The 1,153,433-nt window shown below is 46.7% G+C and overlaps 1 protein-coding gene across 3 annotated transcripts; it reads left to right on the top strand.

Moving 5' to 3' along the window:
- Window positions 1-276,370: 276,370 nt before the first annotated feature.
- Window positions 276,371-983,267, top strand: HDAC7 (histone deacetylase 7). Of its 3 annotated transcripts, none has more exons than XM_078686533.1 (25): window positions 276,371-277,317; window positions 546,056-546,240; window positions 579,146-579,233; window positions 660,091-660,232; window positions 677,899-678,014; window positions 678,303-678,425; window positions 685,789-685,898; window positions 696,977-697,096; window positions 701,261-701,459; window positions 753,062-753,261; window positions 768,887-769,132; window positions 778,340-778,562; window positions 842,326-842,459; window positions 844,108-844,228; window positions 870,521-870,570; window positions 902,884-902,991; window positions 909,355-909,410; window positions 912,537-912,624; window positions 927,999-928,118; window positions 945,694-945,791; window positions 957,894-958,012; window positions 970,185-970,318; window positions 971,188-971,272; window positions 972,758-972,908; window positions 981,722-983,267. In XM_078686533.1, the coding sequence occupies exons 1-25, from the start codon at window positions 277,206-277,208 to the stop codon at window positions 981,768-981,770; spliced, it is 3,177 nt and encodes a 1,058-aa protein (XP_078542659.1). In that variant the 5' UTR covers window positions 276,371-277,205; the 3' UTR covers window positions 981,771-983,267. The 3 variants fall into 3 exon arrangements, with proteins under 3 accessions (XP_078542659.1, XP_078542651.1, XP_078542664.1); XM_078686525.1 differs by having other exon boundaries at window positions 778,337-778,562; XM_078686538.1 differs by lacking the exon at window positions 678,303-678,425 and having other exon boundaries at window positions 778,337-778,562.
- Window positions 983,268-1,153,433: the final 170,166 nt, after the last annotated feature.

Here is a 1,153,433-nt window from a genome sequence, read left to right as displayed (position 1 = left end):
TTCCCACCTGGTGCCCGAGGTAGGTTACAGACCCTTGCCCAATTTGACATTTGCTGGCCTTGATCGTGAGGCCAGCTTGCTGAAGGGCGTGCAGTACTGCTCGGAGGTGGTGGAGGTGCTCGGACCACTGGTTGCTGTATACAGCGATGTCGTCTAAGTAGGCGGCGCTGAATCCTTCGAGCCCCGCCAGGACCTGATTGACGAGCCGTTGGAATGTTGCTGGGGCATTCTTCATGCCGAAGGGCATGACTGTGAAATGGTAATGGCCATCGGGCGTGGAAAAGGCAGAACGTTCTTGTGCCCGGGGTGTGAGGCCGATTTGCCAGTAGCCCGCCGTCAGGTCGAAGATACTGAGGTAGCGGGCAGCTCCCATGCGGTCGATTAGTTCATCTGCCCGGGGGATGGGATGTGCGTCTGTCCTGGTGACCGCATTCAAGCCCCGGTAGTCGACGCAGAACCGGAGTTCTGGTGTGGTGCCGGGGGCAGCTGCTTTGGGGACCAGTACTACAGGGCTGGCCCAGGGGCTGTCTGAGGGCTCGATGACCCCGAGCGTGAGCATTTTGGCTACTTCCTCCTGGATGCAGGCCCGTACCCGATCTGGCACGCGGTAGGCCCGGTGGCGGATAGGGGGGCTGTCCCCCGTGTCCACATCGTGCGTACACCAGGAAGTGACCCCTGGGGTGAGGGAGAACAGGCTGGCGAATTGTGATAGGAGAACTTGGCACTCCTGGTGTTGCTCTCGGGTGAGGGCCTCTGAGAGTCGGACCCCATCTACGGAACCGTCTTTCTCCCGCGTTCGTAGGAGGTCCGGGAGGGGCTCGGAGTCCTCTTCAGCCCCATTGTCTGTGGCCATCAGGAGGCTGAGTTCTGTCCGTACAAAGTGCGGTTTCAGTCTGTTAGCGTGGAGGACCCGGAGGGGGTTCCGGGAAGATTCCAAGTCGATGAGATAGGTAGCCGGACCCTTGCGCTCGACCACCTTGAAGGGCCCTGTCCACTTGTCTTGTAGGGCGCAGGGTTCGGTGGGGGACATCACCCATACCTGTTGCCCAGGTTCAAACTCGATGGAGGAGGCATTCCGGTCATACCACCTTTTCATGTCCTCCTGACTGGCCTCTAGGTTGGCTTTTGCTAGTTCTCGGAATCGCCGGGTCTGGTTGCGGAGTGTTAGGAGGTAGCGGAACACATCTGGTGGGTTCTTTAGAGGGGGCATCTCCCAGCCTTCCTTAACTAGGCTGAGCGGCCCGCGCACGGGGTGTCCATACAGCAGTTCAAATGGGCTGAAGCCCAGGGACTTCTGGGGAACCTCTCGATATGCGAAGAGAAGGCACGGCAACAGTACATCCCACTGGCGACGGAGGGGCTCTTCCAACCCCCCGATCATCCCTTTGAGCGTGCGGTTGAACCGCTCAACGAGTCCGTTTCCTTGAGGGTGATAGGGGGTCGTGAACCGGTAGGTAACCCCGCACTGTTGCCAGAGAGATTTCATGTATTTCGAAATAAAGTTCGTGCCTCTGTCACTGACGACCTCCCGGGGGAAGCCCACCCGGGAGAAGATCCCCATCAGAGCCCGGCCGACTACCGGGGCTGTCACAGTCCGCAGGGGAACAGCCTCCGGGTAGCGGGTGGCGTGGTCCACTAGCACCAGGATGAATCGATGGCCTTGTTTTGTGCGCGGGTCCAGGGGCCCTACGATATCGATTCCGACCCTCTCGAACGGGGTGGTGACCACGGGAAAAGGTTGCAGGGGGGCTTTCAGTTTGCGGCCGCTCTTCCCACTGGCTTGGCACGTGGGGCAAGATCGGCAATGCTGGTGTACATTGTCCCTCATTTTGGGCCAGAAGAAGTGGGTCACCAGGCGGCTATAGGTTTTGTCTTGACCCAAGTGTCCTGCCAGGGGGACATCGTGGGCCAGGTTTAGCAGAAAGTCTCTAAAACGGAGGGGTACCACTAGGACTCGGCTGGCCCCCAGCTCCGCGATCCTTTGCTCACTGTACAGCAGATCATTGTCCCAGTAGACCCAGTGAGTTCCGGAGGTATCCCCTGCGCTTTGGGCTAGCGCTTGCTGGCGGAGTCCCTCGAGGGACGGACAGGTCCTTTGTTCTTGGCGAAATTGTTCTTGCGTGGGCCCCCCCTCTTGAGGCCACTGGTCGAGGTTAGCGAGGTCTGGAGGTTGAGCTGGTTCGGGGGGGACGTCACGGTCGGTGGTTTCGGCGGGGGCGACCGGAGGCGGTGGCGCCGGCCATTCGAGTTCCTCTCGGCGGGTGTTGGCACGGGCGGTCATGGACCGGGTGGTGACGCACGCCCAGTCCGGGACGCCCAGCATCCCCAGGTGCTCTTTTCGTTCGACTGCTGCCCATGGAGAGCTTTCCAGGTCATTACCCAGGAGGCAGTCTACGGGGGCATCATCTCGGACCGTCACCTTCAACATGCCGGAGACCCCTCCCCATTCGAAGGGGACGCAGGCCATCCGACACAGACTTTCTGAGTTATCGGCTGAACGTACAGGGCAGAGAATGTTTGGTAAGTATTGTTCGGGGGTCACCAGGTGACAGCGGACGGCTGTTACACTGGCCCCAGTGTCACGAAGGGCTTCCGCCCGGCGTCCATTGATGCCCACCCATTGGCTGTACTTCTGGGTATTAGCGGGTAGGGGGACCCGCGGGACCATGTCTCTCCCCCCTAGGCAGGCGAGAGCCATGGCGGCTGGCTCCCATTCTTGGTGTTCCTGTTCATATTCTTCTTGTTCCTCTGAGATCCGTTCCTCCCCCAGAGCAGCAGCGGCTACTTGGCGGGGTCTTGGGCTCTGGTACTGGGGGCAGTTTGGGTCGTTTGCATAGTGTCCGACTCGTTGACATCGATGGCAGGTAACATTGGCTCGAGGTCCCGGTCGCGCTGGGGTGCTGCCCCGGTTGGACGGGGGGGTGGGGCTGATAGTGGGGGTGACCGGAGCGTTGCTTCTTCCGCGTCCTTGGCCTCCACCTCCTCGGGGACGGTGCTGACCATTGTTGTTCCGGTTCTGTTCGGAGGACCCATTTCGACTCACTCTGGTGATCTCCCACCGGTCAGCTTCGGCTGCGAGCTGCCGGGGATCCGTTAACTTGCTGTCGAGGAGGTGCTGGCGAAGTTCAATGAAGCAATTGTTCGACAGGTGCTCCCATACCATAAGATTGAACAGTTGTTCGTAGGTTGTGACCTTGCTTCCTTTGATCCAGCCCTCGAAGGCTCGGCTAAAGTAATTGACATAGTCCACCCAAGTTGTACCTGGGATGCGGGTGCAGTCTCGGAACCTCTGACGGTACATCTCGGGTGTGAGGCCATAGCGGGTGAGGAGTGCCGCTTTCATATGGTCATAGGAGGTCATCTGCTGGTCCGGGAGTTGTAGCAGGGCGTCGCGGCCCTCATTGAGGAATCTCCCCCACAGACCGGCCCCCCAATCGCTTCTATCGATCCGGTGTGCAGTCATAGCGATTTCATAGGCCTTAAACCATTGCTGGATGTCGTCCTCTCGGAAGTATTCTCGAACGACATCCTTGGGGATGTGTACCTTCTTCTCTGTTGCCCCTGGAGTGTGGGGTTGCTCGGGCACCCCTGTTTCTTTATTCTGTTTGCGTAGGTCGATTTCAGCTAATTTCCGTTCATGTTCATATGCCAGTTTCTTTTCCTCGAGCTCCCTTTGTCTCTGTTTCTCCTCTCTTTCTTCTCGGAGACGCAGGTGCTCTAAGTTGATTTTCTGTTCGGCCAACTTTAGTTCAACGTCCATTTTGAGCCGGGCCATTTCCAGCTCGTGTAGTCGGGTTCTTTCTCGTTCCTGGATCTCGCCTGGCGAGAGACCCGTTCTTCGCTCTTCAGGGGCCATGGGGGTTTGTGCTGTGATGTCTTGATCGGGGGTTCCGGCAGCCCCGGTTTCTGCCCAAGATTCCAGGGCCTGCTTAAAGTCCTCTTTGGTATTTAGTCCGGTGGTAGCGATACCTAATTCGATACAGAACTGTTTAAGTTCACGATGGCTGTACTCGCCCAATTTCTCCATCTGGAATTTCTCCGTTGATCCGCTTTCTTTAGTTGACATCGTGATTCGCCGTGGGGTGAGCTACTCTCTGTACGGTTTATGCGGTGATTCGGATCCCGTCGCTGGCCACCAATGTTAGACGGACCGGGAGGGTCGGCCGAGGATACGGGGAGAGGTCTCCGGGGAGAGCCGTCTCCAGTGAATCGTACAGACAAGTAACTTCCCCCCCACAGACGGACACCACACAATGATAAAGTTCAACGATACTTTATAGACAATTCTTCAAGTACGGTAGAATGGTACAAGGAGGTCTGGACTCAGGGGTCCCCTCTATTCTGGTCTCTGTTTGGGAAAAGGGTAGCGGGACAGTCTTGTTACCAAAACGATGGAAAATAGCTCTCAATCCTCGAGCTCGGTGGTGTAGATGAACGGGCCGCGGCGGAGCCAGCAGGTCCCGAGATGGATAAGGCAGACGACGGTCCGCGGCAGAGCCAGCAGGTCCCGATGAAGGTGGTGGTTACAAACGGTCCGCGGCTACGCCAGCAGGTCCCGACGATGATGAAGGATAGGGTGGTTCCCAAAGCCGCGGCAGCGCCAGCAGGCAAGACGAGGGTGCACAGGACAGAGCTACGGCAGCGCCAGTAGTCCGTCAAGGATGAGTTCTTCTTTGCGTCTCTCGACTCCAAGATACAACTCCCGTCCTGCTCTGGAGCTGCCCCAGTTATAGGGCTGGTGTGCTTTGATGTCCGGACCCTCGCACTTGGAGGTCGGGAGGTCCGGGATGAGGGGGTTCAGACACCCAGCAGGGGGGTGGAGCCAGCGTCCGGGGAGGCGATGGGCGAGCGGCACTTGGCGGGTGAGAGCCATCGACACCTCCTGCTCCCATTGACTGACCAAGTAGCCCGCTCACCTCCTGGGTGGATGTTGGTGCCGGAATGTCTGAGGCCTGGCCAGGCCCAGGGTTGAGGTCGATCGGGGGCCAGGCGGCCTCGTGGTGGAGTGTCCAAGATGGCGCCCAGGATGGGCGCGCAGGCCGGTAGTGGGTCGGCCTACGGGGTCAACAGGTTCGAGTGTAGGGGTCCCTGCGGGGACGGTGGACGTGCAATGGTGGTGTGTGGTACTTGCGTGGCTGGTTCGGGCCTGGTTGGGCCGGGGGAGAGCGGCCCTTCATGTGGCCTGTCCAACAAGAACTCAAATCCCTCTTCATAGCCCGCAACAAAACCGCCCCTTTAGTTGTACACAGATCATTCTCGCCTAAGTGGATTACTAAAATATCAGGGCAACAACTCCCAACTAGTCCTTTGTTAAGGCAGGGAACTAATTCACTCCAAAGCATCCCCCTTTACCTTTCCAAACAATATTAAACATTTTATCATTAAATCCCAACAATTCTCCAAAATAACTTTGGGCCGCCTGAACTCGAGCCCACTTGATGAACGAATGGCCCACAATCCAAACCGTCACCACTTGAGATCGGGGCCCAGCCACTGAACCTGTAAAAGAGAAAACAAGGAATACTCAAGGAAAAGAGGATGACGCATGCGCCTCCCCCGCGTCTCCCCGCACATAACGCTGAAAGCACTTAGACGACCAGCGGCCCAACCTCATGATATCCCCTTGAGACCAGCCCCTATTATGCGCTTCTGTCGCCGCACCAATTCGAAACGAGTGCGTCCCAAATTGGTCCTCATCCAAACCAATCTGCTGCAGAGCTTTACGCAAAACCATGCACAATTGATATGCTGTAACCTGTGCTTTGTTGATGTGCTGAAAAACAAGATCACAATCAGAACCCCCTGATAGGTTGCGCCAACTGCGAGCTAACAGCAATGGGCATGTAATCTTAGGAGAACGCGCTTCTAACCACACCCCTTTACCCAATTTCCTTTGATCAGTCTTGGAACTGGAGAGCCAAACGTGAACACCTTCTTCTGAGCAAAAAACATCTCTGCAGCAAATCCCAACCTTAGTTTTTGAACCCAACAATTCTGAAACACGAAAAGCGCCAAAGAACATAAAAGCCATCAACATGGCAAACAAACAAGCTTCGAAATCATCACTACAAACTGAAGGCAGAACAGCTAAAATCCGAGCCAGTGTCTGCCAAGATAAAGGAGCCCTAGACATTCTGGAACCTCCCCGCTCCCTGGCCCAACCTTCAAGCATTCTCTTGCCAATCTCCCCAGCTGACGGAGAATAACCCCAACAAAGTTTACCCATAAAGGATATCCCTGCCAACTTTCCTGCAATGGTAACTCTAGACAAACCTTTATCCATGAGGTCCAGAATGAACTGAATTACATCCTCCGATCAGTGCCAAACCTCTTCACGCCTGCACGCCCCCGATTCCAAGAACTCCTTCCATGCCAAAGAATAAGCTGAACGCGTGGACACAGACAAAGAACCTACCACCAGTTGTAATACCCGACGTTGCCTACGTGCCACAGATGAATCGGCATTGGGGTCGGTGATCTGTCCGCCTCCCTGGCCAGTCCACGGAATGTCCCCCACAGCGAACGAGACAAAGCATCCGCTATGTCATTGTCCACACCAGGAATGTGCAAGGCTCTAAAGGCAATGTCATGCTTCAAACAACCCAACACAAAGACTCTCATTAGCTTCAGTACCTGCTCATCTCTGGCTGACTGCCGATTCACAATCTCGACCACTGCCATGTTATCCAAACGAAAAAGTACTTTTTTGTGTGCCAAATCCTCTCCCCACAGAGTCAAAGCCACCAGCAAAGGAAAGAGCTCAAGAAATGTTATACTCCTTCCCCCATTCAACCAATCTTCCGGCCATCGCTCCGCACACCATCTCCCATTCCAATACAGGCCAAAACCCTCACTGCCCGCAGCATCAGAGAACATCTGCACATCCCACTGAAAGTCCACATCTCTGACCAATGGCACACCATGAAAGGAAGTAAGGAAAACTTTCCACATCCGCATATCTTCTTTGAGTCCCGCTGACAGACGCACACGATGGTGCGGCAGATGTTGTCCAGCCAAAGCCCTGCCCAACTGGCGACAAAAAGTCCTCCCCGCTCTCACCACCCTGCACGCAAAATTAAGGTGCCCCAGCAACACCTGAATCTCTTTCACCTGCACCTTCTGTTTCAACAACATACCACACAACAGTTCCAGCATCTTTGTTTTCTTATCCTCCGGCAAGCGAGCCTGCATTGCCACAGAATCAATTTCAATGCCTAAGAATGATAATACTGTGGCAGGACCCATAGTTTTCTCAGGAGGGAGCCAAAGACACACCTAGTTCCTCCATGAGCCCATGGAAAGTGTCCAGAGCTGTCTGGCACTCCGCGGAGCCCGGGGAACCTACAAAAAAGAAATCGTCTAAATAGTGCGTGACCAGTGAATGACCAGAATGGTGTGTGAAATGCCACTGCAAAAAAAGTGCTGAAACATTCAAAAAGAGCACATGACATGGAACAACCCATCGGCAATGCTTTGTCCACGTACCATTTCCCTTCAAAATGGATACCCAGAAGACACCAGTCATCTGGATGGACTGGAAGCAGCCGGAATGCAGACTTAATGTCACACTTAGCCATCTCAGCAGCTGCGCCCGCGGTCACTACAAGTGACATGGCCACGTCAACTGAGGAATATGAAACCGAAGCAGCCTCCTCATCAATGAAATCATTCACAGAGGACCCTTCCGGCCATGATAAATGCTGAATAAGTCTGAACTGTCCCTGCTCTTTTTTAGGGACCACACCAATTGGTGAAATGATAAAATCCCGGATCATCCAGTCATGAAAAGGGCCTGCCATCCGTCCTTCACGCACTTCTTTACTCAATTTCTCTCGCACCACTGCCTTGTGCTCAAAAGCTGACTTTAAGTTGTCTGCCCAACGCCTCTGCCTTGGTCCCAAGTAGCCCAAACGAAAACCAAACTGAAAACCTTCCAACAGCTTCTGCTTAACATCTGCATTCTCATAATCCTGAAGGGCCTGTTGTAATTGCGGCAGCTTAACTGGCGTATGAGCCCTTTGGCCCAGAGCCCTGCGCGCCTCTACCTCCCCGACCCCCTTTAAACTGCTGTGACGATCCTGATGCACCGGAACCTGTCTGATTCCCTTGCTGGCCACCTCCCGGTTTGGGCCTCCAACATTTAAACAAAGGGTGCCTCCTTCCACAGCCGGAGCACTCATGCCTATATTTGCAATATTCTCTGGTGCACAACCCCTTATTGAAGTCCCAGCAAGCACCGCTTCCTGACTGTGAACTTGAACTACTCCCCACCCCTCCCCGGGTGGGATTGGCCTGAAAGGGCTGATAAATTAAAGGGAGACCGCTGGCTGTAAAAATGGTCTTGCCCCCGGAGGTGGCCCCCATCGTATGCTGCCATAAATCAGTATCCAACTCCCCCCACTTTGCTTCCGAGTCCCATGCCATCCTTGCCCTGAATTCTTCATCATACTGGGCCCAAGCATGCCCCCCACCAGTAAGCTGCGCCTTCCGGATCACATCCATGTATTTAAATATAGAAACGCTGCGCTCTGGAAATTTCTCACAGTAAACACTTGCATATATGAGAAAAGCCGCTGTCCAATTCTCAATAGTCAATGGTACCTTTGGGCGTTGCTAGCTCATACTCCTCCTCCTTTGAACCTTCCTTAGACCTAACTTCACGGTGAAGGAGCTTCAATATCTCCACATACTCACCCTTCCAAATGTGCTCCTTTGTCGCCAACATTAGATGAGCGCCCAAAGGTTTAGTGACTCCCATATAGGGCAATTTTTTAATCTTCAACTCTTTACTGGGAAGTGGTTCTTTAACCCCTTCTACAGCATCCGTATTTGTACCACTTTCAATCTTACCTTCAACTGACCCAACAATGACATCCGTGCCTACACCTGTGTCCTTAACATATCTTCCCTTCAACAATCTCCCTTCTCCAACCCCCCCAACCCCCTCCACCGCCGTCCCCACAGACACCATTTTTGGTTTGGCCTGTGTAACTGTTTTCTCACCTGGCTCTAAAGGAATTGCCCTTGCAGCCTCCGCCCGTGGCGCGGAAAAATCCAACATGGTTCTTCCTCGAGGAGCCCTAATGGATGTGCCGTGCTCTCATCTCTCCTTTGACCTTTGTGCGACTGACGACACCTGAAAAACACTATGTGACACATGAGAGGGCTCCCCCCCTCCACTTCACGCAATTCCCCTTCTTCAGGAGTGTCGTCGTCATAACCCAACACCACCGGCTCCATCTCCAGAAGCCCCACATTCTCATTTAACATCACACCTCGGGTCTTACCCAACCCGTCATTAGAAACATTAAGCTCAGATTGAATAGAATGTCTTCCTGGAGGGGGAGTAGACTGTACACGCCTGTACCTTCCCCTGCGCTGACTCTGTAGCTCCATAGCCGACGGCAAGGTCGACCACCTAGACCTGCTATTCGTTGGGGCCAGCGAGGTTGCGCAATACCTTCGTGCGCTGACCGCGACGGGTTCCCTCGGTGGAACAGAGATGGCCGCGCTAGGCGCTCTCCTCACTTCACCTCGGCGAAATTGGACTGGACCACGCCCTACCGAGTCTGGACCGCCGCACCGATCTACAACCTGAAAAGAAAAAGTTTGGACTGGTGTGCTGGGACCACTCATAACAAAACCTGCTCCAGCCCCAGGCTGCTGCAAAACAACCGGACCAACTGACCTTGCTTGCAACCTGTCAAGAGACAAAACCCTACCTGTACTCCTCAAAGGCGCCCCCTTCACAGGAGAATCACCCACCACATCCTCATCGTCACTCGAAACCACTCCAGTAGGAGCAACCACCGAAGAAGACACCCTACCCAAAGACCTCTCAGCCAACCCCTGCTCCCCACCCTCTCTCTGCAGCCCACTCCTATCCATGCACACCCTTCTAAAACGCTCCCAACCAGAAGGCTGATACTCAAAATGGGAGCCACCCATACCCTCTGAAAAACAAGGAACAGCATCTGAAGACCCCCGAACTGAAACACTACCCACCCGCCCAAAATCCCTACCATAATGTGAAAATGTAGAAGGAACCACATTGCTAACACCAACAGATGAAACATTTTGACAAGCCTCAGAGAAATTCGCTACTGCTGACCCCCCAACACGTACCTGGCCCGCACCCAGCTCAGAGAAACCAGATATAGAAGCACCCCTTTCTCCCACAATAGCCCCTTCACCCTCACCCCGTACATCAACCAAACCCCTAACAGGAAAAACATCACTTTGGCCCACATTACTGTCAACACGAGAAAGGGAACAAGGTACACCCTACCCTCCAACTCGTGTAATACAACATCATCAGACAAACCTACAACTTGACCACCAGCCCCTGACCTAGTAACCCCCACATCAAAAACAGTTCCAGCACTGACACTCCCCTCTCCAACCTGAGCCCACTCCCCTTCCCCTCTAGAGCTGCCCAATACAGACACAGCCTCTTCATGCTCCGAAGGAGGACCAGATAACAACAAGGGGCTATGCGCAAAACCTGCCCCTTCATATGCCCCCTCTTCATGTGTAGCATCTATATTAAAAGAAGCCTGGCCTAAATCGTCATGAGGTACATCATAAACTGCCATATTCACAGCATTCAACAAGTGTTGATCAAAATGAACGTGACCCGGAGCCAAATGAGGAAGAGAAAAAACTTCCCTGCCTTCCACAAAACCACCCCTCCCCTCACCCAAAGCAATCGAGCCTCTACGCGAACCGCGCTGTTGAGCACCGGCTCCCAACCCCTCCTGCCGCTCCAAACCCGACAATGAAGAAGAGCGTTTCGCGCTCCTCTTACGGCCTCCACGGCCGTGAAAGGCCGCCGAGGAAGCTTCCAAAAGACCAAGACGCGCATCGCCACCGGCGCCTTCAGACGAGCGCCCGGTCACCTGCGGCACTAACGCGACCCCCGCTCCTGCACACGGGGGGGTCGCGTGAGACACCCGACACCTCCTCTTTCCCCGCACGCGCCTTTGCCGACAGGGCCGCCTTCCGAGTCCGGGAGCGGCCCCACTCACTTACCCCCTGAGACCAGCGCTTCTTCGGCGATGAGCAGGCTGCCACCACCGCAGCCACGCCAGCAGAGGCCTCGCGCGAAGGACGCGCCGGGGCCCCCCGATCACCAGATCCATCCGGCCGGCTTCGGACAACAAGCGCAGAGCCTCCAGCACGCGGTGATCCTCCATGGATGCAGAGAGACAACAGTAAAATACACTAAAGCTAAATTATAAAGCTAAATGTATAAAATATCACCTCACAGAATCCTAGACAAAAACTAATCTAAACCTCCCAGCCACCAGGTCACCAAACCTAAAATGGTGGCTGAGGGGGCGGAGACAGGGAGGCTTATAGGTTGGGCTTCAAAAAACCTACCAAAAAGCAGCCCAACTCGAACCTTCTAGAAGGCTCTGGAAGAATAACCCATTCCCCCCCGAAGCCCTCCCAAATAGCCGGGGGGGGGACCTCCCTGTGGTCGGCAACCCCCCCCAAGCCCCCCTTCTCTGTGCCGGGAAACGTTACTCATAACACAAGCCCTTGATTCCTGTTTTTTTGTGGATCGGGTCTTACCAGTGTTGATCCCGCCCCTACCACCTAGATTGTTCCCTGACAAGACATTTCCTTTCATTACACTTCTGAGCAATGGATATAATTGCTCTCCCATCATCCTCCTTGGAACACGCGCCTCCTTTGAAATCCGCTGCTCCTTGGCCTCTGCCACGGGCCCCGCAGTGCTGCAGGCGGCGCACGCATTCTCTGCCTGCCCTTCTCCAAACCCGGGCCGCCGTCTTCCCATAATGGCGGCGGGGCTGGTAACGGCGCCTTGAAAGCCACGGGAGGGAGTGGCCGTGGGGGCGAGACCGCAGTCTATCTTAGGCATTGCTCCATAGAAGAAGCTGTGCAGATAGCGCTCACGCTGGAGACCCCCCATCTGAGGCGCTATTTCATGACACCCCTCCTCTCTTATCCTGCACCCCTTTCTCAAATCATCCCAGTTTCACTTGTAACAGTACCCCCACCCCTGGAAGAAAGCATGTTTACAATCAGCAAAATGAGCACAGGAAGCAGATGCGCGGATTCATGCGCCTGCCCCAGAAACGTCTGCTCAATCCGCAACCAGACCGAACCAACTTGGCTGTTGGACAGGCCGCATGGTCGGGCTGCCCCCCCTCCCCGCAGTAGGACCTGGACCCTGGCTCTCCCTGCATCCCCAGCCAGAGTCCCTAAACAACCACCCGAAGTACCCTGCAATCCCTCCACTACAAGACACCAGCCCCGGACCCAGCTGGCCCGGGTCACCATCCACACCCCGACATCGAACCGGCCGCCATCTTGGGGCACTGCAGCACGAGGCCGCGTGGCCTCAACTCGACCCTAACCCTGGGCCCGGCCGGCCCCGACATCGGGGCACCAACCTCCCCCCAGGAGGCAGAGTGACCACTTGGCAAATCAATGGGAGAAGGAATCGTCAACGGCTCCCCTCCGCCAGGTGTCGATCACCCCCGGCCGCCCTGGGCGCTGGCTCCACCCCCCTGCTGGGTGTCTGGACTCCCTCATCCCGGACCTCCCGGCCCCCAGGCGCGAGGGTCCGGACATCAAAGGGGACCAGACCTATAACTGGGGCAGTGCCAGACCAGGAAGGCAGTTGTATCCTGGAGTCGAGAGACCCGAGAAGAACTCATCCGTGACTGGCCTGCTGGCGCTGCCGCGGCCCTCTGCCTCGTGAACCCATCTTGGCCTGCTGGCGCTGCCGCGGCCCTCTGCCTAGTGAAACCATCTTGGCCTGCTGGCGCTGCCGCGGCCCTCTGCCTCGTGAAACCATCGACTTGGCCTGCTGGCGCTGCCGCGGCCCTCTGCCTTGTGAGACTACCATCTTGGCCTGCTGGCGCTGCCGCGGCCCTCTGCCTCGTGAAACCATCGACTTGGCCTGCTGGCGCTGCCGCGGCCCTCTGCCTTGTGAGACTACCATCTTGGCCTGCTGGCGCTGCCGCGGCCCGATCCACAGACCCTCCAGCTCGAGGATTGGGAGCTCGCCCCTTACCACTACCTGTACCGATCCGGTACCAAGACTGTCCCGCTACCCCCTTTCCCTACAGAGACTAGAAGTGAGAGGACCCCCGGGTCCGAGATATCCTGTATCGCTGATATCCTTGCCTTAAGAACCTTATATAAAGCATTGAACTCGACTTGGTGTGGTGCCTGTTTGTGGGGAGGGAGGTAACTTGTCTGTACGATCACCGGAGACGGTCCCCCTCGGGGATCTCTCCCTCAGTATCCGGCCGACCCTCAGGGTCCCCGTCTAACATTGGTGGCCAGCGACGGGATCCGAACCTACGCATAATCGTACAGAAAGTCACCCGACCCACGACACACGACCACCATGACAACAGAGAGCGGAACAACGGAGAAATTCCAGATGGAAAAATTGGAAGACTACAACCACCGAGAACTGAAGCAATATTGCATGGAACTTGGTCTCCCAACCACGGGTCTGAGTACGAAGGAAGACTTCAAACGAGCCCTAGAAGCCTGGGCGGAAACGGGTACGGCCGTACCCCGAACACAAACGACCGAAACGAGCCCCGCACCAACTAAAGAAAGAGCGGGTCTCTCCCTGGAAGAGATCCGAGAAAGAGAAAAAACCAGACTCCACGAATTAGAACTAGCCCGACTTCGCTTGGATGGAGAACTCAAGCTGGCCGAACAAAAAATAACCCTGGAACACTTACGGCTCAAGGAAGAGCGAGAAGACAAGCAAAGACAGAGAGAGCTAGAGGAAAAGAAACTAGAGTACGAACATGAGCGCGATCTCAAAGCACTGGAGATCCAGAAACAGAATAAAGACCTCGGGCTCCCCGAACGACCGACCCCGTCTGCCTCGACCGAACCCAAGGTTCACATCCCCAAAGATGTCATCCGGGAATACCACAAGAACGATGATATACAGCAGTGGTTTAAAGCCTATGAGGTGGCAATGACCTCCCACCGGATTCCCCGAAGCGATTGGGGAGCCGGATTATGGGGGAGGTTTGTCAACGAAGGGCGGGACGCCCTGCTGCAACTCCCGGACCAGCTGATGACCTCCTACGACCACATGAAGGCCGCCCTCCTCACTCGATACGGGCTCACACCTGAGATGTACCGCCAACGGTTCCGCGACTGCAAACGGATTCCGGGTACAACTTGGGTGGAGTACGTGAACTTTTTTAGCCGAGCCTTCGAGGGGTGGATCAAGGGCAACAAAGTAACCACCTACGAACAACTCTTTGACCTTATCGTATGGGAACACCTGTCGAACAACTGCTTCGTGGAGCTCCGGCAACACCTCCTGGACAGTAAGCTAACCGACCCTCGACAACTCGCCGTCGAAGCCGACCGGTGGGAAAGCACCCGAGTTGGCCGGAACGCACCCAGCGAATTATCCAGACCGTATCGCCCCCGAGGGGGAGGAGGGAGTCAGGGTCGGGGGAGAGACCCCGGCCCCTCGTCACCCCCCAGAAACCCCTCGACCCCAGTTGGCCGAGGAAGCCCTGCCGTCCGGGCCGGTTTCCGGGCCAACATTACGTGCCACAGGTGCCAGCGACCCGGCCACTACGCCAGTGATCCCAACTGCCCAAAGAATCCGAACACTACCCCCCGCAGCGGCGGCCCTAGGGGAAGAACTAATCCCGGAAGACCAAGAAGAGTACGAGACCGATCCCTCTGAATGGGCGCCCGCCGCCATGGCACTGGTCTGCTTAGGGGAGAGAGACATGATTCCGCGGGCCCCCCTTCCCGCCAACACCCAGAAGTACGGTCAATGGGTCAACATTAATGGCCGCCGGGCGGAAGCCCTCCGCGACACCGGGGCCAGTGTAACGGCGGTCCGACGCCACCTCGTCACTCCCGACCAAATCTTGCCGAACATTCTTTGCCCTGTCCGATCAGCCGACAACTCCGAAAGCCTATGCCACATGGCCTGCGTCCCCTTCGAGTGGGGAGGAGTAACAGGGATGTTAAAAGTAACTGTCCGCGATGATGCCCCCGTGGACTGCCTCCTAGGAAACGACCTTGAAAGCTCTCCATGGGCAGCTGTCGAACGGAGGGAGCACCTGGGGATGCTTGGCCTCCCCGAATGGGTCTGCGTCACGACCCGGTCCATGACCGCCCGCGCGGTCCCCAGCCCAGAAGAGCCCGAGTGGCCAGAACCTCCTCCCGCGCTCATCCCAGAGGAGGCCGCCCCAGGAGCCAGTCCATTGACCCAAACCGAAGAAGGATCCGACCAGCTTCGGGACGTCCCTGACCTGGCACAATGGCGGCAGGAGGGAGGCCCCACGCAGGAACAATTCCGGGCCGAACAGAAAACCTGTCCCTCTCTCGAAGGACTCCGGCAGCAAGCCCTGGCCCAGAGCACCGGGGATACCTCGGGGGCCCACTGGATCTACTGGGACCAAGACCTGCTCTACAGCGAGCAGAAAGTGGCGGAACTAGGGTCCAGTCGGGTGCTGGTGGTGCCCCTTCGCTTCCGAGACTTCCTCCTGAACTTAGCCCACGATGTCCCCCTTGCCGGACACCTGGGGCAGGATAAAACCTACGACCGCCTGGTGACCCATTTTTTCTGGCCCCACATGCGAAAGGATGTCACCAACCACTGCAAGGCCTGCCCCACCTGCCAGGCCAGCGGAAAAAGTGGCCGAAAAATCAAAGCACCATTGCAACCCTTTCCTGTCGTCACCACCCCGTTTGAACGAGTGGGAATAGACATTGTGGGGCCCCTCGACCCTCGAACAGCCCAAGGACACCGGTTCATCCTGGTCCTCGTAGACCACGCCACTCGCTATCCCGAGGCCATCCCTCTTCGGACGGTGACGGCCCCCGTGGTGGGCCGGGCCCTGATGGGGATCTTCTCCCGGGTGGGGTTCCCCCGGGAGGTCGTCAGTGACAGGGGCACGAACTTTATCTCCAGATATATGAAGTCTCTTTGGCAACAATGCGGGGTCACCTACAAATTCACGACCCCCTATCACCCGCAAGGAAACGGACTGGTCGAGAGGTTCAACCGCACCCTCAAGGGGATGATTATGGGCCTAGAAGAACCCCTTCGACGCCAGTGGGACGTGCTACTTCCCTGCCTCCTGTTTGCCTATCGGGAGGTCCCGCAGAAGTCCCTCGGCTTCAGCCCATTTGAACTCCTGTACGGGCACCCCGTCCGGGGCCCCCTCAGCCTAGTCAAGGAAGGTTGGGAGCAGCCTCCCCAGAAAACTCCCCCGGACATCTACAGGTACCTCCTGGCTCTCCGCAACCAGACCCGGCAGTTCCGAGACACCGCCAAAGCCAATCTCGAGGCCAGTCAGGAGGACATGAAGAGGTGGTACGATCAGCACGCGTCCTCCATTGAGTTCGAACCGGGACAACAGGTCTGGGTGATGTCCCCGGTTGAACCCTGTGCACTCCAAGACCGATGGTCCGGGCCCTTCAAGGTAATCGAACGCAAAGGGCCCGTCACCTATTTAATCGACATGGAGACTGCCCGGAACCCCCTACGGGTCCTCCATGCCAACAGGCTAAAACCCCATTTTGTGCGATCCGAGCTCAGCCTCCTGATGGCTACCGATAATGGGACAGAAGAAGACTCCGAACCCCTTCCGGACTTACTGAGGGCCTTCGAGCAGGATGGCTCAGTGGAAGGGGTCCAGCTCTCCGAGGCCCTGTCCCCGGAGCAACGCCAAGACTGCCAAACGCTCCTGAGGCGGTTCGCCTCCCTGTTCTCCCTCACCCCCGGAGTCACCCCCTGGTGCCTCCACGATGTGGACACCGGGGACAGCCCTCCTATCCGACACCGGGCATACCGCGTACCAGACCGGGTACGAGCCTGCATCCAGACCGAGGTGTCCAAAATGCTGACCCTGGGAGTGATCGAACCCTCAGACAGCCCCTGGGCAAGCCCAGTCGTCCTGGTTCCCAAGGCGGCCGCCCCGGGCGTTGCCCCTGAGCTCCGGTTCTGCGTGGACTATCGGGGGCTGAATGCAGTTACCAGGACCGACGCTCATCCCATCCCCCGGGCCGACGAGCTAATTGACCGGATGGGGGCCGCCCGCTACCTGAGCATCTTCGACCTAACAGCGGGCTACTGGCAGATCGGCCTCACCCCTCGGGCCCAAGAACGATCCGCCTTCTCTACCCCAGACGGGCACTACCACTTTAAAGTCATGCCCTTCGGCATGAAAAACGCCCCGGCCACGTTCCAACGGCTGGTAAACCAGGTACTGGCGGGCCTGGAAGACTTCAGCGCCGCCTACCTGGACGACATTGCTGTGTACAGCCACCAGTGGACCGACCACCTCCGCCACCTGCGGGAGGTTCTACACGCCCTCCAGCAAGCCGGGCTCACCATCAAGGCCAGCAAGTGCCAGGTTGGCCAAGGGTCCGTGACCTACCTGGGACACCAAGTGGGAAGCGGGCTAGTGGCTCCTCTCCAACTCAAGATTGCTGCCATCCAGGCCTGGCAACCCCCTACGACCCAAACGGAGGTCCGGGCCTTCCTGGGGCTCACCGGATACTACCGGCGGTTCGTGAAGGACTATGGCAGCATCGTGGGGCCCCTCACAGAGCTCACCTCCAAAAAGGGCCCCAAAACCGTCAACTGGACCCTGGACTGCCAATCGGCCTTCGAGAAACTAAAGACCGCCATGTGCACGGCCCCCGTGCTCCAGGCTCCCGACTACAGCCGGGAATTCATTGTGCAGACGGACGCCTCCGATCATGGTGTGGGGGCCGTCCTCTCCCAACTCAACGCCGAAGGGGTCGACCATCCGGTGGTCTTCATCAGCAGACGCCTCTTGCCCCGAGAACAGCGCTGGAGCACCATTGAGAGAGAGGCCTTCGCCGTAGTCTGGGCACTCAAGAAGCTCCGGCCATACCTCTTCGGCACCCACTTCCGGGTGCAAACAGACCACCGACCCCTGCAATGGCTGATGCAAATGCGGGGGGAAAACCCGAAGCTGTTGCGCTGGTCCATCTCCCTGCAGGGGATGGACTTCACGGTGGAACATCGTCCAGGCCAGGACCACGCCAACGCCGACGGCCTGTCACGCTTTTTCCGCCTCAGCGAGGAGAGTCCCCAGGAAGATGGCTGACTCTCCCCGCCTTCAGCTGGGGGGGACGCATGTTGGACAGGCCGCATGGTCGGGCTGCCCCCCCTCCCCGCAGTAGGACCTGGACCCTGGCTCTCCCTGCATCCCCAGCCAGAGTCCCTAAACAACCACCCGAAGTACCCTGCAATCCCTCCACTACAAGACACCAGCCCCGGACCCAGCTGGCCCGGGTCACCATCCACACCCCGACATCGAACCGGCCGCCATCTTGGGGCACTGCAGCACGAGGCCGCGTGGCCTCAACTCGACCCTAACCCTGGGCCCGGCCGGCCCCGACATCGGGGCACCAACCTCCCCCCAGGAGGCAGAGTGACCACTTGGCAAATCAATGGGAGAAGGAATCGTCAACGGCTCCCCTCCGCCAGGTGTCGATCACCCCCGGCCGCCCTGGGCGCTGGCTCCACCCCCCTGCTGGGTGTCTGGACTCCCTCATCCCGGACCTCCCGGCCCCCAGGCGCGAGGGTCCGGACATCAAAGGGGACCAGACCTATAACTGGGGCAGTGCCAGACCAGGAAGGCAGTTGTATCCTGGAGTCGAGAGACCCGAGAAGAACTCATCCGTGACTGGCCTGCTGGCGCTGCCGCGGCCCTCTGCCTCGTGAACCCATCTTGGCCTGCTGGCGCTGCCGCGGCCCTCTGCCTAGTGAAACCATCTTGGCCTGCTGGCGCTGCCGCGGCCCTCTGCCTCGTGAAACCATCGACTTGGCCTGCTGGCGCTGCCGCGGCCCTCTGCCTTGTGAGACTACCATCTTGGCCTGCTGGCGCTGCCGCGGCCCTCTGCCTCGTGAAACCATCGACTTGGCCTGCTGGCGCTGCCGCGGCCCTCTGCCTTGTGAGACTACCATCTTGGCCTGCTGGCGCTGCCGCGGCCCGATCCACAGACCCTCCAGCTCGAGGATTGGGAGCTCGCCCCTTACCACTACCTGTACCGATCCGGTACCAAGACTGTCCCGCTACCCCCTTTCCCTACAGAGACTAGAAGTGAGAGGACCCCCGGGTCCGAGATATCCTGTATCGCTGATATCCTTGCCTTAAGAACCTTATATAAAGCATTGAACTCGACTTGGTGTGGTGCCTGTTTGTGGGGAGGGAGGTAACTTGTCTGTACGATCACCGGAGACGGTCCCCCTCGGGGATCTCTCCCTCAGTATCCGGCCGACCCTCAGGGTCCCCGTCTAACATTGGCCATTCAGCCTCCTGTGGTGAACCTTAGTGAGTACAGGTCACTCCAAAGGAGCGTTCACTCACTGCCTGCCAGATTTAATCTCCTGTATGCCGAACAGGATCCCATCCCAGACTCTCGCCCACTTCACCCTCACCCCATGCGCTTTTATATAGCGCAGACTCAACCTGAAGGTGTCGGAGAGCCTCACAACAGGAACAGCAGCGCCACATGAGGAGAAAACCACAAGTGGGCATGACACAAAAGCGAAGCGCATGTGGGCAAAGCCCGATACACCGACTGCATCGATACGCAAACAGCAAAGTGCATCAGTCTGTGCTGGGTTTCAACAAAGACCCCCCCATACACTGGAGCCAGAGTGTGGCAGAGGAAAGGGGGCTGCAGTCACAAGGAGCGGAACCACAGCAGGTGGAGTCTCAAAATCAGCGCATAAACAATATACATAGATGTCACACACTGCAACCAAATTGACAATCAGGGCCAGCGCCATGAAAACAGCAGCAGGTCGCCATCCAAATAGAAGCGCGGCTTGCCAGTCCCCCACCTGGTGCTCAACAGGGCAGGCAAACTCCGTGCCGAAGCACACCAGGTCCACCATGTGTGTCCCCCCTGCATGCACACAACACCCGCGCTGGGAGAACACGGCACGCGCAGTCCATGGCTCACCTTAAGACCAGTGCCATGCCGAAGTCCGCGCCAATGGACCACTGTCTCTGCCCACACCCAGGCTCCGCCGCCGGGAGCGCGAAGACTCCTCAAGTCCTTCCAGATGATGTGCCCCCACGCGGCATACTTCTACCGGTCTTCACGCCACAATCAGCTATGCCGCTTATTCCACCATGTTACTTCTCGTTTTGCAAGCCTGCAGGCAATAAAGAAAATTATTGAAAATATCCCCCACGCGTGGCCACGTCCTGCCCTGCCTGGCGACGATCCACTGTTCCGATCGTGAAGACCTGCAAGGGGGAAAAACAACAGAAAACGAATTACAGCCTCCTAGAGGTTGGAGGGGTAGGCCGTGGAGCGCGGAGTCAAAGAGGCAGACTCCCGCGCTCCCAGGCCTTTTAACCCCTCATCCGCCAGGCCCGATCTAACCGGCCTGGCCTTTGTTCCATAGTGACCCAGAAGTGATTCGATCACTTCCCGGTCACTAGGGGACCCGGGGTCCAATCCATGTTGAGGCGCGCCCGCCGCGTCATAGTGATGCGATGGGGGAGCGCCCCACCATCGAGAGCGGGTAGCGGGTGGGGGCCGGTGCGCCCCGCCATACCTGCGCCGGCCCTGCCTTTCCCTTCCCTGCCCTCCCCGCTAGTTCCGAACGGCCAAGGCTTATCTCCAGGACTTGACTATTTTTGCCATCCTTGGATGCATTTCTAAAAAAAAGTAGAAAAGTAGGGAAATGGATTGCGTTAAATTAAAGAAGTAGGTGGCACGCTGGGTGTGAGGAGGATTTGCAGTGGGAGGTCTCTCTGCCGTGAGAAACCCGCGACTGTGTGTGTGCTTCGAGGGTGGGGAGGGCAAAAGGCATGAGGAGGGAGGGGGAAAGCTACAAACAAACATGCAAGGACTGAAGCGAAAGTAAAGGCCGCCCTAATATCAATATGTTCAAAACATAAAGCGCGATGTCTGTGAAGCCCTGCTGATGAGCGGGGGACGGGGAGGAATAGTGCATAGGAACCAACATACATTAAAAACAGAATTATCCACAGTAACAGGCGCAGAGGCCTGGTAGGGTCCAGAACGCCAAAAGTCGGGACTAATTGAACCTATCTACCAAACAAGAGTAGACATTTAGGACACAAACAGAAGCCAATGGAAACAAGCATTGGAAATGCAATAGGCCTCGGATTTATTTGAGTTAGAGCTAATGGCATTGTAAATGGCAATGTCTTTTAGCCATGTGTTATGAAGTGTATGCATGTGGTGTGTAATAGAATTATGTGGTTTGGATTGGAATTGTTCACCCTGCACACTCGCACACTGTTCACCCTGCACGCTCGCACCCTGCACGCTCGCACACTGTTCACCCTGCACGCTCACACACTGTTCACCCTGCACGCTGACACACTGCTCACCCTGCACGCTCCCTGCACGCTCACTACTCTGCACTCACTACTCTGCACTCACTACTCTGCACTCACTACTCTGCACTCACTACTCTGCACTCACACTCTGCACTCACTACTCACTACGCACTCACTACTCTGCACTCACTACTCACTACTCGGCACTCACCACTCTGCACTCACTACTCTGCACTCACTACTCTGCACTCACTACTCTGCACACTCACTCTGCACTCACTACTCTGCACACTCACTCTGCACACTCACTCTGCACACTCACTCTGCACACTCACTCTGCACACTCACTCTGCACTCACTACTCTGCACTCACTACTCTGCACTCACTACTCTGCACTGACACTCACTACTCTGCACTCACTACTCACTACTCTGCACTCACTACTCACTACTCTGCACTCACTACTCTGCAGTCACTACTCTGCACTCACTACTCTGTACTCACTACTCACTACTCTGCACTCACTACTCTGCACTCACTACTCACTACTACGACTCACTACTCTGCACTCACTACTCTGCACTCACTACTCTGCACTCACTACTCTGCACTCACTACTCACTACTCTTCACTCACTACTCACTACTCTGCACTCACTACTCACTACTCTGCACTCACTACTCACTACTCTGCACACTCACTCTGCACTCACTACTCACTACTCTACACACTCACTCTGCACTCACTACTCACTACTCTGCACACTCACTCTGCACTCACTACTTTGCACTCTGAACACTCACTCTGCACTCACTACTCTGCACTCACTAATCTGCACTCACTACTCTGCACTACTACTCTGCACTCACTACTCTGCACTCACACTCTGCACTCACTACTCACTACTTTGCACACACTACTCACTACTCTGCACTCACTACTCTGCACTCACTACTCTGCACTCACTACTATGCACTCACTACTCTGCACTCACTATTCTGCACTCACACTCTGCACTCACTACTCACTACTTTGCACTCACTACTCACTACTCTGCACACTCACTCTGCACTCACTACTCTGCACTCACTACTCTGCACTACTACCCTGCACTCACGACTCTGCACTACTACTCTGCACTCACTACTCTGCACTCACTACTCTGCACTCACTACTCTGCACTCACTACTCTGCACTAACTACTCGGCACTACTACTCTGCACTACTACTCTGCACTCACTACTCTGCACTACTACTCTGCACTCACTACTCTGCACTCACTTCTCTGCACTCACTACTCACTACGCACTCACTACTCACTACTCTGCACTCACTACTCACTACTCTGCACTCACTACTCACTACGCACTCACTACTCACTACTCTGCACACACTCACTCTGCACACTCACTCTGCAAACTGATTTATTTGAGTTAGAGCTAATGGCATTGTAAATGGCAATGTCTTTAAGCCATGTGTTATGGAGTGTATGCATGTGGTGTGTAATAGAATTATGTGGTTTGGATTGGAATTGTTCACCCTGCACACTCGCACACTGTTCACCCTGCACACTCGCACACTGTTCACCCTGCACGCTCACACACTGTTCACCCTGCACGCTCACACACTGTTCACCCTGCACGCTCACACACTGTTCACCCTGCTCGCTCGCACACTGTTCACCCTGCACGCTCACACACTGTTCACCCTGCACGCTGACACACTGCTCACCCTGCACGCTCCCTGCACGCTCACTACTCTGCACTCACTACTCTGCACTCACTACTCTGCACTCACTACTCTGCACTCACTACTCTGCATTCACACTCTGCACTCACTACTCACTATGCACTCACTACTCTGCACTCACTACTCACTACTCGGCACTCACTACTCTGCACTCACTACTCTGCACTCACTACTCTGCACTCACTACTCTGCACTCACTACTCTGCACACTCACTACTCTGCACACTCACTCTGCACTCACTACTCTGCACACTCACTCTGCAAACTCACTCTGCACACTCACTCTGCACACTCACTCTGCACACTCACTCTGCACTCACTACTCTGCACTCACTACTCTGCACTCACTACTCTGCACTCACTACTCACTACTCTGCACTCACTACTCACTACTCTGCACTCACTACTCACTACTCTGCACTCACTACTCACTACTCTGCACTCACTACTCTGCACTCACTACTCTGCACTCACTACTCACTACTCTGCACTCACTACTCACTACTCTGCACTCACTACTCACTACTACGACTCACTACTCTGCACTCACTACTCTACACTCACTACTCTGCACTCACTACTCTGCACTCACTACTCTGCACTCACTACTCACTACTCTTCACTCACTACTCACTACTCTGCACTCACTACTCACTACTCTGCACACTCACTCTGCACTCACTACTCACTACTCTGCACACTCACTCTGCACTCACTACTCACTACTCTGCACATTCACTCTGCACTCACTACTCACTACTCTGCACACTCACTCTGCACTCACTACTCTGCACTCTGAACACTCACTCTGCACTCACTACTCTGCACTCACTACTCTGCAATCACTACTCTGCACTACTACTCTGCACTCACTACTCTGCACTCACACTCTGCACTCACTACTCTGCACTCACTACTCTGCACTCACTACTCTGCACTCACACTCTGCACTCACTACTCACTACTTTGCACTCACTACTCTGCACACTCACTCTGCACTCACTACTCTGCACTACTACCCTGCACTAACGACTCTGCACTACTACTCTGCACTCACTACTCTGCACTCACTACTCTGCACTCACTACTCTGCACTCACTACTCTGCACTCACTACTCTGCACTCACACTCTGCACTCACTACTCACTACTTTGCACACACTACTCACTACTCTGCACTCACTACTCTGCACTCACTACTTTGCACTCACTACTCTGCACTCACTACTCTGCACTACTACTCTGCACTCACTACTCTGCACTCACACTCTGCACTCACTACTCACTACTTTGCACACACTACTCACTACTCTGCACTCACTACTCTGCACTCACTACTCTGCACTCACTACTCTGCACTCACTACTCTGCACTCACACTCTGCACTCACTACTCACTACTTTGCACTCACTACTCTGCACACTCACTCTGAACACTCACTCTGCACTCACTACTCTGCACTCACTACTCTGCACTCACTACTCTGCACTACTACTCTGCACTCACTACTCTGCACTCACACTCTGCACTCACTACTCACTACTTTGCACACACTACTCACTACTCTGCACTCACTACTCTGCACTCACTACTCTGCACTCACTACTCTGCACTCACTACTCTGCACTCACTACTCCGCACTCACACTCTGCACTCACTACTCACTACTTTGCACTCACTACTCACTACTCTGCACACTCACTCTGCACTCACTACTCTGCACTCACTACTCTGCACTACTACCCTGCACTCACGACTCTGCACTACTACTCTGCACTCACTACTCTGCACTCACTACTCTGCACTCACTACTCTGCACTCACTACTCTGCACTAACTACTCGGCACTACTACTCTGCACTACTACTCTGCACTCACTACTCTGCACTACTACTCTGCACTCACTACTCTGCACTCACTTCTCTGCACTCACTACTCACTACGCACTCACTACTCACTACTCTGCACTCACTACTCACTACTCTGCACTCACTACTCACTACACACTCACTACTCACTACTCTGCACACACTCACTCTGCACACTCACTCTGCAAACTGATTTATTTGAGTTAGAGCTAATGGCATTGTAAATGGCAATGTCTTTAAGCCATGTGTTATGGAGTGTATGCATGTGGTGTGTAATAGAATTATGTGGTTTGGATTGCACGCTCACTCACTGTTCACCCTGCACGCTCACACACTGTTCACCCTGCACTCTCACACACTGTTCACCCTGCACGCTCGCACACTGTTCACCCTGCACGCTCACACACTGTTCACCCTGCACGCTGACACACTGCTCACCCTGCACGCTCCCTGCACGCTCACTACTCTGCACTCACTACTCTGCACTCACTACTCTGCACTCACTACTCTGCACTCACACTCTGCACTCACTACTCACTACGCACTCACTACTCTGCACTCACTACTCACTACTCGGCACTCACTACTCTGCACTCACTACTCTGCACTCACTACTCTGCACTCACTACTCTGCACACTCACTCTGCACACTCACTCTGCACACTCACTCTGCACTCACTACTCTGCACTCACTACTCTGCACTCACTACTCACTACTCTGCACTCACTACTCACTACTCTGCACTCACTACTCACTACTCTGCACTCACTACTCACTACTCTGCACTCACTACTCTGCACTCACTACTCTGCACTCACTACTCTGTACTCACTACTCACTACTCTGCACTCACTACTCACTACTCTGCACTCACTACTCACTACTACGACTCACTACTCTGCACTCACTACTCTGCACTCACTACTCTGCACTCACTCCTCTGCACTCACTACTCTGCACTCACTACTCACTACTCTTCACTCACTACTCACTACTCTGCACTCACTACTCACTACTCTGCACTCACTACTCACTACTCTGCACACTCACTCTGCACTCACTACTCACTACTCTGCACACTCACTCTGCACTCACTACTCACTACTCTGCACACTCACTCTGCACTCACTACTCACTACTCTGCACACTCACTCTGCACTCACTACTCTGCACTCTGAACACTCACTCTGCACTCACTACTCTGCACTCACTACTCTGCAATCACTACTCTGCACTACTACTCTGCACTCACTACTCTGCACTCACACTCTGCACTCACTACTCACTACTTTGCACACACTACTCACTACTTTGCACACACTACTCACTACTCTGCACTCACTACTCTGCACTCACTACTCAGCACTCACTACTCTGCACTCACTACTCTGCACTCACTACTCTGCACTCACTACTCTGCACTCACACTCTGCACTCACTACTCACTACTTTGCACTCACTACTCACTACTCTGCACACTCACTCTGCACTCACTACTCTGCACTACTACCCTGCACTAACGACTCTGCACTACTACTCTGCACTCACTACTCTGCACTCACTACTCTGCACTCACTACTCTGCACTCACTACTCTGCACTCACTACTCTGCACTCACTACTCTGCACTCACACTCTGCACTCACTACTCACTACTTTGCACTCACTACTCACTACTCTGCACACTCACTCTGCACTCACTACTCTGCACTACTACCCTGCACTAACGACTCTGCACTACTACTCTGCACTCACTACTCTGCACTACTACTCTGCACTCACTACTCTGCACTCACTTCTCTGAACTCACTACTCACTACGCACTCACTACTCACTACTCTGCACTCACTACTCACTACTCTGCACTCACTACTCACTACGCACTTACTACTCACTACTCTGCACACACTCACTCTGCACACTCACTCTGCACTCACTACTCTACACTCACTACTCTGCACACTCACTCTGCACTCACTACTCTGCACTCACTACTCTGCACGCACTACTCTGCACTCACTACTCACTACTCTGCACTCACTACTCACTACTCTGCACACACTCACTCTGCACACACTCACTCTGCACACTCACTCTGCACACTCACTCTGCACACTCACTCTGCACTCACTACTCTGCACTCACTACTCTGCACTCACCACTCTGCACTCACTTCTCTGCACTCACTTCTCTGCACTCACTACTCTGCACTCACTACTCTGCACTCACTACTCTGCACTCACTAGTCTGCACTCACTACTCACTACTCTGCACTCACTACTCTGCACTCAATACTCTGCACTCACTACTCTGCACTCACTACTCTGCACTCACTACTCTGCACTCACTACTCACTACTCTGCACTCACTACTCTGCACCCACTACTCTGCACTCACTACTCTGCACTCACTACTCTGCACTCACTCATTACTCTGCACTCACTACTCTGCACTCACTACTCTGCACTCACTACTCTGCACTCACTACTCTGCACACTCACTCTGCACTCAATACTCACTACTCTTGTTGGACAGGCCGCATGGTCGGGCTGCCCCCTCCCCGCAATGGGACCTGGACCCTGGCTCCCCCTGCATCCCCCAGCCAGAGTCCCCGCCGACCACCCGAAGTACACTGCAATTCCGCACCCACAAGACACCAGCTCCGAACCCAGCTGGCCCGGGTCACCATCCACACCACGGCCTCGGCCCAGCCGCCATCTTGGACCACTACAGCACGAGGCCGCGGTGCCTCAACTCGACCCTCACCCCGGGCCCCGCCGGGCCCGACATCGAGGCACCAACCTCCCCCCGGGAGGCAGAGTGACCACTTGGCGAGTCAATGGGAGAAAGGAATCGTCAACGGCTCTCCTCCGCCAGGTGTCGATCACCCCCGGCCGCCTGGGCGCTGGCTCCACCCCCATGCTGGGTGTCTGGACTCCCTCATCCCGGACCTCCCGGCCCCCCAGGCGCGAGGGTCCGGACATCAAAGGGGACCAGACCTATAACTGGGGCAGGACCAGACCAGGAAGGCAGTTGTATCCTGGAGTCGAGAGACCCGAGAAGAACTCATCCGTGACTTGGCCTGCTGGCGCTGCCGCGGCCCTCTGCCTCGTGAAACCATCGTCTTGGCCTGCTGGCGCTGCCGCGGCCCCTGCCTCGTGAAACCATCGTCTTGGCCTGCTGGCGCTGCCGCGGCCCCTGCCTCGTGAAACCATCGTCTTGGCCTGCTGGCGCTGCCGCGGCCCCTGCCTCGTGAAACCATCGTCTTGGCCTGCTGGCGCTGCCGCGGCCCCTGCCTCGTGAAACCATCGTCTTGGCCTGCTGGCGCTGCCGCGGCCCCTGCCTCGTGAAACCATCATCTTGGCCTGCTGGCGCTGCCGCGGCCCCTGCCTCGTGAAACCATCGTCTTGGCCTGCTGGCGCTGCCGCGGCCCCTGCCTCGTGAAACCATCGTCTTGGCCTGCTGGCGCTGCCGCGGCCCTCTGCTTTAAGAGACTATCACCTTGGCCTGCTGGCGCTGCCGCGGCCCGATCCACAGACACTCCAGCTCGAGGATTGTGAGCTCGCCTGTTACCACTACCTGTACCGATCCGGTACCAAGACTGTCCCGCTACCCCCTTTCCCTACAGAGACTAGAAGTGAGAGGACCCCCGGGTCCAAGATCTCCTGTATCGCTGATATCCTTGCCTTAAGAACCTTATATAAAGCCTTGAACTCGACTTGGTGTGGTGCCTGTTTGTGGGGAGGGAGGGTACTTGTCTGTACGATCGCCGGAGACGGTCCCCCTCGGGGATCTCTCCCTCGGTATCCGGCCGACCCTCAGGGTCCCCGTCTAACATTGGTGGCCAGCGACGGGATCCGAACCTACGCATAATCGTACAGAAAGTCACTCGCCCCACCACACACAACAACCATGTCAATAGAGAGCGGAACAACGGAGAAATTTCAGATGGAAAAATTGGAAGACTACAACCACCGGGAACTGAAGCAATATTGCATAGAACTTGGACTTCCAACCACAGGTCTTAGCACAAAGGAAGACTTCAAACGAGCCCTAGAAGCTTGGGCGGAAACGGGTACGGCCGTACCCCGAACACAAACAACCGAGACGAGCCCCGCACCAACTAAAGAAAGAACGGATCTCTCCCTGGAAGAGATCCGAGAAAGAGAAAAAACCAGACTCCACGAATTAGAACTTGCCCGACTTCGCTTGGATGGGGAACTCAAGCTGGCAGAACAAAAAATAACCCTGGAACACTTACGGCTCAGGGAAGAGCGGGAAGACAAGCAAAGACAGAGGGAGCTAGAGGAAAAGAGACTAGAGTACGAACATGAGCGCAATCTCAAAGCACTGGAGGTCCAGAAACAGAATAAAGACCTCGGGCTCCCCGAACGACCGACCCCGTCTGCCTCGACCGAACCCAAGGTTCACATCCCCAAAGATGTCATCCGGGAATACCACAAGAACGATGATATACAGCAGTGGTTTAAAGCCTATGAGGTGGCAATGACCTCCCACCGGATTCCCCGAAGCGATTGGGGGGCCGGTTTATGGGGGAGGTTTGTCAACGAAGGGCGGGACGCCCTGCTACAACTCCCGGACCAGCTGATGACCTCCTACGACCACATGAAGGCCGCCCTCCTCACTCGATACGGGCTCACACCGGAGATGTACCGCCAACGGTTCCGCGACTGCAAACGGATTCCGGGTACAACTTGGGTGGAGTACGTGAACTTTTTTAGCCGAGCCTTTGAGGGGTGGATCAAGGGCAACAAAGTAACCACCTACGAACAACTCTTTGACCTTATCGTATGGGAGCACCTGTCGAACAACTGCTTCGTGGAGCTCCGGCAACACCTCCTGGACAGTAAGCTAACCGACCCTCGACAACTAGCCGTCGAAGCCGACCGGTGGGAAAGCACCCGAGTTGGCAGGAACGCACCCAGCGAATTATCCAGACCGTATCGCCCCCGAGGGGGAGGAGGAAGTCAGGGTCGGGGGAGAGACCCCGGCCCCTCGTCACCCCCCAGAAACCCCTCGACCCCGGTTGGCCGAGGAAGCCCTGCCGTCCGGGCCGGTTTCCGGGCCAACATTACGTGCCACAGGTGCCAGCGACCCGGCCACTACGCCAGTGATCCCAATTGCCCAAAGAACCCGAACACTACCCCCCGCCAAGTTGCAGCGGCGGCCCTAGGGGAAGAACTAATCCCGGAAGACCAGGAAGAGTACGAGACCGATCCCTCTGAAGGGGCACCCGCCGCCATGGCACTGGTCTGCTTAGGGGAGAGAGACATGATTCCGCGGGCCCCCCTTCCCGCCAACACCCAGAAGTACGGTCAATGGGTCAACATTAATGGCCGCCGGGCGGAAGCCCTCCGCGACACCGGGGCCAGTGTAACGGCGGTCCGACGCCACCTCGTCACTCCGGACCAAATCTTGCCGAACATTCTTTGCCCTGTCCGATCAGCCGACAATTCCGAAAGCCTATGCCACATGGCCTGCGTCCCCTTCGAGTGGGGGGGAGTAACAGGGATGTTAAAAGTAACTGTCCGCGATGATGCCCCCGTGGACTGCCTCCTAGGAAACGACCTGGAAAGCTCTCCCTGGGCAGCTGTCGAACGGAGGGAGCACCTGGGGATGCTTGGCCTCCCTGAATGGGTCTGCGTCACGACCCGGTCCATGACCGCCCGCGCGGTCCCCAGCCCAGAAGAACCCGAGTGGCCAGAACCTCCTCCCGCGCTCATCCCCGAGGAGGCCGCCCCAGAAGCCAGTCCATTGACCCAAACCGAAGAAGGATCCGACCAGCTTCGGGACGTCCCTGACCTGGCACAATGGCGGCAGGAGGGAGGCCCCACGCAGGAACAATTCCGGGCCGAACAGAAAACCTGTCCCTCTCTCGAAGGACTCCGGCAGCAAGCCCTGGCCCAGAGCGCCGGGGATACCTCGGGGGCCCACTGGATCTACTGGGACCAAGACCTGCTCTACAGCGAGCAGAAAGTTGCAGAACTAGGGGCCAGTCGGGTGCTGGTGGTGCCCCTTCGCTTCCGAGACTTCCTCCTGAACTTAGCCCACGATGTCCCCCTTGCCGGACACCTGGGGCAGGATAAAACCTACGACCGCCTGGTGACCCATTTTTTCTGGCCCCACATGCGGAAGGATGTCACCAACCACTGCAAGGCCTGCCCCACCTGCCAGGCCAGCGGGAAAAGTGGCCGAAAAATCAAAGCACCATTACAACCCTTTCCTGTCGTCACCACCCCGTTTGAACGAGTGGGAATAGACATTGTGGGGCCCCTCGACCCTCGAACAGCCCAAGGACACCGGTTCATCCTGGTCCTGGTAGACCACGCCACCCGCTATCCCGAAGCCATCCCCCTTCGGACTGTGACGGCCCCCGTGGTGGGCCGGGCCCTGATGGGGATCTTCTCCCGGGTGGGGTTCCCCCGGGAGGTCGTCAGTGACAGGGGCACGAACTTTATCTCCAGATATATGAAGTCCCTCTGGCAGCAATGCGGGGTCACCTACAAATTCACGACCCCCTATCACCCGCAAGGAAACGGACTGGTCGAGAGATTCAACCGCACCCTCAAGGGGATGATTATGGGTCTAGAAGAACCCCTTCGACGCCAGTGGGACGTACTGCTTCCATGCCTCCTGTTTGCCTATCGGGAGGTCCCGCAGAAGTCCCTCGGCTTCAGCCCCTTTGAACTACTGTACGGGCACCCCGTCCGGGGCCCCCTCAGCCTAGTCAAGGAAGGTTGGGAGCAGCCTCCCCAGAAAACTCCCCCGGACATCTACCGATATCTCCTGGCTCTCCGCAACCAGACCCGGCGGTTCCGAGACACCGCCAAAGCCAACCTCGAGGCCAGTCAGGAGGACATGAAGAGGTGGTACGATCAGCACACGTCCTCCATTGAGTTCGAACCTGGACAACAGGTCTGGGTGATGTCCCCGGTTGAGCCCTGTGCCCTCCAAGACAGATGGTCCGGGCCCTTCAAGGTAATCGAACGCAAGGGGCCCGTCACCTATTTAATCGACATGGAGACTGCCCGGAACCCCCTACGGGTCCTCCATGCCAACAGGCTCAAACCCCATTTTGTGCGATCCGAACTCAGCCTCCTGATGGCTACCGATACTGGGACAGAAGAAGACTCCGAACCCCTTCCGGACTTACTGAGGGCCCTCGAGCAGGATGGCTCGGTGGAAGGGGTCCAGCTCTCCGAGGCCCTGTCCCCGGAGCAACGCCAAGACTGCCACACGCTCCTGAGGCAGTTCGCCTCCCTGTTCTCCCTCACCCCCGGAGTCACCCCCTGGTGCCTCCACGATGTGGACACCGGGGACAGCCCTCCTATTCGACACCGGGCATACCGCGTACCAGACCGGGTACGAGCCTGCATCCAGACCGAGGTGTCCAAGATGCTGACCCTAGGAGTGATCGAACCCTCAGACAGTCCCTGGGCGAGCCCAGTCGTCCTGGTTCCCAAGGCAGCTGCCCCGGGCGTTGCCCCTGAGCTCCGGTTCTGCGTGGACTATCGAGGGCTGAATGCAGTTACCCGGACCGACGCTCATCCCATCCCCCGGGCAGACGAGCTAATTGACCGGATGGGGGCCGCCCGCTACCTGAGCATCTTCGACCTAACAGCGGGCTACTGGCAGATCGGCCTCACCCCTAGGGCCCAAGAACGATCCGCCTTCTCTACCCCAGACGGGCACTACCACTTTAAAGTCATGCCCTTCGGCATGAAAAACGCCCCGGCAACGTTCCAACGGCTGGTAAACCAGGTACTGGCGGGCCTGGAAGACTTCAGCGCCGCCTACCTGGACGACATTGCTGTGTACAGCCACCAGTGGACCGACCACCTCCGCCACCTGCGGGAGGTTCTACACGCCCTCCAGCAAGCAGGGCTCACCATCAAGGCCAGCAAGTGCCAAGTTGGCCAAGGGTCCGTGACCTACCTGGGACACCAAGTGGGAAGCGGGCTGGTGGCCCCTCTCCAACTCAAGATTGCTGCCATCCAGGCCTGGCAACCCCCGACGAGCCAAACGGAGGTCCGGGCCTTCCTGGGGCTCACCGGATACTACCGGCGGTTCGTGAAGGACTATGGCAGCATCGTGGGGCCCCTCACAGAGCTCACCTCCAAAAAGAGCCCCAAAACCGTCAACTGGACCCCGGACTGCCAATCAGCCTTCGAGAAGCTAAAGACCGCCATGTGCACGGCCCCCGTGCTCCAGGCTCCCGACTACAGCCGGGAATTCCTTGTGCAAACGGACGCCTCCGATCATGGTGTGGGGGCCGTCCTCTCCCAACTCAACGCCGAAGGGGTCGACCATCCGGTGGTCTTCATCAGCAGACGCCTCTTGCCCCGAGAACAGCGCTGGAGTACCATTGAGAGGGAGGCCTTCGCCGTAGTCTGGGCACTCAAGAAGCTCCGGCCATACCTCTTCGGCACCCACTTCCGGGTGCAAACAGACCACCGACCCCTGCAATGGCTGATGCAAATGCGGGGGGAGAACCCGAAGCTGTTGCGCTGGTCCATCTCCCTGCAGGGGATGGACTTCACGGTGGAACATCGTCCAGGCCAGGACCACGCCAACGCCGACGGCCTGTCACGCTTTTTCCGCCTCAGCGAGGAGAGTCCCCAGGAAGATGGCTGACTCTCCCCGCCTTCAGCTGGGGGGGACGCATGTTGGACAGGCCGCATGGTCGGGCTGCCCCCTCCCCGCAATGGGACCTGGACCCTGGCTCCCCCTGCATCCCCCAGCCAGAGTCCCCGCCGACCACCCGAAGTACACTGCAATTCCGCACCCACAAGACACCAGCTCCGAACCCAGCTGGCCCGGGTCACCATCCACACCACGGCCTCGGCCCAGCCGCCATCTTGGACCACTACAGCACGAGGCCGCGTGGCCTCAACTCGACCCTCACCCCGGGCCCCGCCGGGCCCGACATCGAGGCACCAACCTCCCCCCGGGAGGCAGAGTGACCACTTGGCGAGTCAATGGGAGAAAGGAATCGTCAACGGCTCTCCTCCGCCAGGTGTCGATCACCCCCGGCCGCCTGGGCGCTGGCTCCACCCCCATGCTGGGTGTCTGGACTCCCTCATCCCGGACCTCCCGGCCCCCCAGGCGCGAGGGTCCGGACATCAAAGGGGACCAGACCTATAACTGGGGCAGGACCAGACCAGGAAGGCAGTTGTATCCTGGAGTCGAGAGACCCGAGAAGAACTCATCCGTGACTTGGCCTGCTGGCGCTGCCGCGGCCCTCTGCCTCGTGAAACCATCGTCTTGGCCTGCTGGCGCTGCCGCGGCCCCTGCCTCGTGAAACCATCGTCTTGGCCTGCTAGCGCTGCCGCGGCCCCTGCCTCGTGAAACCATCGTCTTGGCCTGCTGGCGCTGCCGCGGCCCCTGCCTCGTGAAACCATCGTCTTGGCCTGCTGGCGCTGCCGCGGCCCCTGCCTCGTGAAACCATCGTCTTGGCCTGCTGGCGCTGCCGCGGCCCCTGCCTCGTGAAACCATCGTCTTGGCCTGCTGGCGCTGCCGCGGCCCCTGCCTCGTGAAACCATCGTCTTGGCCTGCTGGCGCTGCCGCGGCCCCTGCCTCGTGAAACCATCGTCTTGGCCTGCTGGCGCTGCCGCGGCCCTCTGCTTTAAGAGACTATCACCTTGGCCTGCTGGCGCTGCCGCGGCCCGATCCACAGACACTCCAGCTCGAGGATTGTGAGCTCGCCTGTTACCACTACCTGTACCGATCCGGTACCAAGACTGTCCCGCTACCCCCTTTCCCTACAGAGACAAGAAGTGAGAGGACCCCCGGGTCCAAGATCTCCTGTATCGCTGATATCCTTGCCTTAAGAACCTTATATAAAGCCTTGAACTCGACTTGGTGTGGTGCCTGTTTGTGGGGAGGGAGGGTACTTGTCTGTACGATCGCCGGAGACGGTCCCCCTCGGGGATCTCTCCCTCGGTATCCGGCCGACCCTCAGGGTCCCCGTCTAACAACTCTGCACTCACTACTCTGCACTCACTACTCTGCACTCACTACTCTGCACTCACTACTCACTACTCTGCACTCACTACTCTGCACTCACTACTCACTACTCTGCACTCACTACTCTGCACTCACTACTCTGCACTCACTTCTCTGCACTCACTACTCTGCACTCACTACTCTGCACTCACTACTCTGCACTCACTACTCTGCACTCACTACTCTGCACTCACTACTCACTACTCTGCACTCATTACTCTGCACTCACTACTCTGCACTCACTACTCTGCACTCACTACTCTGCACACTCACTCTGCACTCACTACTCTGCACTCACTACTCTGCACTCACTACTCTGCACTCACTACTCTGCACTCACTACTCACTACTCTGCACACTCACTCTGCACTCACTACTCACTACTCTGCACTCACTACTCTGCACTCACTACTCACTACTCTGCACACTCACTCTGCACTCACTACTCACTACTCTGCACTCACTACTCTGCACTCACTACTCTGCACTCACTTCTCTGCACTCACTACTCTACACTCACTACTCTACACTCACTACTCTGCACTCACTACTCACTACTCTGCACTCACTACTCTGCTCTCACTACTCACTACTCTACACACTCACTCTGCACTCACTACTCTGCACTCACTACTCTGCACTCACTACTCTGCACTCACTTCTCTGCACTCTCTACTCTGCACTCACTACTCTGCACTCACTACTCTGCACTCACTACTCTGCACTCACTTCTCACTACTCTGCACTCACTACTCTGCACTCACTACTCACTACTCTGCACACTCACTCTGCACTCACTACTCACTTCTCTGCACTCACTACTCTGCACTCACTACTCTGCACTCACTACTCTGCACTCTGCACTCACTGCTCTGCACTCTGCACTCACTACTCTGCATCCGGCACTCACTACTCTGCACTCTGGAAACTAACTCTGCACTCACTACTATGCACTCTGCACTCAGCACTCACTACTCTGCACTCTGGAAACTCACTCTGCACTCACTACTCTGCACTCTGCACTCTGCACTCACTACTCTGCACTCTGGAAACTCACTCTGCACTCACTACTTTGCACTCTGCACTCTGCACTCACTACTCTGCACGCTGGAAACTCACTCTGCACTCACTACTCTGCACTCTGCACTCTGCACTCACTACTCTGCACTCTGCACTCACTACTCTGCAATCACTACTCTGCACTCACTACTCTGCACTCACTACTCTGCACTCACTACTCACTACTCTGCACTCACTACTCACTACTCTGCACTCACTACTCACTACTCTGCACTCACTACTCTGCACTCACTACTCTGCACACTCACTCTGCACTCACTACTCACTACTCTGCACTCACTACTCACTACTCTGCACTCACTACTCTGCACTCACTACTCTGCACTCACTTCTCTGCACTCACTTCTCTGCACTCACTTCTCTGCACTACTACTCTGCACTCACTACTCTGCACTACTACTCTGCACTCACTACTCTGCACTCACTTCTCTGCACTCACTACTCACTACGCACTCACTACTCACTACTCTGCACTCACTACTCACTACTCTGCACTCACTACTCACTACGCACTCACTACTCACTACTCTGCACACACTCACTCTGCACACTCACTCTGCAAACTGATTTATTTGAGTTAGAGCTAATGGCATTGTAAATGGCAATGTCTTTTAGCCATGTGTTATGGAGTGTATGCATGTGGTGTGTAATAAAATTATGTGGTTTGGATTGGAATTGTTCACCCTGCACGCTCACACACTGTTCACCCTGCACGCTCGCACACTGGTTACCCTCCACGCTCACACACTGTTCAACCTGCACGCTGACACACTGCTCACCCTGCACGCTCCCTGCACACTCACTACTCTGCACTCACTACTCTGCACTCACTACTCTGCACTCACTACTCTGCACTCACTACTCTGCACTCACACTCTGCACTCACTACTCACTATGCACTCACTACTCTGCACTCACTACTCACTACTCGGCGCTCACTACTCTGCATTCACTACTCTGCACTCACTACTCTGCACTCACTACTCTGCACACTCACTCTGCACTCACTACTCTGCACACTCACTCTGCACACTCACTCTGCACACTCACTCTGCACACTCACTCTGCACTCACTACTCTGCACTCACTACTCTGCACTCACTACTCACTACTCTGCACTCACTACTCACTACCCTGCACTCACTACTCACTACTCTGCAGTCACTACTCACTACTCTGCACTCACTACTCTGCACTCACTACTCTGTACTCACTACTCACTACTCTGCACTCACTACTCACTACTCTGCACTCACTACTCACTACTACGACTCACTACTCTGCACTCACTACTCTGCACTCACTACTCTGCACTCACTACTCTGCACTCACTACTCTTCACTCACTACTCACTACTCTGCACTCACTACTCACTACTCTGCACTCACTACTCTGCACTCACTACTCTGTACTCACTACTCACTACTCTGCACTCACTACTCACTACTCTGCACTCACTACTCACTACTACGACTCACTACTCTGCACTCACTACTCTGCACTCACTACTCTGCACTCACTACTCTGCACTCACTACTCTTCACTCACTACTCACTACTCTGCACTCACTACTCACTACTCTGCACTCACTACTCACTACTCTGCACACTCACTGCACTCACTACTCACTACTCTGCACACTCACTCTGCACTCACTACTCACTACTCTGCACACTCACTCTGCACTCACTACTCTGCACTCTGAACACTCACTCTGCACTCACTACTCTGCACTCACTACTCTGCACTCACACTCTGCACTCACTACTCACTACTTTGCACACACTACTCACTACTCTGCACTCACTACTCTGCACTCACTACTCTGCACTCACTACTCTGCACTCACTACTCTGCACTCACACTCTGCACTCACTACTCACTACTTTGCACTCACTACTCACTACTCTGCACACTCACTCTGCACTCACTACTCTGCACTCACTACTCACTACTATGACTCACTACTCTGCACTCACTACTCTACACTCACTACTCTGCACTCACTACTCTGCACTCACTACTCTGCACTCACTACTCACTACTCTTCACTCACTACTCACTACTCTGCACTCACTACTCACTACTCTGCACACTCACTCTGCACTCACTACTCACTACTCTGCACACTCACTCTGCACTCACTACTCACTACTGTGCACATTCACTCTGCACTCACTACTCACTACTCTGCACACTCACTCTGCACTCACTACTCTGCACTCTGAACACTCACTCTGCACTCACTACTCTGCACTCACTACTCTGCAATCACTACTCTGCACTACTACTCTGCACTCACTACTCTGCACTCACACTCTGCACTCACTACTCTGCACTCACTACTCTGCACTCACTACTCTGCACTCACACTCTGCACTCACTACTCACTACTTTGCACTCACTACTCACTACTCTGCACACTCACTCTGCACTCACTACTCTGCACTACTACCCTGCACTAACGACTCTGCACTACTACTCTGCACTCACTACTCTGCACTCACTACTCTGCACTCACTACTCTGCACTCACACTCTGCACTCACTACTCACTACTTTGCACACACTACTCACTACTCTGCACTCACTACTCTGCACTCACTACTCTGCACTCACTACTCTGCACTCACTACTCTGCACTACTACTCTGCACTCACTACTCTGCACTCACACTCTGCACTCACTACTCACTACTTTGCACACACTACTCACTACTCTGCACTCACTACTCTGCACTCACTACTCTGCACTCACACTCTGCACTCACTACTCACTACTTTGCACTCACTACTCTGCACACTCACTCTGAACACTCACTCTGCACTCACTACCCTGCACTCACTACTCTGCACTCACTACTCTGCACTACTACTCTGCACTCACTACTCTGCACTCACACTCTGCACTCACTACTCACTACTTTGCACACACTACTCACTACTCTGCACTCACTACTCTGCACTCACTACTCTGCACTCACTACTCTGCACTCACTACTCTGCACTCACTACTCTGCACTCACACTCTGCACTCACTACTCACTACTTTGCACTCACTACTCACTACTCTGCACACTCACTCTGCACTCACTACTCTGCACTCACTACTCTGCACTACTACCCTGCACTCACGACTCTGCACTACTACTCTGCACTCACTGCTCTGCACTCACTACTCTGCACTCACTACTCTGCACTCACTACTCTGCACTAACTACTCGGCACTACTACTCTGCACTACTACTCTGCACTCACTACTCTGCACTACTACTCTGCACTCACTACTCTGCACTCACTTCTCTGCACTCACTACTCACTACGCACTCACTACTCACTACTCTGCACTCACTACTCACTACTCTGCACTCACTACTCACTACGCACTCACTACTCACTACTCTGCACACACTCACTCTGCACACTCACTCTGCAAACTGATTTATTTGAGTTAGAGCTAATGGCATTGTAAATGGCAATGTCTTTAAGCCATGTGTTATGGAGTGTATGCATGTGGTGTGTAATAGAATTATGTGGTTTGGATTGGAATTGTTCACCCTGCACACTCGCACACTGTTCACCCTGCACACTCGCACACTGTTCACCCTGCATGCTCACTCACTGTTCACCCTGCACGCTCACACACTGTTCACCCTGCACTCTCACACACTGTTCACCCTGCACGCTCGCACACTGTTCACCCTGCACGCTCACACACTGTTCACCCTGCACGCTGACACACTGCTCACCCTGCACGCTCCCTGCACGCTCACTACTCTGCACTCACTACTCTGCACTCACTACTCTGCACTCACTACTCTGCACTCACTACTCTGCACTCACACTCTGCACTCACTACTCACTACGCACTCACTACTCTGCACTCACTACTCACTACTCGGCACTCACTACTCTGCACTCACTACTCTGCACTCACTACTCTGCACTCACTACTCTGCACTCACTACTCTGCACACTCACTACTCTGCACACTCACTCTGCACTCACTACTCTGCACACTCACTCTGCAAACTCACTCTGCACACTCACTCTGCACACTCACTCTGCACACTCACTCTGCACTCACTACTCTGCACTCACTACTCTGCACTCACTACTCACTACTCTGCACTCACTACTCACTACTCTGCACTCACTACTCACTACTCTGCACTCACTACTCACTACTCTGCACTCACTACTCTGCACTCACTACTCTGCACTCACTACTCTGTACTCACTACTCACTACTCTGCACTCACTACTCACTACTCTGCACTCACTACTCACTACTACGACTCACTACTCTGCACTCACTACTCTGCACTCACTACTCTGCACTCACTACTCTGCACTCACTACTCTGCACTCACTACTCACTACTCTTCACTCACTACTCACTACTCTGCACTCACTACTCACTACTCTGCACTCACTACTCACTACTCTGCACTCACTACTCTGCACTCACTACTCTGCAATCACTACTCTGCACTACTACTCTGCACTCACTACTCTGCACTCACACTCTGCACTCACTACTCTGCACTCACTACTCTGCACTCACTACTCTGCACTCACACTCTGCACTCACTACTCACTACTTTGCACTCACTACTCTGCACACTCACTCTGCACTCACTACTCTGCACTACTACCCTGCACTAACGACTCTGCACTACTACTCTGCACTCACTACTCTGCACTCACTACTCTGCACTCACTACTCTGCACTCACTACTCTGCACTCACTACTCTGCACTCACACTCTGCACTCACTACTCACTACTTTGCACACACTACTCACTACTCTGCACTCACTACTCTGCACTCACTACTCTGCACTCACTACTCTGCACTCACTACTCTGCACTACTACTCTGCGCTCAATACTCTGCACTCACACTCTGCACTCACTACTCACTACTTTGCACACACTACTCACTACTCTGCACTCACTACTCTGCACTCACTACTCTGCACTCACTACTCTGCACTCACTACTCTGCACTCACACTCTGCACTCACTACTCACTACTTTGCACTCACTACTCTGCACACTCACTCTGAACACTCACTCTGCACTCACTACTCTGCACTCACTACTCTGCACTCACTACTCTGCACTACTACTCTGCACTCACTACTCTGCACTCACACTCTGCACTCACTACTCACTACTTTGCACACACTACTCACTACTCTGCACTCACTACTCTGCACTCACTACTCTGCACTCACTACTCTGCACTCACTACTCTGCACTCACTACTCTGCACTCACACTCTGCACTCACTACTCACTACTTTGCACTCACTACTCACTACTCTGCACACTCACTCTGCACTCACTACTCTGCACTCACTACTCTGCACTACTACCCTGCACTCACGACTCTGCACTACTACTCTGCACTCACTACTCTGCACTCACTACTCTGCACTCACTACTCTGCACTCACTACTCTGCACTCACTACTCTGCACTAACTACTCGGCACTACTACTCTGCACTACTACTCTGCACTCACTACTCTGCACTACTACTCTGCACTCACTACTCTGCACTCACTTCTCTGCACTCACTACTCACTACGCACTCACTACTCACTACTCTGCACTCACTACTCACTACTCTGCACTCACTACTCACTACGCACTCACTACTCACTACTCTGCACACACTCACTCTGCACACTCACTCTGCAAACTGATTTATTTGAGTTAGAGCTAATGGCATTGTAAATGGCAATGTCTTTAAGCCATGTGTTATGGAGTGTATGCATGTGGTGTGTAATAGAATTATGTGGTTTGGATTGGAATTGTTCACCCTGCACACTCGCACACTGTTCACCCTGCACACTCGCACACTGTTCACCCTGCACGCTCACTCACTGTTCACCCTGCACGCTCACACACTGTTCACCCTGCACTCTCACACACTGTTCACCCTGCACGCTCGCACACTGTTCACCCTGCACGCTCACACACTGTTCACCCTGCACGCTGACACACTGCTCACCCTGCACGCTCCCTGCACGCTCACTACTCTGCACTCACTACTCTGCACTCACTACTCTGCACTCACTACTCTGCACTCACTACTCTGCACTCACACTCTGCACTCACTACTCACTACGCACTCACTACTCTGCACTCACTACTCACTACTCGGCACTCACTACTCTGCACTCACTACTCTGCACTCACTACTCTGCACTCACTACTCTGCACTCACTACTCTGCACACTCACTACTCTGCACACTCACTCTGCACTCACTACTCTACACACTCACTCTGCAAACTCACTCTGCACACTCACTCTGCACACTCACTCTGCACACTCACTCTGCACTCACTACTCTGCACTCACTACTCTGCACTCACTACTCACTACTCTGCACTCACTACTCACTACTCTGCACTCACTACTCACTACTCTGCACTCACTACTCACTACTCTGCACTCACTACTCTGCACTCACTACTCTGCACTCACTACTCTGTACTCACTACTCACTACTCTGCACTCACTACTCACTACTCTGCACTCACTACTCACTACTACGACTCACTACTCTGCACTCACTACTCTGCACTCACTACTCTGCACTCACTACTCTGCACTCACTACTCTGCACTCACTACTCACTACTCTTCACTCACTACTCACTACTCTGCACTCACTACTCACTACTCTGCACTCACTACTCACTACTCTGCACACTCACTCTGCACTCACTACTCACTACTCTGCACACTCACTCTGCACTCACTACTCACTACTCTGCACACTCACTCTGCACTCACTACTCACTACTCTGCACACTCACTCTGCACTCACTACTCTGCACTCTGAACACTCACTCTGCACTCACTACTCTGCACTCACTACTCTGCAATCACTACTCTGCACTACTACTCTGCACTCACTACTCTGCACTCACACTCTGCACTCACTACTCACTACTTTGCACACACTACTCACTACTTTGCACACACTACTCACTACTCTGCACTCACTACTCTGCACTCACTACTCAGCACTCACTACTCTGCACTCACTACTCTGCACTCACTACTCTGCACTCACTACTCTGCACTCACACTCTGCACTCACTACTCACTACTTTGCACTCACTACTCACTACTCTGCACACTCACTCTGCACTCACTACTCTGCACTACTACCCTGCACTAACGACTCTGCACTACTACTCTGCACTCACTACTCTGCACTCACTACTCTGCACTCACTACTCTGCACTCACTACTCTGCACTCACTACTCTGCACTCACTACTCTGCACTCACACTCTGCACTCACTACTCACTACTTTGCACTCACTACTCACTACTCTGCACACTCACTCTGCACTCACTACTCTGCACTACTACCCTGCACTAACGACTCTGCACTACTACTCTGCACTCACTACTCTGCACTACTACTCTGCACTCACTACTCTGCACTCACTTCTCTGAACTCACTACTCACTACGCACTCACTACTCACTACTCTGCACTCACTACTCACTACTCTGCACTCACTACTCACTACGCACTTACTACTCACTACTCTGCACACACTCACTCTGCACACTCACTCTGCACTCACTACTCTACACTCACTACTCTGCACACTCACTCTGCACTCACTACTCTGCACTCACTACTCTGCACGCACTACTCTGCACTCACTACTCACTACTCTGCACTCACTACTCACTACTCTGCACACACTCACTCTGCACACACTCACTCTGCACACTCACTCTGCACACTCACTCTGCACACTCACTCTGCACTCACTACTCTGCACTCACTACTCTGCACTCACCACTCTGCACTCACTTCTCTGCACTCACATCTCTGCACTCACTACTCTGCACTCACTACTCTGCACTCACTACTCTGCACTCACTAGTCTGCACTCACTACTCACTACTCTGCACTCACTACTCTGCACTCAATACTCTGCACTCACTACTCTGCACTCACTACTCTGCACTCACTACTCTGCACTCACTACTCACTACTCTGCACTCACTACTCTGCACCCACTACTCTGCACTCACTACTCTGCACTCACTACTCTGCACTCACTCATTACTCTGCACTCACTACTCTGCACTCACTACTCTGCACTCACTACTCTGCACTCACTACTCTGCACACTCACTCTGCACTCAATACTCACTACTCTGCACTCACTACTCTGCACTCACTACTCTGCACTCACTACTCTGCACTCACTACTCACTACTCTGCACTCACTACTCTGCACTCACTACTCACTACTCTGCACTCACTACTCTGCACTCACTACTCTGCACTCACTTCTCTGCACTCACTACTCTGCACTCACTACTCTGCACTCACTACTCTGCACTCACTACTCTGCACTCACTACTCTGCACTCACTACTCACTACTCTGCACTCATTACTCTGCACTCACTACTCTGCACTCACTACTCTGCACTCACTACTCTGCACACTCACTCTGCACTCACTACTCTGCACTCACTACTCTGCACTCACTACTCTGCACTCACTACTCTGCACTCACTACTCACTACTCTGCACCCTCACTCTGCACTCACTACTCACTACTCTGCACTCACTACTCTGCACTCACTACTCACTACTCTGCACACTCACTCTGCACTCACTACTCACTACTCTGCACTCACTACTCTGCACTCACTACTCTGCACTCACTTCTCTGCACTCACTACTCTACACTCACTACTCTACACTCACTACTCACTACTCTGCACTCACTACTCTGCTCTCACTACTCACTACTCTACACACTCACTCTGCACTCACTACTCTGCACTCACTACTCTGCACTCACTACTCTGCACTCACTTCTCTGCACTCTCTACTCTGCACTCACTACTCTGCACTCACTACTCTGCACTCACTACTCTGCACTCACTTCTCACTACTCTGCACTCACTACTCTGCACTCACTACTCACTACTCTGCACACTCACTCTGCACTCACTACTCACTTCTCTGCACTCACTACTCTGCACTCACTACTCTGCACTCACTACTCTGCACTCTGCACTCACTGCTCTGCACGCTGCACTCACTACTCTGCATCCGGCACTCACTACTCTGCACTCTGGAAACTAACTCTGCACTCACTACTATGCACTCTGCACTCAGCACTCACTACTCTGCACTCTGGAAACTCACTCTGCACTCACTACTCTGCACTCTGCACTCTGCACTCACTACTCTGCACTCTGGAAACTCACTCTGCACTCACTACTTTGCACTCTGCACTCTGCACTCACTACTCTGCACGCTGGAAACTCACTCTGCACTCACTACTCTGCACTCTGCACTCTGCACTCACTACTCTGCACTCTGCACTCACTACTCTGCAATCACTACTCTGCACTCACTACTCTGCACTCACTACTCTGCACTCACTACTCACTACTCTGCACTCACTACTCACTACTCTGCACTCACTACTCACTACTCTGCACTCACTACTCTGCACTCACTACTCTGCACACTCACTCTGCACTCACTACTCACTACTCTGCACTCACTACTCACTACTCTGCACTCACTACTCTGCACTCACTACTCTGCACTCACTTCTCTGCACTCACTTCTCTGCACTCACTTCTCTGCACTACTACTCTGCACTCACTACTCTGCACTACTACTCTGCACTCACTACTCTGCACTCACTTCTCTGCACTCACTACTCACTACGCACTCACTACTCACTACTCTGCACTCACTACTCACTACTCTGCACTCACTACTCACTACGCACTCACTACTCACTACTCTGCACACACTCACTCTGCACACTCACTCTGCAAACTGATTATTTGAGTTAGAGCTAATGGCATTGTAAATGGCAATGTCTTTTAGCCATGTGTTATGGAGTGTATGCATGTGGTGTGTAATAAAATTATGTGGTTTGGATTGGAATTGTTCACCCTGCACGCTCACACACTGTTCACCCTGCACGCTCGCACACTGGTTACCCTCCATGCTCACACACTGTTCAACCTGCACGCTGACACACTGCTCACCCTGCACGCTCCCTGCACACTCACTACTCTGCACTCACTACTCTGCACTCACTACTCTGCACTCACTACTCTGCACTCACTACTCTGCACTCACACTCTGCACTCACTACTCACTATGCACTCACTACTCTGCACTCACTACTCACTACTCGGCGCTCACTACTCTGCATTCACTACTCTGCACTCACTACTCTGCACTCACTACTCTGCACACTCACTCTGCACTCACTACTCTGCACACTCACTCTGCACACTCACTCTGCACACTCACTCTGCACACTCACTCTGCACTCACTACTCTGCACTCACTACTCTGCACTCACTACTCACTACTCTGCACTCACTACTCACTACCCTGCACTCACTACTCACTACTCTGCAGTCACTACTCACTACTCTGCACTCACTACTCTGCACTCACTACTCTGTACTCACTACTCACTACTCTGCACTCACTACTCACTACTCTGCACTCACTACTCACTACTACGACTCACTACTCTGCACTCACTACTCTGCACTCACTACTCTGCACTCACTACTCTTCACTCACTACTCACTACTCTGCACTCACTACTCACTACTCTGCACTCACTACTCACTACTCTGCACACTCACTGCACTCACTACTCACTACTCTGCACACTCACTCTGCACTCACTACTCACTACTCTGCACACTCACTCTGCACTCACTACTCTGCACTCTGAACACTCACTCTGCACTCACTACTCTGCACTCACTACTCTGCACTCACACTCTGCACTCACTACTCACTACTTTGCACACACTACTCACTACTCTGCACTCACTACTCTGCACTCACTACTCTGCACTCACTACTCTGCACTCACTACTCTGCACTCACACTCTGCACTCACTACTCACTACTTTGCACTCACTACTCACTACTCTGCACACTCACTCTGCACTCACTACTCTGCACTCACTACTCACTACTACGACTCACTACTCTGCACTCACTACTCTACACTCACTACTCTGCACACTCACTCTGCACTCACTACTCACTACTCTGCACACTCACTCTGCACTCACTACTCACTACTGTGCACATTCACTCTGCACTCACTACTCACTACTCTGCACACTCACTCTGCACTCACTACTCTGCACTCTGAACACTCACTCTGCACTCACTACTCTGCACTCACTACTCTGCAATCACTACTCTGCACTACTACTCTGCACTCACTACTCTGCACTCACACTCTGCACTCACTACTCTGCACTCACTACTCTGCACTCACTACTCTGCACTCACACTCTGCACTCACTACTCACTACTTTGCACTCACTACTCACTACTCTGCACACTCACTCTGCACTCACTACTCTGCACTACTACCCTGCACTAACGACTCTGCACTACTACTCTGCACTCACTACTCTGCACTCACTACTCTGCACTCACTACTCTGCACTCACTGCACTCACTACTCTGCACTCACTACTCTGCACTCACACTCTGCACTCACTACTCACTACTTTGCACACACTACTCACTACTCTGCACTCACTACTCTGCACTCACTACTCTGCACTCACTACTCTGCACTCACTACTCTGCACTACTACTCTGCACTCACTACTCTGCACTCACACTCTGCACTCACTACTCACTACTTTGCACACACTACTCACTACTCTGCACTCACTACTCTGCACTCACTACTCTGCACTCACTACTCTGCACTCACTACTCTGCACTCACACTCTGCACTCACTACTCACTACTTTGCACTCACTACTCTGCACACTCACTCTGAACACTCACTCTGCACTCACTACTCTGCACTCACTACTCTGCACTACTACTCTGCACTCACTACTCTGCACTCACACTCTGCACTCACTACTCACTACTTTGCACACACTACTCACTACTCTGCACTCACTACTCTGCACTCACTACTCTGCACTCACTACTCTGCACTCACTACTCTGCACTCACTACTCTGCACTCACACTCTGCACTCACTACTCACTACTTTGCACTCACTACTCACTACTCTGCACACTCACTCTGCACTCACTACTCTGCACTCACTACTCTGCACTACTACCCTGCACTCACGACTCTGCACTACTACTCTGCACTCACTGCTCTGCACTCACTACTCTGCACTCACTACTCTGCACTCACTACTCTGCACTAACTACTCGGCACTACTACTCTGCACTACTACTCTGCACTCACTACTCTGCACTACTACTCTGCACTCACTACTCTGCACTCACTTCTCTACACTCACTACTCACTACGCACTCACTACTCACTACTCTGCACTCACTACTCACTACTCTGCACTCACTACTCACTACGCACTCACTACTCACTACTCTGCACACACTCACTCTGCACACTCACTCTGCAAACTGATTTATTTGAGTTAGAGCTAATGGCATTGTAAATGGCAATGTCTTTAAGCCATGTGTTATGGAGTGTATGCATGTGGTGTGTAATAGAATTATGTGGTTTGGATTGGAATTGTTCACCCTGCACACTCGCACACTGTTCACCCTGCACACTCGCACACTGTTCACCCTGCACGCTCACTCACTGTTCACCCTGCACGCTCACACACTGTTCACCCTGCACTCTCACACACTGTTCACCCTGCACGCTCGCACACTGTTCACCCTGCACGCTCACACACTGTTCACCCTGCACGCTGACACACTGCTCACCCTGCACGCTCCCTGCACGCTCACTACTCTGCACTCACTACTCTGCACTCACTACTCTGCACTCACTACTCTGCACTCACTACTCTGCACTCACACTCTGCACTCACTACTCACTACGCACTCACTACTCTGCACTCACTACTCACTACTCGGCACTCACTACTCTGCACTCACTACTCTGCACTCACTACTCTGCACTCACTACTCTGCACTCACTACTCTGCACACTCACTACTCTGCACACTCACTCTGCACTCACTACTCTGCACACTCACTCTGCAAACTCACTCTGCACACTCACTCTGCACACTCACTCTGCACACTCACTCTGCACTCACTACTCTGCACTCACTACTCTGCACTGACTACTCACTACTCTGCACTCACTACTCACTACTCTGCACTCACTACTCACTACTCTGCACTCACTACTCACTACTCTGCACTCACTACTCTGCACTCACTACTCTGCACTCACTACTCTGTACTCACTACTCACTACTCTGCACTCACTACTCAATACTCTGCACTCACTACTCACTACTACGACTCACTACTCTGCACTCACTACTCTGCACTCACTACTCTGCACTCACTACTCTGCACTCACTACTCTGCACTCACTACTCACTACTCTTCACTCACTACTCACTACTCTGCACTCACTACTCACTACTCTGCACTCACTACTCACTACTCTGCACACTCACTCTGCACTCACTACTCACTACTCTGCACACTCACTCTGCACTCACTACTCACTACTCTGCACACTCACTCTGCACTCACTACTCACTACTCTGCACACTCACTCTGCACTCACTACTCTGCACTCTGAACACTCACTCTGCACTCACTACTCTGCACTCACTACTCTGCAATCACTACTCTGCACTACTACTCTGCACTCACTACTCTGCACTCACACTCTGCACTCACTACTCACTACTTTGCACACACTACTCACTACTTTGCACACACTACTCACTACTCTGCACTCACTACTCTGCACTCACTACTCAGCACTCACTACTCTGCACTCACTACTCTGCACTCACTACTCTGCACTCACTACTCTGCACTCACTACTCACTACTTTGCACTCACTACTCACTACTCTGCACACTCACTCTGCACTCACTACTCTGCACTACTACCCTGCACTAACGACTCTGCACTACTACTCTGCACTCACTACTCTGCACTCACTACTCTGCACTCACACTCTGCACTCACTACTCACTACTTTGCACTCACTACTCACTACTCTGCACACTCACTCTGCACTCACTACTCTGCACTACTACCCTGCACTAACGACTCTGCACTACTACTCTGCACTCACTACTCTGCACTACTACTCTGCACTCACTACTCTGCACTCACTTCTCTGAACTCACTACTCACTACGCACTCACTACTCACTACTCTGCACTCACTACTCACTACTCTGCACTCACTACTCACTACGCACTTACTACTCACTACTCTGCACACACTCACTCTGCACACTCACTCTGCACTCACTACTCTACACTCACTACTCTGCACACTCACTCTGCACTCACTACTCTGCACTCACTACTCTGCACGCACTACTCTGCACTCACTACTCACTACTCTGCACTCACTACTCACTACTCTGCACACACTCACTCTGCACACACTCACTCTGCACACTCACTCTGCACACTCACTCTGCACACTCACTCTGCACTCACTACTCTGCACTCACTACTCTGCACTCACCACTCTGCACTCACTTCTCTGCACTCACTTCTCTGCACTCACTACTCTGCACTCACTACTCTGCACTCACTACTCTGCACTCACTAGTCTGCACTCACTACTCACTACTCTGCACTCACTACTCTGCACTCAATACTCTGCACTCACTACTCTGCACTCACTACTCTGCACTCACTACTCTGCACTCACTACTCACTACTCTGCACTCACTACTCTGCACCCACTACTCTGCACTCACTACTCTGCACTCACTACTCTGCACTCACTCATTACTCTGCACTCACTACTCTGCACTCACTACTCTGCACTCACTACTCTGCACTCACTACTCTGCACACTCACTCTGCACTCAATACTCACTACTCTGCACTCACTACTCTGCACTCACTACTCTGCACTCACTACTCTGCACTCACTACTCACTACTCTGCACTCACTACTCTGCACTCACTACTCACTACTCTGCACTCACTACTCTGCACTCACTACTCTGCACTCACTTCTCTGCACTCACTACTCTGCACTCACTACTCTGCACTCACTACTCTGCACTCACTACTCTGCACTCACTACTCTGCACTCACTACTCTGCACTCACTACTCACTACTCTGCACTCATTACTCTGCACTCACTACTCTGCACTCACTACTCTGCACACTCACTCTGCACTCACTACTCTGCACTCACTACTCTGCACTCACTACTCTGCACTCACTACTCTGCACTCACTACTCACTACTCTGCATACTCACTCTGCACTCACTACTCACTACTCTGCACTCACTACTCTGCACTCACTACTCACTACTCTGCACACTCACTCTGCACTCACTACTCACTACTCTGCACTCACTACTCTGCACTCACTACTCTGCACTCACTTCTCTGCACTCACTACTCTACACTCACTACTCTACACTCACTACTCTGCACTCACTACTCACTACTCTGCACTCACTACTCTGCTCTCACTACTCACTACTCTACACACTCACTCTGCACTCACTACTCTGCACTCACTACTCTGCACTCACTACTCTGCACTCACTTCTCTGCACTCTCTACTCTGCACTCACTACTCTGCACTCACTACTCTGCACTCACTACTCTGCACTCACTTCTCACTACTCTGCACTCACTACTCTGCACTCACTACTCACTACTCTGCACACTCACTCTGCACTCACTACTCACTTCTCTGCACTCACTACTCTGCACTCACTACTCTGCACTCACTACTCTGCACTCTGCACTCACTGCTCTGCACTCTGCACTCACTACTCTGCATCCGGCACTCACTACTCTGCACTCTGGAAACTAACTCTGCACTCACTACTATGCACTCTGCACTCAGCACTCACTACTCTGCACTCTGGAAACTCACTCTGCACTCACTACTCTGCACTCTGCACTCTGCACTCACTACTCTGCACTCTGGAAACTCACTCTGCACTCACTACTTTGCACTCTGCACTCTGCACTCACTACTCTGCACGCTGGAAACTCACTCTGCACTCACTACTCTGCACTCTGCACTCTGCACTCACTACTCTGCACTCTGCACTCACTACTCTGCAATCACTACTCTGCACTCACTATTCTGCACTCACTACTCTGCACTCACTACTCACTACTCTGCACTCACTACTCACTACTCTGCACTCACTACTCACTACTCTGCACTCACTACTCTGCACTCACTACTCTGCACACTCACTCTGCACTCACTACTCACTACTCTGCACTCACTACTCACTACTCTGCACTCACTACTCTGCACTCACTACTCTGCACTCACTTCTCTGCACTCACTTCTCTGCACTCACTTCTCTGCACTACTACTCTGCACTCACTACTCTGCACTACTACTCTGCACTCACTACTCTGCACTCACTTCTCTGCACTCACTACTCACTACGCACTCACTACTCACTACTCTGCACTCACTACTCACTACTCTGCACTCACTACTCACTACGCACTCACTACTCACTACTCTGCACACACTCACGCTGCACACTCACTCTGCAAACTGATTTATTTGAGTTAGAGCTAATGGCATTGTAAATGGCAATGTCTTTTAGCCATGTGTTATGGAGTGTATGCATGTGGTGTGTAATAAAATTATGTGGTTTGGATTGGAATTGTTCACCCTGCACGCTCACACACTGTTCACCCTGCACGCTCGCACACTGGTTACCCTCCACGCTCACACACTGTTCAACCTGCACGCTGACACACTGCTCACCCTGCACGCTCCCTGCACACTCACTACTCTGCACTCACTACTCTGCACTCACTACTCTGCACTCACTACTCTGCACTCACTACTCTGCACTCACACTCTGCACTCACTACTCACTATGCACTCACTACTCTGCACTCACTACTCACTACTCGGCGCTCACTACTCTGCATTCACTACTCTGCACTCACTACTCTGCACTCACTACTCTGCACTCACTACTCTGCACACTCACTCTGCACTCACTACTCTGCACACTCACTCTGCACACTCACTCTGCACACTCACTCTGCACACTCTCTCTGCACACTCACTCTGCACTCACTACTCTGCACTCACTACTCTGCACTCACTACTCACTACTCTGCACTCACTACTCACTACCCTGCACTCACTACTCACTACTCTGCAGTCACTACTCACTACTCTGCACTCACTACTCTGCACTCACTACTCTGTACTCACTACTCACTACTCTGCACTCACTACTCACTACTCTGCACTCACTACTCACTACTACGACTCACTACTCTGCACTCACTACTCTGCACTCACTACTCTGCACTCACTACTCTGCACTCACTACTCTTCACTCACTACTCACTACTCTGCACTCACTACTCACTACTCTGCACTCACTACTCACTACTCTGCACACTCACTGCACTCACTACTCACTACTCTGCACACTCACTCTGCACTCACTACTCACTACTCTGCACACTCACTCTGCACTCACTACTCTGCACTCTGAACACTCACTCTGCACTCACTACTCTGCACTCACTACTCTGCACTCACACTCTGCACTCACTACTCACTACTTTGCACACACTACTCACTACTCTGCACTCACTACTCTGCACTCACTACTCTGCACTCACTACTCTGCACTCACACTCTGCACTCACTACTCACTACTTTGCACTCACTACTCACTACTCTGCACACTCACTCTGCACTCACTACTCTGCACTCACTACTCTGCACTCACTACTCACTACTCTGCACTCACTACTCTGCACTCACTACTAACTACTCTGCACACTCACTCTGCACTCACTACTCACTTCTCTGCACTCACTACTCTGCACTCACTACTCTGCACTCACTACTCTGCACTCACTACTCTGCACTCACTACTCTGCACTCTGCACTCACTACTCTGCACTCTGCACTCACTACTCTGCATCCGGCACTCACTACTCTGCACTCTGGAAACTAACTCTGCACTCACTACTATGCACTCTGCACTCTGCACTCACTACTCTGCACTCTGGAAACTCACTCTGCACTCACTACTCTGCACTCTGCACTCTGCACTCACTACTCTGCACTCTGGAAACTCACTCTGCACTCACTACTCTGCACTCTGCACTCTGCACTCTGCACTCACTACTCTGCACTCTGGAAACTCACTCTGCACTCACTACTCTGCACTCTGCACTCACTACTCTGCACTCACTACTCTGCAATCACTACTCTGCAATCACTACTCTGCACTCACTACTCTGTATTCACTACTCACTACTCTGCACTCACTACTCACTACTCTGCACTCACTACTCACTACTACGACTCACTACTCTGCACTCACTACTCTGCACTCACTACTCTGCACTCACTACTCTGCAGTCACTACTCACTACTCTTCACTCACTACTCACTACTCTGCACTCACTACTCACTACTCTGCACTCACTTCTCACTACTCTGCACACTCACTCTGCACTCACTACTCACTACTCTGCACATTCACTCTGCACTCACTACTCACTACTCTGCACACTCACTCTGCACTCACTACTCTGCACTCTGAACACTCACTCTGCACTCACTACTCTGCACTCACTACTCTGCACTCACTACTCTGCACTACTACTCTGCACTCACTACTCTGCACTCACACTCTGCACTCAGTACTCACTACTTTGCACAAACTACTCACTACTTTGCACACACTACTCACTACTCTGCACTCACTACTCTGCACTCACTACTCTGCACTCACTACTCTGCACTCACTACTCTGCACTCACACTCTGCACTCACTACTCACTACTTTGCACTCACTACTCACTACTCTGCTCACTCACTCTGCACTCACTACTCTGCACTCACTACTCTGCACTACTACCCTGCACTAACGACTCTGCACTACTACTCTGCACTCACTACTCTGCACTCACTACTCTGCACACACTACTCTGCACTCACTACTCTGCACTCACTACTCTGCACTCACTACTCGGCACTACTACTCTGCACTACTACTCTGCACTCACTACTCTGCACTACTACTCTGCACTCACTACTCTGCACTCACTTCTCTGCACTCACTACTCACTACGCACTCACTACTCACTACTCTGCACTCACTACTCGCTACTCTGCACTCACTACTCACTACGCACTCACTACTCACTACTCTGCACACACTCACTCTGCACACTCACTCTGCACTCACTACTCTACACTCACTACTCTGCACACTCACTCTGCACTCACTACTCTGCACTCACTACTCTGCACTCACTACTCTGTACTCACTACTCACTACTCTGCACTCACTACTCACTACTCTGCACACACTCACTCTGCACACACTCACTCTGCACACTCACTCTGCACTCACTACTCTGCACTCACTACTCTGCACTCACTACTCTGCACTCACCACTCTGCACTCACTTCTCTGCACTCACTTCTCTGCACTCACTACTCTGCACTCACTACTCTGCACTCACTACTCTGCACTCACTACTCACTACTCTGCACTCACTACTCTGCAATCAATACTCTGCACTCACTACTCTGCACTCACTACTCACTACTCTGCACTCACTACTCTGCACTACTACCCTGCACTAACGACTCTGCACTACTACTCTGCACTCACTACTCTGCACTCTGGAAACTCACTCTGCACTCACTACTCTGCACTCACTACTCTGCACTCACTACTCTGCACTCACTACTCTGCACTCACTACTCTGCACACTCACTCTGCACTCAATACTCACTACTCTGCACTCACTACTCTGCACTCACTACTCTGCACTCACTACTCTGCACTCACTACTCACTACTCTGCACTCACGACTCTGCACTCACTACTCTGCCCTCACTTCTCTGCACTCACTTCTCTGCACTCACTACTCTGCACTCACTACTCTGCACTCACTACTCTGCACTCACTACTCTGCACTCACTTCTCTGCACTCACTACTCTGCACTCACTACTCTGCACTCACTACTCTGCACTCACTTCTCTGCACTCACTACTCTGCACTCACTACTCTGCACTCACTACTCTGCACTCACTACTCTGCACTCACTACTCACTACTCTGCACTCATTACTCTGCACTCACTACTCTGCACTCACTACTCTGCACACTCACTCTGCACTCACTACTCTGCACTCACTACTCTGCACTCACTACTTTGCACTCACTACTCACTACTCTGCACACTCACTCTGCACTCACTACTCACTACTCTGCACTCACTACTCACTACTCTGCACACTCACTCTGCACTCACTACTCACTACTCTGCACTCACTACTCTGCACTCACTACTCTGCACTCACTTCTCTGCACTCACTACTCTGCACTCACTACTCTACACTCACTACTCTGCACTCCCTACTCACTACTCTGCACTCACTACTCTGCTCTCACTACTCACTACTCTGCACACTCACTGTTGGACAGGCCACATGAAGGGCTCGCTCCCTCCCCGCAGGACAGGGCCCGGGCCACCGTCAGCACCATTGCCCGGCCCAGCCGCCAACTTGGACACGGCACCACGCGGCCGCGCGGCCTCAGCCCGACCCCAACCCTGGGCCTGGCCAGGCCCCGACATCCCGGCACCACCCTCCACCCAGGAGGTGAACGGCCCACTTGGCAGGTCAATGGGAGTACGAAGTGTCGATGGCTCTCCCCCGCCAGGTGCCGAGCACCCCCAGCCTCCTCGGGCGCTGGCTCCGCCCCCCTGCTGGGTGTCTGGACTCCCTCATCCCGGACCTCCCGACCTCCAAGAGCGAGGGTCCGGACATCAAAGGGCGCCAGACCTATAACTGGGGCAGCCCCAGGACAGGAAGGCAGTTGTATCCTGGAGTCGAGAGACACCGCGACGAACTCATCCTTGACGGACTGTTGGCGCTGCCACAGCCCTGCCTTGTGAACTATTGTCCTGCCTGCTGGCGCTGCCGCGGCCCGCTGTAACCTTCATCCTCGTGGGACCTGCTGGCGCTGCCGCGGCCCTTTGCAACCTGCATTCTCGTGGGACCTGCTGGCGCTGCCGCGGCCCGTTGTAACCTTCATCCTCGTTGGGACCTGCTGGCGCTGCCGCGGCCCGTTGCAACCTGCATCCTCGTGGGACCTGCTGGCGCTGCCGCGGCCCGTTGTAACCTCCATCCTCGTTGGGACCTGCTGGCGCTGCCGCGGCCCGTTGCAACCTGCATTCTCGTGGGACCTGCTGGCGCTGCCGCGACCCGGTGTAACCTTCATCCTCGTTGGGACCTGCTGGCGCTGCCGCGGCCCGTTGCCACCTACGACCTCTTCGGGACCTGCCGGCGCTGCCGCGGTCTGACCCATCCGAACACCGAGCTCGAGGATTGTGAGCTATCACCGTTACACACCCGTACCCGTGGGTACCAAGACTGTCCCGCTACCCCCTTCCCTTACTAGAGACTAGAATTGAGAGGATCATCGTGTCCTGATCGCCTTGTATCGTACCACACTACTACCCGAAGTGCCTATAAAAGGTGTTACCCTAATCTTTGTGTGGTGTCCATCTGTGGGGGGGAAGTTACCTGTCTGTGCGATCACTGTGCTCGGCCGGCCCTCCCGGTCCCCGTCTAACATTGGTGGCTAGCGGCGCGATCCGAACCAACGCGTACCGTACAGACAGTAACTCACCCTACGACTAAAACCACAATGACGACCAAAGAGAGCGGATCGGCGGAGAAGTTCCAGATGGAAAAGCTGGAAGAATACAACCACCGAGAGCTCAAACAATTTTGCATGGACTTAGGCATTGCTACCACCGGGCTAAGCACAAAAGAAGACTTCAAAAACGCCCTAGAGGCCTGGACAGAGACAAATACCGCAACCCCCCGGGACCCCGCAGCCCCGGAAGTCAACACCACCCGGACGGAGGAACGGAGAACAGGCCCCTCCCATGAAGAGATCCAAGAGCGGGAAAAAAATAGATTACACGAGTTAGACTTGGCACGACTCAGATTAGACGGAGAATTGAAACTGGCGGAACAAAAAATAAACTTAGAACACTTACGGCTCAGAGAAGAGCGAGAGGAAAAACAGAGACAGAGAGACCTCGAAGAAAAAAGACTGGCATACGAGCACGAGTGCAAACTAGCGGAGATAGAAATACGCAAACTGAACAAAAACCTAGGGGTGCCCGAGCAACCGCACTCCCCGGGTCCTACCGAGCAGAAGGTCCACATCCCCAAGGATGTGGTCCGAGAATATCACCGGAACGACGACATACAGCAGTGGTTCAAGGCCTATGAGATTGCCATGACCGCCCACCGGGTCGCTCGAAGTGACTGGGGAGCCGGTCTATGGGGGAGATTCGTCAACGAGGGTCGTGATGCCCTGCTGCAGCTTCCGGACCATCAAATGACGTCCTATGACCACATGAAGGCCGCCCTCCTCAGTCGATATGGACTTACACCCGAAATGTACCGCCAGAGGTTCCGCAACTGCACCCGGATCCCAGGTACGACGTGGTTGGAATACGTGAACTATTTCAGCCGAGCCTTCGAGGGGTGGATCAAGGGTAACAACGTAACCACTTACGAACAACTCTTCAATCTCATTGTGTGGGAGCACCTCTCCAACAACTGCTTTGTCGAGCTCAGGCAGCACCTCCTCGACAGTAAATTGACTGAACCCCGGCAGCTCGCCACCGAGGCTGACCGGTGGGAGAGCACCCGAGTGGGCCGGAGTGGGCCGAATGAGCAGAACAGAACCAACCAAGGTCACCATCGTCCCCGAGGAGGAGGAGGAGGCCCGGGCCGGGGCAGAGACGCCGCCCCGGCCGCACCCACTAACGCCACCCCGGCCCCAGCAGGCCGGGGAAACCCCCCGATGCGCCCGGGGTTCCGAGCTAACGTGACGTGTCATCGATGCCAGCGAGTCGGCCACTATGCCAGTGACCCGACCTGCCCGAAGAACCAGGCCCCCGGCCCCGCCAGATGGCGGCCGCCGCCCTGGGAGAAGAACAAGTCTCCGAAGACACGGAGACCTATGAGTCGGAGCAGTTCGAGTGGGAACCCGCCGCCATGACCCTGGCATGCCTAGGAGGAAGAGACATGGTCCCGCGGACTCCCCTGCCCGCCAACACTCGGAAGTACAGCCAATGGGTGAGCATCAATGGGCGCAAGGCCGAGGCCCTGCGTGACACCGGGGCCAGTGTGACGGCCGTCCGCTGTCACCTGGTGACCCCAGAACAAATCCTACCAAACGTACTTTGCCCCGTCCGATCGGCAGATAACTCGGAGAGCCTGTGTCGGATGGCCTGCGTCCCCTTCGAATGGGGAGGAGTGTCCGGCATGCTGAAAGTAATTGTCCGTGATGATGCCCCCGTAGACTGCCTCCTGGGGAACGATCTCGAGAGCTCCCCGTGGGCCGCTGTGGAAAGAAGAGAGCATCTGGGGATGTTGGGTCTCCCGGACTGGGCGTGCGTAACCACCCGGTCCATGGCCACCCGCACCATCCCTAGACCAGAAGAACCAGAATGGGCAGCACCTCCGCCCTCGATCACTCCAGAAGAAGACTTCCTCCAGACCGACCACCCGGACCCCACCCCAGAGGGGTCCACACAGCCCCCCGAGCTTCCCGACCTGGCTCAGTGGCGTCAAGAAGGGGGGCCCACCCAGGAACAATTCCGGCAGGAGCAAAAGACCTGCCCCTCCCTCGAGGGATTGCGACAGCAAGCGCTCGCCCAGAGCCAAGGAGACACCACCGGGGCCCACTGGGTTTATTGGGACAATGATCTCTTGTACAGCGAACAGAAAATCACAGAACTGGGGGCCGGGCGAGTGCTGGTGGTGCCCCTCCACTTCAGAGACTTCCTGTTGAACCTAGCCCATGATGTCCCCCTGGCCGGGCACCTGGGCCAAGACAAGACCTACCACCGCCTGGTGACTCACTTTTTTTGGCCCAAAATGAGAAATGACGTATCCAACCATTGCCGGTCCTGCCCGACCTGCCAGGCCAGTGGGAAGAGCGGCCGCAAACTCAAGGCACCCCTACAACCATTCCCCGTGGTGACCACCCCGTTCGAAAGGGTGGGAATAGACATTGTGGGGCCCCTGGACCCCCGAACAGCACAGGGACATCGCTTCATCCTGGTCCTGGTGGATCACGCTACCCGCTATCCTGAGGCGGTCCCCCTTCGTACGATAACAGCCCCAGTAGTGGGTCGAGCCTTGATGGGGATCTTCTCTCGAGTGGGCTTCCCCCGGGAAGTCGTCAGCGACAGGGGTACGAACTTTATTTCAAAGTATATGAAATCCCTCTGGCAGCAGTGCGGAGTCACTTACCGATTCACCACCCCCTATCACCCCCAGGGGAACGGACTGGTCGAGCGGTTCAACCGCACCCTCAAGGGGATGATCATGGGGCTGGAAGAACCCCTACGCCGCCAGTGGGACGTGCTACTACCGTGCCTCCTCTTCGCCTACCGAAAAGTCCCCCAGAAGTCCCTCGGCTTCAGCCCCTTCGAACTCCTGTACGGACACCCCGTTCGCGGGCCTCTCAGCCTAGTGAAGGAGGAATGGGAAATGGCCCCCCTAAAGACCCCTCCGGACGTCTACAAATACCTCCTGACCCTCCGTAATCAGACCCGGAAATTCAGGGAGATCGCTAAAGCCAATCTGGAGGCCAGTCAAGAGGACATGAAGAAGTGGTACGACCAACATGCCTCCTCCATCGAGTTTGAACCGGGTCAGCAGGTATGGGTGATGTCCCCCATCGAACCATGTGCCTTGCAGGACAAATGGACGGGGCCCTTCAAGGTGATCGAGCGCAGGAGCCCCGTCACCTATCTCATCGACCTGGAGTCCCCCCGGAACCCCCTCCGGGTCCTCCACGCCAACCGACTCAAACCCCACTTCGTGCGCTCAGAGCTCAGCCTGCTGATGGCTACCGACAGTGGCGCAGAAGGAGACTCCGAGCCCCTCCCTGACCTACTGAGGGCCCGGGAAAGAGATGGTTCGGTGGACGGGGTCCGACTCTCTGAGGCCCTGACCCCAGAGCAGCGTCAAGATTGCCGGGCCCTCCTGCTGCCGTTCGCAAACCTGTTCTCTCTCGCACCCGGAGTCACCTCCTGGTGTCTGCACGACGTGGACACGGGGGACAGTCCTCCTGTTCGACACCGGGCGTACCGAGTACCGGATCGGGTACGTACATGCATCCAAGAAGAAGTCTCCAAGATGCTCGCCCTCGGAGTCATCAAACCTTCGGACAGTCCCTGGGCCAGCCCGGTCGTCCTGGTCCCCAAGGCCGCGGCCCCGGGCACCACCCCTGAACTCCGGTTCTGCATTGACTATCGGGGTCTGAACGCGGTCACCCGAACCGACGCTCACCCTATCCCCCGAGCAGATGAACTAGTCGACCGCATGGGGGCAGCCCGCTACCTAAGCATCTTCGACCTGACAGCGGGCTACTGGCAGATCGGCCTCACCCCCAGAGCCCAAGAACGTTCCGCTTTCTCCACCCCGGATGGGCACTACCATTTCAGAGTGATGCCCTTCGGCATGAAGAACGCTCCAGCCACATTTCAAAGACTGGTGAACCAGGTATTGGCAGGCCTCGAAGAATTCAGCGCCGCCTACCTGGACGACATCGCGGTATACAGCCGCCACTGGACGGATCACCTCCACCACCTCAGAGAGGTCCTGCAGGCCCTCCAACAGGCCGGCCTCACCATAAAGGCCAGCAAGTGCCAAATCGGCCAGGGGTCCGTGACCTACCTCGGACACCAAGTGGGGAGCGGTCTGGTGGCCCCCCTCCAACTCAAGGTAGCTGCCATTCAGTCCTGGCAACCCCCCGAGACACAAACCGAGGTCCGAGCCTTCCTGGGGCTCACCGGATACTACCGGCGGTTTGTAAGGGACTATGGCAGCATTGTGGGGCCCCTCACGGAGCTCACGTCTAAGAACCACCCAAAAAGAGTCAACTGGACTCCCGACTGTCAAGCAGCCTTCGAGACGCTGAAGGCCGCCATGTGCACCGCTCCTGTGCTCCAGGCCCCCGACTACAGCCGCGAGTTCATCGTGCAGACCGATGCCTCCGACCAGGGTATTGGGGCCGTCCTCTCCCAACTGAACCCCGAGGGAGTGGACCAACCAGTGGCCTTCATCAGCAGACGCCTACTGCCCCGAGAACAGCGCTGGAGCACCATTGAGCGAGAGGCCTTCGCGGTGGTATGGGCCCTCAAGAAGCTCCGGCCGTACCTCTTCGGAACCCATTTCCGGGTACAGACGGACCATCGGCCCCTGCAATGGCTCATGCAGATGCGGGGGGAGAACCCCAAACTATTGCGATGGTCCATCTCCCTGCAGGGGATGGACTTCACTGTGGAACATCGCCCTGGCCAAGACCACGCCAACGCGGATGGCCTGTCCCGCTTTTTCCGCCTCGACGAGGAAAGTCCCCAAGAAGATGGGTGACTCTCCCCGCCTTCAGCTGGGGGGGACGCATGTTGGACAGGCCACATGAAGGGCTCGCTCCCTCCCCGCAGGACAGGGCCCGGGCCACCGTCAGCACCATTGCCCGGCCCAGCCGCCATCTTGGACACGGCACCACGCGGCCGCGCGGCCTCAGCCCGACCCCAACCCTGGGCCTGGCCAGGCCCCGACATCCCGGCACCACCCTCCACCCAGGAGGTGAACGGCCCACTTGGCAGGTCAATGGGAGTACGAAGTGTCGATGGCTCTCCCCCGCCAGGTGCCGAGCACCCCCAGCCTCCTCGGGCGCTGGCTCCGCCCCCCTGCTGGGTGTCTGGACTCCCTCATCCCGGACCTCCCGACCTCCAAGAGCGAGGGTCCGGACATCAAAGGGCGCCAGACCTATAACTGGGGCAGCCCCAGGACAGGAAGGCAGTTGTATCCTGGAGTCGAGAGACACCGCGACGAACTCATCCTTGACGGACTGTTGGCGCTGCCACAGCCCTGCCTTGTGAACTATTGTCCTGCCTGCTGGCGCTGCCGCGGCCCGCTGTAACCTTCATCCTCGTGGGACCTGCTGGCGCTGCCGCGGCCCTTTGCAACCTGCATTCTCGTGGGACCTGCTGGCGCTGCCGCGGCCCGTTGTAACCTTCATCCTCGTTGGGACCTGCTGGCGCTGCCGCGGCCCGTTGCAACCTGCATCCTCGTGGGACCTGCTGGCGCTGCCGCGGCCCGTTGTAACCTCCATCCTCGTTGGGACCTGCTGGCGCTGCCGCGGCCCGTTGCAACCTGCATTCTCGTGGGACCTGCTGGCGCTGCCGCGACCCGTTGTAACCTTCATCCTCGTTGGGACCTGCTGGCGCTGCCGCGGCCCGTTGCCACCTACGACCTCTTCGGGACCTGCCGGCGCTGCCGCGGTCTGACCCATCCGAACACCGAGCTCGAGGATTGTGAGCTATCACCGTTACACACCCGTACCCGTGGGTACCAAGACTGTCCCGCTACCCCCTTCCCTTACTAGAGACTAGAATTGAGAGGATCATCGTGTCCTGATCGCCTTGTATCGTACCACACTACTACCCGAAGTGCCTATAAAAGGTGTTACCCTAATCTTTGTGTGGTGTCCATCTGTGGGGGGGAAGTTACCTGTCTGTGCGATCACTGTGCTCGGCCGGCCCTCCCGGTCCCCGTCTAACACTCACTCTGCACTCACTACTCTGCACTCACTACTCTGCACTCACTACTCTGCACTCACTTCTCTGCACTCACTACTCTGCACTCACTACTCTGCACTCACTACTCACTACTCTGCACTCACTACTCACTACTCTGCACTCACTACTCACTACTACGACTCACTACTCTGCACTCACTACTCTGCACTCACTACTCTGCACTCACTACTCTGCACTCACTACTCTTCACTCACTACTCACTACTCTGCACTCACTACTCACTACTCTGCACTCACTACTCACTACTCTGCACACTCACTGCACTCACTACTCACTACTCTGCACACTCACTCTGCACTCACTACTCACTACTCTGCACACTCACTCTGCACTCACTACTCTGCACTCTGAACACTCACTCTGCACTCACTAATCTGCACTCACTACTCTGCACTCACACTCTGCACTCACTACTCACTACTTTGCACACACTACTCACTACTCTGCACTCACTACTCTGCACTCACTACTCTGCACTCACTACTCTGCACTCACTACTCTGCACTCACACTCTGCACTCACTACTCACTACTTTGCACTCACTACTCACTACTCTGTACACTCACTCTGCACTCACTACTCTGCACTCACTACTCACTACTACGACTCACTACTCTGCACTCACTACTCTACACTCACTACTCTGCACTCACTACTCTGCACTCACTACTCTGCACTCACTACTCAATACTCTTCACTCACTACTCACTACTCTGCACTCACTACTCACTACTCTGCACACTCACTCTGCACTCACTACTCACTACTCTGCACACTCACTCTGCACTCACTACTCACTACTGTGCACATTCACTCTGCACTCACTACTCACTACTCTGCACACTCACTCTGCACTCACTACTCTGCACTCTGAACACTCACTCTGCACTCACTACTCTGCACTCACTACTCTGCAATCACTACTCTGCACTACTACTCTGCACTCACTACTCTGCACTCACACTCTGCACTCACTACTCTGCACTCACTACTCTGCACTCACTACTCTGCACTCACACTCTGCACTCACTACTCACTACTTTGCACTCACTACTCACTACTCTGCACACTCACTCTGCACTCACTACTCTGCACTACTACCCTGCACTAACGACTCTGCACTACTACTCTGCACTCACTACTCTGCACTCACTACTCTGCACTCACTACTCTGCACTCACTACTCTGCACTCACTACTCTGCACTCACACTCTGCACTCACTACTCACTACTTTGCACACACTACTCACTACTCTGCACTCACTACTCTGCACTCACTATTCTGCACTCACTACTCTGCACTCACTACTCTGCACTACTACTCTGCACTCACTACTCTGCACTCACACTCTGCACTCACTACTCACTACTTTGCACACACTACTCACTACTCTGCACTCACTACTCTGCACTCACTACTCTGCACTCACTACTCTGCACTCACTACTCTGCACTCACACTCTGCACTCACTACTCACTACTTTTCACTCACTACTCTGCACACTCACTCTGAACACTCACTCTGCACTCACTACTCTGCACTCACTACTCTGCACTCACTACTCTGCACTACTACTCTGCACTCACTACTCTGCACTCACACTCTGCACTCACTACTCACTACTTTGCACACACTACTCACTACTCTGCACTCACTACTCTGCACTCACTACTCTGCACTCACTACTCTGCACTCACACTCTGCACTCACTACTCACTACTTTGCACTCACTACTCACTACTCTGCACACTCACTCTGCACTCACTACTCTGCACTCACTACTCTGCACTACTACCCTGCACTCACGACTCTGCACTACTACTCTGCACTCACTACTCTGCACTCACTACTCTGCACTCACTACTCTGCACTCACTACTCTGCACTCACTACTCTGCACTCACTTCTCTGCACTCACTACTCACTACGCACTCACTACTCACTACTCTGCACTCACTACTCACTACTCTGCACTCACTACTCACTACGCACTCACTACTCACTACTCTGCACACACTCACTCTGCACACTCACTCTGCAAACTGATTTATTTGAGTTAGAGCTAATGGCATTGTAAATGGCAATGTCTTTAAGCCATGTGTTATGGAGTGTATGCATGTGGTGTGTAATAGAATTATGTGGTTTGGATTGGAATTGTTCACCCTGCACACTCGCACACTGTTCACCCTGCACACTCGCACACTGTTCACCCTGCACGCTCACTCACTGTTCACCCTGCACGCTCACACACTGTTCACCCTGCACTCTCACACACTGTTCACCCTGCACGCTCGCACACTGTTCACCCTGCACGCTCACACACTGTTCACCCTGCACGCTGACACACTGCTCACCCTGCACGCTCCCTGCACGCTCACTACTCTGCACTCACTACTCTGCACTCACTACTCTGCACTCACTACTCTGCACTCACACTCTGCACTCACTACTCACTACGCACTCACTACTCTGCACTCACTACTCACTACTCGGCACTCACTACTCTGCACTCACTACTCTGCACTCACTACTCTGCACTCACTACTCTGCACTCACTACTCTGCACACTCACTACTCTGCACACTCACTCTGCACTCACTACTCTGCACACTCACTCTGCAAACTCACTCTGCACACTCACTCTGCACACTCACTCTGCACACTCACTCTGCACTCACTACTCTGCACTCACTACTCTGCACTCACTACTCACTACTCTGCACTCACTACTCACTACTCTGCACTCACTACTCACTACTCTGCACTCACTACTCACTACTCTGCACTCACTACTCTGCACTCACTACTCTGCACTCACTACTCTGTACTCACTACTCACTACTCTGCACTCACTACTCACTACTCTGCACTCACTACTCACTACTACGACTCACTACTCTGCACTCACTACTCTGCACTCACTACTCTGCACTCACTACTCTGCACTCACTACTCTGCACTCACTACTCACTACTCTTCACTCACTACTCACTACTCTGCACTCACTACTCACTACTCTGCACTCACTACTCACTACTCTGCACACTCACTCTGCACTCACTACTCACTACTCTGCACACTCACTCTGCACTCACTACTCACTACTCTGCACACTCACTCTGCACTCACTACTCACTACTCTGCACACTCACTCTGCACTCACTACTCTGCACTCTGAACACTCACTCTGCACTCACTACTCTGCACTCACTACTCTGCAATCACTACTCTGCACTCACACTCTGCACTCACTACTCACTACTTTGCACACACTACTCACTACTTTGCACACACTACTCACTACTCTGCACTCACTACTCTGCACTCACTACTCAGCACTCACTACTCTGCACTCACTACTCTGCACTCACTACTCTGCACTCACTACTCTGCACTCACACTCTGCACTCACTACTCACTACTTTGCACTCACTACTCACTACTCTGCACACTCACTCTGCACTCACTACTCTGCACTACTACCCTGCACTAACGACTCTGCACTACTACTCTGCACTCACTACTCTGCACTCACTACTCTGCACTCACTACTCTGCACTCACTACTCTGCACTCACTACTCTGCACTCACTACTCTGCACTCACTACTCTGCACTCACACTCTGCACTCACTACTCACTACTTTGCACTCACTACTCACTACTCTGCACACTCACTCTGCACTCACTACTCTGCACTACTACCCTGCACTAACGACTCTGCACTACTACTCTGCACTCACTACTCTGCACTACTACTCTGCACTCACTACTCTGCACTCACTTCTCTGAACTCACTACTCACTACACACTCACTACTCACTACTCTGCACTCACTACTCACTACTCTGCACTCACTACTCACTACGCACTTACTACTCACTACTCTGCACACACTGACTCTGCACACTCACTCTGCACTCACTACTCTACACTCACTACTCTGCACTCACTACTCTGCACTCACTACTCTGCACTCACTACTCTGCACGCACTACTCTGCACTCACTACTCACTACTCTGCACTCACTACTCACTACTCTGCACACACTCACTCTGCACACACTCACTCTGCACACTCACTCTGCACACTCACTCTGCACACTCACTCTGCACTCACTACTCTGCACTCACTACTCTGCACTCACCACTCTGCACTCACTTCTCTGCACTCACTTCTCTGCACTCACTACTCTGCACTCACTACTCTGCACTCACTACTCTGCACTCACTACTCTGCACTCACTACTCACTACTCTGCACTCACTACTCTGCACTCAATACTCTGCACTCACTACTCTGCACTCACTACTCTGCACTCACTACTCTGCACTCACTACTCACTACTCTGCACTCACTACTCTGCACCCACTACTCTGCACTCACTACTCTGCACTCACTACTCTGCACTCACTCATTACTCTGCACTCACTACTCTGCACTCACTACTCTGCACTCACTACTCTGCACTCACTACTCTGCACACTCACTCTGCACTCAATACTCACTACTCTGCACTCACTACTCTGCACTCACTACTCTGCACTCACTACTCTGCACTCACTACTCACTACTCTGCACTCACTACTCTGCACTCACTACTCACTACTCTGCACTCACTACTCTGCACTCACTACTCTGCACTCACTTCTCTGCACTCACTACTCTGCACTCACTACTCTGCACTCACTACTCTGCACTCACTACTCTGCACTCACTACTCTGCACTCACTACTCACTACTCTGCACTCATTACTCTGCACTCACTACTCTGCACTCACTACTCTGCACTCACTACTCTGCACACTCACTCTGCACTCACTACTCTGCACTCACTACTCTGCACTCACTACTCTGCACTCACTACTCACTACTCTGCACACTCACTCTGCACTCACTACTCACTACTCTGCACTCACTACTCTGCACTCACTACTCACTACTCTGCACACTCACTCTGCACTCACTACTCACTACTCTGCACTCACTACTCTGCACTCACTACTCTGCACTCACTTCTCTGCACTCACTACTCTACACTCACTACTCTACACTCACTACTCTGCACTCACTACTCACTACTCTGCACTCACTACTCTGCTCTCACTACTCACTACTCTACACACTCACTCTGCACTCACTACTCTGCACTCACTACTCTGCACTCACTACTCTGCACTCACTTCTCTGCACTCTCTACTCTGCACTCACTACTCTGCACTCACTACTCTGCACTCACTTCTCACTACTCTGCACTCACTACTCTGCACTCACTACTCACTACTCTGCACACTCACTCTGCACTCACTACTCACTTCTCTGCACTCACTACTCTGCACTCACTACTCTGCACTCACTACTCTGCACTCTGCACTCACTGCTCTGCACTCTGCACTCACTACTCTGCATCCGGCACTCACTACTCTGCACTCTGGAAACTAACTCTGCACTCACTACTATGCACTCTGCACTCAGCACTCACTACTCTGCACTCTGGAAACTCACTCTGCACTCACTACTCTGCACACACTACTCTGCACTCACTACTCACTACTCTGCACTCACTACTCACTACTCTGCACTCACTACTCACTACTCTGCACTCACTACTCTGCACTCACTACTCTGCACACTCACTCTGCACTCACTACTCACTACTCTGCACTCACTACTCACTACTCTGCACTCACTACTCTGCACTCACTACTCTGCACTCACTTCTCTGCACTCACTTCTCTGCACTCACTTCTCTGCACTACTACTCTGCACTCACTACTCTGCACTACTACTCTGCACTCACTACTCTGCACTCACTTCTCTGCACTCACTACTCACTACGCACTCACTACTCACTACTCTGCACTCACTACTCACTACTCTGCACTCACTACTCACTACGCACTCACTACTCACTACTCTGCACACACTCACTCTGCACACTCACTCTGCAAACTGATTTATTTGAGTTAGAGCTAATGGCATTGTAAATGGCAATGTCTTTTAGCCATGTGTTATGGAGTGTATGCATGTGGTGTGTAATAAAATTATGTGGTTTGGATTGGAATTGTTCACCCTGCACGCTCACACACTGTTCACCCTGCACGCTCGCACACTGGTTACCCTCCACGCTCACACACTGTTCAACCTGCACGCTGACACACTGCTCACCCTGCACGCTCCCTGCACACTCACTACTCTGCACTCACTACTCTGCACTCACTACTCTGCACTCACTACTCTGCACTCACTACTCTGCACTCACACTCTGCACTCACTACTCACTATGCACTCACTACTCTGCACTCACTACTCACTACTCGGCGCTCACTACTCTGCATTCACTACTCTGCACTCACTACTCTGCACTCACTACTCTGCACTCACTACTCTGCACACTCACTCTGCACTCACTACTCTGCACACTCACTCTGCACACTCACTCTGCACACTCACTCTGCACACTCACTCTGCACACTCACTCTGCACTCACTACTCTGCACTCACTACTCTGCACTCACTACTCACTACTACGACTCACTACTCTGCACTCACTACTCTGCACTCACTACTCTGCACTCACTACTCTGCACTCACTACTCTTCACTCACTACTCACTACTCTGCACTCACTACTCACTACTCTGCACTCACTACTCACTACTCTGCACACTCACTGCACTCACTACTCACTACTCTGCACACTCACTCTGCACTCACTACTCACTACTCTGCACACTCACTCTGCACTCACTACTCTGCACTCTGAACACTCACTCTGCACTCACTACTCTGCACTCACTACTCTGCACTCACACTCTGCACTCACTACTCACTACTTTGCACACACTACTCACTACTCTGCACTCACTACTCTGCACTCACTACTCTGCACTCACTACTCTGCACTCACTACTCTGCACTCACACTCTGCACTCACTACTCACTACTTTGCACTCACTACTCACTACTCTGCACACTCACTCTGCACTCACTACTCTGCACTCACTACTCTGCACTCACTAGTCTGCACTCACTACTCTGCACTCACTACTCTGCACTCACTACTCTGCACTCACTACTCTGCACTCACTACTCACTACTCTGCACTCACTACTCTGCACTCACTACTAACTACTCTGCACACTCACTCTGCACTCACTACTCACTTCTCTGCACTCACTACTCTGCACTCACTACTCTGCACTCACTACTCTGCACTCACTACTCTGCACTCACTACTCTGCACTCTGCACTCACTACTCTGCACTCTGCACTCACTACTCTGCATCCGGCACTCACTACTCTGCACTCTGGAAACTAACTCTGCACTCACTACTATGCACTCTGCACTCTGCACTCACTAATCTGCACTCTGGAAACTCACTCTGCACTCACTACTCTGCACTCTGCACTCTGCACTCACTACTCTGCACTCTGGAAACTCACTCTGCACTCACTACTCTGCACTCTGCACTCTGCACTCACTACTCTGCACTCTGGAAACTCACTCTGCACTCACTACTCTGCACTCTGCACTCACTACTCTGCACTCACTACTCTGCAATCACTACTCTGCAATCACTACTCTGCACTCACTACTCTGTACTCACTACTCACTACTCTGCACTCACTACTCACTACTCTGCACTCACTACTCACTACTACGACTCACTACTCTGCACTCACTACTCTGCACTCACTACTCTGCACTCACTACTCTGCAGTCACTACTCACTACTCTTCACTCACTACTCACTACTCTGCACTCACTACTCACTACTCTGCACTCACTTCTCACTACTCTGCACACTCACTCTGCACTCACTACTCACTACTCTGCACATTCACTCTGCACTCACTACTCACTACTCTGCACACTCACTCTGCACTCACTACTCTGCACTCTGAACACTCACTCTGCACTCACTACTCTGCACTCACTACTCTGCACTCACTACTCTGCACTACTACTCTGCACTCACTACTCTGCACTCACACTCTGCACTCACTACTCACTACTTTGCACAAACTACTCACTACTTTGCACACACTACTCACTACTCTGCACTCACTACTCTGCACTCACTACTCTGCACTCACTACTCTGCACTCACTACTCTGCACTCACTACTCTGCACTCACACTCTGCACTCACTACTCACTACTTTGCACTCACTACTCACTACTCTGCTCACTCACTCTGCACTCACTACTCTGCACTCACTACTCTGCACTACTACCCTGCACTAACGACTCTGCACTACTACTCTGCACTCACTACTCTGCACACACTACTCTGCACTCACTACTCTGCACTCACTACTCGGCACTACTACTCTGCACTACTACTCTGCACTCACTACTCTGCACTACTACTCTGCACTCACTACTCTGCACTCACTTCTCTGCACTCACTACTCACTACGCACTCACTACTCACTACTCTGCACTCACTACTCGCTACTCTGCACTCACTACTCACTACGCACTCACTACTCACTACTCTGCACACACTCACTCTGCACACTCACTCTGCACTCACTACTCTACACTCACTACTCTGCACACTCACTCTGCACTCACTACTCTGCACTCACTACTCTGCACTCACTACTCTGTACTCACTACTCACTACTCTGCACTCACTACTCACTACTCTGCACACACTCACTCTGCACACACTCACTCTGCACACTCACTCTGCACTCACTACTCTGCACTCACTACTCTGCACTCACTACTCTGCACTCACCACTCTGCACTCACTTCTCTGCACTCACTTCTCTGCACTCACTACTCTGCACTCACTACTCTGCACTCACTACTCTGCACTCACTACTCACTACTCTGCACTCACTACTCTGCACTCAATACTCTGCACTCACTACTCTGCACTCACTACTCACTACTCTGCACTCACTACTCTGCACTCACTACTCTGCACTACTACCCTGCACTAACGACTCTGCACTACTACTCTGCACTCACTACTCTGCACTCTGGAAACTCACTCTGCACTCACTACTCTGCACTCACTACTCTGCACTCACTACTCTGCACTCACTACTCTGCACTCACTACTCTGCACACTCACTCTGCACTCAATACTCACTACTCTGCACTCACTACTCTGCACTCACTACTCTGCACTCACTACTCACTACTCTGCACTCACTACTCTGCACTCACTACTCTGCACTACTACTCTGCACTCACTACTCTGCACTCACTTCTCTGCACTCACTACTCACTACGCACTCACTACTCACTACTCTGCACTCACTACTCGCTACTCTGCACTCACTACTCACTACGCACTCACTACTCACTACTCTGCACACACTCACTCTGCACACTCACTCTGCACTCACTACTCTACACTCACTACTCTGCACACTCACTCTGCACTCACTACTCTGCACTCACTACTCTGTACTCACTACTCACTACTCTGCACTCACTACTCACTACTCTGCACACACTCACTCTGCACACACTCACTCTGCACACTCACTCTGCACTCACTACTCTGCACTCACTACTCTGCACTCACTACTCTGCACTCACCACTCTGCACTCACTTCTCTGCACTCACTTCTCTGCACTCACTACTCTGCACTCACTACTCTGCACTCACTACTCTGCACTCACTACTCACTACTCTGCACTCACTACTCTGCACTCAATACTCTGCACTCACTACTCTGCACTCACTACTCACTACTCTGCACTCACTACTCTGCACTCACTACTCTGCACTACTACCCTGCACTAACGACTCTGCACTACTACTCTGCACTCACTACTCTGCACTCTGGAAACTCACTCTGCACTCACTACTCTGCACTCACTACTCTGCACTCACTACTCTGCACTCACTACTCTGCACTCACTACTCTGCACACTCACTCTGCACTCAATACTCACTACTCTGCACTCACTACTCTGCACTCACTACTCTGCACTCACTACTCTGCACTCACTACTCACTACTCTGCACTCACTACTCTGCACTCACTACTCACTACTCTGCACTCACTACTCTGCACTCACTACTCTGCCCTCACTTCTCTGCACTCACTTCTCTGCACTCACTACTCTGCACTCACTACTCTGCACTCACTACTCTGCACTCACTACTCTGCACTCACTTCTCTGCACTCACTACTCTGCACTCACTACTCTGCACTCACTACTCTGCACTCACTTCTCTGCACTCACTACTCTGCACTCACTACTCTGCACTCACTACTCTGCACTCACTACTCTGCACTCACTACTCACTACTCTGCACTCATTACTCTGCACTCACTACTCTGCACTCACTACTCTGCACACTCACTCTGCACTCACTACTCTGCACTCACTACTCTGCACTCACTACTTTGCACTCACTACTCACTACTCTGCACACTCACTCTGCACTCACTACTCACTACTCTGCACTCACTACTCACTACTCTGCACACTCACTCTGCACTCACTACTCACTACTCTGCACTCACTACTCTGCACTCACTACTCTGCACTCACTTCTCTGCACTCACTACTCTGCACTCACTACTCTACACTCACTACTCTGCACTCCCTACTCACTACTCTGCACTCACTACTCTGCTCTCACTACTCACTACTCTGCACACTCACTGTTGGACAGGCCACATGAAGGGCTCGCTCCCTCCCCGCAGGACAGGGCCCGGGCCACCGTCAGCACCATTGCCCGGCCCAGCCGCCATCTTGGACACGGCACCACGCGGCCGCGCGGCCTCAGCCCGACCCCAACCCTGGGCCTGGCCAGGCCCCGACATCCCGGCACCACCCTCCACCCAGGAGGTGAACGGCCCACTTGGCAGGTCAATGGGAGTACGAAGTGTCGATGGCTCTCCCCCGCCAGGTGCCGAGCACCCCCAGCCTCCTCGGGCGCTGGCTCCGCCCCCCTGCTGGGTGTCTGGACTCCCTCATCCCGGACCTCCCGACCTCCAAGAGCGAGGGTCCGGACATCAAAGGGCGCCAGACCTATAACTGGGGCAGCCCCAGGACAGGAAGGCAGTTGTATCCTGGAGTCGAGAGACACCGCGACGAACTCATCCTTGACGGACTGTTGGCGCTGCCACAGCCCTGCCTTGTGAACTATTGTCCTGCCTGCTGGCGCTGCCGCGGCCCGCTGTAACCTTCATCCTCGTGGGACCTGCTGGCGCTGCCGCGGCCCTTTGCAACCTGCATTCTCGTGGGACCTGCTGGCGCTGCCGCGGCCCGTTGTAACCTTCATCCTCGTTGGGACCTGCTGGCGCTGCCGTGGCCCGTTGCAACCTGCATCCTCGTGGGACCTGCTGGTGCTGCCGCGGCCCGTTGTAACCTCCATCCTCGTTGGGACCTGCTGGCGCTGCCGCGGCCCGTTGCAACCTGCATTCTCGTGGGACCTGCTGGCGCTGCCGCGACCCGTTGTAACCTTCATCCTCGTTGGGACCTGCTGGCGCTGCCGCGGCCCGTTGCCACCTACGACCTCTTCGGGACCTGCCGGCGCTGCCGCGGTCTGACCCATCCGAACACCGAGCTCGAGGATTGTGAGCTATCACCGTTACACACCCGTACCCGTGGGTACCAAGACTGTCCCGCTACCCCCTTCCCTTACTAGAGACTAGAATTGAGAGGATCATCGTGTCCTGATCGCCTTGTATCGTACCACACTACTACCCGAAGTGCCTATAAAAGGTGTTACCCTATTCTTTGTGTGGTGTCCATCTGTGGGGGGGAAGTTACCTGTCTGTGCGATCACTGTGCTCGGCCGGCCCTCCCGGTCCCCGTCTAACATTGGTGGCTAGCGGCGCGATCCGAACCAACGCGTACCGTACAGACAGTAACTCACCCTACGACTAAAACCACAATGACGACCAAAGAGAGCGGATCGGCGGAGAAGTTCCAGATGGAAAAGCTGGAAGAATACAACCACCGAGAGCTCAAACAATTTTGCATGGACTTAGGCATTGCTACCACCGGGCTAAGCACAAAAGAAGACTTCAAAAACGCCCTAGAGGCCTGGACAGAGACAAATACCGCAACCCCCCGGGACCCCGCAGCCCCGGAAGTCAACACCACCCGGACGGAGGAACGGAGAACAGGCCCCTCCCATGAAGAGATCCAAGAGCGGGAAAAAAATAGATTACACGAGTTAGACTTGGCACGACTCAGATTAGACGGAGAATTGAAACTGGCGGAACAAAAAATAAACTTAGAACACTTACGGCTCAGAGAAGAGCGAGAGGAAAAACAGAGACAGAGAGACCTCGAAGAAAAAAGACTGGCATACGAGCACGAGTGCAAACTAGCGGAGATAGAAATACGCAAACTGAACAAAAACCTAGGGGTGCCCGAGCAACCGCACTCCCCGGGTCCTACCGAGCAGAAGGTCCACATCCCCAAGGATGTGGTCCGAGAATATCACCGGAACGACGACATACAGCAGTGGTTCAAGGCCTATGAGATTGCCATGACCGCCCACCGGGTCGCTCGAAGTGACTGGGGAGCCAGTCTATGGGGGAGATTCGTCAACGAGGGTCGTGATGCCCTGCTGCAGCTTCCGGACCATCAAATGACGTCCTATGACCACATGAAGGCCGCCCTCCTCAGTCGATATGGACTTACACCCGAAATGTACCGCCAGAGGTTCCGCAACTGCACCCGGATCCCAGGTACGACGTGGTTGGAATACGTGAACTATTTCAGCCGAGCCTTCGAGGGGTGGATCAAGGGTAACAACGTAACCACTTACGAACAACTCTTCAATCTCATTGTGTGGGAGCACCTCTCCAACAACTGCTTTGTCGAGCTCAGGCAGCACCTCCTCGACAGTAAATTGACTGAACCCCGGCAGCTCGCCACCGAGGCTGACCGGTGGGAGAGCACCCGAGTGGGCCGGAGTGGGCCGAATGAGCAGAACAGAACCAACCAAGGTCACCATCGTCCCCGAGGAGGAGGAGGAGGCCCGGGCCGGGGCAGAGACGCCGCCCCGGCCGCACCCACTAACGCCACCCCGGCCCCAGCAGGCCGGGGAAACCCCCCGATGCGCCCGGGGTTCCGAGCTAACGTGACGTGTCATCGATGCCAGCGAGTCGGCCACTATGCCAGTGACCCGACCTGCCCGAAGAACCAGGCCCCCGGGCCCCGCCAGATGGCGGCCGCCGCCCTGGGAGAAGAACAAGTCTCCGAAGACACGGAGACCTATGAGTCGGAGCAGTTCGAGTGGGAACCCGCCGCCATGACCCTGGCATGCCTAGGAGGAAGAGACATGGTCCCGCGGACTCCCCTGCCCGCCAACACTCGGAAGTACAGCCAATGGGTGAGCATCAATGGGCGCAAGGCCGAGGCCCTGCGTGACACCGGGGCCAGTGTGACGGCCGTCCGCTGTCACCTGGTGACCCCAGAACAAATCCTACCAAACGTACTTTGCCCCGTCCGATCGGCAGATAACTCGGAGAGCCTGTGTCGGATGGCCTGCGTCCCCTTCGAATGGGGAGGAGTGTCCGGCATGCTGAAAGTAATTGTCCGTGACGATGCCCCCGTAGACTGCCTCCTGGGGAACGATCTCGAGAGCTCCCCGTGGGCCGCTGTGGAAAGAAGAGAGCATCTGGGGATGTTGGGTCTCCCGGACTGGGCGTGCGTAACCACCCGGTCCATGGCCACCCGCACCATCCCTAGACCAGAAGAACCAGAATGGGCAGCACCTCCGCCCTCGATCACTCCAGAAGAAGACTTCCTCCAGACCGACCACCCGGACCCCACCCCAGAGGGGTCCACACAGCCCCCCGAGCTTCCCGACCTGGCTCAGTGGCGTCAAGAAGGGGGGCCCACCCAGGAACAATTCCGGCAGGAGCAAAAGACCTGCCCCTCCCTCGAGGGATTGCGACAGCAAGCGCTCGCCCAGAGCCAAGGAGACACCACCGGGGCCCACTGGGTTTATTGGGACAATGATCTCTTGTACAGCGAACAGAAAATCGCAGAACTGGGGGCCGGGCGAGTGCTGGTGGTGCCCCTCCACTTCAGAGACTTCCTGTTGAACCTAGCCCATGATGTCCCCCTGGCCGGGCACCTGGGCCAAGACAAGACCTACCACCGCCTGGTGACTCACTTTTTTTGGCCCAAAATGAGAAATGACGTATCCAACCATTGCCGGTCCTGCCCGACCTGCCAGGCCAGTGGGAAGAGCGGCCGCAAACTCAAGGCACCCCTACAACCATTCCCCGTGGTGACCACCCCGTTCGAAAGGGTGGGAATAGACATTGTGGGGCCCCTGGACCCCCGAACAGCACAGGGACATCGCTTCATCCTGGTCCTGGTGGATCACGCTACCCGCTATCCTGAGGCGGTCCCCCTTCGTACGATAACAGCCCCAGTAGTGGGTCGAGCCTTGATGGGGATCTTCTCTCGAGTGGGCTTCCCCCGGGAAGTCGTCAGCGACAGGGGTACGAACTTTATTTCAAAGTATATGAAATCCCTCTGGCAGCAGTGCGGAGTCACTTACCGATTCACCACCCCCTATCACCCCCAGGGGAACGGACTGGTCGAGCGGTTCAACCGCACCCTCAAGGGGATGATCATGGGGCTGGAAGAACCCCTACGCCGCCAGTGGGACGTGCTACTACCGTGCCTCCTCTTCGCCTACCGAAAAGTCCCCCAGAAGTCCCTCGGCTTCAGCCCCTTCGAACTCCTGTACGGACACCCCTTTCGCGGGCCTCTCAGCCTAGTGAAGGAGGAATGGGAAATGGCCCCCCTAAAGACCCCTCCGGACGTCTACAAATACCTCCTGACCCTCCGTAATCAGACCCGGAAATTCAGGGAGATCGCTAAAGCCAATCTGGAGGCCAGTCAAGAGGACATGAAGAAGTGGTACGACCAACATGCCTCCTCCATCGAGTTTGAACCGGGTCAGCAGGTATGGGTGATGTCCCCCATCGAACCATGTGCCTTGCAGGACAAATGGACGGGGCCCTTCAAGGTGATCGAGCGCAGGAGCCCCGTCACCTATCTCATCGACCTGGAGTCCCCCCGGAACCCCCTCCGGGTCCTCCACGCCAACCGACTCAAACCCCACTTCGTGCGCTCAGAGCTCAGCCTGCTGATGGCTACCGACAGTGGCGCAGAAGGAGACTCCGAGCCCCTCCCTGACCTACTGAGGGCCCGGGAAAGAGATGGTTCGGTGGACGGGGTCCGACTCTCTGAGGCCCTGACCCCAGAGCAGCGTCAAGATTGCCGGGCCCTCCTGCTGCCGTTCGCAAACCTGTTCTCTCTCGCACCCGGAGTCACCTCCTGGTGTCTGCACGACGTGGACACGGGGGACAGTCCTCCTGTTCGACACCGGGCGTACCGAGTACCGGATCGGGTACGTACATGCATCCAAGAAGAAGTCTCCAAGATGCTCGCCCTCGGAGTCATCGAACCTTCGGACAGTCCCTGGGCCAGCCCGGTCGTCCTGGTCCCCAAGGCCGCGGCCCCGGGCACCACCCCTGAACTCCGGTTCTGCATTGACTATCGGGGTCTGAACGCGGTCACCCGAACCGACGCTCACCCTATCCCCCGAGCAGATGAACTAGTCGACCGCATGGGGGCAGCCCGCTACCTAAGCATCTTCGACCTGAGAGCGGGCTACTGGCAGATCGGCCTCACCCCCAGAGCCCAAGAACGTTCCGCTTTCTCCACCCCGGATGGGCACTACCATTTCAGAGTGATGCCCTTCGGCATGAAGAACGCTCCAGCCACTTTTCAAAGACTGGTGAACCAGGTATTGGCAGGCCTCGAAGAATTCAGCGCCGCCTACCTGGACGACATCGCGGTATACAGCCGCCACTGGACGGATCACCTCCACCACCTCAGAGAGGTCCTGCAGGCCCTCCAACAGGCCGGCCTCACCATAAAGGCCAGCAAGTGCCAAATCGGCCAGGGGTCCGTGACCTACCTCGGACACCAAGTGGGGAGCGGTCTGGTGGCCCCCCTCCAACTCAAGGTAGCTGCCATTCAGTCCTGGCAACCCCCCGAAACACAAACCGAGGTCCGAGCCTTCCTGGGGCTCACCGGATACTACCGGCGGTTTGTAAGGGACTATGGCAGCATTGTGGGGCCCCTCACGGAGCTCACGTCTAAGAACCACCCAAAAAGAGTCAACTGGACTCCCGACTGTCAAGCAGCCTTCGAGACGCTGAAGGCCGCCATGTGCACCGCTCCTGTGCTCCAGGCCCCCGACTACAGCCGCGAGTTCATCGTGCAGACCGATGCCTCCGACCAGGGTATTGGGGCCGTCCTCTCCCAACTGAACCCCGAGGGAGTGGACCAACCAGTGGCCTTCATCAGCAGACGCCTACTGCCCCGAGAACAGCGCTGGAGCACCATTGAGCGAGAGGCCTTCGCGGTGGTATGGGCCCTCAAGAAGCTCCGGCCGTACCTCTTCGGAACCCATTTCCGGGTACAGACGGACCATCGGCCCCTGCAATGGCTCATGCAGATGCGGGGGGAGAACCCCAAACTATTGCGATGGTCCATCTCCCTGCAGGGGATGGACTTCACTGTGGAACATCGCCCTGGCCAAGACCACGCCAACGCGGATGGCCTGTCCCGCTTTTTCCGCCTCGACGAGGAAAGTCCCCAAGAAGATGGGTGACTCTCCCCGCCTTCAGCTGGGGGGGACGCATGTTGGACAGGCCACATGAAGGGCTCGCTCCCTCCCCGCAGGACAGGGCCCGGGCCACCGTCAGCACCATTGCCCGGCCCAGCCGCCATCTTGGACACGGCACCACGCGGCCGCGCGGCCTCAGCCCGACCCCAACCCTGGGCCTGGCCAGGCCCCGACATCCCGGCACCACCCTCCACCCAGGAGGTGAACGGCCCACTTGGCAGGTCAATGGGAGTACGAAGTGTCGATGGCTCTCCCCCGCCAGGTGCCGAGCACCCCCAGCCTCCTCGGGCGCTGGCTCCGCCCCCCTGCTGGGTGTCTGGACTCCCTCATCCCGGACCTCCCGACCTCCAAGAGCGAGGGTCCGGACATCAAAGGGCGCCAGACCTATAACTGGGGCAGCCCCAGGACAGGAAGGCAGTTGTATCCTGGAGTCGAGAGACACCGCGACGAACTCATCCTTGACGGACTGTTGGCGCTGCCACAGCCCTGCCTTGTGAACTATTGTCCTGCCTGCTGGCGCTGCCGCGGCCCGCTGTAACCTTCATCCTCGTGGGACCTGCTGGCACTGCCGCGGCCCTTTGCAACCTGCATTCTCGTGGGACCTGCTGGCGCTGCCGCGGCCCGTTGTAACCTTCATCCTCGTTGGGACCTGCTGGCGCTGCCGCGGCCCGTTGCAACCTGCATCCTCGTGGGACCTGCTGGCGCTGCCGCGGCCCGTTGTAACCTCCATCCTCGTTGGGACCTGCTGGCGCTGCCGCGGCCCGTTGCAACCTGCATTCTCGTGGGACCTGCTGGCGCTGCCGCGACCCGTTGTAACCTTCATCCTCGTTGGGACCTGCTGGCGCTGCCGCGGCCCGTTGCCACCTACGACCTCTTCGGGACCTGCCGGCGCTGCCGCGGTCTGACCCATCCGAACACCGAGCTCGAGGATTGTGAGCTATCACCGTTACACACCCGTACCCGTGGGTACCAAGACTGTCCCGCTACCCCCTTCCCTTACTAGAGACTAGAATTGAGAGGATCATCGTGTCCTGATCGCCTTGTATCGTACCACACTACTACCCGAAGTGCCTATAAAAGGTGTTACCCTAATCTTTGTGTGGTGTCCATCTGTGGGGGGGAAGTTACCTGTCTGTGCGATCACTGTGCTCGGCCGGCCCTCCCGGTCCCCGTCTAACATTGGTGGCTAGCGGCGCGATCCGAACCAACGCGTACCGTACAGACAGTAACTCACCCTACGACTAAAACCACAATGACGACCAAAGAGAGCGGATCGGCGGAGAAGTTCCAGATGGAAAAGCTGGAAGAATACAACCACCGAGAGCTCAAACAATTTTGCATGGACTTAGGCATTGCTACCACCGGGCTAAGCACAAAAGGAGACTTCAAAAACGCCCTAGAGGCCTGGACAGAGACAAATACCGCAACCCCCCGGGACCCCGCAGCCCCGGAAGTCAACACCACCCGGACGGAGGAACGGAGAACAGGCCCCTCCCATGAAGAGATCCAAGAGCGGGAAAAAAATAGATTACACGAGTTAGACTTGGCACGACTCAGATTAGACGGAGAATTGAAACTGGCGGAACAAAAAATAAACTTAGAACACTTACGGCTCAGAGAAGAGCGAGAGGAAAAACAGAGACAGAGAGACCTCGAAGAAAAAAGACTGGCATACGAGCACGAGTGCAAACTAGCGGAGATAGAAATACGCAAACTGAACAAAAACCTAGGGGTGCCCGAGCAACCGCACTCCCCGGGTCCTACCGAGCAGAAGGTCCACATCCCCAAGGATGTGGTCCGAGAATATCACCGGAACGACGACATACAGCAGTGGTTCAAGGCCTATGAGATTGCCATGACCGCCCACCGGGTCGCTCGAAGTGACTGGGGAGCCGGTCTATGGGGGAGATTCGTCAACGAGGGTCGTGATGCCCTGCTGCAGCTTCCGGACCATCAAATGACGTCCTATGACCACATGAAGGCCGCCCTCCTCAGTCGATATGGACTTACACCCGAAATGTACCGCCAGAGGTTCCGCAACTGCACCCGGATCCCAGGTACGACGTGGTTGGAATACGTGAACTATTTCAGCCGAGCCTTCGAGGGGTGGATCAAGGGTAACAACGTAACCACTTACGAACAACTCTTCAATCTCATTGTGTGGGAGCACCTCTCCAACAACTGCTTTGTCGAGCTCAGGCAGCACCTCCTCGACAGTAAATTGACTGAACCCCGGCAGCTCGCCACCGAGGCTGACCGGTGGGAGAGCACCCGAGTGGGCCGGAGTGGGCCGAATGAGCAGAACAGAACCAACCAAGGTCACCATCGTCCCCGAGGAGGAGGAGGAGGCCCGGGCCGGGGCAGAGACGCCGCCCCGGCCGCACCCACTAACGCCACCCCGGCCCCAGCAGGCCGGGGAAACCCCCCGATGCGCCCGGGGTTCCGAGCTAACGTGACGTGTCATCGATGCCAGCGAGTCGGCCACTATGCCAGTGACCCGACCTGCCCGAAGAACCAGGCCCCCGGGCCCCGCCAGATGGCGGCCGCCGCCCTGGGAGAAGAACAAGTCTCCGAAGACACGGAGACCTATGAGTCGGAGCAGTTCGAGTGGGAACCCGCCGCCATGACCCTGGCATGCCTAGGAGGAAGAGACATGGTCCCGCGGACTCCCCTGCCCGCCAACACTCGGAAGTACAGCCAATGGGTGAGCATCAATGGGCGCAAGGCCGAGGCCCTGCGTGACACCGGGGCCAGTGTGACGGCCTTCCGCTGTCACCTGGTGACCCCAGAACAAATCCTACCAAACGTACTTTGCCCCGTCCGATCGGCAGATAACTCGGAGAGCCTGTGTCGGATGGCCTGCGTCCCCTTCGAATGGGGAGGAGTGTCCGGCATGCTGAAAGTAATTGTCCGTGACGATGCCCCCGTAGACTGCCTCCTGGGGAACGATCTCGAGAGCTCCCCGTGGGCCGCTGTGGAAAGAAGAGAGCATCTGGGGATGTTGGGTCTCCCGGACTGGGCGTGCGTAACCACCCGGTCCATGGCCACCCGCACCATCCCTAGACCAGAAGAACCAGAATGGGCAGCACCTCCGCCCTCGATCACTCCAGAAGAAGACTTCCTCCAGACCGACCACCCGGACCCCACCCCAGAGGGGTCCACACAGCCCCCCGAGCTTCCCGACCTGGCTCAGTGGCGTCAAGAAGGGGGGCCCACCCAGGAACAATTCCGGCAGGAGCAAAAGACCTGCCCCTCCCTCGAGGGATTGCGACAGCAAGCGCTCGCCCAGAGCCAAGGAGACACCACCGGGGCCCACTGGGTTTATTGGGACAATGATCTCTTGTACAGCGAACAGAAAATCGCAGAACTGGGGGCCGGGCGAGTGCTGGTGGTGCCCCTCCACTTCAGAGACTTCCTGTTGAACCTAGCCCATGATGTCCCCCTGGCCGGGCACCTGGGCCAAGACAAGACCTACCACCGCCTGGTGACTCACTTTTTTTGGCCCAAAATGAGAAATGACGTATCCAACCATTGCCGGTCCTGCCCGACCTGCCAGGCCAGTGGGAAGAGCGGCCGCAAACTCAAGGCACCCCTACAACCATTCCCCGTGGTGACCACCCCGTTCGAAAGGGTGGGAATAGACATTGTGGGGCCCCTGGACCCCCGAACAGCACAGGGACATCGCTTCATCCTGGTCCTGGTGGATCACGCTACCCGCTATCCTGAGGCGGTCCCCCTTCGTACAATAACAGCCCCAGTAGTGGGTCGAGCCTTGATGGGGATCTTCTCTCGAGTGGGCTTCCCCCGGGAAGTCGTCAGCGACAGGGGTACGAACTTTATTTCAAAGTATATGAAATCCCTCTGGCAGCAGTGCGGAGTCACTTACCGATTCACCACCCCCTATCACCCCCAGGGGAACGGACTGGTCGAGCGGTTCAACCGCACCCTCAAGGGGATGATCATGGGGCTGGAAGAACCCCTACGCCGCCAGTGGGACGTGCTACTACCGTGCCTCCTCTTCGCCTACCGAAAAGTCCCCCAGAAGTCCCTCGGCTTCAGCCCCTTCGAACTCCTGTACGGACACCCCGTTCGCGGGCCTCTCAGCCTAGTGAAGGAGGAATGGGAAATGGCCCCCCTAAAGACCCCTCCGGACGTCTACAAATACCTCCTGACCCTCCGTAATCAGACCCGGAAATTCAGGGAGATCGCTAAAGCCAATCTGGAGGCCAGTCAAGAGGACATGAAGAAGTGGTACGACCAACATGCCTCCTCCATCGAGTTTGAACCGGGTCAGCAGGTATGGGTGATGTCCCCCATCGAACCATGTGCCTTGCAGGACAAATGGACGGGGCCCTTCAAGGTGATCGAGCGCAGGAGCCCCGTCACCAATCTCATCGACCTGGAGTCCCCCCGGAACCCCCTCCGGGTCCTCCACGCCAACCGACTCAAACCCCACTTCGTGCGCTCAGAGCTCAGCCTGCTGATGGCTACCGACAGTGGCGCAGAAGGAGACTCCGAGCCCCTCCCTGACCTACTGAGGGCCCGGGAAAGAGATGGTTCGGTGGACGGGGTCCGACTCTCTGAGGCCCTGACCCCAGAGCAGCGTCAAGATTGCCGGGCCCTCCTGCTGCCGTTCGCAAACCTGTTCTCTCTCGCACCCGGAGTCACCTCCTGGTGTCTGCACGACGTGGACACGGGGGACAGTCCTCCTGTTCGACACCGGGCGTACCGAGTACCGGATCGGGTACGTACATGCATCCAAGAAGAAGTCTCCAAGATGCTCGCCCTCGGAGTCATCGAACCTTCGGACAGTCCCTGGGCCAGCCCGGTCGTCCTGGTCCCCAAGGCCGCGGCCCCGGGCACCACCCCTGAACTCCGGTTCTGCATTGACTATCGGGGTCTGAACGCGGTCACCCGAACCGACGCTCACCCTATCCCCCGAGCAGATGAACTAGTCGACCGCATGGGGGCAGCCCGCTACCTAAGCATCTTCGACCTGAGAGCGGGCTACTGGCAGATCGGCCTCACCCCCAGAGCCCAAGAACGTTCCGCTTTCTCCACCCCGGATGGGCACTACCATTTCAGAGTGATGCCCTTCGGCATGAAGAACGCTCCAGCCACTTTTCAAAGACTGGTGAACCAGGTATTGGCAGGCCTCGAAGAATTCAGCGCCGCCTACCTGGACGACATCGCGGTATACAGCCGCCACTGGACGGATCACCTCCACCACCTCAGAGAGGTCCTGCAGGCCCTCCAACAGGCCGGCCTCACCATAAAGGCCAGCAAGTGCCAAATCGGCCAGGGGTCCGTGACCTACCTCGGACACCAAGTGGGGAGGGGTCTGGTGGCCCCCCTCCAACTCAAGGTAGCTGCCATTCAGTCCTGGCAACCCCCCGAGACACAAACCGAGGTCCGAGCCTTCCTGGGGCTCACCGGATACTACCGGCGGTTTGTAAGGGACTATGGCAGCATTGTGGGGCCCCTCACGGAGCTCACGTCTAAGAACCACCCAAAAAGAGTCAACTGGACTCCCGACTGTCAAGCAGCCTTCGAGACGCTGAAGGCCGCCATGTGCACCGCTCCTGTGCTCCAGGCCCCCGACTACAGCCGCGAGTTCATCGTGCAGACCGATGCCTCCGACCAGGGTATTGGGGCCGTCCTCTCCCAACTGAACCCCGAGGGAGTGGACCAACCAGTGGCCTTCATCAGCAGACGCCTACTGCCCCGAGAACAGCGCTGGAGCACCATTGAGCGAGAGGCCTTCGCGGTGGTATGGGCCCTCAAGAAGCTCCGGCCGTACCTCTTCGGAACCCATTTCCGGGTACAGACGGACCATCGGCCCCTGCAATGGCTCATGCAGATGCGGGGGGAGAACCCCAAACTATTGCGATGGTCCATCTCCCTGCAGGGGATGGACTTCACTGTGGAACATCGCCCTGGCCAAGACCACGCCAACGCGGATGGCCTGTCCCGCTTTTTCCGCCTCGACGAGGAAAGTCCCCAAGAAGATGGGTGACTCTCCCCGCCTTCAGCTGGGGGGGACGCATGTTGGACAGGCCACATGAAGGGCTCGCTCCCTCCCCGCAGGACAGGGCCCGGGCCACCGTCAGCACCATTGCCCGGCCCAGCCGCCATCTTGGACACGGCACCACGCGGCCGCGCGGCCTCAGCCCGACCCCAACCCTGGGCCTGGCCAGGCCCCGACATCCCGGCACCACCCTCCACCCAGGAGGTGAACGGCCCACTTGGCAGGTCAATGGGAGTACGAAGTGTCGATGGCTCTCCCCCGCCAGGTGCCGAGCACCCCCAGCCTCCTCGGGCGCTGGCTCCGCCCCCCTGCTGGGTGTCTGGACTCCCTCATCCCGGACCTCCCGACCTCCAAGAGCGAGGGTCCGGACATCAAAGGGCGCCAGACCTATAACTGGGGCAGCCCCAGGACAGGAAGGCAGTTGTATCCTGGAGTCGAGAGACACCGCGACGAACTCATCCTTGACGGACTGTTGGCGCTGCCACAGCCCTGCCTTGTGAACTATTGTCCTGCCTGCTGGCGCTGCCGCGGCCCGCTGTAACCTTCATCCTCGTGGGACCTGCTGGCGCTGCCGCGGCCCTTTGCAACCTGCATTCTCGTGGGACCTGCTGGCGCTGCCGCGGCCCGTTGTAACCTCCATCCTCGTTGGGACCTGCTGGCGCTGCCGCGGCCCGTTGCAACCTGCATTCTCGTGGGACCTGCTGGCGCTGCCGCGACCCGTTGTAACCTTCATCCTCGTTGGGACCTGCTGGCGCTGCCGCGGCCCGTTGCCACCTACGACCTCTTCGGGACCTGCCGGCGCTGCCGCGGTCTGACCCATCCGAACACCGAGCTCGAGGATTGTGAGCTATCACCGTTACACACCCGTACCCGTGGGTACCAAGACTGTCCCGCTACCCCCTTCCCTTACTAGAGACTAGAATTGAGAGGATCATCGTGTCCTGATCGCCTTGTATCGTACCACACTACTACCCGAAGTGCCTATAAAAGGTGTTACCCTAATCTTTGTGTGGTGTCCATCTGTGGGGGGGAAGTTACCTGTCTGTGCGATCACTGTGCTCGGCCGGCCCTCCCGGTCCCCGTCTAACACTCACTCTGCACTCACTACTCTGCACTCACTACTCTGCACTCACTACTCTGCACTCACTACTCTGCACTCACTTCTCTGCACTCACTACTCTGCACTCACTACTCTGCACTCACTACTCACTACTCTGCACTCACTACTCTGCACACTCACTCTGCACTCACTACTCACTTCTCTGCACTCACTACTCTGCACTCACTACTCTGCACTCACTACTCTGCACTCTCTACTTTGCACTCTGCACTCACTACTCTGCACTCTGCACTCACTACTCTGCATCCGGCAGTCACTACTCTGCACTCTGGAAACTAACTCTGCACTCACTACTATGCACTCTGCACTCTGCACTCACTACTCTGCACTCTGCACTCTGCACTCACTACTCTGCACTCTGGAAACTCACTCTGCACTCACTACTCTGCACTCTGCACTCTGCACTTACTACTCTGCACTCTGGAAACTCACCCTGCACTCACTACTCTGCACTCTGCACTCTGCACTCACTACTCTGCACTCTGCACTCACTACTCTGCAATCAGTACTCTGCAATCACTACTCTGAACTCACTACTCTGCACTCACTACTCACTACTCACTACTCTGCACTCACTACTCACTACTTTGCACTCACTACTCACTACTCTGCACTCACTACTCTGCACTCACTACTCTGCACACTCACTCTGCACTCACTACTCACTACTCTGCACTCACTACTCACTACTCTGCACTCACTACTCTGCACTCACTACTCTGCACTCACTTCTCTGCACTCACTTCTCTGCACTCACTTCTCTGCACTACTACTCTGCACTCACTACTCTGCACTACTACTCTGCACTCACTACTCTGCACTCACTTCTCTGCACTCACTACTCACTACGCACTCACTACTCACTACTCTGCACTCACTACTCACTACTCTGCACTCACTACTCACTACGCACTCACTACTCACTACTCTGCACACACTCACTCTGCACACTCACTCTGCAAACTGATTTATTTGAGTTAGAGCTAATGGCATTGTAAATGGCAATGTCTTTTAGCCATGTGTTATGGAGTGTATGCATGTGGTGTGTAATAGAATTATGTGGTTTGGATTGGAATTGTTCACCCTGCACACTCGCACACTGTTCACCCTGCACACTCGCACACTGTTCACCCTGCACGCTCACACACTGTTCACCCTGCACGCTCACACACTGTTCACCCTGCACGCTCACACACTGTTCACCCTGCACGCTCGCACACTGGTTACCCTGCACCCTCACACACTGTTCAACCTGCACGCTGACACACTGCTCACCCTGCATGCTCCCTGCACACTCACTACTCTGCACTCACTACTCTGCACTCACTACTCTGCACTCACTACTCTGCACTCACTACTCTGCACTCACACTCTGCACTCACTACTCACTACGCACTCACTACTCTGCACTCACTACTCACTACTCGGCACTCACTACTCTGCACTCACTACTCACTACTCTGCACACTCACTCTGCACTCACTACTCACTACTCTGCACACTCACTCTGCACTCACTACTCTGCACTCTGAACACTCACTCTGCACTCACTACTCTGCACTCACTACTCTGCACTCACTACTCTGCACTACTACTCTGCACTCACTACTCTGCACTCACACTCTGCACTCACTACTCACTACTTTGCACACACTACTCACTACTCTGCACTCACTACTCTGCACTCACTACTCTGCACTCACTACTCTGCACTCACTACTCTGCACTCACACTCTGCACTCACTACTCACTACTTTGCACTCACTACTCACTACTCTGCACACTCACTCTGCACTCACTACTCTGCACTCACTACTCTACACTCACTACTCACTACTCTGCACTCACTACTCTGCTCTCACTACTCACTACTCTGCACACTCACTCTGCACTCACTACTCTGCACTCACTACTCTGCACTCACTACTCTGCACTCACTTCTCTGCACTCACTACTCTGCACCCACTACTCTGCACTCACTACTCTGCACTCACTACTCTGCACTCACTACTCACTACTCTGCACACTCACTTTGCACTCACTACTCACTTCTCTGCACTCACTACTCTGCACTCACTACTCTGCACTCACTACTCTGCACTCACTACTCTGCGCTCACTACTTTGTACTCTGCACTCACTACTCTGCACTCTGCACTCACTACTCTGCATCCGGCACTCACTACTCTGCACTCTGGAAACTAACTCTGCACTCACTACTATGCACTCTGCACTCTGCACTCACTACTCTGCACTCTGGAAACTCACTCTGCACTCACTACTCTGCACTCTGCACTCTGCACTCACTACTCTGCACTCTGGAAACTCACTCTGCACTCACTACTCTGCACTCTGCACTCTGCACTCACTACTCTGCACTCTGCACTCACTACTCTGCACTCACTACTCTGCAATCACTACTCTGCAATCACTACTCTGCACTCACTACTCTGCACTCACTACTCACTACTCACTACTCTGCACTCACTACTCACTACTCTGCACTCACTACTCACTACTCTGCACTCACTACTCTGCACTCACTACTCTGCACACTCACTCTGCACTCACTACTCACTACTCTGCACTCACTACTCACTACTCTGCACTCACTACTCTGCACTCACTTCTCTGCACTCACTTCTCTGCACTCACTTCTCTGCACTACTACTCTGCACTCACTACTCTGCACTACTACTCTGCACTCACTACTCTGCACTCACTTCTCTGCACTCACTACTCACTACGCACTCACTACTCACTACTCTGCACTCACTACTCACTACTCTGCACTCAGTACTCACTACGCACTCACTACTCACTACTCTGCACACACTCACTCTGCACACTCACTCTGCAAACTGATTTATTTGAGTTAGAGCTAATGGCATTGTAAATGGCAATGTCTTTTAGCCATGTGTTATGGAGTGTATGCATGTGGTGTGTAATAGAATTATGTGGTTTGGATTGGAATTGTTCACCCTGCACACTCGCACACTGTTCACCCTGCACACTCGCACACTGTTCACACTGCACGCTCACACACTGTTCACCCTGCACGCTTGCACACTGGTTACCCTGCACGCTCACACACTGTTCAACCTGCACGCTGACACACTGCTCACCCTGCACGCTCCCTGCACGCTCACTACTCTGCACTCACTACTCTGCACTCACTACTCTGCACTCACTACTCTGCACTCACTACTCTGCACTCACACTCTGCACTCACTACTCACTACGCACTCACTACTCTGCACTCACTGCTCACTACTCGGCACTCACTACTCTGCACTCACTACTCTGCACTCACTACTCTGCACTCACTACTCTGCACTCACTACTCTGCACACTCACTCTGCACACTCACTCTGCACACTCACTCTGCACACTCACTCTGCACACTCACTCTGCACTCACTACTCTGCACTCACTACTCTGCACTCACTACTCTGCACTCACTACTCACTACTCTGCACTCACTACTCACTACTCTGCACTCACTACTCACTACTCTGCACTCACTACTCTGCACTCACTACTCTGCACTCACTACTCTGTACTCACTACTCACTACTCTGCACTCACTACTCACTACTCTGCACTCACTACTCACTACTACGACTCACTACTCTGCACTCACTACTCTGCACTCACTACTCTGCACTCACTACTCTGCACTCACTACTCACTACTACGACTCACTACTCTGCACTCACTACTCTGCACTCACTACTCTGCACTCACTACTCTGCACTCACTACTCACTACTCTGCACTCACTACTCTGTACTCACTACTCACTACTCTGCACTCACTACTCACTACTCTGCACTCACTACTCACTACTACGACTCACTACTCTGCACTCACTACTCTGCACTCACTACTCTGCACTCACTACTCTGCACTCACTACTCACTACTCTTCACTCACTACTCACTACTCTGCACTCACTACTCACTACTCTGCACTCACTACTCACTACTCTGCACACTCACTCTGCACTCACTACTCACTACTCTGCACACTCACTCTGCACTCACTACTCACTACTCTGCACACTCACTCTGCACTCACTACTCTGCACTCTGAACACTCACTCTGCACTCACTACTCTGCACTCACTACTCTGCACTCACTACTCTGCACTACTACTCTTCACTCACTACTCTGCACTCACACTCTGCACTCACTACTCACTACTTTGCACACACTACTCACTACTCTGCACTCACTACTCTGCACTCACTACTCTGCACTCACTACTCTGCACTCACTACTCTGCACTCACTACTCTGCACTCACACTCTGCACTCACTACTTTGCACTCACTACTCACTACTCTGCACACTCACTCTGCACTCACTACTCTGCACTCACTACTCTGCACTACTACCCTGCACTAACGACTCTGCACTACTACTCTGCACTCACTACTCTGCATTCACTACTCTGCACTCACTACTCTGCACTCACTACTCGCCACTCACTTCTCTGCACTACTACTCTGCAGTCACTACTCTGCACTACTACTCTGCACTCACTACTCTGCACTCACTTCTCTGCACTCACTACTCTGCACTCACTACTCACTACTCTGCACTCACTACTCACTACGCACTCACTACTCACTACTCTGCACACACTCACTCTGCACACTCACTCTCTACTCACTACTCTACACTCACTACTCTGCACACTCACTCTGCACTCACTACTCTGCACTCACTACTCTGCACTCACTACTCACTACTCTGCACTCACTACTCACTACTCTGCACTCACTACTCACTACTCTGCACACACTCACTCTGCACACTCACTCTGCAAACTCACTCTGCACTCACTACTCTGCACTCACTACTCTGCACTCACTACTCTGCACTCACCACTCTGCACTCACTTCTCTGCACTCACTTCTCTGCACTCACTACTCTGCACTCACTACTCTGCACTCACTACACTGCACTCACTACTCACTACTCTGCACTCACTACTCCGCACTCAATACTCTGCACTCACTACTCTGCACTCACTACTCACTACTCTGCACTCACTACTCTGCACTCACTACTCACTACTCTGCACTCACTACTCTGCACTCACTACTCTGCACTCACTACTCTGCACTCACTACTCTGCACTCACTCATTACTCTGCACTCACTACTCTGCACTCACTACTCTGCACTCACTACTCTGCACTCACTACTCTGCACACTCACTCTGCACTCAATACTCACTACTCTGCACTCACTACTCTGCACTCACTACTCTGCACTCACTACTCTGCACTCACTACTCTGCACTCACTACTCACTACTCTGCACTCACTACTCTGCACTCACTACTCTGCACTCACTACTCACTACTCTGCACTCACTACTCTGCACTCACTACTCTGCCCTCACTTCTCTGCACTCACTACTCTGCATTCACTACTCTGCACTCACTACTCTGCACTCACTACTCTGCACTCACTACTCTGCACTCACTACTCTGCACTCACTTCTCTGCACTCACTACTCTGCACTCACTACTCTGCACTCACTACTCTGCACTCACTACTCTGCACTCAGTACTCACTACTCTGCACTCATTACTCTGCACTCACTACTCTGCACTCACTACTCTGCACTCACTACTCTGCACACTCACTCTGCACTCACTACTCTGCACTCACTACTCTGCACTCACTACTCTGCACTCACTACTCACTACTCAGCACACTCACTCTGCACTCACTACTCACTACTCTGCACTCACTACTCTGCACTCACTACTCACTACTCTGCACACTCACTCTGCACTCACTACTCACTACTCTGCACTCACTACTCTGCACTCACTACTCTGCACTCACTTCTCTGCACTCACTACTCTGCACTCACTACTCTGCACTCACTACTCTGCACTCACTACTCACTACTCTACATTCACTACTCTGCTCTCACTACTCACTACTCTGCACACTCACTCTGCACTCACTACTCTGCACTCACTACTCTGCACTCACTACTCTGCACTCACTACTCTGCACTCACTACTCTGCACTCACTACTCTGCACTCACTACTCTGCACTCACTACTCACTACTCTGCACTCACTACTCTGCACTCACTACTCACTACTCTGCACACTCACTCTGCACTCACTACTCACTTCTCTGCACTCACTACTCTGCACTCACTACTCTGCACTCACTACTCTGCACTCACTACTCTGCACTCACTACTCTGCACGCTGCACTCACTACTCTGCACTCTGCACTCACTACTCTGCATCCGGCACTCACTACTCTGCACTCTGGAAACTAACTCTGCACTCACTACTATGCACTCTGCACTCTGCACTCACTACTCTGCACTCTGGAAACTCACTCTGCACTCACTACTCTGCACTCTGCACTCTGCACTCAGTACTCTGCACTCTGGAAACTCACTCTGCACTCACTACTCTGCACTCTGCACTCACTACTCTGCACTCTGGAAACTCACTCTGCACTCACTACTCTGCACTCTGCACTCACTACTCTGCACTCTGCACTCACTACTCTGCACTCACTACTCTGCACTCACTACTCTGCACTCACTACTCTGCACTCACTACTCTGCACTCACACTCTGCACTCACTACTCACTACTTTGCACTCACTACTCACTACTCTGCACACTCACTCTGCACTCACTACTCTGCACTCACTACTCTGCACTACTACCCTGCACTCACGACTCTGCACTACTACTCTGCACTCACTACTCTGCACTCACTACTCTGCACTCACTACTCTGCACTCACTACTCTGCACTAACTACTCGGCACTACTACTCTGCACTACTACTCTGCACTCACTACTCTGCACTCACTACTCTGCACTACTACTCTGCACTCACTACTCTGCACTCACTTCTCTGCACTCACTACTCACTACGCACTCACTACTCACTACTCTGTACACACTCACTCTGCACACTCACTCTGCAAACTGATTCATTTGAGTTAGAGCTAATGGCATTGTAAATGGCAATGTCTTTTAGCCATGTGTTATGGAGTGTATGCATGTGGTGTGTAATAGAATTATGTGGTTTGGATTGGAATTGTTCACCCTGCACACTCGCACACTGTTCACCCTGCACACTCGCACACTGTTCACCCTGCACGCTCACACACTGTTCACCCTGCACGCTCACACACTGTTCACCCTGCACGCTCACACACTGTTCACCCTGCACGCTCGCTGTTGGACAGGCCCCACGAAGGGCTCGCTCCCTCCCCGCATGACAGGGCCCAGACACCGGCTCTCCGGGGGCTACCCGCAGAAGCAACCCGCAACCCGTCCCCTCCGGGACGCCTGCTCCCGGATATCTCTGTGTCACGGGCCCGGGCCCCCGTCAGCCCCATTGCCCGGCCCCGCCGCCATCTTGGACACTGCACCACGCGGCCGCGTGGCCTCAGCTCGACCCCAACCCTGGGCCCGGCCAGGCCCCGCCATCCCGGCACCACCATCCATCCAGGAGGTGAACGGACCACTATCGCAGGCTAATGGGAGAAAGGAGTGTCGATGGCTCTCCCCCGCCAGGTGCCGATCGCCCCCAGCCTCCCCGGGTGCTGGCTCCACCCCCCTGCTGGGTGTCTGGACTCCCTCATCCCGGACCTCCCGACCTCCCAGTGCGAGGGTCCGGACATCAAAGGGCGCCAGACCTATAACCGAGGCAGCCCCAGAGCAGGAAGGCAGTTGTATCCTGGAGTCAAGAGACACCGAGAAGAACTCATCCTTGACGGACTGTTGGCGCTGCCGCAGCCCTGTCTTGTGAACTATCGTCCTGCCTGCTGGCGCTGCCGCGGCATTCTGCAACCTTCATCCTCGTGGGACCTGCTGGCGCTGCCGCGGCCCGTTGTAACTTCCATCCTCGTGGGACCTGCTGGCGCTGCCGCGGCCCAGTGTAACCGTCATCCTCGTTGGGACCTGCTGGCGCTGCCGCGGCCCGTTGCCACCTACGATCTCTTCGGGACCTGCTGGCGCTGCCGCGGTCCGACCCGTCCTACCGCCGAGCTCGAGGATTGTGAGCTACCGCTGTTTCACTTCAGTACCCGTAGGTACCAAGACTGTCCCGCTACCCCCTTCCCTACTAGAGACTAGAATTGAGAGGATCATCGTGTCCTGATCTCCTTGTATCGTACTACCTTACTTCAAGAACTGCCTATAAAAGGTGTTAATCTGATCTTCGTGTGGTGTCCATCTGTGGGGGGGAAGTTACTTGTCTGTACGATCGCTGGAGACGGCCCTCACCGGAGGCCTCTCCTCTTGTGCTCGGCCGACCCTCCAGGTCCCCGTCTAACACTCGCACACTGGTTATCCTGCACCCTCACACACTGTTCAACCTGCACGCTGACACACTGCTCACCCTGCATGATCCCTGCACACTCACTACTCTGCACTCACTACTCTGCACTCACTACTCTGCACTCACTACTCTGCACTCACACTCTGCATTCACTACTCACTACGCACTCACTACTCTGCACTCACTACTCACTACTCGGCACTCACTACTCTGCATTCACTACTCTGCACTCACTACTCTGCACTCACTACTCTGCACTCACTACTCTGCACACTCACTCTGCACTCACTACTCTGCACACTCACTCTGCACACTCACTCTGCACACTCACTCTGCACTCACTACTTTGCACTCACTACTCTGCACTCACTACTCTGCACTCACTACTCACTACTCTGCACTCACTACTCACTACTCTGCACTCACTACTCACTACTACGACTCACTACTCTGCACTCACTACTCTGCACTCACTACTCTGCACTCACTACTCTGCACTCACTACTCACTACTCTTCACTCACTACTCACTACTCTGCACTCACTACTCACTACTCTGCACTCACTACTCACTACTCTGCACACTCACTCTGCACTCACTACTCACTACTCTGCACACTCACTCTGCACTCACTACTCACTACTCTGCACACTCACTCTGCACTCACTACTCTGCACTCTGAACACTCACTCTGCACTCACTACTCTGCACTCACTACTCTGCACTCACTACTCTGCACTACTACTCTGCACTCACTACTCTGCACTCACACTCTGCACTCACTACTCACTACTTTGCACACACTACTCACTACTCTGCACTCACTACTCTGTACTCACTACTCTGCACTCACTACTCTGCACTCACTACTCTGCACTCACTACTCTGCACTCACTACTCTGCACTCACTACTCTGCACTCACTCATTACTCTGCACTCACTACTCTGCACTCACTACTCTGCCCTCACTTCTCTGCACTCACTACTCTGCACTCACTACTCTGCACTCACTACTCACTACTCTGCACTCACTACTCTGCACTCACTACTCTGCCCTCACTTCTCTGCACTCACTACTCTGCACTCACTACTCTGCACTCACTACTCTGCACTCACTACTCTGCACTCACTTCTCTGCACTCACTACTCTGCACTCACTACTCTGCACTCACTACTCTGCACTCACTACTCTGCACTCACTACTCACTACTCTGCACTCATTACTCTGCACTCACTACTCTGCACTCACTACTCTGCACACTCACTCTGCACTCACTACTCTGCACTCACTACTCTGCACTCACTACTCTGCACTCACTACTCTGCACTCACTACTCACTACTCTGCACACTCACTCTGCACTCACTACTCTGCACTCACTACTCTGCACTCACTACTCACTACTCTGCACTCATTACTCTGCACTCACTACTCTGCACTCACTACTCTGCACTCACTACTCTGCACACTCACTCTGCACTCACTACTCTGCACTCACTACTCTGCACTCACTACTCTGCACTCACTACTCACTACTCTGCACACTCACTCTGCACTCACTACTCACTACTCTGCACTCACTACTCTGCACTCACTACTCACTACTCTGCACACTCACTCTGCACTCACTACTCACTACTCTGCACTCACTACTCTGCACTCACTACTCTGCACTCACTTCTCTGCACTCACTACTCTGCACTCACTACTCTGCACTCACTACTCTGCACTCACTACTCACTACTCTACACTCACTACTCTGCTCTCACTACTCACTACTCTGCACACTCACTCTGCACTCACTACTCTGCACTCACTACTCTGCACTCACTACTCTGCACTCACTTCTCTGCACTCACTACTCTGCACTCACTACTCTGCACTCGCTACTCTGCACTCGCTACTCACTACTCTGCACTCATTACTCTGCACTCACTACTCACTACTCTGCACACTCACTCTGCACTCACTACTCACTTCTCTGCACTCACTACTCTGCACTCACTACTCTGCACTCACTACTCTGCACTCACTTCTCTGCACTCACTACTCTGCACTCACTACTCTGCACTCACTACTCTGCACTCACTACTCACTACTCTACACTCACTACTCTGCTCTCACTACTCACTACTCTGCACACTCACTCTGCACTCACTACTCTGCACTCACTACTCTGCACTCACTACTCTGCACTCACTTCTCTGCACTCACTACTCTGCACTCACTACTCTGCACTCGCTACTCTGCACTCGCTACTCACTACTCTGCACTCACTACTCTGCACTCACTACTCACTACTCTGCACACTCACTCTGCACTCACTACTCACTTCTCTGCACTCACTACTCTGCACTCACTACTCTGCACTCACTACTCTGCACTCACTACTCACTACTCTGCACTCATTACTCTGCACTCACTACTCTGCACTCACTACTCTGCACTCACTACTCTGCACACTCACTCTGCACTCACTACTCTGCACTCACTACTCTGCACTCACTACTCTGCACTCACTACTCTGCACTCACTACTCACTACTCTGCACACTCACTCTGCACTCACTACTCTGCACTCACTACTCTGCACTCACTACTCACTACTCTGCACTCATTACTCTGCACTCACTACTCTGCACTCACTACTCTGCACACTCACTCTGCACTCACTACTCTGCACTCACTACTCTGCACTCACTACTCTGGACTCACTACTCTGCACTCACTACTCACTACTCTGCACACTCACTCTGCACTCACTACTCACTACTCTGCACTCACTACTCTGTACTCACTACTCACTACTCTGCACACTCACTCTGCACTCACTACTCACTACTCTGCACTCACTACTCTGCACTCACTACTCTGCACTCACTTCTCTGCACTCACTACTCTGCACTCACTACTCTGCACTCACTACTCTGCACTCACTACTCACTACTCTACACTCACTACTCTGCTCTCACTACTCACTACTCTGCACACTCACTCTGCACTCACTACTCTGCACTCACTACTCTGCACTCACTACTCTGCACTCACTTCTCTGCACTCACTACTCTGCACTCGCTACTCTGCACTCGCTACTCACTACTCTGCACTCACTACTCTGCACTCACTACTCACTACTCTGCACACTCACTCTGCACTCACTACTCACTTCTCTGCACTCACTACTCTGCACTCGCTACTCTGCACTCGCTACTCACTACTCTGCACTCACTACTCTGCACTCACTACTCACTACTCTGCACACTCACTCTGCACTCACTACTCACTTCTCTGCACTCACTACTCTGCACTCACTACTCTGCACTCACTACTCTGCACTCACTACTCTGCACTCACTACTCTGCACTCTGCACTCACTACTCTGCACTCTGCACTCACTACTCTGCATCCGGCACTCACTACTCTGCACTCTGGAAACTAACTCTGCACTCACTACTATGCACTCTGCACTCTGCACTCACTACTCTGCACTCTGGAAACTCACTCTGCACTCACTACTCTGCACTCTGCACTCTGCACTCACTACTCTGCACTCTGGAAACTCACTCTGCACTCACTACTCTGCACTCTGCACTCACTACTCTGCACTCTGGAAACTCACTCTGCACTCACTACTCTGCACTCTGCACTCTGCACTCACTACTCTGCACTCTGCACTCACTACTCTGCACTCACTACTCTGCAATCACTACTCTGCAATCACTACTCTGCAATCACTACTCTGCACTCACTACTCACTACTCTGCACTCACTACTCACTAATCTGTACACTCACTCTGCACTCACTACTCTGCACACTCACTCTGCACTCACTACTCACAACTCTGCACACTCACACTGCACTCACTACTCTGCACTCTGAACACTCACTCTGCACTCACTACTCTGCACTCACTACTCTGCACTCACTACTCTGCACTACTACTCAGCACTCACTACTCTGCACTCACACTCTGCACTCACTACTCACTACTTTGCACACACTACTCACTACTCTGCACTCACTACTCTGCACTCACTACTCTGCACTCACTACTCTGCACTCACTACTCTGCACTCACTACTCTGCACTCACACTCTGCACTCACTACTCACTACTTTGCACTCACTACTCACTACTCTGCACACTCACTCTGCACTCACTACTCTGCACTCACTACTCTGCACTACTACCCTGCACTAACGACTGTGCACTACTACTCTGCACTCACTACTCTGCATTCACTACTCTGCGCTCACTACTCTGCACTCACTACTCTGCACTCACTACTCTGCACTCACTACTCTGCACTCACTACTCTGCACTCACTACTCTGCACTCACTAGTCTGCACTCACTCATTACTCTGCACTCACTACTCTGCACACACTACTCTGCACTCACTACTCTGCACTACTACTCTGCACTCACTACTCTGCACTCACTTCCCTGCACTCACTACTCACTACGCACTCACTACTCACTACTCTGCACTCACTACTCACTACTCTGCACTCACTACTCACTACGCACTCACTACTCACTACTCTGCACACACTCACTCTGCACTCACTACTCTACACTCACTACTCTGCACACTCACTCTGCACTCACTACTCACTACTCACTACTCTGCACTCACTACTCACTACTCTGCACACACTCACTCTGCACACTCACTCTGCCCACTCACTCTGCACTCACTACTCTGCACTCACTACTCTGCACTCACTACTCTGCACTCACCACTCTGCACTCACTTCTCTGCACTCACTTCTCTGCACTCACTACTCTGCACTCACTACTCTGCACTCACTACTCTGCACTCACTACTCACTACTCTGCACTCACTACTCTGCACTCAATACTCTGCACTCACTACTCTGCACTCACTACTCTGCACTCACTACTCTGCACTCACTACTCACTACTCTGCACTCACTACTCTGCACTCACTACTCTGCACTCACTACTCTGCACTCACTAGTCTGCACTCACTCATTACTCTGCACTCACTACTCTGCACTCACTACTCTGCACTCACTACTCTGCACACTCACTCTGCACTCAATACTTACTACTCTGCACTCACTACTCTGCACTCACTACTCTGCACTCACTACTCTGCACTCACTACTCTGCACTCACTACTCACTACTCTGCACCCACTACTCTGCACTCACTACTCTGCACTCACTACTCACTACTCTGCACTCACTACTCTGCACTCACTACTCTGCCCTCACTTCTCTGCACTCACTACTCTGCACTCACTACTCTGCACTCACTACTCTGCACTCACTTCTCTGCACTCACTACTCTGCACTCACTACTCTGCACTCACTACTCTGCACTCACTACTCTGCACTCACTACTCACTACTCTGCACTCATTACTCTGCACTCACTACTCTGCACTCACTACTCTGCACTCACTACTCTGCACACTCACTCTGCACTCACTACTCTGCACTCACTACTCTGCACTCACTACTCTGCACTCACTACTCTGCACTCACTACTCACTACTCTGCACACTCACTCTGCACTCACTACTCACTACTCTGCACTCACTACTCTGCACTCACTACTCACTACTCTGCACACTCACTCTGCACTCACTACTCACTACTCTGCACTCACTACTCTGCACTCACTACTCTGCACTCACTTCTCTGCACTCACTACTCTGCACTCACTACTCTGCACTCACTACTCTGCACTCACTACTCACTACTCTACACTCACTACTCTGCTCTCACTACTCACTACTCTGCACACTCACTCTGCACTCACTACTCTGCACTCACTACTCTGCACTCACTACTCCGCACTCACTTCTCTGCACTCACTACTCTGCACTCACTACTCTGCACTCGCTACTCTGCACTCACTACTCACTACTCTGCACTCACTACTCTGCACTCACTACTCACTACTCTGCACACTCACTCTGCACTCACTACTCACTTCTCTGCACTCACTACTCTGCACTCACTACTCTGCACTCACTACTCTGCACTCACTACTCTGCACTCACTACTCTGCACTCTGCACTCACTACTCTGCACTCTGCACTCACTACTCTGCATCCGGCACTCACTACTCTGCACTCTGGAAACTAACTCTGCACTCACTACTATGCACTCTGCACTCTGCACTCACTACTCTGCACTCTGGAAACTCACTCTGCACTCACTACTCTGCACTCTGCACTCTGCACTCACTACTCTGCACTCTGGAAACTCACTCTGCACTCACTACTCTGCACTCTGCACTCACTACTCTGCACTCTGGAAACTCACTCTGCACTCACAACTCTGCACTCTGCACTCTGCACTCACTACTCTGCACTCTGCACTCACTACTCTGCACTCACTACTCTGCAATCACTACTCTGCAATCACTACTCTGCAATCACTACTCTGCACTCACTACTCACTACTCACTACTCTGCACTCACTACTCACTACTCTGCACTCACTACTCACTACTCTGCACTCACTACTCTGCACTCACTACTCTGCACACTCACTCTGCACTCACTACTCACTACTCTGCACTCACTACTCTGCACTCACTACTCTGCACTCACTTCTCTGCACTCACTTCTCTGCACTCACTACTCTGCACTCATTTCTCTGCACTCACTACTCTGCACTCACTTCTCTGCACTCACTACTCTGCACTCACTACTCTGCACTCACTACTCTGCACTCTGCACTCACTACTCTGCACTCTGGAAACTCACTCTGCACTCACTACTCTGCACTCTGCACTCACTACTCTGCACTCTGGAAACTCACTCTGCACTCACTACTCTGCACTCTGCACTCTGCACTCACTACTCTGCACTCTGGAAACTCACTCTGCACTCACTACTCTGCACTCTGCACTCACTACTCTGCACTCTGGAAACTCACTCTGCACTCACTACTCTGCACTCTGCACTCTGCACTCTGCACTCACTACTCTGCACTCTGCACTCACTACTCTGCACTCACTACTCTGCAATCACTACTCTGCAATCACTACTCTGCAATCACTACTCTGCACTCACTACTCACTACTCACTACTCTGCACTCACTACTCACTACTCTGCACTCACTACTCACTACTCTGCACTCACTACTCTGCACTCACTACTCTGCACACTCACTCTGCACTCACTACTCTGCACTCACTACTCTGCACTCACTACTCTGCACTCACTTCTCTGCACTCACTTCTCTGCACTCACTACTCTACACTCATTTCTCTGCACTCACTACTCTGCACTCACTTCTCTGCACTCACTACTCTGCACTCACTACTCTGCACTCACTACTCTGCACTCACTACTCTGCACTCTGCACTCACTACTCTGCACTCTGGAAACTCACTCTGCACTCACTACTCTGCACTCTGCACTCTGCACTCACTACTCTGCACTCTGGAAACTCACTCTGCACTCACTACTCTGCACTCTGCACTCTGCACTCACTACTCACTACTCTGCACTCACTACTCACTACTATGACTCACTACTCTGCACTCACTACTCAGCACTCACTACTCTGCACTCACTACTCTGCACTCACTACTCACTACTCTTCACTCACTACTCACTGCTCTGCACTCACTACTCACTACTCTGCACTCACTACTCACTAATCTGCACACTCACTCTGCACTCACTACTCACTACTCACTACTCTGCACACTCACTCTGCACTCACTACTCACTACACTGCACACTCACTCTGCACTCACTACTCTGCACTCTGAACACTCACTCTGCACTCACTACTCTGCACTCACTACTCTGCACTCACTACTCTGCACTACTACTCTGCACTCACTACTCTGCACTCACACTCTGCACTCACTACTCACTACTTTGCACACACTACTCACTACTCTGCACTCACTACTCTGCACTCACTACTCTGCACTCACACTCTGCACTCACTACTCTGCACTCACTACTCTGCACTACTACCCTGCACTAACGACTCTGCACTACTACTCTGCACTCACTACTCTGCATTCACTACTCTGCACTCACTACTCTGCACTCACTACTCGGCACTCACTACTCTGCACTACTACTCTGCACTCACTACTCTGCACTACTACTCTGCACTCACTACTCTGCACTCACTTCTCTGCACTCACTACTCACTACGCACTCACTACTCACTACTCTGCACTCACTACTCACTACTCTGCACTCACTACTCACTACGCACTCACTACTCACTACTCTGCACACACTCACTCTGCACACTCACTCTGCACTCACTACTCTACACTCACTACTCTGCACACTCACTCTGCACTCACTACTCTGCACTCACTACTCTGCACTCACTACTCTGCACTCACTACTCACTACTCTGCACTCACTACTCACTACTCTGCACTCACTACTCACTACTCTGCACACACTCACTCTGCACACTCACTCTGCCCACTCACTCTGCACTCACTACTCTGCACTCACTACTCTGCACTCACTACTCTGCACTCACCACTCTGCACTCACTTCTCTGCACTCACTTCTCTGCACTCACTACTCTGCACTCACTACTCTCCACTCACTACTCTGCACTCACTACTCACTACTCTGCACTCTGGAAACTCACTCTGCACTCACTACTCTGCACTCTGCACTCTGCACTCACTACTCTGCACTCTGGAAACTCACTCTGCACTCACTACTCTGCACACTGCACTCACTACTCTGCACTCTGGAAACTCACTCTGCACTCACTACTCTGCACTCTGCACTCTGCACTCACTACTCTGCACTCTGCACTCACTACTCTGCACTCACTGCTCTGCAATCACTACTCTGCAATCACTACTCTGCAATCACAACTCTGCACTCACTACTCACTACTCACTACTCTGCACTCACTACTCACTACTCTGCACTCACTACTCACTACTCTGCACTCACTACTCTGCACTCACTACTCTGCACACTCACTCTGCACTCACTACTCTGCACTCACTACTCTGCACTCACTACTCTGCACTCACTTCTCTGCACTCACTTCTCTGCACTCACTACTCTGCACTCATTTCTCTGCACTCACTACTCTGCACTCACTTCTCTGCACTCACTTCTCTGCACTCACTACTCTGCACTCACTACTCTGCACTCACTACTCTGCACTCACTACTCACTACTCTACACTCACTACTCTGCTCTCACTACTCACTACTCTGCACACTCACTCTGCACTCACTACTCTGCACTCACTACTCTGCACTCACTACTCTGCACTCACTTCTCTGCACTCACTACTCTGCACTCGCTACTCTGCACTCGCTACTCACTACTCTGCACTCACTACTCTGCACTCACTACTCACTACTCTGCACACTCACTCTGCACTCACTACTCACTTCTCTGCACTCACTACTCTGCACTCGCTACTCTGCACTCGCTACTCACTACTCTGCACTCACTACTCTGCACTCACTACTCACTACTCTGCACACTCACTCTGCACTCACTACTCACTTCTCTGCACTCACTACTCTGCACTCACTACTCTGCACTCACTACTCTGCACTCACTACTCTGCACTCACTACTCTGCACTCTGCACTCACTACTCTGCACTCTGCACTCACTACTCTGCATCCGGCACTCACTACTCTGCACTCTGGAAACTAACTCTGCACTCACTACTATGCACTCTGCACTCTGCACTCACTACTCTGCACTCTGGAAACTCACTCTGCACTCACTACTCTGCACTCTGCACTCTGCACTCACTACTCTGCACTCTGGAAACTCACTCTGCACTCACTACTCTGCACTCTGCACTCACTACTCTGCACTCTGGAAACTCACTCTGCACTCACTACTCTGCACTCTGCACTCTGCACTCACTACTCTGCACTCTGCACTCACTACTCTGCACTCACTACTCTGCAATCACTACTCTGCAATCACTACTCTGCAATCACTACTCTGCACTCACTACTCACTACTCTGCACTCACTACTCACTAATCTGTACACTCACTCTGCACTCACTACTCTGCACACTCACTCTGCACTCACTACTCACAACTCTGCACACTCACACTGCACTCACTACTCTGCACTCTGAACACTCACTCTGCACTCACTACTCTGCACTCACTACTCTGCACTCACTACTCTGCACTACTACTCAGCACTCACTACTCTGCACTCACACTCTGCACTCACTACTCACTACTTTGCACACACTACTCACTACTCTGCACTCACTACTCTGCACTCACTACTCTGCACTCACTACTCTGCACTCACTACTCTGCACTCACTACTCTGCACTCACACTCTGCACTCACTACTCACTACTTTGCACTCACTACTCACTACTCTGCACACTCACTCTGCACTCACTACTCTGCACTCACTACTCTGCACTACTACCCTGCACTAACGACTGTGCACTACTACTCTGCACTCACTACTCTGCATTCACTACTCTGCGCTCACTACTCTGCACTCACTACTCTGCACTCACTACTCTGCACTCACTACTCTGCACTCACTACTCTGCACTCACTACTCTGCACTCACTAGTCTGCACTCACTCATTACTCTGCACTCACTACTCTGCACACACTACTCTGCACTCACTACTCTGCACTACTACTCTGCACTCACTACTCTGCACTCACTTCCCTGCACTCACTACTCACTACGCACTCACTACTCACTACTCTGCACTCACTACTCACTACTCTGCACTCACTACTCACTACGCACTCACTACTCACTACTCTGCACACACTCACTCTGCACTCACTACTCTACACTCACTACTCTGCACACTCACTCTGCACTCACTACTCACTACTCACTACTCTGCACTCACTACTCACTACTCTGCACACACTCACTCTGCACACTCACTCTGCCCACTCACTCTGCACTCACTACTCTGCACTCACTACTCTGCACTCACTACTCTGCACTCACCACTCTGCACTCACTTCTCTGCACTCACTTCTCTGCACTCACTACTCTGCACTCACTACTCTGCACTCACTACTCTGCACTCACTACTCACTACTCTGCACTCACTACTCTGCACTCAATACTCTGCACTCACTACTCTGCACTCACTACTCTGCACTCACTACTCTGCACTCACTACTCACTACTCTGCACTCACTACTCTGCACTCACTACTCTGCACTCACTACTCTGCACTCACTAGTCTGCACTCACTCATTACTCTGCACTCACTACTCTGCACTCACTACTCTGCACTCACTACTCTGCACACTCACTCTGCACTCAATACTTACTACTCTGCACTCACTACTCTGCACTCACTACTCTGCACTCACTACTCTGCACTCACTACTCTGCACTCACTACTCACTACTCTGCACCCACTACTCTGCACTCACTACTCTGCACTCACTACTCACTACTCTGCACTCACTACTCTGCACTCACTACTCTGCCCTCACTTCTCTGCACTCACTACTCTGCACTCACTACTCTGCACTCACTACTCTGCACTCACTTCTCTGCACTCACTACTCTGCACTCACTACTCTGCACTCACTACTCTGCACTCACTACTCTGCACTCACTACTCACTACTCTGCACTCATTACTCTGCACTCACTACTCTGCACTCACTACTCTGCACTCACTACTCTGCACACTCACTCTGCACTCACTACTCTGCACTCACTACTCTGCACTCACTACTCTGCACTCACTACTCTGCACTCACTACTCACTACTCTGCACACTCACTCTGCACTCACTACTCACTACTCTGCACTCACTACTCTGCACTCACTACTCACTACTCTGCACACTCACTCTGCACTCACTACTCACTACTCTGCACTCACTACTCTGCACTCACTACTCTGCACTCACTTCTCTGCACTCACTACTCTGCACTCACTACTCTGCACTCACTACTCTGCACTCACTACTCACTACTCTACACTCACTACTCTGCTCTCACTACTCACTACTCTGCACACTCACTCTGCACTCACTACTCTGCACTCACTACTCTGCACTCACTACTCTGCACTCACTTCTCTGCACTCACTACTCTGCACTCACTACTCTGCACTCGCTACTCTGCACTCACTACTCACTACTCTGCACTCACTACTCTGCACTCACTACTCACTACTCTGCACACTCACTCTGCACTCACTACTCACTTCTCTGCACTCACTACTCTGCACTCACTACTCTGCACTCACTACTCTGCACTCACTACTCTGCACTCACTACTCTGCACTCTGCACTCACTACTCTGCACTCTGCACTCACTACTCTGCATCCGGCACTCACTACTCTGCACTCTGGAAACTAACTCTGCACTCACTACTATGCACTCTGCACTCTGCACTCACTACTCTGCACTCTGGAAACTCACTCTGCACTCACTACTCTGCACTCTGCACTCTGCACTCACTACTCTGCACTCTGGAAACTCACTCTGCACTCACTACTCTGCACTCTGCACTCACTACTCTGCACTCTGGAAACTCACTCTGCACTCACAACTCTGCACTCTGCACTCTGCACTCACTACTCTGCACTCTGCACTCACTACTCTGCACTCACTACTCTGCAATCACTACTCTGCAATCACTACTCTGCAATCACTACTCTGCACTCACTACTCACTACTCACTACTCTGCACTCACTACTCACTACTCTGCACTCACTACTCACTACTCTGCACTCACTACTCTGCACTCACTACTCTGCACACTCACTCTGCACTCACTACTCACTACTCTGCACTCACTACTCTGCACTCACTACTCTGCACTCACTTCTCTGCACTCACTTCTCTGCACTCACTACTCTGCACTCATTTCTCTGCACTCACTACTCTGCACTCACTTCTCTGCACTCACTACTCTGCACTCACTACTCTGCACTCACTACTCTGCACTCTGCACTCACTACTCTGCACTCTGGAAACTCACTCTGCACTCACTACTCTGCACTCTGCACTCACTACTCTGCACTCTGGAAACTCACTCTGCACTCACTACTCTGCACTCTGCACTCTGCACTCACTACTCTGCACTCTGGAAACTCACTCTGCACTCACTACTCTGCACTCTGCACTCACTACTCTGCACTCTGGAAACTCACTCTGCACTCACTACTCTGCACTCTGCACTCTGCACTCTGCACTCACTACTCTGCACTCTGCACTCACTACTCTGCACTCACTACTCTGCAATCACTACTCTGCAATCACTACTCTGCAATCACTACTCTGCACTCACTACTCACTACTCACTACTCTGCACTCACTACTCACTACTCTGCACTCACTACTCACTACTCTGCACTCACTACTCTGCACTCACTACTCTGCACACTCACTCTGCACTCACTACTCTGCACTCACTACTCTGCACTCACTACTCTGCACTCACTTCTCTGCACTCACTTCTCTGCACTCACTACTCTGCACTCATTTCTCTGCACTCACTACTCTGCACTCACTTCTCTGCACTCACTACTCTGCACTCACTACTCTGCACTCACTACTCTGCACTCACTACTCTGCACTCTGCACTCACTACTCTGCACTCTGGAAACTCACTCTGCACTCACTACTCTGCACTCTGCACTCTGCACTCACTACTCTGCACTCTGGAAACTCACTCTGCACTCACTACTCTGCACTCTGCACTCTGCACTCACTACTCACTACTCTGCACTCACTACTCACTACTATGACTCACTACTCTGCACTCACTACTCAGCACTCACTACTCTGCACTCACTACTCTGCACTCACTACTCACTACTCTTCACTCACTACTCACTGCTCTGCACTCACTACTCACTACTCTGCACTCACTACTCACTAATCTGCACACTCACTCTGCACTCACTACTCACTACTCACTACTCTGCACACTCACTCTGCACTCACTACTCACTACACTGCACACTCACTCTGCACTCACTACTCTGCACTCTGAACACTCACTCTGCACTCACTACTCTGCACTCACTACTCTGCACTCACTACTCTGCACTACTACTCTGCACTCACTACTCTGCACTCACACTCTGCACTCACTACTCACTACTTTGCACACACTACTCACTACTCTGCACTCACTACTCTGCACTCACTACTCTGCACTCACACTCTGCACTCACTACTCTGCACTCACTACTCTGCACTACTACCCTGCACTAACGACTCTGCACTACTACTCTGCACTCACTACTCTGCATTCACTACTCTGCACTCACTACTCTGCACTCACTACTCGGCACTCACTACTCTGCACTACTACTCTGCACTCACTACTCTGCACTACTACTCTGCACTCACTACTCTGCACTCACTTCTCTGCACTCACTACTCACTACGCACTCACTACTCACTACTCTGCACTCACTACTCACTACTCTGCACTCACTACTCACTACGCACTCACTACTCACTACTCTGCACACACTCACTCTGCACACTCACTCTGCACTCACTACTCTACACTCACTACTCTGCACACTCACTCTGCACTCACTACTCTGCACTCACTACTCTGCACTCACTACTCTGCACTCACTACTCACTACTCTGCACTCACTACTCACTACTCTGCACTCACTACTCACTACTCTGCACACACTCACTCTGCACACTCACTCTGCCCACTCACTCTGCACTCACTACTCTGCACTCACTACTCTGCACTCACTACTCTGCACTCACCACTCTGCACTCACTTCTCTGCACTCACTTCTCTGCACTCACTACTCTGCACTCACTACTCTCCACTCACTACTCTGCACTCACTACTCACTACTCTGCACTCTGGAAACTCACTCTGCACTCACTACTCTGCACTCTGCACTCTGCACTCACTACTCTGCACTCTGGAAACTCACTCTGCACTCACTACTCTGCACACTGCACTCACTACTCTGCACTCTGGAAACTCACTCTGCACTCACTACTCTGCACTCTGCACTCTGCACTCACTACTCTGCACTCTGCACTCACTACTCTGCACTCACTACTCTGCAATCACTACTCTGCAATCACTACTCTGCAATCACAACTCTGCACTCACTACTCACTACTCACTACTCTGCACTCACTACTCACTACTCTGCACTCACTACTCACTACTCTGCACTCACTACTCTGCACTCACTACTCTGCACACTCACTCTGCACTCACTACTCTGCACTCACTACTCTGCACTCACTACTCTGCACTCACTTCTCTGCACTCACTTCTCTGCACTCACTACTCTGCACTCATTTCTCTGCACTCACTACTCTGCACTCACTTCTCTGCACTCACTACTCTGCACTCACTACTCTGCACTCACTACTCTGCACTCACTACTCTGCACTCTGCACTCACTACTCTGCACTCTGGAAACTCACTCTGCACTCACTACTCTGCACTCTGCACTCTGCACTCACTACTCTGCACTCTGGAAACTCACTCTGCACTCACTACTCTGCACTCTGCACTCTGCACTCACTACTCACTACTCTGCACTCACTACTCACTACTATGACTCACTACTCTGCACTCACTACTCTGCACTCACTACTCTGCACTCACTACTCTGCACTCACTACTCACTACTCTTCACTCACTACTCACTACTCTGCACTCACTACTCACTACTCTGCACTCACTACTCACTAATCTGCACACTCACTCTGCACTCACTACTCACTACTCTGCACACTCACTCTGCACTCACTACTCACTACTCTGCACACTCACTCTGCACTCACTACTCTGCACTCTGAACACTCACTCTGCACTCACTACTCTGCACTCACTACTCTGCACTCACTACTCTGCACTACTACTCTGCACTCACTACTCTGCACTCACACTCTGCACTCACTACTCACTACTTTGCACACACTACTCACTACTCTGCACTCACTACTCTGCACTCACTACTCTGCACTCACTACTCTGCACTCACTACTCTGCACTCACTACTCTGCACTCACACTCTGCACTCACTACTCACTAATTTGCACTCACTACTCACTACTCTGCACACTCACCCTGCACTCACTACTCTGCACTCACTACTCTGCACTACTACCCTGCACTAACGACTCTGCACTACTACTCTGCACTCACTACTCTGCATTCACTACTCTGCACTCACTACTCTGCACTCACTACTCGGCACTCACTACTCTGCACTACTACTCTGCACTCACTACTCTGCACTACTACTCTGCACTCACTACTCTGCACTCACTTCTCTGCACTCACTACTCACTACGCACTCACTACTCACTACTCTGCACTCACTACTCACTACTCTGCACTCACTACTCACTACGCACTCACTACTCACTACTCTGCACACACTCACTCTGCACACTCACTCTGCACTCACTACTCTACACTCACTACTCTGCACACTCACTCTGCACTCACTACTCTGCACTCACTACTCTGCACTCACTACTCTGCACTCACTACTCACTACTCTGCACTCACTACTCACTACTCTGCACACACTCACTCTGCACACTCACTCTGCCCACTCACTCTGCACTCACTACTCTGCACTCACTACTCTGCACTCACTACTCTGCACTCACTTCTCTGCACTCACTACTCTGCACTCACTACTCTGCACTCACTACTCTGCACTCACTACTCACTACTCTGCACTCACTACTCTGCACTCAATACTCTGCACTCACTACTCTGCACTCACTACTCACTACTCTGCACGCACTACTCACTACTCTGCACTCACTACTCTGCACTCACTACTCTGCACTCACTAGTCTGCACTCACTAGTCTGCACTCACTCATTACTCTGCACTCACTACTCTGCACTCACTACTCTGCACTCACTACTCTGCACTCACTACTCTGCACACTCACTCTGCACTCAATACTCACTACTCTGCACTCACTACTGTTAGACGGAGACCTGAAGGGTCGGCCGAGCACAGTGATCGCACAGACAGGTAACTTCCCCCCCACAGATGGACACCACACAAAGATTAGGGTAACACCTTTTATAGGCACTTAGGGTAGTAGTGTAGCACGATACAAGGCGATCAGGACACGATGATCCTCTCAATTCTAGTCTCTAGTAAGGGAAGGGGGTAGCGGGACAGTCTTGGTACCCACGGGTACGGGTGTGTAACGGTGATAGCTCACAATCCTCGAGCTCGGTGTTCGGATGGGTCAGACCGCGGCAGCGCCGGCCGGTCCCGAAGAGGTCGTAGGTGGCAACGCGCCGCGGCAGCGCCAGCAGGTCCCAACGAGGATGAAGGTTACAACGGGCCGCGGCAGCGCCAGCAGGTCCCACGAGAATGCAGGTTGCAACGGGCCGCGGCAGCGCCAGCAGGTCCCAACGAGGATGAAGGTTACAACGGGCCGCGGCAGCGCCAGCAGGTCCCACGAGGATGCAGGTTGCAACGGGCCGCGGCAGCGCCAGCAGGTCCCAACGAGGATGAAGGTTACAACGGGCCGCGGCAGCGCCAGCAGGTCCCACGAGAATGCAGGTTGCAACGGGCCGCGGCAGCGCCAGCAGGTCCCACGAGGATGAAGGTTACAGAGGGCCGCGGCAGCACCAGCAGGCAGGACAATAGTTCACAAGGCAGGGCTGTGGCAGCGCCAACAGTCCGTCAAGGATGAGTTCGTCGCGGTGTCTCTCGACTCCAGGATACAACTGCCTTCCTGTCCTGGGGCTGCCTCAGTTATAGGTCTGGCGCCCTTTGATGTCCGGACCCTCGCTCTTGGAGGTCGGGAGGTCTGGGATGAGGGAGTCCAGACACCCAGCAGGGGGGCGGAGCCAGCGCCCAAGGAGGCTGGGGGTGCTCGGCACCTGGCGGGGGAGAGCCATCGACACTTCGTACTCCCATTGACCTGCCAAGTGGGCCGTTCACCTCCTGGGTGGAGGGTGGTGCCGGGATGTCAGGGCCTGGCCAGGCCCAGGGTTGGGGTCGGGCTGAGGCCGCGCGGCCGCGTGGTGCCGTGTCCAAGATGGCGGCTGGGCCGGGCAATGGTGCTGACGGTGGCCCGGGCCCTGTCCTGCGGGGAGGGAGCGAGCCCTTCATGTGGCCTGTCCAACATGCGTCCCCCCCAGCTGAAGGCGGGGAGAGTCACCCATCTTCTTGGGGACTTTCCTCGTCGAGGCGGAAAAAGCGGGACAGGCCATCCGCGTTGGCGTGGTCTTGGCCAGGGCGATGTTCCACAGTGAAGTCCATCCCCTGCAGGGAGATGGACCATCGCAATAGTTTGGGGTTCTCCCCCCGCATCTGCATGAGCCATTGCAGGGGCCGATGGTCCGTCTGTACCCGGAAATGGGTTCCGAAGAGGTATGGCCGGAGCTTCTTGAGGGCCCATACCACCGCGAAGGCCTCTCGCTCAATGGTGCTCCAGCGCTGTTCTCGGGGCAGTAGGCGTCTGCTGATGAAGGCCACTGGTTGGTCCACTCCTTCGGGGTTCAGTTGGGAGAGGACGGCCCCAATACCATGGTCGGAGGCATCGGTCTGCACGATGAACTCGCGGCTGTAGTCGGGGGCCTGGAGCACAGGAGCGGTGCACATGGCGGCCTTCAGCGTCTCGAAGGCTGCTTGACAGTCGGGAGTCCAGTTGACTCTTTTTGGGTGGTTCTTAGACGTGAGCTCCGTGAGGGGCCCCACAATGCTGCCATAGTCCCTTACAAACCGCCGGTAGTATCCGGTGAGCCCCAGGAAGGCTCGGACCTCGGTTTGTGTCTCGGGGGGTTGCCAGGACTGAATGGCAGCTACCTTGAGTTGGAGGGGGGCCACCAGACCGCTCCCCACTTGGTGTCCGAGGTAGGTCACGGACCCCTGGCCGATTTGGCACTTGCTGGCCTTTATGGTGAGGCCGGCCTGTTGGAGGGCCTGCAGGAAATCTCTGAGGTGGTGGAGGTGATCCGCCCAGTGGCGGCTGTATACCGCGATGTCGTCCAGGTAGGCGGCGCTGAATTCTTCGAGGCCCGCCAATACCTGGTTCACCAGTCTTTGAAAAGTGGCTGGAGCGTTTTTCATGCCGAAGGGCATCACTCTGAAATGGTAGTGCCCATCCGGGGTGGAGAAAGCGGAACGTTCTTGGGCTCTGGGGGTGAGGCCGATCTGCCAGTAGCCCGCTGTCAGGTCGAAGATGCTTAGGTAGCGGGCTGCCCCCATGCGGTCGACTAGTTCATCTGCTCGGGGGATAGGGTGAGCGTCGGTTCGGGTGACCGCGTTCAGACCCCGATAGTCAATGCAGAACCGGAGTTCAGGGGTGGTGCCCGGGGCCGCGGCCTTGGGGACCAGGACGACCGGGCTGGCCCAGGGACTGTCCGAAGGTTCGATGACTCCGAGGGCGAGCATCTTGGAGACTTCTTCTTGGATGCATGTACGTACCCGATCCGGTACTCGGTACGCCCTGTGTCGAACAGGAGGACTGTCCCCCGTGTCCACGTCGTGCAGGCACCAGGAGGTGACTCCGGGTGCGAGAGAGAACAGGTTTGCGAACGGCAGCAGGAGGGCCCGGCAATCTTGACGCTGCTCTGGGGTCAGGGCCTCAGAGAGTCGGACCCCGTCCACCGAACCATCTCTTTCCCAGGTCCTCAGTAGGTCAGGGAGGGGCTCGGAGTCTCCTTCCGCGCCACTGTCGGTAGCCATCAGCAGGCTGAGCTCTGAGCGCACGAAGTGGGGTTTGAGTCGGTTGGCGTGGAGGACCCGGAGGGGGTTCCGGGGGGACTCCAGGTCGATGAGATAGGTGACGGGGCTCCTGCGCTCGATCACCTTGAAGGGCCCCGTCCATTTGTCCTGCAAGGCACATGGTTCGATGGGGGACATCACCCATACCTGCTGACCCGGTTCAAACTCGATGGAGGAGGCATGTTGGTCGTACCACTTCTTCATGTCCTCTTGATTGGCCTCCAGATTGGCTTTAGCGATCTCCCTGAATTTCCGGGTCTGATTACGGAGGGTCAGGAGGTATTTGTAGACGTCCGGAGGGGTCTTTAGGGGGGCCATTTCCCATTCCTCCTTCACTAGGCTGAGAGGCCCGCGAACGGGGTGTCCGTACAGGAGTTCGAAGGGGCTGAAGCCGAGGGACTTCTGGGGGACTTCTCGGTAGGCGAAGAGGAGGCACGGTAGTAGCACGTCCCACTGGCGGCGTAGGGGTTCTTCCAGCCCCATGATCATCCCCTTGAGGGTGCGGTTGAACCGCTCGACCAGTCCGTTCCCCTGGGGGTGATAGGGGGTGGTGAATCGGTAAGTGACTCCGCACTGCTGCCAGAGGGATTTCATATACTTTGAAATAAAGTTCGTACCCCTGTCGCTGACGACTTCCCGGGGGAAGCCCACTCGAGAGAAGATCCCCATCAAGGCTCGACCCACTACTGGGGCTGTTATCGTACGAAGGGGGACCGCCTCAGGATAGCGGGTAGCGTGATCCACCAGGACCAGGATGAAGCGATGTCCCTGTGCTGTTCGGGGGTCCAGGGGCCCCACAATGTCTATTCCCACCCTTTCGAACGGGGTGGTCACCACGGGGAATGGTTGTAGGGGTGCCTTGAGTTTGCGGCCGCTCTTCCCACTGGCCTGGCAGGTCGGGCAGGACCGGCAATGGTTGGATACGTCATTTCTCATTTTGGGCCAAAAAAAGTGAGTCACCAGGCGGTGGTAGGTCTTGTCTTGGCCCAGGTGCCCGGCCAGGGGGACATCATGGGCTAGGTTCAACAGGAAGTCTCTGAAGTGGAGGGGCACCACCAGCACTCGCCCGGCCCCCAGTTCTGCGATTTTCTGTTCGCTGTACAAGAGATCATTGTCCCAATAAACCCAGTGGGCCCCGGTGGTGTCTCCTTGACTCTGGGCGAGCGCTTGCTGTCGCAATCCCTCGAGGGAGGGGCAGGTCTTTTGCTCCTGCCGGAATTGTTCCTGGGTGGGCCCCCCTTCTTGACGCCACTGAGCCAGGTCGGGAAGCTCGGGGGGCTGTGTGGACCCCTCTGGGGTGGGGTCCGGGTGGTCGGTCTGGAGGAAGTCTTCTTCTGGAGTGATCGAGGGCGGAGGTGCTGCCCATTCTGGTTCTTCTGGTCTAGGGATGGTGCGGGTGGCCATGGACCGGGTGGTTACGCACGCCCAGTCCGGGAGACCCAACATCCCCAGATGCTCTCTTCTTTCCACAGCGGCCCACGGGGAGCTCTCGAGATCGTTCCCCAGGAGGCAGTCTACGGGGGCATCGTCACGGACAGTTACTTTCAGCATGCCGGACACTCCTCCCCATTCGAAGGGGACGCAGGCCATCCGACACAGGCTCTCTGAGTTATCTGCCGATCGGACGGGGCAAAGTACGTTTGGTAGGATTTGTTCCGGGGTTACCAGGTGACAGCGGACGGCCGTCACACTGGCCCCGGTGTCACGCAGGGCCTCGGCCTTGCGCCCATTGATGCTCACCCATTGGCTGTACTTCCGAGTGTTGGCGGGCAGGGGAGTCCGCGGGACCATGTCTCTTCCTCCTAGGCATGCCAGGGTCATGGCGGCGGGTTCCCACTCGAACTGCTCCGACTCATAGGTCTCCGTGTCTTCGGAGACTTGTTCTTCTCCCAGGGCGGCGGCCGCCATTTGGCGGGGCCCGGGGGCCTGGTTCTTCGGGCAGGTCGGGTCACTGGCATAGTGGCCGACTCGCTGGCATCGATGACACGTCACGTTAGCTCGGAACCCCGGGCGCATCGGGGGATTTCCCCGGCCTGCTGGGGCCGGGGTGGCGTTAGTGGGTGCGGCCGGGGCGGCGTCTCTGCCCCGGCCCGGGCCTCCTCCTCCTCCTCGGGGACGATGGTGACCTTGGTTGGTTCTGTTCTGCTCATTCGGCCCACTCCGGGCCACTCGGGTGCTCTCCCACCGGTCAGCCTCGGTGGCGAGCTGCCGGGGTTCAGTCAATTTACTGTCGAGGAGGTGCTGCCTGAGCTCGACAAAGCAGTTGTTGGAGAGGTGCTCCCACACAATGAGATTGAAGAGTTGTTCGTAAGTGGTTACGTTGTTACCCTTGATCCACCCCTCGAAGGCTCGGCTGAAATAGTTCACGTATTCCAACCACGTCGTACCTGGGATCCGGGTGCAGTTGCGGAACCTCTGGCGGTACATTTCGGGTGTAAGTCCATATCGACTGAGGAGGGCGGCCTTCATGTGGTCATAGGACGTCATTTGATGGTCCGGAAGTTGCAGCAGGGCATCACGACCCTCGTTGACGAATCTCCCCCATAGACCGGCTCCCCAGTCACTTCGAGCGACCCGGTGGGCGGTCATGGCAATCTCATAGGCCTTGAACCACTGCTGTATGTCGTCGTTCCGGTGATATTCTCGGACCACATCCTTGGGGATGTGGACCTTCTGCTCGGTAGGACCCGGGGAGTGCGGTTGCTCGGGCACCCCTAGGTTTTTGTTCAGTTTGCGTATTTCTATCTCCGCTAGTTTGCACTCGTGCTCGTATGCCAGTCTTTTTTCTTCGAGGTCTCTCTGTCTCTGTTTTTCCTCTCGCTCTTCTCTGAGCCGTAAGTGTTCTAAGTTTATTTTTTGTTCCGCCAGTTTCAATTCTCCGTCTAATCTGAGTCGTGCCAAGTCTAACTCGTGTAATCTATTTTTTTCCCGCTCTTGGATCTCTTCATGGGAGGGGCCTGTTCTCCGTTCCTCCGTCCGGGTGGTGTTGACTTCCGGGGCTGCGGGGTCCCGGGGGGTTGCGGTATTTGTCTCTGTCCAGGCCTCTAGGGCGTTTTTGAAGTCTTCTTTTGTGCTTAGCCCGGTGGTAGCAATGCCTAAGTCCATGCAAAATTGTTTGAGCTCTCGGTGGTTGTATTCTTCCAGCTTTTCCATCTGGAACTTCTCCGCCGATCCGCTCTCTTTGGTCGTCATTGTGGTTTTAGTCGTAGGGTGAGTTACTGTCTGTACGGTACGCGTTGGTTCGGATCGCGCCGCTAGCCACCAATGTTAGACGGAGACCTGAAGGGTCGGCCGAGCACAGTGATCGCACAGACAGGTAACTTCCCCCCCACAGATGGACACCACACAAAGATTAGGGTAACACCTTTTATAGGCACTTAGGGTAGTAGTGTAGCACGATACAAGGCGATCAGGACACGATGATCCTCTCAATTCTAGTCTCTAGTAAGGGAAGGGGGTAGCGGGACAGTCTTGGTACCCACGGGTACGGGTGTGTAACGGTGATAGCTCACAATCCTCGAGCTCGGTGTTCGGATGGGTCAGACCGCGGCAGCGCCGGCCGGTCCCGAAGAGGTCGTAGGTGGCAACGGGCCGCGGCAGCGCCAGCAGGTCCCAACGAGGATGAAGGTTACAACGGGCCGCGGCAGCGCCAGCAGGTCCCACGAGAATGCAGGTTGCAACGGGCCGCGGCAGCGCCAGCAGGTCCCAACGAGGATGAAGGTTACAACGGGCCGCGGCAACGCCAGCAGGTCCCACGAGGATGCAGGTTGCAACGGGCCGCGGCAGCGCCAGCAGGTCCCAACGAGGATGAAGGTTACAACGGGCCGCGGCAGCGCCAGCAGGTCCCACGAGAATGCAGGTTGCAACGGGCCGCGGCAGCGCCAGCAGGTCCCACGAGGATGAAGGTTACAGAGGGCCGCGGCAGCGCCAGCAGGCAGGACAATAGTTCACAAGGCAGGGCTGTGGCAGCGCCAACAGTCCGTCAAGGATGAGTTCGTCGCGGTGTCTCTCGACTCCAGGATACAACTGCCTTCCTGTCCTGGGGCTGCCTCAGTTATAGGTCTGGCGCCCTTTGATGTCCGGACCCTCGCTCTTGGAGGTCGGGAGGTCTGGGATGAGGGAGTCCAGACACCCAGCAGGGGGGCGGAGCCAGCGCCCAAGGAGGCTGGGGGTGCTCGGCACCTGGCGGGGGAGAGCCATCGACACTTCGTACTCCCATTGACCTGCCAAGTGGGCCGTTCACCTCCTGGGTGGAGGGTGGTGCCGGGATGTCGGGGCCTGGCCAGGCCCAGGGTTGGGGTCGGGCTGAGGCCGCGCGGCCGCGTGGTGCCGTGTCCAAGATGGCGGCTGGGCCGGGCAATGGTGCTGACGGTGGCCCGGGCCCTGTCCTGCGGGGAGGGAGCGAGCCCTTCATGTGGCCTGTCCAACAACTACTCTGCACTCACTACTCTGCACTCACTACTCTGCACTCACTACTCTGCACTCACTACTCTGCACTCACTACTCACTACTCTGCACCCACTACTCTGCACTCACTACTCTGCACTCACTACTCACTACTCTGCACTCACTACTCTGCACTCACTACTCTGCCCTCACTTCTCTGCACTCACTACTCTGCACTCACTACTCTGCACTCACTACTCTGCACTCACTACTCTGCACTCACTACTCTGCACTCACTTCTCTGCACTCACTACTCTGCACTCACTACTCTGCACTCACTACTCTGCACTCACTACTCTGCACTCACTACTCACTACTCTGCACTCATTACTCTGCACTCACTACTCTGCACTCACTACTCTGCACTCACTACTCTGCACACTCACTCTGCACTCACTACTCTGCACTCACTACTCTGAACTCACTACTCTGCACTCACTACTCACTACTCTGCACACTCACTCCGCACTCACTACTCACTACTCTGCACTCACTACTCTGCACTCACTACTCACTACTCTGCACACTCACTCTGCACTCACTACTCACTACTCTGCACTCACTACTCTGCACTCACTACTCTGCACTCACTTCTCTGCACTCACTACTCTGCACTCACTACTCTGCACTCACTACTCTGCACTCACTACTCTACACTCACTACTCTGCTCTCACTACTCACTACTCTGCACACTCACTCTGCACTCACTACTCTGCACTCACTACTCTGCACTCACTACTCTGCACTCACTTCTCTGCACTCACTACTCTGCACTCACTACTCTGCACTCACTACTCTGCACTCGCTACTCACTACTCTGCACTCACTACTCTGCACTCACTACTCACTACTCTGCACACTCACTCTGCACTCACTACTCACTTCTCTGCACTCACTACTCTGCACTCATTACTCTGCACTCATTACTCTGCACTCATTACTCTGCACTCACTACTCTGCACTCACTACTCTGCACTCACTACTCTGCACTCTGCACTCACTACTCTGCACTCTGCACTCACTACTCTGCATCCGGCACTCACTACTCTGCACTCTGGAAACTATCTCTGCACTCACTACTATGCACTCTGCACTCTGCACTCACTACTCTGCACTCTGGAAACTCACTCTGCACTCACTACTCTGCACTCTGCACTCGGCACTCTGCACTCTGCACTCACTACTCTGCTCTCTGGAAACTCACTCTGCACTCACTACTCTGCACTCTGCACTCACTACTCTGCACTCTGGAAACTCACTCTGCACTCACTACTCTGCACTCTGCACTCTGCACTCACTACTCTGCACTCTGCACTCACTACTCTGCACTCACTACTCTGCAATCACTACTCTGCAATCACTACTCTGCAATCACTACTCTGCACTCACTACTCACTACTCACTACTCTGCACTCACTACTCACTACTCTGCACTCACTACTCACTACTCTGCACTCACTACTCTGCACTCACTACTCTGCACACTCACTCTGCACTCACTACTCACTACTCTGCACTCACTACTCTGCACTCACTACTCTGCACTCACTTCTCTGCACTCACTTCTCTGCACTCACTAATCTGCACTCATTTCTCTGCACTCACTACTCTGCACTCACTTCTCTGCACTCACTACTCTGCACTCACTACTCTGCACTCACTACTCTGCACTCACTACTCTGCACTCTGCACTCACTACTCTGCACTCTGGAAACTCACTCTGCACTCACTACTCTGCACTCTGCACTCTGCACTCACTACTCTGCACTCTGGAAACTCACTCTGCACTCACTACTCTGCACTCTGCACTCTGCACTCACTACTCTGCACTCTGCACTCACTACTCTGCACTCACTACTCTGCACTCACTACTCACTACTCTGCACACTCACTCTGCACTCACTACTCACTACTCTGCACTCACTACTCTGCACTCACTACTCTGCACTCACTTCTCTGCACTCACTTCTCTGCACTCACTACTCTGCACTCACTACTCTGCACTCACTACTCTGCACTCACTACTCACTACTCTGCACTCAATACTCTGCACTCACTACTCTGCACTCACTACTCTGCACTCACTACTCACTACTCTGAACTCACTACTCACTACTCTGCACTAACCACTATGCACTCACTACTCTGCACTCACTACTCTGCACTCACTACTCTGCACTCACTACTCTGCACTCACTACTCTGCACTCACTACTCACTACTCGGCACTCATTACTCTGCACTCACTACTCTGCACTCACTACTCTGCACTCACTATTCTGCACACTCACTCTGCACTCACTACTCTGCACTCACTACTCTGCACTCACTACTCTGCACCCACTACTCTGCACTCACTACTCTGCACTCACTACTCACTACTCTCACTACTCTGCACTCACTACTCTGCACTCACTACTCTGCACTCACTACTCTGCACTCACTTCTCTGCACTCACTACTCTGCACTCACTACTCTACACTAACTACTCTGCACTCACTACTCACTACTCTGCACTCACTACTCTGCTCTCACTACTCACTACTCTGTACTCACTACTCTGCACTCACTACTTTGCACTCACTACTCTGTACTCACTACTCTGCACTCACTACTCTGCACTCACTTCTCTGCGCTCACTACTCTGCACTCACTACTCTGCACTCACTACTCACTACTCTGCACTCACTACTCTGCACTCACTACTCACTACTCTGCACACTCACTCTGCACTCACTACTCACTTCTCTGCACTCACTACTCTGCACTCACTACTCTGCACTCACTACTCTGCACTCTGCACTCACTACTCTGCACTCTGCACTCACTACTCTGCACTCTGCACTCACTACTCTGCACTCTGGAAACTCACTCTGCACTCACTACTCTGCACTCTGCACTCACTACTCTGCACTCTGGAAACTCACTCTGCACTCACTACTCTGCACTCTGCACTCACTACTCTGCACTCTGGAAACTCACTCTGCACTCACTACTCTGCACTCTGCACTCTGCACTCACTACTCTGCACTCTGGAAGCTCACTCTGCACTCACTACTCTGCACTCTGCACTCTGCACTCACTACTCTGCACTCTGCACTCACTACTCTGCACTCACTACTCTGCACTCACTACTCTGCAATAACTACTCTGCACTCACTACTCTGCACTCACTACTCACTACTCACTACTCTGCACTCACTACTCACTACTCTGCACACTCACTCTGCACTCACTACTCACTACTCTGCACACTCACTCTGCACTCACTACTCTGCACTCTGAACACTCACTCTGCACTCACTACTCTGCACTCACTACTCTGCACTACTACTCTGCACTCACTACTCTGCACTCACACTCTGCACTCACTACTCACTACTTTGCACACACTACTCACTACTCTGCACTCACTACTCTGCACTCACTACTCTGCACTCACTACTCTGCACTCACTACTCTGCACTCACTACTCTGCACTCACACTCTGCACTCACTACTCACTAATTTGCACTCACTACTCACTACTCTGCACACTCACTCTGCACTCACTACTCTGCACTCACTACTCTGCACTACTACCCTGCACTAACGACTCTGCACTACTACTCTGCACTCACTACTCTGCATTCACTACTCTGCACTCACTACTCTGCACTCACTACTCGGCACTCACTACTCTGCACTACTACTCTGCACTCACTACTCTGCACTCACTACTCTGCACTCACTACTCTGCACTCACTTCTCTGCACTCACTACTCACTACGCACTCACTACTCACTACTCTGCACTCACTACTCACTACTCTGCACTCACTACTCACTACGCACTCACTACTCACTACTCTGCACACACTCACTCTGCACACTCACTCTGCACTCACTACTCTACACTCACTACTCTGCACACTCACTCTGCACTCACTACTCTGCACTCACTACTCTGCACTCACTACTCTGCACTCACTACTCACTACTCTGCACTCACTACTCACTACTCTGCACTCACTACTCTGCACACACTCACTCTGCACACTCACTCTGCCCACTCACTCTGCACTCACTACTCTGCACTCACTACTCTGCACTCACTACTCTGCACTCACTTCTCTGCACTCACTACTCTGCACTCACTACTCTGCACTCACTACTCTGCACTCACTACTCACTACTCTGCACTCACTACTCTGCACTCAATACTCTGCACTCACTACTCTGCACTCACTACTCACTACTCTGCACTCACTACTCTGCACGCACTACTCACTACTCTGCACTCACTACTCTGCACTCACTACTCTGCACTCACTACTCTGCACTCACTAGTCTGCACTCACTCATTACTCTGCACTCACTACTCTGCACTCACTACTCTGCACTCACTACTCTGCACTCACTACTCTGCACACTCACTCTGCACTCAATACTCACTACTCTGCACTCACTACTCTGCACTCACTACTCTGCACTCACTACTCTGCACTCACTACTCTGCACTCACTACTCACTACTCTGCACCCACTACTCTGCACTCACTACTCTGCACTCACTACTCACTACTCTGCACTCACTACTCTGCACTCACTACTCTGCCCTCACTTCTCTGCACTCACTACTCTGCACTCACTACTCTGCACTCACTACTCTGCACTCACTACTCTGCACTCACTACTCTGCACTCACTACTCTGCACTCACTTCTCTGCACTCACTACTCTGCACTCACTACTCTGCACTCACTACTCTGCACTCACTACTCTGCACTCACTACTCTGCACTCACTACTCACTACTCTGCACTCACTACTCTGCACTCACTACTCTGCACTCACTACTCTGCACACTCACTCTGCACTCACTACTCTGCACTCACTACTCTGCACTCACTACTCTGCACTCACTACTCACTACTCTGCACACTCACTCTGCACTCACTACTCACTACTCTGCACTCACTACTCTGCACTCACTACTCACTACTCTGCACACTCACTCTGCACTCACTACTCAATACTCTGCACTCACTACTCTGCACTCACTACTCTGCACTCACTTCTCTGCACTCACTACTCTGCACTCACTACTCTGCACTCACTACTCTGCACTCACTTCTCTGCACTCACTACTCTGCACTCACTACTCTGCACTCACTACTCTACACTCACTACTCTGCTCTCACTACTCACTACTCTGCACACTCACTCTGCACTCACTACTCTGCACTCACTACTCTGCACTCACTACTCTGCACTCACTACTCAGCACTCGCTACTCACTACTCTGCACTCACTACTCTGCACTCACTACTCACTACTCTGCACACTCACTCTGCACTCACTACTCACTTCTCTGCACTCACTACTCTGCACTCATTACTCTGCACTCACTACTCTGCACTCACTACTCTGCACTCACTACTCTGCACTCTGCACTCACTACTCTGCACTCTGCACTCACTACTCTGCATCCGGCACTCACTACTCTGCACTCTGGAAACTATCTCTGCACTCACTACTATGCACTCTGCACTCTGCACTCACTACTCTGCACTCTGGAAACTCACTCTGCACTCACTACTCTGCACTCTGCACTCTGCACTCTGCACTCACTACTCTGCTCTCTGGAAACTCACTCTGCACTCACTACTCTGCACTCTGCACTCACTACTCTGCACTCTGGAAACTCACTCTGCACTCACTACTCTGCACTCACTACTCTGCACTCTGCACTCTGCACTCACTACTCTGCACTCTGCACTCACTACTCTGCACTCACTACTCTGCAATCACTACTCTGCAATCACTACTCTGCAATCACTACTCTGCACTCACTACTCACTACTCTGCACTCACTACTCACTACTCTGCACTCACTACTCTGCACTCACTACTCTGCACACTCACTCTGCACTCACTACTCACTACTCTGCACTCACTACTCTGCACTCACTACTCTGCACTCACTTCTCTGCACTCACTTCTCTGCACTCACTAATCTGCACTCATTTCTCTGCACTCACTACTCTGCACTCACTTCTCTGCACTCACTACTCTGCACTCACTACTCTGCACTCACTACTCTGCACTCACTACTCTGCACTCTGCACTCACTACTCTGCACTCTGGAAACTCACTCTGCACACACTACTCTGCACTCTGCACTCTGCACTCACTACTCTGCACTCTGGAAACTCACTCTGCACTCACTACTCTGCACTCTGCACTCTGCACTCACTACTCTGCACTCTGCACTCACTACTCTGCACTCACTACTCTGCACTCACTACTCACTACTCTGCACACTCACTCTGCACTCACTACTCACTACTCTGCACTCACTACTCTGCACTCACTACTCTGCACTCACTTCTCTGCACTCACTTCTCTGCACTCACTACTCTGCACTCACTACTCTGCACTCACTACTCTGCACTCACTACTCACTACTCTGCACTCAATACTCTGCACTCACTACTCTGCACTCACTACTCTGCACTCACTACTCACTACTCTGAACTCACTACTCACTACTCTGCACTAACCACTATGCACTCACTACTCTGCACTCACTACTCTGCACTCACTACTCTGCACTCACTACTCTGCACTCACTACTCTGCACTCACTACTCTGCACTCACTACTCTGCACTCACTACTCGGCACTCATTACTCTGCACTCACTACTCTGCACTCACTACTCTGCACTCACTATTCTGCACACTCACTCTGCACTCACTACTCTGCACTCACTACTCTGCACTCACTACTCTGCACCCACTACTCTGCACTCACTACTCTGCACTCACTACTCACTACTCTCACTACTCTGCACTCACTACTCTGCACTCACTACTCTGCACTCACTACTCTGCACTCACTTCTCTGCACTCACTACTCTGCACTCACTACTCTACACTCACTACTCTGCACTCACTACTCACTACTCTGCACTCACTACTCTGCTCTCACTACTCACTACTCTGTACTCACTACTCTGCACTCACTACTCTGCACTCACTACTCTGTACTCACTACTCTGCACTCACTACTCTGCACTCACTTCTCTGCGCTCACTACTCTGCACTCACTACTCTGCACTCACTACTCACTACTCTGCACTCACTACTCTGCACTCACTACTCACTACTCTGCACACTCACTCTGCACTCACTACTCACTTCTCTGCACTCACTACTCTGCACTCACTACTCTGCACTCACTACTCTGCACTCTGCACTCACTACTCTGCACTCTGCACTCACTACTCTGCACTCTGCACTCACTACTCTGCACTCTGGAAACTCACTCTGCACTCACTACTCTGCACTCTGCACTCTGCACTCACTACTCTGCACTCTGGAAGCTCACTCTGCACTCACTACTCTGCACTCTGCCCTCTGCACTCACTACTCTGCACTCTGCACTCACTACTCTGCACTCACTACTCTGCACTCACTACTCTGCAATAACTACTCTGCACTCACTACTCTGCACTCACTACTCACTACTCACTACTCTGCACTCACTACTCACTACTCTGCACTCACTACTCACTACTCTGCACTCACTACTCTGCACTCACTACTCTGCCCTCACTTCTCTGCACTCACTACTCTGCACTCACTACTCTGCACTCACTACTCTGCACTCACTACTCTGCACTCACTACTCTGCACTCACTACTCTGCACTCACTTCTCTGCACTCACTACTCTGCACTCACTACTCTGCACTCACTACTCTGCACTCACTACTCTGCACTCACTACTCTGCACTCACTACTCACTACTCTGCACTCACTACTCTGCACTCACTACTCTGCACTCACTACTCTGCACACTCACTCTGCACTCACTACTCTGCACTCACTACTCTGCACTCACTACTCTGCACTCACTACTCACTACTCTGCACACTCACTCTGCACTCACTACTCACTACTCTGCACTCACTACTCTGCACTCACTACTCACTACTCTGCACACTCACTCTGCACTCACTACTCAATACTCTGCACTCACTACTCTGCACTCACTACTCTGCACTCACTTCTCTGCACTCACTACTCTGCACTCACTACTCTGCACTCACTACTCTGCACTCACTTCTCTGCACTCACTACTCTGCACTCACTACTCTGCACTCACTACTCTACACTCACTACTCTGCTCTCACTACTCACTACTCTGCACACTCACTCTGCACTCACTACTCTGCACTCACTACTCTGCACTCACTACTCTGCACTCACTACTCAGCACTCGCTACTCACTACTCTGCACTCACTACTCTGCACTCACTACTCACTACTCTGCACACTCACTCTGCACTCACTACTCACTTCTCTGCACTCACTACTCTGCACTCATTACTCTGCACTCACTACTCTGCACTCACTACTCTGCACTCACTACTCTGCACTCTGCACTCACTACTCTGCACTCTGCACTCACTACTCTGCATCCGGCACTCACTACTCTGCACTCTGGAAACTATCTCTGCACTCACTACTATGCACTCTGCACTCTGCACTCACTACTCTGCACTCTGGAAACTCACTCTGCACTCACTACTCTGCACTCTGCACTCTGCACTCTGCACTCACTACTCTGCTCTCTGGAAACTCACTCTGCACTCACTACTCTGCACTCTGCACTCACTACTCTGCACTCTGGAAACTCACTCTGCACTCACTACTCTGCACTCACTACTCTGCACTCTGCACTCTGCACTCACTACTCTGCACTCTGCACTCACTACTCTGCACTCACTACTCTGCAATCACTACTCTGCAATCACTACTCTGCAATCACTACTCTGCACTCACTACTCACTACTCTGCACTCACTACTCACTACTCTGCACTCACTACTCTGCACTCACTACTCTGCACACTCACTCTGCACTCACTACTCACTACTCTGCACTCACTACTCTGCACTCACTACTCTGCACTCACTTCTCTGCACTCACTTCTCTGCACTCACTAATCTGCACTCATTTCTCTGCACTCACTACTCTGCACTCACTTCTCTGCACTCACTACTCTGCACTCACTACTCTGCACTCACTACTCTGCACTCACTACTCTGCACTCTGCACTCACTACTCTGCACTCTGGAAACTCACTCTGCACACACTACTCTGCACTCTGCACTCTGCACTCACTACTCTGCACTCTGGAAACTCACTCTGCACTCACTACTCTGCACTCTGCACTCTGCACTCACTACTCTGCACTCTGCACTCACTACTCTGCACTCACTACTCTGCACTCACTACTCACTACTCTGCACACTCACTCTGCACTCACTACTCACTACTCTGCACTCACTACTCTGCACTCACTACTCTGCACTCACTTCTCTGCACTCACTTCTCTGCACTCACTACTCTGCACTCACTACTCTGCACTCACTACTCTGCACTCACTACTCACTACTCTGCACTCAATACTCTGCACTCACTACTCTGCACTCACTACTCTGCACTCACTACTCACTACTCTGAACTCACTACTCACTACTCTGCACTAACCACTATGCACTCACTACTCTGCACTCACTACTCTGCACTCACTACTCTGCACTCACTACTCTGCACTCACTACTCTGCACTCACTACTCTGCACTCACTACTCTGCACTCACTACTCGGCACTCATTACTCTGCACTCACTACTCTGCACTCACTACTCTGCACTCACTATTCTGCACACTCACTCTGCACTCACTACTCTGCACTCACTACTCTGCACTCACTACTCTGCACCCACTACTCTGCACTCACTACTCTGCACTCACTACTCACTACTCTCACTACTCTGCACTCACTACTCTGCACTCACTACTCTGCACTCACTACTCTGCACTCACTTCTCTGCACTCACTACTCTGCACTCACTACTCTACACTCACTACTCTGCACTCACTACTCACTACTCTGCACTCACTACTCTGCTCTCACTACTCACTACTCTGTACTCACTACTCTGCACTCACTACTCTGCACTCACTACTCTGTACTCACTACTCTGCACTCACTACTCTGCACTCACTTCTCTGCGCTCACTACTCTGCACTCACTACTCTGCACTCACTACTCACTACTCTGCACTCACTACTCTGCACTCACTACTCACTACTCTGCACACTCACTCTGCACTCACTACTCACTTCTCTGCACTCACTACTCTGCACTCACTACTCTGCACTCACTACTCTGCACTCTGCACTCACTACTCTGCACTCTGCACTCACTACTCTGCACTCTGCACTCACTACTCTGCACTCTGGAAACTCACTCTGCACTCACTACTCTGCACTCTGCACTCTGCACTCACTACTCTGCACTCTGGAAGCTCACTCTGCACTCACTACTCTGCACTCTGCCCTCTGCACTCACTACTCTGCACTCTGCACTCACTACTCTGCACTCACTACTCTGCACTCACTACTCTGCAATAACTACTCTGCACTCACTACTCTGCACTCACTACTCACTACTCACTACTCTGCACTCACTACTCACTACTCTGCACTCACTACTCACTACTCTGCACTCACTACTCTGCACTCACTACTCTGCACACTCACTCTGCACTCACTACTCACTACTCTGCACTCACTACTCACTACTCACTACTCTGCACTCACTACTCTGCACTCACTTCTCTGCACTCACTTCTCTGCACTCACTTCTCTGCACTCCCTACTCTGCACTCACTACTCTGCACTCTGCACTCACTACTCTGCACTCACTACTCTGCACTCTGCACTCACTACTCTGCACTCTGGAAACTCAGTCTGCACTCACTACTCTGCACTCTGCACTCTGCACTCACTACTCTGCACTCTGGAAACTCACTCTGCACTCACTACTCTGCACTCTGCACTCACTACTCTGCACTCTGCACTAACTACTCTGCACTCACTACTCTGCACTCACTACTCTGCACTCACTACTCACTACTCTGCACACTCACTCTGCACTCACTACTCACTACTCTGCACTCAATATTCACTACTCTGCACTCAATACTCACTACTCTGCATTCACTACTCTGCACTCACTACTCTGCACTCACTTCTCTGCACTCACTTCTCTGCACTCACTACTCTGCGCTCACTACTCTGCACTCACTACTCTGCACTCACTACTCACTACTCTGCACTCAATACTCTGCACTCACTACTCTGCACTCACTACTCTGCACTCACTATTCTGCACACTCACTCTGCACTCACTACTCTGCACTCACTACTCTGCACTCACTATTCTGCACACTCACTCTGCACTCACTACTCTGCACTCACTACTCTGCACTCACTACTCTGCACCCACTACTCTGCACTCACTACTCTGCACTCACTACTCACTACTCTCACTACTCTGCACTCACTACTCTGCACTCACTACTCTGCACTCACTACTCTGCACTCACTTCTCTGCACTCACTACTCTGCACTCACTACTCTACACTCACTACTCTGCACTCACTACTCACTACTCTGCACTCACTACTCTGCTCTCACTACTCACTACTCTGTACTCACTACTCTGCACTCACTACTCTGCACTCACTACTCTGTACTCACTACTCTGCACTCACTACTCTGCACTCACTTCTCTGCGCTCACTACTCTGCACTCACTACTCTGCACTCACTACTCACTACTCTGCACTCACTACTCTGCACTCACTACTCACTACTCTGCACACTCACTCTGCACTCACTACTCACTTCTCTGCACTCACTACTCTGCACTCACTACTCTGCACTCACTACTCTGCACTCTGCACTCACTACTCTGCACTCTGCACTCACTACTCTGCACTCTGCACTCACTACTCTGCACTCTGGAAACTCACTCTGCACTCACTACTCTGCACTCTGCACTCTGCACTCACTACTCTGCACTCTGGAAGCTCACTCTGCACTCACTACTCTGCACTCTGCCCTCTGCACTCACTACTCTGCACTCTGCACTCACTACTCTGCACTCACTACTCTGCACTCACTACTCTGCAATAACTACTCTGCACTCACTACTCTGCACTCACTACTCACTACTCACTACTCTGCACTCACTACTCACTACTCTGCACTCACTACTCACTACTCTGCACTCACTACTCTGCACTCACTACTCTGCACACTCACTCTGCACTCACTACTCACTACTCTGCACTCACTACTCACTACTCACTACTCTGCACTCACTACTCTGCACTCACTTCTCTGCACTCACTTCTCTGCACTCACTTCTCTGCACTCCCTACTCTGCACTCACTACTCTGCACTCTGCACTCACTACTCTGCACTCACTACTCTGCACTCTGCACTCACTACTCTGCACTCTGGAAACTCAGTCTGCACTCACTACTCTGCACTCTGCACTCTGCACTCACTACTCTGCACTCTGGAAACTCACTCTGCACTCACTACTCTGCACTCTGCACTCACTACTCTGCACTCTGCACTAACTACTCTGCACTCACTACTCTGCACTCACTACTCTGCACTCACTACTCACTACTCTGCACACTCACTCTGCACTCACTACTCACTACTCTGCACTCAATATTCACTACTCTGCACTCAATACTCACTACTCTGCACTCACTACTCTGCACTCACTACTCTGCACTCACTTCTCTGCACTCACTTCTCTGCACTCACTACTCTGCGCTCACTACTCTGCACTCACTACTCTGCACTCACTACTCACTACTCTGCACTCACTACTCTGCACTCACTACTCTGCACTCACTACTCTGCACTCACTACTCTGCACTCACTACTCTGCACTCACTACTCACTACTCTGCACTCACTACTCACTACTCTGAACTCACTACTCACTACTCTGCACTCACTACTCTGCACTCACTACTCTGCACTCACTACTCTGCACTCACTACTCTGCACTCACTTCTCTGCACTCACTACTCTGCACTCACTACTCTGCACTCACTACTCTGCACTCACTACTCTGCACTCACTACTCTGCACTCACTACTCACTACTCTGCACTCATTACTCTGCACTCACTACTCTGCACTCACTACTCTGCATTCACTAATCTGCACACTCACTCTGCACTCACTACTCTGCACTCACTACTCTGCACTCACTACTCTGCACTCACTACTCACTACTCTGCACACTCACTCGGCACTCACTACTCACTACTCTGCACTCACTACTCACTACTCTGCACTCACTACTCTGCACTCACTACTCTGCACACTCACTCTGCACTCACTACTCACTACTCTGCACTCACTACTCTGCACTCACTACTCTGCACTCACTTCTCTGCACTCACTTCTCTGCACTCACTAATCTGCACTCATTTCTCTGCACTCACTACTCTGCACTCACTTCTCTGCACTCACTACTCTGCACTCACTACTCTGCACTCACTACTCTGCACTCACTACTCTGCACTCTGCACTCACTACTCTGCACTCTGGAAACTCACTCTGCACTCACTACTCTGCACTCTGCACTCTGCACTCACTACTCTGCACTCTGGAAACTCACTCTGCACTCACTACTCTGCACTCTGCACTCTGCACTCACTACTCTGCACTCTGCACTCACTACTCTGCACTCACTACTCTGCACTCACTACTCACTACTCTGCACACTCACTCTGCACTCACTACTCACTACTCTGCACTCACTACTCTGCACTCACTACTCTGCACTCACTTCTCTGCACTCACTTCTCTGCACTCACTACTCTGCACTCACTACTCTGCACTCACTACTCTGCACTCACTACTCACTACTCTGCACTCAATACTCTGCACTCACTACTCTGCACTCACTACTCTGCACTCACTACTCACTACTCTGAACTCACTACTCACTACTCTGCACTAACCACTATGCACTCACTACTCTGCACTCACTACTCTGCACTCACTACTCTGCACTCACTACTCTGCACTCACTACTCTGCACTCACTACTCTGCACTCACTACTCTGCACTCACTACTCACTACTCGGCACTCATTACTCTGCACTCACTACTCTGCACTCACTACTCTGCACTCACTATTCTGCACACTCACTCTGCACTCACTACTCTGCACTCACTACTCTGCACTCACTACTCTGCACCCACTACTCTGCACTCACTACTCTGCACTCACTACTCACTACTCTCACTACTCTGCACTCACTACTCTGCACTCACTACTCTGCACTCACTACTCTGCACTCACTTCTCTGCACTCACTACTCTGCACTCACTACTCTACACTCACTACTCTGCACTCACTACTCACTACTCTGCACTCACTACTCTGCTCTCACTACTCACTACTCTGTACTCACTACTCTGCACTCACTACTCTGTACTCACTACTCTGCACTCACTACTCTGCACTCACTTCTCTGCGCTCACTACTCTGCACTCACTACTCTGCACTCACTACTCACTACTCTGCACTCACTACTCTGCACTCACTACTCACTACTCTGCACACTCACTCTGCACTCACTACTCACTTCTCTGCACTCACTACTCTGCACTCACTACTCTGCACTCACTACTCTGCACTCTGCACTCACTACTCTGCACTCTGCACTCACTACTCTGCACTCTGCACTCACTACTCTGCACTCTGGAAACTCACTCTGCACTCACTACTCTGCACTCTGCACTCTGCACTCACTACTCTGCACTCTGGAAGCTCACTCTGCACTCACTACTCTGCACTCTGCCCTCTGCACTCACTACTCTGCACTCTGCACTCACTACTCTGCACTCACTACTCTGCACTCACTACTCTGCAATAACTACTCTGCACTCACTACTCTGCACTCACTACTCACTACTCACTACTCTGCACTCACTTCTCTGCACTCACTACTCTGCACTCACTACTCTGCACTCACTACTCTGCACTCACTACTCTGCACTCTGCACTCACTACTCTGCACTCTGGAAACTCACTCTGCACTCACTACTCTGCACTCTGCACTCTGCACTCACTACTCTGCACTCTGGAAACTCACTCTGCACTCACTACTCTGCACTCTGCACTCTGCACTCACTACTCTGCACTCTGCACTCACTACTCTGCACTCACTACTCTGCACTCACTACTCACTACTCTGCACACTCACTCTGCACTCACTACTCACTACTCTGCACTCACTACTCTGCACTCACTACTCTGCACTCACTTCTCTGCACTCACTTCTCTGCACTCACTACTCTGCACTCACTACTCTGCACTCACTACTCTGCACTCACTACTCACTACTCTGCACTCAATACTCTGCACTCACTACTCTGCACTCACTACTCTGCACTCACTACTCACTACTCTGAACTCACTACTCACTACTCTGCACTAACCACTATGCACTCACTACTCTGCACTCACTACTCTGCACTCACTACTCTGCACTCACTACTCTGCACTCACTACTCTGCACTCACTACTCTGCACTCACTACTCTGCACTCACTACTCACTACTCGGCACTCATTACTCTGCACTCACTACTCTGCACTCACTACTCTGCACTCACTATTCTGCACACTCACTCTGCACTCACTACTCTGCACTCACTACTCTGCACTCACTACTCTGCACCCACTACTCTGCACTCACTACTCTGCACTCACTACTCACTACTCTCACTACTCTGCACTCACTACTCTGCACTCACTACTCTGCACTCACTACTCTGCACTCACTTCTCTGCACTCACTACTCTGCACTCACTACTCTACACTCACTACTCTGCACTCACTACTCACTACTCTGCACTCACTACTCTGCTCTCACTACTCACTACTCTGTACTCACTACTCTGCACTCACTACTCTGCACTCACTACTCTGTACTCACTACTCTGCACTCACTACTCTGCACTCACTTCTCTGCGCTCACTACTCTGCACTCACTACTCTGCACTCACTACTCACTACTCTGCACTCACTACTCTGCACTCACTACTCACTACTCTGCACACTCACTCTGCACTCACTACTCACTTCTCTGCACTCACTACTCTGCACTCACTACTCTGCACTCACTACTCTGCACTCTGCACTCACTACTCTGCACTCTGCACTCACTACTCTGCACTCTGCACTCACTACTCTGCACTCTGGAAACTCACTCTGCACTCACTACTCTGCACTCTGCACTCTGCACTCACTACTCTGCACTCTGGAAGCTCACTCTGCACTCACTACTCTGCACTCTGCCCTCTGCACTCACTACTCTGCACTCTGCACTCACTACTCTGCACTCACTACTCTGCACTCACTACTCTGCAATAACTACTCTGCACTCACTACTCTGCACTCACTACTCACTACTCACTACTCTGCACTCACTACTCACTACTCTGCACTCACTACTCACTACTCTGCACTCACTACTCTGCACTCACTACTCTGCACACTCACTCTGCACTCACTACTCACTACTCTGCACTCACTACTCACTACTCACTACTCTGCACTCACTACTCTGCACTCACTTCTCTGCACTCACTTCTCTGCACTCACTTCTCTGCACTCCCTACTCTGCACTCACTACTCTGCACTCTGCACTCACTACTCTGCACTCACTACTCTGCACTCTGCACTCACTACTCTGCACTCTGGAAACTCAGTCTGCACTCACTACTCTGCACTCTGCACTCTGCACTCACTACTCTGCACTCTGGAAACTCACTCTGCACTCACTACTCTGCACTCTGCACTCACTACTCTGCACTCTGCACTAACTACTCTGCACTCACTACTCTGCACTCACTACTCTGCACTCACTACTCACTACTCTGCACACTCACTCTGCACTCACTACTCACTACTCTGCACTCAATATTCACTACTCTGCACTCAATACTCACTACTCTGCACTCACTACTCTGCACTCACTACTCTGCACTCACTTCTCTGCACTCACTTCTCTGCACTCACTACTCTGCACTCACTACTCTGCACTCACTACTCTGCACTCACTACTCACTACTCTGCACTCAATACTCTGCACTCACTACTCTGCACTCACTACTCTGCACTCACTACTCTGCACTCACTACTCTGCACTCACTACTCACTACTCTGCACTCACTACTCACTACTCTGAACTCACTACTCACTACTCTGCACTCACTACTCTGCACTCACTACTCTGCACTCACTACTCTGCACTCACTACTCTGCACTCACTTCTCTGCACTCACTACTCTGCACTCACTACTCTGCACTCACTACTCTGCACTCACTACTCTGCACTCACTACTCACTACTCTGCACTCATTACTCTGCACTCACTACTCTGCACTCACTACTCTGCACTCACTACTCTGCACACTCACTCTGCACTCACTACTCTGCACTCACTACTCTGCACTCACTACTCTGCACTCACTACTCACTACTCTGCACACTCACTCCGCACTCACTACTCACTACTCTGCACTCACTACTCTGCACTCACTACTCTGCACTCACTATTCTGCACACTCACTCTGCACTCACTACTCTGCACTCACTACTCTGCACTCACTACTCTGCACCCACTACTCTGCACTCACTACTCTGCACTCACTACTCACTACTCTCACTACTCTGCACTCACTACTCTGCACTCACTACTCTGCACTCACTACTCTGCACTCACTTCTCTGCACTCACTACTCTGCACTCACTACTCTACACTCACTACTCTGCACTCACTACTCACTACTCTGCACTCACTACTCTGCTCTCACTACTCACTACTCTGTACTCACTACTCTGCACTCACTACTCTGTACTCACTACTCTGCACTCACTACTCTGCACTCACTTCTCTGCGCTCACTACTCTGCACTCACTACTCTGCACTCACTACTCACTACTCTGCACTCACTACTCTGCACTCACTACTCACTACTCTGCACACTCACTCTGCACTCACTACTCACTTCTCTGCACTCACTACTCTGCACTCACTACTCTGCACTCACTACTCTGCACTCTGCACTCACTACTCTGCACTCTGCACTCACTACTCTGCACTCTGCACTCACTACTCTGCACTCTGGAAACTCACTCTGCACTCACTACTCTGCACTCTGCACTCTGCACTCACTACTCTGCACTCTGGAAGCTCACTCTGCACTCACTACTCTGCACTCTGCCCTCTGCACTCACTACTCTGCACTCTGCACTCACTACTCTGCACTCACTACTCTGCACTCACTACTCTGCAATAACTACTCTGCACTCACTACTCTGCACTCACTACTCACTACTCACTACTCTGCACTCACTTCTCTGCACTCACTACTCTGCACTCACTACTCTGCACTCACTACTCTGCACTCACTACTCTGCACTCTGCACTCACTACTCTGCACTCTGGAAACTCACTCTGCACTCACTACTCTGCACTCTGCACTCTGCACTCACTACTCTGCACTCTGGAAACTCACTCTGCACTCACTACTCTGCACTCTGCACTCTGCACTCACTACTCTGCACTCTGCACTCACTACTCTGCACTCACTACTCTGCACTCACTACTCACTACTCTGCACACTCACTCTGCACTCACTACTCACTACTCTGCACTCACTACTCTGCACTCACTACTCTGCACTCACTTCTCTGCACTCACTTCTCTGCACTCACTACTCTGCACTCACTACTCTGCACTCACTACTCTGCACTCACTACTCACTACTCTGCACTCAATACTCTGCACTCACTACTCTGCACTCACTACTCTGCACTCACTACTCACTACTCTGAACTCACTACTCACTACTCTGCACTAACCACTATGCACTCACTACTCTGCACTCACTACTCTGCACTCACTACTCTGCACTCACTACTCTGCACTCACTACTCTGCACTCACTACTCTGCACTCACTACTCTGCACTCACTACTCACTACTCGGCACTCATTACTCTGCACTCACTACTCTGCACTCACTACTCTGCACTCACTATTCTGCACACTCACTCTGCACTCACTACTCTGCACTCACTACTCTGCACTCACTACTCTGCACCCACTACTCTGCACTCACTACTCTGCACTCACTACTCACTACTCTCACTACTCTGCACTCACTACTCTGCACTCACTACTCTGCACTCACTACTCTGCACTCACTTCTCTGCACTCACTACTCTGCACTCACTACTCTACACTCACTACTCTGCACTCACTACTCACTACTCTGCACTCACTACTCTGCTCTCACTACTCACTACTCTGTACTCACTACTCTGCACTCACTACTCTGCACTCACTACTCTGTACTCACTACTCTGCACTCACTACTCTGCACTCACTTCTCTGCGCTCACTACTCTGCACTCACTACTCTGCACTCACTACTCACTACTCTGCACTCACTACTCTGCACTCACTACTCACTACTCTGCACACTCACTCTGCACTCACTACTCACTTCTCTGCACTCACTACTCTGCACTCACTACTCTGCACTCACTACTCTGCACTCTGCACTCACTACTCTGCACTCTGCACTCACTACTCTGCACTCTGCACTCACTACTCTGCACTCTGGAAACTCACTCTGCACTCACTACTCTGCACTCTGCACTCTGCACTCACTACTCTGCACTCTGGAAGCTCACTCTGCACTCACTACTCTGCACTCTGCCCTCTGCACTCACTACTCTGCACTCTGCACTCACTACTCTGCACTCACTACTCTGCACTCACTACTCTGCAATAACTACTCTGCACTCACTACTCTGCACTCACTACTCACTACTCACTACTCTGCACTCACTACTCACTACTCTGCACTCACTACTCACTACTCTGCACTCACTACTCTGCACTCACTACTCTGCACACTCACTCTGCACTCACTACTCACTACTCTGCACTCACTACTCACTACTCACTACTCTGCACTCACTACTCTGCACTCACTTCTCTGCACTCACTTCTCTGCACTCACTTCTCTGCACTCCCTACTCTGCACTCACTACTCTGCACTCTGCACTCACTACTCTGCACTCACTACTCTGCACTCTGCACTCACTACTCTGCACTCTGGAAACTCAGTCTGCACTCACTACTCTGCACTCTGCACTCTGCACTCACTACTCTGCACTCTGGAAACTCACTCTGCACTCACTACTCTGCACTCTGCACTCACTACTCTGCACTCTGCACTAACTACTCTGCACTCACTACTCTGCACTCACTACTCTGCACTCACTACTCACTACTCTGCACACTCACTCTGCACTCACTACTCACTACTCTGCACTCAATATTCACTACTCTGCACTCAATACTCACTACTCTGCACTCACTACTCTGCACTCACTACTCTGCACTCACTTCTCTGCACTCACTTCTCTGCACTCACTACTCTGCACTCACTACTCTGCACTCACTACTCTGCACTCACTACTCACTACTCTGCACTCAATACTCTGCACTCACTACTCTGCACTCACTACTCTGCACTCACTACTCTGCACTCACTACTCTGCACTCACTACTCACTACTCTGCACTCACTACTCACTACTCTGAACTCACTACTCACTACTCTGCACTCACTACTCTGCACTCACTACTCTGCACTCACTACTCTGCACTCACTACTCTGCACTCACTTCTCTGCACTCACTACTCTGCACTCACTACTCTGCACTCACTACTCTGCACTCACTACTCTGCACTCACTACTCACTACTCTGCACTCATTACTCTGCACTCACTACTCTGCACTCACTACTCTGCACTCACTACTCTGCACACTCACTCTGCACTCACTACTCTGCACTCACTACTCTGCACTCACTACTCTGCACTCACTACTCACTACTCTGCACACTCACTCCGCACTCACTACTCACTACTCTGCACTCACTACTCTGCACTCACTACTCTGCACACTCACTCTGCACTCACTACTCACTACTCTGCACTCACTACTCTGCACTCACTACTCTGCACTCACTTCTCTGCACTCACTTCTCTGCACTCACTTCTCTGCACTCACTAATCTGCACTCATTTCTCTGCACTCACTACTCTGCACTCACTTCTCTGCACTCACTACTCTGCACTCACTACTCTGCACTCACTACTCTGCACTCACTACTCTGCACTCTGCACTCACTACTCTGCACTCTGGAAACTCACTCTGCACTCACTACTCTGCACTCTGCACTCTGCACTCACTACTCTGCACTCTGGAAACTCACTCTGCACTCACTACTCTGCACTCTGCACTCTGCACTCACTACTCTGCACTCTGCACTCACTACTCTGCACTCACTACTCTGCACTCACTACTCACTACTCTGCACACTCACTCTGCACTCACTACTCACTACTCTGCACTCACTACTCTGCACTCACTACTCTGCACTCACTTCTCTGCACTCACTTCTCTGCACTCACTACTCTGCACTCACTACTCTGCACTCACTACTCTGCACTCACTACTCACTACTCTGCACTCAATACTCTGCACTCACTACTCTGCACTCACTACTCTGCACTCACTACTCACTACTCTGAACTCACTACTCACTACTCTGCACTAACCACTATGCACTCACTACTCTGCACTCACTACTCTGCACTCACTACTCTGCACTCACTACTCTGCACTCACTACTCTGCACTCACTACTCTGCACTCACTACTCACTACTCGGCACTCATTACTCTGCACTCACTACTCTGCACTCACTACTCTGCACTCACTATTCTGCACACTCACTCTGCACTCACTACTCTGCACTCACTACTCTGCACTCACTACTCTGCACCCACTACTCTGCACTCACTACTCTGCACTCACTACTCACTACTCTCACTACTCTGCACTCACTACTCTGCACTCACTACTCTGCACTCACTACTCTGCACTCACTTCTCTGCACTCACTACTCTGCACTCACTACTCTACACTCACTACTCTGCACTCACTACTCACTACTCTGCACTCACTACTCTGCTCTCACTACTCACTACTCTGTACTCACTACTCTGCACTCACTACTCTGCACTCACTACTCTGTACTCACTACTCTGCACTCACTACTCTGCACTCACTTCTCTGCGCTCACTACTCTGCACTCACTACTCTGCACTCACTACTCACTACTCTGCACTCACTACTCTGCACTCACTACTCACTACTCTGCACACTCACTCTGCACTCACTACTCACTTCTCTGCACTCACTACTCTGCACTCACTACTCTGCACTCACTACTCTGCACTCTGCACTCACTACTCTGCACTCTGCACTCACTACTCTGCACTCTGCACTCACTACTCTGCACTCTGGAAACTCACTCTGCACTCACTACTCTGCACTCTGCACTCTGCACTCACTACTCTGCACTCTGGAAGCTCACTCTGCACTCACTACTCTGCACTCTGCCCTCTGCACTCACTACTCTGCACTCTGCACTCACTACTCTGCACTCACTACTCTGCACTCACTACTCTGCAATAACTACTCTGCACTCACTACTCTGCACTCACTACTCACTACTCACTACTCTGCACTCACTACTCACTACTCTGCACTCACTACTCACTACTCTGCACTCACTACTCTGCACTCACTACTCTGCACACTCACTCTGCACTCACTACTCACTACTCTGCACTCACTACTCACTACTCACTACTCTGCACTCACTACTCTGCACTCACTTCTCTGCACTCACTTCTCTGCACTCACTTCTCTGCACTCCCTACTCTGCACTCACTACTCTGCACTCTGCACTCACTACTCTGCACTCACTACTCTGCACTCTGCACTCACTACTCTGCACTCTGGAAACTCAGTCTGCACTCACTACTCTGCACTCTGCACTCTGCACTCACTACTCTGCACTCTGGAAACTCACTCTGCACTCACTACTCTGCACTCTGCACTCACTACTCTGCACTCTGCACTAACTACTCTGCACTCACTACTCTGCACTCACTACTCTGCACTCACTACTCACTACTCTGCACACTCACTCTGCACTCACTACTCACTACTCTGCACTCAATATTCACTACTCTGCACTCAATACTCACTACTCTGCATTCACTACTCTGCACTCACTACTCTGCACTCACTTCTCTGCACTCACTTCTCTGCACTCACTACTCTGCGCTCACTACTCTGCACTCACTACTCTGCACTCACTACTCACTACTCTGCACTCAATACTCTGCACTCACTACTCTGCACTCACTACTCTGCACTCACTATTCTGCACACTCACTCTGCACTCACTACTCTGCACTCACTACTCTGCACTCACTATTCTGCACACTCACTCTGCACTCACTACTCTGCACTCACTACTCTGCACTCACTACTCTGCACCCACTACTCTGCACTCACTACTCTGCACTCACTACTCACTACTCTCACTACTCTGCACTCACTACTCTGCACTCACTACTCTGCACTCACTACTCTGCACTCACTTCTCTGCACTCACTACTCTGCACTCACTACTCTACACTCACTACTCTGCACTCACTACTCACTACTCTGCACTCACTACTCTGCTCTCACTACTCACTACTCTGTACTCACTACTCTGCACTCACTACTCTGCACTCACTACTCTGTACTCACTACTCTGCACTCACTACTCTGCACTCACTTCTCTGCGCTCACTACTCTGCACTCACTACTCTGCACTCACTACTCACTACTCTGCACTCACTACTCTGCACTCACTACTCACTACTCTGCACACTCACTCTGCACTCACTACTCACTTCTCCGCACTCACTACTCTGCACTCACTACTCTGCACTCACTACTCTGCACTCTGCACTCACTACTCTGCACTCTGCACTCACTACTCTGCACTCTGCACTCACTACTCTGCACTCTGGAAACTCACTCTGCACTCACTACTCTGCACTCTGCACTCTGCACTCACTACTCTGCACTCTGGAAGCTCACTCTGCACTCACTACTCTGCACTCTGCCCTCTGCACTCACTACTCTGCACTCTGCACTCACTACTCTGCACTCACTACTCTGCACTCACTACTCTGCAATAACTACTCTGCACTCACTACTCTGCACTCACTACTCACTACTCACTACTCTGCACTCACTACTCACTACTCTGCACTCACTACTCACTACTCTGCACTCACTACTCTGCACTCACTACTCTGCACACTCACTCTGCACTCACTACTCACTACTCTGCACTCACTACTCACTACTCACTACTCTGCACTCACTACTCTGCACTCACTTCTCTGCACTCACTTCTCTGCACTCACTTCTCTGCACTCCCTACTCTGCACTCACTACTCTGCACTCTGCACTCACTACTCTGCACTCACTACTCTGCACTCTGCACTCACTACTCTGCACTCTGGAAACTCAGTCTGCACTCACTACTCTGCACTCTGCACTCTGCACTCACTACTCTGCACTCTGGAAACTCACTCTGCACTCACTACTCTGCACTCTGCACTCACTACTCTGCACTCTGCACTAACTACTCTGCACTCACTACTCTGCACTCACTACTCTGCACTCACTACTCACTACTCTGCACACTCACTCTGCACTCACTACTCACTACTCTGCACTCAATATTCACTACTCTGCACTCAATACTCACTACTCTGCACTCACTACTCTGCACTCACTACTCTGCACTCACTTCTCTGCACTCACTTCTCTGCACTCACTACTCTGCGCTCACTACTCTGCACTCACTACTCTGCACTCACTACTCACTACTCTGCACTCACTACTCTGCACTCACTACTCACTACTCTGCACTCACTACTCTGCACTCACTACTCTGCACTCACTACTCACTACTCTGCACTCACTACTCACTACTCTGAACTCACTACTCACTACTCTGCACTCACTACTCTGCACTCACTACTCTGCACTCACTACTCTGCACTCACTACTCTGCACTCACTTCTCTGCACTCACTACTCTGCACTCACTACTCTGCACTCACTACTCTGCACTCACTACTCTGCACTCACTACTCACTACTCTGCACTCATTACTCTGCACTCACTACTCTGCACTCACTACTCTGCATTCACTAATCTGCACACTCACTCTGCACTCACTACTCTGCACTCACTACTCTGCACTCACTACTCTGCACTCACTACTCACTACTCTGCACACTCACTCGGCACTCACTACTCACTACTCTGCACTCACTACTCACTACTCTGCACTCACTACTCTGCACTCACTACTCTGCACACTCACTCTGCACTCACTACTCACTACTCTGCACTCACTACTCTGCACTCACTACTCTGCACTCACTTCTCTGCACTCACTTCTCTGCACTCACTAATCTGCACTCATTTCTCTGCACTCACTACTCTGCACTCACTTCTCTGCACTCACTACTCTGCACTCACTACTCTGCACTCACTACTCTGCACTCACTACTCTGCACTCTGCACTCACTACTCTGCACTCTGGAAACTCACTCTGCACTCACTACTCTGCACTCTGCACTCTGCACTCACTACTCTGCACTCTGGAAACTCACTCTGCACTCACTACTCTGCACTCTGCACTCTGCACTCACTACTCTGCACTCTGCACTCACTACTCTGCACTCACTACTCTGCACTCACTACTCACTACTCTGCACACTCACTCTGCACTCACTACTCACTACTCTGCACTCACTACTCTGCACTCACTACTCTGCACTCACTTCTCTGCACTCACTTCTCTGCACTCACTACTCTGCACTCACTACTCTGCACTCACTACTCTGCACTCACTACTCACTACTCTGCACTCAATACTCTGCACTCACTACTCTGCACTCACTACTCTGCACTCACTACTCACTACTCTGAACTCACTACTCACTACTCTGCACTAACCACTATGCACTCACTACTCTGCACTCACTACTCTGCACTCACTACTCTGCACTCACTACTCTGCACTCACTACTCTGCACTCACTACTCTGCACTCACTACTCTGCACTCACTACTCACTACTCGGCACTCATTACTCTGCACTCACTACTCTGCACTCACTACTCTGCACTCACTATTCTGCACACTCACTCTGCACTCACTACTCTGCACTCACTACTCTGCACTCACTACTCTGCACCCACTACTCTGCACTCACTACTCTGCACTCACTACTCACTACTCTCACTACTCTGCACTCACTACTCTGCACTCACTACTCTGCACTCACTACTCTGCACTCACTTCTCTGCACTCACTACTCTGCACTCACTACTCTACACTCACTACTCTGCACTCACTACTCACTACTCTGCACTCACTACTCTGCTCTCACTACTCACTACTCTGTACTCACTACTCTGCACTCACTACTCTGTACTCACTACTCTGCACTCACTACTCTGCACTCACTTCTCTGCGCTCACTACTCTGCACTCACTACTCTGCACTCACTACTCACTACTCTGCACTCACTACTCTGCACTCACTACTCACTACTCTGCACACTCACTCTGCACTCACTACTCACTTCTCTGCACTCACTACTCTGCACTCACTACTCTGCACTCACTACTCTGCACTCTGCACTCACTACTCTGCACTCTGCACTCACTACTCTGCACTCTGCACTCACTACTCTGCACTCTGGAAACTCACTCTGCACTCACTACTCTGCACTCTGCACTCTGCACTCACTACTCTGCACTCTGGAAGCTCACTCTGCACTCACTACTCTGCACTCTGCCCTCTGCACTCACTACTCTGCACTCTGCACTCACTACTCTGCACTCACTACTCTGCACTCACTACTCTGCAATAACTACTCTGCACTCACTACTCTGCACTCACTACTCACTACTCACTACTCTGCACTCACTTCTCTGCACTCACTACTCTGCACTCACTACTCTGCACTCACTACTCTGCACTCACTACTCTGCACTCTGCACTCACTACTCTGCACTCTGGAAACTCACTCTGCACTCACTACTCTGCACTCTGCACTCTGCACTCACTACTCTGCACTCTGGAAACTCACTCTGCACTCACTACTCTGCACTCTGCACTCTGCACTCACTACTCTGCACTCTGCACTCACTACTCTGCACTCACTACTCTGCACTCACTACTCACTACTCTGCACACTCACTCTGCACTCACTACTCACTACTCTGCACTCACTACTCTGCACTCACTACTCTGCACTCACTTCTCTGCACTCACTTCTCTGCACTCACTACTCTGCACTCACTACTCTGCACTCACTACTCTGCACTCACTACTCACTACTCTGCACTCAATACTCTGCACTCACTACTCTGCACTCACTACTCTGCACTCACTACTCACTACTCTGAACTCACTACTCACTACTCTGCACTAACCACTATGCACTCACTACTCTGCACTCACTACTCTGCACTCACTACTCTGCACTCACTACTCTGCACTCACTACTCTGCACTCACTACTCTGCACTCACTACTCTGCACTCACTACTCACTACTCGGCACTCATTACTCTGCACTCACTACTCTGCACTCACTACTCTGCACTCACTATTCTGCACACTCACTCTGCACTCACTACTCTGCACTCACTACTCTGCACTCACTACTCTGCACCCACTACTCTGCACTCACTACTCTGCACTCACTACTCACTACTCTCACTACTCTGCACTCACTACTCTGCACTCACTACTCTGCACTCACTACTCTGCACTCACTTCTCTGCACTCACTACTCTGCACTCACTACTCTACACTCACTACTCTGCACTCACTACTCACTACTCTGCACTCACTACTCTGCTCTCACTACTCACTACTCTGTACTCACTACTCTGCACTCACTACTCTGCACTCACTACTCTGTACTCACTACTCTGCACTCACTACTCTGCACTCACTTCTCTGCGCTCACTACTCTGCACTCACTACTCTGCACTCACTACTCACTACTCTGCACTCACTACTCTGCACTCACTACTCACTACTCTGCACACTCACTCTGCACTCACTACTCACTTCTCTGCACTCACTACTCTGCACTCACTACTCTGCACTCACTACTCTGCACTCTGCACTCACTACTCTGCACTCTGCACTCACTACTCTGCACTCTGCACTCACTACTCTGCACTCTGGAAACTCACTCTGCACTCACTACTCTGCACTCTGCACTCTGCACTCACTACTCTGCACTCTGGAAGCTCACTCTGCACTCACTACTCTGCACTCTGCCCTCTGCACTCACTACTCTGCACTCTGCACTCACTACTCTGCACTCACTACTCTGCACTCACTACTCTGCAATAACTACTCTGCACTCACTACTCTGCACTCACTACTCACTACTCACTACTCTGCACTCACTACTCACTACTCTGCACTCACTACTCACTACTCTGCACTCACTACTCTGCACACTCACTCTGCACTCACTACTCACTACTCTGCACTCACTACTCACTACTCACTACTCTGCACTCACTACTCTGCACTCACTTCTCTGCACTCACTTCTCTGCACTCACTTCTCTGCACTCCCTACTCTGCACTCACTACTCTGCACTCTGCACTCACTACTCTGCACTCACTACTCTGCACTCTGCACTCACTACTCTGCACTCTGGAAACTCAGTCTGCACTCACTACTCTGCACTCTGCACTCTGCACTCACTACTCTGCACTCTGGAAACTCACTCTGCACTCACTACTCTGCACTCTGCACTCACTACTCTGCACTCTGCACTAACTACTCTGCACTCACTACTCTGCACTCACTACTCTGCACTCACTACTCACTACTCTGCACACTCACTCTGCACTCACTACTCACTACTCTGCACTCAATATTCACTACTCTGCACTCAATACTCACTACTCTGCACTCACTACTCTGCACTCACTACTCTGCACTCACTTCTCTGCACTCACTTCTCTGCACTCACTACTCTGCACTCACTACTCTGCACTCACTACTCTGCACTCACTACTCACTACTCTGCACTCAATACTCTGCACTCACTACTCTGCACTCACTACTCTGCACTCACTACTCTGCACTCACTACTCGGCACTCACTACTCACTACTCTGCACTCACTACTCACTACTCTGAACTCACTACTCACTACTCTGCACTCACTACTCTGCACTCACTACTCTGCACTCACTACTCTGCACTCACTACTCTGCACTCACTTCTCTGCACTCACTACTCTGCACTCACTACTCTGCACTCACTACTCTGCACTCACTACTCTGCACTCACTACTCACTACTCTGCACTCATTACTCTGCACTCACTACTCTGCACTCACTACTCTGCACTCACTACTCTGCACACTCACTCTGCACTCACTACTCTGCACTCACTACTCTGCACTCACTACTCTGCACTCACTACTCACTACTCTGCACACTCACTCCGCACTCACTACTCACTACTCTGCACTCACTACTCTGCACTCACTACTCTGCACACTCACTCTGCACTCACTACTCACTACTCTGCACTCACTACTCTGCACTCACTACTCTGCACTCACTTCTCTGCACTCACTTCTCTGCACTCACTTCTCTGCACTCACTAATCTGCACTCATTTCTCTGCACTCACTACTCTGCACTCACTTCTCTGCACTCACTACTCTGCACTCACTACTCTGCACTCACTACTCTGCACTCACTACTCTGCACTCTGCACTCACTACTCTGCACTCTGGAAACTCACTCTGCACTCACTACTCTGCACTCTGCACTCTGCACTCACTACTCTGCACTCTGGAAACTCACTCTGCACTCACTACTCTGCACTCTGCACTCTGCACTCACTACTCTGCACTCTGCACTCACTACTCTGCACTCACTACTCTGCACTCACTACTCACTACTCTGCACACTCACTCTGCACTCACTACTCACTACTCTGCACTCACTACTCTGCACTCACTACTCTGCACTCACTTCTCTGCACTCACTTCTCTGCACTCACTACTCTGCACTCACTACTCTGCACTCACTACTCTGCACTCACTACTCACTACTCTGCACTCAATACTCTGCACTCACTACTCTGCACTCACTACTCTGCACTCACTACTCACTACTCTGAACTCACTACTCACTACTCTGCACTAACCACTATGCACTCACTACTCTGCACTCACTACTCTGCACTCACTACTCTGCACTCACTACTCTGCACTCACTACTCTGCACTCACTACTCTGCACTCACTACTCACTACTCGGCACTCATTACTCTGCACTCACTACTCTGCACTCACTACTCTGCACTCACTATTCTGCACACTCACTCTGCACTCACTACTCTGCACTCACTACTCTGCACTCACTACTCTGCACCCACTACTCTGCACTCACTACTCTGCACTCACTACTCACTACTCTCACTACTCTGCACTCACTACTCTGCACTCACTACTCTGCACTCACTACTCTGCACTCACTTCTCTGCACTCACTACTCTGCACTCACTACTCTACACTCACTACTCTGCACTCACTACTCACTACTCTGCACTCACTACTCTGCTCTCACTACTCACTACTCTGTACTCACTACTCTGCACTCACTACTCTGCACTCACTACTCTGTACTCACTACTCTGCACTCACTACTCTGCACTCACTTCTCTGCGCTCACTACTCTGCACTCACTACTCTGCACTCACTACTCACTACTCTGCACTCACTACTCTGCACTCACTACTCACTACTCTGCACACTCACTCTGCACTCACTACTCACTTCTCTGCACTCACTACTCTGCACTCACTACTCTGCACTCACTACTCTGCACTCTGCACTCACTACTCTGCACTCTGCACTCACTACTCTGCACTCTGCACTCACTACTCTGCACTCTGGAAACTCACTCTGCACTCACTACTCTGCACTCTGCACTCTGCACTCACTACTCTGCACTCTGGAAGCTCACTCTGCACTCACTACTCTGCACTCTGCCCTCTGCACTCACTACTCTGCACTCACTACTCACTACTCTGCACTCATTACTCTGCACTCACTACTCTGCACTCACTACTCTGCACTCACTACTCTGCACACTCACTCTGCACTCACTACTCTGCACTCACTACTCTGCACTCACTACTCTGCACTCACTACTCACTACTCTGCACACTCACTCCGCACTCACTACTCACTACTCTGCACTCACTACTCTGCACTCACTACTCTGCACACTCACTCTGCACTCACTACTCACTACTCTGCACTCACTACTCTGCACTCACTACTCTGCACTCACTACTCTGCAATAACTACTCTGCACTCACTACTCTGCACTCACTACTCACTACTCTGCACTCACTACTCTGCACTCACTACTCTGCACACTCACTCTGCACTCACTACTCACTACTCTGCACTCACTACTCACTACTCACTACTCTGCACTCACTACTCTGCACTCACTTCTCTGCACTCACTTCTCTGCACTCACTTCTCTGCACTCCCTACTCTGCACTCACTACTCTGCACTCTGCACTCACTACTCTGCACTCACTACTCTGCACTCTGCACTCACTACTCTGCACTCTGGAAACTCAGTCTGCACTCACTACTCTGCACTCTGCACTCTGCACTCACTACTCTGCACTCTGGAAACTCACTCTGCACTCACTACTCTGCACTCTGCACTCACTACTCTGCACTCTGCACTAACTACTCTGCACTCACTACTCTGCACTCACTACTCTGCACTCACTACTCACTACTCTGCACACTCACTCTGCACTCACTACTCACTACTCTGCACTCAATATTCACTACTCTGCACTCAATACTCACTACTCTGCACTCACTACTCTGCACTCACTACTCTGCACTCACTTCTCTGCACTCACTTCTCTGCACTCACTACTCTGCGCTCACTACTCTGCACTCACTACTCTGCACTCACTACTCACTACTCTGCACTCAATACTCTGCACTCACTACTCTGCACTCACTACTCTGCACTCACTACTCTGCACTCACTACTCTGCACTCACTACTCACTACTCTGCACTCACTACTCACTACTCTGAACTCACTACTCACTACTCTGCACTCACTACTCTGCACTCACTACTCTGCACTCACTACTCTGCACTCACTACTCTGCACTCACTTCTCTGCACTCACTACTCTGCACTCACTACTCTGCACTCACTACTCTGCACTCACTACTCTGCACTCACTACTCACTACTCTGCACTCATTACTCTGCACTCACTACTCTGCACTCACTACTCTGCACTCACTACTCTGCACACTCACTCTGCACTCACTACTCTGCACTCACTACTCTGCACTCACTACTCTGCACTCACTACTCACTACTCTGCACACTCACTCCGCACTCACTACTCACTACTCTGCACTCACTACTCTGCACTCACTACTCACTACTCTGCACACTCACTCTGCACTCACTACTCACTACTCTGCACTCACTACTCTGCACTCACTACTCTGCACTCACTTCTCTGCACTCACTACTCTGCACTCACTACTCTGCACTCACTACTCTGCACTCACTACTCACTACTCTACACTCACTACTCTGCTCTCACTACTCACTACTCTGCACACTCACTCTGCACTCACTACTCTGCACTCACTACTCTGCACTCACTACTCTGCACTCACTTCTCTGCACTCACTACTCTGCACTCACTACTCTGCACTCACTACTCTGCACTCGCTACTCACTACTCTGCACTCACTACTCTGCACTCACTACTCACTACTCTGCACACTCACTCTGCACTCACTACTCACTTCTCTGCACTCACTACTCTGCACTCATTACTCTGCACTCACTACTCTGCACTCACTACTCTGCACTCACTACTCTGCACTCTGCACTCACTACTCTGCACTCTGCACTCACTACTCTGCATCCGGCACTCACTACTCTGCACTCTGGAAACTATCTCTGCACTCACTACTATGCACTCTGCATTCTGCACTCACTACTCTGCACTCTGGAAACTCACTCTGCACTCACTACTCTGCACTCTGCACTCTGCACTCTGCACTCTGCACTCACTACTCTGCTCTCTGGAAACTCACTCTGCACTCACTACTCTGCACTCTGCACTCACTACTCTGCACTCTGGAAACTCACTCTGCACTCACTACTCTGCACTCTGCACTCTGCACTCACTACTCTGCACTCTGCACTCACTACTCTGCACTCACTACTCTGCAATCACTACTCTGCAATCACTACTCTGCAATCACTACTCTGCACTCACTACTCACTACTCACTACTCACTACTCTGCACTCACTACTCACTACTCTGCACTCACTACTCACTACTCTGCACTCACTACTCTGCACTCACTACTCTGCACACTCACTCTGCACTCACTACTCACTACTCTGCACTCACTACTCTGCACTCACTACTCTGCACTCACTTCTCTGCACTCACTTCTCTGCACTCACTAATCTGCACTCATTTCTCTGCACTCACTACTCTGCACTCACTTCTCTGCACTCACTACTCTGCACTCACTACTCTGCACTCACTACTCTGCACTCACTACTCTGCACTCTGCACTCACTACTCTGCACTCTGGAAACTCACTCTGCACTCACTACTCTGCACTCTGCACTCTGCACTCACTACTCTGCACTCTGGAAACTCACTCTGCACTCACTACTCTGCACTCTGCACTCTGCACTCTGCACTCACTACTCTGCACTCACTACTCTGCACTCACTACTCTGCACTCACTACTCACTACTCTGCACACTCACTCTGCACTCACTACTCACTACTCTGCACTCACTACTCTGCACTCACTACTCTGCACTCACTTCTCTGCACTCACTTCTCTGCACTCACTACTCTGCACTCACTACTCTGCACTCACTACTCTGCACTCACTACTCACTACTCTGCACTCAATACTCTGCACTCACTACTCTGCACTCACTACTCTGCACTCACTACTCACTACTCTGAACTCACTACTCACTACTCTGCACTAACCACTATGCACTCACTACTCTGCACTCACTACTCTGCACTCACTACTCTGCACTCACTACTCTGCACTCACTACTCTGCACTCACTACTCTGCACTCACTACTCACTACTCGGCACTCATTACTCTGCACTCACTACTCTGCACTCACTACTCTGCACTCACTATTCTGCACACTCACTCTGCACTCACTACTCTGCACTCACTACTCTGCACTCACTACTCTGCACCCACTACTCTGCACTCACTACTCTGCACTCACTACTCACTACTCTCACTACTCTGCACTCACTACTCTGCACTCACTACTCTGCACTCACTACTCTGCACTCACTTCTCTGCACTCACTACTCTGCACTCACTACTCTACACTCACTACTCTGCACTCACTACTCACTACTCTGCACTCACTACTCTGCTCTCACTACTCACTACTCTGTACTCACTACTCTGCACTCACTACTTTGCACTCACTACTCTGTACTCACTACTCTGCACTCACTACTCTGCACTCACTTCTCTGCGCTCACTACTCTGCACTCACTACTCTGCACTCACTACTCACTACTCTGCACTCACTACTCTGCACTCACTACTCACTACTCTGCACACTCACTCTGCACTCACTACTCACTTCTCTGCACTCACTACTCTGCACTCACTACTCTGCACTCACTACTCTGCACTCTGCACTCACTACTCTGCACTCTGCACTCACTACTCTGCACTCTGGAAACTCACTCTGCACTCACTACTCTGCACTCTGCACTCACTACTCTGCACTCTGGAAACTCACTCTGCACTCACTACTCTGCACTCTGCACTCACTACTCTGCACTCTGGAAACTCACTCTGCACTCACTACTCTGCACTCTGCACTCTGCACTCACTACTCTGCACTCTGGAAGCTCACTCTGCACTCACTACTCTGCACTCTGCACTCACTACTCTGCACTCTGCACTCACTACTCTGCACTCACTACTCTGCACTCACTACTCTGCAATAACTACTCTGCACTCACTACTCTGCACTCACTACTCACTACTCACTACTCTGCACTCACTACTCACTACTCTGCACACTCACTCTGCACTCACTACTCACTACTCTGCACACTCACTCTGCACTCACTACTCTGCACTCTGAACACTCACTCTGCACTCACTACTCTGCACTCACTACTCTGCACTCACTACTCTGCACTACTACTCTGCACTCACTACTCTGCACTCACACTCTGCACTCACTACTCACTACTTTGCACACACTACTCACTACTCTGCACTCACTACTCTGCACTCACTACTCTGCACTCACTACTCTGCACTCACTACTCTGCACTCACACTCTGCACTCACTACTCACTAATTTGCACTCACTACTCACTACTCTGCACACTCACTCTGCACTCACTACTCTGCACTCACTACTCTGCACTACTACCCTGCACTAACGACTCTGCACTACTACTCTGCACTCACTACTCTGCATTCACTACTCTGCACTCACTACTCTGCACTCACTACTCGGCACTCACTACTCTGCACTACTACTCTGCACTCACTACTCTGCACTACTACTCTGCACTCACTACTCTGCACTCACTTCTCTGCACTCACTACTCACTACGCACTCACTACTCACTACTCTGCACTCACTACTTACTACTCTGCACTCACTACGCACTCACTACTCACTACTCTGCACACACTCACTCTGCACACTCACTCTGCACTCACTACTCTACACTCACTACTCTGCACACTCACTCTGCACTCACTACTCTGCACTCACTACTCTGCACTCACTACTCTGCACTCACTACTCACTACTCTGCACTCACTACTCACTACTCTGCACTCACTACTCTGCACACACTCACTCTGCACACTCACTCTGCCCACTCACTCTGCACTCACTACTCTGCACTCACTACTCTGCACTCACTACTCTGCACTCACTTCTCTGCACTCACTACTCTGCACTCACTACTCTGCACTCACTACTCACTACTCTGCACTCACTACTCTGCACTCAATACTCTGCACTCACTACTCTGCACTCACTACTCACTACTCTGCACTCACTACTCTGCACGCACTACTCACTACTCTGCACTCACTACTCTGCACTCACTACTCTGCACTCACTACTCTGCACTCACTAGTCTGCACTCACTCATTACTCTGCACTCACTACTCTGCACTCACTACTCTGCACTCACTACTCTGCACTCACTACTCTGCACACTCACTCTGCACTCAATACTCACTACTCTGCACTCACTACTCTGCACTCACTACTCTGCACTCACTACTCTGCACTCACTACTCTGCACTCACTACTCACTACTCTGCACCCACTACTCTGCACTCACTACTCTGCACTCACTACTCACTACTCTGCACTCACTACTCTGCACTCACTACTCTGCCCTCACTTCTCTGCACTCACTACTCTGCACTCACTACTCTGCACTCACTACTCTGCACTCACTACTCTGCACTCACTACTCTGCACTCACTTCTCTGCACTCACTACTCTGCACTCACTACTCTGCACTCACTACTCTGCACTCACTACTCTGCACTCACTACTCACTACTCTGCACTCATTACTCTGCACTCACTACTCTGCACTCACTACTCTGCACTCACTACTCTGCACACTCACTCTGCACTCACTACTCTGCACTCACTACTCTGCACTCACTACTCTGCACTCACTACTCACTACTCTGCACACTCACTCTGCACTCACTACTCACTACTCTGCACTCACTACTCTGCACTCACTACTCACTACTCTGCACACTCACTCTGCACTCACTACTCACTACTCTGCACTCACTACTCTGCACTCACTACTCTGCACTCACTTCTCTGCACTCACTACTCTGCACTCACTACTCTGCACTCACTACTCTGCACTCACTACTCACTACTCTACACTCACTACTCTGCTCTCACTACTCACTACTCTGCACACTCACTCTGCACTCACTACTCTGCACTCACTACTCTGCACTCACTACTCTGCACTCACTTCTCTGCACTCACTACTCTGCACTCACTACTCAGCACTCGCTACTCACTACTCTGCACTCACTACTCTGCACTCACTACTCACTACTCTGCACACTCACTCTGCACTCACTACTCACTTCTCTGCACTCACTACTCTGCACTCATTACTCTGCACTCACTACTCTGCGCTCACTACTCTGCACTCACTACTCTGCACTCACTACTCACTACTCTGCACTCACTACTCTGCACTCACTACTCACTACTCTGCACTCACTACTCTGCACTCACTACTCTGCACTCACTACTCACTACTCTGCACTCACTACTCACTACTCTGAACTCACTACTCACTACTCTGCACTCACTACTCTGCACTCACTACTCTGCACTCACTACTCTGCACTCACTACTCTGCACTCACTTCTCTGCACTCACTACTCTGCACTCACTACTCTGCACTCACTACTCTGCACTCACTACTCTGCACTCACTACTCACTACTCTGCACTCATTACTCTGCACTCACTACTCTGCACTCACTACTCTGCATTCACTAATCTGCACACTCACTCTGCACTCACTACTCTGCACTCACTACTCTGCACTCACTACTCTGCACTCACTACTCACTACTCTGCACACTCACTCGGCACTCACTACTCACTACTCTGCACTCACTACTCACTACTCTGCACTCACTACTCTGCACTCACTACTCTGCACACTCACTCTGCACTCACTACTCACTACTCTGCACTCACTACTCTGCACTCACTACTCTGCACTCACTTCTCTGCACTCACTTCTCTGCACTCACTAATCTGCACTCATTTCTCTGCACTCACTACTCTGCACTCACTTCTCTGCACTCACTACTCTGCACTCACTACTCTGCACTCACTACTCTGCACTCACTACTCTGCACTCTGCACTCACTACTCTGCACTCTGGAAACTCACTCTGCACTCACTACTCTGCACTCTGCACTCTGCACTCACTACTCTGCACTCTGGAAACTCACTCTGCACTCACTACTCTGCACTCTGCACTCTGCACTCACTACTCTGCACTCTGCACTCACTACTCTGCACTCACTACTCTGCACTCACTACTCACTACTCTGCACACTCACTCTGCACTCACTACTCACTACTCTGCACTCACTACTCTGCACTCACTACTCTGCACTCACTTCTCTGCACTCACTTCTCTGCACTCACTACTCTGCACTCACTACTCTGCACTCACTACTCTGCACTCACTACTCACTACTCTGCACTCAATACTCTGCACTCACTACTCTGCACTCACTACTCTGCACTCACTACTCACTACTCTGAACTCACTACTCACTACTCTGCACTAACCACTATGCACTCACTACTCTGCACTCACTACTCTGCACTCACTACTCTGCACTCACTACTCTGCACTCACTACTCTGCACTCACTACTCTGCACTCACTACTCTGCACTCACTACTCACTACTCGGCACTCATTACTCTGCACTCACTACTCTGCACTCACTACTCTGCACTCACTATTCTGCACACTCACTCTGCACTCACTACTCTGCACTCACTACTCTGCACTCACTACTCTGCACCCACTACTCTGCACTCACTACTCTGCACTCACTACTCACTACTCTCACTACTCTGCACTCACTACTCTGCACTCACTACTCTGCACTCACTACTCTGCACTCACTTCTCTGCACTCACTACTCTGCACTCACTACTCTACACTCACTACTCTGCACTCACTACTCACTACTCTGCACTCACTACTCTGCTCTCACTACTCACTACTCTGTACTCACTACTCTGCACTCACTACTCTGTACTCACTACTCTGCACTCACTACTCTGCACTCACTTCTCTGCGCTCACTACTCTGCACTCACTACTCTGCACTCACTACTCACTACTCTGCACTCACTACTCTGCACTCACTACTCACTACTCTGCACACTCACTCTGCACTCACTACTCACTTCTCTGCACTCACTACTCTGCACTCACTACTCTGCACTCACTACTCTGCACTCTGCACTCACTACTCTGCACTCTGCACTCACTACTCTGCACTCTGCACTCACTACTCTGCACTCTGGAAACTCACTCTGCACTCACTACTCTGCACTCTGCACTCTGCACTCACTACTCTGCACTCTGGAAGCTCACTCTGCACTCACTACTCTGCACTCTGCCCTCTGCACTCACTACTCTGCACTCTGCACTCACTACTCTGCACTCACTACTCTGCACTCACTACTCTGCAATAACTACTCTGCACTCACTACTCTGCACTCACTACTCACTACTCACTACTCTGCACTCACTTCTCTGCACTCACTACTCTGCACTCACTACTCTGCACTCACTACTCTGCACTCACTACTCTGCACTCTGCACTCACTACTCTGCACTCTGGAAACTCACTCTGCACTCACTACTCTGCACTCTGCACTCTGCACTCACTACTCTGCACTCTGGAAACTCACTCTGCACTCACTACTCTGCACTCTGCACTCTGCACTCACTACTCTGCACTCTGCACTCACTACTCTGCACTCACTACTCTGCACTCACTACTCACTACTCTGCACACTCACTCTGCACTCACTACTCACTACTCTGCACTCACTACTCTGCACTCACTACTCTGCACTCACTTCTCTGCACTCACTTCTCTGCACTCACTACTCTGCACTCACTACTCTGCACTCACTACTCTGCACTCACTACTCACTACTCTGCACTCAATACTCTGCACTCACTACTCTGCACTCACTACTCTGCACTCACTACTCACTACTCTGAACTCACTACTCACTACTCTGCACTAACCACTATGCACTCACTACTCTGCACTCACTACTCTGCACTCACTACTCTGCACTCACTACTCTGCACTCACTACTCTGCACTCACTACTCTGCACTCACTACTCTGCACTCACTACTCACTACTCGGCACTCATTACTCTGCACTCACTACTCTGCACTCACTACTCTGCACTCACTATTCTGCACACTCACTCTGCACTCACTACTCTGCACTCACTACTCTGCACTCACTACTCTGCACCCACTACTCTGCACTCACTACTCTGCACTCACTACTCACTACTCTCACTACTCTGCACTCACTACTCTGCACTCACTACTCTGCACTCACTACTCTGCACTCACTTCTCTGCACTCACTACTCTGCACTCACTACTCTACACTCACTACTCTGCACTCACTACTCACTACTCTGCACTCACTACTCTGCTCTCACTACTCACTACTCTGTACTCACTACTCTGCACTCACTACTCTGCACTCACTACTCTGTACTCACTACTCTGCACTCACTACTCTGCACTCACTTCTCTGCGCTCACTACTCTGCACTCACTACTCTGCACTCACTACTCACTACTCCGCACTCACTACTCTGCACTCACTACTCACTACTCTGCACACTCACTCTGCACTCACTACTCACTTCTCTGCACTCACTACTCTGCACTCACTACTCTGCACTCACTACTCTGCACTCTGCACTCACTACTCTGCACTCTGCACTCACTACTCTGCACTCTGCACTCACTACTCTGCACTCTGGAAACTCACTCTGCACTCACTACTCTGCACTCTGCACTCTGCACTCACTACTCTGCACTCTGGAAGCTCACTCTGCACTCACTACTCTGCACTCTGCCCTCTGCACTCACTACTCTGCACTCTGCACTCACTACTCTGCACTCACTACTCTGCACTCACTACTCTGCAATAACTACTCTGCACTCACTACTCTGCACTCACTACTCACTACTCACTACTCTGCACTCACTACTCACTACTCTGCACTCACTACTCACTACTCTGCACTCACTACTCTGCACTCACTACTCTGCACACTCACTCTGCACTCACTACTCACTACTCTGCACTCACTACTCACTACTCACTACTCTGCACTCACTACTCTGCACTCACTTCTCTGCACTCACTTCTCTGCACTCACTTCTCTGCACTCCCTACTCTGCACTCACTACTCTGCACTCTGCACTCACTACTCTGCACTCACTACTCTGCACTCTGCACTCACTACTCTGCACTCTGGAAACTCAGTCTGCACTCACTACTCTGCACTCTGCACTCTGCACTCACTACTCTGCACTCTGGAAACTCACTCTGCACTCACTACTCTGCACTCTGCACTCACTACTCTGCACTCTGCACTAACTACTCTGCACTCACTACTCTGCACTCACTACTCTGCACTCACTACTCACTACTCTGCACACTCACTCTGCACTCACTACTCACTACTCTGCACTCAATATTCACTACTCTGCACTCAATACTCACTACTCTGCACTCACTACTCTGCACTCACTACTCTGCACTCACTTCTCTGCACTCACTTCTCTGCACTCACTACTCTGCACTCACTACTCTGCACTCACTACTCTGCACTCACTACTCACTACTCTGCACTCAATACTCTGCACTCACTACTCTGCACTCACTACTCTGCACTCACTACTCTGCACTCACTACTCGGCACTCACTACTCACTACTCTGCACTCACTACTCACTACTCTGAACTCACTACTCACTACTCTGCACTCACTACTCTGCACTCACTACTCTGCACTCACTACTCTGCACTCACTACTCTGCACTCACTTCTCTGCACTCACTACTCTGCACTCACTACTCTGCACTCACTACTCTGCACTCACTACTCTGCACTCACTACTCACTACTCTGCACTCATTACTCTGCACTCACTACTCTGCACTCACTACTCTGCACTCACTACTCTGCACACTCACTCTGCACTCACTACTCTGCACTCACTACTCTGCACTCACTACTCTGCACTCACTACTCACTACTCTGCACACTCACTCCGCACTCACTACTCACTACTCTGCACTCACTACTCTGCACTCACTACTCTGCACACTCACTCTGCACTCACTACTCACTACTCTGCACTCACTACTCTGCACTCACTACTCTGCACTCACTTCTCTGCACTCACTTCTCTGCACTCACTTCTCTGCACTCACTAATCTGCACTCATTTCTCTGCACTCACTACTCTGCACTCACTTCTCTGCACTCACTACTCTGCACTCACTACTCTGCACTCACTACTCTGCACTCACTACTCTGCACTCTGCACTCACTACTCTGCACTCTGGAAACTCACTCTGCACTCACTACTCTGCACTCTGCACTCTGCACTCACTACTCTGCACTCTGGAAACTCACTCTGCACTCACTACTCTGCACTCTGCACTCTGCACTCACTACTCTGCACTCTGCACTCACTACTCTGCACTCACTACTCTGCACTCACTACTCACTACTCTGCACACTCACTCTGCACTCACTACTCACTACTCTGCACTCACTACTCTGCACTCACTACTCTGCACTCACTTCTCTGCACTCACTTCTCTGCACTCACTACTCTGCACTCACTACTCTGCACTCACTACTCTGCACTCACTACTCACTACTCTGCACTCAATACTCTGCACTCACTACTCTGCACTCACTACTCTGCACTCACTACTCACTACTCTGAACTCACTACTCACTACTCTGCACTAACCACTATGCACTCACTACTCTGCACTCACTACTCTGCACTCACTACTCTGCACTCACTACTCTGCACTCACTACTCTGCACTCACTACTCTGCACTCACTACTCACTACTCGGCACTCATTACTCTGCACTCACTACTCTGCACTCACTACTCTGCACTCACTATTCTGCACACTCACTCTGCACTCACTACTCTGCACTCACTACTCTGCACTCACTACTCTGCACCCACTACTCTGCACTCACTACTCTGCACTCACTACTCACTACTCTCACTACTCTGCACTCACTACTCTGCACTCACTACTCTGCACTCACTACTCTGCACTCACTTCTCTGCACTCACTACTCTGCACTCACTACTCTACACTCACTACTCTGCACTCACTACTCACTACTCTGCACTCACTACTCTGCTCTCACTACTCACTACTCTGTACTCACTACTCTGCACTCACTACTCTGCACTCACTACTCTGTACTCACTACTCTGCACTCACTACTCTGCACTCACTTCTCTGCGCTCACTACTCTGCACTCACTACTCTGCACTCACTACTCACTACTCTGCACTCACTACTCTGCACTCACTACTCACTACTCTGCACACTCACTCTGCACTCACTACTCACTTCTCTGCACTCACTACTCTGCACTCACTACTCTGCACTCACTACTCTGCACTCTGCACTCACTACTCTGCACTCTGCACTCACTACTCTGCACTCTGCACTCACTACTCTGCACTCTGGAAACTCACTCTGCACTCACTACTCTGCACTCTGCACTCTGCACTCACTACTCTGCACTCTGGAAGCTCACTCTGCACTCACTACTCTGCACTCTGCCCTCTGCACTCACTACTCTGCACTCTGCACTCACTACTCTGCACTCACTACTCTGCACTCACTACTCTGCAATAACTACTCTGCACTCACTACTCTGCACTCACTACTCACTACTCACTACTCTGCACTCACTACTCACTACTCTGCACTCACTACTCACTACTCTGCACTCACTACTCTGCACTCACTACTCTGCACACTCACTCTGCACTCACTACTCACTACTCTGCACTCACTACTCACTACTCACTACTCTGCACTCACTACTCTGCACTCACTTCTCTGCACTCACTTCTCTGCACTCACTTCTCTGCACTCCCTACTCTGCACTCACTACTCTGCACTCTGCACTCACTACTCTGCACTCACTACTCTGCACTCTGCACTCACTACTCTGCACTCTGGAAACTCAGTCTGCACTCACTACTCTGCACTCTGCACTCTGCACTCACTACTCTGCACTCTGGAAACTCACTCTGCACTCACTACTCTGCACTCTGCACTCACTACTCTGCACTCTGCACTAACTACTCTGCACTCACTACTCTGCACTCACTACTCTGCACTCACTACTCACTACTCTGCACACTCACTCTGCACTCACTACTCACTACTCTGCACTCAATATTCACTACTCTGCACTCAATACTCACTACTCTGCACTCACTACTCTGCACTCACTACTCTGCACTCACTTCTCTGCACTCACTTCTCTGCACTCACTACTCTGCGCTCACTACTCTGCACTCACTACTCTGCACTCACTACTCACTACTCTGCACTCAATACTCTGCACTCACTACTCTGCACTCACTACTCTGCACTCACTACTCTGCACTCACTACTCTGCACTCACTACTCACTACTCTGCACTCACTACTCACTACTCTGAACTCACTACTCACTACTCTGCACTCACTACTCTGCACTCACTACTCTGCACTCACTACTCTGCACTCACTACTCTGCACTCACTTCTCTGCACTCACTACTCTGCACTCACTACTCTGCACTCACTACTCTGCACTCACTACTCTGCACTCACTACTCACTACTCTGCACTCATTACTCTGCACTCACTACTCTGCACTCACTACTCTGCACTCACTACTCTGCACACTCACTCTGCACTCACTACTCTGCACTCACTACTCTGCACTCACTACTCTGCACTCACTACTCACTACTCTGCACACTCACTCCGCACTCACTACTCACTACTCTGCACTCACTACTCTGCACTCACTACTCACTACTCTGCACACTCACTCTGCACTCACTACTCACTACTCTGCACTCACTACTCTGCACTCACTACTCTGCACTCACTTCTCTGCACTCACTACTCTGCACTCACTACTCTGCACTCACTACTCTGCACTCACTACTCACTACTCTACACTCACTACTCTGCTCTCACTACTCACTACTCTGCACACTCACTCTGCACTCACTACTCTGCACTCACTACTCTGCACTCACTACTCTGCACTCACTTCTCTGCACTCACTACTCTGCACTCACTACTCTGCACTCACTACTCTGCACTCGCTACTCACTACTCTGCACTCACTACTCTGCACTCACTACTCACTACTCTGCACACTCACTCTGCACTCACTACTCACTTCTCTGCACTCACTACTCTGCACTCATTACTCTGCACTCACTACTCTGCACTCACTACTCTGCACTCACTACTCTGCACTCTGCACTCACTACTCTGCACTCTGCACTCACTACTCTGCATCCGGCACTCACTACTCTGCACTCTGGAAACTATCTCTGCACTCACTACTATGCACTCTGCATTCTGCACTCACTACTCTGCACTCTGGAAACTCACTCTGCACTCACTACTCTGCACTCTGCACTCTGCACTCTGCACTCTGCACTCACTACTCTGCTCTCTGGAAACTCACTCTGCACTCACTACTCTGCACTCTGCACTCACTACTCTGCACTCTGGAAACTCACTCTGCACTCACTACTCTGCACTCTGCACTCTGCACTCACTACTCTGCACTCTGCACTCACTACTCTGCACTCACTACTCTGCAATCACTACTCTGCAATCACTACTCTGCAATCACTACTCTGCACTCACTACTCACTACTCACTACTCACTACTCTGCACTCACTACTCACTACTCTGCACTCACTACTCACTACTCTGCACTCACTACTCTGCACTCACTACTCTGCACACTCACTCTGCACTCACTACTCACTACTCTGCACTCACTACTCTGCACTCACTACTCTGCACTCACTTCTCTGCACTCACTTCTCTGCACTCACTAATCTGCACTCATTTCTCTGCACTCACTACTCTGCACTCACTTCTCTGCACTCACTACTCTGCACTCACTACTCTGCACTCACTACTCTGCACTCACTACTCTGCACTCTGCACTCACTACTCTGCACTCTGGAAACTCACTCTGCACTCACTACTCTGCACTCTGCACTCTGCACTCACTACTCTGCACTCTGGAAACTCACTCTGCACTCACTACTCTGCACTCTGCACTCTGCACTCTGCACTCACTACTCTGCACTCACTACTCTGCACTCACTACTCTGCACTCACTACTCACTACTCTGCACACTCACTCTGCACTCACTACTCACTACTCTGCACTCACTACTCTGCACTCACTACTCTGCACTCACTTCTCTGCACTCACTTCTCTGCACTCACTACTCTGCACTCACTACTCTGCACTCACTACTCTGCACTCACTACTCACTACTCTGCACTCAATACTCTGCACTCACTACTCTGCACTCACTACTCTGCACTCACTACTCACTACTCTGAACTCACTACTCACTACTCTGCACTAACCACTATGCACTCACTACTCTGCACTCACTACTCTGCACTCACTACTCTGCACTCACTACTCTGCACTCACTACTCTGCACTCACTACTCTGCACTCACTACTCACTACTCGGCACTCATTACTCTGCACTCACTACTCTGCACTCACTACTCTGCACTCACTATTCTGCACACTCACTCTGCACTCACTACTCTGCACTCACTACTCTGCACTCACTACTCTGCACCCACTACTCTGCACTCACTACTCTGCACTCACTACTCACTACTCTCACTACTCTGCACTCACTACTCTGCACTCACTACTCTGCACTCACTACTCTGCACTCACTTCTCTGCACTCACTACTCTGCACTCACTACTCTACACTCACTACTCTGCACTCACTACTCACTACTCTGCACTCACTACTCTGCTCTCACTACTCACTACTCTGTACTCACTACTCTGCACTCACTACTTTGCACTCACTACTCTGTACTCACTACTCTGCACTCACTACTCTGCACTCACTTCTCTGCGCTCACTACTCTGCACTCACTACTCTGCACTCACTACTCACTACTCTGCACTCACTACTCTGCACTCACTACTCACTACTCTGCACACTCACTCTGCACTCACTACTCACTTCTCTGCACTCACTACTCTGCACTCACTACTCTGCACTCACTACTCTGCACTCTGCACTCACTACTCTGCACTCTGCACTCACTACTCTGCACTCTGGAAACTCACTCTGCACTCACTACTCTGCACTCTGCACTCACTACTCTGCACTCTGGAAACTCACTCTGCACTCACTACTCTGCACTCTGCACTCACTACTCTGCACTCTGGAAACTCACTCTGCACTCACTACTCTGCACTCTGCACTCTGCACTCACTACTCTGCACTCTGGAAGCTCACTCTGCACTCACTACTCTGCACTCTGCACTCACTACTCTGCACTCTGCACTCACTACTCTGCACTCACTACTCTGCACTCACTACTCTGCAATAACTACTCTGCACTCACTACTCTGCACTCACTACTCACTACTCACTACTCTGCACTCACTACTCACTACTCTGCACACTCACTCTGCACTCACTACTCACTACTCTGCACACTCACTCTGCACTCACTACTCTGCACTCTGAACACTCACTCTGCACTCACTACTCTGCACTCACTACTCTGCACTCACTACTCTGCACTACTACTCTGCACTCACTACTCTGCACTCACACTCTGCACTCACTACTCACTACTTTGCACACACTACTCACTACTCTGCACTCACTACTCTGCACTCACTACTCTGCACTCACTACTCTGCACTCACTACTCTGCACTCACACTCTGCACTCACTACTCACTAATTTGCACTCACTACTCACTACTCTGCACACTCACTCTGCACTCACTACTCTGCACTCACTACTCTGCACTACTACCCTGCACTAACGACTCTGCACTACTACTCTGCACTCACTACTCTGCATTCACTACTCTGCACTCACTACTCTGCACTCACTACTCGGCACTCACTACTCTGCACTACTACTCTGCACTCACTACTCTGCACTACTACTCTGCACTCACTACTCTGCACTCACTTCTCTGCACTCACTACTCACTACGCACTCACTACTCACTACTCTGCACTCACTACTTACTACTCTGCACTCACTACGCACTCACTACTCACTACTCTGCACACACTCACTCTGCACACTCACTCTGCACTCACTACTCTACACTCACTACTCTGCACACTCACTCTGCACTCACTACTCTGCACTCACTACTCTGCACTCACTACTCTGCACTCACTACTCACTACTCTGCACTCACTACTCACTACTCTGCACTCACTACTCTGCACACACTCACTCTGCACACTCACTCTGCCCACTCACTCTGCACTCACTACTCTGCACTCACTACTCTGCACTCACTACTCTGCACTCACTTCTCTGCACTCACTACTCTGCACTCACTACTCTGCACTCACTACTCACTACTCTGCACTCACTACTCTGCACTCAATACTCTGCACTCACTACTCTGCACTCACTACTCACTACTCTGCACTCACTACTCTGCACGCACTACTCACTACTCTGCACTCACTACTCTGCACTCACTACTCTGCACTCACTACTCTGCACTCACTAGTCTGCACTCACTCATTACTCTGCACTCACTACTCTGCACTCACTACTCTGCACTCACTACTCTGCACTCACTACTCTGCACACTCACTCTGCACTCAATACTCACTACTCTGCACTCACTACTCTGCACTCACTACTCTGCACTCACTACTCTGCACTCACTACTCTGCACTCACTACTCACTACTCTGCACCCACTACTCTGCACTCACTACTCTGCACTCACTACTCACTACTCTGCACTCACTACTCTGCACTCACTACTCTGCCCTCACTTCTCTGCACTCACTACTCTGCACTCACTACTCTGCACTCACTACTCTGCACTCACTACTCTGCACTCACTACTCTGCACTCACTTCTCTGCACTCACTACTCTGCACTCACTACTCTGCACTCACTACTCTGCACTCACTACTCTGCACTCACTACTCACTACTCTGCACTCATTACTCTGCACTCACTACTCTGCACTCACTACTCTGCACTCACTACTCTGCACACTCACTCTGCACTCACTACTCTGCACTCACTACTCTGCACTCACTACTCTGCACTCACTACTCACTACTCTGCACACTCACTCTGCACTCACTACTCACTACTCTGCACTCACTACTCTGCACTCACTACTCACTACTCTGCACACTCACTCTGCACTCACTACTCACTACTCTGCACTCACTACTCTGCACTCACTACTCTGCACTCACTTCTCTGCACTCACTACTCTGCACTCACTACTCTGCACTCACTACTCTGCACTCACTACTCACTACTCTACACTCACTACTCTGCTCTCACTACTCACTACTCTGCACACTCACTCTGCACTCACTACTCTGCACTCACTACTCTGCACTCACTACTCTGCACTCACTTCTCTGCACTCACTACTCTGCACTCACTACTCAGCACTCGCTACTCACTACTCTGCACTCACTACTCTGCACTCACTACTCACTACTCTGCACACTCACTCTGCACTCACTACTCACTTCTCTGCACTCACTACTCTGCACTCATTACTCTGCACTCACTACTCTGCACTCACTACTCTGCACTCACTACTCTGCACTCTGCACTCACTACTCTGCACTCTGCACTCACTACTCTGCATCCGGCACTCACTACTCTGCACTCTGGAAACTATCTCTGCACTCACTACTATGCACTCTGCACTCTGCACTCACTACTCTGCACTCTGGAAACTCACTCTGCACTCACTACTCTGCACTCTGCACTCTGCACTCTGCACTCACTACTCTGCTCTCTGGAAACTCACTCTGCACTCACTACTCTGCACTCTGCACTCACTACTCTGCACTCTGGAAACTCACTCTGCACTCACTACTCTGCACTCACTACTCTGCACTCTGCACTCTGCACTCACTACTCTGCACTCTGCACTCACTACTCTGCACTCACTACTCACTACTCTGCACACTCACTCTGCACTCACTACTCACTACTCTGCACTCACTACTCTGCACTCACTACTCTGCACTCACTTCTCTGCACTCACTACTCTGCACTCACTACTCTGCACTCACTACTCTGCACTCACTACTCACTACTCTACACTCACTACTCTGCTCTCACTACTCACTACTCTGCACACTCACTCTGCACTCACTACTCTGCACTCACTACTCTGCACTCACTACTCTGCACTCACTTCTCTGCACTCACTACTCTGCACTCACTACTCTGCACTCACTACTCTGCACTCGCTACTCACTACTCTGCACTCACTACTCTGCACTCACTACTCACTACTCTGCACACTCACTCTGCACTCACTACTCACTTCTCTGCACTCACTACTCTGCACTCATTACTCTGCACTCACTACTCTGCACTCACTACTCTGCACTCACTACTCTGCACTCTGCACTCACTACTCTGCACTCTGCACTCACTACTCTGCATCCGGCACTCACTACTCTGCACTCTGGAAACTATCTCTGCACTCACTACTATGCACTCTGCACTCTGCACTCACTACTCTGCACTCTGGAAACTCACTCTGCACTCACTACTCTGCACTCTGCACTCTGCACTCTGCACTCTGCACTCACTACTCTGCTCTCTGGAAACTCACTCTGCACTCACTACTCTGCACTCTGCACTCACTACTCTGCACTCTGGAAACTCACTCTGCACTCACTACTCTGCACTCTGCACTCTGCACTCACTACTCTGCACTCTGCACTCACTACTCTGCACTCACTACTCTGCAATCACTACTCTGCAATCACTACTCTGCAATCACTACTCTGCACTCACTACTCACTACTCACTACTCTGCACTCACTACTCACTACTCTGCACTCACTACTCACTACTCTGCACTCACTACTCTGCACTCACTACTCTGCACACTCACTCTGCACTCACTACTCACTACTCTGCACTCACTACTCTGCACTCACTACTCTGCACTCACTTCTCTGCACTCACTTCTCTGCACTCACTAATCTGCACTCATTTCTCTGCACTCACTACTCTGCACTCACTTCTCTGCACTCACTACTCTGCACTCACTACTCTGCACTCACTACTCTGCACTCACTACTCTGCACTCTGCACTCACTACTCTGCACTCTGAAAACTCACTCTGCACTCACTACTCTGCACTCTGCACTCTGCACTCACTACTCTGCACTCTGGAAACTCACTCTGCACTCACTACTCTGCACTCTGCACTCTGCACTCTGCACTCACTACTCTGCACTCACTACTCTGCACTCACTACTCTGCACTCACTACTCACTACTCTGCACACTCACTCTGCACTCACTACTCACTACTCTGCACTCACTACTCTGCACTCACTACTCTGCACTCACTTCTCTGCACTCACTTCTCTGCACTCACTACTCTGCACTCACTACTCTGCACTCACTACTCTGCACTCACTACTCACTACTCTGCACTCAATACTCTGCACTCACTACTCTGCACTCACTACTCTGCACTCACTACTCACTACTCTGAACTCACTACTCACTACTCTGCACTAACCACTATGCACTCACTACTCTGCACTCACTACTCTGCACTCACTACTCTGCACTCACTACTCTGCACTCACTACTCTGCACTCACTACTCTGCACTCACTACTCACTACTCGGCACTCATTACTCTGCACTCACTACTCTGCACTCACTACTCTGCACTCACTATTCTGCACACTCACTCTGCACTCACTACTCTGCACTCACTACTCTGCACTCACTACTCTGCACCCACTACTCTGCACTCACTACTCTGCACTCACTACTCACTACTCTCACTACTCTGCACTCACTACTCTGCACTCACTACTCTGCACTCACTACTCTGCACTCACTTCTCTGCACTCACTACTCTGCACTCACTACTCTACACTCACTACTCTGCACTCACTACTCACTACTCTGCACTCACTACTCTGCTCTCACTACTCACTACTCTGTACTCACTACTCTGCACTCACTACTTTGCACTCACTACTCTGTACTCACTACTCTGCACTCACTACTCTGCACTCACTTCTCTGCGCTCACTACTCTCTACTCTGCACTCACTACTCTGCACTCACTACTCACTACTCTGCACACTCACTCTGCACTCACTACTCACTTCTCTGCACTCACTACTCTGCACTCACTACTCTGCACTCACTACTCTGCACTCTGCACTCACTACTCTGCACTCTGCACTCACTACTCTGCACTCTGCACTCACTACTCTGCACTCTGGAAACTCACTCTGCACTCACTACTCTGCACTCTGCACTCACTACTCTGCACTCTGGAAACTCACTCTGCACTCACTACTCTGCACTCTGCACTCACTACTCTGCACTCTGGAAACTCACTCTGCACTCACTACTCTGCACTCTGCACTCTGCACTCACTACTCTGCACTCTGGAAGCTCACTCTGCACTCACTACTCTGCACTCTGCACTCTGCACTCACTACTCTGCACTCTGCACTCACTACTCTGCACTCACTACTCTGCACTCACTACTCTGCAATAACTACTCTGCACTCACTACTCTGCACTCACTACTCACTACTCACTACTCTGCACTCACTACTCACTACTCTGCACACTCACTCTGCACTCACTACTCACTACTCTGCACACTCACTCTGCACTCACTACTCTGCACTCTGAACACTCACTCTGCACTCACTACTCTGCACTCACTACTCTGCACTCACTACTCTGCACTACTACTCTGCACTCACTACTCTGCACTCACACTCTGCACTCACTACTCACTACTTTGCACACACTACTCACTACTCTGCACTCACTACTCTGCACTCACTACTCTGCACTCACTACTCTGCACTCACTACTCTGCACTCACTACTCTGCACTCACACTCTGCACTCACTACTCACTAATTTGCACTCACTACTCACTACTCTGCACACTCACTCTGCACTCACTACTCTGCACTCACTACTCTGCACTACTACCCTGCACTAACGACTCTGCACTACTACTCTGCACTCACTACTCTGCATTCACTACTCTGCACTCACTACTCTGCACTCACTACTCGGCACTCACTACTCTGCACTACTACTCTGCACTCACTACTCTGCACTACTACTCTGCACTCACTACTCTGCACTCACTTCTCTGCACTCACTACTCACTACGCACTCACTACTCACTACTCTGCACTCACTACTTACTACTCTGCACTCACTACGCACTCACTACTCACTACTCTGCACACACTCACTCTGCACACTCACTCTGCACTCACTACTCTACACTCACTACTCTGCACACTCACTCTGCACTCACTACTCTGCACTCACTACTCTGCACTCACTACTCTGCACTCACTACTCACTACTCTGCACTCACTACTCACTACTCTGCACTCACTACTCTGCACACACTCACTCTGCACACTCACTCTGCCCACTCACTCTGCACTCACTACTCTGCACTCACTACTCTGCACTCACTACTCTGCACTCACTTCTCTGCACTCACTACTCTGCACTCACTACTCTGCACTCACTACTCACTACTCTGCACTCACTACTCTGCACTCAATACTCTGCACTCACTACTCTGCACTCACTACTCACTACTCTGCACTCACTACTCTGCACGCACTACTCACTACTCTGCACTCACTACTCTGCACTCACTACTCTGCACTCACTACTCTGCACTCACTAGTCTGCACTCACTCATTACTCTGCACTCACTACTCTGCACTCACTACTCTGCACTCACTACTCTGCACTCACTACTCTGCACACTCACTCTGCACTCAATACTCACTACTCTGCACTCACTACTCTGCACTCACTACTCTGCACTCACTACTCTGCACTCACTACTCTGCACTCACTACTCACTACTCTGCACCCACTACTCTGCACTCACTACTCTGCACTCACTACTCACTACTCTGCACTCACTACTCTGCACTCACTACTCTGCCCTCACTTCTCTGCACTCACTACTCTGCACTCACTACTCTGCACTCACTACTCTACACTCACTACTCTGCACTCACTACTCTGCACTCACTTCTCTGCACTCACTACTCTGCACTCACTACTCTGCACTCACTACTCTGCACTCACTACTCTGCACTCACTACTCACTACTCTGCACTCATTACTCTGCACTCACTACTCTGCACTCACTACTCTGCACTCACTACTCTGCACACTCACTCTGCACTCACTACTCTGCACTCACTACTCTGCACTCACTACTCTGCACTCACTACTCACTACTCTGCACACTCACTCTGCACTCACTACTCACTACTCTGCACTCACTACTCTGCACTCACTACTCACTACTCTGCACACTCACTCTGCACTCACTACTCACTACTCTGCACTCACTACTCTGCACTCACTACTCTGCACTCACTTCTCTGCACTCACTACTCTGCACTCACTACTCTGCACTCACTACTCTGCACTCACTACTCACTACTCTACACTCACTACTCTGCTCTCACTACTCACTACTCTGCACACTCACTCTGCACTCACTACTCTGCACTCACTACTCTGCACTCACTACTCTGCACTCACTTCTCTGCACTCACTACTCTGCACTCACTACTCAGCACTCGCTACTCACTACTCTGCACTCACTACTCTGCACTCACTACTCACTACTCTGCACACTCACTCTGCACTCACTACTCACTTCTCTGCACTCACTACTCTGCACTCATTACTCTGCACTCACTACTCTGCACTCACTACTCTGCACTCACTACTCTGCACTCTGCACTCACTACTCTGCACTCTGCACTCACTACTCTGCATCCGGCACTCACTACTCTGCACTCTGGAAACTATCTCTGCACTCACTACTATGCACTCTGCACTCTGCACTCACTACTCTGCACTCTGGAAACTCACTCTGCACTCACTACTCTGCACTCTGCACTCTGCACTCTGCACTCACTACTCTGCTCTCTGGAAACTCACTCTGCACTCACTACTCTGCACTCTGCACTCACTACTCTGCACTCTGGAAACTCACTCTGCACTCACTACTCTGCACTCACTACTCTGCACTCTGCACTCTGCACTCACTACTCTGCACTCTGCACTCACTACTCTGCACTCACTACTCTGCAATCACTACTCTGCAATCACTACTCTGCAATCACTACTCTGCACTCACTACTCACTACTCACTACTCTGCACTCACTACTCACTACTCTGCACTCACTACTCACTACTCTGCACTCACTACTCTGCACTCACTACTCTGCACACTCACTCTGCACTCACTACTCACTACTCTGCACTCACTACTCTGCACTCACTACTCTGCACTCACTTCTCTGCACTCACTTCTCTGCACTCACTAATCTGCACTCATTTCTCTGCACTCACTACTCTGCACTCACTTCTCTGCACTCACTACTCTGCACTCACTACTCTGCACTCACTACTCTGCACTCACTACTCTGCACTCTGCACTCACTACTCTGCACTCTGGAAACTCACTCTGCACTCACTACTCTGCACTCTGCACTCTGCACTCACTACTCTGCACTCTGGAAACTCACTCTGCACTCACTACTCTGCACTCTGCACTCTGCACTCACTACTCTGCACTCTGCACTCACTACTCTGCACTCACTACTCTGCACTCACTACTCACTACTCTGCACACTCACTCTGCACTCACTACTCACTACTCTGCACTCACTACTCTGCACTCACTACTCTGCACTCACTTCTCTGCACTCACTTCTCTGCACTCACTACTCTGCACTCACTACTCTGCACTCACTACTCTGCACTCACTACTCACTACTCTGCACTCAATACTCTGCACTCACTACTCTGCACTCACTACTCTGCACTCACTACTCACTACTCTGAACTCACTACTCACTACTCTGCACTAACCACTATGCACTCACTACTCTGCACTCACTACTCTGCACTCACTACTCTGCACTCACTACTCTGCACTCACTACTCTGCACTCACTACTCTGCACTCACTACTCTGTACTCACTACTCACTACTCGGCACTCATTACTCTGCACTCACTACTCTGCACTCACTACTCTGCACTCACTATTCTGCACACTCACTCTGCACTCACTACTCTGCACTCACTACTCTGCACTCACTACTCTGCACCCACTACTCTGCACTCACTACTCTGCACTCACTACTCACTACTCTCACTACTCTGCACTCACTACTCTGCACTCACTACTCTGCACTCACTACTCTGCACTCACTTCTCTGCACTCACTACTCTGCACTCACTACTCTACACTCACTACTCTGCACTCACTACTCACTACTCTGCACTCACTACTCTGCTCTCACTACTCACTACTCTGTACTCACTACTCTGCACTCACTACTCTGCACTCACTACTCTGTACTCACTACTCTGCACTCACTACTCTGCACTCACTTCTCTGCGCTCACTACTCTGTACTCACTACTCTGCACTCACTACTCACTACTCTGCACTCACTACTCTGCACTCACTACTCACTACTCTGCACACTCACTCTGCACTCACTACTCACTTCTCTGCACTCACTACTCTGCACTCACTACTCTGCACTCACTACTCTGCACTCTGCACTCACTACTCTGCACTCTGCACTCACTACTCTGCACTCTGCACTCACTACTCTGCACTCTGGAAACTCACTCTGCACTCACTACTCTGCACTCTGCACTCTGCACTCACTACTCTGCACTCTGGAAGCTCACTCTGCACTCACTACTCTGCACTCTGCCCTCTGCACTCACTACTCTGCACTCTGCACTCACTACTCTGCACTCACTACTCTGCACTCACTACTCTGCAATAACTACTCTGCACTCACTACTCTGCACTCACTACTCACTACTCACTACTCTGCACTCACTACTCACTACTCTGCACTCACTACTCACTACTCTGCACTCACTACTCTGCACTCACTACTCTGCACACTCACTCTGCACTCACTACTCACTACTCTGCACTCACTACTCACTACTCACTACTCTGCACTCACTACTCTGCACTCACTTCTCTGCACTCACTTCTCTGCACTCACTTCTCTGCACTCCCTACTCTGCACTCACTACTCTGCACTCTGCACTCACTACTCTGCACTCACTACTCTGCACTCTGCACTCACTACTCTGCACTCTGGAAACTCAGTCTGCACTCACTACTCTGCACTCTGCACTCTGCACTCACTACTCTGCACTCTGGAAACTCACTCTGCACTCACTACTCTGCACTCTGCACTCACTACTCTGCACTCTGCACTAACTACTCTGCACTCACTACTCTGCACTCACTACTCTGCACTCACTACTCACTACTCTGCACACTCACTCTGCACTCACTACTCACTACTCTGCACTCAATATTCACTACTCTGCACTCAATACTCACTACTCTGCACTCACTACTCTGCACTCACTACTCTGCACTCACTTCTCTGCACTCACTTCTCTGCACTCACTACTCTGCGCTCACTACTCTGCACTCACTACTCTGCACTCACTACTCACTACTCTGCACTCAATACTCTGCACTCACTACTCTGCACTCACTACTCTGCACTCACTACTCTGCACTCACTACTCTGCACTCACTACTCACTACTCTGCACTCACTACTCACTACTCTGAACTCACTACTCACTACTCTGCACTCACTACTCTGCACTCACTACACACTACTCTGCACACTTACTCTGCACTCACTACTCACTACTCTGCACTCACTACTCACTACTCTGCACTCACTACTCTGCACTCACTACCCTGCACTCACTTCTCTGCACTCACTTCTCTGCACTAACTTCTCTGCACTCACTACTCTGCACTCACTTCTCTGCAATCACTACTCTGCACTCACTACTCTGCACTCACTACTCTGTACTCTGGAAACTCACTCTGCACTCACTACTCTGCACTCACTACTCACTACTCTGCACTCACTACTCTGCACTCACTACCCTGCACTCACTTCTCTGCACTCACGTCTCTGCACTAACTTCTCTGCACTCACTACTCTGCACTCACTTCTCTGCACTCACTACTCTGCACTCACTACTCTGCACTCTGCACTCACTACTCTGCACTCACTACTCTGCACTCTGCACTCACTACTCTACACTCTGGAAACTCACTCTGCACTCACTACTCTGCACTCTGCACTCTGCACTCACTACTCTGCACTCTGGAAACTCACTCTGCACTCTGCACTCACTACTCTGCACTCTGCACTAACTACTCTGCACTCACTACTCTGCACTCACTACTCACTACTCTGCACACTCACTCTGCACTCACTACTCACTACTCTGCACTCACTACTCACTACTCTGCACTCAATACTCACTACTCTGCACTCACTACTCTGCACTCACTACTCTGCACTCACTTCTCTGCACTCACTTCTCTGCACTCACTACTCTGCGCTCACTACTCTGCACTCACTACTCTGCACTCACTACTCACTACTCTGCACTCACTACTCACTACTACGACTCACTACTCTGCACTCACTACTCTGCACTCACTACTCTGCACTCACTACTCTGTACTCACTACTCACTACTCTTCACTCACTACTCACTACTCTGCACTCACTACTCACTACTCTGCACTCACTACTCACTACTCTGCACACTCACTCTGCACTCACTACTCACTACTCTGCACACTCACTCTGCACTCACTACTCACTACTCTGCACACTCACTCTGCACTCACTACTCTGCACTCTGAACACTCACTCTGCACTCACTACTCTGCACTCACTACTCTGCACTCACTACTCTGCACTACTACTCTGCACTCACTACTCTGCACTCACACTCTGCACTCACTACTCACTACTTTGCACACACTACTCACTACTCTGCATTCACTACTCTGCACTCACTACTCTGCACTCACTACTCTGCACTCACTACTCTGCACTCACACTCTGCACTCACTACTCACTTCTTTGCACTCACTACTCACTACTCTGCACACTCACTCTGCACTCACTACTCTGCACTCACTACTCTGCACTACTACCCTGCACTAACGACTCTGCACTACTACTCTGCACTCACTACTCTGCATTCACTACTCTGCACTCACTACTCTGCACTACTATTCTGCACTCACTACTCTGCACTACTACTCTGCACTCACTACTCTGCACTCACTTCTCTGCACTCACTACTCACTACTCTGCACTCACTACTCACTACCTCTGTGGTGACCTCTGTCCCTCTGGGCCGGTCACCCCCACGCACCTCGCACACTCCTCGTGAGTGCGACCAGGCTGCCCGTGTTCCCTCTAGTGCCGCCGCTGCCCGCAGCCGGGACCCTGCCTGCTGTGACCCGGTGACCCGCTGATTGTGCTTCCGCCCCGCCTGCGCCGCGCTGGTATTAAGTTCCTTGTCTCCCCTTAGTGCTTTGTGCTTCCTGATCCTGGTAAGGGTGTACCTCTGTCGTTGTATCCCCTGGTGTACTGTCAGCCCCCCTGTTTGATTGTGTATATCCCCGTTCTGCTGGTATTGTAGTTTGTAGCATAATAGGACTGTTCCCCTGTGTTTTCTGCGCCCCCTGCCCCTGCCGCGCTTCCCGCCACCTCCCCGCTCCCCGCCCCTCACCTCTGCTGCCCTCCCCATTCGCCGCCCGCTCCCCGCCTCCCAGCTGCCCCTCCCTCCCACGGGACCATATAGGACGAGGAGGGCGAGGCGGTGAGCAGTGACCTCTGTCCCTCTGGGCCGGTCACCCCCACGCACCTCGCACACTCCTCGTGAGTGCGACCAGGCTGCCCGTGTTCCCTCTAGTGCCGCCGCTGCCCGCAGCCGGGACCCTGCCTGCTGTGACCCGGTGACCCGCTGATTGTGCTTCCGCCCCGCCTGCGCCGCGCTGGTATTAAGTTCCTTTTCTCCCCTTTGTGCTTTGTGCTTCCTGATCCTGGTAAGGGTGTACCTCTGTCGTTGTATCCCCTGGTGTACTGTCAGCCCCCCGGTTTGATTGTGTATATCCCCGTTCTGCTGGTATTGTAGTTTGTAGCATAATAGGACTGTTCCCCTGTGTTTTCTGCGCCCCCTGCCCCTGCCGCGCTTCCCGCCACCTCCCCGCTCCCCGCCCCTCACCTCTGCTGCCCTCCCCATTCGCCACCCGCTCCCCGCCTCCCAGCTGCCCCTCCCTCCCACGGGACCATATAGGACGAGGAGGGCGAGGCGGTGAGCAGTGACCTCTGTCCCTCTGGGCCGGTCACCCCCACGCACCTCGCACACTCCTCGTGAGTGCGACCAGGCTGCCCGTGTTCCCTCTAGTGCCGCCGCTGCCCGCAGCCGGGACCCTGCCTGCTGTGACCCGGTGACCCGCTGATTGTGCTTCCGCCCCGCCTGCGCCGCGCTGGTATTAAGTTCCTTGTCTCCCCTTTGTGCTTTGTGCTTCCTGATCCTGGTAAGGGTGTACCTCTGTCGTTGTATCCCCTGGTGTACTGTCAGCCCCCCTGTTTGATTGTGTATATCCCCGTTCTGCTGGTATTGTAGTTTGTAGCATAATAGGACTGTTCCCCTGTGTTTTCTGCGCCCCCTGCCGTGCTTCCCGCCACCTCCCCGCTCCCCGCCCCTCACCTCTGCTGCCCTCCCCATTCGCCGCCCGCTCCCCGCCTCCCAGCTGCCCCTCCCTCGCCCTGCCCCCCCACTCTCCACATATGGCAGAGTGGCCTACGCGCAGCGTTGACGCGCAGCGGGAGCACCGATTGAGCGCCGAAGGTGCGCCAAAGGTAAGCCCGTCTGCGCCCGTCCGCGCCTGGACCGCGCCCAGTGCCAGGACCCCTGGCCCCCACCGACGGAAGCCGACCCGACGAACCTACAACGCCACCGAACTCAACGCTCTCAACACCGGCCGAATCCCGGGATGCTACCGAGCAGCACCGAGACGCACCCACGGACCCTTCAGCTGCCACTCCTGCAAGTTCACCTGCAACCGGACCCACGCTACACCAGCACTCACCAAGCCGAACTCCAACAGCACCCACCTGAAGTGCATCCTGCTCAACACCCGCTCCGTCCACAGACACGCCGTCGAGCTCTGGAACCTGCTCGACACCACAGCCCCAGACGTCGCCTTCCTCACGGAAACCTGGATGAACGCCTCCTCAGCGCCCGACATCGCCATAGCCATCCCAGACGGCTACAGGATCATCCGGAGGGACCGCAGCAACCAGACCGGAGGAGGCATCGCCATCATCCACAGGAACACCATCCGCATCTCGACTAACACCGACGACACACTCGCACCCACCGAACACCTGCACTTCCAGATCCTCGTCAACCCCAAGACCACCCTCAGAGGCACCCTCATCTACAGACCCCCGGGACCACGCACTCAATTCAGCGAAGACATCGCCGACTTCATCAGCCCGCACGCCCTCCCCTCCACCGACTACATCCTCCTCGGAGACCTCAACTTCCACCTGGAGAACAACAACGACCGCAACACCACCACCCTGCTGGACAACCTCGCCAACCTCGGACTCAAGCAACTGGTCAACACCCCCACCCACTACGCTGGCCACACGCTCGCCCGGTCTTCTCTTCCAGCAAGGACATCGCCTTCAGCCACGCCACGGGACTCCACTGGACGGACCACAGCTGCGTCCACTTCAGCTTCAGGAGAACCACGCTCCACCATCACCAGCTACAGGTTCCCCGCAGAAGCTGGAACAAGATCACCACGGACCAGCTCGCCACTGCCCTGAGCAAGAACCCCCCCACCAGCACAACGAACCCCAGCCAAGCGGCCACCAACCTCACGAAATGGATCAGCAACTGCGCAGACGACCTCGCCCCTCTGAAGACCCCGCCCTGCCAACCCAGCAGCAAGAAAGCCCCATGGTTCAACGACGAACTCAAGAGCTCCAAGAAGAACTGCAGAGCACTCGAGAAAACCTGGCGCAGAAACCCAACACCAGACAACATGACTGCCCTCAAGCTCGCCACCCGAAAACACCACCAACTGATCCACGCCACCAAGAGAACCGCATTCAAGGAACGACTTGACAACAACGCACACAACAGCAAGGAACTCTTCAACATCGTGAAAGAGCTCTCCAACCCCAACGCCGGAAATAACGACATCACCCCTTCGCAAGACCTCTGCAACTCCCTCGCCTCCTACTTCCACAACAAGATCGCGGACATACACAACAGCTTCAGCACTCAACCGACGCACGCCACGACCGAACCACCGCCCCCCACCACCACCCTCAGCGCCTGGACACCGATCAGCACCGAGGACACCGTCCACACGGTGAACTCCATCCACTCCGGTTCCCCGACAGACCCCTGCCCTCACCACGTCTTCAACAAAGCCGACGCTGTCATCGCACCCCACCTGCGGGACATCATCAACACCTCCTTCGACACCGCAACCTTCCCGGAGAGCTGGAAGCACGCCGAACTCAGCGCTCTACTCAAGAAACCATCAGCCGACCCCACCGACCTCAAGAACTACCGCCCCATCTCGCTGCTCCCGTTTCCGGCTAAAGTCATCGAGAAGACCGTCAACAAGCAGCTGGCCGCATTCCTCGAGACGAACGGATCCCTCGACCTCTCGCAGTCTGGCTTCCGGGCCAACCACAGCACCGAGACCGCCCTGATCGCAGCTACCGATGACATCCGAGCCCTACTCGACAACGGAGAAACAGCGGCTCTCATCCTCCTGGACCTCTCCTCGGCATTCGACACTGTCTGCCACCGTACCCTAGTACAGCGCCTCAGCAACGTCGGAATCCAGGAGAAGGCACTGGAATGGATCACCTCCTTCCTCGCCGGAAGGACACAGAGAGTCCGCCTCCCCCCGTTCAGATCGGAGGCCACCGAAGTCATCTGCGGCGTTCCTCAAGGCTCCTCGCTCAGCCCAACACTCTTCAACGTCTACATGAGCCCCCTCGCAGCCATCGCACGCCAGCACAACCTCAGCATCATCTCCTACGCCGACGACACCCAGCTGATCCTCTCCCTCACCAACGACCCCGACACCGCCAGAGCCAACCTCCACGAAGGGATGTCAGACGTAGCCAAATGGATGTCGAACAGCCGACTGAAACTTAACTCGGACAAGACGGAAGTCCTCATCCTGGGATCAACACCCTCCGCCTGGGACGACTCCTGGTGGCCCCCCGCCCTAGGCAGCGCACCCAAACCAACAGACCACGCACGCAACCTGGGATTCATCCTGGACTCCTCCCTCTCCATGACCAGACAAGTCAACGCCGTCTCCTCGTCATGCTTCAACATCCTGCGCATGCTACGTAAGATCTTCCGGTGGATCCCCACCGAGACCAGGAAGACGGTCACCCAGGCCCTCGTCACCAGCCATCTGGACTACGGCAACTCCCTTTATGCCGGAACCACCGCCAAGCTCCAGAAGAAACTCCAGCGGATCCAGAACACCTCAGCACGACTCATCCTGAACATCCCACGCCGCAGCCACATCTCCGGGCACCTGAGAGACCTGCACTGGCTCCCGGTCAACAAGAGAATCACCTTCCGGCTCCTCACCCACACACACAAAGCCCTACACAACCATGGCCCAGGTTACCTCAACAGCCGCCTCAACTTCTACGCTCCCAAACGCCAGCTTCGATCGACCAGCCACGCCCTCACCGCCGTCCCCCGCATCCGAAGAGTCACCACAGGAGGAAGGTCCTTCTCCTACCTGGCCGCCAAGACCTGGAACTCCCTTCCGACCCACCTCCGCCTGACCCAAGACCACCTCGCCTTCAGGAAGCAGCTCAAGACCTGGCTGTTCGAGCAGTAGCGGACCCCCTCCCCCCAGCGCCTTGAGACCCTCCGGGTGAGTAGTGCGCTATATGAATGCTTTGATTGATTGATTGATTGACTACGCACTCACTACTCACTACTCTGCACACACTCACTCTGCACACTCACTCTGCACTCACTACTCTACACTCACTACTCTGCACACTCACTCTGCACTCACTACTCTGCACTCACTACTCTGCACTCACTACTCACTACTCTGCACTCACTACTCACTACTCTGCACTCACTACTCACTACTCTGCACACACTCACTCTGCACACTCACTCTGCACTCACTACTCTGCACTCACTACTCTGCACTCACTACTCTGCACTCACCACTCTGCACTCACTTCTCTGCACTCACTTCTCTGCACTCACTACTCTGCACTCACTACTCTGCACTCACTACTCTGCACTCACTACTCACTACTCTGCACTCACTACTCTGCACTCAATACTCTGCACTCACTACTCTGCACTCACTACTCACTACTCTGCACTCACTACTCTGCACTCACTACTCACTACTCTGCACTCACTACTCTGCACTCACTACTCTGCACTCACTACTCTGCACTCACTAGTCTGCACTCACTCATTACTCTGCACTCACTACTCTGCACTCACTACTCTGCACTCACTACTCTGCACTCACTACTCTGCACACTCACTCTGCACTCAATACTCACTACTCTGCACTCACTACTCTGCACTCACTACTCTGCACTCACTACTCACTACTCTGCACCCACTACTCTGCACTCACTACTCTGCACTCACTACTCACTACTCTGCACTCACTACTCTGCACTCACTACTCTGCCCTCACTTCTCTGCACTCACTACTCTGCACTCACTACTCTGCACTCACTACTCTGCACTCACTACTCTGCACTCACTTCTCTGCACTCACTACTCTGCACTCACTACTCTGCACTCACTACTCTGCACTCACTACTCTGCACTCACTACTCACTACTCTGCACTCATTACTCTGCACTCACTACTCTGCACTCACTACTCTGCACTCACTACTCTGCACACTCACTCTGCACTCACTACTCTGCACTCACTACTCTGCACTCACTACTCTGCACTCACTACTCACTACTCTGCACACTCACTCTGCACTCACTACTCACTACTCTGCACTCACTACTCTGCACTCACTACTCACTACTCTGCACACTCACTCTGCACTCACTACTCACTACTCTGCACTCACTACTCTGCACTCACTACTCTGCTCTCACTACTCTGCACTCACTACTCTGCACTCACCACTCTGCACTCACTACTCTGCACTCTGCACTCACTACTCTGCACTCTGCACTCACTACTCTGCATCCGGCACTCACTACTCTGCACTCTGGAAACTCACTCTGCACTCACTACTCTGCACTCTGCACTCTGCACTCTGCACTCACTACTCTGCACTCTGGAAACTCACTCTGCACTCACTACTCTGCACTCTGCACTCACTACTCTGCACTCTGGAAACTCACTCTGCACTCACTACTCTGCACTCTGCACTCACTACTCTGCACTCTGCACTCACTACTCTGCACTCACTACTCTGCAATCACTACTCTGCAATCACTACTCTGCAATCACTACTCTGCACTCACTACTCACTACTCTGCACTCACTACTCACTACTCTGCACTCACTACTCTGCACTCACTACTCTGCACTCACTACTCTGCACACTCACTCTGCACTCACTACTCACTACTCTGCACTCACTACTCTGCACTCACTACTCTGCACTCACTTCTCTGCACTCACTTCTCTGCACTCACTACTCTGCACTCATTTCTCTGCACTCACTACTCTGCACTCACTTCTCTGCACTCACTACTCTGCACTCTGCACTCACTACTCTGCACTCTGGAAACTCACTCTGCACTCACTACTCTGCACTCTGCACTCACTACTCTGCACTCTGGAAACTCACTCTGCACTCACTACTCTGCACTCTGCACTCACTACTCTGCACTCACTACTCTGCACTCACTACTCACTACTCTGCACACTCACTCTGCACTCACTACTCACTACTCTGCACTCACTACTCACTACTCTGCACTCACTACTCTGCACTCACTACTCTGCACTCACTTCTCTGCACTCACTTCTCTGCACTCACTACTCTGCACTCACTACTCTGCACTCACTACTCTGCACTCACTACTCACTACTCTGCACTCAATACTCTGCACTCACTACTCTGCACTCACTACTCTGCACTCACTACTCACTACTCTGCACACTCACTCTGCACTCACTACTCACTACTCTGCACTCACTACTCACTACTCTGCACTCACTACTCTGCACTCACTACTCTGCACTCACTTCTCTGCACTCACTTCTCTGCACTGACTTCTCTGCGCTCACTACTCTGCACTCACTACTCTGCACTCACTACTCACTACTCTGCACTCAATACTCTGCACTCACTACTCTGCACTCACTACTCTGCACTCACTACTCTGCACTCACTACTCTGCACTCACTACTCACTACTCTGCACTCACTACTCACTACTCTGAACTCACTACTCACTACTCTGCACTAACTACTATGCACTCACTACTCTGCACTCACTACTTTGCACTCACTTCTCTGCACTCACTACTCTGCACTCACTACTCTGCACTCACTACTCTGCACTCACTACTCTGCACTCACTACTCACTACTCGGCACTCATTACTCTGCACTCACTACTCTGCACTCACTACTCTGCACTCACTATTCTGCACACTCACTCTGCACTCACTACTCTGCACTCACTACTCTGCACTCACTACTCTGCACCCACTACTCTGCACTCACTACTCTGCACTCACTACACACTACTCTCACTACTCTGCACTCACTACTCTGCACTCACTACTCTGCACTCACTTCTCGGCACTCACTACTCTGCACTCACTACTCTACACTCACTACTCTGCACTCACTACTCACTACTCTGCACTCACTACTCTGCTCTCACTACTCACTACTCTGTACTCACTACTCTGCACTTACTACTCTGCACTCACTACTCTGCACTCACTACTCTGCACTCACTACTCTGCACTCACTTCTCTGCACTCACTACTCTGCACTCACTACTCTGCACTCACTACTCTGCACTCACTACTCACTACTCTGCACACTCACTCTGCACTCACTACTCACTTCTCTGCACTCACTACTCTGCACTCACTACTCTGCACTCACTACTCTGCACTCACTACTCTGCACTCACTACTCACTACTCTGCACACTCACTCTGCACTCACTACTCACTTCTCTGCACTCACTACTCTGCACTCACTACTCTGCACTCACTACTCTGCACTCTGCACTCACTACTCTGCACTCTGGAAACTCACTCTGCACTCACTACTCTGCACTCTGCACTCACTACTCTGCACTCTGGAAACTCACTCTGCACTCACTACTCTGCACTCTGCACTCACTACTCTGCACTCTGGAAACTCACTCTGCACTCACTACTCTGCACTCTGCACTCTGCACTCACTACTCTGCACTCTGGAAGCTCACTCTGCACTCACTACTCTGCACTCTGCACTCTGCACTCACTACTCTGCACTCTGCACTCACTACTCTGCACTCACTACTCTGCAATAACTACTCTGCACTCACTACTCTGCACTCACTACTCACTACTCACTACTCTGCACTCACTACTCACTACTCTGCACTCACTACTCACTACTCTGCACTCACTACTCTGCACTCACTACTCTGCACACTCACTCTGCACTCACTACTCACTACTCTGCACTCACTACTCACTACTCTGCACTCACTACTCTGCACTCACTACTCTGCACTCACTTCTCTGCACTCACTACTCTGCACTCACTACTCTGCACTCTGCACTCACTACTCTGCACTCACTACTCTGCACTCTGCACTCACTACTCTGCACTCTGGAAACTCACTCTGCACTCACTACTCTGCACTCTGCACTCTGCACTCACTACTCTGCACTCTGGAAACTCACTCTGCACTCACTACTCTGCACTCTGCACTAACTACTCTGCACTCACTACTCTGCACTCACTACTCTGCACTCACTACTCACTACTCTGCACACTCACTCTGCACTCACTACTCACTACTCTGCACTCACTACTCACTACTCTGCACTCAATACTCACTACTCTGCACTCACTACTCTGCACTCACTACTCTGCACTCACTTCTCTGCACTCACTTCTCTGCACTCACTACTCTGCGCTCACTACTCTGCACTCACTACTCTGCACTCACTACTCACTACTCTGCACTCAATACTCTGCACTCACTACTCTGCACTCACTACTCTGCACTCACTACTCTGCACTCACTACTCACTACTCTGCACTCACTACTCACTACTCTGAACTCACTACTCACTACTCTGCACTCACTACTCACTACTCTGCACACTTACTCTGCACTCACTACTCACTACTCTGCACTCACTACTCACTACTCTGCACTCACTACTCTGCACTCACTACCCTGCACTCACTTCTCTGCACTCACTTCTCTGCACTAACTTCTCTGCACTCACTACTCTGCACTCACTTCTCTGCAATCACTACTCTGCACTCACTACTCTGCACTCACTACTCTGCACTCTGGAAACTCACTCTGCACTCACTACTCACTACTCTGCACTCACTACTCTGCACTCACTACCCTGCACTCACTTCTCTGCACTCACTTCTCTGCACTAACTTCTCTGCACTCACTACTCTGCACTCACTTCTCTGCACTCACTACTCTGCACTCACTACTCTGAACTCTGCACTCACGACTCTGCACTCACTACTCTGCACTCTGCACTCTGCACTCACTACTCTGCACTCTGGAAACTCACTCTGCACTCACTACTCTGCACTCTGCACTCTGCACTCACTACTCTGCACTCTGGAAACTCACTCTGCACTCACTACTCTGCACTCTGCACTCTGCACTCACTACTCTGCACTCTGCACTAACTACTCTGCACTCACTACTCTGCACTCACTACTCTGCACTCACTACTCACTACTCTGCACACTCACTCTGCACTCACTACTCACTACTCTGCACTCACTACTCACTACTCTGCACTCAATACTCACTACTCTGCACTCTGCACTCTGCACTCACTACTCTGCACTCTGGAAACTCACTCTGCACTCACTACTCTGCACTCTGCACTCTGCACTCACTACTCTGCACTCTGGAAACTCACTCTGCACTCACTACTCTGCACTCTGCACTCTGCACTCACTACTCTGCACTCTGCACTAACTACTCTGCACTCACTACTCTGCACTCACTACTCTGCACTCACTACTCACTACTCTGCACACTCACTCTGCACTCACTACTCACTACTCTGCACTCACTACTCACTACTCTGCACTCAATACTCACTACTCTGCACTCACTACTCTGCACTCACTACTCTGCACTCACTACTCTGCACTCACTACTCACTACTCTGCACTCACTACTCTGCACTCACTACTCACTACTCTGCACTCACTACTCTGCACTCACTACTCTGCACTCACTACTCTGCACTCACTACTCACTACTCTGCACTCACTACTCACTACTCTGCACTCAATACTCACTACTCTGCACTCACTACTCTGCACTCACTACTCTGCACTCACTTCTCTGCACTCACTTCTCTGCACTCACTTCTCTGCACTCACTACTCTGCACTCACTTCTCTGCAATCACTACTCTGCACTCACTACTCTGCACTCACTACTCTGCACTCACTACTCTGCACTCACTACTCACTACTCCGCACTCACTACTCTGCACTCACTACTCTGCACTCACTACTCACTACTCTGCACTCACTACTCTGCACTCTGCACTCTGCACTCACTACTCTGCACTCTGGAAACTCACTCTGCACTCACTACTCTGCACTCTGCACTCTGCACTCACTACTCTGCACTCTGGAAACTCACTCTGCACTCACTACTCTGCACTCTGCACTCTGCACTCACTACTCTGCACTCTGCACTAACTACTCTGCACTCACTACTCTGCACTCACTACTCTGCACTCACTACTCACTACTCTGCACACTCACTCTGCACTCACTACTCACTACTCTGCACTCACTACTCACTACTCTGCACTCAATACTCACTACTCTGCACTCACTACTCTGCACTCACTACTCTGCACTCACTACTCTGCACTCACTACTCACTACTCTGCACTCACTACTCTGCACTCACTACTCACTACTCTGCACTCACTACTCTGCACTCACTACTCTGCACTCACTACTCTGCACTCACTACTCACTACTCTGCACTCACTACTCACTACTCTGCACTCAATACTCACTACTCTGCACTCACTACTCTGCACTCACTACTCTGCACTCACTTCTCTGCACTCACTTCTCTGCACTCACTTCTCTGCACTCACTACTCTGCACTCACTTCTCTGCAATCACTACTCTGCACTCACTACTCTGCACTCACTACTCTGCACTCACTACTCTGCACTCACTACTCACTACTCCGCACTCACTACTCTGCACTCACTACTCTGCACTCACTACTCACTACTCTGCACTCACTACTCACTACTCTGCACTCACTACTCACTACTCTGCACTCACTACTCTGCACTCACTACTCTGCACTCACTACTCTGCACTCACTACTCACTACTCTGCACTCACTACTCACTACTCTGCACTTACTACTCACTACTCTGCACTCACTACTCTGCACTCACTACTCTGCACTCACTACTCTGCACTCACTACTCACTACTCTGCACTCACTACTCTGCACTCACTACTCACTTCTCTGCACTCACTACTCTGCACTCACTACTCTGCACTCACTACTCTGCACTCACTACTCTGCACTCTGCACTCACTACTCTGCACTCACTACTCTGCACTCACCACTCTGCACTCACTACTCTGCACTCACTACTCTGCACTCACTACACTGCACTTACCACTCTGCACTCACCACTCTGCACTCACCACTCTGCACTCACCACTCTGCACTCACCACGCTGCACTCACACTATCATAATAATCCTTATGTCCTGTAACGAAGAGTTTGCCATTAGTGAAATAGTTCACTGCAATAACCTACTTTTCTTAGCCTTGGACATGTACTTTACTAAGAACCGGCATGTTAATAAATATATAAATACGTGCGACGGCAATAAAGCAGCATTGAAAAACAAGGATTTGCCATTATTAAAATAGTTCACTGCAATAACCTACTTTTCTTAGCCTTGGACATGTACTTTACTAAGAACGGGCATGTTAATAAATATATAAATACGTGCGACGGCAATAAAGCAGCATTGAAAAACAAGGATTTGCCATTATTGATATAGTTCACTGCAATAACCTACTTTTCTTAGCCTTGGACATGTACTTTACTAAGAACCGGCATGTTAATAAATATATAAATACGTGCGACGGCAATAAAGCAGCATTGAAAAACAAGCATCTGCCTTCAATTACCGGCACCTCTGACAGCTGCTAATTGAGAATTTATGGCATTCTCCTGGACGGGGAGACAGCATGCGCGCACACACAGCTCAAGAAAACTACAAAGTCGTGAATGCACGCAGACCCTGACATCTGGTAATTGGGATTTATGGCATTCTCATGCGCGGGTTAGCACGGAAAATGCAGGAAGTGAATAGAGAAAAATTCCTTGGGCCTATTGCGTGAACACTTACAAAAACACAGCCGTCAGAGGACCAATGACCATGCAGATGACACACAACACCACGAAAAAATTCTCGCGCACTGAGGAATTTTTACTTCACGATTCTGAGCCCCTTAACAATACGGCTCGGAGCTCCACCCCACTTCTGACGAAGTGGTGACGTAGGCCGAGCCCTAAAAAGGGGAGTTTCTTCCACCACACATACCAGATATAGCATGTCTCACATAGCAGCGTATAGGCACTGCTCCAGGCTCAACCTAAAAAGAGATATTATGCAGCTTTTTTAAAAGTGCATTAGCCATTTTAAAAAGTAATATTTTTAGTCATGCTGCATAGCAGCCACGCTGATAGACAGCATGGCTACATATCATTATCAAAGTCAGCAATGCCCATGCTGTACAGCAGGAACAAAAGACATTAGCAGAGGTAATAGGTCCTAAAGACGAGAACATTTGTCTTTGTTGGAGTTTTAGGAAGGGGCAGTTTATTGTGGCATTATAAGGCATTTGGAAACAATTTAAAATTTCAAAATGATGTACCTGTAGTTGGGTATCTACATATATTTTATTGTTTAATCATCTTTTTTTGTGGAAGGCTTTGAATTTGTGAGCTGGTTGTATGTGGATGTGGGAAGGATGGCTGGAAGTGAGCAACTATATGGTCCGAATCGAAAATAGAGATGGCTATATGAATCAGAAGAAAGCAGAAAATGTTAATTATTATTATTGCATTGTGATCAGACCTATCTGTCAATAGTGAAGCATGTGCAGTGTCTCCAAGGCCAACCTATCTATCAAAGGTTAATGATAACCATTACCCTTGTCCATATAGAGATTTAGTGCCAGATTCCATGTAAGAATTGTATGCTTACATTGTACGTCATACAGCATCTATGTAGGAACGCACAGTTCAGGTGATCTTAGAGGGAGTCCCCTTTGCCCATCAATTTGTATTCTGGGATTTACTGGCTTCCCAGGTGCTGTCCGAATCGGTGGATGTCTTTAACTGGAGGAAGGGTGGGTGCAAAAAATTGGAGGACTCATACCCTAACGAGGAATTTATTGTATTTGAGGCAGTGCAGGATGACTTTCAGATGGGACCAGGAAAGTTCTTTCATTATGCTAGCATTTCGACCATCGTGCATGGTTATGGCCTATGTTTTCGGAGGCTCTGGCCACATCGTAGACCTTTCGGGACCAGTTGGAATTGGGCAGGGGAAGCCATCTAGTTTTCCTTTTATACAGAGCTACGACTGCAGATCATCATATGTGTCCCATCCTCTGCTTGGATGGCTTAGTATGGTGATCTCGTGGTGAAGCTCGATGACATTCGGTGGCTGAGAATGTGCTCTTTGGTGTAGGCAGTATCTAGTAAAGCTAGGTTCAAATGTATCCATTAAAAATGTTTACACCACCCATAATTTACACATGTGATGCTCCATAGAATGGACCTAAGTGAGCCTATTAATTGCCTTAGGCGTTCTTCCCCAGTAGCTACATGTCTGTATTTAGTGTGGGGTGGCCTGGAGATGTTTGCATTCTGGTTGCGAGTAGAGCAACGGATGAGTGGAGTGGTGTGGATACCTGTGGCCAGGGAACCTGTGGTATGCCTGTTAGGAGATGTCCCCCGGACGAAGGGCCGGCAGATGGCTCATAAATTCCTATACCTGCTGAAACTGCTGGCTAAGCGGTAGGTAGCAATTACTTGGATGGGCCAGTGGGGGCCGACTGTGTAGCGATGGGTGGCGGAAGAGGCTGAATGGGAAGTGGCTAAAGAGATTCAATTCAGATTCTGTAGGTGTAATGATAGGGCCGAAGAGGACTTGGAGTTGTGGGAGGGACTCCTAGTCAGATTCATGAACCTCAGGGATCTCATTTAAACTCATCTGACAAGGAAGAGCCGGACGAAGATGAAGACGATTGAATCATGTGAAAGTGTAATGGGACAAATTCATACTAAGGTATTGATTTGCATTTTCTGTACCTGCCTACATTACCTGTGACAACGTTGAGGATGGCTGCTTTTCTCATGTATATTTTTTGTAATTGTAAGGGTGAGATTGCCAATAAAAGCCAAAATAAAGTTCTTTAAAAAAATAAAGCATGGTGTGCTTAATTGAAAGAAAGATGCCATTGGTGGTGGGGGTGACTTACTGGGCAAATCGATCTACTTTGTATCGGGGGAACCAGGTTCGAGTCCCAGTGCTGGCACAACAACCTGTAACTGTTAACAAATCAGTTAATTCTCCCCATGCTTGAAAAAAATAAGACATTTGATAAAAGATATGATCACATTGAGAAAGCAATTGTGGCCATGTTTTCATAAAAAAATAGGTCAAATCTATTGTTACAAAAATAAGCATTGATGTCTCAGGCCTGCCACTGCAGTGCCTGGGCGCAGTTTGCTAACTGCAATGTCGATTTGGCAAGTGCACCCACTTGCCAGGCCCTAACCTTCCCTTTTCTTACATATAGGACACCCCTATGGAAGGCCCAAGGTACCCCCTGGGCAGGGTGTAGTGTATGTGAAAGGTAGGACATTTACTGATGTGGGTAACATGTCCTGATAGTGAAATACTTCTAATTTCGTTTTTCACTATTGAAAGGCTATCCTGCCCCACAGGACAGAATAGGGAATGCTTTGTAATATTTTACAAGCATATCTCCATAGGGATAAGATAAACAAATAAAGTTTAGGCTCTCTGAACTCAGAATTTAATAACACATATTTTTACTAAAGATGGTTTTTAAATTCTGAATTTGAAAATGCCACTTTTAGAAAGTAGGCATTTTCTTGTTTAACCATTCTGTGTGCTTCTGCCTGTTTGTGCATTGACTGTCTGGTTTTGGAGTGACAGGGGCTGGAGAGGTGCATTCTCTCAGACAGCAAAGGGTGGGGGGTGATGTGTGTACTGCCTTTCCTGAATGATTCAGGGCTTGGATGAATAGACCTGGTCTGCATTCAGAGTAGGGGAAGGAGTTCTCTCTAGCACCTGAATAGGACCGGTCTGCATGTAGAGGGATGGGAGGAGATTTCCCTTGCACCTGAATAGGGCCTGTCAGCCTTACACAATGCTGTCTCCACTACCTGCCGGGCAGCAGCACAAGAGAGGGCAGAACTGGTTTGGATTGTTCTCAGAGACCCTTGCACAGAGAGAATAAACATATTTTGGGGTATAAGTAGTGGACCTAAACCCCTGAACTTTAGACTACTTCTGGAATCAAGAGGAACCTTAGCTGAGGAGAAAAGCTGGAGAAACTGAGGAGAAGTACTGCCCTTGCTGTGTGCCTGGGGTTGGCCTGCAGTTGCTGTTTCTGCCAAAGAAAGTAAAAGGACTTTGCTGTGTGCTGTATCCCCTGCTTAAGGAAAGTCTCCAAGGCCTTGAGTAGAGCTTGCCTCCTGTTTTGAAGTCTCAGGAACACAAAGACTTCACCTCCAGCTCAATTGTACTTCCTTGCTGGGAGTTCTGACCTGCCAGGAGTGCCTGTGACTGTGTGGGGCCTCTGGAGGTTGGTTCTGCTGCTGGAAGCTGTAAAGCAACATAACACCAAGGAAAGAGAGTTCCCGGAGGGGTGGAAGCATGCAACGCTTCTTCCTCTGAAAAAGAAACCGAATGGGGACCCTGAGGATATGAACAACCTCTGGCCAATTTCTTTACTGGCGGCGCCGGGTAAAATGATGGAGAAGGTGATTCAGCGACAGCTAAATAGCTATATTGAGGCCAACAACATTCTACACGAGACCCAATCGGGGTTTAGACCCGGTTTTAGTACCGAGACAGCCCTGATTGAGGTGGCAGAGTCGGTAAGGTGGTCGATGGATTCAGGGGACTCAGCTATGCTGATGCTCCTGGATCTGTCGGCTGCTTTTGATACGGTCGACCATGGCAGACTACTACAGAGGCTTGCAGAGATTGGGCTTCAGGATCAGTTCCTCGGGTGGCTACATTCTTATCTGTCAAACAGATCGCAGAGGGTGGCACTGGGGGCATGTTCCTCAAAATCCAGAAGCCTGACATGTGGCGTTCCGCAGGGGTCGGCACTAAGCCCTCTATTATTCAATATTTATCTGGCCCCGCTTTTCACATTAATTGCCAACTGGGGGGTCACTGCAATATCTTATGCAGACGACACCCAGCTGGTTTTCCCCTACTCTGAAGTGTCAGAGGCAGCCTTTACCAACTTCAAGGGCTGCCTCGGCGACGTGGCAGCCTGGATGAACACGAATAAATTAAAGTTGAATCCGAATAAAACGGAGGTGATCTTCTTCGGGAAAGGTACACCTCCTGCGGCAGATCTATGGTGGCCCGAGGTGATGGGGCCTGCACCTTTACCTAGCCTTTCAGCAAAAAACCTATGGGTTAAATGGGATGATAGTCTAGCCTTTTTCCTCGCATATTCAGCAGGTGACGGGGTGCTGTTTCAGCAAACTGAAGAACCTGCGGAAAATTCTCGCGCTCTTGCCTGAGCAGTGTAGGAAAATGGTGATCCATGCCAGAATTACAGCTAGGCCGGATTATGCTAATGGCCTATACCTGGGTCTCCCGAAATACTTGATCCAGCGTTTGCAAGTCGTGCAGAACGCGGCGGCTAGGCTGCTAAAGCGCATACCGTTCAAAGACCATGTGACCCCTCATCTCCGCTCATTGCACTGGCTGCCGGTATCCAGTAGAATAAAATCCAAGGCTCTTACACTGGCGTTTCGAGCTCTGCATGGAATCTGTCCATACTATTTAAGATCGCGGTTGCCCAGATACTCTCAGGCCCGTTCTCTCCGCTCGAATGGCCGGGTTCTGCTGCTAGAACCACGAGTGAGAAGGGCTCGAATAGGAGGACGTTCGTTTTCGGCTAATACGGCTCGGTTATGGAACTCTCTGCCCCCGAGCCTTCAGAGCGCCCCCTCGGAATCCAGCTTTAGAAAGCAGTTGAAGACCTGGCTCTACACACAAGGAAACTAGATATTCCTCTCTTCCAGGGCTCGTAGTCCTGCACTGCTCTTACAGCGCCGGGACACCTCCTAGCAGAGGTAGCTGTTCGCGCTATACAAAAGTCTGTATTATTATTATTATAATTATTATTAAATGGATGCATTGCTCTTCTTGCGATAGTTTTTCCAATGCAATGCCGGATGAATCTCCCCATACCGCTGGTCGCTGTTGAAACCGACGCAGCGCCTGTCGCTGCTGCAAGAATCGAAGCATCGCAGGTGAAAAGGTCGACGCATCCCGGATTTCCATGCATCCTCCCTGTGCGGCAAGTTTTCCCCGACACAACACCCGCAGATCAGAATCATATCAGATTCGACGCATCGCTTCCCCCTACAGACCAGCGCTGACCGATGGCTCCCCTGTGTATAGCGGAACTGTCACATCGCATCCACGAAGGTCTCAGGAATGACGCATCTCTTTGTTTTTCGACGCTTCTCATCGCTGCGGCTGCTTGGCCTGGTGAATTTTGTTGCAACAACAGGTTCTTTGCAAGAAATCACGAATCGATAGATTTCTATGGACACAGTTGCTAAACATTTGTAAAGTAATTTTCCTAATACTTGTATGTTAGATTTTCGTTGTTTTGGTCTTATTAAGTTTAAAGATACTTTATGTTTCTAAGCCAGTGTGGTGTACATTTGTGGTGTTTTCACTTTGTTACTGCGAATGTTGGTGCAAATAGTTTACACATTGCCTTTGAAATAAGCCTTTCTGCTCGTGCCAAGCTACCAAGGGGGTGAACAGGGATTATCTAAAGTGTGTATCCCCCTTACCCTGACTAGAAGCAAGGCTCCCTATTTGGACAATGGAGACCCCCATTTCTAACATTATCACATCTCCAACAGGATCACTTACAAATTGACATGGTCAATCATAGATTGATAATACTGCAGATGTTCCTATTTAACCAATCCATATCAGCCTGATACCAAAAACCAAAACCCTATCATGAATGGCTGAGCTGGCTCGGCACAGGACCAAACATCTGCTTTATGCACCTGCAGTTAGGTGAGGACTGGGACAAAAACTGGTCCAGGCATCAAAATGAAATTGGCATCCATTAATAAATTAGACAGCTAAAACAATGAATCAATGTTTGCAAAATGGGGCAGTTTTAAACTTGTAAAGACACACTGTATGATGGCTCACAGGTTGGTGTACTCAAGAGCAAATCCTATCTCTGCTTATTGGGTCGCAAGCCATGTCTGATTCAATAGTATAAATAATGTGCTTTAAACATTCAACAAAAGTTGGGGGATTTTTTAATTTCCAGTGTCTGTATATCTCTCGTCTCGCCAATACAGTCACATAAAATGCAAGCTTAGAACTAGGTGCATTCAACTGATAGCTATTCGTAAGTCCAAAGAATATCAAACTGGTGCTTACTTCCATTGGTTTCCCAAGTATTTCTTCCAGGAAATTGCACACCCCTGTCCAATAAGGTTTAATTATTGGGCACTCCATAAACAGATGCATGTCATCTGCTGCGGGATACTTGCACCTTGGACAGTTATACGTGTTACCTGTGACTTTTGATAACTTTTGTGGAGACCAGTAGACTCTGTAGACAGTATACAAATGATTCCTCTTAAGCGACGCAGGCTTTACTACTGTCTGTAACATACAGAAGGAGTCAAACCAGAGTTTCTTGATGTCTTCATCCCTGTATTCTCTACCCCATAAATTTGTAATTTCAGTTTCTACATTATCCTCGGGTTCCAAAAGGGCCCAATACCAAAAATATATTTTCCACTTATCTGTTCTTGTCACTTGGTCCAGTTTGGGGTTTTCCTCCTCCTGGGGCCAGTTTTGTGTCGACCACCAAAAGCACAGCTGTTAATATTTAAACCTAGTTAACCCCCCTCTTATAAGGTTATTAAGCATTTCCCACCGTACTAGACAGGATTCCTTTTTGAGATCTACCCAGTAATATATGCCTCCCATTCTCTAAGGCTGGCTAGGTTGATCTCTCAGACATTCAGGAGTGCCTGGAGATTCCCAAATCGGAGCCCGCGATGAATAGTATGGGATCTTCAATCTCTTTCTTTTGAAAACCCAGGTTTTTAAAGCCGCCCTTAAAATCTTTTAAACTTTGGATCTCCATATTTATAGAGAAAATGTTGCTGACCTTGACAAACATCTCCTAACATGGCATCAAATAGGAATCCCAATGATGATCTATCGATCTTACTGGCCAACATGCACATTTTTTTAAATGGAAGGCATAACAGTAGGTAAGTAAATCTGGTAGCGCCAATCCTCCCGCATCAAGCCCTCTTCTAAGCGTTTTCCACGCTATTCTTGACCTTTCGAAGACCAGATAAAGCTGCCTATTTTTCCCTGTAGCTTAGCTTTATCTTCTTTCCTGAAAGATAGGGGGGTAGAGTTATAGAGGAAAGTAATTTTGGGAAGGAAAATCATTTTTACAAGGTTTACCCTCCCCTAGATGTTTAAAGGGAGGTTCGCCCATAGTGAAAACAAGCTTGTTATCTCCTTACTAACTCTCTTCCAATTCACTACAGGAATATCCTCTAATTTCCAGGCTAGCTGTACACCCAAGTACCTCAGTTGTTTTTTGGCTCCCTGACTCCTCGACCCCTGATTCCACTCCATTCATTCTGTTTTTCCCATATTAACCTCATACCCTGAGATTTCACCAAATCTCCCACCTTCTCCATTATACTAGGGATTGCTAATTGAGGGTTTATCGTATAAATGATCAGGTCATCTGCATATAGGGCTAGTTTAATTTCTAACTCACCAACACTAAAGGGAGAGATTGAGGTGTCTGCCCTGAGCCAATTGGTGAAAGGCTCAATATACAAATCAAACAAAAGCGGGGGCATGGGGCACGCCTGTCTTGTACCTCTTGTAATGCTAAACCAATCTGTTAAGTTCCCATTGACCAGCACCTTTGACCTAGGGCTTAGGTATAAATTTTGCAACGCCTTAAAAAGGTTTCTCCGGAAACCAAAGCTATTTAACGTTTCCCACAGATATGTCCAGTTCACTTGATCGAAGGCTTTGGCAGCATCTATTGCAACTATAGTTAACAGGACCTTTCTAGATTCTGCCACATCTGTAGCCCCATTATCTGGAAAGTTAATTCAAAGAGCTTTCTCCCTGGTATAAAGCCCCTCTGGTCAGAGTGGACAACCCCCTTTATAACTTTAGCAACCCGTGATGCCATGATGCCTAAGAATATCTTATATCTATATTTAATAAAGACATGGGTCTATACGAATCTATTGTCTGCGGATCTTTATTTGGTTTTAAAATTAGTGTGACTGAGGCCCCTGCCCATGAGCTAGGTGGATTTTCCCCATTTATATATATTATATTAAACATAGTTTTTAAGATTGGCACCACTCGATCCATGATGCACAGATACAACTCCACTGGCAGACCATCCGGGCCTGCTGCCTTTCCCCTTGCCATTTTTTTACACTGTACCCTAACTTCTTCTTCTGGAATGTGTGCTTCTAAGAATATCTTCTGGTCTTCTCTTAATTGGGGGAGTGTTAACATTTTTAGCCAGATCTCTATATTCTCTCGACCTGGTGTTATATCTTTGCTATACAGATCGCTCATAAAACTTCGAGCTTCTTCACAAATATCTATATCCACCTGAATAGCTTCTTGTAGGAGAGTAGAGTCTGCTTTCCCATGGTCACCCCACTTTTTGCTTTTTGCTTCACTGGTTTTCGACTTAATGTGGCTGTGGGCCTGCTAATCAGACCCACAGCCCTGCTGTTCTCTCTCTAAATTCAACACCATGTACTTTAGGTACATCACCAATTGGTATTTGGGTCACTCTTGTGAGCCCCTGTACAGTGTGCCATAGGCACCCAGGGCATAGAGACACCCCAGGCCTACCAGGGGCTGCAGCATATCTTTTGCCACCCCTGGCTGTCCTTCCAATTTGACACAACTGGCTGATCACTCAGCTGGGGCATGGTGGTGTAATCACCCCTTGCTTAGATATAGTATTCCTATATCTACCTTTACATATAGACACATATTCACCTATAAGTCACTCCTATGGCAGGCCTTAACAATCCTGGAGGTAGAGTGCTTGGTTTTATGTGAGATGGTGCTCTAGCATGAGCTGAGCCTGTCTGCAGCTTTCGGAACCATGTCCTTATAGCTGTTCTATAATATTGACACACCATATACTCTTAAGTGCATTATGAACCTCGCGGTTAAATGCTATCTTGGGTGTGGCTTTATCGAAACATGTCGTGTAAGGTGTCAAACGCTTTGGAATACTACTCGCTCGCCAGTCCTGGCGACGGGGGTAGCATTCCACCCTTCTAGAGGGAGAAGACATGTTACTTTCCTTAAATGTGGTTAAAACTAACCAGAGACTCAGCATCACAAAATGGATGCTGCTGCCACAGACACAAGTCTGGCCTCCTGCTGCTGACCGAAACTCCGGCAGGGGAGGCCTGGACAAAAGGTTTCCTGTCACAGGGAGGTGCTAGCACCACCCCAGACAGGAGATAGTGGATTGGGGTAGGGAGGGCTGAATGAAACTAGACACTGCCTGGGGCACACAAGGTGTCCCATGCATAGCCCAGTTCAAACCGGTGCTGGGGCACTCCAGCCCCAGCTCTGGCACGAAACTAGACAAAGGGAAAGGGGTGTAACTACCCCCTTCCGGGGTCCCACCCATAGGAGGGACCTAGCAGGTTATCCAGTCCCTTGATTTGGAATAAAGGTAGGAGCTGCGTCCTAAAACATCAGATAATCCTGACTGAAACTTTGATACATAACTCTGGACCCTTCGACATCCTAAAGAATGTAGAAGACTGAAGAATCTCCCTTGTGGTCAAGGAGTAACCACCCTGTGCAAGCAGGCACCATCAAGCGCTCAAAGGTTTGCTTTGTTGTTGCTCCCGCCGGAGATCGAACGACAGAGACCGACAAGAACTGGACTTCCAGCAATCCGACAGCCCGATCCACAGCCACAGCAAAGTTGAGACCCGTGGAGGTGACGTGAGACATGGGACCGGCCATCTTGGAAAGCCAGCAAAGTGCTTTCTGTGCAGCTCCCGAGGTGCCCTCGAAGCTGTGCATTGGGGATTGAGAATCCCCAGCCCCGAGCATCATTTGCACTGAAGATCACTTCTCCACACTCACCGAGTGCTGCGTGGGGCCCTTTTGCATTTTCCTGCTTGACGCGTCTGTCCGGTCACTTGCCCGTTGGCTAGTGGCCTCTGTGACGACGAACCTTCAAATTTACTTCACTGTTCTGGTTGCTCCAGACTGGCCCATGCTCCCCTGAAAAGGAGCGGCCCATCAGACCTTGCTGGTCTGATCCAGACGCCATCTTCGATTCCTGCGTGGGTTGCATTTGCCAAGGCCTGTTGACTCCGAATCGAGATCCAACACCGCCAACAGCGAGAACCTTTGTGGGACAGTCCGTGCCCAGCGCCTGGTTGTCGTCGACACCTCCTGGTTCACGTGGCAGCGGAGACAAGCTTCACGACATCACCTGATCGCAACCCGACATCGCCTGGTTCCTTCCTGGTCACTGGCTAGTGACCCAGACTCTGTCCCCTCTGCTTTCAGGTACTCTACATCTTCGATCCACCCTTGGATCCAACCGGACTCTTCTCTCCTGGTCGCCTGCAGCATCTTTTCTCCAAGGCTCCATAGAACTCCACGACGAAACCCGACACACTTTGACACCTATGCACCCGCTTCCTGTGGGTGAGGTAACGCCAGCACTACGGTGCTCCTATAGAGATTTACATCCCTAGTGTCCTAGTTTTAAGTGGTTAAGTACTAGTCCAGTCGGAAGACTTCCAAAACAGTAACTTTGTAACTTTTACGCACCATTGACTTCTATTGGTGCACGCGTGCGCAATTAGACACTGCACCCGCATCCTGTGGGCCTCCCACGTCCTAACTGCTGTTAGTCCAGTGTAGCCCCAGCGATTTCCAAGGCCCTAGGCCTTACCATTGTTCGTGACGTGGTTCTTATACCACTATTTTAGTATATGGTTTTAAGGGCCACCAGGACCTATCCATATTTGTGCAACTTTTGTATGTTATATGAAGTTCTTTGTTTAACGCTTGTGCTTCTGTCCTCAAAAAGAGTACAGGGGATTATTCTAGTAATAAATACATATATTTTATAGTATATAACTTGTGTGGTGTCCTTTCATTTGGTATTAAAAGGATTGCATATGGTAAAACAGCTGGCTTCACATGCCCTCTTGAGTTTAGCCTAAGACTGCTTTTGTCCATGCTACCCCTAGGATAGCTGGTCTATAAGGTTGACTTACAACCAATCACCATAAGGGTCATTTGGACTGGTGCACGGTGCTCACTAGAATAGTGAACATCACATACCAGGCCAACTTCTTCTGGAAAGTGTGCTTCTAAGAATATCTTCTGGTCTTCTCTTAATTGGGGGAGTGTTAACATTTTAAGCCAGTTCTCTATATTCTCTCGACCTGGTGTTATATCTTTGCTATACAGATCGCTCATAAAACTTCGAGCTTCTTCACAAATATCTATATCCGCCTGAATAGCTTCTCCTGGCCCTTTTTTTATTAGGTTCCTTATCGTATTTCTGGCCCTATCTGCTTTAGCTTTCCACGCCAGCAAGGAACAGTTCTTGGTGGTTTACTACCGAACTCTGCACGTAAAACTTATTTGCTGGTCATTTCCCCCATTACATTTCAGCAAGTCCGACCTGCCAAAACGCACATGGGTAAATTGCAGGTGATGTGTTTGTTTCCATGAATCACGTGATTCTGATCCATCCACAGGATCACTGACAGAATATCGAACACCGCAATATCGACTTACAGAAATATGGGGACATAAATATCGTTGTCAAAAATATCGACCTCCTATATTTATCACGGTAAGTACAAAAATATGGAAAACAAATATCGTAAAAAATATAGATTACAAAATATCGTTTTTTATATGTATAGAAAATATTTTAAAGTGAATGAAATAATAAATGTAACTTTACATTTTTTTTATTTAGATTGATTTGTAAATTTTAACAAATATTAGTAATACATTTTATTAAAAAAATGTAACATACATATATAAAATGCAATATATATTTACTTAAAAACAATTTATAACAATTTTTATTAGTTTTAAAATGTTATAAATATATAAAAATTCATAAATATATATATATATATACATACACTTTTAACATAAAAATTAATTAAAACAATTATATTATAAATTAAAATATTAAAATATTAAATATTTTTTAAACCTACATTTTGCACTACATTAAGTGCAACAGTAGAGAAAGTGTTGGAGAGCGGAGGGTTAAAAATTACTATTCCACTCCAGCAAGTGCAACAGTAGGGAAAGTGTTGGATAGCGGATAGGTAAAAATTACTATTCCCAATCCAGCGAGTGCAACAGTAGGGAAAGTGTTGGATAGCAAAGGGTAAACATGTACTATTCGAACTCTAGCAAATGCAACAGTAGGGAAAGTGTTTGTTGGATAGCGGAGAGGTAAAAATTGGTATTCCCACTCCAGTGAATGCAATAGAAGGGAAAGTGTTGGATAGCGGAGACAAATTATTTACTATTCCCACTCCAATTAGTGCAACAGTAGGGGAAGTGTTGGATAGCGGAGGGGATAAAATTACTATTGCCACTCCAGCGAGTGCAACAGTAGGGAAAGTGTTGGATAGCGCAGGGGGAAAAATTACTATTCCTACTCCAGCGAGTGCAACAGTAGGGAAAGTGTTGGATAGCAAAGAATTAAAATTTACTATTCCAGCTCCAGCGAATGCAACAGTAGGGAAAGTGTTGGATAGCGGAGAGGTAAACATTAGTATTCCCACTCCAGTGAATGCAATAGTAGGGAAAGCGTTGGATAGCGGAGGGGAATTATTCACTATTCCCACTCTGAGTGCAACAGTAGGGAAAGTGTTAGATAGCAAAGGGGAAAAAATTACAATTCCCACTCCAACAAGTGCAACAGTAGGGAATATGTTGGATAGCGAAGGAGTAAAAATTACTATTCCCACTCCAGCTAGTGCAACAGCAGGAAAGTGTTTTATAGCGGAGGGGATAAAATTACTATTCCCACTCCAGCGAGTGCAACAGTAGGGAAAGTGTATGATAGCGGAGGGGAAACAATTACTATTCTCACTCCAGTGAGTGCAACAGTAGGGAAAGTGTTGGATAGCGAAGGAGCATAAATTACCATTCCAACTCCTGTAAATGCAGCAGTAGGGAATGTGTTTGATAGTGGAGGGGTATAAATTACAATTCCCACTCCCGTAAATGCAGCAGTAGGGAAAGTGTTGTATAGCGGAGGGGTAAAAATTACTATTGCCACTGAATAGAATTCGAATTTAAAAACAAGCAAAATATCAACAACAATACAAAAAAAGTTAACAAATTAACAAAACAAAACCTATATAAAAAAATTAAAAATTACAAAACATAGAAAAATATTAAAACGTTAACAAAATCTAAAAATTACATACAAAGATGATTTTTTTAAAATTAATAACAATTTACAAACAAATACATATTTTGTAATAGAAATCATTTATCGTCAAAAACATTCATTATTACATCAATTTTGTATGTTTTTCCTATCCAATAACACCACACAATTTACAACACACATCTAAATAAAAAAATTGTGTACCTCTATAATTAACACAATAAATGATCAATTAAACAAATATTATTAATTAAAAAACACAGTAAAACAGATCAAAGTTAATTTACTGACCAAACTTATACCCGTATAGAACTAAAATCCACAAAGAAAATAAAAAGAAACAATTACCAAAAATATTTATCAAGAACTAAATGAATATTAATGATCAAGTATTACTTAATTTAAACTAAATTACTTTCCACTCTCTACCCCAATAAACGCCACAACACACACCTACAAATAATTACACAATTTCCTTAACTAATTTTACATTAATAAATTGATATCAATTAACCACAAATCAATGATTAATTAAAATAAATGTACTTCCCACCATTTACCACTATAAACCCCACAATTCACACACCTAACTAATTACACAATTTCCATATTTAAATTGTAATTAATTAATTAGCATTAATTAACAAATAATTAATTAATTATAAATTACTTCCCACGCTATTCCCCTAAAAGCCCCACCACCCATTTCTAAAAACATGACACAATTAACATAATTAATTAACAATGAATTAATTAATAACAAGCACATTTTAAATAATTATAAATACATTAATTCCCACATTTACCACTATAAAAGAACATTAAATAAATATCATATAAAAATATTCATACATTTATTGAAATTAAATGACTTCCCACCCTACTTACCTATCAACCCACAACCTGTTCCTAAAGAAATTACACAATTAACATATTTTTACCAATTAATTAATTAAAATTAACAGCCAATTATTAATTATTTAATAATAAATTAATCCTCACAATTAACACTATAAAATTTAAATCTAATTAATACTAATAAAAATTTAATATTTAATTTATTATAATAAAATTACTTCCCACCCAATTCCCATGTAAACCCACACCCGCTACGGAACTAAAACGCAAAATTTAATTAAAATAAAATTACTAACTACTAAAAATGTATCACATATATTAAAAAACAAAAGCAATACTTAGACAAAAAATAGAGTACATACATTTAAAACACATACTAAAATTTATAACACTAACTAAAAAAACTATATATTATTTGTACAAACAATATTAATGACTTTGATAGTTTAAAAAACTTTCTTTCTTACCTTAAACTCAATATTCTTGACCAAGATATTCTTGCTGTCCATATTTCTGTGTCCCAATATTTCAGACTCGATATTAGTGCAAGTCGACATTTCCAACTCAATATTCTGTCTATACCCCATCCATAAACCTGTTCTTGCACCCATTCCTAATGAGCGCCTACGAGTGCTATAATTATTATGAGATATGTGTGATAGGAAAGCGATTTGGGGCATGGCATATAGTTTTATGGGCTGACAGTAATCTCCCCCAGGCCTTAGTCCTTTTGGATCTGTCCGCTGCGTTTGACACGGTTGACCATGCCATTCTTCTCGACCGTGTCAGCGCAGCGGGCATCCAGGGCATCGCCCTCTCCTGGATCGCGTCCTTTCTTCAGGGCAGATCACAGGCTGTTCACCTCTCTGATTTCTCTGCACCTCCCCTCCCGGTCACTTGTGGGGTACCCCAAGGTTCTTCTCTTTCCCCTCTTCTCTTCAATCTCTATATCCGCCCCCTTATTTCCTCTCTTCTTGAGCTGGGGGTCTCGGTGTATAACTACGCAGATGACCTCCAGCTCGTCTTTGACCTATCTTCTCCTACTCACTCTCTCCCCATGCTCAGCTCTACTCTTGTCCTCATCTCCCAATGGATGAGCTTCAATCATTTGAAGCTCAATCCTGACAAGACAGAGCTTGTTCTCACTGGTGGTCCCTCTAACCCCTGGTCCTCTGTTCACTGGCCCCTTTCCTTTGGTCCTCCCCCCTCCCCAGTTTCTTCTGTCCGGACCTTGGGCATCAAGATCAGCAATGATCTTTCCATGCACGCGCACATCAGCTCCGTTGTCTCCTCCTGTTTTTTTTCCCTCCGCCTCATTCGAAAAATTTCCCGTTTTTTTTCTGTTGATGCCCTCAAAGCCATCATTTCTGCCCTCATTACATCCCGCCTGGATTATGGAAATGGCCTGTACGTAGGCATTCCGGCCTACGAAACTCGCCGGCTCCAGGCCATCCAGAACCAGGCGGCCCGTCTTGTTTTTCGTCTCCCTAAGTTCTCCCACATCACTCCTGCCCTTAAATCCCTTCACTGGCTCCCCGTTCATTTCAGATCCCAATTTAAACTTGCCTGTTTGGCTTTTCGGGCTCATGCCCGCTCCGCTCCTCTTTTTATCAATTCTTTAATCTCTTCTCACGCCCCTTCCCGTTCTCTTCGTTCGTCTTCTCTCTCTCTTCTTCACGTTCCCCGCTTCCGCAAATCCCGCACCGGAGGTACCCGCTTCTCGGTGCGGGCTCCCCAGATCTGGAATACTCTCCCCCTCTCGATTCGTTCCATTCCTATCTTCTCACACTTTCGTAAAGCTCTCAAAACTTTCCTTTTTCTTCAGGCTTTCCCTGGCTAAATCCTCTGGACCCCTGGCAGATACGGTTGTGTTCCTCAGCGCCAGGAAGCCGCTTGGCCGCAGTGCGCTTTAGAAGTTTCTTTTCATTTCATTCATTTCATTTCATTTACATGTTTGTAAAACTAGAAATCCTAATATTCTTACTTACAGTAGAAAATGTGAATGAGATGTACTGAATACAGATATGAGAACGAAGCAAAGAGACAAGCATTGACGATGCCAATAGGTATGTTTTTTGTAATTGTATAGTGCATGCATACATAAGCATACACCATAGCAATACTGACTACATATACATAGATCAATGCATCTGCATAAGCATATTTTCACAAAGATTAATTACACAAAGGCAACAATTAATAAAAACCAACAGGCACATAAGCAGATGTGCAGCAGAGGGTGCAAACAGAATTGCAGCAGGGGTGCGAAGGGTGATGTGTAGGAGAGGGATGGAAGATGATGTACATCATAGAACCACTTGTGAAGGGAGCCCTGAGTGATATGCTGCTGAGTAACATGTGTCATGGGAGCAGTGCAGGTGCGGCTGGCACAGGTAAGGCGTTGGTGTGGAGTGGGAGAGATGTCGACGGACGATGGAATAGGTAAAATTAAATAAAACCAGTTAACTTGCGCTGCAGCATTATCTGACTCGGCGATGTGGCAGCACAAGGTAAGTTTGTATTTGCATTTGTATTTGCATTTACTGTGGGGACGGGGATGGAGACAGGGGTAACGTAATAAGAGCGTTTTTCTACCAGCACTTGTATTTCTCTACAACAGTAAATACTGAGTAGCAAAAATGGAGATTCCACATATGCCCCTCAACCAAACAAGCCACAATAGGCGGAATGACCCACGTCAAAAGAAGTTTAATACGGCATTGAATACCACATAACACGGTCTTTTAAAACCCAGCTGCCACACTTCTATGGAGAACTAAATAAAACCCCACATACAAAACCACATTTAAATTTAAAATCTCAACATCTCCAATCTCTACAGCATCTGTTCTCCTTTATGGTGCAACTGTGCGGATGGGAGATCCAGAGTGGGATGGGGTGGTGTACAGCAGGATGGGGTAGTACGCAAGACTGAGAAGCAATGCTCAGGAACGGGGATCGGCAGCTGAATCGCTAATGCCCCAACCCTGTCACATCAGGACGCTAGGACATGGCAGGTCCGAGATCAAACTGGATGGCGGCTGCTTGCTTCCCGCGGCTCTCAGCTTGTGCGACCCCTATATCAGCCGTGATTAGAGCGGCGAGGAAAGCTGCAGGGCGGGAGATGGGCCACGACCCCCAGATGAGTCAGGAAGGCCTGCAATAAGTTTTCTCCGGGCAGGGCTTTTGTGTGGCTCGGGAGAGCTGTGAGGAGTGCGAAGCTGCTTTGGGCTATGTGGATGAGTGAGGTCTACTCTCACTCTACCACTTTTTGGGGCTTCACAGGCATCAAAACCCAGGATGGCCTCCAGGTTTCTCACCGGATAGTAAGTGTGCGCACTCTGCTTAATTCGCGCTACCCATTAGAGGGTCGCTGGGGAGGGCCATAACAGCACCTTCTATTGTTTTGCAATTACTGATGTACCTCAAAGTGTGGACTTTTTAGAGGAGCTACATTAGTGAAGATTCTTTGGAGTAACAGAAAATGCGAAGCCATCACAAGGCCTCTGGCTCTGCAACAACAACTCATTTTGAGATACCTGCTCCAACCCAACGAGCTAAGAAAAAAGTGGAGCAAGCCACAGCACGAGCTATTTGCACTGCTTCCCCCCACAGTCCACGCAATTTCCACAGCCGCCTCAGTCGCCGTGGCCATAGTCACTTTTATTTGTTCTCTCCTTCAGGGGCAATCTGATGGTACGCCAACCCCTGACAGCTCCTATTGAGTCAGCTATAGTCTTGAGATCACTAGCTCCCAAGAAGGAAGGCCCAGGTTGTGCAAAGTTGCAACAGGATCTACCTCTCCCAAATAATGAGACATTCCAGGGTGGTCTCCCTTTTACGATGCAATGGGATGCTAAGACTATGTTAAATCTCATCTTGGAGTAAATACGGGACTTGAAAGCCTCACAAACCAATGAGATCTCTGCCCTACATGCACACCTTACGAAAATTGAGGAGACAGTTCCCAGATCCCATAGAGGCTAACAAAGGCAGAAGGAAGGATCTCTCAGTAGGAAGATCAAGTAGTTAGTCTATAGGAGAGGACGCTGCCTTCCAGAAACAGAAATCCTTGATTGAATATAAGTTGGAGGAGTTGAAAAATCACTCAAGATGCACTAATATGCACATTGTTGGGGTACCTGAAGGACTGGAGGTACAGCAGAAGCTGCAATGGGTTAACACCTTTATCAAAAAACATGACCACCGGGAACATACCGAAGATCTCACACTTAGGGGCGATTCCGATCCCGGTTGGAAAGCACTCCGACCGAGCCAGATCGGGGTGTTTTCCGACCGATCCGGACACCTGCAGTCCGACCAAGCGAGTACGATGCGGCCGTATGCTGTAGGACTCGGTTCGGTCGGACTCCCATAGAAGCCAATTGGAGCCGATCGTACGATGCATACATGGGCTCCCATTGACTGAATGGGTACGTTGCAGACAAGTGCGCCCCTTACAGTGGGTACGCGTTGGTGCCATCCGCTCCGTACATACCTGTGTTGGGGAGACCCATGGGTCTCCCCCTGTGTCCCAGTCGTAAGGCTGCGGGTAACAGGGGGTCCGGCACGGACCGCCAAAGTCCACCTACGGGAGATATTTCGAGCCGGAGGCTCCGACTCGATCCGGCTGTCCGAATCCAGTATCATACTGGCTCGGTCGGAATTCGCCTTCATTGTGCGCCATGGTTAGCTTACGGCCGAGATGTGCGGAGCGGTTTGGACCCGGAAACGATTTGGACGGATATTCCGCGCTTCTTCGCATCATACTACGTTGTGCTGACCCGTGTACGAACCGGACGGAAATTCAGCCTCCGAATCGGATCCGCTGATGCCGAACCCTATTCAGTGCCCTTCCGACCGAGATCGGAATCGGCCCCTTACAAGAGCTCACCAAGTACCTGTGCATCTGCCTCCGAATTCAAAATATCCTCATACAATTTTGGTGAATTTCGGAGACTATTGGCTGAAGGAGTTAGTGTTGTCCAAAGCTAGCAAGGCGAAACAATTCAGAACCCCTGATATCCCTCTCTGCCGTATATTCTTTGATATGTACACCTCAGGATTCTGGTTAGACGAGGATCTTTCATTTAAAGTACAAGCCAGGAAAACTGCGGCCACATGTTTCCGCCTGCTAAGATCCATACGCAAAATCTTGCCTCAACTGCCTGATAGAGCCAAAAAGATCCTAGTTCAAGCCTTAATTTTATCTAGGCTTGACTATGGTAACGCGCTCTACCTGGGAGCCCCGGCCTCTGTGATCTGCAAACTCCAGGTAGTCCAAAATTCAGCAGCTAGACTGCTGACGAGCACCAACCACCGCTCCTCAGCCAAGCCAGCGCTAAGATCACTTCATTGGCTACCGATAAAAGAACGGATACACTTTAAGGCCCTTTGTATTGCCCATAAAAATCTCCACGGCAAAGGCCCCCCGATCCTCACTAACCTGATTAAACCATACAAAATGCCCAGGAACCTGCATTCTAATGATCTCAATCTGGCAGAGGTCAACAGAATCAATAAGGCTCACTCTGGTGGTCGCCTTTTTTCTCATAATACCTCAAAGTTATTGAACTCTTTGCCCCTTTCCCTTCGTCAGGAACCCAATTTTCTCACATTTCGCAAAAAAATAAAAACATGGCTTTTTCACGGAAATTAACTAAATAACTAGATCCCATCTTTCATTCTCAGACCTCCTGTCACCACGGCTTTAAGCGCTGGGATGCTTCCGGGTAGCCATGCGCTATAAAAGAACTATTTTCATTTCATTCAGCAGCTAGGAGGAGGAAAGAATTCATAAAGATGCTTCAACTTTTTAAGCTGAACAAATGACTAGGGTAAAACAAATGGACAGATTGGATCTGTTGAAACAACGCAAAAAAGTCTCACCGAATAGGATGGTATTTGTTACCAAATACACAACCTTGTCTACAACGATTAAAAAAATTGTGACTAAAAGATGGGAACTTTTATCCATGGAACCTGATTTCCAGGGAATTTTCAAAGAACCACCTCTACATGCATATACGCGTGGATCAAATTTGAGGGAAAGACTTAAACGAAAACAACAACCCATAGAATCGATCAACTACAGTGGAACAACCAGATGTTTAAACTGCACAAACTGCAACAATGTAGTTATCGGCAACACTTGTACACTCCCAACAACTGGCAAACTTATTAACCTAAAGCACTCGAGTGATTGTAACACCAAGAATGTAGTGTACGCTATCAAATGTCCATGTGGCAAGATGTACATTGGGAAGACGGAACGCAAAATAAAAGTACGGATCACGGAGCATAAAAGTCGCATCCGCAATGAGAACATGACTTCACCACTTGTGACACACTGGAGAGAAGCACGCCACACAATCTCTCAACTGAGATTTTTCGTTATTGAACAAGTAAAGATCCAATTTGGCATAGACAACCACCAAAGGTTGTTGCAACGAGAATTATTTTGGATTAAACACTTAAAGACTCTGGCCCCAACAGGCCTTAATGACAAATACGATTTGGCTTGCTACTTATAACATTCACCATAGCATCACCTTCAGATCATACAAACACACCTAAAGTAATGCACAATATGCATATAGTGATGGTATTGCCTATGAGTGATGTTTACTACCACAGACACAACATAATAACACTGTCTAGAAAAGGTGAATGACAGAGATAGACATGTTTAACCAGGATTTCTTGTAAATAGATCCTAAGTATCTAGCGATTCAAAAGCAACATTTCAATAGTAATGATGAAGAAGCAATTCTCATAATATCTGTATATAGCGTTTGCATTTAATTTATTTTATTTTGATGTAACATGATTGGTACGTTATTTTTGAAATCCATGTACACATGTGACACCACACATGAATATTCGTCAATAAGCTCACAAAATCATCTTGTATGACAGAGATAGACATGTCTGATCATGATTTCTTGTAAATAGATCCTAAGCATCTAGCGGTTTAAATGCAATATCTCAATAGTAATGATGAAGATGCATTTAGCATAATATCTGCACATAGAGCTTGTATTTAATTCATATTATTTTGATGTAACATGATTGGTATGTTATTTTTCAAATCCATGTACACATGTGACACCACACATTAACACTCGTTAATAAGCCCACAAAATCATCTTTCCGTTCCAACTGCTACGAGCACACACGTGCACCGATTTTTTAACTTAGTAGGCACTGACATATTATTTCAGCCAAATATTTACGATTTTGGCATTAAAATCGCGAGCCCGAAATACCAGTTTTCGTAGAGAAAAGGTCATTTACCACCCGCTCAACCAGCTCTAAGAACACGCAATAGAGACGGTTTGATCATACAGTCACAACTCTAAGATGGCGCGTGCAGTTACGACCACATTGGCCGATTCTGACAGAGCAAGTCCGTTTTCAGCTACCATACCGCTTACACGCCACGAGCACATTTAGCTTTAATGGAGATTATCCTCGGGACGCGGTTGAACACATTTCTAGCGATCAGCGGCTTCACTATTGACGGTCGAGATTTCTACATGACAGGTATTTACCGACAGGGATATAGATAATGCGTGCCACTCTTAATGTTGATAATCTACGCGGCAATAACAGTGTGGCGTTTCTTTAATTCTGTAGATAAAACATCACAGTTACGAAGATAAGGCAGGGCGTTTTATCTTATTGAAACACGATTATGTTGTTTCTAGCCCACGATTAAAATACTTATGAGACGTATGCTTGTCATTACAGCTTATCAGGAAAAAGACAAGCAGGTATGTTGTTATCACCGCTATAGGTATGGAGGTTCAAAATCACATGAAATACTTAGTCCTCATTATTACATCTCTTTCATTTACACAGTGCTTCAGACATACAGGCCATCGCAAAAGCATATCAACACCTGAATTTCAGTTGATATCAGGTACGCTATTCATTTAATATGTTTGTCCACCCCCATGATCAACCATATAAACCACCTTTCTCACTTACATTGAATATTCTTTTATTTTTTTCAGAATTGCCCCTGATGAAGGCACCACCTTGAGTGCCGAAATGCATTGGGCCTGTTCATAAATGCTTGTATAATGTCATGTACATAATAATTTTGATGAAAATGTACTTATAAATGTACTTATAAATGTTTATGGAAACTGTTATGAATACTGCAAATAACATAAGCCAAGAAACAATATAGAGCAATAGAAAAATAAATGCATAAACAAGTGTAAACACGAACCAAAAAGAGTGTTGTTTAAGACTTTATTTTTTAAGGTGCGGAGCACCAAGTGAACAGTGCATGATTAGGTGAGCTAAATCCCACCATAACCATTCATCAAAAGTACTCAGGAATGACTATCCTGATTAATCATAGCACCATTGGAGGAATTTAAAGAAATTGTTTACATTCGGAGTGCTCCTCACTACCCCAATTACCTCAACTTTTTAAGGTGCATGAAGCACAAGCAATGATTGCATAGCAGTCAAAACTGACGGTGCTAGTAAAGAGACGGTTCCGTGTATTCTGCGACGTCCTGAAGGCTCAGGAACTATTACAGCAAATATCAGATAAGCTATAAGTAAGGAATTTGTAATCATAAAGTAGACTATGGAGCATTCTGGCAATCCAATCTGGGAACTATAGGGTCCAATTCCCCAGATTGATGAGGCAAGACATTTAGCTGTTGTTGATATAGGTCCAGGGGGGAAGCTTTCATCCAAAATTGCTCAAAAATGGGGTAAAGCAGGATATTGGAAAATATCAGACTTCCTTATGGGAGATAGAAGGCAAAACTTAGTGGAAGTAAGACCGCATATACAGGGTGACTTTCTTCTCTCTGGCTCATTTAGAATACTCAGCAAAGCTTTGTGGATTTGGATCTTGGCCAGATCTTTTTTAGTAGCAGAGAGGTGGCGTATGCTCTAAGTGATGATGGGGTTTTAAAAAGCCAGAGAAACGGAAAAGAATGTTGTTAGTTTGCAAAAGCCTTAAATCTACCTAAAAAGCAATAAACAAATGGGATAAATACAAAGGCCTTGAGATGACAAATAGGATGTGGAAAGAAGTCAATATATTAAACTTCAGTGTGTTAGGATGGGCCAAGTGGTGACGGATGCTTTTTTCTCTAAATGGCTTCTATATAGAACCTCTATAGAACCTCAGCTTTTTTTTACATATATTAACCCTGCCCTCCCAGTTAACTTTTCCCGGTGTATAGGGCATTCCCCAGCATCCTGGATGCATGTTATCAGCCATTGTCCATATATACAAGGATTGTGAATTGAACAATATCAGTACCTTGTAAGTGAATGGAGGGTCAATCTGCCTTCAACTACTTGGCTGAGAGTCTTGGGGAATGACCCGGCACTGGGCTTGTCCGATATGTGGGAAAATGTATATATTGCAACAGCTGTAGCTCAATCACGTTTACTTAAAAATTGGCGAACTCAGGTAATTCCCTCAATGAATGACTGGCTGCAAAAAATAAGACGAGTCAGAACCATTGAATAGTTAAATGATATACAAACAGGGGGAGTTAGTACATTTGAGAAACGCTGGGGACAATATTTTCAATCTGAAGATGCAATAGCAGTTTAAAAGGGACTGATTAAATTTGTTAAGCTCTTCTACCTCCTCTGACTGTAGTGACGGTATGAGCTATTCTCCCTTTTTTTTCAATCTGATTTTAAGACAACTGCATTTTTTAGTATTTAAAACATTTGTTGCTATGATGATATTCTCTCATTGTAAGTTGTTGTACCTCACGTATTTATTTTATTTATATAACATGAAATTTATATTGGTATTGAAAATCCCTATGTGTAATTTAGGATGAATATTCATTGTAGTCTATATCTACAATACTGCAAAACCTGGATCCCAAGAAAAAGAAAAAGAAAAAAAAGGACTGGGAAGTAATGAGAGAGGGTGTGGGGAAGGTAGATTTGGGGAAAACCAAAGGGTGGTAGTAGAGAAAGTACAGAAAGCGGGCTTGGTGGACAAACTGCAGACACATTTACTCTTAAAGAGTGCATTTGTAATAGTTTTTTTAAGTCCCTTTGGGAGGCATGTGGTAAGTGGTAGACCACTGGCCACAGGAAGCAGTACTTGGTCCAAGCTCCAGGTCATGGATGAAGACTCCAAGTATGGGAGGAGAAAGCCAGAAGCCAGGAGGAGTGCTAACCAATAGGAAGCAAGGAAACAAGAGTTAGGTGGGAGTCAACCAATGGTAAGTTCAGGAAAGTAATGGGCGGGCTCTAGGCCTCTTTCAATGTTTATGGCCAAGAGATTTAGCAAGCAAAGTGCAAGTGATGTGCAGTCAAAAACGCAAAATGGCCAGACTGTCACAAAGCATTTCAAGTTAAAGTTCAGAAATTTATATAGCGCACTACTCACCCAGAGGGTCTCAAGGCGCTTGGGGGAGGGGGGTGCATTTACTTATCGAATATCCAAGTTTTTAGTTGTTTTCTGAAGGAGAGGTGGTTCTGAGTAAGGCGGAGGTGGGTGGGGAGAGAATTCCAGGTCTTGGCCGCTAGGTAGGAGAAGGATCTGCCCCCCATGGTGGATTTACGGATGCGTGGGATAGCGGCGAGGGCTTGATTGGATGATCGTAGTTGGCGGGTGGGGGTGTAGAAGGTTAGTCGTGTGTTGAGGCATTCGGGTCCAAGGTCGTAGAGGGCTTTGTGTGCGTGGGTGAGGAGACGAAACGTTATTCTCTTGTTGACGGGGAGCCAGTGGAGGTCTTTCAGGTGACCGAAAATGTGAGCCTGACGAGGAATGTCCAGTATGAGTCTGGCTGAGGCATTTTGGATGCGTTGGAGTTTTTTCTGTAGTTTGGCTGTGGTTCCGGCGTAAAGGGTGTTTCCGTAGTCTAGACGGCTGGTGACCAGGACGTGGGTGACCGTCTTTCTAGTTTCGGTGGGGATCCAACGGAAGACTTTTTTGAGCATGCGTAGGATGTTGAAGCAGGATGATGAGACGGCGTTGACTTGTCTGGACATCGAGAGAGAGGAGTCTAGGATGAAGCCCCGGTTGCGTGCGTGATCCGTAGGTGTGGGTGCGGTTCCCAGGGCAGGTGGCCACCAAGAGTTGTCCCAGGCAGAGGGGGATGAAACTAAGATGAGGACTTCCGTTTTGTCCGAGTTTAGTTTTAAACAGCTGTTCTTCATCCACTCGGCTACATCTTTCATTCCTTCGTGAAGGTTGGTTTTGGCAGTGTTTGGGTCTTTGGTGAGGGAGAGGATTAGCTGGGTGTCGTCTGCGTAGGGGATGATGTTGAGGTTGTGTTGGCGTGCGATGGATGCGAGGGGGCTCATGTATATGTTGAAGAGGGTGGGGCTGAGTGATGATCCTTGTGGTACGCCGCAGATGACTTCGGTGGCCTCTGATCTGAAAGGGGGAAGGCGGACTCTCTGCGTTCTTCCGGCGAGGAACGAGATGATCCATTCCAGTGCTTTTCCTTGTATTCCGACATTGTTGAGACGTTGTATGAGGGTGCTGTGACAGACTGTGTCGAAGGCTGCGGAGAGGTCAAGTAGGATGAGGGCAACCGTTTCTCCGTTGTCCAGTAGTGTTCTAATGTCGTCTGTTGCTGCGATGAGGGCTGTTTCGGTGCTGTGTTTGGCTCAGAAGCCGGACTGTGAGGGGTCAAGGGATTTGTTGGATTCAAGGAAGGCGGCGAGCTGACTGTTGACGGCTTTCTCTATGACTTTGGCGGGGAATGGGAGGCGCGAGATGGGGCGGTAGTTCTTAAGTTCAGTGGGGTCTGCTGTGGGTTTCTTTAGAAGGGCGCTGAGTTCGGCGTGTTTCCAGCTTTCCGGGAAGGTAGCGGAGTTGAAGGAGCAGTTGATGACATCGCGGAGATGGGGTGCGATGATAGAGTCTGCTTTGTTGAAAATGTGGTGGGGGCAAGGGTCGGTTGGCGATCCTGAGTGGATGGAGTTCATCAGGCGGATAGTGTCTTCGGTGGTGATTGTGTTCCAGGCGTAGAGGTTGTTAGAGTGCGGTTTTGGTTCGGGGGTGGGTGAAGTGGGCTGGTCTTCGGATTGGTTTTTGAAACTGTTATGTATGTTGGCGATTTTGTTGTAGAAAAATGAGGATAGAGAGTCGCAGAGGTCTTGGGAGGGGGTGATGTCGTTGGAGCCGGCGTTGGGGTTGGTAAATTCTTTGACGATGTTGAATAGTTCCTTGCTGTTTTGGGCGTTGTTGTCAAGTCGATCCTTGAATGCTGATTTCTTGGTGGATCGGATGAGTTGGTGGTGTTTGCGGGTGGCGTTCTTGAAGGAGGCCAGGTTGTCGATGGTTGGGTTTTTTCTCCAGGCTTTCTCGAGGGTACGACAGAGCTTCTTGGATTTCTTAAGGTCGTCGTTGAACCAGGGGGCTTTTTTGTTGCCTTGCTTGATTTGATGTGTGAGGTTGGTGGCTGCTTGGTTTGGGTCCGATGATTTGGCAGGGGGGTTTTGGTGAAGCGATTTGAGAAGTTGGTCGGTGGTAATTTTGTTCCAGTTTCTTCGGGGAATAGGTTGTGGGTGGTTGTGGGTCGAGGTCTTTTTGTAGCTGAAGTGAACGCAGCTGTGGTCCGTCCAATGGAGAGTAGTGGTGTGATCGAAGGAGATGTGCTTGCTGGAGGTGAAGATTGGGTCGAGCGTGTGTCCGGCGAGATGGGTGGGGGTGTCAACAAGTTGTTTGAGTCCGAGATTGGTCAGGTTGTCTAGAAGGTTGGCGGTATTGCTGTCGTTCTTCTTTTCCAGGTGGAAGTTCAGGTCTCCCAGTAGGATGTAGTTTTCGGAGGGGAGGGCATGTGGGCTGATAAAGTCAGTGATATCTTCTCTAAATTGTGTGCGTGGTCCTGGTGGTCTGTAGATGAGGGTGCCTTTGAGTGTGGTCTTGGGGTCGGTGTGGATCTGGAAGTGAAGGTGTTCAGCGGCTGCGAGGTGATCGTCGGAACTGGTCGTGATGCGGATGGTGTTCTTATGGACGATGGCGATGCCTCCTCCTGTTTGGTTGGTGCGGTCCTTCCGGATGATCTTGTAGCCGTCCGGGATGGCTATGGCGATGTCTGGAGCTGAAGAGGCGTTCATCCAGGTTTCTGTGAGGAAGGCGACGTCCGGAGATGTGGTGTCGAGGAGATTCCAGAGTTCAATGGAGTGTTTATGGATCGAGCGGGTGTTGAGGAGGATGCCCTTCAGGTAGTTGCTGTCGGGGCACTGTTTGGAGTTAGTGGGTTTGGTGTGGGTCCTGATACAGTCGAATTTGCAGGAGTGACAGGTGAAGGGTCCATGGGTGTGTTCCGGGGCAGCCTGGTAGCATTGTGGTGAGCGGCCGGGGTTCAGAGCTGAGAGGGTTGCTGCGTCGTATGTAATGCGAGCGGGGTGGGTCTTGCGGGGTCCAGGGTGTCTGGCACTGGGCGCGGTCCAGGTGCGGACGGGCGTAGACGGGCTTACCTTTGGCGCACCTTCGGCGCGACCGCTGCGCGTGAACGCTGCGCACAGAAGCATCTGTCATATGTAGATGGTGGAGGGGGGGAGGGGCGAGGGAGGAGCAGCTGGGAGGCGGGAGCGGGGTGGAGATCCGGGCAGGGAGGCACGACAACAACAACAAAATACAAGATGGCAGCAAGCCAAAATCGATACAGGATTATTTTTGTGTGCCTCTGTTGTCGCACTTGTCATCAGGCTGGGCCAAGATAGCGTCATGACGCTAACATGCACCCTCATCCATCATTGCTAAGCCTTTGCTTCTTTTTTTGGTTTTCGTTTTTTGTTTACCTATGTTCTTCAGCAATAACAATAAGGCGGTTTTTTTCTTTGCCGATTATGAATAAAAAGCAGTAGCGGAGCCAAACAATGCTTGTCTATGAAGTGACTGTAACGTTCATGGAACGAAATCCCGGCATTTCCTACATTTTTGATGATGAGTCAATGCATGGGAACTTCTAGTAATGTTGGGACAGAATCAATCACGTGACAAGAAAAGCTTTTCAGGGCTTGAGAAAACCGTCTAACTTGCCTCCAGACTGCCTTGAGTGTAATACGGATTTGTCGAGTCCCTACTTTTTAGGGAATTCCAGTGTATTATTAAACTTGGAAACTAATTTTTTTTGTTTTTGAATGTAAAATGGAGAAACGCCTGCCCTGTGACTTTTAAAGGACGCTGAAAATAGCACTCCCTGTGCTGCACGGAAGTGTGGAGAAGAAGCTGTCCTCAAGTCGCAGGAAGAAACCCCCACAGTAATCCAATCCCTTCCTTCTTTCTCGTGAACCACTGAGCCGCAGACACTGAAGAGATGTAACAAGATCTTGCTCCCTTTATGACTGCGGCTTCCCGAGCAGAAACCCCAACGGACTCTTTTCGGAAACCAGAATTGTTGGTGAGAAATGTCTGCGAATCGTGCTAGTGGTCAAGAAGAGTTCGAATAACTCATGAAATTCAGTTTTTTAACTTTAGAAAACACTGAAGAACTAAAGCATTCGTCTCAAAGCCAATTGTGTGTTTAGGTTCTAGTTGGGTGTTCAAATGGCTTGATTTACAGATATAAATATGTGTTTGGAATTGATGGATTAATTTTATACCAATAAAGCGATTTACTCACATGTACTTTTAGGTGTGAATAAATCTCTCCAAGAGTATGGGTGTGCCAAGGTGGGAATGCGCTGGAAGGTTTGGGCACACCTCCCAATTTTAGTGTTAATGGGTATTCACAAACTTTGTGATGGCATACTCCCATCATAGACACATTCATATATTTACACTTGTCAACGACACAGGTAAAACCAATGACTAGAGTGGAAAAGGGGAGGGCCGATGCCATAATCAGTGAGGGTTTCGGTGAAAGGGGATTTTTTTTCCACAGAAATAGTTTGCCTGTATTTTAAAAAAAAAATGGTTTGCAGTGCCACTGCATTACTTTCATTTTAATTCATGTGTAAACTAAGACTTTATGTATACAAAACTGTTTTTGTACTGGTGTAATTTCTGAAGTACTCGTGAGAATCAGTGTAAGTTGCATTTCCCATGTATACTGCTGTTTTGTTTAAAAATTCTCATTTGATTAACAGGTGGGATTATACTCTGCATCAGGAAACAGAAACAAAGTAACTTAATGTAATTCAAACAGTTGAGAAAGACTGATACCTGACACATCGGTTTAAGGACTAATGTGTTATTTCCTAGTGGTACACGAACTTAATGGATGTATGTCAGTACAACGTGATCTTTTAGATCGCGGTACTTTACAACGCAGTTATTACAACGTAAGCCGTTACAACGACTTGGGTTGGAGGGCGCGGATTGAGGAATCTTATAATTTTATATTCCAACACCAGTCCACGTAACAGTAGGGAAGGTGTTGGAATATAAAATTACAATATTCCTTAACCAACAGCGCCATCCAGCGCAAGTCGTAGTAACGGCTTGCGTTGTAATGGCAGCGTGGGAAAGGTCGTGCGGTGTAAACACCGTGTTGTAAACAATGTTTGCCGAACTTAATACATATGAAATGTAGCATACTATTCTTAAGCAAAAGAGCAGCTTCTAGGTGTGAGAAGTTGGCCTGGTATATGATGTTTACTATTCTAGTGAGCGCCTTGCACCAGTCCAAACAACCCTTATGGTGATGGTTGTAAAGTCAACCTTATAACCAGCTATCCTAGTGGTAGCATGGACAAAGCAGTCTTAGGCTAAACTCAAGAGGGCATGTGAAGCCAGCTGTTTTACCATATGCAATCCCTTTAATACCAAATGAAAGGACACCACACAGGATATATATAAAATATATATGTATTTATTACTAAATTAATCCTCTGAACTCTTTATGAGGTCAGAGGCACAAGCACATAACAAGATACTTAATAAACATACAATAAGTTGCACAAAATACAGTAATGCCCTAGGGGCACTTCGAACCATATACTAAAATAGTGGTATAAGAACCACGTCACGAACAAAGGAAAGGCTTAGGGCCTAGAGAATCGCTGGGGCTACACTGTACTACCAAAGGATAGAGAGCAGGAGGCCCACGGGATGCGCATGCAGTGTCTTTACACACACGCGAGTTACCATAGAGTTAGAATGGGAACTAAAGAAATGGAAACTAGTTCTTTTAGGACACTTCCGGATGGACTAGGGAAAAGCTACTTGAAACTAGGACACTAGGATAGTCAATACCCACAGGAGTACCTAAATACTCGTGTTACCTCACCCACAGGAAGCGGGTGCATAGGTGCCAAAGTGTGTCGGGTTTCGTCGCTGATTCCTATGGAGCCTAGGAGAAATATGCTGCAGGCGACCAGGAGAGAAGTGTCCAGTTGGATCCAAGGGCGGATCGAGGATGAAGAGTACCTGAAAGCAGAGGGGACAGAGTCTGGGTCACTAGCCAGTGACCAGGATGGAACCAGGAAGGAACCAAGCGATGTCGCGAAGCAATCCGGTGATGTAGTGATGCTTGTTTCTGCAGCCACGTGGACCAGGAGGTGTCGACGATCACCAGGAGCTGGATACGGACTGTCCCACAAAGGCTCTCGCTGTCAGCGGTATCGGCTTCCGGATTGGAGTCAACAAACCTTGGCAAAGGCAACCCACGAAGGAATCAAAGATGGCTTCTTAATCAGACCAGTAAGTTCTGATGGGCTGATCTTTTTCAGGAGGGCAAGGGCCAGTCTGGAGCAACCAGACCAGCATTGTAAATCAAAGGTTTCGTCGTCACAGAGGCCACTAGCCAACGGGCAAGTGACCGGACAGACGCGTCGAGCAGGAAAATGCAGAAGGGCTCTACGCAGAACTCGTGGAGTGTGGAGGGCTGATCTTCGGTGCAGTTGGTGCTCGGGGCTGGGGCTTCTCAATTCCCAATGCACAACTTCAAGGGTTTCTCAGAAGTTGCACGGAAAGCAATTTGCTGGCTTTCCAAGATGGCCGGTCCCACGTCTCTCGTCGCCTCCACGGGTCTCAGCTCTGCTGTGACTGTGAATCGGGCTGTTGGAAGTCTGGAAGTCTGGGTCTTGTCAGGCTCTGTGCTCGTGCTCCGGCGGGAGCGTCGACAAAGCAAACCGTTGATCGCTTGATGGTGCCTGCTTGTTCAGGGTGGTCACTCCATGACCGCAAGGGAGATTCTTCAATCGTCTTCTTGCAAAGTAGATCGTCGAAGGTCCAGAGTTTTGTATCAGAGTTTCAGTCAGGATAAATCTAAAGTCTTGGGACTCAGCTCCTACCTATATACCAAATTTAGGGGCTGGATTACCTGCTAGGTCCCTCCTATGGGTGGGACCCAGGAAGGGGGTGGTTACACCCCTTTCCCTTTGTCCAGTTTCGTGCCAGAGCTGGGGCTGGAGTGCCCCAGCACCGGTTTGAACTGGACTATGCATGGGACACCTTGTGTGCAGTGCTAGCACCTCCCAAGTCAGGAAACCTATTGTCCAAGCCTCCCTCGCTGGAAGGACTCCCAGAAGCAGGAAGTCAGACTTGTGTCTGTGGCAGCAGCATCCATTTTGTGATGCTGAGGCTCTGGTTAACTTTAACCGGGATTAGTAGGAACAACATGTCTTCTCCCTCTAGAAGGGTGGAATGCTACCCCCGTCGCCAGAACTGGCGAGGGGGTAGTATTCCAAAGCGTATGACACCTTACACAACATGTTTTGATAAAGCCAAACCAAAGTTAGCATTTACCCGCGAGGTTCATAATGCACTTAAGAGTATATGGTATGGCTATATCCTAGAACAGCTATAAGGACATGGTTCCGAAAGCTGCAGACAGGCTCAGCTCATGCTAGAGCACCATCTCACTTAAAACCAAGCACTCTGCCTCCAGGATTGTTAAGGCCTGCCATAGGAGTGACTTATAGGTGTATATGTGTCTAGATATAAGGTTCGATACAGGTATACTATATCTAAGCAAGGGGTGATTACCCGACCTTGCCCCAGCTGAGTGATCAGCCAGTCGTGTCAGTTTGGATGGCCAGCCAGGGGTGGCAAAAGATATGCTGCAGCCCCTGGTAGGCATTGGGTGCGCCTATGCCCTGGGTACCTATGGTACACTGTACAGGGACTCACAAGAGTGACCCAATATCCAATTAGGTATGTACCTAAGGTACTGTTGTGAACATATCTGGGACCCTATTTAAATATTCCCGATTTATGCCCTTATGTGGTTATAACAAATCATATCCTTATAAAGGCATAAGAATCATATCCATATTTAGTCATAGCCAATGCAGTCCAAATACGGCAAGGCTACTCCCATAGACTCCTAGAAAGTACAACGCGTTCTTAAAACAAACCAAACCTCCAGCAGCCCGGGAATTCCTCCTGCTTCTGTTTTGATTTGTCCAAGAACTCCTGGAGTCCTGAAAGAACTGCGAGTTCTTAGTGACGTATTATGTCCAACCTTACGTCAAACTCGGCACCTTCCAGGTATAAATATACCAGCAGCTGCCCTAGCAAACACACGGTGGTTTGGAGCAGATCAGCTATCTACTTGCCCGATGTCCTGCTGAGGCAAGTGCCGAAGGAAGCCGACCCTCCCTTTGACGCACTGAGAGAGACGCTGTCTTTTCTCCTGCCGAGAAATCCAGCTCCAGTGTTTCCAGTCACCCTTGCGGGTTGCTGGGAGATCGAGTCCTGAGAAAGAGATACAAGACCTCCTTCATTCTATAACCAAGGTACGGAGCTGATTAGATCCTTAGAGAATTCTTGATTCAGATTCTTGGAAAACTATCTTAACTTAAAATGCAGCTCACTTACTCCTTCCCACGTACTAGGCTTAGGTTAGGTACACTGGGGTAGGCGTATCTTAGAGGCACCAGTTGAGTACTTTTAGTAATGGTTTTATCTATGTATATATTTTATCTATTTTAGATACCGTATGGCTTAAAAACCATACCATGCTTTTACAGTATTCTTTTATAATACTCCTTTTACTGTACGCACTTTACTTTATGACAAGTATTGCAATTGTGGCAACTCACTTCTCTTGCATGAGAAAGAAGACTGTTCAATAAATAACCACTTTTATTGAAAACGCCTGTTTCTCTATTTCTCTGCGCTTCTGGTGAAACTAAGTATGCATGATTGACTGAGTGAAATAGTTATCTATTGTTTCCGTGACTCTGGAGATATACTCCTTATTCTGGAGGGAGCAAAGTTGTCATGTTTATGCAGTTGTCAGAAACTAATCCCTTCTTCTTGCACCACATGTGGAGGACTGTGACACTTGGGGAACAGTCTTTGCTTCAATATACACAAAAACGCATGGTGTTCCGTCTATGGCGGTTATACAAGACGTACTAAGACAGAATCAAAATGAATACGGTCCAGAGCCTGCCTTATATCTAGGTATGAAATTACTGAAATACTTTAAGCAAGTCTCGGCTATACTATTAGCCAACATAAAAGGAGAAGCAGCATCTGTGGCGATCTGCCAAAAATTGAAAGAAACAGATATAGCAGAACAACCTTTTGAACTTGCCAGAATAATTGAAAAATCCTATGAAGAATTAGGTAGAGATAGTTTGGGTGGGAAACCACTAAAACCACAACTAACTGAAAATCCTGAAAAGAGTGAAAAGAGCTTTATTAAGAATAATCTCATTACTGTAAAAAAGAAGTAGGAGGGTAATAAACAAACTACTCCCAGAGAAAAACAGTTCCAGTCCAGAGGGAGGTCTCCCCAACGGAGAAATAGATCTCCAGAACGGGGGCAGGTCTCCACAACGGGAGCCCTCTGAAAAAAGATACAACCTTAGAAAAAGGGATAATTTAAGAAAACCTGACAGATATCAAGATGTTGATACACGTCCCTCTTGATCTTTTCAGACTACCTCACAGAAATCGGAAAGAAGAGGACAGTCAGAACACAAAGAAGAGCACGTCAAGTCCAAAGACAAGGAACCTGCTCATCAAAGTAAAAAAATTACAATTTCCAAAAAAGAAGGTAGCCAGTATTAAAATAAAACATGCCGAGGATTCTGAGGACACAACTCAAGAACGGAGAATGGGCCCAGACAATGCTAGACAGCGCAGCAGAAGTGACCATAGCTCGCAAGATCCTGAAGAATCTTCTGGAGACAGTGGACACGAATGAATACATTCAAGTGGAAACTGCAGACACCAGAGTTAGTGTACCCCATAAATTATATGAAATAACATTACATATAGAAGGGGACAAAACTAGGAAATTAAAAGGTCTCTTTTGGGAGAACCTATCTAAAGGCTTTGACATCCTTCTACCAGAGAAAGACTGGCCACCAGAGTTTGTCAGGGAGTGCCCACATGGCAAAGAAATGATTATGCCTGCCTTCTCAATACAGATATGCTAGAAAATGGGCAGTGGCCCAAGCCCCTGCATTATATAAAAATCATGTAGGATGGGATGAGGATTCTCCTCACCATAAAATTCAGTTAATAAATCAACCAACTGCACAAAGGCAGTATCCTGTCAAGCAAGAAGCTTAAAAACAAGTCAGGGAGATCCTAGATCAACTTGAATATCAGGGGGTGATTGAAACATGCACCTCACAAATGAACAATCCTTTGTTTCCTGTCTCCAAGCCAGACAATTCATATCGTCTAGTTTTGGACTACAGACACCTAAACTCATGCTGCAAAACATTTGCAGTACAAAACTCACACAGTGCAGCACTAATGAATAACATCGTTTCTGAGTCCAATTGATTGGTTTGAAATCAGGTTTTATTAATTCATAGAGGGGTTTAACCCTCTCTGCATAATTTAGAATGTATGTTCTTCCGAAATTCAGGAAACCTAGAATTGATTGTAAGTTTTTCAGCGGTTTTGGAGCTTGGAGTACGGCACACTTCTCTAAGAAGTTGTCTGCTAGGCTTTTGCCTTCACTTGATAACTCATATCCCAAAAATAGGACAGTGAGGTGGGCAATTCGTGACTTTTTAAAGTTGAATTTGTACCCTTCAGATGCGAACCCAAGTATAATGGTGTTCACTCTTTTCAAGTGTGTCTCCAGGTCATCGTCTGTAAGATAGATGTCATCGACATAGGATAATGCCTCATCATCATACATTTGTAGTAATTCTGTTACCCTGGCTGAAAATAATCCTGGGCTGTTCTTGAATCCCTGTGAGAGTCGACAAAATTGCTTTTGATCCCCATACAGGAGAAATCGGTCAAATACCTGCTATCTGGTGCAATGTTTTGACAAAAGAAACCATTTGAAATATCTAATGTCGTTTTATATTTTTTGCGCACGATGTTATTCATTAGTGCTGCACCACTGTGTGAGTTTTGTACTGCAAATGTTTTGCAGCAGGAGTTTAGGTGTCTGTAGTCCAAAACTAGACGATATGAATCGTCTAGCTTGGAGACAGGAAACAAAGGATTGTTCATTTGTAAGGTGCATGTTTCAATCACCCCCTGATATTCAAGGTGATCTAAGATCTCCCTGACTTGTTTTTTAGCTTCTTGTTTAACAGGATACTGCCTTTGTGCAGTAGGTTGAATTTTTTAACTGAATTTTATGGTGAGGAGAATCCTCATCCCATTCTACATGATTTTTATATATTGCAGGGGCTTGGGTCATTGCCCATTTTCTAGCATATGTGTATTTTTTATGAATTGGAATGTGATTTGAGAAGGCAGGCATAATCATTTCTTCGCCATGTGGGCACTCCCTGACAAACTCTGGTGGCCAGTCTTTTTCTGCTAGCAGGATATCATAGCCTTTGGATAGGTTCTCCCAAAAGAGACCTTTTATTTTCCTAGTTTTGTCCCTCTCTATACGTAATGTTATTTCACATAATTTATGGGGCACACTGACTCTGGTGTCTGCAGTTTCAACCTGAATGTATTCATTCGTGTCCACTGTCTCCAGAAGATTCATCAGGATTTTGCGAGCTATGGTCACTTCTGCTGCGCTGTCTAGCATTGTCTGGGCCCATTCTCCGTTTTTCAGTTGTGTCCTCAGAATCCTCGGCATGTTTTATTTTAATACTAGCTACCTTCTTTTTTGGAAATTGTAATTTTTTACTTTGAAGAGCAGGTTCCTTGTCTTTGGACTTGACGCGCTCTTCTTGATGTTCTGACCGTCCTCTTCTTTCCGATTTCTGTGAGGAAGACTGAAAAGATCGAGAGGGACGTGTATCAATATCTTGATATCTGTGAGGTTTTCTTAATTTATCCCTATCTCTAAGGTTGTATCTTTTTTCAGAGGGCTCCCGTTGTGGAGACCTGCCCCCCGTTCTGGAGATCTATTTCTCCATTAGGGAGACCTCCCTCTGGACTGGTACTGTTTTTCTCTGGGAGTAGTCTGTTTATTACCCTCCCACCTCTGTTTTGGAGTATTCAGATTATTCTTAATAAATGTTTTTTCAGGATTTTCAGTTAGTTCTGGTTTTAGTAGTTTCCCACCTAAACTATCTCTACCTAATTCTTCATAGGATTTTTCAATTATTCTGGTAAGTTCAAAAGGTTGTTCTGCTATATCTGTTTCTTTCAATTTCTGGCGGATCGCCACAGATGCTGCTTCTCCTTTTATGTTGGCTAATAGTATAGCCGAGACCTGCTTAAAGTCTTTTCAGTAATTTCATACCTAGCGTTAAAGCAGGCTCTGGACCATATTCATTTTGAATCTGTCTTAGTACGTCTGGTATAACCGCCATAGACGGAACACCATGTGTTTTTGTGTATATTGAAGCAAAGGCTGTGCCCCAACTGTCACAGTCCTCCACATGTGGTGCGATCCCCATCGGAAGACAGATAGTCAGAATTCTGTGTTTCTCATTAGGTGTAGTATCAGGAAATACTGCCTCTATCTGAGTAATTTTTTGAGCTAACCAGAATGGAATTTGTTCCCGTTTTGCGGGTAATTTGCCAATGACTGATTGTATAGTCTGTGGTGTAATTTTATTTGTAATCCCCTGGTGAGGGGTTTGCTGTGGAATTCTTATTGCTGGTTGGACTGTTAAAGTCCGCGTGACATATTGGACCAATTGTCTATGTATTTTAATTAGTTGTTTTAGCTGAACTAAAAGTTCTCCGCTTGACATTCCATCAATGTCAGGATGTGGTGTGTAGCCGACTAGAACCGGCCATGTGGCTCCTGGTCTACCTAGTGGACCGAGCCTGGTGAAGTGATTTTGATGTTTTAGGGCGTCATTAAACCAGAGCTGGTGCTCTTGGTATGTTAGTGGAATTTCAATGGCCTCGAAAGGAACGTATTCCGTTGGAGATTCCCCTATTTTGTAGTAGTGGAACTTGTGTGTCACAGCATGTGCTGCTGGAAAATGTATCCAGGAATAGAATACCTCTGTCTGCCGATATTCATGGGCCTCTACCACAAATATGACTTTACCACCTCTTGATGATACTCCATTTCTTATAAGTTTGTAAGTTACACTCTTCCTTTGACTGGGATGAGTATTGCCTCCGGGTCATCTTCCCGAAGACTTGTGTCTTCCGCTAAAAGTAGAGTTGCTAACGCTTCTCTTTCTCTATCTTCTTCACTTTCCGTCATTTTGCTGACAGAAAGTTTGCAGATCAAGTTTCAAGGAAACAAAGATTAGGTGCAAAATATTTTGGAACACTGTATCCTTCAACGTTGACTAAACCAAAAACTAATACATAGGATTCTCATCCTACTAAGTTTCGGCGGATATTAACCTTTCACCCACTCCTGACGTCTATTGGAGTATTTACGGGAGAAAGGGATCTGTGTGAAAAGCCCGACTGAGTTACTCTAGCATCTAGCGTTAAATTATCGCCTCACCAAACGTTGGGCACCATGTAGTGTAGTTCCTATATTCCCAATAGGCTCTGTGCATTGGAATAACATAAACAATAGTTTAGACGTAGGACTGAGGTCGACTAGGTCTCTACTGAATATGTTAGACTTAATTATGAATGCCAGCTAGCTCAGAGGTCACTAGAAACTTTCTCAAGTAAACAGGAAGGAGTTAACTTTCCTGAATAGACAAGAAGGGATTAGTTTCTGACAACCGCATAAACATGACAACTTTGCTCCCTCCAGAATAAGGAGTATATCTCCAGAGTTGCGGAAACAATAGATTACTATTTCACTCAGTCAATCGTGCATACTTAGTTTCACCAGAAGCGCAGAGAAAATAGAGAGACGGCATTTTCAATAAAAGTGGTTATTTATTGAACAGTCTTCTTTCTCATGCAAGAGAAGTGAGTTGCCACAATTTCAATACTTGTTATAAAGTAAAGTGCGTACAGTAAAAGGAGTTGTTAGAAATGGGATCCCTGGTTGGCCGAGGCTTGGGCCAAGGCCAGGGAGAAATCACCACTTCTAGTTAGGGTAGGGAAGTCACCCGCCAAGACAACCCCTGCTCACCCCCTTGGTAGCTTGGCACGAGCAGTCAGGCCTATCTCGGAGGTCATGTGTAAAGCATTTGCGCACGCACCCCCCAGCAACAACCTTCCGGGCCCCCCACAAAAGGACTCCACACAAGAGATATATGAAAATAGCTTTTGTATTACAAGGGACACATAGGAACATATACCTTACAGGGTGCCAGAGGCACGGGCAGGATTTACAAGGGACAATATACAGGACAGGGCCAGGGGACCACTGCCAGGGATATGCACATGATGGAGTCGGCATTTAGAACATATAACAACTGGGAGTTTCCTCGAACTAGGACTAGAACACACAATCACCAGGAGCTTAGCATTAGAATACGTCACGCCCCGGGGTTTCATAGGACTAGCACTAGAACTCACTCTAACCAGTATCAACACACATGAAGCAAGGTTATACAGGAGGGAAGGAATGGCACGGTACATAACACCGCAGACGTACCTGTAGGAATGAAACACAGAATAACTCTCAAGGAGTACAGTTACATTTAGCTAGTACTTTCAACAGGCCAACGGGCCTTCCGGGGCTAGGACGCCCAGAGTCTCAATGTCTAGGACAGGCTGTAAGCAGCCCAGCGCACACCTACACGTAGCAGCTGCCCACGAAGTGCTGGGCAGCTGGTGACCAAGGAGGGGGCCAACACGTGGGAGCCTCGCAGGCTCGGAAGAAAGGGGCGCCAACCGGTGGAGCCTCTCGGGCTCAGGAACACTGGGCGGAGCCTCGCAGGCTCAGAGGGGGAAGGGCCACGTGGTGGAGCCTCTCGGGGCTCATGGGGCAAGGACACGTTGGAGCCTCCTCGGGGCTCAGGGGTTAAGGATGCCTCAGGAGCCTCTCGGGGCTCAGGGAATATGGCTGGAGCCTCCTCGGGGTTCAGGGGCCAGAAATGCGGCTGGAGCCTCTCGGGGCTCGGGGGGAAAGTACTGAAGGAGCCTCTCGGGGCTCGGGGGTCACGGCTGCGGCAGGGGGGGACCCGGCATCACTGGTGGCCCCACGGGCCATGATGGAGCCTCTCGGGGCTCAGGGGCTGAAGATATGGGCAGGCGGGGCCCCCCTCGGGGGACCCGGCGTCACTGGGGGCCCCGCCGGCCTCTGAACACATCTGTGCTCACGCGGGAGGGGAGGGGCGGCCACCGGCAATGTGGCCCGATGCCCCGCCTCCCCTCCTGCATCACTCACCGGTCGGCGAGCGCGCCGGTCTCTCTCGCTCTCCGGGCTCCCTCTCGCTCCTGGGGGGCCCCGGGGGGGAAGCGCCAGTCGTCTCGGGGGTCGCAGGGGCGCGGAGTAGGCTCCCGCCGCTCCCTGCACGTTCGTCTCCTCCTCAGCAGCTCCCCGGGCCGCCGGCCAATCAGAGCGTGGCCCAGGGAGACGTCATCGGGCCAGCAGCCAATCAGTGCGCGGCCCGGGGGCGGGCCTCAAGAAGGGTCCCGGGCTGCGGCGGTGAATACAGGGGAAATTGACAAGGGCCAGGATCCCTCGATTAGGCATCAATGAAGGGGCAAGCGAGGTAGGCACTCGGCGGGGGCTCGGGCCCCCTCCCACGAGCGGACAAATGCCGGGTGGGCCCTGGCTGGAAAGATTGAACGCTCCCAGCGCTAGGAGCATAGAGGCAGCGCCTCAAGGCGCTAGGGCAGCATACATCAGCCGTCTTGGTAGGGTCCAGGACAGCGGTGGTTCAGGGGCATGGCAGGGCTCAGGGAGGCAAGCCTTTCCCCTGAGCCCCAAGCAGCAGCATGCCCCTGGCAGGAGTCAGTCAGGACCAGCAGGGAAGAGAGAGAGAAGAGGGCACCCCCTCCTTTTATACATGAGACCCCTTTGTCTCAAAAGGGGCAGGCAGGGTGAGAACCAGCTAGAACTGGTTATCAGGAATTTCTTGTTACTGGCCAGGTTAGGACACCAGACGCACCCCAGGTGGGTGGAGCCAGCATTGTGGGAGGACAGCCCAGACCCAGACAGGATACAGGCACAGCCCCTCCCTCACTTCAGCCAATCACGCGCCAGCATACTTACTGCACACACACACCGATGTCTAGAAGTGGCACTTCTCTTCTAGCCACACACAAGCCGCATACATCATCTTGAAGCATTCAATCACACGAATCCATACATACCAGACTCGGGCCTGTACCCCCCACGCACCCGGAACTATCGGGGACACACACATGCCCCATGCATTCCTATGGGAGGGCAGGCTTCTCTCATGTACACGCACTCAGAGCGGGAATCACCATTCCCAGGTCACATATAACAAGCCAAACTTCAGGGGTGGACCTGCCAGAAGGGCCCGGTCCAACACAGCCCCCTACCAGCCAAAACGCAGGGTAGGCCAATCACCACACTGATGGACTTCCCTGCTTTGGGCGAAAAAAAACATGGACGCGGGCCCGCACTGCCGGGACCCTCTCCAGTTCTATGCCACATTGATCTTATCCATTCAACAAACAAAGAGAAAACAAAAAAAATAAAATAAAAACATAGGCCCAACTAGGCTACCCCACTGGTACTCCTCAGTTGACCACGGCTAGGACCAGGCCCTAGGCCACCCAGATAGCCCTGGTCCATGCCAACCCGGAGTGGGGGGTGGTAACCCCTGGCACACGACAGCCATACTCCACTCCCTTTCTTTGTGTAGTACCACTTTACCACTTTCTCTTCCACCTAGGGTCCACACCCTCCGGCTGGCCAGAGGTCACGGGCAAGCTCGCCCCACCCTACCTCTACTTCTGAGGTTCCGTGCTCTCCCAGGAGAAGCACCCTCCAGAACACCGTCTCTCACCAGTCTCGGAACTCTCTCCCTCCACTGGTCTCCCACCTGGGAACTAACTTCACCGGATCATCTAGAAGACAAAACCGGCCAGGACACTGGCTACAGTCGCCCCGACGTCCAGATCCGGAAACACCGACTACTGGCTCCCCAACCGCGGGCAGTACCCTACCGGCCAGATGCCTGGCGCACCAGGACTTTTTACAAGAAAAAAAATGGAATCTAACACTTCCTCTCCTCCCTCCGCAGGCAGGAGTTCCCTCTTGTACTAGGATGAGCCGCGGCAGCGCCAGCAGGTCTCAGTGTTCAGCTCTCCCCAAGGCAAGCCGCGGCAGCGCCAGCAGGTCTTCCTTGTCCGTGATACAACTAAACATACATTCAACAAAAAATGAGCCGCGGCAGCGCCAGCAGGTCTCAGTGTTCAGCTCTCCCCAAGGCAAGCCGCGGCCGAGCCAGCAGGTCTTCCTTGTCTGGGATACAACTACACATACATACAAACAAGATGAGCCGCGGCAGCGCCAGCAGGCCCCAGTGTTCAGCTCTCCCCAAGGCAAGCCGCGGCAGCGCCAGCAGGTCTTCCTTGTCCGGGATACAACTACACCTACATACAACAAAAATGAACCGCGGCAGCGCCAGCCGGTCTCAGTGTTCAGCTTTCCCCAAGGCAGCCGCGGCAGCGCCAGCAGGTCTTCCTTGTCCGGGATACAACTTCACACACATTCAACAAGGGGGACCTGATGCCTAAAACACATTCAGCGGTGTACGGAACACATGATGCATCCAACGCTTTCAGCAGGGTAGGTAAGACATAATTATCGTTGATTCAGCAAGCTCCCGCTCTCAGAGAACTTACACTCCATTAATCACGCACCTCAACATTCATCCACACACCCTCCCCCGGACTGGTAGGACAGTTTCCACCGCCCCTGATTCCTCAACCTGACCCATGTGGCACAGGTACCATTACTCTAGGGAAGGGACAAGGACCACACATATTGGACACAATTTCGCTGCCACCACTGGATCCCACCCTTCTGGTGAATCCAGAAACACATTGCACTTAGGGGGATGATCTACCCTCCCGAGCTAGGGACACCTAACTCACAGTGCACCAGAACCACATTTTTCACAAGAACAGACATTTTTAGCATAGTGCACCAGAACCACATTTTTCACAAGAACATACATTTTTAGCAAAAAGCACCAGAACCACATTTTTCACAAAACAAAATATTTTTAGCAACGTGCACCAATAGTTTCTTTTCTTTGCGACAATCTAAAACGGCAGAGTGTTGTAGTGGGGCCGGCTATCACCGAGGTACTGCGCAAACACAAGTCCAAATCCCACCGCTAGCCAACAATGTTAGAAATGGGATCCCTGGTTGGCCGAGGCTTGGGCCAAGGCCAGGCAGAAATCACCACTTCTAGTTAGGGTAGGGAAGTCACCCGCCAAGACAACCCCTGCTCACCCCCTTGGTAGCTTGGCACGAGCAGTCAGGCCTATCTCGGAGGTCATGTGTAAAGCATTTGCGCACGCACCCCCCAGCAACAACCTTCCGGGCCCCCCACAAAAGGACTCCACACAAGAGATATATGAAAATAGCTTTTGTATTACAAGGGACACATAGGAACATATACCTTACAGGGTGCCAGAGGCACGGGCAGGATTTACAAGGGACAATATACAGGACAGGGCCAGGGGACCACTGCCAGGGATATGCACATGATGGAGTCGGCATTTAGAACATATAACAACTGGGAGTTTCCTCGAACTAGGACTAGAACACACAATCACCAGGAGCTTAGCATTAGAATACGTCACGCCCCGGGGTTTCATAGGACTAGCACTAGAACTCACTCTAACCAGTATCAACACACATGAAGCAAGGTTATACAGGAGGGAAGGAATGGCACGGTACATAACACCGCAGACGTACCTGTAGGAAGGAAACACAGAATAACTCTCAAGGAGTACAGTTACATTTAGCTAGTACTTTCAACAGGCCAACGGGCCTTCCGGGGCTAGGACGCCCAGAGTCTCAATGTCTAGGACAGGCTGTAAGCAGCCCAGCGCACACCTACACGTAGCAGCTGCCCACAAAGTGCTGGGCAGCTGGTGACCAAGGAGGGGGCCAACACGTGGGAGCCTCGCAGGCTCGGAAGAAAGGGGCGCCAACCGGTGGAGCCTCTCGGGCTCAGGAACACTGGGCGGAGCCTCGCAGACTCAGAGGGGGAAGGGCCACGTGGTGGAGCCTCTCTGGGCTCATGGGGCAAGGACACGTTGGAGCCTCCTCGGGGCTCGGGGGTTAAGGATGCCTCAGGAGCCTCTCGGGGCTCAGGGAATATGGCTGGAGCCTCCTCGGGGCTCAGGGGCCAGAAATGCGGCTGGAGCCTCTCGGGGCTCGGGGGAAAGTACTGAAGGAGCCTCTCGGGGCTCGGGGGTCACGGCTGCGGCAGGCGGGCCCCCCCTCGGGGGACCCGGCATCACTGGTGGCCCCACGGGCCATGATGGAGCCTCTCGGGGCTAAGGGGCTGAAGCTATGGGCAGGCGGGGCCCCCCTCGGGGGACCCGGCGTCACTGGGGGCCCCGCGGGCCTCTGAACACATCTGTGCTCACGCGGGAGGGGAGGGGCGGCCACCGGCAATGTGGCCTGATGCCCCGCCTCCCCTCCTGCATCACTCACCGGTCGGCGAGCGCGCCGGTCTCTCTCGCTCTCTGGGGCTCCCTCTCGCTCCTGGGGGGCCCCGGAGGGGAAGCGGCAGTCGTCTCGGGGGTCGCAGGGGCGCGGAGTAGGCTCCCGCCGCTCCCTGCACGTTCGTCTCCTCCTCAGCAGCTCCCCGAAGGGTCCCGGGCTGCGGCGGTGAATACAGGGGAAATTGACGAGGGCCAGGATCCCTCGATTAGGCATCAATGAAGGGGCAAGCGAGGTAGGCACTCGCTGGGGGCTCGGGCCCCCTCCCACGAGCGGACAAATGCCGGGTGGGCCCCGGCTGGAAAGATTGAACGCTCCCAGCGCTAGGAGCATAGAGGCAGCGCCTCAAGGCGCTAGGGAAGCAGACATCAGCCGTCTTGGTAGGGTCCAGGACAGCGGTGGTTCAGGGGCATGGCAGGGCTCAGGGAGGCAAGCCTTTCCCCTGAGCCCCAAGCAGCAGCATGCCCCTGGCAGGAGTCAGTCAGGACCAGCAGGGAAGAGAGAGAGAAGAGGGCACCCCCTCCTTTTATACATGAGACCCCTTTGTCTCAAAAGGGGCAGGCAGGGTGAGAACCAGCTAGAACTGGTTATCAGGAATTTCTTGTTACTGGCCAGGTTAGGACACCAGACGCACCCCAGGTGGGTGGAGCCAGCATTGTGGGAGGACAGCCCAGACCCAGACAGGATACAGGCACAGCCCCTCCCTCACTTCAGCCAATCACGCGCCAGCATACTTACTGCACACACACACCGATGTCTAGAAGTGGCACTTCTCTTCTAGCCACACACAAGCCGCATACATCATCTTGAAGCATTCAATCACACGAATCCATACATACCAGACTCGGGCCTGTACCCCCCACGCACCCGGAACTATCGGGGACACACACATGCCCCATGCATTCCTATGGGAGGGCAGGCTTCTCTCATGTACACGCACTCAGAGCGGGAATCACCATTCCCAGGTCACATATAACAAGCCAAACTTCAGGGGTGGACCTGCCAGAAGGGCCCGGTCCAACAGGAGTATTATGAAATAATACTGTAAAAGCATGGTACAGTTTCTAAGCCATATCGTGTTTAAAATAGATAAAATATATACATATATAAAACCATGACTAAACGTACTCAACTGGTGCTTCTAAGATACGCCTACCTGGTGTACCTAACCTAAGCCTAGTACGTGGGAAGGAGTAAGTGAGCTGCAGTTTAAGTTAAGATAGTCTGGCCAAGAATCTGAATCAAGAATTCTCTGAGGATCTAATCAGCTCAGTACCTTGTTTATAGAATGAAGGAGGACTCGATCTCCCAGCAACCCGCAAGGGTGACTGGAAACGCTGGAGCTGGATTTCTCTGCAGGAGAAAAGACAGCGTCTCTCTCAGTGCGTCAATGGGAGGGCCGGCTTCCTTCGGCACTTTCCACAGCAGGGCGTCGGGCAAGTAGATAGCTGATCTGCTCCAAACCACCGTGTGTTTGCTAGGGCAGCTGTTGGTATATTTATACCTGGAAGGTGCTGAGTTTGACGTAAGGTTGGACATAAGACGTCACTAAGAACTTACAGTTCTTTCAGGACTCCAGGAGTTCTTGGACAAATCAAAACAGAAGCAGGGGGGAATTCCCGGGCTGCTGGAGGCTTGGTTTGTTTAAAGAACGCGTTGTACTTTCTAGGAGTCTATGGGAGTAGCCTTGCCGTATTTGGACTGCATTGGCTATGACTACATATGGATATGATTCCTATGCCTTTATAAGGATATGATTTGTTATAACCACATGAGGGCATACATTGGGAATATTTAAATAGGGTCCTAGATACGTTCACAACAACGTAGCGAGCAGTGCTTTTGAAGCGACGGACAGACAGTCCAGGCAAGTCCACATCATAATGCCAATCTTCAGGCAAGTGCTGTTTTCGTTCTACATACGCAAAGACCGATGCTAGCAGACCTACACAGGGATTCCCTCAGATAGTTATTACAGGTGAAAGCAAAATACACTATTTGAATGATCACCCCCCACACACACACATTTTTGTGCTGATGCTGCTTGGTTTAATCTGAAGTGCACTGAGCTCAGCTGACCAGGACCTAGTCCATTTGCTCTGATCCCTCAACTGTATGTGCAATTGGCTAATACATGATTGCTATTTATTTAACATGCAGATGAGACCCACGTATATGGTACAAAGTATAACCAGAGCTGATAAGTGGACTGCAGCACGTATTGTGCCACAACTGCAGTGAGAGAATCAGTGGCGTAGCTAGACATGATGCCGCCTGTTGCGGTCCATGTGGTGGTCGCCTCGTGGCAGTCATATGTAGGAGCGGGGTGCTGCTGGCGATTCCTGCGGCAGCCGTCCCGAGACGGCCACATTTAAGAGCGGGAGCACCCCCAAGACTAGTGCTGCCCCTGGTGGACCGCCCCCTCCCCACCCCCCTCTTGCTACACCGCTGGCCAGAGTGAACAAATGGCTCTGGGTCTGCCACTGAAGCCTAGCCAAGCCGATGTTAAACCAACCTGATATGGCAAAATAAAGCCTCTTGCCAACACCAATCCTTTGATTTTAATAATTACAATAGGGAAGACCTTAGAAGTCCATAAGGTGGCATGCTAAATCTTAATAAGAAGGACAGGATTCATTTATGTTTTACTTATCTTGACAGTGAATATTCGCAATTGTCATTTTCCCTGTAGCATGGCTAGTAGTCCCATTGGATTACGGTAGCCCAACAAATAAGTGCTATCTTTATTTTGAACTACCAAATCTAATGCATGATGCGGAATTATGATTTAAAGGAACAATTAAGATTAAGGTGTTTTTAGAAACTCACCACTTTCTTGCCCTAAAGTTCTAGTAGCCATATTTGATTAACTACAGCCACTTGCTGCTCTTCTGCTAGGAGGTGTGAATGGTTCCAGGGAAAGGGGAACAAAATACCTATTGGTGGGAGGAGGTGCGACCTCTTTCTGACAAGATGGCCAGAGGGCTGTGGTCGCAGATGGCCCAACTTCAAAAACCAGATGCCTCTGTTAGGCAAATGCAAGTTACACCTTAGTTTGCCAGCTCCATTAAATAAGTAGAAAGGCTGGCATGTCTTCCAGGGGGAAAGCCTGTTGAAGAACTGGCTTTCTAGGCGGTGGGGGTGACTTGTTGTACTGGACACACCTCAGGGCTGTGCCCATAGCTCTGACCCGGAGAAGAAGGGTCCCAACACCTTGGATTTGAGCAGAGAGATGCACTATGGGATTTTTTGTGCCAACCCCACAAGAAATGATTTAAAATTGGGTAGGGATGCCCTGTGAGAATGGTGCCCCCATTGGTTAAGGAGTCCCCCACCTACAAACTCAAATTAGGCATAAAACTGGCAGCCCTGACTTCCAGCCTCAGAGCCCTACTGGCTTTGGAAAGAACAGAAGAAGAACTGCACCTGCTAAACCTGTGGATCTCAGAACAAAAGGCTGCAACAAAGAAGAGTGTGCCTGCTGAATGAAGACAGGACTTCAGAAAGGGATGAGCTCTGCCTTCTGTCGACTCAGTGGAAAGAAACCCCAAGGGCTGGACCTGCCCACACTTGTGCTAAGGACCTGTGAGTGGATTCCAAGGGTGAGTTGGCTAGCCTCCTGTTAAGCTGTCTTAACAGGACCCTTAGCTATTGCTAAAGTGTATTCTTTCTCCCCACAGAACTGCAACTTCTGAGCCTAAAGCTAAAACATAAGGTTTTTGGTACATAATCAGATACACCACCACTACTTTGCTGGTTAATAGGTAGCCTTGTACTCCCGTGCAAAACCAACATTTCCACTGGACTTCTGGATCTCATCTGTCTGTCGACACTGAACCAAAAGCCGGGCCCACGCTGCAGAGGACTCCGCCGATGAGTCTGTTGATGAGAAAAATAACCTGAAAAGTGCCAAGTTAAAGTTTGAGAGGTACCCTCCTGGCCCCTGCAGCTAACTCATGTTCCTTCAGTGTAAGCCGGTAACTTTGACTTTGGTGCAAACCCTCACATTCAAGGCTCATGGACTACTGCTGCAAGTGAAAAGTAGTGATTTATAAAAACATTTGAGTGAGTTACAGTGAGTTATGAAAACCTTCCAAAAGCATAACCTTGTTTCCCTTAATCAGATTTTACTAGTTTTAGTGTCTTTTTAAAGATAAAAATGTATATTATTCCTAGAAATTGCAGTCCTATTTTTATTGTGTTGTATCTCCTACTTATTCTGGTACCTAAAAGTGCTTTACACTTGTTTTCCTGCTCTTTGATTTCATTGTGAGGTAGGCGGACCTAGAGAGAGCAGGGAGAGAGTAAAGCCTGCTGTGCACATCGAACCAGCCCACCGAACCGGCGGCCACTGGTCGCTTGGAGAGCCCCTGATGCAGTGTGCAGTGGAGAGGAGAAGGGCTAGGAGACAGATAACAGGGGAGAAAGCAGTGCATTGGGATTCCACCGAAACATGCCAAAGCCAAACATGCAGTCAACACCACTAGGGGCCCCCGAGTTCTTGCTGACAGCTGTCAGTGGCCACTCTGGCTTTCTGTGCTGGTGGACAGAGTTGCCCCCGGAAGGAGGACAGGAGTCACAACCCGTGGGTGGACTGGGCCACACCACTGTGTTGGCAATATGGGTACTGTCTGCCTGCTGGGCCACATTGGTGAGCAAAGTAAGTTTAGGCGCTGCACAGATGGGGTCCGCAGGTGAGGGGAAGGGTTCCCCATGGGTTAGCTGATTGGGCCCGAGAGTATGGACATAGGGATCCAACTGGGTTCAAGAAGGCGTGGAACTGGATTATGCCCCTGCTGTTGCGGGCCAAGGTCCATGTTCTATTGTCCCAATCAAGGTAGTCCATCAAGGTATTGATTGGTCTTCACTGGCTTTGAGCTCTGCATCTAACATCTTAATTTGTATGTCCTGATGTCATGATTCATGTTGTTGTATGCCTCACTAAGACCGATAAACAAATATAAGTTCAGGACCTGCATAATGTGGGCAGTGGGGATGTTTTTGTGACGTGTGCAACCTATAACTCTTTATCTTATTGCACTGTGATGTTATAACAATTGCCTAGTTAGCAAAGTGATTTATGTCTTATATGATTGTGGTCTTTAGGGCACATGCATCAAGCCTTTTCCCGTTCGCAAATGGGCCGATTTGCAGAATCGGCCTGTTTGCGAATGGAAAAAGGCCTTCTCCTATGCATGTAGGTTTTGGCATTCACAATTTAGGTAATTGCAATTTTTTCCGATTACTTAAATTGTTAATGTATTTAAGTAATCACAATCTGCGGTTTCCTGATGCCGATACATGTAGCCTTTCCTAAATGCGATCTGTGCATTTAGGAAACGCTAATTACCATCAACTTCAAGTTGATGGTAAAATGTGCATGCTTTGAAACATGCACAAAAATGCATTTTTCGAAGTGCCACGTAGCTTTACATGTGCACACTTATCTTTTTTTGTGGGGTGCTTCAGGGGGGCCTTAGGCCCCCGGGCACCCTTGAATTTGCATTTGCAATTACCAATTTGGTAATCCTAATTAGCGAATGCAATACCATTTATTCTTATAGGCCTGTAAGCCCATACGAATGAATGGTGTCACATTACCTAACAGTTATTCGTCATTTCTGAATCGCTATTAGGTAATGTTAAGGAATCGCACATCTGTTTGCGATTCCTACATGCACAGCATTTTACGATTCCTAAATAGCTAATCAGTAGAATTCGCTATTTGGAAATCGCAAAATGCGAGCTTAATGCATGTGCCTCTATGTGCTTTATTTACAATATATGAGATATTTTTATATACTACTGGTTGGAGTTTCGTTTGTGATGTATTTAGTGTCACTGATGTACAGGTGTGTTGCGCAAATGCTTTACACATTGCCTCTGGAATAAGCCTGACTGCTCGTTCGAAGCTACCAAGTGGGTGAGCAGAGGCTATCTTGGGGGTGTAATTCCCTTACCCTGACTAAAGTGGTGGGTTTTGCCTAGCTTAACTCTTTCGGTGCTCATGACGAGCTGAGCTCGTCATAACCGCCGCGGAACACCCAGGCGGGGATAATTCCCCTGCTGTGCTGGGCGTTCCATTGAGCGGGTGTGGTCATGATGAGCTCAGCTCATCATGAGCACAGCACCATCGTGCAGCGTGACGAGCCAAGCTCGTCACAAGCACGGCGTTGTCGCGCACGGCACCCCTCCGCGCCGCGAGGGAATTAGCCCCGCTGCAAAGGGGTTTAGTACATACCCTAGCCAACCAGAAACTCCATTTCTAACATGGAGAAACCAAATGTCATTACATTTTAGACACAGAGCACATGTACTGGTCACCAGTGATAAAGTACCTAGAGTCCTAAAACAAGCAAAAACGAAGTTCAGCACATAGTCAAACACAGGAGGTCAAATACAAAAAGACTTAGGAAAACATGCCAACATATGTCAGATCTACCAGTCAACCACCAACCCAATTTCTCACATGCAGATGTTGGTGTTATTTTGTATTTGAATCCAAAAGATTGGAGTCTGGGGGTAACTGTTTTACAAGATTTTGCAGACTATCACTTGTTGATGGTGGGGAATTCCAAGAAGATAGCTATAGTGTATGATAGGTGGCAAAACCAGGCTCATTGTCCATGGAGTTTGAGAGTGAAAAAATAGAAAAAGGAAGCCGTTAAACGTATTTAAGTTTTGCAGAATTCAAAAACCTTGGTTCTTGTCCCCAAAAAATGCAAGTATCATTGAAAGGTCATGGTGATGGCTAAAATAGTTTTTTATAAGTCAATGGTAAAGAAACATTTAAATACGTGCTTCAGGTCTACGTAACAAAAAAATCCTGAACTCTTTTATATTCTATAGAATTAATTATTTTTTCAAGGTTGTTCTTTATAGAGTATTGTAGAATATTTTAGTCATTGTGTTCTGTTCTTAAAAGTTTTTCATTGCTCACTCTCCAACTTGAGTTAGGTATAGGTAAATAAGTCTTGCACCAGGTGCTGCTCTCAACCTGGGGCTTAACATGTTCAAGGCTGTTGATAATACCATATGCCGAAAGATAAAAGTGAGCTGGCTTCATTCCCTTCTCTAGCGTATTCTGCTCTTGAAAATCTTATTAGGGATTCTTAAATCGTTGAATTATCACATGAAGATTTGTTAATAGAGTTTAGAGAAGCAATGTTAAAGTGATGATTAAAAAAGCAGTGGGACTATACATTTTAAAGAAGATCGAAGTTATCGTCTTAAAGTGTGAACTTTATAGTGGTTTCTAATGCAGCAATGATGGCAAAATAGCGGAATTATTTACTGCCAGTCCAAGCCCATCTTTTACATGGATTTTTTAATCCTAAAGACTGACGGAGCTCCAATTATAGAATAATATAGGGAAGTGGGAGTCAGTATCTTGATATATGTATATGACTCTTTGTAAGAATGGAATATAGGACTTTAAACGGGTTCTTGTGGCGTGCCCAATGTTGTTAATCCCTGGAAACAAATATATTTGGCTAATGCTTCTCTGCCACAATGTATGAGCAGTTTACCAAGCACTGTCTTTTAAACTGCCAGCTTCAATGACAATCTGTGGCTTCACTGGCGTTCGTGTTGTTAATAGGAATGGGGATTTGGGGGGGCAGCCGACCAACGGGAGGCTTGCCCCCCCGGGTAGTTTTGGGGCCGTTGGGGAGGGGGGGCAGGGGGCACCGGAGACACAGCAGAGCTATCAGGGCTGGTTGGGCTGGGGGAGGTTCCTTGGGCTACAGTGGGGCTGTTTTTGGGCTGGGGTTTTCATAAACGGACATCTTGTGTCACTGGACACCATTTTGGTGCAGTGACAGCAGCCGGCATCAGGTCAGTGGGGGCACGAGTTTTTGCCCGCCTTCCCGCCCCTTAGTGAGGGTTTTTTTTGTGGGTTTTTTCGCGGGGGGGTTTGTAGTACTCGAAGGGGTTTTCTTGGATGATGGTGCAAATCAATAGGGGGTATTGAGGGGCAGCTTGTTTGTCGCTGGATCAGGTGCTGGTGCTGCGCTCTTCTTTGGCGCTTCTCCTAGTTCAGAAAGGGAGGTAGTTGGGGGTAGTTGAGGAGGCCTGGGCTGTTTCTGTAGGTGGTGGGGGACACTGAGGTCATTTTACAGTTGGTAGGCATGGGGGGTATTGTTGCAGACAGGATGTTGTAAGATGTTGTATGATGTGGCAATGTTGGGGATCCTCTTAGGGGTGGGGTGGGGGTTGTCAGGCATTCACATATTTAGCTAGGCCTAGTTTTGTTCGGCACAGGCCAAGGTTGGGGAACAGGCAGGGTGCACCTTATTCCAATAAAGCGGCCTTTATCACACCATTCCTGTGTCTGTGGTCAGTGCCCCCCCTACTGGTGGGCCTCAAAGCGGGCATAGTGCTAAAACCTAAAGCCTGTGACCTGGGAGACTGCGCAGGCTTCATTGTTAAGTGTTTGTTGCCAGTGGGGGAGCCATGCATAACAATAGAAATGCGCGTCCGCCATGCTTGAAAGCATGAATTTTAAAAAAAACATAAAATAAAGTGTGGCGCTGCTTTCCATAAAATATATTATAGTGTGAGCAGCAATCTTGAACATGAAGCGTACCACACCAACTTAATTTACAATCTGTGGCTTACCTGGCACCACTGTTGTTCATAGGAAAGCGGGCGCAGTGCTAGAACCTAAAGCGTGGCGCTTGGGGGCGGGACGGGGATTCGTGGCTGTGACATAGGAGACCACACGGCCACCATTGTTGAGTGTGTGTTACCAGTGGGCGAGCCGTGCATAACAAAAGAAATGCACAGCCTTCATTCTTAAACAGGAAGCTTTTGCACTGTTGAAAAAATAACATAAAGCTGGAATTTAAAAAAAGAATAATAATAAAGTGCGGCGTGCTGCACTGCTTTCCAAAAAATATATTATAACGAGAGCAGCGTTAATGGCCCACCCACCATTGTTAAAGTAAAAACCAGAAGATAAAGCGAGGAGTACCGCACTGCTTAAAAAAGGCTGTTGCACTGGAGCATGTGGCGCCTGCTGTAGGAAGAAGTCATTTAAGAAAATAGTGCTCACAGACTTTAAATATGTATCCTCGGGGGCGGGAAACCCATATAACAATTGTTTTGCTGTATGTACATAAAATCACCACAAAAAAAACAAAAAACATACAGAGTAACAACACATGCTACAGGTGCAGTCCTCATGGGGGGTTACAAAAGGGGGTACTAAGGAGGGACTGCTAAGCCTATTCACAAATCAAGAGCCATAATTTACTAAGGACAATAAGAGGAGCAACTTCAAAAGATGGGCGGAAAATGGGCAGAGCTTCAAGTCCATACCTGAATACAGCATGTCTTAAAGAGACAGCGCAAGCGCTGCCTAGGAGAGACCTCAAAGGTTTGTTGGAGGGCAGGCAGTAGCCCAACATTCAAACATAAAAAGTACTTTTTTTTTTAATACAGACCCATTTTCTTCTAGGGTATGAGCTGCATACTCACAAACATGTTAGTCTTCGGACCCTAGAAGGCCATGATCCCTGTAAAGGCCACTAACTGGAGTGTGTTGCAATCTGCCACCTGTATTAATCAATATTCATGCAATAGGCAGTGCTCAATTAGACCCCGTGGTTGCCAGTGGACGCCTCCAAAACACTCCTTTTTGAAGACTGCCTCTAATTTTTCTGCGCTACAAAAGGGGGTGGTGATGGACGGAGCTTCCAAATCAATCAAACACTCACACCCAGTCAAAAGATCTGGGTTTAATCCATCACCGTTCTTTAGCCCACTCTGGCACCCCAGTTCAGACATGGCTATATGCAAATAAGTCTGACCCTGTGCCTCATGGGAACAGTCCAGCCCGAACTGCCAAGCCATGCCTTCCCTGGACCGGAAACAAGCTTCCCAGGACCGGTTTCTGGCATTCCAGCCGTCTTCAGCCCGGCTTGCTTGAATCCAGTGGCAAAGTGAGCAAGGGACTCACGTCTGAGCATACCCTGCCACACCCATGGTGGCCAAAAGCGGTACAAAAGGGGGTGGTGATGGACGGAGCATCCGAATCAATCAAACACTCACCCCCAGTCAAAACATCTGGGTTTAATCCATCACCGTTCTTTAGCCCACTCTGCCACCCCAGTTCAGACATGGCTATATGCAAATCAGTCTGACCCTGTGCCTCATGGGAACAGTCCAGCCTGAACTGCCAAGCCATGCCTTCCCTGAACCGGAAACAAGCTTCCGAGGACCGGTTTCTGGCATTCTAGCCGTCTTCAGCCCGGCTTGCTTGAATCAAGTGGCAAAGTGAGCAAGGGACTCACGTCTGAGCATACCCAGCCACACCCATGGCAGCCAAAAGCGGTACAAAAGGGGGTGGTGATCGACGGAGCATCCGAATCAATCAAACACTCACACCCAGTCAAAAGATCTGGGTTTAATCCATCACCGTTCTTTAGCCCACTCTGCCACCCCAGTTCAGACATGGCTATATGCAAATCAGTCTGACCCTGTGCCTCATGGGAACAGTCCAGCCCGAACTGCCAAGCCATGCCCTCCCTGGACCGGAAACAAGCTTCCGAGGACCGGTTTCTGGCATTCCAGCCGTCTTCAGCCCGGCTTGCTTGAATCCAGTGGCAAAGTGAGCAAGGGACTCACGTCTGAGCATACCCTGCCACACCCATGGCGGCCAAAAGCGGTACAAAGGGCCGCCATAAGTGTGGCAGGGTATGCTCAGACGTGAGTCCCTTGCTCACTTTGCCACTGGATTCAAGCAAGCCGGGCTGAAGACGGCTGTAATGCCAGAAACCGGTCCTCGGAAGCTTGTTTCCGGTCAAGGGAAGACATGGCTTGGCAGTTCGGGCTGGACTGTTCCCATGAGGAACAGGGTCAGACTGATTTGCATATAGCCATGTCTGAACTGGGGTGGCAGAGTGGGCTAAAGAACGGTGATGGATTAAACCCAGATCTTTTGACTGGATGTGAGTGTTTGATTGATTCAGATGCTCCGTCCATCACCACCCCCTTTTGTACCGCTTTTGGCCGCTATATGTGTGGCAGGGTATGCTCAGACGTGAGTCCCTTGCTCACTTTGCCACGGATTCAAGCAAGCCGGGCTGAAGACGGCTGGAATGCCAGAAACCGGTCTTCGGAAGCTTGTTTCCGGTCCAGGGAAGACATGGCTTGGCAGTTCGGGCTGGACTGTTCCCATGAGGCACAGGGTCAGACTGATTTGCATATAGCCATGTCTGAACTGGGGTGGCAGAGTGGGCTTAAGAACGGTGATGGATTAAACCCAGATATTGTGACTGGGTGTGAGTGTTTGATTGATTCAGATGCTCCGTCCATCACCACCCCCTTTTGTACCGCTTTTGGCCGCCATAAGTGTGGCAGGGTATGCTCAGACGTGAGTCCCTTGCTCACTTTGCCACTGGATTCAAGCAAGCCGGGCTGAAGACGGATGGAATGCCAGAAACCGGTCCTCGGAAGCTTGTTTCCGGTCCAGGGAAGACATGGCTTGGCAGTTCGGGCTGGACTGTTCCCATGAGGCACAGGGTCAGACTGATTTGCATATAGCCATGTCTGAACTGGGGTGGCAGAGTGGGCTAAATAACGGTGATGGATTAAACCCAGATCTTTTGACTGGGTGTGAGTGTTTGATTGATTCAGATGCTCCGTCCATGACCACCCCCTTTTGTACCTCTTATTTTTCTGCGTCAGACATTTACTGAGAGCAAGAGAGGGAAAACACCAAGGAGAAAGAGAAAAACAGAAAAAAAATGTATGAAGGTAGAAAGCAGGACCCTGCATGGGTGAGATAAAGGGGCAAATCTGGTAGTGGATTAAAACAGCGTGAGATGAATTCCAGACAACGCAGCCGTGGTATTTGGTGCACCAACATATAATAGCACCAGCTACTGGCTTCTGAGCAGAGTTGTTGGTACCAGCACGCATTCTTTAAAAAATTAAGCACTGGCAATAAACTGGATTATGGCCCACTCTGCATCTGAATTCTAGGAACCGACATACGAATTCATATGTTGTATACTGCTCGCAAGAAATCCTGGTTGCAAATTACAATAAGCATTCTGTGATTAGTATTCAGTACAACCCGACTGAGATCTGTAGGTTTTGGAAGTGCAGGTTAATTTGAAGACGTTTCCAACTCTGAGCCTTCATTTAAAGTAGAGTTCACCCATTTTAAAGGAACAACGTTGACTTTTTTCACTGGCCAAGCTGTACTTTCAACTGGGAAGTGCCAGCACTATGCAGCAGGGCTGATTTACATGGGTGCGACATGTGCTAGTAGGTATACTTAGTAGCAGGGCAACAAAATCTCTAAAGGGCAACAAAATCTCTAAATTGGCTAGTGATCTGTAATATTTCTATTAAGAAAGCTATGTTTGGAACACATCTCAGTTTTTGGTAACCTGTTGCCAACTTTCCCGACTTCTATGCGTGATTCCTTGCAAACTGACTGGAAATGTTCCCTCCAGCATGTCAGTAATAGTAATTACTCCCAAGTGCTAGTCGGCGCTGAAAATTGACGTCTGATTTAACGCACTCTTTTGCTTGCCCTTTCAAACGGGATAGGTGTTGGCAATGTTTTTGTTTTTCGCAACAACTGAAAAGGGGTGTGAAAATAATGATTTAAAAGGGAACCTCAAGATGCTGAACACTTTGTGGACTGCAGGGATTACTACAAGAAGTAACTGGTGAGAAGGGGAAATCGAGATCGAAAACTTTGTACTTCCCATGTCTTCATTTCAATTCACTGTATTAGCTCTCCTCAGCGGGGCTGCCACTCACTGAATACAAGCACTAATGGAACTTCACTCGGTGCCATGCTTTGACTGGGAAGGTACCGGTGCTCCATGGCTCGGAAGCTGGACTTTGAATGGAAGAGTACTGGCGCCTCTCGTTACGGCTGCCAGGCATCAAATGGGACAGTGCCTGTACTCCTCCTTTAGGCTTCCATACTTTGAATGGGACAGTTCGAGTGCTTCTCGTCAGGGTTGAGGTGCTTTCTATGGGACAGTACTGATGCTTCTCAGCAGGGCTGCACTCACTGAATGGGACAGTACTAGTGGAGCTTCTCTGGCTGCTATGCTTTAAATGGGACACTACCGGTGCTATTCAGCAGGGCTGCACTCACTAAATGGGACAGTACTAATGAAGCTTCTCTGGCTGCTAAGGTTTAAATGGGACACTACCGGTGCTACTCAGCAGGGCTGCACTCACTAAATGGGACAGTACTAATGAAGCTTCTCTGGCTGCTAAGGTTTAAATGGGACACTACCGGTGCTACTCAGCAGGGCTGCACTCACTGAATGGGACAGTACTAATGAAGCTTCTCTGGCTGCTAAGGTTTAAATGGGACACTACCGGTGCTACTCAGCAGGGCTGCACTCACTGAATGGGACAGTACTAATGAAGCTTCTCTGGCTGCTATGCTTTAAATGGGACACTACCGGTGCTACTCAGCAGGGCTGCACTCACTAAATGGGACAGTACTAATGAAGCTTCTCTGGCTGCTATGTTTTGAATGGGACAGTACCGGTGCTCCTCAGCAGGGCTGCACTCACTGAATGGGACAGTACTAGTGGAGCTTCTCTGGCTGCTATGCTTTAAATGGGACACTACCGGTGCTATTCAGCAGGGCTGCACTCACTAAATGGGACAGTACTAATGAAGCTTCTCTGGCTGCTAAGGTTTAAATGAGACACTACCGGTGCTACTCAGCAGGGCTGCACTCACTGAATGGGACAGTACTAATGAAGCTTCTCTGGCTGCTAAGGTTTAAATGGGACACTACCGGTGCTACTCAGCAGGGCTGCACTCACTGAATGGGACAGTACTAATGAAGCTTCTCTGGCTGCTATGCTTTAAATGGGACACTACCGGTGCTACTCAGCAGGGCTGCACTCACTAAATGGGACAGTACTAATGAAGCTTCTCTGGCTGCTATGCTTTGAATGGGACAGTACCGGTGCTCCTCAGCAGGGCTGCACTCACTGAATGGGACAGTACTAGTGGAGCTTCTCTGGCTGCTATGCTTTAAATGGGACACTACCGGTGCTATTCAGCAGGGCTGCACTCACTGAATGGGACAGTACTAATGAAGCTTCTCTGGCTGCTAAGGTTTAAATGGGACACTACCGGTGCTACTCAGCAGGGCTGCACTCACTGAATGGGACAGTACTAATGAAGCTTCTCTGGCTGCTATGCTTTAAATGGGACACTACCGGTGCTACTCAGCAGGGCTGCACTCACTAAATGGGACAGTACTAATGAAGCTTCTCTGGCTGCTATGCTTTAAATGGGACACTACCGGTGCTACTCAGCAGGGCTGCACTCACTGAATGGGACAGTACTAATGAAGCTTCTCTGGCTGCTATGCTTTAAATGGGACACTACCGGTGCTACTCAGCAGGGCTGCACTCACTGAATGGGACAGTACTAACGGAGCTTCTCTGGCTGCTATGCTTTAAATGGGACAGTACCGGTGCTCCTCTGCAGGGCTGCACTCACTGAATGGGACAGTACTAATCGAGCTACTCTGGCTGCTATGCTTTGAATGGGACACTACCGGTGCTACTCAGGAGGGCTGCACTCACTGAATGGGACAGGATTAACAGAGCTTCTCTGGCTGCTATGCTTTGAATGGGACACTACCGGTGCTACTCAGCAGGGCTGCACTCACTAAATGGGACAGTACTAATAAAGCTTCTCTGGCTGCTATGCTTTGAATGGGACAGTACCGGTGCTCCTCAGCAGGGCTGCACTCACTGAATGGGACAGTACTAATCGAGCTTCTCTGACTGCCACGCTTTAAATGGGACACTACCGGTGCTACTCAGCAGGGCTGCACTCACTGAATGGGACAGTACTAACAGAGCTTTTCTGGCTGCTATGCTTTGAATGGGACACTACCGGTGCTACTCAGGAGGGCTTAACCCACTGAATGGGACAGGACTAACGGAGCTTCTCTGGCTGCTATGCTTTGAATGGGATACTACCGGTGCGACTCTGGAGGGCTGCACTCACTGAATGGGACAGTACTAACGGAGCTTCTCTGGCTGCTATGCTTTAAATGGGACACTACCGGTGCTACTCAGCAGGGCTGCACTCACTGAATGGGACAGTACTAACGGAGCTTCTCTGGCTGCTATGCTTTGAATGGGACACTACCGGTGCTACTCAGGAGGGCTGCACTCACTCAATGGGACAGTACTAACGGAGCTTCTCTGGCTGCTATGCTTTGAATGGGACACTACCGGTGCTACTCAGCAGGGCTGCACTCACTAAATGGGACATTACTAATAAACTTCTCTGGCTGCTATGCTTTGAATGGGACAGTACCGGTGCTCCTCATCAGGGCTGCACTCACTGAATGGGACAGTATTAATGGAGCTTCTCTGGCTGCTATGCTTTAAATGGGACTCTACCGGTGCTACTCAGCAGGGCTGCACTCACTGAATGGGACAGTACTAACGGAGCTTCTCTGGCTGCTATGCTTTGAATGGGACACTACCGGTGCTACTCAGCAGGGCTGCACTCACTAAATGGGACAGTACTAATGAAGCTTCTCTGGCTGCAATGCTTTAAATGGGAAACTACCGTTGCTACTCAGCAGGATGCACTCACTGAATGGGACAGTACTAACGGAGCTTCTCTGGCTGCTATGCTTTGAATGGGACACTACCGGTGCTACTCAGGAGGGCTGCACTCACTGAATGGGACAGTACTAATGAAGCTTCTCTGGCTGCTATGCTTTGAATGGGACAGTACCGGTGCTCCTCAGCAGGGCTGCACTCACTGAATGGGACAGTACTAATGGAGCTTCTCTGGCTGCTATGCTTTGAGTGGGACACTACCGGTGCTACTCAGCAGGGCTGCACTCACTAAATGGGACAGTACTAATGAAGCTTCTCTGGCTGCTATGCTTTAAATGGGACACTACCGGTGCTACTCAGCAGGGCTGCACTCACTGAATGGGACAGTACTAATGAAGCTTCTCTGGCTGCTATGCTTTGAACAAGACAGCAGGTGCTACTCAGCAGGGCTGCACTCACTGAATGGGACAGTACTAACGAAGCTTCTCTGGCTGCTATGCTTTGAATGGGACACTACCGGTGCTACTCAGGAGGGCTGAACTCACTGAATGGGACAGTACTAATGGAGCTTCTCTGGCTGCTATGCTTTGAATGGGATACTACCGGTGCTACTCTGGAGGGCTGCACTCACTGAATGGGACAGTACTAACGGAGCTTCTCTGGCTGCTATGCTTTAAATGGGATACTACCGGTGCTACTCAGGAGGGCTGCACTCACTAAATGGGACAGTACTAACGGAGCTTCTCTGGCTGCTATGCTTTGAATGGGACACTACCGGTGCTACTCAGCAGGGCTGCACTCACTAAATGGGACAGTATTAACGGAGCTTCTCTGGCTGCTATGCTTTGAATGGGACACTACCGGTGCTACTCAGCAGGGCTGCACTCACTAAATGGGACAGTACTAATCAAGCGTCTCTGGCTGCTATGCTTTGAATGGGACAGTACCGGTGCTGCTCAGCAGGGCTGCACTCACTAAATGGGACAGTACTAACGGAGCTTCTCTGGCTGCTATGCTTTGAATGGGACACTACCGGTGCTACTCAGCAGGGCTGCACTCACTAAATGGGACAGTACTAATGAAGCTTCTCTGGCTGCTATGCTTTCAATGGGACACTACCGGTGCTACTCAGGAGGGCTGCCCTCACTGAATGGGACAGTATTAACGGAGCTTCTCTGGCTGCTATGCTTTGAATGGGACACTACCGGTGCTACTCAGCAGGGCTGCACTCACTAAATGGGACAGTACTAATGAAGCGTCTCTGGCTGCTATGCTTTAAATGTGACACTACCGGTGCTACTCAGCAGGGCTGCACTCACTAAATGGGACAGTACTAATGAAGCTTCTCTGGCTGCTATGTTTTAAATGGGACACTACCGGTGCTACTCAGCAGGATGGACTCACTGAATGGGACAGTACTAACGGAGCTTCTCTGGCTGCTATGCTTTGAATGGGACACTACCGGTGCTACTCAGGAGGGCTGCACTCACTGAATGGGACAGTACTAACTGAGCTTCTCTGGCTGCTATGCTTTGAATGGGACACTACCGGTGCTACTCAGTAGGGCTGCACTCACTAAATGGGACAGTACTAATGAAGCTTCTCTGGCTGCTATGCTTTAAATGGGACACTACCGGTGCTTCTCAGCAGGATGCACTCACTGAATGGGACAGTACTAACGGAGCTTCTCTGGCTGCTATGCTTTGAATGGGACACTACCGGTGCTACTCAGGAGGGCTGCACTCACTGAATGGGACAGTACTAATGAAGCTTCTCTGGCTGCTATGCTTTGAATGGGACAGTACCGGTGCTCCTCAGCAGGGCTGCACTCACTGAATGGGACAGTACTAATGGAGCTTCTCTGGCTGCTATGCTTTAAATGGGACACTACCGGTGCTACTCAGCAGGGCTGCACTCACTGAATGTGACAGTACTAATGAAGCTTCTCTGGCTGCTATGCTTTGAACAAGACAGCAGGTGCTACTCAGCAGGGCTGCACTCACTGAATGGGACAGCACTAATGAAGCTTCTCTGGCTGCTATGCTTTGAACCAGACAGCAGGTGCCCTTCTCCTTAAGGCTGCCATGCTTCGAATGGTACAGGACCAATGCTTCTCAGCTGGGCAGCTTTGGTGTGCATGGGACAGTACTGCCGTTTCTCAGCAGGGCGATTTAGCCTAACTAGAGCAGCACCGACAGTTTTAAGTGGGGAGCAGGCATCGAGGTGAAGAGGCTTCACTTAGTGTTGACATTTCATTTCAGAAACGTTTTAAGGTGTGAGAAAAGTGGGCAATTGCCCAGGGGCCCCACATCTCAAGGGGGCCCTCTTAAGAAAGTGAACCTGCTTCTCTCTATTGGACCTCTGTCTAGTCTGAGCCTCCCTCCCTCGCTGCCTGCATCTGCCTGGGACTGCCAGCTTAACGGTTTTTAGGGTCCTGGCAATACATAGTTCAACTATTTTTGTGAACCTATTAAACTTGAACATATAATTTTGTATACTTTGCCATCATGCAGGCTTGAATTAGTAAATGGATAAAAAGAAAATTAATTTTGTTCCGTACAGAGGCCCCCATATTATGTCTTGCCTGGGACCCCCAACACCCTTCAGATTACACAGTTTCATTTGATCACTGTAATTCTGAAGGTGGCAGTTTTTATCTCACTGACCGCAGTTCTGAGGACTGAAGTCAGTGAGATCCAATGAACAGCTCAATATGCTGTCCTCAAAGCCCTTGTGCTGGAAGGAATGACATAACAGACCGTGAGCCTCTCTGTTTGGATCCCTGTGCAAACTGACACCGCAAACTGGCGTAAAGTGGCAGCTTGACTGGCTTGCACTCTATCTCTTCACCCCAATATTTGAAGGTGTCTGACTAACAGTAACACTTCGCTAACATAAGATTGTTCGGGTGAAACCCATATCCCCAGTGTGTAGGTCAGGAGTAGTGCTGCTGAACACTGCAGTTTTCCATCGTGGGCTGTGTAGAGCAGCTTTGTCCTAATGTTCCTACCACCTACTCGGGGCAGCTCAGGGCCCTGCCCTCTGTTGACTTATGACTTTTAAGCGGGGTTCGAAGTGGCTAAAGAAGTATGGGAACTGTGATCCTACGTACAATAGAGGTGGAAGGTCACTAAGTGTGGGGGCAGGGTGAGTTGGAAATGTCAACTTACACAAATATCGAGTTTTAAATATTGCGACAGAAATATTGACAGCAAGAATATCGTGGTCAAGAATATCGACTTTAAGGTAAGAAATATCGATTTAAAAAATATGGAAGTCATTAATATCGTTTGCAAAAATATAGTTGTTTCAAATATCGATTTTTTAATTAGTGTTATGTATTTTAGTATATATTTTAAATGTATGTGATGTATATTTTGTATAAGTGTTGTTTTAATATCTGTGTTAAAGTTTTAGTAGTTATTAATTTTATTTTAATTACATTTTGAGTTTTTTAGTTCGGTGCGGTTGTGGGTTTATAGGGGAATTGGGTGGGAAGTAATTTAATTATAATACATTAATGAATATATTTTATTTATTAATATTTTTAAATTGAGATTTTATCATGTTAATTGTGTTTTACATTTTTTAGGGTACATTGCTTAGGTGCGTTATGTGGGGTGTATGGGGTAAAGGGTGGGAAAGTAATTTTTTATTAATTAATTAGTTAATTAATATTAGTTAATTAATTGACAATTAATTATGGCATTTGTGTAATTAATTTAGGTGCAGGTTGTGGGGTTTATAGAGGTAAAGGGTAGGAAGTAATTTCTTTTTAATTAAAAACTGGTTGTTAAATAATTGACAATTAATTATGGTAATTGTGTAATTAATTTTAGGTGTGGCTTGTGGGGTTTTTAGGGGCAAAGGGTGGAAAGTACTTTATTTTTAAATAATCATTGATTAGTTGATAATGAATGTTAATTAATTAATTGACAATTAATTTGTGTAATTGTGTAATTATTTTTTGAGTGTGGGTTTTGAGTTTATAGGGGTGAAGGGTGGGGGGTACACTAATTTGATATACTTTATAATTAGTTGTTACATACTATTAGGTATACAATTAAAAACTTTTTAGCTGTGTAATTCATTTATTTACAGTTTAATTTTAGGTGTGGGTTGTGGGGATTATAGGTGTAAAGGGTGTGAAGTTAATTACATTGTATGTGTTTTAATTTTTTTTGTAATTAATATTTGTTTAATTGATAATTAATTATGGTAATTATGCAAATACATTTTTTTATCGATGTGGGTTGTGAGTTGTGTGGTGTTATAGGGTAGTAAGTACATAGACCAAATATATGTAATAATTCATGTTTTTTGATAAATAATTTCTAAATAAAAATATTTATTTGTTTGAAAATGTTTATTTGTATTTCATTTTATATAATATTGTAGGTATTTGTGATATGTATTAACATTATAATATGTTTGTTTTTTAATTTTTAATATTACATATATTTCTGTTTTTATTTTTAACATATTTAGATATTTTTTGTTTGATTTTTAAAAAATGTATTCCGTTGAGGATATTTTTCTTGTTTTTTAACTAACTTGAGTGAGAATAGTAAATTTGACCTCTCCGCAATCCAAACCTTTCTCTACTGTTGCACTTACTGGAGTGGGAGTAGTAAGTTTTATCCCCATTCTATCCAACACTTTTCCTACTGTTGCACTCACTGGATTGGGAATAGTTATTTTGACCCCTCCCCTATCCAACACTTTCCTTACTGTTGCACTCACTGAAGTAGGAATAGTAATTGTTACCCCTCCACTATCCAACACTTTCCCTACTGTTGCACTCACTGGAGTGGGAACAGTAATTCTTACCCTTCCTCTAGCTAACACTTTTCCTACTGTTGCACTCATTGGAGTCGAAATAGTAATTTTTACCCCTACGCTATCCAATACTTTCCCTACTGTTGCACTCACTGGAGTGGGAATAGTAATGTTTGCCCTCCTCTATCTAACACTTTCCCTACTGTTGCACTCATTGGAGTGGGAATAGTAATGTTTACCCCTTCGCTATTCAACACTTGCACTCACTGGAATGGGAATAATAGATTTTATCCCTACGCTTCCAACTGTCAGACTCTTACTTTCGTTTCTGCAGGAACGCCATGCAAGCCGAAAAGTCCCAACTTCCCCGGTTCACTATTGTACCAACTGAGTCAAAGCAACAACAGTAAACTAGGGGAAGAAGGGAAAACAGGGAAGGAAGATGAAATTGTCCCACGACGTTTCCCACTCACGGACAGGACCAAGCAGCCAGGAGAAATCCCTACCAAAAAAGAAACCGAATGGGTGAGTATGTGAAGAAATGTTGACTTAAATAATAGTATTGAGGTAAGGTGTATCACTCTAAAGTACCTGAATAGTTCCCTTCTTCCACTAGTTATTGACAGGTTATTCAAGTGGGTTCTACAAACTTTGTCTACAGAAAAGTAAAGGAAAGGCGTCAGGAGGGTTAAACACCAACGTAGTGAAAAGGAAAATAAAAGAAAAGCAATGGCACCCACCTATGTACTTCTAGGATTAGCCCATGATAACAGAAACTCTGAGGAAAAAACGAAATCCTTAGCAGCTTGCTAACACAGCGTAAAAACATACTCAGTATACGGGCTATTCTAAGTGCCTCCTTAACTTTAGGAAGAAGTAATATGGAATTCCTTTATTTTACAGGGATGAGCTTGTTCAATTAAAATAAGGAAAAGGAAAGGACCAGATCTCCAAGGAGAAGGGTCCAAAGTAGATAAGTGTCAAAACATAGTTATTACTGTAATCTTTGGCAGCTCATTACACTATGTTAGCATAAATAACGGATTACTGGTTTCTCTTGTCTTTTCTCTTTGCAGGAATGGAGAAGCTTCCAGATGGCAATACAGACGTTAATTCAAGAAGCTAGGGGCAGGTGCTGCAATAGCCGACAAACAGGAATGCCAGGAACCTGCCGGGAGATCGAGACGTGGAGCCAGGATGACGCGGGCAGGAGACGCAATGAAAGCAGGAAAGGAACAACCGGATCCCGACGAAGATCCGGAAGGACTACAGGTGAGTAACTGAGAAGCAAATGGAAAGGATCTCGGACAATAGAATGTGAAGCCTTCCAGTATGGGATCAGAGGAGTTTTATTCTCCTTTGCCGGTGCCCCTGTACATGACGTAGCAGGACCTGCAATCCTGACAGTACAACCCCCCCCCTATCCCTCCCAGAGGCTTAGGTTTCTCTGGATAGCTTTAATGAAAGAGACGTAACAAGCGAGGGCCGGGCACATGACTTTCTGGCTTCCAAGTGCGATCCTCAACACAATAACTTTTCCAATGTATGAGGTATTGTAACCTGCGTCTCCCCCTCCTTGAATCAATGATAGCCTGGAACTCATATTCAAGTTCATTATCAATTACCACTGGAGCCGGATGGGTAGGTATATTCATACCAGCCACTACCGGATTTAATGAGGAGACATGGAAACAGGGTGTATCTTCATTGTAGCAGGGAGGTCTAATTTCATTGCAACAGGATTGATAATTTTACATATTTTGTAAGGGCCAATAAAACGAAGTTTGAATTTACAGGATCCCTTCATGGTAATGTTTCTGGTAGTTAACCATACTTCATATGTAGGTTCCACCCATCAACGGATTTCTGCCTTTTCCTTATTTACAGACTTGGCTCTCTCTAGGTTCTCTGTAGCTACCTTCTGTATGTTATGCAGACGTTTCACAAAGTCAAGAACAGCAGGAGCAGGATGAGAGGGAGGAAGAGGTAACAGCATGAATCTGGGGTGAAAGCCATCATTGCAATAAAAGGGAGAGTAGTTAATGGAACAGTGACAGCTGTTATTATAAGAAAATTCAGCTATCCATATGAATGTGTCCCAATCTGATGTAGAATGCAAACGCTGACATCTTAGATATTGCTATAAACATTGATTTACTCTTTCGGTCCAACCATCTGTTTGAGGGTGATGGCCAGAGGAATACCTGATGTCAATCTGCAATAAGGCACCCATCCCTTTCCAAAAGTGAGAGAACGATTGGGATCCCCGGTATGACACCAGAACAGAGGGTAGACTATGTAATCGGACTGTATGTTGTACAAAGAAGGAAGACAAGTGTTTGGATGTAGGGATTGCCTTCAAGGAATAAAATGTAACATCTTGGTCAGTAGATCCACAGCGATAACAAGAGTTGTATTTCTTTGTGAAGTCTTAGGCAAGTCAACAATGAAATCCATAGAAACAGTATGCCATGGACTAGGGGGGGTGGTTAAAGGGTTTAGTAATCCTGTAGTAGCCTGATGAGAAGCTTTTCCTTGTGCACATGCATGGCATGTTAGAATGAAATGCTTGGCATAGTGTCAAGTACCTTGTTCTCCACAGAAGCAGAATTAAGCTACTTCCCAATGCCCGCTCTCCGGAACACACCGCCTTTCAATGCGGCTGCTCCAAAAAGGGAGAAAGGGGATGGGGACAGAGAAGAGACTGCTCTGACTTTGACCTGCACTCTCTCTTACTTCTTCTATGGAGTCTTCATTCTTCCGACTATGTAAACTTGTCTGCAGCTGAGAGTTCCTAATGCACAAAGGGAGATACAAAGTCACAGTAAAACTACACTTTGCCTTCCCTACAAACCATTATAGGTGACTCGTGTTATGCTCTTCCCTACCAGGTGTGGAAGGAGCATTTGCTTCTCTTCTATTATAGTGAGTGGTAATATCAGCAATATAGTTTCTGGAGCTGGGAGTACCTAATGCACAAAGGGGAATACAAGCCAATGTAAAACCACACTTAAACTTCACTGCTCACAATTATGGCTGTCGAAAGGTATACTCTTTCCTACCAGGTGTGGAAGGAGATTTGCTTCTCTTCTATTAAAGTAAGTTGTAAGTAACTACAGTATTTCAGTTCATACTGTAGTTAGCATGAGGTAAACTCATTTCTTTAGTGTCAATGTCTCTCACTGGAAATAGTTTATTTTATCACTGTTTTTTTTTGTGAAAACTTTTTATTGATTTTATAACACAAACACAAACACCTTGCAAGGAAAGAAAAAGAGACATCAATATACACAGCGTTGCAGTACACGGTACTGGGGCGGGAAGGATAGTCCAAAGAGCGTTCGTTCAATCGAGAAAGAGATGTACAGGGGGGGGCAGAAGAACAAATTGCAATCAATAGACAATAGTACGTGAAGGAAACCACGGGTTACGGGGACGTTGGTGCAACATCTGGGTCAGGAAGAGGAGGGGCACATATATCGCCACGGTAAGTGTTCCACTGAGTCCATATCTTCCCCCATTTTCGGGGGGTACCTCGAGAAATATACACAGTTTTTTCTCTGAACATGCACCAATCCATGTTTTGTTTCCATTTCTGAATCCCGGGCGGCCCCTGAGCACCCCACAGTTGCGCAATGTCCCTTTTGGCAATCATATTACCCAAGGTCACCCACCGAAGCTGCGACACAGAGTAATCATTCGGTTCCCATACGTTCAGCAGACATCTCCTAGCCTCCGGCATTGATCGCACCCCCCTAACCTCACTCATCACCTCGTGCACACGGGTCCAGAATCGCACTATCTCAGGGCACTCCCAGATGATATGTAAAAAGGTACCTAGGAGACCGCATCCACGCCGACACAAACCATCCACAGAAAAGCCCATATGTACCAAACGGGGACCAGTGACATACACTCGATGCAGGATTTTTAATTGCACAAATCTAAGGCGCGCCTGGATGGCTACCTCTTTAGGGGAGGAGATCGCCGCCTGCCAGTCCTCGTCGTCTAGCTCCAGCCCATCGCCCGTCCAGACCTCCCTGAGGCGAGACAGGAGATCAGACCTGGAGTTGATTAATTTTTTATAAATAAGCGAAATCGTACTATCAGGAACATGTCCGTCTAGTACCCTGTCCTCAAGTGGGGACGACTCCGGAATCTCCACCCCCGTAGGGAAGATCGAGAGCACAGCGTGACGGACCTGCACATAGCGAAAAAATTTGCGGTCGCTCAAAGTGAACTCGGTTTTCAATTCCTCAAACGTCCTCATTCTCCCCTTAGTCCAAACATCATCAATCCTGCTGATACCGATCAAGTCCCACCTATCAAACCCCTTCGACTGCCAGAGTGAGCCAAGTCTATCAGACGCATACAGTGGTGTGGCACGAGTCAGTTTATCATTCCACCCCAGCGCCATGGAAGCATGTCGCCACACCTGGACGGCCGTCCTAGTGGGGCCCGTAACGTTGCGAGGGGTGAGTTTCGAGTAGAGGGCTCTGTTGTAGTCGCCCCCCGGTAACAACCATTTGTCCATCTCAAAGGCCGGATTCGGCAAAGGGCCATACATGCAGTGATTTATAGCCCCTAGTTGAGACGCCCAATAATAGCGACGGATATCAGGCAGAGCAATTCCACCGTCGTACCACGGGGGCGACAATTTAGCAATAGCGATCCGGGGCCTACCCCCCCACACCAGTTGCCTCTGTAAACTCTCAACCTCACGGAAGTATGCAGCCGGGACAACGTCAAGCGTGTTTTGCAATGCGTAAAGGAAGCGGGGCAGCGACATCATCTTAAACAATGCCGCTCTACCCAGGGGAGAGAGAGGAAGTTTCCCCCAGGCGACCACATCCGCCCGAAGGCGCTGAAGAGGGGGCAGCAAGTTACGGTCATACCGCAGCGTAGGGCTCAGCGTGATAAAAATGCCTAGATATTTAAAACCATCGTTCACAATCGCGATAGGACAACCACTCGGCAGAGGGGGGGCGGCACCCGACAGGACATATATACAGGACTTAGACCAGTTGATGACAAGACCTGAGTTTTTGCGGAAGGATGTTAGGACATCAAACAGCACAATGAGGGATTTACGGGGTGACGTAAGATACAGCAAAATATCATCAGCGTAGAGAGATACACGGTCCCCAAACCCCGAATTCCATCTAATGCCCTTCAGGGACGGTTCCCACCTCAACCAGGCCGCCAGCGGTTCCAAAGCGAGAGCAAACAACAAGGGGGACAGGGGGCAGCCCTGTCGCGTCCCTCTGCTCAGTGCAAAGGGCGCAGAGACCCGACCATTGACCACCACCTGAGCCATAGGACCGGCATAAAGCAATTTGACCCACCGAACGAACTCCGAACCGAAACCAAACTTAGCAAGAACCGCCCACAAATATGGCCATTCTATCGTATCAAACGCCATCGTAGCGTCCAAGGACGCCAAGATGGCGGGCTCACGCAGCGTCTCGGCCCGTGCCAGGACCCCATGCAACCTTCGGAGGTTAAGCGCCGTGTTACGATGCGGTATAAAGCCGGATTGATCAGGGTGAACCAGGTCCCCAATGACGGTCGCCAAACGTGTAGCCAGCAGCCTGGCTAGGATTTTAGGTTCCGCATTAATCAACGAAATGGGTCGAAAAGAGGCACAACGATCCCGAGGTTTACCATCCTTGTGGATGACAACAATGGTAGCCAGTCTCTGGTCTGGCGGGAGAGAACCCACCTCCAAAGACTCAAGAAACATAGAGCGCAGATGAGGAGCTAGCGAATCCGGGCGCAGTTTATAAAGCTCAATGGGGAGCCCATTAGGGCCCGAGGCCTTGCCGGATCGGACCGAGCGGACAGCAGCGGCAATCTCGTCCACAGCAGGCGGAGCATCCAGAGCATCTCTATCAATATCAGACAATCGGGGAAGTGCAATATCACGCAGTAGCAAGTGGGAATCCTGCTCCGATCGATCAGACACCTGGGAGTACACCTCGCGGAAATAATCGGCAAAACATGCAACAATATCAACAGGGTCTGCACAACTCTCTCCATTCTCCGCAACAATCACAGGGACGACACGACTAGCATTCTCTCTCTTATCTAACCAAGCAAGCCATTTCCCAGCCTTATCACCAACATCATACAGGCGTCCCTGCTGTTCTCTTCCCATTTCCTTAGCGGCTTCAGTGACCAGAGCTCTGTATTCATGTCGTTTCAACTCCAGTAGATGTAACCCCTCAGCGGTGACCCCAGATTCCAAGCACTCCTCCAGGGCCGTAACCTCCCCTTCAAGTCGAACCATCTCAGCGCGGTTGGCCAGCTTCACGCCACCAATCAGTGAGAGGGCCTGGCCACGAATGACTGTTTTGTAAGCCTCCCAAAGTGAACTAGGGGAGGAAACAGAGCCCACATTTTCCTCGAAATAACAATCGTGCGCTTTAACCAGCTCATCCTTGACCCTGGGGTCCTTCAAATACCAGGGATTGATCGGAGCCACTCGGCCCGCCGAACCCTGCCGTGCATCAACCACCAACCAAAGCGGAGAATGGTCCGAGATACCCCGTGCCAGATGTTTAACTTCTCGTATGAGGGATGCATGAGCTGAGGGCAGTAATACATGATCTAATCTCGAGAGACTACCATGAGCACCAGAGTGATAGGTATATTGCAACTGGCCCGGGTGAAGCAACCGCCAGCAATCGGTGAGCCCCAGGGTATCCAGGAAGTCACTCAACCAAGTCTGGGCCCTCGGCAGTTCCCTGGGAGGGTGACGATCACGCATCCCCGAGACCACCGCATTAAAGTCACCCCCAACCAGAAGCAGACCCTCGGGGAGACCCAGGATAAGCCCACTCAGATCAGCAAATGTGGTGGCCTGGAGGCCCGGGGGCACGTACACAGAAATCAGAATAAGAACCTTTCCCTCCCAGCGTCCCACAATGGCAGCATAACGTCCCTTATTATCCAGTATGACATCATCAATGGCCAAGGGGAGGGAGGTCTGAACCAGAATGCCCGCCCCCCTAGATCCCGAAGTGAAACCCGAGTGCGCCACAAGGCGATAACCACGCCTATTCAAAGCGTAGCACTTGTTGCCGAGCAAGTGAGTCTCCTGCAGTAAAACAACATCTGGAGTCAAACGTTTCAGCAATTGCAACACCACCCTCCTCTTAATCCCATCCCCCAACCCGTTTACGTTCCAACACAATAATCGAAGTCCCCTACCCCCCATCCCTGCGTTCAGCCCCTCCCCCGCCCCACACCCAGAGCAACCGCAAATAACAGGAGTGCGCCTTTCCCTCGCCTTGCAAGTAAAGATAAAAGTCAAACAAACAACCCAAGTCCCCCAACATTGTCGAAACAACTATACCCCCCGCCCCGCACCCCTGCTGAAGACCAAAGAGCCCCATAAACTTGCAGTGTGCCTGTCGCCCAACCACCCAACTAATCTACGATAAGAAACCCAGGAGAAGAAAGGACCCGTTCGCCCCCCACCCACCCCCAAAAAGACTATTACTTGCAAACATTAAGAACACAGCATAGCACAGTTCAAAACCAACGGGAAGGGCACGGGGCCAAAGTCAACAGCTACTCCTGCTCCGTCGGGCCACCTTCCGCCCGATCCGACTTGCCAGAGTCCTCAAAAGGTTCAGGATCCGTAGGCAGCGTGTCAAGCCAGTCACTCACGACCCCAGGATGGTCGAAGAAGAAAGTACGATCCCTATGTACCACCCGCAAGCGGGCCGGAAAGAGCATAGCATACTTCATAGATCTTTCCCGGAGTCTCTTCTTGACCCCTTGAAACCCCAGCCTCTGTTTCTGGACCTGTTGTGTGAAGTCCGGATAGAAGCTGACAGTAGAGTTCTCAAAGGCAATGGGACCAGATTGCCGCGAGGCCTGCAGGATAGCGTCTCTGTCCCGGAAATGAAAGATCCTCGCAATGATGGGTCGAGGGTTAGCACCCGATTTAGGTGTGCCGCCGGGGATCCTATGCGCACGTTCGACAGCGAAAAACTTGCTGAGACCCTTAGGCGCCAAGTAATTCAGCACCAGGTCTTCCACCAATAGGTCCGTCGAAGCAGCAGTCGATGATTCCGGGACCCCGATCAGGCGGATGTTATTGCGCCTGGCACGGCTTTCATAGTCCTCTAGGCGCCCAGAGTAATAATCATTGGCTTTCCTCAGATTTCCGACTTCAGCCTGTAAGTCGGCTACGTCGGTGACCAGGCTAGAGGCCTTAAGATCTAGGGATTTGACCTTTTCATTCGTCTTTGCCAAGTCCGCCCTGATCAGGTTGACATCAATCGCCACCGTGTCCAATTTGAGAGTCAAGGTCTCATATTGTTGCCCCAGTGAGGCCTTCATGCCGGTGATGGCACCCATGAGATCTCTCAGCGAGGGCTCGTCCTCAATCGATGAGTCCTCCAGCAGTGTCGTCGAGGATTTAGCCGCCGCTCCCGGCGATCCCTTAGCTAGAGTGTACCGGTCCATAATGTTCGTTTGCGGAGCACCCCCTCGAGCGCCCGGTTTAGGCCCGCGCTTCCCACTCTCAGGCTTGGTGGCCATCTTGAATCCTAGACCCGTGCGGGTCGCCTGTTGACGGGTGAAAATGGTGACTGCGGTGGCAAATGTAAAACCAAGAGGGCGAAGATGGTGCCAGTCTCAGATCTGGACGCCGTCACGGTTCGGCAGTAGAAGCGGAGAGATCAAGGGCGTAGGAGCGTCTGGCCGTCCACGGAGCCGTCAAGGTCTGGTTAAGCTCCGGACAGAAATCGAAACCGAAAGCGAGCGCCAGCCCACGCAAGTCTAGCAGTCCGCTGTTGTTCACTTACTGGACGGCAAGCGAGACAAGATAGCGCGGGGCGTCACCATGGAGCAGGCCAGAAAACTGCAACAGTCTGTAGCTCTGGACCCCGAAGTCCAAAAAAGTTCATTGAAACAAATAAATGAGCAGTAGAACCGTGCCAATAAACACCCGTCGTCAGAACCAGGATAAAGTACAGGATAGTCGATGGAGGTGGCGAGGGTCTGGGAGCCTTGTGCTCACGCGACCATCTTGGGTGCGCGCGAAGCTCCTCCTCCTATTTTATCACTGTTAATATGTAGGTTAGTGATGATCTGGCTTGGATCCAAACAGTTTTGCTTCAAGGAAGGAACGCACAAAAAGGCACAGGGTTGGAAGCACAGAACTGGTGGCGCTTATCTAGTCCCCCCTCTAGTCGCTTGAAGATCACTCCGCAATACGATGTTTTAAACACTGGAAATGACTGGCTTACTTGACTGCTGGAATGATGAGCTCGAAGCTTGGGGATGGGCTTCTCATACCCACAAGTGCTGGTACTCTGCATCACACCTTCTTGTGCTCCGGAAGCTGCAGACTCAAAAGAGCTCAACTGAAATTCGCCGAGACGGCAATAAGGAATCTGTAAGTTTATTCACCTACCCAGAGAAACTTCGGTGAACGGAAATTCCGGACCCTCGTCCTCACAGGATTACTTAGGGGAATTAAATAGATTGAAAAGGGGGGCTGGAGGATCATTCCATAAACCTAGGAAAGAGAGAGGATGTCTCCCAACAACTAGGGTACTACGAAAGCGATACGCTTCCCTGCTAAAAGCAGATAAGGGGGAGCGTCTTCAAAACAAGTCTTCTTCTTACGGATTCAAATTGAAGTGCGCACTCTCGCGACTTGAAATCACGAACATCGCGAGATTACACAATCCCTTCCTATTATCTACAGAATGTCATGCAAACTTGGTGGCCATCCTGTACCATGTCTTTTCCCCTACCACTATAAATCCACAGATTGACACAAGAGGGTTTTACTAGGACTCTATGTCTCTTGTACCTACTCTTTACCAGAGAAATGGTATTAACTTGATTCCTGACACATAGACAAGACACAATGAAAAGTTCAGCAACAAACCAGCCCTATACGAAAGAGGTCAACATTGGGGACTGGTAGAGAATTGTTACTTTTTGAGAGATTTCTTTTAACCACTTTTTTATTGAGTTGTTGCTGATGCTTTTTGTTATTTGGTAAATGGCAATGCTGACAACACAAATATATTTAGATAATTATGAGTCTGTTGTAAGGAAGTAAAACCTGATTAATAGTCAATTAATGTACAAGGAAATAAACCTGAAAATAGAAAGAAAAAAAAAACATGGATGAAGATTGCAACAAGTATCCATAGGGAAGCAAGTGAATTCTGGGCCAGGTCTCAGGTGCATGGTGAGATTTTCAGAGTTGGAAATCCAACCTAGTCACCGTCTCCTATACAACCCATAGTTTCTGGATGGATCATCCCTGAAAAGGGCTTCCGCGGGCATGCCTTGGCATAATCCATTTTATATAGAATTACCCATCATGATCAAGGATCAAAACCTAGGAAAGGATCTAGCCCAAAAAAAAACATTGACATGAAAAAGGAAATATAATTTAAATCATATTTGAATTATATGTGTTATTGTGTTGTCTCCTGCTATAGCCAAACACCTTCCCTCTGTCCATAAAGACGATATGTTTACACAGTAAAGTTGAGACCAGTTATTTTTTCCTAAAGTGTAATGTGAGAACCTGACACCTGCTGGCCAGAAGAGGTACGGTGGAATTCCTTGTCCCACCTGTACCATTGTTATCCTCTGAATTACCACCAGGTGTCATCGTTGCTTATGTGTCAGAAGACACAGAAGAGAAAGGTATGTTTTTAAAGAAAGGGTATGCAACTACACAAGCACCTGGATGTCCACATGTTCCCTGGACATGTGGGCTTGAAAGCTCTACCCCAAGATCAGTGGTGTAATGCATAATGATGAGAACCCACTGCAGAATGCTATGGGGGGAGCTTAAGTTACCAATTACTCACAGATAGAAATGTATCTTGGGCTGAATTCCCCCCTCCTGAAAATGTGGTGGTCCCCTAAGGAGTTGGGGGCCGTCTGCGTCACAGGGGTTGCAAGGGTCTGCATTACACTCCTGCCCAAGATCTGCTGCTCTGGGACTGCATGCTGAAAGGGAAGATGGGCTTTTTTGTGACACAATCTCATAGGTAGTGATTAGTTACAGCACTTGGCAATGTGCTTAGAATAGAACCAGTAGTTGTCCAGCTCTTACACCTGATATTAGTGTCAGGTGTGCGCTATCACCTCATAGCAGAGTTCAGTTGGAACGTACACCTGAGATGCAAGCCCAGCCTGCATTTACACCTAGGCTCTGAGCCCATTAGGTCCTTACACCTGAGAGCCGAGCCCTCTCTGCATTTACACCTACGATTAGAAATTAGACTGCATTTACACCTGAGATCTGAACTAGACTGGCATTTACACCTCAGAGTAGAGACTGGTATGCACTTACACCTTAGATACGAGAGCATCTTGAACTTACATCTAAGTTTCGAGTCAGGCCTTCAGTGCCATCTGAGATTAGTGCAAACACTGTGCAAAAGGCTGTGCTTATGCCTCAGATCAGAGCCCAGTGGTCACTCACACACCAAGTCTGTGCCTGGTCTCTCTCAATAGATACTAGTCTGCACTTACACCTGAGATACAGGTGTGACCTACACCCACACATAAGATCGCTTCACCTACATGCGAGGTCAGCCTGCATTTGTAACAAAGAATGAACTAAACACAGTGGTGGCTCCTCCATAGGGGTGTGGGGGCATCGTCTCACTGCTTTCTCGCAGTGCTAGAAGCAGAAACATAAAATGGTAAAACTACCATTTTATGTTTCTGCTTCTCGGACTGCGAGAAAGCAGAAGTGCCTGGTGCCTGGTTGGGGGCGGGTTGGTGGGCGGGCCTGCTCGAGGACAGGGGGGTAGTGGCTTGCCCACTGTTGTGGGTACTGACTGTTTGGTGGGCCCCAGGGCAGACCAACCCTGTCATGCACGCTCTCCCTTTTTAGGTCTCACCTAAGCCAAAGGCTTTCCAGGCGGAATACCTACAGTGCAAGTGTGCGGGCGAGTTCACATCGCACACCATTTGGCAGCCTGTGAGCCTCTCTCCGCACTCATGCTGGTTTGCTTGCAGCTGGCATCAGACTTCAAACACTTCAAAGGAATCCGCTCCCCCGCCGTTTCTGGCTTTGCTCCCTGAAGGCTGTCATGCCCAAGATCACACCGACTGTCAGTCGAGAAAAAGCTCAACTATGCATAAAGAGAGTGAGTTAAAAGGGATAAGTGAAGCACCTTTGCATTTAGCTAAATGCAGTCACCAGCTTCAGCCCTGTAGTGATCACTAAATGTTGTATAGAGTCTTGGATGATCTTTTTTACCACCATATATGTTTCAAAGCAGAATTCTTCCTTAGTGACATTCTACGTTCTTCATACCGACCCACACAATGTCTACCTTAACAAACTAACTGCTGCTTTGTGTTCCTAAAAGCAGAGATGAATTCACATACCATTATAAACCGCCCTGCAGTCTAGTGTAGGTATTCTCACTGCGCGCTGCTTATAAGTAAATGCAAGTAAATCATGATCAGAGACAGCCGCCCCTGGGGTACTTGTGGCCAACTTAGCTGTTCAGGTCAGTCACATTGGTCTGTGTGCTCACAAAGTTGTCTCCTGTAGTAGCACCACCCATCCCCTTTCTCAGAGTGTTAACAACTACAGAGAGACTCAGTGCCCTGTTGATGTATCATGTTAATTGGTCCTTTGTGCCTTTTGGTATTCACGATTCGCCTTTTGCACCTCTGCGTCTAGCACTCTTGAAGCACGAAGCACTTCTTTTTTACCTTTCTTATCTTCGCTGGGAAAAGGCACAGTGCGCAGAGCAACAGTGCGTTGGATTACTCGTAAAAGGACGTTTTCTTCCTACTTGCTTTTGTACTTGGTGTGCTTTTTATAAACATGGATAATTCAAAATACCTTTGGTAGAAAAGAGGTTGAGGCTTTAAGTAGTACTGCGCTATACCAACAGACGAGCAAAAATGTGTGTCGGACAAATAAAATAACAGAATCTCCTGCTGGTTCAGATCTTTTAATCTACCAAGGTCCGCACAATTAACCCCTGTTCCAAAACTACTAGCAGACAATTATGCTCATGGCAGAGCAGCGAGCGGTAAAGGCAAAGTGTGAATAGAATAACTGCGCATTGTTGCTACATTATACATACGACATCAGAGTTGAGTTATAACTTTTGATAACCTTGTTACTGTTGGTCATTTTGTTAATCTTATTTCAATAACTCAAGGCAGCAAGATACACTGCGAACATTACTGAAACTTGGTTATTTTCACATGCATGTTTTAGACTAACGAGCCTCCTACCTATGTTGAATATTGATGACACATGCATTTTGTGAATCCATATCAGTGATTGATATGTACACAGTTTGCCTTACTTGCACGTGGTTCCCCTATAACTAAACAGCACAGCAGAAGACTGCGTAAAAATTGTTTGGTTGCCTCAGTGTGATTTTAAAGCTATGGACAGGCACATATACTAAAACTTTCTGGCCCTCAATACGATGTTGGACCGCTTCCCGCCTAAACCGTGTTGCCTCACGCCCGCCCTGACACCCACCCACCCTTTGTGCTGCCTCTCGCCCACCCACACACCCTCCGTGCTGCCTCTCGCCCCCCGTGCTGCCTCTCGCCCAGCCACCCTCTGTGTTGCCTCTTGTACACCCACCCACCCTCCGTGTTGCCTCTTACCCAATGTGTTGCCTCTCGCTCAATGTGTTGCCTATTGTCCACCCACCTACTCTGTGTTGCCTCTCGCCCACACACCCTCTGTGTTGCCTACCACCCACCTACCCTCTGTGTTACCTAACACCCACCCACCCTCCGTGTTGCCTGCCGAACCCCCACCCACCGTCTGTGTTGCCTGCCGCTCGCTCACCCATTTTCCGTGTTACCTCCCACCCATAGTGTTGCCGAACTCCCACCCACCCTCCGTGCCATGGGTCTCACAGCCGGCCCACCCATCCTCCATGTTGCCTACCCTCTGTGTTGCCTAACCCTCCTTGTTGCCAAACCCTCTGTGTTGCCTAACCCTCTGTGTGGCCTAACCCTCCGTGTTGCCTAACCCTCCGTGTTGCCTAACCCTCCGTGTCGCCTACCCGCCATGTTGCCATACCCACCCTCTGTGTAGTATTACGCCCACCCACCCTCTGTGATGCAGCCCACCCTCCGTGTTGGCATCCCGGCCACCCACCCTCTGTGTTGCATACCACCCACCCACCCATTGTGTTGTAATCTGTGTTGCACCCGCCCACTAACCTTCTGTGTTGCCTCCCTGTTGTCTAACCACCCACCCTCCATCACTGATGCCTATCTCTCACTGTTGGCTCCCACCCACCATCCCTCCCTGTTGCCTCCCATCCACCCTCGCTCCTTCCCTGTTGCCGAAACGTGTTTCGTCCCAATCGCCCTTCCTACATCCGTGTTGCCCTTGCCCGACTGCCCTTCCTCTGTATTGCATACTGTCTACCCTCCCTCCGTGCTGCCTCCGCCCTGCTTCGGAGTTGCCTACTGACCGCCATCCCTCACTCTGTGTTGCCTACCATCCACTCTCCCTCTGTGTTGCCTCCCACATGCCCTCCCTCCTTCTGTGTTGCATCCCGATCCATGTCCTATCTATCGCCCTCACTCTATCTATCTATCGCCCTCACTCTATCGCCCTCACTCTATCTATCTATCGCCCTCACTCTAGCTATCTATCGGCCTCACTCTATCTATCTATCGGCCTCACTCTATCTATCGCCCTCACTCTATCTATCTATCGCCCTTACTCTATCTATCGCCCTCACTCTATCTATCGCCCTCACTCTAACTATCTATCGCCCTCACTCTATCTATCGTCCTCACTCTATCTATCTATCGCCCTCACTCTATCTATCACCCTCACTCTATCTATCACCCTCCCATTATCTTTCTATCGCCCTCACTCTATCTATCTATCTATCTATCAATCGGACTGACTCTCATCTGTCTATCTATCGCCCTCACTCTATCTATCTATCTATCAGACTCACTCTATCTATCTATCGCGCTCACTCTATCTATCGCCCTCACTCTATCTATCTTTCTATTGCCCTCCCTCCTATCTATCTATCTATCCATCTATTGCCCTCACTCCATCTATCTATCTATCTATCGCCCTCATTCTATTTATCTATCTATCGCCTTCACTCTATCTATCTATCGCCCTCACTCTATCTATCTATCTATCGCCCTCACTCTATCTATCTATCTATCTATCTATCTATCGCCCTCACTCTATCTATCTACCTATCGCTCTCACTCTATCTATCTATCGCACTCACTCTATCTATCTGTCTATCGCCCTCACTCTATCTGTCTATCGATCTATCGCCCTCACTCTATCTGTCGATCTATCGCACTCACTCTATTGCCATCACTCTATCTATCTATCTATCGCCCTCACTCTATCTATCTGTATATCTATCTATCGCACTCTATCTATCTATCTATCGCCCTCACTCTACCTTTCTATCTATCTATCGCCCTCACTCTATCTATCTATCGCCCTCCCTCTATCTATCGCCCTCCCTCTATCTATAGCATCACCACAGCATCACTCAGCACCACCACAGCATCACTCACGAGCACCACAACATCACTATGCGCTACCACAGCATCACTTAACGCCACAGCATCACTCGTCGCCACTACATCACTCAGCGCCACCACAGCATCAATTTGTGCAACCATTCAACAACAACTGGTTCAAATATGTTCTCTCAATGTTTCAAGCTTTATTACAAATGTCACAAAAAGATGTTAATATTTCACTTCTGTTCTTGGATTTTCGTCACAATAAAATACACTCAACATAATCTTCACAAAAGTTATTTACAAAAGTTTAAGCTATTGCCATTATAAATTACAATAACTTTTATTTAAGTATTAATTATTTTAAAAAATTAAAAGCCAATGTTATTTGTAATATCAATACATCTAAGTCACGTAAATACAACAAATATTGCATTACAAATGCTATCGGTGTCACATTTGCGAAAGTTAGAACTATTGGCATTTTAAATGACAAAGCTATTAATTTCGCTATTTTCAAAACCAATACATAAAAAAAAATATTGTAATTTACAATACCAATAGCTCAAACTTTCCTAATGCGAGACCTATTGCACTGCAAAGGCTTATTCTCTGTGTATGCTGCATGCAGCCTACATAGAGGAAACGGCCTCCCAACAGGAGCCCGGCTAGGGCGCTCTCCACTGCGCCTCACACATCACAACGCTGCCATTGCAGCGTTGTGATTGGGTTAGGGGAGGGAGGCTGCCTGCTGGCTGCCTCGATGCTTCCTGTTCCTGCAGGAACACGCGGCCCAGGACCCATACACCATGCAGAAGCGGAGTCGGCGCAGTACCCGGGGGTAAGGTAGGTAAAGTTTTATTTTTTTATTTTTATTACTAACCCAGCCCACCCCCCCCCCCCCACCACACCCACGAACACCTGCGTATCTCCCGCGTGCATGCTGGGCATGGCTGCTAGTGTATTAAGGATTGATTTTAAAGGAATGTGCAGGTATATCTTGCATATGTCTAATTGTGGTTGCTCTGCTGGTTGTATAGGATTTATTTTTTATATAAGGATGAAGTGAACCCCAAGGTTTCTGACAGAGAGGATATATTTCAGAGTTCAGGGGAAAGTAGATTGAATCAGGTAGAGATGTGGATGGAGATGACTTTAACACCATTTGTGATGGATGACGTGAGACTTATCTGCCTGTTTTAGGGGTATGTGAAATGACTGGCAGCTATATTTGAGGCAAAGAAAACTGTCATTTCCAGCAATAAGCCACCTTCACACCATATATTTTACCCTTATGGGACTAGTAGTAATTTTACTGTTCCACAATGTAGCTTTCTTTCTCTGCCGTATGTGCTTTGTGTAAGAGCACCATATCTACTACTACATATTTAGTATACTGTGGCTGGAGAGGTTTTTAGATTTCTAACTCTACTCATAATACAGAAGAATATCTTGATTACTTCTTTTTATTTTTACCAAAAATGTCAATGTTTTGTCTTTCTTATTTGCATACTTTCTGTGCTTCTTTCAATTTTCATTACTATCTGTTTTTCATACATTCTGTCCCTTTGCTATTGTTTTCAACTGGTACACCCCTTGTTGCCCCTTTCATACCTACTTATCTACAGGCCAGCTCTCCTTTATTTGTGCACTTAATATTTCCTTTGTGATTTATTTTGTGGAAACAGTGCCCATTTTGTAGTTGAAAATGGCTATTGGCCCCTAAGTACAAGTATGAGCGAATTCCGCCTTAAAATTCCAAGTGACCGAAATTATCGTTTGAACTTTTTCTCAGGCAGTTCCTGTTAATATAATTGAATCTTACTTTGTAATCAGGAGATTACAAAGTTAATTCAAATATGCCGGTCCTTTCTTAATAGCATTCTCTCATATGACTAGGTTACACTTGCTGCTCGCGTCACCATAATGGGGAAAGTGTTCTGTGAGCAACAGTCTGCAGCTGGAGTGACAAGTAGCATGGCGCCAACTTTTGAGGTATGTTTTATTTTTCTCCATGTTCACTCTTTCCAGCTTTGGCCTGCAGCAAATGGCGGCTTCTCCTCTTGTACTGACTGAAATGGTTCTGAAGCGCCACAGATTCAATGATTAGATTCGAGTGTGTGCTGTGCGACGGGTCAAACATTGAAAGTTTAAAAAAAAGTCTGGCATGCTCATGCTGAATCCTGTGGGTGCCAAGCTTGGTCCCTATGACCATGAGGCGCTGTTTCATGCCCCTGTCGAAGGTAAGGAGCAGGGATGGTGGCACTGGGAACCAGGGTCGGCTATAAGCTACATGAGTGCACCTTAATAACTGCATTGGTAGGAGTGCTGAAAGGAGCGGAGCCTGTATTTTATTTTTTAAATAAGTGAAAAATCTGCACAATTATAGCCAATGGTTGATTGTACTTATCCAGCAGGAACACCTACTGTTCTGCAGCTTGTATGTAAGACCCGTCAAGCACCAAGCCCCAGTCTCGCTGCCCCATTACGAATTTCTTTGGACTGTTAGCTTTGTAGGACCCTCAAACCTGTTTGTAATGTGTGTATGCACACTGCATACACAGATAAAAGGCTAATGTTATCTTGCTTCTGTGGGCTGAAATATTACATAGATTATTAAACGGGTTGCTTATGAATTGGAGTGTATGTACAAAATGACTGCTGCAGGGCAGTACTGAGCTCAGAAACAACACGAACCTACGTCATTATCATATGAAGTCTCTTTATTGATGTCATACCTACACTTTCATAATTCTTTATGAACCTTCTTGCTTTTTCACATTTGCTTGAAAGTGCATCATTTGCCCACTCTTTTTTCAAAATGTTATCGTGGGAACCCCCGCCCCCTCCCCCCCCCACCCCCAACCCTCCATAGGTTGTTCAGGCTTGCTCGCTACGCTCGCTCTCTGCAGTGCAGTACAATAATTATTTTATGTCTCACCACTTTCAAATCTACCCAGCCGGCACTGGCTAAACACCAGCTCAAGGCCAGCACGTAACCTCAGATAGAGCCCAGCCTGCGCTTTCACTTGAGATATGAGCCTGACCACATTTGCAGAGAGATTATCCTGCGTTTACACTTACATGCGGAGCCATTATGTTGATAGACATTAAATAAGAGCTCCCACCAAACTCACACCTAAAATCAAAGGTTTGTTTGCATTTGTACCTGAGTTCTGAACATGGTTTTGCACCTGAGAAAAAATTCCCCTTTGCACTTACAGCTGACATTAAAGTCCAGCTAAATAAAATGTACTCTTGAAGATCTTCAAATCACGACAACATGGTTAACATGTTTACATTGATCAGAAATAGAAATTATCTCAGTAATATTCTGCAGCTGCTGCCTTCCGGAGCAGAGAGAACAACCCCGGCACTTACCAAACAAGACTATTTGCAGGGCCTTAAGTGGGATAAAAAAAAGTGGTGGGTCTCTCAAAGCGGTGTGGCCGCAATATTCTGTGCCCGGCATAATGTGTGACCCGCTTGGTATTTGGCTGCTTCTGTTATTGTCTCCACATGTATTATACAACAAGCCAGGACTATTAGCTTTGTCAAAGGTTGATAGTTGCTAGGATACATATACTACATGCATACATACAACTATGGCTTTGTTGTATATAATATATGCTTTAGTTCTTGCACGAGAGGTTATGGCGTAATGGCTAGATTGCCAACTTTCCAACTGAGGAAGCAGGTTTGAGTATCAGCAGCGGCTTAACATCCTGTGATTCTGAGCAAATCACTTAACCGCCTGTGCCTATCGAAAAAATACATGAATATGTCTTTGTTGGTGCTCATGTAAAACACTAAGAGTTTTTCAATATAGAACTGCAAAAAAAAGAAACGTTACATCAAAAACAGTGACCTGTTGCAGAGTTGAGATTGTTTTCCCCTTTCTTAGAGTGAGGACGAAGTAGTTGAGCCCTATAGGGACCCGTCTCGGCACCTGCTTTTAAGATCTGCCGGTGCAAAGTACAGGCAGGACGCAGCCCACTTAAAGCCCTGACTATTCATCAAGGTTCCAAATATTTCACTCGGACCATTTTTCAACACCTATTTTTTTTTAAAGATAAAACAATCTGTAGTTTTGCTGGGATGTAATCGGTATTGGGGTAATCGTAATCCATATTGTTAAACTGAGAACTTTCAAACCCACATCCTCCCAGAGGGGGTAGATTCTCAACGTAAGGAAAAAGTAGGCTCGTTTACTTTTTTTGCAGTTTTGTATGGCGCGAACTCGCCCCGAAGGTATTCGAGCGCTTTCTTTACATGAGCACCACACAGTTTACATGCACACGAAGTACAGTTGTGTACTTTTCCGGCGTGTGTGCTTATGTTGTAAGGCCGATTTGTGAATCTGAGGACAGTTCTGAAAATCGGTGCGGGCGAAGCAGCAGTGTCCTGCAGCAGGGCGCCTAAAGGAAGGGGGCAGTGAGTGGTAGGAGGGCAGAGAATAGGGCAGGCAGACCTGATCGAGTCTTTTGCTCAGCCTGGCAGGGGTAAGGGCGGGGCCCCCGCTTCCTCTCTTGTGTGTCGTCGGAGTGGCTCCTGCTTGCTCCAATCAGCGGGCCGACGCCCTAACAATGCAGCTTCTCTGCGAGTGTAACTGACTTCTGACACTAGTCTATTTTTGGCCGGCCCCGCCCCCTGCGTGCTATTTCTGTTCCCAATCAGGGCTGGGGGCAGTAGAGCTTCGCGAAGCCGATGTGCGGGGGGAGGGCAGGCAGGGGGCCAGCACAGGTGGATCCCGGGGCGGAGGGGGCTGCGCCGCCTCACCTCTCGGTGCACAGGGTGCAGGGAGCTGTAGGAGGTGCCCGGTAGTGCTGCAGAGACCCAAGGAGTCCCGCAGATGCAGTGTGCACGATCCACTTCCTGGAGCCGCGCTCTGCCCGGGGCTGGAGGCTGCACTGCCCTCTAGATGCCTGCGCGCTGGAGCCTCTGCAGGCAACAGGCTGGCGGAGCTGCAGAGCCGTGTCGAGGCGCTGACTCCTAGACTGGGGCGCTGGGCTCGGATTTCGGCCACCGCCAGCTGGAGCTGATCGACAGTATCCGGGGGCTGTCTGGGGCCATCGGGTGGGATCGGACCTCCAGAGGGCTGGGGGTCAGGTTCTTCCGGAACTTCTTACGCCTCCCTTGCCAAGCGCTGGAGTATCGCAGATTGTTGGTGCAAGAGGGACGGGCGTTGAAAAGAGGGGGCACTATTGCGATGGACTAGCAAACTTCAGCTTCTAATCAGGACACTGACCCCCATCTTCAGAGAGGGGCCTCACGTCGATTGACCGGAAGATACACAGTGTCGACAGAAAGAGATAACCGCAGACTTCCAGGGTGGACGGTACCAGTCAAGAGAACGCGGTGCACAGACTCTTGGGCATCGGAGCATGTGCCCGCTCCTGCGCCGGGACCCCCGCGGTTTAACGCCCGGTGCCCGGCTCGGATGAGTACGGCCAGCGCCACAGGACGGGGACAGGAGGCACCGCTGCTCAATGCCAGGATTACAGCAAATGTTAAACACCATTTACGAAGCCGATTCCCTTTTCTCTACAGATGGCATCCGAGGGAGGGAAGCCCTGAGGTCGGCAGCGCTCGGAAGCCCAGGTAGGTGCCCACTTTACGATGGTGTTTTCTGCCGAACATAGATCTGAGATGAACTTTAATCTGAATATATAACGGTCACATTACACACTCGCGGCAGATGCATTGACCCAATAAGCTGTGTTTGATAACCTGCCATCCAGCCACACGTGTAAATTCTTTCTCTGTTTCGGGCCGTGGTCCATTTCTTCTCTTCCCTGTGGACCGAGGCGTTCCCATTTCGCGATCCCATCATATACGAGCCAATGAAACAGTGGAAGGTACACGGGTTTGTCCCTTTCCAAGGTGACAGAAGAACTTCCTGGCCCGTGGGAACCTTCCTCTCCGCAAAGCGCCGTGAGGCGACTATGGCGAATTCGCGATTTCCCCCAAAACAAGTGACACAAGCGTTATGTTTTAAAAGGTAAAGTGACCCATAGGGTAGTTATGTGGTACCCTTGCATGCCAGTAGGGCCGGGGGCATAACGCAATAACTGTCTCTATACTGCTCTATCCCATAGATAGTGCTAGTGAATGTATGCACGCCCCTGCTGGGTTAGCATGTTGACGTATGCCGTGGCCAGTGACGCCTTGCTAGTCTTAAAGAGCGATGGGAGGCGCTCGCCTTTCAATAACACTCTTTGCTTACCTTAGGTTAGTTCAGTTCCAGTGGCGCAGCAAGCGTGCAGTGGGCTTGGGTGCAAGCAACGCAAATGGCCCATCCCGAACTGTTAAACGGCTAGTAAAATACAACCCTAAACTGGGTTCTGTAGGGCCCCGGTGCCACTGCACCTGTTTCACAATTGGTAGCTTTGCCCAGGGCAGGTCCTAAATCGGATTGACCGGGACAGCGCCCTGGGCGGAAAGAAAATCTGGCGTTTGTTGTGGGGGCGGCAGAATGTGTGAGGAAGATGGGAGGATGGCAGGGGGTTGATGGGGTGCTAACAAAATAACCCAGAGGTACATTAAGGGCCGCTTACAACGTTTTTACGGGGACTCGATTGAGACCAGGCGGGGTGGACGAGCCGCTGTTTGCATAACATTAATTCAGGCAACTCCCTGCTGCTCCCCTCGGAATATTGGGCCCTGGGCTTGGGCCTAGCTCGCCTGTGCCAAAGGCCGGCCCTGTCTACGCCCTTGTCCACTTCTGCATAGCGTGACTGCTCAGACCGTATGTCTGCGGCCGACCTAGACGTCACTTGCCTCGACTCCATTAGCACGGTTATTACGGATACCACCAGCCCCTTACTGTAAACCGCACCGTAAGCATTAGCCAGCAAGACGGCTAAGGGGGCTTCCGCGCTCGCGGCTTAGAAAGAACGCCAGGTTTCCTCAGAACATAATCCTTCCGAGGTCAACCACCCGAGAAACAATATGTGAGACAATCAGCACTTGGACTTTGCAGGGAAATAGTTGTTCTGCTTGAAGGTCACATGTTATTACCATGGCTATAATTGGTCTTGTTATTTTGTTGTTATTATTGGCAGTAATTGTTCTTAGTAATATTAACGCGTAATTTGGATTTTTCTGTGCATCTACAGGAGCTTTAAAACATGAATTAAGTAAGCCTGAGAGTGCTATGTGTGTGATTTATAAAAATGACTAACAGTTTGCGTGCTCCATTGAACGGGGCTACTGCGTCGCCAGTCTCCGAGCTGACACTAGCCAGAGTCTCAGGCTTAGAATTGGACATGTTTGCGAGGTTTTCTCCTCATACTCTCTTACTAACCCTTCCAAACCACCGTATCGATTCAAAATATGTATTCGGCACAATACAATGGCCATAAAAGTACATAAAACATATTATCAATAAATATCAAACATCAAAACGACTGTAATGGAATGTAGAGTAAAAAAAACTATCAGTTCACTACAGTCGAATGCTTTCCCTAAAATATGTGGCACCCCATATATAAAGTGCAATATTGAAACATACCAAAGGATTCCCAAGTGCAAATATAACATCTAAGGCAATTTTATATGCCCTGATATTTTGTGCTACGAAAATTGGTTTTAGTTAATGTTTCCTCAGACCAACCTAAAAACTGCAGATTAAAATAAAGTGCTGCGTGCTTTGTGTTGATGCACGAGGGAGTCATGACTATGGGCATTTTTTTGATGTCAGGGAAGGCAACTAGATGATGTACGATGGGTAAAACAAAACAAGGCTGAATGTTGGTCATCCAGGTCAGATAAGATGGACATGCCTCATATAGATCATTCGATACATATCTGAAACAACTGTATGCTTCCTAGAATTCTTCCCAGAATCTACGCTCCTGTCTGTGGTTTAAAAAGGATGCCTCAATTACACTCTTCTTAATGGAAAATAATCTTTGAGGGTCTCTTAAAAAAGGTAAATTGAATAATAGATTAAACGTTTCATTTATATATGACAACCTAGGGATTTAAAAGCATGATCTGGGGCTAGACAGTCAAAAATAATGGATTTAGTAAAACATGTTTCTGTGTTTGCCCAGATTGGCTGCCAAAGTAATAAGGCTAATTAGTCCTCCAATAAGTGCAACCCTGCCTCCTTATGGACTATAAAAGTTGATGCAGAGGAATGTACACAAAGCAAATGCTTAAGGAAGCGGGTGTCTTCTGCCTGAAGGATTTGCTAGGTGAATAGCACCACAGGCCTCCCCCAAAAGTTGCGGTTAACAAGCATCTTGCCTTAAATATTCAACTATTTCTTTAACTTGTCGGCTGCCAATTTTATTGGACAACCTAAATACTCCCTCACAGATTCATCTCATATTCAGCTAGTCATTTAAAACCTGTTGTGTCCAAGATCCATTATTAGTGAATACAATCCTTAGATAGCATGAATAGTTAACACTTACAATTGGTGAACCTTCAATACATAAAGTTCTGCAGTTTTGCACTTTTGCCCAGCAAACCACCATAAATAGTTTGGCCTATTTAATCTTCATTTTCCCAGCTTTCTTAAAATTCCCAAACGTGTCCATCAATTTCTGTAGACTGAGTGTCCTTGATAACAAGACGGCGTCGTTGGTGTACAATACATTTAGAACCATAGGTGCATCAGCCTGTAAAGTCTGAAGGATACCATTTCCCTATATTAATAAAAAGCTAAAACAGTAACGGTGCCAATACACACCCCTGTCTAATTCCCCTCTTAATATGAAATAAATAGGAACATTCCCTGTTAGGCCGTACCGAACTGTAGCCAACAGATTTTGATATAATCTTGCAAAGAAACTAATTATACCTTAGATATGATAGAATTGCTCTCAACCCAATCCTCCAATCTCTATAGAAGGACCTTACCCGCAATTTGGCTGAGGATTCTAGGAGGGAGACAGGACGGTAGCATTTAGGATTCAATATATTCCCCTTCTTATAGATGGGGACTATAATCGAAATTGCCCAAGAGGGGGGACATGAACCCTCAGCATTTGCATTAAGTACCCTAGTCAGAATGAGACCCCAAAGTCCCCCATAACTTTGAATGCATCAACTTGAAGCCCATCTGGTCCTGGCACCCCCAAACTCGTATTTATAGCCACAAGAGCCTCCTCCAAAGTTATATACAGATGGGTCTGAGACTTAAGCATCTCTCCCTTGCCTGTTGTTGATGATGCATTCTCCATATGGGAGTCAAAGATGCTCATGAAGTGGGTGACCCATGCTTTGCTGGATACCAGGGAGGTGAGTTTAGGCTGTGAGTCATCTTTTAGAAAAGGGGCGGTTACTGTGCTCCAAAATAGTGACGGATCCTTTGTTTCAGTTGTCTGTGCAAGATTTGACCAGGCCTCTTCTTGCAATACTCTCTTCCTCGCTGCGAGCACCTGCTTATAGTTCTTGCGCAGGTACTGGATAGCTGAAAAGTCCCAAGGAGAGCTGCGAAGGGCATTCCATAAGAGCTTGGCTGCCGGGCCGACGAGTGATCAAACCACCCCTGCTTTCCTGTACCACCTAACTTTAAGGACTGTGTAAGTAGTAAATTAAGTGATCTAGTAATCGGCACAAAGGCATTCTGTAGCCCATCATGGTCCACCTCCTTGTCTAAACAGTAGCTGAATTCAAAAGAGTTCAGAGCTAACAGTTGCTGCAGAACTCTGCATAGAGCAATCTCTGCCCTCTTAATCCGGACGCCATTAGGCCTAACTGGGACAACATTGTGTTGCATGCAATTCCTTTGATATTGTGGACCTGTATTGTCAAAGAGACAACTGATGGGTTGTGGTCACTCACCGCTGTTGGAATAATATTAGTGGAACAGACCAAATTCATAGCAGAGGAATAAATCAAAGCATGATCAATAATAGTACGCGAATCTCTGCCAATAAATAAAGGTATATGTTTGTTTGCATCCACACAGCTTCTTTCCAAAAGTGTAAGATCGTACTCAAAAATCAAATGATTCATGGCTTTTCCATAGTCATTACGATGGAAGTTCGGAATTTCATCCACCTCAACATCAGTTACACTACACACCATCTTGCATGGAGGGGGCACTTCTGAATATTTAAATCACCTAGCCCGAGATTAGTAATACTTAAAAGGAATTGAAACTCCTCCATTCCTGCATCTAATGCATATACAGCAGTACTATGGGAAGAGTCAAAACACTATTGTGAAAATTGACAACAACCAAATCCGGCCCACCTTTAGATGGGAACCAAAGAAGTTGTACATAGGATTAAATGGTTGCTGCCATTCTAGTGGTAAAATGTAACAAATTAGGTACTAAAATCTGCAGCCCCTCTTTACCATGCCTTGCTGGGGATGGAATAGCTCTTAGAAAAAAGCGTGTAAACCCTTCAACGTGTCCTGGCTCCACACAAAAAGTCTCCTGAATACAAATTGCATTAGAACTTGAGGTAATGTGGCAGTGGTTCGGGGAATTCAGTTTGCCAAAGGTGAATCAAGGTGTTTGTCTACTTCTAGCCTAGTAGACATATTTGATTTATGGCATTGAATATGAGTGGGAGCCACATGTTTGAACAGGCACCTAAGTCAGATAATTGGTCGTCCCATATCCTGATCACCAACTTTGTCCAGACATCTACCCACATTGCTAGCAAAAGGAGGATCATCAATAGTACAGAGTCAATCGTTCTCCTGTAAAGTACTCAAACACTAGTACCTATTAGACTGTGGAATAGCGGATGGATATTGGGCAGTGGGCGGTTGTCCATAAGATCGATCATTAGGTGTCTCTAGGACTCAACATAAATAATGATAAAAGTTGCCCAGAGGAAGGAGCGTGATGGTTTTGCCAGTCAGAATAAGCGTTGCTGATCTCCTGCTTATGTTGGTTGTTTGAAATTAATAATGAAATAGTACCCCATGAACACCTTTTCATTATGGCCGATCCAACCTTCTACCCTTGTCATCAAAATGTGGTCAGCTTTGGCTATTGGAAATATAAACTTAGATTGGAGCTAGTGTAGAACTTGGTTCTTTAACTGGAAAGGGGTTTCAAATGTACCAGGGGTCAAAGGCGCAACATTGACCGATCCTTCCACACAAGGACAACAAGCCTGCGGTAGATTTATGGTCATTGCATCGGACACCCCCTCATTACCATTACTTCTTCCATTTCCTGAGACTTGGATGAAGCCACGAGAGGAAAGTTCAAACAATTGACCACCATTTGACTTCTGGCGTCATCAGAAATAGCTTTATTTAGGGTTGAGAAACTATGTAATACAAAAACTGCTGAATTCGACATGATGGTACAAGAATAGGTCACTCGATTTTAAGAGCCAGATATGTTTACAATTATAACAGACAAGTATTATTATATTTATTTATTATTACAGAGTTTTATATAGCTCAAACTTGACCCGAAACTATCGGGTATCAGCGTCATGGTATACTTAAAATGAATCACCTGAGTTCATGATAGAAATCAGTTATCACAAACTGTGACAGGAACCGTCCACTCAATTGGTAAATCATTTCTCTGTTTTTGCTACTCCTGTTCAGTGTTAACCGCAAATATATAGAAATTCCCTTCAAAATGACCAGAACATTTTAGCATTAACAACATGGACTTCCTCACTAGAGGCATGAGTGCCCAAGCTTTTGAGTGTTGATGTTAAGCACGTTGTACTTTAACAAATGTGCATAGGGTAAATGAATAAGGACTGGGCCAAAGTCCGGACTTCTTTGACGTCCAACAAAATCAGTTAGCCGAAAAATTATTTGTAGGGACCACTTATAAGTAAAATGTACCTGGGGCATACCTGGTGAAACAGTGGGAAAAACATTTGCTACAGATGGCCTCATCTTATCTGAGTATGCTTCAGGTTTCTGTAAGGATTTGGCAACAAAAAAAATCACTTTCGTAGGATTTATGTATTTGTGGATGCTTACCCCACAACCATTAGTGCATTTTCTTTTTATAAGGACGGAACAGCATTCTGGGTAATGCTCATTCCATTAGATCAAAACTTTGTAAGGCCCAATAGAGACAGAACAGACTGAACATGGGAGACCAATTAAAAGGTAGGTGTCCCTTTGTAGCGTGGAACATCTGTAAGGACATTACTGTGTGGCCACTCGTCAGCAGTGCCTAACATCTTACCTGGGACGCCCCAGTGTTCCAGGCACCTAAAAAGGGCGAGGCTTAATTCAGCATAATTGGTAAAATGCTGGGGATTCTAGTCTGCATATCAAGTGTGCTCTTATGAAATTATTTACAACCGTCCTCCACATACCACAATTTTCTTGGCTCCAGATCCGTGCTCCATAAAGGGCAGAAGAGTGGCTGGACGTCACACATATGTAAAGGTGGCAATGCAGCTCAATTCCAGAATTATGTGACAAAGTGCTTAGTGGAATTTGCTCTGCGTGCTAATGATAACACACACCGATTTATCTGGTCACATTCCCACTGTTGCTAAACCCAGTCCACGGTTCGACAAAGATGTGGATTCTCTCCAACAAAAACTGCCAAGATGGATTCGGGGCATAAGTGTCTAGTCCAGATTTTAAGACATATGTTTGGTGTTGTGAGATTAATTCTAAGACGCACTACATCACAGAAAACAGCAAACACTTCTGCAGGAACTAGCAACTACTACCTCTTCCTGGATCTAAATGGCTTTATCTAAACATGCATTCGACATAACGAACATCTGGACTTTTCTGTGGGATGACAGAGGACAGCCCAGTGGGCACATGTAGTTTGAAGGTTCAGATACGAGCTGGTCATCTTAGCCATTCCTATTTCTGAGGTTGATAAAATACGCACCATTTATTAATAGCAACACCTATTATTTGAGCGTTTAAAGACAATGCGTTTCTTAGCATAGTCAGTATAAATAGTAACAACAAAAATTAATAATAATGTTATTGCAAGACGTTGCAGCCTCATGAGCATTCGTGGGCATATTGGTTTACATGTTCTGGTGTCTGCCCTAACTGTCAGATGGAAAAATACATAATGCGTTTAGAGATGGCAACATTTCGCATGAAGGTGGTAAGTTTATTTCGAGAGATAAAACTCTCTGACTTGTGGAATCTGTAGGTCGTCAGTTCGAATCTTGGCTTGGTCTTCTCGAGAAGTTTCATAACACAACGTAGTGCCAATAAAAACGGGCTCTTCCCACAGAAAGAGCGGGCGTATTCTTTAGTGTTCCCCTTCAGTCCCTACCATGTTCTAGCGCTAAGAGATTTCTATTGGAACAGTGGTGCCCCTCTGAAACTTATGAAGTAGTGTAGGAGCAAACTTGGGGACTGAAATGAGAGCACTCTGGGTATATGGCCAGGTATCACCGATGGCCCTTGGATGAAATCATCCCCAGACACTCCCACCCAAACAACCCCAGGTCGCCGACAAGAAAGCAAACACGTTCTTTATTTGGTTTAGAGGTCGTACAACCCCCTGCCGTATTTATGCACACATATACACAAAGACACATGCACAGTATCCGAGAATTGTATATTTTCGTTTACAGGGATTACTACATATCCTTGACAGAGACGCTAATACACTGTATTTCTCTAACCGTAGCTAAACATTTGTTCCTGTGCATCCTGCAACATACTTTTGCGAGTGAGATCATGACTGGTTGCAATGTCCCTTCTTCTTCACACCCTATGCCCAACAAAAATGGACACTGGTGGATCCCTTCTTAGGGGAGGACTGTACCTTCCGACCTCCCCTACCAGGATATTCCCCTGTAAGATGCCTGTCTGCCTGCTAGTATACCTACCATGGGCACTCCTCACACCCATCAACCTACTAGGGTACTCCTGTGCAAGGGGACCGTCTGACCACTGCAATACCTCGCTCTGGCACCCCCTACACCCTTCATTCCCCCCCCCCCCAGGGATGTGCTAGCTTGCGTTCAGTGCGCAGGTGGTTGGCAAGTAAGGACAGTGTGCCAACGACTGCCACCAACCCCATGCCCTTAACACCCCCTCTCGACTTGCTGCCAGCATCCCTTGGAGGGCCTTGTGACGCAGCTATTTGTTTGGGGGCAAAAAAGATACCTTGCATGGACCAAAACTGTCCCACCAATGATGACCTCACCTGCCAACATAAATGTGACATAACAGACATGACCTGGAAGAGAGATCAAAAAGAGGATAGACATAATAACGAATATTATGTATGACCTCATGCACGCCAGTGGAATTGCACCAAACAAAACATTGCATTGCATTATCACCATCAGCACATTATGTCACAAAAAGGTACCCGTAGATGTCTCTTATTCGGCGCTGCTTGCCCTGGGGATTGTGGGCAGGAAAAAGAAACTGAGGGAGATGCGATGGGGCTCCAAGCCTCCTGGCGATGTTAATTCTGTCCGAGGAAGCAAGCGGGAAAAAGAGACCTGTTCGCTACACCGCGTCGCCTTTTATGGGGGACGCTGCTGAATCGTTGGGAAAAACCTCTGAAGCACTTTAGGGCCTCCGGGGTCACGCCTCAGCTAGCTTGTCGTGACTGGGTGAACTTCACGACTTCCTCAGGGCTAAAAATATCATAAGAAATATAGCATGCTTGTTACAGCGTGTGAATTACACATATTGAATCACCTGGGATATAGGCACACTTGCATTGCCACAAGTGATGATCATTTGTGGAAACCCATGTTTATATCTACATTAGTAAAATCCTCATTTACTATTCCTTCATTTTGTGGTAGCCGGTATTGGTGACGTTACATAGGTGAATATCCTAAGTCAAAATTAACGAAGCGTGCTACCATCCCAAGAAAACAGCAGTATACTGTGTATCATGTAGGTAATTTAAAGCGTGCCCTTTGCATACCTGTCTTTCCTTTAATATGGTTTGTTGAATCAATCCTGTAGCCAAGTGAAATTATATGTGTCAATAAATATCAATAATGAGTCGCAATTGACACTTAATCACTGTGTCTAATTACTCCTACCTCAATATTCGTTCTAATTCCGTCCCGGATATCAAGATAACATATTCTTTATGTGGCGTATCTTTATAAAACAACATCATATTGACTTGTAATGGAGTAAATCTGAAGATGCTCTGAGCATATGATATTTACCCAAATGTTCTGATAGCTTTATTTTCAGAGGGCTTGCACTACTGCATGTATGGAGATGTTACCAGCATCTTACATATGCACCAGCAGTAAGTGACATCCCGGGTTTGGAAAAGAGCATACACACCTTGCAGTTAATCAGTGTGAAAGGGAAGGACTCTCCGCAATTTAATTTGCATAGATTAACACACATTTATGTTCCATAAACACCTTCTGACATCCATATGAAGGAAATCCTACATTTTAGACACTGGAGTTCCTCAGAAAATCCACTATTGCTGTATCTATCCTATAGTACTCTTTTGAAACCTTTGGGGTCACTAAAAGACAGAAATACCTTTATACTTTGTTCTTCGTTTACAAAATGCAAAAAATCCTTTTTTCCTCTCTAACCCTGGTGATCCTGCATTACATTGGTTGAAATGGAAAAAAGCTTTCCTAAATTATGCCAGAGTTTGTGGAGTATCTCTGAGCGAAGAGAGAAAATCTGCGTTATTATTACACTGCCTGGGTTCTGAAGGACAGGAAGTGTTTGAACACCTTCCAGATTTGCCTGATAATTAATCAGATAGTCTCAATAAATTCGATCTACCTTAAGACACTTGATAAGCACTACCTTCCGAAGGTTAGTACAATATTAGAGCTGTACCATTTTGGGAGGCGAGTGAAGAAGCTTGTAGAATCTGTTGAGGCTTATATTACCGCTCTTCGTAAATTGGGTGCTACCTGTAAATTTGATGGGTCTCTTGAAGAACGCATTCGCGGGCAATTTATGCTAGGATGCAATATAGAGAAAATTAAAGATGAACTTTGGCAGAAAGATGACCCAAAGCTGGATGAGGTTGTTGCTATAGCCAAGAGGATAGAGCACTCCCTTGCTTGTGTTGAGGTAATCAAAAAAGAAATTGGTGTTCCGGAGGAGAAGGTTCACTCTGTTATGAAGAACCCAGTAAAGCCTTCTTGGAAGCAACGTGAACCTTTAACTCCTCTTCTGCCTCTAAACTCAAGGGAAATGTAAAGATGAAGTGTTACCGATGTGACTCGATCGGTCATCTTCCCAACAACAAGTCATGCCCCGCGCTCTCCTCTAAGTGTCACAATTGTGGGAAAATTAGCCATTTAGCCAAACCTTGTAGAGCTCAAAAGAACAAAAAGGGCAGGCGAGTCAAAAAGGTTTCTCTGTAGTATGAAAGTGATTCAGACTATGATGAACTACACTGTGGTGAAGTTTTATTACAAGGAGGACTGAACAAGGGTAAAGGACCTGTAGATGAAGTACAGGTGAATGATTGCAACATTAAAATGCTTTTTGACTCAGGGGCAAAAATCTCCCTTACACCCCAAAAATTATTTGACATGAAACTTCCTTGGAATGGTGAGAGTATACAAACCTGATATTAAGCCCCTGGTCAATGGTGGTCAACCCATAAAATTGTTTGGGTATTTTTTAGGCAATATCGAATACAAAGGGAGAATGACTGCTGTGAAAATATATATCTCCTGTAGAGGCGACAGCATTATTATCTGGTTTCAGCAGGCTGATCTGGGTGTGTTGTTGGTTCCTGGTTGCGATCCATGCATTGTCCTCAGAGACATTACTCCCTATCCGGTCCCTTTGAATGTTGTGTCGAGTGTGATTGGTTCAAAAGTTGTTTCAAGTGAAGTTGATTCAAACTGTACCTCATGTACTGAGTTTAAAGGGGTCTTCAATGAGAAGTTGGGTTGCCTCTCTGGTTATACTCACAAAATCACACTTAAGCCTGATGCTGTTCCTGTGACGTGTAAGGTGCGCAGCATACCTTTGACCATGAGTGAGCCCATGCGTTTGTACTTAATAAGTTGAAGAAAAAGGGGTCATTGTTGAGACGGAGGCGAGTGAGTGATTGGCTCCGGTTGTTCTTGCACGCAAGGCCTCCAGAGAAGTACGTTTGTGTGTGGACCTCCGTGCTCTCAACCGCGTAGTTGTCGCTGACAGGTACCCTCTTCCTAACATCACGGAGATGCTGGCCCAGTTAAGTGATGCACGTGTTTTCTCCACTCTTGAACTCAGGGCGGCCTACCATCAGGTTAAATTTGATGATGAGTCCATGAACTTAACTGCATTTATAACTCATTTTGGCACCTACAAATTCACTCGTCTTCCCTTATGCTTGAGCTCTGCAGCCTCTGTGTTCCAAACAGTCATGGAAGACGTGCTGAATGGCGTGGAAGGAGTTAAGATATACCAAGATGACGTCCTGGTTCATGGCTCATCTTAACAGGAACATGATGCGAGACTGAGGGCTGTTTTCGATCGATTTGGTGCGAGAGGTTTGACTTTGCGCAAGTGCAAATGCAGGTTCAATCTCTCGGAAATCGATTACCTGGGTCACTGCTTGACGGGGATGGAGTCACACCTAAGGATCACCTTGTTAGGGCAATTGAGAAGCTCCCCGTCCCACAATCCTGGGACGAACTCGTCAACTTCTTAGGGATGGCGGAGTATTACAATAAATGTGTTCCTTGCTTTGCTTGCCGCACCTTCACGCTGAGATCCCTCTTAAAGAAGGATGTGAAGTTCTCATGGTCTCCACAGTGCCAGTTGAAATTCGAGGGTGTCAAGAAGGCTCTGGGTTTGGCTCCCTCCCTTCAGAGCTTTGACACTTCGTCAAGCTCAATTCTGGTTACTGATGCCTGTACAAAGGGCCTGGGTGCCATCCTTAAGCAAGCGAGAGATGGCAAGGAAGTGACTATCATGTTCCTCTCCAGAGCCCTTGTCGGTCCAGAGCTTCAGTATTCCGTAATCGACAAGGAGGCACTCTGTATCTTCTGGGCCATGAGGAAATAAAAAAATATTCTCTGGGGAGCTTATTCGTTGTCCATTCGGATCACAAGCCGTTAAAGGATGTGTTCTGCAAGATGGGTCTAGACGGTGTCTCCTCCAGAATATGTAAGTGGGTAATTGCCCTGCAAGATTTAGATTTTATCGTTAAGTACATCTCTGGGGCAGATACTAAGGTCGCCGACTGCCTCTCTTGCTTAGTGCTTGAACAGTGTGGGGAACCCTCACCTGACCCCGAAGATTCATGGGAAATTGATGACTTCAAGGTGTGTGAAATTGTTGAAGGGCTTGTCTCCGAGGCTGAGTGGAAGGACGCCATGAAAAGAGATATAGACATGCATGAAGTATGCAGATTGGTGTCTGAGGGTTGGACAGGCATCAGGACTTTGAGGGAAGGTGTCCGGAAATTCTGGAACATTCTAAAGGAACTCTCTGTGGCTAGAGGATTACACTGGAGGGGCACCAGGCTTGTCCCTCCATCACCTGTTAGGGAAAAAATTGTTCACTTGGCTCATCAGGGACACCAGGGTATTTCCAAAACTTAAGGAAAGGGGTGATTACATTTTTGGAGGCCAAGCATTGATATCCTTGTTGAGTGAATGATAAGATACTGCAAAGAATGTAATGCCTGTGATAAGGTTTACAAGACTAGAGTACAACCTATGATCATTCGAGAAACACCCACACCATGTTGGCAACATGTAGCCTTAGATCTCTTGGGACCTGATCCCAGTAAGGCTGGGCAGTCCTACGTCCTTGTCTTAATCAACATGTACTCTAGATGGCCAAAAGGTAAGGTGACACAGAGTATAGAAACTAGGGACATTTCCAAATTCTTGGAAGACATTTTCCGTAGGGAAGGTCTTCCAGAATCTCTTCTGACTGACAACGGTGTTCAGCTTGTGTCAAGAGAGATGGAAGAATTTTGGGCAGAAAGGGGATTGTACACAAACGTTGTTCTCTCTACCACCCCGAGTGCAACGGAATGATAGAGAGGTTCAATCGTGTACTGAAGGAGTCAATTCAACTGGCCAAAGATCAAGGTAGGGATTGGAGATCTGTGATACTTGAGAGAGTTATGGTCTATCGCTTAACTCCTCACTCCACCACTGAGAAAATTCCTTTTGAATTGTTTAGGGGTCGCACCCCTAACACTAATATGTTCCAGACTTGGATGAAGGAAAACGGTTACATTGTTGTTTGTGAGGATACCCAGTGGCAGGCACTTAAGGATCTCAAGGCAGCCAAGCGGAAAATTAATTTTGATGCCAGGCTTGCTGTCTCTCTCACGATTGTATGTGTGGGTGACCGCGTGAAAGTACGCTTTCCCCAGAAGTCTGCTGGTGCGAAATTCTCTCCTCATTTTAGGGTGACCAAACTGTTTTGCAAAGCTGTGAAGCTTGACGATGGGCGCATTTGGAATTTGGGTAGGATTGCTCCCTTGTGTTCCAATGCCCACTCTGTTCAAGGTGATCTACCTGTTCCCTCCAAGGTTGACTTTACTCTAAGCAGGAGCCCTCATACTCAGAAAAACTCCTGGGAATTTACGAAACTTTGTTGTAAGTTGATGTGCACATAACTCTCCAGATTTAGGGTTCCTTGGAGCTCTCTTATGTTCTCTTGCTTCATTGTGTTTATATGCTTTTATTTGTGTTTGGGGGGGAAAGGTGTGTGCTAATTGCCATATGTGTTACTGTTTGGTGCCCTGTGGCTAGGACGTTGCTGTATCTGAAGCCTAATTAAACAAGTCTATTCCAAGAACCATACTGCCTCCTGTACTTCTTCACATACACTCCAAGGTGGGGTAGCAGCATTGTGACTTGTTGAATTTCAAACTTTTAACTTGGGACTTTGTGCGTAGGGCCAGATTATTTTGAGAGAAGAGCAACGTGAAAACCAAAATCATGATGAATTTCCAGATAATTTCCCTTCGAACCACTCACTTAGAGATTAACTGAAGCAACCAAGAAAAGGTATTTCTTTTCCTATGCCCCTCCCAGGCCAGGCCCGCCTGCTCCAAACCTCCACAGTCCAGCATGCCCACCAGAGCCACCTCTGAGTTCAGAAATCCAAGAATGAACTGGGAGCATGCAAGAAAATTCTCAAGCCCATGCGGCCCCCAGAGGGTCTTGCTGGACTGTGGCGGCAGAGATAGAAGCGACGCGAGCTGCAAACAATGGCTGTGTCGAACCTGCAGGGAGACAAACAAAGCACAAAGAAAGTTGAGGAAGATGCGACAGGGCTCCATGCTTCACATCAGGTCTGTGGAATTTTTTAGCTCAAGACCCGCCGAGGCGGGGAATTGAACTCTGGTCCCGGGCTAGACCTCTGCATCAGGGTCTGCCGCTCTAACCATTGAGCCACACTTCTCCACTGTATGGGTCTTTACTCGCAGGGCATGTGCAAACTGGGCACAAGAACAGTTAGCAAATTCCCCCAAGGAAGGCATCAGGTTGTCCTGTATGCGGTGATGCTGACCACCTAGGTGTGACCCTAAGACTCCACCCATCATGCAGCAGCTCTGTTTAGGTTAGTTCGGTGGTTTGTATTTTTGTCATAGCTAGATTACAGGTTTCATAGTATATGTGAACAGGATATCCATCATGTGTGCAGCTCTATGTCTTGCGTACTCATCACTTTTTGGAAGCCCTGGGTCTGCATGTTGTTGAGTGGTCAGTTGTAGGTTTGGAGTAGGGCGGTCTACCCTCAAATGAAAGTCTCCCATGATAAAAATGTTCTTGGCTTTGCTTGGCAGCTAGATTGAGGTTTTCACAGAATGTATTCAGGAAGGTGAAGAACACCCCCACACCCCCTCGCTTACCTTATCTATTAAATTGATGAATGAGAGGTGATTGTCTTATTGCCAGTCTATTTTTCTCTGAAGCCAACTATGTCACAGCTGGGTTCACACAGGAACCCATGCACGTATCTCAGAGTTGCCAAGATGTTTATTATGTTGAACTTCGGGTAGTGGTTCTGGGCAGGAGCAGAGTTGTTGGGAAGTTAACCTATGATGATTGGTCCCTTAGCTGGGAAACTTATGGGTGGGAAATAAAGGAGGGTGTAAGAGGATGGCAGCAGAATAGTGGGGTGAGGCAGCTATGCTTCACCCAAGCTTACAGTTAGAGCAGGAACATCCTTACCTGTAACTCTTTCTGGAAAGTAACTCCTCCAGCGCCAAGAAACCGTTGGTGAACGAGTGCTATAAAAGTTCCTATTAACATAATATAACATAACATGGTGTGTGATGAGCAGACAATTACATGTATCTTTCTGTAGGGACGCAGACGAAATATGGGGGAGTATATTCAGCTGTGCTTAGTTTAGTGATTTTTGAATCTCACAAACATTTCCCCAAAAGGTAGCAAATTTCTGTCATTGTCTTCAATCATGAACGTCATGACAGTACTGTAGTCGCTAATAGTGATTTTTAGGTCGAGCCTGCTGCAGCGCATGTGCTCTAGCTTGCAAGACACTATTGTTTACACTAAAGGGCTTGGAACCTTGCCGTTGCTTACTATTCGTTGGCTTCAGTGTAACCCTTCTTTGGAGCCTCCAAATTGACCAGTGCAGGCCAAGTATCACTTGCATTTCTTTTATGTGGAACATGGACCAAGCACAGATTGATTCAACATAATTAGTGCATGTCTGCTGATCACGCTGTGATTGAGGTGCAGTTTTTTCTCCCACTCCTCCTGCTTCATTTGATACTCCCTTCCATCCCCCCAGCACCTCCTGTGTTTTGTTTTTCGCGTAATGCCTTTCTCTGTCCGTTATTGACCCCCCCATTTTTGAACATATTGCACAGCACTGTGGGCTGGTGTGCAACATGGCTTTAAGAAAAGGTCTATCTGATTTTTAGTTGTGGTGCCGGAGGTAGTATTTATTTTGGGGTTTTGGTAAATTGGGAAACATTTTCACACAGCCATTGCTCTGAAATAAATGTGTTAAACATTTGTAATAAATAACATAAACTAAACCACAGTTGGTGCCAATCACAGCATTAGGTAAAGAAGTACAACCGTTGTAAATGGCCTCTAGAGGAGGATAAAAATGTACTTTTTTTAATTGACTCATTTTAAAGTCCTTCTCCAAGACAGCACACACATGGCAAATAACGCCAAAGACATATGGCACAATATAGACTGAAAGACAATTAAAACATTTTTTGAGGCTCTTATGTCATGGGAACTTCCAGAAGTGACAAGATCAAAGGAGCATGTGATAAGTTACAGACTCCTGAACATTAAGGTAGAAGTACCCAATGAAAACTCAGTGAAATAGGCTTGCGAAAAAAAATGCCTTCACTCACAGGTCAAGACAGTGGATTGATAAAGTGGGCTGATCCATTGCCACATGCTATATGCTCGGATTGGCTGAAGCAAAATGTGAATGACACTTGAAAAGACCAAAGGATGTGAAGGGCTAACCAAAAGATTTGGACGTAGGTCTGCGCTTTTTTGTTGTTGAAAACTTGAGGCTGGGGACACAGTTAAAGCTGCCTCTAAGTCAGTCCTAAAAAAGATGACCACACACGACATGCAAGAATTTAGCATAAATCATTCATTCTGACGCGCGTCATCGCTGCCTCGGTTCTTCATTAGCAGTGTTGCAAAGCACTGTAGTTGCACAGTGACAAGATTCTCCTGAAGAAGGCAGCCAGAGTGCCCTTTGGATATTGTTCAGAGACGCGCTATAAAGACTGTAAAATGACTTGTGACATGTGAGGGACTGCACCCTGAACCCCCTGCGCAGACGCATTCCAAAGCAAGAGAACTGCTGTGCGTGGGAAGAGATCAGATAGTTTGAACACTAAACCTCTTCGTGAAGATACACACTTACTAGTTAATGAAAACCATGCCACGTTTCTGAAAAGTGCTCTTAAAACACTAGGCTGTCTGCAGAAGGGCAGTGTGCTGTGCCACCTGTAAAACTCATAGTAAGTCAGATATCCGAAGCCTCTGGGCCCAGTGGCTGCTTGTGTACCAAATTACTGGGTATAACAGGCATTGGCAAAGCCACAAAGTCTAGCCTATGCATGAGCTATTGGCTTTGCCAATATGGTTTGTATTGTTGTACACCAGAGTGGCTGCTGTTCAGCATGGCTACAAGTCAGTGGGGTGAAGGAGAGTGGCGTGTCGTACAGTGGACTAGAGTGGAGTGTTGTGGGGTGTTGTAAAGGGGCCCGTAGTGGCTTATAGTAGATTTGAGTGGCAAGGAGAGGAGTGGAGTGCCATGGAGTAGCATAACATGTTGTGGAGTGTTGTGGAGGGAGTAGAGTGCTGTAGAGTAGGAGGGAGTAGAATTGAGTAGTCATGACAGAGTGTTGTGGAGTGGTGTAGAACAGAGTGGAGTGGCATAAAGGCTGTTGCATAGAGATGTAGAGTAGAGTGGCATAGAGTGGAGTAAAGGTTTGTAGAGTTCAGTGTTGTCGAGTGAAGTGGCATAGAGTGTCATAGAGCAAAGTGGCATAGAGTCTCAGAGTGTAGAGGCATAGAGTGGAGTAGTATACCATAGAATACAGTGAAGTAAAGTGGCACGGAGTGGCATAGAGGGAGTTGGGTAGATAGTCTTAAAGTGGAGCAGTGTTGTAGAATGGCATAGAGTGAAGCAGAGTGCTGTAGAGTGGAGTGGCATTGAGTGGAGTAGAGTGTAATGGAGTAGAGCATCATAGAGTGGAGTATAGTGTTGTAGAGTGGAGTAACGTGGCCTAGAGTGAAGTGGCGTAAAGTAAAGTGGTGCAGAGTAGATTAGGGGAGAGGGCAGTGGCATGGAGTGCATTGGTTTTGAGTTAAGTGGTGTTGAGTCCATTGGCGTACAGCGCAGTGACAGAGTGCAGTGTCATAGAGTAGAGCAGTGCAGATTAGATTGCAGTGGCGTAGAGAGCAGTGGCATAGAGTAGAGTGGTGCAGAGTGGAGTACAGTTGCACAGAATTGAGTGGTGCATGGTAGAGTGGAGTAGTGCAGGTTAGAGTGTATTGGCATAGAGTGCAGTGATGTGAAGTGGTGCAGAGAAGAGTGGTGTAGAGAGCAGTGATATAGAGTCAAGTGGTGCAGAGTAGAATAGATCGGTGTAGAGTTCAATGTTGTAGAGTGACATAACGTGCAGTGGCTTAGAGTGCAGTGGCATAGAGTAGAATGTTGTATAGGATAGTGCCATAAAATGCAGTGGTGTACAGTAGTTGGCATAGCGTGCAGTGGTTTTGAAAAAAGTGGTGTAGAGTGAATTGGCATAGAGTGCAGTGGTTTAGACTACAGTGGCATAGCGTATATTGCAAAGTGGAGAAGAGTGCCATAGAGTGCAGTGGCGTGGATTAGATTGTTTCAGAGTAGAAAGAAGTGGTGCAGGGCAGAGTGGAGTGGTAACGAGTAGTGGTATAGAGTGCAGAGTGGAGTGGCATAGAGTGGAGTAGAGTGGCATAAAGTACAGTGGCATAGAGTGCAGTGGCTTAGAGTATATTGTTTCAGAGTAGAGTGAAAAGCGTAGAGTGGAGTGGTACAGAGCAGGGTGGAGTGGTGCAGGGAAGAGTGGAGTGGTACAGACTAGTGGCATAGAGTGCAGTGGCTTACGATTCAGTATTGCAGAGTGGAGTGGCACAGAAGGGAGTGGTGTAGAGTGCAGTGGTGCATTGTAGAGTGGGGTAGAGTTCACTGACATAGAGTAGTGCAGAGTGGAATAGAAAGTCATAGAGTGAAGTAGCATAGAGTACAGCGTCATAGAGGGCAGTGGTGTACAGTAGATTATTGTGGCGTAGAGTGTAGTGGCATAGAGTGTATTAGAGTGGTGCAGGGTAGAGTGCCGCAGAGTGGAATGGCATTAAGTGCTGTGGCAGAGAGTGCAGTGCTGCAGGGCAGAGTGTCGGTAGAGTGCATTGGTGTAGAGTGCAGTGGTGTAGAGTGTTGCAGAATAAAGTGACAGAGGGCAATGGTGTGGCATAGAATAAAGTGGCGTACAGTGCAGTTGTGCAGAGTAGATTGGCATGAAGTGCAGTGACAAAGAGTGTATTGGTTTTAAATAAAGTGGTGTAGAGAGCATTGGTGTAGAGTGGAGTTGCATAGAGTGCAGTGGTGAAGAATAGAGTGGCGTAGTGATGGACGATGTAGATTGTCGTGGCACAAAGTGGCAAAGACTGCAGCGGCATAGAGTATACTGTTTCAGAGTAGAGTGAAGTGGCATAGTGTGCAGTGGTATAGAGTAGAGTGCTGTAAAGTACAGTGGTGCTGAATAGATTAAAGTAGTTTAGAGCGGATTGGCATAGTAGGGTAGAGTGGAGGGATGTACAGTGGTGGCGAGAGCAGTGTTGCGGAGTAGAATTAAGCAACATAGAGTGGATTGGTGCAGAGTAGAGTGGCATACAGTGCATTGGCATAGAGTGGAGTGGAGTGCAGTAATGTAGATGCAGTGGCGTAGAGTGGCATAGAGTTCAGTGCTGCAGAGTACAGTGTAGTGTCGTAAAGTGCAGTGGCATAGAGTGGAGTCATGCAGATTCGAGTGACAGAGTGTAGAGACAAAGATTTCAGTGGCATAGATTGCACTGGTGTATCGTGGTGCAGAGTAGAGTGGTGCAAGGAGCAGTGACGTAGAGCACAGTGGTGTAGGATAGAGTGGTGTAGAGGGCAATGGTATAGAGTTATATAGCGTGCAGTGCTGTGGATTTCAGTGGCATAGAGTAGAATGTGTTAGAGTATAATGATGTAAAGTGCAGTGGTGTAGAGCATATTGTTTCAGAGTAGAGTCAAGTGGCATAGAATGGAGTGGTCCAGGGTAGAGTCAAGTGGTATAGAGTAGTGGTGTAGAGTACATTGGCACAGAGTGCAGTGTTGCAGAGTGGAGTGGCATAGAGTGGAATGGTGCAGAGTGAAGTGGCAAAGAGTGCAGTGGTGCATAGTAGAGTGCACTGGCATAGAATAGAGTGGTGCAGAGTAGAGTAGGGAGGCGTAGATAGAAATGGCATAGTGTGTAGTGTCAGAGTGCAGTGGTGCATAATAAGAGTGGAATAGAGTGTAGTGTAGTGCCGTAGAGTGCAGTAGATTGGCATAGAGTGGGGCAGAGTAGAGTGTAGTGGCATAGGTAAAGTGGCATAGAGTGCAGTGCTGCAGAGTAGAGAGTGGTAGAGTGCAATGGTTCAGAGTAGAGTGGTGTAGAGTAGCGTGGCGTAGAGTATAGTGGCATACAGTGCACTGGTGCAGAGTAGATTGGCTCAAAATGCAGTGGCGTGGTGTATTGGTTTTAAGTAAAGTGGTGTAGTGTGCATTGATGTAGAGTGCAGTGGCGTAGAATGCAGCGTTGTAGAGTAGTGTGGAGTGGCTTAGAGTGGAGTGATGCAGAGTGAAATAGAGTGGTGTAGAGTAGATTGTTTCATAGTAGAGTGAAGTGGCACAGAGTGCAGTGGTATAAAGTAGTGTTGCAGAGTAGAGTGTAGTGGCATAGGTAAAGTGGCATAGAGTGCAGTGCTGCAGAGTAGAGAGTGGTAGAGTGCAATGGTTCAGAGTAGAGTGGTGTAGAGTAGCGTGGCGTAGAGTATAGTGGCATACAGTGCACTGGTGCAGAGTAGATTGGCCCAAAATGCAGTGGCGTGGTGTATTGGTTTTAAGTAAAGTGGTGTAGTGTGCATTGATGTAGAGTGCAGTGGCGTAGAATGCAGCGGTGTAGAGTAGTGTGGAGTGGCTTAGAGTGGAGTGATGCAGAGTGAAATAGAGTGGTGTAGAGTAGATTGTTTCATAGTAGAGTGAAGTGGCACAGAGTGCAGTGGTATAAAGTAGTGTTGCAGAGTAGATTAGAGTATTTTAGATTAGATTGGCTTAGAGTACAGTGGCATAGAGTGGAGTGATGCAGAGCAGAGTGAAGTAGAGTTCAAGTACTCGGAGTGTAGTGGCAAGAGTAGAGTGGCATAAAGTAGAGGTGTTGAGAATGCAGTGGGTTGGAAAAGTGCAGAGTAGAGTGGAGTGGCGTAACGTGGAGTATGCATGGTATGGTAGCATACTGCCATTGCAGGCAACACATCTTCAATTGAAATGACCACTATATTTGCACTCACATACAGTTTTAATGATAAAGTATAGAGCGCACAAACGATAATGTGTGGAAATGTCATCACCCAATGTTTTGATTTGATCGCCAGCACAATTCATTTACAGACATTTACAGTTTGTTGTGTACTAGAAAATAAAAATAACATCTTACAGCCTTCCTCAAACAGACCTCCAGTAGCCTTCATGATTGTCATATAAATCTTCTCACTTTGAATTTAGAGACGGAAAAATAAACAACAGTCTTCCTGGAAGACACAGCCTCACATTTGATGACTGTCTTTGAATGCACTGCAAATGTGACAATATAAGAATGAGGTTTAAAGAAAGGTCTGTTTACAGAAAGCAAATTTGTTGAAGAATACAGTAAGCAAGATTTGGACAACCGGATGTAATAATTCGGGCTGGACAGCCTAAAGCAAATAATGCCAGCAAATAGCCAGAAAATGTGAGTTACAAACCACAAAGCCAATGGTAACCAACGGGCTGAATGCATTCCTAAGCCAACTTTCTGAATGTCCCCAAGATGCCTTTAGCAAACCCGAGAGCAACATGGTCTTCTCAGAGGAATTTACCCCAAAACGTTTAGCTTCTTCCTCCTAGTCTTTGCTGACTCTCTCTGTACAACCGTAGGAATCTGGGCACCTACCCAATGTACGGCAGAGGGAAGGTGTGCACCCCGACCTCACCAGCATTGGGCATGGGGTTCAAATGCAATGGGTCTAGTTGGCGTACTTCTGTGTTCTATAAACAGGTACACCACATACCTGGGGCTGGTTCAGCACTGGCTAGTAGTGGGACATAGCACTCAGTGTGCCACCCACTGGATTGCCTGTGAACACTGTATCGGCCCTGTCATTGCAGGCCTGTGGGGCGCCATTGCACCCCTGCCTAGGTTGGCATAATTTATGCCTCAGACAGCCCTGAGTAGGTAGTCCCATTCCCATACCCTTAGGGTACCCCTCTCCCAGGGCAAGCCCTTACGGGCGCAAGGAGGGGGTGGTAGGCTGAAGTCCAGGCGGGCACATATGGATATTCTCTGTCCCGGTTGGGGGGAACCCCCAATGTGGGGCTTCCCCTACTTTAGAGTTCGGCTCTTCCAGTTGGATACTCCTGGGGTATTGCTGATTCTCTCGTGTGGCCTCAGGGTCCTGAGCACATCCTCACTGTCAAGACAGTGGGGAATTGCATGCACCTTCCTAAACAGGCTAGGAAAAGGCGCTGACTTGGTGTTCACAAGCATGGGCCGGTCTGCCAACGCAGAGCAGGGCATGTTTACTTGTATTTGAGAGGTGTTAACTATGTGCCTAGGTGCTCACTGGCCCTCATGCTATTTCCAATACGTGTCCAGCCTGCTGTTGCAGGTTAGAGGATGCGCCCTGGCACTTTTAGCATTGTGGATAGGTGCCTGGTCTGCCAAATGTGGGCGGTAAGTGCATATCTGCATCCAGGGGTTCTAACACCCTGGTCAGGCCTTCCGCTGTAGACCTGTATCTGCACACTTGCACCTTGGTGCTATTGGTAAGGTACCCGGCCCGCCGGCACAGGCCGGGTGTGTGCAATCGCACCCGTAAGGGGGTCGACCTGAGTCCAACTAGCCTGGGCAGGGTGGTGGGCGTGCACTTGCACCTAAGGTGCTAGGGCCTGGGTAAGCCCCTATCCTGGTCTGCTATAGCAGACCAGTGTGTACACATTGACAGCTGTAGTGGTTAAACTCATTAGCAGCTGGCCATCGCAGGCTGCTGCATGTGTGAACCTGCACTTATGGTTCCTGTGAATGCGTGTGATGCCTTCCACCGCAGGCTGTACGTAAGCAATGACAAACGTAATAGTTAAACCTGTGCCCAGTCTGCTGTGGCAGACTTTGGCAGGCACACTTGCACCCCTGGTGCTTGGGAGTGTGTCCAACCTGCCATCGCAGGTGGTGTGCGCACTAGCGCAAGTGCCACCAAGGTAGTGAGGAATGCCTGTGTGTTTTCACTACCTATGAGTGGGGGCTCTTCCCATAGGTTAACATGGGGATGTCATTGACATAACTTCAGGCTGCAATAGTGGATTTCAGTGGAGCAGCCTCTTAATGTTTCTTATCAATAGAATTCCCCATGCCAAACCACTTCCAAAGGGGTTTATGGCATAACTCGCTTAGAAATGCCACTTATAAAATATGAACATTTCTATGCCCTAAGAGTCTTGTATGCTTTGTTGTCTAGCTCCAGTGGACACCAGGGTTGGGGGAGCACATATGTACATTTCCCAAGTGGCAGCCATAAACTATGGGCATCACATGAGAACAGCAGACCTCTGTCATTTGAGGGCCAAATGAAATAGTTTGGAGAGGAAGGTTTTGACATTTAGACTCAGGGGGCCGGATCATGTACCCACTAAAGATTAAGATCCTTGTTCCTTGGCCCCATGACAGACAGGCTTACAATTTCGGGGAGACAGTTGTGGTTCAAAGGGAAACCTCTTAAACCACCCCTAACTTCAAAAACACAATAGCATAACTACGGGTGCCATCCTTCAGCATAGGGTGAGATATGCTTGCTCGACGCAGGACCGGAGTACTCGGACTACGTGGTGCATATTGCCAGAGGACTCTGTTGTGCACATGGAGGATAACTGCCAATGAAGGGAACCACATGCCTTTTCTGAATAGTGGCTGGCCTGGGCTGAAAACCAGCTGCAGTGTGGGGCCCTGAAGTGTGCTCTCCAAAGGTCCGTCAGCGGGCCTCCTATTCTCCTGGAGATCTCAGGGACATCAAAGATCTTCCAAGAGAGACCTACACGATCGCCCTGTGTCATCTCGGGAGGGTGCCCTCTAAAGTGCCCACATCAGCTACTGAATTCAATCGGGTAGCGCGGTGTGAGCGTGGAAATAAAACATGTCTGGAGACTGCATTGTGTAGTGCGGGCCCCAGAAATCTTGCCTGCATCTAAGGCTTGTGGTACCTGCACTGTGGGTACCCGGAGAATCATAAGCATCTAGTTAGGGGTGAGCGAATTCACTGATTTAGGGACCCCATGTGGCCCGATTCGCCGATCGTGCTGCCTATCTCTTGTGCGACACGCCGACTGCATGCTCATTGCGTGCGGTGCCTGATTCACAGTGTGCGATTCTTGGAGGTGGGGGTGTACCCGTAGTAGTGGCTCATTCTCCCTCATGTGACTCTACAGAACTTGCATCTGTGTGTGACTGGACTGGTCTGGTGCACCCTGCATCATCGTGCACCGGGCGCTGTGCCTCCTTCCCGGGGAGGTGCGGAAAGATCTGAAGTGTCTGGTGCGAATCATCTCAACGTGCACCAGACACTGCCCGGATTACCTGGGCACTGCCCTAATCATTGTGTACCGGACGGGGCGCCTCCTACCTTTTAGAGCTACTCCTTTGTTATTCCTCATTCCTCAGTTATTCCGTGTTTGACCCTCATTGCCGCGGAACAACTACCCTCTCCACACCTGGCCCTTCCCGAAAACATCTTGGCACCAGGTAGTAGTGAGTGAGATTGACTGGGTTAAAGGAATGCTACTGAGACATTTCGGAAGTGGGCCAAGGGACTGCATGAATCCTTTGTGTTTTGAGACCTGTGTTGAACTTCCTGAGTGGCTGCTAACCTTCCCATGTTTACAGCTCCCTCCTAATTAAAATTGCTACATATTCCCACCTGCTTTGAGAGGACCCAAACTAAGTGTGACTCAGGTCATGTGTGGCCCAGTATCCGGGAGGCGTACGGGTTATCTTTCATCAGGGTGTATAGGACAATCGGAGTTTGCAGGGTGTGATATCCATTGACCTACTGGGTAGCAGTGGCACTGCATTAGGGTGCCAAGTGCATATGTGTGCTAGAGCATTAAGTATGGACTGGCTGATACCCATCGCTTCGATTAGCAGTGTGGAGGGAGTGTGTGTGAGTGACTGTGTGTGGACTGCCCATGATTCACGGCACTGTGCCGATTTATACGTTGATTTCATGCCAAAAGCACAATACATTTGATATTAGGTTTACCTGTGTGGCTCCGGCCCACGCTGTTGCTAAAAAGTGTTCTATTTCTGTCTATGTACATATCTTTGATATCGTTGTGACTAGGGTGTACCCTGTAACCTTGTGGGACTGTATTATCAGGATTGCTAGGGTGGGCCTTGGGTGGACAGCGCTTCACACAACATAAAGGTGCTCTCTCTATTGCCGGGGGGGGGGGGTAGATTATGAATTGTCCAGTGTATATAATATAGCTATCATAACCATACATGTGGGCCTGGTACTGCTAGTAACATTTCCAAATGCGTTTTATGCCCAGAAGTGTATGATGTTCATGTTATAATGATTAAGTATGTTGAATACAAACATTTATACATACATCCTGTGTGAAGTCTCTTTTGTGACGCTCAGTGTAGTTTATCCCCTGTGACTGCTGTGCTGTTGCTTTACACATTTCTTCTGAATTAAACTTGACTGCTCAGTGCCAAGCTACTCAAGGGTGAGCACAGGTTATGGAGAGAGTGTAATCACCCACCCCTGACTAGAGCATTAGGTTCTGCCAGGCTGGGGGAATTCCTTCAGCCAACCAGAAGTACCAGTTGCAACAGCTGCGACCTAAAACAAGCATTGAAAATGCAATAGGTCTCGCCTTTGATTAAGTTAAAGCCATTTGCTTTGCTAATGGTATTGTATAGCAAAGCAAATGGCTTTAACTTAATGAAAGGTAAGACCTATTGCATTTTTAATGCTTGTTGTTTAAACTTCACAATTTTCCGTTCCCAAATGCTAACACGTGGTTTAGGCATACTCCCAACATGTGAAAGGTGACTGTGGTGGCTTACCACTTAATAAAAAAATCTGTAGGTTGCAATGATGTTTAAATCACAGAACATAGTGGTGTTTGGTGTGTGGATGCCAAGGCTGTGCGTGCTTAGTCTTGAAAGGTAGTTACCACATTAAATAACTGACCACGATGTTTACACTTTCTGCTTTGCTAAAGAGTATCGCAGACGAGTGTATCACAGCAGATGTGAAAAGTTAGGCATGGGCGCCGAATATTTGTTACAATGCTGCACGAACTCACATACTTCTCGAACGCTCCTTCAGAAACGTTGTTCCCTCTTCTCGAATTTCGTCTCGAACGCAAACCGTTTGCGCAGGTGTCCCACACGCCGTTCTCCCGCTCACGAATCCCCTCTCGTGGCTGTCTAGGCGGCCACGTGATTGGCTGAAGCGAGGGTTGTCGCGTAATCGCAGTCCTCGAGCGGGTCGGCCCCGCCTTGTGGTTGAGAGAGTGCATTAAAGGGATATCACGGATCGAAAGTCCTTCTGTGAAATAGGGTGCAGTCGTCGAGGGGTGCTCTGCCCAAAACACAATGTAAGAGCAAAACTAGTGCATGTAAATTCACGGTCAAAGTCCTAGGGAGATAAAGCATGCAAACATACGATCTTACTGGCTAGCACTGCACAGCCCCTTACGCTTGCGTGCTTTGGCTGTAAATCTGTCTCTGGTTCCGAGGTTCGCATTGGCTTAACATCCTGTGATTCTGAGCAAATCAATTGATCTCTCATCCCTACAAAAAAATGAAGGTGTCCTTGTGTAATGCACTGGTGCTCATGTAAAGGCTCCAATATCTTTGGGTCCAGTTAGCGATATACAGGAATGCAAAAAAAAACACTAACACAGCCATTTTGGACCGTATCTCGTGACAACTCAGAAAACATGCTGTATTTGCCATGCTTACATGTCACTGCCTCTCAGACCCCAGCTTCAGCACATTGTACGGTTGAAGAACCCCGTTAGGTGCTGCTCAGCTATGTCTAGTCTGCATGCACAAGAATAACAGAATGCACCCTACTTATGTTGCATGATTCTAGGGGTGGCAAGATACGGTACAAGCTACAAGAGACGCTTATTGTCAGAAAAGGGAAGGCTTGCATCACCCTCCACCCCCATCCTCCCCACCCCATCCCCACAGAGTCCCTAATGGGGATGATGGAGGTGGATAATTTGGGAGATAAAGCTAAAAAAAACACATGGAGTGTGAACAGTTCCCCCCTGTATGTCACAAAGCTCCTCTTGTGAGTATTCTTGTTTCTGTGTACTTCTTGAGTCCTGCGAAGGATATCCGGTGGATTGTGTGTGTATTAGCACGTGTGCACACCTACTTTGGCCCAGAAGCAATAATAACTCGCATCAGCTGCAGGATTTGTCACAGGAGGGAAACAGTGCTCAACAATGAATCTCTAAAACAGACTATTGCTGTGAGTAAAGCATCCAATGCCTGTGTGCACATCTTCTGTAACTCCGCGTGCACATCTGGAATCCGTATTGATTCCAAAAGGTCTTCGCATGGCGAGAGCAGCGCAAGTGCACTGCTAACGCCAGGCGAGACCTAAAAACAGCAGTGAAGGAGGGGACTTTGACTAGGCTTTGTGTTTACCAGACATGGCGCAGGTTGTTCGTTTTATTGAGTGCTAAACCCTACAAGTGTTCAACCCCTCGGATACATAGGCCGCGGAAACCATTATGCACTGAGGTAGACACTTTTACTTATTATTTTGCAGTATCCTCAAGGAGTAATGGCGCTGAAATGAGCAGGAACTGCATTCGCCCTGTATTTGTCTGATATGTGTGACTGATTGCATTAAATGCAGCAGCTTTACCTCTGTTAACCTCTGTGTAAGTGTAGGCTGCGCTTACATTACAGCTCGATGCAAAGACACGCACTTTCTGCACTGCGTAGTTCGTTCATTGTTCGACAAGGACATAAGTGAAAGCAGTTCTACTAGCAGACAGCCAAACTTAAATGAACACATGTCTGACTTTGTAGCACGTTGTGAAGTACAAACGCACAGTACAAGGGGAATGCAACCCGTAATAAAAAGCACCGCGCACACAAGCATGCAATATGCACTTCTCATATTTGTTGTGTTAAAGCTTCCAGAAATAACAGCGCAGCAGATACAATCAGAATACTTGGCGTGTTCTCTATTGCGTTGCAACCTGTATTAATAAGAATCCAATTTTCTAGGTAGTACAAATCACACATTTGATGCTATGTAACAGCATGCCATTTTAGTACTGCACAAGCACACATTTTGTATGTTTAATTTCTGTTGTTAAAGTTTCTGTGTTAACTGTACAGTACTTACATGCTCAACGCGGTACATGCCCCCTTACCCTGTAATGGCATGCGGTGGTGGCAGAGCAGTACAAATACGTCTACGTGCTGTTCACTGAAGGGTAACGGTTTCAAGTGATAAGTGCAGCCATACTTTTTCTTTGCATTACATATTTGTCTGACAAGTCACGCATCAACAATAATAGCGGAGTACAATTTCCATACTCCAGTATCCAATGATAGAGAACCTGTACCATATGTTTTATCTTCCTTGATAGTTTTTGTAAAACAACACTCACCCGCTAATTCCAGCAGTGGCTTCATCACAGGGTTCCCACCCAGTGTACCTAGTGTTCCTGGGTGTGCTTCGACGCCTGAGTTACAGCAGACCTTTTTTTTTCAGGGATGCAAATTAGTTGAAAATGACCTGCAGGGGTATCTCCCTTGATAGGTTTATTTTATTAATGGGACCCTTACATAAGGTCAAAAACTGCAAGGTTTGATGTGATGAGAGACATTATGAGCTCCCACATCTGTTTTTCAGTCTACATGTTGCAGCCTTATCTTGCATGCCACTTAGGGTCAAATTACTTTCTTCAGGGCTAGCAACAAGATCCCTACTACATTATCTGGTACGATACATAATTTTGTGCACCTGTGATTAATTTGTATTGCGTCATGCTATTTTGCCCGTATGTTACGTCTTGGTTTTCTCAGCACAGGATACTGGGCCACATGTACCACTGTTTTTTGCGGTCGCAGAGGGCTTTCAGACCCCTTTGCGATCACAAAAAACAAGTTGGCCATGTACCATGCCTATTTCGCGAGTTGCAAAGTATTTGCTACTCTCATAATAGGAATAGCGAGTTGCTATTAGGAAGGGGCATTCCGAGGGCGTCCCTTCCTAATAGCGAGTCCTCCAGGTATGTCTGACTCTTTTGCAACCGCATTTGCGGTCGCACAACAGTCGCAGTTTACCACACTTTTCAGAAAGGTGGTAAAGCACTCACAAACAGGAAGGGGTCCCCAGATCCAGGTTTTAATCTTTCTTCTTTGTGTAACAGCAAGCTGTAGTAGCTGTACAACATGTGTATTAATTTCATGCATCACATGTGCTTGTTTTTTTGTTCTTGGGATCCTTGCAAGCTGGCAGTTCTCTTTTTGCACAAGAGACCCCCGGTGCCCCCTTTATTCATGTAAGAGTTTTGAACATCATGACTTCTACCGCACAAGGCACGTGTCATTCAAGAAAGGAATGAGCCATGGTGACAAAATTAAAGGGTTTGAGATAATAGACTGTCCATTTTAGAAAAAGAATGCATGGAGGCTTCCTCTGCTGCGGGGCCTCGTGACATAGATTGTTTTCATTAGGGCTCTCGCTGTCGTAGGGCCTGCCTCTTTCGTGGGAGGGTGGGGGTGCACCATTGGACCCGCAATGGCATCAGTAATGTCCACACGACCTGACAAGCAGGCGCGCAACACCCATTGGACTCACCGGGCTTCAGCCCCCCCCCCCCCCCCCCCGTCGTGTGTGGCAGCCCGGGTTGAGACAGATCCCGGGCAGACACACAGCCACCACCGAACGTTTCACAGGTCTTTAAAAGACCATTTGAATGTTAATTAGGCCTTGCTGTTGTTTCACCCCTTGTTGGAGGCCCTGCAGCTCCACTCTGCCTACTGATTAAAGGTTCAGCCCCCCCCCCCCCCCGAAATTTTCTCTTAGCCCCCCCCCCCCGAAATTTGGCTCTAGTTGCGCCTGACAAGTACTGAAAATGCCCGCAGTACTGAGGATGTGATACTTAGGTACTCTGGGTAGTCTAGGAGGCACGCAGTTGGTAGGAGAGGCTGTGCGCATGTGTGTGTTTGCAGCTGAGGCTGAGGTGCAACTGCGGTGGACTTAAGAGAATCAGTGCCTTGAGAAAAGTTGTCATTCACCTACGGCCGCTGGAGAACAATTTGGGATAATGTTGGGATTGTTGCTACCAAATGAGGGATACTTTCCTGATCCGTAGCCATTGAGAATGTCCGTGTGTTTGTGTTTAGTGCTGGCACGCGGATCAGATGACATCAGTGCTTCTGAAAGTTCATTTGATTGCAGGAACCGCTTTCTGCTATCGGCAGAGGAGGGCTGGCCTGTTAGGGGACTAGCATACGTGCAAAACTGAGATTTCACGACACGTTGGGCTGGGGAGGAGTCTACGCAGGGCCGGACTGGGAACCACAACCGGCCCAGGCAAAGTGCTCGGCCGGCCCCCCTCCCCACTCGGGGGGGTTGGAGGTGCTGCCGAGTTCTTTGCCGGTTTTCGGCCGATTTTGGTACAGGGCAGATTTTGAAGCTAAATCGTCCCTGTGCCAAAACCGGCACCCACCTGTGCGGTTTACCGGGGGATTGCCCGGTGCCCGTAATGGCCAGTCCGGGCCTGAGTCTACCCAACCTCTCAAAGTACTACTGACCTGACATCTTCCACTTTCATCAAAGGACTTTGTTGTTACTGTCTTTTCATATGTTTCTCCAGCCTCCCTCGATAAACCGGCCCTTTGCATCGAGGACCCTCGATATCGGCCGGGGTGCAGCCAGGAAACACAGAGACCCTGTGTTCACGGACTGCAATAGGTCTCACATTTACACGAGTTTAAGCTATTGGCATTGTAAATGACAATGCGTTTTATTTATGTTTCAAAAACCAAAAGATAAATAAAAGGCATTGTCCTTTACAATGCCAATAGCTGAAACTCCCGTAAATGAGAGACCTGTTGCATTGCAAATGCTTGTTTTAATAGGACTTGGATTCTAATTTCTTGGTTCAGGGGATGGCAAGCTTGTGTGCCCAGAAATCGTTTGTTGATGCTTCACAAAATACGCGGTTTATTTCTTGTTCATACATTAAGGTGAGATCTTTCATCCCAGGATTGTTTCCAATGACCATCAAGTATTAAAGGACACCCTGCAGGGACACGCATGTCATCTTGAGTCACAAACGGCTCCTACTCAAACATTTGACGCAGATCAAGAAACCACTAAGCGTAGAACATAGGCAACAGGTCCCATGATGCGTGTTTCCGGTCCAGGGAAGACATTGCTTGGCAGTTCGAGCTGGACTGCTCCCATGAGGCACAGGGTCAAGAATGATTTGCATATAGCTGTGTCTGAACTGTGGTGGCGAAGTGAGTTAAAGAATGATGATGGATTTAACCCAGATCTGTGACTGGGGGTGAATGTCTGAAAAGTTTCAGCGCTTCACTTTATATCGGGCTACTGGTGATACCAGTAGTACTCTGTAATGCCTTATTGCCTATTGCCACTGATCTGTAATGCAGCACAGCTTTCTGCTTGACCTGGCTGGAAGAGTCAATAATACATCTCCGGGTGGGGGGGCAATTGCAAATACCACTTTAACAGGAGATCTAAATGCCAGCTGTTCTCAGTCTTAGATCCTTAAAGCGCTGACAGCTCAGAGCACCAGTTGATAAATATGTGGTTTATATGTGGTTTATTCAGTTTTGATATTGATTTGTTAAGTAAAGCGTGTGAATGCCAATGGCGTCTTGGCGTTGTTATCTAATACATTCAGTACAGAAAAAATCACAGCCTTCAAGCTTACTGCTTACATCAGTTCACATTGGGCAGGCAAATAACCAAGCCGTAAACTGTTTCCTGAAGCTAAAAAGATTAGACTGGGCTCTCAGGTGTTCAGGTAGATTACACTGCTTGAAGTTGAGAATTAAGACCAAGAATCTATTTGATTGTTGCCACACATTTTTAAACCAGGCTACAAGTTTTGAAAGTGATCTGCATTACAATGTTGAACAGGGGCGGCTCTAGGCTCATGGTGGCCCTGGGCAGGAAGCGTAGGTAGGGGGCCCCGGAAGAGGGGTCCGGGCGGGGCGGAGCGCAGAGGCCAGTAAAGAGGGGGGGGGGTCAGGGTGTTTGGAAGTGGAACAGAGCCGGAGGCCGCCAAATCCCTGCCTGGGGCCGCCACGCAAATATGTATCCATCCGCAGAGGATTATTATATTAAGGATATATATTGGCGTGGTGGCCCCTGGGGTTTGGTGGCCCTGTGCAGGTGCACAGCTTGCACATGCCTAAGGCCGGCCCTGTGAATATGTACATAGTTCCCACAAATTACAGGTGCATATCAATTTCCTTTAGAGCCGTGTTTACTGTAGAGTATATGTCGAGACCACACCCCCATGATCTTTTGCACCAGACAGAGCATCACCAATTATTTTGTGACTTTTTTCACTGCCTACGCCCAGAGGGTCACCTTTCCATTATAAGAGCTTCTTTTCTACTGTCCTAAAAGAATCTATGCATTTCTACATACTCAAGAAAAACAATTAGCTAGTGCATACTTGCCCCGGTATGGCCAACTCAGTGTTTCACCCTGTTCAGATCGATATATTGAGTGCAATTAAAATGGGTAATAATAACAGCCATTATTTTCAGCACTTAGAAACGCCATACGTGCGCTATGAAAGGTGATATAAACACATGTGATTATTATCACTAATACACTTGGCCTGTCTTTAGCTTGAACTGGCCTAAATACCAATGTCTCCAATGTCCACATATGGTGGGATTATTAGTGTCCCGCACCAGCGGAGAGGGGGGTAGGTACATTTTGCTCTTGTTCTCCTTGCACTCTGTTCTGGCCCTGTACAAGGCTGACATTGTGCTCAACATAAAGCGCCCTTTGAGGCGAGCCACAGTGCTTCGGGAGCTGCCTTTGGGCGCTAGTTCTGCATCTCGTCCTTAATCCTGATCTGGCCCACTGGCACTTTATCTCACTGCGGTGCTGGAGTCTGTGCACCTGCCATGTGTAGTGCTAGATCTGCCTTTCTGCTACTGTGTCGTGCTCACAAATGGCCATTGCTTCTTCCGATCTTATATCACTGTACTTAATTGGCATTGATGCTTCCAACCAGAATCCAGAAAGTTGTTTATGACTTCCTTTGGTTACCCAGGGCGCTCCCAGCCTAGGCGCTGCTTCAAATTGCAACCCCAGATGCTAATGTGAGTGGCAGGGGCGGGCCAGGGAGACCCAGAGGAGTGGGACGCAATTCCCACTCCCCCCTCTAAACACTCCTTCACAGGAGTTTAATGAGATCCCCTCCAGCCCCGCCTCACCGTCTGTAGTGAAGCCTGTTTTCATCCTGTCTTATAGAGAGGCATAGCGCCTTAAGAATGACCCGTAGGCACACGCGCACAAGGTGTGCAGAGACATTCGCCTGGCTCTCATGGGTCATTTAGACTTGTGAATAGGTGCAAAATAGAGTTCACACCAGTTTTTGCACTTTCTCTTATTAAAAGTGGCGCACCAAGCAGTAGGCACTGTATAAATGATATTGCAATTTCATTTGTTTTTTGACCAAGCAGCTACTTCTAACGTTTAGCTGCTGGCAATCGACAAGGTTAATCGAGCAATAAAAACACCAAGGGGTTGAGATTGTCGAAAGTGAAATCGCGCACAGTGCGCTGAATATAAAGAAAGCATGTTGTCCAGCCCAAAGTAGGGCACTCTCAATAAAGAAACTAGTGCTTACAACACCAAAAACAAGCATTTTCAATGCAATAGGACTTTACGCAAGACTTATTGCATTGCAAACGGGAGTGCGGAGGGGCGCGAAGGCACGAACAACAGGGGGGCGAGAAGGCACAGACTGTGGGGGGGCACAGGAAGAAAATAGTGCTCACAATATAAATAAAACATACTGTGCAACACTCGAAGTAAAGGGGCCAGTAGCCATGGAAGGATACAAATGACAGCATAGCCGTCATAAGGACGGACTAACAAGCCTAAAACCAATCAGAAGGCAGCATTTAGTAACAAAGCCAATGAAAAAAATGGGCAGAGAGTGGGCGGAGCTTCCACTCCATACTGAATACTGCATGCCTTGCAAAGCGAGGAGCACAAGCGCGCTGCCGCTATAGGCTCAACTTAAAAATGATTCTGTTTGACATTCAGGGAAAGGCTTGTCATCAGTGGTGGGGTTGAGACGCTGGAAGAGCAGTTCTGTTGCTCCTAAAATCTACTGCTCAAATTAAACCTGAACACGGCCTTAGAAGGCGCGGTTGTGTACACGTATGCATGGGGATTTGAACAGTGCCAACTTACTTTTAAAGCAATTGAGCACTGTACAAACGTGTACCTGTGGATCAGTCAAAAGCATTCTTAACAGATGTGTGTCCTTCTATGCACTTATATGGGTTCTCCTTTTATCTCAATTTTAATGATAAACGGTAGTGCCGGCCGCTGAACTTCAGAAGTGTATGTGTTGAAGGATATATGTGTGCAGAGGTTTCTGAGGTAGTTGGCATGTGATAAGCGACCTCCTCTATTGATGTCTTATTAACATATTGATTTTTCAAATTTCTTATATTCACCTGATTTTTTTTATTCTGCCATCTTTTTAGGGCTCGTGCCCTGCGTTGCACTCGCGCAGCGAGAGTCCTTTTGTCAGGGGGTCAGAAATGGACCCTGAAATTGTACACGCTTGTGCGTGTGTTTTGTGTTCTGTAATTGGGCTTTGAGTGTGTGTTTTGTTTCAACAGAGCACGCAATAGGCCAAAGGCGGGCGCATTGCTTGCTCCACCCACGGCCTATTGGTGTCTGTTATGCGCACCAAAGCTCATGTGGTTTCAATTATCGTCCCCAGACACGGGCACGATAATTGAAAGCACATGTGGCGCGCGTACACCACTCGCAGGCATGTTTTTTTCTTTTTTACAAGAGCGAGCGCTTTCGCAATCTCTTTCAGTGCCGCTTTTTTCCCTCCAGTGAGCAGCTGTGTTAGTTCGTCATAGCTTTCTACTCTTTGTCTCTCATTTTTTTCTGGAAAGTTAATGCTTTGACACACATTGTAGGACACAAGTGCCACAAAGAGCAGCCGTATGACAACTTTTGTACCAAGTTTTGTTGCTACGGCTGACTCTTTAACCGGAGCTGACGCTAGGGCGTTGCCAGCAGGGGTGCCCAAGTGACCCTACCAGCAGCAAATGTCTTCTTGTTGCTTCTAGTGCAGCCGGAACCCTAGTTCGGCCTACCGGCAGCTGCTGTGATATCATTTTGATCAAACTCTTCTGGCAGCAGAACCCATGCAGTTGTAACCTAGTAAACTCCGAAGAAGTTTTATATGGCAGCCTTTTTAGTGAAAGGTGATTTTCATGCAGTGAGCCCCAGCCTGCCATGCCCATATGCTCACAATATATATGTATTTATGTGGTAGAGCATTTCACAAACAGTAATGCTTCGGATGTGTTATAAGCCCAGTTATTATTATTCCTGGTATATTATGGCGACCGGAAGTTATATCAAACGGTGTCTATGACCTACGCATGGCCAGTAATAAAAAAACTGGGTTTGATGGAGGACAGTGAAAGAGGCATTCCCAAGTGATGAGAAGTGTTCTATAGAATATTGCACATTCCAGTTTGGAATGTGCATGATCTGGTCTGTCCTTAGATCCGGTGTACCTTTGACCCCTCTCACAACGAGTGTAGCACTCAACACCCTCAGACCGGCAGAAGCAGCTTCCACATGATAAATGCAAATTAAGAAATACATGAAAAAAAGACTGCGTTTGTTTTCCTGCAGTGAGACTCTGTGGGACGTGTGAGGGTCTGGTTACTCTTCTGGAGGGGAAGGGGGAGGGGCAGGCGGAAGGACAGCAGTGCTGTCTGGCCCTCTGGGCATGACGATCCCTCCCCAGCTGCCACCCAGACGCCCTCGCAAAGATAGCGCTTGTTTTACCTGCCGATGAGGGCACATTCTTTGTGCCCCACCCCATGAATGCCAGAGGTCCGTAGAATTTGGCCCCTCCTCGCTGCATCTCGCGGACGGCGCCTAGGCATTGTGTCACCGCAGTGGGGGCGGGTCCAGGGATCATGGAAAAACCCTAGACAAAAACAGCAAACTTATTGATGACATACCTCGGATTCTGCAGAGCTCCCCAGGCTCTTCCCGGCATCTCGTCTCTCCTGAAATTTAAGGCAAGACTTTCAGATTGTGTCAGTAGCGTATCGCAAAATGAGGGCGCCACTTGCAGAATGTGATGAGGGGCCCCTGAGACCCCCCCCCCCCCACACCTCAGAGATATTCATTGACCTTGGGCTGAATGGGATCTCTTGAAGGGTTGGGGCCTCTGGAAGGTTGGGCCCTCCTGCGCCGCAAGGGCCTACTTTAAACCTCTGGATGATTTAAACTACAAAGTGCTTTGTTTTAATGCTTTGGGCCATAAGGTACATACTAACCGTCATCAGATTCACCACGCTGACAAGTTCATTCATTCACATATTTGGTTTTTGGCATTGATTGATGCTTCAGAGCGGATGTTGGCACACAATGTATGTTGTCATGCAGTGCTGATGTGCTAGGGCAGGTACAGCATTCCTCCTAGACCTACTTTACGTGAGTTATAGGAGGTAGAGGGGCCGTCACCAGGAAAGTGTAATTTAGTGACATTGTTTGCGAGTGCTTTTTGTTATGTGTTTTTCTATGGTGCTTTACTTCCACTTGTTTTAAGTTTTGCCTGCCAACCGTGCACACATTGTTGCTGCAAGACATATTGTTTACTGTCAGGGGCTTTGAGCCCGCCCATTGCTTACCATTCATTGGCTTAATTTTCACTCTTATTTGCTGCCACCTAATTGGCCAGCGCTTGCTGATGTCCCTTCCAGTTCTTACGTTTGGAGCATTGACCAAGTAATGCGTGATTTACTTTAATGAGTGTCTAACCTCTGTCCATCCACTGCTTGCTGTGATTCAGGTGCTATTTGCTTTATTTTTCCTGTACATGTTGCTTATTTCCGTCTCACTCCCAACTGTTGTCTGTGTCGCATTTTCCCTTCCCACGACTCATCTTTGTACCCTCCCACCCTTAACCATGTTGCTTCTTTCCTCCCACCCCACCCTCCTAATGTTCTGTATTTCCTCTTCCCTACCACACTTCTGTTGCCCCCACATAAGAAAACAAGCATTTGCAATGCAATAGGTCTCGCATTATTAAAGTTTGAGCTATTGGTGTTGCATTATTTAGCAATGCCAATAGCTCAAACTTTAATAATGCGAGACCTATTGCATTGCAAATGCTTGTTGTAAGTGCGCGTCAGGTGTCACTGGGAATGGGCTAAAGAATGTATGATTGCCGCTTGGATGTGACACAAAGGCCTCTGGTTTGAAGAGCCTACCTTTTGTGGTCTGTTGTGGCTCTAGTCTTCTGGAGACAGGGTAGACTTACCTACTCACTATGGTGTGGTTGCACTACTTGAGATACTGGGGCGTGCAGTAAGCTCAGAGATATGTAGCATAAGCTGTGGCCACATCTGGATTTCATTTGCTCAGGGCCTTGATACCACCTTACTTCCTCCTTACTGTTAACCATACTTTCCCTGTGATTATAATCCTCTTAACCCGCCCCCCCCCAGCATAGGAGCATGATATTTTCAGTGCCTTGATAAGTATCTTCTTTGTCCAACAAACAATTTTGTAAGCTTAAATGGCCATAGGCTGTAGTGAGAGAAGGGCTGAAGCTAAAGCACACAATTATGCAACCTAGGGTCCTACAACCACTCTCCATCTCAACCCTGGACTGTATCTGGCTTCAGGGGAGCAGGTTTTAGAGGATGGACCTATTTGATTGTGGATTTACTGCACAATCCTGGTAACCCCAGGCATTTAATGAATGCCGGAAGGCTAATACAGGTAATAACACTCTTTGGGATCCACACAAATAGTTTTGGAAAGCCCATAATATCAGTGCTAGGTGTGTTTTTCAATGTAGACTTTAAACCCCAGCTCGAGAATCCTTCTCCACCTACTCAGATTACAAAGATTCTTTACACCAGACCTTGATGTCAGGAAACCGCGATTCTTATTATATCTGTGTCTGGGAAACCACTCTAATAATTTTACTTCTCACCATTTTGTAAGCTAGTTGCCAATTGGAAAGATCCTATTTCCCTTCATAATCTTCATACCGCTGCCCACTCGCCATGTTTTCAGTTAATTCACAACAGAATTGAGCAAGCAGAAGACGATTGCATTCAATTTCCAACACTGTGGTCTTCAGTATATGTATATTTCGAAATAGCCGTTAACTGCCAGTTTCTTTGTGCCCCTTTGGGCTCTCAGCTCTGGATTTTTAGGGATTTATTTACGATTTTAGGTAAGTGCTAGTAATTGACATGAGGCCATTTCAAAGCGATCCCAATTTAGACACTTGGTCTCCATGATTTGAAATGAATCTTACAGTGTAAAATTGAGAACGGAACATTCTGGTTAAGGAGACACTTGTGTGGCCATGTTGGAGTAAAGGAAGGTTCGGGGACTGGTTAGTGAACATAGAAGAAAAGAGAATGTGTAGGAATGTCTGTAAATTTAGCAAAATCGCTAAACTGGAGGACATGTTAAACTATAAAGCTGAAAATGTTTCAGAATTTGGACCTCATAGACAGTTCACATTATTTGAAAAATATCTTGCATAACTTTGCTAAAAAGTTTAGCTTATGTAATCAAAACACTCTATGAACATTTTAACATAAACTAGAGAGACGCATTAAAAACATGAAACACATTTTTGCAAAATTGTATTTATTTCATCTATTGCTCTAACCTCCTTGTCACAGAGCTTCTGGCGGATACTACAGATTCTTGCGAATACCTAGCCCTCTCAATCTGCTGTAAAACCACCCAACTGTGCAACCTGCACATATTTTACCACCTCCCAGGCATGAGCGATCCCTTCACCGACCACCTCATGGAAATTCTCACAGCAAAGAGTTCCTCAAACACCAAAGACGTTTTCCTCGGAGATCTCATCCTGAACTGGAACGATCTCAAAGATCCTCATGTCAACGCCATTAAAAAATCTCCTGACCGACCAAGCCCTGACCCAAGCTTGTTCACTCCCAACTCATTCAAAAGGGGCCACACTTGACTGGATCATCTCTAAGGAGGCAACCGTCAAGCTTATCTCTATAGACCCCTGTGACTGGTCTGATCACCACGCCATCGCCTTCCTTCTACCTGGCACCCACAAGAAAAGGACACCACAACCGGTGCTTCCTAAACGTTGGGTCAGAGACACCAAGAATCTGGACGGCAAGGAACTTGAGGCCCGCTGCAAATCTGACCTCCCCCCCTACACATCACATCGGTCAGTGACCTCAATGATCACTACTCTGCAACTATGTCGAACATTCTGGATGACCTAGCCCCCCTTAAACTAAAAAGAACTCAAGTCAAAGATAGACACCCATGGTTAACTGGTTCCCTCAACAATGAGAGGAGATCCCTCCGACAAGCTGAAAGAATCTGGAGACAGCACCCCTCGGCCGCTCACCTAAAACTTCTCCGCCATGCCAGAAATACATACAACAAAAATATCCTCAATTAAAAAAAAGAGTTCTTCAGAGCGGAACTAGGAAATGCCCAGAACAGACCACGCAACCTCTTTGAGCTGGTCAAACACCAATCGAACAAACTGGCCAAAACATTGAAAGAAAACCCCAAGTCTCCGATCTCATCTGAGAAATTTTCTTTTTTATTCACAAACAAAATCAAAACCTTAGGTAACGAACTTAGCTCTGCCTCACTCTCTCTAGAATCCCCAAACTTCCGGTCTCCTCCCCCCCTGCCTTTACAGTCCTCACATAAGAATCAAGCACACTGGACCGATTTCTCATTCTATGACGAAGACTCTATCGCCAAAATCCTTTTCACCTTAAACCCTAACAACCATTTCAACGACCCGCTCCCCTCAAACTGTCTTGCGACCGCCTTCCAATCCATTATTCCTAGCTGGACTGCGATAATCAACGCCTCCTTACGGCAGGGATCAATCCCTGACTCCCTGAAAGCGGGCCAAGTCTTGCCCATTCTGAAAAAGCCGTCGCTGGATCCATCCTCCCCAGATAACTTCAGACCGATTTCCAAGATTCCTCTCTTGGCTAAAGTGCTGGAGAAGTGCGTGCAACTGCAGCTAAGTCGCCACATCAACAACTTCCATCTACTCGATGACTGCCAATCTGGTTTCCGACCTGGACATAGCACTGAAACCACCATGCTCCACATAGTCGATGATGCCCTCCAAGCCCTTGACCAATACAAAACCTGTCTCCTAATCCTCCTAGATCTATCCTCAGCCTTCGACACAGTCAACCACGGGATGCTACTTAAACGCCTCAAATTTAGGATGGGATTAGATGGCCCTGTCCTTGACTGGTTCTGCTCCTTCCTCCAAAACCGATCTCAGAGATTCCTAATCAATGGTAAGCTGTCCGCTCCCTCCTTGGTCACAGTGGGAGTCCCTCAATGATCAACGTTGTTCCCCACACTTTTCAACCTCTATCTAGAACCCCTTGCCGAAGTCCTTCGCACCGCAAATATCTCCTATCATATGTACGCCGACGACACTCAGATTTACATAAAAATTTCATCTCCCAGAGATTCTCTCCCTGAATGAGGCCCTGAAGCTGACCGTCAAATGGCTCTCCTCCAACCAACTCAAACTCAATGCAAAGAAAACTGAGTTCCTCCTAATTTCCCCGCCTAAAAGCAACCCAGAGATCCAATTATGGATTAAAGCCATCACAGCCCTAAACTGTTCCCCCGACCATTGTGGACTCGGCCAAATCTCTGGGAATTACCTTGGATTACAACCTTAACATGCGAGACCACATCAATTCAATGGCCAAATCTGCCAGATTCCACCTGAGCTACCTATGGAAACTGAAACCCTTTCTGGACGCTCCCGACCTAAAACTGGCAGTCCAAGCACTAGTTATTTCTAGGCTGGAACATGGCTGATCCACCCTCTCCGGTCTACCCAAGATCTCCCTAGCACCCTTAAAAGCCTGCCTCAATGCAGCAGCCAGACTACTTACTGGCACAAGAAAATTTGATCACATCACTCCTCACCTGAAAGCCTTGAACTGGCTTACTCTTGAGGCCAGAATTCACCTCAAGCTGACATGCATCATGCACAAGGCCCTACACTCAAACTCCCCTGCATATCTTGCACAGAAACTTGTGATATCCGGAGGAAGCAGAAACTCACGATCGGCTAGTGCCCTCCTTCTCCAGCCTGCACGCTTTCGGACACAAAAAACCTATAAACGGTCGTTCACTGGGGCTGCACCAAGAATATGGAACTCCTTCCCACCCGCCATTAGAAAAATCCCCTCTCTGGCACCTTCAAAAAGGAGGCTAAATCCTTCCTCATGGGTAAATTCCTTATTTTTAAAAAAAAAATTATTTAACAAACCGATCAGGAAGACATGTTTTAATACATACAGAGAGAAAGAGAAAAAAAGAAAAAAAAGTATAATCATTACTACATAGAAGAGAGAAATGATATACTCTCACGTCATTACTTGTCTAAGAAGATTCCATTTGTTACATATTACAAAATAATACTTCTTTTCCTGCCCTGAAAATAAAGTACATACATATGAATACCAAAAAGGAGAGATTAATGAGAAATAAAAAAATAGAGAGTTATAGCAAGGAACTGAAGGCTAATGCATAAATAAGTATTTGCAAGAAAAGAAAGATTTAGTAGTCAGATAATGATCATGTTAGATAAAGTTGCCCCAGTTCTTTTCATGTTTAATCAGTGAGCGTACTCCTCTGAGATTAGCTAAGGCTAGCTCCTCATGGGTAAATTCCTTAGCTAAACCCCATTATTGCCTTCCTCCTTCGTCCTCACCTCACCAAGAAACTGGGGGTCCTCAGAGATGGTGTACTGACTATCCGTGTATGGCCTCACCGCTTTTTATGCAGTACCCCCTCCCTAATGTACAGTATATTCTTGTGATATCATGTCTTTTGTATGACTCTTTGACTATGTAAAGCGCCCTGATACCCAAGTTCTCTCTCTATAAAACACCAAAAATAAAAAAATAAAAACTTTTTTTTAATGATTTATTTGCTTTTTTTCCTCATGTAACAGTGAGGTTTGATTGTGTATGTTGCATAGTTAATCTTCCTAGCATCTTAGTCTGAGGCAGCTTAGGTGTCGTGAGCTGCGAGATATACGCCTACAGGGTTCCAGATATGAACGGGTCTAGGGGGCAGTGTGCAATACAGATGAGTGAGTGTATTGCACCCTGCTCAGTTAGTGAGCCAATCCATGGCCTTGGGAGATGCCCTCCTTCCCCTCCACATCGCCACTCGTCTATTACCCAGCAATAAGTCCAACCTACTAATTTCCTACTGGTTTTGGGCACTGTCTCACATTGCCTAACAGCGCTATTGTCAGGTCCACCTGTAGGGTCAGTTCAGTCATATCATTTTAGCATTTGTACCAGTTCATGCCAATTGCGAGCAATACCGGGTGCATGAATCCCGCCTCCGATGAGGAGCATCTGTCGCAGCTAGTGTTATCCCTTCATATACAGTTTGAGGGGTGTGTAGTATAATTGATGTAGGTAGTTATAATGTATGAGGCAGTGCCTCACATTCATTGACACTACTTTGGTATGCTGACAGCAGTATTCCCACTGCGCATCTGTAATTGCAGGCATCAGGTCTCGTGACCAGTGTTCTCGGGATCTATGTGCTATCTTTGGAATGTCGGCGATAGTTATCGGATAGAGTAGTGTGATGGTTTGTTTGGCAACCGGGCCAGCAATGAGTAATCTGAGTGGTCGCCAGTCTGCAGGCTCCTGCGAGTAGGATGGAAGACCTCCCTCACTGATGCTTTCAGTCAGTGGAAGGTAAACATGTAAAGGGGAGTGGATGTGTCATTAAATAGGTAGTCCTCTAATGTCATCTTAATGTTATGTATTGGCCAACTACATAAAGATCACCCAGTGTGCTAAATTGTCGATCATGTAGGGATTATACAGTTGCTATTTCGTTGGTGATGGTCAACTTTAAGATGTTTATTAATCTAATGTACGGTGAGTACATAATATCAATATTGCATAACTGCACCATGGGCAACCACGCCCACACGGTACAATACACTGTATGGATCTCCTGCCGTCGGTAGGTGTTTTCATCACTGCTGTGTTTAGGTTCCATGGAGCTGCTAGTTCTCGCTCTAGGTGACGATAATTAGTAATTATAGAACAAGTGAGTGGCAAAGTGGGTCTGTGCAACATAATGTGCTTCAAAATGGAGTTCTGCAAAGACCTCTTGGTTATACGGCCGCTGCTAAATTTTTCAGCTTATGCATGGCTCCTACCCAGCCCATGTTAGTTGTATTAGTAGTGTCCGAAACTGGGTAAAGAAGCTGTGGGATAAGGGAAACAGAATGTTTTGACACAAATAGAGCATTTGTGGGAGCATTACTATTTGAACTAAGGCAATCTGGCCCGCCACATGACACGGTTGTTGGATCCATTTGTCTATATTTGTGTAATATTTGTAATTGTGAATTTTAGACACTATTTCATCATAATTTATCCTCATGGGGATGTCTACACCACTGTGAATTTGTATGCCAAAATATCTGATTGGCTCCTCCTGACCATTTGCCAAAGTAAACTTTCCGTTATTCGGTTATTGTGGTGGCCATGTTAACCTCTGGTCCTTTACCATAAGCAGGATGTCATCTGTGGATAGGAAAGTCAAAGCTGTGTGGGACCCATAGCAAATACCCTTTTCTGAGTGCAGTATAGGAGATGAGAGACATTCCTTACGGGTTCCATGCTATTTATTTCTTAGGGTGGATGTTAGATTATTCACTTTGATGCAGGCCGTGGGTTTGGTTTAAAGTAACCCTATCTAATTAAGTGTACCTTACCCAGTCCCATTCTGGACAGGACCCTTAGCATGGAGGGTCATTCTATTGAGTCAAATGCTGTGGCAACACCGAGAAACAAGGCAGCTGCCTTCATTTCCGCATTGATCTGGTGTAAAACCGTGGAGTGTTCTCAAGTTTTCTGATGTGGAGCGGCATGGTATGAAGTCAGATTGCACCAGAAGAACCAGACCATGTAGCAGTGGTAGCAGCAACGCTGCCAGGACTTTTTCCATCGCTTTTGAATCGATTCACCGTACATTTCTAGCATGCTGGGAGCTAGGTGGTCTATGTACTCTTTATAGACTTCTGGCAAAACCATCGCAGCCATGAGCCTTTACATTGTTTACATTTTTGACTGCGTTTTTGTTGTCATCTGTTGTGAGTGGGCACATGGAATGCTCCATTCTGCCTCCTCTATCCAAGGGAGTGTGATGGATTCTAAATGTTGTTGTAGTTCTGTTTCTGTGTGTTGCTGAGTGGTATTGCATGATGTTGTATAGTAGTGCATAAATTCTGCTAGAATTTCCTCAGAACGATGGACCTCTCTTTCCTCAGTAGTCGTTAATCTAGTGTTATAGTCTGCTACCCAGCTCTGCTTAATTATTCCGGACAGGGTGCTGCCCGGTCTCTCTCCCTTACCATAGGATTGCCCTGCTGCATATTTGCCCAGTTCATGTATTTCCCGGTCCGCTGCATGACTGTATTTTCATTGTTTGTGTTGCACTTGTCATGAAATGTTAGGGTTGCTAGCTACAGTGCATTCGGCTTCTAGCTGTGAAAGCTTTCTAAGATTAGCGAGGTTATATCTTATGAATTTTAATGAATTGAGTCCTTTAGAAATGCATTCACCCCGTATAACAGACCTAAAGGCCTACCACACTGTACCCTTGCTCTGTACTGAATCTTTATTGATCTCAAAGTAATTGACTATGTCCTGTCTAATGTCATCCTTAAACACTGTGTCGAGTTACATTGCAGGTTGAAGACGCCATATGAGGTTCATGCCGTCTTCTCTTGGTAGGTGCATTGTCAGCATTACCATTCGTGTTCTGGGATGTGGTAAACTTGCTTCCTCCATCCCACTAAGTCCATAGTCCTCAGCCAGATGTCTAAGCAGGATGCGATGCCATGTACTGAGGATTAAAGGAATATTCCCACCTATCCCCCCACTCTATCTCTAGTAGGTCATGTTTTGATATAATATCCATTAGACCTGTTCTGGCCCTGGGATATTGTCTGTCTCTGGCGTTAGTACTGTCTCTCGTACTGTGAAGCGTTAGAGTGAAATCTCCCCCCAGGGTATGGTGGAGGCCTGTAACTTAATCCTTCATGATGCTAGCTTATAGATCATAATATGTGTATGTTGGAGTCATCCTAGTACTATAAGGAACCCGCCCTCTGGGTCAACGATCCACATGAGACAATACAAAGGGCTGTCAGTGTCTAATAAATGAGGCCACCTCCCAAGAGTGCGCACTTAAGTTGCCAAGTAACAGTGCATACCCCATTGTTTGGCCACATTCAGGCTTCTGTCACTCATGAGATGCGTTTCTTGCAGTAGCAGGATTGCTGTGTTGTGGCGTGTTGTGTACGCCAATACCTGGTTTGTCTTTTTTGATTCGTTAAGCCCTTGGATGTTCCATGTCAAGCATTTGATGGGTAGTTGTGCAGTGCTATGGGTCACCATTATTGTAGATGGTTTGAGGGATAAGTAAGTACATGGTCTATGTGGGGTTGGTAAAGTTGACATGTACTTGCAGAAACAGGGATAGACTTCTCAACATCCATTGCCCTTCCCCCGTCCACGCTAAACCCTAGCTTTCCAGTGGTATTTCTTATCCCAATTTCCCTCCCAAATTTTGCAATTCCTCCGATAGAAAGGCGAGTGCGCTTGGGGTGGCCAGCGAGCGTAACTAATTTGTTATGCAGGTCTATATGTTGATATGTTTATGCAATAGCATAAGAGGTCCTTTCCATGTAGTGGCATCACATGCATCCCTTTAGTCCCGGACTGAGAGTGGACAGTCCATGAGGTGCCTCTAGCTACATATCATCCATATGAATGAGCCCGTGGACCTCCATATAGAACAGTGTCTTCATCACAGTTCGTGGTTTTCTCTCTTCCTCTGAGACTATGTTAAACTTGATTGTTCATCACAAAGTTTGTAAAATGAGTGTCTTAACAGATGCTCCTTCATTCAACCTCGCTGAGTCATTGTTGCAGTGATCACCCCCCCTGCTTTTTTCTGCTTGTGCTTTCTCGCTCTTTATTTGTTGAGGGAGATATGCACCAGTTGGGGGTCATCGAAAATGTGGGTCTAACCTTGCTATTTTAATCAAAGTTACGCCGGATAAAGCATTGCATAGTTGATGTTCAGATCTTGCAGTTTCTTTTTGACTGGGGTCAATTTACAGCGGACCTCTTCGACCATTTGCATGTGGTCAGGTAAGTTTACTATCTTAGCGCCATCATAGAAAATTTCTGCCTTGTCCCTGGCCATTGGAATAGGATGATTTTGATTTGATTTGATTTGATTTGTAGTTTTATAAAGCGCACATATGCCCATGGGCGTCTTAGCGCTAATCAGAGTGCACGTGAGCAGTGCTGATAGAGCAGGAATTATTATAGGTTAAAAAGCCAGGTTTTTGACAATTTTCTGAAAGACAGCAAGGAATTACAGCTTTTAATGATCTGGGGGAGTTGATTCCAATTCTTAGCAGCATGCAGTAAAAGCTTCTGCCACCCCATCTCACTTGTTTGAAGCGGGGAACCTGAATTAGCTTGGCTTGGGATGAACGCAATTCTCTTATTGGAATATACGGTTTCAGGTGTGTTCTGAGAAAGAGAGATCCAGAGCCTTGTAGCGCCTTGTATGTTAGGCACAATGATTTAAATTTGACCCTTTTCGATATGGGAAGCCAGTGTAAAGATTTCAGATGATGGGACATGCGTTCAGATCTGGGGATGTTTAATAGCAGCCTAGCTGCTGAATTTTGCAGGCGTTGCAGTTTTGCCAAATGCTGGGTCTGCATACAGGCAAACAAGGCATTCCCATAATCAAGTCTCAATAAGGCTAATGTGGTAACCACTGTTTTCCTAGAATCCAATGGGATATAGGGTATTAGTTTCCTAATCATTTTCAGTGTATACCACAGCGTTGCTGACAATTTATTGACTTGGGCTTCGAAAGTCAATTTATTGTCTATCAACATCCCCAGATTTTTTACTTTCTCGACTTGCGAGGGGCAGTTACTAAGGTTGGAGGGCCACCAATTCGGAGACCAAATTTCAGTGTTACTCCCTAGTATCATGACTTCACTTTTGTCTCCGTTAAGTTTTAGACAGTTTCTTTCCATCCAGAGGCCATGATGTCATGGTAGGTTAGGAGCTTACGTTCTCCGGGGTCCTAGCATTTGGTGTGCCCGCTCCATAATGAATATAGAGGACAGTTGTCTTTTCCAATCGTAGACAAGAGTAGTTGTTCCACAAAGACCTCCCTTTTCCCCATGACTGTTGTTTTACGGGACCCAACACTAGGAATACTTCTGTGGCTTGATTTGGCTTCCAAGTCTTCATTTTTTCCGCTTCACATATTCCAGTTCCTCCATCATGCGTTTTTGTATAGCAGCAACACTATCAATGAGTCTTCCACCTCCAAAATCTGGTTTTGGTGGCTGTGAAGCGTTGTTCATGTTTTTCAGGGCGTTCTTTCATAGGTAGTATCCAGTCCAAGAAATAGTCAGCACATCTATTTTGCGAGTCCATTTTAGCAAGGCTACTTAGTAGAATCAGCAAGAGGGACTGCACTTCTGCGCCGAACTCAGCAGGTGTGGGCAACTCCATGTCCGCACCCTAGGTGGCCTCCATGGTCTTACCTTGGAAGCGTATCTTGTTTTTGGCCTCAAAGGCCAGCTTGCCCTGACTTGAGTCTGGCCTTCCAGAACTCATTGGTTCCCCCGGTGGGGCCTGTAATTGTGGTCACGCCCAAGTTTTTCACAGGTCTTTAAAGACCATATGCACATTTACATACCTTTGTAAACTGGTTACCGAGGCCGTTTATTTATGGTTCCAGTACCCCAGTAACCATGGGCCCCCACTCTGCCTATTCCTTTGCTGTAGTGTGAAAATGCATTTCATGAAAAGGAATATAAAGTAGACTTGCTAAATGAAAAATGCCAGCCATGGGTTGTTTAAAGAGCCTGCAAAGACCTCGTCTTGACTAAATAGGGTTTTAAATAAAAAAGTATGCATTTATTTTTAATGTGACTTTTCTGTCTATGTTCCCTTTAATTATCAGTCATGGATCATTCAGGCAGCCCTAGAACACAATTAAGAGTGCTTTTTTATTTATATTTGCTGTTCAAAGTATGCACAGATAAGTGCTGAAAATACGGCTTTAGGGGACTGTTTATTTTTGTACCATCTAGGACATCAAAATAATGAGCTGGCAACCCTAATCATAAGACTGGAAGTTTGTTGCAGGATCAGCGCATTATTTATTTCCTCCGCCCTCGATCCCCGATTAATGACATAATAGCAATAGTTTAACTTGTATCTTAAACCCTATGCGGCCGTCAATAACATGCTGAAGCAAGTGTTGTCTCAATGCAGGGTGCATTTCCAGACACACTCCTCATTCTTGCCGTTCTTTTTCATGCTCACCCTGCACTCACAGCGATCCCAATGCACTCACAGTGATCACTCTGGGCTCACTTGCGCTGTTCACCCTGTACCTCACCCTGCAGTCACACGAGTACACTACTCACCCTGCACTCATGTGACATTTCACTCACCTGTACCCCTCACTTCTCAATCTGCAATCTCACTTAAACAAGCCAATCACTAACCGTGCATTCATTTGTCCCACTCTGCACTCACATCTGCACCCAAATTCATATGGTCACCCCACTCACCCAGCAGTCACTCCTCTTACCCTACTCTCACACTGTCGCATCGTTCACCATGCACTCACATGGTCACTCCTGCCACCCACACAGTGCAGGGGGTAAATGTGCCTGCTACAAAGAATGCATACCATGCAGATCACAGAACGGAGTGTGGGTAAACTATGAGTAGTGCTATAAAAAAATGAAATGGTTGTCAGAAAGGTGTATATAGAGAGATGAGGTGCATTGTTGGTGAGAGGTAGTGAGGGAATTTATGGAGAAGGAGTAAATGGGGTGGGGGCACCAAAAAAGACTGTTGCACCTTGTTCGACCAGTGCTAGGGCCAGCACTGGCTGGGAGTGTTAGCCCCAGTGGCGGCTCCTCCGTTATGGTGGAAGAGTGTCGCCCCACTGCTGTCAAGCAGTGGAAAGGAAATATAAAATGATAATAACTTTGAGTTCTTATCATTTTATGTTTCCTTTGCGGCCGGGCAGGCGTGCGCAGCAGAGCAGGGGAGGAGTGGTATGCCCACTCCTAAGTGAGCAATAACTGTTTGGGCGGCCATCTCCGCCCGCCTGTACATTCATGCGTACTCTCCCCTTCTCCGTGCAAGCTGCATTACAGCCTGCGTGGAGAACATGCCCACCCTTACAGCCCCTGGCTGAGAGACATGTCATGGCGCTCCGACCAATCACAACGCTGCATTTCAGTGTTGTGATTGGCTTAGAGGAGGGAGCCTGACTGCCTGCTTCCTGTTCCTGAAAGCCCAAGCAGGAGAGCAGGACCAGACACGCAGGACCTAGCCGGCAGAAAGGTAAGTTTTTATCTTTTTTTCATTTTTGCCCTCGCGTGACACCCCCCATCCACGGTACCCCGCGCGATACCCCTGCACCAGCCCCAGCACCCCACCTGCGAGACATGCCGGCCAACCATCTTAGCCCCCCCCCCCCCCCCCCCCGGTCCCCCGAAGTTCGGATCTAGTTGCACCCCTTGACTTATGCTATATTTATCCCGCTTGTGCCCTGCTAGCCATCAACAGGTTACAGGCAGTGCATAATCTGAGTCACCCAAGAGCTGCTCCTGCCATCTAAAGCCCACCGAGGAATCTGGTTTCTGCCTGCAGGAATCTGGAGGATTGGCATGTATGGTGAGGCACTATGCAAGCCTGCCACGTCAAGGTTTTGGGCGCAGGCTTCTCTTTCTCCGCCTATGCAGAGAACCGGGAATCCGATCGATGGGGCATGCCGATATCGATTTACTTGTCTCAGTCGTTGGGCTCTTTAGCTCCCTGATCCCCCCCCTCTTAAAAAGCAACTTACTCATTTTACAAAAGTAAATAGAAATCAAAAGTTGGAAAAGTTAAATAGAATGAAAAGTTGCTTCCATGTAAAAAGAAAAATCCTCAGCTTTTACCAATGGCCACCCGTGAGAAACCGATTTTACCAAGGAAAACCTTTTTCTGTTTCTGGCAGAAAATAAGTGTAATAGGCAGTTCTCATATTTTCGATGGGAGCGAATGATGTCTTTGCCCAGTGCACCCAGAGAAGTCACCAAAGTATTGCTGCCCTCAGTGGCAAGGTACATGGAGGGGGGCCCCACCCCGGCCCAGCACCTAGTACTTTTGCTGAGGGGCGGGGGGCGGGCCTGGAGCTCGGGTCCCCCCTCCTACCGCGGGGACTCATGTTACGCCTGTGGCTGCCCTGCCACCCAACAGGGTGTTTGGGGCGGACCCACCTAGGCGACTGACCCTTTGCCTAGTGATGAACGTTTGACACTCATTGAGCCAGGAGAGACTGGCAGAGCAGTGAGAACCCGTTAGGGTTGTGTGTGTGTGTGTGTGGGCAGGGGGGGGGTGGGGGGGGGACTGTCTCAGTCGAGGCGGCTGTGCAGAAGAGACAGTGGTGGTCCTGAACACAAGGGAGCCTGTCTCTGAAAGTGGGTGCGGAGTGCCTGGCCTGGCTGCCTGGCGCTGTCTCACTTGGGCCCGCTGAGCTCGCAGGGAGGGAGGGCCCGCTAGGGGGCGCAGATCTGCTCTGCCATTAAACCTCACACTCCCAAGCAGTAAAGCTGGATTCGGGGCCGCGTGAGCTGCAGTGTGCACTGGGTGCTGCCAAAGAACTTGACGTTGTACACAAGGGCGTCAACAAAGCCGTGGGAGAGGCTCACTTTAACAAGCATTGGCATAGGCAATAGGTTTCGCCTTTGGGGCCTTTCAAGTGTTTAGCCATGCAGCACATTATCGTGGGTGCTGTGCCTCTAGGGTTAAAAGAGCAATACAAATGTTATGTCGCAAGGTAGAACAGAAATAGACACCACTCAACAACGTTTTTTTTAAATGTATAGTTAGGACTGTAGCAGTTATTGTGCTTAACACAGATTTCCATTTATCCAAGACAGAATAAGGGAGTAGGTGCAACCAATCATTGAAGCTTGACGTAAAATGAACCCGAATTAGGAAGGGAGGTTTCTGCTCCACCGTAGGAAGGCTTTCGATAGTAGCTGAGGAAATGCATTCAGAATAGGCATGAAGACATTAGACAGCAATGTGGACTTTACTTTACCTGTTTTCAGTAAGCGTGCATCACATGGGGTGCTCTGCAGAAGGGGTGGGGATGCTCAGGAGATCTTGGTACTGAATGAGGAGGTACATACTAAAGCAAAGGTTTGCTGTTGATAAGGAGAGCATTGAAAGGCCCGGTCCAGAGCTAATGTGAGGACCAAGTTAGTGGCAGTGCAGAGAGAGGAGGGGCGCACAGCCAACGTGTGCATTATACAGTGAGTGGTAATGTGTGGGGGCAGAGTACTGCGTAGTGTACTGGTGACAGAAACAGGGGAGAATAATGACCTGGGACTATAATAAGGTAAATGCATGGGGGAGTACAGTACACAGTGCGGAGGAACAATATACTGGGAGAGACAGGCAACAGCAAAGAGGCACAGCTTAGGGTGGGGCAGGCAGATTGAGTGGATACAGGGTAAAATAAGCTTAAAACTTCAGAGATGCACGCTCAAACATGTTTTAGTACTGCCTAATGTAATTTTAGTAAGTGCCTTGTTGACACAACAAAGTCTATTACAAGAGAACTTTCAAAACTACCCTTCACAAAAATAAAATTGAAAATCTGCTTCATTTCATATAAGCCGACAGGTTATCTTTGATCTAAAAAGAAGTGAATGAGGAGCTGTACATACTTCGGTACAAATGTCTGCATAATGTTCAATATGCTCCATGAAGAAAAGGCCAACTAAATGCAAGAATCCATATCACTGCAAAACTATGCCTGAAACTCTCAATAGAAGCAACGTTTAAGGCAAAGCTTGAAGTTTTACTGAGTACTAGCAGCCCGCCCCGGCGTTGCCCGGGGCAGAAGGGGGCTGGGGGCAGCTTTTTCGGCTTTTGTGCAGTCCCGGCCGGGCCCCCGCCCGCCCCGACATTGCCTAGACCGCCTCCCGCCCCCCGCCGCCTGCCTCCCGCCCGCCTGCCTCCCGCCTCTGCCTTACCTGAGCCGCGCTCCGGACTTCACCGCCAATCACGGGCCCCCGCCCGCCCCGACATTGCCCAGACCGCCTCCCGCCTCGCCTTACCTGATGCGCCGCTCCTCCCCGAGCTCCGGACTTCACCGCCACTCCTCGCCGCTCGTCACCGCTCCTCCCCGCCTGTCGTCATCACGCACGTCTAGGTCGCGGTCAGCGCTACGTCGCGGCCGGCGCTAGTTTTAGGGGACTACTTTGTCTGTAAATTTTAATTTTTTAATTTACGTTTTATTTTTATTTTATGTCGCCTATGTCCATCTACACACCCTGAGGATTCCAACAATGTATTGGGTGTGTGGATTGGCGCTGTGGTTCCCGAGTTTACCTTGCCAAAAGGTTTCTGTTCTCTCTACTAGTAATAATAGTAGTATAGATTAGGACAATTATAGAAAGTAGTGTTTCAATGTACATCTTTAAATGACTTCCTCTTTTGCCTAGTAAATTACAGGTCAAAATGTCTATTAAAGCACTTTGTCAACCTTCCATTCATGAAGAATGTACATTACCCTTCACTAGATTCGCCTACTCCAACGCTATCAAGCCGTGAGACTTAAAACCACAGTTTTTTGGCAAGTGAACATCCATCATAAGCAGTATGTTGCCCTATATTATCAGTTACTCAACAGCTAAATTAACATCGCAAATCAAACGGAATTTTAGAAAATTAGGCTGGTTTATGGTGACCAGAATTTTAAAGCCCAAAAACGTGGCATTTCCCAAAATTAGAAGAAGGACTACAATTTTACTTCAACCCAGTACACAGAAAGACAGTGCTCCTCAGCAGAGAATTACAGAAGAGGTGGTAAGAACATTCATAAAATGCCATTTTTAAAGCCAGTAGCATGCCTGTTTATTAAATTGCTTTCTTATATCAGCTGCGAACTAGCCCTACTTTGCAAAACATAAAAAGCTAACTCCCACCATTTCCAGCCGACCCTTCTTATATGACATGAGTTTAATTTTCTGAAATCTACCGGGACAGCTGGCGAAAAACCGGGACGGTCCGGGCAAATCCAGGATGCCTGGTCACCCTGCGCAGGTTATATAGAGAAATCTTCAGAAACATTGGTTTTGAAAGAAGGTGGGCTGTTAAAGAAACATGTGTTGTTCCTAAGAGATGTGTTGGGTTGTTAGGGCGGAGAAGTTACGCTATAGGCTGGCAAGAGAAAATACTTGTTTTAGTGGATAGGGGCATCACATTTGTGTGCTAAGTGGTTCGCAGATGACATGTTTACGTGAGGAACTATGGCCAAAAAAGGTCTTAAGATGTTTACATTTTCCGGTGTTATGGGGAAAACGAAAAACATCATAGATAATGCACTGATGCATATAACCTTCCAGACCAATACTTTCTTCAAAAACTGAATGACCGGTGGTTGGCAGAAACTAAAGGTTAGCTCACCTGGCAGGAATACCGATAACAACCTTCAACCATGGTAGGAAGCCATGCTTTCAGACTCGAGTAGTTAGTTCTGGTGCAGCAAAGCTGATAGACTACGGAAACACCCTCTACGCAGGAATGACAGCCAAATTACAGAAAAAACTCCAACGCATCCAAAACGCATCAGCGAGACTCATTTTGAACATCCCTCGCCAAGATCACATTACCGGACACCTGAAAGACCTCCACTGGCTTCCCGTCAACAAAAGAATTACATTCCGTCTCCTCACCCACGCACACAAGGCCCTCTACAAACTAGGGCGCGAATGCCTCAACACTCGTCTAACCTTCTACACACCCACCCGCCAACTAAGATCCTCCAATCAAGGCCTCGCAGCAGTTCCGCGTATTCAAAGATCCACCATGGGAGGTAGATCCTTCTCCTACCTGGCAGCCAAGACCTGGAACTCTCTCCCCACTCACCTCCGCCTTACACAGAACCACATCTCCTTCAGAAAAGAACTTAAAACCTGGATATTTGATAAATAATGACCCCCCTCCCCAAGCGCCTTGAGACCCTATGGGTGAGTAGTGCGCTATATAAATTCTTGAACTTGAACTTGAACTATTGTCTGCCTTTAATAACAAAGAACGTCACTGGCTGACATTTTCAACATTAGAGTCACCATCTAAGAGGTCTGTGAACCAGTAGTTCGTGTGGAGGACATCTTTCAATGGTCAAGTGCTAGCATATGTGAAGAGTGGACCAGAGAATTAAGTGGTAACGATTTATGCATTATTAATCTGCAGGATAAAGTATGAAGTTAAAATGCACAGCAGTCGTACATGCCAACATTACATGTACATCTAACAAAAAGTGCAGATTATTTGCGCTCACCCAACAAGAGTTAATATAATTCACGTATTTTCATTTTCAACTACTCAAGGCTAATAAAAAGGAACAAATACGTAAAAGAAAGCTTTTTTTCAGATACTGCAAGTCTCATTGCGAGTCAGAGCAAATTGTCACACCTGGTCAGGCGGGCTACTGAATGATAAATGGGAGCTTTTAGAATTACAAATAACATCCATGTTTTTAGAGCTTACAAGGCTTCCAAAAGCCATCCCTGCACACATAAGGTAACGAGTCAACTGGAGACCCTAACAGGGGCTCTGGGTAAATGAACATCATTTTCAAGAGTGATATGGGTTTAAATAGCGGTTGAAGTGCATTAAATAAGCAATAAACGGCATAGGTGACGGGATGGGAGGGGGAGCGTTATCGGCCTATCATATACACTTTGAAAGGAGAGACAGGACCGGGGGAAGCAGGGACAGGACGCTACACAGTGTTATGTGTCACAGGCTCGCACAGGACAGAGAGTGGCGCCCAGTGGTTCAGACGGTACAGGTTAGTACTGGAAGCTGCGGTTCCAGGTAGAGACCGGTGGGGTAAGGTGTTGGATGAGGGCAGTGTGCACCCTTTCTTTCAGAGGTGCGAACAATAGGACCTGCAAGGAAGCCAAGAAAAAAGTCAGACGGCCTGCTCTCAGTGCAGTCTCACTTGAGGGGAGCGGATTAGGGGGAGGGGGGCGTAATATCTCCAGTAGTGTGGTTACATAGTGAGGAAAGTTAAAAATTAAAGTGCTGTCAGTTAAGTGTTAGCTTAAGCATGTTTTTTCATCCCGAGATAAGGCAAACTAAAGGTAAATAGTCTGTCGAAAACAATCCCTACATCCCAAAAATTCACTTTCCACCATATGCCCCCTACCCCCTAACCCTAATAAAATGCATTACCACCCAAAGCCCCAACCCATCCCAAATCCCCTAAAACTCCCTTATCACCCTATACCCCTACACACCCCTACAGCCTACCAACAGCCTTACCACCCAATACCCTTACTCACACCTAAACCCTAAAAACACCCTTACCACCCAATACCCTTACCCACCCGTAACTACACCCTTACCATTCAATACCTTTACCCACCCAGAATCCTAGAACTTCTCTTACCACCCAATATCCCTACTCCCCCCATAACCCTAAAAACACCCTCACCACGCAATGCCCCTACCATCCTCTAAACTCTAAAACACCCTTCTAACATAATACCCTTACCCACGCCTAAACCCTCAAAATACCCTTACTACCATATGCCTCTACCCACCTCTACACCCTAAATATTATCCTTACCTCCCTATACTCTTACCCACCCTAAACCGTAAACATTTCCTTTCCACCCAATCACTTTGCCCACCTGTAAACCCTAAAAACACCCTTAGTACCCAACACCCTTATCCACTCATAAACTCTAAAAACACCCTTACCACCAAAGACACTAACGCACCCCAAAACCATAAAAACACCCATACCACCCTATACCTCTCTATAAATATATATACACACACACACACACACATACATACTTACAGACACACACATATGTAGATATATATACATACACACATGTATGGGTTTAGATTTTGAGTTAGTAAGGATGGGTAGAGGTATAGGGTGGTGTGTGTGTATATATATATATATATATATATATATATATATACACACACACACACACACACACACACACACACACACATACATGCATAAGTTTTAAGTTTAAAATATTTGTAGAGCGCAACATACACCTGTACTGTTTCTTGGCGCTGAGATAGCAAACAGCCTACTAGGCGGAGTCAATCGCTAAGACATAAGCTGAGGAAGGGGACAAGAGGTTTAAGACAGAAAGGCCTGAGAGAATAAGAATGTTTTCAAGGATTTGCGGAAGATGGAATACTGGGTGAGAGACCTAAGGTGGAAGGGAAGGGAATTCCAGAACACAGGGGTGAGGGTAGAAAATTTGGAGCCGCCCTGTTTTTTTTTCCTGTACCGAGGGACTGCTAAAAGATGTTGGGCCGAGGAACGAAGGTCTCTGCCGGGGACGTAAGATTTGATGGCTGAAGATATGAAGAGAGGGGCCAGACCAGTCCTGGCTTGAAAAGCCATGCAGCCTAGTTTAAACAAGGCGCGTTCCCGGACGGGGAGCCAGTGAAGGGTTTTCAGGAGGGGAGAGGTATGATGGAATTTGGGGAGACCGAAGGCAAGGCGGGCCGCCTGGTTCTGCACCAGTTGTAGTTTGCGCAAGCTGTACTGAGGGATGCCATTGAACAGAATGTTCCCGTAGTCCAGGCGGGACAGGACCAGTGCGGACATGATTAATTTGAGTGCAGAGAAAGAAAAAAAGCGGGAAATAGAGCGGATAGTACGAAGAGTGAGAAAACAAGAAGAAACCACCGAACCTATCTGGGAGTGAATAGTGAGTTTGTCATTTAGCTTGATGCCAAGGGTCTAAACAGAATGGACTGGGGTGGGGGGAGGACCAAAGGAAGGGGGCCAAAATAGAGAGTTTCAGGGACTGGAGCAACCACCCGTAACCAGAAGCTCCGTCTTATCGGGATTGAGCTTCAGGTGGTTGAAGTTCATTCAGTCCCTGATGAAGGAAAGAGTAGATTGAAAGTTAGAAATAGAGTCAGAAGAAGAGGACAGATTAAAGATGAGCTGGAGGTCATCGGCATAGTTATATACCGTGACCTCCAGCTGCTGGAGAGCAAAGATAAGAGGGGAGATGTAGAGATTAAACAATAAGGGAGACAGAGAAGAGCCCTGGGGTACTCCGCACTGGACCTGGCAGGGGGTAGCTGAAAACTCCCCAAGATGGACCGCCTGGGTCCGGTCCCTCAGGAAGGAAGAGAGCCAGATGAGTGCTGAGCCTCCAATGCCCGCCGCCCTGCATTTAAGGGTTTAGGTATAGAGTTAGTAAGGATGGGTAGAGGTATAGGGATATATATATATATATATATATATATATATATATATATATTATTGTAATTGAATTTATTTAGCACTTACTACCCCTGATGAAGGGTCAACGTGCTTTTTTGACGAGTAGCACGCTACTTCGCAAACCAGAAAGGAATAGTGGTGAATTAGTATATTGTAAGAGGGAAGTCATTTGAGTGGTGGATATGTTAGTCAGTTATTTGGATTGAGAAGGATAGTAGATTACTTTATCCCTGGGGCTTAAGTTTGTCTCTGCCCATGTACCTGCGGTGCCTATCACCCTGGACAGCAACTGAATTCTGTGCACATAGGTGTGGTTTAGCCATGCGTTAGCACTACATCGAAACTGACATCAATACTGTATCAACATTGCAAACTTGTTGTTTTACAGTTTAAAAGCTGAAGTCATGAGCTACCTTAAAACAAATGTGGTTTTTTCACCTGGAAATCAAATTCTTTATGTCATGACTTCATAGAGTTCAAAGCACCGTTTCCCAACTCCGTAAGCACCTTACATGGGAAGAAAAACTGGTTGATGCAGCAAGGTGCTGATGCTGAAAAAATTGTTTTGCAACCACAAAGTTAGAAGCCGCAACAAAACAGAATTAAACTGGCTTCAAAGGAGGAGCAGGGGGTGGTGGCAGCGCTTTGGGTGAGGCCCTATTGGAAATGATGAGCCTCTCCCATTTTCCATGCTTCCTTATCGTGAGGGAAGAAGGTCTGGCGTAGTGCTGAGCAAGGAGTTTAAATGAATGGACGATCTTGGCACTAGCACACTGTGTGACTTTATGCAAATCTTGATCTTTCGCTGGGCCATGTTACTCCACTTTTGTTTGATGATGTTTGGAAACTCTGCAATGGTGGTGCTTAGTGCAGGATTATTTTGTGACTCCCTCTGGCCCAATGTCGGTGGCTTACAATGAGGAGCATTTTATTGAAGGTTCTAAAACTTTTGGAAACAGTGTAGTGCAGCCACCCTGCTTATCACTAAAGAGAAAAGGCTGCCCTTCAAAAGGAGATACTGACATACAGGTGTATTTTCAAAAATGAAAATGAAATCATGGCGGCATTCATTTGGAGCTCCTTCCTCACTTCTCTGTGGTTCTCCTTTCTTTGGACCGTCACCGTCCTTAAGGAAGAGTTTAAAAGTGTAGTTCATATAAGATGTGTGAGAAGTGTGAGAAGTGTGGCTCACCGATTAGAGCGGCAGACCCTGAGGCAGAGGTCTGGCCCGGGACCAGGGTTCAATTCCCGACGCGGCAGGGTCTTGGGCTCAATGTCCACGGACTCGATAATTCTCGCCTCGGTGCCTACTCTAATCATGGGTCCCACTCTGCAACTCTGGGCAATAGCTTCCTTAATCTCCACAACTGCCTTGAAAGCGCTAGGATGCCTGGCTTCACCTGGGGGGTGCCCAGTTAGGGGGCATCTCACAGGGAAAGCCAGGAAGGGTTCCACAGCGGTATACAGCCCCAGGATGCCTGAAAGGTGATAGTGCGCTTTACAAGTATACATACATTACATTACATTACATGTGTTGTCAGAGCTCCACATGTTGCTGGTGAGTTGACTTCACCAATCTGTTGAAGCAGATTTCGTCAATGTCCGTCGGGGAAAAACCACCTCAAGTTTCAAGGCTTTCTTCAGAAGTAGCATCTTCAAGGCTTTTTTACCCAGAAACACAAATTGCTGTTTCAGACGAGAAATGAAGAGATTGTGCACTTTGGCTGGGTGTTTCACCTCTTGTAACTTGTTCATGTAAAGACAGACTGTCCATTCTGGACAGCTGGAACTGTATAGGGATATTTCTTTTTTTATAAAAGTGGACAACATTCCATACAAATATGGGATTTCGAGAAAAACTAAAAGACGAAGTTTGTCAGGATATAAATTGTCCATTTTTGTAGACCAAATAGATAGTTAGTACAGAGTACCTCACTGGGTTGACCATCGTCTAAAGAGAGCAGTGTAATCAGCTGTTTAAGTATTTGAACAATTCTAAATGATTTCAGATTGTATGCAACTAACTTGGGAAGTAAACTTCTAAGAACCTAATCCTGCTTGGATCTGTTTGGGACCTGGAGGACCTAGGCCTGAGGCTAGCTTGAATCCAGTGGCACAGTGAGCACGAGGCCCATGTCTGGGCATACCCTTCCCACTTAGGGCGACAAAAGCAGAAGGAGGACCTGGCTTGGCAGTTCGAGCTAGACTGTTCCCATTAGGAACAGGATCAAGACTGATTTGCATATGGCTGGGTCCAAACTCGGGTAGCATGGTGAGGAAAAGAACAATGGATTACACACAGTTCTTTGTGACTGGGGGTGCATGTTTGCATTGTTCAGCTATCCATCCATCATTTGTTCCTTTTGCTTTTGTTGCCCTAATTGGGATGGGTATGTCCAGAAGTGGGTCTCATGCTCACTGGGCCACTGAATTCAAGCTAGCCTGGCTAATGAGGGGTGATGCCCCAAAACAGGTCCCAGGATTCTTGTTTCTGGTCCAGGGAGGACCTGGCTTGGCAGTTCGAGCTGGACTGTTCCCATGAGGATCAGGGCCATTACTGATTTACATATGGCTGGGTCCAAACTGGGGTTGGCGTGGTGAGCAAAAGAACGATGGATTAAACCCATATCTTTATGACTTGGGGAGAAGGTTTGCATTGCTCAGCATTCCATCCATCATTCCTTCCTTTTGCGGACACTTCTGGAGGGTGGCCAATTGACTTAAGTAAGTAGGTGAAGAAAACGTAAGGCCTGATTCACAATCTGCATTTTGTAGTAGGTTTATTTGTACTATGATATTACTCCTAACTACGAAGTGCTATTCATTAACCTACATGCGGAGGTCTCCACTTCTACCTCTCCCATCTTTTATGTGTTGAAATCTCTGCCCGACTGATGAGATCTTCACATACGTGGTATACGTTTTAGTAGTAAATTTGGAAGGGACAGAGAGTGGCTGGAAAATGGGAGGGTTTAAGGGAGGAGTAAAGAGGTTAAGGGAGGAACATGCACCCACAAAACAGTATGCCAATTTCTATTCACAATCTGCACTTCTAAAATGAGTACACACAAAACAGTAGTAAATGTTCTCTACCTCAGAGTTGGAGTAAGTGCTCACCACACGTGGTCAACCACTTGTACTGCAACACCCTCCCTCAACCGCCTCCCCCCCCCCCCCATGGTGGAAAAGTGGTGAATGTGAAATAAAAAAAACACACCATTGAAAATAATTTTGGAATAAAATAATTTAGTTAGCCTTCTTGGGAAATATATATATAAATGTATGCAAATGTTAAAAAGTTTATATAGATAAAAATTAATTAGGTTATTTTAATTATGTTATTTCATTTTCAAATGTAAAAATTAAAATTTAATTTTGCTACAAATTAATTACGTTAATTTCAATCAGTTATATACATAACATCTAACACTTTTTATTCATAAAACATAAATATAAATATTTTACTTTAGGTGTTTTTTCATAAATCTTCAATATTAATTATATTTAATAAATGTAACTTAAACTATAAATTCGGAATTGAGTTAATATGGCTGCAACATTTTTTCTACATTTAAATGATATATTTTAACTTAATTTGTATGATAAGTTGCCGTAAAATGTATGTACTATTTTTATGTAACTTTCCTACATTTTCAAGCCTGTCCCTGTACTTTACCATATGGCACTCTCCAACTTGGCAGTGCAAAGCTGCACCTATGTGTGAAAAGTTACAAGTCGTAACTTTACCTTTGTTTAGTAAGCTCCACTTCCTGATTTCGGGGGGTGGGGGCGGTTGAAACATATACTCCTACATTTTGTAGTAAATGGAATCTCGTAAGTGAATAGCGTATAGTGGTAAATTGACTGTAATATGTAAGAGTACACTAACGTATGTAGATGTAGTCATTCGTAATTTTACCTTTCTGAATAGCCCCCTTACTGTGTATTTGAGAAATACAACCCACGCCAAGAACAAAGTGAGGCAGGCACGGGAGTATGATAAGGCCAGAGACTGGTGACTGTGAGGCAGAGCAAGTTGGTACCAATGCATTGCCACCGATTATTGTTGCATAAGGCATTTCATTGTGCGATATTGTTCGATATATAGAATATATAGTGTGAATATGAAAGTTTTTATTGTGAAATTAAAAACAATGTACTAAATTATGAAAGTTTTCCTTGTGAAATTAAACAATGTACAAACTTAGTACTACTGTTTTTGTTTTTAGTGGCTGCCTGCCATTGTTTTCACTAGTTGATATTTCAGAAAGTCCATGCACTGTTTTTTTGCTAAAAGCAATGGGACATATGCTTTTACATTCGTGTGCAATATATATTTTCTGCATTGTAACATATATTTTCTGCATCTATTTACTTTAGAGTAGATGGAAGGGGACTAAGAGGCCACACCGTCTGTGATATATGTTGTGGGAGGGTCAAAGACCACAATTTACTACTCCCCCCCTCACTTCTTATTCTAGCAATGTTTGGGTTGAGTTCCTTGATTTTTATGGGTACAAAAATGTGTGTTTGTATCCGCTAGTCAGCATTCTGTTACAACACATTGTGCATCTGGTTCATTCTTCTCTACTAGAATTAATAAAAATCCCTTTTTATGATCCATAAATGTATATTTTCGTAATAGATTATGATGAATCTTAGATATGTTTTGTACCCACAATAGACTTAGCATGACTTTTATATCGATGACGTTTACAACAATGCTATCGAGCCTGGCATACCTGCTTTTTGTACTTTGCAAAATGCACATTTCATCTGTAAAAATTCCTTGACATTGTGGAAAACTAAAATGTAAAAAAATGTAAATTGATACTTGTATAGCGCACTACTCACCCGCAAGGGTCTCAAGGCGCTTGTACGAATACCGCTGAGGAACGCATCCTGGCTTTCCCTGTCAGGTGTCCACTCCTGGGCACCCCCAAGGTGAAGCCAGGCATCCTTAGCGTTGTGGGGGCCGTTGTGGAGATTAAGCAAGCTATTGCCCAGAGTTGCAGAGTGGGACTCCATGATTGGAATAGGCACCGAGGCGAGAATTATCAGGTCCGTGGAATTTTGAGCCCAAGACCCGCCGAGGCGGGGAATTGAACCCTGGTCCCTGGCTGGACCTCTGCATCAGGGTCTGTCGCTCTAACCATTGAGCCACACTTCTCCACTGGTTAGCTACCACTCTGACATATCCTTGTGGTGCCTCTTGTTATATATATATATTGCCAAATCCACTCCACGTGTGGAAAGTAAACATGAAAAAAGTTGTTGAATGAAAATGAACATTCACTGGTTTATAATGAATTACATGGATTTACTATGTGTAGTTGGAGGATGGCCTTCAAACAGGCAACTTTAGCTGTGCGTTCGGCAGGGGCGTAAATACGCCCCGATCCTGTGATTGTTATTCTAGTTTCGGTAAGCCCAGTCTTTCTAGATATTTTTTGCATCTTTCCTCGTCTAGCTTCTTACCGTTCCTGTATAGGTCTGAGTAATATTGTCTAAATGTTCTAAGTATGTCCCTGTGTTTGTTAGGTCTCGGCTAGCCGCGCGAAGCGCGTCTCCGCCGAGAACCTTTTGTCGGCATGTGTGCTTCCCAGGAGACAATCCGGGCCGCGCGCATCGCCTTGGAGGCGATTTGAAACTGGCACGCGCCGCGCTCGGCCTGGCTGTCTCCTGGGAAGCGCAAACATACCCAGGCACACCTCCCCCTGCACGCATGCGCACACACACACGAGCGTACATACACGCACGCAGACAGACAGAAACACTCCCCCCTCCCCCCGCCGTCGCACACAGAGACACACACAGAGAAGATAATGACCTTTAAATAATACGTCCCAATACGTGCTCACGGGGAAAAGGGAGTGAGGGGTCACCAGTTCGTGGCGGTAGCAATTTAACGGGGCGGTGACGGTGAGTGAAACACACAATCCAGATATCATGCAGGGAAAGGAGACTTAAAAGTCTGATGTAGACCGCCTCCCCACCCAACCGAGAAACTTTCTCCATACCTGGGTCAGCCAGGCTCCTCCGGGAGCGTAGCGCGTTTTCGCGCGTGGCTGATCCTCCTTTGGTGTCTTCGGCTCTTCCCGGTTCTCGGCGTCTTTTGGTTGGTGTCTTCGGCTCTTCCCGGTTCTCGGCGTCTTTTGTGCCCGTTCTTGTCTGTTCTTCTCCTCCTCTTCCTATCGTCCCGTCCTCCTGAAGTTCTCCACCTGGCTGCTCGGTATCGGAAAGGAGACACACTACCTTCCGGGGGTCGTCTTCTTTGATTGGCTGCGAGAGAGTGACGTTCTGTTCGGGGGTGTGGTTGGGACTTGCTGCAAACTCCCAGTTAAAGGGACTGCACGAGAAATCTCCGTAGTTCTCCTCTTGGTTACAGTGTACGCGCCAATCGTCCTTCTGAGTGTGGAAATAAGGTGAGAAATCCTTTAAAAAATGTTTTCTTGGTTTCTCCATACCTGAACCCTCCACCCTGTGACAGAGTGTGAAAGGAGAATCAGAGTCAGCCAAAAAGTTATATTCTTGTTATTCAGTATGACCACACAAGCTGGAGCTTTTCTTTTGCATGATCCTAGCAAGGCTGATATTTCTATTTCCTCATTGGTTTGAGCTGTTGAAGAAGACAACATTAATAATACATTGTTCTCCTCATCGGAATTGTCAAAGTTCTTTTCAATAGCCTTCACAGTATGCATGGGAGGTTTTAGGGTCGATACAGCTTTGCATCCCTGTGCGAGGTGTCCTTTTTTCCCCACACTTGAAACAAGACTGATTTAGAGCAAAACAAAATCTGGCATGACCCAGGTGAGATTTGCTACAGTATCTGAAACATACAAGTTCAGATTTGCCAAATTTAGTTTTACAGAAAATCGTTGCAGGATTCCACGTCAGACACCAAATTCGGATCTTTGGCAGGATGTTTAACACTAAATTGCTTGACCTCTCCGAGTTTAATAGTTACATTTAACTCTCACATACACAATTGGGAAAGTTCAATGCTTCTGGCAATTCTAAGAGCAGTTTCGAGATCAAGGTCCTCAGTGGAAAGCAGTTTCTTTCTATCAACTGATCTCGAATGATCTCATCCTTTGATTCTCTGTAGTTGCATGTGGAGGCTAAAGTTCTAAGGGTAGCAACAAAATCATCGATTGATTCCCCTGGAATCTGGGCACGTTGCAAGAATTTGTGGCATTCGAGTACAAAATTTTTCTTGGGGTTGAACCTTTTGTCAAGTGTTTAGATGATGGACGCGTAATCATCAATCAACATGGAATCGCCATGCAGAGTAGTGAGTAGTGAGTAGTGAGTGCAGAGTAGTGAGTGCAGAGTAGTGAGTGCAGAGTAGTGAGTGCAGAGTAGTGAGTGCAGAGTAGTGAGTAGTGAGTAGTGAGTAGTGAGTGCTTAGTAGTGAGTGCAGAGTAGTGAGTGCAGAGTAGTGAGTAGTGAGTGCAGAGTAGTGCGTAGTGAGTGCAGAGTAGTGCAGAGTAGTGAGTAGTGAGTGCAGAGTAGTGCAGAGTAGTGAGTGCAGAGTAGTGAGTGCAGAGTAGTGAGTGCAGAGTAGTGAGTAGTGAGTGCAGAGTAGTGAGTGCAGAGTAGTGAGTGCAGAGTAGTGAGTGCAGAGTAGTGAGTAGTGAGTGCAGAGTAGTGAGTAGTGAGTGCAGAGTAGTGAGTAGTGAGTGCAGAGTAGTGAGAGCAGAGTAGTGAGTGCAGAGTAGTGAGTGCAGAGTAGTGAGTGCAGAGTAGTGAGCTGCCTCAAGTGAAGTACTCTGGTACCCAAGGATGACTAGCAAACAATATTATTCACAACGTTGCTTACTTTTCAGCAACATTTGACAGTTTGCAAATCATCTTTATACAACAATTCAGAGTTTGATAACAAATTAATGTAACACATTGTAATATACAATGCCAATAGCTCAAACTTTAATGCTGCGAGACCTATTGCATTGTAAATGCTTGTTATGTGTTATGTTATCCGCGTCGGTGATCCCCGAGATTGACATCTGGTTGCGTTTGTGTTTGAAGTATGATGCAAGAAGTTTCCCTGCTCTATTGGATTCGCATAGGTTTAGAGCATTGCATTTGTTGAACCACAACCCTGCTCTCTCGCTGATGATTTTGTGGTACTCATACTTTCGATTTGTGAGGTTGTGTAGTATTGTGTTGTCACGTTATGCAGTATGGTATGGTCACTGTGTCTGTTTCGAGTATCACATCTAACGTCACAAAGGCATTCTAGGAAACTCCAACCAGAAATCTCTTCTTGTTCTGGATAATTTTGAATACTGGAGAAATTGTCCCAGTGTAACTCAAAATTATGCCAAGGCAGATATGATAAAAACCTCAATTTTTGCACTTCCCAGGTACAAGCCATCTAGGGCCCGATGTAGGTCGGTCGGTAATGGCCGAAAATCGGTATTTTCGGCCGTTACCGACCGGTATTACAGAAATGGGATGTAGGGGCATGTGTAACTGATTCGGTAAAATTACCGATCGGTAAATTTACCGATTGGTATTTCTACCGAATCGGTAATTATGAGATGTAGGTGGGACTCTTCTGAGTCCCACAAGCCTTACAGAATCGGTATTTTAACATCAAAATCTATTTGATGTTAAAATACCGATTCCGGTGTGCATGCACATGTGTGCATGCACACCTATGCCATATGACAGGCAGACCTGCCCTTAGGGCAGGTATGCCTGCCACATGGCACCCGAGCCTCTTTTGGGGGTGCCAGAGGGTGTCAAAGTGACACCCCCTGCACCCTTGTGTAATTCGGTATTTACCGATTCGGTAAATACCGAATCGGTAATGCCCATTCATTCCTATGGGGTTCAAAGCCCATAGGAATGAATGGGCATTACCAGTCGGTATTTACCGAATCGGTAAATACAGATTTTTACCGATTCGGTAAAAGAAACATCTGGATGCTCCTACATGTCCCCCCTTCTTATTTACCGATTCTTAATTACCGAATCGGTAAAATTCGGTAATTAAGATTCGTTAAATAAGTCCTACCTACATCGGGCCCCTAGTGTGTTTAAACCACCCTCACTCTAGCAGGCCTTCCACATAACTCGACTAATGTTTCCCTGACTTTTATCCCCCAGATGAGCAGCACCTCTCTGACCCTAATCACTAATAGATCCAGTAGAAGGGCAAAAAACAGAGTCGACAAATGGTCTTAGTTTATATTTTTTATGGGGACAACATTGTTACTACGAGCATAATTAGTAGAGAAACAGCGTCAGTAAATAGGCCCTGTCTGATAGGTGCAACTTTTTCACTCCAAGCGAATGTAATCATGCAACGTCTTTAGGTCAAGAATTCAAAAAGTGTTCAAAATCTTTGATGAAGGGATGCCCCAATTCATGTAATATCCATACATATCCTTGAATGTGGAGGTTCCTTAATAGGCACACCTTAGTATGCACATCACCAGCTTAAAGTTGCGCACCCTGAGTTCACAGCACTCTGAGATCACAGCACTCTGAGCTATGACACCGAGGTCACGTCCTCTTAAATCGTTCGACATCAGCAGGGCAGAGCCTTCAAAATCTAGCACCAGTATCAGTACAGTCCTTAAATTGTGCTACATCGAGAGGTCGCAGTACTCTAATGTGTGCAGCAAGCAAGCTTGGTATATCTAAAGTGTACAGCGAGAGGTCACAACACCCTAAACTGTGTCACATCGTTGGTACACAGGGCCTTTCACTGTGCAGTATCCTCATGTGTGTGACATTCTTTCCAAACAGCCCTGTAATGTGTATGTCACTGCGGCCCCTATTGTGTGTAACATTCATTCAACGTAGCGAATACATTGTGCAATATTATGAGATTAGTTTCCTAAATTGCACACCATTCTGGGATCGCAGCTTCGTGAACTGTACAACCTCGTGGGTTCACTGAACCTATACACCGCCTAAAGATCCGTGATTAAGGCGTTAGGCGGTGCTATGGCACTGCTGGAGGCCTGACTCATGCCTTTCTAAGCCATGCCTTCCCGGAATTTACTCGAAATCTCCCATAAACCGAGGGAAAACAAGCTTCAAGGGAGCCGTTGCTTCATAATCGAAGCCTTCCCGAGCCTTGTCGAAGCTGGCTCCGTGGCTTTCTTTTTTCTGTGAAACGCGCGTTTCGAGAACCAGCGTAACAGGAATGGCCATGTTGGGGTGTGTGAGTGCAGACCCCAAGGCGGTTTCCAGAAGTCAAGAATTCAACCCTCCCTCTCCCATACCGGGGTTTCTGCTCCTCGGACCCTCTGGTGCAGAGCGTCGCTTCCCACACACACTCACACACACCGCTGGCCTTGCTGTCCTGCGGCAGCCAGCTTTGCCAGTTTAAACCATATACTTCTAGTTAGATATTGCATGGCGAGACCAGTAGCAGCGCTTAGCCGGCCATTTCTGCCCTAGAGACAAAGGACTGGGAGCCAGTGCGTTGTTTAATTCTGCTGTAGACCAGCCTGACGCTGAAGACCTAATGTTAGCCAGGAGGCCATTGCCATGTCTTCCCTCCTGCTAGCCCTTTCGAACACAAAGGCAGCGACATTTTCCTAATCAACCCCCGCCTACTCCTCTTGTTAAGGTACATAGTCATAGTGGAGAGTTGCGTTTATTTTCTTTCGCTCTAATTTTTGTTCAGATTTCACTGTCAGATTAGTACAGAGAGCAAAAAATAACCCTGTGTGGGAAGGAAATTGCATAACACTCCCCAGTGTTTCCAGATGTTAATCTGTGGTCGTCACTTCCTGTTTTACTTGAAATGACTTGTATCCATAGTTATGATGACCCATTGCTATTCACCGAATCAACTGGCAGCAGCGCCATTTTCTCCCCCTAGTGGTTGAAAAGAAAAGTAACGATGATTGGTTAGACGTCGGTTTCGTAACGCCTTGCTCGTCTGCACATACAGCAAGAGCACTGATCTCCTGAATTTTCAGCAGTAAAACCAACCATAGAATCAGTCTGTAACAACCCGGCACCTATACAATCGGGGGTTTTGGTCAAAGTAAAACGCAGCTCCTGTTTCAGTTTGTTTGACCTGGTATGTGATTGACTGCTGCATCTCTACAAAGCATACTTGGGAGCCTTTCTAATAGGGCGAGTGTTCATCCGTACAGAGGAGGACACCGTTCCTTGGGGGGTTCTGCTAGGGCAAGTTAGCATACTGGTGTTTGCTCTAGAAAGTGTACTGGTGCGTATGTATGCCTTTCTTCTCTCAACCCGGCACGCTGAAAGCTCTCTCACGGACTGCAGTCCGGGGTAGCTATTGCCTGGCGTGTCATGTCTTATTTGCCATTGTTTGTGCTACCCCCATCTTCAGGTACCAGTGACAAGGTCGGTAAGCTCCTAACCCCTTTTACTTACTGTACTTAAACCCATTGCTTTACCCCTCTCCTCTGGTCAGCAAAGAGGAGACTGTTGCAGGGCAAATGGTATGACAGGGCAAGGGGGTCAAATTCGATGTCACCGGGAGTCAAAGATTGTGTAATATCGTCCAGCTGTCCCTGGCATTTTGCTGAGTTCACGCCCATGTGCCCTCTATTAAGAGCACGCCCGAGGCTGAGCTCGGAGTGTGCCCAGCTCGAGATATTGCGAATTACTCTCTTGGCCTCAGAGGCCCAGCCCAAAAATAGAAGTTGTGCCACAGATTAGGATCTTCGCTGACGAGAATACTTCCGAGGAGTTTTGTAATAACAAACGGCCGTTCAGAAGACACTCTTTTGCTGTAAATTCTCTTCAGGGGATCCTCGCCGACTGCCCAGCGCTGCCGGTGCGGGACGATGAGCTCCTGCACAAATAAAAGGCATTATTCAGGCGCATACCGACGGCAACCAAACGCGTCTCTGATGGATTTTGCCATGTCTGCTTTTACACGGGACAGATTGGAGCGTTTAAGAGCCCTGCGGGATTTTGCAATGTTGCCACAAGAATTTAGGGTGTTTTTGGTTTTAAAAAACTGCCCTCTTCCGACAGAACTGGCCCAAACAAGGTTCACCCAAGGAAAAAATGTTAAAAAACTGCGTTTAAAGGATTTCGAATCAATGGCGTTATTAGTGACTTTTCATGAACACACATGCATTAATGTATATCTGGTAATATGCACAAGGCATGCCTGGTGTCGTAAATCAGTGCATGGCTTTACAAGACTCGGACAGGCCTGGTCATTACTCAATTAATGTGTAAAGTAAACAAACACCTGAAATATAATGTGTGTCCTGCACCAGTGAGCTACCAGCGGTGCAATGCGGCATCGGGCAATAACCACGCCCCAGACCAAAGTGGGGTAAAAGGCCGCTTTATTGGACAGGTAGGCAATATACAATAAAAATACATAACATATCATAATATGAACATTTTCCAAACTAACACCCCCCTCCCCTAAGCCATATCCCCCTGTCAACTATTTCCCCACCTTGTTCGGCCTAAACCTCCTCCCCAAACGCCTATCTCCATCACTGCCTACCTCTTGACTCCAACTTCTCTCCCCTGCTCCCTCTGTCCGAACCTATCCCTAATGCCCCCACCCCTTCCTGCCTGTCTTGATTTCCTCCAACTCTGCCACCTGTCCAAGCGACAACCACCCGTAACAAACTGTAATGCATCTGAGAAACAATCATTAGCAAAGTCATACAGAAAGGTATACAGAAATTATACACAAAAAAGGGGTGGGAGGGCGGGCCAAATTTTGCCAGCGCCACCTCTCCTTCCTTCATGGAGTGCGCATTCGAACGCTGAGGCTGCCTGCGCTCGCGCTACCGACCAATCCCTGCGCCCCCCCCACCCGCGCGACGATCTAGGGGCGTACCACCGCCCGAAATAACCCGGGGGCGAACACTCTGCGAGTGTCGCCCCCGGGACCCCATCGGGCAATAACCACGCCCCAGACCAAAGTGGGGTAAAAGGCCGCTTTATTGGACAGGTAGGTAATATACAATAAAAATACATAACATATCATAATATGAACATTTCCCAAACTAACACCCCCCTCCCCTAAGCCATATCCCCCTGTCAACTATTTCCCCACCTTGTTCGGCCTAAACCTCCTCCCCAAACGCCTATCTCCATCCCTGCCTACCTCTTGACTCCAACTTCTCTCCCCTGCTCCCTCTGTCCGAACCTATCCCTAATGCCCCCACCCCTTCCTGCCTGTCTTGATTTCCTCCAACTCTGCCACCAGGAAAAACCCCATCACAGGTGTTTTTCCTCCCTCCCCCCCAAACCCCCCCCCACCCTGTCCGTTATTTGTGAGGAGGGAGAGGTTTGTTTTGTAAAAACCACTGTCGCCAAACAGGATAAATCTGAATTCCAATGTGAACAATGTGCCAAACATTATAAAAGCCATATGCTGTCGCCATAACAGTAAAGAACACCTTCCAAAAATTGACATACTGAGCAAAGAAACTACCACCCCAATAAAATCTGAAAGTTAACTAGACAGAAAACTAATAGAGCAGTAAGTATAAAACTTTTTGGGGAAGGAAGTGGGAGGGGGGAAGAAAAGAAAGAAAAAAGGAAGGGCGAGGTGGGAGGAAAAACAGGGGATGGGGGGAGTAGGGGCGAGAGGGTGGAGAAATGAAGATACAAAAAAGATGTACAGTTAGACTAAAAGGGGGCCATTCACTGAAAAGTAACCTGCATAAATATGCTGTCGCTAAAACAGCAAACTTTTAACACCATGTAGTGACATTTAGAATCCCAGCAATCATTTCTCGTATATTCAGCATATAAATTTCATTGCCAATGACAGACAGATGAACTCCCTCATGTCGGAAAAACTGAAAATCTGCCCTATTAACTTCTTCATGTACCAACCAATAAATAAGATTTATAAAGCAAAAACGTTGTAGATCCCGATTTACTTTCAGCATGCCTGTGCTATTGCCGTGAAACTGTCCGCCTCTTTCCATACTCTCTGGGGCAGAAAGGCTGCAGGATGAGACGACATCCAAGCCATGACTTTAAGAAGAGTTCGAGATCAGCCTTCATATCTATTAACAGCCCCAAACCTGACAACTGGACCAGGTCATTCTCTCCCAGATGTATCAAAAGGAAACTGGCCTTCTTTTAGATGAAAATTCACTGACCAGTGGCAAAAACTGGCCAAATTTCATCCCGCTCCTTCCCCACCATGATAAAGAAAATGCAGCGGAAGAAAAACCCAAATTCCTGCCAAAATGTCTTTGGTCCACCTGTATAGCTGCCCGCTTGATGAACGAATGGCCAATTAGCCACACTTGCTTGCGCACAATCTGATCACCTAAAAAGAAATTACAATTAGTATCCTTCAGCTTACATGTTATGTTCCAATTGTCAGATGTAGCACAAAAAGCAATCGGATGACTAGCGCCCTAATTTTCCAATGTCAATAACATAAAACCCCACCTGGACGCTTCTGAGGCCACCCAAATGCGAAAAGAGTGTGTACCAAATCTGTTGGGTTTCTCACCAATATTCATCAGAGTTTGCTCAGTATGGCCAACAGTTATGACGCTTTAAGTTGTGAGCCATCTTGATGACGCTAAAGAAATGTGGAAGATGCACCCCCTATACTTAAAAATTCAGACCAAGCTTGCACAGGGCATAGTAAACCTCCCACAGCCTGCAATATTACCATGAAACCTCTACATGTCTGGTCAGTTTTCGAGTGTTCTAGAAAAATGTCAATGTGTGCATGAAATCATGAGACATGTATTGCCTGTAGGTCATCATTAATTGCTGCACCAAGCAGCTCTGAAACCCCGAAAGCCCCAAAAAAGCACCATACCATACACAATTTATTCAAATGGAACTCGAAATCAGAAAAAACAAATCTTGGGCAGGACTGTGATGATCCTCCATAATAGCTTTATCTATAAGGATCCCTTTGGTGTGAACCCCTCCTTGAGTCAGCCCAACCCTGCAGCATTCTCTTACCCATCTCACCTGCGGAGGGCTCATATCCCCAGAAGGATTTCCGGAAAAGAGGATACCTGCTAATTTACCAGCTATAGTAGCAGAGGAAACATTCTTCTTGAGATTAAGCATAATAAATCGTATTATGTCCTCTCTACGCACACCTAAAACCGGTGCAGAATCTAAACATAGCACCTGAATCCAAAACTTTTAGCCAAGGTCTTCTGGAAGCTAATTTGGTGCTTTTTGCTAGAGAGTTCTAGACGAGCTGATAAGCAGTCATATCCCCAAATTCCATATCTCGCTGGGGATGGATCTGTAACAACTTCAACATCTGTCTGTCTTTCGCCTTTTGCCCGTTTATTAAATCCACCACTGTCTTGTTGTCAACCTTGAATAGAACTGTCTCATTGGACAATTTGTGACCCCATACTGTCAGAGCCACTATGAGTGGGTAAAATTCTAAGAAGGCAATACTCTTTTTTCAGCAACCCAAATGTCCGGCCATTTATCTGCACACCACTTACCATCCCAAAACAGGCCGAAACCATGAGCACCAGAAGCGTCATAAAAAAGGTGGAGCTGCCAGACAAAATCGTCGTCAAGAGTTATGCCATTAAAATCTGATAGAAAGTTAGACCAAACCTCAAAATCAGCCCGCATATGTGCTGATAACTGTATCCTGTGGTGTCGAAGTGTTATGCCAGACATAGAGAAACCCAAGCGCCTGCAAAACAACCTGCCCGCACGTATGACATTACAGGCAAAATTGAGGTGTCCTAGTAGCCGTTGTGCTTCCACCAAAGTCAGTTTGTGTGCAGTGCGTGCACGGTCTAAAAAGCCTGCTATTGCTGATATCATTTCTTGAGAAAGCTTAGCGTGCAGCTTGATGGTGTCTATGCCAATGCCGAGATATGAAAGGCAACAACAAGGGCCTTCAGTTTTGTCCTCCGCTAATGGCAAATGCAGTGTATCTGCAAACCACTTGAGATCGTGTAAAGCAGCTCCGCATCGGTGAGAATCGGCTGCACCCATAAAGAGAAAATCGTCCAGATAGTGTGGAAAGAAAAACACCATTGAAGAAAGGAACTAAATGCCTCAAATAGCTTGCATGATATGGCACATCCCATGGGAAGAGCCCTCTCAACAAAATAATGCCCTTTGGAAAAATGCCCAGTAATGAAAAATCCGATGGATGTACTGGCGATAACCTAAGAGCGGATTTAATGTCACATTTAGCTAGCTGTGCCCTCTCCCCCGTGTCCCTGATCATAACCAAAGCCGAATCCATTGATTCAAAATGTACCATGGAGTCCTCCTTGGAAATAAAAACCGTTAACAGAAGAAACTTGTGGCCATGATAAATGCCGAATCAACCTGAACTCACCTTCGGCCTTCTTTGGAACGACACCCAGCGGGAACACAATCAAGTTTTCACAAGGGGCAACGATTAAAAGGACCTGCCATCCTACCCTCTTGAACCTCCTTCAATAATTTTCTCGAACTATGTGTGGAAAAGTATTGGCAGATTTTAAATTCCACACAAATCTAGGGCTTTTTGGGCCTTGATAACCAAGCTTGAAACCTTCTCGAAAGCCCCAGTGTGGCAGAACCGCTGCATGTTGGTCTGTGTAGAACTGTAACCATGGACATAAAAAATCCACCTTGCTTGGGGTAAAACCCCTTATTGCCAAACTGTGTTGGAAAACCTCTGCCCGGCAAACCGTTCCTCCAATGAGTCTGTTCCCCGAAACATTGCGAGACTGCATGTCTTCCCCTACACCTGCAGGATTCGTGTTTGTATTTGCAGGGGTTTCTAACGCAGTATCCTTTATTGAAATTCCAGCATGCACCAGGAGCCATTGTCTGAGGTCTATTCCATGCCCCCCACCAAGGTGGGCCTAAACTGAAAGGGCTGGTAAGGGACTGCCAAACCACTAGCTGTGTGCATAGATGGGGGTGACCTTTGGGGTGCAACCAATGTATCCAAAGCTTGTTATCACCCAGAGGTAGCTGTTCGCGCTTTACAAGCATCTGTAATATTATTATGATTATTATCAACCTCCCCCCATGGTTTATCCGGCATTAATGTTAAGCAGGCCCGAAACTCATCATAATGAAGACATGCGCACCCCCCAAATTCAGTCGCTGCCTTCCTGATGATATCAAGGTACTAGAAAAGAGATACCGATCCTTCTGGAAATTTCCCACAATATACACTGGCGAATAGGAGAAAGGCGGAAGTCCATGAAGCTATATTTGTTGGTACCCTCGGCTTTTGTTAAGTTCCCAAGCATCCTCTTTGGAATCCCTCTTACGCCTGTGTCTCCCTATGAAGAAGTTTAAAAACGTCAATGAAATCCCCTTTCCATATTTTATCCTTCGTGACCCTGCTTAAGTGAGCACCCAAAGGCATGGAAACACCCATCTAAGGTAAACACTTAAACACGCCATTTGCTGCATTGTCAGAGTCTGTTCTTTTGCCAGGTTTTCTAATTCTAATGTTGTAAAGTTGTCAGACACTGTGACTCCCCCTTTACTTTCATGAGCGTAACTTTGCACAGGAGCTAAAACATTCTGTGTACCGTCAGTACCCACCCCTTTATCCGTTCTTACATGTTTAAAAGGTTGCATTGGAGCCTCACCTGTTGTATTTTGTGCCTGGTCATCAGCAGATAAACAGCGCTTCGCCCCTTGCTCTGTCTTTTTGCGGTGGCTCCATGGTGACCTGTGAAAAATATAACCTGGACAGATCTTTAGCATACCCCCCCCCGGCCTCCCCGCAAAAGTGGGCAAAACGCTTGCCAAGTCCTTGCCATCTGACAACTCCCCTTCTTCCAAAGAGTCATGCTTGTTTTCAAGTGAAACACTACCTACCACCCCTGTTGTACCTGCACTACCACCCCTACCACTAGGCAATTCACCCTCCCCAATACAACCAACAAACTCCCTCCAATTTTAGACTGTTGGAATGGCGCAGATCTCTTGTCATCCAGTGGAGTGGGAAATTTCGCTGAAAATTCCCTGTCCTTCTTACTTCTGCCGTTGCAGGACGCTTGATGCCTGACTGAAACACTCTTACTGCCCTTTGTTGTGCCCGGCAGTATTACGCCCACGTTGGACTGCGAAACGCCAGATTTCGCAGCCGTAACCATGTCTGTCTCCCTCTAACTTTAATAATGTGCCCTAATAGTACAAACTTTGGCAGGTATGCTGAGCCTATTTTCCTGCTGACCACCGGGTAGAGCACTTGTAACACTATAGGCTTTGCTGGAAGGAACCTGCCTCAGTTGTGTTCGTTTTGTAAAAAGGCTTTTATCCCATGGACTGAAAATGAGTAACTGCGCGTGGGTGTGCCTCGCCCTTCCTCCCTCGTGAAGTCTTTGAGCAGGCGAAGACCCTGTAGCCGGCACTTATTTATTTAATTAATGCGATTTTATATAGCGCGAACTGTACCCGAAAGTGTTAGAGCGCTTTACATCAGAACCGGTTGCAAAACATAAAGACTAAGGATGACATGCGTTACATAAAAGGGCCCGTGGTTGAAATTCCCCATTAACGAGGGGTTGCATGTCAGGGGCTGTGCTGGCGAGCCTTCGCTTGAAATGCAAGCAACAAACGGCCGCAGACACGCCTCCCGCTGAGCGCCCCCCCTCTGCCCCCTGCCCCCTTGAGATAGCGTGCCAGGGACAAGCACGTTTTCTCACCACGCCTCCGTTAGCATGCGAAGTGCTTTTTCAACCGAAGCAGCTTGCCCCATTGGCCAGACAGCGCTAACAAATTGAAAATATAAGCACCTCAGAGCGACGCCAAATTTCGCCAGCGCCACCTCTCCTTCCTTCATGGAGTGCGCATTCGAACGCTGGGGCTGCCTGCGCTCGCGCTACCGACCAATCCCTGCGGCCCCCCCACCCGCGCGACGATCTAGGGGCGTACCACCGCCCGAAATAACCCGGGGGCGAACACTCTGCGAGTGTCGCCCCCGGGACCCCATTGCGAAGATCCTAGTAAGATGCACCCCCCTACCTGCACACTCACGTGTATGGTGGAGGCCTGCGGTGCCAGCTGTGTGGAGAATGGGGATACCAGAGGCCTTACACAAGTTCTGCAGCCTTTGCGGCACAAGGGAGGGGCATGTTGCAACACGTCAGGGAACCCCGAACTTTCAGGGGCCCCAGTTTAACCGAAGGCCAATGAAATACTGTGAGGGATGAGCGACTGCAGCATTATGAAGGGGCGGCGCATCATTTTACGTCACGCCACTGGGCTGTACCCGCATGATGGGGTGACTATGGAATATTGAAGTCGGCCCTTGGAAGTTTTTTATACCAGTGACGTGCACCCCACGAGGGACTGAGCCCTAAGAAGTAGGAAACAAACAAGTAAAGCTGTTAGCATCTGGGAGTCCGTGTCTCAGCCGCCGTGGTGTGAATGCGCTGCCACCTGCAGTGATCGCAGGACGAGTGCACGTCATCGTCTGTCCCACGAGCGGGAGAAGCACGTTTCCTTGGGTTTTTAAAAGTCAAGCCTTGCCTTCCAGCGTGTCCCTTGCTTTGGGCAGAGTTCCCTTTGCAGGGATGAGCCGGTGGGGAGGGCGGGCACGGCTGTGGCAGAGCAGGGCCTGTGATAACAGAGCACTTGAACGCAGCCCCGCCCTTGGGAGCTGTAATCGTGTCCCAGAAGGGCAGTTATTCATTCGGGGCATGCATCTGCTGATTAGAAGCGGCAGTTTACTCACGGCTTCAAGATATTTATGTTGTTTATATCAGCTGCACGTGGCTGCTTCTCTCCTGGGTCTTTTCCATGCAACGCTGTGGTGGCTTCTGGCAGCCCAAGCAGAATCCCTCAATTTTTTTATTTTTTTATTTATGCAATTTAATAAAGCTCGGACTTTACCAAAAAGGTGTCAGAGTGCTTTACAATACCATCAAGTGCGTTACATGAGGCGATTTACAAACTTACACGTTACAGATAAAGTAAAATGAAATAAGAGGTTACAATCACAGCAACAAAACAAAACAAAAAACACTGGGATTAGGACCAGGTTAGCACAGGCATAGGAAACACATTTACTCGATTCTCGTAGTGCGGCACCTCTGGGGTTCACCAGAGTGGTGGTGCCTACGAACTGCACCGAATAGTGTTGCAAAGCTGCGGCCCTCAGGCTGGTGGGAGCTTAAGGTGTGTCCTATTTGACCTCTCCTCTTGACATCTTTCTGTCACTGCTTCTCCATCCATGCGCAGCAGCCATTTTTACACACCGAGTGTTTGCAGGAGGAGTCTCAGGGCTCTGGGCTGCTCAGTGTTTCTCCCCACATCTTCATTGTAGTTTCTTTGTGCGCCTTTCTACAGATGATAGCCACCATGGAGAAGCCATCAGTGACATTGTGTGCACAGGGTTTTTTTCTTGGTGTAACCTTTTATTTGGCCAACTTCCACATGGATGCTTCCTGCCTAGGGTGCTGTATGCCGCAAGGCAACAAGATTCGTCTTACTCAGTGCCCAAAGCACCCTCAGGGGCAAAAGGAGCAAGGTCTGGATTAGGGGGTTATTTCCTACCAGAAATTAGGCCTCCTGGAACACTCATGCTTTTTTTTATCTCAACCCCCCATTACATAGACACATCAAGCATCCTCCACACAACCCCTGGAACATGTAGACTGACTCCCCAGGGAACCTTGGGGGCCATCTCTGAGAACCCTGAGAAATAAAAATCTCCAGCTCTGACCCAGGAGGGAAAGAGTTTTGTGGCACCACTGCCTCTTAAGTGAGATTTGCAATCTGTTGACAGCTAAAATGATTTAGTCTTGTTCTTTACCACTTCTCACCCAAAAGCAGCTTTGGAACATACATTTTTTTTTAAATATTTGGAATCAGGAAGCGGAGTGGCCGAAAGCCAAACCAGGAGCTTTTGCAGCACCCTGACATGTCAGTGCCAACTGTGCCTTTCTCCAGGTCTTCCAACGTAACCACCTTGGTTGCTGGTTTCTTTCCTTCCCTACTGGCATGACTCTCACTTCCAAAGACTGCTTGTTTAAGAGCTTAGAATGTTGTTCATCAGTTGAACACTCCAACGTAAGGAAGTTGCATCTTGTTTGCTCAGTCTTGAGCTATTTCTATTTATTCCTCCTTATGCCTTTGCCACAATCCCTTATCCACAGCAGCCACAGAGACGTGTGTCACGTCGTTTTGTGAGAATTTACTACACTCTGTGGTAAAAACTAGGATGAACATCCTAACCATTGCACGGAAATCTACTGTCTGCCTCTACATAGTCTACGTAGTAAAGGGAACTGGATCTATAATCCATTACATGACTTTAAAACGCATCAGAGGCCTGCTTATTGTAAGCATTCCCCCTGTTGCCTGGATATGGTGTCCTGAGCTCTCTTGGCCATCTTGGCTATTGTGTCCTTGTAGATGGACAGGGGTTGGCATCTTGTTCGGTTATGATAAATGCATGAATCCTCCTCTGAGGCACACACAAAGCTTAACCATGACAAAGGGACTGTACAGGCTTCAGCGAGTACCTGTTCTTTTATTCATGCGAGCAACAGATTCCAGGACTCAAGTGCCGGGCTATTAATGCGACTTGGAACATATCCACCAGCAGCCAGGAGAAGAGACACTACTTGACAATCATGTCTGTGAGCCTGGTGAAGCAAGCTTGGTGGATGTTCACCGTTACAAGCTTTTTCTAGCAACAACGGTAGTGTTAACCTTTAAGAAACGGGGGAACAGACAAGGGTAGCCAAACACCCGTGTCAGCCTGGAAAAGAGAGAATGATGGCTACTCACCCCTATATCGTCGTGAAAGAGACAATGGTAATGTTCACCTCTAAGAGACGGGGGAAGAGACAAGGGTAGCCAAACACCCGTGTCAGCCTGGAAAAGAGAGAATGATGGCTACTCACCCCTATATCGTCGTGAAAGAGACAATGGTAATGTTCACCTCTAAGAGACGGGGGAAGAGACAAGGGTAGCCAAACACCTGTGTCAGCCTGGGAAAGAGAGAATGATGGCTACTCACCCCTATATTGTCGTGAAAGAGACAATGGTAATGTTCACCTCTAAGAAACGGGAGAACAGACCAGTGTAGCTAAACACCCGTGTCAGCCTGGAAAAGAGAGAATGATGGATACTCACCCCTATATGCTCGTGAAAGAGACAATGGTAATGTTCACCTCTAAGAAACGGGGGAAGAGGCAAGGGTAGCCAAACACCTGTGTCAGCCTGGGAAAGAGAGAATGATGGATACTCACCCCTATATGCTCGTGAAAGAGACTATGGTAATGTTCACCTTCGAGAATAAGGGTGAGAAGACATTGGTAGGTAATCCCTAATACCTTTCACCGAAAGCTATAAGAAAAGCTTGGGCAGTATGTATTAGTCATAATTTTAACATGTATTGAAAGTCTGAATTGCCACACGTGTATGAGTGCGATGGCTAGTAGCGACAGTAATGTCATTGGTATTGCTAGTGGGAGCAATGGATGGTGCAAGATGCAGTTGCCTCCTAACAAGGGCCGTGACACTTAAAAAAATGTTTTACCAATTAAGCACAGCTGCTACGTGACTGAAGAAGACAATTGTGGATGGTCACCCCTGCAAGCAAGCTTGTTGAAGAGACAATGACAACAATCAAACTCACAAGCATTCTCAACAGACGGCAGCAGACATCCACCCTCATTAGCTTGATGCAGAGACAATCACTGACATCTCCCAATAAGTCTTGAGAAAAGACAGTGGAACTTGTAAGTCTAGTGAAGATGCGAGGGCAGACATTAACCTAAGTGTCAGGAAATGAGACAATAAGTAGCATTCCCCAATTAGAGAAACAAAAAAAGGTGAGGCTCCAGTACAGTGGTATGCATTGCTTTACAAAAACCCCAAATAAAATAGATTGAAATTAAATGATGGCAGACATTCCATCCACAGACTTGGCGAATGTTTAAGACATTAGCCAGCATGAGTTAGGCAAATAGGCAACGGCATATAAGTTTCCAGCTAAGTGCCTGGCCACAAAATTATATTTGGTAACAGTGTGGAGGAAAGACCATGATAGGCATTCACACACATGAACCTAGAGAAGGCATGAGTCTCCCATAAGGTGATATGTAGACTATTACAAAATCTCAATAAATAAAATAGAATGGTCAATGCATTCCTTTGACAGGCTTCATGAACATATAATATCAGACATTTACCCCCTTGAGCTTACTTGTAGAGTTAATTCCTAGCCTGATAGTACACATCAGCCAATACGCATGGACAACAGGGGAAAACAGACACTCACCTCCCAATTTTGGAAAAGGGATAAAGGCTGATATTGTCTACCCAATTCAGAGAGGTGATGAGATCAGCCATCCCAAAGACCTTGGTGAAGAGACAATCCTAAATGTTAGCACCTACGAGTCTGCCCAAGAGAGATGACGCTGTGAAGCCGTAGTTCAAGTGCCCTTAGTCTACCAAAAACAATAAAGGAAACCATGAACCCTTGTGAGTGTGCTTAAGGCGGCAGTGGCTGATGTTCGCTTCAAGAAGGTATATGTATATCCCCGAGAGCCTCCTGAAGTGCTGAAGGCAGACATTTACTGTCATGAGGTTCGTGATTAGGATGATGCAGATCTCTATAAGAAGTCAGAAAAGCATGATGAGAGAAGTTCACCTTCAAGAAGAGGGAAAAGTTGAGATATTCCTGGGAAGTAGAGGAATGCGAGATTTTAGACGAGATGGAGTATGGCCACCCTGTGTAAGATATATATATATATTTATTTTGGTGTTTTGTATAGCACAACTTGACCCGAATGTATCAGGCATCACAACGCTTTACATGAGCACCAGTTGCGTTACATAAGGACAAATTCATTTTTGTCAGGCACAGGGAGATTAGGTGATTGGCCCAGAATCACAGTATGTTTCTCGTCGTTGCCAAGACTCAAACCAGGATCCCCAGATTCGAGGTCGACCGCCCTAGCGGTTAGGCTACATCCTCATACTGCAAATGTTGCAGGTTCTAGGCAAGATGGACCCTTCTATGTCCTTGCACAGGTGCCCTGTGAGTGACCGTGCAAGGGTGCCCATTTATGAATGAGTGGTCATGAGAGCCGGCTTTGGACTGGCGCACAATAGAGCCCCATGTAGTGCAGTGTATATATTGGTTTAGATTTTATCGAGCCTTGACTCAGCCAGTCACTAGGGCAAAGACTCTCCGTATGGTGCCTGCTTCATCCACCTGTGACAAGTGCTACGGGGGCCATTCTGAACAAGACCCTGCAAACGGGGCTCTTCATCGGATGTACGTTGTTACAACGCATGCTTTTACCACGCATGCTGTAACAACGCAAGTTTTAAAACGCATTCCATTACAACGCATTACACTGGGGGGTGTTGGATAGTGAATAGTTTAATTTACTATTCCAACATCAGTTCCCGTGGACACTAGGGAAGGTGTTGAATAGTAAATTAAAACTATTCCCTATTCTAGAGCGCCCCCCAGTGTAATGCGTTGTAATGGTTTTCGTTTTAAAGTCTCCGTTGTAATAGCACTGCGTGCTAAAAGTTGCGTTATAAAGGTTGTTCCCCCTTTTCATCAGCCAGTTGCCACATGCTAACCATGCAGACGATACCGTCTAGATGCTGCCTGACCTGTCTTGGACATAGCCTATCATTCTGTAAAAAGCTGTGAAGGTCTTAATCCTAGTGGTGTCCTTGCCCAGGCACACTATGCAGAGGTGCTAGCAAGAAGGTGTCATTGGTTATCCCGGCTTTGCAATTACCCTGAAAATGACCCTTTAGAAATGCTGAAATTGACTTAACAAAAACATGCAGCCGGATGTTCGTTTTATAAGGTGGTGTCTTGCCTGGACACCCCCAGAAACCTGCGAAAAGAACCGACTTTCAGAAACTGCAGGGGCCAGTTGAGAAGGTGGCCGGCGGCGACACCCTGTGGCATGCCCAGCTGCCCTGGAAATGGGTGTGTTTCTTGCTCGGGTGGTAACTGGCTGAGGTGGTGGCTAACTTGGCCATGCCAGGGGAAAGGCCTTCCGGGAGATGCCGGTTCTAGTTTGTTAACCCCTCCCCTGCATACGTAGCGCCCTTGCTCGTACTCTCATGAGTTCACGCCAGGGCTGTGCTTGTTCTGTTGCTTCCCTTGCAAGAGTTCCGAAAGGTACAGGGCACATGTCCCTGCACGCAGCCTTCGTCACTGAGTTCACACGCCGGAGATCCCAGCCTGCTGCTGGTGCACCCACTGCGTAGGCCCACGCTTTTATCTCGCCCAAGCCACCTGACTGAGTCACAGCAATAACACAAACAGAAAAGCGCCCGTCCGGGTGCCTGATTGGCAGGCCCCGCTTCACTCTAGCGGTGGGAAAGGAGGGAGAGGAAATGAAGCCGCAGCCAAGCATCTTAATTGCATCCGTGAAAGAAAGAAAGACACTTTTTTTAGCTTTCATCGCGCGCAGCCAACCCCCTGTGAAAATGATCCGAGCAGAATCCTTGATCGTGTTGCATCGAAGTGCGTGGAACCCATGGACGGGGGATCCTTGCGGGAAGGGCTCGTTCTCACCATGGTCCGCCTCTGCCTAAGATTCATGTAATCATGGGTTCCGATGATTTGTGCCAACGTCGCTCTGCGGTGCTCGTGTGTATGAGTGGTGGTTTAGCTTTCTTTCCTGCTTTCTGGAGAAAGTAGTCCCGAATGATCGGATTGTGAATGAAGTTAACTCCATATCTATTAGTCTGGTGAATATTGTGTTACAAATGTGGGGCGCTCACCTCCCGAAGCTTCCAGAAACCTGCCCTATGTCGTTACATGCACCGTTGTGCTGGCAGGTTTGTAGGTTGAAATGACTAGAACCACCATGTAAGATGCTTCGCTCTCCAAGGTCCAGTGCACCTCATTCACCGAATGTTCTGCACTGATGTACACGTGGGAATACACAACGCAGTCATATCCGCCAACATGTTGCTACTGCTGCTGTCACCCTCTGTGCTGGCAAAAAATATGCTTGTATGATGCACAACCACGCACCGTGGTGCAGAGGTGAAATTGTGCTGTCTAGCATGATTTGTACTGAAAGCATTCCCTTCCAGTACAAATTGCTTTGCCTAGATATACCCGAAGGATACCATATGTTGGATAGGTAGTGTGCTCTAAAGCGGTCTTCACTAACAAAGCGGGGGGCTGAACTGTTCCTGCAAGGAGTGGGAAGAGAAGAGGAAGACTAAGGAGGACTATGCAAAAACTGGCGTGACCAGAGGTGTAAATGTAACATCTGTGGGCATCCCTTTTGTTGGATGTATTTGCCTCACACACCCCGAAGGATGTCATGCTTCATCATCGGCGGTTGCTCCTCGTCGGGGGGGCGGTGCAATCCCCGACGGGCACACCTCAAAGAGGGGCACTTTGGCGGAGATCTTTTGTATCCAACTGCCCTATGGTGAAGTGTGGTTGGAGAGGCAACTGAGCCTAAGGTGAAGGTTAAAATGCAGTAAGAGGTACCGGAAACTATTTTATTCTGGTGGTCCCCCTATTGCAGTTAAAATCGTGAAAACGAGCTCACTCAGTGTCACCTCGTTAGGTAGAGTGACCTATGTGGAGCTCTGAAAAACAACAAGTGGTCAACATGTTTCTCGCAAATGGATTACTATCCTGCGATTCATCAGGACCTTAAAACGTGAAAAATAATGAAGAAAATTAACTCAATAACATGCTAGTGTCATGTATATGGTGTGGTATGGGTATACAGTTTACCTCAATGGAAAGTCCTATGCCTAAGGGTTAAGGGCTAAATACCACATGAGTGGTCGGCGGGTCAGTACATCGGGGTAAGCCTTCAGATTTGGCTCACTCTGCCCGTGTCCGCGTGGGATCACCTACCCATCTCCGCCGAGCTCGAGAAACATGTTGACCACTTGTTGTTTTTCAGAGCTCCACATAGGTCACTCTACCTAACGAGGTGACACTGAGTGAGCTCGTTTTCACGATTTTAACTGCAATAGGGGGACCACCAGAATAAAATAGTTTCCGGTACCTCTTACTGCATTTTAACCTTCACCTTAGGCTCAGTTGCCTCTCCGCCCACACACCCACACTTCACCATAGGGCAGTTGGATACAAAAGATCTCCGCCAAAGTGCCCCTCTTTGAGGTGTGCCCGTCGGGGATTGCACCGCCCCCCCCCGACGAGGAGCAACCGCCGATGATGAAGCATGACATCCTTCGGGGTGTGTGAGGCAAATACATCCAACAAAAGGGATGCCCACAGGTGTTACATTTACACCTCTGGTCACGCCAGTTTTTGCATAGTCCTCCTTAGTCTTCCTCTTCTCTTCCCACTCCTTGCAGGAACAGTTCAGCCCCCCGCTTTGTTAGTGAAGACCACTCACGGACACATGCTGTAACTGGACCTTCCACTCCCCTAAGTGGTAACTAGTGTCCGTTGATCTATTGATCTCCCTCCCTCCTTTTGATAAGGAGTGTGCACTAAAGCACACATGCAACACATTGGTTTTTTTATTTTTAGAAAGAAGCATGTTTCTCCCTATTTGCACCTGCTCTTAAGGTAGGCGTTCATTTTCGACGCTCAGCCCGGTTGGGATATCCCCGTACATTAGGCATTAGGCTTTGCCTCAAAATGTATGGGTATTTGCATTGATCTGCCCCAGTAAACCTCCCTAGACGCAAGGCAGTGCAAGGCATTTTCTGCACTAAGAGCATCTTTCTAGTGCAAAATACATTTTGCACTGGAATGTAAATACCTTGCAGTAGTTTCCACCGCTCTTCACTGAGGCAAAGCCTTCATACATCTGGGTCTAAAGGGCATGGTGCATAGGGCAAGTCTAATCTCAAATCTCCTCCTGGAGAATCAACAGTTCCCATGAAACCCAAGGCTACTGCAAAGTCTGCTTTCGCATGTGGGTGTCATAAGATGGTTATTCTAGGATTCTGACTCGAATATTGTGAGGCAGGCTCTGAGTTCAGTGGTCTCTGTTGATGAACATGGTGATTGTAAGGTAAGAAGCTCGAATCAGCAGATTTCGTGTTCCTTCCTTCTGAGGGGAGTACCATAGGATGGGTACTAGGAACATCTGTTATTTAGATCATAGAAGTGTGGGATGTATGAAGGGCTAAGTAAAAGTGCTGCATCATTACACAAAGATGAACGTGAGAGGGGCTATGAAAAAAGAATTTGCTCCAATGAATGCTGGAGAAGTACTAAAAGGTCACAAATCCATCGGGGATTAAACTAACAATAAAGCCAGGAGCAAGCTCCCTGGGTTTCATTCTGGATACAAACCTTAATCTCACGAACTACAGCCAATTTGTCGGTTCGTTTTCTATTAAGAAACAGGCAATCGTTTTTCAGCAAAGTTGTCAGACTAATAGTCCAGGATTTGGTGCTACCCCTATCTGGACAGCGGAAAGGAGTTGTAGCAGTTTTACTCAGCGGTTCTTCTGCTAGTTGCACACTTTCCTGTACTCAGAGGCTTGGCTTAAGTCAGGAGCTGTAATAATGGCGCATATTTCATCACTGCTGAATGGCACTGCGTTTTTTCTTATAGAAACACATCGAACGTGCCGAGTTATTTTAATATGGTACAAAAGGAGGGGGTGATGGACGGAGCATCTGAACCAATCAAACACTCACACCCAGTCAAAAGATCTGGGTTTGATCCATCACCGTTCTTTAGCTCACTCTGCCACCCCAGTTCAGACATGGCCATATGCAAACCAGTCTGACCCTGTGCCTCATGGGAACAGTCCAGCCCGAACTGCCAAGCCATGTCTTCCCTCGACCGGAAACAAGCTTCCGAGGACCGGTTATTTTAATATAACATCAACAAATGAGTAAGTCCCAGAGGTAGGACAGATGGCGAGGGAGTGTTATGTAGTAGTAGAAAGGAGTAGGAGGAGTGATGGTATAGGAAGCCCTTCACTTACACTGGATGGGGAGGGGAGAGGTGTGTGTAGTCTAACAACAGGAATGGTCCGTGTTCCTCACGAAGGAGGAAGGATGGGCATGCAGAACGGGTGGTGACGGATGACACCTCCTCTTCCCAATGATCGATCGGCGCTGTGTCGGTCAGATGCCCAAGACTGGTACCCCTCCCATCTGGCCATGGTCATCTTCCTTTAAAGGCTTTACCATTATCAGGTTGTTATCTTTGCCACTCTCCCTGCGATCCCATTGATTGTGTTCGGCCCACTACATATCGCCATGAATTCTACTCACAACCTGGCTACCCGCCATACTCCACCGCTCCGGAGGCCACCATTGGGAGATTAGCAGCACTGCATAGCAACCCTAAATAAAGGGTGAGAGCATACGATTTGGCAGGGGTGACGAGGGAATGCTCAAATCAGTAAGTGTGATGAGGCAGTGGGAGAGATGCCAAGGCTATACAGTGCAGCAGGAAGGTGGGTAAGGGCATTAAACAGCAGCAGGAATGACAAGGGAGAGGCAAGAGGTCGAAGGGATGGTAAATATGTGCAATGTGAGATAAGGGGTAACTAATTAAATCAGTGTTAAGGTGTCCATCGTAGGACCGGGACGGCTACAACTATGCAAGATTGTCCTAATGACAATTTATATGCATTTCGCTTATTTAAATTTTTTTAATTGTGTCTTAGGAGGACAACATGAAATTATGGCTTAATGTGGCCTTCCTAGATACACCGTAAGATACTGTTGATATAGTGTGATAGGAGGATGGATGGCATGTGTTAGGGGATTACCAGAGTTTGAGCCTCATGTAGTTACGAAAGGAAGCAAATCATACCTTTATGTAAAAATAGGAAATGTCCGGATACTAGAACTGTGATTGAATACTTTAAGCAATTGGTGTCTTTTTCCAAGAGTTAGTTAGCATCAGGCCTCCCTTCCTGAGTCTGTTATGGCCCCTGGTCCCCATCTTCCAGGGCCATACACATTTTAAAGGGGAGGAGGCCACGTGGACCCCCTTCCTGAGCCTTATTAGGCCCAGGGGACCTAATCTCCCCGAGCCTTACACAGCACCCCTCCTCGTTACTCATTAGGCCCTGGGCACCCTATCCTCCAGGGCCGTTTTTTAAAAAAAATTAAAGGGGAGTGGGGCTCATGGCCCCCCTCCCCAAATCTCATTAGCTCTAGGAACTTGATTCCTCAGGGCCGTTTTTTTAATGCAAAGGGGAGGGGCCCACATGGCCTCCCTCCCCAAGACTTATTTGCCCTGGGGACCCCATCCCCCAGGGCCACCATTTAAAATAAATAGTAGGGGAGCTGCTCAGCACCCCTCCCGAGCCGATATGGACCTCATACCCTGGGGCATGAATTACTTAAAGGTGGGTGCCCTGGTGCCCAGCCTGGGCACCCACCATTCACGCCCCAGCCAGTTCCCCACTTGCATTGGGACCTGGCATTGCTCCCGCCCGCAGGAAGCAGCTACTTATGCTGCTCCCTCCGGGTGGGAGCAATATTTTGATCTCTTTCCCTGCCGGCATAAGTTTTGGTAGGGAAACAGAGAAAACCTCTTCGCCTAGCCAGTGGAATCATCTTCAAAGATCCCGCCGTCTGGGAGCAAATTTCGTGTTTGTTCTGTGTGGCGGGAATTTTGAAAATGCTCCTCCCAGGCGGAAGCAAGCACAGGTTTCCCTACCTGCTAAGGTGTAGGCAGGGAAAGCACCGTGTAACGGAGGTGGGCTCCCCAAATCACAGCTAGTGAGTAGGCCCCAGGGGATGGGGTTCCTGGGGCCGAATCCGGCGTGGTGGGGAGATGTGTGCCCCCTTTCCCTAAAAAAACACTTCAGTGCCCAGGGTATTAGGTCCCTGCGGCCCAGGTGGCTTGGAGAGGGAGAGCTTCATGCCCCCGCCTAAAAACATAATTCCGGTCCTGAGGGATGGGGTCCCGATGCTGAAAATGACCTGGGGGGGGGGGGGGGTCACATGCCCCCTCTAAAAAAATAAGTCAGTCTAGGGGGATTGGGTCCCTAAGGGGCAAAAACTGCCTGGGGTAGGGAGCCACGCATGCCCCCTCCCCAAAATAATAAATAGTGTAGTCCCCTGGACGGTTTAAAAAAAAAAAAAAGAAGCATAGGAGATGACACTTTCTTTTAAAAGAAAAAAATCGCCACAAATATGCAGATTCTCAGTGAATTTGCTGCAAATTTAAAAAAAAAATTTTTTGGGCCCCAGGCCTTGGAGGTCAAGGTATTCCTACACTGCCCCTTTATGTCTTTTGTAACCTTTTTTAGGATTCTGTGGTGTGAAATATACAGTTTGTTTAACCATAATTTCTCCAAAACAACTAAACGGATTTGAACCAAAACACAAAAGCACTCTTTCTGTACCAAGATTTAGCTTTCTGTCAAATGTGGTGTACATCCGTTCAGCGGGTTGGGCTGTGGGAGTGTCTAAAGTTCCTATGGCAAAATGAATGGAGAAAACACATTTTTGGATCCCCCTTTTTCTTGACTCCCACATGATGGATCACACCGAAACGTTCCATGCAGAAACTAGACAAAAAGTAGCACTTTTTATGGAAAGTTACATGGAGATTCGTCAAACGGGGCCAAAGTTATTAGCAACACCAAAAAGGCATATCCTACTGAAACACAATCATAACTAGTAATTACCCATTGGCAACCGACACTGGATATATATATATATATATATATATCAAACAACTTTTGGGTAGCAGAAATATTGCCCAGGACTTATAAACTCTCAGTTAATTGTCCCCACAATGTATATTTATTCTAATATAAAAATTTAATTTTACTGAGTGTTTACCAACCTAAGATGTTAAGCATTTTCGTAGTATTTTCTTATTTCTTATTTTCTCGATGTATCGTAATTATACTGCAATACTGCAACAGCCAACACATGTTTCGTGCACAAACGCGCATCTTCAGGGCTTTCACAAACAAAAACAATATACATCAGTTTCTTATTTAATTCAACCATGAAAATTAAACAAACATCCAAACAACATATATCGGAGCATATAGTTTTGCACAATAAGTGTTTGTGTGAGTGGCTGTATGGTGAGTGTGTGGGCGCATGAGTGATAGTATTTATGTGTGAATGGGTATGGAAGTGGTTTTGTGGATCGGTGAATGGATGTGTCAGTGGCTGTATGGGTGAGTGAATAGCCCTGAGGTACTGGGTTTTTAGGAACCGGTACCGAACCGGTAACCCAGCGGTGCCAGGGGATCAACACACCAAAGACCTCGGGTTCTCCTGAGTCAGACCCACAGAAACTTCAGAGTCTTCCAGGTGAAGTCAAAGATTAGTTTATTGGCTGCAACCAAGGTGACAGGGTCCTAGAAGTACGATACAAGTATATTCAGGAGACTGCACACTTTCATGAAGTCAGGCTTCTCTTCTTATACCTAATATTCACCCTTTGGCGAAACATTCCTTGGGTGCGCGGTATTTCATTTATGGTTACTGATTACAAAAGAAAAGCAGAGTCATGATGACATGTACATATTTCACGTCGTGCTGCTCATAACCAATCATCCGGCAAGGCCCAACATTTCATCAGATATCGCTGTACCCCTAATAAAAATGGTCACCTCCCCACCATAAAACAAGTGAGGAAAAGGAGTGGAGAAAGATGTGAGCGAGATATGGCAGGTGTGCGTGCTGAAAATGGCTTTATGGCCGGTTGGGCCTAGATACTATCTTGCTCGGCCACTGGGAGGGAACTGACCTAACGAGCTCGGCCTGGGGCAATGGTTCTAACTTGTACTGGGGTCAGGAAGAAGTCGATTAAGGAGTATGTGTCCTTGTGGAATCAAATTCGACTGGATTAAGGCCTATGTAGAGGGCAACATGCAGCTAAGGGTTTAGAAGGTAAATGACGATTTCGAGGTGAAATCGTCACCCGAATATGCCGAAAATACATGTACTTGATGTACTCGTTATTCTCGGTCTTTTGATACCAAATTCGTCCTATTTCGACGAAGTTTTTATTCTCGAGTCCGGTACTATTACGGATCCATATTTTTCAGAACCACAGACCCTCCTTTTGCCCTTACATAGGCAATTAATCTATCCTCATGTTAATCTGAGTCCAGATCTATATTCCTAAAGTCATTGAGATGTTGCTGCAACATCATTCTAGTGCTGAGTTCATGTCTTGACACAGGCTTCCTTACACATGATGTAGCACAGAGGCCACATATTGCAGGAGCACACTGTATGCATAGACAGAACAGGAAGAGAATGGCTAAGACCATCCCAATGACCATCAGAATTTTCCATCCCCAGGCAGATATCAGCCCCCAGAACCATCCCATTAATGACCAATCTCCTTTATCCACATGAATAGATTCGGAAATCTTATGTAGTTTGGAGATGGCCCCGTACACTGTTGGAGCATTATCTGGAATGAAAATGCAACAACTGGACTGGATCAATTTGCATACCCCACCCCGGTCCGCAAGTATTACATCCAAAGCGACCCGGTTCTGAAGGGTCATCAGTCGATCCGACTGGAGCTCAGCAGTCAGGTTACTAAGGGCACCAGCAGTTTCAATCACGGTGGATTCAACTACCCTTGTTAATTGCCTTATGTTTCTGCTGTTAACCATGGCTCCCCAGAACGGCAGAACACCCATTGCAAAGTCACCAAATTCTTGACCCGCAGTGTCTTCTTTACTCAGAACACCTCTAACTACCCTTGTCCGATGGTAGTCCGCCGCTGCTGTGTAGGTGGGGGGTAACAGGAATGAAACAAAACATGAGCCCGAGAAGTCAGGGGGCAACCATGTATAGGCTCTATCATGACAGATAAAATAAGTACCCTTTGCGGCTAAAAAGGCAGGGGAAGTCTGAGATCCAAAAACGTACGTTTCTGTGCAGACACTCTTCCCTAGCTGAGCTCTGGGATTCCTACCAATACCTTGCAGACACAGGTGACCTTGATGGGGTACGATCCAGATAGGGGACGATCTCTTGGCTTGCTGTTTCTCACTCAATGTAGCGCCATATCCGGTCACATTCCAACCTACATATGCAAGTATCTCATCGTCCGGGGTATCTTCGTAAGAAGTCACTTCCTTGATCATGTCAACTATACCCTTCACTAGGGCGCTAGTCTTGAGGTTGTCTTTTACAGAACGTAGGGGTTGGATTTCTCGTGCATATATGAACATTGTCCTATATGCCCATACTGACCCATTGTGACTAAATGGCAGGACCAAATAGGGGATACCTCTATCCGTGGTGTGGGGCATGAGACCACACACCCAACAGTTGGTTGTGTTCATTACAAGTTGGTGTTGGTGTAATAGCTGAACGAAGGAGTTATTAATGAACTCTAATCTCCTATTTGATTCGTGGTCAGGCAAAGAGTGGAAAGAATGAGAGGAAACAGTAGGGGGAGGTATGGGCGATGTAGTAGGCGTGAATGTCATATGAGAAGAGAATAAAACATAGCTTATCAAAAACACCATTACGCTAAATATCATAAAAATACACATCATTATAAAAATTTTCTTTCTCATTGTTTTCAAAAGCCTCTGCTTAAAGTTCATTTGTCTGGCAGTTCTCTCCACATCAGGAAACTCCATCCTCTCTAAGGTGCTGCCCGCGGCGGTAGGTTGTTTCTGCTAAAGGATGCTTCCGTCAGTCTAGGGTGGCTCCCTTCGACCAACTGGAACCAGCAACCTATTGTTGTCAGCTGCGCCCAAAAGTCTTTAATCAACCGCGACCCTAGCAGCGGAACCCGGATGGCGGTTCGAAAAAACAAAAATAAGCAAGTTACCTAGATGGGAGAATCTGCATTTTAAAAATAGCATTTTGGAAGGAAAAACTTATTATTTTATTAGTCCACAGGTTTTTCTCTCGGATCAAAAAAATAAATCACTTTTACTTTAGTCTGTTTTTCTCGGTCGGAAATTATAGCGTCTTTTCCCGGGTGCTGTCTGGTCCGGAAATAGTAGCTCAGGTTCCACAGAGTTCAATTGTTCTGATGGCGGCGTAGTTTCTTGAAAAATGTCCTTACTGTCACAATCGCGTTTAGCTTCTTTTACGCGTTCACCAGTTGTGCGCTTTGAGTCAGTGCCTCCTGTTCGGACCCATTGGTCATGTGGCAGAGGGAAAGGTATTCTCTTACAGTGGATCCCGTGGACCCAATTGGCCTTCCCCTCCACTTTAACAGTCGACCTTGTAGACAGGAGGACGAGGTGCGGTCCGGTCCATCTGGGCTGGTCGTTTCTTGTCCTCTGGAAATTCTTGACCAGAACCCAGGAGCCAGGGTCAATGGAGTGACCCGGTGTCTCGGAAACCGGAGGCAAGGTGTTGTGGACCTGTTGATATAAAACACGCAATTTAGCCGTCAATTCATACAGATAGTCGAGCAAAATGGGGTGTTGCAGCTCGCTAAACTTCGTGGGCCTAGGCACTCCCCATATGTTGGCTGGCCGACCAAAGACTATTTCATAGGGGCTGAGTTTCATTCGCGAATGCACAGTCATTCTGGTGGACAGGAGTGCTAAGGGTAGAGCGTCGGGCCATTTAAGACCCGTGCTCGCTTGGATTTTGGCCAATTTAAGTTTAAGCGTGCCATTGTAACATTCCACTAATCCAGCTGATTGGGGGTGATTTGCAGCGTGGAACTTCTGACTAATGCCTAGCCCTTCACACACTCGTTTCATCACACAACCCACAAATTCACTTCCGTTGTCCGACCAGACCATTCTAGGCATTCCGAACCTGGGGAAGAACTCTTTCACAAGGGCTTTCGCTGTGGACAAGGCAGTATTGTCCCTTAGGGGATAGGCTTCTACCCACCTTGAGAAGGCGCAAACAACCACGAGCACATATTTTAAGTTGTTGCACCTCTCCATGTGTATGAAATCTAGCTGCAAAACCTCGAACGGATACGTAGGAGGTGCAAAATGACCAGCTGGAGTTGGGGTTCCCCTACCAGGATTGTGTTTCAGACATACCATGCAATTCTTGACAACATTCTCTGCACACTTGGGAATCCCTGAATTCTTCCACACTGGGGCCAACGACTTGCAAATCCCTTTCGCGCTGATATGGGCCATCCCATGAGCCATTGTAACCACTGCAGGCACGTATGCATCGGGTAACATCCATCTTTGTTGCTCTGTCGATTCAATCCAACAACCATTTACATCTATTCTCCCTGTACTTTCTTTCCACATGCTTAACTCTTTCTCCGTGGCCTCAGCTTGGATGGACTTCACACTTTCTATCGTGTCTTCACATATTCCAACATCACCAGTCCATCTTTCTGGGCTCGCAACATACATTCGGCTCATCACATTCTTTGCCGTTTCTTTAGCAGTTTCATCAGCAAATGCATTTCCACGACCAACATCATCGATCACTTTCTTGTGTGCACTACATTTTACAACTGCTACTTTCAGGGGCAACGTCAGTGATTCAAGAAGCTCATTCACCAACTGACCATGCTGAATCTTAGCTCCATGCGAAGTCAGGAACCCACGTTCTCTCCACAGTCGTCCAAAACTGTGAGCCACTCCAAAAGCATACTGACTGTCGGTATAGACAGTCACTTTCATTCCTTTTGATAACACACATGCTCTCGTCAACGCCACGAGTTCGGCGGCTTGAGCCGAACCATGTGGTATTCGCGCAGTTTCAACGATTGTGTGCAGAGTTGTGACAGCATATGCTGTAGTCACATTACCATTTGGGAGTTTAAAGCATGACCCATCCACCCATAATGTACCATCACATTCGGCGAGAGGAGTATCGAATAGATCAACTCTCCCTTTGGTCTCCTCCTCCGTTCTGAGGAAACAATCGTGCTGTTCTGAAGCATCCGATTCCTCAGCAATTGGTAACAATGTGGCTATGTTCAGGGTACTGCATCTTTTGATGTGCACATGGCTTGCTAGTACCGTCAATTCATAACTGGACAGTCGAGCACTAGTTAAGTGCTGTGTCTTGGTCCTATTTAACAATGTATCTACTGCATGCGGGACCATCACGATTAGTGTATTATTCATTACTAGACCTGCAGACTGTCGAATAGAAACAGCTGCTGCTGCTGTGGCCCTTAGACAACTTGGCAATGCTCGTGCTACCGGATCCAAAGTTGACGAAAAATAGGCGCATGGCCGCTGTCTATCTCCGTATAACTGAGTCAGCACGGACAATGCACAACCCTCCTTCTCGTGGACATATAATGTGAAAGGCTTACTGTAGTTGGGGTTACCTAACACAGGGGCCGAACATAATGCTGTGCGTAATTCGAGAAAACTTTTCTGACACTCATTAGACCAAGGAATGGGATTGGGTGTATTTGTACACGTTAGTGCCAATAAGGGTTTGGCTAATAACGAAAAATTTGGAATCCACTGTCTACAGTACGATGTAATGCCCAAGAAAGCGCGTACTTCTCTCTGCGTTCTTGGCACATTTAATTTTGCTATTGCCTGAATTCTTTCTGGGGTCAGTTTCCTTCCCTCCTTCGATAAGAGATGACCTAAGTAGGTCACTTCTTGTCGGCAATATTGGAGCTTGGAAAGTGACACCTTGTGATGTAGATCACATAGATGACGCAGTAATTCCAACGTGGCCATTTTACATATTTTCTCAGTGTCCGCAGCTATGAGCAAATCGTCCACGTACTGTACGAGAGTGGAACCTTTGGGCAAAATCATTGTGTCAAGCTGACTTTTCAGAGCTTGACTGTATATTGAGGGGCTTTCACAGTAGCCTTGAGGAGCGCGTTTGAAGCGGAAACTGCGACCACCTAAGCTAAAGGAAAAAATATCCCTGCTTTCCTCAGCAATCGGGATACTGAAGAAAGCATTCTTCAGGTCAATCACCGAAAACCAGGATGCAGAGGCTGGAATCATAGTCAATAATGTTGTAATGTCGGGGACAACTGGGAATTGTGGCACCACTATCTTATTTACTTCCCTAAGATCAATCAAAAATCTATACACAGGTGGCTGAGAAGGGTCAGTTCGTTTTAAAACAGGCAGAACAGGACTATTGCAAACATTGCCTCGTGTTTCTTCAATTACGTCTTTCTCAATTAACTCGTAAACAATCGCTAGCAAAGCTTTTTCACCCTCATTGGATATTCTGTATTGGGGAATTCGTGGCATTTTGACATTCGACTTCAATGTTACAACATACGGTGGAATTTCTAAAAGACCTACATCATTCGGACCAGTAGCCCAAAGAATATCCGGAAGAAGTGTCAATTCTGTTGGAAGCGTATTCCTCGACAAATACATGGGAGAAACCACTTTCTTACCTAAAGTCAGTTGTACTCCTGAGGGAGAACAGTACAAAGTCGCATACAATCTTTTTAGCAAATCTAATCCTAGCAAATTTTCACCACAACCTGTTGTCAAAATAAGGGGTGCTTCGAATTCACAAGGACCAACAGAAAGAGATAAAGGGTCAGAAATCGGATTTCTAACCGGGGCGCCAGAAAAACCTACGGAAACGTTCATTTCGCCAGACAAAGGTGCGCCAGGGAGTTTGGAGTGCATAATAGAACTCTTTGTAGCACCAGTATCCAACAGAAAAGGTTCTGACACACCCGATGTAATCACCTCAACGTAAGGTCCACTCTGATCTACTGGAACTGAAACAACTCCCTCTCTTCGTCTAAGGCTGTCCTAGCAATCGTTATTCTCCCACTGCTCATTTTCTGGGTAATACTCATCGACGTAGTATTGAGCTGTCCTGTCAGATACGTTATTTTGCTGGTCAAACCTGTTCATAGAGTTTTGTGGTGGAAGGGGACGTGTGTCCTGAGGGGTGTTTCCACGCCCTCTACCTCTGGGCGCTTGCTGACTACCACGATCTCGTACACCAGAAAACTCATTTGTACGTTGCGGCAGGGCAGGACAGTCATATTTGTAATGACCTTCTTGTTTGCAGTATAAACACTGGTTGGGACCTACGCGGTTTTGATGGTAATCGAATCTCTGCAAGTTTCTCTGCGGCTGCTGAAAAGTGTTCCGGTAGTGATTCGGACCATTATTATTTTTATTACCACCACCACGTGGAGGATAAGCTTGCTGTAGCAAAACCTTCGTTTTGAGTTCTCTAGTTTTCTTCTCTACTTTATCTTTCTCATCCTTGTCTCTATTCTCGTAGTACTGTGCAGTAGCTAATATCTGGGCTGAAGATGAGACTGCCCAAGAACTTTCTGAATCTTTCAATTTTCTACACAAGTCTGGAAGCAGATTGTGCACAAATTTATCGACGAACAATCTCTGACCACCTTCTGTGGTCATATCTTGACCGCTGTGGTCAATGAATGTTTCTTCAAATCTGGTGAAGAAATCTGACACAGTTTCTTCTTTCTTTTGCTTGCATGCAGATAACTTATCCCAATTTACACGTATCGCAGGCATTATTGTCTTCATGTAATCTACTATCCTACCAGGTAGTTCCGCTATCAGGGGTTCAGGCTTCGCACCACCAACTTGTCGTGCATCTGCAACAGTAATATTAGCCCACGTGTCACCTAATTCCTGGTCATGATCTTCATGACGAATTTTTCCCCATAAAGGCTGTGGAACGACGTTCCCGAATAACATATCGATATCGGCTAAATTCATAATACATGACCCAGCAGTTTGTGATAATTCTTTATAGTACCCTGCAGGATTTTTACGCGGATCTGGTAGTGTTTGTTTGAGTGCTAAAACTTCAGCTCGTTTCCATGGAACATGTACCCATACTCGGTGAAAGTGGGGCAGGACAGGTGGGACAGCTGTCACGTCACCCTCTCTCCATTGTGGGGGAACTTCTCTCATAGGGTATTGTCGTGCCTTTTTCCTACTAGATGCACTAGATTCCGATGGTGAGCCAGAAGTACTTCCCTTACTTCGATATGATAATAGCATTTCAACTGCTCCTTCTACATCGGGACCTATAATCATACCCAGACTAAACTTAAACCTTATACGACACATCTCTTGTGGGAGGCAATCCTGATCATTGTCTTCTAAATCTTCGCACAGAAAAACACACATCTGTTCGAACACATATCTCTGTGTCGCTGTTTCCCATTGATGGAAAACTTCCATGACAGACTGTAAATCATATTTTGCAGTGTCCATGACCCATTTCCGAGCTAAATTATTCAGGGAATCTCTCTCTTGATAATCGGGCAGTTGACTTCGCAACTGTCTTCTTCCTATGTTAGGGGTCGTAGCAGGCGACCCGAAAAGTGGTAAAAGAAGATTAGTAACAGTACTGGCCATTTTCTGCCGAAGGGAAGGTGAAACGGAAGAACAAACAGATGAAAGAACGGGGTGAGGTAAAGCGGATGCAGAGATGGCAGAAGAGGTATGAGGAATAATAGATGTGGTGCTAGGCAAAATCATAGATGGGGCATTTGTAGAAAGTACAGTAGGCAAGATCGTAGAAAACACAGGAGAAACAGAAGTGGTCGGTGGGCCTGGAGGAGGCTGCACCGAAGAAGTAGGAGCCAGCTGAAGAACAGCTGGTGGGTGCTGTGGAAAAGCCAGAGGCACAGCTTGTGCAACAAGAGGTTGCGGGGGTGCTGTAGCATTCTGCGCATAGGGGGGTGGCGAAGTTAACAATTGCGACATTAATTGGTCTTTTTCACGCTCTTTTTCTGTCCCTTGCTGAAGAGACGGCAAAACTGGATAGCACTTATCTATTGCCATTTTACGTTGCCTGTGCAATTGCTCATTTATCTGCTCTTCCTCATTATCTTTAAACTGCACGGCAGCTTGCATTACTGAAAGTCCTTCTTCTCTCTTATTTTTCTTAGCTAATTTAATTTCTTTTTGTTTGGCTTCTTTGCGCCATATGCGGAAAGAGTCAAACATCGCCGGCCGGGCTTTCTTTTTGAAGAGTTTAACTTCAAGGTTGTCTAAAATTTCAGAATCAAAGCTACCATATTGGGGCCATTTTAAAACACCGTCTTTCCTAGTGTATTTAATCCATACCTCGTTGTAAACGATGGGGCCTACCCCATGTTTAACGTACAGCTCGTAAGTCGGAGTTCCAACTGGAGGAACCGGACACGAGTCCTCCAATCGGGAGTCCCTATTATTACTACCAAGACAAAACAAATTTCCGAGTCTAAGACTAGGCATCCTTTCTCTCTAGTCTAGTTCCAAAACTTCAAAGGAGTTATCGATTACGATATTGCTCATGAAAACACGAGTCCTTCGGTTATGGTACTTGCAAGAACCAATAAAAACCTTTATGTATCTCTAAGATATCACAAAGTAAGTCCAACTAAGGACTAGGAGACGCTCCACTTATACTTAACTGAAAATTATCGATGGCTTCACCAGAAGACTCGTCTCAGCGTTTCGCTCTACCGAAAATTTCAAGGGTCCAACATCAGGGCGATAGCCAGGGCAGCAGTCCTTGTAGCCGTCGGGAAGCGGGGAACCTCGTAGTAAAGACCTTCGGACCACGTCGACATGCAGGGGTCGATGAGGTGGTGGGCCCTCCCCTGGAATTTTCACACGAAGCTCCTCACGATCTTCAGGCTGATTGGTACCACTGGAATCGCCCCAACGCTGGGCGCCAAATGAGGTACTGGGTTTTTAGGAACCGGTACCGAACCGGTAACCCAGCGGTGCCAGGGGATCAACACACCAAAGACCTCGGGTTCTCCTGAGTCAGACCCACAGAAACTTCAGAGTCTTCCAGGTGAAGTCAAAGATTAGTTTATTGGCTGCAACCAAGGTGACAGGGTCCTAGAAGTACGATACAAGTATATTCAGGAGACTGCACACTTTCATGAAGTCAGGCTTCTCTTCTTATACCTAATATTCACCCTTTGGCGAAACATTCCTTGGGTGCGCGGTATTTCATTTATGGTTACTGATTACAAAAGAAAAGCAGAGTCATGATGACATGTACATATTTCACGTCGTGCTGCTCATAACCAATCATCCGGCAAGGCCCAACATTTCATCAGATATCGCTGTACCCCTAATAAAAATGGTCACCTCCCCACCATAAAACAAGTGAGGAAAAGGAGTGGAGAAAGATGTGAGCGAGATATGGCAGGTGTGCGTGCTGAAAATGGCTTTATGGCCGGTTGGGCCTAGATACTATCTTGCTCGGCCACTGGGAGGGAACTGACCTAACGTGCTCGGCCTGGGGCAATGGTTCTAACTTGTACTGGGGTCAGGAAGAAGTCGATTAAGGAGTATGTGTCCTTGTGGAATCAAATTCGACTGGATTAAGGCCTATGTAGAGGGCAACATGCAGCTAAGGGTTTAGAAGGTAAATGACGATTTCGAGGTGAAATCGTCACCCGAATATGCCGAAAATACATGTACTTGATGTACTCGTCATTCTCGGTCTTTTGATACCAAATTCGTCCTATTTCGACGAAGTTTTTATTCTCGAGTCCGGTACTATTACGGATCCATATTTTTCAGAACCACAGCCCTGCTAGTAGCTGTATGGGTGAGTGAGTGGCTGTATGGGTGAGTGAGTGTGTGAGTGGCTTTAGTGTCCTGTAAGTGGGTGTGTGAGTGGTTTTGTGGGTGTGTGAGTGACTGTATGGGCCTGTGAGTTGCTGTATGGGTGATTGAGTGGTTGTGTGAGTGGCTGTATGAGTGAGTTTGTGTATCAGTATTTGTATGGGTCTGTGAATGGGTATGTGAGTGGTTGTGTGGGTTTGTGACTTGGTGTATGAGTGGTTTTATGGGGGTGTGAGTGGTTCTGTGGATGATGTCATCAGTGATGTAATTTGAGATGTTATAAATGATGTAATCAGTGATGTCTCTGACCATGTCATGAGTGATGTAATATGTGAGGTCATAAGCAGTGCATTGAGGGCGCAAGTTATAGTTAGCCCAGGTAAATATAACTGCTAAATTTCAGTGGTTTTGTATGAGTGAAATCTGAGCTCAACAATAACTTCCCTATAACCTTTGTTTTTTCTGTGGATTTCTAAGGTTTTTTAAATTCTATTTCTTAATTATAACGTCCCTGTAGCCTTTATTTTTTTCAGTAAATTTCTACTTTAAAAAAATTCTATTTCTTAAGTCTAACATACCTATAACCTTTGGTTTTTTCAGTGGATCTCAACGTCTTTTTAAATTCTATTTCCTAACTGTAACCTGGAACCTTTGACAGGGGGTGTGTGAGTGGCTGTATAGGTAGGTGAATGGGTGCGTGAGTTTCTGAGTGGGTCTGTGAGCATGTGCATGAGTGTCTGAGTGGGTGTGTGAGTCGGTGCGTGAGTCTGGGTCTGCATTAGAGTCTTTGAAGGTCTGTGAGTGGGTTCATGAGTCTCTGAGTGGGTGAGTGAATGGGAACATGAGTGTCCGAGTGGTTGGATGAGTGAATGGGTATATGAGAGCGTGCATGAGTTTCTTAGTGAGTGTGAATGGGTGCAGGAGTGGATCTGTGGGTGTGTGAGTAGGTCTGTGAGTCTTGCAGTGGGTCTGTGAGTGGGTGCATGAGTGTGAGTTGGTGTGTGAGTCTCTGGGTGGGTCTGTGAGTGTGTGTGTCTCTCAGTTGGTCAATGAGTGGGTGAATGAATGCTTGAATGGATCTGACAGTGGGTGCGTGAGTCACTGAGTGGCTCTGAATGGGAACGGGAGCGTCTGAGTTTGTGGATGAGTGATTGGGTCTATGAGAGCATGCAAGAGTCCCCGAGTGAGTGTGAGTGGGTGCATGAGTGTCTGACCGGATCTATGGGTGCTTGACTGTCTTAGTAGGTCTGTGAGTGGGTGTGTGAGTCTCAGAGTGGGTCTGTGAGTGGGTGTATGAGTGTGTGAGTTGGTGTGTGAGTCTCTGAGTGGGTCTGTATGTGTGTATGTCTTTCTCTCAGTTGGTCTGTGAGTGGCTGAATGAGTGCTTGAATGCATTTGTGAGTAGGTACACAAGTGTCAGAGTGTGTCTGCCAGTGGGTTTGTGAGTCTCTGAGTGAATCTGTGAGTGGATGTGTGAGTGTATGACTGGGTCTGTCAGTGGGTGTATGGTTAATTTAAAGTAGGGGGCCACAAGGGAGCAGGTCCTCGTGCCAGCTCCTCCCATGACAGTCCTCCTATCCAGCTTGCCTGCAGGCCACTACCCTCTGTTGCCTTTTGTTTGTGACTCCTCCGCTGGTTTTCTGCTTGTTGTTCTGCCTCTTTTCTTCTCGCTTTTGCCCTCTCTTTTGCCTCTTTCTGCCCATTATTTTGTCTCTTCTTGCTCCTGACCATTATTCTGCCTCTTTCTGCTCGTTTCTGACCTCTATTTTGCCTCTTGGTGCTCATTCTGCCCATTATTTTGCCTCTTTCTGCTTGTTTCTGACCTTCATTCTGCCTCTTGCAGCTCCCTTCTGACCTTTAATCTGCCTTTTTCTGCTCGGTTTTGACCTTTATTCTGCCTCTTTCTGCTCCCTTCTGACCTTTATTTTGCCTCTTTCTGCACTTTATTCTGCCTCTTTCTTCTTGTATCTAACCTTTATTCTACAATTTGCTGCTCATTTCTGATCTCTATTTTGCCTCTTTCTACTCATTTCTCTCCTTTATTTTAACAGCTCTCGGCCGCTGGAACCAGAGTGTTTGCTTTTCCTTGGCTGAAGCTGTCACAGCTCCCACCAAGTAAATGCAAACAGCTCTGTCCCAGGGGTGGGCCCCCTGGGACAGACGAGCAGCCGGCCCTGGGGGTTGATGGTCCCCAGGGCCATTATTGGCTCTCTGAGGGGTCTGTGAATGGGTATGTGAGTGGTTGTGTGGGTGTGAGACTGAGTGTAAGAGAGGTTGTATAGGGCTGTGAGTTGGTGTGAGTGGTTCTGTGGATGATGTAATCAGTGATATCATCAGTGATGTCATTTGAGATGTTATAAATGATGTCATCAGTGATGTCACGGACCATGTCATGAGTAATGTAATATATGAGGTCATAAGCAGTGCATTGCGGGGCGTTAAAGTTAGCTCAAGTAAATATGACTGCTGAATTTCAGTGGTTTTGTACAAGTGAAATCTGAGCCCAACAATAACATCCCTATAACCTTTATTTTTTTTTGTGGATTTTTAAGGTTTTTAAAATTCTATTTACTAACTATAACGTCCCTTTAGCCTTTGTTTTTTTCAGTAAATTTCTACTTTTTAAATTCTATTTCTTAACTATATTGTACCTGCAACCTTTGTTTTTTTCAGTGAATTTCACAGTTTCTTTAAATTCTATTTCCTAACTGTAACCTGTAACCTTTGAGAGGGGGTGTGTGAGTGGCTGTATAGGTAGGTGAGTGGATGTGTGAGTGGCTGTGTGGGTCTCAGAGTGTGTATATGAGTGGGATTGTGGGTGTAGTAGTGCTGGTGTGGATCTGTGAGTTGGTGCATGAGTTTCTGAATAGGTGTGTGAGTGGGTGTGTTAGTCATTGACTGGGTCTGTGAGGGCGTGCATTAGTGTCTTTAAAGGTCTGTGAGTTGATGGATGAGTGAGTGAGTGAGTGCATGAGTGTCTGAGCCGGTCCTGTGGGTGGTGGTCCCCAGGGTTATTATTGGCTCCAGGAGGGGGGCCGTGGGCCCCTTTCCTTCTCTGTTCATGGGCCAGCCTTAGGGAGATGATGGTCCCCGGTAGGGGGACATGCGGTCCCCCTCCCTCATGTATTTTACTTTCTGTCCCTGGTGGTGGTTCTGGGGGCTCTAAAGAACACATGGAGGGGGGGGGGGGGCGGGTCAGTGCAGTGCTCCTTCAATTTTTTAACTTTAAGCCCGGGGTTTAATGTAATGTAATGTAATGTAATGATGTCTTGTAAAGCGCATGAATCACCCCACATGGGGTATCTCCGCGCTGTAGACCGCTGGGGAACCCGTCCTGGCTTTCCCTGTGAGATGGTCCCTACTGGGTATCTCCAAGGTGAAACCAGGCATCCCCGGCGTATGTGGGGGGCCGTTGTGGAGATTAGGCAAGCTAATGCCCAGAGTTGCCGAGTGTGATCCCTGGTTAGAGTAGGCACCGAGGCGAGAATTATCGAGTCCGCTGACCCTGGTCCACGACCCTGCCGAGTCGGGAATTGAACCCTGGTCCCGGGCCATCAGGGAGCCCATGGAGGAGGGTCTGCACGCCCCCCCCCCCCCCCCCCCTCCGATATATAAAGAAAGCCCTGCAGAGGTGGTGGTCCCCAGGGCTCCTAGAGCCTTAGGAGGAGGGGCCCTGTGAGTCCCCCTCTTTTAAAAAAAGAAATGCCCCATGGACTGGACCCACCTTCCGTTTTTTTCCGCATTTTTCTTCCTCCTCCTTAAAGCCTGTCAACCCTCTATTATATGCTGTCCTGTGAAAATGTTGTGCTATAACATCTTGCCATGACTGTTTTTTAGATGGAGACTGAACTGCTACCACTTTGTCACTTCCTGAGGCTGTTACTATGACGTGGCTCTGTCGCCCTCTTTTCATTCACCTCAAAAGAATGAAACACTTGTTGAAATGTATACCCTGTGACCTTCAGGCTAATGGCAGATACCAGCAGCCAGCGCTAAACATACTTAGCTACCTGCCCACTTCTGTGCTAAAGAGTCTGTCGGCACTCTGTTTATAAGTGGGGTGGGTCAAGATTGCCACCTGTACTGGGCTGGAAGTAAACACACACGGATGAGGTGCTCCCTTCATCCGTGAAAAGCGCTCAGTTTTGTAATCATATATTTACATACTCCCCACTGACCTTGTTGTGGAGTATGTGGTATTTTAGCTTCGAGAACAGCCACGCACTATCCTACACATGCAAGAATATTGATCATTAATGCAGTGTATAGTTTAGGGCAAATGTTTGTTCTGGAGCTGTTGTGGCTCTGAAGCTTTGTAAGCTCTACTATCTTTACCAGAAATAAAAATACCCATTGAATCCAAGACACCTTCAGATATCAATAGCAGATGCTAAAATGATACCCAGTGAATGTGCCTCTTTTATGTTTAGTAGGCCTGTGCGGAGTTCGTGAAGTTCACTCTTATCTTCCTGCCGCTCGAGTAGAAATTCTACCCGAGAGACAGCTCGTGCTCGCCAACTTACTATTGACAAGCGTGAGCGAAGAAAAAAAACTGCTGCACTACGCGGAGTTTTCTGCACTCCACGAGTGCAGATAATTCCAAACCCCACGAATGGAGCAAAGTTCACCGCCCAGGCCTGATGTTTAGTTGTATGTCCAAACTCCATGGATCGACTGCCAACAGGATTAAGATGTACTGGTCAGTAACTGGTCAACAGGAATATACACTAGGGTAAGCCCCAGGTACATAGAAGCTATTGCCAGAATCCTGGCCCAGTAGCAGCAGAGCGCCCTGTTGACCCCCCCTTTACCATTCAGCCATCGTGCAACATTTGTGACCTTTCAGCTCCTGGAAATTCAGATTTCTGTATGATAGGAGTATTCTGGCCTTTGTAACATCTTTATTGTTCATCAGAGCATTTTCTGTTTTGGAAAAACAGCGTCTTATCTGCAGCTCATATCTACTGATTCCTCTAGTATTCCAATGGTTTCTGCTCTGGCTGGCAACACTCTGCATCTAAAGGCAGAGAGTTAAGTGGCTCCTAGCAGAAATGTTCTACAATGGGCTTCAATCTCTGAAATACAGGTTTAACTGGCTCAACCCCAGCCATACCTGGCCTTTTGCACAACGCCTGATTTCCCAGGTGCCAGTGTGCACGTGCTGACACCCGGTACTGATTACAATCTGCAGTGTTTACTACTGGGAAGTATGCTCTCTGTATTGTATTGCAACATTTAATTAGTGCTTAGTACCACTGTCGAGCACTGTAGCGCTTGCCTACAAGGTTAGCACACTACACCATCTAGGATGGTTGGTTGGAAGTGTGTTGTCTTTGTTTTGATCCTGTGTGGTAAGTGTATCCATGTTTGGCGTGAAGACCACCGAGGTGTGGTTATCATATTATAGGACGCAATGTGTGATGGATGAAGAAGAATGAGAGAGGCACACAGTTTATGATTTTCAGTAAGCTGGGAGCTTTGAGCAGCACTGCAGGTTCCTTTTTGGTATTTATGTTCATATTTTCATAGTCCATTTAGCTGGATCCTGCATGGATCACTGACATAGTGTGGTGTTAAACAATATAGTTGACATAAATATTGTAAAACCGCGTTTACCACAATATCATGCTCCTATACTTATAAGGGTAAGTACCAGAATACCGGGAGTAACATTTTGTTGGCATTATTATTGCCTAAAAATATACAAAAATGTAAAAAAAATGTAGAGGTTAAAGTAGCAAATATTAGATATTTTAATATATACATTTAATATAATGTGAATTAAATAAATTCCACTAATATTTAATATATATAAACGTGCACCATAATTCATACACATCTTTTTTTAACATTATATTAATTTTGTAAGGATTTTAAATTGTTTAAGAGGAAAACATAAATACACTCACACACACACACAATAAGACCATAAAATACTATAAACTTTCAACTAAATGTAAAAATAAAAAATAGTATAATATTAAAAAAACAAAAACAATAAATGCTATAAAATCTATTCAACCAATCTTATGAAAACTATTGGAGTCTAAGGATATTAAACATACTATTCACACTTTAGTTTATGCAACAGTAGGGAAAGTGTTGGACTTTGGAGGGTTTCGATTTACTATTCCTACTCCAGTCAGTGTAACAGCAAGTTTAGGATTGGACTTTGGAGGGGTAACATTTTTCTATTCCCACTCCAAATAGCGCAACAGTAGGGAAATCGTTAGATTTCAGAGGGGTAACATTTACTATTCCCACTCTAAGCAGCGCAAAAGTTTGGAAAGTATGGAGCTGTGAAGAGGTTAATTTTTCTATTTCTAGCAGTAGCGGCTGTTACCAAATAGGGGTGGTGAAGCGGTGGGGGAGAAGTGAAGGGGGGATAAAAAAAAATCACTTACCTGAATACCGTCGGGTGCCACTTCTTCTCTGCATCAGGAAGCACACAGCCTCCCAGAATCCGCTAACCAATCACAACGCTGCCTTACAGCAGCGTTGTGATCGGTATGAGTGCCTTGGTTCGGCGCTTAGAGAGGGACTGGGAGGCTGTGCATGTTCTCCACCCAGACTGTACAATACAGCGTGTGGAGAACATACCAAGTCCTCCGCCATGCGCACTTAAGGTGCAGCCACCACTCCTCCTCCCTCGATGTCACCGGAGCCAGGCCCCGCCCTCACCTAACCGGGCTACAACTGCGAGTTCAATACAAAACATAAAATGATAATAATGGAACGTTATAATCATTTTATGTTTTGTATTGAGCTTGCAATTGAAGAAGTGGGGCGACGCTCCTCCGCCTTAGTGGAGGAGCCGCCGCTGATTCCTAACACAGTCTAAGAATTTCAAACATTTTAATTAACATGAAATGTGTGACTAATCTTGTGTCTTGGGGGCATTTACGGAAACCATCACTCACCGTGGGACCCAGGGGCAGTATCGAGGCGCACAACAGCTGACTGCTTCCCCCGCCGCCAAAGTCAATTTCGGCCGCCGAGTGGGGACGAGCAGCGCCTACCGGGGACCACAACTCCCAGCGCCCCCACTTCACCGGGACGCCGCCTCCTCACGCCTGCAGCTTCCGCCCGGAGGCGCTTAAACAGCAGTAGCACCTCCGGGGGAGCGGGGGACTAATCTTGTGTCTTGGGGGCATTTACGGAAACCATCACTCACCGTGGGACCCAGGGGCAGTATGGAGGCGCACAACAGCTGACTGCTTCCCCCGCCGCCGAAGTCAATTTCGGCCGCCGAGTGGGGACGAGCAGCGCCTACCGGGGACCACAACTCCCAGCGCCCCCTGCTTCACCGGGACGCCGCCTCCTCACGCCTGCAGCTTCCGCCCGGAGGCGCTTAAACAGCAGTAGCACCTCCGGGGGAGCGGGGGACTAATCTTGTGTCTTGGGGGCATTTACGGAAACCATCACTCACCGTGGGACCCAGGGGCAGTATCGAGGCGCACAACAGCTGACTGCTTCCCCCGCCGCCGAAGTCAATTTCGGCCGCTGAGTGGGGACGAGCAGCGCCTACCGGGGACTACAACTCCCAGCGCCCCCTGCTTCACCGGGACGCCGCCTCCTCACGCCTGCAGCTTCCGCCCGGAGGCGCTTAAACAGCAGTAGCACCTCCGGGGGAGCGGGGGACTAATCTTGTGTCTTGGGGGCATTTACGGAAACCATCACTCACCGTGGGACCCAGGGGCAGTATCGAGGCGCACAACAGCTGACTGCTTCCCCCGCCGCCGAAGTCAATTTCGGCCGCCGAGTGGGGACTCCCAGCGCCTACCGGGGACCACAACTCCCAGCACCCCCTGCTTCACCGGGACGCCGCCTCCTCACGCCTGCAGCTTCCGCCCGGAGGCGCTTAAACAGCAGTAGCACCTCCCGCATCGCGGGACGCGCGCGGGCGACGCCGAGCGGAGCCCGGGCAGAGGGCCGTCCGGGGCAGGAAGAGGCAGGGCAGGGCCCCCCCCAAACCCTCACCATGGTCAAAAGGAAGAAGGTATATACCAAAGAAGATGTTGGGACAAAAGCAAAACATCCTAGAAAATCCGAATCTATCATCTCATACTTAACCTCAGCGGTGGGTGTTTTGACTAAAGAAATTGCTAATGCTGAGAAAGAACTGGGCTTGAATGCAGAGGAGATTGACCCGGCCCTGAGACCTGACCATATTAGGGAGATCCCATTGGTCCCAACTGTCGTGATTACCAATCGGGATTCAAACCTAACTCTTACCACACCTTTAATCCCCACAGATGCTTCGACCCACCATATACCCATACCCCCCACGCCCACTGTCACCCCACAGAAGACTTTTAAGAAGAGAAAGCCACTAAGTACTTTGGTTAGGGCAAAAAAAAACTTAGCACACACTCATAGACTGGATTCTCGCTTGAAGAGCCAAATTGGGAAACTTATGGAGGACTTATTTATCACACGTTTAGAACCAGTACTGGTATCTGTAGCTAAAGACATTGTGGACACCTTAAATACCTGCGTAGCGGGGCTTCTCTCCAAATGTGATAAGATTGATTTACTGTTGAGACAACATAATGAGGTTAAGGGAGGTCCGACCCAGCTAGACGTTTCACCCAAGAACCTGCCCTCAGCTGATAATTTTAAGGCTAAACCCCGTCTGCCACCTAACTCAGAAAGGAATACTAATATAGCAGAGAAGGGAAGTATAGGGGTCGGGTCAGTAAACCCTATACCTGATGATAATGCTTGGCAAAGTCAGGATAAGGCCAACAGCAGACACCCCCGTCAGCCTGGCTACACCCTGGAGCTCCCCCCGGAGGCTGCACCTTTGGTGGTTGTATTCACAGGAGTTCCACCGGTTGGGAGGGGGGTATGGGAGTCCACCCCTGACTTGATGAACCTAGCGAGCCATTGGTGTGATCAGTTTAGTTCAGGCGAAGCTAATGTGGCTAGCGCAATCACTATGGTAAGGAGGGTACGATGGGTGGGGCATCGACCAAAGAACATCCCAGGGGATTATGTGGTGGTGAATTTTAACAACAGGTCTTGTGCGGAAAGATTATTTTGGGATGGTTCAGAGCTTGTAAGTAAAGGCATTAGACCCCTTCCTTTGGGGTTTTTCTACCCACCACCCAGTGTTCATAGACATGAAGTTCCACATCCCCGATTGCACATAAGACCGAGCAATATAAGTACTTTAACATACCAGGCCAGAATGAGCGCTCAGCGGTACCCTGCTCAGAGGACAACTGGGGGAGGGGATACTGAACCTACGACTATACTTCCAGCTTCCCCGATAAATGTGCAACCAAGGGGAGAGATACAGCTTAGTAATAGGTTCTCACCCCTATCCCAGATGGAATGCAATGATTGACTGGGCCATGTAACCTTAAGTAAAGGGATTGAGATAGTCTGCCCGACTATTCCAACAGACTTACAACTAGTCCCTTGTAAAATCTTAAGTTGGAATGTGGCAGGCATCAGATCCAAAAGTACTGATCCCATCTGGCTACAATTTATAAAACACTTTGATATCTTGGCACTGCAGGAAACGTGGGATGCGGACTCTAGTTTTAATTTAGATGGTTTTCAAAGCTTCACAACCCCTGCGATTCGAGGGACTGTGGGGAGGTCCAAGGGTGGTTTACTGTTCCTTGTCTCCTTAGATCATGTTGGGTCATTTAAAAAATGTAATGTGGAGTCAGATAATTTTCTTATCTTAGAATGGTCCAGGCCCAACAAGCAATACCTTTTGATAAACTTGTATAACTCCTTGGACGGTCTTGAACATTTTGACATGCTAGAACAATTTTTGTCAGCCTACAACAGGGTTCTCCAAACCGGTCCTGGAGGGCCGGATCCATGCCAGATTTTTTGCATATCCCCATTTGGATACATGTAGTTATTTTAAAAATCTGGCATGGATCCGGCCCTCCAGGACCGGTTTGGAGAACCCTGGCCTACAAGGTTAATAACTCTTTTTCGATAGAGATTCTTCTTATGGGAGATTTTAATATACACCCTTGCAAATAGGACTGCCGTGGGGACGACTTAGTTGGGCACCCAAATAGTAGGGTTCCCCACTTCGAACATGGCAAACAGGGGGAGGATCTGGAAGCATTGCTTTCCAACCTGAACTTATTAGAACCTGTAAGGGCAAGTGGTAATGAGAATGCACCTACCTTTACAGGGAGGGGGGTTAATTCGGTCATCGACTACATTTTTGTGTCCCCCATACTCCTGACTAAGACATTGTCTTATAGTGTAGTGGTGTCACCATTTAGCGATCATAACCCGCTTGTACTAGAAGTTGACATGGGTGCCAATAATATTAGCAGGGCACCAGGAAGGGAAGCACCCCGAGCCATTTCCACAAAAGATCAAGGCAGACGGTTAAAGTGGGATAAAATAGTCCCAGAGGCCTTTTTTAACGAACTGGTGGCAAAGATGGAGTCCAATATCGGCATCTGCCTGGATGGCAACGACGTGGTCGAGGGAACGATAACCTCCTTTTCAGCAATCTGTAATCAAATCGCTGATAACCTCCACAAAGGGAGTGGGACACACCGCAAGTTAGCTCAGAGATGGTTCGATTCATCTTGTTCAAAAGCTCATGAGGTCCTCCTGGAGGCCCTTAAGAGGAGCCCAAGGGATAGAATCCTGGTTTCCACTCTCCGCAAGGAGTACAAATTGGCAATCTCCCTGCGGAAACAGAAAATCAAAGAAGAGGCATGGGATAATTTACAGGCTACCGACGTACTAAAGGATAGCAGAAAGTTCTGGGCCATAATAAACCAGCCTTTCTTTACGGAAAGCGACAATCTAGACACGGATTGCGTAATCCCAGATGATCTATGGCTCCAGCACTTTAAGAATATCTATGGGGACAATGACACGCTTGAGTTAACATCTGTATTCCCTACCATTAGTTGTCCTAGGACACCCATTAAATTTGAATTGAAGGAGGTAGAAAGGGCTATTCGTGCCACTTCTAAAAACAAGGCCCCAGGTCCCGATGGGGTGCCTGCTGATCTTTACATCATGTACCCCAACTTCTGGGCAAAAATCCTAACAAATGTATTTAATGCCGCAGCATTGGTGGGTTTTCCCTCCTCCTGGGGTTCTTCCATTATCGTGCCCATTTTTAAAAAGGGGAGCCGAGGGGACCCCGCCTGCTATAGGCCAATTTCCTTGTTAGACTCTGCCGTCAAGATCATGGGAAGAGTCATTCTTCAGAAACTGGGAGATTGGCTGAATGGCAGGGGGGTGCTCTCGAATCTTCAGTACGGCTTCAGGGAGCATAGGGGCACCATGGACCAATGCCTCAATTTATATCTTTTGATTAATAAATATACGGTGGCAAAAGAAGGCTCTTTATATCTAGGGTTCATGGATTTATCATCAGCCTTCGATATGGTGAATCGCTCGAAATTATGACGTATTTTGTTAGACATGGGTATAGATGCTTCCTTGGTTTATTTTCTTGGCTCCCTCCATCAGGACCTAGCCGCAGCTGTCAGGGTCACACAGGACGGTAGGTGCACGGGCCAATTCAGTTCTAGACGGGGGGTTCAGACAAGGCTGTATCCTGGCCCCTCTTCTCTTCACAATCTATATAAATGGCCTGGAAAAATCTCTGTTTGGGGTTGGTGCGGATATTCCAAGTGCAGGAGGAACGCATCCCGGTCCTCCTGTATGCGGATGATGCCGTACTTATTGCCCGCACGGGTCTGGGGTTACAGAGGTTGCTGGACAGCTTCGGAGCTTTTATGGACTCCCTTGATCTTAAAGTTAACAGCAAAAAATCTCATGTAATGATTGTATGGGCCCGCAGGAAAATCAAGAATGTTAAAAATTTTAAATGCCTGGGTGCGGAAGTCTCTAGGGTCCCAGTTTTTTTACCTATTTGGGGGTCCTATTTGATGAGAAAGGCAACTGGGGTCCCCAGCTGAAGCATAAAAGCAATATAGTGGCTAGATCTACAACAGCGCTTCTTAATTTTGCCAAAAGGCTGGGAGCCAAACCTTTGGAACCTATGCTTAAAATCTACAAGGCTAAGTACTGTGCGATTGCCTCTTATGGTGCGTCGATATGGGGTTATGGTCACATGGGCAAAATTCAATTGGTTGAAAACAAGTTCTTTCGATCTTTGTTGGCGGTACCCCAGTCGTCGTCCACCTTGGCGGTTCATTGTGAACTGGGAGTGGGTTACATCTCTGACTATCTTAAAGCAGCCCCACTGATTTGTTGGGTAAAGACATGGCTCAACGAGGACATTACTCTTAATCACCTCATCCTTAAAGACTGCCTGGCCCTTGCCAAGGCATACAGCATCCCATGGCTGGCATACGTTAGAGCGGCGTGTGTCAGGCTGGGACGTCCTGAATTGTTTACCACCCCAGAGGGAATTAAGAAAGAGGATCTGGGATGGATTAAATACAATTTCCGGACTATGGCAGAGGCAGACAGGGAGGAGGTGGAGCTTAAAAAATCAGGAGTGAGAAGCATTTATGCTCTACAGACCTCGCCTTACATTGAACCCTACCTTAAGATGATTGTCACTAAGCCGTACCATCGCTTCCTGTTGACAGGTTCAGATTCAATCTAATTCACCATGTACTGGGAGACCACCAACAGTGGGGCAACCCAGCTGATTCCCCACCATGTTCTTGTGATATTTTCTCGACACAAGATACCCATCACCTAATTATGTTTTGTGAAAATTTCTCTGATGCACAAAACAAATTTTTGTTACCTATATTACGTGAAGCGGTGTTTCTACAGGTGAGGCCTGCACTGCTATATTTGCAACTGCTGAATAGTGTGCGGGTCATCTTTAGTGTAGCAAGTTTTTTGGTGGCTGCAGCAAGAGTAAAGAACAAAAGAATACTATACATGAATTGAACCACTGCCCCACAATCACCGAATTGATGTCACCATAAATTTTAAACTTTAATTGTATTTTAATAGTAGTTTTTAGGCCATTTGGAGACATTTTGTATTAATTGTTTTCCCATGAATTATGTAGGATATATAGTGTATACACATGAATGTCTGTAAATATTTGCCTGCTCATTTTAATTGTACATATATTTTTTATTTATTTGTATGTATGTATTGCTGCTTCTTTTATGATTTTAATTAATCGAAATAAAGAGTTTTGACTGACTGACTGAAATGTGTATACATATGTATTAAAAAAACTAAAAATAATCAATTTACATAATGACTATTAAATAAAATATTTGATTTTTGATTCCTTTTTAACTTATTTATTGTATTTTGATTGCATATTTTATGTGATGCTTATCTGTTCTATTATGGTAATTTCTAATCGAATGAAGAGAATATTGAATTGAATTGGATTCAATAAAATAAATATCAAATAATGAATATTTGTATTCGATTATTAATTATCTTCCCACCCTATACCCCTGCAAACCTAGCAGCCAACACCTAAATCTAACAAAAAAATAAGTATTGCATAATTTAAATATTTAGCATCAATTAAACAATTCATTCATAATTAATTGTTAATGAATACTACATTAAATTCCCATCCTAAACTCCTACAAACCTAGCAGCCTGCTACTAAAATATAAGTAAAATAAATATTTCATAATTTACATACTCAAAATTCAATTATATAATACATTTACAAATAATAATTGATAGTAAATCAACTATCACTAAATTAACGTCCTTCCCTATACCCTACAAACTTGGCAGTATTCAACTAAAGTATAAGTGAAATAATTTAGCATTCCATAGTTGACACTATTACAAATCGATTAAGTAATTAATTAACGATTAATACGTTGGTAATTATTACCTAATTTCCCACCCTAGACCCATACAAACCAAGCAGCCTGCAACTATAATATAAGTAAAATTAATAAGTACCCCAGCAAATTTACCAGCCCTCAACTAAAATATAAGTGAAATAATTCAGTAGTCCATCATTTAGATAACTATAAATCAATTAAATAATTAACAATTAATAAGTTGTGAAAGAATTATTACGTACCTTCTGACCCTAGACCCATACAAACCTTGCAGCCCACAACTAAAATATAAGTAAAAGAAATAGGCATTCCATAACTTACATAATTAAAAATCAATTAAACAATTAATAATTAATTTGTAATTATTACTTAACTACCCACCCTGTACCCCTTCTAACCGAACTGCCCACAAAAAACATATAACAAAATAAATCAGTATTACATTAGTGACATAATAAATATCAATCATATAATTAAATCAAATGTATTTAAAAATTCATAATTAATTGTTACCTTATTAACTTCCCAACCTATAGCCCCACAAACCCAATAACCTGCTACAAGACTATAACTTACTATTAATAATTAAATACAACATTCTAAATCACTTAAGGTTACTAGCAATATTTTATAACAAATAATATTTACATAAACATAGTAACATATTAAATTATGATATCAACTATATCATTAAAATAATGAACAATTTATATTTTAACAACTAGATTACTGAAACTATTTTATAAACTCTCTATTCTTTAAAACAATATTACTTACCTCAAAAAAATATTCTTGTCAATGATGTTTGTACATTTGTGTGTCATGATATTTAATTTCCAATATTTATGTCTCCCGATATATTAAACTCGATATTTTGCCTAAACACCTACTCCACTGGGTTGTTCGTTCTGATAAATGTTGCTTAAAGTTAATGGTCTTGAGCAGGCGTAGGTTAAAAAGGAGAAATATTGGGGAGATCTGCTCAATTTAAGTTTTTTTCATATCATCCCAAATCTGTCTGCCATTGTTAGATGTCATCAGTGGCCATAGTGTGTAGCTCGAACGAAGAAAAGAGGGAAGCCCTAATCAACCTGCATCTCACAGGCTAACCAAACACATTAATAACACAAACTGAGGTGCTGGAATAAATTGCTACTATTGTTTCATCAAAAGGATTACTTCAATTAATCATTGGTCCAAATCTAAATTTCATACATTGTTTATTTAACACTTCCAAACGTATTCTACAACGTTTTGGCACTAGGAATGCAACACTGGATAGTGTAATTTATAAAATATTTGCATCTAACATTTATACATAATCGATACAAAACATTAAAAAAAACATACAAAGTGAAAAATAAAAACTCTTCTTCTTCCAATAGATCTAGAAAAAAGGCTATGCTTGCAATTTTCTGCACAGTTGCAGTGACCGAAAGTCTCTGTTGTCTGTACACATATGCGAAGTACTAATTCCTCTCTTCGGTAATTAATAATGTGTACAGGGTGCTTAATACATAGATGTTATACTTCAAGAGACTTCCTTAGCAGAGTGTGTAGCTAGTCATGACCTACAGTGGTGGGCTAAATTTGAATCCTGCGTTGGCCAGTGGCATGTGACAGATCTCTTCAGTTATTCAATGCCTGTTCATTTACTGTGGCTTGGTACTGCACTGGGGGATTGATTTGACCCTTAGCAGTTTTGTCTTGTGAGAATGTAAGAGTGTTGTCAGAACCTTGAGGGCCACAGGGTAAGCAGGAGCTACTGGGCCCAACCTTGAGGGTTAAAGTCTCTGCCTCCTGCTGTCCTGGGTCCCGACCTACTATGGGTCCTGAACAACTGAGCCAAGTACCACTTTAGCACTTGACCCTCAGTGGTAGCGCAGGTCGAGGAGCCCAAGGCTTCTTGTGGGGGAGTGGTAGACACAGATAGGTTAACACAGGCTCACAACTCAAGATATGCGCAGCAGTAGCAATAAATGATTGCCCATTCAAATACTTGCTTTTATGAAAGAAGGAGCATTTATATACAGTGACAAAGTATAATACGACATTCACAAACAATGCATTCAGCCCCCTGAGGTCAGGGCTACGGCCTGACCAGCACAGCAGCAAACGTCACAGTGGCCCCACCTGTTATACGTGTTTGCCGACTTGATACGGCATACCTAATATGACCCAATCGGCACAAATGCAATCTTCACTGTGGCTCTACCTGACATACGCGGTCAACAACTTGATACCACACATGGTCTACAGCTCGATTGGCAAGGCAGCAATCTTCAAGGAGGGCCAACTTGGCATATGGTGTAGCTGACCTGGTACTGCACACGGTGATGATCCCTGTATTGTACCATTCACAGGCACACATACACCCAGCACATGTATTCTTCATGCTCTGTGCAGCACTACACACAAACTGATGTAGGCCAAGGTTGAGTTAAGCACACATCAGCTGAACTTTAAATGAGTGAGCCTGTATGTTATGTTATGTTATATGGTTTTATAAAGCGCAGAGCTGCCCCAGCAAAGGGGCGTCCCAGCGCTGATAGCAGTGGACTGGAGGGCTGCTGACAGGAGACAGATTCTATAGCGGAGGGAAGAGGTGCGTTTTGATTGCCTTGCGAAATGCCAGATAATTATTCAGATTGCGGATGAAGATTGGCAGAATGTTCCAAAGGTTGTCGGCCAATGTACAGAAGGAACGCCCACCTGCCCGTACCTTCCGCACCCGGGGAATCGCCACCAGATGTTGTCCCATCCGGAGTTGGCAAGAGGGTGAATCGGGGGAGAGAAAGTCGGGCAGAATGCCAGCAGAGGAGAAATTCAGGATTTTAAGAGCAATGCAGAGGGACTTGAACTCTACACGTTTGGCCACAGGCAGCCAGTGTAGCTGATGGATAGCACTGGTGGTGGAGCCGGTTCTAAGGAGGTCAAGAAGAGTTCTGACAGCAGCGTTTTGAACTCTCTGCAGTCTCAGGACTTCAGCCTTGTTCGCCCCCAAATAGAGTACATTAGCATAGTCAAGTCTCAACAAGAAGGAGGCCGGAATAATCATCTGCCTGATGGAAGGATCGGAAAACCCCAGCAGGGGTTTGAGCCCCCGCAGTATGCCGAAACAGGTCCCTGCTACTTTCTTAGTTTGAGACTGAAAACTAAGGGCTGAGTCGACCTAAACACCTAGATTTTTTACCACCTGCTTGAGGGCGGGCGCACAGCCCAATGTGACAGGCCACCAGCGTTCGCTCCACAGCTCAGGGTCTCTCCCTACCAGCAGAATCTCAGACTTACTGGAGTTAAGTTGGAGACAGTTGGCAGTCATCCACTCAGCGATAGACGCAGGATTGCCCTGGAACTTGGGGGCCTCCCGCACAGAATTGTCCCAGAGTGCGACTACCAGCTGAGTGTCATCTGCGTATGATATAGCTGTGAGCCCTTTGCTCTTGGCCATGGCTGCTAACGGCTGAACATAGAGGTTAAAAAGCGTTGGGCTCAAAGCTGAGCCCTGAGGCACCCCTTGATTATTAGAATGGATCAATGATGCAAAATGGGGAGCTATTACCTGAAAAGTCCGATCAGAGAGAAAGGAAGCAAACCAATCCAGGGCGGAGCCCACAATACCCGCCTCCTCCAACCGTTGCAGCAGGATCTGGTGGGAGACTGTATCAAATGCGGCACTGAGATCTAAGAGAATCAGAGCTGTAGTGCGGCCTTCATCTAGAGCTAGCCTGAGATGCTCTGTGACAGCTTGTAGAGCAGACTCTGTGCTGTGGCCCGGGCGAAAACCATTCTGGGAGGGGTCCAGAAGGTTTTTCACCTCCAGAAATCTTGTGAGGATGGAATTAATGTAGGTCTCAGAGATCTTGGAAACCCACGGCAGGAGGGAGATAGGACGAAAGTTCTCCAGTTTAGCTGTGTCGAGGGTAGTTTTTTTTAGCAGCGTTACTACCCTTGCTTGCTTTCAAGTCCTAGGGACAACTGCCCTGGACAGGGACATGTTGATCACCTGGCTAAGAAGTGTAAGGAGCACAGGTAATGATTTCATGAATTGCTCAGGCTTAAGTGGGTCAGCGGGAGAGCCTGATTTAACCTTGCTACATAGTAGGCGTAGCTTATCCAGGGAGATCGACGGGAAAGCGGCCAGAGTGTGCTTAGGAAGGGGTCTAGGTACAGAATCAGGACACATGACAGCATCCGGAAAGGTCTTGTGGCGAGAGCTTCGCATTGCTCATCCGATGATAACGGAGGCGCCGTTGGAACCCCCGACTGTTTAAGGTCTTTTGGTATAGAAAAAATACTTTTGGAGGGGTTGCTAGTGCTCCTGATCTCGTCGGCAAAGTGAGATGCCCGTCCTGTCTGGATGGCCCTGTGATACTTTTTAATGGCCCATGGACCAGTTGCGGCATGTGGCACGCTCCAAGGTCAGCTAAAAAATTGTCCATATCCATATCATGGGAACTGTCCAGTGCAGGTATAGCAGGCCTCACTTCAGTGACAGAGGCAAAAAGGACCTGTTTACTGATCACTACATGTTATGCTTCCACCCCCACACGTGTGCTGCTTAACTCCTGGCAAAGGCAGTAGCCTTTCACTATTGTGAGGATAGTGCTTTGGGTACCCTCTCAGTCCCAAAAGACCGTAATCGGTGGGACAGGCTGATGTAACGGTGCATGTACGTGATCCGTTTTCACCCAGGACTATAAAAATCAGCATTACGGATCCAGGCATCATTACAGTTGGGGTGTTTAGGGCAGGGGTCCACATCCATTACCATGTAAAGTAAAGTAAAGTAAAGTCCACATTTGTAAAGCGCATAATCACCCGTAAGGGTCTCTAGGCGCTGGGGGCCGTCAGGAAGATTAAGCGAGCTATTGCCCAGAGTCACATGGTGCTGGGCTAACCTGCCGCCGGAGCCGGGGATCGAACCGTGGTCCCCAGATTCCAGCGTCAGTCGCCCTAGCCGCGGCGCCACACCTCTCCCTCGTGAAGGACTTTTCTGCCTCAACAAGTGTCAAACAGTAACAGGAGTAATTAGGTAGTCTGTATGAACTACAATCAACTGTCTGTTAACTAAGTGTTATGGTCGTTTTAGTGTGGGTTATATATTGCATTGTGGTTGCATTAAATAGTACTTAATATCCCTGACTAGGCATTGTTCTGCCATGTTGCTGGACAGCATGCTGCTCCTGATCTCAAGTTACTGTTCTTTTGTAGTTATTGTTGATTATTGGGATTAGTCTTGTGCTCTACAGAAGCCATTCCAGTTTTTACGTGGTGGATTACATTAGTAGGAAATAAACTTAATTCATTGTACTACCTGTAATTTACATGATACAGTGTTGGCTAAAACTGGGACCTTGGGCCGTAGGACAGTATTAATGAGGGCGAGCTGTTGGGGGGAGGGGTCCAGTTTAATTTCTGTTGTCCCTAGTAATAAGGTCTACTTCCTTTTCATCACTGCAAACCATGACAAGGCTAACTCACTCCCTAACTGGTCTTAGTTCTGCTTGTGGTCGGACAAAGAAAGGAATTACAGAAAGGCCTGTGCTTTCGAAAACGGCTTGGGACTGTCAAAGGTTTTGAAAAATATTGTGCATGTGACCCACTTATGCTGCCTATACAATAGCAGTGTACCCTAATTTCTATTTCAACTCCCTTCTTTTTCTGTCATTGTAATTATTATTTATGAAGCAACTGAAAAACGATTTGAAATCACTGTCCACAGGTTTAACATGACCTCCTACTGCAGCGTTGAGCTTTGGTTGACCAATTTATTTATTTATTTTTTGGAAAATATATCTAGTGTGAACTTAACACGAAGGTATCAGAGCGATTTTCATGATCCCCAGTTACGTTACAAATGGGCACATTAATTTTGGTAGGCACTAGGAGAATAAGGCCCTCAATACGATGTCCCTGACACCGTTTCGGTGAGGGAACTGCCGGACCATAGGTCAGCGGATCCACGTACGGAATTATGATGCAACCGCACATAGTGTGGTCGCAAACTTCTATTTTACAATGGGATCTTTTGCGGCGTTCCGAAACCGCCACAGCAGAAGCTCCCATTGTTAAATGGACGTTCTTGCACAACCCTGTACCGTGTGACAGGCACCTCAGTGTGACTGCCACACGGTGCAGGGATGTGAAATGTAGCATAATAGGTGCCCTCCAGGCCACATGCGGAGGGCCAAGGCGGCCCTTCTAGGGGCCGGCAAAGACACTATCCGACATCAGTTCCATGTCAGAAAGGCCGACGTGGATTGGCTGTTGGAAGGTGTCATCATAATCCCGACTCCGGAAACGCTGTTCTTTAGGGATTATGAGGCCTTTCCGACAGGTCGACGGGTTCCTTGAGCCCGTCAGAACCGCATTGGATCCCAAGCCAGTTTACATTTGGACCGCCAACATTATAATTCAGCGGTCGCAATGTAAACCTACCATGCCGGTTGGTAAGCGGTCGGGTCTTTCCCAATTGACATCGTTATTAGGCCCCTAAGTGATTACCCCAGAATCACAGGATTCATTTTATTTATTTTAAAGGATTTATATAGCGCTAGCTGAACCCTGAGGTATCAGAGCGCTTTACAAACTCAAGCGTGAGGTAATCATCAAGGGTACAAGAATTACATAACATATAAAACAGTGAAAATATTATTACAGAAGAGCAAGCAATAAAGTAATAACTGAAACAAATGTAACGTCATTAAGAATCAGAATAACTGAAATGTGGTCCATTAAAAGCAAATGGGGGGAAGGGAGGGGTGGGACATCATAAGCATACCGGGAGAACACAGAGAATGAACAGATCCAACAGAGCAACAGAGGTATTGGACTGAACACATGAACCTAGTAGAACCAGATTCAGTTTGATTCAAGAACTCCAGTATTTGTTGAATAGATGGCGTTTTAGGTCTTTCTGAAGCCAGGGAATGAGGCGTTGCAGCGAAAGTCCCTAGGGAGGGAGTTCCGAATGCTGGGAGCGTTACCAGAAAAAGAACGAGTTTGGGTAATTTGACTTTTTAGTTGTGGTGGCACGAGAAGAAGAGCGGAGGAGCTTCTCAAAGGTCTGGACATTCCAGCGTTAGTGAGTTTATTGTCTAAGTAGTGGAGGAGTGAGAATTAAGTGCCTTGTGGGTGATGCAGCAGTCTTGTAGATGCACCTTTCTTCGTTGGGAAGCCACTTTAAGGACTTGAGGGCCGGCGTGATGTGATCATATTGCTTGAGGTCTGCAATAAGCCAAAACCGTCATGTTGAGAACTGATGTGAGGGGGGCAATGGGAGTTTTTGGGGTCCCAGTGAGGATAGCATTCCTGTAGTCCAGTTTAGAGAGGACTAGAGATTGCACGACCTCTTTGAAATCATTCGATGGAATGAAAGGTTTCATTTTTTTGAGGTGGTTAAGTGTGAAAAGCACTCTTTTGGCTGAGATATTGATATGATCCTTCAGAGACAAATTGTTATCCAGGGTGAAGCCTAAGGACTTTGCTGAGTTGGATAGAGTGAGCGAACAGTTTAGGGCCTTTAGGTCACTGATCAAGTCTTTGATTAGAAGGTGGTTCTTTTGGGGGAGAATAGAATGACTTCTGTTTTGTTGGGGTTTAGATGGAGTAAAACGAGGATTGAATCTTGCTCAAAGTAGTGTTGAGATGTAGGATGTCTGTGTGTGATTTGATGTGATAGAAGAGTTGCGCGTCATCTGCATAGAGGTGATATTTGATTCCTGCTTGTTTCAGGATGATCGTAAGGAGTTCCATAAAGAGGTTGAAAAGGGAGTGGGAGAGTATTGAGCCCTGGGGGACACCAAGAGAGGGGTTTTAAAAGGCAAGAATTGATTTTTATTTGTTGTGTTTGATGTTGGAGGTAAGAAGAGAACCATCTTAAAACTGTGCTATTGAAACCGGAGTGTGACTTCAGCGATTCCAATAAAGATGCGTGGTTGACTGTATCGAAAGCCGCTGAGAGGTCCAGTAGGATAAGAAGGTAGGAATTTCTATTCTCTAAGGCTCAAATAATGTCATCTGTAATGTTGAGCATTGCGGTTTCTGTGCTGCAGCCTTTCCTGAAACCAGACTGGAAGGAGTTAAGTAGGTTGTATTCATTTATGTGTCTGTCGAGTTGTTGTAAGACACATTTCTCGATGGTTTTTGCTTAGAACAGAAGGTTAGAGATAGGACGGAGATTGCTGAGATCATTAGGGTCAGCCTTAGGGTTTTTGAGAATAGGTGTGATTCGACCAAGTTGGAGGGAGTCTGGTACACATCCAGGGAGGTGTTAATAATTTTTTCCAACATGGAGTGATAATGTGGTTTAAGTTGTGTACCATTTTAGTAGGAAGAGGATCTTTGGTGTGTGGAGTCGGTTTTAATTTCTCGATTATATTGAAGACTTCCAATTCAGTCATGGGTATGAAATTTGACCAATTTGCGCTCTTTTTCAATTGTGTATTGGAAGGGTAGTCGTCGGTATCAATCGGTGTTGATTGATTATGGGAAGGTTTAGGTGGTCGGGCTGATGGACAGGGAGGAGGTTCGATGCGAATGGTTAAAGGAAGTGACAGGGGGGTGACTTGAAGGAAAGATTGATCAATTTTATTGATTTTTTTCCGTGAAGAAGTTAGCAATTTCATCACATCTTTCTTTGGAGGCTGTTATTTCGTGTGGGGCTTAAGAGATCTGTCGTTTGACTAAGTTCACTAGGTTTCTGGGCCTGTTCTTTGCTCGGTCTAGTTGGATGCAAAAAAAGAGGCCTTTTCTCTATAAATGTGCTTCTTGTAGGCTAGCCTAGCAGCTCTGATGCTAGATAGCTATAATATTGAGGTTTTTTTTTCCCCGTAGCCTTTCTGCTATTCTGAGTTGTCTTCTTTCATTGTTGAGATCAGAGTTAAACCATGATTTCGATTGAGTTGATCTTGTTGTTTGAGTTTGAGTGGTGCCACTTAGTCGAGAACTTCTGTTACCACCTTGTTGAAGTGTTCAGTGAGCTCATTTGCATTTTGAGAGTGTGGGAGCCGTTGAAGTTGTTCACTGATCTTTGATTTAAGCTCAATGGAATGGACATGCTTGAGGTTTCTGGTCCACAGCTTGGGTTTGTTAGCTGGGTCAGTGTGAGGTTTTGCAATATTCTTGAGGTTGAAGAGTATGAGTTGGTGGTCATACCTGTCAATGGGGACTATGTCATTTAGGGAGATAAGTTCATTTCTTGTGATAATTGCTACAAGGGTAGCGCCTTTGATGTGGGTTGGTTTATTGCAGAGTTGCTTTAGGTCATTAATCTCAAAAAGATTTGTGAGGCACCTGACTGAGGAGTCTTCTGTGTTGTTCCAGTGAATGTTAAAATCTCCCAAGAACACGTACTTCCAGTCAGAAAGGGAGAACTGAGTGAACAACTTCAACGGCTCCCACACTCTCAAAATGCAAATGAGCTCACTGAACACTTCAACAAGGCGGTAACAGAAGTTCTCGACCAAGTGGCACCACTCAAACTCAAACAACAACGATCAACAAAAGTTGGACGATAAATTAAACTTTGCCGGCAGAGTTCATGGAGTTTTGACCATTCTGCGTTACGCTGGAGAAACCAAGTTCAAGTCTTGGCAGGGACACTCAACATCCTGTTCAGTGACTTACATTTTTGGGGAGAGGATGGTAAAAGTAGCAGTACAATCGTAATGGGGGTACCAACCTGGACAAATCACATTTGCATATCAAACAACAGGTTACAATCGAAAGGGACAGTAAGGTTAAAAAAAACCAACTGTAACATAGTTGAATAATGGAAGATATGTAAAGTCCACTTGGTAGATTATAATTTGACACCAGACATCAGTCTCTCTGATTTCCTTTAGCTGAATGGTGGAGGAATAAATTATGTTTAGCAGATCCAATCAGACCTGGGACACACCCTTATTAGATGGGATGTTCCAAGGTCAGTTGGGAATCTGAGGTTGACTGGCCATCCTCCTTGGAGCAGGAATGGGGGTGGGTAGCCGGACCTTTTGTGTGCTAGGGACTGCTTTCAGAAATCAGTGAGATGCATTTGTATTTGTGATAACAAACTTAAAAGGGAAGCTGCACTCGTGTTTTACATCACTCTTCAACTATAAATAATGTGTGCATTGATTATAAATGTCAAGTTCCTGCACCAACGGGGGGGGGGGAAGAGAGCAAATCTAGAGTGGTCAGTTGAATATAGGTAATTCTCGACCATTTACAGAGTTCAAGATTGCATTATTTTTTAAGACATTATCGGACTGACACTGGACGTTGACAAAATTGAACAGAGCAGGTCTTCTCCCACACACCACCTGCTGGAGATGTGCGAACACCCACTGCGATACAACACATATCATCTGTGAATGTCCCTCGATCCAACGCTTCTGGTCATATGTTGGATCAGTCTTGAGTGCCTCTATACCTCTACAACTCTACAACTCATGGTCACAGGTTCAAATCCCGGCGGGTCCGCTCAGCCTTTCATCCATCTGAGGTCGATAAAATGAGTACCATTGAGTTGGGTAAACAGAAACATCTGTTATTCAGTGCCAAGATACCTCTGGGTGAACGTGCGCTTTACAAATACACGTTATGTTATGCTCACCCTTTCAGTTATTCTCCTCCGTGATGTATGGAATTCACCTGAACTCTCACACCCACAGCGTCGCCTCTTTCTCACAGCCCTGGCCACAGCCAAGATATGTGTTCTCCCCCAATTGAGGTCACCATCACCCCCATCACAGGAGGCATGGCTTGTGGCCCAAACCGCTTCTCCCGAACGTGTCATTTACAACCAGTAGGACCAGACCGAGTTGTTCCTCCAGACGTGGGCACCTGTCCTCCATTGCGAGAACACTGACAGGCACCCTGCCTCATGAGCCCCAGGCCCCCCACCCACATGAACTACGTTGGGCCATTCTGAACCTTACAACTGACTACTGTTATAACACAGAAAGCTTCCTCACCACCCCCTCCTTCCTTCCCCTCCGTACCTCCACTACTACTTGCATAATGTTGCTTTCTACCCCTTCCTCACTCCCCCAACACTACCGTACCCCACCACATCCTACCCCACACCTCACCCTTTCTCTCCACCCTCATCCCATGCCTATCTCCTCCCAATTCCCCCTCTATGTCATTACGGACCCCTTACACTATCCCACCAACCCTTCCCCTGATCCTCCTGCCTTGACTCCCCATCCTCGTCCCTTTTTTCCCTCCCTCTCCTCCCCTCTCCACCTCCATTAACCCTCCCCCTACAATCCCTTCTCCCCCTCTCCCAGACATGCAGATCTACCAAATGACATGACCCACCCCGCTTACACCGAAGATAGCAGACGAGGCCCCCAGCCCCACCAGCCTGGTCTCCTTTCCTTTTTCTTCTTTATCTCTTTTATTGTGTCTCCACCCATTCCTCCAACAATATATGGGTATACCACTGACAGCAGGACCAGAGGTTACCCCCTCCCTGTTTTGCATCTGAACCTTGACTTCTGCCCCACAATCTGCCTGCACCCCCCCACCCCCCGACTCCGGGCGCTCTACCTACTTACTAGTCTCACCATCCCTCGACACAGAAGATGCCTTTTATTCTGGGTGCTCATCTTCCCATATCCCCACACTACAAGCACCGCTGAATGTGTCCCCTGGAACACGGGCCTTCCATGATTTTCTCCTCGCAGGCAGCCATCCTTCATCCTTGGCCCTCGCTATTACTTAAGAGCATCTGTAGCAGCCCTTGGACATTGTTTCCTACCTCACCCTATACGCCTACCTTCCCACCCTCCTCCCTTCTTATTGTTATGTATCATCTCATCCTGTTTACTTCTATACGAAGTTGTCGCATCTGACTATTGAGTGGCTTTTATCCATGCTGTACATTTCTACTCCTTACTTAATACACAATTGCAACACACAAAAAAGCTTGCATTGTTGTTAGTCACTGTGAGTTCAGGGTCAGACCGGTGTCACCTCAACTATTGGCTGGGGTCAGGATTGAACATGTGGTTCGATCACTCACTGAGGTGGGGCTCAACCCTTTATTGCTACAGTCGCTCACAGAAGTCCGGATTTTAACCGGCATAGGTTACACATTGCCACTGTTCCATATCGAAGCTTTTTGTGTACTTGGGTTTTCTTAGCGCCGCCTACAATCGATTTCATTGTATTATTTATACGTTGTCAACATTGTTTAATATAGCGGAGTGTGCGCTGTCTTCTATGTCTTTTTCGGGTTCACATAAGAAAGTACATTGAGAAAAGATTTGTAATTGAAAGTCAGCAGCAGGCCCTCTCTCCAAACGAAAATAGAGCTGTTCGGAGCATTGCAATGTTGGTAGTAGGTGATCTCTGGGGGCCGAAGAATGGTTCCGCCCTCGCCCCCCGCATGAATGGCGTATTCTGTGGGAGCACACCTCAGCGGCGCGATGATGATGGCTGGAGGAGCGGCTGAGCTGCACCCTCTCCATCCCGCGCGCCCTTCCCCAGGAGTTCCCAAGGCCCGTCCCGGGCTTGGCTTGTTCTTGGGACATGCGTGACGCTCGTGGAGGCTTAAGATCGCCCGACTGATCTTTCTCAGAGGATTACTGGAGCACGGGATCAGGTGTCGGGGGTTCAAAGCCCGTGGCTACGTAGACTTGATAAATGGGTTGCGTGGGGGGTGTGAAGTCCGAGCTGCAGGGTTAGTGGCGAGTTAATTCCTCATTGTGACCCGCCCTCAACACACAGACTGATACGTACTCAGCAGCCCTCTTCCCTCCAAATAGACACCGCTTTTCAGTCTCTGAATGACAAAGATGGCGGCGAGATGGAAACATGGTTTGTCAAGTAGAGCATAGACAAGAGGCACCCCTCTTCAAGTTAATTGGCAAATAGTGGCCTCAAAGTTTGATCTACTTTCTTGCCCTGCTGCAAACATTGTGTAATCTGTTTCAGATTTGTTTTGCATCTATTCAAAACCAACTTTTTACACTATCCCTCTGAAGATTCGCCGCCACCGTGTGTTTTGCCAGAGGACCGGAAATGGACAAGAAGGAACCGTGCCACCTGGGAGCACCCCAGACCCGGAGAGAAGGATGCCCATATACACCTGATGAATATTCCCATGAGTTAGCCTCAACCAGATTGGCCTCCCCAAGGACTTAGTGGCACAAATCTCCTAGCAGTATCGCAGAGACTTGTGGCACTGACTGAATGTAGGGCACCAGTAGAGGTTGTCCCACGGGCTTAACCCAGGCTGTGTTCCCAGTAACCACCTCGTTTATAAGAATATCTAGTGTAAATTGCTGCCTTCTGATGTATGAGCAAAATGGAACGTATTACGTTATTTCTAGTTTTTTAAAGTACATCTCCCTTTTCAAAGACCAAACACTGGCTAAACATTGAATTATTAATCTGTATTCAGTGATTTGTTATACTATTTGTAGCGTGCTACTCATAGAAAAAGGGCTTTGTCGCCTCGTCAGGGGTAGTAAGCACTATATAAATGCAATTACAATACAATGCAATACAATATTCTAAGGGCTTCATTGAGAGTTTGCTGGGTGGCCCACCATCCACCAGCTTGGAGGAGGGCTTTATGTGTGCTGCGTTGCTGCCACTACTACCCACCACATTTAGAGATCTTTGCTAACCTGGCGGAGATTGCTATGCCATTAAAGGAGCTGCTGCTATGGTAGCTCCTCTAAGGGCATGTCTGCTGAGAAGGTTGCCATGTTTAGTGTGGCCACTGAGCAAACTTTTTTTCTTAAAAAATAAACTCCCAGGGAATTTGTTTTCGAAAAAAAACCAATGAATGACCCTGACACTCAGTAAGTTTTCTCCCAGGGCGTGGAGGTCATTTTTGTCTTCTTTTCTGTTCAGCAATGCCAGAATTTTCCTGGCCATGCAAACAAAAAAAACTTCATAATGGCTGTCCCAATTAGAGTGGATGCTCTGTTTTTGTTGTTGTTTTTTTTTACACCAATGGTTACGTCGGGCTGTTGATGTGAGCATTCTGCGGGTGGAGCCAGTAGGGACTCCTCCTGTGGTAATATGTTGGTCCTCCCAACTCCAAACAGAGTTTAGTGGACAAAGTACTTTATGGCAGGGCATGGTGCTCACCAAACTATAAATGAGGCGCTAAGTCCGTTTTGGAAGTGTCTTACGTCAGGAGCGTGTTGATTTGATCACAGTATCATTCGAACCATGGGATATATGTGGCAGGTTTTAAAACATGGGTGGGATGAGAAGAAAAAAACGGGCATATTCTGGTCCAATTTGTATCAGTTATTAGAGGCTCATTCCAAGTGGTCTGTTGATTCGATGGGACCATTAGTGAGACTTTTCCAGCCCTTTGGGTTTACAAAATGGGGTATCTTACCAGAGACGTTGGCTGCTGAGAGCAGCCAAGCTCTCATGGTGAAAAACTAGATAAAAACACGCTAGAATGTGCACATAGATGTTGGTTTCCCTAGTATGTCTCCTACCCGGCTTCAACGTTACAGAAACCCCGGCTATCAGTTACTCTGGGGGGCCATGACAGGGGTTGTTTCAGGCAGCGATCTGTCCCACTCATAATGGAGTCCTATGTGCGCTAGATCATTTGCCACACAGGTTACCTTTATTCACATAGTCCTCCACACAGTTTCTCTTTAATCGCCGTATAATTGTCTTGACCCTGCCACATAGGTTGATCCTAGTTTACCTGTTAATTCCACTGTCTGCGAGTATGGTCAAGGTGCTCACGAGGAGTGACTGCTTTCTGTGCTTTCCCGCCACACTCTACTCATGACGACTCTCTGGGACGTAGAGGCAAACTGCTAGAAGAAGTACATGTAGTCGTGAGAATCATATCGGAGGCGAAGCTAGATGCAATCTTTTGATAGCTGGATATTTTAAAAGTGTTACCGACAGACTGATGGCTAAAACGAAGGCTGCATATGTTCGGTTTTACTGGAACTGCTTGAATTTGTTTTTGTCATTTCTCAGTGTTCTTTATTTTACTTTGCATCTTTCCTTTTGAAGTAACATAGTATGTTTGTGAACGTTATAAAAACAAAAACGTCCTACGCCCTCGTTGTCTGCAGGACCCGCCATCTCTGCTAATACTGGTTTTGACCATTTATCCTCTCTCTGCAGAAGATGCCAATTTTCCACATTTATTCCAAGTTTTCCCCGTTTGCCTCCCTTAGGTCTTTGAACACTAACCTGGATTCCCTGCCATTATACCTTGAGCTTGATACCTTTCTAAATTACTTATTCCCTTCTCAATGCCTCCAGCGAAAAAAGTGAGCTACATTTCGCAGCTGTGGAATTTCATGTAACCCAAAAGGTACAAACATTTCTGGTGGAATAAACATTCTGCACTGTCCTACAAATTCCATCAACTTAACTCCCAGCTACATGCTTCGATAATCAAACCAAAGACTTGCTAGCTGCGAATGAGACCCACAACAGCACGAAGAGGCCAAGCGACAAGTGCACCAGCTCCCTTGATGCCTCCTGCCCTCCTGAGCCCTCTCCAGCGCTCGACCCGGTATTCCGCCTCTCCCTCCCACTCTGTGCCATTGTTTCTTTCTTGTGTGCTCAAATTACTTTTGATTTCCCCCTACAGGTCTTGTTTTGTATTGTACTGTTGTTGCCTTGTCAATCAGTCTTTTCCCTGTTCCCACCAGTTAGCCCCCACTGTTTCTCACCTTTTTCCCGCCTTTTCTTTCCATGATGCCTCCCAGCGCCCCTCCCACCCCCAGGATCTACAAATCGGCGATGCAGCGCGCAATGTCATTTGTTTTCTTTCTTTCTTTCTTTACTTTACTCCGTTTGGCCTAATTCTGGAGTTTACTACCCCCCACCCTGCCCCTCCCCCGCCCCACAGCACTCCCTCGAGGAGCGCCGCTGCATGGAACCCTTCTCAAACTCCGCCCTCAAAGAAACCCAACTCAGCCTCTCTGATAGCTTAGAACGCAACATCCAGGGCTTCTCAAACTGGATCTCTATCGCTGCTGAGTTCATTGCCCCCATGAGAAACACTACCAGCAGCAGACCCATCAAGCACACCAGCTGGTTCAGTCCCGAACTGCTGACCCTCAAACGTGACTGCAAGAGACTGGAAAGACGTTGGCGTTTAAAAAAATAAACACCGACCTCTGCATCTTCAGGTCCACCCTCAACAACTACCACCAGAACCTCAGGGAGGCCAGGAAGGATGCCCTCACCAACCGCATGGAGGTGAGCGTGAACCAAGTCAAGGAGTTCTTCAGCATCGTCAGATAGTTCTCCTCCCAAGTCGCCACCTAGAACACAAACCACCACTCCCAGGCCAACTGCGACAGCCTGGCAGACTACTTCCACCATAAGATCAGACATGTACAGCAACTTTGACCCACAACCCATAGACCTCAACCCCCTCTGCACACCATCCAATGCCACCTTCAGCCACCAGCTCACCAACTGGAAACAGCTCTTGATCCAAGACACCACTACCATCATGACCACTGCCCGTATGACATCTACAAATTTGGAAATAAATCCACAGCAGTCTCACAGAGATCCTCAACTCTTCCATCACAACGACCACCATCCCCGATGCGTGGAAGTATGTGGAGGTCAAGCCCCTCCTGAAGAAACCCTCCGCCAACCTTAGCGAGCTCAAAATTTACCACCCCATCACACTACTCCCTTTCTCCGCCAAGGTCTTGGAGAAAGCCATTAAAATCAGCTCATAGAGTACCTTAAAGAAAGCAACCTGCTTGACGTCTCCCAAGGTTTTCGATCCAACCATAGCACAGAGACTGCCCGGATCGCAGCAACAGATGAAATCTGACATCTCCTCGACCAAGGTGAAACAGTAGCACGCATCCTCCTGACCTGTCCACGGCCTTCGACACCGTCTCCCACCACACCCTCATCACCAGACTTCACCACATCGGCATCCAAGGCAACGCCCTCAACTGGATCTCCTCATTCCTCTGGTCAAACTCCGAGGATCCATTTACCTACCTTCCACTCCTTATACAAAAACATTATTTGCAGTGTACCCCAGGGCTCTTCCCTCAGCCCCACTCTCTTCAACACCTACATGACACTGCTAGCAGACATCGTATGCACCTCCAGACTCAACATCATCTCATATGCCGACGATATGCAGCTCATCCTCTTCCTCACAAAAGACCCCAACTCCACTAGAGCCAACTTCCAAAACACTATGTCCGACGTTGCCACCTGGATGAAGTCCAACTGCCTACAGCTCAACTCGGGCGAAATGGAAGTCTCATCTTCATGAACAAGCCCTCACCCTGCGATGACACCTGGTGACCCCCCGAACTCGGCCCCACACCAACCCCCACCGACCACGCACGTAACCTCAGAATCATCCTGGACAGCCAACTGACCATGAGGCAGAAGGTCAATGCAGTATTGTCTTCCTGCTTCCATACCCTCGCATGCTCCGCAAGATCTTCAGATGGATCCCCACTTCATCCAGGAAAACTGTCGCCCTAGTTCTCATATCCAGCCGCGTTCATTAAGTCAACACACTCTATGCCGGAGCCACCAAACAGCTCCTCAACCGCCTCCAGACCATCCAGAACACTGCATCAAGAGACACCCTCAACCTCCCTAGAAGAACCAGTGTCACCCCCCACCTCAAAAGCCTGGCTCCCTATCCAGAAAAGATGCCTTTTCAAACTCCTGACACACGCCTCCAAAGCTCTCCACAACTCCGGACCCACCTTCATCAACCACCGCCTAATGCTCCACTGACCTACCAGGGAGCTTCACTCCACCTCCCTCACCTTGGAACGCATTTCCCGCATCTGTCGGAGCCACTGCAGAGGTCATGCCTCCTACTTAGCCGTCAAGTCCTGGAACAACCCCCCCTCACTTGCGAACCACCCCTTTGCGGAAAGACTTCAGGAAGAAGCTCAAAACATGGATTTTCGACCAAGCCTCACAGAACCCCAGCGCCTGGACGCCCCCTGGTTGCAGGTCTCGCTCTTAAAGACTGACTGATAGATTGATTGAAGCGATTGGTGAATGCTGCAGTACATAAAAAACACAAAACATAAAGCCACAATTTCCTCCTCCCAGGAATGCATCACTTCTGTTACAATAATACAGCGTTGATAATGCTTCTCATATCTTGGATATTGTTTTTTAATTTCATCTTTCAACTGTCTAAGACTGGCCACTAGCACTTCTAAAATATCTCAAACCACCTTCCACTCTGCTTTTCATATGTACATCTATTTATTACACCTTCTAAGGCTATTATAGAGGTCTTTTCTTGTCTCCTCTACTAATTTTGTGTGCAGTTTAGTGTATTATTGTTTCCTGCTCTAAGGCTCCACGTTCACCTCCTCTCCTTGCCTTACAACACCACATCCACCATGTCTGCCTACAGTGATTTCCCCTGTGGTTCCATTTTCACTTTTTAACTCTTCCTCGTTTCTCTGCTCACGATCTGTCCCTGACTGCACGTGCTGGTACCTTGTTTATTCAAATTGAACCAACTATCTACTGGGCATGATCTGAAGGCCCTCCCCTCCTCGTGCTCCTATACCCTTTCTCTTCAAGTGTGCATGTTGTACCAGTAGTTAGTACCCATGTCTAGTGTTACCTTTGTTGCGACTGGTAATATATGATTCTGTGTCACTTTCTCCATTTCTCCTTCATATTGATTTATTCCCTTCAGGGTTTTTGTTCCCCTTGAAATCCAAATGTTCCATTTCTGTTTTTCTTTCTTTTTGATGTTTGCTTATACCAGGGTGACGATCTGCTTGGAGTCAAATCTGGGCAGTGACTGTAAAATTTGGGACAAATGGTCAACATTCTGGACAAAAGCTCAGTTTCCTGATTACTTCTGAAGAGAAGGCTATACCCCACTATTTTACCAATACATGTATTTACTATGTTTTAAATTTCACCATTTATTCACTGTGCTCTCTATGTGATTGTGTCTATGAGTATATTAGATTCATGGACGCACTATGTCTTTGTTAAATGGTAAACTGATGCCCTTGAGCACACTGTCAAGGTCATTACCCCTTCCAGAATCATCTACTCGTTCTTTCTTGGAGAGAAAGTAACAGCAACATTTTGATCAAGTTTCTGATTGAGGTGATTCTCGCCTTCTGCTAAGTAAGTCAAGTTGAGCAACAACATTGAGCTCACCTCGCCCTCCATTAAACATCAAACCTTAACGAGAGGATTGAAAAGGTGCAAAGGAAACAATTTGAAAATTCCCACTCATACTTCATGATCATTGTACCAAAGGTGCGGCAAGCACTGCACCTCCATGTGCTGCTCAGTGCACCATCAACCACTGGGTATTATACCCTTACAAACCGCATACTACACCACCATAGTACAGGACACCGCCACGCTCAGCACACTCAATTACAATCTGAGGCACACTGCACCATCAGCCTCAGAACAATGCACCACCACGTTCTGCAAAGTGCGCCATCACCCCCTGCATGGTGTCGGTAAGGACTTTGATGGGAACATTCAGGGCTAGACTGGAGGAGAGACTGTCCTGAAAGAGTGAGGTCCAGCATGTCTCCAGTGGCCGTGGAGTGACCAGAAGGAAGTGAACTGCTCAAGAGCAATATTGGGAGCACCCTGGTACCTGTGGGTCCCCCAGCCTCTCACTCTGCTTCCTTACTAGAAACAGGACGCTGCAGCTGTAGAAATGCTGGATACGTGGGTGGGGCCGCACCTACTTGATTGCTGAAAGCCCTGTCGTGGCTGCTTCTGGCTGATTGCCCTAGGCCTGGACCCTGGCTCCACCATCGTGTTTGCTGTTGGCCTACTTGGGGCTACATGTATCTTCGGTCCACTTGGGACAGCAACCTTTCAAGATTGCTGGCTGCCCGACCCTCCTGTGTACCCACTCCTGTGGAGCCGCATCAGGGCTGCTTGATCTGCAACCCCACCTATGCAGTAAAAGGGGCTGCGGCATCTGCAGAAGAGATGGTGTGGTTACACAGCTCTTGCTCACATCTGTTAAATACTAAGGGGCCTGCAGGTTCTCCATGGCTCTCGATTGCCAGATGACCACCCTGGTTCACGGCAGCATCAGGAAGGATTCTCGAGATATTGCCTAGCCCGAAGAGGGATAAGATAACTCAGAGACTTCATTTGAGCTGGGGTTACCAAATCACTGGACCTGAGCCTTATTCACGCTACTCGTGACTACTCTAGACAGTGCACCTTGAACCAGGTAGAAGCTGAAACGGGCAGAGGTATTGTGGTAGCCTCTGACACTAGATTGCCTCTACAATAATTGTAGATGCTGAAACCAAGCCGACAACGCGGTGTGGGTGAGAGTCTCCCATCTCATGTCTGATGTGATATGCTTGCAACGTTTCTGACATCTAACAGCACCAAGTAGGTTCAACTTCTGCATAAAAATGCCAAGCCAGAGTCTATACATAATCCTCAAAATTGGCAACCAAAGATCTGAGCCAACGGATGAACTATTGCTAATCAACTCAGGGCAAGAAGAACAAGGAAGAACAATGTCTACATTCCGAGAAGCTGGACCCACCGTATCGGAAACCATTGCTTCCCTGGAGGAAGTCTCAGCAGAGAGGCCAGGAACAGAAAAGGGACCGTCAGAGTCTGAACACAGGGCAACTACCATGGCCAACTCTGGTTACTCAAATATTATTGTTTTAGACGGCGGCACATTACGGTTATTAAATCATAGAAAAGAGAGGGTTTTTTGTTTAGGGCCTATCCTACATTTAATTATAGTAACGTACTCTCAGTTGTTGCGATCAAGAAAAATTAGACAAGGCGAAGCAAAGTGATTTGTCTGCGATCACAGTTTGGTCAAGTGGGGAAGCCGGGATTTCAACCCAGGTTTATCACATAGTATACATTTATGCCACTAACTAGATTTACATCTAGTCTTTGCTGCATTCTTTTTGTACAGTTCTGTCAGGAGCTAAAATACAGATAACGTTAAAACAATCTGACAAAAGTATCTACAAAACATACTTACTGAAGGTAGGGGAAGTGAGGACATTCTTTGTATGCTATAATCACGGCCTTTCTCTGACTCAAAATAGTGATTCAGACCTTCAGTAAAGGAAACTACATGTAATAGTCTTTAATGGGATTTGCTTTCCATCCCAACCACTCGCCTAAAGTCAAAATGACTGGCTGCAGACACACACTCCTGTGGTCGACTCTCTCTGGTTACAACCCATCACAAAGCGTCCAGCCAAACCTAGGGGCCGATTATGATAACGGTATTCCCGCATCCTCCGGGTCGGCGGAAGCCACCGCCGGCCCGAAGGATGCGGGAAAACCGCTGCGGAGCCTCAAAAGACCCAGCGCCATATTAGGATGGCGGTGTGTCTTGATATCCGTCCACAGCTTTTCCGCCGCAGTCGCCTTCCGACCGCGGCGGAAAAGCTCTAACATGGCTGGCGGTGTCTATCAGACACCGCCAGCCATATTAGGATGGAGGAAATCAAATGCTTTTCCACGGCGGCTTTCCGCCGTAGAAAAGCATACGGACAGTCACTTCGGGGGCCCGTTGCGGGCTCCCTTGGTGAAGGGGGGGGGGTGCACATGGGAGTACCTACGGTACCCCCCTGCATTTGCGTGCACAGAGCAGCAGGCACTGCGCGGTGCCTGCCGCTTTGTGCACGCAAATGCGATGCATGCATTTTTAACATTGCGGCGGGTGCAGCTTGAAGCTGCACCCGCCGCAATGTTAAAGATAGAGGATGTGACCGCCACCCTGGCGGTCACATCCTAATCTGCACGGAGGGAACGCCGCAGCCCATGCGGACGTTCCCTCCTCCTCTGGGGTCGCGGACGGACTCAAGTCCGTCCGCGATCCTAATCTACCCCCAAGTCCGGCGCTGGCAGTGCTGAATCCAAGTCCCAGACACCCAAGCACGAGACAGTCTCCAGATGAGACTGCTACATGTATGCACAGACAACTCGCTTTCAGAGAAGCTATAGTTACGGACACATTCTGTCCGTTGTAACACTGAGACTGACACCGTGGCGGATTTACGGACACTGCGTATAAATAACATGTCCAGTAGAAGTTGTCGCTATTGTCCATTCTTCTTCTTTCCTCTGTCTACTTTACTGTTTTGTTCGCTTTTTAGTCTGCCTGTTCCCATCATCGTTTGCCTTCGCCGCAATCTTTGCTTCTCCCTCTTTTATGTCCCTTTGCTGACTGTCTATGCCTGTTTTTATTCTCTTCAATGCTTTCCTCTTATATTGGTTGTTTCAGCTTGCTTTGGTTTGCACAGGGCTGTAAGTGGGATGAAACAACTGGGGGGTAGTCAATGTAATGAAGGGCGTGGCTTAAAACACTTACGCTAAAAATCTGTGCTTAGCATAGTGCCCCCGCCCGACTTGTATTTTGCTGTTTCTGTCATTGCATCCAGATATATGATACAACAAGTAACATCATACCTACAAGAAGTCATGACTATTGGCTTTGTCAATGGTTGTTAGTTGCATAAGATAAATAAACAGCAACTATGGCTTGTATATAATATTGAAAAAGCTTCCACTTAAAACCTTGTTGATAACACGACAATGTTGCTGATCCTGAGTTTAAAAAAGAGAATGGAAATCCAGAGAGAAAATGACTCTCTTTAAAGGATTACCCTTCCCCTACAACGCTCACCTGGCATGATGTCATGCCGTAACTTCTCCACTAGTGAGAAGTGAGCACTGTGAGCACGCCCACACTAGTGTGAAGCGAGGAGTGTGAGATTGCGCACATCGATGTGCCTGCTGTCACTGCAGTCCGGAAACAAATGGACCGCCTGTGCCAGGGCACAAAACAGAGCCCCATAGAGACCTGTTTGAGGCCTCCTTTAAACAAGCATTTACAATGCAATGGTTTCGCCTTTGTTAAAGTTTGAGCTTTTGGTATTGCTTTTGACAAATGGTCTTTTCTAACTTCTTTGAATTATGTGTAAAACGTTGATGTGTTTTACTTTACACAGAAAAGTATGAAAAAACACAACATCGTTTACCTGAAGAAGCCTTGCTGATGCTGTTACGGCTATGTATGGGTTGCCTCCTAATGTGCAGAATATATTCAACCCTACTGGTTGGCAACAGATACCCAAACCTCAACACGGCGCCCGCGCGGGAGGCGGCGCGCGCTCTGTGCAGACAGCGCAGGCCGCTCGCGCCCGCGGCCCGCGGCGAACTTGCTGGCTGCGGGTTCAAGTGCCACTTCCATGCCTGTGGTGTGTTTCGAAAACCCTGCACTGGTGCGTATTAGACGAATAAGAATACTCTGCAGGGCCTAAAACATAAATATGCATGTAAACGTCTATTCTGTGAGCTGCTGGAAAATGCAGTTCCAAGTGTTCGGGGTATAGAAAGTGAGGTATAACGGTGATAAGCTTGTGAATATTTTGTGGCCGCTGCGTGACTAAGAACTGGAGTATCTCTGTTTTGCGCTTGCTCCTTAACACATGCATGTCAATCCTCCCGATTCCGACGGGAAACTACCGATTTCAAGGCTGGTCTCCCGATTCCTCGATGATCTTCTCCTTCAGGGTCTATCTTATGTGACACGGAGTATGCAGTGCCAGGATCCAGCTCCTGAAGGGTAGTGCACCCCAGTGGGGGTGTGATTTCGAGCATCAGGCACAGCATAACAGTGTTACACCTTTGATGAACAAGGCCAGAAGTAAATTGTGAATTGTACCCACAGATAATTACCCCAAATGTGAAACTTCATTTGTCAAAACAGAGGAATCCTGGCGGATTGTAGAAGGCGTTGCACAGTCAGCTGCATTCTCCCCTCCCCCGAGATGCATCTCCAAAGGCAGGCGGCCTGCAGAGCTGCATGGGAGCTGACGTCATGCATGCAGCTTGGGCCTGCTCCAATGAATGACCTTGAGGCACCGCCACACGTACAAGGGAGAAGCATCAGGGCGCTTTAAACAGAACACCTTAGGTTAGAGTTGGATTATAAATGCCCAACTGCCCCTGCTCACTACAGATTCCCCGACAAGCAACTATTACCTCACAGCTGCACGGGTGAACCCCAATATACCCCGCGCCCCCATCGCACCCTGAAGGAGCCCCAGTCATCGCACCCTGAAGGAGCCCCAGTCAGCACCCCCACATCTGCACCAGTGATCTTCAACTGCCCCAACCATCGCACCCAGTCAGCACCCCCACAGCTGCACCAGTGTTCAACTGCACGACACCCCGTCTGTGCACTACTGTTCACGCGGAGTGCACCAACTCTGCACAGCTGCACCAGTGTTCAACGGCCCGACACCCCATCTGTGCACTACTGTTCACGCGGAGTGCACCAGCTCTCCACAGCTGCACCAGTATTAACAAGCACCTATGGGCACACGGACAGCGGGAGGGGGGCGGGAATGGGGACACGAACAGCGGGAGGGGGGGCTAAACCCGAGGTATAATTTTGCCTGGTTGCTCGGAAACCACACGGAGAGCGGGAGGGGGGGGCAGGGGCGGGGGGCAGGGGCGGGAACGGGCACACGGAGAGCGGGAGGGGGGGGGTCGGGAACGGGATAAAAACCAAAGTATTAAAAAATGCTGCTTACCTGATCAGCGGCCTCAGTGCACAGCCCACCCCTGCAAAAGACACGGTGGAAATGAAGAAAACATGGCGAGACCAAAAAAAAAATTGCACACGCCCACCGCCGCAATGACGATCGGAAAGGGGTGGAGAGGGAAGAAATCGCGGGAACGCCCACGAATCTGGTCCGGCCATGACGGACAGATCTCTGTTCCAATGGCTAGCCTCCATTTATGGAGCTAGCCAATGGAACAGAGGGCGGATTCCCAAGCCACATATTATTCTCATTAGGTTTTCGCCTGCGCGAAAAAGCTGTGCAGTGCGCAGCTTTCGCTTAGGCGAAACCTAAAAACTGCTGGTGCTCAGCACCAGTGAGACCCGGCCCACTTAAAGCCCTTGGTTTGTGTCTCCTCTTGTTCGCTGTTCCTATTAGTATCTGCCTTATCTCCGTCACTGATTCCTTCCACCCTTTATATCTGTCTTCTTCATTTTTATGTCTGGCGGCAGTCAATTCCTTTTGATTTTACTTAAATTATGAATATAACATGCTTACTTTTAGGTTCTTTCAACGAGCCCTCTTCGTCCATGGGACTTCTGTTGTGTCATTCACATTTTAATTTCAGCCACAGATGCATACCGCATAGGAATAGGTCAGTCCACAGATGTGTTCTGTTTTTCTATTGTATAGATCGGTTTACAGAATATTGACTGTAATGATTGTGTTCATTTTTGTATTTGTTATGATCTTTAAAAAAAAACTTTTTCTACTTTGAATGAACATAGGAAAAAAAAATACAAAATAAGAATATGAAACATTGAAATGATATAAAATATATGAAGTTATGCAAAAAATAAAGGCAATGGAAAATCTTTCTGTTTAATGTCACTGTTGTGAACAAATACATACGATTAATTGAGAAGAATCAGGTTTTGATATAAAGCAATGATAGACTATGATGGAGGATATTTAGCTGTGGGTCAGTCCACTTTGGCCATTGGCTAACTTCACTCTGGGTGACTACATTTTACTCTTTCACGAGGAGCTCATGCGCACTTAAAGTAGTTCCCTTCTACGCCAGGCATTACGTTGGCAATGTGTGTTTGAGGTAATAAAAATAACTTTGTTTTGGACACAATTACTTTTAAGATTGAGGAGGTCCCAGCAGCTTCCTCTTTTTTGAAAAACAGGGGACCCCTACAGATACTAAGTTTGCTAGTTGTAGGGAAGAAAGAACATTTATGAAAAAAGAGAGAGAGAAACCTCTCACTAGCAAACAGCCAATTAACAACTGCCCAAATAGTTATATCACATCAAGAGGACTGTATCTTTTGAAGAAATAATTCAATACAATGTATAAAAATTCTCAAAACTATACCTTTATTTTTATTTTTTTCTATTCATCTTTTTTTTGTTGGTAGTTATATTTATAGGAAAATATTTTCGATGTCATGTTTGGCCCATATTAAAAACTCTCTAATTGCTATGGGAATGGGTGATTTATGGGCTAGTGACGAAGATAGTTTCTCGCCAACACCTAGGAAGGCCCTGTCAAAAAATTACAAGGAATACAATCTTACCTTATTACAGGGGAGTTCCGCGACTGGTATATTGAATGCAACCTTCTTAGAGTTAAAACTGCAATATAGGTTAGAACCCGTTATTGATGATATACAGCCAGCCCTTGCTAAAAAGTTATATCTGCAGTTTAGGCACGGTACACTTCCCTAACGTGTTTTTAGAAATAATTGGGGGGGGGGGCACTTCAACCCAGGGCTGCCCGATATGTAATAATACACCGGAGACGGACCAACACATATTCATTTTTTTGCCTGGCATACAAGAAAGCGAGACACCCATGGTTACTGCAGTTATGCAGAAACCTCGGAACAACTCATTGTGCACAGGCTCTTAGGATATTAAAATATGTTTCTAATACTCCCATTGCGTACTCAGTTTCGCGCTATCTGTTTTCAATGTGGTGTGCACGTCGACCTATTTTAAAGTTAGGGCCCCCCCCAATTGAATCACCCTACTCCACAATTGTGATTGATTGTTTTATAAATCTGATTTTATTATATCTTAAGTGTCACAAATGTGTACTTTTAAAATATTTATTATACTTTTAAATGTCCTTAGGAATTTTCTAACAACATTTTAATGCACATGGATTTTACTAATGGAAAATTTAAATCGCATGAATTGTGTTGTACTTCTCTTTAATTGTGTTTTTATGGCCTTGTTAGGCCAAAATAAAGAATTTCTTGACTTGACTTGAATATTAATGACATAAATATTAAATAATAAAATTATTAATTAATTATAATTAAATTACTTTCCATCCTACTCCCTATAAAACCACAACCCGCTCCTCAAAAAATTACACAATTAACATATTTACCTATTAATAATTAATAACCAATTATTAATGTATTAATAACAAATTCATTACCACAATTAACAATATAAATTATTAAATAAAAAAAGATTAATGACAAAATTAATAATGAATACATTTAAATTTAATTACATCTCACCCTATTCCCCTATAAACCCACAACCCGCTACAGAACTAAAACGTAATATTTATCTTTTAAAAAAAGAATAACTTCTAAAAAATTATTAAATATTTTATAATTAAATTACTTCCCACCCTATTCCCCTATAAACCCACAACCTGATACAGAACTAAAATACGCAAAAATGAATTAACATACAATTATTTCTTTGTAAAAAATTCAAACATTCATTACAAAAATAAGCTATACTTTTAACACATATACTAACATACAAAACACAAAAAAAATCGATATGATTAACAACAATATTTTTACTAACAATATTACTAAAATCTATATTAATTAAAATTATATTTCTTACCTGCATGTCGATATTCTGGTCGACGATATTCTTGATGGTCGATATTCTGTCATATCGATATTTAAACGTCGATATAATGGTATATCAATATTTAGACCTCGATATTATGTCTGCATACCTCTTTGGAGGGTATAACACAATGGCTGGAGCCACGCTATACTAAGGTTAATACTAGCCTGGGAGACACCTAATGGGAGAAATTAATTTGACAACATGGGTTGCAAGATGAGGGCATCACATACTAACATGGATGTAACAGCACAGCCCTTTCCCTCTCGTTTGTTCTCTTATAGTCTCAGAGTGGGCACAGAGGACTCAGATGGGTAAGCGATCTTTTGTTAGGATGTTGTGGCCAAATTAATGTATTGTCAACAACACAAGACCTGTTCTTATGGTGATTATACTGTTCCTGATCAATACCAACCTACAATATTGGGTTGGAGCTGTAGCCATCTTCATCTGGCCAGCTATTTACTGGACCGGGCTCACCTTTTATGATAATATCATTAAAAGAAGATGCGCTGAATCCACTGTGTCTCCTACCTAGCTCTCCCTCCCTTCCCTGGTATGAGGAGTGGGTAGAGAAGAAGAATAGGAGAAAAGAAAAAAGTGAGAAAAGGAGTGGTGGAGCCTCACAGGAGTAACACCATGGAGGCTTTGCAGGAAGGTACTCGCCTGCCGCCTAGGTTCTCGTCATCAGCATCCACCACTCCAACCAAAAAAGGGGGTAGTGTGAAAAGAAATGAAATGTAGGTGACAGTAAAGGTGCTAGGGGGGCAGCACTTGCCTGTACACCAAAGAATGGTGCACTGTAAGTCTGGACCCAACAAGTGCGGAGAAGAGTGTCACCGATAATGCACTCTAATACTGTGAGTTAGTAAAACCGAGCTAGATCACGCTTGCCGTCTCAACTTTATTCTGGGCTGAGTGTCTGCTCTCTTTCTCACCTTTTTTCTTTTCTCCTATTCTTCTTCTCTACCCACTCCTCATACCAGGGAAGGGAGGGAGAGCTAGGTAGGAGACACAGTGGATTCAGCGCATCTTCTTTTAATGATATTATCATAAAGGGTGAGCCCGGTCCAGTAAATAGCTGGCCAGATGAAGATGGCTACAGCTCCAACCCAATAGCTTTGTAGGTTGGTATTGATCAGGAACAGTATACTCACCATAAGAACAGGTCTTGTGTTGTTGACAGTACAGTGAGTGGGGGACGAACTGTTTATAAATCCCCAAGCTCCTTGTTGTAAGCAGCCAAATTAAAGTATCCCATAAAGATGCCAAGAAGGTGATCTATATATAGCACCAAAGCTCTTACACCTTAAAGGACATCCCAGTAGTCCCATTTCTGATCCTCCAAGCCGTATGAGAACATTTCTCTTATTCATCTAGACAGAGGCTGTCATTTGATCTTCTGTTGCCCAAGATGGGGGCATTTGTGAGGTGTCCGCACAAGATTCAGGTGAGAGTTGCTCGGATTTTATACTATTATCTTGAAATGCTCAGGCATCTGTACACATTCCCCTGCGAAGCTACTGCAGAAATAGAAACAAACAAAGGAAGTGGCAAGCTTAAAATGGACACTTCCTCTTATTGTTGTGTTTTTTAAAGCCTTAGACACAGGGCTACAAAGCACGATGAGGTTTTGGGAATCAGTATCAGCTCTAGGAACGCTCTTATCAGAAACAGAAGTATGTAACAGAGACTAAAGGTACCCGCGTCACACAAGATTTTCTGCTTCCTGATATTTATAGTTTGATGGAAGATGCAAAATAAATAACCACAATAATAAGCATTTGCAAATACAAAAGGTCTTGGTATTTGGCTTTGCCAGTGCTTTTTGCACTGTCAAAAAATGCTCTGCAGCCGTGGCAAAAAAAAGTAAAACTGTGATGATGTGTATAGGACAAAGCAAGGGTTTTTTGAAGGTGGCGCACAGCTTAAAGTAACGCTAAAAGTATGAGTAAGGATTCTAGTTATGCGAGGTGCAAAGGGACGAGGGGATAAGCCCTATAACCCCCCAGAAGAGTACTAACCGAAGTCAGTACATAAAAGTCAAACAAACAGGGCGCCCATGCACACTGTGATGATAAAGATGAACATCGTAGTCGTGGTTAACAGTTTCTGTAGAGACAAAGGTAAGTGCAAGAACATATATAACAAGTATGTAACACGAGTAGTCGAGCGTAGATGTGGTGTCTTTTATTGTTCAGACACGAGAAGGACCAGCCGACACGTGTTTCGTCGTATATGGCACATTCAGCCTACGACTCTTCAGGGCTGTACCGAACGGGTACAAAACGAAAGGCCGCCTTATCGGTGATACTTCTGACCCGATAGGGCCCAGGACCGGTGAAAAAGGACGTCACGTCTGTATGTAAAGGCTCTTCAGCAGAATCTGAGTAACAATCTGGATCCAAATATCCAAACAAGGCAAAATTGCGAGGCAATCTGAATTTAACTGGTTAAAAAATTATTTCCGTAGGGAAGGAGTTGGTAAGCGGACGGGTACGTCCAAAGAAGTATCAGTTGCGAGCCGGATAAGACCCAGGGATGATTTTTTAACCAGTTAAATTCAGATTGCCTCGCAATTTTGCCTTGTTTGGATATTTGGATCCAGATTGTTACTCAGATTCTGCTTAAGAGCCTTTACATACAGACGTGACGCCCTTTTTCACCGGTCCTGGGCCCTATCGGGTCGGAAGTATCACCGATAAGGCGACCTTTCATTTTGTACCCGTTCGGTACAGCCCTGAAGAGTCGTAGACTGATTGTGCCATATACGACGAAACACGTGTCGGCTGGTCCTTCTCGTGTCTGAACAATAAAAGACACCACATCTACGCTGGACTACTCGTGTTACATACTTGTTATATATGTTCTTGCACTTACCTTTGTCTCTACAGAAACTGTTAACCACGACTACGATGTTTATCTTTATCATCAGAGTGTGCATGGGCGCCCTGTTTGTGATGATGTGTACATTTGCATGCATCATTGTGTAAATACACGTATGCATCATGATGCTACAGCGGCCAAGCATGATGAAGTATATATGTGCCAGGTTCATCGCACTTGGGCACTCATGTCATGATGCTACTACCAGTACTTTAAAAAACAATAATTTCCATTCCAGGATGGACACCCAAGCTCTAAACTACCTTTTGCGAAAGGTGCAACCTTTCAGCAAATTGCAGCTGCCAAGCTTTCCCAAAAAGATTTTTAAATAATGAAAAAAGGAAGCAACAAGATGGAGGTGGTGATGCAAACTTGGACTGGGTGAGGCTGTGTGGGTAAAAGTAAAGTGGGTAAAAGTAAATGCCACCTAGCGTCAAGAGCAATGTAGAGCAAACTCACTTCCCTCCAGGTAATATGATGTGCTGAAAATGCATGGAAATGACGATGGTACGTGCTGGAGTGTTTGGAAGGGTCCCCATTTTAAAATGGGCCAGATTGAGTTAGTGACACCCATTGGATGAGGCTATCCTGAGAGAGGACGGTCATGCTAAATGGTTGCCACTCAGGACTATGGAGCTGCCCCATCAAGATTTCCCAGGGAAAGTGTCACAATTCCAATTTTATTTGCAAGTCTGAAGTGATCTAGAGGGGTGGGTGGATGGTCCATGTAGAAGTGCTTTAACCAATGGGGTATCGCATCCCCTTTGATGCCCAAGTAGAAACAACAATCCTACAGGTCCATGCAGAGCTGCAGCTTTTAGCAGAATTGAGCAGGTACTGTAGATGCAGGTGTAGCAGAGTACAGTTGTATGTGTTCCCCTGTAAGAATTGAAGAGCCTGTAATTAATCGGATATTTTTCAGCTAAGTGGCAACACACTGAGAGGAGCCTCAAGTCTTGAAGATAAGAAAGAGGCACCAGATCCTTTAGGGCTGACTGCAATCATGCTAACTTCTAAATATTGTTTACTGTGTGAGAGGTGTGGCTGGACCTTTGGAGGGGCGTACACTGCATGTGGAGCACTACTACCGTTCACCCTGGCCCACCCACCAAAAAAAGAAAAAGCTTCTCAGTGTACCCCTGATGTCCTGGGATGTTTCCGTATCCGAGTGGACATTAGCTGTGCAGTGGCTCCAAACCTGAGCCCGGAAACCCACTCTATGCAGGGCTTTCCAGCTTACCTTTGATCCAACGTGCGATATCCACTCCTCACTGGGTGACCGTGTGAAGAGAGCTGATCTTGTTTGGCAAACGGTGGCACCATGTGTGTTTGCAAGTCTGCCTCTCAGATGGAGCACGTAGCCCATCTGGGGCTTCTTTATTCCCTCCCCAATTAAGGGGGTCTGCACATTCAAGCCATGAGCAGGTAGGGCAAGCCACAACAGTGGGCATGAAGCATGTGTAAGGGAGCTCCCATCTCTTTTCTGGTTCCGATTTCCCTTGAAACCAGAGCCTAAATTCCCACCCCAGCCTACTAAGGAGCCATTTTCCTGGGCATGCTGTAAATTGCTCTCCTGTTATCTGAAAGGCCAGCCTCAGTTCTAGATGAACTTATGAACTTATGCCTCTGCAGGAAAGGAAAGGAAGCACGTAGAAGGAAGCACGGGGCACGTTGAAGCAGCTAGAAATTGTGTTTTCACAAATCTTGTCTGTTCTTTGGCATTAAGATACATTAAATTTGATTTCATGCTGCGACATTATTTATCTCAAGTGGGGAAAAAATCAACCTGCGATTTGTGCCTGTCATATGTTTGTTTTTATAAGATTGAACATTTATAGAGCTGACTCCACAAAGTAAATCATAAATAGAGTTAAAAAATAATTCTCTTATTACGCTACCTATAAGAAATTGGATTATTATTTGTGATGGGCAACTGTCCACCTCGAGACATAATCGTAACTCTTGTAAGGGTGAAGCCTTAAAGTTACAAACATTCATTTTAGCTCAACTCCCTGGTAGCTATGGCAAAGAACAGACAGGCAGGTTTTATTTAGTGCAATTTGTAAATTATTCATGCATTATAAAAGCAGAATAAAGTCAAAAAGCAAAAGAATAAAAATCCCAAACCAAATTAGAAAAATAAAGCAAAATTTAACAAAATGACAAAAAAAATTATATGGGAATCAGAGATATGAATTTTTAAATATTTGAGTCAAAATAGCATCAAAATGCAGAAAGGGCAAATGGTAGTCAATGGTCACAATAGATCGGGCCTAGGCGCGATTTCATGCTGACTGATGGAGCGTGGGTCGGATATATCAGCCAGGTTCATCCTGGTCAAAGATTTTACCTTCTGACTTAGTCTTTTAAGGTGCCAATCAACCACAGGAGACCACTTCTAAGGACCTAAGGAGAAGCATTTGGAGACTGACAGGGTTTCATACAGAGGCCAACAGCAGGGTCCAGTTTCCACTGGTTAGTTGGGTTGTTTCAAGAAAAGTCCTCTTGCAGCTTGTTGTATCCCTGTATCCATACAAGAGGTAAGACAACTTTCACTTGGAGTCCACATATTTGTCCTGGATGCAAGAGGGAGCATCCCAAGTGCTCAGTACTCCTCTCAGGACACAGACAGCAGGTCCTGTCCTCTACTGAATTTCCATGGGTCCAGGAAGTGTTCTAAAGAGAGTGCCTGGGGATACCACATTTATGTCTGGCACTAGCCATTTGGGGGAAGTTATTACTGGCTTCTTCCTAACCTAAAGGGTAAAAGTTCCCAATTGTAACCCTGCCCATTTTTATAGACGTTTGAGTCCCTATTGAAAAAGGGCCCAAAATGCAATGTCTCAGGGCATTTTTATGATGGCTAAAAACTTCGAGCCACTTATCTTGGACTCTAAGGGCTTGGGTGTCTGTGGGGATTGCAATATGGTAATCCTAGTTTCTTCCTACATCTAAGAATAAGCCCAGTTTGAGGCAGTCACTGTAGCCACAACCAATCCAGAGACAGAAGTCTGGTAGGACAAAATCAAGGTCCTTCAGCAACCGGACAGGGGATCCACAAGAAATTGCTTTCCATTCTGTTCTCTCCATTCCAAGTGTTCCCCAAGTGTCACATGTGGCTAAGACGACTAGTCAAGCAGGACCCGATACTTTTGTGTTAAAAAGGATGCCCATAGGCCACAGCCTGCATATTCTGTGGAGTTCAGAGGCATCATCTCTGCCCATTCAGGACAATCTATTGTTTGTTCATGGGATGCATTTCACAACTCTTTCACATGTATTCAAGGTTGAGCATAGGCTGAGAGCTGGCACAGACCTATGCTAAATGGCCTTCTGACAGTTTAGGCAGGTAAAGGGTAACTTTTTGAAAGCTACTTTTCCATAATATTTAATTAAAATCTGACTTCACAGCTGAATTGTGTTTTAATACCTGTTAAACATAGTAGTTTAATTATTTTTCTAGCTGATCCCTTTCCCAAAATACAGTATTAGTATTCTAATCTGTACTTGAGTTTTCAAAATAGAACAGCTATGCATTGGACTTTATCACTGTAGGAACATAGTAATGTTAATTTTCTACATGTCCCATTTTTAAATACTTTTGTGCCACAAGGCTTACATGGGTGACTTACTAATATTTAGAAGGGAGGTTTTTACCCATGAAAAGGCTTTTTTTAGCTGGTCAATTTGCAGCAGTCAGGCTTCACAGGATAAGTCTGAATTCATGTTTTTATCACGCTTGTGAGTGGCACAACAAAAGGCTGCAGGTGACATTTAACTTTTTATGCCATGGGTGTACTGCACCATATACTTTGGCCTTATAGAAAAGTTAAATACTCATGACGCATGACTACACTCTCATTCCACTGCCTCCCTCTGATCACTAGAGTTGGGGAATTGCTAGCAGAGTGAGGGCACAGGCGTTGGCACCTGGCTCTATTCTGTGCTCTGACGTCACTTCAGTGAAAATACTTGTATGTTCAGGTCCCTGGCGACAAAGACATGAATAACTGGGTTTCAATACCTGGATTCTATACAATGGCTTACACAACAGCTGTTTTTATTGCTTACCTAAATTGTACTTCTGTTATTTGCCTTCCGCAATGAACGGGTGAGTTCGCTCTGCCCGCTTTATTCAAAGCTGTGGACTGCAGGTTGTTCAAAATTCAACCTAGCTTCCTGTTTGTCTGGGTCTCCAGCTTGATATGTTTTTCCGGAAACACAATGGGGTCCATTAGGATGTCGGGCGGATTGCCCCCGCTAGGGTGGCGGTAGCCACCGCCACCCTGGCGGGGGCAATCCGCCCGACATCCGCATTCTAATTCCCCCCCGCCATATTAGGATGGCGGGGGGGACCGCGGCGGCCGAAAACACCGTCCGCCGCTTTTCCGCCCCGGTCGCATTGCGGCCGGGGCGGTAATGGAACCATATGGTGGCGGTGTCTATCAGACACCGCCATCCATATTAGGGTGCCTGTCTGCAGCTGCTTTTCCGCGGCGGCAATGCCGCCACGGAAAGGCAGGCGGGGATTGCTGCGGGGGCCCCCTGCAGGGCCCCCAGGTTCACACCACTGTCAGGGGGCACATGGGGGGTACCTATGGTACCCCCCCACATTTGCATATGCAAAACGGCAGGCACCGCGCGGTGCCTGCCGCTTTGCATGTGCAAATACAAAAAAGCATTTTTAGCATCGTGGCGGGCGGTGCAGAGTGCACCGCCCGCCACAATGCTAAAACTACAGGATGTGCCCGCCACTGTGGCGGGCACATCCTAATGCCCCCCACGGGACCCCCGCCCTTATGGCGGGCGGTCCCGTTTCCCACTATGGTGACGGGCGGACCAAGTGCGCCCGTCATCATAATGACCCCCAATGTGTTAGGATGACTTTCAAATATATTTCCTGGGTAGGCTAATTTGGCTCTGTCCTGTGAAGAGGAGAGTAGGCTGGACTTACAGAAGCTTCTCTTGAGTGATATAGGATGGAATATATTCCTTTGGAGCTGGTCTTAATGTAACTGCTGTTCACTCACCAGAAGACATGGTCAGACATCGCGTGGAGCTTTGCACAGGGGCAGCTTGCATAAGTATCTTGATATACAAGGGCATACATATGAGAAGATTGTGTCTTATAGAAAGACATAGGGGCTTGGATCAGATAGTGAGACAGTGAGAAGCTTTTTTGAGCACAGTTTTACGTTTCTGGGGTACATGGAGGGGCAGCATGAACAGATGAAGTGAGAAGGTTGATGTGCATGAGGCAAGAAATGTGGTGCTCATGAAAAGAGCGTGAGAAGCTTTGGGCACATGAACAATCACAGTGAGGAGTATGGAGTACTTGGTAGACAGTGTGAGGAGTGTAGGGTACACGACAGAGCTTCTGTACACAAACAAATTGACGTTTTTGGGGAGCATGAACAACAGCTAAGGGCGCTTAGAATACTTGATCTGATGAAGCAGAAAGATTGATGTGCATGGACAAACTACACAAGGTCCATGTTACTTAGTCCCAGTCTCAGACATATACATTTAGGGGTTTGGGCACATGGGCAGGCAGTGTGCTAACTTGGGGCGCCGGGAAAGACACTGCGAGGAGCTAAATGCACAAGACAAGAAGTTGTGAATTGCTGTGGGTACATGAACGGCCACGGTAAGGTGATTGAGCACAATGATAGGGAATGTGAGGAGTTTGCAGTGCCATGATGAAGGAATTGTCCCCTTACTCATTGCAGCTGGCATTTTTCACAAGTAGTCCCAGGTGACATTTCTACATGAGTGTAATTTCACGTAAATCATTATTGTGTTTAGTGTGAGATTTTTGCATTAAGGAGGCTGATTCGAGTAGACAATGTCATGCAGACGTCTTTCTGCCCAATACATCGAGCAGTTACCTTGAATGATGTTTGTACCAGAGTACCTTGAGTGCTGTTTTTAAGTGGACAACCACCCAAATGATTGAGCGGGTATTTTGTTGATATTTTGTGTGGGTAGGGCAAACATCCTGTACTTTTTTGCACGCAGTCTACAGCCTTTTGTAAATCGTGCATCCCACAAAAATTCCACGAGGAACAAACACGCAAGTTCACCTACCACCTTTATGTTAGAAGGTGGTTCTGACACTATGGGCCGCCCAGATTTTCCACTTTTTGAGCACCTAATTGTTGAGCTTTTAATGTGGGGGAGCGTCATAAGTTGAACAGCATTTTCACTGCTTGTGGTGGCACCAGTAGAACGGGGTCACCACCATATGTGTGCCAGGGTGCAGGGGGGGCTGCAGGAGCCATGCAGTCTCCCCCAGCACCACAAGGAAGAGTCCCTGCCTAAGTCTCCTGGGGACTTGAAAAGGATAACCCTCAAGGGCCCAGCCAGCATTTTAACTCCTCTTGGGCTGGAACTTTTGTTCTACAGCTGGAGGAGACTTGAGTAGTGCACCAAGGGTTGAAGGGCTGAGTTGGGGATATCTGGAGAAGGGCATCCCTTGGAGGTGAAGAGGTGTAATTGCACCCGTAGTTTTACTAATGTTATTTCTTTGAGATGGACTGAAGGTCACATGTGTAATGTGAAGTACCTGTGTATGGGGATGTCATAAGCAAAGTGGGATTATGTTGTCAGACATTCCTGCTAGGGTGTCTGGCTGTATATGCGTAATCCTGTGATTTCATCTGTGATGCCTTTAGGGGCTGTAATTGCAGTGCATTGTAATGTTCCACAATTGTGATGAGTACTGTCAATTTAAAGTGATGCTTAAACATGTATTCTTGCTGCTGCGCTTAGGTGAAGAACCCAGACTGCTAGCCCTTGAGAGCTAGAGGTGTATACTTCATGGTCAGTAGGAAATGCTCAGTCAGGGTTATGTGTCACCAAGGCAGGGTTACCTATTTTAAATGCTTGTTGAGATAATGAGGTGGGAGGCCCCTGGGATGGTGCCAGTGCGCAGGGCCCTCGTCCAGGATATGTTCGACTAACTGCATTGGGGCAAGATCATGTGCATCCCTGGGAGTCGTGGTACTAGACCCCACCCCGTGCAGGGGGGTGGAGAAGTTATGCCATGTCACAAAGTAATTCCAACAGATTATGTATATTTGTAAATTGGTGCATAGTATTGAGTAGTGTGTGTGTTTAATAAATGTACTTTTACTTTTATAAAGCAAAGTGCATACTGGACAATCAATTATTGAGTGTTATTTTTGCCCACCTGCTGATGGCGATTACTAGCCCACACCACCTCCCTTGAGTAAGCCTCAGACTGCTCTGCAACGCTACCCTCTGAGAGTCAGGCGCTACAATTGGGTGTTTGGTTCCCAGTGAAGGACAAATGTAGTCATGTTATTTGTGCAGGCATCACAGATGCTGCCTCGTTTTCCAACACTTTACAATCACAGCATCTGTAGTTAGCTCAGTGCACAGACTCCATAAGAATGAATGATCATCCATCCATGCTCCTTGGTACCCTCACGCGTGCTTGCTGCAAAGACCCGAATACCGGACCTGTGAGAGTAGGGTTTATGGAAGATACCAGATAAATGACAGTTAAAGTAGCACTGGTTCAGGATAATTGTTCAACTAAGGTGGCAGAACATGGATGATTGTTTTTTTATTGCCGCCATAGGAGGGAACAAACGAGCAGAACCCCCGTGTAGATACGCTTCATCTAAAGATCGAAGGTTGCCTGACCTGTGTTATCGTTTTTCCGGCGTATCCATTCTCTCAATCACGCTAAGATTAACTAAACAGAGAAGGAAATAGATGCCGGTACCCTGTGTTTCCGGTCTGAAGTGTTCACAAACGTTTTTCATGTGAAGTGACGATTATAAATAAATATTCAACAGTGTTTAAGAGCCAGGTAACCTCATTGAAGTCCTCAAGAAATTACAAAATAAACTGGATTTAATACCCTTGGGCTATATACGAAATTAACTATTCTGAAGGGCATCTACTTGAACTTATCAGTATGCCATAATCTGATGCCATCTAAATAAACCTGCCCAGATAGGAACCAGATATTCCGTGTTGGTTTCACGAAGCAGCTTTTTTCCATGTCCGTATCACATTTTTGTATATATGTTATGTACGAATGACGGTCACCTGACGAAGGCCCTTTGGCCGAAACGCGCGTAGTTCCATTCAACCGCATTGCCTTCATCCAATTTTTCAACGACTGGTTATATCGTATATCACAAAACCCCCCCTTTTTCTTTTTTTCTTCTGTTGTTGATGACAGTGTGTTCATGTATTTGTTTATATTAATGGTTTCTGCACTACTTTATTTGTAAATAATTTCCATCCACAAAATTTGATTGTCATGTATGTCTGAAAATATTTTTCAAGGAAAATATGAAATGAATAAGTAAAAAATGGGAAAAAAAATAAGAAAATGATTGAAATAAAAAGATTTAATAATTTTGAATATATCAGTGTTTCAGCATACATTTATTCAGTTGCTGTACAGTAGAAATCAATGCACGTAAGTCTAGGGTCTACATATATCTTCAGAGTTTGCTACACCCTTTTTCTCTACACAGAACATGGATGATAGCGCAGACACAAATGTGCTATCAAAACTGACTGGTTACTAGTTTTATCAGATTCAAGCAGTGGTAGAAGTGGGCGGGATCGGAAGGGCACGGCGTGCCCCTACTTCTAAAAATGATTCCAGTCCGTTCCCCTACTTCTTACTTTCAAAAAAGCATCCCGGGACGGAAAGAATAGTCCTTAAAAACGATAACTTTTCCTTTCAGCTTCCTGGGGCCTCTCGCACTTCTCTTGAACTCCAGAGGCTGCAGCAGCCCCTCACTGAGCTCTCACAGACTGAGGGCAGGCCCATTGTCATTCCGATTGAGGCCGATTAGCCCCTTTCGAATGACAATGGGCCCGCGCCCGCCGTGCTCACTTAAAACTTGGCTATTCAGTAAAGTGTTTGGCTCTGACACATAATGTCTGCTCTCCCCGGAGTATTAGCGCCATGATACCTTCGGGTGAAAGTGCACTATATAAATTTCATGACTGTAACCATATTTAATGAGTACCAATGGGAGAATACGTGACTACTTCCACTCTTGTTTAGCAAGGTATGTTTTCCCACAATTACTTGGCACCTTTGTGGATTTAAAGTCCCCTTTCAAACTCCCCCAAGAAGATCTAGTAGCGAAGCGAGTATCTGCTTCTGTTAGTCACTACAAGACTTGTGAACCTGAAAATTGTGGGCGTAGAGCTACAGGACCCCCTTTTGCCCTCCGTGGCTGTCCAGGAAAGCATAATTTCTGCAACAGCAGGAATGAGTGGCAGCAGGTTGTAATTCCTGTTCAGTCTTTGACTCCTCGCATCCATTATGACACAAGGGTTTTGCATGGTGGTGCAGGAAAAGTGTCGCATCTCTACAGATGCGTCACTTTCCTGTAAATCTGCCCCTGGGTTTACAGCTTTTTTTCACAAAGGAAAACCCTATGCGCATAGAAACTTTCTTGAAGTTATAACATAAATAGATAAATGCCATCCCTTTGTGAAAAGTATCCACTATGCACGGTTTTGTTGTATATTCCTTTTAACAGTCGCAGCCTGTGCAGATAAGAGGGGTGGGGCCGGCTTGGGGGGCGGAGGGGTGATTTCAACAGGCGCGACAAGGGAAAATTAATTATTTACTTCGTTTTCCCTAGTGGTCATCTGTCAAATCCCCCAACCCGGCCTCACCGGTCTTACCTGCACCGGCCGCGGCTGCCTTTTTAATTGAAGCACCACTACAAGGCAAACGATATCTTTGGACACTTTATAACACTCTTCTTTGAGTGTACAGCCTAACTCTGCGAACTTCTGTCAACACAAACACGGAAGGGACGACTTGTACGCTTACGACGTCTAAAGGATATGATGCCCACCATGGCCTATTATACCCGATGAAGATACTGCATGCTGGAATTTGCGTCAAAACCAGGGAAGGGAGAAAGAAACATACTGAATTTCGAACACTGGATATTGATATATAAATACAGGACTGGGGATTCTTACTCTGGAAGGCTTACTCTTAAGAGATCAGAAGTGATTTTCCTTACTATAGCCAGAATTTAAGATTGCAGCCCTGAAAAAGTCCTCTAAGGGGGACGAAACGCGTTGGCTACTTTGATGCTTTGGAAGAAATTAAATTTAACAGAGAAATCAATAAAGGAATTTGAAAATTAAGAAGAATCTTTTGTGATTGTACAGTGTACATATACTTCGCTTGTGTGCTGATCAAAATCTCATGTAACTCTGCTAACATAGTCTGTTCAGCAAGGGTCGTCCCACCACTATGTCGCAACCCAAGGTGTTGTTTCATTAGCGGATTTTGATTTTAGGACCGCAGCCTAGGTAAAGACAACCAGCTATTACCAAACATTTCCCCTAACAAAAACACCAGGCCTATTGGCTTTTCCAATGCTTGTTTAAGCTAGGGGCGGATAGATGGAACCCCCTAGTTAAGCCAGGGGGATGTTGCCAGGGTGCAGATACCAGGCAAGGAGTAGGTAATGATCTGCTCTGGCAAAGAAGCCCACGCTCACAGGGCGGGTCAGAGGACATGTTCTACCAGTAGCTTGTCAGGATACAGTTCTGCATCATCACCAGTGAGAGCTTTGACGCTCACACTTCCACGCCACTTGTGACCCTCGTCTAGCTCTGTTTGTAGTGAGAATATGAGAATGTGTTAGGAGTTTGGATGAATGGTGTTCCTGTCGATGATGCTGAGGGAGGATGTCCTTAAAATTGGAGACCTGCCAAGGTTCTTGCCGCCACCTTTAAAGTATCCCGTATTAAAGGGTTTTTATATGGATTTCTTTAGCGGTGGAGTTTGGAGTATGGCACGCTTCAGTCCTGCCAAGTACCACGCATCACGCGTTAGACTAACGCATTTCAGTGCGGCGCTCTGCATCACCGCACTGAAATATATTGTCACGCATTTAGGAATAGCGCCACTGCAGTCACTCAAGCCGTTAGCACTGCCTAAAACTGTTCAAATGGAGTGGCAGCTGGCAGCGCGCACTGCTCCCATAAGCTAGGGGCTCGCTCCGCTGGATGAGGTATTAGTAGCAGAAAGTGGAACACTGACTTGTGTGCAGTGGGTATGGGACGTCATGTCCTGTTGCAAGTTAACTTGTGCGAGTGGCTGGACTACTTTGTGTCACACAGTGGTAGAAGTGTGCGGGATCGGAAGGGCACGGCGTGCCCCTACTTCTAAAAATTATTACAGTCCGTTCCCCTACATCTTACTTTCAAAAAAGCATCCCTGAACGGCAAGAATAGTCCTCCTTAAAAACGATAACTTTTCCTTTCAGCTTCCAGGGGCGGCTCGCACTTCCCTGTTGAACTCCAGAGGCTGAAGCAGCCCCTCCCTGAGCTCCACAGACTGTGGGGCAGGCCCATTGTCATTCCGATTGAGGTCGATTATCCCCTTTTGAATGACAATGCACCTGCGCCCGCCGTCTGCCTTTAGCATACCATGTGCCAGCCAGTGAGATCCTAGTGAGTGATTATTTCCCCAAACAGAGTACTGTGGGGATCTTACCCCCTTGTGTAATTTGTCAATGTTGTACGCAGAGTGAACTGGGCAGGAGCAGTGACGGGACAGAAGAGGAAACAGGAAAGGAGAGGTAATAGGGCAGGAGAGGTGACCGGGCAGGAGAAGTGACGGGCAGGAAAAGTAACGGACAGGAGAAGTGACGGGGGAGGATAGGTGACGGGAAAGAAGAGGTGACGGGCAGGACAAGAGATGGGGCAGGAGAAGTGAAGGGGCAGGAGCGGTGATTAGGCATGGGCAGGAGCGTTAACCGGGCTGGAGCATTGAACGGATAGGGGCAGTGAACGGATAAGAGAAGTGAACGGGGCAGGAGAAGTGATGGGACAGGAGAAGTGATGGGGCTGGAGCGGTGATCAGTGAACGGGCAAGAGCAGGTAACAGGCAGGAGCTGTGAACGGGCAGGAGCGGTGACGGGGCAGGAAAAGTGACGGGTCAGGAAATGTGACGAGGCAGGAAAAGTGACAGGCCAGGAGCAGTGACGGGACAGGAGAGGCAACAGGAAAGGAGAGGTAACTGGGCAGGAGAGGTGACTGGGCAGGAGAGGTGACTGGGCAGGAGAGGTGACCGGGCAGGAGAGGTGACCGGGCAGGAGAGGTGGCGGGGCAAGAGAAGTGACGGGGCAGGAGAAGTGACAGGGCAGGAGAGGTGATGGGGCAGGAGAGGTGATGGGGCAGGAGAGGTGACTGGGCAGGAGAGGTGACGGGGCATGAGCAGGAGCGGTAGCCAGGCGGGAGCGGTGAAAGGACGGGAACGGTGAAAGGACAGGAGCGGTGAATAGGGCAGGAGAAGTGATGGGGCAGGAGAGGTGACAGGGAAGGAGAGGCAACAGGAGAGGTGACCGGGCACAAGAAGTGATGGGCAGGTGACATGACAGGCAGGTGATGTGATGGTCAGAAGAGGTGATGGGCAGGAGAGGTGACAGGGCAGGAGAAGTAATGGGGCAGGAGCGGTGATTAGGCATGAGCAGGAGTGGTAACCGGGCAGGAGCGGTGAACGGACAGGAGCAGTGTCCGGGGCAGGAGCAGTGAACGGGGCAGGAGCAGTGAACGGGGCAGGAGCAGTGAATGGGGCAGGAGCAGTGAACGGGGCAGAAGTGATGGTGCAGGAAAAGTGACAGGACAGGAGAAGTGATGGGACAGGAGAAGTGACGGGGCAGGAGAAATGACGGGCAAGAGAAGTGGCCGGGCAGGAGAAGTGGCGGGCAGGTGACGTGATGGGCACGTGACATGACAGGCAGGTGACATGACAAGGCACGAGAGGTGACAAGGCAGGAGAAGTGACCGGGCAGTAGAAGTGACCGGGCAGTAGAAGTGACCGGGCAGGAGAAGTGACGGGCAGGGGAAGTGACGGGCAGGTGACGTGATGGGCAGGAGAGGTGACGGGACAGGAGAGGTGATGTGGCAGGAGAGGTGACGGGGCAGGAGAAGTGACGAAGCAGATAAGTGATGGGGCAGGGGGGGCGGTCATTAGGCATGAGCAAGAGCGGTAACTGGGCAGGAGTGGTGAACGGACAGGAGCAGTGAACGGGGCAGGAGCAGTGAACGGGGCAGGAGCAGTGAACGGGGCAGGAGCAGTGAACAGGGCAGGAGCAGTGAACAGGGCAGGAGAAGTGACGGGCAGGAGAAGTGACGGGCCGGGAGAAGTGACGGGGCAGGAGAAGGGAGGGGGCAGAGGAATTCACTAAGCAGGAGTGTTGATCGAGCATGAGCAGGAGTACTGACTGGACAGGAGCAGTAAAAGGGTAGGAGCTGGCGTTTCCCAGGGCGACTGGAAGGGTAGGGGGCTAGTTTAGTTAGGGGGGACCGGTTTTGTACAAGTGCAGGAGTTTTAAAAACACTGCAAAGTTCTTTGTATATTCAGCAGGTTTCGGTCAACAATACAAGTGCCAAGATAACTTTGGTGATCAATGTACCTGCTGGAGAGAGACAGCTGGAGAGAGGCACCTGCTGGAGAGAGGCATGTTTTGTCTAGTGGCTATTTTACTCATCTAAAGTAGCTCAGAGGGGTAATATGCCTGCTGCAAAGAACATGTACCATGCATATCAAAGAGCAATATTTTATGTGCATAGTTCAGTGGCTACTGCTTTGTGTTCACTTCCCGAATGAAAGGACACTTGAATACATATGGCCTGGCAGTTCGGGCTGCACTGTTCACATTGGCTGTAGGATCAAGACTGATTTGCATATGGCTGGGTCCAAACTGGAATGGCATGGTGGGCAAAAAACGATGGATTTAGGCCCAGATCTCTGAACTGGGGTGAATGTATGACATTTTTCTGCATTCTGTCCATCAATTGTTCTTTTCGTATTTGTCACCCTGAGTGGGACAGGTGTGCTCAGACGTGAGTCCTGTGCTCTCCATGCCACTGGAATCAAGCTATCCTGGCTGATGAGGGCTGAAAGCCCGAAACGGTCCTAGGATGCTTGTTTCCAGTCCAGGGAGGACCTGGCCTGGCAGTTCGGGCTGGACTGTTCCCATTGGGTGCAGGATCAAAGACAGATTTGCATATGGCTGGGGCCAAACTGGAATGGCATGGTGTGCAAAAAACGATGGATTTAGGCCCAGATCTTTGTACTGGGGTGAATGTATGACATTGTTCTGAATTCTGTCCATAAGTTGTTCTATTTGCTTTTGTCACCTAGAGTGGGACGGGTATGCCCAGACGTGGGTCCCGTGCTCTCCATGCCACTGGAATCAAGCTATCCTGGCTGATGATGGCTGAAAGCCCGAAACCAGTCCTAGGATGCTTGTTTCCAGTCTAGGGAGGACATGGCCTGGCAGTTCGGGCTGGACTGTTCCCATTGGGCGTAGGATCAAGACTGATTTGCATATGGCTGGGGCAAACTGGAATGGCGAGCAAAGAAACGATGGATTTAGGCCCAGATCTCTGTACTGGGGTGAATGTATGACATTGTTCTGCATTCTGTCCACTAGTTATTCTTTTTGCTATATTATGATTGAGCTGCTAATTGGCTGACATGAATGTGAAGGAGCCTTTGTGAGTTTCCATGAGTCTAGATTCTCCTGAAGAGTCCCTTTCTCTTCTGAGCCCTGCTTAACACATGTGTACAGGAGGAGCCCTGTATTCATGACCTCAGTGTTTGAGACAAAAAATAATCATGGATTTCTGAACAATGAGAGTAAAAGCATTAAGGTAACATGTTGTTTCTGCTTATATTTCACACACTTTACATAAACCCGTATTCCCTATGAGTGTTTGCTTTTTCCTGAATTAAACCTCAAATAAACATGTTTATCCATTGTTTGAATTAAATAACGTTATAAGCTGTAACTGGTCAGTGAAATGTTAAACGTACTAAAAAATTGGTATGTTTTGCTATTTCTAGCCACACCCCTGACTCTGCCCACTGATTCAATCTTCGGTTATTCCCGCCCCCTGATTCTCCACCCACAGTTCCCCTACTTTTTTTCCCCACTTCGACCACTGGATTCAAGTATATAAGAAAATAACATCTTTCTGGGATTACATATGTATAAACAAAACAAAAAATCGTTTCCACAAATGGGCAGGCCTTTAAGGAAGTGTCGACCTCGGATTGGCCGGTGGGGATGAGGTAGAGCCTGTGACCCGTCAGGAGCCTACCACGACGGGCTGTGCCACTTCCTGTCTGTCGTCCATTACAAGCTTCTATTTCCAGTGCTCCAAATCCGCCACTCACGAGGAGACTGCCCTGGGCCGCTAAAAGGCGTGATTGTAAGAGCCACAACAACAGAGTATTTCGAAAGTATTTTGTGCCAGTAGATCAAAGACATTTGTCGTGGTCTCGCCAAAGCCCCAGTGTTTGGAGGGTAATCGAATCCTGGCCCGCGCTGGGCCTCCGGTGGGGGCCGTGGTACGTGACACTGCTCTCTGAAACTCTAGTAGAGCTGCAGGGAGGCCCGCCGGGTCGAGGAGGTCATTGGAAAGGAGGGTTTCGCAGCGCAGAAGAGCCTGGCAATAGGGGGACTGCAATCTGATCTTCCATCTAATGATCCTTTGGTGTGCACAATATGAAATCAAACAATGAAAACCTTCACTCATTCCTCCACCCTCACCCAGCACGATTACACATTCTTCTAAGGCACCAACATATGCATGCCCTGCTTACCAAGAGCCCCGACTGCTGGCAATGCTGCCCTGCCCCACCAGGAGTCATGCTGACTGCTAATAATGATGATACTGCATTGTAACCCACAGCAGCGCTTGGCTCAGATGTTGGAGGATCTGATGCCCCCAGAAAGCTGGCACTAGCAGGGCACATTATGCGTATAGCTGTCACCTCAAAATAAGACATAGGGGAGCCCTTTAAGCCCTGGACCCACTGCTCACAGTGCTGGAGGGAGCACCCTGGAGCGGCGGACACAGGGTCTGCGGGGCTATGGTTGCGCCACCGGGCATTTGTGCTTCTAAGGGTATTAAGAAGATCACTAAAGCAGGCATGGACTTAATATTTCCATGGAGAGATGGACATCCCCATGGCTAGAATGGAAGGATTCCAAGAGAAGGTTTGATGCCTCCCAGGAGCGGATGGATGAGATGTTTACTTGTGAACCAGGGCTGGATACCTCCAAGTGGTGAATGCCGCAGAGGGTGTGATGAATACTTCCAAACGAGTAATGTGTGCCACTAAGAATGGGATCAACAGGAGTCTTCCAAGGAAGATGTGATAACTTAAAGGGTGGCTGTACACCTCCACAGGAGGATTTAGTCATTTGTTTATATTTATATTTTAGTTTTTATATAGCACAAGCCTAGTTCAGAGCAATTTACAGAGGTGCAGGTGAACCATAATGTAGACACTTGAACTTAAAGTCTACAGCAAACAATTTACACAGATGGAGCAGGAAGTGTTGGACTGTTCCAAAGAAGGGTGGACATCTGCCAGTTATGGATGAATGGGTCATGTCAGCTCATGGAAGTCACCATAGTCACCACAAAGGGTGTGATGGTTAGTGGCAACAGCGGGACGCAATTCCCAGACGGGACTGATACCTTCAAGGCTTCAATAAATGCACACCCAGTGCCTCTTCTACTGCACTTTAACCTGCTGGCGGTGCTGTATTTACCGTACCTCTGCTCAGAATCAGCGCTTTCCAGAGCTGCATCTGAACAGTAAATGTGGGCACTATTAAACATGCCCCATCAAGGTCTCACAGCCGCCGTCCACTTCACATATAAATAATGAAACAATATTTTACATTGTTAACTGATATGTCTCATTCCCTTCTATGCTGAAATATGTGGTGACATCATGCAACCCTTTACTTCAACAATAATTTTTACTTTTTTACTTTAAAAAAAAAAATGGTTAAATGCCCACATTACAACCACTCAAATACCATAAAACCTCTCATTACATCCAAATTGACGTTTTTAAATTCATCTACGTTATGTAAAAACAGAGCTGTTATGTGCTTATATTGACACACATAGCAGAATTTAAAAAAAAGTACTTAAATAGATCAGCAGGCTACTCAAAGCCTTTTCCACACATATCTATAGTGGCAGTAAAGTAAGATTACACTGTTGTGGTAAAGTAAAGATGGGTAAAATATGCCTACTAATGGAAATTGCCTCAGGGTGGCTTAGTAAACATTATTTGAAGTGTACCTGTAGTATGCGTGTGATTTGAATTTGTGAGATTTACTTCCCCCCCTAATTTTTGGACTACTTTTGCAGTTTGCATGTGACTCTTGGCTGACTCTGAATGCAGCACTTGTGGGAGAAGCTGGTGAGTAAAGCAAACTTTAGGCATCTTACTGTGTGTGATAAAGATGGGTGTAAATTTGGGTAGCTTTGGTTGCTGCTACGCAATACATTCGAGCAGTGGCAGCTCCTCTGCTATGGTGGAGAAGCGTTGCCCCACTGCTTTTGCGCAGTGCAAAGTAAAGGAAATATAAAATGATACTAACTTTGAGTTATTTTAATTTTATATTTCCTTTGTAGGCAGGTAGGGGGCCAGGCTGCTCTGCTCTCATAGCAGGGCAGAGGAGGAGTGGTTTGCCCACTCCTGAGTGTGCAATGACTGTAAACAGTCATGCGCACTTTCCCTGTTCTCCATGCAGCCTTTGCGCTTTCCCTGTTCTGCATGAAGAACATTCCCAGGCCCCGATTCCCTGGTTGAGCATTGAACCAGGACACTCAAAACCAATCAGAATGCTGCATTGCAGCATTGTGATTTGTGTGGGGAGCCTGGGTGCTTACCAATCACAATGCTGCATTGCATTTCCAAAGTTTCCACTTTGAACCTGGCGTACCACACACGTGTACTACATATTTTACTTGGAGCCTGAGAGTCATGTGGCCATCAGATCCTCTCAGGTGCCTGCAGTCTCACGGTAATGGTGGACGTGGGCTTTCCTTCTCACCTCCCAACTGTTACTAGCCCAACTATGGGGCCGATTATGATGGCGGTTTTCCCGCATCCTCCGGGCCGGCAGAAGCCACTGCCGGCCCGGAGGATGCGGGAAAACCACTGCGGACTGAAAAAGACCCCCGCCAGATTAGGATGGCTGGGGGATCGTTTTTCAGTCGGCAGCTTTTCCGCCGCGGTCGCCTCCCGTCCGCGGCGGAAAAGCACTAACATGGCTGGCGGTGTCTATCAGACACCGCCAGCCATATTAGGATGTCTGGAGTAACATGCCTTTACACGCCGGCATTTCCGCCGTGCAAAGGCATACGGATTTTTGTTTGGGGGCCCGTTGCGAGCCCCCAGGGGTGAAGGGGGGGTGGGGGGTGCACATGGGGGGTACCTATGGTACCACCCTGCATTTGCGTGCACTAAGCAGCAGGCACCGCGCGGTGCCTGCCGCTTTGTGCATGCAAATGCACAACATTCATTTTTAACATTGCGGCGGGTGCTGCACCTGCCGCAATGTTAAAAATACAGGATGTGACCGCCAGGGTGGCGGTCACATCCTAGTTTGGACGGAGGGACCGCCGCTGCCCCTGCGGACGGTCCCTCCTACTCTATGGTGGCGGGCGGACTCAGATCCGTCCGCCATCATAATCGGCCCCTTAGTGCTTAAATACATAACTGTCTATATCTGTCATCTCTCTTTGGTGCAGTGATATGTCATGATTTCCGGAAGCCCATGAAGCACTCCTCAGAATTCGGGTGATGCAGTAAGATATCCACCTCTTGACATCCCCAAATCAGATAATACACACAGAGTATTAGGGCGATCAAGCGAGGGAAGGGAATAGGGAAGTAGCAGCTGGAACGGGAGTACTGTAGGAGAGAAACAAGACCATGAAACACAATTCAAAATAACCCTACAATCATATAATCTTGCTACGACTGAGCCATACCTTGAATCATACAGTTGTATAATTTCTCACAACATATGTCAGTAATGGGTACTCTCACTCCTCTTGGCATACTCCTAGGATAGAAAAAGACATATTATAAACTTTCTTTCTTCCTATCGCCCCTTCATTCTTCTTCCCATTAAGAAAACACATTCAAACATACCATATGAAAAAATACCAGGAAACCAAAAATAGGAGCTAACCCAAGAAAATCAAATAATGAAGAACAGATCTCGCATTATAATCCAAAAGTCAAGGAAGAAGCAAGTTATATATCCGCTGGATATCCAATGGTTAAGAATCCAAAGTACAAGTCCTCAGAGAACATCAACCAAAATACAGCCTGTCAGGTAGGGTATCTCCATAATCCAGATAGGCCATTAACTAATGAAGCAAATGATAAAAAGAAATATCCTTTACAAAGGAAACAAACCCTTACTCCTACCTGGTAGAAATATAGTCCCGAAGAGGTCAGAAGAGGAAACGGCAGTTCAGAGTAGAGCACCTGGGGTGATAATACCTCTTACTACTGCTCGGTGCCTGATGAAAGACTGGAATAACTGCCTTCTCAATAGCTCCTTGGAATGCAGTTTTGTAAGGGGGATGAGACCATTCAACGAGGCTGCGAGGCGGAAACCGAGGGATTCAGGGCACTCCCGCTCCGAAATTCCAAAGACAGTCCGTGGAACATGGGCAGGGTAGAATAGACATTCGCCGCCCGATTAAGAAACACTGGTTCTCCTATCCAGGAGAATGGAACAAACAGCAAGGCGCAGAGAAAAGGGAAGCACTGCGAGGAACCCAGCGTGCAGGCCTCTGGCACTGAAAGAAGAATTACGCACACCGGTCGTTGTGCGCGGGTGAACTAAATACACACTCCTCCTCTTCATCTCACGCTGACTTCTGGGAGTTGCAGTCCCATGATTCTGAAGTCTAGGCAGGCGCCACCTGGCTCATATCCTGACAGTACGCCCCCCTCCCAGGCGCCTCCTAGAGGCAGGTTTGCTGTGACACCTCAACTGGAACAAGCGCATCGCGGATGGCACGTGAACATTTACGCATGGTTCCCAGGAGTCATCTTCAGAGGAGTAGCCCTTCCAGGACACCAGATACCACAGCTTGCCCTGTCTGTACTTGGAGTCCAGGATACAACTGACCTCATATTCCAGATGCCCATCACGCACCACTGGAGGGATTAAACGACATCTAACTCCACTTGCCGGCTTCAATAAACTACAATGGAATTCTGGATGGATACGGAGATTGGCTGACAGTTTCAGGCGATAGGACACTGGATTGATCCTCCTCAGAACTGTGTACGGACCAATGTATCTGGGATGGAATATGCTTCTCACCCTGAAGTGTATATTCTGTGTAGACAACGAAACCCGATCTCCCGGTTGATAAAGGGGACCATCCTTACGATGTCTGTCAGCCCACTTCTTGTAGGACAGTTTAGCCTTAGACAAATGGTTAACATGTTCCCTCACCGTAGGTTGATCTGCCACCTCGCCAGGAATAGACACCGGTACATTAGAACAGTGTAATGCATTATTGTAGGCTAAACCCCAACAATGCCACCCATTAACAATTGGCCTCTTTAGCATAGCAAAATAGGTATAGTTTGAGTGTTTGATTTAATCTCTCGATTTGTCCATCCGTTTGCGGGTGGAAGCTAGTGGAAAGTGTTGAGTCAATATGTAGCGTCTTGCACTACATTTTCCATAATCTCGCAATGAATTGCGGTCCCCCGTCGGACATGATGCCTTTCGGAATCCCATGTAATCGAATGACATGAGTCAATAATAACTGAGAAGTTTGCCATGCTATAGGCAAATTGTTACACTGGGGGAAATGTCTCTTCTTGGTGAGACTGTCCACCACGACAAGAATAGCAGTGTGCCCTTGGTCTTTTGGCAACCCTGTGCCGAAGTCCACACTAATATTTTGCCATGGTAGGGCCTGAGTGGGCATTGTTCTCAACTTTCCTGTTTGTTTGCCTGGTTGCCTTTTGCCCTGGCGCATGTCTCACATCGCGATATCCAACCCCTTACGTCCTCATCCAATAAATCCCACTAGAAATGACGTTGGATCAAGTGTTTGGTCTTTAGACACCCTTGATGCCCAGCAAGAACCAATTTGTGACACCAGTTAAAAGCTTTCAACCGGAGCTCATGAGTTGGTAGGTAGAGTTTGTTATTGAAAAAGGGGAGGCCTTGCGTAAGTTTCCGATGACTATCGCCATCCTCCCATCTGCTCCAGAAGGCTGAGGACTTATGCTCTTTTAACTCCTCCAGGAAGTCCTCTACCTAACCACACATACCACTTTGGTAGGGTTAATGATGGTGTCCAGAACCCCTTTTTTTCCCCTTCTCCTCTGTCTTTTCTGGACAGGGCGTCCGACTTTCTTTTGTCGGACCCAGGTCGAAAAGTGACCACAAACTCGTACTCCGCAAAAAACAGCATCCATCGCATCTGCCTCTGAGACAATTGCCTGGCAGTTTTTATGTACTGCAGATTCCTATGGTCTGTGTCTAATGTGACTGGATGTTGTGCCCCCCCATAGATACTGGCTCCATTCCTGGAAGGCCTTCTTTATTGCAATCAGTTCTTTTTCAGCAATAGTGTAGTAGCTCTCTCTCCTAGACCCTGTGAGTAGCTTGCGCCATTAGCATCTCAATTTAGTAGCCATTAAAATTGTTAAACTATTTAGGCTTTTTATAGGCAACGTTCTCTGTCCTCAACCAAATCAGCTGCTCAGGTTGACTTAACTGAGTTTAGCTGAGCTGGGGCGGGTGGAAGAGGATGACGTTGTTCCTCCCTGCACATCTCCATCTCTGATCACCTGCCTTTCACACCCTTGCACCGTGCTTTTCATCCTGTACAACGAGTACCGCTGCAGAGCAGCAGGTGTGCCAGACCAGACCAGAGCAGCCGGTGCAGGAAAGCATGCAGGTGGTGCAAGCAGTATTGAACTGCTACTCGGACCCACAACACTTGCCTTTTTCAGGCTGCCTCCTGTTAATTTAACCGAAGCAGCTGGTAAGGGTTAAAGATCCCTATGCTGGCCTGATCAGCTCCATGAACTCGTAGTGAGCAGGCCGTAGCGGGCACCAGGCATTGCCCCGGTGGGCCGCCAGGGTGGGCCGCCAGGATGGGGCCTGTTTTGGGCCCCTGGGGGCCATTTTCTGTTACCGGGGCGGGCAATATCGGCCCCCTGTAACAATATCGGCCCCCTGTGAACGAAACCGGCCTTTTCAAACAGCTCAGCTGCACCCCCCCTTTCCGAGCCGAGCAGTTTGGCAGGGCCGGTTTTCGTTCACAGTCCGGCCCTGGTAGTGAGCCCCTGTCCCAGCCTAATAGTTGTGTAGGCCAGGCGACTCAGTAGAAGTCCAGGGCACATAAAACCATTAAAAAAAAAAATTTGTCAAACACTACCTTATTTTAATAATTAAAATAAGGCAGAGTTTCAATCTTTTTATTGATTTATTTTAAATCGTTTTATGTGCTGCGGATGTCCTCTGAGCTCTGATAGATGCGGCTATTATTATTTTTTTTTTAATGAAACACTGCTTTATTTCAATGATTAAATGTAATCGTCAAAATAAAGCAAAAGAAAAAAGCAGCCTCTATTAGAGTCACTGTAGAGCAGGGCAGCCCTCCTTCATCCTTGTGCTTCTGGATAAGGCAGTATATTCTCTTTGTGAGTGCTCAAAATCAAAACTGAGAATTGGCATTTGTGGGAAGATGTCTTGGAGATGCATAAACCTAACCTCTTATGTCAAATGTTTTACAAAATAAGTACTCTCAATTAACCCTTTGCCACTTAATAAGTTTAATGTCTAGGCTCTTTCACAATTCCTGATTGAGGCAACTTGTTAGCTGACAGTTTTGTGCATGATTGTGAAATTGAGCATTTCATGGGTTGTTTGTTTAATAGATGCGGAGCATGAGGACGCCATTGCTGGGAGCTCTAAGTCATGGTTATTTTCTTTTATTATTTTCACCCACAAGATGTGCAACTGATGAAGCTTGGCAGGAGCTCCGAAGTTAATCCTATCAATGTTTCCAAGGAACTCTAAGTATTTAGTTCAAACCACAGTATGGTCTCTGAAGAACTGAGTCTTATAGTCAATGAAGCTGGGCGTCTCTCAGAAAAATGCATGAGTTGCTTGGCGTTTGGTAGCTCACAACGATTTTCACTGATCAGAAGTAGCTCTTACCGCAGAAAAAGTTGGAGACCTGATCTAGAACACAAATAGCATTTAAATTGTGTTATCAAACACTTAACCAACACCTGGGGATGAGGTGGTGGGAGGAGGAGATGCTAGAAGGAAAGAAGAGAGAGAATATATGTCATACAATTAATTTAACCTACTAGTGCCGTTATACTGAGTTTTTGCTCAATTTTAAACATGCCATACTGGGTTTTTATTACAGTGGTAAGAGGTTATTCTGTATATTTTAGCTATTGGCAACGTGTCATATTAAGAATTTGCTGCAGTCTATGCATTTTGTTCGAGTCTCTTAACTGATGAGCGCATCCCCATGGGTTGCAAGTCAAATTAAAAGGTTTCCCATTGGTCAGGCTCATGCAGTGTGTTTCCTATTTGGTGGCAAGGTATTCCAGTCTTTTTCTATTGCTTATACGAATGGTAGTGAATCATCACCAGAGCAACTACAAATTCAACAGGTTCATTCTTTGAACATTGTTCAGTAGTTACTACTCACCTTTTTACTTACCGTTTGCACAAATTACTTTTTGGCTAATTTGTATTGAACATTTTTCCTGGCCTGCCTCAAAACATGTGTAGAGTTTGTACCACTGATTTCTTTGTGGGTAGTCTGTGCTATAACTTTATGATGTCATGTTCCAAGCTATATATTTATTTATGTTGCCATTTGTAGAGCGCATGGTTACACCGCCGGTGTCCCCCCGCGCTAATAGCCAAACAGACTCCGAACCGTTAGGGTTGGAGACAGTGAGAGACAGAAGTTCTACCTCACACCTGTATACAGAAGGGTAGCGGGAAGGTCTAAAGACTAGCAGGTGGAAAAAGCCAGGTCTTTAGTCTTCTGAGAAAGGTCATTTCAACTGGTTCTGTTCTTATTTCAGCTGGAAGAGTGTTCCATTGCTTTGCTGCTAAGAATCTAAAAGAACGGCCACCCATCCTATCCTAGCTTTTCTGATTCTAGGGATCGTCACAAGTGCTTTATCCTTAGAGCTTAGATTTCTGTTGGGTATGTGAGTTGCCACTAGGCTCTGAAGGTAAGGTGGCCCTTTCTGTGCCAAAATGCAGTGGCTATGACACATGGCTTTAAACAGTATTCTCTTTCCAACTGGCAGCCATTGGAGCTTGGCTAAGGCTTTTGATATGGATGCTCTTTTTGGCAGGTTCAGCACGAGACGTGCTGCTGCATTTTGTATGGATTGAGGCTTCATTATTCCTTTTTTGCTGCGCATAAATACAGGACATTTCCCTAGTCAATTTGAGAAGTGACCACAGTGTGTACTATAGTTTTCCTGGAACTGATAGACAGTAGATCAAGGACCTTTCTCAGGGCCTTTAGAGTCTCAAAACATTTGCCTGTGACTCTCCTGATTTGACTCTCAATTGTCAGATAGGAGTCAAGCCATACTCCCAAATTCTTTACTTCTGTTTTGGGAGTTGCAGCTGTCCCAGTGAGTTAGGCCACCATGCTGATGACCAGATGGACGGCGTTTTTCTCACAATCATCACCTCCGTTTACTGCCATTAAGTTTCAGACAGTGATTAGACATCCAAGATGTTACCTCTTCCATGCGTTGTGAGAAATTTTGGGCATCATGGCCCGGGTTTTGGGAAAATGTGATAATAAGCTGAGTATTGTCAGCATAGGACACAATAGACACCTTGTACCCCTCCACTATAGTGGCAAGTGGTCCCATGTATAGATTAAACAACGTGGGCCTGAGGATTAAGCCCTGTGGAACTCCCTGTGGTGGGGGAAACTCTTGGACGTATGGCTGTCTAGTGTAATCTGGAAGCCTCTAGATGACAGGAAGGACCTCATCCATCATAGAGCCCGTCCCTGACTCCACATGACTCTAATCTTTGGTGGAGGAGGCCATGTGATACAGTGTTAAAAGCTGTGTTGAGGTCCAATAGGATCAGAGCAGCTGTTTGACCTTCGTCCACACGCTGTCTTAAGGTTTCCGTAGCCAGGAGAAGGCTTGTCTCCCTGGTGTGTGCAGCTCGGCAGCCAGATTGTGAGCGATGCATTAGGTTGTTACTGTCCATATGCCTATTGAGCTACATATTCACAATTGTTTCTGCTATTTTTGCAAAGGAAGGTAATAGTGAGATAGGGCGTAGGTTCTGTAGAACCGAATGGTCTATTTGGGGTATTTTTCTTAGAGGGTGAACCATAGCTTGTTTCCATTCATCGGGAAGCTTTCCCGATTGAAAAGAGCGGGTGATTAGCTCAGATATGAACGGCAGAATGCACTTCTCGCCGTGTAGCAGTAAATCTGGTCGTTCTGGGTCCCTCCGGGATCCAGATTTGATCACCCTCTCTAGCTTCCTCAGCTCATCTGTATGACGCATCTTGAACTCCTCAAGGTTACCTCCTTTGAGTACTACAGACGTAATGTCCTTGTTGCTTCTACCACGTTGTTCTTCTATGGGGAAGGTGTTGTAAATTCTTGCTACTTTATCAGCGAAAATTCTGCGATTTTGTTGCAAGGTTCCTCCTTGTTTGAGGGTGGATCAGTAAGTTTTTCCGCTGATTGTAGTGAATTAAGAATGGTGAACATTTCTTTAGAGGAGTTTTTAGCCTCTTCTATCTTCCCGGTACAGAGTTTCCTTTACTAAAGCATGGTATGTTTTGATTTGTATTTTATATTCCTCCTTGATGTCTGTGCAATAGTTTTTTATGCCATCTGGGTTCTAACTGTTTACACTTGTGTTTGAAACAACAGTATTTTCCCTTTGATCCAACAGTCATATGAACAAATAGTAAAATGTAAATGATCAATTCCTGCACGTCTATAATATTGTAAAAAATGACATTTTATTTAAAAAAAAAAATATTGTTCTGACAATTTTTTTAAATACATGATCACATCAAATATGCAATAACACAATACAATTAATACAATCACCTAAATAAAACGGCATGAATATCACATAAAATAGTATCTAACACATATTAATTATGACCTGCATAATTAGAACAGACAGAAAGAAATTGTAAGACATAAAGCTTGTCCAATACTTGCGTACATCCAATATCTTATATTAGCACATTGTTTCATACATCAATACAATTTGTATTTCCACAATAGTGTCAATCTTCTGGATTGTACTCATATTTGCGTCAACGCGTTTCGATGGTTAAAGCTTGTCACACCATCTTTCTCAAGACATTCGATAATTCTGTCACAATAAGGGGTTACATATATTTCTCCCTACAATAAATATGCATAGGATTATTATCTGCATATACAAATTCAACAAACTCATCATAGTCATTGTAGTTCATATGAAGATTCAACCTCTTTTCTATCAATCTTGTGTAATTTATATTATGCTTGTTATGAGACATTCCACTGCATTGTATAATTTCACATTTGTTCAGGTAATAATCCTTTTTTTCTTGGAGTGCTACAACAGCATGAACAGACCGTGAGTGACAATTGTTTGTGGCACTTGTGTTTTTGAGTTAAGTTTGTAGTGCAAAATGCTAAAATACATAGCATCAAACTCCAGATCAGTATTCTGTGTACACTTTCCAAATTTTGCATAGTTCCACAAAGGAATTTTCGTGAATTTTGCGCGCTCCTACCTATTTTGGAATGGCTTGCAAGCATTTAAGAGCAGGAACCAATTCACCTGCTTGGTGATGCTTGTAAGGGTCAATTGTAGTTTTCCCCTTGCTCTGAAAATGATTTGCATGCAGCTAAACAGCTTAATACATTTATACAAAGGAACAGTGCAGTCATTTCTTGCGTTGGATGTAAGATATAAAGGATTTTCTGGTTTGATGATGCTGAGTTATTCATTCCACGTCTTGCTCTGTGTGTCAGGTTTCAGGTTATTTCCCGTGACTTTCAGAAACGTAACCCAATCTACCACGGGAATTTCCTAAAATGACGGTGTAGGAGAGTGTGAGGCGATCATTGAGCAGAATTGCATTAATAAATACAATAATGTTCTTATTGAAACATTGCGCTGCAACACAATTGCACAACATTTCAAACCTCCTCCGCAGTGCTGGTCTTTCAAGGGCAACTCCTGAACTAACATTTGTTCGATCAGCTCCCATTCTTTCAACCATGTTTGGCTAACTGAGTAGAAACGTCCTCGTCCTTCCTTTGCGCTTAGCACTTCATAAAGGAAGGTGCGGGCTATACAGATGTCAATACTAAACAAAACGAATGATCAAACGATAAACGTAGCAGTTCCTCTCTTGATGAGTGAGCCAAAGAATGAAGCAAAGTGGTTTTAGGGCCTCTCCTTTTCCCACCAATGGAGGTAGCACCGAAAATAACTATAGCAGTCCTGCATTGTGGCAGCCATTGCTGGTCCACTCTTAGCTGGTAGCCCTCTGAAGCATTATGGTAGACGGGGCAGCTCTGCTTCTCCAAAACCTTCATTTTTAATTTGCTGCTACCAATTTTATTAAACTGTGGCTGCATTGGCTACACCTATTTTAACATTTTTACAATGTGATAAGTTAAACTTATCTTCCTTTCTTGATTACTAGTTTGCTGTTTGTTCTGGCAAATTAGTGAAGAGTTATTATAAAAGTTGACTTTGTTCCTCTAGGTTCATTATGTGTTTTCCCAGAGGTTGCAATTGTACTATTTGTAAGAACATCTGCTATTGTTTTGAACAGTTTCCTGTCTGGCAGCAAACTATAGTTAACACAAGGAGATGATGGACCGAGCGCTTAAACTTTTCAGACACTCGCCCCCAGTCACTATTAGATCTGGGTTTCATCCATCATGGTTCTTTAGCTCACTTTGCCACCCCAGTTAAGACCTAGCCATATGCAAATTAGTCTTGACCGTGTTCCTCATGGGAACAGTCCAGCCGGAACTGCGAAGCCATGTCTTCCCTGGACCAGAAACAAGTATCCTTGGACCGGTTTCGGGGTAACACCCCTCATCCGCCAGGCTAGCTTGAATCTAGTGGCAAAGTGACTATAGATTTCCATTGGTTCAGGTTTATACTGCTCTGTTATCCCCTTGCTTGCATGTTAATATTGTATTCAGTCTGACCTATAGTTATATATTTTTATTTTCAGTTTCAATAATGGGAACTTACGTTAACTCTCAGAGATATTCTATTACTTTAGCACATTGATCTCAAGTAATTTTGCTACTCTTGGACATACACAATACTGTCCTTTTATCCCATTGGTAACACATTTTAATGTGTTTCCTTATTAGTCCTAATAGCAGATACACCTTCTTCAGGAGAGGACTGAATTAACAGAATAACAGAGACCGGTTTTTGATTGGAAACATTGTACTCACATTTACTTTGCAAAATCAGAATTGATAGCAGCGTGTTGAAGGCCTCGTGTCTTTCACTCTCTGGGGATTCTAGGTGGGGGATTCAAGGAGGAGGGGGGAATCCATAGTTTCTGCTTTAATGGATGGCTAGCTCATATCCATCATTGCCCACTCTCAGCAAGTGTAACATTCCTTCAAGCACCCGGGCCTTAAGTAAATGCCCAACACAAAACTGCATTTCATGGCAGCCATGGCACATGGCTGTGGCGCTGCCCTCATTTGTATAATTCTTTTGTACTGCTTCTCAGATTTTGTTTTACATTTCCCCATTGTTCTTAAATTATCTTATTCTTTCTTCGTAAGTTATTTTGCACTTTTTTTATCAGCGGTAAACAGTGGCAAAAGCTGCATTGTTAAATCGACACTGAAATGTATCGGTAATTGTTTACATTAGTGACATCTCGACCCAACTGTACTGCCACTTACAGTGGCTTCTCTTCCTTTATGGCGGAAGAGCATTGACTCACTGCTTTTGAGCAGTGTAAAAAAAGGAAATATAAAATGATAACTTTGGGTTAATATAATTTTATGTTTCCTTTGCGGGTGGGAGGGTGGGCAGGGATGCTCTGCTTTGGAGCAGGGGAGGAGTGGTTTGCCCACTCCTAAGTCCGCAGTGTTTGTTTGGTTGGCCCTCTCGGATCGCCCAAACCAGTCATGCACCCTTTCCCCATTCTCCATGCAGGCTTCATTACAGCCTGCGTGCAGAACATGCCCAGCCCCCATTCCCTGGTTGAGCGTCCAACCAGGATGCTCAAAACCAATGATTGGTCAGGGGAGCCTTGCTGTTCTTCCTTGCTTCCTGTCCCACGAAGCGAGCAGGAGCAAGAAGCAGAGACGCGGCGGCTGGACCTGGCGACAAACTAAGTGTACACGTTTTTGAAAAATACTTTTGATTTACATTTCGCTGATCCCCCCTCCACCCGTTCACATCCACATCCATCACCCCACACGCGAGTCATGCAGGCCGCCACTGCTTTTATACCGCTGCAACGTCTAAGAATCTTCTTAGTATCTAGTGTTGTTTTGATGACACATTATGTTTACTCCCCAGTGTGTTCAACATATATTTCTCTTTATTTGTTTTTGTTTCAATTCAACACTTTTGAGATGTACCTTTCTTTCATCTAGAAGTTAGTCAAGTATCAGTTATGAACAACAACCTGAAATTGCATAAGATTAGGAAACAGCCCATGAATGTGGGTTCTGACTGTGCTGCTGAAAGCACCGTCTTATTGATGCTTCTGAGGCTCACTGTAGACAAGGACGTGCACATAAATTGATCCTGATTTATTGAAGCGAGAGAGGCTTCCTGCTTCCTTAGCCGCTGCGCCTCTATGGCAGCTTTGCTTACACTTGTTTGCAAACCTTATTATTTTTTTGTTCTTGTTTCCAGTGGCGGCCGACATGACTAACGGGGGTTGGGGGAGGGGGGTGCAGGGCAGCGAAATGCAAATCAAAACAATTATACACTTACCTTGCTGCTGAGTCATGCTGCCGTGTCTCTGCTCCTTGCTCCTACTCTCCTCATGGGACAGGAAGCCAGGAAGAACAGCCAGGCTCCCCTGACCAATTGTGATTGGTTTTCAGCATCCCAGTTCGACATTCAACCAGGGAATGGGGGCCTTGGCTTGTTCTCCATGCAGGCTGTAATTCAGCCTGCATGGAGAATGGGGAAAGTGCGCATGACTGGTTTGGGTGGCCCGAGAGGGCCGACCAAAAAGTTATTGCGCACTTAGGAGTAGGCAAACCAATCCTACCCTGCTCTGTGAGTACAGCAGCATCACCCACCCGCCCTCCCACAAAGGAAACATAAAGTTATAATAACTCAAAGTTATAGTCATTTTATATTTCCTTTCCTTTACACTGCTTAAAAGCAGTGGGGCAACGCTCCTCCGCCATAGCAGAGGAGCTGCCACTGATTGTTTCCTGTCTGTGGGTTTAGTAGCAGATAAAGTTGAGCTGATGCTTTCGCCACCCATTATGTACAGGGATGAAATGAAAGTTAACTGTATGCCGCCTCTGATACACTAACACTGTACCTCTTGTAGGTGTAGACCTGACAAAGTGTGACCCAGAAGGGAAACTCTTGTCTACTATTTGTCAAGAGTTGGGGCTCATTTTTAGAATGCAGTTTCCTAGGAGCCCTCTGCCACGAGTGCTATGCATTTTTGGTTCAGATGTAAGCACATATAGATGAGGTTTGGCTTCATGCTCGGTTACTCTTACACCCATGACTAAATCAAAAGCTGGGCACGAGTCAGGAGTACACGCGGGTGGACGGCGTCCACCCACTATTTTCACAGGGAGGACGCCGTCCACCCTGCCAAGAAGTTGAGCCCCACTGAAAAATATGCTGAATTCGTCCTGGTGTAATTTCCAAACACTATGACACAATAAGCAGCGCCTGCAGGCGGGGACGGGGCTTTCTTATTCCAAACTCCTGCCGGGCCTATAACAAAGGCCGAATATGAAGGGTCATCAGACCTCCCTTGGTACTGGCTCTGGCTGGCAGCAGTCAGGAGCCTCACAACTAGATGCAAATGCGGCAGATCGGGAACAAAGGCTCACACCTTGTTAGTACTTTACACACACACTTCAGAGAGGTAGCTTTTCACTTTGTTCAGTCCCTGTTTAGGAGATCTGCATGCCCTGTAAAGATGTCAGATTTGTTGGTCTTTCCCTGTAATTGCACAAAATAAATGTAATTTATATAGTGTTTACTACCCCTGAGGAGGCGTCAAAATAATTTAAGTACCACTTTTTTCTTTTAAAGCACTATGGGTAGAGGAGGTTTACGCTGACAAAAGGCAACACTGTTTTATGTGTAGCTTACAAAAGTGTGAATCTTCTGCCTATATCAGCCAGTTTTCCCTATATGCTCGAAAATGGTCCAATGTACTCATGATAGACATGTTAAACATATATGTGAGGGCCTAAGACCTGATGTAATTTTTTATAATGCCAATCCCTGTGATGTCATGCGCCGTGATGTTATGCGCCACGATGTCACATGCCGCGATAACACATGCCGCGATGTCACACACCTTGATGTCACGCACCTTGATGCCACTTGCATTCAGATGAACTAGGTTAGTCCCCCACTTCTTTTTTTAGGACTTTGGCCCTGATCAAAAGCACAGTGTTTTAGGTTGCAATACAAATTACACTTAGAAATGTGAATACCAGATTGAGTAAATGTATGATTCCATTTTTCTTCTGTTGTTTTCCGGGATGAAATTAGTTTATTTGGTTCTTGGTACCCCTGAAACACTGAGTGCAAAACACACAATCGTGTGGCACCTCCAGTGCTTTGTGAGGCATCTAAAGACCAACAGGGTCATTCAGAAGCTGTCTGTTCGCCCGCGGGCCACCTTATTTACAGATCCTTGTCTGACTGTATTGTCAAAAAAAACTCCCAAAGTGGATATTAAATTTAAAAGAACGAATGGTCTCTATCCGCATGAAGTTTTCTTCCTCCACTCGGGGCCATTTGCACTTGTTCCGCCCACATTTGCTGTACTTTTAACAGTGGACATGGCTAGGGGAAAGGAGTGACAGAGGAGACAGTTACTCCGCCCTAATTATGGCAGAATGATGGTTATTGTGACCTGGTTGTACGTTGGTGGACGCGCCGCCGGGTCAGAAATCCAAACTGTGGGAGCCACGGAGGCTCTACAGGCTCTATATTGGCCATGCAGGGCCTTATCCTTGGAAATCAAAAATAAACATTCAAGGAAATGGGCAGTAGTGGGGAGTTTCTGAAGTTAGCTAAGTTTATCAGTCAGTTAGTCAAAAAACGTTATTTCGGCTGTACAGCCATAAAAGCACAAGTGGATATCACATTTCATAAGTACAATTGATTCTTACAAACAGCAAAAAAGTGCATTGGATAATATATATAGCTAAGTTTATAAAAATATATTTTTTCTTCAGTAAAGTGCGCTGCTTACTTTTCATCGATCTCTAACGCACCACATCTGTAATAGATGAACCAAGCTTAAAAATGCTTTCTTAACACCCATTTAAATCCCACGTGTAACGCAAAATTCCCTTCATTGGCTATCTGAGCAGTTTCCAAAGGTAGACACCCCCAAACTCCGAAATGCAAAGTGAAGTATCCTCTAAAAGGTGATCCATAAGGTTAAATATAGCGCAGTGTACTTATTGAGCCGTTTACATCAATGCAATGGTGTGAAAAACGGACTAATTGCAATTAAACATAAAAAATAATCTGTAACCTCCACTCAAGTCATCTTTGTCATTTGTTCTTTTTATCACTTTGTCTTTGTATATTTCCTTTTTACTCCCTCATCTTAGTGGTGTAGTGTTCACCATGTGAATCTAAATTTCGGGGATGTTACACTTACTCCACAGTAGGAAATCCCAATTGTGTGCCATGCGTCCCCCCATTCACTGCCTATCTCTGAAACTGATTTTCAATTTCTGCTGCTGTGTTTTAGACTAATATTGGGTTTCTGTTATTTGCTCTGCAATCCTGCGATAGATATTACTGGTGCATTGTTCATTTGTTCATATAATGTGCTTACAAGACCGTAAAATTGTAAAGTTGGGAAACTTACGTCTACTCAGTGTATCTACAAGCTGGCATCTCACCCCTCCTCTCTAATAATTATTAATAACAAACTGCACAATTATCTAATGATAATTTAGCACTGTGAAAAAGATTAATTAGTATGAAAGGAAGGGCGTCCAGTGTTAGGGCTGGAACTTTTCCATACTCTCTACACTATCCACTAGATATATTTGCATACATGTGCATGTGTGATGTCATGCGCCGTGATGTTATGCGCCACGATGTCACATGCCGCGATAACACATGCCGCGATGTCACACACCTTGATGTCACGCGCCTTGATGCCACTTGCATTCAGATGAACTAGGTTAGTCCCCCACTTCTTTTTTTAGGACTTTGGCCCTGATCAAAAGCACAGTGTTTTAGGTTGCAATACAAATTACACTTAGAAATGTGAATACCAGATTGAGTAAATGTATGATTCCATTTTTCTTCTGTTGTTTTCCGGGATGAAATTAGTTTATTTGGTTCTTGGTACCCCTGAAACACTGAGTGCAAAACTCACAATCGTGTGGCACCTCCAGTGCTTTGTGAGGCATCTAAAGACCAACAGGGTCATTCAGAAGCTGTCTGTTGGCCCGCGGGCCACCTTATTTACAGATCCTTGTCTGACTGTATTGTCAAAAAAAACTCCCAAAGTGGATATTAAATTTAAAAGAACGAATGGTCTCTATCCGCATGAAGTTTTCTTCCTCCACTCGGGGGCCATTTGCATTTGTTCCGCCCACATTTGCTGTACTTTTAACAGTGGACATGGCTAGGGGAAAGGAGTGACAGAGGAGACAGTTACTCCGCCCTAATTATGGCAGAATGATGGTTATTGTGACCTGGTTGTACGTTGGTGGACGCGCCGCCGGGTCAGAAATCCAAACTGTGGGAGCCACGGAGGCTCTACAGGCTCTATATTGGCCATGCAGGGCCTTATCCTTGGAAATCAAAAATAAACATTCAAGGAAATGGGCAGTAGTGGGGAGTTTCTGAAGTTAGCTAAGTTTATCAGTCAGTTAGTCAAAAAACGTTATTTCGGCTGTACAGCCATAAAAGCACAAGTGGATATCACATTTCATAAGTACAATTGATTCTTACAAACAGCAAAAAAGTGCATCGGATAATATATATAGCTAAGTTTATAAAAATATATTTTTTCTTCAGTAAAGTGCGCTGCTTACTTTTCATCGATCTCTAACGCACCACATCTGTAATAGATGAACCAAGCTTAAAAATGCTTTCTTAACACCCATTTAAATCCCACGTGTAACGCAAAATTCCCTTCATTGGCTATCTGAGCAGTTTCCAAAGGTAGACATCCCCAAACTCCGAAATGCAAAGTGAAGTATCCTCTAAAAGGTGATCCATAAGGTTAAATATAGCGCAGTGTACTTATTGAGCCGTTTACATCAATGCAATGGTGTGAAAAACGGACTAATTGCAATTAAACATAAAAAATAATCTGTAACCTCCACTCAAGTCATCTTTGTCATTTGTTCTTTTTATCACTTTGTCTTTGTATATTTCCTTTTTACTCCCTCATCTTAGTGGTGTAGTGTTCACCATGTGAATCTAAATTTCGGGGATGTTACACTTACTCCACAGTAGGAAATCCCAATTGTGTGCCATGCGTCCCCCCTATCTCTGAAACTGATTTTCAATTTCTGCTGCTGTGTTTTAGACTAATATTGGGTTTCTGTTATTTGCTCTGCAATCCTGCGATAGATATTACTGGTGCATTGTTCATTTGTTCATATAATGTGCTTACAAGACCGTAAAATTGTAAAGTTGGGAAACTTACGTCTACTCAGTGTATCTACAAGCTGGCATCTCACCCCTCCTCTCTAATAATTATTAATAACAAACTGCACAATTATCTAATGATAATTTAGCACTGTGAAAAAGATTAATTAGTATGAAAGGAAGGGCGTCCAGTGTTAGGGCTGGAACTTTTCCATACTCTCTACACTATCCACTAGATATATTTGCATACAGTTAATCGAAGTGGAAACACCCCCAATAAGTGGTTGTCCTGAAAATCTGTCATGAATCCAGACCCTCTTGGAATGTCATTTTCAATCCCCTGTATACTTGGAATTTGCCTGATAGGAAACATTTATACCATTGGACCAACCTAGCGACTGCGCTTTCTTGGTCTTATGGTAGAAGGGATGTCTCACAGATGGCCCATAAAACCATGTGACCTCTGGAAGGAAAGTCTCTGTAAGGCTGAGCTTCCACACAGAGGAAACATCTGCACAGGTTACCTTCTTTAGTATTGTGGTTTTTCCACAACGAAGCTAGCCGTATTCAGGTTTGGTGCTCTGGGACGGTGACTGCCAGCAAGATTATAAGGCCTGATTGACTAATGGGATTCCATAGAGGTCAAGAATTGGAGTTGCTTCTTGGTGCCAGTGGCAGCGTAATTCTGAATGGGCACCTTCTTTGCACAATTCTTTTTTGTGTGAAGGCGGCACCAATGTTCAAGGTAAATGCAAGAAAAAATCTGTTGAAAGCCCCCTTTCCTGATTAAACAAGACAGGTGAAAAAGCCCTCATTTATTTTGTTGAGTTAATTTGGTCTATTAATCAATTTGAGGGAGCCATAGTCGAAAGTACCAACTCAGCCAATCACAGTGCTCAAGACTTTGGCTGCCATGGCTGATGTTTGCTTAGACCCTGGACTTAAGCCCTCCCAGCACCTGAGGATGCTTTTTAATAATAGCCTTGGTAACTGATTGCTGAAGCCTTCAGACCTCCAAGGACCCTGGAAATCGCTAGCGCTGCATTATTAATAATGAGTAATAGAGGGCAACATGATCGAGCAGAATAGCCTGCTCAGCAGTCTAAAGGTAGAATTCCAGACGCAGACTCAGTCTTGCTGCTTCCCCCAACTCCTTGTGGATGGAACGTCATCCTTCACTCCTGTGTTGGATGGTGAGGGCTTTCTTTGCATTTGAAGCTTGCACGTCACAGATTTCTCTCTCATTGATGCATCCGCAGGGGAGCACAGAGGATTCAAAGGCACCCCGCACAGCCATTGGTCTGGATCTCTGAAAGAATACTTCTATACGGTAATGAGCACTCCAAGAGAGTATGGCTGTAACCATATTAAAGAAAGAGCTACTTGGTGGAAGCACCCTTCCATTTTTTATGATTATGCTTAGCTTCATGCAGGAACTCTGCAGCTTCGCATGGTAATGCTGAAAATATTCTGGATAATTTTTTTATACCTGCATTTATATATTACCCACATATTATTTTTATGGTGTCTTACGGGGATACAGTTGTTATCTTGTGGTCATATCTTCTCTAATGTTATTACCGCTACTCACATGGTTTAAAGAACAGCTACCTTGCCACAGCAACCTGGATGTTAGGGGACTTCTGACTTGGCACTCAGCAAGTTTCCTGGACTATCTGCTCTAGCGTGTGGATGTTGCTCAAGTATGCTTCTAGAACAAACCTTTGTTTTTACCCTCTTACAATACAGAACATGTAGATGCAATTTAGAACGTGGCCAGGGGAGAACTGACACTGTGGCTTCCTGACCACAAAAATATATTCAATAGCACTAGCCTCTGTTAGATATTGTATTCACGTTCAGTTCTAACTGCTTTATGTGTTTGATTTGATATATTTTTGGGGATTTATAAAGTGCCAATTGTTCTTTTGCGATAAATTAGTGACCCAGGCCTTGTAAAATACTAATGAAAAACATGTACCTATATCATACATTAGTACCAATGAACATGGACATCATGACTGATACTCTTTACTCGCTGGCCCAAGAGCCTTCGGAGGTGGATGCTTTGTTAAAGAGCTCCATTTTGAAGGGTTTTCTGAAACGGAGGTCGTTAGGTCTAAATCAGAATTCAGGTTCCAGGGCACTCAGGGGTTTTAAGCCAAAGACTCCCTGTGATTCTGATGCTTGAAGGAATGATGCGAAATCAGGTGTAGGCTTGCATGCTAAAGGAAAGCATTCCATGCATTGCAATATATTTGTGGTATGTTAGTGACTTAGGTGTGATCATTAGAGGGGTCTATGTGTGAAGCAAAGGATTTTCTAAGAAAACTTTAGGACAGACAGGCGTGAGGTTTAGAGCAGTTTATATACAGAATATGCACATTGAAGGGAAGCAGAAGTGCATTGAAATAAAGGAGTGAAAAGGTAATTCAAGGTTATATTTTCATGCAGGATTTTAAGGCATTTAGCTAGTGGAGATTATATGTGACAGCATTCAATCTGTGGATGTAAATGTGTGGACAGAAACAGTTATACATTCTTCTCTAAAATAATGTGTATTTTTAAAGACACAGCAGATATCTCCCTCATTGCAAAAAGCAAGGCCAGTGCTCCAAAGACCACTTTACCAGCGACTGTAAAACAGTGCAGCATTTAAGCACTTCCCAGGACCCATAAGTACAATTTGGCAACACCATCATTGCACACTATGAAATGCAAACAATACTTTCAAACCTCAAAAGACTCCCCTATGCGTACTTTCTACAGCAGTAGATTCAATACCCTGAAATATTGTTACAGTTTATGTAAATCATTTTAAAGAATAGATAAACAGCACATATCATACCATTATTTTATGTGTAACACTCATCAACTTAATATATAACGAGGTAGCTGGTAAACACATTGCAGCAACCAAAATTCAGGGCATGTTTATGTTCACTATCTGTTTCAGAAGGTGCTGTTCCTTACGCCCACCTGCAGACAGTCAGGCCCCAAGGAACAGACACTATGTACTGCAGAATGGATGTGTATGAGGTCAGCCTGACCCTCCAGCATCCAACTTGCCTTGTAGGCCATATTGATGATGCAGAGGGCTTTGAATTTAATATTAGCTGTCAGCGATAGCCTAGAGACTAATTTCAGAGCCCATTGTGGTAATATAGAGTCAATTATGTGTCCGTTTTAAAAGTTATCATTTTTTTTCCAAACACTCCGCTTTCAGTACTTTCAGAAAATGTGTCTAATTCATAGTATTTTCTACTGAAATTCTACCCAATGGGTTAAAGACCGTAAAGGGAATTTCCTAAGTCTGCCTTGCATGTTTCACTTTCTGTGATAATCCATTGAAGAGGCTTGTGGCGGAGGCTCTGCTACTCTCGTGCTCTGCACTAAGCTTTCTGACCCAACAGCAGGCAATGGGACAAGTCTTGTGTCTTACAGGAATTTCACCCGGCAATTGCCATGGAGCAGGGGGCTGGGAGCCTGACATCGAGGAGAGGTAGTAAAAGGAAGCAAACCAAGAATAGTACCGACCCACATGTTCCTGTAATGTGGCCTTATCTGGGAAACATTTGGAATTCCCCCCTACTCATGCACCAAAAATATGTGCAGTTATTTACTTGGTTTATAGCAGACTCAAATGTATTGTCTTAACAATGTTGTGTATAACACAGGGCTTCTCAAACACTTTGTGGTGTCAACCCACGTTTAATAATGTTGTGGTCCTGATACTTCAATTTTCAACATGACTTAGGCCTTGATTCAGAGTTTGCAGCATGGGTACTCCCTTGTATGGATATCCTGTCCACCTTGTTAAAACTATATTAGTTTTAAATACACTTGTACTAAGGCAGAAGGGATATCACTAATATTTGTGATGCTGTACCCGTCCGCCAAACTCTAAATCAGGTCCTTAGTTTCAACTTGTATATTATGGATCCAAGGCTACTAGATGAGCCCAGCACAGCCTTGCCCTATTGCTTATGCCAAGGGGAATTTAGAAATCCCCCTTCAACTTGTTTTTAAAAAATATATATTTTTATTAACAAAACCAAAAAAGAGAAGGCATCGGGTGACATATACCGCTATCACATTTGTCATATATGCATTTCCATACTACAAAATAATACACACAGAATTACATTTAGGGATCACAGGGACTCATGCGCTACCACCTGTTCCCGAGCAACTGGAGGAACACATATATCTCCAGGGTAACTATTCCAGGCACCCCTACCCTTCCCCAATTTCACAGGGCAACCCCTGGCAACATAGACCGACCTCTCCCTGTACATGCACCAGTCCAAGTCCTCTATCCACCTCTCGACCCGGGGCGGTTGGCTAGCGCCCCACAGCTGAGCAATGTTGCGTTTGGCAATCATACACGCCAGGGTCGCCCCCTGCCTCCCGTGTGTACTCAAGTCCGTAGGCTCCCAGACATTTAGGATACACCTTCGAGCCTCCGGTATTATCTCCACCCCCGGCACCTCTCGCATCTTGCCATGAATTTTAACCCAATATTGCTGTATTTCTGCACAATGCCACAAGATATGCATAAGGGTTCCAAGCTTCACACACCCCCTCCGACACTCCCCACCCCGCCCATGTGCACCAGCCGGGGCCCCGTGACATACGACCTGTGAAGAATTTTTAATTGCACAAGCCTGAGTCTCATTTGAATTGCCACTACCTTTTGGAGAGGAGACTGCTTCCCTCCAGGCCTCATCGTCTAGTTCCAAACCATCTGCGCCCCATTGTGCCCTAATGGTTGCCAGCGGATCCCCCATATTGTTAATAATTTCTTTATAGATTAACTAAATGGTCTTTTCCAGAAGATGGCCATCTAACACTCGATCTTCCAAGGGGGAGGCGTCTGGGAGTGTGGTGCCTCTGGGAACATGTGAGTAGCGCATGTCTGACCTGGAGATATCGATAATGCTCATTCTCATGAAGATGATACTTGTCTTGGAGGGCCCCCAATGTGAGAACTGTGTCCTTTCCCCAAATATCCCCGATCTGCGAGATCCCGATGAGATCCCATTTATCAAATTCCTTTGTTTTCCATAGGCTGCCCAGCCTCTCCGAGTTCCATAGTGGGGTCGCAAGGGTTAGTTTACCGTCCCACCCTAGGTGTCGAGTAGCCGCGTGCCACACCAGCACTGCGTGGGCGGACGGACCCACGAGGGGAAATCGGCCGGCCCTAGCATATAAGGCCCCCGTAAAGTCGACCCCTGGCACCGGTCTGCGGTCCATCGCATACTCTGGGTCTCCGGGAGACCCATAGATAACGTGGTTCACCGCCGCTAGTAGGGAGGACCAGTAATACTTCCGCAGGTCCGGCAAGCCGATCCCCCCATCATACCATGGGAGGGAAAGTTTAGAAAAAGCAATGCAAGGCTTGCCCTCCCAAAGAAGCTGCCGTTGAAGGGCTTCAATTTCTTTAAAGTAGGACGAGGGCACCGGGTCCATTGAATTCTGGAGAACGAATAGGAATCGGGGAAGGGCCATCATCTTGAAGAGCACCGCCCTACCCAATAGGGAGAGTGGCAGCGCCTTCCACTTCACCACATCCTTCCTAAGCCGGGCCAGCGGGGGAGCCCAAGTTATTAGCATATCTCAACTTCTGGTCTAACGTCACATAAATGCTGAGATATCGGAATCCTATCGTTTCAATTTGTAGCGGGCAAGAACTTGGGACTGCCGGAGGATCTCCACTGAGGACAAAGAGCACTGATTTCGACCAGTTAATTGCGAAACCAGAGTACCTCCCAAATATAGCAAGCACATAGAGAAAACAGATTAGGGATTCTCTGGGAGTAGTGAGGTAAAGCAGGATATCATCCGCGTAGAGCGAGATCTTATCCTCCCACTCTGGCGTCCAGCGCAGTCCTCTGATCGACCGGTCCCATGGGACCCATGCCGCCAACGGCATCGAGAGCCAGGGCAAAAAAAAGTGGGGACAGTGGACACCCCTGTCTTATGCCTCTGCCCAGAGGGAAGTCGGCGGACCTTCGATTGTTCACCACCACCCTAGCGAGGGGAGCCGCATATAAGAGACGGACCCAGCCGATGAACTCAGAGCCGATCCCATCTTCCCCAAAACTGCGAATAGGTAGGGTCACTCAACCCTGTCAAAGGCCATGGTGGCATCCAGTGACACCAGCACCGCTGGTTCGTGTATCTTCGAGGCGCCTCCCAATATCCGGTGCAGCCATCGCAGGTTGAGGGCCATATTTCGACGCGGCATAAAGCCAGATTGGTCCAGGTGTACCAGGGTGGTGATGACTTTAGCCAGTCTCGTCACCAGGAGCTTTGCCAGCACCTTAGGCATGGCATTTAGTAGCGAGATGGGCCTGTAGGAAGAGCAGTGCGTCTTGGGCTTTCCCACTTTGTGAATAGTGACAATTTTAGCTACTCGCTGATCATAGGGAAGCCGACCCCTCTCTTTACTCTCCACGAACATGGCGCGAAGAAACGGAGCAAGTCTATTTGCGTTTAGTTTATATAGCTCTATAGGGATTCTGTTTGGGCCCGAGGCCTTCCCCGAGTGTACCCCTCTAATGGCCTGAGCCACTTCATCATGTGTGAGAGGGGAATCTAAGTAGTTCCGTTCATCTTCCGACAGAGTGGGCATACGGATATCGCGTACCATGTCTGCACTTTCCGCCTCTGTGTATATCCCATCGGACGTATACACTGAACAATTATATTCCGAGAACTCATTAGCTATAGTTTGCGGGTCGGTTATCCTATCCGAATCACCTGTCTGCAACTCTGACACTAGCCTCGACGCCCACTCTCCCCCTTCAACTTGTTGATAAAGCCAAAAAAAAAAAAGTACGTCGAATTTTGGAATAATAAGATTTGGTCTCAGGAAAAGTGGGAGACTTGTATTCATCGCAGATTCCTTCCTGGACTTAAGAAAGTTATGTCTGACAATTAAAATTAGGTGCAGGCAAGCGAGGCCAATACACAATTTTCATGAATATATCTGATTCTGTGTTCTCAAATTTATTCTAGAGGTTTTTGTTGCCTGTAAAACAGTCTTATTTGTATGAGTTCAAAAGAGGTTTATCTCTGAAAGCAAGGGACTGTGTTGGTTCCTTGTCCATGTCTGGGACAAGTCTGTTACAAAAGCAGCCAATTTGCCTATAAATGTATATTCTCCTTAAACTTGTGAACCAAATGCTGAGCTGTGAGGTGCCTTGGCACGTCTGCTCCTTTAGGCAGTGCTAAATGAGCAGTGAACAGTGCTTAATTTGAGCCTGTGGTTTCTGGTGCTCAGCTTAGGCACTTAATTGTCAACACCGGGGAGTTTGACAGTCTGCCTCAGGGTGGCATGGCCTGGCTAATTTAGAGATAGTAAACACAAGGAGATGATAGACAGAGGGCTGAAACTTTTCAGACACTCGCCCTAGTCATAGATCTGGGATGAATCCACAATCATTCTTTAGCTCACTTTGCCACCCCAGTTCAGACTGAGCCAAATGCAATTCAGTCTTTCCCCTGTGCCTCATGGGAACAGTCCAGGCCAAACTGCCAAGGCAGGTCTTCCCCGGACCGGAAAGAAGCTTCTTGGGACCGGTTTCAGGGTAACACCCCTCATCAGCCAGGCTAGCTTGAATCCATTGGCAAAGTGAGCAAGGGACCCACATCTGGGCATATCCTGCCAACTTAGGGCAAACAAACCAAACACAAGGAGATTATGGACGGAGCGCTGAAACTGTTAAGACACTCACCCCCAGTCACAGATCTAGGTTGAATCCATCATCGTTTTTTAGCTCACTTCATCAACCTGTTCAGACCCAGCCATATTTAAATCAGTCTTGACCCGGTGCGTCATGGAAACAGTCGTTCTTTAGCTCACTTTGTCACCCCATTTTAGACCCAGCAATCAGTCATGACCCTGTGCCTCATGGGAACAGTCCAGCCCGAACTGCCTAGCCAGGTCTTTCCTGGACCGGAAACAAGCAACACTGGATTTAGAGATAACCACAACAGTTAATTATTAGTTGAATATACATTAAAATGACTATTAACTGCTTTAAAAGCTAATGGGCTACTTCATCTCTCTTTAGATCCTATAAGCTGTTGTTCTATTTCTAAGAATGATCTGAAAGCCCAGTTATTATCTAATATGCAGATTAGAAGGGAGATCTTAAATGCCAAGTTGTCAACAGTTAAAATATATTTAACTGTAACGAGTATCTCACAACTGGAAAAAACCCTTTAATGTTGGGCATTCCTGCCAATGTTTATGTTGCTGCCGGTCTCCCATTCTGTACTTGTGATAATCAGTCAATACAGAATGATATGCATTTTTTGCTTTTTTGTAAACATTACCGTAATGAAAGGAAAAGGTTTATCATCCCCATTATGCGAAAATGAATTTTAGACAATGTCGTGTGGCCTTTTACTATTTGCAGCTATTGTCTGACCCCTTTACTTGTTTTTATGTAGCATCTTTTCTTTTAACTGCCCTAAAAAAGAGACGCTCAATCTGTGGATCCAATCAATTGTAATATGAACTTAATCAAGCATGAACTTTTATTATAAATTTGAAATTTGTATAGCTATTTTATCTTAAAACGTATTGTACTGTAATGATGTGTAATGTTTTTATCCTTTATTCTTTTATATATGTAGTATACTTTTATGCCTTCATCATGTCGGCGAAATAAAGTTATTCGGACTGACTGACTATTAACTGCCGCCCAAGCCATTTCTAATAGCTTTGGGGGGCTGAATTAGTCTGAATTGTCACACTTGTAGGAGTGTGATGTTTAGTAATTGAGGTGTTACTATCATGGGCAGAGCTGGCTGGGACAATGGGTGTTGCAAGCTGCAGTGGCGTCCTGACAAGAGTCTTGGCAATTATTTGTTCTATAAATTAAGCACTGGCAGTGAAGACCCTCTACATCCATTCTCCTTAGAATAGGTCGTTGCTACGCAGTGCGCTAATCTTCACATGAAGCTTGGCAGGCTGCAGCCTGCTGAAATCATGGTTGACACCTTCCCTGCATTTACCCTCTGGCCTTCAATTATCAAACTGTGACCCACAGCAGCAGGACTGTGAAACTCCACCTCTTGGCCTGCCCAGCTCCCAGGCGCAAAACTATCTTCCACAGCACTCACCTGTGATTGCAATAGTGCAACCAAGTTATGTTTCCAATTTTAGTTTGGGACAGTTACACACACATATCCCAGGCTGGTTGGGGTGATGTATTTTTATTTAGTGGACCCTTCCTTCTCCATACATTCTGGATGCATAACAGCTGTTCCTGAATTTGTCCTGCTCTCTAATAATTGTGTGGCAGGTGATGGCAGCAGGACAGGACAACTCTGCCCTGTACCCTCTGCAGAGAGTGGGGACTTGCACCATCGATAGGCTTAGAGTTTATGTTCTGTTGATGGACTGAATTCACATCCAGTGTGTATGGGCCCATGCTCATGCCCCATGGACGTGGCTAGACCGTTAACAGAGTTGATGTTGTAGTATTTTGACACAGCGGCTGGCTGTGGCACCTGGTCAACATACAGGGTCCTGTATTGTGGATGGATCTTTTTTTCAAGCACCTTTGATGGGCGAGACACTGATGCACCAGTGCGATCATGCACCATGGATGGGCTAGATTTTAATGACTATTAATGGTCCTTATGCTAATGGACTAGGAATGGGAATGATGTCATTACACTAGGATGGGCCTGATACTCACGCACCATGAAAAGGCCTATCACTCATCCTTCATGGACTGATCTGAACCTCATGCACCTAGAATGGGCATGATTTCACCATATTTGGGCCTGATGGCCATGGATGGATGGATAGATAGTCATGCACCATGGATGGACTGATAGTCATGCACCATGGATGGACTGATAGTCATGCATCATAGATGGGCCAGATTATCTCGAAACATAGATGGGCCTTATGCTCTTCCACAATGAATGAACCTGACAATCATGCAGTATGAACGGCCCTTATGCTTTTGCACTATGCATTGGTACGATGCTTATTCAGTGTGGAACAGCCTAATACCCATACACCATAGAAGGTCCAGGCGATAATGGACCCTACGTTCTCAAAGTGCCAAATTTCTTGTATTTTTCCAAGTTGGTATCCTTTCTCTAGGGCCGCCTGCAGGTCAATGCTACACCAGGTCCCGGTGAACACCCTTTGCTCTTCAGTGTGTCTGCACTCACTAGTCTCTTTACTTACAGTGCATGTTCGACACAGAGGGAACATTAGCTTACCATTTACTCTGTATGGTAGTACAAGGAAGTAAAGCCTCATGAGTGGGTAGAATTTACATTTAACGAACCCAAAGTTTTTGTCTATGGCTTTAAAGTCCCTATATATAATGATTGGGTGACCTAAGGATATGATTTCATCTTGTTCACAAATGGATACAGACTCGTGAAATCGTCGTAATGTATTTTCCCACCCTCTCCCAGGCCCTGTACAACTGTAGTGCGTTTGTACAACCCCCAAATAAGGCATCGCGGGGCTCCAAAGGTAACTCGGGTTGCACATCTGTTGTTAACATATCTAGCCACTCATGCTCACAGAGGGATCTCAGGATAAAAGCACAGTTTTCAACATATTGCACCTTTGACAGAGTACATCTGTGCAGTGTGTTCAAATTTGGTACCCAACAGTCTATTAAACGTGTACCCACCCTTCAGCCCCACTGTTCCTATCCTGTTCACCACTGCACTGAGGGCGTTGTCACAACCAAAGCTTCAGGCCATGGCCTGTCGCAGCCTGCATTGCAGCCAGTTCAAAGCCTGCTGCCGACATTTAGCACCTGGGAAACCATGGTTTAAACAACAGATTTTTTTTATACATTTTGTTACCACAGATTTCCACACTGCCTGCAGCCTCTTAAGCAAATGCAACACAATGAAACAAACGATAGGCTTCAGCCACCATTTCCCAAACCGCAACAGAGGTCCTTGAGCCCTTGCAGATAAAAGAAATAGCAGTTCCTCTAATACCCCTATTTTACAGACACATTTTAATAAATACTGGCTATCACCAGGTGCTGCCTTGTCAACCGGCTTTGGGGTGACACTGTAACACTTTTGCATTTTCACAACTACAAGCGGACACATGTTTTTTTTTTCAAACCATAAATAAAAGCAGACATTTTCAGAGCTGGAAAAACAAAAACTGGGCTTCACTATGAAACACCATGAATGGAAACAATTGTTTTAATGATATGTGTTATCATTGTTTTTACCTGCAGCAGACGTTTTCCTGTATCGCCCGGTTGCTCCCCGCAATTCAGCTTGAAGCTTTTCTCCACTTTGCTTGGGCCCCTCTGTCCATAGACTTAAAATAAGCATTTCACAGCTGCTTCTGATTGTGTGTGTGTGGCTTGGGGCAGCATTTTATACTTAGTAGAGCTTGCTAATTATGCAAGGATCCACTTTGGGGAGGGGTAGCATCCATCTTCGTTTGGGTTGCATTTTATAGCATATGGCTACTTCTGATTGTGGGTGTGGCCTTGGGACGGCATTTTATACTTAGTAGAGCTTGCCAATTATGCGATGGGCCCACTTTGGGGAGGGGGAGCAGAAATCTGCATTTGGGTTCCATTTTATAGCAGATTGCCATGCGTCTGATTGTGTGTGTGTGTGCCCTTGTGATGACATTTTATACTTAATAGAATTTGCTCATTATGCAATGGGCCCACTTTGGGGAGCGTGATTAGCAGCCATCTGCACTTGGGTTCCATTTCATAGCAATCTTGATTCATTTATGAATTTGTCTATCCTTTTCCAACAAAAAACCTTTTAAAGTCAAATATTCACCGACCAAGATAAGACACATGGCTTAGGGAGACAGTGGGGCCGGGTTCCGTCTATGTTTTTCCTGAGCCTCTTGTTGAGGAGCCCTTCAGCTGTCTCATCAATGATTCATGACTGCTGCTGTCTGAGCATGACTAGGCTTGCTTTGTTAGGGACTCACATACTGTGCACCCCGACAGCCCTCCCCCGAAGTGATGGCACTTCCGAGGAGGGCCCAGAAGTCCCGGTAATGGAAGTGATGTCACTTCCGGGGTGGGACAACTGCCACTTTTTGCTTGATGAGGAGGGTATCCCTCATTACTACTTATAGGCTTCCCACTAATGCACTTGCTGCCACAATAATATCTCTGCAGAAAGGTGGGATACATTAAGTACATTGAGGCTAAATCCTCCTATTTTTCCCCAAAAATTATGGATTCCGCATCCAAGACTAAGGACATTTTTTCCATAGTCGAGGAGCTTACGCTGCCAGATCGTGTTACTGCACAACCTTTACCCTCCCAAGTTTTGTGCGACTCTCTGAACTCGTACTTTTCGGACAAAATTGTTACCATCAAAAAGAATATCCCCCCCCCATGCCCCCCCTGCCCCCTTTGAACCCCTGCCAGTTAGAGGCCTTCCCCCCCCATCTCCCTGACAGACTTCATTTCACTGTTACACTCTGTGAGCTCTGGATCCCCTAATGATTGCTGTCCCCCTCAAATTCTTAAAGACATATTTCTGGCCTGTCCAGATCCTCCTTTGTCACTACTCAACAAATCGCTTGCCGCTGGCATGGTTCCAGAATCCTTTAAACAGGCGGTGGTTGTTCCCGTCATAAAAAAGCCAGGGGCCGATCCGTCTGTCATGAGTAATTTTCGACCCATTTCCCTCCTTCCCTATTTGGGGAAAATCTTGGAGGCTCATGTCACCCGCTGCCTCAGTTCATTCATCGAGAGCTCCTCCTTTTTGGAGAAGCATCAAGCTGGCTTTCGGCCAGCTCACTCTACCGAAGCAGTCATCGTAGCTGTGATGGATGTGCTGAGACAAGGTGCTGACAAGAACATCACCCAGGCTCTTGTTTTACTGGACCTGTCGGCCGCATTTGACACGGTCGATCATGCTATTCTGATCGACCGTGTCAACAATGCCGGTATCCAGGGCGTGGCTCTCTCATGGATCAGATCTTTCCTCTATCAGCGCTCTCAGGCAGTTCACTTGTCCAATTTTTCTGCTTCTTACACCCCTTTAGTTTGTGGTGTCCCTCAAGGCTCTGCTTTGTCACCTCTTCTATTTAATCTTTATATGCAACCCCTTTTGGCTTCCCTTCGTCACGCCCCTGTCACTATCTTTAACTACGCGGATGATCTTCAATTGATCTTTCCCGTGGATTCCTCCCCTTCTTCCTGTACCAACTTTCAATCAACCATGCTGGAGATTTCAGAGTGGATGCAGTATAGTCAGCTGAAGCTTAACCCAAATAAGACGGAGCTGGTATTGATGGGTGGGCCAGCCAATCCTTGGAATTCCAGCTTCTGGCCCCCCTCTCTCGGGCCTCCACCTTGCCCTGTCAAGTCGGTAAAGAGTCTTGGTGTCATCATTGCAAATGATCTGTCCATGAGACCCCAAATCAATGCAGTAACATCATCCTGCTTTTTCCATCTTCGCAGGATCTGCAAAATCCGTAGGTTCCTTACCACTGAAGCACTCATTTTAGTCATCATGGCCCTGGTGACTTCACGCATTGACTATGCCAACTCCCTCTATGTAGGTACCCCGGCCTATCATCTTCACCGGCTACAGTTGGTGCAAAATCAGGCGGCTAGATTGGTATTTCATCTCCCGAAACATCAACACATTTCACCCTTGTTGAACAGATTGAGTTGGCTCCCTGTGGCCTACCGCTGTCAGTTCAAACTTGGTTGTTTGGTGTTTAAAGCCCTCATTGGCCAAGCCCCTGCTTTTATTATTTCCAGTCTCCAGCGCTATACTCCATCTAGAGCACTCCGATCCACTTCTCATAACCTGCTTACGATCCCTAGGTACAAAAGGAAAAAACACGGTGGTTCATGCTTTTCCTTTTTGGCCCCCACTTTGTGGAATTCCCTTCCCTCTCTTCTCAGACTCTGCCCTCAGTATGATTGTTTCCGTAAACTACTTAAGACCCACTTTTTCAAGCTAGCCTACTGAGCCATTCTGCAGCACTGTCTCTCCCGCATCTGTCTTGAGCGCCATGAAACCTTTTTGGTGTCCGTGCGCGGTACAAATGCTTTTAACATCACATAACATAACATTGAGTATAACACTTTTATTTGTTTTTAAGATTATCAGTAACCATGCTAAATGATCTGGTAATTTGTAACTTTCTGTACCAAATATAAGGTGACACCACAGTGCCATTCCCATGAGTAGAGAGAGCATGACGCTGTCAGAGAAGCACTGCAGGATAAGAGCACAAGGGAAAATAAGGAGAAAAAAGTATTGTCTAAGGACATCTGCAGGGGTGTTTCAGACCTGGCAGCAAAGTGTTAGTGGTAGCAGAGAGACGCTTTCAGGCAAAGGCAATTGCTCAGGGCCCCCCATCCAAAGGGCCCAAATGGAGAACTATCATTTCTCTCTAGTTGACTTCTGTGTATTTCGGTAATTTAACCTTTAACATATCATTCAATATTGTTAGGTAACATAGGCCTGAATTAGCAAAAAGATAATGAAAATTGAAATTGTTCCGAACATTGACCCCTAAAATATTTCTTGGCTGGGGCCTGAAAATCTTGAAGATGTCACTTTGTGGCAGAGTCACTGGTGGGTGCAGGGCATCTACTGGAGCTAAGTGGCAGGGAAGCCCAAATTATGTGACAGAGTTGAATACATTATGTGAGAAGAAAAGGCACATTATCTGGTGTAAGAAATTGAATTATTTTTTGAAGGGGGTGTGAACACACTTAACCCGTTCAGCGCGGCGCAAATTTTCGCGCTGTGCTGAACGTTCTGAAAAACGGGTGTGGTCGTGACGGAACGGTTCCATCATGAGCACAGCTCAACCGACGCTCATGACGGAACCGTTCCGTCATGAGCATGGAAGGGGTTAAAAGAATAATCACAAATCTTGTCAAGGTGACCCGCTGTGGGAGTTTAGCACAAAGCAGTCAGGCTTAACTTAGAGGCACTGTGTAAAGTATTTATGCAGCACTGACAAAGCAAAATGAATAACAGTAAATAAAATGACACCAAACCATAAAAAAATCCAATCACTAGAACTGGAGGCCTGTATTTTTTAAGTTTGAAATAAAAACAACAGCAACAGGTTCAAAGCGTCAACGGCAGTTATCTGTTTGCACTGGAAATTCAAATGTTAAGGCCAACCGAGGTGGAGTGTTGGTCGGATACAGGGAACAGGTTTGTCCCGGTGGACAGTTTACCTTCAGACATAGAAATTATTCTGGGTAAAAGTGGGTCTCGACGAGTAATCGGCTGGGCAAGCTAGCTCTCAGCGGAATCCGATGCAGCTCTTGACAAAGGCAGGTTGCTGAAAAGTGGGGTCCCGGTACAGTCTTAATGAAAGCAGGAAACCTCTGAGCAGGTGAAGCCTGCTCGGCGTCAGTTCCACTGAAGCCCTGTACTTTTGGCTTTAAAACTTTTCTGGAAGTCAGATCTCCTTCAGCATGCCGAACCAGTAAGTTGAATCTGACTGGCCATTCAAAGGCTTTCTCTCTATGGTGGTCCCGGTCTCCTTCTGGTTAGTTGAAGGAAAAGTGGGCAAAAAGCTTATACCGTCTGGACCGAAGTACACTTAAACATCAGTCGGGGGACCAGGACCTGGGAGGCACAACTTGGGGGTTAGCACTCAACACAACCGAAGCCTGCTGCAGGGCCCAGTGTCCAGTTGGAACAGATCAGCAGGGCAGTTGCAGAAAAAGGCTTTTGGAAGCTCGTAGGTACTTCTCAGCACTGGGCCCGGCCCTTTTCAAGGCCCTACCCCTCTTCACCCAGTGAGATTATTCGTCAAGTTGGCAGGTATGTACATTGTCCTTTACCACCTAGCTCCCACATGACAAAACCCTTCTTCCCTTATCAGAACCTCCTGGGCTCTTCCAGAGGTGTTGTTAGGGTAATGAGCAAACACTCCCTTATGATCACTCCAAAGTTGTCTTGGGCACTTCCACCCTCCCACTGGGTTTAGAACCAAACTGACTGGGAAGACAAAGGGAGGCAGGCCTTGGTGTAATCTACAGCTGCCAGTAACATGATAGGCATCCTTTGAAGCTCAGGAAGGGGTTGGTCACAACCCTGCAGGTAATCCTGCTCATGGAAGAAAAAAACCTCTCCACACCCAATCCTTTTGTCCATTGTCTGAGAGCAATCCACGTCTCAGCACTGAGGAACCATTCACCAGCCAGGTGACACTGGAAGAAAAGGCACTTTTGGATTAGGCAGAAGAATTCCTAGCTTTCAAGAAGTGTAATTTTCAAAATAGTTATATAAAATCTGACTTTAGCATTAAGTTGAATTTTAAATCACCGTGTAAGAAAGTATTTTAATAATTTTTCTACCTTCTCCCAAGCCGAAATTAAGCATTTTAAGTTGGTATAATGTAACCAGTATTTCACCATGGGAGAGCTGGTCTTGCAACAGTGAACACAACTTTGGACGTTTTTCACCGCCAGGACATGTAAAACTTTAAATATACATATCCTACTTTTGAACTACTATTCACCATGCACTATAGGGATGACTTTAGAAAGGAAGCTTTAGGCTTGGCAAAAGGCTTATTTTGCCAAGTCAAAATGTCAGTTTCAAACTTCCTACCAAGGCTGCAATGAGTGCTGGAGCCCACTAGAAGCATTTAATTTACAGGCCCAGGGTACATGCTATACCCTATTCTAGGGACTTACAAGAAAATTAAATGTGCCAATTAGGCATATGCCAATTTTGTCTTGTTTAAAGGGGAGAGCAAAAGCACTTTACCACTGGTTAGCAGGACTACAGTGCGCTCAGTCCTGTTGCCTACAAAAGCGGGTACCGGTACAGAAGGCAAAACGTCTTGGGGATTTTAATGCAAAACATAGTAATTTCCAACATCTGCATTATACAACACATTTTGTGATAGCATTATTTCAATATTTTGTCACTTTTTCACATGTTAAATCTGTCTGTGTACAAATGTTACCTCATTTGTATCAGTTAGTTTAAAAACGAAATAAGGGAGTAAGCAACTGAAAGATGGTTAGTTAACCTTTAACGAGGCACTTCCACTACACTGGAAGACCTTTCGCCACGTTTTTCAACTCTTTGGATCCTTTTAAGCTAGAAAGAAACGTTTTTTAGAAGGAAAATCTTCAGATTATGCAGCAGATGATGGTTTATGTGGCAAACGCGATAAATCCTTAATTATGTGGAAAACACTGCAGAATTAAATGATGCCATGTGCCCGTGCATTATGATGGTATGGGAACGATAAAACCTGGCAGAATAGTGTGAAGGAAGCAAAGCATTAGGGTGACACTCAGAAGTAGGATACAGTCTTGGCAGTACATTGTGAGGATGGCTGTCACTGCAGGGGACAGGGCATGAATTTGTAGTCAGGTGCCAAACTGGCAGCATTGTGCGAGAGAGGCAGAGGAATGGCAGGGTGCGGGGCATGAATATGACACTCAGTGGTCATCTCCAGACCTGGAAACACAGTGTGAGGAAGACTAAGGTCACTAAGGACAGAGCTTCCTGGCCTTGGCTCCTTCCACTTCTGTTGTGGCTGTCCCCAGACCCTCGTCTGCTTCTGCCAAGGCCTATTGTCTGCACGGAGGGGGTGGGGGGGAGAGGAAGCCTTTTAGGTCAATGAGAGGAAACGAGGGGAGGCGAAGAGAGGTCAGGGGACAGGATGAGGTGACGCGTGGGACTGACTGATGACTGAAAGGCATGCGGACCATTGTGAGCCATTAGCTTACTTTCAGGAAGAGCAACAAAGGGGTCAAATAAAGCATGGTAACTATTAGCAAAAAAGAAAGAAAAATACCAAATTTACTGAGCGAATCATGAGACTTACTATTTTGAAGATATAACTAATTGTATTCTGTTTAAATCCAAATAGTGTATAGCAAACAGCCATGACGGGATTCAACTCAATAAGCCAACACACGTGCTATAAGTAAGTATTGAACATGGTGCTTGCTATAAGCATTACATTGCCACACACCACCCGGGTCATACAAATGATATGCTCTTTTAACACATCACTTCTTACAGGTAAATAATAGAAATCATTGAAATAGATATCATTTCTTACATGAATCTACCTGGACTCACTGATTTACCTAAAAGGACAGCGTAATCACTTAGTTAAACAACTTAAATTATAAGGGTAGTCCCCGAACCACCATCATTTTAGGCCTCCCCTTTAGGATCAGCACCCCCAATTCCTGCGTGTCACTGTGCCATTGTGCTATTGATGTAAGACAGGAAAGCAAGGCCCAAAACTATGCCAGTAGGAGTGGCTTATTTTAGCCTTGTATTCTTTGTTGTGAGCGCTGCAATGACAAATGCTGCAGCTATTCACCCTGATGCAGAGAGGTCAAATTGTGTCACTGATATAGCTATGAAGTAGTCTATGTGTGGCACTTCTAGCCGCTCCTCTATTGCAGTGCATTGGTGATTCTCTCTCTTTATGCATTGTAATGGAAGCACTGCTTCGGTCTAATCTTACACCTAGTACTCCATTACCTGTTATCTTCCCCAATAACCCTACTCCCAAGAATACACATTAATGGGGGCATTAGTATCTCCAGTGAGAAGATTGTTTAGGAATTACAAGTGGGATTGTGAGGGTTTTATGGGAAATAAGAAATTACCAGTGGATCTATAATTCTGGTACGTCGTCATTTTCCCCAAGTATTTTACCAATGAACTCCACATGTTTTGGCATGTTACAGATCTTTGGTTTGCCACTGCAAACTCACAGTTACCACAGACCTCTTAATTCCGATGAGGCTCGTAACTATTGATAGCCCCACTGGAATTTAAAGGCGCTCATAATGAAGCCCCTTAATGTATCAATGTATGCCATGAAGAGGAAATACTCCATATGTTATGAATGACAGTTTCAACCAATAATGGTTGCAATGTGGGCCATCAAAATGTGCAAGATGTTTCCAAGATGCATCCCAACCTAATATGGTGAAATAAAATAATATACATCCCATCATATCACAAGTCACAGGCAGCAAGAACTAAGAGTGCAATTGGGTCAACATGTGGTCACCAAAAAATACCCAGACTGTTCTTATTCCAAATACCCAACAACTGTGGTGTTTGGACCTTGTTTTGCTGGTTTACGACTCAGTGCCAAAGCGCATTACTTGTTATATACATTCTGGTGAGTGGTATGTACACGATTGAATGATTTATTTACCTTGAATGCTCCTCTGTGGCAATGCAGTACTGGTTGTGTGTGCCATCCTCGTTGGGCGCTTTTCGATTGTGTGCACAGGTTACTATTATTCGGCTTGGCATTTTGAAAAGCTACGTGCCAAGGTTCTGCATGTCCCTTGCTATATCGGAGTTCTCCCTGGTGGGCAGGGTGTGGTGTCACGAAGCGGTAGGGCATGTGTGCGTTACATGCAAGCGTTGTGAATGACAACCAGATGGTGTGTTCTGTACGACTGGCCTGCTTCTCGCATTGGATTGGCATTAGGGAATGTAAGGAAAGGTTATTGAGCAGTATTTCCTACAGGCAGCATAGTCACAGTATAGTGTTTGATATCGACAAGTTCATAATGGCGAATCCTCTCGGTAGTGCGAGTGGATCGGATCGGACATTACGTATGTGGAATTGTAACTTTGGGAAAGTGGACATTTCAATGCTTGTGGCTCTGTGTCCCTGTCTCCACTTCACATCTGGGTGCTAAGGGGACAGCTACATCTGTGTATTCAAGATAGAAGGCCATAAAATAAAGGCTCAAAGGGAAACTGCAGCCCTCTGACTCTGAGGGGCATTTCTGGGAGGATTGCGAGGTGGTGGAATTGACACATACATTCCAAGGGGCTGGGTCTTGACCTCCCCCAAATATAGTGATCAAATCTCTGGGGGTAGGATGGCAGACTGGACAAAATTTAGAGAGGGCCTGTGCATTTCAAAGGTGGCCTTTTGAACTGATAATAACTTAATTGTGGGTATAACTACTGGGGCTCTGGCCTCAGAAGTTAGAGACGCTGTTAAATATGGAGCAATACTATACTGGTTCGACGCTGGGACATCGATAAGAAGAATCATTAGGAAGGGAAGGACTGCAACTGGATTATTCGCAGACATGTGGTGGCCTGGAGCTTGTCGTGCTCCAGGAAGGTGACTAACACTTTGTGTACATTGCCTGGATGTTGCTGGCCTGCAGCTAAGTGCCAACTGTGGTGTCTCGGGCCCCTAAGTGCTCTTCAAGGGCCGGTTGGCTGGCTTGTCCACAAGATCCCAGGGACACAAAGGATCTCCCTGTTGCAACAAGATCAAAGGGTGTGCACAAACAGATTGAAGTGATCGTTGGTTGGGACATGGACCGTCCCGACATACACCGTCATCACACTGTGCAGAGAGAGGAGTATGCTCATAAAGTTCAACAGCCCACGGATCGGGGGACAGTGGCTGTACCTGAGTAATTCATGACCACACACAGCACAGACACGAATACTGACCTTCTCGACGATCATTCTAGTGGGAGGCTCTGCTAACTTTGGGTGGTTACATAGAAGGAACAATCGCTGTTCACACTTTGGTCGGGGCGTGGCAATGTGGTGACAACGTTTTTTTCATGGTTAAAGTTATGACAATAACAAATCATATCTGACTTTGCTGTAAGTAGTGCTTGTTTGCAAAGCCACATGCGGTTAGGGGCATGTGTGGCTGAGACGGGGTGCACAATTTCTTCTACTCTGTGCAGACATTGATACGTGTTCACTTGGACATCCGGTGGTTTGAACACGAACTCTGTGGTATGTCCCTGGCCGCAGGAATATTAGACGTGATGGAGATAACTAATGTACCGGACAATGCAATTGGCATATCCTAATGGCGGCACTGCGTGCCTGTCACATGTATCACTAGTGCACATGCAGCAATTCATCCCCTACCCCTATCCCCCTCTTTTATTCTGTCTCACTGTCATTTGTAAACTGTCTACTGTACGAAAAGCAAATAAAGATATTTAAAAAATAATAATAATAAAGTTCAACAGCCCACCTGAGATTGCGGGACGTGAGGAGTCCGAGGATTGTGGGGGAAGCATGCAGAGTCCTAGGGACCCGTGCTTCCAACCAGGGGACCTGTGCTAGCTTGCACTCCGGAGAGTGTGGTGTCAGAGGGGTTTTGGGGGGACCTGAGCAGGGAGCTGAGATTGTCTTCGACCTCCAGATCAGGAGTGCAACAGTGTCTGCATCGCAGCTTCAATCCAAGGTTGCTGGTTCTCTCTCTCGTCTCAAGCCACAAGGTAATTTGTTGTTGAGAAAATCATACGGGGCCCGAGGGGGTTCTGTTGTGCCTTGTGGACACCTACGGCTGGCTGTTGAGAGTTACTGCAGTTCACACCTCTGATTGAGATAAAATGTTTCTCCAGACTTAGAAGCGTGTCAGTTTCCTGGTCACAACGTTTTGCCTAAGGGGGGGTACAGATCCCGCACTTGCGCTGGTGCTGCTGGATCCCTGGAGGTATAATCTGGATGGAAGAAACTAGGTAACTGTTTCTTTCCGCTTTAGGTGGTTCTGACAGTCTACTCAGCGTGGCGCCATCAGGAGCAGCTTGTATCGTTGGCTGGTTTAGTTGAGTGACTGAGGCGCTGGATCATGAGGCGTTGTCAAAGACCTGTGGTTGCTTGACCATTTCATCTGTCTGGGGAATGCGATATTCAGGAATGTCGTGTGGGATGAAGACCTCTCAATAGGGCATATTTGTTTATGACGTTTTTATGCTATTGGGAAAGTTTGACTATTGCATATAACTGTAAAGTGTATATACAATGTATATTTTAGTTTTGATTTTAATGTGTATGTAATACAAAGACTAATCTTATATATATATATATATATATATATATATATATATATATATATATATATATATACATTTATATGGTGTGTAGTATTTGTAGCATATGCAATGTGTTGCAAGGGTGGTGTTGTGCCAACACTTTACACTTGGGCCCTGATGATAAGCCTGACTGGTCTGTGCCAAGCTACCCAAGGGTGAGCACAGGTTATCGGACATGTGTATCATGATCATCCTATCTAGGATGGTGGAATTTGAATGGCTTTGATGCATCTCAGGCAGCCGGAAACCGTTGGGTCTAACAATCTTTAATAGGTCCCTTCACTTCTAAGATTTCATCAAATTTTTAAAACCCCAAAGCAGTTGTTCTTTAGGTCTCACCTAGGCAGCGATTGCACTGCCTCTTCAAGACATTCTGTATTCAGGTATGGACTTTAAGCTCCGCCCATCTTTTCAGTTGGCTCCTATTACTGTCCTTTCAAAATGGTTGCTTTTGATTTGTGAATAGGCTTAGTAGTCCCTCCTTAGTATCCCCTTTTGTAACCCCCCCATGAGGACTGGCCCTTTTACTGTGTGTCATTACTCGGTATGTTTTAATTACAGTGTGTGAGCACTACTTTCCTATTTGACTTTCTCCTATTGCATACACAACATACATACATGACATGCTTTCCTGCAACACGGTCACTTTTCAACCTTCTGCAAACTGTGCTCCACATCGCCCGGGTGCCACGCTTTAGGTTTCAGCACAGCGCCCGCTTTCATATTAGGATCAACATAGGTTTTATAAAGCACCACGGCATGCCGCTTCCAATCAACAACAGGCCAGCACACACAACTTAATTTTTCCATCCTCCATTGCCCCTCCCCATATGGGAACGAAGCCCGTGATAGAGATGGCGCTTCGGTGAGCATTATCCGCGTCAGTATCAAGCGGGTGACGCGTTTTGTTTTGCACACCGCGGCGTGCCCCATGAAGCTCTTTTTGCTCCCTCCCCTCCCGCTTCGCGTTGAGCCCTCCACCGACTCAACCCAAGCACAACCTTTCCCTTAATAAGACAGCAGCGCTTCTTCAATACCCGCTCCTCCTCGGCATTTGCTGCTCTTCCCAATCTCCTCCCTCCACTCCAGGGGTCTCCCTGCTCCACCATGCAATAAATGTAACACCTGCACTTTGTAAGTGCTGGAATTCATTGATGCCCGCAAGGCTGTAGATGTCGCAGCGCCTCAACAGGTCCTGCCGGCGCCAAATGCTTGTGTATTTCTTCTATTTACATTGCCTTCCTTTTGTATCTCTGTCTGTGTTTTGTTGTCTTTGCTATATACTCCATTGGTGCGTTATTTAACGTCTTGCTTCAGAATATTGAATGCAACTAAGGCATTTGCTTTAGGAAGGTTTTAACAGCCAAAATGACAAAACAATATAAAATACTCTGGCAAACAGATAAAACACAGTATTTCTTTTGCATGCAAAGAGTGTTCATGTGCTTCTTACTAGAGAGCCTTGCTCCAGCGGGCACGATATGACACCATGAACCCGCCTGAGGCAAGTGCTTCCTGTAGTCTTGAGCCAGACTTGTCTCCCACCTTCTGTAAACCGCTTACGAAGGATCATTCTGGTCTGGGCAACTTTTCTATTGACCTTGCAGCAGCCGTCCATTAAAGGCAAACAGGACAGATTATTTCTAACAAGCAGAAAAACCGCCTGGACCGCACGCACAACACGTTTCATTCACACCATAACAAGCCCCATAATGTATGTGCCACAGGGAATCAGTTCACGCCATGGTGAGCGAGCTCACATTATACACTAAAGACCTGTATTTCCCTTAGCGCTAGAAACCAGTATAATATAACTAATACTTTAATAGGGTGCCCCACTATACATTGATTTATGCCAATAGGAAAGCACCACTTATTCTAAAAGATTGTGGGGTACGGAAGAGTGCTTTTAGTCTTTGACAGTTAAGTATCTTAAAGAATAGTTAAAAAGATGCTGGTAAATCAGGTTCATTAGCCTGGTTTTACCCTTGTATAAGCCCTGCAGCTGTCCCTAACAGTTGCGGTTCGCATGACTCGCGTGTGGGTTGGCGGGTGAGGGGGTCGCGCCGGCGCCTCCGCTCCTGGCCGGTCCCGTGCCTGTGTTTTCTTGCTGCTGTCCTGCTCCTGGAACAGGAAGCTGGCATCCTCCCTCCCCTCTAATAAGCCAACCACAGTGCTGCAATGGTAGCGTTGTGATTGGTGCCGATGGCGCCCAGCCGGGTGCCTGTAGGGAGGCCAATTTCTCTAAGTAGGCTGCATGCAGCTTACATAGAGAAAATCCAGAGTGCGTATGACTGGTTTGGTTGGCCCCAAAGGGCCGACCAAACAGTCAGTGCCCATAGCATTGGGCAAGCCACTCCTCCCCGAATCCCCCCAACTGCCCTTCAACAACTAGGCATATCATTCTGCTTTCTCGCAGTGCGAGAAGCAGAAACATAAAATGGTATTTAAAATACTATTTTATGTTTCTGCTTCTCGCACTGCGAGAAAGCAGTGGGGCGACACTACTGCGCCCTAATGGAGGAGCCACCCGTAAAAATGTTTCTCCAATAATTGCCACTAATAACTTTTGCACAATAAAACACTTTAGCCAGCATCCGTGGATAATGCGCCCTCCAAAAATCCATAATACCGGCACTTGAAGCCGCCACACTGGCATTCCTCCAACCTCGATCTTGGTCTGTTTCTCCGATAAATGTTTCACTCTTTCAAAATTGAAAAACGCACTGTTTCCGGTAATAGTTTTCTAAATATATATATTTTTTTCTCCAAGATTAAAACGTGCATCATTTGTTGCGTGATGGATTTAATAAAACACTGCAGTGAAGCTTCAAAATGTAGCATTTTGAATAGCTGCGCTGTACCATGTTTTACAATAGCAACCTACATTTAAAACTCAGCAGCCAGTACCCCAAAAAAAGCTTTGCTCCACAACAGAGCCAGTCCAGCCAGCATTGCAATGACATTTGTTAATGCGATGCTCCTTTGCTGCAGCTTTTTATTGGTAGCTGTTCTCACAATACATAAGTGTAGTGACCCAGAGTCACAGTCAGCAGTCTAGTGTTTCTGTATGCCCTACACTAAACACCCACCCACCACTGATGTCACTGGTCAGGTGACACAGCTTGAATAAAAGAGGCCGAGCCCATGTGCTCTGGGCCAGTTGTACCATGTAGCCCACTGTGTCTGCGTCAGTCCTTTCCAGCATGAGGGCCCAGGGCCCCCAACATTACACTAAGCAGTCAGGGACCAGAGATTCTGTCATCTCTGTGAAGTAGCCGATATTTCGGTTCATAAAACCAGTTGCCAGATCTTTACGGCTTCCAGGCCGGGTGCACTTCCCAGTTTGCTGACCTCTCTCTGCTCGGGGTCCTGTGCCCGCACCTGCTTCTCCTCCATCAGTTCAAACGCAGTCTTCCCTCTTCTGGACCCTCTTCCAATTTTAAAACTGCCTCCCTCTCTGCTCTCTTCCTCTCCATCAAATATCCTCGGTTGTGGCAACGTGTCCTTCCCTCTGAGCACTCGAAAACAATTGCCTGCGTCCATGCTTCATTTGTTCCTGTGTATTGAATGTTCTCGGATCCCATATTGTTAATGTTTCCAGCACACATCTTCGGCTTTATCCAGTGTATTATACTGGGTCACTTGAGGCTTCCTTCAAAAACACAGCATACTCCACCCACTGCCCTAGGGAAAATAGTCGTATTTCATTTTGTTTACTAAATGGCACTAACACCCCCCCAAAAAAAACAAGCATTTACGACGCAACGGTCTCGCCTTTGCCAAAGTTAGAGCTATTGGCATTGTAAATGACAAACTTTTTATTTATGTGTTGGTTTTGAAAACAGATAAATAAATGGCATTGTCATTTACAATGCCATTAGCTTGATCTCTCACAAATGCGAGACCTATTGCATTTGCAATGCAATCAGTCGCGTATTTACGCGAGTTTGAGCTATTGACATTGCAAATAACAATGCGTTTTATTTATGTTTCAAAAATCCAAAACATAACTAAAAGGTCTCTCACACTGCTGTCTCTCTCACTCTGTTGTCTCTTTCACACTGCTGTCTCTCTCACACTGCTGTCTCTCCCTAGAACACACACACTGCTCTCTCACACTGCTGTCTCTCTCACACACACTGCTGTTTCTCACACACTGCTGTCTTTCTTACACACAATGCTGTCTCTCACACTGCTGTCTCTCATACACACTGCTGTCTCTCATACACACTGCAGGTTAGGCGAAGTGTGAAGGAACCGTGTAAGTACTGTACACTGGAGCAGAGCATCCTTACTATAGGCCCCTATACTTTAAACGTGTTGAATGATTCACCCAGCGTGAATACTGCTGAATTGTGATCTGCGGCACCCGGTGAGTTCCAAGGAGGGTAAAAAGGTGAGTCCTTAACATTCCCAGGGACCCTTTCACCATCATGGCTGCCAGGCAAGACGAGTTACAACGAAGGTTCTGTGCTACCAAATTCGACAAAAGCTGGTGTGTAAACTTTCATGAGGATGGGTTAACTTTTGTACCAACAGATTTGAATGTCTGGCTGATTTCTGTTGAGGTGGCTTCCTCTAAGGACCTTGCTTGACTACCAAAGACTTCTACCACTCGTCCACACCCCAACAGGAGGCAGACAGCTGGACAACTCAATCACTACTAAGCTGTACCCTTTCATAACTCCCTAAATAACTCATTGTGAACGCTTTGTCTGTCTCTCCAACACTACCCGGAGCGCGTAGGTCACACACAGGTCTGTCTGTGTCTGGCTAATCTTGGCACCCTACACCAGCCTCATTATGACACAACGGGCTGCTTAAAAGGGGACAGTCAAGGCTTTGGGTCATTTATTATGGCGCACGTAGAAGTCTACCTGCTTCAACATAGCACACAATATGCCGCATATCAAATATGCATAGCTCGCGCACAATGCTTTGCCCTGTCCGTCACGAGTAAACACATATCTGTACCCGTATGAACGGGTTTGTGCCCGATGCTGCAGGCCACAGTCGGATCTGTGTACATCACAAGAGCGGACTGGCGTACTGTGTCTGCATCACGGCACACGCAGGTCTACTCTGCCTTATTCCCAAATGAAAACACGGAGCTGAGCCCAGCTCATTATGGCGAGGACAGGGCTCCCTGACATGAACACATACAGCTCACACATGTACACAAGGCACACAACTCCATACGAGCCAGTCATATAGCACAGACATGCGTGTAATGCACCAGGGGCGTCTGACCGCGGAGTGCACTTTGTGATGCATGTTAAACATAAGATCTCTTCTCCGCCGCAGAGCGCCAGTAGCTTCCTTTGTGCTAGGCACGTACCTGTTTCCCGGTCCCTCGGAACCCGTGGAAGGGTTACAGCCCCCGTCGCCTCTTCTCCTTCCTCTGCTCGACGATCCCGTAGCTCCTGCCAGATGCCCACCAAAAACTCTTGTCTGCCGTCCACCAGGGGCTGCGCTTCCGCCCAATAAGCCCAGACTCAGGTCACCGGCGTCTGCTGCTTCTTCCTGTATGCCTGCCTTCCTCCTCCCGCTCCCCTGGCCTCGGGGCTCTGCTGCGATGCCTGCCAAGCTCCTGCCTGGCCGCAGGACTGATCCTTCTCTGTGTGCTCCGGCGCATGGCCCCACCCTGCCTGCTGCCACTCACCGGTCCTGCCCGGCTCCTTTAACCCCAGCAGCGCCGGGAAGAGCCTGCCCCGGACCAGCAGAAAGGCTGAGCCACGTCTCTGTCGAGGGCCTGGCTTCAGCATCTGCAGCTACCAAGCGGACCGGGGAAAGTCTGCTCCTGACACAGAACATGTTATTAAACAAGCCTGGGAAACACTGCTCGTGACACAGATGCATGTTAAACAAGTCTTCCAATAGTGGCGACGAGAGCACGCCGTGCTGGAGCGAGCTCTCTAAGCACTTTCTGACCCACATGCCAGCATTTGGGGGACAGATGGGCGAGCTGGAAATGAAAAGCATCAACAAAAGTAATACATACTTTGGTTTTCGGGGTAGGTTTTTAATGTAAAATTACAGAGGAATCATACCCTTTGCCGCTTGGAGTGTTCCATCGGTCACTGCGTGAGGTATTGCTTCCTTGGTTGGAAATACTGGCAAGGCTGACGTGGCCTATCATTTTTCTGAAGGTCAGTAAAATAACTACTGTTGCCTTGTGACAACTGTTTGCAGCAGTGCAAAGTCATCTTTCTTTTTTCCAAGGTCGATAAACTAAATACTGTTGCATACTATTTAAACCAGCTGAATGAATAACACGGCCCTTAGAAGGTCGGAAGCTGCAACTGACCCCAGTAGATGCTGCCAGTGCCTCTTAGATGGTGGCCTGGCCTCCGGGCCACCGTAGCTGGTCCAGTCAGCTGGATGCTATATAAGGCGGGGGTAGGGTGAGGTCACCCCTAGCCCCCACAGTTCAGGGGGTGTTATAACCATTTTACACCCGGGGTGGGGGTCTTATGTGCCTGGTTCTGTTCCCGGTAACACACGGCACCGGGTCGGTCCTGCTCCCGGGGAAAGGGGCTTCTCCCATGGGATTTAGAAGTCAGTGACTTTAGGGCTGCCCGATCGGGTCCCAAAGGGAAGGGGGGAGGAGTGAATAGTGTTGGACCGGCTCCACCTCTTCAAACTGCCTCACCCACCAAGCTTGGGAGACCAGTTCCGTGGCTCTTCCCCAGCTCTCTGCCCCATAGCGGCGGGGGCAGGCTCCTGGGACTCCCCGCTGAAAAGAGGTGAGAGGGCTCGTTGGGGTGTGGGGGGAGCAGCGCACCAGAGGTGGTGGAGGAGGGCATCATGAGTGGTTGAGGGCACCGGGGGTGGTTGTGGGGAGCACCGGGGTGAGGAGAGGGCTCCTGTGTCAGCGCCATAGGGCACTCACGGTGCCAGGCAGTGTCTGCTCTTGAGACGGCTCACCTACCCCCCCTCACTGCTGGGGAAGCGTCCACTCTCTGGAGCGCTGCAGTGGGAGCAGGGTTGGTCTGCCCCTCTCTCTGCGGGGGTCACCCTGTGGGGGCAGCCGCGCCGGTTCTACCACCCCTCCCCTCCTCACATCAGACCCCTCTGAGCTGCGATTGAAATGGAAAAATTAGTTACAAGTGCAGGTACTCACCAAAGCCAGGGGTAGAGTGTGGGGTGGGGTTGAGAATTGGCCTGGGGAGGACGTGGGGGGGAAGGCGGGCAGGATTGCAGTTTACCTTTCCAACTTTTCCAAGCCTCCAAGCAGTGCTGCGATTATACCAAAATGTAAGAAATAGCTGTTTTTTCTATTTCTTTCATTAAGGTATAATCACGGAACCTGCGATTTACTCTTAAAATGTTACAAGTAAAGTGCAGGTGCCGCGATTATACCAAAAGTAAAGAAATAGATATTTTTCTATTTCTTTACTTCTGATATAATCGCGGCACCCGCGCTTTTACTTTTAATGTTACAAGTAAAGCGCGGGTGCCACGATTATAGCCAAGTAGCTCACCACGACGTGCTGCTTTCTCTTTTAGAGCCCGACTTACTGCTGGAGTAAAAGGTTCCTTATCTTCTTTATGGGGCCATCTGTTTCGCACCATAAAGAAGATAAGAAACCTTTTACCACAGCAGTAAGTCAAGGAACCCAGTCTGAAAAGGACGGGGCTTAAAGAGGAAAGAAGTACGTCACTGGGACCTCTTCTCCAATGGCTGGCAACAGTTTAGCATGAATGGTGACGCCAGCCAATGGAAAAGAGGGGTGGGGCTTAACCTCGCTAGTGAAAATACCTCTATCTCATTAAATCTCGCCAGCGAGACTGCGCATGTGCACAGCCTACGCTAGCCGAGACCTAAAAGGCTCGCTCACATCACTTAGGCGCTGCCGAAATCGCGCTGCCGAAATCGCGCTGCCAAAATCAATTTCCATGAAATAAGACACATTTGTAAACTTATGTTCTTAAACTTAAATAATGGTTAATGTGAGGTGTATCCAGGCAATGAGTGTGAGATGGACGCTTCATTTGCCTCAGTCTATTTAAGCTCTTACTCTGTGCTTGCGTTAATGTGTGCACTTATATTTTATATTTAAGGCTTCAGCTTCAAAGATGAACACACAATTCCGCATCACACAGTTCAAAACCACCCAGCATAATTACACTATACATAATAACACGCAGCACAAGTTCATTCAACTCCACATAATAACTAAGGCTCCCTGTTTTCCGTTTTTATTTTTCACAGATACATAGACAGAAAACCATTTATTTTCTTGTCTGTATTTATTTTTAAATGTGGATAAAAAGGGGAATTGGGTGCTTATTGAGTGATTCTAAATACACTTTGCCATGACTGCCAAGCCAATAACTGTGTTGATTGATAGGTAAGGGGGTTACAAATGAAAGGAATTTTAGTAAAGAGGCATAAACAGCATTAGATATGCACAAGGCTAATGCTGAAATGTGCATATTTTCATATAAGTGCATTGATTTATCCTCTGCAGGTGTTCATATCACTGAAACCCGGCAGGCATTCAAGCATGACTGCATATTTAGTGGTCAAATGAATGCAGAAATATTCCAGTTTCAGCTTTAATTTTATCACAAAGCCCATAATAAATATGGATAAATACAAAAAATAAATATGGATAAATACAGACGGAAATGTCAAGAAAATAAATACCATAATACCGGGAGCCCGAATATTAACACTCTACTCATAAATACACCCCATATAAAACCAATAGATACTACTTAGCAACAATCCACATAAATATACTCCAAACCATGCCACTTAATTCCAATCAACACAGTTCTACACCTCACAGTCAACTCAACATGTTTCCAATACACACACCACATAATTCAACAAGAACGCATAATACAAATCAACAACACAATTACATAACACACCACATTCATACAATCCACACCACATGATTGTACATCACGCCACAAAATTCAACAGCACACCACGTAATTAAACTTCGCTACATAACACTCCACAACACAAAATACCATACCACATAATTACTCTCCATAGCACACAATCCCACTACGCACAATTCCTATACTCTAAATACCACATATTTACTAGCCACATAATTCCACTGCACATCATACCACATTATTACACTACACACCACATACATTCACTTCAATCCAAAGAGACATAAGTAAAAAACATTTACAACGCCAATAGCTCTTAACTCTCACAAATGCGTGACCTATTGCATTGTAAATGCTTTTTTAACATTGACAAAGTTATACCTAGTTGATTGTGGACTATTATGTTTATAGCACCAATGCAACTCCCTTGTGGTCCACCCCAAGCCCTCTGGAGTGCTTGACAGCTGTAAAACCAGTAAGGATGTATTTCCGAAAAAACTTTATAGTGGAACAGTGGTAATTTCACCAAAACCTTTGGAATAGCAGAAATGGTTTCATTCATCCGTCTTCCCACGCAGCATCACAGGCTCTGTAATATGGCGCATTCTTTAGTCCTGATGACATTGCACACCATTATTAACATTATGAAACCTGATGAAGAAAGGTCACAATATGTTTACAATTATTAAAATAACTCGAAAATCCCACTAACTAAGCACACACACATTGATAAATAAATTCAATTAGCAATAGAGCTTGAGATACTGGTAATCAAGTTACAGTCATTATTTTAGAGCCCAGGATATATTTAGAAAGCTATGCTGGGCCCAGTAGTTATGCCTGTGTTTCTGTTCCAGTTGAGAAGTAATATACTACTCGTTCCAGGCATTCTGCTCTTCTCGGTGCTGCCTTTTCGCTTCCGTTTCCTGTTTTAAAGCTTCCGACGCATAGCTGCCAAGGTTTCAGATTGCCATGTGTGACATTTTAAAAATTTGAGTGAAATTATGAGTGACATTTCAACGACTATGAGTGACAATTTCTCGCGAGCAAAAATCATGAAATTAAGACAATGGAAACTTCTAAATATCAGAAATTACAGTCAATTGAGCAACAAGAAACTCCAAGAACTTCTTGAAACTGTTGCAGAGCACCAGAAATGGGAGACTAACCCTATTGCTCCCGCCGGCCTAATCTTGGCGGGATTTAGAGTTTATGATTGCGACGTGCTCTCTTAATCTGCCTGAGGAACCTCCTTCGTCACCGACTAATGCACGTGCACAAACAGAAGGCAACTATTACCGCCTTACACGGACTGCACAGGACCGGGCCTCCTATGAACAATAATATGAAACACCATACCGCTTTGTTTAAGATGCAGGAAGTTGTGCGTATTTGTCTAACAGTTACTTTATTTTGCTGTTCACTTTCCCGCTAACTTTTAACAAAAGTTCTCAGTTGAAGAAAGGTACCGTTAATGCATGTGTGCCTGTGTTAGGGTGATTATGTTTTCAGTGGACAAAATTATGATTTTTCGCATCTAATAAGCGTAATTCTTGCGAGAATGACTGATATTATGTGACTTTAGCTAGAGCATTGTGCAGTCACTGTGTAAACACTGTAGTTTATGTTTGACCATCTGTACACAAAGCATACAAGGTGTCAGCCCAATGCATTGTTTATACAATTTTAAAAGTCGTGTGAAGAACTTTGCTAGTATAGTGCATGTGGCCAATGACATTACATGAAATAAGTAAACCCAATAACCAACAAAGTACACGCAATTACACTTACATATTAAAAATATGCACGACGTGCGCACTGCTGAACATTAATAAAAATAAACTACAGTGCGGACATCAGATCATCACCGGCGTCGCTCGCATGCGCAGCCAGCGCTGTGTGGGGGCCGACACTTACTTGTTGACTAGAGACCACCTGCTGCTGCCCAGCCCTGATGTGCAGCAGTGACTGCCACTACTGCCAGGGCACTGCCTGTCTTCATCCAGGCAGAGCTGCTTGCTGCTGCCTCCAATCGTCGTCGGACATGGCCCGCGGAGGGCGGCTTGCCATCATGGCATGAGAGAGGCTGTGGCAGGCTGCAGTCTCATTTCCCCCGCCGCCGACTTTAAATTCTGGGCCGGACGTGACGGCAGTACCGCCGCCGCACACATCCGGATTAATAATTCCCGGCCCCCCTGGTGACACGGTCTTCAGTGATTAGCTGAAGCCGGTCAGACTGAGAGCCCAGCAGGCAGCCCGGCCCCTGTGTCAGATCCGCGCCCGCGCACCATTAAAATTCATGTAGACGCATTCTGTTTCCAGGGCAACAGGCAGCTCCTGGTGGCAGAGTGCAGAGTCGATACTAGTTGTAGCGCTATCAGAGCTAAGAGCTGCAGGAGTGTGAGTCTGGTTAACTAACACGACGGGCAGGCCTGCGCACCTCTCGGAGGGAGCAGCACTGCAGAGAGAGCCCCGGGCACAGTCAGTGACAGGTGCCGCTGGTATGCGTGACAATGCATTTCAGTGCGGTGATGCGGATCACCGCGCTGAAATGCGTGAGTGTCACACCTGTTGCGTGACGCTTGGCAGGACTGCCGACGGATCCGTTTCCATTCCTTGTTTTCCTAAGTATTCGCAGAAACCAGGACACATCCGTGGAAGAGTCTAGGGGTGGGTCAATACGCGGAAACTGTTGCAGAGAGCCAACAGGGCTCAAGAAGGGTCTCTGCCCGCTTTTTGTCTCGCTGGCAGAATACCTGTCTGTACTGCCCATTAAGTATGATGTCGCTATTTGATACATATGTTTGTCATGCAGCCTGCCATTAGTATGGCCATGGAGCACCAAGTTGGTTTAACGCCTTCTTTGTCAAGTTCTGAGTAGTCCATCGCATACCTCAGACATGTGTTTGTGAGTTGTGATAATAAACAGTGTTAGGGTATTTAATATATTATTGCTAATTAAATGGATATGTTATAGGTTTGTTTCGTCAGTGTGGCCGAAGGTATAGCCAAGATGCCATGTACAAACTGGGTTATATGACTTTGCAGAGTGCCCAGCAGGTGTGTAATTCCGTGAATTAACTAGAGGTATGGAGTTGTGCTGCAGAGTGCTGTGGTAGAAAAAGAATCGTTGGTAGAGATTAGTGACACTCAAGAGGAAGGGCACTTGGCCTACACGCTGTGGAGGTGCAATCTAGGCATATTTACTCTAGCCTGGCTCCCGAGGAGGAATTAGTACATCTACAGCACACCTGAGCATGGTTCATTGTAATTCCCCTCAAATTGAATGTTCACTTCTTTGCCGGCTGACGCCAGTGGGAGGCATTTAAGTCAGGGCACCCTGTCAGTTCAGGTGGTTTTGAGCATTTTAAACTAGTGGCGGGATCTCAACTTTCTCGTATATACTTATTGTTGTTCTACAAGTCTCCTGTACATAGTTCCTTAGAGTTATAGAGTGGAAAGCGAACTCTGGCTCTGAACGGGCAGAGGTGACTTGCAGTGGTTGAAGTGTGTTATGCCAATATGCATAATGTGATATGTGGAGGGGTCACGGCCCACATCAAACATCATTGAAGCCTTTCTGTCTACTGGACACTATCTTAGGTCGGGCTTGCTTTTTTCACAAGTTGTAGTCTCTGGACAGTATCCTTCCTTGGTCATTCCATGGTACCAGTAACAGCATGCCATGTGACTCATTACATTGCATAGCAATATCAGGCATGCCATTACAACGCGGGTATTACTACACGACGTCAATTACAATGTCTATCATTACAACGCAAACTTTTCCCACGACTATGCCTTTACCGCGTATGCCATTTCAACTCAAAGGCATGCGTGGTAAAGGTATACTCATGGTAAACGTTTGTAAGGTAAGTTACTCCACCCTGCCCTCCCCTAAACCCTAATGTAGTACCACCTCACGACCCCCAGTCCAATCCCTACAATAACAGTACACTACCCTGCACGACCCCCAACACTACCCTAAATACTACAACACTAACCTATCCAACATTGCAGCAAAGACCTGGAATAGCCTAGCCACGCACTTCCAGACCATTACCTCACTTCCGGAATTCCGAATGGCCATCAAGACCTGGCTGTTTGAATAAGCTGCTGTGACCTGCAAGAGCTTGGATACCCTATTGGGTGATTCGCCACACTTTATAAATCCTGATTGATTGCTATGTATAAACATTTGAGGTTTTAGGGGTGGGTAGGGGTATGGGGGTGAGGCTATTTTTTTGGATTTAGGGATGGGTAAGAGTATGGATGGGAAGGATATTTTTAGGGTTTAGGTGTGGGTAAGGGGAAGGGTATTTCTAGGGTTTGCGGGTGGATAAAGATATTGGGTTTTAAGGGTGGTTTTAGAGTTTAGGGGTGGGTAAGGGTATTGGGAACAAAAAGTATTTTGTGGGTTTAGAGGTGGGTAGGGGTATATGGTGGCAAGAGTATTGTACGATTTTGGGGTGGGTAGGAGCATAGCGTGGTAGGGGTCATTAATAAAAGGGGCTTGGTGGGGTTCCCCCAATAAAAATAATATTATTTTATTGAAACAAAAATGGTGGGATGCGGAGTTCTCTTCCCCCACCCCATCCCCTCAAAAAAAGATTTAAAAAAAATAAAAAGGGATATATATATATTTCTTTTTAATGACCTTATTTATACTTACATGCTTGGTAAAGGCATGCGTGGTAAAAACAGATGTCTGGTAAAAGAATGCATTGTAACATTGTATAGCCTTGCCAAATCCCAAGGCTCCCTTGCCTTGATTCCATGCCATGCTTCTTTTTTCCCACCACCTTATACTTCCTGTCTTTTCATCTCACTTTTGCAGTTTTTTTTAATCCTTGTTTTCTCCTTATGTCACGTTTATGCTGTGTTTCTCTTCCTCCTCGTGTCTCTCTTTTCTTATTCTCCTGCTCTGGGTTGGGGTTTGATAAGGAAAAAGAAATTAGTCTCAGGCTAAATGCGATTTCCGGTGGATTCTTGTGTAATTTCCAGCATTTCGCATTCCTCGTATTACAATAAATGCTCAAGATTATGCTGTTACGCAACGTTGTGTAATTGAGACGTTGATCTGGTAAAACTTCTATTACGAGAGCACAGGCACAACACAACGCAACGCAAAAAAACAGAACACGAAGGGCTGTTGCTCGTATCACTTTCCACTTTGTGCTGTATTTCCTTTTGTGTGAAATGCATCCTTTCATCTAAAATAGATGTGAGGAGGATACATTTTGTACTGAAAAAATAGCATAAAACTCCAGATTGGCATTTCACAAACTTTACAAGATTTTACATACTTTTTAAAAATCTTTTTAAAAGGAAATTCTGCATATTTCACCCATACCTAAAATAAGTCCCTGCGCACAAAAAACAAGAGTTGATGCCCAACACCTGCCAGAGCTGCACACTGAAACATTTCATGCAAGTCTGAAAAGTATCAGGAATTCTGGTCTTGCGATAGTAGAGTGGGTTCCTTTCAGGTGTTGGACCTCCTTGGTCCACCAGCTTTTCTGTGAGAATTCAAAAGGGATTTGGGATGCACCCTCAGGTAGCTTAAGAAGTCTTTACTTTTCACCTATGGTGAATGATCTATCACTTTAAGCTCCTCTTAGTGCAGCAGGTCTGGCTGTCATGATGACGCAGGTACTATTGTATAAATTATCGCAAGAAACCCCTGCAACATTAGATGAGGGGCTGCACAAATGTTTCATATTCCTGCAGCTTCACACTTAAATGGGCTGAACAGACTTCCCCATCACCCTGTATTATGAAAGTTGTCCCTCTTCTAACATGGACATCTTTTGCCAATAATCCTCCAAAAAGTTCCTCTTAGTTCAATAGTGTACCAAAAACAAGACCCGTCTGCTAAATTATTCCCTGGTTTTACTGAGGTTGGCCACCTCACGGATATATGGTGAAGTACTGGCCAATTGAGGGCTGGAAATCCTCTAAACTGCAGATTTAGGGGATTCTGGCCAAGATCATGTGTTTGGCCAGACAGACTTATTTTGACTTGCCTGATCCTGAGATTTGCAGTTTTCAAATCCTTTCCCGAAGGATGTTGTGCTTAATGTGTGCCAGGGTTTGGCTTCATCTCATTTTTTATCATCTGATCTTGACCCAGATAGAAAAAGCAAGAGAAAATTGGGAAACAGTTATAATGGGAGAATGCAGATATGAAAAGGAACACGCAAGGGTGATGTAACGAAATTAGAAGCGCAAGTGGTGGAAGAAAGATACAGGTGTCGGAATCAACCCAGTATTAGGCGGTGCTGGCCTCCCAAGAAAAAGTTTGGCTCTCTGCACTTCTGATTTGTTTCACAGAACTAAGCAGGGAGGGTATGGCAGAGGTTGACTGGCCTTCTGGTGGTGTCAGAAGGATTCCCCCCTGGTCGGTGAATCTGAAAGGCCAGCAGACAGAGTCGGAAACCTGCACTGCTCTGCCCTTCTGCCTATGGCTCTGGCCTTAGCCACAGCATGGATGACGGCCAGGCGACCCTGCAATCCATCCAGTGTGTCTGCCAGAGGGGGGCGCCAGTGTTACAGGTGGCCGGTGGATTGCTGCTAGCTCAGACAGAAGTACCGGCAGTGATGGCTCCACTTGCTGCCTTGCCAACCCTCGCTCTGCTTCTGTGCTGGCAGCAGCCGCTGTCCTTGAAGCCAAGGTCGCTCGGAGCACTGATGCGAGGTTCCTGTGACTTTTTCCTCTCTCGGAGTGAAACAAATAATAAAGAGCACATCCAGCATTGACCTTTTGATTCCGGCGCGGTAGGAATTTCCGCTGAGACTGTTGCTTTGTGCCCAGGGAAGAGAAAGCAAAGGAAGCTAGAAAGAAAACCCTGCGCAGCGCGGCCTGGGAGCACACGGTAAAACCTGCCCAAACTAGATTTATGCATCTGTTAACTGCGTGTACACAATCAAGGAAACAAAGCGTTGAGACGTAAAGGTTCTGTGGCAAGGCCTGGTCATCTGATGCCTCCCGCGTGGGCTGTGGTCAGATGCTCTGGATGTCATCTGTGAACAAAACCTTGGTGCACTCTTGTTTCTGTATTGTGCCGTATCCATTGGCTATGCCCCGAATGTAATTTCCAAGGCTGGTCATCTAAAGAGCTAATTACCTTAAATCGGGTAATCTCTTGAAGCCATCAGCTGATGCACTGGTCACCGGGCCGGTCACTGCCAGGGTAGCTCTCCTCCAGGGTCTTTCCTTTTCAGTTCCTGTCTTCCTTCATGCAAGTTCTTCTTTCCTTTTTCCTGCCCTTCCACTTCTAAGTTCAGTTGATGCAGGCTCTGGAATTAGGGATCCGAAGGGTGCTGTAGCACCCCAAATATAACCATGCTGGTGTTCAGGCGGTGACTGAGAAATAAAAAGGCCTTTAAAATGTGTTTTTCTCTAGTCACATTTGTTGTGCGTTCAGAGACAGAGGTTGACTGTGAGGTTATGCCTGAAACATTGCTGCTTACTTTTTCAGCATGGAGACATATTTTCTTTTTTTCTCTGACTGCAAAGTGAGAGCATTTCCTAGATATTATATTATGTTATGCAATTTGTAGAGTGAACTATCACCGAGAAGGTATCCTGGCGCTCATCAGGTGTGTATCTAGTCACACCCTGGGCCTAGTGGGACTACTTGAAAAGCCAGGTCTTCAGCTTGCGGAATTCGAGAAGTGAGAAAGGGGCTCGTATGTGTGACAGCAGCTCATTCCAAGCTTGAGGAGTGATGTAAGAGAAGGCTTGACTGCCAGATCTGGTTTTCCACATGCGTGGAAATAAATGATGTAACAATCTTGCTGGGGAGCAAGGAGTATGAAAAGAAAAGCTGTAGGATGTCAATTTTATTTTAAAACACAACACCAATGAAATACCTGTAAATGGACTTCACAAATATTTCAAATTATATCAGCCATTAGGAAGGCACACTGGGCACATTTTTTTGTAATTCTGAATTGTGATGAAAACAAAGATTTTAATAGGAGCAAACCAAATCAAGACACTTTTCTTGGTGATGCTTAAATGCTAAATATTTTCCGAAAGCCAATTTCCATATATCATCATATGTGCACTGTATAGGTTTATCAGTAAAAATGCAGGTCTGTGCAAGTGTTGTGGCCAGTTCAATGGAAAATGTGCTGTCTATAAAGGACAGCACACTACTGCTATGTTTTATTAGTACATTTGTAACAGTGAGCTCCAAAGAGCACCACCGGCTACATACTTCACTCTTACCACTCTCCTTCTGAATCAATGCAGTACATTTGCCACAGTCGTTGTGCAGCACTTGGTTTTTCACATTGCCTATGACTGCAGAGATGTAACATTGATTGCAGCACCCCCAACCTGAGAAGTGTTCCTGCACCACTGGCCTCTTTGCAGGTTGCTCCAATATTTGTTACCACTGAGGATTTTCGCCTCCAGGCCTGGCCACCTCTAGGAATATCATCTCCAGGTTAGACATCTGCTTAACTTTTCAACTGATCGTCCCCTCCAACTCAGACCACCTTGCTGTGGTTACTCCCCAGATCTGGTCACCCCTCTGGCCAGTGAATTACAGTTCTGATCACCAGAGGGGCTTATCACCTACAGGACCGATTAGCTCCAAGACGGTGAGTTCTGGTGCTGGTCACCTCCATGACTGCTACTTTAAGTGCTGGTCACCAGGACTTGTCAACTCCAGGGCTGGTTACCATCAGGGTTAACAGCATGATGGGCAAGTTGCCAAAATTGCGGATCAGAACAATGTAATGGAAATCACAGGGAAGAATGAATAGGATGTGCTTTGTTCAAGGACCTGTACCTACTTCTGAGCAGTTTATAAGTTAAAATCCTAATATATAACAGTAAGCTAATAACTGTCATCATAGAGCTGCATGCAAACTGCAAGATATATATTAGAGCTATATGTTGTTGTTGTTTTTTTTTGCCCAGTCTTTCATTATCCTAATCTAGCAAAAAGAGTTCATTTAGGTAAAAATCATTCCAATTATTATAGAGAACTCCTGACAATGGTGTTACATTTTAAATTCTGAATTGGTGCTTTTCCAGACCAAGGACTCCTAAACGATACTGCCTACCAATATGTATGACATGAGACTCCTACACCTTGTAGTCGTCTACGTAACATTTCCTATACTCTGACTTACACATGCATGATTGTCTCTGTGCAATGTGTGTGTGATGTAAGGTGCCCTGACACCTTACGCTGGTATGAGTGGCGCAATAAAACTAAATTAATCTGAGAGCGAGTGTTTATGGATACTTAAGGGACACTGTTAATTGGTGGTAGTGAGGGAATCCGTGGCAGAGGCGGTCATTGGGGAGCACCAACAAACATTGTTGCCCAGGGGGCCACCAGTGCTTAAGCTGTCTCTGCTTTCTAACATCAAATGATTCCAGGACATAGACGGGATGCTTTTCCGAGACGGAAGTGCTAATAACAGCATGTGCATGTTTTTATTTTATGCATTTACTTTATAATCTTTGTGCAGATAGGTGACACGTGTTAAATGCGTGCCAGGCGGCACTCGGCACTGCTCTGTCCTTCAGCCAGATGGTAGAATTTTGAATCGGAGGGCCTGTCAAACCTTGCCTGTCGTTGGCTGCTTTTCCTTCATGCTGGTAGAACAGGAATGACTGGAACGGAACCGCTAGTAAGAAAACAACCAGATTAAGGTGCCACAAACAAAAAATAATTGTGCTGGAGCCCGGCCTGTGCTGCTGGCAGTCTGTGTGCTCCCGTAGCCCCACGCCTTGCAACCTGGACCAAAAAGGTGTGCACCTCCCAGCTGTACACCCATGAGCACACCTAGGCAGGTTCCCTTACCCAATTCACAGACACAGGCTTGTGTCCTAGTTGTGATAATGTGACAGGACTGTTTCCTTGTTAGTGCTACCGTGAGGCCTCTCCCTCCATGACAGCGCTAGTATGACATCACCTTGTGGGATGTCAATGCTAGGTTGAAATCACCTTTTCCTTGTCAGTGCTAGGGTGGGATCCCGACTTCTATTCTGTTAGCCCTCGTGTGAGATCAACTCGTCCTTGTTAATGCCTTTGTGAGTTCACTGCTCCCATGTCACTTAGGGCCCGATGTAGGTAATCTCGATTTACCTACTCTTAAATACCGAATCATAGCGATTCGGTATTTAAGAGTAGGTAAATGGGATGTAGGTAATTTCTATTTTTAAATTACCGAATCGGTAAGATTCGGTAATTACCGAATCTGTAATTTGACATGCCCCTGCATCTCAATATCCAAATACCGGTCGGAAACGGCTGAAAATCGGTATTTTCGGACGTTTCCGACCGGTATTTGCCTACCTACATCGGGCCCTTAGTCTCTGCTTCCATTTCAGTGCAAGTTGAGAATACCACTTTGATGTCAATGCTTGAGTGAGATCTCTGCTTCTACGTTACTAACATTGTGAGGTCACTTCTTCCGTGCCTGTGCTTATGCGAGATCACTGTTTCCATGTCTGTCAGTTCTAGGGTGAGATCACTGCTTCAGCGTTAGTGCTAGTGTGAGATCACTGCGTACCTGTGAGAGTCTGTGATATGAATATTAGTATGAAATCACTGTTTCTATATTAATGCCAATTTGAGATCTACTTCTTCCATGTTAGTACCCGTGAGAGACATCTGAATTATTATGAAATCACATTTACCATAGCGGTGCCAAAGTGAAATCATTGCTTCCCTATCACACAGAGAAGGCAAGGGACCCAAGTGGAGACGAGCCCGAGGGCTGCACGTGTGGGGAGGGGATAGAGGGGGACAGACATGGGTTGGGAGTGCTGAGAGATGGAGGGCATGAGTTTTGAGTGTCCAGAGTTTAGTTCTGGGAGCCTCGGACATACTATGGTGTTGGTTCTTGTTCTTGTGTGTGATCATTGTTTTTGGTTTGGTTGTTGTTCCTGTGCATGATTGTTGAGTTTTGCTCCCCTTGAGTCATTGTGCTCCATCGTCTAACATGTTCTTCGTTCACCCTGGTGTATGGGTGGTCTGTTGGATGTTCAACATTTGATTCAGTGCCTTTTGGACTCCCCATTTGACCCTTGTTTCGATTATTGTTTTGGGTACTGGTTATTATTCCTGTATATGATTATTGTATGTTATCCCCTTATCTCTCTATGCTCCATCGCATAGCCTATTCCTACTCGTGCACTCAGGTTATATTGAGATGTTATGTTTGTATTAGTTGATTCAATGCCCATTAAATTCCCCATGTTAGACTAATGTTCTGGTTTGTTACCTTTGCCTCAAATTGTAAAGCGCTCCGATATCCTTCGGGATCAAGTTTGCGCTATATAAAACTTTATAAATAAAATAAATAAAACGACATTAGTGCAGCACTAATGCATCTCTAAATGTACTCTTGTACGTTATCTACTGCTCTATTAATGTAAGATCGCCATATCGTCTCAATGTTTTGCAGTGTGGGATCACGACCCTTCCTAATTCTGTCTAGTGTGAGTTCCCTAGATCCAAATTTATAGACCCAGGATTTTAAGGGCCTAATTATGAGTCCGGTGGTCTGAGGACTGCTAGACCCGTGGGGATGCGAAAGTGGTAGACCAGCCACCATTGCACCGGCGGTCCGACCGTCCGATTACAACTTTGGCTGTTGGACAGCCATTGAACCGCCACAAACACTATGGATCCATCGTTCCCTGGAGGTGGCACGCTGGTAGGGGCTCAGCAATATGCTGGTGGTGACGCTGCTGCACCGCCATGCATATTACGAGTTTCAGGACTGCTAGCGGTGTCATGGCAGTCTTTACCCCATGAAAATGCTAGCAGACCTGAAACAAAGGGCCCCTACATTTGCATGGGGATGCATGCAGGGGGGCACAACATGTTCCCCCCTGTGTGCATGTACACCAGTTCCTTCACGGGATAGACTTTACAGTCCATGCTGTCCTGGACCTGTTTTTGCAGTCCCATTTCCAGAGGCACCGCCCAAATATTCGCAATAAAAAGCCCGCTAGACATGAGGAAACTCATAAACTGGTGGACGGTGCACACACAGGTTTGGCAGTGTGGGCGTGGGCCGCCGGCGTGGCGGTCTGCTCCCTCACCACCAAGCTCATGATCAGACATGTGAGATCATGACGTGGTTCCTTTCTCTTCTATTGTGATGTCACTACTTCCCCAGTGTCTTCTAGTGTGAAAGCACCACTTCTCCCCACTTTTTGTCATCATTTCTAGTAAGAGATCACTTTTATCCCATGTCATGTAGTCTGCTATCACAAGTCTTTCTCATCCCATTCGTATCTTATCAGTGCTTCTTCCCGCTTTCTTCCAGTGCAATAATTTTTATTATTCCCCGTCCTTTGTAGTGTGAGATCACTACTTCATTCTGTTCTTTACTGGTGTCAAATCACCACCTTTCTCCATCTCCTCTAGTGTGGGATCACTGCTTCCAATTTTCAGTGATAGATATCTTAATTAGTTTGAGCTTAGTGCTTCAGTATTGGTGCTAGTGTGAGATCACTGCTTCCATGTCTGTACTAGGGCGAGCTATCTGCATTCAGGTCATTATAAGTGAGAAATAATCCAACATCACTGCTTCTGTGTTAGTGCTTCTGCAAAATCACTTTTTCAGAGTTAATGCCAGTGGCAGAGCTTGAATTAGGGTGAGATCACTTTTTCCATAACCTGCCAGTGTGAGATCTTTGGTTGCTCTAATGCTTCTCTAGATGCACCAGTGTATGATCATTGCCGTGCTTTTGTGATATCACTACTTCTTGCCAATGCCTTCTCGGTTGAATTCTGTGCCTTTCTCCATTCCATGTAGTGGGAAATCACTATTTCTTCCCATCTCACGCGTGAAGTCACTATGTCTTCTTCCACATCTTTTTTAATGAGAGATCGTCATTTTCCCTTATTTTCTTCACAAGGTCAGTACTTGTTCCTATCTCTTGTAGTGTGAGATCACTACCTCTTCCATTCATTTATAGTGTGATATCCCCCTAGTTCCACATCTAATCTGATGTAAGGTCATTACTTCTACCCAGTCTCTTTTAGTGTGAAATTACTACTGATAACCATCTTCACCAGTGTGAGTTATATTGCATGATTATTGGTTCTTTCCATTTCCTTCACTTGTGAGTTTACAATTCTTTCTTCTTCTCCTCTAGTATGAAATTGTGATTTATTTTAAATACCTTAAATTGGGAGATTACCAGCACTGGTTTGTCCCAATCTTTTTTTTTTTCATTTCAAAGCATTTTATTAAGACATTTTCAACACATACAATTGTCTTCGCTTCATTCCAAAATCTCCACTTCTTCTTATTCTTCTCTACTCAAAGATCACTACTTTCTCTGATCTCATCTAATGGCAAATTTTAGCTTTTTCTTTTCTTCTCTAGTTTGAGAAGTCTACTTTTGTCACTGTACTCTCATGTTAAATATCCACTTCCCATCTCCTCTTATGTTAAATCTCCGCTCCTTGCTTTGCTAGTGTGTGGTTACAGCATTCATCCACTCCTGAAGTGTGACCACCGCTTTCTCTACCTACACTTATGTGAGCTAATAATTTAGTCCAATCTCTCGCAATGTGGATTATTGCTTCTTCCCAATTGCTTTTCATGTGAGATCACTTCTTCTTTCCAATGTGTTCTAGTGTGAGATCACTACTTTACCTTTCTTCTTCCAAGCTCCTCTAATGTGAGATATAGTTATTTCCATCCCCTAGTATTAAATCTCTTCCTTTCCCATTTTCCCTTAATGTGTAAAGATCTATTTTCCACCACCCCTCTAGCTTGAGGTCGCTTCTTCTTATAAAGCACTGAGTGTGAACCCACTTGGTTTTTCCAATGACATTTAGCGGGATAGCACCAATTCTTCCCAATCCCTTCTACCATGTGATCACTATTCTTAACTGTATTAGGTAATGGGAGATCACCAGTGTTCTCCATCTATTCTAGTGTGAAATCACAAATTCTTTCATATGACATCTAGCATGCTGTTATTGCTTCTTCTCAATCCCCTCTTGTGTGAAGTCACGTCTCACTTCTTCTAGAGTAAGATTGTTGCTTCGCCCCAAAACATCGGTGAGATCACTCTTTCCCGTGCTGTGTAATTAGCAGTGCACACAAATGGCTCTTCAGGAGAGATGCCATGAAATGTCCTGAGGCCCTAGATTGTTTGTCTTTTCCACCACAGTTATTTTTAGGTCTAGCCTAAGACTGTGCATGGACTGTCTGTCGCTTGATTTTTTGTTGTTGTAGGAATTCACCATCATTTGTGTGGTGACCACCCATATTTGTGACTTTACTGTTTTTGGTTGCTGTAGAAGTCTGTGCACGTTACCCCTTCTAACCAGTGATAAAGTGCCTGTGCTCCCACCTTAACATAAGGAAATTTCTATTGACTTGATTGTCATATTTAACTTACTTGTAAATTCCTAGTTCATAGTACAAAGGATATCCAGGCCCTGTAAGTTAAATGTCGCTAGTGGATTACATCACCCATTGTGACATCCACTACAGCGACAGTGCAAATATATCTGCAGTCTTTCCATGTGTAGTATGGCAGTCGCAGTTTTAAACTACAAATTTCACCTGTGGAAATAGCTGCTTTTGACAGGTCGAAAACTTTTAAATATTTATAAGTCACCCCTCTTTAAGCCTTATTGCCCATAAGGTGTGGTACATTATATTTAATAGTATGACGTGTAGGAACTTAATGTTAAACATGTCCTTACAGTGAAAAAAACATCAACAGCTATTTTCACTGTAGCAAACCTGGCTGTTCCATAAGAAAACACTGGGTTACATTATTACATTTAATTGGGAGAGTAGGTGGCCTAACGGCTAGAGCAGTCAACCTCCAAGCTGGGGAAACGGTTCAAGTCTCGGAAAGGGACGCTCAACATCCTGTGATTCTGGGCAAATCACTTATTCTCCCTGTGCCTAACAAATGAAAGTGTCCATCTGTAACTCAACTGGTGCTCATGTAAAGCACTCTGATACCTTCGGGTCGAGTTTGCATTATATAAAACTCCCCACAAAATAAAAATGCTAATGTTAGTTAGAAAACAGCAAGAAAATATTTAAACAACTATTTTAATAGCTATTAAAGTTCAATTCAATGTTGAAGTTGGCCTTTTGATAAATATTAAGAAAAGGGTACTTTTAGAAAGTTACCACTTCCCATCCTAAAACCTCTAGAGGCCCATTTTCATTTGCTTTCACACTTCTGCCAGTCAGTTAATAGCATTTGAATAAGTGTGAATGGGTGTGATATGCCTCCCAGGAGCAAACAATAGACTAGGCGGAATGGCCATTGGTGTTCCTTCTTAACTTGATAAAATATGCAAGGTGGGCTAGGAGCAAACTTTTTCTGACATTACTGTGTCAAATGCTGCTTGAATGTTAAATTCAGCTTGACAGGTCTGCTGGAGCTTTACATTTAACATTTGGGGCACACTATAAAGTGTCCTCCCTATCACAGGCAAATGTGAACTGACATCTGGGCAGGGCCCTTTCTTTGCCTCCTAGCTAGGCAGGCTCCATTCACAGTGGTCCTCTTTTTGACCATACAGTGTCAAAACCTGCTGAAGTGTAAAATCTTGCTTGACAGGTCTGCTGCGGGTTTACATAGAACACTTGGTGCCAACTTCACGGGGCAAGAACAGGATGCCAAAACAAATCTTGTGTATCCACTGGCTACTGAAAACACCTGCTTCGTTCTACTGGACTTCTATCTCTGAGTTTAATGAGTTACAGTGACTGCCCCAAACTGGATTTTAGTGTTAGATGTGGAAGGACAATAGGATTACCATAGTACGCACCCCACACAAATCCCAATATTCAGAGCTCAGGTTTAGTGTGGCAGCAGACTCTTGCCATCTTGAAAATGCCTACTGTGGATAGGGTTTGGCCCTGGGAACGTTTGCCCTATTTTTTAGGGGGTGTCCAGTAATCATTCCCATCTATTAGCATAACTGTGGTATCTCCAGGCACCTAATTTAGTATACTCCAGAACCTGTGAAAGATCTGAAGAGGAATGAACTTTATGTCTGAGATGTTGAAAGAGCCTAGAAGATTGGACCTGCTTTCCCTATTGTACACAGGACAAAGAAGTGAACTCCAAGCGTCGTAAGGCTGACCTCCTGTTAAAGTCACAGAGACATAGCAAATTACAAGAGGCCTTTTCCTGCAACTGCCCAGATGATTAGTGGCAACTGGACCTGGACTGGACCTGCTGTGTGGCCTTTGTCTGACACCCAGGGAACCTCCCCTGAGGTCCTGGGGGACTTGGAAGTGTACTTCTGTGGTGGATTGGGACTTAAAGGACTAAGATCAGAAAGTAAAACTTTGACCAAGACAAATCTGGTTGTTGTATCCGGTACATGCTCCATCGCGGTCAGCATCAAATTGTGCCTACGTTCCGATCTACTGCAACTAAGAAAAAGTGGTTGCAGATAATACTTGCAAGAGCATAGTGTGAAGTGGCACAGCAGAAGAAAGTGAGATAAGGTCTCTCGCCCACCCAGGGAGTAAAGGCAGTGATCTGACTTCCCATCCAAAGTTGATAGCCACCTTTTAGTTACTGAAGCCACCGGTAATGTTCCCCGTTGAAATTTTAGGTGGAGAGATCTTTTTTTCTACCAGGTAAATGTCATCAATACAGTTTTTAGGGGCCAGATCTTGATTAAATGAAAAGTATCATTTTGAGAAAGGACGTAGAAGCTTAAAATTCACTTGTTTTTTTGTGGTTCTAATATGCCTTTGTTGTTACTTTAAGACTGTCCTTCAAGATCGTTTCCAGATGGCGCCAATATTCCTTCAGGCTAAAACTAATCATATCATCTGACAGTTGGGTAAACCATGGTAGCTTATGTTGGAGCGAGATTACCAGCTCAGGATATTTCTAAACAACATACTCACCTGGACCCATAAACATACACACTTTAAACTGGTAATCTCATTTCCTCTGCCTATCAGGAGTTTTTATGAAGTATACCTGAACACCATAACTTAACAATTCCTTGTCACTTATTTTCTTAATCACTGAGGAACATAGATCTGGCAGTTAAAGTAAATTGTCATGCTACCTATTATTCTATCATAAAATAACCACAGACTCAGGGATGTTTTAAACACTAAATCTATGCAATATTTTGTGAGCTAAGTACCAGTACAGACTATTTAACAGTTTCTTAAGAATAAGAATAAAGATCAAAGCGAAGATCTTAGGAGAGTTAATTCGAATTTTAGACATTGGTACCTGGGAAGGGTGTAAAAGGGAAACAGCACAAGGACATACCACACGGAATTTATATTTACCTAGAATGGTGCGAGGACCAACCCCTGGCCAAGGGCTGGAAAAGCAGAGGGCTCCCAACTAATCAGGAGCCAACAGGTCAGTACAGGTGCAGGACAGGACAGGTAACCTCCGCTAAGTGCAACGCCAGCGTTACACCCCTCTTTACAGATACTCTATGGACCCCGATTGGGTAGATCGATTCTTCTCCTTCAGCAAAATCCTGATTCTTCTGTCAAAGTGCTCGATCAGCACTCTGCTCTTGATTCTCCTGCAGCATACGTTGGGTCAGTGACAGGTCTGTGACAAGTCGGACAATCTAACTAACTAAGCCTACCTTAGTTATACAAATTTCCAGGGTATGTACCACCCCCCAATTTTGCAAATGTGTGTATTCCCTTTATTTGATTGGTCAGAAAGACGGGGAGAGGTCATCACACCATACCAGTATGATCTCATTTTCATTGACTTAATAGTTTTAAATTCCCACTCATAAATGTATTTCCCATGAATTTTATTCTACCCATCAACATTATTTTCATTTAATATACGATGTTAACAAATTTTCAGTTCTTCTTCTTTTCTCCGGGTCATGGGGTGAGGTTCCCAGGCACATCGCTGGTAAAGTGAGACTTGGCGGGGGTTCAATGCCAGTGATTTAAAGGCTTGTAAAGGTCCAGTGCACATGCACTGCAAATCCAAGATGTAGAATATAGTTATTCGTCAGGCCCAAATACGAGCTAACAATGAAGTCAAAGAAAGAGATATTAAAATACAAAAATAAATGAATGCACTGTATACCACTTATTTCTACTCTAACCCCATTACTTTATTTTATCAATTGCTTTAGCAGTTAAGCAAAACACCCGAGATTTAGTTTAAGCAGAAGCATCTGCATTAGCATGTGAAGTTTAAAGCGGCCATTTTAGGCCCTACTGCGCAGCTGCAAAGAATTCCCACCAAAAGCAAAGTCATCATACTACGTAGGTGCAGTAGACACATTTGCAGAAGAGTTCCCGCATTTTCGGCGGCCATTTTATGACACTTAGGTTACTGATTAGTAAAGCACATATGAAAGCTTCCCCAACATAAAAGAAATGTCATGTGGTGCAATTATTAGTATTTACAAAACATGTTGGTCAATCAGTTACATGTTATTGCGAGAGGACTGACTCAGAGCAAGTTTCTTTACGTAGGAACCCTTGCTCCATCACTTATGATGATCTTGTTGTTTCATGATATTTAATAAATTTAATCTGTATTATGCCATTTCATCCATGGACCATATGCCCAACCAGTATTTTAATGGAGCCAGTACGGTATAGACCTCAGTTTTCTCTAGGCCTGATTCAGTTCTCACAGCCAGCATTGGCGTGACACAGCCCTAATGTAATAGCCGTCAAATTAAATTGTTCTCGGAAGCAGCCATCGCTATCATTTTATATGCCAACGTTGCTGACTTCACTGAGTGATTGCCACAAGAGTTTGCAAAACTCAACTCTATCCCTGCTTGCTGGCCCAGAGTGATATTACTTTTCGATAACTGTGGAGACCACTTGAGTTTATTGTCCAGTCTGGTGCCTAGATAATCCTAGGTGCTTACTTGATTTAGAGGTGTTTTGTAAACCTTAAAAGCAGCTCGCAGTTTTTGCTTTTGGTTGAGAATCATGTATTTTATTTTCCCTACGTTGATGGACAGATTCCTAGCCATGCAAAAGGACTCAAAGACTTTCTCTGTTCTAGCCAACAGTACTGCATCGTCAGCAAAAAGTAAGATTGGTATTTGGTCATTGCTTGATTTGGGTACATCCAAATTGAGGTCCTGCAAAGTTGCTGCAATATAATTTCTGTAGCTGTTGAAGCAAGTTGGTGCATGAACGCAACCTTGTTTTACGCCTCGCGGTATTAGTATCTCAGCTGTGTATTCACCTCTAGTGATATATCTAACCCTGCGGTGTGACCAGAATGCAGTGCAACAAGGAGTTTCAAAATTTCGCCTGGAATACTCATTCCACTTAGGATTTGCCATTGAATAGTGTGATCAACACTGTTGAAAGCTGTTTGGAGGTCGAAAAACACCAAATCAGTAGTAGTTTCAAAATGTATATTTCACAGGTGTGATGTCATACTCGTGAAACCGTTTCAAGCGAAACTATCTTCGGCAGACAGCTGAAGACATGGATGTTCACAAAAAATGGAATATACTACAGTTTTATGGGCCATACTGGGGGCAGCAGCAGACTCATTAGATAAGGGACACACCGGTTGGTGTAACCATGCGCTCTACAAATGTATAAATAAATAAATAAATAAAATATTTCATGGAAATGACAGCAATCGCTGAAAAACAGATAGTGTTCTGTGGGAGCCTTGCTGCCTCTAAGCATGACAGTGCATTTAGACAAGGACAGCCCCAAACTACTCCCTAAGCTTTGTAATTATCCTTTCATTCGATTGTTCATTTCAACTGCAGTTGTGCACATTGTTTACTGCACTTCCCAGGCAGTAGTACGCAGTGTGTTGTGTAAACAAAGCAAAGCATCAACAACAAACAACCTACTGCCTTAACTACTTATTTTAACATATTTAACATATTTCGGTTCTTTTTTTAACTTCAGATGACGAACAGTACAGTCCATCATTAAATGTAGACTTTCCCAAAAACATTTGCCTATTGAAAAAAAAGCAAATTTGTTGTCTTTCACCCATGGAATAGTGCTCTTTATTACTATTTTGCAGTTCAGCTGACACTTGAAGAATACCTGTGTTTCCAGCCAGGAGGTTTGTGATGTCTCTTGAGCCTTTCTGTGTTAGTATAGGGCCATATTCTGTATTACACATTTACCCCTTCTGTCTCAATAGATAATGCCACTGCTTCTCCTAATACTTTTCCTATCTCCTTTTCTACCAGAGCTGCACTTAACTATTCTACCACCACTGAAGAATACACTTATCACTTTTACACCAAGGCTCCTACATCCCTTATTCTAATGTTGCCTCTGTTTTTACCTATTTTACTACCACTGCTTTCACTAGCGCTGCTTTTATTACAAGTAGTTCTAACACTACTGTTCATACTAACACTGCTTTATCCACATACGATTACCACTGTTTCTACCACCCCCAAGCTTCTGTCGCTACTGATTTACCACCACAGCTATTGCCACACGTGTAACATTGTAATTCTGTTAAAGTGTCTGGTGTTTGTATCTGGCAGCAGCACAGATGTGAGGAGGGCAGTCCTTAATCTACATGGATGTATAGGTCTGACTTGATAGTGCAGCTCTCACCTGACCTTTTAACCTACACAAGTATTAGTCTACAGTTCATTGCTCCCACCCAAATATGTATCCATTCACATGCTATTTACTTGTAATGCTTCACGTTACCATACAAAATCTTTTAAAGCCAGTCCTATTGGCATTACCAAGACTTTTTCCATTGCTTCTACTACCACTTTTTCCAACAGTACCACGTTTACAAACACGAGTTCTATTATCACTCTTTTTAATAGCACCGTTTGTATTCCCACTACTTCTGCAGCCAGTGTTTTATTACAGCTAATTCTACTACTGCTGTTTCTAAAGCCACTGTTTTACTACTTCTTCTACAACTGCACTTGGGTGCCATGCCTTGCCCTTCAATAAAGGTACTGGCATTTTACGTCCATCACTAGCATTGGGCACTTGGGTATGATCGCTCTACATAGATGTGGGTCAGAGCCTTAATACACCAAATGCCCTTAGAGAAGAGCTTGGGTGTAGATGGTACCCGGCACTGCACCCACTGCACATGGAAACGGCTCTGGGTCCACGTGGTTCCATGCGAGAGGCGGCCGGGGTTACAGCAGGGGGTATCCAGCAGGTTGACCACATTCATCTGTGATCCAGGGGAATGCGGTGCAGATACAAATGATTTGCAAGTATGGAATGCTGTGAAATGTGGGTCTGGGCATTGATTGTGTACTGGAGTTGCACTTGAAAACAATTCAAGATATGACCAGTGCTGTGGGCCTGGATGCAGCAGCGAGCTGTCATAGAATGTTCTGGCCATAGTGCTGTGCAATTAAGCAAGATGGCCGGCCCATCAAAAAGGGTCTGTGCGAACGAAATGATTGACTACAGGGGCAACCAACTCCACAGGGGCCCTGGGCTTATACGGGGCCGTGCGCTCGGGCCACTACGTAACGAAACTTGAGGGGCCCCCTCCTCACTCACTCAGGAGCTCTCAGGCTGTGCTGAGGGGGGGGGGGGGGGAGGGGGGCTGAAGCTTGCCCCCCTCCACCCGGCTCTGAGGGGGCCTTGGTTACGCCACTGTCTCGTGTGACAGTACCCTGCTCTGTGGGAAACGGGAACTGCCCGAGACTCCTCTTACTTCTGTTGCGTTTACTAAGCAGGGCCGTCTCTGCTCCTTCGGCAAGGACCGGGCCTCCTCTCTGTGGAAACGCATCACAGAATCCATAACAGATGGCAGGCCGGAATGTGACTGGTTCAGCCCCAGCCCATGGCACCAGCTCAGCTGGCAGGAGGCTAGAGCAGCTGTCGGGCTTCAGCGCAGGGATACAGAACAGCTGTGGCGGCCTGTCAGTTCCTGCTCACTGGTGCCCCAAGGAATCACGGGTGATCCTCGGCGTGCACCCGTGGCCTGGCTAAAGAGGGGGGCATTCCCTGCTCAGCAGCCACTATCAGTGAAGGGCATTGGGGGTGTGGCTGGGAGGCGCTGGTAGTCCCTTTCTGTAAAGCGCTGCAAGGTTTGAAGACTGTGGTTGCTCTGTAAATATAAAGAGCTGTGACGTCCGAGGACCCAAGGTGCTGTGCTGTGTCACCTGTCTGTAAAGTGCCATGAGGTGATGATGTACAGTGTGGTCTAATGGTATCTGTCTGTAAAGCGCTGCGAGTCTGAGGATAGAAGGTCTCTTTTCTCTAACGGGTTGTCTGGGCGCAGTTTGATGTCGCGGTCTAAAAGCACGCCTACGGAAAGCTGCGTAAGGTCTCATGATCAAGGGCGTAGCTTCGGGGGAGAGGAAGGGTGGGCAGTGTTTGGAGTTTGGCTTTTTGCTCTGAGAATTGGGTCTGGGGGTCCTGGTTCGAATCTCCTAGGCCTTTATTGGTTTTTTCTTCTTCCAAATTTGACTGAAAGGTTTTACCTTATTGTTTTATCAGGAACTTAGGGCCAGATGTACGAGAATTCACATTTGGAAGTCGTAAATTGCGTCGAAATGCGACTCGCAATAGTGAATGTAAAACAGTATCTCAGACACTGCGATTCCCAATGGGGTCACAAATTGCTTGCCTTATTAATATTCATGAGGCAATCGTAATTTGCGACCCCATTGGGAATAGCTAGCACTCACAGGGATGGTGGCCTCCTGGGGTCAGCAGACCACCATGTATGTCTGTGACTGTTTTTTTAATAAAGCAGTTTAAAAAAAAATGCAGCCCGTTTTCCTTAAAGGAAAACGGGATGCATTAAAAGAAAAAAAAATAAACTTTTCAGTTTTATTTTTTAAGGGCAGGCAGTGGGACCAATGCCGGCTCTTAAAAAATATTTTAGCACCCTTTCACAAAAGGGAAGGGGTCCACTGGGGACCCCTTCCCATTTGCACGTGGCTTACCACAATTTTGAAAAGGGTGGTAAACTGCGAGTTGCTGTTGCAAAACAATCATACATTTCAGTTAGACTCGCTATTAGGAAGGGATGCCCTTGGCACGCCTTTTACTAATAGCAAGTCGCATACCATATTTTGCGAGTCGCTAATAGATTAATGACTCACAAAATATGGTTTGTTCATGGGACTGACCAATCTTGCATGCCCAAACGGGCCGAATTCCTGTTTGCGACCACAAAAACGGTTGTACAACTGCTCCTAAGATAGAGGCCCACCTGATCAAATCAGTATTGAACCTGTTCCTCACGGGAACAGTGTATCCTTGTGGATTTAACCCCTTCACGGATTCTGGTCTTTAGTTTGGAAATTTGCGATTCACACCCTGAATCTCACTGACCAAGCTACGCCTGTGCTCATCAAACCAGGTACTGTAATCCCACACTTACACCTAGTTTTGGAAGAACAGAGTATGAAGATTATGTCTAAAACACAGTCTGTAAATCTTTGTAAGGCCTGAGGATTGTCGATGCTGTGTAATGCAACATTTCTGCGAAACACTGCGAGTTCTGAGGATAGCGGGTTCTACGAAATTTCCCCTGTCCATAAAGTATTTTCAGGTACGAGTATGAAGATATTGTCCAAAACGCACCGTTGTGCACAGCATTGTTAGGTCTCAAGCTACAAACAGCTGTCTGTAAAGCATTGCAAACTGTGAGAAAGGAAGGTGCTGTCTGAAGGCACCTACCTGCAAAGCTCTGGGAGGTCTGAGGATAGAAGGTGTCTGAAGGCGCCTATCTGCAAAGCTCTGGGAGGTCTGAGGATTGAAGGTGTCTGAAGGCGCCTATCTGCAAAGCTCTGGGAGGTCTGAGGATAGAAGGTGTCTGAAGGCGCCTATCTGCAAAGCTCTGGGAGGTCTGAGGATAGAAGGTGTCTGAAGGCGCCTATCTGCACTGCTCTGGGAGGTCTGAGGATAGAAAGTGATGTCTAAAGAAACCTATCTGTAAAGCTTTGGGAGGTCTGAGGATAGAAGGTATCTGAAGGCGCCTATCTGCGAAGCTCTGGGAGGTCTGACGATAGATGGTGTCTGAAGGCGCCTATCTGCACTGCTCTGGGAGGTCTGAGGATAGAAAGTGATGTCTGAAGGAACCTATCTGTAAAGCTTTGGGAGGTCTGATGATAGAAGGTATCTGAAGGCGCCTATCTGCAAAGCTCTGGGAGGTCTGAGGATAGAAGGTGTCTGAAGGCGCCTATCTGCACTGCTCTGGGAGGTCTGAGGATAGAAGGTGTCTGAAGGCGCCTATCTGCACTGCTCTGGGAGGTCTGAGGATAGAAAGTGATGTCTGAAGGAACCTATCTGTAAAGCTTTGGGAGGTCTGAGGATAGAAGGTATCTGAAGGCGCCTATCTGCACTGCTCTGGGAGGTCTGAGGATAGAAAGTGATGTCTGAAGGAACCTATCTGTAAAGCTTTGGGAGGTCTGAGGATAGAAGGTATCTGAAGGCGCCTATCTGCAAAGCTCTGGGAGGTCTGAGGATAGAAGGTATCTGAAGGCGCCTATCTGCGAAGCTCTGGGAGGTCTGAGGATAGAAGGTGTCTGAAGGCGCCTATCTGCACTGCTCTGGGAGGTCTGAGGATAGAAAGTGATGTCTGAAGGAACCTATCTGTAAAGCTTTGGGAGGTCTGAGGATAGAAGGTATCTGAAGGCGCCTATCTGCGAAGCTCTGGGAGGTCTGACGATAGATGGTGTCTGAAGGCGCCTATCTGCACTGCTCTGGGAGGTCTGAGGATAGAAAGTGATGTCTGAAGGAACCTATCTGTAAAGCTTTGGGAGGTCTGAGGATAGAAGGTATCTGAAGGCGCCTATCTGCGAAGCTCTGGGAGGTCTGAGGATAGAAGGTGTCTGAAGGCGCCTATCTGCACTGCTCTGGGAGGTCTGAGGATAGAAAGTGATGTCTGAAGGAACCTATCTGTAAAGCTTTGGGAGGTCTGAGGATAGAAGGTATCTGAAGGCGCCTATCTGCGAAGCTCTGGGAGGTCTGAGGATAGAAGGTGTCTGAAGGCGCCTATCTGCACTGCTCTGGGAGGTCTGAGGATAGAAAGTGATGTCTGAAGGAACCTATCTGTAAAGCTTTGGGAGGTCTGAGGATAGAAGGTATCTGAAGGCGCCTATCTGCACTGCTCTGGGAGGTCTGAGGATAGAAAGTGATGTCTGAAGGAACCTATCTGTAAAGCTTTGGGAGGTCTGAGGATAGAAGGTATCTGAAGGCGCCTATCTGCAAAGCTCTGGGAGGTCTGAGGATAGAAGGTATCTGAAGGCGCCTATCTGCGAAGCTCTGGGAGGTCTGAGGATAGAAGGTGTCTGAAGGCGCCTATCTGCACTGCTCTGGGAGGTCTGAGGATAGAAAGTGATGTCTGAAGGAACCTATCTGTAAAGCTTTGGGAGGTCTGAGGATAGAAGGTATCTGAAGGCGCCTATCTGCGAAGCTCTGGGAGGTCTGACGATAGATGGTGTCTGAAGGCGCCTATCTGCACTGCTCTGGGAGGTCTGAGGATAGAAAGTGATGTCTGAAGGAACCTATCTGTAAAGCTTTGGGAGGTCTGAGGATAGAAGGTATCTGAAGGCGCCTATCTGCGAAGCTCTGGGAGGTCTGAGGATAGAAGGTGTCTGAAGGCGCCTATCTGCACTGCTCTGGGAGGTCTGAGGATAGAAAGTGATGTCTGAAGGAACCTATCTGTAAAGCTTTGGGAGGTCTGAGGATAGAAGGTATCTGAAGGCGCCTATCTGCGAAGCTCTGGGAGGTCTGACGATAGATGGTGTCTGAAGGCGCCTATCTGCACTGCTCTGGGAGGTCTGAGGATAGAAAGTGATGTCTGAAGGAACCTATCTGTAAAGCTTTGGGAGGTCTGAGGATAGAAGGTATCTGAAGGCGCCTATCTGCAAAGCTCTGGGAGGTCTGAGGATAGAAGGTGTCTGAAGGCGCCTATCTGCACTGCTCTGGGAGGTCTGAGGATAGAAGGTGTCTGAAGGCGCCTATCTGCACTGCTCTGGGAGGTCTGAGGATAGAAGGTGTCTGAAGGCGCCTATCTGCGAAGCTCTGGGAGGTCTGAGGATAGAAGGTATCTGAAGGCGCCTATCTGCAAAGCTCTGGGAGGTCTGAGGATAGAAGGTATCTGAAGGCGCCTATCTGCGAAGCTCTGGGAGGTCTGAGGATAGAAGGTGTCTGAAGGCGCCTATCTGCACTGCTCTGGGAGGTCTGAGGATAGAAAGTGATGTCTGAAGGAACCTATCTGTAAAGCTTTGGGAGGTCTGAGGATAGAAGGTATCTGAAGGCGCCTATCTGCGAAGCTCTGGGAGGTCTGAGGATAGAAGGTGTCTGAAGGCGCCTATCTGCACTGCTCTGGGAGGTCTGAGGATAGAAAGTGATGTCTGAAGGAACCTATCTGTAAAGCTTTGGGAGGTCTGAGGATAGAAGGTATCTGAAGGCGCCTATCTGCACTGCTCTGGGAGGTCTGAGGATAGAAAGTGATGTCTGAAGGAACCTATCTGTAAAGCTTTGGGAGGTCTGAGGATAGAAGGTATCTGAAGGCGCCTATCTGCAAAGCTCTGGGAGGTCTGAGGATAGAAGGTATCTGAAGGCGCCTATCTGCGAAGCTCTGGGAGGTCTGAGGATAGAAGGTGTCTGAAGGCGCCTATCTGCACTGCTCTGGGAGGTCTGAGGATAGAAAGTGATGTCTGAAGGAACCTATCTGTAAAGCTTTGGGAGGTCTGAGGATAGAAGGTATCTGAAGGCGCCTATCTGCGAAGCTCTGGGAGGTCTGACAATAGATGGTGTCTGAAGGCGCCTATCTGCACTGCTCTGGGAGGTCTGAGGATAGAAAGTGATGTCTGAAGGAACCTATCTGTAAAGCTTTGGGAGGTCTGAGGATAGAAGGTATCTGAAGGCGCCTATCTGTAAAGCTCTGGGAGGTCTGAGGATAGAAGGTATCTGAAGGCGCCTATCTGCACTGCTCTGGGAGGTCTGAGGATAGAAAGTGATGTCTGAAGGAACCTATCTGTAAAGCTTTGGGAGGTCTGAGGATAGAAGGTATCTGAAGGCGCCTATCTGCGAAGCTCTGGGAGGTCTGAGGATAGAAGGTGTCTGAAGGCGCCTATCTGCACTGCTCTGGGAGGTCTGAGGATAGAAAGTGATGTCTGAAGGAACCTATCTGTAAAGCTTTGGGAGGTCTGAGGATAGAAGGTATCTGAAGGCGCCTATCTGCGAAGCTCTGGGAGGTCTGAGGATAGAAGGTGTCTGAAGGCGCCTATCTGCACTGCTCTGGGAGGTCTGAGGATAGAAAGTGATGTCTGAAGGAACCTATCTGTAAAGCTTTGGGAGGTCTGAGGATAGAAGGTATCTGAAGGCGCCTATCTGCACTGCTCTGGGAGGTCTGAGGATAGAAAGTGATGTCTGAAGGAACCTATCTGTAAAGCTTTGGGAGGTCTGAGGATAGAAGGTATCTGAAGGCGCCTATCTGCAAAGCTCTGGGAGGTCTGAGGATAGAAGGTATCTGAAGGCGCCTATCTGCGAAGCTCTGGGAGGTCTGAGGATAGAAGGTGTCTGAAGGCGCCTATCTGCACTGCTCTGGGAGGTCTGAGGATAGAAAGTGATGTCTGAAGAAACCTATCTGTAAAGCTTTGGGAGGTCTGAGGATAGAAGGTATCTGAAGGCGCCTATCTGCGAAGCTCTGGGAGGTCTGACGATAGATGGTGTCTGAAGGCGCCTATCTGCACTGCTCTGGGAGGTCTGAGGATAGAAAGTGATGTCTGAAGGAACCTATCTGTAAAGCTTTGGGAGGTCTGAGGATAGAAGGTATCTGAAGGCGCCTATCTGCGAAGCTCTGGGAGGTCTGAGGATAGAAGGTGTCTGAAGGCGCCTATCTGCACTGCTCTGGGAGGTCTGAGGATAGAAAGTGATGTCTGAAGGAACCTATCTGTAAAGCTTTGGGAGGTCTGAGGATAGAAGGTATCTGAAGGCGCCTATCTGCGAAGCTCTGGGAGGTCTGAGGATAGAAGGTGTCTGAAGGCGCCTATCTGTAAAGCTCTGGGAGGTCTGAGGATAGAAGGTGTCTGAAGGCGCCTATCTGCACTGCTCTGGGAGGTCTGAGGATAGAAAGTGATGTCTGAAGGAACCTATCTGTAAAGCTTTGGGAGGTCTGAGGATAGAAGGTATCTGAAGGCGCCTATCTGCAAAGCTCTGGGAGGTCTGAGGATAGAAGGTATCTGAAGGCGCCTATCTGCGAAGCTCTGGGAGGTCTGAGGATAGAAGGTGTCTGAAGGCGCCTATCTGCACTGCTCTGGGAGGTCTGAGGATAGAAAGTGATGTCTGAAGGAACCTATCTGTAAAGCTTTGGGAGGTCTGAGGATAGAAGGTATCTGAAGGCGCCTATCTGCGAAGCTCTGGGAGGTCTGACGATAGATGGTGTCTGAAGGCGCCTATCTGCACTGCTCTGGGAGGTCTGAGGATAGAAAGTGATGTCTGAAGGAACCTATCTGTAAAGCTTTGGGAGGTCTGAGGATAGAAGGTATCTGAAGGCGCCTATCTGCGAAGCTCTGGGAGGTCTGAGGATAGAAGGTGTCTGAAGGCGCCTATCTGCACTGCTCTGGGAGGTCTGAGGATAGAAAGTGATGTCTGAAGGAACCTATCTGTAAAGCTTTGGGAGGTCTGAGGATAGAAGGTATCTGAAGGCGCCTATCTGTAAAGCTCTGGGAGGTCTGAGGATAGAAAGTGATGTCTGAAGGAACCTATCTGTAAAGCTTTGGGAGGTCTGAGGATAGAAGGTATCTGAAGGCGCCTATCTGCAAAGCTCTGGGAGGTCTGAGGATAGAAGGTATCTGAAGGCGCCTATCTGCGAAGCTCTGGGAGGTCTGAGGATAGAAGGTGTCTGAAGGCGCCTATCTGCACTGCTCTGGGAGGTCTGAGGATAGAAAGTGATGTCTGAAGGAACCTATCTGTAAAGCTTTGGGAGGTCTGAGGATAGAAGGTATCTGAAGGCGCCTATCTGCGAAGCTCTGGGAGGTCTGAGGATAGAAGGTGTCTGAAGGCGCCTATCTGTAAAGCTCTGGGAGGTCTGAGGATAGAAAGTGATGTCTGAAGGAACCTATCTGTAAAGCTTTGGGAGGTCTGAGGATAGAAGGTATCTGAAGGCGCCTATCTGCAAAGCTCTGGGAGGTCTGAGGATAGAAGGTATCTGAAGGCGCCTATCTGCGAAGCTCTGGGAGGTCTGAGGATAGAAGGTGTCTGAAGGCGCCTATCTGCACTGCTCTGGGAGGTCTGAGGATAGAAAGTGATGTCTGAAGGAACCTATCTGTAAAGCTTTGGGAGGTCTGAGGATAGAAGGTATCTGAAGGCGCCTATCTGCAAAGCTCTGGGAGGTCTGAGGATAGAAGGTATCTGAAGGCGCCTATCTGCGAAGCTCTGGGAGGTCTGAGGATAGAAGGTGTCTGAAGGCGCCTATCTGCACTGCTCTGGGAGGTCTGAGGATAGAAAGTGATGTCTGAAGGAACCTATCTGTAAAGCTTTGGGAGGTCTGAGGATAGAAGGTATCTGAAGGCGCCTATCTGCGAAGCTCTGGGAGGTCTGAGGATAGAAGGTGTCTGAAGGCGCCTATCTGCACTGCTCTGGGAGGTCTGAGGATAGAAAGTGATGTCTGAAGGAACCTATCTGTAAAGCTTTGGGAGGTCTGAGGATAGAAGGTATCTGAAGGCGCCTATCTGCGAAGCTCTGGGAGGTCTGACGATAGATGGTGCTGTCTGAAGGCGCCTACATGCAAATCTCTGAGAGGTCTGAGGATAGAAAGTGATGTCTGAAGGCGCCTATCTGCAACCCTCTGGAAGGTCTGAAGATAGAAAGTGATGTCTGAAGGCGCCTATCTGCGAAGCTCTGGGAGGTCTAAGGATATAAGGTACTGTTTGAGGTGTAGTTTTTGCCAAGCTCTGTTACGTGCATGGGTAGAAGGTGCTGCGTAACGTCACCTGGCTATAAAGCGTTATTCCACTTGTGTTGAGTTGAGTATATGCTGTCCTAAGCACCTGTCTACAAAGCGTTGAGAAAAAAAGGCTCTTTGCCTCATGTGTATGTGTTCATGAGTTCCCGCGCGCCCCTGTTTCTCGCTGCTTATAAAACTTGTGTCTATATATCTGTTTACTCTAACTATTGGCTCCAATCCTATTTTGAATCTCAGACGGAATTCGTTTTGCTTCAAACATACAATTGCCACGTGCTATTCATGTTTGGAAATAAGTAGCTCACAGTCCATTAATTTTGGTTTTAGGAAAAGGAGGAAAAGCCACGTGAGAACATCCATTGACGTCAGTGTTCTAATTCAGCATGTGTAATGCATGCCAGAGATCTGCGTCTCCAGAAGACTTTCCATCCTGTGGGGGTCTCCCACGGTGACTCCCTTTCAGGGTAGGTTCCCCCAAGGCCTCCTCATGCAGAGATCCAGGAGGTCTAATGTTTGAAGGCCCCCAACTCTCTTATCTAACTCGAATTTCTAGTATATCAAATGACTCGGTTTAAAGTTGTCTTTCTGCTGGTACCGTTGCGTAGCTATTTTAATATTAAGTTGCTAGCTAAGGAATTGCTGGTTATAGTTAGAACACGAATGCTGTGGAAAATGGCATAAAATTGACATTGCTGGGGATAGCACTACGGGATTTAGAAGCTTATTACTAGGCCTGGGTGGTACATTCCGTTCCGCTCGTGGAATTTGCGGATTCTGGGTAATTTCCCGTTCCGCAAAGTATGCAAAATTGCCCAAAATTCAGCGTTCCGCGACTTCGCAAATTTTTTTGCTTGTTCTCGTTCTCAAAATGCGTGCTCGCAAGATATTTCCCCCCGAGCACGCAAACAGGGATTACGAGCAGTAAAAAAGCATCGCTCACAAGCAATTCTGCGTGTCCGCGGAATTTCTGCGTGTTCACGGAGATTTTTTACCGTTTCGCTGAGATTTGCGTATTGTGACTACACAAATTCCGCCCATCCCTACTTATTACTGGGCGGCGCATTTAACCAATATCAACAATTAGATATTTGCCACTTATGATCATTCTACCTGTCGACTTAAACGGGCAAAGTGGAGGACACAATCGCACATGCATTACCACTATGGGAGTTAGGGAGGGTTAGGGGATGCAGAGTTTACTCCCTGCCCCCCAAGTGGCCATAGTTGCCTGGTACAGGCCACAAAACATTTGGGCTGGTCCCGTAAAATCACAAGAGGAACACCCCTGTGGGAGTGAACCTGGCTCGTGGAGGTCTTAAGCCCAGGGAAGCAAGTGCAGTTCAAAAGACTCTGCTCACCGACCTATTGGGTAATGTTTAATATGAGAAATATGAACTAGGAGCATGCCAAATCTACCAGAAGCACTTCCTAGTCTGACAGACACACTAGAAGAATCTGGTTTACCAACCAGGAGCACCTGTAGGACAGCAACGACATTGCCCATCCTACCAGAACCAAGCTCAGCCATGTGGAATGTCAAACTGTTTAACGACAGAAATTGCTGTGATCCCCAGGCATACTTTGATGAGGGGTCACAAAAACTATCTAGCACCTACGATGTTACTTTAGCACTGTGCTACTAGTAAATTCATGGTACCTCAAAGAACAACAAAGGCCATGGAATGAGATTACACCCCACCAAATTGTGGAACACACTGCCCTTAAAGAGCTTCTGGAGCCTATATAACAACCCTGAACATTAGCAGTCACCAAGCCGGAACTACCCTTGGCCTACACTGGGAATGGCCTTTTGGGACCTCTCCCACAAAAAATACATCTACCATGGCCCAAGAGGATGTTGGAAACCTACCTGGGACACCAGGGTATGGAGAGGAATATGGACAGCAAGGGCAGGCGGCACCAATATCCCTTGCCACGGTGCCCCAGCAAGCCCAAATACCATCAATGGAACCAATGCTACAACAAATGTTAAAAGAGTTAAAAGCAATGAAAATGTTGCAAGAACAGGTCCATAAAGAGACCAGCTCTCAATTACATATGATTGATACCAATATTCAATGCCTGACATAAAGAATAGCAGAAGTGGAACAGAGTGACCGATCTGGAAGATTCTAATCGGGTCAGGTGTGTATAACTTCCAAACCCCAAGCTCAACTAACTGAGCAAGAGATTAAAGTGGACAACTTAGAAAATAGGTCTCGGAGATCTAATCTACACTTCAAAGGAAGACCTGAAGGGCAAGAAAACGGAAATACAGTAACTGAGCTAATCTCCGAACTGATACATAAATATGTTGACACGAAAATGGCAGTGGGTATTATGGATTTCACCCTTACTCGGGCGCATCTGGTCCCTGCTACACTTCTTTCAAAGCCGAATTCTGAAAATCCTCGAACTATACTGGTTAATTTAGGAGATTTCGGGGTAAATGAGTGGATTCTCACCTGTGCCTTTCGGTCTAGAATTTACCACCCCAATGACAGTTACTCCTTCAAAATATTGTCAGACATGTCTGCGACAGTAGCTCAGTGGTGCAAAGAGTTTAAGACTTTGATTGACTGTTTTCAAAAGTGTGGGGCCCCCTGCAGGCATTATACAACAGTACAAGTTGAAAGTATTATATAAGAGGCAATCAAGCATATTCAATACTGTTAAACAAGCTCTGGAATTTTTAGCTTCTCTACAAAAGTCATAAAGGAGGGGTGCGGGGAGCTAATTTAAAGCTCTGGATAGTACATAATATACACATACATCCCTCGTCCCATGCCAGGCATATAGCCACAGATTAGTATCCGTTTGCCACCACTGTGGCAGTCTGGAAGTGCCATTCCAATGCACTCATTTAGTGGGGTTGGGAGGGGTAGAGGCAGGAAGGGGGCAGACAGCAGGCTAGGCACAGGGGCGTGTGGGGCACATGAGTAGGACGGAGGGTGGGTGGTCCACTCGGGAGCTGAAGGCGGGATGGGCCCCAAAGAAGAGGGAGCAGAAGGGGGGTTCGAGGGCAACGGGGAAAGGATGGGTTAGGGGAAAGGGAAAAGGGCACAGGGCAAAAAGATAAAAACTGCAGCAGCACAGCTAGTTTAGTGTTTTCAGCTATAAGTTAAAAAGCTAACATTTAGTTTTTTCAGTTTAATCCTTGGCCCACCGACTGTTGAAAATTATTTCTTGTAATTTCAACGGTTTGAATAACAGAATGAAATTGGGCAATGCTTACATGGTTTAAGTCACTTCAGGCGAATGTAGATTTTCTACAAGAGACATAAAAATTGGACTCCTCCAGGGAAAGTTCCCAGGTACAACGTGAATTTTATGCTTCGTCAAATGCTGCTATTAAAGGAGATGCCATACTTGTAAAAAAATTCAATGCGAAGTAGTTAAAGTTCATAGAGATTTTAGTGATAGATGGATTTGGGTTCAAATGAGGATTTTTACCCAGCTGATTAATTTTGTGAGCCTTTATGGCCCTATAGAAGATTCTCCTAAGGCTCTACATCTCTGTATAATTTTGCGAGGGATGAGTCTGGCTTCCTTGTAATAGGGGACGATTTTGTATCCTCCCTGATTCGGGTTTAGACTCCCCTCGGGTCAACAAATTGCAGAAGAAACAAAAATCAAGCAGATTGTTGCAAAGTCTAATGCTGGATTTTGCTTTGATAGATTGTTACCAAAGTGACCATCCAGAAGACAGGATATATACTTGCCATTCAAAAAAATTTCATTCATCTTATCGAATTGATTTTCTTCTGCTTTCACACGCCTATCAAGAGCCCAATCAGAAATAATAGCTAACCCTTTCTCAGATCACGCTGTCATTACGGTGAACCCACTCTTTTCTGATCAGCGATGTGATACGACTAGATTGACTTAAGATAAATCTTTAATCACTAATGATCAGTGATATGTCAAATGAGGTAGGCTTTAGAGGAGTCTCTAGAGCGTAATTTAGACACAGCTTCTAGGTTTGCAGTTTCGGGTGCGCTTAAAGCCTTTTTTAAGGGGGAGGTGATAGAAATTCAGTCTAATTTGAGGCAGCTTGAAAAGAATGAAAGGCAGCATTTACAATTAGCATTTAATCAGGCAACATCAATGTATCTAATTTTCCCTACGAGTTTAACCTGGCCCAAGATAAATAAAACCTGCAGGATCACATTAAAACCAGAGACATACTAAAACATAACTCATTCCTACAGAAGAGATACAAAGAGAATGAACACACAGGTAAATACCTAGCATGGTGAACAAAGCGGAAATCGAATGCTAATTGTGTCAAGCAGATCTACTGCTCAACTTCCGCCAAATTGGTTCTCACCCACAAGAGATAGCTGCTGTTTTTCTTAACCATTACACAAGACTTTACTCAAACTTACATAATACACCTATCAAGATGGCTGAAAGATGGCTGGAAGGGTTAAACATTCGCTTAATAATAGCCGAGCAAGGGGATGCATTGGTTGGCCTGAACACTTTAGCAGAAGTCATTCAGGCTGTGAATGGATCTCCCATGGCAAAAACATGTGGAACCATGGGATTCCCGCATAAATGTATAAGCTGTTAGCAACCCATCTGAATACGTTTCTAGTTGATTTATATAGTAATATTCTAGAAGGGTGTGAAACTCCAAACTCATACTCAATTAGCAGTGGTCAGTTTCAGACTTGCACAGGTGGTTCGTGGTGTCATACAAAAAGGATCAGAATGGATTCCTTCACGTTAGGAATATGTCTACACACACTCGTCTTAATGCAGGCGATCAATTACTTCACTGTGCATAAGACTAAAGCAGCAAGCATAATGTTAGACACCGACAAAGCGTTCAGTAGAGTCCAGTGGAACGTTCCATTATCGGTGCTCAGGGCGGACTGGCCGTAGCAGGCACTGGGCCGGGACGGTAGGGGTTGAGTTTGGACCGGTGGGGGCGGTTTTGCAGCACCGCTGCAATATCGGCCCTGTGTACCAAAAGCAGTGGCACCCCTCAGAGGCCGGTTCGACTTAATTGCCAGGGCCGGTTTGCGTTTCCAGTCTGGCCCAGTCTGCGCTAGCTAAATTTGCTTTCCCACCTATGTTTATAAAGGTAGTTAAAAATGTATATTTTAATGGCAAGGCATCCATAACAACTAATGGTGAGTTAGCAGGGTTAGTTTCTTTTAGTCGTGGGACTGACCTGGGCTGTCCTTTGTTCACCAGTTCAATTTTCATTAGTTATAGAACCCCTGGCTTTTGCTCTTTGACAAGATTATACTATTCGAGCCCCTGTAGTGGAATCAGTAAAGTTCAAACTATTGGTGATAATATGATTCTTCATTCGGCAGAGTAAAAAGCCAATATCTCAGGCGCCTTGTCTAAAATTAGTGAATACGTGGAAATTGGGGGGTATAATATTAATCCCACAAAATCTGAGGCTTTGCTTTTTAATTGCTCCCCAGAGTTATTACCGGGATCCATTCAGCCTCATTATTCTTCCATCTCACCAATAAGGTATCTGGGTATTTTCGCGACATCCAAAGCAGAGGATTTATTTGAACCTCACTTTAAGGCAGCATTTCACAATGTGTGTAAGCTCTTCAATCAATTGCAAAATCTCCCTTCATCTATTATAGATCGAGTGGCTCAAAATCAAAATCAAAAAAGATTAAGGTTTCACAGACCCATTTTGACACCATCAATATGGGAATTAGACATGTTTTATGACAGGGGAGATAGTCTAGACTTAAAATAAAAATCATACAGTTAGAATCAGAAGAGGGTAGCTTAGTCCTTCTGAATATAAAAAAAGTCCTATCAGGCGTCATTACTTGAGAGGCTATCTAAATCCTCCTCAGCAAGCTCACACAGAGCCAATTTTACCTGCCGCTCATAATAAAAGAGTGGAGATAGGGATCTCCCCCCTTTCTAAAGATCTCCAGTCTACCCCAAAAATCCAGATACAAGACTCCTATTGTCATTTTAGATCGGTTTCACAAAAGATGGGTGTAATATAAGATCTCTGGGTTTCATCCTCCGCTGAAATCGGCAGACTGTAGTCCTTTGGGTTTACGCTTGTCTGCTTATACTTGATCCCGGTGTTAACATTTGGGATTTCGTAGGCTGTCAGGTTTTTTTCACAGTGGGTAATTTGTTCAATGGCAGAGATTAGTGCATTTAAACAGCAGTTTTATTGCCTCTTTTTTCCAGTTTTGCTTAAATCAAGCACTTCTGCTCTGGATATGGAATGAGAATTGATATCTTAGCAGATAGTTGGGGAAAGCTTATTTTGTTCTCCAAAATACAGGGGATACGGAATTGGTACAGACTACTCAATCCAAAGAGCGGCAAGGCTTTGGTCACAGACATTTGGCGGACAGTATAAGCCTCTACAGGTTGCCGCTTAGATTTCACCCTGTGGTTGTTATATAATCGAATTAGTTAAAAGTCTATCAGAGCTGCTAACTTGAGGTGGATGACGTTTTACTGTAAATGGATGCTATACTACACCCCTGTAAAACTCCCTAAAATGTTTTCAGGGGTAGAACCAACTTGTTTCAGATGTGTGCAGGCTAATGGGGACTGGCTCCATGCTATGTTTACATGCACCCTTCTTTTTTAAATTCTGGAAGGATAATTTTGTTGAAATTTGCCAAAAACTGCAACTTATTATCCTCCCCGATTCCTATGCTGCCTTTTTAAATTTTTTTTTTTATTTACTGCGATTTTATATAGCGCAAACATTACCCGAAGGTGTCAGAGTGTTTTACAAAAGAACCAGTTGCGTTACATAAGGACTTTGGATTACACGAGTTACATAAGAGATACAAAGAAAACATTGCAAATGTACAAGTGGAGTGAAAGGAGGGACAAATTGCAAATGTACAAGTTGTAAAGTCACTCAAGGAAGAGATACAAACAGATAAACTCTAAAATCACATAGGAATGGTAGTAAGTACAAAGGTCTACTTACATATACTAGTGGTTAGAGATATATATATATATATATATATTATATATATCAAATTCACTCAGGATTACATTTTAACAGCGATTAGGCTTGGACAATTATATGTTACATATTTACAGAGCAGAAAATTCTTGCCTTCGTTCAGCCAGGTGTTCAGGTGGTGTTGCACACAAGGGTGGTGGTCTTGTGTCTGGAGGGATCCCCGAGTTGGAGATGTCCATAGGGGTAGAAGGCCGGATGGCGGTGGGGGAAGCTGCATGCTGGATCTTGAGGTCATGCTGGGCTGCATCTTGTGGATAGAGGAGGGCGCTCAAGGGGAGGCGGAGCTGTGCCACGAAGTCCGGTCTCCCGCCTGGCTCAAGCACCCGCAGTGAGGCCCTATCCATCTTACAAATCTCGGGCAAGAAGCTGGTTTTATTCCGGGAAACAGGGGTGGTTCCATGGTTCCCAAGCCAACGGGTTTCTGCAAGTGGAATTCGAAATGGCAGCTCCTTAAGTAACTACAACATGTCGACATCTCATTGTCCGTGGGATGGTCGCTCTTGAGCGAAGTGATATCTCAGATTCAGTCTTCACTAACAGTTGTTTTGCATCACCATTTGTAACACGAGCGAAAACCACCCCTTGATTAGTAATTACCCTCTCTGGAATGTAAGTAGCGCGGAGAAGGCCCGCTCTTCACGTCGCGGTCGTCTGCAACTGCGGACCCCTCTTGGCGGACTCCAAGCAATCCAGCTTCAAACAATCCAACGCAGCGGGAGTATATGTCATATACAATCCGTGTATTATGACATCCACAGGTGAAATTACCATTGGGCAATGTCAGATGTTTTTTTCTCCACTTTGGTGGCAAGGTCACTGGTGTTAGCAAACTGGAAATCTGACTTGATTCCCACAGTTTTCCAATGGATCCAGAAGATGCATAGAGTATACCTTTACAAACTTTATTCAACAATTAAGTCATAAAAGTATACATACATATATTACACGAATGTTAGTTAAAAAGACGTTAAAAATCCATACAATAAATATTAAAAAAAGTATTAAACTAGAGTAGACTATGTCGAATTACAATTTAAGAGAGGGATAAAAACAATTTCATCAACATACATTAATCCAGAGGAATATTGCACAAAGATTGACAAGGGTTAACCCATAAATACATGGACAAATACAGCTTAATCTTCACATATTTACCGCTATGTATTTTGTGCGGATTACCCAAGCCCATTTAAAAAATTTAGCCACGGCAACAGCAATTGTAGGCGTCAGGTCTGTAGTTAAAATTCTCAAAGCCTCAGCATGTCTGTGTATCCCTATCAGTTTACATAAAGGCTTGATCCACATCGTTCTAGGGGCAGTGTACAGGGGACAAAAAAATAAAAAGTGGCTTATTGACTCTTGTCCCTCCCCGCAATTGGGACAACTGTCGATTCCACTTTTATCTGCCCATTTAACCGTAAAAGATCTTACTGGGAGTGATCCTACCCTAAGCTGGAAGTAGAGCTTGCGATCCTGTTGTTTACCAATAATATTCCAATATTGTTCCAGTTTTGGTAGGGCTTTAATGTCCATGAAACGACTAGTTAGATGGGCGGAAAGGCCCTCTGACCTTGCTTCAATGATCACCATCTCCCAATATTTTTCTTTTAGATATTTTTTAGAGGGAAAGTGAGCATTTTCCGGGTCCTCCCATAAGTCAGTCATTCCCAATTTGGAGAGTATCGACTTGATGTTCTTAAGCCAATGAATTCTTTGGCACGTGTCCTTAACCATTATCTCTTTTAGACCATGGGCATAATGCTGAAGTTCTTCTCATTCTTCTTAATAATTACCCTCTCTGGAATGTAAGTAGCGCGGAGAAGGCCCGCTCTTCACGTCGTGGTCGTCTGCAACTGCGGACCCCTCTTGGCGGACTGCAAGCAAGCCAGCTTCAAACAATCCAACGCAGCGGGAGTATATATCATATACAATCCGTGTTTTTTTTTAATTTTTTTTATTTGTTTTATTGTTGCACCAAAGTAAACAGATACAGTGGAAATTATCAGCTGACTTGGCCTCAACATTCAGCCATGCGTGCAACATTTTTTGGTTTATACAACTGGTGCAAATATACAATTCCTCAATCAAGCCGTGCAGATCGTACTACCATGTCTACTGGTCGGGAGACAATGAACCTGCATAGCCAAGAGGACAGTGGATGATAACAGGCACGTAAATTCCGGTTTCAAGGGCATTGGATCGGGGCCTGTACTGTCTGTGAACGGTGCTACCAGAGAACAGGGGGGAACAAAACTGTGGGAGGGAAGCGTGTGGGCGCTAGCAAGGTCGAAGTAGGGGGAGACCGGTGACAGGCGTCGGGGGGGGGGGAACCCAGGAGGTCAATCAGCCTGCGTTCCAGAGGGGTGAGCAGGTAGTCAGGAGCGTGCTCTGGGGGAGGGGGGGAGACATCAGGCAGATGCTATTGGTCTTCTCGGGCTGGGAGGGGAGGGGATGGGGTAGGCGGTTCACCTACATTCGAGGACTGTCGGAAGCTGTGGAGGAGCATGGCCCATTCCATGGATATGGGAAATTTACGCGCACCCCTGGCTTCTTCCTCTCTAAGAGCATCCTCTTCCGCCGCTGCCCATTTACCGACCGCCCCCGTCCAGGCTGCTATAGGGGGACCCTCCGGGGATCGCCAGCGCATGGTTATGCATCTGTTCGCTAACAGGAGCGCTAAGGACACGAAGCGTCTATGTACTGGGACTCGCTTAGGGACATGAAAGATGCCTAGTGCGCTAGACTCCCAGGTGGATAATGTGGTGAGGCCTGTCAGTTCCGACAAGGTGTCGTGTACCGCCCGCCAAAAGGAATGGAGGTCGGGGCAGCTCCAAAACATATGGCGAAAATCTGCAGCAGGGGCGCAGCATCTGGGGCATAGGAATGACGTGGAGGGATAGAATTTCTGTAAGCGCGCTGGGGTGAGGTACGCCCTGTGTAGGATATAGTATTGGATGTTCTTGAAGCGGGCGTTCCTAGAGACGCGTTTGGGGGCCTCCAGCGCCTTACTCCACTCAGAGTCATGTAGCGCGCGGCCTATGTCCTCCTCCCATGCAGTTCGCAAGGACGTCAAGGGGGCGTGTGAGAGTTCTCGGATGGATTTGTACAACCAGGTGACTAAGTGGCGTCCCACCCCCATACGTAGGATAGTGTGTATTACTGGATGCGTGTCTGGCTCACCCGTACGAAGGTCAAACTGGGGTCGGTATCCATCAATCAACTGTCGATATCTGAGGAATTGGCCTGGGGGGAGCCCATATTCAGCGGTCAGACGGTCAAGTGTTTTTATCTGGCCTTCCTCAAAGAGCGACTCCAGATCCGTGATGCCACAGAGCGACCATTCGGAGAAGAACGGAGCCGTGAAGTAGGAGTCTTGCCTGGGGCTGCCTATCAGTGGTAAGAGCGGAGAGTACGGAGGTCTAGTGGGGGACATTCGGTGGATCCGCATCATGCATCGGCGCGCTATCGCCACTTGGAGGGGGTACGTGCGCCGTGGCTTGGTGCCCGGGAGTAGTAGACGGGTGAGTTCCGGGGCCGTAATTCTACCGGTCGAGGTGACAGTTTCCTGAGGGTAACGGTCCACCGTCCAGTACGACAGCCACTGGAGCTGTGCTGCAAGGAAGTATGACTCGAAGGACGGAGCTCCGAGCCCTCCCAGCGTCGTGGGAAGTTGGAGGGTTTGCAGGGCGACCCGGTGTCGGCCCTCGCCCCAGATAAGGGTCCCTAGGAGGGAGTCAACGTCGCGGAAAAAAGATCTGGGTGGCACCACTGGTAAATTCGTGAAGTGGTATAGGAGTCGGGGAAGCATTATCATTTTAGCCAGTGCAATCCGACCTATTGGGGCTAGTGGGAGTTTATTCCAGAAGGCAACCGCCGGGCGCAGGCTGGCAAGTGCCTTGCAGTGATTCCCTGCGAAGGGGTCTACTGGGGAATGGTACAAGCGAACACCAAGGTATCGGGGGGCTTCCGCGGACCACGAGAGTTTATGTGCTCCAAGCTCGACTTCCCGGGGGGGCAGGCTCGGGTGCAAGGGGTAGACCGTGGATTTGTCCCAGTTCACCTGTAGTCCTGAGGCATTCGCAAATTCCTCCAGTGTCGCCCCTATAGTGGTCAGGTCCGTTTCGATGTCTCGGATGTATATGAGGAGATCATCCGCGTACATGGAGACACTATGTGTGCTGTCCGCAAGTGGGATGCCCCATTCCGCACCCTCCAGGCGCAGGCGTACCGCCAGCGGCTCGACTGCCAGTGCGAATAAAAGAGGCGACAGGGGGCACCCCTGCCGCGTGCCTCGCCGAACCTCGAACGCTGGTGATATACGTTTCCCGATGCGGACTCGCGTGGTCAAATCGGTATACAAGAGGCGCGTGTATGCTATAAGCGTCGGGCCCACATTAAGGCGTTGCAAGACCGAGAAGAGATAGGGCCAGGTGAGGGTGTCAAATGCCTTCTCCAGGTCCATAATGAGGCAGGCGGCGCGAGGAAATCTGTCACGCACCTGATCTTGTACATGGAAGACTCGGCGAAGGTTCTGGGAGGTGTTCCTTCCCGGAACAAAGCCGCATTGGTCGGGGTGGACCAGTGGGCGTATGACCTGTGCATAACGATCAGCTAGAATTTTTCCCAGGATTTTACAGTCGGCCGACAGGAGCGTGATGGGGCGGTACGATCCCATGTGGAGTGGATCTCTGTGGGGCTTAGGAAAGGTGACAATCACGGATTCCCGTAGTGACTGGGGTAATCTCCCCAGATGAAGGGACGCCCCAAACATCCGTGACAGATGGGGGACCACTAGGGGAGAGAATGTCGAGTAGTATTCCAGCGGGAAGCCGTCCAGCCCTGGCGCTTTATTCCGGGACATGGCACGAATCGCCTGGGTAATGTCAGGGGGTTTGATCTTGGTGTCAAGGGTGCGCTTATCCACATCCGATATTGTAGGTAGCGTCAGTGGGTTTAAAAAACTATCCACAGAAAATGGGGAACAGTGGGTTGGAGTCCCGTACACTTGTGTATAGTGTCGCTGGAACGCCAGGAGGATCTCGGCTTGTGAGCGTACCAGTACGCCGTCCGGATTGGTAATATCCGTAATCGGCTTGATTACGGTATCTTGCCTTGCCATCCAAGCCAGTAGCGCACCAGTTTTGTCTCTGTCCTTATGCACCCTAGAGGCATAAGCCCTAAAATTGTACTTTCGGAGGTCAGCGCAGGCCGTCTGATATTCTGTCTTAGCCTTGGCTGTGAGTATGGCGTGCTCCTCCGAGTCGTCAGGCTGTGTAGTAAGAGCGGCCAGAGACTGCTCTGAGGTCTGGAGCATCCGTTCCAAGGTGCGGCGAACCCCGACTACCTGCTTGATGCATTCGCCTCTTGCCACCACTTTAAAAGCGTCCCATTCCACCAGTACCGACGATGCCGTGTCTGTGTTGTGTGTGAAGTAGTCTTAGATGCTGGACTTGTGTGCGTCTCTGAATACTGGGTCCGAGAGGCAGTCTCTAGGGAGGCGCCAGGTGGGGACTGGCGGGTGCGGGGGGCGCCAGTTCAGCCGAATGATGTGGGCATCATGATCCGACAGGATCCGACCCAAGTAATCTGTAGATGCGATCTTAGGGAGGATCGGTGTAGAGCAAAGGAAACTGTCCAGGCGGACCCTGAGGTTATGCGGAATCGAGTGGAAGGAGTAAACGCGGGCCAGTGGGTGCAGGTGTCGCCATGCGTCGGTGAGCGCCCAGTGCGTGGTCCATGCCCTGAAGAGGTCTGCCTGTCGGGGGGCCGGGGAGTGTGTGGGGGGAGGATGCGAGCGATCCAGGGCGGGGTCTAGTGTACAGTTAAAGTCACCTCCCAGTACCCATGGAACTGTAGTGAACTGGGCTAAAACGCCTGTGAGGTGGTCCCAGAATTTGTCCTGATCTGTGTTGGGGGCATATATGCTTCCGAGGAGTATACCCTGGCCGTCAAGCACCCCTTCTAAAAGTGCATACCTGCCCTCTCTGTCTACCACCCGTCGTAGCTCCCGGAAGGGAGTGCCAGGCCTGACCCAAATTAGCGCGCCGCGCGCAAACGCTGAATAGTGTGTGGCACAGAGGATCCCTCGCCATTTGACTTGTAAGCGGGTGAGTTCGGTGGTGTTAATGTGTGTCTCCTGTAGAAACGCAATATTGGCTGACATGCGCCTGATATATGAGTAAACAGAGTAGCGTTTGCTGGGTGTGTGTAGGCCTCGTACATTCAGTGTAAGGACATTAATGTCTGAGCATGAGACTGCCATACTTAGGGTGTCGTGAGTGGGAGAGGGAACCCCCTGCAGCCCCCGCCGGCCGACGGTGTGCATGTGTCATACGTGTTCCTATGCGCCGAGCTTCCACAGTCATAGGGGAGGGACTAAGGGGAGTAACAATAAACAGAACTGTAGGTGGGAAACAGTCCCAATACTGGGGATATCTCACCGGGGGTGGCATATCCAAACTAGTGTCCCACTTGGGGAGAAATACAACAAATAACTGCGGGGGTGGCAGCGTGTGTCGCTGCTGGGCTTGTGCGCGGGTCGGGCTCTTGTATGAGAAGCGTCTATCGCACGTTAGCGCTTACAAGCAAATGACAAAACAGTCTAGGCTCCTAGACGTCGCGCAACACAACAGAACACCATGAGAAGGATATAACAGTAGGTAGTCCTTTCATCAGGAGGAGGTGCCAGGTCAGCTGGCCAGGGTAGCTTCCAGGGTGTGTACCGCTACAAGGGGGGAGGAGATCGGTCCGATCCCCGACATTGTTCCGTCACTGTCCCGGTCCTTCTCAGGGGTGAACAGGTGCGGTTGGCCTTCCAGATCCGACGTCGTGGGCGACGTATGTAGGCCGGTCACCGCTTTCAAGGCGTCTCGTCGTTCTTGCATGATTTGTGCGAGGTCGGGTGAGCCCTTGGGGGGTGACTCCTGGCCTCTGGGGCGGGCCGATCGAGCACGGCTCGCACCTCGCCGTCTGGAACGCCGGAAGTCGTTATTGCGTGTTCTCTGGGGTCCAGGATTAGGGATGATCGGGCAGTGAAACTCAGTCCAATCCTGCGCTTCCTCCGCCGTATTGAAAAAGAGGGCTTTCCCTTTGTGCAACACTTTCAGGCGGGCCGGGAACAGCAGGGAGTATTGAAGGTCATTTGCTCGAAGGCGTCTCTTGACATCGAGGTAGGTGGAGCGCTGGTGCTGGACCTCTCGGGCGTAGTCCGGGAACACCATAACATGCTGGTCCTCCACTTGTAGGGGACCCGCTGTCCGGGCCGCACGGAGCACCGCGTCGCGGTCTCGGAAGTGCAAAAATTTTGCCAGCATAGGTCGTGGAGGGAGGCCCGGTTTAGGTGCTCGGGCCGGGACCCTGTGGGCTCTTTCAATGGAGAAGTATGCCGACCTGTCTGCCTCCGGTGTGAAAGATTTGGTCCAGGATTCCATGTACGTCAGAGGATCCGAGTTCTCAATCCCTTCCGGCAGACCTAGGACGCGAATGTTACATCTCCTTGAGCGCCCTTCTAAGTCCACTGTGCGTTCCTCGAGGGCCGCCACACGGTGTAGGACCTCCTTCAGTTCCTCTGCCTGTGATTTCACCGCAGGCTGTAGCTCGGTCGCGATCCATTCTCCCTCCTTCACTCTATCTGCCAACTTGCGGTGGTCGTCGCGGATTAGACTAATGTCCGTCGTCAGAACTCCCAACCTCTCCTCCATCGATAGGCGGGACAATTCGATTGCCGCCAACACCTGATCTAACTTCGCCGACAGTGTAGGGTCGGTTTGCGACGCATGGGCCTGCGTCCATGTCCTTGTTTGTGGCATCCTCTCGGGGGCCGTCTCGGGGACCGCCGTGCATTTCGCGGCATTTGTTTTCCACATGAGTGCTGACAGAAATGGGGGGGGGGGCCCCCGGCACCTGTATATCTCGCGTTCAGCAGACCGCCTCCTTTCGGTATGTCTAGATAGGTAGGAGCTTAGCATAGGTTAAGCGCCCAGCCTTTTGCGGTCCTGGGGGTGGTTACTGTCCTCCTACTGGGGGGCCCACTTCCGGTCAGGACGCCCTTAGTAGCTCGTGGTCGCAGGGGGTGACAGTGCGGGTGCTAGGAGATGTGCAGTAGGAGGGCACCGCCACCACAGTCCAGAAGTCCCTCGGAGATAGGGCGGCCCCGTTAAGGCTGGATTCAGTGTCCCCTCCTCCCCGGCGCGCAGCGCCGTCCTCCAGGCAACTCCGGGGGCCAAGGAACAGAAGACCAGAGCCCAGGGGGGGTCTCGGGCCGATGAGAGTCTACGGCGTGGCGTGCCACCGCCTCAGGGTTAGTAGAGCACCGTGCCCCCAGGGTGGGTCCTACGTCAATCACGGTGCCTCGATACCCATGGACGCCATCATAGGGTCAGGCACCCGGGTCCACCGGGCCCCCCGAGGATTCAGAGGCGTTCCAGCCCCCCCCCCCCCCGAGCAGGGGCCGATATGGACCGCGACGGGGCCCCAGAGGGGACAGGGGGGCCGCCGGGTCACTGGCGCCGCGGCTCACGAGAGGAGGGGGAGGGGGGGGGGCGTACACCTACCGCCTCCAGGAAGGATCGTGGTCACTCGGAGGGCTTAGCGCCACACAGGCGGGATCTCCGTAGGTGCTCCGTGGTCCGCGGCGGTGAGCTGGAAAGTGCCAGGATCAGGCTCCTGGACGTGTAGAGGTGCTGGCGTTACGGTACTGCATTAGTGCGGCCGCCATCTTATGTGTTGAAATGCCTCAGATAGTAGCTCCGGACCGAGAGTCCGAGGTCCAGCTGCTGCGCTCCCCACCGGGCATCGGAGCTGGCAATAGTCTTTTCCAGCGACGGTCGCCGCTTCGGGGACAGATTTGCAGAGGCGCTCTCGTCAGGCAGAGGGAGTCGCGCCCGCCATCTTGGGCGCTCGGCTCCGGGCGCGGGGAGGGACGGATCAGCGGCTAACGTTCGTCCGTGGTTCCCAAGACGAGGGCAGAGGACGCCTCACTGCAGGTGAGTCCTTTTGGAGCGGTTATTGGAAGGCTGAGGCTCCCGGCGATCATGGGAAATGGGCAAGATGCTAGCCCGATCGCGGAGCCTCAGCAGGACACAGCCGCCATCGTGGCTTGCCAAGCCACGCCCCATCATATACAATCCGTGTATTATGACATCCACAGGTGAAATGACCATTGGGCAACGTCAGATGTTTTTTTCTCCACTTTGGTGGCAAGGTCACTGGTGTTAGCAAACTGGAAATCTGACTTGATTCCCACAGTTTTCCAATGGATCCAGAAGATGCATAGAGTATACACATATGAAGTTTCTATTTGCAAAAAGAGTGGGCTGTACAGCTAAAGTAAGCCGGATAAGGAAAAATTAGGAGTCAACTTTAAGAGCTTTGGATAATGTTGGGGAGAACGTGGTTTTTAACTAATAAATAATGCAATCACATATTTTTCCACCGTGGGACCTGGTCTGTGCTTTATAGAACCTCAAAATTAAAAAAAGACCCATGTGTCTCTTGGCCATTGTGGTGTTATTAAAATGTATTTATTCAGTTAGCAGGTCACAAAGTACTTACCTCTGAGATCCTGGGGCCGCGTACCCAGCGAGCTACATTTGCTGTTTTTTTCTTGATTGTAAATCTCAGGCACTGCCCGAGAGTATGCAATTCACATCTGTTTTTTTGTAGTTTTTTAAATTTTTTTATGGATACTGAAGACCAATCTTCAAATGCATCCTGACCTTTCTTTGCCGCTTGTTGTTTGACTCTGCCTTGACTTCTTGTGGCCATCCTCATCCTTTCTTTTTTGCCTAGTAGCTGAGTGAGAACTTACAGGTAGATTCATCAAGCCGAAATCGGCTTGCAAAGGGCCAGATTCTGAGAATCTGGCCCTTTGCGAGCGCTATTTTTGCATTTGGGATTCATCATCCCAAATGCAAAAATCGCGGTTCTAGAAATCGCTAAATTGCGATTAATTGCATTTAAGGAATCTCAATTTGAGATTCCTTAAATGCAATTCATGAACCTTTTGAAAATTGCGATTTCCCTATATGGGGCCGCTATTTACTGCGAAGTCTAACTACTTGGTAAATAGCAAAAACTTAGAAAAATGCACTTGAGTGCTTTTTTCTAAGTTGGATGCTACACACACACGTCCTTTGGACATGTGTGTGCGCAACACCAGTGTAAATCACCATTTCAGGGGTGCTACAGGGTGTCCTTTGGACACCCCTGGCAGCCTTGAAATCGCTTCCTTATTTGTGATTCGCTAATTGCGAATCGCAAATAAGGATTGACTCCCCATTCATTCCTATGGGCCTTTGGCCCATAGGAATGAATGGGGAGTCATTCCTTATTTGCGATTCGCAATTAGCGAATCGCAAATAAGGAAGATGTAGAAATCGCTATACATTTTGCGATTTCTACATGCATCCTGTTTTGCGAGTCTTTAATAGCGAATCCTTAATAATCACTATTAAGGACTCGCAAAAGAGGAGCATGATGAATCTGGGGGATAAGGCCTGGGCTTGATCTTCTCAGCAAGATTCATACAGTGAGCCTTTCCTCATAACTTCATTCAGTGCTTCTTTATGCGATCATACGCACATGAAAATGGTTAGATTTTGACGACCAGCCTAGGCCTCTTCAAGACCAGTATGGTTCGGAAAGATTCAGCGTCCCATGGAACAGAGACTGGCATGCTGCCAAGTCTGTCCCAGCCCTGTCAGTATTTCAGAGGGGCTGTCTTTTCTCAGAATCTCCCAGTTTCTTAGTGGGTCTGCCTGGGACGCACACGAGGTGATTATTTTACCTGTAAGTACATTGTCAGATGAGTCACATATTCTCATGAGTGCACCTTGACCAGGTGCACCATAAACTGTCCATGGCTGAGTGAAAACAAAAGGAGCCTTGGTGATGCCAATTGATTTCTCATTTGGCACTTTTTACTGTGCCTTACAGAATTGGCAAGATGCAGTGTAGTAAGGCGAAAATCTTTAAAAATAAAAAAAGGAACGATTCACGTTGCTATAGCATTGTGTAGGCTTGTGCCCGTTATTTTATACAAGTGCACTGCAAAGTTATACAGGCGGCATTTTTTAAGGTATCATATATAGGTAGATCAGTAATTGATAGAAGTAGAAGTTGCACAAACGCGCTTTAAAGGCAAACAGGCCAGCAGAAATGTGTGCCTGGTCTGCTGAATAACAAAAACACATTAAAAAGATGGCAAATTGGGTAAGCGACCTAAAAATGCATCGTTCTCTTTCCTTATGCAGGTGGGTGAGAGGCTGAAGCAGCATATGAGGAAAAAGCACACAAGTAAGAAAACAATATGAAACAGAAGCATAGGAGGGCAAGTGCAACGCCAGGGGTGGAGGGGAGAAGATCACGGGCGAGAGGGAGCAACATGGAGTTTGGTAGAGGAGGAAAAAAAAGTACAGGAGGGAGACTGCAGGAAAACACATGCACTCTCATGAATGCTTAACCTAAATGAAAAAAGAAATGAGCTCCTGAAAATTAGGCAGTGGAAATACACAAGTAATGAGGCTATGCTCTAGGGGAGGATCAAATGCAAGATGAACAAGCATTGGCATAGCCAATAGGTCTCACCTTTGGGATCTTATGTCTTTAGGCAGAATTGTTGGTTATGTTGTGTAGAGCATTGTGGCTATGGTGCATTAAGTTGAAAAGTTAAAATACAAAGTGTTAAGCATTTTTGTTAACTTTATAGATACGAAGATGACATTATATATAAATGAAAAACCTTATTAAAAAAGATTTTAATTAAAACATGTCTTCGATTTTTTTGTACTTGCATGTGGCGTGTAATTATGTGGCACTTAGTGGTATTATTTGTAGTGTATGTTGCATTGAATGCAGTGTATTTATATAGCATATAATTATGTGGCACTGAGTGGTATTGTTTGGAGTGCATGTTGCATTGAGTGTAGTGTAATTATGTTGTATATAATTATGTGGCACTGAGTGGTATTGTGTGGAGTGTATGTTGTATTTAGTAGTGTTTAATTATGTGGTGTGTAATTATGTGGAATTTGGTGGTCTTTGGAGTGTATGTTGCATTAAGTGCAGTCTAACAACCTGGATGAAATGTGCTCCTTCTTACTCCATTTACAGGGGATGCTTTTTATAGATGCCTTTTATTTTGACAAACATAACCACCTCTAATAAACCATATCACCTTCATAAAGAGAAAACATTACTAGCCTGTGCTGCAATAACCATCAGATCTCTGTCCTCGTTCACATGTTTATTTAATGTATTCATTTAAAAAGTTTTATATAGCGCAAACATGATGCTTGTGGGTGTCAGAGGTGCCAGACCTACATGTGATACACAACCCGATAGCAGAGGGAATGGAACTACTTAGTAAGTGGACTAAAACAATTTCTTCTGTATCGAATGTTGTAATCAATATGTGAGTGGAGCCAAAGCTCTTCTCTTAGTTGTGCTCCCTAAAGCTTTTTTTTTCTTCTGATGAGGACATAGAAAGCTGCAGCCCAGTGGCATCTAATGTGGGTCCATAATTGACAGATCTGTCAGCTTTTAATTATATCAACCAGTGGTTAATTTGAAAAAAAATACCAGGGGTCTTGTCAGGATGCAGCTTGCCCCCTGACAAGAGCCCCAGCTCTCCTGTTAGCGCCGCCAGAACCAACTGTCAACCCTGAAGGAGGAACGAGGATGTGGCTTAATGACCAGAGCCGCCGACTTCAGAGCTGGGCAACCAGGTTCGAGCCTCGGGTCGGCTTAAAATCCTGTGATCTCCCCATGCCTCATAAATGATTGTGAATGTGTCCTGAACTGGTGCTTGTGGAAAGCACCGGTGTTGATGATTAAGTGCTGGTGCTGAGCACCGGAAACCACTGGCTCAAATTAAGCATTGATATCAACTGACTATGAAAATGGTTCCCTTCTTGATTCATTGTAACTAAATATATCAGAGATATCTAGTATATCTGCACTGATTTGGTCCTTGCTGCTCAATGTTGGACATCCCTGGGCTAGGCAGTGGATGAAGCTCCGTGTCAAAACAGCTTATGCTACGTCTAGAGCCTGCAACGCAGGCCTAGCCAAACTTTCCATTGATGGGACTGCATTTTCCTTTTCAATCAAGAGGTATTTGTATAGTGCTACTTGTCTCATTCGAAAAGCCAGGTCTTGAGTCCCTTCTTGAAGACGGAGAGCGATAGTGTTGTGTGGAGTTGTAGTGGGGGGGTGTTCCGGGCTTTGGCGGGCGAGATGGATGAAAGATATTCCTCAGGTGCGGCGAATGCGGGGGGTTTCTGTGAGGTATGCGGAACTGAGGAGTTTTCTGGGCAGTTAAGGGAAGTGGAGGCAGTGGTTACACAAGTCCAAAAGTATTATGAGTCAGCTTCCACCAATTACATTTATGTTCGGTTGAACTTTCCACACCCAGTGACCCTCTCACATTTGACAATTGTGACATTCCCGGCTTGGGTACCAGCTCAAGCACTGCTCTAAAACAAAGTAAGATCTGAGGAGGTCGGTGTTTCCCAGTGGCTGAACCTGGCCAGTGTCCCAGTGGTTGCAGGTAGTCGACACAAGCACTGATTTTGTAACCAGGACTTATTTTCCACCAACAGACTTTGACCTACAGCAAGAAATAGAAAGGAGAAAAGCGGGAAGAGAAAGAAAAGAATCTACAAAACTGAGATAAAAGAGACAGAAAGCATAGGATGAAGAAGAAAGAGGCGGGAGGTGGAATGAAGACTGGACAGCCTTAGTACTCAGCAATAGTGGCATTCAGCAACACCCACGTCATACTCTTTGGGCCTTTATTGCATAGCAGAAAGTGGCCCTTTCCTGGAGGACAACCTCCCATGGCACTTACACTAATCCACCAACCTCTGTGCATTCGGGTAATGTTCAGCAGTGCACGAAATACAAACATACTCCTACAATCTAACAATACCTGATCTCATCTGGTTCATCTACTACTACCTGAATGAATGCACACGGCTGCTACTAGTGATACCAGCTAGCCCCTATTAGGTTACTCTAACACGAGTAATGGTTTCCCTGAGTGGCCGAGCTCAAAACAAAGCCCAAAATCAAAAAATAACCAATACCACTAACTTTGGCCTCTAGAGCGGCGTGGTGCCCGGAGCAAAGTGCTTCCATGCCTCCTCAGGGGTATAAAACGCTATATAAAAGCAATTACGATACAATACAAGAAGTATCAAATAAAATAAAAATGGTCATCTACCAGATATTGCCCTTTAAATGAAAATACTAACACATCTCCGGCTGTACATTCCTGGTCTGTATGATTTAAGTTTTAGAGCATTCAATTAATATGTAGGTTGGTTCGTATAGACTTGCTAGTTTGTGGTTCTCTTGCCTCCCGCTGTTGGGCTGAGACATGGTGACCCGGCTGAGGGAGGGCGGGATCCCCACCTTGTTTGCGTGGTCCTGGGGAGAGGCCTCGGGTCTTTTGTTGCTGTTGAGTGCACCCGGGACTTCGGTGTTAAAAGGCGTTCCTGATCAGTGAAGTTTGGGGGCAAAATCACTGGCGTAAGTAACACTGGGCACCGCAGCATTCGTGGTGCTGGGACGAGCCAGGGGCCTTCCTCGGCAAAGTATCCTGGTCTCAGAGCTCTCTATTGAGTCCAGAGGGTGTTCTTGCATTGCAGAGGACCAGACCCCTTCAAGTTCCATTAAACAACCGGGCAAAATCATATCTGCAAGGCTAATTAGTTCTGAAACGGGAAAATGTTCGGCAATATTTTATCACAATGAATTGCTGAGTTGTGAAAGGTCACGGAGTTCAAAGGATTTGGCCTACGACGTTATCGTGTTGCTCGGTTGCTCTTGATTACTTTGTGGTATTTGAGGGCTGGGGTTTACAGTTTCTACGGGGCGCTTTGTATGACAACTAAATGTTGCAACTCCACTGGAAGCTGCAGAAGAAAGGCATTAAAATTTCATAGAAAAAATGAAAGTTGTTAAAATACAATCAGCCAACAAGCAGAAAGTGTGCTGAAGTATTCTGGCCTGGTCTTGCTGCGCCCCCTTACAATTGTTCTGTGCAAACGAAACAAGTTGCGGCAAAAGTGAAAGCAGCTGCAGCCGGAGTGGTGCACGCGTGCTTGGCTCGGCCTAAAACACGCGACCACCATCTGTTTCCAATTACCGCCAACGTGATAATTGGAGACAGATGGATTTGAAGCTCGCGCCTGAGGACCCTAGGCATCCAACAAACAAGGCGGGACAATCGCCCACCTTGCACCAATTGCGTGCTGTGTTTTTGAAAAAGACACATGCACGAGCCAATTGTGGGCTCAGAAAAAAAAGCACACGCACAAGCGTATGTTCAGAGCTCAAAAGCCCTCACTTAATGCCTTGCAGTGCACCGCATGCACGCTGGCTCAGGCGAGACCTAAAAAGGAAAGCTCGTACAAGCTAATGAATAAGAAGCAAGCAGTGACAATAAAGCCAACCCATGGTTAGCAAAGGGCGGGCTCTAAGTCAGCTGTAGGTTGATAATAGGGCTTTTCGAAACCAGGTCAGCTTGTGCTGTCACATAGGTGGGACCAAAAAAGGCATCATTCCCTCTCTGTATGCTGTCAAAATTTTCACATACACAGATCGGTGGCGAGGGTCAAACAAGGTTGTTCCAAGTGAGCCGACTTCTCTGTCTGTCGTAGGCCACCTCCCAAAGTACTGAGACAGCTCCCCTGAATACTCACCAAAAAGTGGGTACACTCAAACTGTGCCCATCCTCATGCAAGCCTTTATAGCTTTCTAAAGGACTGTGTTCAGGACACCCATGCGTAGATACTAACAGCTCTGCGCCCGCTACATTGTCGGTGTCTGTGCCTGAGTGGATCCAGATTACCACCATCTTTCTGCACCCCCATCTTTGTCTAGTGTAGAATTGGAACCCATAACGCCTCTTTAAAAGGGCACCATAGAGGTAGGGCCACCTCTAAGTGGTGAAAATGTTGCACGTTACCTAGGGCCGTATCAGTTGTTCACATGCTTTGGTACGTGCCTAGGGATAGATAACTCCTTCTTTTGCATGGGACAGTAACCAGATTCAGCGTGCACTCCCTTTTGAGTGTTTTGCTTCACATCAGGGACTTGCATAGCACATACTAGGTAAAGGCCTTAATGTGTGCACAAGACCTGTCCGACAGCGAGGACTTTCCAGTCATACTGCTTTCTTTTATGCGCGTACAAAAGAATGGCTATTTTTTTTAACAGAGCTAGTGAACTCTTATCTGCTCTTTTTGTTCATGTGCAGAAAGAACAATTGATGGACAGAATGCAGAACAATGTCATACATTCCCCCCAGTACAGAGATCTGGGCCTAAATCCATAGTTTTTTTGCTCACCATTCCATTCCAGTTTCGACCAAGCCATATGCAAATCAGTCTTGACCCTGCGCTCAATGGGAACAGTCCAGCCGAACTGCCAGGCCAGGTCCTCCCTGGACTGGAAACAAGCATCCTAGGACCGGTTTCGGGCTTTCAGCCCTCATCAGCCAGGATAGCTTAACTCCAGTGGCATGGAGAGCACGGGACCCAGGTCTAGGCATACCCGTCCCACTCGGGGTGACAAATGCAAAAAGAACAATTGATGGACAGAATGCAGAACAATGTCATACATTCACCCCAGTACAGAGATCTGGGCCTGCATGCGGCAGAAAACATGCATTATTGTTGTTAAATCTGTACTATAAAGTTGGTCATTATGTGTGTTCCTTGTAATTTGCTAGAAAATGTTTTTGTGGCCTGCAAGTGTGGTAAAAGGGCAACAGCAATTATTGCAATGACAGATGGCCCAGTCAAAATGTAGGATGTCAAATGTACAAGACTTGGCAACATATAGTCAGGGCCACTGAAATTATAAAATTGTGTGGCTGCAAGGATTTTCGCATAAATACAGATATGCCACATTTGCCACACAATACGTCATCTGCAGCATAATCTATAGATATTAAAAAAAATGTGTTTCTAGCTCTACCAGTTTAAAAGTTACTAGAAATGCAGCAACAGGTGTTGCAGTGCAGTGAAAGGTCCTTTGCAAAGCAGGACTGGTCACCTCTCTGTTGCTTATTGCTATATTTGGGTGTTAAACTGCTACTAATGAGGTGCAACCAATGCCCAGACAGTGTTACCAAGTTTATAGATGACAAAATCATGAAGTAATGGTATTACAAAATGTGCAGCGTTATGCCGATTAATTTGCTTTTTCTTTCTGCATTATTTACTCAACCCTGCTGCATAATTTAGCCCCACTCCTGCCACATAATTCCAGTGGCCCTGCATATAGTTGACTTAGTTTTAGGTGCATACGTGACCACTTCTCAAAGGTAATTGTGAATGTATCCACGATTAAGATAGAAGAAACTTGCCTCTATTAATCTTCTTACTAGTGGCATTGCAGAGGTGTAATGAGGCTATGCCCCTTGTTACACCTCTCTGCAACGCAGCCCCCTGCCGCGTTTGCAGAGGGGGAACTAATTCCCCTTGCATACTGGGGGTCCCTGGGGGCCAACTAGCCCACCAGGAGCCTCCAGTATGTGCCAGGGGGCTGCATTGCAGAGAGGTGTAATGAGGCCACACCCTTTTTTACACCTCTCTGCAACGCAGCCCCCGTGCATGTTTGAAGAGGGGGAACTAATTCCCCTTGCATACTAGGGGTCCCTGGGGGCCAACTAGCCCACCTGGAACCTCCAGTATGCGCCAGGGGGCTGCATTGCACAGAGGTGTAATGAGGCTATGCCCCTTTTTACAACTCTCTGCAACGCAGGCCACAGGCGCGTTTGCAGAGGGGGGACTAATTCCCCTTGCATACTGGGGGTCCCTGGGTCACATCTGCCCAAACGCCGATATTCCCAACGATTGAAAATGACTTTTCTTGAGAAACATTTGGATTTGGATAATCATGTCCTATTCTTTGGAAGTTTTGAAAGACTGACTTTGAGGATGCTATAAATTACTCAAGTCTGCCCGAATTGTGTGGGTAAAATTGATACCTAGTCACTTTGAATAAGAATGTACTTACGTCTCGTCTAACATTTGGAAGAAATATCTAGTTATATCACAACAGGATACTGACATAACTTGAAGGAAATAAGAACGCCCTGATGAAGTTCTGTTATTCAGAACGAAACGTGTCGGCTGGCTGTGGTACATAAACTTAAGGAAAATAAAAGCATTTGAATATACACCAAGATTCAGCGCTTCAATAAGGACTCTAAGTGATATGATTTGATTGGACTTATTGTGCAAGTGGTGCTGTGCCAAACTTTGGAATATTCTCCACTACTCTCTACTACTTACTCTCTCCTACTCCACTACTCTCTAATACTCACTATCTACTACTCATTCTCTACTACTCTACTATTCTCTACTACTCTCTCTCTACCACTCACTCCCTCCTACTCACTATCTACTACTCTCTACTACTCACTCTCTACTACTCTCTACTCTCTACTACTCACTCTCTACTACTCTCTCTCTACTACTCACTCTTTACTACTCACTCTCTACTACTCACTCTCTACTTCTCACTCTACTACTCTCTACTACTCACTCTCTACTACTCTCACTCTACTACTCTCTACTACTCACTCTCTACTACTCTCTCTCTACTACTCTCTACTACTCACTCTCTACTACTCTCTCTCTACTAGTCTTTACTACTCACTCTACTACTCTCTACTATTCTCTCTCTCTGCTACTCACTCTCTACTACTCACTCTCTACTACTCACTCTCTACTACTCACTCTTTACTACTCTCTTCTTCTCACTCTCTACTGCTCTCTACTACTCACTCTACTACTCACTCTCTACTCTCTATTACTCACTCTCTACTCTCTACCTCTCTACCTCTCTCTGCTAGTCTCTACCTCTCTACCTCTACCTCTCTACCTCTACCTCTCTACCTCTACACCTCTACCTCTCTACCTCTCTCTACACGCATATATATGCATATATATGCATATGCATTTATATATATGTATGTGTATATATATATATATACATACATATATAAACATATATAATCTGTATATCTATATATATACAAATATAAATGCATGCATACATATACATATATGCATACATATGCATGTTATTTACATGAAAGTTTAAAAAACACTAATAAAAGCAAAGCTAAAAAGCCACCTTATTACAAACAGAATGGCTTTAACTTAAACGAGGGAGAGATCTATTGCATTTTCAATGCTTGTTTACTTTGGTTCCATCAAGAAGGCATTCAGATGTGTCACACATTTGCCATAAATTCTGAATGTTAGCACTCTAGTTGCTCATTAGATCACTGTAGTAAAGCTACTGCTCACCAGGGAAGTCTGCTGCTGGTATTCAAAGTGCATGTTTCAGTCTGCATGTCAGAATTTTTTTAATGAAATTGAAGAGGATTTGAGAAGTCACTCAAAATGTGCCCTAATTTTTCTTTCTGAAGCACTAATCATACTTTCTATGGCAAAATGAACCCCCTCATTTTGTTCCTTTTTAAATTAAATGTTTTCAGACTTACCACTTCATTCCAATCAAGATGGCTTCTGGTGTGCCATACTTTTGTCATAAGTAAGACTGTTAGCGCTCTAGTTGTTCTTTAGAACACTCTGGGACATTCTGTCATTGGGCTATACTTGGGCTACATCTGGTGATATTTGGGCTACATTTGGGCTCTTTTGTCTCTGGTGGCCATCTTGGGAGACTGCATGTCAGAATTTTTTTTATGAAATTGAAGAGGATTTGAGAAGTCACTCAAAATGTGCCCTAATTTTTCTTTCTGCAGCACTAATCATACTTTCTATGGCAAAATATACCCCCCCCCCCATTTTGCTCCTTTTTAAATTAAATGTTTTAAGAGTTACCACTTTATTCCAATCAAGATGGCTTCAGGTGTGCCATACCTTTGTAATAAGTAGGACTGTTAGCGCTCTAGTTGTTCTTTAGAACACTCTTGGAGGCTGCAGTAGAACACAAAGGAATCAATTGACAGTCTCTGTCCTTGTTGGATGTACATGTTTTACTGAGAATGTCAGACTTCATTCTCACATGACTGAGAAAGATAATGTGAATTTACAGAAAATGTGCTTTCAGTTTAGCTTATAGACCCCCTTCCAAACCACTGTGGGAAAAGCATAAGATAATAGTTTTCTTTCAAACATGATTCATGATATCCCAGCAGAAGGCTTTTTCACATGGTAAAATCACCTTAGAACACACCACAATTCCTAAAATGAGTATGGTACCATCAACAAATGATTTATAATGTAACTAAAGTCCTAAAACCCTCTATTAGCTACAATGCTTTTTAATGAGGTGCCATCATGTATATTGGTCCCAAGATGGCTGCCAACAATTCTTGGATGAAGTGCTGACAGCCAATCAGATCAGATGTGTGGTTAGGCTCCGCCCAGATATATATGTGTTTTTGAAGTTAATTTTCATAAAAACCACTGGAGCAATTGTCACCAAATATAGCAAAGGCACTTCTGCGTACCAGTCCCTACAATTTTGCCAAGTTTGGTGTAATTCCGTTCAGCGGTTCGGGCTGTAGACTTGTCAGAACGTCCTATGGAAATTAACATGGGGAAAACACGTTTTGGGACCCCCCTTTTTTTTCAGCCCCCACTTCACAAATCCCCCCGAAACTTTCAGGGAAAGAGCGCAGCGAGCTGGCCAAAATTTTGGAAAATTACACGCAAATTCCTCAACCGGCGCCAAAGTTATTCCCAATAGAATGTTGCGGATTTCCTATGGTAGCCAATCCAAACTATATATACCTACTGGCTATCGCCTGTAGGTAATATATATATATATATATATATATGTATATATATATATATATATATATATATATATTATTAGCCATGATTGTTAATATGTGATGCACCGTAAACAAAGATGACCATACACTCAAGAAGCTGACAGTGAGGAAGAATTTACCCTTGAAATCTACGGTGCTTGAGAAAAATTGCTAGAAGAATTTTTCAGATTTTAGGGCTAGACGTGCAAATCATTTTTGAGGTTGCAAATTGTTTGCAACCACAAAATCCTTTTTTAAATGTACAAACACCAAATTGTATATTTCGGTAACTTGTTGCTGAGTCGCAATTTGGGTTTGGAGCCAAATACCGATTCGGGTTTTGGAAAGGGCATGTTTGGAGCGTCACTTCCAAATTCCGAATCGTAGTGGTATGTATTAATGTTTTGCGACCGCAATGCGGATGAAAAACATTAGTATTTTACCGACACCTCAGAGAAAGCAGTAACCCATTCGCAAACGGAAATGGGTCCCCAATGGACCACAGGCTTCTTTGTGAATGTAAAAAAATAAAAATTGCTTTAATATTTGTTTTCTTCAAAATAATTTTGTGTTCCTTTAAGGAAAACTGGTTTCATTTAAAGAAACAAAAATTACTTTATTTTAAAGCAATCACGGACATGGTGCTCAGTAGGCCACCATCCTTGGGATGGTTGTGATTCTTAGTGAGTTACAATTTGCGACCTTGCTCATTAGTATTCATGAGATAGGTTGATTTGCGACTAACTATGAATCAGTAATTTGCAAAATGGCCTGTTAGTACAAAGGTCTCTTCGCAAATCACCACAATGGTCGTATAAATACTGGTCGCAAATTGCAACCAGTTTTACGTACATCTGGCCTTTGGTGCTGTCATGGGCAAGGAAGGAATACGTCATTTCCATAGGCAGAAGCGGAGGAAACACAGACAGATGAATCCCTTGCTCAGAGCTGGTGGAAATGCTTATGCAATCCCCTCATCTATTTTTCGTCTGCTATAGTAGTGGAAAGAGAAGGACATCTCCTGCACCTTTATTTTCAGTGCAAAGAATTATATTAAGTTTCATTTAAAAATTAAGCTAAGTGTTTTAATAAATTCTTCACTAAATCTGGTGCAGGCTGTCTTACTATGAAAGTAACCAACATGGAGAAATCTAGGTATCAAATGTAATTTATTTTGTAAAAATAAAATTGTAAATACTTTAAATGATAATTTAATTGGCCAATTTCTAAAATGTGACATTTTGCCATGCAGAGCGTCCTTTCTATGCATATAAAATATAAATATGGAGTGTATTGCAATGTTTTTGGTAATGGGTATAATTCAACTTTGACTGTAAGCTTTTTTCTTTTTCTCAGCTGATGTGACCCTGACCACACCTGTGCGAGTGCCGCAGACCCTCCCCATGGACCTCCGTATGGGCCAGCCATGTTCCGACACAGCAATCCTCGCTCTAAAGCAGACGCAGCAGCTGCAGGATTACATTTTCTTCCCTGACCCTCACCAGGAAGAGGTGGACCACATCACTCTCCAACAGATGAGGGTAAAGCAGTTTGCTCAGCGCCTTATGGGGGTACAACGTAATAGCTGGGTGCAAAGCTCGTGGGATTCTCGGTTGGGTAGTGATGGAGCGTAATTTACTCTGCATCAGTCGCTTGGGTTAGAACGGTGAACTTTGTGTGGAGTTGCGTTTCTGGAGTCTTGTGAGACTTAAATGTCAGCATGATGTGGCCAAAAAGTTTGTATTTCTTATAAGTTTGCGATGTATGTTTTCCGTCATAGACTGAATGTAGACAACTACAGTCAAATACGATCACAACATTGTTGACCAGGTGGTCCAACCAATAGAATTCAAAATACATTTCTGTAGCTGCTCACATCCTTACATGTGGGGGGGGGGGGGGTGCTGCTGATTCTGCGTGTTTCCGTTTTATTTTCGGCAATTGTGGGTTATGGAGTCCATAAGAGGCACACCTGTACTCTACTGGGGTTTACGAAATGTCAGGGTTTGGGAGGTTTTTCTGGGTGGCTGCGTAACCCAGGCCCAAAAACTGCAGCTACCCCTTTTCTGGTGTTTCCACATTGCGTCTTGGACCCCACACCTTTGCCGCGACTATTCCCACCTACACAGGTACGGTACAATTTTTATCTCAAGATATGTGGAAACTCTGGGTGGCAAGGAGTTTGAGGTTCCCAGCAGACTCCAGTACTTGGAGGGATCTACACAAGCCACCCTGGAGTCCCCTTGGTGTCTAGTATACAAAAATATCTAGAGTTGGTAGATATTTCTTGGAGAAAGTGTACACCCTGGCAAAGAAAGACAGGAAAGACAAATATTACTACACAACCATCTACTCCTCAAGTACACACACATACAGGTTGGATTTGGCATGAGGGTGAGCAAAAGGTTCAAAGTGTAAATATTATTAATAAGACATTTCACAAAAAGGAAATACACTTAATAATTGCAAGTTCAAAAAGCTGAACCAGTCACTCATAGCTCGTGAGCTGTAAAGCCACGACAAGGCACCAACCTCTTTCCCGGCCATTCACACACCTTTTATGCATGATGTACATAACCATTCACACTGCCAGCTTCAGGCTCGGCCCATTACCCCACTCACATCAACAATCAGCACCATTCAAGGGCCCATCACTTTCATGCGCCCACAGGACTGACAGAACAATAACACTGCCTGGCAGCTGACGGAGTATGTGGACTGGCATTTGGTTGGCAGTGTGTTAGAAAAAGGGTTTCTGGTTCTCAGAGTATGCACTCTGTACAAGCTGTAACCACCACTCTAGACCAAAATGACAAAAATCCAATATGTAGAACCAGAGTTATTACTTTTTAAAGAGTAAATCAAATTAAAGTGCTTAGAGACATGAAGCACCAACTATGAACATCTGGGCATGCTAGCCCGGGGTAAATCCAAAGTTCAGGCTGACCACGATGAAGGGCAGGCTGGCTTCAGGACTCACTCAGGTCGCGCTGAAAAGTACCTTGGATGCAAGAAGTGTTGACATCGAAGACTCGGTTCAAGGAGTAGAGGAAGCGATGCGTCTTCATTGAACCCATGGATGCAGGTGAGGCGTCAGAATTTTTAAAGATTACATTTAAATATAATGCTTAGAGTCAAAAGTGCAAACTGGGGACATCTGGGCTAGACCGGGGTAAATCCAAAGTTCAGGCTGACCATGATGGAGGGCAGGCTGGCTACAGGACTCACTCAGGTCCTGCTGAAAAAGAACCTTGGATGGAGGAAGCGTCAGCACTAAAGACTCGATGCGAGGAGCAGAGGAAGCGATGCGTTGTCATTGATCCCATGGATGCAGGCAATGTATTGGATCAGATTTTTGCAGTTGATGAAGGCTTCGGTGACTAACCCATTTATGATGCGGGGGTTGCATTGACGTCGAGCCACGTAGCACATCGTCGTCGAGCTGTGCTGTCCGATGCAGCAGAGTCGTCAAGTGATGCGTTGTTTCGAATTGGTGCAAAGTAGTCGATGCATCGGAGCAGCACAGCAGATATCACCATTCAAGGGCCCGGGACTGGACCCTTGGCAGGGATGGGCTCACAGAGTGCAGTGTCCAGGTGCTGTTAAAAGGTTGAAGGAAGTCTTTATAGGCCCTGAGAGTTCAGAACAGGCAGCAAGCCAGGAAGTCCTTTGAGTCCCTGTTGGTTCAAGTGAGATGGGTCCAGTCCTTGTCCTCCGCAGGGGAGAATTCAGTAGGCAGCAAGGCACCACAGCAGTGTAGAAAGTCAGTTCTTCCAGTGCAGCAGTCAAGCAGATTAGCAATCCTTTTAGCACAGCAGTCTTTACTTCTGGCAGAGGTCTTCACAGCTCAGTAGTTTACTGTCTAGGTAGGGTCAGAGCCACAGTAGTTCAAAGAAGGCTCTTTGAAGTGCGCACAGTCCCAGCCCTGACTCCAGACAAATAGCAGGGGGTAATCAGTCCTTTGTGTGGGAAACAGAACACTACCTCTTCAGGTGTAAGTGTCAGCCCACTCTCTCTTACTGCCCAGGAAGAGATATCAGAATCCAAATAAATGCAGATGAGTTCTCTAGGACACCTACCCTTCCTGTGTTTGTGGCTGTCTAGAGGGAATGCACAAACTGTAGCTGTCATCCACCCCAGACGTGTACTGGAGACATGCTGCAGGCACACAAAGCAGTAAGAGCAGAGAAATGTTCACTTTCTAAAAGTAGCATTTCTAAAATATAAACCCAACCTTGCCATTAAAGAAGATTTATAATTACCATTCCTAAGATATAAAACATGATACAGCTACGCCTTTCTGATCAGGAATTACAGCTTAAAACTGTATTAAGGAATTCCCACTGTTAGCCTTTGAGAGGAGTAGGCTTCACAGTAGTGAAAAATGAATGTAGCTGTTTGTCTTTACCAGGACATGCTAAACTTAAAAAGTGCATGTTCTACCTTTTACTTACACAATACCCTGCCATATGTGTTTAAGACTTGGCCAAGGGTTTTGATTGTATCACGTTTAGGCATAGGTAGAGAGGGGGTTACACTGTAGAATGCCCACGTGAATGTATGAGGAGAAACAAAGTGTGAATTACATGAAACTACATCTCCCATAAGGCAAAGGGAGTACTTATTTGTCCTACCTCTCTCACTCTACTTAAACACCACCCACAAACAACCCGGTGCTTGTCACCTGAAATCCGGCGTTTTGCCTGGAAGGTTGTTTCCTTCCATGCTTGCTATCATACTTCTGCCTGGAACTCTCAAGCCCACTTCTCCTCTTGCTGCAAGGGACTTTTCCTGGATGCCAGGGAAATTGCCTCGAGCAAGTTTCTGCTTGTGCTTGCGCTGGAGCGCAATCTGCATTTCCCCCCTGTCTACTAACCTGTTTCAGTAACCTCACTCTGGAGCACGTTAATGTACCGTGACAGGCTCTGTGCAGCAGATTGTGCCTGAATGATTCTTCGCGCTGAAGCGCATGACAACGTGTCTCCCTGGGGCCACGCCGAAACCGTGAAAAAGCGCTGGAGTGCGATTAAGAGCCAAGAAAGGCTCAGGAAATCCTTCAAGAGCCGCTGAGAGGCTCGGAGTGTCTTTCCTTATATTGTTTCCTTTATTTTGGGTTGTTTGCCACACACAGGCTGGAACCGCGTGTTATATCTAAAAGACTCCCCAATATTCATAGCTACCAGAGGAGTGTCTGGCTTAAGATAAGTACCTCGACAGTGGCTTCTTGCTGGATAGTATAATCAGTGTCTCTTGCCAAGTAGTGTACTTAACATTTGGACACAGTGGTGAAATTATGCTTTAATTTCTTTTCTTATTTTTACCTTTTGTGCCTTTGTTAATCTGGATACGTGATGCAGTGTTAACTGTAAGTGCATCACAAAATTGATATATTATAGTTACTAAGGGCGGTGACTCGTGTGTTGTGTTGTGTCTCACTTACAGGGAACATGGGACAACCATAGGAGTGAGATCTACAACTCCAGAACATCACTCTATTGAGTGTTTTTGCTGCTGCACCTTTATTGTTTAGTTTGTCCCTATTTCCCTTTCTCCTACTGTGGTGTGACCTACGGAGTGGGTATATATATATGCTCGCAGGTGATTCCATACAAGGGGAAAAGGTTATCTGACATCTTCCGTCACTTCCGCTGTATCCGGCTTTCAAGGTTAGTGGTTAACCATTCTCTGTTGTGACAGAATGCCAAGTCAAAGTGGGAGTAAACTGAACACACAGGCCCTGCAATGGCAGAACTGAGACAGGTTTGAAAGACTATTTGTGTGATTGGCACAATCAGTGCTTTAGGCCCACTAGCAGAATTTAATTTACAGGCCCTGGACTTATGGTATACCACTTTACAAGGGGCTTACACGTAAATTAAATATGTCAATTGGGTACACAACAATGTTACCATGTTTAGGGGAGAAGCACATGCCCCTTATCAATGATCAGCAGTGGTGAAGTGCTCAGAGTCCAAGGCCAACAAAAAGAATCAGCAAAAAGAGGAGGTAAGTAGGCAAAACGTTTGAGGGAAGACCACCCTAAGGATGACAGTGCTAATATGATGCATGCGTATTGACTAGTAGTAATTTACTACACACACAAACACCTCCAATCAAATTCCAGCTCACACACGCCACCAGCCAAATGCCAGTCCATCCACACCACCAGCCATGCGCCAATCCACACACACCGTCAGCCAAGCCTTGGTCCACACACACTGCCATCATTTAAAAAAAAGAAAACAAACCAATTGGTAGGAGATGAAAAACTAACTATGACTTCAAACACAATAGCTCTAAATAAATCAAACTACTGCCAACCGTGAAACTAAACAAAAAAAATTAAATGATACAGACCAGTCAGTTCACCTTTATTCTCATGGTTCCTCCCAATACTTCAGTTGTGTGTGGTATGATTTAAAACATGCAGGCACAAATAGCACAGTATTAGAAGGACATTCAGGGCAGCACACTTGATTCCCCTTCCACACGCCTCTTCGGACACAGACTCTACATCTCTTACAAAGAAAGTGTTTTTTGGGTATGGGAGAAATGTAACCAGTTTTTTTTTTTGTTGTTTTTGTTTTTGCAGAGTTTTATATAGAGCGAACTAGACCCGAACCGAATCAGGTATCATAGCGCTTTACATATTTTTCCAGTTACGTTACATTTGTACGTTTTCCAGTTACTTTCATTTTAGGCACGGGGAGATTAAGTGATTTGCCCAGAATCACAGAGGTTTTGGCGTCGTTACGGAGACTCGAACCAAGTTCCTCCAGGTCCGAGGTCGAGCGCCCTAGCCGTTAGGCCAACTCCTCCTCTGGTTATCTTTTAATCTAGCCCCATCCTCCACCACTTCAACTCTAGGAACACTTGAATGCTCCATTACAACAAGACTGCCTATGATAGACTGCTGAAACTGAAGAAAAATCATCTGAATCTGGAGAACAATCCTTGAATACAACAAAAGCATTGAAAGTTGCCAAATGAAGCAAATGGATAGCCAACTTGTTATACCAAATGTATGACTTGCGAACAGCACTCTTAGGCTCCAACCTCTGATCTACTCTATCTACACCACCCATGTGCTTATGGTAGTCTTAAATGCACACAGGTTTGAGAACTTCAGCAACTTGACCCCAGTCACAGATGCAGCACTTTCATCATGAATGGTAGTCAGCATGTAGCCCTCTCTTCTGTCTGTAAATTTCACAGCTAGAATGTCATCATTACACAAGGCACTACACTGTCCCCTCTGAAGTTTTTTGTACATACAAACTCTTTAGGGTTCCTTTCGATCAAAGTGGATTGTGCCATATGCAACAATGTCCACTTTGAACAATTCCTTGAACGATTGCTCACCATTGTAGAAATTATCTACGTATAAATGGTGACGTTTGTTAAAAAGTCCTCTACCAATTTCCCACAAAATGTTCTCACTGACTCCAAAAGTGGACGGCAACCAGGGTAGTCAGTAGAAGAATCTCTACCAGTGTACAACCTGAAATTATAGACATATCCAGAACTTCTCTCAGGCAGCATATACATCTTAATACCATAACTTGCCCTCCTGTTAGGGATGTACTGCTTAAGAACGAAACAGCCCTTAAACAGGACCAAATACTTATCCACAGCTGTTTCTTTACCTGGAACACAGATCTCTGAAAATCGATCTATAAATATAACAACATCAGGCTGAATCTTGAATGAACAGTCACAATCAGGGTGATCCCGTGGCATTACTGAAGCATTATCAACATGCCATAGCCCATATGTCCAACCAAAAAGCGGGCGATGAAGCGTAAGAGACTACCCTGACACCCCCACCTGGCCGCGATCTGGTGACGGACGCCTCTGCTCCCGAGGCGATGGAGTTCCACGGAGGCGGTTCCCGGGGCCGAGTTTCGTAAATGGCGGCGGCGGCCCGAGGAGCAGGCCGCGGTGGAGGGCGCGCCCGCTATGGCACTTGAAGCTCGGCGGCGCCTCTGAGGTGGCTGGGCCGGCGGCAGCTACGGAGCGGAGGAGACGGGTGAGGAGTCGTGGTCAGCGGAGGCGGCCTTTCCTGTCCCTGCTGCGGCGCTGCTGACGACGGAGGCCCCGGACCAGGCACCTCGAAAATCCAGGCCCCGGTTTTTGGGCCTATAGACTGTGTGCGCCCCCCCCCCCCCCGGGAGCCGGGCGAGTGCGGCGAGAGCACCGCTGTTCTGGTGAAACCCCCACTGCTGCTGCAGGGGGTGGTGGGGAGTGCCCCCCCCTTTTTTTGTCTGGAAGTGCTTGCTGGCCGAGGGTCCTGCTGCCTGACGGAAGGGGACTCTGGACAAAGGGAAATGAAAATGAAAGGAGGGGACTGAAGGCCATAGAACGAGGAAAGAAGGAAGGAGGCAACACTGAAGGCGGCGCAGTTTCCCGATCCCCCTTGACATGTCCCTATATTGATTGGGGTGAGCTCTGTGGCCGGGCAGCCATGGTGAATCGGGGTCTTTCCTGAAGGGACATTGTAGGGACAGACCTTGGCTACTTACTGTCCACGACTGGGCGGAGGAGGAGCTGGACTGCGCCAACGCCTTGGTGGATTTTGGGTCTCTGTGCAGGGCCCCGAGGGCCTGTTGGAGGGCCCTCTTGATTGCTCTATATCCCTTCTCGCGCAGAAATAAATTACGGGGCGCGCTGCTCTGGCCCCTCCCCCCCTCCCCGGCCTGATGCCCCGGCTGCTTTACCCGACTTGGTGGCAGTGAAAGGGGGCCCGGGCCCTGAGGATCGTATTGTAGGCTGCCACTTGAGCTGCTTCACTTGGGGGACCCCCTGGGGTGCCTTGTGCCATTTTGTGAGGACCTGGTGGTGCCCCTCACCCCCCTTTTCTCACGCAGATTACCTGAGTCGCTGCGGGGTATTGGAGAGCCGGGACTGGCCAGTGTACTTATCCTTTCAGGGTGGCGAGTTGACAGCGGACGACTTCGAGAATGGCGACAGGGGGCAGGGGCTCCAGAGGCAATGCCGAGGGGCGACTGTCTAAGTTCGCGTGGTCCAAGGGAGGAGATAAAGGTGACTCGCCGAGATCGTACAAGGGTGCGCCTGAGGAAACCCAGCCAGGCGAGCAGGAACCGATGCTCCGTGATGTTTTGGCGGCCATCGGGGGAATGCGTACCTCCATGGACTCAGTCACGGTGGAGGTTTCCTTGCTTAGAGCGGACTTTAAACAGATGAACGAGAGAGTGCAGGAGCTGAAGATAACGACGACGGCCCTACGTGATGACACCTCAGAGCTTCAACGTCAAATGGCGGACATGGAGAAACGACAGGTCAGAATGGCGCAACAGCTGGACGATTATGAAGGGAGGGCCCGCCGAAACAATATCAGGATCTTGGGAGTTCCGGAAAAAACGGAGGAGCCCGCGGCTGATCTCTATGTGGAAGACCTAATCACTAAACACCTAAAGCCCAAGGCGCTATCCAGTTACTTTTCCATAGAGAGGGCACACGGGGTGCCAGGCGGCCGGCCCAAGCCTGGTGCCCCGCCACGGCCGATCATCGCCAGGGTCTTTAACTTCAGAGACAGGGACAGTATTTTGCAGTGTTCCAGATCCGGCCCTCCACTCAAAATTGACAACTATGAGGTGTCTTTTTTCCCCGACTTTACGGCCAGAGTCCAAGCGCAGAGGAGAAGTTTTCAAGCGGTCAAGCGGGAGCTGCGTAACAAGGACATGAAGTATGCGATGCTCTTCCCGGCCAAGTTGAGAGTGGAATGGGATGGCAAACCCTGGTTCTTCGACTCACCGGACGCGGCATGGGAGTGGCTGGAGGGTTGGACCACCATTGAAGGCCGCAGGGGTAATCGTCGTGACAGAGCAGGGCGACGGAACGGTGATGGTCCAGGCCAGGCGGCGGAGGGAGCTGCAACGGAACCCAGTTTTCTTGACGAACAAGAATGAAACAGCTTCCTGATTGGCTGCAGGACATGATAACCTGGCAGACAGCGGGTGGAGTGGGAGGGGGGGTCAGTGGAAGAACTTGTCCGTATGAGATCCCTAGGTGGGGATTAGCTTTGCAGTAGTAATGGAGTGTAATGTGTTTGATTTATTGATTGCTTAGACATGTTATGAGGATTATTAGGGGCGTCTCCTTGGTTTTTGGGCTGTGTTGTATTGTCAACAGTATTGATCGCCAGGGGCCGAGAGCTCGGTCCCCCCTTTTGCGCTTAAGCATAGTTGGGAGGGGTAGAGGCACTCTGCCATTTTGGGGGGTGGGTCGTTCTACATCCACAGGCAGGGGAGCAGGGAGGGGGTGAGCGGGAGAGGGAGGGGCGTTCTTTGGGGGTTGCGGGAAGGGTATTTAGTAAGGTTTAGGATTGTGGGGTGGGATTGTGTTTTTTTTTTTAGTTATGTTTCAAGTTTTAGTTTTGGGCTGCAACCACTTGCTTTGATTGGTGGGATGTGTGATGACGAGAACGGTTTGGACAACTACAATAATGGTAATGGAGGACCAGGAATTGATGTGCACTGATGTTTCTGCTAATGCCCCCTCGTTGACCCCTGTGTCCCCGATGACCGTTGTTACTTGGAATGTACATGGGCTGGGAGATAAGATTAAACAGTGATTGGTATTACAGTACTTGAGGCGCACAGCACCGGCTATAGCATTGCTTCAGGAAACACACTTGGTGGGATCGACTTGCAAGGCCCTGGACCGCTGGGGGTACAAAATGGTAGCGCACTCAGAATTCTCCACGGACTCCAGAGGGGTTGGCATCCTAGTACGGAAACGATTTCCTTTAATTGTACATCAGGTACGGGAGGAGTCCCTTGGGATGTTTGCTGCCATAACGTGCCAGTGGGAGGGGAAACGGTTCAATATTGTTTCCGTGTATGCTCCTCCTGCCCTCCACTCGGTGACCCTTCCAGCTCTTAGTGCATTCTTATTGGATCTACCTGAAGGTGAACTTATTGTGGGGGGAGATTTCAATGCAGTCATGAGGGGCGGGTAACTCACGTATGAGTGGGTTCTTGGACGCATTGGGGCTGGTAGACGGATGGAGATACAGACACCCCGGGGAACGTGGATATACTTTTCAGTCGGGGGCACATAATAGTCTCTCACGTATTGACTATTTTTTTGTTTCCGCGGACAGTCTCCCTTACTTGACTGACATAGAGATACGGCCGACGGGTATCTCAGATCACTCGCCTGTCAATTTAACCTACACCTCCTACACCAAAGTGCGTAAACGAATCTTTCCCATTTCCCCAGGCGATTTGCAGATTCCTTCGATCAGAAAAGATATTGTTACAGGCACAAAGCAATATTTTCACGATAACTCGGGTTCAGTGCAATCTCCTGGCATCCTGTGGGAGGCTTTCAAGACGGTGCTGCGGGGGCAGGCTATTTCTTCCATCACGGGGGACAGACGGGCAATGAAGAGCGACTAGAGGCGCTGGAAGCGGAACTGATAGCGCTTCAGAAACTACATGAGACTGACTCCACTGTAGAGACAGCCCATAATCTACGCCTCAAACAAAGGCCGGCAGAGCCACTTTGCCAAGCGTCCATCTTGCAGCTCGGCTCTGCCTCTCCTCCTGAGAAAGGACCTTTAGATTAGAAATAAACACAGTTATAACCAATTTGTTCAATTTCTTTACAGTACTTCTAATAGAAACATTATTTTCACACCGTATCATAATGGAGCGGAGGGAAATTAGAATCAGTGGGGAAAGCAGCATAAAGGCCTGAGCCACATTAAATAGGTTAGAGAGTATGACTGTGTACATTGAGTTGACAGCAATATTTCGAATGCAGTGGAATTTCCTAATCAATCAATCAATCAATCAATCCATTTATAGAGCGCGCTGCTCACACGTGAGGGGCTCAAGGCGTGAAGGGGGGGGGGGGGTGTCGTTTACTGCTGGAATAGCCAGGTCTTGAGGTACTTCCTGAAGGTGAGATGGTCCTGGGTCAGTCGAAGGTGTGCAGGGAGGGAGTTCCATGTCTTGGCGGCCAGGTAGGAGAACAATCTTCCTCCGGTTGTGGTTTTGAGGATCTGTGGGACGAGGGCGAGGCTGGCGGAGCGGAGCTGGCGGGTGGGAGTGTAGAACGAGAGGCGGTTGTTGAGGTATTCGGGGCCTATGTGTGGAGCGCTTTGTGTCCGTGGGTGAGGAGCCTGAACGTGATCCTCTTGCTGACGGGGAGCCAGTGCAGGTTTCTCAGGTGGGGAGTTATGTGGCTGTGGCAATGGATGTTGAGGATGAGTCGTGCAGAGGTGTTCTGTATTCGCTGCAGTCGTTTCTGGAGTTTGGCTGTGGTTCCTGCGTACAGGGCGTTCCCATAGTCCAGTCGGCTAGTAACGCGTGCCTGGGTGACGGTCTTTCTGGTTTCGGTGGGGATCCACCGGAAGATCTTTCGGAGCATGGGCAGGGTGTTGAAACATGAAGAGGAGAGGGCGTTGACTTGTTTGGTCATCGTGAGGGAGGAGTCCAGGAAGAATCCCAGGTTGCGTGCCTGGTCTGTGGGTGTAGGTGCTGTGCCCAGCGCTGTGGGCCACCAGGAGTTTTCCCAGGCGGATGGGGATTGTCCGAGGATGAGTACTTCCGTTTTGTCTAAGTTCAGTTTCAGACGGCTGAGCTTCATCCATTCCGCGACGTCCTTCATTCCTTCCTGGAGGTTGATTTTGGCGGTGTCTGGGTCTTTGGTGAGGGAGAGTATCAGTTGGGTGTCGTCGGCGTAGGAGATGATGTTGAGGTTGCGTTTGCGTGCGATGGCGGCGAGGGGGCTCATGTAGATATGGAAGAGGGTTGGGCTGAGCGAGGAGCCTTGGGGTACGCCGCAGATGATCTTGGTGGCTGTGGAGCGGAAGGGGGGGGCGTACTCTCTGGGTTCTGTTGGAGAGGAACAAGGTGATCCAGTCCAGGGCTTTTCCATGGATTCCAGTGTTGTGTAGGCGGGTTATTAGGGTGCGGTGGCAGACGGTGTCGAAGGCGGCCGAGAGGTCTAGGAGGATGAGAGCGGTTGTTTTCCTGTTGTCCATCCGGGTTCTGATGACGTCGGTGGCTGTGATGAGGGCGGTCTCGGTGCTGTGGTTGGCTCGAAATCCGGATTGGGATGGGTCGAGTGCGATGTTTGTTTCGAGGAATGCAGTCAGTTGTTTGTTCACGGTCTTCTCGATGACTTTAGCCGGGAAGGGAAGGAGAGAGATGGGGCGGAAGTTCTTGAGGTATTTTGGGTCGGCTGTGGGTTTCTGAAGAAGGGCATTGATCTCTACGTGCTTCCAGCTTTCTGGGAAGGTGGCTGACGCAAAGGAGTTGTTAATGATGTTCCGGAGGTGGGGTGCGATGATGGCGTCGCCTTTGTTGAAGATGTGGAGAGGGCATGGGTGCGAGGGAGAGCCAAAGTGGATGGAGTTCATGACGTGGGTGGTGTCTACAGTGCTGACGGGGGTCCAGGTGCTGAGGGTGGTGGGAGTGATTGTCGGTTCGGTGGCTGGAGGTGGGCGTGTATGAAGCTGTCGTGTATGTCTGCGATCTTGCGGTAGAAGAATGTGGCGAGGGAGTTGCAGAGGTCTTGCGATGTCGTTGTTGCTGGCTCTGGGGTTGAAAAGCTCCTTAACGATGTTAAAGAGTTCTGTTGTTGGTGTTGTTGTCCAGCCGCTCTTTGAACGATGTCCTTTTGGTGGTGCGGATCAGCTGGTGGTGTTCGCAGGTGGCATTCTTGAGGGCTGTCATATTTTCTTTCGTCCTTTCGTGGCGCCAGGCTTTTTCGAGAGTTCGGCAGGATTTCTTTGAGTTTTTGAGGGCGTTGGTGAACCATGTGATTTTCCTGTTGCTGATCTTGCCTGGGGGGTTCTTAAGAGGAGCGAGGTCGTCGGCGCAGTTGGTGATTCACTGTGCGAGGTTCTGGGCTGCGTTGTTGGTGTCTGGGGTGTCGGCGGGTGGGTTCTGGCTCAGCGATGTGGTTAGCTGGTCTGTGGTGACTTTGCTCCAGCATCTGTGGGGGATATGACTGGAATTACACATCACAGGAGATGTGCGTGATTTGAGTGTCAAAGGACAGTGACTGATTAATCAATAAACTCGTATTATAAGCAGTCTGAAGATGATGTACTTTGAATGTATAAATAAAAGAAGCCAGGCTTCGTACTTTACTGAACATGCTGGGTTTCCAGCCGCGGTCCGTGCAGGTAACAGCGATGGGACCATGTAAGGGGGGATTTCGAGGGCCGATGTAAAGGGAAAATTAATTATTTATTTAATTTTCCCTCTGCATCGTCCCTCGAAATCGCCCCTTATCCGCCCCTACCGCCTCACCGATGTTACCTGCACGGACCGCGGCTGGGTTTCAAACTTGAAAGGGCCAGATCCATGACAAATGTTCAAGATAACATCTATGTAAATGGTTTACATGAGGAGTAAATTTATTTAAACGTATCTCGTATACAAATCCTAAAAATCTACTATCCCTAGTGGACCAGTGTTGGACACTCCACTTTCAGGGATGATAGATTTAGTGAGCCTTGTGACTTTTTACTTTTAATAATCATTGTTTATTATTTGCAACAAAGCAATTGCAAACTAACACATCAATATTTACTGGTCACAAGATATGAATCCCTTGTAAAGCCTTTGTCCACCGTTTGAATTTAGGAGCTTGACACTGAAACATATCCCTTTCCCACACCTTTCCACACATCCCCCTCTCCCACATTAGGAGCGCCATCCCTCCCAGTAGCTCAGTCCAACCTCCCCCTTACGTCCTCCTCCTTCCTTCTCTCATGCACCGATTCAGTAAAGTGCCTCAGATCTCCTCAAATTTTTGTACATGATCGTTGAGTCTATATATTAGTTGTTCAAAACACACAGCTTTGTACATGTCTTCAAACCTTTGCCTGTGGGATGGAACTTTTTCTGTCTTCCAAAATCTCAATATCCCCTCTTCTGCTCTTGCTAGTGCCGTGCATATCCAATACTTTACATGGGATGTCAGAGTGGGTAGCGTAGGGAAATCATGGAGAAGAACTCTGCGCTTGAAGCATCAGGAGCTTCCCCAGGGTGGCGTATAGTGGAATGTATTTGCTGCCTGGAGTCTTCTCACATTCCCGTAGGACATGTATGATGTCCTTCCTCCCTCCTGCCCCGCCAACAGCATGACTGTAAACTCAGTTTGGCCCTGTGTTGCCTTGCCGGGGTCCAGTGCCATCTATGTAGAATCTTAAAGTGGCTCTATTTCACCCGGATTTCCTCAAATCCCTGCTATGATCAGTCATCAGTTCTTCCCAGTCTTCATCATCAAACCCGATTGTAAGTCGGGTTTCACACCACCAACATAGCTCCATAGCCGATTCAGAGGAGTAATTCGTGTCAATGGGGAGAGATTAAAGCCCCGAAATGGTGCCCCCAAAGTTTTTCCACATGTTTATGTATTTGTGTATAGGATTTCCTGTGGAGGCCTCCGCAGTGCCATGTTCTGGGCACTCTTTATTTGTGTGTATCTCCAGGCTTGTGTGGCTGGAAAACCAAAGTCACCCTGCAGGTCCTTAAAGGATTTGCTCTCTCCATTTCTAATCACGTTCGTCAGACACCTAATGATAACACCTTATTGAGGCTGACCAGCTGACCTCCGTTTGCACCACCTTGACCGTGCATTGTGCCACAGAGGGGGTGCTCGCGTGCACAAATTCAGAAACCCCCACCAATGCATGGGCTCTTTCCACTCCCGAATCAAGAACAGGAGAACCTCCCCTAGGTTCAAATATAAAGAAAGGCACACGCTCTAATCTATAATTCAAAACATCATCATTGTCCCACACAAGGCTTGTTTATTTGAAAATCATATGTCTATTTATTTTCTAGAAAAAATTCTTTTCATTTATAAATCCAATCTAATAACAATAAAGTCATAAATGTATATACAGACTCTATTTACATTTCGAACACAAAATTGCAGCCTGCCCACTCACCACTTCAATATAGTCATCAATCACACTCAATCAGACCATCATCAATCATACCACTCAACAATATTTACAAAATCACACACACATCACAAAAGAAAAACATTCCTATATATACATCATTAAAAAATGGCATACAAAAAGAAAAAGACAACAAAACAGCAAAACAACAAGCGCCGACGCGCGTTTCGGAACAGGACCGATATTATCCAATCCTTCGTCACGGCGCAAATAGATACATGGAGGTTCTTCAATAGTTTTTTCAAACCATCAACAGTATACAAATTTTTTTTATTTTTTTATTATTTTTTTTTTTTCCTAAGCTATAATTATATACAATGCTTTTTATCAAGTTTTCCGTTGAAAGATGAAATCCAGGCTGCAGGTTCACATCACATTATTCGATCATATCCCTATCCTCAGAAAGGGAAAAACGTGGGCAATGCACGAAGGCAGAAGGATGCTTCACAGGGGGGCACAGTTTCCGCTCCAAGGGATGGTGAATCTAGGTCCAGGATGAACTTCCCAACTTTGGTTCAGTCTGTAGTTAATGAGTTCAGGCTCCCCACAGATACTCTCCACTCCCATCAGAGAGGATTGTATGACCGAATTTCCTGCCTTCAACCAATTCAGTGACACAGTGTAGTATATCACTAAACCTCCCTCCACTCTTAGTATGTGTTGTTCCAGGGTGATCCATCGGGGCGTTTCCCTGAATGTTTTGGTCATATAGACAGAGTGGGCTAGCTGGTGTGCAAGCCAATAACACTGCACATTGGAAAATCTTAGTCTGTCCGCATTCAAAGTGGCTTATAGTTTCGAGCTATGTAGCCATGGTTTAATCCTCCCTCACCCCAAAGTAACAAATATATACTTTTATTTATTTGGCGTAGGAGGGTCCAAGGGATTGGTAGAGGTAGCATGCCAAAAATATAAATTAAATCTGGATGCTACTGTCATTTTTACTACTTGCACCCTCCCCCACAAGGAACGCTTACATTTTCCCCATTTTCTAAACTCAGCAGCAGTTGTTTCCATTAGTGGGATGAGATTATCCTGAACCATATCCTCTAGACCTCTAGCGACCAGCAAGCCCAAGTATTTAAGGTGTCTTTTTTTCCACTGAAAGGGCGTGTCCCCTAGGGATGTAGGCACTGTTGAAGTGAAGACGTTCACATTTAGTCCAGTTAATGCAGCGGTTCTGAACCTTTTGACTTGTGTTCCCCCATTAAAACATTACTGGAATCCAGAGACCCCACTGAGTCATTTTTGGAGGCCGGGGACCCCCAGCCTGAGCAATTTATGTGATTTGAAACTCCAAACAGATTGCAGAGATAAAGAAACAAGCATACACTAAACAAATGCTCAAATATTGAAATATCTTGTTTAATTCACTATAAAATATATTTTCAAATGTTCAATTTATATACTTTTATTAAGTTATTAAATCTAATATTATTTAATTTTGTAAAACGGATGCGGACCACCTGAGCAGGCCTTGCGGATTCCCTGGGGTCCTCGGATCACAGGTTAAGAACCCCTGAGTTAATACAATACCCAGAAAAACGAGTGAATCAGTATATCAGCGCCATAAGTCTCTCTGCGAATTGTCTGGAGAGGGTCATACAAATATTTTTATTACAGACTAACACCTCATGGCCACCCACCGCTGTCCTTGTAACCTCAATCCCCTTATGTCGTGTGGCCACCTCCAATGGTTTCAGGGCCAAGAGAAAATGCCAGTGTAAATTGTTGAGAGTACAGCATTGAAGTGCGCAGGCTGAATATTAAAAACTATTGTCTAAGATAATACAATTTAACGAATTGGCTGTTCCTCCCACTGCCTCGAGTGCGGGATAGCATTGCGTGAAACGCTTGCAACATATATTTATTACCAATAGAAGAAAAGTTTATCCATATGCTTGAACAAATTGAAGTGATTAAAACTTATAATAAGCACACTTATTATTTCTAGTGTAGAGAGGCTGTTAAAATGCAAAGCAGTACTTCTCCAAACTATTTTGCCTTTCTATCAGATAAAACTTTACTGTCGGTTAATCATAATACAAGAAAACATGCACGATATCCAAACCTGTGCTCCTAACTAACCCAGACCCAGCACACACTATCTCCCATTTGGTTATACCTTCCTAACTTCAGAAACGAATAAGTATTTTATTGCTATAAAAAATGCATGACGCATACTTGAGTATTGATGAACATTTGCACAATAAAAAGTTTGCAAAGCACAATTTTCAATTAAGTTATGTTCTAAATCATTGTTGTTTAACTATTAAAAAACGAGAGTGAAATCCACAGGTAGGAGCCAGTACTAAGGTAATTTTTGGGGAAGTTCTTTGTCCAACCTGAGGCAAGGTGATTCAGACATACTATTGATAGCCTAGACATATTTGCCCAACCCTCCCCGAAGGATATGCAATTCACATGTTGATCACATAGTTCTCATCCAGTGGGACTTAAAACAGTTTTTCAAGCACAGTTGGGACACCAAAGTTTGTAAATCTCATCTTTGCAATACCTATTTCACCCACATTATTTCAGGTGCCAAAAGCTATGATCCACTTGGACTTCCACCATGTCTGATGGAGTATCCATTCCATCAAACTCTAAAGAAGGACCTTGGTTCTTAAGTGATGCAGTGTCACACTTCTCGAAAGTGATTTTGGTTTGTCACGGAATAAATGTCATCCTTCTGGGATACATTTTTTTCCCAATGAAACGATGTCATGCAGGTGAATAAGGGCTCTACACTGAAGTGATGTCATGCTGGTAGAGAGCGCCGTTTGGTCTTTGATGAAGAGCTGTCTTACTGGCGGAGGACATCTGTTCTCTGAAGGTATGTCATGTTGGTTCAGAACCATCGGTATAAACCACTGGAACCACATGTAGACCCAAGAGGACATGGGTATATGACATCAGCATGCAACAGTGTCTTACTAGGTATCAATAGAAATTGAAATTCACGATTTATGCACTACCAAGAATGTACTGTACTGTGCCACAAGTAAAAAAAAAAGATATGACCAAAACAATTTGTTTTGTTTCAACATTCTCAAATCATTGTGAATAATTAGGACCTTCCCCAGATGGCTTAATGCAATTTTGAATCTTGCAAAAGGACGTAAATAAATTTGGTATACTACTACTAACAAAATGGTCTTGCAGTCGTACAACTGCTCAAAATTTCCGTATGAACCACAGGTGCCTCTCTCTGGTGCATAACAGCCTTTGCTCTGCGTTAAAGTGTCATCATCCTTGTGGAGAACATCATTTGTTGAAGTGATGCAGTACTCATAGAGATCAGCACCTGTTTTTAGGTCTTGCGTGGCGTTCCAGGGCAGAGCCCTGCTCCGCCTCCGCGAGAGATTTTGTAAGAGAGGACTTTCAGAAGAGGGCTTTAAGCCCGCCCCTCATTTCCGTTGGCTGGCGTCACCGTTTATGCTAAACGGTGGCCTGTCATTGGAAATGAGTGTTTTCTGTGGACGCCCTTTCGCCTCCGAGCCGACTCGGTGGCCTGCTTTGCGTATGTCGCAAAGCACTTTCTTATATTTATGGGACCATGTGTTTCTAATTTGAAATACATGGCCCCAAAAAGACAAGAGATTGATGATTGTTTGTTCTCTCCGCCCTCCGCGACCAAGCTTAATTTTGCCGCTTTCCCTTTTAAAGCGCGCCCCCCTGGGACCAAGCTTTATGTTGCTGCTTTCACTTTTAAAACACTGGTGCGCACTTTTAACAAGGGCGTTCGTGGCTTGTTTCTGTATACTGCTCCGTTCGCTAGTTGATGGATCTATTGACGCAGTGTGAGTTGTGCAGCAGTGACTTGTCTAGAGTTTGGGTTTTCCTTGATGGAAGTGATATTTTGTGTGACCTCCTGGATTACCCCTGTAAGCGTGATCTGTGAGTCTGTGGGCAGCAGGCTGGTTGCAAGGGCCATGGTTGAATTGCCTTTCCCTTGTGCTGTGGTTACATACATGTACTGGTGTGTTTCACCCTTGACATCTTCTGCCTTGTGCCATCCGTGGTCGTGTCCTGATGTTGCCCTGGCTTGTCAGGAGTGAGAGGCGAGCAGGAGGGTGGCAGAGGGCAGAAGGATGGCGCTGAGAGGCAGCGAGGTGGAGGGCAGAGGGATGAGGACAGGCGGAGCGTGGGGTGCGCAGGATGGATGGCAAGAGGGTAGTGGGTCGGGGAGAGGGCGGCAGTGTTGAATGGAGACCACGAGGGTGAAGGGATTCGAGAGTGAGACGGAGAGCAGGGTTCATTATTGTATGTGAAGTTTGTTGCTGCATTGAAGTTTACCCAGTTGCTGCATTACATTAACTTACGTTTAAGTGATGCCTTGCATTTCAGTGCTTGAGAATTAGAGTTAGGGCGTTAATGCATTACAGCATATCTTTTAACGCACACAAACTTTACTACACTACCTTACTAGAGTAATGTGTTGATAATTATTTTGTGCCTTCAGCTATTTAGAGGGCAACTAACCAGCATGGCTAGTTTTAGGTGTTAATGTACTGAGTTCCGTGGTAGCTGCAAACTGCTGCAGAATAAAAGGAAAATGCTTGGTAAAAATAAAACAGTAATGAAGGGGTTTCTAGCTGAAAGTGAATGACATTTTCAGTATACTGCAATAGCCATTCATAGCTGGTACAGCACAGCGCCACCTGTAGCTTGTTGCTCGACCCATTCACCATTCTTCACAAGCTACTCCAGTCACATAGCATTGTTATATAATATATAACATTCTGTGATTCCACTCTCTCTTGACGATATTCATGGTCTGAGAGGGCCTGGGGGTATGTTATTCGATTGGAGGGTATTCCTACAGGGAAGCAAGCGTTCCGATGTGATACATGATGCACTCTGTGTCCACTACTCACTGGTAGTGTAATTTTCAAATGACATTTTAGACCATGTAATTAATATCCCAATGACCAAAACACACTTTTTGGGCAGTGGACCCATCCGTACACCTCTGCCGTTCCAGTGCACCTCGGTGCTTTCGACATAGGGTGCATAATCACTTTTTGGTCTTTGTAGTAGGCGTTGAAAGAGTTTCCCCTTGTAGATCAGCCGGGTTTCACAGATTTCTTGCGGGGTTGTTGAACTAGGGTCTTGGGTGAAGGGTAGTAGCGAGTTTATAAAAGGACAGGAGCGTCACGGCCTCGGAGCCCCGTGTTTTCGTAGCTGCTTGTACTACATGTGTACAGCTGCCCTGTAAACGGAACCAGTTTGGCATTTATTCTGGAATACTGTGTGAGTTCACGTAAACTGAATACACACTGAGTATTTCTTCTACATTCTGAAAAAGACCCGGACCCATGGAATTCAATGACAGTCAAAAAAATCTGATTAATTGGAAAGCGGGCCAGGGTTCTACAGCAGTGTATTATTTATTGACCCCCTCCCCCGTGGAATATGCATTAGCAATAGCATCGTCATTGGCATCCTTTTCCACCCCTCCAACATAACATACATGCCAATAAATAAGCACACAACACAATTCTTTGTTTGGGTAAAGTTGCTGCAGGTTTATTACATACACCGTTATGTAATATGGGGGGTTATGTTACGGGCGATCCAAGGGCAGGCAACCAACTGGGCCGCCTGCCCACCTTGTGAGCCAAGCAGCACGGAGGCGAACCCCATCTGTGCTGCCACTTGTGGTGATCCTCTTCCCGGTTCACGTACCGTTCTTTCTGACTCACGCCACTTTCAGGGCGGAGCATAGCATAGCAAACCCCCGGTTGTTCAGGCCCACAACCGCCTGAAGGACTAACGGGGTGCCGACACGGTTCTCCAGGAACCTCCCATGAGGCTCCTGGGCCTTGGCTCTGGCATCCCCTATGGTGCCGCGCAGAGGTACCATTCTGTACCCATTTGCTTCCAGATCGCCCTGTAACTCCGCCTGCAGCGAAAAAGAAAAACATTACAACATTCTCTGCCTCCTGCCTGCCACAAACCACGCCGGGTAAGCGGTAGGGAGGGAGACGGTGTGTCCGGCGCACAAAAGAGGGCTCCAAAATGGTGGGGGAGGGATATATACCCTCCCCCAGACCTGGCACCCAGGAAGTGATGGCCTTCGTGCGCCGCAACCAGGCTAGGGGACTCCACCCAGAGTCCCTGCCCCAAAAGGGGGTGGAGGGTGTGGGGTGCCCAGGCGACACTAGAGTGCTGAATTCTCTAGTAGCCCCCTGCGGGGGTCTCGGTCAGCTGCATAGTATTGTCATTGGCACCCTTTTCCATTCCTCCAACATAACATACATGCTAATAAATAAGCACACAACACAATTTTTTGTTTGGGTAAAGTTGCTGCAGGTTTATCACATACACCGTTATGTAATATGGTGGGTTATCTTACGGGCGATCCAAGGGCAGGAAACCAACTGGGCCGCCTGCCTGCCTGAAGAGCCAAGCAGCACTGAGGCAAACCCCAGCTGTGCTGCCACTTGTGGTGATCCTCTTCCCGGATCACTTGTGGTGATCCTCTTCCCGGATCACGGAGCGTAGCATAGCAAACCCCCGGTTGTTCAGGCCCACAACCGCCCGAAGGACTAACGGGGCGCCGACACGGTTCTCCAAGAACCTCCCATGAGGCTCCTGGGCCTTGGCACTGGCACCCCCTATGGTGCCGCACAGAGGGACCCTTCTGTACCCATTTGCTTCCAGATCGCCCTGTAACTCCGCCACAGCTCTGGAGGTGGCCACCGTCACCGCCAGAGCCCCCCACCAAAACAGCTATAAACTTACCCACAACCTCTCCTGTCTAGAGCCTCCTGCAAATCTAGATGACAGAGAACCGTCCTTACTGGTTATAGATGACCACATCTATATCCCAATAGCCCTTGACGTTAGCCTGGGTCAGCTAGTGTCTGATGAACAAAAGGCCCTTTTGGCCTGTGAAGTTGTGCCAAGAACTATTCACGCTCAAGCGGGAAAGTTCCACTGCATCACTTGACCCAGCCCTGTGCTAACTCGGGGAGGGACAATTGCAGACACCACGGCTCACATTGCCCCATCTATGTGCTGATCTCACCTAGCTGCCGTCCTTCTAGCACCGTCTGTGCTAGAACCTCTGTGTGCCCCAGCTATGGGACAGCAGCCCACTAGTTAGGTAACCGCTCCCACCGCCGCCTGCCAACTTCGGCTATTATGGCGAGGATTATACTTAACCTATGAGCAGTCCCTATGCTTGCTAAATCATGACGCACAGGAGTGTTCATAACTAGAAGTGTATGACAATGGGCATGGGGTACTGCCAACCCGGAGCATCCCCAGCGGTGAAAATTACCTGCTCCGTTAAAGTAAGGTTTTTTTTTTTTAAATTGGACATGCCAAATGGTCTATTGACATAGTAGCCCATTGTGCTTGACACCATGTTACCCCATTAATTGGGACGGCAGCACACTATGTTGGCTGACCGCATCCCCACCAAGCGTGGTAACAGTGTCGGAACCCCAGGTTGCCAGTTTCATAGTAGTTGCAGTACACTTCCAGTGGATCCGCTGGGAGATACCACAAACCGCATTGGTCATGAGACCTAAAGGAGCACCCAATTCTCACCTGGGCGTAACTCTAAATGAAAGTGGCTTCACACAGCTGTAAGGCCAGAGACACACCTCTTAAACCGATTACTAGTTGTTGCTACTTTGCACCCTTGTGGTTGAAGCTCTGTGTTTGTGCTGCGTGCGGGCCTCCGGGACACGATGTTGCTGAAGAGCCAGTGTCTGTTACCCCGTTGCTGCTACTTATCTATCGCTAACTGCCTTACTTGGAATAACTGAATGCTGGATGCTTCCTAAGGACGGTAGACTTAATGCTCCCACTTAGTTTGACCCCATAACTTAGCGAAAACTCAAGTAGGAATCAGGCACTTCATGGTACACCTACCCCAGCGTAGACAATTAAAGTTTTTGGGACACCGGAGCAGAAGATGCCCCTTCAAGACTCAGGTTCTAACCCCTAGAAGGATAACCCCAGGGGCAGACAAGTCTGTGGGAACCAGACTGGAACATTCAGTGCAAAATCCTGTCCTTTCCTGAATATTGAGGATGCCGAATGGACAATAATACCCTGTCGCCATATGGCTCTAACGTAGTGTTTACCAAACTTTTTTGCACAGCTGCACACTTGTTAGATGACAACCACACCAGCCGCCTGCTGCCCTGGCTAAAGCGCGGGTGACTATGTCTTAACTAAAGTGACCTGAAACCTGCACTTGGTTGCAGATGAATGCCCCCAGTGTATATCTGGACCTGTTTCTATATGGTGCCAGCAGATGTTCCTCATAAAGGCCTAAGCTTTGGTTTGGTGCTAAGCTTAGTGTGCTGCTGGATAGTTTTTTGCGGCTTCTGACATTGCCTCCAGATAATAATACAAGACCACACTACACCTACAACACGCCCGTACCAATGACTTAACAATGCTTGTTAGTTGTATAAGATAACTGAAGCGACATTTCTGGCTTTCAGAACATTATATCACCCTCAACACTTTAAGCTTAAATCTTTGCTTAGCATAGGTGCTGAAAGCGATGTGTACACCTTCCACCCGGTCCCGGACACAGCGGTGAAGAGTTCCAGAAGGACCTGGTCAATATAAAAGACACCAACAGAGCAGAGGGACCCCTGAGCGAGCTTTAAGGATTGTTTAAGAGTTAAAACTAATCTGCAGGGCAACCCAGCTTGCTCAGGCAATGACAATGGCATTCAGAACGGTCACTGGCACACCATGCGCATTTACTAGGTATTCTGCTCCCTGAACAGCCTGACCGATCTGCCATTTATAGCGTTAATCTGATGCGCATTGAGAAATACATATTAATTACACAAATGTAACGTGTATGTGAATGCAAAGGTATTGAAACGCTACACATGAGCACCAGTTACATTACATATTCAGCACATGTCATTGCATCCCTATATTTACAAACAATGATACGGTGCATATCCAACCTACCCATGCCAGCTACCTCCACAGAACACAATGAACGGGTATTCAGTGATTAAATGTGTTGGGGAGTTCATCAACACTATCAAAAACTTTATTAGAGTATAATGTCAATGTGGGTCTCAGACTCACCATCATACATCACCGATGACCTATGCTGCCACTGGGCTCAAGGCACCCCGTAACACAAAGCAGGGGGACAACAACGTATCCAGCGAGACCAGGGACCACAGGTCACCCGCGACATGGCCTGATGGCGTGACCAGGAGGAAACAAAGGGGGAGGGGGCGGCGTTTTTGAGGAGCACGCCCGGATAAGCGATCCCTCCTCCATGGCGGCGCAACTTGCCCAAGCCATGCTGATTGCTTTTGTGGAACATGTGCCTGCGTCCCTGTCCTGCAGCAGCAGATGTCTCCAGCCTCCCACGTGTCCCTGGGCCCTCACCTGGTGAAGGGCCTGGTACATTGAGAGGTCTATTCACGGGCAGCCACTTCACAAAACACACCGAGTGGCGTGCCCGGCGTAAACCTGGACCGAAATGGCGGCAAACCCAAATGTGGGCTTAGGGTCAACGCCAAAATAATTAACCCACACCACATCTGCGGAAAACGCGCCACAGGCCTCCAACAACAAACCCCACATGCAACCGATACGCTCAGGATAAATGCCATCCCAGCTGAACCAATGGCTGCACGCAAATGCACGGGCATTGCCGCACATCCTTTTCATATTCATTACACACTAAGACCCAGGCCTGAAATGAGTTCATGGGAACAGCATACACGGGCAACACGACCTGCAGCGTAAAAGAACAGTGAAAGGATTCGAGGACAAACTCACTGCACAATAGGCCAAGACTTGAAGGAGCACGTGGGGACAACCCACAGCGGCGGGGCGATCCACAGGGCAAAAGCAGAAAGCTGAGCAAGAGGAAAACTAGCAGCAAGGGACAGCCCCACCTGGGGTGCCACAACCGACTTCAAAAGCAGCAGCACTGCAGTAGCCGCCCACGAGCAGCAGGAACAGCCAGTTTGGCAACTCGCCCGTCTGCTTTAATCCTATATTTGGTGGGCCAAGCAAAGGTGGCGGAAACAGCCAGCAGCGGACATCAGGATGAGTGATATTAAATCCTGAGGGCAAAAGAAGTAGCGGCCCCACATGGGAATGGTTCCCATGTGTAGCAGACACCCGACGGGCAGACACCCCGCCAAGCACTTACTCTAGCTTCTGTATTTGTATCTGTAAATTGAGTCATGTAAGAATCCTGAACTCAGGGTCTACATTACTTAAACTAGAAGCCGAAGCCAGACTTTATCTGGACCTGGGCTGTACCCCAACACTACCTCTCCCCCTGCGAACCAGGACGCCTTCTAAAACTTTGAGTTTCAGCTATACATATCAAATCACCACTCACCCCATATAAAGCTATGCACCATGGATTCACCGCTCTATGTCCCCAAAGAGCGCCCACAGGCCCGCCACATTGTCCCGTCCTCGCTCACTGTAGGTACCCCACTCATTGCTCCGGGTAACACGCTGTGCATGCCCTCACTCTTTGCACGCAGCCCTCCCCCACTGCGCAGGGAAACGCTGAATACCAGCTGTCACCGAAGGAAGGGGGGGCGCCCACAGACGGGATGGAAAACAACAGAACACCGGCCCTCGACCGCAGCAGCCTCAATGTCCCCCTCCCGGACGCGAGGCTCCACTTGAGGTCCAAGCTACGACTGCGTGTCAAGCGTCAATCGTTAAGCAGTAATTAAGCGATGACCGCGGCCCACGTTGTATTTGCGTACACACCTATTCCGTACTTCATGATAGTGTTCAAGTGAGGCCGGCCTGAACAACATACCCGGCGCATCAGTCTGGGCCAAGGCTCTCTGTACAACCCAAAGCCCCTGCCCTGGGCACCCACTCGGTCGGATCTAGTGTTGAAGCGGGACAGCATAATGGCTCACCCCCACCGCAGCCAACTCGACGCCCGCATATCTCCGAACCCTGTGACACGACCGCACCCGCGGCAACTCTAAACCGGGTGCAGCCACACAGTTGTCCTGGACAGCGTTTCCAAATTAATGAGATAAATCGGCCAGGTATGAGTGAATTGCCGGTTAAAGTACTTGACTGGAGACAGTGGGTGTCTAGATGACGGTGACGTGGTCAACTTAGATTTGATGGCCTCAATACATTTATCAGCTTTAACCGTAGGTGCCATCGGAATACATTAGATTGTTGAGCTCACCCAAGGTAACAAAGCACTGCATCCTCAATGCAATGCAGCTGTAGTATCTGGTAAACATACCTACAAGTCCACCTTGATACATGCAGTGCACACTCCAACCCCGAGCTATCTCGAAACAGTGTACCCATTAACTGCTCTGTAATTTGTCGACACAGAAGCAGCACAAGGGCAACTTCGTTCATGCAGTTTTTTACAGATATTATTATCCCAGGGCTTTCCTGTCCCGCGAGCCTCACAAACTTTGAAATATTGTCCTTGGCCACACAGGGGGAGGGGCATACTCCTTCGATGTTAGGGACATGTTCCTATTTAACTCGTTCCCAGCCTGGCTGAGCCCCGTCTGTTAGTGTTAAAGGGAGTAATCAGGACACAAGCCCGAAGCATCTGTCCAGATGGGCCACTCAGCACTGGGTCAAAAGTGAGCAGGGCCACTGTAAGGTGTGACCGCTCCGACGAAAGCAAACACCAGTGGTAGCCCGCGCGCCCAACGCGACAAGCGGTGACCCACGCGCTGTCCTCTAATATAGTGGCGCTCTGGTTCTCACCAGCGCGCCAGGTGGGGAGGTAGAAATAAGCCCAACCCGAGTTTTGGGCTGGCAGGATGGGGGCCCCACCTCTGGAACCGGTGTGATGCCCACCAGACAAGTCCAGATAGGATCAGGCGGAGGCAGGACGTCCAGCGATTGGCATATCACACTAAGGGTTGCCTGTACATATCCGTGCCCTGACCAGACATCGCCCCCTTCCCCTCATGCGACGGCGCTGCATAGTCATGCCAACTTTGCCAGATGGGGGGAGGAGGGATGCCCAACCGAAGGAGAGTGGTTGGGATGGCTGCTGCACTCACGTAGTTGTTCGGTAAATCCAAAGAAAAAAGAAATTGTAGTAAGAGTAAAATTCTTGTAGGTGCTCAGAGTGTTCACCTCCTAGTCCATGAGGTGCTGAATATCTAAGCCAAGGAAAGCCTTACCAGGCGGAGAAAGCATGGCCCCAAAACCAAGCAAGCTCCCTGCTATCGCCATTGAAGTATGCCGCCGGACTTGGAGTGACAAATTCTTTGGCTGCTCAGTGCCGGACTGCGGGAGCATCATGACCATTGTAGGGACATGAGGAGTGCCGGGAACGAGGGTTCTCAACAGTTAAAATCCGCCGCCTCCAACCAGAGTGCCAGGCCGTGGCTCGCGAGCTGGCCGACACTCCAGGGCTTGCACACCCTGGTCGCCCCCAGGGCACCAGTGCTCGCTTGAGGAGGTGGTTTGGGCACGACTAACCTCACTTCCAACTCCGGCCCAGAGATAAGGGGGTCCGGAGAAATGTAATGACAGGGTCATTGGATAGTGACCTCCCCATATCACCCGCCCAGATCCGCAAAGCCGCCTGCACGGCCGGCCTGCACGTGCAGCAGCTGCATGGCTGAGGCAGGGGATACAGCTACTGCGAGAGATTCGGGGAGGCCGTGCTGAGGAGATCAACGGGGTGCTAGGGAGTGGGAGCCCCATTGCGGAGATCTGCCGTCAGACTCAATGCGGGGAAGCGATGAAGGGACGTATTTATTCTGGGTGTACAGGATACTGAGCCCACCAAGCTCGAATCTGCTTCACGAGCGCCACTCTATAGCCCTGCGGATGCCGAAGCCGAGAGGGACAATGCACGAGGGTGGTGAGAGGAGTTAGACAAAACTCCTTCGTTTGCTGGACAATGCTGCGCGGCGAGATGCCTTGTGGCATGAGCCCCATTCCCCTAAACTACCCCCGTCCCTATCCATCACCACAACCCTGCGAGCCGGGCCTGAGAAGTAGCTCCTGGGACGGGGCCCCAAACGGGCCATGGCCAGGGTGGTGGGACCCACAGAGGGGGTGGCGTCTGGGGTAGCAATCACCTCGCTTCTAACGCACTGAAGCATGACCTCAGGGCACCGAGTCCCGCTGCAACCCACAGCACGACCAACCGACAGCGTGTCTGGCGTGCAAAAGAGGGCGCCAAAATGGTGGGGGAGGGATATATACCATCCCCCAGACCTGGCGCCCAGGAAGTGATGGCCCTCGCGTGAGGCAAGCTGGCTAGGGGGACTCCACCCAGAGTCCCTGCCCCAGAAGGGGGCGGAGGGTGTGGGGTGCTGAGGCAACACTAGAGTGCTGACCTATCTAGTGGCCCCCTGCGGGAGCCTCGGCCAGCCGCAGAAGTCACCCATTAGCGACACATGTAAGAAATCCTCGAGGCCTCTGATGGGGATGCGCCCCTCTCAATTCAGCCAAATCCTGACACTCCTGACACCCCCCACTCATCAGAAAACACAGTAAATCTTGTTTCCGCCGGGTGGCCTGAAATGTGAGGAAGAAAATAGGAGGGCACGTGAGCGTAATATTGCATTGAGTGACTCTGAAGCATAGAAGGCCCACTTGTTTGCCCCACGCGGTTGCAGTCAATCCTTTTCCAGTCAGTATACCTACCACCAGTCATCTGCTTGCAGAAATATGCCCCCAGCACATAAAATCAATAACAACAGACTGATCTAAGTCCCACTCTGCAATATACTCCTAGCATAAACATGCCTTCCTTCACTACTGACCTTCTGCGCAGGCTCAGATCAACTACCAAACTGAATGTAGGTCTTTCCCCCCTATATTTGTCTCCAGCAGTGAGCACCTTTCCTACCTTCATTTACATTCTACAATTTCCACCTGGGCACCATCTTCTGCAGGAAGAACCTGGCTGCTCTTCTCCCCTTTCACCATCACCTACTCCTTGTTTCATACTCTTGATACGCTTAATAATCTTTTCGAGGCACCAAGGTTCATTATCAGATGAGATGGGTCGCATGCTACATCGTGCGGAAGTGCCTAGTTGGAAAGATATTGTATTTGCAGCGTGCCCTATGTGGGATCATTGCGGTGTCATGTTTGAGTGACCAAAATGGCGCTTGCGTCCTGCCTTGGGTCACTGCTCTTAAAGTGTAGTGGCGGAAATGGAGTATAAAATGGAGCGCATAGGGTTTATATCAGTCAGCTGCGAAGAGGTACTTTGCAGGTCCGCACTGAGGGTATTTTTACATACATATTCTTTTGAGTGTAACTGTCAGCCATCAACCCATATGCTCATTGCAGAAGTCAAAGGGAGCCGTTCTGTATATACTCGAAAGGGACTAAAGACAGCAAGCATTAGAAAAGCCAATAAGTCTCAAATAAGATACCAATTGGCTTTGCAAATGATTTTTAACCATTATAGGAGAGTGTCCATTAATCATCTGCTTTGTTGTTGCCCTGAATTCTTAACTATGCAGCGCACTTTATTGAAGCTGTTGTTTTCAAAGGATGGTATTATCACAAAATAAAATTATGGACATAGTGTTGAAACTTTTCAAACACTCACCCCCAGTCACAGACCTGGGTTTAATCGATCATTATTTTTCTCGCCATGTCACCCCAGTTTGGACCCAGCCATATGCAAAGCAGTCTTGACCCTGTTCCTCTTGGGAACAGTGCAGCCTGAACCGGAAAAAAGCATCCCGGGACCGGTTTCGAGGTAATACTCCTTATCAGCAAGGCTAGCTTGAACCCAGTGGTGCAGCGAGCAAGGGGCCTCTGTCTGGGCATAGCCTTAGCCAATTAGGGCACACATAGCAACATTACAAAATAAACTGGTGTGGCATGGTGAGCAAAAGAATAATGGATTTATCCCAGATCTCTTGACTAGTGGTGAATGTTTGATTTATTCAGCATTCCATCCATCATTTGTTGCGGCAGCATTTTTCGCCCGAGGTGCGCCAGGTATGCCAAGATGTGGGTCCTGGGCTCACCGTGCCTCTGGATTCAAGCTACCCTGGCTGATAAGGGGTGATATCCTGAAACCGGTCCCAGGATGCTTATTTCCGGTCCAGTGAAGACCTGGTTTGGCAGTTCGGGCTCGACTGTTCTCATAAGGATCTGAGTCATGACTGATTTGCATACGGCTGGGTCTAAACTGGGGTGGCATGGTGAGCAAAAGAACAATGGATTTAACCCTGATCTCTTGACTGGGGGTGAATATTTGATTTGTTCCGCATTCCTTCCATAATTTCTGTGTCTTTTGTTTAAAGCATGGTATTACAACCTGCAGGGATGCCTTGGATTTGTGCTTAATAACCAGAACCCCTACGAACTTGGCTTGTTATGGGAAGTATATTGATTTGATATTTTCTACTCTTAAACCACAAACAAAAGTGCCAAACGTCTCTTGAGCATGGAACCATCAGTTCCCTCTGTACATAAACTACTTGTTTAAATGTTTTAGCACTTTTACTGACCATCTTGCCTGTTTCATTTTAAATTTTGTATAGACATATCATATTTGGAACACCTCATAAATTGACTTTTATTGCTTATTTGGATGCACAAGGTCTTGCACCTTATTTATTTATTTATTGAGCTTGTAAAGCGCGACAGCTACCCAAAAGGGTTTCCCGGCGCTAAGCCTTACCTTACATAGTGCAGAGTAGTGCATGAATTGTGATTGAATGCTATGTCTATGTTTTAGTACTTTATGTATTTTGTACCAAATTTAGTTAATTGACACAATATAATTTCACTCATTCACTGGTTTTTAGCTACGATGTAGAAGCACCACCGCTGCTGTGGAGCATGGCTAAAAAAAATAGAAAATGCCATATAATTTAACTGCGGATTAATTTTGAAGGTGCATGCATGAAGCATGTTTTTTTTTCTTTTTATTTACCAATCTAAGATAGAATAATAAATAAAAGGAAGTAGGAAAGGCACTTTTGAATTTTTTTACACAGAAGCCCTTTTAAAACAAGGATTGAAAATGCAATAGGTCTCGCCTTTGATTAAGTTAAAGCCATTTGCTTTGCTAATGGTATTGTATAGCAAAGCAAATGGCTTTAACTTAATGAAAGTCGAGACCTATTGCATTTTTAATGCATGTTACTGGTGTGATGTCATGCTGGTGGAGAAGCTTCAGTAAAGGGATGGAATACTCGTGGAGATCAGCATTTGTTCCTCCGTCAAGCAACATCATCCTTACAGAGAGCAGTATTTTTCACTTTAAGCGATGGCTATGTGTATTTATATAGCACAGCATTTAACAAGTACTTGGGCTTTTGCCACTTTGTACAGATATTAGTCTGCAGTTTTGTCCTTACAAACCACCATGGTGACTACATCTCAGAGTCTCATCGCACTGCGTTCCTGAGATGTAGTTGCTAATGGGAACATGCCACTCAGGATTCTTGTTGCCCTGTCTCTCCACATGTCCGTTCCTTTCATACACATCCTCCCTGTTTTGTTGTCTTATATTTCCCGACCCTATGTAATGCAGTGTTGACTGTCCCTTTGTCCACCTACCTGTGTCTTCCTGTTCCCTTGTTTTTTATGTCCCACAAAGTTGTTCTGTGAGGTTCCTTTTCTTTTCATTCATCTCCGAGGTTCTCTTTCCTCAGGGTCTCCTGTTTTCTGGTTCCTGCAACCAGGCTGATCAGACTGTTAGACCGATAAGACAGAAAATCAGACAACATACACCTATTTAGTAATAGGTTGTAGGAATGCCTCTGTTGTCTGTGTCAAGGGTGGAGTAGTGACGTGTGGTACTGCTTCTGTCTCTGGACAAGGGACAGTCTACTTCCATTAGACATGTATTGTTGTATCAGAGTATTTAGAGTGCAATTAGATGTATAACAGACCAAATTTCCGTTATATTTTCATTTTTTGCTACGCATATTGAGTGGTGTTGTTTCCTAACAGATTAAACTATTTCTCCTGAGGAAGAGATTGATTTTCCAAAAGACGTTGAGAGTACGCTCCATTTTCTTTTAAAAGTTGTGGTTTAATCTAAAATCTTAATCAATCCCTTTATACATTTAAATTAGTTACTCAAGCGTATTGTTATGGAATAATTTCCCAAAGTGTGCATTTACATATGAGGAAATAAAACCTGAGACAGACAGAATATGTTCTACTTCTTGCTTCAGTGCTGGTGTGTTCTCCAAGCTCTGCTCGAGAGGTTTGCAATCTCACATTGTCGTAGGTAATCTCTGTCACTAGTGTTTACATTTATTTGTAGGCCCTGGCAGATTTCCCTCCTCTCTTTCCCAAGTAGATACATTTATACTTTGAGCCCAGAATTGTAGAAGTGAAAAGGTTAGTAAGGTATGGGAGTGCTAGGTTTTCCTTTCTCTGAAGAGTGGAGCTTGTGGGAGGAAAGGGACACAAGGGTTGAGATATAGCCCTTTGACTGGCTATTAAGTGATGACCTGTTCCCACAGCAGGAGTGCCTAGTTTGCTAGAGGTGAGCCCTGCCCATAAGTTTCTGGGTTCTAGGGCTGTTCATTTTAGTCGGTAGTTGTTTAGACCCGATCTGTCTGTGCTTGATCATGGTTGGTCACATAGTGAAATGCACCAGGGGACAGGATAAAGAACTCTGCCAGTTTCTTTCTATAATTTCTTTTGCAGTAGCAGCATGCTACCATTTTCCAGAACAGGGGCCACACGCTACTCCTGCACGCATGCAGACATCTGTTAATGCCTTACCATCTGGCCAGGCTTCACCTCAGTGCCCAATATTTTCTATATCTTGGCTTCACTGCACCCACATCCTGGTCCATGGGGCCGCCGGAGAGATTTGATTCTCCTGTGATGAAACATGCCAAAAGTGGAAGACATGTTGAGCAACCAAAGCTCTGCCGGATAAACTGCTCTATGAAAGAAGGGTTCTATGGCATGTGTCAGGTCAGTCCTGTATGAATCTAGCCTGTGGGGCAGCATGTATATTTTGAATATAATATTAAGCAAAGTTTCAAACATTGAATGCTTGGTGACTTTATTTTATTTTTAGTCCATCTAAATATAGCACCAAAACCTGTAAATTTGTAAAGTTATTGCCAAGGAGCAGACAATTAGAACTAGACTATTTTTGACAATCCAAAATACATATGATGTCACAGGCATTTTGCAGTATTGTGCATTTTTGACTTAAGTTAATTAGTTCAAACTAAACATAAATGCAGTACATATCCAGTGACAAGTGGGATAATTTCTGTATATAAAAGTAGAACATTTTAGAAAGATTCCTGTTTTTTTCATAATTTATTGTACTCTTATCAGGTATTTCATTCTTTAACCAAATTTGCTAAGAATTATGGGCTCTCTCTTCTTCTTGTAGAGGTAGTGCAGCACCTCTGTCACCTTCTGCTCTGGGGTTCTCAGAATTCTTTGATGTGTCTCCTTACACCAGAGCGAACCTAAGAGACCGTAGTTGCCTGTTATGATACCTTCTTTGCTAACTTCTCTTTTCTTTATTCTCTACACAGCTGAACATGGAGACTTCCTGCCGTGACATAGATCCAGGGAAGCAGGAGGAGCTTCGCCAGCTCTTGAACAAGGACAAGAGCAAGCAAAGTAAGAACGTAGTGTCAATGCGGCTGCCAGTGAGTCGTACATTCATCACCTACATAGGGAAGATGTTTTATGAGTGATAGAGGCTGTATAACTCTGATCAACTTAAAATGAATCAATTGTGAATGAGAGATTTGAGGCTAACACTGCATCATCAATGCACTTCTGTGTTCCTACTTACAGCCCATCTGTTTTCTGAATCTAAAAGACAATTATTGTGTAATTGAGTTAAAGATGTACATCATTTCATTAACTTGAGGTGCGCTTGGACCTAACATCAGCACATTTGTGGTTAATTAGTGAAAAACTGAATGATTCACTATTTGATACTGTTGATCACCTAATGGAGTGGACAGCTCCTCCCTCTATTTATTGTATTCAATGCATCATATTTGCGTGGTATCTGATGCTTCCTATTCGGGTGATTTTTATATGTCCTACTGGTTAAGATACTAATGCTACATATGAGGCACCAGGTATTGGAGGCTTCATTTTAGGAGTGGTGAGTGAATATTTGATGTAGTTTTATGGCGAGCATTCGAGACCTCTTGTATATACTTTAGTATATACTTATATGTGTATGTACTTTGTGGGCTCTGGAGATCAGCCATAGGACTTGTCTGCTTCCGCGTAGGGACTTTTTTTCTGTTCAATTGCCTCTTTTTAAATGTCTTGATAGAAAACGACCAGTAGAGGTCAGTAAAATACCAGAATTGCTTCCTGCTTGTTCAACTGCCTCTATCTAACTGTCTTGATAGAAAACGACCAGTAAAACCAGGGGTCCGTAAAATACCAGAATTGCTTTCTGCTGAGGGACTTTCTTTTTTTAATTTTTCTGGCAACTGTCTCTACTTAACTTTCTTGATAGAAAACGATCAGCAGAGGTCAGTAAAATACCAGAATCACTTTAGCATTCTCTAGATTCCAATCCATAGAAATTGTCTTCCAACAGCACCCGTAGCCAAATCTTGTATTTTCAGTGATAATACCACCGAAGGCCCTGATTACATTGCAAATGCTTGTTTTACAGGCTACCATATTTGATGTGTGCTTCATTTTAGGGTGGCATTCTGTGCTTTTTATCATAGGGTTTATGCAGCTAACTTACTTTGAGGGACTCACCAATGAGTTTTGTGTTTATGAGAACTAAAGCTTCCTTGAATGGTACCTGTTAGATGTTAAAACAGTACTAATGGTGTTTGTCCAGTGACGTGATTCTGAAACCCAAATATTCCCAAGAGGAAACTGCGATCTCACGCCCTAACATTTTTCAGATGACAGTGTTAAGTGTAATGTTTACAGACTTGAGTTGTAAATTAGAAAGTGATAGAGGTACAATATGGACTTGTGCAGATGTATAATGTGTGCTGTGCTTTTCTTTCTTTCTTTCTTTTTTATGCAAATCTATCTTTTTTCCATGTTTTTTCTGAAATGTTGTGAGTTTTGGGATCTGGATTACTCGAAGCTTAACCTCTGATCATTTAGGTCTTTCTAAAATGCTCCCCTTTCAGTGTTTTGTAAACCAGCTGCCTTGGGTGCATGAAATTGCAGGCTGTCTAAAAGTCAACGTGTAGAGAAGTCTTTCTCCACTCACATTTAGAGCTTACCACATGAGCTTAGATAATGCTATGTGGCAGTCCAGTACAGGCCTGGGTGTCAAAAGTGAAAATAAACCTGTTTTTGCTCCGGAAATGCCAGATTTTATACTGTGCCTGCCAAGGTTAAACCAAGCTGTTTAGTGTTCAAACCTGAAACGTAAGTGGAGTCTTTACTTACATGTAAAATGGTAACGTGTTTAGGCGCTATGTATTACGTTTGTGGCTTCAGCCAGCTGCAAGATTTAATATGTTCAGTATTACTAAAAGCTAAATATTCCCCTCTCTCCTTCTACGAATAATAAAATAAGATAAAACGTATTGGCCTTGCTAAATTTTACGATACAGGATAGTGTCAGATGTGACCGGGTACCAATGCCTCTTTGCTTCTTTCAGCGAGGAGGGTCTCCCAGACAGAAAATAGCTTATCACTACATGTGATGAGAACAGATGTACCCATGAGAGTTTACATGTTTTGATACTCTATGAGACACAGTGGGATGATGGGGGTGGGGGGCGGTTAGAGAGAGAGAGACCACTTTAGATTGTGGTACACCAGAACTGTTGAATAAATGTAACCTTATAGTGCCTATCTGATGTGTAACTATGTAATTGTGTGGTAAAGTGGAATTAATGCACTAAATATAGTCTTGCTAAACACATCTGAGGAATCCCCTATTCTTAGCCACTTTACAGGTACAGAGCTGACAGAATCAGAAAGAAGACTACCTAGGTAATTAATGTTTACCGTACTAGTGGTTAGATGCCTCCAACCTTGCTTTTAATCCATGGATGTATTAGACAGCAATCAGCAAGGGTACCAGTCAACTGCCAATAGTGTGTGTAGCTTGAACCTGCATGTTGCAGGCTGGTTGTAATCAGGGCCTTAGTCACCAATTACATTTAAACAAGAACATTGGCTTCTGCAAGTGAGCACAACTTTAGTTGTAAAGGACATCATCTTCCAAAAACAAATCTACAGATCTATTTCAACCATGGGTGAGTAGAGGGGGGTGGGCACTGCTTTAGAACAAACATTGAAAATACTCCTGCCCTCTCGTGTTCATAGTGCATTTTTGTTCTGAAAACAGTTTTGTTTTTTTCGCAATAGAATCTCAATTAGTTTATTTTCAACCTCAGACCACCTACTTTAAATTTACTTCATTTTATGTGGTATTGATCAGACAATTCCCTGTTTATCTACATTTATGTGGAAGTATTAATTTGCTTTATTCTTGATAATAAAGAATTTCTCTTGCTGTTCATATACGACAAGCAATTTTCTCTGAGGAAAGCCTTGCTCCGTGTGCCTGGCTACCAATTTTAGGATTAAAAGACTTTATTTATTATAAATAAATACCATCATATAACAAAGAACTATGATAAATAATCAGCAATTCACATATGGTATTAAGAACATGAGAGAAATAATGAAATGTTTATAAATTTGTTAGAGAGGGAAGGAAAGGAGGGCTACAAAAAAGAAAAGGATAAAAAGGAGTGTCCTAAGCATAATGACCTAAACAACAATGTTCTCATCCACATCCTAAAATAAATAAGTTAAACAAATATTGGATAATACAAACAAGTATTTTATCCTACATACAAATACCATAGAAAAGCAGCAAGACAATATTTATGCGGGATACAAAATTTCAGATAATATAGAATTACTGTTGAACATGACATTTTCAACCTGGTTAAGAAATCCAGTGAGACATAGCCATAACAATTCAGCATTATGCGAAGATAAACATTGAGTAGTGTACACAGTATGTAATTTATGATGCAAGCATACCGAATCCCACCACACCTTCTAACTTAGATGATGATTTCCAATTAAAAGTAATTTGCTGAAAAGCAAACGCTAATAAAATATCTAATAACTTATGATTAGGGAAACATGGTACAAGGTAATTAGTTAAAGAACCGAGAAAAATATAAAGAATATTAAAGGGATGCTCTAAATCAAAAATCTTTCTACCTGGGACCAAACCATATACCAAAACAAAGTGTATTGGGACATCTAAACAACATATCCATAAGATCTGCCTTAGGAAAACCACACCTCCAACAGCTGATATACATCTGGAGCAGTGTAAGGGGTAAAATATAGTTTTTGATAGATAAAAAGTCGGGATTGAGTAATAGTCACTGACCTAGAAATGTTATATATACGTGCCCATATCTTATTCCAAAAAGTAACCTCCCAAACAATATCAAGGTATTGTTCCCATAAGAGTTACAGCTTGGATTTGGTTCGAGAGGGGTCCAGAAGAGAAAGAGTTTTTATAAATAAGTGAAGCTTTAGGACCAGTTTTCAGGAAATCAGTAAATCCAGAAGAAAAGGAAACTGAATAGGTGGACTGCTGCAATGAAAAATATACGTCCAGAATAACATTAATTAATGATAGAAAATTAGGATAAAACGATTTGGGACAGTGATAAAAAAAGAGGGAAAGAGGTAGAATAATTATTATGAAAAAGTTGAGATACCCACATAAGAAGCCTGTCCTTCCAAGTACGCAAAAAAAGGCCTGCTAATGAGCTTAATCAGATAATGATACCGTAACAACATTTTCAGAAATATAAAGGAAATAAAAGTGATTGTTAGAAAGGTGGATTTGATCAATGCAATCTTTTTTGCAAAATAGAAGAATGGAAAAGCAACTTTGTAGAAGAAAAAGATAACTCATTGAAATGAAAAGAAAGTAGAAAGGCTTTATCAAGCTCCAGCCACAATGGAGAAAAGGATGAAGTCAGTTCAGAAGTCCAAAGTGCCACATGACGGAAGGTAAAAGCCTCATGATAATAATAAAAATTCGGAAAATTCACACCTCCAGATAATTTGGATCTTTGTAGAGTAACTAAAGCTACTCTTGTTTTTTTATTATGCCATAAAAATCTTATGAGAATAGTGTTCATTTTCTTTAAGAAATGCTTTGTAATACGAACTGGTAACATAGAAAGAAGATATAACCAAAGAGGAAATATCATAATTTTAATAGAATCTAAGCAACCCCACCACTATAAAAATAAAGGATTCAAGGGAGATATAATACTCTCTATTTTAGTAACTAATTATTTAAAGTTAATGTTGATAGTATCAGGAATAGAACTGGTAAACCAAAGTCCAAATAATTAATCTTGGCAGAAGTAGACCATTTGTAAGATAGAGTGCCTAAAAGTATATTTATTTAGTGGAAGGATTTCCGTTTTTTCTTTATTTATTTTATTGTCAGAGACCTGCGAAAATGAAGACATTTTGTGCAAAAGTGGGGGCAAGGAACTATCAGGAGAAGAAATAAATAGAAGAATATAATCCGCATAAGAAGCAAATTGTAAATGCTGATCTCAGTAAGGAAACCCATGAAGAGAAGAATTATTACGAATTCGAGAAAGAAAGGGTTCAAGGGCTAAGACAAATAACAGAGGAGAAAGTGGACATCCTTGTCCAACTCCTCTATGAAAAGAGAAATAGGAAGAGACTCTATCATTGACCAGTACTGACGCACGAGGAACACAATATAAAAGAGAAATAAGGGCTATGAATTTAGGACCAAATCCATGCCATTGTAATGATTTAAGCATAAACTCCCAGGTTATTCTATCAAACGCCTTCTCGCCATCAATTGTTATGGCTGCAAGAGAAGCTTTGAATGTAGGAGCTTTGCTAAGAACATTAAGTAACAATCAAGCATTAACTGATATCAATGGTATGCGCCTTACATTTGCTAGTATGGGTACTGCATATCCCTTTAACTTAATGTGATTTTTATCACCTTTCAAACTCCCGAAACTATACTCAAATAACTTGCGGTATTTTTGTTCCACTTCAAAAGAATCATTTAAACTGACTGTATTTGTCAATCCCAAACAAAATGGTGGGCAAAGATCCCAAACAAAATGGTGGGCAAAGTTTTTTTCCCACCTCTTCCATTTAGTTCTAACAGAAGGAAAAATGCCAATAAATTGGAAGGGGGCAATAATCAGACCTATCCACAAAAAGGGTAGCCCAGGGGAACCACAAAACTATAGATTGATAAATCTCCTGGATATAGGGGAAACGGTCTTCTCAAAACTAGTCTTAAATACATTAAATGACTGGGTTGAGGAGAACTCAATAATACCGATCGAACAGGGAGGGTTCAGAGCAGGACACTCAACAATAGACCACTGCTTCTCCTTATGGGCTATGGCAAGGAAGTCGATGGAGCAGAACGGAAAACTCTGTTGCTGCTTCGTGGACTTCCGAGCCGCATTTGACTCTGTGGACAGGGACTGTCTCTGGGAAATATTAACAAAGAAAAATATCCCAAGAGACCTGTTGACGGTACTAAAAGAATTGCACTGGGAAAATTGGGCCCAAGTGATTAGGGATACTGATGGGTCACTGACGCCGAAAATTCCAATTGGGAATGGGCTGAGGCAAGGCTGCGTTCTTGCCCCTCAGTTATTCTCCATCTTCCTATCAGAATTACCAAAATGCCTAGAAGTGAAGGGTAGTGCCAGTCCAAGAATGGATGGCAAAAAGGTGCCGTGTCTGCTATACGCAGATGATCTAGTAATAGTGGATCAAACAGAAATTGGCCTTCAAAGGAAATTAAACTCTTTTAATGAATATTGTAAGAAGTTATTTTTAAAGGTAAATCTAGACAAGACGAAAATACTGTGTTTTGGGAAAAAAGTGATTAAGTTTAATTGGTTTTTAGGGGATCTTAAATTAGAATCTGTAGATGAATACCGATACCTAGGTGTGTGGTTCGATAAAAAATTAAATTGGCAAACTCACCTGGAAGCCCAAAAAGCAAAATCACAAACATCAATTGCTGGTTTAAAAATGTTCAATCGGGATTATGGGGATAAGTCTCATCGACCACTATTGAAAGCTTTTAATGCGATGATCCCACCACAAGTCCTCTATGGAGCAGAAGTCCTTTATTTGAGCGGTAAGGGAGTCTGGGACCTGGAGGAAGGAAAATGCTTTAAAAAGCTCTTATCCCTACCCCCATCGGCAATGGTGCAAGCCATAAGAACAGAGCTAGGGACAATTGCTTGGGGAGTGCAGGCACAATGTGCAGTAATTAGATTTTGGAAACGTCTTGAAAATGATCAAAAAGTTGCCCATTGGTGTCGGAATGAAATACAACATAGTGACCTAAAATGGGCAAAGATGTGTAGGAAAAGAATGTTACAGGCCTGCGAAAATATAAAAGTGGATATATCTCGTGATTCGCTAACAATTGAGTGCTCAAAATATGAGCTAAGAACCAAAGGTCAAGCCGCAACTAGAAGCACGGATAGGGAATATCTTGGCAAAATATCGGTGGAGTTTATGATGAATGCATGGGCAAAGGAATCCTGGTTCCCTTACTTGGATCTATTGCCAAACCCGTGGTTTAGGCAAGGGATCCTAAGGTTACGCATTGGGATCAACCCATGGATATCAAATAAAGAACTCAAAACCAAAATGTTGGACCCTAATGGGCACTGTAAATGCAGGTTGGGTACAAAAGGGGATACCTTGCACTTCTTGTTGGACTGTACAAATATTTTAGAACAGCTGCGTCCAATGGCTGCGTCCAATATTCATAAAATATTATATAAGAAATAGGAGACAAGCACTTGATCTAATTACAGAACTTCCAAGCATTGATATTGTAATCGCACTTGGGAAATTTATAAAGGTTGTACAGAGTTTTATAATAAGTCAGGAATAGATTTTAAGGTTTTAAATAGATCTGTGTCTAGAGATAACCGGTTTTATAAATTTTTAAGGATAAAAATTATATGGAGTAATTGATAATATGTGTATCCAGTTTTAAATGTTATATGTCTGAAAGAAGTCCATTTACACATTTGTTTTAAAGGAATGAGATCTTAATGAGAATTTTGTATGTATTGCTGCTGAGAGATATTAATTTTTAATGTAAGTAAGTACTGTGTATTGGTTTAAAGATTACGATCTAAATAAACTTACCTTTTGAACTTGAACTTGAACTTGACTGTATTTGTTCTTGAGGGTCACTATTAGGATCAAGTTTGACACAGAGGTGCCGTTGATGAGGCCACCCTATCAATGTATCTCCTTTATATGACACATATACTTTTCCAGTAGTCTTTTGTGTGCCAAGACTCAATTGAGCTACAAAATAACCCATCATATCTATTGGAAGACCTCCATCCCCCCTGGAGAAATATCCATCTCTTTTAATGTCACATGTTTTTCAAAAATATTTTGGAACATATTCTTAGAAATGATAGTTGGATGCGAACAAGAGTCTAAGCGCATTTGAACCTTAGTTTGATTAATTCAAACCAATACACTTGCATGACAGTGTATCCCTTTTAAATTAATCTCTTAAACATGAAAAATTACCTCTTGCGTTACTTCTTTTACATTTCTTAGTACAAATTTCCAATTATTTATGCTATTACAACACCTACGTAAATACCCTTTCTTTCAGCATATATTACAGCTTACATGCAATGCTGAATTTGCATGGTGGTCCGACCTGCCACATCTTAAACATTCACCCAAAAATCTTCCTGCATACTCTTTGCTTTCTACTTTCCCTGCATGCTCTTTGCTCTCCACTTACCTTTTCTCCACTATATTCACATCACTTCCTACTGTATCGATCTTTTTGATTGGCTTTCTTGACTATAGGTATGTCTTTAACACATTTGATAACATGTTCCACTTTCTTTGCAATATTAATTACCTTATCAAGAGGCTGTTCGTCTTTGAGCCACAGTTCCTCACGTATCTTGTCATTGCTACATTTTAACACAAAATGATATCTTATACTATTTTCTACAGCTGACTCAAATTTGCAGGTAGAAGCAAGTTTCCTAAGACTGATGACAAACTCTTCCACCGTTTCTTCTTGTCCTTGTGCACTCAATCCAAAATATTCTCCATTATTGTGCTGGTGCAAGAAAGATAATGCTTGTCAAGTTTGAGAATACAAATGTAATATTCGTTTAAACTGCGTTCCTCCTAAGGATTTAAATCTAGTAGTTTATTTATTTATGTATTTATTTGAAAAGTTTTATATAGTCCTGGCTAGACCCGGAGGTATTAGAGCTCTTTACAAGCACATAAGAAAACGGAAAAGACAGTTAAACCGGATATCACATGCAGCGGGCGAATACATCACATTATAAAATATAAACATAATATACATGGGAAATAAATTGGTGTTGGAGAAGCGGGGAATGTTATGAGCAGTGGGTGAGTGTAATGATGGTTCGGAAGGAAACTGACAAAATGAAGTAGGGGGAAGAAGAAAGTTCAGTCTGGATGGGGGATAAGGACCCCAGTGTAAGTTGAGAAGGTGGAGTTTGAGGTCTTTTTTAAAGTTGAGGTAGTTGAGGTTGCAGCGCAGGTCAAGTGGGAGGGAATTCCAGATGCTTGGAGCGTTCCCTGAGAAGGAGCGAGACTGGGTGGATTTATTTTTTAGCAGTGGGAGGACTAGGAGGATCGAATTGGAGCTTCTCAACAGTCTGGTGCAACCCGCCTTTTTAAGTTTGTTTGTTAAGTATAGCAGGGTTTGTTGGTGAAGGGCATAGTGCGTGATACAGGCGGTTTTGTAGAAGCTCCTTCCTTCAATAGGCAGCCATTTAAGGGCTTTCAGGGCTGGGGAGATGTGGTAAATAAATTTACAATCCATGATGAGTCTGGCCGCTAAGTTGAGAACAGCTCTAAGTGGGGCCAGGTGAATGTTGGGGGTTCCTGTGTGGATAACGTTGCCATAGTCTAATCGAGAGAGGACTAAGGATTGGACAACTGATTTGAAGTCGTCAGCAGGAATGAAGGGCTTGATTTTCTTGAGGTGACGGAGAGTGTAGCGTGCTCCTTTGGCCGAGTTTTTTATATGGTCTATTAGCTCAAGCTTTTTATCAAGCGTGACACCCAGGGATTTCGCCAAATAAGATAGGGAGAGTGAGCAGTTCGGGGCATTCAGGTCAGTGATCCAGCTTTGGATGGGGAGCCGATTATTTTTAGGTGAGAAGAGAATGATTTCAGTAATTTTAGGGTTTAGTTTAAGATGATTGTTGTAGAACCAGGATTGGATTTTATTCAAGGTATTGTTTAAGTGGAGGATATCAGACTGTGATTTAATTTTGTAATAGATTTGGGTGTCGTCGGCATAAAGGTGATAGTTGATTTCCGCTTGTTTCAGTATGAGGGTGAGGGGTTCCATAAAGAGGTTGAAGAGAGAGGGTGAACGGATAGAGCCTTGAGGAACACCCAAGGAGACAGGCATCGGGTTAGAGAGGCAGGATTTGATTTTGATTTGTTGTGTTCTGTGTTGGAGGAAGGAGGTGAACCATTTGAGGACAACCCCGTTAAGGCCAAAGCGGGATTGAAGCGAGTTTAATAGGAGGCATGATTCACAGTGTCAAATTCCGCCGAGAGGGTGAGGAGAATGAGAAGGCAAGCTTCACCATTGTCAATGGATTTATGTAGGTCATCAACAATGTTCAGCATTGCGGTTTCCGTGCTGCAGCCTTTCCTGAAGCCTGATTGAAGGGAGTCAAGTAGGTTAAAATTACTAATGTGATTGTTCATTTGTAACAAGGCACATTTTTCCAGGTCTTTGGCAAGAAGTGGGAGGTTAGAGATTAGTTGGAGGTTGTTTGGATCATTGGGGTCCGCAGTGAGGTTTTTAGGAATGGGTGTGATTTGTCCGAGTTGGAGGGAGTCAGGGACACATCCTGAGGCGAGGAAGGTGTTAATGATCTTGGTCCAATAGGGGGTGATCATATGGTTAAGGTTGTGAACTAGGGACGAGGGGAGAGGATCTTTGGTAAGTGAAGATGGTTTAAGTTTGGTTATAATAGTGGAGACTTTGAGCTTGGTCATGGGGCTGAAGTTGTTCCAGGAGGCGTTATTTTTTATTTGAAGTGTAGGAGGTATAGGAGTGGGTAATGATTGAATGGGTCGGAGGTTGGAAGAATGATGTGGTAGGGGAGTTGCAGCCCAGGAGGTAGTGTAGAAAGCAGTGTTGCAGATAAATTGGGGGTTGGGCGGGTTCTGGGTTTGAAGGAAGGATTGATCAATTTTTGCAATTTTTTCCGAGAAGAAACTGGCAATTTCCTCACATCTCGAGAAAAATGCTTTAATCTCTAGGGGGGCCGAAGATGTTTGCTTTCAAACAATGTTAAAAAGTTGAGCATGGAAAAAGGCTGCCTTTTCGTTAAAAATGCGTTTCCTATAGGTGGATCTAGCCGTTCTGAGGAGGGCGAGGTGAGAGGGTGAAGGGTGTTGTCTCCAAGTTCTTTCGTTATTTAGTTCGGGATTGAACCATGATTTAGATTGGATTTTTCTTTGTGGTTTAAGTTTAAGGGGGACAACTTGGTCTAGGACCTCACTTACAGTCTTATTGAAATGGTTAGTGAGCTCTGTATCATTTTGAGAGTGCGGGGTGAGATGAAGTTGATTTGGTATTTATTGTAGTGGGCGAAATGGCTCTGGTAGCTATCTTAAACAGAATCAGGTGATGATCAGACCAGTCAATCAGGATGATATTGGTGAGGGAGGCCAAATCAGTGTTGACGATGATCGCATCGAGTGTGACCCCTTTGATGTGGGTAGGCTTGTTGCATAATTGCTTGAGGTCATTCAACTCAAGAAGGTGGATGAGGCGCATGACCCTGGGATCAGTTACTTTATTCCAGTGGATGTTGAAATCTCCTCAAAAGAGTTTTTTTGCGTCTGAAAGGTAGGAGTGAGTGAGAAGGCCGGACAGTTCTTCAGCGTAAAGGAGAGGTTCACCCGGAGGGTGGTAGTAGATATGAAAGCTAATCGGGAGGAGCCCTTGACTGTGAGTTCAACTCCAAGGTATTCAAAAGTTTGATGATCCCTGTTCTGTAAAAGGGAGAGTTGAAAATCAGATTTATTCCGTCTGTCTTGTCTAATGATGGAGTAGCCGGGAGGGGGGGGGGTGAGTATGTCCAGAATGGCCGTCGAGTGGTCATTAAGCCAAGATTCAGTGAGAAAGGCTAGGATCGTTTCTGATAGTTCAGTCGCATGTTGAACCGCAGATCTGCAGTTGCCAAGCATGCAGGAGAGGAGAGTTGAGGTGTGATTGGCGAGTTCAAGGGAGTGAATGGTGGTAAGTTGTGACTGGGGTTTGGGGAAACTGGGTGCACCTGTGATTCTATTTATGCCCAAAATAACTGGGATGTTGGAGTAAGGGAGGGGTTGGTTAGTGTGAAGAGGTTTAGGAGGGCAGGAGTTTCAGAGGCTGATTAGGTAGTGCGAGGAGAAATCACTAACCGCGCAGAGTGGTCTATGCGTTCGACCGAGAAGAGGTTTGGTCAACCATAAGGTATGTTGGGGGTAGTTATGGGAGAGAGACAAGGTGTTACAGTGAGGGTCGGGGGGTCAGGGTTTTGAGGGAGTTGAAAACCTCCTCTCTGAGATGAGTTAATTCGATAGTCATGGCTGCAAGTTTAAATTCAATGTTGAGAAGAGACTTTGTAATAAGATTGGCTGGGAGAACGGAAGGGATGTGTGAAGGGGATGAGTAAGGTTTAGTGCGAGTGACGACATCTTAGGTGGTGAGACAATAGAAGGAGAGTTGAGTGTAGGTTCTGGTGAGGTGGACAGGGTAGGAGGGGGGTGTTAATGGTCACGGTGGGTAGGGGGGGCAGGGTCTGAACCCGTATGTGTAGATGAGCAGTGTCCGGTAGTGTGGGTGATGTGGGGGTAAAAGAAGGTTTGAAGAGTTGGTAGGATAAGTAGCTGAAGTGATTGTCAAAGATATTGAGGTGGAATTTGGTTGCTTGGATGAGAATGTTACCGGATTTATATATGGAAATGTCAATTTCACCACGGAAGGAGGAGGATGGAGCGGTAGACAGTTTAAAACTATGGGGAATATTACCTGATTTAGCGATAGTAAGATGTAGAAGGAACATGCTTTTCTATTTAGAAGGTCGTTTGGAGAAAAAAATAAGGTTGGTTTTAATTGGAGAGGTCAAGCTGTGGTAGGTGTCGACTATTAAAGTTTCAGGATGACGAATCAGTAGTCTATGTTTGAAGTTTCCCTTGGCATTTTTAGAGAGGGTTGGCGAGTATAAGATGTTCCAAGTGTTGGGTCCATGTTTAGAGAGCGCAGAATCAGAGGGAGTAAGGGGGAAGTTTTGGTGGGACATGGTCTGACACTATGGGAGGGCGAGTTCAGAGGGAAGGGGAAGGAAGTATGGAAGAAAGCGTGATGGGGTGGGTAAATTGGAGAGAAGGAGCGTCAGCGTCTCGGGAGAAAAGGGAGATAAATTATCCTAAAGAGTCAAGAAATCTCTAAAACATAATACCGTCTAAATATCAAAAATAATTCAAGACAGGTCAATATCATATGTCAGGTGGAGGTTACAGGGGGGACACATAAAGAACGAGTACCGGTCAAAGAACGCTAAGGCAATGTGTGGCGGAAAAATAAACTGAATACATGAAAATAAAGCATTAAAAAGCAGTGCATTTACATTAAAATAAAGCATTCAAAGGTAGTGCATTTACCAAAACAGGCATGTGAATAGCATTGACAGAGAAAAATACAAAAACACATGCAACTCAGAATAACACACCTAACGTAGGGGGATCAGGTCAAGATACAGGGTTTCAAATATATATTTTTTTTATCAAAAAGACTACAGCACTGGAAACGTCCTCACGATGGTGCTCAAGCAGCCACTAAAGTCAAGGATTAAGGAGAGTGAGGGAAATACTAGGCAGTTAAAAACAGAGCACAGGTCCGCAGGCCAGGGCCTGAAGAAGTAACATCCATTTTGAGAAGTTGGGGCAGGAGTAAAACTTTCTGACCCTTACCTCCTACACAATGCAAATTTAATGAATAATAGTGTTCTGCACTTAAGTTAGTGCCACACACCCTGGTGTAGTTTCCCAAAAACATTTTCCACTTGCTCTGCCTAATCAAAGGTTCTCCTGGTCTATTCAGAAAAAACTGTGGTGGAGTAATGTTCTGCATGCTTGACTCCGCCCTTTTCACTACTTATATCGCTGATACAGATATGCACCCAACCGACTCTTGCACTAAGATACAAGATTTTAAGATGATAAAAAGAGAGGTTTATAGTGTAACATACACCAGGATGTGCTTGTCACAAGCTTTCTACTGCACCTGGAATCCTTTACAGCACAGTGTGCCTATCACCGATTTACACAATGATAGGCTTGCTTTTTCACCATAAGAACCAGATAGAGCTAATTACTCACTGTACGGTGTGCCTGTCACCGAGTTGACCAAAGACAGGCTTGCTTTCAGGAGTAGAAAGAGCTGATTCCTCACTGTCCGGTGTGCCTGTCACCGAGTTACTAATAACAGGCTTGCTTTCATCAAAATGCTGAACAAGGGTGTGCCTGTCACCGTTTTCTTACCATTCATTAATATTGTTGTCAATAGGAATTTCAACAACACGTACAGCAGAGGTGCCGCCTATCCGTTGACTTCAACTTATTCCGTTTCAAAATCCCAATGCAAAATGGCCCCAACAGCAGTTAGTCAACTTTCAATAGGAAGTAGGGCGTGTTTTCTCACACAATGCTCGCACCTTGTATTCGGTTGAGCACGAAATGTTGATGATGCACCTCCACTTTCACTGCACCAGTCACCGCAAAAGATCTCCTGATATGGAATGCATATGTGTTTCATTCTACGCGGCCCCTTATTTGATATCTGATAAATCCATTGTGATCTGGCCGAGTGATCCTCTCCTCCTTACCCCGATGCAAGGTTGCTGCATGCACTACCGTCCACGCATTCCTCACCTCAGGCAAGGGGCGTTGGATGGTATGTCTTACCAGTGCTACGGTAAGGCTTCCAGGGTACCATTGAGGTGTTACTCTTCAATCCTAGCCATTCTCAGTCACCAGTGTAATGCTCCAATAGCACGATGCACCTCTTCAATAATTTTAGGGGTATTTTATTAACACCTCATCCGGCACCGGGATCAATACCAACTGTCGCTTAGCCTCTGAACACAATGGTGTATATTCCACAATCTTCATAGGCAGTGGGAACTTGTGAACATTACCCTTCACTAGATGCCCAAAGAAGACGCCACCCTATTGTGTGCATTTGAATACTACTCAGTGCTTAATTTGTTTAAAAAAAATAAGTGCCAGGGGCCTTGTTGGGAGGCCACTTTCACTTACTCTACCTATTGCTGCTGTCAGTGATGCCAGTTACAGTAGCAACTCAACTACTAACAATCACACTCCTACAAGTGTGACAATTCTGACTATTCCAGGCCACCAAAGGTTTAAGAACGCTTTGGTTTAGTGGCAGGTATTCGTTTTTTCATCTATGTTAAATTAATAAACAATTCATGTTGCGCTCATCTCTAAATTAGACAAACAACACTACCATGGGGCAGACTGTCATAAGTTTTGATGCTGACAATTAAGTGCCGGTACCTGAGCACCAGAAACCACCGGCTCAAATTAAGCACTATACTCACCACTATATTTGTGCTCCATAGCGCTTTCAGAATCTTGAGGCTTTTTACAGTTCTGGATCTTGTTGATCAATGCAGTTTGTTGAAATTGTATTTGGTTGTCTTTCATATTGTTTAACCCCTTCAGTGCGGCGCACGTTCAGCGGACGTCGCGTGCACTACCTCGGTAGTGCTGCGCACGTCTGCTGAACGTTCCGGCCCCGCCCACTCAGTAGAACGTTCCGCACCAGCGTGGAACGTTCGGCGCAGCGGAGGGGTTAAATCCATACTGGAGTGTTATTGGTGAAGTTTTAATTGACTAGTCTTGTCTTTACTGGTGGACTATAGCGGATATTGAATTGTTAGATCTTTGTATGGATCTTTCAGGAAACATTATGCACAGGGATGTATTTATCAAAGGACTTTTTAGGTCGAGCAGCGTAGTCTGCTCGAGACCTTATGTTGCCCGTATCTGGGAATGTGGACAGCAATGTGCCACGCGCTTTTCCTTTCCAGTTTTTACCGCGGGAGCGCGCCTCTCAGACGCGCTTGCGCACACACAGCCAGCCCCGACCCCCTGCACACACACACAGGCGCGCGCGCACATACACACGCTGCCGCACCCCCTGCACACACACATACAGACACGCACACACAGACACGCACGCATACACACGCACGCATACACCCGCCGCAGCCCCCCCCCCCCCCCCCCCGGCCGCCGCCACCGCTGCCGCCATACCAGCGCACCCCCCCAAGCCCCACTTACCGCCATTTTAAACTTCTGCAGCCTCCGCGGGGCTCTCCCTCGGGCATGGGAGCCCCGCGTCACCAGCACTGCTTCTCTCCGTGGGCGCGTGCGTGGGCTTCCGAAGACGGAAGTCCCGCCCCATGGAAGGTTTCGGTTTCGCGCACGTCGCCCTGCCGGACTAACTATGTTACTTTTAGCGAGTCTCGCTGATTCAAGTAAACTCTCTGGAAACACCGAGGCTGCGCCTCCAGCCCTATTTAAATTGTTTCAACAACAGCAAAAATGGTAACGGTTTATAGGAGCGCACAGCAAAGTATAGGTATCAAGTCTGTTTCAATAATAATCTGTACGGTTGGTGCTCAGGAAGAGAATAGAGATTGGTTACCACAACCTCTGAAGAAACCAAGGGTCAATGTTAAGATATTCCTCCGAGCATTCTGCAAATAATGTCTTTATCAGTAGTGATCATAAATCATCAATATCATCCAATCTTCAATCCAAAACAGATAAAGTGTCTTGAGTAGTTCCAATTTATTCAAATGCGCAGCCAACACGTGTTTCGTATTCAAATGCGCAGCCAACACGTGTTTCGTATTCAAATGCGCAGCCAACACGTGTTTCGGATTCAAATGCGCAGCCAACACGTGTTTCAAGACACTTTATCTGTTTTGGATTGAAGATTGGATGATATTGATGATTTATGATCACTACTGATAAAGACATTATTTGCAGAGTGCTCGGAGGAATATCTTAACATTGACCCTATTTAAATTGTTTATTTCTCTTCCTACTCCATGAGAGTTCTTGTATTCTTTTTAACTTCCCCAAGGCAATTCGTTTTTTTTTCTCCCTCTCCTCTTCTACATGGCACTCGTCCTTTTTGAATGTCCTCTTCCCCATGGCACTTCTGTTCTTTATGTATTTATTTGTTTGCCTCGGCCACTCTGTAATACACTCGGTAGCTCTGTCTTTTTATTCTGCTCCAAGGCGGCTTTCTCCTACCCCATTGCACTTTTGTTCTTTCTTTCTGCTTTATGCCCTCTAACTCCATGCTGAGAATGTGAGGACGGACACAGACGGGGCAGTGGCTGGGAACTTTGCACAGAAAGGATCCGTTGTTCCAGTGGCTGGAACCGGTCGGGCAGGGCTGCCCTTGTCACTTCGTGGAGGGCAGCTCAGAGGTGCCTGTAATTGCCCCGGGGCGACAGTGGAACCCGATCCCCGCCTTCGCGGAGCCTCTCACTGGCTCGGCAGAGCTGCTGTGCTGCCTTCCAGGATATTGTAGACGTTGCTGTCGGGGGCTCTTTTACACGGAGTGTTTGTTTCTTTTGCTGCAGTCCAATGCTCTGATTTAATTTTAGTTATTAAATGGCTTTGCACGGTCCGACGAAGTCCAGAAGCTAGTGTACCCCAAACCTGCAGTCACACTGTCTGGGTGCGGTGGGGCAGGTTTCTTTCAGTCTGCACAAGTGTCTGTGTATATTGTTTATTCGATCTGCTTGCCTCTGCTATCTTTCCTTGCCTTTTTTATCTCCACTTTCGTTCTCTTGTTGTACTTCTTTCTATTGGCCAACTTACAACATTCTCTTGTTCATCTGTCACTAACTTTGTAGGTGCGTTTGACTAGCATGTACCTTTCAGTTCGTAATGATTCTTTATTTGTTTCCCAGCTTTGGGTGCCCTTTTCCTCTTTTTATTTGGTGCTTGTCTATCTGTGTTTCATTCTGTGTGTTTATTTTGTTCCTTGTGTCGCTGTCTAATCATGACTGTGTCTCCTTTCACGCTGGTCCTGTGTGGCTCTCTCCTTTTCTTTCCTGGTGCTCTCCCTTTCCAGGGCATAGGCCCTGCACGTGCCAGGGCTGTTTATATGATCTGCTAATGAGCCATCCAGTATAACTTTCAAAGCTGTTATCTCTGCCTGTATTTTTTAAAAGTCTCTGACTCTTGGACAGCTGATAGCGACCTTTGATACAGCGCATTGCAGACTCCCACTCATCTCCAGGCGCGCCAAACAGGTGTCTGTGTTACCCGACTCAATGGTTCTCGATTCTTTGGCGTCAGAAAGGTGTGACGCTAGTTTTAGTCTACAAGTCCCAGGCAAATGTCTCGGGTAATCGCTTTAGTCCACTCAGCTATCCTAGAATATATTTCTCTCTCTCTCATGCTCTTGGTCACTCCCATATCATTCTCCTCTTGCACCCCCCCCTTATTTAGTTACACTTCCTTTCTAACAATACTATAACATCTCCTCTCCTCTATCTCCTGACTTTCCCCTCCCCTCAGTCTCTCCACTCTCCCCTCCTCTCTCCTCTCTTCTCCTCTCCCCTTTCTCCCATCTCCCCTCTCCTCACTCCCCCCACTCTCCCCTCTCACCACTCTCCCCTCCCTCTCACTTCAATCTCCCCTCTCCTCACTATCCTCACTCTCCCCACTCTCTCCTCTCACACCACTCTCTCCTCTCTCTCCACTCTTCCTATATTTCTGTCTCACTCTCTCCTGCCCCTTCACTGTCTTGGCCTCTCAACTCTTCCTCTATTTCTGTCTCACTCTCTCTTGCCCCTTCACTGTCTTGGCCTCTCCACTCTTCCTCTATTTCTGTCTCACTCTCTCCTGCCCCTTCACTGTCTTGGCCTCTCCACTCTTCCTCTGTTTCCGTTTCACTCTCTCCTGTCCCTTCACTGTCTTGGCCTCTCCACTCTTCCTCAGTTTCGGTTTCACTCTCTCCTGCCCCTTCACTGTATTGGCCTCTCCACTCTTCCTCTATTTCTATATCACTCTCTCCTGCCCCTTCACTGTCTTGGCCTCTCCACTCTACCTCTGTTTCCGTTTCACTCTGTCCTGCCCCTTCACTGTCTTGGCCTCTCCACTCTTCCTCTATCTCTGTCTCACTCTCTCCTGCCCCTTCACTGTCTTGGCCTCTCCACTTTTCCTCTGTTTCCGTTTCACTCTCTCCTGCCCCTTCACTGTCTTGGCCTCTCCACTCTTCCTCAGTTTCCGTTTCACTCTCTCCTGCCCCTTCACTGTCTTGGCCTCTCCACTCTTCCTCTATTTCTGTCTCACTCTCTCCTGCCCCTTCACTCTCTTGGCCTCTCCACTCTTCCTCAGTTTCCGTTTCACTCTCTCCTGCCCCTTCACTGTCCTGGCCTCTCCACTCTTCCTCTATTTCTCTCTCACTCTCTCCTGCCCCTTCATTGTCTTGGCCTCTCCACTCTTCCTCTATTTCTGTCTCACTCTCTCCTGCCCCTTCACTGTCTTGGCCTTTCCACTCATCCTCTGTTTCCGTTTCACTCTCTCCTGCCCCTTCACTGTCTTGGCCTCTACAATCTTCCTCAGTTTCCGTTTCACTCTCTCCTGCCCCTTCTCTGTCTCCACTCTTCCTCTATTTCTGTCTCACTCTCTCCTGCCCCTTCACTGTCTTGACCTCTCCACTCTTCCTCTATTTCTGTCTCACTCTCTCCTGCCCCTTCACTGTCTTGTTCTTATTCAGTATGATTTGCTAATCTTAGTTTGCTGTGTGTAATTATATTTTGCTATTGCTCTTTCTCTTGAACTAACTGTTTGATGTAATTGAATCATTGTTTTCAGGCATGCCTGTCCACTTGGATCAAGTAAAATTATCTAAGACTACAACTTCCAGAATGTAGAATAAAAGCCAGAATAAGAGCTAGAATAAAAAAGATGTCCAGATGACATGGGATGACCTGGAAACTCTTGCTCTAATATCAATATAGCACAAAAGCATCCATTATTTACTTAAGGTATCTGGGGGTGCTCTTTGTTTCCTTTAAGCAAATTAATACTCCTACGCAAAAGGTTCTGTGAAGTTATCAGAGGTGCTGTAAAGAACATGTCTTCCATGAGATTCTAGTGCTTTTGAGTTAACAGGTGCTGGCCTTTTGTATATCAACTGTGTGGGTTGTCTAGTGCTAGAAAAGGAGTACAGCCCTTAGTGTAAGGATTTCAGCAGTGCCCTGATGCGTTAGGCTTGCGTGATCTCAGAGGTGCTCTTCTGGTGGACATGGATTCTATGGTTTCTCAAATAATCTAGCAGATGAGCTTATCAGTATTGAGGGTTCTCATAAGTTTTGATATTAGCCTACTTAGCTTCTATGATGTCTTCGTGGATGGGGCTTTTAACTAAATTACTTTTTTTAGGTCCTCAGATGTGCATGGAGTTTGAGGTCATCTGCAGTACCTAGCCTCATATACATAAGCACCTCTATTTGATTTTTCATGGATACATGGGTTCAAGAGTCCCTTGAGGAACTGACCCTGTGTTAACACATTTAGTGGGTTCTCAGTAAAGTATACTATCTATCCTATCTATCTATCTATCTATCTATCTATCTATCTATCTATCTATCTATCTATCTATCTATCTATCTATCTATCTATCTATCTATCTATCTATCTATCTATATATCTATCTATATATCTATCTATCTATCTATCACCCTCACTCCATCTATCTTTCTATCTATCTATCTATCTATCTATCTATCTATCTATCTATCTATCTATCTATCTATCTATCTATCTATCTATCTATCTATCTATCTATCACCCTCACTCTATCTATCTTTCTATCTATCTATCTATCGATCACCCTCACTCTATCTATCTATCTATTCCCCTCACTCTATCTATCTATCTATTGCCCTCACTCTATCTATTGGCCTCACTCTATCGATCTATATCTATCGCCCTCACTCTATCTATCTATCTATCTATTGCCCTCACTCTATCTATCTATCGCCCTCACTATATCTATCTATCTATCTATCGCCCTCACTCTATCTATCTATCTATCTATCGCCCTCACTCTTATCTATCGCCCTCACTCTTATCTATCGCCCTCACTCTTATCTATCGCCCTCACTCTTATCTATTGCCCTCACTCTTATCTATCGCCCTCACTCTATCTATCTATCGCCCTCACTCTATCTATCTATCTATCACCCTCACTCTATCTATCTATTGCCCTCACTCTATCTATCTATCTATCGCCCTCACTCTATATCTAACTATCTATCTATCTATCTAGCGCCAATCAAATACACTGAACATAATCTTCACAAAAATTATTTACATAAGTTTAAGCTATTGCCATTATAAATTACAATAACTTTTATTTAAGTATTAATTATTTTAAAAAAATAAGTCATTGTTATTTGTAATATCAATATATCTAAGTCACGTGAATACAACACATATTGCATTACAAATGCTATAGGTGTCACATTTGCGAAAGTTAGAACTATTGGCATTGTAAATGACAAAGCTATTAATTTCGCTATTTTCAAAACCAACACATAAATAAAAAATGTGTCATTTACAATAACAATAGCTCAAACGTTCCTAATGCGAGACCTATTGCATTGCAAATGCTTGTTTATTTGTGTTGTGCTTCTGAGGTATAACGTTGTCCATTGCTCATCTAAAAATATCTGTTTTGTGTTGAAGCACCTATGCCTATTATATGGTGTCAATGCAATTCTTTCTGAGTGAATGTGTTGCAAGTTTAAGCTACCTTCTTTTTGAGATGTGAATGGATGAGCAGATATTGATGTGATGTTTAAGAAGCAAACAGTTGGTCATTTATTTGGAATTGTGACTATATCTTGTTTAACTTATTCCATTGAGATTAGCCTTTTGCTAATACTGTCTTCTTTAAATTTCTAAAGGCAGACCTATCACCAACCACCTTCACTTCAATGTCTGGATCTTACTCTTCCAGCCACTGGAGTGCAGGTAGCACACTTCCAGTGTCTAGAAGAAGCTGCTCTCATTCTTGATCTTGTGCTTTGCTAAGCCGGTGGCATCCAATTGGATCCCACTTGCCTCAGTAGTCAGACCGATACCCCATTTTGAGTCCGAAAATCATACATGTGTTACATAGACACACACACACACATACTCCCTTTCTTTTTCTTGTACTGCCACCACCACTATATGGGATTCCCCCACGTCATGAACGGTAATTCAACACCCATTATTATGGCATGCTTAGTAAGCGCACAGGTTCTGGATCTTGCATTACCAGGGACAAACCTAGACCTGTGTGCACATGCTAGATTAGTGGGGCAAACAATTACATTAGATGTGAAGGGTTAACAAGAAAATCGGAATATCCGTGTACCATGCAGTTGTACACTGAGGGCACGAATTAACACCTGTTCACAATGCAGTGCATATTCCTGTCCTAATCCCCCTTATGAATGTGTAACCAACTGTACAAGTCCTAATGATTGCACCCTCTGATAACCTTGTTTCCCCTACTTTTATTCCCTCACTCTTTCCCACTCTTGCATAAATACATACATACTAGATGCAATTTTACATTACAGGGCTGGAGATCTTTTTGCAGGGTGTGGGAAAATGTCCCTCTTTGAAATGAACACCACCACTTTTTGCCTGGTCTTTGGTGTAATTGTGACAGAAATGCACTAGGTTCTTGTTATCATGGTCCCTATTTCCAGATCTCTTACCTAAAACTGTACCCCCAGTTGTAAATAATGTTAGCCCCCCCCCTTTGAAAGTTTCTAGTAAATGAAATGGTACCCCTGGTACCTAGGGCGGGGAGGCTTAGGATGTTATCTAAGGGCTGCAGCATGTATTATGCCACCCTGAGGCAACCCCTCAGCATACTCATGCAAACTGCCATTGCAAGCTGAGTGAAATGGTGCAGAGAAACATGAAGGCAAAACATGGCACACCTCCTGTGTGACATGCTTACACACTGCATGCAGTATAAGCAAGCCACGCCTACAGCAGGCTTTACAGCCTTATGGCAGGGTGCAATATACTACATGTGAGGACATTTCTACATGAGCAGATATGCATCTGTGATGTCCATGTCGATTCTTGGACATTGCCAGTGAATAGGGAAGCCATCTTGAGTATATGTACAGGGCACTGGTGATTACCAGTTCCCCAACTACATGTTGGCTTCACTGAAATTAAAGATGTATGGAATTAAACATCTTGTATTTATAAGCTCACACTGATTCCAGTGATGGATTTATTAATACATGCACCCAGAGGGAACCTTAGATGTACCCCCTGAACACATACCTAACTCTAGTGCACTTGCTGGCTGGTGTAAGCCCATGCTTCCTGAGGGCAGAAACAATGCCTGCTCTGGCCGGAAGCGTTGTCACCTCCTCCTGGCAGGATGGCTAAGAAATCAGCATATTAAAGCCGGTGGCTTCAAAGGCCTCTGCTGCCTTTGATATGTGACCCAGGATTCTCCCAAACAGAGGAAATTTCACCCCCTACCCGAACCATTTGGCACCAGGACAGGTGGAAAATTAGTTAGTCAGGAGGCATGTTCCCTATCAGGCTAGTTCCACCCCTTAGGTGGGCTGCGTGATGTGAACACGAAATCTAGAATTCCTCCATCTTGGATTTTGGTGGAATCCCTGGGTCAGGGTTATGCCCACTTCCCACAGGAAGTGGTCATATAGGGGGTGTAGTCACCCTAAGGGTAAGTAGCTCATTGGCTACTTCCTGTCACCCCCCTTTTAATGTCCCATAATGGAGTATTCTGGAGGCACCCCTGATGCCAGGACCTTAGATTAGATGTATTCAGAAGAAGAGGACAAAGAAGAGCTGCGAGAAAACGAGATCTGCAGACTGCTGTGGATTTTTGGTGCCACACCCTGCCTGCCTGCACTAGTCTCGACAGTCGTGACCAAGTGACTCATCCTGCAGCTGAGCAACTACCAAGAACCCCGGTAGACTGCAATCCATTTGCAGATTGACAGCAATCTCCCTTGAAGTAGAGGAGCGACTCCTCTGCAGTCCACAGACATCGAAGAAGCAGAGTCAGGGTCACAGTGTTGCCTCTCCCCAGCCAACCCGACACAGCAGTTGCCCAGGAGAGGTACTTGTGCTCCCAAAGGTCAGGTCTGTCCCCCCAGTGAGTGAGAGGGCACCAGGACTGACCAAAGTTGCACAGCACCAATACCCAGGGTACTGGACCCCTTGCAGCAAACTAATCCCTTGAGAGTTGTTGGGTTGTACTTATTTCCACTCGTGCCTCTGGTGGCACCTGCGGAGTTCTGTGTGCGTAGGGGTTCTAGAATGGGTTGTTTCTGATTGGAAACAACACAATGAAGGATTGCATACTGTTTTTTCTATTTTACAGAGCAAAGATGTCACTCTGAGCCTTGAGAAATGTTGATTAAATGTGAGTTCTGTGGAATATTTAGGTTACAAACTGTCTGCCAAGGGTGGTGAACCTAAAGCCAGCCTGGTTATGGCAGTAGAAGATTTTAGTGCACCTGGTGATAAGGGTCAATTGAGATGCTTCATGGGACTCATTGAGTTTTATGCGAGATTCGTACCAAATTGTTCTGCCAAACTTTTCACATGAGGAATCTTCTAAAAAAGAATGTAGTCTTCGAGTGGTGTGGTGAGTGCACTGAGGAGTTTAAGTTGATCAAAAAAGAAATTGCTCATGCCATTACTCTTAAGCCTTTTGACATTAATGAGCACACAATAATTATGACTGATGCTAGTCAGAGAGGGTTGGGCGCCGTTCTCATGCAACATAGAAATAGCAAGGATGAGGTGGTAGCTTTTGATTCCAGAGGTCTTAGGGGTGCTGATGCAACATACTTCGTGATGGAGGGAGAAGCTTTAGCTTGCTGGTGGGGCATTGGTCATTTTAAACAATATTCATGGGGCTCCAAATTTACAGTAAGAGTGGACAATAAACCTTTAGTTCATCTTTTCACCACTAAGGGGGGAGACAAGGCAACCCCTCTGATTGCCAAGTGGCAATCTAGACTTTTAGAGCACAATTTCAATGTTGAGTACGGTCTTGGGAAGAAAAAGACAAACATTTTAGCTGATTGTTTGTCCAGGTTGCCCAGCTGTCTAGATATTGCTTGTGACTACGAAGGTAAGAATTTTGATTCTGAGATTTTTTGTTATGCTGTGTCTCATCCGGATGGTGCAATTTTAGAGAGTAAATGACGAGATGCTTATGAAGCAGACAAGAGACGTATGAACCTGGTGTAACGAGAGAATGTTCACAAGACGATGCTATCAACAAATACAAACACGTCTTTGATTAACTATCTTTTGTCAATGGACTCCTTTATCGTTCTTCTTTACTTGTGGTTCCTGGAGAGACAAGGTTCTTAGTTAGTCCACGAAGGTCACATTGGCCTGCGTGCCATGAAAAGAAGAATTAGAGAAAATTGTTGGTGGCCTGGTCTAGATAAGCAAGTGGAGCACTTTGTAAGAGACTGCATGTGCTGTGCTGTTAGTGATAAATCACAAGTAACGGTGCCTAGTCCTGTAGAGGCTGTAGACGTGTGTGATAGAATTTCTTGAATTCCTATTTGCAAGAGAAGGTGTCCCCGATGAGGTAGTTTCGGACAATTGATGTCAATTCACATCTTTACAATTTGAGAAATTTATGGACTTCATGGGAATAAAGCACACCAAAACCTTGCTTTACCACCCAAGGAGCAATTGTCTCGTTGAGAGGTTTAATAGAGTAATCAAAGAAAATATACAATTGTCCAAAGCCAGTGGTTTGAACTGCAAACATGAACTGAAAAACCTGTTGTAGGCAGTGCGCACCACTCCCAATTCTGATACTGATGTTTCTCCGTTCATTTTACTGAGAGGTCATCTTCCTTCTTCTAAGTTGTTGAGAGGGTGGATGGGTGTGTTTGAGTTACCAGAAGAAAAGAGGAAGGAGGTTGGCAGTAAAAGAATGGAAGCTCAGAACAAATATGTTCAGTCAAGAACTAGGGAATTGAGAGTGAAGGTTGGTGATCTCGTCAGGGTTAAATGTCAGCAGATTTTACCTTAGGGTGAGTCCAAGTTTTCTAGTTTCATGACTGCAGTGAAACTGGAGGATGGAAGATGGTGGAACAAAAATCAAATCTCGGTTCCCAAGTCACACCATTTCAAGTCCCCTGGGAAAATTGTGTCTCCTGCAAATCAGGGTGCGATATGCCATGTTCCTTCCTCCAGGTTTACAAGAATACCCAACAAGTGTCATTACTATGTTATGCATTAGCATGGTTTATATTATGCTTTTCTCTTTTTGTTCTTTTCCCTGCCTTGTTTTTATGCTTTATGTTATAGTTCCAGTTCTGTTCCTATGCTTTGTTTTGTTTCATTGTATAGGGGGAAGATGTGTTGGGTTGTATTTATTTCCACTCATGTCTCTCGTGGCACCTGTGGAGTTATGTGTGCATAGGGGTTCCAGAATAGGTGGTGCTGGAGAACGATGGAACCCAGGGGCTGTGACTGTTGGGTCTTCGTACAACTCCGTTCTTGTTGGCAATAAATTAATCCTGAATCAACTTACCTCCTGGCTGCAAGAGTCTAATCCAGACCCCCACTGCACCGAGACCTGGCATCTGTTGACGGACATCAGCACTGCAGAGATCCACATCCAGGGTGGCCAGCTGTCCTGATTTCTGCACCTTCATCTGGCGAGACTGACACCAACGAGGGCCTTTAACGCACAGAACACAGTCTATCTATCCACTCTTGACCTGAGCGTCCTAGTCCGGGACCCGAGAATCGACTGTGCCTTCTTGCTCCCATGACCCTTGTGACACGAGCCCCCATTGGGAGATCCTGGACTTGTTCCCAAATCTCTCTGCATCCTATTTTTAGGTGACCCCACCCTTTTTTTCACCAGTGTAGCGCGCAAAGCTCCCAACCTAACCAGTACCTCTGCACCCGGATGCCCCAGGGCAGGTAACGAGTAACTGCTGGTGGTACTTTGAACCTTGGCCCTTACGCCCAAAGTCCTGAAGGAGACCCCCCAGAAACCAACCATAAATAACTGTATGCAACATATTTGGTTTTTCCCATTGCTGGGTAAAGACGCTAGTTAACTTTTTACTTACCTGTAAAAATCGATATTTAAAAAAATACTTGATAACGAAGTTCTTGGTATCAAAATGTATATAAAAAAACGATTGGTCTCGGATTTATTCTTGAGTGTGTGTCTCATTTACTGCCTCAGTAGGTACCACAAATGCTTAGCACTACTCTCTGATAAGTCAAAACTGCTCGCCTGCATTACAATTACTGCATTTAGTGTTATCTCTTTTTGCCGCTGTAAACCAATAAGGTTTGCCTGGACTGTCTACACAGTGTACCTCATTTTGGTCCGCTATATAGAGAGCCAGCTTCCTACACAGGACAGTGCTTTACATTTTTCATGTTACCCAGCTGGTCTTCCTTCTACATTACAATGCTGAACATCTTTCAGCATTGCTCTGCTGGGCCCTTAATCCTTTAATACAAATTAAATGCATCACAGCTAGTGAGGTATACGCAGCAGCACTTTGCTCATTCTGTATTTACGATCAGGGTGAAATGAGGATGTTCCCTAGACTAGGTCATATCTCAAGTTGCTAATATTATTTACTGCACTGTCATGGTATGTCATGGTCTTTGGACTACCCAACCTGTTTTAATCACTTCTCACCACATCTACACTTCCTAGGCCCCTTACCCTCACTGCACCAAACAGCAAGAAACAAAAGATCTCCGCCAAAGAGCCCCTCTATGGGTGCCCGTCAGGTATTACAGCACCAACCTGACGAGGAGCAGGCCCATATGATGAAGCATGACACCTAGCTGGCTGGTGTCTCAGGGCCCTAGTTCCGACAGGAGGAATACCCCTCCTCTCGATTTATTCAGAATAAGCACACACTCTGCGGCTTACTGACATATCTCCCTCCCCTGTCTAACTTCCAGAGGAACTGCATACCCTCTTTTCTTACTTCATTTTTTTTATGAACATTTATTTTGAAAGCAAAGAATTATCAATCTTGCCTGGAAGCTTCTGCAAATATTTGCATCAAGTTAGAGAAAATTCTGGGAGCATTATACATAGCCTCATATTTGCTCAACTTTGAAAACGTGTATACGTTTTTATACTGGAACCACTGTCAGTAGTGCAGTCAGAGCTTACAACATTTACTTAGAGTACTCACCCTAATAATAAAGGCTTTTCATTAATTAACCATGCATACATGTTTGAAAAGCATTAACATGTTGGCAAAAATATTACCTTCATTGCAGACAGTGCCCTTCCCTGATCCATAAGCTGGTACTGCAAACTGGCAGCCAAAGAGCTTGTGCTGCAGGGGGTTGGGCCTACTTGTCATGCACGCTAGTGGTTTTCCCGCTGCGCGCTGCGTTTTTTTAAAAACCGCATTACATGACGAGCTCAGCTCGTCATGAGCGTACGAGCGTCGTCACTCATGACGAGCTGAGCTCGTCATGAGCGCGGAAGGGGTTAAAACTTGTTGCCCTTGACCCCAAACAATATACCCGTGCTGACACTGTTATGTGCATGTGGCCACTTACCCTTGTAGATGAGGAAATTACTTCTTTGTGATCCCACCAGTGAAGGATGTGCACTATTGCAACCCACGTTATAGAAGGGCACACACAAACATCCCCAACCCCTTCTGTAATATCAAAGTGATGCGGGGCACAATGTGGTGGGACAAATGCACATTGTATCTTCAGGGCACTTTCTGTAATATGAGCCCATGCTTTTTAGTGTGCCCTCTGCTTGCCCCCCACTGGAGAGGGTAGCACAACTGTTTGTGTTCCAGAAACAGAAGGGTGCAGACCTGGCGCTAGGACAGTCCAGGCATCACTGCATTCTGTTACAAAATACAGTGTCTAGTGTGTCTACTGCCCACTGGGGACAGCAGATTGGGAGTAACCCCCACTGTATGCCCTCACCAGGGGTTGGAAAGACAGTTTGGTCTCAAGGGGTGGGGGAGTGGCCTGATGGCAAGATGGTTCATCCGCCCACACAATTTCTTTTTCAATGACTATTCCTGGTCCCTAGTGGGCAGTACTGCCAAGTACCACACATCAGGCGTTAGACTAACGCATTTCATTGTGATGCTCCGCATTACAGCACTGAAATGCATTGTCACGCATAATGCATAGTTTCAGCCCTGTCACAGAAGTGCTGCAAACTGAGTGTGTGTGGCATTAGTGAGCACGCCTGTGTCCTGCGCGGCTTTCGCAGGCTTGGGGTGTTCCCTTGCAGCTGAGCAGGCTCACATAGTCAGTGTGCTCCTACAATGTATCTCCAACATTCCAATCCTGCGGTGCAGCACGGCTCTGAGTTCAGGCAGCCTGACGTCACAGCCCTGCTGTCGGGCAGAGCCCAACTACTACTGATACAGCTGGTGCCATCCTGCCCCGGTCAGGTTATGACACAATTGTGTTGCACCACATCGGGGACGTGTCGTCACATCCTGCTGCTGCCAGAGCGCGCAGCGGAGTTTGGAGTTACATTTTGCGAGGTCAGTCCATGGCAAATTAATCAAGGTGCTGGGCTTGTTCGCAAAGCACTTCTGCTCGCACCGGCCCAGCCGCCCACGCTGTTAGACTACATTTTTACTATGACCACACTGCTTCCTACCATCGAATTTAATTATTTCCGAACCCGGCTGCCGAAGGTGAGTGCTGCAGCCATTGATGGACCATCAAAGTCACGAATGACAGTCTCTGACCGGGTTGCAGCTACCGCCAGGATTCAGAGGACAGCTGGCTGGCGGCAGGCTGCATCCTGGACTGCTTATGGCGGATTAATTGCCACAGGGTTCAGTCGAGCTACCTTTCACAGTGAATCGCCAAAGCCCAGTCACGCTGCCCTGGGCTCTGGCTGAAACATTCAGAAGAACAGAACAGTAAGTGTGTAATTATAACACAATAAAATGTAATGGTAGCGCGCAATCTGTCTGAACTTTATGGAAGTTACAAGGCGGCCTATTGAGGAACGTAAGCCGCCAGCTATACCACAGACCTCATAACTTTTATCTGATCTTTGGCCAGTCCCCTAGAGATAAGCCATGGTTTGAATTATAGCCCTACCGACCCAAAGGGCCGTCTCACTCCTACCACTAGAATGTCTTTAGATCAAAAGTTTGCCCAATTGACAGGTGGGTGGCCATATATGATGGAACAGGTGTTAGACAGCAGTTGCATGAGTTGTGAGACTTTCTTGATTCACAAAATGGGGTTCTTGACTGAGGAAGTGATGGCACTTTGAAGTGGCAGTCTCATTAAATGGGTGTAATTTCTGAAATGTATGTTTCTCTTCTCTTCGTTGCTTGATTTGGCTCGCAAGAAAGTGTCACGCAAAGTTGTTAAATGTCACTCATAATTATACTGAAATTATGAAAATGTCACACCTTAGGCAATCTGAAACTTTGCAGCTATGAGTGGACTTTATGCCAGTAGAGCCCTGCTTGAAGTCTGATTCAGATTCAAAATGCTTTATTCGGTATGTATATGTATATATATATATATATATATATATATATATATATATATATATATATATATATATATATATATATATATATATATATATACACATATAGCAGCAAAATAACAAGACATAAAATAGTACATATACAAAATATATTTAACCCAATAATATCAACATCAAGTCCTGAACCAACAAATGCCAAGTCCTAAACAGATATTGCTCATTCTTAAGCCAAAGGTATACATAGTAAAGTGCAGTTTATCTTTATAATGCATGTGCAAAATTCGCAGTAAAGTGACACATGCTAACAGTCAATAAAAATATGTGCAAAATTAGCATTCAGAAAGTGCAATATTCGTCTTTTAGTAAATGTGCAAAACTAGCATTGATAAAGTGCATAAAATTTGGGACACAGATTAACAAGGATTAAAATTCAAAATTCACAATGTCACTGGTGCGCCGGAAGTATAATAGCTTTGAAGCACAGATTTAAAATTCATAATGTCGCTAGTGCACTAAACACATAATATGACCGGAATGAATTGTCATGTTTCTCTATTATAATAACCTAAAACCTATTAGTACAGCTTATTCATACAATCATCGATTTCCGTTCGGATATGCATTTTAAAATGTATGTAGCTACATAAAAACATATATCTGGGCTCTGCAGGTTAAACATTATCTGCATGGCTGTCTTAGTACAGTGTAGCTTATTATTTAAAAAGATGGGCTTTAAATAAAATTTCCTATATGAAATATAAAATTTGCAAAACAGCATAAAAGGACAGCTACTCTGTTTAGATGTACCATCACAGGGGCAAGGAGAGGTGCTGTGCTGGTTAACCAAAGGGAATGCCACTAAGTGGTGCACAATACCCAGGCGTAAGCGAGTCAATACAAAACGGTGTGAGCTTTCTGTAACTGTTGTAGCTTTTTGTAACTGCTTGAAGTCTGTCTTCCTGCCTATGGAGAAGAGCACTGACAATGAGAAAGTCTCCCCTTTTAAAGGTACCTCTCCCATTCAGATCAGCGTGCGGGCTGAGCTGTGCCCTCGTGCACTGACCACTCCAAAAAGAGCGGGAGCCTAGAAAAATACCTTGCCCCAAGAAGGGCCCAGTAGAGCGGTCAGGCCTCCAAAAGGACCCCAGTCGTCCACTGGTCTCGACGCCTCAAGGGCTAGGGGCTCAGCGCCTCCTTTCAAATATTATACAGGCGGATGTGCACCCACTGCACTGTGGCAAGCCCTCTGGGGGAGCTCTGGCACCCAGCCACAGCCAATGTCATTGCTGCTCTCCGCCGTCGGGTCCCTCCGTGCCGCAGCTTAAAGACTCACTTCAGGTCTAGGCCAAGATGCAGGAGCCCCCAGGCCTCCGACTGCGGAAGCAGATTCCCTCTGGAGCTCCGTGCGACTCATGAGACCGCTGCAAGTAGAGCTGTGCAAGCCCTTGCCGCCATCTTGCTTCTAGCCTTATCTTGCTTCCGTAGGCCCATTGTCCGGGTGGCTCAACATGCACCAACATACCTGGGAGCCGGGGCCAGGCCGAAGTCCCCAGGGCAGCGTCCGATGGTCGGGGCACCCACCTGCCATCTCCACTGGCGTAGACAGGCCCCCAGAGCTGGGGCCGGCACGCCCGCAGTGAGCTAGTGCCGACACGGAGGCCTTGCGGGAGCAACTCCCCTGGGCACTGCTGGCACTGGCCCTACTCCAGTAGAAAAACAAGCATTTGCAATGCAATCGGTCTCGCATTTACGAAATTCTTGTAAATGCGATACCTATTGCATTCCAAATCCTTGCTTGTAAAAAGCACCCATGCAGCACTTTCACTATAATGTCGGCCGCGCCCCTTTCCTTAGATGAGCTGTGTCTAAAGAAAGGGGCACAGGTGCCATAACAGTGAATCACGGTACGGGGCGCTTTTTGAAAAAGAAGCATTTGTTTGTCAACTTTAATAAATAGTAAAAAAAAGAAAAAACATGTGCCCGTTTTCGGTGCCACAAATAAACCAAAGGCAGGGCCACCACTGTATGAGCATGCTGTGCTATGAAAAAAAACAAAAAAACAATGGGGGAGAGCATGTCAAACATTTAAACAAATAGTGCTCGGAGGCATGGGAGGTGACAAAATGAGATAAGGCAGTTCTAAGGAGGGACTACTAAGCCTATTGACCAAAGCCACAGTTTCCAAAGGACGATGACACAAGTCAAAAATATGGGCGGAGTTTCAAGGCCATACCTCAATACAGCATGCCTCGCAGAGCAGCGCATGCGCTGCCCAGGCTTGCCCTAATGACATCAGTGAGGCACTGCAAGTCTCTGTAAATAGGCTGTGAGGAAAGCTCTTCGATTGCAGCCCAAGTTGGGGGCCATAAAAGAGAATTCCTCTGGTTGGTGCTCCTGCACTTACACTTTCTCCACACTAAAGAGATAGTGCTGAGGGCGTGAACATCACGTCCTTGAATTTAAACGGTTAAGTAGTCTAATTGTTAGTTAACGCATGATTCAACAGCCATGTCTCTGATATCTGGAGTCCCTGCAATGAACCTTTGTGCAGTGGAGTTTGGCCTCACAGTAGGTTGGACTTAAGCCCTACACCAAACACCCCACTGCACTGGTCCAACGGCTATGCATCACGGGTGTCGGCCTCACTGAAGGTTGGGTGCATTCCTAAAGTTAGGCTATGCTCTGTGGCAAAACGGAGCTGCAGTTTCGTTGCAATGTCTGGTCACAGGACAAGACCTGCTGTCGGCTCCTGCTTCCCCCTGCTAAAGAATGCGCGCATTGGAAGATGACCGCACACGTGATGGGAAGAGTGAAATAAAGAGATACGAGTTTCAAACTGTACAGGATAAACACATCACTAATACAACTTTGTTAAGGGAATGGTATTGTTTCTTTTTCTCTTAAGCAGGGCCACTGGAATTGTGTGATTCTGCTGCTGTGGCGTTTTCCACATAATTATGGATCTGCTGCATTTGAAACATAATCTTCATATGCTTCATAAATTGTGGATTTTACAAACAAAATTGTTTCTAGCTCAGATGGGTCAAAATGTATTTAAACTCTGCAAAGTCGACTGCTCCCCTTCCAATTGCGTATTGCTGTAATTGAGGGTTAGACTGCTACTAATGAGGTGGGCCTTTTGCCCAGACAGGGTTACATGTGTAGAAAAGGCAAAATAATACAGTAATACTGTCACAAATGTGCTGCATTATGCGGCATTATTTGCCTTTCTTGTCACATAATTTATTCAACTGCGTCAGATAATTTGGTCCTCCCCTGTTGCAGGATTCCAGTGGCTTTGCTCATGTTTTAAACAACCTCAGAATTTCCCTGAAAAAAAAAGTTATTTTAAGAGTATGGTTACAGAACAAAATCCCAAAGAAACCACTGAATTTCGCCAGTTTACCTTGGCTGCACAAACACTAACTCACACGCTTGTCGTGCACTGCTCATAAACTCACACATTACATCACTGATGACATCTGACATTACATCACCAAAAACATCTGAAATTACATTATTGATGACATCACTGATGAGATCCTGTATGGCATCAGTATTGCAACCATTTATTTATTTATTTATTTTATTTATAAAGTTTTATATAGCGCGAACTTGATCCCGAAGGATATCAGAGCGCTTTACAATTTGAGGCAAAGGTAACAAACCAGAACATTAGTCTAACATGGGGAATCTAATGGGCATTGAATCAACTAGTACAAACATAACAGCTCAATATAACCTGAGTGCACAAGTAGGAATGGGCTATGCAATGGAGCATAGAGAGATAAGGGGAGTACATACAATAATCATATGCAGGAATAATAACCAGTACCCAAAACAATAATCAAACTGAAGATAGTAATTTTAGCATATTGTCTCGACAGTGTAGTGGGTAAAGCAAACAAACACACATAGATTTGGCTCTCTTGACTGTACTGAGTGATGGCCATGCAGTGGGATATTTTGTTTGGATTGTGAATGTCAGAATCCATGCTCCCTCAAATAGTGTGTTAGCCTCGGTGTTTCAGTAGTAATACAGTTATTCATATTACTTACTTTACTGTATCATGCTTGCTACGCCAGTTCTCAATTGCTGGGGCTGGACACAGGACCTGTTACGCCTAGCTGATTTAATTGTTCCTTGGAAGGATGAAAATCTGAGCTGTCCCCGTTTGGATTGAAACTTGCGACATGCAGGTCGCAATAGATGTAAACAGAGAAGTCTACTCCACTGTCGGTGGTGCAGATTAGTAGGAAGCGTGGCAGATGGAATCTAGCGCTCTGTTAACCCCCACACATGGCGCCTGGACTTCCTGCTGTGATATGGACGTGGGGCGGAAGCCTGTGCAAGGAGATTAGAACATGAGGACAATGGGGACAAGGAGCCGTGCCCCTCAGCTCCCTGCCTGTTTCTGGATCTTTGGTTGTCACCACTCTAGCTGGCGCACCAGTGGATTCTACAGTAAAAGTGATGCAGCCCTGAGAGTGAGAGAAAGACGTGGGATACGCTTCAGGAGAGGAGTGCCAGCTACCATTAATTTTCCTCTCCCACTGAGCAACCGTGCGCATAAACACAATTAATTATTTTTGTAAATATGTACATTTCTTACGTGTGTCTTTTTTTAGGTGTGGTTATGTTTTAAGGTGATTACATTTTTTCTTTCAGTTGATCACACAACATCGGTTTGGAGCCACACTTCACTCGTTCATATGATTCCTGTGTAATCCACCAAGCAAAAAATTGAGGACACGTAGTCTTGCATTGTTCCTTAACATACTTTCATTTCATTTTATGTTTTGTAGTAAAACATTTTAATTTAGTTTGTTCAACTAATCCTAATGATTTTTCTTTAGTGTTTCTGTACTATCTTGGTGCACGCCAAGTATACTTGCCAATGAATTGATTAATATGTAGGTTTCAGATTGGTGATTAGGATATGGCCAATCTAAAAAAAAAGGCATACATCACCATGCATTACTGGTGAACACAGCATGTGATTATGTGATTGCAGTAGTCTCCTAACTTGCGGTATATGCCACATATACATGACACTGAGAAGGTACAATGTGTCACCCTCAGGTTGGTGTTTCGGATGCATGCTTTTTGATACAGGCCATATATCACCAACACAGTCACAGAATACCGCAGAACGAGGCACACTCTGCTGCATCGATACCCTGTAAGCAGGGATTTAAGTGGGATGAAAAAACTGGGGGGTCTCTCAAAGAGCCGTGGGCAAGGTAATTAAGGGCGTGGCTTTAAAACACATAAGGTAGAAATCTGTGCTTAGCATAGTGTGCCCCCGACTTGTATATTGCTGTTTCTGTCATTGCATCCCGATATATTATAAAACAAGTAACATCATACCTGCAATAAGTCAGGACTATTGGCTTTGTCAATGGTTGTTAGTTGCATAAGATAAATAGGCAGCAACTATGGCTAGTATATACTATTGAAAAAGCTTTCACTTAAAGCCCTGGTGACACAACGACAATGTTGCTGATTCTGAGTTTCAAAAAGAGAAAGGAAATCCAGAGAGAAACTAACTCTCTTTATAGGATTTCCCTTCCCCTGCCTAGCTACAACGCTCCGCTGTCATGACGTCATGCCATAACTTCTCCGCTAGTGAGAAGCGAGCAGTGTGAGCACGCGCACCTCGATGTGCCTTCTGTCACTGCAGCCCGGATAAAATGGTCGCTTGTGCCAGGGCACAAAACAGAGCCCTATAGAGACCTGTTTCGAGGCCCCCTTTAAGAAATTGCCGATGCTCAGCACCAGTGAGACCCGGCCCACTTAAAGCCCTGGCTGTACATATTCCTGATGATGCGAGAGTACAGTGTGTCATGTTCCTTTTATCCAGATGGTATGGTCATCCACACAAGGCGGTAGAAAATGCCATGCACTCACTCCATTGCTAGCATCTCTGTGGTAGTAAAGGTTGGGTTGCGTGACCGGTGGTACGTCGGATTCATCCCACATGGGACAGAAGAGTGTGAATTACAAGATGCCTTAGGATTTGCCGCTTAGGAGTAGCAAAGTTCGGGTACCCACCCCATGGGGCTTCTTGGAAGAGGAGCTTCCGATATGGGCCTCCCCTCGAAAACAAAGGGCGATCCGATTGTAGCTCCGGGTTACTGTAACTCGTCCATATATCTGTAAGGGGAGGGCAGCAAGTACGGTTCCTCGTCAGCCCACGCCTCCCTTGCACACTGCGCACTGGTTTATTTATCTATAAAGCCTTTCAGGAAGTGGCTATTTATGTGTGGCTCCTTAAGAAATAGAGGAAGTGAAGCCCAGTTGGTGTGAGAACTAAAACTGTCCATCCTGCCCGCCAGTGCAGGGCCTCCCGCCTCAGGCTCTCTGAACCAGGCAGTGAGGCGGTGATAACGTCAGCAGAATAAGTCATTGGGCAGTTACTGCAGCCACGCGGGCGGCGGCTCTTGTGCACCCGCTAAGGTTCGTTCTGACGCTGAATCTGGTGAAGTCTGGCCGCAGCCGGTTTGAGTGGGTGACAAGCGGGCAGATTCCCATGGTGTACTGAGCTAGCCAAGGCGAGTGGCTGCCCCTGAAGACGTGTGGGTGCCACAGCGGATAATTCCGAAATCCGTGGGCACATGTGGTATGCGACGTGGCGTAACGAGATCAAAGAGAAAAGCATGTAAAGCAAATCATTGTCTGCACAAGATCCTACTCTGAGCAACGGATTCTCAAGTCTTTCGTTCTTGAGAACTTTCACTTTTATTAACTTCAGGGTTGACCACTGTGTGACGGTGACCCTGTGATGTCCACGCTGAACATTACGGAGTTGTTGCAGGCTTGTGTTTCTTTGCTCAGGCCTGACCACGAAGCTCAAGCCCAGGTTGCTGCTGTCCACCGAGGTCCGTGCTCGCGCATGTGAACAAATCTGCCTGTTTTCTGCCTTCAATAGACCTGAAGTGCTGTGCACCATCTGACTGTTTCAGGGCCTAATGGAGTCAACAGTATTGTACTAACCAAAGTGCGGTCATCCAGTCTACACCACGGTGCAGTAAAGATACGGGGCTTTAGTAGGACTGATAGTCCAGAGGGGTCTTCAACTTCCCTGCTTTTTTAAATTAAATGATTGACTTTGACAGTGCACATTTCTTGTTAATCCCTCAGGCACGATGAATCCGTAATGAATCACAAACTCTTGACCTTTCAAAATCAAGAAGATTCTTAATGTCATTGGGGGACTTAGATTGGGCTGACAGATCATTGCCTGAACAGCAAGCTTAATTTGTCTAAAAGTGCAGAGGTCCAACGTTTTTAGGTTTCGCCTGCACAGTGCTTGAGCTGTGCTTGAGAACTCTGTTGTTTTAAGTATAAACTTAAAGAGGACTTACATCTTTTCTGGCTTCTCATTGGTTCCTGTGCGTGCCACTTACCTTTCCTCCATTTCTATTTTCTGTAGTATATTTTCCTGCCTTTACCAATGATTGTTCCTCGTCTGCTACTCATCAGTTTCCTGCCACCAAAATACTGATAATATCAATTTTTGTGGAACTATATTTCCATAAAATGTTGCTTTTTACTCTTGCAGCATCTTTATATAACAACTTATCACCTGGAGAGATTAAGTGATTTGCATAGAATCACAGCTTGTTGTGCGGTGCTGCAGAGAATCAAACCGGGATCCCCAGCTCTCGAGTCAGCAGCTCTGGCCACTGCGCCACATCCCCCATCTCCCGTGTTATCTGTCAGGGAGCTGTTTCTTTCTCCCGGGTGATGATTGATGAAAATAGCTCTTTATTTATTACATAGGCAAAAGCAATGCATTACCGATGCTTGTTCTTAGGATCCGCCGCATATGCTGGCAAGTGCTTGGGCGGCTGAGAACCAAGGCTCCCTATTCATGGTTCCACCTCGTGCCTCTTTCTTTCACCACCCTACACTTCCTGTCTCTTTATTCCTCTTGCAGGATTTTTGTCATCCCTGTTTTCTCCCTTTATCACTGTTATCCTATATTTCACTAGGTCCTTCCTTCGGCCAGTGGTGTAAGGAAACGTGAGGAAGCCACCCTGCAAAGTACACGGAGGGGGCCCTCACGCTCCGGACCCAGCCAAGAGCTCTCAGGCCGGGGGCCAGCAACACGAGCACAGTGCCAGAGTGCCCCCCCTGGAGCTAGCCCCACCACACCACAGGGGCTGCGGGGGCTAATGTTGAACCACTGCCTTCTGCCTTTTCTGCCTTTCCCTCTCTTGCTATCTGTGTGGAAAAGTGTACATTTTACGTTAGGACAAGCGGCAGCCATTTTGACTGTTGCGTCCATTTAGTTTCTGTCGTGTTCATTTTACTCTCTGCTGTTCGTCTTTTCACCCAGCCTGTGTCCTATAACTTTAGCTGACCTCTCTGACATGGTCAACCTGGTGTACGTGCTAGGAGGTTGCAGCTGCTGGTGCACCTGGTCTCAGACGTTATCGATTGATAGCTTATTGCTGCCATAACCATTCCTTACTGCCCCTCCTCATCTTCTGGCCATCTGGTTAGGCTTTATTCTTATTTGCCTATAGCTATTTCCGTGCTTAAACCTGTTCCCTCCAGTTTTCCTTCTCATGAGATTGCATTCTAACAAACAGTATATAAGGACAATGGTTTTTGCATTATGTGTACTTCCTCCCACAACGCTCGAGGGTGTTGTTCGGACGCAGTCCTGCTCATGAGCATTTAATAAACTTGGTTTGTTTTACTTCACTCCAGTGCCGATCTCTCTTTTGTTAGTCTTCGGACCCGTGGACGAGAGGGTGACCCTGCACCAGTGTGCCCTCACGGGGGTACATTTCCACATCTGTGCCATCCATAAATTCCAGTCCTCAAAAATAAGTGTCGGTGCCCATCACTTGCAACCACTGGCACAAATTAAGCAATTGTATTAAGACCATGGACTAGATCCCTGCTAGTCAGTCTGTTGCTGTGATATCCTCATGGAGACCAAAAGCCAGTGGCTAATATCCATGAAAGACACATTGACTCAAATTATTTTATTTAAGGATTAAGCAACAGTGGCCAAAATCGGATACTCTGCACCAGTGTTTGGTTTGTGTGAGAAGCTTTCTCCACACATAGAGGAGAACAGTGTATTTGGAGTGGGTGGGGACTCTGTATGCTTTGAAGGAAGTTGTGTTTAGGCAAGCTTTAGAGCAGAAGCTGACTGTGAGTGCCAAGTAGCCTCTGTCACTGTTCAGTATTTACTGCGAGAAGCACTGGTTTTGCAGTATAGTCAGAAATTGCATGGTAAGGTTGCAGAAGTTTGAGCAACAATAACTCACCCAGCAATGGGTGCTTGAGATGGGCCTGAGAACTCCCACCTTCGCAGGTCCCCCTTATTGTCGTTTCGGCTTTTTTGGAATTATTATGGTTTGATTTTTGAGGGCTGGCATGTGTCTGTTATTTGAGGCTTCTTGTATTAGACTAATTTCAACTGCTGCAGCTTCAAAGGAAGATGTCCCCTGTCTGGTATCTGTAGCATGCATTCAGCCACGACACTATGCAGATACGCGGTAAGTAGCACAACATATGACCTGATTACGTGGACTGAACCACATAGTGAACACATTTTTCACTGATTACCAGGCAATTTTGCACTGGTCTTCACGGTGACCCACTGGTACAAATAATGTAGGCCATGAGAAATCAGTGCAGAAAACACCTTTGCACAAAGAAACGTACATATTTTCACTGATTAGTCCATACAGGTGCCAATGTAAAACTACCTTGTTACCAGTGCAAAATTTCTCGGACACTGGTGCAGTGCATGCAATGTGGATCAACATGGTATATGTTGAGGAGCTGGCATTACTCCTCAGATAAAGTGTGAAAGGGAAGGCAAGGAGAATCTAATCCTCCCTTTCCTACACGTTATTCAACATATATGTTAACTTAGAATGGGCTCTCTAGCTGGCAGTGGTTTTCACCCTGTCCAAGTAGGGACCCACACACTAGTCAGTGTGAGTGTAGCACACACTACGTTTACCAGATCTCACCCTTTGGTAGCTTGGCAGAGAGTGGTCAGGCTAAACTAAAGAAGCAATGTGTAAAGAATTTGCGCACACACAGTAACACAGTGAAAATACCACAAAAGTACTCCACACCAGTTTAGCAAAAAAGCCAATATTTATCTGAGCAAACAAGACCAAAATGACAAAAAAACAACATACAGAAGTCAAGATATTCATTTTTAAAGATGAAATCAAAACATGGTGCTTAGTAAACAATAGCTTCAACTGGGGCTATCTGGTAATGCTTGACTGGGACAAATCCAAAAGTTCAGTCCGACTGCGATGGAGTGTGGGACAGCAACAGGAGTCATAGGGCCCCGGCACAGTACTTTGAATGCATCAAAAGTCAAAGATGGTGCGATGGGTAGAGGAGGTGAGGCGTCGTGGTGGCAGGTAATACGTTTGTTCCATACCGCTATGCCGGTCGTTGGCACGTTGGCGCTCGAGGACGATGGGTTGTGCAAAGCAGGTGAGGCGTCACTGTAGCAAAGTGATGCGTTGGTTCCTGGAGGTGGTGCAGGGTTGTTGAGCCACTACGTTTGTTTGGGACTGGTTATGAACGCTATCCTTCCTGTTTGTTGAAGCTAGATATGCGGCTCGTGTGTATTTTTCTCCTGCGTGAGTACCCTATCTGCAAGGCTCCGGTTTATCAGCGGATGGGTTTCCAGCGGCCGTCGCCCAGTCTGTGCATCGCGTCGATCGATTTGGACACCAGACTTCTCGAACCTGTGACATTGCCTGCCTTTATCGCCCACCCTGATTGACTCGGGGAACCTAATTCACGGAAGCGACCCAGGACCTGCTTAACTCCGTTTGTTTCAACCCGGGTTTACCCTGATTCCAGATTGCCTGATAATTCAAGTTTCGGCTTGAGGCCCCCGTCCGTTTTTTCTAAGTATTTGAGCCTCCGATGATCCAGGCTGCCCAATTCTTTTTACTTCATAGTTCGTGGCTCAGATTTCTTCTGGATTGCATTCCAGGCACTGCAGTTACTCCATTTATCTGTTGATAGAACATCCTGACTTGGATATCCTCTTACTCTGGGATCCATGCCTGTCTTTGAACCATTGACATTATTTTGAAGCAACACTGTTCTCCTTGTGCTGTTTGTGTTTTAAGAAATTTGTGCACATCCTTTTTTTTCTTCTCTTTTTTTCTTCCCCCACCTGTTTTTTTGTACTAATACTACTGCGGGAAAATTGAGGCTTGGGCTGTAAGTTACAGTCATTGTTTTGCGCACACAGCAAGGAGTGGGCAGTGGAGATAAGCGATGGGCAGTGGCGATGAGTCACTTTCATAGAAAAGTTCTGGTCCTGAAATGACACTTGGAGTCAATGCGTCGATTTCTTGGTTGCTGCACCAGAATCACTTCCAAGGGCCAAGGACTGGGTTTGGCACCACTTGGCAGGGCAGGACTTAAGAACTACTAGTTTCTTAGACCCATCGAGAACAGCTTTAAGAATATATCACAATTAATAAACAATTTATTAGTAGTTTCAAAATCATATGTTTACTTAACTCTTATTTGAGTTGTTCAAGCAATCTTTGCTAATACAGAGACCACTCATAAATTTCTTAAACAATGTTTACATTCACAAACAAAATTGTTTTGATAACACATTTTATCTTGATATCATGCTCTTAACAAAGAGCATTTTGCCCAATGCATTTCAGGACGAACACCCTTCTTCAGGGGATGATTTGAATAAATGTGGAAATAAAACAAAAAGTTTGAATTGATCCCAGCAGGAACCATACAAAGGATATTCCTACATGTTATTTGAAGGTGAGTGCTTGGTTGCAATTTATAAGGTGTTGCTAAAAAAGAGATTGTGTCACGCAACCATATCGTAAGAGTGTACTTAGGTTGAAATGTCTGTCTGAAACAGTGGATAGACCCAAACCACTTCTTATATGGTTGCACGAAAAATCATTTTTTTAGGAACAAAGAAGGGAGTTTGTTCCAAAATGCAGGCGGGTGTGTAGCTCTTTATGTGGAGACCGGCACAGTCCTAGTAAGGTGCAAGTGTCAACTCCTCCCACCACTGTAGCTCAGGAAGACCCATCAGCCTGGTGATGGGCCTTCAGGATATGCAGGACACACCTTAGCTCCCTTTATGTGTGACTGTCTAGAGCACAGGTACTCATAGTACGGCCTGCGGGCCGGCAGCGGCCCGGCAAGCCTTCCGTGGCGGCCCGCGGACCATGAGACATCGTACCCGTGTTTAAAAAACAAAAGAATCCAAGAGTGTCTGCAATCACTGCCGGTTGCAGAGACACTCGGAGAGACTCTGCTGCGCTGTGGGGCCGGGCGATTCATTCCAGGAGGCCAGAGTGGGCCTGCAGGGGTGCTAAGAGGTGAACAAAGCCCCATTCACATGCAAATGGTCTTTTTTTAAGACCTTTGAAGTGCTCGGGTGGGGCTGTGAGTCTGTGCGCACTGGGAAAGCTGTCCCAGCCCGGTGACACATAGGCAGGGTGAGATGACAGAGGAAGGTAGAGGGACAGAGACAGAGGGAGGGAGGGAAAGGGAGACCGAGACATGCAGACAGAGCAAGGGAGACAGACAGAGGGAGGAGGGTGACACAGGGAGACAGAGGGAGGGAGATGGAGGGAGGGAGATGGAGTGAGGGAGACGGAGTGAGGGAACGGTAGTGAGGGAAGGGGAGAGAGGCGAGGGAGGGAGAGAGTGAGGGAAGGGGAGTGAGGGAAGGGGAGTGAGGGAGGGGGAGTGAAGGAGAGAGGGAAGGGGAGTGAGGGAGCAAGGGAAGGGGAGTGAGGGAAGGGAAGTGAGGGAAGGGGAGTGAGGGAAGGGAAGTGAGGGAAGGGGAGTGAGGGAAGGGGAGTGAGGGAGGGAAGGGGAGTGAGGGAAGAGGAGTGAGGGAAGGGGAGTGAGGGAGGAAAGGGGAGCAAGGGAAGGGGAGTGAGGGAAGGGGAGTGAGGGAGGGAAGGGGAGTGAGCGAAGTGGAGTGAGGGAAGGAGAGGGAGGGAGAAGGAAGGAGAGGGAGGGAGAGGGAAGGAGAGAGGGAGAGGGAGTGAGACAGTCAGAGTGAGTGAGACAGTGTGAGACAGGGAGGGAGAGAGGGAGATAGAGGGATGGAGGGAGGGAGGCAGATATATATATATATATATATATGCCGGGTCTGGTAGCTCAGTGGACGAAGGCGTCCGCTGCAGGGACCTGTGTTCAACCTCATGTTCACAGTTTTTTTTTGTTGCTCTAGCCCCGCCTCCTCTCCCACTGACCCCGCCCCCACCGGTGCGGCCCTCGGACACAAACCACACTGTAAATTTGGCCCCTGAGAGAAAGTTTGTGAGTACCCATGGTCTAGAGGGAATTTACAAAGCTCAACTGTCGTCCAACCCAGACGTGTATTCTAGGGACAGGCAGAGACACAGAATATTGAATAAGAAAATGCCAACTTTCTAAAAGTGGCATTTTCAGATCTATAGTTTAAAAACCAACTTCAGTAAAAGATGTGTTTTTAAATTGTGAGTCCAGAGACACGAAACTCCAATTTTCTATCTGCTCCCCATTGGAAGATACACGTGTAAGATGTTACAAGGCAGCTCCAATGTTAACCTATGGAAGGGATAGGTCTTGCTGTAGTGAAAAACGAATTTAGCAGTTTTTCAGTGCCAGTACATTTTAAACTTAAAATCACATGTCCTACCTTTTCAAAGGACAGCACCCTGCCCATGGGGTTACCTAGGGCCTAACTTAGGGGTGCTTTATATGTAAAGCTCTGTTTTCCGTTTTTACGAATTTTTACAGATAAATACAGACAGAAAACAATGTGTTTTCTGTCTGCATTTATTTTTAAAAGTGGATCAATACAGAGAATTGAGCTTCTTTTAAGTAACTCTCCATGCTGTCTTTCATGAATTATAGGCCAGCAACTGATCAGATGGGCAGCATGGGAAGTTAAAAATAGGATGAAAGTTCTGTAAATGACGGCATATGTCAACATAGATTAATGGTATAATGCTAGTATTTACCAGTGGATGTATTGTTATGTAATATTTGACAGCTTATATAGCTAAAACACAACAGACATCAAAGTATGAGTGTGCGTCTATCAGTGAATAAATATGGAAATGTACAGTTTTACAACTTCAGTTATACAAAAAACACAAATATATATAGATAAATACAGATAAAATTACAAAAAAAGAAATATGGATAAATACAGACGCAAATGTTAAAAAACATAAATACCATTAAACTAGTAGCCCTTTTTATATGTATCAAAAGGGAACTTTTGGGCCTGGCAAGTAACTGAACTTATCAAACACAAGGAGATGATGGACGGAGCACTGAAAATCTGGGTTGAATCCATCATTGTTCTTTCGCTCACTCGCCACCCCAGTTCAGACCCAGCTATGTGCAAATCAGTCTTGACTCTGTACCTCATGGAAACAGTCTAGCCTGAACTGCCAAGCCAGGTCTTCCCTGGACCGTAAACAAGCATCCTGGGACCGGTTTTGGGGTAACACCCCTCATCAGCCAGGCTAGCTTAAATCCAGTGGCAAAGTGAGCAAGGGACCCACGACTGGGCATACCCTGCCAACTTGGTTTGGACTGTTCCCATGAGGTACAGGCTCAAGACTGATTTGCATATGGCTGGGTCTGAACTGGGGTTACGAAGTGAGTTAAAGAATGATGATGGAGTCTGTAAACTATCCACCTGATTCATGCAACCACACAGATTCATGTTGTTTAATAAAAAGAATTATAAAAAAAAGAATGATGGATTCAACCCAGATCTGTGACTGCGGGCGAGTGTCTGAAAAGTTCCAGCAGTCCGTCCATCATCTCCTTGTATTTGCTGAGTAACCAAATGCCAATATCTTTTTGACACAGAGCACATGCACTTTAGCTCTGGTCAGCAATGGAAAAGTGCCCAGAGTCCCTAAAATGAGCAAAAACGGACTCCATTATAAAGTCAACAACAGGAGGTCAGAAGCAAAAAGATTTGGAAACCACACCAAAAGATCGCAGGTTTAACATTAAAAGTTCTGAGTATTCTAGTTGGATGTTGCCATATGTTTTAGTATGATTCATTCCCTGAGACGGCTCGGCAGACTGTCAGGAGTACCGACGGAGAGAGCGGTGCTTCATCCCCCTGAGCCGCAGCCAGGTGAGGTGAGGTCGTACCCTCCTGCTAACTAGAAATTCACATACAGGAGGTGTGACCAGATACCTAGGATTCCAGGTGAAATGGTTGATTGATTTTATCATTTAGTCTTTATATTCACTTATTGCAGTAGCAATCATTTATTAAGGTCCTGACGAAGGCAGAGGACAATGGTGTCCTATTTTTCTGCTGAAACATGTTGACCACACAAATTTTATTGGCAGATATTTGTTAAAACTGACAGTTGTTTGCACTGTTTTTAGCTTTGGGCAACTGAGTGATAATAATAAACTCATGTTTCTCTCATTTACCCAATTTTAACTCACTATTCCACACACCTTTACGCACTGCAATCTTTTTTCACCCATCATTTGATACCTTGTCTCAACATCTCCCAATGTACCCCGTGTTTCATAATTAAGATGGTGGACTTATTCATCTAGTCCATATTCACATCTTTTATGATTTACGATAAGAGGGGTTTAAGGAAGCCCAGATGATGACTAGGGCGGTATCGGACAGTGACTGATGGGTATCCTTATCCATTAGGTGTACCTCTGGGGCACTCTACTCACACTCTGATTTTGTTGGTTCATGTCTTATTAAGGTTTATTTGTTATAGACCCATGGACACTTTGTGTTTGCTACGTTGACTATTGGGGACTGTGTCCATGCTAGGTCTAAAAATATGCCCTAAGACGCTTTGTCATCGGTTTGTGTTCACATTCATCACCTAAAATTAGCCCAATAATTACCATAAGTGTTCCTTTGCTTTCCCAAAATTAAAGGCAACACTTCAGCATTCATGCTATCCCCATATGCAATGAAACACCCTCCATTTATCTCCCTCATCCTATTATTTTAGTAAATTTTTTCAGTCTCATTACTAAGACATTCTGGACGTCTTTCTTTGTGAATTTTATTCTCTCTGAAAATTCTTCATGAAACTGCACTCCTATCTTTTCTGGCCTGAAGGCTCTTGCATGCTTCAAACGATAATCAGACCCTCCAGGATTTCGCGGTTTGCCGCGAAATCAGCACTTTTGTAAAAATGCCGCAATTTTGACAAAAGTGCCTGTGAAATCAACAACTCCCCATTAAACTCTTCTCCCCTCAAACTTAGACTAAAAGTTGTAGGGTGCTAAAATGTTGATACTTAGAAGCCGACACCTAGCAGCCCTGATAACGAGCATAACAATCATTGTTTGTAAAAGCACATAATACCATTTAGTTGAAGAACAGCGGCCGCTAGGTTCTGTAAAATGATTAGATTTTAACATGAGGTAGCATTTTAATATGAAGTGTATTTCATTTTCAAGCAGAATGATAACCCCAACCGTACCCAGTTATCATGCATGGAGAATGAGGGCTGGCTGACACTGTATGCAAGTATAAAACTGAAAATGCTGCTTATTGGACAACTGTGCAGACTGCAATCCAGGGCGTGGTAGTCGCTGCGGCTGAAAGTTATGATGTTGCTGGATTATAAAATATCCGCTGAATTAGGGCACGGTGGCGCACAGACAATAAACTCAGTAACCATGAGAAAGTAATTGAGCAATACTCTTACACCCACTTCCACATGTTGCAGATGCACCACATTTCAAAGTATATCGTTTAGAAAACCAAAGCCATAATGTGGGAGGCAAACGCTGATTAGAAATGAAGCACTGTTTAGGGTGGAAAAAAACGACATAAGGATTATTGAAAAGGAAACTACTGCTTCGTGGGCTCATTTTTCTCTCACAAAAGGACATAAATATGCTATTGTTATGTAGAAAATGTTGTTAAATACGCAGCCAGTCACCTGATGTGGTAATACCATTACCTCCATCTTCAACTTCTTAGCCCTTATACTTTGAGCGTCTGGCTCCCAAGGACAGGTAACCACTCTACCCCCTTTCTCGCTTTTTTAACCACTTTAATTTCATTTCGATTTACGTAATTCCTCGCCGTCCTACTAAGTACTGACCTCACCCATCATTCTTTTTCTTTCTGTTTCTGCCTGTCTCTGTAACCTGACAGTAACGCTCAGATGAATAATAAGTTAATACTTTGGTTACCTTCTTAATTTCTGCATAACGTGGACTAAGGAATTTCTTAGCATGCGTTGGACTGTTTTGCACATTACTGATTCACCTCCACTTGGAGTGGCTCTGGTTCAGTAGGAGCAAATAGTCCTTTTTTATGATCCCTTCCTCTGCTCTCAGGGTTGTGGGCACGATTACACAGGCGGACCCTATTGTGCCTGAATAAGTGATGGTAACGTGTTCTCATGTGACGTGCTGAATCGAGAATTGGTGGTAGCTGGATAGTGGTGGTTGGCAGGAAGGAATGTATGTCTTTAAAAAGCATGCAATTGCAATGCATGCCTTTCCACACAGCCTTTAACAGGCAGATGTCTTTGCCAGCATGCCTTCACCATATCTATCTCTCTATCCATCTATCCATCCATCCATAAATCAATCAATCAATCAATCAATCAATCTATCTATCTATCTATCTATCTATCTATCTATCTATCTATCTATCTATCTATCTATCTATCTATCTATCTATCTATCTATCTATCTATCTATCTATCTCAATCAAAAATAAGAAAAGAAAATTAAGAAATGGAAAGAAAAGAAAGAACCGGCATTGCCCTAGATATTCCGTTTACATCAATAATCCGAGACGGACTGCTTTTGGAACCTTCCGACTGCTATTCCATACTGCCCTGTCACGACACACCTTTCATCTGCCCGGCCATCTTTGTTGGGCTTCTCAGAACCTATACTAAAGCAAATGGAGGGTTGCCTTTCCAAGGGATAACAGCCTTCACCTGTGGGCTGCTTCCTCTGTTCCATATCCCAGGTTGCCTATTTCAAAGCGGACTACTCTGCTAAAACAGTTTCCATTGATTTAACCTTTTCAGCGCGACCGCGATTCCCCCTCCGGTGCTGGGCCCTAATAAAAACGGGCGTGGTCATGACGGAACGGTTCCGTCATGAGCACAGCTCAACCGTAGCTCATGACGGAACCGTTCCATCATGAGCATCGAAGGGGTTAAGGCTGAGAATGAATGATTATGAGTAAAATAAATTGCCCCAAAAATGCTGCTAAATTTCCATATTTGTGCCTCTAAATTTCCATATTTGTGCCGCTAAATTTGCAAATCCATGCCACTATATCCTGGGGGGTCTGGATAATACAGCCACGCAATTTTCTGGTAATGTATGTGGTAAGGACCTCACTGTTCATGTCCTGTTCCCTGATCGCACTGGGAAAACTGCAAAGAGTGCTCTGGGTAATTAAAGAACAGGTTAATGCCTCACCTACAATCTTTGTTTTCATGTATTCGTCGATGTCACACACCTCCAGCTGTCTCATTTTATAAATCATTTGTGAATGATTTATAAAGCAGAACCCTGTGCCAGCAATTAGCTTTTTAGAATACTGAGATTAGAATCTCTCTTTTTTCAAACATACATTTTATTAATGTAACACAAACAAAAAAGAAGAAACGCATACATAGAGGGCAGTAAAACTAAAGACATTTTGGTTTCTTTTTGAAGTATGATCTGTGCATAGCGATACATTGCTTTGTATAAAGCCAACCAACTCAATGCCCTATTAGCTCATAACAAAGCAAAGAAGTTGGACATAACTAGGAAAAAATCATCTCCAGACCAAGGGGATAATTTATTTTTCTCGGGCATTGGAGCGGTGTCCAGGATGGATGCAGTATTAAATGAACAAGCTTTGGTGTTTGTATACAAGGTTTGTGGTTAGGGACGCTTCCCTTATTTTGCCTTCCCCTTCCCTACCCCCTCCCTTACACTCCACCTTTCCCTTCTCCCCACAAGATTAGAATTTCAATCATTGATGCACGTATTTAGACCAGTACCAGATACACTAAAGCACTGTTACAAAAGTAAGTACCTACTTTTAATGTTCTGACAGTAGCCAAGACCTCTTAATTTTACTAAAATGCTAGTTCAAATTTGCTTGCAGTTTCTTTCAGTGAATCCTCTGCATCCCCTGGTCCGTTTTTGTGTCATTTACATTTTGTCCACCCACTACAGCAGGTAGCATAGGACTGTGGGTCAGCCCGCTTCAATTGTTGGCCAACTTCATTGGTAGTGACACGATTCTCCCCTTTCACTAGAAGAACATCCCCACACAAAATAGTTTGCTTCAGTGCCAGGCACTATTACCACAATTAGTGCTTTCTGAGTCTCAGAATTTTTTTACCAGCACTTTTTAAAATGTAGAAGGTCTAGAAACTTCCCCAACAGCAATGTTCTACGGAAAACATAACAAAGCAAGCATTGACAAAGGCAAAAGGCTGGCAGCCACAACCAGACGCATGGCTTTGCCAGTGCCTTTGTAGACTGAAGACGACTACTGTGAATTAGGGAGCTTTCTTTGATTTAGTACTCTGAATCAATCAATCAATCGGCGTTTGTAAAGTGCACTACTCACCCAGGGTCTCGAACTGCTGGGGGGGTTGTGGCTCCGTTGAGGGCATTCGAAGAGCCAGTTCTTGAGGTCTTTCCTGAATTGATGCAGTGTCAGGCTTCGCCGGAGGTGACTGGGGAGGTCATTCCAGGTCTTGGCCGCGAGGTATGAGAAGGACCTTCCCCCTGCTCTTTCCTGTAGAAGCGTGGGACGGTGGCTAGGGAGAGGTCGGCTGAGCGGAGGTTTCTCTTGGGGGCGTGGAAGAAGAGTCGGTTCTTGAGGTATTGAGGTCCGATGTTGTGGAGGGCCTTGCAGGCTTGCTTGAGCAGCTTGAAAGTTATTCTTCTTTCGACATTGACCCAGTGGAGGTCGCGGAGGGGTTGGGTGATGTGGTAAAATAGGTCAGTACTTTCACCTGACACGGATACGTTCACCTCTAGCTGCTTTAGTCTTACAACTTAATTGTACAACATGAATATCTCTGGCATTTGATGGCACATTTTGTTTTAATATTTCTTCACGGACATACATTTCAGCTAGTTTAGTAAAGGCTTGCTGGTTGTGCAGAATGGGAGAACATATTTGCATTTGAGTGGTTCCCTAATCCACTCCACACAGGAGCTACAAAGTTTGTCACTGAGCCCACTGTAAGGCGTTGTTGGTAGATCCTCTGGGTTCCTCCCCCTTAGCACCCATGAGAAGGTGGCCATGTTGTTTTTTCACAAACAGACTGTCCTCCAGGCAGGGAGTTTTTCAGACACCAACGCTTTGAGGCAGGAAGTAGATTTCTGTTCTAGTCCAAATTTGCATTTGGTGGTCAAAATAGTTTTTATTACAGGCTGTGCCAAAATTAGCATTGAGAGTTCATTTACTAACAGCGGGGATCTCACTAACCACAGACATGTAACAGCTGAGTAACTCGCAGCAATTCATGAGACGAGTCTATTAAAGAGCTGCTCCTTACTGACAGATTGTGTTTTGTATCATATGTGCCTGCAGAACATTTATATAAGTGTTACTCAAAGTAGGGCCTGGGCCGCATGCAGCCCTCCTAAACTTTACACATGGCCAAGTTACTCGATCCAGTGCTAACAAAAAAAAATGTTAATTGAACAGGAAGTATATATGAAGGTGATTTAAAGTAAAGAATGGAAATAACTAGATTGTCTTGCACTGCTTAACTTCAGTAACACTCATTTTTAAAGACATCTTGCAGCAAAAGTGCAAAAAAATGAGTCTCTTTAAAATTCAAAAATTGTATTTCTTTTAAATGCACTACAGTTTCACCTTAGTACATCAGAATATATCAGTACATTGGGAAGTATTTTTTTCTAAAAGTGATACTTTTCAAACATGAATTTACAAACATTAATTCTCTTCCCCTACCTCCTTGACAGCAATTCCAGTTGTGAACCAAGACGCAAGTCAGTTGTTATGTGCACTCTTTGGATGGCCAGAGCTCCTATTATATGTGAACAACATTATATTTTATTAAATCAGACACAGGAGAAGATTTTCTAAAGTGCACATCCTGAATTCATGTATTTCGAGATCCTCATGTGTGATAATGATGAAAAAAAGGAGGGAAAGTGAAATAAAACTATTGCCAAGGATCACACAATTTGGTTAAGTTGGGAAGCTGGGATTAATCTAAGGTTTTCTGATTTCACATTGTCCAATTAGCCTCTAGATGTATATGCTTCTCTTCCCCTACATCTACCTTACTACTGATTCCCCCCGGCACCCCCGGCCACAACCCTGAAGACATCAATGCAGCCCTCCGTCACATCACAGAGCAAACTTTATGGCCCCTGGGGAAATGTTTGTGATTACCCATGGCTTAGATCATATTAGCCTAGCACTTTATGAGGCCTTTTCTGTTAGTCCTGGCATTCAGTGATAATGGGGCAACGTCTGGAATGGGTAATGTTTTTTACCACTTGTGTCCAAGAGCCCATGTACTATTGCACAGCTACTGGATAACAAGTTCAACACCTGCAATGCTGACAATCCAATTATATCTTGGTCTAAATGGCAAGGCTTATTCCAGCAGGTTACACTGGTAAGAACCCAAGAACAGCTATTACGTATAATAAATGTAATGTCTTGTCAGTGATATGGCTTACAAAGAATATGGATCAGCTACCACATTGACAAGGTGAGACAGGTAAAACGATAATCAACAAATTAAACCAGAATGTTGTGTCACCCTGCCTGGGCTGGTCAACAACCCCATACAATATTCTATCACTCTGACGGTAAGGTGCACTTTTAATAAAAAGAAAAAGGGTCCCAAGAACAATATTATTTTGTGAACCCGAGATTTTTAGTCCTCGGTAATGCCCAGCATAATTGGGGGCTCGGTTCATTTACAAGTGCATTGTTTCTCAATGAACGAAGATTCCAGACAGAGCGCTTCACTATCCCCTCCTCAAAAGGAAACACCCAAAAGTAAACTGGGATTCATACCTCATTGGATGACATTTTTTTTAGGGTAGCAAATAACTGGTTTCGAAGTCAATGTTTTCAGTGTGGAGTTAAGAGGGCTATTGGGATCTGGTGCTTTGCAACCTAGCTCAAAATGGTCCACTTAAAGCTCCAGCAAATCACAAAGTCAATTCTCAAATGGAGACTAAATTTGCTGGAATTAACTTACATCCGTAAGAGGTCCGAAAGCTATCAAAATAATGGGACTATATGGATCACTGTTACATTTTGAGGGTAAAGACTGCCCCAGGATCTTGGGCATATGAGGACCCACTAGTTCTGACTGTCAACTGGGGAGCAGGACCTTATGATCAAGGTCGTACCGCACATGTAACAGTGATATCCCCCGGAGTAGCAAAGGTTGATTTGGGTCTTACGTCAGAATGTCTAGCCATCACCAAAGTGATACTAGGTAGTAACCGTAGAGACTCAAGCCTGGTAGTGGGTCAAAGTGAACTCACAAATCCCTCCAAAATGGACTTCAGGTGTCTGTAATAGCCATCTACACAGCCGCGGCTAGTGCAGGTAAGAGCTGTGGTTCCGAAATTCTGGACCCTACTGTTGTCCCGGTATCGAGGCCTCGATATCCGTGTCCCGAAACATCAACGTACCATGACGAATTTGGTGTCGACGAACCGATAATGATTAGGACATCATTCCTATGTATTTGCGTCATGATGGAGGCATGCTAACACCCCTGAATCGTAGTTTCCGTCCCAAACCCCAGACTCCATTTTGTAAACGGTATCCATCTTGTGTCTTGCCCTCATGATAAGTCAATTAAAGGTCGAGCTTGATCTAAAAGGACACGTCCACCTTCCCTGACTCCCCCCTGACCTGTCCCAACTGACTCCCTTGCCTCTAGCCAAACCTGTTTAGGCAGCTCCTCGCCCAGTGGCCAAACCAGATAGCATCAATGTACAACATACCATAAACCATTCACCGCGCACAGATCATGTTTTCTACACACATACACACCTGTCCACGCTCCCTGTTTATGGCCAGTTTTATGACTAGGAGGTGCCTTCCTTTATTGGGGTTTCACCGATATCTGATGGGAGTTCCGGGCTTGGCTGAGTAATCTATCACGAATTGGACATCTAAAATACGGGCTTGCCTACATGACTTCGCTCTTTTGTATTATTGTAGAAATATGTGTATAGCCATATCATAAACTCAAGAATTCTTGCTTGCAGCTATTATTTTTATATATAAGGAGAAGGCTGGTTCTGTAAAAACGAACAGTCTCCTGAGAACACATGACCCGTGTTTGTCGTGCTTCTAGGACACCTGTTACTTGGTAGCTATCAATAAAACCTGATCTCTGACTCGACTAGAAGACTCCGTGTTTCTGTGGTCCGGAACAGGGAGAACTCAGAGGTCTTCGGGTGTTATCCCCTGGCACCAAACGGGTTCCTAAAAACCCGTTACCTCAGTTGGCGCCCAACTCGGGGCGGTATCAAGCGGCGACGGTCCAAGCCAGATGGTCGTGAGGAGCTTCGTGTGAAAATTCCGGAGGACGGCCAGCCACTTCAGCGACCCCTGTATGTCGACGTGGTTCCGAAGGTCTTTGCTGCGAGGTTCCCCGCGTCCCGACGGCTACGAAGGACTGCTGCCCTGACTATCGCCTTGTTTTGGACCCAGTGATCCTTGGTAGAGCGAAACGATAGACGAGTCTTCTAGCGACGTCACCGATCTTCAAATACTTCATGTAAGTATAAGTGGAGCGCCTCCCAGTCCTTAGTTTGTCCTTAGTTTTTGGTATCCTTGAGATACGCCTTGATTTGGTACTTGCAAGCCCCAAAGCCGAAGGACTTGTGTATTCACGAGAAATATCGTAACAGATAATCCTTTGAAGTTTGAAGCTAGACTAGTGAGCAAAGATGCCTGGTTTTAGCAGACTTGGAAACTTGTTTTGTCTTGGTTGTAGTAAGGACTCCCGATTAGAGGATTCCTGTCCGGTTCCTCCGATTGGAACTCCAATATACGAGCTCTACGTAAAGCACGGCGTAGGTCCTATCACATATAATGAAGTGTGGATAAAATACACCCGCAAGGATGGTGTTTTAAAATGGCCCCAATATGGTAGTTTCGACTCAGAAATATTAGATAACCTAGAGGTCAAATTATTTAAGAGAAAAGCCCGGCCGGCGATGTTTGACTCTTTTCGCTTATGGCGCAAAGAAGCCAAACAGAAAGAAATAAAGTTAGCAAAAAGGAATAAAAGAGGTATGTCAATGGTGCAAGCTGCCGTTGCATACAGGGATAACGAGGAAGAGCAAGAAAACAAACAAATACTTAGGAGCAAGAAACTAGCAGTAGATAAATGCTACCCGATGTTACCAAATAAGGGACAAGGTCAAGAGGAAAGATCCGAGAAAGATCCATTAATGTCCCACTTATTAAGCTCACCTCCACCGTATGCGTTAGACGCTACTACAACGCCAAAGCGTTTTTCTATACCACGCCCCGGCGCACGAAACACAGCTCTTGCACACACGCCAGCTACTCTTCAGCTGGTTCCTACTTCTCCGGCGCAGCCTTCTCAAAGGCCGCCATCTTTGCTACATACTCCGTCTACTTCTACCACTTTGCCTACAGCTCCAACTGTTCCCTATGATACTACGTCTGTCACTGTTTCAACTTCCTCTACTATTGCCTCTAATTCTTCTTTGCCTCAGCCTGTTTTCTCCGATGCACTTGCTCCTCCGCAAGCTTCTCCTTCTATTAGACAAAGAGTGACAGGTACCGTCACTGGTCTGCTTTCACCTTTCTTCGGGTCGCCTAGAACGACCCCTAAAACAGAACATAGACAGTTGCGTAGTCAACTGCCTGATTACGAGGAAAGACGAGTGCTGAATGAATTAGCACGCTAATGGATTACGGACACTGTTAGATATGATGTTCAGTCTGTTATGGAAGTTTTCCGTCAATGGAATGCACCCACTCAGAGATACGTATTCGAAGAAATGTGTGTATATCTAGGCGAAGATGTAAAGACAAATGATCCCAAATATACAATGAACGAACTATGGCGTACACGCTTTAACCGCATGCGTGCGGGCGGAATTCCGCCCGTACGCTGAGATTTACTCATTCGCATGTTACGTGACGAGCTGGGCTCGTCATCAGTGTAGCAGGAGGCTACCTCATGACGAGCCCAGCTCGTCATCAGCGTCGAAGGGGTTAAGTTCTATGAAGGTATGATTATAGGTGCAGATGTTGAGAAAGCGATAGAATTATTGCTCTCTTATAGGAGTAAAGGAAACGTCTCTAGACCATGTCATGAAGACGATGCACCAGACGGGAAAAGAGCGAGACAGTACCCCATGAGAGAGGTTCCTCCGGTTTGGAGGGAAGGTGATGCGAATGCGAATCCACCGATTCTGCCTCATTTCCAGCGTGTATGGGTACATGTCCCTTGGAAAAGATCCGATGTCTTAGCACTAAAGCAGACATTGCCTGATCCTCGTAAAAACCCGACTGGGTATTATAAGGAGTTATCGCAAACTGCAAGCTCATGTATAATGAATTTAGCGGACATAGACATGTTGTTCGGGAACGTTGTTCCACATCCTCTATGGAGCAAAATACGTCATACGAACCATGACCAAGAACTAGGTGACTCATGGGCGAACATTGCCGCTATCGATGCTAGACAAATTGGTGGTTCTAAACCTGAGCCGTTAATAGCTGAACTTCCCGGTCGAATTATCGCGTACATGAAAACGATAATGCCCGAGGTACGCGTAAACTGGGACAAGCTACCGGCGTGCAAGCAGAAGAAAGATGAGAATGTGTCTGACTTTTTCACAAGATTTGAGGAGACTTTCACCGATCATAGTGGTCAGGATATGGCTACCGAGGGTGGTCAAAGATTGTTTGTAGACAAGTTCGTACATAATTTAATACCTGAACTGTGTAATAAACTAAAAGATTCAGAGAGTGCTTGGGCTGTCTCTACGTCAGCTCAAATTTTAGCTACAGCCCAGTACTATGAAAATAGGCGCAAAGACGAGCTAGATAAAGTCGACAAAAAGACGAAAGATTTAAAAACTAAAGTTCTTCTCCAGCAAGCTTATCCGCCTCGTACGGCTAGTCAGCCCAATTATCAACCACAACAGCAGTACTCGAGAAACGCGCAAGGAAACGAGTTTTCCCACCAGCGTATTGCTTATGGCCCGAATCAATGTGCGTATTGCAAGGAAGAGGGTCACTTTAAAAGTAATTGTCCGGCTCTTGCGCGACGTCTGAGCGGTGCTTCAGGTGTAAGGGGAAGAGGTGTTCAACATGCCCCTAGAGGTAGGGGCCGTGGAAATTTCACGCAGAATACGACTTCTTTTCCGCCTCAGAATTCGATGAACAGCTTTGACCAACAGAATAATGCATCTTCTAGGTCAGCTCAGTACTATGCTGACAACTATTACACCGAACACGAAAATGAGGGTAATGATTGCTAGGACAGCCATGGACAAAGAGAGGGAGTTGTTTCAGTTCCAGTAGATCAGAATGGACCTTATGTCGAGGTGATCGCCTCAGGAGTGTCAGAGCCATTTCTGCTGGATACTGGTGCTACAAAAAGTTCTATCATGCACTCAAAACTTCCTGGCGCACCTTTGTCCGGCGAAATGAATGTTTCAGTAGGTTTCTCTGGCGCCCCTGTTAGAAACCCGATCTCCAGTCCTGTATCTCTTTCTATTGGCCCGTGCGAATTAGAAGCACCCCTCATTCTTACCACAGGTTGCGGTGAAAATTTGTTAGGTTTGGATTTGCCTAAAAGGTTATATGCGACTTTGTACTGTTCACCATTGGGAGTACAGCTTACTTTAGGTAAGAAAATAGTTTCTCCAATGTATGTGTCAAAAGAAAGTATTGCAACTGAATTGTCGTGTCTTCCTGATGTACTCTGGGCAAACGGCTCTAATGATGTAGGTCGTTTGGAGATAGCACCGTATGTCATAACGTTGAAAGCCAACGTTAGGTTGCCACGTATTCCCCAATACAAAATATCTAGCGAATGTGAAAAGGCGTTATTGACGATTGTCTATGACCTGATTGATAAAGACGTCATCGAGAAACAACAGGAAATGTTTGTAACAGTCCAGTCTTACCGGTTTTAAAACGTACCAATCCTTCACAGCCCCCTGTGTATAGGTTCGTGATCGACCTCAGAGAAGTGAACAAGATAGTTATCCCACAGTTTCCAGTTGTCCCCGATATTACTGCTTTATTGACGATGGTTCCAGCTTCAGCAAATTGGTTCTCGGTGATCGACCTGAAGAACGCTTTCTTCAGCATCCCGATTGCTGAGGAGAGTAGAGATATTTTCGGATTTAATTTAGGAGGACGAAGCTTCCGCTTCAAGTGCGCTCTTCAAGGCTATTGCGAAAGCCCTTCAATATTCAGTCAGGCCCTGAAAACACAACTAGACACGATTGTTCTACCGAATGGTTCAACTCTGATTCAGTACGTAGACGATCTGCTGATCGCTGCAGACACTGAAGAGATTTGCAAGAAAGCTACGTTATCATTATTGCATCACTTATGTGATATGAAGCACAAAGTCTCTCTTTCCAAACTACAATTTTGCCGACAAGAAGTAACCTACTTAGGTCACATCTTGTCGAAGGAGGGAAGGAGACTGACACCAGAAAGAATACAGGCAATCGCAGAACTGAGTGCCCTAAGGACACAGAGAGAGGTTCGAGCCTTCTTGGGCATTACATCGTACTGTAGACAATGGATACCGAATTTCTCACTACTAGCTAAACCCTTGCTGGCACTACTCTGCAAAGACACGCCAAATCCTATGCCTTGGTCTGAAGATTGCCAGACGAGTTTCCACGAGTTGCGTGATGCATTGTGTTCGGCTCCTGTGTTGGGAAACCCCAACTACAGCAAGCCTTTTACATTATATGTCCATGAGAAGGAAGGTTGTGCCTTATCAGTTTTAACACAACATTTTGGGGACAGACAGCGCCCATGCGCGTATTTTTCGGCAACTCTAGACCCTGTGGCTAAAGCCCTACCAAGTTGTCTGAGGGCTACCGCCGCAGCAGCTGTCTGCATCCGACAATCCGCTGGATTAGTCACGAATAATACCCTGATCGTTATGGTTCCACACGCAGTAGACATTTTACTAAACAGGACGAAGACACAACACCTTACCAGCGCTCGACTATCCAGTTACGAACTTACACTGCTAGCAAGTCACATCCACATAAAGAGGTGTGATACACTGAACCCCGCAACGTTATTACCCATTCCGACAGGAACAGACGAGATTGATAAACATGACTGCTGTTTTAGGACAGAAGAAGAGACAAAAGGGAGAGTAGACTTACAGGACACTCCCCTTCCTGAATGCAATGATACTTTATGGGTTGATGGTTCATGCTTCAAGTTGCCGAATGGTGATACGACTGCAGCATATGCCGTAACGACATTACACACCATTATAGAGACTGCGCGCATTTCCCATAATTCTGCACAAGCTGCAGAGCTAATTGCGCTTACCAGAGCATGTGTGCTAGCGAAAGGAAAGCGAGTGAATGTGTACACTGACAGCCAATACGCCTTTGGTGTGGCTCACAGTTTTGGGAGATTGTGGCGTGAACGCGGATTTCTCACGTCACACGGTGCAAAGATACAACATGGTCAGCTAGTTAATGAGCTCCTCCAGTCACTGACCTTGCCACTACAAGTTGCCATTGTAAAATGCAGTGCACACAAAAAGATTCAGGATGATGTCGGCCGCGGGAATGCATTTGCAGACGAGGTTGCAAAAGAGACTGCAAGGAACACAATGAGTCGGATGTATGTTGTAGGTCCCGCTAGATGGATTACTGATGTGGGAATGTGTGAGGACACCATTGAAAGCGTGAAATCTATACAAGCCGAGGCAACTGAGAAAGAGGTGAATGAATGGAGGGAAAGTAAGGGTAGGTTAGATGCGAATGGTTGTTGGGTCGAATTGTCAGAACACCAGCGATGGCTATTACCTAACGCATATGTACTCGCAGTAGTAACAATGGCTCACGGATTTGCACACATCAGTTCGAGAGGAATCTGTAAAGTATTGGCCCCAGTATGGCAAAATAGCAATATCCCGAAATATGCAGAGAATGTGGTCAGAAACTGTATGGTGTGTTTGAAGTACAATCCCGGTAGGGGAACCCCAACTCCAGCTGGTCATTTTGCGCCTCCAACGTATCTGTTCGAGGTTTTGCAGCTCAATTTCATTCACATGGAGAGATGCAACAATCTGAAGTATGTGCTCGTTGTTGTTTGCGCTTTCTCCAGGTGGGTGGAAGTGTACCCCCTTAAGGACAATACAGCCTTGTCAACTGCCAAAGCCCTTGTCAAAGAGTTCTTCCCGAGATTTGGCATGCCTAGAATCGTCTGGAGTGATAATGGAAGTGAATTCGTAGGACGCGTGATGAAGAGAGTGTGTGAGTGTTTAGGCATCCAACAAAAATTCCACTCTGCGAATCACCCCCAATCAGCTGGATTAGTAGAGTGCTACAATGGCACTTTGAAGCTCAAATTAGCCAAAATCCAAGCCTGCACAGGTCTTAAATGGCCTGACGCCTTGCCCCTAGCACTCTTGTAAACCAGAATGACAGTCCATTCCAGATTAGGACTTAGCCCCCATGAGATAGTGTTTGGCCGCCCAGCCAACGTCTGGGGCGTGCCAAGGCCAAACAAACTTAGCGAAATAGAGTACCCCGTACTGCTTGACTATTTGTGCGAATTGACAACTAAATTGCGTGTTTTACACCAACAGGTTCACAGTTCCTCTCCGCCAGCCTCTGACGATCCAGGTCACTCCATCGCACCCGGCTCATGGGTCTTGGTGCGGAATTTTCAGCGCACAAACAACGGACAGCCGAGGTGGACCGGACCTTACCTGGTACTTCTTTCCACGAGATCAGCGGTTCGGGTGGAAGGCAAAAAGAACTGGGTGCATGGGACCCATTGTAAACGGGTCCCTCTGCCCCTTCCATACGACCGGTGGGTCAACGAAGGAATTGCCGACTCCGAGACAGAATCCATACCTCGTTTCATCCCTTTCAGCGATGCAAGTCTAAAAGAAACTGGTACCGAAAAGGAGAGTGATCATATTTTACAAGGATTTGTGCCACAGTCTATGCAGTTGGACACTACCAAACCTGAGACATTGTTTAAAGACCACACAGTGCCAGGAAAACGACGGTACAATTTAAGGTCTAAACGAAGAGACTAAATAAAAACGAACTAATGTGATTTTCCCTCCCCCAAGAACTATTTTTATTTTTCAGCTCTCTCACTCTCAGGAAACTTGCTCATTTTTTGATTTTCGAACCGCCATCCGTTTCTGCTGCTAGGGTCGCGGTTGAAGGCTGGGGAGTGCAACTGGGGACGTTTAGGTCAACGGTTCTGGTTGGTCCAAGGGAGTTACCCCGGACTGAACAGAGCGCACCCCCTGGCAGAACCAACCTACCACCGCGGGCAGCAACTAGAGGATGGAGTTTCCTAGGGTGAAGAGACCTACCACACTCACGAACATTGAAAGACAACTATGCACTGTACTGGCCAAAAGAAAGTTTTTGATAACATGTATTTTAATGTTGTGTAGCATAACAATGTTTTTGACTGGCTATACTCTATTCGTATTCCAAGTTACCTTTTCAAATGACACCCGGCCACAGCCTCCTCCTACTATCTCTCCACACTACTTTCACCCTCTACCTGAACACAAATCTGCCAGAAGACTCGAATTTGTAAATAACTCATTCATTCAACTCCTACACCAACACCAGTCCATCATGAACACATCGAACTGTTGGATATGTGGACTCATGCCACACACGACTGATAAGGGTATCCCATACTTCATCCTGCCATTCAGCTATTATGGTTCTCTGTGGGCTTTCCAGACCATGTTCCTATTCGCCCTAGAACCATACCCGACACGTTCTACTGAAAGTGACTCCAGTAACAAGGCACTAATAGCAGGGATAAGAAATATGAGTAGAGAGTTCGACACCTATCTTACGATTCCCAAAGATGAACTCACTCCGTACACTCGTTGGAACGTAACTAAATATGGGGTTTACCTGAGTAAGAGCCAGACAGCAAAGAAATCCCGCCCAGTTTGGATAGTACCCAACCGAGGTCACTTATGTTTACAAGGTATCGGCAGGGATCCCAAAGCACAATTAGGAAAGAGTATATGCACGGAAACCTATGTGTTCGCTTCTCGAACTTCCCCTATACTATTAGCAGCCAAAGGCACGTATTTCGTCTGCCATGACCAAGCCCACACCTGGTTGCCCCCTGACTTCTCAGGTACATGCTTTATCGCATTTCTGCTGCCTCCCACCTACACGGCCAGAGCAGATTACCATCGGACAAGGACAGCTAGAGGTGTCGTGAGTAAAGACGACACCGCGGGTCAGGAATTTGCTGACTTCGCAAAGGGTTTTCTGCCATTTTGGGGGCCTATGGTGAACAGCAGGAATATTCGCCAGTTATCAAGGATAGTTGAATCCGCCGTGAGTACAACGGCCGGAGCTCTCGGCAACTTGACGACCGAACTTCAGTCGGATCGACTTATGACCCTTCAGAACCGAGTTGCCCTAGATATCATACTCGCCGATCGTGGTGGTGTGTGTAGAGTGATCCAATCCAGTTGCTGCATTTTCATCCCTGATAACGCACCGACAGTGTACCAGGCCATCTCTAAGTTACACGAGATATCTGGTTCCCTTCACGTAGAAAAAGGGGACTGGTCCTTACTAGGGTGGTTCTGGGGACTGATCGCCACCTGGGGATGGAAAACACTGATCTTCATTGGGATGATCTTAGCACTTCTGTTTATGTTCTGCCTATGTGTACAGTGCGCTCCGGCACTATGTGGCCTCTGTGCTACCTCATGTGTACGAAAGCCTGTGTCAAGGGACGAACTGAGCAACAGAATGATGCTACAGCAGCATCTCCACGAATTCCTTCATACAGATTTAGACTCGGATTAACATGAATTATTGCCTTATATGAGGGCAAAAGGAGGGTCTGTGGTTCCGAAATTCTGGACCCTACTGTTGTCCCGGTATCGAGGCCTCGATATCCGTGTCCCGAAACATCAACGTACCATGACGAATTTGGTGTCGACGAACCGATAATGATTAGGACATCATTCCTATGTATTTGCGTCATGATCGAGGCATGCTAACACCCCTGAATCGTAGTTTCCATCCCAAACCCCAGACTCCATTTTGTAAACGGTATCCATCTTGTGTCTTGCCCTCATGATAAGTCAATTAAAGGTCGAGCTTGATCTAAAAGGACACGTCCACCTTCCCTGACTCCCCCCTGACCTGTCCCAACTGACTCCCTTGCCTCTAGCCAAACCTGTTTAGGCAGCTCCTCGCCCAGTGGCCAAACCAGATAGCATCAATGTACAACATACCATAAACCATTCACCGCGCACAGATCATGTTTTCTACACACATACACACCTGTCCACGCTCCCTGTTTATGGCCAGTTTTATGACTAGGAGGTGCCTTCCTTTATTGGGGTTTCACCGATATCTGATGGGAGTTCCGGGCTTGGCTGAGTAATCTATCAAAAATTGGACATCTAAAATACGGGCTTGCCTACATGACTTCGCTCTTTTGTATTATTGTAGAAATATGTGTATAGCCATATCATAAACTCAAGAATTCTTGCTTGCAGCTATTATTTTTGTATATAAGGAGAAGGCTGGTTCTGTAAAAACGAACAGTCTCCTGAGAACACATGACCCGTGTTTGTCGTGCTTCTAGGACACCTGTTACTTGGTAGCTATCAATAAAACCTGATCTCTGACTCGACTAGAAGACTCTGTGTTTCTGTGGTCCGGAACAGGGAGAACTCAGAGGTCTTCGGGTGTTATCCCCTGGCACCAAACGGGTTCCTAAAAACCCGTTACCTCAGAGCGGTAGGGCCGCGTGGAGGGAGGGGTAGGGGTTCGACAGGCAACGATGAGGGAAAATCTCTTGTTACTTACCGGTAATCTTCATTATCCCGATCAGGGTCCTCCTCGTCCCAGTCAAAACAAGCAAAAAATAGCAGTAGGAATCAACAGTTGCACAACCCTAATATATACACGATAGTCAATGCAAAACCTTATTTGCCATAGTTGCCCACCTCTTTGGTCCACTGCTAGAGAACCCTAGTTATACAGGCAACATAAAGAACAGAGAGGCAACGATATAGGAAACAGTGTATGAATCAAATTATTTTCAAGTGGTCTTCATATATATTCAAAAAAGAGTAGCGGTCCTCCAAGTTATTCTTCAAATATTTTTATTGAAGTCTGCATGTCAACCTCAAGCCATTCCTTAGACAGCATATTCCTCAGGACAGCATGGAAGGGAAGGTCATCCACCACAGAGGAACAATACAGGGAGTAAAACCCCTCATCCGAAAATGAGTTATGGCCAAAACTAAGTGCCTCCCAATATGGACCAGCATATCCAAAAGAAGCTTGCCCTGGACGTGCTTCCCATGTCCTCCACATCATCCGCAGGCACCAGCAGCACAGACTGGACATGCAAATCATCCCTAGAAACCTGCAAAACTGCAACCTTTTGCAGGTCCTGGACATAATGCCGCTCGTACACCGCTAATGCAGGCACCGGAGAGGAAGCCTCAGCACTCAGGGCCAGAGGAAAAAGGAGTAAGCCACACAAGAAAACTCCAAACACACAAAAAGGAAGTGCCCAGCAACTCCAATGACAAACTGCCCCCAATCAACCAAGTCTTGTGAAGAGACTTGGAGAATCAGCATAATGGCCTCCCTGCAGGCTCCACCCACTGCCATGGACACACAACATGGCCATGGGAGCAGGACGCTCCTAGAAACCCCCAGCGCCGGAACGACCCGGGGCCAGGACATCAGGAAAGCTCCCTGCCTCAGCCCAGCACATGCACGGCGAGCATCCTGACCCAGGAGCAGGTGCAAGAGCAGGGTAGAACAGAGCACCGGAATGGCCGTGCAGAATCGAAAAACGAAAGTTCAAAGTAAACAGCACAATGAAAGACCTTCAACAAAGTAGGTTTTGTTTTTAAAAACTCATGGCACCGCAACACATCCTGCAGAAAACCGGAAACAGTAAACAGGATACACAGAGCAGCAGCGTTCCGACCACCGTTGGAGCAAGGAAAACACAGCCATGGCGGTGGGTGGGAGGGGTTTATATGACCTTTGATTTTTGGTTCCTGTCATTTTGATTGGCTGGTTGGAGTCAGTACTGCCTCACTTTGTAAGGACTGAGACAAGGAGTGTAGGAGAATAGGGTCCGCTTCCTATGGTTACCCCCACTTTTTGCTGTGATTCTCTGGTTTTTCGACTTTAGTCTGGTTGTGACCCTGGTAATCAGGCCCACAGCCTAGCTGTTCTCTCTCTAAATTGATACCATGTACTTTAGGTACATACCAGATTGGTTACTGGGTCACCCTTGTGAGCCCCTGTATAGTGTACCTTAGGTACCCAGGGCATAGGTGCACCCTAGGCCTATCAGGGGCTGCAGCATGTATTGTGCCACCCCTGGTTTGCCTTCCAAACTGACACCACAGGTCTATTCACACAGCCTTGGTAAGGTGGTGTAATCACCCCTTACTTAGATATAGTATACCTATATCTACATATACATATAGACCCATATACACCTATAAGCCACTCCTAAGGCAGACCTCAACAATCTTGGAGGTGGAGTGCTTGATTGTATGTGAGAGGGTGCCCCAGCTTGAGCTGAGCCCCTCTGCAGCTTTCGGAACCATCTCCTTATATCTGTTCTATGATATAGCCATACCATATACTCTTAAGTGCATTATAATCCTCACGGTTAATGCTAACTTTGGGCATGTCGTGTAAGGTGTCAAACACTTTGGAATATTACCCCCTGCAAGAAGCCCCAGGCCCGAGCACCATTCGCACCGAAGCTCAGGCCTCCACACTCCACGAGTGTCCAGTGGGGCCCGCTCTTGCATTTCAGCTCAACGGGTCTTCCCGGTTCCTAGGGGCACATGCATCAATATTGCATTTTGCGATTCCTTAATTGCGAAAAATAAGGCATCGCAATTAAGGAATTGCAAAATGCAATGCATCAAGAAATCGCTATAAAAATAGCGATTTCTTAAAATTCCTTAATTGTGATTCTCTAATTAAGGATCACAATTAAGGAATACCTCCCCATCCATTCCTATGGGCCTAGAGGCCCATAGGAATGAATGGAAAGACATTCTTAATTTGCAATTCACCATTAGAAATTCGCAAATTAAGAATGCAATTTCAAGGGTGCAGGTGTGTCCAAAGGACACCCTGTTGCACCCCTGAAATCTGCGTAGAAGTACATTTTGCACACTCACATGCCTCAAGGGCATGTGTGTGTGTAAAATGGAACTTTGAAAAATGCACTTTAGTGCATTTTTCAAAGTTTTCGCAAATTACCATGAAGGTCAACTTCATGGTAATTTGCTCCCCTTATTTGCGAATTCGCAAATTTTTAGAGTTTGATGCATTGCATTTAAGGAATCTTAATTTGAGATTCCTTAAATGCAATCGCAATTTAAGAAATCACAATTTTGCGATTTCTTAAATTGCGAAAATTACAAATATGTTAATGCATCCCAAAAATGGAAATTGCATTCGCAAACGGCCGAATTTTATGATTCGCACCATTTGCGAATGCAATTTCCTTTGATGCATGTGCCCCTTACTTCTTTAAGTCCATAGATGCATGGGACCGATTTTTTTCTGTAAGATTATGGATAAATGTGTCTATTGATTTAGTATAGACTTTGGCTATAGATCCGTGTGTCTAATGATTTGCTATAGACTTTGACTACAGACTTACTTCTGTAAGTCTATAGATGCGTGTGTCTAATGATTTGCTATAGACTTTGGCTGCAGACCTACTTCTGTAAGTCTATAGATGCTTGTGTCTAATGATTTGCTATAGACTTTGGCTGCAGACTTACTTCTGTAAGTCTATAGATGTATGTGTCTAATGATTTGCTATATACTTTGGCTGCAGACGTACTTCTATAAGTCTAGAGACGCTTAAGTCCATAGATGAGTGTGTCTATTAATTTACTATAGCCTTTGGCTACAGGTTTACTTTTGTGCGTCTACAGATGCGTGTGTCTAATGATTTGCTATAGACTTTGGCTGCAGACTTACTTCTGTAATTCTATAGATGCGTGTGTCTAATGATTTGCTATAGACTTTGGCTGCAGACTTAGTTCTGTAAGTCCATAGATTCGTGTGATAGATTTACTTCTGTAAGTCTATAGATGCTTGTCTACTGATTTGCTATAGACTTTGGCTACAGACTTACTTCTGTAAGTCTATAGACACGTCTGTCTATTGATTTGCTATAGACTTTGGCTGCAGACTTACTTCTGTAAGTCTATAGACGTATGTGTCTAATGATTTGCTATAGACTTTGCCTGCAGACTTACTTCTGTAAGTCTATAGACGTATGTGTCTAATGATTTGCTATAGACTTTGGCTGCAGACCTACTTCTGTAAGCCTATAGATGCTTGTGTCTAATGATTTGCTATAGACTTTGGCTGCAGACTTACAGCTAGATGCATCAAACAAAAATCCGCTCCCAAAGGGGCAGATTCTCAGAATCTGCCCCTTTGCGACCGGTATTTTTGCATTTTGGATGCATCATCCCAAATGCAAAAATCGCTAATTGCAAAATCGCCAAATTGCGATTATTTGCATTTAAGGAATCTCAAATTGAGATTCCTTAAATGCAATGCATGAAAGTTTTAAAAATAGGGAATTCGCTAATAGGGCACGCAAATTACCATGAGGTACAACTTCATGGTAATTTGCAAAAACTTTGAAGTTTCATGTTGCGCACACATATGCCCTAAGGGCATGTGTGTGCGCAACATATGTGCACAGATCAATTTCAGGGGTGGAACAGGGTGTCCTTTGGGCACCCCTGCACCCTTGAAATCGCAATCTCAATTTGCGAATCGCTAATTGCGATTCGCAAATTGAGATTGTCTTCCCATTCATTCCTATGAGCCTCTAGGCCCATAGGAATGAATGGGAAGGTATTCCTTAATTGCGACTCGCAATTTGCGAGTCGCAATTAAGGAATTCTAAGAAATCGCTATTTTTTTAGTGATTTCCTGATGCATTCCATTTTGCTATTCCTTAATAGCGAATCGGTATTTTCCGCTATTAAGGAATCGCTAAATGGGTTGTTGATGCATCTGGGAGATGGTTCTGTAAGTCCATAGATGTGTGTGTCTAATGATTTGCTATAGACTTGGCTGCAGACTTACTTCTGTAAGTCCATAGATGTGTGTGACAGTTTACTTCTGTAGGTCTATAGATGTGTGTGTCTACTGATTTACTATAGACTTTGGCTATAGACTGACTTCTGTAAGTCCATAGATGCGTGTGACTGATTTACCTCTGTAAGTCTATAGATGTGTGTGTCTAATGATTTGCCATAGACTTTGACAGCAGAATTACTTCTGTAAGTCTATATATATGTGTCTAATGAGTTGCTATAGACTTTGGCTGCAGACTTACTTCTGTAAGTCATTAGACGTATGTGTCTAATGATTTGCTATAGACTGTGGCTGCAGACGTACTTCTATAAGTCTAGAGACGCTTAAGTCCATAGATGAGTGTGTCTATTAATTTACTAAAGCCTTTGGCTACAGGTTTACTTCTGTACGTCTATAGATGCGTGTGTTTAATGATTTACTTTAGACTTTGGCTACAGATTTACTTCTGTAAGTCCATAGATGCGTGTGACTGATTTACTTCTGTAAGTCTATAGATGTGTGTGTCTAATGATTTGCCATAGAATTTGACAGCAGAATTACTTCTGTAAATCTATATATATGTGTCTAATGAGTTGCTATAGACTTTGGCTGCAGACTTACTTCTGTAAGTCTATAGATGCATCTGTCTAATGATTTGCTATGGACTTTGGCTGCAGACTTACTTCTGTAAGTCATTAGACGTATGTGTCTAATGATTTGCTATAGACTGTGGCTGCAGACGTACTTCTATAAGTCTAGAGACGCTTAAGTCCATAGATGAGTGTGTCTATAAATTTACTAAAGCCTTTGGCTACAGGTTTACTTCTGTACGTCTACAGATGCGTGTGTCTAATGATTTGCTATAGACTTTGGCTGCTGACTTAGTTCTGTAAGTCCATAGATGCGTGTGATAGATTTACTTCTGTAAGTCTATAGATGCTTGTCTACTGATTTGCTATAGACTTTGGCTACAGACTTACCTCTGTAAGTCTATAGACACGTCTGTCTATTGATTTGCTATAGACTTTGGCTGCAGACTTACTTCTGTAAGTCTATAGACGTATGTGTCTAATGATTTGCTATAGACTTTGGCTGCAGACTTACTTCTGTAAGTCTATAGACGTATGTGTCTAATGATTTGCTATAGACTTTGGCTGCAGACTTACTTCTGTAAGTCTATAGGTGCTTGTGTCTAATGATTTGCTATAGACTTTGGCTGCAGACCTACTTCTGTAAGTCTATAGATGCTTGTGTCTAATGATTTGCTATAGACTTTGGCTGCAGACTTACTTCTGTAAGTCTATAGACACGTCTGTCTATTGATTTGCTATAGTCCTTGGCTGCTGACTTACTTCTGTAAGTCTATAGATGCTTGTGTCTAATGATTTTCTATAGACTTTGGCTGCAGACCTACTTCTGTAAGTCTATAGATGCTTGTGTCTAATGATTTGCTATAGACTTTGGCTGCAGACCTACTTCTGTAAGTCTATAGATGCTTGTGTCTAATGATTTGCTATAGACTTTGGCTGCAGACCTACTTCTGTAAGTCTATAGATGCTTGTGTCTAATGATTTGCTATAGACTTTGGCTGCAGACTTACTTCTGTAAGTCTATAGACACGTCTGTCTATTGATTTGCTATAGTCCTTGGCTGCAGACTTACTTCTGTAAGTCTATAGACGTATGTGTATAATGATTTGCTATACACTTTGGCTGCAGACTTACTTCTTTAAGTCTATAGACGTATGTGTCTAATGATTTGCTATAGACTTTGGCTGCAGACTTACAGCTAGATGCATCAAACGAAAATCCGCTCGCAAAGGGGCAGATTCTCAGAATCTGCCCCTTTGCGACCGGTATTTTTGCATTTGGGATGCATCATCCCAAATGCAAAAATCGCTAATTGAAAAATCGCTAAATTGTGATTATTTGCATTTAAGGAATCTCCAATTGAGATTCCTTAAATGCAATGCATGAAAGTTTTAAAAATAGCGAATTCGCTAATAGGGCACGCAAATTACCATGAAGTACAACTTCATGGTAATTTGCAAAAACTTTGAAGTTTCATTTTGCGCACACACATGCCCTAAGGGCATGTGTGTGCGCCACATATGTGCACAGATCAATTTCAGGGGTGCAACAGGGTGTCCTTTGGACACCCCTGCACCCTTGAAATCGCAATCTCAATTTGCGAATCGCTAATTGCGATTCGCAAATTGAGATTGTCTTCCCATTCATTCCTATGGGCCTCTAGGCCCATTGGAATGAATGGGAAGGTATTCCTTATTTGCGAGTCTCAATTAAGTAATTCTAAGAAATCGCTATTCTTTTAGTGATTTCTTGATGCATTCCATTTTGCTATTCCTTAATAGCAAATCGGTATTTTTCGCTATTAAGGAATCGCTAAATGGGTTGTTGATGCATCTGGACGATGGTTCTGCAAGTCCATATATGCATGTGACAGATTTACTTCTGTAGTCTATAGATGCGTGTGTCTGATGATTTGCTATAGACTTTGGCTACAGGCTTACTTCTGTAAGTCCATAGATGCGTGTGTCTAATGATTTGCTATAGACTTTGGCTACAGACTTACTTCTGTAAGTCTATAGACGCGTGTGTCTTTTGATTTACTATAGACTTTGGCTGCAGACTTACTTCTGTAAGTCTATAGACGCGTGTGTCTTTTGATTTACTATAGACTTTGGCTGCAGACTTACTTCTGTAAGTCTATAGACGCGTGTGTCTTTTGATTTACTATAGACTTTGACTATAGACTTAGTTCTGTACGTCTATAGATGTGTGTGTCTATTGTTTTACTATAGACTTTGGCTATAGGTTTACTTCTGTATGTCTATAGATGCGTGTTTCTAATAATTTGCTATAGACTCTGTCTATAGACTTACTTCTGTAAGTCTATAGATGCAAGTTTCTATTGAATTACTGTACACTTTGGCTGCAGACTTACTTCTGTAAGTCTATAGACGCGTGTGTCTTTTTATTTACTATAGACTTTGGCTACAGACTTACTTCTGTATGTCTATAGATGTGTGTTTCTATTTTTTTACTATATACTTTGGCTATAGGTTTACTTCTGTAAATCTATCGATTCGTGTGTCTATACATAGGGATTTCCAGTTTAGATTTGCACTAATAGTCAAGGTTACAGCTTGTAAAGATGGCGCATATTATACACAGCACAAGCGCTGACTGGGAACTGTTATCAAACACTCCAGCGTAGAGCAAATATTGTCTCTGGGGAGACGCCCTTTTGTGTTAAAAATAAACCCAGTAGTACGCTGCAGCTCATTCAAGGAAAAAGAGCACGCGATGGCAAATAGGCCGAGCCCGTTCAGACTGTGCCCACTAGCAAATATTGGAGCGGCTTCAAATCGTTTCAACAAATGATCCAGGGAGCCACAGGAGAAGTGCCCTCTGCCCTATCTGGAAGGGGAAAGCGGCTTGTTCTTGGCTGTCCATAGATCTATATATAGTTCATGTGAAATGGGAAAAAGAATGCGAAGTAAGGTGGCATATTCAGCAGGAGGTTTTGCTGCATTCTTCCTGTGCCCAGAGACCAGAAGGCAATGTGGCTTCCACCGAAGAAGGTTTGACTGATCATGGAAGATCAGATTAGTTTGACTGATCATGTAAGATCAGATTAGTGTGACTGATCATGAAAGATCAGATTAGAGTGACTGATCATGAAAGATCAGATTAGAGTGACTGATCATGAAAGATCAGATTAGTTTGACTGATCATGGAAGATCAGATTAGTTTGACTGATCATGGAAGATCAGATTAGTGTGACTGATCATGTAAAATCAGATTAGTGTGACTGATCATGAAAGATCAGATTAGAGTGACTGATCATGGAAGATCAGATTAGTTTGACTGATCATGTAAGATCAGATTAGTTTGACTGATGATGTAAGATCAGATTAGTGTGACTGATCATGAAAGATCAGATTAGAGTGACTGATCATGAAAGATCAGATTAGAGTGACTGATCATGAAAGATCAGATTAGAGTGACTGATCATGAAAGATCAGATTAGTTTGACTGATCATGGAAGATCAGATTAGCTTGACTGATCATGTAAAATCAGATTAGTGTGACTGATCATGAAAGATCAGATTAGAGTGACTGATCATGAAAGATCAGATTAGTTTGACTGATCATGGAAGATCAGATTAGTTTGACTGATCATGGAAGATCAGATTAGTGTGACTGATCATGAAAGATCAGATTAGTGTGACTGATCATGAAAGATCAGATTAGAAAGACTGATCATGGAAGATCAGATTAGTTTGACTGATCGTGTAAAATCAGATTAGTTTGACTGATCATGTAAGATCAGATTAGTGTGACTGATCATGAAAGATCAGATTAGAGTGACTGATCATGAAAGATCAGATTAGAGTGACTGATCATGAAAGATCAGATTAGTTTGACTGATCATGGAAGATCAGATTAGTTTGACTGATCATGGAAGATCAGATTAGTGTGACTGATCATGTAAAAGCAGATTAGTGTGACTTATCATGAAAGATCAGATTAGCGTGACTGATCATGGAAGATCAGATTAGTTTGACTGATCATGTAAAATCAGATTAGTGTGACTGATCATGAAAGATCAGATTAGAGTGACTGATCATGGAAGATCAGATTAGTTTGACTGATCATGTAAGATCAGATTAGTTTGACTGCTCATGTAAAATCAGATTAGTGTGACTGATCATGAAAGATCAGATTAGAGTGACTGATCATGAAAGATCAGATTAGAGTGACTGATCATGAAAGATCAGATTAGAGTGACTGATCATGAAAGATCAGATTAGTTTGACTGATCATGGAAGATCAGATTAGCGTGACTGATCATGTAAAATCAGATTAGTGTGACTGATCATGAAAGATCAGATTAGAGTGACTGATCATGAAAGATCAGATTAGTTTGACTGATCATGGAAGATCAGATTAGTTTGACTGATCATGGAAGATCAGATTAGTGTGACTGATCATGAAAGATCAGATTAGTGTGACTGATCATGAAAGATCAGATTAGAGTGACTGATCATGGAAGATCAGATTAGTTTGACTGATCATGTAAGATCAGATTAGTTTGACTGATCATGAAAGATCAGATTAGAGTGACTGATCATGAAAGATCAGATTAGAGTGACTGATCATGAAATAGTTTGACTGATCATGAAAGATCAGATTAGTTTGACTGATCATGAAAGATCAGATTAGTTTGACTGATCATGGAAGATCAGATTAGTGTGACTGATCATGTAAAATCAGATTAGTGTGACTGATCATGAAAGATCAGATTAGAGTGACTGATCATGAAAGATCAGATTAGTTTGACTGATCATAGAAGATCAGATTAGTTTGACTGATCATGGAAGATCAGATTAGTGTGACTGATCATGTAAAATCAGATTAGTGTGACTGATCATGAAAGATCAGATTAGAGTGACTGATCATGAAAGATCAGATTAGTTTGACTGATCATAGAAGATCAGATTAGTTTGACTGATCATGGAAGATCAGATTAGTGTGACTGATCATGTAAAATCAGATTAGTGTGACTGATCATGGAAGATCAGATTAGTTTGACTGATCATGGAAGATCAGATTAGTTTGACTGATCATGAAAGATCAGATTAGTTTGACTGATCATGGATGATCAGATTAGTGTGACTGATCATGAAAGATCAGATTAGAGTGACTGATCATGAAAGATCAGATTAGAGTGACTGATCATGAAAGATCAGATTAGAGTGACTGATCATAAGAGATCAGATTAGTTTGACTGATCATGGAAGATCAGATTAGTGTGACTGATCATATAAAATCAGATTAGTGTGACTGATCATGGAAGGTCAGATTAGAGTTACTGATCATGAAAGATCAGATTAGTTTGACTGATCATAGAAGATCAGATTAGTGTGACTGATCATGAAAGATCAGATTAGAGTGACTGATCATGAAAGATCAGATTAGAGTGACTGATCATGAAAGATCAGATTATAGTGACTGATCATGAAAGATCAGATTAGTTTGGCTGATCATGGAAGATCAGATTAGTGTGACTGATCATGTAAAATCAGATTAGTGTGACTGATCATGAAAGATCAGATTAGAGTGACTGATCATGAAAGATCAGATTAGTTTGACTGATCATAGAAGATCAGATTAGTTTGACTGATCATGGAAGATCAGATTAGTGTGACTGATCATGAAAGATCAGATTAGAGTGACTGATCATGAAAGATCAGATTAGTTTGACTGATCATGGAAGATCAGATTAGTTTGACTGATCATGAAAGATCAGATTAGAGTGACTGATCATGGAAGATCAGATTAGTTTGACTGATCATGTATGATCAGATTAGTTTGACTGATCATGGAATATCAGATTAGTTTGACTGATCATGGAAGATCAGATTAGTGTGACTGATCATGTAAAATCAGATTAGTGTGACTGATCATGAAAGATCAGATTAGAGTGACTGATCATGAAAGATCAGATTAGTTTGACTGATCATAGAAGATCAGATTAGTTTGACTGATCATGGAAGATTAGATTGGTGTGACTGATCATGAAAGATCAGATTAGAGTGACTGATCATGAAAGATCAGATTAGTTTGACTGATCATGGAAGATCAGATTAGTTTGACTGATAATGAAAGATCAGATTAGAGTGACTGATCATGGAAGATCAGATTAGTTTGACTGATCATGAAAGATCAGATTAGAGTGACTGATCATGGAAGATCAGATTAGTTTGACTGATCATGAAAGATCAGATTAGAGTGACTGATCATGGAAGAACAGATTAGTTTGACTGATCATGGAAGATCAGATTAGTTTGACTGATCATGGAAGATCAGATTAGTTTGACTGATCATGAAAGATCAGATTAGAGTGACTGATCATGGAAGAACAGATTAGTTTGACTTATCATGGAAGATCAGATTAGTTTGACTGATCATGGAAGATCAGATTAGTTTGACTGATCATGGAAGATCAGATTAGTTTGACTGATCATGGAAGATCAGATTAGTTTGACTGATCATGGAAGATCAGATCTGCTGTTTTTCACGATTGCTCCAGGTGTGCTTGGATGAACAATATGCAGTCTGCTTTTTCATGTAGTATTGGTAAGTGGAAGTAAGTCTCTTTCCAGCATTCATAACACGTTTAATGTTCAATGGAATAATGATTTTGTTCTGCCATACATTATGCATGCCTTTCATTTCCTACTACAGGTCGGTGGTGCACATTTCGTCATATCCCTTTGGCTTATGCCACAATAGGGATGTGACTTCATATAAGTGAATTTGATACACTGATCTTTGGGGACTGATCTTTAAGATTCACAGTTTGGTGCCTGGATTTGAAATTGTCTTTTGACTACCCGGAAGTTGGCCAGTGGTATTTCTCAAAGGCCACTGTTCTTGAAATGCAATAGTGCAAGCTAAGTGGACACATACATTGTATATGGCCATAGGGACCATGAATCAGAGCAACTCGATATTCAGGGGTGTAAATTCAGCACTACTGGACTTCCATACTAACTGTCATGAGAGGTCCTTAGACAGTTTCAGGGGCGCACACACAGCCGCCCCCGAGCACTTCACAGGTTTTAAAGCACCATTTGCTTGGGTTTGTTGTTTTTTCACCACTTCTTAGAGCCCCTGCATCTCCACTCAGCCTATTGCTGGAAGAATTAATACCCCCCCCCTCCCGAAATGTGGCTCTAGTTGCGCCTCTGACCCCTGCTGACATAGGAATATACACCAACCGTACTTTGGGCCTGTACAACATATTGTCTGCAGCTATAGAGGCGAGGAAGGCCCCACTCAATGTGCTGTGCTTTTGGCCTCACGCTGCATTGTGGCTTGTGTGCTTGGCCGTACATCTGTGCAAATCCTAGTTTTCAGTGTCTACTTCTTACTCCTGAGGATTGTCCCCACATGGTGAACATGTACTTTTCACCACAGGGAATGTGCAAGGAATAATGGCGCCCGAGACAGAGAGAATTCTTCCGTGGTGCCCTCAATGAAATGTCTGTATTTGTGGCTCCCCGCTTCTGGTAGTGCAGTGAGGCATCCTCACCTTATGGACGCACGTGTTCCTACTCACGTTTGCCTTCATCTCTGTTTCTCCCCAACAGGAAAATACTAGCAGGTGTTGAATTCCCCTATAAATATGCTGGTGTTTGGTGTATTTCAAACCCAGTTTTCACTTTAGTCTTTTATCAGCATAAATATAAAAGTGCACAGTTTGAACAGGAGAGGCATTATCAAGCCACAAGTGAAAGCGTTGTGGGCATTCTTCACCTCGCACAGGACAACCCCCTGCCTCTCCCCGAAAAAAGCCTCAGTTTACCCTCGTAACTCTGAATGTAGGACCACCTAAAATTGAACATACTTCCAGATTTTCCATGGCTGTAACTTACGTTGGCGAGTATAAATGTCCACAGATCTTAAATTTGTGGGCTAGGATCTGCCGATTGTACTGAGATATAACCATTGCGCACTCCTGCGTCTAACCAAGGTGTGCAAAACGTCTTGTGACTCGTTTCTGCAGAGACTTGTTTTTGACCACACTTTGCCAAGATGCTATGCTGCAATTCGACCATTGCTGTAAATGACCAAAAATGCTTGGGACCACCACGCCACTGAAAATCGTGTATGGAGCACTCTCTGTACCTTATTGTCCTATTTATTATGTGGTCCGAATGTCTTAAAGAATTGAAGAAGCAGATGTTAAACAAACAAACGTTCCTTTTTAACTTCTAAAGTCGTGATGAAGTCAGAAATGTAAAACATTGTTTTCTGACGAAACACGTGTTGGCTCGACTTGATGGCTACATTTGAAGAGATGAATATTTGAAGTCGGAATAGAAGAAATCTGAGGAAAATAAACTAATGTAAATAAACAATGGAACTGGACATTCATTTTCTCCACACGTTGGTGCTCGGGATAACTGTACTCACCTTTGTGTTCTTGTTGACCATATTCTCTCCGAGGATGCAATTGTTAGCACGCTTTTTATAGGCACTGCGGCATCACTGCACAATCTGTACGTCACCAAAACGTCAAACATGGAAATAATCAATGCATGGGAATAAAAATGTAACTTGCCTATCTTCATCCGTTACATTCTGTGCAAGTAATACTCAATTTTTATGATAATATGTAAAATTTTCAATGTAAAACTAAACATACATAGATAAGAAAACAAGCCTCTCTGGTAGAAGTAACCACATTTTCTATACGCATATGTCCTGTTTTTCATATTGATTGATGAACCATGGTGCAAGTCATATCACATTGGATTGGGACCAAATATCCCTTATGAAGAGAAAATGTATCAAAATAAAATTTAGTTAGTAATGCATATGCATTCTCCATCAGCATCCAGTCGCACAAATAGTTCTCGTACACTTGATACCTAGAAAAGACATTTCTTTGTCCCCTAACCTTGCTTCTCATTCACCAGGACAAGGAATTATAGTTCTGTGCCCAACCACTTGTAAACTTCTACACTGTATCATGGATACTGGTCTTATAGTAAACCCTGTGGAGTACTCGCCCAAACCCTGGTCATCAAGCCAAGATTCTTCGATCAGGCGTGAGAGGTGTTTTAAGTCTGTCTTTAAGCCTTGTCCCATTCTTGGCTATACCTCCTGAAAGTAGCACCTAAACTTGGCAAGGAGAGAGTATGGAGTGAATACAGTCCTGGATCAATAAACTCATGCTTTTGAGTGTTTCCGAATCAGTACATTTCAGGGTCCATACATCCCGCCATGTCTGTAGTATTAATTGGGAATGGACACAACCAGTGTACATCAATGAATAAGTACCCAAACTTTGGCCATGATCCGCTCCTCATCATTTTTGTAAATAAGAACTACCCATAAAGTTACATAATCCTGTTGGGGTCATTGGTGGGAGCAGTCTAAATGTTTTGAAAGATATGTAAAAATCTGCTGAAATGCTTAAAAATGTCTACAGAATCAAAATAAAATTCTTTACATAAATCTGTTGGAACAATTGTAGCAATTATCTTGATGTATCTCTATTTTATTGCAAAAAATAAACTGTTTTAATTTTTCGCATAAAAACATCAACTTGCACTCTTTTAAAACATAACCCTTTCAGGCTTAGAGTGCTGATAACTTATACAAAAAAGGCACTTCTCAAGTTTAGGTGGACAGCAGCTGCTGTATAGAGCGCCCTACAACACAAGCAACACTCTGAATTTGCTCACCTCAAATATCTCTTTTGTAGCAAACCTTTCAAGTATAGGATTAGCACACTGCCCTCCACACCGAGCTAGAAAGGGAGAAAGTCTTTTGCCAACTGATTTTTGAGGCATGTGGAGGGCCGGACTGGCTTTAGCGGGCACTGGGCGTTTCCCCGCTAGACCGCCATGGTGGGGGCCGGTTTTGGACTCCTGGGGGGGGCCCTTTTTGATACCGGCGGACGGAAATATCTGCCCCCTGTAACAAAATCGTCCGAAACCGTCCCAATCAAACAGCTCGGCCGCACCCCCCTGCCCCACAGTGGGGCCGGGCGAGCAGTTTGCTACGGCTGGTTTCGGGCCCCACTCCGGCCCAGGGCATGTGTATACAAGTAGTGCTCTATATGTGAGAGTGATGTGGATAAATTAGTGTGTGACTATCACGTGGACTATTTGAATAAATAATCTTTGACATTGTGCTTGAGGATCAATGATATGCTCCTATTCATTTTCATTTCTATGGCTATGCCGGAATTTAAAATAAAAATGAGTGACAGAATGCACAATCAAGCATTAACTGCTGCTGGATCGATGGATAAAAACTTTGTAACTGCAGACTACAGTGGAACTTTGTGGGGGGTTGTTTATGTAAGGCAGAGACTACTGAAACTGTATTTCAGCTCAAATGTAGCAGCGCGTAAGCTTGGTTGCGGAATAGAAGTGTGAGAAAAGATGTGTCATGAATTTGGAGTGTGCGCATCATACAATTTATGGACCACAGAAACTGTCCAAAAGTTAAGGGTGCTATCCTTGGGAGATGCAGTCCGAGATGAGCTGTAGTGTGCGCTCGAGTGCCCATTTGAGCAGCAGGTTGAGGAGCACTGAAACCATCAATTGTATTTATTCTGTAGTGTAGGCCTTAGGGTACATCTATATTTGGTACTGAAAAACATAAGAATGTGGGTTACAACCAAAGCACTTGCTCTGATGACTCCACTGAAGAGCAGCAGGTAGCAGTCCATAGCAGTTGTCATTATTCAGCCAGCCATAGTATATGCTTTTGGAAACTGCCATGGAATGGAAAGAAGTATCCGTTATTCAACCTGCCCAAGTGGAAGTTCTCTGCAGTCCGCATCGGACTGGCCCATATAATAATTTATAGGGCTGATCATCCTCTAACTTGCCATGATATGTGTCCAGCCCAGCCAGCTGTGCGTGGCCTAGGAGAGTGAATGTAAGAACTGGGATTATTATCCAGCCAAGCGTGACAGAGGATCAGGTCATGGTCATAGAGGAAGGCATCATACATGCTAAAGGGACCGTCAGGCAGCAACACATACCAGTTGGCATCATGCAGTCAGCCAGAGCATATAGTATGGGGATAGTCCACCCACAGGTTACTGAAGAGAAATCTATGCAACCAACATATGCCCCACATACATAGCTCTGCGGGGTTCACCCAGGGCCGGTGACAATGCACCCATTGGTGTGAGTGGTCAAAGAGGCGGTAATCAGTGACTCAATGGAGTGGAGGGAATGGTGTGAATAAACAAAGGATGTGATGGGAGAAGAGTAAAATGAATGCGATGGTCCAGATCCGAACCTGTCCTGACAGGCCTGAATGGGGAGGCCTCCACAGGAAGTAGTCCTTAACCGCATCCATTGTCACCTGGATACAAGGGTTAGACGCCCTTGGGGCAGGGGTTACGCAGGGAGGAGGATGGGTGTAGGAAAGGGAGGCTACTGGCCAGCAGGTGAGGATCTACTGTAGTTAAGGAAAGTCCCCACATAGCAGAAGCAACCTGAGGGACTGCCTCTAAAGATGCAACTACAGACATCTAAGCGTTTAGGTGGGGGTACCGCTGGCCTAGGAACACAAATACTTTCGAAATAAAATAATCACAATCTGCAATGGAGAAAGAAAAACTGCAAAGGGAAACGAAGAATGTCCATGGAATCTCACTCTCGTTGCTTGACTCCATCTAGCCTCCTTCCTTTTCACTCCTCCCACCCGGCACCAGTCGTTCTGCATGTCTGTTGTCAGTGTGCTGTCACCGACTGACAAACACATTCACTCTACATTCGCTCACTGCAGAGAGTCCATTGCATTGGTTCCCCAATGAGTCCTAGCCTATTGTGATAGTATTCGCTGTCGTCCTCCGTGCGGCCCGACTACCTCTTCTCCGCCATTCCCCTTCCTTATATGATGATCTTCGGCCACATGCATCAATGTTGCCGTTTAATCCTTAATTGCGAAAATTAAGGAATCGCAATTAAGAATTCGCAAACGGCAATGCATGAATAATTCGCATTTTTTTTAGCGATTTCTTATTTTTCCTTAATTGCGATTCACAATTTGCGAATCGCAATTAAGGAAAACCCTTTCTATTGATTCCTATGGGCCAAGAGGCCCATAGGAATCAATGGGAAGGCATTTACAATTTGCGATTTTCAATTTGCGAATCGCAAATTGAAAATGCAATTTCAAGGGTACAGGGGGGGTCCAAAGAACCCCTCCCTGCACCCCTGAAATTAAACTTAAGTGCAATTTACACACACACATGTCCCAAGGACATGTGTGTGTGTAAAATGCAACTTTCAAAACAGCATTTTTGTGCATGTTTGAAGGTTTTCGGTAAATTAGCATGAAGTTCAACCTCATGCTAATTTACCACTTCCAAATAGCTAATTCGCAATTTAAAAATAATCATGCATTGCATTTCAGAAATCTGAAATTGCGATTTCTGAAATGCAATTGCAATTTTAGAAATCGCAACATGATTGCGATTCCTAAAATTGCGAAATACATGATGCATTCCAATTTTGATAATTGCATTCGCAAACGGCCGAAAATTGCGATTCGCACCGTTTGCGAATGCAATTATCGTTGATACATGTGCTTGCTTGAGTTCTAAATGCGACAGGGAATTAAGACCTATGCATGCATTCCCAATGTCCCCAGTCGTTGCCAGTACTCATTCTATGCAAGAATGCAATTGGATTCCTGGTGGGACTTGGCAGAGACATCAGGGGTCTCTTCTTATGTTGATGTCACATTTCTCTTTTGCTTTGCCCACAGGTGCCAATGCGAGCCCAGCTGTGAAACAGAAGCTAGCCTGTTTGATACGGAGCAAGCAGCGAAGCAATGAAGCCACGAAGCAGCAAATGGTCATGGAGCGGAACAGCATGGGCAACAGGAACGGCCCTCCTGTCCATTACAGGTGAGACAATGCAGCGAACCTCCTAAAAGTGAGTCATTCCTTGCAGTGCGGTACAGGTGAGTCAGTGCAGCGAACCCCCTAAAAGTGAGTCAGTGAGTCATTCCTTGCAGTGCGGTACAGGTGAGACAGTGCAGCGAACCCCCTAAAAGTGAGTCAGTGAGTCATTCCTTGCAGTGCGGTACAGGTGAGACAGTGCAGCGAACCCCCTAAAAGTGAGTCAGTGAGTCATTCCTTGCAGTGCGGTACAGGTGAGACAGTGCAGCGAACCCCCTAAAAGTGAGTCAGTGAGTCATTCCTTGCAGTGCGGTACAGGTGAGACAGTGCAGCGAACCCCCTAAAAGTGAGTCAGTGAGTCATTCCTTGCAGTGCGGTACAGGTGAGTCAGTGCAGCGAACCCCCTAAAAGTGAGTCAGTGAGTCATTCCTTGCAGTGCGGTACAGGTGAGACAGTGCAGCGAACCCCCTAAAAGTGAGTCAGTGAGTCATTCCTTGCAGTGCGGTACAGGTGAGACAGTGCAGCGAACCCCCTAAAAGTGAGTCAGTGAGTCATTCCTTGCAGTGCGGTACAGGTGAGACAGTGCAGCGAACCCCCTAAAAGTGAGTCAGTGAGTCATTCCTTGCAGTGCGGTACAGGTGAGACAGTGCAGCGAACCCCCTAAAAGTGAGTCAGTGAGTCATTCCTTGCAGTGCGGTACAGGTGAGACAGTGCAGCGAACCCCCTAAAAGTGAGTCAGTGAGTCATTCCTTGCAGTGGGGTACAGGTGAGCTAGAAATACTGTCCACGGCTGGGGGGATGGCCCAGCTTTTGATTGCATCATGCGCTGCCAGTGCCTAGAGTCAGGCCTAGAGTCAGGCCACTATCTCCTGGACTCAACTTCCCCGTACATTTCAAGTGATTAAGCCCATGCTGTCCCACAAAAGGAAGTCAGTCCTTGCTGTACACATCAACTGACTCCGTCTCTGCTGGTTGCCATGCCATGAGAGAGGAGGTGGAAGTGATGTGTGTATGTGTGCGTCTATGCATGCATGTGTGACCCTAGCACATACAAACTCCTACCTAGAATTACACGCAGACCTGTTTTCTCCCACCGTGTTGTCTGAATCTTGCATCCTTACAAGTGAGAGGTCTGGCTGCTGCTACCCTAGCGAAATTGATCCAATTCAGTCTGATGGTTGCAGTTAGAAGGAGTTCCACTTGGTGCTACATCTTGGTCACAGACAAACCAGATGCACATCCAAGGCCTTGTCAAAGATAAGAGAGAAACTCAGGGGAGAAGAAGGGGGGCTGTGGGAGAAAGAGAGACACGAATCTCAGGTCGGAGAGGATGTGTACAGGGATTGGACTGAAATGAGGGAAAGAGCGTCAGGGTTGAGCGAGAGACACTCATGCGAATGTGGTGGAGCTGGATGCTCAGGCGGGGTGAGATACAAAGATGGTGTACATAGTTCCAGAGAGAGATTGGAAGAATTTGGAAGGGGGTGGGGGTTGGCTGAAGCAAAAGGGGAATTATACAGTGAGGAGGTTCAGAAATAGACAATATTAAAGGTATTGGGAGGGGAAGGAAGACATGGTCCCAAAACTGGCACATTTATCAGGAAAAAGCGGGGTTAAGGGCCAAAGATTTGTAGCCAGGATAGTGGCGTGAAGCGAATGTTGTTGGGACAGGGTGGCGTCGGACGGGCACTCTGACAAGCTTTTTACCCCAGGAGTCTGTTTAGTTCATAGTGTGCATTCACATCTGCTCACTCTCTCACTCCACATTGTTCTAGGACAGAGTAATCTGACATCAGTATAAACTTTAGGTTCAGCCAGGCCTTACTGCAAGCTATGAGGCCATTAGATCTCACTGCTGACTGCAGGTGAGGTCGCCCCCTGCTGCCTACAGTGTTGTCGTTCTGTCCTCAAAACGGGGCAGGCCTACAATGCACCACCAGTAAGTCTGGCCTCACTAATGTCTTATTTCTTTCGGTCTCTATGGCCCATTAAAACGAATGTGCCGGTGTCCCTCCTGCGCCACATCGATGACGTGACTGGTAGCGACAGGTGCCCTGCTCATGCCTCCCAATGATGCTCAGTCCAGATCTGATGCTCTTGATGCTGCGTGCCCTCCTTTCTGCCTGTGTCAAACTCTCAATATATACATTATATGCTTTGTTATTGTGTAGCTAGATTCACTTTATTCATATCATCATAACGGCCCCAAGGCGAGGGGCAGATACACGCAGACACAGTCAGGCACACACACTCTCTCACTCTTATATAACATAGATTACTCATAAGGTATCCCTTCAAAAAGGATTCCTAAAAGAACTCATTTGGAGGCAACAAAGGCAAATCCACACGTTCCCAGATGTGCACTAGTGAGGAATCCCAAGGAAAGAAATGGAACTGACACAGTTAAGAGGGTTAGAAAGAGGTAATATGAATTGGGCTGGGTTTGGGAGAAAGGGGGGCAGACATAAAGCAGATTTGGCACATTCCATACGATGTTTACACGTGGATACGCAATTCCCCCTCATCAGGTACCCAAATAGCTTCTTCTAAATGAAGTGAGCCAGTTCGTTCCAAAGTAAGGTGGTCAGACAGCCGATGCCCACATCCATGTATGACCAGCACAGCTGCAGCATTGCATTCCATAGCTCAGCCCTGCATGACCCCATAACTTCTCCATCGCAGGATCAACACAAGGGGGTGAATCCTGCTAACTGTATCCAATACTCTCTGGCAACTTTAAGCACACCAAGAGCCCACACAATCAAGAGTATAGGCAGGGAGACTATGTGAGGGAGATAGCAGTAATGTTTAGGCTCATCCATAGCTGCTATCTTATCAACGTCGCCAACAACAAGTCTTACTATTGAACCCTTGCTCTAGAACCACAATCTACAATGTAATACTTGCAATATCTCTGCTGCATTGAAACTACTAAAGCATTTAATGCTTCAGCACCACCATTTTTACTATACATTCCTTAGGTCGAGCATTCGAGACCTCTTGTATATACTTTAGTATAAATACTTTAGTATATACTTTAGTATATACTTATGTGTATGTACTTTGTGGGCTCTGGAGATTATCCCTAGGACATGTCTGCTTCCGCTTATAGACTTTTTTTTCTGTTTGACTGCCTCTATTTAACTGTCTTGATGGAAAACAACCAGCAGAGGCCAGTAAAATATTATAATTGCTTTCTGCTGAAGGACTTTCTTTTTTTAATTTTTCTGGCAACTGCCTCTATTTAACTTTCTTGATAGAAAACGACCACCAGAGGTCAGTAAAATACCAGAATCACTTTAGCATTCTCTAGATTCCAGTCCAAATAAATTGCCTTCCACAAGCACCTGTAGACAATAATATATTTTTTTAAATCCTGTATTTTCAGTGATGTGACCATTGAAGGCCTGCTTTTATATTAAAAACAGAGCTTTGGACTATACCACCCGCTGAAAGGCAATATTTCTCTCTATGTGTTCCCATACCTGGTGTGTCACACAGTTTGGTGCTTACTTTCCCTCCATGTTAAAGAACAGTAGATGTTTCAGCACCCAGGACAATGTTCTGCATAGCTATATACATATAAGGTCACAAAGGTGAGACCGATTGCATTGCAAATGCTTGTTCTTGCTCTACTATCATCTAAGAAGAGCTGCACCATCACACCTTAAATGTTCTTTCCTGCTCATATTCCATTCTTTTTATTCATTGTTTTCTCAGTCACTGTAGCTCTGTCCTCTCTCATTCTCGCTCTCTTTTTCACTCTCTTTCCCCTCTGTGGTTGGCTCCCTTTAGTAGGGACCTTCACTCTAGTCAAGTTAAGGGAGGCAGACAGCTAAGATAACCCTGATAACCCCCTTGGTAGCTTGGTGAAAGCAGGCAGGCTTATCTCAGAGGCAATGTGTAACGCATTTGTACATATCACACAGTAGCCCAGTGAAAACACTACAAACGGGGTACACACCAGTTTAGAAAAAATAGCCGATATCTATCTGAATAAAACAAGAACAAAACAACAAAAATCCAACATACACAGGTCAAGATATAATTTTTAACAAGATTACTGTTAAAATATAGCTCCTACAAAACAATAGCTCCACCTGGGGCTATTTTGACATCATGACAGGTACAAATCGGACAGTTTGGTGCTGACCGCAAGTTGCGTGGGCCGGCAATGGAGTCACTTGGACCCTCAGTAACAGTGCTTGGGGAAAAAGAGGAAAAGAAAGACTTTGCTTTGCATGGTGTTGGGGAGGTGAGGCGTCACTGGTGCCAGTGCGACATTAGTTCCTTACTGCTGCACAGGGTAGGTGATGTGGCGCTGGTGGCGATGTGTCGGTTCCTTACAACGGTGCGTTGTCAATGAGGTCCCCTATGTTGATTATCGACTGCGATAATGCAGTTGAGACGCTGACATCGACAGGCATCCTGGCTGTGGTGTAAGTTGGGGGCGGTGCGTTATGCTCTTCAAAAGTGGTGTCCTTGACTTCAATGCAAATAGCTGCGTGGAGTCAGTGTGAAGCCATGTCGTCAGGCAGTTCGGGGCTCAGGTGCAAGTCAAGAAGGTGCATTGTGCACTTTACGAGCGGTCCTCTAGGCTCCGAGGCAGGAGGAGGCATGTGTCTATGTTGCTTTTCTTGAGTTGCAGCACCAGCCACACGATTCCAAGGTCCCAAGACCTGCAGTTGACACCGCTTGACAATCAGGACTCCCAGCAGAGAAGTCCCGGTGATATTAGCAGGATACAGGCGAAGTCTTTGATGGTCCTGAGACTTCTTAGCAGGAGGCCACCGTGCGCAAGCTCTTGGAGAACCTTGGACGCAGGATTCAGAAAGCATAGTCCAGTCCTTTCACTCCCAGGACAGAAGCAGCAGGCCAACCCAATAAAGCAACATGCAGAGTGGAAGTCCCTCCTTCAGCCTCCACTTCTTCTTCCTGGCAGAATGTCCGAAGTCCAGAAGTGTTCTGATTTTGGGGTAACAGAAATCCTAATACTTATACCCCTTTCCGCCTTTGAAGTAGGCAAACTTCAAAGGAAAAGTTTTCGTAGTGCGCAAGACCCTGCCTTTCGATGACCTGGCTCCAGACACACTACAGTGGGGTGGAGACAGCTTAGTATGAGGACAAGCACAGCCCTATTCAGGTGTCAGTGACAACTCCTCTCACCACTCTAGCTCGGAAAGACCCATCAGCCTGGTGATGGGCCATCAGGATATGCAAGGCACAACTCAGTTCCCTTTGTGTGACTGTCTAAAGTGAATGCACAAGAGCCCAACTGTCATCATAACCCAGACATGGGTTCCACAGTCAGACAGAGGCACAGAATGGTTAAGCAAGAAAATGCCCACTTTCTAAAAATGGCACTTTCAAACACACAATTTAAAAACCAACTTCACCAAAAGATGTATTTCTATATTGTGAGTTCAGAGACCCCAAACACCCAAATCTCTATATGCTCTCAATGGGAAATTACTCTTAAAAGATGTTTCAAGGTAATCTCTATGTTATCCTACAGGAGAGATAGTCCTTGCTATTTTGAAAAACAAAGTAAGCCAATCCAAAAATTCTTTATTTCGGCCTCATGGGCCATAAAAGAAACAATAAAAATACATACAGATAAAAGACAATATATACAATAAAAACCAACTGGACCTGCAGTGTTTAGAGAAGCGTGGTAAAATAGATTAAACAAACATTTTCTTTCTTATTATCCATGCTGCCATTAGGAATTTGGAAACCGCAAACACAATGTGGCCCAGGGTATTAGTTTTCAGCACCCTGTAGGCTTGTAAGTAGTTACTGAAGCCCAGATTCCGACAAAGAGGGGCTAACCAGCGCCTCCTCGGGCTCCCGTAGGCATGGCAACAAAACATTATGTGCAAGTCATCTTCTTCCTTAACTTTACAGCATGGGCAGAGCTTGTCGCCCCCTAGCGACCACTTATGGGTAAAAACTTTAGTAGGGAGCGTACCAAACCTCCATTGCAGGAACAGTTTCCTCGCCAAAAGAGGGTAGATAAAATCCATAAAAGGTTCAAAAACAAAAGAATTTTTGGAAACAATAAAACATCCTGTCAGGGTGCCACTATCATATGCACTGTCCATATCAGCAAGGGTTTTGTTCTTGTAAAGCTGTGCCAGGGTTTTGCGCGGAATCCTTCTACATCCCTGAGCTGGGTCATCCCATAGGTCTGGCAAGTTCAAGCTGGAACATTCCGATTTGATAAGTGCCAGCCAAGGGATCTTACCATTTACATCCAGCCTCAAGACATGTATGAGATCCTGCCTATAGTGGTGCAACTCCTCAGTGGACCATAGCCGATGCCAATACTTGACCGGTTTCGACCGCAAGTCCTCTGCGATTGACGGGAGACCCAGGTCAAGTCTTAGGGGGAGGAGTGGTGTACCCTGCGGAAGAGCAAGAAGACGTCTAAGGAAACAATTTTCCACCCCTGCCATGACCTTCCCAGCTTCATGGCCCCACAGCTCACTGCCATACAAGGCAGCCGCCTTCGCCTGAGTCCTATACATTTCTAAGGCCGGGCTGACAGGCTTGAAGGTGGACTTATTAGATACCCTCAGGAGTGCGCCCGAAAGCTGGGAGAGTTTCAGCCTAGATCTCGCCACCTGGGAATCCCAAGTCAGATTTTCTTGAAGTGAGACCCCCAGGTATGTAAAGGTAGAAACCCTTTCCAGACTGGTTCCCTCGAGTTTTGGGTTGGGTCTGGTCTTGGTCGGAGGGTTGAAGATCATGAACTTAGTTTTTTCTGTGTTCACCTCCAACCCGTGTTGTCTGCAAAAGTGACCAAAACCATCCACAATCCTCTGAATCCCCATGGGGGATTTGGAAAGAAGGAGGGTATCATCGGCAAACATAATTGCCGGGACCCTCCTTCCTGCCAAAACCGGGGCATCATTGTCCCCGACAGCGTCAAGGTGTTGAATGACGCTGTTGATGTACAGACAGAACAGTGTCGGAGCCAGAACACAGCCCTGTCTGACACCTCGGCGGACCGGGAATTTGCCCGAGGGCTTGCCATCCCTCCCACACCTTACTACCGCAAAGTTGTTCTCATGCAGTCTAATGATGATTCTAAGGAGGTGGGGGGGGACTCCTAGCTTCTGCAGAACCTCCCATAACTTCCCCCTCGGGACGAGGTCAAAGGCTGACCTCAGATCCACGAAGACCATGTACAGTCGGCCTCCCTCTAACGTAACCGTCTTCCAGTACAGAAGAAGGAGGCGAAAGATTTGATCCATGGTCGACGTGTTCTTTCTGAAGCCAGCCTGTAAAGGGCTCAAGATGTCATTGGCCTCGACCCAATCTAGGAGATGGTCCAAAATGAGGCGCGCAAAGATCTTTTGAGGCACATCTATGAGGCTTATAGGCCTGTAATTGGAAGGGAGCAGAGTAGAGCCCTTCTTGTGGATGGGCACAATCTCTGCCCCCAACCACGACCCAGGGATCGCCATACCTCCAAGAATGGCATTGAATAGAACAAGAAGGTATGGACCCCAGATATCCGGGTGATGCCTAAATAGATCCCCGGGTAGCCTATCCAGGCCTGGCGCCTTCCCCACTGCTAGACGTTCTATGGCAAGCTCCACTTCCCCCAGGGATAATTCCATTCCGGACTCCTCAGTACCCAGTTGCATCTCCTCGGCCGGGCAGGAACTGGTATCTAGGTAGAGAGCCCCAAAATGGGACTCCCATACTGCAGGGGCTATGTTAGGCTCAATCGCTTTACTAAGATTCCCTGACCCATTATTTATGAGTGCCCAAAACTGCCGGGGATCCCTGGATTTGAGGGCCTCATAGAGGTCCTGCCAGTACTTCCAATCCCACTCGGTCCTTGCAGCCACCAGCACTGATTTATGGTGGTTCCTCAGGTCACGCACTTTGGCCTTATCTGACCCCTCTTTTATGGCTGCAATAAGGTCAGATTTTGCTGACCTGCAGTCTGGAGTATACCAAGTGGGAACAGGAGTCCTTTTCTTTCGAATTGGGACCTCCGGATGAAATACCTCGGCCAAGTCCCTCACTAAAGCCTGGTGAATGTTTCCCAGTTTCTCAGAGTACTCAGCGGTTCTAGGTTCATTCAGGAGGGTCTCAACCTCCATGAGACTTGGGAGCGCCAGCTCGTAAAGTTTCTTAATTGACTCCTCCGAATTTACAAGCTTCCCCCACTTAACTCGGCGCCTATTTGTGGTCAGGAGCAGATCCCCCGTATCAGCACCTTGGCCAGCTGGGGATAAGTCCGTCAAGGGCGAAGGGCACAGAATATTTAAACAGAGAGCGTTATGGTCGCTGTCTGTCCTCTTGATAACCCTAAAGTCCCGCACTTTGGGCCAGAGTGAAATATCCACCATGATGTAATCTAGCCTCGACTCGTGGCCCCTCCTGTTGAATGTACACATCGAGGGGGTATCGGAAGGAGTACGACCGTTACACGCCCTCAGCGCGCCATTCAAAGTAAGGGACATGAGCTGTAAGGCTAGAGGGGACCAGGCTTTAGGGTGAGGGGAAGAAGAGGGTGGAACCCCCCAATGGTCGTCCTCGGCCGTAAGGGCACCATCGAGTAAACCTTCCAGGGGTTCAAAGTGGCAATTGAAGTCCCCTCCAAGTACCACCTTGCATTCACCCGGAAGTTGACCCAGGAAGGAAGCTAGATCATTTAAGGTAGGTGATTCACTTGACGAGGCAACCGGGCGCGAGTAAACGTTGACAATGACCCACGGAGTTTTACCAGGCCAAGTGAGCCGCACACACTGGATGTCCTGCGAACACGTATGTACCCGTTCCGCCTGACACCCAGTGTGACTCGCAATCCAGATTGCCAACCCACCAGATGGCCTCCCCCTCCCAGCCCATGTGGCAGGGATTTCAAAGACCTCAAACCCTCTCCTGCTCTGAGCGACCCTCGCCCAGGTCTCCTGAAGGAGAACAATGTCACATACACCCACCAGGGAGTCCCATTCAGGGGAGCCCTCCTTGTTCGCTATTCCTGCCACATTCCAGGAGAGGATTCTCAATCCTGGGTCAAGTGGCAGGCTGCCCTTAGCTCCAGCATGAGATTGCAGGATAGCGTTGGATGAACCGACGTCAGAGGCGCCGGTTCCGCCGACAGTGATGACGGCGCGGCCATCCAGCTCTGCTGCCCCTGCTTGATGATGAATGTGAACTAGCCCGGTGTTAGGTGGGGGACTCAGTTGGCACAGATAATCAATCGTATCAGCCCCTCGCTCATTAGCATCCTGGAACCGGGTTAGTTCCGACATGGGGATCACACCCAAACCCGCGTGGCTTTGCGCCCCATCCACCCCATTTTCATGTCCAGACAAGATTGGCCTAGTTTGTGGTCAATCAACCTGGTCCAGACAGGAAAACCTGTTATGATGGGTGAAGTTTACCTGAGCAGTTGGCAAGGAGGGCCTTGGTCTGTAACGGGAACCATCTACGGCAAAGCCCACCCTGGTCCATCCTTTCTCACTCCCTCCCACCGTATTGCTACCACTAGGATAGAAATAAGAAAGGGGTACAAGATCGATTGTGGACTTATCTGGCCTTACAAGCCAGTTGCAGATGTAATTAGCAACATGCGGGCTCCTAAAACTTAAAACGATACAATCCCCTGACCTGTTCTTTTTGGTAGGGCCTATCCACGGGATCCTCCTTACCATCAGAACCTCACCCCTCAAATTTGGGGGCAACGGCCTATTGATGCTGAGCCAGCTTATAACCTTATTGCGTAGGGAGTCTTGGGACTCCCTAACACCACCAGCTAGCTCAGGAACTCCCAACATGATTGCCGTGTATGGGACAGCCTCTGGGGGCAGATTAACCTCCCTGCGTCTATCTAGGGGAGGGACACAACCATCACTTCGGGAGTTTGTAGGACCCACTGTCGCCCTTGTCTGCGGCACAGGGGGTGGCTTAGATCTCCTGGGTGCCGGAACAGGGGGCCCAGGCACTGAAGGTAGCAAAGTGCGCGTCTGTGAAGTAGACACACCATTTGCTCCAGGCAATGCCCTGCTTGAAGCCTGCAGTGATGCAGAAGGAGGTAGACTGTCCCCAGATGGTTTCCCGGTGGCTACAGGGACATTTGGAGCTACGTCAGGGCTACTCCTAATAGGAATTTTTCCCCGGGACTGAAGTAAGTTCTCTATAGCCTCTAGTCTAGCTAAAATGGGGGTTAACAGGTTCTTAATAGTGGCTGTGAGGGAATTTATTACTGCATCTGAACTATTAGATGATAGCCCACCAAAGATAAATGGGCCCGCCACCACTGGTGATAACACGGGAGCTGGCGAGGCCCCAAGATCCGACCCAGAACCAGGTGAAATAAGCTCAGGGGAGACCGAAATGTCTGTACTGTCTTCAAGTGTTGATTCAGATGCAACAAATTTTGCCCTTTTTGCCCTCTTTAATTCGACTGGCCTTTTCCTTTTTAAGGGCTGGGTCACCCCACTGTCAACAGGAACTGTTGTCAAAACCACTTGACCCGCTTCCAGCGTGGTTAAACCCATACTATCCAGAACAGCAGAGTGGTCGGAAGTCCCCGCTGGCCGTGGGGAGTCACGATCCCTCTGCGTAACCGGAGTTCTTAGCTGCCGGAGTACCGACTCGATAGTCTGGTCGATACTGTCCAGCAGAGACAAATGGGTAGCGTCCGTAGTGATGGGTGTGCTAGCATCATTTGAGGCAGATTCCTCAAGGTCCAAGAACACACTTTCGGGACCCGTCTCAAGGTGCGAGTCCGTGGATAAGTGACACTTGCTGATTTGGGAAGTCGCCTTGGGGAAAAATTTTTCCAAAGTGCTTGTGCCATGTTGTACCGACTTACTCCTTAGAGCTCTGGATGCCATAACGAAGTAATTAAGTAAATGGGGTGCAAATTAGCGGGGGCGTTAGAGGAGTGGCCCGGTCCGGTCTCTCCCGGCCTAAAACGGCCCGCTCTTTGCCCGGTCTTCGCCCCGGTGACCGCCCCGCGCGCGTCCCGCTGCGCGTCTGAGGCGATTCTCCTAAGTATAACAGGGGGGCGTGGCACTGGGAGGGGGCGCGAGGCGCGGCGGGAAGAGGAACCAGCTGGCGCTGCCAGATGGACTGCTGGTCCTCGCAGTCCCGCTCGCCTCCGCCTCTCACCTCCGCTGCGGCCGGTCGGTCCAAACAACAGGAATCAGCAGGAATCCCCAAGGTATGAGCGCCCAATCACTCCTGGTGCAAGGGAAGCAGGCAGCAGTTCACACTCCTAGCGCGAGCGGCTCCCGCGCAGCGGGGGCCGCGAGGAGTAAAGTACACCTTCAGGCAGGGGGGCGTGGCACTGGGAGGGGGCGCGAGGCGCGGCGGGAAGAGGAACCAGCTGGCGCTGCCAGATGGACTGCTGGTCCTCGCAGTCCCGCTCGCCTCCGCCTCTCACCTCCGCTGCGGCCGGTCGGTCCAAACAACAGGAATCAGCAGGAATCCCCAAGGTATGAGCGCCCAATCACTCCTGGTGCAAGGGAAGCAGGCAGCAGTTCACACTCCTAGCACGAGCGGCAAGTAAGCAGTATTTCACTGTTAGGACATGTAAAACACACCATGACATGCCCTAAATTTTTAAAAACACTGCACCCTGCCCTTGGGGCTGCCTAGGGGATACCTTTGGGATGACTTACGTGTAGCAAAAGGGAATGTTTGGGCCTGGCAAATGGGCAAACTTGCCAGGTCAAATTGGCAGTTTAACACTGCACTCACAGACACTGCAGTGGCAGGTCTGAGACATGTTGGCAGGGTTACTCATGTGAGTGGCACAATCAGTGCTGCAGGCTCACTAGTAGCATTTAATTTACAGGCCCTGGGCATTCCTTAAGCACTTCACTAGGGACGTACCAGTAAATCAAATATGCCAAACATGGATAAACCAATCACCAATACAATTTACACAGGGAGCTCTTGCACTTTAGCACTGGTCAGCAGTGGAAAAGTGCTCAGAGACCTAATACCAGCAAAATGGAATGCAGCACAGAGTTAACAAACATTTGTAGTGCAATAGGTCTCACATTTGGGAGAGTTTGAGCTATTGGCATTGTAAATGACAATGCCTTTTATTTATGTGTTGGTTTTCAAAACAGATAAATAAAAGGCATTATCATTTACAATGCCAATAGCTACAACTCTCGCAAATGCGAGACCTATTGCATTGCAAATACTTATTCACATATTCCCTTTACTCTTTGAGTTCTGAGGAGGAATGTAATTCCTCTAACTCTCGACCTTCAGTTGTCATCATTTATGCAGTGCACACAGAAAGCAAATTGTCTCTAGTCCTTCGAATACTAGATTAAATTATCTGAATAACACTTAAATATCAATTTTGGGTGATGAAAGACTGAAGCATCTCTGTTAGGAATCAAACATGACATATGCAGGCTGAACATAACGCTTTGCAGCTTGCGCATAACCCACTGAGGTATCCTGCTTTGCCATTGCCGACAACAGGTAGCAGGTGCACCTCCTATCACAACCCTTTTTGAGCTACTTGCGAATCACAGTGGCCTCCTACATGGAGGTCAGCTAGACTTCTACACCTCCATCATACTCCATCAGGATGAGGGAGCGGATCCTTGCCTACATGACAGCTATCATTTTCTCTTTGCAGTATGAAACTTTGGCTCGAGATATGGCCTTTGATCGTTTTCTTTCACAGTCTTTCTGCAGCTATGCCTGTCTGCTGCTACCCCTTTCCCTCCAGCTTCTATGTTGGCAGCCGCCTGAATGCCCCTGGCACATGGAGCCAGTGAGGAGTTAACATTATGTTACTGGAGACGTTCATAGGACCCGGACCCCCCAGGTTGCTCCCGGCCCCGCCCCCATCCAAACCCACAAATCAATACTTGACAACCAGAGATGCGGGTAAAAGAGGCCATGTTTATTACAAACCATCACACAAACATGACAATATATAATTAATACAATTCCATACGATATGGATTTAACAAATTCAATCGCTAAACAATATTTACATTTCAGTTGATCATAAAATCATAATCCATCAGCAAGTCTGACAGAGCTCAATTTATCTACACCAAGAATGTTGTCTATTGCTCCAGCACTAAGGGGCCTTCAGGCTTGCGTCCCCCAACCAACTGAGATCCACGCAAGGTGCAACCCACCTGTGTCCTTGAGAGGTGAGCCCCTGCCATCTGGTCCTTGAGCGCCACCTGAGGGGACCACCCCTCCACCACCAGGCTGCCCATCATGGCTTGTAGGGAATAACCAGGAGCGAAAGCCCCATGCCCTAGTTTGTAAACTGGCACCCTTGCCCCCAGCCGGTGTCTCCATACTCTCTGGGGCGAGCTTACCGTATCTCCTGCTCAGTGCTGGCCTAGGGAGTATGCACTAGGACTCCACTTAACAATGTAAGGCAATTTATGTGGCCTCCTTACCGTCACCCTCCATTCAACTTCCAACACCTTCCCAAGCTCTACCTCTAGAGATGGGTGGGTGGGAGATTCACAAAGTCCCCTGAACACATAGGTCGGTGCCGGAAGGAAGAGAGGGCGAGTACTTGGGCAAGTTGCCCTAAATAGGCCCCCGTCCTCTCCCACCAACCGCGTTTGCCTCCCCCGGCCAGAAGTGACGTCACAACGATGCCCTGATGCCCCGGAAGTAATTCCTGCTGTAGACGCGCCTGATCACACGATGAGGAGCCATGAGGACATGGCCGTGTTCCCGGGGGGCCGTGTCCTAATGGCGTGCTCCCTTAGAGTCCACGCTTTTCCAATCTTGCCCCGGTCAGCGAAGAAAGCAATTTACAACAAGGTGATAGTGACTGTCCCTAATCCCTGGGCCAGTTGTGCAATCACTCAGCGCCTCCATTAAATTCAATATCTCACACTGAGTGTTTACAAACGACATTTCAGCTTCTCTTTCGCTGCATCTATTTCAGCTAATGGATGATCAGGATTTACACAATGGTTTCCAAATTCATAAACATATTTAAATTGTGCGTGCGTGTTTTTATTTCATAAAACATCCACGTACAGGCATTGAATTTGTGAAAAAGAGGACATCAGTCAGATTTTCTGACTTCTAGTACATGCACCAAGTACACATAGAAAATATGAGTTATTTCAGAATTTTCCTTTGGTTTCTATTTTTCCCAATTGAAAATGCTTTGGCCCCGTCTCATCCCCAGCGAGTCACTTTGATTTACTTTGCAGTAGCTCAACCCCTTGTTAATATCCCTCCCTTTCCACTAAGACGCTATTGGGCCACCTCCACGACCCCCTCGGTACCGCAGAGGACAATTGATGTGTCAAACCGGCGAGATAGAAGGGGCTGCTGAACTCACAATGCTCCTTCATCTTACTCTAGTGACCGCAAGTGCACTCCGTTGAGAGTAAGTGGGATTGTATAATTCACATGGGGAGCTCCATCTTCGAAGACCCGAAATCTAAATAAGTCTTGACAAGGACGTGGCGATATACCCAGAGTAGGAGACTTTAAAATCCAAGCATTTCCAATGCAATAGGTCTTGCATTTATGCGAGGTTGAGCTATTTGCATTGTAAATGACAAAATGCTATTTATTTATGTTTTTGTTTTTAAAACATAAATAAAAGGCATTGTCATTTACAATGCCAGTAGCTTAAACTCGTGTAAATGCGTGACCTATTGCATTGCAAATGCTTGTTTTCTGTTTTTGTAGCACGCTTCTCCTTGGTAAGGGAGCGAAGAGGTGCTGGGATGTAAATCCACACTTGCTGGCCGGCGCTATGCAGAAACAAAAGCATATGTTGAAGCACTGCGCTCACCTCGGCTTTTTAAATCTAATTAAAAGTGGCGCAGTTTATAAATAAATAAAGGCCTGCTCTTGAGGTCAAAGCAGCGCCGTTCATAAATACATAAAACGGCATTAGACATGCTGCATTTGACCAAGCAATGAAAATCCAAAACATGCAGTGTGGCATCTATGAAGCGGCCGCTGTGCTGGTACACGAGCAGAGACAAACCAAAAAATTGTGCCTACATGACTAAATAACAGTACCGTGTAACAACCGAAGTAAAAGGGCCAGTCGCCATGGGAGGTTACAAATGAAGACAAGGCGGTACTAAGGAGTGACTAACAAGTATATTTACGAATCAGGAGCCAACATTTTTACGAAGGACAAGGACACAAGTAATGGAATGGGGCCACTCTTCATCAGGAATAAAATCACAAAACATATTCAATAAAGGAACCTCCTCTCTAGAGAGGGACCTCGCCTCAAAATCCCAAGATACAAAAAACAAAAAAAAACATGGGTGGCACATCCTTCTCTGTTCAAGTTGCCAAAATATGGAACTCTTTAACCCCCAACATAATATCCACGGACATCCACCTTATCTTCAGAAAACTACTCAAGAATTTGCTCTTCCCTACATAAGCACCATACACAAACAGAAATATACAGCATATCCCTCTGTATATAAGCATTTATTTGTACTATAGATATGTATGTATATATGTGTATTGCTTTGTATAAACATGTAGAATAACTAGGTTTTAAATAAATAAATACATTTTTAAGTACAACAACACTTGAAAACCAGAGTTCATATAATGCATCTGTATTTTACATATACTTACTTCTTTCATGCATTTATATAACTTCCATGTACTTGGATCTATATAGTTATTACTTTTCTCCTAAAAAAGCATATTCAATGCTCTACCCTATGTCTCACTCTATACCTATATCAATAGCTTTAATCAACATATACTTCCTTCATTATGCATCTATATACTTTCCATGTACTTATGAATCTATACATTTATGACTTTCTTCTAATTCAGCATATCCAACGCACTACCCTATGCCTGTCTCAATATATCTTCTACCTCAACTCTCTGACTCATCTCAAACCTTGTTCTACTGCTATTTCCAATGCACTATCCTATTCTCACCCTATACCTCGATCAATATATCCTCTACATCCACTCTCTTATTCATCCGAAACCCCATACCACTACTATGATCCCCAAAATAACCCTTTCTAGACTGTCCCCTACTCTACCCCTTCTTGCATCATCTGACACCTCTTTTACTATACCAATCCCCCAAAACAAGCCTTTCTAAACTCTTCCCTCTCCACTCCACATCCATTTTTACTCATCCCAAGCCTCCTCCTACTGCCATGCCCTTCAAATAAAAAGTCTAAATCCTTCACTCTTCTATCCCTCCACTATCCTTTTCAATTAAAATAACAGATAACATGCCCACTTTTCAAATTTCATGTTTCACTATACTAATTCACCACTAATCTTTTATGGGTTCCCAAGTAGCCTGCTACTTACCGAAAAAGCGTTTCAACGCCTCATCAGGGGTAGCAAGCACTATATAAATGCAAACCTTTTTTCCCTCTTCTATCCCTCCGCTACCCTTCTCTATCCAAATAACTGAATAACATATCCACCACTCAAACTACTTTCATATTTCACTATACTAATTCAACATTAATCCTTTATGGGTTCCGGAGTAAGGTGCTACTCGCCAAAAAAGCACTTCAACAACCCATCAGGGGTAACAAGCGCTATATAAATGCAAACCTTTTTCCCTCTTTTATCCCTCCCCTTCCCTTCTCAGTCCAAATGACTGACTAGCATATCCACCACTCAAATTACTTCCATATTTCACTATGCTAATTCAACACTAATCCTTTATGGGTTCCGTAGTAGGATGCTACTCGCCAAAAAAGTGCTTCAACACTCCATCAGGGTAACAAGTGCTATATAAATGCAAACCCTTTTCCCTCCGCTATCCTTCTCAATCCAAATAACTGACTAATCTATCCACCACTCAAATTACTTTCATATTTCACTATACTAATTTAACACTAATCCTTTATGGGTTTCGGAGTAGCGTGCTACTCTCTAAAAAATGCTTTAACGCCTCAGGGGTAATAAGCGCTATATAAAGGCAATTATAATACAATACAAGTCTATGACAAATATGGGTGGAGAGTGGGCGGGCTTCTATTCCATACTCTGCTACAACAAGTCTCGCAGAGGCGCGCATGCGTGCTGACTCTAGACTCAACCTAAAAATTTGAGGTCAGAAGCAAAAAGATAGGGCAAATCACGGCAAAAGATGCCAGGTCTAACAAACAGATGCAGTATCTCTGCTGCATTTATAGCTTCTGTCATCTTCCAACACCACCAATGTTACTAAGCATTCCTTATGTTTTATTGCCCTACCGTCAACTTCTTGAAGGGCTGCGCCATCACACATTAAATCTTCTATCCTGATCATATTCCATTTCCATTCTTTTTATTTGTCGTTTTCTCGCTCACTGTAGTTTGCCCTCTCTCGTTCTTGCTCTCTTTCTCCTCTGTGGTCGTCTCTCTTTCTCTAAAGCACCTCTTTCTCCTTTTGAATCAATCTCGCTTGTACATCACACTTGTTATAATTCATGTTCCTTGCTTGCTTTTCTCTCCCACGTGGATGTCAATGAACGTGCAAAGTCTGATTCTTACGTGCTCATTCTTACCCATTTCCCCTTTTCTACAGCTGTTTTATGTACATACATTTATACACACAAGGGAAAATGCAAGTGTTGCTTGTTCGAACATAAGATATCACTGTATGAACAATAGTGATATTGGCCTTGTCTTGTTGCACGGGGACTTACATTTTGTCTTTCTACCTCTAGGACCCTGGAGCACGTGGAACCAGAACCACCGCCTCCTAACATACTTACCAGCTTTACAGCTCAGCTCGCAGCTAGCCCCAGTGACATGCCAGAGCACTTCCCTCTACGAAAGACAGGTACAGCACCTGCCGCGGGTTCCTGGGCTAGAGCTCAGCTTATGTTTTCAGTTGATTTATGATTCCTTCAGTGTTCCATAAAAACCCTCTCTCGAGTATGGGGATATAAGCTGTGGACCTAGGAGCAGAACTTGGAGTCCCAGATACTTTGAGGGGCTTCGTGTACACCCATCCCCATAACCAAGCTGTTGCCTCTTAGCAGTGTGGAACGAGGAGGGGGATAAGGCAGCTTTAAGGCAAGTATAGAGGGAGGAACAGTGCAATAATAGGTGTTTGCCCTCTCTTTAGCATCTGAACCCAACCTGAAAGTACGCTACAAACCAAAGAAGTCAGTCGACCGGCGGAAAAACCCCTTGACCCGGAAGGAGAGCGCCCCTCCCGTGCTGAAGAGGAGGCCGCCAGAGACAATCGGTAGGTGGCGCTTCTCTTCTGGGGTCGAAATTCGTTGTACATGTAGTTAGAGGAGGCACTCCAAAGTCACCAGCTGTTGTCAGACCTCTGAACTCAATTATCTTCTTCTCTAACTAAGCTTTATCTTGAAAAGGTCTCCCTAATAAATGAACAGCCAGACGTCGTCTGGAGTGGAGTGATGATGTGTGCTTTTCGCTTTTTGGTCTCTCATTAGTTCTTTTCTCCCAGGACTGGAATGAAACAACTCAAACCTCCTTTGCCTTGTGTATGTAATTTCTGTCATCCCCATGAGGCACAAATGGCAGCTCTGGAGGTTACTCCCAATGTCAGGTCAGGACAATTGAAGCAATAATGTCTTACATTTTTAATTTTTTTTCTGAATTTCATATCCTCCTTGTGGTGAAAGCAGTAAGAGAAGAACCATCCAAAAGTGTGTCAACTAGACAAGAACATATTAGCTGCTGATTCTATCCTTTATAAATGTAAGATTATAAAAGAGTGCACCATCTAGGAAAGTTAGGATTCCCCCCTTTACTTTGGATGATGTCAATGTTTTAAATGAATTACGTGCTACATGGTTTACTGGAATGCACAATTTGTGCCTGTACTTCAGGCTCCACAGAGACTATGTTCTTGGGTAGCGGCTGGAAAGAAGGCTCTGAACAGGTGCATAATGTTTGAAGTTTCAGCTGGGGAAAGGGGTGGATTTTGGGGAAGGAAGAAGGGTAAAGCTCTTGGAACAGATTCAGTCCAACCGCACCAAAAGCCTCCTTCTGTTTTTTACAACCTGAGAACCTCTCGCGACAGCGAGAGAGTACATCATCAAATATTCCTATTACACTGGCGGTCGGGCTGGGCATGCTGCACATTCCGCAGATGGTGGCTTTATGTTGTATGTATTAACAAAGAAGACTAGCTATATATGACTTTTATGGGTTGGACTCTGACTAGTTTTGTCAGTTGGCACCTTGTTGGTGTGTTCATGAAGCCCTCACCCACCAACCGGGTTGGTGGCATGCTTCATCATCGGGCCCACCCAGTAACACCTAGTGTCCACGGGGACTTGGACTAGCTATCTAGTCCTCTCTCTCTCTCTTGATACGCTTTGGCTTTATGTTGTAGCCATTACTGAAAAGAAAATTCCTGCAGCCCGAGTAGGATAGCTATGGGTTGAAAATGAATATGGACCTTTTGTCCACTGAACATTTATCCTAACAGCAAATTTGGACAGTACATGGAGAAATTCTGACTAACTCACCAGAATGTAATCTCATCGCCAGATAAGGTAAAAGGAATGTGCCATATTGGCTGCTTTCTTAGTGACTTACGAGTATGTTATTTAAACAGCACATCTTTTGATAGTTGTAGTTGTGGAAAATGGTAGATAACTGTTTGGGGATTGGAAATGGCCTTCACGCTGCCATGCTCAACCTAAGACTAGGCAGCTATGCATTTTTGTAGGTTTTCTTTTCTCAAGCATCATCACTTTTCAGTACTGGCAAGACCCCAGATACACCAGAAGTGAAGACAACACATGAATGTGGTCCAGGGTCCGGGTTTGGCTATTTTGAGTTGTCACTGTAAACATGGTATGCCTAAGCAATTGATGTACAGCTAATGGGCCTGTCTGATTATCCATTGGCACAGATTGATGCTGGATGGCCAGGCACTGGGTGCCCGCTTCATTCAATAGCAGCAGTTTGGAAAGTAACTGAGCTTCATCAGAGTGCATCATTTAGATTGAGCCAAACCTGAGAGTTTCTTGAAAGCGGATTTGCTGTTGTGCGTGCTTCTGAGTAGTGATTGAATGTTTGTTACTTAATAAAATGCCACTACAATCAACCAGGGAATGTTCCAGATCTAAAAAAAAAATCACACTTGAATTTAAGTTCACAATGTTATTGGCAGCAACCTCCCCAGGTTGTTCTGCAGTGTGTTGCCTTCTTTTCTCCTTACTTGAATCTTGTTTATTGAAAGAAACTTTACTCAAAAGATGTTTCCAAAACACCATATTCTAGTCCCTTTTTATATTCATGGTAACCTTAGTTTAAATGGCAGAGACTTTAAGCTCTTCCCATACACGCCCACCATCTTGTGCGAGCTGAGTGTTCGGTCATATAGAGGGCCTGTTTATCTGTCACAAAAGGGACAAAGTATGTCATGATATGCCGAACACAAATGCTGTTTACTCCTTTTAACTGTGTCCAGTGCTATCCCTGTTTGACTGACCACATTGTATCTTCAGATGGCTTTTCATTTTCCACTCATTCAACTTCCATCTTCAAAAATCAAGGTGTTTTGCTGAAAGACGTCTTCAGTGTTCTGATACGCTAGGGTATGCCACAAATTACCTGTTCACTGGCATGCACTGATATTGTTTACCTTTGATAGGGTGTGCCACAGCACCCTCCTTTGCCACTTTACTCTGTCACTGCTTACAATCTTTCTACCATTGCCTCCTGCGTCTTCATGGAGAAGCCTGGACGTGCCCGGTTTACGCCATCTGTCATTACACGTTAAACACTGAGAATCCTCGAGGGCACAATCAAAGTGTCAGATGTTCCAAACATTGTGACATTTTGGCAGCGCCCAGTCCAAAGCAGATAAGACAACCTGTTACCAGGGCCTGCTGCAACTGGTACCAGGATGCTGAGGTCTGGCACTGAAAGCAGGTATTCGGCTCTGCAAGGAAGCTTCTGAGAGGAAACAATTTACGACTGTAGCTGCTACCTCTCTTCTCTAGCCCTTCAACAGAACCACAGATGTTTTCTCGAAAAGGCAAGATGTACACCGATACCACTATATGTCACCTGTGCAATCCCCTTTCTTTATGTCCATTACTCATTACTGGCATTCAAATTTTCTATGTCCTTCTTTATTCACAGAACGGACTTTTGGAAGATGATCCTTGCAAATGAAACTCAACCATTTTGATATGGAGGTGGTTTCTGGATTGTCAAATCAATATTGTGACACACCTAAAGAGGAGAACTATTACAGTTTACAAACTCTGTGTTCAAAGCTGGATCTTTATCGCTTTGAGCATACAGGAACACACTTAGAAGGCAAAATGAAAGTGAAGTTGTAGGTACTATATTGAACCACCATAATCCCCAAAAGATGACAATAAAGTACACTAGAGTATAATATAGAGAGCTCAGGATGTCCTAATTCTCAAATCAACTCTTTCTGCAGTCGAATTACTTCATGCACATGGTGATAGGTAGGTGGCTCTTTGTTTTTAGGAGCTGAAATGGTTAATAATAAATATATGGAATTCCCATATGCACCTCGGAGGTAACTAAGATCTACTCTCACACAAGTAATGGTACTGTGTGTAGAATTCTGAGGGCCAAGTAGATTGCCTTTCCAGCATATAATACTGCGGTAAAAAGAAGTTGACTTCAACTCATGTCAGTGCAGTCCAGGTATTATAGCCATTACTGGCTGGAGCAATACAGTGATGTATGCAGCTCATTTTAGGTGGGTCGGTCACCTGCTATAACATGAGACAGAAACCGGCTGCCTATTGCCTTTTGCTATCTTGCTTAGCTCCATTTCTGTTGCGTCTGCTTCCAAAGGGTGGTGAACCTCGGATTCCTTCAGGCTTTGGGTTGTCTAGTGCTGAATGCTAGATGGAGTATACATCCATAGTGTAGTGTGCATCTGGTTCCAGACGGAGGGCTGTCCGTGGCAGTTTTCGGTTCTATGTAAAAAGGACCTTCAAAGGGCATAAAGTCTAGTCCCATAGTATAAGGTGAGTCTGGTTGCATAGCATAGCGGGCCTCTGGTTACCAAGCATAAGCTGTTTTTGGTACCACAGGATAAGGATAGGACGTTTTCAGCTATATAAAGTTGGAAGCCCAGGGTACATGCAATTATGGAGTGTGTTTCTGTAGAGTTGTGCAAGTCTACCACCATTGAAAGCGGAGGATCATGTTACATGCAGTCACTGAGTCATTTTCCGTTGTGTAGCACATCTATAGGGTCATTAAGGAAGGAAGCACAGATTACTTACAGTCAGTGTGTTTGTCTCCATAGAGTTGTATGTGCCTAGCATCATTAAGTAGGCTTGTATTGCATACAGTCAGGAAATCCTTTGCCATACATTTGTGTATGTCTCCATAAAGCAGTATATCGCTAGTGTCATTAAGATGTGAGCTGAGATTAGATAGATTCAGAGAGCCTAGTTCCAGAGAGCAGTATATCACTGACGTCGTTGAGATGTGAGCTCGGGTTACATAGAGTCAGGGAGTCTGATTTCATAGAGGCGTCTCTCTGCCATTATTGCATATGGAGGCCCATGTGCCTTATGCTTAAAGGTACAATCCCTCGCTGGATCTGCATCCCAGCTTCTCTTTATGTCTGTGCAGTGTAGCTCACCCCCACAGTAAGGGCAGTGCAGCACCATAGTGAACTAAAATGAACTCGCTCTGTCATGCATAGAAAGTTAGATTTCACTTGAAGGGCCCTATACAGAGGAATATCAGATTGTGACTCTGGTTGCAGTCAGACAGTTTGCATAACACAGATGAAAATGAAATACAATAATGTGACTGAGAATAGATCTGAAAGGTAGGACTACATTCGGTGGTCAAGAATTATGAATGTCGATTCCCAAACTAGTCTGTGTTTATGATTATTAAGATTGATTCCTGTTAAGGCAGACAATGAGTATGTCCAGCTCACAAAAACGGAGAAGCAAACCCTGCTTTCCAGGCAGGATGTATGACATTACAACGCATGCTTTTACATCGCATGCTTTTACATCGCAGTTTTTACAACGCATACCATTACAACGCATATCGCTTTGGGGTGCTGGATAGTGAATAGTTTAATTTACTATTCCAACTCCAGTCCCCGTGGATAGTAGGGAAGGTGTTGGATAGTAAATTAAATCTATTCCCTATCCTAGAGCGCCCCCCAGCGCAATGCGTTGTAATGGTTTGCGTTGTAAAAGTTGCAATGTAAAAGCACTGCGTGGTAAAAGTTGCGTTGTAAAGGATGTTTCCCTTCCAGGCATACCTCTGCACTCTCAGCCTGGCGACAGTTGGTGCATTGGTTTCAAGTTGAGAAATGGAGTTCCAAAAATGAACGATGACGGGCTATGGAAGGCTTGCCATACATTTCTATGAACACTAAGTCGCTGGTTTTAGCTATGTATGTGCAGACAATAATACATTTCACCAAAGGGCTTTTGATGGTAATATGACCGATTGGTTTGGCTGCTTTGTTTATAGAAAATTGCCAAAATAGATCCTTCTAAATCACTCACTCTTTTTATTTCGATATCGGAACCCAAAAGGGATCCTTACAGATTGAATGAGTTATGCCAACCCCAATGACTGCTAGAAAACAGGACCATGCAGCTCAAAGGGGCCTAGAGGTACTTTCAAACGTTCATGGGTGTACCTATCATAGGTGCAGTATGTGCAGTGGCACCGATGCTCAGAGGAGCGAAGGTCCCATTGCTCTCCAATGATGGTTGTTTGTACTCCCTCAGCCTGGAGGAAGTGGCTCTTTGTTTCGTGCTTGCATTAGGAATAACGTCTCTCTTGCTATGCTCCTGTTGACTCTCTGTTGTTTGATGGTCCCTATGCATCTCCATTGTTCTAATCAATATAGCAGTAGAATTAGACACCTGACTCTTGTATTGAATCAAAATGTTAGCTTGAGCCTGGTTTTTGGATCTAACTAAAGTCCCTCCAGAAGCCAGTGCCTACTTTGGGACAGTGGTGGCATCAAACACATGTTAAGTGCCTGACATGGGGCTGATCCCCCAGAGCCTTATCCTTGTAGGCGAGTACATCTATGGGGACTTCTACTCTTTGCTGCACTCTGTAAAAATGCATAATTTACATTTAGACCAATATTATAGATATCAATTTACAACATAAATCAATGCATTCATTGAAAACCAGTGTATTTATTTTACTGCTATGGCTAAAAGCGCTGCTGAAGATCTACTGTTTATAAGTAAAAAGGCAGAGAAGTTCATTGAAAACAATCTCTTGTTGAAGCTATTTCAGGTGTAAGGCGAACATCAAAAAAAGATTTAAAATGTCGCCAATGCAACTTTACGTGTCCCCAAGTCTGCGTTACTGATGAGATTACACATGGCATCATGTATCACATCACAGCTAATACCACAAGTGACGTCACTGATGGACCATGCTCAGGGATGCCTTTTTGCAATTTTGGCAATGTCGACTGGTAATCCTTTGCCTGCACGTTTGTAACCAAGTGTTGCCCATGGAACCCTTGTGGTAATCTGGAAAACAATCCTATCTCCTTTTTTGGTTCTTGGTTGCTGAACCCTAAGGTGAACCAGAAGTCCCATATATTCTGCTCCACTGTGATCCTCATCTCTGCTGCATTCTCATGCTAACTGACAGAGCCGGTGCTCAGACCTGCACTACTTCTCGGATTCTTCATACCAAGCACAACAAGGATGGGGAGAAAATGCTAATCACAAAACAGCCTCAATGGGACTAAATAATTTGTTAGACATGAGCTGTGTAGGGTTAGGTGGACACTTTGAGAGAAGCCAGAAGATCACCCATAAGAACACACTACAGTGCTCTTTTCCAAAGAAGGGATTTCATATCTTGTTTCTGACAATATTATTACAAATATCTTGTGTGTCTTGTTGATGTGAAGCTTAAGGAACCCGTCCCTACTCCTTCTTGGCAATGTAACCTTTTATTGGTTCCTGGGGACAAGATGGCAGCCATGTCTGCTGTGACCTTTTTTAAATCTCCTTGGCCTCTCAATTACCTCGTGGATGTCATTCATAAATATACATTGTATGTACAGGTGTAATGTGGAAGCTGGTGTGGGCAGTGGTGTGTAGTTCATCTTTGACAAATTGTTAATGACATAGGCACCAGCACATTTATTTTCATTTTATTTATAAAGTTTATTCATTCAATTACCTGGCCAATTAATTGATAGCAGGCAGAATGAGTGCTTCCTTTTGCCTTTATTGAAAAACACTCCCTGATGCCAATGCCAAATACCCAAATAGGATTGCTTTAAATATTGTAGGCAGAACGCTTTGCTGAACAGAAGCACTTATTTTGCAATAAATAGTAATGTTGTCATCAGTGGGTCACTTAGATTAGCCTCTCAGTTTTCATTTTCTATGTCTTTCATTGTCAGAACCAAATGATATGGCACCAGTTCCTCTAGTCTTCGGGTCTTGATGTGATAATCTGATATACGAATGTTGCCTTAAGAAGCCCCACAAAGATTTTTACCAAGTACTTGTGCACTTTTGTGCAGGATTGCGCTGAAGCTCATGCTCTTTTTGATTGGCTGTCATCCATTGATATGGCTGTGTGTCTTGTCTTGGTCATTGTAGACTCTTCCCCAAGCAGCAGTAGCACCCCTGTGTCCGGCTGCAGCTCCCCCAACGACAGCATTCCTGCGGAAAATGGAAGTATTGCCTCAATTCCAGGCATGGCTCCTGAGGTAATGGCGCATGCCCACCTTCTTCTTCATCTCTTTTCCCAGACTGGCAAAGCCTTTACTTCCTTTGAGCAAATAAATGTTCTTCTGAACTATATCTTCTCATTCTGGTGTACCTCCTGTCTTCATTTCTCACCCAGTTTCTCCAGCCTTGTACACTCTGCAAAAGTTGTAGCGGGAACCTTCATGTTCTACCTTTGATTCAACTACCTGTACTTACTTCGCATCCATTTCTTTCTTCACCCGTTTTTCTGGGCTCCCCTCATGTGGACTGTCCTTGCCTAGACAGTTCTGCAGCATCATATCTCGATAACATTCTTAGGTTTCCACTCCTCTGGAGGCCTTCTCATGAGCCAGAGAAGGGCAGCCGTTCACTGCGATCTTGAGAAACTGAGCTTCTCGCCTCTGAGCCATGCACAATGGAGCTCTCCCCTTCCCTTGTCTGTCTGTCTCATGTGTTCCCGTCCTCTGCAGTTTCTCTTGAGGCCTGTCTTCTCCAGGTTTTCTGTGCTGCTCTTTCGTTGTCTGAAGGAAAGGCTGCTATCTGACTTGCGTGTGGATGGAACCGGTGGACTGAGAACTGGAGCCCGTTCTATGGCTGTCGCTTATTGTTCTCAAAACCTTGGATGTCAGAGGAAACTTGGCAATGTTGTGAGCAGGCCAGATTACTTCAGAGCTGTCAGGGTGTATGCCTGGGTGTGTTTCATCTAAACCCCTTCTTTACATGGCAATCCCCGAAAAGGAATGCATACAACCATCTACTGAAACAACTCATCACGTGTAACAAGACATTAGAGTGGTCTGGTTTAATGGGCAAAGAGAAATTGCAGGAGTTCATTTTGGCTTACAGATAAAAAAATGTTGGGCTGATGTGCAATAAGGTGAAGACAGGTAGACACTGTTGAGGTACAGCGACGTCCAGTCCTTTATAACTCAACTCTCTGGACACTGATGTTCTAGAATGACTCAAAGCCTAACATAGTCATTTGCTTATGACAGCAAAGTCTCTGACTCCTTGCCTGCTCTTACCCTTTATGTTACCCTTTTAACACTTAGGTCCGTCCCTTGCTTACTGAAATCGAAATGTGGATCAAAAGATATTTTATTATAATTTATCAACCAGGGGGTTTTGAGAATTAGCACCAAAGAATGGAAACTGGGGTAGTGGTCTATCAGCTATTTTGCCTCTGGGTGAGTTGTTTCTTACTGAGCACAATAGCTGAGAGCGGAGGCTTAAATATGTGCTCATCAGTCTTGGCAAATAAGACAAAATATATTTCTTGAACTGGCCAATCACATGAAGCAGTTTAGGTGCTATTCTTGTATGTTTTTTTAGGGCAGATTACTAAGGGAATGTGATGGGAGATTTTCTGATTTTGGATTCCAAACATTCAGAGGTTGGTAACTGCACGATTGGGAGTCCCAAATCGTGAAACCAAATATACTAATGTAGCCCTCATCAACACCAGCCCCGTCTCTCTGACCATGTCATTCTCCCCCAAGTGGAGGACCAGGACATCAGGGCACCTACCAGCCACCAACATCCTGTTCAGTACTTCCAAAAGTTCCCTTCAAAACATACCCCTCTTTCCCTTCCAACAAACATTAAACAAATCTGGGTTAAATCCTAGGTTCTCCCCAAAATAACTGGCGTGGGCCTGAACCTGGGCCCATTTGACAAACGAGTGGCCAACGATCCATATTGACATATTCCTGGCGAGGGGACCCGACACCGAACCTGCAACGAAAAACATGAGTAAGTACAGGAGAAAACACCACAACCGCGCTACAACTGGCTAGGCACGCTGCGCTCGTAATGCTGATAGCAGTCAGACGACCACCTGCCCAAGCTCATAATGTCCCCTCGCCCCCATCCCCGGTTGTTCGCCTCCGATGCTGCGCAAATCCGGAAAGAATGTGTGCCATATCGTTTGCCATCCAACCCGAAGAGGGATAGGGCCTTCCGTAGAATGGCCAATAGCTGCAAGCCTTTCGCTGTCCGCCCATCCGCGTGCTGAAAAAACGCCCCTTCCGTGCCCGATGCCAAGGCCCTCAATCTCAACCCCCACCCTACTAGACATATCCAACCCAAATTTGTCGCCTGCAGGGAGACCCAACAACCCACCCCCCTCTGGTCCATCTTCGATTTCCGCAGCCAAAGACATACCTTGTTCCCCGAAAGGGAAACCACGGACCATAAAACCCTGACTCCTCCTTTAGCCCCCAACAATTCGGACACCCGAAAGGCCCCTACAAACATCCACAACATTAGTGTGGAAAACAGACAGAGCTCCCCCTTGTCCCTGCAAACCCCAGGCAATGTTTGCAACACCGGCTCCAACAGGTCCCATGACAAAGGCTGCCTAACCCGGCACACCCGCCCGCCCTCCCGGGCCCACCCTTTGAGCATACGAGAGCCGAGCTCCCCAGCCGACGGCGCGTAACCCCACAGGAGATTACCCATGAAGGCGATCACTGCCAATGTACCCGCTATCGTGACCCGCGGGAGCCCTTTCTCAATTAAGGACAGTATAAACTGGATGACATCCTCCTGTCGCCCCAGCCCTGGAGCCCGCCGACTCGCCCCAGAAGACACAAACTCCCCCCATGCCGTCATGTAAGTCACCTTAGTAGAGTGCGCCAGGGACCCTAAAACCAGCTGCAACATTCTGTGTTGCCTATGTACCACAAATGCGGCTGCATGCTGGTTGGGTTCTGGTCCGCGTTCTTGGCTAACCCACGGAATCTCCCCCACTGCAAACGAGAGAAAGCATCCGCTATGTCATTGTCAACCCCGGGCACATGCACCAAGCAAAAGTCAATATCATGCCCCAAGCAGCCCAGCACAAACACTCTCAGCAACTTCAGCACCTGCGCGTCTCTAGCAGAATGCCTATTTACTACCTCCACCACCGCCATGTTATCTATGTTGAAAGTCACCCGTCAGTGGGCCAGCAATTCCCCCCCACAGCGAAATAGCCACCACCAGGGGGAAGAATTCCAGAAAAGCAATACACCTCACACCCCCCGCCCAGTCGGGGGGCCACTTCTCCGCACCCCATTTTCACTGCCATTACAGCCCTAAGCCCTCACTCCCCGCCTCATCCGAGAAGATTTGTACATCCCAGACCATGTCGTCACCCCGCATCATAGGGACCCTGTTGAAATTCTTCTAAAAGAATTGCCACATCCTCATGTCCTCTCGCAGACAGCCGCACGTGATGAAGCGGCGGCCGTCGCCCGGTCAAAGCCCTGCCCAATATCCTACAGAACGTCCGTCCCACCCGCACCACTCTGCAAGCAAAATTGAGGTGGCACAAAAGCACCTGTATGTCCAGTACCGTGACCTTGTGTCATGCCTACATACTCTCCAGCAGCTCCAACATGTGCTGCTGCTTATGCGCTGGTAAACGGGCCTACATAAATTCCCAAGAAAGACAGCGCCGAACATGGCCCCACCGTCTTCTCTGGTGTCAATGGCATGCCCAAATCCCCCATGATCTCCGGAAACCTGTCCAGCGCATCCTGGCAGTCCGTGAAGCCTAGGGTGCCCACCGAGAAAAAGTCATCCAGGTAGTGCGTTACTCCTTGGTGACCCGTGCGTTCTGTGAACAACCATTGTAGGAACGTACTGAAACATTAAAAAAGTGCGCAAGACATGGAGCAGCCCATTGGCAGTGCTTTGTCCACATACCAGCAGACGTTAAACTGGATCCCCAGTAGGCCCCAATCGTCTGGATGGACTGGAAGCAGCCGGAAAGCTGACTTGATGTTGCTCTTTGCCATCATCGCTGTTGCACCCGCGGTCACCACCAGGGACAGGGCTGCGTCAACAGAGGAATAAGACACCGTGGTCTCCTGCTCATCAATAAAGTAATTTACAGAGCCACCTTCGGGCCATGACAAATGCTGAATGAGGCGAAACTCCCCCTTCTCCTTTTTTTGCACTACCCCAATGGGGGACACTATCAATTCCACCAAAGGCCAATCCTTAAAGGGGCCGACCATGTGGCCCTCCCCCACTTCCTTATCCAGCTTTTCCTGCACCACCTCAGGGTGCTCCTTCACCGACTTCAAATTGTCAGCCCACCCCCGAACCCTCGGAGCATTTGACCAGGGCATGACCACTCTTCCCACAGCCTGAACACTCATGTCGGAACCGGCAATACTCCCTAGTGCATGCCCCTTTATTGAAGTCCCAACATGTCCCCTTGTAACCTGACTGGCCTTTGGCCCCAGCCCCCACCCCTCCTCGGGTGGGGCGGCCCTGAAAAGGCTGGTAAACGATAGGCAGCCCGCTTGCCGTGAATATAGATATACCAGAGCCAACCAGATCTATCGTGTGCTGACACAAATCCGTGTCCAGCTCACCCCACTTCGCTTCGGGGTCCCATGCTATATGAGCCCTGAACTCCTCATCGTAAAGGGCCCGCGGATACCCCCCTCGTAATCTGGGCCTTCCTGACAACGTCCATATATTTCATATATTTAAACATGGACACCGAACGCTCCGAATACTTCTCACAATACACACTGGCGTAAATGAGAAAGGCCGCCGTCCAATTCTGTATCGTAAGCGGGACCTTCGGCCTCTTCTGGAGCTCATACTCCTCCTCTTTGGAACCTTCCTTCGCCCTCACTTCCCGGTGTAAGAGTTTCAGTATCTCTACATACTCCCCTTCCATATGCGCACCTTGGTCGCCAACATCAAATGTGCCCCATGCGTCTGTGTGACCCCCATGTACGACAGCCGCTTGACCTTCAACTCCTTACTCTCCACCTTTACACCTTCCTCCCCCGACGCGCCGCCACCCGCTGTGGCAGTCCCCGTGTCCCTGCCTCCTTCGCTCCTGTCAACCCCTGTCCCTGAGGGCCCTGCACCCGTGGCCTTCTTGTCCTCCGGCGCCGTACCAGCTGACCCTGCCATCACCTCATCAGGGCCTACCCCTTTATCAGACACATACGTCCCCTTCTGTAGCCTGTTCCCCATAACACCTTCCCCACCCCCACTGAGACCATTCGCGCGGCCGCACCCGCCGCTTTTTTACCTGTGGCCAAGGACGCCGAACGACGCTCTCCACACCTCTGCTCCAGGGGGGCCAACCTCGCCTCCCAGTGCGATGTCTGGCTCGTACTCTCCGCCTGGCGCTGTAACACCTGCAGCACACTATCAACAGCATTACTCGGCCCCCCTACACTCGCCATCTCTCAATTCCCCTTCCTCCAAACTGTCATCATCATCAATTATTTCCACACCCCCAAAACCACAAGCCCTTCCGTCCGGCCGCGCCGACTGCACCCTCCTAGCAACATTAAAAACAACATGTGCGACGCTCCTCTTCCGATGCGTCTCCCCAAGCCGTAGCGGCCCTGTGGGTGTAGGGGTCGGCGAGCCCGCAGCGGGCCTTCTTCTGCTGGCCGCGACGGAATCCCCTGGTGGTACCAGACACGCCGCGGGAGGCTCAGCCCTCCCTTCGCCTTGGCACCATTGGGCCGTCCCCATCACTGCCAAGTCTGGAACCCCGCTGCGCGCCGCCTCCTGAAAGACAAACGGCAGGACTGGTGTGCTGGGTCCCTCGATCTGCACCCCGCCCGTACCCTCGTTGCTCCCCTGCCCCCTGCACCGGCCGCCCACGCCCTACCAACGGCTCTAAAGTCCACCTCCCCTCCCCGTCCTCCTCGTCCTCCTCGTCCTCCCTCCACGCCAAGCCCCTGACCCCGCCCCCCTTCATCCGAGGAGGCCCCCGACCCCAAACCCCTTTACCCGAGTTCCCCGCTCTCCCTCCCTGTGCCCCCACCTCCCCCCGCCACGAGGACCCGAACCCCCCTGACCACCCTCTGCTCCATGCCATGCCATGGGATAACCTGTCCACCGAGACCCTATGTCCAGCGCTAGCAGCCGCCCTTCCTTTACTCCTGAAGGTCTACAATTCCTTCACCCCCTCTGAGCCAACAAATATGGCAGATCATGATATCTCTGAGATATCTACCCCTCCCTTAACTCAGTTCCTCCCAATCACCTACGAGGATGCACTGAAAGAACTCCTCAAATGCAAATCAGGGGCTCCTGATGATCCTTGTCCTCCCAAACTATGGAAAAGAATGTCGGATGTTACGGTGGAGCCACTTTTACATATCTGGAACTTGTCCATCGAGACTGGCACGTTCCCCGACTGTTGGAAACATGCTACTCTTCTCCCTTTGAAAAAATAACCCAATGGCGCCCCCGATGATTTGAGCAATCTCCGCCCCATCTCCCTACTAGCAGCCCCGGGTAAAATGCTCGAAAAACTCATCCAGCGCCAACTTAATAGTTTCATCGAGAGAAGAGGCATATTACACGAAACACAGTCCGGTTTCAGGGCTGGCTACAGCACTGAAACTGCCCTTATTGAGGTTGCTGAGTCCATCAGGTGGTCGCTGGATTCAGGAGCATCGGCTATGCTGGTGCTCCTGGATCTATCTGCCGCCTTCGATACTGTGGACCACGGTAGATTGCTGCTTAGATTGAAGGACATTGGCTTAGAGGACATGGCACTGAGCTGGCTGAAATCCTACCTGACGAATCGTTCTCAGAAAGTTGCTCTGGGTGCTTTTTCCTCTGAACCTAAACAACTGTGGTGTGGCGTCCCGCAAGGGTCCGCCCTTAGCCCGCTGCTTTTTAATGTTTATCTGGCCCCACTTTTTACCTTGATCTCTAAATGGGGGGTCAAGGCGATCTCGTATGCGGATGACACGCAACTAGTCTTCCCATACGTTGAGATGTCAGAAACAGCGTTCAGTAAAATAAAAGGCTGTCTTCGTGACGTTGCCAGATGGATGAACACCAACAAGTTAAAATTGAATGCTAGCAAAACCGAGGTACTATTCTTTGGGAAAAGTACCCCTCCCTCCCCTGACCTTTGGTGGCCTACCGAAATGGGTCCTGCCCCCACCCCTGGTTCCAAGGCAAAAAATCTGGGTGTCTGGTGGGACGAGACGCTCTCCTTCTCCTCTCACATACAACATATTACCTCTAGCTGCCACTATAAACTCCGCAATCTCAGGAAATTCCTCTCTCTTCTACCTACTGACTGTCGCAAATCGGTGGTCCATGCGACGGTCACATCCAGACTGGACTATTCAAACGGCCTCTATCTGGGCCTCCCGAAATATCTGACACAACGCCTGCAGAGCGTGCAGAATGCGGCTGCGAGATTGATAAAACATGTGCCTTTCAAACATCATATCTCTCCGCATCTTCACGCATTGCATTGGCTCCCAGTGGCTAGCAGAGTTAAATTCAAAGTACTCACTCTAGCGTACAGAGCACAAAAAGGGAACTGTCCTAAGTATCTCAAACTCCGACTCCCCCGCTACCATCAAGAGAGACACCTGCGCTCGAACTCGCAGACCCTACTGGCCGTACCCCGAGTGTGTAGGGCGAGACTCGGAGGCAGATCTTTCTCGGTAGACACTGCGAAGCTCTGGAACTCCCTCCCCTCTGTCATCCAATCTGCCTCGTCAGAAGCCATCTTTAGGAAACTCCTAAAGACCTGGCTCTTTGCGCAGATAGTCTAGCATCTTTTCCTGCCTTCCTCTCTGTGGCTGCGGTTTCTTTTTAGCGCCGGGACACCTCCATGTGAGGTAGCTGTTCGCGCTTTTATAAATGCCAGTATTATTATTATTATTATGCCATTGCCTGTCCCTTCAGCCTCCCTTACCCCTTCCGCCCAGGAATCAAAGACGTCCAACCCCCTAGTCCCTTTCACTGCCCTCCGATTCCAAAAGCAAAGGAGACATATCCCCCACGTCTGCCCGCCAGCCCCCACTCCCCCCAGGCCCCTCTGTTACTCTGCCCTCCCTCTGCTCCCCCTGTGACACCCCCCACCGTCTCCTGAAAGGGGACACCCTCCCATGCCCCCCCATCCACCTGTGCCCCTGCGATATCCTCCCATCTCTGCCCCCGCCACCAACTTCCCTTGTGAAGCCCTCTTCCCCCGTGCGCGTCCCCTGCCTGAGGGGGTACGAGTTGGGGAGGGGATCTCCCCGCACACACGCTCTTTGCTTCCACCTTTTTCCTCACATAACCGGGGGCCCAGGCCTCCCCGCCCTCATAGTCGGGCCCCGACCTCCCCCCCCGTGACTGCTCTGAAGTACACGGAGCGGCCGCATTCACCAGGCACCCGGGGCGGGGAGGTGCTCCTCACGTCTCCCCGAGGCTTCTTCCCACCCGCACCCCGCGAGCCACCAGTGCGCACCAGAGGGGCCCGCGCTTCCCCTACCTACCAGCGCCCCGCCCCTGCCTCCCGCACTACCGTGACCATCCCCGATGCACCGGGGCGGTCAGAAACACCTAACGTGGGCTGCGGGGAGATGCACGCGTCACTCCCTGCCCGAGACTTTCGCCCGCTCGTGACCCGCTCATCCGCCCTGCGCCCAAATCGCCCACATCCATGGCCACGCCCCTGGCATCTGCGCGGCCCTGGCCTCTCACCTGCAACTTTGCTGACTTGCGTGGCGGCGAGCAGGCCAAAACGGCTGGCGCCACGCCTGCAGACGTGCGCCTCACGGGGCGCGCCCCTCTCTGTGGGCCCACCAGCAGATCCCTTCGGCCTGCCTCGCTAAGCAGGCGAATGACTTCCAGCACCCTATAATCCTCGCCAGAAATGCTCAGAAACGCGCTCCCAAACGACACGACAACGCTGGCCTCAGCCAAACACCCTTGACAAAAATCTCCTACAACTACTGCGCTCCCAGCCACCAGGTCACCAGAACCTAAAATGGTGGCTGGGAAAGCGCTGACAACCCCTAAATAGCCTTGGGCTATCTTTTAAAATTGGGCTACATTTGGGCTTGTCCCAAAGTAGCCCAAAGCCACAAAATGGCCGTGCCCGTCTTTCGCCCCACCCCCTCCCAATCTGCCCGGGGGGCAGACCTCGCAGTGCTCGGCTGCCCCCCAAACCCCCCTAGTTCACACAGGACGGCGTGGAGGGTTGTGTGGCCCATGCGCTCAGGGATGCAGGAGAGGCGGAATCTATAGTTCCTCGGCTCGACCTTGTTTCGGCTGGAGGCTCCATGGGCACTTCGGCCGAGCTAGAGCCGGACGTCTGCTCGAGCCTTCAATGGCTGTGCTCAGAGACTAGGATGGCATGCCTAGACCCAGCAAAGACCAACATACAAAGGAATATTTTGTAGACCTTACAGAGATCAACCAAACATCACTTAACAATTCATCTTAGTAAAAAGAAGAGTTACTATAGATTCAGAAAACTATTTTTAAAAATGGCACAATAAACGTGTTAGGATACTGCCTAAAATGTCAAATCCGATTTGCTGCTTTGAGATTCTGTTTCAGAACTAATGGTTTGTAACAGTGTCACAGTGAAGTGGGGGTGAATAGAGGCGCGGTCTGCAAAAAAAGTCCAACGGAGCTCTGCTCCAGCATGGGCCAATCACTGACCTCCATGGCAAAGAATGAATGCTGCACTGCGTGACGCAGCTTCCGGCTTGGCGGGCTAGGGTTAAGAAGCGATTGCGAGCTGACATTTAGAAGGAACACCCTTCGAATATAGTATGTTTATTGGAGACATCCCGGGGAGGAGAAGTTGGGGGGCGGGTCGAGTGAGGCTTCAAGGAGCTGAAGGAGATAACAAACTCGCTTCTTCCGTTCTTGAGTGGGAAGTCTTGCACCTGGGATGATCCCAGTGGGATCACTGATAGCCTCAGCACTAAAGAGCGAGAGAACGTTTTTTGGGAGATTTGTAACTCTTTTTTTCTTACTCGCGGTAGGAGCGAAATAAAAAATCCGCACTTTTTTATTTTGATCAAGGATTACAAGGAAGGACTAAAATGAGAGTAAAATGAAGAACTGGATCACACGAGGGACTCACTCTGTCACTAATTCGGCTCTTTTGTTTGCTAAATAAGTTGGGAAGCACTGCGTCTTTCAGAAAGAAAATATACATGACCTCTGACCCCTCTGTGGGTTTTGCAATCTGAGAAGTTCTTGGAGTAGTCACACCAGAGGGGTTACTGTAGTTCACTTTAGAGCCTTCTAAATGGATCGAGCCGCCGCCCACAGCGGTTGGAAATTCCCCTGGTTCCTGCTCTAAAGCGTCAGTTCTTAGTTTTCAAATACGCCCCAACCCAGCAGACAGCGGTCTCCATGTCTCAAGCACATCCGGGCTTCAGAAGACCCTTCCGGGAGCACCTGATGTGAACTGCCTGTGGAGCCCTTGGCAGGGGGTTCCATCAACTACCACCCCTGACGGCAGGCGCGCAACACCCATTGGACTCATTGGGGATGTTCTATTATTTAGATTGGAATATGGCCCCATGCAAACCAGGTTATCGTTTGCTTTTTCCACTGTATCATTACAGGTGCAGAGGCAAAGAGGCCATGGAATCTTGCACTATGTGTGTGCCCTGCATAGGTGGCACCTCCTAATCCTGTCAGGGGAGACAATGTGGCATTACAGCCAGAGTGGCGGACTTGAAACGGGGGAACCAGGTTCAAATCTCGTAGTAAGCTCAATATCCTGTGATTCTGGACAAATCACTTAATCACCCAGGGCCTAAATATGTGAATCTGACCTTGTGTAAAGTAACTGGTGCTCATGTAAAGTGCTCCAATACCTTTGGGTCGAGTTTGTGCTATATAAAGCTGCAAAAAATAAATACAATAAAAATAAATTATAGCACCCCCTTGTGGTCTTTTCATTCTTGACGATGTGCCATTAGTTTGATAGCTTGCCCTGCTGATGCTTCCTTTCTGTGGTCTGACTTCCTCCCTAATGATTCCTTTTTGTGATGTATAATGTCCTGATGAAAGTTATTTTCTGTTCCCATCATTCCCCTTCAGTACCTTGTTTTGGTTCATTGGTCTTGAAGAAGTCACTGTGCTGTGGTCTGTCAGTTGCTGCTTTTTTCTCTTCTTTATCATCATGGCTTCTGCAGATGCCTCCTTCCTGTGGCTGCTTTCTCAGGATTCCTCCTTACTATGGCCTATCTCGGTGTAATGATACCTAAGGTCCCTGATTTACCAGCCAATCCATAGTCTCTTTTCTGATTTCAATGCACATCTTATTTTTCTCTCACAGACACCACTATCCCAACGTCTGATGATGCACGAAAGCTCCTTGGCGCAGTTAGCCCACCCGAGTGCCAACTCGCTACCGACCATCACTTTGGGACTTCCAGCTACTGCCACCAGCCTCAGGGTAAGGATGGGTGCCCGGGGAGGTAACACACAGAGAGAAAGACTAAGTAGAGAAGGATGGAGATACATTTTAGGATCAAAGGAATATGTAGATGAGGGCTCTGCGATGGAATGATTGGATGACGATTAGGGAACAATGCACAATCAGAGAACGGACTAGGAAGCAGAGACTTGTGGAGAGCAGGTTTAAGAAAGATGAAGTGACTGGAGGGAGGGTTATCCAGGAAGAAATGAGTAAAGAGATGATCTAAGGAAGAAAGAATAGTAAGGCGACTAGGAAATATGGAAAGTGCCTAGAAATCGAGCTATGGTGAACAGAAAGGGATTAAATAAGTATTGAAAGAGTAATGTGGTGATTGAAATAAAAGTGATCAGTGAATAGAGATGGTGACACAAAACAAAGGGAATGTGTGGAAGCAGAAAATATTAAAAGATTGGTCCAGTAATTGCAGATAGGAAGTAAGTATCATGACTCGAGATAGGCACAGGACAACATGCATGAAATACCTCTAGATAGTATGGTGTTTGCTCTGGTGAGCTTAAGCACTGGGTCCACTCTGCCAGGCGTGGAGGCAGGGCACGGGTTGCTCCAGAATCTTTGATACGTGCAAAGGGGATCAATCCTCATAACTTTAATACTGCAGTACTTCTGCCCCATCTCCATCGCCTAAATGTGGTTTCAAATTAAAATCTTCCAGAATTAAAGTATTTCAAATTTCCATTTTGGGAGTGGGCCTTGGTCCATTCCACACTGAACAATTGTCTTCTGCCAGATGAAATATACAGGATAATAGCTCAAAAAGACTAGAGACAGAATAGAGGTGGACCAGCCAAAATATTAAAAGAGGCGAACATTTTTACCATGTACATGCTGAGGCGTTTCACCTCAGCACATCTGATTGCCACTACATTAAGAGGCATTGATGGTTTCTAAATGTCAAAGCAGTCTCATTCATGCCCGACCCTGATCTGGTGACTATGCCCTTACTAAAATAAAAAGCAAGTATATTGTCATGTGTACCCTATATATGGCCTAGTTTCTTATTATAGTGTAGTAAATGAAACACAAGAAAGGTTTTATACAGAGAACATCCTGAACTCGCGTATTAGAAGATGTTCTCTTAAGGGATAAAATAGGAGGTTCTTAGAAATAAAATAGTCCCCTTGGATCACACAGACAAGCAGGGAATACAGGACTGTTCCCAGGTTTTCTAATTTCACATTATATTTTTCAGCCGATTGATGGCTACTTCGTTTTCCTGTTTTACATCAGAGATTTCCGTGTTGTCTTTCATTCTTGCTGCTTGAGGTTAGAGTGTGGGCAGAAGGCACACACCACTTGGAAGCTCGAATTGTTTTGGGCCTGAGGGTCCAAGAGGACCTCGAGTTTTGCTAGAGCCAGGCATCTGGCTCAGGCGTTCAGTGTCTTCCCATCTCTAAGACAGAACACCGGTGAGCGAGCAGTAGAGATGTGAAAGTGTTGGCCAAGTTGGAGACCTTGCAAAGACTTTGCTCAAGAGAGCTTCCCCACTCTCCTGATCTGAATGAAGATGTCAGTTTCTGTGTTACTATTCCTATCTCGATTGCCCCTTGTATTTGATTTTGAAAAGTGGTAGATGCAAATTGTGAGTTCCGCCGCAGATGTGTGCAGTCTAGGAACGGTTATCTATGCCAGTGTCTGTGCACAAATGTGTTAGGAAAACATAAGTGGGTAGGAGCCTTTAAAATAGGGAAGCAATGTCCAGAACTATGTATTATCATGGAATGTACTTCCTGGTATGAACATTATTACCCAATTTGTTTCCCTTGACACTGGCCTTGTTACCACTGGTCTCACCTGTCATGTAGGCAGAGACAGAAAGAGAAGGTAAACCAGGTCCTCAGAGCACTAATCCAGCAGCAGGATTTAGGGTGGTTAACTCTGTGATTGCATCAGGTATGTGATACTACCACTTCTGATACCCCTGGCGTTTTGGGCAATTGATTTCGATACTGGGTAGTGAATGCATTTGACAGATGGAGAAGCTAGAGCTAATATTGTAAACGTGTGTCAGACACAGAAGGTTATTAACCGAGTGAAGGGGCATATTACCAACGATTAGCGATATTTATCGCTAACGAGGCTTAGCAACAAATTTTTTAACGCTAAGCATCGCCGGAAATTATCGCAGAGATAACTTGCTATTAGCAAGGTTTATCTCAGAAGTGATAAAAATCCTCGCGCTAACTGCCAAATGAGAGATTATTGCTGGAAAACCAACGATAATCTCTCGAAGTTTGGCGTTAGCTTGATGATAGGGGCTCACAAACTTAGCCATGATATCCACCTTCCGTAGGATATCATAGCTAAGTCAGGAAAATACCAGGTGTGAAAAAAGCAGTGGTTAGCGCTGCTTTTTTTTATCACTAACAGGGTTAGGGAAATCCTTGATAATAGGAGAAATGTCGCTTAACAACATTTCTCCTGTTATTTTTCTCTGGAACGCCCCATTTGCATCTCATTAGAGATGCAAGGGGAAGCGTAGAGAAAAGGGTGCTAACATGCGAATTTGCGTGTTAGCACCCTGTTGCTAATAGGGAGATAATTTTATCTCCGCTTTCTTGGTTTTTAAAGCCAAAAAAGCGGAGATAAATCCCTTGATAATATGCCCCGAAGTGTGGAAAAGATAGGACTTATGACCTTGCATGGAGCAGAGTGAGTGTTGGAATGGCATGTCGGTTACTCTCATACTACCAGGTGGGAGAACTAGAAAGGGACAGTGTATGGGCTTTTTTTTTTTGGTCTCATCACTGTTTTCGGGACTAAAAAGGCCACACACACACCCTTTCAAGCGGGTCCATCGGGCAGTGCCAGAGTGCCTAATCTGCCAGCTCAGGGCTCCTAGTTGAAAACACAGGTGACTGCTTTTGTGAAAAGGTTTGCAAAATGCCACTTGAAGAACTTTATAGACCCCAAATTACTATGGCTGTTTGTATGACGTGTCTTTAAAATGATGCTATAGTTATTGACCAACATTTCCATAGGTGCAGTCTGCCCTTAGCACGTCGTGACTTTTGGTAGACCACTGTGTGTCTTTCCAAGTTTCCTTCGCAGGTGGGAAACTCATTTAGTTTTCTGGAGATGTGCGGTCAATAGGTTGAGTCTGAAAGTTATATTGAGTTGCGTACTTGGGGGCAAATTACCAAGCAAGGTTACTAAGGCAAGAAGGCTGTACCAAGGTACTTACGTGTTTTCTCATTTGGCACAGACGCTTTTTATCTGGCAAAAGAGGCTAGTAGCTGAAGATGGAAAGTCATGTAGCCTGCTGACTGAATACATGGGATGTGTTGGGAGTGTGTTCAGAGTTCTCTCTAAATGTGTGACCCGGTACTGTGGTGTATGTTGGTGGGCAATGCCTTTTTGACCATTTTGATACCAACCTAAGTGGTATGTCTGTGCAGTTATATGTGTTCGTGATATTCTGTTTAATGTGCATTGCTGATTGTTGTGCATGTGACAGCTGAAATACTGTTTGATGTGGGTGCTGTTGTTAGCATCCTGATATCCATCCTTATGGAAGATCTTTGCGGTGTTGGGTGCTTGAACAGTCTTCTGACTGCAGTGTACTGTTGAGGGGGAAGGAATCAGAGTAAAAAATGCTTGACGTACTATCTAACTCTGTGTTGGAAAAGCTCTTAAAGCTGCCTCAATGCGCTAGGGATGTCTGTGTGAGTTGGAGTGTGAAGGAGTAGAAACAATGGGTTACGGGAAAGGGAATAGCCTAGGAGCGGTACTGAGTTTCATCCCCAAGTTTTGCTTCTGGCAGCTAGCGGCATGGCTGTTAATCTTTCAAAAATGACCTTTGGAGTAAAGAAACCAGGCGCATTTCATATCCCTTCACGCCCCCCCGGCGATTGTGTTTAATGGCGTGCAAATATAACTCTGCACTTAATAAAAATCTGCGACTACAGTGTGGCCACGAGATGGTGCCATTGTGTTAAAAGTTAGAATTGGTAATTTCGCTTTTTATTACTATGGAGAATAACGGGAAATTGATGTCTCGTTCTAACATAAAACGCTTCGGGTACTTGATGTCTTTCTTCACGTACTCCCTCTGCCCCGCTCCTCCAGAATTCCTCCTCTTCTGCTCCCTTGCCAATATTCATTATTTCACTGTGTCCACAGGCAGAACCAGATCGAAGGAACCACCCCGGCTTGGTGCACAGAGTTCCAATGATGAACAGCTCTGTTATCGCAGGACCCCATCCTCAGATATATATCCCATCGCCCGTGGAGCCGCATGACCCCGGAAGCACTCTCGCCCCGCACCTTCAGTCTGTCATCATTTTGGAACCGTCGGGCGCCCACTCGCCGCTTGTCACAGGTAGGTGCGGACATTCACGCTGTGTTAGTAAAAGTTACTAGGACGGCCCTGCGGAAGGAACAAGCGGGCTCGAGCCAAAAGGGGGGCACTTATCTATAAATATTTCAGAACCCAAAGACTTCGGCCCATATTATCAAGAAAGGGCGATACTTTTATCGCTGCTTTTATTGGCAGGAAACTGGAAGCGGCGGCTTCCAGGTTCTGGAGTTAACGAGTTAACCTGGGCTTCTGTGGGAATTCACAAGGGCATATTATCAAGCCCATTATCGCCGCTTTAGCGGCAGTTTCCTGCCGATTAAAGCGGCGATAATGTATCGCCCTTTCTTGATAATATGGCCCATCGTGCTAAATGAAAGGCGTAAAAAGTCTGCATGACTTTTTCTGAGCGTAGTGAAATCAGAGTAATTGTCTATTTCAAATGTAATCCACAATATTTTTTATAAATGTGCATAATATAGGTAAGTGACGTGGTTTAAATAATGTAAGATCCTGCTCGATTTATAATTGCTTTTTAGGGCTCGCCTGCTGATGCGCTTGCGCATAGCTGGCGAGCTATATTGTGGCTTAACTAGAGCTCAACCATCTCGGCGATTTGTTGCTGTGCCCGAGAAAAACAAGCTCAATGCGCAAGCGCATTGGCAAAAAGCGCGTGCACATCAAAGCCACCAGCACATCAAAGCCTCCCTCCCATAGGCATCTCAGCTTCCCCCAGCCGGCATTTCTCCTCCCCTAATTATTCACTGCACGGCCGGCGGCAACATCAAAGGCTGCTGCTGCCGTGACTCGCATTTCTCCTCCCTCCTCCCCTTTCACTGCCCAGGTCGGCCGTACTTTCACTTTACACGGCCGCCAGGCCGTGTCTCGCGTTTATTTTAACATGGCAGCTTTTATGTTTGTATAGTCAGAAATGTTTTTGTCATTTATTTCCATCAAAACCTAAACAAGAATACTGAACTTAAAAGTTGCCTTTAATTGGTGCATTAGCTAGTATCTAGTCTCTCTGAAATCATATAATTGCAGGAAAGACCTCTAGTAACGAACTCTGTAGTCAGATACCAGGACATCGAGGCACCCACCATACAGCTCCACCGATGCATCCACCACACAGCTCCACCGATGCACCCACGACACAGCTCCACCTATGCACCCACCACACAGCTCCACCGAGGCACCCACCACACAGCTCAACAGATGCACCCACCACACAGCTCCACCTACACAGCTCCACCGATGCACCCACCACACAGCTCCACCGATGCACCCACCACCCAGCTACACCGATGCACCCAGCACACAGCTCCACTGACACAGCTCCACCGATGCACCCACCACACAGCTCCACCTATGCACCCACCACACAGCTCCACCGAGGCACCCACCACACAGCTCAACAGATGCACCCACCACACAGCTCCACCTACACAGCTCCACCGATGCACCCACCACACAGCTCTACCGATGCACCCACCACCCAGCTCCACCGATGCACCCAGCACACAGCTCCACTGACACAGCTCCACCGATGCACCCACCACACAGCCCCACCGATGCTCCAACTAAGCTCCACCAATGCACCCACCACACAGCTCCACCAATGGACCTACTAAGCTCCACCGATGCACCCACCACACAGCTTCACCGATGCACCCACCACAGAGCTCCACCGAGGCACCCACCACACAGCTCCACCGATGCACCCACCACACAGCTCCACCAATGCACCCACCACCACCTACACAGCTCCACCGATGCACCTACCACACAGCTCCACCGATGCACCCACCACACAGCTCCACCGAGGCACCCACCACACAGCTCCACCGAACGACCCACCACACAGCTCCATCGATGCACCCACCACACAGCCCCACCGATGCAGCCACCACACAGCTCCACTGATGCACCCACCACCCAGCTCCACTGATGCACCCACCACACAGCTCCACCGACGCACCCACCACACAGCTCCACCGATGCACCCACCACACAGCTCCACCGAGGCACCCACCATACAGCTCCACCAAGGCACCCACCACACAGCTCCACCAATGCAGCCACCACACAGCTCCACCCACCACACAGCTCCACGAGGCACCCACCATACAGCTCCACCGATGCACCCACCACACAGCTCCACCGATGCTCCCACCACACAGCTCCACCGAGGCACCCACCACACAGCTCCACAGATGCACCCACCACACAGCTCCACAGATGCACCCACCACACAGCTCCACAGATGCACCCACCACCCAGCTCCACCGATGCACCCACCACACAGCTCCACAGATGCACCCACCACACAGCTCCACCGATGCACCCACCACACAGCTCCACCGATGCACCCACCACACAGCTCCACCGATGCACCCACCACACAGCTCCACTGATGCACCCACCACCCAGCTCCACCGATGCACCCACCACACAGCTCCACCGAGGCACCCACCACACAGCTCCACCGAACGACCCACCACACAGCTCCATCGATGCACCCACCACACAGCCCCACCGATGCAGCCACCACACAGCTCCACTGATGCACCCACCACCCAGCTCCACTGATGCACCCACCACACAGCTCCACCGACGCACCCACCACACAGCTCCACCGATGCACCCACCACACAGCTCCACCGAGGCACCCACCATACAGCTCCACCAAGGCACCCACCACACAGCTCCACCAATGCAGCCACCACACAGCTCCACCCACCACACAGCTCCACGAGGCACCCACCATACAGCTCCACCGATGCACCCACCACACAGCTCCACCGATGCTCCCACCACACAGCTCCACCGAGGCACCCACCACACAGCTCCACAGATGCACCCACCACACAGCTCCACAGATGCACCCACCACACAGCTCCACAGATGCACCCACCACCCAGCTCCACTGATGCACCCACCACACAGCTCCACAGATGCACCCACCACACAGCTCCACCGATGCACCCACCACACAGCTCCACCGATGCACCCACCACACAGCTCCACTGATGCACCCACCACCCAGCTCCACTGATGCAACCACCACACAGCTCCACCGACACAGCTCCACCGATGCACCCACCACAGAGCTCCACAGATGCCCCCACCACACAGCTCCACCGATGCACCCACCACACAGCTCCACTGAGGCACCCACCATACAGCTCCACCAAGGCACCCACCACACAGCTCCACCGAGGCACCCACCACACAGCTCCACCAAGGCACCCACCACACATCTCCACCGAGGCACCCACCACACAGCTCCACAGATGCACCCACCACACAGCTCCACAAATGCACCCACCACACAGTTCCACCGATGCACCCACCACACAGCTCCACCGATGCACCCACCACACAGCTCCACAGATGCACCCACCACCCAGCTCCACCGATGCACCCACCACACAGCTCCGACGAGGCACCCACCACACAGCTCCACCGATGCACCTACCACACAGCTCCACCAATGCACCCACTAAGCTCCACCGATGCACACACCACTCAGCGCAACCACAGCATCACTCAGCGCAACCACAGCATCACTCAGCACCACCACAGCATCACTCAGCGCAACCACAGCATCACTCAGCGCAACCACAGCATCACTCAGCGCAACCACAGCATCACTGGTTCAAATATGTTCTTTCAATGTTTCAAGCTGTTTTCAAGCTTTCATGCTTTATTACAAATCAGAAAAAGATGTTAATATTTCACTTCTGTTCTTTGATTTTTGTCACAATAAAAAACACTGAACATAATCTTCACAAAAGTTATTTACAAAAGTTTCAGCTATTGCCATTACAAATTATATAAATTATTTAAGTATTAATTAATAAAAAAAATTAAAAGCCATTGTTATTTGTAATATCAATACATCTAAGTCACGTAAATACAAAACATGTTGCATTACAAATGCTATAGGTGTTTGCGAAAGTTATAACTATTGGCATTGTAAATGACAAAGCTATTAATTTAGCTATTTTAAAAAATAACACATAAATAAAACAAAATTCATTTATAAGACCAATAGCACAAACTTTCCTAATGCGAGCCCTATTGCATTTCCAATGCTTGTTTGTCTTTCCCGTAAAAGAGTTATGTGAATTTTCCGTAGTGTATTTATACTGTATTGCAACATTTATACAACGCTTACTTCCCATGTGGGGTGCTGAAGTGCTTGCCTACAGGAGCAGCACACTACACCGTGTTGGGTGTGTGGTTGGAAAGATGTTTTTGTTTTGCTCCTGTGTTGGAAGTGTTTCCATGTTGTGGGTGATGATCACCGAGGTGCACTAATCGTGTTCTGTATGGTACGCAGCACGAGCGTTGTGTGGGATGATGAAGTGATAGAGACAAATGCGCAGTTTTATGATTTATGCTGGTAATTTTGAACAGCTCTGACAGTCCCTTTATGGTATTTTATATGATAAAATGTGCTTATCTGGTTACTCACTGGATTGTCCAGACTGAGATTTTGCTTACACTTGTGGACCTGAGCTGTCATGGCTGGAGGGACAGAGAAGTGGAGAGATCTGTTGGGATGGAGGTTTTTTAATACCATCTGATATCTCAGTGAGATGTATAGAAGCAATCAGATTGTGTAGATCTTTGGGACCTGCAGGGAATGGATTATATTAAAGCCCTCCAAAATTGTCCAGTAATGTGTGACATCTGTCGTCAGTTATTTTATGCCTGTTTATTGGGTGATGTTTGGCTGTACATTGCTGGTAAAGGACAATCCTCATAGCAGATATGCATTGTGACCTATTAGGTAGAAGCTGTTGTTTATTCCTGACTGCTGTGTATTATGGTTTTAGTATTATTGTGAGCCATAACTCTGAAAATGTGTAAGTACATAACTATATAATGCCACCGTGAACCATAAGTCAGCCTTTTAATTTGCTTACCTGCATAATGAAAGTATTTTGCTGGTTGAGTTGTTTGCAATCCATGGGTTGTAAGCTGAGCATTGCATTTGAGGATGGAACTCTATTCTTGACTCTATTGCTGGGATGCTTGTGGTGCAGTTACCTAGGAAATAGCCACATTTTTAACAGTTTTGGAAGTGTATGCAGCACTGGGTGCTTCTAATACTGGCTGGTAGTGAGTTCCAGAGCTTGGCGGATTGTACTGCAAAAGGATTGCCTCCTATGGATTTCTTGTGGTAAGGTGGTATGATAAGTGGTGCTAGCCTGGCGCGCAGTGTTCTGTTTGGATTAAATTGCTTGAATTTAACTTGTATGTGTAGACGTCCTTTTTCTTAGTAGGTTCTTTGGACAATGAAGAGTGCCCTGAGCATTGCCTTTCTAGCTCTAGCTAGACAGTGGAGATATCGCAGAACTGGAGCGGTGTGTTCTCATGGATAAAGTTGGAGAAGAAGCCTTGCCTCACCATCTTGGATTAGTTGTATTTTTTTGTATAATGGAATGTGGATGCGTCAAGGTATAGGCTGTTGGCTTAGTCAAGCTTGTAGAGTATGAGTAGAGCTCCTGGTTGTATGGTACTTATTTTTTTTATATTTCCGTCTGTATTTACCTATATTTATTTTTTGCTAATTTAATCTGAATTTATCCATATTTATTTTGGGGTTTGTGGAAAAATAAAGCTGAAATTAGTACATTTCCGCGTTTATTTAACTGTTAAATATGCACTCATATGTTAGTTATTGTTGTCTTCAAGCTGTTGTTATTGATAGGTGTGTGTAACTTGAAGGTGATGATGTTGTGGTTGCTTCAGCTAATGGGGAGTTGTCTGTAACTGTGGCTTGTCCAAAAGATGCACATTTGACATCTAACGTGTCCTGCACAGTGAGTGGGCCACAAACTATTTATTGTAGGTTGAAGGCTTCAGGTTGGTTCCGATAGCTGTGGTTTTGGTTAGCTCCTACTTGTCAACCCAAATGTTGAGGTCTCCTAGAAGGCATACGTTTGGGTGGTCCAAGTTACTGTATCAATTAGGACAGCTTTAAAGTTTAGCAATGGTCCATTGTGGTCTATATATTAAGAGGAAGGTAAAGCTAATAGTTGGAGTGGGGTGACAGCTTATCAATAATGATTCAGGTCCGTGGTGAGATTTTCAATTATAGTTATTAGTAATGTTTTTTTTTTCAATGGATGACAGCTAGGCCGCCTCTAATGTTGGAAATATGATTTTTGTTCATGATGTGGACTTCAGGAGGGGTGGATGATATGTGTCATGTGGGTGCAAAATCTTATATAAGCTATGTTACTATGTCAAGTTGAGGTTGTTCATGGATCTTGCATTGAAGAGTAGGCATTTTTTTCTGTTTCTTTCTTCTTTATATCTTCTAGTAAGGAAGGCAGTGGAGGGGAATAGGATATTTTGTTGTGGCAGGTTTGGGGGTGAATTGTGCTTGGGGCTTTTGATGGAGGGGGCGGGAGATTAGTTAGAGAAATGTGGACTTTGACATGTATATTTGTGTGTAGGCTTTATGTGGTCATAATATTACTGGCATCAAGATGGCAAGCAGCACGAGGCGAGAGACCGGATGGTAAAGAGCTCCGTTGTGTGATCTCTTGTTGCTTTAGGGCAATTGTTGATGAAATATTTGCGCACGGCCGCCCTAGCTGTGGAGAGAAGCACCATTTCAGCAGACTTGAAAGGCTGTGAAGTGGAACAGGTCCACAACGCATGGCACGGAGTTCTTAGCAAATGAAAGCTTGCCTGTTTGCAATGCCTACCTTCCTAAAAGGAGAGAAAATATGCATTTATAAAGGACAATTTTTGCACTGAACCTACTTAAGGAAATAATTTGAACTCCCCTCCGTGAACTCAGTTTCCCAGCATACAATCTGATGAACAAACAAGTAATAAAAGAGGTAATTGAAAGCGAGGTGAGCTATCAGTGTGTAATTGTTGCAGCCCAAGAAGAAGAGGCGGAGTAGCCTCGAAACGCGTCGGCTTCGTTTAATATTACTGGCATCAAGATGGCAAGCAGCACGAAGCGAGAGACCGGATGGTAAAGAGCTCCGTTGTGTGATCTCTTGTTGCTTTAGGGCAATTGTTGTATATATGTATATATATATATATATATATATATATATATATATATATATATATATATATATATATATATATATTACCTACTGGCGGTCGCCAGTAGGTATATATAGTTAGGATTTTTTCTCTATGGGTTTTTTGAAAATTCTATGTCTAATAACTTTGGCGTTTGTGGACGGAATTGGCTGAAATTTTCAGGAAAATGGCACATTTTGTTTCTGAGCAGCCCTTGAAAATTTGGGGGGGGTTCGTCCAGTGGGGGCCGAGAAAAAAGGGGGGTCCCAAAACGTGTTTTTAACATTGAGTTTTCCATAGGGCGGTTGGCCTCACTTTTAGCCCGAACGGCTGAATGGATTTGCACGAAACTTGGCAAAATTGTAGGGACTGGTAGCCCGATGTGCCTTTTGTAGGTCTCAATATATGTGCTCCAGTGGATTTTGAGAAATTAACGTTTAAAAAAAGATATATATCTGTAACAGCGGACCGGGCAGCGTCCCAGGACGCGTACTTTTCGCGCAACGGAGCTTTGTGAAGCGAAGCTGATTGGTTCTCCGGCGTCTGTCAACATTCCAAACAGTCCGTAGCGGCCGCCATCTTGTCTCTCGGTAGGATCGAGAGACAAGAGGAGGCGAAAGCGAAGGGGCAAATGACCATAAGGGGGAATAGTAGATCCTCGCTGACCCCCTAGGTTTGATGTGGAGGTTTTAAAAGGGCCCCGCGGGGCAAAAAAAAATAATAATAATAATAATCGAACGGCTGAATGGATTTGCACGAAACTTGGTAAAATATTAGGGACTGGTAGCCCGATGTGCCTTTGCTAGGTCTCAATATATGTGCTCCAGTGGATTTTGAGAAATTAACGTTCAAAAAAAGATATATATCTGTAACAGCGCTCCGCTTCGCGTACTTTTCGCGTTACGGAGCTTTGCGAAGCTGATTGGTTCTCCGGCGTCTGTCAACATTCCAAACAGTCCGTAGCGGCCGCCATCTTGTCTCTCGGTAGGATTGAGAGACAAGAGGAGGCCAAAGCGAAGGGGGAAATGACCATAAGGGGGCATAGTAGATCCTTCCTGACCTCTTAGGTTTGATGTACCATTTTGCCAAGTTTGGTGTAATTCCGTTCAGCCATTCAGGCTGTAGACGTATGTAAATGTCCTATGGAAAATTGCATGGGGAAAACACATTTGAAAGTGTTGAAATTTAGAACCAATTAAAATGTTACTTTGGTTTTGTATTTGTGTGTGATGAAAGTTAATTGGTTATGTATATATGTCAAATGAGAGGAAACCACAGCCATTTTGTGATACTACTGTCTGAGGTACATTTGTGAGGAATTTTTGGTGGTGAATTTCTGGTGTTTGATTTACACAGTACTAACACTTCTGCTACTTTTAAAAAGGTGAGTTGTTAATTTGTAAGGGGAACTATGTTGTACACTTGAAGATAATTTGAAAAATGTTTTCTGTTATTTATTTGCAGTCCTTCTGTTATACTAAATACTTGATGAAGTTAGTTTTATATTATGTATTACTAAAAACGATAAATGAAAGTGATTATTTTTTTCTGCAATTTACAGCAAGCAATTTCAAAATAAAATGGCTCACAATGAAGAGACCGTGGCAATTTCTTTTGAATTGTCCACTACATTGATTGAAATTGAGAGCACCAATAATGAAATATTGTCACAAGGAGGACATGACTTGTATGATTCCATTAGATTGATTGAAATGGACAGCACCAAGAATGAAATATTGTCACAAGGAGATGACTTGAATGATTCCACTACATTGATTGAAATTGAGAGCACCAATAATGAAATATTGTCACAAGGAGGAGATGGCTTGTATGATTCCATTAGATTGATTGAAATGGACAGCACCAATAATGAAATATTGTCACAAGGAGGAGATGACTTGAATGATTCCACTACATTGATTGAAATTGAGAGCACCAATAATGAAATATTGTCACGAGGAGATGACTTGAATGATTCCACTACATTGATTGAAATGGACAGCACCAATAATGAAATATTGTCAGAAGGAGGAGATGACTTGAATGATTTTTTTGATCAATCTCTTGATGGCGAATTTATCGAGTGTTTGGAGACCATAGAGTTACAAGAATCATCATTGCAGACTTTTAATGAGGAGATTCCAGATGAGATGATTGAAGAGGAAATTACTGATGAGGACATGTTACTAGTTGTTTCAAATTTAGAAAATTCTGAAGAATAAATTTATATTTAGAAATCAAAAATTGTTTGAGACATTATTTATTTTTATTTTTAATTTATGAGGTTGTAGCGAAGTGATTGTAGTATAAAATGAGACTTATAGTATAGAGTGCAACATTTTTATGTTACATGGTAAGTTTACTCATATTTACTTCCCTTCTGCCACTATATTATCTCCAATGTGTATTTGACATGTCTTCTTCATCTCCGGCCTCCTTTCTCTCACTGTGTGTCTCCGATGCATCTTATCGCTGGTATTTTGTGTAATTACAGAAGAGAGTAAAATAAAATAGTTCGGAACGTGAAAAGGGGGCAAAGTAGAGTACTCCTCACCCCCTAGGCCTTTTTAGGCGGTCCCAAAAGGATCAGTTTCTGCTTTCCTGAGAGATTATGGTATGAGTTCCATATACCACAATAACTTGCATTACAACATGCAAGATATCTATCTCCTATTACCAACTTTTGGAGATATTCGCGCTAAGCGCGAATATCTCCAAAAAGTAACACCTGCCCTGAGCAGTTCTTAGCCATGTTATCCAATGGGAGGTGGATAACATGGCTAAGAGTATTAGCTCGGTAATGCATGAATATCGCTGAGTTTTTAGCGATATTCATGCATTGCGGCCGTTTATTATCGCATTTGCGATAAACCTTGATAATAGTAAGGTTTATCTTCGATAATTTCTGACGATGCTTAGTGGTAAAAAATTGGTTGGTAAGCATCGTTAGCGATAAATATCGCTTAACTTTGGTAATATGCCCCAACGTCTGTTAACGTTCGATTCGAAGGAAATGAGGAAGTGTTGAAAAACATTGTCTGCGCCATCTTGCCTTTTTTGAAATGCCACACTTTTGTCGTGCACGGCAGCCATTTTAGATGTCTTGACCAGACCCACTCTCTGCACGCTGTCGATTCGTAGCATGGCTCCTCACCCTCGCAAGCATCTTCCCCAGGCACTGGTCACCCCCGCTCTCTGTCTTATGCATGGGCAATAAACCTCCCCCCATCTGCGCTGCTCTTCCCTGAGAATCACACTGTGCCCGCCCGACACCTCCCTTTCGCCCTATTCACTACCGCACCCTGTGACACTCCTCTTCCTCTGTGTCCGATTGTCCAGGCTATCAGCTAGCCCTGCAGATGTAGTTTATGGCCCCAGCTGTAAAGAATCACCCCTCTTCAAAGGAGTTATAGTAGATCAAGGCCCACACCCGATGAGATCCGTCACACCACACGTGTTCCTACTATCTGAAAACTATCCTGTATTGTGATTGGGGAGGGGACCGAGCCTGAAGCGGAAGATTCCAGGAATGACTCTTTGTACATCAAAGTTTTTACAATTATGTGTCACATAAAAAATATATAGCACTCCAACAAAGTAGTAGGAATATAAAACTTTAATAACATATAAATATATACAACAAAACAAAAACAGTAAAAACATTTAAACAACGAAGAGACCGTGGCAATTTCTTTTGAATTATCCAATAGATTTATTGAAATTGACAGCACCAATAATGAAATATTCTTGTCAGTAGCGGTCTGTTGTGCGAATAGTTCCAAGGCAGCAGAACGCGCTGAAATCTGGATGTCACGAAGGTGATGTCTAGCAAGTTGCCGCCCAGCAAATAACGGCGTGGGGCGCCGCGGGGGTGAGTGAGTCCAGTAGGCACCACAGCTATTCTTACCGGCATTGCAGAATTACTGCTGGGGACAATGCCTGTGCTGGAGCAGGGTCACAGCAGAAACAAAAAGGATTCTGTTGAAGATGTTGTTGGTTTTCAATTTGAAAACAGTTCTGGTGTCAACTGCTATGCTAATGTAGTGGTTAATGTTTTGTTTTCTCTAGAAAATGTAAAAGAGGGGGAGGCAGTCCAAAGTTCCGTTAAAAGGGCAAAGGAAAGGATCGGTGGTTTGAACTATCAGTCAAAAAGGGGAGGGGGTGCAACAATTTTTCCTACCGGGTCACACTGTGCTTTCACCGGAAGTGAGGTCTGCAGGATTCTAGTAATTCAAAGTGAGGCTGGCGCCGACGTCCCGCGGATACAGTTTCGTCACTCCACGGGTGATCATGGCAGTCATTCCCCATCGGGGGTCGGAGACTCCCGCGGCTCCTCTAGAATCTTCAAGGTCGTGGAGGACTACGGTGGTGGAGTCAACCAGTGACCGGGCCATTTCTTTATGCTGGGCCCGCTCTTGCCAGGTCGACCGCCATTTTGAGAGTTCGGTAGCTACTGGCGATCGCGGGGTCAAATGAGCGGACGGGCTCCACCCTGCCGGGCGAGACGTTGCAGCATGGCCACAGTGGAAGAACTCTTTTCCGGGCGCCTGGACCGCTGAGGGTGCAGCTGGGAAGCCTCCACTGGGGAGGCGGGAGAGGCCTGTTCGCACCGTCTCTCCCTCCCAGTGCACCCCACGGCGTCTCGCTTGAGATTTGTTATGGCCGGACCAGGCGATGAGGACGAGGGGGGGGGGTCGGAGGCATGTGCAAGACATCCCCCCCCAGGGTTGTTGCAGCAATTATACAAGAAAGAAGAAGTGTCCCGTCCGTCTTCGGGCCGGGCTTCCGGTAGATGTCGGCCGGACGCCCCTGGCTCTGGCCCCATGAACGGGTTTCTTGGTTTATCGGCTGCAGCCGGATTCCGTCGGCCTCGGCCCCCCGACCGTTGGTGGCCGGACCGGAAGAGCATGTGGCGGGACTACCTGCAACTCTCAAGGGCCACCGCGGCCGGACTGGGAGAGAGAGGGGAGGGTCGAGGAGACATTCCCCCCCCCTGCAACTGTTCAGCGTTGTAAAGGCAATCCCCTGGCCGGGTCCCGTTGGTCTCGGCCTCTCCTCCGGCTACACCCTACGTTAGGATCTCCTGGCCGAGGCGTGGCAGCAGGACCTGCCTTATATGGGCTGCTCCCGGCTGGGCGTAGCCGGAACCCTGCCCCACCTTGGAAGTTTCCAGAGTGGGGGCGGATGTTCTACTGACTTGCATTTTCCCTAGTCTATCGATTTTTTTGGCGTGGCAGGCGGTGGGACAGCGAGGGGTGATTTGGTTTCTCTTACTGTTTTTCTGGTCTCTCACCACTGGCATATTTTAACGTTTTCTTGTTTCTAGGACATTAATAGTTTTTATCATTACGTTATGTTATCGTTTCTTTGTTCGTTGTTTAATAAAAGTTCATGTTCATCAGTGGCCTACTGATTTTCGTTTTCCTATTCTTTTCTTTCCAGGTTGTTTCATGCTAAAGTTTCTGTTAACAGGATACAGTGATCACTTCGTTATTATTGCATATGTCCTTTTCACTAGGGGTGCTCTCTGGTCGGGCCAGATGACGTATGTCTAGTAAATGGTCCGGGTGAAACAGGTGCATCAATCAGTGGGGAGTAGATAGGCATGACAGATTACAACGGGGGAGAAAGGTCCGCATTACGTACCCTTTCACTACTTGCAAAGATTTTCCTACGTTTATTTGCAAACAGGGAATACCTCCAAAAAGAACTAATTCCCAAACAGTCAATGTTCGGACAATCAATCAATCAATGAGGAATGAAATAGGTACGACGTGTTAAAGGCTTGCGTTACCTACCCTTCACTATCTGCAAAGGGAGAGAGAATATTCCTATTCTTCCTCGTTTGCAGGTAGAGAAGATCCTTAAGAGAATTAACATCGAACAATTCAATGCTCGATTGAAACAATCAACAAGGGGTACTGTGAACACAAATGAACGCCGCTTATGTACATACGCATTGCTATTTTCAACAGGTTGTTCCTAATGTTTCTATTTTAGCGAGGTCAAAAAGAGATCCCATTAGTGGCCTACTGATTTTGCTCGATTCCTTTTGTTTTTTTACACGATTTTTCGCTATCTGCAAAGACTAAACAGAGTATTGCGACTCTGTGCTTGTTTGTAAATAGAGAATGAACCAAAGAGAACAATCAATCAAATGGAGAGAGAAGCAGGCACGACGGATTACAAAGGGGGCAAAGGGCTGCGTTAACTACCCTTCACTATCTGCAAAGAGAGAGTACTCCTAATAGAAATGAGGGGTGGGGGGCAGCATTCAAAGCAGATCAGTGTGCATAAACACGAAAATGTTTTTACTTACCACGTACTTGACATTCGACAGCTTATGATATTTGCTATTAAAAAACCATTGAAATTCACTGAAAAAACCATAGGTTATAGACCATATATAGTTAGGAATTAGCATTTACAAAACCTTGAAAATTCACTGAAAAAACCATAGGTTATAGACCATATATAGTTAGGAATTAGCATTTAAAAAACCTTATTTTACTCACACAAAACCATTGAAATTCCATATATAGTTAGTTGCACTAACTATATATGGCGCACCCGCAATCCACTGCTGATCATGTCACATATTACATCATTCATGACATGGTCAGTGACATCACTGATGACATCACTGATGACATCTCAAATGACATCACTGATGACATCACTGATGACATCTCATTTGACATCATTCTTGTGCTAATACGATAAACCTCTTCAGACTCTAATATAACCTTAGATACACTCAGTGTATACAGACACTCACACACTGCCACTCATCCATGGAGTTACTCACACACCCAGTCAGTCATGCAAAGAAACAATCTCACCTCCATTTCTTCAACTATACAGTTAAACACACCTTACTTATTGAAACATATACTAACACATATTTACTCTCTTATACAATCCCTGATACAAGTTCACAATGATCGATACAACCACTCACTCATTCAGTGGCTCTCATGCACAGTTATTTATATATGCCAACTCTCACATGTACTGTGTTTTACATATGTACTTACTATGACATGTAGCATTGAGATATCCATTCACTCATCAATACACTCATGCACACAGTCAACTGCCCATGTAGCTGTTTCCACATGCACTCTTGAACTCATACACCTAGTGAATAAACTGCTCACACATCTATGCATAGAGTCTCACACCTTCCAGCCACCCCCACACAAACTCAATCTCCCATAGAAATACTTGGGCAACCAATTAATAACACATATAGCCTCTCGTATAGCTAATGATCAACACATGCAGCAGTTTACAGAACAACAGACATAATGATGCACAAATTAAGACAGTTTAGTCACTAACCCATGCATTCAGTGAGACACATTTAATCACTCACTCATACAGTCAGTCATGCACCTACTAAATCCTTCATCCAGACACTTATACATCCACTCAAGACATATTTTAACTTTACAGAAAAATACAGTCACTGGATGTTGTCATCAGTGATGTCATCAGTGATGTCATTTGAGATGTCATCAGTGATGTCATCAGTGATGTCACTGACCATGTCATGAATGATGTAATATGTGACATGATCAGCAGTGGATTGCGGGTGCGCCATATATAGTTAGTGCAACTAACTATATATGGAATTTCAATGGTTTTGTGTGAGTAAAATAAGGTTTTTTAAATGCTAATTCCTAACTATATATGGTCTATAACCTATGGTTTTTTCAGTGAATTTTCAAGGTTTTGTAAATGCTAATTCCTAACTATATATGGTCTATAACCTATGGTTTTTTCAGTGAATATATATATATATATATATATATATATATATATATATACTGCCAAAGCCTCTGAAGAGAAGTGGGGACACTTCGAAACGCGTCAGGCATCCAGGGCAGTTTGAACAGTCAAAGGATATCGTTGTGCTTGAGGCGTGCTCACCATTCAAGGCTCTTTGTGTGCAGCTGAGGTCCGGGTGCTCCTTTGCTTTGTACGTTGGGTACTTCGGAGCTGGAATATATATATATATATATATATACCAACGAAGACCCGTTACACGAAGTCCGCGGCCCGTTCACAGATGGCGAGTCAAACCGAGCAGGTCACTCGGCAATCAATCCACCACAAAGTTTTCTTCATAGAAGGACTCGCACTCGGGATAAACATCAGTTTATTTAAGCAAAGTTTGCTTAAATAAACTGAGGTTTATCCCGAGTGCGAGTCCTTCTATGAAGAAAACTTTGTGGTGTATATATATATATATATATTCACTGAAAAAACCATAGGTTATAGACCATATATAGTTAGGAATTAGCATTTAAAAAACCTTATTTTACTCACACAAAACCATTGAAATTCCATATATAGTTAGTTGCACTAACTATATATTGCGCACCCGCAATCCACTGCTGATCATGTCACATATTACATCATTCATGACATGGTCAGTGACATCACTGATGACATCACTGATGACATCTCAAATGACATCACTGATGACATCACTGATGACAACATCCAGTGACTGTATTTTTCTGTAAAGTTAAAATATGTCTTGAGTGGATGTATAAGTGTCTGGATGAAGGATTTAGTAGGTGCATGACTGACTGTATGAGTGAGTGATTAAATGTGTCTCACTGAATGCATGGGTTAGTGACTAAACTGTCTTAATTTGTGCATCATTATGTCTGTTGTTCTGTAAACTGCTGCATGTGTTGATCATTAGCTATACGAGAGGCTATATGTGTTATTAATTGGTTGCCCAAGTATTTCTATGGGAGATTGAGTTTGTGTGGGGGTGGCTGGAAGGTGTGAGACTCTATGCATAGATGTGTGAGCAGTTTATTCACTAGGTGTATGAGTTCAAGAGTGCATGTGGAAACAGCTACATGGGCAGTTGACTGTGTGCATGAGTGTATTGATGAGTGAATGGATATCTCAATGCTACATGTCATAGTAAGTACATATGTAAAACACAGTACATGTGAGAGTTGGCATATATAAATAACTGTGCATGAGAGCCACTGAATGAGTGAGTGGTTGTATCGATCATTGTGAACTTGTATCAGGGATTGTATAAGAGAGTAAATATGTGTTAGTATATGTTTCAATAAGTAAGGTGTGTTTAACTGTATAGTTGAAGAAATGGAGGTGAGATTGTTTCTTTGCATGACTGACTGGGTGTGTGAGTAACTCCATGGATGAGTGGCAGTGTGTGAGTGTCTGTATACACTGAGTGTATCTAAGGTTATATTAGAGTCTGAAGAGGTTTATCGTATTAGCACAAGAATGATGTCAAATGAGATGTCATCAGTGATGTCATCAGTGATGTCATTTGAGATGTCATCAGTGATGTCATCAGTGATGTCACTGACCATGTCATGAATGATGTAATATGTGACATGATCAGCAGTGGATTGCGGGTGCGCAATATATAGTTAGTGCAACTAACTATATATGGAATTTCAATGGTTTTGTGTGAGTAAAATAAGGTTTTTTAAATGCTAATTCCTAACTATATATGGTCTATAACCTATGGTTTTTTCAGTGAATTTTCAAGGTTTTGTAAATGCTAATTCCTAACTATATATGGTCTATAACCTATGGTTTTTTCAGTGAATTTCAATGGTTTTTTAATAGCAAATATCATAAGCTGTCGAATGTCAAGTACGTGGTAAGTAAAAACATTTTCGTGTTTATGCACACTGATCTGCTTTGAATGCTGCCCCCCACCCCTCATTTCTATTAGGAGTACTCTCTCTTTGCAGATAGTGAAGGGTAGTTAACGCAGCCCTTTGCCCCCTTTGTAATCCGTCGTGCCTGCTTCTCTCTCCATTTGATTGATTGTTCTCTTTGGTTCATTCTCTATTTACAAACAAGCACAGAGTCGCAATACTCTGTTTAGTCTTTGCAGATAGCGAAAAATCGTGTAAAAAAACAAAAGGAATCGAGCAAAATCAGTAGGCCACTAATGGGATCTCTTTTTGACCTCGCTAAAATAGAAACATTAGGAACAACCTGTTGAAAATAGCAATGCGTATGTACATAAGCGGCGTTCATTTGTGTTCACAGTACCCCTTGTTGATTGTTTCAATCGAGCATTGAATTGTTCGATGTTAATTCTCTTAAGGATCTTCTCTACCTGCAAACGAGGAAGAATAGGAATATTCTCTCTCCCTTTGCAGATAGTGAAGGGTAGGTAACGCAAGCCTTTAACACGTCGTACCTATTTCATTCCTCATTGATTGATTGATTGTCCGAACATTGACTGTTTGGGAATTAGTTCTTTTTGGAGGTATTCCCTGTTTGCAAATAAACGTAGGAAAATCTTTGCAAGTAGTGAAAGGGTACGTAATGCGGACCTTTCTCCCCCGTTGTAATCTGTCATGCCTATCTACTCCCCACTGATTGATGCACCTGTTTCACCCGGACCATTTACTAGACATACGTCATCTGGCCCGACCAGAGAGCACCCCTAGTGAAAAGGACATATGCAATAATAACGAAGTGATCACTGTATCCTGTTAACAGAAACTTTAGCATGAAACAACCTGGAAAGAAAAGAATAGGAAAACGAAAATCAGTAGGCCACTGATGAACATGAACTTTTATTAAACAACGAACAAAGAAACGATAACATAACGTAATGATAAAACCTATTAATGTCCTAGAAACAAGAAAACGTTAAAATATGCCAGTGGTGAGAGACCAGAAAAACAGTAAGAGAAACCAAATCACCCCTCGCTGTCCCACCGCCTGCCACGCCAAAAAAATCGATAGACTAGGGAAAATGCAAGTCAGTAGAACATCCGCCCCCACTCTGGAAACTTCCAAGGTGGGGCAGGGTTCCGGCTACGCCCAGCCGGGAGCAGCCCATATAAGGCAGGTCCTGCTGCCACGCCTCGGCCAGGAGATCCTAACGTAGGGTGTAGCCGGAGGAGAGGCCGAGACCAACGGGACCCGGCCAGGGGATTGCCTTTACAACGCTGAACAGTTGCAGGGGGGGGGAATGTCTCCTCGACCCTCCCCTCTCTCTCCCAGTCCGGCCGCGGTGGCCCTTGAGAGTTGCAGGTAGTCCCGCCACATGCTCTTCCGGTCCGGCCACCAACGGTCGGGGGGCCGAGGCCGACGGAATCCGGCTGCAGCCGATAAACCAAGAAACCCGTTCATGGGGCCAGAGCCAGGGGCGTCCGGCCGACATCTACCGGAAGCCCGGCCCGAAGACGGACGGGACACTTCTTCTTTCTTGTATAATTGCTGCAACAACCCTGGGGGGGGATGTCTTGCACATGCCTCCGACCCCCCCCCCTCGTCCTCATCGCCTGGTCCGGCCATAACAAATCTCAAGCGAGACGCCGTGGGGTGCACTGGGAGGGAGAGACGGTGCGAACAGGCCTCTCCCGCCTCCCCAGTGGAGGCTTCCCAGCTGCACCCTCAGCGGTCCAGGCGCCCGGAAAAGAGTTCTTCCACTGTGGCCATGCTGCAACGTCTCGCCCGGCAGGGTGGAGCCCGTCCGCTCATTTTACCCCGCGATCGCCAGTAGCTACCGAACTCTCAAAATGGCGGTCGACCTGGCAAGAGCGGGCCCAGCATAAAGAAATGGCCCGGTCACTGGTTGACTCCACCACCGTAGTCCTCCACGACCTTGAAGATTCTAGAGGAGCCGCGGGAGTCTCCGACCCCCGATGGGGAATGACTGCCATGATCACCCGTGGAGTGACGAAACTGTATCCGCGGGACGTCGGCGCCAGCCTCACTTTGAATTACTAGAATCCTGCAGACCTCACTTCCGGTGAAAGCACAGTGTGACCCGGTAGGAAAAATTGTTGCACCCCCTCCCCTTTTTGACTGATAGTTCAAACCACCGATCCTTTCCTTTGCCCTTTTAACGGAACTTTGGACTGCCTCCCCCTCTTTTACATTTTCTAGAGAAAACAAAACATTAACCACTACATTAGCATAGCAGTTGACACCAGAACTGTTTTCAAATTGAAAACCAACAACATCTTCAACAGAATCCTTTTTGTTTCTGCTGTGACCCTGCTCCAGCACAGGCATTGTCCCCAGCAGTAATTCTGCAATGCCGGTAAGAATAGCTGTGGTGCCTACTGGACTCACTCACCCCCGCGGCGCCCCACGCCGTTATTTGCTGGGCGGCAACTTGCTAGACATCACCTTCGTGACATCCAGATTTCAGCGCGTTCTGCTGCCTTGGAACTATTCGCACAACAGACCGCTACTGACAAGAATATTTCATTATTGGTGCTGTCAATTTCAATAAATCTATTGGATAATTCAAAAGAAATTGCCACGGTCTCTTCGTTGTTTAAATGTTTTTACTGTTTTTGTTTTGTTGTATATATTTATATGTTATTAAAGTTTTATATTCCTACTACTTTGTTGGAGTGCTATATATTTTTTATGTGACACATAATTGTAAAAACTTTGATGTACAAAGAGTCATTCCTGGAATCTTCCGCTTCAGGCTCGGTCCCCTCCCCAATCACAATACAGGATAGTTTTCAGATAGTAGGAACACGTGTGGTGTGACGGATCTCATCGGGTGTGGGCCTTGATCTACTATAACTCCTTTGAAGAGGGGTGATTCTTTACAGCTGGGGCCATAAACTACATCTGCAGGGCTAGCTGATAGCCTGGACAATCGGACACAGAGGAAGAGGAGTGTCACAGGGTGCGGTAGTGAATAGGGCGAAAGGGAGGTGTCGGGCGGGCACAGTGTGATTCTCAGGGAAGAGCAGCGCAGATGGGGGGAGGTTTATTGCCCATGCATAAGACAGAGAGCGGGGGTGACCAGTGCCTGGGGAAGATGCTTGCGAGGGTGAGGAGCCATGCTACGAATCGACAGCGTGCAGAGAGTGGGTCTGGTCAAGACATCTAAAATGGCTGCCGTGCACGACAAAAGTGTGGCATTTCAAAAAAGGCAAGATGGCGCAGACAATGTTTTTCAACACTTCCTCATTTCCTTCGAATCGAACGTTAACAGACGTTGGGGCATATTACCAAAGTTAAGCGATATTTATCGCTAACGATGCTTACCAACCAATTTTTTACCACTAAGCATCGTCAGAAATTATCGAAGATAAACCTTACTATTATCAAGGTTTATCGCAAATGCGATAATAAACGGCCGCAATGCATGAATATCGCTAAAAACTCAGCGATATTCATGCATTACCGAGCTAATACTCTTAGCCATGTTATCCACCTCCCATTGGATAACATGGCTAAGAACTGCTCAGGGCAGGTGTTACTTTTTGGAGATATTCGCGCTTAGCGCGAATATCTCCAAAAGTTGGTAATAGGAGATAGATATCTTGCATGTTGTAATGCAAGTTATTGTGGTATATGGAACTCATACCATAATCTCTCAGGAAAGCAGAAACTGATCCTTTTGGGACCGCCTAAAAAGGCCTAGGGGGTGAGGAGTACTCTACTTTGCCCCCTTTTCACGTTCCGAACTATTTTATTTTACTCTCTTCTGTAATTACACAAAATACCAGCGATAAGATGCATCGGAGACACACAGTGAGAGAAAGGAGGCCGGAGATGAAGAAGACATGTCAAATACACATTGGAGATAATATAGTGGCAGAAGGGAAGTAAATATGAGTAAACTTACCATGTAACATAAAAATGTTGCACTCTATACTATAAGTCTCATTTTATACTACAATCACTTCGCTACAACCTCATAAATTAAAAATAAAAATAAATAATGTCTCAAACAATTTTTGATTTCTAAATATAAATTTATTCTTCAGAATTTTCTAAATTTGAAACAACTAGTAACATGTCCTCATCAGTAATTTCCTCTTCAATCATCTCATCTGGAATCTCCTCATTAAAAGTCTGCAATGATGATTCTTGTAACTCTATGGTCTCCAAACACTCGATAAATTCGCCATCAAGAGATTGATCAAAAAAATCATTCAAGTCATCTCCTCCTTCTGACAATATTTCATTATTGGTGCTGTCCATTTCAATCAATGTAGTGGAATCATTCAAGTCATCTCCTCGTGACAATATTTCATTATTGGTGCTCTCAATTTCAATCAATGTAGTGGAATCATTCAAGTCATCTCCTCCTTGTGACAATATTTCATTATTGGTGCTGTCCATTTCAATCAATCTAATGGAATCATACAAGCCATCTCCTCCTTGTGACAATATTTCATTATTGGTGCTCTCAATTTCAATCAATGTAGTGGAATCATTCAAGTCATCTCCTTGTGACAATATTTCATTCTTGGTGCTGTCCATTTCAATCAATCTAATGGAATCATACAAGTCATGTCCTCCTTGTGACAATATTTCATTATTGGTGCTCTCAATTTCAATCAATGTAGTGGACAATTCAAAAGAAATTGCCACGGTCTCTTCATTGTGAGCCATTTTATTTTGAAATTGCTTGCTGTAAATTGCAGAAAAAAATAATCACTTTCATTTATCGTTTTTAGTAATACATAATATAAAACTAACTTCATCAAGTATTTAGTATAACAGAAGGACTGCAAATAAATAACAGAAAACATTTTTCAAATTATCTTCAAGTGTACAACATAGTTCCCCTTACAAATTAACAACTCACCTTTTTAAAAGTAGCAGAAGTGTTAGTACTGTGTAAATCAAACACCAGAAATTCACCACCAAAAATTCCTCACAAATGTACCTCAGACAGTAGTATCACAAAATGGCTGTGGTTTCCTCTCATTTGACATATATACATAACCAATTAACTTTCATCACACACAAATACAAAACCAAAGTAACATTTTAATTGGTTCTAAATTTCAACACTTTCAAATGTGTTTTCCCCATGCAATTTTCCATAGGACATTTACATACGTCTACAGCCTGAATGGCTGAACGGAATTACACCAAACTTGGCAAAATGGTACATCAAACCTAAGAGGTCAGGAAGGATCTACTATGCCCCCTTATGGTCATTTCCCCCTTCGCTTTGGCCTCCTCTTGTCTCTCAATCCTACCGAGAGACAAGATGGCGGCCGCTACGGACTGTTTGGAATGTTGACAGACGCCGGAGAACCAATCAGCTTCGCAAAGCTCCGTAACGCGAAAAGTACGCGAAGCGGAGCGCTGTTACAGATATATATCTTTTTTTGAACGTTAATTTCTCAAAATCCACTGGAGCACATATATTGAGACCTAGCAAAGGCACATCGGGCTACCAGTCCCTAATATTTTACCAAGTTTCGTGCAAATCCATTCAGCCGTTCGATTATTATTATTATTATTTTTTTTTGCCCCGCGGGGCCCTTTTAAAACCTCCACATCAAACCTAGGGGGTCAGCGAGGATCTACTATTCCCCCTTATGGTCATTTGCCCCTTCGCTTTCGCCTCCTCTTGTCTCTCGATCCTACCGAGAGACAAGATGGCGGCCGCTACGGACTGTTTGGAATGTTGACAGACGCCGGAGAACCAATCAGCTTCGCTTCACAAAGCTCCGTTGCGCGAAAAGTACGCGTCCTGGGACGCTGCCCGGTCCGCTGTTACAGATATATATCTTTTTTTAAACGTTAATTTCTCAAAATCCACTGGAGCACATATATTGAGACCTACAAAAGGCACATCGGGCTACCAGTCCCTACAATTTTGCCAAGTTTCGTGCAAATCCATTCAGCCGTTCGGGCTAAAAGTGAGGCCAACCGCCCTATGGAAAACTCAATGTTAAAAACACGTTTTGGGACCCCCCTTTTTTCTCGGCCCCCCCTTGACGAACCCCCCCCAAATTTTCAAAGGCTGCTCAGAAACAAAATGTGCCATTTTCCTGAAAATTTCAGCCAATTCCGTCCACAAACGCCAAAGTTATTAGACATAGAATTTTCAAAAAACCCATAGAGAAAAAATCCTAACTATATATACCTACTGGCGACCGCCAGTAGGTAATATATATATATATATATATATCCTCTCAAACGCTGCATGAAATATAAAAAAAACAGCATGCAGCTGACTCAGTTTTTTTGCAACAATGTTATTTCAATGGTGGTTCAACAACTCTATGCTTTTCGAAGCCAATGCTCCTTGCTCATGAGGATATATATATAAAATACCAAAAACAACGGTTACAGGAATGTTATAGTTAGGCTCAGATTTCACTCTTACAAAACCATAGAAATTCAGCAGTTATAGTTACCTGAGCTAACTATAAGGTACTACTCTACAATGGACTACTTACGACCTCACATATTACATCACTCATGACATGGTCAATTACATCACTGATAACATCTCAAATGACATCACTGATGAACTCATCCAGTGATTGTAATTGTTTTCGAAACGTTTCTGAGTGTTAAAAATATATACTTAGATACAACAACAGTTAAATGAGTATAGCTTCTGTACTACTAATGAGTGATAAGATTTGTAACATATATTATGTGTGTGACTGTGTGTATCCATGTGTGAGTAGGTGTGTGAGTGGCTGTATGGGTGAGTGAGTGACTGTGTGGCTGAATGGGTGTGTCATTGGTGTATGGGTGAGTAACAGTGTATGTGAGAGGCTGTATAGGTAAGTGATGGGGTATGTGAGTGTATGTATTAGTGAGTGAGTGGGTGCCTAAGTGGTGTATAGTTGAGTGAGTGACTGTATGGGTGAGTGAGTGAATGTGAGAGTGGCTGTATGGGTAAGTGTGCGCTTGTGTCAGTATCTATATAGATGAGTGAGTACATGTGTTAGTATCTATATGATTAAGTGTGTGTGACTGTATGGGTGTGTGAGTGGCTGTATGGGTGAGTTAGTAGGTGAGTGAGCGGCTGTATGGGTGACTGACTCAGTGTGTGAGTGTCTGTATGGGTGTATGAGTGGGTGTGTTAGTGTCTGTATGACTGGATGTGTGAGAGGCTGTATTGGTGAGTGAGTGGGTGCATGATTGGCTGTATGAGTGAGTTAGTGGCTGTGTGAGTGGCTCTAAATCAGTGAGTGGGCCTAAGAGTACTTGAATGGGTATGTGAGGGTTGAGAGGGAGTGGGTTATGGGAGGATGTATAGGGGGGTGAGTGGGTCTGATAGTGGTTCTGTGGATGACGTCCTCAGTGATGTCATCAGTAATATCATTTGAGATGTCATGAGATATGTAATATGTGAGGTCATAAGCAGTGCATTGTGGGAGCTTAAATTGTAGTTAGCTCAGGTAACTATAACTGCTGGATTTCTATGGTTTTGTATGATTGAAATCTGAGTCTAACTATAACGTCCCAGTAGCGTTTGCTTTTTTCGGTGAATTTTTTGTTACATTTTTGTGTGTTCGGGCACGTAAATAAATTCATATACAAACAGTTGTACAGAGAGATTCCATATTGGTAAAATAGACATTAGGATAAAAATGTACACATTTTCAATTCATTATTACTTTTTAAAGGCGATTATTATTCCAATAAAATAGACATTGGGGTAAAGAAATGGAGACAAGATGGCGTCACTGTGAAAGACCGCTGCGGTATTTCGATCTCCCGCAGCACGATGCTGACGATTATGGCAGGTCTGAGCCTCAAAAACATTGCGCCTGTTCCTTGGAAAGAGGGCAAGAACAAAGGTTTGGGTCCTGTATCTGAACTGGCTTGGACCACTCAAATATACTAAACAAACAGAAGGGCCAGACAGATTTATTTTTTCATTTTTGATCCCACCCAGCCAATTAGTTCTGGAGGGTCATCGATTTTATTTTAGTTTTTTTTGTTTTTTAGAAAAACATTCAACTGTTTAAAATATGTCATCAAATAGACAGTCAGCAAACAGTGAAAAATACATATGAACAAGTGAAATGTGCAATGATATACAAGTGCTGTACAAGTGCTCAAAATAAATACTATCAGTTGATACAGGCAACACCAAAAGTAATAAATCAAATACCTAAAAATACATTCACATTAGGAACCAGTCCTTTCTATTAGGTACAAAAAGACAAGCGGACCTCCAGTTAAAGAGAGCTGCCTGCCTGTCTAACTAAGCCAAGGATAGGAAAACTAATTAGGGGGTTAAACATCTAGGGATCACACTGTGTGGGTTTAAGCAGCCCTAGTGGCACCCTTGTTCTTTTTCCAAGGCTCAGTGTCAACGCGTTTCGAACCGCAACGTTATTAGGGGTTCTCCTCAGGACACGGACTGGATGGAGCCGAAACTGAAAATAATAATGGTGAAAAAGGATGGTGTAAGTGTTGTGCAAAAATGTAAAACTAAGTCAGACTCATAACTCATAGCTCAAAGGAAACTGAGAAAGTACCTGGGAATGACAGATGGATGTCACTCATAAGTAGTTGCAATATAATGGAGCATGGATGTCACTCATAAGAGAGTTGCAGTGTAATGGAGCGTCTCTCATATACCGTGACCTAACAAGAGCGATGCCAGTGAAGATAAGGATGCAAAAACGAACCATACCCTCTAGCAGGCAACTACTGAGTTCTTCCCCTCTACGGTGGGGACCTCTGGAGAACGAAAGAGCACCATCGCTGAGGTAGGAGGGGATGGGGAGGCAGAGCACCACTCCATAACTTAATGTAAGGATTAGAACCCTAATGATGGTGTCAATAACAGCAGGGACGGGCCAGAACCAGAACAACTGGATCGCAGCTTAGAAAATGAAATCCCTCTGACAGTACCAGCTCATGAAGACGCAAGGATAGGGCAAGAGCAGGATGCCACCCCATCGGAGGAAGACTTAGACTGTGGAGCGCTACGAGGTCACACCTGAGGTTTAAGGCCCTCCACCTTCAAATAGGGTAGGGCTAGAGACAAAGGCATTAATAAAGAGGGTCATAAGCCACCGGTCCTTTGAAGAATCCCTACATCTAGGAAATAAGTTCTTCTCTCTTACCGATGGGTCTGATACAAGCATGGCAGACGCGGCTGTATCCAATGTAGAGAGCGCTTCTTTATCTTTTATCTCCGATCCCAGCAGCCAGACGGATGGGGCCCGATACTGTAGTCCGCAGGAAGAGAAACCTCAGACGAAGCAAGGAGCGGATGTCCCAGGGGCAGGGCAAGGAGGGCCCGTAGAAGCAAGGAAGTCTTGCCTTAAAGTGGGATTATTCTGCCACGCAAAAGGAATATGAGGAACCCTATTCGTTAGTCAGAACAGGACATGGCAGTCAAAGATTATGAGGAGCTGACCCTGAGACTGATCTACGATTCGATTAAACACCACCAGGAAGAGACACGACAAGATGGCAAAAACCCTACCTGGCAGCAAAAATGCTGCAAGGGGCAGTCAGAAAGGTTTTGAAAGCATGCGCTGAAATGGGCGAAAGGATTACAGCTGTTGTGGAACGCACAGCCGGATTAGAGAATGAAGTAGCGAAAAGACATGTCCTAAAACTGCTGAAACGGGCTTTCCCGGAGCTCCAACAGTGGAACTGGGACATAGAAGTCCAACAGGTTCACCGCTCTTCTCTCATGCTCAAATACCCAGACAGATACACACTGGGGGAGGCGCAACAACCAAGAGCCCTCATAGTATATTTCGGGAATTTCTTATTGTGGGAAGCAGTATTCCTCAAAGCTCGCCGGGATTCCAAACGCTCATACGAAGGACAGGCACTCTTTACTCAACCCGACTTCTGCCATGTGACTGTGGAAAGATATTGGCCCCTGAGACAGATGATCCTGCCTTGTCAAGCTCAGGGTGTAGAGGCGTATTTGTTATATCCAGTCTGTTTTAAAACAATCTACAACAACAAAGTAAGAATCTTCTCATCTGAAATAAAGACAAAGGAGTATTTGGATGAAGTACGGAAGTAGAGATTGAATGAGAGCAACAAAGCAAATGTAGCACTGGTACAATGAAGGGATAAAATGAAGTGGTGAAGAGAGACTTTACTTATAACGACGATGGCATCGAGCAGTGGGTGGGAGGGACACTGGCATCAGCACCCAAGACCCCACAAGGTCTGTTTGTCTCACTAATTGGGTAGGGGGAAGGGAAGGGATCAAGGAAAGGAAAAGGAGGGTCTCTGGAGGGGGGAGGGGGAAGCAGAGGAATGGGTAGGCAAGGGAGGTAATGGGGCACAACAGCACTAGGGAGATTCCAGATAAAAGACGAGACCAGATCTTGGGAAAGGAAGAATAAGAATGGTGTAATTAATGGAGGGATGCAGTTTTTCTAGGAAAGTAGAAAAGAGATCATCATGTCTAATTTAAGGATAGCCTCGGTTAACATTTGTGGCTTAAATGATCCTGGAAAATGATGCAGGGTGGCAGAAGATCTGAAAATGTTGCGGTCTGATATTTTGTGTCTCCAGGAGATGCACATTACGGGAACTGAAAAAAAGTTTTAGACCAATTAGGGTATAATCTTATAGTACACACCACACCGGGCACGAGAACTAGGGGTGTCGCCATCTTAATTCGGGGAAAATAGAGTGTGCAAGAAGCAATTGGCCGATAAATATGGGCGCTGGGTTATTGCAGAGTTACATATGTCTACTTTTTCATTCACCCTGTGCTCAATATATCGCCAACAGGAAACGACCCGAGGTCTTTGACTTTTTAAACTTAGAATTAGCGGAATGGCTGACCCCATCATAATGTGTGGGGATCTAAATATTAACGGGATCGGGATGGGGTGGGGCGATATAATGGCCGGAAGACCAGCGTCTAGAGGACCCTGTCCCATTTAGCAGAAGGGAACAGGATATTTCAAGAATGGAGAAAGTCCCAAACGGCAAAACCCAATTCCTGAAGTACTTATTTTTCAGCTCCTCACGGAACAGTTGCCCGATTGGACCGTTTTTTTGTTTCTCAGGGTTTAATTGTGAAATGCCATAATGACAATTTTCCCTGAGTAATGTCAGACCATAACCCTCTAGTCCTGGAGATATCAGAGATTAAGGGGGAGATGGCACAACAGAATTAGACTTTTGAAAGGTGACTGCTAGTGGACGAAGGGTTTATTGCCCATATGAAAAAATGGATAGAAGAGTTCCTGGGATACATTAGAGGGAGTGCCTGAACTGGTATTGTATGGGATGCTCCTAAGGCAGAAATCCATGGAGAGACATTACGTTTTAGCTTACACTGTTCTTAAAACGAACGTCAACACTTAAGTGAAATGAGAGCAGTCGAAGAGGATCTAGCCAGGACAATAGAGTCTAGAGAGACTATTGAGGGTATATTGAATAGACTTGCCTTAGCCAAAGCAGCAATAAGTGATATGGTTGTAGCTAATGTTACTGAGAAATATATGACCCAAAAGGAGGAATGCTATGAATGTAGTGAACAGGCAGGGCAATTCGCACTAGATAGAAGAACGTACAGAACGAGATAGTATCAATTAAGAATGAGTATGGTAATTTGGTTACCACAGCCGAGGGAATTCGAGAGTAATTTCGTAGGTTCTAAATTAACTTATACGACTCTTGAGAAAATCAGCGAGGATAGCAGTAAAAATGCAAGTAGGGAATATTTAGCTGCTGGTGGTTTGGAGAAATTCTCCTCAGAGGATCGGAAAGCTCTGGGTTCTGCTTTTTTGCCTGCTGAAATATTTAGAGCACTCCGCGAGCTTGCATCAGGGAAAGCTGCAGGTCCAGACCAAATTCGGCTTGAGTTTTATAAAGTTTTCTGGCCCTCTCTTGGGGAGATTTCTCAAATATGCTATGTCAGGTTCAAATGGGGGAGCCGCCCCCAGAACCCTGAGAACAAGCCAGTATAGTGGTATTTTGGAAGAAGGAGAAGCCAGCCACAGACCCAGGTTCATATCGACCGATTACGTTGATGAACACGGATACTAAAATATATTCAAAGGCCATGGCAAATCGCCTGAGCCTCGTCATTGGGTGAGGTATTTTGCCTAGACAGCACCTATTCATACTTGTGAGGGGTACTACAGATCACCTTAGAAGAGTCATCACCCTCGTCGATGTGGCGTCAGTCTCAGGAGACCCTTTGGCACTTATACTTTTAGATGCAGAGAAAGCAGTTGATAGGGTCTCCTGGGACTTTTTGTGTGCGGTCCTCAAACAGCTGGGGGTCGGATTGGATTTTATTAAAGCCCTACCAGTATTATATGCTTCTCCCACAGCCAGACTGGTACTGGCGGGAGGACAAATGGAGGAATTCAGGATAACAAGAGGGACCAGGCAGGGCTTCCCCTGCTCTCCATTACTGTTTGCCTGCTATATTGACAGTGTAATCCGCAGAATCAATGATAACCCCGGGATAAAACGTATAAGTCGTCATGGGATGGACTCCAAGATCTTGGGTTACACAGACGATTTTGCTGTTACCACACCAATGCCAGAGTCAGCATTGGCTGAAATAACGAAAGAAACACTGGCCTGCGGGGAAATATCAGGGTATTCACTTAATCAACATAAAACCCAAATCATAATTAATGAATATCTTAGGCTGAACGACCCTTGGGTCGTTCAGTCGGCAATGTATTTAGGAGTAAATATTTTATATAATATAGGGGAAATCGTGAAGTTGAATCTTGCCCCAGTTATTCATAAGGAATCACAGGACTTCGCCCGGTTGAATAATCTTCACCTATCATTGTAAGGTCGTTGTAATGAAGTGAAAATTATTTTTTTGCCTCAAGTTTTATTCCTTTTTTGATCAATACCTCTGATATTCGAGACAGTATGGTTTAAAAAGTTGGACGGGTTGGTAAATAGATTTATATGGGCATACGGTATGACAAGAAGGTCCATGAAGTTTATGTCTCTTCCCAGGGAGAGAGCAGGATTATCGCCCCCGGACTTAAGATTATATTATTTAGCATCAGCACTATAATATATGTGTGTATTAGTGGGGGGAAACCCCGTAGACCCCTTGAATCAGGGGAGGGTACCAGATATTTATGAGTTATTGGTGGGGAAGGACGCTAAAAAACCTGTACTTAAGGTTTATCAACCCTAGTTACTACTGGAAGGTGAGATTTAAGACCCTACTAGAAGTGGGCCAGGTGTGGAAGGCGATAAACAGAAAGACGGGGATAGGGAGAATAAATTATTATACCCCCTATATATGAATCCAGCATTACCTATAGTTTTTTCATGATCATATAATGAAACAATTGAAAGACTTAGGGGTAGTAGGGGACTTAGTCGATGTAGTTGGATTTAGTTCATTTTCAGAGTTACAGGGCAGATATGGAGTAGATAGGAAATATTTTTTAAATATCTACAGGTACGTAGCTATTTTGGGGAAGAAAACAGGTGGCCTAAATGGGATAGCCAAAAATACCATGAGTTAGAGTTTAAGGGTTGAAGCTGGATGCGCCATCAGTAGAATTTATAGTGAACTGATCGCCATGCAGCCAGATGACCTAGAGAAACAGGCCGGAAAATGGGACCAAAGGCTTGGGATAAAAGGAACCGGTTTCCTTAATTCCTTAGACAAGAAACATAATATACTTTGTTCATCAAAGCTACAGGCACAGCACTTTAAAACAATTTTAGATTTGTATTATACACCAGATAATATAGCAAAATGGGGTGGGTCTGTGGGTATCTGTTGTCCCCGTTGCCAAGCCGTCTGGGCAGATGTGGTGCACATGTTTTCGACCTGTCCGTGGCTAGATGTTCTTAAAAAAGGTATAGATCAGTTCCTAGAGTTAACCCTGAAGGTGAATGTGTTTTTAACCCCAGAAGTAATGTGACTGTGGGTTAGTAGCACAGGATGTGATGGTGCCCAACCATACTTTATGATTTTGGTAATGGCAGTGGTTAAAATCTGTTTTGTGCACAGCTTGGCTAGACCTGGTAGCTCCATCTTTTTCGCAATGGCTTGCATGGCTCCTCTCCACTTTCAATGTTGAGAAAGGAATTTATGAAAGAAAATGCCGAAAGGCTCAAAAGCTGGGGAAATCAATATGGGCTCCAATCCATCAGTGGAAGGAGGAGGTCGGGGGCACCTGAAATAATAGCGAATTGAAATTTTGCACATGAAAATAATGCTGATATTAGTGTACAGGTTTTTCCCCCTTTTTCAGAGAATTTCCAAGGATTTTTAATTTCTATTTCTTAACTATAATGCCCCTGTACCCTTTGTTTTTTCAGTGAATTTCCAAGTTTTTTTAATCGTATTACCTAACTATAACACCCCTGTAACCTTTGGAATTTTCAGTGAATTTATAAGGTTTTGAAAATTGTAATTCCTAACTGTAACCTGTAACATATGAGAGTTTGAGTGAATGCATGTGTGTCTCAGTGGGTGAGTGAGGGTGTGCTTGAGTGTTTCAATGGGTACGGTATGTGAGTGGGTATGTGAGTGTTTCAGTGGGTATGTGAGCGGGTCTGTGAGTGTCTGTGTGGGTGCATAAGTGTCTGAGTGAGTGTCTCAGTGGGTCTGTGAGTAGGTATGAGAATGGCTGTCTGGGTTTACTAGTACCTCCATGAATGTGTGAGTCAACCTGTGAGTGAATGCATGAGTATCTGAGTGGGTCTGTGAGTGGGCTTATGAGTAGTTGTATGTCTCTGAGTGGATCTGTTAGTGGGTGCATGAGTGTCTGAATCGGTGTGTGAGTGGCTGAATGGGTCTGTGAGTGGGTTAATGAGTGTATCTGTGATTGGGTATGTGATTGTCTGAGTGCCTCCATCAGTGGGTGTGTTATTTTTCTAAAACAATCTTTTTGGGATAAATACAATCAGGTGACTGCCAACATATAAGCCAAAAATACATTCAGTGTCGACAATTCAGGATACTCCGACCTTACATATAAACTCCTGCCCATGAGGACTCAGGACTTCAGACCCCTCTGATATGCAGTCAGAAATTACCAGCGGGAACATTTTGTCTTGTCCATCATAGCATCATTGTGTGCACCTATAGTCCCCAGTCGACAATTGTATTTTCTCATACAGTGATCATCACAGCTCCCCCTCCCCACCCCAGGCATGCAATGGCAGGGCCTGCTACCAGTTAGAGAGCTGCATTCAGACTTTTTTTCCATCATGTGATCAAGAGGGCATCAAACGAATTCTCAATATATTATTATTGCCCAAGTTCTGAAATCTGCCATACGCTCATTAATGAGGGAGAGCGTAGGTACTCATTCCAAGGCCTACAGTGTTATCTGTGGAATCAGGGAGTACCCTTGGTTTCTTGAAGTAGGGGGCAATTCAGGTGTTTCAATTCCTCCACCAAAGTCTCCCATGCCCTGGCAGCCTCGAGGGATCCCTGACCCCGCCTGGTGTTTCTGAGTCAATCCACTCCCTCATAATTCGACCTGCATAAAACTTAAATTCTCCAACCTTCACTATGTCATCTTTGTGTCGTCCAGTTCCGGGCAATCTCTCTTTTAGCCAGTAGAAGCGCCAGGTCTTGAAAACTGCTAGTTGCTTTAATCTTGGGAGTATGTGGGAACCAGTGAAGAAAACAATGTTTTGGTGCGCAGTGGACCTACCTGTCGGGCCGACTAGAGGACGTGTGCATTCGTGTGGACGGGCACAAATTTATATCAAAGCTTCTAAAGAAAAATATAGGCTGAAGCTTACAGCAAATTAACTGCTGCCTAGAGTGTTGGTAGCAGGACTTATCGTGGATGGTTAGATAAATACAGTCATAGTGGACCTTCATTGCTAAAGGAAACTCTGTTTGTTTGCATTTACATGGAGAAATAGGAGATGTTTCGGTGAACAGCAATTCCGCTTTTTAAAAGTTACGTCGTATTGTGATTGCTTGAGAATCTTTGTGCCCTACGTACACGAATAGGAGGAGTCTTCTTTCAGTGCAATTTTGCCCTCAGAAAGGATAGCAGAGCTTGATATTGTGGCAATCCTCACGAGAAGTGGCATAATGCTGTCCTCAGTCGTCTCAGCATACTGAACATTTGGATAATTGAAACAGCCAAGTTTACCAAAATGTATGACAGTGGAAATATTCCACTAGTTGGGTTTTCCCCCGCCCCCCGGGTTGAACAGCTTTTTATGGTTCTATATCTGGCAGGTCCTGAGGAAGGTGGCATTTCATCGTTCTGCAGCCACCGAAACGCGTCGACCATTGCCGTGTTAGATCCTGCTATATGCAGTTGTTGTATTTGGTCACCCAGACAACTACGTTATTCTGTAGTTAGCTCCCCAGATATATGTAAAAAGTGTGGAGGCTGTTTTGGGAGTGTAAGAGTATGGTATGAATGAGAGTGTGTGAGTTTGTTTTTTGTCTCTCTGCCTGGGGATATTCCTTATTTATTGTCCTATTGTATTTTCCACTGAGATGTGACTATACTATTATCTGAAGGATAATGTGTTGAGTTGTTTATATATAGTAAAAAATTCAAAAATACAGAATCATGATGAAAACATTTTTGATAAAAGAAATGAAATAAAACAATATATTTTTGTTAACTGTTTGAGTACTTTGTTACCAAGGGATTCTGAGCTCACGCTTTGTATTTGTGTTAAATTAAGTGAAAAAAGAAATATAGGTCGCGAGGGAGACTTTCTTCTTGTTGTGTCATATTTTCCCCTCTTCTCCCTGACCTTGTATGTATTTTCAGAGGGGGTTCCTAACATATTGGATAACCTCCCTGTCATCCTGGCCAAAGTGTCTGTCACCATCTTCTAAAAATCACCCAGGTCTGGACAACTCCAAAACATATGAAGAAACTCAGCTCCTGTTTCTGAACAATGAGGACATTTAACTTTTGTTGTTGCAAAATGACGGTTTATCCGTCCCTGTGTGAGATATGCCCTATGGTGCACATAGAAGTTCATCAATTTGATTTGCGCATTCCTAGATACCTTAGGAATGCGGCCTAGCAATCCCTCCCACACTTTCTCTTTTATAAGGGTCCCCAAGTCCTCTTCCCAGCGCGTCCGCAAGTTATCTAATGGGACCATCCCTTCTCACAGGAGTCGTCGATATAGACAAGTAACGGCTTTGTACGTTCCTGAAGATAACATAATATATTGGCACACTACTGATAGCGGAGGTTCTCACGACCCTGTATCCCAGTGTTTCTGAATCGCCGCTGTGAGCGCTCTATGTAGGAGTGTCCCTGAGGGTGCTCATACCTCTCTCTGAAGACTACAAATGGCAATAATGTTCCCTCCTCCCACAGGACCCCTACTGTGCTCACACCAGCTGCTGCCCACTCCCTCAATCAGCGCCAGTTACGTCCGTGTGGGTGTTCAATAAGCCATTTCATTGGGATATCCGGGGCATAGGGTTGTTTAGTTTTTGTCCTCTATAGGCTCCAAATCCAGCACTTATGAAACACTTGAAACTGAGGGCTATCATCTGCCCTTGGGTGGCTTGCCACAGCACCATTCAGGAGAATATTTTTCTAAGAGTGTGACTACAGGACAACGTCCCCACTCTGCCTGGTTTGGAAAATTATGAGTGAAACTTGAGTAAGGAATGATTTTATATTCCTGCTACTTTCATATAAATATTTGTTCATGCTTCACATGGTTTTGGGTGCCGTAGGGGGATCACAAAATTAAATTAATTCATAGGGTTTTTTAATGAGGGGAAAAACTGGAAACAGAAACTTTAAATAATAATGAAAATTTTAACTTTTAAGGTACGCATTGAGTGTGTCTAAAGAGGGCGAGTATTGCCCAAATTGTTTTTGCATTCAGTCGAATGAATGATTAGGAAGGACTTTATCACAAGGGATCCGTATCCTGATGAAAGCCAGTTGACCCATAGTGGCAGCATAATTTGGCCGAAACATATTGATACAAAATTATTAGGGTATAAGAGACATAGCCACTCCATGATACCCATTTTATTTGAATCCTGCCAAGTGGGACCCATAATAAAGAAACAGGGGTACCCACTTAGACAGTTTTAATTTAATTGTTTGTCAGTAGTAGGGGTCTTTATAGAAACAAATGTTTCCTGAAAAAATAGCGCTCCACCATGAGCGTTGGTCTCCGCCATGGTGTAGAAGTCCCCATACCCCCAACCCCTTTTGTTTAGTTGGGTTTATCTTAGTCCTTCCCTGAATGTAAGTTTCAGTGTCTCATGTTGGAGAGTCAGGAAAGGCTTAATCTCCTGTCCCTTCTTTTTGTGTGTATAAGATAGTGCCGCTCTTCATCTGCCGGACCCCCAAATAAACCCTATTATTAGCGATCTGAGGTCTCTGAAGTCGCCCCCTGGAATCCATCATCAGTGGGTGTGTGAGTGGGTGTCTTAGTGTCTATGTGAGTGTGTCAGTAGCTGTGTGAGTTACTCAGCCACAATAGAACCGCACCTGCCCTTTTATCCAACAAGAGTCCACAGTTTTGCACAAGTTATCTACACAAGTGGAGTACTTTCCTCTCACTAATTTGCAACTGCTACCTCGTTGAGTAAATGTTCTGTGCGTATTCTACATTAAATCTGTGTAATGGACCATGAGGAAATGTCTCCTGTGACACTGTGTGCATTTGGCAATGTGATTGTTCCTTCTGCGTCTTTATCCAGAAATCTGTGATAATATGAATCCTCCCATAGAGAGGACAACAAGACTACAAAAAGGGAAATATTCACCAAACAACGATACTTCCTCTTATCTGTATGAAGTAAGTGCTTCTTTGTTTTGTGGAGATGTCCCCATATTCCTCAGCACTCAAGAACGTGTCCCCATAATTGTCTGGAAATGCGCTGGGGGCATTTTCGTAAGCTGTCCATCATCCTGGCAAAAGTCTGGAAGACCTTAGCATACAACTGAGGTGGGAGGTGAGGCCAGGTCAATCATTATATGGAGAGGGGGTTACACGACCCCCCTCTCTGGGCTGATTTCGGCCATGTGGCCCCATGACCCATGACCCGCTTTCCCCTTTACCCGCCACAATTCAATACTGAGCGGGACCGCGCAGCCCCCTCCTTGGACCAACTTTGGCCCCAGGGACCGCATCCCTCGGGGCCCGGCCTTAATTGAATGGGGGAGGGGGGAGGGGGCCATGCGGCTCCCCCTCCCTGGGGACCTCATCCCCTGGGTCCCGGCCATGACTCCCAAGGTGACCTGGAGCCCACTCAAGGCACCCAATGTGCTTTGGGATCGCAGATGGAGCCTCAGGCCTTGTTGTCCCAGCCTGCTGCCCACCTCCTGCGGGAGCTGGCATTGCTTCGGCACGCAGGGACCTGCTGGAAGTGCAGCTCCCTGCATGCATGAGCAATAGTTTCATCTCTTTCCCTGCCCCAATTGCACACTGTCTGTAGGCATGGAAAGAGATGAAACCTCTGCTTCCAGCAAGCGGACTATTTTTACATTTTCTCCAGATTTGGGTATCCACTGTGATTCTTGCCATTTTTTTTTAAAAATAATGCCTTTTTTCCCTGGCAGAGTCTCTCTGGGACTAAGGGGTCAGGATATTCATAGCCTGCCCTGTTTTCAGATTTTTTCTATAACGCTTTTTTAGGAACTCGGCTGAAGCAGAGTCCCAAGATGGCTGCTGACACTTCCTGATTGTAGTTGTGGCATACAATCCAATCTCATACGAGATCGGGAAGGGTTCACATCCCAGATATACAAATTTGGATTTGTTTAAATGCGTCTAATACTACTGAATGGACTTACACCAAATAACAAAAAACACTCTTTCTGGACAAATCTAGCTTTCTGCCAAATTTGGTGTAATTCCTTCCATTAGTTTGGGCAATAGTCGTGTTCAAAATGCCCATCGAAATTAACATGAGAAATGCACTTTTTTGGTCCCCCTTTTTCTCAGCCCCTACTGAGCAGATCACCCTGAAACTTTCCATGCAGAACAAGATTTGCAGGAGCACTTTGTTTGGATAATTTTGTGACGATTCATCAAACGGCGGCAATGACATAGGCAAGTCAAAAAATGCTTTTCCTATGGAAACATGGTCCTAACTTTTACTACCTAGTGGCAACCGTCAATACGTTATATATAAATACATATATATAAAGGATTTGTTCTTAATTGTAAAATGCTTACATTTCTGTGGTAAAGACATGCATGGTGATGGCATATGCATAGAAACAAATTAACATATAAGCATAATCCCTATATATATATTATATATTATATATAATCAACACAAACAGAAGTGCTGAAGCCCAGTTCCTGCTGGAATACCAGTGCGTTTATTAAGAAGGCAGCATGCTTTCATGTTGTTTCCCTTACATGTTTCGGTTCCACAATGAGCCTTGATCAAAAGGCAGCTTGTCAAAAAGTGAGTACGTGCTTTTTTAAAACCATGCCACCACGTGACTCTCGTAGTTTCCAGAAGTGAAGATGGAGGGGGGATTCCCTCCATGTCCAGTGCACAGCGTGTTGAGCAATAATCGTGTAATTTTATCAACAATTCCTCGGTTTCAACAAAATAGTTCCAGATAGTCCAAAGTTTACTGTAGTTTTCTTTATTTTGTAATTTAAAGTACTCGTGCAGCATGTTTATTGTTACAACTTCTCATGGCCAGATATGCCCATCCGAGCCTTTTTCTGGATACGCATTTCAATAAACATTAACTAACTTCATTTAGCGAAATGGATGTCTCCCAATGCATTTCGTAGTTTCCAAGCATACATGTTCTATAATTCACTGATGATGTAAAATCCTTCGTTATCAACGGCGATGTAAAATTCAGATGAAACATAATTGAGTCAAAACTATCGCAGTTGTATGTTTTAAAGTTCTTAGCTTTCCTGTGCACTTGTACAATAAAGTTCTTTCAAATAAGAGAAGTACATGCATTTTCACCCCACCCTGACACAACAAATCATAATTTTGTTAGCACAGCCTGGAACAATGTTGTTAAAATAATGCTTTTTCCAATTGAAACATGGTTCTAACTATAACTACTGGCGACCGTCAGTAGGTTATATATAAACATATATATGAAGGGTTTGCTCTTAACTGTAAAATGCTTACATTTCCCTGGTATAGACATGCATGGTGAAGGCATATGTGCAGAAACAAATTAAAATGTAAGTATAAACCTTTATATATATATTCACAGAAAAAACCATAGGTTATAGACCATATATAGTTAGGAATTAGCATTTACAAAACCTTGAAAATTCACTGAAAAAACCATAGGTTATAGACCATATATAGTTAGGAATTAGCATTTAGAAAACCTTATTTCACTCACACAAAACCATTGAAATTCCATATATAGTTAGTTGCACTAACTATATATCGCGCACCCGCAATCCACTGCTGATGATGTCACATATTACATCATTCATGACATGGTCAGTGACATCACTGATGACATCACTGATGACATCTCAAATGACATCACTGATGATATCTCTTTTGACATCAATGGTCACATCAATGATGATATCATTAATGTGACAATACAATGCATCTCCTCAACTTTAATATAACCTCTGTTACACCCAGTGTTAAATACAGAGTATAATTTTTGAAACCATTGACACACCAATACTAGTTACTACATACGCATTCACTGATTCCTACGTCTACACACACATTCACTCATTCACCCATACAATCATTCATACATACAATCACTCATCTTTACAACACTATCATATGCACTCATACACCTATACAGACACTCACACTCTGCCACTCATCCATGGAGTTACTCACACACCTAGTCAGTCCTGTAAAGAATCAATCACACTTCCATTTTCTAATCTACACAGTTAAACATAGAGTACCTTACATTTTCAAACATATACTAACACATACTTACTCTCTTATAGAATCACTGATACAAGTACACATTGATCTGCACAGAGTCACACACCTCCCAGCCAGCCATACACACACTCAGTCTCCCATACAAATACTTGTGCAACCAATCAATAACCCATATAGCTACTTATATAGCTACTGATCAACACATGCAGCAGCTTGCACAACAACAGACATACTGATGCACACTTTCAGACAGTTTAGTCACTAACCCGTGCATTTAGTAAGACGCATTTAATCACTCACTCATACAGTCAATCACGCACCTACTAAAACCTTCATTCAGACACTTATACATCCACTCATTCTTCAATATGTAAAACATATTTAAACTTTACAGAAACACATAATCACTGGATGTTGTCATCAGTGATGTCATCAGTGATGTCACTGACCATGTCATGAATGATGTAATATGTGACATCATCAGCAGTGGATTGCGGGTGCGCGATATATAGTTAGTGCAACTAACTATATATGGAATTTCAATGGTTTTGTGTGAGTGAAATAAGGTTTTCTAAATGCTAATTCCTAACTATATATGGTCTATAACCTATGGTTTTTTCAGTGAATTTTCAAGGTTTTGTAAATGCTAATTCCTAACTATATATGGTCTATAACCTATGGTTTTTTCTGTGAATTTCATTGTTTTTTTAACAGCTAATATCTGTAGCTGTAAAATGTATTCTTCTTTAAATCCAAAAATATATTTTATATGTTTATGAATAATTTTTTTTTAAAATATTTTTTTTTCTTCGTTCCCGCTTCGCGAATCGGGAAGCTTCCCGTTAGCTGACCTTGATGCCGCGAAATAGACCGCGAGCCGGTAAACGTTTCTTTACCGCAAGTGCCGCGTTAGAAAACAACATCGTGACGCCTCCCGTCCGCATGACGTTCCACGTTGTCGCGTGATACGTCATATGACGTGCTACGTTAGCGAACTGGTACGCGAAGCGAGTGCCAAAGCGCAGGTTTCTGGAAGCAAACCGGGAGGCCCTGCAAAGCGCTTAACGTAAACACAGCAAGTCATGTGACTTGGTAATAACACTTTTCATTGGTTCATTTCACTTTTGGTTTCCTAATGATGTAAGACTAGGTCATATAATCTAAAATGAACACTTTTGATTGGTTGAGAACTCTTGTTTTTCCCAAATGATGAAAATCCCTCCTTCTTTCCTCACTCTGACTTTCATCATTGTGAGAGAAAGACCCTTTGTGATCACTGAGCAATGGCTTCTTTAGTAGCTTCAGCTGGTGCTTCCCCACCACCTCCACCACATCCAAGGAAGAGTGGACCACCTGCTCAAGTTGTAATTCAACAAGAAGAAGAAGAAGAGGAACAGGAGGACGAGCACGAAGAGAGGCAGTTTTTGCCTGAGCAGCCCAAGACGTCTCACCGGAAAGAAAACTTCATTTGGCAATTTTTTAAAATTCCCAAAGGTCAGAAAAAAGTAAATGCAAGATACGTAACTTGCCTTATATGTCAAGATAGACTGTCCAGAGGGACCGACAAAAAATACAGTTTCGGAAACTACACAATGCATCGCCATATGACTAGGTGGCATCCTAACAACTACAGTGCTGCACAGTTTCGGAACGACCTAGATAATCTCCCTATTATGGCCAGAAGATCTGTTGTACCGGAAGTAACGGGACCAGAGGGCAGGGAGATGGTGCCAAATATACAAATGAGATTTGGTGAAGTAAAACACACCTGCGTATTTTGCGATGGATTCATTTCCTACGGAGAAAGAAGCATCACTCTGATCAACAGAGCTATTGACTATCATATGCAAGTTTGTCCGAAACGCCCAAAATAATAAATACTTCTTTTTTTTGTTTTGTTGCTCCTGTTGAGCCCTTTACAATGAATCGTTTTCATTGCCCCCTCCAAGAAAAACCCAAAAAAATATAAAACTGTTCCGAAAAATTCAAAAACATTAAAAAAATGTTCAGAAAAATAAAAAAAAAAGTTCTTTTCAGAACTACCTCCCCGTTATTAAAAAATTGGTACAATATTTGGAACTGTGCCAACCTCTATTTCTCTTAGTTCGCTTCCTAGTTCGCTCGCTGGTACGCGAACTGGAAGCGAACCAAAAACAGTAAGTATAAGGGAAGGAAACACACACTTATGTTAAAAGAAAGACAGCTATAGGGGAGTAAACTAGAGATACTATTACCCATAATCCACTACTGATGATGTCACATATTACATCATTCATGACATGCTCAGTGACATCATCAGCAGAGGATTGCGGGTTTTTTGGCAACATGCCTTATCCACGGTTTAATAACGCTGCCTTTTGCTTTATATAAGTTTTCAAATTGTATGAAATATATACCAATAGGTCTTTATGAACCTTTAGGTAGTGCTTTTGTTCATGAGGTCTGGTCGCTTCCATACACATACAGATGTTTCAAAGATGATCAAGAAGTTTATCTGAATGGAGAGGAATGCACTGAGACGCCAGATCATTCACTAATGTGTAGGCACATACAGTTACACGATTCATGCAACAAACACCGACCAAATATGGCTTGCGTGTTGCAAGGCACGCCAGTTCCTGCTATCATCCCCACGTTCAAGTTGTTGGAAAATGGTAGTTATTTGATGCTCAATAATGAAGATTGTTCTGAGTTAATTAAAAGTATTCCTTTTATCGTAACAGTAAGTGAACGGGTTATTTGCTGCAGAAATGTTCTATTTCCTCCCACACATGAACATAGGGAGTTTTCAATCTGGCCACAAATACCAACCTTGGGACACGTTTCAACGGCATGACAAGAATAAGAGCTCTTTTGTCTCAGAGAGAGGTGGCCTTGAGTTCGGCCCGTGAAACTTTCGTACTTCACATAGCGAACACCCGTACACAGGTTTGCCTTTCAATTTCAGCAACATGTTTCCGACTATCTTTAACGCATCCTCCACAAAATCCCTGGCACACTTTTTTAAAGTTGTTACCAGTGGTCTCGTGACTTCATTTGAGAAAATCTTTGGAGTCATCCCTGCTCCCTTTCATTCCATTTTCTCCACTCTGGTTCGTGGATTGCATTTTTACTTGCATTACCAGCGGACGCTCTTGTGCTTTTTTACATTTTTAAATATGGATGTCCCTCCTATGCAACCTCCGACCCTGCAGCTGCTGACACTGTTCCGCAATCGCATCCTAGAATATTATGGCACAATGCCGTTGGCGATATTAAGCACGGCATATGGATTATCTTTTCGGTTCTCCTACTTCACCTGTGTCCAGCCTGTATTTCACTGCCTGACCTGTGATTTCGATTGGGCCATTGATTTGTGTCTCTGCGGACCGGTTTCTCCTGACGTCGACTTTAATCAGCTGATGACTCCTATCATTACTCACGAGTTGATTTGTCCTGGCGAAAGGATTATGGCTGTGGCATTGATGCATGGACTACTTGGTCCCTGGAATTTACTGGCGGCAGCACAGTCTTTCTTGGAACACAGCTTTCTTGAAAACCCACCGAGCTGTCCTCTGATGGTGATAGAGGATCCGGTGCTGGGAGAGCACGTATGTTCTTTTCCGCTTTTAAATTGGATGGCTGAACTGTTTTCGGATGAAGACGGTGACTTCCTGTTGGAGGCTGTTGCAGCTTATTTTGCATACACAGTTATGTCATAGACCTTTTTCATGTTTCATATGCTGAGTACTAGCATTTCATTGACAATTCATTGACTTAATTGTCAAGTTTTTATTATTTACCTTGCCTATTGGCTTAAGACTCGATAAAGTACTTGGCTGTTTTATTTTTCTTTAGCATTGAATTTTCCTAGTTTTTAATGCTTTACCTTGCGGACCGTCCACATATAAACTTGCAATCTGCTCTCATGAGATGGCACTTCTATTATCTTATTCAGTTCGTTTCCGGATCATGAGGAGGTGTCATCTAGGTCCTGGATATCTTTACACCGTGTTAAGTTAGCATGGGCTCATTACCGGTTTAAACGCCATTTTTCCTTTTTTGCAACTTCTGCACACGACATTTAGTTGTTGCTTTAGCTTTCCACCTAGTAGTTCATCGTGGTTTACATGAGAATAATATGTTATTGGTCTACTATCTGCTTTACTTGTTAAACTATATCTGTACAGCGAGTGCTAAAGTTTCAAGAACAACACGATACAGAATTGTTATGAGGTCTGATCTCCACGACTTCATACTCATAACATAAGTGCAACTTCTGCCAATTCTGGGCATGAGGCGGGTTTTATATTGCTTTGCCGAACACACATACACAACAGTTGATGCGGTTCACATGAAGAGAGAGCTGGTGTATGCTGATGTGATTCCTTCAAATCTAAGACACTAAAGTATGGGCACGCCCTAAAGCAACACAAAGAGACCTTCTTAGCAAATAATATAATATGTGTATTAGGGAGGGTGAGATATAAGCAGCCGCGGGCCGTGGAGGGAGTTACGGTGAGGCAGGGAGGCGGGGAGGGGGAGAAGCAGGGTGGAGCCCTCTCTACCTTGCCCCTCCCCCTCCCCGCCTCCCTGCCCCACCGTAACTCCCTCCACGGCCCGCGGCTGCTTATAAGTGTTGCTAACTCTTATTCATTTACAGCATGTTAACATACTGTCACCATTCGCTTTTTATGTACTAGTAACTATGCTGGTAATTTTGCTACTGATAATATGTGTACTTGTATTCTCCACCCTGCTTCTCCCCCTCCCCGCCTCCCTGCCTCACCGTAACTCCCTCCACGGCCCGCGGCTGCTTATAAGTGTTGCTAACTCTTATTCATTTACAGCATGTTAACATACTATCACCATTCACTTTTTATGTACTAGTAACTATGCTGGTAATTTTGCTACTGATAATATGTGTACTTTTATTATCTAAGGTACTACGCCTGAGAAGACGGCATTAGTAAATAAACATTTCAAATACACATGTGTTCTTCTTAACTCCATGTTCTGGTTTCTAAGAAATATATAACGACCGACTGTTCATGAGTTCCACGTATCCTGAGGTACTATAAGTTCATATTATGGATTGTCTAAACATTGAGAGTTTGTTATATCCAATGTGACACTGTACCTAGCTTGCTAAATAGTTTTTGATTACTAACGTGAGTTTTGGGACACCCTAATTCGCCGAGGTTCCAATCCTCTGTCCACAGTTCTGTGTGAGAACAGAAACCCTGCGACAGGGGCACCCCCGACCCTTGCTGGACCTTCATCACACTTGCGATACAACTCCAGCAATGCGCCACCTTTACGGCACAGATACATCACGCATCTGTGCTGTTTTTGCCCCGTGATGCGCCGCATTGTAAATGCAGCACACCATAGGTGACGGAACAGCGGCACAGAATGACTAACACATCCCTGGTGATGCGCCAGTCATCATAAATCTATCCCTATGCTTCTTATCTTGTTAGAGATGAACCGCCATATGTATCATCAAAGTTATTTGCATTTCCTAAATAGCGAACTTTAAGGAATAAATAGCGATTCTTTACCATTCCTAGTTTGCGATGAGCTATTTGCTAATTAGCCGAATGTAGCCCAATGAAGCCCAATGTAGCCCAATGTAGCCCAAAGATGGCCGCCAGACACACAAAAAAACAAATGTAGCCCAAATATCAGCCAGATGTAGCCCAACTATAGCCCAGTGACAGAATGACCAATCAGCTTCGCAAACCTCCGTTACGCGAAGCGGAGCGCTGTTACAGATATATATCTTTTTTTGAACGTTAATTTCTCAAAATCCACTGGAGCACATATATTGAGACCTAGCAAAGGCACATCGGGCTACCAGTCCCTAATATTTTGCCAAGTTTCGTGCAAATCCATTCACCCGTTCAATTATTATTTTTATTATTTTTTTTTGCCCCGCGGGGCCCTTTTAAAACCTCCACATCAAACCTAGGGGGTCAGCGAGGATCTACTATGCCCCCTTATAGTTATTTCCCCCTTTGTTTTGACCTCCTCTTGTCTCTCGATCCTACCGAGAGACAAGATGGCGGCCGCTACGGACTGTTTGGAATGTTGACAGACGCCGGAGAACCAATCAGCTTCGCTTCACAAAGCTCCGTTGCGCGAAAAGTCCGCGAACCAGAGCGCTAACCGGTCCGCTGTTACAGATATATATCTTTTTTTAAACGTTAATTTCTCAAAATCCACTGGAGCACATATATTGAGACCTACAAAAGGCACATCGGGCTACCAGTCCCTACAATTTTGCCAAGTTTCGTGCAAATCCATTCAGCCGTTCGGGCTAAAAGTGAGGCCAACCGCCCTATGGAAAACTCAATGTTAAAAACACGTTTTGGGACCCCCCTTTTTTCTCGGCCCCCACTGGACGAACCCCCCCCAAATTTTCAAGGGCTGCTCAGAAACAAAATGTGCCATTTTCCTGAAAATTTCAGCCAATTCCGTCCACAAACGCCAAAGTTATTAGACATAGAATTTTCAAAAAACCCATAGAGAAAAAATCCTAACTATATATACCTACTGGCGACCGCCAGTAGGTAATATATATATATATATATATATATATATATATATATATATATATATATATATATATATATATATATAATTTTTTTTATGTGTATTTCTTGCCTTATTAACTCACAACCCATCCTTAACCATAAAAATACCTTTGCCACTGAAACACACACTAAATTTTCCCTTGCTACCCACAAATCCACACCCACCATAAACCCTAGAATACCACTGGCGTGATCGGCAGGGTGTGCGGATTCAGTGTGCCTCTATATATATTGATATTTTTTTAATTTTGATTTTGTCAGCAACTACTGAACGGATTTACACCATTTAACAAAAAGAGTTCTTTCTGAACCAAGGGCTACCGTTTTGCCAAATTTGGTGTAATTCCGTTCAGCAGTTCAGGCTGTAGCCGTGTCTAAAGTTTCCTATGGGAATTAACTTGGAGAAAACACGTTTTGGGACCCCCTTTTTTCTCTGCCCCCGCTTGCCGAATCACCCTGAAACTTTCAAGATAGGAGCTGACTCGAGCGCCCCACGAGTTTTGAAAATTTTGCAAAGATTTGTCAACCGGCGCCAAAGTTATTGGGAAAAGAATGTTATGAATTTCCTATGGATACTAACAGATGTAGGGCTACAATCCCCTGAGGACTACCTATGCAGTCCAGTAATCTGCCTGTCAATACCTATGCACTCTTCCAATCACCCTGCCAGCACAATATACTTATTCAATAAGTCCGCCAAACCCAAGCACTTATAAATTCACCATGTACTCTCCTTACAGTACGGTAATCATACAGTCACTTCCCATGTACTGATGCAATGGCCCAGGCACTGACACATGCACTGCTGCAATCCCCAGAGCACTACCCATGCAGTTCAGCAATGCCTCTGTCACTCCCTATGCTCTCTTCCAATCACTCTGCCAGCACCATATACTCATCTAATCGCTCTGCCTAAACCCCAGCACTTATTAATTCACCATGCGTTCTCCTTGCAGCACTCTAATTATCCAGTCACTACGCATGAACTCATGCAATGGCCCAGGCATTAACTCATATCAAATACAGAGGAGGTCATGCTAATCCCAGGGGTACCCCAACGCATAGTGTTCCCTAGTGTATGTAGGTGTTTTCACTGTACTCTAAATATATTTAAGCATAGCACTGGCTCTAGGCCTGGTTAGTCACAGTCAGTTACCACCAGTTCCCGACAGCAAAAAGTTGGGGGCACAGGAGAACTTTCTGCTCCTCTGTTGGTTCTTTCTGCACATCTGTTGCTTCTTCCTGCACTTTTCTCTGTCTTTCTGGACTTCTGTTGCCTCTTTCTGCATTTGTCTTGCTTCTTTCTGCGCTTTTCTTCCTCTTTCTTCACATGTCCTACCTTTGTAAGGATAGGTAGAAATTAGCATTCAAAAAACCTTTGAAATTCACTGAAAAAACAATAGCTTCAGGGACGTTATAGTTAGAAATTAGTATTTAAAAAACCTTAGAAAGTCCCTGACAAAAACACAGGTTTCAGGGAAATCATAGTTAGTTGGACATTTCACTCGTACAAAACCAGAGAAATTCGGCCATTAATGTTAGTTCAGCTAACTATAAGTCCCGCCCCTGCAATGTACTGCTGATGATGTCACATATTACATCATTCATAACATGGTCAGTGACATCACTGATGATATCACTGATGACATCTCAAATGACATCACTGATGACATCATCCATGTGAAAATCTGTTGCACCCCCCTCATACCCTAATATAACATTTGATACACCCACTCTAAAATATAGACTACCATTTTTGAAATCATAGACATACCAATACCAGGTAGTACATACCCACTCACTAATTCCTAGGTCTAGGCACACATCCACTCATTCACCCATACAGTCACTCATACATGCAGTCAACCATCAATACAGCAATATCATATGCAGTCACATATCTATACAGACACTCGCACACCACAACTTATCCATAGAGTTACTCACACACCTAGTCACTCATGAAAACAATCAATCACACTCCCATTTACTCACATATACAGTTATACACACACCACCTCACTTATTCAAACATACTACTAACACATACTTACACTCATACAATAACTAATACAAGCACACACTGATCCATACAGCCACTCTCACAATCACTCACTCTCACATATAGTCATTTATACATTCTAACACTCACAAATACTGCCTTTCACATGTGCAGTTACTCACTCATTTACCACTGAGGCATCCCTTCACTCACCAACACACCCATACAAACACTCACCCACTCATACAGCCCTTCACAGATGCACTCTTGAACACATACACCCAGTGAATCATCCACTCACACATCTATGCACAGAGTCACAACACACACAGACACTCAGGCTCCCATACAGATACTCAGACAACCAATCAATAACCCATATAGATCCTCATTTAGCTACTCGCCAACCCATGCAACCACTTACACACCAACTGCCAAACTAAATTGAATGAATGTTAGTCACTAACCCATGCATACAATAAGACACATTTAATCACTCACTTATACAGTCAGTCACGCACCTACTAAATCATCCATCCAGACACTTATATACACACACTCATTCTTCAATACACCTTGGCATATATATAAAACATATTTAAACTTTATTGAAACACGCAGTCACTGAATGATGTCATCAGTGGTCATCAGTGATGTCATTTGAGATGTCATCAGTGTTGTTACTGACCATGTTATGAATGATGTAATATGTGACGTCATCAGCAGTGCATGGCGTAGGGCGCAAGTTATAGTTAGCTAAACTAACTATAACGGCCGAATTTCTCTGGTTTTGTTCAAGTGAAATGTCCAACTAACTATAACGTCCCTGAAACCAGTTTTTTTCAATGAATATATATATATATATATATATATATGTATATATATATATATGTATATGTGTATATATATATATGTATATGTATATATATGTATATGTATATATATATATATATATGTATATGTATATATATATAGAACACACAAAATATATATACACTTACCTGCATTTTTGTTGAAAAGTCATGCGTGGTAAAGGCAAATTGATGGTAGATAAGTCGCTGGAAAGTCATTTGAGGATATCTTGACAGTCAAACCAATATCCCTGTGGCTTTCGATTTGGGCCAAACCAGAAACTCAATCAACAAAGGCAATCATACAGGATTGTCTTACCCTGGATTATGTCTTAAAAATACCATGGCAATTTTAACACTGGAGAGGACGGCAATAAAAGCTCTAGGCTTGATTCTAGGGCAAGGGAAAGAGCAGCGGGTGACAAGAAGAAACATATATTTCCTTTATCTTACCCCTAGGCTGTCGACCCTATCTTACCTGGGTGACAAATTATCAGCACTGTCATGTCCTGGCTAGACTACGGCTGAATAATGTACACCAGCTGGTATTGCACCCTAAAGTAAATCAATAGGATCTTGCAACCCCTAGCCCATACGATAGAGCCTCCAAACAATGCACTTTGCACTTTCTACATTTTTGTCAGTTTAATTCAAGTCTGAGGAAACAATTCTTTAAACCAATTTTTCTTGTACACAATATCAATGACTTTAAAGTTGCCATGATTTTGTTTCTCAGCTTAAAATTCCCAAATATTTAAAGTGGCCACGTTTATCTGTAAGGCAATTTACTTGAGGAAGAGAACGTTTTAAGAAGGAGTGTTTGCAAGCATTTGTAGCTTTTTCTGTAAGATTATTGAGCTAGACAAATAACATTTAGTGGATTACGAATGTTATTTTAATCATACATTTTGAAACAAAATGGTTTGTATTATTTTAGCATGTGCTTTTATGCCCTATGCCAATAGTGCAGAAATAAAGTATTGAACTTGACATTTGTGGTAAAGACACTTTTGTTGTAAAGGCATGGCGTGGTTGTTTCCCAGTCGAATAGGATTATAGCCTTTCAGCCTCACACTATATCAGTGGGCCTCTGCCTCGTTATAAGCCTCCCCTTCAATCGGGTTATATCTCAGGTTCAGATCCTTTAACAGTTGGTGTATACCTCAGCAGTAGGCTGTAATGTATAATATGTTGTGAGTCTCCATTGGTGCATTGCTGCCAGGTTTCTAGAAGCAGCATCAATGCTCGTAGGCCTGCTTTACTTTTGTAACTTAATCAGTGTTTTTGTGGCCCCATTTTGGGGCAAAGTTGTTGGCTATGGGTTTCTTTCGTAAGTAAGGTATTGACAGGATTTGGAGACAGCACGAAAGGCTCTTAAGTATAGTTATGGACTGAAAGAGAAAATGACACACAACTCTCAAGCGTATATTACTATTGCTTCATACCATGTCAAAAACGAGAATCCTTTCAATGTTACAACACTTTCTTTTAAATTTAGCCTGCTGTGATTTTCAGGTAGTTTGTGCTCTCTTTCGTTTTGTTAGAATGTGTGATTCTGTTAGGTCCAAAGTATGTGGTCATGTAGTTGGAGAGAGTAAAACAGCTGTTGTGTGTCTCTTTAGATGACATCTGTATAGTTTGGAATCACTTGATGTCATCTTTTCTTCTTAGTAGGCTGTACTCATGTCATCATGGAATCTTATGCATGTCATGTAGAACTTGTTATGACTTGAGATGTGCTTCAGGTGAAGCTGTAACCTGTATACTGTTGGATGGGACCTTCTTATGAGAATAAACCAACTTTAACAGCCTTCCTGTGTCCAGTCTCATATATCAGGAATGCTTCACTGGCGTAGTTGTCAGGGTGCCAAAAAGAAGATCTCAACACAAAGGACTTGGTGAGAGATAATTTAAGTATTTCTTGAATATTCTCCCTCCGTGGAAAATTTTGGATTTGTTTTAAAACAGCTCGAGGAGTTCATGTCTTATTTATTGGACTTCAAGTTTTGACTTATTCAATATAAGATGGTAAAATTTTTCAAGTGTTAGGGATTGGGAGATTCGCCTCATGCTCGCCCCTTATCGATAACTGTTGGGGTTGGGAGATAGTTGTGTCGATTTATCATCCAGAATCTAACGGAATGGTTGAGAGATTTAATGGAGTACTTAAGGAAAACATTACCTTGGCAAAGTCGTTATCCTTGGATTGGAAAGGCGAGGTTCTGAAGAAAGTGGAGGAGTACAGAATATCTCCTCATAGTACGATGGGGAAAACCCCTTTTATATTATTCTGTGGTAGAGTACCTAACATATTTGTAGAACCTCCTTGGGTCAACAAATATGAGTTAGCCAAGGGAAAAGAAAGTGTGTGTGTCGGTAATGACATACAAAAAAGGGAAAAAAAGAAAGCCACTGAAAGGAAAAGTTATTTTGATACAAAGAATGCTGTAAAAAACCTGTGGTGAAGGTTGGAGATTGGGTCATGATTAAACGGCCTGGTCTGGGTGGTAATTCTATTTTGAAATTCATTAAGCCTCATATGGTCATTAAAGTTTTTAAGAATGCTATTAAAACTCAGGATCATCGCATTTGGAATCTAAACAGAGTTGTGGTGGTTAAAGGAAAAATGGATGAGAAGTGTAATTCAAATTTAGACAATACTATTTCTACTCCTGTTAGTCCCTTTAAAAAAAGGGATATAAATAGTAATGTATTGAAAAACACTTGTTGCTCTTTCAGGACAATCAAACGTCCTGGTCATCTTACTGATTATATTTAACTTTTCTTTTGGATATTTATGTTATTGGTTAAAGAAGGGAGGTGTGTGGTGTGTCAATTTAGATGACATCTGTATAGTTTGGAAACACTTAATGTCATCTTTTCTTCTTAGTAGGCTGTACTCATGTCATCATGGAATCTTATGAATGTCATGTAGAACTTGTTATGACTTGAGATGTGCTTCAGTTGAAACTGTAACCTGTATCCTGTTGGATGGGATCTTCTTATGAGAATAAACCAACTTTAACAGCCTTCCTGTGTCCAGTCTCCTATATCAGGAATGCTTCAGCAGCACTAAGGGGACATGACAGAAATTTGTTATTACGTAATCATCACAGTAGATTTACTGACAAGTTTTGGTGGGCAGAACTCCCCTTACTTAATTCTGGTGCAGTGCCCCAAGTGTGCTTTGATGTTTGTATGTGTGAAAGGTCTCTTGAGTAAGTGCTCTATCTCTTAATATTTCAACATGCCTGAAACATGTTTCTCACACTTCTCATAAAGTGGAATGTCTTGCCTTTATTCATATTAAGATTGGTTCAATAACGACACAATGTTTGTTTTCATTTGGATCATCGGCAGTGAATTGCTCAGATCCAAGTATGTAACTAATGGATAAAACGGATGTCCCTTGTGTCTGCATGCACACGTTGTTTACATTTTTAGGAAAATGTAAAAATATACTCCTTTTAGTGGGTCTGGTTCACGTACACACAATACAAATAAATGAATACAACGCATGAGCTAAATGATCCATCCAGTGTGCTTTGCTCTGATGTGTTCTCTCCCTTCTGTACCAGGAATCCTGCCCTTCCACTTTGCTCACCAATTCATCTCTGCTGACCGGTTGTCAGTCTCAAGCCCTCATAAACCTCTGGGACGCACACGGTCGGAACCACTCCCTCAAAACCAAAAAACAGCGCAGCACCAGCAGCAAATGTACCAGGCTCAGCACGCCCACTTCCTAGAAAGGTTTAAATCCAACACAATCCTTGGCAAGGTAAGTCACAGCTGTGGCGCGATCCGCCTACTCTGAACTCACCATGCTGGTATCCATGCGTAGTAGAGGTCTTCATTATGTAATGTGTTAAAGTGCCAGTGCCCTGAGAAGTGAAGTCCTACTGGGTGTATCTTTAGGGGAGTGGTACTGGGTTGTGTAGCATCATGGAGGGTGCTGCAGCAGAATGGATACTCCTTGAAGTGGTTTACACTGTGCAGCTAGATGGCATGTTTTTCATTTTGCAACAGGCTTGTCTGTGGAGCACAGGTGGGAACTGGAGGCAGGACATCATTGTGTAGCAGTTGTTCAAAAGGTTTGAGATTCTGTAGAATGCTGGAAATTGTTTAGCAAGTTTAGAATTTCTAGATGAGATCCCGTTGTAGGTGGATATTGTGCATCACAGTGGCCATTGTGTAGGAGGAGGTTTGAGATAGACATTACATAGCAAGTTTAGGAAGAACTAGCAGGGGATATTTTGACCATATCCGCAGGTATGCAGCAGGTTGAAACAGTATCGGTTATTGATTAGTTTATTGGGCGCTTGTTACATCTGGGGGTCTTTAGTTGGCAATGGTATTCACCTTTGTCCAAATAGGGACCCTTACTTCTAAGTCGGGATAAGGGGATTACACTCCTTAATAACCCCTGCTCACCCCCTTGGTAGCTTGGCGCGAGCAGACAGTCTTATTGCAGAGGCAGTGTGTTAAGCATGTGTGAATATACACAGTAGTACAGTGAAAACACCAGAGATGGATGCAACTCAGGTTTTTATAAAAATAAGTATTCTTTATATAGACTTAACACAAGACCACAAACGGCAAAAATCCACAATACTACACTTAAGATGCTTAAAAGATGATTAAACATTGCTTAGTTCAAGTTGCTGATAAATGCGACAAAGTTCTCAACAAAGTACCTGGATGCGTAATGCAAAGTAAACAAAAGGCTCGCAAAAGGGGAGATGCATCGGTTACGTGATCCGGGGGAGATGATGCGTCGTGCCCCAATGCTTGTGCAGAGTAGGGGATGTGTCGTGATCCTTACCGGTGCGGAGGTGATCCGTAGATTCTCGGCCTGCGGGCCCATTGCGGTGCTCAAGATGGCGCCTTGATGCGATGCGATGATCCGGTTGCGATGCGAGAAGATGGCACCCTTGATGCGGCGATGCGATGACGTTGCGTAGACGCCCTGACAGCCTTGGGACGACTCTGTACTTTGGAGCCGCGACAGGCCCGGCCCGCGCTTCTCCGGTGATGCGATGGCGACTCTCACAATGGCGTCACGCTTCTCCAGTGATGCGACAGCAGGCAGCTTCGATGAACACACGCTTCCAGGGAGATGCAGCGGAGGCTCGCTTCTCCGGTGATGCGACGATTTCAGCTGCAGCGGCGACACGCTTCTTCTCGATGCGTCGCGCTTTCAGCTCCCAGCGACACGCAAATGTCTGGAGTTGAGAATTCCCAGCAAGGAAATTGAGAGGGGAGCTGGAGATGAAGTATTTTGTGCCTGAGACTTCAGCAGGAGACAAGCACAGTTCAAGCCCTTAGATAATATTCTGTAAATGATAAAAGTCCTTAAAAAGTTCCTTCTCCTTCTCTGGGCAATGAAGCAACCACTGTAGGCCAACCCAGCAAACACCACACTGGCAGTGGGGCAGTAAAACTCCTGCAGCTTCCTTGGTTCTTCTCCTTGGCAAAATGGTTCTTGCTCGAGAAGTGATCTAATTTCTTGGGATCAGGGTCGCAATATTTATACCCCAAAATCCTTTGTTCTCTGAAGGCAGAGAGGCCTCTGCCTAGTCCAAACCAGTTCCTGAGCACTTTTTTCACATGACTCTCCTCTTCCTTTCACTGTGCAGGGCAGAGACATCAGCTGCCCCACAGGAGGTGGAGCCAGCACAGGGGAGGGAAGATACAGCTATGGAGCACTTTGTTGACATAATTCCTTCTCTCATTTCACAATGCAGGGCAGAGACGTCAGACAAGCCTCAGGAGGTGGAGCCAGCATTTTAGAGGGAAGGCCCAGCCCTATTCAGGTCCCAGGAGCAACTCCTCCCTCCCATCTAGATGCATATCTCTCTATTCACCACTGGGCTGCCCCAGCCTGTCTCCTGGAATCCCCCAGCCCTGTCACTCGCAAACCCAGACAAGGAATACACAACCTAGCAGAGGCAGGCCTGGACAGTTGTGGAGAGGTGTGGCTCACTGGTTAGAAGCGGCAGACCCTGAAGCAGAGGTCGGCCCGGGACCAGGGTTCAATTCCCGTCGCGGCAGGGTCTTGGGTCAATGTCCGCGGACTCGATAATGCTCGCCTAGGTGCCTAAGCTAACCATGGGTCCCACTCTGCAACTCTGGGCAATAGCTTGCTTAATCTCCACAACGGCCCTATCAGCGCTGGGGATGCCTGGCTTCACCTTGGGGGTGCCCAGGAGGGACCATCTCACAGGGAAAGCCAGGACGGGTTCCCCAGCGGTATACAGCGCCAGGACACTGCGTGATGGAGTAACAGTGCGCTTTACAAGTATACATTTACAGTTAGGCAAGAAAATACCTACTTTCTAAAAGTGGTATTTTCAAACACAGAATATTAAAACCAACTTTACTACAAGATGTATTTTTATCATTCTGAGTTCAGGCATATTAAATTCGAATTTCTACCATGTTCCCGGAGTCAGTTAGGATTATAAGAATGTAATAATCTAACTGCCCATTCTAACCTATAGAGAAAAGGTAGCCTTCATTAGTGAAAAACAAAAATGGCTGTAATTCACTATTAGGACATGCCACACACATCAGAGGATGTCCTACCTTATACTTACAATGCACCCTGCCCTTGGGCCTACCATAGGTGTGAAGCAGAGGGAAGGTTCAGGGACTGGCAAGTGAGTGCACTTGGTCAAGTGTACATGGCAGTGCTAGACTGCACACAGGCCTTGCAATGGCAGGCCTAAGACACACTTTACAAGCTGCTTCTGTGGGTGGCACAACCAGTGCTGCAGGCCCACCAGCAGCATTTGATTTACGAGCCCTGGGCACACATGGTGCACTGTACTAGGAGCAGACAGGTAAATCAAATAACCCAATCATGGAATAACCAATTAGTATATCAATTTAACATAGGGAGCGCTTGCAATGTGGCACTGATTAGCAGTGGCACAGTGCCCAAAGCATAAAACCAGCCAAAAACATATAAAAACAGTGGAGGCAATCCGTAAAAAAGGAAGGGAGACTCACACCAATGATGCCAGGTCTAACAGCGCTGTCCTGTAGTTTTTATAATTTGTAACAGGTGGGAAGTTGGTCAGTGTGTTGCATGTTTAGGACTGCTTAGCCCTTGCATATTACACAGCATATCTCTAGCAGTGTATCGTTTGCATTTTAGAGAGAGTGTACTGGTTTGCAGTTGTTTAGAACATCTGTGTGCTTTTGGTAGTGCAACATCTTGCATTCTAGGATGGATAGATACAGACAGTGTCCAGCTGTGCTTCGTTTCATGATAGGAACCAATCATCTGCTTTTCATTGTGGGTCACATGAAAGGAAGGTGCTGGAAGAACTGAAGCTATAATGGGGGTGCTGTGAATGCCCAGTTATATTGTTGATGTCATTTGTAACTTTAAAGACACTGATCACCTCAGCACCCTTTCGGGTCTGATCTCAAGAAATACCAAGTCCTTGGCACAGTCATAGTGATAGAAAACGTGCATTGTATTTGAAAGAATACTGATTACTTACACTATTCCAACTCACCCTCATGTAGAATGAGGTCCAGGTTTGTTATGCAGCGGTGACTCTCATTTAACATGTTGACCAGAGACACAATGGCAATTTTTTTTTGTAGGGATGAGATAACCCCTGAAGGATATACAGGCATGTACCCTCACCCTAATTGCCCACCTGCATGTGAAACTGGTATCCTGATTTTTATTATAGCCTAGCCAGGATGCCAATCTAGAGTATGTGCTGAGGCCTGGGCCTATCCATGGTGAAACCAAGGCCCAAAACCTGTTCTGTGACTTAAGAGGGCCCGCCAAGCATAACCTTTGTAGCAACATGGGAATACTGTCCATCTGTAAGAGCGTTGACAACCAATTGTGGTGGAATATTACCTATTTTTGAAGGATACCTTTTTCCCCTTTTCCTAGATGTGCAGCTTACATGTAAATCTTTATGTTGTAACAGCCCAAGCTTTGCACTGACATGTCATGTGTATGTGGAACATGCATTATCACAAGGGTGTGTTGTGACAAATGAGATTCATTTTGGATGGTCCCCGTTTTAACACGGACAGGACAAAGAGAGCATTATATTCCACAGAAAGTTAAAGCATACTGCCTGCATCGTGTGACTGGAGGGTGGCGACTCAGACACTAAAATGAGGGTGGATGGAGACAGGGCTACCCTTAGAAATTACATGAGAATCTTTTAGCATGGGTTTGCTAATTACATTTATTGAGCATAGCCATATGGTAGATGGTAGGGCACAGAGGTGTATAAGGATATTCTGTTTTTAAAGCTGAGGATCTTTCTAGGCCGGGCTGGCCCTTTTATCTGTCACTGATTACCACACCAGGAAAGCTGATTACAGCCAAGTGCAGGGCCCTTACACTTCATTGGGCCTTTGTTTTAGATATTCCTACTTGAAGCCAGCTTAATCACTACCTGCCATAAGAGCCAACGCTTGTATAAAGGCTGTGTGTGTACTACAGACAGAAACTGTTTCAAAGGGAACCACCATCGAACCAATCCCAAGACTTAGACATTGGAAACAGATCCCCTTTCTGGAACATGGGATCTATACCACATCCCTTTGTTCCTGTTCCAAGTTCTTTTTGGCAAAGAAATGGGTGTGCACAAAGAGCTTCTGTGTGGCCAGGCTTGATGTTTGCCTAACAGTCAGTATCCCAAAGTGGACATTACATGAAGTCCGCACAACTTGCTGAAGAGCCTGTGGATTTTTACAGAGCATACAAGCATGCTCAGAGAGAGAAGGAGAGTGCCTGGTCCTGCAGGAGGAAAGCCTGACCAGGTGGAGAAGGCCTGCTTGTTCCTGGTGTGAGGAATGGCAAGTAGAAGCCAGCATATGTCGGAGTGCACTGTCTACCCAATCAGAGACGGCTCCCCAAGTCTCCCTGTGTGGCTCATTTGGTGAACTACTTGAAATAATGTTAACTTTATTTTTCAGTGTGTCGTCCTGCTTCTATGCTGAGCTCAGAGCTGACTGCCTGCTGCCATTACAGGCTGTGTCTAGAAAACATTGCTGTGGCAGCCAGTGACTTCCCATTGATTCCAGCCTGCTGTTCGCCATCTCCACCATGACCTGAGGGGCCTGCCCGCCACTGCCAATGAGCTGCGTGTTCAGATGTCAATTCTGCTGCAGCCAAGGAATTTTGAAAAGCCAGGAAGCTGCAATTGTCAAGGAGAAATTACCTCTTTATGTACTACCATCCCAACGCCATCTGAGAAGAAATAGTGCTCGATCATCCTGCTGACAGAGCAACTCTGTCTTGTGACTGCAAAGAATAATGGACAACCATCATAACCCTGAGCAGCACTTCACCAAGACTGCCCAGTGCAGTGTGTGCAAAATTGAGAGACTGTATCTGGTCCTAGAACTGTGTAGCTAAACCTGGATAGTGTGCCCATGGCCAATTAGCAAGATTCAAGACTCAGTAGATCTCACAATCCCCGTCATTGGGCCATCGATTGAATTGTGCTAAGAGTGGACTCGCACCTGATCTGAGCCTTGCCCAAGATTCCCCTAAGTAAATATCCTGCAAAGATGGGTGGAGGGTTACAGCTCTAATGATGTAGAGCTGTACTAGTGCAGAGTTACCACCCCGATCAGAATCCCAGATGAGTGCAGGCAATATATGCACTGCTAACAGCCAACAGTGATTAGAAAAAACCTGTTACTGACCCCCATTGCTGTGCGTAGTATTAAGTTGTGTTGTACTTCTCTTTTTACATGGAAAGTAATGGGCGGGGCAGTATCTTATTGTGGTTGTTGGTAGATTGTTTAGTTCTTGCTCCCCACGTTTCCTCCCCGAGAGGCCTTTGACTGCTTACCCTCACTATGTGATCAAATGCAGAAAGAGCATACTTGGCCCAATTTGAAGAGCGATAGTAGGACGGAGCCCAGGTAACCAGTGATTAATGACCCCAACCACCACGTTGTGCCCCAGCAGACACTGTCTATCAGTGGCCATCAAATGAGTTCTAACAGTTTGTTTTATGTAACAGTCACTGGATACCATCCCAGAGGCACCAGTGCTCTTTACAAATGACCATGACTATAGTAGTCATAGTAACAATAATGTTAGGAGGCAAACCGTTACAATTTTAAAGCAGATTGCTATTTGTTTACACCTGGAATATGGGCTGGAAGGAATGGCAAAGACAGGGCCCTACTTCCAGGAGCTTGCCAGCAGCGTCCAGTGATAGGTTACTCCTTTCTATCCGCAGGAGAGAAACTCTTAAGCGAAGTCATAAAGGATCTCAAGGTTAGGGGGTAAATTCTGTGAGCTTCTTGTAGTGTCTTGTGAGTTGTAGATGACGGGACCTTTTGGTTAATGTCGTAAACCTTAAAACAGTGACGTAGGTGCATGGGTGTGTGGATTGAATTCTTAAGGTAGAATGTTCAGTTAATGGTAAAACACTGAGGAATAAAGATGTGTAATACCAAACTCTATGCGTGGCATGATCATTTAAATATTCCCTGGCTGGGGAGGGAGCAACAACTGGTGACGAGATAGGGGATTATGTAAAACCCATGACCCAAAGAACCGAGAGCACTCTCCCAGAGAGTTTGCCATGGTCCAGCAAACTGCTTGTATGTATCACAACTGGTTCAGTTGAAGTGAAAAATCGACAGTTGTCATTTGTTGAGTCAAAGCACCAATCCAGCCAGTTTAAGGCCTCAGAAGAAAGTGAAGGCCTTACAGAAAATGGTTGTTGTTGGCTAGAAACTTGCTGGTAAAGTCGAGACAAGCGATACTGTGTCACAGCAGAACACAGGGCCATCATTCATACAGTACCACAATGCTAAAGGCAGCGACCACCAGGTACAGAGAAGCTTTAGAGACAGTGATGGCCGAGTACAATTTATTTATTTTTTTAACTTGTAAGGCGCACAGCTACCCGGAGGTTTCCCGGCGCCGCCTGACATGAAGAAAGAAGAGGGGAAAGAAAAAACTATTGATTAAACAGCCAAGTTTTTACTCTCTTTAGGAAGTTTCCATAAACTGTTTCAAATCTAAGTGACAACGGAAGGGAATTCAATAGTCAGGGGCCTAGGCAAGAGAAGGACTGACCACCCATTTGCGACAGTTTGATCCTAGGGACCATGAATTTAGCCTTAGTGGAGGAGCGGAGCAGACGAGTGGGTAAGTAAGGGAAAGCTACGACATTCAGGTACTGTGGTGCTTTGTCAGTTTTGATCTTAAACATATAGCTCAGGGCTTTGAATTTAATTCGATTCTCCACCCTGAGCCAGTAAAGGTCACGAAGATATCCTGAGATGGAAGCCGATTTGGGATCCTGGCAAAGTAATCTTGCGGCCACATTTTGCACCACTTACAGTTTGCGTAGTACATCCTTGTTGACTCCCACATACAGGATGTTAGCCATAATCCAACCTCGAGGTGACCAGAGCCTGGACTACAGTTCTTTGAGTTGGACCGGGCAACATCCAAAGGAGTTTTCTGAGCCATTTAAGGATAGTGAAGCATGTTGAGGCCACGTTCACAACCTGCTGCTTCATTGATAGATGTTCATCAATGATAAAGCCTAGGTATTTGACCTGATGTGTGGGCTGGGGTAGTGGACCCATTTCAGTGGGCCAATGTTGAGGACCTCAGAGAGTACAAGGAAGCGCTAAAGGCGGAAAACATGTCTAACACAAAGAAACACTAAAGGCAGTAGAAACCAGGTCAAATGCGAAAAGGTGAGAGTGGTGAAGACCCCGTGCAAGAAACAAAACCGCTACTCACCGCCAAAGAAGAAGACTGCGATGCACAACCAGAGAGCAGGCCTAATGACCCAAATGTCAGTAAATGGCTAGTGTTAAAGGTGCCGATGGGAAGCAGATGCTGCTGGAGCAGGCTCCGCTTTTGGCAGCAGAAAGTTACACATGTTATGATGGTTCTGAATCCTTAAAACCATTCCCTTCCTTTAATTCTGCCAAAAAGCAGAATATTGGTGACAGATTACCTGCCTAAATTGAATCCTTTGATTTCATTGATGTGCTGAAATTAGCAAATAACAAAAAGATTCTTAAATGACCTAAGAATTTGGCGGGAAGGAGTAAAAGAAGTGATAACGAAAATACCACATGGTGATGAAGTGATGTACCGTCAAATAAAAGATGCAATAAATACCAAGTTCAATTCAATGCCATATGTTGACTTAGAAAGGTACATTTTCAATCAGGAAAGGCAAAAAGCTGATAAAATGATGGATGAGTTTGTATAAAGTCTTGGTTCGCTCATCAAGCCCTGCAAGTTCAATGAGTGCAACAATGAAGACGCCATGCATCTCAGAGTAATAGATATTTGTCTCTATGATTCCTTCAGATGATGAATCCTGAAAGAGATACTCAGTTTGCAGTGAGGTTTCATGGCTGCTAGAGTGGAAGAAAGAGCTGACAGACAAGTTGCTAACATGGAGGATAGAACGGCCCAAAATGAATCAGCGCAAGTGTGAAAAGTTAGCCGAAACACATGGAAGAAGGCCATAAAGTAATGTCTTTCAAGAAAAAGAAGTTGTGTTTTCAATGTGGATTTTCCTTTCCACGTGAAGGGAAATGTCCCGCCATTGGACAGATATACAAAGGCTGCAGGAAAGAGAACCATTTTTTAACAGTGTGCATAGTGAGGGAAAGATCAAGTGCATCACGTCGAGAAAATAAAGTGAATGCCAGAAAGTACCAGCGAAGTTTCAACCACGCCTACCAGGTCAAGCAGGAACATCAGTGGAGGAAAGTAGAAACTGAACGATGTCAATTGTCATCAAATTCCTTGTCTAAAAATTTGTCATCGTCAAGCAACGGTGAAGTATATGGGTATTTGATGTTGGTTTTGACCACAGGACAACGTATGCATTCAGGATTAGCTTCCTACTAGGAAAAGCCCAGTCAAAACGAGATCGACAAGTGAAAGAGCGAAATTCATTTGAACACTGTCCCAAAATCACACTGAAGGAGAATGGGTGCTCCATACCTTTTATCCTAGACCGTTGCATGTCAATAAAGATTATGCCAGTGGAAATGTACAATGAACTGTCTCCAATGCCCTGTTTAACCCTGTTGAAAAACAAAGTGTATACATGGGCTGCTTCAACGCCACTTCAAAGTCAAGATTAATTTATAGTTACTGTGAAGCTTACAAAGATGAAAGTACTAGCACCAATTCATGTACTGCAAGGCACTTCATCTATCATGTTCTGCAAGACAATTAATCTAGTGCATGCTTACTCCGTTTCAGCACTGCTGCTGACATGTAGCTGGTTCTGTAAACTACGTCAATGCCTATCATGAGATAGTGAATCAGTTTCCATCTTTGTTTCATGGACTAGGAAGACTTAAGCATCCCACTGAATTATGGAAACTCATCGCCACCCTTGCACCCGACCTCATCTTGCCCCAGGGACCTGGCTCAACCCCACATCCGCCCCAGAAATTGCCACAGCGATCCCTGATGAATATAATATCACTCATCAGAATGGCACCAACAAGCTGGGTGGAAGATCAGCCATCATCTACAATGAGACCATACAGCGTACCACCACCTCTGACAACACCACCACCCCTATAGAACATCTCAACTTCAAGCTCACACGGACAACAAGACAACTATTATTAATATTATTATTAATTAAATTTATAATGCGCACAGCTACCCTAGACAGACTATCAGAGGCATTCTCGCATACTGACCCCCAGACCCGCGCTCCAGCTTCTGCAACACCATTGCTGACTTTCCCGCTCCCCTAACCTTAAAGTCCAAGGGCTACATTTTCCTCAGTGACCAAAATTTCCTCATCGACGACCCCAATGACAAAAACACTACACAACTTCTCAACAGTATGAGCAGCCTTGGATTGACCCAGATCATCCACGACCCTACACACACAGAAGGACATATGAACCCAATTTGCACCTTCTGCAACCGTGTCAAATAGAGCTACGTCACACAACTCACATGGAGTTATCATTCCATCTCCCACTTCAGAATCCCATAACCCCCCACCGGAGGTGGAACAAAATCACAAGAGACCAGCTGGGTGAACTACTTCAACACCTCCGACCCTGCTACCACCACCAACCTCGAACAGGGAGTGAAAAACTTCAACAACTGGATCAGCAATTGTGCAGACAGCATCGCCCCCATCAACAGCAACATCCAGTAAAAATCCTCCAAAAATGCCAGCTGGTACACCCAAGAACCCAAAACAGCGAAATGAGACCACAAACAGTTAGAGAGGAGATGGCGCACAGGCAAGGACATCTCCAACAGGGTAGTTTTCCAGACCTCCCTCAATTTCTACCACCACCTGCTCAGAGCAACTAAGAGACAGCCCTTGCATACCCATCAAAACCAGCACCAACAACACCAAGGAACTTTTCAACATTGTTCAGGAATTCTCCAAACCGCCTGCCAGGGAAAACAACATCACAACCTCACAGGAGCTGTGCGACAACCATGCCCACTTCTTCCATGACAAGACAACAACCATATACAGAAACTTGGAATTCCAACCCACACGGACAGGCTTCTTCGACAGATATGTCACCCCCGTAACCGACACGAACCACACACTGACCAACTGGAATATCCTCTAAACCCAGGACACCACCTCCACCATGAAATCCATCCACTCTGTAACTCCCTCATCACATCTTTAACCCCATAGAGCTAAATAACTATCGCCCATCCTCGCTGCTCCCTTTTCCAGTGAAGGTACTGCAAAAGATCATCAACAATCAACTCCGGACACACCTGTAGCAAAACCAGCCACATTACCCCTCCCAATCCAGCTTACCCAGCAATCACAGCAGCAAAACTGCCCTGATCTTAGCCACCCATGACATCTGAACCCTCCTGGACTGAGGAGAAACAGCAGCTTTGATCCTCTTCGACCTCTCAGCAACCTTCGACACTGGATCCCACCACATACTGATTAAAAGACTCCACTACTTCGGCATTCAAGTAGACACACTCATATGGATCACTTCCTTCCTCACTGCAAGAACCCAGAGGATCCTCTTCACACCTTTCATCTCTGAACTGAAGAAGATCACATGTGGTGTCCCCTATGGTTCATCCCTCAGCCCCACGCTCTTCAATGCATGTATGACTCAACTGTTGAACATCGTCAGATCCAACAGTCACAACATAGTGTTGTACGCAGATGACACCCAACTCATCCTCTCAATCACCAACGACCCCACCACGCTCCAGAACTAGCTTTCACAGATGCATGACAAACTTCACCGACAGGATGAAGAACAACTGCTTGCAGCTGAACAAAGACAAAATGGAAGTAGTGATCTTTGTCAACAGCAACAACACATAGAACGACTCACAGATCAACACTGTCTTCTCTGCCTGCTTCCTCACTCTGCGCATGCTACGTAAGATCTTCAAGTGGTTCTACACACGAAATTCACTGTGACCTCATTACTTTTATGGTTTAATCGCTGCACTCCTCTTATAGAGACTATAGACCATAGAGAACACCGCAGCCAGACTCATCCTCAGCCTTCCCTGGCGAACCGACATCACACATCACCTCAGGAAACTCCACTGGCTTCCCGAAAAGAAGAAATGCCAATTCAAGCTGCTGACCTACACACACAAGTCTCTACATAACCAAGGACGTGCCTCCATTAATAACCACCTCAACTTCCACCAACCATCGAGAAGGCTACGCTTCGCCTCTCTTTCACTTACTCATACTCCCTGCAGCTACCGAAGCAGAAGTAGAGGACGCTCCTTCTCCCACATCTCAGCAAAGACCTGAAACAGGCTCCCAACGGACCTCCAGATCATCACCTAACTTCTGGAATTCTGAATGGACCCCAAGACCTATCTGTTTGAGTAAGCCTTGGGGACCTGCAAGCGCCTGGCTTTATAAATCCTGATTGATAGATTGATTGAAGTGCAAATTCACATCAATGAGGACATCCGTCCTGTTGCTGAATGAGATTGTCGAATTGCGTTTCATTTACAAGAGACTGTCGAGAAATAAATTGTGACACTAATAAAGCATGACATCATTGAGTATTCCACTGGTCCCACGTCATGTGCGTCACCCACAGTGGCAGTGCCGAAGAAGGATAGTGGCTTTGTTCATCTGCATTGATATGCGCCAAGCTAATAAGGCCATCGAAAGAGAGCGACATCCAGGTTTGCATATCAATTACATGATTCCGCAGCTGAATGGAGCCAAAGTCTTTTCCTGCCCTGGTTTGAAGAAAGGGTATCACCAACTCGACTGGGTGAAAATTGCAGGTTTATTACTACTTTTTTGACTCGTGTTGGTTTATTTAAATATAAAAGACTACGTTTTGGATTGTCAGCAGCCAGTGACTTTTTCAAGATGTCATTCATCGCAAAATATAGCCAGTCACAAATGCATTCAATTATAGTGATGACATGCTGGTTTTTGGGGCCACACAAAAGGAACAAGTTAAAGCTCTTACACAAGTGTGTTACACCTTTTCTGATGGGGGAATGATTCCAGATCCAAATAAAGTACAAGTCTTGTCATCCACTTCTCCCCCACAAGATGTAACAATTCCGTGATCCTTCTTTGGTATGGCCTGTTCAAGGTATATACTTGACTGTGTTGCTGTTAGTGCCCCATTGAAAGACTTAGGGAAACTAAAAGGTCCATTTCGATGGTCACATGAAGTAACAAAGCTTCAAGAAAACCAAGCATGCAATTTAGAACGCCACTGAAATGGCATACTTTGATCTGAAATTGCAGATAGAGATTGTTGATGCAAGCCCAGTGGGGTTGGGTGCCATCCTTGCCCAGCACACTGGACATCCCAATGTCCCAAGACACATTGTGGCTTATGCTAGCTGGAGTGTGTCATCGACGGAACATGCCTATACACAATATGATGTGATTTCCCACTCATGTAAATGTCAAGCATCAGAAAAGCACACCTCTCTGGCCACAGGTGAATGGTGCTGTCAAGCAATTTATGAGCACCCTCAAGAAGACTTCAGCGGGTACGCTAAAAAAGTTTGAACTAAAATCAGTTATTCAGTCTACTATTTGTGCATACGGGTCGACTCCTCCTTTTATCACAGGTGATAGCCCTGCCACCTTAATGTTTGAGAGAGCCATAGGAACCAAATGACCACAATGAACCACTGTGAGATCTATTGATGTTGATATACTTTGCACCACTGACTTGTCTCACAAACATAAAATAAAGACCAATGTGCATAGACACCACTGTGCTCGGAACATTGTGTTCAAAAGAGGAGACCAAGTTATTGTCTGGCAGAAACAGAAAAGCAAGTCTGATGCTCCTTTTGATGCTGACCCACTGAGATGTTGACTAGTAAAGAAAACCTGGTGACTGCTCACCGTCCTTGAAAGTCCATTAAGCGAGATACTTAGCATTTCAAGTACCTGCTTCTACATTCGCCAACTCCAGATGCCAAAAGTCAGAATCTTGAGAGCCCGAGTGACTGCACCAGTGTCTCTGTCACCAGTGCCAATCATGGGCACTTCTCCTGTATCTCCGCAGTCTCACATGTCAAGGTTTGGGCGACTGAATGGAGCACCAAGGCATATGATGTATATATGTATAATTTGTACTTTTTATTTAACAAAGGGGGAGATGTAGTGTCTTGTGAGTTGTAGATGAGGGGACTCTTTTGCTTCCCTACAGGCTCTGTGAAATAGTGACAGTAAGTGTGTAGGTATGGGGATAGAATTCATGAGGTAGAATGTTCCATTGACGGTTACATGCTGAGGAATAAAGACGTGTAGTACGATGCTTTTTGTGTGGCGTGATCCCTTACGTGTACCTGGGCTAGGGAGGACACTACAATTTTGCCTGCAGATGTGTTGACAATGAAACAGTATTCAGATATCTCCTCATAACTGTGGCCTTGATATATTTTCCCTGCATAATTCTATAGTTTGGATCCATTTGTTGTAGATTTACAGCCAGATTCATCATTGTAAAATCGGCTCGCAAAGGGCCAGATTCTGAGAATCTGGCCCTTTGCGAGTGCAATTTTTGCATTTGGGATTCATCACCCCAAATGCAAAAATCGCAAATTGCGAAATCGCTAAATTGCGAGGAATTGCATTCAAGGAATCTCTATTTGAGATTCCTTAAATGCAATTCATGAACCATTTTTGAATTGCGAATTCGCTATTTTTGGCCGCTATTTACCGCGAAGTCTGACTTCGTGGTAAATAGCGAAAACTTAGAAAAATGCACTTTAGTGCATTTTTCTAAGTTGTATGTTACACACACACATGTCCTTTGGACGTGTGTGTGCGCAACATCAATCTACATTTACATTTATGGGGTGCTACAGGGTGTCCTTTGGACACCCCTGGCACATTTGAAATCGCATCCTTATTTGCGATTAGCAATAGGAATGTATGGGGAGTCATTCCTTATTTGCGATTAGCAATTTGCTAATCATTAATAGCGATTCCTTAATAATCGCTATTAAGGACTCGCAAATCGGGACATTGATGAATCTGGCTGATAGTCCTAGAGAGAGAGAGAGAGATGCAGAACAACCATTGGATGAGTTATGATATTCCATTCCCACCTAGCTGCACCTTGTAGCATTGTCTACCGTGATGGTGTACGGCATGGGGCCAAAGAGGGTAATGGAGTAGTAAATTTGCTCTCAATTAACTTTTTTTTCCCCCCCATCTGTTTTTATTGATGAACTTTAAACACATGTTCTATATTGCTTGAGCTGCCTAGATTTCAAGGCTGGAAAAATCAGTTACAAAAACTCTGGAGATCTTTAGCCATCCTGCTCATTCCCACTTGGTCTATTTCATCAGAAACTGATTGCCATTTCATCAGAACTGTTGCCTCAACATGTTGAAAGGGAGGCAGGCGAGACCATATCACTTTCAAATGCACCTTGAAGCTTTCTGTTAGCTATCATATACCGTACATGCGTACACATCTTTTTAAATCCCGACAGACTTCAGGACAATCACAAGGTCTTGGGCTGATTAGCAGTGACTCAAATGTCAATACCAAAGGTCCCACCAGGTGGCACAGGTAGGAATGTAATCTCTGCACGTCATGTCAGGTTAGACATTGAAGCGGGAGTCACTTTAGAATACCCAGGGTAGTAGCAGTTTTAGAACTTGCATGGTCTTTGCAGAAGATGTGTACCTTTCAGTGTCTTGAACATCTCTCTATGTAAGGACGTATTTTGGCAGGGTTGCACAGCATGGTTGGTATTAATAGGTTTCTGGGCGATGCATTGCAAGATGTAGTGGAAATTGAAAACATATCGAATTGAAGGCTGGAACTATTGACTAATGTATTGTTGAATGCTGTGTAGGTTCTAATGGTAGACCCTGATGTCCCCTAACTGTCATACTCGTTTCCTGCAGCGTGTTCTGGAGAAGCCGCGCCTCCGCCAGATTCCTTCAGAGGACATGGATGCCGACGAGGGACTGCACCCTGACGACAGGCGGCAGGAAGCAGCCAGTGAACGAGGAGAGCACTGCAGAGGCCGAGGAGACCCCCTGCGAGGCGGGAGGCAGGACAGCACGAGGGACGGCGGCAGTAGCTCGAAGGATCAGGAGAGGAACCAGCAGCGGCTCCTGCAGCAGCATGAGGAGCTCATTCACCAGCAGGTATGAGGGAGCAAAACTCAGGAGGCAATAACTCCTCTTCCTCGGATCCCAGGCTCAACGGTTTGTACCTTAGGCGGGTTCTGACAACTATGGTCGAGTAATCACAAGGATTTTACAGTACATTATTTAATATGCAATTAAACACCTTCATGCTAACTGTACTCTCACATTTACTGCCGGTTAAATTTAAAAAAAGTAATGAATTGCACGCGTTCTTCTGAGCTTTCTGTGCTAAACTTCATTTTTAATTATTTAAATCCCGCTGTAGCCAAAACAACCCCAAAAAAGTTTTTAAAATGTAGTACCTCTAATTTGTGTAATGCACCTACCTGTAATTTACAGGGCGAAAAAACTACAAAACCCTTACTATCAAGCGCGGAAAAAAGTAGCCTATTATTTTAGCTGTACTAGAGGTCCGTTTCCAATCGCATTAGAGCTATCGTTCCATGTAGCCGCTAGAGGGCAGCAAGTGAGCATGGTTCACTGGGAATCCTAACCAAGTGCTCCCTGGTGGCAGTATTCTGCTTGAAAACCGCGAATTCCGATTTTTAATACGATGATAATTAATGTGAAACGGGTATGTAACTTTATAAAGGACTTGGTAAATGGAATTGACACTGCACATTATATAGTTAGGCTCATACCTGGTCATTTCTTCCTGTTCTTCTTCCACTTAGGGAAGCAGTAAATCAGGATCGCTGTTGTCAGCCCAGTGGGTCTGGGACCGGACCAGGACAGTTTTTTCTAAATGAAATAAATAGATTTAGAGCAAACAAAATTGGCAATCATTTACGACGTCAGTGATTACCTTGAACATCTGGCACAACATTAGTCACTTCTGCTTTGTAAACAACAGGGACCACAGTGACATACGAGTGCTTGGTACTTCCATGCTATGCATCGTGGGCGCTATACAGCCTGAGAGTGTTAAACTTTTTTCTAGTAATGATTCCTCGGCCTCTGTTCGGCTTCCTCTGTATTACAGAGGGACGTCTTTATATCGGAAATATTCTTGTGTCCGAAGACTATGTATCTCACAGGGAAGTGGCAGTGCTTCCTCTACCAGCTGGGACGACGTGCTGCATACTGCACAGTGACCTATTTGTACCAGTTATGCTGACAGTGTCGGTGCTCTGTGTGTCGGTGCTCTGGGTTGTATTGTGTAGAGTATAGACTCCTGGTTATATCTGGCAGTGCTTCCGATGCGAGCAGTGTCGGTTGTAGGAGAGTAGGGTCTGCTTCCTATGGTCACCCCCACTTTTTGATGTGATTTTCTGGTTTTTCGACTTGTGTGGCTGTGTGCCTGCTAATCAGACCCACAGCCCAGCTGTTCTCTCTCTAAATTGATACCATGTACTTTAGGTACATTCCAGATTGTGTATTGGGTCACCTTGTGAGCCCCTGTATAGTGTACCATAGGTACCCAGGGCATAGGTGCATCCAAGGCCTACCAGGGGCTGCAGCATGTATTATGCCACCCCTGGCTGGCCATCCAAACTGACACCACAGGCTGATCACTCAGCTTGGGTAAGGTGGTGTAATCACCCCTTACTTAGATATAGTATACCTATATCTACCTTATATATAGACACATAGTAGCCTATAAGCCACTCCTATGGCAGGCCTTAACAATCCTGGATGTAGAGTGCTTGGTTTTATGTAAGATGGTGCCTTGCATGAGCTGAGCCCCTCTGCAGCTTTCGGAACCATCTCCTTATAGCTGTTCTATGATATAGCCATACCATATACTCTTAAGTGCATTATAATCCTCGCGGTTAATGCTAACTTTGGTTTGGCTTTATCAAAACATGTTGTGTAAGGTGTCAAACACTTTGGAATACTACCCCCTGCCAATTCTGGCGGTGGGGGTAGCATTCCACCCTTCTGGAGGGAAAAGACATGTATGTTACTGCTTTACCCGGTTAAAGTTAAACAGAGCCCCAGCATCACAAAATGGATGCCGCTGCCACAGACACAAGTCTGACCTCCTGCTGCTCGACGAAACTCGCAGGGGAGGCCTGGACAATAGGTTTCCTGTCCAGGGAGGTGCCAGCACCTCCCCAGACAGGCAGATGTGTATTGGGACAGGGAGGGCTGTATCAGCAGATGGTTTTTGAGACACTGCCTGGGGCACACAAGGTGCTCCATGCATAGCCCGGTTCAAACCAGTTGCTGGGGCACTCCAGCCCCAGCTCTGGCGCGAAACTGGACAAAGGGAAAGGGGTGTAACCACGCCCTTCTCAGGTCCACCCATAGGAATGACCTAGGCAGGTAATCCAGCCCCTTAGCTTAGTATAAGTATAGGAGCTGTGTCCCAGGACTTTAGATTATCCTGGAAAGAAACTTTGATACAGAACTCTTGGACCTTCGAAATTCTATTCTGACTAGAAGACGGAAGACATCTCCCTTGTGGTCAAGGAGTGACCACCCTGTGCAAACAGGCACCATTAGTAACTTGTCGGTCTGCTTTGTCGACGCTCCCACCGGAACCCGAAGACTATACAACACAGGAACTGGACTCTCAGACTTCTCTAACTCCAACCCACATCCACAGCAAAGCTGAGACCCGTGGCGGACACGAGAGACGTGGGACCAGACATCCTGTATTTTGCTAACAGCTCGACTACCGAGGTGCCCTCGCAGTTGTGCATTGGGGTACGAGAAGCCCCAGACCCGATTGCCATTTGCACCGAAGCTCAGCCCTCCACACTCCACGAGTGCCGCGTGGGGCCCGCGCTTGCATTTCAGCTCGACGTGTCTTCCCGGTTCCTTGCCCGTTGGCTTGTGAGCCCCCTGAAGACTTTCTTGTTGTACTAAACTGCTTTCCATGTTGCTCCAGGCTTGCTCTAGCTTCCCTTCAAAGAAGAAGCGCCAAAGACCTTGCTGGTCTGCAACAGAGCCAATCTTGACATCCTGCGTGGGTTGTGGTTGCCTAGGCTTGTTGGGTCCAATCCGAATACCGACACCGCAGTCAACCAGATACTTCGTGGGACAGCTCAAATCCAGCGCTTGGTCATCGCCGATGCCTCCTGGACCTCGTGGCTGAAGAGACAAGCTCACCTTCTTCACCTTCAAGCACGCGACATCGCCTGGTTCCTTCCTGGTCACTGGCTAGTGAACCAGACTCTGTCCCCTCTGCTTTCAGGTTCTTCACATCGTCGATCCACCCGGACACTTTTCCCCTGGTCGCCTGTAGCACTTCTATGCAGCTCTCCAAAGAAAACAACAACTAGACCCGACACCAAAAGGCACCTATGCATCCGGCTTCCCTGGGTGAGGTAACACGAATACTCCGGTGCTCCCGTAGGTCTTGACTCTCGAAGTGTCCTAGTCTAAAGGGGTTTCATCGTAGTCCATCCGGAAGTGTCCTTAAACAGTAACTTTGTAACTTCTTCGTTTCCCATTATAAGTCAATGGTAACTCGCGACTGTGTTTAGACACTGCACGCGTCTCCCGTGGGCCTCCTACTTCCTAACCTTTGGTTGTTTAGTGTAGTCTCAGCGATTCTACAGGCCCTAGGCCTGCTTTCTAACTCTCACGTGGTTCTTATACCACTTCTTTAGTATATAGTTTGTGAGGCCCCTAGGGCATAACTGTATCGCTCCGATGCCAGCAGTTTTGGTGGTTTGTATAGTGTCCAGACTCCTGGCTATCTCTGTCAGTACTTCAGGTGCCAGCAGTGTCAGCGGTTTGTATAGTGTCCTGACTCCTGGTTATATCCGGCAGTGGTTCCGATGCCAGCAGTGTCAGTGGTTTGTATAGTGTTCAGACTCCTGGTAATATCTGGCAGTGCTTCCGATGCGAGCAGTGTCGGTGGATTGTATAGTGTCCGGACTCATGGTTATATCTGGCAGTGCTTCCGATGCCAGCAGTGTGAGTGGTTTGTATTGTGTTCAGACTCCTGGTTATATCTGGCAGTGCTTCCGATGCTAGTAGTGTCGGTGGATTGTATAGTGTCCGGACTCCTAGTTATATCTGGCAGTGCTTCCGATGTCAGCAGTGTCAGTAGTTTGTATTGTGTTCAGACTCCTGGTTATATCTGGCAGTGCTTCCGATGCTAGCGGTGTCGGTGGATTGTATAGTGTCCAGACTCCTGGTTATATCTGTCTCTGCCTGCCGATGCCAGCACTGTTGGTGGTTTGTATAGTGTACAGACTCCTGGTTATGTCTGTCACTGCTTCAAGATGCTAGGAGTGTCAGTGGTTTGTATAGTGTTCAGACTTCTGGTTATATCTGACAGTGCCTCCTGATGCCAGTAGTGTCAGTGGTTTGTATAGTGTACAGACTCCTGATTATATCTGTCACTACCTCCCGATGCCAGCAGTGTCAGTGGTTTATATGGTGTATAGGCTCCTGGTTATAACTGGCAGAGCTTCTGATGCCAACCATGTCAGAGGTTTGTGTAGTGTCCAAACTCCTGGTTATATCTGGCAGTGCTTCCGATACTAGCAGTGTTTGTAGTTTGTATAGTGTCGGACTCCTGATTATATGTGTCACTGCCTCCCGATGCCAGCAGTGTCGGTGATTTTTATAGTGTACAGACTCCTGATTATATCTGTCACTGCCTCCAGATGCAGCAGTGTCAGTGGTTTGCATAGTGTCCAGACTCCTGGTTTAATCTGGCAGTGCTGCTGATTCCAGTAGTGTCGGCGGTTTGTATAGTGTCCTGACTCCTGGTTATATCCGGCAGTGGTTCCGATGCCAGCAGTGTCAGTGGTTTGTATAGTGTTCAGACTCCTGGTAATATCTGGCAGTGCTTCCGATGCGAGCAGTGTCGGTGGATTGTATAGTGTCCGGACTCATGGTTATATCTGGCAGTGCTTCCGATGCCAGCAGTGTGAGTGGTTTGTATTGTGTTCAGACTCCTGGTTATATCTGACAGTGCTTCCGATGCTAGTAGTGTCGGTGGATTGTATAGTGTCCGGACTCCTGGTTATATCTGGCAGTGCTTCCGATGTCAGCAGTGTCAGTAGTTTGTATTGTGTTCAGACTCCTGGTTATATCTGGCAGTGCTTCCAATGCTAGCGGTGTCGGTGGATTGTATAGTGTCCAGACTCCTGGTTATATCTGTCTCTGCCTGCCGATGCCAGCACTGTTGGTGGTTTGTATAGTGTACAGACTCCTGGTTATGTCTGTCACTGCTTCAAGATGCTAGGAGTGTCAGTGGTTTGTATAGTGTTCAGACTTCTGGTTATATCTGACAGTGCCTCCTGATGCCAGTAGTGTCAGTAGTTTGTATAGTGTACAGACTCCTGATTATATCTGTCACTACCTCCCGATGCCAGCAGTGTCAGTGGTTTATATGGTGTATAGGCTCCTGGTTATAACTGGCAGAGCTTCTGATGCCAACCATGTCAGAGGTTTGTGTAGTGTCCAAACTCCTGGTTATATCTGGCAGTGCTTCCGATGCTAGCAGTGTTTGTAGTTTGTATAGTGTCAGACTCCTGATTATATGTGTCACTGCCTCCCGATGCCAGCAGTGTCGGTGATTTTTATAGTGTACAGACTCCTGATTATATCTGTCACTGCCTCCAGATGCAGCAGTGTCAGTGGTTTGCATAGTGTCCAGACTCCTGGTTTAATCTGGCAGTGCTGCTGATTCCAGTAGTGTCGGCGGTTTGTATAGTGTCCAACCTCTGGTTATATCTGGCAGTGCTTCCGATGCTAGCAGTGTTGGTAGTTGGTATAGTGTACAGACTCCCGATTATATCTGTCACTGCCTCCAGATGCCAGCAGTGTTGGTGGTTTGTATAGTGTACAGACTCCTGATTGTATCTGTCACTGCCTCCCGTTGCCAGCAGTGTCGGTGGTTTGTATAGTGTCCAGACTCCTGGTTACATCTTGCAGTGCTTCTGATGCTAACAGTGTCGGTGGTTTGTATAGTGTCTAGACTCCTGGTTATATCTGGCAGTGCTTCTGATGCTAACAGTGTCGGTGGTTTGTATAGTGAATAAGCTTCTGGTTATAACTGGCAGTGCTTCAGATGCCAGCAGTGTCGGTGGTTTGTATAGTGTCTAGACTCCTGGTTATATCTGGCAGTGCTTCTGATGCTAATCGTATTGGTGCTTTGTATAGTGTATAGACTCCTGGTTAACTCTGGCAGTGCTTCTGATGCCAGCAGTGTCGGTGGTTTGTATAGTGTCCTGACTCCTGGTTATATCTGGCAGTGCTTCTGATGCTAACAGTGTAGGTGGTTTGTATAGCGTATAGACACCTGGTTAACTCTGGCAGTGCTTCTGATGCTAGCAGTGTCGGTGGTTTGTATAGTGTCCTGACTACTGGTTATATCTGGCAGTGCTTCTGATGCTAGCAGTGTCGGTGGTTTGTATAGTGTCCTGACTCCTGGTTATATCTGGTTGTGCTTCCGATGCGAGCAGTGTCGGTGGATTGTATAGTGTATAGACTCCTGGTTAACTCTGGCAGTGCTTCCGGTGCCAGCAGTGTCGATGGTTTGTATAGTGTCCTGACTCCTGGTTATATCTGGCAGTGCTTCAGATGCGAGCAGTGTCGGTGGATTGTATAGTGTATAGACTCCTGGTTAACTCTGGCAGTGCTTCCAATGCCAGCAGTGTCGGTGGTTTGTATTGTGTATAGACTCCTGGTTATATCTGTCACTGCCTCCAGATGCCAGCAGTGTTGGTGGTTTGTATAGTGTACAGACTCCTGATTATATCTGTCACTGCCCCCCGTTGCCAGCAGTGTCGGTGGTTTGTATAGTGTCCAGACTCCTGGTTACATCTTGCAGTGCTTCTGATGCTAACAGTGTCGGTGGATTGTATAGTGTCTAGACTCCTGGTTATATCTGGCAGTGCTTCTGATGCTAACAGTGTCGGTGGTTTGTATAGTGTATAAGCTTCTGGTTATAACTGGCAGTGCTTCAGATGCCAGCAGTGTCGGTGGTTTGTATAGTGTCTAGACTCCTGGTTATATCTGGCAGTGCTTCTGATGCCAGCAGTGTCGGTGGTTTGTATAGTGTCCTGACTCCTGGTTATATCTGGCAGTGCTTCTGATGCTAACAGTGTAGGTGGTTTGTATAGCGTATAGACACCTGGTTAACTCTGGCAGTGCTTCTGATGCTAGCAGTGTCGGTGGTTTGTATAGTGTCTAGACTCCTGGTTATATCTGGCAGTGCTTCTGATGCTAATCGTATTGGTGCTTTGTATAGTGTATAGACTCCTGGTTAACTCTGGCAGTGCTTCTGATGCCACCAGTGTCGGTGGTTTGTATAGTGTCCAGTCTCCTGGTTATATCTGTCAGTGCTCCCTGACCCAGCAGTATTGATGCTGAGGATATTGCGCTGTTACCTGTTTATAGGTATTTATATTCTTTTGTGCTTGCAGTGCTCTGGGCACTGCACTGTGACATGTTTACACCTGGGCATGCTTCCTGTGCCAGCAGTGGTGTCGCTCCGTATACTGCACAGTGACCTGTTTGTATCTGGCAATGCGTACAGTGCAGGCAGTATCAGTACTAACTGTGCTTGGCGGTAGGGGTCATCTAACTGCACAGTGAGATTACAAATAGTCTGCATGTTTTTGGTAGGTGGGTACTCGGAAGACTATACATTGTGGCACTCTTACTTGGTATTGCTGTCCCGGCAGTGGTTGTCTGCCGAGCAGTACACATTCTGTAAGTTGTTTGAAGCTGTGCAGCACACACTGGCCTCAGAAAGGGACAGTGCAGTTGTAACGCTGCCAAAGACATGTTTGTGTGTGCCACATAATGTGAGTGTCGGGAATCGCTGCAGCACGTGTATGTTCAATGATGTAGCGCATAATCCTCATGTGTATCTGTCTTGAAATGTGCAGCACTTCACCCCTATACTTTCTCTTGTTGATTGCAACTGGCCGGAAGGCGACACACCTTGCAATACCCAACTAAATCAGTAAAGCTGTGCAGCAGTGGTGCGGCATGGATTTTGTAGCATGGATGTTGTCTGTGGTGGGAAACTGTGCAGCACAGCCATTCACAACAATTGTGTACTATGCACTGCAAATTCTATGGGATCAGTCCCTCAAAAAAGGAAAGTCAGTGATCAGGACTGTGCAGCAGAGAGACGGTGAGCAGTGTGCACTGTACAGCACAGACTCAGGAACGTGACAGTATCAGTCAGGCTTAGTGATCTGAGATATCAAACCTACAGCATTGCTGATGGCGCTCAGTGACTGGAGCTGTGCAGCACAGCCACCCTCAGTTATCATTAGGGTTACCAACTGGCATGGGTGCAAATTCAGGACGGTCAGTGTAAATATTCAGGACAAAGGGTCAAAATTCAGGTAAAAAATTCAGGACAAAAATTTGGGACAAAACATAAGTTTTACAGACATATCAGAGGAGGTGGCACAATAATATTTAAGTAAGTAAATAGACAACCAAAATAAATACAAGTCAAAATGAGTTTATATAAGGTTGAGCCAATCGCGCACTTCACAGTTTTTCAGTATGCACGCAACTTTGCAAAGCGACATCAGGCCCTTTCTGCAATCTAGAGTTATGCTAATTATAATAAACATTAATAAATAGTCTTTTTTATTTGTATGCTGAAATCTGTCTTTTAAATGTACAGTGAAAACGGTGTTAGTTCTCCAGCATGGCGCCAAGACAAAAGCAGAATGCTTTGCCCTAGTCCCATGCAGGAGAAGGCACCGCACATACTGTCACTACAGTTGAGCCCATTGTCATTCTATAGTGCTAATCAGCTGCAGTCTCAGAATGACAACGGGCAACTCCACAGTCTGCACAAGGCCTGGGAGGGGCCGCTGCAGGCAGCCTCTTCAGTTTAAAAGATAACTGCGAGAGGCCCCGAGTGAAATCTTTTTAACTCAAGGGGCCTCTCGCATGGGAAACAGCATTCCTTGCTGAGATTTCCCTTTTCGATTTTAGTATGATGTCTGTAAGGCGTCCGTAATTTGGGATCTCCAAATAACGGACGCCTTGTGGACATCATACTAAAATGACTGACGGTCCGTGAAATTTACGGACGGTTGGTCACCCTAGTTCATGGCTGTGCTGCACAGATGCTACGAGCGTGGGACTGCGGAGCACAGGCACAGTAAGTCCTCGTGAGGTGTTTAGCACAAGCAGGCTCAGTGATATGAAAGTGCAGCGCAGACATCACGCGCCTGCCTGGCGTGCTTCACACTTCGAGCTACAGCGCACATGGATGCGGTTTGTAGTGATTGCCCTGTTATTCTGTGTCACCAGCAGGCCTACATCTGGGAACAGCATCAACGAATGCAGCAGCAACTTAAGCGGCACAGTCCCCTCGACACGCTGGGGGTCCCCAGCCTCCATGGGGGGCACCGGCCACTCTCCAGGGCCAAATCCTCACCTGCCTCTGCGAATACCTCGCTTCCTGTCCAGGAGCCTCCCAGCAAAACCATGACCCTGCCTGCTCCGGAACCATCTGCAAAGCCCTCCTTCACCACAGGTAGGCATGCATGAGATGAATGCTCGCCCAAGGTGCCAGTGGCTGACCAAAATGACAGTGGGGGTATTGGATCTGTGTGTAGCGGCATCTTTGTGAGTCTGAAGCTGCGTTACCTCTGGGTGCAGTAGTGGTCTGTTTTCGCTGAGGCCTGTGGGTGCTATTTCACAGTCAATAAAGGTTGAGCGTAGTTGTGAACTAGGGGGCAGCCAAGTTGTATTTCATACATATATTTCTTTGCTTCAAAATGAAAAAGAGCACCCATTTCACTTTAGCAGCATCTTTTAGGAAGTATAAACACAATATGCCTATTCTAGTTTTATTCCAACTGAAAGTAATTCCTAGATTAAGGAGTTTACGCCCCTTCCTGGTAGTCCCTAGTAATGATTGCCTACCCAGTAAATACTGACACAATGTTTCGGACTCTGAATCGGAGTCAACGCACTAGAAGCATCTCTTTTACCTCCGTTCGAGGTGTACACAATGCAGATGCCAGGCAGATTACCTGCAGTTTGTCAAAGGTTTTCCCAATGGGCACAGGTTTAGGTACTGCGTTATAATCCTCATTTGGAGGCAAACAGGAGTCTGCACCCTAATCAGGATTATTGCTGGTCCTGAAATTAGGGTCTAAGTGATAAATAGAAAATGACTGATGAAAAGGATAGATAGTGAATTGCTACACAAAGGTGAAGAAGAAACATTTGAAATGATTTGGCATAGCTGACGAACAATTCACCAACAATGCCAACGTTTGTTGAAGTGACATCACACTGTCTTTGATCTCATTGACATCATATTGAGTAACGTCATATGACCCTTGACCCTGAATCTCAAACATTGGTATCAAATAACCTAGTTCTTGATGACATCACATTAGTTGAAGTCACTGATGCTTAGTGTATTATGTAAAGACAAAATGTATTAATAAATCAAAGGAGGGTTTCCAAAGGCACATTTAAGGAAAAAACAACAGTGATCATGCCAAGCAGTACTAATCCATGTGGACCGGGGAATGAATATGAACTATGTTATTGGCTTGATTAACTCCATATCAATGTTATTAATTGTGTTGTGTAAGACTAACTAAAACACTTGCGTAGCATAGAGGTGACTGGTTTGCCAAAACACATCATGAAGTGTAGTAGACAGCTTTATCTATCTTGCCACCCTCATGTATTGAAAAATAAGAATATCATATATACACTCCAAACTGCATCGCAGGCAACCTCGGAGAAAACGACACTTGGGTATGCTTTAAGTTGCTGGTGATATGAATTATTTATAAATGAAATTACTTTGTGCAACGTGGAAAGGCCCATAGGAATGAATGGGGAGTCATTCCTTATTTGCGATTAGCAATTTGCTAATCGCAAATAAGGATGCGATTTCAAGGGTGCCAGGGGTGTCCAAAGGACACCCTGTAGCACCCCTGAAATGAAAATGTAGACTGATGTTGCGCACACACATGTTGAAAGGACATATGTGTGTGTGTAACATACAACTTAGAAAAATGCACTAAAGTGCATTTTTCTAAGTTTTCGCTATTTACCACGAAGTCAGACTTCGCGGTAAATAGCGACCAAAAATTGCGATTTCGCAATTCTAAATTGGTTCATGAATTGCATTTAAGGAATCTCAAATAGAGATTCCTTAAATGCAATTCCTCGCAATTTAGCGATTTCGCAATTTGCGATTTTTGCATTTGGGATGATGAATCTCAAATGCAAAAATTGCGCTCGCAAACTGGCCCTTTGCGTGCCGTTTTGTGCTTGATGAATCTGGCTGTATATTTATACAGTGTGCTAAAGTGTAGCGCATTAATTACTAAATTGACGCTCATAGTCAAGCTCTACAAAAATATAGAGAAGTTTAGAACAAAAATGGTAACCTGAAAACATTATTTTGTGGTACTGTGGTAGTATTGTGCTACTTCCTCTTTATAAAAAGAAATATAAAGAAACTTATAAATATTTTGTGCTACCTATTATCACTTTGGTAAAGTGTTAATAAGTAGGGCAAAAATACCGAACCAAATACCTGCATTAGAAGGCGTAATGCTGAACACTCCAAAGTGAACCTAAAAACAACATACCTGCCTTTAACTTTTGTGAAGGCAGTCAGCCAATCAGCTAATGATTTCTGATCACTATATATCGTTGTAGTACAGCAAAATACACCCATATTTGAAAAAAGTACTGACCAAACAGATCTCACGCCCGTTATTGCTAAAATTGATCCGCACTGCTGCTGCCACAGGGGGGGGCAAGATTTTCAGCTTTCCAAGCGGCTGCCTACCGCCAGCGTCATCACCAGCGCCAGGCAGCACGGGACGCCCGTTATTGGTCAAACTGATCCGCACTACTGTGGCCACAGGGGGACCACAATTACCAGCTTTCCAAACCCGCTGCCTGCCGGCCAGTGTCATCACCAGCCCCAGGAGGCGCTTTAAATTTCACCGCGGGATGCGCCCGGGCAAAGCCTGGGCCAAGGGCAGGCCCATCTGCACCCAGAAGAGACCAGGCTGGGCCTACCCTCTTGGCCTCGTTTTTCGGACCTCCGTTCAGCAGGATCCTTTACCTCCTGCTTTTCATTTCACTTCAAGTTCCTCTCCTAGTGAAAGTTGCAGATGATCAGGTAGGGAGCGAACTCTTTTTACACTACTATCCCTTAATATTCCTTATCCATGTACTAATTATTTGGTTGGAGTACTAGTATCTTACCTGCTAAGGAGTTGGTTAAGCCAGCCTGGAAATTTGTACCCCCTTAGTGGATTGAACTGCCTCACTGTTCCCAACCTGTAAATCTTATTCTCACGTGTTTCAGGTGCGGTATCGACCCAGGCACCATTACCCTTATTTCTAAAAGAGCAAGTATGCCAGCAATGGGTAGGCGCAGGGTGGTTGCGAGACCTACAAGCAAAGAGCCTTCACACATTGACAGCACTATGGATGCTTTCTTTCACTGCGCAACTGGGGTCCTGGACAAGGAGATTGAACTGGTTATCAGACGCTTATCTCGGTCCCCTGTTCACTGTCCTGCTCTGATCTCCCCGACCACCCCACAGGTTGACACCCAATCTCGGTCTCAGTCCTTTTTCTCAGACCGGGTTGATTTGTCGCCCTCTCAGGTGAGTGGCACTGTTCCTCTCTCCCCGATAGTCATTACCCGGCGCAGCGCACTCTTGCCAGTTCTAGTTTCAGCCTCAGGGTCTGGACCAGGGAAGCTTCCTGGTAATGGCCTGAGTGCAGGAGGCACAAAGAGGAAGCGCCCATCATTGGGGGGACCATGTAAATGTAGTACGTAAACTGGACCCCAGTCAACTCCAGCCGCATACCCAGTAACGCCCATTTTGGATGCAATTATGCTAGATACGCTTCAAGCAGTCTTATTGTCAGCTCTGGACACCAAATTGGACCCCATTCTACACCGTCTCGCCATACTGGAAAAGAACCTCAGTGAACTAGCAGTCTCCGTGCAAAGGGACCATGCTTCTTTTACTGCAAACCTTCCCCCTGAAAGTCTTCTATCTTCATCTGCCATTCCTAGCTCCAGCGGCAGTGGTATGGGGGCAGGAGACGCATTGGCGACTATGGCAGCACAACAGTCAAACCTTGTGGCAGCAGTTACGACAGTACCAATCATGACCAGGCCTGCGCCACTTGATTGCCCAATTACCAGTAGGAGGGTTAACATCCCGAACTCTGTCTCCTCCCAACCTTGCCAACCTCAGAGTGTCAATGTTGGCGGATTGCATTGTTACGCTGACAGGCGAGATGCCCTGATGTTGTGCCCCCTTCCCGCAGTGTGGGCTCTGTTCACCTCCCTCCTGAGTCCACCCCGCTTGTCGAGGTGCTAGCTAATGTACCGCATTTGAACCCGGCAGCAAGGAAGAATGTTATCAGCTAAAGAACAAGGTGGTGCATTGGCTCAACTTTAACATTGCCCTTGGTCCTAGAGTGGAAAATCAAATTCTTATGGTGCGCCTGACACAGTGGGTTGGTGTCACTAACAAACCTTGGCAGGGGGATTTTATTATTGTTTATTTTAACAATTCATCTATTGTAAATCACATTTTAAGCTCAGTAGTGCAGTTTAATTATAAGGGTTGGAATTCTGCATTTGTGGCACTCCCGTTGGGTTTCTTTTATTGACCCAGTACTTCCTATTCGGGACCCCAACATGAGTGGCTTTTTGAGGAGGGTTTTGGGGGCCACGTGGAGGGGATTACAGGGGTTAGCACTGTAAATAGGGTAGCCCTATTGAGTACATTGGAAGATTGTGATTGATGCTGTGCAGGTCCCTCGCACCCTGTGACCCTTGTTCCACAGGGAAAGATCCCACTCCCGGAACAGGCATTGAGTAAGACTGGAGGTGTAAGTTCCCTTCCTGGAACATCGCAGGGCTGGCATGTAAGATCGACAACCCTGGGTGGTTGGCCCTTGTGAAAAGCTTTGAGGTGATATGTCTCCAGGAAACTGGGTCGTTGAGAACAATTATCACCTGGATGGCTATAAAACCCTCTTTTCCCAGCTATCCCGTCCTTGTCAGGGAGAGCAAAAGGGGGGCTTATTACAAGTGTCTTGTTAGCCATCCTTGACATTTCAGCATCCGTACTTCATGCCTCGCCCAATCTACAAGTGTTGTTGCTGTCTAGTGGCAAGTGTAGACTCCTTTTGGTAAATTTTTACAATGCGGGAGCAACACACAAGAGTGAGGGTAATATAACGCAGCTGGGGTCAGTATTGCAGGGTTGCATCCTGAATGATCAGAATTGTCATTATATCTTCTTAACGGGATTTTAACATCCACATGTGTGGGTATATTAGACTAGGAGGAGTGGAAGCCATGGGTTGCACACGATAATCAGGCCTGCACATGGAACATACCCCTCAGGGCATTGAGCTTAACTCACTCCTGCTAGAATTTAACTTAACATCAGTCATGAATGAGTTGCCCCCGGGGGAAAACAGACATTTATCCCACTTTTATCGGTAGAGGGTGTGAGACTTTTATAGACTTTAACTTTGTATCTACCCCCTTCTTTTCCTTGGTCTCGTGCACATGGACGCTTCAAGGTAGGCAGGGGAGGAGTCCCTCTCAAAGTGGTTGAGGCAAGGAGCAGCTTAAAATGGGGGTGTATAGGACTCAAGTCATTTCACAAGTCCCTTGAAATGCAGTGTCGTAGGGAGTTTGCCACCTGTCTCGACGGTCAGGACAGTGCCTCGGACATCTTGGGCACTTTTGGTACTATGTCCACTGTCATACAGAGGCTACTGTGTGCCCTGGACGGGGCAGGGAGCCAGCAGGCCCACGATGCTTTGATTCTGCGTGTTCCCAGGCCTCTAGGAAGTTGAGTCCGGCTCTGACCGATAAGCCCCGAGACACGGTGGCGGTCAAAGGTCTTCGCAGAACATATAAGGCTGTGCTAGCAACTCGCAAGTCCACCTTCAAGGAGGAGGCCTGGTCTGACCTAGTGGAGGCAGGTACATTGCGAAACAGCTCTTAGTTTTGGGTTATTATCAATAATAGCCCATTTCTTTCAGAAGAGAATGCTCATTTACTGGACGCCCATATATCAGAGGATGGCCGGATTCGTCATTTCGAGGGCATCTTTCAGCCGGAATCTTCGCCTAATGAGGAGAAGGATAGGGTGGAGGGAAAGGCGGATCTTTTCTTTTCTGAACCAGAGTTGAGAGTGGGCATTCTAGGCTTGACCAATAGAAAGGCCCTGGGGTCAGATGGGATTACGCCTGACCTCTACATTGCCCATGTACATACTTAGACACCTATTCTTTCTGCCGTTATTAACACCTCGGGCCGGGTTGGCCGCCCTGATTCCTGGACTTTATCGACTATAGTCCCAATATTTAAAAAGGGTGACCGGGACAGTGCTTCATGTTATATAGGGCCATTTCCCTCCTGGACTCTGTGGTGAAGGTAATGGTCCGGCTGATTCTTGATAGAGTGGTATCCTGGGTGGATGAAAGCAATTTTTTATCTGAGATCCAGTACAGCTTTCGCCCCGGTCGATCAACTGTGGAGCAGTGTCTAAATCTGTATCTTGTCCTGAATAAGTATACAGTGGGTTTTGCCTGCCCTATATACCTAGCCTTTATGGACCTGTCCTCAGCCTTTGACTGTGTGAAAATGTCTAAGCTATAGCAGTTGATGTCATCCATCGGCATCAATTATAATATAATTTTGTTTTTGAGGGATCTCACCCTTCCTTTTTAATTTATACATTAATTCTTGAGAGAAGGCCCTTCTAGCAACTAAAGCAGACACCTCCCAGGTAGGCAAGCGCAGTCTCCCGGTCCTCTTTTATGCAGACGATGCAGTCCTCCTGACGAGGACTGCAAGGGGCTTATAACTTCTTCTTAACTCTTTTGCCTCTTTCATGGAAGAACTGGACCTGTTGCTGAATCATTCTAAATCATACATCATGTAAGTGGGCCCTGGCAAAGGCAAAGCGGCCCAGTTTTAAATGATGCACGCCAATACCTAAAGTAAATGTTTTCTCCTATTTGGGAATAGTGTTTGATGACTCCTTGAGTTGGCGCCCCTTGCTTAACTACAAGAAAGCGGACCTAGTGAAAGCCTCTGCAGCCGTTTTTAAAGTTGCCAGTAGAGCGGGAGGAAAACCAATAGGGGCCCTCCTGAAGATTTATCAAGCAGAATGTATCTCAAAAGTTAGTTACGGGAGTGAGATATGGGGTCATATATCGAGCTTGGGGCTGTGCAGAGCACTGAGAACTCATTCTTGTGAAGAGTTCTCTCTGTCCTGCAAGGTACGCTATCATATGTTGTCCACAAAGAATTGGGGATGTCTTTTTCTGCTGATGATTTGGCCCTCCGCCCTTTGGCCCTGTGGCTTAAGATTTGGTCTAAGCAAGAGACAACACTTAGTAAAGATGTGATACAGGATTGTCTTTCCCTTGATCATGCCTCACGTATTCGCTGGCTCCAGTACATAAGAGTTGGCCTCGCCAGTCTAGGAAGAGCAGATCTTTACATGAACACTGAGGGAATTAAAAAAAGGGACCTTGTTTGGGCCAAGGTGGTTTATTTAAGAGCACGTCATTGTGATAGAGAGTGTAGCGAGCTGTGTAAACCTAGTGTGCAAAAGTATGCCGTACTAAAAACTGTGCCTACTACTGAGCCTTGCCTTCTAGGGCTTAAAAGTATTCATAACCGTTTCTTATTGACAAGGTTTTGACTCAACCTCTTTCACTACTTATTAGCACACCCCCTAGGTTCCCATAGAGGCCAGTGCCTTATGCCCTGTGGCTGCGACAGAGTCTCCTCAGGACATGTTTCACTTTTTAAAGTTTTATACTTTTATGTTGTACCCAGAAAGTTTTTTATTATTCCCATTTAAAAAAAAATGAGTTTTAGGAGGGTGAGACCAGCTTTGATCTTTTTACAACTTTTCACTATCTATACCGTTTTGTACACTCTTAATTTTTTACAGGTCGCCATCAGACTTAGGACAAGCTGTAATTCATATTTTTATGGTAAATCATGCACTTTTTTTCTGTGTTTTGATTAGCCATTTTTTTTCACCTTTTTGTTGATTTGTAACTTGAATGATGGTATATTGTAGGTTGTTTGACTTTTATGGTTTTATCTTTAAAGCCGAATAAAGTTTGTTGATGATGATGATCTCACTAAGTTTAAATAAATTACAACTTATTAAATGGTCACACTAATTACCTGCACTACCCAAAATAAGCATCTGCGCACCATAATATCGAATCCTGCCAAGTTTTACCAAACTACGAACGACAGATTTTCAATACACAAAGTAGAACAATGTATGTAAAATAGTTTGAATTTATGCAAGTTTTGGGACCCCCATAACAGTTGCATATTACAATATATGTTTTGTAGCTAAAACACTGGCATCTTTTGACACTTTTACGCTACATTTTCTTTAATTAAAACACACACCACTTTACGCCACTCCACTGTGTAACTGTTCACTTTACGCCACTCATCTGTTCGTTGTTTACTGTATGCTACTCCAGTTTACGACACTACAGTGTATGCCACTACATCCTACGCTAATCCACTGTACCGCGCCACTCTACTCCACCTAACGGCTCTGTACGCCATTGCAATGTACACTACTATATTCTGTGCTATAATACTGTTCCCTACTGTATTCTATTACACTTTCATGTATGCCTGTTTACTGGACTTATCTAAACTGTACTGTGCGCAACTCTATGCTATTCTACTGTACCCAACTCCAATTTACGCTATTCAACTTGATGCTAATCCACTAAGGCCCACATGATAGTAATCATGGATTGCATGCATGCTATTCCAGTGTCTGCTACTACACTATGTGCCACCCATTATACTCCAATGCACTACACACCACTGGACTGTACCACAATCGACTGTATGCTATTTCACTTTACAAGGCTACATTTCGCACGACTCCACTAAACCACACTTCGTTTTTTGGCCAGCAGGGGGAGTAAAGCTTTATTCAAACAGTATTGTTAGATTTCGAGTTAGTGAAGCCTTTACCTGCTAAAGTCCAAACTTGTGGATTGAGCCTGTCTGTCTCCTAGGAGATTCTGAACAGGAGCAAGCAGCTGCCCAAACCCCACCCCCAGGCCAGCAGACCATTGGCTATTCAGCTACCAGGCAAGTCTGAGCCCTCCTCTCACACCTGCCCAGGCCCCTGAAGGCCTTGCTGGGTGCACCCCAAATCATTCGCCTCCATCTTGTGAGTTGCAGCCCACATGTGCCCCAGATTGCTTTGAGCAGAGTCCAGGAAGTGGTAAGGAGACAGACTGGTGCTGTCTCTTCCCAAGACAAAAAGTTGTTTAAAAAACGTTTTTCACTTTCTGTGTTTACTGTCTATGCCTGTGGTTGTTACAGTTAAAAATTGTAGTTTTATCCTGCCTGTAATTGCATATTTTATCACCTGTGTTGTGTTTTAAATGTGTGGTTTTCCCTGCCCATGATTGCCTTCATTTAGTGTGTTGAATTGTGGGATTTGCAGTCCAACCTCTGTAGTTTGTCCCTCTAATTCCTTGGTGACAAATCTGTTTTCCCTCCAAATTTCTCCTTTGCTCTGTGCTTAGGCCTGTGTGCTCAAACAGTGCACCCCCCGCCACCATTTTGTGTTCACAAGCCAGTGAGGCCAGCCCCCCTGCCCCCCCCCTAGCTACAGGGATTTTCTACATCAGAGGGTGCTTCTGTGAGCTGTATTTACTGGGGCCTGTGCACTTCGTTTTTTGGCCAGCAGGGGGAGTAAAGCTTTATTCAAACAGTATTGTTAGATTTCGAGTTAGTGAAGCCTTTACCTGCTGAAGTCCAAAGTTGTGGATTGAGCCTGTCTGTCTCCTAGGAGATTCTGAACAGGAGCAAGCAGCTGCCCAAACCCCACCCCAGGCCAGCAGACCATTGGCTATTCAGCTACCAGGCAAGTCTGAGCCCTCCTCTCACACATGCCCAGGCCCCTGAAGGCCTTGCTGGGTGCACCCCAAATCATTCTCCTCCATCTTGTGAGTTGCAGCCCACACGTGCCCCAGATTGCTTTGAGCAGAGTCCAGGAAGTGGTAAGGAGACAGACTAGTGCTGTCTCTTCCCAAGACAAAAAGTTGTTTAAAAAACGTTTTTCACTTTCTGTGTTTACTGTCTATGCCTGTGGTTGTTACAGTTAAAAATTGTAGTTTTATCCTGCCTGTAATTGCATATTTTATCACCTGTGTTGTGTTTTAAATGTGTGGTTTTCCCTGCCCATGATTGCCTTCATTTAGTGTGTTGAATTGTGGGATTTGCAGTCCAACCTCTGTAGTTTGTCCCTCTAATTCCTTGGTGACAAATCTGTTTTCCCTCCAAATTTCTCCTTTGCTCTGTGCTTAGGCCTGTGTGCTCAAACAGTGCACCCCCGCCACCATTTTGTGTTCACAAGCCAGTGAGGCCAGCCCCCCTGCCCCCCCCACCCCCCCTAGCTACAGGGATTTTCTACATCAGAGGGTGCTTCTGTGAGCTGTATTTACTGGGGCCTGTGCACTTCGTTTTTTGGCCAGCAGGGGGAGTAAAGCTTTATTCAAACAGTATTGTTAGATTTCGAGTTAGTGAAGCCTTTACCTGCTGAAGTCCAAAGCTGTGGATTGAGCCCGTCTGTCTCCTAGGAGATTCTGAACAGGAGCAAGCAGCTTCCAACTCCCTGGCCAGCAAACCTTGTCTGAGGTTGCTGGGACCTTATATGGTGTGCTGGTGGTTGGCACATGTGTACACTGATTGGTGGTTGTATCTGGTGTTTCTATTGGGTTAGGGTTAATGTCCTCATTGGTTGGGTATTTGAGGGCTCTGACTGGTTTCTCGGTCTGTGATTCAATCATTGCAGGGTTGGGACTAGGGCTTGGGTTCGGATTTCTATAGGAAGTAGGGACTAGGGCTTCCTATGTTATTGGTTGTTGGGAGTAGGGTGGGACTAGGGCTAGGGTTAGACCTTCAATTGGAAGCAGCTATTTAGTGCTTCTGGTGTGATTGGTTGTTGGACCAGGTGTGGGACTAAGAGTAGGGTTAGGCTTGCTATTGAAAGTAGGGACTAGGGCTACCTGTACCATTGGCTGCTTGGACTTGGATTGGGACTAGTGGTAGGGCTAGGGCCTTTACTGGACGTAGAGGTCAGGGTTTTTGAACTGATTGGGTGCTTGGACTAGAGTTAAGATTGGCTGCAAGGTCCTGGTCTCCTATTGGTTCTAGAAGTTAGGGCTAATGTTGTGATTGGATAATGTTAGGGCTAGGGTTCCCATTGGCTGAAGGGGTCACCTGATTACTAGGGCTACAAAAAAGGCCAGGCTTAGGGCGTCTCAGCCCGGGCGTCGAGGCTAAGGGTGGAGAGGACAAGGGTAGTTGCCTGTTTGGGCCTGTTCGAGACTGATCGGGACTAGGGACAGAAATAATGCCCTTTTTCTCATTAAAAAACAAACCCCTTCACTCTTTTATCCCTCCACTATCCTTTTTTTCTATAAAAATTAACAGACTAACATGTTCACTTCTCAAATTCCATGTTCCATATTCAACTATACTAATATACTGCCCAAATAACTGAATAACATATCTACTACTCCAATTACTTCATATTTATACTATACTAATTTTCAACACTAATCCTTTATGGGTTCCGGAGTGGCGTGCTACTCGCCAAAAAGCGCTTCAACACCCATCAGGGGTAACAAGTGCTATATGAATGCAAATCTTTCTTCTCCTTTTATCTATCCGCTATCCTTCTCACTCCAAGTAACAGACTAATATACACCACTGAAATTACCTCATATTTCATCTATCCTTCTGCTATAATTCCAAATCCAAATAACTGACTAACCTATCCACCACTTAAAATGTACTTGCATGTTTCACTATACTAATTCAACACTAATCCTCTGTGGGTCTCGGAGTAGCGTGCTACCCGCCGAAAAAGCGCTTCGACGCCTCGGCAGGAGTAGTAAGCGCTATATAAATGCAATTACAATACAATACTTCACTGAACATGGCTACAGTCTATGCTTCTATAATTATCCCCCCCTCCCCCACTGTAGTCTACACTATACTGCTCGGAACAACTGCAAGGTACGGCACACCAATTTACACCCCTCCATTTTTCGCAATTCAATTGTACAACATTGTACCTCCCTCAGCATTACATAAGCCCACTGAACTCCACTCAGCTGTACCCCACATTACTGTATAGCACTCCAGTCTACCCCACTCCAGTGTACGCTAGTTCAGTTTACACCACTCAAATGTATGCTGTTTCAGTAGACAATATTGCAATATATGCCCCTACACTATACAGCACTGCAGTGTATAGTACTCAACTGTACGCCACTACAGTGTACATAAATTCACTCTATAATATTTACAGGACGTAAAGCCACTTTACCACACTCCAGTGTATGCTATCCTACTGTTTACAACTGCACTGTCCAGCACTACCCTCTATGCCACTGGAATATACGTCACTCTATTGTATCCGAGTTCACTGAACTCCACTTCACTGTTTGCATCTCCACTCTACGCCACTCCGCTGAATTCCACAATATACTGAACCATTTACAACCCTATCCACCACTATATTGTAGCACACTCCACTTAATTACACTACACTTTACTAAACTTAACTGGACCAATAATACAGTTGTGTAGTTTAAGCTGTATTTGGCACAAATAGGATAGATATCAAACAATTAAGAGATAACTATACTTTAGAATTTCTAATGTCTGTGGAGTTCACTTTGCCTTTTTATACCAAACAAAAAATAAAGCTTTCCTAACTATAAACTATATGAAATACTTACTGGAGGTGAATTCATCGTACATCTTTTGGAGCACAATCTGATTTGTTGTAACTGTGACGAGTTTCTTTCTTGTCATCTTCTGGTGAGAGCTGAGTCCATGGTTCTCCTTTTTAAAACCCCAAGTAAGCAAATACCCAAATGCACAGCACAACTCACACACCCACTCACAGACATACGTAGGCCGCAGACATACTTTGGCAATCACACAGCTACTCAAAGACCCACACAGGCACTCACACATCCACTGACCGACTCTCACAGACCCACTCACAGGCACTCACACACACTGGCACTCACAGACACACAGCCTCAGAAACCCACTTACACACTCACACAGTTACTCACACACAGACCCACATAGACACGCACACACAAATCCACTCACACACACAGCCTCTCACACACCCACTCTCAAAGGTGACAGATCACAGTTAGGATTAAAAGTTTAAAAAGTATACAAATTCACAGAAAAAACTAAAGGTTACAGGAGCATTATAGTTAGGAAATAGAATTTAAAAAACGTAGAAATTCACTGAAAAAACAAAGGTTGCAGGGATATTATAGTTAGTCTCAGATTTCACTTGTTCAAAACCATTAAAATTCAGCAGTTATAGTTATCTGAGATAACTATAACTTACGCCACTGCATATGACCTCACATATTACAACACTCATGACATGGTCAGTGACATCACTGATTACATCTCAAACGACATCACTGATAACATCACTGATTACTTTATCCACAGTACCACTCACACACCTATTCAGCCTCTCTTAACACCCACTCACACATGCACACAACGACTCAAATACCCATTCATAGACATATTCAAGTATCACAAAGCCATAGAGCTACTCACATACCCTCTTACTCACTCATAGAGCCACTCACACAACCACTCACTCACCCATACAGCTACTCATACAAGCAGTTACTCACCTATATAGCCACACCCTCCCCCATATACACACACACATATTCACCTATACACCCAGTCACTCACCCATACAGCCTCTCAACACAGCCACTCACTCACCCATAAAAGCACTCAATAACACACTTACACAGCCACTTACAAACCCATTCACACATATATACAGGCACTCCCACATCCGCTCACTCACCCATACAGCTGTTCACACAATCACTCTCCAATATAGCCACTCACACACCAACTCACTTAACCAAACCCACTCAAACAACCACTCACTCACAAATTCACCCACTTACACACCCAGTCACACACTCATACAGCCTTTCAGACACCCAGACACTCACTCACCCACCCATACAGCCACTCACACAGCCAATCATTCACCCCTAGGAACAGCCACTGACACACCGACTCACTCCTCAATGCAACCACTCACTCACACAGCTACTCACATACCCACTTACACACCAATACAGCCACCCCAAACCTACTCACGCACCCACTCACTCATCCACTTACACACGGATACACTCAGACACTCAACCACTCAGGTCACATATGTTCTTAATTTTATCACTCATTAGCAGTACAGAAAGAATAGTAATTTAACTTATGCAGCAGCTTAGTACATATCTTTTAGTCTCAGAAGCATTTGGACATATCATGAGTGATGTAATATGTGAGGTCATAAGCAGTGCATTGCAGGGGCGTAAGTTACAGTTAGCTCAGGTAACTATAACTGCTCAATTTCAATGGTTTTGTACGAGTGAAATCGGAGCCTAACTATAACATCCCGTTAACGTTAGTTTTTTTTACAGTGAATTTCTAAGGTTATTTTTTTCTATTTCCTAACTCTAAGGTCCCTGTAACCTTGTTTTTTCAGTGTAAATATATATATATGTATGTACACACACATATACACATACATGTGCTTTGGGTCAGGTCTCTTCATCCATTATTCTGTTTGGTAGTCATTCACATGTTGCTTCTACCCACTGCAGTGTACAACATGAAACAATGAGTCAGCCTACTCCATCCATTGGCTGCATTGTGCTGAAACTGACAGTATTGATCCAGGGATGGTGTGCCAATAATTTACTTTTCCAATTCTTTTTAGTTTCCATTCTTTATTCATTTTTTATTTTTAGTTATCTTTATGTGTCAAGTTAGATTTATTCAGAGTAATTCAGAGTCAGTAATACATTTTCTTTGCTCCAATAACAATCATATTGTAAGAAATTGCCTCTTTTTGCATGGTTAGTCCCCACGTTTTGCCTGATCCCTGATGTCATTTTGAACTGAAAAAGTGCACTGGGTCCCTACTAACCAGGTTCCCAGTGCCAGATTTCTTTCCCAAAAACACTGTACCACGATTGGCACAACTTCAGCTACCAGATACCATGGAAGTCTCTAGTTAATGGACCCCTGGTCCCTAGGGCATGGGTACCGAAGAGGGTCTTCTGGGGCTGCAGCACTGTTGAGCCCCCCAGGTCTCCTCACCCAGGCTGTGCACTCTGCCATTGCAGGCTGCATGTCTTGGTGCAGGAAAATCCGGAGAGTCGACATGGCACACAGCCCTATGTGCCATGACACCGAACATTGCATAAGATGTACGTAAGTCACCGCTACCTCAGGCCTTTAGCCCTAAGGCAGGGTGTAAGTGTAAAAAAAAATGTAAGGGTGCACTATATCCTATGTGTGGGCATATCAGCATGAGAAGATATGCCTCAACAACGTCCAGTCCATTCTGTGATAATGTAAGTGAATAGGAAGCCATAAAGAGTTCATGGGCTGGATACTTGTAACACGTGTTTCCTAGCTCCATGATGGTTTCACTGATTTCTAAGATGTTTGGTGCTGAACATCTTTTCTTAATAAATCTTCACTGATGCCAGTATTGGATTTCTTAATAAATTCACACAGGAGACACTTTTAGAGGGTCCCCTTAAACCTAGCCAAAATCTAGTGGGGTGTCTGGCCAGTTTTCATCATCCTGCCACCAACAGACATACTGAGCGGCTGCATCACTATTTTGACTGGAATAGTGTTTTAATGATTAATTGCTGATTTTTATTTCCTTGTACGCCGACTGCGGTCAGACTTTTTCCTGGAGATGCCTGGCTCCAAATTTGCGGCAATGCACAGGTGCTACCTGCTTATTTTAATTTTATGGTTTTCCTTTCTCATAATTGATTTAATAGTAGGTCACCGAAGTTCAAGAGAGCTTGAATAAGTGATAGAGGTTGTTGGACTGTTTCTCTGTCAGTGCTAGCTCACACAGCTGCTATTGGCCAACAACCTAGCCATGGCCCATGTTGGAACTCAAATTGATGCACAAACCACATCCGCGCAAAGCGGATGCACTGATAGTGCATGCTTGTCTGCACCCGTCTGCAGCTGGACAGCAGCCGGCGCCAAAACCTCTGGCCAATTATTTGGCTATCCGGGAGACCGACTGCTACAGCTCGCACTCGGAGGTAAGAACCCTGCCTGTAAGACATTTAATTTTAATGTAACATACTCCATGTATGGTTGCCCTATTTGTAGACTCATTTGCTCACCTGAAGGAGCTCACGAGGAATCTTTCCCCAAACCTAACTGTTTTCCCGAGCAAGCTGCTAAGATAGCTACCACATTAAGCTGCTCATTGTTGATCACAAGGTTCGCAATAAAACATAAGCACAAAATATTTCAGTATCTGGATGACCATAGTCCAGAAATGTGTTTCTTAACAGAAACTTGACCTGACAAGTCATGAGGCCCGGATATAGCAGCTGCCCTTCCACCAAGATACATCGCTTTTAGATTGGACGGGCAGAAACGGGGTGGAAGCCTGGTTATTTAGCATAAAGTTAACCTTGATATTAAATGTGAACCGTTTGATCTAGCTGAGGCAGAGGTTCTTAGATTTAACTGTCAACTGGATTGTCAAACTGGGTTTCATGGTATATTGGTCTATCGAATACCAGGTGCTAAAGCAAAAATCTTGGAAGTGATTTGTCAGCTTTTAGAAAATTGTGTTCAGATTGCAAATGTTAAAATTTTAGGAGACATTAATTTTCATTTCAATGAGACATAATACTAACGAAGAAAGACAACTAATTGACAGTATATCTAAACTTGCTCTCAAATTAGTTATCACCCCTCCAACACATAATGCTGATCACATTTTAGATGCAATCTTTACTAACTATACAGCACTTTCAATAGAAAGTATTTTACCTATTACATGGTCAGATCACTTGGTGATTAATTTTACCCTTCAGGCTTTGTCTGCCAAGGAGAAGAAGATGGACTGAGGAACAGTAAAAAAATATCAATCCCTAGCATAAATTAGACAAACCTGAGTTTGCAGTAATTCTTGACCCTTACCCACCGGATATGGGCGGGAGATTAATGTGTCTGCAGATAAATTCTCCACCTGGATTGAGAAAGCAGCAACAGTGCTGGCTTCTATCAAACAGGTCAGAAACTATAGAATTCTTCCAACAGCAAGATGGCATTCCCCTCAACTCAAGGAGCTAAAGAGACTTTGCAGGAACCAAGAAAAAATAGGGAAGATTAATTACATAGAGGCAGAGGAAGCAAAATATAAAAAGCTCTTATCGGAGTACAAAGCAGAAATAATAGCCGCAAAAAACAACATTCTTTACAGAGAAAATCAAAACGTCCAGTAATTCCCCAAAGAAATTATTTCAAACTGTTAAACAGCTCTCTTGTCTGCCAAATGCAAGTCTTTGGTTTCCCACTCAAATTTTCTGAAACAACCTAGCAGAAATTTTGAAGAATAAGGCAGAGGGAATGTTTATAGGATCTTCATTGTAGAAATTCAGGGACACACTCCTAGTCTGAGTACCATGCTCCACACTAACGATACTCCATTGCTAACGATACTTCATTGTTAAATAACTCCCCCCCCCCCCCATGACAATGGATGCGGTTGCTCAGGTGATCAAACTCACCAAATCCGGTGGTCCTACAGACCCCAGCCCAGTAACTATTTTCCAAATTATGTCCCACAACCTAGCCCCTACACTTACTATTCTATTGAATAATATTCTGACTCAGGCATTTTTCCTACAAGTTGGAAAAAAGTTTCAGTCCTTCCTCTATTAAAGAAGGATACCTTAGATCCCAGTATGCTGAAGTGAAATGAAAAAGAGATTTATAAAGCGCGATACATTTACCTGAGGGTGTCAGGGCGCTCGCTCATTAGGTGCCAAAATGTTGAAAGGTCTTAACATAGTATCAAAGATTGAAGAGCCACGTCTTTAATGCTTTCCTGAAGGCCAACAAGTGAGTTTCATCTTTTGACTTCTGTGGAAGCGAGTTCTAGAGTCTGGTCGTACCGACCAGAAAACCTCTCCCAACCCAGTAGCTTTTCCTGAACCTAGGGATCACCAGATTGTGCTCGTGAGCTGAACGTATATGGCGAGCAGGAGTGTATCGTTGCAAATTCTGTTTAAAAAAGACAGGTCCTATGTCATGAATAGCTTTAAATGCTATACAGAGGGCCTTAAACTCAATCCGTCTCTTTACTGGTAACCAGTGTAACTCTTTCAGCGCCACAGAGGCAGATTTGTGTTTAGGAATGTTCAGTAAAAAGCCAGCTGCGGCGTTTTGCACAATCTGCAACTTTGTTGGACATTTCATCCAGAGGTTGATGAAAAGACCATTGCAGTAGTCGACAATGGACAAGATGAGAGCCAAGACCACTAGCTTCCTTAAATTAACGGGGATAAATGGAAGGATCTTTTTAAGTAGTTTTAGTGTACAGAGAGATACAGAGGTGACCTGGTTTGCATGGCCCTCAAAGGAGAACATGTAGTCAAAAGTGACTTCCAGGTTTTTTTACCCTGTTTGTAGGGATGAGTAGCATGACCAACTCCGAAGGCCACAGAGCAGGGGACCAGAAATTAGTGTTGTTGCCGTAGAGTAGGACCTCGGTTTTCCTGGAATTCCTTTTCAAACAATTTGAGGCCATCCAGTCCCCCACCTGACGAAGCCAGCTATAAAACTGTGCTGCTGTGTTTGAAGGCGAGCCTGTCACTGAGACCACAATCTGGGTATCGGCAGCGTAGGAAATTGCTGAAAACCCCAGAGATCGGATTAGCCTTGCCAGAGGAGCCACATAGATATTAAAGAGGGTGGGGCTCAAAGATGATCCCTGTGGAACTCCACATGGCAGTGTGAAATTAGGTGATTTAAATTCCAAAAGAGCCACAAACTGTTCCCGGTTAGTCCGGAATGATCTCAGTAACGTAAGAGCTTTACCCTTGAAGCCTATTCTCTCAAGGATTTCCAATGGTTTTTCATGGTTGACAGTGTCAAATGCGGCAAAGAGGTCTAGTAGCACAAGTGCTGCCGAACCCCCTGCATCGACTGTCTGCCTAATCTGTTCGGATGCTGAAATCAGTGCCAGTTCAGTACTGTGGTGCTTTCTGAAGCCAAACTGAGGGGCGTCCAGAAAGGCATGTTTCTCAATGTGTCTGATAATGCCACATTCATGTTTTTTTCGACCATTTTTCCAGGCAATGCTGAAAAACTACTGCCCTGTTTCCAGACTACCATTTCCAGCAAAAAAGATTGAAAAAAATGTCAATACGGCCCTCTTCAACTCCTTGGAGCAGAGTGGGATTCTGGATAGCTCACAATTCAGCTTCAGGAACTCCGATAGTACTGAATCGTCCCTAGTTGCAGTAGCGGAGGAAAATCAGGGAATAATGGATTCAGGTGGCAAGGCTGCGGTGATCCTTTTGGATCCAACCGCAGCGTTTAACACTGTTGCTCACAAAGTTCTGACACAGCGACAGGGACAATGCGCTGGGTCTCCTGATCTTATTTCAGTGACAAAGGCAATTTGTCTCTTGCGGAGATTTTATTTCCAAGACTTCTCTTTGCAGTTTGGGGTCCCACAGGGATCATCATTAAGCCCCACACTGTTTAATATATATGTTGCCCTATTGGCTGACCTGATTAGATCTTTTGGTTTCAACACAGTATCATATGTTGATGAAATGCAACTTGTAATCTTCAACCACACCAACAAGGAGTAAGTAGTCATGAGATTCAGAACCTGCATGTCAGCCATTGTCAGCTGGATTGATATTCAGTGTCTGAAACTGATTTCCGATAGGACTGAGGTCCTTGGAGCAGACTCATCCTTTTGGAACTCATCATGGTGGCCTGTCAACCTTGGCCCACTTCCCTCTCCTGTTTCCAAAGTAAGAAATCTTGGAGTGATTATCTATTCGAAACTCACCTTCAAGAAACAGACCAACCATCCGATCTCATCCTGCATCTATCAGTTGAAAATCTTTTTTTTTTAAGTGCTACCTTTCATTCTCCCAGACCTTCAAACTATGGTGGTGGTTTCCATAATACTACCACCTTTAAACTATTGCAACACCATCTACCTAGGCATGCAACAAGGACTGTTAACTTAGATTCAAAGACTGCAAAGCGCAGCAGCTCGGCTGCTGAAAAATGTAAAGAAAAACTAGTTGGTAGCTACGGTGCTGAAGGAGCTACACTGGCTGCCAATCAAGTGCTGGATGGTTTTTAAAGCACTCTGCATGGCCCACAAGGCCTGGCATGGGCAGTCCCCAGCCTACGTGAGGGAAAAAAAATCCTGGCACAACCAAAGAAATTTGCTCTCCACCCATTCTATGACTATGGAAATTCCCAAGATTGTCAAAACCTTATAGCGAGGTAGAAGTTTTGATCCTGCTGCCTCCATTCTTTGGTACCAAATGCCTTTTCATCTTAGATCACACAAAAGCCTCAGGACTTTAAGAAAGCAGCTAAAAACCTGGCTGTTTTCATCGACCATGTAAACTACTCATGTTCTGTCCTATGAACGTTTCACCAGTAGGCAATGAAGTGCAGAGCTAGCGCTAAAGCGCCTTAGGGTATACGCCACACTTTAAAAATATAACAGCGCTCTCAGAGGACAGCAACAATACCTGCTCTGGGTGGGGGTGTTTCCAGCCTCCTTCCAGGCTGGAAGCTTCAAAGGCATTGCCGACTTTGAAATCCAACCCAGAAACCTCCAGATAGCGGGGGAGGCCAAGACTAGGATGAGGACTCCCCTCAGCCTGCACCCCCTTTCCTGAAATTCCACCATTTTGAGATGGTAAGAAAACCTCCAACCAGGGCTAGGGCAGTGACTTCTTCCTACAGGAGGTGGTCACTAGAGGGTGTAGACACCCTAAAAGGTAAGTAGCCCAATGACTACTACTTGTCTCCCCTTGTAACAACCCTAAATTCAGTATTTAGGTTACTCCAGAGACCTGAACCTCAGATTCATCGGACAAAAGAAGACCGGGACGAAATACCTGCTACGCAAGACCAGAAGCCCTGCTGCAGAAAGAAAATGTGGCAAACCTTGCCAGCTGCAGGGAGGACTCGACAATCGCTGCTGCTGTGTCGTCCTGAACCCTGAAAGGACTCCAAGACACCTGGAGCATCTACAGCGTTTGAGAAATCACTGAAACGCTCCCTTGGAGTGAAGGTTTGTCGACTTGTTGCTCCATGAAGACCTCAATGAAGCACCCAAGCAAGAAGAGGAACAATAGCTCCATAGGGTAAGAGCTGCCTCTCAACCAAGTTTAAAGACACTAGGACCAACCAGAGCCGCGGCATCCCAATACCCGGGGTACCGGACCCTCAACGCTAAAAATCAAGAAGAAGAGTCCACTTCGGATTCCCAAAGCACCAGAAGCATTCACTCGTTGAGGGCTGTTGACACATCCTAGACCCACTTCCTTAGTGGCCCAGCTATCCCTAGGCCGCCTCTCCAAGTTGCCTGCTCCTTACAGCGAGGACCCTTAAGACGCACCCCGCCCAGCTCACCTGTTTGCTCAGCACCTGACGCCACTGGCCCCAGTACCAACTAACCAGCTCTGCTCTCATGGTCCCTAGGCCCTTGCGACCTCCCCACACCAAGGAGACCCACTGGACTTACCTGTTAGTCCACCTGTGAAGTGCATTTTCAAGTGATCCCCTACGTCTTTGCGCACCATTTCCAAGATCCTCAGCACTCTGCTCCCCCCTTCTGGGACGCGCCTGCACTTCTCCTGCTGGGACTTTAGACCTGGTCCCAACATCAACATAAAACGATGAGGTGAACTTTGTGAAAGCGTTGCCTGGTTTTATATGCATTTTTCCCCATTGATTCCTATGGTGCGTAATTGTGACAAAATTGATATACTTTCAGAACTTTGAAGAATCGTAACTCTGAAAATACTTACCATAGAACTGGGTCCTTGGTCTTAAAAAATACATACACATCGACTTTTATTCTTGCAAATTGGTCTCAGACTTATTCTTGAGTGTGTGTGTGTCATTTATTGCCTCTGTGAGTACAACAAATGCTTAGCACTACACTCTGATAAGCCTAACTGCTGGCCCACACTACCACAAAAAGAGCATTAGAATTAACTGCGTTAACCTCTGTGTGTAATTGGGGATTCCCTTTTCGCTCTGCACGGTGTATTTCTTTTTTAGCACACCACGTAGAGAGCCAGCTTCCTACAAATATTTTATGTGACATGCATTAAAACTAAAAAAAGGTTCCCATTCTATTTTAAGTAGGCTTGCCTGCTAGGAAAGACCCATACTGTTCTATTGAAATTGTTTACAACTGTGATTTATTTACTTTTTATTTAAGCTTGTTTAGGCACTACGTTTTATCTTGTTTGTTTGTGGCATATCCTTGCTATAATAAGAAACAAGCATTTACAATGCAATGGTCTCGGCATTATTAAAGGTAGAGCTATTGGCATTGCTCATTACTTTTTTTTTTAATCATAAATAAATGGCATTGTCATTTACAATGCCAATAGCTTAATCGTTAAATAAATGGCATTGTCATTTACAATGCCAATAGCTTAATCGCTCGCAAATGCATGACCTATTGCATTTACACCCACACAGAGCCACACACACAAAGCCACCCACACACACACACACAGAGCCACCCACATAGATCCACCAACACAGAGCCACCCTCACACAGACAGAGCCACCCACACATAGAGCCACCTACAAAAAAAGCTATCCACACAGCCACACACACCCAGCCACACACACACACCAGGGGCCAGGAGAACAAGCACAGCCAGGGGGCAGGAGAACAAGCACAGCCGGGGGGCATGGGAGCAAGCACAGCCAGGGGGCATGGGAGCAAGCACAGCCAGGGGGCAGGAGAGCAAGCACAGCCAGGGGGCAGGAGAGCAAGCACAGCCAGGGGGCAGGAGAGCAAGCACAGCCAGGGGGCAGGAGAACAAGCACAGCCAGGGGGCAGGAGAACAAGCACAGCCAGGGGGCAGGGGAGCAAGCACAGCCAGGGGGCAGGGGAGCAAGCACAGCCAGGGAGCAGGGGAGCAAGCACAGCCAGGGGGCAGGATAGCAAGCACAGCCAGGGGGCCGGAGAGCAAGCACAGCCAGGGGGCCGGAGAGCAAGCACAGCCAGGGGGCAGGAGAGCAAGCACAGCCAGGGGGCAGGAGAACAAGCACAGCCAGGGGGCAGGAGAACAAGCACAGCCAGGGGGCAGGGGAACAAGCCCAGCCAGGGGGCAGGGGAGCAAGTACAGCCAGGGAGCAGGGGAGCAAGCACAGCCAGGGGGCAGGATAGCAAGCACAGCCAGGGGGCCGGAGAGCAAGCACAGCCAGGGGGCCGGAGAGCAAGCACAGCCAGGGGGCCGGAGAGCAAGCACAGCCAGGGGGACAGCCTCCCAGATATTGACGCATACTATATGTTGCATGTCACCGTTATTCATTGATATATAATCTCATCTCACCTCCACACATTGATATGTAGAACAGCTCACCTTCATTCACTGATAGGTAATCCCAGTCCATCTCTGTACATTGATACGTAGGACAGCTCACCTTCATTTATTGAAATGTAATCCCAGTTGATCTCTGTACATTGATAAGTAGGACATCTCACCTTCATTCTTCAAAACGCAGTCTCAGCTCCCCTCTATGCCTTGATATGTTGCACCAGCATATCTTGCTAAATTATTATGCCATAGTTTAGCACCAGTCCTCACTGTACATTGATATGCATAATTAGTTCACTTCTATATCCAGATATGTAGCACCAGTTTACCACTATACTTTGATATGCTTCGTTCAATTACTTTTATATCTTGATTTACATCGTTGGCTCCTCTCTATGTCTTATTATTTAATACCAGCTCATCTGTGTACCTTGTTTATTAATAGCACCCAATTACTGTTCTTGAATATGTAATGTGTGTACATTGCTGTATAATACTAGCTCACCTCGGTGCTTTAGAAAGTTGCATCGGTTCAGCTCCCTTCCTTAATAGATAATACACGTTCACTTGTGTATGCTAACATGTAGCACAGTAAATCACCTCAGTGGCTGGTGTGTTGCACATCTCTGTACCTTGACAAGTAGCACGAACTCTGTACTTGATAAGATACATCAGCTCATCACTGGGCTTGGAACGTTACTCCAGACCACCTCTGTACTGTTACAGGAGCTCTCCTTTGCACCTCATATGCTGCACTAGCTCGCCTCCATAAGTAACAGTGTTAGACACATATAAGGGAAAAGATGAGAAATCAGTGAGTATGAGATTACATAATGTAGATTCAAATGCCAGTGTTTTTTTCCGGATACATACTAAGACGATATTTTCGAAATAGTAAATTGCGTTTTTTGGCACAGAAAGTATTTTTTTTAGGTTTTAGTACAATTTCATGTTTGCTCATATTTTGTTTGCTGTTTTTTGGCCATGTTCTTTTATGTACATGACCAAATGCTAGCCGTGGTCCGCGAGGCTTACGTGGGCCAGAGCTTCCGGAAGCCTGGTGGGCTCTGGCATCGTGATAGGTCACCCTGTCCAACCAGCATGCCTCAGAAATATCTGCTCCACTTCTCGAGAGCTCGATCATGGGTGAAATTGCGCGCCACCTGTTCAGTGGAGGTGGATGTTGTGGTAAAAGGTGCTGCCTCCATGTGCTGCGTAGTAGATCATAAGAGCACAATGTCCAGTGCTTCTGTATGCGAACTGGATTTTCTGAGGCCTGACACGGTAAAAGGAGCAGCTTTAATTATCCACACCTTAGAGGCGTGGAATCCCGTTTCCAGAAACTCTGAATACCCAGGTAGTGAGTGGCCCAGCCATAGCAGGCGAGAAGGTGCAAAATACCCGTGAGCAGTGATGTTCTGAGGCTGTGTGGTCCGTGCAGTGAAACTCGAGGATGGAACTGCCCCGAGAGGCTCCGTATCCTGCGCAGTGAGACGCAAAGGTACCCCTGCCTTGAAATGCTCTGTATCCCGTGCAGTGAGACGGAAGAATAGACGTTTTTGTATCCCGCGTAGTGATGCAGTGATTCTGTCCACTCCGTGCAGTGAGACTCAAGGATAGACATGCTTTGAAAGACTCTGTATCCCATGCAGTGGTGCAGTGAGACGCAAGGATAGACCTGCCTCGAGACGCTGTGTATCCTGTGCAGTGAGACGAAAGAACAGGCATCCCTTGGGATGCTCTGTATCCTGTGCAGTGATGACACTGAAACCCGAAGTCCCTTGGGATACCCAGCATTCCTCCTCCGCAGTCCTCTGCACTGTTCGTTTTCCCGCCCAGGGTCTGTTTCGCGCCCTCCGGAGCTCTAATGAGGATTACTGGGGTGTCATGTGTGAGCGAGCCAGGGGCTGCAGATGTGATCAACTCCGCGCAGTGTGGGGGCGGCTGGGACGAGAATAATCGCAGGGCTGCAGATGTGATCAACTCCGCGCAGTGTGGGGGCGGCTGGGGACGAGAATAATCGCACGAGGGAGGGCGAGAGACCAGGGAAGGAGGGAGGGCTAAAAAGGAATGAGAGAGGGAGACCAGGGGCGTGTATTTAGTCCGATCTGTAACATTTAACCGTACTTTTCTTTCCAACTCGTTAGTCCCATGCCCGGGTTTGCGTGCTAAAATGACCACTTCATGATGGCTTTGAATGTGGACCCTCTGGTCACGTCAAAAACGATAAAGGCACCTACTGCTTTTTTGTAGTATGCTCGTGTCATATTGCCAAACCTTTCCTGTCCTGCGATGTTCCACAGCTGCAGAGGCACCATGGTCCGTCCTGCTGTCCCAGCTGATCACTTTCAGGGCGAAGTCGACGCCGATGGTAGCGCGGTAGTGCTGCGAGAAGAGCTGGTGCACATAGCGCTTGATGATGCTGGTCTTGCCCACACCCAGCTCTCCGATCACCAGCACCGTGAAGAGGTACTCGCGGCGCTCTGGGGGCGCCGGGGACCCGCCAGCGGCTGAAGCAACCTCGTCACCGCTGCCCGGGGCGGACATGCCCGCTGCAAGGCAACCCCGGGGGGCCGGCGGCAAAGGAGGAAGTGGAGAGCAGGGTGAACGGGTGCCTAGAATAAGGAAGTACGTAATAGCACACCCAGGTGAATTGAGGTAGTCTCCTGTGAGGTCTTTCTACACCCCCGACGCCTCCAAGGCCCCAGAGCCCTCGGTAGTAAATGTCCAAGAGAAACTTCACGTCTGCCTCTTCCCATGACTATGCAATATTTATAAGCAAGCGAAGAAGCAGGAAATATACTTGATCAGGGAAATAAAGCTGGGGTTATGGAGACAGAAGAACTAACCGAGCAGACAATGTGCCATTTGCTTTTAATAAGCTCTACCCCTTTTGTTCTTTACAATGTCATGACAAACTAACTCACCACCAAAATACACTGCACGCTCTATTAATGCGGCCACGGCTCCGCAGTGACAAGCGAGCGTCTCCATTAGCGAATGTCTACCACTGACACTCCGGTAAGTGAAACTCGAGAGCTGCCGGAGACCCGCTGCATGACGGGCTCGTGAAGGGAAATGAAAAACGTTTCCTTTGTGTTAGGGCTCTGGCAGCAGCGCAGAAGATCCAATTTCAAGAGCGCTTTTCCCATCTGCGCCACCGCTATTTCAATTAGCCTTTATCCGGCACACTGCACACATGGCCCGCGCGGCGGCCAGGGCGGCGGGCAGCCCCCTCCACAGCAGCAGCACAGGGCCTGGCCGCGAGATCAAGAGGAAGAACTGGGGAAGCGAGGAACCTGCCGGAGCCTCCCTGTGCTGTGACGCCCACCTGAGATGAGTGCTGGGTGCCGTGGAGCAGGGGTCTGACGCTGGTGGAGCTGGGCTGCACTGCACTGCGGAGGTTGCTGGGCATTGCAGGGACTGCTGGCTGGTGAAACGTGTGCCTTGTGCATGTCTGTGGCGTCAGGCGGTCGGGGAGCAATGGCGGCCGGCAAAGCTGCACAAATTTCGGATTCGGGGGCGTGTATTTGTTGTTTTGAGTGACGGGTGACGTCACTGGCGAAAGAACAGCAAAATGTACGCCCCCGAATCCGAAAGAGACGGAGCTTGTTTCGAGTGACACCTCTCTCCTCCAATGGCTGGCCTCCGTTTAGGAAGCCAGCCAATGGAGGAGAGGTGGACTACGGAGGCGGGTTCAAGCCCCGTACTCAAAATCATTAAATCTCCCACCGGAAGCTGGCAAGCCAGCATTTCCGGTCCTCGACCTAAAAATACAAGCTTGCTAAAACCTGAATTATTGGCTTTGCATTTGCTTGCTATTGATTTATTCACAGTAATGAAACATGGCAACAAGTTTTATAAAATGTGTATTTTTCAGTTGTTCATTTTAGAATGTATTTTAAAGAGTGCTGCACTGCTGAATGCATTTATTTCACCCAAAGTCTATTTTCTCAGTGAGAGCTGCAAAAAGTAAACCCTGTTTATTAGGGCACTGTTTACCTTCTGTTCTTGACTCGGCTTTTTTCACCTCTGAGACCTGAGAGTTTGCACGGTTTGGAGTTGCAAGGGCACGCCAGAGGTCGCAGGAGTGACCCTAGATGGCAATCCTGAAACGACTTCAAAAATGACTTCCTAGTTATTCCTCATAAATTAAAAAGATGAATTACGCTGCTCTGCTTGCGTGTCGTTAGCTTTTATAACCCTTTGATAGCTCAAGTGGTTATTGTCCCTGCTGTGCAAACCACACAAGACACAAATGTCAACCCTGACAAATCATTCCCGACCTCCTTTCCTTCCAAGAATAATATAGCGAGCACTATTGAAATACTATTCAATTACAAAAAGTTTGTGTACATAGCGCTCTGCATGCTTCTCACTCATTCACCCTTTTCTGTTTTCCCCATTCTTTCTCTATTTAGCCAGAACTGCTGCAGCCACACAGCCAGCATGTAGCTAGCAAAACACCTAATGCATGCAAACTGACAGCACCAGCTGTTATTGCGACTTTTACTATTTATACTACTACTACTGCTGCTTCTACTACTGGTGCTCTAACTACTACACTCTCCTGATCAGCGGCCGGTTGTTATCGAGGAAGTAGCCAGGAAATTAATTTGAACCAAAAATCTATCGACACCGAATGAGAGAAACAGTAAGACCAACATTTCCTAGATTAGTTCTCTTCACCTTCACATCCTCCAATCTATCCATTCATCCTCCCACCCTTCCATCCATCCATCCATTCTTTGGCCATTTACCCCATCCTTTCATTATTCCATCATTCCATTGACATTTCATCCATCGGTTCACTTATACATTCATCTATCCTTCCACTCATGCATCCATACTTGCAACCATCTATCCATCCATCCATCCTTTCATTATTCTATCCATTCACTGTCTGATTACTTCACACATCAATCATACATCCTTTTACTCTTTCATCCATTTATACTAACAGCCTTTCGGCAACCTGCCATCCACCCATTCACCCATTCCTCCTTTCACCCTTCCTTCCAAGGTTTTGTTAAATGATCCTTTCACTTCTCCATCCACTTTCATTGTTTCAACCGTTTGTCCTTGCACACTTTCTTGTTTTCACTGTTCCTTCCTTTCACTTCTCCTTTCACCTTTCTTTCCTTCCTTTCATATTTCCTTCCCTAGTTCAGCCTCGGCCCGTACAGGTAAGGGTGGTGAGGCCGGGTAAGGGGGATTTCGACGGGCGATGACCGAGCAGGCGAGCTCTTTGCTAGTTTTCGGCCGATTTTGTTACAGGGGGCCAAAACCAGCCTCCACACTGGCGGCCCACCACTGTTACCTGCGCGGGTTACAGCTGCCTTAGTTGCTTCCTTTCACCCTTTCAAATTTCACCCCTTCCCAGTTTCTAGCTACCATAATGTTTTCTTTTCGCAAACTACTTTTTCGATCTTATCTCAGCCCCCTTCACCACATCCGCCCCCCGCTCACTCGACCTGCTGGTCATTGTTTTCTTTTTAGTATCAAATTGTCATAATTTCTTTTTTTCTCTCCTTACCCAAGTGCAGCTCACTTAGCAGCTCTTGACCTCCTACTCTCAGCTCTTCCCGGCTCCTCCCATAGATTGATTTATGAGCCTTTTTCTGCAAGCCTGCAGACACAAGAGCCCAAATATAAAAACAAATCATTATTTAGTGGGATACTAATTAAAAGGCCATCGGTTGCAGTTGGCCATGCCCGCTTAAGCATCTCTGCGCCACCGGTTGCTGTATTTGCTTCCTTTGCTCATCCATCTCCCTCTGTCCGAGAAGTCTTAGCAGTTTTATCAAATGGCCACAAGAGGGCTCTGTTGATTTATGATGCTCCTTCTGAAGAAATGTTGAGACAGCATCCTTTTTAGGTGGAGCATACCCAACAGCGCAAGCAAAAGACCTATTGCAAGATCTTACAGTGGTTTAGAGCCGTCACATTGCTTAGTGTGCATATATCGTGCGAGTCGCCTCCCCCCAAAACATGTGGCCACATAAAAGACGTGAAGCAGGTTGGTTTGTCGTTCACTGCGTAGTCTTTTATTAAATCTCAAAGCAGTGTAATCCTTTATTCATTTTGATTAAGGTACTTGCCCATTTTCTTCAACGGCAAAGGTATACACAACATTATTTACAATCCAATCATGGCCATACCTCTTCGTCATGGCCCCCTGTGCTTGTTGTGCCAGCAGGCCCCAACTCGCACTGTTTCAGTTGTAACTTTCCGTGCTAGTCTTCCTCCCAGAGAGAGATACTATCACCGGGGCACCGCTTCCGCCTTGGCCCCACCGTACCGGGGTATACCCCCTCCAATGTTCTTAGACATACACACCGGCATCCTGGGTAGGCCAGGACCACCAGCAGGTCAGTCCCCCCTCCAGCCAGCCCAGAGCCCCACAATGAATGCTTGACCCTGACCCGGGTCAGCCAGTTAATGCCAAAAAGGAAGTCCACACCCTTTTCTTGCCTGGGACCCCACCGTACTCGTCCTTATGTGCAGGGATGGGTGGGTGGGTAAATCATCGTTGGTCCGCTGCCGCCGGAGCTGCTTTGAAAGGACAAAGAGGATTAATTCCGCCTCTCCCCCTGCTTTTGTACCTTCGGGGGAGAGTTCGACCCTGCCTCTCCAATGATGTTGTCCTTGCGTTGGCACGCCTCACTTTCCACCTCGTCTAACTTGTCTTGCCCCTGTCCCCTTTCTACCTTGATGACAACCATGCTGGCTCCCGCTCGAGATGCCACTAAGGGCGCCACGCCCCTAGGCGCGAGTGGCACCGCTCAGAACATTGGTTGCCTTTATTGTAACTCATTTGCTTTTTCTTATTTGATAGCTTTCCTCGTCCCAGGTTGTCCACCTCGTCTTTTAGTCCCTCCCCTGGAGCATAGCATCTGTACCATCTCTCTGACTGGCTGACTTCTATCCTTCCACTGCTCAGTTTTAGGGGATTAACTTGTCTCTTCTTGTTTAAGCACTCCATTAGGGTGCATTAGTTTTTCATCTGTCTCCATCGTTTGCTTCTCCTCCTGCCAAATACTCGCCTCACTCTTCATGTTTCTGCCTTACTTATGTTGCAAGCTCTGTCTTGTGTGCTTCTCACCTGCTAAACTACTTGCGTCCCTCCACACTACGTGTTGCTTTCTCGCTTATGTGGTTCTCGCTCTGCCCCGGTATTACTTTCAGAGTATTCTCCTTTTCCCCTCCCCCACCCCCTCCCTGTTTCTTCCCCACCACCCCCTGTCTTTTTTAATTGCTTTCTGAGGGGAGGAGCAGCCCGAAAATTGCTGTCACCCCCTCCTTAAATGAGAAACAAAAGCTTTTGCACTGCTTCATTTTAACTTGTTATTTAAATATCCACTTTGGATTGGTGAATAATGAAATGGTACCATCATCATTGTTGTGTACGCGCGTGTGTAATGACGCATGTGCACACCTACATAATGACACTGCACTGCATGCACATCATTGCTATTTTTTTTTACTTTTGGCTATGCTGCACAGCAACTTGCCAGTGCTGTATAACATTGCCAAAAGGTCACAAATGTGCGACCTATTCACTTTGCCAATGTTTGCTTTTCCAATGTCATATAACTACCATAACTATTTGTGCAGATTGCGCACCCTTTAACTCACAATGATTTGCATCAACATCATATGCACATTCATGATCTAGATCATGGAATGGTATAGCAGCTTTATTTTGAAAGAGGAAAGACTGTTTATTTCTATTTCTTTTTTTAACAAAACCACTACAGGAAAAAGCAAATGTATGATCCTCCTCCCATGCCCAGCCTTACAAAGGAATTAACACATGCTTCTTGCAAGAAATACAATTCTATTATGCCCTGTGATGCGTAGAGTTATTTTATACTCGTTGAATTGAATAATCCAAAACATGCAAACAGAATGTAAGGGTACTGCCAGTTGATGTGTCTGACTAAGATGGCACACTAATGTGTCATGTGTTGATTTCATAAAGATTTATAAAAATGTATAAAAATCAAGGCATACCTTCACTCACCATCTCAGGCGGCATGCTTTATCTTTAGGTTTGCCTCATCCATCCAACATTATTTGGGGAATGGATGGTCTCCTTAGTTTACTAAGGAGTGTTTTTTTAGGTCTTGCCTAGAGAGCGGTAACGCTCTCTCTTCGAGACATGCTGTATTCAAGATATGGGCTTTAAGCTCCGTCCATGTTCCACCCATGTGTTTAATTGGCTCCTTTGACGGTCTTTTGGAAATACTGTTTTTTCTTTGGTTAATATCTTTAGTAGTACCTCTTTAGTCCCTCCTTTTCTACTATTGTAACCTCCCATGAGGACTGCCCCTGTTACATGTGACTTTACTCTGTACGTTTTATTTTCAGTCACTCTTTTCTTAAATACTTTTGTCAGAGCTTTAGTTGCAGGCACAGCAGCCCTTTCCCCGACTGCACTTCCCCGACAAGCCCTCTCTTCAGGCTGCAGCTGTCTTCACCTCCTCCCTTCTGCTTGTCTTTATTTATTTCCTGAGCCGCCCATCTTTCTTTTCTATTTATTTACCTTTGTAGCAATCACAGCACGCCGTGCTTTAGCTTCACATGTGTAAAGCTAAAGAGTGGTGTGCAGCGAATGCAACAAAAGTAAATAAACAGATAAGAAATGCGGGCGGCCGCCACCTTTTTTGTATTTATTTACTTTATTGTAGAAAGCTAAAGCGCCCTACGTTGACGGGCATATTTAAATGGTGCTCTGGGTGTCAATTAATCACAAAACTGATCCCTTTTTTTGCAAATATCTATTATTACTTTTCCTTTTTAGTAAGATTTTAGAGGGAAGTTGAGTCTACATTTTATTGCAAGCTTGATTTTTAGCAATTAGTTTGTATATCTACAGCTATATATTTATAGAAACGGAAGCAACAAATTTGCCAGACTTCTTTCAAATGAGCATGGGTTAGCCGCTATTAAGTTATGTGTCTGTGAACGTTAATTAATAAGTATTCCCTTTACGTGTACCCTAATCTAGCGTAACTGCCTGCCGCGTTTGCTGCAGACGTCACTGTGCATATTGATATCACAAAACAGGCTGTCACCAAATGACAATGCATGAGAAAGAATACCGTGCTGGGGAGATGTTTGGAGAACAGTGGGCAGATGCTCAGAGTAGGGGGCGGGCACAAGAAGCAAAGGGGGCCGGTATTGAGTATGGCCGTAACCACCCGCCAATGCCTGTTATATTCAGTGACTTAATATCCCATGCTGTCATCTTTCCTTCATTAACTTCTCTCCCACAATTCCCTTGTGCCGCCCTCATGCATCTCCCCCTTCCCCATCACGTCTTAAAGTGAACCTGTGATAATACTCATGCACAGCTGTTTATCAATCCAACATGTCATGCTGCCCTCCTCGTTGTGGCCCTCCCCCCATGTTGTCCAACTCCCTGCCATTCACTGTGCTGACCACCTCGCTGCTCTCCCCATGTTATTCTAAGTGAAAGCACTGTCTTTATGGGGTGCAGTACCACAGACTGCTACTATGTGTCCCTGTGGAGTTGTAAAGGGACCTCATGCGTTTCTATTTGTTTTTGATAGGAAGTGTGATTTTTGTTAACTTGTGTTTTAAAAATGCACTATTATTGTTTATTTAGCTAAATAAACAATTGTGCATTTTAAGCATCCTTTGTTCTCCCTTTTCATTCCATACCTTTAGCTGCTGTGTCTTCTATACATGTTTTTTCTCTGACTGGCTTCCTCTTCTTCTACTCTGCAATTTCTCTCTTTCATTACTTACTTGCTTCTTTACTAAATATATAGATACTTCTTGCTCTCTCCTGCCCTCTTTTTCTAATTTCATTTTTCTTTCTTCTGCTTTTTTGTCTCTTCCTCCTCCTATCTGCATTGCTTTTCACTCTCTTCTCCTTTAGCTTCCCTATGTCTTTTCTATGCTGTACCTCTTTCTGCCTGGGTTTCTCACTGCCCCTTTCAGTTCAGTTTAAATATATTTTCATCAACAAAAGAAATTGTAATATAAAAAAGTGTGCATACTTAAATTAAGGGGGAAGTGTAAGGGAAGAGAAGACAAATGGGCATGGAAGTTGGGGGGCGAGGAGTGTTGATGATGGAATACAGAAAATGGGCATGTCCACCAATAAACGTTTTTTGCTTTATACAATATACATACACGTACACCTAAAACCATCAATGAACATTAAACAGTAACGTTTTTTTACCTGTCCATCCAACATTACACAAATAAAAGCTAAAAGTTCATAAAACCCTATATTCTTCTTCTAGGGGTGCTCATTACATAAACTAAAATTATTTAATCTGGAGTCCGGCATATGACCATTAGATTACATTTTTTACTTAACGCCATTCAGTTCCTTCCTAGCTTCTCGAATAGTCGAACCACCCTGACAGACACGTTGGATGAGCCACTCCCACTGAAATGAACTGCATTTTTACATCACTTTAGTTGGAAGTCTACCAGACAGCACTGCGTTCTGGTTTTCTAAAGACGTAATGGGGATATTCGGAAAGCTTCCCTAGAAATGCATTGCGTCCATTGCTTACTATTGGCTTTATGGTTTGTAACTCACATTTGCTTGCTTTCTATTTGCTGACTTATTTGTTCTATGCTGTCAAGCTTGAGTTTTTGTCTCCGGTGGAGCATATCCTATTAAGTGTATTCTTGCACGTGCTCGCTCTCTGTAAACAGGCATTTAAATCTTGTTCTTATCTTATCACATTTGCTGGGCATTCAAAGACCGAGGTCAAATGTCAGGCGCTGTCTTCCAGGGAGGTTGGTGTTTACATTTCTTTCTCTGACTTCTAAAATGAGGAGGTTTATGTACAAATCTTGCTGTGAAACGATATGTGACAGTTTTGCTGTGAAAGGAAAAGCTTTTTTGTAGCACACAAAAAATGGAATGTCTGTAAATTAACTTTGCAGATATTTCAGAATATATCTGAGTTAGGAAAGGACACATGAATCACATGTTTTTGTAATTCTGAAGTATGGTGGAAACAAATATTTTAATATGATCAATACACTAAGTGATGACATTTCCACACACTATTGTTTGTCCGCTGCATACTTTTATCAGTAAAACTGTATATCTGTGCAAATGTAGTGGTCATAGCAATTGAAAATGTATTGTATGTAATGGCAGTGCGCTACCATACCATGCATACTCCACTTTTCGACACTCCACTCTACTCTGCACCACTCCACGCCACTGCATTCTACTCTGCACCATGCCACTCCACTCTACACCACTTGACTCTGCATCACTGCACTCTACTCTGCACTACTCCACTCTGTGCCACTGCAATTTACACCACTTCACTCTACACCTCTCTGCTATGCACCACTCACTTTATGCCAGTGCCCTATATGCCACACTACTCTAAATCACTGCATTCTACACTGCTGCAGTCTACACCAGTCTACTCTGCACCACTGCATTCTACTCCACTATACTCTATTCTACAACATTTTACTCTACACCGCTGCACTCTACACAATTGCACTCTGCACTCAACACCACTCTATTCTACTCTGCATGACTGTACTGTACACCAATGCTCTCTATCCTGCTCTACTCTGCACCAATCTACTCTGTCACTGCACTCTATGTCAATGCAGTCCATGCCACTCCACTCTACACCACTGCACTCTACAACACTCCACAACACTGCACTCTCCTCCATTGAACTATACCACACTCTAATCTGCCCAACTGCACTCTGTGCCACTGTACTCTACTCTGCACCACTCCACACTATACCACTATACTCTATGCCACTTCATTCTATGACCCTCTACTCTACTTTGCACCACTCTACTTTTTCCTAATGCACTCTACACCACTGTGCTCTAAACCTCCACACCCTACACCACTCAATACCATTACACTACCCCACTGTACTCTACTCCACTCCACACCATTGCACTCTACATTACTGCACTTTACTCCACACTGTTCTACACTGCTGCACTCTGTGACAACACTAAATTCTTGCGACTGAACTCTATGCCAATCTACTTTAAACCACTGCACTCTATACCACTGCACTTTACTCTGCGCCACTCTTCCGCACTTTACACTAATGCACTCTATGGCACTCCAGCCTGCATTTCTCCACTCTATGCCATTGCACTCTACTCTGCATTTCTCCACTCTACCCCACTGTACTCTACTTGATTCTGCACCATTCTACTCTATGCCACTGCACTCTACGATGCTGTGTTCTGTGCCACTCTATTTTGCACCACACTACGCCACTGCACTCTATTCTACTGTACACCAATGCAATCTGTGTCACTGTACTCTACTTCACTCCACTCTACTTCACTCCACGCCACTCTATTCCTATCTGCACCACTGTATTTAACGCTACTGCTATCTATGCCACTCTGCTCTACACCAGTCTACTCTATGCCCCTGGACTCCACACCAATACACTCTACATCACTCCTCTCTATGCCACTGCACTCTATGCCACTCTACTCTGCAGCACTCTGTTCTGCATCAAAGCACTCTACTCTACACCACTTTACTGCAAGCCACTACACTCTACTCTGCACCACTCTACCCTATGGCACTGTACTCTACACTGCACCCTTGAGGCCATTGCACTCTATGTCATTGTACTCTGCGCCATTACACTGTGTACCACTGCACACTATGCCACTCTTCTCTACTCTGCACCACTGCACTCTACATCATTGCACTCTAGGCCACTCTACTCTACTCTGCATCACTATAATCTATGCCACTGCATTATACAATGCTGCATTATACGTCGCTGCACTATGTGCCACTGCATTCTACTCCACTCTACTATGCACCGCTACTTCACTCTACTCCACACCACTCTACGCCATGCCACTCCACTCTACTCTGCTTCACTCTTTGTCACTTCACATTACTTTATGCCATTCCACTCTATGCCAGTCCACTCAACTCTACCCCAGTCTACTCTGCCACTCCACTCCACTGTACTCCACTATAGGCCGCTCCACTCCACTCTTATCTACTCAACATCACTCCACTGCATTCTGTGCCACTGTACTCTGTACGGCCCCAGCAGCGCTTGGATGCCTTGCTTCACCTTGGGGGTGCCCAGGAGTGGACATTTCACAGGAAAGCCAGGAAGGATTCCACAGTGGTATGAGTACAGCGCTACGAGACCTCAGGGTAGAAGGTGCTATATAAATACAAACACATTTACATTTACATTTACTCTATGCCACTCTATTCCATTCTTCAGCACTCCACACCCCTCTACTCCATGTTACTTCACTCTACTCTACTTTCTTCCACTCTACTGTACAACATGGCTACAAGACATTGGCAAAGCCAATAGTTCTCACATATGCGAAACCTTTTGGCTTTGACAATGCTTGTCTTTTTTGTGAAGCACTCAATGCGAGTACATTTGTTTTATATCTCTCCCTTGAAAGCATTTCTGCCCATGTGCCTGTATTGTACATATTGATGCCCCTCACTCTTGTGGTTCTTGAGCGGCCCCCTCATCAGCCTCTGCTCTCCAAATTCTTCTGTTTAGGCTTTGTTTTCACTTTGCCATCATGTTGCTTTAACCCTTTTTAGGTCTCGGCCTAGCGATGGCTGCGCTTGCGCAGTCTCGCTGGCGAGATTTTACGTTTTTAGGTATGGGGGCTTGAACCCGCCCCTCTTCTCCATTGACTGGCTTCCTAAACGGAGGTCAGCCATTGGAGGAGAGGGGTGTCACTCCGTTCAAGCCCGGATTCGGGGTGTGTTTTTGGTCTTCTTTCTCTCCCTGACGTCATCGGCAGAGAGCACACCCCTCATTACGCTGCCTGCACGCCCAAGTCAACTCTCTGATTGGCGTTCCTTATTAACCATTTAGAGGACCGACTGGCGCGTGCAGGCAGCGTGGAGCAGACTCTGCCTCCTCTCCACACAGCGCAGCCCGACCACATACTTGTTCAACGTGAAAAGTGTTTTTAAAGTTATCTAAACAAAAGAACTCTGCAAATTAAAACGGGGCAGGTGAAAAAAATGAATGGGTGTTAATAACTCCCCCTCTCAAAAATGGAAAAAAAGCTCAAGAGGGAACGCATTCTGCTCACGCTCTTTACACGAAACCAGAGGGCATTTCAGATTGTGCCTAATAAATGTGCGGAAAAAAACATATTCTCTGTCCTTAAACACTGTTGTTGCTAAATCTGCGTGAATTCGGGAGACCTGAAAGATAGTCTTCGCTTGGTGTTCACTACCCGGCTGAAACAGGCGAGTCAAAAAGAGCACAGAAATGCCTATCATGCGAGGCCACATAAAGTGACCAGTGGAGTGGGCGCGGACTCGCTTCCCACACACGAGAGCTCAGTCCAGGCTGCTCCTGCTCACGCCTCATCCCTCGCTGTCCGACCGGAAGTGACGCGCCTTCACCTGCTGCTGCCTCCTCAGGCTATCCTGTTGTTGGAGTTGACAGCGGCCGCTTGGGAGCGAGTACGCCGATCCGTCGCCTGCCTGCCCCTGCTTCTCGTTCCAGCCGCCGCCTGTAGGATGGGGATCCGAGCACCTCTGCTGCCCTTGGCGGCTTTGCTGCCGGTTGGAGTCGGTGAGTCCGAGCGCTCATGGGGTGACCTGGGAGGAGCCGCGGGCGGTTGGTGCTGGTGGAGGACTCCACACAAAGCGAGTGCCGCTGCCGACAAGGAGAGTGGTCAAACTCCAGACCCTTTCACCGATGTGGTGTCCCACGGTTAAAGCTGCCCATAACTTTTTTTTTTAAACCGCACCCATCCCTCGCTGCACCCGGCCATGAAGGCGCCTGTAAAGTTTAATGTCTCTGTTCCCTCGCCCTATCAGCCACGCTTTCCTCCGAGAGAGAGCGCTTCCACTCCCGCTCGCCCTCCCTCGATCCTCAATACCCAGAGCCGATCCCCACGGCACAGGGCTGCGCCGCTCCCAGGTGTAGTGCTGACAGGGTAGTTTACATGTTTAAGGCACAAATGCAGAGATCGTGTGTAATGTGCTAGTCAAAGTGCCGAATCCACCCCTCTCCACCTCTGCTCTCACCACCACCTCCACTCCCCCTCCCTCCCTGCACCTTTACTCCCACCTCCACTGCCACACCCTCCTTCCTCCCTACACCTCCTCTCCCCCTCCACCCACTTCCACTCCGACCTCCACTCCCTCTACCCCCTCCAATCCACTCCTGTTTCCCTTCCCTCCACCTCCACTCCCACCACCAACTCCACTCCCCCTCCCTCCCTGCACCTTTACTCCCACCTCCACTCCCTCCTCCTTCCCTGCACCTCCTCACCCCCTCCCTCTACTTCCACTCCCACCTCCCTCCACTTCCACTCCCACCTCCCTCCACCTCCCTCCCTCGTCCCTCAACCTCCAATCCCCCACCTTCACTTCCTCCTCAATCCCTCCACCTTACTCACTCACCCCCTCCCTCCACCTGCACTCCACCCTCCCCCCTGCACCTCCACTCCCCCTCCTCCCATCCCCTCCCTCCCTGCGCCTCCACTCCTACCCCACCACTCCCTATACCTCCACTCCCCCCCTCCCCCCACTGCCCCCTTCCTTGCATAAACACTAAAACTAGAACACATTTTTGGTATTAATTCTGGTTTTTATTAGGATACATCAAATGTATATAATGTTTTCTAGGTTATATATAAAGTGACAAATGGTTATAACACTTTCTTAATTATAACTTATAACTTTTTAACATGCTGCACAACATTCACAATGCTCTGCAACACATTAACACTACCTCAACCACCACCACATCCGCCACATCGAACACCACCACCACATCCACCACCGCCACATCCACCACCGCCACATCCACCTCCACCACATCCACCACCACACCCACCGCAACCACCACATCCAGCACCACATCCACCAGCACCACATCCACCACCACATCCACCACCACCATATCCACCACCACCATATCCACCACCACCACATCCACCACCACCACATCCACCACCACCACATCCAACACCTCCCCATCCACCAGATCCACCACCACCACATCCATGTGTGTGTGTGTGTGTGTGTGTGGCTCTGTGTGTGTGTGTGTGGCTCTCTGTGTGTGTGTGGCTCTGTGTGTGTGTGTGGCTCTATGTGTGTGTTGGGCTGTGTGTGTGTGTTGGGCTCTGTGTGTGTGTGGCTCTGTGTGTGTGTGGCTTGGGCTCTGTGTGTGTGTGGCTCTGTGTGTGTGTGTGGCTCTGTGTGTGTGTGGCTCTGTGTGTGTGTGGCTCTGTGTGTGGGTGGCTCTGTATGTGTGTGTGGGTGGCTCTGTGTGTAGGTGTAAATGCAATAGGTCTCGCATTTGCGAGCGATAAAGCTATTGGCATTGTAAATGGCAATGCCATTTATTTATGTTTTAAAAACAAAAACATAAATAAAAATAATGTCATGAGCAATGCCAATAGCTCTAACTTTAACAATGCCGAGACCATTGCATTGTAAATGCTTGTTCTAACCTGTTTTGCCGTAAAAATCAATCAATCAATCAATGGGCTTGTGTAGCTCAAACTTCTCACCCGGCAACCGGTCTCAAGGCGCTGGGGGAAGGAGGGAGGGGAGGGGGGGTCAACAGCAGTCTGGAGGGTAACTGAGTTCCATTGAAGAGCCAGGTCTTGAGGTCCTTGAGAAACGTAGGGAGAGATGTGGTCTGTCGGAGGTAGAGAGGAAGGGAGTTCCATGCCTTGGTTGCGAGGAGGGGGAAGGTGCGTCCTCCTGCTCTGGGATGAATGAGTGTTTCTACGCGATTTTTTTGATAGTTGTTTTCTTTTTAACCTATTTTGCCCCCCACAAAAAAATATCTCACTCCACCAAGAAGTGGATGAGGAATTATTTTGTTTTAGTGGAAAGTTAAGCATGTACGAGTCTTGCTGGGGGTTAGCCGTAGAGAATGCCTACCTCCACGCTCTACACATTAATCTCCATTTAGCAGCATTTCTTTTTAGGTCGAGTCTTGACTATTGTATACACAAAAGGGGCATGCAGCCCACCCATTGCATATCATTTGTTGGCTTTGCTGTCAGCTCTTCTCTGCTTCCTCGTATTGGCCAGCACACACCAAGTGTCCCTCCCTTTCTGTGGAGCACTGACAATGCACCCCCCCCCCTTCCCCTGCTCCCATCTGGTGCTCCCTCCTGCCTTCCTCACACCGCCCTTTCAGCACAGCTTTTAAAAGCTTGACATGATTAATATTGGCTGCGCCATGTTACTTTTTTATATTTGTCTATACTTGTTTTCAATTTATAGAAAACAGTTAGTAGATTGTCTAAAGTGTAGTGGTACTTAAGCAATATGCTTAAATAATATCAAATAACTCATTAGGTCAAAAATAGAGATGCTACGAAACATTATTTGCTAATCTTACTTAAAAATGTTTAGTGCATAAAACAGAACTTACGATCAAGAAGAAGAATCTTTAATGTAACGCTGTTTTTTGTAAATAAATAGATTATTTCAATTAAGTCTGTGGGGAGGGGTTGCATAGTTTTCACAGCAGATGTATTAAGGGAATGTGGAAATAGCGTAGTCAGAGCCGTGGCACACTGTTGAAGGTTACTAAATGACTTCAAACTATAAGCAACAATGTGTTCTAGTGCAATTTGCCTTCTCAAATCATTGTAAATCAAGCCGTAGACTGGAAAATGTTGTCCCTATTGATCGCCTCCACCGGTTTCAACTCCCTCTGCAAAACTTTCAAGTGGATCCCCCCCCCCCAGAATGCAGAAAGAGCGTCACCCAAGCACTCATAACCAGCAGATTGGACTACGGCAACGCCTTCTACAGTGGAATCAACATAACTCTGCTAAATAAGCTCCAAACTATACAGAACACCCCAGCTAGACTCGTCCTCTGAACCCCGCGACACGAGCACATGACCCAGCACCTACGAGACCTCCACTGGCTCCCCATTGAGAAAAGAGTGATCTTCAAGCTACTCACCAACGCCTACAAATCCCTCCACAACATCGGACCCAAATACCTCAACGATAGAGTCCCTTTCCACGTACATAAAAGGAACCTCCGCTCAGCAAACCGCGTCCTGGCAGAGACCCCACGCATCCGCAGAACCAGAGCAGGCGGAAGAGTCTTCTCCTACGTCGCAGCAAAGACCTGGGATGTCAGACGCTTCCCCACTCTGCACACCTTCAGGAAGTGCCTCAAGGTCTGGCTCTTCGACTGATCTGGTGCTGCACCTCCGCGCCTTGAGACCCTCAGGTGTGAGTGGCGCGCTTTATAAACACCTGACTGACTGATTGATTGATACAGAGTCGTCTAGGGACCTTAACACTGCTTCTACTAATTAATGCAATGTTAGTTACCTGTAGTGCCTCTCTGTATTGCACTGTACTGATGCCTCTTGGCACTGTGGTCTGTCCAAATTGTGCAATTTGACGATGTTGCACGCCTTTGGACTATCTTTATTGGAAGTTATTATGCAGCTCTATTGTTCGAAATGGAGGTCCCTAGTAGGTAATGGTTTGCCCCTTTGTCCAAGTAGGGACCCTTGCGTCTAGTCAGGGTAAGGGAGGTACGCGCTTTGACAACCCCTGCTCACACCCATGGTAGCTTGGCACGAGGAGACAGGCTTATCTCAGAGGCAATGTGTAAACCATTTGTGCACACATACAGTAACACAGTAAAAGCAATACAAATGGGACACCGCACTAGTTTAGAAAAATAGGAAATCTTTATCTAAACAAAACAAGACCAAAACAACAAAAATCCACCATGCATATATAAAGATGTCATCAAAAATAGGTTATTCACAAAATAAGGCTTGTAGCAACAAATAGCTCCACCTTGGGCTATTACGACGTTGTGACAGAAGAAAAATCATAAAGTACGGCACCGGCCGCTATGTGTGCGGCATCGGGCCCGTAGTCACACAGATCTCAAAGAACATCACCTTAGCAAACGATGAAAACAAAGATGGTGCACGTCGTCAGGGAGGTGATGCTTTGTTGGTGCCGGGTGGCGGCTGTTCCTTATGACTCCAGGGGAGGTGAAGCATCGGTTCCTTACAACCACAGGGGAGGTGAGGCTTTTGGCCGCCATAAGTGTGGCAGGGTATGCTCAGACGTGAGTCCCTTGCTCACTTTGCCACTGGGTTCATGCAAGCCGGGCTGAAGACGGCTGGAATGCCAGAAACCGGTCCTCGGAAGCTTGTTTCCGGTCCAGGGAAGGCATGGCTTGGCAGTTCGGGTTGGACTGTTCCCATGAGGCACAGGGTCAGACTGGTTTGCATATAGCCATGTCTGAACTGGGGTGGCAGAGTGGGCTAAAGAACGGTGATGGATCAAACCCAGATCTTTTGACTGGGTGTGAGTGTTTGATTGGTTCGGATGCACCGTCCATCACCTCCCCCTTTTGTACCACTTCCTAAAAGTGGCATTTTCAAACACACAATTTAAAAATCATCTTTACTAACAGATGTGTTATTAAATCCTGAGTTTAGAGAGCCCAAATCTATTTCTCTAACTTGTCCCAATGGAAAGTTACTTGTATTTATTTTGAAGGTTTTATATAGCGCGCACAAAACCTTTGCGGGTACCAGAGCGATTTACAGGGCAGAAGCTGAAAACAGATACAAGCATAGGAGAAGAAAAAAAAAAGAAAAGAAAAAAAAAATATATATATAGGTGATTCAAATACATAGTGATAACTAATACAAACTAGTAATTATATTATAGTGATAAGTAAGTAATTCAAGTAAATTTTGCCATGAGAATCGATTTCACTTCTTTTTTGAAGGAGGCAGTAGAAGGGTTCTGTCTTGTTTCTGTGGGCAAAGCATTCCAGATCCTGGGAGCCATTCCTGAGAAGGTCCGATTATATATTTTCTTCTTGGCAAATCGTTGTGGTTTCTGCAGAAGATTCCTGGAGCACCTGAAGGATCTATTACCACAAGAGAGTACCAGTTTCTTAGCTAGATAGCTAGAAGTATTGTGATGTACGGCCTTGTGCGTCATACATGCGATTCTCAGATTAATTCTAGCCTCAAACGGTAGCCAGTTGAGGGCTCTAAAATCTGGGGAGATGTGACAGTTTCTTTTGGAGCCTGTCATGAGTCTAGCAGCTGAAATGATTAAGGCTCTTAGAGGGGCTGTCGTCGATCTGGGAAGGCCGCATAGAGCAACACTCCCATATTCCACTCTTGGGAATATGGGAGTACTAGGGCTTGAACTGCCTGTATGAAGTCGTTTGCTGGCGGGAAGGGTTTCAGTCTTCTCAGGGTGTTTTTGTGGAAATTTGCTCCTTTCCTAGAGGCGCTGATATGTTTCTGCATGTTTAGGTTTCTTCCAGTGTCACTCCCATCGATTTCGCTGAGTCGACAATGAGAAATTGACCTTTGAGTGCTGTTAGGTGATTCAGCCAGTCGAGGATGATGGTCGATTGGTTGGGGGATCAATTAAGAGGAATTCAGTTTTGAGGGTGTTTAGTTTCAAATGGTTTTCAGTCAGCCAGGTTTGAGTTTTTGTAGAGTTTAATTGAGAGATTTGATGCCCTCAAGTGAGTGGATCTTTATGTAGAGTTGGGTGTCATCTGCGCACATGTGATAGTGGACATTGGAGAGACTGAGAAGTTTGGTAAGTGGTTCCATGAAAAGGTTGAAAAGTGTGAGTAGAAGGGATGATCCCTGCAGTACTCCTAAAGTGACTGGGATGGATTTGGATATGGATTGGTTAGCCGTGAATCTTTGAGATCTATTTTGGAGGAAAGAGGTGAACCAAGTAAGCACAGATCCAGATAATCCTATTCTGCATTTCAGGAGCTCTAGCAGGTTGTCATGTTTGAAGGTATCAAAAGCCGATGAAATGTCAAGTAAGATTAGTAAACAGGCTTTGTTTTGGTCAAGGATTTTTAGTGTGTTGTCTATTATGTGAGTCATGGCTGATTCCGTACGGTGACCTGAACGGAAGCCTGATTGGTCTTGGTTGAGCAGGTTGAATTGTTCAATGTGGTTGCTAAGCGGCGTGTGAACACATTTTTCCAAGAGTTTGGCCAGAGTGGGGATGTTGGCTATCGGGCGATAGTTATTTAAGTCTGATGGATCGGCCGTTGGTTTCTTTAGGATAGGGGATACCTGTCCTGTTTTAGGATTTCTGGGATGGTTCCTTGAAGGAGGGAGGTATTTATAATCTTGGTCCATAGAGATAGTAACAGTGGTATGAAGTCTTTTAAGTAGTTTGCGTTAATAGGGCCTGTGAAGTGGCTAGAGGGATTCAAAGCTGTTAGGGTTTTTAGTATAGTATCTTCACTGTTAGTGTTGAAGGAGGGCCAGCATGCATTATTTTTAAGGTCGAATTTTGTGGAGCATATGAGAGGGGCTCCTGTTGGGGGCAGTGAAGTGTTCCTCTGAGTGTCAGTAAGGGATATACAGTCGTTCTTTATGGTTTCTGTCTTCATAGTGAAAAAGGAGGCAAATTCCTCACAATTTAGTAGTGTGTCGGGGATATCCTGATGGTGGATGGGTACACCCTTTGTTTGGGCTGTGATTAGTTTAAATAGCTTTTTGGGACGGTTCTTGGCTTGGTCTAGTTAATTACTGAAGAAGTCGGCTTTAGATCATCTGATCTTTCTAAAGTAGGAGTTTCTTGTGGATCCTAGTAGCTTGAGGTGGTCAGGGGATGGTGCAGATCTCCATTGTCATTTATTTAATCTTAGGGAACGTTTGTCTTCATTTAGCTAACCATCATACCAGGGATTTGAGTCTTTTGTGGTGACTTTTTTCAATTGCAGGGGAGGTATTTTGTCTAGTACCATGTTCATGGAGTGGAAGTAATGGTTAGTCAGACCTTGTACATCGGCTAGGCCTTCAGGGGGAAGCAGGATGTTAGGATTAGAGGTTGAGAGCAAGTCAGAATCGACATTTTTTAGACTCCTCTTCCAAATTTTCGTTCTCATGGGTTGTGCAGAGAGTAGTTTAACTGATTCCTTGACAAAGAATATAATGATGTGGTGGGCAGACCAGTCACAAGGGAGGATCGATTCAAGCTGAGTGGAGTCAACTTTGGAGAGTACTAGATTGAGGGTTGAACCTTTATTGTGTGTGGGGCTGTTACAGATTTGGTTACGGTTAAGGTCTGAGGGGAAAGCTTTGAGGCTGTTGACCCGTGGGTCGTTCTGGTCATCCCAATGGAGACTGAAGTCACCCAGGAATGTTTGAATATTTTGTTGTCCATCATTTGTATCTAGAATATTCATGAGGTGTCCTATGAAGGTGAGGTTATCCTCTAGAGGGTGGTAAAATGTGTGTAGTGAACATGTTGATTTGTTATTACTAGATAGATCTAAACAAAGGTATTCACAGGAGGATAGCACAGGAGAGTTGGAGCTGGTCACTGTTAGATTGCTCTGATGTATGCAAGAAACACCACCACCTGGCCAATCAATTCTGTCTAGTCTTGTGATGTCATAGTTTGAGGGTACCAGTATGTCCAGGATGGGCGTAGATGATTCATTTAGCCATGTTTTCATCAGGATTAGTACGTCATGTTCATTAGTGAGTATGAGGTCAGCTATATCGAATGCATGTCTAAATGCAGACCTACAATTTAGGAGTATACATTTTAGCTGCGTCTTTTTGGGTGCTGTGTTGGGTTCGAGTATGAGGGGGATTCGCGTGAGGTTGTTTTCAACTATGCCTCTAGAATTGTGTCTTGTAGCTCTGTGGGTATTGGTAGGGATAGATTGGATTAGGGAATGTATATGTAGGTTATCTGGGTGCCCAGAATTAAGTGAGAGGTACGGTAGCTCATAGGAACGGAGCAGGGAGATTCGGTCTTTAGTTGTATGTTACAAATAAACTCCTATGTTACCCAATGGGAAAGATAGCCTTTCAATTGTGAAAAACAAAATGCTCAGTATTTCACTATCAGTACATGTCCCATCATTCACATACACTGCACCCTGCTGATGAGGGTACCTTGGGCCTACCTGAGGGGTGTCTTACATGTAAGAAAAGGGAAGGTTAGGGCCTGGCAATTCGGTGCACTGGCCATGTCGACATGCCAGTTTCAAACTATGCGCAGACACTGAAGTTGCAGGTCTGTGAACCCTTAGAAAGGCTGCTTGTGTAAGCGGCACAATCAGTGCTGCAGGCCCACCAGCAATATTTGATTCACAGGCCTGGGCACACACAGTGTACTGTATTAGGGACTTACTTGTAAATCAAATAGGCCAATCATGGAAACACCAATCCGTAACACAATTTACCTAGGGAGCATCTGCTCTTTGACACGGATCAGCACTGGCAAAGTTCCCAAAGCATCTAGACCAGCAAAAACGGATTCCAGCACACAGAAAAAATACAGGAGGCAGAGGCAAAAAGACAGGGAAAACCCAGCCAAGGATGCCAGGTCTAACATCTATGCCTCTCTACGCCACTCCATGCTGCTACATTCTACTTTATGCCACTCCACTTTATGCCATTCTACTCCACGTCACTCCACTGCACCCAATGCCACATGGTACTTGACTCTATACCACTCCATTCTGCGCCAGTTCCCTCTGTGCAGTCCACTCCATGACGCTCCACTCTACGCCACTCCACTGCACATCACTCCACCATGCGCCCCTCTACTCTACGCTACTCTACTCTATACTACTCCACTCAATGTCAGTCTTCGACACTCTACACCGTTCCACTCTATGCCACTGCACTCTATGCCACTCCACTCCCAAAAATGCTACTCTACAGTGCTCACTGCCACTCCACTCTAAACCACTCTTCTCTACGCAATCTGTTCTATGCCACTTTACTCTATTCCACCCCACTCTAAGCCAGCGTCTCCATGCCATTTGTAGCGTCTTCCCAGCCAGGGTACCCACCAATGGCTATGCCACACATGGAGCTTACTAATACATGTCTTTATTGGTTTGCAGGTAACTATAAAGTCAACATTCTAGAGCAGACTTCACTGCAATATACTCTGTTCATTATATCATAGCTCTACGGAGTTCATCAGGCGCCATAAGGATTCCATCATTGTTAATTCGCAAGCCACTACATCTCCCCCTTTGTTAAATGAAAACTTGACACTTTTACAAAAAGATACATGCTTATATACATTTACATCTCTTCACCTAATATCTTTGGTGCTGTAATGATTCGACCTGACAGTGTTGTGCGAAGTTGAGACTGGCCACCATCATGATCCACCAAAAGTTACTCCACATCAACCACCTGGAGTTACTAGCCATTATTCTAGCCCTAAAAGCATTCCAAAAGCACATATCGGGCAAAGCTGTCTTAGTCTGCACGGACAACATGACAGCCATGTACTACATAAACAAACAGGGAGGGACACACTCTCTGCAACTCTCTCAGTTAGCGCAGCAGATATGGAGATGGGCTATACCTCAGAACATCTTCCTTTTAGCCCAACATGTTCCAGGGGTACAAAACACCATGGCCGATATGTTAAGCCATCAGGCACAACAGATCTATGAGTGGGAACTTCATCCACAAGTTCTTCACATGTGGGGCAACCTCAGATAGGCCTCTTCGCCACCCACGAAAACGCCAAATGCCAAGCTTCGCCGCCAGGTATCCACACCCTCTGTCCAAAGGCAATGCGATATGGCTGAACTGGTCCAGCAAATTTGAGTATGCTTTTCAACCTCTCCCACTGCTTCCACTAGTGGTGCGCAAACTTCAACAACATTCCCTCACTCTCATTCTAGTTGCTCCAACTTGGGCCAGACAACCGTGGTACACCACACTGCTGCAACTTTCTGTGGTATCGCACCAAAAGCTATACCTGTCTCCACGCTTCCTAACACAGAACCATGGAGAGATCAGACACCCGGATCCAGCTCAGCTCAACCTAGCGATCTGCTCCTGAAGTCCTAGAGTTCGGTTATCTTAACCTTCCTCCTGACTGTATGAACGTCCTTAAAGAAGCGAGACATCCCACCACTAGAGCATGTTATGCAGCCAAGTGGAAGCATTTTGTAATATACTGCCATAACAATGACATCAATCCTCTAGATGTGTCTATTCAACACATCATAGGATACTTACTACACCTCCAAAGATGTAACTTAGCGTACACATCTATTAGACTGCATCTTGCTGCCATTGCAGCATACCTACAAAATAGACAACATCTATCACTTTTTAGAGTACCTGCCATAAAGGCTTTTATGGAGGGCCTCAAAAGAATAATTCCTCCCAGAACACCACCTTCACCTGTGTGGAATTTAAACATTGTTCTCACACGTTTATTGGGACCTCCATTTGAGCCTTTACATAAATGTGACTTGCAATTCTTAACTTGGAAAGTTGCTTTCCTAGTAGCTATTTCTTCTTTAAGAAGAGTTAGTGAGCTACAAGCATTAACCATTCAAGAACCTTTTCTGCAAATGCATCATAATGAGGTTGTTCTCCGTACCAATCCTAAATTCCTTCCAAAAGTAATTTCGCCCTTCCATCTCAATCAATCTGTAGAGCTGCCAGTATTCTTTTCGCAGCCACAGACAGTTGCAGAAAGAGCTCTTCATACTTTCGATGTCAAAATAGCATTGCTTTACTACATTGAAAGAACACAATCCTTTCGTAAAAGTAAACATCTTTTTGTGTCTTTCTTACCACCACACAAAGGCAACTCCATATCAAAATCGGGGATAGCTAGGTGGATTTTCACATGTATACAGATTTGCTACCACAAAGCTAAACGTACATTATCTGTTCCTCCTAAAGCCCACTCTACTAGAAAGATAGGGGCTTCAATGGCATTTTTAGGTAACATTCCCCTAGATGACATCTGCAAAGCAGCCATATGGTCTACACTGCACACATTCACAAAACACTATTGTGTAGATGTGCAAACCAAACAACAAGCTATTGTGGGCCAGGCTGTACTCAAAACACTGTTTCAAACTACTGCAACAGATACGGGTGGTCGCCGCTAAGAGTGGGTACTGCTATACAATCTATGCACAGTGTGTAATCTGCAGCTCAAATGCCTCGAACGGAAAGTGCTACTTACCAGTATGCATCTGTTCTTGGCATTTAGAGCTGCCGAGTTACACACCCCCACCGCCTCCCCGGCTACCTTTATCTGTTCCAGTATTATCGTAATTTGAAACAGCTTACATGATCATCCTTCCCGTTTCTTACAAAACTCCATAATTTCCCTGCTGGCGTAAAACAATCTAAGGATGGAGCCAATGCCCATGCGCACTATTGTCCAAAGGAGAGTCACCTATCCCGTGACATTAAAAGACTTTTCAGGACAAAAACAACTACAAACATCCGGGCCCAACACTAGGTTAGCGATCTATGCACAGTGTGTAACTCTGCAGCTCTACATGCCAAGAACAGATGCATACTGGTAAGTAGCATTTTCCTTCTCAGGTTGTGAGTAATCACTTTCTGCGTGGGTCAAACTCCTACCTTCATATGCCGTAGGCAAAAAAACTATTGATGGACAGAATGCAGAACAGTGTCATACATCCACCCCAGTACAGAGATCTGGGCCTAAATCCATTGTTATTTTCCTCACCATGCCATTCCAGTTTGATCCCAGCCATATGCAAATCAGTCTTGACCCTGTGCCCAATGGGAACAGTCCAGCCCAAACTGCTGGGCCAGGTCCTCGCTGGACTGGAAGCAAGTATCCTAGGACTGGTTTTGGGGTTTCACCCCTCATTAGCCAGGATAGTTTGACTCCAGTGGCATGAAGAGCATGGGACCCATGTCTGGGCGTACCCTTCCGACTCGGGGTGACAAATGCAAAAACAACAATTGATGGACAGAATGCAGAACATACATTCACACCAGTACAGAGATCTGGGCCTAAATCCATTGTTTTTTTGCTCACCATGCCATTCCAGTTTGAAGCCAGCCATATGCAAATCAGTCTTGACCCTGTGCCCAATGGGAAGAGTCCAGCCCGAACTGCCAGGCCAGGTCCTCCCTGGACTGGAAACAAGCATCCAGGACCGGTTTCGGGGTTTCACTCCTCATCAGCCAGGATAGCTTGACTCCAGTGGCATGGAGAGCACAGGACCCACGACTGGGCATACCTGTCCCACTCGGGGTGACAAATACAAAAACAACAATTGATGGACAGAATGCAGAACAGTGTGATACATTCACCCCAGGACAGAGATCTGGGCCTAAATCCATCGTTTTTCTGCTCACCATGCCATTCCAGTTTGAACCCAGCCATATGAGTATTCTGGTGCCCACTGTGCTGTGGAAGGATAGCACCTAACCCAACTGGGTAAGCATCAATGGCAACCTCTGTATGAAGTTTTACATTGAAATAAGCCATTTCAGTAGCAATCTCAATGGTTTGTTTGATTTCCTCACATTCATGTAGCCACTAAAATAAAACATCAATTTTCTTAAAAACTCTCAATGGAGCACTTACAGTGCCAAAGTCTTATATATATCTAGAACAGTATCTGGTCATGCCAAGAAATGAATGGACCACGGAAGCATCTTGTGGGGATCAGCATTTGACAGCGCTTGTACTTAAGCAGGATCTCGTGTCATACCCCTGTCAGAAAAGACATGGGCAAAGAATTTTAACTTTGTCTTATGGAACTCACATTTGTCTGCATTCAAAGTCAAACCTGCTTTGGCAAGTAAATGATACACTTGTGTGAGAGCTTTATCATGTTCTTTTTGGGTACCTCGAAAACCAATAAGTCATCGCTGTGTTTATACGCATTCATGACTGGCTGTATGATACGTTGAATGATGTCTTGAAACAGTTCTGCAGTGGATGACACACCAAAACTTGGTGTTTTGCATCAAAACAAACCAGCATGTGTAGAAAAGATTGTAATGTACCTACAATCTTCTACGAGTTACAATTGATAATAACCTTAATTTAAATCAAGGCAAGAGAAGACTTGTGCACCATTAAGTTGCATTATCATGTAAGCAATGTGCGGACCACGATGTCATTCGCAGTCAATTACCTTGTTTGCCTGACGCTTGTCAATGCATATGCGTATGACTCTTTCACTGTCCTTTTTGGGCATTACCACAATGGGAGAAACCCATGGTGTTTGACCAGTAGAAAGCTCAAGGAAATCAGGCTTAAGTAACAAATCAAGTTCTTTTTCAACAGCATCTTGTAAATGAAAAGCAGTTCGCTTAGGTCTCTGAGCAACAGGGCGGACATTTTCATTTATATGCAACTTTACTTTCATAGTCTTAAGTTTTCCCAAACCATGAAACAACAAAGGGAACTGACTTACTGTGTCATGATTAGCATTCATGTTGTAGTCCATGGAAATCAGTCCCATATCAGCAGCTGTGCTGAAGCTGAGTAGACAGACACTTGACGCTCGCCCTTGAAGCACATGGATTGGTTTGTTTTATTGTATTTCATTATCATTATAAATGAACCTTGACTTTTTAAGGGTGCCGATGCAGTTCATGTATACACTTTGGTTTTCAACTGCATAATTAGTGATAAGGGATGCTATTCATTATATTTCGCCTTAGACATAATATTTATCGATTCCCTACTGTCGATGATGAAAGGTATTGAACAACCATTTACTTTCAGTATAATTTTCGGACAATATTTGAATGACTTTGGTACCTTGGCATGTTGACAGTCTTTTGACTGACATTTTCTTCACATGCACCCAGTTTGACAGGCGTATGATTTCATGAATTAACATCCACATGACATGACTATCACTTTCACTTGATACTGATATGAATTAACTGTTCGACCGATGATTGAGATGACAATCAATCTCGTTCAGTGTCGATTTGTCTTACCTGACACCTCCGCTGGGCCTTGTGGGTGCATGTCGAATGTTGCTTCAGGAACGTTCTGGTTGCCATTTTGTCTTCTGTTGGACTTGGCCCTTTTTCCCAAACATTTTCGCTTTTCACCCGCCTGTTTTAGGACGACTCCCCCATGGTAGAAAGTTGGATAGGCCATGTGCGGTGTGAGACGCCATGTTTAATGTGACGCAATGGTGTGTGCACTTGTTAACCCCCCATTGTAAAAATGCACCTTACTGAAATGTCGCTTTTAGAATGGATGCCATGGCTGTGCGTTGTGCCACCTGACTGTGGTAGGTTAGCAGTCTAGTTGTTTGGTTCCCAGCCATCCCAGCTTTTCGAAGGAAAGCCTGGCACCCAGGGTGCTCTACTCCTCCCCCTGATCCAGTTTGAACCAGTTCCCCAGATGATTCTAGGAGCTTCTGGCACTGACTGGTATGTGGGGTGAGGGGCATATAAATAAGGGGGCTGTGCCACCATGTGCTCAGACAGAGCAGGGACAGGAACGCGAAGGGACCTGCTGCCAGGGGATCCCACCACCTAGGCCTGTGTGCTGGACCCTGCACCCAACCAAAACCCCTCTGCTGTTCCCAGGGCTAGTGGAAGCCCCACTGCAGGAGTACAGGCTACTGTACAGGAGGAGTGCCACGCTACAGTGGAGGATGGTTAAGGCCTAACGCCCTGTCTTGATGAGTACCCACTGACTGCTGACCTTGCCCAGTAGTGCCTGCTGCTCTGCTCCCTCGCCCCTGAAGAAGAAAGGAGCGCTACTAAAAGTGCCAGGAGAAGAGGAGTGTCTGTCCTCTGCAGCGCTGGGCTGAGAAAGCGCTAAACTGGACTGGACTGCTCCCCAAAGGAAGTGAGGAGCTAGCCCCCTCAGCGCTGTGCTGCGAAAGTGCGAAAGTTCCGGTGACTGTTCCCTGCTGACTGCTCCCTAGCGCCTGGGAGAGAAGAGCGCTTTAACTGAGTGCCAAGGAGCACCTTTGATTGCACCCAGCAGGTGTGAGGAGCGCGACCCGTCATCCCTGAGAGTGCTGCTGCTGGGGGATCCTGAGGAATGTGAGGAAGAGCGCTGTGCCTCCTACGTGCTACATTTCTACTCCCCGCGTGAGTGCCGCTTCTTGGGTGTATTCAAAACTATAGCGGGAGCTCACCCCGCGCGAGGGCTGCCTGTTTGCCGATTTAAAACTGGCGGGAGCCTACCCCGCGTTTTTTATGTAATTTGGTGGGTGCCTACCCCGCACGTCAAGCTTACCCGGAGTCATCGCTGCAGCCCCGGGAACCATCTACCTTCAACTTGAGCGGGTGCCCACCCCGCATGGTGCATCGCAGGAGGGAGCCTACCCCTCGTTGCTGCCCGAAGGAATTTCCCCGACCTCACCGCCGCGGAGCGGCCCGCCTGGAGGTGGGCGGGGCCGCAAGACGGAAGGGGAGCCCGCAAAGGAGCCGGACCAGCCGCCATCACATGACGGGGGCACCGCGTCATCGGCCGCGCCCCCGCTGGCTGCTGCACAGCCATTGGCCCTAGCTACCGCGCCCCCTGTGAGCCGCGCTGAGATTGGCGCAAGGCGGAAGTCACCCCCGGAAGTCCCGCACCGGGGAGGCGGGAGCAGGAAAGAAGCTGAAGAAGATCCGTTTGCGGCATCGGACTGGAGGGAGTCCACCCTGCCGGTCACTATCCCGCGCTTGGCCATCACTGGAGAGGAGGCGGGGCCCCACGTGCAGAGTGGAGCCCCAGAAGGCCACCAGGAAGTCGAGACAAGCCCCAGATGCGGGTCCATTCGAGGCACAGGATCGGTGCCTGAGGACCCGCCTTGGGAAGACTGAGGAGGCGACCGAGGAAATCCTTATGAGCGGAGAAAAGCCCTGGTGAGTGTGGAATTGTTGGTGGAGGGGGGTGGTAACGGGGCACAGTGTCGGTGCCCTCCCCCTTTTTGCCTTTCCCCAGAAACAAAGAGAGAGTGTCCGTGCCGGCCTTGTCCCTCCAGCTGCCCGAGCTGGACAGGGGGCGGCTGCACCGGGTGTGGCCACGCCACAACGTGGTGCATATTGGGATCCCCGAGCAAAAAGGGGGCTCCACCGGGCCCAGAACTGACTTTACTGGACTCCACTGCCCTGCTGGATAGTGGGCAGTGGCAACAATTGAGGGCACACAGTACTTGGACTTGTGATGTTCCAGGCCCCGTTACCGTAGGACTCTGTCCCAGTGGGTATGTAAGGTGTTTCCACCCGGCAGAGGAGGCCCACGCCATGTTCTAGGTCCTGTTGATGTTGGGAATGCCAAGTCCCTGCCCTGGGGAAGGTTAATGAGTTTTTGCCACCTCCCCCTGAATAGAAGCAGGGTTACACGTGGCTGATCAAGCCCTTTAGATGTCTAGGTGCTACCAGGCCTACCCCGCTGCACTTAGGCCTGAGGTTTCAGAAGTTTCATGCCCGCTGTCAGATGTGTTTAGGCTAATGTTGATGCCCACAGGTCCATGTTGGATGAGAATGCTTTTATGCCTAGGGTGTATGTCCTGCTAAGAGGCTTTATGGCAGGTGCTTCTGCCTGATGTTTTATGCCAAAGGATAATGTCTGAGATTAATACTGAACGCCTAATGTTCTTTTTGCAGGGGAGGCTGACGCCAGGCATAATGTGCTTTTACACCTAATGTTAATGCTTTATGTTTTTTTTCCTACCTCCTTGGAACTGATGGACTTACCTGTTCCTTCATCTACCCTGTAAATAATCCCCCTTATATGTATTGTCCTGGCGCCAGTTGGCACAGCATTGTGACTACTGTGATTTAAGACTATACAAAAGTTATTTTTTTTCACCAAAACTGGTGTTGTGTCTCTTTTAGTGGTGTGCCTGGTGTGTCGTCTGTGTGTACTGCCTGTATGCTTCACACATGTCCTCAGGAGTTTGGCCTGCCCGATCTGCACCATGCTACTCCCGTGGAATTGGTTACCCCATTTCTAACATCTTCACTTCATGAAGCACACGTTATTTCCTTTGCTTTGCACACCGTCACTCCTTCCTTTAGCCTTTACATGTCTGCCCAATAGCGGGCATTTGTCTTTGTGCGGAAACAAAAATCCACATTTAAAACAAAATTAATTTTTACTTGTAGACATCGCCTTGTGTCCTTCAGTCTTTTTCTTTGACTTGCTTTTCACACTCATAACTGATTCATTCTTGGCACTTCCGGCCTCCATGTAATCCGCTTGACAATCAGCATGGTCTTCTGCTCTAGCAGCCATTAACACTCGTTCTAGACTCAGAGTTTCTCTTAGGATTCGCTGTCTGAATGAATCGGACAAGCATCCATTAGTGACCCTAAGACGTATGGCCCCTTCATTGTTAAATTAATTTATGGTTTTGCCACCTTTCTGGCTTTCTGGACTGAAAATGTATCTTTCCTAGTCAACATTTGCATTGGATAGAACTTGAAATTCAAGTTTTTTTTTTGATTCCTTATTCAGTTCATGGCATTTTCTTTATGACTTCCTTTACGCAGTCACCAGCAAGATTTTTGACTTATTTGATAATCTTATCAGTCTCTTCAAGTGCATCAATGAAATCTTCAGTGTCTCTATCCATGTAGTCCATCGATCCCCCAAATTTAGCTTTGGCAGTATCGAATGATTATGGTGGTTTCAAGAAAGCAGCAGCATTGTAACCGTTTGTGGGTGTGCCTGATGCTGAGAGTGGAGTTCTCTCTAACACTATCTGCTGTCCACTTGGACCTGGATCATCCAATCATCTCTGAGGCCCTGCAATGTGCTGGTATCTGGATCATCATGGACAGTAGGTGGTCTCTCTGGGGCTCCATTGGATCCCTTGACTTTCTCTGAGATCTTTGGCGTTGTTTGTTCTGATCCCCCACCCAGCAGCTTTACTGGTGTGCCACTACAGGTATTGAACAGTTCAGTAAACATAACTCCATTGCTTCTTCTTGGGTCTCTTCGCCCGCCAGTGAGGTTGTAGAGCTCTTCCTTTTTCAAGGGGCTGGTAAATACACTGACAGTATGTGATTGTCTGCTTCCAAACACAGTGTTCTATTGCACTTGTCTGTCACTCTGTACTTTACTTGACACATGGTTGTACTTTACTTGACACATGGTTGGTCTCTTCCTAGCAGCACTTGTAATTGCGTCATTATCTTGCGCTTGGCTGCCGCTTTGTACTTTTTGACACTAGGTTGCTCACTGCTTGGCAGCACTTCTAATCGCAGCGTTATTACTCTATACTAGGTATCGCTCTATGTTGAGTAGTAGCGCAGTACCTTTATGTATGGCCTGACCAATAGGTTCACAACTAAAGACGTGCATATTTTATGTAAGTACTTTTGTTTTCAACTGCTTAACAGTGGCTGGAACTGCACTTTGGCTCCACATGCATTCAGCGTTGATTCAGTACTTTGACGATGGCATACGTGGCACACACGAACAGTTTGCTTGGACCATGCAAACTTTCTGAGAGAGCACTGCAATCTTTGGGTTACTTATCCCCTATCTCATCGCCATTTTTAGCGTCTTCCCAGCCAGGGTACCCGCCAATCACTATGCCACACACAAAGCTTAGTAATACACATCTTTATTCGTGTGCATGTAACTGCGAACTCAACATTCTAAAGCAGTCTTCACGGCAATACACTCTATTCTGTATGTCATAACTCTGCAGAGCTCATCAGGAGCCAAAAGATATCCATCATTGTTAATTTGCAAGACACTACACACTTACACACTCCACACCACTTTATTCCATGGCACTCAAACCAATGCCACTTTACTCTACACCAGTCTGTGCCACTCTATTCTACATCACTCCACTCTACTCCCCTCCGTGCCACTCTACTCCACTTGGCACAATGCCATTTTAGGACACTTCACTCTACTTTGCTCCACTCTACTCTACAGCACTCCACTCCACTCTACTCTACAGCACTCTATTTCACCCCACCATCCTCTATGCCACTCTACTGTACACCACTCCACTCTATGCCACTCTACTCCACCCCACCCCACCCCCACTCATATCTATGCCACTCCACTCTACAGCACTTCACGGTATACCAATCTAATCTACGCCACTCCGCTCTGTGCCACTCTATGCCCCTCCACTCTACACCTCTCCATACCACTCCACATAATACCCCTCTCTGGCATTCTATGCAACTCCTCTGTACAGCACTCCACTCTATGCCACTCTGCTCAACACACTCTAAACCACTCTGCATCACTCCACTGTACACCACTATATTCCACTCTGTCAGGCTACGCCACTCTACTCAATGCCACTCTACTATACGCCATTCTACTCTCACCACACCAGTCTATGCTCTGCTCTATGCCTCTCTTCTGTACACCACTGTGTTCTATGCTACTCCACTCTGTGCCACTCCACGGCAATCTGCATCACTCCACTCTACGCTACTCTGCTCTACTCCACTCTCCTCTATAGTACACCACTAAGTTTTAGCCATCCTGAACTGCAGCCATGCTCCTGTACAACATGATTAAAAAAGATTGACTAAGCTAATAGCTCTCACAAAGGCGAGACCTATTGTCTTTGTCATTGCTTGTTGACTGTTTGGGATCTCCAAATAGGCAACAAAAAAAGATGGTAGAGTGACTGCAGGCCGGGACATAGAAGTGGTGGTAACTTTTCAACGTCTGCAATTGAGATACTTGCCAAGGGGTTGTTCTGCCATTGATCAATTATGTCTAAGATCCCCAGTGTTGGACAGCAGTACACATATACGTTTTTCTAGTTTGAAATAGACAATCAAAACACAAAGTAATTTCTTGTCAATGTTTTCTGCAGGCCACGTTTATGTCAACTATTTTGCTTTATAGCAAAGAAAAGAATGGGACGATAGAGCTAAAACCAGGGCCTTCAAAAGATAGGTGACTGTTAAGATGGGTAAACTAAACTAGACAAGGAATGGTGAACTTTCCCTGTATCTCTTTTAGTAATTGCCAGGCATTTCGCTCTGTATCGGCCCAGAAGTCCCTCGTGGCCTGGAAAAACAATTTTTTTTATTTTGTCTGTAGGCTCTCAAAATACAGCGCTGGCGTCCTTTCAAAGTCAGTAGCTGTATGGGTGAATGTGTGGCTGTATGAGTGAGTGGCTGGTTGTATGATCAGGCTCTATTAGTGAGAGGGTGTGAGTGGCTCTAGGGATAAATGAGTGGTTGTGTAAGTGATTGTAAGGGTCTTGTAGTGGACGTATGGGAGGTTGTATGGGGGTCTGAGTGAATGTGTGAGTGTTTATGTGGATGATGTTATCAGTGATGTCATTGACCATGTCATGCGAGATGTAATATGTGAGGTAATAAACAGTGCATTTCGGGGGCCTAAGTTATAGTTAGCTCAGGTAACTATAACTGCTGAATTTTACTGGTTTTGTGTGAGTGAAATGTGATCCTGTAACCTTTGTTTTTTCCAGTGACTTTTTACAGTTCTTTTATTCTTTTTCCTAACTATAACGTCCCTGTAACCTTTGGCTTTTTTCAGTGAATTCCCATTGTTTTTTACATTTTATTTCCTAACTAGAACGTCCCTATAACCTTTAGTTTTTTAAGTGAATTTATAAGGTTTTTCAAAATTGTATTTCCTAACTGTAGCCACTAACCTTTGACACTGAGTGTATGAGTGCATGAGTGTCTCAGTGGGTATATGAGTGTCTCAATATGTTTGTAAGTGGGTGTTAGAGAGTATTAGTGGGCTGTAAGTGGGTATATGAGCATCTAAGTGGGTCTGTGAATGGGTGTGTGAGTCTCTGAGAAGGTCTGTGAGTCGGTGGGTGAGTCTCTGAGTAGATCTGTAGTGGGTGAGTGAGAGTAACAGTGATTTTATAAGTGGATGCATGAGTGTCTGTCTGTGAGTGGGTGTATGTGTCTGAGTTTGTCTGTGAGGGGGTACATAAGTGAATGGGTCTGTGAGTGGCTATGAGATTGTATAGCACGGGCGTTCAGATCCACGGAGTATCCTTGTCCCTTGATGTGCAAATTTGGATTTTGCTAAATATCTTTAAAACTACTAAACAGATTTACACCAAATTACTGAAGGCTCTAATCTGGGCTAATATCCAGCGTTCTGCCAAATTTGGTGGAATTCTGTACAGTGTTTCGGGATGTAGTCGTGTTCAAAAACCCTACGAGAATTAACATGGGGAAAACGTGTTTTAGGACCCCTTTTTTCTTGGCCCGCTTCACAGATCACCCCAAAACCTTCCAGACACCATCTGAAGTGAGCATCGTATCAGTTGTGAAAAGTTTGTGAAGATTCGTCAAACGTCGGCAAAGATATTGGCAAAATAAAAAACTCTCTTCCTATGGAGCAGGAAGATAACATTATCAGCCCTAGAAATAAAATTAAAGAAAGAGAAAATAAATAGAAATATAGTGGTTATAACAGGAAGAAAAAATACCATGCAGAAACATCTGGGTGGTATTCCTAAAAGTGCCCCAGTTGTCCAGTGGACTTGAGCATCCATTTCTTGCACCCCTGGTCACTGGTGTAGTATAGCAGGGGCCAGAGAGGCTTGTGTGGCCTCTTTATGATAGGAATCATACCAGTGCACATTTTTGTGCCGGTGCAACCACGAAGAGTGTTCCCTCATTTGCATGAGGGCATGGCCCTATTCAAATGAGAAAACATACCTTTGTACCCCTGCTACATTGCTGCAGCTACACAACGCCCATTCCACTTATCACTAATGTGATAGGTGCAGTGCAGGTGTTCGCACCTGCACTGTGAACAGTGCATTAGTGTAATATATTCCACTCTGAACCATGGTGTACCGTGGTCCCCTGATGTTCAGAGCAAGAAACAACAACCTACAAATACATGTGTTGAGAATAACTGTAAAGACTTGTAATATTAACTGAAAAATGAGCTAAAATGCACATAAATGTGGCAATAAAAGGAAGAGACAAATGCATGTTTAGACATGTGGTTGTTGTTACAATAAGACACTATAACATGACTGGACATGATGATGTTTACACAGATGGATTTCCACAGATGGAAACAACAATACACATGCCCGGAAAGCCAGCTGGTTCACCACCAAACTCCGAGAGTCCAGGCGCACATGCTGCCGCCTCGAAAAGGCCTGGAGGAAATCCAAATCTACAGAAGCCCACAACAACTTCAGAGCCGCCACCAATGCCCACCACCAACTCTTCAGAAATACAGGAAAGAAAGCGATCAAAGACAGAATCTCCACGCACGCTCACAACAGCAATGAACTCTTCAGCATCATAAATGAGTTCTTCACCAACCCATCAGCGAGTCTACAGACATCCCTCCCTCACAAGACCTCTGCGACAAACTTAGCACCTTGTTCTACCAATAAAATCAAGAAAATCTACGACAGTTTTGACGAAGACAGCAAACAAACAGAACCCTCACCAACCACCCTGACACCTTGAAGCCAACGATTGACAGCTGGACAGCCCTCACTACCAAAAACACACTGAAGACGATGAAGTCAATCCCCTCAGGGGCTCCCACGGACCCCTACCCCCTCCACATCTTCAACAGACCCGCCGACACCATCGCCCCATGCTTCCCCACATCTTCAACCGCTCCCTCCCGAATGCCTCCTTCCCCTACGACTGGAAGCACGCTGAGGTCAGCACCCCTCCTGAAGAAACCCTCGGTGGACCCCACTGACCTCAATAACTACAGACCCATCTCCCCGCTCCCGTTCCCAGCGAAGTCATCGAGAAAGTCATCAACAGCCAACTTGTCACTTTCATCGATGAGCACAATATCCTTGACTCCTCCCAATCCGACTTCAGAAAGAATTCCAGCACGGAAACCGACCTCCTCGCCGCAACAGACATCCGCTCCCTCCTGGACAGAGGAGAGACAGTAGCCCTCATTCTCCTCAACCTTACAGCGGCCTTTGACATAGTCTGTCAACGCACCCTAACACGCAGATTTCACAACGTAGGGATCCGGGACAAGGCCCTTGATTGGATCCGCGCATTCCTCTGCGGCAGAACGCAGCGGGTCAGACTCCCTCCCTTCCTCTCGGACCCCACACTGACCACCTGCGGAGTCCCCCACGGTTCCTCCCTCAGCCTCACGTTGTTCATCATCTACATGGCTCCGCTCGCCCCCATCATTGGAACCCACAGACTCAACATTGTTTCATACGCAGACGACACCCAACTCATCCTCTCCCTAACCAATGAACCCAACGCATCCAAACACAACTTTTAAGATGACATGGAGCAGTCGTCAAATGGATGAAGAGCAGCTGTTTACAACTCAACACGGACAAAACAAAAGTACTCATCATGTGCCCACACCCGACACCTGGAACAACACCTGGTGGCCCCCCGCCCTCGGAAGCCCACCCACCCCCACGGACAACGCACGCAACCTCGGAATCATTCTGGACTCCGAACTCAAAATGGACCACCAGATCAACTCTGTTGCATCCTCCTGCACCCACACCTTCCGCCTCCTAAGCAAGACCTTCAAATGGATCCCCCTCAAACAAACAAAGACCATCACACACAACCGCGTCACCAGCAGACTTGTCTACGGCAACGCATTCTACACCGGAATCAACAAAAACCTCACCTGCAAACTTCAAAACATCCAGAATGCCGCCACCAGACTAATCCCTAACCTGCCATGACACTGCCATATCACCCAGCACCTGCGCACACTCCACTGGCTCCCCATTGAGACAAGAATCACCTTCAAGATTCTCTTCCACGCACACAAAGCCCTCCACAGCACCGGACCAGCATACCTGAATAGCCGACTCACATTCCACACCCCCAAAGGACCCTACGATTAGCCCAGCTCTCCCACACTGTGGTCCCTCGCACCAGGAGGTCCAAATTGAGAGGCCTCTCCTTCTCCGTCCTCACGGCCTGAGCCTGGAACGCCCTCCCGCTACACCTCAGATGACGTCACTCCCCAACTTCACGAGGGACCTCAAAACATGGCTCTTCGATATACCTCCTCCTTGATGGACAGGACCCTGCGCCCCCCTACCCCACCACCCTCCAGCGCCTTGAGACCCTTATGGGTGAGTAGTCGCGCTCAACAAACCCATGATTGATTGATTTACATGCATTTACAAGACGATAATACGCCATCAGTAGAAGTGGAATTGATAACGGGATGAGACAACGACATGCATGGACATGCTGTCATTGTAGGAAGGAAATATAGCATGTACAGAATATGTTGGTTATAGCACGAAATCAAATCGGACGTCTATAAAATGTTAATTTAACAGGAGACAAACATTAAATGCATAAATGTTTTGGCTCAAAAGGAAGACAAAATTGCATGTATATATATGTGCTCGCTGTACCAGGAGGCACTTAACATTAAAATTGAATCTGTTGACATGTGGTGATTGTCACCAGAAGACAATATAATATGAATATGTGTGTGTTAGTTATACAGGGAGAACGGTTACCAGTAATAGAGATATGTTGGCTCTCACTGTATAGGAAATTGACCCCTGGTCATTTCCACTTAAAGGAGAGGATGGGATGGTTATGACATTAATAGATGTCATGTAGAGATGTGAGGTGGTACCACAGAGAAGTTGAAATTGATAAATGTAGGATTTTTGCAGTCGAAGAAAAACAATGGTTGTTATAGAAAAAGAAGCTACTCTGCAAAGACTGGGGTGGGCTAACTTTACCGCTGCCAGTTTCTGAAGTGGCTGTGTGTGTTAATCTTCAGAGAAGCCCTCTTCTGACTGTGATCTGGCCTGTGTAGAACCGATCCCTCCACGGCCTCTGCTGTGAAGACCAAATCCTGGCGGAAATAGATCAACAATTGCCGTATTCTTTACAATGTATACTGTGATATTGTATTTATTTAATTTAGCATGCTTGCTCGTGACAACATAGCAGCACCTCAGGCAAACCTTTTTATTGCAGCAGGACCATCTTAAACTCGAGTTGCTGTACATGTAACAGCGTTATTTGTGGGTTCAAGCTGCAATCCAAAATACACAAACCAGGCTGTGATACAGTGGGACTGCGAACAGTAATCGGGATAGTGATCTTTAGTTGTTTATTTTGATGCCACTCCTATATGAGCCGAATGTATAAAAGGGGCATCATATGGTTTGATTCGGATCATGCAGTTTTTGCTCAAACTCAAAAGCTAGGATTGTAACCAGTACGCCCTTTTGTGTATGGTGATTCTCTATAATGACCCCGTTAACTCCATGGATATACATCTAAAGCCCAGCTGCATAGGTCCTAACAAGAAGATTACGAGGAGGAAGGCTTATGATAAAAACTAAGGTGTGATGATCCTAGCCTAGGTTACTGCAACACAATGTGCTATCTTCTCTTGAAAACTAGACGTTTTCATGAGTTCTGAAATTGATATTTGTCACATATGTATACAGTGTCCATGGCCACTTCACACTCCCAGTGCAGTTCAAGGCAGGAATAACTGCCAAGAGAGTGTATCCCTTTAGTGACCTCTGCCCAGAGTATGTGAGAAATGAAGAGTATGAGTCAACAATCCTGAAGGTTCAGCTAAGTTTCAACACACTACTTGTGTAGGGATATTTTCAACAAGAAGGGCTTTGCACCTGAATACCATTGCTCTGTTCTTGGCTGTAGATCCCAGTGCAAGAGGCTTTAACCTCCTACCCCTGGAGGCCAGGCAAGCATTGGTACTGGTTTGGCCCTTTCTTAAGATTGTCCACAAGTTGGTACAGTTTCCAGTACGCAACAGTAGAGAAGTTCTCACAATATGTGATTTTCCTGTTCTTTATGTCCTCTGTATTGGACTGAATTTTTGTATAGACCGATCCTACTCCGGAGGAGGCCCAAAGTGTTATTTGACTGTGTTTTTCAATTGTTCGTTGTTGCTGCTGACTCCTTTCACTTCCATATTCTTTGTTATTCTCCTCTATACCCCAGGAATTGTATATGATTCAGTCATGCTGAAGCACCAGTGTTCCTGTGGAGACAACAGTAATCACCCTGAGCATGCAGGCAGGATCCAGAGCATCTGGTCCCGACTTCAAGAGCGGGGGCTGCGCAGCCACTGTGAGGTACCTACACCCAAGTAGATGTCAATAACTTTTCTGATTACAGTCATGGGTCCAATTGGGCAGCGTTTACTTCTAGGAGGTATGGCATCCTGGGCTTCATCATGCAGTCTTTCTTTCACCGCGTTTAGAGCAGTCAGAATGGGAAACAGGTGAACCAGCCAACTCCCTTGGACTCACTGTGGTTCCAACAAAAAGGCTGAGGGTGCTGGTCTCTTCCACTGGTGGTGCCTGTTGACTGTGATTGGACATAGTAATGCTAAACATGTTGTGAAGTAATCTCTGCCAGGATAAGGATGTAGTAAGGAGCTCGATGGTCAGTAGCTGTTAAGATGTCAAAGAGGAGCAGGAGAATAGCACTGCTAACACTTGGTTGTGCGGGAGTTCTACAGTCTTGAAAACCTTGGCTTTTTAGTGATGCAGAGCGGTCACCAGGATTCAGCATTGACATGGGGGCCCTGCTCCGTGACATTGTTTTGGTGTTACTGTTGTTCTGCTTTTTCCGTGGCTATGCTCCTGATGGTTAGGTTGGTGATCATGCACTATTTCTGGATGGGTAGTGTTGATCCAATAATTACTTTTTTAGCTGTGCAGGCTAACACTGCATTACAAAGAGATGCTGGCACACAGTGTACCATTGTAATACACAGAGATGATGTTATGCAGTCTAACACTAGGACACAGAGATGCTGTTCTGCTGTGTGGCACTCGAGTAGTCAGAGATGGTGTTTTGCAGCCTAACGCTCTGGTATTCAGAGATAGTGTTATGTGGTCTTACATTCTCTACACAGAGATGCTGTTCTGCATTTTAACAACCTAGTACACAGAGGTGATCTTCAGCAGTCTGGCACTTTACTATACAGAGATGCTGTTCTGAAATATAACATTGTTCTACAAAGAAAAGGTGCACTGCAGCTTGGGACTCCAATACACAGAGATGCTTCTCCCCACGCTAACACTCCAATGCACAGAGATGCAGTTCTGCTCTCTAACATCAGTATACAGAGATGCCGCTCTGAGACTAAAGCTGCAGTACACAGGAATGATGTCCTTTACTCCAATACCATAATACTTGGATATGCTGTTCTGTAGTCTAATACTTTAGGACTTAGAGATGTAGCTCCACAATCTAACTCTAACACAAAAGAGATGCTCTGCAGCCAAGATTGTAGTACACAGGGATGCTACTAATAAGTCTAGCACTATGGTTCAAAGAGATGCTGCCGAGCAGTCATAGTGTACAGCACTGTTGTGCTGTTCTGTAGCTCTTGTGTACAAGAGATGCTTCTTGGCTATCTAACATCATGGATTGTGGAACAGTATCTCTGTGTACTTGGCCTGTAGCACACAGAGATGCTCTTCTATAGACAAACACTGTAGAACCAAAAGATAGTGCTTGTAGTCTGGTATTGTAGTTCACGGAGATCCCTCTCTGCAGTATAAAGGTGCAGCTCATATAGATTCCTCAGCACCTAACATTGTAGTACACAGAGTCCTACTTAGCAGTCCAAAGCTGTAGAGCACCGACTCTCCAGGTGTAACTGTGGTACACAGAGTGATTGTCTGACAGTGTAAAGCTGTAGCACACAGAATCCCACGAGATTATTTTAAAGCATGCCTGATCATTTTTACCTTTGTTTCCCTCTTTCAGTGCATCCGCGGCCGCAAAGCCACACTGGAGGAGCTACAGTCAGTCCATTCAGAGCACCATGTCCTGTTATATGGCACCAACCCACTCAACCGCCTGAAACTGGACAACAGGAAGCTTGCAGGTACCGGACCCTTCTCCTGGGGCAATGAAGATGGGAGGGATCTGTGGCAGAGGTATTAGAAAACATGCACACCTAAACCACCTCCTCCAATGCAGAGAAGGAAGAGACTCCGAAAGTTGGGAAGAGTGGGGTCTCCACAATAGCTGTTGGGAGCAGAGTTCTGTTCGATTTGTGCACAGTTATTATCACTGGGACTTAGATAGGGGTTTTGAAACTGCTGCAAGACTATCTGATGCCAACACTGTGAAGGTGAATTGGCCCTGTAGGCCATAAAAGGCATGAGGCCCTTCTCACCAGCCCACCCCGGACTGAGCTTCAGATTTTGGCTTTCAAATACTTGCTTAAAATAGTGTAAAATGTGTGACAAGGGGATTGCCTCATATTCAACACTCTTTTTGTTTAAATTAATGAGACACCCCTCTATTACAATGCAATACTGCTATATTAAAACTCAGAATAGCTGTGTTAGCAACAGCAAATGACTGGTGTTTACGAAACGTTTCCCAGACTTAGTTATAGAATTTGACAGCCTAAATAAGCTGGCATTAAACTGTTCCCATTTGTTCTCCAGATGCAAACCCTGTTCGAGGCATGTGTGCTATAGATACACATGTTTTGCATACTCCTGCCATCTAGTGTTGGGTACGGATGTTTGCAAGTTGTTTTCCTTTGAAGAAGTCTTTCCAGTCATGAGGTAAGGTGACTTCTCCTTTCGGTGATAGTGCACATGGCCATCGATTCCATTGTTGAATTGTTTTTTCCAACAAAAATCAAAATTAGGGAGTGAAGAGGTGGTGCTGATCAGCACCAAGGTGGACGCACCCTCCTCCAGTAAATGGTTCAGATAATCATAAAGGTCCAACCTCAAGTAGTTAACTGTGAGTCCAGATATTGTTGGCATACACAGTGTTTGTTAAAATACCCCTCACACACCAAAAGGGCCCTTGGTGTCATGCTTCATCATCGGGGTCTTCCCGTTCCGCTGCGGGACGGGGCGTGCTACGACTAGCAACTACGCTGGAGCACCTTAAATAATTTTGAGTGCTATGTGAGTTGGAGTGAGTGTAGGTAGGGTCAGGGGTGTTTGGAAAAGTGAATCTAAAATGATACCTGGCTTTGTGAAAGCAAAAAACTATTTATTAGTCACAAGCTGGTATTGTTAAAAATGGTGTAGCGGAGACTGATAGGCTTGACAATGAGCTTAATCTCCTAGTGGTGTCAACATGTTTCGAGGCAGAACGCCTCTTCGTCAGGACGGGGTCTGATCCCTCTGTCACTCACTAATGTTGATTCACAGTATGTGCAATGTGTATATACAGGTGAAGATAATCTATACCTATGTGGTATGTATTAATTCCTATAGTGTACAGTCCTATCAGTATTGCTGAATAGTGGGCCTGCAAGAAACAAGGAAGAGCACGTGAATGTTGTTAGCGCAAATCCCAAAGCGCAATAGGTCTCCTAAATTGGGAGAAAAAATTTACAGTGACATAGAAACATGTCCATGGTGGACCATGACAATACTAGGTCCAGGGTTTTTGTTAAGGGATGAAGAGACACACTTACATGTTGTTAATAGACACAAAACACAACATAGACATACATGTAAAAAGATGGGGACACAGATTCCAGGTTGACAAATAGAGGCAAAACATTACTAGATACATACTGTCACAAGCAGCGGTTAATGCCCCATGAGCCGATAGGGATGAGGGGTAAATGGAACTTCCATCTGTGGAGATTAAAAATAGCAAGGATTTGTGCCTGGAGTAGTGGAGATTATGGCACACAAGACAATAATGAGTCCTCAGCACTCCCTATCTCGGCTATGCCGTACTTACTAGGCCACGAATAGTTCTCGCATCCTCCCTCGTCCTCGGCTTCCGTTTTGTGGCCGGTACGAAAGGGGATGCCCTTTATATACTGCTTTAAACTGGTCTGAATTGATTAATTACGTGCACCTGGGTTTGGTCAGCAGGGGAAGTAACCATGGTGACTGGCGATAACTAAGCCTGGGTTGACTTTGGGCGCCATCTTGGAATGGTGACTGGTGATAACTAAGTCTAGATTAACTATAGGCGCCATCTTGGAATGGTGACAGGCGATAGCTAAGGCTAGGTTGACTATGGGCGCCATCTTGGAATGGTGACTGGTGATAACTAAGGCTAGGTTGACTATAGGCGCCATCTTGGAATGGTGAAAAATGGGTGTACAATTCTACAAACTTGCCAAACAATGTGGGAAATATGCTATGAGGTCCCTCCGTTTGTTAATGAGGCTATGTACGGTGGGTAATGTAAAAAGATAACCCATAGTTTGTGACTCCAAACACGGGGGTGATCAATAAAGGCTCAGTTGCGCAGATAGTTTGTCATCGTTCTGTGTGTATGATTGGTAGTCTATAAATGATGACCCATGGTTTGTAGCTCCAAACTCAGGGGTGATCATTACAGGTTCAATTGCGCCCAGGGTATGTCATCGTTAAGTCCAGTGATATGAGTGCCCAGACGGAACACCCATCGCTGTTCTTTTTCCAGAAGGTTCTTATCAGTTTTGAAGGACTCAACCACTGTCCACTGGACACTGGCCTAGTAAGTACGGCATAGCCGAGATAGGGAGTGCTGAGGACTCATTATTGCCCTGTGTGCCATAATCTCCACTATTCCAGGCACAAATCCTTGCTATTTTTAATCTCCACAGATGGAAGTTCCATTTACCCCTCATCCCTATCGGCTCATGGGGCATTAACCGCTGCTTGTGACAGTATGTATCTAGTAATGTTTTGCCTCTATTTGTCAACCTGGAATCTGTGTCCCCATCTTTTTACATGTATGTCTATGTTGTGTTTTGTGTCTATTGTAAGTGTGTCTCTTCATCCCTTAACAAAAACCCTGGACCTAGTATTGTCATGGTCCACCATGGACATGTTTCTATGTCACTGTAAATTTTTTCGCCCAATTTAGGAGACCTATTGCGCTTTGGGATTCGCGCTAACAACATTCACGTGCTCTTCTTTGTTTCTTGCAGGCCCACTATTCAGCAATACTGATAGGACTGTACACTATAGGAATTAATACATACCACATAGGTATAGATTATCTTCACCTGTATATACACATTGCACATACTGTGAATCAACATTAGTGAGTAAATGTAAATGTAAATGTAAATGTATTTCGATTTATATAGCGCACGTTTCACCCAGGGGTCTCAAGGCGCTTGCTTAGGGAACCCGTCCTGGTATTCCCCTGTGAGAGATACCCCAGCAGGGTATTCACAAGGTGAAAGCCAGGCATCCCGCCGCGAGGGGCCGTTGTGGAGATTAAGCAAGCTATTGCCCAGAGTCGCAGAGTGTGACCCCGTGAGTCGAGTATGCACCGGAGCGAGAATTGTCGAGTCCGTGGAATTTTTGAGCCCGAGACCCACCGAGTGACAGAGGGATCAGACCCCGTCCTGACGAAGAGGTGTTCTGCCTCGAAACATGTTGACGCCACTAGGAGATTAAGCTCATTGTCAAGCCTATCAGTCTCCGCTACACCTTTTTTAACGATACCAGCTTGTGACTAATAAATAGTTGTTTGCTTTCACAAAGCCAGGTATCATTTTAGATTCACTTTTCCAAACACCCCTGACCCTACCTACACTCCCTCCAACTCACATAGCACTCACAATTATTTAAGGTGCTCCAGCGTAGTCGCTAGTCGTAGCACGCCCCGTCCAGCAGCGTAACGGGAAGACCCCGATGATGAAGCATGACACCAAGGGCCCTTTTGGTGTGTGAAGGATTGTTTTTTCCGCCATCGGGTTCGGACGTGTATTGCTGCTCTCCAGTTCAAAACCGTTCTTCGGGTTCCCCTTGATGGGCAATGCACTCTACCCTCGATGGTATTGTTTTCGTATGCGCTTCCCTGTTCTCCGTGTATTGAATAGTTCAACAAATTCTCAATCTTAGATCGAAAACGTTGTGGGAGGCTCTCGGGCCTAGCCGTGTCTGTCCAGCCTTCTGCCGATGGAACAGACTCTTTTCCAATTCTGTCCTCAGTGCCATGTCAAGTACCCTCGCACTAACCTACATCAAGTTTGTAACTTGTGCCTCTCTCCGGAGCACAAGGAGGAAGACTGCGATGCCTGTAAATTGTTTAGGTCCAAGAAAACATATGCAATCGTCTGACTTGACTAAGAATGCAACACCAAATCATTCAACACACTTCGGATACCATCGGTGAAGAATCAGAGCAGGAAGAGATCAAAGCATTGGTAGCAGAAGAAGAAGAAGCCTTCTCCGTTCCTGAGTCAGATTCTGAACTCCACATCGATTTGGAGTCTATAGACGTGCCTCTGGGACAGGGTGCCGTTAGTACCGAAGACCCCGTACCCTCCCAAAACCTTTTCCAAAAAGCATAAGGCTACGACACCACCTCTGCCTTCTGGCCGAAATCGGCACTGTGACAATGTTTCTGACGCCCCACCTCCTGGCTTGGCACCGAAACAAATCGTCAGGTTCGAAGGACAAATCTATTTCAGAACCGAAACCCTCTGCTCTGAAACATAAACATGCTTCAGAGCCAAAACCTTCCGCTCCCAAAAGTAAATCTATATCGCCAACAAAATCAAAGGACAAAATCTCCGAGCCTCCTGGGCCAATTTTAAACCTTCTTAAAAACAAGTTGAATCCTAAACAAAAGAAGATTTACATCAATCCTGATACAGGACATATTTCTGCTAAAACGCAAACTTGCTTCAGAGGACCCTGCATATAAGATTTCTCTGAAGAATAAAAAGGACATGGCTACCAGCCCTGCTTATCCTGCCCCACAAACTCCTCCACCATCTTCTCCACATTTACCAATTCGAGATCCTTTACACGTAACACCTCAGGGATCTCCACATACACAGCCTGAAGGGGATGATATTGATGAAGAAGCCACTAATTTGCTGGTAGACCCATGAAATGATTACACCATTGACCCTCCATTAGATACTGAGCCAGAACTTTACCCTGCACAGCCATCACCACCGGATGATAGTGTGGCTTATCAACCACTTGTTGCTAGAGCATTAGAGTATCATGGGGAGCCTTGCATAATGTGTCCTGAGAAGAAGACTTTTTATTGAAACATTTGGGTCCACACACTAGTCAAGTCAAACACTCCCTATGCTAAAGGGCATGGTGAGGCATACCGATGATATCTTCAAAGACCTTGTGCGAGCACGTATTTTAACCCCCAGAGTCGATAAAAATGTAAACCGTCACATCTGATCCTGTGTTTATCAAGGGACAATTACCTATCGACTCCCTAGTGGTGTCCAATGCTCGCAAAAGAGCTAATTCGCAAACCTCTGGTGATGCAATTCCCAGACAAGGAATATAAGCTCATAGATGGCACGGGTAAAGAGTGGCTGCTCAAGCGCTAACCACTGGCACAACGCAAACACACAGGGCCTACTAGCTAGGTACAACAAGGCACACTGGGAGGAGATGGTGCAACTGCTCCAATATCTCCCAGAAGAACACAAAGCCAAAGCACAACAGCTAGTTCAAGAGGGGAAACTAATTTCTAACTCTTCAATCAGATGTGCTCTAGATGCTGCTGACACCGTGGCTAGGGAGATCAATTCCAGCATTCTCATTAGAAGGCATGCATGGCTTAGGATTTCGGGGTTTAAACCTGAGGTTCAGCAGTCTATTTTTTAAAGACCCCTTGTGACAAAGAACACTTGTTGGGCTGAAGTCGATCAGTCTTTAGAAAAAATAAAAAAAGACACTGAAGTGGTAAAATCCATGGGAGTGCTCCAGTCCCCTTCAAATAGAGGCTCCTTGAGTTGCTCATTTTACAGAGCAGTGTCTAAAACTACATCTTCAGACCCAAATTCTTAAACTTATAAAGGCAACACCCAATCCTCTCCCTCTAGAAGTTTCTATAGAGGAGGGTATAGAGGAAACAATTCAAAGGGTCGGTGTAAAGGTGCCACAGCGCGTAACACCCTTTCCCCTAACAAACAGTGACTTGCCCACACTTCGCCCCAATTACTTAACACCTGTTGGGGAAAGACTTCAACAGTCTTTTCCCATTTGGCATTCACAAACTGTTGTCAGACCACTTACAGTTACTCAAACAAGAGGTGCAATCTCTTTTAGAAAAGTAAGCCATAGAACCAGTTCCATTACAGTATCAAGGTTCAGGGGTTTACTCGCTCTGTTTTCTAATCCCCAAAAAGGACAGCTCCTAAAGACCGATTTTGGATTTTTAAGATTGTTAAACCAGTACATACTGTCATAACATTTCCATATGGTAATGCTTAAACAGGTCCTTCCACTTCTACAGCAAGGCGATTTCTTGTCCATACTAAACTTCAAAGATTAATATTTTCACATTCTCATGTTTCCAGCTCATCGCAAATATCTCGGATTTGTGATAGCAGGCAAACACTATCAGTTCAATGTACTCCCATTCGGAGTAATTACTGCTCCCTGAGTGTTTACCAAATGTCTAGCAGTAGTGGCAGCTCATCTCAGAAGACAACACATTCACGTCTTCCCATACCTAGACGATTGGCTCATCAAAGCCAGCACACACCAGAAGTGTCTAGAACACACTCAGACCCCGCTACACCTACTCCACCAATTGGGTTTCACGGTCAACGTGCAAAGGTCTCAAGATATAATCTTATCAAGGAGCCACTCTCAACACTCACACAGCTCTAGCCTCTCCCTATCCAGGCAGAATTCACAATATCCAAAATCTATTGCTACAGTTCCACGCCGACCAATCCTTACCAGCCAGGACTTTCATGCAGCTACTGGGAATGACGGCATCATGCAAAAGTGCCTCATGCAAGAGTACACATGCTTCCGCTTCAAGAATGTTCAGCACGTCAGTGGAATCAGCCACAGGTTCAATTAACAGATCTATTGTCGGTAGACAGCCGCACCCATCGTTCTCTGCAGTTGTAGAACCCACAAAATGTATCAAAAGGGCGGCCCTTCATCAACCCTGTTCCACAGATCGTGCTAACAGCAGACGCATCTCTCACAGGTTGGGGTGTTATGTTATGCGATTTGTAAAGCGCATGGCTTTCCTAGCAAAAGAACGTCCCAGCGCTAAAGATCAGGGAGAAAGGAGAATAAAATGTTTTAGCAACTGAAACAACCATGTCTTTACTGCCTTTCTGAATGCCAAAAGATTGGGAATGTTCCTGATAGGGAGAGGCACTGAGTTCCATAAACTAGGGGCTAACACCTTGAATGAACGGCCTCCGACTGGCTCTACGGAAACGTGGCACCCGCAAAAGGTTTAGATCTGCAGAGCACAGGAGGGGACATAGTGGTGGCCAAGGTCTCCGAGAATCGCCAGGCCAGAGTCTCTCAAAACTTTAAGACTAGCACAAAGTGCTTTAAACCTAATTCTTTGCTCCACAGGGAGCAAGTGGAATCGACGCAGCACCCCTGTGATGAGCTATACTTAGGCAGTGCAATTAAGGTGCGCGCTGCCACATTCATGGTGCGTTGGAGCCTATTGGTCACAGATTTGTTAGCACCAAGCAAGAGGCTGTTTCAGTAATCTAACCTCGTCAGGATCGTGGCTTGCACAACCAACTGGCGTGTGAGAGGGTCAAACAGACCCAAAATGGGTTTAAGTCTGCGCAAAATACCAAAACAGGTCCCTGTCGTCGACTTAGCATGCTCCTCAAACAAGAGTGCTGTATCCAACCGGATGCCTATATTTTTTACCGCTGCTTTGGGCGTAGGAGGACTACCCAACACCGGCGCCCACCAGTTGTTGCCCCAGAGGTGTTGATCTCTGCCAAACAGGAGCATCTCAGTTTTAGATGAGTTTAACTGCAAACAGTTAACCTCCATCCACCCCACTAAGGCTGCCAGATCCTCCTGAAATGTAATCATGTCCTGGTACAGGAGAAGATCAGTTGCGTATCGTCCGCATATGATGCCAACTGTATGTTGCGCGTTTTGGCCAACAAGGCCAGCAGACAAACGTAAATGTTGAACAGGGTTGGACTCCGACCCGACTTCTGTGTGACTCCGCAGTCTTGTGTTACAGTCAGCTCTGCATGGAGTCCCTCCTGTCCCCCTGTTTCTGTGTGCATAAGTTGCTGTAAGCTCTGCAAGAAGATCTCATCTGTGTGCCGTATTATAAATCTCTGGCGGAATCTCCTTGTGTTTGTTGTTTCCGTTGCTGTAGGTTCTGCAAGAGGCTCCCTCTACAACCCTTTGTTTGTGGTTCTTGTGCCATTACTGTGAGCTGCAAGGAACCCCCATCTGTGCCTTGTGTTGGGTATCAACAGCTGGAGCTCCGCCTCATTATAACCTCCTGTGTCTGTATTGTGTACAGTAAGCTCTGCAGGAAACTCCCCTGCTTGCCTTGTAATACTGCCATCGAATCAGAATCGCCCTTTGACCCCTGTGTATGTAAGTTCAACTGTGTGCCTTGTGTTACAGTCAGCGCAGCGAGGAGGTCACCCTTAAGTGTCTGTAGGTCTTGTGGTACTGCAATCTCAGTAGCAATGCCCTCTAGCCCCGGTATGACTGCATACATCCTCCATTACCGCGGTCTCCCCAAGCACTGACTCAAAGGCTGACAGAACCCCCCTTGAGATTTCCAAAGGGGGGGTAGGGCGGTCATAAATGAACTACCTCTCTGCGATCTTCAGGGCCATTTGTTTCCAGGATGTCAAAGATCAAACTAACGGTGGGAGGAGCCTAGCTCGAGGACGTAATGGCCGCCTTTTAGCTCGGCTCCGTCGGCCCTCCGGCTAACCTCGACTATCCTGCATTATATCCTGCACTGCGATGCTCCTTCAATACAGAATTTGAAATTTAAAGACCCACTCTTACTCACCGTCTGGTCCGGAGGTTCCGTTGTGCTGTGGATCTGCAGCTGTGCCCTCGGTGAGATTGGGCCTCCGGGCACTCGAGACCGGGACCTCGCCTGCGGGACCCAACCGGCGGAGAAGAGATTGCCGGCCCCGGCCGCGAGAGTGAACCACTGGTGGGCACCGTTGTGCGTGTGCCCCGGAGATCCTGAACCGGCCCCGATGACTGGGTCGTGCGGCTGGAGGGGGACGAGATGTGTTGGGGGCTGACCGTGTGAAGGGGTCCCTTCGCCTTTGTCCTGTCCGGCGGCCTTGAACCCCGCGCCTGGCTTCCGCCTGTGGGGCCTGCCACTGTCTGGAGGGGACCCCGCCCCCGTCGGGCACTTGCCCATCCTGTGCCGGTGAGGCCGTTGTTGGGAGCCTCCGGAGATCTATAAAGTCCTACACTTGGGAACTGTTTGGAGGCCCACGGTGGAGTGTGGGGCGGCGAAACTCACAAGATGGCTACCGATAACGCGGGGGGTGCTCCGCTCTGCATTGTTGCTCCTTACCGGCCGGATTGTGCGGAGGCCTGGGTGTGTGCTCGAGCACCCACGCCCGGAGATATCCTGGACGCCTTGATGTCATTGTACGCTGTCTTGGCCCCCGGTGCCTCTACCGACCCCATGCGGCTCGACGCCATTTTGGGCCGCCGTTCTACCATGCACCCCTGTCGTCCTGATGCCGCCATTGCTTCGCCCCCTTCGGCTGCGCCAGGAGTTGCTGTTGTTGTTCTTCGGCCGCTTGATGGGCCGGTGACTTTTGACCCTCTGCTTACTCGCCGCCTGGATTTCGGGGACCTCCACACGACGCGGAGATCTGCTCCTTCCCGAGTACCTGGGACTTGTGGTGAGCCGCTGTTTGCTCCCGCTTCGTTGGATTCGAACTTTTGTTCTGGAGGGGAACCTTTGTATTGTCAAATTGTGCACCTGGACTCCGGCTCGCCTTTGCTTGCCCTGTCGTTACTGCTACTATTGACTTGCTTTATTGATTTTTTGTATTCCCTCCGTACGAAGGCTCTCCCTGATTTATATCACTGCTGTGACTCTGGACAACATTACGATTCTATTGTGCTGGGTGGTCCGCTCCGCATTATCCTTTATTGGGTTGGTTTCGTGGTTAGGAAGGGCTGGGGGTGAGTTGTACGATAGTTTGCTGGTTTACCTGCCCGTTGTACTGATGTTTGTAATCCCGACACGGTGAAATGTCACAATCTCTTCCTCCTCCCCCTCCCTGTGGTTTTTGCTGTATGTGAAGGTGTAGTATTGATTTGATACTTATTCATTCGTTGGTCGGGAGGGTCGTAGCCGAATGTGTTTGTACATATCCTCTGGCTCCTCCCTCACATTTTATTTTTTGTTTCGTATTTCCTCTCCTCCTCTTTTTGTCTTCTTTCTCTACTTTCTTATTTCACTATATTTCGGGTTTCGGATTAGGGCGACAGGCACGCTGTTTGGAGGGTAGGCCGTAGCCTTCTGCAGGGGTGCGGGGTGGGACGGGTGGGCGGGGTCTTTCAGATGTTTTCTTTTGGTTCTATGGCCCTTTTCTATTCCTTTATAGCGGTGCCGCTTATGTCCTCGCTTCTCAGGCATGAGTGGGTTGGGGTCTGTTACTGTGCCACTTTTATTGATTTCAATGCTTCGTTGTGACTGCCATACCCTTCTCTTCGCCGGCTTCCACTCGCTTCTGTATTATTAGCCGCGGGTTGCCTGGCCCGGGGTGGCGCCCATCTTGCACGACTGTGCTTCTCCTTTTATATTTCTTTTATCTTGTTCGTCTCCTCTCCTTTCCTCCCTTTTCTGTCCCTTTTTGGTTTCCTCCCCTTTGTCTCCACCCTATTTTTCCCCCCCTTCCCTTCCCCTTCCCCCTCCCCCCCCTTTCCCCTCCCCTCCCCCCTTTTTCCCAGGCTCGTATTGAGAGAACTGGGTTCGGTTCGTACAGTTTCTCCGCTCCCCTTGCCTCTGTTAGCGTGTTATTGGGTGGGGGACATGAAATCTTGGTAGCACTTGTATGCTTCTCCACTATATTTTGCGTTTGTTTTGTGCTACGATCGACTCGTGCCCTTATATCCTCCTCCCCCCCCCTCCTCTCGTTTTGGCATGGGTGTATCCTGTTTCTGTATTTTCCCGTCTTTGTGAGTCAGCCATGAGCCTTGTCCCCTTATCATAAAACAGACCTCATTGATGTTATGTTATGTTACTAAGTTTTATTAAGCGCGAACAGCTGCCCCAGCAACGAGGCGTCCCGGCGCTGACCCATAACAATAACCAGAGGGAAGGAGGGAGAGAGAGAACAGAAAGGGATTAGGATGGGGAGAATAGAATGGTTTTAATCGCCTTGCGGAAGACCAGTAAGTTGGTCATGGAGCGGATATGGGGTGGCAGGAAGTTCCAGAGCCTTGCCCCCAGGACTCTGAAAGAGCGGCCGCCCATTCTGCTAAGCCTTATACGTAGGGTAACAACCAAGTTTTGCCCTGAGGAGCGTAGGGCACGCTGAGGGGTGTAAGGCACTAAGAGAGGGCGCAAGAGACCAGGGCAGTCAGTCTTAAGAATTTTAAAAACAGTAGTGAGAGTTTTGAACTGAACTCGGGCTTCCATACGCAGCCAATGTAGTCTCTGGATGGTATTTCTAGCAGAGCACCTACGAGGGAGGCCTACAACTGCCCTGGCAGCAGAGTTTTGTATGCGTTGCAGCCGCGCCATCTCAGCTTTATTAAGGCCGAGGAAAAGGACATTGGCGTAGTCCAGTCGAGACAGAATGGTAGACTGGACAATCAGCTGGCGCGTATGATGGTCAAAAAAGCCAAGAATTGGGTGAAGGCACCTCAACAGGCCCACACAGGTGGCAGCAAGTTTCTTAGTGTGGGTCTGGAAGTTAAGAGCTGCGTCCACCCAGACGCCAAGGTTTTTTACCACGGTTTTAGAGGGGGGGATGGGGCCCAGTGCAGATGGCCACCAATGATCAGTCCAGTAGTCTGGGTTTTTACCTAGGAGCAGCACCTCCGTTTTGCCAGCATTCAACTGGAGACAGTTGTGTGACATCCAGCGTGCGACTTCCTGTAATCCGGTCTTGAATCTCGCTGCTGAGATCGAGGGGCCTTCGGACAGGGAGATGACCAGCTGGGTGTCGTCAGCGTACGATACCAGCGTCAGGTCCCATTCTTTTGCTATTTCAGCAAGAGGCTGGACATAAAGATTGAATAGGGACGGGCTGAGCGCCGATCCCTGGGGGACGCCTTGCTCTATGGGGTGAGGCTGGGAGGTGAATGGAGGGGCCGAGACCCGAAAAGATCTGTCCATCAGGAACGATCGGAACCACTCTAAGGCAAGGTCTTTAATTCCTATGTCCTCAAGGCGCCTAAGTAGGATAGAGTGGGAGACCGTATCAAAGGCTGCGCTGAGATCGAGTAAGATCCTGATATTGTGCCGTTATTGCCGCTTATCCCATTTTTAGTATTGTTCAACTATGTCTGCTTGCCTGCCTAATGGCCTTGTGTCGCTTATTTTGATTCTTGATCGTCTTTGATTTGTGGCCGGCCGGACTGGTTGTAGGCCCATACATGTTTATCCTAATGATGCAAATAAAGGTCTTCAAAAAAAAAAAAAAAAAAAGATCAAACTAACGTTTAATAAGCCATATCTGTGGAGGGCGTACCAGTCCCCCTCCCCGTGAAACACATCCTTCTGCTATGAAAAGTTCCCAGCAGCAATCTTGGAGCCCTTCCAAGCATCTGCTGAAGTCCAAGCAGCCACCATGCTTGGCAAGCGACCGGGGGTGAGGGGAGGGCGCTCTGGAATTCATTTCCTGTCCGCAGAGCTCTTTGAATTTGGGGGCCTTTATGATCACAAAGGGAACCGTGAAGCATTTGTTCCGACTGGGCTTGAATTTGACATCCCCCTCTCTCATTTGCCTCCCCCCCTTATTTTCCTCCCCCCCTCATTTGCCTCCCCCTCCAAGTTCCCTCACACACCTGCAGCCCTCCCTCCACCATTCTTTAAACTAGATTACTTGATACTTGATGTTGGTTCAGCTGCTCAGTAACCACAGGGCTTTCAGAGCGCCTCGAAGAGGGCGATGAAAGCTCCCCGCAGCGATAGCGTTGGGGAAGGCTTGAACGCGGTCGTGGATGCTGTCGAGGAGTGGCGTCCATGGCCCAGCTCGGTGGCGCCTCTCAGCGGGGCCTGTCCTTACTGCTGCTTTAGCCGGGAATACATTGTTTTCATGCACAGTGTGGGCTTGTTGGCAGCAAATGGGTTCAGCCACCTCGTGTAGGCTTGTTGTAGACTGAAGTAAACATGAAAGAGGCGTACATGGTCATTATTTCAGCATTTTTCCTGCAGACACAGATGTGCTATGACTGACCTGTAAAGAAATCGACAGAGCCCTGCACACTCCCAGCATCCCTGATAGGCCTGGGCAGTGGCCAATCACCTGCAGCTTTAGTGTTTAGGTCTCGCCTGGCGAAAGCAGAGCATGCTCCGCTCTAGCCATGCGAGGGGCTTTTGTGATCAATTCAGCCAAAGCTGAATGCACGCGCGTCCAGATGGACAAAGATGGCTGCTCTCGCCATTCACAAAGCTAAACATGCACGTGTACTGACAATAAAATGCATGCGCATGTGGACAGCACAACACCATCTCTGTTTACTTTAATTAGCGTAGGGATGTGCACACGCACTCGCATTTTTTGTCCCTACGCGTGCATGGCGGCGTGCTTTCGCTTTCCCTCCTTCTGGCGTGCTTTCGCTTTCCCTTCCTCCCCCGAGGCCCACCCGCCAGTCCAGCCAGAGCTCTGCAGGCCCACGGTGTGAAACCGAGAGGCCTGCGCTCATCATGAGCCTTCCCGGAGACAGGCCGAGGCTTTATAAGCACAAGCAGGGCCGGGGCAGAGTCAGCAAACTGTATCCTACCAGACCAATGCCTCTGGAAGACGAGCTGATGCGTGGCACAGTCTGTGTCTTTTTAGCCTCGTTGATAAACTTCTGCCCGTGATTGTTTAAACTCTGAGAACTGTATGTCTGTAATTGCTGTATACCTTTGAGAGGTCAATTTCCAAGATGATTTAGCTTCCTAAAGAGAGGTTTGTCCGTGATTGTTAAACATCTTTGAGAGGTAAGTCTTTGATTTTTTAAGCTGCCTGAGAGATGGTTGTTTCAATGTTTAGTATCTATGAGATGCTTCACACCAGTTAAGATTTGTACTCATAGAAGTACAGACAGAAATAACGCGGAGGAACGGGTAAATTCGCTGCCTCTCCCTTCGACCTCAGTCGCCGGCATAGAGGGTGTTAAACCCTCACCATTATCTAGGAGTGGGGGGGGGCTTTAACTAGATTGCAGCAGCGCCAGAGACCAGAGTCCACCCGCGCCCAATTCATCTCTTTCACATCAGAGCCCCCATGACCCCCTCCCCCGAAATACCACATCATCTCAGACCCCCAACAATCCCCGCCATCCACATCCTCGCGTTCTCGGACTGCTCGTCACAGACTGCTCTTGCTCACCTTCGGTGTTAGTAGACCCCCCTTACTGTCCGCTACATACCCTCATCCCGACCATCACAGACCTTCACCCTTTCTTCATGGACCCTTCAAAACACCAGATCCCATCGCACTATAGCCCTACAAAACTACCCAGCTCCTCGTCTCCCTCTTACTACCCAGACTCATTCATAACCCTTACCCTCAGTCCTTGTTCACAACCGTCAGACCTCCAGCTCACTTGAATCCCCTTCAGACTCTAGCAGTATCCTAAAATTCCCCTCCGCGCATGACCCCCCCCCTGCGCCCCAGTGCTCAGAGACCCGCTAAAACAAATTCGGCTCTGTTCCAGCCTACCTTCTTATATCCATCTCCTATCCTGCTCAGCCCTTGGCGCGCTTCAGACGCTACACAAATGGTTAACATAGATATCTTCTCAGAACCCATCAGATCGGTTCCGATCCCCTCAGCCCCTCCATACCCACCCCTTCCCCTGCCCACTCTCTTACAGACTCCTCAAGTTAAGTCTATCTACAAACCCTCTCGGGCTCCTTCAAGCCAACTCCAGTCTCACACAGACGCCACGCACCACAGATCGCTCAAGTCCTCTGAATCCACAGACCAGTCGCACAAACCATCCCACCTAAGACGCCTCGGATAGCTTTAATATAGACATCAGACCCCCTCAGACTCCCTCAAACCATATCTGCTCTCATCCACTCCATACACCCCTGCCCCCAGACCCGCTCACTCTTCAGCCCCCTCCAGACTCTTTTATACATCCCAGCTCTCTCTGAGTCCTAGGCCCTTTCAACTATAAATCCACCTTCGAACCCTCAGATGTACCTAGAGCTGTGCCCTCTCGCACTGTTAATCTGCACCCCTGTCCACCTCCACAGACACCCCAAGCTCTCCCCGTCCACCTCTACAGACACCCCAAGCTCTCCCCCGTACACCTCCACAGACACCCCAAGCTCTCCCCCGTACACCTCCACAGACACCCCAGCTCTCCCTCGTACACCTCAACAGACACACCAAGCTCTGCCCTCTCCCCCCTGCTCAACGCTTCCGATCATCCCGTAGCTGGAAACAGGCCATAGACCTATTGACCGAAGTGGACTGCTTCAACTTCTCACTAGGAGCCAACCTCAGCACGGCCCGTGAGTATGGGTCCTGTGATACTTCCACCTGCTGCTCTCCCCTCCCCACCGTGCACTCGCTCTGTATAGGAAATAATTAGGCCTCGCTGTTCTATAGTATTTATATTTTAAGTCTAGATGTCTTTAATTTTCTATATTTATTTTTTGCCCATATTATTCTATGTTTCACAAACGGATACATCATACCTAGTGTATTTCCACACCTTCCAACTCACACTGTGCCACTCTGGTCACATCATATATCGGATCCTTGGCACAGTCATCCCATGGGGAGTCCCCATCATACGGTGAACATAAAGTTATTTGGAAACTTCTGCTGAGAGCAGGTTTCCAGTTAATTCTTTTGAGGCTCTCCTCAGCTGATGTTTATCCGAGGATGTGAAACGTTGCTAGGACATTGGCCGCTGCATCTAAGCTTTGTTTTTTTTGGTCTGTAAGAGGGAGGCAGAGACTCAAAGTGCCTCAGATTGTGCTCAGCACACACGCCAACCCCCTCCAAAACCCTACCCCCATACAGTAAAAAAAGCAGTTCTGTATATGTGAACTCCTCCTTTAATGTTTATCAAGATTTAGCGTTATAAGTACCTAAATATATTATCAAAATACATTTGAGAAACATCAACATTGTAGTTAAAGCAAGCGCACATATAAAGTAATATAAGACTATGTCAACGCTTTTTACTCTCGTCTACTAGATTGCACATGCTTCTTTTGTCATAGTTTGTCATAGATTTTGTAAAAAAAAAAGTATTTATGAGTGAGTTGTCAACCCCTCGCCAATGTAAAAATAATTGGATAAAAGCGAAAAATATTTTGGGTCTTAAAAAGCATACTTTGTCACCACAGTAGTCCTTGGCACAGAAGGAAACTACTTTGCGTGTGGATGTGCTTACTGTCGGATATAATCAGACCTAATCCTACTTTGCGGGCACAAGTCCTGTCTCCAGTGTTTGGTGTGATAATAAGGGGAGACAATCTACCAGAACCTGGAAAGGTAGCTTCAGGGTCCCGTTGTATAAAAAAAGTGAAAGGGACCTGCCCTCGAGTTACCATATAATTACTCTGTTAGACATTACTAGTAAAATGTACACGAAACACCCGCTGTGTTTATTGGAAGGCCAGGTAAGCAGTGCCAGAGTTTTACCAAAGGTTGAAATGGGTTTCCATGAAGGGTATTTAACAAGGGATTGCTGTCTACTCTTAAATCTTTAAGCTGAAGAATACGCCTTTAATAGAAAACAGCCCCTCTATGTGTGATAAATTGGGTACCCCTTTAAGTCCTCCCCCCAAGGTGCAGCATTTTAGCAGTACTCCTAGTGAAAGCCTCTCATCTAATATGAGTGTCTGTTTCCACAGGACTATGCCTCGGCACACATTCTTCATGTAATCATCTTGGAAGCAAGAATCTGTTGTCTGACTCGTTTCGTTACCTAGAAAGTGTCCTGTCCTCTAATGGGAAAATCTATGAATAACTCTGAGCACATCAAGGATTCTTGTCTTTAACTACATTTTTAATTTTGGTTCAAAGAACTTTAGTAGAAAAGGCTACACTCACTGTGGTTAAATCTGGTACCTCCAAGTGTGAATGCTCGTCTGAACGCTATCACTGCACCCGCACCTTGAGTAACCCTTGTGGGGCAGATGCTGCTCCTGACTATGGTTGTAAGGATTCAAGTTCTCAGGCTGGCCCGTTCTGCAAAGTAAGGAGGCTACTGTAGTTCCGTTACCCTCAGTGGGAGAAAAGAAGAATAAGATCAAGAACGTACATAGGAATGCAAGAAGGAGAAAACTCAGTAGAATTTATAACAAGCATTAAAAATGCAATAAGTCTCGCCTTTTATTAAGTTAAAGCCATTTGCTTTGCTATAAAATACCATTAGCAAAGCAAATGGCTTTAACTTAATCAAAGGCGTGACTTATTGCATTTTCAATGCTTGTTCTTGTCTGCTGCCTTCTTCTGTCTGTCACTATCCGAGGTGCAAGGGATAGAAGCAAGCAGACCTGGATTGTTTTCTCTCGGGAAATTCCTCATTCTGAATCTGGTGGCCAAGACCCAATTTCCATTTTTTGGTCTCAGAATAGTTGTTGTCCAACAGCCTCTTTTCTAATCGTCCTTCTAAGTGACCACTTATCCACGTAACCTGCAGCACCGGTCTGAACAGAGGGTCCCACTTTCTGTCCCATTTCCTGAGGGTCTCAAAGCTCTTATGCCTCTTGCCTCTCAACCCTTTCTTCCATAGTGTCTAGGGCATGCCTACAGCAGTCTGAATGTCACCCGCATGTGTGGCCCAGTACAGGTACAAACGTACCAAGCCATGGACACTGATGACCCCGCTCCTTCTTACTTAGTGTTAGAGTTGGAGACATGACTGATTGACTATATAGAGGGTGATCTTGCCCGTTAAAGCAAGACGTCTTTGTAGAGTGTGCGTCTGCCCCCATCACTGTTGGTGATAGCTGCACAGTCCTATCCACAGGTAAACTGCGAGCCTGAACTGCCCCGTTACCTTCACAGAGGTCCGTCGCAGACTGAAACCTTCTCATAGTTCATCCCTTTTGATTGAGAGACATTCTACAACCACTCCAGCTGGCGTGAGCACGCGCTGTAACGCAGTGATTGTTTCACTCTGAAAACTCCCCAGAAAAACTTCTTTTAATCCGTTTAAATTTGTTTAAAACTGTGATTTTAATTGTTTGAATCTGAGGAACATACCTGCGCTATTTCACGTGTGGCACCATTCTACACCACTTACATTGCATCAACGCAGTCCAGTGGTTGCGGGGGAACTCAGCTGCTGCTTGCAGGGCTGATTGGTGGGGAGCGAACACACAGCTGACACGCCTACGGCAAGCCTGTCTGCGCCCGTCCGCCCGAACAGGACCAGGGGCCGGGACCCCTGGTCAAATTCAGTCCTACTCGGCAGAAGAATTACTGGATCTCCCCCTGGAGAACCAGGTAAAAGTTACACTTATAGCTGAGGATTTGCTTACTACACAGGGGAGAGGAGAGAGGAGGGCTGCACAGCCCCATATCCCTAAGGGCACAGGGCCAGAAAACACCAGGGATCTAAAGGCAGTAGTACTCAACACACGCTCCCTCCGGAAGCATAGTCTAGAGATCTTCACCCTCCTTCAGGAGGAGGCCCCTGACATCCTTGCAGTCACACAAACATGGCTTGATGAAGCGATGCCCTTTGACATAATAGGCAGGATGGGAAAAGAAGGGGGTATAGCGCTGCTCTATAACAAACAGCGAGCAATAGAAAAACTTGCCGGAGAGAACCTAAAGGGTGCCGAAATTTTAGTGGCAAAAATTATGCTCCAAGCCCTCATGCCTGGCAATAATGGTGGTGTATCGTCCCCCTCGATCGACCCCCCCGATTCAACAACCTTCTCACTGAAATAGTCACCGACTTATGCTCCCGGTACCAACAACTCCTGGTGGTGGGGGACTTCTACTTCCACTGGGACCAGATACCCAGAGAGTCACAGGCCAGGCAGTTAGAGGAAATCGTGGCAACACTAGGGCTGCAGCAGCTCGTGGATTCCCCCTCCCATGGCAAGGAGACATACCCTAGACCTCATTTGGTCCACTCAGCCACTGGCCAAACTGACGGATATCAGACCATGTAGTTGGTCGGACCACTACCTGATCAGGCTCCAGATCCCCCAAGATAGACGCCCCACCCAACCCCCTCCGGAATGGAGAATGATACAAAGATGGAGCAAAATTGAGGCAGGCAGCCTAGGTACGCTCTGCAAGGCAACTCGCCTAGGAGATTACAAGTGGAGGATCTCGAGGAGAAGAGTGAATCCATCACCACCCAGGTGAGAGGAGCCATCAATAGGGTGGCACCGGGTCGTAGAGAAAGAGTAAGGAATAAGGGAAAGGGAGCCCCCTGGTTCACAAAGGAACTAAAGGGGCAGAAACGGACCCTATGCCAACACGAAAGGCAGTGGCGTAAGTCATTACCCTGAGGCACTCAAGAAATATAGGGCCAGGCTAGCCACATACAAAAACGCCATATTGGCAAGAAAGGCTGAGTACTATGAGGCCAGGATCATGGAGGCAGATAATAAACAAAAAGAAACCTTTAAAATTCTGAAGGAACTCAGTCAAAAGCAGGCGCAGGAAACAGTTGCTAGCCCACAACACTGCAAAAGGTCTCTGACCTTTTTTCTAGATAAAGTAAAGGACATCCTAACTGACATACATAACTCCCCCACCAGCCAGAGTCCCCTGGTTATGGATGAGCGACAATGTGATTTTGGTGAGCCTCTTGCCTCCTTTCCGAGGCTAGACCATGACTCCTTGACCCAAATTGCGGCTCAAATTAAATCAGGCTCACCAACGGACCCATGCCCACCAAGGATTGAGGAAGAGATCCTCGCTCTGATCAGTCTATTGCTGTAAACTGGGAGGGTCCCCAGTAACTTCAAAGAAGCCAGAGTAACCCCCCTATTGAAAAAGGCGGAGGTAGACGTCGCCAACCTGAAGAATTATAGTCCCATTTCCCAACTTCCTTTCTTGGCCAAAATAGTAGAACAGCATTGTAGGAAGGTGGATATCTGACTATACGGTTAACCCCACTTTTTGCCTGCTGTTTTGCTGGTTTTCGACTTAGTTGGACTGGGACCCAGCTATTCAAGGCCCCAGTCTATCTGCTTTCTCTATAAAATGGACTCCATGTACTTTAGGTACATACCAGATTGGTTACTGGGTCACCCTTGTGTGCCCCTGTAGTGTACCATAGGTACCCAGGGCATAGGTGCACCCTAGGCCTACCAGGGGCGGCGGCATCTATTGTGCCACCCCTGGTTAGCCTTCCAAACTGACACCACAGGTCTGTTCTTACAGCCTGGGTAAGGTGGTGTAATCACTCCTTACTTAGATATAGTATATCTATATCTACCTTATATATATACACATATTAACCTATAAGCCACTCCTATGACAGGCCTTGACAATCCTGGAGGCAGAGTGCTTGGTTTTGTGTGAGAGGGTGCCCTAGCATGAGCTGAGACCCTCTGCAGCTTTCGGAACCATCTCCTTATAGCTGTTCTATGAAATAGCCATACCATATACTCTTAAGTGCATTATAATCCTAGCGGTTAATGCTAACTTTGGTTTGGCTTTATCAAAACATATCGTGTAAGGTGTCAAACACTTTGGAATACTACCCCCCGCCAGTCCTGGCGGCGGGCGTAGCATTCCACCCTTCTAGAGGGAGAAGACATGTAGTTACTGGTTTACCCAGTTAAAGTTAAACAGAGCCTCAGCGTCACAAAATGGATGCTGCTGCCACAGACACGAGTCTGCCCTCCTGCTGCTGGACGAAACTCGGGCAATGGAGGCCTGAACAATAGGTTTCCTGTCCAGGGAGGTGCTGGCACATCCCCAGACAGGCTCTTAGTGTATTGGGGCAGGGAGGGCTGATTTCAGTGAATGCTTTTTAGACACTGCCTGGGGCACACACAGTGCTCCATGCATTTCCCAGTTCACACCGGTTGCTGGGGCGCTCAGTCCCAGCTCTGGCGCGAAACTGGACAAAGGGGAAGGGGTGCACCCAGGTCCACTCATAGGAGCGACCTTAGAGTTAGTCCAACCCCTAAACTTACTATAAGTATAGAACCCCAGTCTCTAGGATTTTAGATTACCCTGGACGAAACTCTGCAACATATATCCTGGACCTTCGACATTCCATATCGACTGGAAGATGGAAGAAATCTCCCTTGTGGTCAAGGAGTGACCACCCTGTTCAAACAGGCACCAACAGCATCTTTGCCGGTCTGCATTTTCGAGGCTCCCGCCGGATCCTGAAGAATCTGCGACTCAGGACACAGACTTCCAGACATCTGAGCGGAGACCTGTGGCGGACACGAGAGACATAGGACCGGAACTCCTGGACATCCTGCATTTTGCTACCGGCATCGACTTCCCGAGGTATCCCGAAGTTGTGCGTTGGGGTGCTTGAAGCCCCAGCCCAAGCAACTTTGCACCGAAGCAAAGAGGCCCACACTCCACGAGTGTCCCATAGGCCCGCTTTGTGCATTTCCGCTTGACGCGTCTTCGCGGTTCCTAGTCCGTTGGCTAGAGAGCCCCCAAGAAGACCAATCCTTGAATTACTTTGCTTTTCTGGTTGCTCCAGGCTTGCTCCAACTTCTCCCCAAAAAAGAAGTTCCTCAGACCTTGCTGGTCTGCATCGAAGCCAATCTCGACATCCTGCGTGGATTGCGTTTGCCAAGGCTTGTTCGGTCCAATCCAGATACTGACACCGCAGTCAACTAGATCCTTCGTGGGACAGCTCGAATCCAGCTCCTGGTCCTCGTGGCTGAAGAGACAAACTTCACCTTTTCACCTGAAATCACCCGACATCTGGGGGCATCTTCCTATCACCGCCTTGGTCGCTGGCTAGTGGCTCAGACTCTGTCTCCTCTGCATTCAGGTTCTTCACATCTCCGACACACCCTTGGATCCACCCGGACACTTTTCCTCTGGTTGCCTGCAGCACTTCTTCGCAGCTCTCCATTGGAATCGACAACGAAACCAGACACAAAAAGACATCTATGCTCCCGGCTTCCCTGGGTGAGGTAACACGAGTACTCCGGTGCTCCCGTGGGTATTGACTCTCCAAGTGTCCTATTCTAAAAGGGGTCCATCGCAGTTCACCTCCTTGTGCCCTTAATCTTTAAAATTGTAACTTGTTTTTCCCATAGAAAGCCAATGGTAACCCGCGGCTGTGTTTAGACACTGCACGTGTCTCCCGTGGGCCTCCTACATCCTAACCTTTGGTTGTTCCTAGAAGCCCCAGCGATTCCCCAGGCCCTAGGCCTGTTTCTATTCCTCACGTGTTTCTTAAACCACTATTTTAGTATATGGTTTGTGAGGCGCCTAGGGCAAAACCTATACTGTGCAACTTATAGTATGCTAATTAAGTTCCTTGTATTGTACTTTTACCTCTGACCTCATAAAGAGTGCAGAGGGGTTGTGTTTAGAATAAATACATATATATTTGATATATACCTTGTGGGGTGTGCTTTCATTTGGTACTCAAGAGATTATAAATGGTAAAACAACTTGCTTAACTAGTCTCCAAGTCTTAGCCTGAAGGCTGCTCTCCACAGCTACCACTAGGATAGCTTTCTATAAGGTTGACTTTATAACCTACCATCAATAAGGGTCGATTGGACTGGTGCAAGGTGCCTACTAGAATAGTGAACATAATATACTGGGCCAACTTCTCACAAGCATGTCCTTAAAACCCTGTCCCTATCTATGGAGAAACATCAGCTACTCGAGGTTCGGCAGGCAGCATTCAAGGCCCACCACAGCACAGAGCTGCTGATGCGGTCAGTGCTAGATAAACTCAGGCTCACAGCCGACAGCAAGAAGCTGTGTGCCTTGGTCCTTGGTTGGAAAGGTGTCGTGCTGCGGCCATGGCAGCTGACTTCGGATCACGGGGTTCATGGTTAAATCCCCGGTTCCGGTAGCAGATCAGCTCAGCACCATGTGACTCTGGGCAATAGCTCACTTAATATCCGCGATGGCCCCCAGTGTCTTGAGACTCGTAAGGGTGAGTAGTTCGCACTTTACAAATACCAGATTTATGATTTAATTTTACGAATTATTAGACCTCTCTGCAGCGTTCGACAGGGTCAACCACAGCCAACTCCTGGCACCAACCAGGGACATGGGCATCAGTGGGATGGTATATAAATGGATCACCTCCTTCCTGACAGATTGGACTCAAAGGATCCAAATGGATGACTGGGTGTCCAATAAAGGGACATTAACCTGTGGAGTCCCAGAAGGGTCGGCACTATCTCCACTCCTGTTCAATATCTATCTCAGATCTTTGGTGGGGGACCTAGCCAGTATGGACTGCCTGGTCTTCAACTATGCCGATGACACAATTCTTCAAATTGAAGATACCTCACAAGTCCACGCACGTGTGCAAAATATCCTCAGATGCGTGGTCAACTGGATGACCGTCTGGCCTGTCCACGGTTCAACACAACGACCAAGGGGGGTCGAGCCTTCTCGGTCTTGATCCGCAAGTTGTGAAATAAGCTAACAGGAAACCTTTGTACAGAAAAAGCCCTTCTCCCCTTTAGTAAAACTGACGACCCTACTCTTTACAGGGGCCTGGACATAATGCCCGCTTTGACCTGGGACCTACAGGCACTCACTTGGGTGGGCCGTAGTTACTCTCTCTTAGCGCTTATTGACCTGCCGGTGATTATGCACTCGACAAATCCCAGTTAACATCAACATTGTTCTCCACTGAAGCAAAGGTACGATAGACTGATGGGAGCTGCTGTGTCCTTTGAACATATTCAAGTTTTTGTAAATCGTTTCCCACATTCGAAGCTGATGCACCACTGAGGTGCACCGAGGGGGTGCTCACAGGAAGGCACATGGATGTGCAGATGGACTGGGCCTGTGAGGACACATTGAGAAGAAGGGCAGACAGTGAGCGGTATATTGCACGCTTCTCCGAAAACATATAGAAAGGCAAATTAGGAAAAAAGGGGAAATACACTGTAAGGCATACTGAGACAATCCAGAAATACAAAGGAAGACAAATTAAAGATAACGCACACTGGATGGCTTATCAAGGGTGCACTTGAAGACAAATTGAGGGTAAAGTGACTATGTGATTGATGGCACTTTGACATGGGAAGAGGACTAACTCATGGCACGTTGACGTTAGATAGCTGATGTTGAAGCATGGCACGTTGAGGAGAAATAAAAAACACTTACGAATGAAAATTGAGATTAGAGGAGAGGTACATTTTGGTTAAACAGGAGACACATCAGGGACCGTATTACCCATAGTGCCTCGGGGGCGCAAAAGGCGCATGCTTCCAGTTTGTGTCCCCTGAGGGCACTGTGGTATTACAGGAGTGCAGATGCTTGTGCAGCCCCTTCTGTAATACTGCTAGTTCTGGACCAAATGTACTGCCAGCTATATCCTGAAAGGGCGTCCCCTCATTTTCATTGGAGTGTGGCCTCATGCAAATAAGGAATTCCACTGCGCTCGGGCCATATTATGGTCATGGGCGCAGAGGCAAACATGCACTTTGGAGGCGCACTGACACTGTTGCCCAATAAGCAGGTGTACTGTCAGTACACATCTTGAGGGCAGCCCTCTCAAGATTTGCTCCCAGACAGCCCCCTCCAGGTTGGCGCGGTTAATCAATGCACCCTCCTGAAGAAGGATGTATAACCCCTCCTCAAAGTGCCGGTTGGTTGCCGCCTGTACAAAGAAACATGGAGTGACTTTAAAGCAGCCTCTCCATATTTCACTGAATAGACACTCCAAATTGACCTCTAGTCATTCGGTTGAAGAGCAGCGAATGTTTGGTGATATCAAAAGCTGTCGAAATTAGCATGCAGGTGCCTTGGTCCATGAATCGCAGTACTTCACGTACGAGGATAATTCAACTGTGTCTGCCCTACGTCTGGCCTGGTAGTCGGACAAGCAAACACAATGAATGTTATGAGGTTTGAGGTTGCTATCAAGCTGTCTGGCAGCAATCATTTCTCAGAACTCAGCCAGGCTAGGGAGGACCCAAATTGCACTGAAGTAGGATAGTATCAAAATGGTGCATTTATCAGCTCACATTATACTCAAGAACTTGAATAAAAAGTATAGGTGTATGTAATGGATTTCCACAAAATCTTACGTTATTATCATCTCCTCTGCCCTCAAGCATCTGGAAACATGTTTTAATTTGATTACCATGGGGCAAAATTTGTGCATATTTTGCACCGTTTTGGCTGTTAGCTTAAAATCTAAATGTAGTCACCTGAATTAATCGCAAATGTGCCCTCTTTGATGGAAGTAGAGCAAAGTGTATTTGCCCTATTATGAATGAAGTAAAAATGGCACCCAACAGTTTTTTCCCTAGGACTGCCGGCTAGAGGACAACCAGATTAGGGTAGGGCAGATGAGTGAGATGATGTGAGTGCGTGGGTAGGTTGGTGGAATGGTAGACTACCTTTGCTCGTTTATGTTTTGTAATTCAAACTCATTAATTGAAGGTGTGGCCGGGTGTCAGTTTCATTGCCTGTCCATGAACTGCTGAGTATTAGTACACAGTAGTGATGCGTTACGTTTTTGAAACAGTGACACTTAGACCCATCAAGAGACATTTTCTTCAATAACATAATAGAAATAATGTCCTATTATAACTAAGGCTCCCTGACTTCCGTTTTTACTGATTTGTACAGATAATAAATACAGACAGAAAACCATTTATTTTCTTGTCTGTATTTATTTTTAAATGTGGATAAAACGGAAATTGGATGCTTTTTGAGTGATCCTAAATACACTTTGACATGACTGCCAAGCCAGTAACTGTGTGGATTAATAGATAAGGGGTTTAAAGAAGGAAGGGATTTTAGCAACGAGGCTTAAACAGCAGTAGATACGCACAAGACTGATGCTGAAATGTGCATATTTTCATATAAGTGCATTGATTTATCTTCTGCAGGTGTTCGTATCACTGAAACCTGGCAGGCATTCAAACATGACTGCATATTTATTGGTTAAATAAATGTGAAACTACACCAGTTTTGGCTTAATTTTTTTTCACCAAGCCCATAATACATATGGATAAATATAGATAAAGCAGACAAAAAAATGGATTAATACTGACAGAAATGTCAAAAAATAAAAACCATAAAACCGGGAGCCCTAATTATAACGTGTTGCATTTGTGCCACTCATTGAAATGAACAATGTAAGAATTTTGGTCTTTTCCATTCCCATAATAGGGGTTCTGTCCCAACGGATGTTTGTAATGCTGCCTTGCGGAGGAGTTGGGGTAAGTGTTGCTAAATATATTTACTTACTAAATTTATTTATTTGGTTTTAGTGTGGATGTAGTTATAAGTCCTTGACACACTCCGCTTCATCCCTCAGACTCACATGGGAAACACAGGAAACCAGTCAGCATGAATGGTGGAAGAGAAGTTGCACCATCCACAAAATAACGTTTGCTATATTGGATGTTCAATTCATATGACTGTAGAGGGTGAACAACCTTTACAACAAAACTTTTACAACGCACTACCATTACAACGCAAACTATTACAACGCATTGCTCTGGGGGGCGCTCTAGGATAGGGAATAGGTTAATTTACTATCCAATAACCTTCCCTAGTGTCCACGGGGACTGGAGTTGGAATAGTAAATTAAACTATTCACTATCCAGCACCCCAAAGCGCTATGCGTTGTAATGGACTGCGATGTAAAAACCGCGTTGTAAAGGCAGGCATTGTAATAGTCTGCGTTGTAACGTCATACATCCCTGTAGAGTCATTAATGAGTAGATTTATTCCAATTCTTTCTTTTATGTTATGGTGTGATATTTTATGCCTCACATGGTGTGTTTTTTGTAAGGCGTTTAAGTCAATAGGCTGACATCTCACAACGCTGGGGAAGGGTAAGTAACGCCTTAGTGACAGGAAGTATATTGCATCTTCAATATAGCCTTATAGCCCGCCGAAGAGGGCTATAACAGCTATTAAATGCCCTCTCCAGCGTTAAAGGCCCCGAGCCGAAGGCGAGGGCCTTCAACAAGGGAGAGGGACTTTAATAGCCGGTATAGCCCAACTACGAAGGGCTATAAGGCTATTAGATCATTCTACCACTAGAGGGCAGAATGTTCTAACAAAAAAACAAAGCCTTATGGGAGCGTGAGGGGATTGGAATCCCCTCAGGCTCCCTGAAGCCTTTGTTCACAGCCTGAGCAGTGTACAAAGAAACATTGGAATGTTGGAGCTCCAGGCATATACCAGCCATTATAAGCCCGGATCACTCCATTGTTTTCAATGTAGTGTCATGAATCGATTAATTAATCAGTCAAAGCCAGAAAGTCTTCCTAAGGTGTAAAACCCATTTTTTAGCCTATGTTTTGAAATGTGAGCCTTAAACATATGACTTCAAATTTGGAGAAACGGCAATGAAGAGGTGTCTAACATGAAACCAGCTATCAAGTTTGGTTGATGTCCAAGGAGTGCAGGTCATAGGACAAGTAAAATAGGTGTGTTTCTGAGTCCCTTAAGAGCTGTAGGAAATGTGTTGCCTTTCCGAACACTGAGGAATGGATCTCCTCAGAGAGAAGCCCTGCACACAGAGGGGTCTACCTGTATGCCGTTCAAGCTTGGATTGTTCAGTACGTCATCGTCTTTCTATGTTTTATACAGACTCCTTGTTGGAAAGTGGATTATTGGTAGGGGCAAATGGAGGTCTGCCACTTGCAATAAGGCTACTAACACAGTATAGGGCACAGAATAGGGCTTAGAAAATTATTCCTATGCTCAACCCTTGGTAACATGGCTGCGGACAGGCATGCTTAACTTCAAAGACAGGTATGTAAAGCATTTAAAAACACCAAGTCAGTAAATAATTAAGACACAACACAAAATAACAAACATTGAAAATGCAATAGGTCTCGGCTTTGATTAAATTAAAGCCATTTGCTTTGCTAATGGTATTGTATAGGAAAGCAAATGTCTTTAACTTAATAAAAGGCGAGACCTATTGCATTTTAAGGCTTGTTATTCATTGTATTTATTTTAATCACAGTTGGACTACACTGGTCTCGCGTTGATGAACTGGACTGTTTAAATTAAGTATGATTAAACATGAAGCCTAATTTAATACATTAATGTGCTGTGGGAAGGCAAAACATAAGTACACCAAAATGTGTAAACAAATATTTAGACAGGAAACCTGGTACCCCAGTTGACAGACATAATGCCACTGTTCTTGTATGATATCAGTCTTCACTTGCGAATTGTGAGCAAAGATGTGACCCCAGTGCTCTCATCAATGGCTACTCCGTCCCCGGCACTTAAAAAGTTTTTATTATCCTCCGAGGATCGGTGATGGCAAGAAGGTTGGAATGGGTCATGACTCTGCAGTATCCCGGACGAGGCCGCAAACTGTTAGTACATGTCTCAGCGCAGCAGCGTTAGCGGTATAGATCAGGCGCAGGTAAGCTGCCCACGTACTCTCCCCCATGCCCACGACACTGGTTATAGCATAACTGTGCTACCTGAAAGTGGTCAGAGAGAAGCTGTAACCGTGCTCCGTCGCCATCTTCTCAGCACTAGTGAATGTGAAACACCAGAGAACCAGGCTGCTACCGCCTGGAAATAGAAGGAGGACAACAAGGAAGTATCAACTTACAAAGAAGCAGCCTCCATATTGGAATAGCATTTACGTTCTAGCCTATTACTAAATCCTCTGCATATCCGCTTATATAATTTTTCAATAATATTTATAAGAATCTTAGAATTACTATATTATAGTGCTTCAGTTCATTTAAAAAAATAACATAAATTTGCGTTATAGTTTCCAACCCCACTACACGCATAGATTCCCTCAAAGACAAATACATCAATCATATCCTAAAAATAAATTGTATTTCAGTTAGTATATCACTTGTCTCATTGTTTAACCACTTAAGTTTACTATTTAAAATGGCCACTTATTTTCCATCTATAGAGGAGGATGTTGTGCTCCTGCTGATGTACTTTTGGGCTAACTGAGCTCGCAGTCTATTAGTACTGCGCAAGCGTCAACACTAATCAGTGTTGCAGAGCCTGACTCATATGACTTGATTTTCAACAAATGCTTGTGCTCAAATTAATACTAGCCCTTTCTCATACAACGCACGTACATCCTGCTGACAATTTACTCACCTACACAAGTGGCCTTGAAAGTGACTACCACCTTTTATTTTATTTTACTTTCTCCACTATCCCGATTGTATTTTGTAACGTGTAAGTATGTAAATCCCCTTATGTATCGTACTTTGTAATATTGGAAAGCGCTCTGACACCTTTGGGTAAAGTCAGCGCTATATAAAAATGCCTTAAATAAATCAAAATAAAAAAATGAATTGCCAAGAGCCTGCGGCAGCCCCCCTCTCCACCCCTCCTCCCCCTCCACCAACTCCTTCTCTGTCCCGTGGCCTCTGAGAAGCACTTTGGCGCCATCCGGCCTGTCCGTCAGGAGCCACGTCCGAGCACAGGTGGCTGACAGGGTTTTTGACGGCAGCGAAGGAAACCTAACGCACACGCCCAAATCTGGATCACTGTTTGACAAAATACCTGACACGGAAAAGACATATATTGATAGGACTTCGTGCTCGCCTATTGTTAACAAGATGGGGTAAGTTTTCTTGCACGTCTTGAGACATCCTATTTAATCCCCTGCAGATCAGTAGCCCACCTGGGCTCTTAGTGGGTGTGAAGTGCCTCTCGCTTCAAGGGAATTTATCTTGCCCAAAGTGCTTTTTACCAGACCTGAAAAAGTTGGCTTGGTTTCCATGACAGCAGCACGCCGAACGTTGCGAGTTTCCTGCCTTCCTTTCTGTGCTGAAAATCAGTAACGTCTGTGTTTTTAATGCTGCTTTTCCAGAGCCTGAGAAACCGCGCCCATTGACAGCTAGCAAACAGTCCCGCACTTCTTTGTCCTGTGGGGAGACATTGTTTATAGCAACCGGAAAGTGAAAGCGATCGCGATAACCTAATTAAGAGCACACGCGAAGCGGCATTTTCACAAGATGGCGTTGGACTGTCCACAGTCCGTAGGGACACACGTGCATGCTGTCTGCTATGGACAAATGGCAAGAGCAGCCATGTTTGTCCACGCAGGCGCGTGCATGCAAAGCCCTCGGCAGAATTGATTCCAAAAGGTACTCGCAATGGCAAGTGCAACGCATGCGCTGCTTTCGCCAGGCGAGACCTAAAAGTCCGACACCAATTTTTCAAAATAGGGAATATTTTTAGCTTTTAAATGACACCAAAATGAAAATCCACTGCAGGGAACCAGAGATATGATTTTTTAAAGATAAGTCACTTTCTAATGCTTAGAAACCAACAGTGCCCCTTTCAGTCATTTTTTGACCTCTGACAGGGACACATTCACCTTTAGCAATTGTTCTGGAGGATCTCTCACCACTCTTGTGCAGCCCCCTCCAGCTGGCTGGGTCCAGTTAGAACTCTTTTCTGAAGGTCTTCTTGCGGGTCTCAAAGTATCCAACACACAATCCAAGGTTCTGGAATCTCCAAGAGGGTCCTTGAAAGTGTGAGATTTCAATTCCCACAATCCACTTGAACAAAACACTTACACAACCACTGGCACTACTCAAGTCTGGGGATTCTTTGTGGTGATTATCAGGTGAGCTCTTTTAACCTGTAGCTTGCAGGGAGTCCACTCTTTAGTCCTTTTACACCAAAGTAATCCACAGGCTGTTGTTGCAGATGGTGCTGAAGGTGCAGTCCTTTGGAAATCCTCATCAAACTTCCAGCATGGCCCGTCTTGCTTTCTTAAGTTTCAAGCAGAAGATGTTAGAGGCACTATCCCTCTCAGATACTTATTCAGTGTTCTCTGGGGTCAAGCAGGAGGGCACTCCTGTCCAATGAGCTTCAGGGTTCCACCTAAAGGTCTGACCACTTCCTACAGAGTGTGGCAAAATGCTAACTCAGAAAACACTATTCTTCAAAAATTCAGTAGGTCAGAACTTTCAGCAGGGAGAAAAGAGCTGGTTAGACACACTCGTAGGATGTCTATTCTCCATAGTCTCTCTCCCTTGCATCTGTGTATTCCTTCCTTAAGCCTAGCTTCTGGCTGTAGGTGAACACGTTTAAGTTGTAAATGACACTGAGGCCTTCTTTTTCCTTTGAAGACCATGGTTTACGACTCCTCCCCCTGCTCTGGCATTCCTATGCCAAGTAACCTCTCCTCTCCGAGAGGCTTCCTAACCCTAGGGGTCATTTATCAACTCTTCAAAGCATCCAGGCTCAACCACTTATCTCTGTTCAATCAGAGCAGTACAGGGTTGAATTCTGGCTTACGGACAAAAATGTTTATACCTTCTTGTCTGTACATTTTACAATAAATTCAACAATGCCATGTTGTTGGATTCATCATGACCATTCTAATGAGTCCTTTAATCCTTGTTTCGTGGCTTTTCTTTCTCCAGTTATTAACTAATAACCTTTTCCAATGTTAACCTATGGCATGGGATTTGCAATGGCAAAAATGACTTGGGCCATTTTTCCAGCACCAGGGCTTATAAAAACATATTTTATAAGTATGCTACATATATCTAATGGGCCCCCACCCCAGGAACGCCTAGGGGAGACATTAGGGGTTCTGAATATGTAAAAATATTGCAGATCCTCCCTCCACAGTGCTCTTACCACCAAAGTCGATTTTGGGCAGCACTTTATCACAATGTGGGGAGCGAAATGTACAATTTCACTTTACCCAGGGCATATAAAACTCATTTTATAAGGGTCCACCTAATATATGAAAAACTACCGTAGATTGAGGGTCTGTGGGGGAAATTTTAAAGACCACTGAATATGCGTTCCCCAATTAACATGTCACACAAAATGCACAACTGTGGTCGAGGTCATGTGTATATGGTAAATGAGTAAGTCATCCTCTCTCAACACCCCTGTGATGTCATGCACCTAACTTGGGGAGACATCCCTTAAGGATAAGAACCCTCACTCACCCGAAGGTGACATGCTTCATCATATGGGTCCCCCTTACCAGTGTAGAAATCCTAGTCCACACTGGGAGCTACTACTCCGGGATCTTAAAGGAGGAGCTCAGAGATGTTTTATGGACAAAGGGATGATAATCCCATATGTGAGTAAGATAGGTGTAGTGAGAATAGCAGCGCTGTGTCTATCAAAAACAGGTGAGTTTAAAACTATCTAAGGGGATACACTAACTATTTTATTGATGTGCTCCGCTTGACAGGGTTAAAAAGTAACAGCCCAGTGGTATAGAGGTAGAACCACTGTCACTAAATGGTCGACATGTTTCAGCCTCTTGATCACAAGGTATCATCGGCTTTCTTCAGGACCAGTTGGAAAAATGTGATATTGCTGCTGCCAAAATGTGACAAAAACAGAATTAAATTGAAATAATAAATACTCCACCGGTATTCCTGTCTTATATTCTGGTGATCAGGTCATACCCAGGTATCCTCAATAAGTAGGAAATCCCGGGGCTAGCTCTATCCGAGCCACGAGGTACCGACGGACAGTGCGGGGCCTCCTCCCAGAGCAGCTTGCCAGGTAGAGGTGAGGCAGGATTTCCTACTTATTGAGGATACCTGGGTATGACCTGATCACCAGAATATAAGACAGGAATACCGGTGGAGTATTTATTATTTCAATTTAATTCTGTTTTTGTCACATTTTGGCAGCAGCAATATCACATTTTTCCAACTGGTCCTGAAGAAAGCCGATGATACCTTGTGATCAAGAGGCTGAAACATGTCGACCATTTAGTGACAGTGGTTCTACCTCTATACCACTGGGCTGTTACTTTTTAACCCTGTCAAGCGGAGCACATCAATAAAATAGTTAGTGTATCCCCTTAGATAGTTTTAAACTCACCTGTTTTTGATAGACACAGCGCTGCTATTCTCACTACACCTATCTTACTCACATATGGGATTATCATCCCTTTGTCCATAAAACATCTCTGAGCTCCTCCTTTAAGATCCCGGAGTAGTAGCTCCCAGTGTGGACTAGGATTTCTACACTGGTAAGGGGGACCCATATGATGAAGCATGTCACCTTCGGGTGAGTGAGGGTTCTTATCCTTAAGGGATGTCTCCCCAAGTTAGGTGCATGACATCACAGGGGTGTTGAGAGAGGATGACTTACTCATTTACCATATGCACATGACCTCGTCCACCTAATATATACCTGGCCTCCACCCCTGGAACACCTAGGGGAGACCCTGGGGGTACCTAATATGCCCAAACAGTGTAGGTTAACCATGTGTAAGTGCCCCAAACACAAATGTCGAGTTTGGGCACAATTTACTTTTTAAAAGCAGTCCTGCCACACAGAACCACTTTTAAAATTACCTCATGTTTCAGCAGTGCACACATACAAGTGCAGAAAGGTCTGCTGGCCTCTAAACTGCCATGCCCTATTATATACTAGGGACTGATAGGTAGTTTCAACCCCCCTGCCCTAATATGTACTAGGGCCCTATGGGGTAGGTCATGCCAATCACAGGTGTATCCCAACCCTTAGTGTACCCTAGAGTGTGAAGGTGTTGTCACTGTTTTCTAAGTGTTTTCAGCATAGCACGGGCCCTAGGCCTGGTTAGGCAGAACCCAGGGTCAGTCAGAGTCAGTTACAACCAGTACCAGTCAGTAAAAAGTTTGGGGTGCCTAGGGCACAGCTGGGCAAAAACAACATTGTGCTTTTCTCAGCTTTACATTCAGCCAGCAGTGCAGTCACCAGGGCAGCTGCGCTGGCTAGGAGGGCAGAAATACCTGCATAGGGCGAGGAGTCCCCCCTCGATTAGATGTGGAGGGCATAAACTCTGCTGACCTGGTGGAGTCTAAATCTGGCGTAATAGGCACAAAAACCAGACAAAGTTAAAGTAAAAGCCCGCTTTATTAGAACAAGTATGCACTTCTAAAGCTCTTTACCATTTACAAATTTCAAATCATTGCCTCACTAATACAATAAACAAAACCTAACCCCGACCCTTAAACCTACCCCAACAATAAAACTCCTCCAAACGAATTCCTAAAATGTTCCTATCTTCCCCATCCCCTTGCTTTCATCCACTCACTTACACACATTACTCAACCCTCGCTTCCCTGTGTCTGCTCTGCCAAAGCCTACTCTGCAATGACACAGCCCTTTTGGCCTGTGGCAAGCTCTGCCATTTCCGCCACCAGAAAAAACCCCTGCCAAGACATTTTTTTCTGCCCCCCAAGAGTGTTTTCAATAACAAAGACAACTCCCTCATCACGGCAAAAAACTGTTGCCAAAACAGGTAGCACCGCATAAACAAGCAGGGCTAGAAAATGATGGCTGTCGCCAAAACTGCCTTACTTAAGTTAACTCCATCTTTTAAGAGCTAATGTCAAAGCTAATTTTTCTGATTTCTGGCCGATATTATTCATTCCCCACAAAAACTGCAAATCCTCTTTTCTAGTATCTGAGTGTTCTTACCAACCTATACCCCTGTGCTCACCAAAACGATGCATCTCCGGGTTAACCTTTCGCCTAGCTCTTTTAACTGCAGTGAATTTTACGGCTCCAGGCCATACCCTTTGAGGCACCTAAGCTGTCAATACTATTTTTGTACCTGACCAAGATGTATCTATCAGCTCATGGTGCTTCTTCATTTCATTTATCAATGCAAAACCATGACAGTTGTACAAGATCATTCTCACCCAGGTGTAATCGTAAAATATCAGGGCACACTAACAGCCTCCAGTTTAGACAAGCAAGGCAAAAGTGGACCTCATTTCATACCCTTAAGCAAACAAGAGAGTGAGGAAAAAACAAATCTCGTCCTGCTCCTCTAAATGCTTACAACAAACAAATGAGAATGAGCTGGATGCCATGTCATTCAGCCTGCATCAAGTGAACATTCAGTAGTCTCTCTGAAAATAAAACATTTAGGTTTTTTGAAGAACCCTCACCCACCAACCATTCCATACCCATCCCCCCACCACCACCAGTGACTTTTGATCTCATCACTATGGAAACCATGATTTATTTTCCAAAAGTATGATTTTCAGCCTGTTTCCTCGCCCATTTAATAAAAGAGTGTCTGACTTTCCAAATGGAAAAAAAGTCACCAGCGGATCGCTACACAACCTGAAATGAGAAAGAAGAGTTAACAACAATTTAAAGGTTAAGCATCCTCAATAATCCTGATGTAACACAGGCAACAATCAGAAGACCAACGACCTAATCTTTTAACTTAATTTAAAGAGAACCCCAACGTATATGCTTCAGAAGCAGCGTCAAGAAATGAGTGCCAAAAGAGTAAGGGTCTTCACCAATTTTACTTAAAAATTTTCTCATTACCCCCAGAACCTGCGATGTTAGAAGTCTAGACCCATCTTGATGCACAAAAGCTAGATCAGAACCCACCCCCCTCCAACCTCCCCCCCGACTTGCCTCTACCCAAAAGATCGGATATCCTAAAGACACCAAAAAATAGCCAACACATGCATAACCTAAACAACAATTCTCCAAAGAAAGAAACGCATATAGAAGAAAGGTCTTTTAACATACGCAACAACTTCAGGGAGATGGGATCCCTAACATGAATACCTTGTTTATTTTCTTTAGCCCATCATTGCAACATCCTCCTACCCATCTTACCTGCTGAAAGCTCATAACCCCAGAAAAACTTTCCAGAATAAATACGGCTAACTTACTAGCAATTGTAGTGGCTGCAAGTTTCTAAACTATGTTGCTCATGAAGAAACCAAGAATATCATCTCTGCACAGCATGAGGTCTTGCTCGTCCTGATTTCTACGAGCCATCCCCAAATTCAAAAATTCTTCCCACGCTGTCCTACAGCACATGTTAGGGCCCGATACCGATGTCATTCGGAAGGCCTCCAAATCGGATTTGGCTTTTTCGGATCCTATCCGTAGCCCTTGTTTCTGACCAAATCATACACAGGTTTGAATGACCAAGTACGATACGAAGATCGCGTACGCGTCAACCGAATCGTTTCCGGGAAACGGACCTGTCCATACGACTCGTTTGTAGCCAAATTGTGCCGCGCAATGGAGCCGAATTCCAACAAAGCAAGTACGATGCATGATTCGGACAGTCGCTTCGCCTTGGTCTCAGCAAGACTTAATGGATGTCAGAATCATACTTCGGGGGGCGTACCAGGCCCCCCTTCACCCGGGGCCCTCCGAATCTGTCACGGGGGTATGCCCATGGGTTCCCCCGATCCAGTCATGCACAGTGCGGCGGGCACCATGGGGTGCCCCCCACAGGGTGTACGCTTTTCCCCACCCACCCCTCTTTCCTATGGGAGCCGGTGTACGCGTCTGTACACAGGCTCCCATAGAGTTCAAAGGGAGTCTGAGCGAACCGAGGCCGTAAGCATATGGCTGCATCGTACTTGCTCGTTCGGACTCCCGGAGCACGTTTCGCTCGGAAAGCCTTCCGGATCCCAGTTGTACAGAGGGCTTTCCTATTGAGATCAAAATTGGGCCCTTAGTGCTTACTGACAGAGATTTCTCAACAAGTTCAGCATCCTCAGTCCACTAGCTGCCATACCTCTTGTGGTACTACTGTTTTCTGCAAATCTGCTCTGGGCGCCAAACCATGGAAACTCTGCCACTGTGAATGAGACAATGCGTCTGTGATATTATTGTTCACAGCTGGTACATGCTTGGCTCTAAGAACAATGTCAAAATATCAAAATGCCTAGCATAAATCTTTGCAGCAATCACAACAAATGTTTGTCTTTTACCTTCTGCCCATTGATCTGATCTACCACAGTTTTGTTATCTACTTTAAAGGTAACAGTTTTGTTCTCCAGGTTCTTCCCCCATACTGTCAGGGCTACCAGTAATGGTAAGAATCCAAAGAAAGCGATGCTCCTGCCTTCTTCATCCCATTTTGTCGGCAATTCTCCATCCACCACCTGCCTTTCCAGAACAGACCAAAACCATTGGTTCCAGCTGCATCTGAATATATTGTAACCATCCAACAAAAATCCAAATCTAAAAATCGCATAGTGACACCATTGAAACCTTTCCGGAGCATCACCAAACCTCAAAATCTGCCCACATCGCAGCTGAAATCCTGATCCAGTGCTTCGCCCCTAACATAACAAAACCCAGGCAGTGATAGACAGACCTTCCTTTTCTTACCACTCTATAGGCAAAATTAAGTTGTCCCAAAAGACGTTGGGTTTGTTTCAGTTGCAATTTAGATGCTGCCATAGCTTCTTCCAAAAGAGCCACCATCTCCTTAACTATCTGCTCAGTTAATCTTGCCTCCAGTTTGACTGTGTTCAATTCAATTCCTAAGAAAACCAAATATGTACTAGGACCTTCAGTTTTCTCAGGAGCAAGCGATACCCCCAACTTCGACATCAGCTCTTGAAAGTGTCTCATAACCTTGTAACAACCTTGTGTGCCGCTAGCATCTACAAACAGAACATTATCCATGGGTGATAAAATCAAAACCTGTTCTAAAGGTAAAGCACCACTGCAAAAAGGTGCCAAAGGACTCAATTAGGTTACAAGAAATTGCACAACCTATAGGTAAGACCATATTAACATACACCTTGTTTTCAAATTGAATTCCTTACAAAGAAAAGTCCAGTGGATGAACTGGGAGTAGACGAAAATATGACTAAATATTGCACTTTGCTAATTCCGCACCAGGGCCCTCTGATCTCACAAGTGCTATGGCTACGTCCACTGAAGCAAACTGTACAGCAGTGCCTTCTTTTGCTATATACACATTAAAAATGAAATATGATTTGGACTGTATTGCTCCTTCCACTAAACTAATCCAATCCAAAATAAATTAAGTGCAACTCAAAGTTAATCCATCTGGATCTCAAAATGTTCCATTAGCCACTGGTGAAAAGTGGTTTCTTGACCACAGATTATATGGTTGCCAGCGACTTTAAGTAAAACTTAAGTTTAAGGGTCAATCGTCTGCCTAGTCATCTGAAAAGGGACCGCCGCTCTAATCCAGATCAGTGCTCCTCTAGCAAACGCAGAGTAAGTGGTATTGTACACTTGGCCCCTCCACCTACGCTGTAGCGCTACCCCTTCAGCCTTCGTTAAATGTGTTTCCTGGAGTAGTGCAATGTGTACTCCCCTGCGGACTAGATGGGCGTGAATCTTATGTCGTCTTGTCATAGTATGAAGTCCCCTCACATTCCAGTTTGTACATCTTAAATTAGCTGAATCACCCATTCTCCCATAGTTTCCTGTGCAATCGAAATCGTACCTCTGTTGCTGCATCGGTGATTATCCCTCCCCAACTCCCCCCCAAACGTCCCATCCCTCCCACCCCCCCAAGAACAGGACCTAGTAACTCCCATCTAGTTCCCATCCAAACCATGACATCTACCAAACAACTGCTAGGCCCAACAGCAGACACTGCGGGCATGCCTTAAGGGCAATGAGGGGGGACTGAATACCAACGGGCAGCCGCCACCACTCCTCTAGATCGTACTGTCCATCTGAGCCCTCTATAAATGGGCTCCTCGGATATCCCCCTCAATAGCACAGAGCCAAACCCTCTTGATAGTTCACGCCTGGGAGTCTATTTTGCTTCCAAGTCTGTAATCCCTCCAGGTTCGGTTACCCCTCGTCCAGCATTCCCTCAGCTGCCTCCCGCCGTCCCCCTTTCCCCATTCCAATTTCAAACCTGCGGCAATGTGTCCGGCAAGTCCGTTACGGCTCGCCATGATCAACCCCACAGCTGCCTTAACCTTCGTCCAATATCCCGTCTGCTGTTGCTGGCGTGACCTCCGGCAGGTGTGCCCTGTTCTCTTCAGAATGTTCAGCATCTGACCCATCTTTGTCCTTGTCGGAGTCTGTTCGTTCTGGAGACTGTCGTCCCTGCGAGCTCGACAGCGCCATCACCGCATCAAGTGCATCCTGCCGCTCTGCCTCTGCTTCCCGCGACAGTGGTCTCTTTAAGCTCCTCTGCCGACGTCTGAGCCTTCTTGACCTCCTCTGATGTAGAAGGTCTGAGAGAACCCATGCTCTTTGCCCCGTGCCATCCTTCCCTGCTCTGTATAGTTCCAACCATGCACAGGCGTCCTCCGCTGTGTCATAGAAGTTCGATGCGCCATCCACAATAACTCGCAGCCTGGCCGGGAACAACAGCGAGTACTGGAGTCCTTCCTCCCTTGACAGCCAAAAAGGAGGTCCGGCGCCGTTGGGTTTCATAGGTGTAATCCGGGCATAGGTTTACCTTGCTGATCCCCACCTGGTAGGGACCGTCCACTCGCGCTCTCTGGAGCAGGAGGTCTCTGTCGCGATAGTGAACAAGCCTCGCTACCACCGGTCGTGTGGCCGCCCTTGTTGAGGCAGTCTGGCAGGCACCCTGTGAGCTCTCTCTAGTGTGTAGAAGGTCGATAGGCCCTCGGAAGCTACCACCGTCTTGAGACAGGCCTCCAGGTACTTCACCATATCGTCCCCCTCCGTTTTTTCTGGTAAGCCCACTATGCGGACATTGTTCCGGCGATTGCGCACTTCTGCCTCCTCCGCCCTTTTCTCCAGCACTCCAACTCGATCCAGAACATCAGACATAGTGGCCTTGAAGTCGTTTGCATTGGTCCAATGGTCTTTAGTATGCCCTCCACCGCTACAACTCTGTCCACAAGTTTACCATGGTCCGCTCGCAAGAGACCTAGGCCCGTGGCTACCTGCGCTATATCCTGCTGTAGCGCCGCCTTGGAGTCCACTATCGCCACCAAGATTTTGTCCAGTTGCAGCTGTATTTGCGGGTCGCGAGGGTGTTCCTGCTCCTCCTGCTCGCCGTGTCCCGGTAGTTCAGTGTCTGACTGCTGTTGAGCTCCTTCTTTCCTGCCTTTAGATTTTCCCATGGCGGGTTGTCGCAGGGGCAAGAACCCCCCGTACGTCCAACCCAAAGGGCTTCTAGGGTTCCACACCGATAGAGGCGCGCCCAATCTCCCTTCAATTTCCAGGCCGGTGTGCAGCTCACCCCTTAGCAGACCATAATTAAGTGTAGATCAAGTGGGGCAGCCACGTGGGCCCCGCGCAGGTTTTTCGGACCCTTCAGTCGTCACCTCCGCCTTAGCGCCAGTGCCGGCAGACTTCTCCAGCCTTCTCCCAGTGCCTCCTGTGTTTAATCCTTCGTGGACTTCCAGACGTGTTCACTGGTGGTGCCTCCAATCGTCAGGGCAGCAAACAATTAGGCCGAGAAGTGTGGGGCGCCACAAAGCTCAGTGGTCAAACACCTAAGGGGGGATCTGCCGGCTCCTGTATGCCACTCCGTCACACCACTCCACCAAGGGAAAGAGCAACGTCCTGCAGCCAGCCCTTAGCTATGTAGCACTGCCCCGTGGGGTCGGAGCTCATCGCTATCGTCACCAGCCGTCGTTAAAAACCCTGGCCCGTATTCTCTATGCAGCGGCCGTCAACCCTACGGTGCATTCAGGCCTCTCAGGGTTCTACCTCCGGGCACTGCAAGCTACTCTTCTCCACCATGGAGGCGGCAATGCTCACCGGGCCCTCCGCTTACCGCTCGAGCCCTTCTTCACGGTCCGCTCCTGTGCAGGACCCAGGAGCACCGCCAGCAACCACCGCGGCGCAGGTGCCGCAGGGGCTCCGCCTCAGTGCTCCACTATTTCCCGCAGCTCTACTGCCATCTTCTCAGGGCTGCCTCGAGGCCTCCGCTGTCTGGGGTAGGGGGGGTCCCGCTCTATACTCCCTCCTCTCTGGCATCAACACGCCTGTGCGCGGCACCACTGCCTCTAAGTCCGCCACCCGCTAACTGCTCCAGCAGGGCGTCGGTATCCGATCGCTCTGAGTGTCTCTGGGTTTCGTTTTCTCCGTCAGGCCGCCATTTTGGGCTGCTCGTCTCCGTCCCCACCGGCCAAGCTCCCAGTCATCAGAACTCGGGATATCGGCCAGGCACATGGCCCAGTCCGGCGTTGAGTAGGCTCAACCCTTTTGTCTACCACCTCAGTGGGTCAGGGGGCCCGGAGAGTCGTTATTCCAGGATAAATGCGGGCTCAGTTACAGAACTCGCGAATTAGGCGGCTTCCATCCGCGGCTCCAAGCCACGCCCCCTTGTGCCTATACTTATACGGGTTCTCTGGCAATATCCCCTGTTGAGGATCTAGCACGCACCTGTGTTGGGACTTTGACCTCTTCCCCAAGACCTCCCCCCCAAGTTGGGCCTCCCCTGAAAGAGCTGATACTGAATTGCCAAGCCACTTGCCATGTGCTGCATCGTTGAGGTAGTCCATTAGGGGTACATCCATTGCACCCAGACTTCATTATCTGCATTCCCCCAGGGTTTATCTGGGATTAGAACCATTCTTGCCCAAAACTTGTCATGATAGTGTAGCCAAGCACAACCCCCAAATTTAATGTGTGCCTTACGAATAGTATCAATGTAATAAAATAAAGAGACCGACCTTTTCTCAATAGACACTACAAATATCAAACATGCTGATGTCTATGTATCAATAGTTGTGGGACACTTGGTCCCTTTGCTAATTCCCCAGGCTTCTTCCCTGGAACCCACCTTGGATTGAATCTCCCTATGAAACAATTTGAAAATATCTACAAACTCCCCCCTCCAATTCTTCTTTCTTTTGTTGCTGTATTCAAATGTGCACCCAAAGGCATAGATAAACCCATATAAGGAAGCATTTTCAAATCATCTCTGGTTTACTTTTTGCATCCCCTTATTTTGGTTTATCATCTCAATTGACCCTTTTTTTCTTGTCATTTCTGCCTTTTTACTTAACTTTACACCCCCACTGTTGCCCAACTCAGTGTCTTTTTGACCTTTTTCAACGGAGTCCCCCGCAATCAATTCTGTACCCACAGCTTTATCCACTGACAACCCTTTCAAATTGTGAATCCATCTTTTATAAACCCCTTTTTTCATTAGACCTCTCCCAACAGTTCTATCATTCCATCTTACCTGTTCTTATCTTGTTCGCTGACTCTTGCAATGTATGCTTGTGTTCGCCTTTCCCTTGCAATCTCTTAACTCCCCTCCTTGGATTCAATTACTCCTTTTGTTTCCCAACAGCCTGTAAAATATGACTTTTCGACAAAGCATTAGCGTCCCCCACCTTTTTCCCCCATCTGAAGCATGAGACATTTTGCACCCCTGCATCAAAACTACTCACACTTGGGTATTTCCCATCTCCAACACCTCCATCAAGTTGTTTCCAATCCACTTTTTGCACACTCTGAAATGATGACAATGTCGGGATAGTTGCACCATACCTCTCCCTCCCTTCTGGCTGGTCCTCCCAAGTCACAACAAACCCAGCCTGCTGGCAATCGCTGCGTCTGCCGGGGTTATGCAGCATTCTCTCTTCGGTACCCTGTAAGTCACCCAGACATGATGGGAATGGTCCTGTGATCTGCCCTGTCTAACATTCTATGTGTAAGGTCACAGTCACCCGCCACCCAAACCCATTTTCCAACTGGTGGAGCTAACCTATTGCCTTGGGAAAGCTACAACAGAGGGACTGCCTACATCTTCTACTACATCAAAAACATCTGCACCTAACATAGACGACCTTGTATACTTAAAATAATTACCAGAATTTCTATTGACAGAACCGCCTAACTGAACACTCCCATCATCCCTTCCAGCCATTTCTGTAGAAATATCACTTTTTGCTGAACATTTGAAAGCAGGGAGTGCTTTTTCTCCATTTCTTGTCCAAATTTATCACGAGAGTCGCTTCTCTGCAGCACTGAGGAGAAATAACAGCATATTTGTATTGGCAGTGCTCACGCGTGTGCAAGCACTCGAATGGCCCTTGCTGATTGGAACTGCTCGCCGCATCACTTGTGGGCAGAGGAGACTCAGCGTGCTGGCTACTGCCGACATTGCTTGCCTTGGAAGCCCGCCTCACTAACCAGACGTTTCCCTTTCACTGCGCATGTGTGCACGTGGCCCCTACCGCCCAAAGACACACCCTCAGCAATCTTGTCACCTGTGCTTACACCCTGACTTCCGGGAGACTCCACCAAACAAGTACCTCTCCCGCCTCACTCATAAATCTGCTGTCACTTGGGGTTTTATTTTTTGTTGCAGCGACGAACATGCAAGCACCGCCACCTCAACCCCACTCGACACCAAACGTTTTGTGTGGATCATTCTGACCCAAACCTGAGAGAGACTTTCAGGCATTATCAGGTCTTCCCTGCCTGCTTCACAAAACACCCTCAGAAGTTCCCTCACGGCCGCCGATTTCTTCGCCATAATTTCTAGGCCTAAGCTGTCTATGGGCCTAAAAATTGACACAAGCTACAAAAAAAATCCTACTCTGAAAGGACCACAACGTCGAATGATGCAGCTCAAAAAACACTAACAGAAACTTAAACCCCTCTAACGTGCAATAAGAACCAGTGGGTGCTACCCAAAGGGTCTGGCCTGTACCATCTGCCTGAAGCTGGACATCCTACAGATGCTACCCCAGGAGCCCTCATTACCCTTGACGCCTGCCTCTAACACGCATGTGAATCAGACGTTCTGTGTCCAGCCAGTGTCAGCTGCCTGTGGCATAGCTGCCAAGGTTTCAGATTGCTTATGTGTGACATTTTCATGGTTTCAGTGTACTTATGAGTGACATTAAAGACCAAATGTGTGATATTTAAAGGGACACTTTCGCATGAGCAAAATCAAGCAATGGAAATAGATACATATCAGAAATTACACACATTTGAGCAACAAGAAACTCTAAAAAGATCTTAAAGCTGTTGCAAAGCAGCTGAAATGGATGGGCACTAACCTAGTCCCCTGTGATAAAAGCAGTGACCCAAAGAACTATCCATATTAACTGGTGGTACACTTTCTTTGCAGCAGGCATATTAACACTCTTCTACTTTGTATGGAGTCAAAACTGCCAGTGGACAAAACTCGGATCTCTCTCCAACAGCCAAATTAATCATCAGAGTTATTTTTGAATTTTTTTTGCCTAAAAACTGATAGACACATAAGTAACCTTGTATCAGGTGCTTTTAAACCCATATGTTGTAAGCACAGCACCTCACCAGAGCTCAGCGCAAGGTGGGCTGAACCCCAAGTACCAAAAGGATTTCTCTGACAAAAGCATTAATCCATTGAGCTGTCCACATTGTATGCATGGTACACGTTCTTTGCAGCATGCACATAAACCCTCTGTGCTACTTTATGCCGACTGCTACTAGACAAAAGCGGGAACATTAATCCTGAGTTTCCTTTCACTTATCAACTCACTCAGTCAAGGCAGTGCTTGGAAAAACAATTACTGCATCGGGCTGATGCTAGTCTGGACTTGCACATGCTCACAGCCGAGAGCTGCTCAGGTCAATTGCGGATGAAGATAGGAGAGTTCAGCTGCGGATACTCCTCTCTGTCTCCTATGTCAGATACAGTAAGCTCTCACCGACCACTGGACACAAACAGCTGACACCCACACACTCAAGCAGGGAAGCACGTGTCGAGGATGCCATAAATTCGTTGTCCACTGGCTTTTCGGTGTGAGGAACTTGGCAGTTGCAATTCTTTCCTGGGGACAGGCATTATTTAAATGAAAACACCCTGCCTGTGGCACGGTATCCTTATATCCAGCTGGAAGGCAGCTGGCTACAGTGGTGCTGCACGCCCAAGAATGCACCGAATGGACCTGGATACGCCAGAGGTCCACTCTGGTGGTGCCGCCGCACAAAAGATAAATAAAACTCACAGATTTGACCCCAGAATCATCTGCTCATTTGCACCACACAGAAAAAGTCATGGTAACACTACTGGTGGGGAGGTACCAGAATAAAAACAAGCATTTACAATGCAACGGTCTTGCCTTTGCAAAAGTAAGAGCTATTGGCATTGTAAATGACAATTTTTTTATTTATGTGTTGCTTTTGAAAACAGATAAATAAATGGCATTGTCATTTACAATGCCAATAGCTTAATCTCTCGCAAATGCGAGACCTATTGCATTTGCACCCACACACACACACACACACAGAGCCACACACACACACACATAGATGTGTTGGATCTGGTGGATCTGGTGGATATGGTGGTGGTGGTGGATGTGGTGGTGGTGAATGTGGTGGTGGTGGATGTAGTGGTGGTGGTGGTGGATGTGGTGGTGGATGTGGTGTTGGTGGATGTGGTGGCAGATGCGGTGGTGGTGATGGTGGATGTGGTGGTGGATGTGGTGGTGGGCGTGGTGGTGGCGGTGGATGTGGTGGTGGTGGTGGCGGGTGCGGTGGTGGTGGTGGTGGATGCGGTGGTGGTGGTGGATGTGGTGGTGGTGGATGTGGTGGTGGTGGTGGATGTGGTGGTGGTGGTGGATGTGGTGGATGTGGTGGTGGTGGATGTGGTGGTGGTGGATGTGGTGGTGGCAGATATGGTGGTGGATGTGGTGGTGGTGGCGAATGTGGTGGTGGTGGATGTGGTGGCGGATGTGGTGGCGGATGTGGTGGTGGATGTGGTGGTGGATGTGGTGGAGGTGGTGGATGTGGTGGACGTGTTGGTGTTGGACATGGTGGTGGTGGACGTGGTGGATGTGGTGTATGTGGTGGTGGAGGATGTGGTGGTGGTGGATGGAGTGGATGTGGTGGTGGATGTGGTGGTGGTGGATGTGGTGGTGGTGGATGTGGTGGTGGTGGACGTGGTGGTGGATGTGGTGGTGGTGGTGGATGTGATGGTGGATATGGTGGTGGATGTGGTGGATGTGGTGGTGGTCTTTTGTCAGGAGAGCCCGCTTTGCTCCCAGGCCGGACAAAACGCAAGCAAGATTCCACTGAACTCCGGCAAGAGAAAATCATAAGGGCAGGCCGTCTAGGGGCCTCACAGACTACCGACTGTACCTTCACCCCCAACTGACCCTCGGCAGGCCGCCCATGTGTCCTACGTATGGCCTGACCACGCCGCGTGCCCCCACAAAGCAGCTCTCTAAACCCCTAGCAAGCCGGGAAACCTGCCTCAATCAGGCAGCAGCAGCTGCTGTACCAGCCGACTTACTGAAAGGCCAGTCCGTCCTGTCCCGCACAGGTACACGGCCTGTCCTGATGCAGCCAAACCGTGCCCGCCCCGAAGCCAAGACTTCAAGGCCCCTAACTATCTTCCAAATGCCGTCTCAATCAGTCCCCGCCTTTGAACCCAAATCAGGGTAGCGGCTTGATTAATCGACTTCGGTAGGATAAACGCTCGCAATGCTCGCAGTCCACTGGACTGTCGGACGCTATTGCCTCACGCACTTAGGTGAAGTCTCAGACACTTCCCAAAGCCGTTGTCTCCCAACTGGCGCTGCCCGACCACTGCACAGCAGCTACCAAGGCCCCCTCCAGGTACCGCAGGCAGGCGGGAAAGTCGGACGGTAATGTGGGCATCGAGAAGTCGGACTTACTTCCGCCGATCATTGTATCTCCGCAAACTGATGCGGGAGGAGGCACGCTAGCTGGGGCGTACGCCGCGTTGCAAGCTCCGGGCTGCCTGTAGACACCTATGACCTCACACCACCGTGCAGATGGTTCTCCCCGGGGCCCCTAGCACTGCTCCTGGCAGCATAAACTGCTGCCACCTCTGCCAGATGAGGCCTCAGAGATTAGCAACCCGGAGAGGGGGCCTCGCGCCGCCACTGCCCCCTTCCCCTGTCGCAACGAGACCTGTGTATATTTGCAGTCCCAAGTGAGGGGGAGCCTCACGGAGCCTGCAGCTTTCCCCCACCCCGACATGGGGCCTACACCGACTAAACCCCAGGGCAGCGGAGAGGAGGGGGGGGTACTAGCCCTCCTCAACCCACGCAACATCCAGCTCAAGCGGGCCAGAGCCCTGAACCTGGCTCCGCTGAAATTCGAACGGCTGAGAGTATCCTGGTTGCGTTGCCCCCGACCCCGAAAGGGCCCACTGCTCCATATGCCCCGGGAGCTGACTCCCCCCAAGAAAGACTGCAGCCTAAGCAATGCCCGGGCTCAGCAGCCCTGCCTAAGGGGAACGGGGGGGAGGGGGCAGACCTGCCTGCCCACTTGATGCAGTACTCTGTATATTAGTTTTTCTCGCAGAATCCAGCAAAAATGAGCTTGCAGTAATTCATTTAAACCAATGACCAGGCGTCTGTCCTGTTGCACTGCGCAATTAGTTTGTGAAAATGGCGGTCTGGGGAAGACAGCAAAAAAACAACAAGCGCTCGCCATTTGTCTCTAACCCTTTAAGTGCTGCCGTCGGCCAACGGTCGTCACGGGCACTACCTCCCCAGTGCTGCGTGCGACCGCTGGACGTCCAGTTCAGCACTGGATAATGGACAGCGCAGCACTGGGGAGGTTTATTTACGAAGCTCCTAAGGTGCTAAGCCCCGTCCTTTTCAGACTGGGGGGCGTGTTTTTGACTTTCTTTCTAGGATGTAAACAACAGTCAAAAACACGCCCCCCCAGTCTGAAAAGGACGGGGCTTAGAGACAAATGGTTCTTCTTTCTATCTAAGCCCCGTCCTTTTCAGGCTGGGGGCCGTGTTTTTGACAGTTGTTTACAGTCTAGAAAGAAAGTTAAAAAACACGCCCCCCAATCTGAAAAGGACGGGGCTTAGATCGAAAGAAGAACGTCACTAGGACCTCTTCTCCAATGGCTGGCCACCGTTTAGGCCAGCCAATGGAGAAGAGGGGCGGGGCTTAACCCTCACTAGTGAAGTACACTAAAGTCATTAAATCTCGCGTGCTCCAGTGCGCATGTGTGCACCCGAGGCCACGGGCAAATTAAGGCTCTGGCCCCTGGATTCCTGTACGCACTGCTGGAGACTCTCAAACTACAGCTGACTCTGGATAAGATATAGGCAGGCCACGTGACTTGTTACAGCCTCTATGGCTGAAGCGTCAGAGTCTCAGCTTGAATCATCAATCAGCTGAGCCCAGCCAAGTATGTAAGAGTGTCAAATTTACTAACACAGCAAGTGTGCGGTTCTCAACAAGACTCGTCTGCAGCACTGTGTGCATTGCACACGTTGCAGCCCACAGCACTCGCCCGCTATTTACATGAGGCATGTGCAAGCACATTTTTATTACAACCTCGTCCAAATTTGAAATGATACATCAGGGGCTAGGTGAGCACTTTACTTTTTTGCAGCATCAGATGCCTGCAGTGTCTGTTTTCTGTTGCCCGCCTCGATGATCATACCTCTTGTGCGGCGGGCGGGCCATTGAGAGAAGAGACTCACTCCAGTCTCATGCACACAGCCGTAGATTCCCCCGCCACCCCTTGCCTACTTGCTTTCTTCCTCCGGATGTCAGACGCCACTGCTCTACCCCGGCACATCCGGATAATTAATTACCCCAGCGGCACCATTGGTGTGCCCCATGACTGACAGCAGCATCGACTGCTGAGAGGCGCGAGGGCAGCCCCCCTCCCCCCAATTGGTAGCAGTGACTGTGTAAACCTCACGCCGCAGCCAGAATATCGGCGCATAGATGTTGCTAAACGGCGGACACAGCAGCTGCGGCTCGGGCAGTCAGAGTCTCTGATTTGATACATTGTAGCCGCGCCCTCAGCCACTCCAGAGCTGAGAGCAGATGATGGTTTACTCAGCCCAGCAACGCAGCACGTCTCTCGGGAGCAGAGAGCCGGTGTACCGGCTGCTGGTCACGGTGCGCGCTGGAAGTGGCAAAATGCGTGACAATGCATTTCAGTGCGTTGATGCGGAACACCGCACTGAAATGCGTGAGCGTCACACCTGATGCGTGATACTTGGCAGGACTGCTGTGGTGCTTCATGAAGGCAGATGTGACCCAGAGCTGGCACACACATACTGCTCGGAGCATGACGTGGGGTTGGTGCATCAGCTCTAAGTGTATATACAAAAAGTAGGGTTTCAGCAATGGTGCTAGCTCCCAGATTCCCACCTTCTTAACCGCATCGCTGCTGCGGCTATTCCGACGCAGCGCTAAGGGGGCGGGGCGGCCGCGCGGCGGGCGCATGCTGGTGACAGAACCGCTCCGTCATCAGCCGCGGTTGGGCTGTGCTCGTGACGGAGCGGTTCCGTCATGGCCCCGCCCGCTCAATAGAACGCCGAGCGCAGGCGCGGAATCCGCGCCGCGCAGGTGCGGCGGCCGGGCCATGACGGAACCGGTCCGTCATCAGCACAGCGTCACCGCAGCTGATGACGGAGCGGTTCGGTCATCAGCATCGAAAGGGTTAAATATTTGTGGCATCTCACTACTCTGTTGATGGGATATGAGACAGGAAATACTTGTTTATATCTTACCGATCTGGTAAGCAAAAACTCCAGTGTGGCCATGCACCTGTCAGCGCATTTGCTGTTAAGTGGCCGAGGTGGGCGAGGCAGAGAGAGGGACAATGAAACAAAGGGACACTCTGGAAGTAATAAAGAGTTCATCCGGCTGCGATGGGAGACTCTTGAGGGGAAATACGGGGAACAGTTGGAACCAGGCTTGGCATTGGGAGAGGAGGGAAAGAGGCAGAAGAGAATGCGAACAGATGGAAGAATAAGGTGTGAGAACGGGCGAAAGGAGAACATACACTAATAAAAAGTGAGAAATAAAGAAAAGAGGTGACAGGGAAAGGAAGGCGTGACAGAACAAAGGCAGAGGCACAATGTGAAAATTAAGGAGTGAGAGAAGAGATAGAAGAAAAAAGGAAGTGTGACAGAGAGACGAGTTGAATCGGAAGGGGAAGAGGTGCGCGTAAGAGATGAGGAGAAGTTATGAAATAGAAAGGCAGGCAGGCGTGTGAGAGAGACGAGAGGGAAAGGTCCAAGGAAAAGATGAATTTGACAGCAGTCAGCGAGACCTAGGCGAATGGAAGCAGTGGGTTGAGGAATGGAACTTCAGGGCGGGAAGGGTAAGATATGATTGATTTGGGAGGGTGGCAGATGTCACGTAGGGTTAATTACAGAACATGTGGCTCTAGGTGAGAATGAAGTGGAGAGTAGGCACGGGCGGAGATGGGAAAGCAAGAGGGAAGGGCATAGTTATAGCCGCAGAGATGGGTGAACTAGAAAGATAAAAGAAGAAAGAGAGGAGACCTAAAAGTGGATGACAGAGGAGGGAGACATTTGAATTGAATGTAATCGTTTCTTACAACTCGGCATCTACCATCAACTGTTAGTTTCACGCTGAGAAATGGATAAAGCTAGATAGACGAGAGAGCTAGGGAGACCGTGTGTCGGTGGTGGGAGACACGGCTCTGCCGCTCGCCCTTTGATGACGCAAACCTGATTGAGCCGGGTCTGTCTCTATGGACTGAGCGCGCGCCCTCTTAAGCTGCACACCTGGACTTGATCAGGCTAGAATCCCTGAGGTTTTCCGGCCCTTTCTTTGACAATGACGTGATCCTGATCAAAACAAGATGTTTTCCTTCAAAACGAAAAGAAGACGAAAGGAATTCTTTAAAAAAAAAAAAAAAAAACAGAAAACAATATGAGCGATGTTAATGTTATTTCTCGGGCTCTTCCAGAAGTTGTGATGGAGGCTGCAGCTCGAACAAGTCCAAAGGACCGAACTGCCTCACCTCACCTCACCCATAGGACTCCCTCAGCTCCCGGAGTGAGCGCATTATAAAGATTCCTGATTGTGCAAGAAACAGATCTCACAGTTTCCCTGCTTAGGTGAACTAAAGTGATTATCTCTTGTGTATGTTTGTCCTGAATGTATTTTATGTGGCCTTATCGTCCCATCACTACCCCATCAGTGGGAATATACAAAGCGCCGAATGAGTGCCCGCTGCTCGGTGTACGCCTGCACCAGCGCCATAGGGCACTCCTGTCACTCCAGCTCTAGTGACTGCGTAGAGGTGGCTGCAAGAGCTGTAGTATGGAATCCATTTAGCTGCAAAGAGTGGCCTTGATCTTCTTTATTCCAAAGCCGAAAAAAAGCACATAGAGGGCTTTATAGGGTATTATGGGCGGGGTGGTAGGAGGATGCAGAAACACGTGAAGAAAGTGTTCCTCCTGAAAATACCCATGTGAGAAGTTGGCCTGATATATGATGTTTCCAATTCTGGAACCACCTTGTATCAGTCCAAATATCCCCTTATGGTGTCTGGTTGTAAGTCAACCTTATAGACAAGCTATCTTAATGGTAGCATAGACTAAGCAGCCTTAAAGGCTTAACTCAAGAGGTCGTGTTAAGCGAGCTGTTTTACCAATCACAGTCCTGTAATATCAAATGAAAGGACACCACACAAGTATATATTATAAAAATATATGTATTTATTACTCAAAATAATCCCCAGTATTCTTTATGAACAAAGGGGCACAAGCGTTAAATCAAAAGCACAGTATAACATACAAAGTTGCACAATTATGGATGAGGGCGGGGGGCCACTCAGACCATATACTAAAAAAAATGGTATAAGAGATACCAATCGATCAGTGGTTAGGCCTAGGGCCTAGGGAATCGCTGGGAGCAGTCGGGACAAGCAATGCTGAAGTTGGGAAAAGCCCGCGGGATTCGGGTGCAGCGCTGAAAGCGCACGCATGCACCAATGTTAGTCAATGGTGCGTAAAAGTTACACAAATAAAGTTTAAGGACACTTCCGCTGAACCTAGAAAGACAAAACTTTAGACACAGGCCCTAGAGGTGTGTACCAGTGTGGGAACACCGGCGTTGCAATGTTACCTCACCCACAGGAAGCGGGTGCATAGGGTCGAAGTGGCGTCGGGTTTCGTCACGCAGGTTCTTGGTGCTTGAAGCTGAAGAGGCTGCAGGCGATGTGAAGGAGAAGTGTCCGGTGGGATCCAAGAGTGGATCCAAGTCGAAAAGTACCTGAAAGCAGAGGGGACAGAGTCTGGGTCACTCAGCAGTGACCAGGGTGGAACCTGGACGGAACCAGGCAATGTCGGGCGCAATCAGGTGATTGTCGAGGAGCTTCTCTCCGCTGTCACGTGGGCTCTGGGGCATCTGCGACGTCCAGGAGCGGGTCACGATCTGTCCCACGTAGGCTCTCGCCGTCGGCGCTGTCGGCTTCAAGATTGGAGCAAACAACACTTGGCAAAAGCAATCCACGCGGAACTGGAAGATTGCTTCTCACTCGGACCAGGAAGGTCAGAGCGGGGGCTCCTTTTCAGGGGAGCTGGTGCAAATCTGGAGCAACCAGAATCGCAGGTCGTATTTCAGTTTTCGTCGACACAGGGGCCACAAGCCGGCTGGCAAGTGACCGGGCCAACGCGTTGAGCCAAAAGAAGCAGAAGGGCCCCACGCAGCACTCGCCGAGTGTAGAGGGGTGAACTTCGGTGCAAGAGTGGCTCAGCGTTGGGGCTTCTCAAACCCCGGTGTACAGCTTCGAGGGTCACTCGTGGGCTGCACGGTCAGCGTTTCGTGGTCTTTTCAAGATGGCGGGCCCCACGCTTCCGGTCGCCTCCACGGGTCTCAGCTCTGCAGGGACTGTGGATCGGGCTGTAGGAAGGCAGGCAAGCTTGATCTCGTCGATCTCTGTCGCTCGAGTTCCAGCGGGAACTGCAACAAAGCAGACGTCGAGGTGCTGGATGGTGCCTGTTTGCACAGGGTGGTCACTCCTTGACCACAAGGGAGATTCTTCAGTCTTCTACATTGAGTAGGATGTCGAAGGGTCCAGAGTTTCGTTTCTTATGTTTCATCAGGATAATCTGAAGTGCATTGGCACTGCTCCCATTCTTATACCAATCTAGGGGGCTGGATTACCTGCTAGGTCCCCTCCTATGGGTGGGACCCAGAAAGGGGGTGGGTACACCCCTTTCCTTTGATCCAGGCCGCGCTGGGTCGGGGGCTGGGATGCCCCAGAACCGGTTTGGCCGGATTATGCGAGGGGCAGCCTTGTGCGCCCCAAGCAGTGTCTGGTTTCTTTCAAACCTCCCTGCTACATATCCACTATCTCCTGTCTGGGGGGGTGTGACACCTCCCTGCGACAGGAAACCCTTTGTCCAGGCCCCCTTGGCTGAGTTTCGGTCAGCTACAGGGGGTCAGACTTGTGTCTGTGGCAGAAGCATCCATTTTGTGGATCTGAGGCTCCTTTTAAAATTAACCGCATTTCAGTAAAGTAACATGTCTTCTCCCTCTAGAGGGGTGGAATGCTATCCCCGTCGCCAGGACTGGCGAGGGGATAGTATTCCAAATCGTATGACACCTTACACGACATGTTTTGATAAAGCCAAACCAAAGTTGCTATATAACCGCGAGGATTATAATGCACTTAAGAGTATATGGTATGGCATTATCCTGAAACAGCTTAGGGAGTTGTTCCCGACAGCTGCAGACAGGCTCAGCTCATGCTAGAGCTCCATCTCACATTAAACCACGCACTCTGCCTCCAGGATTGATGAGGCCTTCCATAGGAGTGGCTCACAGGTTTATATGTGTCCAGATATAGGTTTAGATATAGGTATACTATATCTAAGCAAGGGGTGATTACACCACCTTGCCCCAGCTGAGTGATCAGCCAGTTGTGTCAATTTAAGAACCAGCCAGGGGTGGCAAAAGATATGCTGCAGCCCCTGGTAGGCCTTGGTGGCACCTATGCCCTGAGCACCTATAGTGCATGGTACAGGGGCTGACAAGGAGTCCATTCCCAATTGTGGTATGTACCTAGGGTACATGGAATCCATTTTACAGAGAGAGCAGATGGCCTGGGGCCCTGATTAGCAGGGAACCAGGCCAACTAAGTCGAAAACCAGCTAAACACAAGGCAAAAAATCTGGGGTAACCATAGTCAGGTAGCCACCTTCCTACAACCCACATTCACTTCTGTAGCTTGTTTATACCCTGAAAATAAGGCACTTTGGATATTCCAGAGTAGCTCACAAACCTTCACAACGAATAAAACATTTGCGATGATTTACGTACCAAGAGGTGGGCATCTCATTTTCCACTGAGGTTCTCCTAGTGCAAAGATAGGTAATGAGTAAGTAAGTTGTGTGTAAAGCAGCAATAGAATTTGTCAGTCATAACATGCCTGGGCTCTGTGCCATCTTCATTGGCTTCCGGTAAACAATGTGATAATGTTTAAGGCAGGTTGTAGTTTGCATTTAATTTATTACTGCCAACAGCCAACCCTGTTGCACAGCAGATTTTCTAAATGCATTACCATTAGATCACTAAGATCTTTCCAACTCCCAATGTCCTCTAAGGCAGAGTTCAAACTCCTTAAGCGGGGTGGCAGATCTTTTGATGCCTACGGTGCCCAACTATGGATCTTTCTCTGAATGGATAAATCCAGTCGTATGTTGCAATGTCGACTACAGAGACATTGTGCACTCAAAATGTCATGTCCAAAATATTGAGGACCAAAATGTTGAGAATATATGTTTACATCTTTTAGATTTGGTTTTACATTATTGCCGTATAGGCCACAACCAAGGGCTACACCAGTTGTTAAAGGCCTTGAAACTGAGTTGCGGCCCGGGCCTATAATAAGGGACAGAGACTTTAACAATTGGTTTAGCCTGAGGCAGAAGGGCTATACGGCTATTAGAACATTCCATTCACTAAGGGTAGAATTTTCTAAATGAACAAGGTAGAAACATGAAGACAAACATTGGAATGTTGGAGCTCCGGCCTTATACCAGCCGGGGGAGAGGTGTGGCGCCGCGGCCAGGGCGACTGACGCTGGAATCTGGGGACCACGGTTCGATCCCCGGCTCCGGCGGCAGATTAGCCCAGCACCATGTGACTCTGGGCAATAGCTCGCTTAATCTTCCCGACGGCCCCCAGCGCCTAGAGACCCTTACGGGTGATTGTGCGCTTTACAAATGTGGACTTTATTATAAACCATGGGCTACTAAATTGCATTCAACGGAGCTCTCAACATTCCAATGTTCTAAATAGGAATACAGTACAGTGCAGTAAAGTACAGTTAGCAATTTCAAATCTAAGGTAGAGGATTAGTGGGAAACGATATAAGCATGAACATCTGACATAGTTTTCATCTCAAGCCCTCCAAATCATTCCTCAAGGGAAAGGGCAGAGTAAAGGGACATCTCTTACTTGTTGATGCCAGTCTCATCCTTCATGTGAAATCCAGTCTAACATAGGAAAGCTACACGGCTAGTGAAAGCATGTGCTTTTGTCTTGGTGGTCTCAACCCCAACAGCTTTGAATATCTTCATTTGGCAGTGTAGCTTGTAAGTTGTTCATTCAGACATGGCATTAGCTTAATGGCTTCTGACCATTCCTGCAGTGTCGGAGCTATCGCAGAGTCCCAGACACATAGGGGCAGATTTATCGAGGATGTGCCTTGCGCTTGCATCTTGTAAGGCGAAGAAAGGCAACACAAGACCTTAAAGAAGACTTACTATTCCATGCAGAGCCATCTTGCATGGCTCTGCGTGGCATAGTAAATCTGGAGTAACGCACAGCAGTGCAAGTTGCCGCCTTGTGTTATTTTCCCCTGGAAGGCTTTCCATAGGTGGATAGTGGGTCTTCCCACCCATCTACGCATGTTTTTTGGCACATTCCCAGATTTACTTAACCCCTTCGGGGCTGATGACGAGCTCAGCTCGTCATGAGCGAAACCTGCCGTGCGCTCATGACGAGCTGAGCTCGTCATGTAACGCGGTAATTTTAAAATTGCCGCGTACAGCGAGAAAAGCCGCCGCAGCGATGCGGTTAAACAAGTAAACCTGGGAATGCATTAAAATGCTACGCCTTCCTAGTGAAACATACCAATGAGAAATATATTTCTCATTGTTTTTCCTCTTTCTACATGTGCTGCAGAAAGAAAGATGAAAAAGTCTTACAGGATTGTTTTGTGCAGGAAAGTGTCCCTTCCTGTACAAGCACAAACCTGCCTGTAATGCAGGCACCCTTGCACAATAGTACAAGGGTGCCTGTGTTGGTGCTAGGCTGCACTCAGTGCTCCAGTGCAGAGAGAGAGCGGGAATGCACCATATGTTAGTAGATGTAGTGCATTCCTGCCCTTTCCTTGTCATTCAACACAGCGCAGCAAGGTGTCTTGCTGCATTGCGTTGCATGACTTGTTCGTAAATTTGGGCCATAGTGTTTCTGTCGAACGGGCAGTCTAGCCATCTCCTTTTAAGCAAGTTTGCACCTTCACATCCAGTGTATGATGAAGGAGTGGGAGTTCAATGTAGGGGGTCAAGGGTAAGGCGTAATTACCCGAGAGGTTATGCCACATGTGAGTCCAGAAATCTTGGCTCTTTGGGCAGGAACACAAAATATGAAAAATATCTCCTGCTGGAACCAATAGTCGGAAGTCTGCAGCAGTGCCAATCATGGCTAATTGATTAATGCCAATCCATAAGAATTTGAAATAAACTGAATTTGAGTCTGGCGTCTGGCAGTCCATTGTCACGGGTAGCTAGGAGTTTATTCTAGTCTATAGTGGAATAAACCTTCTGGATCCAGGATTACCATTCGTTCCTTACCAATTGCACCATAGGGTTACAGTAAAGGTCTTCGATCATCACTGTAGTGTAAAGACCACTGATGAGTTTCCTATAACTGCCCCACTTTTCAAGGTAGGCGTGAACAGTAATGTCCAAAATGGAGGCTATTTGATTGTGTGTGGCGACCTTCAGAGCAAAGTTCAACTGTTGGTAATGCAAGAATTGGTAGAGGGGCATATTGAATTCTTCGCAAAGAGTCACAACTGATTTAATAGCCCCGTCAGAGAGAACATGCGAGCGGATCCATATTGGCCAGAACAGTGGCTCTCCGTTTAGGCCGATGGCGGAATAGTCCTATAAGGGGTCAACAGGTTCACAAAACTGTTCTGCTCATGATATCAATGAGCTGTCATCCAGATCGTCTGGAAATTTGTCATAGAGGGTTTGGCCTAACTACTTGGGAGGGGTGGTGCAGGTATATCATCTGCGATGCTGGTGCTCCACCTTATAGTTTGTTTTCTAGAAGAACCCAATCTGGAACATTGAAAATGTTTGTGCATATAGGTAAGTGTGAATTTACTTTTGTTAACTCTACAACTACATCCCTTGAAAATATATAATGTCAAGGTACATCTATACTGACTTTGAAAAGTTTTGATACTTGAGATTTTGGTTGCACAATAATCTTTAATTGACATTAAGATGGCATACCAAAATTTACACATCAACACATCTGAGAATCTAAAAGAACAGGAAAATTTGAATCATTTCTCTCTAACGTAGATCTCTACAGTACCTAGAAACCGTAACAGTGTAGACTTTTTGTTTTCCAAAATTCAAATTATATAAAAAATATAGGTGATTAGAAGGACAAATAATGATGGCATGGCAATGGGGGCATTCCACTGCACCAGACCACCCAGTTGAAGACTGTTTTTTCATATATATTGTGCATTGTTTCTTGTGGCCTTCCAGTTTGCATCTGCACTGACTGACCTTAACTCTACGATAGGTTCAAGCCCTCCACCTTCTCTCTGATGATCATCATTGCTTAGACCTTTACACGGAAGCAAATGTGCAACCTCTCCAGCCGACCAGTTCTCTTGCGTAGTGTGGTATTGGCACACATCAAGATTTCTCCTGCAGAAAAGGATCTGCTCAAGGAGAATGTATTCGAGTACAAACTGGACGGCTGAATGTTTCTTTGCCCCATGCAGAAATGTTGACTGGGATCAGCATTAACTAAAAGCAGCTGTATGCAGAAATGCATATTGTTCCTTTTCATTGAACATATACTCTTGGAGCTTACATGCTTCCAGTGGAATGGGTATCATTTAGAAATATTTTGAGGATGCTTTAATTGTGATCTGAAATGTGATTTTAAACAAAAGTTGATGCTAGAGAGCACAGATATTTTATAAGTGTACTAAACAGTAGATGTCAGTTTAGAAATAAGAGAGAAATTGCTTGATTTACAGTTGTGATTAGCGAATGACGTCCTCCAGATCAGCCAGAATAGCAGGCAAGTTGAAATGAATTGAAGATGGCTGTATGTTCAGCATGCTAGCTATCTGGCGTTCTAAAGGAGCTCAGGTAAAGGTGTGGCATAAGCTGACTCTCAGATCCAGCACCCAGAACAGCAGAAGTATTAATGTAATGACAAATCCAGCACTCGGACCGGTGTCAAAAACCCAATTACCGTTGCCGAGACAGACGATGGGGTTTAATAGGAATGGGTGATAAACTGTCCTGTTTCTAACAAGAGATTTTCACATCTCATTAGTTTTGAATTACATCCGTTGTAAGTGTGAGTAAGTATGTACTCCTTTTGCCTGGATTGTTTATTCTGTGGACACGTGGAGCAGGACAGCATACTCGCTCTTGCACCCGTCTCTGCTTCAAAATGTTCATTGCTACATATATCCTTGTCGTGTGGTCCTTTACCACAAGCCTGAGAGATGTTTGGCTCGATCTCTGAAGGGATAGCAGGTGCCCCAAGATTTTACCATTGATTAACTATAATTGGGAGTTTTTTTTAAGCTTGATTCAAAATATCAGTTAAACAGCTCCTTACAAAGATCTTAATTACAAAGTTACCATATTACTGCAATATCCATCATGGTAAACCCTTTTGAGCAGTTTCATATTATGCCAGAAGGACAATATCAAAAAATGTTAACAAATGTAACTTAGTCATCTTTATTATTACCAACAATTAACAGAGCCAATTTTTCGAAAGTGACTTCTTTGATGGTGGGTGTGTTCTGTTCTGAATAACCTCTCTCCTTACTTTCAGGTGGACAGTGACACTATTTGGAATGAGTTGCACTCTTCCAATGCGGCCCGTTGGGCTGCTGGTAGTGTCATAGAACTGGCGTTCAAGGTGGCCACCAGGGAACTCAAGGTAGGAGGTTGGATAGAGGATTGTGGATCATCTTGGACAGGTTTGAGAGTTATGTGCAGAACTGTACATTAGTGAAGGTGCCTGGTGTGTCTGAGTGGTGTACACCAATGGAGACGTGTCTAAAGGAGGTGCATTATGGTGAATGTTGATTTGGGTTAGCTGTCATGGAGGTACACATGGTACAGATGTCTAAGCTTGTGTATCATGGTGAATGGCTTACGGTCGAGTATCTTAAGGAAGATACGCGATAACTGTGTGCCATGGTGCAGATGCCTTCCAATTATATGTCACAGTGAGTGCCTGGACAAATATGAACCACTGGGGAGGTACATCATGTATATGTTGTTTGGTGGCATCTGATGCTGTACAGATTTGACTTTGATGCTTATTAGCTATGTACCAACCGTGGTGGTGTCTGATGGTTGTGTGCTAATGCCGAGGTACTTGAGGGGTGTATGTCATGTTGTTAAACCCTGTTTAGCTTTTCTTGGGTTGAAAGCATTTGGTAATAATGGGTAATCTAACACTGGCTGGGAAACTGGTTATAAAAGGCTTCAAAAGCCTAGAATACTAAAAGAATAAAGAATGTAGCTGACTAGGCTAAAATACAAAAATACATACAATAATGCAATATCATGACTACATGATATCTAATAAAGAAAAAAAGGCAAGTAAGTCACAACAAGCAAGGGTGGCTGGCTAGAAAATATACATTTGCTCTTTACAGAAAGATTATTCTTAAGCATGAGGACTGCAGAGGCTTGCACTTTTGTACTAGGGCCACTCACAGAAGAGATATTGTTAAACTGATAGTTGTGAACTGCATCACATGCACCCATTGTGATTGGCCTAGCTATAGAAGCTGCACATCTTAAGACTGCTTTAGTATCAATCTTATCTTGCTTCCCAATCGTACAGTATTGTTACTGTACGATTGGGAAGCAAGATAAGATTGATACTAAAGCATTTTTAGGATGTGCAGCTTCTATAGCTAGGCAAATCACAAAGGGTGCATGTGATGCAGCTTACAACTATCAGTTTGACAATATCTCTTCTGTGAGTGGCCCTAGTACAAAACATAGACTTGCATTTTCTTGTCGCGATAAAGTTGTTGTTTCTGGACAAGTGCTTTAAAGTGAATGCTGTTGAGTTTGAAATGGATAAGTTACTGGAGGCATGTCCGGTGAAGGATGAAATGGTTAGAGGCAAAAAGCTTGCACTTGCCTGCTGTTTTGAAACGTTCAGTAGTTAGTTTTTGTGTTTGTTTGTTTGCCACCTATGGGCCACTTGGGTCTTCTGTGACACACTTTACCAATGTAGATGCCCTAAAGCAGCGCAGTATTCACACATTCATAGTGAACAGAATGAGCCATTGTCTATCCATTGGCCTTCTCTGAGAAATAACAGTATCTGCCTTTTAGACCCTAAATCCCTCACTGGGACCCTGAAAACAGCCAATCGTTACCAAAAGATTGCCAGCTTCCATGTGTAGGTGGGACACTTGGGAATAAGAGCACGGTTGTGAGGGCGAGATTTGGTCTGAATATGTTAAGTCTAAGTACTTTGGCCTATGCTCTTGTCAGTGCACAATTGTTACAAGCAACCTTTTGGCAGTAGCCAAGCCAATTGTGAGAATGGAGCCTATCATAGACCATCATTGTCTTTTACTCCAATTATGTAAAACAGTTTTAAGAGGACGGAGTGAGGGAGAAGGGAGCTCAGTCAGAATATAGTTTTCACCCTCTGTAGGATTGTGTTTCCTTGTAGAGGGGCTGTGAGTCTTTGTAGTGTCAACTTTGTGATTCATGATGGAGGCACCATACATGCCCTTCCTCTGGTGAATCTACCCAGAGATAGCCACTGCAGTGGAGATGCCCAACGAGTGTGAAAGTAGCTGAGGTGTGTTCATCATGGTACAGTTGCTTCAGGTGTCTTTGCCATGGTTGAGTTGCCTGATTGGTGATAAAGTAGAAGAGCCTAAGGTTTGTAAGGCATGTTGCAGTCTCTTTAGTGCTGTGGTTCTCGGTGGAGTTTCTTGGTGAGCCAGTGTTATGGTGGGGCTGTCCCAGGTTTTGACACTGATTTGGACGGACTTTTGAGTTGTGTGTCAGTTGGAGGTGCACCGGCTTTATGCAGAACAGTGGAAGTGGCTGAAAGTGATGGGTCCTGGTGAGTTCTCTTTTGGGTTGTGGGGTAATGAGGTACCTGAGAAGCAAGCATCGTAGCAGAGGTGTGTGCAGCACAGTGAAGGTTGCTACGACTGGTCGGTCATGGTGGACGTTTCTGATTACTTGTCATCATAGCAGAGGTACCTGAGGGTGTGTGTGTTTATGAAGGTGTCTGGGGGTGTTGTACCTCATGTTGGCAGTGGAGAGTTGTGTGTTTTGGTGAAGATGTCAAGGGAATGGGTTTGGGGTCGGGGGGCTTATTACGGTATTGATTTCTAAGAGTTGTAGGTCATGCAGAAGGCACAGTATTAGAATGCATGTGGTGACGTTTTTAATTGTTGTGCATCATGGTGAATCTGATTGAGGCGTGTGTCCCTTTGGTGGAGGACCTGTCTGCTCGCTCTTCATTAGTGCTTGAATAATCATGAAGATTAAATGTCAATGTGAAGATTGCCGAGGGTGAGTTGAGGACAACCCATGTTTTCTTGCTTCACTTCCTTTCAGCTACGAGACTTCTACTGTTAACGGGGGAATCAAAGAATATCAATATTTTAATATCTTAAGTTATTTGATGCAGTTTTACTGATTACGTTGTATCTGATTCTGTTTGTCTTTTGGTCTGTAAATCTGTTCATCTCTGCCTTTATCTCAGGTAACCAAACTGGGAGAGTGGTACTGCTCCTCTTAGCTCGCTTCAGTTTAAGGTTGACAACCTACAATAAAGGGGTTTATATAAGACACAGAAGATAGATTGTTATCCCTCCCTTGAAGTTTAGTTTAGTTTAGTTTATAGGCTTGTATAGCGCATTAATCACCCTCTGAAGGGTATCTCAGCGCTCGAGGATTTGCAGCAGAAGTAACGGCAATGGGCTGATCTAAAACAGAGCTTTTTTCAAGGCTTTCCTGAATTTCAGATGGTCAGGACATTGTCTTAAGACAATAGGGAGTTGGTTCCATAGGAGTGGTACTTGATATGAAAAAGCCTTTCCTCCTGTTTGTGTCTTTTTTATTCTTGGGATTTTGAGCAGAGATTTAGAGTTTGATCGCAGGACCCTGTGGGGGGTGTAATGGTGTAGCCTCTCCGCCAAGTAGGAGGGTCCCTTTCTCCATATTGCCTTGTGCGTCAGGCAACAGATCTTGAACTTCACACACGTCCGCACAGGCAACCAAAGTAGCTGGTGAAGGAGGGGGAGTGAAGCTGATCTGTTGGGGGCTTTTAAGACTAAACGTGCTGCAGTATTTTGTATCATCTGAAGGCGGTTTAGTGAGGACTCGTTGGCTGCGATCAGTAAGGCATTACAGTAATCTAGCTTACTCAGCACCAGGGTTTGAATCAGGGTCTTTCTCATGAAGTCGGGAAGATAGGGGAAGACTCTTCTCAGTAGGCCCAATACGTGGAAGCATGAGGCCACTGTGTGAGTTACATGCTTTTTCATAGTGAGGGTCTGTTCGAGGTACACTCCCAATTTCTTGGCTGTTGTTGTGGGGGTTGGGGCGTTTCCCAGTTCTGGAGGCCACCAATGTGGTGCCCACAGAAGTGGGGCGTCTCCAAGGAGCATGACTTCTGTTTTTCCGGCATTCAGCTGTAGGAAGTTGTTTTTCATCCATTGTGAGATTGCCAGCATGCCGGAAGAGAAGGTGGATTAGGCTGTCTGAGATGTTTTATTGAAGAAGAAGGTAAGTTGGGTGTTGTCTGGGTAGGATATTGAGACAAACCCATAGTTCCTTAATAGAGCTGCCAAGGGGGCTATGTAGATGTTGAACATGGTTGGGCTTAGGCATGAACCCTGGGCCTTAAAGTGGCCTTAAAGGAGTTAACGTTGTGCTAGTGCCAAAAATAATGACTTGGGATCATGGCGTATTCCTCAATGATCTGCTAATGATTTGAGGATGAAGGGGATTTTTCCTGTTTGTAATGGCTGTCTCCCGGCTGTGCTTAAAATGGGCAGATTTATTTTTGAAAATCCAAGGCTTCTTGTTCTGTACAAGAGACATTTGTGTGTTCCTCTGGGCAGTAACCTTGGTGTTTGACATCTCTAACTACTAAAATATCCTCCCTGACTGACTAAACTGATGGACAGATCGGGCTGTCGCCTACAAGCCATGTATCATCTTATTGATGATGACACAAATTATTGTCTCGTACAGGTAACAGGCTATCTTTTTATTAGGGGGTATTGTTTGATTGACTCATTTGAGTGATTTACTATCTTCCATTGTGCATTCACTAGAGTTGTTTTCTACAAGAAATGGATGGAACCTTCTTCTCCCTAGTGGGACGAGATGCATTGCCTTCCCCTGATTGAATACATGATTAGCTCTCATGCATGAGTTAGCTTTTTTTAATTAAATGAGGACAGGGACAATTTCCATAGGTAATTGACGAATTCTTATAAATGACGGATGGGTTGGAGAGGGTTTGCTACAGTGGTGATTAACACCTAGATTCATCAAAGTCCCGTTTTGCGAGTCTGTAATAGCGATTCATAAGGAATCGCTATTAAGGACTTGCAAAACGGGATTCATGTAGGAATTGCAAAAAATATTGCGATTCCTACATCTTCCTTATTTGCGATTAGCAAATTGCTAATCGCAAATAAGGATGCGATTTCAAGGGTGCCAGGGGTGTCCAAAGGACATCCTGTAGCACCCCTGAAAAGCAAATGTAGCCAGATGTTGCGCACACACATGTCCAAAGGACATGTGTGTGTGTAACATACCACTCAGAAAAATGCACTAAAGTGCATTTTTCTGAGTTTTCGCTATTTACCACGAAGTCTGACTTCGTGGTAAATAGCGGGCAGAAATAGCGATTTTGCTAATAGAAAATGGTTAATGAATTGCATTTAAGGAATCTCAAATAGAGATTCCTTAAATGCAATTCCTCGCAAATATGCGATTTCGCAATTAGCGATTTTTGCATTTGGGATGATGAATCCCAAATGCAAAAATTGCACTCGCAAAGGGCCAGATTCTCAGAAGAATGAGGGCAAAACGTGGAGTGGTTGTCTAAGTCATGAAGCCTCTTCCTAAGGGTGAAGGCTTGCAGTGTCTCTATTGAGTGAAAGCACGTCTTGATACAGAAGAGGGAAGTTCTGACTGTGCCCCAAGTGCCGTGGATCAGCTGTCCTTAGGCGAGAGATGGAGCTATCGCAGTTCTCCCTGATGAGTATGTGGGTTGTGAGTTTCCAAAGACAATAAATGGAGTGAATGCCTACCGTGGATGGTATGGCTTCCTCCAAATAGAGGGCGTGACATGCTGATTCGGAAGGAATCCTGCAATGTCTTCCTATTGTTGAGGGTTTCAATGATTGCCTCTCAGTGTTGGGGGTGATGGCAGGAATGATTGTCTGCATCAAATCATGTGGTGTCAAGCAACGATTACAGATAAAGAAACTGATGTCCAAGAAGGAAACACTTCTCTGCTAGGTTTAACTATATACATTCAGCGAGTATCGCCGATCACCCAGCTCGCTTACGTCTCAGATGTTTGGCTTTATTCCCAATATAACCTATGCTCAGTTTCAGATTATCCTTCCCAGTGGTGTCTATATTGTCAGGGAATGGGGTGCTTTAAATCTAGTGTAAGGTCTCGAAAAAGGGTAAACACTTGAATGTCTTGCTTCGAAATCCAGCATTGTTTCCTGTGGCAGGATAATAGCTCAAAAACACTTGTGATTCATGGCAGGCCTCTGTGAGAGGGCATACGTGAGCTCCACGATGGAAAGCTGCATTCCCTAGCCTCCTAGGACTATTGTATATAAAGTTTGTTTAACGTTCCAGAGAGGCTGACGCACATGAAGAAAAGACGTATTCTTCCACCTCAAGTAAATTGCCAGCGGTCTCCTTTCTGAGCTATCGCACTGCCGTCTAAGGCTTCACATTTCATTACAAGCTTGGGGGGGACAAATCAGCCCACTAAACAGCCAGTTCGTTTGACATTTGACCCAAGCAATGCAGCGTAAACCTCTGAGCAGCGTTCTCATTAATCAGGAAGTTGAGATTAGCTGCCGCAATCCACGACAAACCCGACACTTGGAGCTCTCACGCGGTCCGTTATGTTATTTGGGTTGCTTCTAAAACCATTCTTGAAGCCATGTGGAGGCATGCTTTGTTATACATGTGCATCAGATCATCTCACAGAATTGTTATTTGCAATTATTCTAATATTTATTTGCATTTTGTTTTACTCCAGAACGGTTTTGCTGTGGTCAGACCTCCCGGGCACCATGCAGACCCTACAACAGCCATGTAAGGACCACTTTCGAAGACGAACATCCAGTTGTTAATGGTTTTATGACGCTCCAATGATTTACCACCTCCATTTATGCTCCTTTTCCATCCTGAGTATTAATGCATATATAGGTCTATCAATTTGTTTACAGCAAAATGGGGACAAAAGATTTGTGGTACTTCAGTCATGCCACTTATTAGATCAGTTATCTGGCACTGGGACACCAGAATGACCAACAAAGAGGAATGTATATACACAGAGTTGCAGATGGGGAGCGATTAGACAGCTGTCCCCAGTTGGCAGCGATTGAATGTATCACATAGATTTATAGTCATTGACAGTGAGATAAAAATCCAGAGTCCACTTCAGTGTTGTGCACGTTTCAGAAGCAATCATGCAGACTATCTTGCTTTCACCTGGATGTCCATCAGGCTTTGGCCATGCAGGAAAATTTGTCTCACTACCGACTATATTAACATATAGTCTGTTTTTACAGTAAACAGCAATATTTTACCTTCTGCCGATGTCCATGACCATAGTTGCAAATTTGGAGCAGTGTTTCGCGTCCTGTGTACCTATCTTTCGATGAAGTGGTTAAGAGACTTCTTAAATATACCCTTTTTTCTGATTGATAAGGCAATAAAGGCCTGTCCGAAGTTCTAATATTTTATGGAGAATTTTCAAGTTTTTCATTAGGAAATCATTATCCGTCCACTATTTGATTTTGTGATAATCTGTATTGCTTTTGTTACGTTTCTGAGAATATATTTCGCTAACTCATTGAAAGCATTTAGAATAGGTAAATTGGTTGATTCTCTGTGCACAATTGAGTCTCGGTGAGTGCGTGCACATTTAAGTTTCCATCGTGCACATTTAAGTTTCCATCGCTTGGCTGTCATCTGACCAAATAATTGAGTATTGATTACCCTTAATTGGAGGTTTCTCGCAGTGCACATTTGTCTCTGCTCTTAATACAATGGGCTGATGCATGTGATCACTCACAATTCTAGGGATTTTTTTAAAGTCCTTTACAAGATGGAAACTCTTTCCAATGACAAAAGTATAATCCAGCAAAGAACCGTTACTTGCCATGTGGCATCTGAGTGCAGATTCACAATTTTTTGTCCAGCAAAGTCTTCTTCAGGTCTATTCTTGCATTGTATTCTCTGCATGCAATTACCAGTGCATGTGCAACGTTTAAGTTGAATAGGGAAGATACTCTTATCAATTGACGAATAGTTCATGTGGAAATGAACCCTTATGGAAAGCATATATTTAAAGGTGTTTTATCCTTGTTACCATTATCAATCTTTACATTAATAAAGACTACAGCCAAGCCTCCTCCCCAGCAGTGCTCAACAATTTAATGGTTTGACATACCACTTGGAGCCCAGCATGAGGTTGTCCTCCCACCCTATGTTTAGCTTCTCGGCAGAATGTTTTTGGACATTTCTATGTAATTCGAATAATAACACCTCTACCTCCTCTTACATGTGAGGTGAAGTGTACAAAGGCAGTAATCTGATGATCTCAATGTAGAGGGGAAGAGACTTGGGGCCAGATGTAGGTAAATCTCATTTACCGATTCATAAATACCTAATTTTACCGATTCGGTATTTATGAATCTGTAAATGAGATGTAGGTAAAAATTCGGTATTTTTTACCGAATCGGTAAGATTCGGTATTTACCGATTCGGTAAATACCGAATCGGTATTTGCTATTGAATCCTATGGGCCTTGAAGCCCATAGGATTCAATAGCAAATACCAATTCGGTATTTACCGAATCGGTAAAAATACCGAATTGCTAAGGGGGACAGGGTGTCACTTTGACACCCTGTTGCACCCCTGTAACTGGCGTTTGCGCCATGTGGCACACATACATGCCTTTAGGGCATGTCTGTGTGCCACATGGCACAGGTGTACATGCACAGATGTGCATGTACACAAGAATTCGTAATTTATCATGCAATTGTATTGCATGGTAAATACCGAATTCTAAAGGCCCTGTAGCACTGTTAGAAGTGCTACCTACATCACAAAATACATTTTCGGTATTTTTACCGAATGGTAAATTTACCGAATCAGTAAAATTTACAGAATCGGTAGATTTACCGATTCTGTAATTTTACCGATTCGGTAAAATTACCGAAAATGTATGTTTTACTAGCCCCTACATCTCCATAGCCCTTTCCCGGTCGGAAACGGACGAAAATCGGTATTTTCGGCCGTTTCCAACCGGTAAAGGGCTACCTACATCTGGCCCTAAGAGCCATATGTACAAAGGCAATTTTTTGCGATTCGGTGTTTGTTAATCGCAAACACCAATGTATAAATGTGTCTTTGACACATTTTGCGATTCCCAGTGGGTTGCAAATAGACATACCTCATGAAAATTAATGAGGTAGGTCTCTGTTTTCGACTCACTGAGAATCTTTCAAATCTGCTGGGGTCAGCAGACCACCATGTCGGTGATTGCTTTTATTAAATAAAGCAATCCTTTTTTTTTCTTCTTAAAACCCCAACTATTTTCCTTAGAGGGAAATAGAATGTGTTTGAGAAAAAAAATTCAACTTTTTTTTTCATTTTTTTAAGAGTAGGCAGTGGTCCGTCGGACCCCTGCCGCTCTTAAAAAATAGTTTTTACAAACATTCACAAAAGGGAAGGGGTCCCTTGGGGACCACTTCCCATTTGCGAATGGATAACCACCTACTCGAAGTAGGTTGTAAAATGTGAATGTTTTGTGATCGTATTTTGGTCGCAAAACATTCACACATACACCTGATATTCGGTATTAGAAAGGGAAGCCCTAAACACGCCCCTTCCTAATACCGTAGTGCAAACCCAATTTGTGATTCGGTAATAGCTTACTGAATCACAAATTGGGCTTGGACATGTGAAAAAGCCTTTTTGCGTTAGCAAACTAGCGAATTCTGTGAATTGGCCCGTTTTCGACCACAATAAGCTTTTGTACATGTGGCCCCAAGTGACTGTGGTACCAGTGGTAAACAGAACCCACAGTGAATGCTGCTCTGTGACCACTGGCCACCCAATGGCCCGCAGAAATGGTCTCGTGTCTTACTGTGCATTGTGTTGAATTACTATTGTGTATATTTCTGAAATATATCTGTTGTCTTTACACAGGGGCTTCTGCTTTTTTAACTCTGTGGCAATCGCTGCCAGGCGCTTACAGCAGAAGTTGAACGTCAGCAAGATCTTGATCCTCGACTGGGTGAGTCACTTTGGAACCTTGACTCCAATCAGGCAGTTCATCTGTTTCTTTTGTGTATGTAGTGGTTTTGGCCTCCCATGTGTCCAGCTAAACAAGGACGGGGTGGACTCCGTCATGGGCAGTACTGTGAGTCCATTCTCATTTATGATCATTTATATCTAGAAGGCTTTGTCAACCGTAGAGTAGTGCTTTATGTTTTGAATCTGAAATTGGTAATGTATTTGGGATTAGCCACTGAAAATTCTTGCCTGATGTTGGCTGAGTCTTTATGAGTCAATTTACTTAAGACGTTTTGCAGGAGTGACCTTTTTTCGGTAGAGAGAGAAATCAAGGTATTTTCCATATCCCTCGTGCATCTACAGAGCAGGAGCGGTGTGCGCATGAGCTAAAGAATGTCCAGTTATTTGATTTATTTGCAGTTTTATATAGCTTGACCAAGATCCAGTGGGTCTCAGAGCACTTTTACTTAAGCAGAGCTTCATACTGCATAGAAGCACTTTACATAAGTGTTTCACAGAAAGATTCACATAAGATAACATGCATACTGAGTAAGCACAGTCTAAATAAAAATGGATATAATACAAACGTCACAAGACTGTGGATTCCATACCATTAAGTAAAGCAGCATGTATCACATTGCTTGAATTTGGAGATATCCATGGAACTGTCGGGTGAGGAGATGCTAAAAGTTATTAGACTACTTTTGAGGGATTAAGATTTGCGTAGATTGGGCCAGTGCTCAATTTCCTCGTCACATGGGCAGTGCTGGACCCACCATTGTTTTCCTGAGCATGAGCAGTGGGACAACAACTACCAAAACTAGTCTAGCTGTTACTGAGAGTGCAGGCTTCCAATATTGCCACCACCATGAGACCCTGCACTGAGGCCTGGGAGGTCCATGGGACAGTCAGCCTACTGCTCAAGGCACCTTTTCTGACCTTTGACTTATGGGCTCGTCTTGCATTTCCCATTGTGACATATTACACAAATTTGTTGCATCACTTTTTTGCTCTTTTTCTGGGCTGCGTTAGAGTAGAATGGAAAACCTTTAAAATCCCTACTCAGTGATTTTGCCCAAACTACCCCGCTTTACTGAATCTTTAAAGCATGCCACACAAGATGAATTTATTTTAACTTGAAGTGGTTTTACAATCTGTACTCATTACCATGTAACAGCTATATATTTCAATGTGCTCAGAATTAAAACTGGTTTGCACCTGTACTTCAACACTGGTTGAGATATGTCATAGACTAAATCAAAGCAAGATTCTTATTTTTTTAGTGAAAAACACTTTTCCATTGCCGCTTCCATGGAATCAGCATCTGCAGCTAAGAAGTGTGAAATTACCAATAGTAATGGGCATTCACATATAATAGTTCCTGTCTTATGATTGTCTTCGTTCGCGCTTTGTTGGAGACTGGGTGTAGGGGTTGTGTCCACAAGACTGACAGGACCCTTTGTTTAAGCGTTCTCTTCAGTTGGAGCTAAATCTATTATAGGAGATGCACAGAGTCTAAGACTGCGCCTCGACTGAAAGCAAATAGAACTACAAATCATGACCAGCATTGGCTAAGCCATTAGGTCTCTCTTTTAGACTGTGCTGACGCAGACCTACTGCCAATACAGACCCACTGCCATTGCTACTCAACAGCAACCAAAATGTACAAAAAATGCTTTTTTTCTAATGCTAACCAACGTTAGCAAAGAAAAGGAACAAGGCTTTGATGTGTCTGCTCAGATGCGTCATTAAGCATGCACATGTATGAGTAATGATACCACAGCAGCCCAGTGTGATGATGTATATATGTGCATGTATCACGCACATGCGTAAGGCATGGCACAGCCACCATTTTGTTCAATGTTTTTGTGTATTGCTCCGAGGTGGAACAGTAAATAAAAACAAATTGTAAGTGCGTGAAAGGAGTGGCCTGACAGCAAATTTCAGATGAAGGACCCTCAAAAAAAATCACAATTGGAGGAGTGCGTGGGGGAAATGTAAAGGCCAAAGTTGGAGGGGGCGAGGGATCGAGGGACCAACAGAGGAACTTGGAGTCATGGGGAATTAAAAGAATATTAAAAAACCCGACTGGGGGAAATGAGGCATTACACAGGGTTGAGAGCAAGAAAACACATGGACTCATATGGAGTGTTAAAAGCAAAAGAAAAAAGTTGTTTGCAAAATGTGAGCAGTGGAAGAATACAAGTCTTCCAGTAAAATTGATGGGAAAGAAGCTGTGCTCCCGGGGAGGGAACTTCACATCAAGAGAAAGGAAAACTATTAAATAAGCAAGCACGCAAATGAGAATGACAAGAATGTCATCCAATAATATGCGATGGTCTAAAACAAGCCCTCTATAAATATACAAAATATAACAAAACCACCACCAATACCACCACTACCAATACCACAGCCAACACCACGACCACCACCAATACCACCATCACCAATACCACCACCACCAATACCACCACCTTAGCGCCTTTCGCTCAATAGTAATAGCAGGGGCACTACACGAGGCCGGCGCTGCAGACAAGACTATACCTCCCTCCATGTCTGCCATAAAGCACAGCCTGTCTTGCACCCGGTGGTTAAGCCAGGGTCCTACTACAGCTAGAGTGTTTTTTATTCGGCCAAAGATAGCAATGACATTACGCAATGCCACACTGCACACTCAAATAATGGAAAGGGCATAAAATTGCCCCCCCCCGCTCTTCCTCCTGAGCTGCGACAGTGTCATCAGAAAGCGAAAGGTGTTGGAGTGCTTTGTTAGTGTTTATAGCTCGGATCATATGTAATTGTCACTTCACACGTTGTGTCTGTGTAATTTACAACACCTGCACATCTTCACTGCACTATTTATCACTACTTTGACGATGTTGCAGGCCGGTCTCGTCCTCTGATATTTACAAGCGATTGAGAAGGCCCTTTATTGCAATGCAATAGGTCTAACATTTATGAGCGTTTAAGCTATTAGTATTGTAAATGATAATGCCTTTATTTATTTTTTAAAACCCAAAACATAAATAAAAGGCATTGTCACTTACAATGCCAATAGCTCAAACTTGCGTGAATGCGAGATCTATTGCATTGCATAGGCTTGTTTACCACATCTTTTGGATTTTTAACATGTGACTTCAGTCAGTGAAACAAGCTCAATTCGATTTCATTTATGAATCATAAATGCATTACAGACATGATAAGAGAATTAAACAGATATCAGTATCAGATTTCGTACGATTCATATAAAATTGCATTATCATTTTGGTTAAAACAGTTGTCCTTTAAGATATTCTCAAAACTAAATAACTACAAAATATTATATTAGACTGACTTTAAAACACAAACTCTCAGAATTGCTCATCTGTAGTACTATCTCCTTGCATACTTCTGATACCTTCTGACTGTTGTTTTTCTTTAAAGGTTTCTGGCTTTTACAGCATGCTATAAAACACACTTCTTACTGCACCAATTACATGTCGCCTTCCACGCAGGACACACTTTCCAAGCAGCCATGTGACCAGTCATGCCACACCAGTAGCATTGCCCTTCGAAGGTATGGTCACTAACTTATGGTGATCTTTTTTCTGTCTTTTACTGCAATAATTACTCCTCTTTCATCACTCACTTTACCCTTTGCTTTGCCTCAACTCTTTCACATACACTATCATATGCTCCACTTCCTTGGACATGATAAGAACCTCATTTAAATGGGGGTCATCCTTTGGCCATGGTTCTTGTCTAATTCTATCAATCTTGCACGTTAGCAAAAAATGGTTGTGTATGTGTTTGTCTAACGCAGCACTACATTTTACACATGGCAGCTAATTGATTATATAAATCCCTTCACAGTTTCCCCTTGAGGTACTGGGTTTTTAAGAACCGGCACAGAACCGGTAACCCAGCGGTGCCAGGGAATCAACACCCAGAGACCTCGGGTTCTTCCTGATCCAGACCCACAGAAACTCGGAGTCTTCTAGGTGAAGTCAAAGATTAGTTTATTGGCTGCAACCAAGGTAACAGGTGTCCTAGAAGTACAACGGGTATGTTCTCAGGAGACTGCACACTTTCACGAAGTCAGGCTTCTCTCTTTATACATAATATTCGGCCTTGGGCAAACATTCTTCGAATTCGTGGTATGTCATTTATAGTTACTGGTTACAAAAAAAAAGAAAAGCAGAGTCATGATGACATGTACATATTTCACGTCGTGCTGCCCATAACAAATCATCCGGCAAGGCCCAACATTTCATCAGATATCGCTGGACCCCCAATAAAAACGGTCACCTCCCCATCATAAAGTAAGTGAAGCAAAGGAGTGGAGAAAGATGTGAGCGAGATATGGCAGGTGTGCGCGCTGAAATGGTTTTATGGCTGGTTGAGCCTAGATGCTATCTTGCTCGGCCACTGGGAGGGAACTGACCTAACGAGTTCGGCCTGGGGCAATGGTTCTAACTTGTACTGAGGTCAGGGAGAAGTCGATTAAGGAGTATGTGTCCTTGTGGAATCAAATTCAACTGGATTAAGGCCTATGTAAAGGGCAACATATAAATGGGAGCCTAGGGTTCAGAATGTAAATGACGATTTCGAGGTGAAATCGTCACTCGAACACACCGAAAATTCATGTACATGATGTACTCGTCATTCTCGGTCTTTTGATACCAAATTCGTCATATTTCGACGAAGTTTTATTTCTCGAGTCCAGAACTATTATACGAATCCAGATTTTCAGAACCTCACCCTTCCCTCTGAACTCTTTTACCAAAATGGTATGGCAAAAGAATGGATATCTAATTTCTTTATGCAAATTTAAAATGCAGTTAGAACCCTCGAGTCATCTCTACTTAACTCTGGTAAGTGCTCACTCTACACAGATATGTGAAGTAGGAGCCCCAGGAAAAGGACACACAGGATGACATTGCAGCTTCTAAGGGTGACAGTGGATGGAAATTCCAAGAATAGGAATAAATGTACAATCGTACAGAGCCCGTAAATAATACGGTTGATGTGGACAGATGCGACCCGTGTACAATGAAACCCCAAAAGGCCATGCAGAACCTCTCAGCCTCACTGCTCCCTATGACCACTGAAATTCACACCAATATAGATGACGTGACAGCTGCAGTCCTATGGTAATAGCCTTCCCGCATACAAAACAACAGGTAACACGTGTAGCAGACAGGCTGTAGGACCCTTTGTGAAACACATCTTGGATAACCCAATGAAGTGTACCACAGGGGCCCGAGTTTGAAGGGTCCAAGGAGCACCAGTGTGGGGAAACCTTCACCGTCTAAACCACTTCACTTGCACTCACTCAACCCAGGGACCATCAAATAACAGTTGACCACTTAAGTGCTTACATGATGCGCCAAGAGGCTCACTTGAAGGAAGGACAGGGGCAGGTAACTCATTAAGCACTGCATCTTGGAAAATGTTAAATGCTGACGGTGCCTGAAGAGTAAATAGTGCCAAACTGTTATTCTGAAAATAGACACTTTTGTGATAGGCATGTGCATTTGGAAGATAATTAAAATTATATCCAGGCTGCAGAAATTCCTTACAAAAACAGGCAAATGTTTAAGATGCCTGGAAACATGGCATTTTGTAAACCTCTAATCCTCGGGATGGTGATGAAGTTCCCTTCTGAAAGACGCTGAAAAGGTCATAGGTCAAGGCTTTGCATCTGATAGTATGCTGTGAACTTGCTGACCTTCAGCTCCCTGAGGAAAACCAGAAACCTACGGTCAAGATGAAACACCAATAGTATCTCTCACCTCACGACCCAAATAAAGAAACCAGACTCTCGCGGAGATTGTGCGCGCTGTGCGCCCGTCGGCATGTGAGAACACGCACGGGGTGAATCGCACCTGATCTGAAGGAATTCCAGTATCTGCATGAGGGTGGAGGCCATGAACGTGCCTGATCTTCCACGCAAAGGGCCTGTGGGTTATGTTAGCAGGTGCCAGTGGTTGGTGGATGTGTGCAGTCTGCACATGTATCCACGCGGAGCAGCAGAGACTGTTTGCATCGATAGCCGTGGCCGGTCTTCGGGTTCAGGTAACAGATTACTGCATGGAATCGGCACATAGGAACAAAGGCTCGTCATGTTAAGATAAGCGGGCTGTAGTGATGAGGCAGGCAAAGTGGATCCAATGAGAAGATTTATTGTAGGGAAGAAAGACAACTTACACAACCACCAACAGGAGCTATCAGCAGAGCAATCGTCTTTACAGGCTCCGGTACACTCTCCGAACATTCCCCCCATGACAACCTCACATCCTAAGATGACATAGATCAGAACACTTTTCGTAACCAAAGAAAACGGCCAGCATCAGTGGCGGTCTGACGTGTGTGGTGTCTGGCACCTAAAAGGTTTGTTAATAAAACCCTCACACACCAACCTGGTTGGTGTCATGCTTCATCATCGGGTCCCAGCCAGGTAGCCGGCTGCAATACCTGTTTACAGTTTTGAGGTGATGTGAAATGTGATGAAGTGAGTGAAATTACTATTAAAAATACCTCCAGAATGCTACCTGTTACTTTATTCTTGGAGATCTGGGGTATGGTTAAACAAGGTAGAGAGTGGATAATATGTTACAGATACTATGTGTAGCAGTGTTTATTATCAGATGGTCGACATGTTTCAGCCCGTAGAAAAAATATAAGGGCTTTCTTCAGGACCTCTCCAATCAAGTGAGTGATGTGAAAAACAAGTGAGTGGTAAATAATTACCACGTGAAAAGCATTTTTAACACTCACGCTAAGGCGTGCTTTGCATGCATTGAGGACTAACCGTGTATGGGTCCTCACAAAAATGTACAATACATTTGTCTGGTATTAGGCTGTCTAATCTTGTCCCGGGGATGGGGGAAATTTGAGCCTCTGTTCTTTCACATATTGTTGTGGCAGAGGTGTACGCCGTTACACCTATTACGGGGTCCCCGAGTCAAAGGCTGGCGTAGATAAGAACACTACACATCTTCCCCCTTGGGAAAAAAACACACAAAAAAAACTATTAATGAAGTATTAATAAAATATAGTTAAACATTTCAAAAGAAATACTAATACTGAACAAAATCCTTAAATTTCATAGGTAAATGTTTAACTTGGGAACTTCTTCTTACAGTTTCAATATTATGTTCAACTACAGGTTGATTTGTACCAAGCGCTGCCTGATTGTCCATAACATCATTAGTAGTACAATTCTGTTCACCAAGAATCTTGCTCACATTTGTTTTGGACACACTGCCAGACTGAGGATGCAGATTATCAACAACCTCATGAGAACCAGCAAACCAATCAGATTCTTTGTCAGACTCCGCGAAAGAAAATTCGCAAAGTCACCGAAGACCAGCTGATCACCACCCTCGCCCAAAACCCACCCACTGACCCCACCAACCCAGACACCGCAGCCCGCAACCTCAGACAGTGGATCGACGACTGCGCGAACACCCTTGCCCCACTCAAGAAACCCTCCAATAACCACCCCAGCAAGAGAGCCACCTGGTTCACCGACGAGCTGCAGACCTCCAAACGCACATGCCGGAAACTGGAGAAGATATGGCTCCACGAACGCGCTCTGGGCAACCACGCAGTCCACAAGGACGCCACCCGCAGACATCACCACCTCATCGGATTAGCCAATAGATCCTCCTTCAAAGACCGCCTGGATAACAACGCACACGACAGCAAAGAGCTCTTCAACATCGTAAAGGAACTCTCCAACCTCAGTACCAACACCAACGACATACCGCCCTCACAAGAACTGTGCAACTCACTAGCCATCTTCTTCCACCGCAAGATCGCTGACATCCATGACAGCTTCAACACCATGACTGCCCCGACTACGCCAGACCCCACCTCCCCTGTGAACACCATCAGCACCAACCGCCTGACCTTCTGGTCCAACGTCAACAATGACGAGACACCCAAGGTCATGAGCTCCATCCACTCAGGATCTCCGTCAGACCCGTGCCCACGGTCTGCCATCGCACTCTAAAGACACGCCTCCTAGAAGCCGGAATCCAAGAGAAGGCCCTTGACTGGACCACGTCCTTCCTCTCCGGCAGAACCCAGAGCGTCCGCCTCCCGCCCTTTCGATCCGAAGCCACCAACATCATCTGCGGTGTCCCCAGGGCTCATCCCTCAGCCTGACGCTGTTCAACATCTACATGGCCCCCCTCGCACAAGTGGCCCGCCAACACGACCTCAACATCATCTCCTACGCCGACGACACCCAGCTCATCCTCTCCCCCACCAAGGACCCGCACATCGCCAAAACCAACCTCCGCGAGGGAATGAAGGCCGTCGCCGACTGGATGAGCAATAGCCGTCTGAAGCTAAACTCGGACAAGACGGAGGTACTCATCCTTGGACCCTCCCCCTCAGCCTGGGACGACTCCTGGTGCCCCACCACACTGGGAACAGCACCAACACCCACCGACTATGCACGCAACCTAGGATTCATCCTCGACTCCTCCCTCTCCATGTCTAAACAGGTCAACACCGTTGCCTCCTCCTGCTACAACACCCTCCGCATGCGCCGCAGGATCTATAAGTGGATCCCGACCGAAACAAGAAGAACGGTGACACAGGCCCTCGTCAGTAGCAGACTGGACTACGGCAACGCACTCTACGCAGGAATCCCAGCCAAACACTTACGACGACTAAAACGCATCCAAAACGCCTCTGCCCGACTGATCGTCAATGTCCCCCGCCGCAGCCACATCACCCCCCCACCTGAGAGCCCTACACTGGCTCCCCGTCGACAAGAGGATCACCTTCAAGCTCCTCACCCACGCACACAAAGCGCCCCACAACGCCAGACCAGCCTGCCTGAACAGCAGACTCTTCTACACCCCCACCCGCCAGCTACGCTCCGCCAGCCTCGTCGCTGTCCGCCGCATCCAACGAACAACCTCCGGTGTCAGATCCTTCTCCTACCTTGCCGCCAAGACCTGGAACACCCTCCCTACCCACCTACGGCAGACCCAAGACCTACTCGCCTTCAGAAGACTCCTGAAGACCTGGCTCTTCGAGCAGTAGCATCATCCCCTCCCCTCAGCGCCTTGAGACCCTCACGGGTAAGTAGCGCGCTTTACAAGTACTCTGATTGATTGATTGATTGATTCCTAGAATTTAACTTATCATTCACAAAATTACGTGTGGTCTCTCCCCAACATCTAATTTGCACACTGAAATGCGTCTGAAATTCCATATTTTCCTACTTTCTACTCTAGCAGCCTTACTGAAGACTTCAGTAACTCTCACAGGATCAGATCATTTTGACAATCTTTTGTTAAGTTGTCCACCAAACTTGACACACACCCAGTCACCCACCTTTAACTTGGACACATTAGATCTTTTTTAGGAGTACAATTTAGCATTTTCTCTTGATACTTCTTTACACGTTCCCTGACTTCCACTAAATCCAACACAGTATCATAGGAATTCTTCTCTTCTCTTTTAACCACCAAGGCATAAGTTTAGACCTCGCTTTCCTGCCTCGCAACATTTCAAAAAGAGATAGTTCAGTAACAGAATTAGGTGACGTGCGATACGTTAATAAAGTTGCTCGCAAAGCTTTCCTCCATGGTAACCCATTCTTAGCAGCTAACTAACAGGACTCCTTGACAACTCTGTTGAAACGTTCTACTTGACCATTGGCCTGGGGAAAATCATTTGAAACTCTTTTATGTAGAACACCACGTCTTTTAGGAAACAATTCAAACTCTTTACTAGTAAATTGTGGACCATTATCACAAATGAGTTCTTCAGGCAATCCTTCTCGACAAAAAACATCAAGAAAATCAATCACCTCCTTAGACGCAACTCTCTCAACAATTTTCAACTCAGGCCATTTAGAAAAATAGTCAACAAGCACTAAAGCGTTCATCTCCTTGCCTGATTGATAACTAAAAGGACCTAAAATATCAACACCCAATTTCCTCCAGGGTCCCTGGGCATATTCGATAGGGGTAACAACTTGTCACTCTGGGTGCAGGTAGAACATTCTCTAACCCACCTGTCAACCTTACCATCAATACCAGGCCACCAGTAAATTTCTCGAATTCTCCTTTTAGTTGTAGACATTACCATATGGCCCTCATGAGCCAAGTTACAAATCAATTCTCTGAGATTCTGTGGCAGAACAATTTTGTCACCCCGAACAACCATGCCTTGTAGAAAGATAAGTTCCTCCTTGATTTAAAAACATGAAGCTAGCTCACTACTTAACTTCCTTTCTTCCGACCAACGTTTGCGTGGAAATACTAAAACATCCCTTAAAACACAATCCTCCTCCATAGCTTCCTTCCACCTTTCTTCGGAAATCACATAGCTAAATGCTCTTCTCCTAGATTCTTGTTAACATCATCCATCGTGTAAGCTACATCACAATCATCTCTGTCCACAAATTCAGTAAACTTTTCCAAAGACAGTCATGACATACAGTCGGCATGAACATTCATACGACCAGTAACATATTCAACTTCACAATGGTACTCTTGCAATTTGGCAGCAAGTCTTGCTAAACGCGCAGTCAGAGTTATACCAACACCAGCTGTCATCATATTAATTAAAGTCTTATGATCAGTTCTTAAAGAAAATTTTGTGCCCCACAAAAACTGATGAAAATACTTTGTAGCCCAAGTACATGCTTATAACTCCTTCTCGATAGTAGAATAATTATATTCAGAATCACGAAGCATTCTGGAAGCATAGGATACTACATAGTCACCACCTTTGTCTTTCTGCATGAGAACTGCTCCCAGTCCCACACTACTGGCATCCACACAAACAATACATTCCTTACCAACCACACAAGGTTTTCAAAACTGGAGCACCAATAATTTTCTTCTTACGGGTATCAAATGACAATTGTTGATCGTTCCCCCAATCAAACTTTGCATTTTTCTTTAACAACTGACGTAATGAGTGAACAATAGTAGAATAATTTTGTACGAATTTGACATAAAATTCAGAAAGACCTAAGAATGACAGTATTTGCTGTTTTGAAACAGGAGCAGGAGCATTAGCAATACTTCATACTTGGTTAAGTTTAGGTTTGATACCTTTGCTAGAAATTGTGTGACCTAAGTACTCAACTTTGCTTTGCCTGAATTTACATTTGAAAAACTTCAAAAGTAAGACCTTTTTCTTGTACATTTCTTAACACTACATCCAAATTATACCATGCTCTTCACATGTACCTCCAAAAATTAAAATATCATCTTGGAAGGCAATTGCTCCCTTATAATCTAGTAAAAGCTCTTTCATTATTCGCTGAAAAACAGAAGCAGCACTATCCAAACCAAATGGCATACGTAAAAACTGAAACATACCTTCCGGTGTAACAAAAGCAGTTAATCGTTTAGATTCAACATGCAATTCCACCTGGTGATATGCACTTGCAAGATCAATGGTGGAAAAAACAGAAGCACCTGACAATGTAGAAATTAATTCTTGAATGTTAGGCATGGGATGTTTGTCTGTCCATATTTCCTTATTCAAACTGCGAAGATCCACACACAAACGAAGATCTCCTGTGCCCTTAAGCGATAAAACAATGGGAGTCACCCAAGGGGATGATTCTATGGGCTCAATTATGTGCTTTGGAACCAAATCATTCAACATCTCTTTAAGTTTGTTTCTATAAGCTAAGGGTACATTTCTTACTTTACGCCTGACAGGAATAGTTTCATCATTTAAAATGATCTTATGTTAGAAATTGGTGTATTTGCCTAATGTGTGGACAAAAACTTTAGGATAGGTTTCTTTAATTCTGTTAACAAACTTTTAATTGTCAACAGACAGTACACTAACAGAAGGAGAAGCATTGGGATCTAATGTTATACCTAATCTAAGTGGCTACATAAACCTTCCCTCTAGGTCTTCTTCCTTCTAATTCTATATCTGCCCACATGAAACCTTTAAGATCAATTTTGTGGCCAGAATATGCACCAGGTTGAATATAAGGCAGAAAAAATGTATTTGTGCCCCAAAGATCATTGAACAATTTCTTCCTAATGATACTATACCAGGCACACGAGTCAACCATCATGTGAACCGGTTTGTTATCTATCCTTGCTATACAAGTGGGAAAGCTCTTGTGATTAGAATCACTAACACCAAGAATTTAATTCATAAGGAGCTTCATCTTCCTCATAAGTGATGTAATTACCCTTTTGAGAAAATCGACAAACATTTCCAAAATGCACCCTTTTTTTACATTTCACTCAAACTTTGTCCCAAGCAGGACACCCTTTCAAATTACCAACATGGTTGGTGCTATCACACCTGTAGCAAACTACAGAGTTTCTTTTTACATAAAACGTGTTCTCAAATGTTTTCTTTTCTACATCTTTCTTTATGGAAATTCTCAGACTGTTTTTTTGATCCCTTTTGATTTTTTACTAGAGAAGCTTCTGGGTCAATATTTTGTACTTTGGTATTTTGACCTCTAATTTCTGTGACAAATTTCTCAGACTGTTCGATACCTTTCACTATATTAATGACTGCAGCAATAGAGGATTCTGTGCCCAACCATAGTCTTTTTTGTATTTTTTTGCTCTTGGTCTGCATCATTATTTGATCTCTAAGTACTTATTCATAAGTGATGGTTTTGAATGCCCAAGAACTGGCTAATGAACGTAGAGCAGATACATAATCCTCTATTGATTCTTCATCCTTTTGGACACATGAATAGAATTTAAACCTTTCCATTACTATGTTGATCTTTTTCCCAAAACAGATTTTCTTCTGTTTGGTAGCTTTCTCAAAAACATCCATATCTACAGCATCTTCAATAGGAGGAAGATTATTAAATTCTTTCAAACCTGCACCGCCCAAACAATGTTTGAGTAAAGCTAATTTCCTTTTCGCAGAGCAAACTTCTTTTTCAAGAACATCCACATACGCTAGAAACATGGGAAACCAAAGCTCCTGTTCAATATTGGGCACACCTGTGATTTGTAAAAAATGTGCAGGTGCAGCAATATTAGCCATGTTGAATTTTTCCTAAATAATAACCCTAAACGTCCGATAAAGAAATTTTGAACAAACATGCATGAAGAAAAGATAAAATGTAATGCTGAAAAGCTGTGCCTGTCAGCGTATGCTTCTGGCAGACAAACATTACTTAGGAAAGCACAAATAAAATGTGTTTAAAAATAAACATAGTATGGTAATTTATAGGTGTGTGTTCATCACCGTGATATACAAACAGCTGATTAATAGCCATTAAAAGCTGTGCGCATCACCGCGATGAGCAAATACCAAAATGCGATGTGAAATCAGCTGGTGAGAATACGTAGTATTTAAAGGTAGTTTCAGCAAGAGAATGGTGTGTGCATAACCGCGATGCACAACAGCTGATGGAAACAGTGAACCACCTAAGATGCCTGCCTTGCGTGGGTACGTAGCGTCAGCGCGTAAGTCAAGCGACTGACGTTGTTTTCCTGAATACGTAAGCAGAGGAGCATGCAAGCAGAGAACAGCACGAGATGAGGATGTCACTCAGAGCTCAGCGTGTGAAGAAGCACGAGCCATAACGGCCAGTCACACCAACTGGAAAGAATCCCAAATTGAAGAAAATAAGTCCTACCAGACGTGGAGTGACGTGGGGTAATAATGAGAAATAGCCCAACGTCAATCAAATGAGCAGCAGCACCTCAAAAAAATAACATCCGGCAAAACGGTGATGAATTGGAGAAACAGGAGAGCGCTGCTTACTTCCTTCTCTCGCTCGTTGCCAAATTCATGTAGTAACGAGGCGGACAAAGTGGATCTGATGAGAAGATGTATTGTAGGGAAGAAAGACAGCTTAGACAACCTCCAACAGGAGCTATCAGCAGAGCAACCGTCTGTACCGGCTCCATGTACACTCTCAGAACATTCCCCCCATGACAGCTTCACATTCTAAGATGACATAGATAAGAACACTACACAGGCCATGGGTGCAGGGTGCTTAGCAACTTCCACCAAGGCAAGAGGACTTGCCAGCCAAGGTCTTTTGCTGCAGCTGTGGAGCGCCCTCGACTCCCGAGTGGACACACCGCAGCAGTCCACCCCTTAGAGATACGTCTTTTGAAGCATCCAGGCGGACTGTGCAGTATTCGCAGCACTGACAAAAATGTATTTTGATTATAGGCAAAAAATCCAAACCTTTCTCTCTCCTCTGTGACGACACAATAGCAGCCACATGTTTCTGCAACATGTACTTATTTTTGTATAAAGCAAAATACGCTTGGCTAGTTCGAAACGCACCCTCGTCCACCTGATGAAGTTTGGGGTTTTTTTTTTATCCCCCCCCCCCCCCCTCTAGAAAAGCACTTGCTCCTTCCTTTTAATAAGAGTGTGATTAGGCCTTTCCCTAGGGTGTGAAATCACGACAAAATGTTTTAAGTTACACAGATTTAGGAGTTTTACTCCAATTCCTCCACACTTTCCCCACCAAATTTGTGGCTTGAGAAATCCACCACGCTGGTGGCTATTTGTTTTTTTTTTAAGCACAATGCAGGCTTCAGAAATAAAACTCATGCCGATTCACAGAATTTGGATGTGATGTGGAATTCTGATATGAAAATAGCTTTCTTTTGTGTGCACCTAAGTTAGACATGAGTGAACATGAAACAGGTCCGACTATTTAGTGAAAAATCTCCACCATCTACAATTTCTGCCATTAAAATCTTATTTTTATGTTTTCACAGACTTTGTGTTAGCTAAAATAAATTGATAATGAATTGAGCAATGTGCAAAGTGTTCGTGCTTAGAAAAACAATGGCAAAATGATATACACACGAGAGGGACACATTTAAACATTACAATTATAAAATATGTGTAAGTTTAAGAGGAAGCAAATGTGTATATGAAAAGATCTATGCGAGTTTGTTGTAAAAAATGATATATATGAAAGAGAGGGATGTTCGTGTTCATGTTACACTGAAAGGGCATTCAATCCTCACTGCATCTCTCAGTTACTTTAAAAAGCACAAAGTTCTCCCTGGATTTTTTAAAATATAATATGTACATACATGTTAAAGAAAGTGATATGGTAGTTGAATAAAATCCGTTTTGCATGTGAGGAGATACCGTTTCGTGACAGGCATTGAAGAATACGGAAGCGCTATCTCAGCGATAAATATACTTCATGGAAGACCTTATGCTTCAGTACGGCCAATGGTGCCTGAATAGTTTGTGTTAAAAACTCGCAGCGCTCATTATGCCCTAAATATCGTTGATGAGTCGCGACTGGTAGAGCGCTAGGCTGCACACGTAGTTTCCGGTGCCAGCGGCGCGTGATATTTGACTTCCAGCCATGTTGATTCAATGATTTGATTTCCAACCGTGGTGATCTAATGTCTGTCTGTCTTGCAGGACGTCCACCACGGCAACGGCACGCAACAGGTGTTCTACTGCGACCCCAGCGTCCTGTACATCTCTCTGCACCGCCACGACGACGGCAACTTCTTCCCCGGCAGCGGGGCCGCGGAGGAGGTGAGCATCCCTTGTAGCGCTGCGTAGCGCGTTCTCTTAGCAGAGAGGCACCTTCATGAGGCCTGATTTAGGAATGAGCGAACCCTTTTCAATAATTTGAGGCATTTCGGGGTCCCATGCTGTAACGCCTGTTGCAAGCCTAAATGAAAGCAGACGCCAAGTGGCTGTGCTTTTCTCATACTTTAGGCTATGCACTCACATTTTTTGGAATGGTACAATTTCGATTTTTTTTTAAAAAAATGTGTAATTGATTATTACGCACCTTTATAGTGCAAAATAGATTACTGTTTTTTTTACACCTCTAGTTAGTTAGACCTTTGTACGAAATTACTTTTCATTTGATGATGATTCAGAGGTCATTTGCAAAGCACTGTAATTCTCGACAAACTGTGCTCCACTGATTGAATTATTTTCTGGGGAAGCTTGGGACTTTATCAATACCATTAATGTATTTAAACATTCTCTGGATTAGCTAGAATTTCCAGATTGTAAAATATTTCGGCGCCGTCCAACGCCTTTTGCGTTCTTTCTGCAGTTACTTAGAAAATAATAATGTAGAATTCTGCAGTCATTTTTCGATATCTCTGCTAATGAATTTTACATCTCCGCGCCACAGACAGGTGAGGAGTTGACTGCTGCCTTCCTATCTTCGGCTGCAGCAAAGATCCTCCAGTCTGCCACCAGAGGGCAAGCACAGGTCACGGAAGTATTTGGCTTCCGTTTATAGGTGGGCTTTCGCCATCCTCATTGCAGTTTGCTGTGGGTCTGAGGCGAGACTGAAGTTTTCTCGTCGTAGATCTAGAATGAATATTGCCTTGCTTCATTGTAGACATCGGGCGTCTTATGCTATTCTTTCCCCAATTAATGCCAAGTTTAACCAACATTGCTACACCTTCCTCAGCTTCTCGTTTTGTGCATCTTTTTCAAGAGTAATTTCACCAGTGCTAAAATTCCAGTCTAACAAACTTTTGTCAGAGGTAAAAAAAAATGACGATCCTACGCCTGCCACCAAGTGTCACACGATGTTAAGAGGTGCTAGGGGTGGTGTTGATTTGAAAAAAGAATAAAAATGGGGATGGACTTGGGATGACACCAAGTTTCTCCCGTATATTCAGTATGAGGACTCTTTGACCAGCTTCTTGATTTGTATGTCCCCAGCCACATGCACAGCAGGAATTACTTTCCATGACACCTTCCTGGATGCTTCAAAGCGCCAGGGCTACAGAGAGCTTGCCTTTGTTGTTTTTGAATGTATTATGGAATCGTGCAATGCTATTGCTCACTGCATCATTTTACAGCATGCTTCTCAAAGGGGTTTTTGGGCTGCACATCAGCAGACATGAATATTTCCCATCTGTTTTGCGTCTTGTTTGCTCTCTCCCTTTTCTGCAAGTCCTATCCGTGTGGGAATATCAAAGCGACCGAGGATTGTTTATGATGCTACGCAAGTCCCTCAAAGGATTACCAAGCGCCTTTTATGAGCTGTTCCCACCAAGCCCCTCCCTCTCCGCCCTGCTTGTTCTTTCGCTGGTATGCACCCCAGTTTGATGTGGCAGCCTTGCAGGTGGCTGGCGGTTGCAACATGTCTGCTGGGTGCCAAGGGCTCCAGAAGGCTCTCTTCATGCGCGCTGAAGGAACAGCGCCGCGGCCACGCCTCCCTCCTACAGACCTCACCATTCTACGCCTCCCCTGTGTAGCGTGGGCTCTTCTGGGTAATCATTCCTATTCCATTGCGACCTCACGACTGCAGGCGCAAATGCCTCTTCCTGTCAGACTGACATTGAAAAAAAGCGCAGCAACACCTGTTACCAGGGCACAAGTCCTAACAAGAATTTGCAATGCAATAGGTCTCGCATTTACACGAGTTTAAGCTATGGGCATTGTAACTGACAATGCCTATTAGTTAAACTCGCCTAAATTCGAGACCTATTGCATTGCAAAGGGTTGTGTTTAAAACTGCGCATGGCGCCGCTTCAAGAAAACCGCACGCAGTTTCTTTTTTTTTTAACTTTAACACTGAGCGCGGTATCCTTAAAGCGGGCGCCGCGCTCAGTGTTGAAGTTAAAACAAATATAAAGAAACCGAACTCGGTGTCCTTGTAGCAGTGCCGCGCTAATTTTTAAAGTAAAAAATAAACAACCAAAGTGCGGTGTCCCTGAAGCGGGCACCATGCTCATTATGAAACTAAAAACATAAATAAAATTAAACAGTCTGGTACACCGCGCTAAACATGAATGTTAACTATTAATAAATAAATAAAGTGAGCGTGGTGTCCCTAAACCGGGCGCCACGCTCATTAAGGTAAAAAGCATACAATTTAAAGTACATAGCGCTGCAGCCGCCATTGTCCCCATCAGTGTCCATTATCATAATAGTGTTTACCCACCAGATAGAGCCCATTGTGTAACAAGCCAAGTAAAAGGTCCAGTCCTTATGAACATTAACAAATGGAGACAAGGCGGTACCAAGGCGGGACTGACAAGCCTCATAATCAATCAAAAGCCAGCATTTTCGAAAAACAATGACACAGCCAAATGATAAATGTGGGCGGAGAGTGGACAAGGCTTTCACAGCATACCCTACTACAGCATGCCTCGCAGCCCGAGCAGTGCAAGCGCGCTGCCGCTAGCTCGACCTAAAAAAAAAGAAGTGGGGGAACTAACCAGGTTATGCAGTATGCAAGCAAAATCATGATGCGTGCAATCACAGTGCAAGCTGACTCTCTTAGTACCTGTGAAGAGATAACAAGCTGTGTGAATTTGTTGCCTTTGTTTCCCATCCATTGCATTTACAGTTAAGTGTGTGGTTCCTGGCCGCTTCCAATCAGAATATTCAAACAAAAGGAGGCCCGATGGCCCCTATTCTTCGCCCCTGGTAGAGATGAAAATAAAGCCCCCTCGCTGCCTGCACGTTGCTGCTGGCTATCGAATGTAGACAACGTGCAGTCGCTGCTGAAGAAGTCCCTTGTCTAAAAATGAAACCGGACACTTTCAACATATTTCTGTGGGGCCCGACTTTGTGGCGGGGGGACGGCGTCCACCCTGTGAAAAGTGTGTATAGACGCTGTGTTCCTGCGTGTACCCCCGACTTGTGCCCTGCCTGTTGCACTGAACCTTTGTTCATAGTCAGTCTATGGATTCCATCATCTGTGTCGGCAGAGACTGTGCTAATTACACCCGGAGAGTAATGCTGTCTGCAGGAACATCACAACCACAAGGAGACAATCAAGACTGTGGCCCATTGAATACGTCATTTTCATTGACTGAAATGTGATAACCTGTTTCAAATGGAGATGTATTCTTGAGCTGTAATTCAAAGAAAATATTTGTATGGACAGGTATGAGTAATGTATCCCAGCCTCAACGACGTGCTTGCGTCTTGTGGCTTTTTACAGCCAAAGTACTCTTTACTCTTTCTTTCTGGTGCCTCCATTCTTGTGTGTGGACAGCCAGCTACAGCCATGGGACTGTGGGTATTAACTGTCCATCCTCAAGGTCCCCTCGGTTCACTCGTTGACTGTATCTTCGCCTTTGGTCCTTTACAGCACTCCACTGCCCTTTGGCGAGGGGTGTGCTTTACAAGTAGCACACACACCTCGTTGGGTACAGATATCTGGGGTTGTTCCCTTTCTCTCTTGTGCCATTTCTCATGGTCTGCACTAGTTTGGCACTCACTCCTTTCTGGAAGGACTGCCACCCATCAGATCCCGCTAATGATCCCCTACTGAAGTCTGATATCCACTTGCTTCAAGGTTTCCATGGCTTGAACTGAATGTGCATTCCCTGCCTCCCTGCTGTTATTTTCGATCCTACTATTGAAGGTATTGTTAGCACTCCAGATTTGGATACCTAATTCCACCATCTTGGTGCTTTGGCCAGCTAGCCCACGGCTCCCACCGCACTTGAGACAATTTCTTGCAGGGAGATGCCACACCCCGGAAGGGTGTGACTTGCAGCTACAGAAAATCGTGTTGGGTGTACCTGCAGACGTGCTTGGGGCACAGCAACTCTGGCAGGCGTCTGCAGTTTATATTCTATATCTCTTGGTTGCCCTTAGTCATGAGCAGCAGCGGGCAAGGAGCATTGGCAATTCCTGGCTGCTGGAACAACGTGGATCTGCCAGCACTGGGGAAGTGCTTTGCACGATTGACAATCAATGGCGGTTCTTCCACTATCTCATGACCGTCAGCATCAACAGGAATGCTTTTGTGCAACTGTGAATGATCACAAAAACTTAGCATTTTTTTAACTATCACAAGTGTTGCACATCGTGAAGGCTACAATATATATATATATATACATGGATGGTGTGAAATTGTGGAAAAACAGTTGCAACCTGACGCATCCTTTCCAGATCACACACATTCTATCATTCTCTGGTTCTTTTACACTGGTTTGTTAACTGCTTTGGACAGAAGCTTTCCACATTTGCGTCTCCCCTCACACCTACTCTACGTTAACAGTGTGACAGAATACATTGCCCCCCTGCTTCTGTCCAGTGGTCTATGTAGAGCCGGTTGGGGGTCTCCATAGCTTCTGTCCAGTGGTCAATGTAGAGCCGGTTGGGGGTCTCCATAGCTTCTGTCCAGTGGTCTATGTAGAGCCGGTTGGGGGTCTCCATAGCTTCTGTCCAGTTGTCTATCTAAAGCCGGCTGCAGGTCCCCACAGCTTCTGTCCAGTGGTCTATGTAAAGCCGGCTGGGGGTCTCCACAGCTTCTGTCCTGTTGTCTATGTAAAGCCGGCTGTGGGTCTCCACAGCTTCTGTCCAGTGGTCAATGTAGAGCCGGTTGGGGGTCTCCACAGCTTCTGTCCAGTGGTCAATGTAGAGCCGGTTGGGGGTCTCCACAGCTTCTGTCCAGTGGACTATGTAGAGCCGGTTGGGGGTCTCCACAGCTTCTGTCCAGTGGACTATGTAGAGCCGACTGGGGGTCTCCATAGCTTCTGTCCAGTGGTCAATGTAGAGCCGGTTGGGGGTCTCCATAGGTTCTGTCCAGTGGTCTATGTAGAGCCGGTTGGGGGTCTCCATAGCTTCTGTCCAGTTGTCTATCTAAAGCCGATTGAGGGTCTCCACAGCTTCTGTCCAGTGGTCTATGTAAAGCCGGCTGGGGGTCTCCACAGCTTCTGTCCTGTTGTCTATGTAAAGCCGGCTGTGGGTCTCGACAGCTTCTGTCCAGTGGTCAATGTAGAGCCGGTTGGGGGTCTCCACAGCTTCTGTCCAGTGGTTTATGTAAAGCCGGCTGTGGGTCTCCACAGCTTCTGTCCAGTGGTCTATGTAGAGCCGACTGGGGGTCTCCACAGCTTCTGTCCAGTGGTCTATGTAGAGCCGCTGGGGGTCTCCACAGCTTCTGTCCAGTGTTCTATATAGAGCAGGCTGGGGGTCTCCACAGCTTCTGTCCAGTGGTCTATGTGAAGCCGGCTAGGGGTCTCCATAGCTTCTGTCCAGTGGTCTATGTACAGCCGGCTGGGGGTCTCCACAGCTTCTGTCCAGTGGTCAATGTAGAGCCGGCTGGGGGCCTCCAGAGCTTCGGTCCAGTGGTCTATGTGAAGCCGGCTGCGGGTCTCCACAGCTTCTGTCCAGTGGTCAATGTAGAGCCGGCTGGGGGCCTCCAGAGCTTCTGTCCAGTGGTCTATGTAAAGCCGGCTGTGGGTCTCCACAGCTTCTGTCCAGTGGTCAATATAGAGCCGGTTGGGGGCCTCCATAGCTTGTGTCCAGGGGTCTATGTACAGCCGGCTGTGGGTCTCCACAGCTTCTGTCCAGTGGTCTATGAAAGCCGGCTGGGGGTCTCCACAGCTTCTGTCCAGTGGTCTATGAAAGCCGGCTGGGGGTCTCCACAGCTTCTGTCCAGTGGTCTATATAGAGCTGGCTGGGAGTCTCCACATCTTCTATCCAGTGGTCTATGAAAGCCGGCTGGGTGTTTCCACAGCTTGGGTCCAGTGGTCTATGTGAAGCCGGCTGGGGGTCTCCACAGCTTCTGTCTTGTTGTCTATGTAAAGCCGGCTGGGGGTCTCCACAGCTTCTGTCCAGTGGTCTATGAAAGCCGGCTGGGGGTCTCCACAGCTTCTGTCCAGTGGTCAATGTAGAGCCGGTTGGGGGTCTCCTCAGCTTCTGTCCAGTGGTCAATGTAGAGCCGGTTGGGGGTCTCCATAGCTTCTGTCCAGTGGTCTATGTAGAGCCGCTGGGGGTCTCCACATCTTCTGTCCAGTGTTCTATATAGAGCCGGCTGGGAGTCTCCACAGCTTCTGTCCAGTGGTCTATGTAGAGCCGACTGGGGGTCTCCACAGCTTCTGTCCAGTGGTTTATGTAAAGCTGGCTGCAGGTCTCCACAGCTTCTGTCCAGTGGTCAATGTAGAGCCGGTTGGGGGTCTCCATAGCTTCTGTCCAGTGGTCTATGTAGAGCCGACTGGGGGTCTCCACAGCTTCTGTCCAGTGGTTTATGTAACGCTGTCTGCAGGTCTCCACAGCTTCTGTCCAGTGGTCTATGTAGAGCCCACTGGGGGTCTCCACAGCTTCTGTCCAGTGGTTTATGTAAAGCTGGCTGCAGGTCTCCACAGCTTCTGTCCAGTGGTCAATGTAGAGCCGGTTGGGGGTCTCCACAGCTTCTGTCTTGTTGTCTATGTAAAGCCGGCTGGGAGTCTCCACATCTTCTGTCCAGTGTTCTATATGGAGCTGGCTGGGAGTCTCCACATCTTCTGTCCAGTGGTCTATGTAGAGCCGGCTGGGGGTCTCCACAGCTTCTGTCCAGTGGTCTATGTAGAGCCGACTGGGGTCTCCACATCTTCTGTCCAGTGGTCTATGTAGAGCCGACTGGGGGTCTCCACAGTTTCTGTCCAGTGGTCTATGTGAAGCCGGTTGGGAGTCTCCACATCTTCTGTCCAGTGGTCTATGTGAAGCCGGCTGGGAGTCTCCACATCTTCTGTCCAGTGGTCTATGTAGAGCCGACTGGGGGTCTCCACAGCTTCTGTCCAGTGGTCTATGTGAAGCCGGCTGGGAGTCTCCACATCTTCTGTCCAGTGTTCTATATAGAGCTGGCTGGGAGTCTCCACATCTTCTGTCCAGTGGTCTATGTAGAGCCGACTGGGGGTCTCCACAGCTTCTGTCCAGTGGTCTATGTAAAGCCGGCTGTGAGTCTCCACATCTTCTGTCCAGTGTTCTATATAGAGCTGGCTGGGAGTCTCCACATCTTCTGTCCAGTGTTCTATATAGAGCTGGCTGGGAGTCTCCACATCTTCTGTCCAGTGGTCTATGTAGAGCCGACTGGGGGTCTCCACAGCTTCTGTCCAGTGGTCTATGTGAAGCCGGCTGGGAGTCTCCACATCTTCTGTCCAGTGTTCTATATAGAGCTGGCTGGGAGTCTCCACATCTTCTGTCCAGTGGTCTATGTAGAGCCGACTGGGGGTCTCCACAGCTTCTGTCCAGTGGTCTATGTAAAGCCGGCTGGGGGTCTCCACATCTTCTGTCCAGTGTTCTATATAGAGCCGGCTGGGAGTCTCCACATCTTCTGTCCAGTTGTCTATGTAGAGCCAACTGGGGGTCTCCACAGCTTCTGTCCAGTGGTCTATGTAAAGCCGGCTGGGAGTCTCCACATCTTCTGTCCAGTGTTCTATATAGAGCTGGCTGGGAGTCTCCACATCTTCTGTCCAGTGTTCTATATAGAGCTGGCTGGGAGTCTCCACATCTTCTGTCCAGTGGTCTATGTAGAGCCGACTGGGGGTCTCCACAGCTTCTGTCCAGTGGTCTATGTGAAGCCGGCTGGGAGTCTCCACATATTCTGTCCAGTGTTCTATATAGAGCTGGCTGGGAGTCTCCACATCTTCTGTCCAGTGGTCTATGTAGAGCCGACTGGGGGTCTCCACAGCTTCTGTCCAGTGGTCTATGTGAAGCCGGCTGGGAGTCTCCACATCTTCTGTCCAGTGTTCTATATAGAGCTGGCTGGGAGTCTCCACATCTTCTGTCCAGTTGTCTATGTAGAGCCGACTGGGGGTCTCCACAGCTTCTGTCCAGTGGTCTATGTAAAGCCGGCTGGGGGTCTCCACATCTTCTGTCCAGTGTTCTATATAGAGCTGGCTGGGAGTCTCCACATCTTCTGTCCAGTTGTCTATGTAGAGCCGACTGGGGGTCTCCACAGCTTCTGTCCAGTGGTCTATGTAAAGCCGGCTGGGGGTCTCCACATCTTCTGTCCAGTGTTCTATATAGAGCCGGCTGGGAGTCTCCACATCTTCTGTCCAGTGGTCTATGTGAAGCCGACTGGGGTTCTCCACAGCTTCTGTCCAGTGGTCAATGTATAGCCGGCTGGGGGCCTCCAGAGCTTCTGTCCAGTGGTCTATGTAAAGCCGGCTGTGGGTCTCCACAGCTTCTGTCCAGTGGTCAATGTAGAGCCGGCGGGGGGCCTCCATAGCTTCTGTCCAGTGGTCTATGTACAGCCGGCTGGGGGTCTCCACAGCTTCTGTCTTGTTGTCTATGTGAAGCCGGCTGTGGGTCTCCACAGATTCTGTCCAGTGGTCTATGTAGAGCCGACTGGGAGTCTCCACATCTTCTGTCCAGTGTTCTATATCGAGCTGGCTGGGAGTCTCCACATCTTCTGTCCAGTGGTCTATGTAGAGCCGACTGGGGGTCTCCACATCTTCTGTCCAGTGGTCTATGTAGAGCCGACTGGGGGTCTCCACATCTTCTGTCCAGTGGTCTATGTAGAGCCGACTGGGGGTCTGCACAGCTTCTGTCCAGTGGTCAATGTAGAGCCGACTGGGGGTCTCCACATCTTCTGTCGAGTGGTCTATGTAGAGCCGACTGGGGGTCTCCACATCTTCTGTCGAGTGGTCTATGTAGAGCCGACTGGGGGTCTCCACATCTTCTGTCCAGTGGTCTATGTAAAGCCGGCTGGGGGTCTCCACAGCTTCGGTCCAGTGGTCTATGTAAAGCCGGCTGGGGGTCTCCACATCTTCTGTCCAGTGTTCTATATAGAGCTGGCTGGGAGTCTCCACATCTTCTGTCCAGTTGTCTATGTAGAGCCGACTGGGGGTCTCCACAGCTTCTGTCCAGTGGTCTATGTAAAGCCGGCTGGGGGTCTCCACATCTTCTGTCCAGTGTTCTATATAGAGCCGGCTGGGAGTCTCCACATCTTCTGTCCAGTGGTCTATGTGAAGCCGACTGGGGTTCTCCACAGCTTCTGTCCAGTGGTCTATGTAAAGCCGGCTGGGGGTCTCCACAGCTTCTGTCCAGTGGTCTATGTGAAGCCGGCTGGGAGTCTCCACATCTTCTGTCCAGTGTTCGATATAGAGCTGGCTGGGAGTCTCCACATCTTCTGTCCAGTTGTCTATGTAGAGCCGACTGGGGTTCTCCACAGCTTCTGTCCAGTGGTCTATGTAAAGACGACTGGGCGTCTCTGCAGCTTCTGTGCAGTGGTCTATGTATAGCTGGCGGGGGGTCTCCACACAGTCCACAGCATGCATCTCTGCACTGAAACCCAAAGCACCCCAAGAGCATGGACACACTGGAACACTTGGGTGCTCAAATCGCAAATTGATGACATTTGCTTTCCTTTCACAAATCCTACAACAAATGTGGATGTTTCCGTAGGCAAGACTCTGTCCAGCTGTGCAAAGCAGACCGAAATGTAACCCGGGGAGTCCAAACACTCCCTCTGTAGGAGCCTCCTCGCTAGTGCAGATGTGACCTCGCTTTTTGTACTCTGTCATGAAAATATTACCAGGCATTCAGACAAGAAAGCACTGAATGTTTCAACCAAAAACCTGTCTGCGAAGAAACTGAACACTGGGTGGACAACTGAGGGGAAGCCAGATATGAATAGGAAGAAAGGCATCTTAAAAGAAAGTGTTAGGAAACCCACACTCAAGAGCATAACACGGTATGCCTCGCGGCTGGAAACTAATATCATACAGCTATTGTGGCAGCCAGAGACGCAATTTATCAAACGGTTTCACTAAAGTAAATGCCGACCTCAGAGAAACGTTTGAAATTAATGTAGATCTGAGAAGTCCTGCATACCTCATGTGACGGTCAAAATGTATGTGCATCACTGTGTGCATTGTTCGTTATTGCACATGGTGTTGTGAGTTCATTGATACCCACCCGCACAGACCCTCTGAGGGGTGTTGGGTGGGTGTTCAAAGTATTGTCTAATAATTTGTTTTGAGTGTTTATTTGTTGGTATTCTGAGGGGCCTACTTTGTGAAAAAGGTTATACTCACCTGTTTGGTGTGTGCACTGTGTTTGATGCATTTTTTATGCTTTGTCTAAAGTTTCTTGTGGATGCAGGGTGTAGTAAACACTGTCTTTACCATCTCCTAAAGTAGCTAGGGTCAAAGTCTTGCTTCTCATCCCCTTCAGTTGTCAGCTAAAATGCAGCACAAATTGTATGAATACCATGGCCACATGTGTGAAGTATTTTTGCAGTTTCAAACAGCTAAATTCACAGAATTGGGCCTTTTGCAATTAAAAAAATGCTTTTTCTGTAAAGACCACAATTTGCAATTCCGTATCAAGTTACCAAATTGCAATTTGGGTTGGTGACCCAATACCGATTTGGTATTTGGAACAAGTGTATTAAGTGTGTTCCTTTCCATATACTAAATCGCAGGGATATTTATTAATGGTTGCATTCCAATTCCGGTCGCAAAAGATTAGTATATTACCACCTCCTCAAGGGAGGTAGAAAGCCATTCACACCCAGGAAGGGGTTAAAGGGACCTATTAATTTGCAAATGTTGAATGTCTATTTTTTTTTCTCAAGAGTTGTTAGAGGTCCAATGAACCTCTACCCACTCTTAAAAAAAATTTAGTTTCACTTTTCATTTTTCTTTTAACTCCTGTTTTTCTTCGAAGAATCCAAGTTGCAAAAAAAAAATGCTTTTTGTAAAAGCAATCTCAAACATGGTGGTCTGCTGACTCCAGAATGCCACCATCCCTGGATGGTTGCAATTTCTAGTAGGTCGCAATTTGTGGCATACCTCATTAATATCCAGAAGAGAGATCGAATTGCGAACCACTAGGAATACTAATCTATTAGTACATAGGTTGGTTGCAAATTACCACACTGATCGCAAAAATAAATTTGACACTGTGCGCCTAATATTTTGTGGCCAGTGCTACGTACATCTGACCAATAGTTCTGAATGATTAACAGTCTCTAATTCATGAAGCCCTTGTCTTGTACGAATTACTTATGTAAGTGACAAGGTATAGCAGCAATTCAAAATAATTGTACTGCAATATTCAAAGTGGGTGCTTCAAGGTCATCTTTACATTGGAGGCTTTCTTTAATGTTAGTTTATTTATTCGTTTATTTATTTTATACTTGTGTAGGGTGCACACGACCCAATCAATGGCATAATGTTGGAGCTGCCCATTTAGAGGTCTGCGTTCTGTGGGCTAGACCTTAGGTGGAACGTTTTCTTCAGTCCACCTAAGACCACAGGTTTACTCCGAGTTAGAACCAGTACGTTCTCTCATATTTGAATTAACTACCAAAACCATGTACTGTTCCAAAGTGACACTCAGCATCTGGAGCCCTAAATGAAATATTTCATTGCTAGCATAGAGGGTGTGACACCAGTGCCAGCACCTCCCTTTGTTGAAGGCCCAGACCAATTAACGGGCAGGACTCTGGTGAGAAAGTAGACACTATGAATAGAATGGGAATATGTGTGCTGTTACGGATACGGCTTTACCATATGAGACATGATGAATATGGCCCAGGGATCAAGACTTTAGTTTCATGGGCAAGATTTGCAACACTTTTTCTATAATTAGTTGTCTTACTCACATGTGACTTGCAACTGGCTTTACAGGAGTTAAACAGACGTATGCAAGGAAGAAAGGCTTTCTGACCTGTCCTAGTGTGAGTTGGTTAGTGATTTTGAGTGTGTTTCCTATGGAGATTATATACCCTTCCTCTGGTAGGAAGCACCTGCTGAGGATTGCGGAGAGCAGTGCATATTCACGACCGGTAAAAGGCACTCAAAGATGAGGTTCTGATTCATGACTAACACTCAGATGTCCCCGAACTCTCTGTGCTCAGGCATGTAACAGCATACCCACACGTTGCTCTAGTTGCCAACACAGACCATGTTCATATCTTCGCAATGCTTCTCAAGTCCAGCACCCTTGTGAGTCTGCCGCATGCTGTGCAAAAGTGTGCTGCCCCTCCAAACAATGCATAGTATTATCTGTGCACCCGATACATGACTGTGCATGGACCAATGGGTTGCCCATCACTTGAGCGGCCACCCAAACCCTCTTTTTTGTTAATGTGGCACCCGTGTGATGTGTGGGCATAGTATCAGATCTGCATTGCACACTGCATGCATTTAAAATGTGCAATGAAGTATTTGAGAAGCCAACCATTTGCGTTTTACATTTCGTTTATTACAACTGGTTTTAAATGATCCTAAATCGCTCTGACTTAGACTACAGCCTTCCAGGACAAGGCACATATAACACATCACTAGTCATAAGCAATTGGTGTTAATGTGTTAATTAGGTTTTCTAAACAACTGCATATTTTTTAAAAACATTTTTTGTAAGTAGCTGCAACTTTTCTAGCTATCCAGTTAGATGCTGGTAATTCCACCTTATCATGTCAGTTACTTTGAGAACAATGTAGGATGATTTTTCAGTTTTATTGGATTTCAAAGGCAGAATTCAAATTGGTTTATTTTCTTTTTGACCAAGGACCTTTGCGTCAGATCATCACATTTTTTTTATTGTAGTGTTATTCTTGCGCACTGGCATTCAGGCACGTGTCTAGAGTTTTGCAGTTCTGGTCTAGAATCTAGCACTCCATTTAAGTTTCAGTGTGGATATTCCGTTTCGATATTTTTTAATGAGGTTGTGGGGACTGATTTTTTTGTTTTAGTTCAGAGTTCAAGTATATTTAATCATGCTGAATTTCACTTATTCATCTTGCATTTTAATTTTTAATTTTTAGCTCCAATAACCGTTGTGGTTTGTGTGTAGATTTTCCTTTTTAATTTTGTGTTAAATTTTTTTTTTTGATTCCGAGTGCTTTTTTTATATCAAGTTTTTTGTTTTCTACATCAGTGTTTTATTTTATATATTGGGTTTCAGGTCATGAATTTATTTTGCAATGCTGTATTTTGATTTTCATTTCATGTTGCCTTTTGATTGTGCTGTCTGGTTTAAAATGCAGGGTTTTATGGCAAAAGTTTGGTTATGCACATTGAAAAAGAATGCCTTGCAGGCTTGGGGTTCTAGTATTTTATTTTGATGGGTAGCTTCAAATTCTACTTTGCCGATCTTAATCTCTGTATTTGTTCAATTGTGTGCTGTTAGTTTTTATTTATCATGATGTTTGCAAGTTTTCAGCAGCGTGCTTTAGGTATATCCTTGGTTTTTTGGCATCTCCATGTTAAAATTCGGGATACATTGTTTGGCTTTAACTTTTAGTGTACAACAATAATTTTTATCGTTGTAGGCCAATTTTAGTTTAGAGTATTTGTGGGTTTTTTTGTGGACATTTTCTCCCATTACATTTTTACAAATGCACCTTTCAGTTCCACATATTGAATTTTACCTTTCTGTGCTGGAATTTGTTTTTTCATTTTGAATATGCATTTTCAGTATAACATTCCAGTTTTTAACAACAAGTTAGTGTTTGGTTTATCAGTTCAGTTCAATAGGCTTTATTCGGTCATAACAATGACCATAAAACACATATTTAAAAATGCATTGTACATTATATAGTTTTCAGATTCAGAGATTAATAAGAAAAATTCAAAGATTGATCTGCGTTTGGTGTATGTTTTTGGGGATTTGGTACTATTAAGATTTATCGACATAATCTCCTCTAAGCATTAGCTAATTGATATTAAGCCCTTAATTACATGCATTGAAGGTGTACACATTTCAAACAGAATGCTTTAGTATATATATAGAGAGAGAAAGAGAGAGAGAGAAAAGGTGTGTGTGTTACAAAAGCACAAACTCCTGAAATGGCATACTAAGGAAAGCAGTTAGGATTTTCAAATACACAGATAAATGGCATTTTGACTCTATGCGGAAGCTCAGTCAGATGATAAGTTCTGCAATACCAAGAATAGCTACAAAGTAAATGTGTTCATTTCTTTATTAACAGAAAAACAAAATTTCAAGGTTTGTACAGATTGTAATCTGAGGTTGTTAATTATGTTTGTAACTCTTACAGTATTATACATACACAGCTGTTATAAATTCTCTGTTAGTTCCTCGAAAAATCTCGGTTGGTAAGCACGAGTGTTTCAGTTGTCAGTGAATTATATTACTAATTTTACCTCAACTTAAATGATCCTTGGGCCACCCCGGACTGACAGCAGCACGTCAGCTCGGAGCGCCTCACCTCTTCTGCTCAAGCTCACTTGAGAGCGCTTGTGCTGGCAGCAAGGCCCGCCGTTTGTCAGAAGCGTGCCCAGACTAGGCAGTGATGTGAACTGAAAGCACGAGTCATTTCTATTTCAACTCTGCGCAGTTTTAGTTTTGCTGGAAACCCGGAGGCCACCATTTTGTTCACAGAAACTCATCTGAAAGCCTTCCTGTGTTGAGAAAACTCATCCTTGGCCCAAACGCTTCTACTTGTGTTAATTTAGCTTTAAAATGAGAAATGCCATTGCCCGAATTCTGACCATCCTGGTCTCTAACTCTATCCCAGTCACTGAGGTTCTGTTTCTTTATTTTTCATTTTTTGTTCCTTCATGTAATAATGTACCTGATATTGGGAAAAATGCGTTTTTCATCATTCTGAAAGTAAGTTCACCAATAAGGGGGGTTCACCCATAGACCGTTATCACCTGAGCGCAAGGATCTTCATTGGCGCACCTGGGGATGCGACAGAAGGTCTGCTGAGATAGCAGCATCCCTATTGCACTTCAGAAGGCACATTTCCATATACGTTGAAATAGAAAGAGCCAGGAGCTACTACTACTTGGCAGCAGTAGAAGACACCTGTGGAGAAGTGTGGCTCAGGGGTTAGAGGCAGCAGACCCGGAAGCTGAGATTGGTCCTGGACCAGGGTTCAATTCCCCGCCTCGGCGGGGTCTTGGGCTAAAAATTCCACGGACTCGATAATTCTCGCCCCGGTGCCTCCTCGACTCACGGGTTCACACTCTGCGACTCTGGGCAATAGCTTGCTTAATCTCCACAACGGCCCCTCGCGGCGGGATGCCTGACTTTCACCTTGTGGATACCCTGCTATCTCACAGGGGAATACCAGGAAGGGTTCCCTAAGCAAGCGCCGGGAAACCCACTGCAGGTAGCTGTGCGCTATATAAGCTCAACTACATTTACATTTACATTTTACCTGGGGCCGTATTACAGTAAGTGCCCCGGGAGCGAGCTCACGCTGACCTGGGGGCAGCGCATTCATGCGAAAACACAGAGCGACGGCTTGCTGCTTGCAGCTGCTCCATGTTTTCACTGTACATGCGCAACCCGCCTTCACTTTTGAGGATGATTAGAGATCCCCTTGCAGGTGGGTGCAGTCAGTGACTGCACCCGCCTGAAAGGGGATGTCTGGGGGGTCAATGATCCCCTTTACCCCTGCAGAAGGCTTCTCTCAGGGGGCGCACTCACAGTGCACTTCCTAGAAGGTGGCGCACTGTGAGTGCACCCCCTTCTCAATGGGGTTCCCTCAAGGCTTTTTTAAATAAAGGCGTCAAAACCGAATAACTTGGCTGTCTACTCAGCGGTCAGAGTTGTGTTAGAGATGTACAGCAGAAGAATATATGTTGAAATCCCGCATTCTTTTTTTCCGGGGGGAATGACAACGCGGTCGTTATCACGACCGCGTTGTGATTCTGCATACCATTACTCCGCAAGTCGTAACAACGACTTGCGGAGGGGGGGCGCTGGAAGTTGGATTAGTATCATTTACTATTCCAACTTCAGTCTGTGCGGACACTAGGGAAGGTGTTGAATTTTAAACCCAACACCCCCTCCGCAAGTCTTTGTTCCGACTTGCGGAGTAATGGTATGCGGAATCACAATGTTGTGATTCCCCGCGGAGAAAAAGAATTGTTGTAAACGCTGTTTACCACAGCAGAAATGTGTACTTTTTCATTAGTGCACCCTTCAGTGTCCACAAGTCTGCCGAACAATTCACTGCCTTCAGAGCATGATTTACAAATCCCTGATTTCTTTCCAAGGTGACTGTTTTTGTCAAATTCCAAATGCCCATTTTTTAGATGTCAAGTACAGTGGTCTGTATACAGTGCGTAGGCACTCTTGAGGTGACTGTGATTTAGATACTCATCACTTTCGGGCAGAATCGAAACACTTCCTACTGAAGCCTCATTGCACATACAACCCCCCTTTCCAACACTGCACTTCCACATGGTGTAGGCATGCTACCCATGCTATAAAGTGCTCTTGCGCAAAAACGGATTTTTTCCACCAATGTCTGCCACTGTTGGTCAAGCCTGGATACCTCGTAAATAAGCACTACTAGACTGCACCACCTGGATATTAGTTTGATGAGCATGTTAACTAGGGCACAGCCGGTTACTGCCAACACCCAGCTTGCAACAACTACCTTTGAGTTTGTTTGTTACTAGTGCTCTGCTAGTTACTAGCGCTTAGTTTGCTACTCAGGACCTAATTACAAGTGACCTGGAGCAGAGGTAATCCCGGATCCCACATCCCACATTCCAATTACCAAGGTCATTGCAGTGCCAGCTCCAGGCATTATCAGAGAGATTCCTAAGTTGGCAGGGTATGCCCAGACGTGGGTCCCTTGCTCACTTTGCCACTGACACATAGCTGTGTCTGAACTGGACAGTGGGCTAAAGAATGATGATGGATTCAACCCAGATCTGTCACTGGGGGCGAGTGTCTGAAAAGTTTCAGCACGCCGTCCATCATTTCCTTATGTTTGCATTATCAAAGAGATCCCAAGTTGATCCAACGTAGACCCTTATGTCTAATAATATGTGGAAGCTGATGATACTGCACAGATGTCCACTCGTCAGTCTGCAATCCTGTTGCTTGTACCCGGGTAACTCATGCAGTACTATTTACTATTGCACCCAGGGATAATGGGTGCAGTAGCACACCTTTTGTGATGCCCGGTGTGGAAGTGTCTACCAGCACATCATGAGTACCGTTACTCCTAATGAGTGCTCATGGATTGGGCTTCTTGCTCGACTGAAGCAGGTTACTAGTGCTCAGCATGTTACTAGCGCCAAGTTGTCAGTACACAGTTCTCGAATCATTGTCATTTGACTCAATATTGTTGTTACTTGCTCTCAGTTTGCTGCTGGTGCTAGGCTTGTTAGTAGCACACAAACCGTAAGTGCTAGCAGTCATTTTGTTCCTAGTACACATATTGATGTAACTGGAAAGCTGAAGCTCCCTCTAGTCTTTGTGTTACTGTTGAAAGTGCTGAGTTTATTGTCACTACAGCTTGTTACAACTGTTCACATTTTTACTGATGCTCCCTCTGTTATTGCTAGTTCTCGGAATGTTGTTCCTGATGCTCAGTTTATTGGTAGGAACACTGTCCCAAATGATCTATATTCCACAATTTCATCCTGTCTCTTACTGGCCTAATTGTATTTGTGTTTATCCCTAGGTTGGATCCAGCAGTGGTGAAGGATTTACTGTGAACGTCGCGTGGGCTGGTGGCTTAGATCCCCCCATGGGGGATCCAGAATACCTGGCTGCTTTCAGGTACAATTTCTATTACAGAATCATCACTGTTGCCCCTTATTGTTATTTTCTATTTTGTCCCTGCTTTCTTGCGTTTCTTTAGTACTTTTTCATGTATGTTGATTATTTTCCTCCCATCTGTCTTGACCTCTTTCTCTTTTCATGTACCCACTTGATCATTTGCCGTATAACTTCTTGAATCTTTTCCTCTGCATTCCACCGTGTTCCTTGATTTACTTTGTATTCTTATTTGCTCATTGCTTATTTTTGTAATTGTATTTTTTAATCAACTTCCCCAATTATTTATGTTCTTATTTCGATTTTGTTGGTACTATGTTTTTGTCTATTTAGTGATCTCCATTTCCCATTTCCTTTTTACTATTCCTCATTTTGTTTTGCCATCGATTCTCTTCACGTTCCTATTACATCATTGCCACCTGTGTTTGTACTTTTTTCTTTTTGCCCCATTGTTCCACTTTCAATGTTCATTCCCTTTACTTCAGTTTTATTTGATTTTTCCTTTATCTATGAATTCTTCGTTTATTTCCGTGTTTTGGTTGTGTTGAATTTCAAGACCATTCTTCATGCTTTCTTCCTTCATTTGCTCTGTGTTCAGTTTTTTACTTGTCTCTTTTTGCTCTGTCCCTCTTTATACTGTTTACATGATGCAGTTATCTCTACCATTTGTTTCATTTTTTGCTCTCTCATTCCTTTTCCCTGTTCCACTTCTCTTCCCACCATTCATTTTTGATTGCCTGTTATAACCCGTGTCTTCACCTTTTGTTCGTAGCTAGTGACTGCTTTTGTCAATCACTTTCTGAATGCCTCTTTCAATTGCTATTTACTTTCTTGATTTCCTCTGTGTTTCTCTGTCTTTCTCTCTCCCTCTTTCTCATGCGGCAGAAAGGTCCTATGCTATTATACTCGTAACCTAGGAACCTTGACAGCAACACTATTCTAATCCAATGCACAGAGAAAGGGGATGAGATGTTACTGTCCAGGTAAGGCCCTCTCTGCACTCTTGGGGTGTCACGCATGCATCACATTGAACAGGCTGCTGAGTGACGCAGTCTGCAATTCCTTCTGGTGGAGAGTGGTTTACATAAGTCTGATCTTGGCATTTGCTGTCCGCTTGAACTATGAACTTCCTGGGGAGTCACATGGTTCATGGCTGAGCATTTAAAGATAGCAAAGGTAAGAACGGATGCCTGATGCCTTCGGGCTAGCTGCATATTTTTATAGTAAACACCATCTGATGCACAGACCTGGAATAAGCAAAATTACCATTAGCTTTCTCTCCAACATCGCCCCTGAATTGAACACACGCTACCACAACAATTCCTAAGAGTCTCTTAGAATTCCCGATTATAGTCCTGCTTCTCACGGTGAGGAAAACGTGTGATGTTCAGGACCTAGCATCCTCCTATTAACTGGACGCAAATAGAAGTAGGTTGAGCCACGCCAGTCAGCTGTGGGTATCATGTAGACACTGCTGCAGTATTTTATTTCTGAGTGGCATTCAGTAGGGCGCACTGAGAATTCAAAGTGCCCTATGCCGTGCAATTGAGAGAAATCAAGAGGTGGAACTGGCAATGGTCAGAAGAGAGAGAGCAATAAGAAAAAGGGTCACGGCGGGGAAGAAAGTGATGGGTCAGAAGATGAGGGTCTGACGATGGGATGCATCTACACATACGACTTCCTCTTTATCAGGGTAAGGCAAAAGAAGTTACAAATGAGCCGACACGTTTTGGCTGCCTTCAGATATTTTTCATCTATCTTGCGGCTGTTAGTCCTCTTTGCCTTACTTCTCTGGTTCTTTGACATTTCTCTGAAATGTATTGAGAGAAAGGACAAATTGTGTGTGCGCGCGCGGAACCCATCGGAGGGACAGTGTGGGCCCCACTATATCTGGTTTTCCATTCTGGATAAAGACTGAAATGACCCGGGGAAGCTTCACTGTTGCTCGGCACTGACGTGGCCAGAAGCCAGTGAAGCCATACACTATATGAAGTATAGGATGGCCTGACCCCAGATATACATTAAGGATTGTGCACTTGCTTGCATTCAAGTACATTGTGAGCACTGTTGTTCCCAGCTACTTCTGGACGGTAGTTTCCCCAGCACAGCAGCATAAAAAGTTTCGTTTTTCCTGCAGTGTGGCACTACAGCTGGTATGGAGTTTGATCCTTCGCTCTCCCCGCATTGCACATCACGGTCAGATTTAACTTATTTAAACGAGTTGGCACTTCACCAGGAGACACCACAGCTCTAAAAATTCTAAATTTTCTGAAAATTGTTGTGCAATTAAAAAACATGGTTTCTTTTTTGTGACAGATACTTGTACACCTACTTTTTAAAAAGGGTTGTACCTCTATACCTACAGCTTATTGTATTATTTGGGACTCTTCTCTAAAGTCTTTTTAAAGATATCACTGATCAAACGCCAAACCTAAACAACTTTTTATAAGTCTTGTATTTCTGATCTTTCCGTTCCATTTGAAATTTAGAAACGACTGCAGCAACTCTGACCAAAACTGTGCCCAGAGGGAAAACATCGTTTAAAGATGTTCATGTTTCTCACCTATTTGTAGCTATCTTTGGCATTTTCCCAGTAATCAGATCTGGGTCGATTGTGAAATTAGTGACTAGCAGATTAATAGAAGATAGCATTTTTATAGGTAACACTATTAAATATATATCAAAAAAATTAATACATTAAAAAACTGAGCAGTCACCTTAATTCATTAACCAAACTGTGTATTTTAGTCAAATGCAAAATTGATTCTTAGATCAAACTTTACATATTTGTAACATCACAATTTACAATATTGAACTAGACCACAAAAATGTATTTTCTGAAAATGGAAGAGTGCGAAAACACTAATGTGAAGTGGGTATATTTCTGTGTATTTCAGGACAGGATTTGCTGGTAAATATTAATTGCTACACCCATCCAGTGTGCCAATATGTCTACTTTCACTTGACATCCCGTCCAACATGGTCTCCAATTGTACTCAGGCTTGGTTTGTTCTTTAGCTCCTATGCGCCTGCCCATACCTTTTTTAAATTAATTTATTATTTGAGTCCTCATCACTTCTTCCTCGAAGCAGTTGTGCTCTTCTGTCTTTTTGGTCAAAATATATAATTGGTAAAAGTGGCTAATGTAATCTCTCCATAGCCACTGAAGCTTCCCGAGGATCACACTATCTCCTCTTCTAATGATGCCCACCCACTGAAAACCAACCTCCATGTGTGGTGGGGTTTTATTCTTTAGGGCTAATTAGCCATTGCCTACGAGGCTGGACCCACTCTTAACCAAGCCACGCTAAACCTCTTCTTCTGTAAGGCATCATCTTCTGCAGAAAAATATAGTATTTGCCTATTATGTCATGATTTCTGCTAAATAATACATTTTGAATTATTATAATTAAACCCCATTATACATTCTCCCCTTGTTAACCGCTTTGGTTGTATCCCCCCTCTTTTTTAATTGTAGATGGTCTTCCAAAGTCAGCTTTGTGCCTAATATCGCACTTACCCTTCCACAAAAAAGTAATAAAACACGTTAAATAATCCAGCAGAATCGGAGGTCAGACACAGCTGCTGTACTGGAAGTCCATTTTCGACCAGAAGTAGCATTGGCTAGTTCATCTGCTTTTGATTTATCCGCAGTCTTGAATGGTCCGGTGGCTGACATCTGGCCGGCGGATGTCTTCAATGCACAAATGTGTTTTATCTGAGAAACCGCCGAAGCTGTAGAGTGTGCTTGATTTTGAAGCTGACAAGGACCTTCAGTATATTTGGCTGAGATTTCGATTTTTTCCGCGTCACTTCCACAGTTAGATCCAATCATGTGTACTTTTGTTATTCCAAACAATAGAAATAGATTTCTTTTTTTAAACACACCTCTGCCGTTCCTTTACTTTTTGTGTGCATCTGAATCTTACAAGACATTTGCCAGTGCCTCTTAAATGTCTCACCTACCTAGTTCTTCATAAATTGTCAGAACAGGTTCCTTTCTGCAGCAGGCCACTTTGCGTCTGTCACTGGCTTCTAACCACTTCTTGTGTGTTTGTAATGGACCCATCAATGCACCATGCTTTTTCGTCTGGGGGAAGCTGGGCTGTAACAAGGACGGTTGGCACCCATAACCCGCCCTCTTTGTTTGCTACAAATGTAGCAGTAACACTGTTCAGTTTCATATCTTCAATGTTTGGCATTTTTTAAAGAACTGTATAAGAAATGTATGTATTTTCATCGGTTGTATGTTTATTTCTCAAGTTTTTTTGAACAGTTTAGATTTCGATTTAGAAATGATCCCCAAAAACAAAGGGATGCTGCTATTTCACCTTTCGTTCAAGTGTATTCACTGATGTATCAAATTATCAAGAATTAGTTACAACCTCTGCCTCTCCCATTCCTGCATCAATAATACAACATCGGAATGACACGATTCAAGTGTAGAGCTCTAGGCACCAGTCTCACCAGGGCCGTAGCAATGCTTGGGTGACAAAAGAAATAGTCTAAGGTGCTTCACCCTGCAAGACAATATGAAATTGACGTGAAAACGAAGAAAGCATTACAATTGGCACCCTCCTTGGATATTGCTGTGAGCTCTTTTTTTTTTTTAAATCAATTCTACAAACTTAAAAACAAAACATTTTAAAATGATAAATGTATATTATTATTACTTTACAAAGAAGTGCAATATTCCTTTTTTTTCTTTCTCCTTCAACAATCATATTGCCATGTGTTACACACCCCTCCTACCACCCCCTTTAAACAGAATTCTATAGAATCTTAACGACTGGACGAGCATGTCAACTGAACAACCACCATTCCTGATCCCAGCTGGGGCCCCTGCTTGCCTACTGAGAGGAGAAACATTAGGGCCCACATAGCTAGACAGGGTATTCTGTCACAAACTCGATGGAGTACTCTGTCCAGTAAACCCTTGCTCTGACCGCCTCATTTAGAGACGGGCTGACCTAAAGATTTCCATCAATGGAGTCCCCAGTGACTTTGTTGACAGAAATGTCTCTGGCGGCTGAACAGATTAGGGGCATTTGGAGGAAGGACATTACACTGCCTGCCCTTTTTAGGGTGGAACTTGTAATGTAAAAAAACAGAACAGAACAGAAAAAAATTATGACCCACACCCTGATGGAAAACTCCCTGGGTTTGGGCGTCATTCGTTTCTTGTTTTTCAAAAATAAACTCCCACTTTGGGCATTTGTTAAAAAAAAAATATGGTGCACAGATATAATATCGACTCCAAAATATCGTTTGGACAGAATATCGAGTTTTAAATATCGTTTGGACAAAATATCGACAGGACAGAATATCGACAGTCAAAATATCGTTTTTAAGGTAAGTGAAGTAATATCGACTGTAAATAATATAGAAAGTGAAAATATCCAAGTATATAATCTAGATAGTAAAAAATATCGTTTTTTAAATAATATTTAATTATTTATAGTGTTTTTATGTTATAATATGTGTGAAAAGTGTCATTTTATGTTATAATTATTTTTAATTAATGATTTTTTTAAAATTATTGTGTAATTTTATTCTGTAGCGGGTTGTGGGTTTATAGGGGAATAGGGTGGGAAGTAATTTAATTATAATTAATTAAATATGTAAATTTATTAATTGGTAGTAATAATTAATTAATTGGTAATTAAATAATATTTGTTAATTATTTAAAATTTAATTGGTAATTAATTTAATTTAATTGATTAATTGCTAATTATGTAAATTAAAATAATTTATTTCCTGTAGCGGGTTGTGGGTTTATAGGGGAATAGGGTGGGAAGTAATTTAATTATAATTAATTAAATATGTAAATGTATTAATTGGTAGTAATATTTAATTAATTGGTAATTAAATAATATTTGTTAATTATTTAAAATGTAATTGGTAATTAATTTAATTTAATTGATTAATTGCTAATTATGTTAAATTAAAGGGGTATTTTTAGGGTTCAGGGTCGGTTTTTGGGTAAAGGGGTATTTTTAGGGTTCAGTGTCAGTTTTTAGTTTTTGGGTAAAGGGGTATTTTTTGGGTTCAGGGTCAGTTTTTAGTTTTTGGGTAAAGGGGTATTTTTAGGGTTCAGGGTCAGTTTTTAGTTTTTGGGTAAAGGGGTATTTTTAGGGTTCAGGGTCAGTTTTGTGGGTAAAGGGGTATTTTTAGGGTTCAGGGTCAGTTTTTAGTTTTTGGGTAAAGGGGTATTTTTAGGGTTCAGGGTCAGTTTTGGGTTTTTGGGTAAAGGGGTATTTTTAGGGTTCAGGGTCAGTTTTTAGTTTTTGGGTAAAGGGGTATTTTTAGGGTTCAGGGTCAGTTTTGGGGTTTTGGGTAAAGGGTTTTTTTAGGGTTCAGGGTCAGTTTTGGGTTTTTGGGGTACAAGGGTACAGTGTAAAAATAAAGTAAAATTAAATTTACATTGATTTAATTTAATGAAATTAAATTTAATTAAATTAATTTTAAATTAATTTTAAATAATTTAAATTATAAAAATTATTATATACTTACCAATACTTACGTTGTAATGGTAGTGCGTTGTAAAAGTTGCGTTGTAACGTCATATATCCACTGTTGCACTCCTTGGAGTGGGAATAGTAATTTTAACCCCTACGCTATCCAACGCTTTCCCTACTGTTGCACCCACTGGAGTGGGAATAGTAATTTTTACTCTTTTGTATTTGTACGCTAATAATATTGGCTATTATTTAATTACATTTTGTTGCTATATATATACATGTTTTAAGAAATATGATTAAAAAAATATTATTTTTTTACTTTCATTAATTATTTAATTATTAAAAGTTATTTTAAGTATTGTTAAGTATATTTTAGTAATTAATGTTTTATATTAATGTAATTAAACATTGTTTTTATTAAAGTCGATATTTTTTACAACTATATTTTTGTAAACGATATTTTTAACTCGATATTTTTGTACTTACCTGTTTGTAGATAGAAACTCGATATTTTGTCTCTCGATATTTTGTCAACGATATTTTTGTTGGTCGATATTCTGTCCCTCGATATTATTTCAGTGATCCAAAAAATATATATTATAAGTTTGATGGACAGCCTTCAAAACCTGACGACGGCCATCCACACAATTCTGTGCAATCTGGGGAAAACCGCCGTCACTGTAAATCCTTTCACAGTACAGAGATGACCACTGGGCCAGCAGTCATATCTAAATTTTGCAGGGTGGCAGTAGTGATGCCCTCCGCCACCTTGAGGGGTAAATCAGACCCCTTATCTAGCTCTTTAGTGAGAGCATTCAGACTGCAGTTTGTAAACCTGGCCCTTTTCATGAGCTGTAACTTTACACTGAAGATTCACTAACGCATCCAGATGTGATTCCATTATCAATGGACTTTAGACAGCAATAGTTTTCAGTTGAACCCCAATGGGACTAATTCAGCTTTCTTGTCTCAGAAGAAATATCCACTTCTAACATTCAACTGAAAGTAATCTGATCCTTGGTGTTTTATACACACAAAAAAATGCAGTTGTCACCTTTTAGGAAATGACAAAATATAATTCCTGAATATTGGGCATTAGTCTCATCAAAGGCTAGTTGTTCTGATTGATCCTATCAGAATCCTGGAATGCCCCCTCCCCGGTGGGGTGCATAACGCCTGCCTCTTCACTGCACAGTGCCTAGGATTTCCCCTTCAGGGAGAAAGGTGCCTACAAGGGGAGCGGATTGAAGAAGGGTTATTACAAAGTTGGCAAAAACATCAAGAGAAAGGCTGAGGGGACGGTGGAATTAAAACCAGATCCCTGCCAGGGCTTTGAACTTAGAAGTTTTTTTTTTTTTTTAGATCTAAAAACGTAAGCCGTCGATGATTCTGGTCTTTTCAGAGCTTGACGCAATATACAAAACATTGAAAAAAGTGTCAAAGTATGGGCCAAGTAGCGGTTTCAGCAGTTCTGCACAGGAGCTGGAACTGCTGCTGTCATTTAAAGCAGTCAAGAGACTAGCACAACATGGATGCATTCAGACGACCCGGACCTTGGGAGAAGTCGATGCTTGCGGCTGCTGTGAGTCCAACTTTCCTCAGATGGCTGCAGGGATTTATTATTGTATTTTTTTTTGTTTAATGATATCCATTCCCCACGCTCTGCAGCACATGTGGTTTGATTTTTACATAAAAGAAATCTCAAAATAGGTCTTTACTTACGTAGAAACTTGATTTCCACTGGGATTTCCTGGCCAGCCATGGTAGCTTGTCTGTTGTAGCATAGAGCACGCACTGAAGAGTTCGCAGGCATCTCTTTGGCTATGCATTGGTTCCCTAGGGCTGCTGGCCAGTCTCTCCTCTGCATAGTGTTAAAGGTGCACAGGCCTTCCCAAGTCCGGTATTGTGCCTTTGGAAATCCATATGAGCTGCGCTTGACATGGCAGACTCCACCCCAGTCCTTTCATTCTTCCAGATGGGGATTTGATTTCCTTATTTTTAATTCACCGGAGTGGAACGAATATAACACCTTAAAGTGTCCGATAGTATCATTGTCTTCAATTTGTAACTACATTCTGAATTCTGCAATCTATTTCTGAATCAAAGCGTCTGTACAAAATGTTAAAAATATGACAAAATAATATCTCCATGCCCCACTGTTTAAATGCTTTCACACAGGCATGGGTTCATAGATTGCGTTGACTTGAATACCTCTCAAAGGTATCATACTTGCTGCAGGAGTGCATTATTTTGTGTACATCAAAACCGCTCTGAGTGGACATTTCAATACTGGTCCAAGGATTTGTAATATCAGACATGTGATCCTGAGAAAACATTCTTATCGAACAAAATGTTGGGTGGAGGTGAAATACCACAACTAGAGTGTAAAGGCAAGGCCATAAATTGCAGATGGTTTTGTTGTCTGAGCGGGAATTACATTGATGGCTTTGTTGACGTTAAGGTGCATTATGCCAGAGCCATGCCATGCTAATTATAAACATTTAAGTATCAAACTTTGACTACTTGTTTGTTTACTTCATAGCATGGGGAGGATGCTATATATCTGCTGAGAGCGTTTCAAATCATTCTAGGCATACAGAATTTAAAAAAATGGCAAAATGCAGAAAACAAAGAATTGTAGTAAGCACAGAAAGTATCGCACATCCAGGGATCTTAAGTCATTTACCATATTATAGACCAATCAGCTTACAGTCTACCAAGTCAGTCCTTTATCCACCTGTAGGTACACCCAAAGGCCCTTCTTGTTCTCCAGCTTTTCTCTGGCTATTCCTGTGCGTTCTCTTAGTACTCTCCTTGTTGTTCTTCTTTTCCCCAAAATGCTAAAACATATGGTTCATTTGCACACCTGCCGTAAAATGTCTTCCAGTGTTTCCTTCGGCCAGATGAGTGGCCGCTACTTCATCCTGATAGAGTTTCACTACCCGTATTCTCCTCCCCTATGCAGCTACGGTGGTCGCGGACAAAGGGTGAAACCCAGTTGGTTGCATCCCTTCTGACCCAGCCCAGTAGCCATGCAGAATAAATGTGGGTGAGGCTAGAAAACACAGCCGACCTGCTTTATTCTGTAGTAGTATGGCTGACAGCGCAAAATTGCAAACTCAAATGGCCTCTGGCCCTGCCCACTCAACTAGGCATAGCCTTTACAGAAGTTGTGCCCATTACAACCTCATTGCAGTTAGCCATAGATATCATGTAACATAGACTGATCATGCTACAGTTCAGTCCAGCTTGCAATTATCCACTATTTCAGCAAAGCCAACTGTCAAATTTTTTTTAGAAATGCCTGAGCATGGACAAAATTGACTCTTCCACCATATCTCTTCAACTTAAAACTTTGTTGTATAAGAAAAAATAAATGCCATTTCAACTGTTTGGTTTTGGGCTAGCCTCCATCCTGGGGATCATTATGCTTCAAACACCACTGTAACCTCTCATCAATGCCAAACAATTGAAGGGATTTATTCAAATGAACAAAAGATCTTTGCAAAGGCATTGGGAAAATACCAAGCATTACAATGGCAAACTGACATTGCAGTGTCACTCTGGAATATATAACAGGTTGGTCAGAAAGGAAAAACAACTTCTCTTTTCCTGTTGCATCCATGTGGCCACCTGCCCAACCAGGGAACTCGAAAGATAATGAGAAAAATGTGAAACCCAGTATTCTCCACCTTTAAAATTCACCCACAACTGACAACCTAACTATACTCTGGAGCTCTTGAAAGGTATCTTGCAACAAAACTAAGGAGGACCACCAGCTCAACACACACAAGTTCTCAACCTCTAAACTCATTCATTAACTGAGACTATATTCCTTCAACTGCTCTCCACTTTGAGTTTGCCAACCTCTCAAAAGCCACTTGTACATATGAGAAACCTAACTTTGTTCAGTTCCCGATGCTGTAAGGCCTAGCTGCCATCTCGGCCAGAGCGACCACCAATCACTGCAATGAATGCCAAAATAACTCAAAACTGTTTCCCTCAAACAGATTGTGGAAAAATACCACAAACCCAATGCCCACCTCTAATTATCATCCAACCTACAATGGTCATTTCATTGGTAAACTAGTTGAAAATAGCTTCTTATGCGCACCTGTCAGTGTACATAAAAGAAATTGATCTTCTCTCTCACATCAACAAGATTCTGCCCTGGGTGGAGCACATAATCTACACTTAAGCACAACAAGGGATGAGATCCAGTTTACGGTGGACACCAGCTAAGGGGAGTACATCTGCCTTTGGGCTGTTGGGCCAACTGTGATATGGTCCTTCATTCTACTCTGTCGCTGACACTCAAATCTATCGTGATATAAGGCCTCATCCTTCACTATATTACCTAATTCCCCATAAAAAGTTCCTCATTCTGCCACTGCCTCCCTTCTGCTTTGAGCCTTTACCCTCACCACACTTATTCTCACCCCTGTTTAACAGTCACCCACTCTTTAACATAAACCTGAGACCACTACCTCCTCTAACCTTAGCTGCTACACTAATGCCAGTGACACACAGATTAAAGTATAACTTCAGAGCCCATCAGAGCTTGATTTCTGTCCAGTCAACCAGTGCCCGTCTCTTAGCAATGCATACACATCATCATGATATTCACGGCTCATGTCCTGTCTTCCTTCTGCAAAAAAAATAATACCACCTGATTGGGCATTTCGTACTTCAATGTGTCGTCGTGGAAACTCCTTTTCAGTTCAAATAGAGTTTACTCCCTTCAAGAATTAGAAAAACCTAAACACTTGGAATTCACAAGAGCATTACAAACCTCACTTTCCCCACATACATAATGACTTTTATGATTAAGTAGAAAACAAAAGTGTAGATAGCCATGTGTGGGAATGTATCGCCTCATGCTTCTGTCCTGAGATGCGGCTGCAGTATGTTTCTCCAAACCTCACACACCTCACCCAACACCTTCCATAAAAGTCCAGCTACGGCCAGCAACCCGTACAACCCTACATTCTGATAAGGGCGACTAGAAGCCCAGTGCAAATCAGATAATTTTGTAAAAGATAAAATGCATCAGTTGCAAATTGCGCTTCTCCTTCTTCCCATTCCCTTCTTCCTTGTAGTTTCACTTTTAGATAAAGTTAGAGAGTCATGATGAAATAATACCATGGAAACAGAATGCTTTATGGTTTTAAACATGGACAGTGCAGTGTCCTGTGGCCTAATATTAGGGCAGTCTGTGACAGAACAGCATCTGCCTTGATGGTGCAGCTTGTGCACTATCCTTTAAAAGGTACCACACTAATCAGCTAAACTGAATGGTCGTAAACTGAGATCTAAGTTTTTTGTGAGGTGATCCCAAGGCTCAGAATGTAATTCATTTTTGCCTGACCAGTGCACTCTGACCTCCCATGCTGATGTTTTCTTATGGCAGTGGCATAGCGTGTGCCATTGGTCTCAGGACAGGCAATGAAAATTGGCGCCTCCCTGCTATTTGGGTAGTAAAATTCAACAATCAGGTTACAGGGGACCCTTCAGGTCCGTGGCCCCAGCTGCCAGTGCACCGTCTGCATTATTGATAACTACATCACTGCCTTTGGTCTGAAAGACAATCCAAATGCTAACTATGAATGAAGGTGTAAAATGTGTTTTTCCTTGCTCATTACAGGACGGTAGTGATGCCCATTGCACGCGAGTTTGCCCCTGATGTGGTGCTGGTGTCAGCAGGATTTGATGCAGCCGAAGGACACTCGGCCCCCCTTGGAGGATACAAAGTATCTGCTAAATGTAAGGAGAACCCTCAATTTTTTTAAAAGCTGTCCATGTGTTAGGATCTTCATCACTCTAATGATGTATGTATACATATACTTGAAATTTGTAGTGTGAATGTGCCTTCACCTGGCCACTTCAGAGAAGTGACATTAAATTCAGGTGGCTTTCATAGGAAGGTCAAAACTGAAACTCGCTCTCTGATTTGCCAAATGCCTTTAGGCATGCGTGAATTGACTGCCAGTAAAAGGCTTTTACTAAGGGTAACCATGTTTTGAGATACCAAAAATGTTTTAAATCGCCTTCAATTAGTACCTTTTTCCATTTCGTTTTATGACTGGTAATGCAGTGGGTTTATAGAACTCTTTATTGCATGTTAACAGACAGGCTGTATCTTGTTTTGTAGTGAACTATCATGGAAGTTGAGTGTCTTTTTAATACAGTCATTGTATACAAATCTTCCAAAAATATATGGGTTCGGATTTGCATTGTCCTGGTCATATGCATGATTTAAAATGCATCTATTACTTACCAGTAATGACATTTCTCCTAGTCCTTCTCCCTTGCCTTCTTTCTTTGCAAATGTGTGCTCCTTGCCTCCGATCAGACCTCCCCTTCCCCAAAATAAAAGCTCCTCCCACCCCACACGTCAGCGGCTGGTCATAAACACTCCTCACCACAAACTCAGTTGCTCAGTTATCGGGAATGTGGGAGGGCACTTGAAAAAAGCCAAAGGAGAAAGACTAGGAGTATTGCCATTACTGGTAAGTAATGGCAGCATTACCTTTGCTTCCCTCCCTCGCCTTCCTTCCTTATAAATAAGACATAGCAAGTAAAGAAAATGGACAACTGAGTTGCAAGAACATCCAAATCCAATTTAATGCAAAGATCACATAACAAATACATCTCTATTCCTTCATAGAGGACAACAACTCTGTGAACAAGAACATTATTGAGGTGCTCAAACTCAGCAATCCTAAAATGACCTACAAAAATGAAGGGAGTAGCCCTTGTAGCTGCCATACAAACCTCCACAGTGGAGTTCCTTTGCTATTCAGCCATTGTCGTAGCCACACTGCATGTAGATCTTCCCTGAATACCAGGAAGGGGAACTACACCCTTCACCTCATATGCCAAGAGAATCAAGGAAAGCATCCACCTACTCAAACTAGCCATGGATGGCTTCTCCCCTCTACTTGTTGGTTCAGAGTTTACAAACAGTGAGTCCCCTTTTCGAAAAGGTTTAACTTTATCTAGACACTCCAGGAGAGATTTCCTAATAGCTAAACAATGCAACCTGAGATCCTCGTCCAAGGAAGGTGCTGGGCTAAATTCGGGGAGAAAAACTTCCTGTCTATAATGAAAAGCAGAGTTAACCTGGGGAGTAAAAGAAAGTACAGGAATCAACGCCATCGATCGTGGAAAACCTTACACAATTGATATTTGAAGGATAAAGCCACCAATTCCCCTAGGGACCTAGCAAAAGTAATTGCCACTAAAAAATCTTCAGATCCAACCGAGCAAGAGTCTGAAACTGGGGACCAGTTAGGTCATCTAACATCAACTGCAGATTCCAATTCTGAATTGAACTGAAAGGTCTGGGAAACTGATTCAACAACCCCTGGAGAAACCTAGGCATCGGACTCTTCTCATCCTTCCAATTCTTCCATGAGCCCTGAACTGCCCAAATAGCAGCTCACTGAACCCTCGGAGTAGCCACCGTCAAACCTAAACTAGCCCCATCCTGCAAGAACTACATAACTAGAAAAGGGACTAGCTGAGGTAGGATCCACCTGATTCTTCACCCACCAGGCCAAAAAAGCCCTCCAAAGTCTAGCATAGGAAGCAAGAGTAAAAAACCTATGTAATGCTTGCAAAGTCACTGCCAAGTTCTCGGGTACACCCAAGACCACTAAACCTCTCCGCTCATCCTCCAGGGCATCAAGTGTAACTTCCTCGATGACCTCATTGGGAGTCACGGGAAGCTGAGAGGAGATGGGACATCTGATAGAGACTACTAACTGCAGATTCCTTCGCGTAGAATTATCCCCAGGTGTGAGACTGGATCCGTCAAATTTTCGCCACAGCATCCCTGCGCGCGGTGGGGTGTTTGGGGGGGGGGGGGACGGGAGGAACGGCACCACGCGACTCCGTCCCTGCATCGTCCGCGCGTGTGACGTCAGCGTGGTCACATAAGTCCCGCCCTGGTGCGCCTACATCAGTTTATTCCTATTCCGCGTGCAACGCTTTTGCGTGTGTGTGGGGACAGTGTGCAAATGCCTTCGGGCTTTAAGACGTGCTCGTCTTGTGGATGCCTGATGTCGGCGACGGACTCTCATCCCATCTGCATGTCGTGTTTAGGGGAACACCACGACTCCACCGATTGTGAGGCGTGCCAGCAGATGAAACCAAAGTCCCGGCGAGAGAGCCGGATGAAACTTCTTTCGGCCCGCATGTCCAGGTCGGCGTCATCACCCCGCCCGACCCCTGTGGAGGGTTCTCAAACCCGCTACTTTCCTCGTCGACATCGCCCCTCTCCAAGGTCACAGGAGCGTCGCTCACCTGTCAGTAAGTGTTGCAGTTTGTCCCCAAGGGTTGGTTCCCGCCCTGTTGGGGGCACAGGCTCCCTGCGGGTGGTGCGGCCCGCATTTTCAGGTCAGCGTCATCACCCCGCCCAGCCCCTGCGGGGGGTTCTCGAACCCGCTACTTCCCTCGTCGACATCGTCCCTCTCCGAGGTCACAGGAGCGTCGTTCACCTGTCGGTAAGTGTCGCAGTTTGTCCACAAGGGTTGGTTCCCGCCCTGTTGGGGGCACAGGCTCTCTGCGGGTGGTGCAGCCCCGCGTGTCGTCCCCCTATCTGCCGTTTCCCGGTGTGGGGGCGACTAGAGCCCAGATGGAGATATATTCCGGCAGCTTTGCGGGCCTCGCTGGCTTCTCGTCCTCCTCCTTCCCATCCTGGGACGTCAGCGGATCCCTTGCAATGTGCGGGGCCCTCCGTGGCATCGCCGGCGGCTCTGGCCCCGGCACCGACTAGCTCAGATCCAGGTTCGAAGGATGTGGCGCCGTTGAGGTGCGTCCCTTCGGGGGTCCCTCCTTCGGACCACGGCGCCTCTGCTACGCCACAAACTCCTGCGGGAGTCCCTGTGGTGTCGTGGGAGGTCGCCGGGGCTCGGGTCGTACCCTGAGCTCCTCTCGGTCCTCTGGATAGGCGGCAATCTTGTCTAAGGCCGAGGTGACGCCGCTTTGGCACCGGTGGCTCCTGGCCCTGGTGGCGCCATGGGGTCCGCGGAGGGCCCCTCTGGTCCCGTCACGGTCACGGCTGGCGGGGGACTCATTGCCCCTCCCCGGGTCCCTCTCATTCCTCCACGCAGGCGGCTGCCTTGTCGAAGGTCAGGCCGGCGCCTTGCCTGTGCCGCTCCTTCGCCGCTCCGACCCAGCCCCGGTCTCCTGCACCGAGCGCTGTGGCGGAGGTCGTTCCGGCGTCTCCCCTGGCGTCGGACGACAAAGTCCTGCCTCAGATTGCGGACTCTACGGCACCAAGTTGGCGTTGGGTTGTTGCCCTCTTCTCCAGAGGTTCGATGCTTGTTGGTGTCATCCTCCTCGGAGACGGGCCGACGTGTCGTGGCTTTTTTCCCTGCGTCGTCTAAAGGCGGCTCCACGCTGTCTCAGCGTCCGCGGTTTTTGCCAGAGGAGCCGCAGGTCCTCCACTCCTCGTTCCCTCTTCCTGCTTTCCGAACCTGGCCCTTCCTTCCTCCGGTTGGCTTGGGGGATGGCCGCCTTAGCTTGCAGCCTTCGCCTACCGAGGAGCTGCTTTCCCCTCCGCAGGGTCCTACGGAGGCGGGTGAGGCCTTCGCTTGCACTGTTTCCACGGATGTTGGAATTTTGCGCATGGGTGACCCAGCTGCCCATTTCCCCATGGATCATCTTCTGGAGGTTCTCCATCAGGGCTATGGTGGTAAAAAGCTGCTGCTTCCCTTCGAAGGTTCGCTACATTCTTCTCTCTTGGGGGCTTGGGGCCGTCCCACCACGGAGGACCTGTGCCCCAACACCTTCTGCACCGCCACCATCCGGCGCCGCGTGATCTCTCCCTCCACCCGTTTACCAGAGGCCCCTTTTACAGAATGCCTTTCCTTCTCAGCCGTCGCTGTCCCCCCCCCCGTCACCGGAGGCCCGCTGGCTGGACTCCTGGGGGCGGAATATGTCCGCCTCAACCAGTGTGGCTCTGGGGGCCTTTAACACGCTGTGTGTTTTTGGCTAGGGCCACTTCTTGTTTGTGGGACTCGGCGGAGTCCCTTATGTCTGCCGCTTCTCAGGAGGGTGCTTGTGTTGATTTGAGGCACCATGTGTTGGATGGCCGGGAGCTGGCGGCGTTTATTCTTCGCTCCGCTCTGGACGTCTGGGAGGTGCTGGGTCGTGCCATGGCTTCTTCGGTTGCCCTTTGTTGCCATGCCTGGCTTCGAGACAGTGTGTTCCCGGAGAACGTTCGGGAACGGCTGGTGGACCTTCCTTTCCATGGTGCTCTTTTGTTCCACGCCCCTGCAGACTCGGCCATTCAGAGGTTCTTGGCGGAGCTTTGGCCTCCTCCTCCTTCTCCTCCCCCTCAGTGACCTGTGGGTTGATCTGGTTCTTGGAGGTGTTCTTCCGTTGGGGCGGGTCGCCCTAGTTGTGGTTCTGTGTGCTTCATGGCCACTCAGGTCCTCCTTATTGGGACTGTGATTCTGTTGGCTGCTAGCCGGCCCTTCTTCTTCACTGTTTGTTTTTGCTTTGGGTTTTCTACACCATGCTGGCCCTGAGACTTGGCTTGCTGTTTTTTCTAAGAGGTTCCCATGTTTTGAGACGTAACATGCCCTTTGTGGGGCAGTGGTAGCTGTTATATAGCTCTGTTATGCGCTGGGGAGTTGTGATCTCCTTCAGGCCTCTGTTCTCCGTGGCGTTAAGGTACGTTGCAGTTGCAATCCTCTTGCTGATGGCTGGGATGGCTTGAGTTGCGCCCCGGGGTGTCCTTCTCTGGGTTCACTGCGCTGTTGTCTGGTCTGGCCTGGCCTGGCCTGCTGTCTGCTGCCGGGTGTTTTGTCTCTGCCTGGTTCCACTTATTTTGGCCTGTGGGTGCGGACTCCTCCCTGGAGCGTGTCCGGACTCTTCTCGCCTTCCTGCTCTCAGTCTTCGGCTGGCGTCTAGCTTGCCCTGAGCGCATCCTTCCGCGGTGCTTTCGGTGTCTGGCTGCACTTGCTGGTGCTGACCTGCTGTTTTTTTGCACCATTGTGCCTTCTTGGCGATTTGGTGGGACAGTCATTCTTACCTTGTGCGCTCCTTCCAGCGAGCCTTGCACTCAGTTCTACCTCTCCACCCTGTGGGTTGAGATGGTCCCTGAGTTCTTGTTCCCTTTCGGGTGCAGTCTGTCCCTGCGGGGCGCTGGACGGTTCTTCCTGGGTGACCTTGGGCTGCCCCTTTTCGGCTTCCGCCTGCTTAATGCGGACGGCGCCGTTCTGTCTGATCTGTGCCTTCTGGAGGTTTTGTTGCCTTGTGTAGGCGTGGGGTGCTTTGGCCTCCTTTCGCCTTGCCTTGTTTCTTCTGGTAGCCCGTCCTCTGTTTCCTCTGCTGAGCGAGGACAGGCTACCTCTTCTCTTCTCCTTTTCCACATCCCCCTTGGGGTTGGTCGTCTTTTGCTTGCGGGGTTTCCCCTTGTCTAGCGGACGGGGCTCCTCGTCTGGTCTTGTGGACTCGGCCCCTGTGGGACCCTCTGTTGTGACCAGGCTGCTGGGGTCCGCTCGCAGACCCTCCTTCCACTTGGGTATGGCTAGGGTATCTATTCTATGTGAAGGAATCTGCGGCTAGTAGTCTCTATCAGATGTACAAGTTACTTACCTTCGGTAACGATGTATCTGGTAGAGACAATTCTAGCCGCAGATTCCTTCACTGCCCGCCCTTCCTCCCCGTTCAGCGAGGACCCTTTGGTATGGTCTTCTGCATTCGCCTCCCTGTGGGTGGCTATGTCTTCAGTGCGTGCATTCTGTCGCTCTTTGCTGGCAGGATGTTTGTCCTGTTTCTTTGTTCCTTCCTCCCCTTTTGGCGCTTGAGAGGATCGGTTTATAGGTACTTCTGTGCCTTTGTGTACTTCTGTGCCTTTGTGTTCTAGTTGCCCCAGGTTGGGGCCTACCCCCCCTTCTCTTCCCCACCTTTCATTGCTAGGGGTCCTGGCCCCTCTGCTATCCTCTAGGTTGGGATCTTTTGGTTGGGCCTCTGCCCTTGCTCCTTACAGGGGTTGTCACATTCTGTGTTGGGGGCTGTCTGGGAGTCTTGTCGTGCCTTGTTTGTCCCACACTGGTTCCCCTTCATTGTAATTGGTTGGGGTTGTGGCCCTGTTATATGTTTTCATGACACCTTTCATGTGCTCTTGAATCCGGGGTGGGGGGGGCTATATTTGTGCTGGCAGGGTTGCTGTTCAGGGCTATGCTCTGTTCTTATTTTTTTTTTCCCGCTTGGGGTACTGCAGTGTTGGCACTGCTTCTTATGGTGTTGTTCCCCACCATTCCTTTTTTCTTTTCGCACACTGTTCCCATACTCTCACAGTGTTGTCTGATGGCTCCGCGTTGTGGCGCGGAGAAGTTCTCAAAAGAAATCTGACGTAGGCGCGCCGGGCGGGACTTATGTGACCTCGCTGACGTCACATGCGTGGACAATGCAGGGGCGGAGTCGTGTTGTGCCGCCCCCCACCGCGCGCAGGGATGCTGTGGCAAATTTTTTTTAGATCCAGTCTCACACCTGGGGATAATTCTACGTGAACCAATCTGTGGCTAGAATCGTCTCTACCAGATACATCGTTACCGAAGGTAAGTAACTCGTACAACTGGGAGACTCCACCCTGACCCCTCTTTAACAATTCTATGAGTGGAAACCAATTCACTAGACTAACGGAGAACAACAAAATCACCTGTACCCTGTTCCTTTTGACCCTCACCAAGAATTACTTGATTAAAGGAAAGGGCGGGAATGCATTGATCAGAAATTGAGGCCAAGGACACGTCAGACCGTCTATCTCCCAAGCCAGAAGACAACTCCCGCTTGTACAGATGGTCTGAACCTTGGCATTCTCTAGAGAAGCAGACAGATCCAGTTCCGTCTGACCCCACTTCTGAACAATGAGGCTGAATAGAGCAGGGTGAGGAGATACATTCTGGGAAGAAGTTCTCTTTGCTCAGGAGATCTGCCCTGCCATTCTCCTCCCCTGAATATAGAACACAGTCAGAAACAGTACAAATCTCTGAGCCCACTTGAAACTCCCCCGTGCAGTCAAGTTCGGAGTATGGGATCTTGTGCTGCTTGCCTGTTGATGCAAGTCTTTGTTACCATATTGTCGGCATATACCACCACAGCTTTCTCCACTAGAATAGCTGGAAGTGTATTACTGCAAGATAGACAGCCTTCACCTCTCTCTGCTTCAAAGATCTCTGAGAGTACCTTAGTGACCAGAACCCCTGAACATGCTTTAAGTCCAACCAGTCCTCTATTGTTAGCACCACCAGAACAGGAGGAGACACGAGAACACCTGCCCTCCGGAGATGATCCTGATCCAACCACCATAACAGATCCCTGTGAATCTGCACTGTCATCATGATGCGAGTTGAGACTTCAAAACTCTGGAGACCAATTAGAAAAAATCCACCAGACAAGTTTGTTCAGGTGATACTTGTCCCAAGGCACTGAAAACCTTGTCGAAGTCAAGTGATCCTGAAACCACAACCAGTCCACTGCCCTTGGAGCCAAGGGCAGAACTTGAGCATGCAGACTGACCACCCTCGTTCCAACAGCGCTACAAGACCTCTGTGAGTCTGGAAATGAGCCAGTATGAACACTGGGTCTTGGGAAAGAATCAGAGAAGATGTTTCCCAGTTTACCAGAACCCCTTGGTTTTGGAACACCTGCAGGACTCTTCCCACAGGCTCTACCAACTGGGATGTGTCTGAAGATTGTACAAGCAGGCCAGGTTGGATGACACTCCTTATGAGTGAAAAATTGCAATCAGTGGTGACAGGACGTTCGTGAAAACCCTTGGGGATGTTTTGAGATCAAAAAGGAGTACACAAACTGACAATGATTATCTCCCATTGCTAACCAAAGAAACTTCCATGATGGACATGCTATTGGTACTTGAAGTTAGCCAATCTGCAGATCCACCGAAGCTACACAATCGCCGAACTCACATTTGGCAGGATTGATTGAAGAGTCATTATTGGAAAATGATTTGATCTGATCCACATGTTTACCCATTTTAAGTCCACGACATGACAAAATGCCCCAGAAGCCTTCTGGACCAAGAACAAGATGAAGTAAGCACCCTTCCTCACCTCTGAGGAAGATATCCTGCAGATTACCCCCTTTGACAACAGGCCACTCACTTCATCTATAAGAGCCTGTCACTTTTCTTTGGCTCCCAGAATCTGGATGGATGCCTGTAACTGGGGGAATTAGCCTTAACTCTATGACATATCCATTTGACACAAGGTACCACTTGTGCGTTACATCCTGCCTCCACACCTGGAAATGCTGTATCCTGCGTTCCATAGGCAGATAACAGGAGAATAGTTATTGCCAGGAGCCCTTCTTAGATGTACCTTTCTGAATAGGGACATTGCGTTTGGGCGAGAACTTAGGTTGGAACCTCCTCCTCTAAAATGATGAATGGCGAGCCTTGTACTTTGAGTAGGATTTAGTTGACCTATCCATCCCTTCCCCATTGAGGATCCACCCTTATAGGGCAAAGCATGTTTACGTTCCTTAAATGCTTTAGAAATATCGGCAGACAGCTGCCCCCCAGAAAGAGATTGCCCATCAAACTGAGTTTTCATAAAATATATCTTCTCCCCTTGGTTCACCTTCCATTGCTGCAACCAGAGAGATCTCCTGGCAGCAATGAAGGCACCTGGGGACATAACCGAAGAGCAAATAATGTCAGAAGACATTTCAACAAGCAGCCTTGCCTGCTTCTCCTTTGCAGCTAAGAGATCAGAACATTCCAGCCCCTTTTGCACTACCATAGCCAGTTTATCAAAGCCCGGAACCAAAGTTGCACCGAGTAGGCTGAATGAATACTTTCTTTTAGCGCCAGAATGAAGAAGAGCGTCCTCACCCTCCAAAAGATACTGTTCTGCAGTAAATGTGAGACCTGGATCGTATCGACCTCCTTCCATTCTCCCATCACCAGGTCTTCAACTGGACTATAAAAAGTGCATGGAAAATCTGGGTGGTATAATATATTGAGGGAATAAGGCTCCACCCTCCTGTCCAGATTGAAAAGATGGAAACCCCAGGTCTCCCAAATAAGCGTCAGAATGTCCCACATCTCTTCACAAGACAAGTATTTGCCCCCTAAAGATGCAAAATGAGCCTTCAAGTCAGATTTGTACAGCCGCACGGCTATTGCCATTGCTGCCTTCACTGGCTTTGTTGATTGAGGAATCATAGCTCTGGACACCACTGCCTCTATCATGTCCTGAATCTCCTCCTTAGGCCACCTGGACTCCTAGACCTCAGAGACCTTTTAGGTCAGTGATAACACTCCCTTTGAGAGGAGGAATTAGTGGACCACAGATGCCTCCTCTTCTAAGTTCTTTTCCCCTCCATCGTTGCAAATGGAATGAAGAAGCCACAAGAGAAATCCCTATAAAACTAGGAGCAAAACCTTTGCCCTAACTCATGGGTACTCGCAAAAATTACCCAAGGGCGAAAAAAGTATGGTCCGTGGCATTCTTGAGGGCCACATTGTTGCCAGCGGGGTGTGGGTCGGGGTGTTGTAACTTGAACGTAGGGTGAAGCGAAGCATATTCATGGTGTGGGCAACTGACCAAGCTTTCACGTGGCTTCTGTCTGCCACCCACGCTCTAAACTCATGCGCCAAGAATTAAAGACAAAGTATTAACTTTTGATGTAAAACATACGAAGGAAAGAGATACTCATCTAGAGGCTCAATTGCATAATGTGAAACCAGAAAGCCTCGGATCAATTCCGGCTTCCCCACTTTACCAAATTGTGTGATTATAAGGCTATTATTTTATTTCACTTTGCCTCCTTTTACTTCATTACTAAATTAGAGAGCACTTTAAATACATGAGTTCAGGATGTGTGTGGTACATAACCTTCTCTTGTGTTTCAGTTAATAAACGATATTGTTGCTCCAATTATATTAGGAACCTAAACCACACAAAGGATGCACCTGACAAATGGGCCTCTCTGTTCACTAAAGGCATTGTTGACAGGGGGGAGGGGGGGCATGAATGTTTCTTTGACTATCCCTGCCCTAACCAATGGAGAGAGGCCAGCACACACTACATATCTACCAATTAAAAACCTGTTAAATGCCCTACCAAAACTAAGAAATATGGTCCCAATTCAGGCCCCTACCGCCTCTGTCATGAACCACCATAAGTGCTGCTTCACGGAGTTGAGCTCTGCCCCGCAAAGCGTCTGCACTGGAAGTACAGCCCCAGCAGAAAAGGATGGCCGACAAAAGTATCCATTCACCGCTGCACTGAAGACTTAGAGATACACTGCCTTGCTGGGAAACTTTTTCACGACCACCCCACGCCGCCAAAGAACTCAAGACTCCCTTCCTACCAAACAGAATGACAAAATGAAAAGCGATGTCCCCGTAGACCTTGTCTTAAGGGAAACAGAGGCAAGTCTGCAAGAGGCAAAAAAGAACAGGAGGTGAGAGGGTGGGAGGAGCGTTTTATTTTTGGAAGGGGAGGTATGGTTGGGAGCAAAGAAAACTCATTTGTGAGAAACGAAGGAGCTGAAGGGACGCAGAGGTAATAAGCCTTTGTCGTACCACATGCGGTTGACCATGTTTTAAACGTAAGTAATATCTGTTTGTCCACAAACATATAAAATCATAAAAGCTGAAGTTTGATGGCTAACATGGGCTATTAATTGTAGGAAATTACAGGAGAGCTAGAGTTTTATACTGATTGTTTTGGTCACACTTGTCTGCTTGTTTTGCTTTTTGCTTCCAGTGTCATGGTCGGAGAAGGCAACCATTCCAGCTCTTGCACGCGGACACATGCAATAGTAATAAACTGAGATAATATAAGTAGTGTTACTTTAATTAAAAACATATGATATAAACCCTCTCAACAAATGTGCAATGGCAGCTGACCAAATAATGTGGTGACTTCTAGAGTTTGGGAAACAATTTGGTTGACTTTGTGCTATATTCTCAACCAAAACATTGCTAATTTCCAAGCGAAAGAATAAAAATAGGTTTTACACATCAAATCTTCTCCTGAAGAAGGACAGAAAGTTTGTTCTCTTCTAAAATAAGTGCATACCCTGAGCTGGCTACTACCAAGTATGCTCTGCGCCAGAAGAAGACTCCTTATTTTTCTCCTCATACCTTCCACTCTATCCGATTCCTGACACTACAAATGACCGCACCTTCAGAACTCAAGTGTAGCTTCTCAGCCCGTTCATGTCTTCTTGCAACAACAATAATGTGATAGATTAAATTAATCTCAGCCACTGGCAATTGCATATGCTGCATTTAAATTCCCATGCTTGTTTTCTTACCATGCCACTCTAGACAAAGATCCGCATTACGTAAATCAGTTTGACACTGCTCCTCATGGGAACAGTCTGTCCTGAACTGCCAGACGACACCTCCTCAGAAGAAACAACAAGCAACCCGAGGCCGGTTACTACCTACCTAGTTCTCATAAGTGCGCAGTCACGGCCGGTGCAGGTAAAAGCGATGGGGTGGGGCGGTATGGGGGTGAAATCGACAGACAACGTTGAGGGAAAATAACATTTTAAAAAAGACAAACACTTACCTTGCCTTTCCTCAGGAAGCGCAAGGCAAGTGTTTTTCTTTTTTCAATTTTATTTTCCCACGTCATCACCTGTCGACCCTCGCCCCACTGCTACACCGTTCTTACCTGCAATAGCCGCCACTGTCAGTGCGGTATGGCTTGAGTTCTATGGCCCCGGTAGCACAGGGCTCTGAGTGACATAAATAACTCGAGCTTCACTTTCATTGTCTATAACATCACTCAGAACCCCCTCAGTGAAAAACATTCCCGTAATTAGCTGCTACCCATCTATAATTCTATATTTCTTGCTAATGTGACACTGTGCCTCGAGTAACAAGCTGTAAGTTGTCCCCTTATCTGATTTATTTTCTCTGTTTCCCATGTGCTAGGTTTTGGATACATGACGAAGCAGCTCATGTCTTTGGCAGGTGGTGGTGTTGTCCTGGCTCTAGAGGGCGGACATGATCTGACTGCAATCTGTGATGCTTCTGAGTCATGTGTGTCTGCACTGCTAGGCAAAGAGGTAAGATGTTTCATATTTCAACTGGGGGCCAGGAAACTAAACATAGCGAGTACAAAAGGCTGGTTTTGTTGAGAGGCACTTCTGTGATCTCTTGGCTAGAATGCTCAACGTGAAATATCACTCGAGGGACTTCCTAGCAACAACCCTTTCTTTACAAAGCAATAGAAATATAACTGTCAAGCTTTCAGCATATTACAACTGTTATGGAAAGCTCTGAGTGTGCTGTGGGTTTTCAGCATCTGCTCAGTGACAATAATCTCGAAAGGGTTTAGAAATGGCTGTAAGCGTCTGTTCGTGCTGCTTAGGCTAGGGTGGATTACACTGGTGGGTGGAGGCTCAACTGGGTTGCAGGATGCTGTGATAAGCCACCTGAAAGAATCTTTCAATTAGAAGAAATAACTAATGCACAACAGTAAAGGTGGCTATAGAAAGGTCACAGCACTGTCAGACTTTGGTTACTACACTAGCAATTCTTGTACTATCCTAAAGTTTAACCCGGATGTGAAAAGTGAACTTGATCTAATACCTACTTATTAGACTATGCCATCTCTCTATATTGGGTAATTCAGCACTTCAGAAACCAACATTTCTTTTTCCATAGTCCTTCGTCACTTTCTACTGGTTACTACTTAAGAATAAGTAGACAACGCCTTCTCCTGACTATGAGACAGCTTCTTTTTGCCATACTGCTGCCTACCCATCTCTACTTTCTAATTCGAAGACAACACACCATACTTTGTATAGGCTTACTATGTTGTGCTGGAGATATCACTTTGGTTTGTGTGCTTGCGTTTGGCTCTTCAAGAGTCTTAACACCCTCCCCCACGTTTCTGGACTCATAACTTGCTCTGTGTTACTTGTCTTTGCAGTTGGATCCATTCCCAGAAGAGATTCTCCGGCAACGACCCAACATGAATGCAATTCGCTCCTTGGAACGAGTCATCCAAGTCCAGAGTGAGTTCCCTTTCTTGTCGGGGAATGAGACCAACATTGTTCCATTTCTCGTGGTATGGGCGGGGGTGGCAGGTCAACAAGATGGATTTAAGAAATAACTTTGAATACAATTTTAAATCTGGAATACATCAGCTTCAAAAGGATGCTTCGGCGACAAACTCTATCCCTGAAAATTAGTCACAAATGCTGCTCAGATTTTAATTCAATTAATACCAGAGACTAATAGAGGCTTAGTGGCTTTACAATTGGCTCTGGTGCTTGTTTTAAGTAGCCAACTTGTCCCCGACTGTGGAAAGAGTTTAAAGTCTGGCTGAGTGAGGCTGCAAGCATGGGAAACCCTTAGGAGCCAAGGACACACTGGAGACTCGGGTCCTGGCCTCTGGAAAAAACCCTTGGCTGCTCTGAAAAGATGTGGACTTTACTACATATGCAGTAGTGCCATCGATTAGGGTTAGTTGCACAAAAAATCTGTTTGTCCTTCTTGTTCTGAAGCTTTAAAGAAAACAAACGGTCACAAACAAATGTTTTAAAAGATGAAGATGGTTGAGGAATGAAGCATAAGGATCAAGTGAAACGCGTACTGCATCCGTTTGTTGGCTGTAGGCCTGGATCATGAATCTATGGGCCATATGTATGAACACATTTTCCCATATACACAGAATGGGTAAAACCCTTTGATACATCTGGCCCTATGAATTTCTTTTACACTTCATTGCATGTCCTTAAGTTACTAATGCGATGTGTAACATTTAATGCATGATAAAACAATATAAAAAATGACAGCTCAGTGCTAGATAATTGTGACCATTAAATATGTTAATTATGTTAGAAAATGACAAAAACAATGTAAAATACAACAAATGCTTAAAACATTGGATTTGAAATTGTGCCTTCCACATTTCCCCAGGAACTTGTATTAAATATTGAAAAGCTAAAGTGTTAACTGATAGGTGTCTAGAGTAAACATTTGAATAGATTGGTAAAGTAACATGGTTACATTTAGTTACTCATACATTACAAATGCCTGAAAAATATAAACTCATATAATGATGAAGGATAACGTTGCTCTGAAAAATCTCTTGGGTCTAGGGAGTTGCGTCAGATCCAAAGATATATTCTGGGTGTTGAAATAGAAGTAACTAATTAGCATGCAATACTTTTTATAGGTGCTGTCTTTTGTCAGGATGAGTTGGAGCCCTACTCAGTAGTGGGTTGTGTCTAGTTCTCTTCTTAATTCATAGCATGTGCTCCACTGTCAAAATGCAGGTACAGTCTGCCTGGATGTCAGGTTCATCCCCTCTCTACTTTCTTTGTTACTTGTTCTGACTCGGGCCATTTGTCTGGGTTGTGGACATTTGTCCTGAGCAATTGCGAGGGTCCGAGTGTTCACTAGGTCATTTTGAAGCATTTTCCTCTGGTGGCAAGTGTGTAGCACTCATGCTGTTCAAGTTTTAATCCACTCTTCCATTTCATGTCTTTTTGCAGGTAAATATTGGCGCTCTGTTCAGCGTTTTGCCTCTAAAGTGGGATATGCTTTCCTTGATGCCCAGAATCATGACAATGATGAGGTGGAGACTGTTACTGCTCTGGCATCGCTGTCCGTAGGCGTTAATCAGAGAAATGTCTCAGAGAACAGGTAAACCAGATCTTCTAAGTCATTCTGCATTCTAGAGGTCCAAAGGTAACAGTGATGAAAGGAGATACTCTAAAGGTCTACTTGAAAGACCCAGCACTAGTCCAAAATAAATCTCACTGTTACAAAACAATGCATGTGTCCAGAGGCTGTAATTTGCCTAAACTTTATAATTGGCGTCACAGATTAAAACACTCAGAGCATATAAAGCAGATAAACTGGCATACAGCAGTATGAAAATATTAGAATTCTGCAAATTGCAAATGCCTTGTGATGAAAAAACGTCCCTAGACCACAATACGGGTGCTTGGAACAGTGACTGAATTTGCAATGGCCTCATTACTTGCAGACACTCATCTAGCTCAGTTCCTGCAAAGCAGCAAAATGGCTCCTTTCTGACCATCAGACTTCAGTTCTTGAGTAGTTTTTCATCCATTATTTCGTTTTTAGGCCAAGCCTACAAGATAGTGCATGTGTTGTCTATTGTGAGACATATTGTAAGCTTGCCAAGAACATGTAGGGGCTTTCGTGCCACCCTAACCTAACCCATGATTCCAGCATCCTTCAAATCATTCTAAAATGCCCTTTTCTCTGCTTGTAATATTTATTTCCTCATTTATATCATCCCTTTAAAACGAATTCATGTTGTTAGATCACCACCACCTTTCACCATGTGATTCCATGTATGCTTCTCCAGGATCCTCTCATAGCAACATTATTTAATGCTCTAAACTTTCCCTAGCTCTCTTTTCAAACCTTGCACCTGTTTAAGTCAGTCAGTAATCCTAGACATTGGCTTTACAACCTTGTTATTGATAAGGGCCAATATGTCATCTTGCTCCCCTACCCATGGAACATGTAGGGATGTTTTTTAATCTAATTCACCATATAAAGAACATGTGGGCCTGGGCAAATCGCATGTTTCTTACCCTCAGATAATGAATATGTGTAATGTAAAAATAAAGCCAGTTTCCAACCATACACCATATGTACATACATGTTTATATATAATACTTTATGTTGGAGGTCCTCTTTTTAATTACACTTGTTCTCATTGAAACACTAGGGGGTCTATTATGATGTAGGGCGGATCGCCACCGCCCGCTTGGCAGTGGCGATCTGCACTACACAATCCCCCGCCAGCCTCCCATTTCCTCCCACCATATTATGATGGCGGGGGGACCGCGGCGGACGGGAAGGCTGTCCACCGCTTTTCCGCCCAGTCGACGGGTCGACTGGGCGGAAAAGGGTTGCATCTGGTGGCGGTGTCTGCTAGACACCGCCAGCCATAATACGATGCCAGCGGGAAGCAGCCTTTCCGTGGCGGTGTTGCCGCCATAGAATGGCAAGCAGCTTCCTGAGTTGGGGGCCTATTGCGTGCCCCCAGGATTTTGGGAGTGGGGGGCCACATGGGGGGTACCTATGGCACCCCCCTGCATTTGCATGGACGACGTGACAAGCACCAAGCTGTGCCTGCCACGTTGTGCATGCAAATGCACAAATTCCTTTTTTGAATTGCAGTGGGTGCTGCTGACAGCACCGCCCGCCGCAATGCAAAAATTGTGGGATGCGCCCGCCAGTGTGGCAGGCGCATCCTAATTGCCCATGTGGGACCGCCACACCCTTAGCGTGCGGTCCCATTTCCCGGGGCGATAGCGGGCGGACAAAGTCCTCCCACCATCATAATAGTCCCCTAGGTTTCCCTTTGGAGCATGGCCAGTCTTTTATCAAATGCCTGAAAACAAGAAAACCTAAATAAAGACCTCCATATGCACCCTTCTTACCTTCTTTCTACCATACTAATTCTTGCCCGATTCCCTTAATATCCATACCCAATTCTTCATCTCTCTCTCTCCCTTGGACTTCTGTCTAACCTCCTCTGAAGAGTCTTCCTACCTTTTTGACTAAGATAAACTTTTCTGTGCCCAATCAAATACCTTTGCTACCAAACCAGCCTAATCATTACCACTCTGAAGCTCCACTATTTATTCATGCCTTCTACGCATTCTTTTTTACTGGCAGTGAACCTCTTTACTTTGAAACCACGACTATCCTTTCTGACCCAAAAAGCTATTAGCTGACTTCTCAACTCTTACACGACCTGGCTCCTTCCATTCTTCTGCACAACCATTGAGATGTTTATCTACCATCAACTCAGTCTGTGCTTGGAGAAAAATGCACTACATCAAAACAGCCATTGTGGTTGTCCAGTTTCATTATTATTCATTAGATCTCGGCTATGCAGCGCGCGTACGCTGCATAGGAAAAATACCTTTTGGAATGGATTCACTTTGCGCTCTAAAAACGTGCACGCGTTGCATTGCTTTCAATGGCAACGCGTGCACGTTTGGCGATTCCCTTGCGGGAGCAAGCTTTGGCGCCATGTGTTAGCAATTATCGCTCCTGGTGCTGCATGCTCCCGTAAGGTAAACGCTTTCACTTTTGCCCACACTTTTTTTTTAACTTTTAGCGCGAGGCGCACACGCTTGTTTTTTTTACTTTGAGCACGAGGCTTCAGTCAAGAACGTGCCGGCATAGCTTGTAGCCCTGTTAGAATGATAAACATCCCTCCCAACCTTGAGGCCCTAAGCCCACACCGCCCCCTTGAAAGCCAGCATGCTGCTTCTTTACGTCGCTTTAACATTTGTCACCCACAGCAAGAATAAATGCTCTTTTACATGTACTCGATAGCATGTGTACTCCGCTAGATGCCAGTATTGCAGCATGTTTGCTAGGCTGAATTTTATCATTCTTTGCAACAGAGATGGCTGAGGGGGAGAGAGAGAGAGAGGGAGCAGCCTCTCCGATGATCTCCGTCTCAGAAATAATCGACACATGACGGATGAAATTTGTCATACACGTTTTGGCGCAGTGTGCCTGTAACGGGCAGAAAATGTCACGTCATGTAAACGTGGAAACCGAAATCTGGGAAAGATGGCAAGTGGCAACCCGTTTTTAGAGTGAAGAGCAGAGGGATGCACACCTGCAGTTATTTTACAGGGAGCTTATTCTTAGAACCACACTTTCAAAATATTTTCATAATTGCCAATATCAAAACAATTACATATTTTATCTTATGCTGTCCTTGACCCATGAGTACTTGAGACCCCAGCCCACGAAGACAGTGCAGCATCTATACAGAGTCCTCCCGGTTGTGATAAAAACACAGCTTTTACTCACATTATTAATTGAATCTACGACAAAGAAACTAGTTAATACATGGCATTTTTTCATGGACAGGACGATACTGATTCCGGTACCCAAATTAACCACTGGATTTAACAACTAATGTTGGGTTCCCCTGTAGCATATTAGTAATTGTAATTGAATGTATATAGCGCTTACTACCCCAGACACATCGTCATCGTAAAGCACTTCAAAGACTCGCCAGGAGTGGTGAACGCGACATAAATGCAGTGTCCTGCATTCTGTCTGTTTTTAGTTTAACCTCAGATTAAAGAATTAAATAACATGTATTTGATTAAAAAAAAAGAAAGCACACAGGTATTTGCATATGCATTCAATCTCCAGTAACTCTGTCCATATTCGGGCAGCTGCTTGACAAGGACTAGTGTTCTTTGCCACGCGGGTGTGCATATTCCATTCCAACTCTGTATCAATTCACCTTGATCGTCATGTATTTAAAGTCGTCCGTGGGTTTTTGGTGACCGACAGTTGGAGAAACACGTGGCTGCTCTGGCAAGTTATCCGCGAAGCGAACTGACGCTTTGATTAATTAATATACTTTAACAGCCCACTATATAGATTCCACACCTTTTAAATTCCCCCAGGCTTTCCAGCAATTGCTGTTGCACCTGCGCGTGTTTTTCTTGGTGTGGTTTGATGGCACAGTTTATCTGTGTTGATTGCATGAAAGGGGTTCTGTTCCTGCATTCTGTTGTTAGTTTGTGTCTTTGTTGCCGCTGTTTGAAGGAAAACATTTTGTTTTCCTTCTTGCTTAAGTACATCTATTAAACACACAGCTAGCCAGAGGGTGTAATCTCAGTAGGCCAGTAATTCAGATATTGGTGTTAGCAGAACTTGTGAAACCTTCTAAATTAGTGATACTGACTGTTCATTTACACCAAATGAGTGCAGTAACAATTGTAAAAGCAATTGAAATGGCGGCAAGAGCTCAACCTAATGGCATCTACTTCTAATATGTTGGATGAGGCCAGTTTCTTTCCTCGCCACCAGACTCTGATCCAGAGCTACTCTCTTCTCTTTCAAGATCTGTTTACCTGAACATTCTAAATCCAATGTGCAAGGGAAATTTCACCCCTAAAGACAACAGTATTTAAACCTTGCAAGGACTGTTGCGAGTAAATGTCTGCGACAGATCCACATCAAGTTTGCCTGGGGTCAGCCCACGACTCTAAAGCCACAGGAGAACAGCCATAACAACGCGGGGATTACCCCGCACTGCCATTACAACGCGGGGATTACAACAAAAGTCGTTACAACGACTTTCGCTGGAGGGCGCTGTTGGATAGGGAATAGTTTAATTTTCTATCCAACACCTTCTCTACTGTCAACGTGGGCTGGAGTTGGAATAGAAAATTAAACTATTGCACCATCCAGCGCCCTCCAGCGAAAGTCGTTGTAACGACTTTCGTTGTAATCCCTGCGTTGTAATGGCATGCGGGGTAAAAGCCCGCGTTGTATTGACATACAACCAAAGCCGCAAGGACTTAGCAACAGTGAATCCGAAGGCCATTCAGGATCACAAAGTTTTACACCACCAAACAATGGAAGACCCCTTGTGGGGACCAGTCAATGTCCAACGGTCTGTCTCTGCCCTGTTCCTGGTGCAGAATCTGGCCCCAGGTCGATCGTCGCACCACTCCAAATCCTCAGGTAAGTCGAAGAAAAAAACATTAAAATAATCTAAACAGGATTCAGCCCCTTCCTGCCACTCTTACTCCTGAGTAGGCACTAGGGTGTTGCCATGCCTTTCAATGTTGCTCAGAAAGTCGCTTGACTTTGGAGCAACTTGGTGCAGCACAGCCTGAGTTTCTGGGCCATCACAGAGGTATATCCAAGAGTTCTCGAGGCCATTCTGATGCTCCTTGGACTCCTTCCTGCTTCTATGGTACACATTTAAACTTCACGGAGCAGAGAGGTCATCCATCTGGGATAGCGTTAGCGGGTTCACCCACAGCTTCCTCACCAGATCTATATCGATACCTTTGCCGACTGCCCAATGTGTATTGTGACAGGATTGCATATTATTCACACGCCACAAAGTAATTCAGTTTCTGGTGTTATATTTCAACAATAGTCTGTTTTTATTTTTCTCGACTTAAGAAATAGTTCTTTTTAAGATGGATTAATTCGATATTTTGCATGCCCGTTACACAGTGTGCAATATCAACTAAAGTTGCCCACAAAATGTCCTGATATTGTAGAAATTCATAGACAGTAACAAATTCCTTTACAAATGGTTTGTTCAGCAGTTTTCGGAATCGCATGACATTTTCTGCCTATGTGTATGCCAGTTCTTCTGAGTATGTGGCACAGAAGGAGACCCCTTCCCTGACAGGGTAAAGACATGCATTAAAATACCCTTTGCAGCCCGCTCTTGCAGAATACACATATTTCCCCTGTTGCCATTTATGTGAGACATGGTTAAACAAGTCGCCAAATAAATAAGCATGGTATAGCCAATAGGTCTCGCCTTACTGGCCTTATAAGTGTTTAGTTATCCAGCACAATATCCTTGGTGCAACAACATCAACTGTTGCATGGCTAAACACTTATAAGGTCCCAAAGGCAAGACCTATTGGCTATGCCAATGCTTGTTTTTATAAGTGGCTGTCTTCTATCTTCATTCTGCTTGACCTGTTCTAGCCTTACTCTGCTTGACCACAATATCATCCAGTCCACACTGTTTGGTGTATGCTTTTCTGACACCCTTCTTGCCTCTCTGCCCGATTCTTCTCATAGTAAAAATATTTAAATAGTTAATTGACCACTACGCGATTGCCCTCTCTTCCCAAAATTCATCACACACCATGACTCAATACTATAATAGGGTGACTTTTCGATCAACCAAACCACATTTTCTTTTTTTCCTCTATGTCCTCTTTCCTTATTACTGACATCACCGACTGCCTGTTCGTCCTTCAGCAATTGATGGCTCTGTACTTCCTGATTATGCCATCTGCCTATTCAATTATACTGGTACCCTCCATAGCTTCAGCCTCAAAAGCCATGACTACTTTGTTATATACAGTTTGACATCATCATGCCACCCACCATCTTCAATCACCGATATGTGCACTCGGGGAGCGAGATGTCTGTTCTGTTTATTTAATATTGCTATAACTACAGGCCACCATAAAATTCAATAAATATGGTAGCTAGAACACTAGCTCTTGTCTAACTGTGTGAAGACTAGCAAATAGACTCGTCATCAACAAATGACTAATATTCAGGTCCTCTCCTAAGTCTCATCCTTAACTCTTTCAAATACTATACAAATGTGTCACTTATACGCATGTCAGCCTCCTTTAAGTACAACTCCACATCACTGCAAACAGAGTTATTTTCATATTCCTAACCTTGGCCCTTAAGCACATTCACTTTTTTGTCTCCAAACCTCCCACAAAACCTCTTCTCTTAATACACCTGACACAATGTCTGTCTCCAATCCGTCCAAAACATCCACTTCCTTACCAACAACAGGCATCTTGTACACCATTTTGGTATGCCATACTTCAAACACTAAGGTACAGGTTTGACAAATTGACAGTATTTTCATGATTACTGTTTACTATCAAGAAGATCTGATTGGAATGGGCACAATAAGTATCTTAAATAATACTGTTATAACAGGATCTATTTTAATTACTTAATTAATCTGTATGTATTTTTAAACAAAGGGAAGGGTGATTACGGTACATTCAGCATTATTTTTTTTATAGAACATGTTCACTACAGGGACGGATCTAAGTGCCAGATGTATGACCCTATTTTGCAGGTGCAAATGTGCTTGCGACTCATTTTCGCATGCAAAATCTAATAGGGCCATGTACGACGCGCTAAAGAGGAATTTTGAGTCGCTATTAGTAAGGGGCGTTCTAAGGCGTCCCTTCCTAGTAGAGAGTCAGAGGCCTATGTAAGAATGTTTTGCAACCGCAATTGCAGTCCCAAAACACTCGCATTTTACCGCCCTCTTCAAGAGGGTGGCAAAGCACTCACAAATGGGAAATGGTCCCCATGGGACCCCGTCCTCTTTGCGAATGCAGGAGAAAATATTTTTTAGGGGCGGGCAGTAGTCCCAAGGACCACCACCAGCCCTTAAAAAAATGAAACAAAAACGTTTCATTTTACTTTTTTTTTTAAATGCATCCCGTTTTCGCTGCATTAAAAAAGAAAACTGCTTTATTTAAAAGCAGTCCCAGACCTGGAGGTCTGCTGAGTCCAGCAGGCCACCATACCTGGGAGGGCCAGCCATTCCCACTGGGGTCAAAAATTGCAAGTGCCTCATTAATATTCATGAGGCATGCAATTTGGGACCCCATTGGGAATCGCAAACAGTGTCTCAGACACTGTTGTACATTGTGATTTGCGACTCTCAAATTGCGACTCGCAATTTGCAAGTCTGAAATCACATTGGTTGTACATCTGGCCCTAAATTTCTAATCTAAGCATGTTATACCTGAGAATTTCAGCATTGAAGAATTTAGTAATGCAAGTTGGTGGATTCGGTAAGCTTCACAACAAGGAAACCATATTATTTTAGTTCTATCCCTCAAGCTCCTGCTCAGCTTAATGGAATAATGACCCCTGACTGCTCAGCTTAATGGAATAATGACCCCATGACTGATGTCAGGCTGAACTCAAGTACCAAAACAACAGTTGATGGACAGAATGCAGAACAATGTCATACATTCACCCCAGTACAGCGATCTGGGCCTAAATCCATCGTTTTTTTTTGCACTCCGCACCACCCCAGTTCAGACATGGCCATATGCAAATCAGACTTGACCCTGTGCCTCATGGGAACAGTCCAGCCCGTACTGCCAAGCCATGTCTTCCCTGGACCGGAATCAAGCATCCTAGGACCGGTTTCTGGCTATCAGCCGTCATCAGCCAGGATAGCTTGACTCCAGTGGTGTGGAGAGCACGGGACTCACGTCTGAGCATACCCGTCCCACTCCGGTCCAGGGAAGACATGACTTGGCGGTTCTGTCTGGTGCTGTTCACCCTATGTGGGAAGGGTATGCCCAGACGTGGGTCCCGTGGTCACTAAGCCACTGGGGTCAAGCTATCCTGGCTGAAGACAGTTGATAGCCAGAAACCGGTCCTAGAATTCTTGATTCCGGTCCAGGGAAGACATGGCTTGGTGGTTCGGTCTGTACTGTTCCCATGAGGCACAGGGTCAAGACTGATTTGCATATGGCCATGTCTGAACTGGGGTGGCTTGGTGAGCAAAATAACGATGGAATAAACCCAGATCCGTGACTGGGGGTGAATGTTTTGCCATTTTGCAACCTTCCGTCCATCATCTTGTGTGTTTTGAACTCAAGTACAGCCTGCTACAGGGAAACTTTAAACTCACCGCTCTCCAACACAAAGAATCATACTAAAGCCTCTAAAGTGACCTCTCTGCAATTATGCATCACATTAACAGCTGCTGTACTTTCGACTCTCTATCACCACTATCCCACAAGGACACCGTTTTTTTTTTTTAATTAATGCTACAATGTTAGTCTTCTGTTCTGAAAGCTCTGTAAACCATAATTCCACTATATATTATCCAAGTGAACAGTTGACTGTAAATACAAACAGAAATCTATTTTCTTCCACAGCAAATCTCAGGATGAGCCAATGGAGGAAGACGAACCCATGAACCTATGATCGTTGGTAATTGATTTGCACCACCAAACCCAAAGAATGACCCAAACATACATTGTCAAAGTTGTTGGGTCCCCTGCTTTCAAGACTTCGTTTCCTCCTTGCCTGTTCACCATGTGAAGCTCAAGTTGAATTTCAAGTGAGCTATGACATTCAGCATTCCTGGACTGGATCCAAAAAGGAGCTGCCAATACAAAACTCAAGTTAACTCCCATGATTTACAGAGCACCAGTAATGTTGGAAGCTGTTCTCAGACCACTCTCAACTAAACTTTGAAATCATTTCTTACTTTATAGGACCTAAAAGACTGCACGTTGGCACCACACTCACAGCGCGGATGTGGTTCCATGTTGTACAGTGCTTTATACTGTAAAATAATGCAGATTATGTAGACTGCCATCAAATGCTGGATGTGATATCTTTTGACATAGGACTAAAGAGGTAATTTGGTTGTTGGGTTATATATCACAAGTTGTTGACCAATGGTAATAGGCTATCACCAAGGACCGGACCTTCTTCTGCACCTGTGATGATATGTGACATTGTTGGACCAAAGTTTTGAAATTTCTGCTTTCCTGGCCCTTCTATCTATCAGGATCATGCTGAAATCCATTAAATTGCCCGGTGCAATGTGCTTGGACGTCAACACCAAGGTTTCAAGCCGAATGGGAGAGTGCATCTTGTGCTTTTGGCACTGCTGCCTGCATGAGCCTGATGACAGTGCAGTTTCTAGATTTGTCACATAAGATATGCAGGAGTGAGGTTTGTATGAATAAAATGGATATGTAATGAAGGGGATCTCTGTAGGAGGAATTTTACTGACTTTGATCACCAGAATGTTCTGAAAGAAAAGTGGGTGTGTTAAATTTATTTCTGGAGAGTTGTCAAGTCCCTACTCCATTTGAATCTTGAAGGACCTAGAGTCCTATTTATTTACAAGGTTTAATTGCTTTACATGAGTTGTGTAGATAGTAGTATGAGCCAGTTACTTGTAAAGCATTTTTGAGGAGCACAAAATATGTGCTTAAAGTTGGGGAATATTAGCATTTTTTTATCTTAAATGTCTAGCATATTATGAAACACAAGAATGGGCAAAAACTGAAATGTGTTCCTTCGTATCTAAACAATGACCACTACTATTGCAGTATGCCGCTTCAGTAATGTCTGTGGTATATTAGTTTTCAACTATGTCCAAATTGGCACTGACACCAGAGTGAAGTGTTTTCTGTGGCAAATAGGATGTCTCTTGAGCTTCCAAAAGGACATTTGGAACTTGTCTCTTGCACTTTCTTTTGACATACCAAACAAACATTGACTTGCCCATATCATGTGATGCAATTGTGCCTTATCCAACAGGAGATTATCCAAATGTATTCAACATTAGCCTCTTGTCATGTGTGCATATCCCGAGACAAGGTTCTGTAACAGTAGCAAGATGAGAATGTGGCTACTCAGTCAATGGCCTTGAATTCAAATTAAATATGTGATCCCTTTCACAAACTGTGTCCGTGTGTGTGTGTGTCTGTGTGTGTGTGTTTATAGATATATATATATATGTGTATACTTATATGTTCGATGGCATGTTTGGCTGTAGATACACATGCCATGTAGTGTTGGGTCCGAATGTGTGCAAGTCTTTTTTCTTCAAAGAAATCTCTTGAGTCGCGAGGTAAATTGTCTCTTCCTCTCAGTGATATTCCTGCATGGACATCAACTCCATTGTTATTATGTTTTCTTTCCGCCATCGGGTTCAGATGTGTTCGTTGGTACTCCGGTTCGACACCGCTTTCGGGCTCCCGTTGGTTCTTTGTTAACCTCTGTACCCTTTGGTATTGTTTTTTGGTTGCCTTACACCATTGCCTTTCGAAAACCAAAGCAATCCTTCGATCGTAGATTCAACGTTCTCCAGTCGCGGCCTTCAGGCCTCCTCTATTTGGGCCTTTTCTATTCGGGCTTTGTTTCCTGTCTCACCGGATTTGACCAACGATGGACAAAACTCCATTTCGATTCCATCCCAACTGCCATGCAAAATACCTGCATACAGACCTGCATCAGGTTTGCAACATGTGTCTGTCTCCTGACCACAAGGAGGAAAATGGTGAGGCCCGTCAATCATTGGGTTGTACAACAGTACAATGCAAGGAAATACATTGGATGACTTTATCACGCATTTTTTACCATGCATGTTTTTCCCACATATATGCTTTTACAACGCATGTCCTTACCACACATTGTTTTAATACATAAAAACAATGTAGTTGTAGAGGGATACCCCCCACAACCACCAATTTACATTAAATACATTGTAAAGGCATGCACGTCGTAAAAATATGCATGCTAAAAAATGGGTGGTAAAGTTACAATGAGGTAAAAACCTTGTTGTAAAGACTGTTTCCTGATTCTTTGGATCAAAGAAAACGTTGCAGTACTGTCGGGCGGTTCGGAAAGAAATGCAGCACCGAAATCTGGAAGAGACAACCTACGTTTGTGGCCAAAACAATCTCAAACAGACGGAGGAGGATTTGCATGAGGATTCAGCAGAAGAGGAAGAGGCCCTTTTCATTTCAGACTCCGCATCTGGACCTGAAATTGGGTTTGGCCTACAGATGCAGAACTTGCCTTCGGAACAACGCGCCATGGATTACCCACATCCCTGTCCAACTCCATACCTGACATTTGGTTTTGACCGAAATCACAGTACCGGGCCACCTCTTCCGTCAGGCCATGGTAGACAGTGAATATCTGCTAAGCATGCCCACCCTCGGGCCCAGCATCAAAAGCCAAGCCGAAACCTTAATCTTCGAACCTACCAATCTCGGTGTCGAGCAAACCATCTGCCACATCGGCTCCAAGGGCCCAATCCTCCATCGATTTGGCTCCGACCATTTTGGCGCCGAAACAAAAACCAAGTTCGGCACCAAAAATATTCATTTTGGCACCAGAACCGATCCTCGAAACAATGAAATAGAGTCTCGATCCGAAGCAGAAGATACCTATTCAACCTTGTACTGATATAAACTCATCGATGCTTTGGAAAAAAGGGTGGCAGCACAGGCATCCAACCCTAAGCAAATTTCCAATACTCAGGGGTTATTAGAAAGGTACAACAGGGCCAGTTGGAACAAAATAGAGGAACTCCTCCAACATCTCCCTGAGGAGTACAAAAAAGAGGCCATCAGATTGTCAAGGAGGGTAAATTAACTTCAAGCAACTCCATCAGATATACCCTCAATTCAGTAGACACAGCTTCCTAAATACAAGTATATTTCTGCGTAGACATGCTTGACTACGTATATCAGGCTTTAAGCCGGCACTCCTTAATGTGCCTTTTTATCAACAACATTTGTTTGTTCTCCAAGTGAACCAAACATTACAAAAAAATAAGGAGGACACAGAGGTTGCCAAATCAATGGGGGCGCTACAGACCCCCTCAGTCCTTGTGGTTCCCTCCGATGCCCCACATACAAACAGGGTAATAAAGCAACACCATCAGATGCCTCTACCTCTTCTTGTATGCAGGAGCTTCACATCTCCCCATCAAGAGGATATTACAGAGGCACATATAGATGGAACAATTCCAAAGGGTCTGGAAGTGGTGCCTCCACTCGTAACACACCCTCCACTTCCAAACAGTGACTCACTGTTCATTCCCCCCGACCATTTAACACCTCGGGGCGGACTACAACTTTTCTTCCCCAACTGAAAAACCATAACAACAGACCAGTGAACTTTGGATATTATCCAACATGGGTATTGTCTGGAGCCCATCAAAACACCTCAAAACATCCCACCTCGCAGCACATACTTCTCAAACACCACCAAACCTTTCTCAAAAAAGTAGTCCAGGCTCTATTGCAAAAAGGAGCCATAGAGTCTGTTCCTCTTGCACAGTAAGGTTCAATATTATACTCTCTTTACTTCCTCGTTCCGAAAAAAGCCGGTTCACTGTGGCCCATCCTGGATCTCAGACCTTTAAATCAATACATCCTCTCAGAGCACTGCCACATGGTGACTCTTCAAGATGTAATGCCTCTGTTGCACAAGGCTGCTTTATATCTTCACTAGACTTAAAAGACGCCTGTTTTCACATACTAATACACAGAACCACAAAATGGTTACTGCTCCTCGACCCTGTTCCCTAGATAATTCTCACAGCGGATGTATTCCTTACAGGATGGAGTGCAAATCTACAGGATCTCACAGTTCAGGGTCTCTGGGACACCAAACACCAGAGTCTCCACATCAATTACATAGAGCTTCAAGCAGTTCTATTTAACGCATTTCTGGACCACCTCAAAGGCAAAGTTGTTTTGATCTGGACGAACAACCCAGCAGCCATGTTCTATTTACAAAAACGAGGGGGGGGGGGCACTATCTAATGCTATGCCTATTTTCGATGATTTGGTGTAAGACAATACGTCACAACATTCACCTGTGGAACATCACCCAGGGACGGACAACAACGTTGCTGACCTCAGCAGGATGTTGCAGCAAGTCCACAAGTGGAAACTCTACCCCAGAGTCCTCCACCTATAATTCCACAGGTGGGGGTTTCCACAGATAGACCTCTTCACAACCGCAGACAACGCAAAATGCCCAAACTTCACCTCCAGACTCGTACACCCACTATTGAAGGGTATCTATTGATGAACTGGTCAAATATTTGCCTGACTTTTCGACCTCTCCCTCTTTTTCCATTTGTGGTATGGAAGGTCAGGCACACATCTCTCACCCTCATTGTGATAGCTGCAACCTGAGATCCACGAGTTGAAACTCTACCCCATAGTCCTGCACCCATAATTGCACAGGTGGAGATTTCCACAGATAGACCTCTTCACAATCGCAGACAACGCAAAATGCCCAAACTTCACCGCCAGACTCATACACCCACTATTAAAGGGTATGTATTGATGAACTGGTTCAATATTTGCCTGACTTTTTGACCTCTTTCTCTTTTTCCGTTTGTGGTTTGGAAGGTCAGGCAAACATGTCTCACCCTCATTGTGATAGCTCCAACTTGGGGTCGACAATCATGGTTCACCGCATTACTCGATCTATCAGTAGTGCCACACAATACTCTTCCCCTCAACACGGGTCCTCTCACTCAGAATTATGGAGGAGTCAGGCACCCAAATCCAAAGGAACTCTACCATGTGATTTGGCTCCTTAGTTCATAGAATTCGGTTACCCGAATCTCCCACCACAATGTATGACCATTCTCAAAGAGGCCTGTAAACCCACAACTAGGGCGTGTTATGCTATGAAGTGCAAAAGATTTGTTTTCAACTGCTGATATAAACACATTGACCCATTTGATGCAACTGTGCAAAACAAACTCCACTATCTACTGCATTTGCAAACTTCTGCACTATCATACACTTCAATACGCTTGCTGCTAGCTGCAGTAGCTGAATGCATGCAAACCAAACAACATTTATCCCTGTTCAAGATGCCAGTCATTAAGGCATTCATGTAAGGTCTTAAAAGAGTAATTCCACCTAGGGTTCCTCCTGCACCTGCTTGAAATCTCAACATTGTACATACCAGACTTATGGGTCCACCATTTCAACCATTGCATAATTGCCCTCTACAATTCCTATTTTGAAAGGTAGCCTTTTTAGTAACCATCACTCCTCTTAGTCATATCATTGAGCTCCAGGCACTAACCTTGGAATAACCTTTCTTCCAACTACTCAGAGAAAGGGTATTCCTTCAAACTATCCCAAAATTCCTTCCAAAGGTAGTTCCTACTTTTCACCTGAATCAGTCCGTTCAATTTCCTGTCTTCTTTCCTCAAACCTATTGAGTTGCAGAAAGTCATTTATACCCTAGATGTTAAAAAACCTTTAATGTTCATATTGACAACACTAAAGAGTTTTGTTAAACCAGCCTACTCTTTGTGTCTTTTTCACCCCCTCACATAGGAAAGCCCTTATCAAAATCAGGTATTTCTAGAAGGGTATTTAAATGTATTCAGACGTTTTACATCAAAGCTAAAAGAACCTTGACCACACCCCCTAGAGCACACTCTACTCGCAAAATAGAAGCATCTGTGGCTTTCCTAGGCAATATACCAATAGCTGAGATTTGTAAAGCAGCTACATGGTCAACTCCTCACTCTTTCACTTACTGTGTCGATGAACTAACATGCCAACAAGCAAAACTAGGATAGGCAGTGCTGCACACTCTTTTCCAAACAAATCCAACACCCACAGGTTAGCCACCGCTCTCTGGAGGGCACTGCTTTATAGTCAATGCAGAGCATATATATCTACAGCCACACATGCCATTGAACGGATTAGTTTACCCTATATGCATCTGATCGTGGCATGTAGTGCAGTAGGTTCACATGCACCCGCCCTCCTCCTTGTAGTCTTGTGGTCGTTGTAGATCTACTTATAATCATATGCATGGTCATCTCTTTACTAACACCTACTCACACTCTATTCTCACCCAACTGCGGGCAAACAATCTAAAACTAGAGTCAATACCCATGCGCAGTATCACAGAGAGGAGGAGTCACTTTACCTCGTGACTCAAGAGATTTCTTTGAAGAAAAACAACTTGAACGCATCCGGATCCAACACTAGATGGCAGGAATATGCAGAGTATGTGAATCTACAACACTACATGCCATGAACTGAAGCTTACAGGTTAAGTAACATAATCCATATATATATATATATATACACACACAATCCTGTCAAAAAAACACCTACCCAATAATCTGCAGTGAAACGTTCTGTTTACAATGGAAGATATGACAGTGTGAACAATATATACATACCCGCCTCCTGCATGATGCCAGCACTTTCATGCCTATCTTTGTCAACGTGAAAATCACCAACAAAGTCCTGCTATAATATAGCAAAACAGAAAAAAATGGAAGAAGGATAGGAATTATACTCTACTTTAGAAGAAACCAATTTCAGCATAATGGCTGACACTCACAAAACCAAGACTTGTACTTTGTAAACAAAATATGACTCCTTTGTGTTTTATACTACCAATTCTCTAAACTGCCTTCCACTAGGAGACCCTTTTGGAGAGCCTTCTCATTGGTTGCCTCTACCAGGTTATGCCTCGATCCTTCTATGGAGGACACCCTCTCCTTTATTCAGTGACTTTTTAAAACATCATATGTGTGGTTGATGTGTTTTGAAACTCAGCTCAGTCGCAACATTGTGCCTTTCTCTTAAGCCACACATACATCCTTGGTTGATGGCAAAGTTAGACAGGAGTAGAAGCAAAGAATAAAATGTTGGTATTGCACACCGATTAAAATTCTGAACTGAAGAGATCCTCTAGCCAGTATTTGAATTTCCTGCAGAAAGGTAAAAACGTTTTTATTATGGAAGCAATTTAAGACTTTAAGCATGAACTGGTTGAAGGAATGTCCAAGGCAACATTTTCTATGCAAGAAAATATTACTTCTATATGCAAAGGTCTCATTGAAAGAGTCTTGGATCTTGGCGACTGCTTTGGTAAACGCTTGCCTAAATGGTGGCATCAAGGTTTATCTGGAAGAAAAAATATATATAAATATATGTTTTGTAAAAATGTTAATTTGAACAATAAATGTTTATTTGCTATTAAGAGAAATGACCATTTGTGAGAGCCTTCTTTGTCTACTGTGCAACTGTGTTGCATATCTTTTATAAATAATATTACTTCTTCAAATCATGCCATTTCCAATGTATTCCCTTTCAGTGTATGATATCATATGGTGTGCACATGTTTGAACTTGCAATGCTCACTCTCCTTCGATAAGTAATTCTGTAGCTGAAGAGAATTTTAACAGCAGCAGCTGTTATGGAACAGTGTCATTCAACTTATTAATCCCTCAAACAAAATTGACATTCCTTTTTTAAAGCTGCTTGAGCATAGTGCCTCTTTGCAGCAAACCCTATTGAGATCAAGTGTTCTCATCTTTGGCAGTGTTAGAGCTGGTTTATTTTCCCTTGGGGGCACAGAAAAAAGTGTATGGTGCTGCTGTTTATGAATGGTTGCCATTCCTGTTAGCCACGTTTGGAATCACCAATTAAAAAGAAGAGATGTGTAGGCTGACCTTGTGCTACCAGTAGTCCCTTTGCCCTTCTCAGCTGGTTAATCCCTGCTATGCTGCTACTGTTAACACCATTTCTTCTTCATGCTGCCAGAGGCTAAGCCCTTGTCTTAAAGGAGGATGGGCATTAACAGCCATCGAGGGGTATGTATTCCTTCTCTGAAAAAGGACTTGAAGGCAAACTGCTTGCAAAATAGTTTACTCTCAAGAAGCATAACGTATCCTTTTCTACAATTATTGTCCACTGATGTTAGGAAAAATTTACTTTTACCATTGAATTTGGTTTTGAAAACAAAGCAGAAGACTGCGCTAGTATGCCCCACTTTCATAAGTTCAGCGAACAGCCCTTTGGCCCTACAAAGTACTCATTTGGGGTGACTTAGCTTATATGTAAAATATTACTTTTTGTTTACAGCAAAGGGTGATGTAACTATAAACTGCATCTAACAGTTGACATTTAATTTCAATGTCCTGGGATCAATTTCTGCACTAACATAAAATAGACATACAGTGAAGTTAAATAATCTTGTTAGGTGTAACTAGTTTTACAGTATGGTTTCTGATAGATTCCTCTAACAGCAGATTCCTCACCTTTAGAATATGTTCAGGTACCAGACTGGCTCTAGAAAGGTTTACACAGAAGAGCTTCTGTGCACCAGCTCTGCATTACATTTTTTCCTTTTTTTTTTTTGCAGAGTTTTATATAGCGCGAACTAGAACCGAACCGAATCAGTTATCAGAGCGCTTTATGAATAGAGCCATATGTAAGCACCAGCCCTGCAGTTTGACGTCAGTTCCTTTCTTTCCATTCCTTTAAATGTGGTTCTGGAGCTAAAGAGGGTCTCTAAGGGCTGCTGCACATATTATGCCAGCTTAAGGTACCCACGTACAAATTCCATACAGACTGCCATTGCAGGCAGCGTGACATTATGCAAACCATGAGTAAAAACCTGACATGACACATTCTTGTGTGTCATGCCAAAGTCTCTGCATCTAATATACGTACGTCACCCCTACATGAAGAACTTGGGGTCCTAAGGGATGATGCATTATATTTGATGTGAATACATATCTGCCTGAGCAGATATGCCCCTGTAACGTCTGGTTCTATTACTAGATATTGCAAGTGAGCAGGGAAGCCATCTTAAGGTATATTGTGGGCACTGTCAAAATGACTTTTCCAGCTACATAATGGCTTCACTGAAACATATGGTGTGTAGTTTCAAATATTTTCTATTAATAAGCTGACACTGATGTTAGTGTTGTATTCAATAATACATGCACCCATAAGGCACTTTAGGGGTGCTCTGTGAAAACCTCCCAGGTATTTGTGTGCTGACTGACTGATTTTTGCCACCCTGCCACCAGAGATAACTTTCTGACCCCCAAGGGTGAGGGCCTTAGTTCTCTGGAGGTGAGAAACAAAGCCTGCTCGGTCAGAGAGTGTTTACCCCCCTCCCAGAGGATGACCTGCAGATTAGCATTCCACGGCAGGGGAGCCTCAAAGAGCCCACCAGCTTTGGTGTGCAAATCTGGGTTGCCTCAAAGGAGAGGATGCCGACCGCCTTACCCTGAGCCACCAAGCGCCGGGACATGCATGAAAATTTGCTATGAAGGAGGTGTGTTGCACTGCTAGGCTGGGCACACCTCTAGGGCGACCAAGTCTGACATGAAAACGGCTTTAGAAATCCCACCATATTGTGTGTGGTGGAATTAAGAATTCTGGAACAGGGTGATTCCCACCCCTCAAAGGAAGTGGTCATCTAGGGGGTGTAGTGACCCATGGGCTAAGTAGCCCATTGGCCACTACCCCTCACTCCCCTTAACGCCCCTAAATTGAGTATTTTGGAGACCCCCTTATACCAGGACTTCAGACTTCTGCAGACCAAAAGAAGAAGTGGACAAAAAAGTACACTGCTGACCCGGGATCCGAGGAACACAACTTACTTGGCGTCAACCCTGCCTGCCTGCTGCGCTTGACCCTTGTGGCGCAAATGATTGGTCCTGATGCTGTGCAGACCTCAAGAAACCCAGAGGCCTGTCAGTGCTTCACCAATTGGCACAGAAACTCCCTTGGAATAGAGGAGCTACTCCCTGCTGCCGCAGGCACCAAAGATGCAAGGTGCGATCCACCAAGTTGCCGCCCCCTGGCCAGCCCAACGTAGCAGCTCATCAGGGGAGGACCCTTTGCTCCTGAAGGTCAGATCTTTCCTCCCACCAAGTAAGAGGACCCAGGACCAACCAGAGACGTACAGGACTGATACCCGGTGTACTGGACCCCTTGCAGCAGCCAAGGCGTGTTGTGCCCAGTCTGGACACCAATGCCAAGGAAGACCGACCTGCACATCGAGGGGCTTTAGGGACAGTGAGACCCATTTTGTGAGTGGCCCAGCTGCCCTGTGTGCCCCCCTTCTGCAAAACAAAGACCAAAATGTGAGTCTGTGACCACCGCCACCAGATGCCTCAAGGCTTCTATGCACCCGCGCTCCAGAGCCTGAGTTCAAGGGAGATGATGGTGCCAATGGGGCCCCCAGACCGACAAGAGCTGTGGTTCTGAAAATTCTGGACTCGTATAATAATTCTGGACTCGAGAATAAAACTTCATCGTAACATGACGAATTTAGTATCAAAAGACCGAGAATGACGAGTACACCATGTACAAGCATTTTCAGCATATTCGAGTGACGATTTCACCTCGAAATCGTCATTATCGTTCTGAACCCTCGGCTTCCATTTTATGTATGGCAGCCATTTTGTGAGTTGCCCTTTACATAGGCTTTAATCCAGCTAAATTCGATCCCAAAGGACACGTACACCTTAATCGACTTTCCTGTGACCTGTGCAAGTTGGAACCATTGCCCCAGGCCGAACCTGTTAGGTCAGTTCCTCTCCAGTGGCCGAACAAGATAACATCAAGGCTCAACAAGCCATAAAACCTTCTTATCGCCCACACACCCTGCCGAATCTTGCTCACATCTTTCCCTGCTCATTTCTCTCACTTGCTTTATGATGGGGAGGTGCCCGTTTCTATTAGGGGTCCACTGATATCTGATGGAAATACCGGACCTTGCCGGGTAATTTATTTTGGGCTGGACGAAGTGAAATATGGACATGTCATCATGACTCTGCTTTTTCCCATTGTAACGAAAAATGTTAATAGTATACTGTAAATTTAAGAATGTTTGCCTGAAGCTGAATATTTTGTATAAAAAGAGAAGCCTGGTTTTGTGAATTCGAGCAGTCTCCTGAGAATATACTTCCCGTGTGTTGTACTTCTAGGACGCTTGTTACCTTGGTTGCAGCCAATAAAATCGATCTTTGACTTCACCTAGAAGACTCTGAGTTTCTGTGGTCTGAATCAGGAAAGAACCCGAGGTCTTTGGGTGTACCCTGGCACCGCTGGGTTACCGGTTTGGTACCGGTTCTTAAAAACCCAGTACCTCAGTTTGGCGCCCAACGTTTGGGGCGATACCAGTGGTACCAGCCAACCAGAGGTTCGTGAGGAGCTTCGTGTGAAAATTCTGAAGGACGGCCAACCACTTCATCGACCCCTGCATGTCGACGTGGTCCGAAGGTCTTTGCTGCGAGGTTCCCCGCTTCCCAACGGCTACAGAGGACTGCTGCCCTGGCTATCGCCCTGATTTGGACCCTTGAAGTTTGGTAGAGCGAAACACTAAGACAAGTCTTCTGGTGACGTCATCGATATTTCAGTTAAGTATAAGTGGAGCGTCTCCCAGTCCTTAGTTGGTTTTGATTTGGAACTTGCAAGTGCCAAAGCCGAAGGACTCGTGTATTCACGAGAAATATCGTAATCGATAATCCTTTGAAGTTTGAAGCTAGACTAGAGAGCGAAGATGCCTGGTCTTAGACTTGGCAATTGGTTTTGTCTTTGTTGTAATAATAGGGACTCCCGATTGGAGGACTCATGTCCGGTTCCTCCGGTTGGAACTCCAACTTACGAGTTATATGTGAAACATGGGGTAGGCCCCATCACATACAATGAAGTGTGGATCAAATACACCAGAAAAGATGGTGTTTTAAAATGACCCTAATATGGTAGCTTTGATACCGAAATCTTAGATAACCTCGAAGTTAAACTCTTTAAAAAGAAAGCCCGGCCGGCAATGTTTGACTCTTTCCGCCTATGGCGTAAGGAAGCCAAACAGAAGGAAATTAAATTAGCGAAGAAAAATAAGAAAGAAGGGGGAATTTCGATAATGCAAGCTGCTATGCAGTTTAAAGACAATGAAGAAGAACAGATGAGTGAGCAGTTGCACAGGCAACGTAAAATGGTAATAGATTAATGCTATCCAGTTTTGCCTCCTCCTCAGCAAGATGCAGCAAAAGGGCTTGAAAAAGATCCCTTTATGTCGCATTTGTTAAATTCGCCACCCCCCTATGCTCAAAATGCCACGGCTCTTCCGCAGCCTTTAGTTGTGCAGCCTGTGCCTCCTGTTCCTCCACAGCACCCACCAGCTGTTCTTCAGCTGGCTCCTGCTTTTTCGGTGCAGCCTCCTCCAGGCCCACCGACCACATCTGCTTCACCTGTGCTTTCTACGATTTTGCCTAGTGTACTTTCTACTTCTCCTAATGCTCCCTCTACGATTTTGCCTAGTGCTCCTTCTATTTCTCCTGATGCTTCCTCTGCTATTGTCTCTGCCCCTGCCTTATCTCACCCTGTTTTTCCACCCGTTCTTCCTTCAGTTTCTCCTTCCGTTCGACAGAGAATGGCCAACACTGTTACTAATATTTTCTCACCTCTTTTCGGGTCGCCTACTACTACCCCTAACATGGGACGAAGACAGTTGCGAAGTCAACTGCCTGACTATCAAGAGAGAGATTCACTGAATCGTTTAGCGCATAAATGGGTTATGGACACTGTAAAGTATGATGTAGAGTCAGTCATGGAAGTCTTCCGTCAATGGGAAGCACCGACGCAGAGATATGTTTTTGAACAAATGTGTGTTTTTCTCTGTGAGGATTTGGAAGACAATGATCTGGAATACAACCCACAAGAGTTTTGTCGTGTGCGGTTCAATTTCGCAGAGGGCATGATTGTAGGCCGCGATGTCAAGAGAGCGGTTGAGATATTGTTGTCATATCGGAATAAGGGAGGCCCTTCTCAGTCGTGAGGTACTGGGTTTTTAAGAACCGGCACAGAACCGGTAACCCAGCGGTGTCAGGGTACACCCAGAGACCTCGGGTTCTTCCTGATTCAGACCACAGAAACTCAGAGTCTTCTAGGTGAAGTCAAAGACAGATTTTATTGGCTACAACCAAAGTAACAGGTGTCCTAGAAGTACAACACACGGGAAGTATATTCTCAGGAGACTGCTCGAATTTACAAAGTCAGGCTTCTCTTTTTATACAGAATATTCAGCTTCAGGCAAACATTCTTCGAATTTGCAGTATATCATTTACAGTTCTTGGTTACAAAGGAAAAAGCAGAGTCATGATGACATGTACATATTTCATGTCGTGCTGCCCACAACAAATCACCCGGCAAGGCCCAACATTTCATCAGATATCGGTGGACCCCCAATAAAACAGGCACCTCCCCACCATAAAGTAAGTGAAGCAAAAAGAGTAGAGACAGATGTGAGCAAAATACGGCAGGTGTGCGCGCTGAAATGGTTTTATGGCTTGTTGAGCCTTGATGCTATCTTGTTCGGCCACTGGGAGGGGAACTGACCTAACGAGTTCGGCCTGGGGCAATGGTTCCAACTTTCACAGGTCATAGGAAAGTCGATTAAGGAGTATGTGTCCTTGTGGAATTGAATTCAGCTGGATTAAGGCCTATGTAAAGGGCAACACATAAATGGAAGCCAAGGGTTCAGAACGCAAATGACGATTTCGAGGTGAAATTGCCACTCGAATATGCTGAAAATATTTGTACATGGTGTGCTCGTCATTCTCGGTTTTTTGATACCAAATTCGTCATGTTTCGACGAAGTTTAATTCTCGAGTCCAGAATAATTACACAAGTCCAGAAGTTTCAGAACCACAAACCCTCCTTTTGCCCTTACATAGACAATTAATCTGTCCTCATGCTAATCTGAGTCCAGATCTATATTCCTAAAGTCATTGAGATGTTGCTGTAACATCATTCTAGTACTTAGTTCGTCTCTTGATACAGGTTTCCTTACACATGATGTGACACAAAGGCCACATATTGCAGGAGCACACTGCACGCATAGACAGAACAGGAAAAGAATGGCTAAGACCATTCCAATGACCATCAGAATTTTCCATCCCCAGGCGGATATCAGTTCCCAGAACCATCCCATTAACGACCAATCTCCTTTATCCACATGAATAGATTCGGAAATCTTATGTAGTTTGGAGATGGCCTGGTACACTGTTGGAGCGTTATCTGGGATAAAAACGCAGCAACTCGATTGGATCAATCTGCATACCCCACCTCGGTCTGCAAGTATGACATCTAACGCGACCCTGTTCTGAAGGGTCATAAGTCGATCCAACTGGAGCTCAGCAGTCAAGTTACTAAGGGCACCAGCAGTTTCAATCACGGTGGACTCAACTACCCTTGTCAATTGCCTTATGTTCCTGCTGTTAGCCATGGATCCCCAGAACGGCAGAAAACCCTTTGCAAAGTCCCCAAATTCTTGACATGCAGTGTCTTCTGTACTCAAGACACCTCTAACTATCCTTGTCCTGTGGTAATCTGCCGCTGCTGTGTAGGTGGGGGGCAACAGAAATGAAACAAAACATGAGCCCGAAAAGTCAGGGGGCAACCATGTATAGGCTCTATCATGGCAGATGAAATAAGTACCCTTAGCTGCTAAAAACGCGGGGGAAGTCTGGGCTGCAAAAACATATGTTTTAGTGCAGATACTCTTCCCTAACTGAGCCCTGGGATTCGTGCCATTACTTTGCAGACACAGAGGACCCTGATGGGGTACAATCCAAATCGGGGACGATCTCTTAGCTTGCTGTTTCTCACTCAGAGTAGCTCCATATCCAGTCATGTTCCATCCTATGTATACTAGTGTCTCATCTCTCGGGATAGTCTCATAAGAAATACCTTCCTTAATCATGTCTACTATACCCTTGACTAGAGCACTTTTTCTAGGATTGTCTGTTACAGAACGTAGGGGGTAGATTTCGTGTGCATATATGAACATTGTCCTATATGCCCATACAGAACCATTGTGACTGAATGGCAGGACCACATAAGGGATACCTTTATCCGTTGTGTGAGGCATAAGACCGCACACCCAACAGTTAGTTGTGTTCATTACGAGTTGGTGTTGGTGCAAGAGCTGAACAAAGGAGTTATTAATGAACTCCAATCTCCTATTGGATTCATGGTCAGGAAGGGGGTGGAAAGAATGAGAGGAAACAGTAGGAGGAGGTATGGGTGATGCAGTGGGTCTAAATGTTACACGAAAAGAGAATAAAACATAACTTATTAAAAATATCATAACACTCAATAGCATGAAAATGCACAATATTATAAAACTTTTCTTTGTCATCATGTTACATAATTTGCGTGTAAAGTTCGTTCGTTTGGCAGATCTCTCCACATCGGGAAACTCCATCCTTTCTAAAGTGCTGCCCGCGGTGGGAGGTTGCCTCTGCTAAGGGATGCTTCTGTCAGTCTAGGGCAACTCCCTTGGACCAACCAGAACTACCGACCTATCGTCGTTAGCTGCACCCCAAAGACTTTAATCAACCGCGGCCCTAGCAGCGGAACCCGGATGGCGGTTCAAAAAACAAAAATGAGCAAGTTTCTCAGATGGGAGAGCTGCACTTTAAAAAAAAATGGTGTTTGGAAGGAAAAAGAATTCTTTATTAGTCCATGGGTCTCGGTCTTAAATTGTAAAAGAAATCGCTTTTATTAGTTCGTTTTTCTTGGTCTCAAATTATACCGTTGTCTTCCAGGTACTGTTTGATCCTGGAACAAAAGTTCAGGCTCTGTAGTCAATAGCTTGGATGGTGGCACAGCCTCGTGCGAAATGTTCTCATTTTCTCGTTCAGAGTCAGTCCTTTTTACCCGTGCATCACTGAAAGGTATGACATGTGGCACGGTATTAGGTTCTGGGTCAGCGACACCCTTCTGGACCCACTGGTCATAAGGCAGAGGAAAAGGGATTTTCTTACAATGGATCCCGTGGACCCAATTGGCCTTCCCCTCCACCCGAACGGCTGATCTCGTGGAAAGAAGGACGAGATGCGGTCCGGTCCACCTGGGCTGGTCGTTCTTAGTTCTCTGAAAATTCCTGACCAAGACCCAGGATCCAGGGTCTATCTTATGTCCCGGAGTTTCAGAGACCGGAGGCAGGGTGTCGTGAACCTGTTGATGCAAAACACGCAATTTAGCCGTCAATTCATACAGATAATCGAGCAAAACAGGGTGTTCAAGTTCGCTGAATTTAGTGGGTCTAGGAACTCCCCATATGTTGGCTGGCCGGCCAAAAACGATCTCGTAAGGGCTAAGTTTCACTCGTGAATGCACAGTCATTCTGGTGGACAGGAGTGCTAAGGGTAGAGCATCAGGCCATTTAAGACCTGTGCTCGCTTGGATTTTGGCCAGTTTAAGTTTTAAAGTGCCGTTGTAGCATTCTACTAATCCAGCTGATTGGGGGTGATTTGCAGCGTGGAACTTCTGCCGAATACCTAGCCCTTCACACACTCTCTTCATCACACGACCCACAAATTCGCTCCCATTATCAGACCAGACCATTCTAGGCATTCCAAACCTAGTGAAGTACTCTTTCACAAGGGCTTTTGCTGTGGACAAGGCAGTATTGTCTTTTAGGGGATAGGCTTCTACCCATCTTGAGAAGGCACAAACAACAACGAGTACGTATTTTAAGTTGTTGCACCTCTCCATGTGGATGAAATCTAGCTGCAAAACCTCGAACGGATACGTAGAAGGTGCAAAATGACCAGCTGGAGTTGGGGTTCCCCTACCAGGATTGTGTTTCAGACACACCATGCAATTCTTGACAACATTCTCTGCACACTTGGGAATCCCTGAATTTTGCCATACTGGAGCCAACAACTCGCAAATCCCTTTTACGCTGATATGAGCCGTTCCATGAGCCATTGTAACCACTGCAAGCACATATGCATCAGGTAACAACCATCTCTGATGCTCTGTCAATTCAATCCAACAACCATTTACATCCATTCTACCCGTACTTTCTCTCCACGTGCTCAACTCTTTCTCTGTGGCCTCAGCTTGAATGGACTTCACACTCTCTATTGTGTCTTCACACGTTCCAACATCACCAGTCCATCTTGCAGGGCCTGCAACGTACATTCGGCTCATTACATTCTTTGCTGTTTCCTTCGCGATCTCATCAGCAAATGCATTTCCACGACCAACATCATCAGTCACCTTCTTGTGAGCACTACATTTCACAATCGCCATTTGCAGAGGCAAGGTCAGTGATTCAAGAAGCTCATTCACCAACTGACCATGCTGAATCTTAGCTCCATGCGAAGTCAGGAACCCACGTTCTCTCCACAATCGTCCAAAACTGTGAGCCACTCCAAATGCATACTGACTATCAGTGTAGATAGTCACTTTCATTCCTTTGGACAACACGCATGCTCTCGTGAGTGCAATTAATTCCGCTGCTTGAGCTGAACTATGTGGCACACGTGCAGCTTCAACAATTGTATGCAAAGTCGTGACAGCATATGCTGCAGTCGTGTCACCATTCGGGAGCTTGAAGCATGAACCATCCACCCATAATGTACCATCACATTCAGCAAGAGGAGTATCGGATAGATCTACTCTCCCTTTCGTCTCTTCCTCTGTTCTAAGAAAACAATCGTGCTGTTCTGAAACACCTGATTTCTCTACAATTGGTAACAATGTGGCTAGGTTTAAAGTACTGCACCTTTTTATGTGCACATGACTCGCTAGTAATGTTAATTCGTAACTGGACAATCCGGCACTAGTTAAGTGCTGTGTCTTGGTTCTATTTAACAACGTGTCTACTGCATGTGGGACCATCACGACTAGTGTATTATTCATTACTAGACCAGCAGACTGTCGAATAGAAACAGTTGCTGCTGCTGTGGCTCTTAAGCAACTTGGCAATGCTTTAGCTACCAGATCCAAAGTCGACGAAAAATAGGCACATGGACGCTGCCTACCTCCAAATAACTGAGTCAACAATGACAATGCACAGCCCTCTTTCTCGTGAACATACAATGTGAAAGGCTTACTGTAGTTGGGAGTACCTAACACAGGAGCCGAACATAATGCTGTGCGCAATTCGAGAAAACTTTTGTGACACTCTTCAGACCAAGGAATGGGCTTGGGTGTATTTTTACACGTTAATGCCACCAAGGGTTTGGCTAATAACGAAAAATTTGGAATCGACTGTCTACAGTACGATGTAATGCCCAAGAAAGCACGCACTTCTCTCTGTGTTCTTGGCACACTCAATTTCGCTATCGCCTGAATTCTTTCTGGCGTCAGTTTCCTTCCCTCCTTCGATTAGAGGTGACCTAAGTAGGTCACTTCTTGTCGGCAATATTGCAGTTTGGAAAGTGACACCTTGTGATGAAGATCACACAGATGACGCAATAATGACAGCGTGGCCTTTTTACAAATTTCCTCAGTGTCTGCTGCAATGAGCAAATCATCCACATACTGTACAAGAGCAGCACCTTTAGGTAAAACAATCGTATCGAGCTGTGTTTTTAGAGCTTGACTGTATATCGATGGACTTTCACAGTAGCCCTGAGGAGCGCGTTTAAAGCGGAAACTGCGACCTCCTAAACTGAAGGAAAAAATATCCCTGCTCTCCTCAGCAATCGGGATGCTGAAGAAAGCATTCTTCAGGTCAATCACCGAAAACCAAGAGGCAGATGCTGGAATCATAGTCAATAATGTGGTAATGTCGGGGACAACTGGAAATTGTGGCACAACTATTTTATTCACTTCTCTCAGATCAATCACAAATCTGTACACAGGTGGCTGAGAGGGATCAGTTCGTTTTAAAACAGGCAGAACAGGACTATTGCAAACGTTGCCTCGTGTTTCTTCAATCACATCCTTCTCAATCAATTCGTAAACGATCGCTAGCAAAGCTTTTTCACCCTCACTAGATATCCTATATTGGGGAATTCGTGGCATTTGAACATTGGCTTTCAATGTTACAACATATGGTGGAATTTCTAAAAGACCCACGTCATTAGGACCAGCAGCCCAAAGAATATCTGGAAGAAACGACAATTCTGCTGGAAGTTTATCCCTCGACAAATACATGGGAGAAACCACTTTCTTACCTAAAGTAAGTTGTACTCCTGAGGGAGAACAGTACAAAGTCGCATACAATCTTTTTAACAAATCCAATCCTAGCAAGTTTTCACCACAACCTGTTGTCAGAATGAGGGGTGCTTCGAATTCGCAAGGACCAACAGAAAGAGACAAAGGGTCAGAAATCGGATTTCTAACTGGGGCGCCAGAAAAACCTACAGAAACGTTCATTTTGCCTGACAAAGGTGCGTCAGGGAGTTTGGAGTGCATAATAGAACTCTTTGTAGCACCAGTATCCAACAGAAAAGGCTCTGACACACCTGATGTAATCACCTCAACGTAAGGTCCACTCTGATCTACTGGAACTGAAACAACTCCCTCTCTTTGTCTTTGGCTGTCCTAGCAATCATATCCTCCAAATACTCATCTTCTGTATAGTAATCATCAACATAGTATTGAGCTGTCCTGTCAGATGCGTTGTTCTGCTGATCGAACCTATTCATAGAATTTTGGGGTGGAAGGGGACGTGCGTTCTGGGGTACGTTTCCACGTCCTCTACCTCTAGGCGCTTGCTGAACACCACGACCTCTTACACCAGAAGCACCATTTGCACGTTGTAACAAAATAGGACAACTATACTTGAAATGACCCTCTTCCTTGCAATACGAACACTGGTTGGGGCCTACAGGGACACGTGGCTGAGTGTACTCGGCTCTTTGCGAGTTCCTCTGATACTGTTGAGGCTGCTGAAAATTATTCTGATAGTTATTCTAACCACTATTGTTTTGACCACCACCACCACGTGGCGGATATGCTTGCTGCAACAAAACCTTCGTTTTCAACTCTTTAGTTTTCTTTTCTGCTCTATCTTTCTCGTCCTTGTCTCTATTTTCGTAATATTTGCAGTAGCCAATATCTGGGCTGAAGATGACACAGCCCAAGAACTTTCTGAATCCTTTAACTTTTTACACAATTCTGGAAGCAGATTGTGCACGAATTTGTCGACGAACAATCTCTGACCACCTTCTGTGGTCATATCTTGACCGCTGTGGTCGACAAACGTTTCTTCAAACCTGGTGAAGAAATCTGAGACAGTTTCTTCTTTCTTCTGCTTGCATGCAGACAACTTATCCCAATTTACGCGTATTGCATGCATTATCGTTTTCATGTAATCAACTATTTTACCAGGGAGTTCTGCTATCAAAGGCTCAGGCTTAGCACCACCTACTTGTCGGGCATCTGCAGCAGCAATATTAGCCCATGAGTCACCTAACTCCTGATCGTGATCTGTATGACGAATTTTACCACATAAAGGCTGTGGAACAACGTTCCCAAATAGCATGTCGATATCGGCTAAATTCATTATACATGATCCAGCAGTCTGTGACAACTCTTTGTAATACCCTGCAGGATTTTTACGCGGATCAGGTAATGTCTGTTTAAGTGCTAAAACTTCAGCTCGCTTCCATGAGACATGTACCCATACACGCTGAAAGTGTGGCAGAATAGGGGGGTCGACAGTTGTGTCACCCTCTCTCCATTGTGGGGGAACTTCTCTCATCGGGTATTGTCGTGCCTTTTTCCTACTAGATGCACCAGGCTCAGATTGTGACCCAGAACTGCTCCCCTTACTCCGATATGATAACAATAGTTCAACCACTTTCTCCACATCGGGACCTACAATCATGCCCTCTCCAAACTTAAACCGTACACGACACAACTCTTGCGGGTTGCATTCCAGATCATTGTCTTCCAAATCCTCACAAAGGAAAACACACATCTGTTCAAAAACATATCTCTGCGTCGGTGCTTCCCATTGATGGAAGACTTCCATGACAGACTCCACATCATACTTTACAGTGTCCATAACCCATTTCCGTGCTAAACGATTCAATGAGTCTCTCTCTTGATAGTCAGGCAGTCGACTTCGCAACTGTCTTCGTCCCATGTTCGGGGTCGTAGTAGGTGACCCAAAAAGAGGTGAGAAGAGGTTAGTGACAGTGCTGGCCATTTTCTGCCGAATGGAAGGTGAAACTGAAGGAAGAACGGGTGGAAAAACGGGGTGAGATAGGGCAGGGGCAGAGACAATAGCAGAGGAGGCATCAGGAGAAATAGAAGGAGCACTAGGCAAAATCGTAGAGGGAGCATTAGGAGAAGTGGAAAGTACATTAGGCAAAATCGTAGAAAACACAGGTGAAACAGGTGTGATCGGTGGGCCTTGAGGAGGCTGCACCATAGGGACAGGAGCCAACTGGAGAACAGCTGGTGGGTGCTGCGGAGGAATAGGAGGCACAGGGTGCACAACTGGAGGTTGCGGGGGTGCCGTGGCATTTTGCGCATAGGGGGGTGGTGAACTTAATAAATGCGACATTAATGGATCTTTTTCACGCTCTTTTGCTGCCTCTTGCTGAAGAGACGGCAAAACTGGATAGCATTTATCCATTGCCATTTTACGTTGCCTGTGCAACTGCTCACTCATCTGCTCTTCTTCATTGTCTTTAAACTGCATAGCAGCTTGCATTACTGAAATTCCCCCTTCTTTCTTATTTTTCTTAGCTAATTTGATTTCCTTCTGTTTGGCCTCCTTACGCCATAGGCGGAAAGAGTCAAACATCGCCGGCCGGGCTTTCTTTTTGAAAAGTTTAACTTCAAGGTTATCTAAGATTTCGGTATCAAAGCTACCATAGTGGGGCCATTTTAAAACACCATCTTTTCTGGTGTATTTGATCCACACTTCATTGTATGTGATGGGGCCTACCCCATGTTTCACATATAACTCGTAAGTTGGAGTTCCAACCGGAGGAACCGGACATGAGTCCTCCAATCGGGAGTCCCTATTATTACAACCAAGACAAAACAAATTTCCAAGTCTAAGACTAGGCATTTTTGCTCTCTAGTCTAGTTCCAAACTTCAAAGGATTATCGATTACGATATTTCTCGTGAATACACGAGTCCTTCGGTTTTGGTGCTTGCAAGTACCAACAATTATCCCAAAGGATACCCAAGATTAAGACCAACTAAGGACTGGGAGACGCTCCACTTATACTTAACTGAGATATCGATGACGTCACCAGAAGACTCGTCTTAGTGTTTCGCTCTACCAAACTTCAAGGGTCCAAATCAGGGCGATAGCCAGGGCAGCAGTACTTTGTAGCCGTCGGGAAGCGGGGAACCTCGCAGCAAAGACCTTCGGACCACGTCGACATGCAGGGGTCGATGAGTTGGTTGGCCGTCCTCCAGAATTTCCACACAAAGCTCCTCACGAACCTCTGGCTGACTGGTACCACTGGAATCGCCCCAAACGTTGGGCGCCAGCTGAGGTACTGGGTTTTTAAGAACCGGCACAGAACCGGTAACCCAGCGGTGTCAGGGTACACCCAGAGACCTCGGGTTCTTCCTGATTCAGACCACAGAAACTCAGAGTCTTCTAGGTGAAGTCAAAGATCGATTTTATTGGCTGCAACCAAAGTAACAGGTGTCCTAGAAGTACAACACACGGGAAGTATATTCTCAGGAGACTGCTCGAATTTACAAAGTCAGGCTTCTCTTTTTATACAGAATATTCAGCTTCAGGCAAACATTCTTCGAATTTGCAGTATATCATTTACAGTTCTTGGTTACAAAGGAAAAGGCAGAGTCATGATGACATGTACATATTTCATGTCGTGCTGCCCACAACAAATCACCCGGCAAGGCCCAACATTTCATCAATAAAACAGGCACCTCCCCACCATAAAGTAAGTGAAGCAAAAAGAGTAGAGACAGATGTGAGCATGATACGGCAGGTGTGCGCGCTGAAATGGTTTTATGGCTTGTTGAGCCTTGATGCTATCTTGTTGGGCCACTGGGAGGGGAACTGACCTAACGAGTTCGGCCTGGGGCAATGGTTCCAACTTGCACAGGTCATAGGAAAGTCGATTAAGGAGTATGTGTCCTTGTGGAGTTGAATTCAGCTGGATTAAGGCCTATGTAAAGGGCAACACATAAATGGAAGCCAAGGGTTCAGAACGCAAATGACGATTTCGAGGTGAAATCGCCACTCGAATATGCTGAAAATATTTGTACATGGTGTGCTCGTCATTCTCGTTTTTTTGATACCAAATTCGTCATGTTTCGACGAAGTTTAATTCTCGAGTCCAGAATAATTACACGAGTCCAGAAGTTTCAGAACCACAGTCGCTATTTGAGCATGGTAGGAAAAAGGCACGACAGTACCCCTTGAGAGAGGTTCCCCCACAATGGAGAGAGGGTGATGCAAATGCCAACCCACCTATTCAGCCTCATTTCCAGCGGGTGTGGGTACATGTCCCATGGAGGCGAGCTGAAGTTTTAGCCTTTAAACAGACATTACCTGATCCCCGTAAAAATCCCGCAGGGTATTACAAAGAGTTGTCACAGACTGCAGGGTCATGTATCATGAATTTAGCCGATATCGATGTGTTATTTGGGAATGTTGTTCCACAGCCTTTATGGGGTAAGATTCGTCATACAGATCATGATCAGGAGTTAGGTGACTCATGGGCTAATATTACTGTGGCAGATGCCCGACAAGTTGGTTGTGCTAAGCCTGAGCCTTTAGTAGCCGAACTTCCTGGTAAAATAATTGATTACATGAAAAAGATAATGCCTGCAGTACGTGTAAATTGGGATAAGTTGTCTGCATGTAAGCAGAAGAAAGATGAAACGGTCTCAGATTTCTTCACCAGGTTTGAAGAGACTTTTGTCGACCACAGTGGTCAAGATATGAGCACAGAAGGTGGTCAGCGTTTGTTCGTCGATAAATTTGTGCACAATCTGCTTCCCGAGTTATGTAAAAAGTTAAAAGATTCAGAGAGTTCTTGGGCAGTTTCCTCCTCAGCACAGATATTGGCTACTGCACAATATTACGAAAATAGAGACAAAGACGAGAAAGATAGAGCAGAAAAGAAAACTAAGGAGCTGAAAACGAAGGTTTTGTTACAACAAGCATATCCGCCATGTGGTGGTGGTGGCCAGAATAGTGGTGGTCAAAATAATAGTGGTCAGAGTAACTATCAGAATAATTATCAGCAGCATCAACAGTATCAGAGGAACTCGCAAAGAGTCGAGTATACTCAACCACGTGTCCCTGTAGGCCCCAATAGGTGTTCATATTGCAAGGAAGAGGGTCATTTCAAGTATAGTTGTCCTATTTTATTACAGCGTGCAAATGGTGCTTCTGGTGTAAGAGGTCGAGGTGTTCAGCAAGCGTCAAGAGGTAGAGGACGTGGAAATTTCCCCCAGAACACACAGTCTCTTCCACCTCAAAATTTGATGAATAGGTTTGATCAGCAGAATAACGCATCTGGTAGGACAGCTCAGTATTATGCGGATGATTACTATGCAGAAGATGAGCATTGGGAAGGTAATGATTGCTAGGACAGCCATAGACAAAGAGAGGGAGTTGTTTCAGTTCCAGTGGATCAGAGTGGACCTTACGTTGAGGTGATTACATCAGGTGTGTCAGAGCATTTTCTGTTGGATACTGGTGCTACAAAGAGTTCTATTATGCACTCCAAACTCCCTGGCGCACCTTTGTCTGGCGAAATGAATGTATCTGTAGGTTTTTCTGGCGCCCCAGTTAGAAATCCGATTTCCGACCCTTTGTCCCTTTCTGTTGGACCTTGTGAATTCGAAGCACCCCTTATTCTGACAACAGGTTGTGGTGAAAACTTGCTAGGATTAGATTTGCTGAAAAGATTGTATGCGACTTTGTACTGTTCTCCTTCTGGAGTACAACTTACACTGGGTAAGAAAGTGGTTTCTCCAATGTATTTGTCAAAGGACAAACTTCCAACAGAATTGTCATCTCTCCCTAATATTCTTTGGGCTACTGGTCCTAATGATGTGGGTCTTTTAGAAATACCACCATATGTGGTAACATTGAAAGCCAATGTTAGAATGCCACGAATTCCCCAATACAAAATCTCTAGTGAAGGTGAAAAAGCTTTGCTAGCGATCGTTTACGATCTAATTGGAAAAGATGTCATTGAAGAGACAAGAGGCAACGTTTGCAATAGTCCTGTTCTGCCTGTTTTAAAGCGAACTGACCCTTCCCAGCCACCTGTTTACAGATTCGTGATTGACATTAGAGAGGTCAATAAAATAGTTGTGCCACAATTTCCAGTTGTCCCCGACATTACTACATTATTAACTATGATTCCAGCTTCTGCCACTTGGTTTTCGGTGATTGACTTGAAGAATGCTTTCTTCAGCATCCCGATTGCTGAGGAGAGCAGGGATATTTTTTCCTTCAGTTTAGGAGGACGAAGCTTCCGCTTTAAACACGCCCCTCAGGGCTACTGTGAAAGTCCATCAATATATAGTCAAGCTCTAAAAACACAGCTTGACACGATTATTTTACCTGAAGGTGCTACCCTTATTCAGTATGTGGATGATTTGCTTATTGCTGCAGATACTGAGGAAATCTGCAAAGAAGCCACATTATCATTGTTGCGTCATTTGTGTGATTTGCACCACAAAGTGTCTCTCTCAAAACTGCAATATTGTCGACAAGAGGTGACCTACTTAGGTCACCTCTTATCGAAGGAGGGAAGGAAACTGATCCCAGAAAGAATTCAGGCAATAGCGAAATTGAGTGTGCCAAGAACACAGAGAGAAGTGCGTGCTTTCTTGGGCATTACATCGTACTGTAGACAATGGATACCACATTTTTCGTTATTAGCCAAACCTTTGGTGGCATTAACGTGTAAAGATACACCCAATCCCATTCCTTGGTCTGAAGAGTGTCAGAAAAGTTTTTCTGAATTGCGCACAGCATTATGTTCGGCTCCTGTGTTAGTGACCCCCAACTACAGTAAGCCCTTTACATTGTATGTCCATGAGAAGGAAGGTTGTGCATTGTCAGTTTTGACTCAGTTGTTTGGGGACAAACAGCGTCCATGTGCATATTTTTCGTCGACTTTGGATCCAGTAGCTAGAGCGTTGCCAAGTTGTTTAAGAGCCACAGCGGCAGCAGCTGTTTCTATTCGACAGTCTGCTGGTCTGGTAATGAACAATACACTAGTCGTGATGGTCCCACATGCAGTAGAAACGTTGTTAAATAGAACCAAGACACAGCACTTAACTAGTGCTCGATTGTCAGGTTACGAATTAACATTGTTAGCGAGTCATGTGCACATAAAAAGATGTAGCACATTAAACCCAGCTACGTTGTTGCCAATTGTAGAGGAATTAGATGCTTTAGAACAGCATGATTGTTTTCTTAGAACAGAAGAAGAAACGAAAGGGAGAATAGATCTTAGGGACACTCCTCTCGCTGAATGTGATGGTACATTGTGGGTGGATGGTTCATGCTTCAAGCTCCCGAATGGTGACACGACTGCAGCATATGCTGTCACGACTTTGCATACAATTGGTGAAGCTGCACGTATTCCACATAATTCAGCTCAAGCAGCAGAATTGATTGCACTTACCAGAGCATGTGTGTTGTCTAAAGGTATGAAAGTGACTATCTATACCGATAGCCAGTATGCATTTGGTGTGGCTCACAGTTTTAGGCGATTGTGGAGAGAACGTGGGTTCCTGACTTCACATGGAGCTAAGATTCAGCATGGTCAGTTGGTGAATGAGCTTCTTGAATCACTGACCATGCCTCTGCAAGTGGCGATTGTGAAATGTAGTGCTCACAAGAAGGTGACTGATGATGTTGGTCGTGGAAATGCATTTGCTGATGAAATGGCGAAAGAAACTGCAAGGAATGTGATGAGCCGAATGTATGTTGCAGGCCCTGCAAGATGGGTTGGTGATGTTGGAATGTGTGAAGACACGATAGAGAGTGTGAAGTCCATTCAAGCTGAGGCCACAGAGAAAGAGTTGAGCACGTGGAGAGAAAGTACGGGTAGAATGGATGCAAATGGTTGTTGGGTTGAATTGTCAGAGCATCAGAGATGGTTGTTACCCGATGCATATGTGCTCGCAGTGGTTACAATGGCTCATATCAGCGTGAAAGGGATTTGCAAGTTGTTGGCTCCAGTATGGCAGAATTCAGGGATTCCCAAGTGTGCAGAGAATGTCGTCAAGAATTGCATGGTGTGTCTGAAACACAATCCTGGTAGGGGAACCCCAACTCCAGCTGGTCATTTTGCACCTCCTACGTACCCGTTCGAGGTTTTGCAGCTAGATTTCATTCACATGGAGAGGTGCAACAATTTAAAATACGTACTCGTTGTTGTTTGTGCCTTCTCAAGATGGGTAGAAGCCTATCCCCTAAAAGACAACACTGCCTTATCCACAGCTAAAGCTCTGGTGAAAGAGTTCTTCCCCAGGTTTGGAATGCCTAGAATGGTCTGGAGTGATAATGGAAGTGAATTCGTGGGTCGTGTGATGAAGAGAGTGTGTGAAGGGCTAGGTATCCAACAGAGGTACCACGCTGCAAATCACCCCCAATCAGCTGGATTAGTAGAATGTTACAATGGCAAGCTTAAGTTGAAACTGGCCAAAATTCAAGCGAGCACAGGTCTTAAATGGCCTGACGCTCTACCCTTAGCACTCCTGTCCACCAGAATGACTGTGCATTCACGAGTGAAACTTAGCCCCTACGAAATTGTTTATGGCCGCCCAGCCAACATATGGGGAGTGCCTAGACCCACTAAGTTCAGTGAACTCGAACACCCTGTTTTGCTTGATTATCTGTATGAATTGACGGCTAAATTGCGTGTTTTACATCAACAGGTTCACGACACCCTGCCTCCGGTCTCTGAGACTCCAGGACATCGGATCGATCCTGGGTGTTGGTCAAGAACTTCCAGAGAACGAAGAACGACCAGCCCAGGTGGACCGGACCGCACCTCGTCCTTCTTTCCACAAGAACAGCAGTTCGAGTGGAGGGGAAGGCCAACTGGATCCACGGGGTCCACTGTAAAAGGATTCATTTACCTCTGCCTTATGACCAGTGGGTCCAGAAGGGTGTCGCTGACTCAGAAACCGAAACCGTGCCACGTCTCCTACCTTTCAGTGATGCACGTGTAAAAGGAACACTAACTGAAAAAGAGATTGACAATATCTTGCAACCAGCAGTATCACCGTCAATTCCATTGAACACTACAGAGCCTGAACTCCTGTTTCAGGATCAGACAGTACCCGGGAAAAAGCGCTACAATTTGAGGCCGAGACCTATTGACAAATAAAGCAATTCTTTTTCCCTCCAAGTACTATTTTTTTAAAGTGCAGCTCTCCCATCTGAAGAAAACTTGCTTATTTTTGTTTTTACAACCGCCATCCGGGTTCCGTGGCTAGGGCCGCGATTGCTTAAAGTCTTTGGGGTGCAGCTGACGACGTTAGCTCGGCAGTTCTGGTTGGTCTAAGGGAGTTGCCCTGGACTGACAGAAGCATTTCTTAGCAGAATCAACCTCCCGTCGCGGGCAGCACTTTAGAGAGGATGGAGTTTTCCGAGATGGAGAGACCTGCCAAGGAAATGAACTTTAAACACAGGATGTGTAATGTAATAACAAAGAAAAGCTTCTTGATATTGTGCATTTTCATGCTATTCAGTGTAATGATATTTTTAATAAGTTATGTGTTATTCTCTTTTCATGTAACATTTGCACCCACTACATCGCCTATACCTCCTCCTTCTACTGTTTCCCCACACTCTTTTCAACCCCTTCCTGAACACGAATCAGCTAGGAGATTAGAGTTCATTAATAACTCCTTTGTTCAGCTTTTGCACCAACACCAACTAGTAATGAACACAACTAACTGTTGGGTGTGTGGTCTTATGCCTCACACAACGGATAAAGGTATCCCTTATCTGGTCCTGCCATTCAGTCACAATGGTTCTGTGTGGGCATACAGGACAATGTTCATATATGCACACGAAATCTACCCCCTACGTTCTGTAACAGACAATCCTAGAAATAGTGCTCTAGTTAAGGGTATAGTAGACATGATTAAGGAAGGTATTTCTTATGAGACTATCCCGAGAGATGAGACACTAGTATACATAGGATGGAACTTAACCGGATATGGAGCTACTCTGAGTGAGAAACAGCAAGCTAAGAGATCTTCCCCGATTTGGATTGTACCCCATAAGGGTCATCTATGTCTGCAAGGTAATGGCACGGATCCCAGAGCTCAGTTAGGGAAGAGTATCTGCACTAAAACGTATGTTTTTGCAGCCCAGACTTCCCCTTCGTTTTTAGCAGCTAAGGGTACCTATTTCATCTGCCATGATAGAGCCTATACATGGTTGCCCCCTGACTTTTCGGGCTCATGTTTTGTTTCATTCCTGTTGCCTCCCACCTACACAGCAGCGGCAGATTACCACAAGACAAGGGTAGTTAGAGGTGTCTTGAGCGAAGAAGACACTGCAGGTCAAGAATTTGGGGACTTTGCAAAGGGTTTTCTGCCGTTCTGGGGATCCATGGCTAACAGCAGGAACATAAGGCAATTGACAAGGGTGGTTGAATCCACCGTGATTGAAACTGCTGGTGCCCTTAGCAACTTGACTGCTGAGCTCCAGTCGGATCGACTTATGACCCTTCACAACAGGGTCGCATTAGATGTCATACTTGCAGACCGAGGTGGGGTATGTAGATTGATCCAATCGAGTTGCTGTGTTTTCATTCCAGATAACGCTCCAACAGTGTACCAGGCCATCTCTAAACTGCATAAGATTTCCGAATCTATTCATGTGGATAAAGGAGATTGGTCTTTGATGGGATGGTTCTGGGAACTGGTATCCGCCTGGGGATGGAAAATTCTCATGGTCATTGGGATGGTCTTAGCCATTCTTTTCCTGTTCTGTCTGTGTGTACAGTGTGCTCCTGCAATATGTGGCCTCTGTGTTACATCATGTGTAAGGAAGCCTGTATCAAGAGACGGACTAAGTACTAGAATGATGTTACAGCAACATCTCAATGACTTTAGGAATATAGATCTGGACTCAGATTAGCATGAGGATAGATTAATTGCCTATGTAAGGGCAAAAGGAGGGTTTGTGGTTCTGAAAATTCTGGACTCGTATAATAATTCTGGACTCGAGAATAAAACTTCATCGTAACATGACGAATTTAGTATCAAAAGACCGAGACTGACGAGTACACCATGTACAAGCATTTTCAGCATATTCGAGTGATGATTTCACCTCGAAATCGTCATTATCGTTCTGAACCCTCGGCTTCCATTTTATGTATGGCAGCCATTTTGTGAGTTGCCCTTTACATAGGCTTTAATCCAGCTAAATTCGATCCCAAAGGACACGTACACCTTAATCGACTTTCCTGTGACCTGTGCAAGTTGGAACCATTGCCCCAGGCCGAACCTGTTAGGTCAGTTCCTCTCCAGTGGCCGAACAAGATAACATCAAGGCTCAACAAGCCATAAAACCTTCTTATCGCACACACACCCTGCCGAATCTTGCTCACATCTTTCCCTGCTCATTTCTCTCACTTGCTTTATGATGGGGAGGTGCCCGTTTCTATTAGGGGTCCACTGATATCTGATGGAAATACCGGACCTTGCCGGGTAATTTATTTTGGGCTGGACGAAGTGAAATATGGACATGTCATCATGACTCTGCTTTTTCCCATTGTAACGAAAAATTTTAATAGTATACTGTAAATTTAAGAATGTTTGCCTGAAGCTGAATATTTTGTATAAAAAGAGAAGCCTGGTTTTGTGAATTCGAGCAGTCTCCTGAGAATATACTTCCCGTGTGTTGTACTTCTAGGACACTTGTTACCTTGGTTGCAGCCAATAAAATCGATCTTTGACTTCACCTAGAAGACTCTGAGTTTCTGTGGTCTGAATCAGGAAAGAACCCGAGGTCTTTGGGTGTACCCTGGCACCGCTGGGTTACCGGTTTGGTACCGGTTCTTAAAAACCCAGTACCTCAGAGCCAAGCCCATGCTTGAGTTTGTCCAGACTGGACTTCCAGTCACCACCTGCACCTCTTTCTGCAGGCCCTCTCCATCCACGAGTGACTCCAGCACAGAATACCAACGCCAAAAGACACCACTACACCTGAAACCCACAAACCAAGGAAAAGTGGACCAAATGTGTCCCTAAGTGCTCGAAAATTGCAAGGGTCGATCCCTCCTGTAGGTTCCCCAGACTGATTCCCCTGTACCTACTTCCCGTCTCTTTGTAACCGGACCATTCTGCCATTAAAGTGAATGGGACACCCAACGTTGTGACAAACCTCTGCACATGGAAGCCCTAGAGCCTCCCGAGGTGATCTGTTGGTGTGACTTTGGACCTTGCCCAATACTCACCTTAAGTCCTTAAGAAAAGTCCCATAGGTCGCGACTCAGTGCCCGAAGGCAATACATGTTTTTTTTTCCCTTCAAAGGATAACATTGCCAATCCAGAAAATGTACTTTGTCCATTTCTGAAAACTTCAAAAATTCATGAATTGAAAGGTACTTACCAAAATCCAATGATCTTGGTTTCTAAATTTATGTAAAAGTATGTGCTATTTTTATAAATTGGTGTTGCATTTCTTTATTTAGTGTGTGTCTCTCATTTACCGCCTTTGTGTATACAATACATGCTTAACACTAACCTCTGATATGCCTAACTGCTTGCCCATACTACCACAAAAGAAAGCATTTGAGGTGCCATCTGTGCCTCTGTAATTCTTCTGTGGCTTGCTTGGTCTCCGGACAGGATACCTCATTTTTGTGCACTATACAGAGAACCAGCTTCCTACACTTGCCCTCTCATTATGATGAGAAAAACCTCAACATGGATTTGAGGAGGCCACTGGGTTGAGTTCCAAGTCCAGACCACCAACAGAGCAAAAGTGCTTGCTTTGCTTTGGTGGTTAGACATACAGCTGAGGGTTTGGTCCCACAACTCCCTTTACTCATAGTCGTGTTACAACATGTGCAGGCTTCCTCTGAGCCTTTGCTACCATTCAATGAAGCTCTTGTGGACACATTCATGGCACTTGGGCAAAGCCTTGTTCTAGCCCTCCAGTTAGCCAGACAACACGCAGGTCACCAGGGACAGTGATAATCTTAGTCCCCTAACCCTGCAGCATCAGCATCCAAGTCACTTTAAATTGCCCTTAGTGATGTGAGACTACCCTGTTGGAGGTTAGATCCAACACTTTTGTCAAGTGTGGTAAACGATCATACCTGATAGATAGGTCCTACAGATTTTTCAATGCAGCTAAGCCCTTCTATTCCTTTCCAATCCTCTGCAACTTCCAACCACATCAGAGCAGCTTTCAGAGGAGTACACAGCCATTTTGTTGCAGGAGGTGCAGGCTCTTTTGTCTTTTGGGCACCTCCATCAGATATAGGAACTAGTTCTTATTCCCACTATTTCCTTGTAGCAAAAAAGGATGGAAGACTTTGTCCTATTTTAGATCTCTGCCGTCCAAACACCAAAGAACAGATTCAAGATGTTCACAGTGGACCAGGTTCTGTCTTCCCTGGAGCTGGGTGACAGGATGGTATTCCTGGGCCTGCAGTGCACATATTTTCATAAATGCATCCTGCAGCCCCAAAGACATTACATGCGTGGTTCAAGGTACACCATGTGCATTTTCACTTTGCTATGCTCCCCTTCTTCCTCACCAGTGCTCATCAGCTGTTCACTAAAGTGATGGTGATAGGCACAGCACACCTACAGAGGTTAGGGGATACCAGTTTTCCACTACCTCCATGGCTGACTGTTGAAAGCGGGCTGACCACAGTCAGTTTCATGCCCCTGCCAAACAATGGTGAACCTCCTAACATTATTAGTGTTTTGTTATAAAGGTGCCAAAGTTACACCTGACTCCTTCGCAGAGGCTCTCTTTCAATCGAGCCCTCCTGGATATGGTACAGTTCAGGGCCTTCCTTCAATCACAATGAGTGCAGGACATTTGTCGACCATGGTATTTTGGTCGACCGTGTCAGAAATGCTGGCATTTCTGGCTTGGCCCTGTCATGGGTGGTATCTTTTCTTCATTTCCGTTTTCAATCTGTCCGGCTTTCCTCCTTTTCTGCCCCTCTATCTTCTCTTTCTTGTGGTGTTCCCCAGGGTTCTGCTTTGTCCCCGCTTCTGTTCAATCTTTATATGCAGCCCCTTCTTGTCTCTCTTCGTCAGTTCTCACTTACCGCTTTTAACTATGCAGATGATCTGCAGCTTATTTTTCCTCTCAACTCTTCTCCCTCCTCCTGTTCTAATTTTCAAAATGCCATGCTCTTCATCTATGAGTGGATGAACCTTAGTCAACTCAAGCTCAACCCCAGTAAAAAGGAGCTGGTGGTGACCGGCGGTTCTCTTACTCCCTGGTCTCCCAACTTCTGGCCTGTAGCTTTGGGTTCCCCTCCTTGTCCAGTGAATACAGTGAAGAGCTTGGGGGTCACTATTTCTAGTGACCTCTCAATGCGGCCTCACATTAACACCGTCACTTCGGCCTGTTTTTTCCACCTCCGCCGAATCGGGAAGATTCGCAGGTTTCTATCCCAAGAGGCCCTTATTCTTGTTATCCTTGCCCTCATCACCTCACGTCTAGATTATGCCAACTGTCTATACGTGGGGGTCCCTGCCTGCCATCTTTCCCGACTCCAACTGGTCCAGAACCAGGCAGCCAGACTAATTTTTCGGCAGCCTAAACATCAGCATGTCACCCCTTTGCTGAAAACTTTACACTGGCTCCCAGTTGCACAGCGGTGTGTTTTTAAAATGGCCTGCACCATCTTTAAGTCCTTGTTTTTATGCGCTCCTGTTTTTATTTCTTCCCGTTTACACGTCTATGTCCCTTCCCGTCACCTCAGATCTTCTGCTCATAACCTTTTGATCATCCCTAGGTTCAACCGCAAGAAACATGGAGGAGCTTGCTTCTCCTTTCTTGCTCCTGTTACCTGGAACTCCCTCCCTCTTGCCATTCGTCTGTCTACCGATTATCGCTGCTTTCGCAATTTTCTGAAAACCTACCTGTTCCGTTTGGCGCATGGCTAGCGGCCCTGCCCCCGTATGTTCTCCTCCCACCCGGTCTCGAGCGCCAAGAAACCAATTGGTGTATGTGCGCGGTACCAAATCCTTTTTAATAATAATAATAATAATAATTTGGGCTATGAATCTGTTGTTTCAACCTCAGACCGGGGTCTCCGTGACAGTGGCTCTAAGGTTTATTGGCCTCTTTGCCTCCTGCATCCTACTCATCTACTATGCAAGATTCCATATGAGCCTCTGCAGTGGAACCTGAACTGTCAGTGAGCTCAGCACCAAAGCAACCTTTCAGATTCCAACCAGGTTTTGACGAGACTGCAGAAGATCTACAGTGGTGGCTGCTGAACTGCAATTGGACTAGTGCCAGACATCCCTCCCTTCCCCAACCAGATCTAGCAGTAGAGATGGATGCGTCACTGCTAGGTTGGGAAGGACATCTGGTAGAGGTAAAGATCAGAGGACTCTGGCCTCCAGTGGAAATCTGACTCCACATCAACCTGCTGGAGCTGCAGGCTAATCGTCTGGTGCTAAAGGCCTTCCTTCAGACTGTTTATCAAAGAGACTGATACAGGTCCTAACCAACATTACCACTGCAATGTGGTTCTGCAGCAAACAGGGCGGTGTGGGTTCTGAGCTGAGAGGCTCTTGCCTCTTGAGTTGGCTGGGTATTTCCCTAGTGGCAAATCACCTGCCTAGCTCTTTGAATGCTTAGGCAGTTGAACTCAGTCTAAAGCACCTTGCACATCACAAATCACATTTGCATACTGAGATGGCACAGGGCATCTTCTATTAAAGGGGAGAACCCTGACCAGATGTTTTCGCCACCGCTGACAATGCACAGTGTCAACACTTCTGCTCACGGGTGTTCCCAAGAAGACTTATTCAGGGAGATGCTTAATGGCTACAGTGGAGCATGGGTCGTGCTATACACTTTTCCATCCCTAGCTCTCCTGCTCCGAGTTCTAAAGAGGATCAGGAATGATCGGTCCCATGTCATCCTCATGCTCAATCCTCTCTACCTCAACAGTATTGTTTCCGTACACGTTTCCACTTCTCCGCGTATGGTTTTCGACATCAGAATCGACCTTCGATCAGGAAACCTCGTGGGCGGCCTTCTAGGCCTACCTGTGCTCGGTAGCTCTCCGTCGATGGATCGGACTCCGTTTAAATTCGGCCCTCGGTGCCATGCGAAGTAACAGCCTACCGACTCACACGAAGTGTTCAACATGTGCTTATCACCCGAGCACAAGGAAGAAAATTGTGAAGCTTAAAGATCGTTTCGATCAAAGAAGACTCTTCGCGATCGTCGGGATTGGCGTCGGGAAATGCAGCATCAAAGTATCAAGGACACGCCGGACAGCTTCGGTGAAGTCTCCAGCCAGGAAGATATTGAAGCATCAGTGGCAGAAGAGGAGGAGGTCTTCTCCGAACAAGACTCAGGCTTGGAACTCGAGATCGATCTCGACAACCGAGGAGCTGCCGCAGGGTCAAGGTGACGTGAGTACCGAAGACCTCTTGCCCCCACAAACTGTCCCGAAGAAACATAAGTCTTTGATACCATCTCTGCCTTGAGGCCAAGTATGGCACCGAGACGACGTTTCAGATGCCCCGCCCTCGGGCCCGGCACCGACACAACCTCGCAAGCCTTCAGGCTAGGTACTGAGTCAACTAAAACCCTCATTGGAGCCCAAAGCCTTCGGCTCCAAGCATAAGTCCGGCTCGGAGCCGATATACACTACAAGAAAAAGGTCAGCCTGGTTTGACGCCGAAAGCATTGGCACCGAAAACTTCGGCACCGAAACATAAAGATACCCCCTTTGGATCCAAAAATTGACATTATTGCATTAACACCCGATCCAAATCAAAAAAAGACTGCATATTAACCCTGATACTGGTCATATCCACATAAAACCACCTCACAAACGCAAGCTTCAAGAAGAGGAGGACACTTCCTACAAGATCCCCTTGAAGAGAAAGAATGTGGCTACAAGTCCTTTTCACTTCCCATCACCCCCACATCCAGTAACCCTTGTCACCTCCTGAGAATCCTTTACAGACTGCACCTCAAGATTCTCCTATATCTCATCTTGACGACGATGATGCAGAGGATGGTGTAATGCATATCCACTAGATCCATGGATAGTTTACACACCAGATCCCCCAGATGACACTGATCCAGACTTGTACTCAACCAAACCATCTCCTCCAGACAACAGTGCATCACATCATGAGCTCATAGCTAGGGCCGCACATTACCATGGGGTAGAGCTCTATAAAGAGTCACTGGAAGACGATTTCTTATTTGAGGCACTAGCATCCACACATAGATCGTCACAATCACTCTCTATGCTTCAAGGCATGCTGACAAAATCTTTAAAGATCCAGTCAGAGCCCGTTTCTTAACTCCTAGGGTGGACAAAAAATATAAAGCTTCTCCTACAGACCCTATCTTTATCAGAGGACACTTGCCCCTAGATTCCCTAGTGGTATCAAACGCTTGTAAGCAAGCTAATTCTCAATCATCAGGAGACGCTCCTCCACCAGATAAGGAGTCCAAACTAATTGACGCTTCTGGCAAATGAATAGCTGATCAGGCAGCAAATCACTGGTGTATCACAAATACTCAGGGCCTTTTAGTTAGTTATGACAGTGCACATTGGGCTGAAATGGAACAATTTTTCCAATACCTCCCAGATGAGCATAAGGCTAAAGCTCAGGACTTTCAGCCTGATTCATCATTCTCCCGTTTTGCGAGCCCCTAATAGCGATTCATAAGGAATCGCTATTAAGGACTTGCAAAACAGGATTCATGTAGGAATTGCAAAAAATATTGCGATTCCTACATGTTCCTTATTTGCGATTAGCAAATTGCTAATCGCAAATAAGGAATAACTCCCCATGCATTCCTATGGGCCTACAGGCCCATAGGAATGAATGGGGAGTTATTCCTTATTTGCGATTAGCAATTAGCTAATCGCAAATAAGATAGCGATTTCAAGGGTGCCAGGGGTGTCCAAAGGACACCCTGTAGCACCCCTGAAATGTAATCTACATTGGTGTTGCGCACACACATGTGTGTGTGTAACATGCAACTTAAAAAAATGCATTTAAATGCATTTTTCGAAGTTTTCGCTATTTACCACGAGGTTTGACCTCGCGGTAAATAGCGGCCCAAAATTACGAATTCGCAATTTTAAAATGGTTCATGAATTGCATTTAAGGAATCTCAAATAGAGATTCCTTAAATGCAATTCCTCGCAAATATGTGAATTCTTTAATAGCGAATTTTGCATTTGGGATGATGAATCCCAAATGCAAATATTGCACTCGCAAAGGGCCAGATTCTCAGAATCTGGCCCTTTGCGAGCGCAATTAAGCTTGATGAATCAGGCAGTTAGTAAATGAGGGTAAGCTAATTTCTAATACCTCGATTCAATGTGCTCTAGATGCTGCAGACACCTCAGCTAGAGAAATTAACACCAGCATCATACTCAGTAGGCACGCCTGGTTAAGGATCTCAGGGTTCAAAACTGAGGTCCAACAAGCAATCTTTTACATGCCCTTTGATAAGGAACACTTATTTGGTCCTAACGTTGAGCAGGTGTTAGAAAAAATGAAGAAGGACACTGAAGTCGCTAAATCTATGGGAGCACTTCAGACTGCATCCAACAAAGGCTCCTTTCATCCCTCCTTCTACAGAGGAGGGTCAAAAACAACATCCCCAGATCAGAATACCTCCACTTACAAGGGTAATAACCAATCCTCTCCCGCCAAAGGATTTTTTTTAGGAGTATATAGAGGCAATAACTTTAAGGGTAGGGGTAAAAACAACACACCTAGAAACTCCCCTTCCCCCAACAAACAGTGACTTGCCCACGATTGCCCCTGATTACACCACACCTGACCCCATTTTGCATTCGATAACATCAGACAAATGGGATTTTGAGATTATCCAACATGGTTATTGCCTGGCGCTTACCACCAATCCCCCAAACCTTCCACCACTACCTCACAAGTTATATCCGGAACATGTCCACTTGCTAAAATAAGAGGTCCAGCCCCTTTTACTAAAAGGGGCAATAGAGCCAGTTCCCATATAGTACCAAGGCTCAGGGTTTACTCTCTGCATTTTCTCATCCCCAAAAAGGACGGTTCCTTAAGACCTATTCTAGATCTCAGAGAGCTAAACCACTGCATACGGTCAGAACATTTTCACATGGTCACACTTCAACAAGTGCTCCTGCTTTTACAAAGAGTAGACTTTATTTCTACTCTGGATTTAAAAGATGCATATTTTCATGTTCCAATTCATCCAGCTCATCGCAAATACCTATGATTTGTGATAGCGAACAAGCACTACCAGTTCAAGGTACTTCCCTTTGGAGTAACTACAGCGCCCAGAGTTTTTACCAAATGCCTGGCAGTTGTTGCTGCTCACCTCAGAAGATAACAAATCCATGTCTTCCCCAATCTGGACGACTTGCTCATCAAAGCCAGTACTTACTACAACTGTCTCCAGCACACACAAACCAAAATAGATCTCCTTCATCAATTGGGTTTCACCATCAAAGCACAAAAATCACACCTGCAGCCATCACAGATACAGACTTATCTAGGAGCTAATCTAGACACAGTCAGAGCCCTATCCTCTCTCACTATAGCCAGAATACACAATATTCAAACTGTCATTCTACAGTTTCAACCCACCAAGACATTAGCAGCCAGAATGTTCATGCAATTACTCGGAATGATTGTCTCCTGGATCGCAATTGTACCCAATGCGAGGCTTCACATGCACCCCCCTACGAGAATGCTTAGAACATCAGCGGAATCAAGCACAGGGTCTATTGACTGATATAGTGTTGGAAGGCGGCCGCACTCTTCGCTCTCTCCAGTGGTGGATCCCACAAAACGTATCCGCTGGTCGGCCTTTTATCGACCCTCTTCCACCTATTGTACTCACAGCAAACGCATCTCCATCAGGCTGGGGGGCTCATCTAAAAAATTGAATAATACAAGGCATATGAAGCAACAAGCACAGCACTCTCCACATCAACTATCTAGAGCTCTTAGCGGTTTTTCTAGTGCTAAAAGCTTTTCAGACTCAGCTAGTAGCCAGAACTGTCCTAGTCCGCTGGACAACATGACAGCATTGTATTATGTGCAGAAGCAAGGGGGACACACTCTCCAACTGTCAATACTCGCTCAAGCCATTTGGAAGTGAGCGATACATCACAAAATGTATCTTCTGGCATAACACCTCCCTGGAGTAAACAATCAAATTGCCGATCTCCTCAGCAGGAGAAGACAACAAATTACCAGTTCTACTGCCTTACTTCCTACTGTGGGGGTTTCCACAAATAGACCTATTTGCCACAGCGGACAACTCAAAATGCCCAAACTTCGGCTCTAGGTACCCACACCTGTTATCAAAGGGCAATGCCCTATGAATTAACTGGTCAGGAATATTTGTCTATGCTTTTCCACCTCTCCCACTCATTCCATGGGTGGTTCGAAAACGTAGGCAAACATCTCTCACACTAATTCTAGTAGCTCCCACATGGGCTCGTCAACTATGGTACACCACTCTGTTGGAGCTGTCTCTGGTTCCGCATCCAAAACTACATCTAAACTCCAGTCTCCTCACACAGAGCCATCGAGAAATCAAACATCCAGATCCCAAAGAGCTGAATTTAGCGATCTGGCTCTTGAAGTCATAGAGTTTGGTTATTTAAATTCACCTTGTAATCAAAAGAGAGAATGGACACTTGTAACTACTCAACCATAGGTAGTCATGAATCACCCTCATAAACGCTATGTAAATAGTGCGGTATATATTGTTTATCCGCCCCACATACGCGTTATGGCATTATCATTGGGTGTCCAAATTTGTGCTGTATTCCAGCCTCATCCTGAGGCAACCTCTGGAGTTGGTAGTAGTGTCCAGAGATAGGGAGGCACCCCCAAGGTAGATTAGAGAGTGATGTTTAAAAGGCAAAACTCCACCGTGAGTAAGCTTTAATGTAAAAGGTGAGGTTTTGTGGTTAAAAAATGGGTGGGTATAACTGGAGATCGTGTTATTGGATCTCTTTATAACACTTAATTGACAAAGTCCCTACCTGTTGATTACTAAATATTTAAATTTACCACCAGAATGTGTGAATATTCTAAAAGAAGCAAGAAGGGCTACTACCAGACCATGGTACAATCAGGCCTTGCTTACACGTCTATTTGTTTGCACCTTGCAGCAGTATCTGTGTACTTACAAAATAGACAACATTTGTCATTATTCAGAGTCCCAGTAATCAAGGCCTTCATGAAAGGCTTAAAAAGAGTAATACCACAGAGGATTCCCCCTGCCCCAGTGTGGAATCTCAACATTATTCTCACAAGGCTCATGGGTCCACCTGTTGAACCATTACACAGGTGCCCTTCACAGTTCCTCTCATGGAAAGTTGCATTCCTCATTGCTATCACAACCCCGAGGATAGTTGGCGAGCTACAGGCATTAACGTTGGAAGAACCTTTCTTTCAGCTACATAAAGATAGGATAGTTCTCCATACCAACCCAAAATTCCTTCCCAAGGTAGTTTCTGCTTTTCATGTAAACCAATCGGTTGAGTTGCCGGTCTTCTTTTCTCAACCGTATTCTGTAGCAAAACTTGCTCTTCACAGGCTTGATGTTAAAAGTGCTTTACTATACTTCATTGATAGAACAAAAAACTTTCACAAAACAACTGTTTGTTGCATTTGCTTCACCCCACAAAGGCAATCCTATTTCCCAAATCTGGTATTGCCAGATGGATTGTAAAATGCTTTCAAACTTGCTATATTAAAGGTAAAGGAACTTAAACTATACCTCCTAGAGCGCATTCCACTCGAAAATAGGATTGGCAGTGGCCTTTTTAGGCAACATCTATGTAGCTGACATATGTAAGGCAGCTATATGGTCTACACCACAGACATGTACCAAACACTATTTTGTAGAGGTGTTAGCACATCAACATGCTAATGTAGGCCAAGCAGTACTAAAAACACTATTTCAAACAACTGCAACATCTACAGGTTAGCCACCGCTTTGGGAGTATACGGCTTTATAGTCTATGCAAAGCATGTGTATCTACAGCACACATGCCTCGAACGGATAATGTTACTTACCCAGTAAGCATCTGTTTTTGGCATATAGAGCTGTATATTCATATGTGCCCTCCCGCCTCCCCGGGTACCTGTAGTTGTTGCAGTTCTTACATTATACACTCATACACATGGACATCTCTATACTACACTTATTTACTCCATTCTCACCCTCTTGCAGATGCTTACTGGGTAAGTACAATTATCCTTATGCTGGGCGCTGGGTCAAATTTGTGGCCTGGTGTGTCAGACTGTCAAATACCTTATTGGTTGTTTTGTCTTTGGTCAAGCAAGGTCTTACAGTGAGCACTACTAAATGTTATTTGACGGCACATTTGGCTTTTTTTGTATGCCGGAAATGTCACCCTTGTTTAACTTAGCTGTTGTGATTGTGTTTCTTAAAGTTTTGGCATATGTTCTCTTCCAAACCCTTTGTGATGCCACAGGGAGATGCCAAATTAGTCTTGACATTCCTCACCTGTACTTCATCCAAAATGATGCACAGCTTCTTGTTGGATCTTCTAACTCGCAAAACTGTCTTCCTCATCATGATCACCATCTCGTCACATTGGGAAGTTACAGACTCTCCTCTTTCAGCCCTGTTACACCACCTTTTTCTCAGACTAATTGGTGTTGAGGATAAAGTTGGCCTTTTTGCCAAACGATGTGACTCCTTTTCACGTTGCGCCATCCATCAACCTACCAATGGTCTTTGCTCTGCCTCACCCCCACAAAGAGGAGGAGATACTTCATTGGTTGAACCCCAAGCAAGTCTTCAGATTTTACATATATTTTGTGGAGTTTCCTGGGGCATAGAAAGGCAAGGTGGAGTAAATAGTAACTAATCTCAGCACCCAATGTCTGGCGAGATGTCTAGATCTTGTACTGATGCATCTTTTCTTTATTCAAGGAAAATGCTCATAGTATGTTCCTAACAGATAAGACTGCTTTTCATAAATCTGATGTTACATACATTTGATTTGCTCAGCTTTACCACAAAGAGCCCGATTCCGATCTTGTTCGGAACGCATTCCTAACTAATCGGTTCTGAAATGCTTTCCGGATAACTCGGATTTGGGGTGTCTTACTGAGCGATTTGGATGTACCCGGATGCTTTTGAATATGATTCAGTCGGACTGTATTTCGAAAGAGAACACAGGCTCCGATTGAAGAAAGGGGTGGATTTGGAAAACCATGCACCCTGTGGCGGGCACCCCATGGTGCCTGCCACAATGTGCATGGTTTGAAAGGGGGGGTCCCTTGGGTAGCCCCAGAGGCCCGATTGGAAGGCCCCGGGTGAAGGGAGGCCTGCTATGGGCCCCCAAAGACAGATCCTGGTGCTGATTCGTTCCGGAGAAACCGAATCTGGAATAGCTGTCCGAATCGGTCATTGTACTCACTCGTAAACCGACTCCATAGAGCTGTGCGATTTGGCTCCGAAAGACACGACCTGTCCGAATGCCTTTTGGATCTGATTCCTAAAGCCCTAACGGTTTCCAGGCATTGTACTCGGTTTTTGGACACAGTGTACGATTCGGTCTGCAACAAGGGTTCCGGATCGGATTTGGCAAACCCGAATCCGATTTAGATCCCTTCCGAACGACATCGCAATCAACCCCTCAGATGCTCTTGTAGTGTTTCTTGACAGTGGACAGCCTTTATGATCTTGGAGTCACATTAACAGGTCACAATATTAGTTGATAAGCTTAACACAGACTAATTCATCCGTTAGCAATGGATGATACTCAATAGTGGCTGACAAGATCCTGTTATTGATAGGTGTAGAGCATTAGGTGAGCATCAAATGACTTTACCATTTGTTAATTTCTGCTATGAAGCACTGTTGTCCATTGCTCGACTTGGATGGATGTTCTGTTTGGCTGCATCTTTGTCATTTATGTGGCTATTGTGCATTGCTTTAGGTATATTGATCGATATATTGAGCTTTAACCCATCTGAAAGGCTGGAATGTAGATTGAACAAAGGGTATTGGAGTTATGTTTAGTTGACAATGTTAAGACCACTGTATGATGTTGGTGCTGTAATTTATATACCATCTTCTCTAGATTTTGAACTGAATAACTTACTCTGAATGTGCAGTGTGATACAACTGGATACAAAGGAAGGAAAAAAAGAGAGCAAGTGAACTGGTCAAACTGTGCACTTCCAGCTTGTTTCCGAAGGCAGACGTTTGCAGCAATTTCTCCTGAGGAAATTCTCAGTTGTCTAATTTTTGATAAACAAATATAAATAAATAAATATTGAATGGGATTTGCTTTCTTTTTTGTACATAGTTAATTTTGGCTTCCATCTCTTCATATATCATACGGCATTTCTATTAACCGCCACAGAACAACTTTCATGATGGAAAATACCTGGTCGAGGGTCCTGTGTTGTCTGATATTCATATGTCAATGTAGTGACTGCCTATGAACGCTTCCTCTAGTGCACGCCTTTCAAGTTGACAAGCAAAGCAGTGATTGCTAATTCACAGCACTCTTTATGCAATCAGCTACTGTGTTTGCCGAAATTTGTGATTAAAATCACCCAGAGGTGCTTGAAGCAGGTCCTGAACATTTGGGGCCAGATATACGACAGATTTTTGCATGGGCAAATGGGTTTTAGACCCGTTTGCGCATTCAAAAAACCTGTGAACCATGTACTAACCCTATTTTGTGAGTCGCTAATTAAATAGCAACTGGCAAAATAGGGTTAGAGACTCGCTATCAGGAAGAGGCGTTCCAAGGGCATCCCTTCCTAATAGAGAGTCTGAACCCAATGTAAGAATGTTTTGTGAACGCAATTGCAATCGCAAAACACTCGCAGTTTACCACCCTCTTCAAGAGGGTGGTAAACCATTCGCAAACGGGAAGGGATCCCCTTTCTCATTGTGAATGGGTGCACATACATTTTTTAGAGCAGGCGGTCGTCCCAGGGACCACTACCTGCCCTTAAAAAATGAAACAAAAACGTTTCATTTTTAAAAAGAAAATGCACCCCGTTTTCCTTTAAGGAAAATGGGCTGCATTTAAAAAAACTGCTTTATTTAAAAACAGTCCCGACATGGAGTCTGCCGACCGCAGCAGGCCACCATCCCTGGGAGTCCTAGCTATTCCCAATGGGGTTGCAAATTGCGACAGCCTCATTAATCTGCATGAGGCATGTAATTTGCTACCCCAATGGGAATCGCAAACAGTGTCTCAGACACTGTGGTACATTGGCAATTGTGACTCGCAAATTGCAACTCGCAATTTGGGAGTCGCAGTTGCCAATGATTGTACATCTGGCCCTTGATTTTTAGAGTTCAATTATTTTTGCCTAGTTTTCAGATCACAAACAAAACAAATGAGATAAGTGCATTTTGTAGTAGGCAAACAGATTCACAGCAATCAACGATGGGGAAAGCAAAATAAAAACAAGCCCTTCACAGAGGATTACACGCTGTATCACTGACAGTGTCCAATAATTGTCCAGGGTTGCATGTGCTCCCAATAAAAGGAGACATGTATTATGGAGCTGGTTCAAACTGTCCCTTTGAAGGAAGTACCAAGATTGACTTTCTTATGGATGGTCCCTTCCGTATAGAGGAGCTAATAAATAAAGCAATGCAGCTAAAGTAATTACAGTTATCCGAGACTAATATAAACATTTTCCCTCTTGGTTTGCTTTTTGTTTTTTTAACTATTCCTTTAGTTGGTTTCTCTGCCTTCTTTTTTTTTTATTTAAATGAGTAGAATGTCGTGGCTGTGTGTATGATATTAAAAAAGAACAATGACTAACTTAATTAGTAAAAAGACGTTTAATGCAACAGTAATTTGCTGCTAACCATAGCTGTACGTTGCAAAAGGCTGTGTATCTGATAATGCTATTCGAGGTGCATGCGTGAAAACTATACATCGTCCTCAATGCTCTACACAAAAAAACATTAAATGTGGATAAAGATATTCAACAGAAATATTACAATCTACATTGTGTGCGGGTTCTACGCAAGGCTAACTTCTACTGCTTCCAATAGTGTGGATGGTGAAATACACGCGCTTATTCAACAGCTATAGCAAAAGATTGTTACATTCCGGTGGGAAGTAGGAGCTTCAAGGCTATGTTGTGCAAGTTTTTAACAGCAGGTAAATGTAACCGCTATTTTAGAATGGTGTTGCACCTATTTGTTCAAAATGAAGCCAGCCTGGCTAATGTTGGCCATTCTGACCTGTTTTAAACTCCGGGCCATATTTACAAAAAGTGGCAAAGTGTGTAGTTAAGCCAATGAAGGCTCATGACAAGCTTCATCACTTTAGAAATGCAGGGCTTCACCATATTTACTAGAATATGGTGCAGTCCTGCGTTTCCCCCTGCGCTGGCGCTAAATTTAGTTGCCTAGCACCAACACAGGCATCCTTGCACCATAGTGCAAGAGTGCTACTGTTGAGAGGAAGATTGTTTATGCGCAGGAAGGTCTCCTTTCCTGCACATAAACAATCTTTAAATGCTGTTTTGTAACTTGTATGTGTGCTGCTTAATGCAGCACACATAGAAGCAAATGGCATTTTTTTTAAAATGATTCTTTATGTGCAGGAAGGTTGTTGGCGTTTTGTGCGCAAGGCAGCACACATGGAAACAGCAAAAACAAGGAGAAATAAAGCATTTCTCCTAGTTTTGCATGTTTAAGACCAGACTTTCCCTGGTCTTAATTTTGGAGCTGCCTCCTATTTACGCTGCTCTTGTAAATAGGGGGCATCGTCAAAATCAATGGGTGTTGTGGTGGAATGCCCACCTCAACGACCATTGCCCGCCCCTTTCATGCTAAGTGAAGTGTGAAAGGGGACCTTATTTACAAGGCAGCGTTAAGCCACATTAAGTGTCTTAACGCTGACTTCTAAATAAGGCGAAGTCCCTACGCCATCACACCGTCTCTGAAAGTGACGTTGTGGTGGCGATTGGGGCTTGTAAATATGCCCCTCAGTGTATTATTCAAATTAAACCCCCAAAAAAATTTAAACCTTGCAGATGCTTTCCTGGGGCACCATCATCTACACAATCATTCAAAGTATTGCATGCATATTTTCCAGAGCAGAAACCGGAATTCGTCTACAGATTAATGTGAGACTACAATTTGAAAGAAGCTATGAACATTTCAGAAGGGTATCTCCATATGAGCTTAGTTTCTAAAAAAGAACTAGAATGCTAACTTTACGAATGTAGAATCGAACAAAAGAAATACCAGGGACGCAGATAGTTGGGCCAACGCATGAATGATACCGGGCAGCCAACTTTATGGATTGCCTGTGCTATATGTCACGTTACAATAGTTGCAATTAGTTTATGTGTGACATTTCAGTATCATACTGGAAGATGTTTATACATACACGCGTAGGGAAAACCTTACAAGAAAAGTTCCATAAACGCGGATGAAAACAGTACTTGGGCCATGGGAAACTGGTAAGAGAAACACTCAAGGAACAGCAGGCTGCAGCCAATAGAAACAGAGTAATAGTAAGTGGACAGCACGCGAACCAATGAAAAGCGATGGTGGGATGTAAGCCCCTTTTAAGATTTATATTAAAATTAGCTTTGAAAAGCACAGCACAAGCTCTGTGTAGGCGAAATCTAAAAAGACACATTGGCTAGCAGGTCCATGCCAACAAAATTACATATTTAAAAAAAAAAAGGCTTTAAGAATTTACCACACAAACTTAAAAATAGAAGACAATGCATTAAAATATGTGTACTTGCACATTTCATTGTCTGGGTCACATCTACAAGATATTGCTTTTATTTAAATATCGCCACTATACTTGGCACCCCCAAAATGGGATTACATCCAAATCTAAACTAAATTTACCATCAAAGAGTTGGATCTGGTAAAAAAAAAGAAATTGCAAGCACATCACAATTACCCAGAGACTGAAATGTTAAAGTAGTTGAAGATTTGTGATATAAATAAGTCCTATCCTTTTGCAGATACATGATTAGGTTGGACTCGTTTTAATAGCTTTTGGTGGGAGTATGTCTCCCATCCTCCAAAAGCTTCTGAGTTTGATAAGTATTGTTTGGTATCCTTAATATATTTGAAGAATTTTCTCTCCCCTTTTAAGTTCACTATGTTGGTCCTCCAAGGAACAGATTTGGGATGACTTCAACACTTCATCTCCCAAACACCACATATTACCACCATATTTGACCATGCTAATAAGTTAATTTTGCAACATGCACTTTGGATCATTGTTCCTTTTGACAAGCCAAATACTCTTTTCAAACAGCTACGTTTTACTGGATCTAAAATACTTTTTTATAAATGTAATTTCAGAGCCAATAAGTGCTAGCAATGGAATTTTGGGCAAAAAATGCTTTAACTAAAGCGGTATTAGATAACCCTTTGTATGTCTTAACAAACTTATAAAGAGAAGCTGACTGTAAAAGTGCTCTTGCTTTAATAACTCTGACACTTATGTATTTATAAATTCTCACTTCTTGAAATTTTCCCTTATCTAAAAACCTTGTAAATGTGTTACCTATTTATCAAATACTACAACTTTTGTTTTTTCCCTATTTATTTTTATATGATTTTCCTTACAATAATCGTATATAACTACCGATAATTTCGCTCAGATAAAAAGGGGAGGAAATATTGAGGAGCCCCTTCAGGACATAACCCCTCGCTAGGATTTCCACAGTTACTGACGATGGTATCATTTAATCAGTGTCCCCTGGGTCAGACATCCTATGAGCTGAACTGAATAGCAGTAATACACAATTATCTACACAGGGGCATGTGAATGGGCTTTCTCTGTGGATCTCGACAAGTAAGATGTAAGTGGTGACCATATGTCTCTGGGCCTAGAGGCACTGGGCAAAAGCTCAGCGTAAAGAGCAGATTGTTCTTGGCAATAAACCATATCATTAAGCCAATCCTTAAATTTGGGTGCCCTTCCCCTGCCCCATCTACAGGCTATCCGTCTTTTGGCCATCAATAATGCAAGTGCTGTATAGCGGCGGTGCACCAGTGGAATCTTCTTGACGTAGCTCAGCAGAGCTAGCAGTGGCGTAGCTTCCATGTGCGTATTGGTCATCTGATTGAGTGCTGTAAAGACGTGTCCCCAATATTCGCGTATTGCTGGGCAATCCCAGGACAAATGTAAAAAATCAGCTTGTGGCGCGTGGCACCTATCGCATCTATCTGTATCACGCAAGTGATGTCTATGCATACTGGCCGGAGTGTGGTATAGTCTATGCAGATATTTATAATGTATGATCCTAAGCCAGCTGCTGGCTGATATACGCTCAGTTTGTGAACAGCAATATTCCCACTGCTCCTCTGTTAGCTCAGCTCCCAACTCCTCTCCCCATTTAGAGCGTGACGGTGAATCCTCTACATTGTGTCGAGTGTGTGTGACACAATAAATCAGTGAGACTAGTCGCCTAGGTGAAGGCTGCTGCAACAATACCTGTAATGGCGGGAGCAGTGGAGGTTCACTGGGAAAGTCGGCATGTAGTGACCTCACTCCCTGTTTGAGATGTATGTATAAAAAGACATCCAGTGGAGTACATTGCACACACTGAAACACACTATCGGAATCACGAAAGTGACCATTCTCATATAGGTTCCCCCATGTTTTGATGGACGTACGTGTCTGTAGCTTGTGAAAGATGGTTTCTTGTAAAAGGGGCATGTCTGGATGATATGCCAAGGGAAGCAGCTGCGAATAAAGTAAGGGAGAGTCAAAGAGTTGCGCAATCCTCTGCCATGCCGTGATCGTGGCATTTACAGTGGTCTGTGTGCGCTCTTGGGCATTCAAGACCATGTACAGGGCACCCTCTATCGGTATGGGATGTACCAGCCAATGTTCAGCCGCTAATTGCGGCATTTGCCTGGGCTGCCTAATCCAAAAATATAAATAGTGTGCCTGGGCGCTAATGTAATAGAGCTCAAAATCTGGGATGCCAAACCCACCCGACTCATAAAGCCTGGTTAGTACAGACCATTTCAATCTGGCCTGTTTGCCTCCCCACACCAATCGGATCATTTCAGATTTGAGGGATTTTAAAAAGGGACGCCCCGGAGAATATGGAATATTTAAAAACAAATACAGCAACTGGGGCAAGATCACCATCTTTATCAGTGACGCTCTACCTGCCGTAGAAAGTGGGAGCCTTATCCAGCGATCTACCTTGTCAGTGATGCGGAACAGCGCCACCCAGTAGTTGAGTCTCATGAGTTCCTCCATGTTTCTGGTGATTCCGAACCCCAAGTACCTTAGCTCCTCCTCGCACCATTCCAGAGGATAGTCTAGAGGAAAACGCGTCACCGCGTCTGTCAGTGGGAAGAGACAAGATTTCCCCCAGTTTATCTGGAACCAGGACAGGCGGCCGAACACAATGAATTCTCTCAAAAGGGTGTTCAAGTTATGTTGTGGATCTCGCACGTATAGGGTAATGTCATCAGCATACATAGAGATTAATATCTGTCTCATGTTGCATTGCAGGGCCATGGCATTGTGGTGCTGACGCAGTCGCGCCGCCAATGGCTCAGTCGCTAGGGCAAACAGCAACGGGGACAATGGGCACCCATGTCGTGTACCCCTGGTAATCGAAAATCTCTGGGACAGCTGTCCATTGATAAGCACCTTTGCTCCTGGTTGATGATACAAGAGTCGTATCCAAGACAAAAAAAGAGCCGGGAAGCCCATGCGTGTCATTATCCCAAAAATGTACTTCCATTCGATAGAGTCAAAGGCCTTTGTGGCGTCCAAAAAAACTGCAGCCAAAGGTAATTCAGGGGCAACGTTATGCATCAGTGTAAAGAGAGTTCTCAAATTATGGGAGGTAGATCTGCCAGGGACAAACCCAGACTGGTCCGGTAATATCAGATGTTCCAACAGAAGGCTCACTCGATTAGCGATGAGCTTTGCTCAGATTTTGGCATCACAATTAAGAAGGGAGAGCGGCCGGTACGATCCGCATAAATGGGCCGGTTTGTCCGGTTTCAACAAAGAAATGATGAGTGCTTCTCTCATTGAGGGAGGGAGAGAGCCAACCTCTAAAGACTCCTCGTAGACTTTGCGAAGGATTGGGGCTAGCAAATCTATATAAGTTTTATAAAATTCCACAGGTATGCCATCCATGCCTGTGGCTTTTCCGGATTGAAGGCCCATTATGGCTTCTCGAACTTCGTCCAGTTCAAACGGTGCGCATAGGAATTCCCGATGCACGTCACTCAGCCAGCCAAGGGCGACACCCCCCAGGTAGGCATCCAAATCTAGGTCTCGGGAGCCAGAGGTGGTGTATAGGGTTTCGTAATGGCTAGTAAAGCCGTCAAGTATACTCGCAGTGTCACAGCAGCGCGTCCCGTCTGGCCTTTCCATCTCTACCACATAGTTAGAGTAACGCGGTTTCCGGATTATATCCGCTAATGTTTTACCAGGGCACTCACCCTCTCCATAGCGGTGAACCTGCCAGTGTTTACCCCTAAAGTGTGTTTCCCTCTGTGCCTCTTCCAGGTATTCATTGAGCTTGGACCTAAATTTCTCCTGCGTATCACAATCCAGTGTGCATGTCAGTATCGCCTCTAGTGTCTGCAGTTCGCGCTCTAGCTTAGAAAGTGTATTGATAATGTCCCTAAGTACGCCCGACCCTTTAGAAATGCAGAACCCTCTAATTGTAACCTTGAAGGCTTCCCATATAGTCTCTATGCTTTGTACCGATCCTTCGTTGCGTGCGAAGAAATCCTGCACCTCATCACGCAGTTCTTCTTGGAAGACTGTGTCTGATAGCATGGGTGTATTAAGGTGCCATGCGCTACGTGGCGGGCTGAAGTCTGCGGATGAGAGAGCAAGCCAAACAGGGGCATGATCGGAGTACGTCCTAGCCAAGTGTTGTACCTTACAGATTGCAGGGCCAGGCCCCCGAGATATAAGCCAATAGTCCAGCCGTGCCCAAGTGGCAACGTATGCCATAAAATGTGTACCTTCCCTGTTTGAGGGGTGCAAGTGTCTCCACGCATCCAACAAGTGATTATCCGCAATGATATCTTTGAGCAAGGAGCTTGCTTTAGTACGATGGTGCGGGGCGGGATGTGACCGATCCAGGGCCGGGGCATATGTAACATTAAAATCTCCTCCCCATATAATATGGTTTAACCAGATGATTCTCGCCGCCTGCCACAAGGAAGAAAAGAATTCTGGGGGGTCTACATTTGGTCCATAGCAACACACTAGTGTGACCGATTCTAGGCCCAGGCGCCCCCAAACCATGCAATACCTTCCCTGATCATCGCTGGACGACCCAAACAGTTGGAATGGCACTTGCATCTTGATCAATATGGCTGTGTGCCTAGCATAAGTGGAGTATGAGGAGAATACACTATGCATGGCCCATCTGGACGCGAATTTGGTAGTTTTTAGAGGTGAGAAGTGCGTTTCTTGCAACATCGCTATGTGTGTGTGGTGCCTGTCTAGGTACGCTAACACCTGCCTTTTTTTTCTAGGGTCTCCCAGCCCCCTGACATTCCACGTGAGAACGTTTAATTGCGCTCCCGGGCTATTAGCCATGAATGCATGATAACAAAAAATTCGAGCCATGCGGCGCTGTTCCATGCCATCTCGTGCCACACAAAATCCAATAACAATTGCGGCATGCTCCGTGCTCCAATTATCCTGAGATACAACCTGCATTTCCTTGTCTTAAAATTGCTTGTATTAACCATAATCCGAACTTTCAATATCAAGTCTCCCCTCCAATCCTCCCACCCCTCCCACTGAAGCAACCCCAACATGCCAGCATGATACACCCTCCCAACCCTCCCTACCTTTTCACCCAACCAAAAACAAAGAGCATCCCCTACCATAACTATTTGGAAAGGTATCCAGGGGGAATTCCCTGTGGGGGCTTTATCCAGGCGGCAACACAACTACCCCTCGCCCTCTGGGCTTGCGCAGCAGAAGCTGGGGCTCCAACGAGCATACAGGGGGCCCGGCGAGTCAGCTTCTAGCAACCCGGGGAACACCTGTCAATGTTTACACACATCTCAACGGCATTGATCCCCAGCTCATATGATACTACTCGCAGTCACCAAAGTCCAATATGAGATTGGCTACAGTTCAAGGCACTTTACTGCTCTTCACCATTCGCGCCCGCCATCGGCGACCGCTGAGATTCTTCTTCTTCCTCAGGGCGAGCTGAGTGCTTGAGGTGTTTAAGGAACTCATCTACTTGCTGTGGTTTTGTAAAGAAACGTTGCCTCCCTGGATGAGTGAGTCGCAGCCGTGCCGGGTAAAGGAGGGCATAGTCAATATGTGCTTTGCACAACTTCACTTTAACTTCAAGGAGTTTCCGCCACTCTTCTTGAACCATAGGCCTGAAGTCCGAAAACACAGTATAGGAATTTCCATCATACGACAGTGACTGCTTGCCACGTGCCGCCCTCAGCGCCACATCTTGGTCCCTGTAGTTCAAGAGTCTAGCAATTATGGGTCTCGGAGTGGCTCCCGGTTTGAGTCTAGGGCCCAGCGATCTATGCGCCCGCTCGACAATAAATTGGGGAGAGAAGGCTTCCGACCCTATCGCCGCCAATAACATTTTTTCAACATACTCTTCCTTGCGACCGGTGTTGGTCGACTCCGGAATTCCTAAGATCCGTATGTTGTTACGTTTGCTTCTCGCTTCTAAATCCTCATTCTTGGAAGCCATGACTCTCAGCAGGTTATCCATTCTAGAGAGCTGCGAGGCATGTCTGGCAGTCATGTCATCCGAGTCCGATATGCGCCACTCCGCCTCCGCAATCCACTCTTCGTGCACGTCCATTTCGTGGACCATGGCATCCATGCGCGAAGACATCCTGTCCACCTTGTTCGCTATCGTGGTAAATCCCTGGCGGACCTCCTGCAAAATGTCCTGTATCTCTGGAGGTTGTTCCAATGGGGCCCCAAGTTGTCCATTGCCGCCCATTTGTGCAGGTGGCTCTTTCCCCATCCGGGTTTGTCTCTTGGAGGCCTCGAAGGTGAGTTTGGGCTGACGTGCATCGGTCTTGCCTATAATGGCGCCCGGTCAGGCCTAGTTAATAGCCCCTGATGCGGGTGGGTGGTGGCTCCTGCGCCAGGGGAAATCGGCATGAAGGCGTTCTATACCTCGTAGAGCTGCTTCTCTATTGCGTTAGGAAGTACCCCCTGGCGGTGCAAGTACAGTACTATGGCGGCGACACACTGCGGTGATATTCAAAGTAGGTGCCAGGCACACTGTGGCTCTCCAATGCAGAGGGCCCTCTCAATACCCAGGACGAATGCAGGCACGCCCGGGGGGTCAAGCCACAGGACAGCAGTGTCTCCATCCGGGGGAGGCCTCCCCCGACCCAGTCCGGCAGTTTAGCCCACTACTTAGGGATGGTTTGCCACAGGGCAGGCAGGACAGTCCGGTAGGCTCTAGCGAGTTGCTCCACTTGCGGCTGCAGCGGCAGGCAGTGGGCCAAGCTGGTGTTTGCGAGCCGCCCCTGCTGCCCAAAGGAGTCAGTCAATCAGGCGGCTAAAGTGACTCCCAGAACTCGCCGCGGCGTCACCAACCCCCGGCAAAGGGACGCGTGGGGGGGGCGGGTGTGCAGGGCCCGGGGCCCACAAAGGTGATTCTGGCCTGGAGGCCTCTTGGGGGCAGTTGAGCCCCCCCCCTGCTTACCGCCGGCCCCGGTGTGCCTCCGCCGATCCACCGCTGCTCCCCGAGCCTGGGGTCCACCGCCGATGCTGCAACGGCCGCGCGGGGAAGCAGGCCGAGTCGCGGCCGGCCGCGACAGTCCCGGGCGAAGAGGCCTGCTTCCCTTGAGGCCTGCGCCGCGGGCTGTCGTGATCTCCACAGCCGGCGTTCGCGCAGGGCAAGTTCCACAGTCAGCACCCGCTGAAGATCTCCTAGCAGTCCACAGGCGCAGCGCGCCGCCGATCAGGCTGAATTCGGCCAGTAGTTGCTATAAGGGCATGCCGATCAATCGCTGTCCTTAGATGGCCCCGAGGGTGCCATTTATGAGGATAAATTCAGGATCGGAGTCGCCGGGCGGCGAGAGCTTCACGTAGTGGCAGCCCTTCGCTAGTGCGCCACCGAGCGCCCAAGTGATAACATTATATTTTCATTGTTTTCAGGGAAAGAAACTCAATTAACTTAGAATCGTTTACATAATTCAGTTTTAGGATACCAATTGGGGGCATAAAGATGTTGTAAATGTAAGTTCCAAGCATCTTCTGGTATCATGTGGGATGCAGACACAGCATGTGTACTACATATGTCATTTACCATTGGGGTCAACATCTCATTTCATCTCTGGTTATAGAAGGACTCTTTCTTACTTTTAATATGACCCCTTTACTGTTTTTTCAATTTGCTTATCCCAGCAGAATATACAGACCTTATACACCTTCTGAGAACTAACTGACGTTTACGCATTGTTCTCCTAAGCTTTCTACAGTCATTGTCAACCCACCTCAGTGATGGTTTCAGGAAATCGTAATCCCATTGTTCCTAAATGTGCTAGCCTGAAACTGTATTCACGCAATTGCTTCCTCCATAATGATCTATATTAAGATCATTGAAAAGACTGAAAACCTCATAAGGTACAAACGCATAGTCTATTGGGACTTTATAAGATTCTGTTGGGAACGTCTTTGCCACCGGCTTGTCTGATTAAACATGCCCATTTAAACTTACTGAACCATTTCTAACGAGCCAATCACACATAGCATTTGGATCATTAGAGCATCGCACCATTGGCAATACAGCATTTGGGGTAGTGCACAGCTCAAGAATATCAGATAATACTCCATAAACCTTCATTTGATCCATTTTTACATTAAATTCACCCGCAATAATCAGTATTCCCTCCGGGTATTCTTCCCTTAGCTCTTGTAGATGAAGGTCTAGACTTTCCAGAAAAGTTATCAACCTTTGTTTGAACTCTTTATGAAGATATACATTTACCCATATTAACTTTACTTTATCCTCTGGGGCAACGTCAGCAATTGTTGTTTATACCCACTCACTTTCCCAATCAATTTCCTGCCCATTGCCTATGATTTGTGTGGAAACCAATGGAAGGAGACCCCACATAAACTCCCTTCTCCATGGGCGTGACCTGGTTCCCTAACACATACGAAACAATTAAAATTCAGGTTCTTACCCAACCACATCTCCAGCAAAAGAAAAATATGATACAGGCTCAAGGTCCCCAGTGTTGTAAAGTTTTGTAAACTATGTATATTATAACTGCAGAATCTTAAATTGCGAAAAAGTTCCTGTAGAAGTGAAATCTGTAATATAAGGAATAACAATTGATAGAAAGATAACACAACCACAGCTCTTTTTGTCAGCTCAGAAGATGATATATTTATTAGCACAACAAATAGCAATTTAACGTGCAACACGGAGACAATCAGCATAGAAGCTTGTATGTCCAAAGATTTAATGGGTTTGGTATACTTTATAGACTCAAACCACAAGACCACCCATATGACACGTAGCAAGAAGTATTATACGTAGTACACTCCACCATGATTCCCACAGCCAATGGACAAAGATCTGTAACAAGAAATCTCCTTGTAAGGTTTGATACATCTGATGCACACATACTGTAGCTAATCATGTGATCTGAATGGGCAGTATTGGGGTCAGTCAATCAAAATGCGAGCTGCCATGGCCTGGTATATTTCCATACAAAACTGCGACATAAGCAAGGCGATGAGTAATATTGCGAAATCTGTTATTGCTAATAAAATGTATTGTGCAAGCGGTGTGTCACGTATCTCGTCTGGCCGTAGAGCAATGCAAGGACAGCATTTCTCAGACGGTGAAAGGGCAAGACTTCCCAAGATGGAGGATTTTAGATGTAGGCTAAGTAAATAGGCCTGCAGATACTACATTTGGTATCAAAAGGAAAAGATGGCTTCTACATTCCCAAATCTGATACTGAATCAATATACCCTGCGTGACAACTCATTCATACCCATGGCAGGCATCTCAGTCACTGCCTGTTGCCCTGGCTCATGGCTGGGCCTATGGCCATGGTGCATAGAACGTAAGCAGGAGGAGACAAGGGATGCACAGCAGACTGGGCAGACCTGTATCATAATGCAGAGTGTCAACAACACAGCTGCTATTATGATAACAGCCTTTATGATCCATGAGCCCCAACCTGACATCCATTGCATCAGTTTGTCCCAAAACTCACCAGTGTGTATGCCCTCTGTCTCATCCCTAATATCCTTTATGTTATGGATTGCCCTATCTATGTTCCGGCTGTTGTCAGGTATATAAGAACAGCACTTTTGATGGATCACGCGACAAAGCCCACCCTCTTTGGCTAGGATGATGTCCAAAGCAACCCTATTTTGGATCACTACCGCCCGTATGGCGGACAGCTCTGCTGTTATGTTTCCCAGTCCTGCTGCAGTAGAGTCAGCCAGATCCTCAATCATTCTAGCTAACTCATGTATCCTCTGGGAGGTGTACACTACTCCGGCACCTGGGACCATTACTCCAACAGCTGTCATAAAATGATCAACCCATCCAGCTGACCTTTTCAACCTCATATGCCTCACACCTGGTCTCCTAACCTGTGCTATGTCCGAGAAGTGGACCATACGTGGTATTATTGGTGCAAGGTAGCAACGGCCGTACCAACCTGGAGGCAGGTAAAAGTATGCCCATGGTACGCAGACAAAAAATAGTCCCTTGTAACCCACCAGTCCAGGTGAGGACCCAGTATAGCTGTCCTTGATACGTGACAGCCTTGTGACGTGTGTGCAGTTACTTTTGCCCACAGAAACTTGGTTCACTTTCCTAGGTCCCATTATTCTTCTCATCTTGATCATCCTGTCCTTACATGCCAACAGTCCTTGTTTTCCCTGCAGTAAATCCTGTAACACACAGGGGTAGGGTATGCATGACTGCTGTGTTGAGCAGTTATGTGCTGTAGCTATGTCTGAAGGTAATTTAGGTGCTCTTTCCCGCTGTATCCCTTCATCATATAGGATGCAGGATGGGGCTAGGGACAGCTCTTCTACTCTAAACCTTGGTATACTACCTTCCTTGTTTCTGCTCTGCTCATTGTCATCCTCCTCAGCCCTGTTTCTGGACCTCCTGTCAAATGTGCTAAGCATCTCAGTGTCTGACCTTGTAGGGTGCATATTCCTGCATGGTGCCAGTTTCTTCTTATGCTCCCTGGCACCCTGTCTGACACCCGCTATATTGGAAACATTCAGTGTTGGAGCTGCCGTGAGGCCAGTGTCTGGTGGTGCGACTAATACTGACATATTGTGTCGGTGGAGAGTAACTCATGCATCAGAATACAACCCATATATTTGGAAACTGGTAATACAATGTAGCTCATGCTGTGCTGTGTATCTGTTGGTAGGTGGGTACAAACATAGCATCCTGAAATGTTCATGATCTGTACATAGAATTTCAGCATTTCAACATATGTATTGTTATCATATTCTTCCCACAATTCTCTGTCATCCCCTTCTGTAACCTCCTTATTTCCCAACAGAATTTGGTCTGGCACAACTATGTTTGGCTCCTCATGTTGTATGACTGTATTATTCTCATCCCCCATTTTGCCATGAAGAAATGGGATGTCAAACTCTTCTGCAAACACTATAAATATGGTTGTCAGAACTATCCCAGGTACTGGTGATAATACAGCTGCCAGTATATATGGCCATCTACGCTCATTTGTCCTGGGCCTAGGCATTATTATGCTTTTATGGAACTAATAGTAAGCCGTTATTTTCGCCCCAATTGACATCTGCTACAATATGCAACCCACTATTTTCTATGGCAATTATAATACTTTGTAAAACCTCAGTACGCACTGTTGTTAGCTCCTGGGCTGATGGCAGGAAGCCAACTATTGGGAATGAAAGGTCATTCAGTATAAGTGTTTGCAGCCCGCTCAATATTGGGGGATTTGGCACTGCTACTCTCTGAACAGTTGTTACCTCTACTCCTGGTGATAATGTTGCCACTGCTGACCTTATTGTTATATATAACACTCTTTCTTCCACCACCCGTATCGTTATCCACCTGTGTACTGTAGGTGGTGCAACCTGCATTTCTTATCTTTATTAATAATTAATAAACTGTGGTTACAACATCTATTATTGCCCCCCAGCCAATGTGTTGTAAACCAGATATTACACTGTCCAAGATGTCAAGGCGTGTGTTGGCCAGTTCCTGGGCCGGTGCTTGACTGCCAAATGTGGGGAATGTAAGCTGTTGCAGTATCAAGTCCGCCAATTTGCTCATCAGTGGTGGTTTTGGTACAATCATCTGTACTTGTCCCTTCTTTTCCACTCCTGGCCACAGCAATCGTATAATTATCACCAATACTGACTCTTGCACTTCTATTGTCATTCGCATCAGTCTACCACTGCGGTGGTAGTCATGTAGAGGGTCTATTTTCACAGTTCAATGTTCTGAAGAGAGTCTATTTTCACAGTTCAATGTTCTGAAGAGAGTCTATTTTCACAGTTCAATGTTCTTTTGATGCTTCACTGTACCGTGCTGTGCTGTCAGCTCTTGAGGTCTAACTAGCAGGGTCTTGTATCTCTATATGTGATACAGACACCAGCACCATTTGTAATAAAACACGTTGGCGCCTTTGCAGGGTGCTGTCAGAGGTTACTAGCACATGACAGACGATAGGCACTTGGAGAAAACAGGTGTCTCTATGATGTCATCCGGAGGCAGTGTCTGCTGGGCACAGCAGAGGGTTGCCTGTGGGGCGTCGAACCGTCTGTTGGAGGGATGGCCTGCAACCAGCAGGAGATCTCTTCTTCCGTATCTCCTGTCGTGCTGGTCAGGCTGGTCCTTCTTGGTGGATCGGAGGTTGTACCTATGGTCCGCCTCAGGTGCTGCTGGTGATGCTGCTGGAGCTTGCCGCCCGTCGACCTGGTCCCCTGTCCGCTTGGTGTGAGAACTGTGGATCCACAAAGTCAATCTCTCGCACTTCACGGCGGTCGATGTCGTCAGGAGGACGGTGTAGGGGCCTTTCCACCTAGGCTGGAGGCAGTGCCGTCGGGTGTGGGCCTTGATCCAGATCCGGTCCCCAGGCTGCAGGTCATGTGGTGGCAGAGTTGCTGCTTCTGGAAGAGCCTGCAGGACCTGGCGGTGAAGATAACGTAATGTCTCTGTTAGTTTTTTACAGTAACACAAAAGTAGATCGTCTACTATTGGCAGAGGCGCAGTGGACATGTGACCCGCAATGTTCATGGGTCGTCCAAACAAAATTTCATGCGCACTCAGCTTAGTTATTCTGTCAGGCGTACTTCTCATTGCTAGAAGGGCTATTGGCAGTGCATCCACCCATGACAGTTCTGTGGAAGCGCAGATGTTCCCTATTTTATTCTTCAAGACCCCATTTTTCCTTTCCACTGCACCTGCTGCTGCTGGGTGATAAGCACAATGTAATTTCTGTGTGACCCCAAGACCCTTGCATAGACCCCTTATCACCTGAGAAATGAACGCATGCCCATTGTCTGAGGCCAGAAGGATTGGGATCCCAAATCTGGGGATCAGGTCTTTCAGGAGACACTTAGCAACTGTTAATGCGTCACAGTTCTTTGTGGGGTATGCCTCTGTCCACTTACTAAACATGCAGACGATGACCAAAACATGCCTGAACTTGTGGGTGGGAGGCATGTCAATGAAATCCATTTGCAGGCTTTCAAATGGTCCATGGGGTGGAGGGAAGTGACCAGGTGCAGTATGGGTACCCTTACCAGTGTTATACTGTGCACAGATAGTGCACTGCCTAGAAAGTCTCTCAGCTGCTTGACGAAACTTGCCATGATACCAGCACTGGGAAAACAGTCTAATCATTCCATCTCTCCCCACATGAGGGGCCATGGAAGAGACGTGCCATTGAAGGAAGCATTGATGAAGGCAGGCATATCTTCCCATTGGGCCCAGTCCACAATCCCACCTCTGTTTTCACACACCCTCCTTTTGCCCACCCGGTCATCTCCTCAATGTCAACTTGTGTCTGGATGTGGATTGGGTCAAAATGCAATGAGTCTTGTTTAGCGTCCACCTTTTTGTTGCTGCTCTCTACCTGTACCATTGCTAGCTGGCAGCCCGTCAGTGCTCTTCTCTTTGCCTCTCCGTCTTTGAATGCATTGCCCTTTGATACATAGCACATTTTATGATGGCTACCTTGGATGGGAGTAGCATCGCCTGGAGGAGGCCACAGATCAACTGCGCGTGCTGTATCTGTTGCCCTGCTGATGTGAGGAACCCCCTCATTGACCACAACTGACCGAAGTCGTGCACTACACCAAATGCATACTGGCTGTCGATATATATGTTTACCTTTCTACCCTCAGCCAGAATGCATGCCCTCGTCAGTGCCACGAGTTCAGCCGCTTGTGCACTCCTGGCAGCTGTCAGCCTCCCTCCCTCCAGTAGTTTGTTGGCGGTACCCACCGCATAAGATGTCTGTAAATCCCCTCTTTCATCTCTCAGGCATGACCCATCTACAAACAGGTCCCCTTGAGCATCCAATAATGGGGTGTCTAGTAGGTCTGGACGTACCTTAGTATGCCTGTTTAAAGCTAGGGTGCAGTCATGAAAGGCATCATCTGAGCTAAAATCCTCCAAAGCATGCTCTGTTGGTAAGAGACATGCAGGGTTCAAGGTGGTGCATCTCTTGATGGCAATGTGTGGTGCCAACAACACTAGCTCATATCTGGTGAGGCGTGCATTTGTTAAGTGCTGTGTCCTGGTGGAGGTAAGCAGAATATCCACAGCATGGGGAACGTGTAAAACAAGGGTATGGGCCAATATAATGTTCTCTGACTGGTCCACCGCTAGTGTTGCAGCGGCCACCGCTCGGAGGCACGGTGGTAACCCAGAAGCTACTGGGTCTAGCGTGGCAGAGTAGTAAGCCACAGGACGGTAGTAGGAACCATGGAACCATGTTTTTGACTTAACACCCCTAATGAGCACCCTCCCTTCTCATGGCAGAACAAATGAAATTCCTTGCTGTAATCCGGTAAGCCAAGTGCTGAGGCACCGCCCAATTCACTTTTCAGTGTTGTGAATGCTAATTCACAGTCTGTGGGCCATGGCACCTTATCAGGAATCTCTTTGTGTGGCTTGGCAATCAGGGAAAAGTTTGGTATCCAGTGCCTACAGTATCCCGCCACCCCCAGGAATGCCCGGACCTCTTTCTGTGTACGTGTACGGGGAAAACCAGTGATGGTGGAAATTCTATCAGGCAACAATTTTCTCGCCCCCTCTGACAATTCAGCCCAAGATACTTCACTGCAGTGAGGCAGAACTGTAATTTCTTTGGGGACACCTTGTATCCTTTCAGCGCCAGATGACAGAGGACTGCAATAGTGTCCTCCTCGCAGGCCTCCTGTGATGGAGAGGCCAAAAGCAAATCATCGATGTATTGGATGAGAGTGGAGCCTCCCTTAAGTACCAGGGAGTCTAACAGCCAGATTCATCAATGTCCAAATCTGCGATTTCTAAATTGCGAGAAAATGCGAATCGCAATTTAGAAATCGCAGAACGGCATTCATGAAGTATTCCGATTTAAAAATGCGATTCGCAAGCGGCCGCAATCGCCGATTGCGAGAAGCCACAAATCGGTAAAAATTCGCAGATTCCGCCGATACCCCTGTTGAAATTGCGAATTCGCAATCACCGATATCGCAAATAGCGATCTCGTTAACTGCGAGATCGCAAAAACTTGAAGTCGCATCCTGAGCACAGTGATGACATCACAACCAGGAAGTAGGCAGCTCCCACCCTCATTCAGCAGTGAGAGGCTGAAGTACAGGCAGCAGTTGCAGAGCTCCCCTCCAGCATTCCCACAGGACTACAGCAGGAGACACCACAGTGGCAAGCATGGCACAGGATGCAGCAGGAGCTTCCAGCAGTGGGAGAAAGCGCAAAATAAAGTTTTCTGAGCAGGAGCTCGAACACCTAATTGAAGGAGTTTCCAAGGATCACAACCGCCTATTTGGCAGTAACTCCCAAAGGGTACCAGAGGCGGACAAAAGGCGCATATGGATGCGCATCCGCGCCAAAGTGAACGCCGTGGTGGTGACCCAGCGCTCGGTGGACGAGCTGAAAAAGCGCTGGTATGACTTAAGAGGGCGGGCAAAAGAAAAGATTGCAGAGAGGCTGGGGGAGCAATTAGCGACAGGTGGAGGGGAGCCCACTGTCCAACCGAACACCCCACTGGAGGACCAAGTGAAGGAGACCATCAACCCACAGGCCTGCGTGGGTGTGACCCAGCTTGACTCCTCCCGACACACCCAAGACACACCAGGTAAGTGCCATGCGACTGCAACCCCCTGTCCCCTAACATCGTCCATGACTCCAGTGCATCCCATAACAAACCCCAATCATGCAGCTCCATAGCGCAATTGCATTGTGGGACATGTAGTCTGCCCACAATTACCATCCTGTACCATAGAGCCTGACATGTCCAGTGAGAGTCAATCCTGCAGCGAGACAGGGAATGGTAGACTGCATGCATGTAGCAAGCCTAACTGTGTACGGAACATGTCACTAATCAACGTCCACTTCACATCACAGGTGGCGCTGATGTCCCCAGCACAGAGAGCGAGGCCCTGGTGATTGAGGAGAACACGGAGGACACGGAGGGGGATACACATCATACCCCACAGCCCGGACCATCAGGGCAAGCTGCCATAACACCGGTCATCCCACCACCCGCCCCTGTGGCCCGTGCCACCCCCGTGACAACAGGCACTGCTGTAGCACCACGCAGCACACAGCCACCAGTGGGGCCTGCAACACCAGCAGCAGGTCGCCAACAAACCCGCCGCCCTGCGGCTGTGAGGAGCCAGACGAGCAGTCTGGTCAGGGAGCCGCGCACCAACACATCCCGCGCTGGCAGGGGCAGAATTGTGCGAGCAGGTGGGCTCTCTATTGAGCGCAGGATGCTGAGTGTGCATCAGACCCAGGCCCGACACCTAGCCGCCATCCAACTCCAACTAGACAAGACGGCACGTAATGTGGCACAAATGACAGCAGCTGTGGAGGCCAACACTCAGGCAATGTCCAGGCAGCGGAATGTCAATCGCCGCAGACACCGCCAATTATTGACCCGCCTGTCGGCGTACACGCGGTCAAATCACATTATTGGGAACGCCACATCCCAGCTCTCGCGACGCTCCCTGGCCATGCAGGGCCAAATGGTGCAGTGCTGCCAGGATGTCGCAACAGCCCTGGAGAACATAGCAACAGCCATGCAGGGCATGCAGGCCACTGGCCATGGCCAGGCGGGGGGGCAGACGACAACAGTGAGGCAACATCAAGCCACAGCAGCCAGTCCATACCACCGGTCGTAGCACCCCGCCGCAGCAGCAGGCCCTCTGCTGCCGCAGGGCAGAATCTGGAGGAGGACGTTGAGAGGAGGTCAGGGGCAACTACCCGGAGACGCCACTGAACTGTTGTGCATTACAATGAGGCCACATGCTGATGCAACAAGCATGCCATACAGACTAACCTGGACATATGACGCAATATGTCAATCTTTTCACACTTTTCAGAATGCCATGTTTATTGTGCAGTAACAGTAACTAAAATTCTGAATAACGTAAAGTGCCTCATGTCATTATTAATGTTGTCATGCATGAGTTGAGTAATGGGTGTGGGGAGTGGGTGCCCTAGAAATAGTTCATGGAGATTTGGTTGCGGCGCCTGTGTCCTTCTGCTGGATTCTCCCCGCATGCGTGACGCACATGTGCAGGTGGCCAATTGTCCCCTTCTGAATCACTGCCAGAGATGTCAACAGGGATCCTGCGCTTGGTAGGAATGTTGTGAAGGATGGCACACACGGCCACGATGCGGCAGCAGACCTCAGGATCGTATTTCATGGCCCCACCTGTCTTGTGCAGTATGTGGAACCTGCTTTTCAACAGGCCAAATGTCCTCTCAATACAGTTACTTGTGCGAATGTGTGATGCATTAAATCGCCGTTGTTGTGGAGTTGCAGGGTTGAGGTATGGGGTGAGGAGCTACTCACGTAGAGCATAGCCGCTGTCACCTGTATGTAAGGAGCAGAGAGTGAGTGCCTGTTCTGCGCAGCTACATGATCACAACGTACACATTTGGGGCACGTGTACTTACCCAGTAGGTGTCCTTCCCCAAAGTCTCCCCTGGCCAGTCGTGTGTGGATGCCGCTGTGCCTGAAGATGAAGGAGTCATGTGTGCTCCCTGGGTACTGTGCCACAATGTCTGTGATTATTGTTTTGGCATTGCACACCATCTGGATGTTGAGGGAGTGGTAGCATTTCCGGTTGCGGTACATGTACTCCGTCTCAGCAGGTGGGCAAATATGGACGTGCGTACAGTCAATACATCCAATGACGTGTGGGAATTGAGCTACATTGTAAAATTGCAGTTTTGTATCATTGAGGTCCTGTTGGCTGGTGGGGAATGATATATAGTGGTGTAGCCGGGTCAGCATTGCCTCCAGGAAACTCCTTAGGCAGCGGGACATGGTGGGCTGGGAAACCCCCCCTGCAACTGCGACCATCCCCTGGAAGCTCCCGGAGGCCAGGAGTGGCAGGCAGCGCAATACCTGCACATGTGTGGGCACGGCGTTGGTCCTCCTTGTAGGGTGCTGCATCAGGGGGTATAGGTCCCGGATGAGCTTGATTATCATGGCCCCACTCAGGCGGTACTTGGCATAGATTTGCTCCCTGGTTTGGCCCAGAAGGGTGACCCGCTGGCGGAATATCCGCTCCTGTATCCTCCGTCTGTTGCGTGCAGCTCGCTGCAGCCTACGCCGCCTCACCAGCATGTAAAGTCCAGGCATTGTGGGATTCACCAGGCTCCAGCTGCATGTCCTTAAATGTGTTTGATCAGCCCTGCACCTGTTGGGAGTGACCTAACTGTTTTTTGAATATTTTTTTTTTCAGTACTGGTTACCACCTGATTTGAGTTCTTCTTAAATTGCGCGTCGCAAATAGCGATTTTCACGTTTTTCGCTTTTAGCGATTTTTCATGAATGGCTTTTTAGCGAATTCGCTATTAAATTCGCAGAATCCATGGTTCCTCGCAATTTCCGATTCGCAAATGCCCATCCTCCAGGATTCTGCGAATTTAATAGCGATTTCGCTATTTTTAAATTGCGAATTCGCTATTTTGGTTGTTTGGTTTTCTTGAATTCCTTCCCTTCAAATTGCGAGCGGAATTGCGAATTCGCAGCTATTGCGAGCGCAATTTCATTTCATGAATCTAGCTGTAAGTCTGTTTTCAGTGCATTTGTGAAAAAGGAGGGAGACTCTGTATACCCTTGCACTAACCTGCACCAAGTGATTCTCCTGGAGCGATATACAAAACTGAATAGGTACTGGCTGTCTTGATGCAGTGGTATTGTAAAGAAGGCGGAGCTAAGATCCATCACTGTAAAGTGTGTAGCTGTTACAGGGATGTTGGATAATATTGTTGCAGGATTTGGAACCACTGGGAATGAGGGCTCCACTATTTTGTTCAATTCTCTCAGGTCCTGAGTAAAGTGGTACACAGGGGCCCCATCTAGGCCCTTGGATGCCTTTTTTACCGGGAGTATAGGGGTGTTGCATGGACTGGAGCGTATTTCCCTGATTATACCCTGCTTTAGAAGATCCTGTATGACAGGTGTTATCCCCTCCTCCCCTTCTTTGGAAAGCTTGTACTGTGGTACTCTCGGGAGACGGGCTCCGGGTTTTAATTTTATTTGTACTGGTGGGTAATCTAACACTTGCCCTACATCATTAGCACCTGAGGCCCACACTTTAGGTGGCACAGTGCCACGTAGCCTAGAGGGTACCGCAGGATTGGGGCATGTCATGTAAGCCTGTAACATCAGACCATTTGGGCGACTCTCCAGAAAAACCCCTGTTGGTGAACAGTGTATGGTGCATTGGAGTTTGCAGAGCAAGTCCCTACCTAGTAAATTAACCGGACAGAATCTGCTGAAGATGAACTGATGGGTAACAGTTATGTTGCCCACCACTAATTTTAGTAGTTGAGTCAAATACTCATCTATTGGTTGTCCTGTCATCCCGACTGCAGTTATTAATGTCCCAGAAAGTGGTGCCATAGACATCTCAGATGCCTTAAGCATTGATCTTTGAGCTCCTGTATCAATCGAAAATGGTATAGTCTGGCCCATAATTGATCCCTCTACATATGGGCCCGATTGATTCACTGCAATTGCTTGAGCCATTAGGCAGTCTTCCACTTTCGGGCACCCCTAGTATGAACTCCTTGGCCGTGGCGGTGGTGGGAAATCAGTGTCCCTCTGCACCCACCCATCTGCCCCTGTCCAGTCCTGGTGACCTTGGGGATCTGATTGCACCTGTCTGTGCTGGTCATTGTCCCTATACTCTTGGCGCTGGGGGTTTTGCTGAAAACCTTTCTGACCCTGCCCCCTGTTCTGTGAGGTTGTGTCATCCCCGTATCTCTTTTTAAGCAGTGGGCAATCAGACCTCCAATAACTAGGGTCTTTGCAGTTGAAACACGCTGTGCCTGGTGGGGGTAGGGATTTTGAACCTTTGTTAAAGTTGCGTCCACCCCTCTCCCTCTTATTCAATCCCTCCCTCTCCCTTGTTGTCCTTTGTAGAATCTTTCCTGCGCCACCATCAACCTAACATTCTCTTTTTTCAGCTTCTCAGCTTCTATCGTCTGTGCATTCGAATGGTAATCAGAACAGTACCTAGCTGCAGACAGAATTTTTTCAATCGATTCTTGCTGCCAGCAAACAAATGATTGCTGTAGATGAGTTTTTATTGGTGGGCTTAACCCCTGAACAAAAGTTGTTACAAACGCTGGCATTGCATCTCCCATAGGGTTCTTTAACCCACTATTTTGCTGATATACCTGCAACAGACGGTCAAAGAATGAGTTTACACTCTCATCTATTTCTTGCTTTGTATTGGTAATTTTATTCCAATCTACTTTGTTTTCCGGTACTCTTTCCTTTAAGTATTTAATTACTTCATTATATTTCTCCTGTACTTCATCTCCCGGAGCTCCACCCCTTTCCCTCTGTGGCTCTGCTTTCAGCCATTCCACTTTTCCCTTGCATTCCTCCCACAGGTCTTTTGGTACTATGATGTTAAACAGGGTATCAAAGTCACGCCATAAAAGTCCCCCTAATATAGCCATTTTATCTACTTCTGTGTACCATTTCCGTGGTTCCTCACGGAGTTTCGGGAAGTCTTTCGTGAAACTCATGATATCTTGCCTGGACCATGGTACAAATACATATGCATTATCCCTGCCTCCTGGCGGTGGGGGTATTTCCCGTAAAGGCATATTCAGTGTTGGCGGTGCCTGTGGGTGTAGTGATTTAACCACTTCTAATACCGCAAATGTGTGCACTAGCTGCTTTCACTGTCGCAGCTTATCAATTGCATACTGTAGCCTGTCCTTCAATTCTGCTTCCGGCCATGCTTGCAGGTCTGCGTCTACAAAGCTAAACTTAGTTATGTCCCATTCATATTGTAGAGGCAGAGGGGGGGGGACTCCCGTGGCACCTGACCCACCTGCTTTCGCCTGTTGTATGTATGTGCTATGTGCTTCTGCACCGTCTTCTAAGAGCTTTGCTCGTGCTATGGATAATGTTTTTTCTAGGTATGCTCTCCCTTTCCCCGCCGTAAACCTGTCTATTGTTAGTTTCTCATCTATCATTTGGCGCAGCCCTTCCTCACACTTCTCCGTATCTGTTCTAAGCAGCATAGTTTTTTTCGCGGCTGGGGAACCCTGCCGAGACCCAGTAGAGTGAGGGCGGGGCAGAGTAGAGTCTATAGGCAAACTCGTCCGCCTCTGAACATTTACCTGCTTGTCAGTCTCACTAACTGCCCTTGCCAGAATATCAACATCGTGGTTAGTGTTTAATACATACATACATATAGTCCATATTAAGTTGTGCCATTTAGTAGTAGCGTCCGCGAAATTGTCATCTAGAGATCTATCAGTAAAACATTACATCCATAAGCTATTGAGCAGGTTAGGAGGTAATATATTATTTTGCGCGCAACAAGCCAATAATAGGTCCTTCCCCTTAGATTGCTTATCAGCAATTGCAGCTGCTTCCTTTCTTACTTACTGAAGCACTGCGATGTCTTGGACCCCTTCCAAATCTACGCGTTTAGACGTCTCATCCAGAAGGCTCTGCGTGAAACACTTAGCTTCCTTTTTCTGTTCCTCACTAGGTAGAACAGTGGGTTGGCCTGCTGCAGCTGAGATACCTAATCTACCCATCAAAATGTCCTCTAAAAGTTGGTCTTCCAGTCCCGCATCCTGTTCTTACTCCACAGCAAGGCTTGGGTACACTCCCACTACCTCTAATTGTGTCCGCCTCCAATCCTCATTTATTTGTTTTGTAGCAATATCATGCAATACTTCATTTCTAACCTGGATCAGGTCTCTATGAACCTTGGATTTTATATCATTAGTAGCACGTAAATCCTTCACAAACCCTTGCCAACTATAGTATGCCTCCCATTCAGCAGGTCGAATTTTCTTACCCTTTAACCTCAACATCTGCTTCAAATACGCCAGTTTATTCACATCATATGTACCTTGACATGGAAACTGTAAGTCCAGCCTATTTGCAGTCAAGTCATGCCATTTTTTAATAAATAAAATGGAACTCAGTCCTAGGCGTAAAGCTACCACGTGTGCAGGTGAACCTTTCGGTGGGGCTGGCTGGCAACTATCCAAACTATATTTAGTTAAAGGATTCCCCATGATGAATAATGAGCAGGAAGTGTGTATGGTGTGTGTGGTATGTACCGTGGACGGATGTATGACATTACAACGCATGCTTTTGCCATGCATGCCTTTACAACGCGCTATTTACAACGCATGCCTTTACAACGCATAGCGCTTTGGGGTGCTGGATAGTGAATAGTTTAATTTACTATTCCAACTCCAGTCCCAGTGGATAGTAGGGAAGGTGTTGGATAGTAAATTAAATCTATTCCCTATCCTAGAGCGCCCCCCAGCGCAATGCATTGTAATGGTTTGCGTTGTAAAAGTTGCGTCGTAAAGGCACTGCGTGGTAAAAGTTGCGTTGTAAAGGATGTTTCCCACCGTGGATGCAGTGCAAAGTCTGGCCCGTGAATAATTTATAACCACAATGAAAACAATGTAATCGTACCAGACAAATGATGGGGAAAGGGTGCGCGTTACACAGTTGACACACACGAGATGGTCACAAACATTTGCACGTGCATATTCAGCCAGCTTGTCAGCTATTCTAATTCACAGAGGAAGCCAAAGGAAACCGTTCGCCATGTACACAGACAATCAGCCAATGCCAGTCCACCACAACCTCCACTGAGTTTTGAAAAAAGTATATCAAGTCTTGGGTGCTATGGTATCTGGCGTCCCATTGACTGAAAAGAAGAAGAGACGGAAAAGGGTGATGAAAAAAGAACAGCTACTCTCCGTCCCCTTGCATTTCTCCTTGACCCCGTAAATGGGAGAAGAGGGCGGCTGAACAGAGAGATTTCGAAAACACTCAGAACATATGCGAATTTTCATGCATATGTCAATCAAAGAAGATAGAAATGGTGGACTCTCTTCCGTCGTCCAGATATTCACAAAGAACAGATAAACATGTAAACAGGTGAACAGATAAACAACCTAGGATCCCCCACCGCAGCGTCGCAAAATGTGCATGTGTGGTGAGTGGGTGTAACACCTTCAGAGCCCTGAAAGTGGGTGGGTACCGGACAAGTAATCTCTGCTCCACCTGAGGATAACAGAACAGGCAAGCGGTTAATATATTCCCATGCTATTTGTACTAAGACAGCCAGCCAGCACATGTGGTTAAGTCGGAGTGTCAGGAATAGCCACAGTCAAGTCAGTCACTAAGCACAGTGCACCAGAATCCTAAACACAGCACATATCAATTCATACACAGAAATGCAATGAATTCCAGAGGCATAGAGCAACGATAATCAGGTATACCCCCCGTATGTGCCGAGGGCCACCCCAAGGCACAGACACAGAGCGGACGCGGTTGAGGGAAAAAAAAATTGAAAGAGACCCAGACCACAAACAGAGCACCGGAAAAGAAGGGAAGAAAACACGATCAAAACAACAGAACAACGCTAGCGCACCTGGTACCAGCCCAACAAAGCCGTGGAACAAAGCCAGGCGCCACCACAAATCCGGGGAGCAAATAGCTACAACCCACTATGGGAGCATACACAGGAAACCCCACGAAAGAAGAAGGCCCCCCCCCCGCTCAACCAATATCAGAGGACAAAATCCTCAAACAAACACTCACCTCCAGAACACGAAGTCCATCAAACCTACTGACCTCTGCACCAGACAATCATCGGCAGCTGTCCACCCCCAACCTGGACTCTCACGGGCTAGACGGTGAACTGCAGTAGTTCGCCTTCCCTCGGACCGCGACCAGCCAACTTGCATGGGCGTCAGGGAGTCACTGCATGCATGGAACTCTGTGAGGTACGCCGTCGCCGGTGGGGGTGGAGAGCGACCGGAGCCAGTACTAGGATGCAAGGAAAAAAACAGCAAATCAGAAAGGAGCCCAGAGCCACGAAGTAACCCCGAGGACCAGAGCCGGTCGAAGAGGGAAAAAGCGAAAGAACTTAAACCCCAAACGGAGCAACAGGAACACAGTCATCAACAGAATGGTGACAAACATTAAATTCACCCGCAATAATCAGTATTCCCTTCGGCTATTCTTCCCTTAGCTCTTGTATATGAAGGTCTAGACTTTCCAGAAAAGTTAGCAACCTTTGTTTAAACTCTTTATAAAGATATATATTTACCCATATTAACTTTACTTTATCCTCTGAGGCAACTTCAGCAATTGTTGTTTATACCCATTCACTTTCCCAATCAATTTCCCGCCCATTGCCTATGATGTACTTGTTATCATATCTGAAAATATTTGTATCATTGCCGAATTTTAAACCAGAATTATATAAAGTCTAATATTTTACAAAATATTATAAACCTATGCAACTCAAAACGAAACACATATTATTGGAATTTGAAAAGTATTAACAATTATATAAATTAAACTATATCAGAAATTTACAAATCTAATGCTTACATTACTGTAAAATACAACATCCTAAATGTATAGCAATAGTTAAAACTATTATAAAAATAAATATGCCAAACCCAACATTTCACATGTATTAAGATAATTAAAATAAAAGTAGCAAGATAATTTTAAAAAGTAGCTGCAGTTTAGTAGCTGAAGACCCATGTTTCAGAAATCCTATTCCACAAGTAGAAATCCAAAGCAAAAAAAATCCCAAACAGTTTACAAAACTATGCTCTGTCATTAAACATGATCTATCAGTAACCCTATAACACATAAAGAAAATGCTCCCAGAAAACCCAAAATTGCGAAGAAATGTAATGCTAGCCTTTGGATATAAAAGAACCCAAGCCAATTTCTTTAAAAAAGAAATCATCCTCAATCCAAAAATGTTTTTTCAAGTAGCTGTTGTTAGCTGTAACCAAAAAACATACATACATCCTCATCACAAAGCCAATGATTCCCAACGTCAGAAAAGGATAATCTATCTAGAAACCATTACCTGAAAAACTTACTACACGAAACACTAGGTACTTACTTATTTACTAAATCTACTATAAACTCGACTAACTACTGTATCTAAAAAAACCTTAATATTGATCCACCCGGCACTCTTTTTCTTGCAAAATAAATATCCTTACCTGAAAAACAGTAGTAGGTAATAATGGGGTAAACCCTTACCTCATCGACCTGGGTCAGTACAGAGTTATAAAAAAGAGGTGGTCGATTACAAAACAATTATAGAATCCATTACTCAAATATAAGTACAAAGGTACACACACAAGTTATGTGTCATTTAGACTGAATTTAATTCAGCTTTCTGCAATGATTACCTGTAGTCTCACACATATTATATTTCATATTCATACAATACATGGTAATTACGTACAGTTCTTAAATTAGTGCTCGGTGATTGTCAAAGAAGAAGGGAGGTTATTTAGTAGGGTGGGGTGTGATTGGAAAAGAATAAGGGACAAAGAAAAGGAATTGTGTCCTGTAAACAATTCTGTATTATTCACAGAGCATTTCTAGTCTATGACAGATCAACGTTGTTCCCTAGAAACACACTATACACACGGGCCCAGTATGGCAAATTTCAATAAGGCGTGTATGTGTTGATGGTGTTGTCGACGTTTCGACCCCCAAAATAAGGGCGGGTAGATCCTCAGTTTGGGGTCTTCTTCAGGACATTTAAAAACAGTGACATTGAGCACATGTACAGGCGGTTGGGTGACGTCCCTTCCGAATTGGGACCTGCGCCTGTTGAGGTGTTCTTAGGTTCTTCAGTTAATAGAGACCATAAGTCAATGCTAGGCGTCCCAGATGACGGGGTATCAGAAATTGAAAGACAAACCGATTGTATCGGTGGGTGGGAGTGGCAAGCGTCCTAAATCCACCGGACGATTCAATCAAGGGTGTAGTGGTCTTACACCATCTGTGTTACTGCTGACTTGTGTGTCCTCTGGACACACAAGTCAGCAGTAACAGCAGTAACACAGATGGTGTAACACAGATGGTGTAAGACCACTACACCCTTGATTGAATCGTCCGGTGGATTTAGGACGCTTGCCACTCCCACCCACCGATACAATCGGTTTGTCTTTCAATTTCTGATACCCCGTCATCTGGGACGCCTAGCATTGACTTATGGTCTCTATTAACTGAAGAACCTAAGAACACCTCAACAGGCGCAGGTCCCAATTCGGAAGGGACGTCACCCAACCGCCTGTACATGTGCTCAATGTCACTGTTTTTAAATGTCCTGAAGAAGACCCCAAACTGAGGATCTACCCGCCCTTATTTTGGGGGTCGAAACGTCGACAACACCATCAACACATACACGCCTTATTGAAATTTGCCATACTGGGCCCGTGTGTATAGTGTGTTTCTAGGGAACAACGTTGATCTGTCATAGACTAGAAATGCTCTGTGAATAATACAGAATTGTTTACAGGACACAATTCCTTTTCTTTGTCCCTTATTCTTTTCCAATCACACCCCACCCTACTAAATAACCTCCCTTCTTCTTTGACAATCACCGAGCACTAATTTAAGAACTGTACGTAATTACCATGTATTGTATGAATATGAAATATAATATGTGTGAGACTACAGGTAATCATTGCAGAAAGCTGAATTAAATTCAGTCTAAATGACACATAACTTGTGTGTGTACCTTTGTACTTGTACCTGAAAAACAGAGCTGCTTCACCTTAACTGCCATAGTTGTCTACCGTTGCTGCCTACTGAATATGCTAAAAGACTAAAAAGTACAGTTTCCTGTAAAACAAAATGGCAGTGAAATGGAAAAACTAAAAGACTTTCTTCACATTGAACTGAATGGCAAACATTACATTAATAATTATTTATTAAAGTAAAATATTTTTAACTTTCTAATTATTGTTTACAAAAATTTTACATTTGTGAAAAAATTTAACAAAATTGACTTGTAAATATCTTAAGACATTACGCTTAATATTTGACAAAATAATTTATTAACAGTATCTATCAATATATGATTGTTTTACTTTAAGACTAATATTAATGTTATAACTGGCAAACAGGGTTCCTGACTTCATATTGTACACAGATACAGCCTGTTCGCTGCGGCAAGGATCAAGTATCACTTCAAGGTCACTGCAACAGTTGTCTCCTTACTTCTCACCAGGGGGGATAAACTTGTAGGACCCCTCCACTGGACCTCATTTCATCCAACGTTCTTCTCTCTCTCAAAGGGCACACTGGTCATGGAAAGGAGGCAGGTGCTCCATGCTCGAAGGGCAGGTTGTCGTAGACTCCCTGGTGGATGTCTCCGCTCTCAGGTGGGAGACCCACTGCCCATGGACCCTAGTCCTGGTCACAGGCAAAAGTCTTTCAGAGCTTCTCCTCTTCGACAACCTGACCGGCTGCTTGATAGTTAACAATTTTGAGGGTCTCAAGCTCACCCTCTTATTGTTCATTTCCAGACAGCAAATGTGATTTAGAGTTGGGGTTCTGCTCCCATTTGAAGTGCCCTCTCCTCTGTTATCTCCTCCTACAGAAAGCAGTCAGTCACAGTAGGAGCGACTCCAGTCCTGATAGCCACACAACACAGGCCACGGCACAGACCATAGCTCCACATCTGGATGACAGCCACAGTTATATGTGTATCTAAAGTTACCCCAGGGTATCAGCCCTACTCTTGATGATTCTCTTATCAGCCCCGTTCCCTTACTGAGATGTGCCCAGGCCCCTATCCAGTGGCCTCTCTCTGAATGAATTAAAGATCACTAAAGTGTATGAAGAGCCTGGCTCTCCCTTCCTCCTGTGTATACCACCCAGTTTACAGGAATGTAGCAATTGACAAAAATCTCTGGGAATTTCTCTACCTCCTCTCCACTTATCCCTCCAGGCAGCCCTGGATCTCCCAAAATGGAACCCAGACCTTTCCATGTACTGTACTATTCACAGGCTTACATACAGCCAGCCCATGCATAATCTACACACGCACTGCACAGCACTACATAATCCCTGTATTGTGCCATTCACAGGCACATATACACCCAGCACATTTATATTATATTACACATGCATTGTATAGCACTATCCACTAAAACAATGTATCCTAACGGTGTGTTAGATACAGAGCAGCATAACTTTAAATGAGTAAGCTTGTAGGCCTTACTCCAGTTACACAGTTAAAAATAACCTGTTCATTCCTATTAATCACTACACAGTATGCAGCCACCACCGTGCTCATGATGCTTAACTACTGGCAAAGGCAGCAGCTTTTCCCCACTATGAGGCTAGCACTTTGGCACCCCTACTGGTCTAAAAAGACTGCAATCCGTGAAACAGGCCTTTGTCATGGCGCACACACATGATCCGTGTTCACACATTATAACAAAAACCAGCATTAAGGATTGAGATATCAGTAAAGTTGGGGCACTCGGAGCAGGGATGTCCTTCCATCACCATGCGAGGAAAATTTCTCTCCCAACAAGCACATCAGCCATTAGGGATTACTTTTTGGGGGGGAAGTGTAGGTTTACTAACTCCAAGCCACTACCATTGGGGAAAGAATTATATTTTGGGAGTGTATCGTTAATATTCTAACTTGAAGCCAACTACAATCGGTGGAAAGTATTTAATTTTTGGGATGGCAGCTTTACTATTCCAACTCCAAACGCACATTCAGTGGAGAAAATATTGAAGATTTTGGAACACATGTTTACTACTCTAACTCCAGCCCAAACCACACTGGGGAAAGCATTTAATTTTATAGAGTCAGATTTACTATTCTAAGTTCAAACTCACTACATAAGGGAAAATGTTTAATTTTGGTGAAAGAAGTTTTACTATTGTAAATCCAAGAATACTAGGGCCCCATTAGGATGTCTGCCCGCCATCCTGTCGTACAAAGGGACCGCCCGCCATAAGGGCGGGGGTCCCGTGGCTGCCATTAGGTTGCGCCCACCACAGTGGCGGGCGCATCCTGCATTCCTAACATTGTGGCGGGCGGTGCACTCAGCAACGCCCACCACAATGCCAGGAAGGCATGTTGTGCACTTCCATGCACAACATGGCAGGCACCGCGCGGTGCCTGCCATGTTGTGCATGGAACTGCTGGGGGGTACCATAGGTACCCCCCCCCACACCCCAGAGTCCCTGGGGGCCCGCACCTGGCCCCTGCAGTCTATACCCGCATGCCTTTCCGTGGCGGCATTGAAGGCATATTTCCGCACTCATGGTAATATGGCTGGCGGTGTCTAACAGACACCGCCACCATATTAAACCCTTTTTCGCCCGGTCAATGAGTTTCCGTCCGCCGCGGTCCCACCCGCCATAGTATTGTGGTGGGGGGGAATGGGTGGTGGGCGGGGAAGGATTTCGGGCGGATCGCCACCGCCATGTAGGCGGTGGCGAACCGCCCGAGATCCTAATGGGCCTCTAACATTGGGGAAAGATTTATATTTGGGGAGTGCATTTACTACTGTAACTCCAGCCCAAAATGCTTTGCTGAAACTGTTTAATTTTGGGGAGTGCTGATTTAATAATCTATTTTAACCCAATACTGATTGGGGAAAGTGTTTAGGTCAGAATTTCCCAACCTGTGGGTCCTCTGGCCAACTGGTGAGTCGTGAGCCGATCTTTGGTGGGCCACGAAAGTCCAAGCAATACATAAAGATGCGTTTAAATTCAGTATTTATCTTGTTACATTTTATGCAGTTCAAAGACAGAAGTCTAATATTAAGCTATGTCTTCTCACAAATTTCTCTTTATTTCTGGTAACATGAGGATTTGTGTTTACAAACTCACTATGCAGTCAGAGAAAGATGTTGCATCTTACCAAAGGTAGCCGAGATTAGTTTTGTACGTTTCTTTATTGACTTCTTGTTGCTGGATGGTAAGTATGAACATTTGTCCTTACTCCTGGTAATCCCAGCCCCACCAGGAGTAGCCTGGGTGCTGCTCAGCCCATCTTCCAACTGTCACCACTCATCCACACAGTCACCCAAGCATTCCAAGCTTCACAGTCACACCAAATTCCACTCTGAACACTCACACTGGCTGATCAGCTAAGAGATAGGTAACCAGGGATAGATATGATAACATAAGCAGGAAATAACATATCCCCTCCTTTTAAATGAAAACTACGCAACCTGAAAGAAAAGGTAAATATTGACAAGCAACAATAAAACATTGACAAGCAATATTCCTCAATAAACAGTTTTTGAAATATGTGTAAAATGTAGCAAAGGTGGACCACACCCTTAGACAAACACCCATGACCCACAACTGTTTGAAAGGGTGAAAACAATGTGAATGGGACATGACCCATGAGACCTATCATGTGTGATGGTGTAAAACCAAAGTACAAGTGTAGCACCAGGTGACTTACACACCAATATGTACAGAACGTGAAGTGCGAGTCGACTTACACACCAAATAACAACACATGTTGTGGAAGGCAGCTTACACACTAGACAAACAAGAAGTGTAGTGCATGACGACTTACACACCGACAAGATGACACATGTAGCGCATGGTGACTTACACAACAAACTGACAAGACGAGACATGTAGCGCATGGCGACTTACACACCGACAAGATGGACGTGTAGCGCATGGCGACTTACACACCAACTATGCAAAACGTGTAGCGCTTGGTGTCTTACACACAACATAGTCAACACAAGTAGCGTGAAACTACCCACCAAGAAACCAGTACCACCCTGATGTAAGGGAGTGCACTGTAAAAATGGAACGAAACTCCATACCCATTACTCATGTAAGGGAGTGTAATGTGACCACCACCCACAAAAGACTAGGACCTCCCTTACATAAGGGAACCTAAACTGTGACATCACTAAAACAATACACAAGAGATGATCATTACTTTAGTAACAACTCAAAGTCATGCAAACACTTTTCCTTTGTCTCTCATATGTTCTTTTTAAACTGTGACCCATCGCCAGTGAGCGAGCTCTCACCCGAGTATTACTACCCTAGGCACACTCTTGTCTTTTGTACCCCAGATAACAAATTATTCTCTCAAAAGTAGTGACTCCAAAGAAATGTACCAACAGCTTTACTTCATGGCAAGACAACAAGACCGTTTAAAGAGTCACCCAAGACCTGCTGACAGAAGACATCACTAAAATGAAAGACCTCACAAGCGCAAGCAAAGTGTTTGCGTCCATTTGTACAACTACCAGAACTTTAACACAGAGCTGGGACTTGAAAGCGTGTTTGTGGGATCAAGACAACCAAGAACATCTTGGTGAGCCACAAGGATCATTAACAGTAACAACGTGAGTAGTGAGTAACCTGCGTGTAGACACAATTAAGAAGCAAAATCCGAAATTGACACAAGTATTTAAAATGTACCATATGTGTGCACTTAACAGTTTTAAGCTGCACTTGGTTCAAAGCGTGTCTTTGCTCTAAAGCACCTGACCTCCGCCTTTGAGCTGCACATGAAGATCCCTTAGCCGGTCTGCACGGCTTCAAGCATGAGGAAAACTGCACGGCAAGGCCCATACGGGACAAACCAAGCCCACTAGTTGTGCGCTGAAACCAAACAAAGATGGTGGCAACCTGTAACGACTGTGCCGGGTGGCTTGCTGTCATGGCGCGCTGCAAGGCCTGGCACAGCAGCTGACCGTGCGCATAGAAGAAGATACATCACAGAGGTGCCATGGAGGAATACGCGCAACTCCAAAGTGAAGGTAATAATGGGTGTGAACTTCAAGACTCGTGGCGCTATTTCAAAATGCCCCAGCAGAGGTTGAACTGCCATAGATGTACCTCCTCACATTCTACCGGACCCATGGCCAATTTGATAAATTAAAAAAAGTAATTTCCTGAATCCAGAAAACACACCCCTATAGACAGAACAGAGCGTCAGACATCACGTTTCCCTTGACGGTAAAGTAAATTACAAACATAGGGCCTCATTTATGAAAAGTGACGCATCGCTGCGTGAAAACAGCGATGCGTCACTTTTCACTGCGCTCTCCCTGCGACATGATTGATGCGTCATATTTATAATATGACGCATCATGTCGCAAGGAGTTACAGATACGTCAGTATTTCTGACGTATCTGTAGGCGCAAAAGTGACGCATTGCTGGAGTGTGTCACAAAAGTGACGCAACTCCAGCAATGCTTCCTTTCACATGGGTAAAGCCCCATGTGAAAGGGCTTGCGTCAGTCTTACGCCTGCTGTGAGGCAGGCGCAAGATTTTGACGCAACAGCATCCTAAAAGTGACGCAGTGAAATCTCATAGATTTCACTGCGTCACTATTACGAGGCTTTTTGCGGGTGAACGCCCCCTCTGCATACATTATACCTGACGCAGATATAATGTAGCTCAGGGGTTTAAAAGTGACGCATCTGCTTAGATGCGTCACTTTGTAAATAGTGCGCATCAGGAGGTATGTTTTACGCCGCCGATGCGTCACAAAAAGTGACGCATCAGAAGCCAAAACTCACGCAAGGCTTCATAAATGAGACCCATAATGTTTGCAAAACATCGAGCAAAATCTCTTCTTATGCACAAAAGACTTATCCTGGTTTGCCGCTTGTTTCAAACCAAAGTTAAATACATCCATAATCTGTTTCCGTGGAGACACACATTTTTTCATGCACTGATGCACCGAGGAGGCAGACAGTTTTACAAGTCTCTGTGAGAAGCACAATTGAGATTTGCAATAATGTCATAAGCGTGTACCAGCATTTTCATAACTTGTAGACTAATATCCATAATGATGAAGAATATGATAAAGTAAAGACGTGGAAGCAGTGAACCACACACCACTTTACCCACATGTTTGAAAGGCATCTTTAGCAGACTAATGAAGCATATCCAGGCTGGGGCTGTCCGCTGACAAGGACGCTGGCTTGCCTGGAGCTCCATTCTTGACACTTTACTCTTTGTTTCTCTTGGTTTCTTTGGGTTCTTCATGTCCATACTTTGGACAGGTTCTTAAATCATGTAGCACGCTTGAGTCTTGGTCCAGGTTGTCACCAACAATATGTTGTATCTTACCACAGGTAGCCAAGATGAGTTTTGTAAGTTTCTTTATTGACTTCTTGTTGCAGAATGGTAAGTATTTACATTTGTCCTTAATCCTGGGAATGCTGTTACACCAGCCCCACCAAGAGCCGCCTGGGTGCTGTTCAGCCCATCTTCCAACTGTCACCACTCATCCACACAATCGCCCAAGCATTCCAAGCATCCCAGTCACACCCACATTCCACTCTCAACCCTCACACTGGCTGAGCAGCTAGGAGATAGGTAGCTAGGGGTAGATATGATAACATAAGCAGGATATAACACATTTTATGCAGTTCAAAGACAGAAGTCAAATATCAAGATATGTCTTCTGACAAATTTCTGTTTATTTCTGTTAACATGAGGATTTGTGTTTACAAACTCGTCTCACTGTGCAGTCAGAGAAAGAAAAGTCATGTAAAATATGTGACATTCTTGCTGGGGTACCTAGAGGGGTGTATATATAGTAAGATTTTATGCCATGTTCGTGTCACAAAAGTGATGCAAATCAATGCAAAATCTTTTTCCCCCAATTTCTTCACATTCACTTTAAAGTAATGCAAAACAGGGCATGGATGGTGCATGGATGTTCCCTTGCAACCACCCATGGTTTTTGATACAAAACCCTATCTACTAAAAAAAGTAGACAGCGTTTTACATAAAAAAAATAACTCCAGTTTAAAATAGGTGCTAACAAAGAGAAATGCTTTTATTTCTCCTTTCTTTTCCTGTACAGTACACATACAAAGTGGGAAAAGTTTTAAAGTTAGTCCAAGCCTAGTATTTTTTACTGAAAGGGTAACCTTCCAGTACAAATTCTATCTTAGCCTCATGCAGATACCCTTGAACTATAGCGCAAAGGTGTGTACATGGTGCCCGGCAGCTTAATTTTGTGCTGGTGCTCGGGTGAGGGGAGGAGAGGAGAGTTTTATATCTCTGGAAATATAGCACTCTTCTGCTTTCTCCTTCTCACGCAGCACAGCTCAGCATTTGTTCCTGATGAGCTGTGTGAGAATTCAGTAAATAAACCCCGTATGTGTGAAATTAAATCAGCCTATCATCTCCAAAACGTTGGTATGAGCAGTCAGACACTCCAAGGGCATGATTATGAGTTTGGCGGTCTCTGGACTGCTGTGCCCGGGTTTCATGGCGACTGTGGTGAGCTCGGCAATCCAGACCGCCTTATTACGAGTTGATGTGAACGGCTGTGCAAGGGCGGCCGCCGCTCTGCTGACACCGCCGGCTATCTCAGAGCGCTGAGGTGGCAGAGAGGACCAATGAGGCTCAGACCACCAGTCAAAGCTCCTGCCCTATTATGAGTTGCATCACAGCCGGTGAAAGTGTGGCGGTCCAACCTCCACACAAAATGTGGCAGAAAGGGAGGGATAAAAGGACCAAACTCACCTTATCCACCTTCACATTGACTGTGCTGCCATGGAGGACCTCCTACCCTTGTTGCCGCTGCTCTACCTTATCGATCACATCCAAAACACGCACTGTCGAGGACAACATCGCTGGTGAGTAACTCAATTTCATGTTCCCATTGGTTTCTCTGCAAAATGATGCGTCACGTCGACCAACCAAAGAGGTAGGCTTCACAAGTATCTCACACGTATACAGGGGCACTGCATGTCATTGTTAATTAACGATTTTTCAATTTTAACCATTAAGGTGCACCCCCTGACACAAACATTGCTACAACACAGGCACACGTACACAAATGGACACGTGTCAGTATTTCATTTAAAGTGAAAGTGATGTCGGCATTAATCTGTGATTAGCAACACCACCTCCTCCACAGCATCACACCGATCAATGTCAAACACACACACATTTTTATCTAACTAATTTCTTAGCCAGTACACTACGGATTGTCACGAGCTGTGCAACTCAACATTTTACACGTTTTGAGAAAGTCACAGTGAAATGACTACAACTACCATGAGGTCTGGGCATTTTAACTCAGACCAAGATGCCTTAGTCAATATGACACCATCACAATGCTCACATTCCTGCTCCTGTCATTAGCTCAAGCATAAATCAGTATGGAAGTGTCCTCAAAGTCAAACAAAGCTCATTTACTACAAAGCTGTAGTCGACTCACACACACATCCCACATCAAAAGGAAATGTCAACAATGCCATAACATAGAAGCAGTGGGAAATACATTCTAAGATCACAATCCATACACTATCTACAGGATGCCCCTACCACCCTCGGGGTAACACTTAAAGCCTGGGCCAGTGGGCCACACTACATCTTCCACATGCATGACAAATCACATGAGCACTAGACCTGGGAACTGACGATTGTTTGGGACAAACAATAGAACAACAAAGTGCCACACATGTGCAGGCAATGGGTAAGTGAAACTTAACAAACCAAACAGCAATCACTGCATCTGGCAAACATCAACATAAAGTAGTCGAAAGGTACACACTGCCCAATGGACACATGTACATGCAGAACAACACAAAGGTGTCAAATGCTGACGCCTTCTATGTGCGCATTAACAAATATCACACTTCAACTCGCCTAACACATATCCAACATACATTATTGGGAGAAGGGCAAGCCAAATGTTGTAGACAGTGCCCAATCTCAAATACATAATTCATTCAAAACCACACAATGCTAGGTCACATACATTTGGTTTTCATCCCCCATGTCTAATTAAAGAGCATGGCCCCTCGTCTGCTGGAACTCCACAACAAGTGAAAAGGTTAGATCACACCAACCACTTCGAAAGGACCACCAATATAGCTCCAACTAATTCTAGTATAGTAGCATGTACTCATTGAAGCCAATACAGCAAATAGCATGAAAAGGAATGGATGGAGTAATGTACCATCAATTTGGAACAGGTTTTATTTACCCAAAAAATCAAATAAGGCTGATGGCCAGTCCATTTTCAAATAGTGGCTCTGCACATTGCTGTACCACGATACTTGCCAAACATAACACTGCCAGGGAAACCAGCCCCAGGAAGGGGCATATAGTGGGCAGGACAGGCATTTCAATAAATAAACTAAGGAGAACTGAGGTTGGTATTGGGAGAGATTGGGTCAACAATGGAAGAGGGGCAGAGGGAAAGCCAAGGGGAACCCAAGGGACTTTGATGGGAGCCTGGGCAGGGAAGATGACAAGGGATGGGATTTGGGAGGGAGAGGGAGTGTATGTAGCTCTCATGGGTGTGCCTGTTGTTGGTGCAGGTGTCTGGGGTCTGATGTGTCTGGGCTGTGTCTGTTGGTGCATGCTCAGTGGGTTTGTGTGTGCTGGGCCTGATGAGGATCTGTTCGGTGGGTGCATGCTTGCTTTTTCTGCTGCATTTGGGGATGGTGAGGTGCTTGTGGATGTTTAGCTGTGTGTCTGCTACTGTTTGTGTCTGCTTGGGACAGGTATGGTCAAAGGGATTTGGAATGGGGAAGAGGCAGGAGGTGGGCTGGAAGACTGGGATGGGGAAAGGCAGTCAACAGTGAGGTGGCCAGAGCCTGAAACGCCCTCTGTAGGGCAGACATACTACTGTGAATGTCCTCCAGGAACTCCATCCTGTGCTCCATTACCATGGACTGCCCCTGGATAGCACTCAGCAGTACATCTTGCCCAACAGAGATATGTGCTTCAGGATGCAGCACACATAGAAAGAGGAAAAACAAGGAGAAATAAAGATATTTCTCCTCGTTGTGCCTCCCTTACACCTCCCCTGGAGAAGAAAACGTTTTTGGCGCTGCCTCAGATTTATGATTTCTCGTCAATCTGGGGCAGTGTCAAAAAGCCATGGATGTTGCTGGGAATGCCCCGAACAATACCCTTTGTACGTCCCGTTAACGCAGAAAACTGTGTTAAAGTGGACTGTATTTACGAGGCAGCATGAAGCCAAAAAAAGTGGCTTAGTGCTGTCTGGTAAATATGGAGCAGGCTCCTGTGCCTCCACAGCGTCACAAAAGGTGACGTTCCCGCGGCACAAAGGGCCTCATAAATGACGCCCTATTACTCTATCAACATGAGGCCTACTTTGTACCTCCAAATGTGGTAACCAAGGTTCCCACATATGCAATCTACACCATAACAAGAGTTGCTAGACACAATAGGATCACATTGACCACAAGGAATGTACAAACCCACCATATGTCCGACCACCTTAGTCCTTGTATGCCAACATGTCCATCCATAGAACACTTTATCATATCCAATGGTTTGCCTTCACCGGTGCTCACACAAGTCTGCTGTTGACAAGGCAACACACATTCAGGATCCAAAATATCTTGTTAAACATCACAAAGACCATGACAGCTATACATTTTGATAAGAAATACTGGCAGTTTGTATAACAAATAACAACTGATTTATTATCAATCAATTAATCAATCAGGGAATTTTTAAGCACTCTACTAACCCGTGAGGGTCTCAAGGTGCTGGGGGGGAGCAGCTCCGGTCAGTCAAAGAGCCAGGTGTTGAGGGTCTTCCTGAAGACGTGCAGAGTGGAGGCGCTTCTGAGGTTGATCGAGAGATTGTTCCAGGCTTTGGCTGCGATGTAGGAGAAGGTTCTTCCACCCGTTCTTTGCCCTGCCAATGTGTGGAGGTTCGGCGAGGGCCTGGTCGGCGGATCGGTGGTTTCTCTTGGGTACGTTGAAGAAGATTCTATCATTGAGATATTGGGGTCCGGTGTTGTGGAGGCATTTGTAGGCATGGGTGAGTATCTTGAAGGTTACTGTCTTCTCAGCCGAGAGCCAGTGGAGGTTTCGCAGGTGTTGGGTTGTCGTAATTTGGCAGCAACTGAATTAGCATTTAGCTCAGCTACACGAACTTTCACCGTTAACTTGACCAAACGTGCGGGGGCCATTTTGTATTTCCTGGCTTCCATTTTGTATGAACATGCGGCCTCGTGGTCAGAATGCCCTTTTGTCCTTCTCTGTACCACTGACCATTCACCTTGCCCAGCAACAGGCTATTTTTAGCACTGGTCAAGCTCACGCATGCGCACTCGAACATTTAGGGTAATGAGCGGTCACTTCTTAGGAATGTTCTCCAAACTGACCAGTGGTACTAAACTCCTCCCACATGTTGGCTGTGTTCCAAAAATGCCCTTATATGTACCTAAACTGTGAAAAGAGTATACCGCCTACCTTTTTATTACTGTTAAACTTGTATAAAAGAGGTCGCGCACCGATGTTCGGTGTGATACTTCTTGCATTGCCGAAGGGTGCTGTAGGAATGTACCACCACCCCATGGGGTCTTAATAAACTTGTCTTTTGCATTTTCCAGTTTCCGTGCCAACTTCTATTCTATGGTGTTCGAGAGTTTTTGCAGAGTATGTAGACCTGACGAAACCCAATACCACCAATTGGCGACCACGAAGGGACTCATCGGCGACTCGGATGCCCGAAGGAGAGGTCGCGACGAAGGCTTGGAAACTCGCCATGGACGCGTACGCTGCCACTGAGTGACCCGAGTCTTGGCATCCACGGTGTTTTTTCCTTTCCTTCTGACTCGACCTTCCAGGTGGCGCCGGTCCTCGACTGAGATCCTGATCGGCTGGGTTGTCGTGCAGTGCCTGTTTGGCTGATTCGATTACGGAACTTGGCAGTTGGAACCTGGACGTTTGAAAATATTTGGTAAGCTTGTGATTGGTAAGGTAGTCTACTGACACTTACTGTGGCTTTTTGGATTTGTTTGAGTTAGCTAACATTTGGACCTATGATTTGAGTTATATGTGGAGTGCACCTCACATAGACAGGCACGTAGAGATATTTCTCTGACTTTGTATTTGTTTGAACGGCACACAGTGTGTAAAAACATATTTAAGTGCCATTTTATGTAATATCGCGTTTTTCGTGATATTTTGACATGCCTGTTCTAAGCACACTTCGAGGAATGTGCTGTTTTGGAAATGGTACCAGTTATCGATTAAATGAATCTCAGCCGGCTCCCCCGGAGGGGACACCTAATCGTGAAATGTACATTAAATTTGGCCTTCCTCCCATTATGTATAGTACATTTTGGCACAAATATACGAAAACTGATCGTGAATTGCAATGGCCACTACATGGGTCGTTTGATTTGCGAAAGGTTCAATATGTGGAGCAGTGTTTGTTTCAGCGCAGGTCTAGACAGGATATGTTTGATTGTGTGCGTATGTGGGAGAAAGAGGTGCGTGAACGAATGAAGGGTGAACAAGCCTTGGCCGACAAAGAGCAGCGAAAGACTGCTCGTGATAAAGCTTTACAGTTACAGGAAAAAGAATTGCAGGAACAGAAAGAGAGGGCGATTCAGGAACGTAATTTGCAAGTTAATGGTCACTTTCCTATTCGACGTCCTCTTTATCCTGTCCTTACTAATGAGTCAGATGATTTTTCATTATTAGACCGTTGCCCGCCTCCGTATGTTCCGCCTACGGCCCCGGATGAGGACTCGGGCGAGGATGATCAGGGAGATCAGCGTATCAGGTTAACTGCTGATCGAGCTACGGAATTGCGCTCGTTTGCTCGTAAACTTAATACAAATTCTATAACTGTTTCAGAGATTGATGGTCTTATGAGTAAGTGGTCTGAAAAAGAACAATTGTATTTTCTAGATCATTTTGGAGATGAAGTTGTCGAACGGTTTAGACGATATTCACCTGAGTTGGAACCTAAAGTTATATCAGTTGGTCGTGAGAATTTTCGTAAAGGTCTTTTTGTTCTTGCAGATGCGGATGAGTTTTTCCAGCGTTTGGTCAAGCTACGGGATGAGGCGACACAGCTACGAGCGGAGAAAAAGGCATCGGGTTCGTCTACGTCTGGATCAACGGAAGTATCCAACGAGTGCCCTATCTTTGGAACAGATAAGAGCGCTGCAGTTAATGTCATGCCTATGCGAGAAGCTGCGCCTTTGTATGTCCCTCCTAAAGGGCAAGGCACAGATGAGGATAAGAGGTCTAAAGATGCGAAGGGTTATTTTGTGTATAATTAGGTTTATACGCCATGGAATAGAACGGACGTTATGGCGCTCAAGAATGCTTTGCCTGACCCCCGTAAAAATCCAGCAGCTTTCTATGAAGGTGTGGAAGGTGCTATTTCTTCGTGTGTCATGACATTAGTCGATATTGATCTTTTCTTTGGGTTGATACTGCCTCCTGATATGTGGAGGGCGATTCATAAGTTTGATGATCGAGCGATTCTAGGTGCAGATTGGAAGGAATTAGCCCGAGCTGATTTAGATAGAGAACCTGCGTGTAAGCCATGTCAATTGATTTTAGATCTCCCGGTGGCTATCTTGAATAAATTAAAAACGCTTGTTCCTCCTAAGAAAATTGACTGGACGATGTTGGCTTCTTGCAAACAGAAGCCGGATGAATTGGTCTCTGATTTCTTTTCACGTTTCGAGGAAGCATTTCATGATTACAGTGGGCAATCATTAACAGAGGACACGGGCAGGCATTTGTTCGTTGATAAGTACGTGGCTAATCTCCTACCGGAGATCGCAAAACGTTTAAAAACTAGTGAAAGTTCATGGACCACGGCAACCCCTGCTTCTTTATTGACTATGGCTCAGTATTATGAGGAATTGGAGGCTAAGGAAAGTAGTGATAAGAAAGCAAAGGATTTGAAGACGAAGGTGATGTTGGCTCAGGTTTATGCGACGCAGTCGAGAGGGAATGATAGGGGTAGACGAGGATCGTATGGTACGTCTTCTACTCGTACTGATATTTCTGAGGATCAGTGTGCATACTGTAAACAGTTTGGACATTGGGCTTCGGATTGTCCAGTGCTCCGAGAACAGCGTAATCAGCGGGGTCGAGGAAGTGGAAGGTCACGGAATAGTTATTCAGGACCAAGGGGTGGAGCGAATGATCGTGGTAGGTTTGAAGCAAGGGGTCGTGGTCAGGCTGATCATAATACTTTTGATCGACGGAATCAGTACCAGATAGCTGAAGGAGAGTTTACTGAGTCTCAGGATAATACATATGCATAGGTTTGCGTAGGATGGGGTGTGGGATCGGTTGAAGTACCAGTCGATCAAAGGGGTCCATATATATCAGCACATGTTTTGGGTTCTACTGATCAGTTTCTGGTCGATACAGGAGCTACTCGTAGCGCTCTGTCCAAACACTTGGTTCCAAGGGCTCCCCTGTCTGGCGAAACGATTACATCGATAGGGTTTGATGGAACACCTTCTCTTAGCCCATTGTCTCAACCCCTTACATTTCACATTGATAAATTTACTGCCCCATGCCCGTTTTTGTTATCTCCAAACACACCAGATAATATTGTGGGACTTGATATGCTAAAACATTTTCGAGCAACCATACGCTGTGCCCCTGAAGGGGTGCGGGTTATTTTGAATGAGAACTACCCAGAGGTTGAGAGATCGTGCCTCATGCAGGACGCCGATGCATTAGCTTCTCTTCCAAGCACTTTATGGGCCACTTCTGATACCGATGCGGGTCAAATGATTATTCCTCCTGTACGTATTACTGTAAAGGAGGGAGTGTCTTTGCCTCGTGTACCACAGTATAAGATCTCCAGAGAAGGCGAAGTAGCCTTGACACATATTGTAAATGACTTGATTATGGTAGGGGTGGTGGAGGAAGTTCCCTATAATGTTTGTAACAGTCCGATTCTTCCGATCCTGAAGAAAGACACAGATACTAAGATCTACCGTTTCATTATTGATTTGAGAGAAATTAATAAGATAGTCGTACCCCAGTATCCGGTGGTGTCTGACATTACCACCTTACTTACTTTGATTCCACCTACATCCACTACATTCACTGTTATTGACTTGAAGAATGCTTTCTTCCCAATTCCTATTCATACTGACAGTCGATATTTGTTTGCCTTCACATTAAATAATAAATCTTATAGATTTTGTCGAGTTCCTCAAGGCTACACAGAAAGCCCTAGTATTTACAGCCAGGCTTTAAAAAGACAGCTTGATTCTTTCGACTTACAGTCTGGGGTGGCTCTTATTCAATATGTTGATGACATCTTACTTGCAGCAGACACGCAGGATCAGTGTGAGGAGAGTACTCTCTCCCTACTTTCTTTTCTTGCCAAAAATAATCACAAGGTCTCGAGGAAAAAGTTGCAATATTGTAGACCAAAGGTGACCTACCTCGGTCATCTTTTGTCTAAGGAGGGGCGTGCATTGACATCAGACCGAATTCAAGCAATTTTAGATACACCAGTCCCTTGCACTCAGAAAGATGTTCGTGCCTTCATAGGTTTGACGTCCTTTTGTAGGCAATGGATACTAGGATTTTCGCACATTATAAAACCCTTGTTAACGTTGTTGTCCAAAGCTACACCAATTCCCCTTGAATGGACAGATGAATGTCAGAATGCTTTTGAACAATTGAGACAAGCCCTTTGTTCTGCACCAGTGTTAGGTACACCAGACTATACAAAGATCTTCACACTGTATGTACATGAGAAGGATGGGTGTGCATTGTCAGTTTTAGTGCAGACACACAGAGATAAACAGAGACCTTGTGCCTACTTTTCAGCAGTACTCGATCCTGTGGCTCGAGGACTGCCTGGATGTTTTCGAGCAGTTGCAGCAACAGCAGTAGCTATATGACAGAGTGAAGGGATAGTTTTGTCACACAAATTGTTGGTGTTAGTTCCCCATGCGGTAGATGCTCTATTGAATCAAACGAAAACAAAGCATCTAACTAGTGCTCGTTTAACAGGATACGAGCTAACACTGTTGGCGTCACATATTACACTGAAGAGGTGCGCCACTTTGAACCCTGCTACTTTATTGCCATATCCTGTTGCTGAGACCCAGAAGGAAGAACACCATGATTGTGTTTCTCTAACTGAAGAACAAACAAAGGGTCGTATCGATTTACAGGATACGCCACTTCCAGATGTAGATGGGGAACTGTGGGTTGATGGATCGTGTTTAAAGTTGCCAGATGGTACGACTTCCACAGCCTATGCGATCACGACACTTAAGACAGTGGTAGAAACAGCACGAATACCGCAAAAATTGTCCCAAGCAGCTGAATTGATAGCTTTAACGAAAGCATGTGAGTTAAGTGCTGGATTATGTGTGAATATCTACACTGATAGCCGTTACGCTTTTGGAGTAGTGCACGATTTGGGCCTACTCTGGAAGGAACAAGGGTTCTTGACCTCACATGGAGTGCATATCATGCATGGAGAATTAGTACGTGACCTCCTGAATGCACTATTACGTCCAAAGAAGGTAGCGATAATCAAATGTAGTGCACATAAGAAGGTGACAGACAAAATAGGACAAGGAAACGCTTTTGCAGATCGCATAGCGAGAGAGACTGCCATGTTACAAAATGTCTCTCCTATGTATGTGGTAAGATCACAAGCTGAGCGAAGGCATGATGCTAGAGAGGAAATATTAGACATACAAAAATCAGCATCTGAAGCAGAACTTGCAACCTGGGCAACAGAGGGAATGTTGGATGATGAGGGTTGTTGGCGTAGCAAAGATATGGAGAGATGGAAATTGCCTGCCGCTTATTTGCAAGCAATGGTTCAAATGACACATGGGCTGGCACATGTTGGAGCTCTTGCAATTACTAAATTGCTTACTCGAGTTTGGGAGCATCCTGAGATTGCCAGCACGGCCAAAAGAGTAGTGCAGACCTGTCTGATATGCCTACAGTACAACCCTGCTAAAGGGACTTATACTCCTAAAGGAGGGTTTGTTCCACCTACTGCATCATTCGAAGTACTGCAGATGGATTACATCCAGCTTGAGCGCTGTAATAACCTCAAATATGTTCTAGTGGTGCTGTGTGCTTTCAGTAAATGGGTTGAGGCCTACCCCACGAAGGATAATACAGCATTGACAACAGCTAAGGTGTTACTCAAAGAGTACTTCCCACGCTATGGTGTTTGTAAATTTTTATGGAATGACAATGGTCCTCATTTTGTTGGGAAAATAGTGGAGCATGTCCTGAAAGGATTGGGAATTAAACAGAGGTTCCACGCTGTATTCCACCCGCAGTCAGCAGGTCTAGTAGAAAGGTATAATGCGACTCTGAAGCTGAAGCTAGCGAAGATCTTGGCATCCACGTCTTTGAAATGGCCGGACGCATTGCCTTTGGCATTACTGTCTATTAGATCAGTGCCACATTCCCGATCTGGCCTCACACCCTATGAAGTGGTGTTTGATAGGCCTATGAATATCTGGGGAGTTCCAAAGCCTCGTTTGATACATGATGTGCCTTGTATAATGATGAACGATTATTTGGCACGATTAACAAATGATTTACTTTCTATTCATCAACAGGTTCGAGAAGCGCTCCCGGACAATTCCATTGGAGAGGCTCACGATCTCCGTCCTGGGGACCACTTTATGGTCCGCGTGTTCGAGAGAGCCAGCAGTTTGGAGCCGAGGTGGCGTGGCCCTGAACAGGTATTGCTGGCAACTCGGACGGCTGTGCGAGTCACAAATAAGAAGCGGTGGATACATTCCACTCACTGCCGTCGTGTCTCTCCAGATCTGGTGAATCCTGCGGTGCTGTCTGATTATCGAGACATCTTGAATGCAGAGAAGAGCCCAGCTGTTACGTCTCACGAGACGGAGGGAGCCTTCCCGGATCACACTGTTTCTGGAGGAGCGAAATATAACCTACGTCCAAGGAAAGCAGTTATTTTGTGCGAGACTGGTTGAGTTACCGTTCTGAGGTTTGTGAAAACGGAAGCCGAGAATATCAAGGGGGGGGGGATCAGTTCTGGCTAGTGTAGCGACACCCGTCTTGAATCTCGGAGAAGAAACCAGCGGCTACCTCGGATCTCAGCACTCAATTTTTATTTTTTAGTTTATTTTTTTTGAAACTTTGTTCTTTGCACTATGGCACCTACTACGATGAGAAACAGAAGAATTCTGGGTGCAGTGGTTTTTGTTACGACTATAGTGGTAATAGCAGTAATAGCTTGGACTGTAGAACGATTGCTTCCTGCACGAGAATATTTACTGCCTACCACTCCAATCCCATCTGAACACTTCCATTTTACTCTGCCTTATCATGAAGAGAGACATAGACAGACTTACTTGAATAACAGCTTCATTCAAATTCTGCATCATACTCACAATATGACGAACACTTCGAACTGTTGGGTATGTGGAATGTTGCCTGGACATCAAAAGAAAGGAGGAACTCCACTTATTCCTCTTCCATTCTCACATAATGGTTCTTGTAATGCTTGGTACACTCTTCTTTTTACCCTAAGATGGCCAACAAAAGGTGGACTACTCTTTCGACTAAATAAAGTGTGCTATAATGATAGAGACGGTTAGCCACAAGCAGAAGGAACTAAATTTGAGTGGGAAGAATATCGACCGGACAATGTATCTACACCTCGTATTTTCACTAATCAAAGACTTGTAAATATGTCCACTCTACATGTGAATACGGTTATTGATACTAAGGCTGACCTTTGTGTGAGGAATAAAGGAACAATTCCGGTAGGGAAAAGTGAGTGTAATACTACTCTCACATTTGACACACCGAGTGGTATTGCTTTTGTAGCCTCACAAAATACTTACTTTATCTGTGGTAATAAAGGATATCATCGTCTTCCCATTGGGTGGTTAGGAACTTGCTATATATCTTTTGTACTACCCCCTGTATTTATTGCCCCGCCTATGTACCATAATGATTTTGTACTATATCATGATTTTATATTAAATAGGGTTAAGAGAACATTAGAAATTGAAAATGTAGATCAAACAGACACCTCCTTACAACAATATGTAGATTTTAATTTAGGCCTGTTTTCCTTTGTTGGTGCTGCCTTAAACAGCAGGAAAATAAGACGGCTAACACGTGTTGTGGAAGCTGTTGCTAATGAAACTGCCTCTGCTTTAGGGAACTTAACTGAGGAACTCCAAATTACCAGAATTGTAACGCTCCAAAACAGAATGGTTCTTGATGTGGTACTGGCTGATCGTGGGGGTGCATGCCGCATTATCGGAAGTAGTTGTTGTGTTTACGTCCCAGACAATTCACCTTCTGTGTATGATGCTATTTCCAAATTGCACAAAATTGCTGCTGAAATCCACCCCGAAAATGGTACATGGACATTCTCTAATTGGTTCTGGACTTTACTTAGTACCTGGGGTTGGAAATTACTGACTATCCTATGTATGATTATCGGAATACTCTTTTTCTTTTGTTTGTGTATTCAATGTGGCCCTACCTTATGCTCTGTATGTATTACAGCCTGTATCCCATCCAAACGAGCTATTGCCAAGAATGAGCAAATGATTAACGCAGAAATGATGAAGATCATGATGATTAATATTGATGACGAGTATCCCGATTACTTCCATTATGAGGTAGCTTCAGCTAAATGCTAAAAGGGCCGTCTGTCGTAATTTGGCAGCAACTGAATTAGCATTTAGCTCAGCTACACAAACTTTCACCGTTAACTTGACCAAACGTGCGGGGGCCATTTTGTATTTCCTGGCTTCCATTTTGTATGAACATGCGGCCTCGTGGTCAGAATGCCCTTTTGTCCTTCCTCTGTACCACTGACCATTCACCTTGCCCAGCAACAGGCTATTTTTAGCACTGGTCAAGCTCACGCATGCGCACTCGAACATTTAGGGTAATGAGCGGTCACTTCTTAGGAATGTTCTCCAAACTGACCAGTGGTACTAAACTCCTCCCACATGTTGGCTGTGTTCCAAAAATGCCCTTATATGTACCTAAACTGTGAAAAGAGTATACCGCCTACCTTTTTATTACTGTTAAACTTGTATAAAAGAGGTCGCGCACCGATGTTCGGTGTGATACTTCTTGCATTGCCGAAGGGTGCTGTAGGAATGTACCACCACTCCATGGGGTCTTAATAAACTTGTCTTTTGCATTTTCCAGTTTCCGTGCCAACTTCTATTCTATGGTGTTCGAGAGTTTTTGCAGAGTATGTAGACCTGACGAAACCCAATACCACAGGGTGATGTGTTCATGTCGATGGATGCCAAGGACAAGTCTGGCTGTGGTGTTCTGTTTGGTCTGGAGTTCGTGGAGCAGAGACTTTTTGATCCCGGCGCAGAGGGTGTTTCTGTAGTCCAGTCTACTGGTTATGGGTTATGAGTACGTGGGTGACAGTCTTCCTTGATTCGGGGGGATCCATTTGAAGGTCTTCAGAAGGATACAGAGGGTGTTGAAGCAGGTGGAGGCGACGGCGTTGACTTGTCGGGTCATGGAGAGGGAAGAGTTGAGTATGATGCCGAGGTTCCAGGTGCAGTCCGTGGAGGTGGGGGATCTGCCGAGGGCAGTGGGCCACCAGGTGTTGTCAATTGGGTTGCATCCCCATATCCATGGGGTATGTCCCCCGGGCACTGGAGAAAAATGTCCTTCCCAGAGGTTTCAACTTTTTAATCTATAGTTCAATGAAACACACTTTATCCATTAACTTTAATTATTAATGTTGTTGTAACATCACAATATTATCTCATATCTTTGTTTTCAAGGACTCCAATTCCCAGAATGCAGTGTTTCTGGTGTGCTGGTTACACAAATCCCATGGTTCTTTTAATCCCAATTCATTTCGGCATAGGCCTTTATCTGGGGATTATCTGCAAGTTAAATATTAATTTATGTCAGTCTATTCATAGAGAAGAAAGCCTCTGATTATAAACCGTAATAGCCCCTGAGTGACGCTAAACGTTAAAAAAATGGTGAGTATCATTCTAAAAGCTCTGTGAGGTGTGTGAACAGATCTAACCCCGGGCGTTTAAAGCCACATGTACAAGAGTATCACATGTCGTTGTTCTCAAATACTCATGACCACTCGTGCTTGTTGCCGGTCTATCGGAAAACTGGTGCAATTAAAAGCATATACAAAGACCAAATACTAGTGGCATGGTGCGCAAGACGATGGTGCCATAGGGGACTCAAGCTTATTGCCAGTCTATCGGAAAACTGGTGCAATTCAAAGCGTATACAAGAACCAAAAACTAGTAACATAGTGCGCACGACGATTGTGCCATAAAGAACGTGAGTTCCGTGCGGAGAACAGTGCTTTACATTACTTCACAGTTTCAATAAACTGGTGGTGCCGGTGGTCAAGTGTAGTTACCAAACGCCACGCCCATATGGGGAATAGATTGCTACACTTACCGCTTGAGCTGAAAAAGAGTTTGTATATGTTCGTCATCGTTCATGCAAATACCATTCCTCGTGGGTAGTTCGTTTAGTGTAACCGTCCCGAGTATACGGTTTTAAATGAAGTTGACCTTCACGTAAAGTGAAGTGCAGATAGAAAGAGGACGTTGTGTCTGTTGATATCTAAATAAAGTATGATTAGTAACGTGAGGTGCTTAGAGTCACACAGTGCAGACGCGATAATAAAAAAACTAAAAAACGTATACTCGGGACAGTTACACTAAACAAACTACCCACAACGAATGGTAATTGTATGAACACCCAAGCGGTAAGTGTAGCAATCTATTCCCCATATGGGCCTGACGTTTGGTAACTACACTTGACCACCGGCACCACCAGTTTATTGAAACCGCAAAGTAACTGTTCACTGTTCTCCGCATGGGACTCACGTTCTTTATGTCACGATCGTCTTGCGCACTATGTTACTAGTTTTTGGCACTAGTTTTTAGGTCCCGCCTAGCAGCGCGCATGCGCTGCTTGGAAAAAGACCTTTAGCCATCGATGCAGCTTTTTCCCTAAAAACGTGCACACGTTCCTTTGCCTTCAATGGCAACGCATGCAATTCTGGTGATTCCCTTGCGGGAGCGAGCTTGACACCATATGTTTGTAATTAACTTACAAGCACATGGTGCCTCTCGCTCGCTCCCGCAAGGGAAACACTTTGTGTGCTCTTGCACTCCCCCCACCCCTCCCACTTGTAGCGCAAGGCGCGCGCTTGTTATGTCTTGGCTTGTACTCCTCCCCCCTCGGCTTGGTGCTTTACCGTCTCCACCATGCTCACCATTGCCTCCCTCGTATAGGGCCTCACCCAGAGCCTGCTGGCACGCCCCGTCTCCTCGCCTCAGCGGGGTGGAGCATTAGCCCCAGCCCTCACCTTTCCGTCTCCCCCGAGCTGCCGGGAGGAGCTGGTTGGATGGCACGGCACTGCGCTGCGAGTTTACTCAGAGCCGGCGCAGCATTTGTCAACGTGTTACTTCCCTGGAAGAGACTGATGCCAGCACCGTCTGCCGGCCCCCGGGCCTAATGAGCGTTGGCCCGCGAGACGCCGCGACGGGGGCAGCCGTTTGGGGCGAATTAATTCATGTTTTGGGGAGACGTAGAGGGGGCGCTGTTTTTAGGCAGTTGACGTGTGTGTCCCCTCTCGCTACCTATCATACATGTAAGGTGGCGTGCATTGTGTGAGAAACCGGGCCTAAGCGCTCATGGAGTCAAGTCAAGTGCACCTGAGGATTTCAGTGCAGAACTTTGAAGTATAGTGAGGCCGAGTCCTTTGGGCCCGTCGTGAGGTTGGGTGTATGGTGGGGACTGTGCGCAGTCTCATGTGCCCAAGCATTTCAAGTGTCTAGCTCAGTGGTTCCCAAACTTTTTTGACCTGCGGCTCCCTTGACCTATTGGCAATTGGCCGTGGCTCCCCATTATGTCACTTTTGTTCGGGTGGGGGGATGTAAGCCCGGACTCAAAAGTACTTTCATTTTTATCCATGAAAATAATTTCGAAGAAGCTGATAGACATATTATAATTATATTTGTAACATAATTAAAATGAAGGCAGTCGTTTAATAATAAACTTTAAGTGTTAAGTGACTGTAAGTGCATAGAAACATTCCTGCGTCTTCAGGTGCCTGTGTTAATCTCACTGTGCCTGTGCAGTGATCTTCTGGACTCTGTTAGTGCTTCTCTTCACCTCCTTTTCCCTCAATCTGGTTTGGGGCATCTCTCTGTTTGTACATAAGTGTTGGTATTTTTGGAGCAGAGCCCTAGCTGTAGTGAGATGTGTTCAAGAGTAGACGCTGACAGGGGGGCTTTCTTAATTCCCCCACAGCAGTCTCTTTTTTATTCAGAACTTCTGGATCAAGTAAAACAAATGATGCATATTTTAGTAGACACTGCAAATTGACATTCACCTCTCTGGTCAGGTCAAGCTGTGCACTCCCTTGAGTACTGCCTGGTACAAGCTGTACATACAGTCTGCACAGGTCACAAACCATTTAAATATGAATATTTACAAATATATTGGTTTTTAGATAAAAATGCAATATTCAAACACTAAGGAGCGCAGAAATGAATAAAGTATATTTCCCTTTCATCCAATGCTGTCCATTAAGAATACAATTATGTGTATTGGGGAGGCTTTTGTTTCTGTAAACAACAAACAGTAAAATGTCACCAACATGAATTGCTGCAATTATTTAGTGTGCCTGCAGCAGTTTTGTGCGTGTTTTAAAAAGAAAAAGAAGAAACAAATTAATTCTATTGTATAAAATAATTAAATTCATATGCAAGACATTAACAATGACAGGACTACAGCAGTCACTTGCACACACATTTCTACAAATCTCGGGGGAGGGTCTCTTTTCTGTTGAGGCCTGGGTATCCCTGGGGGTGCATTGGGAGTCCTTAGCAGGAGTGCAGGATGTGTCTAATGAACAACCAGCATGCATACGAGATGTGCTTCCCAAACCACAAATAGCTGTTTGTAGAGACACCTGGGAAGAGGTGTGCACTGATTTAAAAATACCGAGGACGAAACATCCTTCATTTCGACTAAGTATGAGGGCGGATTTTCAGAGCTCCAGGTTATATACGCGTCTCTTGCATACATTCGCATTTTTCTCGCTTTGTGGTGTTGCAAACTTCCCCTCCGCCACTCCCCCCCACCCCACCCTACCCCACCCCACCTCTTGGTTATATAGTCAAAGACCGTCAAAGGGGTTCCCACAGCGGCTTCCGATGCTGGGCCACCTTCTGCACTGACAGTAGCACTAAGCAAGTTGCATGCCAGTTTTAATCGTTGGCACCTTAAAACTCCCTAATGTTCTGTTCCCTTAGAGGTTTGTCGAGTGCGGTACCAGCATGTTATGTTATGTTAAGGGGAGTTTTGTAAAGCGCTCAGCTACTCGGGCAGAGTGTCCCGGCGCTATCAGACCTGTAAGGCAGAAACCATAGATCACAGAGACTATTGTCCAAACAACCATGTTTTAAGCTCCCTCCTGAAAGAGAGCAGGTTGTCTAGCTTCCGGAGGGATAATGACAATTGTGGTGCCAGCCGTTTATAAGAGCGACCCCCAATGCGAGCTCGTTTAATTGCCGGAACAGGTGCAGTGCTAGAGAGGCGGATCGAAGGGATCTGGAAGGATGGTAGAAACAAACTCTTTTCCTTAAGTAGAAGGCGCCAGTGCCATGGAGGGATTTAAATGCCATGGTGAGAGTTTTGAAGAGAATGCGTTTGCGCACTGGCAGCCAATGGAGCGAGTTTAAGAGAGCAGAAGTCTTGGACCTACGACTGAGGCCAAAGATTGCTCATGCGGCCGAGTTTTGGACAGTTTGTGGACGAGTGAGGAGATAATCAGGGAGGCCCAAGTATAGTACGTTGGCATAATCCAGCCTTGAACCAATCAAGGCCTGAACTGTAATCCTCCTATGGGCATGAGACAGAAAGGGAAGAAATTTCCTCAGAGTTTTTAAAAGGCCGAAACATTGTCCCACTAGACCCAAAATCTGCGGTTTGAGAGTCAGCCCATTGTCAACTTTCACACCCAGATTTTTAGCCATAGGGGTAGCAGCTGATGGGGGAAACATGTCAGCAGGCCACCAAGATGTCCAGTGGGCATCAGGAGGGCATCCGAAAAAAAGAACCTCTGATTTGTCAGAGTTACACTTTAATTGATTTAATTGAAACCAGGAGAAGACGGCCTCAAGGCAGCTCTTGATATTGTCGCCATTAAAGTCAGTATTCTTCTTACAAGTAAAAAGAAGCTGCGTGTCGTCGTCATAAGATAAATCTGGGCTCCATTCAGTTCAGCCAATGCCGCCAAGGGGGACATGTATATGTTAAAGAGAGTAAGGCTCAGGATAGATCCCTGAGGAACTCCTACCCCCAACGGCGGAACTGGGGCTGAGAATGGAGGGGCCCAGATTGCTTGTTGGCGGTCAGATAGGAAAGACACAAACCATTTGAAAACCGTCCCTCTCAAACCAATCTCCTGGAGTCTTAAAAGAAGACGGTTGTGAGGGACGGTATCAAAGGTCGCTGACAGGTCAAGCAGCACCAACATCGCCTTCCCTCTGTTGTCCAAAACCTCTTTAATAGATTCAGTAACCTCCAACAGCGCTGTTTCCGTGCTCATATTAGAGTGGACTGGGTATGATGGAGGATTTCATGAGCCTCCAGAAAATTAGAGAGGGAGGAATGGACATGCTTTTCCACTACCTTCGGAAAGGCCGGAAGTAACAAAATGGGTCTATAGTTGGCATGGGCGAGGGGGTCAAGGTTGGATTTTTTTAATAGTGGGAGGATATGGGCCTTTTTCCAGGAGCTAGGAACAATACCAGTGCTGAGAGAGCGATTAAGCACCGGATTAATTATAGGATTAATGACAAGGGCAAGGATCCGACGGTGAACCAGATTTTAATTTAGATAGAAATTCCAGTGAAGTTTGTAGGGAGAGGGGGGGAAAATTCATGAACAAATAACACTCGGGAATCGAGAAAGGGGTGTGAGAGATGGGGCTGGGATCACTGACTGGGCATGTCAGCATGAATGAAGCCTGGATGTTTTTAATTTTACTAGCAAAAAAATTGCCCATTTGTTTAATTCAAAGTTTAGAAGGAGAGAATTTGGATACTGACGTTAAAGGGGACGTGAATTCCCTGACTATGGCAAACATTTCCTTACTAGTGTTAGCCGCTGCTTCGATTCGTTTAGCAAAATAGGCTTTTTTCTCCAGGATGATATCTGTATGGTAAATTTTAATGCACTCCTTATAAGCCTCCTTTAGTGGCACATCATAATTTCTGCGCCACGATCTCTCAGCTTTCTTGCAGAGCTGCCTACTTTCATGTAGCGCCGGAGTAAACCAAGGGGCCGGAGCTCGAGAGTTGTTTTTGCGGCCAATCACAGGAGGTGCCAGCTCATCTAGTCGAAGCGTAAGCCAGGTCTGAAAAAGATCTAAGTCAACCTCCAGGTCGCCAGTGAGCTGGCAAGGATGTAGAGCCAAGGACTGGGCTAACATATCAGGCGACACACGATAGTAGCGGGGGGAGGCAGAGGGTTGCAGACTAGGGCCGCTATTGGTCGTTTTGGACACTCGTAAGATATCGAAATTCACTAGATAGTGATCTGACCACACCACTGGTAGAGGTGGGGCTGCGATAATTGGAATAGTGGAAAAAATTTGGTCCAAAGTATGGCCTTTGTTATGTGTGACTGTGGCAAGATAAGGAGTCAGGCCGAATGTATTGGTAACATCCAAAAGCTTGATAGTATCTACCGCATCTGCCACATCCATATGGATGTTGAAATCCCCCAAAAGCAGACAATGTTTAAACTTCATAATTAGTGAAGAGATGGCAATGTGAAGTTCCTCATGAAAGGATCCAGCCTGGCCGGGTGATCTATACACTAATAAACCGGAACACGAGTGATGGGGCGAAAAAGACAGGCGAAAGCTAAGAGACTCCACCCCCTTAATGTCATCTGTTGGAACAATTGAACAAGAGTAGCGACTATCCACCACTATTGCAACTCCTCCTCCCTTGCCCGTCACCCAGTCCTTCCTTAAAATATAATAATTCTGGGGAAGAGCATTGGCTAAGTCAGGAATAGAGGAATCACCAAGCCAAGTCTCAGTTAAAAAAAGACACGCGGGCTTTGACTCGGTTAGTAAATTAAAAAGGTCGAAGGCATGTTTGCCTAAAGACCTTGTATTCAAAAGCATGCAAGTGAAATTCTTTTGCAGATTACCCCCGGTCAAATTCGGATTAACGGAGTTAAAGGAGCCAGGGAGTTCCTTACTAAATGAGCCGTTAATAGGTGTCCATCCACAGTTAGAGCAAAATAAGTTGCCCTTGAAACTATTGGGGAACACAGGACAGCAACAGCTAGTGTTGTCCCTTAGTGATGTTAGGTAAGCTGACTCATATGTGAGCACCCCACCGGGGGTGGGAATGGAGGAATCATCCACTCACCTGACACCCGACTCCTCCGGGACGCTGACGGGCGCAGACGGGCTTTCCTTTGGCACTCCTTCGGCGCGTTGAGGGCACGTCTGCTGCTCGCGTCCGCTGCGCGGAGACATAGCCGTCTAACTTTATACTACCTCAGAGCGCGTCCCAAAGACTAGTCCGCCCCCTGTGTGCCTCCCCAAGATGGCCGCTTGCTCTCACCGGCAACCTCCGTGGGCAGGGACACTCAGCGCCTAATCGGCTGAATGCAGGCAGTGGTTGCGGCTCAGATAGTACAGGTAGCAAGTTGCTAATCACATTTCCTATATTCCTATTTTGAAAACGTGCAAAGAGAATTTGTTTTAAAAACGTGCAGAGAATTACACACCTCCCGGCTTCCGCCTCAGGAGTAAACGAACATGATGCATTTACCAAGTGTTCACGTTAATCAGCGCTGCTTCACATCGGTCTGGCCCATAAGACAGAGGTTCTGGTGCTTTTACTAGTGCCAAGCAGACTGGCAAAAACGACACATGCATTTGTGCCGGGGTAACAGACACCGTCACACTCATGCAGTACTGAGCCGTCAGTATGCGAGGAGAGTGTCGCACAAGCACAGTACCTAATGAAACGTCCTGCCTACAACTTGCACAAAAATGTCACCGTGTGAGGAGGGGGCGCGTGCTAATAAGTACCTTAGGGGTACTTTTGAACCCTACCATGCTCCCAATCCCTCATCTCTCCCACCCCCATAAAGCTTTCTGAGGCTGGCGCCGATGGGGTGTATTAACACCCCTTAATCAGTGGTCGAAGTGGGGAAAAAAAGTAGGGGAACTGTGGGTGGAGAATCAGGGGGCGGGAATAACCGAAGATTGAATCAGTGGGCGGAGTCAGGGGTGTGGCTAGAAATAGTAAAACATACCAATTTTTTGTACGTTAAGGATTTCACTGACCAGTTACAGCTTATAACGTTATTTAATTAAAACAATGCATAAACATGTTTTTTTGAGGTTTAATTCAGGAAAAAGCAAACACTCATAGGGAATACAGGTTTATGTAGTGTGTGAAATATAAGCAGGAACAACATGTTACCTTAATGCTTTTACTCTCATTGTTCAGAAATCAATACACATGTGTTAAGCAGGACTCAGAAGGGAAAGGGACTCTTCAGGAGAATCTAGACTCACTGAAACCCACAAAGGCTCCTTCATATTCATGTCAGCCAGCTAGCTGCCCCGTCACCTCTCCTTTCCTGTCACCTCTCCTGACACGTCAACTCTCCTGCCCCGTCACTTCTCATATCCGTTACGTCTCCTGCACGTTACTTCTCCTGCCCATTTCTTCTCCTGCCCGTTACTTCTCCTGCCTGGTCACCTCTCCTGCCCTGGTACCTCTCCTTTCCTGTTGCCTCTTCTGCCTGGTCACTGCTCTTGTCCAGTTCACTCTGTGTACAACATTGACAAATTACACAAGGTGTCAAGTTCCCCACAGTACTCTGTCTAGGGAAAGCTCCTCTGTAATCACCAACTCCGATCAGTGACGTCACTAGGGTTGGTGTCACCCAGTGCGGTAAGTCATGGTGTCACCCCCTGCTCTTTACAGCGCTAAAAAACATGAGGTGTACAAATGTGGGTTTGTCTTGTGCAAACTTCTGGTAATTGTATGCCACTCAATAAATGCTGCAAGATTATCAGTATGAATGTATTTGTGTTAAAAAACCCACTCACTACTGCACAATCTACAAATGCAAAATCTATTGTTGCACAAAGTATGGCATGGAGCTCAGGATAGTCTTTATTTTTACATTTGCATAGCAGGTGACACATTGTGTCAGAACGCATGATAAATTGTATACATGCTAGTGAAATAAAGGTAGACGTCCATTACATGTTCCGTTTCCTTTCATATGTCATGTGGGTCGTAAAGTGTGCTCTGCAAGTCAGTCACTTTGACATCTTGTTTTTTCTTCTGAAAATGTTTTGCGAATGGCACACCCACCATTCTACCCCTCTCTGACAAATGCGTATCAGTGTGCTGAAATGCAAGGTGGGTGCTGTTGGGTTAGGATTTCCTGTAAACTATCAGGATTTTTTAAATGGTGATGACAGTAGATATGATGGATGAGGGTAAAAATGCTCTCTGGAGGGGGGGGGCTCAGTACTTCAATAGTGTGAGAAGAGTCCTGTTTGGTTTCATTGAAAGCCAGAGGAAACAGTGGCGTAGCTGTGGGGGCGTCCCGAAGTGCAACTTACCCAAGGTACCTTTAAAAAAAAGTATTCTCTCTCGTCGTCTGTTGCCTAACCGGCCCCTGCCCTCCTGACCCCCCCCCAGTGTCACCCGGTGCGGTCCGCATCCACCGCACCCCCCTAGTGATGCCACTGACTCCGATCTCACTGGCACTTGATATGCTGAAGGCAGAGGGCGGGCGCATTGTCATTCGAAAGGGGGTAATCTGCCTCAATCGGAATGACAATGGGCCTGCCCTCGTTCTGTGGAGCTCAGGGGGGGGGGTGGGGGAGGGGCTGCTGCAGCCTCTGACGTTCTACAGAGAAGTGCGAGCAGCCCCGGAAGATGAATGAAAAAAGTTATCGTTTTTAAGTAGAACTATTCTTGCCGTCCCGGGATGCTTTTTTGAAAGTAAGAAGTAGGGGAACGGACTGAAATAATTTTTAGAAGTAGGAGCACGCCGTGCCCTTCCGTTCCTGCCCACTTCTACCACTGCCCTCAATGTACGTCGGCAGTTCAAAGCCTCGGGAAACGAACTGGAAAACCACAATGGTTTCCTGCTCATTTTCCCTGCCACCGTGTGATATCGGCTCATCACTGGGAGGTCGTGTGATGGGCGCTTGATATCGTGTCACAGGGTGGCACTTTGTGATTTGGCAGGTTTGGTGTATCCTTATGGCTAGAGCGGTCGACCTCGAAGCTGGGAAACCGGGTTCGAATCTCGGCAAAGTAGCTCAACATCTTGTGATTCTAGGCAAATCACTTAATCCCCTAGTGCCGAACAAATATAAATGACCTCGGATCCCCGGCGCCCCAGCCGCCGCAGGGCCGCCCACCAAGCCCGCATAGGTTTTTCCCGCCGTTACCTGCCACGACCCCGGCCCCCGCCTGCCGATTGGCCCATGCGCTCCCCGCCTCCCAGCGGACCCTCCCTCCCGGCTCCCTTCTTATGACGCCCCCAGAGCGACCGCGCAGCGGACGCGCCCAGCGGGAGCACCGATTGAGCGCCGAAGGTGCGCCAAAGGTAAGCCCGTCTACGCCCGTCCGCGCCTGGCCCGCGCCCAGTGCCAGGACCCCTGGCCCCCACCGACGAAAGCCGTCCTGACGGACCTACGCCGCCGCCGAACTCAACGCACTCAATACCGGCCGAACCCCGGGTTGCTACCGAGCCACACCGAGACGCACCCACGGACCCTTCAGCTGCCACACCTGCAAGTTCACCTGCAACCGGACCCACGCCACACCAGCACCCACCAAGCCGAACACCAACAGCACCCACTTGAAGTGCATCCTGCTCAACACCCGCTCCGTCCACAGACACGCCGTCGAGCTCTGGAACCTGCTCGACACCACAGCCCCAGACGTCGCCTTCCTCACGGAAACCTGGATGAACGCCTCCTCAGCGCCCGACATCGCCATCGCCATTCCGGACGGCTACAAGATCATCCGGAGGGACTGCGTCAACCAGACAGGAGAAGGCATCGCCATCATCCACAGGAACACCATCCGCATCACGACCAACGCCGACGACACCCTCACACCCGCCGAACACCTGCACTTCCAGATCCACATCAACCCCAAGACCACCCTCAGAGGCACCCTCATCTACAGACCCCCGGGACCACGCACACAATTCAGCGAGGACATCGCCGAGTTCATCAGCCCGCACGCCCTCCTCTCCGCTGACTACATCCTCCTCGGGGACCTCAACTTCCACCTGGAGAACAACAACGACCGCAACACCACCACCCTGCTGGACAACCTCGCCAACCTCGGACTCAAGCAACTGGTGACCTCCCCCACCCACTACGCCAGACACACACTCGACCCGGTCTTCTCTTCCAGCAAGGACATCGCCTACAGCCACGCCACGGGACTCCACTGGACGGACCACAGCTGCGTCCACTTCAGCTTCAGAAGGACCACGCTCCACCATCACCAGCAACAGGTTCCCCGCAGAAGCTGGAACAAGATCACTGCAGACCAGCTCGCTACTTCCCTGAGCAAGAACCCTCCCACCAGCACAACGAACCCCAGCCAAGCGGCCACCAACCTCACGAAATGGATCAGCGACTGCGCAGACGACCTCGCCCCTCTGAAGACCCCGCCGAGCAGACCCGGCAGAAAGAAAGCCCCATGGTTTAACGACGAACTCAAGAGCTCCAAGAAGAACTGCAGAGCACTCGAGAAAACCTGGCGCAGAGACCCAACACCGGACAACATGACTGCCCTCAAGCTCGCCACCCAAAAACACCACCAACTGATCCACGCCACCAAGAAAACCGCATTCAAGGAACGACTGGACAACAACGCACACAACAGCAAGGAACTCTTCAACATCGTGAAAGAGCTCTTCAACCCCAACGCCGGAAACAACGACATCACCCCTTCGCAAGACCTCTGCAACTCCCTCGCCTCCTACTTCCACAACAAGATCGCGGACATCCACAACAGCTTCAGCACTCAACCGACGCACGCCACGACCGAACCACCGCCCCCCACCACCACCCTCCGCGCCTTGACCCCGATCAGCACCGAAGACACCATCCGCACGATGAACTCCATCCACTCCGGATCTCCGACAGACCCCTGCCCTCACCACGTCTTCAACAAGGCCGACACTGTCATCGCACCCCACCTGCGGGACATCATCAACACCTCCTTCGACATCGCCACCTTCCCGGAGAGCTGAAAGCACGCCGAACTCAGCGCTCTACTCAAGAAACCATCAGCCGACCCCACCGACCTCAAGAACTACCGCCCCATCTCGCTGCTCCCGTTTCCGGCAAAAGTCATCGAGAAGACCGTCAACAAGCAACTGGCCGCCTTCCTCGAGACGAACGGTTCCCTCGACCTCTCGCAGTCTGGCTTCCGGCCCAACGACAGCACCGAGACCGCCCTGATCGCAGCTACCGATGACATCCGAGCCCTGCTCGACAACGGAGAAACAGCGGCCCTCATCCTCCTGGACCTCTTCGCGGCCTTCGACACTGTCTGCCACCGTACCCTAGTACAGCGCCTCAGCAACGTCGAAATCCAGGAGAAGGCACTGGAGTGGATCATCTCCTTCCTCCCTGGAAGGACACAGAGAGTCCGCCTCCCCCCGTTCAGATCGGAGGCCACCGAAGTCATCTGCGGCGTTCCTCAAGGCTCCTCGCTCAGCCCAACACTCTTCAACGTCTACATGAGCCCCCTCGCAGCCATCGCACGCCAGCACAACCTCAACATCATCTCCTACGCCGACGACACCCAGCTGATCCTCTCCCTCACCAACGACCCCACCACTGCCAGAGCCAACCTGCACGAAGGGATGACAGACGTAGCCAAATGGATGTCGAACAGCCGCCTGAAACTGAACTCGGACAAGACGGAAGTCCTCATCCTAGGATCCTCACCCTCCGCCTGGGACGATTCCTGGTGGCCCCCCGCCCTGGGCAGCGCACCCAAACCAACAGACCACGCACGCAACCTGGGCTTCATCCTGGACTCCTCCCTCTCCATGACCAGACAAGTCAACGCCGTCTCCTCGTCATGCTTCAACATCCTGCGCATGCTACGCAAGATCTTCCGATGGATCCCCTCCGAGACCAGGAAGACGGTCACCCAGGCCCTCGTCACCAGCCGTCTGGACTACGGCAACTCCCTCTACGCCGGAACCACCGCGAAACTCCAGAAGAGACTCCAGCGGATCCAGAACACCTCAGCACGACTCATCCTGGACATCCCCCGCTGCAGCCACGTCTCCGGACACCTGAGAGACCTGCACTGGCTCCCTGTCAACAAGAGAATCACCTTCCGGCTCCTCACCCACGCACACAAAGCCCTACACAACCAAGGCCCAGGATACCTCAACAGCCGCCTCAACTTCTATGCCCCCAAACGCCAGCTTCGATCGACCAGCCACGCCCTCGCCGCCGTCCCCCGCATCCGAAGAGCCACCACAGGAGGAAGGTCCTTCTCCTACCTGGCCGCCAAGACTTGGAACTCCCTTCCGACCCACCTCCGCCTGACCCAAGACCACCTCGCCTTCAGGAAGCAGCTCAAGACCTGGCTGTTCGAGCAGTAGCGGACCCCCTCCCCCCAGCGCCTTGAGACCCTCCGGGTGAGTAGTGCGCTATATAAATGCTTTGATTGATTGATTGAATGTGTCCTTCTGTAACGAAACTGTTGCCCATGTAAAGCGCTCTGATTCCTCATATCTTCGGGTCTAGTTCGCTACATAAAACGTGGGTCATTGGAATTCCAACCTCTGCACAGAACAAAGCCCTATGTATCGTGGAGCTTTACATGTCCCCGCAGACAGTTGTCAGGTCTCTCAGTCCTGCTAGCCAGCATCTGGCCACACCCACAGTGCTGCGTGACGGTGCATCCTGTCGTCGCCACAGGTTTTAGGAACATATTAAAGGTAAGTGAGGGTTCAAAGTTTTCAGCATCCTATGGAGGATTACGTCAGAAGCTCGGTTAGCTACACTGAAAAGAAGCTGTGCCGTTTCCGTGACGAGAGAGATTCTCTTGCAATGCACAAGTGAGATGCTATTGAATTACATGGGAAATCCCTTGTACCAGACAGCTGGAGAGTTAATCAGGCATTTCACTGAAGAGATGACCCGCTGTTGCCCTGGCCAGAGAGATCCTCTTGAAATGCGCGATTGAGATGCTCTTTGAAAACGCGGAAGACATAGATGGAGAGATAGTTGGACATTTTACTGAAGACATACTGTGGTGTTGCACTTGAAGATGCTTTGACATAGTAGCAGCCACATGCTCTTCTTTTTATTGCCCTGGAGACGTGCATTGTACCTGAGATATGCTATGTCATTGTGCTGGAGAGATGCTGTGCTAGTGCTACTAGGCTGAAATACTCCGACGTAGACAGCTGATTTTTGCACTGTATCAGATAACTGCCCTGAACGAAACAGAGTCAGTCTAGGGGCCTTGATACTCTATTTGAAACACTGATACCTCAGCTTCTAACGCCGTCCTCAGGACTTGACCAAAGTGTGTGTGTTTCCAGCAAGTTGCTTCGTCTCCCTGTGACAAAAACTTGAAATGTATGTGCAATGTTAGCGTTGAACTATACAGTGTGCAGCCTTTTAACGTCCCAGATACAAGTCCCCACCATCTTGTCTCAGCAAATCTTGGTGTTTGAAATATTTTTGCTGTAGTAATATTCTTTGGTAAGCACCCCTGTGTTCCTCGGATCTAGTTCCATGTCATATTCCCAAAATCAAAAATCCATCCTTGCACCGGAAAGGTGTGTTTCACTGCACCAGGAGTTTGTTTAAATGTGCACCAGCGAGCTGTCCTGTTGGTGCAGTGGGGAAATACTCTGGCTCTAGGATTGTCTGGGGAGATACCATAAAGTTACACTGAAGAAGCATTCTGGCATTGCACTGGAGAGTGACGTAGCCATGAAATAAAGTGAATGTTGTGTCCACGATGTTTGGAATGCTTAGTTTTATTCACACCCTTCCATGTAAAAGGACATTCTCCCTTTTATTTTTCATGCAACATCTACAGGCTGTCATGGTATTTTTAGTTGTTTCATAAACCTTTAATTCTCCTCCCCCTCACCTCATCTCTTCATTTAATTTTCAGTTTACAGGACATGGTGACAAAGTATCAGAAACGAAAGAATAAAACGTGAGGAGGCAGAAGCTCTGCCTATTTTTTTGATATTCTAGTGCTCCTAACCACAGCATGTTTTTTCCTCACAAAAGAGACACCTTTTAGCCCGAATCTAATTCTGCATGGTTTACTGCATGTGCCATGAGTGTGAAAGTAATATGCATGAGATTTGCCTGGAGATGACAGTACTGGGCATCAATATTGCCATCTCGATGAAAGTAATGTGCAGGGACTAATTACCATGAGGACAAGAGTACTGTGTATTTGACATATTGGCATTGCTATTATGAAAGTAATGTGCGTGGACAATACAATCAGTATGAAAATACTTTCGAATTCCATTGCTATTGCTGTGGAGGAAATGTGTGTGGATACTGCAGTCGACATGTATGAAATGTATGTCGATGTGAAAGAAATGTGCATGGACATTGCTTTCAGCCCAAAAGAAATGTGCACAGGCTTTGCTATTATGAGTAAAATGAGCTTGACACCAGATGTCATTTTGGAAGAAATGCATGGGCATGTCTATCAATGTGAAGAGATTGTTCATGTAAATGTAAAATGTCATGGTACTTATAGAGCGCACTGTCACCAGACGGTCACCTTGCGGTGTTGCCTATTTGGCTTCATGGCGCTGATACTCATACCGCTGTGGAACCCCTCCTGGCTTTCCCTGTCCACTCCTGGGCACCCCCAGGGTGAATCCAGGCATCTTTTAGCACTGTGGAGGCTAAGCAAGCTATTGCCCAGAGTTGCAGCATGGGGCCCATGATTAGAATAGGCACCGAGACGAGAATTAACAGGTCCGAGGAAATAGAGCCCGAGACACCGCTGAGGCGGGAATCGAACCCTGGTCCCTGGCCAGAACTCTGCATCAGGGTCTGCCGCTCTAACCATTGAGCCACACTCCTCCTCATGGACATTCAATGTGATCTGCACGTATTTTGCTATCTGTGTGAAATATGTGCATAGACTTTGCTGTAAGTTAAGCATGCTATCCTTGTGAATCAAATATGAATGTACTCTGTTAAACATATGAGGGCAACGTGTATGGGTATTGTAATAGGTTTGAATTAACGGTACACGAACTTGCGGTCAGTCTGAAATGCATGTAAGGATGTTGCCGTTAGTATGAATAAGTATGTCGGCATTGTATTCATTATGATCGAATAGTGCAGGGACATTGGCATTAATATGAATATAAATCATTGACATGTCTGTCTCTATGAGAGAAATGTGCATAGATATTACCATCAGTATGAAAGAAATATGCTTGGAAATTGTCATAAATGTCATTGGATTGCACACATATGTGAGAAGTCAGATTGGATTTGAAAGTGTGAAAAAAATGTTAGTTGGTAAAAACGTGAAAGAAATGAGCTTGTTAATTGCTAGCAGTGTGAAAGCAATGAACTTATTAATTTCCATACGATTGAACGATATATTGGGCAGCGTGTGAAATCAGACTAGGGTTGAAAGTGTGAAAGAAATGTTAGTTGGTAGAAACATCCGAAAGGAAATGATTTTCACAGAAAGCAATATACTTATTCATTTCCATCAGTGTGAAAGAAATGTACATAAGTGTTGCCATGGCTTGAAAGAAAACTGCTTAGGTATTGCGATCTCTATTTTAAGCAAGCATTGGCATAGCTAATAGGTCTCGCCTTTGGGATCATATAAGTGTTTAGCCATGCAAGGATATTGTGCTCTATAACTAAATACTTATAAGGTCCCAAAAGCGAGACCTATTGGCTATGCCAATGCTTGTTGGTTCTTGTATACGCTTTTAATTGCACCAGTTTTCCAATAGACCGGCAACAAGCATGAGTGGTCATGTGTATTTGTGAACAACTAAATAAATACACGAGTGACGAAATGCACACCATTTTGTCCAGTTGTACTCAGAGAGTTCTTTCTGATTAAATCCATTTGCGTGCAGTCCAGATCATAGTGGTTGTGCACAACAACCACTCCAATGATTAAACTTCAACCTATGGAACGGTCTCACGCTCCCTATCGGACGCACAGCTTAGTTCCTTCAAAGAGGTAACTTCTTTTTTCCATTTAATTCCTTTTATTATCATTTTTCTGCGATATTTTATATTATTCAAATCTGTGTTGACAGTCACATATAACAAAGTCAATGTGTCCCAACTTTTCAAATGTTGCAGTTTGCCCGAAGTCCTTTTCATCCTGCAGCACGACGGGTACATTTAAAACATCCTTAATCCAATGCATTTCGGGCATGTTTTTGCCCTTCCTCAGGGATTCACTGTAAATTGTTAAAAAACACAGCGTTACATAGTGAAAATGAATGACTCAATTAACAATGTCAGTTACATCCAAATGTTTTCTCATGTACTCTTGAAAGAACCTGTTTAACGTTTTCCCTCTATTGCCATGTTTGTTAAAACAGAAGCCAAAACTCAACGGTTGTTTTCCACACAGTTAAACTTTCCGAACATCTCTAGATCATCACCATCGTTCTACAAACTATCAATCTAGCGCTTTCTCCGTACTTACATTAACCCATCTTGCCTTTCTTTCTTTTATTCCACCATAGCGAACACGCTCTTGCTCTCGGTCTCGCTCTTTTGACTCAGTAAAACATTTCTCCGCCCCTTCCTACTCCAGTCATTTAACATCCTGTTTCTTTCCAACTACATATCCCATAATGCCTCCCCACGTTTTCCTAACTTCTTCGATGTGTCCAGACTCCATACTGTTTCTGCAAAGCAAACGTTAATGTTACTAACATTACATATACCCCGCCCTCCCGCAGTTGTTCCATGCTACGTTAAATGTGCCTCTCCATACAATGTTTTGTAACATGACTCCATCACTGTCTGTACAATGTTAAATTCACAAGCGTCCATGTCCTTTAAACATAACGATCTTAAAAATGGATGTCCTTGTTTCTCACATGCGATTTTTTGAAGGTTTGTATAGTTTCTAGGTGGGTGCAACATGTCTGGCAGGCACATTTAGACAAATAAATACACGAGTGACGAAATGCACACCATTTTGTCCAGTTGTACTCAGAGAGTTCTTTCTGATTAAATCCATTTGCGTGCAGTCCAGATCATAGTGGTTGTGCCCAACAACCACTCCAATGATTAATCTTCAACATATGGAACGGTCTCACACTCCCTATCGGACGCACAGCTTAGTTCCTTCAAAGAAAGGTAACTTCTTTTTTCCGTTTAATTCCTTTTATTATCATTTTTCTGCGATATTTTATATTATTCAAATCTGTGTTGACAGTCACATATAACAAAGTCAATGTGTCCCAACTTTTCAAAGGTTGCAGTTTGCCCGAAGGCCTTTTCATCCTGCAGCACGACGGGTACATTTAAAACATCCTTAATCCAATGCATTTCGGGCATGTTTTTGCCCTTCCTCAGGGATTCACTCTAAATTGTTAAAAAACACAGCGTTACATAGTGAAAATGAATGACTCAATTAACAATATCAGTTACATCCAAATGTTTTCTCATGTACTCTTGAAAGAACCTGTTTAACGTTTTCCCTCTAATGCCATGTTTGTTAAAACAGAAGCCAAAACTCAACGGTTGTTTTCCACACATTTAAACTTTCCAAACATCTCTAGATCATCACCATCGTTCTACAAACTATCAATCTAGCGCTTTCTCCGTACTTACATTAACCCATCTTGCCTTTCTTTCTTTTATTCCACCATAGCGAACACGCTCTTGCTCTCGGTCTCGCTCTTTTGACTCAGTAAAACATTTCTCCGCCCCTTCCTACTCCAGTCATTTAACATCCTGTTTCTTTCCAACTACATATCCCATAATGCCTCCCCACGTTTTCCTAACTCCTTCGATGTGTCCAGACTCCATACTGTTTCTGCAAAGCAAACGTTAATATTACTAACATTACATATACCCCGCCCTCCCGCAGTTGTTCTATGCTACGTTAAATGTGCCTCTCCATACGATGTTTTGTAACATGACTCCATCACTGTCTGTACAATGTTAAATTCACAAGCGTCCATGTCCTTTAAACATAACGATCTTAAAAACGGATGTCTTTGTTTCTCACATGCGATTTTTTGAAGGTTTGTATGGTTTCTAGGTGGGTGCAACATGTCTGGCAGGCACATTTAGACAAATAAATACACGAGTGACGAAATGCACACCATTTTGTCCAGTTGTACTCAGAGAGTTCTTTCTGATTAAATCCATTTGCGTGCAGTCCAGATCATAGTGGTTGTGCCCAACAACCACTCCAATGATTAATCTTCAACATATGGAACGGTCTCACGCTCCCTATCAGACGCACAGCTTAGTTCCTTCAAAGAAAGGTAACTTATTTTTTCAGTTTAATTCCTTTTATTATCATTTTTCTGCGATATTTTCTTTGTGAACAACGGCATGTGATACTCTTGTACATGTGGCTTTAAACACCCGCGGTTAGATCTGTTCACACACCTCACAGAGCTTTTAAAATGATACTCACCATTTTTTTTTAATGTTTTGCATCACTCAGGGGCTATTACGGTTTATAATCAGAGGCATTCTTCTGTATGAATAGACTGACATAAGTAAATATTTAACTTGCAGATAATCCCCAGGTGAAGGCCTGTGGCCAAAATGCATTGGGATTAAAAAAAAACATGGGATTTGTGTAACCAGCACACCAGAAACACTGCATTCTGGGAATTGGAGTTCTTGAAAACAGGGATGAGATAATATTGTGATGTTACAACAATATTCAAAATTAAAGTTAATGGATGAAGTGTGTTTCATTGAACTATAGATTAAAAAGTTGAAACCTCTGGGAAGAACTTTTTTCTCCAGTGCCCGGGGGACATACCCCATGGATATGGGGATGCAACCCAATTGGTTTTCACAAATACACTCTGTTTAGAGAGTAATACCCTGGAGCACGGATGTTGAAAAAAAGGGTGGCACTACCAACCAGAATATACGATCCTTAAGTATTGCCCGGCGGTGTCGCCTCTTGAACCCATAAAGAAGTTAAACTATTGAAGAGGCAGGCGCTGGAGACTGGAAGGCAGGAAACAAGATTTTTATTCTCTCCGGAGGAGAACACAACGAAACGGACAGAAGGTATCGTTCTGAGGTGCTCTAACTGCATCCCTGAGGCCTGGCCTCTTATACACAAGTTTATCTCTTTATTGCACGTAACACATTCTCGTCGGTACTTTGATGTACGGAAAGACATCCTCAGAATCCCCCCTTCCCAACCCGTTCCCACGCAAGGTTACAGTGGAAGTCCCTGGCCCGTTCACAACAGGTGGTGATCATCGCGCAGCTGGATATTCCGCCGATTCACGGAGTGTGTGGGGTTCGATCGGATCTCGTAGGGCGGGGGGCTTTGATCAACCCGGGGATCCCTTGCTGGGGGGAAACTTTCTATTGTACGGGGAGGGGCAAGGAACAGTATCGGCAGAGCTGGGTGTCGGCCTGGGAACGAGGAGGACGAACGGGCACACGGGAAAAAGGGGGTTTGCATCAAAGGGCCGGGGATCATAAATGGGAAGAGGGGAGGTGTTGCGCTGAGAACAGGACGAGGGCCCGGGGCAGAGCAGCGCTGAAGAGGGGTTTTATGATTCGCGGCAGGTGCAGGCAGGGGGGTTGTCAGTATGCGGGGGATGCCGGCGAAGCTAGGAGGGGGAGAGAGGCGCGCTGGCTCTCGGCGAGAGCAGGGAAACCATGGTGTTCAAAATGGCGGCTGTTTTACGCGCACAAAAAGGTTAAGGAGAGCAAGAGGGCGCCGATAATGTTGACGGTCTCAGCCCAACTTTCAACAGTCCCCCCTTTTCAACATATCTAGCCAACTTGCTTTACTCAATGTCAATTTTCATCAAATTCCTAACTTCGGTATCATACAATGCTCTCATGTGTTCGCTTCCAAAGTCCACAGTTTTGGGAAAAATACAACTCGCACATAAAGAACACATAGGTGGCAGACATTGAATTCCCAAGCACAGGCCACATATTACAACTACGGGAATCATGATAATGGTGAGCAGTCTCCAGCCCCAGCTTTTGACGGTGTCCCAGAACCAACCACCAAGCGACCATTCTTCTTGCTCTTGGTGAACTTCCGAAGAGAGTCTGTGAAGATGTTCGATGGCTTTGTACACTGAGGGTGAGTTGTCCGGTATGTATGTGCAACAGCTGGACCCAATAATGCGGCATGCTCCTCCACGGTCCGCCAGAACCACATCTAGAACGAGGCGGTTCTGAAGAGCCACCAAACGGACCGCTTGGAGCTCGGCAGTGTTGTTGGCAAAGATGCCCGCTGTGATGTTCATGGTCGTCTCGACTGCCTGAGTCAAATGTCGGATGGCACGGCTGTTTGCCATCGGGCCCCAGAGGGGGACGAGTCCTTTCATAGCATCGAGGAACTGCGCCCCTGTTGAGTCGGCTTGTTCAATGTCTTTGGCTCGTTTTTGCCTGTGGTGATTCGCTGGGGCTACATAAGTCGGAGGAAGGACGAAGGAGATGTAGCAAGTGCCCCCCCAGCCTTTGGGGAGCCAGGTGTAGGCCTTCGTGCCGCAGATGAAATACATGTTTGGGGATGACACAAAGGAAGGTGGATCCGTGGAATCCAAAGTTCTGGTAAAGCGGCAAGCGCTGCGACCCACCAGCTGTGTCCCAAGTCCTTCTACACACATGTGGCCTGTGACGTTGATGACCGACAGGGCCACAGTCAGAGTGGCAGCCGTTCGTTTCCGCAGATAGGAGAAGGTGGGTCTGGTTGGATTGTTGAACACCTGCATTTCGATTCGTTCTTTAGCCGGGATGTCCATTTGGATCGAGTCGCTGGGGGTCAGCGGGCAGAAGTGTGTCTTTGTCTTGTTTCGCCCGGCCCCGTGAGAAGAATGTGCTGCAGTTCTGCTGGAGGTGGCATTGCCCGTATAGCTTTCTTGCAGGAGGATCAGCCAAGCAAGGCAGGAGCCGTGGACAGAGAAGGGTGAAGGGATGAATGGTATTGAATGTCCAGTGGCATGGGGTAGCAACCCACAGATCCAGCAGTTGGTGGTATTGGTGGCAAGATTGTGCTGGTGAAGTAGCTGCACGAAAGAGTTGTTCCAAAACTCCTTTCGCCTCTCTCTTAGTTGAGGAGAGAGCGAAATTAGATAATGGTCCTTCATGGTGGTAGGCTGAGCAGTGGTTAGGAATGTTTCGTGAGCAGGTGCATGTTCTTCCAAAATCCAGAGCGTGGTCATGAGGAGAAAACAGAAGAGGATTGTGATGAAGAGTGCAATTGTCTTTGAGCTATGGAGTCTGTCTGTTCTCGGATTTCTGTAGTGGGTATTTCCTGCTGTCCCCGTCGGCTTCTTGTTTGGCGCTTCCATCATCTTCTTATCTGGCGCTTCCATCATCTTCGTTTTCAAGGTGCTCGGTAGTGGGCAGGACCACAGACTTAGTTTTAGCTTCTCTCCAGGTAACCCTTGGTAGTTTGGGTCACCGTTCTGAGATCCTTTAACCTAGTCCGTGGCCTACTTAGCCGAAGCTCCCTCCTTTCGACGCAGGAAATACCCTTCTCGAGATGGCACAGTGGGGTCAGGATGTTTTGAAAGTTCAAGTGTCTCAGTATCAGGATAGCAGTTCAACGATGGTCGGTCCTGGTTCAGGAGCTCTTCTTGGGTGTTGACGGTGTCTGTCGTGGCCAGGGCTGGAGAGACCTTTTTGCAGTGATGAGCGTGCAGCCAGTGTTTCTTCCCCTCCACTCGAAGTGCGGTCCGAGTGGTGATCAGCACTTGCCAGGGGCCCGTCCACCGGGGTTCCAAACTCTTTGATCGCTGAAAATTTCGGATCAGCACGAAGTCCCCCGGCTGGATGGTGTGACCCGGACCCCTGGAAGCATCGGGGATGGCCTGCTGCACCTGCTGATGAAGGACAGACAAAGTTTCAGTCAATTTGTACAGATAATCAGACATTAGGACGTCCGGAACGTCATGAATGGAAGTTGGTTTCGGGGCAGACCAGACGCTCATGGGTCGACCGAAGACAACTTCATAAGGGGTTAAGTGATGTCGGGTGGGGGTAGAGCGCATCGATAGCAATGCCAATGGGAGGGCGTCTGGCCATTTCAGGCCCGTGGTAGCCACTATTTTGGCCAGTTTAAGCTTTAGTGTGGCATTGTGTCGTTCGACAAGCCCAGCAGATTGAGGGTGGAAGACTGCGTGGAATTTCTGTTTAATACCCAGCCCATTTAGGATGAGCTGGATAACTTTGGCTACGAAGTGGGGGCCATTATCACTCCATAAAACACGACAGAGGCCATAACGGGGGAAAAACTCCTTTAACAGAACCTTTGCAGTGGCCATAGCGGTGTTGTCACGGGTTGGATATGCTTCCACCCACTTGCTAAATGCGCACACCACGACGAGCACATATTTCAAGCCTTGGCATCTGTCTAGCTGGATGTAGTCCATCTGCAGGACTTCAAATGGGTGGTTTGGGACCCCAAATCCCCCCCGGGGTACTACAGTTCCTTTCCCGGGGTTGTGTTGCAGGCATATTAAGCATTGTTGGACCAGGCGTTTGGCGGAATCTGGGATCTTGTCATTGTGCCAAACCCTGGAGACAAGTTCGATCATGGGGGCTGATCCTATGTGGGCAGGGGAGTGTGCCATGGTTAATATGGGAATCAAGTATGAATCAGGTAGCAACCATCTGTTCGTGTCTTTTGTCCGCCAGCAGCCTTCATCGTCTTTCAATCCCACCCGTGTCCATTCAGTCAATTCGTGTTGTGTGCTAGCCGTTTGTATGTCTCTAATTGTGTCCTTGGCGTCAGTCCAGTTTTCTGCTTGTGACCTGGTCACGTACATACGTGTTGTCGTTCTATTTTCAGCTGTCGTTCGGGCGGTGATGTCGGCTAGTGCATTTCCCTGTCCAATAATGTCTGTCACTTTCTTGTGTGCCTGGCATTTGATAACGGCAAGTTTGTTGGGGAGGAGGACAGCTTCGATTAAGGCGGAGACTAAATCCCCGTGCAAAATGGGTGTGCCGTGTGAGGTCAAGAATCCTCTCTCCCTCCAGAGGAGCCCAAAATGGTGAACCACCCCGAAGGCATACTGGCTGTCGGTGTAAATGTTCGCTGTGGTTCCTGTTGCCAGGATGCAGGCTCGCGTCAAAGCAATCAGTTCCGCTGCCTGGGCAGATCGCTGGGTGATGCGGGCTGTTTCTACTACAGTTCGAGCCGTGGTGACTGCATAGGCAGCGGAAGTGGTACCATCGGAGAGTTTGATGCAAGAACCGTCCACCCACAGCTCCCCGTCGGGGTCAGGGAAAGCCGTGTCTCTGAGATCGACCCTACTCCTGGTCTGTTCGTCCGTAAGAGTCACGCAGTCATGTACGGGGTGCACATTGGGATCGTTCTCTGGCAAGGGTAACAGAGTTGCTGGGTTCAGTGTGGTGCATCTTTTCAGGGTGATATGGGGGGCAAGCAAGGTCAGTTCGTATCCAGTCAGTCGTGCACTCGTCAGATGTTGCGTCTTGGTTTGGTTCAGGAGGGTGTCGACTGCATGGGGTACCAGTACCGTGAGGGAATTCGAGAGTACAATCCCCTCACTCTGTCGGATAGAGATTGCAGCAGCAGCTACAGCTCGAAGGCAGGCAGGTAAGGCTCTGGCGACAGGGTCAAGAGTGGCAGAGAAGTAAGCGCACGGTCGTTGCTTAGGGCCGATGGCCTGGGTCAGGACAGATAAAGCGCACCCCTCCCTTTCGTGAGTGTAAAGGGAGAAGGGCTTTTTGTAATCAGGGGTACCTAGGACAGGGGCTGAGCAAAGGGCATCTCGCAGTTCTGTGAAGGAAGTTTGACACTCAGGGGTCCAAGGGAGTGGGAAAGGGACGTCTTTGTTTAGCAGAGAAAGCAGTGGTTTTACAACGAGGCTGAAGTTTGGTAACCATTGTCGGCAGAAGGAGGTGAGGCCTAATAGGGAGCGAACCTGCTTCTGGGTCTTAGGGACAGGGGTATCTAGAATGGTTTGGATTCGATCAGGGGTGAGTTTTCTTCCATCTTTGGACAAAAGGTTGCCTAGGTAAGTGACCTGGGGTAGGCAGAATTGCAACTTCTTCTTGGAGACCTTGTGGCCATTTTCCGCAAGGAAGTGCAAGAGTTGAATGGTGGCGGTAACCGCTAGAGGGGTGGTGTCGGCTGCCAAAAGGATGTCATCGACATATTGTACCAACACCACTCCGTCGGGTAACTGGACTTGGTCTAGTTGTCTTTTGAGGGCCTGGCTGTAAATGCTAGGGCTCTCCGTGTAGCCTTGAGGCGCTCGGCAAAACCTATATGAGCGGGCTTTTAGGGTAAAGCCGAAGAGATATCGGCTGTCTGGGTGGATGGGGATGGAGAAGAATGCGTTCTTGAGGTCGATGACGGAAAAGGTGGTGGCAGTGGATGGAATCAAAGTCAGGATGGTGGTGATGTCTGAGACCACAGGGTACTGGGGTACCACCACTTTGTTGATCTCTCGGAGGTCGATGATAAAACGGTATGCTTTCTCATCTCCCTCTCCCTGCTTCTTGATAATGGGCAAGATAGGGCTGTTGCAAACGTTGCTAACTACTTCCTCTACCACTCCTGCGTCTATCAGTGACTGGATAATCATTACCAATGCCTTCTCGCCCTCTGGCGATATCCGATATTGTGGGAGTTTTGGGAGTGTTGCGTCTGGTCGGACAGTAATGTGCACTGGGTCAATTAACATACGCCCTACGTCCGAATCCGCTTTGGCCCACAGATACGGAGGTAGAGTGTCAAGCAGGGACGCGTCAACGTCGGTGATGGAAAACATGTGTCGGGGAGAGCAATGTCTAAGCAGAACGGGGTTGTCGTAAAGAAACACTCGAACTCCATCTTGAGAACACCTGATCGTCGCTCGGAAGTGTTTCAGTAAGTCAAGTCCCATAATGGCGTCAGGGCTATTGGAGGAAAGCAAGAACGTGGTGTCGGTGGTGTTGTTTTCTACGTCAAAGAGAATCGGGGCAGACAAAGGGTTGGTGGAGGGCGTTCCATCGAAACCTGTCGATGTTATGAGTGAGCCAGACAAGGGTGCCCTTGGAATCAGTCGTTTAGATAACGCACTACGTGTTGCGCCAGTGTCTACCAGAAATGGAGACTTGGTACCCAGGACCTTAGCAGTGACATAAGGGCCCTGCGGGTCAACATAGAGCTCGACTGGATCCCTCCCTCGCCCTTGGCTGTCCTATGCGAAGGTGTGAGTGTCGTCATAGTCAGATTGTTGATATTGGTTCTGCCTGGGTCGATCGAACGTATTTGGTCTGCTTGATCTGTCGTTAGTCGCGTCATTTGGGGGCCCTCGTTGTTGTCCCTTAGGTCTCGGTCCGTTTGCTACATCCCTGGGGTCTTTGTTTCTGATCATTTCCAGAAGAACTGGGCACTGGGATTTCCAATGGCCAGTCCCTTTGCAGAAAGCGCACTGGTTTTCTCTAAGGTCTGTGCGTCCACTGTAGGAAGTCAGAGTGCGGTCCTGGGGAAATGTAGTCTTAGGGACGTTTGTCTGGTAGTTTCCCCGGTATTGGTCTCGTCCTATAGTCACCCCTTGCAGTTTGGCAATCATCACCCTCTCTTTTAAGTCCTTCTTCTTTTTCTCTGTCGCCCTATCGTTTTCATTTTTCTGATGCTCATAATATTGGGCCATTTGGAGAATCGCTGTAGGTTTGGAGGCTGCCCAACTACTCTCGCTGGCCTGTAGTTTCTGGGAGATTTCCGATGATAGGCCCTTAACATAATTCTGGACAAACAGATGGTGTCCGGTTGCAGTGGTCATGTCCTGGCCGCTGTAATCGGAGAACACCGTTTCAAACCGGGAGAAGTATTCCGATACATCCTCCTGGGGTTTTTGGCGACAGGCTGTTACTATCGACCAGTCCACTTTCTTTTCTGGGATTAGGGTTTTTAATTTCTCTACGATTTTATCTGGAAGGTCTAGAATGGATTTCAAAGGCTTTTGTCCTGGTCCCCGTTGTTTATCCAGGTCATTGAGTTGTGACCAGGTATGTCCAAACAGCTCAAGGTGGTCGACTTTCCGGATTTGCTTCCACACATCAGCTGGTAGACATAACCCGAAGAACAAGTCGATGTCAGCCAGGGTCATAATCGTTGAGCCCAGGGCTGTACCCAATTCAGTATAGAAGGCAGTGGGGTTTTTACGTAGGTCGGGTAGAGATTTCCGGAATGTCAGTATCTCTTGCCGGTCCCATGGCTGGTAGACCCAGTTGTACACTACCCTTCCCTTCGCATCTTGGTTGTTTGCATCATCGTGAGTCCCTGTACCCCGAGGAGGAACCCAGTAAGGGGCAGCCTCTCGTATCGGCATCATGGTGTTAGATTGCTCGGTTGGTGGTTCGGTCACTACGGAGGTTGCGGATTTAGCTCCCGGCTTTCGTTCAGTGAGGTGGCGGAAAACCTCAAGCGTACGCGTAAGGAGGTCCGACACATCACACTCGCCCTCATCCCCGATATCGACCTTCCGGTACAGAGTCCTTAGGCTCTCGGGACCTTTGTCTCGATATCGGTCCTCGTATGCATTCAAGACATGATAACACAGTCGTACGGTAAAATGTCGTCTGTGACTCCCTGTATACGAGCTGAACATATCTGTGATGTACTCTTCATCATCCTTCCTTTCTACCAGTGTCCTTGCTATTTTGTCGATCCCCGCTCGCTCATCTTTGTCTAGTCTGTTTGTTCTTGCAGGGCCAGCCCCTCGAGTCTCATGGTCGTCTAACGTTGTTGTTGATGCGGGTTTTAATACAAGGGGTTCGGCTGGCACAGAGGCCATTGGGGCCGACGCTGTGGCGGTACCTTCGTTTGTACCTGGGGGTGGCGCGTGCTGCGCCAAGGGTTGAGAAGGGGCATATGCAGGGGGCATGTAGATGATAGGAGGACCTAACAGCAGGTCCTCATTGGCTCGTTGTTTCGAGGGTAAATCAGGGTAGAGCATGGAGGGAGTTCTAACCGGACACTGGCTTGGCGTTTCCATTTCTAGTTTCTGTTTAGCTTTCTCTCTTTCCTTTATCTCTTTTTCTAAGTTCTGGGCAGCTAGGTGGGCTGCTTTTCGCAGCTCTTTTTCCAGCCTACTCTCAGTTTTCTTTTTACGTTGTTCAGTTTCTTTTCGCCACATGCCGAAACTGTCAAGCATAGTGGGTGTTGTCTTGTTTTTACCCAGGGCAGTTTCTAGCGTTTTTATTTTATCATCATCGAAGGATCCTATCAGGGGCCACTGACTTTCTTGACCCTTTTTCGTATATTTATGCCATAGTTTACTATAGGCTATAGCGGTCAATCCATGCTTCATGAACATGTCCTTATTAGGGGTGCCTTCCAGTGGGGCTGGATGGTCCATCTCTAATAAGCGGTCCGGGCTAAACAGGCTACTAATCAGTGGGGAGAAGACAGACATGACGGCTCGTAACGAGGGACTAAAAAGTCAGCACTGACTATCTTATCACTAGGTGCAAAGACTGGACAGAATATTTCTATTCTACGTTGTTTGCAGGCAGTGAATACCTCATGGATCAAAATAACAAAAGACCAATAAATAACAATGGGGAGAATGAGTAGGTCCGCAAAGATCTGCGTTACCTACCCTTTTCACTGTCTGCAAAAAGGGTGGTCTCTTCCCTGTTTGCAGACAGGGAATCTCCAGGAAACAATAGTTTTGCGAACAACAGTTCAGTTTCAAGTAATTATTGAGTGGGGGAGAAAAAATAAGCACGGCTGCTGCCCTACCTATCCTCCACTGCTTGCAAAGAGAGAGCCCGTTGTTTCTCCGTTTGCAGACAGTGAATCTCCAAATGAATAAAAACAGCAATACTAGTATTTTTAAACAATCAAGCAATCAAGCAATCATTTCGCAACTTGTCGTGATTACACGACCTTACCCGGACCGCATGGACAGTTTCTTGTCTTCCGAATCCAGCGCCCGATCGTCCTCTCTTCTCCGTTATCCTCGCGGCACTCCTTATGGTTCCCAGTCAGGACCGTAGATCACTCGAGAGAGGTCTGTTTGGAACCAGTGAAGTTCGGATGATCGGCTGTCAGACGAGGGTCTATCGGACAGACGCGTTCCCGATCGTTGCAGTCGTTCACTTTGTCGTCAGGACCTCTCCCACTGGATCCATGGGTCGCTGATGGGCCCCACGCTTGGGACGCCAATTGTTGAAAAAAAGGGTGGCACTACCAACCAGAATATACGATCCTTAAGTATTGCCCGGCGGTGTCGCCTCTTGAACCCATAAAGAAGTTAAACTATTGAAGAGGCAGGCGCTGGAGACTGGAAGGCAGGAAACAAGATTTTTATTCTCTCCGGAGGAGAACACAACGAAACAGACAGAAGGTATCGTTCTGAGGTGCTCTAACTGCATCCCTGAGGCCTGGCCTCTTATACACAAGTTTATCTCTTTATTGCACGTAACACATTCTCGTCGGTACTTTGATGTACGGAAAGACATCCTCAGAATCCCCCCTTCCCAACCCGTTCCCACGCAAGGTTACAGTGGAAGTCCCTGGCCCGTTCACAACAGGTGGTGATCATCGCGCAGCTGGATATTCCGCCGATTCACGGAGTGTGTGGGGTTCGATCGGATCTCGTAGGGCGGGGGGCTTTGATCAACCCGGGGATCCCTTGCTGGGGGGAAACTTTCTATTGTACGGGGAGGGGCAAGGAACAGTATCGGCAGAGCTGGGTGTCGGCCTGGGAACGAGGAGGACGAACGGGCACACGGGAAAAAGGGGGTTTGCATCAAAGGGCCGGGGATCATAAATGGGAAGAGGGGAGGTGTTGCGCTGAGAACAGGACGAGGGCCCGGGGCAGAGCAGCGCTGAAGAGGGGTTTTATGATTCGCGGCAGGTGCAGGCAGGGGGGTTGTCAGTATGCGGGGGATGCCGGCAAAGCTAGGAGGGGGAGAGAGGCGCGCTGGCTCTCGGCGAGAGCAGGGAAACCATGGTGTTCAAAATGGCGGCTGTTTTACGCGCACAAAAAGGTTAAGGAGAGCAAGAGGGCGCCGATAATGTTGACGGTCTCAGCCCAACTTTCAACACGGAACACCCTTCCAACTCATATTTCACCAGTGGCTGTGCACATTCTGATTCCTGTACACCACCAGGTGTTGTCCCATGCAGAGGGGGAGGGCCCTAGGACATGGACCTCTGGATTCTCTGAGTGTGCTTCAGGCTGCTGCTCATCCAGGATGCAACGTCCTTCATTCCTTTTCTGGAAGTTGAGTCTGGTGGGGATGGAGTCCGTGGTGCGGGAGAGGATAAGCTGGATGTCGTTGGTGTAGAACACTATGCTGAGATTGTGATGTCTGACGATGGCAGTAAGGGGGGCCATGTAGATGTTGAAGAGCGTAAGGCTGAGTGACGATCCTTTGGGTACTCCGCAGTTGATCTCAGTGGGTTCGGAGGGGAAGGTTGGAAGTCTGATTCTTTGGGTTCAGCCAGTGAGGTAGGAGTGGAGCCAGTCGAGGGTGGTTCCTTGTATGCCTGCGTCATGGAGTCTGGTGGTGAGTGTGAGTTGGGAGACGGTGTTGACGGTGTTGAAAGCTGCAAGGAGATCGAGTAGGATCAAGGTCGCAGTGTGGCCTTGGTCGAGGAGGGTGTGTATCTTGTCTGTAGCAGCGAGTAGAGCGGTCTCAGTGCTGTGGTTGCTGCAGAATCCAGATTGGGAGGGGTCGAGGATGGAGTTCTGGTTGATGAATTTCGTTAGTTGGGCGTTGACGGTCTTCTTGGTGACTTTGGTTGCAAAGGGGAGGAGGGAGATGGGTCGGTAGTTCTTGATGTCCATAGGATCTGCCAAGGGCTTCTTGAGTAGAGGCCTGACTTCTATTTGTTTCCAGTCCTCGGTGAAAGTGCCGGTTTCGAAGGTTGTGTTGATGGTGCGTTGAAGTTCTGGTGTGATGGTGCCGGCAGCTCTGTGGAAGATGTGCGGATTGCAGGGGTCCGTGGGGGCTCCTGAGTGAATGCCTTTCATGGTCGATGCAGTGTCTTCGGAAATTACTGGGGACCAGGAGGAGATGGTGGGCTGGCTGGCATGGCTGGAGGTGGGCATGGTTTCGGAGTCAGGTATCTGATCATTGAAGTTGTCGTAGAGGCACTTGATTTTCAGATGGAAGTAGGAGCCATGCTTGTTGCAGAGGTCCTGGGAGGGGGTGATGTCTGTGGTGTCACTGGTGGGTTTGGGGAAATCCTGGATGATACTGAAGAGTTCCTTTGAGCTGCCGGAGTTGCCTTGGATCTTGTTCTGGATGAAAGTCTTTTTGGTGGATCTGATACGTTGGTGGTATTCTGTCATGGCGTTCTTGTAGGTGGTGCGGTCTTCCCAGGATTTGCTGTTTCTCCAATTCTTCTCGCGGTGTCTGCAGGTGTGTCTAGATTCTAGGAGGTCGGCGGTGAACCAGGTGGCCTTTCTGGGGTGCTGTCTGTCAGGGTTACGTAGGGGTGCGAGCTCGTCTGCACAGTTGGTGATCCATCTGTGAAGTCTTTGGTTGCTAGGTTGGCATCAGTCGAGGTGGGGGGCATCAAGGTTGGGGGTGGTGTTGAGCTGCTCCTTGGTAACCTTGTTCCAGGTTCTTTGCAGAGGTTGTGATGCAGGTTTGGGGGGGCAGTAGGTTTGTTGACGTGGAAATGTACGCAGTGGTGGTCCGTCCAGGGGGGTTGCACATATAACAAAGTCAATGTGTCCCAACTTTTCAAAGGTTGCAGTTTGCCCGAAGGCCTTTTCATCCTGCAGCACGACGGGTACATTTAAAACATCCTTAATCCAATGCATTTCGGGCATGTTTTTGCCCTTCCTCAGGGATTCACTGTAAATTGTTAAAAAAACACAGCGTTACATAGTGAAAATGAATGACTCAATTAACAATGTCAGTTACATCCAAATGTTTTCTCATGTACTCTTGAAAGAACCTGTTTAACGTTTTCCCTCTAATGCCATGTTGGTTAAAACAGAAGCCAAAACTCAACGGTTGTTTTCCACACATTTAAACTTTCCAAACATCTCTAGATCATCACCATCGTTCTACAAACTATCAATCTAGCGCTTTCTACGTACTTACATTAACCCATCTTGCCTTTCTTTCTTTTATTCCACCATAGCGAACACGCTCTTGCTCTCGGTCTCGCTCTTTTGACTCAGTAAAAATTTCTCCGCCCCTTCCTATCCAGTCATTTAACATCCTGTTTCTTTCCAACTACATATCCCATAATGCCTCCCCACGTTTTCCTAACTCCTTCGATGTGTCCAGACTCCATACTGTTTCTGCAAAGCAAACGTTAATATTACTAACATTACATATACACCGCCCTCCCGCAGTTGTTCTATGCTACGTTAAATGTGCCTCTCCATACGATGTTTTGTAACATGACTCCATCACTGTCTGTACAATGTTAAATTCACAAGCGTCCATGTCCTTTAAACAAAACGATCTTAAAAACGGATGTCCTTGTTTCTCACATGCGATTTTTTGAAGGTTTGTATGGTTTCTAGGTGGGTGCAACATGTCTGGCAGGCACATTTAGACAAATAAATACACGAGTGACGAAATGCACACCATTATGTCCAGTTGTACTCAGAGAGTTCTTTCTGATTAAATCCATTTGCGTGCAGTCCAGATCATAGTGGTTGTGCCCAACAACCACTCCAATGATTAATCTTCAACATATGGAACGGTCTCACGCTCCCTATCGGACGCACAGCTTAGTTCCTTCAAAGAAAGGTAACTTTTTTTCCGTTTAATTCCTTTTATTATCATTTTTCTGCGATATTTTCTTTGTGAACAACGGCCTGTGATACTCTTGTACAGCTCACTCAGAGAATCCAGAGGTCCATGTCCTAGGGCCCTCCCCCTCTGCATGGGACAACACCTGGTGGTGTACAGGAATCAGAATGTGCACAGCCACTGGTGAAATATGAGTTGGAAGGGTGTTCCGTGCTCCAGGGTATTACTCTCTAAACAGAGTGTATTTGTGAAAATCAATTGCGTTGCATCCCCATATCCATGGGGTATGTCCCCCGGGCACTGGAGAAAAAAGTTCTTCCCAGAGGTTTCAACTTTTTAATCTATAGTTCAATGAAACACACTTCATCCATTAACTTTAATTTTGAATATTGTTGTAACATCACAATATTATCTCATCCCTGTTTTCAAGAACTCCAATTCCTAGAATGCAGTGTTTCTGGTGTGCTGGTTACACAAATCCCATGTTTTTTTTAAATTCCAATGCATTTCGGCCACAAGCCTTCACCTGGGGATTATCTGCAAGTTAAATATTTACTTATGTCAGTCTATTCATACAGAAGAATGCCTCTGATTATAAACCGTAATAGCCCCTGAGTGACGCAAAACGTAAAAAAAAAATGGTGAGTATCATTTTAAAAGAGGTCTGTGGGGGAGGGTGCCTCGTAGGGTTGTTTTGGCGCTGGTCTGAATCTGGAAATGGAGGTGTTCGGTGCTGCACGGGCTGTCGCTTGAGCTGGAGGTGGTGAGTCGGAGAGAGCTATTGAGTGCGATGGCAAGTCCTTCTCATGGGCGGTTGGGGTGGTACTTCCTCTGGATCTTAAATCCATTGGGGATGTCGGTGGCGATGTCCACGTTTCCCTGAAGAAGGTGACGTCTGGTGCAATGGTGTCAATGAGGTCCCAGATCTCTACGGCTTGTCTGTGTTAGGAACGCACGTTGAGGAGTATGCATCTCAGGGCTTCGAGGGTGCTGGCATCCGGTATGGGGCGCGGCCATGGGGGTGTGGAGGGTGGAGGATGTTTGGCAGCAATGATGGCAGGAGTACTGGCCGTGGGTAGTGTTCGGTGTAGCCAGTTGGCAGTTGTTGTTCCTTCCAGGGTTGAGGGAGAGGAGGTCAGCTGAGTTGTAACAGTGGGTGGTCAGAGAGCCAGGGTCCCTGGCGCTGGTCGTGGTCAGGTCACAGACAGGCACAGGTGGTCTTGCCTTTGGTGCACCTTCGTCGTGACAGGGACGCACCCGCTGCGTGTGGCCTCAATTAAATTGGGAAGGGGAAGGGAGGCGAAGCTGGGGAGGCGGGAGTGGGAAATGGAAGGGGCCACAGGAGCAGCAGCGACAGGAAAAAGGGTGCTGAAAACGGGCACGGAGGACAAAAGGAACAGAAAACAGGCAATAAAGAAAGTACAGTAAATAACACAACATAAGTACAGAAAATTAGATAGTAGATAAAGTCAACAATAAAACCCAAGTACAATACCAAGACAGGCAGAGAGCAGACTTGACCCCTACCCACAATGGGCAGCAGCACACCAGTGGAGCTGCGGGGGGAGAGAGAGCAGGTCTCTGACCATGAAGTTAGAGGTTTTGCTCAGACATCCGCCCAGCGGCCACCATTAAATAGGGAAGGGGAGGGAAGCACAGCTGGGAGGCGGGAGCGGGATACAGTAGGAGAGAGGGGCCACAGGAGCAGCAGCGGCATAAAAAGGCCAGCAAAAACGGGCACAGAGGACAAAAGGCACAGAAAACAGGCAATACAGAAAGTACAGCAAAAAAAACGAAATAAGTACAGCAAATGAGGCAGTGGATAAAGGCAACAATACAAGTCAAGCACAATACCAAGACAGGCAGAGAGCGGACTAGAACCCTACCTACACTGGGCAGCGGCAGCAGCGGCAGCAGCACATCAGTGGAGCTGCGGGGGAGAGAGAGCAGGTCTCTGACCAGGAGGTCAGAGGTCTTGCTCAGACACCTGTGCAGCTGCAGCCATTAAATAAGGAAGGAGAAGGAAAGCACAGCTGGGAGGCGGGAATCGTGATATGGCAGGGGCCACGGGGGCAGCAGCGGCGGGAAAAAGGGCTGCAAAAACAGGAACAGAGGACAAAAGGCACAGAAAACAGGCAACACAGAATGTACAGCAAATAAAGCAAAATAAGTACAGCAAATGAGACAGTAGATAAAGGCAACAATACAAGTTGAGTCAATAACAAGACAGGCAGAGAGCGGACTCAAACCCTACCCACACCAGGCAGCGGCAGCAGCACACCAGCGGTGCAGCAAGGGGAGAGAGCAGGTTTCTTACCATGATGTCAGAGGTTTTGCTCTAGTTATGTTCAACATCAAAAATAAGGATCACACATCAGGTCTTTGGCCAGTCCATGAAATAGATGGTGGGGGCAGGTGACCAATAGGTATGCCACCTTACTTGCCTACTCAAAAATGTCAGCAGAACCTCCAGGTGGGGCATCAGGTGGGTAAGGCAGGCACCTCAGGGATCTCATATGGGATTGGGGGGCTAGGTGAGGGGAAGTGGGGGTTTGGGTTTGGGATGGGCAGTTTGTGCTTAGGAGCGGTGGACTTTGCCCTGGAAGGCCCACGCTTTGGGGCTGGACTTGCCTCTTCTCCTCCTTCTGGGTTTGGTTTTGGAAGGGGTGGTTCGTGAAGTGGAGGGATAGAGGATGGGGATGGAAAAAGTTGGTCTCGGTTGACAAACGGGAGGGAGCTTAATTGTGTTGTTGCGTAAATGGGGTGATGTAGGTAAATGGGGAGTCAAGTGGGCAAAGAAGAAAGAAGAGAATAGTGATAAATCTACATTAGCCTTTCCGGTTAGAGAAAAGGAAACAGTGACAACTGAATTCCCTATGAGAGAAATTCCTGGAGGAGGATATGTACATGTTCCTTGGAGCAGACAAGATATAATGTCATTCACAAATGATTTTCCCAGATTGAGAGAAAAACCAGTGGAGTGGTATCGACAAGTAGATAGATTTGTAAAAGTGTCAAAAGTATTATGGATTGATTTGGATGGGTTATTTGATATAGTGGTACCAACAGATTTATGGACAGAATGTAAAATATCTGTGGATTGGCCAAGGGAGGAGTATCCCAGAGATCAGAAAACAGGAGCTCCATCACCCGATGTGATGAGAAAGTACGAACAAGTGATAGTGTGGTTGAAAAATAAGATACCTCCAAAAGAAACTGATTGGGTAAAAATAGACAGGACCACACAAGAGCCGAAAGAAACTGTGCATTCATTTTATGAAAGGTTGTTGTTAGTTTTCAAACAGTATAGTGGTTATGAGGAATTAAATGAAAAGGATATGAGCCATTTCGTGTATAGGTTTGTATATGGATTAAGACCGGAAATTTCAGACATGATTAAACATAGCATGGTGAATTGGCAAACAAGCTCAGTGGATAAGGTACTGAGACAGGCAAAGTATTGCAGTGAAGAAATTGATGCAAAACAGAAAAATCTGAAAGAGAAAGCTATGTGGGCGCAAGTGAAGGTAGCGGAACAGCAGGTAGCCCAGCAAGAGAATAAGAATGCAGGAGATCAAGGTGGTTTTAAAGGCAAACCTAAATTGGTAGGAAACATTGATGAATTGAAAAAGAAAATGCCATGTTTCAACTGCGGCAAGATAGGGCATTGGAAACAAGAGTGTAAATGTCTACCTAGAGTTAATGGGGAACATACATCATTGAATCCGCAGGTGCAGTTTGAGGTAAATCAACAGCAGCAGCAACAGCAGCAGATAGCAAATCAGCAAAGTCAGGTGCCACAACCGCCACTGCCATACAGTGGGAATCAGCAGAGATACAGTGCAGAGACAGGATTCAGCGGAGGTGAGCATGTAAAAAGACCGCAGAGAGTAAATGCGTGTCCTCAGTATTGGTTGCAAGAAGAGAATGGCAGTGAGCCGGATGAGAGTTTCTGACGGTGCCTGAGGGAGGAAGACGAGTGTATGCTTGGAGCCACTCTTGAGGTAGATCAGTCAGGTCCATTTGTGAGCGGAAAAGTGAATGATGTGGAAATAACTTTCCTAGTGGACACTGGTGCTACCCGTTCTACTGTTAGATCAGTGGAAATTCAGAATCTTCCTCTCTCGGGTGAGACAATTCAAGTTGTAGGTGTAGCTAATAGGCAAATAAATACTCCTTTGACAAAACCAGTTGAAATAGAAATTGGGACATACAAAGATATGCATCAATTTGTGCTGTGCGATATCAGTCCTGTTAATTTGCTAGGCAGAGATATATTGTGTAAAACGAATTGTGCCATATACTGTTCACCAGATGGCATAGAATTGCAAACTCCAGATGAAGATAGTTTGTACAAATTGACAATGCTCATGATTGAGGCAGAGCAGAATAAATTGTTTCCTGTTTTTGATAAAGAGAAAATTCCTGTTGAATTGAAAGAGGCAGTGAAATAACACGTGTGGGATTTCACTGGAAAGGATATAGGGTTTATGAAAGGGGTTGATCGAGTGAAAGTAACAATAAAAGAAGGTACATGTTACCCGAATATACCTCAGTATAACATGACTGTAGAAGTAATTGAAGGAATTACTGCAGTAATTGACAAAATGATTGAGCAGGGAATTTGAAGAGAAATTGAAAGCAGTCCTTGTAATTCACCGATTATGGGACTGAAAAAGCCGAATGGAACATTTAGGATTGTGCAGGACCTGAGAAAAGTTGATAAAATTGTTGTCCCATGTTGTCCAATTGTTCCGAATCCAGCAGTAATTTTGTACCAAATACCTCATGATGCAGAATGGTATACAGTGATCGATCTGTGCAATGCGTTCTTTACTGTTCCATTGGATCCAGAAAGTCAACCAATTTTTGCGTTCCGTTTTCAAAATCGTATCCTAGCATGGTGTAGAATTCCACAAGGGTACACTGAGAGTCCATCGATTTTTAATCAGCTGCTAAAGAAATCATTAGAAAATGTGAGCATCCCTGGAGAGTCTGTGTTAGTGCAGTATATTGATGATTTAATGGTTGCATCAAAAACAAAGGATGCCTGTGTAACTGATACAGTGGCATTGTTGAATCATTTGGCTGAGGAGTGACATAAAGTGTCCCCATCAAAATTACAGTTCTGTCAGAAAGAAGTACAATATTTAGGTCACAAGATTGCCAAAGGAATCAGACAGGTCACAATTGAGAGAATTAAAATGATACAAGGAATGCAGCCACCTAAAACCCAAAGACAGGTAAGAATGTTCCTGGGAATGGTAGGTTATTGCAGACAGTGGATAAGTGGATTTTCATTGATTGCAAAACCATTGCAGAGATTGACAAAAGCAGATATCAGAGACCCTATTGTTCTGACCAAAACAGAGATGGAAGCATTTGAACAGCTAAAAACTAAGTTGTGTGAAGCACCAGCTTTGGGAATGCCTGATTGCGAAAAAGAATTTGAACTGTACTGCAGTGAACGAGAAGGATCTGCTTTTTCAGTGTTGATTCAAAGACATGGAAAAAAGAGAAAACCAATTGCGTATTTCTCAGCTGTTTTGAACCCTGTTGCAAAAACTTTGCCAGGTTGTCTGAAAGCAGTAGCAGCACAGTCTGGAACAAAGTGAAGGAATTGTGATGGGATTTCCTGTGAGGGTGTATGTACCTCATTCTGTGAAGATTCTCCTCACTAGAGCAAAAAACACAGGTCTTGACAAACAGCAGAATGACTCGTTATGAGAAAATAATTTTGGGAGCTGAAAATGTGACAGTTGCAAGATGTGTGAATGTCAACCCATCGACATTGTTACCTGATACCATTGAGGCAGAAGTGAAAGGTGAGCTCGATCATAAGTGTTTGGATGTTCTGGAGTATTGTACAAAGCCTCGTCCAGACATTAAAGATGAACCTTTACTTGAATCAGATTTTGTAATGTTTGTGGATGGATCGTGCTTGAGAACAGAGAGTGGTGTTCTAAGTGCTGCATATGCTGTCTGTACAGTGGCAGAAGTGTTGGAAGCATCTTGTCTGAAAGGAATTCATTCTGCTCAGATAGCGGAATTGATTGCTTTGATACGAGCATGTGAATTGGGAAAAGAGGTGAAAGTAACCATAGTGACTGATAGTCAATATGGTTATGGAGTTGTTCATGATTATGGACAGCTTTGGTCCCAAAGAGGTTATTTGACCTCTGCAGGAACACCTATTCGGAATGCTGAGTTTGTGAGGACATTAATAAATGTGATTCAGTTACCTGAGAAATTGGCTGTGGTCAAATGTTCAGCTCACAAGAGGGGTGAGGATTATATCACTCGAGGTAACAATTACGCGGATGCAATTGCAAAGCACTGTGCAAAGAACCAAATTTCAATAAATCAAGAAAAAATCGAAGAACATGTTCCAAGTCCTTTAATGCTAACCACAGTAGTTGAGACTTGGCAAGAAGTAAAACAGATGCAGGAAGAGGCAGGAACAGAGGAAAACGATATTTGGCTAAAATCAGGATGCAGACAAAGGGAGGAAGATGAAATTTGGGTTTACAAAGATGAAAGACCATTAATGCCCGATAGCATGATTTCAGACATGGCCCGAATGTATCATGGTCAAGCCCACATTGGTAGAGATGCTATGATTCGTCTCTTTAGACAGACTTGGTATAATCCAAAATTCAGAATGGTTGCTGAAAGCTTCTGTCAAAGATGCCTAGTCTGTCAACAATTTAATCTAAACAGAAGAACTGTTGTAAGTTTGGGAACCATAGGACGGGAGGGTGGTCCATTTACAAAGGTTCAGATGGATTTTGTTGAGTTACCTCCATGCAACAGACTCAGATATGTTCTTGTGATAATCTGTTTGTTCTCTCGATGGGTTTAAGCTTTCCTCACACGAAGGAATGATGGATTAACTGTTGCTAAACTGTTCATGCGTGAGATAATACCACGCTTTGGGTTTCCGGTGACGATAGATTCGGACAGAGGACCGCATTTCCAAAATGAACTTATGTAGATGATCTGCGAAGCTCTGGACATTCGCCAGAAGCTGCATTGTGCATATAGACCTGAGGCTTTAGGCGTAGTTGAGCAGGTAAATGGAACAATTAAAAACAGAATTGCTAAAATGTGTTTGGCAACAGGACTCAAGTGGCCTGATGCTTTACCACTTGTTTTGATGATTCTGAGAAGCATACCTGACAGAAAAACTGGATCAAGTCCACATGAGATTTTGATGGGCAGGGTGATGAGACAGGCCTATGTACCAGTTGATAAGTTGTTAACCATTAATGATGACATCATACTGGATTACTGCAAAAATCTGTCTGATGTGATAACTTCTGTGCTCCACTAGGTGGGAACTGAATCAAATTCCAAAGAGAAAAATCCAGCTCATGATCTAGTCCCTGGGGACTGGGTAAGAGTGAAAGTTCATCGCAGGAGGAATTGTTTGCTACCAAGGTGGCAAAGACCACGTCAAGTTATCTTGGTTAGTACTACTGCAGTTAAGTGTGCTGGACTGAAGAGGTGGGTCCATGCTAGTCGCATCACCCGTGTGCCTGAACCTTAATACCCATACGACGGTGAAAGTACAACTGACTCTGATTCTGAAGGTGGACCAGAAAATAATCCAGATATTGAAGATCGACAGGAATGTCGACATCTGGAAGTATCAGAAGCCAGTTCTGCGTCTGAAGGTGAAGGTGAGAGGGAGATTGTTGAAATACCAGATTCAGAAGATCAACTTGAAGGTCGAGAATCGGTAAAGACAGACACCAGTAAAGACGCAAAAGAAAGTGAAGAGAAGGCTGTTGAAAAGGAGAAAACTGAAAAGCAAACTGAAGACTCTGAAAGCAGGAACGGAAATCCTGAGACTGGGGAAGAGGAAGTAACTCACGATGAGGATGAGATTCCAAGTACCAGTTATGAAGGTGTTCCTAACAGAGTAACAGTAGAGAAACTAAATCTGATGAAGATAAAGATATTGTGAAAATCATAATCAATGATACAATTGAAGATACTGAAAATGAAACTGATGACAGTGCAGACGAAACTCCACTAAGAAAAAGCGCAAGAAAAAGAGCTTGGAGAGTGGAGCATAACACAGTAGAGCCAAAGACTAAGAAGGTCTGCAAAGGAGACAATTGGCCTAAAGGAGCTGGTGGATTGAGATTCAAAATAGTGAACAAGACAAAAGAACAAGAATAGCAGGTAAACGAGATTACCAGCCAGAAAGAAACATTGGGGAAGAAAATAGAAATTGTCCAAAGGCCAAAAAGAGTAAGACGTCCAAATCAAAGATACAAATCACCTGAGTGGACATATATTGTTCTGCCACCAATTGTTGAGGTAAATAGCAGTCAAGAAAATCTGTACGACCCAAAGCCAATTGGGAAAAGTGAGTAAAAAAGTCAACTAAGATAAAAGAAAAGTATATGATATTAAAGTAAAAAGTCTGAAGACCTGTGAGATGGTTTTTGTACATAAAGGGGAGGTCGAAGTTGACAAAAGGTCGAAGAAAAACTTGTTAGAAAAACTAATTATAGCATAATTTTGAATAAAATTGACACAAGGTCGAAGAAAACTTGTTAGAGTGCTGAGTGGTGTGAAATTTATAGGTGACATAAGGTCGAAGAAACGGTGTTAGGGAAAATGACAATGAATAATCACAAAACAAAATGTTCAATTTTTAGAAAATGGTGCAGATGCTTTATTATATGCATGGGGTTGTTGATTATATTGTGGGTAATTTTAGCTATTGTGATTCCTTTCCAAAGTAACTTAACAGAATTAAAACCAAATGTGAGTTCAAGTAAACCAAGTGAGAAAGAAAAGGTGCATGAGACTCATGTGTATAAGCCAGAATTGAATCAAGATAGGTCCATCAGCGATTATACCAAAAACACTTTTTCAAAGCTGCTGCTTGAGTACATTAAAACTATGAATGTTGATGACTGTTATATTTGTGTAAAATTGCCAGCATCAGTGTCAGAAGGGGTGACATATCGCCACCTTCCTCTTACATATGGAGTAACTTGTAGTGTAATTGCAAGTTTGTTTTATAAAACTGGGAAGCTGGAATATCATCATTCCAATGTGGATGAAATATTTGCAAAATTAAAGATTGATAGTACATTGAATAAAAGAAAACCTGCAAAGGAAATGGGAGAGTATTTCCTAGAATTAGACGGATTGACACATGAGTATGCTTTTAATAATAACCTGACATGCAAGATGAGAATTGAAGAGAAGGCATTTTTAAACATGGTAGAGGAAAGGAGAATTGCTTATAAACGAAATGAGAAAATGAAATATGCAAAATCAAAATATTATACATTTGATGATGAGAATATTGAGGATAAGAATGTGAATGTAGCCATTAATATAGATGCTCCCATGTTAGGGAAATTTTGCATTAGAAGAGATAATTCAATGTATGACAATTATTTTGTGGGTGCAAGTCAATGTCAAGACACCTATAGAATTATAGGGGGTTGGGGATTTAAAGGAGGAAATTATCCTGTTTTTCCTGGAATTTATTTTATTTGTGGTAACAGAGCTTATTATAGATTACCAGACCATTGGTATGGAATATGTTATGTGGGTTTGGTCTTTCCTAAAATTTTCCATGTAGATAGAAGTACTAATGGAAAGCATGAGATAGGTAAAGTTCTAAGTCGAAAAAGAAGAGAAACTGTGTTAGAGATAATAGGTGATGTATTTGGAGCACTGATACCAGCAGTGGGAATTTCGTTCAATGCAAATAGAATCAGAAAATTGTCCACAATAGTTGATCGATTATCAACAGACACAGCAGGGGGATTCCTGATGGTGAATACTGAAATGGTTGGTATGAGAGCTATGGTTATGCAAAATCGACTTGCCCTTGATATAATTTTAGCAAAAGAGGGAGGAGTCTGTGGGATTTTGAAGGTGCAACATTGTTGTACTTATATCCCAGATAAAAGTCAGAATATTGAAAAGTATATTATAAACATTACAGATTTGCATAGAGAAATTGAACCACTGGAGGTTGAAGGTGTCCTTGAAAGGCTGGGTGAAAGTTTCTCAGCAATTAAGCATTGGTTTCAAGAAATAGATAGTTCAATTATAGGTAAAGTACTAATACCGATAACAATCTTAGTGATAGTCTTCTTTTTTTTTAAATGTTTTTTATTTGCATCAAATGAACACAAAGAAAAAAAGTCATGATAAACAAAATTCATCTACACAGATTTCAATAGAGTCATAGGAAAAACATTAAGCATTTCATTAGTCATAAGCAGTAAAGAAATCATACAGAATAAAAAATAAATAATAGAGAAAACAGTAAGTAAAGTATACTATTTTTAAGACATAAATAATCCCCAGATTCTGTCAGTTTTTCGTTTAGCCCGAAGGCCCTTTGAAATAGCAAGGGTGATCTCCATAGTATATATTTCCTTAACTAAGCACCACCATTCCATAACAGTTGGTGGATTTTTCTGAATCCCAGCTCTAGCAATAATAAGTCTTGCGCAAGTAACTAATAGATTCAACAAATCACTAAATGTACTAGAACCCCCACATATACCAATCAACACATCAGTTGGTGAAAAAGAAATAGGTTCAGTAAGTCTATCAGAAACCACCTTAACTATTCCATCCCAATATTCACTAAGATGAGGGCAAGAAAAAAACATGTGAACAATATCAGCACCACTTAGATCGCATTTAGGGCATTTAGTACGTTCACTATAGTTATTATTGCTTGCCCATTTAAGAATTCTTTCGGGGCTATGATGTAATTGACATATAGTTTTAAACATTTGTAATTTAAGGCTAGAAGAATGAACTGATGTATTTAAACTCTTAAGAGATAAAGTAATTAGATCAGGTGGTACATTTAAAGCTAATATTCTGTTCCATTTCTCAGTTAGTTTTATGATGTCGCTAGTGTTAAAGTCAGAAAATATCTTATCCTATGCTAATCATGGCTTTGTCTGATTCTCTATAAATACAGTCCCAAAAATCAGAATCTATTACCATAGTGAGTTCTAATTTCTTCACCAAATAATCTCTAATCTGATAGTATTTAAACCTATCCAGTTCTGATAAATTATAACATTGCTTTATTTTTTCAAACGCCATAAATCCTTGATGATCATACAAATCTCCCAAGAGCTTAATACCAGATTCTAAGTATAATCTGCATGTTGAATCCTGAAAAATTAAAGGAAAGCCTGGATTACCCCACAAAGGTGTTTTATAATGTAAGCAAGAAATATTACATTTATTCATGATGGAACGCCAGATATTAACGGTACTCGTACCGTCTTAAATTTAACCCTTTTGAAATAATTAGGGTCATTTAATCTGTAAATAAACATATTAGCATCTTGTCCGAGTAAGAATTTATGAAAATACAAACATTTGTCAAAAACTGTTAAACTACGAAAGCGAACCAAAAAAGCCGACCAATAATATAGCTTGAAATCCGGGAGAGCCAGACCTCCTTAACTAAACGGAAGTTTGAGTGAGGATACGGCTCGTCGGGCTTTTTTATACCCCCATATAAAACTACTAATAATTCCTTCTAATCTAAGAAAATAAGAATTGTTTACGCGTAGAGGAATTGCACGAAATAAATATAGGTATTTTGGCAAGATTTTAATTTTAATTACATTTATTCGGCCAATAATACTAAGTGGTAATTTATGCCATTTCTTAAATTGCATAGCAGTCTCTTTTAATAATATTTCATAATTTAGTGCTACAATTGAGTCAATATCCGAAGAGATTTTGACACCCAGATACGTTGCGACACCGCAAATTCCTGGAGTGGGAACGGACAGCTGGTAATTCGTAACAATTTGAGTTTTAGTGGTGTTAAGTCTATAGCCAAAGACTGAGCCATATATACCTGCTTCAATTATGATACCTTTCAAGGCTTGAGGCACATCCGAGGAGAACACTGCTACGTCATCCGCATATACAGTAATGTCAAGCTTGTTTGAGCCATTGAAGAATGGGTTGATTAGGGCCTGGCGTTGTAGTGCAATTAAAAAAGGTTCCATACCTAAAGCAAAAAGAAGGGGTGATAATGGACACCCCTGTCTTGTCCCCCTCTTAATTGGGAACATAGGAGAGCATTTTCCCATATAAGATACTTTGCCTGCAGGATTATCATAAAGTGATTGAATCCATCTCAGAAATTGGCCACTAATACCAAATTCTTGTAAAGTTACCCATAAAAAGCCCCACCCCACTCGGTCAAATGCTTTTTCTGCATCTAGTAGAATCATACCGAGTGGGGCGGACTGAGTCCGTGCAGCATCAAAGGCGGAGATGGCCATATTAATATGCGCTGTAGTATCGCGTTTTGGAATAAATCCATGTTGCTGAAAAGATACAAGCTGAGACATAACTGGCGCGAGCCTAGTAGCCAATATTTTGGCGAAGATTTTAGCATCGCTGTTGATAAGTGAGATTGGTCTGTATGAGCCTCTCTCTTGAGGTATTTTACCCTTTTTTTAAAAGAAGATAATTTGAGTTAGATTCCAAGATCTAGGTGCCTGTTGCCCATTACCTATAGCACGGATCACATCCATTAATAAAGGTGTCAGGTCCTCGGCACAGTATTTATATAATTCCAAAGAAATAGAATCCTCCCCCACTGGTTTCCCTGTTGCTAGGGAGTTAATAGCGTCCCTAATTTCTATTGCTGTAATGTCTTCCCCTAGTTGTACAGATTGTTCCGGTTCTAAGGTTTTAACCATATTAAGCTGTATATAATTTTTAATGCGATCCTCCGAGGTTGTAGTCTCTGGTGTATATAGAGCTTGATAAAAGGAAGCAAATTGTAGCAATATTGATTTAGAGTCGCAAAATAATTGATTATTATCTCCTTTAATTTCTTTAACTATGTTCTGTGATCGATCTTCAGCAACTTTATAGGCCAAGAGTTTACCAATTTTATCACCGTTTTCATATTGATCAAGTTGATATTTTTTTTATTTGTTAATACTCTTGGCCCTGAGAAAATCCTTTAATGCAATTTTAAGTTCAATTAGTTTAAAATTAAGTATATCTAAATACGATGCCCCATCAGACAGAGCTTCTGATAGCTGAAGCTCAATATCACGAATTTCTCCAAGCCTTTTCTCATTTAGATTTCGATGTTCTTTATTTTGTCGCCAGATATATTGTTGTGTGAATCCGCGTATGCTAGCCTTACAAGCATCCTAAACTATCAATGGTTGACTAGATTGTATATTTATATCGATTAATTCTTTTATGTGTTCTTTAAGTTGATTCACAAACCCATAATCAGTAAATAAATATCTTGGAAATGAGAAAAGGCGAGGGGAAAACTCTTCAGCTGTGACCTCGAAAGTCAAAGAAATTGGATTGTGATCTGAGGTTACCCTTGGATATATAGCCATTGAGCAGTTACTGAGGATAAAGTCTGAAACCCAGATCATATCTATACGTGAGCATAGCTTATGAGCGGCAGAGTAATATGTATAACCAGCTAGCTTGTGATTTAAGCATCTCCAAGCATCTTTCAGGAAATGAGTAGTCGCTAGGTCCAGAATTGCAGCTCTAGTTTTCCTCAATCTCTGGAAGGAATTTTTCCTAATTGTATCTAGGTTGTAATTCATAATACAATTAAAATCGCCCAATAGTCTTCATGATAAGATCATGCTGTATATACAAAGGTAGAAGAGATTTTAGAAGGTCAATAAGAAAGTGAAAGGAAGAACAACAGGCAAGAATGAGAGAAAAGAATGAGATGGAAATGGAAGAAATGAAAGAGAAGTTTTTCAAAGATTCAAAAGAAAAAGAAACAAAAGTATAGATGATACTAAACAGAAGGAATTGAAACATGTTCTGCTAAATTTTCCAAAATTTTGAGAAATATTTGGTGATAAATCACCAGATGAGGGCATTGATGGAGCGAGGTGGCAAATGCAAAATTTTGTGTACCCCTCTCGAAATTAATGTCCCATAACGTTAACATTTAATAATAGTACGTTTTGTGAAATTAACCAACCATAGAATAAGATGCACACATATTTTTATCATACACGGGAAAAATAATTTTGCTTGCATGTTGCAATAAAACTAGCTAATATGTATTGTCATTGTGTTGTGAACTAATGTGCAGCTTAGTTGTAAACAAACGCAATTTAAATGTGCTTATTGTATTCGTCTGTGCTGTGGAGTGGTCGAAAATGTAAGTATAAAACGCATTTGTGTAGCTTATATTGCTAGGTAACAACTAATGGGGAAACATTAGTATGGTGGGAGGTAAACAGAACGGGTTTAATTTCAATAATTAACATGAATTTGTGTTTGTTTTTATGATAGTTCCAAAAGTGGCCTCTGAGGCCTAAAATAAAGATGGATGCTTGGGTAAACTGTGAGCAAGAGTTGGACGGCGCAGGCGCGCCAAAAGCCTGCAAGTCAGAGTGAACTGCCTGTGCTCGAGGAGGTTCAAGGCTACCATGGCCCGGAACCTAGGATGGCTGCCAAACATGGACGATTGAATGTACTGATCCTGAGAAAATACTGTGATGTAGCCACTCAAGGAAGTGGCTAGGCCAAAGACTGTCCTAAAACAAAGACCCTTTATTTTTCTGCTGACACATTGTGAAAATGATGCTGTAATGGTGAAGAGATGTTCACCCACTCCGATTTTGTCCAATCAGAAACCGAATAAGTAATGGTAGTTACATTTTAGATAGATTAAGTTAGGCATTTAGGGTATAAAACCCCCTGGTTTTGTCTAGTTGGGGTCGCCCTTTCGATTTCCTCACGAAGTGCTGCCAGACTGACGATTGATTCCTGGATGTAAGATCTTTTCTTATGAATTTATTTGTTTGCTTTGCAGGATTAAAGGATAAAATGAGGGTGTTAGATAGGGATGTTAGGAGAGAATGAATTTGGAACTATCTGTTTCTTTACTAAACTTTTACTGATTTCTTGAATAAGCGATTTTTCTGAGCTCTAAATAAAATGATCATTTTGAAATAAAACTTAAGATTTTGCTGAATAAATAATAAATTAATGCATAAATGTCAGACGCAATAAAGTTTTTGCTTTGAATAAAGTTGGGAAAATGGAATTTTAAAGCTGGTCTTGTGATTTTCCTACGCCTAATTTTCTTTCTAGCAGATCCATTGCCACAATGGTGGTGTGTCTGAATTATTAAATGCTCGAATAAAAACCATGGTAATATTGTGATAAACTATAGGTGTAAATAATAACCACTTGGATAGAATTTTAGACGCTCCACCAAATGTTACAGCATTTCTCCATTGAGATTCACCAAAGCCTTGAAGCCTGGAGTAAGTGAATAGAGTAAATGCGCAGTGTTATGGACCCCACTGATGCATGATTTGTGTGATTAAAGGTTTAAGGGAAAATGGTGAGTATTGATTAGAAATGATTTTTGGAGCCGCGCTGTAGCACAAGCATGCACACAATATGCATTAAAAAGCATTTTGTTATTTACCTCATTCGCCAGGGAATTTCTAATTCATGGTAATATTACAGTTTTTATTATACTAATAGTGAGTAATGTAGTATTAGTCACTATTAGTATAATAAAAAATGAATACAAAAGAGAGTGGAACTCCAACTGACGTCCATGAAGACAAGCTGTCATGTGTTCCTGACACTGATTTATCACATCTGAGGCCAGGCCTGGCATATCCAGAGTCAGGGGTGGCATCAGTGACTCTTACCAACCCCTAAATGATGTCCATTCTAGGAAGGTGAAGGCCGGAGCATCTCTGCCTATTTGTCTGATGTAACTATCTTCAAACAATAGGCTCCGGTAATCTAGTTCTAAGTTGGAACCTGCAGGCTCTCCTCACCTCGGGCCTACTCTAATCCAAAAACATTTATGCCTTTCATTTGATAGACTCGAGTTAGCATTCCTCAGGAAACAGACATTCTCTGATTCCTACTGGAAATTACATCAGGATTAAGTTGTTCCTCTGAACTTCATGCTTCTACTGCTAGACATAACATTTTAGTTACCAGACCCTTGGTGTCCAAAAGCTTATCCTGGCATGATGCCCAGACTCTATCTACCTCCCGTCTAGGGTTGTTTCCACCGTTACTTAGAAAGGTAACTATTTTGGGGTGCAGATTAGGAGTTACCACTGCATTGTTTGCTAAAGTCAGCCCCGGATACTCCAACCTCATCCTTGATCTTGTCTTAATTCTGAAACTGACATAATAGTTCTCACAGACAAGATTTTGGAACTAAAGTAAATCCTGGACCACATAGGAACACACCACACATTCAAAATTCCTGTTTAACCTTCTATTGCAATTTAATTTCTTGGGTGGACCGCTTCCATTGTAGTGTAGTTCCTATATTTCCAATAGGCTCTGCACATTGGAATAATATAAACAGCAGTGTAGACGTAAGACTGAGGTCATCTAGATCTCTACTGGCTATATTAGACTTAAGGTTTGCCAGCTAGCTCAGAGGTCACTAGAAACTTTCTCGAATAAACGAGGAGGAGTTTAACCTCCCTGGATAGACAAGAAGGGATTAGTTTCTGACAACCATAAAACATGACAACTTTGCTCCCTCAGAATAAGAGTGTATCTCTAGAGTCGTGTGAAAACAATAGACAGCTATTTCACTCAGTCAAGTGTGCATACTTAGTTTCACCAGAGTGCAGAGAAAAGAGAAACGCGCGTTTTCAATAAAAGGTGTAATTTATTGAGCAGTCTTCTTTCTCGTGCAAGAGAAATGAATTGCCACAATTGCAATACTCATAGTAAAGTAAAGTGCATACAGTAAAAGGAGTATTATAAAATAATACTGTAAAAGCATTGATATGGTTTCTTAGCCATATGATACTTTAAAATAGATAAAATATATACATACATATATACATTGACTAACGTACTCAACTGCTGCTTCTAAATACGCCTACCCCGGTGTACCTAACCTAAGCCTAATACGTGGGAAGGAGTAAGTAAGTAGCAGTTTAAGTTAAGTTGGTTTTGCCAAGAATCTGACTCAAGAATTCTCTGTAAAGGTTTAGTCAGCTCCGTATCTGGGTAATAGAAAGCAGGAGGTCTGGTATCTCTCTCTCAGGACTCGATATCCCAGCAGCCCGCGAAGGCGGCTGAGAACACCGGAGCTGGATTTCTCAGCAGGAGAAAAGAGAGCGTCTCTCTCAGTGCGTCAAAGGGGAGGGGCGGCGTCTGTGGGCTCTCGCATCAGCTGGGCTCTCGGGCAAGTAGATAGCCGCTCTGCTCCAAAACCACCACCGTGTGTTTGCATAAGGCAACGTTGGTATATTTATACCTGAATGTGCCGGGTTTGGCGTAAGGCTGGACATAAGACGTCAATAAAGATGTCACTAAGAACTTGCCGTTCTTACAGTGCTCACAGGAGTTCTAGGACGAAATCAAAACAAAAGCAATGGGGATTTCTCAGGTTGCTGGAGGTTTGGTTTGTTTAGAGAACTCGTTGTGCTTTCTAGGAGTCCGGGGAAGTAGCCTTGCTTAATGTGACTGCACGGGCTACGACTAAATATGGATATGATTCTTATGCCTTTATAAGGATATTATGTATTATAGCCATATAAGGGCATAAATTAGGAATATCAGATTAGGGTCCTAGATAGAAACACAATACCCACTCCACAATCTAATGTCCATCATTACTAAAACTAAGCAATAGTAAACATATAAAGGTGCATGTGTTTTTCCAACCCACCCCAAAATACATATTTTGCATTCGAAATGGTATATGGTAAATACACAAAATTGATTATAGGTACTGTACGCTTTTCAAGCAGTGTTATCATTCAGTAGAAAAGATGCATAAATATCAGCCGAATGAATTGCGAAAATTACAATTGAAATGGCTCTGAATACAGAAAAGAAGTTCGAGACCATTTCATCACATATTAATACAGATGCTTGTACATGTGCTAGAGGTTGAGGTAATATATTGTCTCTAGAGTTCCTAAAATAGAAGCTCTGTTCTCTAAGAATAGTTCTACTTTAAGCAGAGTACATGTGCCAAAAAAAGGTAAATATTTTGGAAGGGAGAAAAAAATAATTTCGCTTTCAGGGGAAAAACAGTTCCAAATATTTTCAGTAGCTTTTGTTTATCAAAGCTGAAGGCCGAATTCAGAGTTCAGGGAACGCTGTGTGCTCGTTGCTTAAAAAAGTTATTATTTCTGTTCAGGGGAGAACACCATTTCAGACAGACTCTCAAAAAATTGGTCTACGGCTTCAGGTGAAAGTTCGACCAAGTTTGAAAATGTCGCAACAGTACAGTCGTGAGAATGATTGCTATCATCGATGTCAGGATCAGCAATGCTCACTGAAGGTCGTACCTGGGTGATTCTGCTCTCATCTCGTACTTCATTGCCACATAATCGTAGTGATGAAGTCTCAACGAATGCCGTCATCAGAATCGGTAGCCGTAGGGGACAACACGATGCATGAGCCGTTACAGGACTTAGCAAATTATCTGTATCCAATGGTACTGCTGATGGTAGTGTAAGACAGACGTCCAACACGCATTCTTCTCCGCATAGCATACATCGAAGCACAGGTAAGATGCAATTCTGCCAGATGGGTCTGAATGAAAGAAAACAGGTAATATTCAGATCTCTTAGCCGGGCTAATCCAAGGACTTTAGTTATGCGGTCCCGATAGCGTATAGCTAGGATCGTTTCTTCCATCATTGCTGGAGTCTTGCCTGCGACTTGGCTTGCCATATTGGAGCAGAAGGATCAAAAATAAAATTCCTGCTACAAGTCCCAAAAGAAGTGGTAGGCCGCCAAAGACAGAATGGACAAAATTAGGAAAAATGCCCAGAACTGTTTTCAAGGGTGTTAACAGTCCCGAAAAAATTGTCTTAAATACATGTGAGATGCCACTGGTATCTGACATATTTAGGATTTGGCTTAGCATTTCTGTGAAATACATGGGGCAATTTGTTGATAAAAGGGTATGTATCTCTGCCGTCGTCCTTGCAACTTGCAGATCATACGTTTCTTTTGATGACGTTAAGGGCACAGTTGTCTGTCAAAGAACAGACTTCATTCTGCTTAAAGTATCAATTCGAATAGAAGAGATATTCAAAGAAGGCCAAATTGTTGCCCTTGTATCTGGAGTGCTGTTTGGATACAATACTTGCATACAGCAAGTGACCATGGAACTAACGCTTACGAGATAGGCTTTCCCTGGCACCAAGCCACAACAGCTGTCATCCACTATTAGAATATAGCTCCCGTTAGAAAGCCGTCTAAAAAATGGCTCTATCTGTGTTGCAGGTGTGCCGTGCTGGTAACATGAAAAGTTATTTGAAGTCCCTTCACAGGCCCCATGCAAGTTAATACCTTGACACAGAAGTATACCGCTTAGTGATTTTTTACAATTTTTACCATTAAGAAATACATTCTGTTTCTTTTCACTATAACATGTGTGTGTATAAGGTAGTTTCCATGTTGACTTGATGTACCCTTTACCCAACCTTTCATACTGGCCCACTGGTATATACTCTTGGCAGTGTTTAAATTGGAAAGTTGTTATCGGAATTGTGATTATTCCGTGTATTATCCATTCAATGACAAGTCTTTCTGACATTGTCAATGGTAATCTCTCAAGTTTTTCAATGCTCAGAATCGTATAGTCTGCTCCCTTTTGTGCCAAACTGATTTGTTTATCAGTAAGATTAAAGATAGAAAATAATGACGTTACGTTGTTTAAACGCCATGGCACGTAGCCTGAACGCAGATTTTGCAACGTCCAGCCAAGCTGTACAATAGAACGTAATTGGGACTGACCATGTTGTAACATTATTAAGTCCTGCTCTATTATATCAATAGCAGATGATACAATACTGTCCAGTGAATATATTCTGGAGAACAGAGTCGTTAACCCATTGTCCACAACAGAAAGTGATTTTTCCAAATGAATACGATCAATTTCTCGTATTTTTTCTGCTGTTTCAATTTGCATTACTTTCCAAGCTTCGTTGTACGCAGCGTATATACTGGCCGCTATGAAACGTTTTTGACGCTGTTTGCGTGGTCCCAATATAAAATCACGCAAGTCAGCACCGTCTTTAAGTAAAGTCAAGTGTTGCTTAATTTCAGCCAGTGTGGATTTCTGTAGCCACTCAAGGCATAGTTTGCCTACACTGTATGTTGGAACTATCCCTGGATGTTGTCTCTGGGAGTATCTTGGGTCTAGCCTGGTCATTTTGAACCCCTGTATGTTGTTCAGGAATCTATCTTGACAGTTATTTGTGTCTGTGGGCCAGATCAACCATTTTTCCCAATCAGGATGTGTTCTGTTTTGAGTAAAAATATGGGATACGTCTATCTAAACATCTGTAGTGCTATTACTGTCAGATGTTGGCTTTGGAATAGACGGTTTGTTTAAATCTTTTATCTTGGCTAGGCCAAGACAAGTAGTCTGTTGAATGGTATCATTCAAGAATATTATTTGTTCTGGGATCATGTAGGCTCTAAATAATGCTTCTAAACCTTGGACCTGCCAATCTTTGGTACACCAGATGGTTTTTGTTTCAATGTTGTTTTTCCAGAAATCAAAACCAAGCGTATTCATTTTTTCATAAATTGCTTCCGAATAGATCAATTTAGTATTTGTCAGCATTGTTTTTACCCCTGTCTTATTTAATAGTTTGAAATAAAACGTTTCTGCATCACTTGTGTTAAACCCTGAGAAGTATGGGAATTTCTCGTAAAATGTTTTCGAACTGCTTTTAGGTGGACTTGCACAATGTTCCCATTGATTATAATTAAAAACATTTCTAGGTTGAGCAGATTTATGCAAATAGTGATGTGCAAAGTGATTATAACAATACATCTCTTCATAATTTGATGAACCCTGTAAGTAATCATGTTCTGTAAATTTTGCTGACATTACTAAATCTGACATCATATCATTAATACTTTCAAAGTCTCAATCATCAGAGAATGTACTCGGTTTTACAAAGTCACTTAATGAAACCTTGAACTGATGTGGATATTTCAAGAGCTCAACCGGGCCATAGATTTCATAATCCGTTTTGGGTATACACCCGTTACAACGGATCTTTTACTCCGCAGACCCATTACAACGCGACCATTACTCCGCATACCATTACAACGCATTGCGCTGGGGGGCGCTCTAGGATAGGGGATAAGTATAATTTACTATCCAACACCTTCCCTAGGGTCCACGGGGACTGGAGTTAGAATAGTAAATTATACTTACCACTATCCAGCGCCCCAAGGCGCTATGCGTTGTAACGGTATGTGGAGTAAAAGTCGCGTTGTAATGGTCTGCGGAGTAAAAGTATGCGTTATAACGTCATACATCCTCCGTTTTGTCCCATGCTACCCCACCGGGTATTGGATTGGCTGTGACATTCACTGATGATAGTTCTCTTTTCTCGATGTGAGATGACTTGTGTGGCTTTAGGACCAAGTTGATGTTCTGACTTGCTGTGTCCATTGTACTGTATTTTCCCTCAATGCATTTTCCCAAACAAAGAACCATGATGAGCCAAAGCAGGAGGAAAAGTACACCTAACACAATCCAAAATTCAATCCATGGAGAAATCAGGTAGGTTTCTTTGAGTTGATGAAAGAATTCAGTTATTTTGTCTTTAAAAGTTTTTATTGCTGGCGTTTCTTCCGGTTCGCTTGGATCTTCAGAAAAGTTATCGAAATTGATGAAGTAGCCAGATGCAGTTCTGTCAATTGTTGGAATCGCTTCCGGATTTTCTTTTGTTTTTGGATCTTTCTTGGAGACATTAGTATAGTCTGAGGCTACATCGTTGTAGACTGGTGTTTCTTGATGATCTGTTGCAATTTGGGTTTCAAGAGGCACAAGTTCCATGGCATTGTTGCATAGTCCTTTTTTATTTACTGTAGGTTTATCAAATGTGATTAGTCTCTCAGTTTGAACCTCTTGTATTGTAGCAAATTTTGATACTCTGCTATTTCTTGGGAGTCCACTTGGCCTACTACTTATTATTGGCCAGATGATTGTGGTTTTACCAGGTCGATGGATACAACTCGGTTCTCCTTTTTACCAGCAAGGGGCCGTAGTACAACTGATCTTGTTCCGCTGACAGCTAAGACAGGTACTGCTTTTCTGTAAGAAGGCCCAAATTCCTTCTTCACCGCGATCTTCTCTCTGACCAGATCCCCGATCTTAGGAATCCAGACAGACCTTGCTGGGACAGGTGGTTTATCTTCAGTGGCTGTTGGCCGCTGTTTTAACTTTACGTTGCTCAGGTCTTTTCTTGTTTCATTTAAGTCCTGTAAAATAGCCAAACAATCTTTGATATCAAAGCATTTTTCTTCTACCACTGAAGTCTGACTATCTAAGTCCTGGATATGCATTCTAGTACCGAACAATAGTTCGTACGGACTGAAACCTCTTAGAGAATTTCTTGGCAGATTATTAAGACTACGTTGGACACTTGTGAAATGTTGGACCCACCCATCACCCGAACCTAATACCCTCGCTGTTATAGATTGCTTTATGTCCCGGTTTTTTCTTTCCACTACCGCATTTCCCTCAGGATGGAAGGGACAAGAGTACCGCAATTCAATGCCCATGCTGGTAATGGCCTCCTTATAAGCCCGAGAGCTAAAAGCAGGACCCTGGTCAGAATGTAGCAACACTGGCAACACTCCGGCCGGTTCGCCACTGCGATCTCTGTTGCAGTTTGGACAGCTTATTGCAAATTTGTGATGTTGCAGGCTCATTCCCGGCCACCAGTATTCTGATTGTAATTCTTTCAGAGATTCCTTGATCTCTTGGTGCCTTAGACCCAATCCCATGTGTGCGTCTGCTATTAAAAAGACTCTCCTGTTCGTGTTTGGAATTACTCTATCCCCCACTGCAGGGATTTGAGCAAAAGGAACGGAGTTTGCATCAATTATGTATGTATAATTGAGTAGATAGTTCACGGGTAGCACTGCACAGTCGCCATTTGAAGATGTTTTTACCGCCAGCATGGTCTATGTATTTTTCTGAACGCTTTTTTGTGGCTACGGAAGCCAGATTAGTTGCTTCCGCTGTGGCTGTGTCAGCCAATGAATTCCCTGCAACGTGAACGCCATCACGCTGATGACTCAGTGTATGTATCACGTGAGTCTTTTGTAGTTCTTTCTGTAAAAGAACTACCTGTTCCCAAAGCCTTTTATGCTTTATTGTGGCACCTGTGTCATCTTTGTAATCGTTTTGAACCCAGTTCTGAATGTCATTATTGTAAGATTTGACGCAGTAATGCGAATCGCACACGATAAGTGTGGGGAATTCGCGATCGGCATTTTCAAGCGCCATCGTTAAAGATCTTATTTCAGCTCGCTGAGCTGAACACTTCCTTAGTGATTCAGTTTTGGTGACTATTGGTCTGGGACTTTTCCAGCGAGGAGCTTACCGGACAGCATACCTCCACGCCGCAAGCAGCTCCAGTGCCAGCTCCTGGGTGGGGAACGCTGTAGTCTCGCCGCCACAGCAACAACACCGCGGCTGGAGACTACAGCTCCCTGCGAGCATTGCGGGCACTTCCTGCCTCCCGCACTCTTCGCGCCCGGAGGCGCTACATAGAGCAGATGCTCCCTCCGCGTCACGGGACGCGCGCGGGCGACGCCGGGCGGAGCCCGGGCAGAGGGCGGGCCGTCTAAGGCCGTCCAAGGACGAACAGGGACGGGACGGGCCACATCTCTAACATCATGGGTAAGCGCAAACTCGTGACAGCGCCGGTTGGCGAGGCTAAAGCTAAGGTCCCTAAGTACACCACTAGCATCATCACGTATTTGACTACGAAAGTGTCTGAACTATCAACCCAGATTGCAGAGTCAGAGCGTGAATTGGGGTTGGAAACTACTCCGGTAGGCGCGGACTCATTAAATACCTCCACCATTAACTATATCCCGTTGGAACCCAGGGTTATTATTGAGTCATGTAGGCCAACTCAGCCACAATCTCCCATGGTTCTCCCGACCCCGGTACTGCCGGAAACAGTGAGACCATCTATTACGGCGTCTACATATGATTCAGGAAGCATAGCTTGTAGCCAGCCTGGGGCTCAGCGCGCATTGTGTGTTACTGAAGAGGGTATCTCAGCTCTACTTGAAAAACTTTTCTCGGATAGGCTGGAATCCGCCCTTATCCAGATTGCCACTGACATTACTGAAACATTGAAGGATTGTGTCAAGGAGCTTCTGGTGAAATGCGAGCGCATCAATGACATTTTAAACACACAGGCTCTTTCAACTACTATACAAGAGGCGCCTTGCTCAACAGCGGTACAGGTTCCTGCACCCAAGCCTGGTGGCCCATCCACTACTGTTGCTAGTGTGGCTACTAAAGTGACTCCTGAGAACCCTACTCAAAACAAAGGGGAGTTTAAAAAGGGTTTATCTGCACCTTTGCTAGAAGCCGCATCTAGTGAAACCCCAATAGTAAGGCCTAGAGCTACACAGGGGGGCCGGGGGAGTATGGTACCCCCAGTTAATTTACCTCCTGATGCAACACCATTTGTAGCTATACTGGTTAACGTACCGAAACTTGCTGTGGGGGAGGTTGAACACCATGAAACACTTTTGAAGCATACAAAAAATTGGTGCAATGCGAATTGCACGGGTGCAAGTAACATCGCAGATAATATCTTGACAGGAAGAAGGGTTGACTGGGTGGGCACAACTAGGAAAAGCGTAGCTGGAGACTGCGTAATTGTAAATTTTAAATCAAGAAACGTCTCCAGCCGTCTCTTTTGGGATGCTTCCCCACTGGATTCAGTAGGCAAAGGTGTTCGTGCGATGCCCCTTGGCTTTTTTTATCCCCCAGTTAGTAGGTTAGGTGGTGGAGAGAACACTATGTCACATCTTATTAACAATGTATGGGTTGAAGACAAACCTATTCCACCTTCACAAGCGAACCGATGGGTGACCAAGCAACCCAGGGCTGGTGGCACAGTTAATTCTGTAAAAAATATCCCTACCAATGACTTAATATTGTCGAATAGATTCTCGGCTCTGGCAAATTATTTAGATATTGATTGACTAGAGCATAGTCATAATAGCCTGAACGTCTCTTGTAATGAAAATGTTTCTACTGATTTGTCATGTAACACAATCACTGCCGTAAATGACCCTTTAGCTTTGGGTAGGGGGAACATCAGGCTACTTTCCTGGAATATTGCGGGATTACGTTCTAAGCAGGATGACCCGATTTGGCTAAATAAGATAAAAGAACACGACATAGTGGCCTTACAGGAAACTTGGGCACGAGAAAATGCTTTGTGGGTGGATGGTTATACATCTTTTTTTGTCAAAGCACAGAGTTCCACGGCGGGAAGGGATAGGGGGGGCTTGTTGCTTTTAGTCTCAGTTAACGTAACAGGCACTATTAAGGAAATCCCCAGCTCTTCATATTATTTTCAGCTGGTGGAAATTCTGCAAAAAGACAATAACAAGATAGTGCTAATAAACTGTTATAACTCTGTGCAGGGGGGTCCTCTTAATTTTGTTTTAGAAGAGTTGTCTTCTTTTTTAATTAATTACATGTCAAAACAAACCACTTTTGTTCAACTCATACTGATGGGAGATTTTAATGTTCATTTGTGTGGGCTACATTGCCAGATTGAGGTTGATACTGGCCCAGAATATACGACTCTGCCACATTTTGAGCATAGCCTGAAGGGTATGGCAATGGAGGATTTGCTTTCCTCTAATGATTTATTTGAACCAGGGTTCTTAGACTTAAAGGAGCGTGTGGCTACATACAACGCGAGGGGAAGTGAATCGATCATCGATTATATTTTCATGTCCCCAGGTTTGCTCCGCTATGTATTGTTTTATAATGCCATAGTAAGTGGGTTCAGTGACCACAACCCAGTGTCGCTAGTCTTAGATGCTTCCATTGGTCTACGCAAAGGGGCTTTGAGGTCCACCGCTGTGAAGGATGTGAGGAGCATAGACCAGGGAAGGCGCCTTAAATGGTGCAAAGTTTGCCCTGAGGATTTCCTTGCCGTAATTGAGCAAAATATGGCAGCGGAATTTGGGATATGTAGGGATTCAGACATGGGGGGGAGGGAGGTAGTTTGCGCTTTTGAGGATATTTGCGCTAGAGTAGAAAAAGAGCTTATAGCTAGACCAAAGAGGGGACCTATCCCAGCTTTTGGTTGGTTTGACCATACTTGCTCCAAGGCACATTCTGCTCTGTTGGAAGCGCTTAAACAATCCCCTAGAGATAGGTCATTGGTGGCACACTTGAGGAAGAAATATGCAGTGGCAATAAAGATCAGAAAAAAGGCTATTAAAGAGGAAGCCTGGGATTCTTTGATGGATTCTGCTATCCTTAAACAAAGCTCCAAATTTTGGTCTATAATCAATAACCCTTTATTTGCTCAATCAAACAATTCAGATATAGAAGTAAACATAGCTGAAGCAGAGTGGCTCAAACATTTTTCTAATATCTATGGGTCAAATGAAATGGTCGAGACATTTAGTATGTCTTGTTTCTCAACTTCTCCTCCAAAGCTATGTTTCACTAAAACTGAAGTGGAGGTTGCTTTAAAGGGTTCAGCTGCAAACAAAGCCCCCAGTCCAGATGGGGTTCCTCTGGATCTTTATAAGCTAAACCCAGGTATGTGGGCAGAGCTACTAGCAAATGTTTTTAACTGTGTACTTGAGGGGGTTTGCCAAAAACTTGGGCTTGTTCAATCATTGTCCCTATTTTTAAAAAAGGTCAAAGAAGCGATCACAAATGCTACCGACCCATATCCTTGTTGGATTCTTCTATGAAGGTTTTGGGCAAAGTTTTATTGGCAAGAATCAACAATTGGTCTCTGAAAAATGACATTTTATCGGATGCCCAGTATGGGTTCCGTCAGGAAGAGGCACAGAGGACCAGTGCTTAAATCTCCATCTGATAATTTCTAAATATTCTACGGTATCAAAGGGGTCAATCTTTGTTGCATTTATGGACCTGTCCACGGCCTTTGATTTAGTGAACAGAGCTCGGCTGTGGACTATGCTGTTGAAATTGGGCCTTGATCCTTGATCCCCCTCTTGTACATTTTCTGGCTGAACTTCACAAAGACCTAAAGGCATCGATCAGAATGGACCAAGAAGGTAATCGCACAGGCTGGTTCAAATCAAGCAGGGGTGTACGGCAGGGCTGCATCCTTGCCCCCATGTTGTTCACTCTATATATAAACTCATTGGAGAAAAACCTTTTAACTGCTACCTTGGATACACCGCGTGCAGGGGATACTCACATCCCCGTTCTCCTGTACGCAAACGATGCTGCACTAATAGCTCGGACACATTTAGGCCTGCAGAGACTTTTAAATGCATTTACCTTGTTTCCAGGGCACACCAAGATGCCCTGGCCACTTGTAGTGTGCCTTTCAGATTCTCAACCCCATGCTCTGAGGAGAGAACGTGTGATTCATACTCCAGGCTGACAGCATCATGAGAATACACACATAAGTATGCTACCTGATGTCTTTCTCAACTCACTGCATTCATAATGTAATCACTATCATTTCCTCACTCAGTCACAAAATCCTCCTTAGCACAACTCATGTTAGAAACCTATTCAAACAGGTTCAGCATCACATTTTGACAACCCATGCCCTTCCCTGTATAACAGCAATATCTATCAAGTAACGTGTTCCACTCTGAGGTGCAACCACTTTATTCATAATGAGATTAGACAAACGAACTCTCATTAGCTACTAAAATGTCATATAAAAATGCCAGTGGTACAATGGAGACCAAATTAATCCATGCCACAGGAACTTAACTGTTCCTGCTCAAGGGTTTCTTTTACCATACTAATGCATTCTGGGTTTTTATTGAACTAAACAAATGAGTCTAATGATATGTTGAATAAAAACCAAGGAATGGAAAAACGGTGTCTTGGTCACATGGATCCATAACATCAACAAAGTAACTACCTTGTGTGCCACTCATAATCCTCACCCATGACTCTTCTTTTTTTTTAAGCAATGCACATCTATCACATCTTCTGCATTGAAGTAGAAAAAGAGTTTTATATATATATATATTTTCCAAAAAACAGCTCCAGAATGCATTTCGGCTTTCGCCTTCCTCAGCGCCCAACACCAGAAGTGGTAATCACGGTGTGTTGTTGCCTGCTGCCTTTAGATGACTGGCATGAGTCCGCTCCTCCCCCTTCCAATGACGCTCACCTGTTGCAGATCGTTCGTGTAATTACGGACTGCAACTCCCAGGATGCCCAATTTGTGTAGCAGCGCAGGTCGTTGATAATGGGGGGGGAGAACTGATGTAAAAATTCACTGCTGCGGAGCCCAGATGACACAGGACACAATGACACACTCCACTGTCCCAAGATCACAAGGCCTCTCCTCGGGTCACACCGTGATTACCACTTCTGGTGTTGGGCGCTGAGGAAGGCGAAAGTCGAAATGCATTCGCCGGCACTGGAGCTGTTTTTTGGATAATAAAGCCTTTCTAACCGGTCCCCTCAGGGCTCCTGCTTCTTCTTGTGAGGGAGGTCTGTTTGGATATATATATATATATATATATATATATATATATATATATATATATATATATATATATATATATATATATATATATATATATATATATTACCTACTGGCGGTCGCCAGTAGGTATATATAGTTAGGATTTTTTCTCTATGGGATTTTTGAAAATTTATCATCTGAGAATCTGGGCTATTCTCTTCCAGTCATCTTTATAATTTGGTACCCAGGAGCTATGTTGCTGCTACATGAAATGTAGATATGAGAAATGGTTTGTGTGGCCTTTTGTTGTTAAGTTTATTTTCAGCAGGTGTGTGTTGGCTGACATGTTCTTCACTTTTGACGGATGTGTCCACTTTCACGAATCCCATCCACCATTGCTGTCCTCCTTCGTCATGGTCCCTCTGTTCCACTCTGATGGCAGACAACTCTAAATAAAGGAAGCGAATTTCCACCCCACAACAATGGTGACAGATGCTGGTTCATTGACGGAGGACTGATGGACGGCTGATGGTCTTTCCTCTGTCATGACAGATGCTGAAACCTTAAATAAGGTGAGGAGTTAACTGCTGGACTGACAGACAGGTCAGTTCCGCCATGATGGATGAACGAAGGTCCGTCCACCACACTCTAGATCTAGTCCTTAATTTTAGCTCATCAACAAAATGAAATCTACAATCATACTAGAATAAAGCATAAAAAATAAATATGCATAAGAAGCAGTAAATCAAGTATCCATAAATATTCTTCTTGAACTCTCTTGATTTCATCTTTCAGTTTGATCGATCATTACAGGTAATGGTCTTCTGTTAAGTAATATTTTAAACTGACGTGGACATATCAAGCCATAGTAGCTATTTATTTGTTTCAAGGAAGGTCTCAATTCAAAACTGTTTGTGTCTCTCTGCATAACCTTTGCATCACCCTGTGTAATGGAGAACCTGTGCCCAGACCAAATTAGTTGTATTATATTTTTGACACAGTTAATATCTTTATTACATCTGTGTATACTAAGAAAAGTACTAATATGGTTCTTAGGCATACTCTTATCAGTTAACTGAGATATTCTAGCAGGCATATGGGGCATATTTACAAGGATTTAATGTAGTCAATTTTTTGGACGGTACAGCAGCTTTTTTTTATTGCAATATTTACAAGTTGCCACAAAGTCCAGTTATCTGCATTTTTTCAGCGTTAACGTGATTTTTCATAGCAGCACTTCTGTTAGCGTGACTTACCGAAAATTAAATGCATGGTAGGCGTTCCCGTGTAAAAAACTCCTGCAAAACACACAACATAATATTTACAAGGGTTTCCTTGTATATCGCAAAAAAAAGAAAAACTGATGCTAAGTCCCATTAGAGGCAGTTTTTTAACGTCAGAAATTAGTTGGTCTTAAAAATGGTGCAAACACACTTCGGGCCTCATTTAGGAGGTTTTGGTGCCGCACAGCAATGCAAGGAATGTTGCTGCATTGTCCTGTGACAAAAAAAAGACAGGAATGCGCCCCATCAATAAAATTGGGTGCATGCCTATCTTTCTTCCCTACGTTGGCGAACAATGACTGGCTCGCGCCAACACAGACACCCTTGCACCATGGTGCAAGTGGGCCTGCGTTGCAGAGCTGATTAATATTCCTGCAAAAAATCAATCAATCCAAGCGATTTCCTCTTTCTATGTGTGCCACAGAAAAAAAGAGGAGAAATAAAAAAAATGGATTCTCGTAGCTCCTCCCAAATGCCACCCTTAGGGTGGTGTTAGATTCTGACGCATTTCCAGGTTCACGTTTTCTCGTGAATCTGGGAATGCTTCAGATTCCATGTGTTTTTGGTTGGAACGCCCACAGCAACACCCATGAAATGCCCTTTTCATGCAGATTCACGCGTGAAAGGGGCACATATTTTGCAAGGTTCTGAAAAGCCAGGTAACATGGCTTTACGTAGCCTTGAATATATGCTGTGGCACATTGCGCCACCGGAACATCAAAAAAGTGACATTCCAGATGTGCAAAAGTGCCTACTAGGGCCTTTGATAAGAGAAAAACTCCCACAACTCATCCTTGGAAATAGACCTCCTGCCATTGCAGCTAGGAGTACCAAGGAGACCACCACCACCACCCTTGTCATCCCTAACTCACCGAAACAACTGCTTTGGTCCCTATGGATGACGATTGGACCTGAACCCCTCAAGGTGCTGACTGGGGTAGACTGGAACGGCAGCAACAGTAAGCTGGAGACCGTGAACCGCAGAAAGCCAGAGACTCTCCAGAGCCATCTGGAGCTGTGGACAAAGGAGAGACGCACAACCAGTCACCCCTCAATTAGGTCATCTAGCATCTGTGGGGTCGCATCCAGGGGGTGCCCAGACTCCACACCAGATGGCCATGTCACATTGGAACTACAATCAACAAACAATCATTTAAGGGTTCGAAGGGAAATATTTAAAGACCCGGGCACAGTTATAACCCCCAAGAACGAGTACTAAGAAACAACAAATAACTGTGGGTCTAATGATACATTCAAAACATGCTACGTACGTCTGGCTATGTGTCTGCTGCTACTGTTTTAAGCAGAGGACAGACTGGACAGTCAACCACTGTGAAAAATGTCCATCAGTTACTCATTTTTGGGCTCCCAGTACATCATTTGGTCTACTCCACAGTAGTATGACCACCACTCCATCCCCATAGATGTATGTCGGAGAAATAAAGTGGTGGATGAATGTCTGGTAGGTTTTTTTTAAATTATTTGTGAGTAACGAACAGCAGTGCATAAAAAATAAGTGCGAAGGGGAAAATATAAGATTAGATAGTGCATACAAACATTACTTTATTCTAAGGTCATGCACCTCCAATGTTAAAAACGACAATAGTGCAAAAAAGTCAGATGATTCAAACAAATAACTTCTGACTGGGCTATCTGGTCGACATGTTTCTGCGGGTAAAGGTCATTGATTGAACCAACCGCTTCCTCAGGACCCATAAACTTAATTGCTACTGCATAATGTGATAATGTGTGAAAACAACAGGACATTTGTGAACAGAAAAAAGTGTCACCTGTACACTTCCATTTTCCTCCTATGAAAGTCCGGTTGAAATAAAGCCAGCATGTCAACATGTAATGAAATATAAACAATAATAACACCTTCGTTAGTAAGGGCTATACAAGCGAAATTGCTATCATAATTTCAACACTATATCTGGGTCAAATGACCCTAGTATAAATCACATTGTATCTAGAATCAATGCCTCACCTTAATTTGTAAGGGGAATTGCCTCACCTCACCTGGCAAACAGCTCAGGAAAATGAAGCCCCGCTCTAAAAATGCAGAAAATGTATACAAAGATCAATATTAAAAAACCTGTGTCAGGTCAAGGCAAAAACAGACCAGTGGGATGCTTGGTAGGCAAGCCACTGGGGGTCAATTGTCTCATCATTCCAAAAATAAGTTTCAGACTAATGAGCCGAATGGTTAATCACAATAGTATCAGGCATCAGATGTTAAGAATAGCCAGTAGTGACATCTTGCTATTATTTCTAGATGTCTGCCCTTTGCCTGTTGAGCCAGTTTCATAAAGCGCAACAGTGTCTAGCTAATGGGCAATCAGATCTGCCATGTGCGGTCAGGAGACAGAAAAGTATGTTAATCTGCACGCGCGTCGTGAATGACAAGACGCGCTCGAACACTGACTCTCAGCGCACTTGGTGTGCAGCAGCTCGTATCAGTCTGAGCCTCAGTGTAGCATGCAGACGCGCTCGCGTTCAATATCGCGTCTAGTACAAGCCCCTAATGAGTTAAAAGCTTAGCCCCTCCTGCGCCCTCACCTCTCCGTCGGTACTTCCAACAGTCAGCCGAGCTGTTTGGGGAGGCGCCGACGGGGGGAAGCGAGCATTACCTTATTGGTTCTGGGTCGGTTGACGAGTGTCACGTGGACGGCACCAGAAACTACCCGGATAGGTGGGAAATGTAGTCATTACACCTCACGCATGCGTGCTCTGGCACGCAGCAAAAACTACACACGCACATGGGAAATGTAGTTTATAGACGACAACCACTCATGTTGTAATTATAGAACTACACAGAGTTGGTTAATGTAGTTCAGCGCCACCGCGAGGAAAGGGTCAGTCTTTAAACATTATAGCGCGTGTGGAATATATAAGTGCTTAAACAGATGCTTAAACTGTGCACAATCATGCCAGAACTTGAATGTTCCTGGAAGATGTAGTCTCACTGCCACTGGCGCACAATAGTTGACATCCGCATGAACAGCGGTGGAAAAGTGGTTTATTGCGCAGCTACCAAGCGCTATGTAATTAAGGAACTACAGTTCGGTGTCAGCGCAAATACATCCGTCCGTATATAGAACGCGTGACAAGTGCCCAAGCGCTCAAGGGGGTGCTAATCATCAATGGAAGGAATGCCATCAGTACTTCCTAGATCTCACAGCGAGCTCACTCAGGAATGGCATGACGCCATCCCGGTGGGAAAAAGTCGGTGCACAAATAATGTAGATCATTACTCTAACCTCAGGATTCCAGTAGGAGGCCAGCCAATCAAATGCCTTCAAAGTCAGACCAGTATTCATGTGGTGATAGTAGGGGAGCATTGCTACAGTGTCATCCATGGGATGTCTTCATTAAGCCCGCCTTTGTCGCAGTTGAGCTTGTACACCCATTTCTGCTCGATCTTGAACAAGTATCTTGATATATCTGTAATATGCAGGGGAATATTGGGTTGCTCCAGCACGGTCCACTCAAATTCCGTCGGCTTGTGCCCCACTTGGATGAAGTGATTTGTCAGTCTGGTCGATTGTTTTTTACATCTTATCGTACTCTTATGTTCAGAGATCCTTGTTCTGATCTTCCGAGTGGTCATGCCGACATATCTCAGCGAGCAAGGACAAGTGATAAGGTAGATGAGATTGCTGCTATTGCAGTTTGTGAACCGCTTTTGTTCCCACTCACGGTTCGTTCCTATGTCAATCGTGGAGGAGTGTCTTGTCTGTGGGCACGCAGCACAATTGCCACACGGGTGATGTCCTGTCACAGGCGGCAGATCCCAAATTGCCCCAACTTGGTGGATTTCTTTGGGTGGAGGTCTGGTGTGTACCAGCTTGTCCCTTAAACTGGCTGCTCTTTTAAAAGCAAATAGAGGTTGAGGTAACAAGTCTTTACCAGTGTTCAAGATCCTCCAATGCTTCTGTACTATCCGTTGGATTGCATTTGATCTTGTACTAAAAGTATTTACGAAAGTCATCCTTTCGTTCTTGACCTTGGGGACCGGTGGTTCCAGTAGAGCTTCCCTATTGTTATTAGCTGCCCTCTTCATCGAGCGTTTGATCAGTTTTTTAGGGTAACTACGTGCAGTCAGCTTAAGCGCCAAATCAGCTGCATGCTTTGTGGAATCCTCTTTAGTTGTACAGTTCCGCTGTACTCGCAGGAACTGTCCGTAAGGTAGATTGTCGCGTAGCGATTTCGGATGACAACTGGTATACTGCAGTAAGGAATTGCGAGCCATTGGCTTTCTGTATAATTCCGATTTCAAACCCTGTGGTGTTGCAGTGATCAAAAGGTCTAAAAAAGCCAATGATTGTTGGCTGCTTTCCAATGTGAAGCGTAGATATCTGTTCTGGTCATTCAACCACCCGTGGAACGCTTGGAGTGAGGCCTCATCTCCTCGCCAGATCACCAAGATGTCGTCAATATATCTCTTCCACGAGCGTATTGATGTTGAAAAGGGGTTGTCATTGTTCAGGACACAGTCTTGTTCAAACTTGTGCATATAGAGATTCGCCAGGGACGGAGCAAAAACGCTGCCCATACTTGTCCCGGACGTCTGTAAGTAGCACTGGCCCTCGAATTCAAAAAAGTTCTCCTTCATCGCTATTGTAGCCAGGTCCATAATCAGGGAGATGGGTGTCATTGAGTCCCATGTTTGTTCACCCAATAGCATCTCTATCGCCTCAAGTGTTTCATTCTGCGGGATAGAGGTATAGAGTGACTCGACGTCAAAGGATACCAGGTGGTCTGTCAAGTAGTTGAATTCGAGGTCTGGTAGCAGTCTGAGTAGGTCTTTGGTATCTTGGAGGTAGGTGGGCATCAACTTCACCATGGGCCTCAGGAATACGTCCACGAAGGTAGACAAGGGTTCTAATATGGACCCAATCCCTGAAATGATAGGCCTGCCAGGTGGTGGTCTCCTAGCCTTGTGTATCTTGGGCAAGATATAAAAATACGGTCTCACCGGATGTTGAGTCGTCAAGTAGGCCGCTTCTTTGGTTGTTATCCAGCCTTCTGCCAGCGCCTCTTCAACAATGTGCCCAATGGTTGTCTTAAGTCTTGGTGTGGGGTCTTCAGTTAATAGCTGGTATGAACTTGTGTCTCCCAATTGGCGTAGACACTCCTCCTTATAGGTGGTTGTGTCCAGGAGGACTGTGGCCCCACCTTTATCGGCTGGTTTAATCGTGATTGAGCGATCATTAGCCAGGTCTTTCAGGGCGTGCTGTTCCAATTTAGAGATGTTCATAAATGGATTATGCGGCTGTTTGAAGAGTTCTTGTACATCATGCTGTACGGCTTCCTCAAAGGTGACTACTTTAGCTGGAACCATTGCTGTGTGTGGGCTAAAGGTTGATGGATTTTTTAGTCCCGTATTTATAGGGACAATCTCTGTTTCTTCAGCCTTGGAGGAAAAGAAGAAATGTAGTCTAACCTTACGGAAAAATTTTGACATCTCAATTTGAGTCACAAAAGGGACCCTTTTGTGACTCAAATTGAGATGTCAAAATTTTTCCGTAAGGTTAGACTACATTTCTTCTTTTCCTCCAAGGCTGAAGAAACAGAGATTGTCCCTATAAATACGGGACTAAAAAATCCATCAACCTTTAGCCCACACACAGCAATGGTTCCAGCTAAAGTAGTCACCTTTGAGGAAGCCGTACAGCATGATGTACAAGAACTCTTCAAACAGCCGCATAATCCATTTATGAACATCTCTAAATTGGAACAGCACGCCCTGAAAGACCTGGCTAATGATCGCTCAATCACGATTAAACCAGCCGATAAAGGTGGGGCCACAGTCCTCCTGGACACAACCACCTATAAGGAGGAGTGTCTACGCCAATTGGGAGACACAAGTTCATACCAGCTATTAACTGAAGACCCCACACCAAGACTTAAGACAACCATTGGGCACATTGTTGAAGAGGCGCTGGCAGAAGGCTGGATAACAACCAAAGAAGCGGCCTACTTGACGACTCAACATCCGGTGAGACCGTATTTTTATATCTTGCCCAAGATACACAAGGCTAGGAGACCACCACCTGGCAGGCCTATCATTTCAGGGATTGGGTCCATATTAGAACCCTTGTCTACCTTCGTGGACGTATTCCTGAGGCCCATGGTGAAGTTGATGCCCACCTACCTCCAAGATACCAAAGACCTACTCAGACTGCTACCAGACCTCGAATTCAACTACTTGACAGACCACCTGGTATCCTTTGACGTCGAGTCACTCTATACCTCTATCCCGCAGAATGAAACACTTGAGGCGATAGAGATGCTATTGGGTGAACAAACATGGGACTCAATGACACCCATCTCCCTGATTATGGACCTGGCTACAATAGCGATGAAGGAGAACTTTTTTGAATTCGAGGGCCAGTGCTACTTACAGACGTCCGGGACAAGTATGGGCAGCGTTTTTGCTCCGTCCCTGGCGAATCTCTATATGCACAAGTTTGAACAAGACTGTGTCCTGAACAATGACAACCCCTTTTCAACATCAATACGCTCGTGGAAGAGATATATTGACGACATCTTGGTGATCTGGCGAGGAGATGAGGCCTCACTCCAAGCGTTCCACGGGTGGTTGAATGACCAGAACAGATATCTACGCTTCACATTGGAAAGCAGCCAACAATCATTGGCTTTTTTAGACCTTTTGATCACTGCAACACCACAGGGTTTGAAATCGGAATTATACAGAAAGCCAATGGCTCGCAATTCCTTACTGCAGTATACCAGTTGTCATCCGAAATCGCTACGCGACAATCTACCTTACGGACAGTTCCTGCGAGTACAGCGGAACTGTACAACTAAAGAGGATTCCACAAAGCATGCAGCTGATTTGGCGCTTAAGCTGACTGCACGTAGTTACCCTAAAAAACTGATCAAACGCTCGATGAAGAGGGCAGCTAATAACAATAGGGAAGCTCTACTGGAACCACCGGTCCCCAAGGTCAAGAACGAAAGGATGACTTTCGTAAATACTTTTAGTACAAGATCAAATGCAATCCAACGGATAGTACAGAAGCATTGGAGGATCTTGAACACTGGTAAAGACTTGTTACCTCAACCTCTATTTGCTTTTAAAAGAGCAGCCAGTTTAAGGGACAAGCTGGTACACACCAGACCTCCACCCAAAGAAATCCACCAAGTTGGGGCAATTTGGGATCTGCCGCCTGTGACAGGACATCACCCGTGTGGCAATTGTGCTGCGTGCCCACAGACAAGACACTCCTCCACGATTGACATAGGAACGAACCGTGAGTGGGAACAAAAGCGGTTCACAAACTGCAATAGCAGCAATCTCATCTACCTTATCACTTGTCCTTGCTCGCTGAGATATGTCGGCATGACCACTCGGAAGATCAGAACAAGGATCTCTGAACATAAGAGTACGATAAGATGTAAAAAACAATCGACCAGACTGACAAATCACTTCATCCAAGTGGGGCACAAGCCGACGGAATTTGAGTGGACCGTGCTGGAGCAACCCAATATTCCCCTGCATATTACAGATATATCAAGATACTTGTTCAAGATCGAGCAGAAATGGGTGTACAAGCTCAACTGCGACAAAGGCGGGCTTAATGAAGACATCCCATGGATGACACTGTAGCAATGCTCCCCTACTATCACCACATGAATACTGGTCTGACTTTGAAGGCATTTGATTGGCTGGCCTCCTACTGGAATCCTGAGGTTAGAGTAATGATCTACATTATTTGTGCACCGACTTTTTCCCACCGGGATGGCGTCATGCCATTCCTGAGTGAGCTCGCTGTGAGATCTAGGAAGTACTGATGGCATTCCTTCCATTGATGATTAGCACCCCCTTGAGCGCTTGGGCACTTGTCACGCGTTCTATATACGGACGGATGTATTTGCGCTGACACCGAACTGTAGTTCCTTAATTACATAGCGCTTGGTAGCTGCGCAATAAACCACTTTTCCACCGCTGTTCATGCGGATGTCAACTATTGTGCGCCAGTGGCAGTGAGACTACATCTTCCAGGAACATTCAAGTTCTGGCATGATTGTGCACAGTTTAAGCATCTGTTTAAGCACTTATATATTCCACACGCGCTATAATGTTTAAAGACTGACCCTTTCCTCGCGGTGGCGCTGAACTACATTAACCAACTCTGTGTAGTTCTATAATTACAACATGAGTGGTTGTCGTCTATAAACTACATTTCCCATGTGCGTGTGTAGTTTTTGCTGCGTGCCAGAGCACGCATGCGTGAGGTGTAATGACTACATTTCCCACCTATCCGGGTAGTTTCTGGTGCCGTCCACGTGACACTCGTCAACCGACCCAGAACCAATAAGGTAATGCTCGCTTCCCCCCGTCGGCGCCTCCCCAAACAGCTCGGCTGACTGTTGGAAGTACCGACGGAGAGGTGAGGGCGCAGGAGGGGCTAAGCTTTTAACTCATTAGGGGCTTGTACTAGACGCGATATTGAACGCGAGCGCGTCTGCATGCTACACTGAGGCTCAGACTGATACGAGCTGCTGCACACCAAGTGCGCTGAGAGTCAGTGTTCGAGCGCGTCTTGTCATTCACGACGCGCGTGCAGATTAACATACTTTTCTGTCTCCTGACCGCACATGGCAGATCTGATTGCCCATTAGCTAGACACTGTTGCGCTTTATGAAACTGGCTCAACAGGCAAAGGGCAGACATCTAGAAATAATAGCAAGATGTCACTACTGGCTATTCTTAACATCTGATGCCTGATACTATTGTGATTAACCATTCGGCTCATTAGTCTGAAACTTATTTTTGGAATGATGAGACAATTGACCCCCAGTGGCTTGCCTACCAAGCATCCCACTGGTCTGTTTTTGCCTTGACCTGACACAGGTTTTTTAATATTGATCTTTGTATACATTTTCTGCATTTTTAGAGCGGGGCTTCATTTTCCTGAGCTGTTTGCCAGGTGAGGTGAGGCAATTCCCCTTACAAATTAAGGTGAGGCATTGATTCTAGATACAATGTGATTTATACTAGGGTCATTTGACCCAGATATAGTGTTGAAATTATGATAGCAATTTCGCTTGTATAGCCCTTACTAACGAAGGTGTTATTATTGTTTATATTTCATTACATGTTGACATGCTGGCTTTATTTCAACCGGACTTTCATAGGAGGAAAATGGAAGTGTACAGGTGACACTTTTTTCTGTTCACAAATGTCCTGTTGTTTTCACACATTATCACATTATGCAGTAGCAATTAAGTTTATGGGTCCTGAGGAAGCGGTTGGTTCAATCAATGACCTTTACCCGCAGAAACATGTCGACCAGATAGCCCAGTCAGAAGTTATTTGTTTGAATCATCTGACTTTTTTGCACTATTGTCGTTTTTAACATTGGAGGTGCATGACCTTAGAATAAAGTAATGTTTGTATGCACTATCTAATCTTATATTTTCCCCTTCGCACTTATTTTTTATGCACTGCTGTTCGTTACTCACAAATAATTTAAAAAAAACCTACCAGACATTCATCCACCACTTTATTTCTCCGACATACATCTATGGGGATGGAGTGGTGGTCATACTACTGTGGAGTAGACCAAATGATGTACTGGGAGCCCAAAAATGAGTAACTGATGGACATTTTTCACAGTGGTTGACTGTCCAGTCTGTCCTCTGCTTAAAACAGTAGCAGCAGACACATAGCCAGACGTACGTAGCATGTTTTGAATGTATCATTAGACCCACAGTTATTTGTTGTTTCTTAGTACATGTCACATTGGAGTCATTGCCACTGGGGGAGTGTTCAGGGGAAGTGTTGGGATCCTGTCCACGAGTGCAATCACACATCATCACACCCGCATGTAGCGTCTTCTGCCTCTCTTGTATAACCTGTCTCAGATTGGGGGTGGCTTGTAGTTGTGGCAGGGAGCACCTGCTCCTCCTATGCCTCCACTACAAGTGGCTCCATGAATGACAGCTTGTTGCACAGACCCTTCACTCCCTGTCCTCAGCACCTGGTGACCAGTAGGTTCCAGATAGGTCCAGACCTGTTAAGCGGTGTCACAGAATTGCGTATTATCATCTGAGACCAGTCTCAGCCTTGCCGGGAAGAGGAGAGAGCATTTGATGCCTAACTCTCGGAGGCGTTGCGTAACCACTAGAAACTACTCCCTCTGCCATTGCACACCTGTGGCAAAGTCAGTGAAGAAAAGTACTGTGGTGTTATCCACTTGCACCTCCGTCAGCGTACCTCCCTCAAGTCAGTGTCACAATCCCTGTAGGAAGTAGAAGAGAAAGGGTTTAGGACTTGGACTCAGCAGTGGACAGCTCACCAGCACTCGATGGGCCCACTCCACAACAAAGAATGGGGAGAGTGCACCTGCTGACTGTAGGTCACACAACTATGTCTCAATATATGCCATTGCATCAGCTCCTTCTGCTCCCTGTGGGCAGACCCACCACTCACACTTTGTTCCACCAGGAGTGGCCCTACGCATCCTCCGCTCTTCTTTCTAGTGACTTCGCATGTGCCATTAGCTGCTGCACCTCCAACGCTGTGTTTCGGGCAATAGGGTGGACTTCCAGCTGTTCTTGCTCAATTTCCTTTACCTTGTTAGTCAGCTTGCGATGATCTGTGCACTTCAGGGTGAAGTCAACTGTGATTTTGTCATTGCAGCCCTCAAGAGAAGTGCACTTTTGGGAGGTAACTATTTTCTCCACAGCCGCAAGTACAGAGTCTAGTGTGTAGTCCAGGGTGTCTGCTGTCACGTGCCCCGGTGGACAGCGACCCCAAGTAGCTTGGTCCACCGACACGGAGGAGCAACCAGGTGTCTTCGCTGCCCCCGTGTGCAGACGGCCCATTGTTGAGCCAGACGCCCATGCACTAGGTATGACATACGGTGCATTGAATGTTGCCAGCTGGCCCCTCTCCTCCAGTCAGGTGTATGCTAGCCAGGAATCTTTGTTTGGGCAGCAACAGGGGAAATTAATCAATCAACCATTCAGGGACTTATATAGCGTGGCTACTCACCCGTGAGAGTCTCAAGGTGCTGGGGGAGGGGAAGGCTGCTGGTCATATTGGGTGGAGGATTATTCGAAGAACCAGATCTTTAGGTCCTTCCTGAATTAGGTCAGCAACGTGGATTGCCTAAGGTGCAGAGACAGGGTGTTACAGGTCTTGGCGGCGAGGTAGGCGAATGATCTTCCTCCTGTTCTGGTCATGTGGATCCTGGAAACGGAGGCGTGGGCGATTTGGGAGGATCAGGGTTGCCTTGTGTATACTTCAGGTTTGTGGGTCCTTTGTCGTGTAGAGCTTTGTAGGCATGAGTAATGAGTTTGAAAGTGACTCTCTTGTTGATTGGGAGCCAGTGGAGTTGTCTGAGGTGTTGCATGATGTGGCAGCGGCGGGGTAGTCAAAGACCAGTCTGGCTGCAGTGTTTTAGATGATCTGTAGTTTCTTGAGCTGTTTCTGGGTGACGCCAGTGTAGAGTGTATTGCCATAGTCGAATCTACTTGTGATGAGTGTGTGGGTGACCATCTTTATAGATTCTGTGAGGATCCATATGAATGTCTGTTAAAGCAGACAGTGCGTGTTGAAACAGGCTGAGGAAACGGCGTTCATAGTGAGTTATACGTCCAGTATGATGCTGAGGTTGCATGTGTGGCCCATTGGGGAGGAGGTGAGATCCCAGAGCGGATGACCACCAGGAGTCATAGCAGGCTCAACTGGTGGGTCCCAGGATGAGTACTTCGGTCTTTTCTGAGTTGAGCTTGAGACAGCTGTCTTTCATCCAGGTAGCAACAGCCTTCATTCCTCTGTGGAAGTTGGTTCTGGCGGTTGTGTGTTCATTGGTGAGGGGGAGGATCAGCTGGGTGTCGTCAGTGTAGGAGACGATGTTGTGTCTGCGACTTCAAACGATGGCTGCAAGGGGAGCCATGTAGATGTTAAAGAAGGTAGGGCTCAAGGATGAACCCTGGGGTACTTCACAGCTGATCTCTGTGGGTTCTGAGAGGAACAGCGGCAGTCTGCCTTGCTGGGTCTGCCTGGTGAAGAAAGAGCGGATCCAGTCCAAAGCCTTATCGCAGATGCGTACATCGTGGACTCTTGTAAATAGGGTGTGGTGGGAGAAGGTGTCGAAGGAGGCCAAGACGTCTAGTAGAATGCGGGCTGTGATTGCTTCAGAAGCTGTATTGGGAGGTGTCCAGGACGTGGCTCACTTCGATGAACTCGCAGAGTTGGGCTTTAATGGCTTTCTCTATGACCCTGGCTGTAGAGTGGAAGGACTGAGATCGGTCTGAAGGTCTTGAGATCTGTCGGGTCTGAGGATGGCTCCTTCGATAGAGGTTTGATCTTGGCATGTTTCCAGTTATTGGGCAAGGTGACTGTTTCAATGGAGCAGTTGATGGTGCGAAAGGCTGGGGGATGAGGGTGGCAGCTGCTCTGTGGAAGATGAGGTACATGCAGGGATCCGTCTGGGCTCCTGAGTGGATGCTCTTCATGGTCTTGAGGTTGTCCTCTGTTGCGAGCAGGGTCCTGCAGAGCATGGCTGTTGGGGTGTGGCTTGGCTGCGTACAATGGTGGCAGGCGTGGTGGCCGGATCTGGAGTGTCAAAGCTGTTGTACTCCTTCCTAATCTTGTGGTGGAAGAAGGTGCTGAGTTTGTTGCAAAGGTCTTAGGAGGGGAGAATGTCTCTGGTCTTGCTGTTGGGCCTCCCAAACTCCTTGATGATGGTGAAGAGTTCCTTGCTGTTGTGTGCGTTAGTTTTGATTCTGTTTTGGAGGGCTGTTTTCTTTGTCGTTTTTAGGAGGAGGTGGTGTGCGTTGACGGCGGATTTGAAGGTTGTGTGAATTTTGGGGGTTTTGCTGTGCCTCCATCTCTTCTAGAGATGTCTGCAGGTGCGTCTGGATTCATGGAGGGTGGGAGTGAACCAGCTGGCATTCTTGGAGAGTTGTTTGCCTGGTCTTTTCCTGAGGGGTGCCAGGGTGATGCCGTAAGTTGGGATCCATTGATTGAGGTTCTGCGTCCGTGGGTGTTGGCAGAGTGGTGGTGCTGAGTGAGTGGATGAGAAGTTCTACGGTGGCCTTGATCCAGCTGTGATGGGGACGATGATGGCGGTGTTGTATGGTTGTTGTGGTGAAGGCAAGATGTACGCAATGATCGTCGGTCATGGAGAGTCCGATGGTGTGGCTGTAGTTCAAGTTCCAGCTGGCAGAGAAGACAGGGTTGATGCAGCGGGAAGCTGGGCAATATTTTATTTTTACTCGCATCACATATTTTTCATTATGTATATTTCCTCTCTGGGCCCTTAACATATTACTAAACTGTCATTGGTCCTCCAAAGGATCTTCGGAGAATGTGAGGCAATTCTTTATGAGGACCTAGAACAAGGAAATGCAAACTATATGCTAACAACAAACAACCACTTCTTTAGACACTGTAATGATAAGACCTATGACAAGAAGTTTCACACCAAGAAGGACTCAAATATGATAACATTTGCTTATGTAAACCATTTATCTAAGCCTCAATTTGAATGGTCAAGAACATAAATCACATTTCATAACCAGATTTAATAGAAATATTTTAGTATTGTTACCACTGACCTTTAGGCTTGGAACATTGTATAAACAGGTACTCTTTATACTATTGATGTGAATACTGACACTTAGGTAGATCAGAAACACAGTAGACAGTACACAGTAGACAGCAATATTTAAGGTCCTGATGAATCGCGGGTAACTTTGCCCCATGCGAGAAACATGTCAACCACTACCGCCACTTTGTAGTATAGTCTTGAGCACGGAATACTTAACCTTCCATAAACTCCTAGACTAACCATTGTTTTTAGTTAACGCACGGGACCATCAGAATAAAATTCCCTCTGGTACTCTTGCGTTATTTTAACTTCACTGTCCGTCTACTACCACCCCTGGCCCCTCACCCACACTTCGCCCATAGGCAGTTGGAAAAACATCGCCGCCAAAGAGCCCCTCTTTTGAGGTGTAGCCCGTTGGGTATTGCACCGCCCACCCAACGAGGAGCAACGGCCCATGATGAAGCATGACACCTGCAAGGGTGTGTGAGGCCACTATATCCAACAAAATGGAAACCCAGTGGATGGTTATCATTTAACCACCCTCTTTTTTCCACGCACTTTGACCTGCACCCTTCCCCTAGAAACAGCCCAGCCCCCTCTTTTGTTGTAATTCTTTATGAGGACCTAGAACAAGGAAATGCAGACTATATGCTAACAACAAACAACCACTTCTTTAGACACTGTAATGATAAGACCTATGACAAGAGTCACACAATACCATACAGATTCAACAAGAAAACATTTGCTGATTACCTAGAGGAAGAAGTGAGAGAGAGAAAACATAGGAAAATCGAGTTTCAGCATTCAAGTTATACAAACCAAATATACAGGGTTGAAGTGCAGCAATGAGTCACAGGGAAGATTACCTAAAAAATTAATTGACATTATAATATCCCTATATAGCGAAACTTGGGCCAGCGTGAAGCTCGGAGACAGCAGCAGAATATCCTCCAAGATAAGCATAACCAATGGACTAAAACAAGGCTGTGTCCTCTCACCGAGTCTATTCAACCTATATCTAGCTGACCTAAACAACTACCTGTTAAAAGTAAATGGTCATCCTCCTAAACTGGCCAATTCAGTTCCTGCAATATGTGGACGATATAGTGATTGTGAGCCAATCCCCAATTGGGTTGCAAAGAGTCATCAACAATCTGACTGATTACTTTGATCAACTAGGCTTGGAATTAAATAGGAAAAAAACTAAGGTGGTGTGATTAGCAGGTCCCAGGCCTGGAAAATACAAATGTCACGCAAAGGGTGCACAAATTAAGGAAGGAAATCAGCTCATATAAATACCTGGGTATTAAACTGGGCCGAAGTATGTCCTTTAAGGATCAAAAAACAGATATAAAAGCAAAAGCCCAATCATTAATTTTGCCTACAAACAGCTGTATAAGATATGCTTGGAATTTGGCCTTCAGAATCAGGAATATCAAAGAAAAGCAACCGTTGCAAAATTGTGCTGGAAATTCCAAACGTCAGAATCTGGATCTCTGAATAACCTATGCTGGAGTGAAATAAGGAACCAGTTTGATAAGAAAAAACCAAACACGTGGGGCGAACATCAGAGTAAAGACCTGGAAGTTTTA

The sequence above is a fragment of the Lissotriton helveticus genome, chromosome 1_1 (assembly GCF_964261635.1).
Source record: "Lissotriton helveticus chromosome 1_1, aLisHel1.1, whole genome shotgun sequence".
NCBI lineage: Eukaryota > Metazoa > Chordata > Amphibia > Caudata > Salamandridae > Lissotriton > Lissotriton helveticus.
This window is presented reverse-complemented; position numbering and strand designations above follow the sequence as displayed.

Bases quoted from the DNA above. Each gene is read 5' to 3' on its own strand.
- HDAC7 (XM_078686525.1), top strand. From the start codon at position 277,206: ATGCCAGGATTACAGCAAATGTTAAACACCATTTACGAAGCCGATTCC. The intron at 697,097-701,260 runs GTAAGGATGGGT...CTGTGTCCACAG, and splicing joins CTACTGCCACCAGCCTCAGG to GCAGAACCAGATCGAAGGAA. The intron at 945,792-957,893 runs GTACAATTTCTA...TGCTCATTACAG, and splicing joins GAATACCTGGCTGCTTTCAG to GACGGTAGTGATGCCCATTG.